Raw genomic sequence first — 1150870 nt, forward strand, 5'->3', positions numbered from 1 at the left:
AGCCCCTCCATTTTAAGCACTTCTCACTAATTTCAAACATAGAAAATGAGAAGAGTTACAGAATCAGTACTAGATGGCAACAAGGTGGTTGGGACCCAGCCAAGAAGGGAGATTTGACACAGAAGACTTGAAAGCAATGATTGAAATAATAGTAAATTGTTTCATGTCTGTATCCCCAAAGTAGTTAAGATGCCACCATAAGCCAATTGACTGTATGATCACTTCTATTTATTCTCATAAATACTATGTACCAATATGGCTAGTACTTTCCTGCAGGATCCAAAAATATTTAAAAACTGCAATTATATTTACATAAAATAGGCATAAGTTAGGTTAGATTGAAATAGATCAATATTTTTAGACCAGTGACATTTGGATGGTAAAATATTTATGTGATTTTTTGTCTTTTTCTCCATTGATCACTTATTCAATAAAGTGTTTGTGTTAGCTTATAAATTAAAATATAATTTTATAAACCATAAGGATGACTTAAAACTATTTATTCCTGTCTCTCACCTAAGTTTTCATCTAACTGACATAAAATCTCTATCCTTCCCTTCTCACTCAAATTCCTTACCTTTGTTCTCTCTGCTTTTCCACTTGGCATCTCCCATTCAGCCTTCAACCCTAGCTTTTACCCTTGAAATTGTACACAGTCTATTCTTATGAAGATAAAAGTCCTACCCTCCTCAAATTGATCCCGTGCACAGCCATAAGAATGATCATCTTAAAACTAATATCTTATTACATCCACTCTTCCTTTCAAAAATCTGTCAATGGCTTAGCTTCCCATTGCCCATGTTATGAAGAATTCATTTTTGCATTTAAAGTAAAGCCTTTCTTTCTCCCCTTCTCTGCTCTTAATCATTCTTTCACTCCCATTTACTTTTATCTCTTTTCTGCCTGTCTCTAGCCTCACCTCTCAACTCATCTTTTCTTCAAAATTTACACCCCAATGACACTAGTATGATTACAGCTCCCTACAAACATAATCTGATTCTTTCTTCTTCATTTCTTTTAGGCTTGCAAAATATTTCCTCTCTTTCTGGGAAGGGCCTCACCCTTCTCTTGCCTCCAAGATTCCTGCACTCTTGTTGAGTATTGAGCTCATCCAGGAAGCCTGTCCTGAGACTCAGAGGATTGTTGAAGTGCTCTTTCTTTGTGCTCCCATTTCCTCATTAAAACTGTTATGGAATTATCATTTTTTGTTTGCTTACCTATGTCCACCACTAAACAATGATAAGTTTGGGAGCAGAGATAATGTCTTGTTTCCTTTTGTATCTCCGGTGTTTAGAATATTGCCTGGCACATAATCTGATTTTAGTTTTTAAAATGAAAGAATTAAATCATTAAACTACATTTACAAGATGCATTTATTCCAACTACTATAAATTTGGTTGAGCACTATCATATAGCTCATAGATTGAATGGTTATCCACAAAAGATGTCATGATAAATTTGATTAGATGCTTTGTTACACAAAAAGGAAAACACACATTGATTATACCATTCTCTTAGGGGCCACATTAGAAATGATGTTGAGAGAGGAAATGACACGTGTCTGTTTTGCTCCCATGTATGGCCTGAGTTGGACACACTCACATGAGACACGATGCGTTGACCTGAACCAAGTGCAGAAGATGGATCATCTTTTGCCACCTCTGTCCCCTTTTCAGGCAGTCCATTTCTGACATGGTTAGTTCTACTGTCCCAGTTTACAGATTCCTCTCCCATTCTCTTGGAAATGACTTAATCACAAAAGAAACTTAATAATGGCAACTTCTCAAGCCATGAAAAATGGCCCTCAGAATTGTTCACCTTAGTCATTAAATCAGGGCATACTTATCCACCAACTCTCCTTTCTCTTTGGTCAAGGTTTTTTTTGTTTTTTTTTTTTTAACTTCCTGGTTTGTCTCACCTCAGAATGCCTGAGTAGGTCCCTATAGGCACCTATGTGGGAGCAGCAGAGAATTCCCAGGGCAAAAAGTAGGAAATATGTGATACAGCTGAGGCATAGTATGTGAGGTTGCATTTGCATAGTGGTGGTCAGACCAAACATAGAATAACAAGGTGGGCGAGCGAAGATGACCCAGGTACAAAAAGTGTCTAATGTAAGCAGTAATAACAGCAGCATTTTGGCTTTTCAGTGGGTAAATGAATGAGATGCTCAGCCTCCCCAGGGCAAGAGAGGAAAAGGAGAAGCATTGTAGATGAAATAATCATTGAGTTGTACAAAATACCAGCTTCAGCCTCAATGAATTACTATAGTACAGAATGAAATGCTTTGGCAAAGTCAATGAATAAAAAGGAGAGATTTTTCTATTTCCCTTCCTTGGCATCTTACTTACAGGAATAATTTCATTCTGACTCTGCGTAATAAGGTTTATGACCCTGGGCAAGTGAGTGACTTGGCTGGGCTCCAATTTCTTCATTTATAAAATGAGATAATCACTGAGTTCCATTCCAGCTCTAACATTATAATTTTATGAATCTATGTGCACACAATATACTAGAGTTAAAACTCTGAATTTCCAGAACTATGCAAGTCTGTATTATTGCACATGACTGTTCTAATGGATTCTCTACTAGGATTTTCCCAGTGCTTGGAGATCCCACTGCATTTTGGTTTTTCTTCTGTGTGCTGATTATAATGATATATTAATTGCTCTGGAATTTCCTAAATATTTATAGGAAGAAAAGCCTATGAAGAATGCATTCAGGAAAAGTAGTTTACATGGATTATATGAAAATCTTAGCATATATGCCTTTGGAAATACTCACCTATAACTGCCCATTTAATGACTAATTTCCAGAGCTTTCTCATCAGAATTACAAATAACACTGAATGCTTTCCCATGGCCTCCAGGTTGCATATGATCTGAGAGATTAATTCTGCTTCCTCTCCTCCTTCCACTCTCCCTCCCTTCCCTAATTCTAGCCACACTGGCTCATTTTCTGCTCCTTGATCACATTTAGGCTTTCTGCCTTAGTGTCTTAAAATCATGTTCTTCCTGCTTGCACTCTTCTGTTTGTCTGTATCTTCCCTTCTTCTCCTGATTCATCTCTCAGAGCAAACATCGCATCCCTGGAGATGCCTGCCTGAGACATCCAGTCTAAATTTGCTTCAGCCACACTCTATTTCTTCATTTTACGTTCCTTTTCAGAATTATTATTGTCTTTTTAAGTTTATGTGTAGTTATATATTTATTTGTCTGACCATCATAGAAGGTAAATTTCATTCTACCTTGAATCCTGAGTTCCCAGGAGAATATCTACAACATAATAAATGTAGGATTTCTTTGTTGGCCAAATGAAATAACCACTGAGTGGCACATGGGTCAACATTCAAATGAAAAAGAACTAATACGGAGCTTGAAACTAGAATTCTCGTTTCAATTCTGTCTCTCGTGTGATAGTATATAACCTGGGAATAATAATTACTGTTTACTTCACAGGTTGTTGCTTATGTTTAGACTTTATATTTAGTTACCTGAAATCGCTACCTTTGAGAATATTCGAGAAGAATCCATTCATTCTGTCATGAAAGTTAGAGTGTAAATCTTCATCACTATCAGCTGTGGAAACTTGTGCAAGTTACTTAGCTCCCCTAAATTTCCTTATCTGTGAAACTATGGTAACGACAGTACCTACCTCAGATGTTAGATTCAGAGTACTTGGGAAATACCTGACACATTGTAACCACTATATAAGTGTGTTACTTGTTTTTATTGTGTGTCAGCTTCTTTTCCTATTAATAACTCTGATTTAAGCTTAATCATCCCCCGAGGCAGCACTCAAATGCCAGGTCTTCTGTAAAGCCTTTACTTACATCCCTGTTTGCCTATTCCTTCCCTACTACATTACACAGAACATTAGTGATTTCTTACATTTCATTCCCTAGTCAATACTTTAAAACTTGCTTGTTTATTTATTTTCTTTCATAATATAAACTAAAGGATCATCATGAATTTCTCTAGTACATTCATTCAATTCTAGTACATTTCTAGCCATTGTTTTGTGGATAAATGTATATTTCTGCAAATAGATGGAATTCTCACTGTCTCAATTTATTTAAAATATTTATTTAAAAAATCTAAATAAAACAATTTTGTTTTGTAAGCATCACTGGTCATGAATAGAAGGAAAATCAATTTTTAAAAATAGATTTGAAAAAATATTTTTTAAGTCAATTACCTTTTGATTTCAAAATACTTCAAAAGGTTCATTCTTCTTGGACTATAATTTATTTACTGAAATTCAAAATGAGATATTTGAGAAAAAAGTTATTGCATTAAATAAGAAAAAGCCTGTATTCTCAGTCCCAAATGGATGTATATCTGCTATTTTATCAGAAGATTTGCAATTTTAAAATAAATTCAAAAGCTTCCAGGATATTTCTTGGTAAAATTAAAATAGTTATATCCAACAATGAAGTGCAGAGGCAAATACTATACACAAATCATAGTTTTCATGTATTTTTTCAGTTACAGTCAACAGTGCTAATTATTTTATTTTTATACTTTTCTTTTCTTTCTTTCTTTTCTTATTTATTTGTTTATCTTTTATATTTTTAGACAGTTTCACTCTGTCACCTGGGCAGCAGTGCAGTGGTGTGAGCTTGGCTCACTGAAGTTTCAAACTCCAAGGCTCAAGCAATCCTCCTGCCTCAGCCTCCAGAGTAGCTGGGACCACAGACATGTGACACCACAACTGGCTAATTTTTATATTTTTTTGTAGAGATGGGGTTTTTCCATGTTACCCAGGCTTGTCTCGAATTCTTATGCTCAAGTACTTCACCCGCCTCAGCCCAAAGTACTGGGATTACAGACGTGAGCCACTGGGCTCAGCAAATTTTTCCTGAATGTATTTAGAAGTTGAACAAGCATAATTATTTTATTTATTTCTAGTCAGTCCTCTTTTCTATTTCCTGTAATAACTGATCAAAAATCCTCTATCCATCACCCCAAGACCCCAGGTATATACATGCAGGATCTTCATCTGCAGATAAAATAAGACCATCCGATAAGAGCTTTTTGATTTCTTTCTGCCTCCAGTCATAAAACTCTCGGTACTCATTTATATTTACTTCCTTTCATTCTGTGTAAAATAAAAGCATCCAGTTTCAAGCTCAATCCCTTTCTGTGCTTGACTGATTGGAGTAAAAAGACTGTTAGATATACCTCATTTAGATACACAGTACCTGAACATAAATCCCTGAACCTAATTTCACTCACTTAGTAATCACAGGCCAATGGGTTATTGAATTAGCAATGTACACAGGAAAGTCCTAAATAAATTGATTGTTTTCTTCTGCTTTCTTTTCCCTCTTAAATTCAAACTCTCTAAGACCTCAATTGTCTTTTTCTCTTAGTATTTGTTCAATGGTGGATGATTCCTTTTTCTTCTGTTCCTCTCTAATATATTCAATCTCTCATTTTTAAATTTTCATCTTGTCTGTATTCAAATTATACCCCTACCAAAAACACACACATAAAGAAGGAAACTATATCAAATTGCTTAAGATCAGTGATGAAGAGAAAACCTTAAAGCAAACAGAAAAAAACTGAATTATACGCAAAGGAACAAGAACACGCATGACAGTAGTTTCTTGTAGAAATAAGACCAACCAGAAGATGTGAAACAAAACCTTAAAAGGAATGAAAGAAAAAAATTTCAACCAACGTAATAATGTACATTTGACAAAAATTAAATTCAAAACCAAAGGCAAAGACAGAAACTTTCTAAGAACAAGAAAATGGAAATAATTCAGCAGTAGCAGACCTGCACTATAAGATATATTAAAAAAAAAGAAAAGTTCTTCAGGAAAAAGAAGTGACAGCCACTGGAAATCCGAATTTACAACAAGAAGAGCACTAAAAATTGTCACTATGTGAATAAATAGAATTTTTTTCTCACTAATTAAATCTCTTTAAATAATAATTGATTAAGGCAAAAATAATAACAATGAATTGTGAGTTTTGTAACATTCGTCAGAAGTAAAATGTACAAGCAAAAAAAAATCACAAGGAAGAAAGAGATAAACAGGAGTATATTCTTGTAAAGTTCACAGGGAAGTGGTATAATTTCACTTTATGGTAGACTGGAGTAAGTTAAAGATGTATGCTATAAACCCTGAAGAAAAAGAAATCACTAAAATAATACAATAAAGAGTTACAGTTCAAAAGCCAACAGAGCACGTATAATAGAACCATAAAAAATACTCAGTGAGTTCAAAAGATGTCAGCAAAGAGGGAAAATTGAACAATGAACACTGGAGAAAAATAGGAAACAAATAGTAGAATGATATACTTAAGTTCAAGTATATCAAAATTCACATGACATATAAATTCTCTACTTACTCCAATGAAAATACAGAGATTTTCAGATTGGATAAGAAAGCAGGACCCAACTATTAACTGCCAACGAGAATCCAAAATTCATTTTAAATATAAAGACACAGAAAGTTAAAAATAAAAGATGGAAAAAGATGCAGTATGTTAACACTAATCCAAAATAATCTAGAGTGGCTGCAGCAATATCAGACAACATATATTACCCAGCAAAGAATATGAACAGAGATAAAGAAGGTCGTTTCAAAATGATAAAGGGATCAAAGCATCAAGACAGCATAAAATCCTGTGTTTATGAATCTAATAACAGAGCTTCAAAATTCATGAAGCAAAAACTGGTAGACCTGAAAGAGGAAATAGAAGAATCCACAATTATAGTTGGAAACTTCAACAACCTTTTCTCTATAATTGGTAGGACAAACAGACAGAAAATCATTAAGAACATAGAAATAAATATTGGCCAATATTATCAACTTACTTGACCACCCCACAGTTATGCAGACTACCCACCTTTGCAAGTATATTGGAACATTTAAGAAAGTGTTTCATAAAAGAACTGCCAACAAATCTAAAAGAAAGAAACATTTTCCAGACTTTTTCTAGAAGAAAAATAATAATTTCTTCCTGGCCACTTACTGCACAATATTTTCAAACATTTGCCTTAGATCATAACAGTTTTTCATATCAACACTTACAAGTTTGTATCAAAATTTCTCTGCTCTTTTCGCCATTGCCCTCTGTCTAAATTGCTGTCCACTTCCTTTGTGCTACCTTGGCACTTTGCCCATAACCATGTCATAAAACTTTGCCTGTTGGAATCAGCTAGACTGTGAGTTACCCTCAAGCCTCATTTCTTTTTTATGGTAAAACCAATGCTGACTTCTCAGTCTTCATCTTACTCTAACTCTCAGCAGCATTTGACAAGATTAATTCTCCTTCTTTCTTGAAACACTTTCTGTCCAGTTAGCTGTCATGACATCATCACATGCTCTCAACTTTTCTACAACTGCCCTGGCCTCTGCTTATCCACCCCTCTCTGGTCCAGGTGAACACCCCCTGCTGGATTCATGCTGCTGGGTATGAGAGCTCTGCATGAGGTATGAGAGTCCTTTAAGTATGTTCTATTTTATTTACTCTCATCTTTTTTTACTATCTCTTCCAGTTCCGTGGCTTTATAAACCATTTGCATGCTGACAGACCCCAAGTTTCTTTTTTTTTTTTTCCTTTCTTGAGTGAGACTCTCTTCTCTAGAAAGAAAAAGAAAAAATTAAAAAAACACCAAATGCTTATCTTCAGCACACACATCTCCCTGAACCCCAGCCTCTGACATCTATCTGCCTACTTGCCGTTTCCACTGGCATGTCCCAGTCCTAGCCTGTCCCAACATGAGCCCTGAGTCTTCTCTTCTCTCAAACCTTCTCCTACCACAGGCTTTCACATTTCATTAAAGGTAATTCCATTCCTGCAGTTGTTCAGGCTAAAATCCCCGGAGTCATTTCCAGCTCTGCTCATTTGTCTCCTGTAATATAGCCAGTCCCTTAGCAAGTTCTCTGACCCCTGTCTTCAGAATCTATGCAGAGCTCACACCTCCTCCACTGTCACCACCTTGGCCCAAACCACCGTTCTCTCTTACCCGGATTGTCACAGAAGCTTCTCAACCTGTCTTCTAGCTGATGCCCTCACTCTCTTCAGCCTGTGCTCAACATGGCAGTTCATGTGAGCCTGTGATTCAAAATCTGCTCATGGCTTCACATTACACTCAGATAAAAAGTAAGCCTGGCCAGGCGCGGTGGCTCACGCTTGTAACCCCAGCACTTTGGGAGGCTGAGGCGGGCAGATCACGAGGTCAGGAGATCGAGACCACGGTGAAACCCTGTCTCTACTAAAAATACAAAAAAAATTAGCCGGGCGTGGTGGTGGGCGCCTGTAGTCCCAGCTATTCGGAGAGGCTGAGGCAGGAGAATGGCGTGAACCCGGGAGGTGGAGCTTGCAGTGAGCCGAAATCGCGCCACTGCACTCCAGCCTGGGCGACAGAGCAAGACTCCGTCTCAAAAAAAAAAAAAAAAAAAAAAGGTAAGCCTATTGGAAAAGTCTAGGGTCTTTCAGGATTTTGCACCCTACCTCCAGCTCATTACCTCTACTCCTCCTCTGTATATCACTCTGATACACTAGAGCTTCCTCACTGCTGTTCAAATATCCCAGGCAAAATCCTTTATACTTGCTATTCCTTCTGCCTACATACTAGGGTGTCCAATCTTTTGACTTCCCTGGGCTACACTGGAAGAAAAAGAATTGTCTTGGGCCACACACAAAGTACACTAACGATAGCTGATGAGCTAAAAAGAAAAAAAATCACAAAAGAAATCTCATAACGTTTTAAGAAAGTTTATGGATTTGTGTTGGGCCATATTCAAAGCTGTCTTGGGCAACATACAGCCCATGGACCTTGGGTTGGACAAGCTTGGCCTAGAACATTCTACTCCCAATTATACACATGGTTCATTATCTCACTACTGCCAAGTGTTGACTCAAATGTTATCTTCCCGGAACAGCCCTCCGTGATCGTCTCTAGGGAGGTGAAACTCCTCTGACCACCTTTATCTCCTTCCTACTTTATGTCTTTCCATAAAACATATCACCATGTGGCCCATTATACATTTTAGTTATTTAATTAATGTATTGGTTCTCTCTCCTCCCTAGAACATAAGCTCCAGAGGGCAGGAGTTTTTGTCTGTTTTACTTACCACACTTTTCCTAGCACTTAGAACAGTGCTTGATACGGCCAGGCGCGGTGGCTCATGCCTGTAATCCCAACACTTTGGGAGGCCCAAGCGGGTGGATCACGAGGTCAGGAGATCGAGACCATCCTGGCTAACACGGTGAAACCCCATCTGTACTAAAAATATAAAAAATTAGCCGAGCGTGGTGGCGGGTGCCTGTAGTCCCAGCTACTCTGGAAGCTGAGGCAGGAGAATGGCGTGAACCCGGGAGGCGGAGCTTGCAGTGAGCCAAGATCTCACCACTGCTCTCCAGCCTGGGTGACAGAGTGAGACTCCATCTCAAAAAAGAAAAGAAAGAAAAGAAGAAAGAAAAGAAAAGAAAAGAAAAGAAAAGAAAAGAAAAGAAAAGAAAAGAAAAGAAAAGAAAAGAACAGTGCTTGATACATAGAAGGCACTCAAGAAGTATTTGTAGAAATTGGAAAGGTATAAAACAAGTGAATGAATTAGTGCATAAATTATTTCTCAGGACCTAACCTCATTTCTACAATAAATGAAAATCACAGTAAGCATTTATTGACATGGAAAGGAAAGCTTGGGCAAAGAAGACAAAGTTAAAATGAGAAAAAGGACGATAAAGATGAATGGAAGACAAAAGTAATGTGCAATTATTCTCTTTTCTAGTCTTCATATCTGATTTAGGAAAAGAAGAATTGTTTTGGACAGCTTATGCTATTCTTTATTTCAGCATAAGCACTGAATTTTTATTTTCATTTTTCAAGCTCCCTGCTACCTACTTTCTTTACGTTTGTAAAGAACAATGATCCACCCCCTCAGATGGGTTCTGTCAGCTATCTTGACCTTTGTCTCAATCTTATTTTTCTGTTTGACCTACTCACCATGCTGAGAAGACATTTATATTTACGTCTCTGTTAAACAAGTCCAAAGAATACACCAATTTCTTTCAGAAGAGATTGTATTTTGTCCTCAAGGAATAAAAGTTTTTAAATGTTACTGGAGACATTATTGCTGTTGTACCTCCATTTTTAAAATTTTTACTTTTATATGTAATCCTACTTAAGTTACGTCACGAACATTTCCAAATATTTCCCCTCACTTCACAAAAGTCATTTTCTCAGGATTTTAATAGAATAAAACTGAAGATGTGTCCATCTGTACCTATTCATTGTAGTTTGTACAGACTCTCATATTATTAAGACAAAAGCCACTCTATTTTTTAGAGGTTTATTATATACAAACTTGTTGCTTTTTCTATAACTAGAGGGACACTGTAATTGCCCTATATAGCTGTTTCTCACTGTTACAATTTGAAGACACTGTTTAAGTATTAACACAAATTGCTAGTCAATCAATCAGCAATCATTTCTTGAGCAGAGATCATGCCTCACAGATCTAATGATTCAGCAGTATGATCAGCTATACAAACAGGATATAATATTTAAATTCACAGAACATTGGTGTTAAACACAAGAATGTTACTGTAACTCATATACAAGTGAACATGAAATGGAGCTTCCCTTTTGATCTCCTTTGAGACAGCATGCAGTGACCTTCTGCCCAGAGTCTGGAGTCAGGTATAAAACTAATCAAGGTAGGAAACAAACAGAAGTAGAAAATTAATTGAGTGTGTTTTCCGTTAACACAGCAATTGAAAGACAACTCATGCTCATTGAAAGCCAGAGGAGAGTGTGTAAACCATTCTTTATTTCCATTACGTACAAAGTTATACAGGCAATGCAACCTAACATATAAATCTGTACAAGTTTTAGCAAAGCCAAAAACAGCTTTGAAGAGGCCAGGTTTAAGTTCCCTAAAGGGGAAGGATGGAGACATTAGTGTGATGAGTGATGAGAAACGACCATCCTGCTGTTTAAGAAAGGAATTCACCTGAGGGGTGGACCTCCTGACAGTCACTAGTTGTGGTCCCTGAGAAGTTTTGCTTCCTGATAGTCCTGAATTGTGGTCTCTAGGACTTGGAAACCTCCAGATCACAGGATTCTGCAGGGTTTGGAACTCTGCCTATTTGTTTCTGGTTTGGATTTCATCTAACAATTTGAGAGGGGCAACTGGATGACCTGGATATGGCCACCCCAGAAATAAGCACCTGGTGTGACTACTAAAGTAGGTTCCCATCTTTCCAGTCATTGTGAACCTTGCATTGCAGGATATGCTCTGTTTCCTCTCAGACATTCCCTACCAGTCTCCTGTCTACTCTGCATCTCAGGAAACATTTTCCATGCTCCCTTATCCTCTGACTTTGGGATGGTTTCAGTCCATGGGAAGCAGAGCTTGAGGAGGGGAGAAGCCTGAGAATGGAGCGTCACTCCCACTCCTGCCCCTCTCCTTCCTGGCATCTCCTGAGTCCTGTCAGTTCTCACTGGATAGGACCTTTCTTTATGTCACAACTCCCAACAGAAAGTCACCTGGATGTTTTCTGCTCTTGCCATCTTCCCAGTTCCTGTTAACACTATCTCTACTTGTCCCTGCAGTCATTCGGTGACAGTGGCTTCAGATTGTAGCTAAATTTGGAGTCATTTTATTGTCTGTCTTTGGCTTGTCAGGTCTTCCATCACCTATGTATTCAGTTATTTTACCTGGAAGGAGCTAATGTCATTTCTGTTTTGCTGCTAGGTATTGATTTATTCACAGGTTGTCAATAGAGTTGCCTCCTCAACGCTCTTCTTAGTGGGTTTTGCTGAACTATAGAACAGGGTAATATTAAATAGACCACTAACTGTTTTCTCAATCCAGCAAATAATAGCCCCGATGAGCCATAGTCTATGTTTTTCATAGTGTTTTTCTCTCTGTAATTTTGTCTTTTAAAATATTTTCTTAGGTATTCTTGACTGGGCGTGGTGGCTCAAGTCTGTAATCCCAGCACTTTGGGAGACCGAGGCGGGTGGATCCCTTGAGATCAAGAGTTCGTGACCAGCCTGGCCAACATGGTGAAACCCCTTCTCTACTAAAATTTTTTTTAAAAAAGAAAAATTAGCCGGGCGTGGTGGCATGTGCCTGTAGTCCTAGCCACTTGGGAGCCTGAGACAGAAGAATTGCTTGAATCCGGGAGATAGAGGTTGCAATGAGCTGAGATAGCCTGGGTGACAGTGTCTGTACTGAAATCAAATTGCAAATTACTTCTCTTAGATTTGCTCTGGGAGCATCTCTCTATGAGCAGATGCCCCTGTTCCCAGCTCCACTCCTCAGTGTCACAGCTTGTGTTAAACTATAACATCCTTTCTGTCACTTAGCAAACTATTCTTCCTCACAAGCACAGAACTTGGGATTCCCAGACCCCACTCCAAACTTGAGAAAAACATCTTAGAGTATGTTACACTTCCCTGCTAACCCTTCCTCATTTTCCAGCCCCCAAATACACATATGTGAACAGGAAATGAAGAGACATCTGTCAGATTGATATGGTTTGGATACTTGACCCCTCCAAATCTCATGTTGAAGTTGGATCCACACTGTTGGAGGGGGGGCCTGCTGGGATGTGTTTGGGTCATGAAGAGAGATCCCTCAGGAGTGTCTTGGTGTGATCCTTGCAGTGAGGAGTGAGTTCTTCTCTATTATTTCCTACAAGAGCTAGTTGTTAAAAAGAGCATGATGCTTCTCTCCTCTCTCTCTTCCTTCCAATCTTGCCATGTGATATCTGCACACGCCAGCTCTCCTTTTACTTCTGTTATGAGTAGAAGCAGTTTGAAGCCCTCCCCAGAAGCAAATGCCAGCACCATGCTTCTTGTACAGCCTGCAGAACCGTGAACAGGGACCTTGAACCAGAAATACCATTTGACCCAGCAATCCCATTACTGGGTATGTACCCAAAGGATTATAAATCATGCTGCTATAAAGACACATGCACACGTATGTTTATTGCAGCACTATTCACAATAGCAAAGACTTGGAACCAACCCAAATGTCCAACAATGATAGACTGGATTAAGAAAATGTGGCACATATACACCATGGAATACCATACAGCCATAAAAAATGATGAGTTCATGTCCTTTGTAGGGACATGGATGAAGCTGGAAACCATCATTCTCAGCAAATTATCGCAAGGATAAAAAAACCAAACACTGCACGTTCTCACTCATAGGTGGGAACTGAACAATGAGAACACATGGACACAGGAAGGGGAACATCACACACTGGGGCCTGTTGTGGGGTGGGGGGGTGGGGAGGGATAGCATTAGGAGATATACCTAATGTAAATGACGAGTTAATGGGTGCAGCACACCAACGTGACACATGTATACATATGTAACTAACCTGCACGTTGTGCACATGTACCCTAGAACTTAAAGTATAATAAAAAATAAATAAAATAAATAAAATAAAACAAAAAAAACAAATGAACCTCTTTTCTTTATACTTTACCCAGCCTCAGATATTTCTTCATAACAACAGAGACAGACTAAGACAAGATTGTTGGGAGAATTCTACAATGACAGATGTGCATGGGTCTCAGTGGGTTGTGGGAGGCACAGATATCAGCCTGCCAGTGTTCATTCTTTCCTCCCTCCTGCCTAACGAGCCCTCCCTTTGTTTGGGGATACAACATGCTCAGTAAAGATTTACAACTTACAGGCTCCCTTGCAATTGGAGATGACTGATTGCTGGCTAAGATTATGTATATAATGACATTGAGTGGGGCTGCTGGGAAATTTCTTTCAAAGGGACAAGATTCAGCTCACATGCGGCCTTGCGCTTTTCTATTCCCTGCCTGAAACTCAGCGCAACACTGGAGGTGAGTCAGAGGTGACAAGCATAAGCACCCAATTTACATGTGAAGGATGCGGAATGAGGACTAAATTCTAAGGAGGGTCTTGGGGCCACCACACCAGTCCTGGGCAGCCTCCCTCTGGACTACTTGCCATGTGAAAAAAATAAATAAATGAATCCATCTTTTGTACAAGGAATTTTTAAATGTGGTTTTCTCTTATTTGTAGCTAAACACAATCCCAACTACAGTGATTACAGTTTATCCTAGTTAATATTATAATACTTCCAGTGTTTATGGTATTCGAGCCACAGGAGCATGACCTTTTCTGATTTATTATAGAATGAAGGTGCTGCACTTTATTACTCTTTTAAATCCTTGTTTTTCGGATAAGCTTAAAAGCAGCACAATCATCAGAGCTATAGCCATTGGAAGTCAGAAAAAAAATCAGATAAAATTGAAAAATTTATTTTTATTGGGTACTGTTTACCACCTTACCTATTTATTTATTTATTTGTTTATTTATTTATTTATTTTGAGACTGAGTCTCACGCTGTTACCCAGGCTGGAGTGCAGTGGTGCCATCTCGGCTCACTGCAACCTTCGCCTCCCAGGATCAAGTGATTCTTATGCCTCAGCCTCCCGTGTAGCTGGGATTACAGGTGGGTGCCACCATGCCCAGCTAATTTTTGTATTTTTAGTAGAGATGGGGTTTCACCACGTTGGCCCAGCTAGTCTTGAAGTCCTGACTTCAGGTGATCCACCCACCTCAGCCTCCCAAAATGCTGAGATTATAAGCATGAGCCACCGTGCCTAACCTGATTAGCATTTTAAGTGTTAATGGTTCATAAATTTCACGTACATTAATTAAATATATACATATTAATTATATTGACTTAATTACAACTATATTATATATAGTTATATATACATTTAATTATATCAAAAACATACATTAAAGTGGATAACTATAAAGTATGTGAAATGTGAACTATTCAAAATAAATATAATTTGTATGAAAGAATGTCTGCTAAATTTAAACAAAAGAATCTTCCAACTTAAAACACTATGAAGCTGGTAATTCAACAAACGTTGCTTCAGTGTAGAATTTTCAAAGGACGTGAACAGCTACGCTGTTGATAAGCAGTACGTGGTTTTGTAAAAACAAACTGCTTATGTAGAATCCATGAAACAGAAATGTCAACTGTGTGTTCAATCTTATGATAGATTAGATAGAGATAGATAGGTAGGTAGGTATAGACTGGATAGATAGATAGATAGATAGATAGATAGATAGATAGATAGATAATAGATAGACAGACAGACAGACAGACATAGATAGATAGATAGATTAGATAGATAGATAGACAGATAGATAGACAAATAGACTGACGATCAGAGATAGGTAGATAGTTTGACAGATACATAGATAGATACATATATAAAAATACAGTGGTCATTGTGGTACAAACTCCGTAATGCAGACTTCATGACTCTCAGTGAAGTATCCCCAGGATCATTTCCCAGTTCTTTTCTTCCCACTTAGCCATCTCCAAACTCTACAGTCAGATCAACATACAGTTAGAAATAAAATACGACAGACATGAGCGTCATTCTTAGTTACCCCAGCCCCCAAGGAAGAGCAGAAAGGGGTTGACGCTCTGCTTCCACTTTGCACCCTGAGTACAAAATGTCTGTGAAAGTGGATAAAAAATGGAAGATGTAGTATTTGTTTTCATGCATTAAGCCAGCCTTATCATTTAGATTATATAATATGCTAAACTATTGCTTTACTTTGATAAACATGTATTTGCAGATGGCTTAAGGTTACCAGAAATTTTGTAACTTATATGCTGTTGATTTGGCTCTTAGATTCACCTGGAATTCTCCATTTTCTTTGCAAAAATATTAACATGGGCCTAGTCACTTGATGCCAAGACCCATCTGATCTCATCTGTTTATACTTTCTACTCCTGATATTCATTATACATTTTAATTAGACAATTAAAACCTGAATTAAAAGTAGGCATATGAAGAAAATAGCTATATAAAGATAAGTTACAAATTTAGAAACTTAGTAAAGACAAGTGGCTTCTATTCTCCCCTATCTCCCAAACCATCTGTGGAATTAGGTGTGGGACAAATAACTGTAAAATATGAATTAAAAATGTAAATGCATTGATGAATTCTTAAGTTGCTTTACAAGCGTTTGTAATCTATTATTTAACATTAAACATTTTTAATGGAAATCTTTGGCATTGCATTATGTATATGGGTTATGCAAGACACACCAAGAGATATCCATCTGTGGGCATCTGTTCAAATAAAAAGCTTTGATCATACACCAAAAGATGGAGGAAAGAAGGTATACTGATAGATTTTTAAGTTACAGAAAGATGCCAAGCATCTGGTCAGAACACTATTTTATCACCTCTAAACTGTGAATTTGGTATAATTATGCCAATCCTATAGAAAAGGAAAGGCTCAGAAATGGAAGTAACTTGGCCAAGATCATATTATTTTAGGAGGAGAGCTTAGATTCAAAGAAAATCTGCTCAAATCCAAAACTATTGTAAGTTGATATTGAATTTCTTCCTCAGATGACAAAACTATGATATATTAATATTATTGAGAGTGGTTAGATTAGAAACAAACATTCACAAGTAGAAAATATATATTCCCTCAAGCAAACCACTGATTGATTTTAAATTTTATTTTCTATGAATCCAATAGAAAAAATTGCATTGCAGGATTAATATTTGTTGACAACAAAATTATAATGATTTCTACTAAAGCAGAATACATTTACTTGGATCCTGGGTAATAAGATATTTACTAAATTTATGTAGTTGCTAAGTAACAGATGAAATGCAACCCACCTCAGTGATTCTAAACAATGGATAAATGCCACCAGTTTTTAAATAGAATGTGTTCAGTATCATGGGATCCTCAGCCCTTGGTTCTTGAGTTGCACTATGATTGGAAACATTAACTTTTCAACTATGAAATTATCCTCCTTCCTCCAGCCTTCTTATTTGATATGACATTTTCTTTATCTTAGTCTCTTCTTCTTGTATGAAAACTTAGAAATGTACACAGAAAAAAAAAATGAAGGCTCCTTAGCTGATGGGAATTTTAGCTTAACCCAGGAAAAATTTTAAGACCAAATGACAAAATATTTTATATAACTGATTTTATTTATAGTATTCAAAAATATATTTTAAAAATCAGATTTTAAACTAGTCCTTTCTGTCTTCAAGCTGGGCATTTTTGTTCATTTCTGTTATATTTATATTCTTAGTGTTTAAAAGATTGATACCATAAAATTCAGATAAATTTTTTAATGTTAGAAATAGTCCAGCACTGTAATTAGAATAATGCCTTTTTAATTAAACAGTCCCTTTACCAAATTCTATGGCTATGTTGAAAGGTACTGCTTCCTTGAAAAGTCATAAATATCACAAAGGTATGCCTCACCTTAGAAAAACATTATTTTGAAAAACCACCACTTAAGGAAAAATGATAGTATATACACATATAGTCTGGTACAAATCCAAAAAGCCTCTTACTTATGTACAAATCCATAGCTCAGGACAAATCAACAGCAGCAAATACCTTTAATGTGTTATGAGCCTCGCAGACCTTAGTTAAACAGATGAGCAATTAATATATTTACAGTAAGGAACAAAGAACTCTGCATTAGTAAAGAACCCAGATGCTTTCGACTTGTATGTCTGGCTTTTAAAGATGCTTATTTGAGATAAGATTTAGTCTCTAATAAAACACATCTTTGCATTGTTTCTTAATTTTGTTTGAAAGAAAAATACTCCTATTTTCTCATGTTTAAATCTATGACCTCATCCCAGGTTATGTTTTTTCTTTTTATCTAGAGTAAACCATGTTTGTATTCTAGGAACACATTTTCATTTTTATAATAAAACAGGACTTAAAGATTCAATTGCTTTAAAAAGTCACCTTAGCATCTAGCTTTGCTGGACATGTCTAAAACCTGAAGAATGTCTATTTTACTGTTAGTCTCATTGTCTTGAATTTGCTTGTGCAGATTTTTTGATGGTAGTTAATTCCAGCCAGAAGAGGAGGATTTTTCACAGTGCCCAAGTTATTCTGCAATGGTAAATTATAAACACAGCCTATTCATTCCTTTGATCTTTTTGTCCATTCTATTCTCCCTGGCTAAAATGCTTCATGATATATCTTAAAAAAAAGTTTTACAAAAAAATGCTTATAACCGGTGTTCTATGATTCTGTAGAGTTTCATTTTTAACTCTGGGAAGCCCTCATACATTATGGATATTTACATCAGGTCATATTTTCTGACCAACATCTTAAGTTTCTTTGGCTGCAAATCTTCACATCCTCCACGTGCTTTCTGTATAGTGCACAGTAGATAGTTGGTCAAAATATGCATAATTGGCATCATATACAGGGCAAAGAATTCGTTGTTCATGGAGCAGATTAATATTCACGCATTGGAAAACTAAGTTCTACACCAAACTATTTCAAAGCAAGAAAGGCCGGGCACAGTGGCTCATGCTTGTAATCCTAGCACTTTGGGAGGCAGAGACAGGCGGATCACCTGAGGCCAAGAGATCGAGACTAGCCTGGCCAACATGGCAAAAACCCATATCTATTTAAAATACAAAAAATCAGCCTGGCATAGTGGTGTGCGCCTGTAATCCCAGCTACCCAGGAGGCTGAGGCAGGAGAATCACTTGAACCTAGGAGGTGGAGGCTGCAGTGAGCCGAGATCGCACCACTGCACTCCAGCCTGGGCAACAAGAGCGAAACTCTGTCTCAAAAAATAAATAAATAAAATAAAATAAAATAAAACAAGAATATCAAAGCAAGAAATATAATACTAACCCCAAGGAGCAAATTTGCTTCCAAAAATCTCTAGTACGTCCCCAAGAAGGAATAACTTTATCGTGTTTAAAATTGCTTTTTTTTTTTGCTTGAAAGGCAACTTGATTAAATTATTGTGAAACTACATATTTTCATTATGTATAACTGGTTTTAGAAACCTCATACCTAAAAATACCTAAGAAGCAGGCTTCTCTTACATAATATTTGGTTGAAACCAACATAGATCTGTTTAAGCAATGTAATGTTTATTGTCCCAATGCCTGAATAACAGATTTTGTTTTTTATACTGCAGAAATTTAGAGAGGATTAGTTTTTCTTATCACTTTCTAGAGCTATCTAAAAGTATGCTTTCAACCAAATTATTATGAAATATTCAGAGAATGGGGGAAATATTTACATCACGAATATAACATGTAAAGTTCAAATTTTTGTTTGAAGGAACAAAAATCATTCTTTTTGTTATTCTTGGCTATTGTCAAGGTATTTTTGTTCCAAGGAAGAAGTTTCAGTAAAAATATACATATCTGAAAAATTAACATGGTAGTATAGATTGTTAAGAGAAAGAGACTAGATGAGTTACATTTATTCTCATAAAAGTTGTTTCATAAAATGTACTTTGTTATTCCCCAGGTCCTGATAACATATTACATAACATACTGTTAATCACAGTTCTTGCTTATGAGTCACATCATTTATTTTAATGTTTCAGGTGCTCTAATTTTTTTCCTATAAATTAGCCTTTCCCAAAATCTTTTCATGGTGTATTATCTTTGTTTTCTTTTTCTCACAACCAGTTGCAGACTTAAGTCCCTCTGGGAGAAGAATCTAGGGAAAATTGTTATTTTTTTTCTCTTTTCTATATCTTCATTTATAGCATAAAAACAAACAAACAAAAGCTCTCATCTTGAGAAAATATAAAATAAATTACATCTTTTTAGTGTCACCCAGGAATCAAGGCCCCTAATCAGGGTGCCTGCCTGGGGAAAAAAAACACTGTTAAAGTTAGAAGCATGCATTCAGCTCTAGAGGGCGCGCAAGAGGCTCCACCTGACTTCACATCCTCACCCCTCTGAGTCAGACACTGGCTGCTGATTTTGGCCAAAACCAAAGACAGCATTGGTGCTGGGGCATACACCTTTGGCATGGGTGAGGTAAGAAAAAGATACTAAAAGCAATAACGCCCAGTTGGATATCTCTTTTGAGATGTTCCTTTAAGGATCACTGCTTTGGGGATCCACCTCTTTCAGGTCTGCCTCTTTTGTAATCCTTCCTTCCTTCTTTGGATTGGTACTTTTGGATGCCTACTGTTTCTTTGCCTGTTGGATCTGATACAGGACGCCTTCCTGCCTGACATAATACACACCATTCATCTGCTTAGAACACCAAGAGGGAACTGGGATGAGGGCCAGGGAGAGAAAACATGGGGCAGGAAGCAGAAGTTTGTCTCTAGTCCAGACAGTGGAAATTCCTCAGATTCACATGTAGTCTACTCCATTCCCTTAAGTAGATTTCATGAAAATTGGAGGCCAGAGCCCCAGGCAGCAAAATGAGGTTAATTTTATCCTAGAGTTTCTCCTCTGTCCAATTCACTCAAAAACTTGAAGAGAAATCAGCCAGGTGATGAGGGCTAGACAGTCAGGAATCTAGCCTTCTGCCTAAGAGACTCCACTTTAGACAAAGAGGAAGACCAGGATTTGGGTCATTTACATGTGAGTGACTAGAGAAAAGAGAAAAAGAGCCTCTGAGGATTAGAGAAAGGCAGAGACCTCAGGCTTGGTCTGGACACCCCCAGGGGATGTGAAGGCAAAGCTGTAACATCAAATCCACCCATGATCCTATCCAGAGAGAGATTCAGCGTACGAAAAGAGCTGAGATACCACTGGATTCAATCTCAGAAAGAACAGGCAGAGATCTTTAAAGTCCCTTTTATCAGGGTTAAAGTGGGTGATCTGAGTCCTAAATGACATTTTAACAGTTAGTAACTAGGTGATGTTTGCTGAGGACATGACACATTGGCACCCCCTCATTCACGGCATTCTTTGGCAGTACCACCCTTAGACCTGGGCAAGTGGGGTCCTTACTCCCACTCTGGGGTGCCCTCCTCAAAATTTACCAAGATCCCTGTAGTGTGTAGGACAAGCTGGGGCCTGAAGCATTGTCATGGTGTGGTGCCACAGGCCTGGACCACTTGGCCCTGGTCCCCATTTATCCCTTTTGGGGCAGTCTCCAACTCTATCCTATTAACCTACCCCATACGTAGGGTCAAGCAGATGAGCCAAGGAGGAGCTGTAGTCCTCACAGCTTTCAGGTTATTCCAGGATCCTGTGGCCAGTACCCAGTTCAAGAAAGAGCTTGGTAAATAGATGACTCCCTCTGGCTGCTGCATTATTTCTTCCAGAAGTTGGTTGAGATTATGCTGCCAAAATGGTGCTGACACACTAATTTGGATTAACTTTTACTCATGGAGAAAGCAGAAGACATTCAAGGCTATGGGCTACCAAGGAACCCACTGACCCTTGGGCTTGAGCCATGTTTGTGAGATAGTTCATCGGCTCTCACTCATCCATCACTGCCTCTGGTCTATCCCAAAGTAACAAGTTCCCCATGCCATGGGTGGCCCCAAGGGTTATCAACTCACTCCCTATAGGCTTTACATCATACAACAGGCAGTTCTCAAGTGGGCCTCTTGTTTTCAAGGGATTTTGAGACCACTGCTCCACCTGAACAATGGGCAGGCAATTCTGATCAACGTCCACTCTTGCCTCCAGTGGATATGATAATGTTATCGTATCTCTGATCATTTTTAAGCCATGTCAAGTGATGAGCTGACAAATCTGTGAAAATGGATCAACTCTGCTTTGCCCTTGGGCCCCTCAGTTACCCTCTCGACTTGTGTTGGTGTGAAGACTACAGGGTCAACACGGTAGGATCACGTGCTAGGAATACAGTGGTTGCGGCCTTAAGCTTTCAAGGAAGATGAGGCAAAACCACATGTTTTCCTGTGCTTATACTATAAAATTCTGAGAGTAAATTTAACATGACAAGAAAACAAATCAACTTTCACATAATTCTGAATACCCCGGGTAAGACTTGCATCTGGAGTCATCATCAACAAAGCTCACTAATAACCTTATAGTGTTATAAGTGTCCATGCAACCAGCATTAAATAAAATAAAGAACAGCAGGAAACTGCAAAGGCAAGAATGTCTGTATTATTTCAATACGAACAGGTTCTGAAGAGCCATGACATTTTGAATAATAACAATGTTGCTCCCTTTTTATTTTGACGGACACATGACATTAGCCAGGAAGGGTGCACTTGACATGATGAACATGAGATAGTTTCTAGACCGAACCAGGAAATGATAATGCCTGAATATCACAGAGAATTCTCATGCATGGATCAGACAATAAATAAATGCATAAATACCTCTTTGTTACTCATTATTCTAAATCCCAACCAAAATAGATTAGTTACTATACCTCACACGGTCCCATGAATTTTGTTTATGAAAACAAAAGCCACACCAAAAAAAAAAAAAAAATTGTGCAAGGTCTCACCCACACCGGCAGCAGCCTTGTCAACATTCTGGGACTTGGCAGCCTGTTTGGCCCTGGCAGTGTCAGCACAGCAGGAACTCTGTCACTCACAAAGTGGAACTGATCTCACTGTGCAAGAAGCAGCAAGTTTGTCCCCATTCCACGGGGAGATGTCTCTTCGTAGGTGCCAGCTGCAGTACCAGCAGCTGAGGGGTGGCTTGGGTTAGGCAACAGTGTATTTGGAGAAAGCACTTGAGGAAAGTGAGAGAATGTTTTAATGCTTAATCTCTATCACAATCCCCACTACCACCAAAAATATACCAAAAGACCAGAGTACTAAGGATTGCAAGCAACCTCAAGACAAGTCCCAAGCCGTTCCCACTTTAAACCAGATTGTAACTGCTAAGCATTCTTTTTCTAGATATTCTAGTCACTACTGTTACAGTATTAATACAAACATTTATTCTATGCAGTGAGATGCTAAATGAATCCTTCTTGCCGGATACTCAGGAATTCTTACCACGAAGAATCATTAACCAAAGCTTATGTTACACAAAATATAGTCTAAAGAAGTATTAAATACCACCATATTCTTTGTTTGTTCTTTTGTTTTTTAGAGCCAGGGTCTCACTATGTTGCCCAGGCTAGAGCACAGTGGTACGATCATGGCTTACTGCAGGCTCAACCTCCTGGGCTCCAGTGATCCTCCCACCTTAGCCTCCTGAGTAGCTGGAACCACAGGTATGCACCACTATGCCCCACTAATTATTTGCTATGTTTGTTTGTTTGTTTGTTTTTGTAGAGACAGGGTCTCACTATATTGCTTAGACTGGTCTCAAACCCCCTGACCTCAAGTCATCCTCCTGAATTGGCCTCTCAAAGCACTGGGATTACTGGCTTGAGACACTGTGCCTGGCTAAGTACCCCATATTCTAAAGAGAGCTCCCTTAAATCTGTACTAAATATATTAAGAGCTTACTTAGGGAGGAAGAAACAAGCCATGTTAAATTCGGTGTCTAAGCAATTTGAAATAAACCTGAGACATTGAGAGAGGGGGAGAAGTTACTATGACTTCTCAGAGAAGACACATTTTTTTACCCTCCAAATAGGAAAAGAAAGGAGAGGTGCTCTTGCTTCTCTCTCTGAAGCCAAGTGAGTGTGGTTCCAAGAAAATTCCGCATAAATTTTAAAGATGCCTTTCAGAAGGGTGTCCTGGTGTCTAACTTCTGTCTATGGACATCACTCTTATTGATGTGGCACTGAAAAGAGATAGCAGAATAAGATGGGGAGGCAGTCTTGGAGCCATCTATACCCCCACAAGCTGCTGATGAGGGATGTAAAAAGTGTATCAGGAGTGAAGGCTGACAGTAGAAATAGACAAGCTGCAGCCATCTTGCAGGTTTCCAAGAGGCGAAAGATGGAGAATGGGAAAATATTGGAATAAAAAGTCAAGTTAGGGTTGAATCTTTCACATCAGAGAAAAGTGCAATATGCCAGGGAGTGAGGAGCTTGAAGGACTTTGCATAGTGCCCCACAAATGAGCCAGCATTTGGATGTTTGATGCAGAGAAAGAATTGACAGTGGTTAGTAAACCAGACAAGAGGCAACAGCACAGCCATCAAGGTGAGTACTCTGATAGCGGTGGGTTCAATAAAGCCTTGCTTGTCTCCTTCTCCTTTTCTCCTAACCCCAATACATTGGAGAAATGGGAGGAAGAGGGAGGACAAAGAGGAAGTTTCTTAGGAATAGAAAGCTTGACGAGGCCCATCTCCTCCAAATGGGAGGACATTAGAATCAAGTTTCAGAGCACCATTTTCAATTGCACTCAATTTTTTTCATGGGACTAAAAGCTATCAAAATCTTTCCAACATGTCATTCAGGGGCAGGAAAGAGATTCAAGAGAGTCTGATGGAAAGCAATCACTGGAGGGAAAAAGTAAAAACGCTCCATATTTATATCCCTTGAATTTAGAGTGCTAAAGAAACTGACAACAAACAGACTCAAGTCGTCTCAAACCTGAGTGATACCCTGCCAAGTTGTGGTACTCCCTGCTTGATTAGTGAGTTGGCTGTTTCTACACCTAACTGCAAAGCTTTCCTTTCCAGTTTTCTTTCTGGCATATACTCTGGGGAGAGCTTGATGGAAAATAGGTGCTTGGAGGGTTGATTTTCTACACTCATGTACACTCATGAGATACACTTTCTGTTTTCGTTATCGGGACTGATCTTAGAGAGGAGTTTTGTTAAGAAGCCTCATTCTTGAAGGTTGTTTACTATTCTTGGCAAAATTTGACATTTCACCCGATTTTGGCCCCCATATCCCAAGAGGATCTTGGGTTTTCTTCTGCAGAAGTGCAACTTGGATAAGACATTTCGAGTAGTTAAGCATCCAAGGTGGCCTGATAGAAAACACCCACAGGTTCCTGGTGTTCTACCAATTTGAGCTAATTTAATTAGTTGAAGCCTAAAGTTTTGAAAGAGGTATTTGTGGGTTTCTTTAAATTTATTCATTATAGGCCAATGTCAATAACATCAAGATAAATATTATCCCATCTAGCTTTATGTCTGAATACAGTGGTTAAAGGATAATTTTCAGGATGTTGCACTATATTCTTGAATATCAGTTCTTAAATATCAGTAGAGGTCGTCATAAAAGTGATGATGTACAAGGCAAAATGGAGTTGAGGTTTATAAAGCCTCTCACTGAATTTTTCTGGGTTAGTGTATAAATATATTCTTCAACATTTTTATTTAAAATTAACCCAAAGAGCAAGCAAAAAAGGAGAAATTTAAATAATTGCCAAGATTATTTATGATTGTCTTCATTCCTCCTGGCTCTAATTATTTATGTCAATGTGTCATGAATTACACAGAGTAACTTTCAGTGGTGTTAATGCTCATGGGACAAGCATTCCACTCTCCTCTAATTTTTTGTATAATTATTATTTCTTGTTGAATTTTTGAAAAATAACACCACTGGGTTTCACTTTTTGGGTATCTTTTTGGAGTCAGACTTCAGTGTACTAGTCATTGTGAAAATTCAATAAATGCTTTTTGATTGAGTAACTCAAAAAAGAAAACATTCGAGGTATCGTACTTGGGTTTGAATGGGATTACGCTCCTAGCTGACACTTATTTGCTCGGACATTTCCCCCATGTCACATAATCTCTCTGGGCCCCAGGTTTTTCTGTTGTAAAGGGAGGAAAAAGATTCAAAAATGTATCTTGGATGTCTGGTATTCAAATTCTTTGCTTTACTCAGTTTTGCTTTTTAACAACCAAATAAATATCTGATCATTGTATGAATTTTTTTAGTAGAAAATTCCACAATTTTTTATGGAAAATTCTGCCTTTGTACAATCCATAATTCATATTGAATAAAAAAATCATTTTCCTATGAGCATTTTAAAAATTATAAGATCCTACTTTATTTTCTAAATTAGCTTTAATTTTTAACCATGTATTTGGGGAGAGACAAGAAATGATAATATGTAGCCATTATTGTTTTTTGCTTGACAGCTACAATATGTTCCACTTCTTTTCCTGTTGCTGTTAGTTTGCTTGATGCCATTTGCTTGATGCTAGTACATTATTTCTTCTAGCCAACTTAACCTTGTTGCTAAACTTGGGAGGCTGAGGCAGGAGAACGGCGTGAACCTGGGAGGCGGAGCTTGCAGTGAGCAGAGATTGCGCCACTGCGCTCCAGCCTGGGGGACAGAGCGAGACTCCGTCTCAAAAAGAAAACAACAACAAAATAATAATAATAATTAATAATAATAAAACATTTAAACGTCTCACTTTTGTTTATGAACCAACATAAACATATTATTTGTTTTCGTAAATCTTTCTCCCTGCAGAAAATCTAACATCTGAAAAGATTAAGGAACCCTAGAAACTATAGTAGAATAACATATTGTCCTCTTTAAAATAGTACCTTAGAGTTAAACCACAATTTTAGCTATAGAATGTGGTGGGGAGTTCTAATTGTGAATAACGCTTGAAGATCTAAACCCTACTTTCTTTTTTTTTTTTTTGAAACAGAGTCTCGCTCTGTCGCCCAGGCTGGAGTGCAATGGCGCGATCTCTGCTCACTGAAACCTCCGCCTCCTGGATCTAACCCTATTTTCTAAGATCACTGATATTACCTTCATAAGAAAAAAATATATTCTCATGACACTTAAAATTATGCATTTGATATTCTCCCATAAAACCTAAGTTGTTTAATGCTTAGAATAAAGACTGTGAGGAATTAGTTTCACTTTAAATAACTGTTGCATGCAGTACTTACTTGTTAATCTGGTCACTGAAAGCCACAAGTCTGAGCTATTAACAATTAACTAAGGTAAGCTATAATTTGACATGTGATAAGAATGACCTTGTTTAATAATACAGTTCACAGGTGAGCAGTAAAGTTGAAGTCCCTCAAGGCTTAGAATAAATTCTAAATAATCCCTAATACATATTTGCACACACAAAATTACGGTATTCACCAAAGTTATAATATTGACAATAAAATGTATTATTCCCTGACAGCATCAGTCATAAGGAAGTTTATTGTGCATGCTTGGATTCCATAAAATAATATCACCCAACTTACTTCCTTATATGGACTAAAACAAGCCTTTGTGATTTCAGGAACATGAATAAATAAATTATATCTGAAATATTTTACATCTCAACAGTCAGTTGTTTTGGGGGTTCCCCAATAAGTATTCAATTAAGCATTTCAAACCATGTCAAACATCTGTTTTTACTACCATTGAAGTACAGTGGGAAAATCATAAAAATTGCAGCATTTGTTCAGTGGGCAAAACTAAATTGTGGACTCTAATGCTTTCTTCTCTTTTCTTATTGATCTGACTTGAGCAATCATTCAGATTTTGATCAAGCAGCTATTCTGGCATGCAGTGAAGATTTTTCACTGCAGAAAATAAAAATGAAAAAAAAAAAGTATTTGCAGCTCGAGAAACAAAACGTGAGCAGTTAGTCTTCCACTGGACCATGAGCAAGCATGCAAGGACCCTAACTCAAGATGACTTATCTAAGCACCAGGAGCTCTGTGTACTATGCGTATTAAGGATTTATGGGGTGTGATGTTCCCCTTCCTGTGTCCATGTGTTCTTATTGTTCAATTCCCACCTATGAGTGAGAACATGCGGTGTTTGGTTTTTTTGTCCTTGCGATAGTTTACTGAGAATGATGGACATCTCTCCAGGGACTGTTGTGGGGTCGGGGGAGCGGGGAGGAACAGCATTAGGAGATATACCTAATGCTAAATGATGAGTTAATGGGTGCAGCACACCAACATGGCACATGGATACATATGTAACAAACCTGCACATTGTGCACATGTACCCTAAAACTTAAAGTATAATAATAATTAAAAAAAAGAAACTTTAAAAAATAAATAAATAAATAAAATAAAAAGGATTTATGGGGTTCAAGAGAAGACAGTTAACTGAAGACTATTCCCACTTCCCGAAGAAGTCTTGAAAACATTGGCTTAAAAAAACTTCCTGTATTGCAAGATTTTTCAAAGTACTTAATATGCTTTGGGAGCTTTGTTTATCTCCAAATGGAGAATTGAGCAGAATCCTAAAATTACTTTCAATGGAATTATTTTTTGGTCAAGTCGCTATTAATATCTTGTGGAACACTACCAGCCTGCAAACAAAGCCTGGAGAATGATGAGCTGTAGCTTTATGTTTGAGAGTAATCAATACTTATGTGGTAATTAAATCCTTGAGACTTTAAGAGATTGCTCATGGACAAATGACCAACAAGAACAGAACCTTGCAAAAGAACACTGCAATTTGAATAGGATTAAATTCTAGCTGACACTTATTTGCTAGGATATTTACCCCATGTCGCATGATGACTCCTGCATGGTAAGAGTCGTTATGAGCACTTAGTTACAGGACAGGCAGGGTATTGTATTATGAGTTTATTATACATGGCCTAGACTCATAGAATTTTTAAATTAGAAGAATAAAGATCACATAATTCAACTATCTCATTTCATAGCTGGGGCAATTAAGGACTGAGGAATTAGATGATTTATTTAAATGTACACAGCTTGTTTCACAGTTGCTTGTCAAACTCAAAAGAGAGAATACGTTACCCTAAAAAAACTGGTTCTGAACAAAAGCAAAAATGTCTTCTGGTCACAAGACATTAATGTTAAAAATAATTTCTTAATATAGATGGTGAAAGAATCCAGTGGGGCCCATTCCTTCCTGCGTGTAATTTCTCATGATGAGGAAGGAATTTTTTGAGTTGACAAAGTAAACTAAACCTTCCTTGGAAACAACCACACAAGAATGCTTATTGCTGTAATAGACAGAGGAAGGAAAAAAAAAATCTCTGTGGTTTGTAGTCTTATGCACCCTTTCATTATTTCGCTTGGGAATGTTTTATACAGACGAGCATAGAGTAATTTATTATTTTTTCTTTACTCCTTAACAATCCCGGTAATTTTATAAAGCAGGGATGTTTCTCCTTTCTAGTAAATGAGTCTGTGTTTTGACATAAAATGATTTGAAATGGTATAATCCCACTGTCTGCATCATTTCTTATTTATTTACTTATTTATTTATTTTCAGATGGAGTCTTGCTCTTCTCCCCCAGGCTGGAGTGCAGTGGCTCTATCTTCACTCACTGCAACCTCCGCCTCCCTGGTTCAAGCGATTCTCCTGTCTCAGCCTCCCAAGTAGCTGGGATTACAAGTGTTCACCACCACGTTCTGGCTAATTTTTGTATTTTTAGTAGAAATGGGGTTTCACCATGTTAGCCAGACTGGTCTCGAACTCCTGACCTCAAGTGATCCACCCACCTCAGCCTCCCAAAGTGCTGGGATTACAGGTGTGAGCCGCCAAGCCTCAATTTTATTTTTATTTAAAAAAAAAAAACAGCAAAAACAACTGGCAACATAATTACCACACACTTAAAAACAACTGCAATTGTGGTGTAAGGAACTGTTGGAAATCTTCTTTTTGGTTCTCATGCTTAACAGTGTTTGCTCATATAAAACAGGTCACTGAACCTTTAATTGTTTCACAACTGTCCTTTTGGTCTGTTCTTATTTTCTGTCTAATTAAATGTAGACATTATTTCAAATTATAAACCAATGGGACTAGGTGTCATTTTTCCACCCTTCTCTACATCTTCTTTATTTCCTTGAACAGGTGCCATAATAGACACTCAATATAAATGTCTATAAAATGGAATGAACAATAATATATCCCTCATAGTCTTATCTAGAGGCTTAAGTGATATCGTCTATGTGAACATTCTTTGCAAAGAGTGAAGCACTACTTATTATTATGTGAGTCTGAATTACTACCATTGTTACCATTATTATAAGACAGTTTTCTAGATATTGTGATTGATATTAATAAGAATCAGAACATATACAAAGCAATAGGACAACAATTTTTACCATATATTAATTCTTCAAAACTGCGTGTTGAATCATGTATAAAACCAATATGGTACAAATGGAAATCAGTGGAATATAGGCACAGAAAAAAGAACAGGTCAGAGTCTCATGAAATTAATGTGAGAAGTGAATATGAACCTCATCCGAAACAAAGTGGAATGCGAGAAATGCAGAATCATAATTTGGTAGAGAAGATAAAATAAGGAAGATAATACTGTAAAACCCAAAATGGCAGGCGTAGTTCTGAGCAGGAAATTGTAATTCTTGTATGAGCAAAGAATTAAGATGTTATAAGGATGGGTATTTTTTTGTGATTAGAAGGAAGATAGAATGTTTTCTGGATGTAAAGAAAAAAGAAGTAAGGCTATCTAGGAACTGAAAATGGCATTGATGAAGAGGCAGTTCTCTTCCACACAACGATCTCCATGAGACAATCTTTGCTTCACTTTAAAGATACCTTCTCTTTAATTCTCTATTTGAATCTCTCCCCAGAACTCCAGAATGAGAGATCTAATTATCCATTTAGCATCCATACATGGATGACCAGTATAAACCTCAAAATTAATATGTCCGAGAATGAACTCTTGCTTCTCTACACCAAAAACCTTGGCCCCCTGAGTCTTCTTCATATCAGTAAATGGCACTACCATTCACTTGTTCATTTAGGCTGACATCCTTGGAATCTTTTTTTAAGTCCTTTGTTTTGCTCATATTCCAAATCCAAATAATCACAACTTCTATCAGCTTTCCCATGAAGATAAATTGTGAATCCATAGATTCTCCACTTCACTGCAACTGTAGTCAAACACATAGAGTGCAGTAGCCTCTTAAATGGTCTCCGTGATCTGTCTCTTATCCCACTACTATCCAGAAATCAAAACACAGACTAAGTGGTTCTTTTAAAATGTAAAATATCTAATGTCATTCTCCCACTCAAAGTCCTGCAATCAAATGTAGAATAAAGTCCAAATTTCTTACCTAAAGAACCACGTGAACCTGGCCTTGACTTCCTCTCTTACCTTGCTTTCTCTATGACTATTCATCCCTTAGCTCCTCAATATCTCAGTCTACAGAATAGACTAAGAATAGTCCTTAGTCTATTCTATAATTAGGCTGATGTTGACTTGATTCTGCAGAAGATGCAATATCATCCCTCACCTCCTGCTCTGAACCAACGGCAATTATAGAGGTTATGTGGCTGAGTTTTAATGATGATGATCTATTAAGCTCACACAACTTCGTATTTCTCCATAGTTACACAAGACACTTTATCTAGTTTCTCCTTATATGTGAAGTTATGTACTGTATTCATCTTATAAAAATAGAATGAACGAGCTGCTGATCGTGAGTTCCAGGGAAGAGTGTTTGAGTTGGGATCCCTCAGGCTGCTGGCAGCCCCAAACCATGCTTCCCGAGATTAGTTTTCAGTTAGTAAACACAAAATATAGATTTGAAGAAATTATCTGGATAATTCAAGCAAAAAACATTGCTTCAACTTGAATTGCCTGATTAATTGCAAGTTAATCATCTCTTCACTATTGAATTCCTTCCTAGCAAGTCAATTGTCCACGTAATAGAGACAGAGCATGGTGGTGACTTAAATTACTCAGATAACTTCATGCTTGCTCGACCCCACCTTGTCAACAAGACCTGGCTATGATGTAGAGAACTTCAGTGGAGAAATGACAGGAATTGATAGTTAAGGCCAGCACTATCAATAGGAAGTGAAACAGACACAGGGAAAAAAGTCAGAAAGACTTTGTTAGGAAGCACAAACTGCTCCAGCCGGCAGGCCTGCCTGACTGCAGTGTCACTTGATGAATAAGCAAATGGGGCTCAGGGGATGAGAATACTTTACCGATGAGAAATTCTCACAAATAGGAGATATTTAGGGACTAAAATGCCCCTCCCAGGCTGGTCATGGTGGCTCATGCCTGTAATCCCAGCCCTTTAGGAGGCTGAGGCAGGCGGGTCACTTGAGGTCAGGAGTTCAAGACCTACTGGCCAACATGGTGAAATCCTGCCTCTACTAAAAAAATACAAAAAATAGCTCAGCATGTTGGTGGGCTCTTGTAATCTCAGGTACTTGGGAGTCTGAGACAGGAGAATCACTGGAACCTGAGAGGCAGAGGTTGCACTGAGCTGAGATCATGCCACTGCACTCCGTCCTAGGTGACAGCGAGACTCTCTCTCAAGAAAAAAAAAACACCTTTGCAATAAGTTTAGTTGTTCATTAAATAACACAATACAAAAAAGTTAGGAATTTTAAGTTCAAGGTAGTATTTAAGTCATCCTAGCACCTTATGCACTAAATAACTTAAAATGTACATTTAGTAAAATCACACCCAACAAACTAAGAGCAGTAAGAAATACTCTCAATGAATATTTTATTTTTATATGATTTTTTTAATTGTGAGTCTATCCATTAACCTTTCTCTATTGCTAGTAATGCGATGGAGGGAGAAGTCACTTTTTAAATATAAATAGTCCATGCTGTGCTAAATCAACAACTACATTTCCAGAACTGGAAATCCTGACTCTATCTCTATTGCCTTAAATCAAGCTGACGGTAGACTAATTTCTGCTGAAAGGCTCTCCTATGAGATATTGGACATTTATGTTATGAAGGTTATGACCAAATTATAGGTTAAGATCTATTCACTTATCATATTAATTCAACAAACTTTTATTACACACCGACAATAAGAGGTACTGTGCTTTCATGTCTTATCTCATATATTTATTTGCTCCACAGTGCAAGCTGTATATCATCACTGCGTCTTCCCATGAACTACTCTACTTTCCATTCCCAGAGCTATGCCTTCTCTATTAAAATAAAATGGAAATCAAAACAAGATAATGATGTGGAGAGAACTGGTATTTGGATATTAGTCCAGGCTCTGCCAATAGCTGTGTTTTCTTGTCTATACAATTAGCATGTTGATATATAATGTTAAAATTTCCAAGTAAAATTTCCAACTCTCTCTATCATTACTAAATTAATATTACACTGGGTGTTCTGGTGGTGGTAGTAATTATTATTTATGGTCTTATCCAAGTCTTTTTCCTAACATTTGATGAGTCAAGTAAATCTACCTGACCACACTGGCAACAGATCTGCTTTTATGAGAGAAAATATGAAATATGTGGTGAAGAGTGTGGTTTGGCATTAGTTGGGTTTTTTGTTTTGATTTGTAAGGATCATGTCTGCTTCTAATGTGTAGATAGATCATAAATTGTAGTATACCTGGAAATATGACAAATTACTTATACCATCATATAATGTAGATTTGTTTCTTCCTTTTGAACTGATAAGTCTAAATAAGCAATGTTGCTTAACTTTTATTTTAAAACGCATATATTTGTATTCGTGGGTTTGGTTTTCTAATTTAGTATTTCCAGTTAATGCACATGATGCCAGATATTAATATTATGTGAATGCATTACACAAGGTCATGCAAAAGGCTGTTAAAGTTAAGCAGAGAAACCTTATCAGAGTAAATCAGCAAGGCATGGCACAGCTTTGAGTTTACGTAAGTGGAGGCAGAAAGGTACAAATAATTGATATGCCAATTCAGGTAAGGGATCATCAGCTCTAGAAACCACCCTGCTCTATATAAATAATATGTATTTGTTCAGATGTCTGCCTTGATAATTGTCCTCCTTTTTTTTTTTTTTTTTAATTTTTTGTTCAAGGAATGCAAAACCTTCGGGCGGATGGATCCCAGAAAAGAAATCAATGGGCTCTGTGAACTATTTTGTGGGTCAGTTACCAATACCGCAAGAACAATTACATTCAGTTAGATGCCACTGAACTGGCAGCTTTTATTGACCTTAAAGTCTCTCTCTCTCTCTCTTTCTCTCTTACTCTCTCTCTCTCTCTCTTCCCTCTCACCCCTCCCTCACTTTTCTTGTGCAGTCACACTCTGCAATTGGCACTGAAAGTGGCTCCTAGCAGTTTTGTTACACTGAAGGATGTGTCAACTTTTTATTGTGAGATGATTCTAAAGTGTTTATTATGAAGGCACTCCTGTTTGCATTGGGTTCAATTTGGCGCCAGCTAGATACACATTTGTTCTTAGATTTTTTTTGACTGCTATGCATGTCGGAGGGGAAGTTGGATGACATTGTATTTATTTTAAGTTGTCTTTTTGTTTTTCTAAGAGTGACAAAAGGAAGGGTGTTTTGAGAATAATCTTTTTTTAGATACTGATTTCTGCAACAAAAAACTTTTTCACATCTTAAAATAATTCCCTTTGTAAAAAAGATTATTTAAATTTGAGATACAGCTGTTAAACACATTTATTGACTTCTCTTAGCATAGCAATTATTTACTCTGTAGGACATCCCTATGCCACATGTTATAAAAAGCCCAGTGCTTCTCAAAAGCCCTTTGATAACTTAATAAGTTCTTTAACCATTAATAAAAATTACTCTTGCTTTTCCTAATTTTTCTTTGAAAAATGTCATGTGACAATCTGACAAAAGTAAACTTGAAGCTGAATTTTATGTCATAGACCTAAAGCAGATGGTACATTTGTTTTTGTTGTTGATATTTTTAAAATAGTCTTTCTTAGTCCTTGTTTTTCATCTTCAGATATTTATTGAATACTTGCTGCATTTGACACACTGACCCTGGGACTCTGAAGTTCACAAGGTAGTCCCCAAACTCAATGAATGTATAATCTATTATGAAAAAGCTATTATGTTGGTACTTTCTGACACCTCAAATAGTGTACAATCTGAGTACAGAGAAGGAAAAGATAACTCCTAAATTGAGGATGTGAAGAGCACTCCTCCAGGCTACATTTGAGCTGGAGGATGTTTAGGACTTCCACATGTGATGTTAGTATTTGAAATCCCAGAAAAAGAGCATGAGCAAAGCGAGGGAAACAACAGGACACAATAACTCACTGGGAAGCCACCTATTTTGATGAAGCCATAGGAAAGTGATTTAATAGAAGGCTGAAAGGTGAACCAAGATTTAACTGTAGGGGGTATTTACTGTCAATCTAAAGAAGCTATTTGTCATTCAGAAGATAATGGGGGAATCACTGCTGGGATATTAGTTAAAAAAAAAAAAATATATATATATATATATATATATATATATATAAAACCACTAACAAATTTCTGTTTGGGAAAGATAAATCTGATGGTTGAGAATAGGAAAAATCAAAATGTAAAAAATAATATAGTCAATAATATATTACTATGACTATTATTAGTACTATGATAATTAGAGACATTCATTGTCACATTTCCTCCTTTTGGCCCTAAAATAGCTGTGAGGGATATGTCCATCTTTGTTCTTCTTCTTCAATAGATCAGAAAACAGCCAGCTACTCTAGTCTTTCTGATGGGATTCTAAGCTACTTCCAATTCTGTAGCCCTATGAGATTGGCAAACTCTTTTGATGATATCCTGGGTAGTTACTTTCCAACCAAGGTTTTTATGTGCCTTACCGGACTCCAGGGCACTGCTATGCAAGGGGAAATCTCATCAGATATCTCAAGTCATCTTGGAGTCTTTTCTCAATTTATTTCTCTTAGCACAATATCTCATCCCAATTTTCTAGGAAAATGAATCCTTCTAATTTTTTCCATATTCTATTCTGATGGAACCCTTGGGAAATTCTGGATTAGCACTAGGCAGTATGTCTCCTTGCATTTCTGAAACTCACACAGTTTCATCAGGCTTTCCCATCCTTCAGCTAATGCAGTTGGCCAACTCTTTCCATGGGCTGACAAAGAGAGAAACACATTTTTAAGATAGTATAACTAACAAAACACAGAGTAGAAGAGATATTAATAAATCAAAAACAGTTCCAATTTTCTGAACCTAAGGACCAAAAAGTTCAATATTGAGAATACCTTCATTCTTGAAACACTTACTTCTCTTGACCTACAAGACATAGAAACATTTTGGAAGACACTGATCCTCTTTCTCTCTCTGGCCAATCTCTCTCTACATTTCTGGTTTATTTCCCTCTTTTCATCCTTGAGGTGTTCCATATAATTATTAGTGGAAGTCAGCAGCAGAATCAGGCTTTAGAAGAAAATGAACTCAAGCTTAGACATTAAGAATTTTGTTCACAAGTAAAATAAGAGATATGATAATTGTAGCATCAGTAGTGGATGAACTCCAAGGAAGGAAGGAGTAAAAGAACCAGAAAATAGGGAGAGGATGGTCAGGGAGACAGACTGAGAACTTAGTAAGATATTTCTATCTTGTAAGTGAAGGGAGGTAAAATGTTCCAAGAAGGACATTTTCAGTGATCAATGAGGTCAGATTTTCCCTATAGATATAAAAGTTTATAATCCAACAAATTAGGAAAAAAGAAAGAGTAAAGTTTGAGAAGGCAGAAAGGTACAGTGGATTCAGTATTGGATTAAACCAATGGTTGCAAGAGAAGAAGACAGTGAGTCTTAAAATAGGAAAGGAGCTATGCTAAATATTCTTTACAGATAGGAAGTCCAATTTAAACTAACTTAGAGCAAAAATATATTCAGTTATGTAAGTGATCACTCAGGAAATCAGTAAGTGTCATCAGGTTCTGGTTTCTCTCCACCTTTCAGTTTTGTTCTTGTCCGTATATCGGTTTTATTTTCAAACACAATGTGATTTCAGCATGGCTGCTAGTGGCTCCCAGCCCACATCTTCTCATGTCCAGAGCTAGTGAAAAGGAATGTCTTCTCTTCCCCAGTGCTTATGAAAGTACACGGCCCCGATTCTCATTGGCTTGAGTTGGGTCAAGGTACATCACAAAAACTTTAATTATAGCTGGTGGTTTTCTGATTGATCAGACTCAAGCCTTCTACTCACAGCTGAAGTCACCTCTACCTAAAGTGTCAGGATTGAAAAGGGGAAAAAATGGTTCCCCTGTAAAAGACTGGATAAGTTACCAAGAAAAGGGTAAATAGATACCAGGTTGGTAAAACAAAAACAAACTTAGATCTGTCTCTGAGAAGGAACAGGAACAACCCATGACATGTAATAGAGAGAAATAAAGAGGTCATTTGGTGGCATCTGAGAGAGCTGTTGGGAACTGTTAGACATGAATGGCAAATTGTGAAGGAGTAATAAATGTGCGTGCACATTAGAAATAGGGGCAGTAAGAATGAATTAGTTTGGATATATTTGAGGAGAAACACACACACACAAACACGCACACATATATATATAGTTTCACATATAAAGTTTTTTTTAAAATCCTGGTAATACAGGGCTGCATCAGAGTGAATTGTTCAAGTCACAAGACTCTTAGAATTTGGAGGGTAAATGGTAAGAGAAAGGATAACTTGGCATTCATTCAAAAATTTAAGAATGCATTCAGTATTTGCATACTTACTATGGACTACGCACTATTCAAGGTACTGGAATAGAACAGTGAGTATGATGAGAAGAGTCCCAGGAAAACAGAAAATGAACTAATAAAAAGTTAACATATTGTATACATGGAAGCGATGTGTACAGAGAGGAAGAATAACAGGGAAAGAAAATAGAAGTTTACATGAGACAGAAGACATTTTGGGATGTGGCCATGAAGGAAATCCTAAGGAGATAACATTTGGGCATAAATATAAATTAAGTTAGGGATCAGCCTATTGAATATCTGGGGGAAGGGCACATGTAAAAGCCCCAAGTCTTGGGTGTTACAGAAGAGCAAGAATGACAACCAGGTTAGAGGGAGTGGGCAATTTTCAAAGAACGACAGTGGAAGGGGCTGCAGATAGAGGCAGAGGGCTTTGGGCTTTGGTGAAAAGATTGTGTTTTATCCTGAGTGTGACAGGAAACTCTGGAGAGGAAACTTGAACTGACATACTTTTCTGGATTCTGTGTAAATTGCAAGGAAATACCAGTGGAAGCCAGAATACTTAAGTATTACAAGAAAAAAGATCATGGTAGCTTGATCTACAGTGCAACAAAAAGATGAGAAATAGTAAATTCAGAATGCATTCTGAAGATAGAGATGAAAGTCTTGACAATGAGTAAGCTCTGGAGATGAAAAAAAGATTGAAACAAAAGAGGATTCAGTTTTCATGCCTATTTCACTAGGCAATGGTGAAGCCATTCTTCAGGACAGGGAAAACTATGAGAATTACTAGGAAGAATGGCGATTTGGGGACAAGTAAGAGTTCAATTTTGGAGAATGTTAAGTTTTAAGTCCTGTTATACATCTGGATAAACAGACCCAGGGGGCATTTAGAGTTGAAATGGGAATTGGAATGTGGACTTCAGAGAGAGGGAGATGTGATGAGCTGGGAGAAAGGGATAAGAGGTATATGACCACAACCTTTTCAACGCTTTGTCCTGGTGATAAGTTGTCATATTAGATTAGCCTTAAGTGGGGTAGCTGGGATGGGATAATCACAGATTTGAGTTATGTATGGTAAAAATGAGAGACATTCGCAGGGTGAGGTGGCTCACACCTGTAATCCCCACACTTTGGGAGGCTGAGACGGGCAGATCATCTGAGGTCGGGAGTTCAAGACCAGCCTGACCAACATGGTGAAACCACATCTCTGCTAAAGATACAATATTAGCCGGGCGTGGTGGTGGGCGCCTGTAGACCCAGCTACTCGGGAGCCTGAGGCAGGGGAATTGCTTGAACCCGGGAGGTGGAGGTTGCAGTGAGCCGAGATCGTGCCACTGCACTCCAGCCTTGGGTGACAGAGTGAGACTCTGTCTCAAAAAAAAAAAACAAGAAATGGTGCTAAAGTCAACCACTCACTCACACATCTGAGTAAATAGCAATGGCTCATAGAATCAGTAAATAAGTGCAAAAATATTTATTGCCAAATATCAGAAGGCTTACAGGTCTGGAGCTAAAGAGAAGAGGAGGCTCAGGATAACCCATAAGAAAACTAATTACCTAAGAAGTGGAGGAAAAGTCGTTTGGCATATTCTATGTTAAAGGGACTGGCTTCTGTCTGCATGGATCAAAGGTGTCACCTTTGCATTTTAGAATATGAAAGGTTTAATCACAACCTCTTACAGTCGAGATACAAGATTTTATTTTTTTCGTGTGCTTGTTTGGGAGGTAAAACGAAAGGTTACTAAATGGACCCTTCATTGACAAAGGTCAAAAGTAGAGTTTGATACCTTCTAAGTCCTATTTACAACTAAACTCTAAGGCCATTTCAGGATTATACATTATCTAGAGAAGCAATGTGGTCTACAGTAGTTCTCAGATTTTAGTGAACATTAAATACCCTGGGAACATGGTGAAGATGCTGTTTCCCTAGGCTTCACTCCCATATATTTTTATTCCATAGATCAGGTGTAGGGCCAAAAATCTATATTTTAAACAAATATTCCAAGCATTTCTGATGCGGGGTTGGGAGGAGGTCCCTGAACCAAGCCTTAAGAATTTTGATCTGGGGATAATTATGACAGATCTTTAGAATAATCACTGGCCTGTGTGTCAGAAGTCACCACATTTCTGAAGCTGTTTATTCTTATTAAGAAATATTAATGCCATCCTTCCCCATTTCAGTTATTGTCAGGTTAAAATGACATAATGCACTATGATTATAGTATTCATAGATTGTTACTTATTAAGTCACAAGAGTGAAAGCTTGCTGGTTCCATGGGAAAGTGCTTAGAATATTAAAGTACCATCTAACTGCAATTGTTAACAAGTAAGAATTAGACAGTAAATCGAATGTCTGTAAGGAAAAAAAAATTCTGTTTCGATATAAATTTGACTTCCTTTCTCAAGCCTGCTGTCCTTCTCAAGGGCCAAGGGTTAACAAAATTATGACATTTCCAGGTATTCTTTTCAATTTTAGTTTAAAACTTGGCTTCCTTTGGGTAAAGATTCAGCTAAATACAAGTATTATTCTTTCCGTCACTATCTACAGCGCCTTGCTTCCTCCCTGCCTCAAGGTCTTCACCTCCTGTTCTCACTTCTCCTTTCTCAGGCTTCTTGTGTCCTTTTCCACCATGGCTGCAGGTGGAAAAGCGGCTGTGGGTTTATGTGCTTGTCTTCCTTAAGGGAGAGACGCTGTGTATCTGGTTTGTGCAATCCTTTTGTTTTCTGTTGTTACTGTCTTTGACCCATCATGGAGGCAGGCAGGGTCCAGGTGGCTCACTCAGCCCAAGCAGCACCCAACGCTGGCTGCAGGATATAAAGCTTGCTATGTCTGTGGGTCCCCAGCTGTACCCTAGGGCAGGGAAGTATGGCCACATCCCTCAAAATTTATTCCAGTGGGGCTTCCATCCAGAGTCTTGGCTGATAGAGCCCGCTTACTGCAATAGGTAGCCCTGTGCAGTGCCTGGGAAGGTGGCTCACCTATACAAACTTTTTCATAGGCCATGTTAGGCCCATTGGAAACCTTGGATCTCTACCAGTCCAACCCAGCTCTAAGGGAAATTGAGGGATAGCCTTGCCTTTCCCACCAGGTTATGTCCCTTTTCAAGTTCTGTGCTATCTACACTGCAAAATTGCCTATAGTTACTTGTAGTTCTACCAAGCAATCATCACCAAACTCTAGTCTCCTGTATTCAGAATGTCTCTAATGTCCAGACAATGCTCTTAGAGGCTCTATCTTTAAGGGGAGACATTTTGAGTACACCCCCACTGTAGGGATTAAGAAAATTACATTCTTCAATTTTCTTCTCTACTGCTTCTCTCTTTCCTTAGCTAGATTTCCTTTTTCATCTCTGCTGTAATAAAAATAAAATAAATAATTTTGCCTCATTCACATTTGGTTTGAATTATGGGCTTCTGACATCATTATATGGTCTTCTTTGAATTTAGATTTTTTGGAATTCAGTATCTTTAATCTCAGCTGTGTCCTATATCTTAGGAATCTATGCATTTTCAGCTCAGTCACTAGGTGGGATAGAGTGCATGCTTATTACCATTACTTGTAATTTCATTTGCTTCAACAATACACCCTACATTTCACACACCCACAATCTTGGCATTTCATCACTGTTATTGTTCAGATACATCATTCTGCTAGACTTTCCCAATCCAATCCCTGACTGATACTTCCCTGAAAGAACTTGATAATAATTTCTTCAAAGAATCTTCTCAGAACCTCATTCTGGTTCTAGGGGCTCCCACAGTGAACTCTCATGAGTATTTTGTCCATATGTCCACTGTTCTAATTAGCACATTGTATTATAATTTCCTGTCCCAAGTCACCCATTAGATTATCAACACTTTAAGGATATAAGCAGTATGATTGAGTTGGTTTTTAATCATGATTTTTGCATCTACAGGGACTGAAACCTGATAGACACTTTTAAAATGTTATTTTGAAATAACTAATTTACCAATACATTAATTCCATTAATACTAAGCAAGGAAATATAGCGGCAAATAACATTTATCATGTGGTATATATAAACTACTTAGATAAAAAAGCAGTCACCAACTAGGTGCCAAGCAATGACGGGTTTTAGATCCTGGGGATATAAAGATGACCAAGACACAGGCCTCGACAACAATGAGTGGCCTTCCTGTCTAGTAGCAAATAAACAAATAATTACAATGATTGTGGACTTAAAGATGAAAGAAGGTTTGAAAGGCAATGAAAGTTACAGCATGTACCAACACAGAGAGATGATAAAATGTCCAGCGTGCCTAAGGACCATTAGAGGACTTGGTGTGACTAGAACATGTTTTATGTTGGCTATGGTAAGAGATAAGGCAGGAAAGAGTCTTCACATGACATAGAAAGCTAATAAGAAGAACACTGATAGTTCATTTGTGAGTGCCTATTACACAGGCTGGAAGCATATGCAATGCATGCAGTACCTATTTAATCTTCATAACAAATAAATATTGCTAAGAGTTCACATAGATGAAAAGCTTTATTTAAAACTTCCAGCTTGGGGTTCAGCACATAAGAAGCTTGGAAGCTATCACTCTATGCTTACCACAATTGAATCCCACAGTGTGTAAAAAGAATTATATTCCACCAGTAAGAGAGATTTATTTCACTTATGCAAGGATATACAATTAGTGTAATCTGTCACATCAACAGGCTAAAGAAGAAAAATCACATGATTATATCAATAGATGCAGAAAAAGCATCTGACAAAATTTAACACTCATTAATGCTAAAAACTCTCAGCATACCTAAAATAGAGGGGAATTTTCTCAACTCAATAAAGACATCTACAAAACCTACAACTAACATCATACTTAATGGTGAGAAATTCAAAGCCCTCCCACTAAGATTAGGAACACAGCAAGGAAACTCTTGCCACTGCTTTTCAACATCATACCGGGAGTCCTAGCACATGCAACAAGATAAGAAAAGGAAATAAAAAGGTTTATAAATCATGAAGAAAGAAAGAAAGTGTCTTTGTTCACAGATAACAAGATCATCCAGGTAGAAAATCTGAAAAGAGTGGACCAAAAACCTCCTGGTACCAATAAGCACTTGTAGCAAGGTTGCAGGGTACAAGGTTAATATACAAAATTCAATCATTCCCCTATATCCCAGTGATGAACAAGTGGGATTTGAAGTTAAAAACACAACACAATTTAAATTAGCAACTCCAAAAAATGAAATACTTAGGTATATATCTGACAAAATAAATACAAAATCTATATGATAAAAACTATAAAATTGTGATGAAAGATATCAAAGAACTAAATAAATAGATACATATTCCATGATAATTGATAGGGACCTGATATTGTCAAGATGTCAGTTCTTTCAAACTTGATGTATCCATTCAGCACAATCCCAATCAATATTCTAGCAAGTTATCTTGTGGATATCAACAAACTGATGCTAAAGTTTATATAAAGAGGCAAAAGACCCAACACAGCCAACTCAATATTGAAGGGGAACAAAGTTGAAGAACTGACACTACTTGACTTCAAGACTTGCTGATAGCTACAGTAATCAAGGTAGTGTGTTACTGGCAAAAGAACAGACAAATAGATCAAAAGAATAGAATAAAGAACCCAGAAATAAGCCCACATAAATATATTCAATGGATTTTTGACAAAAGACTAAAAGCAATACAATGGAACAAAGATAATCTTTTCAACAAATGGTGCTCAAACAACTGGACACTGAAATGCAAAAATAAAAAAAAAAAAGAATCTGGACACAGACCTTACACCCTTTACAAACATTACCTCCAAATGAATCACAAACCAAATTACAAAATGCAAAATTATAAAACTTCTAAAAGATAACATAGGAGAAAATCTAAGTGACCTTGAGTATGGGATCACATTTAGATACAACACTGAAGGTACAATCTAGAAAAAAATAAAGAATTGATAAGCTGAACTTTATTAAAATCAAAATTTTCTGCACTGTGAAAGACACTGTCAAGAGAAAAAGAAGACAAAACCTACTGAAAATAAAATATTTGCAAAAGACAGTGATATGGTTTGGCTCTGTGTCCCCACCCAAATCTCATCTTGAATTGTACTCCCATAATTCCCACGTGTTGTGGGAGGGACCCAGTGGGAGACAATTTAAATCATGGGGGCGGTTCCACCCATACTGTTCTTGAGGTAGTGAATAAGTCTCATGAGACCTGACAGCTTTATCAGGGGTTTCCGCTTTTGCATCTTCCTCATTTCCTCTTGCTGCCACCATGTAAGAAGTACCTTTTGCCTCCCCACATGATTCTGAGGCCCTCCCCAGCCATGTGGAGCCGTAAGTCCAATTAAACCTCTTTTTCTTCCCAGTCTCACATATGTCTTTATCATCAGTGTAAAAACGGACTAATACAGACACATCAGATAAAGAACTGTTATCCAATGAACTCTTAAAATTCAACAATATAAAAAACAACAATCCAATTTAAAAATGGACAAAAGACCTAAACAGACATCTCATCAAAGGAGATCTACTGAAGGAAAGTAAGCATATGAAAATATACTTAATAGTATATGTCATTAGAGAAATGACAAGCAAAACGATGATAAGATCCTGCTACATACCTATTAGAATGCCAACATCTAAAACACAGACAACACTAAATGCTGGTGAGGATGCAGGGCAACAGGAACCCTCATCCATTTCTGGTGAGAATGCAAATAGTCACAGCTATGATGACAGACAGTTTGGCAGTATCTTAGAAAGCTAAACGGACTTTTTCTATGCAATCCAGCAATCACACTCCTTGGTACTTACCTAAATGAGCTGAAAACTTATATCCACATAAAATCCCAGTACAGGGTGTATGCAGCAGCTTTATTGACAAAACTTGGAAGTGACCATGATGCCCTTCAGTAGGTGAGCTGAAAAATAAACAACCAGACAATAGAATATTTTTCAATGCTAAAAAGAAACACTATATCAAGCCAGGAAAAAAACACGAAGGAAACTTAAATGTGTATTGCTAAGTGAAAGAAGCCAATCTGAAAAAGCTATATATTGCAGGATTCCAACATTCTATATGATATTCTGGAAAAGGCAAAACTATAAAAACAGTAAAAAAGATTAATGTTTGTCTGTGGTTTGTGTGGAGGGAGAAATGAATAGGTGGAGAACAGAGGAAGTTCTGGGCAGTCAAACTACTCTGCATGATATTACGACTGTAGATACCTGTCATTGTACGTTGGTCAAAACCCAAAGGATGTACAACATCAAGAGTGAACCTTAGTGTAAACTATGGACTTTGAGTCATAATGATTTGCAAATATATGTTCATTGATTGTGACAGATTTACCACTTTTGTGTGAGAAGTCTATAGTGGGGGAGGTTGTGTTTGTGTGAGGACAGGGGATATATGAGATATCTCTGTATTTTGTATTTAATTTTGCTGTGAACCTAAAACTTTTCCAAAAATAAGGTTTATTATTTTTCTAATAAAGCTTTATTCAAATTTAAGTGCACTCTCTAAAAGACAAAGTTTATTACTGAATTTATTTGATTATTAAATTATGATTTTCCCCATATTGCACAACTATGACTACTGAAACCATAAGGCCTAAAAATACAGCCCATTCTAGGACTCAAGCAATTAAGGACTAATCCTGTGAATACACTTAAGCACATCTCATCTTCAAAGGATGCCTAGTTATAGTGCCCCTGTGCCAAGTCTGGTATGCAGGCACAAACACCTCAGTGTTTACTCAACTAAAGCCTTGCCTTCTTCACTCAATGCCAGTTCTCAGCTCACAAAGTGTACTTCTGTTCTGATTCCCCATTTTCGTCATAGATACCAACGGGGACTAGCACTCTGAAGTGGTGGGTATTCGTCCGTTTTCATGCTGCTGATAAAGACGTAACCAAGACTGGGCAATTCACAAAGGAAAGAGGTTTAGTGGAGAACTCGTAGTTGCAGATGGCTGGGGAAGCTTCACAATCATAACGGATGGCAAGGAGGAGCAAGTCACATTCTACATGGATGGCGGCAGGCAAAGAGAGAGTTGTGCAGAAAAACTCCCGTTTTTAAAATCATCAGATCTCATGAGACTTATTCACTATCACAAGAACAGAATGGGAAAGACCTGCCCCAGTGATTCAGTTACCTCCCACTGGGTCCCTTCCACAACACTTGGGAATTCAAGATGAGATTTAGGTGGAGACACAGCCAAATCATATCATGGTGCATTGCCATTTCCCACCCTTGGAGTTGTCTTTTACATCTGACCGGAACTAAGGACTTCACCTGGCCCTTCCTCTTTGTTAGGTCACTAGATGGGTTAACATGGAGCCCCAAGTACTTCTTTAAAATTTTGGCAGTTAAAATGGATGTTCATCCTCCTCAAAACCCACTTTTAAATTATACCCTCCTCTAACACTAGTCCTGACAACTTCCCCTATAGACTCTTTTTTTCCAGGCCACATCATCATTCCAAGCCTCTTTATGCCTTCTGCTTAAGCACATGAAAACCATAGGATTGAATATGTTTGTATGTGTCTGTCTGTATGTGTGTGTGTGTACACATATATTTCAGTATACTATATTTAATATAATCACATATTTTAAGAATATATATACATTCTATATAATTTCTTCTATTCTTCAGTTCTTTTAAACCCCTGTGTGGTAGAAAGAAGAATGATTCCCAAAAATGCATAGCCTGAATCTAATAATGAAATATGAGACAAACAAATTGAAGGACATTACACAATGCCTGTCTGTACTTTTCAAAAGTGTCAAGATTATGAAAGACAAGGTAAGACTGAGGAGCTCTTTCTGATTAAATGATCCCAAAGATATCTGAAAATTGAAACAACACCGTAATTGATCCTGCATTGGATCCTGATATAAAACTCCTCACTCTTTTCTTTTTCTGTAAAGGGCAGTGATGGCCGTCACGGGAGAGCTGATAGAATATTACTAAGATATCTACATTAGATGTTACTATACTATCAGTGTTGATTTTCTGACTGATAATTGCACTGTTGTTCTATAAGATAATATTGTTTGGGGGAAATACATATGAAGTATTTGGGGTAAAGGGACATAAAGTGTACAACTACCTCCCAATTGTTCAGAAAAAGAAAGAGAAGCCAATATAATAATTTGGGAACCTGGGTCAACAGTTCACAGGAATTCTTCGAACTAGTCTTGCACCTTTCCTGTACATTACAAATAAAGTATTTTTAATACTGATACACACAACAACGTGGCTGAATTTTATAATTACTGTATTATGTTAAGTAGAAGAAGCAAAACACTAAATTTCTATTATGTTTGGACTGACATAGCTCAATAAGTGAAACTTTGCATTTGGCCATTAGATGAGTGAAGAAAATAGTACAGCCCTACAGTTTGAAAATATAAAATTCTTTTTGGTGTCAAACGAATGAGTCTATTCTTGGTACATGATACTAAAGAATAATCAAGATAATAAGACCAAATAGATTGAGCAGGTTTTATATTCATCACGTTTCGGACATTATCAATAAATGTTTGTAATTAAAAGCAAGGCAGTCCCTAAAAGGTAACTGAACTCATCACATCTAATTTGAGACCACTTAAGAAGGTAAGAGAGTAAAGATCAAACTTCGTCAACAAGTTCTTCTTACCTGGATTATTTCACAAGATGCAGATAAAATAGAGTTTTTTTTTTAAACAGGATCAAAATTGATGCTGTTATGCATGTTAATCATTTCAGTGATTTCTTTAAGCAATGTAACAGTAGAGAAGGAGGAGAGGGAAGGGAAGAAGAAAGAAAAGAAAGCGGCAATAGAGAGCGGGAAAGAGGCTAAAGACAGGATGCTAAGTAGAGAGTTTATATCAGATCTGGCTTTCGTACTCAAGAAACTTGAAACAGCCTCAGCACCTCAGAGCATGGTTCTGGAAGGCCCTAATGCTGTTGGGCACAGTTGCTCATGGGTATCCAGAAGTTCACCCAATATATAAGGCAGATGCTAGACATTTCCAAGTCTAACCTCCAATCTTAAAGTTGCCCTGACTTCTGTGATTTCCAGCCACACAATGACAGTAGTTCACCTTCGCTGAGCAAAATCCTCATAAACTCACACCCTGTTTGTGTAAAGCTCTTACAGGACTTTATCCACTCCCTGGTTTATCTATTGCTCCTTTAGCACAATGATATGGAAGAATAACAACACAGGCTTTGCAGACAGGCAGACAAAGTGACTTAGCTTTGAATTTTATGTCTGACACTTATTAATAAGCCTCTCTATAAACCTTAGTTTCCACACCTACAAAATGAGAATTACGCTAAATACTTCACAAAATTCCTTTAAGAACTGAAAAAAAAAACAAGGAAATGCCTTATACTTGAAAAATAAATAAGCAATTTTAGTTCCCTCTCCTTTGGAACTGAGTCTAGGATAAAAACTTCATAGTAGAATGATGTATAATCCTTTGGGTATATACTCAGTAATGGGATTGCTGGGTCAAATGGTAGTTCTGGTTCTAGATCCTTGAGGAATCGCCACACTGTCTTCCCCAATGGTTGAACTAATTTACACTCCCACCAACAGTGTAAAAGTGTTCCTATTTCTCCACATCCTCTCCAGCAACTGTTGTTTCCTGACATTTTAATGATCACCATTCTAACTGGTGTGAGATGGTATCTCAGATGGGTGCAGCAAACCACCATGGCACGTGTATACCTATGTAACAAACCTGCATGTTCTGCACATGTATCCCAGAACTCGAAGTATAATAATAAAAAAAATTCATTCTTCTGAAATCAGATCATTTTTGCTAGTCCTTAATCTATTCCATGATTCCGATCTACTATTCTTTACACATCTAGAGCCATAAGTTTGAGACCAGTCTGGACAACAAAGCGAGATCTCCATCACTACAAAAAATTAAAAAATAATTAGCCAGGCCTGGTGACACGCACCTGTAGTCCCAGCTACTTTCAAGCCTTAGGTGAGAAGAGTTCTTGAGCCCAGGAGTTCAAGACTACAGTAAGCCATGATTGTGCCACTGCACTTCAGCCTGGGGAACAGAGCAAGACCCTGTCTCTAAATAAATAAATAAAAATAAATGTATTCTCTTACATTTATGGAGGCTAGAAATCCAAACTAAAAGTGGTGGCGGGGTTGTGCTCCCTCCAGAGCCTCTAGGGCAGAAAATGCTCTTTGCCTCTCCCAGCTTCTGACGGCTGTCAGCACTCCTGGGCTTGCGAGCACATCACTCATCTCAGCCTCTGTGGTCACATTGTCTTCTCCAAGTCTGCCTGTGTGTGTTTTTTTTTTTCTGTGTGTCTCTTCTTAGGGCGATTGTCATTGGATTGAAAGCCCACCTACATAGTCTTGGACAGTATCTTCATCCCAGGGTGCTTAATTTCATTATTTCTGCAAAGACTCTTTCTCCCAATAAGATAACATTCCCAGATTCCAGGGAGTAGGATGGGAAATATTTTTTTGAGTGCTATTATTTTGGCTGGCTACTCAGTCTTAAACTCAAGAATAGAATAATATAGTATAAAAGTTGCGTATGGGCTAGTTATTTTTTCTGAACTAGGGATCTGTGTTGTGACTTGTATTTTTGTTGTTTTTAAACATGTACTAGTAGTGTATTAAAAAGAGCAAAATTGTAAAGGAATAACATAATGAAAATGATTAATAATGAGAGGGTCAAAACAATTGAATCATAACACTAAGATACGCTGGAGTACTTTCTAATACTTTTTACTGTACTTCTCCTCAAGTACTATATCATTTTATGATAAATTTTGTACCCCTTGCAGTAAAATATCTGATGAAAAAACCAAATGAAAATTACTGTTTTCTTCAATGATTTCAATACCTATACATAAGATTTTGTAAATGCAAAATTCTGTAATCTATTTCATTAATGTGATTCCATTTCCTCTTCTGATAAGCCTCAAATCAACGTAGCCTCATGCCAGACCTTGGCATTATAGAACCCTGACTGTCCTCTATGTTCTTATTCTTCCCCAGGAAAAACCTCCTTTCCTGTTGTATCTTCTTACACTCTTGCAAACACCCAGAACTGGATCCTTATCACCAATGGAGATTCCAGTAATTTAAGCCTTCCTACTTCAAAGAGTTAATGTGCCCTCTGGTCACAGTAAACACTCTACCAGTAGTTTAGACTCTGGCCAGCAGTCTTTGCCCAGATATCCACAAAATAGAGCCTTTTATGGTGGCATCAATCTTTGTCATTCCTCCTGGGTTGTGGTATTGCTTCTGTTTTACTGCATTGCCCGGGAATCAGGCCGTTTCAGAGACTTCCTCTTGATCTCTCCTACAAAATTTGCTCTTGCATTACAGCTTACGGAACTGTATGAGATAACTGCCAAATGCCAATTATCTTATCACTGAATGTATATTCAGTGCTAGACCAATAAGGCATATTCATGGACCTATTGAACCCGCTGTAGGTTGGACTTGGCCAAAACTCCGTTTATCACTTAGTCTCCAAAAGGAAGACAGTGACAGCATATTGTGTTTCCTGGTATACGTTTAAGCTCAGATCTAAAGCTAAGAGTTCTTGAAACGTTTTCATATTATCCTTTCCCCCACATATTTCTGCTCTTGCCAATTGTGTCATGTTCCTCTGGAGAAGGAATGATAAATATTTACCAAATACATTCGCAGTGGTTTTGCTGCGTCCATTCTCAATGGGATGCTTCCCTACACCCTCCTTCAATCAATGGTCTCTATGCTGTATGCTTGTGAACTGACAGCGATTTGGAAATTGAGTAAAGGACAGCAATATTCTACTGGGGGCAGTGGTTGCCTTTGTGACAACAGGATCAGCGTGAACCTTCACTGAGACCACCCTGGCCAAGAAGCAATGCTGATATCTTCAGAGACAGACAGGACCAAGTGGACCTGCAGTCACTCATTAAGGAGGTCTGGCAAATCAGCAACTCTATATTGCTCTCTCTGGTAATCTAGAGATTCCTGCCACCTATTCACCAGCTGATGTGGATTCTTAACTTTCATAACACCCCCTGTCCCAATGTTTTTCTCCATTCTACTTCTTAGGTGATCGATTATTTATAGAGATGTAGCTGAAGCATGCCTGTAACTGGTCCTGTGCACAGGCACAAACTTGCTTCATATACACTCTCTGAAGTTCTTGCTTATCTCATATTTGCTCCCATTTCTGTTCCTGCCTCTGCCTTCATTCATGTTGACTTTATTCTTTTTCAGTTTATTCAGTCTTTGCTGTCCACTATTCTTGTGTGCTGTTCTCATCTAAGCTCATTTCATTTCTTTTTCCTCATGATTTCTCCAATGGTTTTCTTCAAAACGTATGTCCCTGGGACTTCTTCCTAACAGGTGCTATAATTTGTTCTGGGGAAATTGTAAAAACAAAGAAACAAAGAAACTCCCATACCTGCCATCAACTCTATGTGAATCATTAAGATTTTTGTTTTTATTTCAAATAGGTTTAACAGATGCACAATGAGCTGACTGCTTCTAATCTCCAGACTACCTCATTTGTCTCCACAATTTCAACAAATAGCATGTGGATGGTAGACTGGCCCATTGCCTGATAATCCATGTGACAGACATAGTTCTTTATGCCTACTTGAAATTATTTCTCACTTCTTTCTTGTTACTTTAGCCATTTCATTTGGGTATTGGATGGAAATATCTTAAATTCTGAGGTTTGTAACCCAGTTCTGGGCAATTGAGATAGAAACAAAAAGCTGTTGGTGAGGAGGGATGGCACACCTTGGAGAGATTTTGATAAAAGACAAAAAACTTCGTGAGGAAATTTTCTGTTTTCATTGCCCCTTCCTTCCAGCTTTTGTTGTTCCCATGAAGATACATCAACAGGACCATGAGGGAGAAGCCAAGAAAAAGGCACAGAAGCTGACTTAATGCTTCAATATCACTGAGGTGCTGGACCAATGTCGGAGCTACCTACTGCTATGCTTCCTATAATGGGAGATATTTAAATGTCTTAAGATAGTGTTGGTCAGCCATGTGTTGTTATTCTCTCAACACATTCCTAATTCATAACATATTTCTAATACAATTACCCTTTAATTCTGCTCTCCATACACCAAATTCTGAAGACATTCTATTATTTCTGAAGTAAGAACTCACCACTTCTCATGGCCTCATCCTGTGTTAGTGAGTTCCGTGTTTACTCTACTCAAAACAAACCAAGAAACCAAAAAAAAAAAAAAAAAAAAGCAAATATGTTTTGTATAAGCATTCACTTATCTTAACACTTGCCCTTGTGTAAGGAGGTGTTTCCTCATGTCCCTCCCTTCAGTCTTGAGATAAATTACTTTTCACTTTGCCAAAGCTAACTTATATGTCTTTTAAGACCACCTTTTCTCCTCCTCGAGGACATCTTTTTCCACAGCTCTCCACAATTGGTTAATTTGAACTCTCTTACTGATTTCATTCCTTTTTTTCTCTGCCTTCAAGTCTGGCTAAAATCATTATTATTTATTTATTATTGAGATAGGGTCTTGTTCTGTAGCCCAGGCTGGAGTGGAATGGAGCATTCATAGCTGACTATGGCCTCAAACTCCTGGCTTCATGCCATCCTCCTACCTTGGGTAAACTTACTTTATTCTGAAATTTAAAAATTAGTCAATATCACTCTACTGTCCTTTTTTAAGCCTCTATAAAAATGTTCAATGCCTTTATTTCCTTCCTATTCTCTTGTAACCTCTTTCAATCAGGCACCTGCTCCCACTACTGGCCTTAAACTTTCCCACTTGTCATTGACAAATTCAGTGACTTCTACTTGTCATTCTTCTCCTTTCAGCCCTAAGGCAGTTGAGCATCCCTTTTCCACAGAATTTTTTCCTCCCTCAGTTTCCATGAACTACAATATACTAATTCTGTGTTTCTCTGATCATCCCTTTGATATTCATTATGCACTTAGTTTATTCTTCCCTCTGGAAATTTGCATTCCAAATATTCAGGCCTTCTGTTATCTTCTCTCTCTCTCTCTTTTTTTTTTCTTGAGATGGAGTCTTGCTCTGTCGCCCAGGCTGGAGTGCAGTGGCGCAATCTCAGCTCACTGCAAGCTCCGCCTCCCGGATTCAAGAGATTCTCCTGCCTCAGCCTCCTGAGTAGCTGGGATTACAGGCACGTGCCACCATGTCTGGCTAATATTTTGTATTTTTAGTAGAGATGGGGTTTCTCCATGTTGGTCAGGCTGGTCTTGAACTCCTGACCTCGTGATCCGCCCACCTTGGCCCCACAAAGTGCTGGGGTAACAGGTGTTAGCCACACCCAGCCTGTTTTCTTCTCTTAATTACCATTACTTCCTTTGTGGAGCTCATTCATTCTCACTGGTAAGATGTCGTTTTGATGGAAATCATACCAGACAGGGATTTGGGACAGACTCTTGAAACCAATTCACAGGCTAGTGTCTCAACTTCCCAGGAACTCAATTTTTTTCATTTAAATCTAAAACATTGAAGGTAAAACATTTCAGGTGTAAAACACCGTTACCCCTGAAATCTTTGTCTCTGATCATTCTTACTATTTTCAAGTAGCCATTCCACTGCTTTTAAAAATCAATGTAAATAAAACCACGTGCTTCCTTTTACTTCTCCTAAGGCTTTGCTTTCCAATGGCTCCAGTATTACTTTTTCCATTCATAGGTCCCTTCCTTGACTATATTGTTGCCCGTATTTCTCAATTTTCATTAAATATTGTTTGAATTATTGTACTCAGCTCCTCCAAAAACTTGATTAACTTCATTTTGTTTGCAACATTTTAATTAATTCTTATTTTCTCATTTTCAATACCCTTTTAATCTGGCCCCCATGTCAAGTACATTTTCTACTTCTACTCTCTGTACTTCTAAAGCTGTTTCCCTAAATGCTTGGAAAATGCCTCCTGTTTCTTTCTACTTCTATACCTTTGCTCATATCTTTCTCCTGTCTGAAATTATCCCCAATTCCCCCTAGCTATCAAAATGCTGTTTATTTAAAAACCCCTTCCTCCAAGAAATCGTCTCAAACTCATCCTTGTCTTCAATTTGACTCTTTCAAAAATCTTATTCAATGAATGCTCATCATACCATACAAAATTATAGCTCACAAGAGTGTAGAGTTTACATCTTAGGATTCATCTGTATATCATCATGTATGGTTTGCCAGTTGTTTCATATGGGTGAGGGAATATTTTCAACACCTTAAAGGCATCCTGGGAGAAATTTCATGAATTTTGGACCTATCACGGTTGTCAGTCACCTCTTGAGTGGATCACATATATTAGCAACAATCCTTTTAAAAACTAAATTGTTATTATTATTCAAATTTTATAGTCAAAACAATAAAATTCTGAGAGATTCAGTGATTGACCCAAATTTACAATGTGAGAGCCAAGAAGTTCCAAATCAATCTATCTCTAAAGCCCAAGCTTTAGCTTGTTGGTGAGTGTAGTAAAGAAACTCAGAAAATACTCACAGATTAATAAACTGTCACCAGCTCTGTGACACAATAGGGAGCAGGAGAGATATATAATTCAACTCAGGCATTTGAAATTCTTTTTTTCTTAGAGACTGACCTTAAACCTAGTATCACAATAAGTAATAGAAAACTCCTCAATAGTATGAGATGATTCAACAGCTTCAATATTTCACAAATCACATTTGTATCAGTTTGTGACTTGCTGGACAATCTAATGGTGCCTTGGTCTCATCATACATACTGGGTAAATTCATGTTTTCACACTAGACCATCTGTTCTGTGCTGTGAATAAAGAGGTAGAAAAAATAATAAAAATCAAAACTTCACATTCATAAGTGCACAAATGTGATACATTTTATTTGTGGAAAAAATACCATTTCATCTGGTAAAATAATGGAATTAAAACATTTGGAATAAATTTTAATTAGGTGAATACAACTGAAGTGTTGTGTGTTTATATGTTTGTGTGTACACACACTCCTGTAAATCAGAAGCTGGGTGTCAGATTCTGTTCAGGGATTCTTTTTTATCTTCTCTACACCTTCATTCCTTATTCATCTTGGACTGAGTACAAAACTAGTCTCGCTGTTGCCGAGGCTGGAGTGCAGTGGCGTGATCTCTGCTCACTGCAACCTCCACCTCCAGGGTTCAAGCAATTCTCCTGCCTCAGCCTCTGGAGTAGCTGGGATTACAGGCACACACCCACATGCCCAGCTAATTTTTTGTATTTTTAGTAGAGACAGGGTGTCAACGTCTTAGCCAGGATGGTCTCGATCTCCTGACATCGTGAGCTGTCCACCTCAGCCTCCCAAAGTGAGATCCTTAGGATGCACTGGCCTACATTTCAGATATGTCACCCATGAATATATTTAGTCTGAAAAAGGAAATTGTGACCACAAAAAACATTGCTTTCTATTTTATTTGCCAGCATTGAGAACAAGGTAAATGTGAAAACTCAAAGTGTGCATGAGATTGTTCATAATGCAGACCCTTGGGAGAGCAATGGGAGAGGAAGCAACACAGCAGAGAGGCAGGACCCCAGCTCAGCCTGAGCCACCACACCTGGGACATGGCGATGCTGGCCAGCTTTCTCCATTCACTGTCTTGAAATGACCACACCATTATTTCTAAGTTAAGGAACATAATTTATGTAACTCATGGGACTCTTTCGGAACAAATGGCACTGAGGTGAAGTTCAGACCAATGTTCTTAGAAATTTAACTTCCCTGAGAAACAAACTATAATAGAAAAAGTCTGTGTATTCATTTGAATAAACATTCATTGAACACCTATTCTGGGCCAAGTGCTATATTAAATGCTGTTGATAGAGGAAAACTAGCAAGACTGGACTTTATCCTCAAGGATTTCACAGTATAAGCGAGAAATTAAGCCTTCAGTTATAATGTGAAGTGTACTCCGGAAAAAATGTACCAAAGAAACGTGTAAAGGAAGATTGGAAAACTAAGGATGAGGAGCTTACCTCTAAATGCATTTGGGGCTGGGCGCAATTGCTCACGTCTGTACTCCTAGCACTTTGAAAGGCCAAGGAGGGTAGATCGCCCTAGGTCACGAGTTCAAGACAAGTCTGGCCAACATGGTGACATCTTACATGTACTAAAAACACAAAAAAATTAGCCGGGCACTGTGGCGTGTGCCTGTAATCCCAGCTACCGGGAGGCTGAGGCAAGAGAATCGCTTGAACCTGGGAGGCAGAGGTGACAGTGAGCCAAGATCATGCCACTGCACTCCAGCCTTGGTGACAGAGTGAGATTCCATCTCAAAAAGTAAAAATAAATAAATAAATAAATGTGGTTGGCATATGAACTGAGCACTGACTTATGAATAAAGATAACTCATGAGTAAAGACATATTACTACTGACTTATGAATAAACTGACTTTTTTATTATGGTCAGTTGATTAATAAAAAAACTGACTTTTTTATTTATGGTCAGTTTATTATTGGCTTATCAGCAAAGAGAGTTTACTAGAGTTTACTAACATATTTATAGTGAAATATATATATTGCAGAATAGTTTATGATAGTTACCATTACCATGCACCAAGTTCAGTGTTTCATGCCCACACATGATTAAAATGGTTTTTGAAGAAGGTTAGATATCCATTTTGGGGGATATAGGGAAGTAATAATCTATTTGTAGACTACATTAAGTCAAAGCAGTTTAACATTCTCACAAAAAAAATGCTGTATGTATGATTAGCAAGAGAAAACAGTTTCAAGATCTTAGTAATTATGATCTAGTATAGGAATTGGATATACTATCAGAAGATTAAATTGAAATGCCAAGTTTGTTACTAGTAAGATCTAAGACCATGAGCACATTATCCCTCTGTTATGTGGTTTGGTGTTCTCGTCATTAAAATTACGTAATATCTATATTGAAGGGTAAATTAAGAGGAGAGAGAGAGAGAGAGAGATCTTACATATAAATCTCTTTTTGTATATTTGGCAAAATTAAAAATACTTTATTGCTTTCCACATCCTAAAACCTGATGCCATTTTTGGGAGCAGATTAATTATTTTGCAAGATGAAAAGATCATAATTTTTTTTATTTATTAAAATTAATTTGTTAAAATATCACATACTAGGAAAGTGTTTTTGCCAAACATTTGAAATACAAATTGTTTAAAACTGAAGATGCGATATCAGTATCCAGCTGAGTGGACCATTCTTACTCATGAATAACAGAGGAGGCAAGCAGAACATTCATGAATCACTTCTCCAGTACTATATAATCATTAGTACTTTCTGCTTTCAAATTTAAAAGAAAACAGAGGCCTGCATCTCACCTATGAAGCAAATGGGAAATGTGGGGAAATGGGTGTGAAAGAGAGTGAAGTGAACTGCAAACAAAGTTTTATTCTTAAGACTAGGTTTAATGCATAATAATAATAAAAGATGTCCCACAACACTGGGAATGGATCAATTCCCAACCATGAAATTGTTTTAAAAAAACTATTCAAGGCCGGGCACGGTGGCTCACACCTGTAACCCCAGCACTTTGGGAGGCTGAGGCAGGCTGTTCATGAGGTCAGGAGATTGAGACCATCCTGGCCAACACGGTGAAACTCCATCTCTACTGAAGAAAAAATACAAAAATTAGCCAGGCATGGTGGCATATGCCGGTAATCTCAGCTACTCAGGAAGCTGAGGCAGGAGAATCACTTGAACCTGCGAGGCGGAGGTTGCAGTGAGCCGAGATTGCACCACTGCACTCCAGCCTGGCGACAGAGCTAGGCTCCGTCTAAAAAAAAAACACAAACAAAAACAAAAACAGCTATTCAATTCCGTCAAGTTTAGGAATAGAACAAATGATGCCCATTTCTGCCATTCCACAATTTCAAACCCACATGTTTTAAATATGGGTTCAGACCTCTTTGCATTCAAGACTCAAACATTTTGCATAGAATTAATAATTCTCACATTTTCTTGTGAGGGAGAAGGAGGCACAACTGTGCTCATCCACATTTTACAGGGTTGGCAAGATACTGGTGTGATGTTATCCAAAGCCATAGAGATTGTTGCCAAGACTATAGTTCATATCAGAACTGCAGTGAAAATGCAGTCATTATAATTCTAAGAATTCATTGTAACTGTATTTCATCTCAAAATAAAAATAATGTACTTAAATTTTTTCCTGAATAAATGTATTCATAAAATAACTTTTTAGCTGGCCAACCAGGTTATGCTTGAGTGAAAGTCTTTTCATAATAAAGTATAGTAAAAGTGAAAATTTTTAATATAAAACTACTAAAATTAGAAACGATATTCTATTTCCATCCCAAATATTAGTTGAAGATCTTTTATACCCAATTCCACAGCTCCAAATTGTGGAGATACAGAAATTTATGTAACCCTTATGAATTTTAGGGTCCAGTTTGGAGATAATGCATTCATACAAAGAAAAAGATAACCATTGATACAAGACAGTAGTAATAGATATGATCAATTTTATTTTGTCTGCCTATGATGTGATAGTCCTAAGTATTTCCAATATATTATATTGTTTGAATCTCACGTCTGCCTTTTAAAATAAATCTTTATACGGCAGTAATCCAGATGAAGAAACGAGCTCAAAGAGGTTATGTAGTTTGCCTAAAGCGCTATAGCTAGAAGTGGTAGAGCCAAATTCGGAAACTAAGTCTGTTGGATTCAGTCTCACTGAACCATAAGAAGTATTTACAGTAGATTCTGCCTGACATTAAAAGAATGAGAGATGGGTTGCTTACCGAGGCCTGAATTTAGCTCCTACAAATAGATAGGAGAAAGCTATAGAAGACATGCTAGGTAGAGTTAAACGAGAAAAAATATGAAGCACCCGCTATGAGATAACTTCAGCTCCTTGGAATGAATGTCCACACAGCTGGGGAACCTTAGGATTAATAATCAAAGATCAGACAAACAGCCTCAATGGTAAGCACTGAAATAGACCAACTTTAATTTATAGACACATGGATTTGTTTGGTGGTAGTAAAGCTGAGTGGTGGGGAACATTATGAAGGAAGTACCCTGCAGGTCTTGGTGGCTGAGTCAATAAAAAAGGGAGAAAATAAAATTGGTCAAATGTTCCCACTTTCTGTCCCTTCCTCTGCTGTGCATTTATTCTTCTTTTGTTCTAACCAAAGAGATATTTGTAGTGCTCTAGAGAAGTCACTTCAACCCATTGGCCTTAAAATATTCACCTAAAGGATGAGGGATTTTGACTGAAAGATCTCTAAGGACCCTTCTAGCTGTGCATTTAAATGATGTTTTGCTTATGGGTGTCCAATAAATAATTATTAAATATATTTAATAAATAATTCTTGAATAAATGGACCCCTACTTTCCGCATGGGAATTAATTATAACTTCCTAAATGTAGGACACAGAAGCAAGTATAGGGAGACTACTGGTAATGATGACTGTGTTTTAGAGCTCTGGAAATTTTTACCTTTTGATGAGCAATATAAATTAGAGAAGAAGAAAGACATGTAAAATTTAACATTCAATAGGGGAAAAGAAGCAAGAAAAACAATATTCATTTCAGAATAGGCATTTTTCTTTTTGTAGCTTCAATGGGCTTGCTGGGCAAATCTGCTCCTATCAGTAGTAAATGTCACTCAAAAAAAGGCACTGTATGATTGACAACATAGAGAAAAAGCTGATGAATTATTCACCAAAGCACTAAGATTCACAGCATATAGTAAAACAATTTACAATTAAAAAAATTATAAGAGTCAAAGTCTTCTTCACTTCTTCACAAAGTGTAAGCCTATTTCTGTAATTAACAAAACTCAAACGCTGAAATAAAATAGAAAAACATCACAATAATCTCATGAATTTTTCCCTGTGAAAACGGAGCTGACATCTCAAAGGCTTACGTAGACTTCTTTCTAAAGATAAGGCTGTAGATGTTTTTAAAACAGCCTCGGAGAGAGATGTCAGTGTTCTTTAAGTGTGGTTTCAAGAGGATTTTAAGGAAAGTTAATACAAAAAATCTTTAATAGAAAAAAAGAATGTTGGTTGTGTAATAGTCATAGCAAAATTTTAGTCATCAAATATAGCAATTGAAGTGGAAAAATTGAGTCAGGGAGAACATTTAGTATTATCATTTTAATAACATTGAAGACACTTGGGGTTTACTCAATCTCTCCATATTGGGTTAGCAGAGGCTCAATGAGTATGCTTTGCAAATATGACCTCTTAGATCAACTAGAATAATTTTGATATCTCTATCATTGGTTAAGAATAATATTGGACAATGGATGCATTTGCACAGACCCAAATCCGTTTACATTGCCAAAGTATCAACCCAAGTTCTTTTCCTATAAAAAGTATTCTGTCCATTCTTAAACATGAAGGGTAACGTGTTCCATAGCAGTGATCTAACCAAGACCTATGAGTCATTTCATATATAGATCAAATATATATATATGCAGATTTTGGAGTGAAAGTGCCAACAATAAGGTAAATAATGATTAGATTTCTGCATAACTATCAGTGGTTTAAATGATGTGTGTTTTGGTGAGAACTCTGACTTAGATTTTCTCTCTTACAAACTTTCATAATACCTCTAATTACATAAGAGAATTGAATTAAAAGAGAAGCCTCTTTTCCCTCTAATTAAACTCATGTCCGCCTTCTTTCATTACTTTGTCTACTAATTAACAAAATTAGTCTTTGTTACAGAGAAGAGTATAATATATAATTGAAGTTATACTTTGTTCCACCCAAAATAGCAAGAAAAAGCAAAACAAGCAGCACATACTTTGTAGTGCATGATTTCATTTGTAGAAGTTGGATTATTTTCTGTACTTTGTGTAACTGTTACTGAAGCCTTCAGCCTTAATGTGATCATGCAACGAAATACTGTTTTTCAATGGAATAGAAAAGTAACAGTATTATTGCTCTTTCCACTCCAGAAGAAACCTACCCAGGCCACATTAGCAATCTAGTCCTTCACTCGTATGTTCCTTTCTCGAGAAACAAGAATGTTAACCCAAAGGTGTTGATAAACTATTGTTTCTAGTTTACCATTTACAAAAGTTAATCTCAAATCATTAGACAGAAATAGCAATGATAGCAGTATCACGTGTTAGTTAGCCTCTACCATGTTGTGGCACTGATCTATACACGGTAGTATTGACACGTTTGGTAGTCACAGCTCATTGAGTAGTTAAGAAACTGATTGGGTAAGTGATGTTACACAGCTACATGATACAGTCAGAACGTAAACCTGGCACTCAGGCTCAAATCCTAGAAAAATCACTGTTTATGCTGCAATCGGTAGCTTTAGCCAAATATCAGCATTCTAAGGCCTGAAAACTGCTTTTCACCTTCACAACAGTAAAACTTTCAAGCTAGCATTCTAAATTAAGAATAAAAGGAGCATTTAAAAATGAGTATGTTTATTTTTATTTACTTTTGAAGGGGAAGAAGTAATCAGGAGTGTATTGTAACATAGTGAGGGTCATAAGACATTTTGGCTTCTCATAAATATCTGAAAACCAGAAAATTAATTTAAAAAGAATTCCACAATGTATGGTTATAAGAACTTTTGTAAACACTCCATTCTTCAGGTTTTGTTTCTGTGGACTTTCTAACATAATAAATAGACCAGCTCCTCTATAACTTGGAAATAATACACTTTAAATAAACTAGCTAAAACAAGTTTGCATTTTTAGTAGAATGCTTGCAATCATGTTTTTAATTTAGGCTTCACTTCTGATTAAATATCATATTGGTCATCACAAATTCAGGGACTGAAGTTAGAGTTCTATTGGCCAGGTGCGGTGGCTCATGCCTGTAATCACAGCAGTATAGGAGGTAGAGGCAGGCAGGCGGATTGTCTGTGCTCAGGAGTTTGAGACCAGCTGGGCCAACATGGCGAAACCCTATCTCTACCAAAAATACACAGAATTAATCGGGTGTAGTGGCGCAAGCCTGTGGTCCCAGCTACTTGGGAGGCTGAGGTGGCAGGATCACTTGAGTCCCGGAGGCAGAGGTTGTAGTGAGTTGAGGTGACACCACTGCAATCCAGCCTGAGTGACAGAGTGAGACCCCATCTCAAAAAAAAAAAAAAAAAAAAGAACTTTACTGAAGTTTCCATATCTTTTCTAGTTTGTATTCTTGGCCTAAGATATTTCAACTCTAAAGAGATAAAAAATTATACAAGTGGCCAATGTAAGCTTCATTTCTAGTATCACTTCCAAATATTTCAATTGAAATTGGACAAAGAAAACAAATAGTAAAAATAGCTATAAAAAATGATTCCGGGGAAATGAAGTTATTCGGGGCCAGTCTACAATAACGAAAAAAAAAAAAAAAAAAAACCAGTCCTAACAATGAGGAATTTTTGTGAAAATAGGAGTCACATATTCATCAATAGTCACAGACCTTGATGGTCAAAGCCTTGTGGATTATATTGTTTACTTTTTAAAAGATTGTTTCTGTTGGAGATAAAAAGAGGACCAAAACCATTTGAAGGTAGAATTCTAGAGGGCTGCGAAACAAACACAGCACCACTCGTATAATTCTGATTTGGTGAAATAAATTATATTTTATGCTAAGTAGTATTTTCATTATTTCTCGCTTATGAGAAATACATCAAGCTAGCTCACCCTAAATGATTTCATGTGCAAGTCATTGAAACCTCTAGCCCTAAACACCATCTTCCAAATATGTCACAAGAACCTAGAGGGAATTAAATAAAATTTCTTTTCAATGATTTTTTTTAAATTATTGGATTTACTATTTCTTATGCAATACTAGCTAAAACATGTTCTGTTAACTAAAACATGTTCTGTTAACTGCCTGGCATGCAGGCAGATATTAGAGGAAAAGTAATTGACTAATGACTTTTTAAATTAATCTAACCATGTTCTTACCTAACATAATTTAATAAATACTTATTGTCTTGTGCTTATTAGAGGAATCATTCAAAGGCTTTGCCAGTATCTAAAATCTAAAGGAAATTCTAAAGGTATGAGTCTACCATGCTTTGTTTAGTACTTTTATGATGACTATGGACTATTTTAATGTGGGTCAGCCAAAAAGTGACCCTTTCATATCTAAAACTCCGCATATAATAATGTCAGGAATAAATGCTAAGTGGAATAACCAACAGGCAGACTCCACTATTAAATAGGAGTCTAGCTTCACTGCTTATCTGAAAAAACATATTGGCAGGTCTACCTGCAAGAAAACTATTTAGTTTTGTCATCTGATTTTACTAAAGTCAGACACGTGGCATCACACAGTGGAATGAAAAATACCTCCCATTTAATTAAATATCCTGTTGGTCAAGTATGTGTCCACACTAAAGCATTATTCAATATGCAAAGCACTGGTTTTTACTGTTGTACATAAATAACCATAGAGAAAATTGCATGATTAATTAAATGTGCTATATAGTGACTCACTGTGGCTAAATAAATAATCTTTGTCTATGCACAAAGTTTACACATTAGCAAAAAATGATGCAAAATAGATGTGGGAAATCAAAAACCAAAATTTTCACTTTTCCTGGTTACAGTATAGCGTGTCAATAGTTCATACATATGCTACATAAAAACCTTTGTTATTTCTTCCAAAGAAACGTTAGGAAAGATTTAAGTTTCATAAATAGCATGCAAACAATGGCAACCACCATTCTGATTACAAGCTTAGGACTCAAAAGAAGAGTGGTTTCCTTATTAGCTGAGCCATCCATCATGTACTATTTTTTTTTTTTTTTTTTTTTTTTGAGACGGAGTCACGCTCTGTCACCCAGGCTGGAGTGCAGTGGCGCCATCTCGGCTCACTGCAACCTCTGCCTCCTGGGTACAAGTGATTCTCCTGCCTCAGCCTCCCGAGTAGCTGGGACTATAGGCGCCTGCCACCAGGCCCGGGTAATTTTTTGTATTTTTAGTAGAGACAGTGTTTCACCATGTCAGCCAGGATGGTCTCCATCTCCTGACCTCGTGATCCACCCGCCTCGGCCTCCCAAAGTGCTGGGATTACAGGCGTGAGCCACCCCGCCAGGCCAATCCATGTAGTTTTTAGTGGAGATGGCAGTACCCAGAGAACTGCCTGTGTACTGATGTTCTTTTTATTCCTGCTTTGTGACCTAACCTCACTAAAGTTAATACATCCTACTTTTTACCACATTTAAAAAGGAATAAAAAGAAAAGCGAGAGAGAAGACAGAGAGATAATTGAAAGAGTAAGAGAAGGAACCAGGAGCCCGTGATAACATGAACTGGCAGCTAAGGAAATTATGTTTCCAGGGAGATGATGTTACCTAGTCTCGGAAACAAACTGTCTCCAAACTTAATGCCTTAAAATAACAGCTGCTTATTTGCTCATGATTCTGTGAGTTGGCACTTCGGGCTGGGCTCAGCTGAGAAGAATTGTCTTTGCTCACTCATGTCCTTGGTCGGGACAGGTGGCATGACTGGCTCTTCCCTCTCCTGGTTCTCTGTCAACCTCCAGAAGGTGAGCGGAAGCTGTTGGTTTTGTTTTCGAACGCGGCAAGAGCCACACCAGAGAACAATCTTGCTTCAGCAAGTCATTTTAAAGCATCTACTGGCTCTATATTTGCTGACATCCCATTGGTCACGCTCAGAGGAAATATAGGAGAGATTCAAACAAATGCCAGAGTGGTGAAAACCACTATTTATTGGACGCAATTATTGTAACCATGGACCCCAAATGCTATAGACCACATTGTCTAAGTACCATTTGATGTGGTACTTAGAGACAAGTTTTAGAAGTAAATGCGGAGTAAGCAAAAAAGATTGAAAACGTTTTGTTTTGTTTTTTAAAAAAGAAGAAGATGGGCCAGGCACAGTGGCTCACGCCTGTGATCCCAGCACTTTTGGAGGTCGAGGTGGGTGGGTCATGAGCTCAGGAGATTGAGACCATCCTGACCAACATGGTGAAACCCCGTCTCTACACCAAATACAAAAATTAGCCGGGTGTGGTGGCACGTGCCTGTTGTCCCAGCTACTTAGGAGGCTGAGGCAGGAGAATCACTTGAACCCCGGAGGCACAGCTTGCAGTGAGCTGAGATCACGCCACTGCACTCCAGCCTGGGCAACAAGAGCGAGATTCCATCTCAAAAGAAAAAAAAAAAAAAAAAGATGATGAAGAAAATAGGAAAGGAGGATTAATTTTGGCCAGAAGCCGTGGCTCACGCCCGTAATCCCAGCACTTTGGGAGGCCGAGGCTGGTGGATCACAAGGTCAGGAGATCGAGACCATCCTGGCTAACATGGTGAAACCCTGTCTCTACTAAAAATACAAAAAATTAGCCGGGCGTGGTGACATGTGCCTATAGTCCCAGCTTCTTGGGAGGTGGAGGCAGGAGAATGGCGTGAACCCGGGAGGTGGAGCTTGCAGTGAGCCAAGATCAGGCCACTGCACTCCAGCCTGGGCGACAGAGCGATACTCCGATTCAAAAAAAAAAAGAATAAGTAATTTTTGGGGGGAGGAAAGCAAAGAAACGGGGCAATGCAGGAAGAGGCAGCAACATTAAAAAGAATATTTGTTAGCTTGTTTTTTCTTTTTTTCTCCTTGTTTCTTCTAGCTTGAAGTGATTTCAGCAGTTTTGTTGCCTGAGAAGAGTTATAGAGAGGAAGAAATAAAAGTTCTGAGAGATAAAGCACAGCTATTCCCTAGGCAAAGATTGGTAGCTGGAAAAGAGAAAGCTAACTCTGGTCTCCCTGAGCCCTGAACTGAGTGAGGTGTGAAGAAGTGGAAAGTTTCTGCCTGTGCGTTAATGATTAGACGTGGTAATAATGCAGAAGGGTGTTTATCTGCCCAGTGATAGAGCCAGTGCTCACACAAACTTCCTTGCCTCCCTTGCCTTACATCTCTTTGTGGCTGTGGAGCTCTCCAAAGCTCTGGGAGAATTGCCTGATTCACCACCTGCTATAATTGGATTATGAAGACCAATGATGCTGTACAGCCCCTGGCCCTCAGAGCAGGATCTCTAAATGATTTTTGATTTACTGAACTCTCAATTGAGAGGAAAAGAATATTTTCCATACCTTTGCAGTTTAATCCTTGAGAGTTCCAACAAAGATTATTTGCCTCAAAAAAGAATATATATATATATATATATATGTGTGTGTGTGGTATTTATGTAGTTGTACTTGAATGGTCTAAAAAGTCAAGAACGATTTAATTACTAAAAGTGTGCTTAATGTTTTTTTCAATATAAATTAATACCTGAGCCTTCCCCTCACATACAATTGTCTTATCAGACTCTACTGACACATTGCTAATAAATTATATGACAATCACTGTGCAGTGTTCAGTGGAAATACAAATATGAGCTCTTTCTTGTCTTGGGATGATTTAGAATGTTGGTTGATTACTCTCCTGATACAGTGTTTATATATACGATTTCCCACACTTCCTGTGCAGTCATTGATATGAATAGCTTCAGGGAAAAAAGTCTAAATGCTTGCCAAAGGATTTTGCAAAATCACTAAAATAATATAATCACTAATTTTGTTTTCAAATGGTAGTGAGTCAGAACAAAGAAAAGAAGTTCATCTTCTCACTATGATTTCGGGAAATCTCCACCACCACTTTTGTTTCCAAAACTGAAGAAGCTAAGGAAAGACCTAGCTTACTGATGGAAAAGAAAAACAATCCTGTGACATCAGAGAGAAGGACATAACAGGTTAAAGTTATAAAATCTCAACCCTCCTAGGGGAGAGAAAGTGTTTTCTCACAAATATTTAAGGCAGTCTGAGAACTGCCATTTACATCTTTTAAAAAATGCAAAAAACGCCAGCTGGGAGACTAGACAAGAATACTTTTCAGACTTATGTAGGCAAAGGAATTATCTATGAGCCATGTTTTCACAAATGAAGATTCCTGACCCTTTTATCTTTCTTCCCAAAAGCTCTTAATTTTTTAAAATACCTTGAGTATTTATAATAAAGGTGTTTCTTGGGCAAAACTTTGAGAAATATGAATTAAACATGTAGTCTACTGTGCTCTTTCCAGGCTTGCAGCCTATACCTCTCCAAGTCCTCATGGTTGCACTTGGAACATCCACCCTCTTCCCACAGCTAGGTTTGCAGTGAAAAGGGTCTCAGTTTACACTGATGGATAATGCTACATCAATTTAGATGGCGCCAATCAATCTTGTTTTAGGGGTCTGACCTCGTCTTTTACCATTTTCTTCAACTGGATCCAGGTGCCATTTGAAAGAAAGAGTGATGCCTCATGCTGGTTGCTGACACTCTTACCACCTGGACAGGTATAAGGAAGAAGGGAGAGAGATGACAGAGTTGGCTTCCAATCCACTTCCATAATAAAGCACTTTTACAGTGTCATCTCTAAGGTCATTCAATGGGAGGAAGAATCTGAATGGATCATGTCATCATCATTTTAATGTGCCATAAGACTCTAGCCTTAGGTAGCAGGGTGACGCTCCTACTGGAGGAAGGTGTGAAGGTGGATGAAGGACAGAGTCAAACGCCTTCGCATTCACCTACCATTAAGGAATGGAGTAAATTGCCAAGTAACAAGTGTTCAGGAATCTCTGTCTCCTGGACTCCTTTCATTCTAGCCCCAAAGGAACTCGGATTTCACTCAATCATAGCATTTATGGAATGACCCAGGGTTTGGCACTGAAGATACGAACATGATTAAGATGCAGGTTCAGCTTTGAGGGACCCCAAACTCCCCAAAATCATAGAGAAATAAAATCATGGACATTATAAGCATTAGAATAAAGATACCTATAAAGCAATATGGGAGCATGAGAATAGATGTCTGTAGAGTTATGGAAAATTACACAGAGGAATTTAACATTTAACTGTGGCCTGAAGGATAAGAAGATGGTCCTAAGCAGTGAAGAAGAAAGGATACTACACGTAGAAGGCGCTGAATATGGGACAGCACAGAAGAGTGACAGAAGGTGGTGTTTCAGGGACCTGATGTAGCTGTATATAAAATGTGGTGCTGGAGAACCACTGCTGCTTTCAGCTCCAGCAAGAGTGACGCCATCAAGAGATTAATTCAATGAGTCAATATTTAATAATCCCTACAAGAGGTGTTTGTTAAATCATAAAGTAGAATAATATAAACACTTCATAAATGGGTCACAATGAAAGTTTATCTTTTATTCTTTTAAAAAGTATATCAAGAACATTAAAGGCACACACACACACACACACACACTCTAATTCATTGAAAGCTCATCTCATTAAATTAGTATGTCCAGTAACTCTGACTGATGTCTCGTACAGAACTTCTTTACAGCCGACTGTCACTCCTTTACAGCAGTTGAGAAAGGTCTAGAGTCACATTGGGTCTTCAGTGTCTGCACAGGTTTTGAATCTTTTCATTTGAGAGCATAATGATCACAAAGAGGATCTTGAATAGTCCCCACTCTGAAGAGCTAATCAACAAGAAATTCCCCAAATCAGTTAACCACTTCATTCTTTTTGTGATAGGAAAAGACAACTGAAGAATACAATACAGAAATGAATTCCTGGATAATATCCATTCCAATAAATTTGGTTTAACTGGCTCAGCTCTAATTAAGAGACATAAGCCTAAAACAGGGATTACTGCAACATAAAAAAGTGTATTGAAATGCAAATGCATCATAAACTTGAGGAAGTTGTCTTTTAGAGGAATTTAGAACAATCTAGTTTCTAATTTTTAATCTCTTTTTAATTAATAGACTTTTTACAAAGCATTTTTAGGTTTACAGTTTCAAATTAAAAGAAAGTACAGAAGTACCTTATACCCTCTCCCTGAAAAAAGTTTCCCCTATTATTAACGTATTTTGTTAATGTAGCACATTCGTTATGTAGCATATTGACACATAATTACTAACTAAAGTCCACAGTTGACCCTAGGGCTCACTCTTGGTATTGTACATTTTATGAGTTTTGACACATGTATAATGCCATGTATCCACTGTCACAGCATCACACAGAACCGTTTCACTGCCCTAGAAATCAGTCACCTGTGCTCTACCTATTCATTCGCCACTGCTGCCCCCACCATGGATCTTTTTATTTATTTATATTTTTTGAGAAAGAGTCTTGCTACAGAGTCTTGCTCTTTGGTTCAGGCTGGAGTGCAGTGCTACAATCTCGGCTCACTGCAAACTCCACTTCCCGAGTTCAAGGGATTCTCCTGCCTCAGCCTCCTGAGTAGCTGGGAGTACAGGCACACACCACCACGCCCAGCTAATTTTTGTATTTTTAGTAGAGATGGGGTTTCACATGTTGGCCAGGCTGGTCTCGAACTCCTGACCTAAAGTGATCCACCTGCCTCGGCCTCCCAAAGTGCTGGGCCCCTGGCCGATGTTTTAACTCTCTCCATAGCTTTGCTTTTCACTTGGATGCTTTTCACAGCCTCAAGGTCTCAGAATTTCTTTCACTGTGTTGCAAATTTCTTCAACCTCCTCTTATAGATTCTAGTTCCATCTAGTCTCTCCCAATCACACCTATTTATGGCTACATATATGCCTTGAGATTTTCACGGTAATCAGTAATGTTGGTTTAAGCTTGAAGATTGTCTTTCTTTCTAGATCTTTAGCATCCTGTTTTTATGTTTTAATTTTTTATCGATAAGTCATAGCAGTATATACATATGGGATACAATGCAGTGTATTGACACATGTATACAATGTGGCATGATTAAATAAAGCTGATTCACATATCCATCACCTATTGTTCACTTACCTATTGTTTTTCATGATGAGACATTCAAAATATATAATATGTTATTAGTTAGTTTGAAATCCATAATACATTATTATTGACTACAGCCACCCTAGTGTGCAATAAATATCAAAACTTATTCCTCTTGTCTTAAACTCTGTGACCTTTGTTTAACAACTCTTCATTCCCCTGTCTATCAGAAACTTCATACCATCTTGGTATTATTCGGTCAAAACATCCCATTCCTTCCCTCCCCAGCCTACTCCCAGCCTCTGGTAACCATAGTTCTACTCTCCCCTTTTATAAACTCAACTTTATTCGATTTCACATATAAATGAGACCATGTGGTATTTGTCTTCCTGTGCCTGGCTTATTTTACTTCGTCTGATATCCTCCAGATTCATCCATGTATCTTGCTTTGGCCAATAAATGAGAGCTGCTATGTTGGGTGAAAGTCGTGGAGCCTATGCATTATCTGTGTTTTCTTTCCCCCTGGCATAGAGGTAACTTGCTTATTGCCCTAAGTAAGGACAATGTGAAGCAGAGTCCCAGACAGCCTAAAGAAACATGTAGTTGAGCAAGAAGTAAACCTTTCATGTCCAAATCACTGAAATTTGGAAATGATTTATTATCTACTACTGAAGCATAATGTAAAATTCTTACTTATAAAAAATTTAAAACATGTCCATGATATATTTTAAAGTGAAGATGGTAGAATAATGTGTATATTAGAATTCCACTTAAATAGAAAAAAGATATGCTCATATAAGACCAAAAGAATTATTGAAGTGTAGACATGAAAATGTTAACAATTGGTAAGCTATGGGAAGTAAGAAATTATGAGGAGGAGGTGGAGAGTATTTCTGTCTACATATTGTACTTTCATTTTCTAAAACAAGAAGCACGGGTCAGGTACAGTGGCTCATGCCTGTAATCCCAATACTTTAGGAGGCTGCGGCAATAGGATAGCCTGAAGCCAGAAGTTTGAGACCAGCCTGGGCAACATAGCAAGATCCCATCTCTACAAAAACTAAAAATAATTTAGCAAGATGTAGTGATGTATGTCCATAGCCCTAGCTAATCAGGAGGCTGAGGCAAGAGGATCACTTGAGCCCAGGAATTCAAGACTGCAGTGAGCTATGATCATGCCACTGCACTCCAGCTTGGGTGATAGAGTGAGATCTCATCTCAATAAAAAAAAAAAAAAAGAGAAGGAGGTATTATTTCTAAACTTTAATTAAGAAAAATTTATCCCGATTAACTAGACAATAAACCTTATAATAACTCTAAGTTTATTGAAAAGTATTAGATATGCATGAGAATAAAATGATTAATAAATGTGAATAGCAAATCCAGAGAAGATTTATATAGAATTCAGAGTTAAATGAGTTTATTATTTGGTCGGTGCAAAATCAATTGTGGTTTTTGCCATTACTTTTAATTGCTTTTAAAAGTAATGCTTTTACACCAACCTAATATTTCAGTTCTGTGCAGCAAGAAATGTTTATTCAATGAATCAAGTTGATACATTGGTTAAACGTGAAAAAGTACGTGAAATCCACACCTTCTCTTTTTAGCAAAATAAATTTTAAATTGAGACAGTTATAAATTTAATAAAATAAATCACATAGGCAAATGACAAATGTTTAATGAATTGGGAGGGCTTTCTAACTGTGATGCCAAGGCCAGAAAGAATTATGAACAAATTGATAGATTTGATTGCATAACACATACACACATATATAAATCACAAAATAAAAGAAATTTTGCAATATATCAAGCTGTGCCCAATCAAAAATGTATAAGTCTACTCAATAGCACAGCAATTACATTCATTCTTGGGTATAATTTACCAAAGATTACTATATTTTTTGCACAAGTGGAGTGTTAGGGTCAGTCTGGGTGCTCATCCCCGGGATATTAGAAATGGAAGTTATGATGAGCAAACACCACATAATATTTTGCAAAAGTTAGAAGAAACAATTACTAGATATACACCAAGCAATATGGATTAATATTTTATAAAGCATTGTGATAAGTGAGAAAATTATAAAATAGAATAAGTTCTAAACATAGCAATTTAAGTGAGTTAAGTACATGTGTGTGCAAAAGAACAACATATGTATAAGAACACATGCAAACAAAAACTATACAGTAAGTAGTTTAAAATGTACAGGGAATTGTATAGGGTGAGATGAGAAATGGATGTATCAACAAATATAAACAAGAAACAAAGAACAAAACAGGATTGGACTTTTCAGAGATCACTGATAATTATGTTCTTTCGTGATGATGAGTATAATTAGCTCAACTCAATGCCCTTGAAGTTCAAAAAATATATTTGTATTTTTTATTTTTTTAAAAATAGGCTAAAGAATGAGCTAATAAATAGCTAATAAATATGAATAATAAATATATGAAAACGTTCACTTTGGCAATTAAATAATACATATTAATACAGAAGTTTATATGTGTTTATTTATTGACCTATTTATTGAGAAGTGGGAGAAAAGATGGTATTTAGAAATATTATTCCTAATGGCACTAGAAAGTAGTAGAAACTTTTTGGACTACTCAGATAAGTGTCAACAATACTTGAACAAAAGTTTTGATTATAACATTGATTGTAAAGGCTGATAGTTGGGTGAGAACTAGTCAACACTTTGGGGTTTGTTCAAACAATTCTTCATCAAACAATTGAGTATTATGTAGCCTTTAAGGGTTGACGAGATAGAGGATTTTTTTCTCTTTGTCCCTATATTCTTAAATCATTTCACACTGACATGCACTATTTTCTGTAAAACATGTGATAAGTAAATTTAAAAAATTCAACTAAAATAAATTTGAGGGTACACTAAAATTTAAACAATTCTGGGAGATAAGTTCTGCAGTTTACATTCTGTTCTATGACCAGTAAAGTATTAGAATTTTAATATATTTTATTTTGTTTCTTTCACATAAATATCTGGAAATTGGCTTTATTGGCTTATACCTTCATACATTTCCTTTCCATAATTAATAAATGTTTGCGTTTGCTGTTAAAACTCTAGATTTTAGACTATAGTTAAGTGGAAAAAAATACATTTCTTTTTGCATTAAAAAGGCTTTTAAAAAACATGCACTAAGCCAGGTTAAAATGTTTCCTGTCTAGGAAATAGCATAAAAAGCGTTTTTTTCCCCATTAATTTAATGCAGTAGTACATTTTGATAAATGTAAATTGAAATAATTGCAAATTTGATATATGTAATGTGAATTCTTGATTTGGGAAGTAATGTATGATCAGCAATTATTTTTTAAACACAAAGATTACTTTTTTCTAAAGCTAATCAGAACTTTCAGGCATGTAATACTGAAGAGCCTGCACTCTGATAACATTTATTCCCTATGATATGGAAAAAGAGAATCGTTTTTATTCTGGAACAAATGCTGAAGACACTGCATGCCTTTGCTTGGCTCTCTTGGTTAATGAATGTGTTACTTAAAATAATAATTTGCTCTTCAAATCATCTGGCCACACAAACCCATATTTCCCCCCATACAATTCTGTTTTGCTCATATTAGATTTATTTACCTTTTAACAGGATATTTATGCTATTTCCATGAACACACTCATCTACAAAGATACAAATGATTCAAGTAACAATACATAAGAGGCCCGCATGGAGGTCTGGGTTAGCTGCGTAAAGAGAGAGATGCTGGGCTGGAGCCGAGCTGCATCCTGGTATGAGAGTCTGTGACTTTTTTCCCCTCTGAAGCTATGGGGAATGAAGAATTCACTCTTTTATTCGTGGCGTGATGGCAGTTCAAGGTTTTACTGAGGATGTGGCCTGGCAATGGTATTCTGCAACCCACGCACAAAGCATAGCACTAAAATATTTATAATTAACTGCATATGATTTAGCAGGGTCATTTAGAAGGATGATTCATCTGCGGTAGGTGTAAACTGGCTCACTAAATCTAAAGCTTAGAGGGAAAGACAAGATAGAATAGTTTCTTGATTCCACTTTAGGCTAATAGCCAGGTGACTCAGAGTCCTTAAGAGCCCTGATTCAAGCTTCATTTCTCAGCACTGATAGCTGCTGGAGTTACATGCCCAACAATTCATCTTTCTGCATCTCAGCTATGTAAGTCTCTAAAACCAGCCTTTATCAGGGGCCTAGGGATTGTGCTACCTGTAAGTCTATGCTCCAAAGTACTAATATTTTTCTTCATTCTTCTTTGAATTTGAATGTTTATGTCTAGGGTTTTTTTTCCTCCCAGTTTAATTACACGTTTTGGTAAAATTGTGCAGTGGGCCCTGCTTCTCTTCAGTGTCTTTCCATCTTCGTGCAGGCTGGTCATGTCCTGTCTTCTAACGCTACCTGAGCCCTAGCAGCTCCACGAATTCCATTATAACAGACTCTTTCTCCAGGCGTCTCTTGAATTCTGCAAAAATCTTTAACCTTTTCTCTTTACACTCTGCTTTCAGCAAGCTGCCAATTAGAAAAGATCTGAAAATACCATCCTGTAAGTGGTTAGTAGCTCACAGTAGTTCACTTTATTCTCCTCAGGAGAACTTACACTGCAAAAGGGAATGGATCATTGACTTCAGGCAATGTTCCACAACTAAGGACAGCAGAGTCTCCTGGAATGAACTTTTAGAAATGCAGATTCCTGGGCTGCCACAATAAGAATACATGCTTTCAAGAATCTTCCAATCTTCCCAGATTGGGAAATGACAACTATTAGCCTGGAACAATCAAACATTTGGACATCACCATATTCAGATACAGAGTTAGGGTTAAGGCAAAGGCTATTTGTAACCTCAAGTATTTTCTACCATGCCTCCTAAAGAAATTGTATATGCAACACACACAAACACATACACACACACACACACACGTGAGTGCTATAATTTGGTCCCATGCCAAATGTTAAGAAGAATAGAGTCAAATAATAAGCAATATCCATCCACTGAAACCTTTGAGATAAACTACATTCTTGGTTAGCTCAGGATCAAGTGTAAAAACATTCCATTGAATGTATATTACAAATTCGTTAAATCTCTTATTTGGAGGGAACTGCTTTCACTTCACCAGCAAGGGTATTTTTTGATACTGTTGATTGTTCACATAACCCAACATACAGTCTTTTCACAGTATTTTTGTTTGTTTATTACAAAACCTTTTATTGTTATTGTGTTTTATAAATTCCAATGCGATGGAATACATTCTACTATTTGTGTTACTACTGTTAACATTTTAATGACTATCTCTGCATTCTTTCATTTATTATTTCATCCATTTATTTAGCAAATATTCCAAGAACTATTGTAAGCTCTGCAAACAAGCTACAAAAAGCCCACATACTCAAGATAGCATTATAGTGGTGCAGGTAAAAATGAAACACTTAAGTTCCATGAAAATGTCAAACATGATTAATGGGACTCAGATGTCCTGGGGGAAGGAGTGCTACTTTAGACTGAAGAGTAAGGAGAGGCCTTTGCAAAAATGTTGCATTTGAGCTGATACCTGAATGATAAGAAGGAGCCACTCCTGAGATGCTCTGGGGAATCGGAATCAACGCAGAGGCACTGATTGTGCAAAGACCTAGGGTGGGAATAAGCTTGGCATACTTGGGGATTAGAAGGAAAGTCAGTGTGATTAGAGTATGATAAAAAATATGGAGACCTATAGCTGAAGTGGGAGAAGAAATAAGGCCTAAGCCACAGATAGCTGTACTGTCCAATACGGGATCCACTGGGCATATGCAGCTACTGGGCACCTGAAGTCAAGCTACTCTGAATTGAGGCGCACTCCGGGTGTAAAACACAAATGTAGACTGGATTTTGAAGATCTAGTATAAAGAAAGAATACAGCATATCTCATTAATAATTTTTATATGGATTATGTATTGTAATGATAATTTAGAGATACATTGGATTAAATTAAAATATCATTACTGTTAATTCACTTGTTTTACTTTTCCTAAAGTGCTTATTAGAAAATGTTACATTACGTATGTGGCTTAACTTAAAGCCTTGTATGTCATAGTCAGAAGTCTCGGCTTAAGCAGAATGAGAAATATTTAAAAGATTCTAAAGAGGCGTTACAATATGAGTTACTGTTTTTTGGTTGTTTTGTTGTTGTTGTTGTTTTAAGACACGGCCTCACTCCCATCACCCAGGCTGGAGTGCAGTGGTATAATACGACTCACTGCAACCTGAGATATAGAAAACAGAGATGATTTTAGTTGTCATGATATAGAGTAAATGGATGGTTGGGGGCCATTCTATGGGATGGAGTAGACTGGGATGGGAGTGTACTTGAGAGCAGGAGAAACAAGAGTACTATTTTGGAAATATTTTGAGATATCTGTTGAACATCTGAGTAAGCTCTTCAATAGGGAAGTCATGTAGAGGAGGAGAAATAGACCAAGAAAGAGGAACCTAGTAATTGCCAGAAAGTAAGTGCTTGGTGGTATCACAGTAGTCAGCCAAATAACTTGTTTCAAAGAAGAGAGAGCGGTTTACAATGTCAAGTACTGTTCAGTAGGCAAGGAAGATGTGAACAGAGAACTGGTCATCGCATCTGGCAATATGGAGATAGTTGATAATCTTGATAAGAGCAATTTCTGACGGTGCTAGCAATGCAAGTCCAACTAAAGTGTATTGAAGAGTGAATGGGAGCTAATGGGAATAAAAAATAGAACTTAGCAGATCTTTGAAGATTTGCTGTGAATATGGGCAGATAAAGGGAATAAGAGCTGGAGACATGCTGTCTGTAAGTTTTTTGAATTTAAGACTGATTAGAGCTTATCTATGTGCTAAGGGGGATTACTCAGTAAAGCGGAAGAAAAATGATGCAGTAGAGAAACAGGATCATTGTAGACAAAAGGTTCTAGAGTAAACTAATTGGAATGGGATTCAGACCTCAAATGCAGATGGCCTTTGATAAGGTTCTGATGCTCCTCCTACTACATCTGAAGATAAGACTGAGTAGATGAGTACAGATATAGGAGGGTCTTTTTCTCCCCACCATTCTCCAGTGTGTGTGTGTGTGTGTGTGTGTGTGTGTGTGTGTTTGCAAACCTCCCCTCATACCAACTTGTAACATTTGTGCAGTCAAACGCTCTGCCACTGAGCTATACCCCCAAATTTGTAACACTTGGACACACTATTTTAAATTCATTAATCTGGTGTGTTCTAGTTTCAAATGCCATTACAGAAAAGTTTGGTGCCCATTTTAGCTGTGATCCTTTGCATAAGACCTGTGCTTTAACTCTTGGAACTTTCATAACCTAATATTTTGAATCCTCCCAAAATGTGACTTGGTTAAGTCTTTTGTTTAATTCATTGTTCTGAACACCCACAGATTCCCTTCAATCTGCAGACTCATGTCCCTATTTTGGTGAATTTTCATTTGTACTGTATTAGTCCATTCTCACACTGCTAATAAAGACATATCCAAGACTGGGTTATTTATAAAGGAAAAAAGTTAATTGATTCACAGTTCAGCATGGCTGGGGAGCCCTCAGGAAACTTACAATCATGGCAGAAGGGGAAGCAAACACGTCCTTCTTCACATGGTGGCAGCAAGGAGAACTGCAGCGTGAAGGTGGGGAAAATCCCCTTATAAAATCATCAGATCTCATGAAAACTCACTCACTAACACAAGAACAGAATGGAGATAACTTCCCCCGTGATTCAGTTACCTCCCACCAAATCCCTGGTGGGAGGTAATTATGGGAACTACAGTTCAAGATGAGAATTGGGTGGGGACACAGCCAAACCGTATTGGTATTATTGCTTTGATGATTTCCTCCTCTCTAGTGTCTATTTTCTCTCATTCTGGAATCTCTATTATTTGGACATTGCCTTAATTGTTCCTAAAATGGCCATACCTTTATTTCTTACAATCCATGTGTTTGCCTATATCTTCTACCTTCTAGGAGTTTTCCTTGACTATGGAAAGGAAAACTCTTGCTTTTGTTTAAAATTGTTTTGCTACAGTATTTTTAATGTCCTATAGCTCTTACTTTAATATCCATTCCTTCTTCATAGCATTCTGCTCTTCTTAAATGGGTCCACTGTCTTTTTATGTCTCTGAGTATATTAAGTGCACTTTCTTCGAAGCTGTTTTTTCCTTCAACATTGCCTCTGCTCCTTCTCAGCTCCCTGTTTATCATTTGTTGCTTTTTCTCTTTTTATGTTAGAGGCTTTTCTCAAATGTTTTAAGATGCTAAGCTATCTGTTCATATTTAAAGCTTGCTTTTAAGCTCTGTGTGAATGGCAGATTGTTCTGACTGGTAGTCTTCACTTTGAAATAATCAGCTGGCCTTTGGAGATTACTAACTGGCATGATCCAAGTTTACTCTCTGGGATGGTTCAGTTTCTCCAGCTAAGGATTCCTCAAATTATCGATCCAGTTTACATGCCTGGCTTCTGGGGAGGGGGCGGTGGTCCTGAATATCTAGTTGCTCTTAGTGTAAACTTCCAAATTACCCCAAGCTTACGTCCCATCTCCAAACACACTTCTTCCTATAGTCCTGGTTCCTCAGCCTCACAAGTCAAAAGAATTTCTATAAGAGAACAGATTAAAGTATCCTTACATGAATTCTAAAGAACAGCTTTCTTCTCACTGATAACTCCCTTTATAGGTACATATGTGTGTGTGTGTGTGTGTGTGTGTTTGAAGTTTCTCCAACTTATTAATTTATTATTCATACATTTTTACACCTTTATATATTTTGATTCAGGATTATAGATAACTCCTAATTTAATAACAGATGAAATCAGTGTTTCTGCTTCCTGGTGGGGCAGAAACTTTGCTAAACTTTCTTCTTATACCAGAAATCCATTAAATTCAATTTTAACAATGACATTCTTTTTAACAAGCAGATTATAGAAAATATTGCCCTTCAGATATTCCAGATTAATAACAATACTGTATTCAACATGTTTTATATTGCCATATCCATGCTGGGTATTAAATTTTATTCTAAATATTAATGAAAGTAGTAGAGAATGAATATTATCTTGTTTGAATTTGCATATTTAAAATCTAGGAGTGGTATTGTCTCCTGGAAACAAAAGTGCCTAAAGTTTAGAACAGAGGTGAAAACCGCTAATTCTGCTTTTCTAGTGAAACAGGGAAGACTTCATGAAAGACCTGATATTTCACCTATATCTTCAAAGATTTGTCTACTTTTAAAAAAGACATTTAAAGAGGGAATTATATATCACAAGAGAATGGAAGCAAAAAAGGTGACAAGCATGTTCATAGAATAGTAAGAGATTTGAGATTTGGGAGAACAAAAAAAGATAACATATGAGAAAGAATTTTGAGAAAAGTCAAAAGCTTACATGAATTCAAAGACATTATTCAAAGGCATTATTTTTACTGATATCGATTGCATTTTCTTCCAGGAGTTTTACATCTTCTCATTGAATAATATATATGCCTAATGGTCTAGTTTACAAAGAACCCACAAATCTTCAAGAGAGAGCCCTAGAAGAGATTCAATTCCAATTTCATAAGAATTATTACTTGATAAAGAACTCATAAAAATGTCATAGTTGAGGATTAGGCTATAGCCAATGGTTGCGATTCATTGTGCAAATTCCCCTAAGCCCAGCTGCTTTCAGCACACGGCTGGTGGGCAATTCCACGTGCATAGCCAGTGCCCATACCAGGAATGCCTCTCTGCTGCTCAAGGCCTTCTCCCTTGCCACAGGAGACCATGGAGCTGCAAGCTAGCTCAACACACAAAGGCAGGGGAATTAATACCCCAAGATAAATCCTTCACAAGTGAGAGACAGGAGTCTTGAGAAAGGCCCCAGCAATCCTGTCCTCTAAGGAGACAATGCTAAGGACTGTTCTTTACAGTTCCTCAGAGGCTCCATGGGGACTGAGCCTCTACTTCCTCACAGAAGCAATTGCATCATGGAACACATAGCTGACTCCTCTTCCTTCTTTTCCTCATTTTCCTACCTTTCTCACTTCTGCTTCCTAAAATGTCCCCCTGAATAAACGACCTATACCCACTTCTTCTTCTCGGGCACTGGCTTTGGGAAAATCAAAATAGGACAGATACTTAACAAATGATGTGCCTCTACTATTTATCTGTTTCTATCAACCCAGTATAATTCACAGGCATCCAGCTTTTCCATTTCCTTATTAGAAAAAATGAAAAATAGTTTTCAGTTATGGCTGGTGTTTTTTAACTTGCTGGCACTGATTCTGTGTATTTTGGATGAAAGGTTTATCCATGATACATAAAGGGAAAACACAAAACTAAGAACCAGAAAATCCATATTTTAGTCACAGGTTTTGTACTACTTAGCAGTGAGACTATATAGAAATCATTTTCTCTCTAAAACCTCAGCTTCTTGCTTTATTAAGATGAAGGTGTTGATGTAAAAGATTATCCCAAGGCTTTGATTTCATTATTCCATGAAATTATAAAGAGGCAGGCCTGCTTTGGACAAAGCTATCAGTTGGACATGTTTCCCAGTTGTCAACAGGACACAGTTGGGAGTCATGGGTACCTGTTGCCTTGCTTCCCCATGCTTGGAGCAACTTCTGACCAGTACTCAATCCAAACCTATCCCTTGCTTGGATAGTTCCTAATGCCTCAATAGCCCACAGCTTTAAATATACACATATTTAATATATATGAATAACAAGTTCTATCTGCTTCTAAAGAATATTACAAAGTAAACCATGTCAACAGGAAATTGGCTAAGACAAGCCCACAAATTCCATGCTAGCCCTGTGTTCTTCCCGCTTTCTTATACAACCCTCTTAGGTAACACACGTGAATGTAAGTGACCTTCTCTACACCAGTCACCTGACTTGTATTGTTCCTCAAGGGTGAGGAAGTGTCTAGATGAAAGGGAGGGGAGACCCAGTGGTAGGTGGAACTTTGTGCTCCACCTCTCACATAACAGGTTGCCAATTCAGCTGTACTGAGGACAGGTAATGAGAGAAGGCATTAAAAGGGAAAACTAAAGTAGTTCCTTTGTTCTGACTCTAGAAATGCTGAAAGGAAATTCCTGTTCGCGGCAGGTGATTACACACATTTTATTAGAGGCTATTACATGGAGAGAGTTACTCATGCTGCTTTCTTGCAATAAAATGGTTCATTTTCTCATTTTTCTCATAATTTACTTTTCAAATAGTAGTAACTAGATTTATCAACGATTTGATAACTTCCAGACTGCCTGTCAGAGGCCAATTAGGCCACTTTAACCTGTTCTTTTATGGCAATAAAGCTCAAATTTATCCACCAAATTCCTCCTAAGATAAAGGAGTATGAAATTGTATTTGAGGTATTGGGGTAGACGGGCAGCTGACCATGTAGCTCAAACTGTCTGAGGACAAGCATGAGATTTCTCCAAAGCTTTCTCCTTCATCTTAGAAGCTCTCATGAATTTGCTTTCTACTCGAAAATAATAAAATTCAACTTACATTAATTTTAAAGTTTTATATGAAATTATTTGCTAATTTCATCAAAAAGTTGAAGGAAGTGTTAGGTAACATGGGGTAGCTTAAATGGCACCGTACCTTAAGATGGGGCCGGTTCCGGGTTCTTCTCCTCTCCTTGACCGGGCACTGTCTGAACCCGCCAAAGGAGGGCCAATCAGAAAGAAGCATCTCCCGCCTTCCCTTGGGCCCACCCCTAGCCCAATCCACGTAGCCCAAGGGATATAAAACCCAGCACACCAGCAGCCCTCTCTCTCTTCTCTTCCTTCTCCACTCGATACCTCCGATAAAGATCTCTTGACCTCGACCGGTGTAGTTTGGTCTCCGCCCGGCCCCTTTCATTGCTGCCGTGACTCGGATCAGGACTCCCCACCCCCCTCGGTGGGACCCCGATCCCTTTCGGGCTCAGTCCAGACCCTGGCCGGTCTTCGCTCATTTTCCTGTTCGCCAACCTCTACGCCCAACACCGGCCGCATCTCGGTAAGTCTCCCCTTCCGGTATCCGACACCAGTCAACCGGCACCCGCCTCCGCCGCCCACACAGCTGCCGTAAATCCTATTTTAGACTCGGCCTCCAGGGAGCAGGATTCCCTCCTTTTCCTCCTCACTCGCCAGGCCTGGGCCCCTTCCCCTTTCTCACTCCGAAAATCCTGGTACCAGGTGGCCCACGGCCCTCGGCCTCCTGGAGGCCCTCAGTCCTTTCGTTTTGGTGACGACCGACTCGAAGGGTCTGACTCACAGCATGGTCATCGGCTGGTAGGGGACGCCCTGCCCAGCCCTTTGCCATATATTTCCGTAAACCCCCTCTTCTCATAATGGGAGCCTCTGCATCCCTGCCGGCTGACTCTCCCTTACAATGCCTTTTAAATAACTTATCAGCCCTTGGTTTGGCTGCTGATCTCAAACCTACATGCCTCATTAAACTGTGCACTCAAAAGTGGCCCACCTACCCCCTAGACAACTAAAACAGATGGCCCACTTACGGGTCCTTTGATCCCAACTTTCTCTGGGATCTCTACAACTATTGTGAGCAAACAGGAAAATGGGCAGAGATCCCCTACGTTCATGGCTTCTTTCTTCTAAGGGACAAACCCAACCTCTGCCTCCCTTGCAAGCCGCAACACCTTATCGCTGCTCTCAAGCTACCAACCTCTCCTTCCGCTCCTGACTTTGATCCGGCTGACGAACCCCTCCCCGGTACCACCACCCTCCACCTCATCTTCCGGTCGCCGCTTAACCGGTTGAAACCGGCTACCAACCCAGACCACACGAAGAACCAAACTGCTTATGCCCCGCTCTCATGCATCTCCTAAGTCCTCTTCTCTGGCTTTCCGCCTCTGACACCTTTACACTTTCCTCTGCCGGCGGGCCCTCTTCCCAGCCCTATTCTCACTATGATAGAAAACAGCTGGGACCCTCTCTTCCACATGTTCCACTTTGCCGTCTGGCTTCCACATCAACAAACACACCCTCTCCCTATATTATGCCACTAAAAACAACGCCTCCTCCTGAGCCATACATATCGACAACCCCGCCGACCCGGTCTGGGGCCAGTTACAGGAGGCATATATCCCAGCAATGCCTGGGCATATCCAACTCAAACCATAACTATTTCCTGTTCCCTCAAAGAGTCCATCTCCAACCAAACCTTTAACCAGCTTCTCCTCAGAAACTACCAGCTCCTAGCGACTTGTGAAGACACAGCAGACTCCAGAGACAGTCTCACACCCTGCTGACCTCTTAAAAGGCCAACAACTGGCAATAGATACCCAGGATTGCGGGGGAGGGGGTAGGCCTGCCCTCGCACCCTAAATTAACTACCATCTTCTTTTCTCTTCGGGCAGACCAAACTCTACCCCTAGTACCCTAGAGGGCTACAGCAAGCCGATTCTACAAATTCTTAAACACCCTTTGCTCAGACAGCTGGCTCATTGCCAACCCATCCCTGCCCCTCAACTGGCTCACGGCACTGGAGGACAAGGAACATTCGTGGACTTCACGTCTAACGAAGTCTTCATGTATAGCGCCCTATTGCTTGGCCTCATACTCATACTGTACCCCATGCACAACCCTGACAGTTCTCCCTGTGCCCCCTCCCCACAGTGCCCCCACTCAGCAGGAAGCAGCCAGATGAACCACAATGCCCATTTTCTCCCATTTAAGAAAACAAAAAGGGAGGAATGTTAGGTAACATGGGGTACCTTAAATGGAGCCGTACCTTAAGATGGGGCTGGTTCCAGGTTCTTCTCCCCTCCTTGACCGGGCACTGTCTGAACCTGCCAAAGGAAGGAGGGCCAATCAGAAAGAAGCATCTCCCGCCTTCCCTTGGGCCCGCCCCTAGCCCAATCCATGTAGACCTAAGGGATATAAAACCCAGCACACCAGCAGCCCTGTCTCTCTTCTCTTCCTTCTCCGCTCGATACCTCCAATAAAGATCTCTTGACCGTGACCGGTGTAGTTTGGTCTCTGCCCGGCCCCTTTCAGGAAGAATAGCATGATTTCGATTTTATGCTATATTCTTGTGCTTTTCATCTATTTGCTGGGTAAAAGAGAAATCTCTCTTTTCTCTCAACACCTCTAAACTCTTCCTATGTCATGTATTCAACCTGGAAGGTAGACTTCCCCCGTTAATTATGAAGCAGCCTAATTTTTGTGCATCTGAATTCCTATACCATGTCTAAATGTGAAATTCAGTGTCAATTTCATTATCCTTGCCAGTGGAACATAAGTATCAAAATTGTCTATCAACTGAAACTGGAAAAAAGGGGATATTACGGCATTTGTGTCTTCAGACTTCATTATTCCTAATGTTTCCCATTATAGCCTGTACCAGCTGGACAAACCTAGAAATTATTTTTTGCTGCTGGCATCTTATCTTTGATGATATGTAGGGTAGGGTTCAAAGCGAGCACCACACACAACAGAAACATTGATTTTGTTCCCTGTATTCCTTTACTTCCTTTTACCCCACAGACTCCTTCTTTAACTCGCATTTCCTCCCTTTTATTTGACAAACCCATCACTGCCCTCCTCAGAGTACATTTTTGTAACTGTTTCTATCCCACATTTTCCTGTATGGCAGATACCATTGTTTTGTAATATGATAGAAACATAAAAATGTTTTTCCTCCTCATTTAACCACTCTCTATGAGTTTTGTATTTCAGAAATCACTTCTTTTCCTTGCTTAATCAATTACTGCTTTGCTTTCCATAAATTCAGTAAGCTTGATGGCAAAAATCTGCCAAATGTTTTGAATATCACAGAAATAAACCCCTATATAAACGTCTGCTATGATTTCTATTACAGCATGAAGACACTTTAGGGTATGTTTTATTGGTCCATTAATAAATGACTGGAGAGGTAAAGATATCTGGCTAGAAGCCCCGTTTTTTTACAAGCAAAAAAGATGTGGCTTAATGGAGCAATTAAACATTCTTTCATATCCCAGGGCTGTAATAATATTGGGAAAAAGTAAATGAACTACTAAAATGAAGAGACAACTGTAAATATAGAAAAAGAACAAGAAGCTTTAACTTCCATAAAAATAATGAGAAAACATAGAACAGAATTTCAAACAGTTGTCATTTTACAGAGCACCAGAACTGATATATTTAAATATTTTCTCATCAAAATAGATATCTTGTTTTACAGAGGTGAAGGAAATATAAAATGGAGAAATTGTCCACAAAAGAGTTAGACAATAGGACAGTATTATGTAACATCGGGGAATAGCATTCAAAATAATTTTAATTGCAAGGAATATTAGGAATTATCTAATTATGAAATACTGATGCAATAAGACCATTTTGAAGATATGAAAGGCCTTACAACTTTGTGAAATAAAGTGCAAATGCTGAGAATGCCATCAATGCAGGGCACAGTCTTGGTTATCTTAGTATCCCTGGCACAATGCACAGATGTACTGTGTTGTACTTGTTCAATCATTCGTAATATACTAACAGTGGTGTACCAATAATTGGTAATAACAGTAATAAAAAATAATTGGCCGGGTGCAGTGGCTTACACCACTTATCCCAGAACTTTGGAAGTCTGAGGCAGGTGGATCACCTGAGGTCAGGAGTTTGAGGCCAGCCTGGCAAACATGGCAAAACCCCATCTCTACTAAAAAACAAACAAACAAAAATACAAGAATTAACCGGGCATAGTGGCACATGCCTGTAGTCCCAGCTACTTTGGAGGCTGAGGTGGGAGAATCACTTGAACCCTAGAGACAGAGGTTGCAGTGAGCCGAGATCATGCCACTGCACTCCAGCCTGGGCGACAGACTCAGACTCTTGTCTCATTAAATAAATAAATAAATAAATAAATAAATAAATAAATAAATAAATAAAATGGAAAGAATGGGTTTATCAGGAAACTCCTTGACAAAGCCAAGTTGAAGGATAAAGTTCAGTGGTAGATTTCACTACCCTGATAACAACAAAATATACCTCTAAAACTCTCACCTTCTTTGCATTTCCACCTTTCCTGCCCAGTGTGTGTCTCATGCTTATACCATGCAGGCCCACAGCATTCAATACCATGATCTAACTTCTTATCTCCTAGATCCTGGGAGCTTAGGGTAGCTACAAATAAAAATCTTATGGTGGTACAACTTAGCCGAGACCTCAGAACAATCTGTAAAAATGTAACTTCACTTTTTTCAAATTCTTTCATCTCTCAAGATTTTCCTAAAGCTCCCTATTCTTTACTGTTCTTGGTACACTCACTATACAAACAAATCCTCTACACTATCAGTGAATATTTATCCCCGACTTTGTATGAGTTCTGCTTAGCCATTAGGCATGACCTCTTACCACATTCACCCTGCCAAAGACAAATTGTGTATATAAGCATGTAAATCTAAACCTTGGCATAACATTAGTGCTAGAAAAGCTTTGTATTCAAAAGAAACCCAATTTTTACTTCAAAAGCATTGAAGAAGAATGAGACTCTATACTGAATTTTATAGAGGAAATTTTTTTTTTTTTTGAGATGGAGTCTCGCTCTGTTGCCCAGGCTGGAATGCAGTGGCGCAATCTCGGCTCACTGCAAGCTCTGCCTCCTGGGTTCACGCCATTCTCCTGCCTCAGCCTCTCTGAGTAGCTGGGACTACAGGCGCCCTCCACCAAGCCCGGCTAATTTTTTTGTATTTTTAGTAGAAACGGGGTTTCACCGTGGTCTGGATCTCCTGACCTCGTGATCCGCCCGCCTCGGCCTCCCAAAGTGCTGGGATTACAAGCGTGAGCCACCGCGCCCGGCCTATAGAGGAAATATTAACAGAATTCAACAAATAGCAAGGCTTCCAAAAACTTACCCAAATTCCCACTTATCATTATGTCTACTGTCCCCAAACTGCTTTTCTCTGGTTCTCTAAAAAAATTTTAGTCTGTAGTTTCCTCCTGCGGATGCATTAAGACTATCTATCTTAGAGGAGCACCATGCCTTAAACTACGTAACTCAATTTCTCTGGCAGAGAGCTCTTCCAACCTGCAACAAAGGTTCTCCCAGGTGAGCCAGGGAGTAAACAAAGGCAATACTTGAATGGAATGAGAATAGCGAGATGTTATGTCTCTTACTTCGTGTGAGTTCTGCTCGGCCATTTATGTTTCTATATCCATGCTTATCTTTGCCTTCTCTCCTCTGGTTGTGAAAGACAATTACGTGAGCTTCTTTTAACCAATTGCACTGTCTATTCCTTTGACCACATGCCCTTCTTCTCTAAGGAATTCTCTATCAGGACTTCTTTATTCTACCCCAGAATATTCTGGATACAGTGGTAGAAGGGAGAAATCCTTATATATATATATCCATATATATGTCATATATATCCATATATATGACATATATATCATATATATGACATATATATCATATATATCATCTATATCATATATATCATCTATATCATATATATAATATATATCATCTATATCATATATATATGACAAATAGGCACATGAAAATATGCTCAACATCAATAGGTATTACAAAATGCAAATTAAAACCACCATCAAATTTTATTGCACACCCATTAGAATGGCTAAAACTAAAATGACTAACCACGCTAAGTATTGGGGAAGATGTGGAGGAACTAGAACCCTTATCTACTGCTGGTGGGAATATAAAATGGAACATTTTGGCAGCTTCTTGGAAAGTTTAACATACACTTTTTGTAAGATCAAGTCATTCCATACTTAGGTAGTTAGACCAGATAAATAAATGTATATGTATCCATAAGAAGACTCATACAGGAGCATTCATAGAGTCTTTATATTTGAGTCCAAACTCAAATGTTCATCAACAGTAATCAGATAAACAAACTATGCTACTCAGTACTACAGAAAGAAATTAACTATAGGCACATGCTATAGTATTTGTAGATAAATCCCCAAATACCATGCTGAATAAAAGAAACCATACCAAAAAGGACTGCATACTGTGTAATTCCATTCATATAAATTTTCTAGAAATGGAAACTAGTCTCTTGTGATAGCAAGTCAGTTGTTGCCTGGGGGTATCAGACAAGAAGAAGAAGGGAAGAATTACAAAAGGCCAGGAGGAAATTTTTTTTAATTTTTATTTTAAGTTCAGGGGTACAGGTACAGGTTTGTTATACAGGTGAAGTTGTGTCATGGGGGTTTGTGGTACAGATTATTTTATCACCCAGGTTTTAAGTCTAATACTCATTAGTTATTTTCCCTAATCCTCTCCTTCCTCCCACCCTTTACCCCCGAGTAGGCCCCAGTGTGTGTTGTTCCCCTCTATGCATCCTTGTTCCCATCATTTAGCTCCCACTTTTAAGTGAGAATATGTGGTATTTGGTTTTCTGTTGCAGCAGTAGTTTGTTAACGATAATGGCCTCCAGCTCCATCCATATTCCTTTAAAAAACAGGATGTCATCCTTTTTTGTGGCTGCATAGTATTCCATGGTGTATATGAACCACATTTTCTTTATCCAGTCTATCATTGATGGGCATTTAGGTTGGTTCCAAGTCTTTGCTATTGTGAATAGTGCTGCAATAAACATACGTGTGCATGTATCTTTATGAAAAAACTATATTCCTTTGGGTCATGGGATTGCTGGGTCAAATGATATTTCTGTTTTTAGGTCTTTGAGGAATTGCCACACTGTCTCCCACAATGGTTGAACTAATTTACACTCCGCCAACAGTGTACAAGCTTTCCTTTTTCTCCACGACCTTTGCCACATCTGTTATTTTTTGACTTTTAAATAATAGCCATTCTGACTGGTGTGAGATGGTAACTTATTGTGGTTTTGGTTTGCATTTCTCTAATGATTAGTGATGAACTTTATTTTATTTTATTTTGTTATACTTTTTTTTTCATTCTCAGCAAACTAACACAAGAACAGAAAACCAAACACTGCATGTTCTCACTCATAAGTGGGAGTTGGACAATGAGAACACACGGACACAGGGAGGGGAACATCACACACTAGGGCCTGCCGGGGGGTGGGGGCAAGGGGAGGGATAGCATTAGGAGAAATACTTAATGTAGATGATGGGTTGATGGGTGCAGCAAACCACCATGGCACATTTATACCTATGTAACAAACCTGCATGTTCTGCACATGTACCCCAGAACTTAAAGTATAATTTTTTAAAAAAAGAAATAACAAATAAAATACATTCTGATAATTAGGGAGAGACTGACAATATAATGAGATTGTGGTAGGGTGTACCATGCAAAGGCAACGGAGCTGGTTATAGAATTTTAGGATGGATAAAGGAAATAGAAAGAGAGACACAGAGAGAGACTGAGAAACAAACAGTTGGACGATGGTAAAAACGTAACGCCTAAATCTCCTTTAGAACAATTTAAAAGTATATCAAACTTGAAGGAAGTTAAATAAAAAACTTAAGTCAATAAAAAAGAATGATGTTAGGTGACTTCTAATGCCAACAGAGTTTGTGAATCTCTAAGCAATATGCCTTAACTGAGCTCAGAGAGTCCAGAGATAAGGGATTGATTTCATGTGTTTGGGTACTTTGCTTTATCTTTGGTTTAAAGAAGTATAATTTTGGCATGCATTTAAAGTAGACAAAATATATGTAGCCATGTAAGCTTACAAAATAATGCATTTGTTAAAAAGCATGCTATGCCCTTTGCTTGGCAAGGGGCACAAATACAGGCCTAAAAATCAGCTAATAATGTCTTAAAAGTCAAGTCATCACTATCAGTGAAAACCCCAGAACTCCGGGAGTCTTGAAAATTCTTTTACTCTTTCTCAATCGATTTGTATTCTTACTTGTTTACTATGACTATTTCAATGACTTCCATGTTTTATTATAGGATGAGGTTTTGACTAAGCTTTGAGAGTATGTAAATGAATAAAATTTATTTCATAACTATACTTTAGAAAATAAAAAAGAACTATTAGTACCTACTATTCCCATATGTTTTTCAGCTAAATTTAACCCAGTCTTAGATGAGGCTTATTTAGGACAGTATAGCTATATGTGTATAGCAATGTAATCAGTTATAGAGATAAATCTATTTTACAAATAGAGTGATACGAGCAATGATGTGGACTGTAGCAGAATTACAAAAGGATGAGTAAAATTATGTGTCAGAGGCAGCTGGGCACAGTGGCTCCCGCCTGTAATCCCAGCACTTTGGGAGGCCGAGGTGGGTGGATCACCTGAGGTCGGGAGTTTGAGACCGGTCTGACCAACATGGAGAAACCCCATCTCTACTAAAAATACAAAATTAGCCAGGTGTGATGGTGCAGACCTGTAATCCCAGCTACTTGGGAGGCTGAACCCAAGGGAGAATCGCTTGAACCCGGGAGGTGGAGGTTGCAGTGAGCTGAGATTGTGCCATTGCACTCCAGCCTGGGCAACAAGAGCAAAACACCATCTCAAAAAATATATATATATATGTGTCAGAGGCTATTTTATAGCTAGAAGGTAATGTTTCCAAATATGTTATACATTAATCCTAACAGCAATGAGAAAGAAAAAATATAGCAGAGACAGTGTTGGTTTGCTTTTTTTAAGAGAGAGGGTTATCACTATGTTGTCCAGGCTGGACTCAAAGTCTCGAGCTCAAGCAATCCTCCCACTTCTGCCTCCACAGTGGCTGAGACTACAGGCATGCACCACCACTCCAGGACTGTTACCGTTTTCATCCAATATCCATTTTCCCTGTCTTTCATACTTACAAAGCTTCGATTCTATTCTGAGCAAAGGACTACATTTCATACATAGCCTCCTTTGCAAATAGATTTGTCAATGTGATGTAAGGGGGCATCTATTAATGTTGATGTGAACCATCCCAGGCTAGAGATAAGCCCTTTTACCTTTCCTTCTTACCATGTCCTTCTTTATCTTGCCTCAAACACAGACATGATTACAGGAACTATGGCAGCCATTATAGGCCCTAAGAAGAACTTGAAACCTACAAGATTACAGAGGCCAAGCAGAAAGCTAGAAGGAACATGCCTTTCTGATGACTGTGGTGTGAGTATACGTCTAGGTCTTTTTTTATGGGTAGGATATATAAGCCTCTAACTTATTTGAGATTAATATTGAGGCTTTGTTTTATATATGCTAAATTTAATCCCAAAAGCACACATACAGGAATAGAGTAGTAAGCTCAGGTTAAGAGTCAAGAAATCGGCCCAACAAGAGTAGGGGGTAAGACATTAGCATTGTCACTTACAAGTATGGTCACAAAGGAATTTTCAGCCTTTCTTATGCAATTATAACCTTTAATTTAACATGGTCTTGGACTTCTTGAATATACAGCCTTCAAATATATAACTCTACTATTGACTTCCTTAATGGAATCAAATCAATTATTCAAAGGAGAACAATTAAAATTTTTTTTTTTTGTAAAAAATCAAAGATTGGACTGCTCTAAATGCAACCTGGATTCAGGGACTAAGATCTCAGAGAAAAGAAAAGCACATTCAGGTAAGATTGACATGGTGCACTCTACCTTTCCCTTTGAGACATTTGTTTCCCTGAGCCAAGTGGATTAATAGTCAAGTAGAATGCAAGGAGTAAAAGATTAGGTTACAGAGGTCACTTTTCAGAAATCTTTTTGATGGAAAAACCAGAATTGAGTTTCAGGGCTGGCCAAATAAGAGGGTCCCTTGCAACTACCCCAGAGATTCAGTTGGAGCCTCTTAGGAATAAAAACCTGGAAACAGTACAACTCTCCCCAAGACTGAAAAATCTGAGTTCAAAATCAACTCAAGCCAGACTAGATTAAGGTCATCTATGTGGAGATGAACTCATTGCCATTTCGAGAAATTAAAGAAGATTTAAATTAACAAAGGGATAAACTATATTCATGGATTGTAAGAATCAATAATGTGAATATCTTCGTTATTCCCAAATTGATCTGTAGACTGAATGTGATCCTAATCAACATCTCAGTGGATTTTTTGTGAAAAGCAACAACTACTTGCAAAATTCATATGGAAATGTTAAAAATTAAGAATAGGCAAGATGACCTGGACAAAGAATAAATCTGGAGTAGTAGAGATATGGTAATGAGTAAAGCAATAACATATCTGCACCTACAGGGCTACTGTCTACAGGAACATCAGAATTTGAGCATAAGGTTTTTTTCAAAAGAAAGAATATAGGGCATCTAGGAAACTCAACCTAGTCTAGAGAGCTTCCCGAGAAAGTGACCTCTAGGCTGAGACCTCAAGGACGAACAATAGCAAGCTAGGTGAGTAGGAGAGTCAAGAGTATTCTAAGAGAGGGAAGAGTCAGTAAGAATTCTCAGAGAAAGAGAAAGTTTATAAGGTAGTGGGGGCAGTGGGAGTTGACATAAGGATTGCATTAGGATGAATACGGATAAATATGTAGGGGCTAAAACTTGGAAGGCCTTTAGAGGGCATATTAAGGAATTTGTTTTAAAGGTTATTTTCTCCCAGGGAATAGAAACATAAGAGTTGCATTACCAAAGGCTTCAAAATATTATTCTATATGTACTGGAAAGGATGAAATGTGGAATTTGGGAGAGTAGCATGGTAGATCTTCTCACTAAAGTCCAGGAAAGAAGTGTCCGTGGTTTAAAATATTGTAGCAGGGCCAGGTGTGGTGGCTCACGCCTGTATTCCCAACCCTTTGAGAGGCCAACGTGGGTGGATCACTTGAGGTCAGGAGTTCAAGACCAGTCTGGTCAAGATGGTGAAACCCCGTCTCTACTAAAAATACAAAAATTAACCAGGTATGGTGGCGGGTGCTTATAATCCCAGCTACTCGGGAGACTGAGGCAGGAGAATCACTTGAACCCAGGAGATGGAGGCTGCAGTGAGCCAAGAATGAGCCACCGCACTCCAGCCTGGGTGACAGAGCAAGACACTGTCTCCAAAATTAATAATAATAATATAAATAATAAATAAATAAATAAATAAAATGTAGAAGTACAAGTAGAGAAGAGCAGATGCAATTGAAGAATTAGTCCAATGACCAGCTAAGGAGGCAAGAGGCAGTGCACTAGGCGAATAAAATGCTCGTGGCAGATGATATACAGTGCTAATAAATGTTGCTACATATTTATTAAATTTTGGGGGAGAGGATTATCGATTTATAAAATTTTGGAATACTAGAGAAGAAGGAAAGGAAGGAAAGAAAATAAGGGAAGGAAGAAAGGAAGGAAGATAAGAATGATGGAGGGAGGGAGGGAGAAGGAAAATTCAGAACCCCAAAATGTCTGTCAGCAAAAAAAAAAAAAAAAAAAAGAAGATGAGGAGGAGGAAAGAAAACTCCAAAATTGAAAACCAAAAGAACGTTTTATACAGATAGAGACTGAAACATTAATAGAAGTTTATGTTATAGGTCAAAATGCAGTCTCCCATTGTCTAGGAAAGCCTGTAGGTCATTTTTGCACAATCCACATGGTAAATGGCTCTGGGAGCATCAGCCAACATATTTAATCATATGTAATTAAGTCTTAATTCCAAGCATTAATAATTCAACAGATAATCAAGAATATATATATATATATACTTTTAAAATTAATTATGTAGTATTTTATGAGTATATTCAATCTCTAAATTATGTATTTCTTTCTTTGGCAACTGTTAAAATTATTTTGTGTTCGTGGGCACATGTTCTCCAGAACAAACAAACTAGGTAGGATGGTAAGCAGGAAATTCTTGAGTTGAAATTTTACCACAGATAATACAAAGTAAATGCAATACATGTTTTAAAAATGTATGTAATATAAAACAATGGCCAGGTGCAGTGGCTCACGCCTGTAATCCCAGTACTTTGGGAGGCTGAGGCAGGTGGATCTCCTGAGGTCAGGAGTTGGAGACCAGCCTGGCCAACATGGTGAAACCCCGTTTCTACTAAAAATGCGAAAAATTAGCCGGGCGTGGTGGTGCGGCCTGTAGTCCCAGCTACTTGGGAGGCTGAGGCAGGAGAATTGCTTGAACCCCGGAGGCAGAGGTTGCAGTGGGTGGAGACCGTGCCGCTTTACTCCAGTTTAGGTGACAGAGTGAGACTGGAAATAATAATAATAAAAAATAAATAAAACAATTATCTGAGAGGAAAAATTTGATTCATAATAAAGAGAATAAAGGTTTTGGGGGGGTTTGTTTTGTTTTCACCTAAGAACAGCTGTTCCCTCATTGGGTTAGTTTTATTTGCAAGCAGAAATCATCTCTGCATGATTTCCAGGATGATGGAAAACTGAATATGAATCCACCTTCTGCCATCTCTTCACTTCTGTCACATTTAATAAAACATCCATGCCTATTTTAGCATGTTTTCTTCCCTACCAAATGAATTAGTAACATCAAGAGATTAAAATAACACAAATAAGAATATTGAAGTTATTCAAATGTTACATACAAATATTAAACACAATATTATTATAATTATTCCTGGACATGACATTGTCTCTACTCTCAAGATAAAGGTTATTTTTCTTGATTTAAACTTTTTTCTCAAGTTTGAATTCTTTAAGTTTCAACCCGTAATCTATTTGCAAGTTTGTGAAAATTTTAGGGATTGAATCCATAGTAATTAGTGATTTATTGAGGTGTAGGGAGGCAAGTCAAAAGAATCAGGACTGCTAGGTAGATGACTGAGGATAAGATGGTTCAGGAGGTGACATAAAACACTCAGAAGAAAAAGGTCAGGAAATGGAGGACAGAAAAAACCATAAGTTCTGCTGGGTGATGCTGAATTTGTCATCACAGAATCTGCATTGTGGAAGCTTTGGCTGTTGAGGGGATTGCTCAAGAGTAGAACTGAGAACAACAGGAAGTGAACCCGAGAGAACATCAAGAGACTGAGAGAAAATGAACCAGACTTCCAGGTGCTCCACGTTCCAACCAACATTTTGTATTGTCAGAAGGAATTGAGAGGCAAAAGGAAACCCAACAAAAAAGAAAACAGGAAAGGGCATACATGATTACCACCCCTTTTCTCACCAGCTGCTCACGGACCAGCTTTCTCCTAGTGCTATTTTCTTGGTCACTGCATCACTCTGCTAACATAGTCTCCCCACTAGCTCTGAGGCTGTCCCAGAGGGGAAGGCAGCTGTCACCTCCTTCTTCCACGCTCTGTTGGAGGACCCTGTCATTAGCAGCTCCCTATTGAATGCATTTATGACAAACAGGCAGGAGATAATTAGGAAGTGAACAAACTCAAACTTCAGAGCCTCTCATTTGTATGAACGCCCTTGTAAGGTCTTGGGCCTATTTTAATATTTATAAATGTGTTATTTTCTTCTAAAGAAAACCACCAAATTATATAAGCTACAGAATCTGCAAAACTGAGGTTCATCCATGCATTCAGGATACACTCATAGCATCTCTGAGTTGGAAAATATCTTAGAGGTCATATATGTCTTCCAACACTGCAAGAGTCTGTCTGGCAGCATTCTTTTAAAATCATCATCTAAAAGACAGAAATCCCCAGCTGTGTTTGGATTTTGCTCTGTCACTTGTCCAGTTTCCCCATCCATAAAAGGGCAACAATACGAATTTCCTGATAAGGTAGTTGTTAATATAAATACAAAGTGCATAGCCACTTCCCTAAGAAAAATATGGGGTATCTGCTGCACTGTCTAGGGAGAGAAAAAAAAAGCGTGTCAGAAGTGGTTATTATTATCATTCTTTATTGGAATGTTTTCAGACATAAAAAGCTCACTACATCTTAGGCCAGAGAGATGCATTATGAAAGTAAAGCTAAGTCTTCCTCATCATGAGCTACAGCCTATATCCCCATTACTTCTTCTAGAACTGCATAATTTGTTTATTCTTTCTTCAAAAGTTTGAGAGAGCCATTCTTGTCCTCTTAGATTTTTTTTTTTTTTTGAGACGGAGTCTCGCTCTGTTGCCCAGGTTGGAGTGCAATGGCACTATCTCGGCTGACTGCAACCTCTGCCTCCCAGATTAAAGCAATTCTCCCGCCTCAGCCTCCCGAGTAGCTGGGATTACAAGCATGTGCCACCACACCCAGCTAAGTTTTTGTATTTTTTAGTAGAGATGAGGTTTCACTATGTTGGCCAGGCTGGTCTTGAACTCCTAACCTCAGATGATCCACCCGCCTCGGCCTCCCAAAATGCGGGGATTACAGGTGTGAGTGAGCCACTGCACCCAGCCCTCTTCTAAGACTTCTACGAAGAGCTACATCCTTTAACTATTGATTGATGTCTTAGTATCCCTAGAGCACCGCCTAGTATCTGGCATTTAGCAAAGTCCAAAGAGTGGTTTCGAGTAAGTGAGTAAAGAGATTCATGAAAGAATAAGTATTTTTCAATCAATCACTTTATCCTTAAATCTGGTAGATTAACTCAGAGAATGAAAATAGAGTACTAAGGAGTTATTACTTCATGTAATCTATTTACTGTTTAGTCCCTCAATGGGAAGAAAGTTTTCTAACAATTAACTCCAAGTTTTGGTTCAATAAACTTTAGAAAACCAGATATCCACATTCTTGAGAGCAGGAATTTGATGTTCCTTAAGTTTCAGTTCTCCATCATGTCTGGGCCCTAGTGCTTTGTATCTAATACTCAACATATAATTTGAAAATCTGAGATATAATAAACACACAGTAATGCGTGCACATTTTAAGTGTGCAGTTTGATGAATTTTTACATATCAATTTATTTGAGTAATTACCACTTAGTTCAAGATAGAACATTACCATCACACCATGTATTTTTTATTTCTCCATTTTTGTAAATACTCTCTTTACTCTTCTTCTAACCAAGTAACTGTCTACCACCGTAAATTAGTTTCCTCTGTTAGTAACTGGTTTGATGGCTGCTAAGATTAAAATAAAAGTGTAGGTTTATATCTGGACTTTCTATTATTTTCCATTGGTCTATTTTACTTTCCTTCTGACAATACCGTAATATCTTGATTTCTGTAGCTTTATAATAAGTTTGGAAATCTGACAGTAAGTCTAAACATCCAATTTTGTTCTTCAATAATGTTTTATCTTGGTTCCTTGTGTATACATAAAAATTTCAGAATCAGCTTATTAATTTACACACAAACACACACACACACCTCTTGGATTTTGATTGGGAATGCATTGAAACTTAGGCCAATTTAAGGAGAATCAATACCTTAAAAACATTTAGTATATGCATGATAGAACTTTCCCTCTATTCTCAACCTTTCTATATCCTTATATTTTAAAAGCATTTCTTCTAAACAGCAAATACATATTTTTATTCATTCTAAAAATATGTCTTTAAAACAGCCATTTATATTTAATGTAATGAATAACACAGTTGAGTTTTAAATTTACTATCTTATTATCGTTTTCTCTTTGCCCCATCTGCTCTTTGTTCATTAATTCCTCTTTTCCTGCCTTCTTTTACATCAGTCAAGTATGGTTTATAATTCAATTTTATTTTCTGTATTACCTTTTTTCTTGTGCGTTTTGATGTCATTCTTTCATTGGTTACACTTAAAAAATCATCCTTAGCACTGTTACCTTAAATCATCATCAAATGCAAGGATCTTATACTTATCCTTTTAAGGTTGTTATTCTATATTTGACTTTAATAAATAGTATAAGCCCCACAAGATACTCTTATTTTTTATATGTTAAAGTTAGTCTTTTACATGTTCTCAATCATTTACCCTTTCTGGGGCTGTTTATTCTTGCTTACATTTCTGTGATTCAATCTGAGTCTATGTCCCTTCAGCTTGAAGAATAACCCTGAGTAAATTCTGTAGTTTATAGTCAGCTGGCAATCAGTCTCTTAGTTTTTGTCAGTCTAAATCTTTTTCATTTTTAGATTCTTTTCAATGGACACAGAATTCTGGTTTGATAGTTTTTGTTTCTTTCTGTACCTGAAATATGTTTATTATCTTCTACCTTCCATGATATTTCTGCTTAAATCAGTGTTCGTTTATATTGTTCCCCCAAAGGTGATTTTTTTAAACCTCTGGTTGTTTTTAAATTTTCTTTTTCCTCTTTCAGGAATTTGACTCCCATAGGCCTAGCTGGGGTTTTCTTTGCCTGGGGTTCATTGAGCTTCTTGAATTTCTTGGTTGATATCTGTAGTAGTTCGTTTTCACGCTCCTGATAAAGACATGCCCGAGACTGGGCAATTTACAAAAGAAAGAGATTTATTGGACTTACTTCCACGTAGCTGGGGAGGCCTCACAATCATGGTGGAAAGTAAAGGGCACATCTCACATGGCAACAGACAAGAGAAGAGAGCTTGTGCAGGGAAATTCCCATTTTTAAAACCATCAGATCTCGTGAGACTTATTCACTATCATGAGAACAGCAGGGGAAAGACCTGTCCCCATGATTCAATTATCTCCCTCCCACAACATGTGGAAATTATGGGAGCTACAAGATGAGATTTTGATGTGGACACAGCCAAACCATATCAATATCTTTCAAGTTCTTCACCATGATTTTTTCAAATGTTGCTTCTGCTAGTCTCTCTCTTTGTTTCTTTCTCTCTGTCTCTCTCTGTCTCTCTCTGTCTCTCTCTCTCTCTCTCTTCTTTCTGCTCTCTCTGGATATTTTCTATTGATTTGTATATGAGACCATCAGTTTTATTTGTGTAGTATCCAGGTGGTTTTTAAAACTATGTAATTACTTCTTGATTTAGCAATTCAACAAAGTTCATTTTATTATTTTTATAAAACCTAATATCCTGCTGAAATGCTCTGTTTTAATCCATTTTGCCCATCTCCAGGGTAGTTCATGGTTATTTAAAAGCCCTTGCCTATTAATTCCAAAATCTGTATCATTTCTTGAGCTCTGTCTATTGACTGTATCTTCTTTCTTTTTTTTTTTTTTTTTTTTTTTTTGCCATCAGGTACTCTTTTCTGCTTCTTTGCATGTCTGGTAGGTTTAGATTGCATGCTGCATTTGTAGAAATTCTAGCTTATGTTTTCTTCCTCTCATAAACTTTGAGTTGTGTTCTAGCAGGTGGTTAAATCATTGGTAGATCACCCTAACCCTACAGAAGCCTAGTTTTTGCTTTGTTCAGTCAAATCTATTTCAGTTTATTCTTTCTCTTAGGACATCATCCTTCTATCTATGGAGTATCCTTCAAGGGTTTCATCCTAATGTCTGAGGTGTTCACCAAAGTCTTTCCACTCTGGCTGGAACCGAACTCCAACATCTCCTCAGAATTGTGTGATCTCTAAAATCTCCACTCAAATTTCAGCCTCTCTGCCACTGCACTGTATCTGTCAGGTCTCCAAAATCATGCCTCTGGACACATGCAGCCTAGCAATTCAGCAAACGAACTGAGAGGAATTGCCACACACACTTCCGGTGCTGCCTCTCAGTACTCACCTCTCTGTCACCTTGTTTACCTACAGAAACCTTAGTTACTTTATATAGCTCCAAGCTCTTGAGCTATATGCCCTCTGCTCAGTGAAACTGTAGCTCTCTGCTTATTCTCAACCTCCCAAAACTTCTGCTGAAAACAATTTCCCCGAGGAAAAATAATCCATGGAAATGGGCTCATTCCATGTGCCTCCAGTTACTCCAAATTGCAGCACTATGTTGGTTGCAGTTCAGAAGTTAAAAAATGTTGTTTATATAGTTTTTCCAGGTTTTATAGCTATTTTATGGTAGAAAGGCAAGTGAGTGCTATTAGCTAATTGTCCAAACCAGAGTCTTGTTTCATAATTGAATAAATCCTTTGCTTATCTTGTGTATTTTTTAAAACAAACCTAAAATATAGGATTTCTAAGTATTTTCCAGTTCTAGCTGATTTCCTTCATTTTAGACCAAAATCCAAAGGTAAATACTCTTTGGTTTCTGATTTTTGGCATCTTGTAAATAAGCCTTGCCTCCAGTTTGGTTCATTCTCAAATCTATTAAGTATCCCACTTATTTTTTCCTCTGAAATATAATTTGATAAATCTGCTGAATGATTGGGCACCAAGGTCAGTACCAATACCTTATTCAAGCCCAGCATGAATCCACTTACCAAGAAACTGGGGGCAACTCTGTCTAAACTGTAATTTGTTTGATACAAACATGCAATGTACATTTACTTTGTCCATAATGATAATGGGAAGGTTGGCTGAAATCAGGAAATACTGTATTATGAGTTTAGTGACTATTTACAAGTGGAAATGAATTTAATCTGGTATGATTTATTTTACTAAATTGTAGCTGCTTCCTTTTCTTTTCTCACTAGTCACAAATGATTTATTTCAGGATCTTCTCCAGAACATTGCCAGAGGCCAGTCTCAAACTTAACCATTGTATACATACCAGAATATTTTCATTAAAAATAACTTTTGTCTTTCTCTGAAAACTACATAATCACTACTTGTCCATTCTTTAGGTCCTTGCCTCCTGTTCTTTATGGATCAATATTATCAAATATTATCAAAGCTACTCCTGTTCCCACAGGCAAATAACAATTCTATGTACTGGGAAAGATATTAAACCTGAATAAATGTTCCTCTTACTAGCTATATAATGGACAATTAAATTATTCCTTGAAATTCCTTTCTCCTTTAGTACACAAGGATAAAATACTCATTTGATTGTTTTAAAGATTAAAGAAGTATCTGAAAGTAACTGTTATATTTTCTTCTGAGAGGTATCCCAATAAAAAGTCTACAATATTGATATTATTATTACTATTCTAGTATCCTGGATGCAATTTACCTAAGCCTGGATATTTTAATTAATATTTTCCCATCATGATCTCAATCCTCTCTATGCAAAGTTTAGTCTCTTCTCTCCTAAAGATTGTTCTACCTAGAGGAGAATATAGATTCAGAAAGGAATTCATATACTGGTGTTTCTCTAATCTCTTAGCATTAATTAATTTTTCAAAGAGCTCTAGCTCTTCCTATTTATCTTCTTGCTCCAAATAGAATTAAAATCATTTGCTGCCTTTAATATTGCTAAATATTTCATTTCATACTACGCTTCAATTTCTTGCTTTCTTTTTTCTTGTTATCTTCCTCCTTCCTTCCTTTTTCTTTTTCTTCTTTTTCAGTTATCATTGTTATGCTTGTCGTTTCTTGTGAGATTCCTCTGTCATCTTTCCTTACATGCTTTTTAAACAAAACCTCGAGAGTGCCATGGGACAGCCTCACTGGTATCTTTGCAAATTTGCTATCTCTCTACTTTTTCCTTACATAGTTAGCTGGCAAGTACATAATAACCTTCTCTCTCTCTCTCTCTCTCTTAGATTTTCCTTCCTTTTCAGCTTTAAAAGCCTGGCTAGCAATGTTATACCTTTCATTTTATTTTCTGATTTAAAAAAGTGTGTGTGTGTGTGTGTGTGTGTGTGTGTGTGTACGCGCGCGCGCGTGCGCGTGCCCGTCAGTGTCTTCTTCATGGATGCTTGTCTCATTTTCTCCCAAGGTGTAACTGTCCAGGGAGGGAAAAGTCAAGCCGTCCTCTACTACACTGCTCTGCAGAAAGAGACTCACTAAATGTCAAAAAGTAGATGCGTCAGACTGCTCCCTAGAGAAAGGTTTGCCATGGAGTCGTATATTGTAACTGAGCTGAAGTTCACTCATCGATAAGTTGTGCCCAAGGTATCGAATTCCTTCCAGTACTTCTAAGCAGTCCAGGCAAACCAATTTAAAAGCGAACACAACAAAACTAACAGACCGGCAAAATCTATCCTTGAAGAGCCGCGGGAGGCACAATTTGGGAACAGGTGAGGCCATGCTGGGTGGCTGAGGTCCCCCTCTCTCCTGCTTGGTGTCCCGCTTTCAGCCAACCCACCCCAGGAGTACCCTGGGATCTCCTCGCCCCCTGCCAGGCGGAGAACGAGGAGCCCAGCGGGCACGCGGGAATGGAGCTAGGCGCCGGCAGGGCAACTGGGCATGCTCAGAAGCCGGGCAGGTTTGGGTCTCAAGCAGGCAGCCTGTGCATTACACCAGCTCTCTCAGTCCGGGGAGGAGGAGGAGCAGGAGGAACGCGAGGAGGAAGGAGAGGAGGAGCGGCCAGCAGTAGCCACGACCGCCACCACCAGGCAGAGGAAGAGTTCGTGGGGAGGAAAAGACCTCTCCTCCCCCTTGGAGCGCCTTCTCTCTGCTTTTGGAGAAAGGGAATACACGATAAAGAAGGAGACGGAAAGAAGAGAAAAAGTGAGGCGGGAGACAGAGGGAAAAGGGCGTGAACAGAAAGGGCCGGAGCGTGCAGGGGAGCCCAGGGCGCGGGGGCGGCACTGCCGAGCCGGGAGCGCTGCCGCTTAGGCAGGTGCCGCGGCCGCTGCCCGGAGGCGGCATGTGACGCGCGGCCGCAGCTGCCCGCGGGCGGAGCGCTCTCAGACCCGGGAGCGCACACCGCGGGGCCATCGGTGCCATCGCGAATCTCCAGGATTCTCGTCAGTCCGCCGGGGCGGCAGCAGCTCTTCTGGGAAGACGGGAGATGAACCGAAGGGCGGCTCCGGGCAGGGGCGCGCGATCCTAAGGACAGTCGCTCCCTGAACGCTGAGCCAGAGGAGACCAAGGGAAGGTGGAGCGGACGCCACCCGCGCACCGGGCAGGCGCGGAGACCGGCGTGGGACAGCCACCTGGAGCGCAGCTGCCAGGTAGGGACGGCGCCCGCCACCCAGGCGCTGGGCAGAGAGGGTGGCGGTAGCGGCTTACCTGGTTCCTTGCCTTATCTCGTTGAGAAAGGAGGAAAAAGTTTTCGGCGCGGGTAGGAGAGGTCTTGTGTTTGGAGTTCAAAGAAGGGGCTGACGAGGGACGAGAGAGGCTGTTGATTTGGGGAGGATGGGGGCACTTGAATTCCGACAGCGCGATCTGGTGTGGAGTTGGGGTTCTGGGACTGAGGGTGGGGAACGCCCGCTGGCACCCAAGTGCCCCGAAAGGGACGGGAATCATGCGAGCGGTGGCGGGGAGAGAGCCGGGGACGTCCCACCCCGCTCTGCCTCGCTTCGATTCTCTCTTCCCCACTGCCGGATCTGAGGCTCCAAAGTGCCCAAGCATGAGGAGCTACTGGGCTCGGGGTGTGTTTGTGAGCGCACTCGTATGTTGAGCGTTTGTCTCCCATCTCCCCATTTGGTTTCCTGTCATTTCTAAGAAGGCTAAAGCTGGCACCCGCCAACCTCGCAGTGGGGCCGCAAGTTCGGCTTGCATTTCAGGGGGCGAAAAGGCAAATTTGGCACTTGGAGTAACACTTGGGAGAAGGTACCTAGCCTAGTGCACATCTTTACTGACCCGGGGAGAGTCTGCACTCGCGAGGCAGCAGCCGCTGGACTGCACCGGTTCTCCTCTTTGGAACACTTCCTCAGCATAGCCTCTTAATAGCGAGGTTAATTTTTGCGTGTTTTTAAACGGCGGAGGCGGGCGGACAGTTGACTCCAGCAGCAGAATTCACTTGTCTACTTCGCGGTGTGCGTGTTGGAATTGAGATCCTGTTCTGCATGCTTGTGCGTGTGTCCGACTCTCCTTGCACGCATTTGGAAGTGGTAGAGGCAGCAGGGATTTGGGAACTGCATCCATATTGATAGGTTTCAAGAATGCAAACCTTCATTTGTCTGCAAGTGTTACTGGAACCTGCCCAAAGGCTGCAAGGATATGTCCCCTCGATCTCCGCCCGTGTCCGTGTTTGCAATGTGAAAGGGCGGCCCTCTTTAGGACAGAAATGTATTTATCAAAGCGATGTGTGGTTAAGAACACCGGTTATTTCACAATATGCTTTGCACAGACTTTTCCTTTCTCTCTTGCCCTCTGAGTTCCAAGACAGATAACCTGTCCTCTCCCCCTATTTTGACCTTTGTAGGTTATTATTTGAAAAATAATTTTTAACTGGGTGCAGTGATTATATAGTCCAGATAATTTCATATTGTGAGGTCGTTATATTGCGTGAACCATCCATCATTATTTCCTGTGTTTAAAACAATGCCCATGTATTTACTTAAGAGAGACGATGCATAAGAACCTATAGTTGAGAAAGGGGAAAGCTAAACCTAGAGCAGATACCTGCATATAGGCAGTATTGTAGTGGTAGCACGTTAATGAAAAACTAAGGTATTTCTGTTCCAAATATTGTGGGATAGACGAGGTGTTGAGTGCACCCTCTTGTTATAAGAGCTGATATTCCGAAGTATACATGTGCAAGGAACATGCCTGCTTCTTCAGTGTGCATTCCAACATGCCACAGAAATGTGGTTTACATCATAGCTTCTACTGCCGAATAGTCTATCTTTAGATTTTGTTTACATGGTTTGTCTCAATTAGCTTAATACATAATTAGCTATTGTTGGGCTAGAAAGCACGTTATTTTTGTAGTGGTTTCCATATGGAAATATAACTTTCGCTTTAATTACTAATTTAAAAATAATGACATTGCCGGTCTGATTTAGAATGTTTCTCTAGGTTGGGGGGTATTATGAGATTGAATGTAGCATGAAAATAGCAATGTCGAAATATTGTTTTTTAAATAACGTTGGGTCATTATTCAAATGAACATGATAGTTGAAAAAGAAAATGAGATAAAAAGTAGACTTTGAAAAATCTTTATAAATTTTTTGTGTGGAAAATTATTGTAAGGGAAAAATGTAATTTGGGAAAAGGAGCAAATGTGGAATTGGTCAAGTTTTAAAGAAAGAACAAGTGTTATAATGAGTAGTTCTGTATTAAACCTACATTTAAGCTTATTTAGGAAAGTTTGCTTTAAAATTTAGAGAAATGTATGATGAATATTCAGTACCCTATTTTTATTCTGGGGTAGGGGGAAGTAAAATGTCACTTCAAAAGTATTATTTACTTCTGAAGATTATTTAGGCATGTGTAAAAGTTCTTTAGAGTGTACCTTCTCATTTTTTCCTTATAAAGACAAATGATTTATTTTCTTAACAAAGAAAATTTGTTATTTTAAATTAGAGTATGTAAAAATATGAAGTTCTTTTAATGATATTTTAGCCTTTAATTGCAGGCAACCTGTTGAAAGTGAGCATGGAAAAAATGTGAAATTGGCAGACATGGAATTTCTTACATTCGCACTTGTAAATTGAATAGACAGAAAGTTAAACGATATGGTGAAAAGCAAAGTTGCCTTATGTATTTGTAAATTATAAAGTAATTTTTTTTTAGATTTTTAGTTAAAATCTCTGTCATTTTCACAGCCAACATATTGTTCTTGCCTAATAACTTTGTTAACATTGGCAAGCTCAGTTGCTTACTGCTAAATGGCCTGGATGATTCCAGTGTGACTATTAAGAAATTGGGTCTTGTTTGCAGTGCTGGGAAGTTTATATTGGGAACAGCTGTGGTGTAGTGGCACTTTAGATAGGAGATGAATGAACCATGAATCATATGAAGATGGAGACTCTGATCAGTATGCAGAGAAGTGTATCTGTCCTTCACTTATGGAACCTGATTTTATATTATATGATGACTAATAGCATTATTCTCACAGTGTGATTTTGGAGGATCAGTGAGTAACTAGAGATGCTGTCTTTCATGTTTGTGAATTTAAAATGTATTCTCCTTACATAAGACTATTGTGAAAGGTATCTATGGGCTTAATGAAATTGTAATCAAATCCCTCTACCATGTTTACTTTTAAAAGTTAATCAGCATAATAAAATGTGCCTTTATGCTTAATTGTTTAATATAGTGTTTTCCTAGATGCAATATATTTTTCATCTATAAAATTCAGCAAGTCCAGCGGAAGCCCTGTTCTGAAAAATTACTAGCCTTTCAGAACTTTGGAATAAAATTTCAACATCAATGGAAAGTTTTGATTTTATGAAGAGATAATCTAATGTATATGACAGGAGGCAAAATCAGTTAAATTAGAAGTTAGTTTCTGGTATCTGAAAGGCCCTATCTTCTCCATTAGGGAAGATACCTTTGTTTAGATCAAATGCTAAGCAGACACTTTCTTCAAATCACTCATCACTACACTGCTCCCTCTGCCCACCCTCCACGGAGAGGGTGTGCAGGTATGAAAGGCTTCCCTCACTTTTTTTTTTTTTTTTGAGATGGAGTCTCACTCTGTCGCCCAGGCTAGAGTGCAGTGGCATGATCTTGACTCACTGCAACCTCCGCCTCCCAGGTTCAAGCAATTCTCTGCCTCATGAAAGGCTTCCCTTTTCATCAGTTAACTAGCACCTGGAGAGCTCTGTTAGCCTGCTACCTTCCCTCGCAGTTGCATGCCCCAGACAGTATAGATCTCCATTAGTGTTGTCTTCAACGCAAGAAATAAAAATAATTTTGGTCTGGGCACAGCGGCTCATGCCAGTAATGGCAGCACTTTGGGAGGCCAAAGCAGGAGGATTACATGAGGCAAGGAATTCAAGATCAGCCTGGGCAACATAGCCAGACCCCATCTCTACAAAAAATGTAAAAAGCCAGGCGCCAGGCATGGTGGTGTGCACCTGTATTCCTAGCTACTAAGGAAGATGCAGTGGGAAGATAGCTTGAATGCAGAAGTTCGAGACTGCAGTGAGTTAGGATCGTGCCACTGCTCTCCAGCCTGTACGAGAGACTGAGACTCTGTCTCAAAATAACCATCATCATAATAGTAATTTTGGTTTGGTGAAGCAATTGAAAATATTAAACCATAATGTGGCTTATATGATAACTGTGTGACCTCAAGCATTTCGTTCCCCACTGTACACTTGAAGACCATAGTAGTTGCCCTGTCCATACCATGGATTGGTTTTGAGAATCCAATGCATGTGGATGTGCTTTTTGAACAAACTCTGAAATGCAGTGCTTGATTGGAACCCAGAGCCCTCTCAGTACACCATGATGGACAGCACTGAGCGCCAGTATGTAGTGGCCCTCTGGCTCAGTTTTTGGCCTCTGTGTGTTGTTTTCTATCCAGACGTTTTGGCAGCTTGCAGATTCCCCAGCCTCTGGCAGGCTCTCCCCTTTAGGCTGGCGATCTGCATTCTCCCACCTGTTGGAACTTCCCGCTCATCCCCTCCTGAAGGCCAAGGACTCTGGCTGACGTGCACCTTCTTAGCTTCCTCTGCTGAGGCTGCAGCTGCAGCTTGCCACATTGACACAGACCTAAGGTCCAATAGTGATGACAGGAAGTCAACAGAAGGAATATTCTGAGCGCCTGCCAGCTTCTCACCAATTGTGCCAGTTCATCCTGAAGCCATCCGGAATATGAACACTTTGAGAAAAACAATGGTGGCCAAAAATTAAAAACAAAAAACAAAAACCAATTTGACAAACAGTAGCTGGCAGATGCCTTGTGGGCTTTGAGACGTTGCCTTTCCAAGCCTGCTCTGCATGCGACTGAGGAGCCTGGCCCTTCTCATTCTACAACCAGTGCAGAGTCTGTCCTAACCCTAGTGAGCTTTAGCAATTCCCATGCCCCCCTCACCTCAGTTTCTCTAACTCCCGTCATATTTACCATTTCATAGGACGAGGATTTTACTGAGTTTTCAATTTGCACTTTCAGTACTGGATTTAATGTCTGGCCTGGGAAAATTTTAGCTATGACCTTGGCAGTCAGCCTCGCCCTTGCCAAGAACTTCTCTCCAGGAGCAAGACCCCTCTCTTTCTATTCTGTCTCCGATTCAATCTCAGTGTGACAAACCCTTGGACCTAAGGCACAGCTCCTGTCCTGACAGTGCATCACTTCCGCCTGAAACTTGTAGTGCCCAGTTCCACTTGACAAATAAATTCTCCTTGTCTGTCATTGTTGGCAGGATCAAATCTCAGTTCTCCACACCTCTCCCAAGCAATGTAATTTGAGTGGCTGACTATCCACTACAGAATTAATCCTTCATTAGGTCATTTGTTTTAGCCCAGCCCTAGCCTGCTTCCTGTCCCCACTGTTCCCTTGAAATTTGGCATGCCAGCTGAGCCATGACATCGTCTACCTTCTGTCACCTCTAGCACAGGAAGTGGTGCTAATGTAGACATCCTGGTTCAGGCAGGATATCCGCCAACTACTGCTGTTCAGATAAAATTCAGGTGAGTTTAAACCAAGGTAAAATACTTTCAGCCTGTTTTGGAGACAGTCCCCAGAGAGAGGGGCTGCCAAGTGTGTACTTCCCTGCATTTATGGCTGCGAAATGTTTTGGTGCTCTTCTACCGAAGCCTTCTAATTTATCACAGGTAGCTATGGCTATAGACGCAGATACATATAAAAATATTCTGTCACTAAACTGTAGGAAAAAGGAGCTGCTCACAGCCTTTGTCTACATTTTTTAAGACTTGTCACTTTGGAGTACATTTTCTCCCACTAGAATTGCCCATGGGATCCAGACTGGAGAGAAACCTGGTTACTGCTAACTGTTAATACATACAGGCCAATTCTTGCCCACAGCCATTTGACATTCCATCGAGCTAGCTCTCACTTCCGTTGAACCCTAATCCAGTGGTATTTTATAGACTCACAATCCATATAAATTTTGGCTGAGCATAGTGGCATACACCTGTAGTCCCAGGTACTCAGGAGGCTGAGGCAGGAAGATCACTTGAGGCCACGAGTTCAAGGTTACAATGTGCTATGATTGCACCTGTGAATAGCCACTGTACTCCAGTCTGGACAACATAGCAAGACCCCATCTCTTCAAGAAAAGAAAGAAAGAAGGAAAGAAAGAAAGAAAAAAAGAAAGAAAGAAGGAAGGAAGGAAGGAAGGAAGGAAGGAAGGAAGGACGGACCCATATAAATATTAAATATTATTGGGTTTTGGGCTTCAAATTGACAATATTTTTGATGATTATATTTAAATATATATGCATAGTCATTTAAAAATGTTATTGAACACAGTCTTTTTTGTGATTTTTCAATTCTCTTAGTGCAAAATAGTCTAAAAGCACAACTTCTGTTGTGGGAGGTCTCTCAAACGATTTACATTGAAAAGAAGTTCTCATACTTGAAATAAATGTGATGATCCTCCTGCCGTGTTTCCTGTGCTTTCTCACATGCCCGATAACACATGCCACATGCAGTAGCTTGTGTGAAGGGAGAGATGATGGGAATCTGGGATGGCATGATGTTTCTTTATATGGAGTCCTCCTTTCTTCTCTCCTCACCCTAGATCCTTCCCATCACACAAGGACCAGCCAAACTCTTCCAGCTTTCCTTGAGAGCAGCTATCATTCTGTTTTCCCTGTGATTATTTTAAATCCCTTGATTCATTTGGATGTTAGAAACTGAAAATTGGTCTGACTAAACAACTACAAATCACTTCCCTCTACTCTGAATACTAGTGGCACTTACCATTTTTAATATAAAATTTGATGCTCAAGGATAACCCAGGTAGTATTTATTTTGATTCTCTCCAAAGAATTTACCTTCATGAGAATATATAAGTAAATACATAATAAATACATGTTTGAGTAGAATGAGTAAATGACTCAATCACTCCATCTATCTACCTATCAATTATCTATCTCTTTATATCTAATCCACCTATGTTCATTTACGTAGGAGTTGTACATACATCCGTTATCACATCTTTCATATCAGTATCATCTAATGTGCAAAGTACCATGGACATTCTGTTTTGGATACACAGTAAGTCAAGGGCTCTGCTTTTTAGGAGCATATGATCAATGTGAGTGTAGCTAAACAAATCTGGGCTGGAAGGGGATGTTAGATGTTGCATGAATTTCTTAGGTTTTAATACAGAAGTTTATTCTTTTACAATTCTGGCAGCCAGAAGTCTGAAATCAAGGTGTTGGCAAGACTGCACTTCCTCTAAAGACCCTAGGGGAGAACCCTTCCTTTCTTCCTTCAGCTTCTGGTAGCTACCTGCATTCCTTGACTTGTGAGCGTATCATTCCAATCTCTGCTTCTGTGGTCATGTTGGCTCCTCCACCTCTTTCCCTGTCTGTCTCCTCCTGTATATGCTTGTCTTATACGGATATGTGTGATTGCAATGAAGTCCCAGCCAGAAAATCTAGGATAAGCTCCTTCTTTCAAGAGCCTTAACTTTATCACATCACATCTTTTGTCATATAAGGTAATCACAGAACCTGGGGATTAGGAGGTGGGCACATCATTTGGAGGGACCACCATTCAGACCACTGCAGATGTCATTAATGAACAACTTTTGGCTTTGGATCTCTCCCTTGTGTTAAACTGTGCAGTCTGTATGTTTGAGAAATTAACACTCACCAGGGGGGTCATTCCATTTTCACAGAGCACTGAGATGCAGATCCTCTTTATATTGAGCCAAAAATCTAATTCTCACTGTACTTGTTTGCCTTCTTCATAATACTGAGAATTATGATGAGAACGCTTCTGATCTTTCTTCCATAAGAAAATCTTTAAAGTTGAGAAGTTTAAAGTTATTTCAACCTGGTCCTATGTGCCACTTCTAAATTTTCATGATCTTTCTTAACCTTTTCAATTACACTCACTGAACAGCAATCACACTCCCCTAATCTCACTACCCTCTGACTTTAAATCTTTTGACTCCTCTCATCCACCTTCATGAGGTTTATAGCAATGACTTTTCCAAAGTCATCTGTAACCTCTTAGTCATAAAACAGGTAGCCCTTCCTTGTCTGTCCTGGTTAATCTCTTAGTAAGCCCTTTAAACTCCCTTAATTTTCAGAGAATTATACCTCCCTAGCTCTCTTCTCTCCTTTGGTTCTTTTCTCTCCTTCCTCTTCCCCACCCTCATCTTCTGCAGAGTGTAGGGTGCTCCAGCAATTTCTCCCTGGTTGACTCCCATACTCTTCCCCTGCCTCTCCTTTTGTACCTGCCTCTGTCTTCACGGTTTCAAATACCCTTTCCATGTGGGTCACACTTATTTGCTCATCTCCAAGCCTCACTTGGCTTCAGTAAGGAGCATTTCCATGTGCTTGCTGGATAGCACAGCCTTCCCCTCCTTCCTCATCCTGTTCCCCTCCTGGGGTTCCTATTTCTATGAATAGCATGACAATCCTACAGCTCAAACGTTATGAATAAATCAAGTACTCTCGATTTATTCTCTTCCCTCACCTCCCACATTTAGCCAGGTACCGAATTCTAATGATTCAACCAAGTAAGATCTCAACCTTCTTGGCTACTTTCCCCTCCTGCTATCCATATCTTAATTCATCATTTCTGCAACTTTAATGTGCATTCAGATCGCATAGGGATCTCGATAAAATGCAGACTCTGATCCATGAGGGCTGGGTTGGGGCCTGAGAATCTGCATTTCTAACCAGCCTTCAGGTGATGCAGATACTGCTCCTCTGTGCTTGGACCACACTGAGAAGAAACGCTTTATGTTTTAGCTTTATATCTTTTCTTAGTCTCTGAGCTTCCCAGATGATCTCATTGACCATATTATTGCTTTTGATCCATTTTACACAGATTACTGTTATTGAAGACCAAATGTGATCATCTTTCTCCTACCCTCGAACACCTTCTTTGACATCCCCTTCCATTACCTGTCCAATAAAGACTAAACGTCTCGCATCAACTTCACCCTGTTTCATGGCTTGGGTTTGCATGTTGAGTTCAGTCTCGAGTCTCAAGGTCGCCCTTCACTTTACCCTGGTACTTGCTGTTGCAGGCATCCTCATCCTCTGCCACGTTCTCTTGCTGCGTAGGATGCCCTGGCTGCCACATCATCAGTGATCCAAATTTTAGCAATTTGTCAAGGACCACTTGAAACGAATTCATCTTCTGTTACTCTATCAGAATCTCACTTTTATCCCTGATTACATTCATTCTTGGTTTTAATGTGTGTGTGCCACAAATTGTTTCAAATATCAGACTGTGAACTCCTTGAAAGATGCTGTGTTTTGTTGGTCTTTGACTGCTTTCAAGTATCTAGTGCAGAGTCTTCTTCATAAATGCTCAATATGCACATTCACATATAAAATATGTAAATAGGCACAGTGGCTCACTTTGGAAGGCTGAGGTGGGAGGATTGTTTGAGGCCAGAAGTTGAAGACCAACCTGGGCAACTTAGCAAAAACACATCTCTACAAAAATTATTAAAAATCAGCTGGATTGGCTGGACGCGGTGGCTCACGCCTGTAATCCCAGCACTTTGGGAGGCCGAGGCGGGCGGATCAGGAGGTCAGGAGATCGAGACCATCCTGGCTTAACACAGTGAAACCCCGTCTCTACTAAAAATACAAAAAATTAGCCGGGCGAGGTGGCGGGTGCCTGTAGTCCCAGCTACTCGGGAGGCTGAGGCAGGAGAATGGCGTGAACCCCGGGGGGCAGAGCCTGCAGTGAGCCGAGATCGCGCCACTGCACTCCAGCCTGGGCGACAGCGAGACTATGTCTCAAAAAAAAAAAAAAAAAAAAAAATCAGCTGGATTTGGTGGTGCACCTGCCTGTAGTCTCAGCTACTTGGGAGGCTGAGGCAAGGAGGATCCTCTGAGCCCATTAGTTCAAAGCTGCAATGAGCTGTGATGGTGCCACTGCACTCCAGCCTGGGCAACAGAACGAAATCCAGTCTCGAAAAAAGTAAATATAGTGTTTTCGTTGTTTGTCTCCTTATAAAAGTAATATATGTGATACAAAAATTCAAACATTATGGAAATATATATCAAAAGTAAAAGTCCACCATAACCCAATGCCCTGAAAGACAACTATGGTTAACAGTTTGATGCCATGACAGGATTGTCTCTGATTTTTTTTATACGTATTCTAACATTTACTGTATACAAAACTGGGATAATAATAGACTCTTGCAACTTGACTTTAAATGTAAATCTATCTCCTCTTCTTAAAATCTGCAACTTATTCCAAAAGATTGACTGATTTAACTGCATAAAAACCAATCTGCTTAAAATGGCCTAGCAATGTAGAAATATGTTTGCTTTGAATTTCTGATCACTTAAGTATGCCTTTATTCAGCAATTTCTCTCTCTGCTCCTCAGATTGTGCTAGACTTTGGATTTGTATCAGTAAGACACAAATACTACCCCGGAAGTTCTAAGCTATACTTATGTCTTTAGGCTAATGTTGAGTGATGAACTGCTGGTGAGGTAGTAATCATTTATCTTTGATGTCAAGTCAAAATTATCATATTTGATGACATGAACTCTCAGATTGCTGAATTTTATACTGAAATGTAAGTTTTCAAATTCTTTAGCTCCATAAAGAATAGGTGACTCATTTTGAATTCTGAATGTGTACATATTTATCTATCATCTAACACACATATGTATAGGTATATTACTTTCTGTTCCATGAATGAATATAAATTTGAAATAAAAATATAGAAAATGCTGTGGCCAGGTGTGGTGGCTCACGCCTGTAATCCCAGCACTTTGGGAGGCCGAGATGGGTGGCTCGGGAGGTCAGGAGATTGAGACCATCCTGGCTAACACAGTGAAACCCCTTCTTTCCTAAAAATACAAAAAATTAGCCAGGTGTGCTGGCACATGCATGTAGTCCCGGCTACTCGGGAGGCTGAGGCAGGAGAATCGCTTGAACCCGGGAGGCGGAGGTTGCAGTGAGCTGAGATCGTGCCACTGCACTCCAGCCTGGGCAACAGAGTGAGACTCCATCTCAAAAAATGCATGTATATATATATATATATTTCTATAAAATATATAAATACATATATTTCATAAAAATATATAAATATATATATTTCTCTCTATATCTATACAGAAAATGTTGTAAAAGATATACCAAAAATTCTAGTGTATTTAATAAAACTACAATTTAGGAAGAAGCAGTGTGAAAAACAAAAGGAAAATGTCATGCGAGCCGTGTCTTAGAATGCCAGTAATTGGGGGCACACAATAAGGCATTTGTTGAAAAGAAAATTCTTTTAGAAGTAAACATCAATATTCCCTTTGGAATTTTGGAGAGATAAGTCTTCATAATGATGAATGTTTGTTACTGATACCATATTTGTCATTTAAAAAATAGTTCTATTGTGGAACTCGGGAAGGTCATTTTCCTGGGTAGAGGGAGGACGGGAGTTTGTCTGAGGAACCTAGAGAGGTCAGCAAAGGAGACTATATCTTATGAAGAAGAAACGTAAAAGTAGAATGTAAGACAATAAAAGATTACAACTTTGAATCAATAGGAGACTTTTGCAGTCTGGGTTAGTGAAATTATATAAATAATGTATTCTTTTTTCTTTTTGAGATGGAGTTTCGTTCTTTCGCCCAGGCTGGAGTACAATGGCATGATTTTGGTCCACTGCAACCTCTGCCTCCTGGGTTCAAGCGATTCTCCTGCCTCAGCCTCTCAAGTAGCTGGGATTACAGGCGTGTGCCACCACGACTGGCTAATTTCTGTATTTTTGGTAGAAATGCGGTTTCACCATGTTGGTCAGGCTGGTCTCGACCTCCTGACCTCAAGTGATCTGCCTGCCTCGGCCTCCCAAAAAGTGCTGGGATTACAGGCATGAGCCACCACGCCTGGCCAATATAAAGAATATTTCTACACCTTCTATCAAACCCCTGAACATTTTGTCCGTTGGTATAATTAATATGTCTCCCATATGGTATTGTGTGTTTCCTGTAGACTTTAATACAAGTGAAAATTGAACCTCCTTTGGAATAATAAGAGCAATTATCTGATAATAAAATTAAGCCATATTTATTTCATTTTTGCATTGGCTGCTAGGAAACTTAGACCTAAAAATAACATTCAATCACAGTGGCCTGTTTTGCTTGGTTTTTCTGTATATTACTTCCCTTTTGTTCTAGGATTTTTCTTAACCTTTCAGTTTTAATATAAGCATTCTCAGATTCTCTTTGGAAAGTAAGCAGGATATAACTTGGAAATGTATAGTCTAAAATTATACCCACGAAAAAATGCCCATATATTAAGGTAAGAAAAAAGAAAAAGAAAGGAAGTGAGTACTTTGAAAGCAGATTAAAAAAGACAAAGTAATATGTTGGAACCAAGGTCTCTTTGAAGGCCTGAAAACCCCAGGAACCACCATGGGCAAAGAAAGTAACTTTTAGCTAGTGCAAGATATCCTGAAGAAAGAACAGGTAACGATAGTGATGATGATGATGACTGTTGATAATTATAATGAATTATAAGGCTTCAGATTTTCAGACAATATCTCATTGAATCAACAGCCCTCTTTTTTCATGTATAGTTGACAATTAAACATTATATATATTTATGGTGTACAGTGTAGTGCTTTGATATCATGGTACTTTGTGAAATGATTACATCAGACTAATTAATATATCCATGACCTCTGATTTTTTTTTTTTTTTTTGCTGTGAGAACGTTATAAGATCTATTCTCTTAGCAGTTATCAAGTGTTGGTTATCATTAACCATAGTTGTCATTGTGTTGTACAATAGATCTCTCAAACTTATTCATCCTAACTGAAACTTTGTACCTTTTGATCAACATCTCCCCAGCCATCACCCCTTCCCTGTCCCCCCTGGAAACCCCCATTCTACTCTTCATCTATAAGTTCCACCTTTTGGGATTCTGCATGTAAGTGAGAAGATACGGCATTTGTCTTTCTGTGCCTGATTCATTTCACTTAACACAATGTCCTCCAAGTCCAACCATTTGGTTGCAGAGGAAGAATTTTCTTCTCTTTTAAGGGTGAATGGTATCTATTGTGTATATATACCACATTTTCTTTCTCCATTCTTCTGTTTGACACTTAGTTTGATTACGTATTTTGGCTATTATGAAGAGTGCTGGAGTGAATATGGGAGTGTCAATGTCTCTTTGACATACTGATTTCAATTCCTTTGGATGTATACCCAGTAGTGGGATTGCTGGATCCTATGGTAGTTTTATTTATTTATTTTTATTTTTATTTTATTTTATTTTACTTTTTTGAGACAGAGTCTCGCTCTGTTGCCCAGGCTGGAGTGCAATGGCATGATCTTGGCTCACTGCAACCTTGGTCTTCCGGTTCAAGTGATTCTCCTGCCTCAGCCTCCCAAGTAGCTGGGATTACAGGTGCCTGCCACCATGCCTGGCTAATTTTTGTATTATGATAGACAGGGTTTCGCCAAGTTGGCCAGGCTGGTCTCAAACTCCTGGCCTTAAGTGATCCACCCGCCTCGGCCTTCTAAAGTGCTGGGATTACAGGCGTGAGCCACCGTGCTCAGCTGCTAGTTTTATTTTTATATACCTGTTGGCCATTTGTATGTTTTATTTTCAGAAATCTCTGTTCACATCTTTTGCCTATTTTTTAATCAGATTATTTTCTTTTTTGCTATTGAGTTTTTTGACTTCCTTATATGTTCTGCTTATTAATCCCTTGTCAGATGGATAGTTTGCAAATAGTTTCTCCCATAGTTTAAGTCGCCTCTTCATTTTGTTTATTTTCTCCTTTGCCATGCAGAAACGTTTTCTCTTGATATAATCCCATTTGTCTATTTTTGCTTTTGTTTCCTGTGCTTTTGAGATCTTACCCAAAAGGTCTTTGCCGAGACCAATGTTCTAAATGTTTTCCAGTGTTTTCTTGTGGTGGTTTCAGAGTTTTGGGTCTTAAATTTAAGTCTTTAATCCAATTTGATATGATTTTTGTATTTGGTGTGAGATAAGATCCAATTTCATTCTTCTGCATGTGGATATCCAATTTTCCCAAGTGCATTTGTTGAAGAGTATCCTTTCTTCATTGTGTGTTTTTAGCATCTTTACTGAGGATCAGTTGACCATAAATACAAGGATTTATTTTTGGGCTCTTTATTCCATTCCATTGGTCTGTGTGTGTGTGTTTTTATGCCAGTACCATGCAGTCAACAACCCTCTTTAAATAGAAATTGTTATTATCTTTTTTATACATACATAAAAGGAAACTGAAACATACTGAGGACTTTCCTCAGTTTAAACAGCTGATAATGTCACAGAAGCTCAGTGAATCCAGGTTGTACCATGTTGCCTTTTATATAAAATGCATGCATATCTTTCACATCAGAAGCAGGAACCAGGCAAAAAGAGAACAACCTAAGGGTCTAGGCTTGAAAAGAGAATTGATTCTGGGAGGGATTGAAACATTCCCACAGTCTTAGGGACAGGCCTAGACCGTGTTAAGCTACGGATGAAATACTGATTATCAAGGGTCAGGCCACAACATGGAACCAGGCTGAATAAAGAAACTGGTACCTGGCTCTGAAGGCTGTGGCAAGTGAGACAGCCTGTGGCCATTCTCCAGCTTCATCCAAAACAGAAATCTGGACCCCATAACACTTTTCTACTGCACTCTCAGATCTTCCTCCCACACTGGCACTCTCCATCCTGCTTCTCTGTAAGATATTTTCCTCTAACTATGGCACGTTTGACTTGACTTTCCTTAAAGTACACTTTTTCTTACCCTTGCAACTTTTCAAGTTACCATTCTGTATTTTGTCTTCTCCTGATTCCAAAATTCTTCTCTCGCTTTTTTCCTTTTTTTTTTCTTTTTTGAGATGGAGTCTCTCTCTGTTGCCAAGCTGGAGTGCAGTGGTGTGATGTCAGCTCACTGCAACCTCTGCCTTCCGGGTTTGAGCAATTCTCTTGCCTCAGCCTCCTGAGTAGCTGGGACTACAGGCACACACCACCATGCCCAGCTAATTTTTTTGTATTTTTAGTAGAGTCGGGGTTTCACCATGTTGGCCTGGATGGTCTCGATCTCTTGACCTCAGGCGATCCACCCTCCTCAGCCTCCCAAAGTGCTGGGATTACAGGTGTGAGCCACCGTGCCTAGCTGACTTTGAAGGGATTTTTAAGATTATCTAATGGGGTCTCTTATTTTATATTTGAGGATCCTGGAATCTGAAAAGTTTGAATGCCACACCCAAAGCTGCAAAACTCTAAGCCTGGATCTTCTGACTCCATGTCTAAGTTTCTATATAGACTCCTGCTAACTCACTGCCTGGAGATGACCTGGCCTCTTTATTTACTCTTGTTGTTTGCAGCTGCATTTGTGGCATTTATGGCATCAAGTATTAGTAGAAACAGATCTCAAGTGTCAAACCCCCTCCCAAGTGCTACATATTCATTTCTGGCTTGTTTTAGACATTTGTACAAAGAATATCCATCAGGCACCTCTAATGTATGATTTGGAGATTGGAACCCATCGCCTTTCTCCAAAATATTCCACTCTTCCCACCTTTCCTGTATGTATTGATTGCATCACAGTCTTCCAAGGAGAAGCAAGGATTCAGACTTGAATCCTTTTGAATGTTTACAAAGATACCTTCCCTCTTTACGTGCAGCTCGTAAGTCCTATTGAATTTTCCTAAACTGCATCACATTAATTACTTTCCACCTGTTCTCACTACTCCCTCCTCGATCCAGGTCTTTCCCATCATCTCCCCCTTACAAGGCTCCAATAGCCTCTAACTTGTTCCCCTGCTTTCAGTCTCTTTTGGATTTTACGGTTCTGTAAAAAGACCTACAATTTTACCTCTACGTAACTTTTGATTCCATCTCCCTTTCTCTGCTCTGTCATGTCACTGTAGCCACATCATCCTGCTTGTGGTTCTTTGGATGTAACTCCATCATCCTGCCTCTAGGTTTCTGTGGAAACCACACTTCCTGAAATTTACTCGCCCTAGCTTGGCTGTAGCTCTCCTAAAAATATTAGGAGGCCTGAATTCCTCGGGAAAATATAGTCGTCCCTCAGTATCCAACGCGTATTGGCTCCAGGACCTCTAGCGGATACCAAAATCACAGGATGCTCAAGTCTCTTGTATAAAACAGCACAGTATTTACATATAACCTATGCATATCCTCCCATGTAATTTAAATCATCTCTAGATTACTTATAATACCTAATGCAGTGCCTACGCATCACTTCATTTGAGTGGATTCAACATAGTACTGAGCATGAGGCAAATTCAAGTTTTGCTTTTTGGAACTTTGTGGATTTTTTTTCTGGAATATTTTTGATGCGAGATTAGTTAAATTTACGGATGTGGAACCCACAGATACAGAGGGCTGACTGTACATCTTTTTCAATCCCCATGCTCCTTTAGTATGTTATTCTCACATCTATTATAAAATTTACCATACTTATCTGCCTTCAAATAAATTATGTAAATAACTCTCCTTTTCCTTTAGATTTTGAGCTTCTCATCAGAAACCACCGATTATTTGTTTCTCCATACACCTTGTAGACTTTACACCTTGTAGAAACTCACCAAATGGAATGATGCTTTAGGCCCCTGTGCAGGCAGAGATTTTTATGTTTTATTCACTGATCTATCCCAAGGGCCTGCTTGGCACATAACAGACTTTCATTAAGCATTTGTTGTTGAGTGAGTTCCTTGTTACTGTTCCCTTTCGGGGAGAAAAAGAAACATGAGTTTTAGCAGTCTTCAATGTACCTTGATAATGACAAAATAGTTTATCTATTAGTAAACAGTAAGCAGTTCCTGATGACTGATATGCAGAACATACTAGAATTTCTCCAACTGAGATTCAGAACTTCCCTTGCCTGGAGCATTGTTTTTGTAGATATAATGGTTACACTGGTGACCCTCACATTTTGAGAGGGGTAGTCTTTTGGATCTCCTGGAAATTATGGTTCCTTTCACCAGCTAGTTTTTAATGGCCAGTATTTTTCGAGTAGTCATTATTGGTTGATCATCAGATGCCACAAGCAGCAAGCTCTCTTGAAGGTTTTTGTAACCACTGGAAAGCTTTCAATCACAGGGACTTGGAGGGGTGATCGTGTGTGGCCCAGGATCGTATGCATCATAATCATATGGGATGTCTGCTAAAGATTCAACCTTGGGGATTGAAACCAGACCAGCTGAATAAAAATGGGGACAGGGTCTGTCGATCTGCATTCTAAATACTGTAACTTAGATAGTACTTCTGCTTGCTAAATTTTAAGATTCAACATTTCAGAAGGAAGGAGGGTGGGGGGAGAGAGAGAGAGAGAGAAAGAAAGAGAGAGATGCCTGGCGCGGTGGCTCATGCCTGTAATCCCTGCACTTTGGGAGGCCGAGGTGGGCGAATCACAGGTTCAGGAGATTGAGACTATCCTGGCTAACACGGTGAAACCCCGTCTCTACTAAAAATACAAAACATTAGCCGGGCATGGTGGCAGGCGCCTGTAGTCCCAGCTACTTGGGAGGCTGAGGCAGGAGAATGGCGTGAACCCGGGAGGCAGAGGTTGCAGCGAGCCGAGATCGCGCCACTGCACTCCAGCCTGGGCAACAGGACGGTCTCATAAAAAAAAAAAAAAAAAGAAAGAAAGAGAGAGAGAAGAAAGAAAGAGGAACATTTTTTTTTTTCTGAGTTACATTAATAGCGTGGATTGGCAAGGGGTACATTATCTCAGGTCATTCTCTCTGGTAAGATGAGTCATATTCAACTTGAGATGTTTCTCAGTCTTTGCAAAGGGTGGAGTTCTCTTTCCCACCAGAATTTAAATACAATGGAGCAAGAACTCAGATCTCAGCTGGAAAATTAAGATGAAACTGCTTCCATTAAATGTATCCTGCTATATCTAAATATATATTATATATATATTTGGGGAAAATATGGTTAACAATGTTCACAGGGTAGTATAAAAACAGAAAGTGTTATCTCAAATATATGCAGTTGTTAACTTTTTTTGTTTGTCTCTTGAGTTCTATCAGGGAGCTGACTATCAAAAACAGACCATATTTTTGCATAGGTATAATGCTATATTTAGGGGTTACATTTCTGAGCCAGTAATCATGTATATTATTGATATAAACAGCAGGATGTCAAAAAAGCAAAGACAACATAGTCTAGAACTGCTGTCTATGTGCAAAATAGTTTGATTATCATGAACAGCCTAAAAAATGGACAGAGTTGGTTTTGTCCATCCTTTAGGGGACATTTTGTAAAGGTTTTCTATAAATAAGTAAATTTCAAAAATCATATACAACTAATACTTTTTCATGAATTTAATGTAAGGTAGTACATTAGGTTAAGAAAACAAAATTGATAATCACTCTGTTCATCAGATGTTTAGAAATTCCTGTGGTAGCAAAACCCTTGAGGCAGGTGACCCACACACAGTCTCTTCTATTTCCAACCATTCTACTGGTAGTTTACTTGCTAGTTGCGTTTTTTTAAGTTCCTGAATTGTGTCAGGCAGGGTTCTAAGTGCTGGCGATGAAGAGATGAATAAGCAGGACAAGACACTGCCTTTGTGGGATTTATGTCTTTGTGAAAATCCACAGGAGCTGGACCAGTACTCGTAAGGGAATTTCTAAACAAGCCTGCTTCTACTCGGTGTCAAGATTAGAATAGATGGGTGCAGTAGGACAGTTTGGCCAATTAGACTTGAGGCCTTCTCTAGGACTCACTGTTCCCCCACCTCTTAAAGGTGGGGCTTAAATTAAATTTTTCTTAAAAAAAAAAAAAAATTGTTCTTTTAGAAAAATTAAACTACCAATACTGATTTTTGCCAGTAGATGGCAGACATCTGCATTTGTGTGTCCAATGAGCGGGTCAAGTTTTGAAAGGTTCAAAATGCACCTCTTGATGTGAAAAAAAAAAATGTTGTTAGTTTCACATGAGTGACAGATGTTGCTGTTATGTTCCGTGGACTGTATGCTTTAAATATGACCATTCTTTTACTCCCTGGCATTTGGTTTTCAATTTGCCTATCTGCTCTATTTATAGAGGGCAAGACGGAATTTTTTTTTTTTTTTTTTTTTTTTTTGAGACGGAGTATCACTCTATCATCAGGCTGGAGTGTAGTGGCGCGATCTCAGCTCACTGCAATCACTGCAACCTCTGCCTCCCGGGTTGAAGCGATTCTCCTGCCTCAGCCTCCCAAGTAGCTGGGACTACAGGCACCCGCCACCATGCCTGGCTAATTTTTGTATTTTTAGGAGAGATGGGGTTTCACCATGTTGGCCAGCCTGATCTCGAACTCCTGACCTCATGATCCACTTGCCTAGGCCTCCCAAAGTGCTGGGATTACAGGCATGAGCCACCGTGCCTGGCTGAAGTTCTTTTGAAAGTCACATGTATTTTGTAAATTAACAGAGACTCCCTTGGTATTTGGACTAGTGTTCCGTTTATGTGAAAAAGTTAAAAAAGGCTTTGCAAAATGAAATACAGATGAATGCCCTGGTGGCTCCAGGGAGTATGCAATTTTTTCAAATATGCGAGAAACAAATGCTTTATTTTCCAGTGATGACAGAAGAAACAAAGAAATTTGATACTCTCAGCCTGACTCCTTCCCTTGATCCACCATCAGCTATAGGAGTCCAAAGAAAATGAACTATGAACCAAAGTTAAATCCAACAAGTCACATGCACAGAACAAGATTAACATCACCATTAACATCGCCATTACTGAACCGAAAGCTGGCCCAAACCCCACTACTGAGTAGCCCACCCATCCTCATTCCAGCAAAGAAATAACTAACTCAGTAAGTCTTTTGGAAGACTCAGGGTCAGGGTGCCATATTGTATGTTTTCCAAGTCCAAACCAGACTAAGCTATAAAGAAGTAATGCCCACTGACTCTTTACATTTCTGCAAAGCCTCTCTCAATTACAGATGCCGTTATTGACTTCCAAGGCAGCTTGGCCAAGATCATTGTAAGGCAGCTACGTTCAGGAGGGGATAAAAAAAATTGTGTAGCAAAGTCTTGACCCTAGATGTGTGTTTATAATCTACAAATATGTTAACTTGTAAAATAGAGTTGTCTGAGCCAAGTTGTTCTTGGGAATCAGAGGGTGAAGAAGCCAAATCTTTTTGGAGAGATACCAGGCATTTCTTCCTTTAAGGGATTTCACTTGAGAGATACTTTTAAGGACTAGTAAGGTCTAAATAGAGAAGAAGATCCAGGCAAAACTAACCTTACAAGTGAAAAACTTCCGCTGTTTTCTTTTTGTTGTTGTTGTCTCTACCAAGAACCTTCTGCCTCAGAGCCTTTACACTTACTATTATATCTGTTTGAGACGATCTTTTTCCAGAAGTCTATATAGCTTGCTTTTTCACTTCTGTTAGAGCTGTCCTCAAATGCCATCTGATCAGGCTGCGTTTTGTGATCACTTCCTCTAAGTGGCATGCATCACTTTCATCATTCACCATCTTCTGAATCTGCTGTCCTTTTCTTCATAGCATCTGTCACTGCCTGACAAAATATATATTTATTTTTTCACTCACTGTCTGTTAACGCCCACTACAATATGAGCTCTATGAGACCAATGACTATATATATATATATAGAGAGAGAGAGAGAGCGCTAAATTTCCAGTTTCTAGAATGCTATCTGTCTCAGGAGGATGGGCTCTTAATACATGCTAGCAGAATGAATGAATACTGAATCCCACTTTTATTTTTCTTATTGCAGAAAGGAAAACTGACAAACCCACCCTTATATTATTTCCCTCCAGGGCTTTTTATTTTGAACGTTTATATTGAAATCACCATTAATACTGTCACTCACAATAAATTATAGCGTGGTACACCTGAAGAACAATGAACTAAATTAGCACATTCGATCAGATTTCCATGAATATGCCCCGCTTTGTTTCCATTAATGTTATTTTTCTATTAGAAGTAGATGACAGAGAACCAACTTGTTAGTTTCTAATTTAAAAAATTAATGTAAATGCTCATTGACTTAATTTTGAGCATATACATTAAAAAGGAAGTAAAGAAATTCCTTGGGCCATAAAATGGAAGAGGAAGATGGAGAAGGGCTTTTCTGAATTTGGAATTCTAAAGCATACCTTAGGACATCTACAATTGAGTATCTACAAGGTACCACTGTGTAAAATGTGATAGGCAATTGATATGGTGTGCCTGTTTCTCCACTCAAATCTCATCTTGAACTATAGTTCCCATAATCCCATGTGTGGTGGGAGGGACCTGGTGGGAGGTAATTGACTCATAGGGGTGGTTACCTCCATGCTGTTCTCGTAATAGTGAGTGAGTTCTCACGAGATCTGATGGTTTTTTAAGGGGCTTTCCCCGAGTTCATACTGCACGTCTTCTTGCTGCTGCCGTGTGAGGACAGACGTATTTGCAATCCCCTTGTGCCGTAATTGTAAGTTTCCTGAGGCCTCCTCAACCCTTTGGAATTGTGAGTCAATTAAACCTCTCTCCTTGGAGATTGAGACCATCCTGGCTAACACGGTGAAACCCCGTCTCTACTAAAAAAATACAAAAGAATTAGCCGGGCGGGGTGGCGGGCGCCTATAGTCTCAACTACTCGGAAGGCTGAGGCAGGAGAATGGCGTGAACCCGGGAGGCCGAGCTTGCAGTGAGCCAAGATGGCGCCACTGCACTCCGGCCTGGGCGACGGAGAGAGACTCCGTCAGAAAAAAAAAACAAAAACCTCTCTCCTTTATAAATTACCCAGTCTTGGGTATGTCCTTATAGCAGCGTGAGAACGGACTAATACAGCAATCAAGACTATGTTGGCCCAGGCTGCTCTTTTAAAAAATTATTTCTTTAATAGATGGAGTCTCAATCTGTTGCCCAGGCTGGAGTGAAGTGGCACAATCACGGCCCAGTGCAGCCTGACCGCTCAGACTCAAGCAATCCTCCCACCTCAACCTCCCAAGTAGTTGAGACTACAGGTGCACAACAGCGTGGCTGACTAGATTTTTTTTTTTCCAGACATGGGTTCTCACTGTGTTACCTAGGCTGGTCTTAAACTCCTGGACTCAAGCAGTCCTCCCGTTGCAGCCTCCCAGAGTGCTAGGTTTATAGGCGTGACCTGCTGTGCCCGGCTTCCAGAATGCTCTTGATGTGCCACAAGACACTTCACTTTTTACATTACTTGGCTGGTCTCCAGAATATGATTTTTAGTTTTTCAGTTATTCTGAAGCACTTTCACATAACTAAATATTATATTCTGTCAGATTTTTCACATTAAAATCTAAGTCTTCAAATATTGTTAAACATGCTTGAAGATACTGTATTCTTTTATTTTATTTTTTCATTCATCAGATATTTATTGAGCAGCTGCCAAGGCCAGGATGTTGCACTGGAGATACCCTCTTGGAGCTTGGGGCTTACTGGGACTTAAGAAGACCAGCTGATTTTTATTGCTGTTAAGAAGTAGCCTTAAACATATTATGATGCAATATGTAATCTGGTTTTCAGGATGCTGATGTGGGCATAATGGTGAGAAGATCGATATCCCTAATACTGTAAATTGTATTCTGAAGTTGGTTGTGTAGAAGATACTCACTGGAGACATTGTTTCTTTGGAATCTGGGACCACCTAATCCTTGTTGCACCTGCAAGTTTATGAACTATTTGGACAGGGCGCGGGATCTCAGTTTGCTTGAATTTTTCCTGTCTCAGTGTCTATGTGAAAACCTTTGGGCTCTGAATAGAATCAGAAAACAATGTTTACATGGCTGTGACTTTTAAGCAGATATTTAAAAAATTTTTGAGGCTATTTTACTGGGACCACATGGAAGTTTGTGATGAAGTAAAATTTGGGCTTGTCATGAGCTTTAGTTATTGATCTCTAAAAGACAGCGGAATGTGCACTTTGGGAGGCCGAGGCAGTCGGATCACGAGGTCAGGAAATCGAGACCATCCTGGCTAACATGGTGAAACCCCGTCTCTACTAAAAGTACAAAAAATTAGCCGGGTGTGGTTGCGGGCGCCTGTAGTCCCAGCTACTCGTGAGGCTGAGGCAGAAGAATCACTTGAACTGAGAGGCGGAGGTTGCAGTGAGCCGAGATCGCGCCACTGCACTCCAGCCTGGGCGACAGAGTGAGACTCCATCTCAAAAAAAAAAAAAAAAGACAGCAGAATGTTTGGGCTTGGTAACCAGGAATTCAGTGGATACAGAATTTCTTAAAACAAAATCTATGCTCTGGATACTAGAGCAGTCTCGATTTAAAGTTACCTAGTGTTCTTTCTTTTCTATCATTTTAAGAAGCATTTTAGTGTATGGTATTGAGATGTCTGCTACCAATTTAAAATGGTTTTCAGTCATATAATGCTCTCATGCTCCCAGAACTGAGAGATTCTTCTAATTTTTATCAATTTACAGTCCACAGTTCTCCAACCATAATTTTTCCTCTTAAGTTTTCCTTCAATCCAGTGTTTCTCAATGGGATTTTTCTCATTATTGCCCCACTAAGGGGCCTTCTTCTAAGCACCTTTCCGCCTCATGAAATTTTAATACCATACATATACTTTATATATATACTTTAGATACTGTGTATCTTTTTATAGAATGTGGCCGCCTAGAGAGTCAGAAACCATTGCAAAATCCAAAATGTTTTTCACCCTCTAAGAACCCATTTTCAAACCCCAGAGGGCTGATTTCATCTCTGTAAAATGCATGCATCCGTCATTTCCCAGGGCAGAAGACACAACCTGGTGTCAGGGTGTTCTGGCCACGGTGAGACAGCAGTGATCTCACGGTCTGTCACATCTCATAGTCTTTTACCTCCCATATGGATTCCTCTCTGGAGAAGTTCTGCCCCGTGCCTTCGGCATGCAGTGTCCCTTCTACACCCCCTTCCTCCAGCACCATCCTTCTGTTAAGATCCGCTGACCCCTCTGGACCTAGCTTCTGTATTGACTCTTCGGCTTTCTCTAAAGGATTTCCATTAAGACGTCTACCACACTGCCCCTTCATGCTTAGTTTCCAAGCGGTTGAAAAGATCAATATATTTTTCTGAGGCAAAATAAGAAATTCTGAGCACGATTTCATTTATCTTCCAGCTTCTCACTGTTTTTTTCAGCCTCATTGCTGTGGGCGTCCTTAAACGTGCTTTGTTCCGACTGGGAAATCTGCCTCTTTTCACCACTGAAGTATGTTTGAGACAAAGCACTGCCTAGATATGTTCACTCTATTTTGTTTTTAAATATGATTTACACAGTTGTTGCGTTCCTGTGTCACTAACGAGTTTTTAAGCTTTTGTAATGCTTTAGTGTTGGCTCACACAATCATTAGGTTTGAAGAAGGAAGGAAAGGGAAGAAATAAAATGTATTGAACTCTCCTATGGGACAGAAACAGTGGTAGGTGACTTCATTTTTAGAGATTCAAAAATGACTTGGGGGGCCTGCAACATGTCAGGATTTTTCTTGGCCTCCTGTCTGGGTTAGGTGGCCTGTATCTGTGCTCTTAAAGCATTGTGCCTTTCACTTTTATAATGTTTTGTTTTACTTAACATGTAGCTTATTTGGACAGCAAACATAAGTAAGTTAGATACAGTTTCTAACTGGCAGACCTGCACGAAAGAAAAACAAATAAGAAATAAGTTGTGGGCCGGGCGTGGTGGCTCACGCCTGTAATCCCAGCACTTTGGGAGGCCAAGGTGGGTGGATCATGAGGTCAGGAGTTCAAGACCAGCCTGGCCAACATGGTGAAACCCCATCTCTACTAAAAATACAAAAATTAGCTGGGCCTGGTGGCATGCACATATAATCCCAGCTACTCAGGAGGCTGAGGCAGGACAATCGCTTGAACCCAGGAGGCAGAGGTTGCAGTGAGCCAACATTGCCCCATTGCACTCCAGCCTGGGCGACAGAGAGAGCCTCTGTCTCAAAAAAAAAAAAAAAAAAAAAAGTTGGGATTGGACTCTAATTTAATTGTTATTTATCTTTTTACATTTAATATTAATTTTATGTCATTTAGAAAGTAATGTAATTCTCAAGACTTGTGATAAAATAATAGCAGTCCTCAGTGCATGATCCCCAATTTCTACTCCTGAGAGGCAACCACATTCAGATTCGTAGGCTGTTTTTTCTGTTATTTACTTTCATATTTCTAAATAGCAGGCATAGACTACTGTGTTTTGCTTTTTGGCTTTTAGAATTTATTTCCTACTCTAGAAAATTTTAGCCCTCTTATAAATCTCTTTCTTTATACTTCCAAGATAATCATATAAAAATTTGGTTATATTAATATTTAATATGTTTTGACTATATATTACTGCTGAATTACTTAGTGAACTATATTATCTTTTTGTATTATTTTTTGATTTTATTGAATTAATACTTACTTGTCTCAGGTCCTCCCTCCCTCCTTCCCACTCTTTTTCTCCTCTTTCTTTTTCTTTTTTTTCATCGTTCTCCTTCATTTTCTCTCTTCCTTCCTCTCTCACTTTCTCACCCTTCTTTCCTCCCTGCCTTCCCCCACCTCTTTCCTCCCTCCCTCTCTTCCCTTCCTCTTCCCCTTGCCTTCCCCTTCCCTTCCCTTCCCTTCCCTTCCCTTCCCTTCCCTCCCCTCCCCTCCCCTCCCCTCCCCTCCCCTTCCCTTCCCTCCCCTCCCCTCCCCTCCTCTTCTCCTTCCTTCCTTCCTTCCTTCCTTCCTTCCTTCCTTCCTTCCTTCCTTCCTTCCTTCTTTCCTTCCTTCCTTCCCTCCCTCCCTCCCTTCCATTCTTCTTCCTTCCTCCCTCCCTCCCTCCCTCCCTCTTTTCCTCCGGGAGTCATCTATCCTTCTGTTCCAGTCAGCACTGGTTCCTCCAGTCAGCACTGTTCCTCTCCAGGCCTGCCTATAGTGATAGTCTTGGGGTTTCCTTCACTCTACTCATCCCCCACCACCATTGTCCCTTTTCTCCAGAGTTCCTCAGTCTCATTATTTGTGGAGTAAGAACAATTTTTCAGGTACGTGCCTCTGCTGGTTATCAGGAAGATGAAATGAGTATATGTGTGCACAAATAACTCAGAACATAGCAAGCACCCCCCAAACAGTCTCACTGCTGCAGTATACCCTGCTTTTATTGCCGTGTATATTTTTCTTATCTTGTCTCATAGGAATGGTTCTATAGGATAAATGAGTAGAATAAGAGATTGCTGTAGAACATCTTAAGAGCTTGATTGGTAATTATATAATCATAATTATTAGATTATTATTAATGGTCCACCAGAACACAGACTTATTTCAAGATAAATCAGACTTTGGGAGGCTGAGGCGGGCAGATCACGAGGTCAAGAGATGGAGACCAGCCTGGCCAACATGGTGAAACCCCATCTCTACTAAAAATACAAAAATTAGCTGGGCATGGTGGCGCACGTCTGTAGTCCCAGCTACTTGGGAGGCTGAGGCAAGAGAATTGCTTGAACCCGGGAGGTGGAGGTTGCAGTGAACCGAGATCATGCCACTCCACTCCAGCCTGGTGACAGAGCGAGACTCCGTCTCAGAAAACAAAAACAAAAACAAAGGTAAATCAGAGCAGATATCAGCTCAAAGAGAGAAGGATGTTCCCTTTAAGTCTAACCAAGCCTTACTGGTTCACCACTGCTGTTCACACCTTCCACCCTTTGGCCCAACAAGACAAGCTCCTTTTCCATGAAGGTGGGAAGTGAATCATAATCTGGATTCAAATTATGTATTGGTGCCATTTATTTATTTATTTATTTATTTATTTATTTATTTATTGAGACCGAGTCTCACTCTGTAGCCCAGGCTGGAGTGCAGTGGTGGGATCTTAGCTCACTGCAACCTCCGCCTCCCGGGTTCATGAGATTCTCCTGCCTCAGCCTCCCAAGCAGCTGGGATTACAGGCACCCGCCACTCCACCTGGCTAATTTTTGTATTTTTGTAGAGATGAGGTTTTGCCATGTTGGCCAGGCTGGTCTTAAACTCCTGACATCAAGTGATCTGACCCCCTCAGCCTCCTAAAATGCTGGGATTACAGGCGTGAGCCACCACACCTGGCCACCTTTTAGTAGGGTTCTACATTTTGTGAGCTACAATCAATGTTATTTTGGACAAAACTGTGGGACACAAAATAATAAATGGCTATGTGGAAATGAAGAACTCACTTATCTGGATTATTTAGTTAATTAAATGGAAAGGCTCAATATCAGATGGATTTAGATGTTTTTGAAAAGTTAGCATAGTTCTGCGGTGTGGAGGACGTGCACACGTATGTGCACTTTTTTTAAACAAAGAGCTAAATGTCAGTTTGTTTTTCACTGTCATTGTAAATATTCGCTTTGGTTTTAAAAATCGTATTGATGATATAATTTTAAATCATTTGTAAGATATTGAAATAACACAAACCCAAGCAGGTCTTTGTTGAAGAGAAACCAGGGTTCCTGATGGAAAGAATTTGAGTTTTAGACTTTGCTAGGCCCTTGTCTTTTGTAAAGCTTGTGTGGTGGTTTTATGAGCAATCTCTGTATTGCCATTAGGAACAGGTGCCGTCTCTCTAGCTAAAAATCTAAATGTGTTTGTGTCTGAATGTTGGGGCTCTGGCGTGCCTTGTAAGTGTACTGCTTTTTTGTTTCATCTGCTCCTTTGCTATCTTTCTATTCACAATTAATTTGGTATTGAACACATATGCTTTGATAACAGGTAACTGCTTGTCTTTGACATAAATGAAAAGAATAATTCTACACTGAGTGACACAAATGGCCTACTTAAAAAAAAGTTGTTAATCTCTTCCTCAGTTAGGTTTCAATAAACCTAAGTAATTTTGAATATTCATTTAGGTTGTGTCTACCTAAGGCACATGTTTACAGCAGTTTGATATTATTTGGAACAAGCCATCCTCCAACCTTTTCAATTTGTCTGCGCTTTGTGACATTAAACAAATATCAACCTCTCACTTGTGTTTGTCTCAAAGCAGGTAGTAGAAAAGCTGGAACAGAACAAAATAGTTTCACTTGGGTAATGTAAACTTTGAAAAGCTAGTCTAGCATAGGCAGCATGCCTAGTTTCATAGACTGCCTTCCATTAAATTCAGCTGAGATTAAGGAGGATCAATTCAATGGAGAGTGTAGTGATTGAATATGCATTTTATGCAAAGCGTGCTGGTCAGTTTCTTAGGAGCTTCTGGCCTTAAGGAACACGTGGTGAGTACTGAGATTCTAGTTTGTGAAAAACCACAGTTTGACTCTTTGATACAGAATAATGTATTTGTAAAAATACCAGTATTAACATTTACAAAAATTTTTGTTTGCTTCCTCTGTGTTTGAGGAGCTCTAAGTACTTCTCTTGTAATATCTCATTTAATCCTAAAATAATATTAAGGGGTTAATATTTAATGTATGAGTTTCATAGATGAGTATAATGCTTAATAGATGAGTATAATGAACTGCAAACAGGTTAAATAATTTGTCCAAAGCAGCTTTCAAACAAATGCATGTCTGATTCTCACTCTGGTTTCAGTTTCTGGAGTAAAGTAACAAACAAATCACACAGACAAAATACAAAGAAAAAAAGTATAAGTTTTTAATACATGATACTTAAACATATTCCAGTTGTATGCGGTGGCTCACGCCAGCACTTTGGGAGGCCAAGGCAGGTGGATCACCTGAGGTCAGGAGTTTGAGACCAGCCTGGCCAACATAGTGAAACCCTGTCTTTACTAAAAATATGAAAATTAGCCAGGCACAGTGGCACGTGCCTGTAGTCTCAGCTACTCGGGAGGTTGAGGCAGGAAAATTGCTTCAGCCTGGGAGACGGAGGTTGCAGTGAGCTGAGATCGTGCCACTGCACTCCAGCCTGGCCGACAGAGCAAGACTCTGTCTGAAAATAAATAAATAAATATTCCTTCTTCTCTGTTATGTAAGAACTCATTAAATTAAGATAAATTAAGTCCGGAATAAAATATGAAAATAGGAAAATAAAGGGAACTTGAGGAAAATATAAAGTTGTAAACAAAGAAGAAACTCACATTCAGATAGGGAAAAATTTGACATAGCTAAAGGTGTAGTTGTTTCTTCATTAGTATATTGCTGTGGCTCGACCAAGATAATAAATTTTAATTAGCAAATAAAGCTAGAGCAAGAAGGATATGTGGTTGTTTAAATAAGAGCTGGAGAGGAGAAAAGCATTTTTCAGTGTAGTCTTCTAACACAATTCTAATCATATGTCACTTCATTCATCCAAGTAGTATCATCTAGGCACTGAGGATAATGTTCTCTATGCAACTTGGATGCTGATTTAGTGGTCTTACGTAAATAATGCGTTGTTGGTATAAAATATGACAGGCAGAAGTGCTTAATTTTGATATTTGCCATAGATTTTCTTACTTGGTAAAAATTAAGGAAGAAAAGCAGACCCTGAATATACACATGGTAGCAGGACACTGCTATGGGGCCTACCTTCTTTGATTATTCACTGTTGAGAGAAATAAAAGAGGCTCTTCAGAAACAGAATTAAGTATCGTGGGGAAGCCAAATTTGATCTGGATTTCAAAATCTATTTTAAAGAGATAAAATCTTAGAGACCATGCTTCATAAGATTTTCCAGTGGTCATAGGTTGATTTTTATTAAATAAAAGTTTTGTTTTGTAGACTACTTTTTATCAGGTTTGATCACTGATTTTCTCCTAACGTTTAGATTCAAACAAATGACAATATGCTATCGATACAGGAACTAACCACGGGCATATGCAGTAAAGGATTTCAAACCCCCCGTTGATTGAAAGAGAGATTTTTCTCTACAGAACAATAATACGACTCTCGGTGGTAAAGAGTACAGCTTCTGACAGATATGTTATCCGTTTTCTCTTGAGTATTACGGTTTGGAAGAATAATATTCAGTACTATGAACAAGAATGAAATATACTTTTATCTTCTTTCCAGTGAAAACATAGTGGTCTGGATTAATGACTGAGGTATCAGTAGCAATTGTGAATTGTTTTCTTCTTTTTGCTGCCAATTAATATTTTCTTTCTTTTCAGAAAATGATTTCAAGAACCACTAATGTTTATGTCAAGAGGAAAAGGTTTAAGTTAAAGAAGTGTCAGGTTTAACAAGGAATATACTCCACATATTCTATGACTGGAAGGCTAGGAGACTTTCTGGAAGGGTTTATATATGTTTCTTCTCTCCAGTAGATTAGCAAGACATATAATTTGGAAGCCCAGATGCCTGCCAGCCAGTAAGCTACCTCAACCCTCTCAATAAGTATGAGGATGGATAGAAAAGGAAAATAAACTACCAAGGTAACAGGTAACACCATAGTTGGTGAGGATGGAAGTGGGAAAAACAGTAACGAGGAACATGGTAGCAAAGATGGCTTGTCAGTTTCATGGACTGAGTATTTAACAAGGGGATAAACTATAATGTCTTGAGAGTTTTGGGATCCATTTGTAGGATGGAAAAAAAGGCCTAAAAAATGGCAGCATCCCCTGGTATCAGAGGCCACTGAACAACAGACTGACTAGGTGATTTTGCAGTCAGCCTTACCATCTGCTTCTGAGTTGAGTGGAGGAAGATGCATGTGAACTTTTCATCATCCTTCTAAGATGTGAAGAAAACAATTTCAGCTGTGAATATGCGTTGCTCACACATGCTGTTGTCAAAAGGAAAAATGTGTGAATGGAGAAAAATTTTATGAAATGAAATTCATAGACTTCATGGTAGCATAAGAATATACTACAGTATATTTTAGAACAAGTGGTCTGCACTTCTGGGTAAATTCTGAGCTTGTTCCATTTGGTTGTCTAAAGAGTTATTCCTACATGCCCTTCTGAATTGCCAGATCTGCAGGACAGAATTACGTCTTTAGTTTCAGTAGATTGTCATAGAAGCTGAGGAATGGTTAACTTCGTTATGAACAATAAATCATAAGTGCATGGTGAAATGTTTATTTTCCTAGGCATTCACCATAAATAATGTTTTAAAGCCGGTATGTCAGATTGAGAAAATAGGTAAGATTAATTTGTTTTATTTTTTGCTTTTTCTCTTAATTTTACACCTACATATGTATATATATTTAGAGTATGATTTGGCATTCAAATTATTCTTAACTATTTAAAGACATCTCTTTCAAGTATTCTTGATTTAAAATTTTGGAAATTAACAAGAAATTAATTCTAAGTTACATAGGTTTCCCTCTTAACTAAAGACAATGTGAAAAGCAGCAAATCTTTAGCCCTGGACAAATGCAAGCAACGAAAGAAAAAACAATCCAGGTTATGAAACTTTTTATGACTATTTGACAGCAGATAATCAGTTCTAACAGATTTTTTTCCTTTTCAATGGAATTTCTTATTTACCATAACTAAACATTTGCTTCTGAATTAAAAACTGTGTAATAGGTTGCTATGTCTTGATAAGAAAGCTAAGTTGCAGATTGCTTAGACTGTAGTGCCTGGTCTGTTAACGTTATGTTTCGTAAATGTTTGCTAAAATGTATATACATTTAGAAGCTGAACCAAAAGTGCTACATTCACATGCCGGCTGTAGCAAGGCAGCGGGCCAGGCAGATGTGCAGATGAACCCCCTGGGAGAGGACTACAGTCAAACAGATAGCATGTGGCCTTTTGAAGACCCAGCACTGCTAAAACTGAGCCTGTCTTAAAAATACCAGAAAGAATGCTGACATTTTGCTGGCAGATCTTCTATGTTTTTAAGAGCTGCTTAAAATCAAGTTTTTAACATAACTTTTAGCAGTGCTTAGACGTTGCTGTGTGTGTGTGTGTATGCATATGTGTATCTTTAAAAAATATTGCATGGCCAAACAAAAGATTTCTGAGGTTCAGATCTATCTAGAAAACAGTCATTTTTCAGTTTCTACGTTAAGGGACCAACATCTATGTATGTGGTATATGTGTGTGATACTGTGCATGCAAAGTTTTCTATTTCTTGGACTATAACCTATATATCTTAGAAGCATTTTGTAATTTTTAAGTCTATCAATATTCATGTTTTGGGGAGAAATTTTTTTAATAGTTTTCTTTTTCACTTCTGGCAAACATTGAAAAGTTTTTAATTATTAACAACACAACACAGTTCTTTAAAATCTGTTTGCTTCTTAGAAAATCAAAGGAACTAAACATTTCAATGCATTCTCTTTGCCCTCAAAGTGTTTCTCGGAAAAAATTTCCGTTGCTATTGATATTGCACTGGGACAAAGTGTAACTCCAGGGAAGGGAAACAGTGCCCAGGATAATCAGTCATTTGAATGGTTGGTTCCCTCATCTCTACTTCACAGGACACTAACGCAGCAGCAGATGGCAAGCCATTCTTGGTGACCTCATTCTTTGAACAGGATGGGGGCCCACTTTGAGGAAAGACAAAATCTAGTGTGGAGTAAGCATGAGTATGTCATTTGAAATAGACCTTTAAAGACCTGGAGGGTTTCAGATATCCCTGTTTCTAGATGAGGATGTGCTGAGACGCCCTGGTAGAACACATTTGGGAGTAAGGAAAGGGACAGATCCCAGTTCTTCTGAAACATAGGGTTAAAGTAGGAGGGAAGGAAGTCAAAGGCAATCCTAACAGCCACATTCTAGTCTAAGGGTTCTCGTATTGCTTATCTCCATATGTGTTTCTTTATGAAGGCAGAAACATCTATTCCTTTTTTTTTTTCTATCATTCATGCTATTGTCTCAATGAAATTTGCTGATTTGACTTGATCTGACTTTTGATGTCCAGCTTTCAAGAGGGTTTTTATAAGTACAGTCTATTTATTATAGTCATTTTATTACTAACAGCCCGACCCAGCCTTTTTTTTTTTTTTTTTTTTTTTACAGATTAACCTTTTTGGAAGAGTCACAGTGGATGTGTTACAGTTTTCTTATCTTTAATCATGTGTAGATATAACTTGTCTTGACATTTGGATTTTTCTTTTGGTTTGTGACAATATGTACAGTTGGATCTAAGATTTGATATCAGGAAGTCACAAGGGAAGAACATATAAGGTGCTTTAGTTCATCTTCCTGTTATTTTTAGGGATAATAGATAAAAGAGGGCTCAGACCGTGTATGAGTAAAGCTCTCAGACTTGGGGATTCTGTGGTCCATTTGTCTATATATTCCAGCATTCAGTAAAATGAAATGGTAACAATGCCCACAAGTACCTGTCAGGACATGAATGCGAAACAATGTATCACACATAAAGATCAAAATGAAAATACCTTCAGCCTTTTCCCTGTACATTTCACCATTCTTCATGGACTTATAAGAGCTTCTCGAGGGAACCATCAAAGTGAACAAGCACAACTGTGTGGTGCCCATATAAAACAATTTTATTTACATCTTTCTCCCATTGTCCCTTTATGTTATTTCAATGAGACTGATCGTTTCCCTGCCCCTGTCTGAAAATTCGGCAGTCCGCTGACTGTGTGGTCTTCCTATCATACAAACAGACTCTATTTAGTAATTAGGCTAATTAGCCCGCATAACGGTTCAAGTTCTCACATGGTTTAAGACAAGGTCTTCCTTCCCTAGCTCAGGCCTGTTGAGAAGCTGGGCCTGTAGTTTGAGGAGTAGAGTAAGAAGGCTTCTCTTTTTGGAGACTTGAGCTCTCTCATTGAACCCCATCTGGTTTAGTGGTCCCTTTTCATCACCCCAAAGCACTCTCTTTACTTACTTCCATCTTCACACTCACCTGCTTTATTGTACTCAACTGTTTCTCCTCCTTATTTACAAGGATTTCATGTTTTCTTCATCCTTGCTGTCAGCCGCGTGGTAGTGGGCACAGAGTCGTAGACACCAGAGAGCATAAGCTGAATGAATAGACTTATCGCTGGAGTTCCCATACCCCTTGCAGAGTGTCTGAGAAAGTCAGATTCCCTGATTCCACCTGGGAAATTTGGATTCAGTAGATTTGGAAAGTTCCACAAGGAGGTCCGGATTCACAGCAGGGGTGAGAACCACTGAGCTAGATGTTCCTTGAGTTTTTGCAAACTTAAGAGCGTCAATAGGCTCTAACTAAGGGACATTATATTGTGACCTAAATATGTGTTTCATAATAAGAAAGAGTAGGGGCTTTCTCCAGTTTTTGCTCATTCTGGGTAAGATTATTAAAAATACCCTCTATCTTTTATGATAGATAGGTATCGATTTCAGTATAAATCCTTTGGGAGAACTATGCCTGCTTTCCCAGTTAATTCTGTTTTAATAAGTTTTATGCTGATGGTTAGAAGTTTAAATGTATCTTTTCCCTCAGTATATTTTTATTTTTAAGGAAGGAAAATAAAATGAAACTTCTATAAATATACCATAATATTAAAACAATGAAACCACAGCACTGTGATGTAAATTATTCCTTCTCACATTTAACCTGTAGGTGTGCTGGTCATTTCATAACTTATCAAATCTCTTACAAGTTATTCTCCTTAAGAAATTGTGTTTTTGAGGGAGAAAAAGACAAAAAAGAGGCTATAAAGATTGCATAAGACCTTTAAAATAGATGGTTTACTAAGTACATTTATTATTTTAAAAAGAGGAAATAAACAATGATATATCCAAATTTAATATTTTTTAAGGATTGACCCAACCTTTCTTTCATTATTCAACAAATATTTATTGTGCATTTAAAAGGCATACCGTACATTGGTTTGTCATAAAATGACACAGTTCTGCTGTATGTTCACAATGCTTATTAAAAAATTCTTTCCAATTTTAGCACTTTTTAATTTTCAAGTTGAGTAAGCAGGTATCTTGGAAACATGGCATCATTATTGATAAGTAGTGGCCTCATATGCCCATTTTATTTTTTGATTCCCTTGTATGAAATGCCACAGTGCTTTCAGCTCTTTATATAGAGGCACTGACCTTTCCATTAGAGTAAGATGACTTGGAAGTATAAATGTGCTTTTGTTTTTATAAGGTTTACTGTGTTTTTTGTTAATAAATATTTATCACATAATTACATTTAAACATTAAGTTCCCCTTTAAAATGCCCTGCACATGATGTTTGTTTTTAAAACTATGTGCTGATTTATATATGTTGTGTATGTGTGACTTACTGTTTATAAAAATAACTTCTTTGCTCTCTAAAGATATTAACTGATCTATCATTCTTAAATTGACCTTTATTACATGGTTTAGGAAATCAGGTGTTCTTAACCTTTTACTCAGATATTCCAACCATCAGGGTGAAGCCTACGCTGTGGAGTGCTTCATCTCTACTGTATTCCTCATCTCTCCATTTCTCTATATTAGGCTAGTTTTACAGTCTTTACTCCTCATTGCCAAACCACACCATACTGATGCCAGATTTTTTTTTTTTTACTAGGCTAAATAATATGCTTAATTCTTTTCTTTTCGCTTGTTAAGAATGCAGGTTGTAATTTATTTTACACTGTGGAATGTGCAAAATTCAATAATTGTAAGGCTCTCAGACGTAATTATGCTCTTTAGGTGATGTCACCATAAAGCTATAACACAGATAACATTACAGGAAAATGAGGGCCATGGGACCTGTTAGCTGAGAGATAATAAATGATGCAAGAAACAGCTTACCTATTATGGCAAGAAAAAGGGAAAGTTTATCTTTTATATTTTACTGCATGCTTTTACTTCATGCAAGAACAGGCAGTAATTTCAATAATACTACCATAAGGAAGTCTTGAGATTCCAATATTTGAGCATAGACTACATTTTTTCTGTTGCAGACTTTAGTTGAGGGTTGAGAGTTTTATTTTGTGCAGTAACTTAATGTCTTAGGTCATTAAATCCTGAAAGTAGCTTACCTAGTTTATATATTTAGGGAGTTTCTGGGACATCAATAAATAATTTTTCGTTTTATTTTTTGTCTTTTTTTCTATTTTACCTTGTTTCCTCAGAACAAACATTGGGAAAGTATGAATTGCAGTTTTATTATGTTGAATGTCCCATTTTCATGTTTAAAAGACAATCTTAGGCAATTAAGAAGACAAAGTTGTCCAGGCGCGGTGGCTCATGCCTGTAATCCCAGCACTTTGGGAGGCTGAGACGGGCGGATCATGAGGTCAGGAGATAGATCTCTACTAAAAATACAAAAAATTAGCCAGGCATGGTGGCATGCGCCTATAGTCCCAGCTACTTGGGAGGCTGAGGCAGGAGAATCGCTTGAACCCAGGCGCCAGAGGTTTCAGTGAGCAGAGATGGCACCACTGCACTCCGGCCTGGGTGACAAGAGTGAGACTCTGTCTAAAAAAAAAAAAAAAAAAAAAATTAAAAAAAACACAAAGTTTTTATAAAGATCATAACTTGTTTATGAAAATGTACTTTGACAAGAAGAAAACCCATTAACACATGAAAGCAATGGTCAGATAGAACAAGTCATTGGGGAGATAGTTTTGCAGGGAAGGAAATAAAAGAATGATAGGAGAGGGCGGGCTTCAAAGATCCTAAGTTCTGAGTGCCAGTTTTATTTGTTCTGGTCCAAGTTTCATGAAATTTCTTTGATCTTTTCCTTCTTATCTGTCAGTTGGAGATGTCACTGTCACAGGGCTGTATCCAGGACTCAGTGAAGTACAGCATGTCAGAAGCATGTGCACAGTGCCTGTACCTAGGGAATCTCAGGAAAAGATTGAAATTCCAAAGAAATTTTATCTTCTTCCGCATTTTTTCTTGATCTCTTTTAGAACATGCATTAAAAAATATGTACAGCAGGTGTGCAATGATGATCCTCGTATTTTTGCATTTAAAAGAAAATCATATGCAATTAAGAAGTGAAACTTTTTGTGATGCATGATAACTTATTTGTAGAACTCTTGGACTGTAACAAAAACTCTTTACCACATACACTCAAAGGCCACCTGGATTCCATTTATCCAAAGGTGTCTATTAACCACTTACTGTGTCTAGCACAGCACTATGGAGGAGGATGGAGGCGGGAATGCAGAAAATATACAATATCAGACTGCAGCTTTGGAGCAGTATTTTGGGAAACCAGGACATTAAATGAAACAATTTAAATAACAACCATGCATTATATATTTGAGTGGAATTTTATTGCAAAACCATGTTACTAAAATTTAGGAGTCAGAAAAGATCCTAAGGTAGGATTAAGTTAGTAATATAAAAAGCCTCAATCAGAGTGACTGGTACAGAGTAGAAGCCCAATAAATAGTAGGTGTTTTAAAGAAATACATATTATTATCATATTTTTCTAAGAAATAGGAAAACATTTAAGAAGAAAGCCTTTTAAAAAGCAAGCCAACCCAGCACTTTGGGAGGCTAAGGCGGGTGGATCACGAGGTCAGAAGATCGAGACCATCCTGGCTAACACGGTGAAACCCTGTCTCTACTAAAAATACAAAAAATTAGCCGGGCGTGGTGGCGGGCACCTGTAGTCCCAGCTACTCGGGAGGCTGAGGCAGGAGAATGGCATGAATCTGGGAGGCGGAGCTTGCAGTGAGCTGAGATCGCACCACTGCACTCCAGCCTGGGTGACAGAGCGAGACTCTGTCTCAAATAAAAAAAAAAAAAAAAAGCAAGCCAAATGCCTCTTTCTTTCTTTCTTTCTGGAGCTTCATTGAATATCCAGAGGCTATTCTTTTAGTTGTGCAATGTGCTTCCGTAGATTTCGGCCACACATCTGTTAGTGCTCCTAACATACGACATGGCAACGAGTGGTGTATCCTCCTGGGTAGAACAGGCATTCCTCAGAGAGCTGCTAAGATTCTATGTGGCCGTATAATCCTTGTCCCAAGCACGGGGTCTAGAACATAATCATTCATTAATGAGTATTTATTGAATTAAATAATGGGTTTTGAGCTAGGCCTGGAAAGAAATATTAGATCCGTATTTGCAGTGGGGTTTGGAGGGTGTGAGGTCACCTCAGGAATGGGAACAATCTTGTGACTGAAATGGACACGACATTTTGTTCATTCATTCAACAAACGCTTGAATGTGCCAAACACTTGAGTAAAAGCAGATGTAGCTTCTTCCTCTGGGACTTACAAACTAGTGGGAGAAATAAACTTTCATCAAACAGTCATAAGCGTAAATACACATTTGTAACTGATAAATTCTACAAAAGAGAGGGCTATGGTGTTCTGAGACAGTGACTTGGTCACAGAAGACAGAATATATGTGAAATTAGTGGAGAGCATTTCTGCCAAAAGAAGTAGTGTGTACAGACTCCACTCAATGGCCTAAAAGAAGGCTGTGGGGATAGAGGGGTACAGTGCTGGGGTGTTAGGCTGAAGAAGCAAGTAGGGGTCAGATCATGTAGGGCTCTTTAAGCCACATCCAGGAGTGCTGACTTTCTTATAAGAACAATCCAAACCATTGAGCAACCCTAAGTCCTAAAGACTAGTGTAGGGGTTCAGCAATCATCAAATGTTCCTGTTGGCATTTTGCAAAGCTCATGCTGGCTGCAGAGTGGGTAATGCATGGGGGCAGAGCCAGGGTGGATTCTGGCGGAAGGATTGACAGGCTTCTGCAACCATGCGGTTGAGAGGTGATAGAAGCTTGGATGCAAGTGTAGTGACAGAAACAGAGTAGATGGACACAGTGGTTCACACCAAAAAATGACAACTTCACTACAAGTGATTTAGCATTGATAAGGATTAAAGTTGAATAGGAAATATTGGCGTTAAGCAGTGCAAGACTCAGTCAGTTGGGCCACATAGATCAAACCCAATACCTATGTTCATTGATATCTCTTCCTTTACCTGTGTTTTCCGTTTAATTCATTTACTCAATCATTTATTCATTGAATCACTCATTCACTCAGTATTTACTGAGGTCCTACTATGTGCCAAGCTGTATATCAAGTACTGCAAACCCCAATTTTCCTTTCCTCTGTCTCAATTTATCCTAGCTTTTCTTACCAAAGTAAAAAAAAAAATACTTCTTCTTCCAAGAGCCCTTCACTGGTCTTCCCAGTTAGGCATAAGCAGCCTTCACTCATCCTTCCCCCATTTGAAATGGCACAATCCTCATGCATTAAGTTATTTGACTTCATCTGTAGATGTTAAATCAACAACTTCCTTTTGACGCTTGGTTCCTCACTTAAACAGAGACCCACAAAATGGTAAATGATTGTTCCACTGAGCGAAACTAAATTAAAGAAAACACAGGCAGGAAACTTCACAAAACAGAATTAAATTATCTCCAAAAGATCATCAGGTTCTGATGATGCCCCTGGATTTCTTTATTATTACTAGTTTTGGTAAATGATTTATTTTTCATGTAGAATTGTAAAATGCTCTATTCCTTGTCATTGTGTCCTTTCAGAAATCTCTGGTAATTTAGTTAACCTAACCTCCTCTGTGACATATGGGTCTCTCATAAAAGCCATTCAGTGTTCTGCTGAAGCCAGCTCATACCAGCTCAGGAGAACCAGTTGTCACATCTTTTTTTTTTTTTTTTTTTTAGTAAGGCTATTTATTTATTTTATTTTATTTTTTTATTATACTTAAATTTTAGTGTACATGTGCACAACGTGCAGGTTAGTTACGTATGTATACATGTGCCATGTTGGTGTGCTGCACCCATTAACTCGTCATTTAACATTAGGTATATCTCCTAATGCTATCCCTCCCCCCTCCCCCCACCCCCCACCCCACACCCCATACCCCATACCCCATACCCCATGACAGGCCCCAGTAAGTCAGGAAACAACAGGTGCTGGAAAGGATGTGCAGAAATAGGAACACTTTTACACTGTTGGTGGGACTGTAAACTAGTTCAACCATTGTGGAAGTCAGTGTGGCGATTCACAGCTTTTTCTAGCTCCTAACTCAATGATTTACTTTAGTAGCTTGAAGTTGGCAATGTTGGGAGTATTTTTCACCATGGAAATTGACAAATGCTACAAATCAAGGCTTTGACTTTTTCCTCCGGGAAGCCAGTCATGAATGACTTTCTAGCACACCATTGCTTCGAATTCACCCTGCAAAAAAAAAAAAAAAAAAAAAATCCAAACCAAAACAAAAGATGAGTAGGTTCAATGTATTCTTAAACATGAGTGTGTGAGCATATGTGTGTGCAAGTTGAAGTGACAGCTATTTGTTAGACCTATAAAAAAAGTGAAATTATGTTATTCTCATCTTCATTTTGGGCTTCATTCATTCAGGCACTCATTCAACCAACACACTTACTGGTGCATATAGCAGGCAGTAGTTTCTTTTCTCAAATTGGACACAAATCTAGTTAGTGAGAGACAACAACAGAAATTCCTATACAACATAATGAGCATGAATTCTGAACTGAAGTACAGGCCATGTTAATGGACAGGGGGAAACACACTTAAGAATTACGTAGGAAGTAAAACAAGCTTATTTGAGAACAGGTGAGAGGAATTGGGGATAATTGGCAATTTTCTAGATTGTGCAGGTGGGTGGATGGTTGTCTGTTCTCTAAATACAGGCTGAGAAATGGGTTGAAGGGAGGGGTGGGTGGAGCAGGCAGAGGTGAGTGAAGGAGGTGGGTTCCATTTGAGACATGTTAATTTGAAGTTATTTTGGAATCTTTAGCAGGCAGTTTGCAATACGTGTGTGAAAATTGGAAAGAGATTGGGCGATAGTGATTTAAAGTCATTTTCCTGTGGTAGTAATTAAAGCTGAGTGAGAATAAGAGGGAGTGTTAGTCAGGATCCCAGCAGGAAGCAGATGTCACACTCAAATGGGATAATTAAGGAGAATTTGATGACAAGACTATATATAAAGGTTGTGGGCAGGATTCAGAAAACCAACTGAGATGATGAAACACACCGGGACTAGCAACCACAGAGAGCTATGACCTCTCCTAGGCCTGGAGGGTGGAATGGAAGGAGCATTTACAACGTGGAGATGCAGGAGCTAAATCTGTGGGTGTGGAGGTAGGAGAGGGTTGGCCATTGGACCTTAGCCTCAGTAGAGGAACTTAGCCACTGCCAGCCCACAGCCTAGCAGGGAAGCAACCTGGGGAATATACATGCTGACCTCCCTCTCTTCTCACCATCTTATCTTCAGCCCCCAGTTGGCCAAATCCATCATGAAGCCAAAGGGTAAGGAAACACCTGGAGGCTTCATAGAGGTCATCTCCTGGGGCCCAGGGCAGGGTCAGGAAGGGTGGATGGTGGAATAGTGACCTTGGCATGGCAAGTGGAAAATAACCAATGAGATGATGATCAGAGGAGACTGAGACAAGATGGAACCTCAAGAAGCACCCACATTTAAGAGACAAGCAGATGGAGGATCCTGAGAAGTGGCACCCAAAAAGATTAGATGAGTGAGTGGTTTTGCCGAAAGAAAAGGCAATGTTCTAAGTAAGAGGAAACAACATTGTCACATATGCAGGATCAAAGTACAATAATAAGAGTCCAAAGAATTCCCAGCAAAGTAGCCATTTAGAGTCCTGGCTGACTATTGTTTGCACACATGAGGTTATGAAATTGGCGGAAGCCACAGGAACAAGTTTGCAAACCTCAGTGTCGTTTTTGCATCTAACAGGAAGATAGGGGTAGAAAGTTTGCCACCCTATATAGTAGACTCCTCCTCACTCCCTGTACCTCCTGTTCCATCTATGACCCTGACTCTACAAGCACATGCTCTAAAGAGAAGAGACAGGTCATTGTCAACTTCAAGCCACCATGACATTATCCAAGGAAGGCAGGCAGTGACAACGGTTAAAGAAGTAGCCTGCTCCTTTCTGCAGCTCCCTTAGGGTCTGACAGTAGCAGACGCAAGAGCAAGAGTTTGGGATACTCCATTTCAGATACAGTGGTGGATTATTTTACATAAAGGATTAGCAACAGTGGTTGTGGTCTGGTACAGTTGAGTAGATATTTCAGAGTGCAAAATATGGCCTGGCTGTGAATTGACAAGGAGTCAGGAATCATAGCCTAGGAGCTTTACAGGACAAAGATGCAGTCTTTGTATTTAATAGTAAATGTCAGGGGAACAGCCCTATGGAGTATGAATGAAATGCATATAGCACAGGGAACAGTACATAGCACACATTCCATACATGTTTGTTGAATAAAACGAAATTTTTAAAAGATGCAATAACATTTAGTCGTAAGAATACTTGACAGAGAAAATGTTTTCATCTTATACTGTTTGACACCTTACCAAAAGATTAGTAAAATATTTTCCCTATTTTAGTTTGTTTTTTCCCATTACAAAACACTTCATTAACCAAACAGCTACAGCAAAATTTATAATATGCCAGCATAACTCTACTTATCACATTGATACACTTATTTTGCAGACTTTAAATATTTATGTGCATTTTTAAAATATATTGTCTGTGTAATTGTATATAGTGTTTCCTTGTTAGCTTTTTAGCATGAGCATTCTCCATATTACTTTCTAATCATTTTTAGTGGCTGAATAAGAGCCTGTGCAGAAGATGCAAGGTGATCTTCTTAACTGTTTCTGAGTATTTATGTGGATTCATGTGTTTCACTTTTAGAAATATACACATGAGGGCATTGTACCCAGAATTTTTCCCCACTGAGTTTTGAGTTATTTCCTTGAGAAATTTCTGGCTTTCCTGAAATCAAATTACTAGGTTGAAGAACAAAAGCATTATGATGAATCTTGATGCAATTTAATAAGTACATTTGATATTACAAATTCTTAAACTTGCTTTTGAGTAAATACACTTGTATTTTCTTTAGCTTTTTGCATGTCTAACAACTCTTTTGCCTGCAAAAATCTAGTAATTTTTATCTTTCCGCCTGTCAAATTAATATAGTGGTAGCTCTGGCTGAGAAGAAAATGAACAAAGTGACTTGAAATCCATTATCCCTGAGTACAAAGTTTAAGATGACAAATACTGATTGAACTGAATTGAATCTAGCAAGTAAGGTTATAATACATGATTGTTAAGTCATTATCTGTGATTTATTTCAATCTAATCATGATTTACTATAATTCTGTACTTCAAACAAGATCAAAAAGGCTAGCTGTGATCTAGTAGTCATACCCTGTGTAACATATGCTATAAAGCCAGGATGTAATTGCTGTTAATCAGTGCTTATTGAATGTGTTTCATAGCATTTTCTTCAGCATGTTCCATTGCAGAGCTCATGTGTGAGGCACATATTTTCTGTGCTTTGCTCCCTTACACTGATGACAATGTGTTGATTTTTCATGTCTGGTATTTTTATTTGGTTAGTCTGATTGCATTTTGCTTCTCTTTACATTTAATTATTTTCTCCCTTCTGTTAGTATATTTTGTCTATCTTCTCGTAGGGAATTTTTTTTTTTTTTCTCCTCTAACATCTCGTTAGTAATTCATTTAAGTTTTCTTAAACTTCCTACACATGGGTTCTGCCATCTTTATGCTTGTTAAACTTGTTAAAGTTTGGATTGAAATTAAAGGAAATAAATGCCCAAAGTGTGTAAAAACCATTTGACTAAGTAGATAAACACCCAGACAATCTTTTTTTTCTTTTTTTTGAGAAGTCTCATTCTGTTGCCCAGGCTGGAGTGCAGTGGCGCAATCTGGGCTCACTGCAACCTCCGCCTCCTGGGTTCAGGCAATTCTCTGCCTCAGCCTCCTGAGTAGCTGGGACTACAGGCACCCGCCACCACACCTGGCTAATTTTCATATTTTTAGTAGAGACGGGGTTTCACCATCTTGGCAAGGTTTCTCTTGAACTCCTGACCTCATGACCCGCCCTCCTCAGCCTCCCAAAGTGCTGGGATTATAGGCGTGAGCCACCACACCCAGCCCCCAGACAATCTTTTAAATATTTTTGTACTTTATAAAAATTGGTGAAATATCTAACTTTACACATTTTTTAAAAAATTTTCACACTTTGATTCCAGATTAGCTAAAATACATGCCCAAAACACATACAGTTTTAAAAACTCTTGCAAATCACTGATGTGCATCTGTCTAAAATAGGTGCAACATTTACAAGTTAATAGGTATGGTTTTCATGTGACCACTAGATGTTTTTTCATTCATTGGCCAATGTGATTATAGGAAAACCACATTCAGCTTAATTTGGGGAGAACATTGATAGAGATAACTGGCTAAACAGTAAACTTGGTAACCTAATTTTAAAAAGCAGTTTTCATACCTAAAATCACAAGATTTTTTTCCTCTTCAAGATATTAAGATGTGTGCACACATACTATATATATATATATATATATATATACATACACACACACGTGCATATGCACAAATCAAGATATCTACTCCCCATATATATCAAAAGTCTGATTAGAGTTTAGCTTTTTGCTCCTTTTTTTTGGCATTTCTTTTTGCTTTGGAATGTTGCCTGGTACACTGATTTTTCTATAATAGATGAATTTTGAGAAAGGAGTTTTCAGAGCATGAAAACAGAACAATGTCTAAGAAAATCCTAGTTGCTTTCGATATTAAATGAATAATATAAACACATTTTCAACATATTGATGTACTATTTAAAATCATAATATCTATTACTTTTAATCAATATTAGAGTTTCTTTTAAACTTATCTCTGTGCCCGATTCATACATTATACTGTGGAACCAAACTCTTCACTGTGAATGAGTGGAAAGGACATTCAAAATTCTTCATATTGAAAAGTAAAATAAAATTCATGCATTCGCTTGTTTATGAAATATTTATAGGTACCTATTATGCCGGTCAAATGCTCATGTACGTTAGGAGTAAAATTAATTTATTTAATCTATGCAACCTTGTTATTGTCCCCCTAAAATAAATTTATGACTCATGTTAATTACATAATAGATTTTTTTGTTCTAGTAATCCTCCACAGATGATCAAATCTGCTTAATTGTTTTTCATTTGCAGGAAAAGGATTTTTAAAGGCTATAAAATAGCAATTAAAATGCCTGAGGATATAACTACACATACCCAATAATGAAATTAACAAGGTTCAGTGGTTCTACATGACACAATTGCCTTTTTCCTAACAAGGAAACAAATTTTTTCTCTAAAAACTACTATAGTGGACTTAAGTTGGAACAAAAATAAACCCAGCGTTCAAGCTCAGACACAGCTTTTTGAAGACAAGAGCTATAATTTAAGTTCCCTGAGATCCCCACCTTTCCGATGCTGTGTATTTCACAGTCAAAGATAGTGTCAGTTAACATTTTGAGTATGCAAAGATTCATTTCATTCATTTAGTGCTTATTAAGTGCTATGAAAGATACAAAGAGGTAGCGAACAGTGCTTGGTACCCTTTGAATAAATTAAGCTGAAAAGGGTACCTTAATCCTTAGAAAATTTGAAATACTAATTAACTAAACAAACCTCTAGACTCGAATCCTAAACTAATGTTATTTCCACATTACTGTATCCAGATACTTCCCCTCGAGACTCAAGGAATCTTCTACTTAAATCTGCCAGAGCACTAAAATCATAGATGTGACAAGTGGTACAACCCCAGTAATCCCCTGCTGTGAGTATAGAGTAGGAACCAGGCTCCCAGGTGTTCCTCATTCCACACACTCCTTCCATCTCCTCATCCTGGAAGGCTGTGGCTATGAGGGTAGTCATGAAGTCTCGATGGATCACACCAAAATGGTTTGTAGATAGGAATACATCAGTGTTTAAGATGGTTCGTCATTTGTGGATGGTGACTGTCAAGGGGATCTGGATAAGGAGGAGGAAGAAGACAGGTGAGAAGTTCACAATCTCATCTGGAAGTGGTCTATTTGGTGATTGCCTACACAGTCATTTTATAAACATTAAAAAAAAAATTCCTAGAAACAGCATGTTATTTGTTGGTAACTTCTTAAGGGCATTAAATCAGCAGGCCTGCGCTCCTGCTGATCTGTCGTGATAGATTTGGAAAGTAATTCATATTTTATATTGATATTGAAACATATTGAGTCGCCTCTTCAGTCATCTGGGTTTCATTTGTGTCTAATCTTACTTAATTAGATACCAGTGTGCTTTGTTGTTTGTTATGTGAATAGTGAATGGGGAAAATGCTTTATATGTAGATGATGAGCAGAGTTGCTTTTGCTAATTTGGGCTTACACTGACCCCAGGATATCTCATTTATAAGTGCTGTGCTAGGACATTTACTTTGTTTACTTTGAAAAGTTAGCTTTGACATTCATTATATGAAAATATGATGTTATAATCAGCAAGATAGAGGAACATATGAAAATCAATTATGGTGTCATTTAGTAAACTAATTTAAGGAGAAGATTGAGGTTTTATTGGTACTTCAAAATGGAAACAGAAACTGTCAAATCTAGTCAAATCCATTTTCTATCTAATGATCATATTGGCCTGTGAAATAATTTGCAAATATTGCTTTCTAAGCCGTTTTCACAGGTTCTTTTATTTTTGAATATTGAGCTTCCCAGGATGATATTCTTGTTCCTCTAATTAATTCAACAACTATTTATTGTGTTCTCTCCTATTTTTACTCTCTCTCTGAGATAACACATTTCCAGTCTTGACTTTATCCCCTACAACTTTAGCTATCACTTCACATTGTCTTCATCCAGCTCAGCGCTGGGTTTTCAAATCTTTACCTTTATTCCTAGCTTTCTCCTCCTATCCACGTCTCCATCAGGCACCCCAAATCCCAAACTCAAACTCATGACCCAAACTGACTGCTCCCCAAATACCACAACCTACATATTTTTAAAGAATCTTATCCTATTCTAAGAATAGGTTTATAGTCTCACATTAGATACTAGATTCTTATACTAAGAATCTAAAGAATGCTATTGTTTTCTTCATCTGTGGTCTCAGTGAATGGAACTCAGAGATTCTCAGTTGTTCAATTTGGAAAACTCCCATGGAGCCTAACTCCCCGTATTTTGCTCTAACCACCTCCTTCTAATTCAGCCATGCCACGACTGTCTCCTAAATCTCTTTTCTTCTATAGCATCTCTATTGCGTTAGTTTAGGCTCGACTCGTTTCTTGACTCAACATATGCAATTTTCGTTATTTCCACAGGTTTTTGGGGAACAGGTGGTATTTGGTTACATGAGTAAGCTCTTTAGTGGTGATTTGTGAGATTTTGGTGCACCCATCACCTGAGCAGTATACGCTGAACCCAATTTATAGCCTTTTAGCCCTCACCCCTCTCCCATCCTTTCCCCCAAGTCCCCAAAGTCCATTGTATCGTTCTTATGCCTTTGCATCCTCATAGCTTAGCTCCTACTTATGAATGAAGACATATGATGTTTGGTTTTCCATTCCTGAGTTACTTCACTTAGAATAGTAGTCTCCAGTTCCATTCAGGTTGCTGTGAATGCCATTAATTCGTTCCTTCCTATGACTGAGTAGTATTCCATCGTATATACGTATATCCCACAATTTCTTTATCCACTTGTTGATCAACGGACATTTGGGCTACTTCCATACTTTTGCAATTGTGGATTTTGCTGCTATAAACATGCATGTCCAGGTATCTTTTTTGTATAGTGACTTATTTTCCTCCGGGTAGACACCCAGTAGTGGGATTGCTGGATCAAATGGTGGTTCTACTTTTGGTTCTTTAAGGAATCTCCAGGCTGTATTCCATAGTGGTTCAACCCATGCAATTAATTCTTAATCAAGCATCAGTCTTCCAGTCTTTTCCACTCCTTCCAATTCCCATCTCAAAGCTCTATTTTAAGGATCACAGTCTCATCAGATTACTCCTTGTTGGAAATTCTTGGAAGATTTCCCTCAGTTACACTTTTGCCCTTATGCCTGATAACTTCTGTACTCTTGTTTCTGAACAAGTATCTCTCTAGTTCTGCAGGCAATGTGTTGTGATCTCAGACTCCATGTCTTTACATGTCGTGTTTCCTCTACCTAGAAGGCCCTTTCTTGCCTCCTTTGTTTAGCTAATTCCTACAACTCTTTCGTAACTCAAGATAAACATCATCTTCTCTGGGATATTTCCCAAGACTCTCTATCTATATAATAGCAGTGTTACTGTGCTGCCCTGCAGTATTCCAAGAACATTGTGTGCATGCCTCCTATAATTTACCACATCTGTTTATATGATAACCGTGTTGGTTTCTTTATATGGGTAGTGGCTACCTTGAGTGCAGGAACTGTGTCTTATTTACCACTCTCCCAGTAATGGGCATATTCAGTTCAAGTCAATATTTATTGAGTACCTACTATGTACTAGACACTAAGTGCTTTCAATATAAATCAACGAGCAAAACAGACAAAAATTTTTGCATGCATAAATTTATATGCTAGCATATTGCTTGGTGTTGAAAGAGAGAGATAGAGAGGGAGAAGGAGAGAAAGAGAAGAAGAAAAGAAAACAGGAGGGAGGGATTGAGATGAAAATGTGGAATTGTAATACTGTGAAAGGAAACAATTATTGGTATTCTGGTTGGGAATTTGAAATTTCCAAATTATCAGCTTATAGAAACAGAAGTGGACCTCCTCGAGATCGCTTCCCGAGGTTTTTGTATTCCTTGTCATGCTGCTAATTGCTTCATGCCTTCATTATAGGACTCAACTCCCAGTGGATTTCAGTATTGTTCCCAGTTGCTTTCTATTAATAAGTGTTTAGTAAAATGTAGCAATAAAGAAAATCATATGAAGTTATGTAACTTTTCGGAAATTAAAAAAACTACTTAGTAATGCTTAATGCTTTTAAGACTGCAATAGAAAGTTCTCCCACAGCCGGACGCGGTGGCTCATGCCTGTAATCCCAGCACTTCGGGAGGCCAAGACAGGCGGATCACAAGGTCAGGAGATCGAGACCAGCCTGGCCAATATGGTGAAACCCTGTCTCTACTAAAAATACAAAAATTAGCCGGGCATGGTGGCAGGCGCCTGTAGTCCAGCTACTCGGGAGGCTGAGGCAGAAGAATGGCGTGAACCCGGGAGGCAGAGGTTGCAGTGAGCTGAGATCGCGCCACTGCACTCCAGCCTGGGCGACAGAGAGAGACTCTCATAAGATAAAATAAAATAAAATAAAATAAAATAAAATAAAATAAAATAAAATAAGAAAAAATCTTCTCTCACTACTGCCGGGGGATTTGTACTTGATGAAATCCCAAGGAAATACTGAATAAAGAAGTAAATAAATGCCTGGGCTCACAGTTTTGTCTTCAAATCAATATCTGATGTAGGCTAGACATTTGGAAGTTTTATGTTTCTTTTTGGTAAGTGTCCATACTTAAAAAAAGTGTGCTCAGTGTTTTCTGTGCTTTACTGAAAGAGTATCCTAGTGGCAACAAATTTAACCGTGTTAATACATATTATTTATAAGAATTTGGACCTTTGATTTTCCTGAAAATAATTTTACACCATTCTTTTTTCTTTTTGACATCTCCATAGGTGATATTTTGCACTATTGGGCAAAATATTTATCTATAAGGCAATGTTAGGAGGATCACATTTCTCTTTAGAGGCACATTTCTCTGCTCTGGGCCACAGGCTGCTCCCCCAATGGTACTGGCAAACTCAGGGGTTGAGGTGGCATGGAAAACGTTTCTTTGGGGGCTGTGCTCACCATTAAAATGGGGAAGTGGAAAGCTGACAAAGTGGATATATAGGGTATTTTTTGAAAATAGTCACGGAAGACAATGTGAATAATGATCATGTGAGACAAGTATCTTTAAAATGAATCTGTGGATGTGTATATGTGTGTGTGCATGTGTATGCTCATGGGTGTATAAGAGGGAGAGACAGACCTTTTAGTTGTGTGGTTTAGCATTATAGAAGGCAGTAAGGTTGGTTATGGAGGCTTTCCCTGAAGTCTTCCAGCAGATTGTAAACATTAATTAAAAAGGTACCACTTTGGGCTAGTCAAGTCACTTCTGAGCTGCCGCATCTGAGGGATGTAAGTGATTTGGAATTTGGAGGCCCTGGGATCCCGTTGGTCCTGAGTGTCGCAGAGCAGAGGCTGCAGGGCCGATGCTGCTCTCCTCACAGTGGACAGAGCCCTATGTCCTGCTGCTGTCACTGGACCATTAGGAGATGAGTGGTCTGGCTGCCCCTACCCGCAAGGGATTTTCATGTGGGCAGCACGGTGCTGTGTGCAGTCTGGAGATAACACAGTTTTATGTGTCCCTTTGAACGCCGGCTCTGCTCGTTCATCTGTCTCACCAACCGTTCAGGAACAGCCAAGGGATAGTCACCCGTCCTTATTTTGATTGAAAGAGGAAAAGCTTTATGAATTTTTCTCACATTCATTAATCATGCTCAGATACTTCTTCTGTATGGTGCTTCTTGTAATTTCCTTCCCTCAAATGCGTTAGATTCCAAAACCTCTAAGTAATTGACAGCTACTTTTCGGCCGGGCGTGGTGGCTCACGCTTGTAATCCCAGCATTTTGGGAGGCCGAGGCGGGCGGATAATGAGGTCAGGAGATCGAGACCACGGTGAAACCCCGTCTCTACTAAAAATACAAAAAAAGTTAGCCGGGCATGTGGGGGGCGCCTGTAGTCCCAGCTACTCGGAGAGGCTGAGGCAGGAGAATGGTGTGAACCCAGGAGGCGGAGCTTGCAGTGAGCCGAGATCGCGCCACTGCACTCCAGCCTGGGCGACAGAGCGAGACTTCGTCTCAAAAAAAAAAAAAAAAAAGACAGCGACTTTTCTAGGGCAAAGATACTCATTTTAGTAGCCATGTGGGGTTTTATCTTTCTACTTGTTCTTTTCCCCAGCACCCTTCTCTAAAAACCTGATTTAAGGGATGCCGTTACTCCGTCTTCATGGGGACTGGTGCTTTTACCTATCTGTTTTATGTTTTACCTTATCATTAAGGACACCTCCAGTGAGGTGATCTCTCGTGGGATTGCTAACTCCAGGCCAACACATAAATGGCTCACCAGACCACACTGTATCTCACCGTATCTCACACAGGAACTCTTAAAAAAATGATGCTACACTGTTTATAATCTAGTGGGTAATGAACATTTTTAAACTTTTTTTTTCCACTAAACTATTTCTTTTGTTTTTGTTTGTTCCTTTTAAGACAGGGAGGGTCACACTCCCCAGGCTGAGTGCAATGGCGGGATGATCACAGCTCACTGCATCCTCCACCTGCTGGGCTCAAACAGTCCTCCTGCCTCAGCCTCCCAAGTAGCTAGGATTACATGCACATGCCATTATATCTTGCTTTTTAAATTTTTTGTAGAGACAAGGTCTTGCTACATTGCCCAGGTTGGTTTCAAACTCTTGTCTCAGCCTCCCAAAGTGTTGGGATCATAGGCATGAGCCGCTGCACCTGCCCCCACTGACCTGTTTCTTGATGCCATTGTTGTTTCTTCCAGAGCTCTGAAATTCTGCCACTCTCTGTTCTCTGGGACACAATCTGCTCCCCTGGTGTGATGGGTGAACTCAGAATTGTGGTGACATGGAAAGCCTTTCTTTTTCTTTTCTTTTCTTTTTCTTTCTTTTTTTTTTTTTTTTTTTTTTTTTTTTTTTTTTTTTTAGACGGAGTCTCTGTCTCTCACCCAGGCTGAAGTGCAATGGCATGATCTTGGCTCACTGCAACCTCTGCCTCTCGAGTTCAAGCGATTCTCCTATCTCAGCCTCCTGAGTAACTGGGATTACAGGCCACCACACCCTCTTATTGGGCCTGTGCACACCATTGAAGTGGAGGCAGAGGAAAGTTGGCAAAATAGAGATGAGAGGCCAAAAGTTTCACCAGAACAACTCAGGGGATCTGAGTCTGAAATTGGAAACTAGAGACCACTGATAGGATTTCCTAGGTGGTACTAAAAGGCCAAACTGTCTAAACTGGATTTAAGACAAAAATGAGAAACACTTTTGAATGATTGTTGCAAATTTCTAAGGCCCTATTATGTCCCTAACACTTTGCTCAGTGGGTGAGTATGATCTTCACCAGGGTAATGGTTGTAGGGAATGGAGGGATCACATGGTGAAGGTCACATGGAATGGAAGTGGCAGATAGAACCACAGACTCTAAAGCTCAGTAATGACTTCTTCACTGTTATTTCTCTTTCAGCCATAACCATATGACATTTTAAAGTATAATGAAACATGCTAATGTTCTCACCTAAATTGTCTTACATTTTATTATATTTTAAGTACATTTACATTTATTTCCACCATAGAATTTTTTTTCTTAATAGTTAAGGAAGATTTACTCTATAAAACTATAGCTGTAGTACTGGGATGTAAAACGTACATCTTATCTAGAAATAGCGATTTTTTCATACACACACACACACTCAAGTAAAGCTAGCCCAGTGTTTGATTTGAAGCCCACATCCAGCTGAAAATGGAGTTACACTTTATAAACTAATAAAGAGCAAGATTCTGCTTTGACTTGGTGAAACATTAAATAGGATGTGGGCATATGCCCACTGACATCTCTCTGCTTTATCTTGGTGTGCTGACCCTGGTGGCGTTCATTTCTATATTTTACTTTGATACACCACAGCTTATCATATAATCTCCTTCTTGTAGATTATCCTCATGATATGGAGCATAGTGAATACCGTGGTTACTGTGAGTTTGGCAGGGCTATTGTGTCATTATTTTTGAGATTTGGGAGGCTTTCATGGACTACAAAAAGCTTTAAGAGATCTATATGTTAGGGGAGATAATGCTTACCTTTATGAAGGTGTGAATCCCTTGTAAAGAATGTCGAGGCTTTCTAATAAGTGTGCATCTAAAAAAAAGGTAATTATTTTTCAGTATACTATTTTTCAGTAGTAATGTGCTTCTGAAACCTATTTTGTAATTCTCATATAACATAAGCAAAAAGTTGCCCAAATGTGCACCAGTCATTAAAAAATAGAAAACCAAATCAGGATATCTCAAGGACTCTAGAAACAAATAATATTTAATGTGGAATCAAGGCACAGTGCAAACTGGTTTTCTTCATGAGTGTAATAATTCCCCTCCTGAGCGGTTGTGTAAGTTGGGCCTAGCTTCATAGCCAATTTCTTAAATAGTTGCAGCAGCGTCTTCTCTTGGCATACTTAGTGTGAAAATCTGCAGGCTCAGATCAGTTAGTGGCAGAAACTGAAAAGGCACACTGTGCTTTGGGTTGGCCAGAGATTCCTCTGAAGGTCTTTAAATATTGGTCAGTAAAAGTACTTTGAAACATGGTCCTTAGGTTTGTATCCGATTAGAACCCCTGGAATATCCCAGGTGGTCATGTCAAGATAGTAACCATCTCCTGACACCTAAATCTGAATCGCTCTGCTGACAATTATAGTAATAACACTAGCGTATCATAGCTTTTATATTTAGTCACTGATGGGAAAATGTAAATGCAGTTGGGGGGAAATAAGTAATATTGGAATTTGTGATATTTCCTGTGGACAGTAACAATGAGGGGCTGGAGTCAGGGCTTTGGACTGCTAGTGGACAATGCCAGGACAATGGACACCTGGAACTAGGTAGGAACAATGAGAGGAGGATTGAAATAGGGTCAAAGAAGGGTGACAAAGCATTTATTGGATAAATCCTGATAAATTGTTAGTTTTTCTTGGAATAATGGAGAATGCAATCAACCAATCTACTACGAAAAACTGATCTTTAAGATCAAGGTACCAGTTATTAAAGCTCCATTAAGTTTAAGGCTTGTTGATTGATTATGATCTATTATGGTCATTGCATATCATTATGCCTGAGGTCTTTGTACCTGAGTGGTGAAGACTGGCCATGTCTGGAACACAGAGTAAGGGGGCTGTCGGTACAGAGAGGGTAGGGTAGGGAGCAATAGGTGATCATCATGCCTTTTATTAGGGCTTGGCACCATGTTTTTAGATTTTAGGAAATAATTGTTGTGCAAAGAAGATGGTTGATATCAGGAAGTGTAAAAACCTCTCTATATGGCTGGGAGCGGTGGCTCACGCCTGTAATCACAGCACTTTGGGAGGCTGAGGCAGGCGGATCATGAGGTCAGGAGTTCGAGACTAGCCCGACCAACATGGTGAAACCCTGTCTCTACTAAAAATACAAAAATTAGCCGGGCATGGTGATGTGTGCCTATAATCCCAGCTACTCAGGAGGCTGAGGCAGGAGAGTCACTTGAACCTGGGATTTGGAGGTTGCAGTCAGCTGAAATCATGCCACTGTACTCTAGCCTGGGTGACAGAGTGAGACTGTGTCTCAAAAAAAAAAAAAAAAGCCTCTCTATAGGAACATTAGTTTAGAGACCTGAGCCTGATAAATTTACATATAAGCCAAACTGTAGAAGGTGGTTCTTGAAAATGAGTCACACACACACAAAATGTGAAAAAAGAAGTCAAGAGGCCAGGTGCAGTGGCTCATGCCTATAATCCCCGCCCTTTGGGTGCCTGAGGCCGATGGAGCACCTGAGCCCAGGAGTTCAAGACCAGCTTGGGCAACTTAGTAAGACCCTGCTGCTAAAAATATTTATTATTTTTAAATTAAAATAAATAAGACAAGAGACCAGAAAATGCAGGTAGGAAACTAGGCTGCTGGTCTTGAACAATATGCATGTATCTCATATAGGAGAAATGCTAGAATTAAGGGCAGGGCCAACTCTACATTCAGGCGTTAAGTTGTTCCAATTTGGAAGTTAGAGGACTATAAAGTATATTTATCATTAAAATGATGTTTTCTTTGGTCTCTCTTAGTCAAAGCATTACTCGACATTTATCGAATGAATTATTTTTGTCAGAGAACAGGTCTGAGTGCTCTGTCGTTCTTCAGCCAATTAACAAATGTATACTTTGTAATAGAGCTAAAATAGTACAACCCCAGAATTGAACCTCATTAAATAAATTCTTAATCTTTGTTTGGAAACCTGCAATATTAGCCTAAAAGTCTCGATAGTTAAACTCCATAAACAGCTGGTCTTCCTGGAATGACTGAATTGACGTTTACACTTTGTTTGTAAGGCAGACATTACTCTGGGTGGTGTATCATTTTGACAGTCTTTTGATTACTTAGTGCTCTTAGTGTCGACAGTTAAATTCATAAACCAGCAGATTGAGGGCAGAAATGGAAAAATAAGCTAAAAATTGAGCCTCCTCATAGCGATTATTAACTAACGGAGGGATTGTAAAATTCTAAAACTATTGGCTCTGATTTAAAGTACGCATCATTATTTGCTAATGAATAGATCTGAAGTGGAAAAAATGGGAAGGCATGCTTATAATTGGAAAAGTTACTATAACTGCTGGTTTCTGGGTAAGTTAACCACAAGTGAGACAAAAGAAAAAGGCAAACAATAACACAGTCATTACCTAAATTGGAGCTCGTTTGCATGCTTTTCTGTGCCATTCTAAGTAAGGTCTTAGACTATTGTACCTTTCATCAGTATCTACTAAGATGTTTTAGTATCTTTTGTCCCTATAAAAGGTCAGAGGGTGAGATGACATTTCCATTGCTTCATTTCTCATACAGAAATTCCAATATTTCTCTACATTTGAGAAGAATTGCATCTGCAAATTGAGGGTGTAGGGATTAACAGATCTATAGTTCACATATCTGTCTGCAAACCAAGAGACTAACTTCGTTCATATGTAGGAGAGGGGTGGACAAAACCGACTGTTAGCACATTTTGGAAAGGTCTATGGACATAGACAATGTAAATGTTAACTCATTTCTGACCTGTGATAAAATAAGGCACTGAAGATTCTTTCAAATAAGCCCTGGGAGGAGACTGGGAAAGGCTTTCTCAGGTGGTTAATGCTTTTGCCAGTTTTTTATAGTTGTAGCTAATAATTATAAATGAAACAAAATTCTGCTTCAAACCTGCTGTGACCAATTTGTTATAAAGCTGTTTGTGTGTGTAAGAGTCCATACACTTCTTATCAGCTGAACTATTGCCTCACTTTTCCAAGCACAGATGTGAAGTATTTAAAAATCTTTGATAGCAAATAAATGTTTAAGAGAAATTAAAATAAATTCCAAATATATAATTTATGTTTTAAGCATTCAGTATTATTTGATTTTCATTTATACCTAGAAAGGAGATAGACCACATACTAATTTTTAAAATGTGCATAATATGTATCTCATCTCAAATGCTTCAGTTCCATAGCAGGGTTCAGTGGCAGGAGGTTGTCTAATATTGTTTGTCATTAAAGACAGTTTAAATATATGTTAGTTCTTTTTTTTTTTGAGACAGTTTCATTTGTTTATTTTCTTCTTTTTTTTTCTTTTTTTGATTATACTTTAAGTTTTAGGGTACATGTGCACAACGTGCAGTTTTGTTACATATGTATACATGTGCCATGTTGGTGTGCTGCACCCGTTAACTTAACATTTAAGATTAGGTCTATCTCCTAATGCTATCTCTCCCCCCTCCCCCCACCCCACAACAGTTTTAATTCTTGGCTCACTGCAGCCTCCGCCTCCTGGGTTCAAGCAATTCTCGTGCCTCAGCCTCCTGAGTAGCTGGGATTACAGGCACCTGTCACCACGCCCAGCTAATTTTTTGTATTTTAGTGGAGATGGGGTTTCACCATGTTGGCCAGGCTGGTCTCGAACTCCTGAGCTCAGGCAATCCACCCATCTCGGCCTCCTAAAATGTTACGATTACAGGCATGAGCTGCCGCACCTGGCCAAAATACATGTCGGTTCTTGATGCATGCATAGGTAGAGAAAACCCTTTTTTCTTTTTTTTTCCTTTTAGAGTTTAAGAATTTTCAGGGTGAGAGATGTGGACTGTCTCTGGAAGCCAGTGTGTGAGGCCAGAAGCAGTGATATTTCTTTATCCTGCCCATGGGAACTTCAAGCATAAGTGGGGAATTTGGATCAGACTCTTTGAGGTTGTTCTGAGAGTGCATATTTTCACTATTTTGTTCTGACTGGAGAAGAGAAAAATATAAGCAGGGAATTTTTAAAAGTTGATTAATCTTATGACCCAGGTCTTATTTTGAGTTTACAGGGAGCCCAGCAGTGGCAGATACTCAAGCATTTTCACACAGTCAACAGATACGGGAGGAGAAACAAAATGCTCATTTCACACTAGGAGCTCAAGTAGCGGCTTTTCTGGTGAATTCTCAGTGCGGAGTGAATTTCTGTCTGGCAGTGGATGCATTAGTTGTTCCTGTGCACAAGCCCTTGTGTTGCGGGGTAGAAGGAACAATGACTGTAGTTTAATCAAGTCTGACATTTTAATAAATGTACTGACAAGGATAAAATACCAATTTTAATTTAATAGAACCACCTATCCTTAACGTTTTTATGTGGCTGTGCCAAGTATTTATTACTGCCTGATGGTTTTATGTATTTAATTTATAGTGAGATAACAAAGCTTATTTTATTTCATTTAATAGTGAATTACAAAAGTATGAGGTAATTGTTCTCACATAAAAATATTTGAAGTGAATTTACAGTATTTGTCTTTGCTCATGTGGGTTTACAGTTTTTGGTGTTCATAGAGGATGAAAGTCATTTATGGGCAGTTGTGTGTTTGAGGAATAATCTGATGGTCGTATAATTTGTCTTTCGTCATAGAGTCTCCTGATACGGTATTAAAATGAGTTTTTCCTATTCAAGTTTCCTACAGTTTGTGAAGGGAAGCTTCTCTTTGTAGTGTCACGAATGCAAAATTGATATCAATTTCTCTAAATAAATAATTATGAGAACATCAAATCTAGAAAAAAAAAACTGCCAGTAACCTCCATTTATGTAAGCACAAATGAAGTTGAAACTGCAGAGATCACATCAAAGTGTCTGTGAAGAAAAACTGCTGCTAGGATAACATTTTTCCGGCTGTTTAAGGTGCCTGTGACATGGAAAGCTGGAAATAATAAATCCAGACTATTTTGTTGGAAAGTGCTTACTTTAATGAAGAATCTGAAGAAACTCTTAGGAAAAGAAAATCTTAAGAGAAATACTTTTCGTCATTTTAGCATTAGTCATTATAATATTTTAACTCCTCGAAGGCTAGATATATCCAAAATTAGTTGAGTGAAACGTCACTCATCAGAGAAAATTGGAGAAAGAGTAGAAGAGAACTGAAATCCACATTGGAGTCTTCCTTCACCCAATTATTTTACTTTGGCTCTTTTGTGTGAAATACGTGTTTCAGATTTTATAGTTTTCAAAATCCATCTACATTTATTGTCTTACTTAATGCTTACCAAAAAAGTAGGCTGTGAGGTGTCTGCTCTTAGTAATTGCACTCACTATTTTTGAGCACTGGGAGTCAGGCACCAGGCTCAGCGTGTTGTGTGCCATCTCTGGGCCTTTCAAGAACCTCTCAGCTTCATTGTAAGGACCCTGCCTTAGTCATGAGGAAAATGCCTGAGGCTGGCTGTGGGTCTTTGTTCAGGAGTCACGGAATTAGTCTGCACCAGACAAAATATAAAAACCCACCCTATTCTATTTTAACTGTCTCCATATATTTTAAGTTGCTTCCTCTTTTACAATAGGATCTAAAAGTGTTAAAGACCACACATATTCTACTGAGTTACCATAGGTCACACAAAGATAAACAAGACATTTTACAATATAATAGGAGAAGCAGACATTTCATACACAACTCTAATAAAAAGAATATTTTGAATGGAGGAGTATACACAATACTAGGGATTTATTAAAGAGGAAGCAATTAATTTGTGCTGGAGGGAATAAGAGAGACCGTTTGAGGCCCTGCCGGGTGAGCTGGGACCTGAAGGGTGAATAGGACTTTGTCAAGGAGAGAAGTCAAATACGATGAATTCAAAGGAAGATACAAGACTGGAAGGAAACCTGGGGAGGGAAATGTGGAAATCCGCTAGATGATACAATCAAAATTATATTAGGTTGGTGCAAAAGTAATTGAAAGTAATGGCAAACACCGCGATTACTTTTGCACCAATCTAATAACTAACAAACAAATACAAAATATACGAGATGAAGACAAAATAATTAAAAAGACCAGAGAATATTGTGTGTTTCTTAGTGGCCCAGAAGAATGGGGTGAACTAAGAGGTGGGAGTAGAAAAGGAAGAGTGTCTCCCTAAAGTAGAGAGGTTGGATTTGTTGATTGTTTACCTGTAGGGGCGGAGATAGTAAAAGAAAGAACAAAGATGTCACTGAGGTCTCTGGCAGTAAAGACAAGAAGAGAGGAGGATCAGCAGATCAACAGGGTGATAGATGATGGTTTCCTTGTGTGCAGTGGGCCACTGGATTTGGCAACAATAAGATTGTTGATGTTGGAGGAATTATCTTAATGAATGATAATCCAATTGTAATGTTGAAGAATATGTGAAACTTGAGAAATTTGAACCATGCACATGTGAAATACTTTTTTGTCTTCCAAATTGTGTCTAACTTGGCAGAGGAGAAAGAATGAATACATGGGCAATGCTAGCTGGTCTAATAATGATGTTGATGAGAATGGCTAAGAGAGATTGAGCTCATACCAGGAGCCAGGTGTTACCTGAGTATTTTCCCATTTACCTTCTTAGCACCCTCATGATTTTCTTTCTAATGATGAAGGGAAAATATATATGGAACTTAACAGAGAGTGATCAGCCATGTGGCAGAGAAGTTTCAGGACTCAGGCATCTGGGCTTGGGGTGAGAAAATGGATTCACAACAGGAGCTGGAATGGAAACAGGATGGCATTAATGTTTCATAGCACTTTGTACTTGCCTCTGTTGCAGGTGGACTGTGTAGCCACTGTCTAAGATGTGGTGTGGAGGTAGAAGTTTGACAATTATCTTCCAATGCGCCTTCATTAGAAAAGGAGACTTTATAAGGTGGATTTCTCTTTCCAGGATTGTTGTAGAAATGTGGTTAACAATAGAAAATTGAATGCACCAAGAAGCTAATGTTTATAAAAGTGGTTAGAGCACTGTTTCAAGAATAGTGCTTAATAAGAAGTCAAATAATATTAGCTCTTACTATTACTATCATCATCCATCCACCGAGTCAGTAAATATGAATGCTATCTACTAGGCAGGGGTGAATCCAGAGATAAAAGACATAGAATTTGCCATGAAGAATAGTATAATAGGAAATGGAGGCAAAGCTGCCAACTACAGAGGGTACTGACCCATTTAAGAAGAGATTGAATGAATTATGACATCTTGAGTGGTGTGCACTTTTTTTTTTTTTTTTAAGACAGAGTCTTGCTCTGTCACCCAGGCTGCAGTACAGTGGCACAATCTCGGCTCACTGCAGCCTCTGCCTCCCGGGTTCAAGCAATTCTCCTGCCTCAGCCTCTGAGTAGCTGGGACTACAGGCACACGCCGCCACACCTGGCTAATTTTTGTATTTTTAGTAGAGATGGGGTTTCACCATGTTCGCCAGGATGGTCTTGATCTCCTGACCTTGTGATCTGCCTGCCTTTGCCTCCCAAAGTGTTGCGATCAGAGGCGTGAGCCACCGTGCCTGGCCAGTGTACACTTTCTAAACCTTCAAGACAGAAGAAATAACAGAGACAAACAGAGTTGAATGCATTAGTATTTACAATTCTCAAACTGAATAAGAAATCAAATTAGGAGCCAAATAAGCTGTAAGCATGATTTGTAGCAAACTATAGGAAACATATACTAAAGTTTTTAGTAGATAATGGTATCATTTAATCTGCCAAGAAATCAGTAAGCACCTCATAGATTAGTGATCAATGTATGTGATCATCTACTAAATAGTAATGAAAATGTCTAAAGGAAAACAAAAACACTACAACTTAGAAATGCAAATTAAACCCATCATGAGCTACCTTTTCACTTGGCAAATAAGACAGAGATTTTTGATATTTTCAGTGACTGTCAATTTCCAGCAAAATGGGTTAGCTCATGCATGATCAACAAGAATATAAATGGTGCAATCCATTGAAAAAACAACTTGGTAATGTGAAAGTCTACATTTGAGGACCTGTACTACTGAAATAATATTAAGCATGATAAAGGCAATGTGCATTTTTATTTCAGCACTATTTGAAGTGATGGAAAGTTGGTGCAATCAAAATATCCATTTAGAAGTGGGGAGTGGTTAGGTAAACAGTGGTTCTAAGGGAACATTTAGAAGGATGTTAGTAATGTTTATTTAGCAGCATGGAAATTAACTCACAAAATATCATTAAAGAAATAAAGCAGATTCCAAAAACTATGCATTTAAAATAGTTAAAATAATGATATTCAGAATAAAAGGATTTTGTTGTTGTTAATGGTTATCTTTGAGTAACAGGCCTTTAAGCAATTTTTGTTTCTTTCAGTTTGTCAGTACTTTGCAAATATTATTTAATTGGAATCTAATTCATGAGCATGTGTACATGCAATCAATTTCATCACCAGCTCAAATTTGAGTAGCATCTTCAAATATTCACTAAAGTATTTCATCTTGGTTTTTTTCATTGTAAGATAGGGCTGGAAGTATATTTTTCTTTTAGAGATAACAAAATGGGGATTCATGACAGCTCAATATTAAAAATATTATTTTAGGAAAACGTCGTAAGAAACTTCATAAGAAAAAAACCACAGGAAGAGAGGATTAAGTAAAGTCACCTTTACAAGTTAGTTTCTACAACTACTTTCAATAGTTCAAAGTATCTATTGTACAAGATATTTTGGTACAATGTCTCAAGAATTTGGGGAGAGAGAGAGAATGGCAGGAGGGAAAGTTATGGAAGAAAATAAATTGCATGTTTTCTTTTCTTCAAAAGCACCTAGGTACCAAGAAAACAAACAAAAATACCAAATACCTGGCAGACCAGAAGCTTTTGGTTCAAGTGGTAAAGAGAGCCGTAAAATTAGAATACATTTATTGTTCGTGACCAGCCTGACCAACATGGAGAAACCCTGTCTCTACTAAAAATACAAAAAAATTAGCCAGGTGTGGTGGCACATTCCTGTAATCCCAGCTACTCCGGAGGCTGAGGCAGGAGAATCACTTGAACCTGGGAGGCAGAGGTTGCAGTGAGCCGAGATTGCACCACTGCACTCCAGCCTGGGTGAAAAGAGCGAAACTCCATCTCAAAAAAAAAAAAAATCATTTATTGAGAAGGCATCATTGAAGTTGACATTATGAATTAGGATGTTTTTCTCAGCATCCACGTCCCTTTTAATATCTTCTTGTTTTTTGTCTGGGTTTGATTTGTCATCATTCAATGCTAGATCCATCCCAGCCACATTGCTGAGAATAAACCCAATCCAGCACTTTGTCCTCAACAAAACATGCACTTCCAGGTTAGACAGACGTGGATTCCATTCTGGGTTCTACCATTTCATGACTACATAATGTTGGGCAAATTATTTAAGCTCTTTCAGCCTCATTGTTCTCATGATTAAACTGAAGATCATAGCTTATAAAATGATTTGAGGGGATTAAATGGGACAACACAGGGAAAGGCCTAGCACATAGTGATAACATAATAACAATGGCAACATTAATAGTAAGCAACATAATAAATGCTCAATAAATGTTTCTTTTCTAAATCCGCCAGCATCAGGATATCCACTGTAGGTTCTGTAAGGGAGATGCAATGTAAAATTCACTTTCTAGATTGGAGGAGTTTTAGTCACTGATTAGTCAAATTATTAACTTTAAAATTATTACATATAAAGTAGCATGTGCGTATTAAATTATTAATATATTAGGTTGGAGTCTAGAATAGATTCCATTCAATAATTTTTCAGATTTAATGAATTATTGTGCGAAGTTATTGAGGAATGACATGTAATATTTATTATGAGGTTTGGGGAAAGATAATTGATTTTTTAAAACATGAACACTTTATCAAGTTTGTAATAGATCTGAGCTCTATTTTATCTCATATAAGAAAAGGTTCCCCAAGTTGTGTAAAAACTGAAATAGTTTCTTATAAACATTTAAAATGATATAATAACAGATTTCTCTCCTCATGACTAAAATATTGCTGTAGGCGGTAGTTACAAGGCAATTTAAAAGGGGTGGAACTATTGATGATAATCATTACTGTAAAGCACCCAATAGTATTTTTTGTTTTTTGTTTTGTTTTGTTTTCAGTCTTAAAATCAGGTGCAGCATGAAAACAGAGACTCGACAATGAGCTAGATACAGAAACTTTAGACCAAAACTCTTCAAACATCAACATTAGGATTTGAGGACTTTTCTAAGTTAAAATACCGTGGTCGAAAATCTTTAGTATCAAAAAGTATGAAGTTGTGGAATATCAGATTTTTTTCAACTACAGAATGAATACCTAGCCTTCTATTTGATTTTAACACAACGGCTCTGTTTATTATAACCGTTTGTTACCATAAAAGTATAAACTGAAAGGTAGCAATGATGGGTGAGTGTAATATATTACATTAAATAAACTTGTCCTGTGAGCAGAACATGGAAAACTCTGTTTACATTACAGTAAGCTGTTTTCTGCTGCATTTACAATTCTGCTGTGCAAATAAATTAAGGGGGCTTATGACAGCTCAATTTACTTTATCTGGTGAAACCCCAAAGACATTATTACTATAATGTCAGCATATTTAACTCTATGTAGGTATTTAGTAATGCAATAATCAAGCAAGTCTTTTTAAAGGAAAGTGAGTTTTAGCTGATCATTTCGAAAAAGAAGAAAAGAAAATTATAAAGACTGGAACAATACAATCCAACACACATTAAACTTGCAAGGGAGGTGACTATGAAGGCCATTGTATGAGCTTGTAGGAGACTTTAAAAATGGAAGGGTGGGTACTATTTAGAAAATGATTTTTTATACTCTATTCCACTAGTTGATCTAGATAGCAACTTTGATTTGGACCAAAAGTAAAACTGGTAGGGGGTGAAATTTGCAGATGCTTCCAAATTCTCTTGTATTAAGTAGAATAGATGCTACTAAGATAGTAGTTAATTACAGTATTTACTGTACTTAAAGCTGAGACCTAATTTTCTCAGCTTTCTATTTAGGATGAATTGTCACATTCTGGTGTGTGTGTGTGTGTGTGTGTCTGTGTGTGTATGCATGTTTTGGGCGTGTATAAAATTGTATCATAGAGGCAGTATAACAAAGTGGAGTGGAAAGAGACATAGGTTTGGAAGAAAACCTAAATTCAAGTCCCTGTGTGTTAGGAAGGTGATGACTTAAGCAACGTGAATTACTGGGGGTTGAGTTCCAGCTTTCAAATTATGTTGTCTTAATTTAGAATTGTGTGGGTGCCCTGGACCAGTTAACAATATAGGAAATGGATACCACTGCCTTAAGCATCTCATGGCTGTTTTTGCACATCGTTGCCTTTTTCAAGAACACGTTTTGCATGTTGTTGCCTTTGTCAATTACATGTTTTGCCCTTCCTCCTCCCTGTGAGAGTCTTCATACGCTTCTATCCTCATTTTAAACGTTCCTTCTGAAGTTTTCCTCCAAAGCATTTTTAGTTATCTCTTGTTTAAAAAATATTGATTGTAAATGAAACTTAAGTGCCTTGTGGAAAAATACACAAATACAAAGGTAAAAATAAATATCAATCATAACTCCTTGAATCAGGGATAAATATCATTAGCATTTTGCTATACTTCTTTCCAGTTTTATTTTCTGCAAATTCATATTTCCCCTCCAAAGAACAAACAATAGTAACAAAAAAACCAACTTGGGAATTTATTTGTATACTTTTATATTCTCTTTTAATATTAAAGCATGTCCCTTTGTTCATATCTTTATTCTTGTAAAGCATGATTTTCAGATCTTCATAGTAGTTCATCCCAGATGTATAGCATAATTAATAGCTCCTCTTTTTTTGGCCATTGGGGCTGCTTAAAATATTATAAGCAAAGCATGAAAACATTCTTATAAATTATTCTTGTCCGGATCTAATACTATTTCTGCAGGACAAATTCCTAGAAGAATTCCTGGGTACGTACATTTTTTATACTTTTGAAATATATTGCCAAATGGGCCCCTAGAGAAATTGCATCATTTTGCACTTCTGCCAGCTCTAGGCAGTAATGGCCATTTTCACTGTGGCTTTTCCTGCAAGGGCAGGACTCATCACACTATATTTTAACAATGTGTTTGCTTGTCTTTCTCTGGTCACTAGACTACAAACACCTATGAGGCAAGAGCTGTATCTTACTCATTTTTAATGCTACGGTCTAGCATGGAGCTTACCATGATAAATAAGTGCTAAGTTAAAATTTGGAGAATGAATTATAGTTTTCTAGTTTGTTTCTGTTCTATCTTATTTTTCTATATGTTGCTTCTTGTCAGTGATATTAAACAATATGAAATAATGCCATTTCTGACACCTCATTAAATAATCCTATGATTTCAATATGTTAATTTTAGGACTGGCTTTGATCTGGTCTGGGACAGATGATTGCCTTTACTGCAACGTTAGCAGGATAGAGAATAAATATGGTTAGAATGTAGGTTTGTATTTACTCTACTTTCAATGATAAGTCGTTTAGAAATTTTTAGAAAAAAATTAATGACTAGATATAAAAACATCTTTATTAAAAAAAAAAGGAAAGAAAACAGGACAAACTCTTTTGGCAATGCGTGAGGGTCTCATGCTGATTAATGTACATGTTTCAGGTAACTCAGGCTTGCAAATGCTCACACTGGTTATATATTCAGTTTGTATTATTTGAAACTAAGATATTAATAACTTTGGTTGGTTAGGTATCTCTCGTTAAATTTTTGAATCATTCTTCTCAACCACTATTGAGATATTACTTATAAAATAGAATATTTGTAGATCTGATCCTAAAAATTACATTATAGTGATGAACTAATACATAAAATCAGTGTTCAAGGAGCAGTATCAGTTTTAAATTTGAGCATCGTCTGTTATAGGCCCAATGAATGCCTAGTGAAGGCCAGGCATGGTGGCTTACACCTGTAATGCCAGCACTTTGGGAGGCCATGACAGAAGAATCACTTGAGCCCAGGAGTTTAAGGCTGACACAAGCTATGATCATGCCATTGCATTCCAGCCTGGGCAACACAGTGAGACCCCCGTCTCTACAAAAAAATGTTAAAATCTTAGCCAGGTGTGGTGGCATGCATCTGTAGTCCTAGCAACTCAGGAGGCTGAGATGGGAGGATTGCTTGAGCCCAGGGGTTGGAGGCTGCAGTGGGCTATGATCATGCCACTGGACGCTGGGCTGTCCCTAAAAACAAAAGAAAAGAAAGAAATAAAATAATAATAAATGCCCAGTGAACCAACGACACTATAGTAGTCTGAATTTGAAGGAAATTAAAACAGCTTATCTTTTATAATTCTGTGGAATCAAACTTTTAAATTTTATCAGACAATACCTAGAGTTATTGCCAAGAATTAGTATTTAGGCAAGAAGAGATGGATCAGGTCAAGAATATGGAAAGCTGACATCTCAGGGTGTTGAGAGCACAGGCTCAGGAGCTCAGAGTGTGGACTCAGAATCTGGTTTGGTATGGACGGGCACTTCAGCTCTTGTGCCTCAGTTTCCCCATTGTACCAGGGGTAATAGCAGTACTCACTCTACCCGTGCCATACAGATTAGACATATTCACACATGTAGAGCACTTGAAACAGTCTGGAACATATTTTTTTAAATCAGATTTTCAACTGAATACAGATTTCAAACTTTAATAAGATATTTTAAATATATTTAACTTAATAACCAGTAGGGAAACATCCAGCCAAAGGATGGGAAGAAATTTATAAACACATCTTAACACGGAAATATTATTGAATGCAAAATATATGAGTAAAGTAATTAAAAATGTACATATACATAAAAGATGTGATCTTGTTTTCTTAAATTCTACTGCCTTTTAAAATGGAATACTCTATTTTAGAGTACCTATTTCATTATATTTTAAAATAGTTACTATTTGATTAAAATGCAATATATTTTTAAATAAAAAATATGCACTTTAAACAGACTGCTGTATCTATATTTATTCTTACATTATGCAACATTGCTGCTTAAATATACTATCCATAAAATATTAGATGCATCCTTTAAAAATGGTTTTTATTCCTTTCTTATAACTATGTAATAAATACTGATATCCTATTGTTATAATTCAAGTACTTTATATATCAACCTCATTTAGGCCACATGTCAGAAAAAGCTATTCACATGTTAAAAGAATTGTGAATACTTACTGACTGAATGATTTTTAACTTTGGTTTGAGTTCCTACTCATGTAACAAAAATCACCTGCCCCATGTAGAAGTTAATTCTAATTTGTGTCTATAAGAATATTATATTATTATTAAGTAATTAACAGTTACTCTTATTACCCAACCATGAATATCTACAGCAATAAGTGGCTGGTGACAGTTTCAGGAGGTTGAGACTGTAGTGAGAAAAAGACCTCAGGAATTATAGAAATTAATTGCCTCATTAAGCCCAGACTTTAAAGGTGATTTCCAGTTTTAAAAATCTCTCGCTGAATAACCATCGAGCAGGATTCTAAGTATGTTCTAATACTTACAATATCAATTTTCACTGTAACCAACAGATTTCACCAAGGTGTAAGCTTAGTGTAATAATGTTGGATCCATCAGAATCTGTTGCTCGATGTCTGCAAACAAAGAATTAATTAATGTGTCAAATTCATTACCCAAAGGGAGTATGAATTGTAGCAGAACTCTAGATTAATTAATATCTGACAGTTATATTTAAAAAGAAACTCATTCCTATTCCAGAAAGCAGTGAAAGTTAAAAAGATAAAACATACTCTTTCTGTATTTAGGCTTTATTTATTTATTTATTTATTTATTTTATTTTCTTATATTTTTTTTGAGACGGAGTCTCACTCTGTCACGCAAGCTGGAGTGCTGTGGCGCGATCTCGGCTCACTGCAAGCTCCGCCTCCCGGGTTCACGCCATTCTCCTGCCTCAGCCTCCCGAGTAGCTGGGACTACACGCACGTGTCACCATGCCCGGCTAATTTTTTGTATTTTTAGTAGAGACGGGGTTTCACTGTGTTAGCCAGGATGGTCTGGATCTCCTGACCTCATGATCCGCCCGCCTCTGCCTCCCAAAGTGCTGGAATTACAGGCGTGAGCCACCGCGCCCGGCCCAGGCTTGCTTCTAATTAAATGCTGGAGCATGACACGAGAGACTAGGAGAGACTAGACACTTCAGCTCAGAAGCCCTTCAAACTTCAAGCTCAATATGCTGTTGTGATGATAATTTGACCTCTCCATTATATTTCAGTTTTACTTCCAGGACAAAAGAAAGAGTAAAACTTTAAACTAGTCATCTTTTATTCCTACCTTACAATGTTTATCAATGCAAAATAATAGCTAATTCCAAATAACAAATGGAAATGGATTTGTTGCTATCTCATGTGTTGTAGCAAAAGCTAAGCTAAAATACCTCTTTTAAGAAATTGATTTCTTTAATGTGGTTTCATCTGAATAGATACCAATGTCTATGAAAACATCTATGCTCTCATTTTAAATACATGGCTACACCTTTGTACAGTTGTGCAAACACATTCTGTGTCTTATTAGAAACAGGATGCTGCCTCTTTGTATTTCCATACAATTAACATGGATATATTCCAAGATGAATGAACAAGTTTAGCTATTAAAAAAAGAAGGATGCACATAGATATATATTATACATTCTACTAGGCATTAATTATGTATTCTATTAGACCATCTTAGATACTGCAAATACTCTAAAGGTGTTATTTTCATTAGCAAATATGTCTGTTGAGCAGCAGACCCCAAGGTGGATTTAGAGGTACAACAAATTCACTGGGATGGCGGCAGATGCCTGTGAAGGATAAAGGGGAGGGGAGTGTTAGTAGGCGGGGAAGGCCTCAAAACCACAACACAGGTGGCTCCTCGGTGAAGGGAGGGGGAAGCAATGAAGGATGGGAGAGCCTCAGACTGCAGCGCAGTTAGGAGAAAGTCTTAGCCAGGTTGATGGGAAGTGTATAATAGTAGGAAAAAATAAACTAACAGTTTTATCCTACTGTACCCTCAACACTCAACACTCTCAAATGTGCAGGGAGTTTTCCCCAAGCACCAAGCAGTTCTCCAGAGGATGCTGACTGGGGGCCCTACAATTCAACTCAATTCTGACACTGTCCACCTCGAGCTAGTGGCAGATCCCACAGATGTAGGGCTTAGTCTCACAAGACTGTCCCCTACTTCCAATGACAATAGCAAGTCTGAGCTTCTGGAGCTTCTTTTAACTATAAATTGGGGATTCTCATGACCTGCTCTTTGAGGTAAATTATTTGCTAGATTGGCTCATGGGACTCCTGGAAATGCTTTGCTTGTGCTTACCTGTTAAAAGGAAACCGATGAACAGCCAGATGAAAGAGATGCACAGAACAAATTGTGGAGGAAGGGGTAAGGAGTTTCCAAGCCTTCTCCAGGCGAGCCATCTTTGGGGCACCTGGAAGCTCTCTGAGCCCTGTCCTTTTTTTTTCTTTTTTTTTATGGAGACTTCATTATTTAGATGTGATTAATTCAACCATTGGCCATTGGTGATCAACTTGATGTTCAGCACTTCTCTCCTCTTCAGGTTAGGGGGTAGGGCTAAAAGTTCCAATCCTCTAATCACACATTTGGGTACACTGGCAACAAGGCCAGTGCTAAGGCTCCCTGACCCTAAAGCCATCAGTCATCTCGTTAGCATACAAAAAGACACAGTGCTTTGGAGGTTTCAAAAGTTGTAGGAGCTGTTTGCAAGGAACAGGAGAGACCAAATACAATTATATACCATATAGTGTTGTTTTCCTTAACTGCAGACTGAGATAACTATAGTGGTCCCATACGATTATAACAGAGCTGAAAAATTCCTATCACCTAGTGATGTGGTAGCAGCAGCTCACTACCCGTGCATGTGTTGATGCTGGTGTAAACAAACCTACTGTGCTACCAGTTGTATAGAAGTATAGCACATAGAATTATGTATAGTACATAATACTTGGTAATGGTGATAAATTATTACATTACTGACTTATGTATTTACTATACTATATGTTTTTAATTGTTATTTTAGAGTGTGGATTTTCTACTTATTTTTTATTTATTTACTTATATTTTTGAGACGGAGCACAATGGCGTGATCTCGGCTCAGCGCAACCTCTGCCACCCGGGTTCATGCAATTTTCCTGCCTCAGCCTCCCAAGTAGCTGAGATTACAAGCATACACCACCACGCCTGGTTAATTTTGTATTTTTAGTAGAGATGGGGTTTCTCCATGTTGGTCAGGCTGGTCTTGAACTCCCAACTTCAGGTGATCCACCCACCTCGGCCTCCCAAAGTGCTGGGATTACAGGCGTGAGCCACCATGCCTGGCCTTCTACTTATTTTTATTTTTTTAAGTTAATTGTAAAACAACCTCAGGCAAGTCCCTCAAGGGGTGTTCCAGAAGAAGGCATCATTATCATAAGAGATGACAGTTCCATGCATGTTCACTGCCCCTGAAGGCCTTCCAGTGAAACAAGATGTAGAGGGGGAAGACAGTGATATTGATGACATTGAACCCTTGTAGACCTAAGTTACGGTGTGTGTTTATGTCTCAGCTTTTAACAAAAATGTTTAAAAAGTTAAAAAAAGTTCACAAATAGAAAAAAAGCTTATAGAATAAGAGTATAAAGAAACCAAATATTTTTGTGCAGTTGTATCATGTGTTTGTGTTTAAGCTGTGTTAATTACGTATGAGTCAAAAAGTTTTTAAAACACTTATAAAGTAAAAATGTTACAATAAGCTAAGGTTAATTTTATTACTGAAAGAAGAAAAAAATTTTAAATAAATGTAGTATAGCCTAAGTGTAAAGTGTTTATAAAGTCTCCAGGATACTGTAATGTCCCAGGCCTTCATATCCACTCACCACTCACTCACTGTTACCGAAACACCAGTCACTGGGATGACAAGCATTGACAAGGAAGAAGGCTTTAATCGGGTGCTGTAGACGAGGAGATGGGAGCTCAGCCTCAAATCTGTTTCCCTGACTAAGACTAGGAGTTTATATAGTGGGGGGTGGGGGGCGGTGCCTAACAGTGTGTAAGAAAACAGGAACTAGTGGAGGGCAAGGAGGCATCTGATGCTGTGATCCTGGTGAATTTCAGTTCTTTGATACTTTTTTTGAGAGGCCTGAAGGTCTTTTCCTTGATAAAACAAATATAAATTTTAAGCCTTAACAGCAGAAGGGTCAATTTCTATGATTATTCAAAAACAACTGTCTGTGGGAGTCGGGCTGGTTTCTTGACTAACTCACCCAGAGCAACTTCCAATCCTGCAAGCTGCATTCAAGGTAAGCGCCCTATGCAGGTAAACCATTTTTTATCTTTTATAAGGTACTCTTAGTGTACCTTTTCTATGTTTAGATACACAAGTACTTACCATTGTGTTACAGTTACCTACATTATTCAGGGCAGTAACATGCTATACAGGTTAATAGCCTAGGAGCAATAGGTTGTATACCATATAGCCTCAGTGTGTAGTAGTCTACACCGTCTAGGCTTGTGTACATCCACTCTACGATGTTGGCGCAATGACAGAATCACCTAAGGAGGCATTTCTCGGAATGTATCCCGGTCGTTAAGTGATGCGTGAGTGTATGTATTTCTTATAATGTCATGGGAAGTTTCCACGCCAAAGTAGTGGACAGGAATGGCCCGATTGGGGTACCCTGCCATCCTTGATCTCGGATGAGGGTATCCAGGGTGTGGCATTTGGAGTAGAATATATGGTATGTTAGGTGGGGCTGTGGGAGAGAGTGTGGCCTGGCGTGAACACCACACTGGATCAAAAAGTACAACAGCTTGAGGCTGTCAGGCAATTGCCCTTCCCCAGAGCATGTTCTATCGAAGAGAGCTCTGAGCAGAAACCATTGTGGCCACTTTACTGATCCACGTATAAAAACTAAACATACCTTTCTTCCACAGGAGCTGCACTTGAAAGCTTATCTACCTCTAACATCTTTACTAGCTACTTGAAGATGTACATCTCCACTTTGTGGTCAGGTGTCTTAAGCCTCAGGCATTCCAGTTCTGAGGGAAAGCCATAGATGAAACAGCTTGTTGCTGTCCTTCCCCAGAAATCCTCAGCCAGATGCATCTTTGATGTTTGCATCATCCTTTCTCAGGTCAAACCAGTGAAGCCATTGGGATCTACACTCAGGTCCCTATTGGCCCCTTTCTTTGTATTACCATAGGCAGGTTACTTAACTTTTTAAGCCTCAGTTTTCTCAACTGTAAACTGGGAATAATAATGGAGTCAAGGGCTGAAAGTGAGGGTTTAATGAAAGAGCACAAATAAACCTTTCAATATGATGCTTGCTATATGCTGAGCAACCTAAGATATTAGCAATTTTTATTGGGATTGTAGTTTTTTAGTGTCCTTGTGTTATCTATACAGTTTACACTCCAGAAAAAAACAGATTGTTATATACATGTCGTCTATTTGTGTTGGCAGGCTTTATTTTGAGAGCTCCAACTATGTCCTTCAATTTAATAAGTATAGTATAAATGATATCAGAGCCCTATAAAGCATCAAGTTCGGTACTTTCTTGTCTAGTGCTTTGGATTTTAAGTTTGAGGTTTTGTCTATCTGCAAGCAAAGCCATAGTTCCATAGTGTGTACTAAGCTTTCATATTCCCGAGGGACAAAAATAGATGTTGAGGGCTTTTGAGTGGATAAAAGCAAGCAAGTTACCCGTCTAGACTGAGGCCAACACACTCATGCTTCAGAGGTGCTCAGTTTCAGAATCAAGAAGTGATACATTTGTTACTTTTGTTTCATAAAATTATTAACTGCTTGGTAACGCTTTTGATGAATATGAGAAAAATTAAAGTGGTTTAAGAAGGAGATTATAAACTAATTTAAAGGATGGGCTCAAATATGGTTTATGATGTGGATACAAACCAACTAATTTGTGAAATGGTTTCATTACTTGTTTCTATCCATGAAGGAAATTGTTTCTTATGGGAAGGTACAAATTTGTGGGTTTCAATTCAGTCTCAGTTATGCCGCACTTGTGTTGTTCAGGAAAGTACGTGCCACAGGCCACAGTGATAGCTGAAGAATTGTAGCTGAAGAAAAAAAAATTGTTATCAAGAAGCTTACATTATACTTGGGAAAAGAAAGGAAAAGAATACGTAATACAGGAGAGTACATAAGAAAAGAGTAGAATATATGGTATGTTAGGTGGTGGCAAACGTTATCAAGAAAAATGAAACCGAGAAAAGGGCCTTGTTTTTAAAGTGACAGGGGTAACCATAAACTTTTATCTATTAACTGTCTACTTCCTGATGAGCAGATGTGACTGTGTTTCCAGGCATACTCAAGCCACTGGATACAAAAGCCCATATTTTTAAGATGACTGGCTGCTGTGTTTCGGGAAGTGGTGGGTGTCTAGGAAGCAGAGCTAAATGTGTGATCAGGGCTGTATTGGTGTGGTTTCAACTAAGAAATAGAGCAGATTGCAGATAAAAAGAAATATATTGCTTATTCCAAAATGGAAGTCCCTACTATCTTAATACTAAGCTGATATATTTAAATGCTGAGTATATTTAAAACTAATGTAGGAATGAAGATATATAAAGCATAATAATTATAATAATAAGGCATATTATGTCTAAATTCCATAAGGTATCATCAGGGTACAAGCTTTATAACCCAAAGCTTTTGATTCTTGAATGCATTTTGAAGGAATCTTCAAACTTCATAAATCTTTGATTTGAAAGATACTTCTTTTTAACCTGCATTAGTTTTCACTGCATAAGATCCTCATCAGAAACATTAAGGAAATTGACTTGGTATTGTTATGGGCATAATGACCCAGACTCAAAACTCTGAAATAGAACTCTGTACTTTGCTGCTCATCTGAATGCAGAAAGAAGAAATGGGAGGCACCCCATCAGGGTGGAACTCTTCCGGCTACTTGCACCTTAGATGTACAGGTCTTACTTACTCTCATTATAATGAAATGGCACATTGTATTGAACAAAGCTGTAGGGGTCTCTTTAAAAGAATTATGTTCACTGTAGTTAGGGCTCATTCCCTACCATTAACTGCTCTTCTCCCACAAGTGGTCAAGGTTTCTGGATTTCTTATGACACAGGAAGAGTTGGACAGGGGATTTTGTAACACAGACCAGTGGCTAGAAAGATATTTCCAAAGAAGTAGTATGAAGTTTAACCATCATCTTGAATCTGGAGTCGTTTTTGTCCCTAAATCTAAATGAAAAATCAAGTACCTATTTTCAAATAACAGTCATAATTAAAACCAAGAAAAAAAACATGTAAAAATCATTTATATTCGTTTTGCTACATTTTCTACTTATATTTTAACAAAATATGGCTGAAAATACATTGGATTTAAAAGTAACTGTAAGGACCTATTTAACCTTCTTAAATTTCCTTATACCCTGTGTAAGGGAATATTCAAAGGAATGTATATTGTTATTATTTACATTTCATTTGCTTTCCATATTAATATCATCCTTAGAATCCTTAACTTGCTTTAAGCAGTGGTTTGTAAGAAGAATGGTTCTAAGTATAAAAGTGAGTTCCACTAAATGCTATACGTCTTCAATTAAGATTGATAGTTATACTTAAATGAAAGCAACATTCATTAATAGATATGGTTTTATTTTCGTGTTTAGAGAACCTTTTTTGGAGTGAAAGGATGGGTAGTTCTCTGAGGTTCTTCTTCTCTAACCTAGAATTATTTTAACACAGTTGATAGTTTTGTCTACCAGTGCCATAAAGCAAATCTTAGTGGTGAGAGAGCTTTTGACATTTTCTCCAAAAGATTCTTGTTAAAAGTAATGTCCACATACCCTGAAGAAGTAATGTAAATGCATTAACAGATGAGATTTTGAGATTAGCTAGCTGTCTCCTAAAAGTTGTCAACATTTGAAGTATTCATTTTTATTTAATAAATAATTTTCATGCATTAACTCTGTGTTAGGCCCTATTCAGGGGCTTTACTCATACTAATTTGACTCTGCAAACAGCCCTCTGAGGAAGGTACCAAGGGAGAAATCAAGACACAGAATGGTTATGTAACTTGCACAAAGTTACGTGGCTAATAAATGGTCAAACTGAGATTCAAACAAACATAATCCGGCTCCAGAACAGGTTCTGAACAGGAAATGTGCCTGGAACAGGAGACGCGCTGGACATTTATCCATTACCTTGTAAGAAAGTGAAAGGTGTATGTATTGGGGAAGAATGGAAAAGCCAAACATAAAAGGGACCAGAGTGTAAAAAGTGGACCTTTTGTACTTCTCTGCCCTCCCTTGAGTATGGGCTTCCACTCCTTTTTTTTTTTTTTTTTTGAGACAGAGTCTCGCTCCGTCACCCAGACTGGAGTGCAGTGGCGCAGTCTCGGCTCACTGCAAGCTCCGCCTCCCGGGTTCACGCCATTCTCCTGCCTCAGCCTCTCTGAGTAGCTGGGACTACAGGTGCCCGCCACCACGCCCGGCTAATTTTTTTGTATTTTTAGTAGAGACGGGGTTTCACCGTGGTCTCGATCTCCTGACCTCGTGATCTGCCCGCCTCGGCCTCCCAAAGTGCTGGGATTACAAGGGTGAGCCACCGCGCCCGGCCTCCACTCCTATTTTTTTTTCCCCCATCATAATTTAAGGAATGATGTTTGTTGCTAAGAAGCTCCAGGGTATTAAGAAGAGTGCTAATGACACCTTCTCTATTAGAAGATAAATTTGCTACCAAACTCCATCCCAGAATGATTGGTATCCAGTGAAACTAGTGGGTTGTTTTTAATCCAAGGTTGCAATTCTCCTCTTTCTGTATTATTCATCATTGTATCTAAGGAAGACATTATTCCTTAACCCACTATAATTCCTGTCAATTAAAAAAATCTACACACCTTCTTCCAAAGATAATTTAAGGTGATTTTCAAAATGACATAAAGTACAACACAGTAAGATTAAAGTAGATAAGGGAAATAATGATATAAAAATTAGCAGAAACTGACAGTGAGTTAACACTATTAATTTTCATGTATACTTAGAAGTGGTGGGAAACAAATGGAATTATAGTCTTTCAGTGATCAACACAAAAAAAGGAAAATACAAAGTAAAATGTAGTGTTCTTCAGGTTAGGAAAGATTCTTAGACAAATGTATAGTAATTCCTGTGCTTCAGAGAGAAACTTCTATAGTTCTTCATAAAGAGACATTGTGTGAAGTAATGAGTATCATCTGCAATACAGCAAACACAAAAGTGAAATTCACTGGACTTTCTCAAAAGGGCCTCCATTGGGATCTATAGCCTAATATTCAAGAAAAATACAACAAAGCAGGTCTTCTAAGAGCCAGCATGATGGGGTCCATGTATGCAGCTCATTATTTTGGCTTGATTCAAGAATGAGATTTAGTGGATTTGGAGAAGAAAGTTCAAGGTTATATTTTCTGACAAATGCTTCAAGTCTAGATATAATGTGCCAATGAATAAGGAGAGATTTGTATGGGTTATAGGTTCTGATCAAGATTATATTTAAAATTAAATGCTTTTTTCCCCTTTATAGTATAATGAAGGCATTATAACTTAGAAATCGTATATGAATCCTTCTGAGAGTAGATATCAACTGCTACAGTTTTTGGTCAATATACATAGAAGATTGGGTGTTTGAATCTCAAGCTAGCTCAGGGGGAAATAATTTAAAGATGGCAAAATTTGCAAAAGCTTATTTTATTTATTTATTTATTTATTTATACAAATTACATTGTGGGACAACTAGTGACTGGCTTTCTTCCTACTTTCCTTTATGGCTCCTTTACGTGTATCTTCCTTCTGTTATGTGTATGTTTAACACAGATTCTATACAAGCAAATCTTAATGTGCTTATGTGCATGCCTCCATATACGCAAAGAAAAAAAAATTATCATTCTCTTGACAGGATGAGCTCCCTGGGTGGTCTCTCTGGTTGATTTGCAATGTAATTTTACCCAGCAAATGCAAACGTGTGCCCTTTGTCCCTGCAGGTTACTAATATCATCTTCTATCCCCATTTTTCTACCTGTTCCTCACCACTGAGGAACGTGGACATCAGGACGTCAGCATATTCCATCTCCTCCTGTCTCCTCTGGGGACACATTGGTTGGTTACATTCTGCCTTCCTTTCCTTCATCATCTCCCTTCTGACTAGCTCTCTTTTCCCTCAGCATTCTCAATTCTCTCCCACTCTTTCAAAAGCAAATAAATAAAGTGACAGGAAAAAATGACCCTCCAATGGCCCTGTCCTCTGGCCTCTCCACCCTTGGGTAATACCACTTCTCTCAGCTGGATATAAATACTGTTCCTAAAAAATCATCTTTAATTTACTCATAGGTTGAGTTTCTGTTTCCTGCGTTCATTTAACTGTTACATAATTATAATTTTTTTATCTTTTTCTCTGAAACATAAAATGTCTAAGTGCTGTGTTTGCTTAAAGTGAGAATTTCAGTGATTTGGAGATATTTACTGTATTTGAAAACTGAGGATACATTCATTTTATTATTCCACAAGCAGTTTTATTTGAACAGAAGTGTTTTCCTTTTCATTATATAAATTTGGGAGCAAGTAGAAAATGTACCCTGGGTTATACCAGGTTAGCCATATCCATGAGAACCAGTTTTTGTTATCCAAAGTTGATAATATGTTTTAAAAGTCATGATTCTGAATCGTAATGCTCAAAAGGAAAAAAAAAACTTTTTCATATTGTTGTTCTTCTGCCAGAACATAAATACTTTTCTGTTTTGTTTTTATAATATAATGCATCCCAGGGATATAAAAACCAGAATTTCATTTTGTACATTCACACTTTTACAGCTGCCTGCAGGGTATGTGTAAAAATAATTTGACTAGAAGTTAAATTTCTGGTAGATTAGGTTATCAAAATAGATGATTAATATCAAATTACCCATAAATACTATGAAAGATATAACTTTAGAATTTGTAAAATAAAGTCTTAGATTTACTTTTTGTACATACAGCATGTTTGAAGCTACAGGTAATTTTGTGAGATTTTAGAGTCCTAGTTCAAGTTTACTTAACAACTGTGTTTCTGCAGCTTTTTCCTTGATGCTTCACATTATATTAGCACACAGTTTTAAAATTCCGTCTTGTGAAGTACACTTACACTCTTAGTGCAGACATTTTAGAGAATCAATTTCGGACATTTGTTGTTACATAACTCCTAGTTCAACTGGACAGAATTAATTATCTGATCACCAGTCAGCAAATATATGAGGGGGAAAAATTTATAAGCCCTAATTTCTAGAAAAGGCAGTTTACTTTATGTAGCTAAAATGCATGGCTACATTTTTTTTATTAAACCAGACTGTATATAACTAACTGATTGAACAACACAGATAACAAAGTGAGGAATAGTCACACCTCCCTTATAATGGTTTTGAGGATGAGATGAATAATATTAAGCACCTAGCACAGAGTTTGACATATTATAGATACTGATAGAGTGAATACATGAATAAATAACCAGTGATTATATTAATATTGGAATTGTATGAGGCATTATTTTCAAACCAAGGTCAGAATTTTTTGCTATATGTAATCTAATTTTCATGCATTTTCTCGGTGAGTCTGAAAGGGTATGCCCTGAATGACTTTCCTGGCAATATTGCATCCTCATTCTCCTTATCCCTCCTTGCTCATTCTTTTGCCCTTTCCCCCAGGTACTGTGCACCTCTGCTATCTCACTCTAATTCTGTGCTGGATTCAAAGCCCCCTGGATGAGCTTTTGGAATCTAGGATGTCTTCGTTTTAACCTGTCACTGCTGTCTTGATCTTTTTTATTTCTTTTTAATGACATTTTATTTTTTCTAATTATTCAATTGATATATTTTCAAAGGAAATTGTGAAAATACAGGACTATGTAAAGAAAGGAAATAGAACTCATAATCCCCATAATTATTAACTGTTAACATTTAGGTATTCTTCCTATCTTTATTCTTTCTCTTTTTCTTCTAATACATTTTTAATTCATTTCTAATACATTTTTTTCTAATACATCATTGTTGACTATAGGTAAGATGTGATATGACAGATGCCTACAACTTATGCATCTTGCTTAACTGAAACCTCATGCTCATTGACTGTCGCTCCCCATTTTCTCTCCCCCCCAGCTCCTGGCAACCACCATTCTACTCTTTTATTCTATGAATTTCAGGATCTTAGATACCTCATATAAATAAAATCATGCAGTATTGGTCTTTCTTAAATATTACTTCCACAGTGACTCAGTAAATAAAAGTTCAGTTCTCTGCCAGGTGTGGTGGCTCACGCCTGTAATCTCAGCACTTTGGGAGGCCAAGGCGGGCGGTTCACTTGAGGTCAGGAGTTCAAGACTAGCCTGGCCAACATGGTGAAATCCCATCTCTACAAAAAATACCAAAAAAAGTAGCCGGGTGTGGTGGCGCGCACCTGTAGTCCTAGCTACTTAGGAGGTTGAGGTATGAGAATCACTTGAACCCAGGGGGCAGAAGTTGCAGTGAACCAAGATCATGCCACTGCACTCCAGCCTGGGTGACAGAGTGAGACCCTGTCTCAAAAAAAAAAAAAAAAAAAAAAAAAAATTCAGCTGTCACCTGTCTGCCCTTACAATTAGAATCTAAAAACATATGTATATCTTATTTTCCCACTTCTCATCAGCATTCATTCTCTGTTTCTGTCTGGCTTTTCTACTTCCTATGGTGAACTTTACTTCCCATGACTGGGAATTCATTCTAGCCTCCATTTCCATGGGGACATTGCTCCCTTGCCTGGAATGCCCTCTATTTCATCCCCAAAGTCATAAACAAACTTACTCTGCTGCCATATAAGCATACTTGAAGTTTTGTGTTTACTTCTAGGTGTGATGGATTAAAGCCACACATTATTTAACATTCTTCCCATTAAGAGTTGATGTTGGTGTCCCCTACCCTTGCATATGGGCAGGCTCTGGAATGTTCTGAGATAGAGCAGGAAGGATACTGGACCAATTTCCAGTCCTGGGCCTCACGTGACGGGCAGTTTCTGCCTTCTTTCTCCTAGAGCTCTCATTCTTGACGTGCCAAGCCACCCCATAAAAAGTCTGACTACCCTGAGGTGGTCCTGTTCTCTTTTATTAAAGAAAGGACTGTCATGGTTCCTGTCTCTTATTTATGTTTTTGTTTGAGATGTTCCCTGTGCTTCCTAAAAGAAGAGGTGTAATTAATATCTAGTGTAGCCTTGTAAGTCCCTGAAATGTGCAGAATGGATAAATAAAAGAGAGATGAGCCAGAGTCTCTCCATGGAGAATTCAAAGTCTGTGCCTCTCATTTGATTTATTTTTCAAAAATGTAATTCAATTTTTTAGGGGTCTACAAAATTTTCTGTGTAAATGTCTAATAATAAGATTAAAATATAAAATAGAGATATGATGTTTTCTAAGCTTTATTTAGACAGTGAGCAAATCTATTAAACACGCATGGATAGGCCAGTCCAGCTGATGTAAAAGGTTTCCATCTCTCAGTTCACAGAGAGCTTATTCTCTGTGCTCTCTGGGGGTAAGTGAGGTAACAAGGAGAACTTTCTGGGCTTATGAGATAGCAAAGAAAAGCAAAAAATCTGGAAATGGCATGAGATATTTATAATCTGTTAAGTTAATCTTTTTGGCTACAACATAGGATATGTGTAAAGAAAAATTCAAGCTAAAATTATAAGGATGAAATAGGAATAAAGAGTCTTGAATGATAGGGTGAAGAGTTGAAATATTCCTCCATAGGCAGAGTGGTTTTTGACACAGCCTAGCAGTCAGTTTAGAAAGATTGAATGTGGTATTGACAGTGGTTTGCTGTTCAGTTTCTCCGTGTTGGGGTCTTGCCTTTGTTTGCCATCACTGACGTCAGGTTTGCCTTCTCTTCCATGGCCAAACTAGGAACTGGGTAAGGTGAGGGGTCACTTTCTCCACTTCCGTATCTTCATGGTCACATGATTTAGGTTCAGGTAATTCCTTATCATATAATTCCGAACTTTTGAATCTGAGTGCTAAAACCTCCAGTTGACCCTTGAACAATGTGGGTTTGAGCTGCGTGTGTTCACTTACGCGAGAATTTTTTTTCAGTAAAAGTTATACCAAGTATGTAAAAGTTACATTTCTCCTGCTTCCCCATCTACCTCCTCCACCTCTTCCACCCCTGCTATCCGAAGACAGCAAGACCAACCCCTCCCTCCTCTTCCTCTTCCTCCTCGGCCTACTCAACAGGAGTACTTCAAGGATGAAAACGTTTACGATGATCCGTTTCCTTTTTTTTTTTTTTTTTTCCTGAGATGGAGTCTTGCTTTGTCACCCAGGCTGGAGTGCAGTGGCACGATCTCCGCTCAAGGCAACCTCCACTTCCCAGGTTCAAGTAATTCTCCTGCCTCAGCCTCTTGAGTAGCTGGGATTACAGGCACCCGCCACCACGCCCGGCTAATTTTTTGTATTTTTAGTAGAGATGGGGTTTCACCATGTTGGCCAGGCTGGCCTTGAACTCCTGACCTCAGATGCTCCACCTGCCTTGGCCTTCCAAAGTGCTGGGATTACAGGTGTGAGCCACCATGCCTGGCCCATTTCAATTTAATCAATAGAAAATATCTCTTCTTTTTCTTGTGATTTTCTTAGTAACATTTTTTCTCTAGCTTAACTTACTGTAAGAATACAGTATATAGTACATATAACAAACAAAATATGTGATAGTCAATGGTTTATGATATCAATAAGGCTTCTGGTTAACAATAAACAATAGTTAAGTTTTGGGGGACTCAAAAGTTATATGTAGATTTAATTTAAAAATTAAAATTTATATGTGCAGGGGATTAGCACCCCTAACACTCACATCATTTAAGGATCAACTGTATTTCTGAAAAGAAGTATTCTTAATTTTCAATTATTATGTAGAATAATATTATAATAATTTTTTAGAAATGGAGTCTTGCTATGTTGGCCAGGCTGGTCTCAAACTCTGGGCCTCAGCCCTCCTGCCTCAGCCCCCCAAAGTGTTGGGATTACAGGCATGAGCCACTATATCTAGCCGCATTTAGTATTTTAAATTATAAATTACATATCTATTAAACTTATTTGGGTACATAAAAATCCTATAATACTTATGGTACTATCTGTATTACACAAATGAGAAAACTAGCTAAGAGGTTTCAGTCAATCTTCCATAGTCATCTACATGATGAAGTGCAGAAGTGTGAACAAAGTTCAGGTTTTTGGACTCCTATCTTTGTGCCTCTCCTAGTCACTCTTAAAGGTACCATCATCCTGGAGTAAGAGTAATACATGTTTTCAAATAATAAGGAAATATTTCGCTGTCCTCTTTAAATAGGTTATTAAATATACTAAATTTTTCTCTGGTTGTTTTGTATTTTTTCTTCAATATCGTACACTAAGCAGTTAAGAAAGTGACCCCTCACTTTAAGAATTCCATCCCTAGAGACTTCAAACACCATATATTGAAATTGAGTGCTTGTTTTTCCTTTTAGAATTATGTTTGTTTTAAATTATCTGTAATGAAGAGGCTTCAATCATGACTGAATGAGTAGAGGTCGTTTGGTGTAAATGCCTCTAGTTCTCTTTTTTGAGATGGATTCTCTCTCTGTCACCCAGGCTGGAGTGCACTGGCGTGATCTCAGTTCACTGCAAACTCTGCCTCCTGGGTTCAAGTGATTCTCCTGCCTCAGCCTCCCGTGTAGCTGGGATTACAGGCACGTGCCACTACGCCCGGCTAATTTTTGTATTTTTAGTAGAGACGGGGTTTCACCATGTTGGTCAGGCTGGTCTCGAACTCCTCACCTTGTGATCCGCCTGCCTCGGCCTCCCAAAGTGCTGGAATCACAGGCGTGAGCCACCGCGCCCGGCCGCCTCTAGTTCTTAAGCAAGTGACACACAGATGTTTAAAACATGAGGTACATGATTGCTGTGGTAGTGGACATATTGTATAAGCTTACCTGTTGGCTTTATTTTAAAGTGCACAGCTATAGTGCTGTCACTGAATTGCACATACATTTTTGATGAGATAATTTGAATCTTGGGATAAAGTGAGTTATGATTAATGTCATGCTTTTCTCTTGCTTAGAGGGTTGGATCACTTTTATTTTCTGTATTTCCCGAGTGTCATCCTTAAAATAGAATTCATCATTTTCTCCACCAATTTTCCCTACCCCCCTCCCAACGTTATTCCAAGAGGAAAAGATGACAAAATGTAATCATTTGTCTTCTCGGAGTCTGAGGGTGTTAAAGAGCTCTGAGTGCTAAAACAGATGGAATTATGCTAAAAGCACATGGCCCTTACACTTTATTCTTTAAAAAGCTCCAAAACTTAGTCTTAGTAATGGAATAGGCTTTGATATCCTTGTGAAAGGCATATATAAATCTCTGCTTCTGCATATTCTGACTCACTGCTGTTGTCCCAGGGTTCAAAACATCCATTTTGGATCAGTCATTGAGAAATGCTCAATAGACTCTCACTGGCACTTCTGAAAAATGTGGCCATAATTTTTTTTATTGATAATAGAAATAAGATATATCAAGTTATAAGATGATTACTAAGGTTTATCAGAAGCTTCTGACTTTTGAAAAAATAAAGAGATGTCCTCATCTGCCTTTACTCTTGGAATATGTTCCTACCATGATAATGGCAAATATATATTTTCTACGAGTAATGACTCAGTATGTACTTATTTTAAAGTATAATTTTTCTTCCTTGGAAAATTAAATTTGCTGGAGTTAATGTTTGGCATTATGTTTTTGGCAAAATGAAGGTGATGGTTGCCAATCCTATATGAATGAAATTTGCTATTTTAGGAGGAATTTTTGTTAACTTCTAGAAACAGCAGTCAGGTCTTTAAATTATATGCTTTAGATGGTGCACTCAAGTATTTAGAGCAATACCATTTTACTGTTTAGCATTTGACATATTGAAATTTAAAACAGTGAAAATTAGATGTTAGTCCTGTGATTTTCTCTTCAAATTTAATGTCATAATATGCTTTAAATGATTCATTTGTAACGACTTTATATCTTCTTATGTACTAAAACCATTGCAAGCATTCAGCATGACCCTGAACACCAGCATCGGCTGTGTGTCTCCCTAAGTCCACTCTCCTAGCCCAATTGGGAAAGACATGACTAGAAGTTCAAATAAAACAGGAGACAATGCTACAAAAGGTCAATAAATCCATTAGCAGATCATTATTAATAAATAATACCAACAGACTAATATGTTTCTACAAAAGGAAAAATTATGCTGAATTTTATAGACACCAAAATTTATAAGGGAAGACCAAAAGTCATTAATTCATATAAAAGGCAAGTGAAGAAGAATATAAATTATACTAGATGTCAAAATGCCCGAGTTCTAGGCTGTAATTCATGTCTATCCAACAAGGAAATCTAGATTATTTATTCAACCTGGGTCTCGGATCTACTCCCCTGAAATTAGTTTATTTTATAGGGTTATTGTAGAGGGTCAGATGATACAATCTCTACTAAAGTTCTTTGCACTTTCCTGTCTCCACCCAGAATTGATCATACCTGTGTGTCTCTGCCCACTCCTCCCATATGTTGTATGTGCAATTTATTAAACCCATTCAATTTTAAATGTTTCTCTGTGCTGGTTGGACTGTGAGCTCCCAAAGATCTGTCTCTGAATCATCTTGGTATCCTCAGTACCTGGCACATAGGAGGTTTTTTAACAAATGCACATTTGAGGAACAAACTTTATTTTTACAATCATTGCTACCACATGAAAATCTTCAACCTGGTAGTTAGTTGTAAGGATTATGTTTTAGACACCAGCCTTGAGCACTTTTTAAAAAAATGTTTTTTTATTTTTATTTTTTAATGAAGACAGAGTCTCTGTCGCCCAGGCTGGAATGCAATGGCACAGTCTCAGCTCACTGCAACCTCTGCCTCCTGAGTTCAAGCGATTCTCCTGCCTCAGCCTCCCGAGTAGCTGGGATTACAGGCACCCACCATCACGCCCAGCTAATTTTTGTGTTTTTAGTAGAGAGGTGGTTTCACCATGTTGGCCGGGGTGGTCTCAAGCTCCTGACCTCAGGTGATACGCCCGCCTCAGCCTCTCAAAGTGCTGGGATTACAGGCGTGAGCCACTACACCCTGACAGTCTTGAGCACTTTGTCAGATTCCTTGGACAGCCTCCTCCTTTTCAAAACCACCATGCATTTCCCCGACTTATTGCCTAGGCCCTTAATAAACTGGCTGGAGTCTCAGGTGAAGGCTTAAGTTTGTGTCACCTTCACATCCTACCCACCGAGCCTTATCTGTGCCATTCGCCCTGTAGTGGACTGAATATTGGTCCCCAAAAGATATGTCCAAGTCTTAAACTCCAGTACCTGTGAATGTGACCTTATTTGGAAGTAGGGGTTTTGTAGATGGAATTAAAGATCTTGAGGTGAGATCATCCTGGATTTAGGATGGGACCTTAAATCCAAAGACAGTGTTATAAAAGAAAGGAGAGGAAGATTTGAGACCCAGAGGAGAAGGTGATGTGAAGATGGACGCCTATAGTGATGCCGCTGGGAGCCAAGGAACACTAAGGGTTGCTGGCAGCCACCAAAAGCTCAGAGAATGTAGAACCAACTCTCCCTAAGAACTCCAGAAGAAACCACTACTGCCCACACTTTAATTTTGGACCTCTGGCCACCAGTGCTGGGAAAGGATACATTTCTGTTGTTTTAAGCCACCTAGTTTGTGGTAATTTGTTACGGCAGCCCTAGTAGAAAAATTCACACCCCTTCACTCTTTTACAGAAAATGTTACCGTGTGGGCCTTGATTCTGGGTTGTGGAGTGACCATCAAAGGGCCCAGGGAAGCAACCCAGAATTGTGGAGGTGTTAACACACTGTGGTGTGAACCTTAACCAACTGGAAACAGGAGGGAACCAGTTAAACAATTTCCCCTGCCTTCTTCCTTGGACTGTGCCATAGTGTGATTTCCTCTTGCAGTCTTTCCAGGAAAGCCTCAGTGCCTACCGGCCACATCCGTCTAGCCAGCTGCATTGTTTCTTCCCAGGTCATTGTGGGGTGGAAGCTAGTACATCACATCACATCACATGGCATTATTTTGTGTTTTTATTTTGCCTCATTTTCTTTTTTCCTCACCGTCACCACCCTCAAATTAGACCTCCCCAGTAAAGTGTCAGTATTTTTTTAAAATCCTTGCATCAGGCTCTGGTTTATAGATGACTTGGCTAAAAAAGTGAATAGATTCAGTTCAAGAATTATAAAGAGGCGTTACTTTTTTTATTACATTCACTTCCTGCAAAATTTCTGGTGAAATTAAATAGTTTCCAGTGGAAAAGGGGCTGAGTTTCCAGCCTAGTATCAAATAGATCATTTATAGAAACAAGATTTCGTGTTGCATATACAAAAACTGTGTATCTTTCTAATCTCTTAAATTGTTCTAAGAAATGTTCATAAATTCGCTGTGTTAATTGAGATAACGAATCACTAATTTTCCTTTGAAGAATTTCAAAATAAGTGTTTATGATAGTAAATTTTAGTTAAACATTTCGTTGTTGCTGGCCTTTTTCTTTTTCTATCAAAAAGTGGTGCCCGGAACTTAGCTGAGCTGGAGGAGAGAGCTGAGCTACCAGGTGTTGAGCAGCAAATCAAACCTACAAGCTGCAATTGACAGAGTAAAGATGTTAATTACATTATACATTATGTGTTACTAGTAGAAGCAAGAAGCTAAAACCTGAGAAACGCTGACTCCCCCTGGTCCATTGTTCCCCATGGAATGATGCACAGTTGAGAGTCAGGTAGATCCATACATACTTGGGGTTGTCTTATGGCTCAGAGAGCCTGAACAAAAGACTGGTACTTTTATGGACCCTGAGGTCAGAGGCAGGATCAGGAGGAGGGGCTAGGAGTGGGAAAATACTGGGTAGTGAGTGAGAGTAGGGGAAAGTATCTTCAAGATTTCCCCCTTCTCTCCTCTCCCGCTGAGGAGGTCTCGAGCCACCTGAAGAGGATCTCTGCCCAAGGCCTCAGAGGAAGAGACCTAGGAATGCAGGCTCTGGGCCTAGGAATGCACCCATGTTGAGAGCACGGCTGTGCAGGGAGGTCTGAGGTCTTGACTTCAGTTCCTGTCAGAGACAGTGAGGCATGGGCTGTGCACCAAACCTGGAGCCAGGAGGCAGCTTCCCTGTGCGGCCTGCCCAGCAAAGCCTGTGTAATTGACTGCGGGGAGGCCTGAGAAATCACACATAGGTTATTATCCACGTGCTGGACTTGCCATTTGTTTTGTTGTTGTTGTTATTTTGTTTTGTTTTGTTGCTTGCCTGTATGAAGGAGACTCCAATACATTGAGAGTAACCAAATATTCAGCAGAAAGCTTCCTGGCATTCCATGCATTTATTATGTGATGTCCAGTATTACTTCATAGGCAGATAGGACATAAGTGATTGCAAGCTTATTAGCCTCAAAGAAAGGGGAAGATAGCTTATTATATGTCTCTATTATTCTTCTAATAGCTTCATTTCTGGCCCATCCCGTCTTATAGATAGCCCTGATTGTCCCTTTCTTGTCCTCAAGTATAGGTACTGAGAAGTTTTCTATCATTTATCTTAATTTAGTTCTATAATGATTTCATTTTTCTTTTAGATTTGGTGTTTGCCGTGACCTAATATTGTACATTCGATGATTCCTCCTTCCTTCCTATAGCCACACTCTAGAGGAAGCCCTCATTGCTGGAAGCTCCTGAAAATAATTAACAGAGTGATGTGCCATGTTCATTGTTAGCAAAAAGCAATGTCATCAAAAGAGCAATTCTGTTCAGATGTGGCAAACTTAACTGCCAAGACTAGACAAAATTTTTTAAAGAGCAGGTAACAACTTGCTTTTACAGATAACAACTTTGCAGGGACATGGATGGAGCTGGAAGCCATTGTCCTCAGCAAACTAATGCAGGAACAGAAAACCAAACACCACATGTTCTCACTTATAAGTGGGAGCCGAACAATGAGAACACATAGACACAGGTCGGGGGGCAACACACACTGGGGCCTGTTGGGGGTGGGATGGAGGAGGGAGAGCATTAAGAAAAATAGCTCATGCATGCTGGACTTAGTACCTAGGTGACAGGCTGATAGGTGCAGCAAACTACCATGGCACACATTTATCTTTGTAATAAACCTGCACATCCTGCACATGTACCCCAGAACTTAAAATTAAAATTAAGGAAACTATAGTAATTAAGGCATGATGGTATTGGTACTGAGTTATATACAGTAAACCAATGAAATAACAAAGAAAGATCAGAAATAGTCTCAGATAAAAAAGAAATCTTGATGTGTGACAAATTAGCATTTAAAAAGAACAGTTTTTTTTAAATGGTGCTGGAAAAAAACTGGCTATATATAAACACAATGAATAAAATTAGTCCATTTCCTCAAACCAACTTAACTATGAATTCCAAGTCTATTAAATACTAAGTTTTAAAATATGAAAATAATATAGGAGAAAGTCCTTATGAACTCAGGGAAAGGAAGAAATACACCATAAGAAGAAAATACTGATACATTTAACTTAACAAACGTAAGCATATTTGGAAAAAAAAAAAAAAGGACTTGCGAAAGTAAAAAGCAAGTCAGAGATTGGGGAAATTTATCTGTAACATGTATAACCAAACTAGATTGGCATTTAGAATAGATTGAAGCTTCCCAGAAAAAGACATCCCAATAGAAAACTGGAGAGAAAAGAATAGGCATTTCACATAAGTGATAGTTCATTCAAATGGCTGCAAGAATGTAATACAGCAAAGCCCTCAGGAATGTTGGTGAGTAAGTAATTTTGTATAACTAATTTGGAGAGTAGTTTAGCAATGTACAGTAAAGCAGTTTTACTCCTTGATATTGATATTTTAATGACAACATTGTTTATAATAATGAAAGCCAGAAACAACTCAAATGACACTGGAAAAGAAAATAGGTAAATTGTGGTGCCTTATTACTGTGGAATACTGTTCGCTGTGACACCGACTTGGATAAATGTATCTCCCAAAAGCATTTAGCAAAAATAAGTAAATAAAGTGAATAAAGAGGAATTTTGAGACATAATACATTATTATACCAGTTCTGTTCTGTTAAGGCATATGTAAGTAATGTGTATTATTTCTGTATACACATAGTTGTTGTAAATTTCAAAAAAAAATGCCTGAGAAAGGTAAATATAAAATTCAGGATAGTGTTTACTCTGAGGAAAGCAACAGAGAAAGAAATGATATTAGGGAAGGTTTCAATGGAATCTGTATTGTTTTATTTGAAAATAACTGAAACAAGAAAAAGTGCTAATATTTGAAGGGCTGAGTGTTGAGCATGGATTTTTAAATATTATATACATAGCATTATCATATATAATGACATTTCAGAGTATGAAAGAAAAAATAAAATCAACCATATAAAGATATTCAATCTTATTTAAAAAGGTAGTAACTAAAGCACTGAGATGTTACTTTTAAAATTAGAAAAGCATTTAAAAAAATAACTAGCAAACTTACATTGAAATATATTTCTCATAAACTTCATTGTAACTGCAAATTGGTAAAAATGTTCTGGAAATTAATTTGGTAGTTCTTTTCCCTCATAGCTTGTGACAGTATTATTTTTACTTCCATAACTTTGTTACAAGTAAATTATTAGAAACACACTTTAAGGTGTATCAGCATGTACTATAGTAACACATACGTCATATATATCTATATATTTCGATTATTGGTGTAGATGCGGGTATATGTGTGTATGTTTGTGTGTTTGCTGATTTGTTTTTCTCACTCTTGTCACCATGCCACCAGCATGTGGAATAGTGACAGATGTCTAGTTGTGCTCAATAAATAATAATTGTAGAATGATGTATTATGGAAATATAATGAGACAAATAATCAAAAAATTAAGACAGTTTTGAGAAGTAATGTAATTATTGACAAAGGAAATAAATAACTTGATGCAAACTAATTTAGTGAAATGAAACAATGCCAACTATCAGCTTATAAGTGGATTTTGTTGCAGAGGGTGGGCTACTGCATACAAAGAACCTAATTAAAACAAACAAACTACCCATCCAAAAATTATCTAAAATGATTTTTATTGAAGAGTAAATATTCACTTTTTAAAATCATGAACTGATATGTTGTTAATAGTAGACTGTGTTTACATCAAACAAAAATAAACGAGACAGCTAAATAAGTTTGCAATACTTAGTACTATTCTAAAGTTTGGCCACAAGCAGAACTAGTTTGATACTTCCTACTCACAAGAATAAGATTAAACTATGATTTTATGTCTGTATTTGTTTGGGGGGACCAAAGTACCAGACATATATATACAATTAAGAGGAAGGTCTGTGAAGAACAAAAACAATTAGGAAAATGGGATAATTTAATTCCTAAGTAAAATTAATTTGACAAAATTGTGTATAGTCTGGTTAAGGGATTATGAAGAACAAACCATCCATGTTGTATGTGTGAAGGATAGATTCAAGTAAGAATGTGACCTGAAGAAAATAAGAGCTATATTAATAAAACAATAATGTTCAAAATTAATATTTATATTGACATCAACAGTGTTACATTATGTTCGGGTGTACCCTGATATGGTGTGATGAAGAGGACATTTTACCTATAGGATTGTCATCCTCAAAATCCATAACCCCAGTCTAATACGCAGAAAAACTTCAGACAAATTCCAATCATGAGTAGTGAGAGAGGAGTCTAACAAATTAGCTGACTAATACTGCTCAAAACTTTCGAGGTCATCAGAAATAACCAAGAGGACCTAAGGATATATGGCAACGAAATCTAATGTAGTATCCTGGATGGGATCTTAGAATAGAAAAAGACATGAATTTAAAACTAAAGAAATCTGAATAAACATTGGGCTTTAGTTAATAACAATGTACCAACATTAACTCATTGATTATAACAAATACAAATGTAACATGCTAATAATAGGGAAAACTGATAGAGGGATATGGAAACCTGCATTATCTTCTCAATTTTTCTGTAAATCTAAAACTTCTAAAAAATAATATGAAAATTATTTATGTTATTAGTAACAAGTTCTGAGTGTTTGGATTGTCCATATGTTTTTCAACATATAGTGGAAGTTCATTAGCTTCAATATTGAAAATAATGCCATGGAGTGGATGGTGGGGATTTGAAATTCTGTGGTTGAGAACTGTAAGAAAATCATTCATTTGGTCTCCCCCAATCATGATTTATAGTCTTCCTTTAAAAATGACCTTCTAGTATAAGATATTATACTAAAAGCAAAGAGAGGAAAATAAACATAATTTCTTTGGATTCTTAAACCACAGTTACTTCTTACTAGTTATTTTTTTTTTGTATCCTAATAAACTATCTGTGGAAATTATTTGACTCTAATTAATGGTTATACTGCCACATGGGCCTGCATCATGAGTGGATAAAATTGCTGGTCTGGCCGGGCGCAGTGGCTCATGCCTGTAATCCCAGCACTTTGGGAGGCCGAGGCAGGCAGATCACCTGAGGTCAGGAGTTCGAAACCACTCTTGCCAACATGGCGAAACCCCGTCTCTACTAAAGATACAAAAATTAGCCGGGCATGTTGGTAGGCGCCTGTAATCCCAGCTACTCAGGGGGCTGAGGCAGGAGAATTGCTGGAACCAGGAGGTGGAGGTTGCAGTGAGCCAAGATCGTGCCATTGCACTCCAATCTGGGTGACAGAGCAAGACTCCGTCTCAAAAAAAACAATTGCTGGTCTCTCACACTGTAAAACCTTCTTAGTAACAAACTGAATGACTTGATTATTTTCATATCAGTTGTCACATTGCAGAAACCTATGCAAAAATCCTCTGAGAGAGAGCTCTCCCTTTTGAAATATGTCAGTGAAGATTTAGATATAGATGTGGATATAATTGTGAATAAAAATTGCTACATATAGGTTATCAGCAATGTTGAGAAAAAGGATGACATATCATTTCACCCCAATTAAAATAGCCTCTATCTAAAAGTTACTTTTTAAAAGCATGTTGATGACATTTTCAAATAATGTGCTGAATGTTTTCTTCAACCTTCACATATATTTTCCAGAGAAGTACCTTTAAACTGAAATAAATAATCCCATTGTTAGGTGACAAAATAATAAAAATACACTTCAGAGTAATCCAAAAGTCAGGAAACACAGGGAAAATAAAATAATTTTCAAGGGATTACAGGACACACAAGGTCACTATAAGGACAGTGTTGGAAGTCAAATGGAAGTTAGACCCACAAAAATGTCCAGGGAAGGGCATTCTGGGCTTTTGGATCAGCATGTGCAAAATTGCTGAGCTAAAGTAGCATAGTGAATTCATGAAAGTCCACCAAATTCATTATTACTCAAAATATGATTAAAGCAAACAGAATAATAGTGAATTAAATTAGTGCTTCTTAGGTTAAATATGTGACTAAACCACTTTTTAGCTGTATGAAGTGAGCAAGATATTTAATCTTTCTTTGCCTGAGTTTTCAGTTCTAAAATTGAGGCAAGGCTAGCAATAATTCTGTAGCATCTTGAGGACTGCAAAGTTGGTATAAAGAGAACATGTAGAGAAATGCCTAAGGAACTTCCAATTTAGGTTAAGATTTAGAAAATTATAGAAGAAGAAGGTTTTTCTAACAATGAGAAAAGTCTTCTTGGTTTTAAAATCCATTCATGACCTGGCAAAGCAAAGACACTTACATGAACTGAAATCTAGAAATGTATTAAGAGTCCCTGGGCTGCATTTGATCTCAGAGAAGCAGCAAGAGAAAGGGATCTGGCATTGAAGGGGTAAGAAGAAACAAGCCAAATGTTAATCAACTTTAAATATCTACATGAAAGCTCAAGTAGTTGCTTAGAATCCTAAAGATTCCCAGCTTCACAATCAGTCTGCATGCACCCATTGACTTTTTCCAGTGGGCCTTCACTGATGGTACAGAACCTTTTCCAGTACTAGGCTCAGGGCATGGGTGAAAATCTGAGACATATCTGAGGATGCTGAGCAAAATTCCTTTAGAAAACTTTAGGTCTTCACTGAGTGCAAAGCAGAAGAGTCCAAAGGCTGCAGAGGAGCAGGAGAGCTGAGTGCAACCCCTTGGAAGTACTCTGGAAGTTACCAAATACAAGTAGTAACTGCTTAAGGCTTTAAAAGGAGCTGAGAGACATTCCCTTGAGGTCAGCTGCACAGCTAGGCTGATTGAAGCCGGAGTCATACTGAGAAGGTGAATCTAGGGTGCGATAATCCAGGAGTAGGGCTGGAGAGAACTTGAATTTTCCAGTGACTTAAAGAGCTCGTAGCAAGTTTATAAAGCAGTTAAAGATCTCCCACAATGTGGAAACCAGTTGAGTGGGCTTCAACTGAAAGAAATATCTGGAGTCTTGCTGGTACTAAGTTCCCAAGTTCTGATGAAAGGAAAGTCCTGATTTCACCCTCAGGGGTTAACTGAATCAGGGATGTAAAAAGCCCAGATAGAGCTCACATTTAGGTAAGATGAACTCATCCCCACACTGGCAGCCTGACAAAAGAAGGAGTGTACTCATTTCTGGGAGAATATGTTGTTGCCTTCAGTCCCAGCTCTTCTTTGAACACAGTGTTCAGCATAAAATAGACACTAACAAAATGTTGAAGCAGCAATGACTTTGATCATCTAAAAAGGAAACAGTCAATAGACACAAACTTGGAAATGGTACAGATGCCAGTACTATTAGATAAAAAAAATTTAAATAACTATAATAAATATTCCAAGAAATGTAACAGTAAAGGTAGGCAATGTGAATCAACACAGGTGGTATTTCAGCAGAGCAGCAGAAGCTGTAAAAAGAATCCAGTGTAAATATTGGACTCAAAAATATAATGTAAGATATGGAAAATTCAGTCCATAAATTTAATAGTGGAGTGGATGGATGAATGAGAAGAATGAATGATTGAATTTTAAGATAGGTGGATGGAAATTATTTAAGCTAAAATGCAAGTAGGAAATAGAGTATAAAAATGGAATTGAATGCCTGGGAACTGGGTGACAGTATCAAACAGTCCCAATTAGTGTAATTAGAATTTCCTTAGGAGAGACAGAATGAGGGAGAAGAATATTTGAATAACTGATGGCCTGTGGTTTTTCACAAATTAAAAAGAGACAGCAGGCCAGGCATGCTGGCTTATCAATGTAATCCCAACACTTTGGGAGGCCGAGGTGGGTAGATCACTTGAGCCTAGGAGTTTGAGTTCAGCCTGAGCAACATGGGGAAACCCCATCTCTATAAAAAAATACAAAAATTAGCCAGGCGTGTTGGCTGGCACCTGTTATCTCAGCTACTCGGGAGGCTTTTGCAGGAGAATCGCTTGAACCCAGGAGGTGGAAGTTGTAGGGAGCCAAGATTGTGCCACTGCTCTGCAGCCTGGGTGACAGAGTGAAACTCCATCTCAAAAAACCACACACACACACACACACACACACACGCAGAAAAACAGAGAGAGCAATCTACAGATCTAATAACTTCAGGAAACCCTAAGCAGTCTAAATACAAAGAAAATCACACTATATGCCTTATAGTCAAAATGCTGTAACCAAAGATGAGAAGAAAATCTTAAAAGCAGCCAGAAAATGAAAGGCACACATCATTAGTAGGCAAACAAAGATAAGAAGGACGGCTAACTTTACATCAGACCCAATGGAAGCCAGAAGACAATGGAACCACATTTTCAAAGTGCTGAGAAATAATACATGGGGAAAGTATTTTTCTCAACAGTGATGATAAGTTCTGAAGAATGTGTTCTTAGGCGATTTTATTATTAGGTGAACATCATAGAGTGCACTTACACAAGTCGAGATGGTATAGCCTAGTATAAACCTAGGCTATGTGTCATAGCCTGTTGCTCCTAGGCTACAAACCTGTGCAGCATGTTACTGTGCTGAATACTGTAGGCACTTGTAACACAATGGTAAGTATCTGTGTATCTCAACATAAAAAATATAGTAGAAAATATAAAAAATAGTACATGTCTAAAGTACACTAACAGTGAATCGAGCTTGCAGGACTGGAAGTTGCTCTAGGTGAGTCAGTGAGTGGGTGGTGAATGAATGTGAAGGCTTAAGACATTACTGTACACTACTGTAGACATTATAAACATTGTATACATAGGCTACACTAGATTTATTTTAAAAATAAAGTAATTGTGCTATGATGTTACAAAGGCTATGGTGTCACTAGATAATAAGACATTTTCAGCTCCATTATAATCTTACGGGACCATCATCATATATGCAATCTGTAGTTGACTGAATCATAATTATGCATTCCAAGACGGTATGTTAACCTAGAATTCTACATCTAGAAAAAATGACTATTAAATAAGACATATTCAGGCAGACAAAAGCTAAAATAATTTGTCAACAGCCAACTTGCACTAAGATGAAATACTGAAGAAAGTGATTTATGCTGAAAGAAAATTACACCAGATGAAAAGCTACTATATAGAGAAAAAAAATCAAGACCAACAATAAGGGTAATTATGTAGGTAAAAACAAAGAACTTTTTTTGTGCAATACACATATGTATTTATTTATTTATCTTTTAAGCCCTGTGCAAAGATTGTATATAATGGTGTACTGTGAGATTCATAGCACATGAGCAGTATCTTGTGTAATACTTAATGAAGTCCTGGAAAAACAAGAGATACCATTTTTGGAGCACCTCCTGTGTGGCAGGTAATGCGAAATGTAACTTTATTCATTTTGACTCAGGTAATCCTATGATAGCCCAATTTTTTTTTTTTTTTTTTTTTTTTTTTTTTTTTTTTTTTGAGACGGAGTCTAGCTCTGTCACCCAGGCTGGAGTGCAGTGGTGCGATCTTGGCTCACTGCAAGCTCCGCCTCCTGGGTTCATGCTATTCTCCTGCTTCAGCCTCCTGAGTAGCTGGGACTACAGGCGCCCACCACCACTCCCGGCTAATTTTTTGTATTTTTTTAATAGAGACAGGGTTTCACTGTGTTAGCCAGGATGGTCTCAAACTCCTGACCTTGTGATCTGCCCACCTCAGCCTCCCAAAGTGCTGGGATTACAGGTGTGAGCCACTGCGCCCAGCCAATAGCCTAAATATTATAAGAAACCAAGGCTCAGATGAGTAAAGTAACTTGGCAATATTCTACAGCCACTAACTTGCAGAGTGAGGATTTTAGCTCTTGCTCCCTTGTATACTAAAATGCATGAATAAGATTTTAACATTATTTACATGAACAGAAGACAGAAAATAACTTGATTTTATGTATTGGAAACTTTAACAAATTACAGTGTTTCCATTTAATGGGATTTGTCAGCTGTTAAATAGAATGGGGTACATACATGTAAGTGTGATGACCTGGAACAATATTCATAACATATAATTTTGAATGGAAAAAAATCAGGTTGAGTATAGGAACCTATATGTTTCCACATGCATATGTACATATATGTATGCTTTTATGCACAGACATAAACAGATATACACACATAAAGAATATCTCTTAACAATATGTATAGACTGCTAATAGATTTTGGATTTCAGAAGACGTATTTTAGAACTTGCGAGTTAGGGATTTTTTACTGCACTTTATTTATTTTTTTTTACTTCACTTTCCATTAGCACTGTTTGCACTTTTCCACATACTAGGGCTTTTTTCAATGTAAAAATATCCAAGTTTTTAAATAAATAATACTTTTGCTGATTTTATTGCACTAAATTTGAGGATTTACAATATGAACTTATTGGGATAGAGGTCATATTTTATGTTCTTCTTTTCTTTGAACTTGCACAATTCCCTGATAGGTAGGCACTAATATTTGTTGAACTTTCAATTAAAAGGACATTGGTCATGTTGAAGAGCGAAATTTCATTGAAATACTGGTAAAAGAGACAAACACAGAAGTAAGTAGGATGGCTTAGAATAACATGTAATGTGGGAGGTGATATTTGAACAGCTAATTACCGGATGGGTGCTATTCTAGGGGCTGGGATACAAGGTATGTCACTATAGGCAGCAAGAATGATACCCACAGAGATGGAGAGGGAGGAGAGTATAGCTATGTGTTGGAGTAATAGAATCTTTTGGGGGAAATAATGAACTGGTAAAGTAAGTGGTGCTGTACTGTGGAGTGGAGGGAAGATAACTTTTGAACAAGGTGAACTTCAAACATAACATAGCTTCTTAGCTTTAGAAAGATTAATCCAGCAAGAAGTTCTTCTTTTTTATTTTTATTTTTTTGGAAGCATGTTTCGAAGACAATTCTTTTTTCTATTACAAAGCCTTTTTTTTTTTTTCATTTTCTCTTCTTTTATATTCTCCCAGACACCTCACCTATGTTCATGCTCAACTTCTTAGTTTTTTCCTTTTTCTCCTCTGCTGGCACTTCTGCCCCTGCCTCAGGTATGACAGTAACAGCCCAGAGACACCCACATGCTTTTATGAGCCACTCTGCTTACTCATAGAACAAGCATTTTCACACACTACTGTTGAATATATCATGTCTCTTTTCTGCATGAATTTTTTTTGAAACTTCTGTCCACATGGACATGCAACTGTGATGGGAAACACTGTGGCTCTTTAGGGGAGAAAAGCACCCACAAGACTGGAAGCCAAAAGAGTTTTCAAGCTTCTACTCTGCAAAGTCACAGGACTGTGTTTGGAAAGCCAAATATTCTGGTTGAGCTACAGTTTCTTTCATCAGCAAAAACAAGATAACCTTAATGCCTAGAATACCTTTCACATCCCTACTCTTCTCCTCACTGTCAGTTCACCCGCCTAACCCCTAGTCACTCTTAGTATCTCAGATTATTAATATACCACTTCTTCCAGGGATCCTTCTCTGACTTCCCATACCTAGGTTACTCCTACCTAGCTCTGAACTGTAGAATTCTCTTATTACACTGAATTGCAATGGCTGGTTTGTCTATATTCTTTCTTAGACTATAAATTTCATATGGTTTTGTATCATATCTTTCATATTTATCCATTATGGCCGGTACCTAGCTTAGTGACTGGAAATTAGTAGACTGTCAGTAAATATTTGTCAAATGATTGAATGAATAATATGATAAGAATTTATGCTATTTCATCTTTGTTTACATGAAACTAAATGCCTCAGAAATTTTGATATGCCTTTAACATTTTACTGTATGCTTATACTTCTAAAGCATTTTGCTCTCCCTCCTCCTGCACTAGAAAGCCACTGTGCTATTTGCTTCTGATCTCACAATCTAGTTAGTAAAAGACACTATTTGAATCAAATGGATCTCTTTAGAGTTGATTTTTGGTTTGGGTTCATCACCATCTGAAATAAATATTAATGGGAAAAGGGATAATTTGAGGACACTAGTTTAAAATAGCCTAATTAACAGACTTGATAAAGTGTTTGAAAAAATTACTTCACATTCTTTCTACATTTTCTGCATTCTAATTATTCTAACCTTCATTGTACAGGAAGATATTAACGATTTACTAAGATGAGGTTCAGAAATGTTGTCCCAGTAGAAGACTGTTAAGAAGCTCTCATTGTCATAAGCTCTCACTGGAATTCCAAACAGCTCTTCTGTAGCTTCTGTAAAATTAGCTAATCATGCTGTTCTTGGATTCCCAGGTTTGGTTCTCCATTTCCTGTGTACGGTCCTGGAAGAGGCTGTTCACCATTGGACTTCCCTATAAGATTGAGCTCAAGGAGCCTCAGATGATTGTCCCTCCAAAGAGTGGGTTTGCAGGAGCAACTAGAAGTAGTTTGCCCTTCTTCTGCAAGGCTTTTTCAACTGTGAAATCATTTTGACAAGATGCTTTGTCATATGCTTGACATCTTTTTTCTTTTTTAATGAGGAAGTGACTGAGAGATAATTTAATCTGAAATGCTGCCACCTACGTAGCTAGAGATTAATTGGATACTGTCTGCAAAGTTATTTGAGCAGCTCAGAGACAGAGTCTAAGTCAACAGAAAGTGGTGTTAATAAAGTAGAGAGAAATTATGACTCTTCCCCGTCTACTTAACCAGGTTGTTGGCAAACCGCTCCTCTTTCTGAGTATCCTTAAATAGGCTAAAATGATAATTTGGTATTGCAGTAAGTGTGGATTATACACAACTAGGATATTGTTGTCTCCTTCTAGCACGGTTATGAATTTGGCTACCTTTCTCTTGGAAGCTTATTTTGTACAGGAAGGAAAACAGTAATTTAACCACAATGGACTTTGTTGAAAAACATAATGCTATTAACGAAGTAAGTGTTTAGTCTTTTCAGCTTTGAAATTTTTCCTCAAGATCTCCAAAAGATCTTTATTTTAAAATGTTTCTGGATGTATTCGTTCTTTCTTGTGTTGCTATAATGGAATACCTGAGACTGAGTAATTTATAAAGAAAAGAGGTTTAATCGTTCACGGTTGTGCAGGCTGTACAAGCACGGCACCACCATCTGCTCAGCTTCTGGTGAGGGCCTGAGAAAGCTCACAATCACGATGGAAGGTGAAGCGGGAGCAGGCATATCACTTGGTGAGAGGAAGAGCAAGAGAGAGAGGAGGTGCCATACTCTTTTAAACAACCAGGTATCCCATGAACTAACTGAACGAGAATTCACTCGTCACCAAGGGGATGGTGATAAGCCATTCATGAGGGAACTGCCCCCATGATAAAGTACCTCCCACCAGGCCCCACCTCCAACATCAGAAATTATGTTGGAACATGAGATTTGGAGAAAAAAATATCCAAACCACATCACCAGGATGTAACTCCAACAGTGTAGAACACTGTTATTAGAATGGAAGAAACAGCTAGGTGTGGTGGTGTGTGACTGTTGTCCCAGCTACTCAGGAGGTAAAGGTGGGAGGATCACTTGAGCCCTGGAGTTTGAGGCTGCAGTGAGCTATGATGGCACCACTGCACTCCAGTCTGGGCAACAGAGCAAATCCTGTCTCTAAAAATTATTTTTGAAAAATAAAGTGAAACATGGGAACAGGTCAGTGGTGGGCATTGTGTAGGAGCACTCATATCCCACACTGACATATGTCAGAACCAGTGGCACAGAGTACACACCATGTACATCTTCTATCCTTGGGCAGCTGTGCTCTGAGGAAGCAAGGGGAAAGTTGAAAGAGATCTTATAACAAAGTCTTCTGTAACATAAAACCTTCTCATATAACAGGAAATATTATAAGTAAACTCCAGTTCATACATTTTTATAAGCCTATACTTTCACCAGTCTAAATTTGTTGGATGGAGGAAGACAGGACATCCCTATATTTATGGAGATCTTGAAGTTAAGTTGATTTTTGCTGAACATTTATTTATTATGATCTTGGTGAGGGAACAGAAACTATTTCTCTACTAAGGAAAAATACAAATTCCAGCTCAATGATAAATTGTAAATGACACTTGGCTTCAGTGTTGGGAAGGCATCAGGGGACAGTGGGGGCTGGGGCACACTGGGAATCCAGCCATCCCAAAGGGGGGACCCTACCTAGCTCATGATTGTCACCATCACACATGAACAGGGTACAATGTTGGCACAATCTCATTATTATTATTATTATTATTATTATTATTATTATTATTATTATTGAGACAGGGTCTTTCTCTGTTACCCAGGTTGGAGTACAGTGGTGCAATCATGACTCACTGCAGCCTCAACTTTCTGGGCTCAAGCAATCCTCCCAAGTAGCTGGGGCCACAGGCACATACCACCACCTGGCTAATTTTTAAAATGTTTGTAGAGATGAGGGTTTCACTATATTGGTCAGGCTAGTCTTAAACTCCAGGCCTTAAGCATTCCTCCTTGGCCTTTCAAAGTGGTGGGATTACAGGCGTGAGCCACCACACCTGGCTCCCTATTATTTTAAGAGAAGGCAAAAGGTTTTCACTTGAAATGTCCTGATCTTAAAGATTGCCTCCCCAAAACATGTTATGTCACCTGTAAAATTTCCTTACTTAGATTTTTGCCTTGAACCCTCTCTAGTTCTGTATTTGCCACTGCGTGATGTAAATTTTCAGTGAGCTCTTTTGCTGTCTCCTAGAACTTGATCTCCACAATGCTAAACTGAGTACCTTGTCAACACTAGAAGATTGCTCTTCCCCTAATGTTTTCTGTCAGTCGGTGATCTACCATACTCCTTGTAATGTTATTTTCAAATTATTTAGTATTGGTAGGTACCGTCTGTATTATTTCTTTATAATTGTCTCAAAATTAGTTTTCCCTTTCTGTCTCCACCAAGCACTTACCTAGGGGTACTCTCATTAACTTACTCCTGAACTAATGCAATAGCTCTGCTGTTTTTATTCATTGCAGGAGAGAAATTTGGTGTGCTCACTGTAGGCTGGACACCTTACACAATGCTTGGGAAACAAAACTGTAAGCCACGTCCCCACACATGGGTTCCTATCTTGCTGTTTCTCTTTCCAAATGCTTGAACATCAGGTTTGTCATTCTCAGTTTCTATGTTGATCATGCCCTCTAGCAATATCTATAAATCTCTCTTGCTATCAGATGTAACCTAAACTGTTTAGCCTAGTGTTCAAGGATTTACTCTGGCTGTGGTCTGTCCTTTGCTTCGGTCTTCATTTATCATAGTGCCTTCTGGGGATAAGGGGATCATTCTGAATTAGCTCTCAACTTTACCGCCACAAACCCCATCCAGTGTCAGTCCCTTTTACTTTCAGCCATCATCCCTTGATCCCTGCCCATACACACAAGAACAATAGAAAATGTTGAGTTCTTTTCTGTCTATGGGAACTTGATCATGACACAATTTAGAACCAGAATTGGCAAACTTTATTCAAAGAACCAAACAGTAAATATTTCAGGTTCTGCAGGCCATATGACCTCTCTTGCAACTACTCACCTCTGTGGTTGTAATGTGAAAGTAGCCAAACCAGGTAAATGAAAGAGTGTGATTGTGTTCCAATAAAACTTTATTTACAAAACAGGTGGCTCATAGGCTGTAGTTTACCAACTCCTGATTTAGAATATCTTCCCCTACCTCTGTGTTCCTGAACTTTCTGCTCTCTGATGCTTCCTCATCACCATCACCAGAAACTTTGTTTCTGATTACCTGTGGCACTGCCCTCTACTGCTGTGTATGGTAATGGAAAGGTTACCTTCTTAAAGGTGACAATTTCCTGGATGATGGGGCCAAATGTTATTCATCTTTATATCCTTGTATTCAGTAATATTGATTGAATGAAAATATGAAGAACCATTTGCTCTATGTCGCTGAATTTCCTAGATTTTGACATTTATTGCAATTCCAATTTCTAGATAGAACTTACTGAGAGAAGCAATAAAAGCTGATGCAGAACATATTAAATTCTTGTTATATTTATGCTATTCTTTCTTCCACTCACATATGAAAGTTGATATAGAAAAGTATAGCCAAAATAGGCAGAATTTTGTGAAGTCAGTAGATTCAAATAGATGGAGGAAAAGTCCCTTAAGACATTAAAGTAAAACAAGCCAAAGCTATTTTTAGGATTTTTGTGCATGATAGGTACATTGAAACCTCTAATAAAAATATTACTCATTTTTCAAATTCAGTATAATACTATCATTATTTTCAGATGATATAGTCTTCAGTAAACCAGAAAACCCCTTGAAAATAAATGAAAAACAGAGCAGAATTTAGTGCATGGTCTAGTTTAAAAAATTGTTGTTCAGAATTTAGTAGTTTTAAGGTACACAGGAAATCAACACTTAGATTTTGGGAGAAAAGCCTCCATGTACAATAGCAACAAAATGTATAGAATACCTAGGTATAAGTTCAGTCAGAAACACCTAAGGCCAACAACAAAACAAACACTTCAGACTTCACTGTGAGATTAAAAAAATAGCTGAATCTTTGGCAATACAATGGCAAGTTTTTAGATAGGGAGATTTGGTATTGTGAAAATGTCAATTCTTTATGACTACATTGCAATTCCAATCAAGATAACAATAAAAGTTTGAAGTGCTTACAAGGATAATAAGAAAATGAATCCAAGATAGTATCATTTTTTTCAATCATATCAAATGTATAAATCTTCATGTATAAGGGAAAAATTGTATTGCTTTTTATACAAAAAAAGCTGTGCTACTAAAAACACAAAGTCAAATGACAAAAATATGCTTGGATAATATTTGCAAAAAAAAAAAACCACAAAGACAAAAAAAGGAAAAATATCCTTAAAAGAGAGATAAATACAAACTACCCAATAGAAAATTAGGCAATAAACAGTTCACATTTAAAGGAATAGTTAGTAATCATGTAAAACTCAACCACATGACTCAATAAAGACATGAATATTAAAATAAGACACACTGATTGGCAAAGATCAACAAGTTTGTTAATGCCCAGTATACTAAGGGTGTTGGTAAATGGGTCCTCTCATAGTCTCTTTGTGAGAGTGTAAATTGGTGCAAACTCATGGGTAGGCATACCTACCAACATACTAACATGCAAAATGCCACACATACCAACATACTAACATGCAAAATACCAACATACATACATGCTTAAAAGTATTTATGAAATGTACATAACCTTCAACTCCTCCTAAAAGTCAAATTCCCCTCCTGGAATGATTTTTTCCTACTTATGTATTAGCAGAGGTACAGAAGGTATTATTACAGTGGACACAACCAGAATGTTCATTAATAGAGGACCAACTAAATTATAGTAAATCTCTATTGTGGAATTAAAGCAATTAAAAAGCAATTAGATGGACCAGGCGCAGGTGGCTCAGGCCTGTAATCCCAGTGCTTTGGGAAGCCGAGGCGGGCAGATATCAGGTCAGGATATCAAGACCATCCTGGCTAACAAAGTGAAACCCCATCTCTACTAAAAATACAAAAAATTAGCCGGGTGTGGTGGTAGGCGCCTGTAGTCTCAGCTACTTGAGAGGCTGAGGCAGGAGAATGGTGTGAACCTGGGAAGCAGAGCTTGCAGTGAGCCGAGATCGCGCCACTGCACTCCAGCCTGGGTGACAGAGCAAGACTCCTTCTCAAAAAAAAAAAAAAAAAAAAGGGAATTAGATGGTTTTGTAGATGTTGATACAGGTATAAGACAATCTTCACAATGTAAAGTGAAGAAAGTACAGCATATACTGTACTTAAGTTACAATTTCCCCTGTATAAATTGTTAGGCATTTTGTTTGCATAAAATTCCGTAAGAATTGTTAAGAAACTAATGTCAGTAGTTACTTCTAGAAAATAGGTTAGGAGAACGTTTGGGAAGGTTTGAAATTTATACCCGTCTATATGTTTTCAGCTATATTTATAGGCTATTTTGTAATAAAAATCTGGTTACAAATAAGGATTTTCAAACTTCTCCTCGATCTTCTGCAGCTAGAGAAAGGCAGCATAAAAATCGCAAGTCTTTCTTTTTGTGTAAGAAAATATTTGTGGGCCGGGCGCGGTGGCTCACGCCTGTAATCTCAGCAGTTTGGGAGGCCAAGGCAGGCAGATCATGAGGTCAGGAGTTCGAGACCAGCCTGACCAACATAGTGAACCCCTGTCTCTACTAAAAATATAAAAATTAGCTGGGCGTGGGGACACGTGCCTGTAATCCCAGCTACTCAGGAGGCTAAGGCAGGAGAATCACTTGAACCTGGAAGGCGGAGGTTACAAGTGAGCTGAGATCACGCCATTGCACTCCAGCCTGGGCAACAGAGCGAGACTCTGTCTCAAAAAAAAAAAAAAAAAATTGGGAGTCAGTTAGGAACAACTTCATTTCTCATTCTTGGTATCACTTACATAACTGTAATGAATGTCATTTAACCCTTTACGCATTTTCAACAAGGTTTCAATACCTATCTTGTGGAAGGCACGAGTTAGGTAGAGGAACAGGATAGCTTTTGCCTTCAGTGAGCTGATCATCTATTTATATCAGTCATAGATGATTAGTTAGTGATACTTTATGTTTTTTGCTATTTTGGGGGGCTTTAAGAATATCTTGGGGACATATATGGCCATTATTACCAAAAATAACTTGCAATTAGGCCATTTACTTTATTGTTCCATTTTCTTAAATTCAAGGAACTAGTGTACGATATATTCATGTTCTGATGCATGTATCCAGAACTTATGAAAATGTTTTGTTGATAAGTGGTGGTGGATTGTTCTGGCTTTGTTTCTGGATAGGTATATGGACAGTTCTCATGGGAAGAAGGAGGAAAAAATAATCTGTTCTGACCTCTTCCTATGCAGTAGAGGGTAATGCTAAAGAAAGCAGATTTTAACAATAGACTGCCTGGATTCAGGTCCTGGCTCTTCCCCTTCTCACTGTGGGAACTTCAACAAGTTATCTAGCCTCTCTGCAAATATGAAAATAATTGTATCATAGGGTAGTTTGGGGACTTAAGGACATAAACAAATGTTGCATACTATTTAGTACGAGTACATAGTAAGTGCTCAATAATGTTAGCTAAAAGTAGTATTTCTTTTGCTGCTTCATCAGTTCCTGATTGGTTGTGACTTCAAAGTTGGCAGTTCTGGTTTTCATTTGTATGACTTCAGGAGTAAACGAATGTCTTCTGTACATGTGGCAGTTGTGTATATGTTAAGCACTGCTGAAGAGTGCTCTTTGGCTGAAAGATCTAATTGTATTACAATGTTTCTAAATTTATTTATGAAATAAGTGAAAGGAGCAAACAAAGGTCAAGTCTCAGTGGAAGAGACGACCTTGGGATCCTCCTTCTCTGTAATGGTCTGTTCACTGGTCTGTCTCCACTAGAAGTAGAGGCTGCTCAGAAATAAGGGCTGTTACACTTGCAGTATCAAGCACAAGACCTAATGATTAGTAAATATCTCTTGAATTGAATATGTTCTGTTTCTTTTTTAGTATTATTATTATTACTATTTATTTTTTGAGATGAGGTCTTACTCTGTCTTCCAGTCAGTAGCGCAATCATAGCTCATTGCAGTCTGGAACTACTGGCCTCAAGCAATCCTTTGGCCTCAGCTACCTGGGTAGCTGGGACCCCAGGCATGTACCATCAAGCTCAGCTAATTTTGTATTTATTATTTATTTATTTTATATTTATTTGAGACAGGGTCTCACTCTGTCACCCAGGCTGGAGTGCAGTGGTGCCATCACAGTTCGCTGCAGCCTCATTCTTCTGGGGCTGACTTCCACTTCAGCCTCCCAAGTAGCTGGGACTACAGATGTGCACCACCATTCTGGGCTAATTATTGTATTTTTTGTTGACACGGGGTTTTTCCATGTTGCCCAGGCTGGTCTCAAACTCCTGGGCTCAAGTGATTTCTCCCCTAGGCCTCCCAAGGTGCTGGGATTACAGGCATGAGCTGTGGCACCTGACCCATTATTATTGTTTTTAATTCACACATCGTAGTTATACATATTAATGGGTTACAGCGTGATATTTCCATACATTTATACAATGTGTAATGCCCACATCCATCCATCCACATTAGCATTTCCATCACATCAGACATTATCATGTCTTTGTGTTGAGAACATTCCAGATCTGCTCTACTAGCTACGTAAAAATATACAATAAATTGTTTTATTATAGTCAACCTATAGTGCTGTAGAACACTAGAACTTATTCTTCCTATCTAGCTGCACTTTTATATCTATTAACCAACCTCTGGCTATCTTCCCACCCACTACCCCTCTCAGCCTTCAGTAACCACTGTTCTATTCTGTAGTTCTAAGAGATTAACTTTATTAGCTCCCACATATGAACGAGAGCATGTGGCATTTATGTCTCTGTGCTTGGCTTATTTTACTTAACATAATCTTCTCCAAGCTCCATGTTGCCATGAATGATAGAATTTTATTCCTTTTCATGGCTAGATAGTATTCCATTTTATATATATATATATATATACACCACATTTTCTGTAGCCCTTCACGCACTATTAGACAATTACGTTGATTCTATATCTTGGCTATTGTGAATATTGCCACAATAAGCATAGGAGGGCAGATGTCTCTTGGACGTACTGACTTCATTTCCTCTGGATATGTAGCCCATAGTGGGATTGCTGGGTCATATGGTAGTTCTACTTTAGTTTTTTTGAGAAAACTCCATGCTGTTTTTCGCAACGGCTATAATAATTTACATTCCAATCAACAGTGCTGTTTCTATTGGTTTTTAAACTCAATCTTACTCTTTGCCTTCTAAACCCTTCTGGGTTGTTTTGAAAGCCACGTGCAGGGGAGCTCAAAGTAGTTATTGTGAAGCAAGTACAACGTCACTATTAGTTAACACTCACATCCTATGTGCCAGACACTAATCCCAGTGTATGATGTATATTAATTTATGTAATTCACAGGTTGGCCGTATGAGGTAAAATGTGTAATGATCCATTTTGGCCATGGGGAAACTGGCTCTCAAAGATAGTAAGATGTCAAATAACTTGTGGAAGCACACACATATAGCTAGTAAGTACAGAACAAAAACATGAGCCCTGGCTATGTATGTGTTTCTAGCCATCCAGCAATATTGCTCTTTACTTCCAAAAAGTCAGCAGATACCTACCTACCTACCTAGAGAGCTCTGTCTTTCCTCATGAACTTCTTGCTCTTCTCCTTTGAAAACTTTTCCCACATGCTCTGTTATGACCCCATTCTTCCCATAGTAGGTAGATTTTGTACTATATTAAACTCAACTTCTGGTACCTTTGAAGTATCTTTATTATACCTATGCTTCATTGCTCACAGAGAGCCTTCATGGCAAAGGAAACATTTTAGATTCCATGCAAAAGTGTGCTTTATCTCAATAGGATTTACCCACTGAACTAAATACTGGTCCTCCTTCCTCCTAGTGGATATGGCAGGAATCAGAGGAAAATGTGTTTTCCCTATTCCTGATTTCCTGGGAGAGACTTTTGCTCAAACGCTCCTGGCCTTACTGTAGTCTCTCACTATTCCCACACACTCAGCTGAGGACTAACTCAGCTGATAAGAAATGTGAGCAGAATAACCTTGCTTATGCTTTGCTTAGGAACCGTCTTTTTTCTCTGTCTGCAGAAAGAAGGACTTTGCTGCTTTGGGCCGGGCTCTGAACTTAGGTGTAAACCATTGCCCTGGCAGAGGGAACCTGCTCAGTCCATTGCTTCCTGCAACAAGGTAAGTGAAATCAATCTCCATCTACCCATTCTCCAGGCCAATTTTCATCAGTACTCAGAGTGATCAAGGCTTTCATAGGCTGATTCTTTTGTCTTACTCTTCATTTGTCCAAAATTCATCTGAGAAGACTAAAACTTCAGTATTATACTGTTTAAGAAATGTAATAATCCTGAGAGCTTAGCATTGCAAGTTCCTCCGTTTACAGGTGAAGTAACTGAGATTCAAAAACATCAATAAACTTGCACAGCTTAAGACTGTAGCTGAACTGAAGTTAGGCCACAGATTTAGTATTTTTCCAGTAAGGGAAAGATTTTTACAAGGAAAAAACTGATATTAAAAGCAAAATGCTCTGAGGAATTGTTTCTTTTTTTTTTTTTTTTTTTTTTTTTTGAGACGGAGTCTCGCTCTGTCACCCAGGCTGGAGTGCAGTGGCGCAGTCTCGGCTCACTGCAAGCTCCGCCTCCCGGGTTCACGCCATTCTCCTGCCTCAGCCTCTCCGAGTAGCTGGGACTACAGGCGCCCGCCACCACGCCCGGCTAATTTTTTTTGTATTTTTTTAGTAGAGACGGGGTTTCACTGTGGTCTCGATCTCCTGACCTCGTGATCTGCCCGCCTCGGCCTCCCAAAGTGCTGGGATTACAAGCGTGAGCCACCGCGCCCGGCCTTGTTTCTTTTAATATGATTAAATACTAGAAATATATAATTGGTGAAGTTATTCATTGCTGATATATTAGTACCTTTCATGTAGATTCACACAGGTTGACCAATAACTGTTCGCAGGCAGGTCTCCAGGATCTATCTGGAAGATCCTAGGTTCCTATTCGAAGAACTGTGTGTTTTGTTGCTAAACTAGACACAGTAGACCAGGCTTCACTTGGCAGGTTGCCACTTTTTATCAAAACCCTATCAGATGAATTTTTCTAAAAAATTATACATCCTTTACTAAAAATATCTTTGCCAAATTAATCTGTGGGAAGATGTTCTTATCACATATTTATAAGATGAACATTTATTTACATTGATTCTTGAAAACTTTTTAAAAATAATAGTATTAAAACATATTGCATAGGCTGCCAAGCACACAATAGGGATCTCAAAAGCAGTAAGGCTGATAAAAGCAAGAGTTTTATATTTAATTAGTAGGCTCTGACTGAGCAGAAAATTAAAATCCCCTACTTGGAACTACATATAAGGAAGAATGAAAATTCAGACCCTAGGCATTATTGATGCTCAGTTGAAGGCAGCTTGTCAAAGCAGTGCTTTTTATTAATGCCCAATAGTTCTTAAATACAAACTGTATACAAATGATAAAACTATACTCCTGCGCAGTTGAACCTGATGCAGGAAAGGCAGGTCTCAAAATTGGGGCTTAGCCCAGGAGGGTTCTTGGCTTTACACAGGAAAGAATTCACAAGGAAAGAATTCAAGGGTGAGCCAGTAATATGAGACAGCAATCTTTTATTGAACATTACTACTCCTTGCAGAGCAGGGCTAACTCACAGGCAATGTGCCCAGATTTGGTAATGTATGGGCTCTTGGCAGCTGTATTTATACTTACTTATATTTGCTTTTAATTACATGTAAATTAGGAGGCAGGTTTAATTCAAATTGAGGGATGCATTATTTAGAACTTTCTAGGAAAGAAGCGGAAACTTCTGGGTCATGGCTATGGAATGGGGTGATAACTTCCTGGTTGTTGCTATGGCATTTGTAAACTGCCATGATGCTGGTGGGTATGTCTTATGCTAAAGAGCAATGAGAGCAGCTAGAGATGGCTTTCATTGCCATCTGTTGGTTCCTGCCAATTTGATTTCTTCACCTCATTTCCTAGGGACCAAATCCTGTTTTGGTCAGCAGGGTTGTGACCAAAAAACAAATCCTACCAGTCTCCTACCTCAAATCCACACTATGCGCACTTGAGTAGACAACTTAATATTGAATATATGTGCGAAGATACATACATAAAAAACACCTAAACAACTTACCAAAAATGTGTATATAGTTCAGACTTCTTTTTTTTTACACATGGCTTGCTTTTATCTTTTATTTATTTTTTATGTTCCAGAATACATGTGCAGGATGTGCAGGTCTATTGCATAGTTGAATACATGCCCTGGTGGTTTGCTGCACCTATCAACCCATCATCTAGGTATTAAGCCCAGCATGCATTAGTTCTTTTCCCTAATGCTCTCCCCAACCCAGCCTTCCCCGATAGGCCCCAGTGTGTGATGTTCCCCTCCCCGTGTCCATGTGTTCTCATTGTTCAGCTCCCACTTACAAGTGAGAACATGTAGTGTTTGGTTTTCTGTTCCTGCATTAGTTTGCTGAGGATAATGGCTTCCAGCTTCATCCATGTCCCTGAAAAGGACATGACCTCATTCCTTTTTATGGCTGCATAGTATTCCATGGTGTATATACTTCATCTCTTTCTCCTTCTAGAGAATCATTCTTCCATAAGAAAAAAAATGATATATTTGTCCTGGTTCCTTTGGGTCTTCCTTTCCAGTCATCCTTGTATTGAAGAATTCTTTAACATTTTTCAGCACTCCGTTGTATATTTTTGACTGTACTAAGACAGTCCCTTCCTCATATCCCAGCTTTTATTCCAATGGAAAACGAAATTCTTGAACTCTATGCTTACAATTTTTCAAAATTCACGTATTAGGTACAGGGTTCAAGTATTTGGTTGCTTCAAATATTGTAATTGTTTCCATCAGTTGTGAAACCCACAAAAAGGAGGGTCACACCAATATCCTTAGATTGAGGTCATTGAAATCCATGTAGGTGTTTGGGTCTTCCCCACATTAAAGCACCAACTGTTAGGCAAAAAGCCAATGTCAAAAGAGCAGGCCAGCACGTGGACCTCTTGCTTTATCTATCTTCCCTCTAATTAGCTTTCCTTTTAGCCTACAGTCCTTCCCTCCACTCCTTCAAGTGCAAATTCAGCTACCTCTTCTTTGAGCCACTCTTTCAGTTCAAGCCCTAAAATGCTTCTGTTTACTTCTCCTGACCTATACTGCAGTGGGATTTATGCTCTCTGAGGTTACAGTGGAATTGAGATTGGGTGTGGCTTAAGCACAGATAGTTCACATTTGAGAGCCAGCCTTCCTCTCTTTGAACAGGGTCCTGCTCCTCACCAGCTGTGAGATCTCACCCTAGTTACTTAAACAGTCAGCTTTGCTTTCCTCTTATAGAATGGGGATGGTAGTAACAATTGCTATTGTGAGGAAGAAATCATCAAATCCCTATAAAGTTACCAGCGTTTAGTAAGCACTCAATAGATGTTAGTTATTATTACTGTTATTGTTCATTCCTCCACATGCCATCTTGATTTTCTCTATTCTATTCAAAGGCAAGCATACTCTCTTCTAGAATTCATTTCATATTTCCTTCTCCCTACTTTTAGCAGCCTATAAAGTAACTAGAATTACAAGGGCAAAGGGGTAGAAAGCATACCTACTATCACTGGGAGGCCAGAGGGACCAGGAATTCTGTAGCAACTTCTCTGTTCCTGGTATCTAAAGTTTAAGTTTGTGCTATGTTGAAACCTAAGGACAGTCAGTCTCTTTCATTGGTTTATCTAAAATAATACTTTTACTACTGCTTATTGGCTGATGTCTCTCTATTTATTTTTTTCTTGAACATATAGATGCAGAAATGATTGAGGGGGCAAACCAGATGAAAATGGCATAATGGTATCATCTGAGTATAGTCTGGCAGGAACTGGCCACTGGATGGATATTATGAACCCCATTTTACATGCAAAAAATCAAGAGTTGGAGAGGCTAAACCAATTGCCTCTGTAAAATTCCACTCCTATACTTGCCAGTTTTATGAGTTTATTTAATCTCTCTAATCCCAAGTTTCCTCATTTGTTAAATATATGTAATACCTATCTTGCAGATTATTTTAGACTGAAGAAGATAATTGTGCAATAACTGGTATAATATCTATCATCTACCTATTTATACAGGAAATATCTAGTGTATGCTAGTAATTCTAGTGTGTGTGTGTGTGTGTGTGTGTGTGTAATTATATATATTATATGGTTGTATCTCCAATGACAACCTTTGTCTCATTCATCTCCAGATTATACCAGGAACTAATCTTAGGCAATTTCTTGTACTGATATCTTGTACTTCTCCAACATGGATGATATATTTTGAACATAACTTTATACAAGTTTAATGTGTATTCCATATGTATACAGTCTGAAGGTTTTTAAAAAGAATTTTGTTGTTTTTAACTTTCTGCAGTCAGGATCCTGTTTGGTTGCATCTATGATGTTCTCTGCTGAGGAGAGCTGCTACCAAATGCATTTCCCTACCTCAACAATTGCCTTTGGAAGTCTCACTTTCCCAGCCAGTCCCTTATGTGTATATGCATACATAGACGCTAAACTAGACCTCTTATACTTATAGTAAGAAGCATTTTAGGTTGGATGCATGGTAAATTAACTAGACAGACCCAGAAAATACAGTTGCATTGATATTCCCAAGTAGGATCTATTGAAAACAGTAACCAGAACTATGTTTCTGGAGAGTAAATTTAGAGAGACATGTTATTTTAAGGAATGCCAAAGAGGTACAGCATTTTTGGAAGATCGTTGCTGGTAGATGGTAAAGATCAGCATGGCTTTTCTTTTTATCATTTGGGTTAGGCATCCCACATCCTGATTTTGAAATTACTCTTCATTTTATTCAGTGCTCTTCAGAGACTGTAAAAAGATTGATTAATATTCATTCAAGCTTAATTGGCTTTGGAAAGAAAAAGTAAATAAGTACATTAGTAAGCAATTTTTCATGAAGAGTAATAATGGCAGAGGGTGATGGGGCAGCACAGCGCCAGAGATTGGGGGTCACTGAGCCCTATACCACACTGAGGTTGTAGGTTTCATGTCTCTCTTTGTGCTTCTTTCATGTTCTCACTCTTTTGCTGGCTCATGAGCAACCTATTTCCCCAGTATGTTACTTGGATGAAGTAGAAGTAGATCATACTATCTGTTCCAAGGTCTTCCTTTCCTTATCTGCAAGTTACTCTCTTGAAAGAATAACGAAAGGTTGAGAGATCTGTACTCACTTTTTATGCTTTCTTTTCTTTCCCACCTCCTCTCTATTTCACAGAGGTGATAAAAGAGAGGTAAAATGAAGTATAAAGTCAGGGCAGACTAACAGTGGTGAAACCAGGTAAGGAATGAGGCCATTGCCAATACCTTGAGAAGATCAGAAGGAGAAACTGAGTATGAGTGACGTGAAAATTATTTAAAACAATTAAGACAGTACAGGCAACAACAAATCCTAGTGGACATGGCTAGGGGGCAGGGATCTGCCATGTCGCTCATTAGATCTCCAGGGGGAAAGTTATACAGTGTCTCAGGATATGAACCAGGGCACCTGGGCAGCAAGAGAACAATTATGAAACCTGAGCAAATCAGCAGCTATTTATTAACCAATATAAACCCTTAAAATAATAATAACAATAACTTACTAACAATAATTTACCAGTTGGTATGGCTAGACCCATGTATGACAACTGAATGTCAGCCCTAGAGCTGCAAATGGAGCCACACTGAGGTCCTAGTAGTGGGAACTGGCAGTCAAAGACAGATATTGAGCATTACCAATTTTAGGAATTATATATTTGCTTTATTCAACTTTTTGTTAATCCTATATAAGTACATATCAAGGCATTTTCCTGGTGGAACTATAACAAAATCTTGCAAGTTTGTTACTGTGAATAATAATTCAATATGTAAAGATGTCTGTGATTGAGAGGTTTTAAAATACCTACCATATTGAATATGAATGTTACTCACGTGCACTCTTGGGTGTTATGATCACTGTATTTATTTTTAAAGTACCTAGTAATTGCAAAAATAGCTTGCAAAGATGGTTTATTTCATAAAAAGTAAATTCGATTTCAATAAAATTAAATTTCTGGATAATGAACCCTACATCTTTTTGCGTGTGTGTAATCTAAGTGTTCTAAAGGGCAGTTGGATCTACAGAAGACCACAACTTTGCTTTATTAATAAGCAAAATAGGGAAACATAAACCGTAAGTATAGACTTTCTGAGAGCTTAGCAGAAAACTCCCTCTCTTACTGATTAATAAATTGTTCATCAATGCTGTGATAGACATTACTTTAATATCATGAACTGGAATGTAGGTGTCTGGCAAAGCCTGATAGACTTTTGTGTGTAAATGAATTTTTAAGACTTTTGTTTAAAATGTATCGTTTCTCCCTTATTCTTTTATGGAACAGTTAGCTAATAAAACTTTAATAAATGAGTACTAGATTCTGGGCATTTGCAAGTTACTATGCAGTTATACATCTGACCTACTTTGTTTGATCTTCACCTCCTTTATAGTATGCTATAACTGTTTTATTTAGCATGCTTCCTTTTTATTTAGTGTGCTTCCTTATATGTAGGTCCTCCTTTCCTAGTAAATTAAAGACATTTGCAGTCAGGAACCTTAATTTTTATAATCTTGTTAGTGTTGAGCAATGTGGAAGATGCTTGAGAACTGTTTGAATTGAATTTCATTCAAGGCTGGTATCTTTCAGCTTTGAAAGGTAGAAGTGCATATTGGTAAGTTACTAGAAATAAAGGGTAAATTTCTTCAACTTGATACGTTATTTCTGATGGTTTCATGATTTAGAAGGGATTTGGCTTCTGGATTTAGGAGATCATTCGGTGCTATTTCATGCCATTAAGGAGGTACAGAGAAAGGAATGTTATTCAGCCTGGGAGAATATTTCCAACAGGAGGGTCAGAACTGGCCTTTCACAGGAGACAGTATTTGAAAATAGGTGTAAAAAAATATTTCAGGCAGAGGAAGGAGCTATTTATGACCTTATTAATTCAGTAAGCACATATCGAACACTTACTGTATGTTAGGCAAAGAAAAGACTGTTGAGATAAGCAAGGATACAAGAAGTAGTTTTAAATAGCTTGGAGGTTGGGGTTAAACTTGGAAAGGTTGACTGGCGCTTGATTGTTCAAGGCCCAGTAAAAGATTATATTTTCTAATATTTTCTAAAGAGAGATTCAACAATGTTTCTCATCCCATGTGCTCTTCTTGAACTTGGTGCCACCACCACAACCATCAGGAGGTAGAAAGCTGCAAAAAGATCTTCACTTAGGCACATTGTCATCAGGTTATCCAAAGTTAAGACGAAGGAAAGTATGTTAAGAGCTGTGAAATAGAAGCACCAGGTAACCTATAAAGGAAAGTAAAGGAAAACCTATCAGATTAACAGCAGATTTATCAGCAGAAACCCTACAAGCTAGAAGGGATTGGGGCCCTATCTTCAGCCTCCTCAAACAAAACAATTATCAGCCAAGAATTTTGTATCCAGCAAAACTAATCATCATATATGAAGGAAAGATACAGTCTTTTTCAGACAAACCAGTGCTGAGAGAATTTGCGACTATCAAGCCACCACTACAAGAACTGCTAAAAGGAGCTCTAAATCTTGAAACAAATCCTGGAAACATATCAAAACAGAACCTCTTTAAAGCATAAATGGCTATGGGTTTGTCATAGATAGCTTTTATTATTTTGAGAAATGTCCCATCAATACCTAATTTATTGAGAGTTTTTAGCATGAAGGGTTGTTGAATTTTGTCAAAGGCCTTTTCTGCGACACGTATGTTTATTGCGGCACTATTCACAACAGCAAAAACTTGGAACCAACCCAAATGTCCAACAATGATAGACTGGATTAAGAAAATGTGGCACATATACACCATGGAATTCTATGCAGCCATAAAAAGGATGAGTTCATGTCCTTTGCAGGGACATGGATGAAGCTGGAAATCATCATTCTCAGCAAACTAACACAGGAGCAGAAAACCAAACACTGCATGTTCTCACTCATAGGTGGAATTGAACAATGAGAAGACTTGGACACAGGAAGGGGAACATCACATACCAGGGGAACATCACATACCAGGGCCTGTTATGGGGTGCAGGGAGCGGGGAGGGATAGCATTAGGAGATATACCTAATGTTAAATGACGAGTTAATGGGTGCAGCACACCAACATGGCACATGTATACATGTGTAACAAACCTGTACGTTATGCACATGTAACCTAAAACTTAAAGTATAATTTAAAAAAATAAAGTAATTAAATCCCGAAAAAAAAGCATAAATGACACAGAACCTATAAAACAAAAATACATGTTAAAAAGAAAAAAACCACAAACAACAACAACAACAACAAAGTACACAGACAACAAAAAGCATGATGAATGCAATAGTACATCACATTTCAGTACTAACCTTGAATGTACGTGGCCTAAATGCTTCACTTAAAAGATACAGAAACACAGAATGGACAAGAACTCACCAACCATCTGCTGCCTTTAGGAGATTCACCTAACATATAAGGACTAGCAGAAACTTAAAGTAAAAGGGTGGAAAAGGCATTTCATGCAAATGGACACGAAAAGCGGGCAGGGGTAGCTATTCTTATTTCAGACAAAACAAATGTTAAAGTAACAGCAGTTAAAAGAGACAAAGAGGTACATTATATAATGGTAAAAGACCTTGTGCAACAGGCAAATATCACCATCCTAAATATATGTGCACCTAACACTGGAGCTCTCAAATTTATAAAAGAATTACTAATAGACTTAAGAAATGAAATACACAGCAACACAGTAATAGTGGGGAAGTTCAATACTCCACTGACAGCCCTAGACAGGTCATTAAGACAGAAAGTCAACAAAGAAACGATGAATTTAAACTATAGCTTGGAACAAATGGACTTAACAGATATATACAGAACATTTTATCCAACAACCGCAGAATACACATCCTATTCAACAGCACATGGAACTTTCCTAAAGATAGACCATATGATAGGCTATAAAACTAGCCTCAATAAATCTAAGAAAATTGAAATTATATCAAGCACTCTCTCAGACCACAGTGGAATAAAACTGGAAATCAACTCCAAAAGGAACTTTCAAAACAATGCAAATATATGGAAATTAACCTGCTCCTGAATGAGCATTGGATCAAAACCAAAATCAAGATGGAAATTAAAAAATTCTTTGAACTTGGCTGGGCGTGGTGGCTCACGCCTGTAATCTCAGCACTTTGGGAGGCTGAGGTGGGCAGATCACGAGGTCAGGAGACCAAGACCATTCTGGCTAACACGGTGAAACCCTGTCTCTACTAAAAAATACAAAAAAATTTAGCTGGGTGTGGTGGTGGGCGCCTGTAGTCCCAGCTACTCAGGAGGCTGAGGCAGAATGGTGTGAAACCAGGAGGTGGAGCTTGCAGTGAGCTGAGATCGCGCCACTGCACTCCAGCCTGGGCGACAGAGCAAGACTCTGTCTCAAAAAAAAATATTAGTTGAACTGAACGACAGTAATGACACAACCTATCAAAACCTCTGGGATACAGTAAAGGTGGTGCTAAGAGGAAAGTTCACAACCCTAAATGCTTACTTCAGAAAGACTGACAGAGCATGAACTGACATTCTAAGGACACAGCTCAGATAACTATAGTAACAAGAACAAACCAAACCAGCAGAAGAAAGGAAATAACCAAGATCAGAGCAGAACTAAATGAAATTGAAACAAGCAAACAAGAAAAATACAAAAGATACATGAAACAAAATGCTGATTCTTTGAAAAGATAAATAAAATTGACAGACCATTATCAAGATTAACCAAGAAAAGAAGACAGAAAATCAAAATAACTTTAAGAAATGAAATGGGAAATATTACAACTGACACCACAGAAATACAAAAGATCAATCAAGGCTACTATGAACACCTTTATGCACATAAACAAGAAAACCTAGAGGAGATGGATAAATTCCTGGAAAAATACAACCCTCCTAGCTTAATTCAGGAAGAATTAGATACTCTAAACAGACCAATAACAAGCAGTGAGATTGAAATGTTAATTTAAAAATTACCAACAAAAAAAAAAACTCCAGGACCAGATGGATTCACTGCAGAATTCTACCACACATTCAAAGAAGAATTGGTACCAATCCTTTTGACACTGTTCCACAAGACAGAGAAGGAAGGAACCCTCCCTAATTCATTCTATGAAGCCAGTATCACCCTAATACCAAAACCAAGAAAGGACATAACCAAAAAAGAAAACTACAGACCAATATCCTTGATGAATGTAGATGCTAAAATCCTTAACAAAATACTAGCTAACCAAATCCAATAGCATATCTAAAAGATAATCCACCATAATCAAGTGGGTTTAACATACACAAGTCAGTAAATGTGATACACCACATAAACAGAATTAAAAACAAAAATCACATGATCATCTCAATAGTTGCAGAAAAAGCATTTGACAAAATCCAGAATCCCTTTATGATTAAAACTCTCAGCAAAATCAGCATACAAGGGATATACCTCAATGTAATAAAAGCCATCTATGACAAACCCACAGCCAACATAATACTGAATGGGAAACAGTTGAAAGCATTCCCTCTGAAAACTGGAACAAGACAAGGATGCCCACTCTCACCACTCCTCTTCAACATAGTACTGGAAGTCCTAGCCAGAGCAATCAGACAAGAAAAAGAAATAAAGGGCATCCAAAATGGTAAAGAGGAAGTCAAACTGTCACTGTTTGTTGATGATATGACCGTTTACCTTGAAAACCCTAAAGACTCCTCCAGAAAGATCCTAGAACCGATAAAAGAACTTGGCAAAGTTTCTGAATAAAAGATTAATGTACACAAATCAGTAATTTTTCTATACATCAACAGCGACCAAGCAGAGAGTCAAATCAAGAACTCAATCCCTTTTACAATAGCTGCAAAAAAATAAAATCAAATACTTAGGAATATACCTAACCATGGAGGTGAAAGACCTCTACAAGGAAAACTACAAAACACTGCTGAAAGAAATCATAGATGACATAAATGGAAACACATCTCATGCTCATGGATGGCTGGAATCAATATTGTGAAAGCGACCATACTGCCAAAAGCAGTCTACAAGTTCAATGCAATCCCCATCGAAATACCACCATCATTCTTCACAGAATTAGAAAAAAAAATTCTAAAAATAATATGAAACAAAACAAAACAAAATGAAACAAAAGGCCTGCATAGCCAAAGCAATACTAAGCAAAAAGAACAAATCTGGAGACATCACACTACCTGATTTGAAACTATACTATAAAGCCATAGTCACCAAAACAGCATCGTACTGGTATAAAAATAGGCACATAGACCAAAGGAACAGAATAGAGAACCCAGAAATGAACCCAAACACTTACAGCCAACTGATCTTTGACAAAGCAAACAAAAACATAAATTGGGGAAAGGACACCCTTTTCAACAAATGCTGCTGGGATAATTGGCTAGCCACATGTAGGAGAATGAAACTGGATCCTCATCTCTCACCTTATAAAAAAATCAACTCAAAATGGATTAAGTACTTAAATCTAATACCTGAAACTATCAAAGATCTAGAAGATAACATTAGAAAAATCCTTCTAGACATTGGCTTAGGCAAGGATTTTATGGCCAAGAATCCAAAAGCTAATTCAATAAAAACAAAAAATATTTGGGACTTAATTAAACTAAAGAGCTTTTGCACAGCAAAAGCTTTGTCACCAGAGTAAATAGACAATCCACAGTGTGGGAGAAAATCTTTGTAATCTATACATCTGACAAAGGACTAATATCCAGAATCTACAACAAACTCAAACAAATCAGTAAGAAAAAAACAAACAAACAATCCCATAAAAAAGGGGATAAGCAATTATCAAAACAAGATATACAGATGACCAACAAACATATGAAAAATACTCAATGTCACTAATGATCAAGGAACCGCAAATCAAAACCACAATGTGATACCACCTTACTCCTGCAAGAATGGCCATAATCAAAAAATCAAAAAACAGTAGATGTTGGCATGGATGTGGTGAACAGGGAACACTTCTACACTGCTGGTGGGAATGTAAACTAGTACAACCACTATGGAAAACAGTGTGGAGATTCCTTAAAGAACTACAAGTAGAACTCTCATTTGATCCAGCAATGCCACTAGTGGGTAACTATCCAGAGAAAAAGAAGTCATAATATGAAAGAGATACTTGCACACACGTTTATAGCAGCACAATTTGCAACTGCAAAATTGTGGGACCAACCCAAATGCCCATCAATCAATGAGTGTATAAAGAAACTATGGTATATTTATATGATGCAATACTACTCAGCCATAAAAAGGAATGAATTAACAGCATTTGCAGCGACCTGGATGAGATTAGAGACTATTATTCTAAGTGAAGTAACTCAGGAATGGAAAACCAAACATCATATGTTCTCACTCATGTAGGAGCTAAGCTATGAGGCTGCAAAGGCATAAGAATGATACAATGGACTTTGGGGACTTGGGGGGAAGGGTAGGAAGGGAGCAAGGGATAAAAGACTACAAATATGGTGCAGTGTATACTGTTCGGGTGATGGGTACACCAAAATCTCAGAAATCACCACTAAAGAACTTACTCATGTAACCAAATACCACCTGTACCTCAATAACTTATGGAAAAACCATTAACAGTTTAATAAGAACTAAAAACCTAACTCTTTATCAGTTCTGTATTTTGAGAAAATTACTGATTTCTTTGCCTTTGTTTCTTCAGCTTTAAAATTAGGGCTCATATAAGTACTTGCCTCTTAGAGCTGTGAGAACTGAGTGGAATTAAGGTGTAAAGGGATGCTTGAGACATATTGTTCGGTAACTGTTTGCTGGGATGAGGATGATAATGATGATGATGATGATGATGATGATTGATTGATATGGTTTGGCTTTGTCCCCACCCAGATCTCATCTTGAATTCCCACATGTTGTGAGGGGGACCTGGCGGGAGGTAATTGAATCACTGGGGCAGGTCCTTCCCATGCTGTTCTTGTGATAGTGAATAAGTCTCATCAGATCTGATGGTTACATAAAAACAGAAGTTTCCCTGCACAAGCCCTCTTCTCTTGTCTGCTGCCATATGAGACATGCCTTTCACCTTCTGCCATGATTGTGATTCCTTTTCCACCAACATGGAACCGTAAGTCCAATAAACCTCTTTCTTTTGTAAATGGCCCAGTCTCGGATGTGTCTTTATCAACTGCATCAAAATGGACCAATACAGTAAATTGGTACCAGTAGAGTGGGGCACTGCTGTAGATACTCAAAAATATGGAAGTTACTTTGGAACTGGGTAACAGGCAGATGTTGTAAGAGTTTGGAGGGCTCAGAAGAAGACAGGAAAATGTGGGAAAGTTTGGAACTTCCTAGAGACTTGTTGAATGGCTTTCCCCAAAATGTTGATAGCAGTATAGACAACAAGGTCCAGGCTGAGGTGGTCTCAGATGGAGATGAGGAACTTCTTGGGAACTAGGGCAAAGGTGACTCTTGTTATGTTTTGGCAAAGAGATTGGCGGCATTTTTCCCCATCCTAGAGATTTGTGGAACTTTGAACTTGAGAGGTATGTAAGGTATCTGGTGGAAGACATTTATAAGCAGCAAAGAATTCAAGATGTGACTTGGGTGCTGTTAAAGGCATTAAGTTTTATAAAAGAAACAGAGCATAAAAGTTTGGAAAATCTGCAGCCTGACAATGAGATAGAAAAAAAATCCCATTTTCTGAGGAAAAATTCAAGCCAGCTCCAGAAATTTGCATAAGTAATGAGGAGTCCAATGTTAATCCTCAAGATGATGGGGAAAATGTCTCCAGGGCATGTCAGAGGTCTTTACAGCAGGCCCTCCCATCACAAGCCCAGAGGCATAGGAGGAAAAGATGGTTTCATGGGCTGGGCCTGCTCTGTGCAGCCTAGGGACTTGGTACCCTGTGTTCTAGCCACTCCAGCCATGGCTAAAAGAGCCAAGGTGCAGCTCAGGCTGTTGTTTTAGAGGGTAGAAGCCCTAAGTCTTGACAGCTTCCATGTGGTGTTGAGCCTGTGTGTGCATGGAAGTCAATAATGGAGGTTTGGGAACTTCTGCCTAGAGTTCAGAGAATGTATGGAAATGCCTGGATGCCCAGGCAGAAGTTTACTGCAGGGGTGGTGCCCTCATGGACAACTTCTGCTAGGGCAGTGCAGAAGTGAAATATGGGGTCAGAGCCCCCACACAGAGTCCCTACTGGGGCACTGCCTAATGGAGCTGTGAGAAGAGGGCCATCGTCCTCCAGAACCCAGAGTGGTAGAACTACAGACAACTTGCCCCAAGCACCTACGAAAGCCGCAGACACTCAACGCCAGCCCATGAAAGCAGACAGGAGGGGGCTGTACCTTGCAAAGACACAGGGGCAGAGCTGCCCAAGACCATGGGAACCCACCTCTTGCATCAGCATGACCCGGATGTGAGACATGGAGTCAAAGGAGGTCATTTTGGAGTTTTAAGATTAGACTGCCCTGTTGGATTTTGGACTTGCTTGGGGCCTGTACCCCCTTTGTTTTGGCCAGTTTCTCCCATTTGGAATGGTTGTATTTACCCAATGCCTGTGTCTCCATTGTTTCTAGGAAGTAAATAACTTCCTTTTGATTTTACAGTCTCATAAGCAGAAGGGACTTGCCTTGTTTTTGATGGGACATTGGACTGTGGACTTTTGAGTTAATGATGAAATGAGTTAAGACTTTGGGGGACTGTTCAGAAGGGATGATTGGTTTCAAAATGTGAGGACATGAGATTTGTGAAGGGCCAGGTGTGGAATGATATGGTTTGGCTATGCCCCTACCCAAATCTCATCTTGAATTCCCACGTGTTGTGGGAGGGAGGGACACAGTGGGAGGTAATTGAATCATTGGGGGCAGGTCTTTCCCGTGCTGTTCTCGTGATAGAGAACAAGTCTCATGAGATCTGATGGTTATATAAAAACAGGAGTTTCCCTGAACAAGCTCTCTTCTCTTGTCTGCCATCATGTGAGACATGCCTCCACCTTCTACCATGATTGTGAGTCTTCCATCCCCACCCACGTGGAACTGTAAGTCCAATAAACTTACTTCTTTTGTAAATTTCCTCATCTCATTTATGTCCTTAGCAGCAGCATGAAAATGGACTAATACAATGATGATTATTATATTCTTGATAATAACAGTGAAAGTGATGAAAACTTAAAGATATCACCTTCATATGGGTTATGTGCCTACTGTGTTATATTTTCAATGATATGTTTATGGCCCTGTTTATGGGAATAGACTAAAACTCATGGAATTTAGGAAACTGGTCTCATTTATTTTTGTATATCAAGCAGAGCTGTGCTTGCTGGACTGTTAAAAGAATAGGCTGTTGAGTTAAAAAGTTAAAATCTGCTTTGGACTTGGGGGGCTTAGGGTGGAAGAGGGTATCCCTATAATTTATAAAGAAATTTCCAAAAATGTAAGCTTTGTGCTTATGAGAAAATCAGAGACTTAAATGATAATTGAAGTCACAATTGGAGAAAATCTCTGTGGTATAGGACTGATTAGAATACAAGGTAGAATGAAGTAATTATTTCAAGCACAGAGTTATGGAGCCTGAGGCAGAAAATATTAATTCTGACTGGGAAGACAGAGGAAGAGTTCACAGAGAAGGTGACACCAGACAAGCTTCTCCTTTAAATTTTGGAGTCTTTGGAAATGACTAGTAATTATATTCAAATTAATTTCCCAAAGAAAACAATTAAATTGGCTCTCCAGAGTTATTCTTCAGAGAAAAAAGAGGTGAAGCTACGCATTTTCCATTTAAGAATAGTTACTAGCTGAATATAGGAGAACAATTATGAAGCTAGGTGGTTCTGTACAGTGAAATATGGGACCTCGAGCTCTATATTTCAGTATTTTCCAGAATTTGGGTAAATTATCATGAATGTCAGAAGTTCTCATTAAAATGTAAATAATATGTTTAAGCACCAGATTTGACCATAAAGGAATTCTTTGTGTTTTTCGTTGAACTGTATCACTACCTCTATTCTGGTCATGCTTTAATTATTTTTGGTTTTGTTATTTGCAATTTAATACTTGTAATATTCTTTTCTATGGTTTAAATTAAAAAGTGACTATATGTCTTTGGTCTTTAATCTCTTCCTCAACTCATGCATGTCTAGCTTCTACACTTATTTTTCTACTTCAAGCATAATCACCAATAAACTCCTATTTATAATTCCAGTGAGTACATTCTTACGAAATCAGCCCTAGAGCTTATTAGCAAAGTGCTTTTGACATGGTGGGTGTTCAACATATAATTATTGATTACGTGAGTCATGAATCAAATATCAAATTAGCTCTATTCTAATCCTAGATCTATCTCTGACTAGTTATGTTGTTAAATGGGATACGTTACTCAGTCTTTCAATTTCAGTTTTTCATCTCTTTATGTATTCTTAGGCTTATGATTCAGCTGTGTATTGTGAGATGATAACTTGGAAAAAAAATAAAATAACTTTGCACAAATTGTAAGCAGTAGGGAAGACTAGAAGAAGCAGGAATTTATTTAGAAACAACTGTTCCAAATAAATATACTGGATACATAGCGAAAAGACTAGGTCCATGCCTCATCCTATGTAAAATGCCTCCATCCTAACAGACTTTTATTGACTATCTTAGCCAGGTATTACAGTGATAGGAATTTGTCACTTTATCTCAAACAACAAGGTCTTCAGAATCAAGAGCTAATATTTTACTTTCTTGATTTAGCTAAACCATCCAGTGAAAATGTGCAGGGGAAGAGTGAATATATTTAGTTAATTTTATTTATTGAGAAGTATTTATTCTTGTTACCCTCCCTTCTGGGATATGTTACAGCAAGAACAGGTTTTTTTTTTAAACTAATGAGTAATTACTGATCTTCTTATAGTCTTACAATTATTTAAATAAATGCTATCAATGAGAATACCCAATAATGTGCTATTTCTGTTTATATAAAGAAGAAATTAACCTAGAATTTCTATCCAATGGCATCCATGCCTGTGACTCCAGGATAATCTGTATATAAAGTACTTGCAAATGTTTCCCTCAAGGTACAGCTGGAGTTGATTTCTGTGTGATAACCCCAGCCAAGAAGCTCACAAACTTCTGGAATTATGTGAAACTGTGTATTAACATAGAAATGTTGATACTATACCTATGTAGAAGATAGGAACAGTTTTTAAGAAGGCAAGGTCTTCCGAACATTATTTATGATATTATAATGCCTATAGAATAATACTAAATGTTTTTCAATGTTTGGGACTAAATTTGGTACATAAAATAATAGGTGTCTTTTTAAGCATTAATTTTGCTTAGATATTGTGTATGCTGGGTTTTATTTTCTTAGTTAACAATTAACAAGTTTTAAGGGCCAGGTGTGTTGGCTCACGCCTGTAATCCTAGCACTTTGGGAAGCCGAAATGGGCAGATCACCTGAGGTCAGGAGTTCGAGAGCAGCCTGGCCAACATGGCGAAACCCTGTCTCTACTAAAAAATACCAAAATTAACCAGGCGTGGTGACACATGCCTGTAATGCCAGTTACTTGGGAGGCTGAGGCAGGAGAATCGCTTGAACCCGGGGGACGGAGGTTACAGTGGGCTGAGATCATGCCACTGCACTCCAGCCTGGGCAGCATAAGACTGTGTCACAAACAAACGAACAAACAAACAAACAAGTTTTGAGAAGTAAAAACTATTTACCTTACCTTTGTATAATAATTCCTGAGACATAAAAGAAGCTGTAGTTGACATTTAAGGTTGATTCTCCAGTATCTATCCTACTTCCAAATTATTAGTTTAAGCCAAACATCATACCCCATTTTCTTTACCAAATGTTGGTTTAGAACAGAGTATGTGTGGTAGTCCAGGCCTATGAGACATAAGCCAGAATCAACTGGTACCTTCAACAGTGTTTTCTTGTTCAGTAGAAGGAGAATTAGGAAGACACTGTCTCCTCTTTTTCCTCTTGGGGTGAGGACATGAAAATGCTGTAGCCGTCTTGTGACCATCACAGAGAAGCTAATGGCACAACTAACAGATGGGGAGAACCTCTATCTTTAGTGGCATCATTGGGTTGGAATGTACCTGGAGCAGATACTAACCCCTCAGATTTTTTTTTTTTTTTTTGAGACAGAGTTTCACTCTTGTTTCCTAGGTTGGAGTGCAGTTGTGCCATCTTGGGTCACCACAACCTCCGCCTCCCCGGTTCAAGTGATTCTCCTGCCTCAGCCTCCCAACTAGCTGGGATTACAGACGTGAGCCACCATGCCCAGCTAATTTTGTACTTTTAGTGGAGATGTGGTTTCTTCGTGTTGGTCAGGCTGGTCTTGAACTCCCGACCTCAGCTGATCCGCCCACCTCAGCCTCCCAAAGTGCTGGGATTACAGGCGTCAACCACCGCGGCTGGCCCAGATTCTTATGATGTGAAATAATTTCAGCTAGACTGAATATGGTTTTGCCCTACCTGCAATTGAAAACCTCCTAATAAATGCAGAATAGATCATGAAACATTAAGGGCAAGATAGAATAGTCTAAAAGAACAAAATGAGACTACAGCAACGACAGAAATAGAATATTTAAGAGAGAAACACCTCTATAAGGGAAGTAGAAGGAACTATCCAAGGGTTAAGGAAAAGTACCACAGGCAAAGAATTGAAAAGCCTTCACTGCTAAGCAGCCTCATGTGTTCTTTGGTTCTGATTCATGTACATTAAGTCAAGGAATTGGGGAGAAGTATTAATCAAATTGATTGCATGTCATCTTATTTTATTAACAACTATGAAGACCAGCTAGAACCATGGAAATTACTTTCTAATACTACCAATAATTTGAAAATTAACATGTAGAGTAAATAAGTCATCTGTAGCTATGCAGTACTGGTTATTGTTTTCAGTTTTCTTGTAGTTGTCATCTTGTAGTCCTATTTAAAACTAAAGCATTATAAAGCTGAGATTTATAATTCGCTGTTGCAGCTTTGTTACTATGTAACTGAAAGTAAATGTTCCTTTTCCCTCTGGTGAGATTAAGTTTTTAAAGGATTGAAAAACAAAAGTATCAAATGTGATTTCTGTGGTTATTTTTCTCCTTAAAAAGTAATTTTTGAAAAGATTAGATATGTCTCTTCCATTTTTGTCTTTACTTTGTGAAATGATTTCAACTATGAGGAATTTTAAAAATAAATTAGGCTCACTTGTTTGGGAGTGGGACAAAATTATATAAAGAGAAAGGTTTGGGGATGTTTTGCCAGAAATATAACAAATTAAACATTTATTTTAATTAAGTTTAATTATATGAAGTACAGATTAATACTTACTTTCAGATTTACTTCTTGATAGAAAGGAAACATGTTTCACGGGAAATTGAGATGAAAAGTGCAGAAGATAAAATCCTACCATTGTCAAATGAATAGATCCGGAAAGCAAAACAAGCTTTTTGTAAGGTGATAGAAATTATAATGAATGAGCACTTTGAATTTTATTCCAAGTACATTTAAAATTCACTTGTTTAAAAAGAGGAATCCAGTAGGAACATTAATTGATTATGATGAGTGTGGATTGGAGAGATGAGGCTGAATGGGGAGGATGAGGGTTCTTGTTCTAGATGAGGGTTTAGACTAAGCTGTTGGCATGGCAACCAGATGGAAGGCAACAGCTGAGAGGTGAAGGATTGCCTGAGTGGACGGGCACTAGGATGGGTTAAGAGAGAAACAGGAACCCAGGAAATAGGCAGTCCAACAGGGGCATGTTTTTGGTGTAAACCACAGTTCACTCTTGGACAGCCAGACTGTAATGTAAAAATTGGAGAGTCAAGTCCTGGTTTTCAAGCTGCAGGTCGAATTCAGGGCTAGCAGTCAGAGGAGAGTGGTCAGAGAGATGGGGGAACCATGTGAGCTCTGAGGATAGCTCAAGCATTTAAATTCAGTTAAACAAATTTTACCCAGTGAATGCCTAGTTTACTTAAGGGATCTCGTAGAAAGGTGGCTACAAGTAGAGCCTGTGAAGCAGCCAAGACCTGGGCCTCCAGATCCTTTCTCTGACCCCCATCTCCTCCTTTGATGACTCCACCACTGTTTGCCAAGAACTTCAGAGTGTTGTTAGGAGCATTTGGAACATTTATTCTTGTTGGAAACTTATAGTCAGTTTGCTTTTTTACTTCATTCCTTCCTTCCTTGTGCCCGTTCTTTCTCCCACCCTTCTTTTTCTTCCTCCTCCCTCTCCTGCTTTCTCTGTCTTTATTTCTTCTATTTTTCTGTTCCTTTACTGTGGACATTCTTTTTCCAGTGCTTTGTTTTCTCGAAGGTATAACCCTCTAAGAAAACTAGCTTTATATAGAGGCTTTAATTCCAAATTCATATTTTGTGTAGTTTTAAGGGTTACCCTCTTTCTTGAAAAAAAAAAAAAAAAAAAAAACTATTAGAATCAAGACTGTTGAATGAGCAGAGTGGCTGATGGCCCAGGTTATCTGTGGGTTTTGGGCCTGCTTGGTCATAAGCTCTCCCATCATTCTTGGGTCTGGTGGTTTGTCTCCCTTTGTGCTAAAGCAAGCCAGGCATGCATTTGAGAGATATATGTTCTCATGCACTACTCCTCGTTTCCTCAGCATTGATAGATGTTTTATGGTAAGAGAGATTTTACATTGAGGTTCATATTCTGACAACAAAATTCCAGATTTTGCAAGTCGGTAGAAGACAGCAATAAGGGCACACTATTAAACATTTTCTTTCTTAACCTGATCTTATTTGGGGGGCCTTGATTAAGTTAGCATACATCTGCCTTTTAAAAATTTGTCTTTGTTTTTCAAAATAATATCTTTTGTCAGTGCTTTGAATTTTGGCCATTCTAGTAGGTGTTTATCTCATTGTTGTTTTAATTTGGAATTTCTTAGTGACATATGATGTTTATGTTTACAGGCTTATTTGCCATCTGTGTATCTTCTTGGTGAGCAATCAGTCAAGGATTTGGCCCATGTTTTAATTGGGTTATTTATTTTCTTACGGTTGAATTTTAAGTGTTATTTGTGTATTTTGGATGAATATACCTTTATCTGATATATGTTTTGCAAATATTTTCTCCCAGTCTGTGACTTGTATCCTCTTTCTCTTGACAATATCTTCAACAAAGCAGAAGCTTTTAATTTTAATGAAGTTCAACTTATCAATTATTTCTTTTATGGATCACACCTTTTAAAAAGCAATTGCCATATCCAGGGTCATCTAGAGTTTCTCCATTGTTATCTTTTAGGAGTTACATAGTTTTATATTTTATAGTTAGATCTATGATCCATTTTAGATAAAATTTTATAAATGTTTTAAGATCTGTGTCTAGATTTTTTTTTTCTTTTTTGCATGTGGATGTCTGGTTGTTCCAGCACAATTTGTTGAAACGATATCTTTGTTCCATGGTATTGCATTTGTTCCTTTGTCAAAGATCAGTTGCTATGCTTAGTTATTCAGTGCTTCTTCTAGGGCTCTTTTTTCTGTTCTTTTGATCAATTTATCTAGTTTTTCACCAACACCGCTCTGTCTTGATTAGAGTAGTTTGACAGTAAGCTTTGAAGTTGGGTAATGCCAGTCCTCCAGGTTTGTTCTTCTTCAACATCCAGTTGGCTATTCTGGGTCTTTTGACTCTCTGTATAAATTATAGAATCGAGTTTGCCAGTATTGTAAAATATCTTGCTGGGATTCTGACTAGCATTGCATCGAATCAATAGACCAAGTTGAGAAGAACTGACATCTTGACAATATTGAGTCTTCCTATCTGGGGCCATGGAATATCTCTCCATTTAGGGTTCTTTGATTTCTTTCATTGGAGTTTTGAAGTTACCCTTGTGTAGATCTTGTACATTTTTTTAAGTTTTATTTCTAAGTGTGTCATTTTGCAGAGTGCTAATATAAATGGTATTGTGTTTTAAATTTCAATTTTTCCTTGTTCATTGCTGGTTTATAGGTAAGCAACTGACTTTTATATGTTAATCTTATATCCTGAAACCTTGCTAAAATTCCGGGAGTTTTGTGTTGATTCTTCTGGATTTTCTACATAGAAAGTCATGCCATCGACACACAAATTAAGTTTTATTTCTCCCTTATCAATCTGTATACCTTTTTTTTCACTTTTTGTCTACCTGCATTAATGAGGGTTTCCAGTAGCACGTTTAAAAAGAGTGGTAGGAGGGTAAATCCTTGTCTTGTTTCTGAACTTAGTGGTGAAGAAATTTGTCATCAAGCTTCTTTTTCAAGTTTACTGGGTTTGTGGAGTTTCCAGGTAGATAATTTAAGTGTGTTTTACATGCCTCCCTTATCTCAGTCCTCTCGTTCTGACTCCTGGCTGCCGAACTTGATCTAGAAGAAAACTTGCAGACAAGAGATACTTTATTTGGAATGATACTATGGTAGAAGTAAAATTTTGAAATTTGAAGGACTCTCTCAATCCATCATATACTACTCTCTATACCTAAATGTCACTTCCATAAATGAAGATTAAATTAGCCCACTGAATATTTGATAACTCACACATTTTTGTCAGCACGTATGTCGTATATTTTTGTAGAAATAACAGAAATATAAGTAGAGTGCTAAATTGTACATCAAAATATTCTGATTTTTTTCTCTCAATATGTTTTCTCACAGGTCATATTTTTAATATTTAACATGTGGCCTGTTTGGTTAGTATATATATTTCTCTAGAAATAAACTGAATATTCAAATCTAAAGTTTTTAAAAATGCCTAATAAAATAAAATTTTTGTCTGAAAATGCATGGGGACTGCATGTGTCTTATAAATGTTATATTGACCTTAAAAAAAGCATTACGTAAATTTTAAAAATTATGTCAAGCAACCAGAAAATATTTCATATCTGTGTAACCTTAATAGGGCATCTAGGGTAAATTGCAATTGTTCACTTTTTTTTTTTTTTAATTCTGGGGTAAGGATACTGTTAGGGGAATATATATTATCTTACCTTAAAGAATTTCACAATATTTATACTTCAAGAAGAGCTATGTCTGTTGCAAACTCATTTTTCTGCCATAAACAAAGAGGGAATTATTTCTGAGGACTTTAACTTATTTATTTTTCCAAAAGCTTGCCACATGGCTTCAAATGCATTCCACACAAACAATTATTGTGAGAAATGAGAAGTGACAATGCATTTAACTCCTTGCATCCTATTTTTCAGCAGGCAGAAATTTGCATCTTAAATGAATAAAATGTGATGGAGTATGCCAAACTCTGCCATCATTTGGCCAAAATGATACAAAATGATTGTGATTTATTTACTTCACAATAGATAAAAATAAAGTACCCTTAGTTAAAAGTTAGATGCCTAAAATGTACTATGTTTTATGTTTATTAAGACAAAAGCTCAGTAAAAAGTCTCTGAACTTCTTAGGAGCATGAGCTATGAAATTAAGACTCTGCTGACTTTTGGCTTCGTTGTTGAATGGGATTGTAGGATATTATACCGCTGGTAATCTACCTTTTACTATCAAGAATTTAGATAACTGATGACTGCTTTCTCTTTATCTTTCTCTCTCTCTATCTGTTTCTCTCTCTCTCTCTCTCTCTCTCGTCTAGATTGCCAGAAAACTGAGCTTTTTTTTTGTACTTACTTGCAACAACCATTTGTAGGCTAGTCCTGCTAGTGTAATTTTTTTTCTTCATTAGCTAAGATTTGAAAGAATTTATAGTATGAACAGAGGGGTACTATTCCCAGGAGGGGAGAACATCGTAAGCAATTATGCAAACACATTAAATAAAGGAAAATAGCTGTGTGTTAAGAAATTTGCAAAGAGTTTCTGAAACCTTGAAAATATCATTTTAAAGCTCTGACCTTCAGCTTATCTGTAAAATGGGCATCATGATACTCGCAAAAAGCTGCTATGAGAATTAGAGTAGACAGTGCATGTGAAGGTGCTTAGCACATGAGATAGACTTAGTAAATATTAATGACATTTCATCTGCCTTTGGGCATTTTTTGAGCTCCTATTCACATATCAAATATTTTAATACTCATATCAAAGAGTATGGTTAAACCCAGATTGTTTTCTATTAGCTGTATGAGATAGCAGGCGTTCACAACCTCTTGAAGCTTCAGTTCCTTTACGCTGAAATGGGGAAAAGCAGTGCACGAAGCTTGCAGGACTCTGGGAGGATTAATGCAGGGCCCCCTAATTACTAGTCTGCTATGGCCTGTTAGGAACCAGGCTGCACAGCAGGAGGTGAGTGGCAGTCCAGCGAGCAAAACTTCTGTATTTACAGCCGCCCCCTGTTGCTCGCTTTACTGCCTGAGCTCTGCCTCCTGTCAGATCAACGGTGGCATTAGATTCTCATAAAAGCACAAACCCTATTGTGAACTGCACATGCAAAGGATCTAGGTTGCACGCTCCTTATGAGAATCTAGTGACTGGTGATCTGTCACTCTCTCTCCCATCACCCCAAGATGTGACCATCTAGTTGCAGGAAAACAGGGTCAGGGCTCCCACTGATTCTACATGATGATGAGTTGTATAATTTTTTCCTTATATGTTATAATATAACATAATAATAATAGAAATAAAGTAACAACAAGTGTAATGTGCTTGAATCATCCTGAAACCACCATCCTCCCCAGTCCATAAAAAAATTGTCTTCTGTGAAATCGATCCCTGGTGGCCAAAAGTTTGGAGGCCACTGGGTTAAAGGAGACAATGTATGTAAATCTTGGCTTATAGTAAGTTCTTGGAAAGTGCTAGCTGTGTGTTATCACTGATTATAGTATCCCAATCAAACCTTGACACTTGGGTTAGGATTATTTATTTCCCTCAATTTATAAATGTGAAAGCGGAGGTACAGAGAGGTTAAATAGCTTGCCCAAATTCACACAGCAGATATGTGACTAAGCAAGAGTTCAAGCTTCCCGACCTCTCAAACCTCACTTTCCCATTTATTTTACATCACTTGCCATTCCTGTGTTTTTCATTTAGACCATAAACATATTAGCAACATGAATTTATCAACAATGTAATATGGCTTATACAGTTGATCCAGAATTTAGTGAAGCATATATAATACATGAGGTTTTCAATTACCAGTCATTATTGATGGTAGCCAGGTCGAAAGTATCTTTCAGACATTCTAGAAGAGTCATGGAGTTACAAATTTTTAACATCTGAAATCTGAATCCTTTCCCCACACACAGGCACTACTTTTATCTTTTGAAATGAGCATTTTTTGAAAGACTCATTTTAGGAAGCAAGATTTTGATTGTCTTTGTCTTATATATTCTACTTTAAAATTCAGTATGGTGAACCGGGAATAAATAATCAGTGCATGTGATGAGATAAAAACAGTTTCTTCCCAGCACTTTGAGAGGCTGAGGTGGGCAGCTCATAAGGTCAGGAGTTCGAGACCAGCCTGGCAAATATGGTGAAACCCCGTATCTACTAAAAATACAAAAATTAGCCTGTAGTCCCAGCTACTCAGGAGGCTGAGGCAGAAGAATCGTTTGAACCTGGGAGGCAGAGGTTGCAGTGAGCTGAGATCACTCCACTTCACTCCAGCCTGGGCAACAGAGTAAGCCTTCATCTCAAAAAACAGCAAAAACAACAACAACAACAAACCATTTCTACACATTTTAATTTAATTGCTTTTTAAAAAGCACGAGGAAAGACTAAGTTACTCAAATACACTTTGTAGACTATCTGTAATAAGCAAAACATTAAATATATGCAGGAGAATAGTAAATATAATGGAAACCTTTCACCTCTTCATAAGAGAATCAAATGAATGTGGGTTTGAACTGAAATCCAGCCTTCACTTAACCCCGCTGCCACCTCACCTCAAATCATTCTCAACTTCACAGTTAAACTGTATGCATGTTATAAGTAGGAGGCTCATTTATTGGTTTCAGTGTCTCTCAAACTAAAGTCCACCAAGGACATATCCCACGAGATGCTCTTGGTGGGAGATGGAGAAAACAAATATGACCAAAGGTAGACAGTTTGTCAACCCAGGTTAAGACCGCTTCAATTTTTGTATAGGCTTGAAATTTTTCACACTCCGCAGTTTGGGAGAAAAAAGCCAGAGGGTATTGCCAATATCCTGTTAGAAATTAACCTATTACTATAGTTCAGACAATTTCAGGTCATGATAGGAAAATCTATACATCAGTATTTATTAAGGGAAAGTTGTGGACAGTAGTTGCAGGTGAAATCTCCTTGTCTGAAAGACAGAGGCATGGTGGCCAGGCTACCAAGGCACCAGCAGTCTGCCCAATCCTATCCCTTCTCCTCCTGAATTTAGCCCAGTCTATATTTGATACAAAGACTTAGTCCACAGACTAGTAAATTAATGTATTTGCATTGCGCAAATTTACCTTCGAAAAGTTTAATATGTATATTTTTGTGTAAGTTGGCATTTTTATTTAAATTTTGCAAATCATTTGTTGACAGGATCAAAGGGAAAATAGCATTTCACTTCCTCTTTCCAGACACCTATTTACAAAGTAAAAGTCTCTATTTTTTTTCAGCTTTACCTTTCTGACTTTTTGGATTACTGCTATCTAATAATTTATAGTAAGATTGATATATTTTTATTCCTCTGTACTCAGGATTAGCTACTGAAATTGACATCTGTTTACATAAATTTAGTTTAAGGGTATAATTTGGAGATAATTTGAATGTAATTCCTTCAATGTAAATAATATAAAAATGTAGCATGTTATGTACAATCTTCTAGATAAATAAAAATTTATACAGATGCTCCTCTAGGAAACTAAACTAAAATTCTAAATTTAAACTAAAATTCTAAGATTACATATTGTAGTTGAAATCAAGCATCCTTTATGAGACATACCAAATATAGCCTCTTCTGTATGTTTGAAGACATACCAAGATTAACTTGCAAAATTTGTTGTAATTTCTTATTTGATAATAGAAATCTGGTTTTCTATGACTGACACATCAATTGTTAGTGATTCATAAGTTAATCAGTTCTTTAATTGGGTTAAGGCAGGCACACGTATTCTCTTTTTTATCATCAAAAGAAGATCTATCTTGAAATGAATTGTTAGTAGACATATTTTTAACACAGATAATATTCAATATTAATCAAATTTATTTTTGGCTTCTCAAATATTTTATCCATAAGAGAATTACTCTGTTTCCTTGCCATTACAACTTACCTTGCCATTCTCATGTGGTTAAAAACTAGTTCTTTTTTTTTTTTTTTTTTTTTGTGAGACAGAGTCTCCTTCTGTCACCCAGGCTGGAGTGCAGTGGTGCGATCTCGGCTCACTGCAAGCTCCGCCTCCCGGGTTCACACCATTCTCCTACCTCAGCCTCCCGAGTATCTGGGACCATAGGCACCCTCCACCATGCCCGGCTAATTTTTTGTATTTTTAGTAGAGATGGGGTTTCCCCGTGTTAGCCAGGATGGTCTCGATCTCCTGACCTCTTGATCCGCCCGCCTCAGCCTCCCAAAGTGTAAACAACTAGTTCTTACTCTTTCACTTTTCTGCCTCCTAAGGCTCAGAATGTATTGTCTTATATACCAAATATGAAATGTTTAACTCCAAATGTACTCAGTCATTGCTGAGGAAAAATTATTTTGTTTAACCTTCATAAAATATTAGTATTCTTGTACCCAAGAAATACATACAAACATTTAAGTTGAAATCAGGAATATGTGGGGATGAGAATGGTTGATGTCATAAGTACTTCAGTATTTAACAGTGATATAGTTTGGATATGTGTCCTCACCTAAATCTCATGTTGAATTGCAATCCTCAATGTTGGAGGTGGGGCCTGGTGGGAGATGATCGGATCATGGGGGCAGATTTCTCATGAATTGTTTAGCACCATCCCCTTGGTGCTGTCCTGGTGATAGTGAGTTCTCACGAGATCTGGCTGTTGAACGATGTGGCACCTTGCTTGGCTCTCTCTTGCTCCCAATCCCTCCATGTGAGACACCTGCTCTCTCGCTTCACCCTCCACCATGATTGAGTGCTTCCTGAGGCCTGCCCTGAAGCAGATGTCTGTGTTATGCTTCTTGTACAGCCTGCAAAACCATGAACCAATTAAACGTCTTTTCTTTGTAAATTTCCAGTCTCAGGTAGTTCTTTATTGCAATGCAGGAACAGCCCAATACAAACAGGTATAGCAGGTGTGTCATAATTTAAGTCAAACCAATAACTAAAATAGCATCCTAACCAGATCCTTCCAGCTCTTACAGCAGTAAGCTCCCTTAGGAAGATTTGATATTGACCTTGCTTTAGGGAAGCTTTGATGTATTTGCTGAGGCATTTGTTGACTTTCAAAAGCAACTTCAATTTAAGGCATTTTGTGCATACATAACATACTGTTAGTACATACTTATGAAGGGTTTCCAATATATCCTGATGAAAATCCTGTCTCTTTGGAGTTACATAATTAGAGAGCACAGAAAAAAAAATGGAGTTTGACCCGATATGAACTTGAAGGAATCAGGCTTGGCAGTGTGTGTAAAAATAGACATACAAAGGAAATCTTTTAGAATATATTTTATTATTCAGATTTATATTAAAATGAATTAGATTATGGTCCTCCTACATTTATGTGGCAACATCCAGAATTCTATTATATTTACTTACAATTACTGCAGCAAACCTAGACTTCAACTATTAGCCAAAGGCTAAAGATACTTCTTTGCAGTTGCCAATATATAGACCAGTTTCAGGCTCCCCAGTGGTGGACAGATGGTCATTCCCAGGCTAATATTGCCCTGTTTCCACTTGCCTTCTTCCATGCAAAAGGAGCTATTTTAGACCTTTGGAGTTACAGCTCCAGTGAAGTCAGAGGCTTTGGGAAGACAGTGAATCTCTGAGGATATGAGAAGACAATAGGCCTTCTTCATCCTCCTGGAAGGCAGCTTCCTTCCAGAATTATTCACTGAAAATCTGTGCTTCACAAAATTCTCTGGAATTTTCAAGCGGTGACGTGATAATATTGGTTTTCTGTCATTACAATGAATATAAATATGCATTTTTTTGTTTTTCACTAAATATTTGAAGTGATTCCTGATGCTGAAATACAATACCATGTGAATTATGCTAAGTTGTCAAAAGACTTCTTGATGCACTGGTTTTATAGACAGGCATGAAATTTCATTGCACAATTGGATGTGGGTTGTGCGCATAGGAGAGGGATGTACAGCCAGCCTTCCATACCCACAGATTAAACCAATCTCAGATTTAATATACTAAAAAACAACAACAAAATAACAGTACAACAATAAACAATAGCACAAATTCAAAAACCAGTGCAGTCTGACAACTATTTACATGGCCCTTACATTGTACTAGGTATTACAAGTAATCTAGAGATGATTTAAGATACATGGGAGAATATGTATAGGGTATATGCAAATTCTGTGCCATTTCATGTAAGGGACATGAGCATCCAAGGATGTTGGCATTCAAGGGGCTCCTGGAACCAATGCCCCAAGGATACCAAGTGATGACTGGATATTTTGTTTTTTTGCTGTTGTTTTTTTGTTTTTTGCCAAAGTGCTCTTCTTATAGTGTGATGAAGAAACACCCCTATCAAAAAATGGGTGTATGTTCTCATCTGTTGAATGTAGGCAGACTGTTGTAACTTCCTCATCCCGTAAACAGTGGTGTGTGATTTCCAAGCCATGTCACAAAAGCCTTTGTGGCATCCTTCTTGCTTTCTTGAATTGCTTGTAATTAGGGAGTTGTAGGTACCATGTCACGAGGATCTTGAAGAAACCTCAGAGAGTGAGAGGGTCACATGGAGACAGGTTGAGGCCGTTGGCCACCAGCCATCACCAACTTGCCAGCCATGTGAGTGAGCCTCTTGGAAGCTGGGGCCAGAGTCCCACCCAATCCCTTAGTAGATCATCCAGGTCTAGCCAACATGTGACTACAACTGCATGAAAGACCTTAAATGAGACCTGCTCAGCCAAACTCTTCCTAAGTCCTGTCCAAACAAAACCATGAAGGATAAGAAATGGTTATTATTGTTTTAAGCTACCACGTTTTGTGTGATTATTATATGCAATAATAGGTAGCAGACACTGACTTTGGTTGGACATGTATGTTCTCTGCATATTCTGCTTTTATGCATGTGGAGAAATGGGCTTTCTGGGCTGCTGACAATGAGGAGGTAGAGATGTTGTTCGGGCAGATGCATTTAGACTTCGAGTCCACTTTCTCCTTCCAAGAACCATGTGGCCTTACAAATGCTGGAGTTGGTTTAAGAAAACAGAACTCTTAATGTTTGTAAACATTCCTGTACAAGAGTTCATCCATCATTTGTGTCTTTCTAGAAATGTCATATGCAGAAAAGGTAATGGTGTAGCAAAATTTTGAGCTTTTCAGACCTGGCAAAATCCTTTCTTGAGTGTATAGTATTACTACTCATGTCCATTGTGAACCATGAGCCCAGGGAGGCTCTGCTGAGACAGGCTGCATCTCCTCCAGTCTTATCCTCCTAAGATCAGGCATCCTTACTAAGTGCAGCATATAATTTAGCCACCTGTTTGTGGGGTGGTGTGGATTCTTCCCACCTGTCTAATCCACCTGAGAAACTGTAGTGAAAAAAAGAAGAAAATGACAAAAATTGAGCTGATTGTGTATGTAGGTAATATATGCTATATGTACATGCACGTAGAATGTATACGTATTATATTTATATATGTATGGTCATTTTTGACCACTTACAATATACAAGACATGATAATTTTCAACTTGTCAAGTTAGAAATTACCATTCTACCTCACTAAATTATCTCAAAAATCTTGATACCTGCTATTTACATATTTTATAAATTAAGTAACCTAAGTCTAAACAAGATGACTGGTTCACAGACCACTATCCTACATGCAAGCTGCAACAGGAAAATAATTTCTCAGCAGTGATTTTTTGCAAGTGAAAATAACATTTAAAAATTACAGAAAAGCCGATGAATGGAAATAATCAGTGACAGATGTGGTTTATGATAAAAATGAAATCTGAATCCATTGTCCCCAGTGTGTAAAAATGTTTTACGTTGTTTCTTGAAAATTCTCTTTGGATGACCCTCTCTTGTTGTCATATTAATTCTGGAATTCTGACTTTAGTCTATTTTCATTTTCGAAACAGAACCAGGAACAAAAAGCGTACCCTAAGGGCATCCAATTAACAATAAGCAACTATTGTATGTTTGTTGGAACATATGTTTCAGGAGGGCCGAAAGCATAGCGAAGTGATAAGATATACAAACAAAATTAATGGGATAAAACAGTATGATGGCATCAAGTAAAACATGTTTGTTTAGATTTTTGTGTAGTACAGAGGTTACAATCAGAAAAGGAGTTGTCAGCTCAAGAAATTGAATAAATGAAATAATAAATTAATGAATGGAATATTTCTGATGGGAAATCACACACAACACATTAAATGAAGTTCATTAGAAAGTGGGAGCTACAGGATGAAACTGACAGGCATGGGATGCTGAATTATGGTCGTCTTGTAAAATTTAATACCACATTTCTCAGCTTTAAAGTATTAAACCCACCAAAAACACTAAACCTGCATCCCACCTTTGTAACACTTTTGAAAACCCCATAACCTCACCTGCTGTTAATTCTAGATCTTTACAGATTCAAAGAATATATATATATATATATGCACACATATGAGTTTCTCATGTTATTTGCCTTTTTAGTTTTATGAGAAATAGGCCCTGTGTGGTTTTCCAAATAAGTACAAATTGTACTGACAGTATATATTTTTATCTCCTCAAGAAGACAGTTCCTTGTCATTGTTCTTTCCAGCAACCTGACATTTTATTTAAGTAACTGTTCTCCACTTTGTAATATGTTAGCTATCATCCCAGCAAAATTGTTCTGTATGTCTACAGAGTGGTAGTTTATTTTTTTTTTTTTTGTAAATACGGACAGAGCATTCAATTATTTGTTGCCAAGACCCCTCTCAGGGTTAGTTAACTACGTATGCAACTAAAATTGGATAAATGTAATTAAGAAAATTGGCATTGTAGAGGTTTCGCTGTTATATAGAATTAGTGAATTCCACCAACTGAATTTATAACCTGAGCATGGAAACCAGATCCTTTTTCATATTTAAGTATTAACCAGAGTAAGCCATGTAATACCTTAACAATAAAAATAGATCTCTCAATGTTCCTCAAACCGCACAGGGTGGAGGCTGGACTACTATTTGTTAAACAAATGTCAAAGTGTCAATGCCGATTTAGCCACAATACATTTCTTCAAAGAATATATACAAATGTGCAGTGAGGAAGTTTTCTGACCCCAGGTTTACATTTCTTCATATCTGCATTACTCCTGGGTACAATATACATGGGTGTATTGGAAAGATCATGGTCTTAAGAGTTACAGGCCTGGGGGGGGTGGAGCCAAGATGGCCGAATATGAACAGCTCCGGTCTCCAGCTCCCAGCCCCAGCGACACAGAAGACCGGTGATTTCTGCATTTCTGCTTGAGGTACCGGTTTCATCTCACTAGGGAGTGCCTAACAGTGGGTTCAGGACAGTCGGTGAAGCGCACTGTGCGCGAGCCGAAGCAGGGCGAGGCATTGCCTCACTCGGGAAGCGCAAGGGGTCAGGGAGTTCCCTTTCCTAGTCAAAGAAAGGGAAAACAGACGGCACCTGGAATATCGGGTCAGTCCCGTCCTAATACTGCGCTTTTCGAACGGGCCTGGAAAACGGCACACTAGGAGATTGTGTCCCGCACCTGGCTCGGAGGGTCCTATGCCCACAGAGTCTTGCTGATTGCTAGCACAGCAGTCTGAGATCACGCTGCAAGGCGGCAACGAGGCTGGGGGAGGGGCGCCCGCCATTGCCCAGGCTTGCTTAGGTAAACAAAGCAGCCAGGAAGCTCGAACTGGGTGGAGCCCACCACAGCTCAAGGAGGCCCGCCTGCCTCTGTAGGCTCCACCTCTGGGGGCAGGGCACAGACAACCAAAAACTCAGCGAGAACCTCCACAGCCTTTAATGTCCCTGTCTGACTAACAGCTTTGAAGAGAGTAGTGGTTCTCCCAGCACGCAGCTGGAGATCTGAGAACGGACAGACTGCCTCCTAAAGTGGGTCCCTCACCCCTGAGCCGCCTAACTGGGAGGCACCCCCGCAGTGGGACAGACTGACACCTCATTCAACCGGGTACTCCTCTGAGACAAAACTTTCAGAGGAACTATCAGACAGCTGAATTTGTGGTCTCACGAAAATCTGCTGTTCTGCAGCCACCGGTGCTGACACCCAGCCAAACAGGGTCTGGAGTGGACCTCTAGTAAACTCCAACAGACCTGCAGCTGAGGGTCTTGTCTGGTAGAAGGAAAATTAACAAACAGAAAGGACATCCACACCAAAAACCCATCTGTACATCACCATCATCGAAGACAAAAAGTAGACAAAACCACAAAGATGGGGAAAAAACAGACCAAAAAAACTGGAAACTCTAAAAAACAGAGCACCTCTCCTCCTCCAAAGGAACGCAGTTCCTCACCAGCAACGGAACAAAGCTGGATGGAGGATGACTTTGATGAGTTGAGAGAAGAAGGCTTCAGACGATCAAACTACTCTGAGCTACGAGAGGAAATTCAAAACAATAGCAAAGAAGTTAAAAACTTTGAAAAAAAATTAGAAGAATGGATAACTAGAATAACCAATGGAGAGAAGGGCTTAAAGGAGATGATGGAGCTGAAAGCCAAGTTTCGAGAACTACGCGAAGAATGCAGAAGCCTCAGTAGCAGATGCGATCAACTGGAAGAAAGGGTATCGCTGATAGAAGATGAAATGAATGAAATGAAGAGAGAAGGGAAGTTTAGAGAAAAAAGAATAAAAAGAAATGAACAAAGCCTCCAAGAAATTTGGGACTATGTGAAAAGACCAAACCTACGTCTGATTGGTGTACCTGAAAATGATGGGGAGAATGGAACCAAGTTGGAAAACACTCTGCAAGATATTATCCAGGAGAACTTCCCCAATCTAGCAAGGCAGGCCAGCATTCAGATTCAGGAAATACAGAGAACGCCACAAAGATACTCCTCGAGAAGGGCAACTCCAAGACACATAATTGTCAGATTCACCAAAGTGGAAATGAAGGAAAAAATGTTAAGGGCAGCCAGAGAGAAAGGTCGGGTTACCCACAAAGGGAAGCCCATCAGACTAACAGCTGATCTCTCAGCAGAAACTCTATAAGCCAGAAGAGAGTGGGGGCCGATATTCAACATTCTTAAAGAAAAGAATTTTCAACCCAGAATTTTCTATCCCGCCAAACTAAGCTTCATAAGTGAAGGAGAAATAAAATACTTTACAGACAAGCAAACGCTGAGTGATTTTGTCACCACCAGGCCTGCCCTAAAAGAGCTCCTGAAGGAAGCACTAAACATGGAAAGGAACAACCGGTACCAGCCCCTGCAAAAACATGCCAAATTGTAAAGACCATCGAGGCTAGGAAGAAACTATAGCAACTAACGAGCAAAATAACCAACTAACATCATAATGACAGGATCAGATTCACACATAACAATATTCACGTTAAATGTAAATGGGCTAAATGCTCCAATCAAAAGACACAGACTGGCAAACTGGATAAGGAGTCAGGACCCATCAGTGTGCTGTATTCAGGAAACTCATCTCACGTGCAGAGACACACATAGACTCAAAATAAAGGGATGGAGGAAGATCTATCAAGCAACTGGAAAACAAAAAAAGGCAGGGGTTGCAATCCTAGTCTCTGATAAAATAGACTTTAAACCAACAAAGATCAAAAGAGACAAAGAAGGCCATTACATAATGGTAAAGGGATCAATTCAACAAGAAGAGCTAACTATCCTAAATATATATGCACCCAACACAGGAGCACCCAGATTCATAAAGCAAGTCCTCAGTGACCTACAAAGGGACTTAAACTCCCACACAATAATAATGGGAGATTTTAACACCCCACTGTCAGCATTAGACAGATCAACGAGACAGAAAGTTAACAAGGATATCCAGGAATTGAACTCAGCTCTACACAAAGTGGACCTAATAGACATCTACAGAACTCTCCACCCCAAATCAACAGAATATACATTTTTTTCAGCACCACACCACACCTATTCCAAAACTGACCACATAGTTGGAAGTAAAGCTCTTCTCAGCAAATGTAAAAGAACAGAGATTATAACAAACTGTCTCTCAGACCACAGTGCAATCAAACTAGAACTCAGGATTAAGAAACTCACTCAAAACCGCTCAACTACATGGAAACTGAACAACCTGCTCCTGAATGACTATTGGGTACATAATGAAATGAAGGCAGAAATAAAGATGTTCTTTGAAACCAACGAGAACAAAGACACAACATACCAGAATCTCTGGGACACATTCAAAGCAGTGTGTAGAGGAAAATTTATAGCACTAAATGCCCACAAGAGAAAGCAGGAAAGATCCAAAATTGACACCCTAACATCACAATTAAAAGAACTAGAAAAGCAAGAGCAAACACATTCAAAAGCTAGCAGAAGGCTAGAAATAACTAAAATCAGAGCAGAACTGAAGGAAATAGAGACACAAAAAACCCTTCAAAAAATTAATGAATCCAGGAGCTGGTTTTTTGAAAAGATCAACAAAATTGATGGACCGCTAGCAAGACTAATAAAGAAGAAAAGAGAGAAGAATCAAATAGATGCAATAAAAAACGAAAAAGGGGATATCACCACCGATCCCACAGAAATACAATCTACCATCAGAGAATACTACAAACACCTCTATGCAAATAAACTAGAAAATCTGGAAGAAATGGATAAATTCCTCGACAAATACACCCTCCCAAGACTAAACCAGGAAGAAGTTGAATCTCTGAATAGACCAATAACAGGTTCTGAAATTGTGGCAATAATCAATAGCTTACCAACCAAAAAGAGTCCAGGACCTGATGGATTCACAGCTGAATTCTACCAGAGGTACAAGGAGGAACTGGTACCATTCCTTCTGAAACTATTCCAATCGATAGAAAAAGAGGGAATCCTCCCTAACACATTTTACGAAGCCAGCATCATCCTAATACCAAAACCTGGCAGAGACATAACCAAAAAAGAGAATTTCAGACCAATATCCTTGATGAACATTGATGCAAAAATCCTCAATAAAATACTGGCAAACCGAATCCAGCAGCACATCAAAAAGCTTATCCACCATGATCAAGTGGGCTTCATCCCTGGGATGCAAGGCTGGTTCAACATACGCAAATCAATAAATGTAATCCAGCATATAAACAGAACCAAAGACAAAAACCACATGATTATCTCAATAGATGCAGAAAAGGCCTTTGACAAAATTCAACAACCCTTCATGCTAAAAACTCTCAATAAATTAGGTATTGATGGGACGTATCTCAAAATAATAAGAGCTATCTACAACAAACCCACAGCCAATATCATACTGAATGGGCAAAAACTGGAAGCATTCCCTCTGAAAACTGGCACAAGACAGGGATGCCCTCTCTCACCGCTCCTATTCAACATAGTGCTGGAAGTTCTGGCCAGAGCAATCAGGCAGGAGAAGGAAATAAAGGGTATTCAATTAGGAAAAGAGGAAGTCAAATTGTCCCTGTTTGCAGATGACATGATTGTATATCTAGAAAACCCCATTGTCTCAGCCCAAAATCTCCTTAAGCTGATTAGCAACTTCAGCAAAGTCTCAGGATACAAAATTAATGTACAAAAATCACAAGCATTCTTGTACACCAATAAGAGACAAACAGAGAGCCAAATCATGAGTGAACTCCCATTCACAATTGCTTCAAAGAGAATAAAATACCTAGGAATCCAACTTACAAGGGATGTGAAGGACCTCTTCAAGGAGAACTACAAACCACTGCTCAATGAAATAAAAGAGGATACAAACAAATGGAAGAACATTCCATGCTCATGGGTTGGAAGAATCAATATCGTGAAAATGGCCATACTGCCCAAGGTAATTTATAGATTCAATGCCATCCCCATCAAGCTACCAATGACGTTCTTCACAGAATTGGAAAAAACTACTTTAAAGTTCATATGGAACCAAAATGAGCCCGCATCGCCAAGTCAATCCTAAGCCAAAAGAACAAAGCTGGAGGCATCACGCTACCTGACTTTAAACTATACTACAAGGCTACAGTAACCAAAACAGCATGGTACTGGTACCACAACAGAGACATAGATCAATGGAACAGAACAGAGCCCTCAGAAATGATGCCGCATAGCTACAACTATCTGATCTTTGACAAACCTGACAAAAACAAGAAATGGGGAAAGGATTCCCTATTCAATAAATGGTGCTGGGAAAACTGGCTAGCCATATGTAGAAAGCTGCAACTGGATCCCTTCCTTACACCTTATACAAAAATTAATTCAAGATGGATTAAAGACTTATATGTTAGACCTAAAACCATTAAAATCCTACAAGAAAACCTAGGCAATACCATTCAGGACATAGGCGTGGGCAAGGACTTCATGTCTAAAACACCAAAAGCAATGGCAACAAAAGCCAAAATCGACAAATGGGATCTCATTAAACTAAAGAGCTTCTGCACAGCAAAAGAAACTATCATCAGAGTGAACAGGCAACCTACAGAATGGGAGAAAATTTTTGCAACCTACTCATCTGACAAAGGGCTAATATCCAGAATCTACAATGAACTCAAACAAATTTACAAGAAAAAAACAAACAACCCCATCAAAAAGTGGGCAGAGGACATGAACAGACACTTCTCAAAAGAAGACATTTATGCAGCCAAAAAACACATGAAGAAATGCTCCTCATCACTGGCCATCAGAGAAATGCAAATCAAAACCACAGTGAGATACCATCTCACACCAGTTAGAATGGCCATCATTAAAAAATCAGGAAACAACAGGTGCTGGAGAGGATGTGGAGAAATAGGAACACTTTTACACTGTTGGTGGGACTGTAAACTAGTTCAACCATTGTGGAAGTCAGTGTGGCGATTCCTCAGGGATCTAGAACTAGAAATACCATTTGACCCAGCCATCCCATTACTGGGTATATACCCAAAGGACTATAAATCATGCTGCTATAAAGACACATGCACACGTATGTTTATTGCGGCACTATTCACAATAGCAAAGAGTTGGAACCAACCCAAATGTCCAACAACGATAGACTGGATTAAGAAAATGTGGCACATATACACCATGGAATACTATGCAGCCATAAAAAATGATGAGTTCGTGTCCTTTGTAGGGACATGGATGAAACTGGAAAACATCATTCTCAGTAAACTATCGCAAGGACAAAAAACCAAACACCGCATGTTCTCACTCATAGGTGGGAATTGAACAATGAGAACTCATGGACACAGGAAGGGGAACATCACGCTCCGGGGACTGTTGTGGGGTGGGGGGAGGGGGGAGGGACAGCATTAGGAGATACACCTAATGCTAAATGACGAATTAATGGGTGCAGGAAATCAACATGGCACATGGATACATATGTAACAAACCTGCACATTGTGCACATGTACCCTAAAACCCTAAAGTATAATAAAAAAAAAAAAAAACAATAAAAATAAATAAAATTAAACAAACAAACACAAAAAGTTTGAAGAAAGAAAATGATAAAAGCTAAGTGGATTCTTTGAGCTGCAGCTTTTTTACTGTGCTGCCCAGTAGCCTGGCTTAGGTCAGAAGACTTGATTAAGAAAGGTTCCTTCCAGCCACGGCCCTTTGAATTTTTCTTACATCTTTTATGTTTAAAGATGTCTAATTATATTCTATTTTAATACTTGGATAAATTAAGAATTTTTAAAAATTCTTCATTTTTGTAAAGTATTAATAAAGTAATTTTTTAAAAGTAAAAGAATAAATTCAAGCATTCCAATCTGTTAAAATATCCTTTACAATGTACTAACCGGATTATATTATTGTGTGTTTTGCCTCATTTTTGTTATACAAATTTTCATGTATTAAAATGATCCGTGGCAGGGCACAGTGGTTCACACCTGTAATCTCAGCTCTTTGAGAGGCCAAGGAGGGAGGATTGCTTGAGCCCAGGAGTTGGAGACCAGCCTGGGAAACATAGGGGAACCCTGTCTCTACAAATATTTTTAAAATTTGCTCCCAGATACTCGAAAGGCTGAGAAGGGAGAACTGCTGGAGTCTAGGAGGCTGAGGCCACAGTGGGCCAGTGATCCCACCACTGTGCGCCAGCCCTGGTGACAGAGCGAGATGCTGTCCCCAAAAAAGAAAAAATCCACATGATTTTTTACTTCCCTAGCACATGACATCATGTTGCTGTATCCTGATTTGACTATCAGTTATTGTATTTTTAAGTATTTTGGTTTTCTTTTTCTTTCTTTTTTTTTAAATTTATTTTAACTGTAAATCATATATCATATGAACCCCTATATACAGATCAGGCTATTTACTTAGGATCTGTTTCCAAAGTTCAACAGAAGTTGAACAATACAAATTATAACATATTCACAGATTGTTCTTTAGAGAAAATGAATGAACTGACAATATATGCATACATGTTACCTTCTCCCACCCACCCACCATTTTATATAACAGCTTAATTTTTTTTATTTTAATGCTTAAAAATAGATTTAATTTGCAACTCTCCAACTGCTTTTGGAGTGATACATTTTTCCACTGGACAGTTTTCTTTTTTATTGTTATTTGGAACAAGGGCATGTAGGCAAAAGATGTAAACGCTGCCCACAGCCTGTTGCTTCCCCAGTGGTTCTCCATTTCAGCTGCGTGCTGCCATCAGTTCAAGAACTTTGAGAAACCCTGATGCCCAGGACACCCCAATTCCAGTTAAATCAGAGTCCTGGGAGTGGAACTCAAGCATCAGTACATTTTAAAGCTTCTCAAATGCTTCTGTCAGCCATCCAGGTTTGGGAATGACTCATCTCAATTGATCATGGAGTCTCAGCTGGGTGTGATGGGGGATTGGAAGGAAAACAGTAGGCTTAGCTTTATTATATGGGGCAATCGGAATTAAGCTGTGTTGTCAGCCTTCCTCGCATCTAGTGCCCTCAAACAAACCCTTGCCTGGCCCTGAATCTTCTCTCGTTGCCTATGTCCTTGCCTGTCACAGTCTTTCTACATTGAAACAGTCCATGAGAAAGGTCTCCTGATCTAAACTACCCTGTAATTAGCCTGATAAGTACCTCATCTCCTACTTGTATGCTTTTTCTGATCTGTTTCCCTGTAGAGTGAAATCTTACTTTCTGAACATCCAAATCCTGATGAGGTTGTACTGTCAATGAACAACTGATATTTTTACGTGAATTAAGAGACACAGCAATTTCACTTCATCCCAGTGTTTTTACCAGCTACTTGGACACACCCGCCTACTGGATTTGACCTCTGTGAATACCAATGCTGGCCTGGGTGTCAGTGTTTGCTAGAAGCCCCTGTGTGGGTTTGTCTTCCCTTAGCTTTAGCCAGGAAGACATCTGGCCTCAGCAAGCACACTACTGCTGTGATTCCTTTGCTTCTATTAAGTGCAAATGAATGCACTTTATGTGGATGGTGTATTGCATAAGACTAATTTCTGGATCAGCGAAAAAGAGCTGTTTTTCATTTATCAGACATTTTCTTTCTTACATCTTATTTTTCGTCAGCTTCAAACCATGTCTGCCTTACCCATGTCAATAACCATATTAATAATCACGAGAATAATTAACTTTCATTGCAGCCTTTTTCCATCCTTATAAGTCACGGCTGGGTGCAGTGGCTCACCCCTGTAATGCGAGCATTTGGGAGGACTAGGTGAGAGGATCTCTTGAGCCCAGAAGTTGAAGGCCAGCCTGAGCAATATAGGGAGACCCTGTCTCTACCAAAAATATTTAAAAAATTAGCCAGGCATAGTGGTGCATGCCTGTGGTCCCAGCTATACAGGAGGCTGAGGTGGGAGGATTGCTTGAGACTGGGAGGAGGTCAAAGCTATCGTAAGCCACGATCACGCCACTGGATTCCAGCCTGTGTGACAGCCCGGTCTCAAAAAACAAAACAAACAAAAACAACAAAAACAAAAAGCCATAAGTCTTTTACAAATGCTGTCTCCTTTAATTTTAACAACCTACAAAACAGTTACTGTATTTATCCCCAGTTTTTCAGATGAAGAAACAGTAGATTGAATGTTTATTGGCCAAGGTTCAAGAAATGACGGAGCTGGAGGATTCAAACCTAGCATTGCTTAATTCCCAGAGCCTGAGCTGTTGACCATGTGTTATGAAAACTAGATTTCTTAAAAAAAAAAATTGAGGCCCTTAGAAAGTCTAGTCCTGACCTCCATTTATATCCCCTTTGTTCCCACTCACTGCCATTTTTACCTACCTTTCCTCAAGCACTACTGACCGACTGATTGTTCCTGGATCTGTGACAACTGCACGACTTGCCATGTGCTGTTTCTCAGGTCTGAGATTTTTGCTCTCTCCTTCAAGGTGAGCTCCCACTCATAATTTTCAATTTAGTTCAAATGTCAAACAGTTCTATGTGAAGCTCTAACTGAGCCCCCACATCAGTCAATTGTGCTTTTCTCTGTGTTCTTACGGTACTTGGTAAATACCTTGATCACAGTGTTCATCACTTACCAGCTAATAACTTTCAATGGTTTAACCTCCGCAAGCCTCAGTTTCCTCATCTACAAAAATAAAGATAATCAAAGAACTTATCTCAGAGGCTTGTGAGAATTAAAGGAGATAATGAATGTAACATATTTAACTGCGTGTTATATAACAAGCATTTTAAAAGCTATTAACTGCATTTCATTACCATCTCTTTGTACTACAACTTTTGAATTTTTTTTTTCTTTTCACAACTGCTTCCTATGAAAGTGGACATGATGACATGCATTTTATATTTCCATGTTTTGCAAAGTTCTCAGCACAGAATGGAAACGTGTGGGCTTACTTAACAACTCCATCTCTAAAATGAGGACCCTCAAAGGGCTTTAGTGTCAGCAACTATCATTATTTAGTAAGTTTGAGTAAATGAAAAGTTGCATTTAAAGGGAGTGAAACACTTGCATATCACTAATTTCTTATGCGGAGATGGTGGCAAGTCAGAGCAGTTCATGTCTGCTAGCTCATAGATAGACTTCTTTGTGTGATGAGATATGTCAAGTCTTTAGATTTTTTCCTATTAGTACCCAGCAGCACCAATTCCTGCTGTTGTGCAAGAAGTACCTGAAGTGTTGATCAGCAAGAGACTTGGCAAATCTTGCTGACATGTCTCTTCTGACAAGAGGGTAAATGCTTTTCACGGATCCTTTCTGTCCTGCACTGGCCTGTTGGCTGATCATCTGTTTGAAAGGGCAGGGCATGAAGGTGACAGAATAAATAAGGTGCCCTTCTGTAAATTTCAGTAATCCAACCACAGTACATTCCAAAGCATGACTGAACAGTGTACCTGGTAATCTTTGTTACAAATAGAACCTGCAGATCCTGGAGCAGCAGAGGTTACAGATGGAAACAAAAGGGCATTAATTTAATTTGGGCAGGCTGGGCTCAGTGGTTCATGCCTGTAATCCCAGCACTTTGGGAGGCCAATGCAGGTGGATCACCTGAGTTTAGGGGTTCCATACTGGCCCCGCCAACATGGTGAAACCCCGTCTCTACTAAAAATACATAAATCAGCTGGGCATGGTAGCACATGCCTGTAGTCCCAGCTGCTCGGGAGGCTGAGGCATGAGAATCACTTGAACCTGGGAGGCAGAGGTTGCACAGAGCCGAGATCACGCCACTGTACTCCAGCCTGGGCAACAGAGTAAGAGTTGGTCTAAAAACAACAACAACAAAATTTAGGATAGAGACAGTCTAAATAAAATATTTTTTTCCAGAATAACCCCCATAAACAATATGGATATTCTTCTTATTCAGGCTTAAAGGAGCCATCTATACCTGTTAGATCCTCTGTTTCCTCCCATTTACTTCATAATCCACAGATGTTTTTATTTAGTACTTAATGGAGTGGTTCAGAAATGGTTGCCTTTCAAGAAAAAAATTAGATTTAAAAAATCTTTACCGAAGAAATGCATGTGAGTCTTGCTTTGTTTTTGGAGGTGATACATCACACCATAGCACGTCTTAAGTTTATGGAGTACCAGATGCTTTGAAGTGATCATCTGAAAGGGAATATATGAAGTTCCAATTTCCAATGAATTTCATTTTGAAAGCTAAATAACTGATATGTTATAAGATGCCTTTTTGGCTGGGCATGGTGGCTCATGCCTGTAATCCCAGCACTTTGGGAGGTCGAGGCAAGGCAGACCACTTGAAGTCAGGAGTTTGAGACCAGCCTGATCAACATGGTGAATGCCTGTCTCTACCAAAAATACAAAAATTAGCTGGACATGGTGGCACATGCCTGTATTCCCAGCCACTCGGGAGGCTGAGGCAAGAGAATCACTTGAACCCAGGAGGTGGAGGTTGCAGTGTGCCAAGATCGTGTTGCTGCACTCTAGCGTGGGTGACAGAGTGAGACTCCATCTCAAAAAAAAAAAAAAAATGCCTTGTTAATTATCCGTTACTATTACTTCACTTGGCTAATTGTATATTTTTTTGTCTCTGTCCATTCGTCATTAATCTTTACATTAACCCAATAGCCATTATCTTCAGATGTTACTCTACGCAGGTTCGGTGCCTGCTTGAGGTGCTATTCTCAACCCTTTTCATATATTAAAAACAAGTTTACTAGACAAACTTTTTATTTGATGAGACTCTTCAACTCCACAATTTATTATTATTATTATTTTTATTTTATTTTATTTTATTTTTTTGAGTCAGAGTCTCGCTGTGTCACCCAGGCTGGAGTGCAGTGGCGTGATCTCGGCTCACTGCAAGCTCCGCCTCCCAGGTTCACGCCATTATCCTGCCTCAACCTCCCAAGTAGCTGGGACTACAGGTGCCTGCCACCATGCCCAGCTAATTTTTTCTTTTTGTATTTTTAGTAGAGGTGGGGTTTCACCATGTTAGCCAGGATGGTCTCGATCTCCTGACCTTGTGATCCGCCCGCCTCTGCCTCCCAAAGTGCTGGGATTACAGGCATGAGCCACTGCGCCCAGCCCAAATTATTTTTTTTGTTACTTTTGTTAGTACTCTTCTTCAAATATAGATCAAATTAATTAATTGCACCATTGAGTCAGCTACATATTTCTCGGCTTCTCAAATTCAGCTTTCTATCTCAACAAACGAACTGAAACTAATATGATATATTTTTAGCTATATTGCTTGATCCATTAAAATTTATGTTGACATTTAAAAGGCAAGCTGCTCCAAGCAGTGTGTCTGTAAAACTTAAATTAATAATGAAAAACACTAAGAAAATGGAGACTTCCAGAGTGTGACTCATACCAATGAAAAAGAAGCATTCAGTAGAAATTGTCAGTGCAGGGTTCCAGGTATGAAACTAGGTATACAAAGTTCAGTGGATTTCAGTGGAGCTATAGTTAAGTATGGCCTAAGAACTAAAGGATACTATGATTGAAGAATAAAGTATGTACGTGATCCTTCACCAAATGGAGAATATCCATAGAGAGGCAGAAATTATGTAAAATAACAAAATGAAAACTTAGAGAGGAGCACAAAAGCAGACTTGAGATAGCAGAAGAAAGACCCAATGACCTTGAAGATTGATGAATAGCAATTATCCGTGAAAAAAAAAAGAAGAAAAATGAATAGACCCTCAGGGACTGTGGTCTATACAACATCAAGCATACCAATGTATGAGAGTTCCAGAAGAAAAAGGCAGAAAACAAATATTTGCAGAGATAATGGCCAAAACATCCCAATTTTTGTGAAACATATCAATCTACATATTCAAGAAGCTCAACGAAGAGATCTATGTCCAAACACATCATGATCAAACTGCTGAAAGATAAAGACAGAGAAAACAAGATAGAAAAACTAAAAACATTTATTAGAGATTGTTATTAGGATTTTTTTGCAGAAATTGACAAGCTGATCCAAAAATTTATATGGGAATTCATATGGCCCATAATAATAATAATGATAATAAAAACTTTGAAAAAGAAGAACCAAGTTAGAGGACATGCACTTCCTGATTTTAGAACTTAATATAAAGCTACAGTAATCAAGGCAGTGTGATATTAGCATAAAGATGGATACATAACTTGATCTGTCGACCTCGTGATCCACCACTCCTGGCAGGTGGAGTATATTTCTTATAAGATATGTAGGAGTTGGCTGGGCGCTGTGGCTCACGCCTGTAATCCCAGCACTTTGGGAGGCCGAGGTGGGTGAATCACGAGGTCGACAGATTGAGACCATCCTGGCCAACATGGTGAAACCCCCTCTCTACTAAAGTACAAAAATTAGCTGGGCGTGGTGGCGGGTGCCTGTAGTCCCAACTACTCGGGAGGCTGAGGCAGGAGAATGGTGTGAACCCAGGAGGCAGAGGTTGCAGTGAGTTGAGGTCACGCCACTGCACTCTGCCTGGCGACAGAGCAAGACTGCCTCTCAAAAAAAAAAAAAAAAAAAAAGATATGTAGGAGTTCCACTCTACTTGATAAAGTTTAACATTAAGATCCTGAAAAATAGAAAAATGTAATGAAAACTAGAAGATTAAATATGAAAGTAATTAAGAATATTGAAAAAACGTGATTAAGAAAAAGACCCTCTGGTGAAGTTTAATATAATCTCTGCTATAAATCTATGCATAATCACCTCTAAGGAAATGAGAACACAAAAGATTAAAGCAGATTCAGCTAAAATATTATTTATGTCTTTAAGTGCTTTTCACTAATTCATTAGTTGCAATAAAAAGTTTTTTTTCTATTTTTTTGCAAAATGACCCCATAATGAAAACCTTAAATTAAATAATTTTAAAGCATCCTTTAATTCTCTCTAGCGCTGTTCTGGAAATAATATATTTTGAAGCACTTTCATTTCCCTTTCGATGAGGAAAGGTCAAATAACCTCAAGTTTTCTTCTTTTTTTTTAGAACAGAAAAACATTCTGTCCCTTCTTTTCATAAATTTGCATGTGAATATGATTTTTTAAAAATACAGAACAGGGCTCCCATTACTAAGCTAAACTTCCCATGATTGTAAAACACTATGCCAGCAATGAAGCTAATCTGGCTGCCACCATGTGTCAGTCCGTCCTTACACTGCTGTGAAGAAATACCCGAGAGTGGGTAATTTATAAAGAAAAGAGGTTTAATTGACTCACAGTTCCACATGGCTGGGGAGGCCTCAGGAAACTTACAATCACGGCAGAAGGTGAAGGAGAAGAAAGGCACCTTCTTCACAGGGCGGCAGGAAAGAGAAGTGTGGAACAAAGTGGGAAAAGCCCCTTATAGGCTGAGTGCAGTGGCTCACGCCTATTATCCCAGTGCTTTGGGAGGCCGAGATGGGTGGATCATCTAAGGTCAGGAGTTTGAGACCAGCCTGGAGAGTGAAACCCCATCTCTACTAAAAAAAAAAAAAAAAAAAAAAAATTACCTGTGCCTGGTGGCAGGTGTCTGTAATCCCACCTACTCAGGAGGCTGAGGCTGGAGAATTGCTTGAACCCATGAGGCGGAGGCTTCAGTGAGCTGAGATTGCATCATTGCACTCCAGCCTGGGCAACAAGAGCCAAACTCTGTCTCAAAAAAAAAAAAAAAGCCCCTTAAAAACCATCATATCTTGTAAGAACTCACTCACTGTCACGAGAACAGCATGAAAGTAACCGGCCCCATGATTCGTTACCTCCCACTGGGTCCCTCCCATGATATGTGGGGATTATGGGAGCTACAATTCAAGATGATATTTGGGTGGGGACACAGCCAAACCCTACCACACCTCTCCTGCCCTGTTGATTCTGAGGCTGACTTAGCAGTTCTTGCTAGATATGGGGAGGCTCTCTGCTTCTTTTCTTCACCGTAAGTGTTGAAAATGCTCGTTTTAGGGCTGGGTGCAGTGGCTTATGCCTATAATCCCAGCACTTTGGGAGGCCAAGGCAGGCAGATCGCTTGAGGTCAGGAGTTCGAGACCAGCCTGGCCAACATGTCAAAACGCCATCTCTACTAAAACAAAATTAGCCAGGCGTGGTGGCAGGTGCCTGTAATGCCAGCTACTTGGGAAACAGGCACAAGAGTTGCTTGAACCCAGGAGGCAGAAGTTGCAGTGAGCTGAGATCATGCCACTGCACTTCAGCCTGGGTGACAAAGCGAGACTCTGTCTCAAAAAAGAAAATTTTAGGAGAATGTGCATACTGATTTGCACATATACATATCTAATTTTCAAAGCGTATTCACAGAATATTACCTTTATTTAATTTGCTGAGCTGGTGGTACTAATTCCATTTGATGGACTGGGATATGGATCACTGGCTAAGTTAACGTCATATAACTCTGTACCGATGCCAAAGTTAGCCACATCTTACTTCCAGACATTTACCTTATTTCTGGTTTCAAAAATTATTAAATCTAAAAATTACTTCTGATTTTAAAGGGATTCTCTGAAACAGAAAACAAATGAAGACAAGTTGTTGTATGGTGCAAAGTGATGGAAATTTGGCCAAATCCAACCTAAGTTTGAATCATCAATTTCCTTATCTGTAAAATGAAGCTAATATACATTTTCAAGGTTATTATGAAGATTAAATCATAAGGTTCATACATGGAACATTTAGTATTTTATGTAGTTCACGTAAGACCATCAATAAATAGTTGTAAATAATAAAAATAATGATTCAACTTTGATTTTAGTAAGGTTATCATTAAATGAAAGGTTCGGTACCACTGGTGGTAGCTGCTAGGCTTGAGTAAAGACTTATTTTGAAGATGCTATATTTTTTATAAGACTGCTAATCCATTCAAAAATAGTCTACTACATGCCAGGCACTGTGCTAGGTGCTGGACACATAGTAGTGAGAAAGAGTCCCTGCCCTCAGGCAGCTTACATTTTAGATGGATCTTTTAGTATTTGCAGCCTAGGCTGCTCCTACAGCTTTCTTCCACCAAATAAGTGTACTTTGATCAGAACCTCAGAAGTTTAATTAATTCAGCACACAGTGTTTGCTGAAGGAAGGGGTATGGACAAAGAAAAACTTGGGGATTCACCAGGGTACCAATCAACCAGTGCCAGTGGCCCACACTGGCCCAGAATCCACATACTATGGACTTAAACTCACTTGGAGAAGTCCTCTAATAAAAGGTTAATATTGGTATTATGTACATCTCATACCTAAGGCAAAAACCTCTCCATGTATGTTGTCTTCTCTCTCCAAAGGGAGAATTCACTATATTCCTGCCATATTACCAAGTTTAGCTAGAATTTTAAGTGGAGCCCCAATCACCAAGTCTTACTTAAGATGCCTTTATTTCCTATCTAGTATGTTTTCAGTCCTTTCTATTTCCCTTTGGTCCTTTGGGCCCTGTGTTTTTAGCACCCCAGACCCACACTGAGTGTGGGTTCTGCCCTATGAAAATACTCTTACACTCTTGTTAGTAAATTATTCAGGCTTCTGTGTTGCTCTTGAGTTGTGGTTAGGCCTAAGAAATTTATTCCATGGGGAAGACTTTGTTTTTCCCTTATCCCTACATTTATTTCTGTTTGGGGATCTCTCTTTGCACATTTCTGACCTGAAACTGCTCTTGAAACTTCTAAAACTTGTTTCCTAGGATCAAGGAGACAGCATCATGGAGGTCAGTGGCTGTTAATGGGGACAGCCACAGGTTAGTCCAGAGCAAAGATAAGGGCTGCTAAAGAGGCCATTGACCTGGGCTGTTGGATACGGGGTGTTGCAGTTTGATTCTGAACCATACGTTGAAGGCAGCCCGGCCTGGAATGGCTAATGAGGCTGAGGCAGGTTAGATATCATAAGCATAATTAGATGAACAATGTGCATGTCTTTTTAACTGCAAGCTAGCTGAGGGTGTGAAAGGGTACTGTTTAGGCCCCATCATTGTATTGCTAGCTCCTAGTCTAGGGAGGCATCTTAAAGATGTTGCCCTAAATTCCATCTGAATTCAGAGTCAAGGAAGCAGTGACAACAGTGAATTTATGTGGCTTATCTTCATGGTTTCAGGTTTGCTTAGGTTTGATTGATTACCTTAAATTCTAACCTCAGCTTTGGTTTTTCAGTTCCCCAAATGGACAGTGTCTTTAGAACCATGTGACTTGAATAACCCTCCATTCTATAATTTACTTAGAAATCCTAGCTGGAGGACATGGTTACAAGTATTCTCTTGGCTACAGTCATCCTCCTCCTGTTGCAAACAATCTCTATGGAGACGAGAACATAATCATCGTCATCCTTGATTGCTTACTGCAGTTGTCTTTAACTCTGTCTTGACATTAAAGGAAGGGTTATCAATTCCAAAGACTAAGGATAATTTTTAAAATGTGTAAATATTGTAATTCCAAAACATACCATAGACACAGACACGTGCATATCCAAGATATTAGTAAACCATCATCCACTCCAGGTAATTATATGATTTCTGAGTCACATATCATTTCCCTTTAACACAAAACTAGGAAAATATCCAAAGACTAGTGAAGATAGCCATCTATGTACCTGGGCTGGTAAATGTAAAACAAGAAAACCCTGGTCGTAATGTTTTCTATGTTCTTTTGGCTGCCTGTCTTCTTACTGTATTTCCAGGAAAATGAAGGTCTTTTCAGATTTTAGAATCAGTTATGCACTGGCTTTTGAGTACTTGAGAGTTATTATGCATCCTAGGGGATGGCTTAGAAGAGGTTGTAAGGGAACCATTTTCATTTCAATCTAAATGTATATTTTGCAACTGTTGATGTATTCTGATAGAAAGCTTCACATTCCAGAATGGATTCTATTACGTTTTAAAATGATAATTAAATTTCTTTTTCTTTTCTTTCTTTGGCTTCAAAGTTGACTTTTAAGTGTCACTTTTTGGGGCTCTATCTTTGAGTCTTCAGCATATTTTAAATGTCTGAGGTATTCTTAGACTGATTGCCAGTTTCTTTGCGGTTTCTTAAAAAAAAAAATACCCCTTTAACTGATCCTCCAGTCTAGACGTCTCTTGGACTAGTGTCAATTGTTCTTCTTTCTCATTTTACATGTGAATTAAATGGTACATCATCCTGTGTTAGGCCGTTCTTGCATAGCTATAAAGAAGTACCTGAGACAGGGTAGTTTTATTAAGAAAAGAGCCTTAATTGGCTCCCAGTTCTGCGGGCTGTACAGGAAGCATAGCACTAGCATCTGCTTGATTTCTGGGGAAGCCTCAGGGAGATTTTTCTCATGATGAAAGGATAAGCAGGAGCAGGTACTTTACGTGGTGGGAACAAAGGGAGGTGCCACTTACTTTAAGCAGCCAGATTACTATTGAGGACCCCACCAAGCCATGAGGGATCCGCCCCCATGACCCAAGCCCCTCCTACCAGGCCCCACCTGCAACGCTGGGGATTACATCTCAACATGAGATTTGGAGAGGACCTCCAAACTCTGTATCAGTCCCTAATAAAGACCCCCTCCTACCAGTAAGGTTCAGAATTGAATTCCGATTGTTCCCTAAATACTTATTTGATTGCTTTTATTTTAAGAATGTTTAGTTGAATAGCTCTCCAATACAGAATTTTGCTCTTATGGTCACTTAACTCGGTTCCCAAAGTTCATCGATCCTCTTCCTAATTTCTTATGTGTGAAGAGTCTGTGGTTACAATGAGTTCTGCAATTTACAGTTTCACTCCTGAAAATCATTCTTTTACTAATTAAAGAATCAGATAGATTAAGATTTGATTTCCATCTTTGCCCACTCACTGGCTAATTTGGCTCTGAAATTCAGTCTATATGAGCCTCAACGTCTATGAAATATGGATACTATTAACAATGCGGGAAGAGTGTTAAAATAAAATATGCGTGTAAATCAGTCATAAGTGCTTGGCATGTGGGTAGCCACATGAGCAGTGTTAATTATGATATTGCTCCAGCTGAAAAGGTTGAAGGGGCAGAAGAGAAAAAAGGAAGAAGGAAAGGAAGAGGGGAAGTAGCAGAAGAAAGAAAAAGAAGAAAGAGAAATGCAGGAGCATGTAATGGCTAAAATAATGAGATTGCAGCTTAGCCTTTTGGGAAGGTTTGCCAAGTACCTCTTCCTTTAATTTACATAGTTCTCATCTTCCATGAAATTACAAAGTGTGACGAGAGTCTCTCCGAAATTTATTATTTTCCTTTCCTTTCTTTTTCCCTCAGGAAGATGCCAATAGAAACAGTTTCTGTCTGTTGGCCCTTTGCCCTAACTTTTAACCTCCTCTCTGCATTAGCTAAACTCCACCTCACCCCTCTATCAAACAGCTTGACCACTTCTGCTCTATTGTGACAGCTCTGATTCATGAGAGCACTCTTTATCCCCTGCCTGCCAAAGGGCTGTTTCAACCCAATTAGATAATGTTGGAAGTAGACTTAATTTAAATAGGTTTTGAGGCTGCTGTCTCTGTTTTGTAAATTATATATTTTAAAAATCTACTGATTTTTGTCTAGTTAATTTAACTGTCTTTACTTAAACTTCATTAAAAAAGTCATTGAAGCATCAGCATAGCACATGTGGAATAAATATAGGAGTTAATTTTCAGTACAACTGGCCTTTAAAGTTTAATAGCCAATAAATATAGACACAAAGTGACAGTTACCTCATTACAAATGTAAACACACATATAAACCTACCCAGTAGCAGTTTGAAACAAGCTTAGGATTCCACGTCCTACTTTTGTTATGCCTGAGCCTTTTCATCAAGGCTATCTTTCCCTTTGATTTATTAATTCCTTCCTTACCACTGTGGCTATGAAATAAGTGCCCTAAAATAGTTATTTCTAATGAAAAATAACTTTAGGATTTTAACAAAGAGAGAAAAAAGACTCTTCATATAACCCTTTCAATTAAAGAAAACCGAGCTACAATGTGCATTTTTATCCAGAATGTCACCATTTGCCCCAGGCCCACCCAACCCTTGGTGTCTATAAGACATGGCTCTGTCAGATGTAAAACTCTGGACATAACTGCTGTGGGGAAGAAAAGCCACCCACTCATGCCCAAGAAGCTGCTTCAGATTCCCTGATGATCAGGTTCAAGGTCATTTTTCTGTACCTTCTTTGTTAAAAGATGCTTTGATTACACAGAATTCTTTCAATTTTTTTGGCCTTTGTTCTCTTATAATTCAATGAGAATAAGAGAATGTCAGTTGCTTCAGCAGTTAGTGACACTGGTTAGAACTCCCCTCAGATGAAAGTCTGAAGCCCAGATGAGCTCTGAGCTGGATGTCCCCCAGTGGGGTTAGCCTTCCACAGCTCTTAGAGCACAAAGACGATTTTGAGTCTCAGCCGTCACTCTTATCAAATATTCTTATCCTTTTGCAGCAATTACTTTTGTCACTATTGCTATTATAGTTCTGCTAAAATCTGTCTCTTTCTCATATTTCTGTACAGTCATGCACTGCATAATGATGTTTTTTTGGTCAACGATGGACCACTTATACAAGAGTAGTCCTATAAGATTATACTACTATTTTGGGGTTTGTTTTTGTTTTTGTTTTGAGACAAGGTCTCACTCTATTGTCTAAGCTGGAGTGCAGGGGCCGCATCTTGGCTCACTGCAGCCTCAACCTCCCAAGACTCAGGTGATCCTCCTACCTTGGCCTTCTGAGTAGGTGGGACCATGCCTGGCTAATTTTGGCGTTTTTCTAGTAGAGATGGGGCTTTGCCATGTTGCCCAAGCTGGTCTCAAATTCCTGGATTCAAGTGATCCACCTGCCTCAGCCTCCCAAAGTGCTGGGATTACAGTCGTGAGCCACCGCGCTGGCCCAATGCCATGTTTTTACTTTACCTTTTCTACGTTTAGATGTTTACATACACAGATGTTTCCTGTTGTGTTACAGCCACCCACAGTATTCAGTACAGTAATGTGCTGTACAGATAGCCTAGGAGCAATGCGGTTTATGATAGAGCCTGTTTGTGTACCTGGCTATGCCATCTAGGTTTTTGTGAGTGCAGTCTATGATGTTTGCACAACGAGGAAGTCACCTAATGATGCATTTCTCAGAATCTGTCCTCATTGTTAAGTGAGGCATGATTGTATAAGAAATAAATTTCTTTTCAGCACGTGTTGACTACTTTATCTTAACAAAATGTTAACATAATTTAGCCTTTGCTACAGAAGTCGGCATCATAATGTGTAGATTGCTTATGCTAATCGGGAAGTGTTAAGGTAAACTATGTCTGTTTTGAGTGAAGTAAGTGGTTTAAATGACTCCATTTCAAAGAAAACTTCACTTCAGTAATCCTTTAAAAAAATCTGCCTCTAACTGTTTCCATTCCTAATAGTAAAATAAATAGATAAACAAACAGCTCTTACTAAAACAACAGTAATTTATTATCTTGCACCAGAAGAAATTAGATTTCAAATGTGGAGAAGGTCTGGGATAGTAGCACCACTTTTAGAAATTACACATTATGTTTGTTTTAACATAAATTTGAATTCAAGGAAATTTTCGTGCTCTCAAAGAAATTGAGGAACTTCAAATAAGTTACCTACAAACACAGTCTTGTTATTTTCAGCATACTAATTTCTAATTTTTACTAATTTACCATACATAGTATTGCCTGTAATTTTAATTAACTAATACATACCATTTTATATTCTGCATTTTACATACATTTCCTTATATCAGTATAACTTCCATATTTCTTATAATAATTAAGTATTATATAAGTATAGCAGTTTAACATTACGTAATGTTAAACTGTTTCCCTAATGTTGTGTTATGGTGTTAATAACAGTAGTAACAACAGCTACCATTTATTAACTCTTCACACAATAAATACTATGTTAAAAGCATCATTTATCAAAGTAACGGAGAATCTTGATTTGTTACATGTAAATGCATAGATTTAAGAACTCGGTGTATAACAGGTCCTTGAATAATTTTCAACTTTATTTTCTTATAATTATAATATTGATGGAAAAAAAATTCATAGTTAGGGCCAATGTCTGTGTGGAGTTTGCACAAACTCCCTATGTCTGTGTGGGTTTTCTCCAGGTACTCAGGTGAGCAAGAACCTATCAACAACATTAAGTGAGGACTTACTGTACTAATATCTGTGTGACTTTAGTCAAGAAAAAAAATTCCTTATTTTTTTCTTCATCTTCAATATCTTCCTTTGAACACATATAAATAATAGCTGACTTAGAGGTTGTACCTCCCACTGAGCCTCACATATAGTAGGTGTTCAAGAAATGAGGGAATATCATTACTGGGAGCTGCCTAAAGTTGACTTACATCCATAAAATGAGGAGATTTATTTTATTTTGTGCATATTTCAAGATGGATCTCCAAGATAACCAAATTGTCAATGCCACCTGCAATATGCTATGTTCATTTTTTATTTTTATTTTTTATGTATTTATTTTTTGAGATAGGGTGTCACTCCGTCACCCAGGCTGGAGTGCAGTGGCGTGAATACCTCTCACCACAACCTCCACCTCCCAGGCTCAGGTGATCCTTCCACCTCAGCCTCCCAAGTAGCTGGGACTACAGGCACATGCCACCACGCCAGGCTAATTTTTCTAGTTTTTTGTAGAGATGGGGTTTCACCCTGTTGCCCAGGGTGGTCTTGAACTCCTGGACTCAAGCAATCCACCTGCCTTGGCCTCCCGAAGTGTTGGAATTACAGGCATGAGCCACCATGCCCAGCCAATTTTTTATATATCAAATCCTCACCAAGGTTGCCTTTCTGTCATTCTTCCTTTACTTGTTCATTCTTCATTTCTTTCTCTCAACAAATATTAGAACCTGTTGCACACCTAGCTGTCTGGAAATCACTCCAGATTGTAACTCCTGTGAAGGAAATTCCTCTATTCAACAGGAATCAGAAGACCCGTGTGGAGTATAGGCAGTAGATAGAGTAGGCCAGTAGATAGGCAGAAATATGTATGTGTGGGCATTTTTTAAAAAACCATGTCTGTCTTCCCCCAGAGATTATAATTAATCATCTTGATATTATACTATATCAGACAGAATGACCAAGATATAACCTCCTGGGAAAGACAGATACGCAAGCAGATAACAATACAAAATTATTATGTTATATACATTATGTTCAAAATGTTATGGCAGTATATTTGTTCCTGAGGGACTAGGGATTGGTAAGAATTAGCTTTTGAGTTATTATTTTTTCAAATGAATAACAGTTTACCAGATAAATAGAGAGGCACACCAATTAGAAGATGTTGTCTACTCAGAGAAAACAAAAGGAGCAAAGTCAAGTATGGAGTGTAGGAGAGAACTGAATATCTGGCAACCATTTCCTACAGCTGTAATAATTTTGGTTGGAGATTAGTATTAGAAGAGGACGGAGAGAAAGCAAGCTGAGCAGTTAGTAAATCTTGTGTACCTCCCATGCGACAGGCAGTATTCTAGACATTTTGTTCATATTTTGTCTTACAACTCTCAGAAAAACTCTATTTTAGAGATGATGCAAGTGAGGCTGTTGAATATGAGGCCAGCTGTCCAAGGTCATGTAGCGAGAATATATCAGAGTTGGTGTTTAGAGCCAAGTCTTCCAGCTCAAAACTCACCTTCTCTTCACCTCTAAGATGCAATTAAATGGGCAACCACTTAGCGGCCTTCTTATTTATTTGGGCTTAATTAACTTCTCTGCTTGAAGATAAATCTTTGGGATTTTGTTCTCTGTTGTCTCAAAAATAGATGTTTTACAAAATGTATTTTAACTTCCTTTGATATTTTTCAAAAGTAAATGCCACCTCTACATAGGAGTCCTATTATGTATGTAGCAGATTCTTCTCTGTAACCTTCATGCTTTCTTTGTTTTACATTTTTACCATTTACGCATCTTTGCTGTGGTCCACTCTTTGCCTTTAAATGGGGGCGAATGGAGGATCTTTCAACTTTTCTAGAGTTCTTCTGTTTGCTGTTATCATCATCTTTCTTAGGCCTTCAGCAAGAAGACAGGTTGTCTCAGTTATCTGTCATTCTGAAGATTGGCACCTTTAGGGAGGGAGACAGAGCCCTGGAAATTTCTTTGAAAAGAATGCCATCCTGGCGCATTGAAGAATGACACTATCCCAGTGGCCAGTTTTCTCCATCCATCCTCATTGCCTCAGCCTGTGGGCCTGACATGAAGTGTGGCTGAGTCTGAACTCATTTCTTGTGCCTCCTGCAGGGAAAATCCTGCTGTCCCCAAAGAAATACCCTGCCCTACTCAAGGTGGTTATTGCATTGCCCCTGAGGCTCATGATCTTCTGTAAGGCCAGGGGTTCCCAACCTCTGCTTTCAATCTGCCCTAAAGCACCCCTCTTCCTGTCATATAATCTCCACCAAATCAAGCATGAACAATTTTCTAGACCAGAAATCAACAACAGATTTTTTTTTTTTTTTTTTTTGTGACAGAGTCTCACTCAGTCGCCCAGGCTGGAGTGCAGTGGCACAATCTTGGCTCACTGCAAGCTCCACCTCCCGGGTTCACCCCATTCTCCTGCCTCAGCCTCCCGAGTAGCTGGGACTACAGGCACCCGCCACCATGCCCAGCTAATTTTTTTGTATTTTTGGTAGAGACGGGGTTTCACCATGTTAGCCAGGATGGTCTCGATCTCCTGATCTCATGATCCGCCTGCCTCGGCCTCCCAAAATGCTGGGATTACAGGTGTGAGCCACCGCGCCTGGCCCAGCAACCAATTTTTATAAGGGGTCAGATAGTATATATTTTAGGCTTTGTGGGTCATACTGTTTCTGTTACAACTACTCAACTCTGCCGTGGTAACATGAAAGCAGCCAGAGACAATATGTAAATGAATGGCTGTGGCTGTGTTCCAATAAAACTTTATTTATAGACTCTGATATTTGAATTTCAAATAATTCGCAGAATTCTTTTAGTTTGTTCCAAACATTTAAAAATGTAAAAACCATTCTTAGCTCACAGGCTACACAAAAACTGGCAGCAGGATTGGAGTTTGCCCACTCCTGCTCTGGGGAGATTGCTGTGGTGCTGCTTTTTCTGCAGAGTAAATTGGGACCTGACCACTAGAGTCTCCAAGCTGGCTGTTTTTCTGTAGCATCTCCAATCCAAAGCAGCTTTTCCTAGCTCCTAGTAATCATGCAGTTTCTGCCTATAGACTTTGACTTCAGTTTTCTCCTCTATTCGTGCCATCCTTCCCCCTGTGATCTAGGAAGGTGCGTAGTTGTAAGTCCCGTTAGGAAGCCGATACCTAATCTACAGGTAAAACGTGGCTTTTTTTCTTTCTGGGAAATGTCCTTATTATTTAACCTTTTTCTATTTTTGAGAAATAGAATTCGATCTCTGAATGAATTAAATTAAACTGACTGCTAACTAGTGTGTAATTTTTGGAATGAATATATTTGAACTTCATTCAAATGGTATTTCAGATTATTCTTTTTCTTCTTGAGATTGTATTGCAAACAGAAAGATAAGTTTGGCAAGTAAATTAAAGGATTGACAAAACAAAAGTGTGAATTAAGGCAAAAAATAGATGCCAATGCCTACTTTTGTTGTTGCTGTTCATTCATTCATTTACTCAGCACGTATTTGTATGTGCCAGGCACTATATTTCAAAGTGAGATCTCACTTTATATCTATCTTGACATACAAAGACGAGTAGAATACCATGCTTGCATTTTAGAGAACTATATGGGAGACAGAGAACCAATGAGATGTATCTTTATATATCAACTCAATATCTGTGGGTCACATTGTAGGACACGTAGAGCACAACTAATCATTGGAAGAAGTGTCTGCTTTGCATGGGCCACGTGATATGGTAAAGCAGCACGTTCTATAGAGGGCAGAGTCTTGGGCCAGTTGCCTTACTCCCCTGAGTCTTTAAATCTGTAAAGCAAGATGACTACCTTGCGGATTTGTGGTGAAGAATAAATGAAAATTCATATGCATACATAGGGTAATGCTCAACACATAGGCCATAAAAAATTCACATCACTGGATAAGTTTGGTTTTCTTATTGATAAGCATATGGCTTTCTAGTAATGTTACATTGAGTTACTAGTAAATTTACTTCTGAATCAGACATATTTACTGACTGTGTAGTATGTTCGTATGGCTATACTTCACATTGTGTGCAAAACGGAGGTATTACATGTTCTCACTTATAAGTAGGAGCTAGGCTATGGGTACACAAAGGCATCTGAGTGATAATAATGGACATTAGAGATTCAGAGTGTGGGAGGAGGGTGAGGGATAAAAACTACATATTGGGTACAATGTACACTATTTAGGTGATAGGTGTGCTAAAATCCTAGACTTCACCACTGTAAAATTCACCCGTGTAACCAAAAACCATTTATATTCTTAAAGCTAATGAAATAAAAACAACAACAACAGAGGTATGTAGGTTAAGGTCTTTCTGTTGGGTTGCTTGTCAAACGTCTTATTATTATTATTATTATGATGCTACAGATTAGAAAGATAATCTTATGCAAATCATATGAGATCATACTTATTGACCGATTTTGTCATCTTTTTGTGTCTGTTTAGATACGAACAGTAATGGCACGTATTTTGGTTATGAGTCACTCAGTGGACTGTGGATTGAATGAACTGTATCCATCCCCATCATGAGGTACAGAACCAAGTCTCTTCACTAGTAGGTATTTTTTTAATTAATATCATGTACACAGTTATATGTTGAGATTTTCAACAGAGTACCTACTTTTATAATGAAAAATGTGTAAAACACATGTATTTGTGTCACTGGTATGAAATATGGCTAGATCTAGCTATTTCTGTATCAACCAATTGTAAAATGAAGAGGCATGCTGAGCTGTATCTATTAGGTGTAAGTATATAAATGTAATTATGTATACCTATATAGGCAGAATTTAGAAGTATAGAATCTTTCCTCTTTTTTAACTGAATTAAAAAACGTCACTGGACAGTTTCGATGTCTTCTGGTTAATGTCATATAGATCTGGTGCCAATGTAAGCTTAGACTTTTTACTGAGTTTATAATTTGAAACAGTTTAATTTTATTATACAGGGTATTTGATGTGCTTCCACTTACAGATGCACCATATTAACAGTTGGTGTATGATATTTATGGCGTTATGAAAAGAAAGTTAAACTCAGTCAGAAGATGTTAATTTTATTTCAGCTCCAGCATTTATCCTCATACTAGGCCTCTAATCTCTAGGCCTCAGTTTCTTCATTTGAATAATGAAAGGAGTCGTTTCTGCTTTACCTAGTTCATAAGATTTCCTTTGAAGGTCAACAGAGGTAGCGGATGTGAAATTATTAGCTAACTCTCAAACTCTGTAAAAATAAATGGTGTTGTCTGTGGTCAACTAACATCACAAGTAGGGAGCTGGAAAAAGTTGTGACCATAATTGTCTCTTCAAATTAATTAATGCAGTCTACTATTTTATATGTTACTCACCTAAGGGATAAATGATAAAATCCTAATTAATTTTAATTTATGACCCAAATTAATTTTGTATATTTGAGAAAATTATGTTTAAATGATATATGAGGAAATACATGTTTCTCACACACCCATGCACACACACACCAATCCCCACCAACCGTAAGGAATTTCTGCTGCTGCTTCTCTCCATCGTGTTTACTCTTATTAGATTTTATCTATTAGGTTTTTACACATGAAGGAGAAAGATACATTAGATACTTCTTATGTGTACTTTAGTTTCAAGATACTAAGGAAACAATGTAGGAATTTAGTGAGATTGTAAATATTATTTAAATATAGTATTTAATACATTTGTTAACTGAAATCTTTTTAACGTCTTCTATGACCATTCTCTTTAGCTAGGAGAATACAGCTAGCCTGTTTAAAATGAACAACTGAAAATGTAAACTTAACAAATACATTCAGTAATATTGAGAAAGACTTTTCCACTAAATTTAAACAAGTTATATAACCAGGCTTATGCAATGAAACTGGTTTGCAAATTCTAATTCCAGAAATTAGATATGATTTTCACTAGAAGGGCAGTGGTCTGTTACGTGAATAAACTGTTTGCATATAAATGGAACAGAAATCTTAATAACAGGTGACATATTCACTGGCTAATATTGTAGCATAGTGCTGAAGTATGCAGGATCTATAGTCAGACTGCCTGAGGTTGCAACCCAGTTCCACCATTTTCTAGCTTTGCAAAGTTGGACAAGTCATTTAATTTCTCTGTGCTTTAGTTTGCAGACAGATTTTTGTGGATTTCTACTTATCTTTGTGGTTTTATGGTCATTATATATATTTGTGATGTTTACCTTAACATCACAAATTAAATTATGTATGTCTTTAGAAGTCTCCTTCTGGCTGGGTGCAGTGGCCTATAATCCCAGCACTTTAGGAGGTTGAGATGGGCAGATCACTTGAGGTCAGAAGTTTGAGACCTGCCTGGCCAACATGGTGAAAACCCATCTCTACTAAAAATACAAAAAAAAATGAAAATGAATGAAACTAATAAAAAGGGATCTATCTGATTGCATAGGCTTGTTGTATGGATTACATGAGTTAATATGGACAAGTGTTTGGGAGCAGTGTGACACTTACTAAGTTATCAATCAGTTCCCTGGGGAGTGTGGGATTATCCTGATGAGCGCAGATTTTAGAATCAGAAAGCCCTGGGTTCAAAGTCATTTATTAATTGTGAAGTTTTCAAAAACCTCAGTTTCTGAGAAATAAAATGGAAATGATTATGATACACTCCATACTGCCTTTGTTCAGATGGCTTAACACAGCATCCACACAAGGAATGGTAGCTATCCCCTTTGTCAGGCATTGTAAAGATATAGTCACAAATCATTATATAGTATGATTTTAAAATAATGTAAATCAGAGAACTTCTGAATTTGAAAATGTCCTTGCCACGTGTTATATTTAAAGGACTTTTATAAATGTGCTCAATTATTGGATTTATTTTGTTAGATTCAGAATTTCAAAAATGATTAACAAATACTTAAATCAAACAAAATGCAAACATAGCTTGAGTATGGAATACTGAAATGACAAAAAAAAGTGGTTTATTAGGCCGATCAAGGAATATCAAATGAATGTCTAATTTATTTTGAATTTTGGACTGTCACCATGTTTAAAATGACTTTTTTTTGCAGGAGAGAAAGAGAGCAAAAAAGAAAGGAGGTAGAAATGTAGAAAATGTTTCACAAAGTGATGGGGAGTAAGGGCTTGAACTTTCACTTTCATAATCATGAGTTCTATATCAGATGTACACTTGTATTTATTATGAATCAACTTAAGATATTGTCCTTTGAGCTTACACTGGACAAAATTCAGTGGTTTTAGTGGGTGACATTTTCCAAATAAGTCATAATTTGTTCCCAAGGTGGAAAGTACTGATAACTTGGGGCAATATTTAGAGTCAAGAGCACGAGCCCATGTTTTGTGTCCATCTCTCTAGTTGAGCCAGTTGCTGGGCTGACATGTATCACTCAGACCAGAAAGCCAAGTCTTGTTCCCTCACTTCTTCCTTATAAACCATCTAAAACAATGACAGTGTTTGGTTTGTCCAACTCTGTCAATCTCTGTACCCAGAAAGCCTTTCACATATAAATTTAATCTGACTTATCTGACTTGCTTATAATTCAGATTAAAATGTTATCTTTGACTGCTTTGCACACACCCAATTATTATTCTTCTTTATTTTTGCAATAGCTTCTTCAGCCTTTATAGATTTTTCCCCTGATGAGGACAGTAGTGGTTATGGGGGAAGCTTTTGGGCATAAAGGCTTTGAGGATGCATTTCTTGGTAAGAATCTACATACTATGGACATGGGTACAGGCCTGGTTGCTGTGTTGCTGTCCCTCTGTGAGGGCCTGGGTGAGAGATGCCCATGGCACTGATGTGATGCTGTCCTGCCCTCCCAGGGCCTGCAGCATGCCATACTTCTAGCCCTTCAATGCAGCCAACATGCACGTTATGAAGTCTCGTATTAGGATTTAGAATGTAATAAAAGGAAAAAAGCAAGGTTATGCGGTTGGAATGCCAGCCCTACTGTATTATTAGTCCATTTTCATGCTGCTGATAAAGACATACCTGAGACAGGGCAATTTACAAAATAAAGAGGTTTAATGAACTTACAGTTCTTTGTGGCTGGGGAGGCCTCACAATCATAGTGGAAAGCAAGGAGGAGCAAGTCACATCTTACATGGATGGCAGCAGGCACAGAGAGAGCTTGTGCAGGGGAACTCCCCCTTATAGATCCATTAGATCTCTTGAGACTTATTCACTACCTTGAGAACAGCATGGGAAAGACCTGCCCCAATGATTCAATTACCTCCCACCAGGGCCCTCCCACAACATGTGGGAATTCAAGATTAGATTTGGGTGGGGACATAGCCAAACTGTATCACCTACTAAACGGACAGATTTTTGTGGATTTCTATTTATCTTTGTGGTTTTATGGTCATTATATATATTTGTGATGTTTACCTTAACATCACAAATTAAATTATGTATGTCTTTAGAAGTCTCCTTCTGGCTGGGTGCAGTGGCCTATAATCCCAGCACTTTAGGAGGTTGAGATGGGCAGATCACTTGAGGTCAGAAGTTTGAGACTTGCCTGGCCAACATGGTGAAAACCCATCTCTACTAAAAATACAAAAAAATGAAAAATAGCCAGGTGTGGTGGCATACACCTATAATCCCAGCTGCCCGGGAGGCTGAGGCATGAGAAGCACTGGAGCCTGGGGGGTGGAGGTTGCAGTGAGTTGAGATCGCACCACTGCACTCCAGCCTAGGCTACAGAGAGAGACTCCATCTCAAAAAAAAAAAAAAAAAAAAAAAATGGAATCTCCTTCTAAAGGAGACTGATTAAGTCCAATATCTATCTGACACTACTTAAATGAGAATCTCTACAAACTAAAGCAGAATGACTTGTTTCATTCAATACCACAGGGCCAGACTATGGAGCAGACATGGGATGTTTAGACCTGAAGTCTAATGTAATTTGGAGACACGCAATAGATGAAATCCTTACTACAGTGGGATTCTGAGAATAGCCCCTAAGTGCACATAACATAATCATGGTAAAGGGAAGAGTATAAGCCTAGGAACGGAGGTGTATTCGAGCAGGCTGTATTGTGGGCCAAGCAGAAGGTGAGTCCTTTAAGAAGAGAGCTTGCTCAGTGGTGACTGGAAGTGGAATCAATGAGCTGTGAATTTCCCAGAGAGGTTTATGTGACCCTCTCTCACATGTTGGCTGCCAATCTCCTCTGCCTCCTTGCTGACCAAGCCCCACCTAGCAGCAATAAGCCTTACCTGCGTGCCATGATCCCAGGAGCCTCCTTGTGCTTAGATGTACTGTGCATTAATCAAACTCATGTTCTTCCTTCCAAACTCAGTTTACAGGCACTGTCATCTATGAAAACTTCCTTGATCTTTCCCTTAAAATTCACAGTTTCTTTTTCTGCTCTTCTGTACTGTGTGCATGCCTATATTATAAATCATGCTCACTTCTTTTGCAATGCTTTGTTGATATACCAACTACCTCACTATGGTGTTAGCTTGTTGAGGGCAGTTCCTGTCTTGTTCATTCTTGTTTTTCCTGGGTCCAGAACTCAACCAATAGTTACTGATAAAATTAATGATTCAAATGATTAATGATACATTTTATCCTTAGATTACACAAGAAATAATTGCATTTGGCATGTTACAAAGATTTCTATGAAATGTCTTTCAATATGAATGTTACCTTAAAATTGTTATTAATATAAATCTGTAAAAAGTATGACCAGAAAAAAATGAAAAGTGGCAAATTTTAACTTACCATGATGTTTATATCATTTTAAGTATTTTTAGCAAAAGATAACAGGAGCTTTGAAAATGTATATCTGACTCTACTAACTACCTTCTTAATTTATCATTAAGCTCTATTGATTGATTGATTGTGTCCCTAGGTGGGCTAGAAAATTTGATTTTTAGAACAGCATTTCAACAATGATGAGAAATTTTCTGACCTCATGTTAACTGAAGGTGGAATGACTGTGCTGATATGAGTTAGTAAGAAAAATATTTTTTAAATAGTTCTTAAGGTTTTCTTTTATTATAATAACTATTTTATTTCTTTTGATTGCTTTTGTTCAACATTCCATGCTTGAATTCATCACTGTTTTTAAAGTATACATATTAAACCATATTTACAGAAATATAAAGCAAATACATGCTATATTATTTATATATATACTTCATATGACCAAGGAAGTCCCTACCATTAATCATTTAGGAAAGGTGGAAAATGTATATAAGTGTTATCATTCTTTTTTTTTTTTTTTTTTTATTGAGAGAGGGAGTTTTGGTTTCACTCTTGTTGCCCAGGCTGGAGTGCAATGGTATGATCTTGGCTCACTGCAACTTCTGCCTCCCGGGTTCAAGTGATTCTCCTGCCTCAGCCTCCGAAGTAGCTGGGATCACAGCCACGCGCCACCATGCCTGGCTAATTTTGTATTTTTAGTAGAGACGGTGTTTCTCCATGTTGGTCAGGCTGGTCTCGAACTCCCGACCTCAGGTGATCCACCCACCTCAGCCTCCCAAAGTGCTGGGATTACAGGCGTGAGCCACCGCAACCGGCTTGTGTTATTATTCTTGTAGATTTAAGCTATCTGTTTAAAAATAGAGTGAAAAATAACTGAACCAAAAAAAAAAAAAAGGCCTCTGTCAATAAATGAGTAGCTATACGTCACTCAGAGGAGGACTTAAAATTGTTTAATTTAAATGTTTCTTCTTGAATTGTATGATTTTAACTGAAATTCTATCATACAATTGTAACATGAAAGATCATTAAGTCCACTAAAACAGTGTTTTTTTTTTTTTCATTTTATGGGACATCGGTTTTCTTTTTTTTTATTTTATTATTATTATGCTTTAAGTTTTAGGGTACATGTGCACAATGTGCAGGTTTGTTACATAGGTATATGTGTGCCATGTTGGTGTGCTGCACCCATTAACTCATCATTTAGCATTAAGTATATCTCCTAATGCTATCCCTCTCCCCTCCCCCCACCCCACAACAGTCCCCGGAGTGTGATGTTCCCCTTCCTGTGTCCATGTGTTCTCATTGTTCAATTCCCACCTATGAGTGAGAACATGCGGTGTTTGGTTTTTTGTCCTTGCGATAGTTTACTGAGAATGATGATTTCCAGTTTCATCCATGTCCCTACAAAGGACATGAACTCATCATTTTTTATGGCTGCATAGTATTCCACGGTGTATATGCGCCACATTTTCTTAATCCAGTCTATCGTTGTTGGACATTTGGGTTGGTTCCAAGTCTTTGCTATTGTGAATAGTGCCGCAGTAAACATACATGTGCATGTGTCTTTATAGCAGCATGATTTATAGTTCTTTGGGTATATACCCAGTAATGGGATGGCTGGGTCAAATGGTATTTCTAGTTCTAGATCCCTGAGGAATCGCCACACTGACTTCCATAATGGTTGAACTAGTTTACAGTCCCACCAACAGTGTACAAGTGTTCCTATTTCTCCACATCCTCTCCAGCACCTGTTGTTTCATGACTTTTTAATGATGGCCATTCTAACTGGTGTGAGATGGTATCTCATTGTGGTTTTGATTTGCATTTCTCTGATGGCCAGTGATGATTAGCATTTTTTTCATGTGTTTTTTGGCTGCATAAATGTCTTCTTTTGAGAAGTGTCTGTTCATGTCCTTTGCCCACTTTTTGATGAGGTTGTTTGTTTTTTTCTTGTAAATTTGTTTGAGTTCATTGTAGATTCTGGATATTAGCCCTTTGTCAGATGAGTAGGTTGTGAAAATTTTCTCCCATTTTGTAGGTTGCCTGTTCACTCTGATGTTGGTTTCTTTTGCTGTGCAGAAGCTCTTTAATTTAATTAGATCCCATTTGTCAATTTTGGCTTTTGTTGCCATTGCTTTTGGTGTTTTAGACATGAAATCCTTGCCCATGCCTATATCCTGAATGGTAATGCCTAGGTTTTCTTCTAGGGTTTTTATGGTTTTAGGTCTAACATTTAAGTCTTTAATCCATTTTGAATTAATTTTTGTATTAGGTGTAAGGAAGAGATCCAGTTTCAGCTTTCTATATATATGCCTATCTAGTTTTCCCAGCACTGTTTATTAAATAGGGAATCCTTTCCCCATTTCTTGTTTTTGTCAGGTTTGTCAAAGATCAGATAGTTGTAGATATGTGGCATTATTTCTGACGGCTCTGTTCTGTTCCATTGATCTATGTCTCTGTTGTGGTACCAGTACCATGCTGTTTTGGTTACTGTAGCCTTGTAGTATAGTTTGAAGTCAGGTAGCGTGATGCCTCCAGCTTTGTTCTTTTGGCTTAGGACTGACTTGGTGATGCGGGCTCTTTTTTGGTTCCATATGAACTTTAAAGTAGTTTTTTCCAATTCTGTGAAGAAAGTCATTGGTAGCTTGATGGGGATGGCATTGAATCTATAAATTACCTTGGGCAGTATGGCCATTTTCACGATATTGATTCTTCCAACCCATGAGCATGGAATGTTCTTCCATTTGTTTGTATCCTCTTTTATTTCATTGAGCAGTGGTTTGTAGTTCTCCTTGAAGAGGTCCTTCACATCCCTTGTAAGTTGGATTCCTAGGTATTTTATTCTCTTTGAAGCAATTGTGAATGGGAGTTCACTCATGATTTGGCTCTCTGTTTGACTGTGATTGGTGTACAAGAATGCTTGTGATTTTTGTACATTGATTTTGTATCCTGAGACTTTGCTGAAGTTGAGATTTTGGGCTGAGACAATGGGGTTTTCTAGATATACAATCATGTCATCTGCAAACAGGGACAATTTGACTTCCTCTTTTCCTAATTGAATACCCTTTATTTCCTTCTCCTGCCTGATTGCCCTGGCCAGAACTTCCAGCACTATGTTGAATAGGAGTGGTGAGAGAGGGCATGCCTGTCTTGTGCCAGTTTTCAAAGGGAATGCTTCCAGTGTTTGCCCATTCAGTATGATATTGGCTGTGGGTTTGCCACCAAGCCCATCTAATTTTTGTATTTTTATTAGAGATGGGGTTTCACCATATTGGCCAGGCTGGTCTCGAACTCCTGACCTGGTGATCCTCCCGCCTTGGCCTCCCAAAGTGCCAGGATTACAGGCATGAGCCACCACTCCCAGCCCTGGTTCATGTATTTCTAATCATTTTTTAACTCATTCTAAAATATTTGTAGGTGTTGTAGAATCTAAAGGAAAAATCCTCAAGACTATTTTGTACATCATCAGATTGCACTGAAGAGTGGTTATGAGGGATGATGGGGCCAGAAAATGTGAGCACTCTGAGACCTAAAAGGGGAAAAAGTTGTTACCCTTTCACCAAAGGAAGAAAAGCAACTCCTAGTTTTTTGGTTCTTTGATTTAAAGTTTAAGTCTTCTCTGTGCTGAAACATGGAGTGACATGGAAGTGTTGAGCTTTTATTATTTAATCACACGGAAGTTTGGCTGTGGAACTAGAGTCATTGATTCATAAACATTACTGTGTTAGAAATAATATGGGATGTGCCCTTGAGACCTTGTGACAAAATGGGGTAGAAGGTGGGACTCTGCTTCAAAGGCAGGGCTCAGACACCAGAACAATGAGGACCTGCTAAAACAGGAATGGGGCAGAAGCAGCTTTCCATAAGGCACGCCTACCAGTGTGCTGTGTCAGTTTACCGTTGCCACAACTTCGGTTACTGCCCCTTTCCATGGCAATGACTGGCAACCCAGAAGTTACTACCCATTTCCTAGGAATTTGTGCATAAACCGCCCCTTAATCTGCATGCAATTAAAGGTAGATATAAATATGGTTGAAGAACTGCCCTGAACTGCTACTCTATGCCTATGGGGTAGCCCTACTCTGCAGGAGCAGTCGCAAAGCTGTAATGCTGCCTCTTCAATAAAGTTGTTTTCCTCTACCCTACCACTAGCTTGCCCTTGAATTCTTTCCTGGGTGAAGCCAAAAGCTCTCGTGTGCTAAGCCCCAATTTGGAGCTCACCTGTCCCGCATCAAAAGGAACAATTCAAAAATTGGAAAAACTGTCAGTCATGCACTGTGCTGAGACAGTTTTCTAACTAGAAAGTAAATCAATCATTTTTAGTGATCTTTGGAGGCAATATAGTGATCTCTTTATGAAGCTCAGCCAGTAATTAGGTATCAAATTCTGTTTACTACATTGCAGTGATAGACAAAGTAGTCAATTCTTGCTGGAGGAAATGAGAAACGTTAACTATGCATGTACCTTAAAAAATATTTCCTTTTCTTTCCATGAAGCACAGATTCATGTTTGAAAACTTTTCACTGTTAGGTTCTCTGAATACATGATTTGGGTGGCTTTCCCAAATCAAGATTATTCAATTTTCATGCCATTGATGTAAAAAAAATCAATGCTTAATACACAAATGAGGCACAAAACATGTTTGGAGTCATTCCTGACAATTTATGTCTCATTTTAGCTTTTTTAAAAAAATATATAGATTCAAAAAATAATGTAGTCAAATGATACTGTCTCATGGTTTTTTTGACAATGGGACAACACAGTGTTGAGGTAGACAAACACAGACAGTGTCTCAAGGTTAATGTGCCCTTTTTCCACTACTTCACATGGAAAGCAAATATAAAAAGATGTTTGCCAAAGTGAAAATTGTTGACAAGAATTGTTGGGTTTCTACCCGAAGTACTAACAACCTGCAAAATGTAGCACACTAAAAATAGAGTAATTAAAGCTCCAGTTCAATTCTGATACTCCTAATACTAAGCCTGTTAAAATCCATTAAACAGATAATGGTAATGACAGGGGCCTTCTCAAGTTAGGAATACATCCACAGCTTCCACATAGAGGAGGCACATAAAATAAGTTGCAAGACAGAAATGGTAAAAATGTATGACAAGAAGAAACCACTATTTATAAAGAGTTCCAATTGTTAGTTCATTTCAGCTTTATTATTAACTCTCCCTAGGAGAGTCACACAAAACAGCATACATAGAAGAAAGCAAATGCATGTTAGTTGAATGGAGTTGAGTTGAACTGAATGATGCTTCTACGTATTTATTTTTGGGGACATTAGTTACAAGCTTAGAATAAATAAATAAAAATTTTAAAAAAATTTTAAATAGTAACTGGATCTTGGACTTTAATCTCATTCTTTCATTCATGCATGGGACTAAGAGACCCTCCAGGGCTCTGCTGAGAAGTGTAAAAGCCTACTTAAGTAGGCCAGAGAGCTATCTTCTTTTGCTCTGATTCTGTTTGCCTGTGAATTTGATCAAGGCAATGCGATTGCATTGCCCCTGACACCTCTCTTCTGTGCTCAGCTGGCTGCTGAGTAAAACTAATCTTTACATCTGAGTTCTCTGTCAGTGTGGTTCAAACCTCCTTTAAAACTATCTTCTTTGCCTTGCCATGACTACTATTTGGCTCTGAGGTTTTCTACTTCAACTATGGCAATAAATATTTTAATGTTCTCTCTGACCATCGTTACTCCCTTCTGGTAATCATTCCCCTTGACATTGGAGACTACTCTAACACACCTCTGAGTATTGTATTCTCTGTGTAAATGTCTCTACCTTTGCCTCAAGATTAAAATCCAGACACTTATTTTATTTTAAAAGTTTCAGGGTGCATGTGCAGGATGTGCAGGTTTGTGTTACATAGGTAAATGTGTGGCATGGTGCTTTGCTGCACCTGTCAACCAATCACCTAGGTATTAAGCCTGGCATGCATTAGCAATTTTCTCTATTGTTCTCCCCCACTGCTGCACCCTCCCCCAACAGGACCCAATGTGTGTTGTTCCCCTCCCTGTGTCCACGTGTTCTCATTGTTCAGCTCCCACTTATAAGTGAGAACATGTGGTGTTTGGTTTTCTGTTCCTGAATTAGTTTGCTGAGGATAATGGCTTCCAGCTTCACCATGTCCCTGCAAAGGACATGGTTTGTTCCTTGTTGGGGCTGCATAGTATTCCATGGTGTATATGTACCACATTTTCTTTATCCAGTCTATCATTGATGCGTATTTGGGTTGATTCCATGTCTTTGCTATTGTGAATAGTGCTGCAAAGAACCTACATGTGCATGTATCTTTATAATAGAATGATTTATATTGCTTTGGGTTATTTACCCACTGATGGGATTGCTGAGTCAAATGGTATTGCCGCTTCTTAATCTTTGAGGAATCACCAGATGTCTTCCACCATGGTTTAACTACTTTTCATTCCCACCAACAGTGTAAAAGCATTCCTATTTCTCTGCAACCTCACAAGCATCTCTTGTTTCTTGACTTTTTAATAATTGTCATTCTGACTGGCATAGAATGGTATCTCATTGTCGTTTTGATTTGCATTTCTGTAATGATCATTGATGTTGAGTTTTTTTCATATGGTTGTTGGCTGCATGTGTGTCTTCTTTTGAGAAGTGTCTGTTCATGTCCTTTGTCTACTTTTTAATGGGATTGTTTTTTGTAAGTTTGCTTAAGTTCCTTGTAGTTTCTGGATATTAGACTTTTGTCAGATGGATAGATTGCAAAAAAATCCAGACACATTCTGAACGGGAATAAAAAGCCTTCCAATGTCTTATTTCAAGAAATTCTCCAAACTCATGTCCAGTGACACTCTTGTATGCACCTAACGTACACCTTGTGTTTAAAATTGAATCTCGCATTTCAGCTTAACCTTGACCATATAAAACACATTTTCCCTAATTGCTTCATTTCAGTCAAGAATATTTAATTGAATGCCAACAACTGACAGCCGGCACTTGGGCAGCATCCTCCACAGTCAAACGTTCTAAGCTCTTTTGTGTTACTGCGCTGGCCCATGTTCTCTTTTCCTAGAATGCCTTTCCCTCTCTACCTGGAAACTGTCTACTCATCCTTTAATATACAGGTCAAAAGTCTTTGCCTTATGTAAGAATTATGAGTCACCTGAGTCAACTTCTTGCTTTATTTACTAAGTATTTAGCAAATAAAACTGAAATCATCCACTTTATGTTTATTCTCCTGTCCCTAACTGGTCTCTGAGCTCCTCTTGCATATGTATTGCTGATTTTCCTTTGTTACCCTAGTTAGAAGCTTTCACAGGAAGGGCACCTGGAGGATACTCCATAAATATGGACTAAGTGAATTTTTGTGCCCAGAAACATCTAGGGTATCTGCCAATCCTTTTCCACCAATATGCACTTCCTTAACCACTGACATAAGCTTTGGCTAGACTTGTAATAAGTATAACACAAATGTTTTGCACAACAGCCATCTCTTATCACTTTCCCTTTCACTTCCTTTCTGTAAGTCTATGAGTCTTATAAACTGTGAAAAGGTCATACTAGCAAAGCAAGCCTGCTTTGTCTCTATTATTCACAGTCTTTAGGAGCTATTGGTAAGCGGTTGATGCTGTGAGCCTGAGTCAGGATTATATTTCTTGGGTTCATCAGTTTATTTGTCTATTTGAGTATCATCAGTTTATTTGTCTATTTGAGTATCAGTTTATTTGAGTATCTCTACAGTGTAATTCCCAAAAGTGTGTTCTGATATGCCCTTGAATACTTACCGAAATTTGTGTTTAAAATTGAATCTCGCATTTCAGCTTAACCTTGGCCATATAAAACATATTTTCCCTAATTGCTTCATTTCAGTCAAGAATATTTAATTGAATGCCAACAACTGACAGTTCAACCACTACATCAAACTTTAAACCCAAATTCGGAGGGGCTAATTTTTAAAATATCAAATATGCCTCATAAGATTTCAGGGAAAGTTAGGACGAATTTCAAGAGAGAGCCTGATGATTGCTTTAACCTTAAAACTAAGACATTATTGTTAGTTGCAAGAAGCTGGCCAATATTCCTTGTACCTGAATTGATTAAATTGTTACATTTTATTAGATGATGATGAGAACCTACAACTTGTTAAGGATACATAGTGCATTAATTGTATAACTCCACATCTACATAACACTATACCACTGGAGTTATGGAATTAATGCCGTGTCCAGGATCTTACCCTTCTTGTTATCGTAAGACCCAGTTCTTGCACAATTGATCCTTTCCAAGGTGTTATCAAAATGAACCTTTAAGGTGAAAGAATACATTGTATGGCTATTGTCCATTAATTTTGGGATTGACCGCAGTGGATGTCACATTGCAATTTTTCAAATAAAATTCAGAGTGATAGATGGGCTAACTACATACCACTTATTCATAATAAAATATACAAATGATGAAGTATGGCATTTTGTGTGCAAAATTCTCTGGGGCAAAAAATATATATGTGTAAAATACAGGAAAACGTATTGAGAAATTTGTGTTTGATAAGTATTTTTAAATACCACTATTTAGGCAAATTAATTAGAAAATACATCAATACTTTCAGATTCTCAGTAACTTTACAATAATATTAGGAAATTAAGTGAAATATTGTTAAAGTATTTTTGCTACATCTTTCTTTAGTGTCTTCAGCTGTTTTATTGCAACTCATATGCTGATGTTTTTTAATGACATTTCTTTTATGGTCATTAATTTTTCCATATTTTCTAATCTTAAAAATGCAAAAACAATACAAAACACCTATAATCTCACCACTGAAAACTCCAAAGTAATTCTTACAAATATTTTTATACTTTAGACTTAGGTAATTTATATATTTGCACAAATGTGTGATCACATTCCTCATACCTCTTCATAGTGTAACAATACATTCCCATTTTTACATTTCTCTAAGTATTATTCTAAAATATACTTCCAAGGATACATAACATTGTATTGTATGAATGTATCAAAATTTATTTATCCCATATTTAGTTTCTTTTCATTCATTCTGCATTGCAACTTTAAATATATATGTGTGTGTGTATATATATATATATATATATATATATATATTTGTGTGTGTGTGTGTGTGTGTGTGTCCTTGCATGTAAATCTTTGACTGTGTCTGGGTCCATTTTCCCCATATGTCAGCTCCATCCGTGACCCCTGAAATTCAGATTCCAAACAGCAAGGATGCCATCTTTACTTGAATGCCTAACAAGTAGCTCTAAATTAACATGTCCAAAACAGAACTCTAGGTTTTCCCACACCTCCCCCAAACTTGTTTCTCCCCCATCTGTCTCATCTCCTTTTCCCAGGCTTCACTCCTTCCCCAGATCTAGGCAAAAGCATAGGTGTTATTTTCCTCCTTTCTTCATTCCCCACATTCAGTTCCTCAGTCAGTTTTATTGAATCAGTCTCAGAACACATCCCACATCTGCCTCCTTCCTTGTGACTCTCCAGGCACCATCTGGTTCATCTCAACTTGCCTGGACCAGTGTAGGTAGTAACCTTTCACCTGTTTTCCGCCGGACCACTCTTGTGCTGTCCTTAATCAGTTATCTGCAGAGTCATGATGTGATCGTTCAAGACAAGAAACCCAGTTAACGTCACATGACATTAACGTAACATAACACTCCTTTGCTTAAAATCCTACAGGGGCTTTCAAAATACCTTAATAAAATCTATACTCTCATTTGTGGCTTGCGGGGCCCCGTATGGCCATTGCCCAGAACTTCCCCTTCATCTCCTCTCATCTTTCTCTTTCACTACATATGTAATCTACTAGACTGGCTTCTCCTGGTCCTCGTGGGCTGAGATGCTATTCTCTCAGATTATGGTTGCCTCTTGTTTTTTATTCAAGATTCACTGGAAGTTCCATCTCCTCTTAGCAGCTTCCTGCCTATTGAGTATGAAATGAGCACCCTCATCATTCTTAAACAGAGCTTTACATTTTCGTCTCTTCATAATGAATATTATATATTAAGAATAGATAATAGTAATAGTATCTATTAATAGATACTATCAATATCTATAACAGATAATCAAAAGACTGATAATTAATAATTGTTTATCGTATATTTCCTCATTAGCATGTAAACTCTATGAAAAGTAGAGAAAATACCTGGACTCTTGTTCACTTTCTTCTCAGAACCTAGAAATGTCCTTATCACATAGTAGACACTAAATATTTACTAAATGAACAAATATATCCTTGAAGGTTTACTAGTATAAATGGTGTAAACAGAATTTCTTGGTGAAGAAAAGTTTTTAGTTTTTGCCGTATAATTTACCATCTCCATCCTTCCAAGATGCCAATTTTCTTTCCTGTCATCCGTTGTACGGGAGGGCCAGGGTTGCTGCACCTGCTGCCCAACCTTGCATACATAAATTTTGTTTTGACAGTTCAGGATACAATGTTTGACCATTGTTTTAATTGTCATGTTGGCATCTACTAATGAGGCTAAAACATTTTGAAATTTAGGACATCTTTCTCGACAGCAGCCACAGTCATTTCTGATTAGTAGTATCAGAAATATCAGTAGTATCAGAAGTATCAGTAGTATCAGCAGGCCATGTGTACCTGAAAACTTCTGAAACAAAGGGGAAGGGGAAGGGAGGCATGTGTTAGAGACAATGCCCAGTTATCTGTGTTTACACTTCAGTATTCGCACATTTTTGAGTCATGTGATCCATCATAACAACTTTACAAAATGGATAAGAGATATTATCCCCCTTTTTTCAGATAAAGAGCTGGCTTCTGAAAAGTTATGCATCATGGAGCTAGTAAGTTACAGAACTGAAATCTACACTCATGGCCGGCGGATGCCAAAGCCCAAACTGTTAACACTTTACCATAAAAATAAAAGGATAATCTCTATCATTTCTATCATTCAAACTTCCTGAGACTTAATGATAAAGTTTTCATGTATTTGCTGGATAGTAGTGTTCTATTTAGATTATTATTATTATTATTATTATTATTATTATTTTAAAGTGTTGGGCCGGGCATGGTGGCTCACGCCTGTAATCCCAGCACTTTGGGAGGCCGAGGCAGGTAGATCATGAGGTCAGGAGTTCGAGATCAGCCTTGTCAACATAGTGAAACCCCATCTCTACTAAAAATACAAAAATTATCTGGGCGTGGTGGCAGACACCAGTAATCCCAGCTACTGGGGAGGCTGAGGCAGGAAAATCACTTGAAACTGGAAGGTGGAGGTTGCAGTGAGCTGAGGTCACACCACTACACTCCAGCCTGGGCAAAAGAGTGAAACTCTGTTTCAAAAAAAAAAAAAAAAGTGTTATTCATTTTAAAAAGTACTTATGTTTTTTACCATGTAAAGAAAAATGTCACAGGTAGTGAAATGGAATAAACTGAAATTCATCACGTATATAGGCAAAGAAACAGTACACTGCTGTTGAAAGTTTCAGCAAATCTTTTATTTATGCCATTAATATAATCGTTATTATAATTCACACAGATGGGATTTATATTGTCCTCTAGAAATGTTTAGAGCTTCAGAGGTTTCCTTGCCTTCTGAAGAAGAACGATGTTTTCTTTATTCTGAAGTTGATGTAGGGCAACAAGGAAAGAGACCACTAAGAGATATATCCAGGTGCACATTTTTTTCTCTTAGTTTATATAATCAAAATTTATTTGTTTCTAAGAATAAGGAGATCATCACAGAAATGGTTTACCCCAAGTCAGGAAGACGAGGTCAGCTCAGAGTGGGCATAAAATTGCTTAAAGCGTCTCAGATAGCTAACGTAATAGTGATTTATCAGAATGTCCCTAAAATAACCAATATTTGGGAACAGTAAGAATGGCTAAAGCTTAAAAAAAATGTAAAAGAGGCTTGAGTTACCTTTCTACCAGTTCTCCAAATATATGATATTTTCATTGTTACTATTTTTAAATCTAAAAGATTTTTCAGTAATCATGAAGAATTCCAAATGGGTTCACAGAATTTAGATTTTTTTGTGTTTATACTACAGCAGTGATCTGTTTCAAGAGAAGGAGACAAAATTTCAACGGAAAAGTTGGGCTTTGCGAATTTAATTAAAGAGATGTGGGTATAATGAACCAAGGGGTCTCTTTATTTATGGTTGCTCTGCAGAGGTAAGTACTCATCTGACGAGAGGTTATTTGTAGGAAGCTAATTTAGAGTAGAAACAAATAGTTGTGAAAAATGAGGAAATCCTGCTGGGAAAAAAAAGTGTGGCAGGATCACATGAAATAGGAGTTTTGGAGTAATTTACTATTCTAGGAAATCCAGCAGCTGGTTTATCTAAAGAGTTCCTCTTTTTCATGAACACTGGAATAAGGACAGGAAATGGTTCAAAAGCATGCTGCCTTTCCTGTAACAGATTTCTGTAAAAATTTAATAGCAAAAAATAATTTTTAGAAGCTCAAGATTTTGATATTTCTGAGATTCTTTAATGAGACAATGCATATATTTCTATCTTTAGTTACTTAGAAGTTTTGGTAGAATGAAGAATTTTGAATAAACATAAGAGGAAACAAATTTCTGTTTATTCATTGATAAAACGTACTGTATTGAATTCAAAACTTAGTTTTACAGAGTAATGAAGATTTTTAGCTAAGCATTGAGAAAATAATAAACTTAATGTAAAGTAGAACATATATTACATTTTGTAAAACTGCGTTTAATTTTTCCAAATAAGGAAATAGAAGAACTGATGCAAATAAGAGATAGGATATCCAAAAGATAAGAGAACTGGAATGGAAAAAGTAAGCATACTTAAATCACGCAACTTAAAATTATATCTAGAGGGAGCCTGGAAGAATACTTTAATGGAGCTAATTACCTGTGTGAGGATTATCTTTTGTATTTTAATTATCCCAATATATTTAAATGTAATCTCTTCATTAAGTATCACAAAGAAAAACATTTCTATTTTTCTTGGTACAGAGAAAGTAATTATTCCATTCAAAATATTACCTAAGGGTTTAAAACTATTTTCCTGTCTCATGGTTATTAATAGAACGATATATCTTAACCACTGCAACTAACTATAGTTTTTAGGTAACAAGTTGTATTTTTCATTGGAATTTTTGCCTTTCTCTTACCCCAGAGTCATTAAGGAGACACAGCTAGGAAAAAGTATGTGAAAACATTTTTAAAGGGTATACCACTATTCAAATAAGATTCTCCTTGATCCTAAATTACATTTGAAGTTTGGAGGGAAAAAATAATAAAATGCCATGTACTGGCACATGTACACATATGTAACAAACCTGCACATTGTGCACATGTACCCTAAAACTTAAAGTATAATAATAATAAAATTTAAAAAAAATGCCATGTACTTATTTCCTATTGCTACTGTAACAAAAGACCACAAACTTGGTGGCTTAGAATGGCAGAAATCTATTCTAACAGATCTGGAGGGCAGAGGCCAAAATCAAGCTTTTAACAGGGCTGTGCTCTCCCTGGAGGCTCCAGGGGATAATCCTTTCCTTGCCTCTTCCCGCTTCTGGTGGTTGTGGTGCTCCTTGGCTGCTGACTGTGTCACTGCCTCCATATTCAATATTGCCTTCTCCTCTGTGGGGCGGGGTCAGAGCTCCCACTTATGAGAATAGACGTGATGACCATCAGGGACCACTTGGATAATTTGGGATAATCTCCCCACCTCAAGATCCTTAGTTAATTACATCTGCAAAGACCCTTTTTCCAAATAAGGTTAACATTTATAGATTCTAGGGATTAGGATCCTGGATGGGCCCTAATAATTAGGACCATTATTCATCCTACTACGTGCTGCAACTTATAGTATCCGATTCTCAAGTAGCTTTAAATCTACTGCAGTATGAGGACTATATTGGAATGTAGGTGCTAACTAGAGTTAAATATAATCAGTTACTGTGACTGTAATAGTGCAGGAGGGAAGGTATTTTGGGTGAAAATAATGGTTTTTTACCTCAGATACTTCATCCAGTCTCAATTATTGAAGTCATACTATGAAACTCTGTTGTTCTGTGCTAATTAAATGTAGGAATTAATTTTTAAATGTTTCGGCAAAAATAGATTTATTAGGAGTTTATTTTGTAAGATTTCTTGACACATTTTGTTTAAATTGTCCTTGTGATGTATATTGGAAGCAGTTTAGAATCGTTGCATTTAGTCTTTTTAAAAGTTTCACAATTAGATGAATAATTCTCTTTGTTTTGTTTCTGGTTATAATTTTCTTCACCTTCAGGCAATTTGTTAACATGGTAAAGTAATTAAGAAAATAATGGCTCTGATCTGGTCTTGTTTTATATCACTTCCGATAAAGAAAATGATATATGTTAATATATGTTAAAACACCACATAAGCAAAACAATTTTCATTCAAAGCATCTTTTTTTTTTTTTTTTTTTTTGGTACAGGTCTCCCACTGAGTTGCCCAATCTGGAGTGCAGTCGTGTGATCATGGCTCACTGCAGCCATGAGCTCCTGGGCTCAAGTGATCCTCCCACCTCAGCCTCCAGAGTAGCTGGGACTATGGGCATGTGCCATGATGCCTAGCCTTTTTTTTTTTTTTTTTTTTAAGTATAGACAGGGCTTGCTATACTGCCCAGGCTGGTTCCGAACTCCTAGGCTTAAGCAATTCTCCCACCCTGTCTCCTAGAGTGCTGGGATTACAGGTGTGAGCCATCACACCCAGCCTCCAAGCATCCTTAATTTTGATTCAGTAGCATGTCTGCAAGAGCAGACCAAGCTATAGATATTAATGTGAATCCGGAGATTATGTCATTGTATCTGTTATTATGTTAACCAGTTTAAGTGAATTACCAATGTCCAGCAAGACATTACTCACTTTGGAATGCATTCGACTGGCAATTTATCATGGTAATAGGAGGTAGAAAAGGCATATTAGTTCCTTAAGTGGGAGCAATTATACCTGCTAATGGAAAGGGAAAATGTTGTTATTAAAACACATTATATCTTTTGTATCAGAGTGATTCAGCTTTCCTTAGATGTCTAGTTTTAGTTCCTTTTGATTCAAACTCTTCTGTGTATGTTTATTTCCTTTCGAGAATCATTGAGACCCAGGTTAATTGTTTATTTTGTATCTTACATTGCCATCAAATACTTGTGTCATTAATTCTCTAAGAAATGTAAAGAATTCTACTCATAGAAGTTTGGAGGGAATTTTGAGGCATATTCTTTGACTCAGCTTTCATGGGGAAATGTTTCTAGTTCAGTATTGAGGTTTAGGCCCTCCAGCACCACCACGTGAAGCTGATGCCAACAAAATTGGCTTTCTCCTGGTTACAAATACAATTCGTTTCACTGATCACAAATACATATTAATATGATGTATCTGGGCGCCAGTGTATTCAAAATGATAAATTCATAAATTCTTTGCAGAAATTTACCAAATTAGTTTAGAGTTCAATTACTTGGATTTGGATCTTTATTTCATAATGACCAGAATTGCTTATTCTAAGAAAACCAATATTATGTTTGAAGGATTGAATGGAGCAATCATAGATTTTATAAGTATCTCAAGACCTTAATACAATTTTATGATTGCTCTTTCCAAACCATAAACAAAATTGCAATTACCCTATTGAAAATGTTTAAGAATTACTGTTATGGGTTGTTTAACCTATCTATTAACCTATCTAGAACCTCATTAAAACTGGTAAGCTGGTGCGGTGGCATGCATCTGAAGTCGCAGCTATGAAGGCTGAGGCGGGAGGATCACTTGAGCTCAGGGATTCAAGTCCAGTCTGGGCAACACAGTTAGACCTCATCTGAAAAAAAAAAAAAAGCACAGATCCAAACACTGGTAAGCTCTCCTTGGGCACCTGATTTCTAATTTCAGAAAACAACTTGCTAAAATCCTGTGTGATGCAGTTAAAATTTTCTTTCTCAATATGCTGGATACATTATATTTCAGAATGATAGATGCATTTTTTCTCAATACAACAATATGATAGATATGCAGGTTAAAAAAGCACATTGATTTTGACTGTAACCTACTGGTTTTAGGTAACAACTTACAGAATTTGTCTTGAAGCAGTAATTGAAACAGTGCCCCAGGTACTCCTCATTCTCTGGGGAAAGGATTGGTCTGAAACCACCTTCTACCCGCACAGGTCAAAATTATATTGTGTGAAGGTGAGTGTTTGGCTTCCATTGTGTCCTGAAGCATGGAGAGCACATTATTGGGCAAGAGGGCCTTCTGGCTGTTTCCTTTGGGCACCAGGATGCTGCCTTTCCCCATTTCCCTGCACTTGCCTGGTTTGTGTTGAAGACTGAGACCTGGCTTTGTGGTAACAGAGAAACTGCTCTGTTTAGGTATGGTTGGAGCTTGGTTGGTGGCTTTCTCTGGCTGCCTCCACCTCTCTTTTGTTCCTGCTGGTGGATTCTCTCTAGGCCCCGATGAGGTCTGCACTTTATCCCATTTGGCTCCTACTAGGCTCTTCTCTGAAGGCCTCCTCTGGCTAGTCTCCTGGCAGCCCGTCAGACACTTCAGAGCCTGTTTCCACCTCACAGCAACTGAGGGATGTCCAGGAAGTGCCGGCTGCAGAGTGACCCCCACTCAGCCTCCTGGACAGCCAGGTTCAGTTTCATATGGTGGCTATCCCCCAGGCTGGTGTGGGTAGCCTCTTTCTAGAGTCCTGAGAGGAGAAGGGGCACAAAGGCCCAGTAATATGGTTTGGCTGTGTCCCCATTCAAATCTCATCTTGAATTGTAGCTCTTATAATTCCCACCTGTTACGGGAGGGACCTGGTGGGAAATAATTGAATCATGGGAGTGGTTTATCCCATACTATTCTTGTCTTAGTGAATAAGTTTCACGAGATCTGATCGTCTTATAAGGGGAGACCCTTTTTGCTTGCCTCTCATTCTCTCTTGTCTGCCACCATGGATGACATGCCTTTCACCTTCCACCATGACTGTGAGGCCTCCCCAGCCACGTGGAACTATGAGTCTATTAAACTTCTTTTTCTTTATAAATTACCCAGTCTCGGGTATGCCTTGATCAGCAGCGTGAAAACAGACTAATACACCCAGCTTTGCTTTAGTGATTCCCTCTGCTTCACCCTACCTTCCCATCCCACGGACAATGTGAATAGAAGAAAAACATATATCCCCTTACCCCTCAGCCTCCTCTCTTCTTCCATCATCCATTCTCCAGGACCCACAAAAGGGCAGCTTTTCCTAGATCCTGTACTGCCCCCGGATGCAAGTGTGATAAATAATCCCCAAGGAAGAACAGGGACAAGGTCTCTACTCAGGGCTGTGACCCACCTGCTTAACTAACTCTTGATAAAGTAAATGACAGCAACTGGAATTCAGCAAATCCTTTATATATAATGCCTACCTCTCAATATCTCTTTCTAAAGATAATCAAGTTTTCTAGTTTGTTGTTATTTTTTTCCCATTTTCTGCCCTTAGAAGAAAGAGAAAGGTAGTGTTGGGACAGAATTAAAGGAGGAAAAGTGGAATCCATTGCTTTAATACTTTTACAGTCACATTATCCCCAGTATTTAAATATTTATGTGATAAGTGTATACATGCACATGTAAATATAATATTCCTGCCCCAAGTTAGCTATATGACAATAAGAAAGTTGTTAAATTCTGTTTGCTGACTCTAAGGTATGGATGTAAAAGTACATACCTCAAAAGATTGTTTTTAAAAATGGTAAATGGTGTTTAGTATGTACAGTGACAGATAAAGATTTCAAGATCTCTAAAGATACAGGTCTTCTAATGATCTTTTTTGACTTTGAGTGACTTACTTCACAAATCGGGCTCCATCAACTCATCATATAATGACGCAGATGGCTGCTAAGAAAAACAATCATAAAAGCTTTTATAATTATTGCAAACTAAGAAAAATTTAAATACTGTGATAATGCAAATTAATAGGAAATACATTTATGTATTTTCAGTAAGTTCCTTGTGTCAGTCAATTTCAGAATTCCTTGGAAAGTGATCATATCTTTTGGAGTTTAAGATGTCCATTCTTCCTTCCACTATAAGCTCTGAATGTAATACGAAATAGGAAAAAGTAATTGAAAAATAACAAAGCAAAACATCACCCTTATTATAAGTAAAGCTGAAGTAAGAAACTGTTGGTTTATGTCAATAGTGAAGTAAGTTTCCTGATACCGAACCTCTGAATTAGATGGCAAAGCTGGACTAGGTCAGGTGTCTCCTTGCAGTGGGGGAGTCTGTGTCATAAATGTCTGTAATGCAGGTGCACAGAGGGCATCCCAGACTTTAGGCACAAAATATTTGAATTTTAAGATGATGTCTGTAGATATATATGATTTATCCCACTGTGGTATTTCACTGATTTAACTGAATTCCGAAGAGGATTCTCAAGTTGGCTACCCATTCCCTTCCGAGGAAATCAAAAGGGATATTTATGTTTTTTTAAAAACAACAACAACAAAAGTTCAGGGTGATTGATATTGTTTGGCTCTGTGTCCACACCCAAATCTCATCTCAAAACGTAATTCCCATAATCCCTGTATGTCGAGGGAAGGTCCTGGTAGGAGGTGATTGGATCATGCGGGCAGTTTCCCCCATGCTGTTCTTGTGATAGTGAGTGAATTATCACGAGATCTGATGGTTTTATACTTGGCAGTTTCCCCTGGGCTTTTCTGTGTTTCCTGCCACCTAGTGAGGAGGGACGTGCTTGCTTCCCCTTCATCTTCTGCCATGATTGTAAGTTTCCTGAGGCCTCCCCAGCCATGTGGAACTGTGAGTCAATTAACATCATTCCTTTATAAATTACCCAGTCTCGGGTATTTCTTTATAGCAGCGTGATAATCAACTAATACAGTGATGCTTCTAAAATGAAAAGGTCAGGAGCCCTTGCTCTCCCTAGTGGAAGTAGTAGAGCTGTGATACATACGGAAAATCTCTTTCTGTTATTTTCTCATGTTTGTTACTAACATCAACTGCCCTAGTGGTTTATGAATGGCCAGTTTGTTGGTGTACTCAAATCTATACTAATGCTTGCAGATTGGTTTTATTTGCTTGCAGCTGAGCATTGATTATGGCCATTGTTTCAAATAGTTGACAGCCAAGAGTGCTTTACCAATAAAAATGATGAAATGGTACAGGATGGTCCCTTAAATTATATAGTCCGCTCAAAAATGCGAGGGAGTTTAATGTTAAACTCCCAAAAGAAGTGACTGAGAAGTCACCGTAGTTCATGGAGCACCTTTATTAGATGATCTGAATGACTAGCTTTGAGATGGAGTAAAAATATTTCCATTCCCCTCCCATCTGGAAAATCACTGGCAAACAAAAAGAGTGAGAAGTAAACTCAAACTCCATCTTCACTGATACTATACCAATAATTCTGGGGAAATGGGAAGAGGAACAGGTACTGGATTAAACACAGGCTTACATGTAAGTCTGTAGAGTGAACTTTGAGACTCCTGTGCCCAGCTTCCTTCCCTGCCCACCGCCAGATGACAAAAGCTGGCGGCAATAGTGAGGCTGGGGAATCTTTATCTGGATAACCCGAATCTACCCAGAGAAATGACGTAATAATAATGGAGATTAAGTGGCTGCCAGTTAAAAAGGTGACCAGGCCCAAGATCTCCTTGTAGTGCAAAAGTGGACAAGCACCACCTTCCCACTACACCTTCCAATCAGCTTGTTAGGGCCTGGCCTATAAATAAGAACACCCAAGTTAGTGCAGAGAAAGTTGCAGGGAAATATTTTAGCAAGGAAACAGTGCAAAAAAAATTTCCCAGAACTAGAAGACAGGAGTTTCCAGATTGAAAAGACACGCTGACTGTCCAGCACTTCAGATGAATTCAAATCCACACTGAGGTGCACAACTGTGAAATTGCAGAGCTCTTTGGAAACCAGATTGTTTAGTGTGGAGCAGTCTTGGAGATGCATATATCCTCCCTTATACCTCTGGGACCCACTAGGGACACTGACCTGTTTTAAGATGGCTGGATCAGGGCAGAGTCACCACCAGCTATCCCTTTTTCCAGGAGTAACATTCCCTGTGGCCCTCACAGCACTGTGCATTGTCACACACTGCATTGGTCCATCTTTTATTCCCACAGTGATCTCTGTCTCCTGCATGTCATTACACTCCCGTGCCCAGTCAGCACAGTCCCAGCACATCAGAGAAGTCTCCACTACGTCCAACTCCAAATGAAAGGGGCCAGAGCTCCATCTCCTTTTCTCTTACAAGTAATTTTTGTGCTAATTCATAAATGTAAATAGATGTGTGGACATTTCCTTTTCTTTTTTCCCCCTAGAGTTCAACCTCTTGATACTGGTCAGTGCTTTTGCAGTAGGACTGACTTCTTTGACTTCTTTTCCCAAGCCCTGGCTCAGCCAGTATGTCATATCGACTACCATTTAATTATGAAACGACCATATGCCAGACGCTATGCTAAATAATTTGCAGATAATGTCTAAATAAGCTTTACAAGCATCCTATTGGAAAGTAACAGTACTCCCCATTTTAGCTTGGGTTTAATCTAAAGCTGTATTTTTTAGCCATTTTACTACCAAAAGCTTGTGCAAGTTAAAATCTAGGGCTTGCATATATGCAGGGGAATCCAGATGCAGGCATGAGAAGGAAATATTCCTCTACCCATGATGACATTGAGGCCCAGGACAGCCCCAGTGACTGCTGAAGAGTCCTTGGACCCCATTGATGAAATGGAGATGAGATTCCAATTTAAAAGATTTCACAATTTCAGTCCTCTTCTTCCGGACACTGAAGTGGATAACAGATATTACTAATTTTCTGTCTGAAACTGAGAAGCTTGAGTCATCATTTCTAGACTGTATGTTAGTAAATTTTTTGTTAGAATTGTGATATTAATGAAGGTAATGTTGAATGAGATTTCCTAGTTCTGTATAAATTTGCATCATGATAATATACATCTTTTCCAGCTAATGTCCATCACAACTAATAATCATTAGCAATCAGCAAACTCATAAATATTTGTCCCCATTGTTCTTTGAAACTGGTTCATTTAAATGATGATTTCTGTTCTCATTAGGTATTTGCCATATTGTAACATTGTTCCCAAGGATAACTGGGTTTTATGGTTTATTCGAACATAATAATACTCTCCTAGTCAAAATAGTTAAGTGAATAGTGACACTAAATGTCAGCTCTTAATGGATGTGATACGGGATGCATATGAAACATATTTCATTTAAAGCGATTATTTTTATTTCAGGGAAAAATGCAATCATGTTATTAAGTATTCCACAAAGCACTTCGAAGCAAAGAGAGAACTTTTATACTTTACATGTAGCCTTCCCTTGTCTGTGATTGTTTATATCCTGCTTAGAATTTAGCTTTCACTTCCAATATTCTATTTCTTCTCTAAATGTTCTCACCTCATCTTCACTTAGTTGAATATCCTCCTATTTATCCCTAAGCTTCCAGGGGTTCTTGGGCATTCGGAGGGTTTGGCCCGACCCTAGTACTTAGGGGTGCATATAGTACAGACACCTTTCATACCTTCTCTTCCATGCCACACTCCTTCCCATCACCACGAGGCTGCCTAGTGTCTGGCATTCTTTTTTTCCCCCTGCCATTTAGTGCCAACTCTTTTGCAACTTTGGCTGTCACTTTCCCTTTTTCTCCTCTAATCCTTGCTTCTACCTTTTCAGTGCTATACCAGTTTGATATCCCGGCAGTTTTACTGAGTTCCTTCTGCGTGAAGAAAATCAAAGAGATGAGGATGCTGAGTAATATCACCTTAAAATGTAGTCAAGAAAAGTTTCTCTGTAGAAAGTTACTTTAATTAGTTTAACATTGATATGTCCCAAGGCCAAAGCCTTGACCCTGGTTCCCTGGAATGACATGGGGAATTCTCTTCCCTAAGCCATGTTCTTTCCAAACCAGTTACTAAAGTCTTTTAATTTTACATGAGAGTTATTGTAATAAGAAAAAAGTTCTATTTAGTGAGCATAGCCTATATTGAAAACAAATGATCCTTAATATACATAGTCTCATAGAACTATGCAATGTGTTCAGTGTAGATTTCCATAGACCATCCTCTTATCCCTCTAGTTCTGCCTGCTGATAGGTACTCTGGCCAAGATCTTTAGCTCGTCCCAGGTCCCAGGGCAAATCTCTTCACTGTATTGTTCTCTTTTAAACAATTTCACAAAAAGCAAGCATTTTGTGTGTATATATAGTATAATTATGCATATGTTAATCATGTTCTTTTAAATTTTGCATTCCTGAACCGGTAGTTTTCATATAACTCTTTTTCTTTAGCTTTATCATCTGGACTTTGTCTTCCACACTAGGTCCCCCATCATACCTTAGAAAGTTATTTCTTGATCTATTTAGTAATTTCTCTAGTTAGTTAGTTTTAGTGGTAGAGGCTGCATCTGGTCTCTTGTCTCCTGATCCAGTGCTCTTTGCCCTGTACAAGGATGACCCTGAAATCATCTCATCTAAAAGCAATGCAAGCTCACTTACCTTGGCAATTGAGGGTTAGTCTTTTCTTTGTACACAGCTAGTTTTTGGTTAAGGGAAGAGATATTTGTCTGTGTTTCTCACCTCATTTGAGTTTATTCTCAGCTGAGCTGCCAAAATGATCATTGTAAAAGCTCAGCAGAGAGTGATACCCCTATACTCAGATCCCTGCATCGTTCCCCATTTCACTCAGAGAAAAAGCCAGAGTATTTACAGGTCCAGAGGCCCAGCGTGGTTTGGATGTTCATTTCCCAGCCGCCCTCCTCTCCTTCTTTCTGTCTTCACTTCTCTCCAGCTGCACTATTATTCTTGCTGGTCCTCATTCGGGCCACACCAGATTCCACCCTGGGGCCCTGGCTCCAGCCCTGGGCCTGGAGCACTCTTCTCTTGGTTATGCACTGGCCAGCTCCCTCACTACCTTCCTGTCTTTGATGGAATCTCACCCCCTTTGCCAGGCCTACCTAGACGACCCTACTTCCCAGAGCAACCTGTCTTCCTTCCTCCCTCCTGCATCCAGGCACTCTTGGCATACTCAACTTACTCTTTTTTGCCTTATCACTTATCAGTTTGAGGCATTCTTTATAAGTTACTTTTTATTGGATTTATTGTTTATTATTTTATTCCCTCTGCCATATATTATGTTCAATGAGGGAAATAATTTCCTTCTTCTTTCTTTTCCCTCGTGCTCCTCCTTCTCCTCTTTCTCCTTTTTCATCTTTTTTCTTCCTCTTCTTTCTTTCTTCCTCCTCCTCCTCCTCCTCTTCTTATCTTCTTCTTCTTCTAACCTAGAATACCCTGCAGCATATATTAGGCATTCAAAATTATTTGTTGAATGGAGGTAACAATCTTTTATTTTATTTTATTTTATTTTGAATGGAGGTAACAATCTTAATCAATGATTTGGCTCTAATGTTATCAACAGAATAGACAACACCATTTCAAGAATTACTAATGCTGATTTTATAGTGGTAGAATCTATGTCCTGATTCTGATGTAAAAATAGATATGTTGGTAGAGAAACTTTAAATCTCATAGTCCTAAGATAAGGATTAGAGGATTTAAATTAAATAGACTCAAGTCTTGTTTTTTCCAACTGGTATATTATTTGTGTAGGTAAGTTTCTCTTTTTGTAAAAATGCGATTTAAATAAGAACCTCTATATATTAGCACCTTCACATAAAAAAAGATGAAAATCTCTGAGTAAGATAGGACAGGAAGTGGGAGTGATTCCTTTTTCAGTTAAGCAGCCTAAAGGGTTGTTGAGGGTGTTTCTTATACCTCTGGCTGACTAAAGCCAATTAGTCTGTTGGGAATGAAGAGAGAGAAACTTCAAGTCCTAATAAAGCTCAGGGACAACCCAAATAATTCATATCATTTTATTGTTAATATCTTACAAGATTTCTAATGCAAGAGCCACAGTATTTGTTTGGCTTACTGCGTCTCTGAATTAATAGGGGTTCATGTTTTCTCCTAGGTTGAGCCAGTTTTTTTGGGTTCTGTGCTAAAATAAGACTCTATTCTAGAGGCTGGGAAAACTACGGAATATTTGAGCCAGAGTAGACCTTGAAGGGCCCAGGAAGGTGTCCAGGCCGGCACAGACAGTTCTAGTCAGTGACGGTCATGGGAAGTCGTCAGTCAGGCCTGAACAGGGGCTGGAGAACATGTTTGCACTCCCACAAGTGTGTATATATAGAGATATATATGCACACACAGGGTTATATATAATGGTAAAAAACAAACACATAAAACAAAATTTACCATTTTAATCACTTTTAAGTGTACAGCTAGCTTGCTAGTGTTACATACGTTTCACATTGCATGGAAACAATATCCAAAACTTTTCATCTTGTAGAAATGAAACTCTGTACCCATTAAACAATAACTCTCCATTTCCCTACCTCCCCTACCCCTGGTGACTGACCACTATTCTACTTGCTGTTTCTATACATTTGACTACTAAGTCATGAATTTGACTACTCTAGGTAATGGAGTCCTGTAGTATTTGGCCTTTTGCAGCTTGCTTATTTCACATCACATAATGTCCTCAAGCTTCATCCATGTTGTATCATATGTCAGAATATTTCTCCTTTTTAAGGTTGAGTAACGTCCATTGTATGTGGATACCACATTTTGTTTATCCAGTCATCCTGTGAGGCTAGAACCAATAAAAGCTGTAAGACTTCCTAACCCCTCTACTCCCTACCCACCTCCACCCCCAGGGATCGTAAGTTAATGGCACTTACACATGAAATTATAGTGGTTATAGAATGTACTTGAGATTATTCAAAAAGTGACAAGAGAGCATTAGCATGATTCTTACTTAAAATTGGGAATGAGAGTATTAACTATTGAACAGTTTGGCTCATGAGTGAATATGAAATTTCAACATTTCTGGCCAGGCACGGTGGCGCATGCCTATAACCTCAGTGCTTTGGGAGGCCAAGGCAGGAGTATTGCTTGAGGCAAGGAGTTCAAGACCCATCAGGGAAACAGCAAAACATCATCTCTACACACACACACACACACACACACACACACACACACACACAAAATAAACAAACAAATCAGCCGGGCATGGTGGCATGTGCCTATAGTCCTAGCTACGTGGGAAGCTGAGGCAGGAGGATCATTTGAGACCTGGAGTTTGGGGCTACAGTGAGCTACAATTGTGCCACTGTGCTGCAGCCTGAGCAACAGAGCAAGACCCTATCTAAAAAAAAAAAAAAAAAAAAAGAAAAAAAGAAAAAGAAAATCACCATTTCTGCACAGCTACTGTAGACTATAGGTGTTTCATCAGAGTAAAGAAACCAACAGCTCTCTGAAAAGCACACATTGTGCTACCTGCAAGCACGACCCTTCCCGGTAAAGGTTAAACACATAGCAATTTCAGCTTTAAAGCTAGCCTACTTACTTCTCCATATAAAAATATTTTCAAAAAGAAAAAATAAATTGTAACAAACAGTTCAGAATTTTCTAGACCATTTGAAGTCTTTAGGTTGAAAGTGGAGTATTGTAAACTTTATCTGTTTCTGATTGCTTCCCCGAATTTGTAAAGGACTAGAATCCAGAAGCTTCTAATAGGTTTCTGACTAGATTTTTTCTCTACTTGTGTTGTCTACTATTTTCTTTCTCTTCCGCATTATCCCACCCTCCCAGCCTTTCTCCTTCCTTTTTCTTTTCCTTCCTTCCTTATTTCCTTATTTTGGTGTTTATTCACTGATAAGGTTATGCTATGACACATATCCTTTTAATTTTTTAAAATAAAAAATATTTTTGTAATTGTTCAAATTCATTTTGAAAAACAATAAGGGAAAATAAGATGTTCAGAGAAAATACATAATAACTGAAGTTCTCATATATGAGACAAGAAGGAAGTAAATATATAAGGCGTGGTTGGATTGATACATAGTCTTCTTGTGTGTGGAGGCCAAATAACAAATGTTTCACTACCATTCACTGTCCCCTCTTCTGCCACGCAGGAGCAGAATGATTGGTTATATCAATTCTTACCACTGTTAATAGGCATTTGGGTTTCACAATAATAGTGGCTGCAGAGTACAAATTACTTAATCATTTCGCATTGGTACCTGTTCCATTATAGAATCCTGCATAAAATTAGTCACATTTGAATATAACATCCGAAACATTTTTCCAAATTGTATTTCCTATAATATTTATATATTGGTTGCCATTTCAAATATGTTCAGACCATGCATTATCTTGAAGGAGGCAGGTCCTGTTTGTAACACCTTCGCTTTCCTTGTCACTGGCATCCTCTAAAGTGCCCATGACAAGCATACAGATCCCCCAAGAGAATCATTACACTTCCAGCAAAACCCTATTTATGAAGGAAATGACAGACTTATTAATGGGAAGACATTAATATTTGAGAAGGCTTATTAGGTCATTCTTCCCAAGAATGTGTGCATTTTTGTCATGGTCAATGCTATAAGCCTCAGGAATGGAAAACTGGTAGTTTGATTTTCAGTGCCTGTAATGGACCAAGGAAACAGGACTTTAATAAGGTGTAGGTTTATGAGAGCCCCAGAATCATATCACACAGACAATTGTCTCTATAGAAGGTCAGTTAGGTCAGTCAGTCAGTTTTGGTAATTTATAGCTCCATCTGTGTGTGCAGTTATATTAAATATATTCACGAATCTGTGTCTTGTGGCTTTGCAGTTAATCGTTCAAGAAATCTTTGGCGCATTTTTGTATTTTATACATTTCATATTTTTACATTCACCAGCACTATTTACTGAGTTTTACAGAGATATACTACATATATTTCAGCGATACCACTTTGTTCAGAAAAATTTTCATCTTATTTATCTTAGTTAGCTCTGAATAACTGAATTTTTCCCAAAAATCTACAGGTCAAAATTTACTATTATGGTCAATATCTTAAAGCTCACCCTGGAGAATCTGAAATAAATTCCCAAAGAGGCACTTTGTCATGTTTTAATCAAATGATAGTCCTTGGCATTTTAGTGTATAACCTCTTATGTGACTATTTTGAAGATGACCTGACTTGCCCGAATGTATAGATCATGATGTGTCTGATTTTAAAAAATTAATCTTCTTATCCCAAAGTATATCCTCCATTAATTACTATCTTTTTCAGCATTTCCCATGCTTGAACCAATGTCGAAATCACCTGAAGAGCATTTTACACTAAAAGATCACTAGGACTTCACCCGGTCCCCAACCCAGAATCTCCAGGTCTCCCACTCAGGATGCACAATTGTAGTTAGTTCCCCAAGTGCCTCTTAAGCAGCCAGCCCAGCATCTATTGCTGGACCATTAAGAACCATTCATCTGCACCATTGCCCAAGTTCAGAAACTTGTAGCCACCCAAGACTTCGTCATCCACTTTCTATTAAGTAGATCCTATTAACTTTACAATGTAAATATCTCACTGTTCCATTACTAGAATTAATTATTAGCATGAATGTTTCACCACTTATCTCAAATAAAGGAATTAGACTCTATTCTGGCATAGTTTTAACAATTACTAAATATTCGTTGAGTGAATGATAAAGTGAGTGAATGAAAGATGTCAAAATAGACCTTGTTAAATGCATTCTTTGTCCCTGGTTTTCTTATATTCCATATTTCCTTTGGTTACCAATCTACTAGCTCTACCAAAGGAAATAATAAAGTTAGTCTGACACATGCTGATTTCATTAAATACACACTGGTTCTTAGGGATTCCCCAGTCTTTCTTCATGAAGTCCATCACTGTGCTAATCTATTACAGAATAATTTCTGGAATATTAAACATATTAATGTCAACGTTTGGAAATGGCATTGCTTTTAGAAAACTGAAACAGCATGTGTCATTTCTCAGAATTATAGGAACTCTCGTATATTTTATTTTGAAGGTCACCAGCCTTATCTACTTGTGGATTCTTTGAGTACCTATAAAGGCAATTGACCTGAGGTCAGGATACTGGAATTCACTTAGAACAGCTCTTGAATAATCCCTGCATTCACATAATTAGGGCTTAGGGTTCACCTTAGCCATTTTCACATGTGGGGTTTCTTATTCCTAAAATAAATTTTCTTGCCTTCAGTAATTGTTGTGCACCTCAATGTATTTTGTATTTTGGACTTTTTAAAATGTTACCAATCCTTAATAATAGTTGACACTTACATAGTACTCACTGTATCGCAGGCATTGCTTTAGGTAATTTATATGTGCATATTAACTGATTATTCATTAATCTTCACATACACACTATAAGGCAGGTACTTCACAAAGACACCATGAGGTAAGTATAATTGTCACCATTTTACAGGGGAAGAACTCGAGGCACAGCAAACTTAAGTGGTTTTCCCAGGGTCCTGCAGCTCACAGATGTGCGAGTTGAGATATGAACTCAGGTTCCCTGGCTCCAGTGTTCTTAACCACTATGCCAGACTGCCTCTTCCTTAGCTGCCCTCATTTATGTGCCATTTGTCTACATCTTTTGTCCAGATCTTAGAACTTTATGCATTAACTGATGAGTACCTTGTGCATCCATATTAAGTCTATTACTTATCTGCCCTTCTTCTATCATTAAGAGAATTTGTGAATACAAAGATGACAGTACTTTCCCTCTTGCCCCCATATTTTCCCAAGTCTTTTGTAACCAGTCTGTACTACCTGGAAAATCACAGTATCACACACACACACACACGTCAAAAATTGACCATATTCAACTATTATTGTCAGTTTCCACATTTTCTTCTCTTTTAATCAAATTGTGAGTATGCTATTATCTAACAAAGAAGGAAACTAAAACTCTTCTCTGCTGTTCACACTTTTCAACTATTTATATAATCTTCTATTTTGGCAAAGAGTTTAGCAACTGTTTATGCCTTGCTGGAAAGTCACTGTTATCCTCACTCAACAGAAGAAGGAACTGTCAGGTGATTGATTTGTGGTCCTCTAGGATTTACCAAAACTAATAGTACAATGTGAGCTCCAGATCTATCACCAGAATCTCAGAATATTCACCAGTGCTTGCTCTCATTTGTAGGTGATTTTAGATGTGCCACTCAGGCTACTTTGCCCAATTATATATATATGTATACACACACAATTTGTGTGTGTGTATATATATGTGTGTGTATATATATACACACACATACAAGTGCATATATATATATATACAGTGTGTGTGTGCGTCTATGTATGTGTGTATATATATATAATACATTATATATAGGTTAAGAAATTATGAAGCCTTGTGTGATTTTTACATGCAGAAATTTTCAGCAAACGTGCTCCTTAGGATTGGCTTTTCACATCCACACATCTCTCCACCTTTGGCAGGGCATTCTTTACCTCTTGGGTATCTGACTACCCAAATGAATGCAGTTTGGGTCCTACTGACATCATTTGGCAGTGACCCAGGGAGATGGCTCTTTACATAAACCTCAGGATACTGCAGAGTTGCCTTTTGTCACTTAAAAAAAAAATCCTCTCACCACAGCCCTTGATGTTCATTTTAATTTAGGATTTCTTGGTAGGAAGGGAGAACATGCAGCATACGGTACCATTGTGGACCCTGTACTCTTATGCACATGGCTTTGTTTCTTGAACAGAAATAGTAACAATATAAAGGAGAAGGAAAAGGCATATGTTGAGGACTTATTATAGATTTATCTATAGATTATAGAGGAGTTATTTTCTTTAAACTTTAAAGTATCCCTATGTTGTAAAGAGAATAGATATTGCTCTTTTTCAGATGGGGAAATTAAAACTTAGATCTTTTTTATAGTCTCACAGCTATTAAGTGACAAAGTTAGGATTCAAATATGGGCCTGTATAACATCATTGCTTTTTCATTCTCAGATTGCTGCTGAGTTGTGTGTGTGTGTGTGTGGGTGGGTGGTGGGGGTGTATAAAATACTTACAAAGTTTGCGTTGGTGAGTATCTATTATGAAGGACCCACAAAGCCAAACTCCTTGTGCTGGTCACCTTTTGGGTACTGACACGCTTAAGTCTGGATTATTAATTGAATGTCATTTACCTTGGTTACTCTGTTTAGAATGGTTTATTGGCAGCCAACACTATGTTAATCTCTTAATAACATTTTCTTATTTAATGCTTACAATCATCCTAAAAGTAGGTAGCATCCCTATTTTATAAATGATGAATATGAGTCTTAGAAGATTAAGTTACAGTGTCACTTAGCAAATAAGTGGAAAATACAAGGTTTGAAGCTAAGTTGCCTGAGTCTAAAGCCTGTGTGTCTTACCACTTTTCTTTTCTGAATAGAAGTTAGGAGTTTAAAAACTTTACTTTCAACTGTAATATGGAGCAGAGCAAATTTTACCAATTTTTTATGATGTCATTATTTGTAGCTTTTTTCATCTCTGCCATGATGTTGTGACAATAACATAAAAGAATACATGTAAATATCCAACATTTGCAGGATTTTTTAACCTAAGTACTCTGCAAATACATGCCATTTAAAATAACTACAACTTTTAATTTCTTGTGAAAGAGCACAATGAAGCTAAATTATGTGCTGTGTAAAACTATTCTTTATGTAGGATTCCAATGAACTTGGGATCCTTTTGGGTAACACAAATTATGACCACCTACTAGCCTTTATGAAGTTTTCACTTGCACTCATGTTAACACGAGAACTTTAAAGAGGATTTGGACTGCTCTGTAGGCTTAGAAAAGTAGCAGGCTTTTGGTGTTTTAGACATGAAGTCCTTGCCCATGTCCTGAATGGTATTACCTAGGTTTTCTTTTAGGGTTTTTATGGTTTTAGGTCTAACATTTAAGTCTTTAATCCATCTTGAATTAATTTTTGTATAAGATGTAAGGAAGGGATCCAGTTTCAGCTTTCTACATGTGGCTGGCCAGTTTTCCCAGCACCATGTATTAAATAGGGAATTGTTTCCCCATTTCTTGTGTTTCTCAGGTTTGTCAAAGATCAGATGGTTGTAGATATGTGGCATTATTTCTGTGGGTTATGTTCTGTTCCATTGGTCTATATCTCTGCTTTGGTACCAGTACCATGCTGTTTTGGTTACTGTAGCCTTGTAGTATAGTTTGAAGTCAGGTAGCGTGATGCCTCCAGCTTTGTTCTTTTGGCTTAGGATTGACTTGGCGATGCGGGCTCTTTTTTGGTTCCATATGAACTTTAAAGTAGTTTTTTCCAATTCTATGAAGAAAGTCATTGGTAGCTTTATGGGAATGACATTGAATCTATAAATTACCTTGGGCAGTATGGCCATTTTCACGATATTGATTCTTCCTACCCATGAGCATGGAATGTTCTTCCATTTGTTTGTATCCTCCTTTATTTCATTGAGCAGTGGTTTGTAGTTTTCCTTGAAGAGGTCCTTTACATCCCTTGTAAGTTGGATTCCTAGGTATTTTATTCTCTTTGAAGCAAGAGCAATGGCAACAAAAGCCAAAATTGACAAATGGGATCTAATTAAACTGAAGAGCTTCTGCACAGCAAAAGAAACTACCATCAGAGTGAACAGGCAACCTACAAAATGGGAGAAAATTTTTGCAATTTACTCATTTGACGAAGGGCTAATATCCAGACTCTATAATGAGCTCAAACAAATTTACAAGAAAAAAACAAACAACACCATCAAAAAGTGGGCGAAGGATATGAACAGACACTTCTCAAAAGAGGACATTTATGCAGCCAAAAGACACATGAAAAAATGCTCATCATCACTGGTCATCAGAGAAATGCAAATCAAAACCACAATGAGATACCATCTCACACCAGTTACAATAGCGATCATTAAAAAGTCAGGAAACAACAGGTGCTGGAGAGCATGTGGAGAAATAGGAACACTTTTACACTGTTGGTGGGACTGTAAACTAGTTCGACCATTGTGGAAGTCAGTGTGGCGATTCCTCACGGATCTAGAACTAGAAATACCATTTGACCCAGTCATCCCATTACTGAGTATATACCCAAAGGATTATAAATCATGCTGCTATAAAGACACATGCACACATATGTTTATTGTGGCACTATTCACAATAGCAAAGACTTGGAACCAACCCAAATGTCCAACAACGATAGACTGGATTAAGAAAATGTGGCACATATACACCATGGAATACTATGCAGCCATAAAAATTGATGAGTTCATGTCCTTTGTAGGGACATGGATGAAGCTGGAAACCATCATTCTCGGCAAACTATTGCAAGGACAAAAAACCAAACACCGCATGTTCTCACTCATAGGTGGGAATTGAACAATGAGAACACATGGACACAGGAAGGGGAACACCACACACCGGGGCCTGTTGTGGGGTCGGGGGAGGGGGGAGGGATAGCATTAGGAGATATACCTAATGTTAAATGACGAGTTAATGGGTGCAGCACACCAACATGGCACATGTATACGTGTAACAAACCTACACATTGTGCACATGTACCCGAAAACTTAAAGTGTAATAGAAAAAAAGAAAAGTAGCAGGCTTACTTTGTCTGCTAAAAGTATTTATTTTTAACCTATATTATCATCTCATGTAAAAAATAATCTTTTTTATATAAAATCAATATACTTGTGATACTTTCCTTTTGAGTGTTATTTTATCACTAACTCAGTTTTCTTACTGTAGGAAAACTGTTCACTCAGGGATTAAACTTCACAAGACCCAATTTCCCTGAGAGGCCATGCACAAGGTGGCTTCAGTTGGCAGCCCCTATGCTCATGGATCTTCCATGATTTCCCTGATTAGCGCAGCCCTCCTCTGCTCCATACAGGACATCCAACATCTCATTGCACATCATCTTTTGTGTGTTGCAGGCATCTCCAACACAACACGTCCCAAACTGAACACACTGTTTCCTCCCATCCTCTTAAGTTGATCTCTCCAATACCATCCTCATCCATGGCATCATCTTCTCTCTCCTGGGTTACTAAAACAGCATCATAGCTGGCCACTTAACTATGTCACTCCCCTACAGAAGGCATTCTTCACACAGTGACTAGCATGAAATTTCCAAAATCACATGGGATCGAGCCATGAGTTTACTCAGAACTCTCTGGTGTCTTTCATTAGGATAAAATCCATGGGCTTTAATTTGATTTATGAGACACTCTCTGATCTGGTCCTCAGTGAGCTCTCCAGAGTCATAGAAGCTACTCTCCCTCTTCCCTGTTGCTCTCCAGCCAGTCTGTGCTCCTCTCAGTTACTTGGATGTGAGTGCTCACTCATACCTGTGCCTTCAATGCCAGCCACCATCTTCCTTGTCACCCAATCAGTGGAGCTTTCCTCACCATGGACCATGTGAAGTTCCCTCACCATGCTTTAGAGCAGTTGATAGTTTAGTATCTGTTTTCCTTGAAAGAGTGAAATTCTGTGTGGGCAGGTCACATGTATGAGTGAACCATATGGGAAGGCAGTATGTTAATACTATTTGTGTATTTTGTATTAAACATGCATATGTACTTATAGACAACTTAATTACAAATGATTACAAATGATTCATTGAGTGTATGAAATGTAGAAATGGTCAAATATATCACCAGTCTCAAAAATATTTGTTACGAGCTTATTAAACACTAGACACAAGAAATAATACATTCATTCAAGAAATAGTAAATGACTCTGCTATGCCTGGCACTGTGCTAGACATGAGAGCTATAAGGCACAATCCATGTCTTCAAAGTTTTAGACAACGTAGTTGGGAAGACAGGACGTCGACACAGAGAGCTATGGTCATGTAGATCAATTTAGTATAGAGATACTTAGTCTAAGAATTTATTCTTGCTGGTTAGTTACTTAGATAAGAACTGCTTTGAATATAAATTTACTAGTTCTGACTTGCTTTTCTCTTCCTTTTCTCCTTCCCCACACCCACTTTTCTGAACAGAAATATACAATTTATTTAATTTAGTTCGTTTGGCTTCATGACAGCAGAAAGTCATCAGCGTAATCACCATAAAAGGACTTTGTTTTATTTTTTATCACCCAGCACATTTTTATTGTCAGAATAGTTACTAATCATTCATTTTTATTTACTCTAGCTTGGGAAGTTTTGTAAAACTCTTGTGACTATTTAGAAAAAAAAAATGTTTTAAATTATGGGTTTTATCCTACCCTGCTGGCCAGAGAATACACCACAAACTTAAACCTCATGATTCCATTAGATTAGGCGTTGAGGAATAGAAAATACCTGCTTTGCCCCTTGTCAGCTGGGGGACCCCAGGAGTCCTTCACCTTCTCCCAGAATTTGTTCTGCACCACAACATTAGAGCATGGTTGTATTTTTCTCATTTGAATTCGAATTAGTCATTCCTCTTCTTTTTTTTTTTTTTTTTTTTTTGACAGAGTTTTCTGAGACAGGCTAGAGAGCAGTGGTGCAATCTTGGCTCACTGCAACCTCTGCCTCCCGGGTTCAAGTGATTCTCCTGCCTCAGCCTCCCGAGTAGCTGGGATTACAGGCGTGTGCCACCGTGCCTGGCTATTTTTTGTATTTTTGGTAGAGACAGGGTTTTGCCATGTTGGCCAGCCTGGTCTCTAACACCTGATCTCAAGTGATCTGCCCGCCTCAGCCTCCCAAAGTGCTGGGATTACAGGCGTGAGCCACTGCCACAACGCTCTGCCTAGAATAATTATTTTGAGCGGCTGAGATAGAAAACCAAGATACAGCTGATTAGCATCCGTAAACTCTTGGGCTCTTTTAAAATGAGGATTATTGTATAGCTTTGTTAAACTAAATTCAAGTATTTTAAGTAGTGTATTGACAAACATATGTAAGAAAAGAAGAGAGGTATGATAAGAATAAACATTAAATAGACTAAAGAATGCTATGACATAACAGATGAATTCTTTAGGAGCTAATGAAAGTGCATAAAATGCTGGGTTGAGGATTCGAGTCTTGGATGGCTTGGGATTCAAGGGATTTTCATTAGAGTGCAGATTTAGCCCTGGCCACAAAGTGCCAAGTGTGGTGACCATCTTCCCCACTTAACTCAGAATGTGTCTCTTCTAATTTCATTCCAAAGCCAGTTTGAAAAGCGTCTGTTGGTTATATGGACATTGTGTTGGTGAGCACACGTAAACTGTAGTTCTTGCTGCTTACAAAGCTCATTAAGAACTCAAATTCATGTTCACTGAGACATCAGCATCATAATCCTAAGATACAATTAATTTTGTAAGCTTCTAAACTAGCTTCTGGTTAGAGTGATTCAAATAATTTCATGATTTGCAACTAGAAGAGGCAACCATTCTTCAGGTGAGCAACAATTAAATATATATATGTATACACACATACATATAAACATATATACACATATATACATATACATATATGTGTATATATATATACTTTTAGGCATATATTCACGTGCAAATACAGTTGAGGAGCTTTTGATGCTGAAAGGATAATAATCTGGAAATTCTGTTTGAATAATGACTGGTTGTCCTTCCTTTCTCTTGTGCTTATAAGTTTTCTTATGAGTTAGGTGTTCAGTGCCTTTATGGGAGTCACCTAGCTGGTTAGGAGAGAAGTGTGTCCCCAGTAGGTGTGAGTTGAGAGATGTTTAAGCTGAGGTCGGTAGGCAAAGATTTTGAGCAGTTGTATCTAAGATTAAAGGAAATTACTAAGATTACTAAAGGAAGTGATGTGATGCATGAATGGAGCAGAACATTCTGTACCCTTTCATGGATTGGAGATGTGTGGAAGAAACACCTCCCCTTTAATCATGTTGTCATAAAGGGCAGCCGTCAGCCTTTCTCTCCATAGCAGTACCTGAGACTGAATACCCAGCTGAATGGTCCAGTGTAGCTGCAACTAACCATCACAGTTTGAGGTGGGCATAAATGCTTGGCAGATATACTACTACTCTCCTTCTCAGACTGAATATTATAAAAGTCAATGGACATTTGTATTTCAATACATCCTGTACTTTCAGCAGAGAGATAAAATATGAATTTTAAGTGGCCAAAGCGGGATTAACTTGGTTTGTAAAATATAGTCACCATCTTATACAAAATTTTGCAGAGCATGCAATGAGAAAGAAAAACAAATAGATGAATATGCACTAATTATTTCCCAAGCATTTTGCTTCAATTAAAAAAGATTCCCTTGCAATGTCAGTTTTATTTTTCATTCCCATTTTAGAGATGAGAATACTTTGCTCCAGTTGAGTAACATAATTTTGCCTAGGGGAACTCAACTAATAAATCATAATGCAGATCTTGGTTTAAGGTATTGGAAGTCCATCCACTTTCTACTCTTCCATGCTGTGTCTCTGAAAGAGTAATTTCTGTCCACTCCCTGCTCTCCCTTGGGAGGCAGACAGGCCCAGTAACCTCTGACATCTGTGAATTAATGTGCCAAAGATGTTTAGATTTTTTATAAAACAATATCTGAGGCTAAGCTGAGTCAGAACTGACTGCAAGTTATATAGGTGTTTTTTGTGTTGTTGTTGTTTTTGTTTTGTTTTGTTTGCTGCTGTCTTTTTGTGGGTGTTAGCTCTGGAATTACGCCAAAGCTTATTAATACATAACTGTGGCCTGTACAAGCTGTAAAGGTCTTTATGTGAAAATTGTGGAGGTGAGCTTGGACTGCAGCCTATTTTTTTGCAGCATGGAAGTTTCTCAAAGAAAATGTCAGGGCTTTGAATACTCATGAATCAAAACACAGACAAAAATAAAATTTTAGATAACTCTTGGAACTCAAACTAAAGGCCAGAAAATAATCCCCTTCCCATTCTTCAACATTTCAAGGATCTTATGCTTATATCTACCATTAATTTATTTTTAAAGTACTCAGCTGTTCTTTTAGAAATATTTCAGTTCTTTGTGTTTTATATTCTGGGATGTTATAAAGCAGATATGTTGCATGCTTCCTCCTTGTTTCTGTGGGGAGATTATAATTTTGACACTCAGGAAAAAAAAAGTGCTATAAGACTCTAAATTTCTTTCAGTGAATTATAATTATTTCCTGCACTTTATGTGATGTTGCCTGAGCTACACCCAGTTCTAGGATTGATACTAAAAGTTTGGATTGCCAATTTTTTGCTTCTTCTTTCTAGATTCTGTCTGGTAGAGACCAAGAGAAAAAAGGGAAAGTTGAAGCTTTAACTGTATTACTGATGGATATTGGCATCTCCCAAAATACAGGTCTTTTGGATAAAGCTGGATTTGAAAACATGGCTGGTTGAGAAATCTGGGCTCCTACTAACTCCTCAAGCCTGTACCTTCCCATGCTTGTAGAGAAGCTGGGGCCACGTCCTCTTCCCTGAGCCGCTAAAGAGTTGACTTCAGCGCTACCTCACACATTCTGCCACAGGATGATCAGAAATCAGAGCATGGTGACCTTCCTTGTCACCCTCTGGCAAGCAGTCCCCTGGCCTCACCTCCACGTGCTGTACAGAGCAGTGAGGTAGGTTCTGGTGGCTTCTTGCAGATCCACGTACTTGCCACAGAGAGACAGTGGCATGCTGCTCACTTCCCATTGAAGGGACCAACTCAGCCCTCCTTCCTGTAGTAATAACAAAGCCCCATAGAGGCCAGCCTCTTACCAGTCATTTACTTCAGCTTCTTTCCTTTTGATGAAAAATATGGTAGCAAGACAGATATAAGCTAGACAGAGAGTCCTCACCTCCTGCTTTGCCTTCCCCTGCCAAAGACACCAGAAAGAACTTTTTTCTCACCGAGAATTTTCTTCATTTATAAGCTGAGGCAAGAACATGAGGAAGCAGAGGGTTGCCAATGCAGTATGAGGGGCGATTTTAAGCCAACTGTGCAATGAAATATAGTGCAGTTGGCAAAACTGATCAAATTACCTGTAGACACTTAATAATCTTTATTTAATGTTTCTGAGTATCTACCTATCTCTGTCCCATACTTCTTCCTTTCTCAAGTTTTCTTAACTCCTAAGCAACAAAGTCATTTTTCCAGGGCTGAATTCAGGAATTATAGTCACCATTACAAAAGTGTGGTCTGGCCAAGAGAAACATTTCCTCAGACTTGAATCTAAATAAACTTTCTCATTTGCTAAGCAACAAAAGGAGCTTCATATTTACTTAAATTTTACAGGTCTTATTTAACCAATCTGGTTTTCTCACATATGCTAATTATACTTTTATTAGACCCGTAAACAAACTTATGCATTCTGACTTTATTTTCTTTTACAGTTATTTAAGTACAGAGCTCTCTAAAATTTGATTTTTAAACATTCGATCAGACCAGTCGATGAGCTACACATCGCTCTGCTCTCCTAATTCAAAGCATGTAGCATATTTTAAATTCCATGCAAATACTGCATAAAAACTTCTGAATACATTACGCCATTTTCTAATTTTAAACAAACTTGATTTAAGCATGTATGCAGATTGTTTCATTTGCTAGCTAGAATACCAGCCCCTGCGGCTCCCAGTGAGTAGACGAGTCTAGGGACAGTATTTATGAAACTATTGTTTAGAATATTGATCAGCCTCCACATGGTTCTGTTGACTGTGTGTTGTGTTAGAGATGAGGTAATGTATCTGAAAATGCCTCTCTGTATGGGGGTATTTTTATTTTGTTAAAAAAGAATTCATGGAGCCTCAGGACGTAGCACAGTGTATGGCATGCAGGAGACCCTCAACAAAGAACTATGGACTCACTGAATGCTCATTAATTCAATGTATGGCCATAATCAAGCTCTTCATAGAAAAGTTCAGTTCTCCTTTCCATTTTACATTTTCAGATGTTCTATTGCAATTATTCAGTACACAATCATCTTCCTCCTGTGAACAAAAGATGATTTTGAATATTAAAAGAAAATGAAAGATCAGTGAGGCACTTCAAAACATATTTTTAACTGTCTTATGCCCCAGCGTCCTGCTGCTCTGTGACAAAAGAACCAAAATGCCACTAAACCAGGTGCACAAGGTCTGGAAAATGCTGCTAATAACAGGTACAACTTGTGTTTCTATGGAGCGCTACCGTTCACAAAAAAATTGCATAGACTTTGAATATGTAGAGCACTGGAATGAATAGAAATACATGTATATATTTCTGAAATGCCCAGACCACTTTATAGAAAAGAAAATCCCTTGTTAAATTTACCTTGGACCTGCAAGTGTTATAAGAAAGCAAAACTGTTCATCTTAGTTAGTTATGAAGCATCTGTTTTTTTTTTTTAGACGGAGTCTTGCTCTGTACCCCAAGCTGGAGTGCCGTGGTGCAATCCTGGCTCACTGCGACTTCTGCTTCCTGGGTGTAAGCAATTCTCCTGCCTCAGCCTCCCAAGTAGCTGGGATTACAGGCACGTGCCACCACGCCTAGCTAATTTTTGTATTTTTAGTAGAGACAGGGTTTCACCATGTTGGCCAAGCTGGTCTCCAACTCTTGACCTCAAGTGATCTGCCCTCCTCAGCCTCCCAAATTGCTGGGATTACAGGCGTGAGCCACTGTGCCCATTCTGAAGCATCATTTTAAATGGGAACTGAAAAAGTATTAATTCTCGTGAATAGTTCATATACTGATTACAATGAGGAACCAAATGTAATGTCTACTAAATCTCTCAACTGAGTGAAAATAGCTTCCTACCTGTGTAGACATCTTTCTGCCAAAGATAATTTAAGATGCTAATTGCAAGCACTGTTCATGAAAAAAATCACATATTAGTGCATGGAAATTACATAAAACTATATGTATACATAGTTTCATATATATAGTTTTATGTAATTTTCATGCATATGTATAAAACTATATATATAGTTTTATGTAATTTCCATGAATTAATATGTGAAATTTTTTTCATGAACAGTGCTTGCAATTAGCACCTATATATATTTATGTAATTTCCATGCATCTATATAAAAAAACTATATATATATAGTTTTATGTAATTTCCATGCACTAATATGTGAATTTCTTTTTCATGAACAGTGCTTGCAATTAGCACCTTGAATTATCTTTGGCAAAAAGATGTCTACACAGGTAGGAGGCTGTTTATAGTTTTATATATATATATATATATATAGTTTTATGTATATATATATAGTTATATATATACATATGTCTGACTATGCATCTGAAGAACTTGTAAGTCCACAATATATGCATGATTTTAGAAACAAGATTATGTGTATTTAAATGCCATAAAATGCCTTAGTGATGAATGTAAGTGCTTTTATTTTTTATTTAAAAACCCACATTTTTAACATCATTAATTTTAAAAATATTTCTGTATTTATATTTCTCTCTGAAGTGTATTATAATGTTTGAATATAGATGGTCTTGGACCTAAAATCGTGGATGTGATGGATCCACAAGATTCAAGGTCACCTTCATAGATCATCTAGTCTGTCTGTCTCCTTTCTTATCATCATCCCTCAGGAGGCCAGGATGGTGGATTTGATCTGGGAATCCCTAGTTACTCCTGGTGTGGAGTAAGTGCTGAATGTTTGTTGATGAAATGATTGAATTTCTTTCCCTCATACTTTCCCTTCAATTTATTCAGTGATTTAAATCAACCATTAAAAATATGTTAAATGCCCATTATATCTCTGGGTATATAAAGACCAATAAGATATGATTCCTGTCCTGAAAGACTTTATAGTCTAATAGAAGGAGAGGACAAATACACAAAGAAGGATAATACATCTTACAAGTATAAAACAAGTACATTTGGGAACCAAAGGAAAGATAACCAGTTCTCCCAAATGTGAGTATATCCCTAAGAAGATTGTTGTAACCATTTTTGATAAGATGAACTTTTATAATTTTTTAAAATGTCTTTATAATTTAAAAAAATTACAGATTAAAAATTTTCCCTATCCCTCTTCTAGCTTCTCTTACCCTTTCTTCAGGAAATTCTTTATATTTTATCCCAATTCTTCACGATGCATTTTAAACTTGAAGTTCCTTAGTTTCTCCAGGGAAGATAGAAAACATCTGATTGGTATCCCTTATTTAGCAATCTGAATTTTTGGCAGGCTGAATTGCTGGATCAAAACCAAAAAGATTAAATATAACAGGAATAAACATAAAACCCTATATTTAAATTTAAAATGTTATCATACAGATAAAAGACAAGAGAAGCACTCATTTTCATGGGAAAAAAAAAAAGAAGAAGGTCTGAGGATTTTAGGTGGCTACAAACTCAAATATAATCCCATTGTAGGATATGGCTGTTAAAAACCTAACACAGTCTCTAGATCTCAGTTGGCATTCACAGAAACAGTCTCCCCATCACAGTAAGTGTTAATGCTCATTATGCTGGGCGCTGGTGAGAACACATGGGAAACATAATAGGTTCTGTGTGTTACATTGAAAGTTATGGAAAGCTGCTTATGAAGAAGACATTCAAGTATGTATCTCTAGGCTAGCCCTGGCCTTCTCCTGATCCTCAGTTTTGACCAACAGCTGTGCACCTTTCTCATTGTAGTTGGTGACAATTCCGCCTCTATAAAATTGCGTTGGTCTCCCTTCCTTCCTCGGGGCAAGCTTCTCTCCTGTGACACACGCTTCCATTACTAGTGTTGGTAATCTAGCCTCCACCCACATGGAAAACTCTGGTTTTCTTTACATCCCCTTCACCTTTGTCCCTGCTTTTCTGACATCTCCTGGCACAGAGACAGGATGTACATACTTCGTTGTCTTGCCTATAGCTTGAATCACCTGCGCTTTTGTCTCTTATGTTCAGTTCACAGCTAAGGTGACAGAATTTGGTCACACTATCTTAATGTGCTAAAGCAATGACTTCGATTGACTGCTTAGGAAGTGTTATTTCTATTTACTTTAAAATCAAGACTATAGCAAAATTCACCATGCATGCCGTCTTTTCTTGGAGATGAAAAAAAAAAGAAACAAGATTACTCTGAACTAAGATTCGGAACTGGCATTTTAATAGCCACTGAAGTAAATGGATGGGCTGTCAGCTGAAAGTTCAGAATAACTGAGTCCCAAACAAGTGTGTTATTGGGCCTTGTGTCTGATAATGCAGTACAGTAACACAGTTTTGAAGATTTATCGAAGTAGCTGAAGCCTCCTACAAATTTTATGTCCTGCAAAGTGATAGCATTTTGTTTATTTTTATAAGGAAGAAGGGTGTCATTTCTATGTCCTCAAGAGAGAAAGTAATAAGTAACATGGGAGACATTTGCTTGGCTTAGGCCCTGGAAATAAAAGTTCAGAGGCCTTGACTGGCAGGGCCTTTTACTGTTGGTCACTCTTAAGCCCTAGATCCCTAAACTAGAGCTCTGAGCTGGCAGAACAAATGATTCCGTGTTTCCAGAGTTCCAGTCTTTTATTTTCTCTCTGGCGGGGTAGATTGCTTTCTGTAAGAGGAGCTTATTCATTTGAATTAGGCCTTCTCACCATGTCTTCATTAAAAATAGATAGAGTCCCTGTTACATGACAGCCATCCATAGTCTAGTGTCCTAGACATTATAATGGCATAACTATATTTAAAATTGAATTTTACTCTCAGAAATCTTCATTGCAGCAAAGAGGTTTTTGCCTTGTCCCTCCAAAATATATCTAGTCTGAAAACTTGTGACTTTATGATATTTTTTCCATTTAAAATGTACAATGTAGTGGTGTTTAATATAACAAAGTTTTGCAACTATTGTAATTAATTTTGGTACATCTCCATCACCCTAAAAAAGAAAACGCATGCCTATTAATAGCCACATCATTCTCCTCACCTCCCCAGCCTTAAGCCACCACTAATTTCCTGACTCTATAGATATCTCTAGTTTTGAAATGTCATAATAAGTGAAATTACGTAATACTCCAAAAGACCATTTCATTTCATGGTCTTTTGTGAGTGGCTTCTTTCACTTAGTGGTATTTTCAAGGTTCATTCCTGTTGTAGCATATATCAGTACTTTGTTTTTTTATATCACCAAATAATATTCCATTGCATGGATATACCACATTTCATTTATCCATTCATCAGTTGGTGGGCATTTGGGTTGTTTCCACTTTGGGACTATTATGAATAACGTGGCTATGAGCATTCACGTACAAGATTTTGTATAGGTCCATGTTCTCATTCTGTTGGGTCCATTGTGTCGTTTTATGCTTAATCAGTCATTGCTGTCTGTGGTTTCACACTTGTTCTTTTTTGTTGGACTCGTAATCTCCCGCTCCACCCCAGATCTGCTCCTCCCCCGACGCACTGCAGGCTCCATCACCTACCCTGTTGCACAAGCCAGAAACTCACCTATCATCCTTTACACCTTCCTCAACTCCTCATCTTCCACCCTGCTGCAGCCCATGTCTAGCCCAGTTGCAACTCAAATAGAAGTATTCCCCAGAGAAGCTTTGCTGATAAAATCAATTAGGTCATTCATTCTTTATATACTTTACCCCTCTGTTTATGTTTATGGGATTATCTGATTAGTATCTGTTTGCTCACTGTTGGACCTTATATGTATTTGAGCATGATGTAATATACCATGATTGACCTTAAAAACCAAAATTTTATTCTTTACCTAGAGTAGCCCTGCCATTTTTTTTCCTCATCAGACACTGTCAGCTTTTATGATGGTGTTCCATTTTGTTTTTGTTTATTAATTGATCTTCAGTGTGATGCCTGAGGCCTTGATTTCTTCTTTAGTTTCCACGATCATTTTGAGCATTGGACCAAAGTAATAATTGGATTCACTTGATTTATTTCTTACGTTAGACCATTTCTTTTTTAAAAAAAAAAAAACCTCAAATATTTTGTTTCATTTGGCTGAGATCAATGCTGTGATCTGTTTACTAGGCTGTTGTCATTCAATATTTAGTTCACACCACAAAGATGAACTATGACGATGAATATTAGAACTAAGAGTAGTTCAGTACGGTAGCAATTCTCAACTTGAGGATACAGTGTCAGGCTCTACGTGAACTACCAGGTTAAACAAAATATCCACTGATAGAGATCTTCATTCTGGCTCAGGGAGAGCAGAAGTCATTAGCGTGCCTGACATATTACCACATCTGATTACAAGCTTGTTCAAGAGCAATTCTTAGCACCTATAACCCTTACTCAAAATCAATTGCCATTAAGTTGTAAATAAATCTTTAGAATAGTAATTAAACCCTGATGTTCAAATCCACTGATAAGCAAGTTCGTCATTTACTGTGCTGTATAACCTCTTTAATTGTGCTCTTAGGCATGTCCCATATCATTAACATCTTTTTACTCTCTTTTAAGCTGTATTAATAATTATCATCAAACATGTAATACATCAGAAAGTCTTGTAAAAAGTATAAGTAGGTATCCTTTTTTCTCCCTTTTAATGTCTAAATTATTTTGTTAGGTAGAAATTATTTCTGTATTCTGTGTTATGACACAATTTAGCATTATGAGTTCTAACATTTGGAAATCAAACGTGAAGTACTTTGTATTGACTTGTTTGATTTATCAGTAAGAGAACAAAGCTGCATTTTTAAAGCCAGACAAATTTGATAAGCACGGTTGTACTACTTGGGAGTTTGTTGACTTTTGTTAGGAAGCTAAAAGTGGCAGCAACAAAGCTTTTCCCCAAATGGGTTGAATTTTCTAAATGTGGTATGTATCACAAGATTCACTGGCAAAGAATACATTTTGCAAGCTGTTTGTGTTTACGAGAAGCATTGTTTGTATCCATATGACAATATCATTATTATGAATGTAGCTGTGGTATTGTTGCACTAGTATATAGGTTCTAGTCTAAAACCTGTGAATTTGTTGTCACAGAATCAATTTGTCATTGGTGAAAAGGCTCATTTTAATTCAAAGTCTGCTGTAAGACTGTCTTCACCATCTCAAACTTTTGAGGTGTTTTGAGAAAGTACAATTCAGACATATTTGGGGCCACTTCACAGTTTGATCTTTCACTATTTCATTTTTAATAGCTAAAATTCAAATGGCATGCAGAAAACTTCTGGAATATATGGTGAAAAGAAAGTCTTTTAAGAAAGGTAATATAGTAGGCCCTTCATACCCCTGGGTTCTGCATTCATGGATGTCAAAAAACTTTGGAAAAAAATTGTACTAGGCCTAGGCGCAGTGGCTCATGCCTATAATCCCAGCACTTTGGGAGGCTGAGGCGGGAGAATCACCTGAGGTCAGGAGTTTGAGACTAGCCTGACCAACATGGAGAAACCTCATCTCTACTAAAAATACAAAATTAGCCGGGTGTGGTGGTACATTCCTGTAATCCCAGATACTTGGGAGGCTGAGGCAGGAAAATCGCTTGAACCCGGGAAGTGGAGGTTACGGTGAGCCAAGATTGTACCATTGCACTCCAGCCTGGGCAACAAGAGTGAAACTGTCTCAAAAAGAAAAACAAACAAACAAACAAACAAAACGATTGTGTCTGTACTGAACAAGTACGGACTTTTATTCCCTAAACAATACAGCAAAACAACTATGTAAGTAGCATTTACACTGCATTAGGTATTGTAGTTAATCTGGAGATTATTTAAAGTAAACAGGAAGATGTACATAGGTTATATGCAAATATGCCGTTTTATATCATGGACTTGAGCATCCCCAGGTTTCAGTATCCTCAGGTGGTCCTGGAACCCATCTCCTGCAGATACCAAGGGATGACTGTAGTATTATTTTGAGTAACTGAAAGAAGAGTGTGTCTGCAAAATATTTTCCATGACTTAAGATACTGACATATTCAACTAGATCTCTACTTTTTATTTATCTATGCTTTATTTTTATAAAGCACAAAATCCTTGGATTTATTTAAGTATTTGGAAACGATGTATTTCCAAGATGTTTGCTTACTTTCTTTGTGTTATAATAGCATTTTCTAACTTCGCTTTCAATTATCCAATTTGCCAAGCCTGTGAGATTTGTAAGTAATCTTGGGACAATATTCAGTATTTATTCATTTGGGTGGAAGAGATTAGAATTTTCTTTAGACAAACAAGTCTGACTTACTTAAACCATTTCACTCTAAAATGGTACATTTGCTCCAGTGTTGATGAAATTTGGATTGTGTACCAGGGGAATATATTCTAATTTAAACATCAATGCCAAAATATAGCTCCATTTTTTTATTTTAGTATTCATTTCTTTAATTTTACAGATAGTCCCATAATTCTGAGTACTCTTATACCAATCCTTTTTACTATATGTTGTTATTTTTAGAAGATAGAACCTTGCCTAAAACATATGTCTTCAGACTAAGAATCAGTGTAATTTTATGCTCCTCATTTTTAATCAAAGCAAAACAAAACCCACTTTTAAGTGTATTTTACCTGGATGCATTTATAAAAGTTAAAATTTGAGCAATTTTATACCTAACGTTTGTTCCATTTCTCTTTTATTAAAACATTCGAGGTCTCATAGAAATAAATCAATGTTGAGATAACCTCTCTAAGGCTGCCTGCTTTTTCATTCTTTAAAACTAGTAATTTTCCATCTCTGACTCTTTACATGAAAGGCATTTACAGCTCCTGGGACATTTCAGCTGTTGACACTTTAGAAACCTCCAACTCTGTGTAGGTGTTTTGAAGTAAATTTGAAACATGGAGGTGGAAGAAAAGCCATATGTCCCTAAAAGTTTTATTTAATTTTTTTTAAGTGGAAGGAGAGCTGCAAGTACAAAAGGGGAGACCATCAGCAGCTTGTATGAGGAGCAGAGTCCCAAGAGGAGAACCAAAGAGGTGCCTCTATTATTAAAAAAATTCTCAGCAAAAAGAACAAATTATTGTTTTACTATTTGAAGAATAGGACAGGTTTTAAAAATAACAAGAGAACTATGCCATTTCTTTTCGATGGATCAAAATATATTTCAAAGATAAGTATACACCTGATGAATTTTAATTTTAATTAATAAATTAATTGATTAGTTTTAAATCAGAGAATGGACTCTAGTTTCAATCATTATGCTTTGATAAGGATGTTTTCTTGTAGAAATGTATATTTCAGTGTCTAGAATGTGAAACACATTCTGAAGAAACAGATGTCATCTCTGAGGCCCAGGTGATTTTAAAATAGGTTAGTATTTAATGGATAAGGGGGCAGAAAAGTGGCTTTTTCTTTAAGTATCTGCACATATATATAATCTTTTAAATGCCGTACAAGTGACCAGAAATTTTTAAGAAGATTCAGGACACACAAAGCAAAGATGTTGCATTTTTCTGTGTGTGTCTATGGAAGCAGAAGAGAGGAAAGCAGAAGTCTGAAAATGAGAACCTTTTCACTAAGAAAATAACTCTTTTTGTGATTTTCTAAATAGCTCTTAGTTTAAGCAGAAGAGTCAAAATAAAAACTAAAATAAAATAAACACAATTATGTAAATAAACCAAAAGCCTATATGGGTGAAAACTCTGTTATAATTCACTTCAACTTATGTTTTTGGGAATATTCCTCTTTTTATAATATTCTGCCATTTTATTATCATCAGCAGCATTCATTTTTAGACATTTCCTATGAACTGGGCACTAGAGAAAAAAGAAGGTATAGGATATGTTCCCTTTTCTCTAAGAATTCAAGCCTTTTCATTTTTTGTGTTATAAAAACTGCACCTTTATTTTTGTTTTCAATGGCCCTATACACAGGGAAATTTATTTCTGAATGCTAAAATGATATACATGACAGCATAACCGTCAGTAGCTAACTTGTAGCAGATGCTGAAAGGTCTTCTCCAAGTTATTAAGCCATATCACAGTAAAAACTGGTTTCCAAAGTTTCTGATCTTGTTGATTTTTTTATATGTGATGACTGCAGTTAGCTTTCTCCTCATGAATTGTTTCTAATTATATCCTTTTATTTGTTCTTTTGTCTCTTCTTAAAATCTGGTCATATCATTACAATACTAACTTGTGTTTACTCTTTCAACTTTCCCTTTTACCCCACTTTAATTATAAAAAACTAAATAATAAAATATTTAAAATACAAAAATGCTATAAATATTTAAAATACAAATATGCTTTAGTAATTCTTAACTCTATTTTGTTTTTTAAAAAGTTTTTATTTTCCAGTCAATAGCATTTCTCATCTTCTGTAAAAGCCTAAACTTGTTGATGGGATTTTGTTACTGGGTATTCCTGAGGTCAAAAAAAGAAAAAAAAACTGTCAGTTTTTTTTTTTTTTTTTTTTTTTTTTTTTTTTTTTAGGGGAAAAGAGCTTTTTCTTTTTAGGGAAAGGAGCTTTGACAAATCTTTCTTTCTCTCTGAGAACAGGGGTCTCGTGCAGTTCAGTGGCATTGTCTGGGGACAAGGCAAGAGTTGAGAGGAAGTTCTAGCGAGACTTGACTTAGACACTCAATTCTGCATCATAAAATTAATTCCTGGGCCTTAAACATGGCACATAGAAAACACAGCCCAGAGCCAGGGGTCCTAAAGGCCAGGGGCACACACTAGGACGCACAGCTCACAAACGACTACCAGGGCAGGTGAGGCTCTCCCTCTTCCTTTAGTGCTTTGTAAGACCCCAGGATCTTGGAAAGGCTTCAGTTATTATTGAGGTTGTTATTGTTCTCTTATTATTATTATTGTTTAGATTTCCCTGCCAGTCCAACAGAGGGGCTTAAATCTGGATCTTTATTGATTCACAGCAAACAAGAAGCGTGTTATTCCTTGGCTCCCTTGCATCTAGAATGTTCCTGAGATGAAATCGTACTCATTACATTTATAGTCTTATAAAATTGGTATAATGGAAAGGCTGCTGGACTCGGGCTCAGGAGACCTTGATTCTAAGCCTGAGCTTGCAACTTGGTCTTAATATAAATGCCTTTATAATTGTATTTTGATTGAAGTGATGTTAAACTGAACTTGCTTTATCCAAGCCTGAAATTTTAGAGGTTGCTTGATTAAAAGTTCCCAACTAAGACACAAATATGGTTTGAAAATGAGTCCCAGATAGCTCAGAGCAGGGACAGTACCCCCTGACTTGTTTGGAGAAGCAGCAACAAAGGTTTCAGGTTTCTTTAAACTTTCATTTGGCTCTTAAAATTTGAATATGTCCAAACTGCTCTGAAATACCAAAGTACTCCTTGCCGTTTCCCCTTTTCTTATTCTTTTTCAAAATGGAGAATGCTTTTTCCAAATTTTGGAATATGGGCTGTGAGGTCAAAATAAGTGGGAGTGTAGACTGTGTTCTCTCCCACCCCCACCCCAAACCCATGCTGCCATCAAACTTGCACAGAGGCCACCACGCATGGACGCTTCCCACTCAGCCCCCTAAACATTTATGTACCACTCACTCATGTTTTGGCCCTTCCCTAATCTCTTCCTGGCTGCTCCTTCCTATAATATCTTTCCTGGGATCTTATTTCTCCCCTGCGTTAAAGAGATCCATCCCTTAATTCCGTCTTCCATTGTAGACACTGCTCCATTCCGTTCCTTTCCATCACTAGGAAACTCAAGGGGATAAAGGACCTTTGCCTTCTTGACTTCTTTGTCTCCTATTTTCTGCTCTGCCAACTGCAGCAGAGATTCTCCCTTCATCACCCAATAAAACAGTGACTGTTTCATCATGAAATCCACAGGACACTTCTCCATCCTCTTGTTGAATTTTCTTCCACAGTGACACTCTCTTACACCGTGACAACGCTGTCCCTCATAGTTTCTATGACTTCTCATCCATTGTCAGTCATTTTTGCAAGCTCCTGGTGGCTTTTCTTCCATTCTTGGATCCTTAAATATTAATGTTCTGCAGGGTTACTACTAAATCCTCTGCTTACTGTTTTTTTTTCTGACACTGTATTTAAGGGTTTCCCATTTTTCCCTTGGCTTTAACTTCTATCCATTTGCTGATTATACCCAAACTTCATCTCCCACCCATACTTCCCACTGAAGGAGTGCAAGACTTGTATTTCATAACTTAGGGTACAGATGCTACCCAGCTTTCCATGGGGTTATGTCTCAAAAACCCATTGTACATTGAAAATATGATAAGTCAAAAATGCGTTTAATATACCTAGCCTACTAAATATCATAGCTTAGCCTAGCCTACCTTAAACATGCCCAGAACACTTAAATTAGCCTGCAGTTGGGCAAAGTCATCTAACACAAAGCCTATTTTATAACAGTGTTGAATATCTCATGTAATTTATTGAATACCATACTGAAAGTGAAAAACAGAATGGTTGTATGGGTACTCAAAGTATGGTTTCTACTGAATACGTATCACTTTCACACTATCCTAGTCAAAAAATTGTGTTGGATCATCCTAAGTCAGGGACCGTCCAGATAGACCCACTTGACTGTGCCACCAACTCTCACACTTAAAATGCACATATAAGAACTGATTTCTCCCTAAACCTGCATTTTGCTGTATATTCCTTCTTCTGATTAAAACCAGTGCCACCCATCACCAAAACCAAAAATCTCAGTCAACTGCAAATGCTCCCATCTTCTTCACATCCAGTTCACATCTGAGTTGTGTTTATTTTAACTCTCAAAAAATCTCCAGTGTCTGTCCCTTCCTCTCCATCCTCACCTCCACTCCCTTTGTTCAGACCCACATCATCTCTACTGTGACCATGTCAGTAGTCATGTTGGTGGTTAGTCTTGGTGGGTCATCCCAATGCATTCTCTGCCCTCTTTCATCCTGTATGGTGCCCTGGGAGGCTGACCCCTATGTGGGCTCTTCTGCTTGAGTGAAACTTTGGCCATACTCTGTTTCGCCTGCTCTTGCACCTCTCCCAGTACATGTGAATTGATAGGCATTTTTCCAGATTGTGTCAGCTGGGCTAATATCCTGGAAGAGGAATGGAAACAAGAAAGACAACTTTTGTTCCCAATGCGTGGCTTTTCTTCTCAGAATATATTAAGTTGAAACTAAGTCATGTTTTAGCTTAAAGAAAAGAAGGGTAAAATGATGGGCTACTTTATTGAAGCTTGAGAAACAGGAATTGACTCACATGTGCAACAACCTATAAATATATCAAAGAAGTATTTCTCTCCCTCCTTCCCTCTCTCCCTTCCTTCCTTTCTTCTCCCTTTCCTCTCTCCTTCTCTCCCTCCCTCCCTCCCTACCTCCCTCCGTCCTTCCCTCCCTCCCTCCCTCCCTCATTCCTTCCTTCCTTTTCCTTCCTTCCTTTTCCTTCCTTCCTTCCTTCCTTCCTTCCTTCCTTCTTTCCTTCCTTCCTCTTTACTTTCACACTGCGTGCATTCTTTCTTTCATTCATTCCTCATTTCTCTCTATTCACTGTTATTTAACATCAGTCTCTAAGCATAGCTTAAATGTAAATGTGTTTTCTCCATATAGTGCAACAAAGTCCATTTGAGATTTTTAAACCCATTGATTAAAAGTATGTGGGGCAGGTGGAGTAATTTTAAAGCTTAATGATAGAAGTCAGGAATCATCTCTTTCATTTGAAATATTATTTGTAGGAATCCAATGGAGAGGATTATATAGCTTCTTAAGTGGATCTTCACTTTTCAGGAAATGTATTAATTATCCTAAGGGAGTAAATCCCATGCTAGAACCTTCATTTCAGCCAGTTCCACTCTCAAATCTTGTGTCTTCCCCAGTTAATTTGTTGAGGTCTGTGCTGTTTGGTGATTGATGGGAGGTTTGAAAGAAGCACAGAATGTGAGTGATGGTGATGTGAGTAATGGCAATGTTGGGTTGTTTCCTGATCCATAAAACAAGCAAATAATCTTTTTGACCTAACTCATCCTCTGTGATGGAAGTGGTTTTTAAGCTGTATTTTCTTAAAGGAAATGTCAATATGCATGAAACTCTGGCAGAGCTTATTGAGTCATAAAATGAGAAATAAATGGGAATGAGGTTAGAGTCAGATAAAGGAAATGCATTTTAGAGAAAATGTGGGCCTATTAGAGTTTTATAGTCTTAGGACCCACTAGAAAAAGAAAGGCTCATGGGTACCAACAGTGTAGCAATGAACAAATTAAGCACTCTGAACCTTTAGTCTTCATATATTTTAAAATGGTAGGAAATACTCTGACAAACTTTTTGTGATAATTAAATAAAAGAGATACATAAAATATCCAATATAATAAGTGTTCAATAAACGGATAAATGGTGGCTCTTGCTCTGCTTCTGTGGCTGCTCTTATAGTTGTTATTTAGACACTTTTGTCCTTTTCAGTGTTTTCTGTTTCTGTGCTTTTTATATAAATTTGAAAAATATCCCTTTGCTCCTAGTGGTGCAATAACTGTTTTCCACCACAATAGTCTTCAGTTTAAAGCTTCTATACTGTCTCCTTCTTTCATCTCACAATACCTTGACTTTATAAGTGCCCATAATGTCAATAAATTGATCCTGTTTTTTAATCATATTTTTACTAAGAGGAGCTACTTCTGACTTTAAAGTTATATCTATAGATACACATATATAGACACACACATATATCTACACGTACATATATACACATATATTTATAATTTTTTTTTTTTTGAGACAGAGTCTCGCTCTGTCTCCCAGGCTGGAGTGCAGGGGCATGATCTTGGCTTACTGCAAGCTCTGCCTCCCGGGTTCACACCCGTCTTCTGCCTCAGCCTCCCGAGTAATAAAAATTCATTCTAGCAAGAAACCTGGACAATTTTAGGTATTGTTATAGATGAAGTATCCATTTAAGATTATGAATTTTGGTAAGAAAAGGAAATAACTGGGAGAGTGAGAAGTTTTTTGTGTAGCATTATTTGCAGTAATAGTGTAAGGAATGTTCATCTGGCATTGAATTATGAGAAATGTTGCATATGTGTTTATAAACTTTGCTCTTTCAAATTTATATTTATAGTATAGAGAATTCTTTAAAAATTTTTTAATTATGGTAAAAACAGATAACATAATATTTTCCATATTAACAATTTCTAAGTGTACTAGTGTACAGTTCAGTAATGTTATTAAGTACATCGTTGTTGTACAGCAGTAATGTTATTAAGTACAGTGTTGTTAAGTAATGTTACTAAGTACACTGTTGTTTTGCAACCAGTCTCCAGACCTTTTTCATGTGGCAAAACTAGTACTCTCTACCCATTAAACTCATTTCCCCAATTCCTCCTTCCCCAAGCCTCTGGCAACCACCATTCCACTTTCTGTTTCTAAGAGTTCAACTGCTCTAGATACCCCATATAAGTGGAATCATACAATATTTGTATTTTAGTCACCAGCTCATTTTCACTTAGCAGATTGTCTCAAGGGTCATCCATGTTGTAGTATGTGTCAGTGCCTTATCACAATAGGATAATAGGTTTTGTTTTTTGTAAGTATAATATTTTTTATTTTCATCTCAAATTTTTTGTAGAGTCCTTACAATTAAAGGTGAGAATACAGACAAGTTAGCTTTTTGGAATAGGTAGATAAAGCAAGAATAAACAATAAAGCTACTATTTAAAAAATATCTAAGTTTTTCTGAACAAGTGCTATCACCAATACCATTCAGTGATAGGCAAGGTCACAGATTCTGTGGTCTTGGATAAAGTAAGTGCATGCTAATTAGGGACTGCTCATCTACTTGTTCTCACCTGGGGATGGTGTTCAGTTAGCATTTGGAAGGAAGGTTGCTCTCAAACTAAGTAAGAATGTATAGGCAAAGCCAACGAGGTCCAGGTCTCATGGTTTTATAGCCAGGGGCTTCTATTTTTCTTTTTGCTTTTTCTATCTGGATCTAAAAACCAACCCTTTGCTTTACCAGAGGAAATATTAAATATTTCATGAAAACTAACCTTATATGATTCGCTCACAGGGTACTTCCAACGTATTTCTAAGCTGAGTCATGATTGCGTGGGTGTTATTTTTATTTTAAAAATAAATGCACACACATTATGGACAGTTTACAGATATGATAAGTTTTACAATAAAAATTAGTCTTGCGTTAAGTTCTGTTTGTGGTGAAGATTATTACTGTAATTAATTTTCTGTAGCTTAGTCATTTCCTACTCCTGATATTTGAAGATAGCAAATTATGGTCCAAGTTCTATTTCGTTTTCTTTACTACTATTATCAGTTTTCAGACATGCAGTTAAAGATGAAGTTAGATAAGAACCACGAAATGCTCAGTAATATATTAGTAAAAATGAAGGGGATTCATAAAATGTGTACTTAAAAATTAAAATACATTTAAAACAATTTCCTTGTGTAAATCATTTTTCTTTGAATTAAACATCTTCTTTGTTGGTCTTTGAGATGCAGATGCTTGACTAAACATACTCATGTCTGTGTTTTTTGTGTTCCTTAAGTTAAAGGTGGTGATTACTTACACTTTAAGAAGTAACATTAATTAAGTTGGAAATGTAGTAAAACTTTAAATGGATTAGAAAATTCCTAGCACATCTGGGAAACTGGGTTTTTTTTTTTACTGACGATCTGAAAAAAAATAAAGCTCTTTAAATACAACTTAAGAGTATTGCTGTAATATTCAATCATTTCACTAATTTTATCTCACTCTCTTATACTTCCTGGGCTAGATAAATTCTTGAGCACATTCTCACCTCTTTTAGTTTATGACTGAAATTATTGAGAAATGGAAATATTGTCTATAGTATCCCACTATATGTCTATCAATATACTTACTTCTCTGAGATTTATGTCCAGAGCCAAGTGAATCTCTGCTGGCTTTCTTTGTCCTGTTTACTCAGTGTGTTGGGTGGCAACTGCCCTCCGTAATGGACAGACCCTGGATCTCTAGAGGCTGGCATCATTTTCTGTGGCTTACAAATAATCCAAGAGAAATAGATCTCAACACAGATGACATCTGATGCATTCCAACCTGAGAACTTTTAGATATTTTCATTGTTTCCTTAATCTAGGGATTTGCAGCCATTGCAGATAGTTTTCTTCTGAAGTGGTACAATGGGGGAAAGAAGCATGCTAACTGATATTTTAGAACTTCTATACTTTTTGAAGTTTGTTCACTCTATTTCTTGGTTGTTTAATTTCAGAGTAAGTTTTCTCCATTTTACTTTCTTAATCAATGCTTATTGGGGTTCAGTTGTTTTGTTTTTATTTATTTATTATTAGTTTTGCCATGCAAACCTACAACTTTCATGGGTTCATTTCATTGAAGATTTCTGTATTGTCAATCAAACTGCCCCATTTAGTAACTGCAATTTTAATAGAGAAATTTGATTCAATATTATTTTTATGAAGTAAAGATGAATTGCATATTTCACAAAGTCATGTAAGGATTGAGTTACTCTGATTGCTAGGGAGAGCCACACGAACTATCCAAGCTTCAGAGAGCTAACATTATAAATACAGTCATGTGCCACATACTGACATTTCCATCAATGAGGAACAGTGCATGTAATAGTGGTCCCATAAGATTATAACATAGTATTTTTACTGTATCTTTTATATGTTTCGATGCACTAATACTTACTATTGTGTAACAACTGCCTACAGTATTCAGTACAGTAGCATACTGTACAGATTAGCCCAGGAGCAACAGGCTATACCATATCGCCAAGGTGTATAGTAAGCTACACCATTTAGGTTTGCATAAATACATTCTACAATGTTCCCATAAAGAGGAAATCACCTAATAGCACATTTCTTAGACTAGATCCTCATCATTAAGCAAAGCATGACTGTACAGAAATGTTTAAAAGAATCATGATCATAATATAATGTTTTTGTTTTAAGGAGAATGTGTTTATGTTTGAAAATTACAGATGTAATTTTAAAAGAATTTGTCCTATTAGAATTACAGTCTGATAATTCCATTTTACAATGTATAACCATATCATTCATTTAAAGTTGGAATTTTGAGCAAAAATCTCTGTGTCCTCCATCAAGATGTTTAAGATAACTTAAGGTTTATGGCATTTATAAGGTCAGTTTATTAGCTATATGAGAACTACTTGAGTGGTAATGAAGGTTTTTCATTCAGGCATTTATAACACTTAGAAAGGTATATGCATATCAGTGATAATGAACATCATTCAAAGTCACTTTAGGTTCAGTTTCCAAGGGAGTTCTCCGGGTCTTTTCAGGGTTTACCGTGGTCAAAACTATTTTCATAATACTGCTAAGAGACTGTTTGCCTTGTTTGCTCTCACTCTCTCAGTGTACAGTGTACTTGACCAGAGGATTCATGAGGGGCAGTATTGTAGTAGACAGAGTGCAGAAGCAGAGAACAGAGTCCAGCTGTTTGTTCATTAAGCCAGATATGGAAGAGATTTGCAAAAAAATGTAAATCATGTCACATTTTACTACTTTTTTGTCTTAGAATATGTGTTATTTTCATTAAAAGTACTGTTTAATTATGCTAATTTTAATGGAATTATTATTTCTAACTTAAGTTAATTAAGTACATGTTGTTCATACATTTCTAGTGTTGTTTTTTTTGTGGGGGAGGCCGGGGGGAGAGAGTCTCGCTCTGTTGCCCAGGCTGGACTGCAGTGGCGCGATCTCGGCTCACTGCGACCTCCACCTCCTGGGTTCACGCCATTCTCCTGCCTCAGCCTCCCGAGTAGCTGGGACTACAGGCACCCACCAGCACGTCCGGCTTATTTTTGTATTTTTAGTAGAGACGAGGTTTCATTTTGTTGGTCAGGCTGGTCTCAATCTCCTGACCTTGTGTTCTGCCTGCCTTGGCCTCCCAAAGTGCTGGGATTATAGGTCTGAGCCATCACGCCTGACCATACATTTCTAGTTTTAATTACTAATATGGTAGGTTTAATTTACATAAAGAACAGCTCTGTGTTGCCCCAATAATTTTTAAGACTGCAAAGACATCCTGAAACCTAAAGCCCTGAGTCCTGGTACTGTAAGTTGATTATCAAAATTACCAGATTTATAAGATGGTGTAGGCTAAATAAAAAGCCTAAGGGGGCTGTGGTTTTGATTTGTAACTTTAATGAGTTCAAAATTAACTTTAAATTCTTCTAGGGTTTTTATGGTTTTAGGTCTAACATGTAAGTCTTTAATCCATCTTGAATTAATTTTTGTATAAAGTGTAAGGAAGGGATCCAGTTTCAGCTTTCTACATATGGCTAGCCAGTTTTCCCAGCACCATTTATTAAATAGGGAATCCTTTCCCCATTGCTTGTTTTTGTCAGGTTTGTCAAAGATCAGATAGTTATAGATATGCGGCATTATTTCTGAGGGCTCTGTTCTGTTCCATTGATCTATATCTCTGTTTTGGTACCAGTACCATGCTGTTTTGGTTACTGTAGCCTTATAGTATAGTTTGAAGTCAGGTAGCGTGATGCCTCCAGCTTTGTTCTTTTGGCTTAGGATTGACTTGGCGATGCGGGCTCTTTTTTGGTTCCATATGAACTTTAAAGTAGTTTTTTCCAATTCTGTGAAGAAAGTCATTGGTAGCTTGATGGGGATGGCATTGAATCTATAAATTACCTTGGGCAGTATGGCCATTTTCACTATATTGATTCTTCCTACCCATGAGCATGGAATGTTCTTCCATTTGTTTGTATCCTCTTTTATTTCATTGAGCAGTGGTTTGTAGTTCTCCTTGATGAGGTCCTTCACATCCCTTGTAAGTTGGATTTCTAGGTATTTTATTCTCTTTGAAGCAATTGTGAATGGGAGTTCACTCATGATTTGGCTCTCTGTTTGTCTGTTATTGGTGTATAAGAATGCTTGTGATTTTTGTACATTGATTTTGTATCCTGAGATAAATTCTAATGTAAACTTCTAAATGGTCTGTTCTGTGCACCCAAAATTCTCCTAAGGCCATCCAAAAACATTATCACCACATACAAACCAGGCAGCACCCAAGACTTAAGCCCTGAAAGGGGGCTTATATCCCCTTTCTCCTCTAAGGATGTTTTCTGGCTTCTCATTCTCAATTCAGTGGCCTTCATACCCTCTTACTGCTAAGGTTTCATTTAAGTGAAATTTATTTAAGTGAAAGTCACTTAATTTCATTTCAGTGAAAACGTGATTTTTTTTGTTTGTTGTTTGTTTTTCTAAAGCAACAAAAAAATTTCCACCTCAGAAGAGTATTTATACAAGTTCATCTGTTGTGGGCATTCCCGCAGGCTAACCCCATTCTTTCCCTCCCGCATTCACTTAATGACTCAGTACCTTATCTCATCTACATAAGGAGAATAGTAGTAGTACCTGCATACGATTGTTGTGAGAAATGAGTTAATACATTTAAGGTGCTTAGAATAAAGCCTAGCATATGGTAACTGCACAAAAAAAGTTATTCTTTTTTAATGTTAAAAAAAAAAAGTTGTCAAATTCCCTTTAACAAATGCATAGGCATCCTGTTGAAACAACAACTGTTTCTTAGTTTGGAGGTTGCCTAGATTTCTTGTTTTTATATCCCTAGGGAATAAAAATGTGCTTATGAGACTGAAATTAATTATAGGGTCAGTTTCTTCAATAATCTGGAATGTTTGCAAGTTAAAAAAAAAATAAACCCTTACTAGGCCTTTTCCTTCTCATGGGAGTTTTTTTTACGTGTAAATTATTTATCTCACCAAAATGCTATTAATATGAAAAGCTCAAACTAAAAAAAAGGCTTAGTAAAATCAGCCATTCTATTTTATGTGTATGTGTGTATATTGCACATTAATTTTGGAATTTGTTATTTCACCTGAAAAATATCCCAAACCTAACATGCCTTAGATTTATTTGAAGTCTTTTTTAAATGCAAGTGAGCTATAATACTTCAAAATTGCAATGCTTGTTTCTTTGCTTCTATTCACTTAATATTGAAAAATGTTTTATATTTTGTGTTCTGCGTTCTGTTTTATGATTGTGACATAGGTATGCATTATTTGTTTGCATTTAGAATTAGAGAAATCTTTCACTGGGTAACTACTCATTGCCTCAGGAGTTTATGTATTTTAAAAGGAAGGCGTCTTTTCACTTGAAGCAATGCCCAAGTATTTATTAATAGCAAAGTTGTTTTCATACTTCATGAGGTTCTAACTACCTTTATTTGTATAGGCTCCACCCTATATCATAATAAATGTAAAAAATTGCACTCATATCCAATGTTAAATTTAATTTTTGTTATAGTTACATTTAAAGTTTATGTCTAATTGTATTTTGAAATCATTTAGTTATAAGTAAATCAGATTCCTTTCTCATTGGCTGAGATTTCTGAACAAGCGCCATGGTAGGTGTAGGATGCAGCCCAAGTATTCTGCCCTCTGAGTCCTTGTCTGTTTATCACATATGTCTCGCTCGTTGTTCAAAGGTTGCTTTGCTTTGAGAATGTTCCCCACATACTTATTGTCAAGTTTATTTTTGTGGGTTTTAATAAATTAGAATTTCTAAAAAGAGCTGTTCTGAGAAAATTCTTGTTTGCAAGGATATTTCCTCCTAGATATTTTCATCTCTTTTTTTTTTGTATGTCCTAAAATAAGCAACATGAGTACTTTTACATAGAAGGAAGTGCCATAGCTACAATTGTCAAATCCACAAAACAATAAGCCTTGATAATTCTGTGTCTTAGAACATTTCGTATCTTTGAGCACCACCTTGCAAGTGCCATAGAATGACAATGGTGCCGCCGAGCCAGGAGCACAGGAACGTGAACGAAGGTCAACATTTATGAGTTCCATTACTTAATTCTGGAGAAAAAATGGCAAGTTTCAGCAAGACAACAGTTTTAAGTATAAAACTATTAGACAGAATGTTTGCTCCAGGAAGAATTTTAACTTCACAAATAGATTAAACATATTATATATAACAATTCAATCTCAAATCATTTTTGGTACAGATCCCCATTTTTTTAAATTTTCTGTTTGCATACATTGCAGGTTTTTGAAAAGTACTATAAATCAAAACACAGAGTTGATTTATGGCTTTTTTTAACCTTTACTAAGACGTAATTGATATACTATACACTGCACATATTAAAGTGTACAATTTGAAGTTTTGACATATGTGCACACATGTGAAAATCATCAACAAAAGCAAGATGATGAGTGTGTTCCACACTTTGTCATACATTGTCATGTCTTTGCAATCCTTTGTAATCCCTCCCTTCTACCTCCCACCCTCATTTCCCATCACCAGGCAACCATAGATATGCTTTCTGTCAGTATAGATTAGTTGGCATTTTCAGGAATTTTAAATGAATAGAATGATAAAAACTGTACTCTTTTTTTGATCTGGCTTCTTTCACTCAGCAAAATTATTTTGAGATTTATGTATACGTTTGCGTCTGCCAATAGTTTATTTCTTTTTCTTGCTTAGTACTACTCCATTATGCCTATATGCCACTATTTGTTTATCCAGTCACCTCCACAGACAGTTGGCTTTTTTCCAGTGTTGGATTGTTGAAGTAGATCTGCTGTGAATATCTGCGTACATGTCTGTGTGTGGAAAAATGCTGCCATTTCTTAGGCAAATACCAAGGAGTAGAATGTCCGGTTGTATGGTAGGTGTATGTTTAAATTCTTAGGAAACTGCCAAACTCTTTTTTCAAAACGGTTATAGCATTTTACATTTTCAGCAGCAGATGACAATTCCAGTTGCCCCCACATCTTTGCTAATACTTGTTATGGTCAGTATTTTCAATTGTGGTCATTTTAGTGGATGTCTAGTGGTACTTGTTTTACTTAGCATTTCCCTAATGACTCATGATCTTGAGCATCTTTTCATATACTTAGTTAGCATCTGTATATGTTCTTTATTGAAGTGGCTGTTGAAATCTTTTGTCCATATTTCTACTGGGCTGTTTGTCTTGTAGAGTGTAATCATTCTTCATATCTATTTAGGTACAGGCCATGTAAATGTATGTTAAAAGTACTATAGGCCAGGCGCAGTGGCTCACGCCTGTAATCCCAGCACTTTGGGAGGCCGAGGCAGGTGGATCACGAGGTCAGGAGATCGAGACCATCCTGGCTAACACGGTGAAACCCTGTCTCCACTAAAAATACAAAAAAATTAGCCGGGCGTGGTGGCAGGTGTCTGTAGTCCCAGCTACTCAGGAGGCTGAGGCAGGAGAATGGCGTGAACCCGGGAGGCGGAGCTTGCAGTGAGCGGAGATCATGCCACTGCACTCCAGCCTGAGCAACAGAGCGAGACTCTGTCAAAAAAAAAAAAAAAAAAAGTACTATAAAACAGGCAATCTTTTGTGGCTTAAATCACCTTTTTATCCCTAAATTCAACCAATTGAACTTCACTATCCTTTAAAATTAATCTTAATAATCAAGAAGATGAATCAGTTCTAGTATTACTATTCATGCTTCAAGAGCTGTGATACTAGAATTTATGCATCTTATTTTTAATACCTCTCTCACATTTGATTATAATTTCTTTTTAAACAATACATTACTGTCCCATTTCTCATGTCAGTGTTATTGGGTTCTCTCTCATGCTGCTCCTAATCTGAATTATACATGCAAAACATTGTAGCTTCATGTGGGCACAATTATAGCTAAAAGTGAACAGCACTTTTACGTTAAACCATTTGGTCCTCACAACAGCTTATGTGTATTGTGATCCCTTTTTAAAATGAGAAAACGGAGGCACAGCAAGGAAAGACACTTTCCCAAGGTCATGAGTCTGTGACAGAGTGGAGTTCACATCAAGCCTGCTTGACTTTAGTCTCCACCCTCTGTGCTTTTGTAAAACACTCAAATGTTTTCTTTTAAGAAATGCCCTAGGCCAGGCGCTGTGGCTCATGCCTTTAATCCTAGCACTTTGGGAGGCCGAGGGGGTGGATCATGAGGTCAAGAGATCGAGGCCATCCTGGCCAACATGGTGAAACCCCGTCTCTACTAAAAATACAAAAATTACCTGGGCGTGGTGGTGCGCACCTGTCATCCCAGCTACTCGGGAGACCGAGGCAGGAGAATCGCTTGAACCCGGGAGGCGGAGGTTGCAGTGAGCCAAGATTGCACCACTGCACTCCAGCTTGGTGACAGAGCAAGACTCAGTCTCAAAAAAAATTTAAAAAAAGAAATTCCCTGAACAGTAATGAATTTTTTAGCAACAAATTATAAATCATGCCTTAATTTTCCTCCTCCAATGAACCTTTGTACAAATAAATAAATAAATTTGAGTTGTAACTTTATTTCCCTTTCTGAGCAATGAAATTGCCAAAATGAATATAATGGGATGAAATAAAATAAAGTTAATCTTACTGGAAAAATCTAAAAATTGTAAGCTGAGTCCTTCTCGATTGTAGTCATGAAATGTGATGCACTCTGAGATGCTCATTTTTATAGGATGACTTTCAAAAGTATAATATTTTGTCAATAGACAATCCATTAAACACTGACCAAATCCAAGGTTTGCAAGTGACTTTTTTTTTTTTTTTTTTTTTTTTTTTTTTTGTGATGGAGTCTCACTCTGTTGCCAGGCTAGAGTGCTGTGGCGCTATCTTGGCTCACTGCAGCCTCCAACTCCCTGGTTCAAGGGATTCTCCCACCTCTGCCTCCCAAGTAGCTGGGATTACAGGCATGTGTCACCACGCCTAGCTAACTTTTGTATTTTTAGTAGAGATGGAGTTTCACCATGTTAGCCAGAATGGTCTCAATCTCCTGACCTTGTGATCCGCCCGCCTTGGCCTCCCAAAGTGCTGGGATTACAAGCGTGAGCCACCGCGCCCGGCCGCAAGTGACATGTTTTATTGCATCTAATAGAAAACCTAATTTGAGTCATTTTTCTCTGAACACTGGAATCATTGCATGATGATGTGGACAAAGTTCTATAACATGACAATTCAGACACCAAAAGCATATTACCAATGTTATAATTAAGAAGTTTCTGATACTGACAAAAAATGAAGTGAATAAGACAATTTTAATAGATTTTAATAATTCTAGCTACAGTATATATGATTCTAACTTAGGTAAATGAGTTTATGTACATAGACTCATTCATAAAATAACTGCTGGATCACAGAGCTGGGGAGCTCAGGTTGCTCTGCCTTTAATCTAGCTCTCTGCTTTCTCATCTCCTCATGAATCTGGCAATCTCTTTTCTTTCTCTGCTTAAAGATATTCAGGGATGGAAGCACCACGCCTTTTTTTGTTAGATCTCACCATTTCATCATTTTAAAGGGGCAATCACAATTTCTGTTGCTCCAATCTTCTTAAAAGGAAGAGTCTTACATGACATGTTCCATACTTTTAATTTTTATTTTAATTAATATATCACAAGACACAATATCATGTATTTAACCAGTTTTTGCTTAATTTTTCTTAGGTATTTTTATTAATTGCTATATAGCTGAAATGTGCATTTTTGTTTACTGAATCGTCACCTCCATAAACCAAGGATTTCAGGACATTCTATTTCTCCCTGTTCTGTGAATTGCGTGCCCTCCTCTTCAGACAGATAAGAAAAAAAGCAATCAAATCCACAGATAAACAGACACCAGCCTGTTCTCACTGCTTGCCAGCCTCACTTTTCACTAAGCACTGAGAAATGTCAACTTGGACAGGGTAGCATTCCCGCACTCCAAGAAGCAGTGAATTTCTAGTTTTCTTCTCCAGGCTTTCTTTCCCATTCCCTGCAAACATGCACCTAAAAGCATGCTGAGCATCATATCACAGTTCTTACAGGAGCTTCCTCTCAACTGTGTGTGTCCTCATGAAGTGAGGTGGAATGGACTCACCGAACAGCTGCGTAGAACTGAGTATTGGTCAGGAGCTCCAGCTCTGGAGCTGGACAGCCCAGGTTCACTCACTACCACTGCTGGTTTGCTAATGGGGCCATCTTGAGGAAGCTCCTTAAATTTTTCAGACTTCAGTTTCCCTTTCTCAATTACAGGGATGCTAAGAATACTCCCCTGACTATGGAGTTATTCTAAGAATTTCATGAGGTAATTAATGAAAACTGCCTGGCATTAAGTAAACCCTGTCTGTGTATGCTATTTTTCTTTGTTGGCCCTAAGATTAGGAGACTGCTGCTGAAAACTATATGGCAAATGGGGCAGATGTGATTTGGGATGCCCCTCATCATTTTCCATATGGCTCTCCCAGCACTTTTAGGAGGACATAAGCAGCGAAGTGAAGAGATGATGTGATGTTTCACAAAGCCCAAGATTTTGCTAAACCAAGAACAGATTGCGTGTAGGGTGTGCACAAGCAAAGGCCAAACATTTGATCATCCTTAAGGCTGTTTCTGCCTTGTTAGAGCTTATCTTCAACAAATGACTAGTGACTTGGAGCAGAACAAGTAACTTCAGAGCAGCAAACTGCAATATGTGATTTTTTTAAAGAAAAGAATAAAGACAATGTTACATCTCTATGCATATTTAAATATAGGGTTTGTAGTTATAGAAAAATGATGCTCACACAACATGTGTATTTGAAACCCCTCCCAATCTCAAGTACCACATAATGAAGCAGAATTCATAGTCGGCATCCCAGACACACAGACAAAAAGGAGAAGCCTAAATGTCAGATGATGAAAGGTCTGCAGGTACAAGGGGAGTGGAAGCAAAGGCTCCATAGGGTAAGTGCTTTGGGAGAAGTAAAACAAATGTCTGTCATTGTGTATCTGTGTATGTGTACCTGTCTTTGTCTCTCCCCCGGCAGTCTTCCCTCTGCATGTGTGTGTTTCTTATTCTATTTCTCTGTCTCATTCTGACTTACTCTGTTTCTCTTTCACCTTCTGTGTCTCTGTCTCCTTCTCTCACATACACTTAACCCACAGTAATGACTCCAGTCGTTAATCAGAGATGTAAAGTGCTGACAGCAGTGAACAAGAAGGATGGGCTGGGCACAGTGGCTTACACTTGTAATCCCAGCACTTTGGGAGGCCAAGGCAGGAGGATTGCTTAAGGCCAAGAGTTTGAGACCAGCCTTAACAACATAGTGAAATACCCCTCTCTACAAAAATAAAACAATTAGCCGAGTGTGGTGGTGTTTGCCTGTAGCCCCAGCTACTTGAGAGGCTGAGGCTAGAGGATCTCTTGAGCATGGGAGTTTGAAGCTACAGTGAGCTATGCTTGCACCCCTGCACTCAAGCCTGGGTGACAGAAGGAGACCCTGTCTTCAGTAATAATAATAATAATAATAATAACAAATTTTAAAAAGATACAAGATCGCATTTAAGAGAAAAACAAAAGAGCAGGGTAATTCAGATATTCCTGTATCCTGCCTATGCTTTCCTAGAGACCAAGTTTTGTGAGTTAAAGTGATTAGTTATATTTCTCAAAAATTAATCGAGAGTCTGACTTCTGAAAAATACAGAAGGCAGGAAAGTGGCTGCTTATTTTTAAAATATTTACAATCAAATCAATCCCTTAGAACTAAACAAATAAAAACATCAGTTACATCATATTACTAAGAGAACAACCCAAAGATCCAAATGGGCAATGGCACATGTAATATGAAATTTTAAATTAGAATCCTAGTTTAAGGATTCATTACTAATATTATGTGTATGAGGTGGATAATGGCTGTCAGGTCTTACTTGGAGGACATGGACATAATGGTTAGAATTTTCACGCTTATTTACAAAATAGGTTTATTTTGGACCCAGGAAAAATGGATGTAAGTTCCTAACTCCATTCTTTCCTCGGAACTCAGATTTCCAATGATGTTTGCTGCTTTTAGCTATTAAATAACCTAGCTTTTACCTTATCCAACAAAACACATTTTTTTCAGGATGGCTGATATTATATATGGTTTAAGGACAACAGTGTGCTTTAATTTACACAAAAGGTGGGAATGATTTTATGGATTGCAGATATATATACATTTACAGTATTTTTCAATCCCACAAGATGAGTGTCTAATTGCCGAAAAATCAGGAAATGTGTTTCAAAGTGATGCTTATTTTATACACAGTAGGATTGTTGGAATTTATAAAAGGAAAATGGGATACAAAGGTATTATACTCAAATAAAAAGCATATAGCCTTTCAAATAAGCCAGGTATGGAGCTTACAGGTGGGGCAGATACCCTGAAGAAAAAGGATGCGGGAGGTCAGGCTTTGAAAAAGCATATTAGTGCTAGCCACCCTTTGGGCACATTCTCGTCATATAAAAATAGTAACGTCTGGTTCCTGGACACTTTCTATGTCCCAGACATTTGCTACACACTTTATGTATGCTACTTTATTTCATGCTTTCACAAACTTATGCAAGGTGAGCATCTCTATTTTATATGAACTGAGAATCGCTTAGATCTAAGATCCAAGAGGCTTTTTCTTAGAGAAGACACAGGTACTTCCATGTAATCAGCTAGAAATTGGGTGGGAAAAACTCGTTCCGTTGTACAGCCCTGGGGCTCCCATCAAGTGGGAGAAGTGACACTTCCTTTGGTCATCTGGCATGGGGACTGGGGGATGGTAGGAATCTTCCAGAGTGCTTCTGTTTTAGAAAGACCAGGCAGTAGCTTTGGTTATTAGAATGCATTGATTGTTCAACCATAAACACAAGCAATAAACAACTTACGCAACTTTGATAGATATTTGTAGGAACTTCATCTGTATACTCACAAATAGAGGGAAAATATCTTAAGTGACAAAGAAGAATGTTACTACATCAATAATCCAATGATCTCCATCATCATAGTTCCTCATCCCAGGTGTAATTGATGTCACCCCAATATCTCCATTATCATAGTGCCTCATCCTGGATGTAATTGATGTCACCCTTCTGTTCCATGACTCGGACCCAAAAGGAGGGCAGTCTTTAACACTGAATACGGCGAGTGTTTCTTCCTAAAACTTGGTTCAGCCAGGCTGCGTTCTTACATGCCACTCTTCTAGTGAGATGTTCCGCTGTCTATATAACTTCTGAACATGACTTTGAAATCAGAGCTCAGCGCCTTCCTTCTACTTCTTCCTCTCCAGTAAACAACCTAATCTCTCAACATACTTTTGCCTCTCTCTTTGTTTAAAAAATAGTGTTATTTAAAACCAATGATGGCTAGTTAGGAACAGTTTGGAAAATAAATGAAAGAACCTTAAATAAACAAATAAATAACTATTATTATCAATCCTCAAGTTGTAAACACTGTTAACATTGTGATCTGCAAGTTGAACTATACGAAATTGCTGCTAATAGACTTGTTGACCTCCTCACTCAGCAAATTCGTGTGGTTAAACCTAAATTTAATGTGTGTCTTTTTAAGATTGTTTCGTGTATAGATTTGTGTTTATAAGACTGTGGATATGTCCACACAACTTATATCTAGGTTGTTTGTGTTTTGCTGAACATAACATAGAGTACCTTTGACCATGCAACTGTTCTTTGCAAACATATTTTTAATTGGGAGTTTCTCTTAAGCCACCCCTTCCTCTGTGCCTTTGCTCTATAGAACCAGGGTGACCTTGGTTCCAGGCAGGCATTTATTCAGCAGTAAATATTAACTACTTACTAATCAAAAATATCACTTAAGCCAGCAGGAAAAAGCTATATTCACTCAGGACATTTGATCATTTTCTGAAAGATTTTTTTACAAGAAAAACTTGAGGGAATCCAGTTAAAGTATGTTGTTTGCAGTACCAGCAGTATTATATTTCCTGAGAACAGCTGTACAATAGGAATTGCCAAAATTATAATTCATCACATCAAAACTGACCTTTCCAAATATTTAAGAGGTTGAAATTTTAGCTAAATACAGTTTCAGGAGCTCATTAGATTTTCAAGAGTATACCTAAGAATGTCATGGCTGTATTTCAAAATGTGGTATTTGAAGATAGGTGTTTCTAAATGATGTTATCAGATTTTTAAAAATATTCCAAATCCATTAGTCATTGTTGTGCAATGCAGAGTGCAGCATTCCCTTCTTAGAAAGATACATTTACTTTTATGATGTTATAGAGTCTCTGAAATCTGGGCAAATACTTGTCCAGACTCAAGAGCACATTCAATTTTCTGCTAAGCTAGATTCTGAAGAATAATGTTGTTTCTTTCTGTACTGATATAGAGAAGAATCCTGAACTGTTTGTACAGGGCATCATTTAGCATAGCTCCCCTACATGGCCAAACAAAATTGAGAAAAGCAAGCATCAGAATATAGCTGCCTTTAGAAAATTCACAGTCCACATTTCAGTTTTGACATTTCTGAGTAATCCCATTGTAACAGTAATGGTAACATAGTATTTAACCCAGAACTTTCCAAATTTACTTGAGCACCAAATCCCTTTTTTGAATATTGTGGAGCCCTCGGACATCCAGTAGAATCTAGGAAATGTTGTAACCGTCTAGGTAGTGTCTTGTGATTGCTTGAATTTACCTACTCTAAACCCTATCATCTTAGTCACTTATCAGTTAGAATCCAGACAGTCCTGGTGACTCTCTACAATACCAGCAAGGGTGAATTTTTGGCCAGGCGTGGGAGCTCACACCTACAATCCCGACACTTTGAGAGGCGGAGGCAGGAGAATTGCTTCAGCCCAGGAGTTTGAGAGCAGCTTGGGCAAGATGGTGAGACCTCGTCTCTACAAACAAATTTAAAATGTAAAAAATTAGCCAGGCATAGTGGCGCATGTCCGTAGTCCCAGCTACCCAAGAGACTGAGGGAGGAGGATTGCTTCAGTCCAGGGGTTCTAGGCTGCATTGAGCTGTGGTGGCACCACTGCATTCTAGCCTGGTTGACAGAGAAAGACATACATATATGTATGTATGTATATATATATATATATATATATATATATATATATATATATATTTAAAAAGAGTGAATTTTTATAAAGACGATAAAACATTGGAAAAAATTTAAACCTACAATATGATATTAAAATATCTATAGTTTTTATCATCATACAACACACTGTGCGTGGTGTAGAGTTCCAATATTCATTTCTGTCGCCTTCTTCACACACACATGCTCACAACTGATGACAGTCTGCACATAAGATGACCACTGTAGTGTGCCCCTGGAGGTTCCTTTTGTGCCTACTTTAAATAGCATTTGGCAAGCCCTTTTTATTGTTTCCTGGCAGTGTTCCTGAGTATCCTGCTCATCCTCTATCTTAGCAGCATTTATCAATCTTCTCTGCCTGCCGTTGTTACATTTCCTTTTTTCTTTTTATCAACTATGTTCCTAAGGAGTTTTGCTTGGCTGCAGAACACCCAGGGAAGTGCGTACAGTTAAAAACTCCCCAGGTGTGACTTATTACGTATTTTCCCTGGTCTTAATATGTATCTGTCTGGGCAGTGATGTGGACTTAAGGGCACATTTGGGGCTTGCAGTCTTTACCCACCATCCTGTGAAAGAGATAGACATGTGAATAGAGAGTAGGAGTACCGTTTTTTTGTTTGTTTGTTTGTTTTTTTAATGACAAGCAGAATGGTACGGCACAGAGGAAGCTAGAAGCCCAAATGGGAAATGCAAGCTTAGAGAGGCTGATGCAGCTTCAGTCATGGGTGGCCTTGTCTAGTCTGGAGAGAAGCTCAGGCCTCATCTGCTAGGAGGTTTGTTTTCAAGTCACCTTTTAATTAGAGTGTAGTATATGCCCATTTAAAACAAAAACACAACTTGGAAAACAGGAATCTTCGAGGAAAAATGATATACATTCCTATTACTTAAAAGATAGTCAAGATGGCCAGGCTCAGTGGCTCACGCCTGTAATCCCAGCACTTTAGGAGGCCGAGGCGGTCGGATCACGAGGTCAGGAGATCGAGACCATCCTGGCTAACACAGTGAACCCCGTCTCTACTAAAAATACAAAAAATTAGCCGGGCGTGGTGGCAACCATCTGTAGTCCCAGCTACTTGGGAGGCTGAGGCAGGAGAATGGCGTGAACCTGAGAGGCAGAGCTTGCAGTGAGCTGAGATCGCATCCCTGCACTCCAGCCTGGGAGACAGAGCGAGACTCTGTCAGAAAAAAAAAAAAAAAAAAAAAAAAAAGTCAAGATGACATTTAGATGTCATATTTCCTCTCTCTTTTTTATGATTTATTTGTTTGTTTATTTATTTATTTATTTATTTTTGAGATGGAATCTCACTCTGTCGCCCAGGCTGGAGTGCAGTGGCGGGATCTTGGCTCACTGCAACCTCCACCTCCTGGGCTCAAGTAATTCTCTTGCCTCAGCCTCCCAAGTAGCTGGGATTACAGGCGCCTGCCACCATGCCCAGCTAATTTTTGTATTTTTAGTAGAGATGTGGTTTTGCCATGTTGGCCACACTGGTTTTGAATTCCTGACCTCAGGTGATCCACTCGCCTCAGCCTCCCAAAGTGCTGAGATTACAGGTGTGAGCCACTGCGCCTGACCTCCTTTCTCTTTTTTATAACATATAGTTATTCTATCACTCCTCTGAGGTAAATTACTGGTTTTTAACTTCAGACTGTGCATGAGAAAACCAAGGCCCTGAGTCTGAACTGCCTGAAGTCCACACTCAGCCACTGCTGCAGACCCTGGATGGAGACTTCCTGCCATTGCAGTGAACATTAAAAATGAAACAGATTCTCCAAACAAGCAGGTCCTACATATAGAACAAAATATAGCTACTTTCTAGTATTTAAGAATATACCTTCCTGCAGACTTTTAAACTGAGCCAATATTGTTACTGATTCTTCATTTTCTAATCAATTCCAAAGTGTAATTGATGAGAATGATGGCCAAATTATGGAGAGATATTGGACTGTAAATTTCATAGTGGTCCTTTAAGCTGTTTTTCTGGTTTGTGGTGGAAGCACCCAAAAGACTATCTTTTATAAGAATCAAAACTATAGGTACATTTTTCCCCTTTAAAATTGGTTTCTCGAACCCCCGTAAACACCATTATTTGGTCAAACTCTGTAACACTGGTTTCACCCAAAATAAGAACTACTTATCCCTAGCTTTCACATTCATGTTATGACTTAAGAGAGGGTGAGAGAGGGGTGGGAGTCAGGGTGGGGGTGGAGGGAGAGCCTGAGATTCATAGACTATAATTATAAGTCACCTGAGCTGGGGTAGCTGAAAGGTTACCTGAAGAAAAGGGTGATTAATATTTCCAAGTATCTAAATGGAGCCATCTCTGGCTAAAGAATAGCATATTAAAGATATAATATTATTTATAAAATCAAGGAGCTTCAAGACTGGACTTTTTCTTTTGTTATAGATTTTTTTTTTGAACTTTAAAAATTACAGGAAACCATTTGGTGAGTTAGACATTTTTAAAATTATAGTTTCATGGGAAAAATAACAGCATTGACTTTTAGATCTAGATGTGTTTTTCCATGTTAAAGCTACTTACTAAACAGAGCATGTAGTAGTTTTTACTCAATATGACGAGTCTTTTAAAATTCTCTTTGTGAATAATAGTTACTGTTGTTTTCTCAAAATACATTTTTCAAGGATTATCTCCCTCTTAATGCCACAACATCAGAACCTTGGCCAAAGATTGTTTTCAGTCTGCCTTTGGTGCAAGACTGTGTTTGAGGCCCAAGAGATAATAAATAGATACATCTGTGAACACTACTTTTCTTGCCAAAAATCAGATACATAGGTAGATACATATATAGATAGAAATAGAGATACATAGGTAGGTATGGGTAGGTAGACAGATAAGAGATAGAGATAGAGAGAAAGAGGGGGAGAGAGAGAATATCCAGTTATGGTGAGGAAATAGGAAACAAAATTGCTACAACTGTTTTGATAAGTAATCTAGCAGTATGTACCAAAATTTAAGCTATGAATACTCTATAACATATAAATCATAATTTTAGGAATATAGAACTAAAAAATGAATGTATATATATTATATATACACACAAAAGGATTATTATTGCTATATTGTTTATATTAAGAAAAAGGAAGGAACCATAATTATATAAATAGTAAAAGAATAGGGCACATCCATGCTGAGGTGGATTTACTCTCTCTTACAAAGCGGGAGTTAGATTCATAGGCATTGATGAGAAATATATAGTACTGTTTCATGAGAAGGGCATATGCATAGTCGTATGAATGGTAGGATAATAGTAAAAGAAGTGGGTAGAGACATACTTTATTTCATTGTACTTCAGTTCATTGTGCTTCACAGATATTGTGATTTTTACAGATTGAAGGTTTGTAGCTTTCCTGCTTCAGCAAATCCATTGGCAGCATTTTTCCAACCCCAAGTGCTCACTTTGTGTCTGTGTCACATTTTGGTAATTCTTGTAGTATTTCAAGCTTTTTAATTATTATATCTGACATGGTGATCTGGAATCAGTGATCTTTGAGGTTATTGTTGTAATTGTATTGAGATGCCATAAACTACTCCCATATAAAATGGAAAGCTTAATTGATAAATGTAATTAATGAATGTGTTCTGACTGCTCCACCAACCACCCATTTCTTCATCTCTTTTCTTCTCCTTGCCCTCTACCCTATTTCCTGAGTCACAACAATATTGAAATTAGGCCAATTAATAACCTTACAACAGCCTCTAAGTGTTCAAGTGAAAGGAAGAGTTACATGTCTCAATCAAAAACTAGAAATAACGAAGCTGAGTGAGGGTGCCGTGTGGAAATCTGAGACAGGCTGAAAGTGATGCCTCTTACACCAAACAGTTAGCCAAGTTGTGAATGCGAAGGAAAAGTTCATGAAGGAAATGAAAAGTGCTACTCCAGTGAACACACGAATGATAAGAAGGCAAAACAGCCTTATTGCTCATATGGAGAAAGTTTGAGTGTCCTGGCTAGAAGATCCAGCCAACCACAAGATTCCCTTAATCCATAGCCTCATCCAGAGCAAGGCTTTAACTCTCTTCAATTCTATGAAGGCTGAGAGAGGAAAGGAAGCTGCAGAAGAAAAATGTGAAGCTAGCAGAGGTTTGTTCATGAGGTTTAAGGACAAAAGCTGTCTATATAATATAAAATTACAAGGTGAAGCAGCAAGTGCTGATCATTGATGAAGGTAACAACACTAAATATCAGATTTTCAGTGTAGACTGAACAGCCTTCTGCTGAAAGAAGATGCCGTCTAGGACTTTCATAGCTAGAGAGAAGTCAAGGCCTGGCTTTAAAGTTTCAAAGCACAGGCTGACTTCCTTATTAGGAGCTAATGCAGCTACTAGTTAAGTTGAAGGTAACATTCATTTATTATTTCAAAAATCCTAGGACCCTGAAGAATTGTGTTAAATCTACTTTGCCTGTGCTCTATAAATGGAATAAAGCCTGGATGACAATGCATCTGTTTACAGCCTGGTGTACTGAATATTTTAAGCCTACTGTTGAGAACTACTGCCCAGAAAAAGATTCATTTAAAAATATTACTATTAACTGACAATGCATCTACTCATCCAGTAGCTCTCATGTGGGTGTACAAGGAGGATATTAATGTTGTTTTCATGCCTGTTAGTATAACATCCGTTCTGCAGCCCATGAATCAAGGAGCAATTTTGGCTTTTATGTCTTACTATTTTAAGAAATATATTTCATAAAGCTATAGCTGCCATAGATTCTTTTGATGGATCTGGGCAATGTCAATTGAAAACCTTCTAGAAAGGATTCACCATTCTAGATGCTATTAAATACATTCATTATTCTTGAAAGCAGGTAAAAATATCAACACTAACAGGAGTTTGAAGAGGTAGATTTCAGCCCTCATGGATGATTTTGAGGGGTTCAAGACTTCGATGAAGAAAGAATAAATACCATTGTGGTAGAAATAGCAAGAGAACTAGAATTTAAAGTGGAGCCTGAAGATGGGCCTGAATTGCTGCTATCTCATGATAAAACTTGGAGGAGGAGTAGCTTGTTATGGATTAGCAAAGAAAGTGGTTTTCTTGAGATGGAATTAACTCTTGGTGAAATACTGTGAATATTGTTACAATGACCACAAAGGATTTAGAATATTACATAGACTTAGTAAAGCTGCAGCAGCCTTTGAGAGGATTGCTTCCAATTTTAAAAGAAGTTCTACTGTGGACAAAATGCTGTCAAACAGCATCACATGTGACTTGAGAGTGTGACGTATAGCATCACAAGCTACAGAGAAATCTTTTTTTTTTTTTTTTTTTTTTTTTTTTGAGACGGAGTCTGGCTCTGTCGCCCAGGCTGGAGTGCAGCGGCAGAGAAATCTTTTACAAAAGGAAGAGTCAATCACTGCAGCAAACTTATTGTTTCTTATTTGAAGAAATTGCCACAGCTGTAAAAACACTACCTGAGACTGGGTTATTTATAAACAAAAGAAGTTTAATTGTCTCACAGTTCTACCTGGCTGGGAAGGCCTCAGGAAACTTATAATCATGACAGAAGGTGAAGGGGAAGCAAGGCATGTCTTTTTTTTTTTTTTTTTTTTGAGATGGAGTCTTGCTCTGTCACCCAGGCTGGAGTACAGTTGTGTGATCTCGGCTCACTGCAAGCTCCGCCTCCCAGGTTCACACCATTCTCCTCCCTCAGCCTCCTGCATAGCTGGCACTACAGGCGCCCGCCACCACGCCTGGCCAATTTTTTGTATTTTTATTAGAGATGGGGTTTCACCATGTTAGCCAGGATGGTCTCGATCTCCTGACCTCATGATCTGCCCACCTCAGCCTCCCAAAGTGCTGGGATTATAGGCATGAGCCACTGCACCCGGCTAGGCCTGTCTTACATAGCGGCAGGAGAGTGGGGAGAGGGTGCAGGGGAAATTGACACTTCTAAAACCATCAGATCTCATGAGAACTCCCTCCCTATCATGATAACAGCATGGGGGAAACTGCCCTCATGATCCAATCACCTCCCACCAGGCCCCTCCCTCAACAGGTGGAGATTACAATTCGAGATGAGATTTGGGTGGAGACACAGAGCCAAACCTTATCACTACCCTTTTCCTTCCTAATAAAATCTTGATGTTGTAAGGACAGCAAAGTACCCAGCTAAAAAATATTCCCATCTTCCCAGACTCTTTTTTTTGGCCGTGTGACCCAGCTACAGCCAATGAGCTCTCAGTCATGGTCCCTGGGGAGAGAATTTCAAGAGGAGATTCCTCTTAGAATGTTTTTTTCTTTGTTCTTATCCCATCATTCTATCAGGAAATCACAGCCCGCCACCCCTTCTTGCAATCACAGCAACAAAAGCCGAACAGGGGATACCGGAGCAGGAAGATAAAATGAGCTTGAGCTCTGGCAAGTCCACCATCAGATTTCTTGTTGCATGAGACACATACAGTCCCTAATTTAGACGAGCTTATTAGGTTTTCTGACACTCAGAGCCAAATGTAGACTTAGCTGATTCAGTAACATTCTTATCTGGATATCATGCTAGACACATTACCCTATCTTACTTAAACACTGCAGCAGTGCTATTAAGTCGAGTATTTTTATTTCCATTTTATGTATGAGGAAACAGGCTCTAAGATGTTAAGAACTTTGTGCTGTGAACCTTGTCCTATGGTAGTAAATGGCACAGGTGAGATTCGAACTTGGACCTGTCAGATGCTGATCCCTGTACACAGCTGCCTCAATGCTGGTCCTGACAGCCTGGTTCCAGGAGCCCGTGCTATTGCTGATTACATTTTATACTTAGTCAGGGGGCATTGTCAGCTCAGTAACCCTTTGAATACAATACTCTTCAATAGCACAGACTTTCTATTATATTTTCCATTTGTAAAACTAAGTGAACTGAGTCTATTCCTGTATAACAGAAATGAGAGAGAGAGAGAAAGGCATAAAGATAAATGAGAACAAAAGCAAGAACGAACGAAAGAAAGAAAAGAAAGAAAGAAAGAAAGAGAAAGAAACAGGAAAAGAAAAGAGAAAAGAAAAGAAAAAAGAACAGAAAAGAAAAAGAGAAAAACAGATCTGAGTTGGGAAAATCAGTTTGCATTGGAATTACCTATGAAAGCTGGTAAAGGAAGTATTAATTCTGAGCATCTTATTTTCTTTTTATTTTTTTGAAATAAAAGTTTAGAACTAATGGTCAAAATATGGTCACCAAAACTCAGCTTTTACCCAACAATCATAGAATTAAGTATTCTTCACCTAACAATCTTCATTAATTCACTCTTGTTGACTTGGTTTGGAAAAAAAAAATACAGGTTAAAAACTAAGTCATATAATGAAATTTCTTTCTGAAGAAAGTTATACAAGGCATTGAGTAAGGCACTGAGCTGACTTAGGGGATGGGGGAGCTGGATAATGGAAAAATCTTTTGGCTGGAAAATAAGAGACTGGAAATGCAGGGGATAGCCCAGCAATTTTTGGTATTACAAAAAGCCATTTCACCTCTCTGGACCTTTGCTGCTTATTTGTAAATTGAAGGTATAAGTTATTCTGATATGCTGTTAGTACAGAATAATAGCTTACCTCCTTGGGTCTCCATTGCTAATGCAGGGAAATACTCTGATATCTATTCAAAGCTACAGTTTTTATTTCTGGCCATTGAACCTGAGAGTGACCAGTTGTTTTCCTTTTCCTTCTATTTCTTCCAAATACATCCTGAATCCCTTGTCTCTTTTGTTATGACTCTACTCCAAGTCATCATCTTGTCTTGCCTAGACAATGGCATTAGCTTCATTTTAGTCAACATGGCTTTCATTCTTACCATACAAAATTACTTTCTGTCACAGCCAGCGTCTGCTTTGGGAAACCTCCATCAGATCTTGTTATTCTCCTATTTGAGACCTGCTCAAAATCCTTCAACTCCCTCCCCTACATTTAGAATCAAATCCAAATGCATTAACATGACTTATAAATCTGACTTGTACTTTTCTCTCTTGCTTCCTACACTCCAAGCCTCCCTGTCTTTATTTATTGAATGTTTCTCTTTGTTCTTTGCCCTCGGGGGCCTGGCACTGAGCCCCTGGCTCTTCTTACTACTTGACCCTTCCAGTCAAATCTCAACTGCCAAGACCTCTCCTAACCGCTCTCTAAATAACCACTGTCCTGGACACCCAGGTTTAATGCCCTTTAAAGACTGGAAGTTTTATTTCTTAAGGCATATGAAATAACCCCTTATGGACAAAATACTTACATATGTAACTTAAGGAACTTAGGTAAGACATGACGAATTCTTTTGCACCTGTTTATAATTTGTTGTTTATCTCCCATTATAATATGATCTAAGCTCCTTGAGGGCAGGGCCTTGTCTGTTTCCTTCACTGCCAAAACCACCATACTTACAATGATGCCTGCCCTCTGCAAGAGGCTTAGTAAATGTTTGTTGAGTAAATGAATATAGAGTCAGAAAATACCCTACGTTTAATATCTTAAAAGAACTTAAGCAGTTCTTATAGATGTCCCCAACGTGTCTTTTGCTTAGATGGGAAGAAAAAGAAAAAAAAAAAAAGAAACAGAGAAAAAGATGAAGAAACAATCTAGGAAGAAGAACAGAGGGACAGACAGTGGTATAAATAGAAAATAGCAGTAAATCCTTGGGTGGGACTGTTTCAGGGATCTTTACTCAGTGGCATTTCTGATCTATGATGTTGGGCGACAGGACTCCATTCTTTGGATCTTACATAGATTTATTGGCTAAACCTGGCACATGCACAATGAGAAATGTTTGTTGAATGAAGGCCCGAAAGAATGAAATAATAAATTATTGAACTGCTAAGAGCAAAATTTTCCCTGTTTTTATGGGCATGATAATATTCCCTTGATGCCAGTATTTAATCCATGTTAGTAACAAACATTCCAGATAACAATGACTGAAAAATATCCTCTGAAACAAAAGTCAGTCACTGTGCCAGGCATTTCCCTTGGCACATTTCAGAGTTTATTCTGTCTTCAAGGGAATTGTCACAGTGACTATCCAGAATGGCACAGGGTGTTAATGTATCAAAAATACTGACAGGAAAATGAAAACTAGAAAAACGTCTTATCTGTCAATTAAATGATATAGCCTCGTGGTTAGATTACAGCAATTCTGGGGCTTTTTCTTTGCTGCCGATTGAGATTTGACAGCTGTTTGTAAAATATTTACATTCTGATTTCTGTCACATTGACAGCACTTTTGGGTCTTTGGAAGATGATAATTATATGTTTAGAAAATGTTAAAAAAAATTGAAGCTGATCTATTGAAGAGAAAAATCTGTTTTTAAAATTGTGCAAAGGAAGGGCACCCACTTTATTAATGAATGTGCATCTAATAAAAGTCAGAAGTACTAGATTCTTATGATCCAAAAACATACTACATGTAATGTGCAGTAGTATCCCTCCCAGCCCTGCCTGCTTTGGGTACCTCAGCTTTTCTTCATCAGCTGTGTGTGGCTGGCCACATACTTGTTATGCTTTTCAACTTTATTGTGCACATAAAATGGCAATATTTGGATGGCACATTGGATAGGATTTTGGAGTATCTATATGAAATTTTGTGAAAGAAATTCAATTTGTATCCTCGGTATTAAAGGAAGAGAAAATAAAAAGTATTGGGAGGAATAGTAAGTATTGAATTTATATAGAACTTCCAAATAAAATCTTTTCAAAGATTTTAATGAGAAGTATACATTTATATATAAATTTATGTTATCAGGTATACAGAAATGATGACCTGTAATTCTTGATCAATGGTCTTATCAAAGTCTTTTGTTTGATTTTGTAAATTTATTTTCTGCTCTAACATGTTGCTACATCACGAAATATTCTTTTTAAACACCATTATATTTATATGCATAGCAAATGTGCATAATATTCTATAACATACATAAATATTGCTGATCATTTCCAGTATTTCACATTAAAAATTTTAATATTGATGAAGATCATTGTTAATAACTTTCTACACATATCACTGAATATCTTCCTTAGAATATAGTCCCAGAAATGAAATTCCTTGATCAAATGGTATGCAAATTTTTAAGGCTTTTGATATTTACTGTATGGTTTTCCTTTCATCAAAGTCTTGATAGTCACTATCTGTGTGATGCTTTCTTTTTTTTTTTTTTTTTTTTTGAGAAGGAGTCTCGCTGTTGCCCCAGGCTGGAGTGCAGTGGCGCAATCTCGGCTCACTGCAAGCTCCGCCTCCCGGGTTCACACCATTCTCCTGCCTCAGCCTCTCCGAGTAGCTGGGACTACAGGCGCCCGCCACCACGCCCGGCTAATTTTTTTTGTAGTTTTAGTAGAGACAGGGTTTCACCGTGGTCTCGATCTCCTGACCTCGTGATCCGCCCGCCTCGGCCGCCCAAAGTGCTGGGATTACAAGCGTGAGCCACCGCGCCCGGCCGTGATGCTTTCTAAGAAAAAGTAGATGATAGAAAATGTAAAAACCTACTTTATAGCCATTCAGAAGTTTCTTGTAATTGAAATTATGTTTAAAGATTCTAACAGCTATTACTTTCTTTCATTGACAAATGTGATGTTGAAACATCTTGAGATAAGGCAAATAATTCTGGAACCCATTTTAACCTTTTAGTATCAAGTATTTGAAAAATTCTTAGAAGGCATAAATGTTTTTACAGCCCTCACCCTGCACATAGCTTGAAATCACTAAAAGAGCATATCAGCTGCAAATGGACAGAAGCAGACTCAACCCTTGATGCTTTGTAAGAACAAGTAGATAATAGACTAAGTGACTAGGGACAAAAGTGCAATTGAAGGCCCTAGGTCTACATCCATTTCCCACCCACCCGTCTTCCCACCCCTGGCGCTGTCCTGTTCCTCCAGGGTCCTCAGCCTCAGAGCCTACATGTGGGCTCTCAGCCTGAAAGTCCAAACAGCTTCTCCCCACGTCGTTATGCCTATCCCTTGATCACAAATGTATTTGAGTTCCAGGTGCACAATGGGAATGCATCAGTGAAAGATCATTCTATGCTTAAATGGGGGTGGACTGTGAGCTTTAGGGCAGAGAATTCCAGGGACTTGGTTATGTGAAACTTGGTCTAGAAGCAACCAAAATTCTCATCGGCCTGTCCCTTGGAGAGGGTTGTGATGAGAGAGATGAGAAGAAGGCCAGAGTGGACCCTTTGACACTGTGCTTTTCAAACACTCATGTGCATAGAATCACCATTAAAATACAGATTCTGATTCAGAAGGGCTGAGCTTTTGTATTTCTGACAAGCTTTCAGATGAAGCTGATGCACGTTGATGAAGCTGACTGCACTTGAGTAACAAGACTGTGATACACAGGGCCAAGGCAGGGTCCCATGGCCTGGGGACTGGACAGAAGTATTGGCTTGACGTGAAGACAGATAAGTGGGCCTGCTTGAGACAGCTTTCTTCAGCAGGAATTCCCAGCCTGGCCTTCCCACCCCTCACTCCTCTCTATTGAACACCATTCTCCCTGGTGTTCAACTTGTACCACTACTTCTTTCATCAGCTCACAGCCCCTTGTCTGTGATGGGCAGAGCAGTCTATGGCTGGGCACTGAACTTGATATCTGGATGGCAGAGCCCCCCTCAGCCGTGCTTAAAGTATCATGGAAGAGCAGCAGGAGCCAAGTGTCCCCATCATATTTGCAGCTGAACTAGACCTTAGGCACAGCACCAGATGCGCTTAGCTATGCCTGCCTCTGAGGACTAGGGCCCCTGCCCAAGCCCTGCCAGCCACTGGAGTCTGAGGGTACTGGCTTCTCTCTTGAACACCAGGGCACTATGGGACAACATGTGGGAAGCCTTATAGTTAGGTTCAAAATAGCACATTCAGTGGAGATAGTAAATGCAATAGTCCTCTAGTGATATTGTAGTACATTATATGATCACAGATTAAAAACCAAAATTCAACTTTTCAGATGGCCCAAATGAAAACAATGCATTTTAAAGAAGCCATGCTTAAATTATCAAAGGAACATGTGGACTAAAAGGAAAAGAAAATCCAAACCAGGAACAAAAAATGAAACAAAATAATATATGGTACTTTTAAATAAAAGAAACATTTGAGAAACAAATACCTATGTGATGTCATACACAAAACAAACACAATGCAGAAAAGCTAGGTTAGGTTAAGGTATCAAAATGTATTATAGAATATTGTTTATATCAAAAACAAAAATAGTACCAAAATATGGACATCAAAAATAAAGTAAATCTAATGGAATGACTACAAAAAAATGTAACAAAAGAACGGCCATAGAGAACCAGGAGTAATCAAGTGAAATAATAGAGGTGGTTATTTTCATTAAAAGTACAGCTTCAAAGTTTGTAGGTGGTACTTTTTAACTAAAAGAGAGTTTTTAACATAGTTCCATAACATGGAGAAATTAAGTTACATTCAAGAGAAATGAGAGAGTTCTTGGGCTTACAGTGAAAAAGTTTTGGAAATGGACTTGAAAATTAAAGCATAACATTTGTACTAAACAACATGTACAATACATGCATGTGTAAGGAGAAATAAATTCAAAGCACATAGAAGAATGCCTGGAAAAAAAAGAACTTATAATTTGATCAAAAGAAAAAGCAATGCATGTGCACTATTCACAATCTAGAGTCTCACAGAAAAAATAAAATTCAATTTACACAGTTTCTTAGTATTCTGAGACTGCAAACCCTATCCAATTTTGACATGTCCTTTCAGCAGAATAGTTATTCAATTCCTGTTATATGTTCTCGAGATAGACCATTTAGCTGATCTGTTCTAATGTTTTAATACACAGCCTTTGTGTATGAAAGAAGAGCTTGCAATCCAGTTTTAATGACAAACTATACACGTATTTTTTTAAATGCTATGGCTGTTAAGTATGATGCTGGATATAAGTCATGTAACCAAGTTGTCATGGTCTATATTGTTAGCACGTTTGGATGCTTTTCACAGTAATAGGCACATATAAGCACTGTTGGAAAATGTTCATGAAAGTGACACGTTAATTGACATGCTAAGGTAGAATAAAAGGTAATATGTGGCTTCAGGGACATAGAGATACCCTTCTATAAGAAGGTGATATAATATGAGACGAGAAAGGGCAGGATTTATATAGGCAGAAAGAGGGCACTTCAAGGGATCATGGGGAGGAATTCGAATGCAAGTGATAGCTTCAGAGTTGTGACGTGTGTGGATGTGGGTGTGTGGGTTATGAGGATGAGGAAAGGCAGACAAAACCAGAATGAGAATGACTTTGTATATCTTAAGGAACTTTGATTTTACCCTAAAAGTAACAGAATAACACTGAAAGAGCTTGAGTAGAGGAATGACATTAAGGAAAATTAACTGGGCAACAATATGTGGAAATTAACTGAAGGTGGGGAAATGCATAGATAGGTCACTTTTCTGGGGTAAGAAGAGATGAAGGACGAAACAAGGAAAACTACCAATGGGAGTGAGGAAGGGATAGACTCAGAAGACACCACGAAGAAATGTGGATCTTTTCCCTTTGTACATCAGTTTTATATTTGCCCTCTCCTGTGTCTTCACACTTTTTAATTCTTTTGATTATTTGTCTTTCATATTTACATGTTTGATTTATAAAGAAAACACAAACACCTCCTCTTAGGCTCTCCATTGATTTCAGTCTCACCTACCTTCTCTTCCTCTCACCATCCATGACCCCATTTATCCAATTCAATTCCTTCATCTTCCCTTCACCTCCTCAACCCACTGAAGTTTCACCACATCACTCCAACTGTGTTTGCCAGAATGAGTAAAGACCTTCTAGTTGATAAGTCCTCAAGAATCTTTGGTCCCTAACTTTCTTGACTCCTCTGTAAATTTTGTTACTATTGACCTTTTTGAAATTCTCTCTTTTCTTGGATTCTGAGGAACCTCTCTCTTCTTGAATCTCCTCTTTCATCTCATCAGCCTCTTTCTCTTTTTTTTCCTCTCTTCTTTTCTTCTTTTTCTTTCTTTTTTCTTTTTTTTTTTTTTTTTTTTTTTTTTTTTTTGCTCTTCTTCTTTTATCTACTGCCAAAGTGATGATTTTCTTCCTTGCCCACCCCCCAAAGTTTGGTTCAGAATTTTTTCCATTTTACTTAACTTGACCTTCAGTCCAATGATGCAAATCTGTGCCTCAGCTTAGACATTTTCCCCTAGTCCACATCTATATCTCCAGCTGGACAACTCCACGTGGGTTTTCATCCTATACTTCCAAAACCAGAATAACAAAACTGAGGTCCTCTGCTTCTCCCCACTTCTCCATATCTCTACCCTAGTCTCCTGTATGTCATACAGGTGCAATTCAAAACTGAGAAACATCCCTTTATCATTCTGAAATGAAAATGTAATCATAATTCAAATTAAGCCACTTCCTAGCTGGCTCAAAATTGCTTAGCTTCTGTGTCTCTCAGTTTTCTTATCTACAAAATGGAAAAAAAATAATAGCACCTACCTCACAGTAGTATTGTGGAAATAGTAACTGGCACAATGTAAGCCCTAAGTACATATTATCTATTCACTGTTTGCAATAATCAGAGTCCCCATTGACTTAAAAAGAGAAAATGAAACTAGTTTCCTCAGCATGTTATTTAATTTTTGCTTAATTCTCAAGTTGCATTTCTCATCATTTCCTAACTTCTACTCTACCCTCTACCCTGAAAGAAAGATTCTCTAGGGGGCTGCTCTGCCCTCTCCACCCCCAAGCTCATGAATGTCTCTTCCTGTTGTTAATCATGACTTACCTTTAATAGTTTTCACTGATGCTTCAGAGTGTGTGTGGGATGTCTCTTCTTGCTCCCTTTTCCCCAAGTCTAAGTTTGTTTTTCTCTCTGTGCTCCTGGAGAGCCACTGATAAAGAGGTTTTTCACCCTACATTGCCACTGTGCACACATCTTTATCTGCCTCTCAGACAAAGGCAGCTCCTTCATGGTAGAGGATGCACTGTTGATCTGTAGGTGGTTTTGAGAGGAAGTATAACAAGAGATTGTGGACAACACAAGAGAATAAGCGGTTGGATGCACTAATTCTTCATCTAGAAATAGCTGTTAGTGGAGGTGAGCCATCCCCACCCCTCCACGTGTGTCTGGATAGTGGAAGAGGGGGAATTCTGGAGAGGCGCGAGCAAAAGGGAATATGGTGATTTCAAGGATAAGCTAAGCTTTGTTCCAAACAATGATGTAGGGAAGGAATGGAAGCCAACTGATAGATTGTTCACAGTGGATGAGCATGGAAAGAACTGAGGAAGTGGAAGGGACTGGCACAGGGTCACCAGTAAGTCAGAAGAGCTCACGCTGACTTGATGATAAATTTGTATCTGTATAAAACCTTCTAGAAGCAGATTCAAACAGATTGAGATGTTCAATCTCTAGAATGAAGAATGGACATGACTGATACATGAATCAGTGATGTGTAGGAATTATAGATAGCAACATTAGTAACACTGACATATATCCATAGTCTTAGTGAGTCACAGTATTTTTGGGTTATGGTATACATACACACCCATCTGTATGTGTGTATATACAGTGTCATATATAATAGTGTATTATATATACACATTGTATATATTTTGATTATAAGAGTAATACAGTGTTTATTATAGAAATGTTTGCAGCCATAGGTGCTATTGTCTGAATGTTTCTGTTCCCCTAAATTCATATGTTAAAATCCTAATCCCCAAGGTGGTAGTGTGAGAAGATAGGGCCTTTGGGAGGTTATAAGGGATTAGTGTCCCCATTAAAGAGGCCCAAGGGAGCTTGTTTGCCCGTTTCATCATGTGAGTACTCAGTGAAAGGCACCATCTATGAAGCAGAAAGCAAGTCCTCACCAGACACCAAATATGCTTGTGCCTTGATCGTGGACTTCCCAGTCTCCAGAATCATAAGCGATACATTTCTGTTGTTTATAAGCTGTTTAGTTTATGTTATTTTAACTACCCAGATGGACCTAAGACAATAGAAAAGATGTAAGTCTGATTTGAAATGAGCTAAAAAGCAGAATTGGAATTCAGGAATTCGAGGCAGTTGATACAGATGACCTCATAACTAAGCTCAGTTTTAAAAGGGAGCAGAAACATTGTATGATAGTGGCTGTGAAACAATGGAAGAGGCAGGACTTGGGACCACGTGAGGGCTTTTGTAAGCTAGGAGATATTAAAGCCTGTTTGTGAAATGGTGGAGGTAACCCAGGAAGGAAGGATAAACTGAGGATGGGTGAGAAAGAGGACTACTGCAGGAGTAGAGATCTTGAGTGCAAGAGAAGGACAGTGGGGTGGGTTTTCCCTGGGTAGGTGCAGGGACAGAGGCAGAGTTCATGGGCACAGATGCTGGTGGGTGAAGAGATAAGGATAATCAGAAAAGGAGGCAGTCCTCAGATTATTATTACTTTCCTTTTCCTAACTACAAGGTACTCGGCAGCAGGGTACGTGTTCCATCCAATTAAAATAAGGTAAATATTTAAAGCCATTCTTTGGATTTAGAAGGATGGTTCTGAAGAAAGAAGCCACGTGCACAGTTACTGAGCCCAGGGTCTTTGATCTCAGATAGCCCTCGGCGTCCTGGTCCTGCTACCTTTCTTCCAGCTGTGGGACTCTCATCAGGTGAACTGGGAGGTGTCCTGTGCAAGAGCCCAGGCTCTGAACTTGGCTCTCAGCTCTGTCAGTAACTGATGTGTTAGTTTGGGTTAAGCACTAAGCCCTTCCTGCCTCCACACTTCTTCTGTAACATGGAGACAATTAAATGATTCTTCCTATAGGCAGGGTGAACAATGAATGATGATACTGTAAATTTCATAGTATAATACCTGCTACTTATATGTCATGGCCTGCCAAGGTTAGCAGTTAGTATTTCACTACTCTAAGCCTTAGTTTCTTTCTGCAAAATGGAGACAATGATACACTTTGTCAGACATGATTATTGTGAGAATAAAAATAAATTGAATGTCAAGCTCCTAGCACACTAGCACACAGTAAACAGAGTAAAGGGGAAAAAAGAAGTGTGAGTGAGCATGAGGAATGGCTTCACTCTGCAGCCACAGAAATTGGTAACTTTCTAAGGAAGATTGGGAGAAAGCGATTTGTGATTTGGAGGCAAAGTTTTAAACTTAATTTGTAAGACAAGGAAGCCAATTAAAGCCCGACAATGTGGCCCAGGACAAGCATTTCATTTGAAATGATAAATTTAATAAAAAATGGATTCATTTTCACTTCACTAAAAGTGAGGGGAGATTTTGTATGTGCATGGGAACATACAAGAGCAAATATCTGCAGAGGCTAACTAAACGTAATGAGATTTTGTATTGAGAAGCAACATTAATTACCGGATTATATCACAGCATCTGAATTAGTGCACAAAAGTTAAAGCTAAGTAAACTAAATTTATTCAATTATATAAAATACGGTGTTTTGTATTCTCACACATTAATATATGTAAATATGTGTAAATTTATGCATAAAATATGTGCACAGTAATATATGTAAATATATGTAAATATGTAAGTATACATATATGCATAATATCATGTGTTTTGATTTCTAAATGGAATCATAAGGCTCATGACTACAAACCTAGCTCAGTGCTTGGAACATAGTAGATGTTGAACACTAATGGATGAATGAATGAATCAAACCCATATTTGCAGCTTGTGTAACTAACTTATGTTGGAGATCCCTATCTTAGAAAAAAATAGCTAACATATTCTATTAGTTTCTTTATAAACAAATTTAATACCAATTGATGCTTAATGATGGGAAGCTAGATATAATTAGAGAATATCTTATATGAGCTGATGTGTCAAATCAAAGAATTAAGGCAAGGTGTTGTGAAAGGCAAGTAATGTAGGTGGAGATAGGATTGTGTCTTAGAAGAAAGGAGGGTGCGGTACAAAAGACGTCATGAAATATTACCCAAAGCAATGTTGTTTCTGCTTCAAAATGTTTGTGCTTCTTGTTAGAGAACAACGAAGGCATGATTTAAAGCTGGAGGCAGTAAAGCCTCACACGGAGAATGGTGGTGGGGTGTTCAGAGAAGATGGAATAGTAGACGTGGCTAAGACAGCGTGCAGGTTCCCCTCTCCTCACTTCTTCCCCTTCCCCAGGCCAGCCCCTAGAGTTGAACTCCAGTGAGTTGCATGCCTACCTCCAGCACTTTCTGAGGGGAGTGTAAAGAAGTTGCTACTCAAAGTGTGGTCTAAGGATCAGCAGCAGCAGCATCACCTAGAAGCTTGTCGGAAATGCAGAATCTTAGACGATACCCTTGTAGTAAGGGTTAAAAAGAAAAAGAGACAAGTTTTCCTCTGCTTAGCAGCTCACTTCAAGGACAGTTAAAAGATAATGCTGTCCGAAAAGCCAAGGCCAAAGGAATGGGCTCCAGACAGCACCCCCCACACCCCTCCAAAGCAAGGTTGAGGGGAAAAAAGAGAGAGAAAGACAAATTCCTTTACTGCTACTCCTTCCCCTGGCCTCTTAAGTATGACTGTGTTTTACAAATGTCTGTATTTCGCCAGTTCTTGTTTTTTTTTTTTTGATGGAGCTACAAGGCCACCAGCTATGCAAGGCCACAAGTTATGCACTATATGATTAACTGCCTTTGTTTTGCTTTTGTAAGCCTGCTTATAAAAACCCCACTCTGTCTTTGTTCAAGGCTCAGCTTTTTGAATGTGAATCCACTGAGCCGGTGCATACCTTAAAATAAATATCCTCCTGTATTCTCCCGTACTGGGCTCTCTAGTCCTCTGTGTCCTGCAACTCCCTAGCCCTACTGAGTCTCAATCTGCAACTAGTAAGTTCTTTCAGTGACTCATGGGCACATTAAAATTTGAGAAGCACTGACATTGAGGTTAGAAATGTGGGCCTTAAAGCACATAGATCTTGGTTCAAATCCCCATTCCACCTTGAGCAAGCTAATTTTCTAATCTTGTTTCCTCACCTGTGTGATATAATCATAGGTACCTCATAAATACTATGAGAGATAAATAAGATAGTTACATATAAAGTGTTTATGTAGCGCCTACCTCTTAGTAACTGTTCAATAATTTTACCTATTTTTTACTATTTTTTTCTCTGCTGAGCAAGAGCAAAAGAAAGTAGTGAGGAAGAAGCATCGTTGATGTGATCTTCCTTTTTTCTTTATTTTCTCAACCATATGCTCACTATGACAGGAAAAAAAAAAGATTTACCTCCAGGCACGGACTTGCAAATAGGTCTAATAATCTTTCTGAGTTTCCTCCACTGCTAAATGGTACTTCTACATATATTACTATGGGAAGTCCCTTAACCTCTTTGAGCCTTATTTTCTTCCTTCATAGTATGGGGTTGCAACATCAGCCTATCTCATAAAGTTGTGAAAACCAAACAAAGTGGTCCATAAGACAGTATTATGTTCATTGTTAAGAACTATTTTGTAGAAGTTATGATGGCAGATCTCACAAGTAAAATCATCTCAATATAAGAGACTGATAACATGAAATGTTGACATATATCATTTATAATAATATATGGTGTAAATGACTGATAGGGCCATCCCCCGGCCCTTGGACAGTGTTAATGAAAAATCAGAGCCAGACCGTAGTTAATGCAGAAAACTCAGGTTTTATTGAGGAACTATTACAATAGGGAGAAAGAGACCTCAGTATAGAACTGGGTTCAATTCCAAACACAACATGGACAAGTGGGGATGTATAGCCAAGGAGCCGCCTGGAGTCAGAGGGTGGAAAATTCCTAAGAGGAGGCATCACGAGTAAGGGAGATTCCTAGGAAATAGATCTTTCGGGATTCTAGCTGCAGGCAGTCCAGGGTGAGCAGATGTCATCTGGGGAATGATGAGGAGTGAGGAGTTTGATCAGACACAGAAGGGGATCAGATATTGAGGGTGGGGAATTCTGGATAAACCGACTTAGCAGCAATCTTGCTACAACCGAGTGATGCAGGGACAGAAACGGAAGTGCCAAGGTAGGGGCCTGCTTGGGAAGTAGCTTCAGAAGGGCTTGACTGAAGTTTGGTCAAGGACCGAGTCTTTGTCAAAGAGCCAAGCTGGTTGCAGATGGGAAGAAGGGGAAGGTGGTTGCCTCTTCAGATACAGAGGCCTGTGCATGTAGATACCAGAAAGTCTGTTTTTCAAAAATGGTCTGAACTTACAAGGGCTCTTTTAGCATTTTGCCCTTTACCTTATCCAGTAGCAGAAAATAAGACATCCACTTAAAGAGCAAGATAAAATCAAACAAGTAGGCATAGAGGAGAGTTTCTATGGAGGATCGGAGGAAGGAGTGATTGCCTCTGGTCGTGTGTCTGCAGGGCTTCAGAGTCAAGACTTTTGTGGTTGGCCTTGGGGGATAAACAGAATCTTGAGAGAGAGTTGAAATCTTTTTGGGGGAAATAGCAAGAGAGGAGAAAAACAAAACAAACAAATAAACACAAAAGAACAGAGGCAGCAAAGCTTGAAGCACATGAAGAAAGGGTAAAGAAGCTTCTTTTTAATTTTTTAAAAATGTTTACGATGCAAGGTCTTGCTCTGTTGCCTAGGCTGGAGTGCAGTGGCACGATCATAGCTCTCTGCAGCCTCAACTTCCCAGGCTCGAACAGTCCTCCCATGTCAGCCTCCTGAGTAGCTGGGACCACAGATGTGAGCCACCACGCCTGTTTAATTTTTGGAAAAAATACTTTTTGGAGAGTTGGGGGTCTCACTACGTTACTCAGGCTGGTCTCAAACTCCTGGGCTTAAGCAATCCTCCTGCTTAAGCCTCCTAAATCCTGGGATTACAGGTGCGAGCCACTGTACCCAGCCAAGAAACTTCTTTGGAAACTCAATTGCACAGGATTGGAGGGAAGAATAGGTTATAAAGATAAGGAGGGATTCACTTTTGAGGGACCTTGACTGTTCAATTCCTACTTTTCCTATGAGGAATAGTCACATACTGTTTTGTTTTCCTTTTGAGACAGAGCCTCACTCTGTCACCCAGGCTAGAGTGCAGCGGTGCGATCTCTGCTCACTGCAAACTTCGCCTCCAGGGTTCAAGTGATTCTTCTGCCTCAACCTCCCGAGTAGCTGGGACTACAGGCACATACCACCCCTCTTGGCTAATTTTTGTATTTTTAGTGGAGACGGGGTTTTACCATGTTGACCGGGAATGTCTCGAAATCCTGACTTCAGGTAATCTGCCCTCCTTGGCCCCCCAAAGTGCTGGGATTACAGGCATGAGCCACCACGTCCAGCCCACATACTGTTTCTGAATTGGGAATGGACATAATCAGGGCTGTGATATTGGAACATATATCTGGCATCCATGAATGAGTTCAAGCAAAGTGAGAATAAGTGAAGAGACTAAATCAGAGGGGATATTTCAGTGGCCTAGGAAAAATAATAAGACCCCAAGCTGGATTTGCAATACTGGAAATCTAAAGGAAAGGACGACAATTTGGGACAAGTCCCTTTCTAATAGGTTCATACTGACTTTTTCATGTCAACAATAAGCCACAATATTATAAGAAAATAAAAATAATTCATCTGCTACTGGACGTTGTTCTTACCAAGTTCCATCTTCAGATATGTTTTTTATTAAAGTTGTGAGAAGTACAAATATACTAGTTACTTGTTCTATTTTTATGTTCTCGTGCAGGGAAAGAGGAAAAGGAAGAGTTCTATTCATGTGTCATACTCTGAGACTTGTGGTAGTTTGCTAATTATAAGTTCTATTGTCTTCGTCTCAAAAGGAATTCAAATGATGAACCAAGTATAGTAAGGTCTCCCAGACCCCAGTGATTACACAGCTGCAAAATTTGTAGCCGAAATGTCATCCTGTCTTAGTATTTTTGCAGGCCAAAAGGCCAAGCAAAGTCAAGTCAAACTGTTTCTCATTTCTTACAGAAATTTGCAAGACCCAACAATAGAATTCAAGGCTGCATCAAAAACTTTAGTTTCTTCTTTGACCTCCTGGACTGTTGGCAGAGTCAGATTTTTGCATCTGTTGAATGGGAGATAATCTTACTTTCATCTATCCCTGCCTTTCTAACACAGTCTATTGAAGTCCCTAGTTTCAAGATATTTTCATAGAGCCCCAAATTAAACATATTTTGGATAACCTTATGCACATGGCTCTGGGCCAGCTCTTTCTCTTAGTATAATTTTTTAAGCCAAGGATTGGGTGCTTTCATCTCACTTTCTCTAAGACCTTACTGTCCATCTGACTTTTCATCTCTAAAGTTAGTTCATTATCCTGGACAATCAGTATAATATCATTGTAATCTTGAAACACCTCCCCTGTATGGACAGTCTTTCTAAAGGACTTCCAAAGTAATGTAAAATAAGCAATTGATTTGACATCAATTGCCCTTTTTGTAAAAATAAATATTAAGAAAATGCAAAGAAAAAGAACAGACATAAAAATGTTGGTGTTGGCAATAGCAAAGATGTGGAACTAATCCAGATTTCCATCAATGATAGATTAGATAAATAAAACGTGGTACTTTTATACACCATGGAATACAATGCAGCCACAATAAAGGAAAAAATCATGTCCTTTGTGGCAACATAGATGTTGCTATTATCCTAAGTGAATTAATGCAGAAATAGAAACCCAGTTACTGTATATTCTCACTTATAAGTGGGAGGTAACATTGGGTACAAACAGGCACAAAGAAGGAAAGGATAAACACTGGAGATCCCCAAATGGGAGAGGGAAGGAAGGGGGGAAAGGGTTGAAAAATTACCTCTGGGGTACTATGTTCATTATTTGGTTAACAGGATCATTAGACACCTAAACCTCGACATCACACAAGAGACTCGTGTAACAAACTTGTACATGTACTCCCCACCAAATCTAAAATTATTTAATAAATTTTTTTTTAAAAAAAGGGTTAGATATGATAGCTCATGCCTGCAATCCCAACACTTTGGGAGGCTGAAGCGGAAAATCGCTTGAGCTCAGGAGTTTGAGAGCAGCCTGGGCAACGTGGCAAGACATCATCTCTGCTAAAAAAAAAAAAAAAAAGAAAAAAAAATTAGCTGGTGTGGTGATATGCATCTATAATCCCAGCTACTTGGAAGGCTAAGGTGGGAGGATCACTTGAGCCCAGAAAGTGGACACTGCAGTAAGTCATGATCACACCACTGCACTGCAACCTGTGCAACAGAGACCCTATCTTAAAAAACAAATAAAATAAAATACAATAAAAAATAAAATTTTGGTTTTGAGGTTATAGGTGAGTTAAGTGATTTTTTAATTTTTTTACATTCTTGGTAATGAAAATATTACTTATATGAGTTAACAAATATAATATTATAAAACATGTTTTTCCAAACAGTGTAATCATACTTTGTTTTTATAATTTCTTTGTTTTATTTCCAAAAGATATATTCCTTGAAATATGTTGGCGATTGTGCATATAAAAGAGTTCTTTTCTCCTATACCAATGATTCTCAAAAATTTGGACTTCAAAATAGTTTAGAAAACTGACATAGAAGTATGAACCTTTGGCTTTGAAAATAAGGGTCATTAAAAAGAGCAACTAATCTTTGCTGTCAATATTTTTAAGAAAAAGGAAGGATGTTATAATGCTATACCGGTACAAGGACCTAGTCTTAGAATTTAAATAGGGTCCTTCACTAGAAAAGCCAACAGGTACATTTGCACACACATGTATATTTGTATATGTGCATACCATTTCAAATCCAGTAACATTTTATATGCTAACATGACATTGTACAGAATTATTTTGGAGACTCCCATTTTGCAGTGGAATGTGAAGAGGAGCTGGAATACCCAAAATGTCCTAATGCTCTCTCTACTGCCATTGTAAAATTGTCCAGTTCTAAGTAAGCATGTTGAGGAAGATGAAAACAATATTCTTAATACTATTTCACTCAGTTTGGAATGTTCCAGGTAATTTACCTGAAACCGAGAGAGACCAAAGAACAAAAACTGAGAGAGGCCAAAGAACAACTAAGTACTCTGCCAAAATTTTCCCCCTGCAGAGCCTGGCATTATGAAGCTGAGCTAACAAAGAAGGTTCAGCAGTTATGGGCTTTGATGACTCAACACAGAAAAGTCAGCAACTAATATGAACTCTTCCACAAGGTTGCTACAAGAACAGGCATTTGCAAAGCTTTCTTTCTTTCTTTTTTTTTTTTGAGATGGAGTCTCAGTCTGTCACAAAGCTTTCTTTTTTAATTGCCTTTTTATATTCTGACATTTTTCCCTCCATCAGAAATATCTTAGGCATTAAATCTCATGGCAAAACCACTTGAATACGCGTTTTGATCCTGTGATTTGAAGTATGGCGAGGAAAATCGTTGAACCTGAGAAAAATGTTCACATTTATAGGTGCCCTTTAACATTTAGCAGAATTACATTAATAACATCATCTGTTTCCAATGCCCTCACTTACTTTGTGGGCTTCATTTATCTCTTATGTAATTAGTATAACTACATCATTCTTCACAATTGTTTGGAGAGACATTACAATTGCAAGTTTTAATCTGTTTTACTCTGACAGCTACATTGTTGTAGGATTTCTGAAAAAAAAAGTGAGAACAATGGAATGTACTTTTGGGGGACTATTTTTAAGTGGTCCAGTCTGTGCCTTTCTTGTTAATTGTAACTTGAAATTTCATAATTTGCTCTTTTAATGGTTCTATCTCTCAAAGAAAGAAAAGTTCTTGAGACTGAGAGTTAAGTATTTAATAAATATGAGACTGGCTATTGAGATCTAGTCTTTTAATCTGAGTGACTGATTGACTCTTTGGGCTTCAAACAATAAAGCGAGTTTACTATCATAAAATAAATCTGTAGCTTTAAAATGGGCTTCCTCTGTTTGACTGACAATACAATTCTGATGTGTACCAAATTTAAAAATAGATTGTATTTCTCATAATAACTAGTAGGTTGAATAGTGGGTTTGTGATGGAAAATATCCTGAGGCTTCTTTGGACTCAACTAGAAGGAATGTCAAGATTGATTTGTGATACCTGCAAGAGGCCGAAGAGCCAAGAGTTGCAACATGAGGCCAGGGAGTTGCCATGTCTAATGCAAGATAACATTTTTCAATTGCGTGCTGTAACTTAGCACTTGGTTATATTGTTCTCATTGTGCTTTCTGTAAGTGCAGACTTTACATCCTGATTATATGGTTGCCCAAAACATCTGGTATATTGGGACCCAATCAATAATAACTGACTGATTTATTAAGGACTATGCACATTATCAAAGATTTTTAGCACCTAAAAGCTGAACAGTCATGAAAAGCAACTATATACCTTCAAGAACATCCTCTCATAGCTTCTTCAGATAATTTTATTGATTTTTTTTTTTTTTTGAGACAGAGTCTCGCTTTGTTACTCAGGCTGAAGTGCAATAGTGTGATCTTGGCTCACTGCAAGAACCACCTCCTGGGTTCAGGCGACTCTCCCACCTCAGCCTCCTGAGTAGCTGGAACTACAAGTGTGTGTCACCACACCTGGCTATTTTTTGTATTTTTAGTAGAGACGGGTGTCACCATGTTAGCCAGGCTGGTCTCGAACTCTTGACCTCAAGTGATCCACCCACCTTGGCCTCCCAAAGTGCTGGGATTATAGGTGTGAGCCACTGTGCCTGGCCCTGATTTGATTTTTAATAAATCCATTCCATATTCACATTGTGAAAACAGTTTAACTTCTTTATTCTCAGTGGTTGTTTTTCCTTTTGCTCAAGTTTAACAGGTATGAGTTCCAACATCTTCTGCTTTATATTCTCTTTCTGTACATGTTCTCTGCTCCCTGTGTCTCTGGGGAGAAAGAAATTTTTCTCTTCCTAAGTTAGCCACTTCTCTGCTGTTATCTTCTTTTGGTTGGGATCTTGCCATCTCAGTTGTTCCCAAGATTTCCAATAACAGCAATGTCTCCCTCTTGTCTGGAGGAAGGACTGGCAGATGCCTATGGATTTATATGGGTAAACTCCACTTCCCTTCACTCTGTGTCTCTCCTCCAGCCACTGTCCCATTCCTCCCTTTCACAGGTGCATCTCTAGTCTCTGGGCCTCCTTCTCTCAAGAGAACTTTCTGTGATGAAGGAAATATTCTCTGTCTGTACTAGTAAAAGCACAAGTCTGTACAAGTAGCCACCAAGCACTTGTGGTTATTGAGCACTTGAAATGCGACTAGTGGCACTTGAAGAAGGGAAATTTTAATTCTTTGTTTTTAATTTAAATTGGAAATAGTCACACTTGGCAAGTGCCTACCATAATGGACAATAAACATTCCCCTTCGGATTTCTTCAACTGAACCACAGAAAATTATTTAAGTGTATCTCCCCAACTCTCCAAAGGATAGTGCATAACTAGTACCATTCCAACATGTATAGAGGAGAAGTTAGCTCATTACCTACAGTGGATACCTGAGGGCATTAGGACCTTATTCTCTTTATTTCAGTAACTGAGGTTGTCCTCTCATACTCATTGAAAGAGGAAGTCCAAATATCTATCATTTGCAAAGACCATCAGTGATCTTTGTAAGTTTCTCATTCTTAATTTCTAACTGTCTTATTTTTCTTTACTTATTAGAGACAGGGTCTCACTCTGTTGTCCAGGCAGGAGTGCAGTGGTATCGTTATAGCTCACTGCAGCGTCCAACTCCTGGGCTCAAATGATCCTCCTGCATCAGCCTCCCAAGTAGCTGGTGCTATAGGCACATGCCGTCATGCTTGCACTCGCTAATGGTTTTTGTTTTGTTTTGTATTGTTTTTTTGTAGAGATGGGGTTCTCACTAATTTGACCAGGCTGGTCTCCAACTCCTGGCCTCAAGTGATCCTCCTACCTTGGCCTCCCAAAGTACTGGGATTACAGGCATTAGTCATTACACCTGGCCCTAACTCTCTTTTTTAATCAAATTGATTACTGTCCTCCAAATGTTACTTTTACTTTTCTACTTTTTAGCCTCGTATTATACTATCTCCTCAGCTTCTTACAACCTTCTTCTTCCCTAAACTTACCAAATCACTTACATTTTTTCAAGGCTCATTGTCTAGCTCTTCTGACAAGCTTCCACAGACCGAATAAGTCTAAAGAAAATTGCAATCCTTAGTCTATATATATATAAAAAAACTTATTGAACACTTACTATATTCCAGACAAGTACGAAAGATGGATAGAATGGTTAATAGTAATGATAATAATAGATTAACATGGCCAGGCACAGTGGCTCACACGTGTAATCCCAGCACTTTGGGAGGCTGATTCAGGGGGATCACTTGAGGCCGGGAGTTGGAGACCAGCCTGGCCAACATGGCAAAACCCAGTCTCTACTAAAAATACAAAACAATTAGCCCAGTGTAATGGTGCATACTTGTAATTCCAGCTACTCTGAAGGATGAGGTACAATTGCTTGAACCTGGGAGGTGGAGGTTGCAGTGAGTCAAGATCGTGCCACCGCACTCCAGCCTGGGTGACAGAGAGAGACTCTGTCTCCAAAATAATAATAGATTAATATTTGTTGAAGACTTCTTATATGTCACATACTCTTCCAAGCTCTATGTGTGCATAATTTCGTTTACTTCTCATGATCACCCAGTGAGATAGATATTACTATTATATCACTTTTACAAATAGGGAAACGGAGGCATTTAGAAATAATAACATGCCCAGGTCTCCTGATCAGTAAGTGACAGAAAGGTCCTGCTTGTACACAGTTATATCGCAGCACCTGCCAATTCTTCTTAATGCTCAACAGAACTAAAGAACTCCTATTTTTAAATGTCTTCTACTTTTATTTTGATGTTAACATTTGTATTGTGATTACCCTTTTGTTACTAAATGTCACATACATAGGCTGCTCCTCTCAATAACGTTATAATCTTCTAAGGTAGAGACCAAGCTGTCTGCTCCTTTGTAGTCTTAGCAAGCACTTAACAACATATTTTAGGCAGTATCTTTCAAATTATGGATATGGCTGATTAATGAGTTTTAGGTTCTAAAGTCAGTTTACTGCATTCACATCCGGTTTTTTAATGAAATAGAACGAAATAATAAACAGTGGCACACCTATGCAATGGAATATTTAGCAATAAAAAGAATGAGCTGTCATGTCATGTAAAGACATGGAGGACTCTTAAATGAATATTACTAAGTAAAAGGAGCCAGGCTTAAAAGGTTATGTACTGGACGATTCTGACAATATGATATTCTGGAAAAGGCAAAATCGTGGGGACAGTAAAATGATGACTGGTTGCCAAGAGTTAGCGTAGAGGGAGGGATGGACAGGTTGGAGCATGGGGTATTTTTAAGGCGGTGAAACTATTTTATATAATACTGTAATGGTGGATACATCATTATAGATTTGTCAAAATCCACAGAATGTACAACATGGAGAGTGAACCCTAATTTAAACTATAGGCTTTAGCTGGTAGTAATATATCAATATTGGTTCATTTGTTGTAACAAATATGCTACATTAAGTCAAGGTATTAATAACAAAAGAAACTGTGTGTGAGAAGGGGGAAAGGAGAGATAGTTTATAGGAACTCTCTGTAGTTTCTGTTCTTCTTTTCTGCAAACCTAAAACTACCATAAATAATAAATAAATAATAAAGCCTATTAATTAAAAAAAAGAATAGAATAGAATGTATCTAAGCACATCATGCATTGTGAGGATAAAAACTGTTTAAGGAAATATCTGTTTCAGTTTTAGGTGTGTGTATGTGTGTGAGTATCTTACTGTGGATAAGAGGTTAAAAAAAAGTTTGAAAGCCGTCGTTTTAGAGATTATTGCAAATACACTTCTTATTTGTCAGCTGATTGAAACACTGCATAGAGTTCTAGTAATGACTGTAAACCTGCCTCCTATAAGCAGGAAGAGTCCCTGTAGGTATGAAGTGTGATTGACATGTCTGTTTTTTGAAATGACTGTACATGATTGTTGTAGGAGACTTTATGAAAACCTTTAACCTTGGGAAATAAAATTAACCCAAACGATGTGGATTACAACATGCATTTTGTCAAGGCATTCATTTATCAGCATTTCTGATTTGGTATGTTAGCACCCTATTCAAATTTTGATAAAATATTGGGAGTAACTTAATTTTTCTGTTGAGAACAGCACAACTGAATTATAGCCTCAAAGCAGTATCAAGCCTAATATGTAGGAAATTCTTAAAATAACCTGGCCCACCATTGTCCCCCAGCCTTACTCAGGACAGGTATCCAGAGAGTATAAGTATCTAGTAACTTGACAGACTCAAGTTAATAGTTTTCTGCAATGGATATTAATAAATGTAGGAGTGTTTATTTGGTGGTATTGTTTTTGTTCATTTTTCTCTCCTCCCCCTCCTCCTCCTCCTACTGCTTCTCCTCCTCTACTTCTTCCTTCTCCTTTCTCCTCTTCCTTCTTCTTTCTTCCCTCCTCCTCCACTTCCTCCTCCTCCTCCTCTTCTTCTTCCTCTTCCTTCTCCTTCTTCTCCTTTCTCCTCTTCCTTCTTTTCTTCCCTCCTCCTCCACTTCCTCTTCCTCCTCTTCTTCTTCTTCCTCTTCCCTCACCTTCTCCTTTCTCCTCTTCCTTCTTCTTTCCTCCTGCTCCTCCTCCTCCTCCCCCTCCTCCTCCTCCTCTTCTTCTTCTTCTTCTTCTTCTTCTTCTTCTTCTTGTTCTTCTTCTTCTTCTTCTTGTTCTTCTTCTTCTTCCTTCTCCTTTCTCCTCTTCCTTCTCCTCTCTTCCTTCCTTCCTCCTCCTTCTCTTTCTTCTTTCTCTTCCTCTTGTTCTTTTCTTCTTCTTTTTCTTCTGTTTTTTAAATCTCTCACATGTATTGCTGTGTTTGGGAAGCAGAAGGTCTCAGTCAGTCGGGGCTGTCCTGGTGCCGGGCAGCTCTGATGTTAGGGCTGAGGAGGTGCCTCTGTTCTGCCCACTCTGCTGCCTGCTGCCCTCCACTCTCACCTGCTTTGCATGTCTCGCCTGCACCCGCCCCCCAGCTTTTCTAGCAGATCACTAGCAGAGCTTTGGCTTTTACCTCAGCTAACTTAAGAGCTTTTGTCTTCTCAGGTAACTCAAAAGAGTTTACACCCTGGATTTTGTGAACAGTTTGTTAAATTCCTGAGTTTCTACAATTCCCATTAAACACACCCTTATGTCTTTTTATTGTGGCACATCCCCTGGAGAGGGAAAGCTGAATGTTTCCTGTGACAACCAATGGAAGGAAATCTTGTCCCATGCCAGTGCCATCAGAGTCAATGGGATGGAGTCCGAAGAGAAAGGAAGAATACACACTAGTAAATTAATTTGTAGGGTACTGCCCACTTATTTTTAGGCCTGTTTGTATTTTTAAAGCAGAATAACTAAAACTGAAGCTTTATATATTAGGTTTCCAAATAAAACAAGTTAGGCTTAAATCTGAGACTGGAGTTGAACAGTGCCAATGTACTCGTAAATTTTGTACAATGGAAATCTAAATACATGCATTTTGCACTTTGTTAATTGTAGAATGCGCTTACCATTTTCACTATTCCTTTAGACACTTAAAAAATACATATTCCTGGGCCTTACCTCAGGCCTCCTGAATTAGAATCACTGGAGTGGTACCCAGAAAGCTGTCCCTTTAAAGAAATCTCAGGAAATTTCTGATGATTTCACATAGCTAGGGAACCAGTAGGATGAAATGTTGGTTGTAGTGATCCATTTAAATATCGAAACAATTTTCTAAAATATGTGTAACACTTAAAGAAAAAAATTAACATTTTTTTTCTTCATCAGGAAACCAAGTTTCCCAAATGGGATAACTCAAATTTATCCTCTGGGTCTTCCTTCTGGTTTTCGTGAAGAATTAAAAGCTACCAAAATTCTATTTTAGTCTTTGTTTTAAAAATATTTTTAGGACATCAGAAAGCAGTAGATGACTATTCATTCATCCAAGAATCCTCTTTGCCTACAAATATTTACATAGTCCTTTTGAGCATAAAGCATTATCTTCATGTAAGTCATCCTGTTAAATCCATCTCTATGAGTGCATGTGCATAGCTTGGGGAGGAAAATGGCTTTTATTCCATTTTTAACTTATCACCAATTCAATAATCCAACAGTATCAAAGATATTGTTAAAAGTCCTGCTTGTGTGTGGCATGGTTCTTTGTGCTCTTGAATGAAAGTGACAGGCACCAGTGTCTTGCTTCCTTAACACTAACGGGGCTTCCTACATACCTCTAAAATACTTTCCAAAACTTCATTTTTTTTATTCTGCAAGATGGAGAAAACAGTTGCCATTGCCCTTTTGGAAAAATGACCTGTATGGTTTGGAAACTTATTGTTTTTTCTCTTACCCCTCATCTTGAGAATCTCTCCTGGTGAGCCCTAGGCCCCTTCATTCCTCTTAGTCTCATACGAAGACTGTGAGTCCCCTGCGGCCATACCTGGGAGTTGTCCAATCTCCCTCCCTGGGTAGCACCCTCTCTGGGACTCTAGCCCCTCTCCCTTCTTCTGTCCTCCCCTATGATCTCATGTTACCCTCTTTGAAGCCTTTCTCTTCCATGTTTCAATGTTGCACATCAATAGTGGAGAAATCCAATGCCTTGTAGACAAGGCCCGTTCTCAGTGTGGGTCTTCCTGGCTTCTCAGTGTACTTCTTGTCTACTTTTCACCACCATTCGGTCTACCCTTGATAGCGGCTTTGCCAAAAGCTCCCTCTGCCTTCCTGTCCCTTCAAACCAATGTTCTCCTAGAGAACCTGTCACCTGCTGTTCTAAGGAACCTAGAAACCACACATCTGCACCCCAGGCCCCTGCAGCAGATCTGTCTCTGTGTGCTCATTCTCCCATCGCACCACCGGTCTCTGGAAAAAAATGGTCCCTTCCACGACTATCTTCACTTTTCCCCATCCTCTCTCTCTTGTCCTTTCAGCCTGATTTCTTATGCTGGCATTTCCAACATTAAAAGTTTGTTTTTTTCTGGAAAAAAAAAAAAAAAAAAAAAAACTTTTTCTAGACCTTACCTCCCTGTCTTCTTTAACTCATTCAAAAAGACATTGAGCGCCTGCTGTATGCCGAGTGCTGCTTCCTGTAATCAGCGGCCATTTTTCTGCTTTCCCTGAGCTGCTGGGCTCCTCAGCATTGTCTGCACTTCTGCCGTGGTCCCTCTCATCTTGAATTTATTGCCACTTTGCACCTATCCTCTCATTACCTTGAACCGTTGGTCTTAAAGGTTATCAGTGAACCCTTCTCCTTTTTAATGGAAGCTATTTTTTCCTGGTTTTTCTAACTGAAAACATAGAATTTGAGGCAATTGTTACTTTTGGTTTTTTTGGAATGTTTCTTTTTTATTATTACATTTTAAGTTCTGGCGTACATGTGCAGAATACGCAGGTTTGTTACATAGGTATACACGTGCCATGGTGGTTTGCTGCACCCATCAACCCATCATCTACATTAGGTATTTCTCCTAATGCTATCTCTCCACTAGCCCCTTGCCCCCTGACCGGCCCCAGTGTGTGATGTTCCCCTCCCTGTGTCCACGTGTTCTCATTGTTGAACTCCTACTTATGAGTGAGAACTTGCGGTGTTTCGTTTTCTGTTCTTGTGTTAGTTTGCTGAGAATGATGGTTTCCAGCTTCATCCGTGTACCTGCAAGGGATGTGAAATCATCCTTTTTTATGGTTGCATAGTATTACATGGTGTATATGTGCCACATTTTCTTTATCCAGTTTATCAATGGTGGGAATTTGGATTGGTTCCAAGTCTTTGCTATTGTAAATAGTGCTGCAGTAAACATATGTGTGCATGTGTCTTTATAATAGAATGATTTATAATCCTTTGGGTATATACCCAGTAATGGGATTGCTGGGTCAAATGGTAAGTCTGGTTCTAGATCCTTGAGGAATCACCACACTGTCTTCCACAATGGTTGAACTAATTTACACTACCCCTAACAGTGTAAAAGCATTCCTATTTCTCCACATCCTCTCCGAAGTCTGTTGTTTCCTGACTCTTTTTTTTTGGTGGGGGGAGGGGTGGAGTCTTGCTCTGTCACCCAGGCTGGAGTGCAGTGGTTTGATCTTGGCTCACTGTAACCTCCATCTCCCAGGTTCAAGCTATTCTCCTGATTCAGCCTCCTGAATAGCTGGGACTACAGGTGCCTGCCACCACACCCAGCTAATTTTTTTTTTTAGTAGAGCTGGTGTTTCACCATGTTGGCCAGGCTAGTCTCGAACTTCTGACCTCAGGTGATCCACCCACCTTGGCCTCCCAAAGTGCTGGGATTACAGGTGTGAGTCACTGAGCCCGGCCTGTTACTTATTTCTGGACAATGCCATCAATAATATCTCACAATTATGTGTTCTTCCACTTTCTCCTGTTATTTCCTGGGTTTGTGGCCGGATTTTTCTTTTCCACCACCTGCCTCCAGAAATAGATAACATTTCCTGAGACTGAGCTCTCTGCCCCTCCCATTAGACACTCTCTCTCTCTTTTACAATATCAACTTTTATTTTAGATTCAAGGGGTACATATCAGGTTTGTTACCTGGTTGTACTGTGGGAGGCTGAGGTTTGGGGTATGACTGATCCCGTTACCCAGGAAGTGAGCATAGTGTCCAACAATTAGTTTCTGAACATTTCCCCCTCCTCCCAGCTCTAGTAGGCCCAGTGTGTACTGTTGTCATCTTTATGTCCATGAGTACACAATGTTTAGCTCCCACTTACAGGGAGAACATGCAGTATTTGGGTTTCTGTTCTTGTGTTAATTCACTTAGGATAATGGCCTCCAGCTGCATCCATGTTGCCGCAAACGACACGATTTGTTCTTTTTTATGGCTGCGTGACACTCTTTTCTTCTTAATCTGCATCTCTTCTCAAATCACTCTGTTAGCTGTTGTGCAGGTAGATCATCTTTATATTTTCATTTTTAATGATGTCTTCATGGCTTAATTTCTTTGTGTCACGAATTGCTTATATTGCCAGCTGAGCAAGCCACCTTCACAGCTTATTCAGCACGTCTACAACACAGATTTATTTACTACAGTCTTTCCTAAAATCCATACACACATACACCCAGCACAGACACTTTCCTTTTTCTTTTAATCTCCAAGGCATTAGTATTCCCCTGCCTTATAAAAATAGGTTCTCTTCTCTGTCCAGTCAGGTGAGACATCTGGTCCAATGTCCCTCATATCCCATGCAGACCTCAGCATTCAAGTCCACTGTCATGTGCGGAGACTCATGCAGACATCTCATATGCACCATTACAAGGCCTTTTCTCCCCTACATCCTATCAGGATGGCTTTTCGTGATCACCCTGCCTCAACACTCTCAGTTCTGGAATGAGGGTCACTCCACTTTTGGACAGATCTTAACTGTGAGTCCAAGATAGGAAAATTTAGACTCCACGAAGAAACTGAAGCTCAAGGGAGAGAATTAAGTTCTCAAAGAAGCACCTCTTCATCCTTTCCCTTGTCACGTGCTACCTCCTATACGTGCACATGCCCTGGTCAAGCTGTCTAAATATGTTCTGTGCTACAGGCTTTCGGATGTTTTTCTGTATGCAGGAACCCCCTTATCTTGAAAGTTTTCCTGTCAAAACTCTACCCAGCTATTCAGAATCCAACACAAATCAGCTTTCTCTGTCATGTCTTTTATTGTCTTCCCATACCTGATAGGAACAGAATCATCCATGTGTGCTCTTGTACCTTTGTAACTCTATTACAAACCCATTTTTCTCCTGCAACTTAAAAGCAATATGTAATAAGTGTTTTGTTTTACACTGCTTTTTGGAAATTGGTGCAGACTCCATGCTACCTAATTTTATTAAGAATTCACTGCTACTTAAAAGTGTTCTCTTTTTTTATCACTTAAGATCAAATACACTTTTTCTTTTATTTTTTTTCCCCCTTTCTTTTTTGAGACAGAGTCTTGCTCTATTGCCCAGGCTGGAGTGCAGTGGCATGATCTTGGCTGACTGCAACCTCTGCCTCCGAGGCCCAAGCAATTCTCATGCCTCAGCCTCCTGAGTAGCTGGGATTACAGACTTGAACTACCACCTGTAGTATTTTTAGTAGAGATGGGGTTTTGCCATGTTAGCCAGCTTGGTCTTGAATTCCTGGCCTGAAGTGATCTGCCCATCTTGGCCTCCTAAAGTGCTGGGATTACAGGTGTGAGCCACCGTGTCTGGCCCAAATACACTTTTAAAATGTGATGTGTCCCCCACTTCTCAAACCTCTTTTCCTTTAATGTTTAGTCTGAGCATTGCTTCCTGATACCTTTTACATAAAGACCATCTCTATCACTTCAGTCTTCCACTCAAAGCATTTTAATAACTCTGCATTGCTCTTGGGATAAAGTACAAGAAGATATAGTTAAAATGTAAAGGAATTGTGTCTAAAGGAAAATTAGAATTCTACAGTAATAGAATTTTATATTGCCTCTGTACAGCTTAGGCGCAAACATTCTGATGCTTTACCGTTCTAGATTAACATTAAAAATAACTCTCAACTCATCCATACTGTGTTGGCTTCTATAGAGCAGAATTCTAATTTATCACATCAGTGTGATTGCAGAAGCTTATGTTTGTTGGTGATTAGGACGTGTTTTCTTGTCCAGTCTTGCTCATTAGAAAGACAGTTTGGGGTCTTATTCAGAGAACAAACTGGTAGTTCTAGAGATAATAGGATTAGGAGAAATGTCATATTCCACTTTACACCACACTAAGAAACTGAAAGGGACATTAATTTCTTTAAAGGGCATCTCTGCCTACATAGTTGAACACTATCTTCTTTCTACATCCTTAATCAATTTCTTTTCTGAGTGACTTCATCCTGAGCTTCCATCTCACCGAAAATTCCCTGAGGCACTGTCAGCATGGAGCCTGTTGATCCTTGGTGCCTGGGCTGGAATAGGCTGCGCACTCCTGGACACAAACCGCACTCATATGACTCTTAGCTTGGAGCCAGCGTTCCCCGAAGTTAGGCAAGATTTCTAATGCCTTAAAAGGGAAAGGTCGGGTAAAAATAATTAAGTCCAATATTCTTTCCTTTTAAACTTTTTATACGCTCCTTTCTTTGTCTTTGTTATGTGAATTTGACTTCTTTGTTCTGTTTCAGACAACTTGTAAGGACAAATTGTTATTCACCCAGTTAACAAAGTGGCATTTCTCTACACGTTGTTGTTTTATTTTTTCCTTAAAAAGGGATTTATTTCTGCAGGCCTGGCACTACTGTTTTGTTTTGTTTACCTTGCTGGATGAAATGGTTAAGAACACTAAATATCATTATTGTTTAATATAAAGAACCAGACTCAGATTTCACTAATTTTCCTCAAATTTTTCAGGTCTTGACCTACACGTGTCACCCAAGTTGATTCTAGATAAAAGGGACTGTTGACTAAAAGATAAAAGGGGAAAAAATTCTAGAATGACAGAAAAGTTAGAAAGACCCAGAAAGACTTTATACATGACCATGGGATAATAAGTGGAAGGGGTTATACCAGACACCTCATTCTAATATACTAATTATAATATTGTCATTTAAAATGCAATCCACTATATTAAAAAAGGTTTTGAATAGAAAGTTACAAGCATATTCAAAAGCAGAGGGAATACTATAATCAACCCACTATACTCATCTTGCAGCTTCAGTAATTAGCAATATATGGCCATGGCCAACTCGTTTCTTTTACATGGCCCTCCTTTCCCACAAACACTGGATTATTTTAGAAACAAACACAAGATGAAAATATCTCTGCATGTACTAAATTAATATTCAATATTAAAGATGACTCCTGAAATACGAGATTTTAAGAGATCAGTCTGATATTATAAAATAATAAGAAGCCAGTTAAGGTTTTGTTTTAATCAACTATATTAGGGCATAATATATGTGCAATAACAAGCGCTCATCTTAAGTGTATATTTGGATGAGATTAGAGAAATTTATCTGCCATGTTGCTACCACTAAATCAAGCCCTAACATATTTTCACCATCACGCCAAGTTCTCTTATACCTCTTCCTAGTTGCCGTAAACACATGCCACCCCCACCCCAAGCCCCAGGAAAAATGCTTTTCTGCTTTCTGACCCATAGATTCTATTTCTTTTTTCCAGAGCTTTATAAAAATAAAATCATATGTAAAGTATTTCTGTGTCTGACTTCTTTTGCACAGTGTATTTTTTTTTGAAATTTACATACATTGTGAACATCAGTAGTTCCTCACTTTGTATTGCATCTTTAAAATTCCATTGAATGACAGTATCACATTTTGCTTCTCCAGCCCATCTGATGGATAATTGTTTTTTGGTTTTTGTTTTTATGGAGATAGATTTTCACTCTGTCGCCCAGGCTGGAGTGCAGTGGCATAATCTTGGCTCACTGCAACCTCTGCCCCCCAGATTCCAGAGCCTCCCAGATTTAAGAGATTCTCCTACCTCAGCCTCCCAAGCAGCTGGGATTACAGGCGTGCTCCACCACACCCAGCTAATTTTTGTATTTTTAGTACAGATGGGGTTTCACCATGTTGATCAGGCTGGTCTCGAACTCCCAACCTCAGGTGAACTACCCCTGCCACCTCAGCCTCCCAAAGTGGGATAATTGAGTTTTTTCTTTCCCAGTTTGGGGTGACTGTGGATAGTTTCTGTGAACATTCATATGCAAGTTTCTGAGTAGACTTGTATTTTTCACTTTGATGAATAAGTAGGAGTATAATTGCTTAGCAGTATATATTAAATATGTGTTTAGCTACATAATAAACTTCCCATTATGTGTTTTCTAAAGTGGTTGTACCACATTACATTCCCATCAGCAGTGTAGGAGAGTTACAGCTGCTTCCCATCTCTGCCAACATAGATATACTATGTTGTTCTAATTTAGCCATTCTTACGGTATGGCATAGTATCTTATTGTGGCTTTCATTTGCATTTTCCTAACCACTAATTTTCTTTAGCATCTATTTCATAGGATTACTAGACTCCTCAAATTCTAATCACCATTTCTTCAACTCAGTAAGGCAACCAAACTCACCGTGGGTTCTCTTGTCTCTACCCATTTTCCAGAAATTTCTTCAAAATAAAAAGCCCAGGCTGGGCGCAGTGGCTCACCCTATAATCCCAACACCTTGGGAGACTGTAGAGAGAGGATCACTTGAGCCCAAGAGTTTGAGACCAGCCTGGTCAACAGAGCAAGACCCCATCTCTACATTTTTTATTAATTAGCTGGACATGGTGGTACACTCTATAGTCCCAGCTACTTGGGAGGCTGAGGGTGGAGGACCCCTTCAGCCTAGAAGGTGAAGCCTGCGGCAAGCCAGGATCACTCCAGTGCACTCCAGTCTGGGTGACAGAGCGAGATCATGTCAAAAAGAAAAAAAAGGCCCAGATGCAGCTTTTCCTTCTCACATTTTTCACAGTCATGCACTGCCTGTTGTCCCATTATTGAAAACAGTTATTTTATTTTACTTTTTTTTTGAGGAGGTGAGGTGGGGATGTAGGTTACATTTCATCCTGTTACTCTGCCTTGGATATAATTGGAAATCCAGAGTAGTTTTTGAGAAATAATTTCTAATTTTTTTTTTAGTTTATCAAGGGCCAAGCCTGGAAAACTCAAGTCAGAATGTATGGAAGAGAATTCTTCAACTGACTGTATCTGCCTCAGTCTCTGGTGGTAGGAGAATATGTCACCAAGAAAGAAAAGAAAAATCATGCTTCCTTGCTGAATTTGGTGAATTCTGCAAAGCAAGAATGACAGTGAAAGGGAGGAGACAAAGCAGTCTGAATCATGCCTCCCAGCTTTTCCACCTGGAATTTTATCCCAGAGAATAAAAGGCATGTTGGTAAAGATGAGTTATGCACAAGACAAGGATCCATTTCACTTGTAGCCCTCTACCTATATTTTAGTGAACTTGAAAGTTCAGCCTGTCAGTCAGAGGAAAGCCTTACAACTTACTTTCCAGTGTGGCATAGATGGGACCCCAAGATAGCTAGAGGACTTGGCAATGAGGATGGGATGCCATCATACGGATGTAGGCGGCTCTGTCCTGGGGGCTGCCGCACTCTAGGGCTCCGTGAGCAGGCCTCAGAAAAGGCTTCCTTGTCAGCAGGAGACAAGACCTCAGAAAAGCTTCAGAAAAGGCTTCCTTGTCAGCAGGAGACAAATGAGACCAAGAACAGAGATGTCTACTCAAGCTTACTAGGTGAAGAAAATGCAAATGGCATGCATGCAAGTGATAAACCTCACTGTCAATGTCAGCAGGGCTAGGAGCAGCCAGATGGATAAGGAGCCCCGTACCATAGATCAGAGAAGATAATCAAATTCTGGAGACACAGACTCTTTCTTCTGTTCCTGAGTTCATTTAAACCATGCCTCTTTCTTCCCACTACACACACACACACACACACACATACACACACACACACACACACAGAAAGAGGTGGGGGAGAAAGAATAGGAAAGGAAGGTTAAGAGGCTAACTTATCCAAAGGAGATCAAACGGTGCCTGAATTACATTTAACTTTGTGTTTCTTTTTAATACATGCAAGTATAAGCATAATGCAGGGGGAGAGGCAAGGGTTTGTGAATTTCAAACGATTTGTAAGATTTATAAACTTAGGGGGCTCCTGTGTTTTCTAAGAACTGTTAACCCAGGAGGTGGGTAGTGCAGTTTCCCCACCTTCCTATCATGCCTAAAAGACAGGAGATTTTTTGAAGCACCAGATGTTAGAATGTACTGCCTAAAACTATCAGTGAGACCAAGACTAGGGAGATGTGATTAGGGCACCATGTGAGACTCATGATGAACATCTTCTGATTTACCATTCTTCCTATATGAGACAGAAGCAGCACCCCCAAATTAGCTTTGGTTTCTTCAAATGCACGTTCTTCCTGCCCAGCAGGAGACAGAATGGCTTCCAGGAGCTGGAGAACATGCTTGGGCCATGGCCTGACACCTTCAGGCGGAAAACGAAGGAGTGGGAGAATTCTGCAGCTCAGTTCTTTTCTTTAGCTCCTTCCTTGTCCAGAGAATGGGGTAGGAATGGGATGGAGGGAAGGTGAGAAAGTGAAATGTGCAGTGCAGAGTGGAAGATTGCTGATCACGCATTTAAAGTCATATGCAATAGCAATTCTGTCAACAAATCTTCCTATTATTGTAATCTTATTTCCCATTAACTCTTGTTATTATAAGAAATTGATTTTCATCATGCTCTCTAAGTGTCTCTCCTTCACCCCTCCTCCAATATCAAATAGTTAATAATGTAACAAAATAATATTGTATATGCTGGAAACTAACCATGCAAACACATATCCCACATATATCAGCTATGTTTGCTTTTTATTTCTGTGTCTATATTTTCATTCAACGTATATTTTAATGGGCATAATTTAATAGTATATTGTAAGAATGAGATTATGATTTTAATGTATTTATAATTACTCTGACCTAGAACAACTAATTTCTTTTTTTCTGAGCATCCTTTTAGTTTTTATTAACATATATAGTATCTATTTATCATCAGAGCATATAATTTTATATTCTGCTTTTGTTACCATTTTCCTTGTTGCTACCTATTTATCACTTATGGCTACTTAATGCACCATGCAATTTCTATACCTACATTTTCTTAAATGCTTTCCTGTTCGATACACAAATAGTTTCTATTATTCACTATTATAAATACAGATCGAGCAGCCCTAATCTAAAACACTCCAAATCTAAAACACTCCAAAATCTAAAACACTCCAAAATCCAAAACTTTTTGAGCACCAACTCGAAGGAAATGCTCCATGGAGCATTTCACATTTTTGGATTTTTGGGTTAGGAATGCCCAACAAGTACAAATATTCCAAAATCTGAAAAAAATCAGAAACCTGAAACACTTCTGATCACAAGCATTTCAGATAAAGAATACTCAACCTGTAATGTTATGGTGATCATTTTCCTAGGAATGCCATTTTTTTTACTTTAAATTATTTCTGTGGAATAATTTGTGAGTGGGATTACTAGGTCCACAAATATGAATATATTTAAGGACTCTTAATATAGGTATGGGTCAGATTGGTGATTTGATGGGCTCTACATATTTATAGGACTACTAGAAAATATAAATTTATTCGTTCTTTTTGCAAGTCTCATCTTCATTTTTTGTTCATTATAATTGCAGTTAATGTACATTGTACTTACCATTTGACAATTAGCGTGGCTTAATTAGAAAAATCACTGGCCGGGCACGGTGGCTCACGCCTGTAATCCCAGCACTTTGGGAGGCAGAGGTGGGCAGATCACGAGGTCAGGAGATCGAGACCATCCTGGCTAACACAGTGAAACCCCGTCTCTAGTAAAAATACAAAAATTAGCCGGGGGTGGTGGCGGGCGCCTGTAGTCCCAGCTACTCGGGAGGCTGAGGCAGGAGAATGGCGTGAACCTGGGAGGCGGAGCTTGCAGTGAGCCGAGATCACACCACTGCACTCCAGCCTGGGCGACAGAGCAAGACTCCATCTCAAAAAAAAAAAAGAAAAGAAAAATCACTTAAGTGTCAGACAAGCAATTCAAATCCCAACTCAGGCCACTTCCTGTTGTATGCTAAGTGGATGAGCCTCTCACAAAAATAATTTTTTCAATGGTAAATTGGCAACAATGGTGTCTCCTTTACAAGACTGTTGAAACGATTTGGTGAATTAATCAATGCCTGGTGTGTTCGTGGCCATACAGGAAGTTATTACTCCTCCTCGCTGTCTCTGCTTCTCTAATTTTATCTACCTCCCCTCCCACTCCTGACTTCTTCTTGCATGGATTACAAGGTTTTCTGGACTCCACTTTCTCATGCCAGAATTTATGTTAATAGAGGTCAGTTATCAATGTTCTCTAGAAACCTGATCTCTCAATAGCAAGTGCTTAATTAGATTGCAAATCACTGAGGTCACTTCTGTTCACCCTGTGAGTTTTCTTGTGTTCACCCAACCAAATGGGAAATACATTCAGAATTAATACATTTTCATAAATTGCTCATTTTTGAATGCTTCGTACAGTCCAATTTCTCTTTTAAACATCTTATCCAAGTTTATGCCCATTAGGTTTCTCAGAGACTTTTTGACTTGTTTTTCTGCTTCTTTGTCTTGGTTTCAGATATTATTTCAGTTTAATCTTCTATTTGTTGCATCCTACCCAAGAACAACAAGCTTAATTCTTGTGATAACAAGTGTAGTTTGTCAAGAATTGCAAGACAAGACCATTGCTAGAAGTTACATTTCGGAATGGTACTGCCACTTGGATTTTGTCTGTCTCATACCCAGTGTCTGTTTCCTAGGCATTATTGCCCATTGTTGTCTGGAAATTGGTTTTTATCTTGAGGAAATTTGTAGCAGAAACTGCCTTTTAAAGCAATCACTCTTCTTTAAAGCCAAAAGTAATTTCTAATATGTTATAAGGTATCAGAAAGCCTGTAACAAGCATACAGTTTTTCAATTGGAAAAGCATTAAAAATATCAAATTCTATCCTCTTTCATGAGGGTGAGGCAATTTGGGGGCTGCCAAAAGATTTTCTAGTCTCTCACCTTCATGATAAGATATTGAGCTGTGTAGGAAATATTCTAAGCAGTTCCACTTTAGGAGTTTAAAAGAAAAAATGGGAGGGAGGGAAGAGAAAGGGAAAAAATTCCTCTGCAATCTTCCCAGATTCAGCAACTGTATTTCACAACTCTGCAGAATCCCAGAGGCTCCTTTAGATATTATTTTACATGAGCCTTCTCTCATTAAGTGTCATGGAGAAGGTTTCTTCATTTTTGCATTATTAAGCCTGCTTTGCCCCCGTATCCATGCCCACTATTCCTGTTTTCGCCTGTTACAAATGAGTGCTAGCTTCTTTTTCTACCTGAATAGACAAGACAGTTCTAACTTCTTATCAGCATCAAAGACCCTTGCCCCAGACACTCCACCAGCAAAGTTACTAAAGTACTAAGGATTTCAGAGGTGGACATCACAAGGCTTGAGAGGCGCTCATACATAACAATTAAGTCTGCAGGGGAAATTTGAGGATCATACACAGCTGGATTCAGACAGAATGACCAGTTTTTCTGTAGTTGCTGGACAGTACAAAGTAGCCTGCCATGCCTGCCATGTGTATTACAGAGAAGTCTATTATTGAAACTCACAAGGTGAAAAACTGTGGACCTGATCATAGTTGAGTGTGTCGGCCCCATGCTTGCATTTATGATATTGGAAACAGGAAGGGTGAGATTGGAAACAGTCCATTTCTGCCCAGAGCCCACTCCGCAGCATGTAACAGCAAAGCGTTCACCGTCAAGAAATAGTGTCTATCATGGTCATACCACATTCATCATTGTGCCACACTTAACTTCTTCACGAACCCTGGCATCACAGCTCTCCTTGTGTTGTAAGGGGGACTGGCCTCCAGTTTTAGCCACTACTCCAAGTCTGCACAAATCACCCTGTGGTACTGGGCAAGCTCCTTAACCTCAGTTCCCCTAGCACATGGTAGAGGTGAACTTACATTGCCCAACCTGTAGAGAGATTGTGAAACCAGAATGAGATAATGTGTGCAAAGGATTTCGGGACGAGTTTCAAATTCTGAAAATTCTTGGGGTGTATGCTTTCATTTGTACTGTTAATCTGATTTGCAGTCATTTAACTCTATAAAAGGATGTTCTGCCACATCGTGTGCATAAGTTTGATTTTCCTCGTGTTGTTATGAGCCCCCACTGGGGCAGCTTTCAGAACATGCCATTCCCCCTCACAGCCTCCTGCATGGGAGCATGACGGCTAGATCTCTTTCTCCTCCCTCCCCGTCCCATTTCCCTTTGTCTGCCCATCACTCTCCTACACTGCATACAAGACCCAGGTTAAAGACCCCCTGCTCTGTGACATCACCTTCTTACCTAACTCTCTGCTCCTTGAACTGGCAATGATTTAGCTTTCCACATCCTGAATGGGGGTGATCTGCATCTAACTTGGCCTCTTTCCCTCATTAGACTTGGCTTTTTGAGAACAAGACCAAGCCTCTACTTAATATTTTAACCCAATACCTGCTTCATATTATTTGCTTAGTAAATATTGATCAAAATGATGAGTGAATGTCAAATACTTGTTGCCATGAAATAAGTTGAATCAGTAAAGTGAGTGATTCTTAAATTATCTGCTATAAAACATTAGGGGGAACTCGTACCTAGTTGTGTCTTTTTTTGTGCTGATATAACAAAATACCACAGACTGGGTAATTCACAATCAACAGACGTTTATTGCCTTGCAATTTTGGGGGCGGGAAGTCTAAGATCAAGGCACCGGTATCTGGCCTTCTTGCTGAGTCACCACAAAGCAGAAAAATGCTGTGTCTTCACATGGCAGAAGGCAGAAAAGCAAAAGAGGAAAAGAGGGAGAAGGGAGACACAGTCAACGTTTTGTACAGCATTCTCCCACCCATGAGGTCACAGCCCTCATAGCTTAATCACCTCTTAAAGGTCCCACCTCTTACTACTGTGACACTGGCAATTACATTGCAGTATGAGTTTTGAAAAGGACAGTCATTCTATACAAACTATAGCAGCTTTATATCAACCTAATAATATAAATGTCTGTATGTTATGTGTACATATTTTTGGGGAAGCTTATAAAATACTGTCAATTATTGGAAGTTTCTAACTGAGGGCAGGTGACCATATGACAGAAACCATAAGCTGAGGCATTTGTGTTGAACAGGAGGTTACAGCATCTCATTGTTTCCCCAGTAACTGCTGTGGATCGCTCCCTCAGCGGGATACTAAGAGGTGTCATAGAATAAAAGAATTTCTTGATGAAGTATATTTGGAAATGCTGGGATAAATCTCTATTTTTGAAATATATCATGTAATTAATATTCTGTCTCACAATTCAGTTATCTGAGTGTACTACTTGTTGTTCTTTTATCTTATTTTAAACTTACCCCTTCCCTGTTTCATTTTTAGCTTTTGCTGTGGCGTGACACCTGGTCTCTTTCTAGAAGGAAAGTTCAACAAACAGCACAGTTCTGGACACATTGTATTGGTTTGATGCTCCTACCTGGAACAGGTATGTAAAACCTCCAATACATGATTACTGACACTTTTGAATCATAACTATGGATGTATGTTCATTCCTGTGGATTACCGAGAATGGAATCTGCTCTGAACAATTAAATTCATGTGTCAGCGATGCCTTTTGTCTTTTCTACTTAGAAGCATGTGTTTATATTTTGGCATCTACAACTCCTGAAGACTACTTCATTATCTTGGTTATGTGATAAGCTCAAATTAAGAATATAGCCATTCAAAGAGAGAGGAGAAAGTCTACACTTACATGGTTCTGAAAATAATAAGATTTATCCAAAAATCTATGGAAATCAAATGATGAAATATGACTGATACTCTGGTATAAGTGTAGTATCTGTAGTCCAAAATTCTTACAGAAAAATATCGACTTCTTTCCCCTCCCTAAATTAGTCCAGGCTTAGAGGAAACTGTGTAACAACTCACAGGATAAAAATGACTACATAATGTGAATTAATTAATAGAATTAGATCAATTAATTGACTACTCAAACACTAAGATTTTGTGACAGTTATTCACTTCATATATGCCAACATAAATATTACATAAAAACAAAAATATGCTGTTTGATAATATTAATGTTTAATGAATTCTCTTGAAGGATATTCTGAAAGTAGATTCTCACTATATATAAATATATCAGCCTGTAACTTCTGTCTAATTCAGACTTACTTGAAAGAGCACTGTTTGTGAGTATGTAACATAGATAGGTAGATGGATAGATAGATAGATTGATAGATAGATAGATAGATAGATAAAGACATAGGTATCTCACAACACCTATTACATAATATATGCATGTGTGTGTTTGTATATATAGTTTGCAATGACTAAGGGATACTTTATTACAAGATTGATTGCTTACTTGTATACAACTTTTTAAAATATTAATAGAAATATAGCAGGCTTGTTGAAATACTTGTAAATATTTGGAAAAGTGCCCCATAAATTCTATTTTCAACAGGAAAACTACATAACAACTCACCTGCCTCTGCCTCCTCCCCCACCCCCATAAAAAGTATGTTGAAAATGAAGTTTGGGAAATTGGGAAGTAGCACAGAGGACAATTAATCAGGTGTGAGCTCAAGACCTAACTCTACTACTTAACAATGGCCTTGGGAAGGTTTCTGTACTTCCTTGGGAAGTGCGTTATTATTTAAATCTGAACAGGAGGGAGGGAGAATGAGAGAGAGTAGATAAATTCACCTCAAATTGCAATGTCCCAAATGTACCAGGTCACATTTATTCTTAGAGATGTATGAAGTAATTAACGGATGTGTTTCTAAGATTTTCTAAAGAGTTTTACTTTTACATTCTGTGAGAGTCTGAAATCCATGATTAGAGATTAGTGTCCCTGATTTAAGGCAGAAATTGCAACTGGTCATCTACTTGTCAGATCCACCTTCGTTCGTTTATTTTATTATTTATTTTGGGCCTACACAAATTTGTACACACGATAACTAAGAAATTGCCAAATCAAAAAATCAGGACAGTTCACATAAAAATCTGGATTCCCAGTCTTCTCTTTCTCTGTAAATGGTCCGAAATTCTTCCTCTTAATTTCTGCGTCTAACCCATCCAGTCCTTCACAGTCCGTTCTGAGCCCATAGGTCTCAGCCTTCACTGTGAAGAGATACTGGTTCTCCGGCTTCACTGTGGAAGATTAAATCAACACCTCTCAGGGTGGACCGCGGGCTTCAGAATTTTTTAAAGTTCCTCAAATTATTCCATTGTGCAGCCACTGCCCTAATACCTTCCCTTCTCTTTGTGTAAAAACATCCCCCGAGTCCAAGTCACATTCATCACTTCCTCATCTCACCACTCTTCTCTGATAGTCCCTAAATTATCTTATTTCTATTCTTGTCCTGTTCAATCCATGCTTCATCCAATAGCCAGAGTAATTGTCTTTATAGAAAATATCTGGTTGACTCCTGCTTCACCATCTTCAATAATAATAGTAGTAATAATAATAATTTAGGGTGATCATTTATACTTAGGTTGAATGAAGAATCTGACTTCAGTCTTTGTTGAAGAATTGAGTCATTGAAGCATTAAATTTTAGGACCAAATGGAAGAAGACTACAAAAGCTGTAGCAGTACCTTCTGCTTGGTCTTCTCCTCCCAGAAGTGACCCATAGTGATCCTTAGGCCAAAAGTAATTCACAAGTATAGAAATGACAGACATTGCTTACCTACCCCACAGATTGCCACCTAATCAGGGTCCTGATTGCACCTTACGTAGGATCAAAGGGATGTTGTAATTTAGTAGTGACACTATGATAAGATTAATTTTATGTTACAGCTACCAAAGTGTATTAAGTGTCTCTCCTTCCTACGTTGCATGATTCAGCCAACAAAATTTGATACGGGTGAATTTTTATGCAGAATAACAGAATTTGGTGTGTGTGTGTATGTGTGTGTGGTTGGAGTGCTTATAACTGAGGTCTTTTCTCCTGCTCAGACATGTAGATGACCTTCCTTCCCACTAAGTAATAACATTTTATTTGAACTGTGGAGGAGACTTTCTTTTTTCTCCTAAGTGACTTTATAAACCATTTATGTTAGTTCGTTTTCATGCTGTGATTAAGACATACCCAAGACTGGGAAGAAAAAGGGGTTTAATTGGACTTACAATTCCACATGGCTGGGGAGACCTCAAATCATGGTGGGAGGTGAAAGGCACTTCTTACATGGCAGCAGCCAGAGAAAAATGTGGAGGAAGCAAAAGCAGAAACCCTTGATAAACCCATCAGATCTCGTGAGACTTATTTACTATCACAACAATAGCATGGGAATGACCAGCCCCCATGATTCCATTACCTCCCCCTGGGTCCCTCCCACAAGACGTGGGAATTCTGGGAGATATGATTCAAATTGAGATTTGGGTGGGGACATAGCCAAACCATATCACCATTGTTTTAGCCACTGAAATCTTTACTGCAGACTCATGCGCGTGGTTACATTTCCCATTGGAAGGGAAGAAGATAGGGTGTCATAAGAAAGTTTTCTTCAGAAAAGATACCTTTGGAGGTATTTTAATTGGGATTTATAAAGACATTGATAAATTCAAACCACATTGAAGCTAAGTGGAAATTTGGGTCTGTGCCAACATCCCTGGTGCATGGCACAATCACTATTTTATCCTGTCTTCAACATGAAACCATCAGTGTACACTATCAGTGTAAAAATGATCAGTGAAACACTATAAAAAAGATCAAGCCCCTGTGTTTAAAAACGTAGCTAAAAACATATATATGACATTCAAGTAACTGAGACCAATAAAGACGTTATAAATTAGTCTGGGTACAGTGGCTCATGCCTGTAACCCCAGCACTTTGGGAGGCCAAGGCGGGAGATTCAGTTGAGACCAGGAATTGAGACCAGCCTGAGCTGAACGTGGTGACATCCTGTCTCTACACAAAAGAAATTTAAAAATTAGCCTGGTGTGGTGGTGCACACCTGTAGTCCTAAATACTTGGGAGGCTGAGGTGGGAGGATGGCTGGAGCCCAGGAGTTTAAGATGACAGCGAGCTATGATCATGCCACTGCACTCCAGCCTGGGAGCAATAACTGGTCTCAAAAAAAAAAAAAAAAAAAAAAAAAAAACCGATGTTATAAGGTGTTGAATCAACATGTGAGTCATGGTTACCTTCTTTATTCTAAATTATTTTCATCAGCAAAGCTAAAGTGTGTTTGCAGATCTAATTTATCCAAATAATATGCCCGTGCAGAGCTATTCTGTGTTTAAAAAAACAGTTGATCTTTTAAGCTTCCTCTTAAATATTTATTTTGGGATAAAAATCGGGGCCAAAATACAGAGACACACAAACATACACACACTGAGCATCTCTAGAGGCACATTAAGGAACAGTGTTTATTAATGAGATGTCTTTGTGTTTCCTTTTGGGATCAAGATGGACTGGCCTTGTGTACAATTCTTCTCCTTCGTGAATAGAGCTATAATGAGGTCCCAGATTCCTTTCATGCCATTTTAGGAATTTCTTTGAAAGGATTCAGGCAGCGATGTCCCTTATATGTTAGAGTTGTACATTAGTACAGGCAAAGCTTTTCAACTAATGTAAAGCACCATTTTTTTCCCTAAATTCCTTATATTCTTGAATGTCTGGGTTCAGAATAAAGGAAAATTAAAATCTCTGAAAAATCCATCATTTTGCCACTACGTGGAAGAGCTATTGGGAGAGACATTAATAGTATCTGAAATTAACCTTGGATTAAGCTTACTTCATCCTGAATTTTCTACTACTTGTTTTATTTGCTATTAACTCCCTTTAATCAGAGAGTTTCCCTAAAACTGACATGCCATTGGTTAGGATTCATTAAAAAAAAAAAAAAACTGACGTAAAATATAAATATGCCCTCTGTTTATTATATGGCAGATACAACATGGACACTTCGTAATTTTGAGTTGATTGTTAAGATTTGTATTATTTTATGTTAATACAACAAATGCTTCAAAAATATATATTTGTTAATGTCTACTTACTGTTATAGCAAAATTTTTTTGTATCTGTTATTTCTCTGGCACCTTTTATTGACTTTTTGTTTTTAATTGACACATAATAATTGTACATATTTATGGGGGTAAAGTGTGATGTTTGGATACATGTGTACATTGTATAAAAATTTAATTAGGCTATTTAGCATATCATGTCACCTCATTTATTTGCGGTAAGAACATTCAACATCCTCTCTTCTAGCTACTTTGAAATAGACAATACAGTATTGTTAACCACAGTCACCCTGCTGTGTTATAGAACATCAAGACTTACTCCCCCTTTTTAAGTGTTACTTTGTACACGTTGACCAATGTATTGACTTTTGGGTGTGATTATTTTGGAACAAAAGATGTATTCTCCCAACATCCTGAATGCTTAGGCCATATTAGACTTTGGTAAATATTTGTGGAATGAGTAAATGAATAATTCATATCCAATGCATTTTTATTTTAAACACAAGCAGATGAAATTATACCAAAGCTAGGAAGTGACTTAACCAATGAACTAGATACATGAAGTAATGAGCAATAAAAATGGTAATTCATCAGATTAGAAGACCATATCTGGTGTGCTCTGCTGAAGCAGAGAGAGAGACATCGTTTTTAAAGGATTTGGACAAAGTCAAAGGGCCAGAATAGCTAATACTTTTATTAGCAGCTCATCTAGATTTTATTCAGGCATAACTGCCCAAACCTTTTCTTTTCACCATTACTTTCATCTTTAAAGTCTTTTTTACTTTTTTCTGCCATATTAAGGAGATGTGCTAGGTCTAAAGATACCTAACTGAGGCCTCTTTTCTTTAACAACTTTGCTAGAGTCATGTGGACAAACATTAAGAGATAAAATTTGACAGCATCTCTGCAAACTCTAGTCTGGTATAGAAACAGCTCTACTTGTGAACAACTGAATAGCTTCTGAAGTTATCCAGTCAGGTAGTATATTACCTAAGTAAACTTTCTAAGAAGCATTTGGATCATTCTCTTGCCTCTATTTTTCTATGAAATCTCTGACTTTTCTTGGCAAAGCTTAAACCCAGATAAAGATGATATGCTATATATTGCTTCACTTTTGCATTTTAGAAAAAAAAAAGATGGTCCATAGCAATAGGATGATCTTAGCAATAATAATAAGCTTTTCACATGTCAAATTATTTTTCTCAGCAATTGTGAAATTTCACTTTGAAGTTAAATTACATTCTCCAGTATAACAACATACTGTGCCTCAGGGAATAAGTAATTCATGTATTTAGGATTCCTAACCCATATTCCCATATGGGGGAAGATTTTTTAAACAAACCAATTTTTTACCAGAATAAAACCATGGGTGGTTCAGTGGTAGAATTCATGCCTGCCACCACAGAACAATTAAGTAAGTTGTTTCCCCTTTAATCTGCTTGACTAATTTGCTGTTACAGGGCACTGCTATGGCCTAGCCCCTGGGTGAGTCCCCTAACAGGTATTGATGCAGACTTTCTGGCATGCACAGGACAGTCCCCCACAACAAAGAATTATCCAGACCCAAATGTCTCAGGGATTGCCTTAAGGATGATACTGGGTAATCCCTGAAAGTTTACAAATGCAAATAAGAAAGGAAGGTGTATGGGCTGGGCACAGTGGCTCACGCCTGTAATCTCAGGACTTTGGGAAGCTGAGGAGTGCGGATCACTTGAGGTCAGGAGTTCGAGACCAGGCTGGGCAACATGGCGAAACCCCATCTCTACTAAAAAATGCAAAAAAATTAGCCGGGCATGTTGGCACTAGAACCTGAGAAGCGGAGGTTGCAGTTAGCTGAGATCATGCCACTGCACTACAGCCTGGGCAACAGAGCGAGATTCCATCTCAAAAAAAAAGAAAAAAGAAAGAAAAAAGAAAGGAAGGAGAGAGAGGAAAGAAGAAAGAGGAAAGAAAGAAGAAGAAGAAGAGGAAGAGGAAGAGGAAGAATAAGAGAAGGAAGGAAGGAAGGAAGGAAGGAAGGAGAAGGAAAGAAAGAGAAAGAAAGAAAGAGAAAGAGAAAAAAGGAAAGAAAGAAAAGAGAAGAGAAAGGAAAGAAAAGAGAAGAAAAAGGAAAGAAAAGAAAAGAGAGGATGGCATATGGAGAGAGGATGAGAATTTTCTGGGACAGTGGATGGAGAGAGTGAGATTGGAGACTGGAGGGGGAAAAATAAGAATAGGGTATGTTTGTAGGTGAACCAAAAGGACCTGTGTGAGGACATGTGTTTAAAAGTAAACAAAACAGAAACAAAAATAAAATCAGCAGAAAAACCTCTCCCTTACGTCTTCTTCTGTATCCTCTCTTGCTCTAGCCCCACTCACCATGTCACTGGAATTCCTTGTTCTTTAACCTCTGCCTACCTTCTCTGATTTCACAGGGCATTTTGGCTCTAATGAATATCACGGTTCATGACACGTGTAATGGCCTTGTCTTACTCTGCAGCTAGGTTTCTGTTCTCCCAGCCACAGAACTCCAGCTGGGACCTGAGTGGCTCTATAATTTGAGGAAAGGTATTTAAATTCTCTGAGCTTCAGTTTCTTCATCTGTAAAAGTAAAAATAGTCATATATTCTTCCCGGGAGATTTGTGAGGAATAAATGAGTATCTACCACAAAGCAAGTACTTCTTAAATATCATATTATCTCCCCAGTTCACTATTAGTGGCAATTCATTGGTTTTCTTACAAGAAAGGGGTTGTAACCCATAGTCGTTTGTATTCTGCCATGCACTTCTCCAAACATTATAGTACAAACACAGCAATAATGAAAAATTCCTGCTCCTCTCTTGCATTGGGTTGTGGTACCTCTCAAAACTATGTTCCATACCGGGTGCAGTGGCTCACATCTGTAATCCCAGTACTTTGGGAGGCCGAGGTGAGCAGATCACCTAAGGTCAGGAATTTGAGACCAGCCTGGCCAACATAGTGAAACCCCATCTGTACTAAAAATACAAAATTAGCTGGGTATGGTGGTGTGCACTTGTAGTCCCAGCTACACGGGAGGCTGAGGCAGGAGAATTGCTTAAACCCGGGAGGTGGAGGTTGTAGTGAGCTGAGATCATGCCATTGCATGCCAGCCTGGGCAACAGAGCAAGACTCCATCTCAAAACAAACAAACAAAAAATAAAAACAAAAAACTGTGTTCTGTCGTTGACTCCCTGTCACTGTCTCCTGCCATTGTTGCCTTCTCATCTCAACTGAATGATGGGCAACAGAGCAAGACTCCATCGCAAAACAAACAAACAAACAAAAGACAAAAACAAAAACAAACAAAAAAACTCTGCTCTGTCGTTGACTCCCCATCACTGCCTCCTGCCGCTGTTGCCTTCTCATCTCAACTGAATGACTCTATAATTTTTTTAAAAATGGACTTCCTGTTACTCACTACCTTAAAAACTCTTGATTCCATGGTGTCTATAGGCGCTTTGTTCTACAAACTTATCATAAAACAGCAGAGTTTCTATGGGAGTTCATCTGAAGCTGTTCCCCTTCTGTGAATCCTATGTTCCACTGTTCCAGTATTTTATGATATCTGGGAATTATCTAAACAGTATACTTGCATGTGCTGCTCATCCTGCCTGGACTACAAGGAACCCTCTTTCCTGGGAAGTTGGTGTTCACCTTCAAGACTCAGATCCAGTGTCACCTGTTCAGTGATGCCTATCCCTCCTTCTGCTCACCCTTCCCTGGGCAGAGTTAAAAGTTCTCCAAGTTTTCCGTGTTTTTCCCCAGAGCCCTTCCTTCATATTTACACAGAATTCACCACTCTGCACTATATCAATTTCATTTATTGCTACTCCTCAGACTGCGAGTTCCTCGAGGACTGGAATCCCCACCATATTCATCGTAGTACTGTGTCCCTAATGGCAGTGCGAAGTGGTCACTGAATAAATGCTTTCTTGTTGAATTTTAACGGATCCATGAATTTCTTGATTTATCATCATTTTACAGCTAGGGAAATTATACAATCAACTAATTTGCTCCACATTCTGGAGTATTCAGAAAGATCAGCAGAGAGTTTCATTAACTTGAACTGCTACTGACTGCCCCATTCACCTGTTGGAAGAAAGTTCAAACAGAGAAAAATGTAATATATCTGCTTCCTAAGATTTTAATAGCTTTAATAACAGGGAATGGCATTCAATTTACTTCATATTATTAACATAAGTGCTTAAAAATATATGGTGCTCTCAAGAAAAATAGCTATTACTTAATGTCAAATGTTATCCATTCATTCAATATGTATTGATTGTCTTAATATATGCAAGATTATCTATTACATTATTATTTTATTGATACTGTATTTTAATAATAATATGCTTGGAAAAATAATAAAATAGTAGCTATGTCTTCTGATGTCCAAGAATAATTGATCCATTTTTACTAAGAATATTTGTACAAGTTTTATATTTGATTTATCACTTTAGTTTATTTGTTAATAACTCATTTTACTATGCCACTTTTGTAACTCTGGTGCTGGTTCAGAGGTTATTCATTAGTATGATTTATAAGTGATGATATTCCAGGGCAATATGATGTAGTATTGCTAATCCATCGTTATTTATCAAAGCATCATGGTCTTTCAATATGAATTAGATCATATTGATAGTACTTAGAAATACTAAAATTAATCATTAACTTACTGCATAGTTAATTCCATTCTTTTTAAGTTTCAAACATTGAACAAATTTAACAAATTTGCCATATGTACATTATGAGATCATAAAAACGTGCCTTTATTAATATAAATGTGACATATTTTAACCAGGGACAGTTAAGAAAATATTCATTAGAGTTTACAAACATAGCTACGTGCTGCATAATGATGCTTCAGTCAAAGGCAGACCACAATACAACAGTGCTCCCATAACATAATAACTACATATATTTACCCTACTGTTTCTGTGTTCAGATATGTTTAGATAGCACAAATACCATTGTGTTACAATTGCCTACAATACTCAGTATAGTAATATGTTGCATAGGTTTGTAGCCTAGGAACAATGGGCTATCTCATATAACCTAGGTATGTAGTAAACTATGCCATCTAGGTTTGTGTGAGTACCCTCTATCATGTCCACACAATAATGAAATTACCTAATGACACATTTCTTAGAACATGTTAATGTCACTAAGTGATGCATAGATGTATGTTCTTACCACCATCAAATAAGACTGCTCTTAAATGTATCATCAACACTGATGTTTCACATTAATACACAAAACTGCTCTTAAGGTAGTTGCCAGCCTGAAAAAAATTGGGAGTTTTGATACTTTGTTACTTTTTCTTTTAACATATTGCAAGGTTTTTCACTGATCTATTTGCAGAAGGAAAAAAATATAATGTACACATATACATACACATGTATTATATATAACACACATGCACATATATATTTTATAATCTATTATTAAATAATATATAATACATATATACACATATATATGTATATGTGGGTATTTTATATATATGTACGTATAGATATTTGTGTGTGTTTGTGTGTGTATATATATAGTCCCATTAATTTAAAAGCATTGTTTTGGGTTTTACATATATAAATATAAATATGTATATAAATATATTTACATATCATATTTATAAATATATTATATTATATATTATGTTATTCAATATAATATAATATATAATATATGTTTAATACAATATATAATATTTACATATATTCCCATTTATTTGTATATTATACATTACTCGGTATAATATATAATATATATAATATATTAGTGTAATATATAATATTATATATAATATATTACTCGGTGTAATATATAATATTATATATAATATATTACTCGGTATAATATATAATATTATATAATACATTATTCAATATAATATATTATATATAATATATATAATATATTATTCAATATAATATATAATATATAATACATTATTCAATATAATATATAATATGAATATATATTTTTTGTTTTTATATATTATATATATTTATGTATGCATATATAATATACATTTCTAAATTATTTTAAATCATTTTGTATTCTTAGGATAGTTAAACTTGCCCTGCAATCTTATTTATTTCCTTGCTTTTCGTATACAATGAAAATGTATATGACTTTGGCTGCAGTATTACGATAAATTTGCCATTGATTAAGTCATAATTAAAGGTTGCTATTCAAAGATTCAAAAATTAAAGATAGTAATTAAAATATACTACCTTCTTTCTAATACAATACTACTACATTTATTTACAAATTCTCTAACCCTTTCTGTGGGAGTTTTAAATAACAATTAGGGTAAAAATGTGACTTGTTTTATTGTTAATAATCATTAATCTTTTTGTTGAAAAATATAGGATGAGATTTTTCTCAGTTTACTTTTTTCAGAGAAGGATTCTATATTGAAATGTCAAAAATGTAAGATGCAGGAGGATAAGGAACCAATTGTTGCCTTAGCTTTGAGTACTTCCTTTGTGCATGCAGAAAGACTTACATTCAAATTTAGGCTATCTAAATGTTGCTTGCATAAAGGAATGAAAAAATGAGTAAAAGTATAAATTTCTCTAAAGTATTTTTTAAAAAGAGTTAAAAGGATTACAAAATAACAGGGTTTATGAAACAGATTTTTAATATTGCTGCACATTGGAAAACATACAGTTATGCCTCAAATGTATTCAACTTATGTTGGAGGAGAGATTTCCTTTACTTCCACAAGTTTGCACTATGTCTTCAAAAGTTTGCTTTCTCTTTCTCAGAGATCCTAACAGCGGGATATCTATTGACTGCATATTCTGTGCCAAACATTCTTTTAGGCATTGATGCTAACACAGCAAATAAAACGGAAAAGCCTGTGCCTTTCTGGAGGTTATATTCTGGTAGAGGAAGGTGGAAAGTACTAGTATACACATGTAGATATTCAGTGTCCAGGGTAAGGATTTCCGTCAGCAGCTGTCCAATTAGGGGAGATTTGGGAATATTCCATGTTATTTTATGTCAATTCAAAGCCTGGGAAGAGGCAAGATTGCCCAGGGAGAGCACATGGAGTGAGAAGAGATAAGAACCCTAGGACTGTCCGTGCTTCTGAGCCCATAACATCCCAGAACACACTTAAAGGATCACTTGACACTAAAACAGAGAGAGAGAGAGAGAGACAGAGAGACAGAGAGAGTTTTTGGGTGGAGTTCTCCTTTTCTTCAAAGGCAATACATTCTCCTTCTGCCATACCATCCAAAATTTCATGGATTCACATTTCAATTTATTTCTCCAACTTTGTATTAGAGCAAGTTTTTGGAGATATAATACTTGAAATTTCTTTTCTTTTCTTTTCTTTCATTTTATTTTATTTTATTTTATTTTATTTTATTTTATTTTATTTTATTTTATTTTTGAGACAGAGTCTCTCTGTCACCAGGCTGGAATGCAGTGACAGGATCTCGACTCACTGCAACCTCCGCCTCCCAGGTTCAAGCAATTCTCCTGCCTCAGTATCCCTAGTAGCTGGGACTACAGGCATGCACCACCATGCCAGCTAATTTTTAAATTTAATTTTAGTTTTTTAATAGAGATGGGGTTTCACCATGTTGGCCAGGATGGTCTCAATCCCCTGACCTTGTGATCCGCCCGCCATAGCCTCCCAAAGTGCTGGGATTACAGGTGTGAGCCACTGCGCCCGGCCCTGAAATTTCTAAATTAATCCCAGCTAGGCAAAATAACCACCAAGAAAAGGGGCTACATTAACATAAATTGAGCATATTTAACACAAAAATACTTTCTCATCTTAAGAAAAAATAGGACTATATTTGTCAAAATTTACCCCTTGTATGGAAATTCACAATAATTTTCTTCTCTGCTTGGGAAAAGATCATCATTTAAAAGAGCTGCATATGGTTGTTTTTGTTAGTATTCCAAGAAATTCAGGATGTTTATGTGATATGTAGTGGCTGAAAAATTATATGTATATATATATTTCTAATTCATCTGCTTGTAACAAAGTACCTAAATGTATATATAGTGATCTGAGGAGACAGGAATCCAGTGGGTTAATGAGAAATGGCAAAGGATTTGAGGTTGAAGTGATGTTGATGTTTGGACCCCAGCTGAGGGTAGCAGAATAGCAGACACCTTTGGTTAGCTGTGACCATTAGCTATTGGTCTCTAGGTTGGACCAAGGGAAGCAAAGACCTTATATCACTCAGGAAATTTTGCTGGACTCTAACGGGAGGCGTCATGAGCTGAGCTCTTCCTGCTGCTGGGGGAATCCAGGAGTAGTCCCATTCAGGTCACCAGACCTCCATGGTCACAGAGTGAGAGCTGGGCAGTGATGGGCTTCAAGGGCAAATTTAAGATTTTCAGGAAGCATCTGGCTTTTATTTGAAACTTTCAGGATCCCCCTCAGACTTATAAAAAGAGATATTGGTAAGTGCAGTGAAGAACTTGCAATGGTTGGGTTGTGAGAGTAATTTTTACAAATATTATGGTTCTGCCTTTGTGTTTGCTCAAAGAATTTTACCTCTCTCAACATGTTGTTAGAACATTTTCCTGATTCCTACAAAAAAAAGGAAGAAAATATTTTAAAGGTCAGAAGCTACAAGCTTCTCATCATTTAGCCAAGACACATCGATAACATAGTCTATGTATTCAGTTTAAACAAAATGTCAACTTGCGAGAGTAACTATCAAGCTGTTACCTGAAGACAGATTAGAATTATATGAAGCCGTGGCCCTCACGCCTATCTGGAGATCTTATCATATAGTTATTCATCAATTTTTAAATGTTATATATTGTTCCTACAGAGAAACAGTCACTCATAATTTTAAATGAACTCTTAATGTTTTATGTGTTATTAACCTTTTTTTCCTCAGTCATGCTAATGTCTCCTAATTTAGATATATACATAAATAGTGAATTAAATGTCTGTCTCCGTATTTTGATGTGAAATAGGATGTCTGCTTTAGACTCAAGGCTTACAAGCTCCAAAGGACCCACCATTTGAGAATCCCCCCTAAAGACTAAGTGTCTGGAAAGATCAACTGTGAAGTCATGAAATCAAAGAGTACTTATTTTAGTGTTTTGACAAGGATCCTGGGGCAAGAGACCCCAGGGGATGATCTCAAAATGAATTAGCGATTTTAAATGTCACCAGTGTCTTACATCAGTTTCCTTGAAACTCCTTTCCAGAAATCTACTCCAGTTTCCTCCCTCCGTATCTAAGAAGGGGTCTTGCTCTTAGGCATCTTGAGCAAAACAGTCATATCTTCCAGATAAATAGTAAGAGGCTGGTATCAGTCAGGCTGGGAGATACATTTAGGCATGTGTTTTTTGAAGGACCTGGCCTTGTTCATGATGATACACTTCATCTTCTTGTGAACTTTGTATATGGGTGGACCAGGCTTTTTGATGGGGCAGAGTATCTATAAAGTTTACATGAATTAAGGTCCAGGAATCAACACATTGGAGTTTAAATCTGCTCAGAGAAGATTTCTGTATCAAAAATAATTAAAAATCTGTGGTTCGTTATTTTTTTAAATGAACTCTCCTTGAGTAAGAAATAGCAGCTGAGGTTAAAGAAGGGACTGTGTGTCTCACTGTTTTGAAATATTGTCATCTATTTTCAAAAATAACATGAAAGGACCACAAGGTAATCCTGCTGTTATACTCAAACCTGATTAGACTCTAATGAGTAAATTGGTTCCATTACTCAAGAGGAACATGGACAATTTGAAGAGGGTTTGCAGGATAATCACAAAAATTAATAACCTAACAAAAGGCAGGAAAAGTTATGAAAACTGAAGTGCTTGCCAATAGGAAATTCAATGATCTTTGAACTCAGGAAGAGCTACTTGAGAGAAGATGCTAGTCCCATTTGTTCTTCCTGTAAGGAAAAAAACAGACAGCAACCACCAATGTAAAGGCTTTACACTGGAGAAAGAAAACAGTTTCTCCATGGTGAAACTTGGGAAATTGCAGGAGTGAGACCTGAAGAAAATTGTAGCATTTAATTGTTCAAAGGACCTGGCTAAAGAGAAGACAGATTTTTTCATCTGTTTGTTTTGGCTTCAGTACATTCTGACCTTATGTTGATTCTTTAATTTTTCCAACAGTTTCTATGAATTTTGTTCATGTACTTTGAAAATGTACATCTTAAGTGCATTTAGGAGTAAGAAACCAGATCACATGCAGTGTTTGTATCCCTGCTCTGTGTTCATGCATGCCTGTGCTTCCTCTATATTTTCTTCACACTGCTTTGAAGGAGAAGTATGGTGATTGTTACCCTTGGCTCTCTACAAAATCATGGCTACACAGTTCAAAGTAGACTCTCTCTATCCCCTTTTTGTTCATGAGGTTCTAGTAATTCTTAGACTCTTCAGAGTATCATGGTCTGAATTTTGAAACTCCCCAAATTTCTGCATTAAAGCCCCAACCCCCAATGCGACCGTATTTGGAGATATGAATTTTAGGAGGTAATAAAGCATGAATGAGGCCATAAGGGTAGGATCTCTCTCTCTCTCTTCTCATGCAAAGACCATGTGAGAAGGTGGCATTCTGCAAGCCAAGGAAGAGAGCCTTAACCAGAAACCAAATTGGCCAAAATCTTGGTCTTGAACTTCCCAGCCTCTAGAACTCTGAAAAATAAATGGCTGTTGTTTAAGGCATCCAGTGGCATTTTGTTATGGCAGCCCAAGCAGACTAATATTTAGAGGCAAGTTTGCTTCTTGACTGTCATAATTCTATTATTTTTGAATCGGTTTAATTAGAAGAAACCTTAGAAATTGGATAGCCTTTCCTTGTAATTGTCTCTGTAGAGGTGAGAGGTGGGAAAACCCAAGATAGTGGGGGCAAGCTGAGGGTGGTAGGAAAAAGGCTGAGGTCAGCCCATAGTTTGACCATGTCTTATTAGAGTGAAAAGACACTTTGGATATGCCATACAAGTGAAATGCAGAAATATCCTTTAATTTGGATTCATTTAATGCTTTGGTGATATTAGATTAGGAGATAAATGTATAGGGTTTCCTTCAATTTCATACCTGATAGGGCTTATTTTTCCAATATGAATAAAAGATATGTTAGCCTCTGGCTAATATATGAATGACAGAAAACCATATTTCAGAAAGATGATTTCTAATCCCTTTTCACATAGCAATAATTCATCTATTAGATACTGTGTATTGGGGTGCCGCGAGCATTATGCTGTTTGTATGATATGCAGGCTTCAGACCATTAGATATCTATGGAGCTTAAGAGAATTAAAGACAAAAATAAGCACTCCAAAATGTATAATCTAGTTAGAGCATATTTGCATATGTCAAAAATAATTGAGCTCTTCCACCTCTCAAACTTGTTTTATTCATAAAGAATTAGATGATCGATACAAACCTAAAAACTTATGATTGTAATGAAGACAATTTCACAGTATCTTGAGACATGAAGTCAACAATGAATGCAAGATCCTTCTCTGCCTCACTGTGAAAACACAAATCATTTGTCACAGTTTCTAGGGAGCTCATCCATTTCAGGCATATGATTATGCCTCTGCTTCCACACAGTGGCCTTGGGCAAATGAGCCTCTAAGTTCTGAATCTTTAAGACAAGGCTTAAGGTTCCAAAAAATAAGGAAAGGTCTTAGACATTATGTGGCAGAGAGTGCTTATGAAATGTGAATTCACTCTTGCATCATGGTGAATTAATATTTTTTGGCTGTTTGGTGTTATAATAGTAGAGATGATTTCCCTTCTTCTGATTTAAAAATATTGTATTTCATTTTTACCTTAAGGATCAGAGCTTAAAAATCAAAGGGATTAAAATGTCCCATTCCCTTGCCTATTAGTGAGCATATGAAAATTGAGTTGAATAAAAATTGAGTCATCTTTTGTATTTTAAGATAAACAATATCCTAAAATTATCACACTAATCTTAATCTGCATTTTCAATATAAACAAAAATCAGTATCTTTTATTTTAAAATATTAATAATATGTACAGATTGTTTTAATACAGACTACACTTTTATTTTTATCAGTGTTTTTTTTTTAACCTTGTAGAGTCGTGTATTTATTTTTCATTGGTGTCTATGCTGCAGACCAAAAAAGGAACCATAGAAATGATGCAAGGAAAGATGGAACTGATTATTGAAATGTTTTACTTTTTTCTGTATACAATTTTATTTTTTTGAGACGGAGTCTCGCTCTGTTGCCCAGCTGGAATGCAGTGGCGCCATCTCAGCTCACTGCAACCTCTGCCTCCCGGGTTCAAGAGATTCTCCTGCCTCAGCCTCCTGAGTAGCTGGGACTACAGGCGCATGCCACCACACCCAGCTAATTTTTTGTGTTTTTAGTAGAGATGGAGTTTCACCATGTTGGCCAGGATGGTGTCTATCTCCCGACCTCGTGATCCACCTGCCTCCGCCTCCCAAAGTGCTGGGATTACAGGTGTGAGCCATTGCGCCCGGCCATACAATTTTTATACAGACAATATCATCTTATTTTTTAATATTTTGTATAGTTTCTTACTATATACACAGTACTAACAAATTAAAATTTTATTTTGTAGATTGTTATTTAGGAAAATTTAGCTTACTGCTTAGACATGTTGGCACATTGATATTACTTGCATATTTATTTTGCTTCACTTTCACAAGAAATCTGGGAGATCTTGAGAGGCCAGTGATTAAAACCATCCTCCTTATTTCTCTGTGTTCAGCTCTAGTCATTCCCTGGAAAACAATAAAGGCTCGAGTTCAGTTTATGAGCTTCAGTGATAAAAATGCAAAGTTATGCTATAAGGAGTTTTTTAAATACTATTATATTTATATAAACTGATTTTTTCCCTTAGAGTACTCATAATTAGAGGAAAGGAAAAGGAAAGGAAACTCATTTAAACAATCGTTTTTCAGAGCCAGAAAAAAAAATTTTCATTAGTTTTGAAATATTGCTGGTTTGCTATTCTATAATGAGATTTTGAACTAGACGTACACAGTTATTTAACTTTACTTGTTTGGGGAATACGCTCAAAAATTTGCACAATTCATGTGCACTAAGTACTTCAAAAGTATTTATCTTGATTTTTTCTCTTTGTTTTAGTGAATGGATTACCTGTATATGCATTGTTGTGTATAGTAGCATTACCTCTGTGTTAAACATCGCCTTTTCATGTATGTACTAACATATTCTCTCCTATAACTGTTAATTACAATACAGAGAACATGTAAGCCAGGGCTTGAAGTCATAAGACATGATTTCTGCTCTTAACTTTGTTGTTTGCTAAATGCCTGGCCTTGGGTGGGACATTTAACCTCCCTAAACTCCAGTTTCTGCATCATTAAGATTGAAATAATGATAGCTGTCCTATGGCTTGTCAGGATATCTTATATCAAAAATCTTATACCTGCCCTGTGACTTGCCAAGAAATCTTATATCAAGGCAAAAAGTGTTCTCTTTCATAAACTATCATGTACTATAAAAAGTGCTGCCTTTCGTAAACTGTAAAGTACTATAAAAATTCGCACTGTCATCTGAGTGACAATGTAGGTGTCTTGCCTGAAATGTGGACACTGGTGCCTGTCTCCTAGGGTTCATCACTCACCTGTCGTTTTTACGTGCTTAATGGCTTAGGGTAAGATCCTTAAACTGTGTGAGTTTCAACTTCCTCATCTTTAAAATGAGACTTATGAAAACACCCACTTCCCAGGGCCAAAGTACAGTTTGAACAATAAAATACATGGAAAGCACCTACAGATGAGCCTGACAGGTAGCCAGCATTAAATAAATAATTAATATTATCTCCTTTAAAGTACACAGATTCAATAGCATACTGGCACATTTATGTAGCTGGCATTTGTGCAGACTCAGAGTAATATGAATTATGTGTCAAAAATGTATTTTATTTTCATCTTGATGATATTTAGTTTTTCTATTAACTGAATAATACACATTTGCTATAAAAGCTCAGAATATACAGAGAAGCCTCAGGACAAAAACAAAAACCAGCAGTCATCTAAATAAAATCCTTTTCGTTTCCTCTAATTATGACCACTCTAAGGGAAAAAAAACTGTTCACTAATAGTACTTTAAAAATTTTTTGTAGCCCAAGGTTGGTTTTTTGTCACCAAAGCTTGTTTTTCAGGGAATAGCTATAGCAAGCACAGGGAACTAAGGATGATGATTTTAGTCACTGGCCCCTCAAAATCTCCCAGATTTCTTGTAAACGTGAAGTAAAGTAAATATGCAAGTAATATCAATATGGCAACATGTCTGATATGGTTTGGCTGTGTCCCCAACCAAATCTCATCTTGAATTCCCACCTGTTGTGGGAGGGACCTAGCGGGAGGTAATTGAATCATGGGGGCAGGTCTTTCCCATGCTGTTCTCATGATCGTGAATGAGTCTCGCAAGATTTGATGGTTTTATAAAGGCAAGTTTCCCCGCACAAGCTCTCTCTTTTCCTGCTGCTGTCCATGCCACGTGACTTGCTCCTCCTTGCCTTCCACCATGATTACAAGGCTTCCCCAACCACATGGAAGTCCAATTAAACCTTTTTCTTTTGTAAATTGCCCAGTCACTGACGAATACAATGTCAAGGCAGTAAACTACCCAAATAAAATCACCATTTAGCATGTTTCAGAAGGAAAAGCATTTGAGCAGAAAATGATATCAGGGAAAATCAAGGCTCATAGATGACAAGGATAGAAAGGAGATGGGTTTGAGTGCAGAGAAACCAGTCCCTAAGAACAGACATCCAGCAAAGGAGGAAGAATTCAAGACATGTAAGAGAGAGGGAGGCAACAGACATTTAAAACTACGGTAGTTTTAAAAAGAACTGAGAATTGCTCCACTACTCCAAGGGCTGAAGAGCTGAAACCTGTGGCCTTGCTTAGGATAGAGTTACAGTGGTTTCCCCATTGCCTCCCATAGTATTTGGCCACTTTGCTGGCAGGATTGTTTCCAGAGTGGTTTGTAGAGAGGTCTAGAGGTACACATAGAAACCACCTTCCAGTTCTTTCTTCAAAAAATAAAAGTAAAATAGGAAAGAAAACATTTCCCTGAATCATTTTCTTCATACTTGTGGCATCAAAAACCACTGTCCTGGTAGATGATGAGAGAGAGCTGGCAGCATAGAAAAGTAAGGGAGGAAAGGTGACTAAATTTCATGTTTCTGGCTTTATGCAGACAGAATGAAGAATTATTCATACACAGGAGCAATTTTTAAAAAGAGATTCTGAGAAAGAACTGACAAGCCAAGTTTGTTAAATTCGTTTTCTAAAAACAGGCATTAAAAGGTAATTATTATTTTGTAAAACTGTGTACCATGACAGGTGTTATGAATGCTGTGATGTCTATACTTGACATTACTACATAATTAAGACTAGATTATTTCAAATCTTGAGAAACCACTCTCCTATTTCCTTCTCAAAGGTCATTATTTCTAAGTCATTAGTCTACAAGGAAATATTAGAGTACTTGAATAGCATATAGGAAAGGAGCTTACAAGTTTAAAGCAGATTTATTCTTTAGATGCTGCAGGAATTTGATTTACAATTGTGGACCTCTCAAAAGGCAGGAGGAACATGCATATCTGATTTCTTGACATTCTAGAATTCTACTCAAACACTTCATCTACAAAGAGTGAAAGTGAATCAATTACCTTTCTCATTTTCTGGAAGTAAAATACTTAACACTGTAAGACTATTACATTGATCAGCAGTGCATAGCATTTCAGATACAATAAATGTATTAATAACATGCTTCCAGTCAAGCGTATACACTTTTGGCAAAAGTCAGTTCTTCCAAATATCAAAGGCTAATTTTCCCATGGTCACCCATAGTATCCAGCTGCTGTCTTACTGCAGAAACATTGAGTTTAATAAACGCTAACTGAGGGCCAACCATGTGTCCTCTGAGCTCTGACCAAGGTATACAGGTGCCATTTCTCCACATGACCAGGATCTGCATTGTCTGTGTCCTTCTTGCCTCACAGACCCACCTGCACTTCAAAAGTAATAAAATAGTCTCTGAATCAATTCTTCTTGATGAGTTGACATGCAGGTATGTTCTCACAAACTTACTTCTTTCAGCGTAATTCTAAAACTGTGTATACATTTTTATTAAAACCTGGAAAGTAAAGAGTTTTAAAAAGAAGAAAAAGATGAGATCTTCATCGTTTGTCATACTGAGTCAACCACAGTTAACATATTGGCATTTTTCTTTGAAGACTTTTTTTTTCTAAGTTTTTCTCACCGTGATTTTAATAATATCGCATGTGTTGTTTCTGTATTCTTATTTCATGTATTAAAAGTATGTTCTGTTTTACTACATAGTTTTGCAAAACTCATTTTTGAGTAGTATTATGGACTGAGTTGTATTCCTCCAAAACACATATGTTGAAGCCTAACTCCCAGTGTGATGGTATTTGGAGAGGGGAGTTTGAGGAGGTGATTACCCTTAGATGAGGTCCGATAGGATTAGTGCCTTGCTTCAATGCCTTCTTATAAGGGATTAGAGCCCTTATAAGAAGAGATAGTTATCTCTCTTTGTCTTTTCCTTCACACTTGCACAAAGAAGAGGTCATGTGAAAATGTGTTGAGAAGGCAGCTGTATTTGCCAAGCGACGAGAACCCTCACCAGGAATTGAATGGGCTAGCATCTTGATCTTGGACTTCCCAGACTCCAGAGCTATGAGAGATAAATTTCTGTTGCTTAAGTCACCTGATCTGTAGCTTGAGCAGACTAAGACAAGTGGCTATATCATGTGTTGTTTAATTATTTCTGATTGTTCATAACAATAAAATTAGGATGTATGTCTTCATGCATAAAGTATTTTTGTGTATTCCACATTACTTCCTTTGTGTAAATTCTCAGAAGCGGAATTATTTGATAAAACATGGAAACACTGACTAAATCTTTACAAATTGGTTATAACAAATTGCATACCCAAAAGAATAAGGAAAACAAATCTCTGAAACCTAACAGCATTGAACCTGAAACTGTGACCAAAACTCTCTAAATTATTAGTTAGAATATCCGAACTATATTTGATAACAGCCTTAAGAAAATAGGAAAGAAAATTAGGTTTATTTTCTGTTGTCTTTACTTTTTTTCTAGTCTTAATTTTCATTCTACTCAGCAGGATTCATTTTCCATCACTCTGGAAGGAAAAAGAAACCTGAATTCCTATGCCTTCAGATATTTAATTCATTTTTTTCGTGGAAGAAAGGTGATATCTGATAAACAGATCCTCATAAAAGAAGTACTAAGTAACAACTACCGGACTCTTTGCTCATCAACTTGTATTCCTTTCTATTGAGGTACCAGTGTTCCCTTTTATTCCGCCACTCCTGAGAACTGGGTGTGATATAATGTTAGAATCTTAGCTTTCAAAAGGATCTTGGGGCTATCAACCTCACATCCCATCTACTATATGCCATTCCCTCTATAACGTCTTCAGCAGGTATCCATTTAATGTCAGCATGAGTACATTCAGTGACAAGGAGCTCACTATTTCACAAGTCAGTCTAATTTACAGATATTCATCTTTGCCCATTGGAAAATTGCCCTAAAAAGCAAGTCCCAAACTCTGAAACTTCTATGCGTTAATGCTGGTACTGCCCTCTGACAGGATCATGAAGAACAAATCCAATTCCACTTTCACTTGATAACCCCTCAGAACTTTGAAAAGCGCTATCAAACAAGCCTTTTCCTAGGTAAACGTTATCAGTTCATCCCCTGTCCCCTACAGGATATGCCTTTAAGTCCCACTGGCATCTTAATGGGCATATTCCTATTAGAGGCAGTCATGCACCTGTAGCCCGCAGACTCGTTTTTGGTCCTTGAGTGTTTGGGAGGAAAATTAAGAAAGATGTGTGGAACGTTGTTTCTTCAGTTTGGCACACTCCTCCTATTTTCTTACTTAAGAGGTATTTCCTTATCTAAGTTACCTAGTGGCTTTGGGAAGTGTTTCAGTTTGTAATTTGTGTGTGAAAGGGCAGCTCTTGTCTATCATACTACCCTGAATGCGCCTGATCTCATTTGAAAGGGCAGCTCCCTTGACTGAACCTGTACTGTAGCTATGATGTGAACAGCCTGGAGGAAAAGAGCTACCATCTCCCTTATCCTAACTATATTCCACTAATGATTGAAACCCGTGTGACGCTTTTATCAGCTGTTTCTACCCTTTACTTTTATTTACCCTTCAGTTGTCTTCTTAATAATAACTAAAGTTCCTAAGACGTTGTCTGACTGATTGGCAATCCAGTTGACTGAAGTTCTCCACTCTTTTACTTGTGCAGTTAATTGTTTGAACCTAAGCATAGAACTTTGTACATAGTACCACTGCCCATCATCTTCCTAAAGTCAGTTCAACTAGGCAGAATTTTGAGAACTTTTTGGTCCTTGTTCTACCAGTTCTTCACGGGATTGTGTGGTCTGCAGACAGCCTTCTCTCTCTAGCATGTACTGATAAACTAATGAGCAAGACCAGACAGAGGGGTGCCCAGAGGCATGGCGCTGAAAACCTTTCCGTTTCCCACTGGGTTCTCCATGCTTCTTTCTCTTCTTTGAATCTTTCCTTATTCACCAAGACTTGTCACCAAGGTGTGCAAGGTCTGTCCTTAAAATGACTGTCAAGTTCTCCTCCTTGTTGTCATGATTGACAGCTGTCCCTCATCAAATTAGGCCTAGAGTTGTGCCAGAAATTACCTAGCTCAGCTAGCTGGCTCTTACCTCTCACGTTCTCATCCATCCTGCATAACATTGCCTGATCATTTTCCTAAAATATCACATTCATCACGTCTCTTCTGCTCCTGATCTTTTAATAGACTCCAGTTAGAAATGGAGATCCCTCTGTGTAGAGTGCATGGCCTCTCTCATCTCATTCCTTCCTAACCCACCCATTGTTCTGTGCAGCCTGGACTCCGATCGCCGTAGATATGTTTGCTCCTTGTCACCCCATTCCTTGCTCATGCTATTCCTTCCATCTGGAATATTCCTCACTCTCCTTATCAACTATCCAAATCTTATCTACTCTTTAAAGGCCAGATTTAAACCTCTTTTCTCCATGTAATTTATTTGCTTTTGTTTATGTTAATCACTCTAAGTCAACTCCTAATGTCTAAATAATAATTTTTCTATTAATATTATCATTTTATAGTTCTAGTCATGTCAAGCTTCTTCTTCTGGGCTGCAGGGAAATTTCCTCAAGGAGAGGCAATTTCATTCAATGGTTTGGTAGAAACCATTTTTCCTCAAATAGCATTAAACAGATGGTTGATGCTTGGTGAATGTTGCTGCTCTTTGGTTGATTTATTTACCTTTTAAAGGAAGGTGGTACTTAAATTCGTCACTGATCTTGGAATTTCAAGTTGAGGATAACATGTTGGGGTAATTAACCTATACCCAGCCATTCTAACAGTATTTCTGAAGAGCTGCCTACTTGCCCCCAAAACATGGGTGTTTTGGATTCAGTTCTGGCATTTATATCAAGGGAGCATGCTGCTGTAAGTTCTGGTTTTAAAAACATTGTACACAACTTCTTCCCTTTGCTAAATAACCTCTCTCTGGGTGCTACTCTGAGCTAACTTTCACAAATGTTCATTTCACTTTTAAGTCTAGGAAGGTAAGCATTGTCGTCTCCCCTTCCCAAATAAAAACTTTAGTATTATAATAGCTTGTAGGAAGTTTCTGTCTGGCATATTAACTTAATGTCTACCATTTACAAAAATGAAATTCACCTCTCACTTTGCTTTTTTTTTTTTTTTTCAGACAGAGTCTCACTCTGTTGCCCAGGCTGGAGTGAGCCCAGTGGCGCGATCTCGGCTCACTGAAGCCTCTGCCTCCTGGGTTCAAGTGATTCTCATGCCTCAGCTTCCTGAGTAGCTAGGATTACAGGCATGTGCCACCATGTAATACGATTTTAAGAAACAAATTTAATTCACTTAGTTATGTATTTCTGTGCAGACCTGAATTCCCATTCAAAGAAAGTAGCCTGTTACAGGTAACTTTCTTTGTGTGTCCTGATTTATAGTATATTTATTTTAGCAACATTTATAATCTATAAAGATACCATGTGCAAATTGATAATATTTTTAAGTGCTTCACAAATCCCACAGACTGCTATTCCACTCTCCCATGTCAAATATTGTTAAAATTAATTCAAAGTTGTATCACCACCCCAGAAATATATTGATTAGGCCCCCAACTATGGGCTTTATGGCAGTGGGCTTGATGTTCTAAAAAGAGAGGAACATTCATAAGCCATCCTTTTATTCTCTTGGGAAATTCTTTTTTGCTCAATTATCTTGCAAGTTCACATCAATTTCTTGTTCCTCAGGTAACAGAGGAAGTTCCTAAGTTGTCTGGAGATTGCATGTCCTCACACACTAAAATCCTCTGAGCTGAATGATTCAGCTTTCACTATTGCTGTGTCTGTGCACAGAAAAGCAAAATGTGAGTCAATTCCAGGTTCCATCACATTTGGGAGTTGCCATGTAAAGGAAAACATAAAAGATTAATGTTATTATTCTGATTTTATTTTGTTTTGAGGAGAAGCATAGGAAATGACTACCATACAAATCAAGAAATTCATAAAGGCAAACAGTTGATGACTGTCACCTAGCAGTCTGTTATTTTCTTTTATCCTTTCCCCAAGACATATGCCCTCTGACATAAGCATTAAAATCAAATTATACAATTGTCAGAAAACCTGTTCTCAAAGCTTTAGGGTAAAAATTGTTTAATCAAATTGTAACACAAATTGAGAAATATCATTAAAGTGATAATGCCATCCTGTAAGAATTGCTGAATCGACTTGAAGTTTGTGTTTGATTCACTCTATTCAGAATTGTTTACATATGCAAATTACTGATATCAGTAAAGTTACTTGAACACCCACTCTGTGTCAGGTTTTGGAGACATAAAGGCAAATAGAATGTAGATTCTATTCCTGAGGAATAAAATATAATGGAGGAAACAGACATGTAACCAGTAACTTCAACCAAATCATAAAACACACTGAATGAAAGGGCAATGGGAAACACAGATTTATTTGTTTATTAATTGATGCAGGAACATCTCATTTTTATGTCAAGTTTGACATTTCAACTGGAAAGAGCTGGAATAACTTTGGAGAAGTAGTTCTTTGGGAAGGTAATACACATTTATCCGTTGGAGTTTTTATGCAGGTCACAAAGAGGCTTTATCCAGCTTGGTGCGTTTTAAAGAAATATTGTTTAGGGAAGTTTCTGAAATGCCTCTTTACAGCTCTTTTGGAAATAGTCTATACTGGCTGTGATTTTTGCGCAAAGAACATTGAAGATAATTCGGCAAAAAGAGCAGAAAGATCTGCACATAGGAATCAACCACAGATACAGTGTTAAAGTGGGCCCGCATCATACAACCATTGAGAGGTGTGGAATAAAGCAATGTTGAGCTGACCTTGGAAATGATATGTGTGTGAGGAATTTTTTCTTTATTTAACTCATAAATTAGTCAAAGAAGAATTATTGGCAAGACTGTGACTTGAAGTTTTGTATTGATGAAAACAAAAAAAAAGGGGAGGAAATCTGGTGAACCAGATCTAGGAAGAAGATAAAACTCGAAAGAACATTAAGAAGAGAATAAATATATGTATGTTTTAGTTTCTTGTCACAGAAGGAGGAACACAGGTCACAGCAACCTTTTTCGCAAGTAGGTAGGTCCCTCTTATGCAATTTAAGTAATGAAATAAATATTAAATCTCTTCTCTGTGCAGGGTGCTGTGGTCAGCATCATGAGCAATACCAGAAGGAGGAAAGGTTAGCCCTTCCCCCAAGGGACGAGGCTTATTTATTGCCAGAAGATAAGATGTGTATACATGTAACAGCAATGCAAGGAAAGATACATTAATATTTATAATAAAGATACAAATAGAGCTAGAGGGAGCTTAGAGGAATACATTTATTCCAACAAGGGTTACGGCAGAATTTATGTGAACGTCTTCTTTGGGCTAAATGATAATCATAAATTCTATAGGCATGCATGGAAAGGAAAGACACTCCAAATTAAAGAAGTATAAAATGTCTGGGTGCGATGGGTTCATGCCCATAGTCCCAGCACTTTGGGAGGCCAAGACGGGAGGATGACTTAAGGCCAGGAGTTTGAGGCCAGCCTGGGCAACACAATGAGACCCTGTCTCTACAATAAAATAAAAACAAATAAATAGCCAGGTGTGTTGGCATGCACCTGTAGTCTCAGCTACTTGGGAGGCTGAGGCAGGAGGATCACTCGAGCTCAGAAGGTCGAGGTTACATTGAGCTATGATCGTGACACTGCACTCCAGCCTGGGCAGCAGAGCAAGACCCCAACTCAAAAAAAAAAAAAAAAACTATGAAAAGAAAAAAGTATGGAACATAGTTGGGGAAAAGCAAATAGCCCTATCTGAGCACAGTCCACTCATGATGCTCTCTTCTACTATAATTGCCTTTATTTTTCTCATAAAAGTTGAAAAATACCATTCTGCCATTTGTGCATTAATTTGCTAGGGTTGTTGCAATAAAGTAGCAGAGATTGGAAGGCCTAAACAACAGAAACTTAGTGCTTCACAATTCTGGAGGCAGGGTTGGCTCCTCCTGACAGCTGTGAGGGAGAATCTGTTCCATGTCTGCCGCCTGGCTTCCGGGGGCTGCTGGCAATCTTTGTAGTTGCTTGGTTTGTAGATGAATCTCTCTGCCTTCGTCTTCATATGGCGTTCTCCCCATGTCTCTGTGTCCAAATGTCCCCTTCTTATAAGAACTCTAGTGATATTGGATTAAGGCCACTCTAATAGCCTCATTTTAAGGTGATTACCTCTATAAAGACCCTATCTTTATAGGGAAGGAAAAATTAACCTGTATGAGGATATAAAGAAGAGAAAATGACGTTTAGACTGGCAGATAGATTCACGATATATATATATATATATATCAAGTAGCCTTGATGTTCAACATAAAGAATAGAGACATTATTCTAGGCAATGGAGCTCCATGGCCAATGTGTACAAGGTGATAAAATTACCTTGGAATAGTAAGTAAGCTTTTATATACAACTGAGATGCAAAGTTGTAATACAAATGCTAAAGGTAGATGAGATTAAAAATAAAAGAGAAGTAAGAATTAAATATTGTAAGTCTGATGAGGAGCTTGGATGTCAAGGAGAATGATCATCATTTATTTAGATTATTTTAAATTGTTTTTTATAAATTATTAAATTTGTTTTATGTTATATTTATATATTATAGTTATATGTGAATTATAAATAATTCATGATATACAAGTAAATTATAATAAATACAAACAATTAATAATATATATTATATATAGTGAATATGCAATAAAATATAATAAACATGCATTATTAATATAATTTATAATTATGTTATTATTACATTCTAAATATTTAGAAGATTATTTGTAAATGATTTATTTATGGGATTGAAGGAAAGCTTTACTGACAGAAAGGATACTTTCCTTTAAACTCCAAGAGATGGAAGGGTTCCTGAACACAGCAGGGACATCCCATGGCTAGGAGGACAGATCAGTTCCACAGTCCACATCATGCAAGTAGCTGAAGCCCTGTTTTCAAACACTGTCTCCTGGGTTGGATTGGCTGTCTCTATTTCACCAACTTCTTGAAACTTAACACCTAGAAAAAAATTTTGCTCCCTCTCGGCACTGCCCGCTCTAACTCCCCCACACATGTGTGTATGTACAAACACACACACAGAGGCATGCACAGGCATGCACCCCCACGCACGTGTGCATGTACACACACAGAGGCATGCACAGGCATGCATCCCCACACACGTGTGCATGTACACACACACAGGCATGCACAGGCACACACCCACACACGTGTGCATGTACACACACAGAGGCATGCACAGGCACACACCCACACGTGTGCATGTACACACACAGAGGCATGCACAGGCACACACCCACACGTGTGCATGTACACACACAGAGGCATGCACAGGCACACACCCACACACATGTGTGCATGTACACACACACACAGAGGCATGCACCCCCACACACGTGCATGTACACACACGAAGGTATGCACCCCCACACACATGTGCATGTACACATACACAGGCATGCACAGGCATGCACCCCCACACCCATGTGCATGTACGTACACACACACACAGAGGCATGTGCGGGCATGCACCCCCACACACGTATGCATGTACACACACGCAGAGGCATGCACAGGCATGCACAGATGCACGTGCCTGATGCTACATGCATTGAAATGCTAAAGGGCTACTTACAAAAAACTGGATTTATCATCATAAATAGTTTCAGAAAAACAGAATGATATTTTTTCAACTTTTATAAAAGAAAAGCAAAGGCAACGTATGGTAGTAGAAGGAACGTAGACTTTGGAGTCTGGCAGTCAGCCTTGTACTGAGCTCTCCACAAACAATTTTCTCGGTAACTGTGGACAAATGAACTAACCTTACCGACTTTGGCTAACATCTATGTAAGGTGGGGATAAATATGTTATATAGCTATTTGGAGGACTAGATGAAATAAGTTATATAAAGAATACAATAAGTTGCATATGCCTTTCATTATTCTGAATTTTAATTTTAATAACCAAGAAGATTCCAGACATTTCTCCTGGCAGATTTAAACATATGCTTATGCACAGACTGACTTGCTATTTTATTCATGAGTCTAAAAAAAATTAGCTGCATAATAAAAAAAATTAGAATATCTGTAGGAAAAACACACGGCCGTTGTGGGCCTGTGATAATTCTCAGCAGAACTGGCAACTATTGTTTAGGTAAAGTTTCCTTCAGTCATTTTGCAAACCTCAATGTTCCGAATTATGAGCTAACTGTTTTGGAAGTGAATAAAATATACACTTTCAAGTGAATATACCAGTGTTTGTTAGAAGGAAACATAAGGAACAATTCTAAACTTCTTATGCAGATGCGTGATATTGGGCCTGCAGAGACATACAATAGCAAGAAAGCAATGGTTTTGAAATAGGATGTAAATAAAACATCCTTCTTTTTTTTCATTGCTTTTGTAGTTTTTTTGTACTCCATAATTCCAATAGACATTTTCTGGGCAAGAGAGTTTGTCAGCAATTATTCTGTTGAGGATCTGGAAAAGAAAACAATAATTAAATACCTTCACTTATCCTACTTTATCCTTGACTCTGTAGCTAAACTTAAGCATGGATTGAAAATAAACATACCTTGAGATAATTTAATATAGAAGAGTATTGGGCCTTGGCCTTGAAACAATCTTTCAGACTATGATACAGATGAAATTCATTTATGAATACTATTTTAACTCTTTCTTCAATCTGTCTCTAACATGTTAAATAACTACTGTGGAATATTTCATGAAGAAAAAAATACCATTTAACTCCTCGTAGGCAGACAGTGGCAGTAAGTAAATGTGCTAATTCTGCAACATGGGAGAAGATGTGGCCTGAAGGATAATTGAGGGTGTGTAATAACACTTTATTTTTTAGACTAAACCATGTATATGTGATCTTCCCCTGCCTCTTGCTAAATGATAGCAACAAGCTTGTGGTGGTTCAGGCCAAAACCTTGGAGCCATCCTTGAATATGGCTCTTCTTTCATGCTCCCAGTTGGATTCATTCATCAGCGCTCATCAGCTGTATCTAGAATTTCACAAATTCTCACTGTTTATGCTGGTCCAAGCTTGAGTTAGCTCTTACTCAGATGATTGCAGGAGACTTCTAATTGTCCTCCTTGCTTTAGCACCGACCCCTTCAACCTATTTTTTGCACAGTAGCTGGAGTCGTATTCTAAAATTCACTCTCTACTCAACACCCTCCAGTGGCTTCCCAGCCTCTCTTATTGGAGAGGATTTCCTAACTATTCTACATAAAAGAACATCTCATTACCTCCATCCCTGGGACTCTCTAAACCCCGCACCTCCTTTATTTTTCTCCACTGCACTGTTCACCAACGTTCATCCCATAATTTTGTGTATTTATTTGTGGGCTTAACCACCTAAAAATATAAGCCCCATCCAGAAAGGGCCAATTTTTGCCAAAGTTACTATTCTATTCCTGGCTCTTTGTTTCTTCTGGTTTAATTTTTTTTTTTTTTTTTTTTTTTTGAGGTCTGTAGGTTCCATGGTACTTTCTGCTGACTCCTTAGTGGATGAAACAGAAGTTTCACATTTATCTCTTTCTCTTTTCACTCTCAGTCACCATGATTCAAAATAAACTAATTAATTCTCCTTAAGATCCCACTTTATTTTTTAACTCCAATAAATGTAATTATCTGCTGCTGAATTGTTTGACATGTTTGGGGGGTAAAAGCTTTCATTTTGCTGGCAATATAGTCTTCCACCCCCTCCCCAGTTAGGAAAAATAATAAAAGATATGTTACCCCAAAATTATACTCCCTAAAACATACTGTTTTCTATCTCTTTCTACCTATTTATTTGCATATGTTTAAACGTACAATGCTTTCTTTTACTTTCTATTTTTCTGCAACTATGTTCAGTATTTAGCACCCAAAGTCTTCAGACTGAAACTCAGGCCAGTCACATCAACATTTCTTACAGTTTCTTGAGCACTTAAAGCTTGTTTGCCACCCCAAGTCTTTGTTTTCTGGATTATTTTGTCTAATACTTTTTCAGACTGCCTCCTGGTGAGCAGGGGTCTTGGTTCTAATGCCTCCACCTTGAGGCGGATTTTACTGACCACCATATCTAAAATAGTCATACTCTTGACAATCACTCATTGTACCCACCTACCCTGCTTTGTTTTTTTCAGTAAAGCAGCCAATGTTACCTTATAAATTTAGCTGCCATTTTGTGCTCACCAGTAGAATAAAGTTCCTTTGAATCAGTGACTTTATCTACTCATGTTTCCAGCTAGGACAGTGCTGCCTGTGTGGCAGGGGTTCCACACGTGTTGAGAAAAAAGAAATGAATGAATGAATTCCTTTGTATAGACATTAAGCTGCTAAAAGCGGGCTATAAATCTCTTTAACCTGTTGTCACTAGCTGCTTTTGGAAATACCATTTTCAGGGACAGATTTTTGAGAGTTCTTTAACCTGTGAGGCAATTTCTAGACGTTTATCTTAAGTTGGGAAGTTCCACTTAAGTAGCTAAATTTCAAATTAAAGAGATTAACCAGTGACAGATCTAAATTCTCATTATTGACAAAGCTACCTCGTTTTATCTTTTCTTTAAAGCTCAAGTGTTTTAAAAAAATTAATATCAAAATTTAAAACAATATCCACATTATTTAAGTTAAAATGGTATTAATTGCTATTTGACATGAAGCGTCATGGTATCATGAGATATTACTAAAGGTAACTCTGCAGTCCTCCTCCACCTATGCCAAATGAGGAAGGACACTGATTGTGATGCTTCTAGTGGCAATTTCATTTTGCCGACATAGACCTTGAAAGCTAGTTAATGTTATTGGGCTTGTCATGGAATTCCAGAAACAAACCATTATGAATCAAATAATTAAATAGCCAATTAAAGACAAATAACAGTCTTTACATTGTCTGCATCTATGTGTTATATGTATAACTATATCCATATTATTGAATATATATATAACTGTATGCATATAGATACTCTCTATATATGTAACTATACCCATCTATGTGTGTATGTATGTACATAACTACATCCATATTATGGAAGATCAGTCTTGCAGTTGATCAGGAAAATTGCAAAATTCTCCGATCTAAGTTGGGCAAATATTTTATATAATCTTATTAATTCCATATCTATAAGCAGGCTGATAATGCAAGAACACCTGACAACCTAAATGATGAGAAATAGCATTGTAAATGATTAAGATCGTTAAAACTGTGGAGATAGATATGCTATGGGTTTGGGTATGTGACATATGAGCAGGAGGGTATGAAGAGATGAGGAGGGGACCTGTGATTCACTTTAGATACAAGCTTCAGTTAAGCACTTAAATTAGAATAGTTTACTGACTATTATTTAGTCATTTAACCAGGTATCAGATAGAGAATTTAGTAACTATATTGAATGCCAAGTTTAGATAAAGTAGATTAATATTTTTTTCTTATATCTCAATTCTTGACAAGTTGCTTCTTTCTAAGCATAAAGAAAATAAGTATAGCCTTTAAGGCCTTAATAAATTTGGCTTTAGAGTGAAGGTTGACCACTCCTCAGCCATGTACCCTGATCCTCTCACCACAACCCGAACAACCTGCCGTGTTCCTAACTTCATTCATGCTATACCTCCCACCAAGAAAGCCCGTCTCCTTCTTTCCCACCTTTGTTTGGCTTCATTTTAGGAAATTGAAATAATACTGTTCTGAGTTTTCAAAACTATTTGACGACTCTCACTCATTCTGCAAGACCAAGCAAAAATGCCACCTCCCCACGATACCGCCCTGAGTTTCCAGGTAGCATAAGTGAAGCCTTCTTCTGGGCCCTTGACATTGTACAGATGCAGCTGCAGTGGCACAGATGAGATTCCTTAGATAAATACACAAATACACATCTCTTGTGTGTTGTTTGCCCATCTGCTTCTTCCACTACACCATAAGGTTTTGGGGTCATGCATGGATCGTGTCTGTAACCCCAATAACAAGTTGGAGTTTTCTTGCTCCTCTGAGACTCGATAAACTTTACTGACCCCCATCCAACTTTGCATCCTTTGAGTCCAGGGTGCTCCCCAAAAGTCTTGAACATTACTCAGAGTTTACTCCTGTTCAGTTCCCAGTGTCTGCACTCCTCTTTCCATGTGGTTCAATAATGCTCAGCCACCCAGACCCCCCATTCCATCCATCAGCCCAATGATTTAATAAATCAGTGATTATTAAATAATAATACATGATATTAATATTAAATAGTAAGAAATAATAATTATTATTGATAAATCATTAATAAGTTCATCAAGTTCCAGAGGACTTGAGGGGTTCTGAGGAGAGGATCACAAAACAATAGATCTCCTTCCACCAAATCTTTAGTCCACTGCCACACTCCTGTCTCTCTCCATCCTCACATCCCCGTTTCCCGCTCTCTCTCTCTTTTTTTTTTAGTGACGGGGTCTCACTCTGTTGCCCAGACTAAAGAACAATGGTGAGATCACAGCTTACTGCAGCCTCAAAATCCTGGGCTCAAGGGATCCTCTTGCTTCAGCCTCCAGAGTAGCTAGGACTGCAGGCATACACCACCATACTCTGCTAACTTTAAGACAAACAAAAAAAAAATTGTAGAGATGAAGTCTCACTCTATTGCCCAAGCTGGTCTCAAACTCCACATCCAGCCCCATTCCCCTCTAGCTATAGCTAGATCCTTGCCAGGGCTTCCCCAGAGCAGAACCCCCCAGGCTTAGATGCCTTTTGATCTCAGCCTTTGCCTCTAGTAAGCCCATTCAGAAATATTCCCAACAAAGAAAACCCTCCCCTTAAGATAAACTCTCAGACTACCCAAAAAGAGGTTTTTTCTTTTTCATCTCAGTTATACATTGTATCCATCTTTGTCATGAGCACAGGATCAATAATTTTATAGATGTTTAAAAAATAATTTTATTCACTATAATCGTCCCACTTATCTTGGTCCTTGATCAATTTCAGGTAACTTTAGGAGTCTTCTATTTTAGTTATCCTTGGTTGTGATTTGAATGACTTCGTTGATTTGTGAGCTATTTTGATTTTGCTTTTGTCCTTTACAGAATTCTCTTCAGGTCAGAAGAAGAAAAAAGTTTATTTGAAAGTCATTTCTTACTTAGGAAATAAATATTTCTGTAAAATAAGTGAAATTTTTTTTGTAAGTTGAAAATGACAAAATTCACCTTTCAGTTTTGTCATCAGGATCTTATACTAACAGAACTATGTAGTTGGAATGAATGAAAAAAACAGAAGTCTCTGTAAGCTGGGGTATTTCTAACTACTGAAAATACTTTACATTTTAACAAGTGTCTGTTGCTAGCATTTAAAAGAATATAAGCATAATGCCACATTTCCTCGAATACTTGCATTGCAATCTCAAAAGCTATTTCCCTTAGAAATCTAAGAACAGTGATAAATCTATTTGGTAAAGACTGTATTTTGTAAACCCCAAATGAAAAGGTTTAATGTTTAATGGAAATGAAGAACAAGATATCAACCGTCCCTAGAGAATCGACAGTGCAATTACAGAGCAAATAGTGTCATCCATAATTACAGATTAAGGAATGGACACCCAGAACTCAGAAATGACTTGGTTAAGGGTGTGCAGATAATAAACAGTATAACTGGAACTGTAATGAAAAGGTCTAATGAAAAGGTCTAATGTTTCATCATGGACAAATACCCACATTTTATGGAGTAGAGATGGTCTGTTATCTGCAGACCATATCTGGACTATTTCATTACTCCTCTGCAGTGGAGTTTGATCATAAAGTAAAAAGACATATTTTTGGCCTTTTAATTTACCCAGGATTTAAACATAGGTATGATACAGCGACAAGTTAATCAGAAATGTGTTTGGCCTTTTAAATCCCCTTCAAATCCTTGACACAGGGCCAGAAGCCAGTGCCTAAAAAGGAAGTCCACATGGGCAACACAAACACTGCCCGCTAAGCCCGGGCACAATCTGCTTCTGCAAAGACTGTGTAAACGTACCTCATGGGCATTTCTGTGCAGTAGAAGACAAGAGCATAAAGTACATTAAGTGTGTTAACTCCATTTTTGGGAGGCAGCTGAGCAAAATAAAGTGAATTCCGAATTGGAAGTCAGAGATCTGAATTGCAGTTCCAGTTATACTGTTTATTATCTGCACACCCTTAACCAAGTCATTTCTGAGTTCTGGGTGTCCATTCCTTAATCTGTAATTATGGATGACACTATTTGCTCTGTAATTGTACTGTCGATTCTCTAGGGACGGTTGATATCTTGTTCTTCATTTCCATCACAATTATGCCTGGCCCATTGCTCAACAAAGGCTTTCTGAGGAATTAAAATAGGTATGTTGTGGGACACAAAATAAAACAATAAACAGAACAAGCTCCAAATAAAATGTAGAATGCTGAATGCAATTGTAATTTTATTCTGTTTAACTGCATTATTGAAGATGCATTGCTTCTTCCACAATTTGCACAAACACCAACATCACATTGATGAGAAGCCTCCCTCTATGTTGGGCTTAGTTATTCTATAGCTCCCATCACAGATCTCCATGGACAGAGAATTTTGCATTTCCCTATATCATACTGTTATGTCAGCCACAGCTGGGGTGACCACTTGTCCCAGTTTGCTGGAGACCTCTGCAGTTTACCTCTGTTGCTGTGGCACAATTATGATTACTCTCTTTCACTAACAAACATGCCTTAGTCTGGATGATAAATTGTGTGATCACCTTATTTAAGTATAAAAAAATGATGTTCCATTAAATTGTTTTATGGACGGAGGGACAAAACATAAGCCCAGAGAAATGTATGTAGCTCTTTAAGGTTTTAAGCCCTGTTCTTTAAACCAGACATGATGTTAATACGGCAGATTTCTTTCCTATCATTTGGGTAATTCATCTGTGTATGCCCAACCAGCAATGCTTACAAAATTAGGAGATGTCTCTCAAGGCCTTAGTTCACTGGCTTAAAACTGCTTTTTGCTTGCCTGCGGGAACCCAGCCTTCTATTAGTTTTCCCATCTGAAGAACTTCTGGAAATTTCCAGGATCTTCATTCATTAATTCAATAAATACTCACGGGACTAGCACAGCCAGCATGCTCTTGAGTGTGTAGTGGTGAACAAGAATGGACAGCCTTGGCCCTCATGGAGCTCATCATCTAAAGAGAGAAACAGGTATTAGTAATTTTATGAACAAAAAGCTGCTCTTCTGATACTGCACCTAACTGACAATGCTTCAGATAAAAGGTGGCAGTGGAGAGTGCACTGAGAGCGCCTGATAGTGAGATGTGAGCTGGTCAAGAATGCTTAGGGGAAGTTTCTTCGTGGAAGGTCCAATTAAGCTGAGACCTGAAAGATAAATCAGAGTTACTTGGGTGAGGAGGGATGAGCAGAGGCAGAAGACAGCTTGTGCCAAGGCCCTGCTGTAGAAGGGTGCACAGGCACAGGACGGGGAGGAGACAGAAAGGACAGAATTTGCACAAACACATAACACAGCAGGAAGGGAAAGCCTGGTGGAAAATGAGGCTGCAGAAGTAGCTGAAGAGGTAGGGAAGAAATTCAAGTGTTTTAAGCCAGGGGTGATACAATCAGAATTGTGCCTAGAAAATATTAGCTCAACTCAGTTGTGAAGAATAGACTGAGGGGCAGGAGAACCAGAGTAGGTGAGGTGACAAGGAAGGAGGCAAAATTTGGTGAGTTTGGGGGTTTTAGATGCCTGATGTCTTGAACGACCTAAGTGGACTGTTGTACAGTGGTAACTACAGCATGTGAGAGAGATGTGAGAGAGACATGGCATTGCATGGGATGAAGATTTTGCCAGTAGTTTAAGCTGAGAAAGAGTACTGTGGAAAAACTTGTTAAAAGGTAGACAAATGAAAAGAACCCAGAAAAGAAAAGACCATAGAGGTAAGGGGGAATTCAGGGAATGATGATGTCCTGAAGCCAGGGAAAGAGTGAATTATAAGACGGGAGTGGCTAACGATATCAAATACCACAGATTAAATGAGTAAAAGCTGAAAAGGACCCATTAGGTTTATCAACTATGAGGTTACTGATTACCTTGGAAATATCAACTTCAATGAAGAACTGTTAAGAATTAAAGGCATATTTAGATTGGTTAAGAGCAAATGATTGGGTACACACTACATATTTTAAGTAGTTAGAACATAAAAGGACAGAGGGCACTATAACTAGAAGAGGAAATAGGCTATGTACAAGAATTTTTGTCAATGATTTTGTTTGTTTTGTTTTGAGAAGGCATGTGTGCAGTGGTGTTCTGATAAACCACGCCTCCAGAGGAGAAATAAAAGCTCTAATTTGTAGCTATTATAGATGACCATGGCGTAAATACCCTCACCGTGGCTGGAGTAAAACTATCAAGGAAGAATGCAGAAGGCATTCAGGATACCTTATTCAATGCAGATTTGAGAAGATACCTACAATTAGCTATCAGCTCCAGTGCACCACCACATAGAAACCAGTGGGATGGGAGAGGTTGAAGGTTTGTGTGAGAAGTGGGATTTCTAATAAAACAGATAAAGAGGGAAGAAGGTAGGATCAAGAGTAAAAGTGGGAAGATTAGTTTTGGATAAGAGAAAAGATATCTTCTAATGAGTTGGGTGGCAAAGAGTTAGGCTGGAATCAGTTCATAGGGAGGAAAGGACATTGAGTTAATTCTCACTTCACAGGCTATTTTACCTGTAAATTAGGACAGGAGGGCTTTGCTGAGAGCGAGCAAGTGGTAGTTGGTACATAATGTTGGATTGGAAGAAACAGTTAAAGCTTGAAAGAAAAGGAGATGTGGAAGGAAATTTGGACAGTGTTGAAGTCCTAGTGATGTGGAAGACCAGGGCTTTGTACCAGTACCATTCTGCAGAGTCACATGAAGTTATCCAGAATGTAGCAACCCAGGTATATGAAAACAGACATAAAATAATTGCATTGATCTTGGGTTGAAATTTTGGAGGAAAATGTGGAGGGACGACAAGAATTCAAGTGAGAAGTGGGTACTAAGAGGAGGATGTTTGAAGTGATAGGCTATGATGTCCAGGTTAAAGAGGAAAGAAAGTAGAGCCAAGGGGAGCTTTTAGAAGTAAAGAAAGTGATACTTTTACGAGATTTGAGATACGAATGAGGTTGTAGAACCGACGGAGTGGAAATACAAAGTCGGTAGAGTTGAAAAGTTGGTTGGTGCTGTTTAGAGAATAACTTCACAGAATGAACAAGTATAGAGGTGGCCAAGCTTGGGGTCGCCATGATTGTGACTGGCTGAAGCAGAGTGGAGGTTCAAAAAGACTATTGTAGTGAATAATAGGGAGCTATAAAGCAGGTGCTGGATGATAATTGAAAAGGGCATTGACATCATCCGGAATCTTGGGTTGGATATTAAGACTTTAAGCCATTACCAAAACCTTTGTTAAATGTAGAAGGCTTCACTGGGACTCCAGCCATTCACAGGGAGAAATGATATTTACAGCTAAACAGTGTGACTCTGAGAAGAGCCTTTTTTTGCAAGAGAGTGAATAAATAATATTTTTAATTTGGTAGTAAAGAAAGCTAACCAGTGGGTCCTAAAATAGTGAGGATTAAAAAAAGAAGAGGAAGAGGGGAAGGGAAAAGAAGGGAAAGGAAAGAAGAACATAAACTTTAAAAAAGGTTGCTAGAAGAAGGGAGGAGCCCAAACGTAGCTCAAGTGGAACAGGGATGTAGCTCTCTGACAAAATGAGAATGTACAGGAAGGTTCATTTGGTTTATTTGTATGTGTATTTGGTTGTTTGGCTTTGTTTAGATTTGTTATTAATAGTTTGTTTTGATTTTAACCATCCATATGGCATATTTGAAGAATACTTGTTCCAGATAATAGTTATGAGATGACATATTAAGGGACAATAATTGAAATCTCCTCAATGCCAGAAAAACGAATGTTCTCAATCACTTCCAGTATTTTTTTTTTGCATGAATAAAGTTACCATGAGTACGTTTTCCAGAAAAGAAAAAGTTCAAATGTAAGATCTGAGTTGAATTGTGAGCTTCTCAAACAGTATTCTTGGATTCATTTCTCAACTGCAAAAGATTGAGATCCTGAATAAGGCTTATGGGTATATTAAAACTGCCCTTGCAGAGGAAGTAGCCTTGAATAGTTATTGGCTTTGAAAGCAACCAGTTTTGTTGCCTTGATTATGCTGGTACCAGGAAAGCATAGAATAGATCCTGTTGATAACAAGAGCCATGCTGGACATTAACAGTATCACAGAGAGGAGTGGGGACCATTTCTTTGGAATAAAGTTGAAACATGTTTCTTTTTTTTTTTTTTTTTTTTTTTATTATACTTTAGGGTTTTAGGGTACATGTGCACAATGTGCAGTTTTGTTACATATGTATCCATGTGCCATGTTGATTTCCTGCACCCATTAACTCGTCATTTAGCATTAGGTGTATCTCCTAATGCTGTCCCTCCCCCCTCCCCCCACCCCACAACAGTCCCCGGAGTGTGATGTTCCCCTTCCTGTGTCCATGAGTTCTCATTGTTCAATTCCCACCTATGAGTGAGAACATGCGGTGTTTGGTTTTTTGTCCTTGCGATAGTTTACTGAGAATGATGTTTTCCAGTTTCATCCATGTCCCTACAAAGGACACGAACTCATCATTTTTTATGGCTGCATAGTATTCCATGGTGTATATGTGCCACATTTTCTTAATCCAGTCTATCGTTGTTGGACATTTGGGTTGGTTCCAACTCTTTGCTATTGTGAATAGTGCCGCAATAAACATACGTGTGCATGTGTCTTTATAGCAGCATGATTTATAGTCCTTTGGGTATATACCCAGTAATGGGATGGCTGGGTCAAATGGTATTTCTAGTTCGAGATCCCTGAGGAATCGCCACACTGACTTCCACAATGGTTGAACTAGTTTACAGTCCCACCAACAGTGTAAAAGTGTTCCTATTTCTCCACATCCTCTCCAGCACCTGTTGTTTCCTGATTTTTTAATGATGGCCATTCTAACTGGTGTGAGATGGTATCTTAGCCAAAAGAACAAAGCTGGAGGCATCACGCTACCTGACTTTAAACTATACTACAAGGCTACAGTAACCAAAACAGCATGGTACTGGTACCACAACAGAGACATAGATCAATGGAACAGAACAGAGCCCTCAGAAATGATGCCGCATAGCTACAACTACCTGATCTTTGACAAACCTGACAAAAACAAGAAATGGGGAAAGGATTCTCTATTTAATAAATGGTGCTGGGAAAACTGGCTAGCCATATGTAGAAAGCTGCAACTGGATCCCTTCCTTACACCTTATACAAAAATTAATTCAAGATGGATTAAAGACTTATATGTTAGACCTAAAACCATTAAAATCCTACAAGAAAACCTAGGCAATACCATTCAGGTCATAGGCGTGGGCAAGGACTTCATGTCTAAAACACCAAAAGCAATGGCAACAAAAGCCAAAATCGACAAATGGGATCTCATTAAACTAAAGAGCTTCTGCACAGCAAAAGAAACTATCATCAGAGTGAACAGGCAACCTACACAATGGGAGAAAATTTTTGCAACCTACTCATCTGACAAAGGGCTAATATCCAGAATCTACAATGAACTCAAACAAATTTACAAGAAAAAAACAAACAACCCCATCAAAAAGTGGGCAGAGGACATGAACAGACACTTCTCAAAAGAAGACATTTATGCAGCCAAAAAACACATGAAGAAATGCTCCTCATCACTGGCCATCAGAGAAATGCAAATCAAAACCACAGTGAAACATGTTTCTTAATAGACAACTCTCTCAGCATTATAAAATCCTGATACAGAACTCAAGAAAAGACACACACACACACACGTGATTTTTATCGTTGTTATGTTAGTAAATAATGACTAATGTGGTTTTTGGTGGTTATCAGTTGGTTAGGGATTGGAGTTAACATTTCGTCAGATCTGAGCAATAACCTATGTGGTAAAGTCCTAGTGTGGCAGGAATTTGGGATTCGAAGGGGGTGCTTATATAATTTGCTTTCTTAAGGTAAGGTTTACTCTTTTATGCTACCTGTCATTTCTGCCTTAAACAATGTCCAGGAAATTCCACCACACACAACAAAGAACCAGATCCCTCTTTTCGGTTCTATCCTTCCTCCTCTAGAACTGACATTCCTTGGGGCCATGTCCTCAAGTGATGTGTCCTGCTCTAGCTAAATGGCAGTAATCTGTGTTTGACTCCAGCAGTTTATCAAGCTATGTCATTTTATGCCATGTCAGTTTATAGAGAGTGGCACAAGATACAACAGGGTAGGGAAGTTGAGTTTTCTATTTGTCTACTTCATTGAAAACATGATTTTGTTTACTGACAAGTAAATGGTATAGGTGTAAGGAAAGAGTAGCAACTACCATATTATTTTGCCAGAATCCTCATGTTATCGTTTCAAAAAATGCCAAGAAAGATGACAGTGCATGTTATAACATCCCTTACAAATAACAGCAAAGCTTTAATCAACTGATATACAGACACACTCAGGATTGAAATGCAACCTACTAGGGTGAAACATGACAAGCGGTTCATTGAACACTGCGCAGAAGGTAAATGAAGTGTATATTTTCCAATCACAACTGGAATTTTAAGTGAGTGAAATGAAATAAACTCAGTTTGGAATTTGAAATAAATTCACCGTGGAATGTGTCTTAGAGACCAAGGTTTACACTAGCACTATACAAACTCCTCAGCGTGAAACATGACACGAGGTGAAATTTTCCTGGCATCTTAGAGTCAGATACCGACTTCTGAAGGACCAGGGCACAGACATTTCATCAAGAGCTATTTGTTTCTAATTGGGGAAGAAAATACAGATGTTTATATAATACTCTGGGTCAGGAGTAATATTCCACCTGGTACATGGAGTTGTGTACACTTTTTCAGAGGTGGTATTTGTAGCTGAGTGTTACCAATAAAACATTTTCATCAAACTTCCATTCTTCTTTTTCTTGAAGCCTGCTTGCATAGTTCTAAGGAGTGTCATAGCTCACACATAGTGACACTGATTAGTCAAACTAAGAAGTGGCTGAGGAAAACACAAGGAAAGAATCAACTTGAAGTCATTCAGAAGTAACCACTAGTAGCAATTTAACTACCCTGTTGCCAAAGCTCTCTTCTTAAATTACAGATTCTCATGAGCTAGTAACTTTGCAGGGGAGTCATAAAGAGGAACAGGCATTGTACACAAGGCCGAAGAAGCAACTGGTAACTAACAGTACATCTTTTTCTAAGGTAAGTTTAAGGTCACAAAAAGACTTAATGTACAGAGTTGAAAAACTTACATATTTCTTAGAAGCTTAGAAGTTATGAGTTTAGTTGGGGCTCCAGGAAGATGCAAGATGCTAGACTCCAAAAAATAAGGGAGAGAGGTCCTGTGTAGAATAACACCCTATAGATTAAAGGGGGACTCAAGAGTAGAGGAAAAACTTAGCAAAATACAGGGCTGTGAGTTAGGTGTTCCTAGTTGGAGTCTGAGTGTCCGGAAATGATAAAATTGGTGAGCTCCAGGAATGCAGGATATGTGAAATTGGTAATCAGATCTACTGGTTTGCTTGTTCTGAGTGTATCATTAGGGTTTTGGAGGACTGGTGTTAGTGGTGTTGGCAGAATTAGTCCCCTGCACTTGTGTTATACTTTTCCACTTTAAACAGTAGCTTGTAGTTATTTAGCCCTCATTTGCATTCAGGTAAAACCAAGATAGCACCCTGTAATTCAGCAAATATTTGTTTTCCTGGCAGTATTACACTTTCAGGGGGCAGTTCTATGGTGCTTACAGTTTCCACTGCTTGGAGCTTTCTGTATATTTATCCTTGGATTAGACTCAAAGTAAGCTGATTTTATCAAGCCACCGGGTAATTCTGACCATTTCATCTGGCGATTTTAGTACAGTATTGTTGCAGCTGACCTGTATACGTAAGGAATTACTGGGTCATCAGCTCAGGGGAATGTCTTTTGGTTATGAACACATTTTCAGCATGTGTCCACTGAAGGTAAGGGGCAAAGAATTGCACGATCTACTTGAATGCCTATTTAAATAGATAAAAGTGGGATTTCGGGCACGGCCTGGTTATATCTTCTTAAACATAAGTAGTAGAGCCGCGACTCGGCATAGCAACAAGAGATCTTTTGAACAACTGAACATTCAGATGAAGCAACTATGTCCTTCAAACCACATCCTTCCTGCTGCCTGTGGGAAAGGGGTGATATTTGTGTTGAGCTCTGAGCACATGCAGAATAGATCTGTGTGTATTTCCACAAATAAAAGGACATTGTGTGTGTGTTTGGCACCTGGGATGGCAAAAGCAGTTAATTGCTTCCGAAAGCTTTGTTCCAACCCAGGGATCGGCAGGATTTTTAAGCACTGAACTAGGAACTGGGCACTAAAAATACTTGTACAGAAGACCTATGATAGCAGTAAGTTTACAGAGCAGAGCTAAGACTTGCAAACTGTGTTGTATCTGTGTCTTTACTTACTATGGTTCAGAGAAAAGGATTTAACATGCCGCATTTCCAACCTGCAAACTAATGAGCCGTGTTGTAGTAACATTTTGAGATATTGTATGTTGTGTTGTTCATATGAGGATAATTCAGAATACATAGAATATAAGCATATGTTTTTCTAAAACAAAAAAACTTTGCCCTAGTTTCTTTGCTTATATTCTTCACATCATGTTCATATAGTCACTGGCAGTTAATGATTTTTGTCATTTAGTCAGAAACAAAGTAGTGCTCTCCCTCTGAAACCCCCAAAAAAACCTAAATTAAAATAAAATTAAAAGATGTATTAAAATTAAACTTGGATTATGAAAATGAAACAGTAATGCTCTCGTGCCATTCAACCCCAGACTTTTCATGTTGCAGATAGTCAGCAAGTGAACAGAAAGCTAAGCACGAACATACTTTAAGTGCTCCTGATATTTTCAAATGCTTAATCCTAAGCCTTAAAGGGTTTTATCTATAGAGATTTGGGGAATTTCAGTGTTTCTTTTTCTTATTTTAGATTTTCTGTTATTCTCCAGAGTTTTTATATAAAATGCATGAATAAGCAAGATTTAACGAGAAGACAAAGTCTTAAGTGCTGTAATTCATGTTGGAAATCATGAGTATTGTTAAGTCTTCATACTTATAATCAAAGTGGTCATCTCCTGAATATAATGAAAATAAGAGCAAGTGATAGCCCCTTATCTTTATTTAAATATGCTTTATCTGCAGGAGTTTGAACAACTCAGGCAAGGAAATATTTTGTCGAGAGGCGAGATGCATTTTTAAATTTATTTTTGCTTAATTTGTGCCCAACTGAAATTGATTTGAGAACATATATTTAAGCAAGATCTTCATAAATTATTATAATATAAGAATCGTATATTGTGACATGTTTAATAATCATGATTTTATTCCAGTGATCCAATCAAAGGAGTGCTCAATTGAAGGATTGGAAATGTGTCAAAAAGCCCAAACTCTGCACAGTATAATGACACCTAATTCTCAAAAAATCCAATGGGTTTTAGTTTCTAAAAGTGACACAATAAAAGAGCACAGAGTCTCTCTCTAATTCTGTGAGTGAAATTCTTTTTAGAGGGAATGCTGAATAAAAAAGATAAGATCAGGGAAAGAGGTGAAAGAAATGTTCTTCTCCAGTTCACCTTACATTAGGAGTCAACTTTTACCCAAGCTCAGACAAAGTTACTTATATGAGAATCCCGGTACTTCAGGATGAAGAGAATGAAAAACAAGCATATGATAGGCATGGTATTAAATCTTAGGTATGGCATTTCTATTGAGCAACCATTAATGTTTTGGAAGGTTCCAAATCATAATAAAGAGTATGAATCTCATGCATGATATAAATGCATTTCATTAACAGGGAGAACAAGGTTTAGAGCTGCAAGTAAATCAAAGTAAGAGTTTGTATTTTAATGAAGTACAGAAAAGCTGCCCTCCTAAAAGACTGAAAAGGACTCAAAAATGTCCTTTACATATTGTCAGTACAAATGAAGAACATGTATTGAATTAATTCCTACACTGAAAATTCATCATGCAATAGCCAATAGGTATTATCTTTCTACAGTATGAGAAGTACAAAAGGAGTCTTTACTATATAATCTGATTGGAGATTATATGCACTCATGTGTATCATAGGCACTCATGAAACAATTGGAGAAAAATACAAACAAAACAAAACAATGTAATGGTGTGGCATGAAAAAATAAATATTGCAGCAGGTGAGAGAGGGAAATCAAAGCTGACATGGGAGATTTGCAGGACAGTGACGTATTTTTTAAGATGCACTTTAAAAAGGGGTGAAATGTGTCCCTTCAACAAAAGGCATTCCAAACTATGAAATCCTAGAAGAAAATGAAAAATCATTAATTTGCCAGTTCACATTCAGCTTTTGGTTCATGGGACAAGCATTTAGATACAACGCAACTTATTTGATCTTCTCCTCCATAAATCATTCAGTTCCTTTAATGTTCCAGCCAAAGTCTGTGAAGCAATGTGACTGCTTGATTTTGTCAGGCGATTTATAAAAATGTAGTCACCTGGAAAATGCTAAAAGGATTGACTGAAACCAATTTTCACTCTTGTGAAATGCGTCTTTGTTTCAGTCAGGTTGACTCAATAGCTAACAAAACAGAAAGAACCTGACAGACATGTTTCTCAGTGCCCGTTGGCCTTATGTGTCTACCCACTCACATATACCTAGTTAGTAGCATGAACAGATATTATTGCTGTCTCCTCCCCACAAATATTATTTTTGCTACCTTAGAAAGACTTTCATCTTGCAATTTAACAGGACACAAATAACAAAATCTTAAGACTTAAATGCTAGTCTTAATGTCATTGCCTATAGGATTTGTGACTGTTTTTTATTTGACATCTCTTCGTCTTGGTTTTTCTTCATTGCATTATTACTCATTAAGTGCTCTGAGCAATACAAATACATTTTCTGCAGTGCAAATGTATTGGAATTGACAATCTTCATCACGTTAAATATTAAGTAGAACTTTGTACAAATAATGCATTTCATTTAGAACTGAGTTAACATATTCAAGAGTGGCACTGAATTCAGAAACTGAATTCTTTCCGGCCTGGACAAGCTATGCATTTATGGTTAAGAACATTCATAAACATGATTGTACCTTATTGAATCTCATATTTCTTTTAACTTATTGTTTTCATTGTCAGCACATTCCAGGGTAGATATGAACATGTATCAACTAGGGAATATAAAAAATTAAAAAGGAAATAAAGATCAAGCTAGAATTGGTTGATGATGTCATCACTGTACTAATTCGTTTTCCTCAAAGTACAAAAATTCCATGTTGATGCATATATTGTACCTAGATTAGCACTTGGAGCCAATAGAGACTTTTGAATTTTCTCAGTATCCTCTGCTTTCTATCTCTCATTTCACCTCTGTAAGGTGAGAAATACTGTTCAGTTGGAATGTCAATAATATCTAAACTGGCTTTCATTAAGAAGAGGTAACTATGTCCATTTATTTAGCTATACACCAGGCACTAGCACTCGATTACTTGCCAGAAATGCTAAATACATGAAACAATTCTGTTCAATAAGGATAAAACAGTGCCTAAGTAATTTCTATAGATATTCTAAGGATGAAATAAGGAAAAAAATAAATGCATTCTAAAGTATAATTAATTATAGCTTTAATTTTTAAATGTTAATGTTTTGTCAATATTTTTCTTTGATAGGTTAACAATGCATATTATCTTAATAAAGATCACATGAATCGAATTATATTTTGCCTTATTTTGGACCGATGTTTCAACTTGTCTTTTAAAATAAATAATGGGTCAATAAGGGTTGCCAAATTCAATACTTAGACAAATGTTTATTAAGCTCCCATATGGCTATTACTAAAATGTACTACCATAAATATCTGTAATAATTGCTGCCATATATCGAAAAATTCCTGTATGCCAGACACTGCTTAGTACTTCCTATGTTCTGCCTCACCACACTGATCATTTGCAGGATATAAGGTGATTAAATATAATCCCCATCATTTGGGGCAAATTGTATGAGATGTGTGTAGAATTAGAGTAGGAGTTGCTGCGGGTCAACATGACTGGCCCAGGGCTAATACGTTTTAAGGCCCTCCTCTCTCACCATTTAGCCTCTTGGGATTCTAGAACTTAAAGATGAGGCCTCAGAGTATAGGCCAGTAGAAGTTCGCATCCTGGCTGCAGCAGTTCAACTGAGTGCCAGATTGAGAAGCCTGCCAAAACTCCAGGGGCTTTCACCACAAAAAGTAGGGAAACAAACTCCATTTTGTGAATGGGTATATTTTGGCCCTGAGCTGATATTCACTGAAGCCAAGCTGTACAGCCTCTGGTATTCTCAAATATGCTTAAAAACCCACAAACCTGCCTTTTTTTTTTTCCATCCAAATCAATATTGGCCCAAAGTCAGAAGCCTTGCCCTTTTTGGTCATGTTGTAGATGCTGAACCAATGTCCACTTGGTAAGAATGTTGACTTAGGAGGGCATGAACACATCCTGGCCCTTATAAACCTCCCAGATTTACAGAAGTGCCTCTTGAGCTCTTAATGAAATGAAGTAAGTCTAATTCTCTGCATTAGGTCGTTTGTTGAGCAGACTCATGGCAAAGCCCAAAACAGTACACCTGTGGGGCTGATATTGGCAAAGCAATAACATCTTTGCAGTATTCTTCAGATTAAGCTGTTTTCTTTTTCTTTTTATCACCGTATATGGTAGTGGCTAAGAGTCAGTTTTAGAATTACGAGTTAATAAATCTAGGCTTTGCCATTCAATTGTTTGTGCGTTGGAAGTTTACTTAACCTCACTCTATTTCCCTTAGGTGTAAAATGCATATATCAGTAGGGCTGTTGGGAGGATTCAGTGGGATTATAGAGGTGAAGTGCTTAGCACAGTGTCTGATACATACAGCACACTCAATAAATGCTAATGTGAGAATAAGATAATGTTTAGGGTAAGGATTCTTTAGTTGGGCATTTATTTTCACATAGATATTCCAAATATACCTGAAAGAGAGCTCCTTCATCTTCCTGTCTCTGATCCATTGATGCCTCTGTGTGTTATATTCCAATGTTTTACCAAATTATTGAAGCTAGAAATTCTAATTGCCAGCTCTTCCTTCCCTGGCCCCCACATCTAATCAAGTACCAAGGCCTGATGGTTTTACCATCTAAATATGATCTTGAACTTCCCAGTTCAAGCGGTCCTCCTGCCTCAGCCTCACAGGTGCTGAAATTACAGTCATGACCCACCCCACCATGGCCAGCCCAGTTACTTATTCTTATATTTAATCTTGTTACTATTCCCCTCTGCTATGCCTATGTGCACTCTCAACTGTGTTGCTCTTCCTATTACTTAGCAATACAGACTAAGCACGTTAGGATGGTGTCATCTTTGATCTAGCTGCTGCTTTCTTCTCTAACAACCTATTTTAGACTTAGAAAAGTATTTAGTAAGCTTTATTATTGTCTGGAGGATAATGGCAGTGTATTTCTCTTTGTTTTGGTAGTATAATGCTAGCATACTTTATGAAATGATTATGTCCTTTTTCTACCATTAGAAGGCTTAAATTGAAGCTTGGGAAACATAAATACCTGTAATTGGTGAATTATTGACCATTTTTTCCCAAAATACTATGTTATCAGTGAATAAACAGATCAGGTAAAAAGCCTGCATATACAAACTAAAATTGAATATATTTCTACTGAAAATCGATGAAAAGATATTTTTATCTACTAGAGTAATTCCACCCTATTCAGCATGATATATTTTTTGTTTCTAGTTACTGGACATGCCTGATGTTTCTAAGCCAAAATGTCTCACTGAATAAATAAAGATAACATGATTGCCTCATTTATTAGATTTTAAACTGCTTGACAGAAGGGAAACTGTCTGACAAGTGTGCTTAGAACAGGGCAAAATACTTTGTCATCAATCTGTAAATGCTTGTTGATTGATTGGTGGCCAGGTCATGGATTTTTGGATTGTTTAAACAACAGTAATGAAAGCTTTGCTGTCTGGCTAAATACTTTATAAAGACTCTTTGCCCTGACGTCTGGTCTGGAATTTGCAAACTATTTCAAAAAGGTAAAGCTACCTTCTTGGGTAGATTTGGGTAAAAATAATTTAGATTGGGTAAAAATAATGGCTTGAATTCAAGTGAGCAAATGTATAACTTGATTATGCAGATGTACAGACTTTTCTTAAAGTTTATTAAGCAATATTATAAAATATTACAAAAACACCAGTGTAAATGTCTTTAAACTGCCCCATACTTGTATATTATAGCACAGAGATCAGAAAAATCACAACCCTCAGGTAAAATCTGGCCCATTCCCTGTTTTTGTAAGAGGATTTGTATTGGAACACAGCCATGCACATTCATTTACATGTTGTCTATGACTGCTTGTGCACTACAACAGCAGAGTTGAGTAGTTCCAACAACGCCTTTGGAACCGCTAAGGCCCTTTTCTGAAAAGTGTATTGACTGCTGTTCTAGCACATTCTAGATCATGTGCTTTTCTAATTCTTTTGTGTCTAGATGCTGTTATATTAACATGTAATTTTGGTGCATTGTGAGTCAGTGTAGGTTTTACACATGCATTAAAATAATACTCCTATGTGTACCAAACTTTTGAATAAAATAGTATTAGATGGATAATATTTTATGAAGTTAATGTGCCATATGTTACAAAACTAGATTCCATTTATTGATCATTTAGTTTTTTTTCCGCCATATTTTCTTACATTGTGACTAATCTTGATTTACCTTTGAAAAAACCTAATGTTCATTTGCCTCGTGGCTGGGTTTAAGCATAACATATTAAAGTAGTTCCTATACCTAAAGAGGTTATCAGGTGGTTGTATCAGGTTTTGTGGGGCTCAGAACTGACTTTAATGGCTTCAGCAATTACTTGTCTGATTCTCTATAAGATGCATGGTGATATCTAGTGTACAGAACACTTGACTGAAATCAATGGGCAATAATTCTGTTTTCTGCTGAATGTAAAATCCTTAACAACCCCTGGCTTAGCTTTTCTTCTGTGAAATTAGACATGACAATAAATGTCTTATTGAACCAGCTTCAAGGAATGGTGTGTTGATGAGACTGTGTGTTTGTGAACAAATAAGAACAATTTCATTATTACAATCCCAGCATCTAGCAGTACCTGATAGCAGTGCTATCAGGTGCTATCAGTGAATATTCTTTGTTTAAATTAATAATTATACAATTGAAAATCGTAGATGTTCTGGAAAGCTACCATTAACAATAGAACTAGCTTCTAGACTTAGTAACTTTTAGTTTGGTTGCTGGGTCCACCACTCACTGTCTCCAAAAATTTACAAAAATTATTTAATCTTTAAGCCACAATTTTCTCATTTGTATGATAGTGATAATAATAGTACCTATCCCATAGAGTTATTGTGAGGATCAAAAAAAAAAATCAAAATAAAGCACTAACAATGTAGTTGACCATAGTCCATACCCAGTAAATGTAAGTCACTGTCATGTTTCGATGCAGTTCTTAAATGGAGAGCTATAGTCTGCTTTGAAGGTAATTCTTCCTGGAAGGTTTTCATTTTCTATTTGGACAGAATTGTTATTCTGAGTAGCCTGTGTCTGACCCCAAAAGAATGAATATTAAAATGTATTCTTATTTTAAAATGTCAGTTTCATAATTTCTTGGCCAATTGGACCTTCCACAGTGAGGCACTCTCTCTGACCTTTTTTGGTAGCACCAATTGTTTAAAAGTCTCTATATAATTTTAAAAAGCTTTTGTGCTACTTTTCCTTGATGCTTATTATGAATTTGAAATCATGTGCTATAAAAAGTATTTGGTTGTATGTGCTGTTGTAATGAAAGTAATTTAATTGGGCATTCTGCCTCCACAGATCAGCAAGGGTCAAAATGACTTTTTTAAAGAGAACATGAGAGAAGCATTACAGAAGGCAGAGAGGGAAAAAAAAAAAAAAAAAAAAAAAAAAGACCTCACCGTTTGCTTTCAGCACTGAGTGATGCATGCTTCATTAAGGCCAGTGGCAAGTCTCGTGTGTCGTGTATTTGCAAACCTGCTCCACTGACGGATACCTTCCCACATGTGTTCCCTGGAGTGGATGGTTAATCACCCCACATCTGTTTAGCTTGTACCTGCACAATATGACAATCCTGGGACAAGGACACCTTAAGCACATAACACCAACTATCCCTACTCACTATTTTTTTTCTGAAATTCTTGCTGCCCATGAAGTTTCCTTGTTGAGCTTTTCCAAGGTTACACTTGTTGTGCTGTAAGACTACTAGAAAATAAATACTTTTCTTAAAGATGGGACACCCCAATCAAGCTAATTTACATAATCAACTCCTTTTCACACAATGTTGGTAGGATTGTAGAGTCAACTACCTTTTTGCCCATTGTTGTTAAGGGTTTTCTGGAAGTGGAGCAAATATGCTTCGCTCTTAACAAACACATACTTCACCACACCCCCACTGACAGAAGCTGAATTTAACATTAGTTTTCATGGTTATATCCCATTTGAATGAGATTGGGATATAACAGAATGAGACCTTAGAAGTTCTGGCAAAAATACCTGCTTTGTATAAGATGAAAACATGCCTATTCTGTAACCAACTCTCTGATAAAGGAAGTAATGTAGGTACAGTGATTAGGAGAGGAATCGTCTAGAAGACACCATGTCCGTCCGTCAATATTCCTACTTGGTTTGGTCAAGCGAGTCTTTCAAATCTTTGAATCTTTGTTTGCCCTATATATTGTAAGTTCACAATGGTAGTTCAGTTAAGTATTATATGGATAAATTGCTCTTCAAAATATTAACAATAACAATTGGCAAGTCTCTAAAAATCAGGGAAAATGTTATGATCTTCTCATGTAGCTGAAGGTGGTGGAGTTAACGGAATAACATTAATATATTCTTAAACCAGAATGGAATTTTTGTCACAAGGTCTCTTTTTTTTCATTCTAACTTCTACTCAAAGATCTACTAAAATTTTTTGTCAAACAGTCTCCATCGTGTGCACACACACACACTCACATATACGCCCTTTGAATCATCACAAGTACTTTTATTATTACTATAGATTAAGCCAATGTGGATTCATTCATTCAATCCTTCATTCAAAATGTCTTGAGTGCCCATCGTGTTTAAAGCATTGCCTTGATCAGCAGTTCTCTAAGTGTAGTGTGTTGTCAAGCTGTATGTTTTCCGGACCCTTTCAGGGAGTGCATGAGATGAGAACACTGAGAATGACATGAACTTTATTATAACACTAATACTCATAAGAACTCACTGTGTTGACATTTGCATTGCTGGTGTAAAAGCAATTGTAAGTAAAACTGGTCCTTAAGTACAAACCAAGGCAGGGACACAAAACTGTATTAGCCGTTATATTATTCACTACCCCTTGCTCACACAGGTTTTACTTTAAAATGTTGGGATGAAGCAGTAAAAAAAAATAATTTTGTTAAATCTTCATCGTTGAGTGAACATCTTTTTAATATTCTGTGTGCACAGTGTGAAGTACACATAAATGTCTGTTTCATACTGAAGCATAATGGTGGTTATGAAGGGAAAAAAAATCCCGGTGGCCTTGTTTCAGATGCAAGCTGAACTACGTAATTCTTTCAGGGAAGGTCATTTGTATTGAAAGGACTAATAGATGAACTCTGGTTATTCAGACTTGGATATTTTGCAGACATTTTCTCAAAAATGAATCAAGTGAGCTGTCACTACAAGGAAAACAGTTGACATTACTTGTTGTCAATGATAAAATTTTGAGCTTTCAAGCAAAATTTGAACTGTGGAAAAATTGTGTCCACAATGAGCTTGACAACTTCATAATAGTTACAGAGTTTTCTGGTGAGATTGATGGTGAGATTAATTAATGTGGCTTTTTTGTATTAGATATAATGAAAGTGACAAAATTTGGATGATCTGTATAGCTCAGTGAACAAATGCCTTAAAAATGCATGATGTTACAAATCATGCATGGGTAAAAGATTCATTCAAAATACAACAGGCTTTAATATAACATAGTGCGAAAACTTTATAGAAATGGTTTTAGATTCCACTTTGCATCACATATTTAAGAAACTACTACTTTCGAGTTTGGGTGTATTTTCAAAGTAAAATATCCACAATTATCCAAAAAGAATACTAAAATACTACTCTCTTTCTAACTGTGTATCTGGATTTTCTTCATTTGTATAAACCAAAACAACTATCTTTGAACTTAGAAACAAAGACACAAGAATCTAGCCGTCTTTTATTAAGCCAGACAATAATGTGATTTACAAAGATGTAAGGCAATACCACTCCTATCAATAAATGTTTAAGTTAGAAAATATAGCCAGTTTTCAAAAAAATATGTAAATTTAAAAGCTGTATAGTTGGTTTTTTATTTTAAAATTGTTTTTTATTCTCAATTTTAACTTTTAATATGGTATAGATATATATCCCCATAAACAAAACTGCTTTGGTATACTTAATAATTTTAACAGAGTAAAGAGAACTTGAGAGCAAAAATTTTGAGAACTAGAGTTTTAGATATGGGGAACGCAGTGTCAAAGACACGGACTCCATCCCCACAGTTTAATAGAGGAGGTAGAACAAGCAATGCAGCCCCTACCTTTCATGTGATGTCATGGAGGTCTGTAAGCAGGCTATGAGAATACAGAGGCAGGGTTTCTAACTCACAGAAGTGGGAGAAGGAAGGCTTCTTAAGGGAAATATTATTCTATCAGAGCCTCAAAGTTTATCTGAATCTGGAAGTTCAAGTACATGTTAGACTGATAAGGAGAGAGTGGGCATTCTTGTAGAGGGAACAGTCTGTACAGAGAAACCGATGATAAGAGAACAAGCCATGTTCTAGGAGCTGCAAGTTTAGGTTGCATGAGTGAACCAAGGATGCTGAGTCTGGAGTGGAGACGAAGAGCAGCACAATTTTCACAGGGTCTTGACAGTGGGGGTACAATGGAAAGATTACTATTTTAGAAATTTTGAAAGGTAACTATTTTAGAAAGATAACTCTAGCAGAAGCAGGGAGGTTCATGGGGGCATTGGGAAAGAAGGCAGAGAGAGAGAGAGATAATTTAGGACTCTGTTGCAATGATCTGAGAGAGCACTAATGAACGCTGTACTAAGGAAATAACATCAGGGAGGAAAATGAAGAAATGGAGTCCACCAGTGTTAAGGAGGTTGAATTTATAGGACTTGGTAGCCAACTGAATGCAAAGGATGAAGGAGAATAAGAAAAAAATACAACTTTAAGTTTTTTACTTAGGTGGTTGGAAGATAGTTGTGCCATTCCTTGAATGAGAGAATTAAAAAAGAAAACAATTGGGGAAGGAGGGTGTTGATAAATTTACTATAGCATTTTGGAACTTTAAAGGCTGTGGACCGTCACGTGCAGATAGCCAGTAGACAGTTGAATGTGCACTTCTGTTAGGTAAGAAAAACGCAGAGGCTAAAAATAGAGATCCAGGAGTCATCACTATATGGATGTCAGCGGAATCCATGAGTCTGACTGAGAGCACTCAGGCAGTGGGTAGAGGATGAGAACATAGCCGGCCTGAGGATATCTACATCAAAGAGATGAATAGAGGAAGAGGAATTATATTGCAAGTGATATTGGCTGTTCTAATACACGCTGTCTTATTTAAGGTGAAGATTAAGGAAGATTCCAGTTGATGATCTGTTCAGAACTGAAGAATTCAGTGATAAGTTCTGTCACTATTCTTATACGCCATTAGTGTTGTGGTAATTTGTATGCATTTTTTTTCATGTGAGCAAGAACAAGAGAAAGGAAGAGGGAGAGAGCAAGCGGAGAGAGAACAGTAGAGGAAGGAGGGTAGAGTGGAGTGAGTGTGAATGTATATGGAAACTGTGAACACTTTCTAGTACAAATCTTCCCCTTTTGAATATCTGGCAGCAGTTAGATAATGTAAAACATTTTAATTTTGGTTTAGATTCAAATGCATCTTTTGCCAACCATTTATGATCTATAAAGATTGTTTCCTGAAAAACAGAAAAATCTTTCCTGTTGCCTCCGTGGTTTGGCAGAGAAATGTTAGTCCAAAGCTAAAAAATTAACCAGTAATTAACCATATGTGCTTGCATTTTATATTTTTAAGTATATATTAAGCTACGTTATGGTGATTCTGGTTCCAAATTACAGAGAGTAAATGTAAACAATTAGGTCCAACACAATTATTTAGCAACCTTTCCATTTTAGTTCTAACTCAGAAAAATCTCTGGGTCTAAAAATGCCCAGCCACATGCCTATGGGACACAGCTTGACGGATTTACTCCGCAGATTTGCACTTGGTCTGCCTCCTATCCATGTGCTGATGAAGGTCAATGATTCAAATGAAGTCTTTAAAATACATAACATCTAGATAAGTATACCTCATATCTCATTGTGTTTGTTTAATTGGATTAACTTTATCCAAAAATTGATCAAATATTTTAACACTACTTACATTCTTAGAAGTGTTATTTTCCCTCCAGACATCTCCATTGCCTAAATGCCATTTTATTCAGTAAAGATGTTACTGCACATTATCCTTTTGTCTTCTGTTTCTTGGTCATTTATTCAGGCTGACTAAATATTCCCTGAGCTCTCCACCTGTTGGAGTTATTAACCACTGTATGCCCTCTAATCCCAAATGGATCCACCAACTACCTCAACCAGCCGTGAGCCAAAGTGGAGACTGGGTGTGGCTCCAGCATCTGGAGAGCTCCCCCAAAGTATGCTTAGTCGGAAGAGAGGGAAGAAGAACGCAGAGAAAATTCAAAATGAAGATACCAGAGATTTTCCCTGCTGTCTCAAAGACTTATGAACAAAAGGAGATAATTGAGCAAAAAGTTCCATTAATGGGGGCAAGTGGTTATCTATAGATATAAAACTGACATCTAGTAAGCATCTAAGAAATATTTCATTACTATACTTATTTAGTTATTACCAAGTTAGGTAGTCATAAACGAGAGGCTACTAATAAGTGTTTATTTTGCTATCAGGCTCTGGAGGTGCATATAGAGGTATTTTAGTTGCATTACAAAGCATCTTCTGTAAGAAAGTTTATATTCATTTGAGAGAAAAAATATTTTGAGATAAAATTAAAGGATGAAGATTAAATAGGGAATTTAATTTTGAATTAAAGTAAGCTCAACTGTTGGTTAATGTATGGCTTCATTACATTTTTCTTATGTGGGGAAAATAAAAATAAAAGGAAGTAACCACCTATTAAGCACCTATTTAGCATTTGTTGTCAATCAGACATTGCTTGAACCTTTCATATACCTTATTTAATTTAATATAAAATGTATCATCTCTTATGCTTCTTAATGTAACATATTAAGCTTGATTATAGATGTTGTGAATCCAAATTTTATTTTTACTTAAGAATTTTTTCAAAGGACAGAAATTACTGTACACACTTTTACACAATGTGGAGGGTGCTAGTCAATGGTCAGTTATTTTTATCCATGATGTGACTATTACCTCCATCTCTAGCTACAGAAAGCAAAACTTTCATTCATAACAGGCAACCAACCTAATAGCAATGAGCACTTACTTCAAGCATTCACATGTAGCTTTTTAACAGTAATTTACCACTTAAGGGAAATAGTTCTTCTTGGAGAGATGACAGACTCCAGGTCTGGGGCAGGAAATGTTCAGGATGAGTGTAAAGTATCTTGTTGCACCAGACACTTAAGAATCCAGAGACTGCTGAGGTAATGTCGAAAAGACTCAGAGCCAACTTGAAAGGACTTTTGCTAGTGACCAGTGGCACATTTTGAAAATCAGAAAGAATATTCACAGTTAATTGAAACACATTAAGTGTGTTAAAATTCCATGGATTTATAATAATAATACAAGAAAATTGGTAACTTACAGAATGCTAGGGGCAGAGCACAACCCAACATTCTGAAAACTGTTAAATAAAAGAATCAAGCATTTTTTTTTTCTGCTTTTCCTTTGCAAGCTGTACCTCAGGCTGTACCAAGTAATTGAAGAAGGAAATATTATCCTTTTTGAAGAATTCCAGTGAATAACTGATGATAACATTTATTATATAATCAGATACATGTTATAAGTATGCACTGAGAATTTTTCTTATTTTTTAAGTTGGTATACTGGTATAGTGATTATACATTCTTTTAAGTGTCTTTTAGCAATATATACTGATGAGTATGCAGGCAAAATGATGAGATATCTGGGATTTGCTTCAAAACAACCCAAGATGGAGAGAAGTAGGTGGGAACTTAGATGAAATAAGATTGCCATATGTTGACGATTATTGAAACTGGGTGATGGAATTCGTTATGTCTCTACATTTGTGTATGTTGGAAATTTTCCATTATTTAAATTTTTCAAAAGTCTTCCTATTCCATAGCATGTATTCATTTGAAATATAGGGCATTTGCATTTGCTCCAAAAGGGTGGTTATGTTAGAACAGGAAAAGAATGATCATACTTTTGATTTGCCGATTTTTGTGGGGAGAAAATAGACTGAATATTCTGCTCAGAGTCAGAAAGAGAAAACTTTGTTATAAAATCAGTGTAACCTGAGGTTAACATCTCTAATGCCAGCCTCATGGAGATCAGTGTGACTGAAGTATTACCCCAGTAGTCCTGCATGTGTCTTCTTTCAAAGCAAAAGTCAAATAGTTTCTATCCCCACATTATAGATGATGCTGATTTGCTTGATGCATAAATAGGGTATTCAGAGCACATTGCCTGTGTCCATTTCCTGTACTGCCAGATAATCGTGTTCAGCACTTGCCTCTGCTACTGTCTATCTGCTGCAACTGCAGATGTTTCATGTAGCTGACAAGTACTAAATGAGAGGCAATTTTTCCTGCTTTTATTATTTATTCTTTTAAAATGATAAGCCAAATTTTAAATCCTGAAATCGTTTTGAATGTTTTTCTCAAAACAGACCACTGTCAAACTTTTTTTTCGCAAACATGGATTCATTAATTTTGAATCAAATAAAAATGATGAATAAAAACAGCAAATAATAAATGAAGCACTATTTTTGGCTAGAGGTGTAAGTTGCTGCCCCATTTCTTTTGCTGACCATCTGTAGCATGTTATTTGATCATTGCCTCTTGAGGGTCGATTTTGGTTCAATTAGTTCTTTTCTTCTTTTGTCCTTGACAATGTGCCACCTGGAGAAAAATCTTCCCCGCTCCGAGAAATGCTGATAAATTTACGTTATTATACAATTTACAACAGCACAAACACATCAGAAAAGCAGCTATGCTAAAGTAATTTAGCAGCTGAGACCATACAGGAGGGTCTCCTTGGGGATACATGGATGTGCCATGATGTTTTCTGGCCACTCCCTTCATCAATAAGGAATCTTTCTGCAGACACTATGGAAAATAAATTAATGACAACTTGATCCCCAACTTCAATGCCTATCCCCAACCCTCCATAAGATTTAAGTCTGAAGGGTAAGGAGAACTAAACCCACCCTAATGTTACTGTATTCCCCTCTGAATAATAGCAGCTAGTATCGACTACAGTTTCCCTATGTGCACATGTAACTAAAGTGCTTTATAAATATTAACACCTTTAATCTTCACAAAAGTCCCATGAGGAAGATATTATTCATTATTGCAGGCAGATATGTCATTTAAGGATCTGGCAGTAAGTAAATAAGCTGCCCCAAAGCCTATGAGCCAGACGAATAGAACCAGGATTTGAATTCTCCCTGCCATCCCTTACTTAAAGCAGCCTCTTTGAGGGCAAATAGTTTATTATTATTAGCTAAAAAACAAGGTGTAGTTAGAGCCACAATCAATAACCAAATAATAATAATAATAATATAATAAAAACAACATAAATAATTTAAAACTTGATACATCATTATTTACCTTCATCTCTACTTTAATACTTCCTTAAATGATACCATCTTCACATGCATTATACATAGGGGCATTGGTGTGGGAATGAACAGTTGATTTCAGGATGTATTATTGGATGTTGAACCTAATGACTCTCAGATTAATATACAGTGCTACAGATTTTGCTTTATAGCCTATGTTTGAAACTCCATCTCAGGATTTTGCTTCTGAAATTCTTCCAAGATAAATTGCTGACCTTGCTATAGTTCCATAACCAGCTGTGCCAATACAATTTACCTTTCTGGCATTGCACTGGCAGCATTGTGTTGTTAATGTTTTGTTTTCTCATATGTAATAAAGTGTAATTAAGTAACTTGTAAAGAATTTGCCTATAAAAATGGCTGCAACTTGAAATCCACTTAAAATATTCCATTGGGTAATCATAGAAATCGATTCTCTACTCTTAATTTAGTTTTGCATGAAAGTTCAGTCTTGCTGAAAACGTGTGAATGTACTTATATAACACATTTATATTTGTATGGAATTACTGCTGCTGCAGAAGTATTTTAAAATAGTTTATTGTTATTGGTTCATGTAAGGGACTTTTTTATCCCCAAAATGAACTCTGGCTAAGTAAGTATACATGTGACTTAATATCAACATTTTCTTCATGCATATTACTTCTCTAACATATTACACTAAAGTATAAGTAATTACAATGATGTGCCTAAATCTACTTAAAACCATTAGTCATCAGGGCATATTTATTAGAAGAATTTTCATCCCACATTTTAATAAAATGACCAAATAACTTTTACAATGCAATTATTGCCCTTTATCACCACGGGTAGTGAGTAAAGCCACTTTGCAATGATCTGTTTTGACAAAATAAATTTTCCAGAGAAAATCTGAGCGAATAATGGAACTTTAACCACTAAATCTATCCTCAGTCATAGAAAGTGTGATAATGTTGGGATGGTTGCCACAAATCATTTAAATTCAGAAAAAAAAACACACAACTAACCCCATTTAGAGGTGTTCAGATGTTTCCAATGCCGTTCAGCAAAGTCCTAAGCACGCAGTTCAAGACTAAAGCCCTGACTCTTAGCTTTGACCTCGCTTGCTTTTGCGACATCCTCTGCTCCTCAACCTGAAATTATAACCACTTTCTTCTTGCACGTTTGTATCACTGGTTCTTGGCTGCTTAGGGCACTGTGGGTTGACCTAGGGTAGAGCAGTGTTTTCCAGAGTTGGGATGGCATTGTTTGTAATGTTACCCTGCTCTCTGTGTTGTTTTTATTTCTTGGAAGGAATAGATTACCCAGAAAACTCTTCAATAGATTACCCAGAAAACTCTTCATAAGACATCCTGCCTAGGACTCAATAGTTATGAATTACAAAGTTATCTGTTAAGATATCTGATTAGATCTCAAAGAGTCAACAACTGAAGTAAGCTGATCTTTCAGAACATACGGGCAATTAAAAAACAAACAAACAAAAAACACCCAGAAACCATTCACAGAAAATATGATTGACTACTTTTGTTTCTTCCTTATAATACCAACCTGGGAATGAGAATGACAAAAATAACAACAACAACAACAACAACAACAACAAAACTGAAATAATTACCTATGGATGAAGCTTCTTTAATTTATCTAATTGTTTTATTAGCAGCAAGAATTAAAAGAACAACTTTAAAAACGAATATGGGGTTTGAGTTCACAATTCCTCCACTATGGCAGGTTTGCAGTGAAACATCAATATGACTAAATTTTCTCTAATGGTACCTTGTATCTGCATTTTGGTAACAAGCTTTTGGTTCCTTCTCTCACCCAGTCCTCATCCCTGATAACCTCATGACCTTCATTTCTTGCTCTGAAGTCATCTATAACTGTAGGATGCACCTCTGTAGGGAATTTGAGAGAAGCTACATTGCTCAGCTCTTCGGCACCAGTGCCCTGTCGGGAGAGCCCTGGCTTGCAGTCAGTACCAGAGCTTAACAGTCGGGTCATCAGGTGGTCCCAGCCAGCCAAATGGGGATTATTATCCCAAGGCCAGGCTCAGGGGGTGTTTGGGAGTCCAGGAAGCATGTACAAATGGGAGAAGAGAATACATTAATTTCAGGGCACTCAGAAAACAGTCCTTCCCTAGGAAAGTGTGACTGTCCTCTTGAGTAGATGCATGTGGTAAATTTGATACTAGAAACATGTCAAATAAATGATTGAACATGAGGAATGAAATGAGAGAGGGACAAAAGCGCAGTCTATACAGACCCATGAATTTCTTTTCCCAGATCTTGTGCACTGGGAACAGAAACTTAAAATTAACCGTTTGAACACTTTTTCTGCTCCCTCAACAGGGCTTGTAGAGTGTACTCTGTTCGCTTAGAAAATCACTGTGTAAATAGCAGATATTATTCAGAGAGTCCTGTATCTATTCCCCTCCATGCATCATCCTGGAAAAGACAGCTTTCATTTAAGGTTTGTTTTTGACATAGAAGCTTTGGTCACTGCTAAAGCACAGTCCCTGCAATATCTCTTCTGAGGTTGCTCCTGGAAGATTTTTGCACCTGCCTCCCCTTACATCATCCCTACCTGTTTCCATAGATTTCAATCGTTTTGTTAATGCTCACTACAGGAAGCACCTAAGAATAGACTTGCTGTTCTGAGCAGATTCTATCTTGGGACATGATGGGTGGAGAACAGCCAAGAACATTGTAGCAAATAGGTGCCCAGTTGGGCTTTTCAATATTATGTATTTGACAGGGCACAGCAGCACCAGCATGCATTGGCATTGGAAAAATGCATTGCCCAGTTCTGTTTGAAAGCTCCTGTCATTTCAGAAGCACTTGAAAACGGGCATGCACTGAGTTTTGCTGCTGTGCTTGCTGGGGCTATTAATAGGAGCTCAGGACTTAACACTTGTATTGCCCTTTTTATAAAAGAAAAAAATCCAAAAGTATTTCTTTTCCAAAACAGTACCAATCAAAGCCAACTGCAGCAATCTTTCACCATAACATTGTATAGCTGTTGAAACTTTAGTCAGGTGAGCTAAATCACATTCGTTTTCAAGCAAGAAACTCCCCTTGTGCACAGAATATTTTAGAGTCCACACTGAATGAAGATGGTGAATACTGAGGTTTCCCACCCACTCTTGGAACTGGCTAATTCAGCTATAATGCTAATAAGGCTGGGACATTATATTATTCTGAAGAGTTCAGCATCGTATTATATGCTCAGATAGCCTCAGTCACATGCTGGAGGATTTTTTTTAATGTTTTGCTAGTTTTAAAAACTAAACTAGAAAAATGGAGCATGTCCCAGTCATCTCAAGGAAAATAATGAAAATGATATCAAAAGACTTAGTGTCTGTTTTCTTTAGCAATCTAGTGTTTTCTAAAGATATTGATACATTTGGATTGTTCTTGCACTCTGCTGGCTGATGGGCCCTTCACATCTGGAGGCCAGTTGACTTTGTTCTTTGTCCTGGCGCTTAAGACACGAACATGAGATGCTTTGCACAGGAGAGGTGTCCAGGGAGATGTGTGTTTGTATGGGGCTTCATCTCTCTCTCTCTGGGCATTAATGGAATACATGTGCTAGCTTTGGAGTCAGAAGAGTGATAGAGAAGGAATATATTCCAAAAGGGGTGGAGCATGATGGGATAGTGTAGTAGAGAAGAGTTACCCTGCTGTAAAATATTTGGGTGTCTCTTGCAAGGTCACTTCCTGTCATACAACCTTCCACTTCCTGTTGGGGCAGAAATAATACAATGGAATAGGATATACTCTAGTCCAAGAATTTTACAGTTAAAACTGAAGTTAAGAAAACTATTGTCTGTTTATACTACAACTGAAAATTGCTTCAAAATAATACTGTGAAGTGCTTTGCCTAAAATTTGGAAGAAAAATTGTTTCTTTTTTTTTCTCACTATTGTTTACTGATTTTCAAAGCCGGAAATCTGAAATTTTGACAAGATGTTCTAGCTTGCTGTGAGGTACCACTGACTACCAAGAAAGTTGACATTGAAGGTGTTTTTTTTTTTTTCTTTAAGTTCTGGGATACATGTGCAGAACGTGCAGGTTTGTTGCATAGGTATACATGTGCCATGGTGGTTTGCTGCACCTATCAACCCATCATCTAGGCTTTAAGCCCTGCATGCATTAGGTATTTGTCCTAATGCTCTCCCTCCCCTTGCCCGTCACCCCCTGACAGGCCCGAGTGTGTGATGCTCCCCTCCCTGTGTCTATGTGTTCAAAAGAAGACATTTATGTGGCCAAAAAACATGAAAAAAAGCTCATTATCACTGGTCATTAGCGAAATGCAAATCAAAACCATAATGAGATACCATTCACACCAGTTAGACGGGCAATTATTAAAAAGTCAGGAAACAACAAATGCTGGTGAGGCTGTGGAGAAATAAGAATGCTTTTACACTGTTGGAGGGTGTTTTTATAAACATGTACTGAGGTGAGGTGAAGGTTAAATTTAGATATTAAATAAATGTATCAATGGTATTTTTTGAATGATTCTCTTAGCTTAATCTCATCATTCCCTGGTATTTTGTCCTTATGTATTCATATACTAGTCTTCCTAACTCTTTGTCTGTGTTCTGTAAGTCTCAGAGGGGAAAGAGCTATCTTTCCCATTGTTAGGTTCATGGCTAAGCTTCCCATAGCAAAAATTAACAGGAGAAAAGCATATATATTTATTTCATATAAATTTTATATGACATGGGAACCTTCAGAAGAGGAGATTCAAAGAAGCAGGTAAACTTAGGTATTTTTTTTATTATTATTATTATACTTTAGGTTTCAGGGTACATGTGCACAATGTGCAGGTTTGTTACATATGTATCCATGTGCCATGTTGTTTTGCTGCACCCATTAACTCATCATTTAGCATTAGGTATATCTCCTAATGCTCTCCCCCCCCCACCCCCCACCCCCCAACAGTCCCCGGAGTTTGATGTTCCCCTTCCTGTGTCCATGAGTTCTCATTGTTCAGTTCCCACCTATGAGTGAGAACATGCAGTGTTTGCTTTTTTTCCTTGGGATAGTTTACTGAGAATGATGTTTTCCAGTTTCATCCATGTCCCTACAAAGGACATGAACTCATCATTTTTTATGGCTGCATAGTATTCCATGGTGTATATGTGCCACATTTTCTTAATCCAGTCTATCGTTGTTGGACATTTGGGTTGGTTCCAACTCTTTGCTATTGTGAATAGTGCTGCAATAAACATACATGTGCATGTGTCTTTATAGCAGCATGATTTATAGTCCTTTGGGTATATACCCATTAATGGGATGTCTGGGTCAAATGGTATTTCCAGTTCTAGATCCCTGAGGAATCGCCACACTGACTTCCACAGTGGTTGAACTAGTTTACAGTCCCACCAACAGTGTAAAAGTGTTCCTATTTCTCCACATCCTCTCCAGCACCTGTTGTTTCCTGACTTTTTAATGATGGCCATTCTAACTGGTGTGAGATGGTATCTCACTGTGGTTTTGATTTGCATTTCTCTGATGGCCAGTGATGAGGAGCATTTCTTCATGTGTTTTTTGGCTGCATAAATGTCTTCTTTTGAGAAGTGTCTGTCCATGTCCTTCGCCCACTTTTTGATGGGGTTGTTTGTTTTTTTCTTGTAAATTTGTTTGAGTTCATTGTAGATTCTGGATATTAGCCCTTTGTCAGATGAGTAGGTTGCAAAAATTTTCTCCCATTCTGTAGGTTGCCTGTTCACTCTGATGGTAGTTTCTTTTGCTGTGCAGAAGCTCTTTAGTTTAATGAGATCCCATTTGTCAATTTTGGCTTTTGTTGCCATTGCTTTTGGTGTTTTAGACATGAAGTCCTTGCCCACGCCTATGTCCTGAATGGTATTGCCTAGGTTTTCTTGTAGGATTTTAATGGTTTTAGGTCTAACATTTAAGTCTTTAATCCATCTTGAATTAATTTTTGTATAAGGTGTAAGGAAGGGATCCAGTTTCAGCTTTCTACATATGGCTAGCCAGTTTTCCCAGCACCATTTATTAAATAGGGAATCCTTTCCCCATTTCTTGTTTTTGTCAGGTTTGTCAAAGATCAGATAGTTGTAGATATGCGGCATCATTTCTGAGGGCTCCGTTCTGTTCCATTGATCTATGTCTCTGTTGTGGTACCAGTACCATGCTGTTTTGGTTACTGTAACCTTGTAGTATAGTTTGAAGTCAGGTAGCATGATGCCTCCAGCTTTGTTCTTTTGGCTTAGGATTGACTTGGCGATGTGGGCTCTTTTTTGGTTTGTCATGGATAGCTCTTATTATTTTGAGATACATCCCATCAATACCTAATTTATTGAGAGTTTTTAGCATGAAGCATTGTTGAATTTTGTCAAAGGCCTTTTCTGCATCTATTGAGATAATCATGTGGTTTTTGTCTTTGGTTCTGTTTATATGCTGGATTACATTTATTGATTTGCGTATGTTGAACCAGCCTTGCATCCCAGGGATGAAGCCCACTTGATCATGGTGTATAAGCTTTTTGATGTGCTGCTGGATTTGGTTTGCCAGTATTTTATTGAGGATTTTTGCATCAGTGTTCATCAAGGATATTGGCCTGAAATTCTCTTTTTTGGTTATGTCTCTGCCAGGCTTTGGTATCAGGACGATGCTGGCTTCATAAAATGTGTTAGGGAGGATGTGTTAGGGAGGATTCCCTCTTTTTCTATCAATTGGAATAGTTTCAGAATGGATGGTACCAGTTCCTCCTTGTACCTCTGGTAGAATTCAGCTGTGAATCCATCAGGTCCTGGACTCTTTTTGGTTGGTAAGCTATTGATTATTGCCACAATTTCAGAACCTGTTATTTGTCTATTCAGAGATTCAACTTCTTCCTGGTTTAGTCTTGGGAGGGTGTATTTGTCGAGGAATTTATCCATTTCTTCTAGATTTTCTAGTTTATTTGCATAGAGGTGTTTGTAGTATTCTCCGATGGTAGATTGTATTTCTGTGGGATCAGTGGTGATATCCCCTTTTTCATTTTTTTATTGCATCTATTTGATTCTTCTCTCTTTTCTTCTTTATTAGTCTTGCTAGCGGTCTATCAATTTTGTTGATCTTTTCAAAAAACCAGCTCCTGGATTCATTAATTTTTTGAAGGGTTTTTTGTGTCTCTATTTCCTTCAGTTCTGCTCTGATTTTAGTTATTTCTTGCCTTCTGCTAGCTTTTGAATGTGTTTGCTCTTGCTTTTCTAGTTCTTTTAATTGTGATGTTAGGGTGTCAATTTTGGATCTTTCCTGCTTTCTCTTGTGGGCATTTAGTGCTATAAATTTCCCTCTACACACTGCTTTGAATGTGTCCCAGAGATTCTGGTATGTTGTGTCTTTGTTCTCATTGAACATCTTTATTTCTGCCTTCATTTCATTATGTACCCAATAGTCATTCAGGAGCAGGTTGTTCAGTGTCCATGTAGTTGAGTGGTTTTGAGTGAGTTTCTTAATCCTCAGTTCTAGTTTGATTGCACTGTGGTCTGAGAGACAGTTTGTTATAATTTCTGTTCTTTTACATTTGCTGAGGAGAGCTTTACTTCCAACTATGTGGTCAATTTTGGAATAGGTGTGGTGTGGTGCTGAAAAAAATGTATATTCTGTTGATTTGGGGTGGAGAGTTCTGTAGATGTCTATTAGGTCCACTTTGTGCAGAGCTGAGTTCAATTCCTGGATATCCTTGTTAACTTTCTGTCTCGTTGATCTGTCTAATGTTGACAGTGGGTTGTTAAAATCTCCCATTATTATTGTGTGGGAGTTTAAGTCCCTTTGTAGGTCACTCAGGACTTGCTTTATGAATCTGGGTGCTCTTGTGTTGGGTGCATATCTATTTAGGATAGTTATCTCTTCTTGTTGAATTGATCCCTTTACCATTATGTAATGGCCTTCTTTGTCTCTTTTGATCTTTGTTGGTTTAAAGTCTATTTTATCAGAGACTAGGATTGCAACCCCTGCCTTTTTTTGTTTTCCATTTGCTTGATAGAGCTTCCTCCATCCCTTTATTTTGAGTCTATGTGTGTCTCTGCATGTGAGATGGGTTTCCTGAATACAGCACACTGATGGGTCCTGACTCCTTATCCAGTTTGCCAGTCTGTATCTTTTAATTGGAGGATTTAGCCCATTTACATTTAAAGTTAATATTGTTATGTGTGAATCTGATCCTGTCATTATGATGTTAGTTGGTTATTTTGCTCGTTAGTTGATGCAGTTTCTTCCTAGCCTTGATGGTCTTTACAATTTGGCATGTTTTTGCAGTGGCTGGTACCGGTTGTTCCTTTCCATGTTTAGTGCTTCCTTCAGGAGCTCTTTTAGGGCAGGCCTGGTGGTGACAAAATCACTCAGCGTTTGCTTGTCTGTAAAGTATTTTATTTCTCCTTCACTTATGAAGCTTAGTTTGGCTGGATATGAAATTCTGGGTTGAAAATTCTTTTCTTTAAGAATGTTGAATATTGGCCCCCACTCTCTTCTGGCTTGTAGAGTTTCTGCCGAGAGATCAGCTGTTAGTCTGATGGGCTTCCCTTTGTGGGTAACCCGACCTTTCTCTCTGGCTGCCCTTAGCATTTTTTCCTTCATTTCAACTTTGGTGAGTCTGACAATTATGTGTCTTGGAGTTGCTCTTCTCGAGGAGTATCTTTGTGGCGTTCTCTGTATTTCCTGAATCTGAATGTCGGCCTGCCTTGCTAGATTGGGGAAGTTCTGGATAATATCTTGCAGAGTGTTTTCCAACTTGGTTCCATTCTCCCCGTCATTTTCAGGTACACCAATCCGACGTAGATTTGGTCTTTTCACATAGTCCCACATTTCTTGGAGGCTTTGTTCATTTCTTTGTATTCTTTTTTCTCTAAACTTCCCTTCTTGCTTCATTTCATTCATTTCATCTTCCATCAGTGATACCCTTTCTTCCAGTTGATCGCATCTGCTACCAAGGCTTCTGCAATCTTCACGTAGTTCTCGATACTTGGCTTTCAGCTCCATCAGCTCCTTTAAGCCCTTCTCTCCATTGGTTATTCTAGTTATCCATTCGTCTAATTTTTTTTCAAAGTTTTTAACTTCTTTGCTATTGTTTTGAATTTCCTCCCATAGCTCGGAGTAGTTTGATCGTCTGAAGCCTTCTTCTCTCAACTCATCAAAGTCATCCTCCGTCCAGCTTTGTTCCGTTGCTGGTGAGGAACTGCATTCCTTTGGAGGAGGAGAGGTGCTCTGCTTTTTAGAGTTTCCAGTTTTTCTGCTCTGTTTTTTCCCCATCTTTGTGGTTTTATCTACTTTTGGTCTTTGATGATGGTGATGTACAGATGGGTTTTTGGTGTGGATATCCTTTCTGTTTGTTAGTTTTCCTTCTACCAGACAAGACCCTCAGCTGCAGGTCTGTTGGAGTTTACTAGAGGTCCACTCCAGACCCTGTTTGGCTGGGTGTCAGCAGCGGTGGCTGCAGAACAGCGGATTTTCGTGAGGCCACAAATTCAGCTGTCTAATAGTTCCTCTGGAAGTTTTGTCTCAGAGGAGTACCCGGCCGAGTGAGATGTCAGTCTGTCCCTACTGGGGGGTGCCTCCCAGTTAGGCTGCTGGGGGGTGAGGGACCCACTTTACAAGGCAGTCTGTCAGTTCTCAGATCTCCAGCTGCATGCTGGGAGAACCACTACTCTCTTCAAAGCTGTCAGTCAGACAGGGACATTTAAGTCTGCAGAGGTTCCTGCTGAGTTTTTGTTTGTCTGTGCCCTGCCCCCAGAGGTGGAGCCTACAGAGGCAGGCAGGCCTCCTTAGCTGTGTTGGGTTCCACCCAGTTCGAGCTTCCTGGCTGCTTTGTTTACCTAAGCAAGCCTGGGCAATGGCGGGCGCCCCTCCCCCAGCCTCGCTGCCGCCTTGCAGTTTGATCTCAGACTGCTGTGCTAGCAATCAGCAAGACTCCGTGGGCATAGGACCCATAGAGCCAGGTGCGGGACACAATCTCCTAGTGTGCCGTTTTCCAGGCCCATTGGAAAAGCGCAGTATTAGGGTGGGACTGACCCGATTTTCCAGGTGCCGTCTGTTACCCCTTTCTTTGACTAGGAAAGGGAACTCCCTGACCCCTTGAGCTTCCCGAGTGAGGCAATGCCTGACCCTGCTTCGGCTCGTGCACAGTGCACTTCACCAACTGTCCTGCACCCACTGTTTGGCACTCCCTAGTGAGATGAAACCGGTACTTCAAACAGAAATGCAGAAATCACCCATCTTCTGTGTCGCTCAGGCTGGGAGCTGTAGACTGGAGCTGTTCCTATTCGGCCATCTTGGCTCCACCTCCAACTTAGGTATTTTTATGTTTAGATCTGATGAAGATACTCGTGGAGAAATATGGTTAGAGGACAAAAAAAGCATAATCTAATAGTAATAAACTTGGGAGAACTTAGCAAAGCCTGTTTGTTCAGATTCTTCTCTGTGTCCCTGTGTCTTCAAAGATAGGGATATTCCTGTTGTTCCTGCATACTGCCAGGTATAGGGTGGACATTTCTCACATGAGGGTCTTACGACCTTCTTCAAGGAAGGTTAGGGCATCCTTTCTAGGTTTTATGGCCTGCTTCAGGGGAAGAGGGCAGGAGAAGGTCAGAGAGTGACTTTCTGCTTCTGCTATGTTCTCAAATGCCAAGGTGCCATATGTTAGGGTAGACTGTCCTAAACCCCATCAACCCTCATATACTTTTCATAAGACATGTGACTTTGAACAAATAAATGAAAGGATTTCCACCACTGAAGTCAGTCAAATATTGGTTGAATTCAATCAGCTAAAGCCTTTTGATTTTTTTATAACATGCACCCACACTACACACATATGTACTATGCACTTATATGCAAAAAAACCCATGTCTTACATTTATATGTAAACATAGTCAGAAGCTATATTTAGCTTCACAAGGACAGAGTTTATGAGAGCTGCGGTGGATTAAAAGAAAGTAAGACATTCTTTTAAAAAATAAATCTGATTTTATTTTGTCCATCAGCCTCATTTCTACCTATCCATCAAACATTGTCTGCAAGAGGTAAAGTCAGCCCCACGCATCGTATAGTTCCAGCTTCTACTCATCTCTTGATTCTCTTCCTCCTGTTACTGTCCTTTCAGCCCCCTCTGTGGTGACCAAAGCCTTTTCACACTGCAGGAAAAACAGTGTTATAATTCTTGACTTATCTCTGCAGCATGCAGACATTTTTTTTTTTTCCTTCTCTGTTCCTATAGCTTTGGATAAACTTGATACAAAGTCAATTTTATAATAAAAGGACATATTTATGTTAGAAAATATTTTTGTCATCGAATACATAAATTATTTGAAGAGCTGCTATCTCAGTTATCTATTGCTATAAAACAAACCACACCAAAATGTAGTGACCTAAAGCAGTAACCATTTGCTCACATTTCTTCAGTTTGGGGTAGTCTCAGCTAAGTAGGTCTTCTGCTGGTCTGGCCTGGAGTCACTCCTGTGACCATAGTCACTTGGAGGTTCAACTGGAGCCAGATGGCCCAAGATTGTTTCATTCACAAGTAGCGTGGCTAGCAGGACTCTCTGCGGGTGTTTACATTCTCCTCTACATGGCCAATCCAGCAAAACAGTTGGGTTTCTTATGATGGCCTTGCCAGTCCAAGATGGGGAGAGTGGAGGCAGCAGCCCTCTGAAGTCACAAATGTCATGCTGTTCCCATCCTACTGTAGGTCAAGGCAAGTCGCACCACCAGCCCCATTCAAGGGGTGAGGAAACAGGCTTGCATAACAGGAAGAGCAGCAAACAGGTTGGGAACATGTTTAATCTATCACAACCATCCTAAGTTCTGTGGAATTCATTTAATTAGTAGTAAAGATGCAAATAAGAGAAATAACAATTGCATGTTGCAAGTCTGAAAACTGGGAAAACAAGAGCCTGGTGTCATTTAAAAATCTCTAGCAAGATTCACTCAGAAACCATGACCCCGTGATAGTTGAAATGAAACCACAAAAATATTTCTCTTTTCCGTTTTACTTACACTTACTGACATCTGCCGCCATCTAAGCTTCATCTACTGAAGATAGGTCTTTTTGGACAGCTACCAGGTTTATAATTTATTGTCAGAGGAATCATGTCAGAATATGTTCAATGGCTCATAATATTTAATGAAGCAGTGACTTGGAGCCCAAAGTAAAACTACTCAGGGGAAAAATAAAGAAGTCTTCTATTTAAATATAAACTCTGATAATTGTTTAGGTAATGAGGATACCTTTATTTTACTACTCATTTTATTTATAACTTAAACCCAAAATTGAAATGAGTTTTCAAAGGAAACAGATTATTTTTGATATTAGCAACAAGAGGGCAATGAATGCCATTCGTCATTACTTTTTATTGTATTTTAGATATTTTTCAGTTCATCACTTTACTTGTTGGTCTTCTCCATTGTCTAATATGTACTCTCTGCGACAAGGGACATGTCTTATTTGAATTTTAATTCCCAATGTCTAACTCAGTGCTCAGTTCATGCTCCTTAACAGAACAATAGGTACAGGTGGTTCGATGTTAATGGAGGTGGCCTGAGCATGAGAGTCCTGGGAGCTCGTTCTAATAATAGTAGCAGCTGACATGGATTGAGCACTTAACATGTGCCAGGACTCTTGTGGGCACTTTACACATACATCCCACCCAACCTTCCAGATGAGTATTTCAGTTCTTCCACTTCACGTATGAGCAAACCAAGGGAGAGGATCTTGCCACATGTCTGGGATCACGGAGATCCAGTATGTGTGAATTACAGCCCAGATCCAAACCAGATTACTAACCACCAGCTTTCACTCCTTTTTCAAGCTGGTCAAAACTAATAATTCAGTATCTCCTTGCCTCGGTGATCTTCTTTTTCTTTTTCTTTTTCTTTTTTTCTTTCTTTCTTCCTTTTTTTTTTTGAGTCAGGGTCTCATTCTGTCACCCAGACTGGAGTGCAGCAGTGCGATCATAGCTCACTGCAGCCTCGAACTCCTGCTCAAGTGATCCTCCCACTTCAGTCTTCCAAATAGCTAGGACGGGCTACAGGTGCACACCACCATGCCTGGATAATTTTTTTATAAAGTTTTTTTTTGGTAGAGACAGGGTCTTACTATGTTGCTCAGACTGGTCTCAAACTCTTGGCCTCAAGAAATCCTTCCACCTAGGCCTCCCAAAGCATTGGCATTATAGATATGAGCCACTGTGTCCAGCCAATGACTGCCATTTTAATGGCAAAATTAATAACTACTTCATTCAACATATATTCATTGAACCACCATGTGTCTTAGGAACTATTAATATTTTAGTTTCTTAGGCCCTTAGGTTTCAGAGATGAACAAAAGTGATGTAGTTCCTGACATTATTCAGTTCACATTCTAGTCAGGGGGATGGATACAAAAAGAAGTAAAATATGTAGTGTATAAGTAGGTGATAAATATTCTAGGGGAAAAATACGAAAAGGGAAAGTGTGTGGAATGGGGTGGTGATGGGGGAATTGCAGATTGCAATTTTAGGTAGGAATTTCAGGGAAAGCCTCACTGAGAGGTGATGGTTGAGCAACAACCTGGAGAAGTTGAGGGAGCGGCCGGTGGCTATGGAGGAGGGACCTTTCAGGTGAGGGACCAGCAGGTGCACATGCCCTGAGACAGGCGTGTGAACGGCTTGTTCCCAAAAAGCACTCAGGTCAGCTGGGCAGGGCAGCAAGCTAGGGGATGTTCATTGAGACTGGGAAGATGAGAGGACAGGTTGGGAGGGAAAGGTATATTTTAGAGATTTTAATTTTCAGTGCTCATGGAATATCCACGGGGAGATGTTGAGGAGGTACATAGGTAGATATAAGAGTCAGTAATGATGCCTGGAAGACATCTGGGCTAGTAAATACCCATGGAAGTCATTGGTCCCTACGGAGTGTTTAAAGCTGCAGCAGCTCAGAGAGGGAAGAGAATAACAGACTTTTGGGGAGTTGTCCATGAAGAGATGATCCACTGGGATGGGATCCTGAGCCTTGCATGAGAAGGTCAAGAAGCAGAAATTGAGGAAGACAGTGCAGGCAAAGGGACTGGCTTAGTGCAAGGACATGTAGCAAGGGGTGGTTTGGAATGATAAGGGGGCAGGGAGGAGTCAGATGTGGCATTTCAGGACATGACATGGAGAGGCAAGAAAGGTGGGAGGAAGTGGTGATGAGGTCAGAGAAACAGACTGGAGAGCCAGATTGCTAACGTCTTTCTATGACATGCTAAGGAATTTAGTATTTGTTCTGCAACCACATGGGAGACATTGAAGGTTTTTAAGAAGGAAAGTGACATGATCAGATGCATCATTTAGAAAAATAACTGGCAGCATCGTGAAGGTTAAATTGAAGAGGAGAAAAAACTTAAGTCATATACATAATAACTTTCAACAAAGTTGAGTATCCGCGGGGAGATGTTGAGGAGGTACACAGGTGGATGTGTACCTACCTGTTGAAAGTTGAAAGTGATGGTCACAAGGTTTGCAAGTCAAGAGCTATGGAAAGGTTGTATGTACCTTTTCTTGTCAAAAAAAAAAATTCCGAAGGGACCAGTAGTGGCCTTTGTTTAATGTTACTTTTTCTTTTTATTATTATTATACTTTAAGTTCTGGGGTACATGTGCAGAGCGTGCAGGTTTGTTACATAGGTATACACATGCCATGGTGGCTTGCTGCACCCATCAACCTGTCATCTACATTAGGTATCTCTCCTAATGCTGTCCCTCTCCTACCCGCCCCCACCACCCTTTAGAAGTAGATTATAATTTTAGAAGGAAAGTTTTCAAGATAAGAAAGTTCTTCAAGGCAAAGATGTTAGCCATATCATATTATGCTCTATCAAAAATTATAAGTAAAAGTAACATTAGACACTTCTCAAAAGAAGACATTTATGCAGCTAATGTTACTTTTTCTTATAATTTTTAATAGAGCATAATATGATATGGCTAACAGCTTTGTCTTGAAGGTGTTTCTTATCTTGACAACTTTCCTTCTAAAATTATAGTCTACTTCTAAAGGTGAGTGCATTGTAAATATTCATATCTTTTACACAGGGCTGGACCCTCAGGTGTCACTGTAATTAATCATTTCATTTAATTCGAAAGGAACTAGATTAAATCCCATTTTGATTTAACATATGAAAAAGAAAGATAGTGTCAATTCAGAAATGCCCTTGAGTTTTCTATCCTGCAATGACATTACCTACATAATGCTAATCAAATGTTACCATTTCACTGTGGAAAACCAATGGAGCATTCTGCCCAAATACAAGCGGTAAGGCATCTGTATACCTTAATGTTTGTTGAAGGTAACTCTTCGTAGTTAAAACATGAGTTTATTCTTGGTGTTAGTAGAGACTGAGTGTAAAGCCATATTTCTTGCACGTTTGTTCTGTGCCAGGCACTTTCACATGAGTTTTCACTTAATGTTTAAAACTCCGTGGTACCGGTGTAATGTGACAAGTGAAAAAACTGAAGCTCAGAGAGTAAATAATGTGACTAAGAACAATCAAATCTTCTCCAAAGTGATTGTTATTTCCATTTTACCTCTGCTTAACTTATGAGAAGACATACTTGATGTGTGTGTAAAGCAAAATATACATAGACAGGTTGAAGGGTTATATAAATATTGTATCTCATAGAAAGTTTAAAATACTATTATAAAGATTTATTTATCTCATTAACAAATATCAACTCTCTTTCTTTCTGTCTCATCCCTGGTCAGGATGTAGATATGTCTGAAGGATCAAAAAAATATATTTAAATAAAGGGATTTCTTTTGTCTGTTTGCCTTCTCAGACTTAAAATCCTTACCAGGTATTTGCCTTTATTACTCTATTTTTTTTTTTTTTTTTTTTTTTTTTGAGACAGAGTTTCGCTTTTTCACCAGGCTAGAGTGCAGTGGCATGATCTTGGCTCACTGCAACCTCTGCCTCGCGGGTTTAAGCGATTCTCCTGCCTCAGCCTCCCAAGTAGCTGGGACTACAGGTGCGTGCCACCAACCCCAGCTAATTTTTGTATTTTTAGTAGAGACGGGGTTTCACCATGTTGGCCAGGATGGTCTCGATCTCTTGACCTCGTGATCCTCCCGCCTCAGCTTCCCAGAGTGCTGGGATTACAGGCATGAGTCACCACACCTGGCCTGTTACTCTATTTCAATCCATTAACACGATATTTGTCGAAGTTTGATGAATAATTAAAGAAATTACAAGAAAAATCAAAGTTAGCTCTTAGATCATGTAAAAATATAAATTATTCTATTTTTCCCACATATAAGTAAACTGATTTCTAGTATTATTTTCTTAGCAATGGACTCAATAAATATGATTCATTACGTAAATATTTATTGAGCACCCACCATCTGCTAGGCATTGATCTGAGAGCTGATTAGGGAATGGTAAACAAAATAAACAAAAATTCCTGACTTTGGATCATAAATTCAGTTCAAGTTTGTAGTAAGTCCAACTAAAGATGTTCATCAGAATTACTCAAAGAGCAGTTTAAAGGTGCAGAGAACTTCCATTCAGGATCCTAGGAGGTTTACATGTTGTAAAAGCTTTGCTGGGGATTGTGATTAGGAATCTGGGAATGAGAGATTTTACTAATGCAGCAGCTGCTCACATTATTTCCCCATTAAACCTGTTCTTGCTCCTCTTTCCCTTTCAAATCCCTACCCTTTGGTCAAGCATGGAAAGCAATTTGAGAAAAAATAGAGCACAGAATTCTTGCTTTGAGAATGTGTGGCTTGCTCTGCATTTCAAAAGTATTAGTAACTTGTTTTCAAACCATTTTATAAGTAAAATAGATGCTTAGGCCGGGTGCTGTGGCTCATGCCTGCAATACCAGCACTTTGGGAGACCAAGGCAGACCGATCACTTGATGCCAAGAGTTCAAAACCAGCCTGGCCAATATGGCGAAACTCCATCTCTACTAAAAATACAGAAAAAAAATTAGCTGGGCATGGTGTCACATGCCTGTAATCCCAGCTACTTGGGAGGCCAAGGCATGAGAATTGCTTGAACCCCAGAGGCAGAGGTTGCAGTGAGCTGAAATCGTGCCACGTCCAGCCTGGACGACAGGTGAGACTCTGCCTCAAAAAAGTAAACACTGATATTTAAAGGAACACTGTGAAAATAGGAGTAAGGAAAAGCCCTTACAATTTGAATAGACACCCTGTAGATTTCACTGTCTTCCAAAATTGTACTGGATTGCCAACTTTTGCATTATTTTAAACCACCACTTAAGAAGAAAGTGTATACACACCCATTATCTGCACTAATTAAAGATGTATTGTGTATTATTAAATAACTGCTTTTTATCATTAATTCTGATTATGGGATTCACATTCCTCATTTTTTGTTTCATTTTGGTTTTCCAAACATCACTTCTGTCTTATGATGCAGTCTGAATCTTATTGACACTTCTTTTTTAACTCTCCGACTGATCAATTTCCCATTACTGCCACTCCATGGTGGACATTTCCTGAGCCATTATTCTGGAGAAGGATAAATCCTAATACCCATCTGTCGTTGACTCTTTCATTCCATAGAATTTTTAAATATACAGTGTGTTTTAGTTAATGAAATGTCTGGACAGCTGAGTCATAAATTCTGTGCAGAAGCTGATTTCTAGGTCAGAAAAATTTAAACTACGAAGTTATTAACCAGAATCAGTTTGCGTATATCTTGCTTTCTTGTTACCTCAATGTTAGGAAGGAAGGAAAGAATGGCCAGGGAATGTGTGATTAGTCCAAACTGGATGGATTTAATTCACTTGATAAACATAATTAGCCCTTAAACACCAACTTCATTTAACAAGGAATCATTTATAGAACACAAAGGAGTTTTATGCAAATTCTGGTGTGCCTTGTATTTTTTGTTAGCCCTTCTCTAGATTTATGCAGAGCAAGATAACTTGACCTTCATATTAAGTGGCTAGCTTTACTGAAGGAAAATGATTTCTGGGGCACACCAGCCCTGTACTGGCGGCTCTTTGCAAAGGGGTGCTGCGTGAGTATCAGTACTGAAATGCTCAGGAAAGACGGCTTCTCATTATGGTGCAGGTAGGGAAAACCTAGGGTCTGAGCTGTACGGTCACCAGGACCACAGACTGTGTTTCTCACTAGTTCAGAAGGCCAGATACATATTTATTTTTCTCCTCTCATTTTTGCCTTCTCTTTTAGTAAAATTTAGGTTAGGCACTATTCGTCAAAGAAAGACAAATCGTTATAGGTAGTCAGAGTTTAACTTCTAACCCTTGACAACTTTGAAGTAGTGATTGTAAATGAGATCTTTTGTTTTCTTTTTCTTTGGGGAGAGGGGAGACTGACTTTGTCTGGGCCACTGTGCTTGGGTATAATATTTCAGATAAGCCCTACGGTGGGAGAGCAGAAGTGCTGTCCTTACCACTTAAACTCCAAAGTGCTCTTGCAAGAAGCTTGGAGGGTAGGTTGGGCACGAGTGGCTCCTGCCTGTAATCCCAGCACTTTGGGAGGCCGAGGTGGGTGGATCACCTGAGGTCAAGAGTTCAAGACCAGCCTGGCCAACATGGTGAAACCCGTCTCTACTAAAAATACAAAAATTAGCTAGGTGTGGTAACACATGCCTGTAATCACAGCTGCACAGGAGGCTGAGGCAGGAGAATCACTTGAACTCCAGAGATGGAGGTTGTAGTGAGCAGAGATCATGCCACTTCACTCCAGCCTAGGTGACAGAGCAAGACTCCGTCTCAAAAAAATTGAAGTGTGGAGGATAGCTTTGTATATTTTCTGAGCATTTGAGATTCAGCGTGCTGGAAGTCGGTTTGTGCAAGGGCAGTTTAATCACTAACCAGAATTTTCATATTTGTTAAATAAGAGTTTCTCTTGTAAAAGACATTAAAATTTAAGTAGGGTATTCTGACCTCAAAATACTTCATTTAAGGTATTGAAGAAGTTGCCTGGCCAAATGGTGAGAAAACACTTGAGTTATAAGAAGCCGTGTGAATGTTACAGAGTAACATTCACTAATTTAATAAGAACATTAAATCTCAGTTAAACGTTTAGAAAGCCCCACGGCTGCTGTTTAAGAAATAATTATTCAAAGATTGAATGTTCATTAACTGGTAACATACTTGTGCTATTACATTGTTATATTATAAGAATCACCCATTCAGACACATCTTTTCTTACCACTCTCTTCTGAACACCCCCTTTCATGCTACTTTGATCTGTACACACTTTCATCATTGCACTTGTAACTCAGTGGTAGAGTTTTCCATGTACTTGATGGGCCGGCTGGCAGATGATTTAATAAATGTGTGCAGAAGGAAAAAATGGAAAAATGATAAATGGAGAGATGTAAAAGCACTTGGAAGAAAGTACATGAAAGGCTACAACAATAAAATGGAAAAAAACATTCAGGACCTATGGTGAATGAATGTTCTAGGCTGTCTCCAGTGATACATATTATTATAATCAAATGTATTTTTGCAATTTATTTAGAAGTCTCTGACAGCTTGTGTTGCTTCCATCATTCAAGCAACTCTCCTAATGCCATTTTCATCTGAGGACTTGTTCTTCTCACCAATGTTAAGTTTAGCCTAAAGCTGCCTCCTCATATATTTTAAGTTTGGCCTACAGGTTTCTCCACTCAGGTTATAGTGAACTGTAACCTGACAGGATGTGTAAACAGATTGTAACCTAGTCTTGCATTAATCACAGAGTTTTAGCCAATCAAAGGCAGCCAACAGTTCAATCTTGTTCAAATAAGGCAGATGCCAAACTGTAACCAGTCCAGCTGTTTCTGAACCTCACTTCCATTTTCTGTGCCTCACTTTCCTTTTTCTGTCCATAAATTCTCTCTTACAATGTAGCATCATAGTCTCTTTGTTTTCTGGTTGGTAGGGCTGCCCAATTTGCAAATCATTCTTTGCTCAATTAAACTTTGTTAAATTTAATTTGTCTAAAGTTTTTCTTTTAACATCAGTTATCTCCTGATGTATCCTTTCATTGTATCCTTAAGAAAGGAGAAAAGGAGTCCAGGTGAGGTGTCTCACGCCTGTAATTCCAGCACTTTGGGAGGCCAAGGTGGGTGGATCACCTGAGCTCCAGAGTTCGAGACCAGCCTAGCCAACATGGTGAAACTCCGTCTCTGCTAAAAATAAAAAATAAAAAATAAATTAGCCAGGCGTGTTGGCGAGTGCCTGTAATTCCAGCTACTCAGGAGGCTGAGGCAGGAGAATTGCTTGAACCCGGGAGGCAGAGGTTGCAGTGAGCCGATATCGCGCCATCGCACTCCAGCCTGGATGACAAGAATGAAACTTCATCTCAAAAAAAAAAAAAAAAAAAAAAGGAGAAAAGGACTTCTTTGGATTTCTGCTAATATGAAGATGTATGAAATGACTTGATTACCCCTTCAAGGATATTCATTGAAGCGCTATTCATTGTTGATTTCGATATGCATCCTTTTTGTTATTCTAGGGGAAAATAAGAGCAAAGTTTCTGAGATAGGTGCCAACCACCCAGGACATTTCTATAATTTAGTTTTTGCAAAGTAAATCTATAATTTACATCAGTCATCTCCAACTGACTTATACTGATAAGAACAAATGCCCATTGGGCACCTAAATAAAATTTATATTATTGGGATTCTTTTTATTAAGATGCTTTTACTTATAATTTTTTAGATACTGGACCTCTAGGCTAACTGCTAATTTATGTAAGCAGCTAGTGAAACTCCAGAGAAACAAAAAATGATCAGTTTAGAACAAAGAGCATTGGCACTCAGTCAGACAGATGGGGATTCCCATCTCAGATCCACCAAGTTATTCAAGGAGCCTCAATTTTCTCACCTACAAAACAAGAGCAACAATAGGATCTACCTGATAAGATTTGTGGTGAATAAATGATTCAGGTAAAGTGCATAATATTGGGTGTAACACAAACTAAGCATTTAAAAAATAGAAACTATAGTAATATTAACATTATTTTAAAGGAATGTGAGAAGACACAAAATGGAGTAACATTGCTGAAGAGCTCATCAGGACTACATATGGGATAGGGAATGTGAAGCTGTGAAGTTGCCCGAACAAAAGCTCCTTTGTAGTTCTGTGGCTCAAGGAATGCATAAGTTTATGGATTGTTCGCTTAATGCTCTTCAACAAGTGTTCCAGGACAGTGAGTTCATCTTCTTGGGGTCATTTTCAGTGTCACTCTAATTAGTATCATTGCAGCATATGCAAAAGGCAAAAGAATATGGAGGAGCAAATGTGGGGGATTTGTGGTCAGACATGGAAGCAGCGCCCATCAGGTCCACTCCTGACCTGATTGCACTAGGGAAGAAATCGTCAGAGAGCTATTCATAATTGCAAGGGATGCTGGGAAAAAGACTGAAGTTAGGCAGCCATATGTCCAGCCATTGTTCTATTTCTGTCAGAGAAGAGAAGGATTTTTTTCTTGAGTCCTCTAAGAGAGATTGCCAGAGCACACACAGGTTGTAGGGAAATTGCCTGCTTTTTGAGTATATGAGCCAACTATAGTTTCTAGTTTTGATTTTTTTCTCTTATTAAATTAGTGAGTGGAAATAAGTAGCTTGCACTATGGTTTCCAGTTCTCAATGTTATAGAATTACATAATATTAACTTGTTAGCAAAATACCACCTTGAATAAGTATCTTGCCCGATTGAAAAATTATAGGATACAAAAATAGAGGATAAGTACCATGTGGATTTACCTTTTGTTTTTCATTTGCAAATGTGAATAATGTTGTCAGGTTGTGACAAACGACTGTCATATTTATTCATTCAAACATTTAAAAAACAGAACAGTTTAATAAAGCTAATTTTTCTAATATGGAAAATTCTGAAATTACTCTGAAATGTGATAATAATTTTATTTTTAACCTTTTTTTCACTAGGCTTAAGCTATAATAGGGTTCAAACATCAGAAATCAAACAGAAAAGAAGAATTAGGGTCAGGGTTTAAAGGGTTAACCTTTCATATCTTGGTAAAGAAAATGTGAAGCTTCAAGATATATATCATTTTTATTGATACTTACATAGAAGAAGATAGGCAATTTTTTTTAATTTCTCTCTGGGGAAGCACAGTATTTGTTTGAAAGAACTATTTTGGTAATCTGCCTCAGGTAGAGGGCAAGACTGCAAAGACATAAACTACTGTGCATGAGACTAAAATAATTTATATGCTTTCTGAAATCTATTATAGCGAGCACAAAAATCCCTATCAAAGAGATAAGCACTTAGAATGACTTCAGGTCAAACATATAGATATGTCATTATAACTTTCCGAAGGCAAGAATTATGTCTATGTTGTTCAGAAGGGTACAACCCTATGATCTAGAGGGATACCTAATATTAATAGTATATAAGTCCATTCTCACACTGCTATAAAGAACTACCCAAGACTTGGTAATTTATGAAGAAAAGAGGCTTAATTGACTCACAGTTCCACAGGCTCTACAGGAAGCATTGCTGAAAGGCCTCAGGAAACTTACAATCATGGCAGAAGGTGAAGGGGAAGCAGGTATATATTCACATGGCCAGCAGGAGAGAGAGAGAGTGATAAGGGGGAATCGCCACACACTTTATGAGCATCAGATCTCATGAGAACTTACTCACTATTATGAGAACAGCAAGGGAGAAATCCACCCCCATGATTCAATCACCTCCCACCAGGTCCCTTCCCTAACATTGGGAATTACAATTCAACATGAGATTTGGGTGGAGACACAGAGCCAAACCATATCAGATAGTAAGTCATATTTTGTTGACTGAACGAATGCAGAAGTCTTAGCATGTGAGTGGCCTTGGCTGAATCCTGGGTTATATCAGCAAGCAGTATATTGGGAAGCTGTTATTTAGCAAATGACCATGGTTGCTACAAAGACAACTGTGGATATTTCCTAAGAGAATTTTTTAAAGATATTTTTCTACAGAGTAAGAAAAGTAATTCAATACAAGTAAACAGTATATTCTGTTGATTCTTCCAACATCGTCAGTCATGTGTGACAGAGCTCATTTCTGTTTGATTGTAGAAGTCTCAGATGGTAGGTTAGAGGCTTTGCTATATTCATTCATTTAGTTGTTTTTTAATATTTACTTATGCCAAACATTGTGCTTAGCATTGTGATTATGTTACAAGCAAGAGGAACAAGGATCCTGCCCTAAGGGAGCTTATAGTTTAAGGCAAATACAATCACCAGCTTTTAAGTATGTGCAGACTATTTAACAGAGACTATATGCGAACATTTTTCAATTGCAGTATCTGGGTCAGAGGACATGTATCTTATGACCACAGTTATAAAGTATAAATATTTGTGTTCCACATGAACAAATAATCTGGAATCTAAACATCATTTGCATATTGACCTACCAATCATTTAATGAGATTTGTTACCAGTGCTAGCTTTATTTTAACCTGCATGTTTTTGTTGGGTGGTGGTGGTGGTTGTTTCCATAGACATTTCAGCAGATCTTCTAAAATGGTAGTTCACTGAAGGCAGTACCTTCCTTCCAGGAGGCATCTGCAAAGTTATCAGAATATTTTTGGTTCTCCCGATGACTGGGGACACTGGGAAGAGGCCAAGATTCCTAGATACTCTACAGTAAACAAGACAGCTCAGTCATGCAGAGGATTCTCCTATGCAGAATGTCTTCAGTTCCACATTGGGAAGGTCTGGGAGATATCAAGTCATTTTACTCCCTATCAGTGTTCTGCAGGTCCTGCTTTAGATGGTATATGAAAAGGCAGTCCACTCACACTATGGGGCTCAGGACCCAAAGAACCCTACCAGAATCTGTGGGGACTAGTGCTGTGTTTATAGTGGAGCTGTGACCCTTGGGTTACCCCTACCTAACAAACAGCAAGGAAGAAAAAATTTCAAATTCATGAGTTATGGTCTAGTCCTCTAGAGGCTAAAGGAGGCACAGGGTAGGAGGGAAGATTTTCTTCCATAATTTGTCTTATTATGGAAAAAAATTGAGCAATCTAATTCTCATGTTAAGATCATTAATTAATTTTAAAAATACCGACCCAAGGCTATCCTATCTTGTCTTAAAAGAATTAGGCATTGGATTAAGGGACTTTCCTGTTTCATCAAAGCTTACAAGAGCCTTCCTATTTTACTAAGGTAGAATTCTTTTTAATTCTAATGAGGTTTTTCCTTTCTTTGTTCTCTTAAAACTGAATCCAAACCATACCCTTACCAATGCTTCTATTACCCAGGTTAAAGATTCCAGAGGACTCCACCCTCCTGTTTTTTAAAAGGAATCTCTCCGAAACCATCAGGGATGTTGTGATCAACATTCTGAAAGGTTTTATTTACCTTAAGTATGTCAGGCAGCCCCCCGCTGAGTTCTGTAAACCATTGCGTTTCATTTAAGTAACACAATAAAACCTCACTTATCAGGAAGTGAGTTAACTGTAAACCTCAAATATCTAGGGCATAGTAAAAGCAACAAAGTTCCTGATTTTTATGCTATCCTCAAAGTCCATTTATTCCTAATTGATATACAATTCTAAGAAACTTGGTTATCTGCTTTTCTAGCTCACAACAGAAAGTGAACAGCCAGAGATTTATTTAGTTCAGATTGACCACAAAAGGAGACTGCCTATAACCTAGCAAGGAAAAGGTACAGAAAAAAGGTATGAAACATTAACTTAAAAATAATTAAGAAGCTTCCAAGCCAGGAGGGTCGGAGACCAGGTGGTTATGTTCAGAGAAGCCAGCACACTGGGTAGTTTCTGAAGCACTGTTGGTTCCCAGCTCTTACTGGGATCTTATAGTCACTGGTGATCCCCATAACCATACTGGAGCAAGCCAGAGTGGTTTGTAGCACATTTTACAAGGTTCCTCTCAAATTTGGGGATGTTGGAAAGTAGTGTTAATTATAAGACTAAGCTATAGTTGTCTTAGAAGATATGTTTTGTTCATCTTCATATTCCCCACAGCATCTCGCTACAGGGAATACAAAGAAAAAAATCACTTTTTTTAGAATATCGTGTTCCCTAATAAAACTATATAGATGAGGCAGTGGTATGTAGAACTCATTCCAGAAATCCACCTTTGAAAGTGAGAACTATTCAAAGCAGAAAACAACAAATTCTCTAGTTTCCTAAGCTTCCCCAGCAAATGATAGATGTCATTCTGACCTACAGACTTCTTGGTACTGTATGTACTTATAATACATAAGCCCGCAATGACATTTGCACCACTTGATTTACATTCACTTGATTTTCTCATGTGCATTTGGATCCATAATGACTCAATCTCACTATAACATACAGAGTCAGGCTTGTCCATTAACTTCTCAACACTTATTACAGTGATGAAGGGAGCTTCTCCTAGTCAGTCTCTACTATGATGAATAAAGAGGACTTAAGAATTTGACTGAACCTCAATGCTACCAAAATGAAACATATCTGTTCCATAATAACTAAAGCTTGCATAACAGATGATTATCTCTTTATTAACTCTTAGGTTAATATAATTGTATTCGTATTTGTGGATTAGAATTCTACCTACCAATTTATTTCAGGGAGATGTTAATAGATATTTATAACATAACCTGCACAGCCCTAAAATGTTTGTATGTACTGGACCACTATTATTCTAATACCCAGTGTCTAATAAGGAGGAAAAATATAGTCATTGCTGAAATAATGATAAACAATGAAGGTTCTCTGAAAGAGTGAAGCAGGTGCTATAAGTTCAAAAACTGGTGGAGAGTAATGGCTGACCCGTTTTCTATGTGAAGTTTTGAGTTATAGAATCATCGAGTTCTATAACTAAATTTTGATGCCCAGAGTTGACAGCATAGGTAAACTGTTCGCTTTTCTCAATGCTGCCTCTTCTCATATTATTCATTTCTGAGATGTTTAATATAATATTTTCACATAATAATTTTGCATAATGCTTTGCATAATGATTTTGCACAGAGGTATATTTTAGACTGTTTGTATTTAATTTATAAGGGAATTCTGAGGTGTATGCAATTGTTTGAGTTCTTAAGCATTAGACAAGTGACTTGTGATCACTGAAGAGTTTTATCCATACTCTATTTAATGGAATTTAAAATAGACCAATATCTTGCTGTAGCCTCAAATTTTTCACTTGACAATAAAATTACCATTTTTCTCTCACATGACATTGTGAATATGATTTGTAAAGGACTTTGAGAATTTCAAGACAAATGTATGAAAGGTTTTTTAAAAAGTGTTGTTACAATTTATATCCTTCATCCGTGGAATAGTTTCAAATTAATATTTATCCCAAACTTCATTTAGTTGTTAATTCAAGGAGTGAGATACTGAAAGATCAACTGTTTACATTTCTTATCTTGTTTTATTGATGAATGTGTATTACATCTCCATTCCGTATATACAACCTATTTTAAAGGAACTGTAGAAAAGACATCCTCTCAGCCTGTAATCCCAGCACTTTAGGAGGCCGAGGTGGGCGGATCACAAGGTCAGGAGATCGAGACCACCCTGGCTAACATGGTGAAACCCCGTCTCTACTAAAAATACAGAAAATTAGCCGGGCGTGGTGGCGGGCGCCTGTAGTCCCAGGTACCCCGGAGGCTGAGGCAGGAGAATGGCATGAACCCGGGAGGTGGAACTTGCAGTGAGCCGAGATCGCGCCACTGCACTCCAGCCTGGGCGACAGAGCGAGACTCCATCTCAAAAAAAAAAAGAAAAGACATCCTTATTATGAATGTCTGAATCGTATATTTTTTATGTACTTGCCAGTGGCCATGGGAAGTAGAAGTTCAATAAAAGCCATCCATTTTAATCCTGTGCCTTCCTCACTTCAATGCTCAATAAACATTTGGTAAATGAATGTTGAATGTTAATGCATTCTGTTTGCCCATCTCCTGAAAGAGACAAAAGAAAGTAGGTATCTTAATAAAGCAGCAGTGGCTTAAGCACTTAATCCTGGTGGTATGAAGCTGTTTAAAGACAAGTCACTCTTCCTGAGCCACTCTAGGTTAGACACAGTCAGTCAATTGCTAACACCTTATGTGTGGTTATTTCATATAATTAAGTAATTCCCAGCACTGCCAAAGAAAATAATGCTTGATCTTGGTGTTTGCTGTATAACAACAACAGATACTGGTTTATAACACCGAATACCTTATACAACTATCTTGCACTTAGCATGGATACCTGAAACTGCCCATTGAGGCTTAGGGTAGGGAAAAGCTTGTCTTGATGTAATAAGATATTTTAAAAGAATTATAGCTCCTGAAACTTTAAATAAATGTCTCAAAATATTAGTTAGGACAGAGCCTTTTATATCTAGTATTTTAAGTACCTGTGTACTAAGTGGTGGGCAGAAGATATATTTTTGTTCATCTTTGTATTTCCCACAGCATCTTGCTTGGTGCTTGCACGTAGCAGGTCTTCATTAGTGCAAGTTGAATGAGTCGGTGAATGGTAGGCTACGTGTATCCCTTCCCCACCCCAACAAACAAGGTGCTGTGTAATCATTGTAATGATATTGTACAAGAAGCAGCACATTTACATGAAAATGGTTGGCAATTGCTTATTGGAATATGAAGATATTAATAGCATAGATGTAAATGATTCCAAATGTATCCAACATTTTGGGAGTTTTCTTCATGCTTTATAATTTTTGAGCTAACTGAAATTATTAAATGCTTGAATGCTTACAGTTTTTAAAAAATTGGCTTGTTTATTAAAAGCAGTTCTGCTTCAAATCACCTTGACTATTAAAAGCAATTTTTCAAAGGAAAGGTTATTTTTTATTTTATAGTTATATTTTTCCCCCTTAGAAAAACTCTTTGTCGACAGAGTCTACTATGTTTTTTGGTAAATTATTGCAGCTATTGATGAATTTCAGAAGCGTGCAAGTTGGTTTCATAGATATTCATGTAGTAGAGCTTGGACTGTCACAGAAATGTAAGTGAGACAGGGGTGCGATTTCTAATCTTCATGCATCTGGTTGTCTGAAGCCTCCTGCCAGGAAATGTGAAGCCTAAGGCTTCTTTTGTAAGAAGTAAGAGAATCAGCAGTACAGATTGTCTTATAATTAGGTACTTGATGCTTAAATTTGTAGATATTTCCACAGTGTTGGAAGTCAAGCATTCAGATTTATTAAATGGCTCCATACCTAAAGCAAAAAAGCAGGCATGAAAACCAATCAGAACTTGAGCATCATTTTCCCCCCTGAGCTTTATGGTTTTTTTTTTTTTTTTTTTTTTTTTGGAGAGGCTTATCCTGAATGTCTGCATGCTTTAGCAGAGATGAAACTCATATTTGAATATATATTTATATACACACCTTTGGCTGAATTTTATCTCAATAGAAAACACGTTATTTTGGAAAAAAAAAGCTAGTATATTATCTCTTAAGTTCTACCTAGGATTTTATTTTATATTAATTTATCAAAATGGAAGTGAGGATGAATATGAGTACCCTAAACTTTTAAAAGCTGCAGCAAAGGAAATCACAGCCTTTTTGGTCAAATAAATCTTGGCCACATAACCACAAAACAAAAGAGGCTGGAGAATTAAACTGCAGTATTATCTCCAGCCTTATCACTCCAATAAAACAGCAGTATGTCTTTTTAGATATCCAAATTTGTTCTTAAGTCTGTGTATAAAAAAAGCAAAAATAGTCATTTGCTTTTTAAAATTTGTTTTGAAATAAACTGTAAAATTAAGAGATTTTGAAATTTAAAAACAGATGCTGTCATGCCAAGTTTTGCCCGTTTTTACACAGCCAGAAAGGGACCGAGCAAACAAGTTCCAGCCCCTGCTTTCTTTCTACTGGAAGAAAATTTTGAGTGCTTAGTTAATTAAGTAGTAAGGTCATTATTTTTTACAGCACCTAGAGAAGCTTCGCTGAATCATCTGGAATCCACTTCCAAGATGTCATGTCTTTTGATGTATCAAATACTTTTCTTTCTTTTTTTTATTTTTATTTTTATTTTTTTTGAGATGGAGTCTCGCTCTGTTGCCCAGGCTGGAGTGCAGTGGCGCGATCTAGACTCACTGCAAGCTCTGCCTCCCGGGTTCACGCCATTCTCCTGCCTCAGCCTCCCGAGAAGCTGGGACTACAGGCGCCCGCTACCACGCCCGGCTAATTTTTTGTAATTTTTTTTTTTTAGTAGAGACGGGGTTTCACCATGTTAGCCAGGAGGGTCTCGATCTCTTGACCTCGTGATCCGCCTGCCTCGGTCCCCCGAAGTGCTGGGATTACAGGCGTGAGCCACCGTGCCCAGCCAATACTTTTCTTTAAAATAATTTTATAATTATTTTTCTCTCCAGAATTTGTCTCCGTGGCGGGTTCTCCATTCTTGATTTAGAACAATATTTCCAAAATACTGTGCATCATACCATCCCATGTTAAAAATCATCACTGAAATCCTCATTTTGCCTGAAAAAAAAAAAATATGTAGTTTATTGTAGCACGATAGTCAAGAGCCTCTTTGATCGTTCACTAACCTGTCTTTTCACCTCATGACCAACCTTGCCTCTTCGTCTACCTTTTTGCGTGGTCTTCTTTTCTTATCTATTGCTGAACACACTGGGCCTTTTCCCACCTACACACCTTTCCTTAGACTAGTCCCTCTCCCCTCATGAGCTCCTCTTCTCTTTTTTTTACTTTCATATTTACAAGATATTTTCTCTGGCTCTGAGCTCCAGGTCGATTCACTTTTTCTTTCCTTTGAGTTCTTTAAAGGGGCCGCTCTGCTCATGTGTGGTTTGCATTGTCTCTGACCAGAATTCGGCTGTTATTGTTACCTTGACGCCTCTGTTCATAATTTGCATTTTTTCTCTGACCGCTTTGAAGATTGTATTTTTATCCCTGGTTTTAAGCAGTTTCATGATGATGGTCTTTGGTGTCGTTTTCCTCATGTTTCTTGTGCTTGGCATTCATTTCTTGAATCTATGCACTTAATCATTTCCATCAGATTTGGAGATTTTTCAGATGTTCGTTTGTCTTCAAATATCTTACCTGTTTTCCTCTCCCGTCACCCAAACCATTAATACGTCTGAGATTCCAATTATCTTTTTATTTAGCCATCTGATATTGTCCCACTGCTCACTTTTTTTTAATGCTTTTTCATTTTTTTCTGGTCTTTTTTCTCCCTCGTTTCTTTCCGATGTTTAATATCTCTATATATCCCTACTAATCTTTTCTTCAGCAGTTTCAAAATATGCTATTAAGCCAAGATAGAGTATATTTTGTTTCAGACGTTGCATATTTTATCTCTCGACGTTTGATTTGGTTCTTTTTATGCCTTGTATGATTCTCCTTATCATGTTTTTGCTTTACCTTCTTCAACATAGAGAGAGATTGTGTATGTGTATAAGCTCTTTTAATGTCCTCATCTACAAATGATATCATCTATGTCATGTCTGGATCCATTTATACTGATTGATTCTTTTTCTCTTTATGTGTTGTATGTTTCTGCTTTGTTTACATGTCTAAGGATTCTTTTATTTGATACCAGGTATTTTGAGTTGCTGGGGACATCACTGGGTCATAGACTTTCTGTATTCCTCTAAAATGTTTTATCGTTGTTTGGGGATGCATTCAAATTGGAAACAGTTCAGTCTTTTCTAGGCTTGCGTTTTAACTGGGTTAGGAGGAACCAAAAAGTGCCTACTCTGGCACTACCACCGAGGCAATATGCTTCAGAGTGCTCGGCCAAATGCCTCATGTGCTAGGGGGCCTTTTCACTCTGGCTGGTGGAAATACAAACTGCATCTGGCCTGGGTGCTCTGCAGATTGCTCCTGCAGCTTCTTTCCAGTGGTGCTGTCCCTGGACGCAGGTGGATTTCTCACACACTCACAATGATCAGTTACACCGGACGGATGTCTGGAATTTTCTTGCTTTGCCACTTTCTTCTCTTTGGTAGTCTGCCCTGCTGACTCTAGCCCCCTTAGCCTCCTGGAATTCCCAATTCAGTCTCTCCAATTCAGCAAGAACCTGAGCTCCGTTTGAATGTCCCTTCCCTGCACTGCAGCCTGGAAGCTGTCTCCCAAGAGTACACTGGAATGATCCTCGGGTTCACTTTGCTTGGTTCCCTTTTCTTGGAGATCACTGTCATGCATTGCCTGTTGCCCAGGGTCTGAAAACCATTGTTTCAGCTATTTTTATCCAGTTTTGTAGTTGAGGCAGGAGGGTAAATCCAGTTCTTTAACTCTATCATAACCAGAGCAGAAATCTAGCTTACCCTTTTCATCTCCTTTAATGCTAGTTCAACAACCACATCCCTAACCAAAGTTTGTGAATCCCTCTTCTTCCCAAGAGAATTGATTGTGACTTCATCTGCAGTTTTGCAGTTTTTTACTTTCTCTAGTGTCATTATATAACATCTGCATTCTATGTTAAGAGGTTTACAAGTTGCTTCTCAATAAATCAGGAATTTCTTGAGAGCAGATTTTATGACACATACTTTTTGAAATCCCTGGTTGCATAGAACAAAGTGTGTGGTACATAAATGATCCTTAATAAAGGTCAGTTTAATGAATAGATTAAGTGTCTCCAAGGGTATTTATAACATGTTCACATTAATTAATATGCGATCATTGAGCCTGTGTTTAACATTGCAGATAAATACATCTGCCAAATTTGCTTTCACTCTGTTTTCTCCCCTGTAGTTTTCTGTATACTTTACCAGTGGCAAGAATGAAGAAATAATAAGAATGTTCATTAAATTTGTAGATGATACCAAAATCCAAAAGGAATCATAATCTCAAAATACAAGATTAGAGCTAACTATGTCCTTGACAAGTAGGATGATCACAAAGAAAGCAAGTAAAATTAAATGAAACTACAAGATATTTAATTTTAAAAGGAAACTAAGCTACGTGCCATGATAAAAATGGCTGGATTCAAATAAGATTGTAGGAGCCACAGTGAATCACAAGTTAAAAATGAGTTGAAAATGAAATTTCCTGTTGTTATAAGATGCTGTGTAAGAATGGCAGAGTATAATTGTCCTTTTTTAGTCATAATTGTAAAACTATTATAAAATTCTGTGGCATTTTTGAGGTCCATTTTTAAGAGCACCAGAAAATATAGGGTTTTAAGAAGAACGCTATTAAAATACTGCCAATGGAACCCGTGAGGAAATCTTATTCCCTTTTTCCCTTTTGCTTTTTTTGTTTTTCTGGAAGAACAAGGTGCATATACAGAAAACTATCATGTTTTAACAAAGAAAACATTCAAACCAAAAAGAACAACCACTGCCTTAAATTGAAACAAAAGCTTTGGTATTGGGAGTTCATAAATGAAAAACATGGCAAATGGTTATTAACATTCACTAGATTTTCAATGTGCGCTATACTATCTGCTTTTAAGGCATGCAAAGAATACCTAGCATGCAAATAGCTCCTTTGACTTTTCAATGTCTCATGAATATATAATATCATTTAAACCTCATAGCTATTCTGTGAAATACTATTTCCATTGCACAGATGATAAAATTGAGTAGTCCCAGAGAAAGGAACTTTCTTTCAAGTCAGGTAGCTAATTAACAACATCACTTAGACAAATATAGAGCTCTCTACAATACTGTGTAGAACAAATAGTAATCCCAAATGCATGAATATAGGCCAAAGTGCTTTGAAAGCACCAAAGTGCTATGAAATGGGAGGCAGTAAATATTATTGTCTGTAATCTGGAGATCTGCCCCTGCCCCCGAAAAAGTGCTGCCATGAACTCCCATGAATCATTTCAATATTCAAGAAAAAAGGACTCATTAATTATTTTTCACATTTGGGCACTGGGAATATAAAAAACAAAAAATTTAAGACCTTTTCTCTCGGTGGAGCTTTTATCTCATTAAGTCCATGGGGGCTGGCTGGACATGGTGACTCATCCCTGTAATCCCAGAATTTTGGGAGGCCTAAGAAGGAGGATCACTTGAGGCCAGGAGTTTGACACAAGCCTGGGCAACATAGCAAGACCCCCATCTCTTAAAAAAAAATTAGTCAGGCATGGTGTGGACATGCCTGTAGTCCCAGCTACTCAGGAGCTGAGGTGGGAGGATGGCTTGAGCCCAGGAGTTTGAGGTTGCAGTGAGCTATGATTGCACCACTGCACTCCAGCGACAGAGTGAGATCCTATCTCCAAAAAAAAAAAAAAAAAAATCCTCGGGGGCTAAAATGGACATTAATGTGATAAGCTGATGATACTTCCAACTTTTACCCCATTGTGCCAGAGTTGGTAATTTGTCCTACTGTGCCACCCTCATTACTCTTGTTATCTTATGTTGATTTGTAGATCTCTTTAAGAATTCTAAGTTGACAAACAGGGTCCTTGGAAGTGGATGTTGAAAATTTGGCCAAAAAGGGGAATATTGACGCTAGTTCGAAGAATTATCCTTGGCATGAGGAAGGGTCTTCTCTTCCATTAGAACAGAAGGAAAAGAGGAAAGAATTAGCATAGAAGCTGCATGGTGAGTGCATATTGAGCAAGTTCCCATCCAAATTGTTCTGCTGTCTCAGTGAATACTATGGGGCCGATCAGCTGCTCTTCGTGTGTATTGGGCATGAGACTTGGGTATGGGCAAGGGGGTGAAGTGGAATAGGGGTTTAAGGAAACCCAAAGAGGTTTTAAATAGCTGTTGTACAAAAACCCACTTCTCTGAATCACTTTATTTCCTTTCCCAGTGTGCGTACAGATGCCTGCTGCAGTTGTCCATAACAGAAAACAATTAGGTTAACAGGCAAATCTCCAACTATGGGAAAATGAGCTGATAAATTCAGCTACATTAACTCAATAAATCAATTTTGGCAAGGAGAGGCTATTCTCTAGCCACGTCTCATGAGATTTATGTCTGGGCTTGACAAATTATGAACAGGTGAAGACATCTTCCACATAGTTACTATTCAAGAGAATACTGTTCAGTGAGCCAGAAATTGCCTTTTGTTGGTGAACAAGTGTGATCCTGTGAAGGAATTTAGTCATGCAGTTGACTGGCCTCCACTGAGGTGAAATACCATGATTCTAGAAAGGCTTTGCCTTTTTCTATCATCTACATTTCAGAATATTCCAGAAAAGAAAATTCCTTGGGCCATCTGGAATCACAGACTTACAACAGTGTGAAAATGAAAAGAGCCTCAGGGATTATTAGTAATTCCTCATTTTAGAGATGAGGTGATGGGACTGGTCACAGGGTGCCTTAACCAGATTGTTTGAGATGGCACTAGGGGTGCTACAGTTGGGCCACCCAGTCTTTTTGCAGTAAAGGTTGATCTTGCATGACAGAAGCAGAAAACTACTTTGCAGAACTTTTCGTTCAGGCAGCCTAGGGATCTATCTCTGTCCTCCCTGATGCTTCATTGCCTCATAGCAAACGCTGGGGTCCTTGGCCATTGGTCCTGGTGCCTTGCCTGCTACTTACGCACTCACCACTAGGGAAGTAAGTCCTGTTCAGGGTCAGGCCCGGTTAATGCTTTATTATTTTCTAGTTATGACATTTGTGATGCTAATTGTTTATAGCAACAGACAAGAAACCTATGCAGACTGTATTTTGACAGTCTGTGACATTTGACAGAAATCAACTGAATACACATTTTTAGGACAAAAAACCAAGTGGTTGAATTTCTTGATGTTGCTGGTGTCAGATTGGTATTAAAAATCGAAACCTACTTATTTCTTTACACACAAAAAATGGCTTTGTAGGGAGAGAGCCCAACTTCTTTCTTTTAACTGCTGTATTTGATGTTAAAAAGGGCCTCAAGTAGTCTGTATATTCAGCATGCATCCATATGGCCAAATTGGGGGAAAAAATCAAATTGGCAATGAACTAAGTTTAACAAAATGAATGAGTATTTTCTTTTTTATCTTTTTTTTTTGAGACGGAGTTTCGCTCTTGTTGCCCAGGATGGAGTGCGATGGCGCAATCTCGGCTCACTGCAACCTCTGCCTTCTGGGTTCAAGCAATTCTCCTGTCTCAGCCTCCCAAGTAGCTGGGATTACAGGCACCCACCACCACACCTGGCTAATTTTTGTATTTTTTAGTAGAGACAGTGTTTCACCATGTTGGCCAGGCTGGTCCTGAACTCCTGACCTCAGGTGATCCACCCGGCTTGGCCTCCCAAAGTGCTGGGATTACAGGTGTGAGACACTGCACCCGGCCATGCATGAGTATTTTCTTAACAAAAATAAATGCTAGATCTGGGAGAGATAAGAAAGAAGAAATGGCATGTCTAAATAACTGAAGCCCTGAGGGCTTATCATCAAATGTAGGATTACCATACATGGATATAATGCCATATGGGGAGAATAAAATGGAGGAAAAACAAGAAGAAAAGCAGTCCATGCATCACAGTGCATTGTCACCAAGACTTGTTGGAATCTAAGATGGATAACAAGAGTCCTTTAAGCTGAATAAATAGATTTATAGTAAATAAATACAAGGAGAGGATCAAGAAAAACAACTAATAGATATCAGGCTTAATACCCGCATGATGAAATAATCTATACAACAAACCCCCATGACACAAGTTAACCTGTGTAACAAACCTGCACTTGTATCCCTGAACTTAAAAGCCCCCCAAAAAGGAATAAATTAAATGTTCTCTGGCCATTCAAAGCATTTGTGGATACAAAATACAAACGAAGTTCACAGGATATCTATCTATAGATAGATATAAATATAGATAGATATAGATGATAGATATGATAGGGATATAGATATAGATATAAATATAGATATAGATGTAGATGTAGATGTAGACGTAGACATAGACATAGATATAGATATATAGATACAGATATAATTTTTCTTTGAGACAGAGTCTTGCTCTCTCACCCAGGCTGGAGTGCAGTGGTGCGATCTGGGCTCACTGCAACCTCCGTCTCCCGGGTTCTAGTGATTCTCCTGTCTCAGCCTCCTGAGTAGCTGGGACTACAGGCGCATGCCACCATGCCTAGCTAATTTTTGTATTTTTAGTAGAGACAGAGTTTCGCCATTTTGGCCAGGCTGGTCTCGAACTCCTGACCTCAGTCAATCCACCCACCTCAGCCTCCCAAAGTGCTGGGATTACAGGCATGAACCACCGTGCTCGGCCTCACAGTATATATATTAAATAATATAGCAAAAATAGTAAATGTAGACAGAAAGGGTATTTGCTTGCTAATTATGTTTTTTCTCAATTAGTTTCACCTCTTCCCCAATTGACTTTTGTATTTTTTTTCCTGATAAAAGTTCAGAAAATCTCTGTCACATGGAACATGAAAACCAGGCTGGCGTGATTTTTTTTTAAGTAAATGGATATTGTTTATACATGCCTACGATAAATTGAAGTTAAATTGTTAATTAAATATTAGGGTATTAATGACATAAAATGTGTGGTCCTTAGGAATCTAAACTTTCAGGCATGAGAAATTATAATTGTGAGTCCTCCATTTTTTTGCTCCAGAGGAAAGGAGGGGATGCAATTCAAAGACAAACATCTTGGACTTGCATAAAACATCTTCCTATTCCTCTGTAAGCATAGATTTCCTATAATAAAAACAGCTTCTTTAAAGAGGAAGCAAAAGGGGACTTTGGGGGTTATTATATTCTCCTTTGATTGTAGCACACATTAATTATACTAACTTTCTAGAATCAATATGGTTAAGAAATCAATTCTGTTGGTCAATTAAAATCAATGACTATAATTATATAATAAGTGAAGTATATGTACAGCATGAATAATCATCCTAATATAAATTGTAGTTTACTTAGTATTTATTATGTGCCAGGTGATTTAGGTATATTATTTTATTTAATCTTCACAATGATCATGCAAGATACAGATTTTCTTGCAGAAGATCACATAATTTGTAACTGATGGAATCAGATGGATCTACCTGGTTTTTCAAGCTAAATCCTTTTCCATTACACCTGAGTTTCCTCAGGTTTTTTCTGCAGTGATGTGCATGTGAATCACCTGGGTATCTTGTTTAAGAGCCTGCCCTGGTTCACGTGGGCTGGAGTGGGGCATGAGAGCCTGCATTTCTAACAAGCCCCGGGTGATTTCAATGCTACTGGTCCATAGGCCACAGTTTGAATAGCAATGTTCTAAAGAACAATAATTCCAGAGTATGTCAATAGATAGGATTAAAACAACAACAACAATAAAATGCTCCTATTCAACATAATAGGAAAGACTGAGCAAAACAGGCTTGAAATGATCTCTTCATTGCAAGTCATCTCAGAGGCTTTAATTTGCTAATATGCACTGTGATTTTCCAGAAAGAGAATAGAGTATGCCCAATTTTTCGGACCTATTTGGTAACGTAAATTCTTTCTCCTAAAGCATATCTTAGGATTAGCGTTCACTTCAGAAGCATTGAACTCCATCAAGCTATTTAAAGATCAGATTTTTGGGGGTAAAACACTGGAATAAAGGCAGTAGTCAGGATAGGGTAAAATTACATAGCTGTTCATGTACCTAATGTGTGCCAGGTTGATACTGGAGTTGGGAAGGGATGGATGAATATGTGATACAAAAATGAATAATGCAGCACTTGTGCCTTCCAGAAAGCCCAACATGGTGAAAATTAACACGTAAAAATTAATTGCAGGGCAAAATTAAATAAATGCTAAATGCAGGTTGAAATAAACATGCTGTACAAAACAACATGGCACATGGATACATATGTAACAAACCTGCACATTGTGCACATGTACCCTAAAACCTAAAGTATAATAATTAAAAATAAAAATAAAAGAAAAAGAAAGAGACATTTAAGTGATATGTCTCAAGAAAAAAAAAGAAATAAACATGCTGTAAAGAATAAAGGAATTGTGGATTCTAAACATCTGGTAGTGATTTGGAATTCTCCTTTTTTCCTTCATCTGATAGTTCCTTTATTAAAATCCTTAGACGCTGTGGTGATTGCTCACGGAGAGATGTAGAGGGCTGAGAATGTTTTCCAGATGTAACATTTTCCTATATCAGAAGTGTCTTCTTTGCCTTACTTCTCCCTAGGAGCCAGAGTAAAATGACAGTTTTTTTTTTTTTTTTTTTGAGATGGAGTCTCTCTCTGTCACCCAGGCTGGAGTACAGTGGCATGATCTCAGCTCACTGCAACCTCCACCTCCTGGGTTCCAGTAATCCTCCTGCCCCAGCCTCCTGAGTAGCTGGGATTACAGGCACACGCCACCATGCCCAGCTAATTTTTGTATTTTTAGTAAAGACAGATTTTCACCATGTTTCCCAGGCTGGTCTCCAACACCTGACCTCAAGTGATCCACCCACCTCGGTCTTCCCAAGTGCTGGGTTTATAGGCATGAGCCACTGTGCCTGACCTAAGCGACTTTTTTTTTTTTTTTTTTTTTTTTTCCAGAATATGTTCTGCATGATTTTGCACATCTATGCCAGGAATTTCTTCTTTCATTCCATTGTTCTATAGAGAAAGTGGCAGGGATATTGGCACTTGCCTTTCCCTCCCAGGATGGGGAGAACAGGTAGGCAATGGATAAGTAGGGAAGGACTGCTGTGCCCGCCACCGGCCTGGTGAGGCTTTGATCTGTCCTACTCTGCATTTCCCTGGATATGATCTCAAAGGTCTCAGGTGAAGGCATTGATGTTATTGTTATGTCAACCCTGTAAGACTTGGCCTCAGAGCTAAGAACTTTAGTATCAAAGTTGCAGGATTTCATAGACAGAGAGCCCCAAGATGTTCTTTCCTTTAAAATGTGAATTTTGGTAATGAGATGACTGATCTATTCAGCATGTAGAACAGTTGTATAAGCACTGTGTTCCCAAAAGAGTCGTGACATTTTGCCATTGACTTTGTTGCTGTAGCTCTTCTCCTTCCAGATCACTCGGTAAATGCATCCATTTTCCTCCTGTAGGTTTAGAATTATTTGCGTGGCGCCTGTAAGCCCAACACTTTGGGAGGCCAAGGCAGGTAGATCACCTGAGGTCAGGAGTTCAGGACCAGCCTGACCAACATAGCGAAACTCCATCTCTACTAAAAATACAAAAATTAGCCAGGCCTGGTGGCAGGTGCCTGTAGTCCCAGCTATTTGGGAGGCTGAGGCACGAGAATTGCTTGAGCCCAGGAAGCGGAGGTTGCAGTGAACAGAGATTGCGCCACTGCACTCCAGCCTGGGCGACAGAGCTAGACTCTGTCTCAAAAAAAAAAATTATTTGTGTTGAGCTCACCTGTTTCTTTTAGGGCCATACATCACCTTCTTTTTAGCTAAAGTCTGTTACTGGGGTACCTCCCGCTTAAAAATTACAGAAACTAACCAAAAAGCCAAATGTAATGATCTTACCTCATTTTCAAGTACTTTTTAGATTCTGGAGCACTCTGGTTTCATACTCACAAAAGTTCTATATCAAAATATGTTGAACACTGTCTGTGGAAAATTCCACAGTGCTTGGAGAGTCCAGCCGACCTATGGCATTTTCAGATTTATTAGCTTTCATTTCAATCACGTGTTGTTGCTCCTAAAATTCACGGGACGTAGGTTTGTGGAGGCCTAGATCTGAATGGGCTCCAAGATCAGTGGGTAGGCCTAGACAGTGTGTTTGCAGATTTATTTGGCTTTGTGGCCCTTTCCTCATCTCAGTTTAATCAGTAATGCCTGTAGTATGGTAAATTTATTTTTTTGCAACAACAACAACAAAAGGTCAAGTGAAAGACATAATCTTAGTGAAATGTGAAAATTGGTTTGTTTTTTCTTTTTTTTTTGAGACGGAGTCTTGCTCTGTCACCCAGGCTGGAGTGCAGTAGTGCGATCTCGGCTCACTGCAAGCTCCGCCTCCTGGGTTCACGCCATTCTCCTGCCTCAGCCTCTCTGAGTAGCTGGGACTACACGCACCCGCCACCACGCCCAGCTAATTTTTTTGTATTTTTAGTAGAGACGGGGTTTCACCGTGGTCTCGATCTCCTGACCTCGTGATCCGCCCGCCTCGGCCTCCCAAAGTGCTGGGGAAAATTGGTTTAACTTGTGATTTGAGGATATAGACAGGAAATATATGCCTTCCTATGAAGATGTGCTTCAGAAGAAAGCTAAGAGCCTGGATAAAAATTTCAATAATCACGATGTTAAGGATTCAAGGATCTTTGCTTTAGACACATAGTCTGCAGTTATGGGGCATGAAGGAAAGGACTGCATGGAAGATGACTGCTTGAATGACCAGGAAAGGTTTTCCGTGCCCAAGAAAGTAGAGGGACCAGAGTGATGCCAGCTACAGAGGGAACTATTAGACTTAAAATAATTATCATTGGTGATATAAGGAACCACAAGCCTTTGTTCATAATCATGCCTGCTTATCTCAAAATGAAAGTACCCAAGTGAGTTTTACATCAATTTGTCTGAAGATTTTTTAAAGTGGCATTCAGGTCAGGCACGGTGGCTCACACCTGTAATCTTAGCACTTTGGGAGGCTGAAACAGGCAGATCACTTGAGATTAGGAGTTTGAGACCAGCCTGGCCAAAATGGTGAAACCCTGTTTCTACCAAAAAACAAAAATTAGCTGGGCCTGGTGGTGGGTGCCTGTAATCCCAGCTACTATGGAGGCAGAGGCAGGGGAATTGCTTTAACCTGGGAGGCAGAGGTTGCAGTGAGCCAAGATCAGCCTACGGCACTCCAGCCTGGGTAATAGAGCCAGATTCCATCTCAAAAAAAAAAAAAAAAAAAAAAGTGACATTCAAGTAAAATATCCTTTATTAGTTTCACATTTCAGATGATGCTAATTTTTTATTTTCAGTGAATAAGTTACCCAAACTTTTAATCTCAGCAGCATTTTAGCCACCCTCTCCCTTCTTCATCTCATCCAACATGTCATTCTCAATAATTCCTCCCAAATATCTCTTCAGTTCAAGCCTCTTTTCGTTTGCACCTTTGGGCTTGCCTCCTCTCTACCCTGGATTATTGGAATAGCCTCCTAATTGATCTCATTCCCTGAGACTCCTTGCTCCAGACTCCTCTCCACACTGCCACCTGGATTCCCGCCAAAAAAGAAAAAAGAATGGAAATCTGTTCATACAGCACCTCCACTTCTAGCAAACTCTCCTACAGAAACACTCGCTTCTGAGCACAAAGATGTATCAGGTTGTTCATTGCAGCCTTATTTGTGACAAAACAACTGTGTGATCTAAGTGGACGTCAAGGCAGAAATGATGAAATTCATTCTAGTGTGTACATAATGTAGACCAAGGGTCAGCAAACATTTTCTGTATAGGGGCAGATAGTATTATAATATATCAAGCTTTGCGGGCCATACAGTCTCTGTCATAATTACTCAACTTTGCCCTTGTATCAAGAAAGCAGCCAGAGATAATACACACACAAATGGGTGTGGCTGTCTTCCAGATAGCATGCCATGTTTGGCCTACAGGCCCATAGGTTTCAAAGCCCTGTTTTAGATAAATACGCAGATATGAAAAGCAGTGTGGTCAATCTGTATGTGTGGACAGGAAAGGATATCCACAGTATATTCTTAGGTCAAACAGTAAACTACAAAAATATCCTATATTTCTTTGTGGTTCTATCTTTGTTAAAAAGATAGATACAGAGACAGAGAGGAGATAGAGACATATAAAGAGAAACAAAAGAAAGATAAAACAGGTGATATAGTGTGCATAAAAATGAAAAGTCCAGAGGAATATACAACAATTGTTAGCAGCTTGCCCTGAGAGGGGTGAGTGTGAAGGCAAAGAAAGAAACTTTCCATTTCTATGTATATACTTTTCCTTTTTTTTCTTTGAGATGGAGGTTCACTCTGTCACCCAGGCTGGAGTGCAATGGCGCAATCTCAGCTCATTGTAACCTCCGCCTCCCGGGTTCAAGCGATTCCCTTGCCTCAGCCTCCCAAGTAGCTAGGATCACAGGCGTGCACTGCCACAACCGGCTAATTTTTTGTATTTTCGTAGAGATGAGGTTTCACCATGTTGCCCAGGCTGGTCTCAAACACCTGACCTCAGGTGATCCTGCCACCTCAGCCTTCCAAAGTGCTGGGATTACAAGCATGAGCCACCATGCCCCGCCTACACTTCCTTGTTATTTAAATTTTTACATGATTGTGTATTATAGTTATCTTACAGAAAAACGTTGAGGTAATGAATAAGATCCGACCCTATTCTCTACTGTTTAAAGGCCTTCTATTGTTCTACGTTGTCTACAGGCTAAGCTCTAAGCAGTTTGTCAGAGCATTTACAGCAGTTTACAGTCTGCTCTGGTCTCATTTCCCCCATCTTCCAGTCCTTTTTTGCAAATTCTCCTACCCCCACTGTACATGATGCCTTTCTGTGACTCCCTCTCTATACAATTACCCCTTGTTTCTCTGAATAGCTTTTGCCCTGCTTTTCCTCCCAACAGGCTCTTACCCATACCTCACTGCCTCAGCCAGATATCCCTCCTCTCTCATGTCTTTCCTGTCCCCTAAAGGCAGAAGTTGCTTCCAACATTTTATTTTAATGCATACGTGTTTCTATTTTTCAACTCTACTATCAGACTAAGTGTCTTCAAGCAAGGATGTTGTCATTTCTGAATCCCCACACTCAGCACAGAGCCTAGCACCTGGTAAGCTCATTAAATCTATACAGAGGAAGACTTTTTTGAGATATTTTGAGATTCTTAGTGATATGATAGGGAGATTTTGACACTGAAATTTAAGATGTTTGGGAAAGTCTACAACATACACTCATATGTCAACAATTTTTAAATGTCCCGATCTAGGAAAGGGTTACTCACTAATGATCTGTAAGAGGGGAGTGTGTATTTGGGTCTGCTTTACCACCGAAAGGTTGTAGGTATTCTCAGCATCATCTAAGTAACCAACACAAACCAAAGCTTTTTACATTGTTCATTGAGTAGCACATTCTAGTCTAAGACGACTTTATAGCTATATTTATAACGAATGTATTCAGCTGCAAATAATAAAATACCCTATTATTAATGACTTAAGTAACTGTTTACTTATCTCAAATATGAAGAGGTCTGGAAGAAGGCAGTTGCTGCTATTGAATTAACTGCTTAAGCCTGGCATTAGGAGAACAGCCTCTTTCCATCTTTACTTTTGCTATTTCTTACTATGTTGGGTTTCATTCCCATTCTCGTTGCTTTGTATAACAGTTGCAAGGTGTCTACTGCACTACCAGAAATCACAGCCACATTCCAGGCAGGAATGAAAGTAAAGGAGCAAAAGACTTTCTTTTCTTTGTCTTTTAATTCTGAAAAGGAAGTCCTCACTAGCAGTCCTACCTTCCATTGGCCCCTCACACTTGGCCCTTTAGCTATCAATCACTAGTCAAGGGAAATAAGAGGAAGATGGCTAGTTGTAATCAATCATGCTTCAATCCCTAGTCTTGGGAGGATGAGAATAATTCCTGTAATTAAAGGAATCTGCATGTTACCTCAGTGCATAGGGGTTTCATTAGAATGGAAGAAGGAAGGAGAAGGAGTCTTTGGTGAGGAAAGACTACCTGCTCCAATATTCCATAGCCATTATCAGATTGGTAGGTAATTAGATTTAGAGATACTAGAGAAATAGTTAGGAAGATTCTACTGTGTTCTGCTTTTGACCAGCTGTGGGTACTACTTGAGATAAGTACTTAGATTCTCTGGACTTTTTGTTCTGTCTGTAATATATGAGAAAATACCACTTAGCTCATGGGATTATTGGGAGGACTAAACCAAGGTAACCTAACCTAAATCCTAGCGTTTATGTGTCCCATGGTCAACATGCCAGTAATACCAGGACTCTTCCTAATTGGTCTGTATGCAGGGATTGAACTTGCTTGATTCATCTTTGTCCTTGAGTTTCACTCTCTCTATTCCATTCCACTGGTGTCACTGCTCTTTTTACAGTTGTGGCTGGGTGAGTTAGATATAAATGGGGTACTTTTAATGTATTTTAATAGTCGTAGTAGGAATACCTAGCCAATGTGCTTATTTAGAGAGGGATGGGGTACTCAAAACAATAGGAGTTCGTGTGCTTGCTTAGTCATGAAAGCCAATTAGTCTTTCAATGTGGGGAAAAGAAAGATTTTTACAATCAGGATGTAGAAAAAGAAAATTCAATTTAAATCAGTGCAGAATGAAATTTCTTTTGAGGCTGAAGTCTTTGGATGGCATAGTTTTCATCAAATAAAATTTTTTTGCTCATCAACAATGACACACATTTCATTAAATAAAATAATGAGTCTGAGAGATTGCATCATGTTTCAGAATAATGTTAGCCATCCTTTCCTTCTGGCAGCTTTCTCCAAAACCTGGGGTTGCACTGGTTCACAGAAGGATATGGGGGAAGTCCCTCAATTTAGAAACAATAATTATCTGATTCCTGCCTTGTCAGATATTTCTACTAATAAAAAAGACCAGGAAGTGTTTCCCTTCACAAAGGAAAGGACGTTGTTTATTACCATCAGATGTTTTCTAACAGCTACTCTGGAATGTAGAGAGGGAAAAATTTGAGGGAAGGGGAAAAATGTGAGGGAAGCTTATTTAAACCTTAGTGTGCAATAGTTTTGGAGATCTCCTTGTCATAGGAGAGTGAATCAAACTCTATAGAGAAAAAGGATGTGAAAAAAAGACAAAGAACTACCATGTAGTCTTTATATGAATTCGGTCTTTCCAGAGACTCTACTGAATTAAAACTTTGCACTAAGTGCTATTTGATATTTTTCCATGATCTGATAGTCTGTCTTATCTAACTTGGGATCATGGCTAAAAAAAAAAGTTAGTTTTACCTCTTTGGGTAAGTTTATTTAAAAAAATCAGATTAGTTTTAAGAATTACTGAAAAATCAAGCAATAATTTTATCTTTGACATTCATGTCAATAATCAGTTATACTTATTGTTGACTCTCTGAAAAGTATTTGGGAAACTCAAAGTTCTCTTTTTATATTTAATACATTTAGCTTTTTAAGAGGCACAAGTTTGTCTGCGAAAAATGTTCAAGATTTCAAGATTCTACCCAGATGGGAAGAATTCTTCAGTTTTCAAAGCCTTATCTAAAACAATTCTGCTGTGAAAAAGTTTAAAACATATTTTCTTTTGTTATATGAATAGAGACATACTCCTAGGGTCTCTTTAAACAGAAAGTACAATTCAGCTTTAATTTGTACTCTAAGAACTTCCAAAATCTCAGTGCCAAGTAGCAGTTGCTGTTTTCTCTGGGTGTGTGTATAACTATGGCAATGCCCGTAGGGAGTTTGATCAAGATTCCATTTTAGGCGGCCTGGTGGAAGAAAGCACAAGGTATTATAAAAGAGGAAATCGTAGAATAGCATCATGTTATGAGACACACTAGAATGTGGCATATTGCACCAGTCATCATATGATCGGGGGAAATTGAGAGGCGAAACAAACTGTCATAGGCCAGGATTTGAAGAGAAGGAGCCGAAGGCTGGGAACTGCTGCTAGTAGTGACAAAAAGAGCATAAAAGAAAGTTTCCGTACAGGTTCGCACCTGTGCTGAATGAAATTCAGCTGTAAGGAGAATTTCTGGGAAAGATTGATTTGATTATAGTGTAACACTGTGGCATCTTGAAAGGGGCTTTTAACCCTTATAGATATTTCTAGACCTGAAGTCTTACATATTTTAGAATAAAATAAATTTGATGGCTTTTGTGCATCTCAGCTTTTGTTTGTTCTTTTCTATTTATCTCTTTGCTTTCTTTGTGTTGTCTTCTCTGTTCAAAGGGACATCAAATAATGATTTGGTCTCTGTGAACATTTCTCCTATTACTCTCATAGATGCATAATACACTGGCTAAAAAAGCACAGACTGGAGCCAGACTCCCTGGATTTGAATACAGCCTCCATGTTACCAGCTTTGTGCCTCAGTTTTCTCATCTGTAAATGGGGATAATAATATAATAAGTGACTTAAAGGTTGTTATAAGGATTACATGAGTTAATGATTGCAAAATCCTTAAGACAATGTGTAACACATAGTAAGCATTAATTATGTAAGTGTATCTTAAAAGTTTTAAAATGGTCTCAGTGATTACATAGAATAATAATATGAAGGACTGTTCAGTATATTCTCCTCTTTCTCAATGTGGCTGCTCAGAACTAGATGCCACACCCCATATTTTCCTTTTCCCCTGGCAGATAGTGAACCTTTCAAAAAATTGATGTAAGGAAGGGAAGAAGAACAAAGAGATGAAAAGAAAAGAAGGAATCTGTCCATGGGAAAAAAAATTCGCTAAATGAGGGCCATGCCAAAGTACTCACCATATAGTGGAATATAATATACTTGTATTAGTCTGTTTTCATGCTGCTAATAAAGATGTACCCGAGACAGGTAATTTATAAGGGAAAGAGGTTTAATTGACTCACAGTTCCGCAGGGCTGGGGAGGCCTCAGGAAACTTGCAGTCATGGCGGAAGGGGAAGCAAACATGTCCTTCATCATACGGCAGCAGCAAGGAGAAGTGCAGAGCAAAGTAGGAGAAAAGCCCCTCATAAAACCATCAGGTCTTGTGAGGACTCACTCACTATCATGAGAACAGCATGGAGGTAACCATCCCCATGACTGAGTTACCTCCTACCAGGTCCCTTCCATGACACATGGGGATTATGGGAACTGCAGTTCAAGATGAGATTTGGGTGGGGACACACGCACACCATATCAATAGTATATCCTTTATCCGTGAGCTAACACAATAATCCTTTCAACCAAAGATTTTGACTGTCTGCTCTATGTAACACTCTGTGCTATTCTAGAAAATGTTGTATTCTGGGAAAGGTTATTAAACAGATGGTTGTAAGCCATAAGAAAGTGGAAGACATCTCTAGGAATAAACAAGAATCTACTAAAAGAAAGTCAAGCCAAATCGACATCATCATCTATGATAGAAGAGACTAGTCAGGCAAAACACTGCTGTAGGTTAGTTCATTTTGATTTCAGAATGACGTTTGAGGAAGGTTCTTAAGGAACTGTGATTGAAAACATAGATTGCTTAATAATTTAATGAGGGGATGTTTAATGAACTTAATAACTATAAAAATGAAAACTAACATTATTCTATACAAATTTGTTCTGGAAGCTGCGCTATTTGGGGTGGTACTAATTGACTGAATTGCAATGAAAACTTCAAGAAGATAAAATGTTAAATCTATCACATTTAGGTAAATAAACATTAAGTCTCAAATTTGAGCCAGGCACAAATTTTTTGTTTAAGGAATTTGAGGTGAGGGGTGCAGATAATGCACAAAGGTGAAAAAGCACAGCTTTCTTCTGTTCTTTGAGTATATTCTTTGTCAGCCTATAAGGCTGACCAGCGATTTATGATATTCACATGCAAATTAAGTGCAGAAAAAAGCAAAGAAATGAACATTCATAGGGAGCCGTGAAAAGGTTTAAAACCTATTCTAGGTTCTGCTTAGGATATTAGCCAAAAAATGTGAATCCTTCAAATAGTTACAGGGTTGTATTTCCTGACACCTAGATAAAATGCCTTTGGCCAGTTTCTTTTCTTCAGGGGAATATAAGAAACACAGCGCTGGATAAGAATGATATAATGGACTATGGGGACTCAGCGGAGTCAGCGGAAAGATTGGGAGGGAAGGAGAGATAAAAAATTACATACTGGGTAAACTGCTTGGGTGACGGGTGCACTAAAATCTCAGAAATCACCGCTAAAGAACTTATCCATGTAACCAAAAACCACCTGTGTCCCCAAAACTATTGAAATGTTTTAAAAAAGAAAAGAAACCGTGCTGGGTTGGCCGTTGACCATCTGCCCCAGTATTAAGTTTGACAGCAGCATATCAAGCAATACCACATCCCTAAATTCAAAAGAATATAGTCTCAAAACAGAAAAACTGAATGATTCAACTTCAAATTATGCAAACCATCTTTCAGGGTTCTTTCTATTTTCAAGCATTTCCAATTCTTGAGGTAATGAGTGACCAATGTTTACTCTATATTGGATTAAATATTACTGTTATACATCTTAAATTTACTTCTGAAATCTCGAAGTCATCACATCTACCACCCTCTCCCCATATCCTGGTTTTAACAGCATCTGGCTGAAGTTCCGTGTTTATCCTATCTGTGCCCTTTTGATGTTATAGACTTCCACCAGCCACCTCCCCAACATTTATCTTGGCAGACAAGAATTTATACAAATTTAGCAGTCCCTCCTGACCTGGATCATTCCCATTGCCTTTCTCTGGCCCTTCTCCAGCAACATTATAGGATTCTGTTAGGGCAGTCACAAAGAGTGCATATCCTTTGCTGTGAGGTGGATGATTGCAAACCCGTTGGTTCGCATAGTGTTTTCTCGATAGCAACTAGGGGATTTGGATTTGATTCAGAAATGACTTGGACATGACCCACACACAATCCTGTAATTCCTCTCTTTGGAGCCACGATTACAGGGGATGCCAGGTCCTATTCATTTTGGCCTTTTTTGTCCAACTTTTCCTTCTCCAATTGTAAACGTTTGCAATGACCATATAAAGTCCCATCCTTAAAAGAGACACACTTACAGTTTCAAGAAGGTGCTGCGTGATTGTTTCCATTTCCGTTATTCTTCCTTCAAAAAAGATGGTTTAACAATATTTTCCTGCCACTTGTCAGAAGGATAAGTGGACAGTTTTCCCATCTTAGTATTTGCTTAATATTTCCATCTTAATATTTATAATATTTTATATTCCCTTACTGATGAAACTTCACTTGTGGGATTTGGTGTTTTTATTTATTTGTTTGTTTGTTTGTTTTTTCATAGACTACATGTTTTAGAGAAGTCTTAAGTTCATAGCAAAATGGAGAGGAAAGCACAGAGAATTCCCATACACCCCCTGCCCCAACACATGCACAGCCTCCACTGTTTTCAGCATCCCCCACCAGGGTGTGTAATTGTGACAAGAGATGCATCAACATTGACACATCATCACCAAAGACCCTGGTTTACCTGAGGTTTCACTCTTGGTGTTGTATATTCTATGGGTTCAGACAAGTATATTCACAATTACAGAATCATGTATCCACCATTATAGTATCATACAGAATAGTTTCACCTAGGCCAAGTGTGGTGGCTTATGCCTTTAATCCCAACACTTTGAGAGGCCAAGGCAGGTGGATCACTTGAGGCCAGGAGTTTGAGACCAGCCTGGCCAACGTGGCAAAACCCCATCTCTACTAACAATACAAAAAATTGCCGGGCATGGTGGCACAGGCCTGTAATCCCAGCTACTTGGGAGGCTGAGCCACAAGAATTGCTTGAACCTGGGAGGTGAAGGTTTCAGTAAGCTGAGATTGTGTCACTGTACTCCGGACTTGGCAACAGAGCAAGACACTGTCTCAAAGAAAGAAAAAAAGAACAGTGTCACCTAAAAATCCTCTGTGCTCTACCTATTCATCCCTCCCTGCACCGTAACCTCTGGCAGCCACTGATCTTTTTACTGCCTCCATATATTTGCCTTTTCCAAAATGTCATATACTTGGAATCATGCAGTATGTAGCCTTTTCACATTGCTTTTTTTTCCCTTAGTAACATGCATGTAAAGTGCCTTCATGTCAGTTTATGTCTTGATAGTGTCTGTCTTTGTAGCTTTGAATAATATTCCATTGTACTGCAGTTTATTTATTCATTCACCTACTGAAGGACATCTTGGTTGCTTTCAAGTTTTGGCAATTATGAATAAAGTTGCTATAAATATTCATATGTAGGCTTTTGTGTGGACATAAGTTTTCAGCTCCTTTGAATAAATACCAAGTAATGTGATTGCCAGATTGTATAGTTAGAATATGTTTAGTTTCGTAAGAAACTGCTAAACAGTATTCCAAAGCATCAGTACCATTTTGCATTCCCGTTAGCAATAAATTAAAGTTCCTACTGCTCCATATCCTCACCAACATTTGGTATTCTCAGTGTTCTGGATTTTTGCTATTCTAATAGGTATGTAGTGGTATCCTGTTGTTTTAATTTGCATTTCTCTAAGAAAATATGTTGAGCATGTTTTCCTATGTTTATTTGCCAACTGTATATCCTCTTTGGTGAAGAGTCTGTTCAGGCTTTGACCATTTTTTAATCAGGTGGTTGGTTTTCTTATTGTTGAGTTGTAAGCGTTCTTTGTATATTTTGGATAACAGTTCTTTATGTGTTTTGCAAATATTTTCTTCCAATCTGTGACTTGTCTTCTCATTCTCATGACAGTGTCTCTCACAGAGAAGACATTTTAATGAAGTCCAGCTTATCAATTATTTCTTTCATGAACGGTTACTTTGGTGTTGTATCAAAAAAGTCATCACCAAACTCAAGGCCACCTAGATTTTCTCCTTCATTACGTTCTAGAAGTTTTATAATTTTATATTTTACATTTAGATCTGTGATTCATTTTGAGTTAATGTTTTGTGAAGGGTGTAAGGTCTGTGTCTACATTTATTTTTTTGTGTGTGTGTATGTTTAGATGTCGAGTTGTTCCAGTTGTGGAAAAGCTATCTTTAGTCTATTGTATTGCCTTTGCACCATTGTGAAAGATTGGTTCACTATATTCATGTGGGCCTATTTCTGGGCTCTCTATTTTGTTTTATTAGTCTGTCTGTCCTTTCACCAATAGAACACTGTCTTGATTATCTTTTAACAGGTCTTGAAGTAAGATGGTGTCAGTCCTTTGACTTTGTTCTCCTTTAATATTGTATAGATTATTCTGGATCTTTTGCCTCTCCACGTAAACTTTAAAATCATTTTGCCCATATACACGAAATAACTTTCTGGGATTTTGATCGGGATTGTATTGAATCTAGAAATCAAATGAGGAGCAACTGACATCTGGACAATATGGAGTCTTCCTATCCATGAGCATGAAATATCTCTCCATTTATTTAGTTCTTCTTTGACAGCTTTTATCGTTTCAGAGTTTCATAGTTTTCCTCATGTCAATCTTACACCTATTGTGATAGATTTATACCTATTTGGGGGAAATTAACATTAATATGTGTTTTTAATTTCAAATTCCACCTGTTCATTGCTAGTACAGGAAAGCAATGGACTGTTGTGAACTGCATTCTGCAACATTGCTACAATTGCTTATTAGTTTTAGGAGTTTGGGCAAGAGGGTTTGTTCTTCTGTTTTTGTTTTGGGGATTTTTTATGGGTTCTTTTGGATTTCCTACATAGATGATCATGCCAATACAGTTTTATTTCTTCCTTCTTAATCTAAATTCATAGCATTCATAGCATTCCCTTTTCTTGTGTTATTGCATTAGCTGGAACTTCCAGTGTCATGTGGAAAAGCAGTGGTGAGCGGGGACATCCTTGCCTTGTACATGATCTTAGTGGGAAAGCTACTAGTTTCTCATTATTAAGTATGATGTTAGTTGTGAAATTTTTGTAGATATTCCTTAAAAATTAAGGATATTTCCCTCTCCTCTTCGTTTACTGGGACTTTTATCATGAAAACGTGTTGGGTTTTGTCAAATCCTATTTCTGCATTTATTGATAAAATCAAGTTGTTTTTCATCTTACCATATTGATATTATGGATTACATTAATGAATTTTCAAATGTTGAACCAACCTTGCATATTTGGGATAAATTTCACTTGGTCATATTGTATATTCTTTTTATGTATTGTTGGATTTGGTTTGCTAATATTTTGTTGAGGACTTTTGCATCTATGTTCTTAAGCGATACTGGTCTATAGTTTTCTTTTCCTGTAATGTATTTGTCTAGTTTTGGTATTAGGGTAATGTTAGCCTCATAGAGTGTATTAGTATTTTCTCTGCTTCTATCTGCTGAAAGTGATCATAGAGAACTGGTGTAATTTTTCTTTAAATATTTGGTAGAATTTACCGGTGAACCCATCTGGGACTAGTGCTTTCTGTTTTGGAAAGTGATTATTGATTTAATTTCTCTAATGGATATAGACCTATTTTGATCAACTGTTGCTTCTTGTCTAAGTTTTTGGCAGCTTGTAGCTTTCAAGAAATTAATTCCTGCCATCTAGATTATCAAATTTGTGGGCAAAATTTGTTCATAATGTTCCTTTTTCATCCTTGTAAAGTCCATGTTATCTGCAGTGATGTCTCCTGTCTCAATTATGATTCAGTAATTTGAATCCTTACTTTTTTTCTTAGTTGGCCTGGCTAGAGACTTATTGGTTTTATTGATCTTTTCAAAGAACTAGTTTTCAGTCTTGTTGATGTTCTCTACTGATTTTCTCTTTGTAGAAATCAGTTTCATTGATTTCTGCTCCATTTATTATTATTTCTTTTCTGTCTGCTTACTTTGGAATTGATTTGCTCCTTTTCTGCTTTTCTAAGGTGGAAACTTATATTATGGATTTGGATTTTAAGATCTTTCTTTCCTAATATATACATTCAATGCTATAAATTTCCCCTTCAGCACTAGTTTTGCTGCACCACACAAAGTTTGATAAAATTGTGTACCATTTGCATTTAGTTCAAAATATTCCAAATTTCTTTTGCGATTTCTTCTTTGACCCATATATTATTTAGAAGGGAGGTGTTTACTCTCTGTTTTGGGGACTTTTCAGCTATATTTATTGTTTTTTAACTTAGTTTCATTGTAGTCTGAAAGCAGACATTGTTTGATTTATATTTTTTTTAATTTGTTAAAGTGTGTTTTACGGCCCAGAATGTGGTCTATTTTGGTGAATGCTTCATATAAACTTGAGAATAATGTATACTCTAATACTTTTGTCTGAAATAGTCTACAGATATTCGTTATACTGTGGTATTTTTGAGCTCAACTATGTCCTTTCTGATTTTCTGTCTGCTGGATCTGTTTCTCATAAGTAGATGTCAAAGTCTCCAGCTATAATATTGGATTCACCTGTTTCTTTTTTAATGGAGGATAAAAAATATAATTTAATATAGTAATTATAGTTATGCTTAGATAAGAAATAATATTTTGGAAAATTTCTAAGTTATAAAAATATATTCAATAGTCTTAATATATGGGAAAATACATATTATTATGTATGTGTATCTATGTTGAAAATGGAATGGAAATAGAATGGACACAGCTGAAGATAGTAAGCTATTAATAGAAGACTAAGAAAGGTAAATTTCACAGAAATAAATGAATAAGAGTATATGCGGGATTTATATAAAACATGCAAGGTAATAATAGCCATCTTGCAGGGATTCCAGGTTACTCCCAAAAAGAACAGAGAGAACTAAGTAGAGTAAATAGTCAAACAATCAAATACATGAGTCTAAAGTCTGAAATGAACAGCTGAGAACTGAACAAAATGAATAAAAACAGACTCAAATTTAGATACATGTGAATGATATTTAAGAATTGCAAGATAAGATAGATTTGTTAATTTTTTTTTTAACTTTTATTTTAGGTTCGGGGGTATATGTGCAGGTTTGTCACATATGGATAAGTTGCATGATGCTGAGGTTTGGGGTACAAATAATCTCCTGTCACCAGAGTGTGAGGATGGTACTTGACAGGTAGTTTTTCAACCCTTTCCCCACTTCCACCCTCCCCACTGTGGTAGTCCCCAGTGACTATTGTTCCCTTCTTATGTCCAGATGTAGTCAATGTTTAGTTCCCTCTTACAAGTGAGAACATGCAGTATTTGCTATTCTGTTCCTGCGTTAATTCACCTAGGATAATGGCCTCCAGCTGCATCCATGTTGCTGCAAAGGACATGATTTCATTCTTTTTGATGTCTGCCTAGTATTCCAAGATTCGTCAGTTCTATAAGTTTTTGCTTCACTTACTTAGACGCTTTCTCGTAAAGTTTCATCGTTAGGCCTTCTTGGGGATTGACCCCTTTTTATCGTTGTGCAATGCCGCTCTTTTTTCCCTGATAACTTTTCTTGCTCTGAGGTCTACTCTGTCTGAAGTTGATATGACTACACCTGCTTTCTTTTGATTAGCATTAGCTGTTGTTTTCTATGTGTTGCCCAAGTTTATTGTTCTTATTTTTACTTTTTCCTCTTTTTCTACTTTCAGTTGTTTTAATTGAACATTCTATGTGATTTCATTTTCTCTCCTTTCTTAGTATATCAGTTTTACTCCTTTTCTATTTTTTAGTGGTTGCCTTAAAGTGTGCAATACATTTACAACTAACTCAGATCCATGTTCAATTAACACTATACCACTTTGTGGATGATATAAATACCTTAGAATAGCAAAGTATTCCAAATTCCTCCCTCCTGTCCCCTATATCATTGCTGTCATTTATTTGACTTATACATTAGCTGTAGTTATTAACACGTTGTTACAATTAACGGTTTGAACAAAATGTTATCTGTTAGATTACTTAAAAATACAAAAATAGAAGTTTTGATTTTTCCTTTATTTTTTCTTTTTCTAACGCTTTTCCTTTTTATTCCTAATGGTTTTTTTGTTTTTGTTTCTTTATATTTTTAATGACTGAATTAACTTATTAGCAACAAGGGTAATGGAAATCACTTGAGCCTCTCTAAGTCTTTCTCCTTCCTTGACACATTTGGAGGAGTGAGGGAACTAAGTGATTTCTAATGTCCTTCCAGCTCTATTTTTCAGTGATTTTAGTTTAGCCTTTTTAGTTCTTTTATTTCTTACAAGATTTGCATGCCAAATTGTTAATTAAAAACAATCCACATTGTATCCTATAGTTGTCTAGAATGTTCATTGTCTTCTCAGTTCCCTTGCTGTTTTTCCAATTTGCCATCTGCCAGTATGCTGACTTGGCAATATTTCCACTATCCATGTGCCAGCTTTGCAACCTCTCAGCAAGGCTCGCAGCTCCTTCTGCACAATTTGAGGGTCTTGGCATAAATAGAACCAGGAAGGCAGAGGGAAGCCTTCCAACTACTGCAGTGCAATTGCTCCCCTATAAAAGCCAAGCAGTTCAGGTCCAGCATCCTCGGGCCGTGATTGTAGATGAACTCTCTGTGACTTCTTTGAGGAGTATTTATACAGATCAGCTGAAATTAATGGAGATGGAAAACATTATAAAACTCGGTTATGTGACTTCTTGAAGTTACATTGTGAGTTATGAAGGCTGCATTATTTTAAATGGGTTTTGGAATTTAGTTGTGATGAACATTTGAGGATTTAGAAATAGAAAAATAAATTGTGTAAACCCTTAGCTTTCTGTCTGCATGCGTGAAGACCACATAGATAGCCTGTTTGCTTCTGCTACAGTCTCATTGACTTCTCTGCCCTCATCAGTCTTCCTCTCCATGTTTTCCCCACTTACCTCTCTTATTTCAGTGCAGAATTTCTTTCTTTCTTTTAATGTCTGTCTAGTTTTTTATTATTTCTATCAGTGCTTTATAGATTTCTCAGCTTAGTTTTGCCTTGGACAACTTCTTCTATATTCACAGGTATCAACTGGGATTGACAAGGTTTAGTTTCTTCATGGAAAAAAAAATGGAAGCTAAACTGACTGAAGGAAGCAGCTGCCACTAATAGGCTTTGGTTTTTGTTTTAATCCTCATGGAAGGGTTTAGTTTGCAAATTCTTCCTGCTTGGAGATTTAGGAGCCTTTCCTAAGGAAGGGACCAGAATTATTTTCTTTATGTAAAATTTTATATGTGTTTAAAATTCTGTCCTCTCTGTGTGTGTATATGTGTAGTACATATGGGTATAACTGGCCTTAGGAAATAGGTTGAAGTGCTTACACGATATTGATCAGTCTAATATTTTAAACATATCGTCTCAAGTTATTTGTTTGAGTATAGTATACATTGAAGGGTTCATCAGCTTCGTTTTTAACCTATTTTTTTCTATTTCCTCTACATATCCGATAGTTCTCCTGATATCCATTTAATTTCAGAAGGACTGGATATTACTTTAGTCAAGATGCAGTCTGATTTAATTTTATTTTTAAAAGAAACAGCACTCCCCCTCTCAGCTTTGTATAATTCATTTTATTCATATTTTGTATCCACCGTGCTGGATTACTGTGAGGCAAAAGCAAATAATAATAATTACCTATACTTACAATGTGCTGTGTGCCAGGCACCATTCTAAACATTCCATGTGTATTTCCTCATTTAACCCTCATGACATTACTATGAGATAGATATTGTTATGATTCCCATCTTATAGATAAGGAAGCTGAGACCTAGAGAGGGTAAGTCATTTGCCCAGGGGTCACACAGCTGATGAGCAGTAGGAGAGGAGTCTGATGGTACAGCTCGTAAATCTGTTTAGCTTCTAAACGGCTTCTGTACTAGTCTGAGATGAGCCTTACCTAAGCAGCTCAGGCAGGGACAGAGCCTTGTGATGTTATAACAGAGAGGTGCTCAGAGGTCACTGGGCTCAGAGGAATGCCGCATCTCACATTGCAGGGTGCCGAGGGCAGGCAGGCCTTCCATAGCGGGGCATGCTGCTGCAGGGTGTCATATGCACAGCAAATGAGACGACGCCGTAGTGTCACCCGGCTTTGGGGAATCATGTGCACAGTGGAAGTCAGGGTAAGGACCAAGTGAACAGAGAGTGAAGGAGGGAAGTTTGGTGAGAAATACCAGGTCATGGAAAATCCTGTAGCGAAACCAAAGTTTGAGGTTACAGGGAGCCACTGAAGGACATTGTGCAAGCAAACTCAATGATAAATTTATATTTTAGAAAGACCCCTCTGGCTTCCACATAGAAACATTTGTCAGAGGGGCCAGACAGGAGTCAGGAAGACTAATCAGTGGGTGATTATAATAAACCAGGTGGTGCATGAGAAAAAAATTCAAATCTAGGGCCTTGCCCATAATTTCGGCTTTCATAAATAGGTGAATGATGCCAACTCAGACAGGATGCAGGAAGGCCAAGTTGGAAAGGAAAGATGGTAAGTTTAATTTTAGATTTCTGAAGTCTGCAATGCCAGAGTCATCTCATCATGGTATCCACTTGGTGGCTGAAGAGCCATGTCTGGAGCTCGGAAGATGTCTGATGTGAAAGAAACAGTTTCTCCTTGAGGTTAGCTGTGGATTCAGGCAGTTTGGTTAAGGCCACCTGCATATGGACTGAGGAGCCCCCAGGGCAGAGGATGAAGCCTTGGCAGTAAGGATGAAGCAGAAGCCGTGTAGAAGCTTGAAAGAAGGCAGCCTGGAGGGAAGAAGCCAAGAGACATCAGGTCTTAGAAGCCAAAACAAGAGCTCCCAGTGGCAGGAAAGATCAATAACCTGGATTCTTGAGAGAGGTAAAATTAGGATAGAAAAAGTATCATGAGACTCGGCAATTCAAAGGTCCTTGCAACGTTAGGATAGTTCAGTAAAGTGAAACAGACGGACCCAGATTGCAATGTGATCGTGCTGGCCCATGCTGAGGGGAAGCAGGAACAACTACCTCAGACTCCTCTGTTAATGAGAATGAGCGTGAGAATCACTACAACTAAGTTTAAATTACAGCCCTGTCATTTACAAGTTGTCTGATCTTAGGCAAGTGTCTTAACATAGCTTGCCTGTAATTTTCTAACATGTAAAGTTAATTCTATTTATCTCAATTTATATTTGGGAATTAAATTTAAAAAGATTATATATATATATTTAAAGTACACTGTAATTCTTACAGTTGTTATTTCACTGTAATTGTTATTTCACTGTAATTCTAAGATTAAATGGTTAAGCAGGCCAAGTGCAGTGGCTCACACCTGTAGTCTCAGCACTTTGGGAGGCCAAAGCAGGAGGATTGTTTGAGGCTAGGAGAAGACTAGCCTGGGCAACATAAAGAGATTCCTCTCTACAACTTTTTTTTTTTTAATTACTTGGGCATGGTGGCATGCATCTGTAGTACTAGCTACTTGGGAGTCTGAAGGGGGAGGATCACTTGAGCCCAGGAGTTTGAGGCTGCAGTGAGTCATGATCACACTACTGCACTCCAGCCTGGCTGGCAGAGTGAGACCCCCCAACTCAAAATAATACCACAAGACAAAACGAAAAAATAGTTTTGTTTTTCTTCCCCTGAATCTCATATAGAGCAAATATTTTAATATTGAGAAAGCAGACAACCACCGACCTTCAGCAATTAGATTTTTTTTTACATGTTGTATTTAGACTTTCATACCATTTCATATGATAACCAGGTTTCCTTCCAGTGTCCTCTAAGGCCTATGTTAACAGTCCTTTAAAGGCAATTCATGTTCCCTTCAAATGATAACCCTGAGACCAGGCACGGTGGCTCATACTTGTAATCCCAGCACTTTGAGAAGCTGAGGCAGGTGGATTCCTTGAGGTCGGGAGTTCCAGACCAGACCGAGCAACATGGTGAAACCCCATCTCTACTAAAAATACAAAAATTAGCCAGGCGTGGTGGTGGACACCTGTAATCCTCGCTACTTGGGAGGCTGAGGCAGGAGAATTGCTTGAACCTGGGAGGCGGAGGTTGCAGTGAGCTGAGATGGCACCATGCACTCCAGCCTGGGCGACAGAGTGAGAATCTGTCTCAAAAGCAAAAATAAACAAACAAAACAAACAAGTGATAACCCTGAGTGAAAGACTGTAATATATGTTAAATCTACAAAAAAATGAAATTTTCATTCAATTGTAAAGTATATATTATGCCATTTTAATTCTTTGAAAGGATATTTAATGTGTATTAGTTATAGTAATTCTAACTATTGTAACTTACAAACTCTAAAAATCCAGTGGATTAAAACAGCATTATCTTATATTTCGCTTGCGTAAGAGTCCACTTGGGGTCTTCCTGGTCAGGCGTCTTTTCTCTGAGTGATTTGAGGATCATTCCATCCTTTGGCTTCACCATGTTCAAATGTGGTTTCCAAGGTCACACTGAGGGTGTCTTCATTGCAGCCATTCGGAAGAGAAAAAGAGCATGTGAGATGTGGTCATTGGAGGGTACTAGACCAGGTTTGAAGTGGTGCATATTACGTCTGTCATGTCTCACTGGCCAGTGCTCAAATTATGCCAAATTACGAAGGAGACTGGAAAATGTCATCTAGTTGTACGCTCTGGAGGAAGAAAAATTTATTTGGCGAAGATTAAGCAGTCTCTGAACAATAAATAAACAGTGTGAAACAGGCATATACTTTTACTATCATTAAGCAGAACACCACTGTCTTAGTGCATTTTGCATTGCTATAAAGGCATGCCTGAGACTGGGTAATGTATAAAGAAGAAAGGCATATTTGGCTCACAGTTCTGCAGGCTATACAAGAAGTGTGGCACCAACATCTGCTTCTGATGAGGGCCTCAGGCTGCTTCCACTTATGGAGGAAGGTGAAGGGGAGGTGGCATGTGCAGAGATCACATGGAAAGAGAGGAAGCAAGAGAAAGAGTGGGGAGGTGCCGGGCTCCTGTTAGCAACCAGCTCCCTCAGGAACTAAGAGCAAACTTACCATCCCCAACTTCAGGTAGGGCAATAATGTATTCATGAGGGGTCTGCCCCTATGACCCAGCCACCTCCCATTAGGCCCCACCTCCAACACTGGGGATCAAATTTCAACATGAGGGTTGGAAAGACAAACATCCAAACTATAGCAACCACTTTCCCAGCCACACTCGATAAGTGTGGAGTTAGCTCAGTTTTGCAGATTCCTCATTAGTCTTTTGAAGAATAGTTAAGATGAGTGACCTGGATGTGAGACATGGAGTGAAAGGAGATCATTTTGGAGCTTTAAGATTTGACTACCCCACTGGATTTCAGACTTGCATGGGGCCTGTAGCCCCCGTTTGGCGAATTTCTACCATTTGTAACCCGTGTATTTACTCAATACCTGTACCCTAGGTTTATTTACTCAATACCTGTACCCTAGGTTTATTTACTCAATGCCTGTACCCTAGGTGTATTTACTCAATACCTGTACCCTAGGTGTATTTACTCAATGCCTGTACCCTAGGTGTATTTACTCAATACCTGTACCCTAGGTGTATTTACTCAATGCCTGTACCCTAGGTGTATTTACTCAATGCCTGTACCCTAGGTGTATTTACTCAATGCCTGTACCCTAGGTGTATTTACTCAATACCTGTACCCTAGGTGTATTTACTCAATGCCTGTACCCTAGGTGTATTTACTCAATGCCTGTACCCTAGGTGTATTTACTCAATGCCTGTACCCTAGGTGTATTTACTCAATGCCTGTACCCTAGGTGTATTTACTCAATGCCTGTACCCTAGGTGTATTTACTCAATGCCTGTACCCTAGGTGTATTTACTCAATGCCTGTACCCTAGGTGTATTGACTCAGTGCCTGCACCCATTGTATCTAGGAAGTAACTAACTTGCTTTAGATTTTACGGGCTCATAGGCAGAAGGAACTTGTCTTGTCTCACATGAGACTTTGGACTGTGGACTTTTGGGTCAATGCAGAAATGAGCTAAGATTTGGGGGCACAGTTGGAACGACATGATTGGTTTTAAAATGTGAGGACATGAGATTTGGGAGGGGCCAGGGTAAGAATGATAGGGTTTGGCTGTGTCCCCACCAAATTCTCACCTTGAATTGTAATAATACCCACATGTCAAGAGTGGGACCAGGTGGAGATAATTGAATCATGGAGGAAGTTTCCCCCATACTGTTTTCATGGTAGTGAATAAGTCTCATGAGATCTGATGGTTTTATAAAGAGGAGTTCCCCTGCACAAGCTCTCTTGCCTGCCACCCTGTAAGATATGACTTTGCTCCTCATTTGCCTTCTGCCATGATTGTGAGGCCTCCCCAGCCATGTAGAACTGTGAGTCAATTAAATCTCTTTTCTTTATAAATTACCCAGTCTTGGGTATGTCTTTATTAGCTGCATAAGAACAGACTATTACAATCAGTATCCTCTCTCTAGCCTGGCAATTGTGGAAACCTAAGCAGAGAATCACAAAACTGTTAGCAGATCTAAAATTCAAAGAGAAGCTCCCTGACCTCTTTTACAGAATATTAGTTCCTAAACCTCATTAACTTCTTGGAGCACAAATATGAGAGAGCAAGGACTGTGCTTGGGCCTCAAAATACAGCTTTGTGGACATCAGAGTCAATGGCAGGATAAAGTCTCATCTACTCGGTAACGTAAAACATGTATAAGTTTGTGAAAAGTACTGTTAAAATGAAAATGCATAATAAAATTTATTCACAGAAAAACAATAGAGATTTTATTTTGTTTTTTGTTTTTTTTTTTGTTTTTCTGGTAAAATATCACCAAAAAATAGGAAAATATCTGTAGGAGTCGCTCCTGAAGAAAAAAAAAAAAAAAAAAAAACATAAAACTAGCATGTCGCACAGCTTTTCTTTATTTTTGTTTATTCATTTATTTTTGAGACAGGGTCTCTCACTGTTGCCCATGCTGGAGTGCTGTGATGCCGTCTCGGCTCACTGCAACCTCTGCCTCCCAGGTTCAAGCAATTCTCCTGCCTCAGCCACCTGAGTAGCTGGGATTACAGGCACACACCACCACACCCAGCTGATTTTTGTATTTTTAATAGAGACAGGGTTTCACCATGTTGGCCAGCCTTGTCTCGAACTCCTGGCTTCACGCAATCCACCCTCCTTGGCCTCCCAAAGTGCTGGGACTACAGGCGTGAACCACCGTGCCCAGCCAATAAACATTTCTTTAAAAGGGGCATGTTGAGCAATTTCAGTAATACCATGAAAGGATCTGCTAAGCAGGGAGACTTGGGAAGAGTGAGTTGGTAGGAGTGTGGCTACCTCTTTAGTGACTGTAGAAATGTTACTACAGGCATTTCTGTTTTTCTAATCAGTTTTATTTTCTGATGTGTGAGGCAAGGATACATTTTCCCTGCCATCCTAAGACTGGCTTTGCCTTGGGAGATCACAAACCAATCAGAGGGCTCGGTATAATCTCTGCCAGCTCAGAGAGCTTGAGAAAAAAGAAAAGAAAAGAAAGGAAAAAAAGGGTTGGGGATATTTCATTAGGCACATAGGCACAGACACTGAGATGGGTAAGAAAGGAGGAAGCAGGTCCTCAACGAGTTGTATAAAAAGATGGGCTTGAAAGTCTATGGATTCAGCTGTGAACATGAGACAGCAACGGGGGCATGTGGCTACCAGAAATACAGTGGGTAGATTGGCAGGTACAAGGGTAGATTGGCCCCTACAATAGTGGGTGCATGTGTCTGTAAATATACATATTCAGTCTTATCAATCCTGCTTCAAATACTGGTTTAGAAAAGAAGACAGAGAAGAGTTCATTGAGAAGGAGAAGCATTTGGACAGGTCAAGCTGCGGAATCGGTTTCCTCGTTACCCTGCAGTGTGTTTCATTGCTGCTGTGGTCCAAGCTCTGGGAGTCTTCCAGGCTCTCTCTGAGCACCTTGGCCACTGGGGCATGAAGGCTAGTCCTCTTCCTTCCTTTGCCCTTTCTTCCTTTCTGACTTTCACCGCCAGGATCATGGAGGGAGAAGAACTCTGCTTTTTGTTGATGGTTGTTGAGTACTTATTATATGCCTGTCATTGCACCAGACACCAGGGAACAGTGATGGACAGGACAAGAAGATCTCACAGATCTCTGAAATCTCTGCGATCTCTCAGACTGACAGCTTGCAGTCTGATCATCAAAAGCATCTAAGGTACAGAATTAGTGTTCATCCCTTAGTCAAAGAAAGCTGGTCTGCCAGGCTCTGGGTGAGGTCTTGGGGTTGACAGAGAAAAAATGTCACTTGCTCTCACATAGATCCAAGTCAAAACAAATCCTGAGCAGCTTTCAATTTGAACATGCATTTTAATGTAGACAAATAGATGAAATCATTTTGAGAGTTCTTTCCCATCTTCAAAAACCTATACAGAGGATGACTTCCAAATTCTTTGTTCTTCTCATTTATAGAAGTTTGTTAAAACTAAAATGTGTTCAAATGAAGTTATAGGACCTTAGGACTTGAATTAATTTTTAAATTGGTAAAGTTCAAGGTACCTGGTTCTTGCCAAAATCATTGAAATAATGGACCATAGAACCAAGCTTAAAATTTAAGCCCTGGACCCCAGGCTTGAGGTTTGTTCATCAAATTATGATGTCTTCAATAAATTACGACATGCCTGAGTGACACATGTATGATTTTCATTTTATGGCAAGACCTTCGCCTTTGTTTGTGGCCTAGTTACAGATGCTGTGAAATAGAAAATGATCATCTTTTATAACACAAGTATCAATAGGAAGCCAAATCCTAAACTTCCTGGCAGTCCTTTGATGCTAGATGGAGAGTTTGACTTTGCCTCACAGTTATTTTTCCAGCGACACTACAGTGTACTTTAAGCATTTCTCAGTATTTGTCACACATTTGGACTTTTCCCAGTGTTAGAAAGATACGAATTATTGAACATCAGTAAATCACTGCTGTCTTTTGGTTTGGATTTTTAAAATGAGTAGCCATTCTAAATGGTATTGTACCACTGATTTCATCATTCTCCAGGGAATACTTCAGGATTGTTCATTTAATGTAGTTTTACCTTTTCTTCCAAGAGTGACAATTTAGTGTGCTGCTGGGAGCATGATGAAATAAAATCACAGTAACCATATTGCCATTCCTGGGTTAAGTTGTCAGGGAGGGTCTCAGCAAGACCAGTGGGCCTACCTTTGAGGGGAACCATGCTTTGATTCTTTATCCAGTTACCATAATTCTAAAAAAGAGTGAGAGGGAGCCTGTCAGCATTAGGGACTTTTTAAAAACTGATGATAAACAATAAGACCACAAATTTGACAAAAGTGATTTCTAATAATGTTCTAATTTTTTTTCTAACTGCTCAGGCAGAGAAGAATTAAACATATCAGATGAGGAGTCATAGAATAGAATTGCTGTAGATGCTCTTTTCTTCTTTTCCTTTTGAGCTTTTAAGCATGAACAACATTTCACCTGCTAGGATTAAGCAGAACACTGTGAATGGTGGGATATTGTCAATTTTCTCAATTTTCTGAGGCATTTAGGAAATTCTGACTTTATCACAACCTATTCTGTTAGAAATAAGCAAATATGAACTTGTCAGAAATGAAATGCGTATTTTTTTTTTTTTTTTTTGAGATAAGATCTCACTCTGTCACCCAGGCTGGAGTGCACTGGTGCAATCTCGGCTCACTGTAGCCTCAACCTCCTGGGCTCAAATTTTCCTCCTACCTCAGCCTCCTGAGTAACTGGGACTAACAGGTTCACCCCACCACACCCAGCTAATGTTTGCATATTTTGTAGAGACAGGATTTTGCCCTGTTGCCCAGGCTGGTCTCTTACTCAAGCAATCGCCTGCCTACGCCTCCCAAAGTGTTGGGATTACAGGTATAAGCCATGGTGCCCAGCCTAAATTACCCACTTTAAATAGTTTAGATCTGAGAGTTTTTATTTTCTCACAGAAAATAATTTTGAGTAGAGAGTATAGAGATTAAATAAAATAAATGATATATCAGCTATTAGCTCTAACATGTCTGGAGACAGTACAGAGATCACAGTGAAATAAGTAAGATGTGGTTTTTTCTAATGATGACATGCACGTGGTTACAGAAAAAACCCTCACAAGTTTAACAAACACCTTAGTTAGAGTTACCTTTTGCTTTGGCTCTCCCACTTATTAATTCATTTGTTCTTTTTTTTTTTGTCTTTTTTCCCTGAGGTGACCTATTATTTGGGTTAGATTTATTATTTGAGTTATATCATTGTATAACTCAAATGGATGATTCAATAACATTCAAGATTTCAGCCATTAGAGCAAGATGAGTGGTAACCAGGAAACTGTTACATGCATCCTGCATTTTGTTTTAGTTAGTGTCAGTTGGGTACTTTCTACATAATCTCTCTGTGTCTTTATTTTCTCACCACTAAAATGTGGGAATTGAGCTATACAAATTCGGTGGCTTATTTCAGATCTAACTCTGTGCTTTTAATTACCATCTTCTTAACAAGCAGTAGTGTTTCTGTTTATTAATTTACAAGTTTACATTAAACCACTTCAGATATTAAGTAATTTATTTTACGTTGATACATCTCCATCCCACCATTTCTCTGTTCTGTTACTTATGTTCAAAATGTTTCCGATCCTATCAATAAATTTAGTAGTCTTTTAAAAAGCAGAATAGCCATTATGTTGGTCACTTAACAGTATTTAATTTGATATTGTATCTCTGTAAATATCTGATATTGGATAATTTCCAAAAATACTTACACCATGATGCATACATGAGAATAGATCATTAATCCATTAATTAACTCACACTGGTGAACTAACCAATCTTTACGATATTGTAGTACTGGTTATTCTTAAGAGGACAGAATTATCTTTAACAAATATTTTACTTTTTATGTGAAAAACAGTGTATTTTCTGCAGCAACCACTTATTTTTTTAACTGAAAGAAAATAGCTTCTCTGGTGTTAACTTACCTAAAATCCTTTGAATGATTTGCCAAGTGACATTTTGAAAATGAACTGACATAAGAAGTCGGTGGGGGATGATGGATATTTTTGTTGATGATATCTAATTAATTTTACTAACCAAGGTGGATTTAAAGGATATTTTAATTGACGATCCTTAAAGGTTGTTTTTCTCAAGATCTTCCAAGAAAATGTAAGCCTCTGACTAACGTAACTCTAAGTTTTGCTCAGCAATTGCATTGAGAGTGACTTGGACACTTAATTACCCATTTCAACCCCTTATGCCAGGGGTTAGCACCTCAGTGTCTCTGAGGAAGTTTTCTGATTATCTTTTGTGAAGCAGATTTCCTCCACTGTGTGGAAGTTGGCTCTCTTTCAGTCCTTGTAAACTGTCCAAATACATGTCCGTTAAAGACAGACAAGAACAACTCCCCATTTCAGAATAAAGAGGAAACCTTTTCTCCATTTCTGTATTTGTTTCCATCTTCCTATAAAGAACTTTATTGATCTATGATAATGTAATTCTTAATGGATGTACTGTCACCTCAAAATTAGAAAAGCATTGAAAAGATTCATAATTTTTATTGGAAGTTGATAATCCTTGTGTTCACATAAATAGTGGATTGTTTTTTCCAGATTTGGAGAGATCACGTTTTGAAATAATTGAAATTTTGTTCATTTTACCTAGCTGGCAGCAGACTGGACTTGACCAATTCATCTTAGTCTGAGCTGAGTATAAATAAACTATCGTTTCCACAAGGATAAGGGTGTAAGGGGACTTTATGCAGATATTTTTACATTGACTGTGTTCGGTGACATTTACATTCTGGCTTGGGGAACACTTTTCTTGGAGTCTTTTGGCTGAGCATTTTTTTTAAGTTCATCAAAGAAATGCAAAATGCTGAAACTCCTGTTGCTATTATAGTTTATTCTACGACATTACTATGACTTCTGTGAACAAATATATATTAAATAAACACCTAGATGGGGTCTTGTCTTCCTAAAAGAGCATCCAAGGTTGCACTTCTATGTAGGTACTGGAGTTTTTATATTTTCCTTCTGTCACAGTACTCCCGTCTTTTCCATTAGAGCTCAAGAAAGAAAATAGAATAATGACGAAGTGAAATGGAGGGCAGTCACAGAGAAAAAAGAAGTGAAAAACAAAGATTTTTACCTGTATATCAGAGGGGACAGAAAAAAATCACAGCATATTTTAAGAAATTGAAATCACACAAGAGGGGAACGTATACCACCAAAGGTCTTATCATAGTTATATGCCAACTATCACTGGCATCGTTTCAGTGTAACTTATCACTTGTCTCATAAATAATGAATGGGAACTGAAAATCAGTTGTGTAGGCTTCATGGACATTTTGGTGCAATTAATTATATGCTTAGGCTCTCGTGGGTGTATACTTAATGCACATGGCCGTGGTCAGACCATTTGGCTGATCCCCGTCTCAGAGGCATTCTCTCTGTTGTAGGAAAGGCCAGTTTCCAATACTCCTTCTTGGCATCCAGCAAGTCACACTGCAAGACCTTTTTTAAAAAAACAGATTTAGGGGGTACAAGTGCATTTTTGTTACATGGATATATTGCGTAGTGGTGAAGTCTGGGCTTTTAGTGTGTCCCTCACCCAAATAGTGTACATTGTACCCAGTGGGTAGCTTTTCATTCCTCACCCCCCTCCCACTCTCCCCACCTTTGGAGTCTCCAGTATCTGCTATTCCACTCACTACAGGACACATTATCCACTATTGTTTGTAAACAAAATAAAGTGAATTTATCAACTCTATGACTATTGCCTTTCACCTTACACTACTGGTATGTTTTGCATCAAGAGTAGGACAATATGCAGTAATGAAAAAGAATGAAATCGTGTGCTTTGCAGCAATATGGATGCAGCTGGAGGCCATTATCCTAAGTGAATTAATGCAGAAACACAAAACCAAATACCTCATGTTCTCACTTATAAGTGGGAGCTAAACATTGTGTACTCATGGACATAAAGATGAGAACAATAGACACTGAGCACTCCAAAAAGGGGGAGGAAAGGAGGGGGCAAGGGCACTACCTACTGGGTATATGTTCACTGTTTGGGCAGTGAGTTCCACAGAAGCCCAAAACTCAGCATCATGCAATATATTCATGTAGCAAACTTGCAGATGTACCTCCTGACTCTAAAATAAAATAAAAATCTCTATAAAACTTTAAAAATAAAATAAAAGGGACACTCATACTTTAAAAAAAAAAAGGAGGTAAGACAAAAGGTCTCAAATGCTCCAAGGTATTGGTTTAAAAATATGAAAGTGGCTAGGTCCCACTTAAAGGAATAATTTGATTACATAATAGAAATGACTTAATGTGTTTGATGACTGTTTCTCAGTGTGTAGCATACAAAAGAGCAGCAGTAGTATGTGTGATCTGCCTCGTTCGTTCCCCATTGGGTCTATTTCCTTTTGTTCCAAAGCATTTTAAAAGCCATATTTTCAGTGCAGTGGTCATCTAAGAGTGAGGTAACCAGGGCATATTTAACAAATTGCTTCCTTGATTCTTCACCTGGATGTCTAATACTGTACTCACCTCAAACTTAAAAAGTCCAAGCCAGGTGTGGTGGCTTGCACCTGTGGTCCCAGCTACTCAGGAGGCCGAGGCGGGAGGATCGCCTGAGCCCAGGAGTTGGAGATCAGCGTGGCCCACATAGTGAGGCCCTGTCTCTACAAAAAAATTAACAAATTAGCCGGGCCTAGTGGCTTGTGCCTGTAGGCGCAGCTACTCAGGAAACTGAAGCGAGATGATCACTTGAGCCCAGGAGTTCAAAGCTGCAGTGAGCTGTGATTGCACCACTGAACTCCAGCGTTTGTGACAGAGCAAGACCTTATCTCTACAAAAAAAAAAAAAAAACGTCAAAACCAAATTCCACATTCTCACAGCCCAAACCTTCCATCTTTCATACCTCCTTTTTCCCAGTTGCTCAGGCTTAAAACTTGGGAGTCATCCTTTTTTCTTCCTTTCCCTCCTGCTGTATTCTTTATTGTAAGAATACAGTATATAACATATATATAATATGCAAAATCTCTGTTGATCAGCTGTTTGTTATCAGTATGACTTCCAGTGAACAGTAGGCTATTCATAGTTAAGTTTTGGGGAAGTCAAAAGTTACATGTGGGTTTTCGATTGATGGAAGGGGCAGGGTTTGCACCCCAATCCCTGCATTGTTCAAGGTTCAATTGTATATGCCAGGTCTTCCTCCCATTCCAGAGTATAAGCTGCTTGATGGCAAACCCTTTTTTGTTGATCCCTCTATTCCTAGCACATAGAACAGCCCCATGCACACAGCAGACACTCAATATATATGTGCTAAATGACCACACAGTAGACACTCAACAAATATGTGCTAAATGACCTTGCAGATATGAAAGGTGGAAATAATGCAAGGTAGAAAAGTCACTCTGCACATCATCAAACTTCTCAACACTGTACTGTCTTGGGGAGAAAAATGGCTCTGTGAAATACCAAAGATCAAGGATTACTTTGTGACTCTCCACTGACACAGGGAGAAAGAAAGGTTCTTCTAGGCTTAGAAGCCATCGAAGACTTCCTGATGTTAATAAGACTGGCACTCAGCTTGGGAGATGGCTAATCTTAAAATTAGGTGCTGGTAAGTACAAATACTGTCAATCATATGCAAAGACCAGTCAAGCTGTGGGACATGTATTATTTGATCCTAGGGAAAAACTGAGATTTTCATAAGTGTATTTTGGAGGCATTTGCAGCGAAGCGTTGTTTGAAGCTGTTGGAGTGGATGAGTGTCTAAAGATGAAAGTGTAGCTAGCAGGAGGCAGGAACTGGACCTCGAGAAGTAGCTGTGTTTCACAGACAGGGTGAAGGGTCAATCCATTAAAGGAAACACGGAAGAGAAGACCAGATATGCTGAAAACCAGCAAAATAATGAGGAACCAATGGAAGAGAGAATGTTAAAAAGAGAAAATTGTTTCAAATATTGGAGTAAAGTCTTAGCAGAAGACCTTCCAGAAGGCCACTGGACCAAGAATTTAAGAGGTCATGGGTAGACTTAGAGAGAGCAACTTAAGTGATGAGGAGTGGAGTGCACCGGATTGAATGAGTTTGAGACAGACCCTGTTGGAAAGATGGGTGGCTAGTGTGGAAAATGTTCATGATGACGGGCAGCAAAAGGACCAATGAATCATAAATGCCTTCAAGGAGCGTTACCAGAATTGAGAGTCTTCACTTCTCAGGGGCAGGATCGAACACGCTGTTTTTGCTCCAGGCACTGAGATTCAGAGGAACCAGGAAGCCTGCTCATGGAATCTCTCGGCCCACCCTCCCAGGGAACCTACTGGTTGTAGCCTCATCTTCCTCTCCATCAATGTACCCATGTCCACAGGCCACACTTTGCCACTATTGTCACTTTTAGTGACACAGCTCTACTGTAGACAGCAGGAGAAACAAGCATATTAGGCTGCCACTGACTTTATTGTTTTTTCTGCCATGACAATTTTTCATAACAGTGCAGATCCCGTTGTCTTTAGGCAAAAAAATGTCACTCTGCCCAACATCAAACTGTAACTGCTTCACACAGCCCTGTCTCAGGGGGAGAAAAGGAGGGCTCTATAAAACACTGAAAAGCATTTATTCCCTTGCAACTCTCAATGAACCCATGAATTATGAGTAACAGAATCAAATGAGAGCACGTTGGAAGCTTAGACTGTAAATAGGTGTCTGCAATCCACAGACTTAACTCATTATGCACCGTGAGGGTTGCCTTAGGGAAATTGCTTGTTATTATTCTATTAAAATGCATTATTTCTTCTTCATATCAGGTAGCTTTTTTGTTTGTTTTCCAATTTTTGCTTTTCCATACACTAATGATAGTGTGTGAATGTAAAAATGATAGATGAGAACAGTGAAGAATTTGTTACTAGGTCTGGGAATAGACAGGGGTGTGGGGAAGGGGATATAAGAAAGGAGAATTATCTTCAGTTTTAAGCTCCCCAGGTTGAGATCATCAGTCTCCTTTGTGTTCACTTCTCCTTAAGGATGGACAATCCTAGTAAGAATAGCTCAGCAAAGTTCCAGTGGGGCCAGTGACTGGTTCTGGTTCCATGGAGCCAGGTCACTGCTGCCTCCTTGTTCCCAGCTACAAAACTCCCAAGAGAAGTTAAGATATCTTCATGATCTCCTTGTTCCTCACATTAAATAGCGCAGTGCCGGGCTCCCATTAGCTGCTCAGCAAGTGTTTGCTGATTTCCCCTCTTTATTTAATCAAAGCAGGTTAGCACCAGAAGTTTGTTGGAAATCATCTAGTTCAATGATTCTCAACTTTCACATGCATGTGAACCTCCTGGGTGATTCAATCACCCCAGAACAGTTCTGAGCCTGTTGGTCAGAGTGAAGTCTGAGATTCTGCAATTCTAACAAAGTCCAAGTCCAAGGAGATGCCAGCATGCTGGCCCTCAGACCACACTTTGAGTAACAGGGATCTGGTGGAGTGCACCTCTTACAGCGTCTGCCTATCACTGTGGGTGGGCTGGGGTCCAACAGCCACGAGATGATCATAGTTCATCTTCCTACAGCATCAAATATGGTGGAAGATCAAACTATATTTTTTAAAATATTTAAACAGATTTATTATGAGGCAGAATACATTTGATTAAGAAATGTAAGAAAAATATAAACTATAAAAAAAATGTAAGAAATGTAAGAAAAATGTAAGGGATTTTTTTTTCCAGTTGAGGTTTCCCCTTTCAGGTTACACTTTCAGTTGGCCTCCAGAGGATGCATTTCTTATTTTCTCTTAGGGATAATTTAGAGGAAAAGTTTCAAAAGCACTGATCTAGTCCTAATGAGGAAATGGGGTGCCAGGGAGGCTTAATTAGGTAGTTAGCCTGATTGTAATGCTGATGACAACCACTAACATTTATTGGACTCTTACTGTAAGCCAGGCATGGTGCAAAATGCACACACTATTACACTGACTATTCATGGAAGTTTTTTGAAGTTCATATTATTGTTGATCCAATTTTGGATTTGAGGAAATTGAGGCTTAGAGCAGTGGCGTAGTTTACCCGCCAAACACACACCTATCTGACATTAAAGTCCCTGCCATCAACTACAGTGATTTAGGGCTTCCTGAAGTAGGTACAGTCAGGGCTAGGACCACTCTCTCTCTCCTATCCAGGACTTGGTTTACAAGATGGCACCGTTTTCCATAAAGTAGCTGAGATAAAGCAGGTTGATGCAATTTGGCAGCCCCTGGTGTTTCCAAAGAGAGTCTTTAAAAATTAGAGAAGTGTGCCTCATAGGAATCTGGACAGTGATTCCTTTATTGTTTCTTTCATGATAACAATAAGCAGGTTAACTGTGTTTTCTGTTTAGTAACTAAGCCATGGTTCTAGGCTCATAGAAAATCAATACTTTCTCACTAATGTATACTTTTCCTGCCAAGCAGCCATCAGAATTAAAGGAAAATGGTATCTATAATCAGCTGTTATAAATTGCATTACCAGGTGAATAGTTAATGTGTTTCATTCCTTACATAAATAGAATTTTAAAAGGGTAGCATCAGGAGAGTTACAAAGAATGAATTCTCTACTTCTGTGCATTTTGACTCAACTTTCTAGAAGCTTTTGTAGCATTGTTCCACACATGTGATACTATTATTTTCATGTTTGTGATGCCAGATATGCACTGAGCTCATCCTGGGACAAGGACAGACATGCTTACTGCCTACGGACATACCCAGTGACCAAGAGCAGCTTCAGGATTAGCGACAGTCCCAGTGGCAGGCCAGTTTCGCTTATGCATTATAGCTCTGTTTTATAAAAACAAACTTAGTTCTCTTCTATTCACTGTAATGAATCCCTAACATTTCCAAAAATGAGAAATTCTGGATTGTTTCTACTAAGTGAAACTTTGTACAAGTTCAAGTTTGGATGAAGCCAAGCAGCTTTGAAATGATGTAAGCTGACATGACTGATATCATTGGTAGATCCCAGGGTATGCAAAAATCTTGAAGTTTTATCTCTCTCTCTCCTTCAAGCTAATAACCATTCAGCATGTGCCATAGAAAAAAATATTATCTGAACCACACAGGATTATCACTTTGTATGTTATTTCATGTCAGTGGTTGAGAATATGCTGAAATTTAACATAGTTCATTAACCAAGAAATACAGCAGGAGCTGAAAACACCAGAGTAAGGCTGTTCAAAACACCACTACCCCTGTAAGTGCTTTGCTAAGGATCCCATCAAAAGGCTTCTCAGTGCCCTCTGTTGTCCAACAGCAGCAGTAAAACAGTATATCACATTTGGGAGGAAAAGAAGCAGGGGGTCACAGGACCCACTTTACATGTAAATGGCAGGTGTAGTTATTTAGTTTTGTTTTTGTTTTCGAGACAGGGTCTTACTCTGTTGCCCAGGCTGGAGTGCAGTAGCATGATCAAGGCTCAGTGCAGCCTCAACCTCCCTGGGCTCAGGTGATCCTCCCACCTCAGCCTCCCATGTGGCTGGGACTACAGGTGTGCACCACCACACCCAGCTAATTTTTGTGTTTTTTGTAGAGATGGGATTTCACCATGTTGCCCAGGCTGGTCTCAAACTCCTGGGCTCAAGTGATCTACTTGCTTCAGCCTCCAAAGTGCTGGGATTACAGGCGTGAGCCACCTCTCCTAGCCGGGTGTAGTTATTTCTAAATCTTAATCTGAGATATGACTTTGAGGTGCAAGGAAGCTGCCTCACAGAAAAATCTCTCTTCTAGTAAAGCTAAAACCCACTATATGCAATCTGTGGTCCATGCTAAACTTTGCCATATTCTTCCATTGTTTTAAAATACAGATATCCCTGTAATGGGTAAAACAGTGCATTCCTTATATCACAATATAAAATACTCTCAAACCCTTTTTTGGGGGTAACAGGGTGAAGGCTCTATTTTCTTAATGAACAAGGAGGTTAGGAAACATTCGCGTGTCTTATCTTCTTTCTAGTTTGGAGTAGGGCAAGACTCCATTGTGCCAGGCTATTTTGATAGTCTGTTATTACAACACGAAAGCCTAACTCCAGGCAATACATTCAGAGACCACTTTCCTTAGAGCACATTCTACAGGTAAATTTAAGTACATGTCTTCATAGTATTTACTTCCTTGGCTATTGTGGGGAAAAGGAAAAGAATAATTACTTTAAAAATGCAGGGCAAGCAGCTCCACTATCACACTCTTTTCAAAACCATGAATTGGTTTACAAAATTGTTTTTTAAATATGTGTATTTCCCAGGAAAGTATATTATATCGGTATGTTAGGCAAGAGTCCTAGGGAATACTTTCCCTTTTATGAGACAGAGCTGATACGTGGAGCCTTGAATTTCACGAGGTGCCTTCAGCCATCCTCACTGATGCTCAAAGATCTGATCATGTCAAGTTTAATCATAGATTACGTTCTTGAGGATCACCTTTTTCCCCTTCATGTGAACTTTATAGTCAGCTACTAAAATCAAGTGTGGAAGGCAGCGGGTAGCTGATCAGGGTGATCAAGTCAAATGATGCAGGCAAGCTAAGAGTGTATACCACATTGCCAAGCAGAGCGGGGTTCCACCGAGTGAAGCAGAATAGTGGGTCACCCACCCACCCTCTCAGAACCACCTACTGGAGATCCCGTCGTGATAGCACGTTTGTCTGAATTTAACTCCACGGAGGTAGCCCTGGGTACAACAGCAGACAGACTGGTTTCCTGCCTTTCTAAGACTTGCAAGAATTGCCAAACAAATCAATTTACCACTTAAACTCTGACTCTTGGAGGATTTATAGCCTCCAGCAGCAGAAGGCATTGTGGCAACAGGAGAGAGGCAGCATGCCCCTTCTCAGGGAGCTTTTATCTCTCCTTAGTGATGACAGGTTTATGGTTTTACTGTGAAAATCCATGGAATGTGGCTTTACAAAATCGACAGTCTTTTGAGATATTTCCAAGAGCAAAAGCACAGGAAGGTGGGAGCATATTATGAATAGAAGCTGAATAAAACACAGGAGTGAAGAATGAGATATCATGATCATGAGGAGAAATTGACTTCTTTCCTTCAGTTCATCCCATTTTGTCCTCAAGGGTCATTCATTGTGTTTTTTTTTTTATTCATAGTGGACCACAATGTGGAAGTTGTTCTTTCTGTGGTAGAGAACTATAGGTTTTGTTTGACATTCTCTCCTGGGAAATTTTTTAAATTAGGGCATTTGAGCTACATTGTTTCCGCTCTGTGTAGGCGGAGGTCCTGCCTACCACTTATTACTGTTGCTAGTCACGTCTTCACTTGGATCAGAACTGCCATTTGTTTTTAAGAGAGTTTGTTTTGGCAGTTGGGTTTCAAAAGGAAAGGAGCTGATGACGACTTTGAACTCCATAGAATCTTTCCTGTGCAGTCACATCCCTCCCTGGGGCATGTGCAAGTTCATCCCCAAATCCTGCAACTGGGTTCAAGCTAAATGCAGCCCCTTCTTCCTAATCGATGCCAAGGAGGCAGCAGAAGATAGAATTATGATTCTTCAAAATCTTCCCTCGCCTCTTGCATTGACTGTTTTCTGTGTCATTTTGCACTCATATATTTTCCCCTTAATCTGTCTCTGTCCGGCTGTGTCTTGTGCCAGCTCTTTTCTTCTCTATAAAATGTTCTCTTTTATCACTTCCTGGTATTACTATTTCTACTATTTAGTCTCTGCTAATTCTTCTCAAAGATCATTAACTCATTTCCATCTCCTATTCTTCCACATTCTGAAACTATCCTCTGCCCGTTTCCTTAACTCTTACATAATTTCCCTTCTGGACCTAAAACAAGTCATAATGACAAGAGTAATAGTTACCCTGTGTTGAAGATTACTATGTTTCATGACACACTGGGCTACATATTTCACACTTGGCATCTCATTTAATCCCTGCAAATGGGAGGATGGTGTCATGCCCTTTTCATGGATGAAACTCAGTGAGGTTCATTCAGACCATGAATCACTGGCAAACCTGCTAGTCCAGTGCAGATGACGTGACCTCTGGTGTGGCAAAGAGGGGTATGTTTTGCTTAATCATGAACTATAACTCATAGGCCTGGAGCTAAGTTCATCATTTCACTTGGGACCCTTCACTTACCCATATCCGCTGAACAGATAAATACCTTTGACTGCAGGTCTATCAGCAAGTAGCTATTGAGAATTTATCTGAAGAAGCTTATAACTTCGGTATTATATATAGACAAGTGGAGGATTCAGAGAAGAGGGGAAGAGGGGACAATAGAAGTAGCTAGGAGAGAAAACAAAGTGAGAAGAACTGCCTCCTCCATGCTTTTAAACCCTCTGCTCCAGCTGACCTTTCCTGAAGTCTAGGGCCTTGATAGGAGGCAGATGGGGATGAGTGTGTGGGTTTGTGTGTGTGTGTATGTGTGTATATATAGATATATCTATATCTATATATATCTATATCTATATATCTATATATATCTGTATCTATATATCTGTATCTATATATATCTATATCTATATATCTGTATCTATATATATCTGTATCTATATATCTATATCTATATATCTATATCTATATATCTATATCTATCTATATATCTATATCTATCCATGTATCTATATATCTATATCTATATATATCTATATCTATATATCTATATCTATCTATATATCTATATCTATCCATGTATCTATATATCTATATCTATATATATCTATATCTATATATATCTATATATCTATATCTGTATATATATCTATATATATCTATATGTATCTATATATCTATATATCTGTATATCTATATCTATATATCTATATCTATATATCTATATCTATATATATCTATATCTATCTATATCTATATATCTATATCTATCTATCTATATATCTGTATCTATATATCTATATATCTATATCTGTATATATATCTATATATAGCTATATGTATCTATATATCTATATATATCTATGTATATCTATATATATCTATATATATACACACATATATATACACATGTATGTGTACACACACATACATATATTCTCCTTAGTTTCATTTTTTTAGTAATAAAAATATATTGCCATATATATCAGAATATTATTGTAAGGGCCAAATGAACCAGTGTACTTTAAAATGCTTTACGAAGTATAAAACACTTTCCAAAGATTATTATTGGCCTCATTATTTTTATTATTATTAATTGTACTAACATGAAAGCACTTGATTTCCCTTCTTGGTTAGTTCTACTTTCACAGTTTCTTCCTGGCATCTTGATAGTTGCAATTTCATTACCACGTTAAAAATGAAACAAAACAAAACAGGAATCTCTTTTGGAGCTTGATTCTGCATTTTGGAAGCTTTTGATTCCCTAGTCTGTGGGGGAACCCAGCCTGCTCAGACACCTTTGGCATAGGTCCACTTCAAACCCTGACTCCACTCCTGTCTGAAAATCCCTGAGAGAAGTTCTGAGATGTCGTAATTAGCCCTCAGCTGCCAGCCTCTAATTCAGTGGCAGCTTTTTCCCAGCTTTGAACAACAACTGAAAAACCTCAGAATGTCTGATCTTCCAGTCTCCCAACTGTCTGCTTAAAATTGCTTTGGCCTCATTCACTTGTGAAGCCACTTGTGCTTCCAGGTGTTAAGCAGACCTGCAGTATCCAATGGGATGGAGTTACACAGCACACACACATACAACTGTGGACATCCAGGATGGAGCTACACAACACACACACACGCACACACACCTGTGGACCTCCAGGATGGACTTACACACACACACACACACACACACACACACACCTCTGTGGACATCCAGAGATTGTAATTGTTGAATCTATTAGGAGCAGATGGGTGTGCTTAGGAAAAGAATAGGATTGACTGCAGGAATTAAATGGAGAGCAGTGAGTGAATGAGTAGGCGTTAGGCCTGCATAGTTGCAAGTCACATGGCTGGGAGTGTGGGGATGAGCCATACAGGCAGGGCTTCCTCTTGGAGATGGAAGTTACTGTGTTCGCTTTGAGAAACACACATATTGTAGATATTGTAGAAAACATACAGATACCTACATGCTATCTCTACTTTGTAAAAAAGAGGTACATTTTAACTTTTTAATTTCTTTTAGTTGTTCAGAATAGGCAATGCTGGCCAATAAGGAGAAATACTGAAAGAAGAGATAGAATTAGAGTATCTGGCAATACTAGGTGTACTTCCATTATCTTTCAAGACGTAAAATTAATAAACTGTTCACAGAAGAACTCCAAAGAAGCGTACATTCTGTTTTGAGAGTAGTGCCTGCCGTCATTCCATAGGCTGCACCCAAGCCAGAGAATATTCTACTTGGTCCTGGCTCCACATGAGTTTTGATGGTGATAATAATGAAAATTTCCACTAATATAATTTATTTATTTGAGGTTGGTATTAGATTATTGCATCCAAAAGCAAAATGTGATGATCTGACAAGTATTTTCTTCTGCAGGTTTTGATTGTGAACACAGTAAGAACATAAAAGAAATAAAAGTCCTATTCAGGTAGAAGATTATGTGACTTTTTAAACTTTAAAATGCAGTTTCTTTTTACTTCTTTAGAGAAAGAAAAGTAACTCCAACTCCTTAATACATCATTGTAAATAATTCTTCTTCTGGCCTTTTTATTATTGGATTTTCATTTATAGTACTATGGCAAGAATAATGTTTGTAGATTGGCACAACCTGAAAAAGTCACCTTGTTTAAAATTGACCTACCATTTAAATAACATCATTTTGGCAATGAACACCTTCTAAACTTATCCTTCTCAATTGTGGGCATTACGCCTATAAATAGGAATGCTACAGGGGGAATGAAAGGGGGGTTACTTCCACCAGAAGAGAAGCCTTGGAGAAGTGAATGGAAAATGTTGCCTCTGTTTAGCATGAATGAGCCTGGGATTTAAATAACATTCTCAGGCCAGATAAATAGTTTTTCTTTGGCTTAGTAATCATGCATTGCATTCAGATATTTAAGTGAAATGTTTCTGGCTTTCCTCACTTCATCTTTGATCTTTACATGCTCTGTTATATTTTAGCTCATCAACTTAATCACATTAAAAATCTCATTTATACCTTTTAATATATAGAAGAGAAGCAAATTTGCTATAAGAAACTGAGAGTACATGTAATTGAATGTTTTTGCTTTAGGCCGGGCGCTGTGGCTCACGCCTGTAATCCCAGCACTTTGGGAGGCCGAGGCGGGTGGATCACGAGGTCAGGAGATCGAGACCATCCTGGCTAACACGGTGAAACCCCGTCTCTACTAAAAATACAAAAAATTAGCCGGGCGAGGTGGCGGGCGCCTGTAGTCCCAGCTACTCGGGAGGCTGAGGCAGGAGAATGGCGTGAATCCGGGAGGTGGAGCTTGCAGTGAGCCGAGATCGTGCCACTGCACTCCAGCCTGGGCGACAGAGCCAGACTCCGTCTCAAAAAAATAAATAAATAAATAAATAAATAAATAAAAAAAAGAATGTTTTTGCTTTGCGCGCGCGCACACACACACACACACACACACACACACACACACACACACATCCCAAAATGCTGGGATATTCCAGAGTGATAAAAGAATTTGCCGCTTGGTGGCTGCATCATGAGTCATTATGATTATCTCATTGTTCTTTTCTTCCCTCTGTTTTCAAGCTGTGCTGCAATGAATATTCATTAGTTATATAAAAAATGAAGTTTTTTTAAGAAACATATTCCAAAATTCCTTGGAATTCTTTATCGGTAATCATCTGCCTTTTTATTTTTTGAAAAACTGGTCGTTTTGACCCCGTATCTGACTAGCCCCAAAGTCCCAGTGTTTTGATGGGAGTTCGAGGAAGACAGCCCTAGAGAAAGCTCTCCAGCTCCCTGTGACAAGTCATAGCTGAAGTCAGATGTGCAGAAAGGAATTGCAATGCTTTTTTTTGTTTATCCTCGTATGTGACCTTCAGGCAGAGTAAATCAGTACAGCTCTGATACCACTCAATAAAATGCTAGATTATTTTATGGACAGGATTAATCTGCAACAGAGAAGGTGGAGATTCATGTTGGACATATGAACAAAGGGAGACAGAGTTTGCCCTAGAATCACACTGTGGGTAAGGGGACAGCTTCATCCTGCCTTAATTACCTGCTGTGTGAACTGTTTTCACTCCTGTGTGAGTGATCTTTTCCAGCTGTAGTACTAGATCAAATCTAATGGAATAAAGACGAGAGTCTCTTATTTGCCACCTAAAATGCCTAGCGATAGTTTTTGCCATATCAATTGGACCAATTCTTCGTGATAAGCCCTACTGCTTCCTGTAACTAGAAGTGGATCATGAAGGAAATGCGAGTGAACCACTGATTCTATTCATAACCTCAGGCTTTTCCTGTCCTTTCTATGGTAGCCCTCCAAAGCATTGCCCCAATACTTGCATTTCCTAGAAATACACTGTTTGTAAGAATTAAATCAGCACTCTCTTAGAAAACCCATCAGAAACGACTGCTTGTATTGGTGCAGTGGACAAGCAGTTATTGAGAAGACTTATTTAGAATACTGCTTTTTCCTACTTGTAAAGTCTTGTCAAGTTCCCACTTAAGCATTGCATGTTACTTTTTACAAAAGGAAGAAATAAAGAAGTTGGGAGTTGATATTTCCCTCACCCTGTCAAAGTCTGGGTCTTTGATTCTGAAGTCCATTTTTTTTTTTTTTTTGAGACAGAGTCTTGCTCCGTCGCCCAGGCTGGAGTGCAGTGACGCAATCTCGGCTCACTGCAAGCTCTGCCTCCCGGGTTCACGCCATTCTCCTGCCTCAGCCTCCTGAGTAGCTGGGACTACAGGTGCCTGCCACCACACCCAGCTAGTTTTTTGTATTTTTAGTAGAGACGGGGTTTCACCATGTTAGCTAGGATGGTCTCGATCTCCTGACCACGTGATCCAACCGCCTCAGCTTCCCAAAGTGCTGGGATTACAGGCGTGAGCCACCGCGCCCAGCCTCTGAAGTCCATTTTTAATCCAAAGGCCTTAGAAGGTCAACTTCTGAACCCCTAAGATTCCAGCAGTGAACCCAGTGTCTGTTCGCCCACTTCCACATTTTCTCTTTCCGTCTTCCCTCACTGTGTCCCCTTCCTAGGAATAAGTCCGAGGTCCACTTACTTTTTTTATTGTTTCTTGTTTGTTTGTTTTCTTGAGATGGGGTCTTGCTCTGTGGCCCAGGCTGGAGTGCAGTGACATGATCACAGCTCACTGCAGCCTCAACTTCCCAGACTCAAGTGATCCTCCCACCTCAGCCACCCAAGTAGCGGGGACTACAGATGCACGTCAGGCCACCTGACTAATTTTTATTTTTTTTTTGTACAGACAGGGTCTCCCTATGTTGCCCAGGCTGGTCTCGAAGGCCTGGACTCAAGCTATCCGCTTGCCTCAGCCTCCCAAAGTGCCAGGATTACAGGCGTGAGCCACCGTGCCTGGCCTACTGTAGTTGTTTTCCAATTTGCTTCACCAAAGGCTCCTTTTGCCCTTTGCACTGAGATGTTTGGGCCTTATGAGAAGATAAGGAAGCCACACTCTTCTGCACCTGGGCTGGTAGAGGGATTCAGTAAAGGTGAAGGTAGCAGGTAGTGTCTGCTCAACTAAGGAGGAGGTGTTATAGCTATTGCGGATTTTTATCTTCAGACTGGTAAGATTCCCCATCTGCCTTGAGATTCATTGCGCTCAAAGGAGGCCGCGTGTGGAATGCAGCCACCGTTATTGTAGTGTTGATCCGCGTATGCCAAGCCACAAGCTTGGGGGACAGAAGCTGATCTGTGTGTTGCAGCTGCCAGCATATAATGACTCTTCTTCCACGCATCCTTTTGCATTCCCTAGGGCCGTGATGAAATGCCAGCTGTGAGGTAATCCTCACCAAAAAGGGATCCTTGCTGCTTCGGATTCCCCAGGAGATTCAAGGAATGCTGGGGGACTTGAGGGCATGCTTTGTCTTCCCACTGAAGCTCCGTTGTAAAAAGAGCCACAGACATAAGGGGGCTGAAGTCACACAGCCTGTAGTTTCCCCAGGGCGGAGGGGACCACACTGCTTGTCTTCTCAGGGATGAGGATAGCCAGGCCAGCAAGGGGAGTGTTCCTTCCTGCTGTGAGATCAAAGAAAATGCTTCTCAAGATCACTGAGGGGAACAAGCCTGGAGGACTGGGAAGGGGGAGGATTTCCAAATCATGTGGTTGGGATTCTAGAATTTCAACCCATGTCACTTATCTCAAATGTTATTTCCCTGAGATTTACTGGAAGTTGCATTTTCCAGCAGCCACCATTGGGCGGGGTGACAAATGTTAAATTCAGAGTAATTATAATTATTATCCACATGTCCTTGGCCAAGGCCAAAGGCACCTTGATCACTTGTTAGTGAGAGCTAACCAATGAGGTTGAACTATTTAGTTGTGATTAAACACTGCTACCTGTTTATCAACCCTTTGAGGCCAAGAGCAGTAGTTGCCCTCATTTGACCATTCACACCCTGTGTTGTGCCCTGGTAACATTTCTGAAAATGGCCATCCGTAAGAGTAAAGTTCATTGCCAAGTACCTATCCCTGTGTGTACAGGTTCTAACTGAGCTACGGCTTCCAAAGAAATCCTTGGAATCGCTGTAAGTTTTGTCTGTAAAAGCACAGAACCACCTTCATATCTTGCCTATTCATAGTCAAATTAAACATATATGTGTGAATTAAAAGTGTCCTTCCTTTTAAAGTGTTTTTCAATTCGAACAGTTTATGAATTTGAACTGTTTTGTTTTGTTGCTAGAAGCCGTCCTGACTCAAAATCCCAATAGCATTTCAAGGTATCCCAGAGAACACGCTGTGACCGGAGAGCAGACCCACACAATGAGGTTCATGCCTTTTGTGTTTCCTAGGTAGTCTGCGATTAGATTTATTTTAGCTCTTATGATGTGGCAGCACAATTGGCGCCAGAAAGCGTGCTGACATGCTAACCGCAAGACCCATTCTCTCCCATGCAGGCCATCCAAGACCGCTGTGAAAATTAGCTTCCTAGCCAGCCACTTTGATCTTGTCACTCCTGCACCGAAGGCTCCTCGCTGTGCCCTAAAGCCCTTCACATCAGCCTCAGCTGTTGCAGCCCAGCCCTTCCCTCACCACAGATTCTCCCCTGATCTGCTGTCAGCCTCCTCTGCTCCAGCCTAACAAAGCTATTCACAGACTCCTTTGACAGCATCTGACACTTTTGATACTTTGCTTTTCCTAGTACGATTCACCAGAATAGAAGGAGGTAAAGCATTCTTATAAAGCAAAGTCTCTCTCTTGCATGTGCTAGTTTCATTGGCTGCCTAACCTTTAGAAATTAGAAAAAGATACACCGGAATGGGACCTGCATATTGACTCATGCTTTGCATATTTTATGTGGCTATCAGGCCACCTAATGGTAAAAGTTTCTCCAGGGGAAATTTCTAGGAGGAGAAGGAGCTGTTCCATTATTACTTTAAGCAGCACAGTTTGAGGATGTTTTAAAGCCTTTAAAAAAATAGACAATGTATAGCAGCAGAAGATACCTGATTATGAGGACGCAACCAAACTAATGGATAGATTTTGCAAGTAAGCAACATGGAAAAAGGCAGAAGGCATAAGTCAGTTTTTAATTCATATCTATTTATGAGTTTATTCATCTGTTTAATAAAAAAGTCTATGAAGAGGATGATATGTGCTAGGTTTTTTGGTTTTTGAGACAAGATCTCCGTTTGTCACCCAGGCTGGAGTGCAGTTGCACCATCTCAGCTTGTTACACCCTCCTCCTCCCAGGCTCAAGTGATTCTTCCACCTCAGCCTCCCAAGTAGCTGGGACCGCAGCTGTGTGCCACCATGCCCAGCTAATTTTTGTATTTTTTGTAGAGATGGGGTTTTGCCATGTTGCCCAGGCTTGTCTCATACTCCTAGGCTCAAGCGATCCTCTGGCCTTGGCCTCCCAAAGTAATGGGATTACAGGCATGAATCCCTGTGGCTGGCCAATTTGATCATTTTTATATGGGATTTAGTGTGTGCTGAGTACGGTACCTAACAACATTTGAGCAGTGGTGGCATTAGGTAAATGCCTTTAGGTAAGAAAGAGAACCCTATCCACTGAGTAGAACAACTCAAGGTGTTACGTAAAATGAGAGATAAGCAAAGGAGATTAGAGGGTTTTTGCATAAGTAAATACAAAGTTGGATGGTTTAATTTTCAAAGATTTTATTTAAAGTGATTTTGTATAAAGGCCTGTGTAAGGCTGACTTACACTAATTGTGTTTTTCTACAGTGGCAAAACAATAATTTATTTTCAAACATATGCTTCTAATGAGCAAACCATCCATTTATCATGCAAAATTAAACAGTGATCTAGCCACCATAGGCTGGGTGCCTACCTGTGCCAGCCCTGTGCCAAGCACATTACTCAATTTCCAATCCAATGACCTGAAAGTACAAAGTATTTTAATCTACAGATGAGGCACAAGGCTCAGAGGGGTTAAATGTCCAAGGTCACATAGGTGGGAAATAGCAAAGTCAGAGTCTGCTCTCCAATGCCTCTCCCTCCAAAATGTACACCCTTTTCATCACTGCACCATTTCCTGAAGGGTCTCTTGCAGAAAGCTGGTTCCATGAAACTTCCTTTAAAAAATACATTTCGTGGCCAGGCACAGTGGCTCATGCCTGTAATCCCAGCACTTTGGGAGGCCAAGGCAGGCAGATCACAAGATCAGGAGTTTGAGACCAGCCTGGCCAATATGGTGAAACCTCATCTCTACTAAAAATACAAAAATTAGCTGGACGTGGTGGCGGGTGCCTGTAATCCCAGCTACTTGGGAGGCTGAGGCAGAAGAATCGCTTGAACCCGAGAGGCAGAGGTTGCAGTGAGCCGAGATTGTGCCACTGCATTCCAGCCTGGGCAACAGAGTGAGACTCCATCTCAAAAAAATAAATAAACTTAGTGAAAGGTACTTACTGTATTCTCTCTTCAGAAATTCATAGATACAAGTCAGTATATTAATGGTTCTAAGAAATAAAACTTAGAGAAAAAAATAATTTGGACTAACTAAGTCCATAAGTCATTAGACTAATGACTAAGTGGCATTTCTAACACTTCTTTGACCAAAAACACTTGTTTCTTTATACTATTAATTTTTGCAAACATTCATCTTTCTCAGCTGCCTCAGCAAATATGTATCTTCTACTCCCCTAGTCTTGTCCAAAATAGAGAGGAAGACTTCAGGAAGTCCCAAGAAAGTGAAGTAACAGCAACCATCAAACTCACAGTTGTAGACTGCCTTCCTATTGATGAAGCCCTTTCCTTTTATTTGCACACAGATGTCACAATAATCCTGTGAAAGTCATTATTCGCTTTAAGGAAAAATAAATAAATAAATAAACTAATGCAGAAACAGTCTCAGAAGGCCAATTTAGGAATTTTTGGCTATTTAAGTCTAAATTTAAATGAGGGATTATAATCATTTTAGGTGTCCCTGGACGAGGAAGTCAAATTGTTAATTTTAAAGTGAGAAGTTTAGTGTGGGTACTCCCTCTCTTTGTTTCTCTCTCTCAGTATTTTAAATTCATGCGCATTACCTAGGTCTTGCTCGTGGAAGATGTTTGATTTTTAAGAAGGGCACTGCAGAGTGTGTTTGGTGCATTTCTCAGCAAATCCAGCCTCCTCTCCTTACAGTGTTGGCAGCTTTTACTCTTAGTCACACGTAAGAGAAATGGTCATGAGTCACATCAAAGCTGCCTGGGACTGGAGATGAATGTAACGTGCATTTCAGAGATGTCCAGAGCTCCCTCTGCCTCCCAGCCCTCACCACGGGAGGAAATGCACCTGTTTTCTTTCCTCTGTGGTAACTCATGCGTACCTGCCTGCACCTTTATCATTCAAGATGCCAATGAGATTGCCTTTAATGCTGATTAAGTCTTCCCTGAGTTGAGACAAGTGATTAGTGACTATGCACTAGTGAGAAAGGTGGTCCACACACAGAAGTCCTATAAATGATATCTTGTGTTTCAGCCCAGCAAGTGGCTGCTGAGGGTGACTCACGGTCAAGTCAGTGATTTTTCCTGTTACTCTGCCGTTTGCTTTTCTTTTCTATTTTTTTATGTATTTGTTTTCTTGTTTGAGACACAGTCTCTCTCTGTCGCCCAGACTAGAGGGCAGTGATGCAATCTCGGCTCACTGGAACCTCTTGCCTCCCTTCAAGCGATTCTCCTGCCCAGCCACGTAGCTGGGATTACAGGCACACGCCACCAAGCCTGGCTAATTTTTATATTTTTAGTAGAGACGGGGTTTCATCGTGTTGGCCAGGCTGGTCTCGAACTCCTGACTGCAAGTGATTCACCTGCCTCAGCCTCCCAAAATTCTGGGATTACAGGCCTGAGCCACCATGCCCGGCCTGCTGTTTGCTTTTCCTTTTCTTTTCTCTGGCAAAGTAGCCATTGATGTTTTTTGATGCAGTTTAGCACTGTGTCATGTTATTGGATGGTAGAGACAAAGTAAATTTTAAGACTGAAGCCAGTTGAGAGGGATTTATCAGTAAAATTGAAAGTAGCCATGCTGATTTATCTATGCCTTCCTCTGTACTGTCAGGACACATCAAAATGTACCCATTCTCATGACTCACCCACTAGAGGAAATGTGTGACTTTAATCCGGGCATTTAAACTCTCATCCTTTTGTCTTGTGGAGTTTTTCTCTTGCATTTTTAATCAAGTTTTGGTATTTGTAAAATTAAAAGGCTTGTCTAAAACTTTTAAAGTCCCCTCCTGCCTTTTTCTCTGATTTCATAAGCAATGTATAAACCCCTATTTTCATTTGAATGACATTATGCTTGTTTTGGGAATTAAGTAATTTAAACCAAGCATATAGTACAGTGGTTCTGAAAGCTTACATCTTGCAAAAAAATAATTTGAAAATTTGAAAACAATAAGCTTATAGACCAAAGCATAAAGAAAATGCCAGCACATTTACCACAGGGTAGGTCTAAGTCAGCCTACAGGTAACCAAGTCAAATGCAAAACAAAATGATATCTGAACATCGAGCAGAGGTAAATTGACTTTGGGAAGAGGATGAAGGTGTTCTCATATTGGGACCTGTATTTGAACTTGGAGCACATGGTGCCTGGGTCTGAGGCTACATCTTAGGTCCAGGTTTTATGCATCTTTAAGTTGCACTCTTAATTAACTCTTCTCCAGATGAATGATGTGCAGTGACAGCACTTCAGCAAAATCAATGTGGTGCTTTTGTCTCAATAACAAATTAGATAGTATTGCTGGGTCAGTGTAGTTCATCAGATATCAATACATTTCAGTCTGGTTTGTCTTTTTCTTTTTTTTCTTTTGCTAAAACTTTCTCATTCTTGGGGGGGGCGGGGAAGAACAGACTTCTATGCCAGCTTATTGCCCTCACACCCTCCTCCCAATTGTCACATATCCTGAGGATTCACCCACCCACCAGTTTGCTGCCATCTAGGTGGCCTAGTAGCTGGCAGAGCTTCTGAGCTGCAGGGAAGCATCCAGAATACAGAGAAGGCGGTGCTTTGTGATTGATGGCTGCTGCTGCCCCTCCCATGAGGCTGATTCAGGCCAAGGGAATGTGTTCGCCTTTCTTCAAAGACATGGTCTTTCCTAATACAGTCTTGCTTCACTACTCCACCGGTGTTGCTCCTTTTTTTGTTCCTTTTTTTAAATCTACGTAATCCTGTTTTGCTGAGAAGCTTTATTAATAACTTCTGAGCATTCCCTCACTAATCCCCACAGAGCATCTATATGTAAGATCTATATCGCATGACACTGTTTAAAGCAAAGCAAACTGAGGCACAGGCAGACGAGGGAATCAATCCCAGACCTCCAGATAACAAGCTCAGAATGTTGCTCCCCAGGCCTGCTTGCCCTTCTCCTGGTCCAGGAAGTACCAAGCAAGGTGGATTTCTTCAGGAAGCCACTGGGCAGCATAATCTAGTAGACTGCCTGGGCTCAAAGCCTGCCTAAGCCCTATTCTGCCTGTGTGACTGCAGAAATAATATCCAGCCTGTCTGTGCCTCAGTCTTTGTTTTGTTTTGTTTGTTGTTTGTTTTTTGTTTTTTTTGAGACGGAGTCTCATTCTGTTGCCAGGCTGGACTGCAGTGGCACGATCTCAGCTCACTGCAAACTCCACCTCCCGGGGTCAAGCAATTCTCCTGCCTCAGCCTCCTGAGAAGCTGGGATTACATGTGCCCACCATCACGCCCAGCTAATTTTTTGTATTTTTAGTAGAGACGGGGTTTCACCATGTTGACCAGGCTGGTGTCCAACTCCTGACCTCCCCTACCTCGGCCTCCCAAAGTGCTGGGATTACAGGCGTGAGCCACCACGCCCGGCTGCCTCAGTCTTTATCAATAAACTAGGGATGATATTAGCACATATGAGGCACTGTGTGCTGATGGTATGCCAAAAGCTTTGCATAATATTTGGACACAGACATTGCCTCCTAAGGGTTTACTATGCCTGTCTTCTCTCCACGGAGACAGGAATATCCACCTCTTATACCATTGCCCTGTGGGGAAAGCAAGACCAGACCCTGAAGGCTCTGAAGCTGTCCTGGAGTTCTGGAGACTAAGAGAGTAATTTTGAAGCTCCCTGTGAAACCATGAAGATCTGTTTAAATCCAGGCTAGCTCTTCCTTCCATCTATGTAACCTTGAGTCATTTACAAAACTATCTTTCTCTTTTTTTTTTTTTTTTTTTTTGAGACGGAGTCTCGCTCTGTCACCCAGGCTGGAGTGCAGTGGCGCGATCTCAGCTCACTGCAAGCTCCGCCTCCCAGGTTCACGCCATTCTCCTGCCTCAGCCTCTCCGAGTAGCTGGGACTACAGGCTATCTTTCTCTTCTTACTTTTCCTTTCTCAACTGGTATTTCATGGTCAGTTTGATGTGAGTCATATTCCCTAATTGTGTCACCCCCAGAACTGCCCAAATCTTTAAGACAGAACCCAGTACCACTGAGATCACCACGGGCCAGAGCTCCCCTGAATCTCTGGGACCTCCCGCAATATCTCAAAGGCATGAGGAAGCTTCCCATGAGCTACTGGAGGCACTGTCTTTGGCTTCCTCTGCCTTTAGCCTCCACCCCCACCCACCTGTTCTCATCTAGTTCATCCACGCAAAATGCACAAGGACACACATGCAAGACCCCAATCTCCTCCCTCAAAAACTCACAGTGCTCTCTCTACACACACACACACACACACTTGCACAGATCTCTAAGCTCAGACTTTTAGTAAGAAATCTTCCTTGGCACACTCAGGGAACTGTGATTCCATCCCATTAAGGAGCTACAGTATTACTGTCCACCCCCCTCTCACCCTCTCAGCCCACCCCGTGTTCAGATGTCAGGAGCCACTTAGTAGCCACACAACTTTAGAGAAGTGACTTTTCTTTCCTGAGCCTGTTTCTACATCTATGAAATGGTGATAATAAAGCCTGCCTTACTCACAGGCTTTGAGAATTAGATGAGCTAATAGTATGCCTGGTATTTAGCACATTTTCTTAATCTATTTGGGCTGTCACAACAAAACACCACAGCCTGGGTGGCTTAAACAATGGACATTTCTATCTCACAGTTCTGGAAGCTGGAAATCTGACATCAAGGTGCAGGCAGAGTTGATATCTGGTGAGGGCTCTCTTCCTGGATTGTAGATGGCTGCCTTATCACTGGTTCTTCACATGAGTTTTCCTCTCTGTACCCACAAAAAGAGAACTCTGATTTACCTTCCTTCTTTTACAAAAAACACCCATCCTACTGGATTAGGACCCCAACCTTAGGACTTCATTTAACCTTAATTATCTCCCTAAAGACCCTGTCTCCAAATTTGGCCACATGGGGGATTAGGTCTTCAAACTATGAATTTTAAAAAACACAATTCAGTCCATAATATACATCATAGGGGCGCAGTGACATTTTCCCTCACCCTTTCTGAGCTTCCCCCACTCCCTGGAAGCTCCTTGGTGTCCAGTCTTTAAAGCACATGGATGCATCTGCCTCATCTTGGAGTCCTGCTCTCAGTGCAGCCCATGGACTAAGAGCACCGTAGCCCTGCTTCTCACACAGGGCCAGCCTCTCAGGACTGGAGTTTGTGCTCCAGAGAGCATGGCCTGTGCTATTGATGTCTACTGCCCTGTGTCCAAAGACAAAATTATGACAAGCTTAATTTCAAGATCTAATTGGCTTTTATTTGCAATTCTAGAATTAGGCAACACCTCATGCTATGAAATAGAATGATGTTCTGCTGAGCTGAGCAGACGGAGTTGGCTTTATGGGCAGGAAAGGGCTGAAGAAGGCAGAAACAGGGAACACAAAGAAGATTGGTCATTTCAGAGTTACCCTCCTAACAGGGTTAAAGCTAAGTGGACTTCCTTATGATGCACGCTCAGGTAAACTGAGCCCCTTCCGATTGGTTGCTGTGAAGCTCCTGTTGTTTGGAAGAGTGACCCATTTCCAAGTTCAGTTTGATTATGTGATACTGAACACAAGTGGCTCCACTCTGGTTTGGCCTGGTCTGCAGGGGCCTGTGCAGGAGCTCAGTCTAAAACAATGGCTTCCCATAAACTTTAACATGAGCCAGTTATCCTCTCAACTTTCTGCCACTCAGCTGGGCAACTACCTGACTGGAGTCCCTGGCCAAGCAGATAGATTTGTGCTCCTTATAAGCTCTACCTTGTTGCACCCCTAACCTGCTCTCCTTCCAGTCGATGTCACCCCAAATAAATGAGGCTAGTGGGCACAGAGCCCATATAACAGATGGATCTCTTAGGTCCCCCTGCAGGAGATCTCTGGTCAGGCAGGTGGAAATTCATTCATGCACATGAAGGGCTTGGATCAACACATTACACATTCCGAAGTTTCCACTATTTCTTCTGATCAGGTATCATTTTGGGTCCTCTTGCTCCTTCAGAGGAAGAAAAGTATGAGTCCACGGTCGCTTCTAGCTCAGCCTGTATCTGACCTCAATTTTCTATTGCTGCCTATCTGTGCTAAGCAAAATAGTTCATTGAGCTACATACATATTTAAGCAATCAGGGAAATTTGATCAAAAAGTTCAATAAGTATATAAAAGCCTGTAGGAAAGATTAATGGAAAGATGGGGTAATAACATGATGGCTGTGAGAAATATTTTCTGTGTTGAAATGTTCATTGAAGAAGCTCATATGGTAAAAATATCAGTAAGGCACAATCACCATGAGCTTAGACATACGCAGACCTGCTAAATCAAAATGAGATCGTTTTGTGAATGTGTTATTTGTAGTGAGGCTTGAAGCACAGAGCAGACGAGAGGTGTCTAAGAGCTTTTCTTCCTGCCAGTCATCTTCTGGTTTTCATGGAAGAAGAGGCGATGTGATTGCTATGGAATTCCATACTTCCCTCCCCACAGCATTGCCCCACTCATGGCTTTATTCCCTGACCATGATTTCCACACACAGCCTGTCCAACCGGATGCCTGGAGACTATTGGCCGAACCTGTGCTCACTGGGCAGTGAGAAGGTGGGTGAGGTCACACCCTGTGTTTACCACGTCGGTGAGAGCTCCAGGGTAATTCACACAATGTGTTTCTGAACCCTCAAGCCCAAAACAACTGTAGACCACTTCCTCTTTACCCTCAGAAGGTTTGCTGAAAAATCAGCTCACAATAAGGCACATTAATGGGAAAAAAGTCTGTATACATTTATTCCTACTGTGCACACAAGGAGAATCACAGAACAATTACCCAGTATCCCAGTGGGGCACAGATGCTTATACATACTACTTCTTAGGGAAAGGGAGGTAGGAAGTGTGGGTGACTCTAGGCGGATAGTAAATGATTTTTAGGGGAATTTAATGGGATTGGGGAACGTACAGTGGTCTGGGGCAAAGTCTGTTGGGGCCACAGAGCAGATGATGGTTTGTGACAAAAAGTCTATCCAGATATGTTGACAGACTTTCGTCTTCCCTCCTGCAATATCTGTTCAGTTGATGAAAACTTGGAAAAAAGGACCAGAGGTTATTGTTTTCTTCTATGATAGGTCTGGAATTTAGGCAAATAAGGGAAGTTCAGAGAAGAATCTCATCCTATGCTTTGGGAGAGATGTTGATGGGGAGAGAAAGGTGATTAGAGAGACTTTGAGGCTTTTCTTTCAGTACAGCATGTACAAAGTGCCATATTTTGGGGTATTGGTTTGTGCGCCCCAGCAACAGGAAGATGGCATGTTGGTCTTCAAGACAACAAAACAGGTGACCAAAAGTTGTGCCCTTGCTGTTCTGCATTCCAGAAAAAACTATGCATTTCTTGAAATAATTTTATTAGTACTATCCAGAGAGGAGCCATTATATGAATGTATCAGATTACCACATATACCCCCCAAATTGCACATCTATTACGTATCAATGAAAAATAAATTTTAAAAAATGTTAGTATTTAAATTTATATATTGTTCACTAGGGGCTCACACAATATGGGCATTGAGTGAGATTTCTTTTTTTTCTCTCCTTGCCTATCTTTCTCTTACACTGACAAATAGAGGGCAAACTAGGAAAGGTATAATCTTGCATGATTTATGTGGGTTTATTATCCTCTTGTGATGTGCCATCCACAGCAAAAAGAACTACATATTCTGACTTCGTGGGTTCAGTGGCCATCCCAAAGCTAGAAGCAATTATTTGTGGCACGGTTGTTTTTTAAAATTCAAAAGGCCTATTAACTCTATGGTGTTTCCAACATCCAGGATAAAGCTGACCAACACTTTCGATGAAGCTATTGAGTCTCTAATGAGCCATATACACATTGATATCTGTTTTATCTGACATAAAAATGGCATTTGTAATCTGTGCCTCAGTTAACATACTTCAGCATATGGGGTAGATGTGGCTGTGTCCTACAAGGCAGGGCAAAACCACCTTGCTTTCTTTACTTTGACATCTATGCTGGTCTTTAAGTGACTCTCTAGTCACACATCCACTATCAGGATATTCCCAGAAATTCTCTGATGCACATTCTGATTGTCCCCTCTTTCCAGTGGGACATACACCACTCATTGCTGGCTGGGAAATAGGAACCAAGTGGCAGGAGCCCCAGGGGCACCAGTCTCCCAGGCACTAGAATGAGAAATGAACCCTCACCATGCACATCAACACACAATCCCTTTTGGGATAGAAAGTGGTCACATTTGAAACTACTTTCTTGAAGTTTAAATTTAGCTGGACCAGAATTTCTAAATTCCAGAATCAGAATACAGTTTTCTAAAACTGTGCTTGGAACACTTGGAAAGTGATATGGTTTGGCTGTGTCCCCACCCAAATCTCATCTTGAATTGTAATCCCCATAATCCCCACATGTCAAGGGCAGGACCAGGTGGAGGTAATTGGATCATGGGGTCAGTTTCCTCCATGCCATCCTCGTGCTAGTGAGTGAGTCTCACAAGACCTGATAGTTTAATAACTGTCTGGCATTTCCCCTGCCTGCACTCACTATGTCCCGCCACCCTGTGAGGAAGGTGCCTGCTTCTCCTTTGCCTCCCACCATGATTGTAAGTTTCCTGAGGCCTCCCCAGCCATGTGGAACTGTGAGTCAATTAAACCTCTTTCCTTTATAAATTACCCAGTCTCAGGTATTTCTTTATAGCAGTGTGAGAACAGACTAATACAGAAGCTAATAGATGAGCGTTAACAGAAATATTTCTGCATAGAAATCTAATTCACTAAATTATATCTTTCAAAAAGTATGGCCCCACAACCAACACAATTAAATAGTAATTAGCAACTCTTGCCCTTTTGTAACCAACAAATGGTACCCACAACTTGGTTCTGATGCTGAGATTCCTGGAGTGTCTTATAACTTGGGTTGTGTTTCTAAAACAAGGATGGAGAAATAACTTAAAGATAGCTAAATCGAGTACTCCAAATTGCAAGAGAGCTTTTCTACTTTCTAGGGATGGTGTTATTTGTTTAACCAGAACATCCAAAGGTGGATGTGCAGTAATTATAATGATTTATCTAGCATGAAATGTGAGCATATTAAAGAATCCTTATTCTACATAAACCGAATCAATACTACTTCAAATAACTTTTACAACTTGAAAAATTACGGACACCGATTTAAAAATGTAGACTGAGACCCAGATCTCAATCCAGGAAGGTAAGTTTCTGGTTATATTTAAATAAATTATCATAACCCCAGTAAGCACAGAGATTCCTTTTATTTAACCCCATGTTGACCCTAACATGCAAAGCAAAGAATATAATTAATAAAAGTTAAATTTGTGTTACGGACACTGACATCATTGCTGAATGAGACATGGAAAGGGGATTTTCATTAAGTTGTGCCTTTGTGGAGCTTAGGCAATTTGCAACGTTTGCATCATTACCCAAGTAATGTAGGTACTTAGAGTGACAGTATTACAGGAGGAAACATAAAAGATATGCCTTGAGACCCAAATCCAGCAGTTGTAATTTCCCCATGGTTACAAAGTAGCAAAGAAATAGACTGAAACCCTGGTCTTCAAAGAAAGAAAGAAAGACGTTAATATCAGAAATAATTGTTTGCTAGGTACCCAGGAGTTCAAAGCTGAAAGTTTACAAACCAATGGTAGACAGTTTATCACAGATTTATGCTGAAGTGAGCAATTTATCCTCCCACATAACCTAATAAGCTCTAACATTTGTGCAGCATTTTATAAATTTTAAATTACTATTTCCTACACCATCTTATCTGATCATCAAGAAAGCTCAATGAAAGGCAGATAAGGTAATATCCCTCAGGAAACTAGGCTCAGAGTCAATGACATAATCATACTCAACTAGGAATGTTAAAACCAATAGCCTCATAGAATCATAGAGAAGAGACCTCCAGGTACCATCTAGTGAAGCCTGGTGCCTTGAGCAGGATAGTATCTAATGTGCCCAAGACAGTTGACAAGCCAATTATGATCAACTCCCCCAGCCTTGGTCCAAGGAGGCCACCTGTGAGATGCCTGGGACCCAGCCCGGCTTATGCTGGTTTTCTATGCATTTTGTTCTTTCAGCATTGGGACCATAATGCCTTCATCCCTGATCCCCGCCCTCTCAGCCTCAAGTCAGTATCGTGAGAAGGATATATTACCGTCGATTCTCTAAAATATTTTTAATTTAATCACTTATTAATGCACTGAAGTCATCCTTCAGAAGTAATTATAAGCATAGGCTAAGGATTAAATAAATTATCTTTCTGATCAGGAAGTGGTTTATGTGAGATTTTTCCAATAGAAAAGGCCAAAAAAGCGAACAACTCAATAGAACAGAAGACCCTTTTGTTGTGTCTTTTTTAAGTAAAATGACAAACTTGGGGAAAAAATAGTTTTCCAAAAGGAATTAGCAAGAAAACTGGCAAGCAGATAGAATGTCAGATGATGCTAAAAGAGTGACAAATGCAGTCAAGGAAACTATAACTGTGTAACTGTGGGCGGAATTAGATCAGACGCTGACCTTTCACAAACACCTAAAGAAAACAGCTCTCGAATAATAACTGTCGAAAGGAGCCTGCGAGGTTCCCCGTGTGCCTGTGGCTGTGACTCGGGAGCATGTGCGTGACCATCTGCTACCGGGCACAGAATGCCAGGCTGCTGGCGGTGCCCTCTGTCTCGTTGGCGAGGCCACATTTCACTCCAGCTCCTCGTGCCATCGTATCACACATCTTTGTTCTCTACTCTAAAATATAACCACTTGTTTTATATCTTGAATGTAGTATAGAGAAGCTTTGCAATTTTATCACCAAAGATGCCATGGTGTGAGCCACTGCAGAGAACAACCGTCAGCAAATACATGGATCCTCTTCCATTTAGGACCAAAGATTACACAAGGTGGACTCGGTGCCTTCAATCGAGGTGTTTCAATGTGCAGATGTAGACTTCTTCCCTTGCTTAATGTATAAGACCATCCAGTCCCAATGTTCGATACTTGTGCAATGCCAATAGAATTTCATTTATTGCTGGCGTATAATCACAAAGTTAGGTGAAAATGATAAAAACCTCTTATCTACAGATAAGCAAAAGATAATTAATGAATATATTGATTCTTTCTCCCTGTAAGGGGGAAAAGCAGTCTAAAACAATTCACATATCTATAAATTAGGATCATGTTTGTGTTCCTGTGTCCTTAGAATTATGATTATCTTAACAAGAAAATACTGATCAAAAGTGAGCTTTGTAAAACAGAATTAGCTATTAAGAACACATCTAGGGTAGAGTGGAAAACAATTAACATCTATTTAAATACTCATCAGTTATAAAAAGTTATAGTAACATGGGACAAACCAACACAGGTATTGACAATAGTTATAAACAAAATCCTAACCAAGGAGATCTAGTGGCTTTGCCTGAAAGATTCTGCCTCCTTAAAGTATTTCAGATCAAATACCTTTGTTATTTCTTTCAGCTATTCCAATAAGGCCTGATTCCTTCAAATAAAACCTGCAACTTCAGCCTTCTCAACTTTAGCCCATCTTCATCAGTGGCAATCATCCTTGGCAGTTCATGCATTCATTCATGTATTTAACATACATTTACTGAGCACCTGCCAGTGCACGTGCTGTGATCAGCACTGGGTTACAGTGGTGGGCAAAGCAATTTCTTCAGGCCTGTCCTTATGGGACATACAGTCCAGTGGATGCCTTTTTAATTCTGAGAAATTCACAGTTGCTTCATTGTAGTGATTGCTCTGTGAAAACTTTAAAATAATGGTCATTAATATTTTATATCAATTCACTAGCATTCTCCTCATCTATTCAGGCCAGTACTATCTATTGTAGCCTAAAGAACATCCCATGCCTGCTCCACCCTCTACATCATTTATTTCTCAACTTTTCTGATTATTATATGCACAATACACATATGCCAAGTGCCCTCCCTCTCTCTTTGCCTTCAAATCTTATCTCTTGCTACCTTGAAAGTGCTGCTCAACCATTCCATCTTCTATAAAGTTCTTACTTGACTTCGGTGATTCCCACAGTACACTCAGCACTTACATATGGCTGTAAGTTCTCATGGTGTACGTATGTTATTGTCATTCTGTGACTTTGAGCTTTAGAATTACTCATGATGTGAACAGATATTTGTATACCTATGTTCATAGCAGCATTATTCACAATAGCCAAAAGACAGAAGCAACCTAGGTGTCCTTGATGGATGAATAGACAAATAAAATGTAATATACACATACAATGGAATATCATTCAGTCTTAAAAAGGAAGGAAATTCTTTTTTTTTTTTTTTATTTGGAGACAGGGTCTTGCCCTTTTTCCCAGGGTGGAGTGCAGTGGTGCGATCATAGCTCACTGCAGCCTTGAACTCCTGGGCTCAAGTGATCCTCTTGCTTCAGCCTCCCAAAGTGCTGGGATTACAGGTGTGAAACACTGTGCCTGTCCAGGAAGGAAATTCTGATATGTGCAACAACATAGATGAACCTTGAGGACATTATGCTAAGTGAAATAAGCCAGTCACAAAATAACAAATACTATATGATACCATTTACGTGAGGAATATAGAGTAGTAGAATCTGTGGACTCCCAACAATAGAATGCTGGTTTCTGGGAACTGGGAAGAGGGAAAATGAGGAGTTATTGTTTAATGGATAAAGAGTTTCAGTTTTGCAAGATGAAAAACATTCTAGGGAAGGATATATATCATTGTGAATATTCTTAATGCCACTGAATTTTACACCTAATGGTTAACATGGTAAATTTTATGTTACATGTATTTTACTACAATTTTTTAAAAATCTTTTTTAAAATCACATATGCTCATCCCCACCACCCTCGCTCCCCATTGGGTTGTAAGGAATTTAAGAGATGCTGCATTTTGCTGTCTTGTAGTTCCTGTTGCCATTTGTTCTGTAAACACAGGAAACATCACATGAGTAAATATGCTCAATAGGCATACTTGACTATGACTGCAAAGTGACTACCTAAGAGAGAGAGAGAGAAAAGAGAATGTTCTTCAGCATCAGTGCATCTCTGCTTTCAGTATTATGTGGCAGCCATGTTCTGGATGAAACCAAGGTCAATGTAGCCTAGATTTTCAGGAGAGGACTGTGGCAAAGAAGCAAATACGCAAAAAAATTACCTTAATCTACAGGAATGAAGAAATGAAAAGTATCGGGAAAAGTAACCAATAGAAAAGCTACAGGGTTAATATGGGAGGAGGGCACTTTGTTAAACAGATTTTTGATAAAGGGTAGAAGCAAACACGATCCTGAATGAGAAAAACCTATGAGCAATGTACAAAATATGGATAAAATAAGATGGAAGAAAATGCCTCAATCTGTTGAGGGAAAATGCAAGAAAAGATCATTTCTACAATAGAGGAAAAGACATGAACCAATGAAAATAATAATATTTCTTTCCAGGCCAACACTAAACATAAGTTGCAGAGCTGGCCTGTGGTGGAACTCACAAGTCTTATTGGCAATATATGTGAGGAGACAAAAAGCAACATATGGAGAAATACAAAAATATACTCCCTAGAGATACTGCCTCTTCAGATGTCAAGAAAAACCTGGATGAAATGAAGCAAGAGTGGCACGCTGCAAAGTTACAAATTCAAGGCCACCCACAGAACCAAACATTAACACTTAGGTAACTTGCTACTGAAATAGTCCCTTTCTTTTATGACTTCAGTTGAAGACTCTAGGGAGGGAAAACAGAAACGTTGGATCATTCTATGATGCTTAATGACTCCACCATTAAAAACAGGAATCCAAAGTGGGAGAAGGAACTGACTCCTTGCCTGGTTTCTGTCTTCCCAGGTGGAGCTGGTCTCTTGGGCAGCCTGACATCTGGTCCACTCCTCTGTCCTATGCCGGGATCATCATGACCGTAGAGATTATGTCACTGTTTTGCATCCTTGTTACATAACTCAGTTCCTGGTAGATTGTAAGTACACAGAAGGTGTTTTTTAAATTAAAAAATGGGTGACTGAACAGAAGAATGGACAAATTGCCTTTTTGTATTCTGGCCACTGTTGATTAGTTGTGTGACCTCAATTAGGATATTTTAACTCTTTGTGTCTTCGTTTCCTCATTTATATGTTGAAGGTAATGATAGTTCCTACCTACTGCACAGGCTTCTTGAAGATTAAATGACATAGGATGGGTAAAAGGTTTAGACTAGTACCTAGAAATAGCATGTTTCACTAAAAATTACCTATTACTCATATTATTTTTGCTAAGTGATTGTATAAACCTAATAAACATCATATATTTTACTATGCACAGATAATTTAAAAATCTTATAAATACAAATTTAACCCGCAAAAAAAAAATTCAACGTAGTTGCCACCTAACAATAAAACCTTACCTGTTCATTAACTCATTCGAGGCAGTAAGTCACATTGAACTGCAAATATTTTTACAGTGTCTAAGTATGAAATACTAGAATACGTTTAATGTATTTTTAATTAAAAAATCTTTATAAAGTGCAGCATGTAATTCTTTACATTCTTTTTTCTAACACCTAGGAGATAATTTAACTTTGTGTTTCAGATTTCTGTTCTTATCATAAATTATTTATTCCTCATTCAACACATATTTATTAAACACCTACTACGTTCTAGACACAAGGGAGGCAATGGTGAAGTAAACACAGCTACTGCTCCCTTTGAGGTTATGTTGCTGTTAGGAAAAACAAATACACGCACACAAATACACAAATACACACATGGTGACACACAGAGATACACATATATACACACACAGATATTCACACATAGATACAGACACATACATATATACATAGACACACATAGTTACACACACATAGATATACATACACATAGATACATTCATAAATACACACATAGACACATGCACATAAATATACACGTGTGTATACATACATACAGATATATACACACATATATATACACCTATGTATGTGCACACACATAGATACACACACAGGTGTATACATACACACACTTATACACACACACTATACACACACAATGTTGTGGGACCATAACTGGCATGAAGAAAAATTATTACAAAGGGTAGAGCATGAATAAGGTGGCTTATATAGTGTATTTAGGGAAGGACAGTCTGATATAATAACATTTAAGCAAAGAACCGATTGAAGTGAGGGTGCTCTCTGGGAATGGATCAGGTCGATGAAGACAAACGAGGAGGTGCAAAAGCCTGAGGTGGGAGCACATTTGGAGCATTCCAGGAACAGCACAGATGCAGAACGGACAGAGAACAGTGGGCAAGGGGAGAGGGCTATGAGAGAAGATCGGGAAGGCAGCTGGGAGCTGCAATATCAATGCAGATTTTGCTGTAAGATAATGGAAGATATCAGAGGGATCCTGTGCTAAGGAATGATGTGACCTGAGTTATGTTATGGAAGTGTCACTCTGCCTGCTGTGTGGATAGCAGGTGGGAGGAGATCTAAAATGAACAAAGGAGACCACTTAAGAGACTTTCAGGAAATGGTCATGGCTTGGACTAAGATTCGGGACAAGTTTAAAGTAGAGCCAAAGGGACCTGCTGATGGATGGGATGCACTACGAGGGTTAGATCTGTGGCTATATGTGACCCGCTGCAGCAGGTGTGCAGACATTTGCTTTCTTGAAATGTCCTTGATGTTGCTTTTGTTGTTGCTGTTATTGTTTTTGCTTTGTTTTAATTTCTTTCCATCTCTGTGATTAAAGCAGAGTGAAGTTAATGAATCTCTGTGGCGAAGTGGATTGTTTAACTGTAGATATGAGTAGAACTGGCAGTTCTAAGTCTAATTCCAACAATGGGAATTTTGGCGGTTCTGAGCTTCGGTTTCCTCAATTATAAAGTAAGAAAAACCGCTAGCTTTGCAAGTCTGTGCCTCTTGTACCAAAAGCTATAGTATTGGTGTCAGTTTGGTCAAAGATTTTCCCAGTGGGTACAGCCCCCTGGGACTAGGAAGGAATTAGTTCAATTGACTGCAAGGACTGAATGATTTTTTTTTTTTTAAAGAAAAGAAATTTTAAATTTTTTACGTTGATTGGCTTGGTTTCCATTGAGATCAAGGATTATTCCAGCAACTTTAGAGTTATAAAACATTTGCTATTTGTTACTGTATTTTGCTTTCTATACTAAAAAAGCATGTATTTTCAGATAAATTTCAATATATCAATCTTTTGTGTTTCATCTTATAACAGTTTTACTAAAAATTGTTTGACTCATGTGGTCTTCAGGTTGGGGAAGGCTAGGACAGATGGCACAGCAGAGTGGTTAAAGCAGGGTCTCAGAAGCGGACTGCCTCGATGTGAAACCCAGCTCTGCCACTTACTGTGTGACCTTGGGAAAATTACTCACCCTTTCTGTGCTCAATTTCCCTATCTCTAAAATGAGATTAACAGTATTACTTCCCTCGGAGCCTCAGAATTGCTAGGATAATCAAATGAGTTAATGTCCAGTGAGCACTTTGAACATTGCCTGACACATAGAAACACCAAATAAGAGCCCTTATAATTACTATTTTTATCTCTACTCAAATACTGTACCTACCTCTATTTTTAAAGAATTTGAAAAATACTTGATATTTGAAATCTCTGCGATTATTTCAAGGAATTTAATAGCAAAATGATACCTGGGCCTTGGAACTGTCATTTAGGATGGATTGTTTGTGAAATATGCCTTTTTAAAACACCATGGATTGTCAAATCTGAAAGAACTCAGTTCATCCTGCCCTGCTCATTTAGTGGGCCTAAGTATTTGTGGAAATTCTTTCTGAGCTTATATTCATACATCTGTCAAATAAAGATTAAAATATGTACTTCTTGAGGTTGCTGTTAGAACTAAAAGAGATAATACATGCAAAATGCTAGAAAATATATTAATATTACATTCTTTACCTCTCCACCCTCAGTCAAAATATGTGTGACTTAAAGCGGTGTATGTGAAATTTAACATGATGCCTTCAGGATTCAGAAATGAAATGTCTGTGGAACACGCATAGATAAGAGTTGCTTACTGCTGGGCGCAGTGGCTCACGCCTGTAATCCCAGCACTTTGGGAGGCCGAGGCGGGCGGATCACGAAGTCAGGAGTTCGAGACCAGCCTGGCTAATATGGTGAAGCGCCGTCTCTATTAAAAATACAAAAAAACTAGCCGGGTGTGGTGGTGCGAGCCTGTAGTCACAGCTACTCGGGAGGCTGAGGCAGGAGAATTGCTTGAACTCAGGAGGCAGAGGTTGCAGTGAGCCAATATTGTGCCACTGCACTCCAGCCTGGGCAATAGAGGGAGACTCCATGTCAAAAAAAAAAAAGAAAAAAAAAAGTTGCTTACAAGAAAATAAGACCCTTAATGGTGACATTTTCCCGGTGAGCAAAGAGGACCAATGATGTCCCTGAGCTGTGGACAGCGCTAGGCTCCTATGCCCAGCCTCTGCAGGGCCACCCTACAGCCTCTCACCCCCTGAAACAACCATATTTTTGATTGGTGGTTCCTCAGTCCTAATTTCAGAACATTCAGTACCAATGGGCTGAGGAGGTGGAAAGTTCCCCTGTTCATTCCATGAGATTTTCAAAATTGGCTTTGTTTGTGTTTGGGATTTTTTTTTTTTAATATAGACATTGTATTTTAAAAGTACATTTAAGAAGGGGCAGGGGCATATAACATTTCGTTATTATTGACTGCTTTGTCACATGTCACCAAGAGGTAAAAGCAGCATTACTTAGAAGAAAGAGCACAGCCCAGTGAGTCAGGACACAGGGCTGACCCAAATGTACCCTCACCAGTCGGGAGACGCTGACTCAGTCATTCCCTCTCTCCATTTTCTTAACTCTAAATGGAAGGTATTGAACAAGATGGTTTCTAAGACCTTAATTCCATCTATAATCCTTTGATGTATGAACATCAAAGGAAGCTCCTGGTGGTCACTCCCCTCGGGCCTGGACAGAACAGGAGAGCAGCCGACTGGTAGGCCTTCCTCAAAGCCCTCTCTGCCAAGTGCCTTACCAATGCCCTCTTGATCGATTAAGGGAACACAGTGTCACAATACTGGAAGGAACCATTTTTCTTTGACTTGTTTAATACATTTCTGTTTGAGACTCTATCATGGTAAGTATTCTGGCCATTTTAACAGACATAAGCAAAAAAATGAGAACTCATCCTCTAATTTTGTCTGTGGTTATAGAAAGAATATCAAACAGACTGATGGAACTGTTGAGAGTCTTAAGAAAAGAGATAGTTTATCATTTCAAGCATAGCCTTGAAATGATATGGCAAATATCTGTCCTCTGGAAATTAAGTCAGAAGTTCAGTTGCACATGTGAGGCCTAGGGGTGCTTGACCCAGACATATAAGTGCCATGTGGGAGGGGAGGATCTTTGGTCAATAGCATCCTGGAATACCATTGGCTAAATGTCCTGGCCATGAAATCAGGTGTTTTATAGATTAAGGCCAATATTTGTGTATTTTATCAGGAATTAGGCAGTAAGGCTTTTAAGCAGTTAGAAATTATTATTTTCCTCCTAGAAGCATCCTTCCCCAAAGGCAAACAGCCATTAGCATGCTTTATGTGATGTACTTTCTCTGTGTATTTACTGAAAGACCATCACACTTTTGCCTCAGTTGTCATGCTCATTTTTTGCCTTGTGACCTTTATGGAAATGAAGAAAATAATTAACTCTGCCCGTTTGTGGTCTAGGACAGAAGCTGTCACTGAATGTTTTATGGTAAAATTGCTTGAGAGGAAGCAACTGCATGTGAGCCTGCATGGTCCCTCCATTGTACGGGTGGCCCCTTGATTTCTGGAGGAAGTCATGCTTTTTCACGGGTTTGTGGCCAGCCAGTTACCTTTTGTCATATTTTTGTTCTTCCTTTATAATTTTGTCAAACTGAGAAAAAAAAAAACTGCCACAGTGTGCAGAAAGCAAACTGGAGTCTGGTGCTGCCATTAAACACATCTATATTTCCATGGCAAATTGTTCAACTTTGAATGACGTTTTCTTAGCAAAATCCCTAGTATTCATCTTCATTCTTAGAAAGGGAAGCAGCCTCCACCGTAGTCATTCCTTACTTGACCATGCTAAGAAGCCCTCGTAGCCTTCCCTAGCAACAGACAAACTGTTACCGGGAAGGGGTCCTGATCCAGACCTTAAGAGAGGGTTCTTGGATCTCGTGCAAGAAAGAATCAGGGCAAGTCTGCAGTGCAAAGCAAAAGTAAATTTAGTAAGAAAGTAAAATGGTGAAAGAACAGCTGCTCCATAGACAGAGTAACGCATTTCTAAGAGTAAAAGGAAGAACACGTTCATCCTAGATCCAATACTTGTTTATATACAGGATTAAAAAAGATCATGGGGACGTGTGCTCTGCTACATGGGTTTGTGATAAAGGATTCATTTTCTTAATTACTATATTTTGCACGTATCGATATTATTATCTTTAAAGCAACATTAGGGATGCTCCTGTTCTCAAGATACTGGGATAGCAGGACACTCCAGAGTCTGGGTCTGTTTAGTTCACGTCATCAATCTGTTCCCTTTACCGTAAACATCGAGAGGCTAGGAATGCCTAACTTTCTGGGAACACAGCCCAGCAGGTCCCAGCCTCATTTTTCCCAGCCCTCACTCAAGGTGGAGTCGCTCTGGTTCAAACGCCTCTGACAAAACCATCACTGGACCCATTGTGCAGATTTCATAAGCTACAAAGCCTTGTATCTCAGTCCCCACAGACATTTTAATGAAGCTGCAGTTCAGTACTGACTTGAATTTGAGGTCTACCTCCCTTGTTGTAAGTATGGGCCAGGCCTGGACCAGAGGTTAAGGTAACTTGGTCACTCCCTTTAGAAGTGAAGCTTTTTCCTTGTATCAAGTTTATATACTTCAACTCTTTCCCCGCTTGGGATAGGATCTTTCCAAGCAAGCTCCTTGACTGCTCATGCAAAGAAACCCTGGCTTTGTCCTATGACTAGGATGAATATAGTCTAGACTCAGGCTTGATGTCCATGGAAACCAAGAGAAGAACCAGGGGAGAGGAGGAGTTTCTCCAACTCCTCCAGGTGGTGACTTTCAGAGGAGCATCTTCCTGGGTCACATCTTATCCTTTGGCCCTCTCACTACATCCCAGTGGAGGTCAAAACCAGGACTCAACGAAGGAGGCTAATACTCAGACCCGGGGGTATTCATGGGATTTTGGCCTCTCCCCAAAACCTCATTGTTACCAAGCAGAGGAATTCCTGCACGCTGGCTGAGGAGAACTTTTTTATTAATACATCCCCAAGGAGGGGACAACCTTCCATGCATGCTGTTGATAACTGAGTGTAACAGATTCCCTGGTGGAGTCTGAAGGCTGTGGCTTGGGATTACTTTCAGCATAAAACTGCCTCATTACCAAGTCCTTCTGGTGCTTCTGGAGCTCAGCTCCCTTGGAAAGTGTTCAAATCAAAGCTACCTTTATACCACACTCCTTTGTGTCCAGATGTCCTGAATAGTGAGATTATCGGGTACACCCACCTGCTCCTGCACTTCCTTCCTGCTCCATTTAAATAAACAATGAGCTGTTTTTCTTCTTGACTAAGAGCCAGTCTATACAACAGCAGCAGGAAGATTACTTTCTATCTGTATGCAAATAGATACATAGCTGAGTTCTCTCCAATCCCCAGGAAAAGACCCTTTTAACTAAATGACTTATGCTTCTGTTTCTTCATGTATAAAATTAGTGGCTTGGTGCTAAATAACCTCAGTCCCCTTCTGGCTGTATAATTCCACATCACACACACACACACAAACTGGGGAGGACAAAATTTGCACACTCAACAATTAGAGAAAAAGCAAAGTAGTACATGTTTAAATGTTCAATAAATACTCAACTCTCTACCATAATACCCACATTTCTTCTCAACTTAATGTCTTTTTTTTTTTTTTTTGAGACGGAGTCTCACCCCGTCCCCCAAGCTGGAGTGCAATGGCATGATCTCGGCTCACTGTGGCCTCTGCCTTCCAGGTTCAAACGATTCTCCTGCCTCAGCTTCCCAAACTTAATAAGGGACTTACTTACTCTCTCCCTGCACCATAGACCTTTAGGCAATAGAAATACCCAGCCACTAAGCAATCCCCAAAGCATTCTACACTTACCTGCTCCTGACAGCCAAGTTCATACAGTCCCCACTAATCCAAATGTTCTTTATCCTTCTGCTTTAGGTGAATCCCACTCAGTCTTCAAAGACCTGCTCAATCATCATCTGCCCTGAAGGCAGAAAGTGTGGCTGACTTTCTGAGTATTCATGCCTCCTTGCTCACACCTAGAGCACAACACTTGAAATACAGTAGCATGGCTTACTGTGTATACGGCTGCCTTCACCAACTAGATTGAAAAGTGTTCAGGTTTCACCTTTTTCTACCCCACGATCTAGTACCACACTCAATGTAACAAAGTTCTCAATGATATTCACTTGGTACACCTTGAATATATTTTCTTAGGGAAATGTTTTTTACATAAATATATTGAGGCTTAAGTTTAACACATACACTCAGTTGTATGTCTAAAGTCAGTGGTACAGCAAAAGCAAATGGAAATATGGATGAGCTTTGGTTCTAGGCGAATTAGTTCATTTTCATTACTTGGAGATTTTAGAGGATCAGTTTACTGAAGATTCAGGTAATGGGGCTGGAGGTCAAGGGACAAGTCATGTTCTACCTTAAATTGCCACTGTGATTTAAACATGTTTCCCCCTTTAGCAGTGTTTTGTCTAGCAACAATTAAATTATAAATCACACGGAGGTCTCGCTGGCCAACAGGAAACTGGGCAGATCTTCAGTCTTTCTGGATCCTCCGTGCCAGCATGATTTTATACCTTTTGTTTGAAGATGAACAGAGCTGGCTCTGCCTTTCTTCCTTTCTTTCCTCTTTTCTTATTCCTTCCTTCAATGAAGACATTAAGCATGAATCTTTTATAGATTTCTGTAGTCCTTCCATAAGCAACTGATGAGTGCCCACTATGTTCTCTGCACAAGTGCAATGCAAATCGGGGAGGAAAAAGATTGTTTGGGCAATGCTGTAGAAGAGATTTCTTTTTCACTTAGAAAATAATTATTTATTTAACAACATTTCTTGACTTTCTTCTATGTGCAAAGGCACACTGGGAGACAGAGCCTGATAAGGTTTAGTTTTCAACCGTCAAAGCCTTTAGAGTTTTAAACAATGGTTTTCAAATTTCAAGTCATGAAATCAACTTAGTGCATTAGGAAGAACATTTGTATTTGTTTCGAATAGTATAGAGTAGAAGACATCCGAGTACCTCCCATGGAGTGAGGTAGTGTCACATGAAAATTATTTCTCCGTGTATGTGTGTGCACTGGGTCACAAAGAAAAATGTATTTATTCCCATAGGACACAGTTAAAAATTTAGAAGCCTGCTGATTCAGAAGGATGAATGAACATGGACGTAAATTACTGCATTTCAGGTTTTAACAAATTGAATGGAAGTAAGCATGGGGGACTCAGTGTCAAGCTAATAAGCGTCAAGGATCCAAATTGCCAACATTGCATCATGTCCTTGCCACTTCTTTTGAGCTGATGGAGATACATTCGTAGAGAGGAAAAAGATCCATGCTATGTGTGTGCAGGCACGGATGGCATTCTATGGGGATGCAGCTGGCTGCAGATTCCAGCCAGTCACCTGGTGTGACCTCTTGTTTCAACTGAGGGGTGTACTGGCTTCATATTGAAAAAGCTTAGTGACCAGTTCCCCAGCCAGCAGTCCACCAGTGAAAACTGCGAACATTTCAGAGAACAGCAGGAAATGCTATTTGTTTTAGTCCTGTCTCCCACAGCTATTTCAAAAACAAAGTCTTATCCTCAGATTGAGAAGGGGTGTAGCTTGAGAGGAGGTGTGTTTTTCTCCATTCTGTTACATAATCAAGCATCCTAGCCTGGCACCATGTTTGCTGAATGGAGCCATATCAAATCATTTTCTGGTTTTTTTTTAACAGGCAGAATATAAATGTATTTCAATTGATAAAAATATAAGAAACTCTGTGATTATGTTATTTCTATTCTAGTGTTTTTCTTGGTTGTGGAGCTGCAATAGGAGCCCTTCTGTCCTTTAATAACACTATGCTCTGCTAGAAATGCAGAAGCCAAGTTCATTCTACCACCCCCGTACACAAACCTCAAACCTCCTTTTCACCTGAAAGCAGACCCTCGTAGGATTCCTAGACCACTGTCAGTGTTTGCAGGAATCAGTAACAAAAGGAAGTTTTCTTCACGTATAAGATGGGTGGAGGGGGCCAGGCATGGTGGCTCACACCTATAATCCCAGCACTTTGGGAGGCCGAGGCAGGTGGATCACAAGGTCAAGAGATCGAGACCATCTTGGCCAACATGGTGAAACCCCGTCTCCACTAAAAATACAAAAATTAGCTGGGCTTGGTGGCACATACCTGTAATCCCAACCACTTGGGAGGCTGAGGCAGGAGAATCGCTTGAACCCGGGAGGTGGAAGTTGCAGTGAGCTGAGATGGCACCACTGCACTCCAGCCTGGTGACAGAGCAAGACTCTGTCTCCAAAAAAAAAAAAAAAAAAAAAAAAAAAAAAAAAAATGGGTGGAGGGGAGAGGCAAGTATGACGACTCTTTGGACCACACAGTGTCAGCGTCCTTTCCTACGGTCAGTAATGCATGATAAACAGAGTTGTAAGCGGAAAAAAAATGCAACATTTTGCTTGTGTGCTCCATGGATCAGTCACAGGCTAGCTAAACCATGACAAAAATCTGTTGTCTCTCAGGATGTATGAGGCAGGGAGACCACATCTTACTTTTCTTTCATTTCCATGCTTGCCCTTTGAAGACTCTGTTTAGAGCCAATAAAGTGATACATTTGACACATCCTTAATGATAGATCAAGAGTGCCAGAGAAATAGCCAAGCACCTAGAATCGCAAAATGAGAATGAAGCTGTAGAAATCATCGAATCCAACTTCTTGTTTCCAGATCTTTTTGTTCCTGACATTACCGATTACCTTTGAGCTGAGAAGGACTCAAAGGCAGGGATCAGGTACAAGTCCTCACCTCTTCCCTCTCTCAACCCTGCTGTCCTTTGTAAGCTGCAGACCCTGACAGACATTTTGCAACCCATCAATTCCAGAAACTTAATGATTACAATATGTTATATATGTTTTAAGTTAGACTCTACAGAACTTAAGGTGAAGCACAGCAGTAAGCACAGCATAATAGTAGTGAAGTTGAATTCCAGCAAAATATCTTTGTGCTTAAGTACTTAACTACATAATTATAAACCATTATGAGACATTTCTCCTTCAGAATTTTATGTATGGCTGACTTTACCTGTTTATCTCCAATTTCCAATCTCCTGAAGAGAGTTAGAGTTTGATATTCTCCTATCTTAACCACTGAGTGTAGTTTCTCTCATCCATTCGTTCTTTACCCATTCATTGAGTTTTTATTCAGTGCAGCATAGTAGGCCAAGCTGTACCTGCTATGAAGCTGAAACAGCTAGAGTTCTACCCTCAAAATTTACATTGTAGTTGGGAAGATAAATCATATGCATAGATAACAATACTAAAAGGCAAAAATAGTAAAAAAAAAAAGAACACTTTATGGAATTTTAACGAAGAGAGAGAGTACTTCAAAATATAAGGCTCAGAGAAAGATCATGAGGGAAATTATCTATGAATTGAATCTTAAAGGCCAGGACATGTAAAAATGGGAGATAACATTCTAAGTGGTGGATAAACAGTGCCAGAAGAAATTCCAGGGACTGTTTGGTTAATGGGAAGCAGTTTGTTTGGACTGAAAGAAGTCTGTCAGTGAAAGTATAGGATATAGGTTGGAATAGTAACTTCGAGTCATCCAATACCAGGCAACAGAGCTCCAACTTAATTCTAGATGATGGGAATCTATGGAAGGTGTTTGGGCAGAAAGGAGTGATTTGATCAGAGACAAATGTTTGTGGTTAAAGATTCCATCCTACACCACAAACACCATCTGTTTTCATGCAGTTTTGGACAACTCTACAATATATAGGTATCTTGATGGTTGTAATTGTCAAACAACACATGGCAAACACATTCCTTCTCTCATTCCTCCTCTTAGCATTTGTAAAACGCTTTAAAATTGCCATGCCATATTTTGTGTGCAAATGATCTCATGTTCCTTACTACAAGCCTACAAAGTTTATCCTATTGTATAGGCAATGAGACCCATGCTCAAGAAGGTTAGGTGATGTGTGATCTGGTCACAAAGCTGGTTAGTGATAAAGTAGACTTGGCATCTTCTCCTTTCAGACCTGGGGAACTTCCCATGATATGACAGGGTCCCCCGTGCATAATTCTCATTGTACTACTAACCACAAGTCCTGTAAAATATTATGGACCCTTTGATGTGTAAAACATTGGAATAGGTAAAGAAGAGAAAGCTATTATTGCAGAAATTTAAAGTGTTTCTCTAGGAAATTGATACTTCTGAAAAATGCAGATAAATATGCTTTTATATACTCAGGGAAGAATCAAGAAAATTTAAAATGGATTAAGGATGATGTTAAACAAAGCATCATATCATCTAGAAAATTAAAGCATGGATGGGGATAGGTTTTCTATGAAGACAGGTAAAAAGAAGAGCGCATCGTACTCATCCTCAAATACACAAAATCCAAAATACATATCTTCTTCCATTTGATTGGCCCTTCAGGGCACTTTCAAAATACTTTTTCCTCCAAATGACTCCATAAGGTAGACAAGGTAGATATTATTTTCTCTGTGGCAAATAAGAATATCAGGGCTAATGAATTTGCCCCAAATCACGCTGGGACTGAAACTTGGGTAGGTCTTGTAGCTTGTAATTCAAAGCTACTTTCACTGCCTCTAGATCTATATCATCATTGAAGATAATTGAGATGATTCAATAGTGTGTTGTTATAGAGTGCGTGCAATTAGGACATGGAATTCACTCCAGTGGTTCTGCATACTGATCAACCACATCTTTCAAGTTTTACTGGACAGATCTCTGTTGGGCTTTTGGAATGCACTATGGGGCCTATAAATGAAAGTATGGGATATAGGTCGGAATAGTAACTTCGAGTCATACAGTACCAGGCAAGAGAGCTTCAACTTAATTCTAGATTATGGGAATCCATGGAATATGTTTGGGCAGAAAAGAGTAATTGGGTCAGAGACAAATGTTTGTGGTTAAAGATTCCGTGTCAGAATATGATGCCTAGGAGCAACAGTACCATTTGTCTTCCTTGTGGTTTAAATGTTTTAAAATATTCAAGGTCAAGAGTCCACTTATTCCTATTCCCCCTTTATACAGAAAGAGGAAAGGGGAGAGTGACATGCAAAGAGACCAACCAGTACCATGAATGCTTGGGACGTTTGCTATTATATTCAATGGTGGGGGGGAAAGGGAGAAGTGCTTTTGCATAAAGCACTGAGAGCTGGAGTAGAAGTGAAGGAAAGAAAGGAAGGTAGACATAGGCTAGGCTCTTCTCCCAGCAGGCAAGAAAGAACACCATTGCCTGGTGCAGACTGCATCCAGCCCGGGCCTCGGTTTTTGAGTTGTTAATACAACTTTTCATTAATTAATTATTTTTCATATAAATGATAATGCAGGCATACACTTCTACTCTAGAAACTGTAAATAACAAAGATGGGACTGACATCTCTGTCGACCAGCACGCCATATGACTCTTCCCCAGAGCTAACTGCATTGATCAGTTTCGGATCTATCCATCCAGAAAGTTGTCTATAAAGTTACCTGTACATCATGTGTGCATTTAGAAACATAGAAGTTTGCTTTGGTGGTGGACTTTTTTTTACATCTCATTAGATATATTAAGAAGTCAGTTACCTTAGGACACTGTGTAAATTAGAGCGTTAACCCCATTAACCTGATTTCTATGCCCCATAACTCATTTAAAAGCTAATCAGTGGCCTGCAGCACTCAAATACTTCACACGGCATTGATTTTGTATTCTTAATAATGCCCAAAGAAGCAATCGTCTTCTGCAATTCCAGTTTAACTCCTAATAAACTGATATTTGGAAGGAAGTGACAGATAATATACAAAAAAATTCAATTCTGTGAGCAAGAAAATGACCATTAGTGTCAAAATGCTGTCTACTGCCCTGGAGGAAAAAGCATAGGCAGCTGTAGTACACACCATTGATGGATGGCAGGATGTTCAATTTAGAACTGTTACTGAACAAAACTGGCCCTTATTCTGAGATAAAGAGAAAATGTTTTAAAGATCTCATTTTATAAGCCAAATCAAATGAAATCTTTAGGACAACAGAGATCTCATTTTTGCATTTATATATTCTTTCAATAACTTGAATATTGTCAGTTAACATAAGAAAAAGAGTTACCACGGTGTTTTCTCTCCAGAATTTCTAGGGTGGCCTCAGTTTGTAGTATGGTATCCGGAAAATTGAGTACTGTCACTGTTTGTTCCATTTCTTTGTGATTAATATTCATTGCCAACACCCTGGCATGTGAAGTGATTGTTCCTTGATTCATGGTGCACGTGTGGGCAGCAGCAAACACTGAGGAAGTGTCATAATTTTAGGCCGTTTACAAAGACCCAGCTACCAGAGCAGATTGCTCAGAGGCCATCCACCCACATTGTTTTCCATGACACCCTGACTCTCTGCTGTAAAATTGACCTGAGGTGTCTTGTTTAGTAATGAGCAAAGATTAAGGGAGAACATGTTTTGTTGCTTTTCACTGGTCCATAAGAGTTGAGAATGACTTCAAATTTGATGGAAGCTTTGCACATTTGGATTTTTCTCTTGATATCAGTCTCTCCTTCAATAACAGCAATATGGTATGTGTTAGAGGAGGTGACAATTTGATAGAAGTTTCAGAAGGCACTGTGAGCTAGTATGCTCTGGAGATGAATTTAAAAGGGATGTGGGATTTGGTGGGTCATGTTGAATTTTGGTAGAACAGAATTATGTTCGTTACCAACGATCTAGTGGGATTGACTGTAGAGTTTCATTATGTGCAGATTCCCAACTTTCAGCTGTCTCTAAGGAGGAGAGATAGAGGGTAAAACTCTATTACCTGTTGACTTGCTGTTTTTCATTAGGCCCACAGACTCCAAAATATTTTTCTGCCACGAAAAGAAGTCCCACATGGTTGCAAAACTGAAAGGCTATGGGACTGGAATCCTAAATCCATTGACAGTTAAGGTAGAAATTGGGTTCCAAGATTTAGCTAGCCAAGGCCTCAGGAGCTGACTACACTTACCTCTTTTTCCACCTGGGGTCAGGAGTAATATGTGACTCTTGAACAGCAGCTTTCAAGGCATTAGCATAACTTGTTTCTTCTTTTACTTTCCAATGGGAAGATGGCTCTAAATGATAGTTTCAAAAGTCCCAGAAAGTTTCCTCTATCTCTAGTGGCTGGAACTAAACAGGGTAGAATGAGGAAGTGACTTGGAGAGAAATTGTGCAAAATTAAATTATATAATAAAACTTTACATCTGGAAAGAAATTTAGAATTCATTCATTCCAAGAGGTTCTCTGCTGGTGTAGGCGGGACGCCTATATCGAAATCTCGGGCCTGAATAGTTTGAAAATCTGCTCCACATGATACTGAAATGAGCTGCTCCTTGTTTCATGAATGAGGTTCAGAGGTATTGAAAGATATATTTCGCATCATACAACTTATAACAAAACTAGAAATTGAATGCATGTCATCTATCGTCATGTCCTATATCATGGAATTATTAAATTTCATTTTTAAATTCCATGTCCCCATGTCCTTCTTTTTTTTTTTTTTGAGGGGGTTGAGGGGACAGAGTCTCGCTGTGTCACCCAGCCTGGACGGCAGTGATGAGATCTCAGGTCACTGCTAACTCCACCTCCCGGACTCTGCCTCCCGGTTCAAGTGATTCTCCTGCCTCAGCCTCCCGAGTAGCTAGGATTATAGGTGCCTGCCATCACGCCCGGCTAATTTTTGTATTTTTAGTAGAGACAGGGTTTCACCATGATGGCCAGGTTAGTCTCGAACTCCTGACATCAGATAATCCGCCTGCCTAGGCCTCCCAAAGTGTTGGGATTACAGGCATGAGCCACCATACCCAGCAGCCCTTCTTTCTTTTTTTTTTTTTTGAGACAGAGTCTCGCTCTGTCACCCAGGCTGGAGTGCAGTGGCGCAATCTCGGCTCACTGCAAGCTCCGCCTCCCGGGTTCACGCCATTCTCCTGCCTCAGCCTCTCCGAGTAGCTGGGACTACAGGCGCCCGCCACTACACCCGGCTAATTTTTTTGTATTTTTAATAGAGACGGGGTTTCACCGTAGTCTTGATCACCTGACCTTGTGATCTGCCCGCCTCGGCCTCCCAAAGTGCTGGGATTACAAGCGTGAGCCACCGCGCCCGGCCCCTTCTTTCTTAATGATGATGAATGGGGAGACCTAAAGCAGAAAAGAAAGGGAAGGACTGATAAACACATTAGAGGAGAACCATATAGGCATCTATTTTGCCCCAAATTCTGATCACTTGATATATCAGATATTCAAGTGTCATCATAAAATCTCCAAGTTAAAAGGATCATCCAGGTCACCCCAGCATACACACACACGCATGCACGCACACACAGGTACACACATTTTAAACACAAAGGATAAAAGCAGATTTGAAAAAATGTTAAAATGATGTGACTGTATCTCAAGAACCTAGGTTTCCATTCCCATGGCCACCATCCGGGACTCAGATTTTCAGCATTCCTGTGCCTAGATCACCAGCGTCCTCCATGGTATTTCTGCTTCCAGGACCCTGCCCCATTGTCTTGACCATTCTTCGCATCATAGCCTAGAGCTTTGCTGTCATCATCTTGCTCCTCTCTCCTATAAACTTCAATGGATCAGATCCCACCACACACTTAATAAGGACAAAGCCCCTTATGTGGCTTTCTTGTCCCAACTTGCCTTTGTTGCCTTTTAGGGCTTTTTACTCTTTACTATCCAGGTAATATAAATTTACTTCCCTCAAACAAGGGCCATACTTTGGTGACTTAGTGGCTTTGCTTGTATTAGTCCTCCTGCCTATATACTCATTATCACACTCCTCACCTTCATTTAGCAAACATCTGCCCATCCTTCAAATCCTAGCACAAATGTAGAATGTGGTATTCACCTCCTCTAATCATTTTTTAACAGTGCTTTTGTAACTCCCAGGGACCCATGCTGACCTATGTTATGATTATTTATATAATTATTTCTGGATTTTTAACCTAATCTCTTAGATTATAAACTCAGTTGCATTCTCTCTCTCTTTTTATCTCGTTCGCTTTCCTTTTTTTTTTTTTTTTTTGGCATTCCTCTTAGGACTTATCATTTGCTTTAATATAGCAGATTAGCTGGAGGCATGGTTCAGCAAATGGTCTCATGTAGGCAGAGGAAGAAATCTAGCAAAATATTTAGTTAACAACAAAAGAGAAAGTGTATTCTATTCTAAAATTTTCATTACTCTAATAGAAAATGAAGGATTGAGATGGCACTCCCATGTTACCAACTAAAAAAGACTTTAATTGCTGATATAGAAGTAGCATGTTCTTCCCCCCAGAAAGAGGAAGAAGCAGGTAAAATTTTAAAAGCCAGGAGCTAAAAGTGCTAGTTTTAGTTTCTCTTTCAATAGATCCTGGACAGGTAATTTCTATGTAGAGAGATTGTTTGCCAAGTTTTCTCTGAAACTGTGTATATGTGTGTATGTATGTGTGTGTGTATATATATATATATATACGCACAGATATATACTCTATATAATTAGATACATATATACATGTCTATATATAGACACACATACACATATGCATACACACACATTATATATATAGTTTGTTTTGTTTTGAAATATGTATACATTGTGAAATGGCTAAATCAAGCTAATTAGCATATGCATTACCTCACTTATTATTTCTTTGTGATAAGAACACTTAAAATTTTCTCTCTTAGCAATTTTCAAGTACACAATAAATTGTTATTCAGCATAGTCACCATGCTTCCTATAGTTCTCTTGAACGTATTCCTCCTAACAGAAATTTTGTATCCTTTGATCAACAACATCTCCCCACCCTCACCCCACCACCCACCATATATGTCTGTTTAGACTGAGGCTTGGGAGGTATAAATGGGAGGTTCTATATGTGAATGTAAAAAATCAAGGTTTAGGGATTTGATATTTTTGGTGAACTCAATATGAGTCATGCACTTATTTGTTACAGCAGATGTGATTCCAAACTACAAGAAAAGAAATACAATATCTAGAATAAAGGAGGTGATAGCACACCCCATCTCCACATGGATCAAACTATACCTGTTCACTCAGAGGCTACATTTAAGAATAAATTTGGTGGATTAGGCCCTAAGAAGTAGCACTGGGACCAATAGATGACATTTTAACTCAAATTCAGGAAGAATTTCCTGAGTGTTAGAGCTATATACTGGTAAAATGGGTGGCCCTTGCTAATCTTTACCTAGTGTTTATGATAGAACAAACTATGATTTGTTGTTATTCTATTTAATAAACATTTCTTCCAATAAGTAGACTCTATTATTATCAAGCCAGCTTTATGGATAGGGATACTGAGATGCAGAAAGACTAAGTATCTTACCTTGAATTATTGGTGAGTAAGTGGCATAGCAGTTAGTCAACCCTTATGCACCTGACTTTAAAGCCCAGGATCCCAACCCAAACACTGATACTCATTTTGATAACTGTGGACAGAAGAAGTAGAGGGGTGGACGAGAAGATGGCCAGAACTTTGTACATGGAATGCAGTGTGAACTAAGGAAAGAGGGCCTATAAAAAGATGTCTTAATTTTTTTTCCAACTGCCAGATGGAAGCAGGATTTCATCTGCCTTGAAAGAACTGGTCTATTTTCAAGATGGCAGAGGTCACAGATGGGCTGAATGGCGTATTTGCAGATAAGAGATTGTAATCAATTCACAGTAAATTTTCCATTACATTCTACTTAGTAACAATGTAAAGAAGTTACACAGTGCATATGAAAGAGCCAGTTAACAAGGAGAAACTAGAAAACTGTAGGAAATGCTTCCTTTCTGAGGTGTTCAGTGAGTAAATGGGACTTTATATAAATAAGAGCTAGCAAAACAGCAACTCATGAGCCAAATCAGGATTTCAACTCACTGACATTGTTTTGTTTTCATTTGATTTTTACTCTGCTAGGTTTTTATTTTTGTTTTGGTTTTGGTTTTGGTTTGGTTTTTTAAATAATTACTTGTCAATATTTTTAAATGAAGATATTTACAAGTTTTTCTTCAAAAGTCCAACCTAGTCCTGCTGGGCCTGAATCCACAAATTGAAAGTCTTGTGTCTCCAGAAGGCTCCACCATGCCCAGTTCTCTTATATATTGCGTATACATGTCAGCATTGCTGCGGTGTGTCACCCGCCCAGCTCTCATGTAGTTACATGAGCTTGGACCCACCATTTCTGCTAGCTTTAAGAATATTTGTTTATCCTTACTTGAGTTCCTGAAATGAAAAAGTCATAATTTTATTTCTGAAAACATAAAGAGACATTTGAAACAACTTAGTAAATCTAAAGAACAACAAAACAACTAACAGCTTAGGTCTTGCATACCGAATTATAGCCTCTGGCCTGTTTTCATGGCTTCACCATTAATGTTTATGTATCATGGCCAGCCATTCACTTTCAGATGGGTTCTTGCTTACTCTTTTTAACTACACATTATTTTTGTTTTTCCAAAGTATCACTCTTAAGAATTGCCTTTATAGAAGTAGATCTTAAGTTAGTATTGATTTTACAAAATAAAAGTTTGGTATAGAGTAATTTGTCAATAGAAGGATAGGTGGGAAAATTTGTTAAATGCACACTAACAAACTTCAACTGTTGAAGAAGAAAATGTATCTCCATAGGCTTATCTCAGGTCAGTGATTTTAAAGTGAAACTTACAACTTTTTTTTTTCTAAAAAGCTATGATTTAATAGACATTTTCTGGGCCAGGGCTTTTGTGGATACCATAAATTTGTGCTTTGTTTCCGTGTGAATTTTCTTTCTGACATAGATGGTAGCATCAATGTCATTTTCAAAGTAACTTCCAGAAAATGCTTTCTCTTGAAAGGCCTATAACAAAAATTATATTCTTGGGACTACTATAGTTACTGGCTGTTTGAGACTTGAACATATATCTAGTCATAAAGGGAAAATTATTACTCCTAGTAGGCATCTACTAATTTGTTGTTACAAGTTTGAAAAAATCCAACAGACTTTATCGAAATTCAATCAAACTAATTGCCTCAATATCACAGAAAGGATTCTCGGTCTAATGCACCAATGGATAAGCCAATAAAAAATACAATAGTACTTCCACCTTTGCCAAGTTACGAGAAAAAACTGAGATATTTCCCCAACAGCAAATGAGCAAATGGCAGAGTGATATGGAGAACTCATGGTAAATGCTAATTCAGAGGAACAGCAAATATAAATTAGCATTTCCCGAAGTGAATTGTGAGGAAGGAATACCCAAGGATATCAAGAAATGTTACACCCACAATTTTTTTAAACCTGTGATCATGTAAGTTTGGGAAACAGTGACTTAATGAAGCTGAACATTTTCCTTTGCTACAGTACTTCTCTGAGTTTTTATTATGTTACTATGTGACTATAAATGGTGAGTTCCCAGCAAAGATAAGCGGCATAGAGTAATGCTCAGAAGAAGTCCAGTTTTGATAGAACATCTTGTAAGATGAGTACTCTATATAAACGATCTTATTTATTGATTAGGATTAAATTCAGTTGCAGGAGACAGAACAGTAAGCTTCAGTAATAGTGATTTCTCTCTCTTACACATAAAAAGGTTTAGAAGCAGGCTAAGCTGATATGCCATCTCCATGTAAGGACCCAAAGCTCCTTCTGGTGTTCTACTCTGTCCACCATAGAATTTGATCCACATTGTTATCATCTAATATGGCTGCTGGAGCTCCACCCATCACATCTGTGTTCCAAAAATAAGACGAAAGTGAGGGCGTTGTGTCACTTTTCTTTTAAAGGAGACTTTCCAGAAGTAGATTCAGCACTTCCTTTTATTTCTCATTCCTGACTGCCAGAAAGATAGGAAATGCTGTCTTTCCACTATGTGGTTAACGTGCACAGCTGAAAATAGAGGATCTGTTTATTTCAGAGAGAAAGAGAGAATGGATATTTTATAGGCCATAAGAATCTATGCCATATCTTGGAAATCACTAAAATAGATCTTCAAAATAATACATAAACATTTATATTCGATGTCAATACATTTAATTATTATTTACAATGGCCTTAGTTTGTTTTTTTACTAGTATTGATTTCTTAAAGCCATAATAAAAAAAAGGTGGAAGGGATAGGATGTAAGGTTGAAGCACATGGGAAAAATAAGTCAAGGAAAAATAACTGCCAGATGCAGAGGCTCACACCTGTACTCCCAGCACTTCGGGAGGCTGAGTGGGTGGGAGGATCACTTGATCCCATGAGTTCCAGGCCAGCCTGGACAACATAGTGAGACCTCATCTCTACACACACACATACATACACACATACAGACACAAACACACAAAAACTAGCCAGGTGTTGGTGGTGCATGCCTGTAGTCCCAGCTACTCTACTACTCTAGAGGCTGAGGTGAGAGGATTGCTTGAGCCCAGGATGTTGAGGCTGCAGTGAGCTATGATCACACCACTGCACTCCAGCCTCGGCAACAGAGCAAGAACCTGTCTTAAAAAGAAAAAAAAGAAAGAAAAAAGAGAACAGAAGAGAAGAGAAAAAGGAAAAGAATAACTGTGTGGATTCATGGTAGCAAGAAGCTGATCCATTGAAGTATTATGAGACAAAACCACCATTTAACACAGTCTTCATCTCCATATTAAAAATACCCTTTTAAGACTTTCATGATACATTTGCCTAATTATAATAGATATATCCATTCATCCATGGCTAAGGAGACACTGTCCAAATTCAGAGAATTTTCATACCGTTCAATAATAAAATTAGCTCTGACTCAGCTAAGGAGAAAATCACTACCCAAATGCTTTACAAAATGAGAGGGAGGATTTGTGAGAAAATTTTTATGCCATTCAAAATTATTCTGGAAATGTGTTGACCTCAAAATTATCTCCTATTTGGCTCAGTCTTTTGTTCTGATAGGTTCTAACCCACAACAAATTACAATATACTTTACTTATTGATACTTTCCAAACATCCAGTTAGGAAAACTGCAGTTGATTTTATATGATTTTAATGATCCCAAAAAATTTTTAGAAAACTGTTACAATTCACGGACTGCTTAGTATTGTGAAGTGATCTATATATGTTATATCACTTTATCCTCATATTTTATCCCCATTTTTCAAATGGAAATTGAGGCACAGACGGGTTAAATAACTTGCTTAATGTTCACACCTAGGAAGCAGCAGGTGCATGTTTTTCTTAGTTTCTGAATCCCTATGGTGTATTTCTCTAATATGGAAAGAGACTATTCATTTATTCAGAAGTCTTTATACCTATTTGAACTCATTTCTGCAAGAGACTTTCAATATTCTCTGTTCATGTATGACAAAACACAGGATGTCATATTTATTATCAAGAATAGATAAAATGCAACTTGACTCACTAAACTATGGTATAAACGTGTCATGGTGTTTCCACAGCACATACATGAATACAGTTTTGAACATTCTTGGTCCTATAGGATTAAAAATAATTTCATCATCTACAAATAATTCCACCAAACTATAGCTACAGTATAGAGTTTTAATAGCTATTACTCGATTTCACCTTGCAATCTTTGAGTGTTAGTCCTTATGGATTTTTAACAATTTATGGAACTTTCAACAATTTTAAGAAAAGAGATTGAATGCTAGTTTCAGCTGATTATATAAAAAAGTGATGATGGATAAATGGTCTTTTAAAAATCAACATCTGTTCCCTATGTATACTCTAGTTATATTTGCTTAGTTTACAATTCAGGCAAAATCTGGGCTGTTTTTAGCAAAGCCAACACATCAATGGAGGAAGACACTGAATACCATTCTGATTTTGCATATTTACTTCACAGTCCCAGTAGTCTCTATTACTGGTGATGATTCAAGTATCATTGTAGCACTGAGACAAGACCAACAGCCACATTCTTTCATCTACAGACGTTTCCCATTATAGGTGCAGCACAGGCCTGGGCTTGAGTCCTAAAACAAACTTCAAATACTGTCTGCATATAAAGGTTGTTGACTTCATCTCTCTGAATACTAGAAACATTGTCAGGAGACACAAGACAATAACATTCAGATGATACACAAAATATAATAAAAATATAACATTTGTATCAATCTGTGTTGTGCTGCAAAAGACAAAAAGAACCTGTCAAATATTTTGACACTTTTCTCATAGTCTAAGCTAGTAGCTAAAAGTACAAGTTTTTGAAGCAGGTTGATCTTGATTTGACCATAGACGCTCCTTTACTAGCTGTGTGACGTTAGGCAAATTGCTTAACCTCTTATTCCTTCAATGTCCTGGCCTTTAAAATGAGATAATAATGGTACCTGCCTCATAAGGTATTTGCAAAAATTAAGACAGAATGCTTTTAGCAAGTGCCTAATAAATGTTAACTATTTTACTAGTTAACTGTAAATGTGAACTATTCTTGTTACGATTAGTAATAGATTAACTATTCTTGTTACTATTAGTAATAGATAAAACTGGTATCCCCACCTGGCAAACCCGAGTTTTCTTATTGAAAGGTATCTGCTCCCTTTGTTATACATGGAACATCCTTTTAATATAAATTTGTTTAAATTCCCGGGAAAATAAATATACAGCTGACCCTTGAGCAACTTAAGGATTAGGAGCACCGATCCTCTTCACAGTCAAAAATTTGCATATAACTGCCAATAGTTTACTGTTGACAGGAAGCCTACCAGTAACATTAACAATGGATTGACACATATTTTGTCTGTTATATTAACACATATTTTGTTATATGTATTATATACTGTATTCTTACAACAAAGTAAGCTAGAGAAAAGAAAATGTTATTAAGAAATCCATTAGGAAGAGAAAATATGCTTACTATTTATTAAGTGGAAGTGAATTATCATAAAGATCTTCATCCTCATTGTCTTCACATTGAGTGGCTGAAGAGGAGAAAGAAGAGAAGTGGGGTTGATCTTGCTGTCTCAGGGATAACAGAGGTGTCTGTGGAAGAGGTGGAAATGGAGGCAGGAGAGGCAGGCACACTCCGTGTAATTTTAATTGAAAGAAATCTACATATAAATAGACCCAGGCAGTCAAACCCGTGTCATTCAAAGGTCAACTGCATGCTCTTTTCAAAAATGTCATCTCATTTGTTAAGAAATCTGTTATCACCAGTCATCTATGAAGAGTAGTGAAATAATCTGGCTCTGTCTCCCCACCCAAATCTGTTCTTGAATTGTAATCCCCACATGTTTCGAGAGGGACCTCCTGTGAGGTAGTTAGATCATGGGAGTGGGTCCCCTCATGCTGATCTCATGACAGTGAGTGAGTTCTCGTGTGATCTGATGGTTTTGTAAGGGGATCGTCCCCCTTTTGCTCGGCGCTTCTCCTTGCTGCTGCCATGTGAAGGACGTGTTTTCTTCTTCCGCCGTGATTGTAAGTTTCCTGAGGCCTTCCCAGCCATACGGAACTGTGAGTCAATTAAACCTCTTTCCTTTATAAGTTACCCAGTCTTGGGTATGTCTTTATTCCCAGCATGAGGAAACCTAATGCAAGTAGGTTTCCAATTATGGGATATCAGACATCCCTGACACAGGTACCATTTTTATATCTGTTGTGAACCCCAAGATTCAGGCCCAAAGGACAGTGAAGCTACAGAAAAAAATGAGAAAATCAGAGCTAACCTAGCTTAGGAAAAATAATACTGATGAGGAAAACTCACTGTGACTACTTTCCAGTGAGGTAGAGAAAATGAGCTGCATGAATGAAAAATTATGCTTCATTTTGAAGTCATGGTAATGTAGCAGATTTAATCATTAGTCTCAGAAATTAAAGAAAATCTGAAGAAAGCAATCTGGTGTTTTTTAATTCTTCATTAAAAAACAATTAGTTATTTGAACTAGAATTTCCATCACTCTGAAAGATCCTGAAAGTTCTAAGAAAAGATAATTTCTTTCTATTCAGGGAGAACCATGTATCTTTGCTAAGTTATTGCAAATATAAGTAAAGCATTTTATTTTATCTTCCAATATTATTTGGCAGGAACAGGCAAAACCCTAGAAAGAGGAACTTCAGCCCAGTGTTTATCACCCTTGCTTTGAGAAGAAGCTGTTCCATATAACACAATTGTCTGACAAATGAAATTGAGGTCTTTAAGGATCCAAATTTGACCACATTTGATTAAAAATCTTCCTGAAATGTATTAAACACCCACAGCCCTTTTCAAACGGGAAATAAATAGCAACATCTGACACCTTCTTGGGGACCCAGAATCATTGTAATATACTTATGGAAGCAGCATGTGCTGTTCTCAGCAGTGGCCTAGAACTTAATTTATAGAAAGTGTTGCAGCCATCTGCTTGCCTATTTGACTATTTGCTTCTTTTCCATAAAGCTAGCATTAAAAAGGTATAGTTTTCTTACCTTTAGAGATGACACTTTATAAAAAACAGTTTCGAAATGAAAGGCTTTCCTATCGTCTAGTAGACCTGGGCTTCTCAAAGCTGCCAGCATCATTGCCCAGGAGCTATATTAGAGGTGAAGACTCTCAAGTCCCAACCCTTGCCCACTGAATCAGTCTGTATTTTAAAAAAATTGCTGGGTGACTTGTGGGCATCGTGATGTTTGAGAAGTGCTGATCATCTTCTTCGTTATCATCCTTACATTCCTTTATCAGCAGAAACATGAGACAGCATGTCCAGTTCAACTCCAATAAACTCTCTTCTATTTGTATTTACACTGAATTTGTTGAAGGGGTGTAAAGGAAATGTTTCCCTGGTCAATTCCAGAAATCTTGGAAAATATTTTGCGAAAGGATTTAAAAGAAAAACGAAAAATCTATGTTTGTTTCATAAGGTAGAAAAAGAAACAGTCTGACAAATTTGAAAAAGCAGTGGATTAGGCACTGCCTGTAACTACAATGTGGGCTTGGTCTAGTCATTGTAACTTTAAGCTGTGTGCCCCTCTGGAAACCTTTAAAGTTCCTTTCAATATAATGGTCATGATGACGATGACATGCTTGTGCATGTGTAATAATCAGGCATTTTATCCAAGTCCTCATTTATATTCTTTGAACCAAATTTCAGATACAAGCAATACGATGCCCTCCCAGAGAGGGCATTTGTAACAAAGACTATGAAGTCATAGTAGCCAAGTCTAGAATTCAGGGCTCTTGACTCAATGTTCAGACCCATAATGCTAATAAATTCTTCAGGAAATAATGTGTGAGTGAAAAATGTGCTCATACAGTCTTGGATTATGAACAGCCAACCTAAATCTTTCCAGTTGCCCGTATTTTAACGATAGTCTTCAGACACTGTAGAATTATTCAGCACATAGTGCTGACATAGTTCATGGTACATGGCACACAGGTCATGACAAAATATTTTCATGAGATTAATTTTAAATGAAAAAAGTTTACACTTAATAGTATTATTATGGGAAATTAATCTGTCATTGTGAACATTCTAATTTATGTATTGACAGGTGTTATATGGTAACTTTTGCTTACGTCTTTGTTTTCTCTAAATCTCTCTTATAAGAAGTTAATATATTCTGTTGTGAAGGTTTGGACTATTAGACTTGGTGTTTGTTTTTCTGTGTTCAAATGAATTTATTTTACCTTGATGGGTTTTTTCTTTCTATTCCTTGAGGTTTTCATCATTGTTCTTTTTTCAACTTCTTAAATTTAATGATGTTTATTTTCTTTGTTTCTCTTAGTAGAGGGAAACCATCACTAAAAATTAACCTCTCAATAAAGTGTTGGTCTTATCCTATGAGATTTTATTTATAAATATATATTTTATTTCAGTATTCTCCCCATGACCAAATGAATATTTGGAGAAATCGTTTTTAAATATGTGACGAGTTAAAATTTCTAGTTTTATTAGAGTAAACTTAATGTCAAATTCTGTTGTAAATGTATTTTTTAAAATCTGAACTCTCCCCAATTTTGTAAAGTAAATCCAACATCTTGAAATAGTCTTGTTTTTTCTTTTCATTTCTTTTTTCTTTTTCTTTTTTTCAATGCCAACAGTTGTCAGTCATTTGAAAAATGCAATTTATAGCCAAACATAGTACCAGTTATTTTGTTGTTAAATGAAAATATTATTTTTTCTTATACATTTAATAAAACTCTGTAAGTTCCAATATTATAAGACATTGCCTTTTTAAGTAGAATTTAACTGTTTTTGAATTTTTTTTTTTTTTTTTTTTTTTTTTTCTGTATTTTTAGTAGAGACGGGGTTTCACCTGTTAGCCAGGATGGTCTCGATCTCCTGACCTCATGATCCGCCCGCCTCGGCCTCCCAAAGTGCTGGGATTACAGGCGTGAGCCATCGCGCCCGGCCCCTGTTTTTGAATTTAAAAGAAGGAAAAAATGAATACTCTTTTACCTCTTCTGTTTATTTGTACAAAAATATTAGTCGGTTAGTGTATTCTGTTGTATAGATGACAAACTCTATCTTCAGGAAGCATGTATGTTCCACCTGTATGTTCCTCTTCCTCTCCTCTATGCAAAAATTCAGTACAAAATCAATATTTCTCAAATTAGATTAAGTTAAAAGGAGAAGGGATGATGGAAGAAATTCCATCTTGCGTCTAAGCCATAAAAAATAATTTTTGAACCAATCTTATTTACCTTTGTTTCTATCCTTTTCATAGCATAAAAGACTAGAACTAAATCTCAAAAGAAAGATTTGGAAAAAAAAAAAAAAGGAAGAGGATGCTATGTAATTTACTTAGAGCTTGGATGTTGGCCCACATTGGTGGAGAAGTTAAGAATTGCTCTGTGTTTTCATTTTAAAGATCTTACCTACAGCATAACTTTTATGGAGGATGCATGTGATATTCTATTTAAGATATGAGTCACAATATAAAATCTTAAAAAATACCTATTCCAGTAAATTCATTGTTCTTTAGAATTTTGAAACTTAGAATAAAACGTAGGCTGCCTTACGCAATGTAAAAGAAGACACCATCAATGATTATATCAGAAACAATGACCGTGCTTGGAATATGATTTTATTCTTTAGTCCCTCTGAAAATGGATACTTCCAGATTTACTTGTAATACTCATTTATCCATTTAGTCATTCATTCAGAAAATACCTATTGAGCTCCTATCTGCCAGAGACTATTCTGCCCACTGGTGATGCACAGTGAACAACAAAAACAACAACAACAAAAAACAATCCTTCTGAGTCTTATTCATGGTCTTCTTGTCAAAGAAATGACTAGAAGCAAGAAAACACAGCATCCTAAGTGTTTTTCTCCTGAAACTACAAGTGAGAAAAGAGTATACAAAAGGAAGCAGACATAGTAATCACTAGCGTTGGTATGATAAACAAATAATAAATGCTACCCAGAAAACACAGCCTGTGAAGAGGATAAAGAGTTCTAAATGTCTTGTCTTTCATGCCTACAAAATCATATCCAGCATGAAACATGGGCTCTCTGCCACTATTATTTCCAGAGAAGAAATACACTTCCAAAAGTTTTGCCAATCTGTTCATTCTAAGTTGCTGTGGCTATTAGGAATTTCAGAAATATCTTTCTATGTGAAAATATGGAAAATGTACTTTCAGAGCTAGCATGTTTCCATCATTCTTTTAAAGCTTAATAGTGAATAAATTCAAAAGAATTCAGATAAGTGGAAGGCATTTTAAAGTTAATTGCTTCATTTTAAAAATTGCATTGCTCAGACTCAAGAGTAAAAGCCATTTCCTAGTTTTTGTCATGTCTTTCTTTCACTGTATATCAGATGTCACTTCATTCATAAAGTCTGCAGTGATTTAACAGCCTTATTATGCAGTTGTTTCTGGCAATGCCCTTCACTCTTTACTTTGCAAATTGAAATAGGTTTTATTGATCTACATGCATTAAGTGTTTCCGATGCTCTTTACCATATTCCACCTTGCTAGCAGTTACTTAATAATGCTGACTTCAACAGAAATGACGAGTGTCCCTGTAATAAATCATGGCCTTCCAATAATGGCTTTGTAATGGTCAGGATAATCACAAAGTCATCATGCATTCCCGAAAGCATTTCTTAGCTTTTGAGCAAAAAATTATAGAGAGGTTTTCAGGTTTCTAGTTGACTCTTTTTGAGAAATGGCTTCATTGTGAAATCCATTCAGAATTTACCTAACTCAGTGTTACACATATTTTCATTTAAACTTTAGATGAATTGCGATTTTCAAATCCACTTTCTCTCAATTAGACAAGAATTTCCTTTGCTATGTATAGACAAGGCAAACTACAACTGAGAGGAATGCATTTTAATCTGATACATAAATATGTCATTTGAACCTAGTCAGCATTAGGGGATTTTACTAACAGACTTTTTTTTTCACTCACACACACAAACACACACACACACACACACCCAGAATTTATTGACAGGTCAGAGTCTGCTTATAGATTGATCAGTGGGTAAAATAAGGGAACAACATTTTTATTGCTCTTTTTACATTATGACTAGCATTTTTCCTCAACATTGATTATAAGCATTTTCATACGTAATGAAAAGTTGGAAGAATGTTACAATCAACATCTATAAACCCACCTTTTAGAGTCAATAATTTACATTGTGATAATCTTATAATACCACATATCTGTCCCTCTGTCCATCTAACAATCCATTATATTTATTTGATGCATTTCAAACTTGGTTGTAGACATCTATATGCTTTCCCTAAATACTTTAGCAGGCATATCAGTGTAACAAATTTTTATGTTTTTGTGTTTTTTAGCAGTTTCTCAGGAGGGATCATTCCAGGTGATCTTAAATTTTGTAAGCTATTTAAAATTCTAGTCTAGTTGTACTTGTCCCTGCAAAAATCTAATATTCTCCATTCCCTGTTTGGCTTCATCCACTGCTTCCTTGAGCCTGGTGCTAACTGTCCTATCTCTATGTTCACATCTCTATCCCTTTCCCTCCACCACACCAACCTATTTATACAACCATGAATCGGTAAGAGTTCTTGAAACCAACTTGCTCATAGCTGTGTAGTATAGAAGGTGATATGGTTTGGCTTTGTGTCCCCACCCAAATCTCATGTTGAATTGTGATCCTGAGTGTTGGAGGTGGGGCCTAGTGGGAGGTGATTTGATCATGGGGATGGTTTCTAATGGTTTAGCACCATCCCCCTAGTGCTGTCTCATGAGTGAGTTCTCACGAAATCTGATTGTTTAAAAGTGGTTAGCACTTCCCTTTTCATGCTCTCTCTCTCTCCTGCTGGCCATGTGAAGATGTGTTTGCTTCCCTTTCGTCTTTCTCCATGATTTTAAGTTTCCTGAGGCCTTTCCAACCATGCTTCCCATGTAGCCTGCAGAATTGTGAACCAATTAAACCTCTTTTCTTTATAAATTACCCATTCTTGGGTAGTTCTTTATTGCAATGTGAGAATGGACTAATACAGATGGTATGAGATCGCTACCAGGAAGACAATTAAAAGCCATGGAAGATTACAGACCATGAAAGGGGTGAGTTGAGAAAGTGCCCAGCACAATGTCTGACACGTAAATGATTCTTGATAAACATTTATGGCATGAAGGAGGTAAAAAGAGAGAAGAGAAGGGAGGAAATGGAAAGGAGTTAGAGAGGGGCGTCACTAGCTAGGATAGTGCATGAAGGCTTCTTAGAAGAGCTAACATTTACTTGAGTGGGATTTTGCAAAGAATGTAGGTAAAACTCATCTCAACAGAAAATTGTAAGCAAGCCCTCAAATGAGCAATATTCTCTGTAGCATGTTAATAGTAATGAATCACTTGCTAAATTAAAGGGAGAGATGGCCAGTGAATACTTGTATTCTTTGAGCAGAAACTTGACTGGAGAAAGCTTCCTGAAAACAAGCAGCATTCAAGAGTCTCTTTAAAACTTGAATGATTGCTTAGGAGGCTGTTTGATGGCCTTGAAATTGAGATAAAAACCAGGAGGGTAGAAATGAGTGAGTGGCAACTTTTAGTATACAGAAAGTTGCTAAAGCAAAAAACATAGACACATAACTTTCAGCCACCGATCTCAATATTTATAAGGAAAACGATAATGTCTCAACACATGCCCCATAGGGAAAGAGCCAGAAGTGAAATATTTTTTGACACTTCCATTTGGAACAAGAATCTTCTTGTATTTACTATATAAAACTAAGGAGCCTTTCCCAAGTTGGTTTATTATGATACTACCACGAATAAGTTAAATATTAATCTGTTCCCTAAAGATAAGTTTTATTGCTTTAAAGGATGAAAAAAATATAAAATAATCACTGTGTGTGTGTATGTCTGTGTCTGTGTTTGTGTATGTGTAAAGTAAAAATCAAGTTGGGAATAAAACATCTTTTTAAAGTTTATCTCATAATTCCGAAAGAATCCCTGGAAACTGAACTACTGTGTGCCATTGTTTTTGTTGAAATGGTTGTTAAATTATTCTGATTATTTAGCGATGCCAGAGGCTCTCTTAGAGTAATTTGATATATCACCCAGTGTCTTTGTTTCACCTCAGCTAGGTCCAGAAAGAGACCTGGAAGGGAGGTGGATAATCATAATAAATGAAAGCCAGGCTTTCTAGTTTAGTCATACACAAAGGTTAAAATAATTTGTTAGCCAACAAAGTGTTTGTTCAATTACCCATAGGTCTTTAATCATGTTTTGCCACTATTGCCACCTGTCTGAAATCTTAGACATCTTATGTTCTGTTATAACATTATTTGAAATTGCCTTGAACATTATCTAGTGCAATCCCTCAGAAAAAGAGGAAATTAAATGAGATATATTATTGATATATATTATTAATTAAAATAGTTCTTACTTTAATAATATGGCTATAAATGTGTATGTGGTTCCTACTGTGTCTCATCATAATTCTTATTGGTTACCAAAGAGCAAGATGACTTCACTTAATTCACTTAATGATGCACTAATTAGAAAGCAAGAACACTTCAACAATTAAATCCATTGACCAGTTTTCAATAGCTCTCCCACGCTGGCATCCTTGCTGCGATTTCACAATATTGCAGAACCGAGTGACATTGTTCTTTAATCATACACATGAATGCATTCACTCTAAGTATATGTTGAGTCATCCGTTTCCTTCTCCACCCTTCCCCCTTTAGAGCTGGGTTTTAGCTTTTATTGTCACTTGAATCAAATCAAAGAATAGCAGAAAAGAATAACATGAGGAATGTTAAGTATCGTAGTTGGAGTCTGACTACCTGAAATCAGACTATCTAGATTCCTGTTTTGGTTTTTCCTCCAACTACCTGTGAAACCTGAAGCAAGTGTCTTAACCTTTATGTGCCATAGCATTTTCATTTGAAAAAAAAAAAAAAAAAAAAAAAAACAGAATAATTGTACTTGTCTCTTACAATTTGGGTTTTTTGTGTTGTTTGGTTTTTTAAGGTAGAATTTATATAACATAAAATTAGTCACGAATCATTTTAAAGTGTACACAATTCAGGGGCATTTAATTCATTCAATGTTGGTACCTGTCATGTCTTTCTAGTTTCACGACATTCTCATCACCCTAGAGGAAGCCCTATATCCATTAAGCTGTGGCTCCCCATTTGTCCTAGAGCCCCTCCCCTGGCAGCTACCAGTCTGTTTTCTGTGTCTATGGATTTGCATATACCGGATATTTTATATAAATAGAATTGTATAGTATGTGACCGTTGGTGTCTAGCTTCTTTTGCTTAGCAGAACGTTTTTGAGATCCATCCACCTTGTACCATGTGTTCCATTTTATGGCTGCCTAATCACCATTGGATGCAAATACCACATTTTTATCCATTCATTAGTTGATGGAAATTTGAGTTGCTTCCACCTTTTGGCCATTATAAATAAGGCTGCTATGAACATTTATGTACAAGTTTCAGGTAGACATATGTTTTCATTTCTTCTGGGCATATACCTAGGAATGGAATTACTGGGTCATATGGTAATTCTACGTTTAACCATTAAAATAATTTATGGACTGTTTTCCAAAATGGCTGTAACATTTTACATTCTCCCAGCGGTGTATGAGAGTCTGTTTTTTCACATCCTCACTACTACTTGTTATGTTCTTTTTTGTTTGTTTCTATTTGGTTTTTATTTTGGCTAACCTGGTGGCCATAAAGTGGTATCTCACTGTGGTTTTGACTTCCATTTTCCTAATAACAAATGAGGTTGAGCATCTTTTTATGGATTTGTTGGCCTGTTTGTTTTTTTTTTTTTTTTTGTATTTTTTGTTTTTGTTTGAGGTGGAGTCTTGCTCTGTCGCCCAGGCTGGAGTGCGGTGGCACGATCTCTGCTCACTGCAAACTCCGCCTCCCGGGTTCAAGCCTCAGCCTCCCAAGCAGCTGGGATTACAGGCACGCACTACCATGCTCAGCTAATTTTTTGTATTTTTAGTAGAGACGGGGTTTCACCATGATGGCCAAGCTGGTTTCAAACTCCTGACCTCAAGTGATCTGCCTGCCTCAGCCTCCCAAAGTGCTAGGATTACAGGCGTGAGCCACCACTCCTGGCCATACTGTTTTTTAAATAAAGATTTATTGAAAAATAAGTTGTATTTATGTAGTGCATGCCATGTATCAGGCATTGTTCTAAATTATATATAAGTTCTAAGTGTTTTATATATATATAGTTATTTAATCTCAAAATAAGTATAGTATTATTATATGTAAAGCATGTAGACCAGTACCTTGCAAATAGTAAACCAAAGAGAACAAGCATGTCCCCAGGTGAACTCTAAAAGACCTTCAGGAATACTCTGAAACCCAGCCTCCAACAATGCAGACTGCAGCATGTAGCCCAGAGAACCCGACAGTCAGCTGGTTGAAAGGAAGCACCCATTCTCTCAATTGTATGCAGCCATACGGAAAAGAAAGCAGCCTAAAAAATTGGCAGATGATTAGAATTTCTCAGGGAGTTGGAGCTGAACACTAAATTCAAATCAGAGCATCTCTATTCTAATGTCAGCTCTTCATTTACTAGGTCTGTGACCTTAGGCAATTCACTTAATCACATAAACGAGTCTGATATTGCATTTATAAAATGAGACCATAATAATCTTTATGAAAATTCACTGTAAGCTATAAAAGTACTATACAAAAACATTATTACTAAAAGTATGAATACCCACATCTCTGCATTTAACAGCAAACATGGTATAAAAGTATGCATTTTAAAATTAAAATTATTATAGATATGCTTATCTTATCTATTAATTATTTCTAAATATACCTGTGTAGGTTATCTTTTTCCTGAAATGCTTGGGACCAGAAGAGTTTCAGATTTCTGACTTTTTAGGATTTTGGAACATTTACATATACATCATGAGATATCTTAGGGATGTGACCCAAGTGTAAACATGAAATTTATGTTGCAGACACACCTTATACACATAGCCTGAATGTAATTTTATGCAGTGTTTTAACTAATTTTCTGCATGAGGCAGAGTTTGTGTTAAGTTCTTATGTGTGGAATTTTCCCCTTGTGGTGTCATGTCAGCACTCCAAAAATGTCAGATTTTGGAGCATTTTAGATTAGGGATGCTCAACCTGTAGCAAGTGATAGGGTAGAATTGATAAATCAGTCTGTGTAGCCGAAATTCTTAGTGCCAAATATACCAGTAGTTTAGTTCATCAAAAAATCTGAAGCATTTTAAATACCCTTTAAGTTAATCCCTATCAGTTGTAGTCATTATATCTATTTTTTTCTTACAATAACTTTGAGGACTATTCTTATTATTTGTATTTAGAGGGTAAAAAAATTAAAGACCAAAGAAATGTAATCTCCAATACCTTACAAGTCACTTAGCAGGAGGAAGTAGGACTCAAAATTAGAGAGTTGCTTTTCTATCAGTAACATCTATTATTAACATTCAATTATATTCTATTGAGTGTATTCTGTGAGCCAGGCATCCTGTTAGACTCTAGGGATTTGATGTTGTGCAAAAACAAGCTATGAAGCTTATAAAGGGAAAGAGAACTATTAGTCTAATAACCACATAAATAAACATAAAAATCACAATTTGAGAAAACTTCTTTGAAGGCAAGTGTTTTGGTAATATGAGAGCTTATAATGGGACATTGACCCAGATGGGGGATCAGGAAAGGTTTTTCCAAGAAGTGATGATGGAGTTGAGATATGAAGGATAATTGTGTATTAACTAGCAAAAATGGACAAAAAGAACATTCCAGGGAGAGGAAATAGTACAAGCAGACGATATGGTAAAAAAGAAACATGACCAGCATTAGGGACTGAAAGATGACTGAGGCATTAGAATGCAAGGATGGTGCAGAGAAAGGTTCCAGAGGAGACTGGAGAGGTAGCAAGAGTCACCTCATGCAGGGTCACACAGAGCCATGTAATAATTGTCCATGGGACCAAGCTGGGCAAGGTTGGGGCAAGAGAAGTTGCGTGATGTGTTTAAGATCACACAGACTCATTCGTTCTTTTTTCATAGAGTACTTCACTGAGTTTCCAGAGGTGAAAGGCTATCTCTAAGGCCTTTGGAAATTTCCCTGATAAATTTAGATCAGTATCTTCTAATCCAGCGTTCCATTTTGTTTTAGTTCTAGGCTTTCTTAGTTCAAGCAATTTTAGTAACTGATTAAGCTTATCAAATAATGAGAAAACTGACTAAATACCATTTAATAGAAAGAAAACAATGGTTTTTGAAGAGATGAACAAATTTGCAGATGAAAAATGAAATTTTCCCAAAGCAACCTGTCTTCTGAGGCTGTCTGTGCAGTTCATACTAGAGCCATCAAAAAAACACAAAAGAGCAGCTTCTTCCTCTGGTTTCCAAAAACTAGGGGAATGGCATGATACGCTTCAGACTACAGCCTCTCAATATAAAAGGGTTTGCTTGTTTTAACTAAGGCTGCAAAATTAGGGAAGAGGTTGCAAAACCTTCTGAAATCAATGTAATTCCCTCATGGTTTTTGTATTTTCTATTCTGTAAACACAAGAGGAAGTTTGCTACGTTTCTCAATAATCACAGACTTGTAGAAAACACTACTGTTACACTAGTCTATTTCCCTGTTAGAAGGAAGTCTAATTTATTGGAAAGGAAGCTATGTCAGAAAATTGAAGCATCTCTGCAGCTTAACTTCTTGAACAATCATCATCCTTTGACTTCATTTACAGATTAAAAGAAAGAAAAACACTCCTAAGTACAGGTTTATGTTCAAAGTAATCAATGCAGTTGTAACTACACCTTAGAAGTCATTACATGACAATTCCAATGACATTACATTATTTTAAATTTCTTCTTTGTCAAGTCACAAAGGGCAGTAGAACATGAAAAAACAGATTGAAATTAAAAATAGCACTTACAGGTCAAGATTTCAGGTAGAGTGTGTTTGAACATGTAAGCAAATAATTAAATGTACTGTTTTGATAGTTATTGATTTGATTTCTTTAAGTGGCCTATTATTTAGTAACATGTTTGAAAATAAATATGACTAAGACTCTCAGTCTGCTTCATAAAGCAGAAAGCAAAATAAGGAGATCATAGGCTCTGAATCACCTAAAATACAGCCTATATTTGCAGAAACTCCTTTTCATTTGGTCTGCACATCTCCATTTGATCTATACTGGTCAAAGCTTGTATTTCAGTGAAATTAAAGAACACTTTAGAGAAACAATTATAGTGGTTTTCTAATTTATTTTTGGCCTTGTCATTCTAAAAGGAAAGCTTGAGATCAAAGATAATTTTCTCTAACCTTTGTATCATTAACGTGGATGTTGGATTACAGAATCTGTTTCCTTAAATAAATGTGTTTTGAGCCTGAGGATATCAGGAGGAGTTTTTGCCCGTAGGGAGTTTCCAGTCTAGTTGTGAGCAGCAGGAGGCTGACAAAGGACGGAGCCAGAACTCAAATCCAGGCCTGTTCAGCTCCAAACTCTCTATTCCTAATGGGCAACTCATATTGCCTCTTATTATGTAGGTTCTTAAGTTGCAAGAAAGAGATACGCTGAATATAAACTTAGGCCTTGCTACCATGAAGGTAACAACCCCCTTCAAAAGATGGGACAGTGGTTTGTTTTTATTCTGGTAATGGCAGCAGTTCCAGAGTTTCTAAGGACTCTGTACCAACAGTGACCCAGCCATCACCTTAGGGTGCCCTGAATAGCCAGGGCCACTTTCTCTCTGCTCCATTGGTGTGGGCAGCTCAGACTCACAATGCCGAAGAGAGCGCATAAGGTTCTGTGTCACTTTGCCATATGAGCTGCCTTACTGGCCAGAACCTTAGTCCAAATCACCTTAGTCCAGACCCTCAATGGTCATCCCATGGAAGGAATCCTATCTAATCAGTAGATGCCAGGGTGACAGATAGAAAGACCATCAGGGCTGGTTCCTTAGGGTCAGACCATGAGAGGAACCAGGCTTAGAAGATTCCCAAGAGGAATTCTACTAAATCTTTTCTGAATGGATAATCCCAGTGCTGTTAAAATTGCTCCAGGTGCAGAAAGAGAAAGAAGGTTGGGGGGAGAGAAAGAAAGAAGGAAGAAAGGGAGGGAGGGAAGGAAAGTAGACAGTGTCCTAATTTCTTTAACAAAGCAAGCATGCAATGTTATAAAACTCACCTAAGAAGAAAACTACCAAACTTTTGATTTTTAAAAAGGAATTGACCAACCCTAAGTATAACAGTAACAGACATGATGCAGCAGCACATTAGAAGGAAACACATCACGACTAAGTAGAGGTTATTCCAGGAATGTAAGGATGGTTTGCCAATGTAAAACTTATTAATAAAATTCAATGTACTAAAAGATCTTAGGAGAAAAAAATATGTCCTTCTCCACAGGTGCTGAAAAGTGTTTGATAAAATTCAGTCCATACTTTTTTTTTCTTTCTTTCTTTCTTTTTTGAGACGGAGTCTCACTCTGTCGCCCAAACTGTAGTGCAGTGGTGCGCAATCTCAGCTCACTGCAAGCTTCGCCTCCCAGGTTCATGCCATTCTTCTTGATTTAAGAAAAAAAAAAAACTCAACTGGGTGAGATGGCACATGCCTGTCGTCCCAGCTACTTAGGAGGCTGAGGAAAGAGGATAGGCCGGGAGGCAACATAGTGAGAACGTGCCCACCCCCAAAAAAACCTCTTAAAAATATATGTATAGAAATTTAATATCTTAACCCTCAAACTAGCATCAGGCCTAAAGGGGAATGACTAGAAACCTTCCCATTAAATCAGGAATAAGACAAGGACAACTACTATCCCCATTATTACTAAAATTGTTCTGAAAGTGCTGCAACCAGACAAGAATCTAGAAAAGTGGAAGATTTTTCCTTTGATTCTCTAAGTGTAGAATCATGTGTAAATTAAACTATTTTGAGATATCATTTTTTACCTATTGAGTTAGGAGAAGACTAACAAGCATGGTGACACATTAATGTTGTCAAGAGAGAAGAACCTGATGCTGTCACATGAGGCTGCTGGGAGTGAAAATTGATACATCTTCTAGGGTGGAGAAGGTGACAACATCTATCACACTCATAAATGTACACACCCTCCCCCATCAAGTTATGCGTGTTACATGTGTACAGAATGAAGATTGTACCTCACAGCATTGTGTGTAATAGTAGAGACATGGAACCCACTTAAATAACTGCCCGTTGACTAAGTTATAGTCCATTTACACCACGGCATGTAACTCAGTCACAAAGAGAAGGAGGAATCTCCTTGTAAAGGAACATGGAATCTCCTCCGTGATATATTGTTATGGGAGAAAAGCAAGATGGAGAACTACATGTATAGCATACTCTTGTTTGTGTGCAGCACACTCCATCTGTGTATAAAGAAGACCATGGGATACATCAACATGTATATGCATAAAAGGAATCACAAGACATTGAAGACATTGGTTGTCTGTGGGGTATCCAGGGTATAAGGATGTCACACATTTTTATGTGTAGCTTTTGAATTTTGAACCATAAGAATGTGTTACATTTTCAATAAATCTATAAATAAGATGTAAATTCAGGAAAGGAGGAGGAAACAGAGGAGGACAGGAAACATGGCAGGAATTTGAAATTCAGTGGCTGATCCAGTCCAGTTAGCAAGAGGGGCCCTGTCAGAGGCAGAGAGGGACAATGGCACTATTCCAAGAGGTGGGAACACCAGAACACATGGCAGAGCTGGAAAAGTGGAGGAGGGGATGTTCAGGGGTCAACAGGAACTCAAGTCTGATCAGAAAGAGAGCAGACCAAGAATCAAGGGTAGCGATATTGGGACAGCATTTCACAAGACATTTGGACCAGGCTTGAGGGAGCTGTGTTTTAAGAAGTGACATGATCAAAACTGCTCTACTCAGAGCCTAACCTGTTACTTAAGGGAAGAATAAATGTAAAGGAAAAGGTACCACATGTTAGCTTCTTGAATACAGAGAGTGAGTCTGGTTGTCCTTGCAGCCTCTGTGCTCAGAGAAGTGGCCAGGACCGAGTAGGGCGGGGTGCGGGTGCAGGCAGGGAAAGAGCACTTGCCTCCTGCCAGGGTCTATCTTCAGGGTGTTCCATGGAGGGCCTGATTTAATCCTGGCAACAGCTATGTGATGGGGGCTTTTACTATTGTCCCTATTTTATGGATGGGAAAACGCAAGGCTTGGAGTGATTAAAAAGCTTGCCCAGGCCAGGCGCGGTGGCTCACGCCTGCAATCCCAGCACTTTGGGAAGCTGAGGCGGGCGGATCACGAGGACAGGAGATTGAGACCACCCTGACTAACTCGGTGAAACCCCGTCTCTACTAAAAATACAAAAAAATTAGCCGGGTGTGGTGGCGGGTGCCTGTAGTCCCAGCTACTTGGGAGGCTGAGGCAGGAGAATGGCGTGAACCTGGGAGGCGGAGCTTGCAGTGAGCCAAGATCATGCCACTGCACTCCAGCCTGGGCGACAGAGCAAGACTCCATCTCAAAAACAAAAAAAAAGCTTGCCCAAAACTACAGCCAGTGAGAGGTAGATCCTAGATTCACCAGACACACAGCTATAGAGCCCATGCTCTTAAAGAACATTCGGCTCTGTTTTTAAACACCTTTGTAAACTAGGATTGTGGCCATGGAAATCAACAGGAGATCAAGGATTCAGAAGAAAGAAATACAACAGTGCAAGAAGGCAGGCGATATTAGGGTCACATCTTTATATTGGTTGTTAGGTAATGAATGTGAAAGTGCTTTAAGGAGAAAGAAATATTTTCATGTATTCCTTTATTCATTCAGCCAATGTTATGAATCACTGTGTGCAAGGAAATTCGCTGGACTGGGCATAGGAGGAATAAAATACTAGCTCTTCTTTTTAAAATTGCCTATTAAAAGTAGTAAATACCATTTAGTATGCACCTGGGATTACTAGATTCTGAGTTGGGATGTTGTATACTCATGCCATTAGATCCCAACAACCATCTGCTAAAATAGATGCCACGATGCACAGTTCACACGGGAAAATGGATATTTATCCATGAAAACCACTGTTTCAAAGGTCTTACAGCTAGGCTAGTGCGTGGTAGAACCACACTCCAACCTGCATCTGTCTGACTCTTCAGGGGCACCGGGTTGCCACCTGCACTTCAGAGCCAAGCTCAGGGCAGGAATGTTTGCCCAGAGAGCCATCTTCTTTAGGCCAGAGCTCAAACCCTACAGCCTCAATCGGACATCCATAATCTAGAGAGACATTGCTCAAGACCAAATAGAATTATAAAATAATTAACTAGAATACAAATTATTTTCCCTTACAGTGAGTGTTGATTTTAAATGAAGATTGTGCTGCGGATGGCGAAGCTTGTACATACAAAACCAATGATCTGTGGGTATATGACATTGTTCTGCTTATTTGAAAACTGAATCAGATTGTAAGATGTAGGAGTATGCCCACTAGGAATAGGGCATTTTCTAAGTGACATTGAAAGTCATGTATGGGCTGGGCCCGGTGGCTCACGCCTGTAATCCCAGCACTTTGGGAGGCCGAGGTGGGCAGATCACTTGAGGTCAGGAGTTCGAGACCAGCCTGGCCAACATGGTGAAACCTCATCTACCAAAAATACAAAAATTAGCCAGGCATGGTGGCGCACACCTGTAATCCCAGCTACTTGGGAGGCTGAGGCAGGAGAATTGCTTGAACCCAAGAAGTGGAGGTTGCAGTGAGCTGAGATCGCAGCACTGCATTCCAGCTTGGTGACAGAGTGAGACTCTGTCTCAAAAAAAAAAAAAAGTCGTGTCCAAGTATATGATGAGACGGCAGAACCTAACATGATACCTAGAAAAATACAAGGTCTTCTTAGAGCTCTGGCTCTAACCATTTCTGTTGGGGCCCAGAGACAACACAGTGTCTCCTAGTTTATCTTCCATCTCCCCTCCAAAGGCAGCCTTAGACTGAGTATGTAACTGGCAACAACCCCAGTCCCTGGAAGTGACGGGCACCAGATTTCTCCTGGTGATCAGTATCAGTGTTGTTTCACATACACTTCGGAGGAGCCTGCCCTCATCTTTCCTGTGTTTAGCCAGTCACAGGCAAACCAAGGAGGAGCATGAAACGGGAACCAAAGCCCACTGCTAGTGTGCCCATGGCACCCAGCACCAAACACTTAATTATCGCTCCCTCCTTGAATTGCACACACTGTGAAGAAAGAAGGGCGAAACTCTGAAGTCATTCACAGGAAAGTACTATTGTGTGGGTGAGAAAGGAACAGCCTTGGGTGCTTTCAGAGAATAGAAGGGAACTCCTGCGGGGTGATGCCGTGAGTGGCCTCTCGTGACCTTCGGTGACAATGTTGCATCAGGGTACTCTATCTAGTACAAATCTCCACTGGGCATGTTGATTTTACAGCTGTCACTAAATAGCACATTTACTTGTTCACATGGTGTAGCTGGACTGCCACCCAGGGACCACACAGAGGTCCTTTTCCCGTGGTTCTCATTCCTTCTTTCTCCCTCTCTTTTTTCCCTTCTCTCAGTCTCTAAGTGGCTGTCCTGACCTTTGATGATGACTGAGACAGATACAGATACCTCAAAATAAATAGCCCCAGGCAAAGACCACTACTATGAACTTTAAGCTGTTTCTCTCACCCAGAGCTTCAAGCTAATCCGCCAGCCCTGGCTAGGGAGTTCTCAAATCTGTTCTCAAGCACTGCGAGGTACTCACATCCCCCTTCAGCTCCCGTCCTGCCCAGCTGAATAAAGAAGACACAGTGCTTCTCTCCCACTACGTTCAGCCATAAATCAGCGAAAGGACCCTGATCCTTCAGTCCAATCTCAAACCTGCCTGAGAAGCACATGAATTAGTGAAAGAATGATGAATTCTGAGAACGAGAACAGAGCCTTGGCTTGTAGTAGGCACTGCTTTCATTAACTGACCATGTGACTTTCATGCCTTTGAGCCCTAGTTTCAAGACTGATAAAATGTGGATAATAGTCTGCTTCACATGAAATAAATACACCTGTGAAATTGCTTTTTAAGCCTCGAGGTCAAGGTCCCTACAAGCAGAGCCTGGGGTGGGGATTCCTGTACCAGTGAATACTGGGAGTGAAGTCTTGGGAGCTGAGCAAGATGGAGGTTGGCTGCAGCCTAGCTTTCTGCCTGATGGCTAGAAACCCTGCACCCCAAACTGCATGCCAGAGTTTGCCACACGCTGAGACAGGGACCCAGGGGAGCAGCAGTGAGTTGCCAGCCCCAAAACAGCAGGTGAGGGTGGGGAGAGTACCTGGGCAGGACACCCAGCAGCGTGCACTAGAAGTAACCATATGGTACAAACTGAAGGTATCAGGAGTTCTTGGAAGAAGACAGAGTCAAGAATTAGGATCCACTCGAGCCCTAAAACGATGAAGGAAGGCAAGCCAAAACCCTGAGAACAATCCAAGAGTTGATTCCCACTTCCAGCTTTAACCTCTCCATCTGAGAAGAACCTGTAGTCAAAGAACAGCCTTGTAAGCTTGGAACATAGTAATCAGGCAATTAGGTGGGACATTGAATTCGTTCACCCTGTGGCCTACAGCTTCCCTGGTGGAGGTAAGCCTTAAAGTGGTCTCTGCCTGGGCTACAAAATCAGCCACAGGAGTCAAAGTCCTCTGTGGCCTGGCCCAGCCTGGAGTCACAGATCACACCCTCTGGAATGAGCACATCCCCAGACCTCAGCCCTCGATCCCCAAGACTTCCTTCCTTCCTCTGACCCCCAGAGCTTATAATGTGTACTTATTACTGTATTAATTGCCCCTTAATAAGTATTATCTCTTTATGTGCATATGTCTTCATTTGCCCAAAATGTGAACTCCTGTAGGGAGAAGCTGTGTCTAATTTTCTTTTTATGCCTGGTTCTTCGTGGGTGTTTGGTAAATACTTATCGATGGAGTATTCATTTGATTGATAGAGTGGCATAGAGTGGCAGGGGTTTCGGGCATTGAGGAAAGAAGAATCTACAAAGGGAGTGAGCATTTGGAGTTACTTTCAACTCATTGATATGTGGTTTGGGGTACACTGTCTTCTCTCCCAAACAGGTCATTTTGTGTTTGTTGTTTCTACTGTATTATGTCCTTTATGTTTGGGGACTGTTCTGCAATTCTTGTGAGTCATTCCTGGGTCCTTGAAGCTAAATAAGGTTAAGGCACATTCTTTGAGGTGCCCCTGGGAAGGTTCCTAGTGTGTAAATGGCACAGTCTCTGCACACAAGGGGTTTATTATCTAAAGAGGGAAAGAATAAGGCATTTTATGCAGTGCTGACAAGGAAACAGAGCAAGTCACATCTCTATAGGGTCACATGTGTATACATAGGGAAGTTAAGAGAGGCAGAAGGCAAGCGCTGAACCAGCCCATCCATCTCCCAGGTGGGTAACAGTTGTCCAGATAAGTAGAAATACCCCTTCCAGGCAGCGAGGACAGATGAAACCTTGTCTGTTAGTTTCCTGTGCAGGCCTTCAATTAAGTCATACGATAAGGATTAATATTGTTTGTTGAGTGTTAGCGACGTGCCAGACATTCAACCCACCCCTTCCCAGGAGCGCTAGACAGGCCAGCAATCCAGATATAAAATGGATCTGCTGACAAGGTGGCTCAGTCTCACAGGTGAGCAGTTCAGAGCTTTGTGGGTTGGTTTTATTGTTCGTTCCTTTGTTCTTTGGGTATTTTCCCCCAAAACTTCGCCTGGTGTTCTCTGAAGGAAACAAAAGTACCTCCTCTATATTCCGTGCTGGGCATTCACTCTGCAGTTATGCTTGTATTCGTAGAATAGCTGAGGCTCTCGTTAGCCACCTTCCTTCATATTAAAATCTGTCAAAAACAGAAGTGCTCTAAGGAGATCATGCTTTTCAAACATCCTCACTGGTGCACTAAATAGGTGAGTGATCACAGGTGCTGGGCGTGTTTATCCTCTTTTTGACTCAAATGACATTCATTAGTTTTTGCCTAAGGCATACCTGAAAGCCAGATTCACTTCAAACTGGCAGAGATTAAAAAAACGATAAACTACAGAGGCGATTTTGTGCTTTACTTCTCCTGGCGTCACCCAGACTGGCGGGGACGTGCTGCTCTTCCTGACCCATCCCAGCAGTGTCCTCGCTTTGAGACGTGTTCCCTACGGGCTCTGTGAGTTAGGATTGTGGAATCACTCCAAACTAGAGACAGAAGATGTTCAAGAAAAGTAGACAGTTGGCCTCATAATAGAATGTATTTAAATATATAATGTTATCTAGAAAGAGGATTTCTTAGGTTGCAAGATGGCAGGATGCACTATATCCTGTGTATAGGGTATAGGCTATAGGATTGCATTATTATTATTATTATTATTATTGAGACGGAGTCTCGCTCTGTTGTGAGGCTGGAATAGAGTGGTGCGATCTCGGCTCACTGCAACCTCTGCTTCCTGGGTTCAAGCGATTCTGCTGCCTCAGCCTCCCGAGTAGCTGGGACTACAGGCATGCGCCAGCACACCCAGCTAATTTTTGTATTTTTAGTAGAGACAAGGTTTCACTATGTTGGCCAGGATGATCTCGATCTTTTGACCTTGTCATCTGCCTGCCTCAGCCTCCCGAAGTGCTGGGATTACAGGCGTGAGCCACCGCCCCTGGCTGCCATATTGTTTTCTATGTCTTATGTACAGTTTCAATGGAAATAAGTACTACGGTAAACGTCAATCATAACACATGATGAGTGGCCTGTTTCTTCTTCCGTCTGTTTTTTTGTTAGTTCATTTGCAATATGTCTCTGTCATCGTATTTTGTATAGGTACATGCAGTTTATATGATATAGTTCCCTGAGCTACCCAACCTAAAAAGGATTTTGCAGTGCTAGTGATTACTGCCTTAGACCTGATAAAAATCTCTTAACCTGGGATAGTTTCTCCTTTCCTCATAAGGAAAAGCTGACATTCCCAAAGAGTAGCCAAATACGAGAGGCGCACTGAAATTTTTAGCTGGGTTCAAGAATGAAAAAAGTTCTTCCACCACAAACATACCCATATTTACACACAGCCTCTCTACTTCTCTGTAATTTAGACAGTTGTGTTGATTGAATTCTGGAAACAGAAATGAAAAATAATTGGCCCGTCATTGTTCGAATAAACTTTGTAAGAAAGCTAACACACCTCACCCCATGCTAGCCACTGGTCTCTTGGGGATCTGCAGGTGAAAGGTAGGTGAGGCCTGTGTCATCAGCCCTCTCTGACTTGGAGCTGTTTGTTAAACACTAGGCTAAGGCAAGACTTGTGTGTTTAGAAAGATGGCAGTGTGGTGTGAACAAAATATAAATTCTCTGTAAATCAGAAGATCTCACCTTGGTCACATTGCTGCTTTTTAGTTTTAGACTGAAACCCCAAAGGCCTTAGTTTTCATCTCTATAAAATGAGGTGATGAACTTTAATGTCCCAGAGCTACCTTTCAGCTCAGACCTTCTGTGACCAATCGTAGCACCAATTATGCCCAACAGACCTGTGGACCTGGTCTAGACCAGGAAGAGGAGTAGCTATCCTGAAAAGTAGGACTCCTGCCAAAGAGAGCTAAACACCCACCTTGTGTGGGACGGCCCCAACCCGAAATCAGCGCCACAGAAGAGCAACTGAGGCAAAATTATCTGTCCAGAACATCTGAGAAATGACAGGATACAACACAAATCCTTCCCTGAGGCAGCCCTCCTTAAGCCTTACTCATCTGCAATCTACTTTTATAGGGAAAAACAAAATAAGGGTAAACATTATACTTATGAAAATGTCCAAATATCAGCAGGCAGTAGAAAAATCCAAATGTAACATTCTGACAGCCTGCAGTCAAGTGAGACTGCGGAGTATTTTTAGCATCGTGGATATGTTTTTTCAAGTAATATACATGCTGTGATAGATGTCATGAACAGACCTCAAAAATCAGCAGGCTCTGAATCCCTCAGAGCACAAAACCACCTGCACAAAAACCAGTGTTTTAGTCTGAGTTTCTCTTGTTCAGCTGAAAAGTTTGGCAGAACAGCCCTCCAGTTTGTATTTTTTTTTCTTCCTAAATTGCATGCAGAATCCAGGACCAGAAGAAGTTGTCTCTTGAGTGTACTTTTGAAATGACCCCAATACAGAAATTGCTAGAGAAGTACAGCTATTCGTGGGATCCCCAAGTCATTTTGCAAATCATGACTCTGCCAGTGTGTACAGTTGGGATGTAGTGTGTCTATCTGAACACACCCAGGGCATTTATCATGTACTGTGTCTATCTGAACACATCCAGGGTATTCAAACAGACTGAGTTCATAATCATTTCATATAAGTGCTGGTACCTTTGGCAGGTCACTTGTCCTCCTGAGCCTCAGTTTCCTCAGCTACAAAGTGGGAATAAGCCCTACCTTTGCTTCCTAAATTCTCACACAGGGAACATGATAATACAAAGGGAAACTTTCTTTTTTTTAATTTTTTTTTGTTATACTTTAAGTTCTGGGGTACATGTGGAGAATGTGCAAGTTTGTTACATAGGTATACACGTGCCATGATGGTTTGCTGCACCCATCAACCCATCATCTACATTGGGTATTTCTCCTAATGCTATCCCTCCCCTAGCCCCCCAACCCTTGACAGGCCCCGGTGTGTGATGTTCCCCTCCCTGTGTCTATGTGTTCTCATTGTTCAACTCCCACTTATAAGTGAGAACATGCAGTGTTTGGTTTTCTGTTTCTACATGCTACTTTGCACCTATCACTGCCTGTTGAAAAATCTTTAGCAGATCTCTTGTTATTTTCAGGTGACAGTCAAAACTCTGAAACCAGACACTGCCTGATTTGCATTTCTCTGCATCTCTGGTCCTTCTCATGGTTCCCCCTGCAGGAATCCTCCCTGCTGACATACTTGCCTTGTTTTCCTCTGCATATCTCGAGCACCTCCTGATACTTGCTTTTGCTTTGGGATCCAAGAACTGGTTCTTACCAGCCCAGCTGAACAGCCCCCTCTCCTCCCAACTCTGCCTACCTGCTCCTCTCACTGGAGTTTCTCTCCACAGCATCCACTGAACTCTTCACTCATGAGGACTGTCATGGATTTCATGGATTTTGTGTGCTCAGCCTTGGACTAGAAATTTTACGTACATCATCCTTTTTTATCCTTATAGGAACCCAAAGAGTAGGGTTTATCCCCACTTTGTAGCTGAGGAAACTGAGGCTCAGGAGGACAAGTGGCCTGCCAAAGGTACCAGCACTCAGATGGAATGGTTTTGAACTCAGTCCGTTTGAACTCAGTTTGAACTTTACTATGTATAGGCTTCCTTTGCATAACTTCCTTGCAGCTTTAGTTTAGTTTCAGAATATATACTAATATATATATTCTAATATATATATATATCAAGATATATATCTATATATATCAAGATATATATCTATATATATCAAGATATATATCTATATATATCAAGATATATATCTATATATATCAAGATATATATCTATATATATCAAGATATATATCTATATATATCAAGATATATATCTATATATATCAAGATATATATCTATATATATCAAGATATATATCTATATATATCAAGATATATATCTATATATATCAAGATATATATCTATATATATCAAGATATATATCTATATATATCAAGATATATATCTATATATATCAAGATATATATCTATATATATCAAGATATATATCTATATATATCAAGATATATATCTATATATATCAAGATATATATCTATATATATCAAGATATATATCTATATACACAGTTGATCCTCGAACAACACGGGTTTGAACTGCACAAGTCCACTTAATAAGCAGATTTTTTTCAGCCAAACGCAAATGGAAAATCCAGTATTTGAGGGGTGTGAAACCTGTGTAAACAAAGGACCAACTTTTCATAATCACAGGTTCCATGGGGCCAGCTATGGGACTTGAGTGAGTATTTGAGGATTTTGGTATCTTCAGGGGTTGTGGAACGGATCCCTGATGATAATGAAGGAAAGCCGTATATATACATGTATCCATTTAGAGCACACACACACATTCAATGGTCTTAGTTAAATTTAAACCTAAGGGCAATGTCAGTCTGTTACCAGGTTGGTGCAAAAGTAATTGGGGTTTTTGGAATTACTTTTTTTTTTGTTTATTTTGCGATGGAGATTTGCTCTTGTTGCCCAGGCTGGAGTGCAATGGCATGATCTCGGCTCACTGCAACCTCCGCCTCCCAGGTTCAAGAGATTCTCCTGCCTCAGCCTCCCAAGTGGCTGGGATTACAGGCATGCACCACCACGCCAGACTAATTTTGTATTTTTTAGTAGAGACGGGGTTTCTCCATGTTGGTCAGGCTGGTCTCGAACTCTCAGCCTCAGGTGATCCACCCACCTCAGCCTCCCAAAGTGCTGGAATTACAGGCATGAGCCACCGCGCCCAGCCACCATTACTTTTAAATGGCAAAAAACGCAATTACTTTTGCACCAACCCAATATATCTTTGTATCTGTGTGACTAGCAAAATGCCCAAAAGGTAGTTGTTGATGATTCAGTCATTTGACAAATCTATATTAATGCCAGCTTTATTTAAAGCTTTGTGTTGCATGTTACAGAAACAGCACTAATACAATAGACATGAATTCTGTCCTTCAGGACCCATGAGGCTTGAGAGCAGATGGGTGTTACACAGAGAGCTAAGATTCTATGGCAGAGAGGTGGCCTGAGAGCAAATATTTTAGGCTTTGCCATCGCAAGGTCTCTGTTGAGACTATTCAACTCTGTTGTAGTACGAAGACCACCACAGACAACACATAAACAAAGGGGTGTTGCTGTGTCCCAGGAAACTTTACATGTATGGATATGGAAATTTGAATTTTATATGTTTAACATGTGTCACAAAATGTTATTCTTCTGGTTTTATTCTCAATCGTCTTTATATTTCTACACAAAAACCATTCTCAGCTCACAGGCTGCAGAAAATAAGGCACAGCCAGATTTGGTGCAAGGCCAACCCTGCTCCATGGAATCATGTCACAATAGAGACGTAACTGAATTGGGTCTTGTATTGACAACAATTTATGTATCTTAAGACAGTATCACATAGCCGTGGTCGCTTTGCATTCATTTTGCCCCACATTGTTGGTTTTCAATACTGGTGTTCGATTTAGCATGTTGGGGTAATGAGCAGCAACTGGTCAAAATTAAGTGAGAGTTATTGTTTTTCTGTATAATGTTTCCTGTGGTCTCTCCTATCATTTCTTCCAAGGCAATATCAAATGAATTAAAAGGCAGCAATTTACATTGAATTGCTCCCCCATTCCCAGATCAGAGCACTTATTCCCACTCCAGCTTCCCCCCTTAAAGGTAGTTTTATGAAATGTAGGAGAAGGAAATAGCATCCCTTATACTAGACTACACCTCAATCCTTGAATTGTGGAGGTGAGAGCATCAAAAAAGCTGATTGCCATACCTTTCCCACTGGTGACATGCTAAAAAACTCACTTTTGTTTCTTATTCAAAACCCAAAAGTGGCAAATTTGTTCAGTTCATTGGTCCAGTTTAATCTCTCGTTCAGATCTTAGTAGTATTAGCTCATTCTACAGGAATTATTTGAATAGACAGCTTCATTTTAAGACATCTTCTTATATAACTGAACAATTAATTATACACAGACATAGTCCATTCCCTTCATATTGATCTTGTTTCTCAATGTTAAATTATTTGCATGCATTTATTGTTAACAGAACGTTACTACGGCTTCTGTGGATAGCAGTTTTGGAAACCACCTGGAGGTAGCATATGCAAAAGGGCAGATTGGTGGCGTGATAGCGAGGTATCTCAGGCAATCCGAGGGCCAGAAGAGAGCCAGGCTTATGGAGGGCCCTCACTGGAACATGGAAAGCCATTAGGATCCTAGCAGTTCTGTGTCTTCAGCTGTGCCTCAGTTTCCTCTGCAAACCAACTCTCTCTATGTCTCTATATAAATGGTGAGTGGAAGATGACATTCCTAGGTATACATCTCCACTGTGCATGAGACCAGCCTCCACCATGGGATGTGCTGACTGCTGTTCAGTCCCAAATATGCATTCCTGGGAGAGAGGATGCCATCTGTCCTGCTCTGGTCAATCACATGCCTCAGAAGGGCAGGAATAAACAGCAGAAAGTAGGAAGCCAAAGGGATTTTTATTGAGGTTACTTGGCATTTGGGGTATGCTATATATATATATCTCTCTCTCTCTTTGGGTTAGGCTGACAATCAGTTCCCTAGTGTTTGCTCAGCACTCAGTTCATGACCCTTACTCTTATTTGCTTAGCTTGGGGATTCATCAAAGCAGGCACATTTGCAAGAAGTCATCTACTTATTGAACAACTCTCAGGAAAGTCATAAATGTCATTTTGTTTTCACCTTCTGTGAATCATAGTTGGTATCTTCAACAGAGAGAGCAAGTGCAAAATGTCTGGAAAAATCTCTGCTTTAGAAAAGACTTACAGAAAATAAGCAAATTTAGGTTAAAATTGCCCCATCTCTCTCTTTCTCTGAAACCCAGACATACACACATGGCGTCATCCTGTTTGCTTGCAATTTTAATCTATAAAAGGCACTCACAGGTAATTTAAATTCTAGTGAATCATCTCTTCGGAAACTAATCGAAAGGTTTTTTATTTTGAAATATCAAGGCATCTTTCTTTAAAATTCTATAGGAAGTTAGGGGCTTCAGGGGAGCCACAGTTTTATTTTTTTAAATCATAAATTGGCAGTGGCACATGCCTGTAGTCCCAGCTAATAGGGAGGCTGAGGCAGGTGGATCACTTGAGGCCAGAAGTTCAAGGCCTGCCTGGTCAACATAGCAAGACCCCATTTCTATAAAAATAAAAATAAAAAGAAAGGAGAGAAGAAAATAAATGGCTTTCAACTACATGGTGAATAAACCCTAACTGGTAAATAATAATGTCAGTTTCCCTTAAGGTTAACACCTGTTACATGCCAGATACTGCTATACATTATTTATAACTTTCAAAACTGCTGCAGAAAGTAATATCTCCATTTTATAGATGCAGAGACTGAGGCTAAGAGAGGTGAATTGAATTTCTTAAGGCCGTACAGCTCTGTGAGAGAATTCAAACCCAGGTGTCAATGGGCTGCTTCATGCTTCTTCTCATGAGGGGAAATATTCAGATTTTTTTTTCTTTCTACAGATAATGCCATTTCCAGCAGTCCCCTTTTGGCACCAGGGACCAGTTTCGTGGAAGACAATTTTTCTGTGATGGGGAGAAGAGGAGGGGGTGGTTTCTGGATGATTCAAGTGCATTACATTTATTGTGCACTTTCCTTCTTTTTTTTTTTAATGAGACAGAGTCTCGCTCTGTCGCCCAGGCTGGAGTGCAGTGGCACCATCTCAGCTCACTGCAAGCTCTCCCTCCTGGGTTCACACCATTCCCCTGCCTCAGCCTCCCGAGTAGCTGAGACTACAGGTGCCCGCCACCACACCTGGCTAATTTTTTGTATTTTTAGTAGAGACGGGGTTTCACCATGTTAGCCAGGATGGTCTCGATCTACTGACCTTGTGATCCGCCCGCTTCGGCCTCCCAAAGTGTTTATTTCTATTGTTATTACATTATAATACATAATGAAATAATTATACAACTCACCATAATGTAGAAGCAGTGGGAGTCCTGGGCTTATTTTCCTGCCACTAGATGGTCCCATCTGGGGATGATGCAAGACAGTGACAGATCATCAGGCATTAGATTCTTATAAGGAGCACGCAACCTAGATCCTTCGCAAACGCGGTTCACAATAGGGTTTGTGCTCCTATGAAAATCTAACGCTGCTGCTGATCTGACAGGAGGCAGAGCTCAGGCAGTAATGAGAGCAATGGGGAGCAGCTGTAAATACAGATGAGGCTTCGCTTGCTCGCCCATACTCATCTCCTAGTGTGTGGTCCAGTTCCTAATAGGCCACAGACTGGTACATCTTGGAGATGTATGTGGCCTGCATCTTGGAGATCCCTGCTATGTACAGTAATGACTATCTTCTCAGTATTTTAAATTTTATTTTTTTTTAATGAAATCTCTCTTCTTTCTCCCTCACCATATATATCATACATATGCCATATATATCCATGCACTGACTCTGGGCCAGGTAGCTTGTCAGACATGAGGGCAAAGGGGATGATTAAGACCAGGCTTCTGCCCACAGATGATTACAGGTGTTAAGGGAGGTGAGAATCAGATAGTTAAAATACAGGTCAGTTTACTCATTGCCACATGAGGGTACGTGCTGGTCACTCTGTAACTGCCTAGATGGGACACCCCTAATCCAGCCTGAGGAGGAAGGGCTCCAGCAGCATCTTCCTGGGGTTGACCAGGTGGCCATGGAGGGTAAGAGGAATTTACAGGTCTATGGTGGCAAGTGCAGAGGTGCAGCAGAGAGAATGAATCCAAACTCCTTTACACCGGGGGTTTTCAAATTTAAGTTTGCCTCAGGGTTGCCTGGAGAACTGGTCTAAGCACTGATTGCTGGTATCAACCCTAGAATTTCCAAGTCAGCAGGTCTAGGATGGGGCCCAAGAATGTGCATTTCCATTTTTTTCTTAAGACAGGGTCTCACTATGTTGCCCAGGCTGGAGTGCAATGGCCCGATCATAGCTCACTGCAGCCTCAAACTCCTGGGCTCAGACAGCTCTCTCACCCCAGTTTCCCAAAGTGCTGGGATTACGGGTGCAAGCCAACGCACCAGCTTGTGCATTTCTGTGAGGCCCCCAGGAGATTCTGCTGCTGCTGGCCCACCCTGCAAAGCACCACCTGAAACAGCATAGCCAGACGCTGCGGATCATTAGATACGGCCTGTGCTTTCCAGGTTTTATCAATCTGGTATTTATATCCATGTGTTAGCTCAGAAGCCAACTTTGCCTTGCCTGTGTTTATTAAAACATCCATAAATCTGTCAGGTGTCTTTCTTTCAATCTGAAAATTCCCCAGGCAAGGAAGCCATGAATCATCAAATTGAAAATCAGGCTCCCTGGTTAACTGGCTGGACCAGACACAGGGCACTGTTGTCCCCACAGGCGTGAGCAGCCACAGCCTGGCAGCACCCAGTGTGCAGAATCCGGCAGCAATGAAAGCAAGAGAGGAGAGAGAAATGCCCTCTTCCTTCTTGTCTCTCCAGTCCCCTTAGAGAAGTACTTGCTGATCCAGAACAAAGCCAGTCAACCACATGTCCCTCCACGGTCACACACAGCTGGTTGCTCTGCTGCAATAAAAGTCTATCCCTCCCCAGCTATAACGACACTGGACATAGTTAAGGTTAAAACTCTTTCTGAGGGCCATGAAAATATAATGATAATTTCAAACATCTGTTTGTTGCTATTAATTTGTATGATATTCCAGTGAGTTTGTTACCCAGCCAGGCTTGTTCTGCCTGTCACACAGTATGCCAATCACTGTGACGAGGTTTGCAGCAAAGAAAGGGTTTATTCACCAGGCAGCAAAGCAAGGAGACAGGAGAAGAAATCCCAAACCCAACTCTCCAAAGACAGGGTTGAGCGACATTTATGGGATAAAAGAACAAGGCAATCCAAGGCATAGAGAAGGGGGTAAGGAAAGTGTGAGAACTGGTGATCTGAGCAAGTGTAGTCAAGCCTCGTGGCTCTTCATAGGACTCATGTTTGCAAAATGGAATTATTAGCGTGATCTGATGGTGGGGTTTTGGCCCTGTGATACCCAGAGGTCACCCATGGAGCAGTCACACAGTCCCATTTGGAGGGTCGCTGGTCTCAGCTGGCTTGAACTGGACAAGAGCTGACCCCAAGTTCCTGAAAATACAACTTAAGTGGCCATTACCATGATAACCTATAATCAGAGATATTATCTATATAGAAGCTTGTAAAGTTTAGTTATATATTATTTGCCCATGCAACTTTAGCTATGTAGGGGTTTGTTTGGTTTTATTTTAGAGACAGAGTCTCACTATGTTGCCCAGGCTGGCATGCAGTGACATGAAGATAATTCACTGAGGCCGCTAACTCCTGGGCCAAAGTCATCCTCCTCAGCCTCCCGAGTAGCTGGGACTATAGGTGCACCCCACCATGCCTAGCTAATTATTTTTATTTTTATTGTAGAGACAGGGGTCTTGCTTTGTTGCTCAGGCTGGTCTCAAACTCCTGGCCTACAAGTGATCCTCCCACCTCAGCCTCTCAAAGTGCTGCAATTATAGCTGTGAGCCACTGTGCCCAGCCAGCCATGTAGGTTTTAAAATCAAGTAGAAGCAAGCAACTAAAAGCAAGTGAGGCCATTTATGTTTGGCAGGCCTAATCAGGTTAGCCTTTGGTTTCAAGTTTAGAAGAAGAAACAGCAGCGATCTTAGTTTTCAGCTGAGGAGGCTGGGGGCAAGATACATAGTAATAAAGACAGCAGGCAAGTGCTAAGTAAAAGAATACAACCCCTGAACCAGAAAGGAGTTGGTGCCTCTTACAAGAGCTGCCACCAGCTGGCCTCACAACAGAAAGCGGGTAAGGGGAAAAGAAAGGGGAAGGAAAAAAAAATGAAATAAATTGGGAAAGAGTAAAACAAAATGGCAAATCAATTGCAGCTCCATCCACACCTGTACGTGGGTAATCATTGATTACCTCACCACTTCTCTCAGTCAGATTTTCATCAAAGCTTCCTATGTCCTAAATCAATTGGAAAAAAATCCAGATCTCCAGATTTTACCTTAATTGTACGAGGGTTCTTTCCCAAGCCAGTGACTTGGAACCCACACTTAGCCATCTGCTTCCTATGCCCTTTGAATAACTATTTAAAGTAAGTTCTTCGAGCTTGAGTTTCACCAATGGAAGAAAACCTTGTCAGCAAAGCCCCCAGCCCCTTTAATTTCAACCCTTTTGTGGTTCTTTCCCCGCAAAGCATGACAAACAGGACCATTTGACAAGCCCCAGATCAACATAAGCACTGAGGTATTTAGATACATAGAGTTCTACAGATTTACAACTGGAGAACAACTCATTACCTTCAATGTATTCTTTTTTTTTTCTTTTTTGAGATGGAGTCTCGCTCTTGTTGTCCAGGCTGGAGTGCAGTGGTGCAATCTCGGCTCACTGCAACCTCCTGCTCCCGGGTTCAAGCAATTTTCCTGCCTCAGCCTCCTGAGTAGCTGGGATTACAGGCACCCGCCACCACACCCAGCTAATATTTGTATTTTTTTAGTAGAGACAGGGTTTCGCCTTGTTGGCCAGGCTGGTCTCGAACTCCTGACCTCAGTTGATCCGCCCGCCTCAGCCTCAGCCTCCCAAAGTGCTGGGATTACAGGCGTGAGCCACCGCTCCAGCCCAACGTACTCATTTTAACCGTGAGGAAAACTGAGGCCTAAAGAGAACAACCACTTGCCCTAAATCATATGCTAATTCGTAGTGGTGCCACTCTGGCATGCAGGTGATTGTTAGTTTTATTTGCTTTTATTTTGTTTTGATTTAAGAGGTTTCCTAGTGATACTAGTAATAATCACAATATAAGTTTTACCACTTAGGTACAGAGAGATAACAGAGAGATTCAGGAAGGTGCCTAAGGTTTTTGACATCACTCTTCATGGAGATTTAGGAAAAGATGTGAATGGCACAATTGCTAACTGGCATGGATGCAGTAAGAAGGGAAATTTGAAGGAAAATCTAATCTATACTAAATTATTATAACCTGCAATTGACATGTCTTTAGAATATCATATGTGTCTGCTACTACAAGGCCATGTGACCTAGTGTTTTGTCACAGGCCCTGAGCTGCTAGAAAGCAGGGTCTCTGCAGCCCCTAAGGCAGGGCACACTGGCTGCCCAGCACGCAGTGGGTGTTCAATAAACCTATGAAGCAGTGAAATTGACATTGAGGGTGATTTATACTCCTGGAGACTCACCAGCCCAGGGGTGGCTCTTTGCAGAGAAAGGCATCTCTTCAAGATAATTTGAGGATCCTCTTGCTCCAGTAGGTTAAGAAATACGTATCTAAGTGTTTTCCTCTGCATGGGATATTTCTTTATAGTTCAGGAGAATTTTCTGCCTATTTCCACCCCCTCTAGTCTAGATTCTATTGAAACACACACAACATTTAATCACTCACTCAATGGGATAAATGACCCTGACCCTTGACTCATCATTGTAAACTGTAAAACAACCTGATTTATCAAGAAACAACATCTCTCAGCCTTGATGTTCCTCCATCACTTATTTATTCTTTAGTGTTCAGATTAAATGCCACCTCATTAGAGGCATCCCCTCCCCACATTGTCTAAGATAGGGCCTCCCAGTTACACACCCTTCAACTCCAACTATGCCCCTCGTTCATTTCATTTGCTGCACTTCAGTTGGGTCCATTCGTGCTTTTTGAAGTTTTTTTCTAGTGTAATGCACTCTTCCATTTATTTTGTTCATCCTAAAAGCTAGCACAGAGGCTGGCATGTTTATATTACTTATTTAACAAACACTACTTGCTCTCTATGTGCTGAGCATTCTAGCTGCTTACTAAATTTATTGGATCCTCCCTACACCCCACACTTAGGTACTCTTATTACTCTGTGTTTTATAGATGAGGAAACTGCAGCAGAGAAATTGAACCTCAGTTTGGGCCTTGGGGCACAAAAGTAGTATGTGTTTTTGAACCCACTAAGTGTAGTTCTTGGTTTGTGTTCCACCATTACTTTGAACAAATACACACACAGTCAATTCTTATTTGTTGAACATCTAAATAAATAAACGAAATATAAACGTAAGTAAAGGAACTAAGAACAAAATGTCTCCTGTCTACTGCAGCACTTCTTACAGCTATGTGTATGTTTATCCCCACCTCTAATCTCTTGATCTTCTTTTGAAGTATTTTTGAAAGAGCATCTCTCCTCTTAAAATTTTTCTAATGCAAATAAAAAACACACTGACCTAGAGTTCCAAAGGGAATATATTTATCCTATGAAAAGAGAACCCCAACAAACACCCACACACATCAGCTGTAGTTTGATGATAACAGTTCTGATCTCAAGAGAATAGCCAAACTTGCATGTTTTACGTTATGCTGACTGCAGTGGGTTGACTGATGGTCACCCAAAAAGATATGACCACATCCTAATCTCAGAACCTGTGTATGTTACCTTATTTGGAAAAAGAGTCTTTGCAGATGTCATTAAGTTAAGGAGCTTGAGAGGAAGAGATCATCCTGGATTATTTTTGTGGGCCCGAAATCCAATAACAAGTGTCCTCATACAAGACATGCAGAGAAGAGAGAAGACAAGTGGGCAGTGTAACCATGGAGGCAGAGATTAGATTGATGTGGTTGTAAGTCAAGGAATGCCCAGAGCCACTAGAAACTGGAAGGGACTAGGAATGGATTCTCTCCTAGAGCCTCTGGAGGGAGTGTGGCCCTGGAAACACCTTGATTTTGGACTTCTGGCCAGGAGAACTGTGAGAGAATCCATTTCTGTTGTCTTAAACCACTCAGATTGTGGTCATTCATTATGGAAAATACAGGAAATGAATACACTGATGCTTGAAGATTGCACTAACTGCTTCTTAAAAGTCTCCTTAATAAAGCTTTTTTGAGACTGATTTGGTTCACCTCTGCTGTATAAACATGGGTGGGAAAGGGTAGGAGAAATGGCTCGCCACAGACATCTTGAAATTTCTTTTTATCTTTTGTTATTCTCACTGAACTGTGCATGTATACAGGCAGGTAAACTCAGCAGTTGTATGGTGCTTACTAGTAGATGTTAAATATTACTCTTCATTTTAAAAAGTCGTAACGTTTTTAAAATATCCCTCAAAACCTTAGGAGACTGAATTCATAAGAAAGATAAACACTGAATTCTTGTTAAGTGGCTGGTAAAAAAACAAGCATAATGTTCACTCCCACCAATGGATGCCTTACAGATGGACGACATGAGTCATGCTGCTGGCCTTGACTCCCTTCTCACCAGCAAAGACCTTAACAATCTGACTGCCTGTTTAGAATCTGGGACTGCTAAGAATTGGAGTTGGGGAGGTGGCCAGGAGGAATGCTTGGAAAGACTTTCTAGAGCTCATTGGAGAAATTTTAACAAGCAGGTGCCTTAAAAGAAATAAAAGATAATTGATATCCTTGACCTGAACTACCTCCAAACTACTCAGTCCATGATTGTCTCTTGATTCTGTAAGCAGGTGATATGGAAAACATGTGATAGTCATCTATGACTGTCATTCTCAAACTTTTGCATGCATCTGAATCACCTGGAAGGAAGGCCTGTTAAAACAGATTTCTGGGCCTCACCCTCTGAATTTTAGTGCCAGGAGGTCCGGAGTACGGTCCAAAAATGGGCATGTCTAACAAGTAACCAGTTGCTGCTGCTTGATGCTGGGGTTCCAGGGACCACACTTGGATGACAACTGGTCTGGAAAATTGATGAGTCAAGTATGTAGTGATCTAATTAAGTGAGTAGGCTTTTTGACAGATATTTGGGCTCCTTCTTGTACCGAGAGCAATATCACAACATGTTTCTGTGCTAAAGCCCTCAGTATATTTTTTGCCTGTAGGCAAGTTTATTGGGTGACAACTTAGTTGCCAAACAATGACTTTCTGCAAGTGTACTTCAGCGACGCATTCATTGTGTTTTGATCACAGGCACGCCTGCTCAGTGCTTCCCATATACAGCGACCAAGCCATTAATCCTCCCTAAATTCAACACCTGCACTGACCTTCCCCTTAAACGTCCTATCTTTAAAGGAATCTTCAAGTCTCCACTAGGTTATTCTAATAAGCGGAAGGTGACACTAAACTAAATAGGTAATGATCCCAGGGCACTGGGTGAAAATATTTATCCTCGGTCATTCTCCTTGTCTGATGTGTCACTTGGGAATTAACCTTTGTCTGATGCCTCACTGGCTTGTTGAGGGCAAGGGTAATGAAAATACACTGGGAGCTCTTTCTAAGTGTTGGTGTAGCTATGTGTTTAGTCTAAATGGTCAACCACATTCTGTTAAAATATTTAATACCACATAAGCTGCTCTCCTAATTTCTTATAAATGTGCTTTAACTTCAAGCCAGTGAAAGGCACATGGTGGTGATATTTTTGAGAAAGAAGAGAAGAATGAATCCTGATGGTTGTTGAGACAGAAGCTGAGCCTCGAACTTCATTTTCTCTCGTACCCAAACCTTGGTGAAACAACAGAGGAAAGTATTGTGCTGTAATTGTAGATGCACAAAAGCAAACCTTGAGTCACGGATGACCCACCACGGAAGAGTCCCCTTGGGAGGAGGAGGTGCCAAAGACCAGTGATACTGCTTTGGGTTATGTGCACTGAGGGTTTCCAACCCTGATGGATATGGATTCTAATTTAAAACATCACAGGGAAGAAAAAAATAGACGTTCCCATGGCAACATTTTCTCAGGGCCAGCTCTTCTGTCTTATTATCATATCTTATTTAAATATTTCCTGGAATCAGTTTAAACTTAATCCCTCTGTGTGTCTTCTATTTTCAGTGGCCATGGAGAGCGTAACATCTGGTCAGAGGTTTTCCTTAAATAAATTGTGTAATTGTAGGCAGGTCCATCGATTTCCACATGTTCGCTTGTGCTTACAATAGGTCCAAATCTAATATCATGTAAAAATCTCATTAACATTCGTTTCCAGATCTCTAATTAAGAATTTTAAGTTAGCTAAATCTAACATTCCTTCAGGAACTGCGGTAGACACCTGCCCGCAGCTGGATATGGTACCATTTGTCACAACGTATGCTGTGCTCCAGCCCGGTTCCAAAGAGCATTACTGGGTTTCTCTGTGAACCACGTTGTGCCAGATACTTGGAGAACAACCCTCCATAAATATTCCTTTGACATGTGATTTTATCAAAGCGACCTTCTCTTTGTTATTCTTCATCATTCTTACAAAAATTAATGTTTCTTTCCTCCACCACCCTCCCATGATGTTTATTTGTCCTGATTTGTCTCTTTTTCTTCCTTAAACAACTGCTTGTGTGACTCAGCATTCATTAATGTTCCTCGTGTTTCCAGCTGGACTCCTTTACTTTATAGGCTGTGCACTGATACCAGCTTGTGAAGGGGTGGCCTGCCCCTCCACACCTGTGGGTATTTCTAGCCGGGTGGGACGAGAGACTGAGAAAAGAAATAAGATACAAAGTATAGAGAAACAACAGTGGGCCCAGGGGACCGGCGCTTAGCATACCAAGGACTTGCACCGGCACCGGCCTCTGAGTTCCCTCAGTTTTTATTGATTATTATTTTCATTATTTCAGCAAAAAGGAATGTAGTAGGAGAGCAGGGTGATAATAAGGAGAAGGTCAGCAAAAAATATGTGAGCAAAAAAATCTATGTCATAATTAAGTTCAAGGGAAGGTACTATGACTGGACATGTACGTAAGCCAGATTTATGCTTCTCTCCACCCAAACATCTCAGCAGAGTAAAGAATAACAAGAGACAGCATTACTGCAAATATGTCTCGCCTCCCACCATAGGGCAGTTTTTCTCCTATCTCAGAATTGAACAAATGTACCATCGGGTTTTATACCGAGACATTCAGTTCCCAGGGGCAGGCAGGAGACAGTGGCCTTCCTCCATCTCAACTGCAAGAGGCTTTCCTCTTTACTAATCCACCTCAGCACAGACCCTTTGCGGGTGTCGGGCTGGGGGACGGTGAGGGCTTTCTCATCCCATGAGGCCATATTTGAGACTATCACATGGGGAGAAACCTTGGACAATACCCCGCTTTCCAGGGCAGAGGTCCCTGTGGCTTTCCGCAGTACATTGTGCCCCTGGTTTATTGAGACTAGAGAATGGCGATGACTTTTACCAAGCATACTGCTTGTAAACATTTTGTTAACAAGGCACGTCCTGCACAGCCCTAGATCCCTTAAACCTTGATTTCATACAACACATGTTTTTGTGAGCTCCAGGTTGGGTCAAAGTGGCTGGGGCAAAGTGGCTGGGGCAGAGCTACAAATTAACAACATCTCTGCAAAGCAATTGTTCAAAGTACAGGTCTTTTTCAAAATGGAGTCTCTTATGTCTTCCCTTTCTACATAGATACAGTGACAGTCTGATCTCTCTTTCTTTTCCCTACAGCTTGCCAGCAGAGAGAATCCACTTTCTTCTTCTTTTCTCCTTTTTTGAATGTGATAATTGGATGGCGTGTCATGGGAACTCAAGAGTGCTCAAAAAACTTTTTTTTTTTGGTGGGGGTGTGGGGTGTACAGAGTCTCACTCTGTCACTCAGGCTGGAGTGCAGTGGGGCAATCTCAGCTCACTGCAACCTCCACCTCCTGGGTTCAAGCGATTCTCCTCCCTCAGCGTCCTGAGTAGCTGGGATTATAGGCGCCCGCCACCATGCATGGATAATTTTTGTATTTCTAGTAGAGACAGGGTTTCACCATGTTGGCCAGGCTAGTTTCGAACTCCTAACCTCAAGTGATTTCCCCCAGCCTGACCTAGCCACCCCCACCCCAGCCTCCCAAAGTGCTGAGATTACAGGTGTGAGCCATGGTGCCAGGCCTTCAGACAACTTTGAAAGCTAATTAAACCTTCAGAAACTTGATTTGTTGGAATAAGTTACACCTGGGCAAGTTGAATTTCCTTTTTCATAGCATCAGAACTTCCAGCATTTTATTCGCATCTGTTGAGATGTTTTTGAAGAGCATTTCATTACTTCTAAGTACATGAATACGCCTATCTTTAGTTAGTTATTCAGTATACACGTTTTTTTAAAGTGTCAGTTTGTCAACTATAACCAGATCATCTAGATTTTTATTGAAATCAGAAGATTTACTCTGAAACTAATAAAGCTGAAACTTCAAGGGACCCCCGAGGGATAGTGGAGCAATGGTATTTTATATTCATAATTTTGTATTTATTTTGTTAAAGGAAACACAGCAAAATTTATAAGCTTCAGTTTCCACAAAGCTTGTATCTGTCCCTGATTTGTAATATATTGAAATACAAATCTTATAAAAGGCCTTTTCTTTCATAGCCTTGTTGTATAGTTGAGTTGCTTGTTTAAGTGGTGGTCTTGATGGTTATTGTGGTGTTCATCTCTGGAGATAAATGCATTCTGACACCAACACTCATATATCAGTAAGAATGGCAATGAATCTGGGAGGCCAAGGCAGGAGGATTGCTTGAGCCCAGGAGGTCAAGACCACCCTGAGTAACACGGCAAAACCCCATCTCTACAAAAAAAATGCAAAAAAGTAGCCAGGCATGGTGGTGCACACTTGTAGATCCAGCTACCCGGGAGGCTGAGGTAGGAGAGTCCCTGAGCCTGAGGAGGTCGAGGCTGCAGTGAGCCATGATTGCACCACTGCACTCCACTCCCCAGCCTGAGTGACAGAGACCCTATCTCAAAAAAAAAAAAAGGAAAAAAGAAAAAAGAAGAAGGGCAACATAGCAAGACCCTATCACTGCAAAAAACATTTTTATGGTTAGCCAGGCATGCTGGTACACACCTGTAGTCCTAGCTACTCAGGAGGCTGAGGCAGGAGGATTGCTTGAGCCCAGCCCAGGAGCTTGAGGTTGCAGTGAGCCATGATCACACTACTGCACTCCAACGTGGGCCACAGAGCAAGACCCTGTCTCAAAAAAAGAAAAAAGGTGGCAATGAAAAATAGACTGAATTAGGTGAGATCATGTAGCATTGCATCAATTCTGATGCAATTGCCCGATGCCTTCATGGGGAGAAACCAAGTAATATGTTAATCAACCTCCCTGAACAATTAAGTTTCATCAGTAGTGTCCCAAACCCAGGTTTGCTAATTGGCCAGTGTTAAGGGAAGGAATGCAGGGATCTTAACGCTGCTTCTTCTGTCGTGTAAAACCCACTCAAAGGACTCAGCCCACCTCTGTTTTTGGCTCTTACCCATGGTTTATGCAGACTGGTTAACCAAGCTAAGCCAGCAACGGAGGACAACGAAGTACGTTGTCATCTCCATAGTGGGCTGGTAATTATACTCCAGTCCATTTGAGGCAGCCTCATTGTCTGGGGTGATACCCAAGGTTCATTGTCTCATGGCCAGGGAAGTCAAGGACACAGACACACAAAGAGTGAAGTAAAGAGTGGAAGTTTAACAGGCGTAAGAAAGAGAATAGCTCTCTGCTGGAAAGAGGGTCCTGGAGGAATGGATCACCGGATCCACAGTGGAATGCAGGGGGGTTTATAGATGCCTGGTGAGGAGCTGGTGTCTGATTTACATAGGGCACGGAAGGTTGGTTGAATCAGGTGTACCATTTGCTTAGGGCACGAAAAACTGGCTAGGACTAGGTGCACTATTTGCATAGGGGTCAATTTCTGGTAGCCCCCACTCTAATCTTTTATTATGCAAGTAGGTTTTCTGCTTGACCTGTGCCATGTTGTCCATCCCTTTACTGTACACGTGATAACACAAACAGGGAAGATGGAGCCTCCATGTTGGACGTGCCTGGCCCCCAGGTAGCCCTTTTCTATTGGCACAGCTGCCAGCATTCCCCTGTACAAGCTTCCAGCTTGCTTATCTATGTTTGCAGCTCAATTTTTCAGGCTGCTCTTTATTAGAAAAAATGATTTCTTGGGCCACTTTTTGTTGAAAGGGAAGCTCTGCCAAGGACTCTTTTACACTATCTGCCTAAATAATTGCTTTCTACCTCCTGTATCCATTCACTTTATCAGTGGTTCAGGAGAGATGATGTTTCAGCCAGTCAGTCCTGGGCTACCACACCTGGGCTGGGATGGGCTGAGGCTGTGCTTATGAGCTCAATCAGAAATTTAACCAATTCTAAATGACAGTCTTGCCAGAGAGCATCAGGCATAATGATGGTGGTGAGAGAGAAAGATAATGCTTGCCTCGAGGAGTTTAGTGTACATTCCAAAAGGGCCTTTAGTCTTGGTAGTTTCTGGTGTATCTGTCGCAGAGTAAAGAGGAATCAAATCTGTGTTGAATGTAGAACTGGAAATATATGAACATAACAATAATCGCATGGTTAATGCCAGTCACAAGAGGACCCTACAGTAGTGTCAGTTAAACAAATGGAGAGTCAGGCATGGTGCCTCACGCCTGTAATCCCAGCACTTCGGGAGGCCAAGGCGGGTGGATCACCTGAGGTCAGGAGTTTGAGACCAGCCTGACCAACATGGAGAAACCCCGTCTCTACTAAAAATATAAAACTAGCTAGGCCTGGTGGGGCATGCCTGTAATTTCAGCTACTTGGGAGGCTGAGGCAGGAGAATCACTTGAACCTGGGAGGCCGAGGTTGCGGTGAGGCTGTGGGAGGTGAGGTTGTGGAGAGGAGGCAGAGGTTGTGGTGAGCTGAGATCATGCCATTGCACTCCAGCCTGGGCAACAAGGGTAAGACTCCATCTCAGAAAAAAAAAAGAAAAATGGAGAGTGTGTTTGAGTTTTAGAGTTTGGCATGCACAGTCCATTTCCTAGTACTGCTACTTAACTAATCAAATGTTCCTCAAGGAAGTTTCGTCTTAACCCCTCTGAGCATCAGTGTCCTTATACATACAATATTGAGAATAATGTCTGAATTACTGAATTATTATAGGGATTTAATCTAATGAATATATATGCCATATATTGAGGGACGCACAGTAGGCACTCAAAATATGGTGGGCAGTACCAATTATTATAGGGTCGCTTATACTTTGGGTCATATTGTGCATCCTGAAATATCACAATTCAGCAACATTCATAGCACTGTACATGGTGCAGTGCAACTTCAAATATTAACACAATAAGACATGTTGAATCTTCCACTAGCATCATAAAGATTTTTAAATCATTTGAATCTGGGAGTTGGCAATTGCAAAAAAGAATTCCTTTGGAGAAGCTTGGCCATTCCTTTGCAACATAGTAATTCTATAAAGTGTTTGATGCATGTTATCATCAGTAAGATCCAGTTGATAATATTTGCCACAGATAGGGACTTCATCACATCTCAGCCACTGAATTATGTACCCTTCATATAAGATCCCAGGAAAGGGAAAGACAAGGCTTGCAGGCTGAAGTCATCTGCACTGGTGACCTAGGTGTAAGCAGACAGTTTGCAGTCAGGTGTATATGGTTCTAAATTGTCTACCTACTGCCTGTATATCAATACGTGCCCCTTTCTTGTCCTCAGGGAGCCTAGAGGTGGGTGGGGAAAGATGACACATCTGAACTTCTCAGGGCAAGGGACCTTCTATGCTGAGATCCTCATGCACACCCCAGGCAGCCAGAGTTCTATTGCCCAGAGGAGGTGCAATTTAATGGGGTTTTCTAAAAACAATTCCAGGCACCTAACCTCAGCATTCAACCTGCACTTAGTTTTTGTTTTTATTAATAAATTTCAGTATAATTTCTTTTTTTCCCTCTGAATAAATCTTTCCATTTGCATTGCTTTCGCGTGCCAACTGAAAAATGACGAGGTTCGTGAGTTTGGAAAGGAGAGCTGTATTTCCCATAAAGAGTTGCACCTTGAGGGTGGCCATTCTGACAGGCTAAGAAGCATAACTTCCTGTCAGAAGCAGAAACAGACACAAAGGGAACAGGAATTTTGCTGAGTAGAGTGGCCTAATATACATATTTAATAAGCTATAGGAAGCATCATTAATATTTAGGAAGGGAGAAATGTACGCATGCACAATTGGGCTTCATGCCCCTTCCTGGGTCCCATGTACAAAAAATGGCAGCATTAGCATGACCTGAAGGTGGAGTTTCCAGCCCTCTGACATCAAAAGGTGAAGCAGAGGACACGAAAACCCTCACTGCACATTCTCCACAGGGTGGCCAGAGCCACTCCATGGTAAATGGTCTCTTATCAGGCAAAGAAGGAAGGGGTAGCGTCAGGGGGTTGGGTGATATCAGAGTGGAGTTTGAAAGGGCTGGTTTCTGTTCAGCCTTAAGGGAAGAAAACTTCACCCTAGTTATTGAGGGCGGGGGTATAGCAAGGTGTGTCTGATCTATCCCATCACAGCTGAGAACTCAGTGTTCAAGGTCACCCTAGGGTCCCTTTGGCCAAGAGATGGTCCGTTCAGTCAAGTGAGAGGCTTAGAATTTTATTAGCTTACACACACTTTTGGTATTTAGTTTTTTCAATCATATTCCTCTCATGTTTTAGAATAAGGATTCACCCTGTTTTGTTTGACTGGTTCAACTTTATTCCTTTGGTCCGTTGTTTTTAATCCCATAGAGCCAGAATTAATAGTGATATGAGCTTTAGTTTCCATTTGGTTTCAGGAAATTCAAAACAAGAGATCATTGTTTTCTAATATTTAATTATATAGGCTGTGCCAAAGTAGACATTTTATTATTATTTTATTTTGATTCTTGCAGTTTCTGTACTTGTTTCATTTTCACAGATAGGTGGTACTTTCATTGAAATAATCATCTTTTATTCTTGTGTATCAAGTTTAAAGAATTTAATTTACATTTTATGATTTAATCAAAATCTGAACATGACCTTGGAGTTTATTGTTTTAATAAAATTGTTTCTTAAGCTCCTGATCCATCTTAAACTTCATTGCAATCCTTGCATATTTATTAATTATTTGATTTTATACAGTTTTATGATGTGGGACAGATGGTTGATGACTAGCTCCTTTGACACTGGTAAAATGAGATATGCAGCTTTAATTTTTTATTAAAATTGTAATAGATCTAGTGGGGAAAAATGAATCTATAAATTAGCTATTTTTTTTTCAGAGTATCTTAGATTTGTATTGGCCTCACTGATGCTGAGCTCTGCAACCTTGCACTTAAAGAGTCTTCAGCAAACACAGTGTCTCATGCACCTTCCTGTCCTGGAAATCCTATTTTAGCCAATGACATAATGTGCCAACATCTGAATCCTGGACACTGTCTCTTTATGTTTTGGGGTTATTTTTAAAGTGTGTGTGACATATAGATTTATTTTCACTGAATAGGAAAGATGTCTACAATATATTGTTTAATGAAAATAAAAAGCAAGCTAGAGCACGTAATACACATTGGAGGGTTGGGAGTAAAATCTTGGGTCAGACGGCTTTGGTTTAAGTCTTAACTCTGGCTTCCTAGGAGCTGTGTGGCACCGGCCCAGTCTCAGAACCTCTCTGTGTCTTCATTTTCTCATCTGGTGACTAAATAATAGACTCTTAATTCACAGGATCCTGGTGAGGATTAAATGAATTAATATGTGTACACACAGCAAGCAGTGCCTGGCACATAGTGAGTGTTTAAAAATATGTGTATGTCATTTTGCAAAAGAACACATTTGGGAAGAACATACCATTCATTTAACAAATATTTACTTAGTAAACTGCTACCAGTGATTACCCCTAGGTCATGGGAATGAGAGAGGCAAGGGCAAGAGGACTGAGTTTCTGCTTTATAAGCTTAGGTATTGTTTTAAAATTTTGCTTGTTCATGGAAGATCTGCTTACTAGGGCAGAGATTAGGAAACAGACCTGAGAGCTAGCCTGTGTGTGTGGCATCCTGCGTCTGCATTTACAGTTAGCCGTGTCACTTGGGACAAGTCTTCAACTCCTTGGTGCATCCATTTCTTCACACTTAAAGTGGAAATCATAACAGTCCCCACCTCGTATGGCTATTGTGTGGATGAAATGAGTCACTACTTGCATTTCACTTAGAAAAGCACAGGGTTCCTTGAAGGACAGAAGTGATTGGCAGCTGTAGCAGTAGCAGAGGAAAGGGTAGGGTCAAAATCTGCAATGCCCTGAGGTTCTCATGATGTTTGTCTTTGAAATCATAAAAAAAAAAAAAAAGAATTTAGAAAACATGTCCCCGAAAAAAACAATAGAAATCAAAATAAAATTGTAGGGTTTTTTTCTCATTTCCATAATTTCCTATTCATCTCACAATAGTTTTTAATCCCTTAGCCATGTATAAAATTCTTTGCTCAGTATCTTACCCAGTTTTTCCTATTGGTGAGGTTTTTCCACTTTGTATCTTATCTCTTTCTTCACCTCCTCCACTTCTCCTTCTTCTTCAGTAGAATTCACTTTGTTCTTAAGGATCTTGTGCTCTCATCTTGTTGAAAGTAATCACAATGACTGTCTTTTTCTGGCCAGATTTGCTTTTCTAATAAAAACTGATGATTAATAAAGCCATAGGCATCAAATATGGATCCACTAAACATTTTATCTACTAAGGAACCACTTTATTTTCATCACAGTTGGAGATTCTCAGACAGATTTGGAAACTCAATAAAGGAAGGAAAAGGAAAAAAGCTTTTGATACTGTCTTCAAGGGATTAACAACCGAATAATAAAATAAAAGCGTATATACTCAACAAGGGATTTTCCAAATATTTAAGCAGGGAATGGCACAGGCGCAAGTGGATGCCTTGTGGTGGCCGCCTTGCTGGCATGCCCCAGGGACCTCAGCCGTGAGTGTGTGCAGGAAGCAGGAGAGAAGATTCCCATTTAGTTTATTTATTTATTTATTTTTATTTTTTGAGATGGAATCTCACTCTGTCATTCAGGCTGGAGTGCAGTAGCACCATCTCAGCTCACTGCAACCTCTGCCTCCCAGGTTCAAGCAATTCTCGTGCCTCAGCCTCCCAAGTAGCTGGCATTACAGGCGTGCGCCACCACACCTGGCTAATTTTTGTATTTTTAGTAGAGACGGGGTTTCACCATGTTGTCCAGGCTGGTCTCGAACTCATGTGCTCAAGTGATCAGCTCACCTTGACCTCCCAAAGTGCTGGTATTACAGGCATGAGCCACTGCGCCCGGCTGAGAAGCCTTCCATTTATAAAGCTTAACCCACCAACAACTGTATCAGAGGCTTTACCTACCATTTCATTGAATCACTTAACCATACAGTATTACTAGTCTTAATTTTCTGGTGTTGCACAGAGGATCCCAGAGCTTTAATAACTAACCTGAAGTCTCACCGCTCATAAGTGAGGAGCCAGGACACAAATTTGGGCTGTCTAACACCTTGCAAGACCCTCTGGTGCCTTCAGTATATGGCAAGCATTCACTGCCTGGAAGATAAATTCAAGGGCAGCAAAGAACAATTACAAAACAATTTCTGTATTGCGTGATGCTCCTTTTCCTCAGAACAATCTAGCTGGATTGTGTCCATGACCAGACGGACATTTGAAAGATGATGTGTCTACGGAGAACTCACTTCTTTTTCTCTGCAGCAGTAGAGGTTGAAGCAGTTGCATGATAACTGCCTAGGTGTATAGGGATGCCCCTCTCTCCTGGCTGTACCTCCTTGAACGATGTCTTGAAAGATGGATTCCACTGAATTCTTTCGTTTCTTGAGTGCATCCCTCCCGAATGCCACTGAGAGAGTTTGTGAGAAAGCTCGAATTTGTTTCTCAGCCTTCCTTCCGGCTGCGTCTGCAGCCCCCAGTCCTCTGCTCTCCATCCTTCCAAGTTACTGCTCATCGGACACAACCTCCGTTCCTGCTGTCTTACCTTTTCTCAGATTTTGCTTTCTTGAGCCCTTCTGTTACTGGTTCTCCCATCCAAAGTGTAACTATTACAAATTGTTCTACCCTATAGACACATACATGCATAGGTTTATTACAGCACTGTTCACAACAGCAAAGACATGGAATCAACCTAAATGCCCATCATCAATAGACTGGATTTTTTTTTAAATGTAGTACACATACACTGTGGAATACTATGCAGCCATAAAAAATGAGATTATGTCCTTTGCAGCAACATGGATGAAGCTGGAAGCCATTATCCTAAGCAAAGTAACACAAGAACAGAAAACCAAACACTGCATGTTCTCACTTATAAGTGGGAGCTGAACACTGAGTACACATAGACACAAAGAAAGGAACAACATATACCAGGGCCTTATATGAGTGTGGAGGGTGGGAGGAGGGAGAGGATTGAAAATCTCCTATTGGGTACTATGCTTATTACATGAGTGACAAAATAATCTGTAAACCAAACCCCCACGACACACAATTTACCTATATAACAAACCTGCCCATGTACCCCTGAACCTCAAAGTTAAAAAGCAACGACAAGAAAATGTAACTATTCATCTCAATTAAAACAGAGTAGAGGCAATGGTTCTAGGTCTGCTCTGGGAAAGACATTATGCTAACTCTCAAGGCACAACCTTGAGTAGGTGAAGATGAAAGTGTCCCTCCAGGGGTCTGTGCCGTCCTGGGAGAGACACAGTGAAGTGCTCTGTGAGGTGACAGGAATATGTGCAGAGTGCATCGGGGACATAGGCTCTTCCCTCTGTTTGGAATGCCGTGTCCTCTCTTGACTGCATGGCAGCTTGGAGTCTTATTCCTCAAGACCCACAAAATGTCCTTATCTTTGCTACCACCACATCAACTCAAGCAAAGCTAATCATCTATACTGCTCCTTCCACTGCAATTATTTTATTTAGTTGATGGCATTGCCAACAAGTGGTTTTCCAGAACAAGAACCACATCCCCAGTCTGAGCCTTGCAGGAAGTACTCAAACACATTTACCGTGTGAAATAATGATTGAAGAGTTGAACACATGGATATGAGATTCCTTTTTTGCTGGGTAGGTGAAGAATGTGATTTCCAGAGAAGTGGGACCTGATTCTTGAAGAGATTTGGAGTTTGCCTCATTAATTAGTATGAGGACATTTTCCAGGTTTTCCTGAAAAACACAATGCTACATTTTTCTGGGTCTGTATGATCTCCCTTTATAGCAGAGTTTCTCAGCTTCGGCACTACCAACATCTTAGCTGCCTTAATTCTTTGTGGGGAGCTGTCCTGTGCATTGTAGGATGTTTATCAGCATTGATAGCGTCTACCTGCTTTATGTCAGTAGCACACTCTCCCCAGGTTGTGACAAGAAAAGTGGCTCCAGACATTGCCAGATATCCCCTAGGGCAGAGCCACCCTGGGTTGAAAACCACTGCTTTATACTCAACAAATGTTAGCTCTTGTTAGGAATGAAAAAGACCTTGCTATAAAGTCAACCAGCCATAGAAAATTATTGAATTGATTTTACCATTTTTGAGAAACTGCTGTGGGCCAGTCAGGCTATACTGGGTGCTTTATGCAGATTCTATTTAATCCTCAAGTATTATAATCCTCATTTTGTAGATGAGGATGTAGGATCAGAGTGCCTAGCCAATGTGCCCACGTGGCAGAATCGGGTATATTTCCTGGCCATAGCATGCTATGGCAGGTTGTTAGCTGTTTAATGCATGCCTCCCACATTGCTTCTACTCTCTTTGCAAATATACAGTTCTATCTACATGTATGAGTTGGGGCGTGCAAATAGGCTGAAGTTTGAAGGGAAATCAGATGTGTGGAACATGTCCAGATGTAAAAATAAATACTCGGATAAATACGGACCTGAAAAAAAAAAGTGATCACAAGTCTAACTTAATCATGAAAGCATAAATATTAAGGCAAAGGAATTTTCTTCACCAGGTGTCCTTTCAGTACATAAACTGACGTATTAGAAATATTTAGTCCAAATGACTGTTTTCACTAGATTTTTCATCAGAACAACTTCCACAGTTATATTAGATCGGCTGGTATTTTAAAAGCATTGTTCTTTATCCTCCACTATAAAGGCACAGTATTAAAAACACATAATAATAAATACATCTTTAAAATGTTGAAGAATAATCAGTAAATCTGTTTGCAGTGGAACAGAATACAGCTGCACTCTTTCCCTGTTTCTCTCAGAAAAGAATAACTTCAGCAACAAGGAGTCTGCCCTTTCTGGGTGAAGGGGTCATAATAATATTTAACAAGAACCTCTCCCGTGCGCTTTTCACTTCGTGCCTTTTCTTTAGATATCCTAATGACAAGAGGTTTTAGATTTGAGAGTGCTAATGCAAGGCAACATCAGTCGAATCTAGGTGTTTGTTTTTGAGGAAAAACTGTTATTTCAGCAGCTACTGCTACACATAAGAGGTCCTGATGCAAATCCTTTTCCAAGCATCCTGCGTTTTTGTTGTCAAGGTCCATATTTATGAGATCAAGTAAAAACTCATGAAAAGTGTCAACCAAGGGAGGAGGCAGCATGATAAATCAACTTTCTAAAAAAACAAATTATTCTTTTTAAATAGAATTTTATTCCGGTTTTGGCGTCCAGCGATGTTTTGCTCACAATAAGAGCCATGATCCATATTAGGTAACATCTTTCCCCCTTGCAGCTTCAAATGAATACCAAGAGCCAGGTTCACAAGTTGGATTCTCTTTAAAGACACGTTTGATTGCAAAGCTTTGTTGACTCTGTTTGATATCCTCCGCGAACTGCATGACTGAGCTAAGCTGAAGTTCCTGGTCACCAGCATGGGGAACGGGCAGCTGCTTCAGCGCCTGCTGGCAGAGAGGTCGTTCTCCGAGTCTGCTTTGCCACCTACTGGCTTGATGTGGTATTTCCATTCACCAGATAGTTTTAAAAGTCATTTTAGCCGTTGAATGCTATAGTGAATTATGACAGAAAACAGAGACACTCTAAGCAAAGAAGGCAGTCAGAGACCCAAAACAAGCCCTGAAAAATGACGCAGACTGGATTACAAATAGGGAAGAAGCACTAAATAGTTGGTCTGAGAAAAAACGCACGGCTGTATGTTGCAAAGATATTTTGGGTTTTTCCCATATCATTACTTAAAAAAAATAATAATTATTATAGAGGTAGAATTAATTTAGACTTCTAGAAAAATTTACACGTTTTTAATCAGTTCAGCGGGTTTAAAAATCGAGAGCCCGCAAACATTTTTCCCAAGTAGGTACTGCCTGTTTGGCTCAGAGGTCATGAAATGACTTTGTCTCCTTGGAATTCATTATAACCAGAAGCCTCACATGTATATTGACCTTGTCCGTTTCTGTAAGCAATCTCACATGTATTTCACACTGGATATTTACACATTTTTAAATTTTTTAAATTTACCTATATATTTCACAGACTTATAATCCCAGAAAAGTTATTTTTTGCCGTAACTGGGGGGAAGAAGGCAAATTTCCTAGAACTAACCTTCAATTTCTCCTAAACTCAGTACTGTCAAACTTTTTTGGTTTTTTTCACATTTTTTGTTTCACCCTCTTCTTTTAAATATTAATAAAAGGTGTCAAAATATCCACTGCAGTGGCTTTTCAACATTATTCAACACAAAATACATTGTATGTACATCATGACTATAGACATAATTTTATACCTGTGTGTATGTCGAGCAAAAATTTAGTGAAGTGATATTGATTGTCATTATGTGGTATGTATTCTGATACATCCTATTCAATTTGCTGTAATTTTTTTCTTTTTTAATTCTCATATTGGCCCACTAATTGGCTCTTGCATTTTGAACTCAGTGTGTTTGTGTGTGTGTGTGTGTGTGTGTACACGCACACATATATATCTATTGAATTTAGTGTGTGTATATATACATAAATACATACATATATACATATATAAACATATACATACACACATATATACATATATACACACATGTATACACATGTATGTATATGTATATGTATATACATACGTATATGTGTGTGTATATACACACACACATATATACACGCACACACACATATATATACACACACACCAAGTTCAAAATACAACAGCCAATTAGTGGACCAATTAGTGTGTGTGTGTGTGTAGTGTGTGTGTATATATATATGGTGTGTATATACATAGTAAGTTCAACATGCAGTGTATTTATACACTAACTATATATACATTGTATATAAGTATACTAAGTACATAGTATATATATACTATATAAGTACACTAAGTATATCATATATATACACTAAGTATATATACATATACACAGATGTAACTACCCCACAAAGGCACTGATGGTACCCACGGGCAGGATATTGCTCAGTTTTCCACTTCTTGCCTGAGCTCTGGTGCCTGGAACACTTCTGTAACCATTCCCCAAATGTTCCACCCCAATCTGGCAGGGAGGGAGCCTGCTCTGACCCCAGAGAGGAGCCAGGCACCTGCCCCTGCTCTGCACCTACCTGACCATGCCCTGAGCCCTCATGCAGGCTACATTCTTAGAACTCTTGCCTGGGATTACTTATAAAATGTGAAGGTCGCTGGGCTGACAAGAATCTCTGTTCCCACCACCTGTTTATTCCTGAGCATTAAAAGGAAAGACTTCTCATAGGTCCCTCACCAATATCATTCAATGCAATGAGTGTAGACTATGAACTCCCTTGACTCAAAATATCCTAACACTACGGAATAGCTGTTGAGTCAAGATGAGGAAGGAATATTAAACATAGGAATGATACCTTCCACTCAGAAAATCACCATAAACTGAGGGCTCTTAGCCCAGGATTATCACTGCTTCATTTGGGTCTGACCTACAGCCCTGATTCTCAGGAAGTTACATATTACCTATGAAATAATAGATATACCTGAAGTAAAACACTTGGCGACTCTCATTTCTAATAAGTACCTTTAGATATATTTTTTTTGAAGTCCTTATGACCTGCTGATCACTTTCTCCTACTGTCATCCTGTGTACCGATAGGACCTCCATTGCTGAGCCTCCAGAGAACAGTCCTTTTAACGAGGCTGTGGCTCCGAAGCCTGGGAGAAGGTCATAGAAAATGTCTGAAAGAAGGTGGGAGGGATCTTGTTCCCTGGCCCTGTAGGGACATTGTCTTCCTTGATAAAGCTGGGTACAGCCTTGATATGAATAGACTGGGGAGCACCAGGAATGCACCTCACCTGGGCTGTCGAGAAAAGACAGTGTGCTCGGAAGAGGCATGGCAGGTGCTGAATATTCCCTTGGAGGAACGAAGGCAAGAAAGGCCCCTACAGCAATGAGGGGAGAAAATCCACAACCCAAGTAGAACTAGGATTTCTTATGTGTGAGACAATACATTGCTCATTTACATGTAAACTGTGTATAATATTTTTAATCCATCGTATTCAGGCGAGCAAGATCAGTAGTTGCATTTTTTTATAACTTGCCTTGAAGCTGCCTGTTGTGGCCCCATTCTGCATAGCAAATCACCACAAACTTAGCAGCTTACAACAAGCTTCCCTGTTCAGAGTCTCAACACTGAAATCAAGGTGTTCGCCCAGCTGAGTTTATGTCTTAGGCAAGACTAAGAAAGAATTCATTACCACAGGCATTCAGGTCATCGGTGCTTCTGCCATGGTGACCCAGTGACCTCTGAGCAGCTGCCACCTCTGGGCACCAGACAGAAGGGCATGAGACACGCATCTTCTTTGAGTCTGATCAATACTATCAGATGCAATCTCTTTTTTCTCCAACCTTCTCCACATTTAAAAGCAACAGCAGAGTGGAGGGCAAGATTCCAAGCCCTCCTTGGCGACCATCACCAATATCTTCCCCCTTTTAACTCTCTTCTTCACTTCCTTCTGGCTTTGGAAACTTTGGGATTTTTTTTTCTCATTTGGGACATTACAGATTTAGCTGAAGTCTTCTCTGTCCAGCACCCTCAATCCTAATTATCTTCCTCCTCCAAAATACCACTGCTAATATATGATTTGCATGTATAGCTTTCTATCCTTTTATGACAATTTTAATTATATTAATATACTAAAGGTGGTATATGTCTATATGTCTATATACCACCTTTAGTATATAGGCATGTGCAGTCTTTAGTATACTATTGCTGTGTTTTATTGTAAACTAAATTTATTCGTGTTGTATTTATCATCCCACAACTTGCCTTTCTTACTTAACAAAGTATTTTTAGATGCTTCTAAGTTAATATATATCTAGTTGATTGCCTTTATCTGCTGCAAAGTATTCCCTTTTATGAATGACTTTATTTTTGAATTCATTTCAAAACAAATGAATGGTCTTATAGATTTTCCTCATTTTTGTCATAAAAATGAATGCTTCAGTTAATAGCCTTGTGCATGTCTCCTTGTGTACATATGAATGCAATAATTGCTAGAGGGTAGATACCTAGCAGTTGGATTGCTAGTTCATGGTGTATATACCTTTTCAGTTTTAATTAATATCTCCAAATCACCTTTTTGTAGTACTTATATCAATTTATTCACTCTGGATGTGGCGAGGGGAGATTTTTCTTATTTTCCCAGTGTGTAGGTCGGTTCACCATGCATTGATGCTCAGAAGACCAAGTGTTTGCAGTTTAAAGGCCCTTATCTTTAAATCCCTTCTCTCTACCAGAGTATTTAAAATCTACTTTAAAAAGCAAAAAATGAGGAAACACAGGTTTCTTTCTCCCTGTGTTTCTACAGTAACAACACAACCCTGAGAACATGAAAAGTTAGCATTGGGAGAAGGGAGGCAAGATCCCCGTTAATACTTCAAAGTATTAGCCTACAATGCCGCAATGCTTCTTATCTTCTCCATAATCCACAGATCAGGTGATAGTATTCTAGTTTTATAGATGAAGAAAGGTCGTCTCAAAGTAGTCAAGTGATTTGGTAAGTTTATACATCTGCTGGGCCAACCCAGAACTCAGACCCGAATAAGCAAAACTCCAAAGACCACAGCTTTTCAACTCTGCTCTGTTGCTTTCTAATGAAAAAAATTAATGATGATGAGAACATCATATTTATGAATAGAGTGGTATTAATGTATCTCATCACATCAGAACCCCAAGTGAGTACCCATGACTTCCTAAAGGTTTCTCTCTTCATAGCTACAAGTCACAATGGGTTTTAGTAGTGTGCTTTGCTCAGAATTTCTGCTTCCCATTCAAAAGGCTCTATTTTCCTCAAAGTTATATTCATATACCACATTCCCTTCTTTCTCGTTGCTTTAATATCTGAGGTTCTTAGAAGGAAACCCAAGGGTTGCATTAGGACTGCCATGGTTATTGACTATTAACTCATTAACTTATTAACTCTTGTCCTTTGGATGTTGTATCACATGGGTAAGCAAATGCCTACAAGTCATTTCCCTCTAATGGTTCTTGTCTACCTTTAAAATTTTTGCTTATCTCATACTGCATCTCTATTGCATGACAGAAAGGGACTAGAACATTTTTAAATAAGGAAAAGCACATCTCTGAGAATTTCAGAAAGGTATTAGATATTGAATGAATGTCAAAGTGTAAGAAGAATGATGGCCAATGGTAGATATGACAAAGAATACAGGTCAAAGATAAACAGATATTTAATTAACCCAATATAGAGAGCTAAACTCACCTGTAGCTAACTTTCCTCAATTCTGGCTTCTTTCATTTTCTGTATTCAAACAAAGCATAATTGGACTAGAATGCTGTTCATTTTGGGGGGCTCTTCAGATTCACAGGATTAAATGAACTAAAAGAAAACAATTGACCTTAGGCTAATTTTGAAAATTTTTACTTATATTCTTCAATAATATAGGTCAACTGAGCAAATTAAATTGCTGTTGAATGTATACAAACATAATGTGATTATCCACAGAGAGTAATTTGATATTGCCTAAATAACTTTGTGCTTTTTAAAATATTTTATTTGTATTCCATCTCTTGCCTAGGGGTGAGTTTATGAAATGCAGAGGCTGTGGACTCCCTGAATTCCACAGCACTGATCACCATAATCTAAAGCTAGCAGTGGTTAAATGACCTTGTGGTGATATTGACAAACACAGAACACCTTTTAGTTGCAGGTGACAGAAAGTATCTCAGGTAGCCCAGGCAACAAAGGAAAGGCAAGGTCAAGGAGGTGGTGTTCACCTCAGGAGTGGCTAAAATTCAGGTTTCAAAGAGCATCATCATCCTGCTGTCCCTGTTTCCCATACTCCCTCCCATCTCTCTCCTTCCTCCATGCCTTTCCTCTATGTTTGCTTGCTCTAGGTTTCCCATGTAGTGGCAGATAGGGTGATCGGCACCTGGTAATTCCAAATATAAGAGAATTACTGTCTCATTCCAACATCCACATCAAATCCCCAAATCAACCCTCCTGCGTGCGTCTTCTTCATGTTCATTGTTGTGGTAGAGGAGCCAGGACCATCTGATTGATGCCTATCCCAAACTACATACTGTGGGTAACAGGCTGTTTCCAAAAAGACAGCTGAAAGAAAGACAAATAATAGATACCCACTGAATGGCTTTAACCAGCAAAGATGAAAGGAGAGAGAAGTATCATCAACACAAATATGAATATAGCATCGGGATGATTGGGCATTACATTTATTTATAATAAAACCAGCATGGCATAAGTCCTAAAAATGGGGCCACAGGCCATGATTGCCTCCCATGGGACATGAAAGCAGAGACCTAGATAGTAGAAAGGAGGAAAGGTAGCTACTATGTTCAGGAATCTCAGGAGTGAAGGAGAGTTCAGAAAGAGAAAGGCCCTTCAGAGTACATGAGAAATAAACACAGGCCCGGTGCTGGAAAACAAAACTGGATGAATAAAGATGATAATCTAAAGAGGACCAAATGCCATTTATCAGCATTTGGGGCCGAAAGCATTTAAGAGGCACCCCAGACTCCCCAGTAGACCAACAGTAATGGTAGTTATTAACCTCAGAGACAGGGTGTTGACCTGATTAAAGACACATCTGTCCTTGTGAATATACATAGTCACAGGCGCAATGGAGAGGTAACAAGGCAAACACCTTTAGAACTGCTGTAAACTGGGATCTGGATGAAGGGAGAGCAGCAGACAGATCTTGTGTACATGCATCTTGGAAGAAACGCTGAATATAATTGCGGGCTACAAACAGTGTGTAACACTTCCTAAACCCAGACATCACTCAGTGAGGGAGAATGAGAGTTAAGTGTAAGTTGACACCTAATAAAACCCAAATACTAAAAAAAAGTAAAAGAGGATAGTCTGATAAATTTCCTATAATTAAAAATTAGTGCAATGTCGGATATTTCAGCTATGGGAAAATAATGTTAGATTATACAGAATATTTTATATTATTCCTCTCTGTAATTGAGTTTTATATTAGAATATTTAGACTATTTCAAATTTTTTATTATTTCAAAGAGCATTAAAGTGAACATGTGTACACGTATTTATATATGCATATGTGAGTGTATTTATGTCTAACATTATAGGTATTATGTGTATACGTAGAGTCAGACAGCTCCTGAGATCATGGATTTTGGCATTTTTGACAAACTGCAAAATTGTCTTTCAAATGACCACTTTATACTGCAACCCCAAGACCATGAAAATTGATTATTTTTGTCGTACTACTGTGATTGCTGAATGTATCAAATCATTTGCATCTTTGCCATTGTTTCAGGTGATAAAGAGTACCTCATTATTTTTAAATGCACATCAATTCCACCTTAAGGAGGCGTATGACGATTTTTAACCAGCTAGGAGGCGCTAGCTGTATAGGACACCTGGAAGGAGCTGGTGGAGAGGCAACATAGCCTCACAGTTACATATGGAGGCTGTGGGTTCAGATTATCTGGATGGAACTCTTTAGGTCTTCCCACACATCACCTTGTTAGCTCAATTCCTTGCACAGATTATTTAAATGTGTCTTCCTTTCTGTAAAATGAGGTTATTTAAGGATTAAATGAGGCATGGTAGCTCACGCCTATAATCCCAGCACTTTGGGAGGCCAAGATGAGCAGATAACTAGAGGCCAGGGGTTTGAGACTAGCCTGGTCAACATGGTGAAACCCCATCTCTACTAAAAATACAAAAATTAGCCAGGCAAGGTGACACATGTCTGTAATCACAGCTACTCTGGAGGCTGAAGCATGAGAATCACTTGAACCTGGGAGGCAGAGGCTGCAGTGAGCCAAGATCACACCACTGCACTCCAGTCTGGGCGAGACTCTGTCTCAAAAAATATAATAAATAAATAAAATAATGCACACAATGCATTTGCACAACACGTACCACATAGTAAATGTCCAATAAATAATTTCTACTAACATTTATTATTGCACTAAATTTAGCTCTGAGCATCCTGGCAGCCAAAGCAAAGAGAGCTCATTGTTCAATAAAAAGAATAAGAAAATAATCACAGATACTCATACAGCATTTACTGTATCAGCCCCTGTTCTAAATACTTTATATATGTTAAAACATTTTGATGAGAAACGAAGCTTCTTTGGTCACTTACTGAATTCTGGAAAGAATTTATCAACAATTGATTCTATTATACAGAAAATTATCATTCCCATTTTTCAATGAGAAAACTTGGACTTAAAGAAGTTAAATATCTAAGATCTCACCTCCAGTAAGTGGTCAAACAGATTTGAACCTAGGCCTTTTGACCCTATAGTCTTCCTGCTATGCCAGAAAGCCTTTCCAGAAGGCTCTGTGTGAATCTGACTACTGCTTTGAGAGACACTGAGAAAACTCTGACATTCAGTACCTTAAGGCTTGATTTAGGACTCTTGCAATGCACTTGCATATATATGTTTATCTGTAAGAGTTTATTGTTGAAGATTTTTTTTTAACCAAGAGCATAAGTGTAGTAGCAGGGTACACAATAGATTTTTGCTGGGCTGATCAAACTTGGAACTCATAGAACGACACTGACCGAGGAATGATTTGCTTATCTAGTGTATGGTGGCTGGTGGTGTGTGAATTCCTGAGCCAGTGGTGTCCCAGAAGTACAGCCCTGGAGGCTCTGAGAGAATAGTACAGGACACAACCAAGGCCAACAGTGACACCAAGGGGGTCTTACTGGTGGCACCTTCATTGTAATGGTTCTTAGTTGTTCACATACTCTAGCAACAAGTGTGTGAAAGCACTAGTTGCAGTTTTGCAGTTTTTATATGCAAATGTGTGTGGGCGTGTCCATTTGTTCACATATGTGCGACATGCTAAAATACGTTTTCATGCTCGGATCTAAAATATCTAAATACTAGAAATATTTAAAGCTGGTTTGGTCCATTCAAAACATTCTGCTAAAAGTGCATCTGCATGTTATCAAGTAGAAGATAGCTTTCCAGGAGATAGTCATGTTACCAGTCCTTACAAGGAACTGATATCTTACTTTTTTTATCCTGTCTCAAAGAGATAATATAGTATGAATTGATTTACGTTGGTTTTATCCCTTCTCTAAGTTGGCATTGCACATTTTAGTGAGGCTTAAATGGCTGGTATCACCTTAAAGTTGCATATTTCTGAAGCCTGAGATGGGTAAATGCCCAGATAAATAAAATGCAAATCAAGTCATCAATTTAGCATGAAGATAAAGCTGCTTGGATACTTGTAATAGAAATGTCTGATATTTTTTGCCTTTACAAAATAAGAGAAGTAAGGGTGATTTTGTCTAGTAACAGAATTACATGGAATATATTTAGAAATGAGGAAAATGTGGGAAAAAAGCACAGTGTCCAGTGCATGCCACCAATTATATAATACTATCTCAAACAAATCCATGTCTCTCTGCCCTAGACTCCACTCATTTAAAATAAGAGAATGAACCTGATAATGTTTGGCTTCATAGAGATTCAGCATCCTGTAATAGGCCTTCCATGTCTTTTAACGTATGTAATGCAAAGAACAAACAAATAAAGGCAGAAATTTTTCTAACTCTGTCTTTTCTCTCTTTCCCCCAGACTATGTCAGAGAGTCACAATGTCCTTGCACAATAACAGTACAACCTCGCCTTTGTTTCCAAACATCAGCTCTTCCTGGATACACAGCCCCTCTGATGCAGGGCTGCCCCCAGGAACCGTCACTCATTTCGGCAGCTACAATGTTTCTCGAGGAGCTGGGAATTTCTCCTCTCCAAACGGTACCACTGATGACCCTCTGGGAGGTCACACCGTCTGGCAAGTGGTCTTCATCGCTTTCTTAACGGGCATCCTGGCCTTGGTGACCATCATCGGCAACATCCTGGTAATTGTGTCATTTAAGGTCAACAAGCAGCTGAAGACAGTCAACAACTACTTCCTCTTAAGCCTGGCCTGTGCCGATCTGATTATCGGGGTCATTTCAATGAATCTGTTTACGACCTACATCATCATGAATCGATGGGCCTTAGGGAACTTGGCCTGTGACCTCTGGCTTGCCATTGACTATGTAGCCAGCAATGCCTCTGTTATGAATCTTCTGGTCATCAGCTTTGACAGATACTTTTCCATCACGAGGCCGCTCACGTACCGAGCCAAACGAACAACAAAGAGAGCTGGTGTGATGATCGGTCTGGCTTGGGTCATCTCCTTTGTCCTTTGGGCTCCTGCCATCTTGTTCTGGCAATATTTTGTTGGAAAGAGAACCGTCCCTCCGGGAGAGTGCTTCATTCAGTTCCTCAGTGAGCCCACCATTACTTTTGGCACAGCCATCGCTGCTTTTTATATGCCTGTCACTATTATGACTATTTTATACTGGAGGATCTATAAGGAAACTGAAAAGCGTACCAAAGAGCTTGCTGGGCTGCAAGCCTCTGGGACAGAGGCAGAGACAGAAAACTTTGTCCACCCCACGGGCAGTTCTCGAAGCTGCAGCAGTTACGAACTTCAACAGCAAAGCATGAAACGCTCCAACAGGAGAAAGTATGGCCGCTGCCACTTCTGGTTCACAACCAAGAGCTGGAAACCCAGCTCCGAGCAGATGGACCAAGACCACAGCAGCAGTGACAGTTGGAACAACAATGATGCTGCTGCCTCCCTGGAGAACTCTGCCTCCTCCGACGAGGAGGACATTGGCTCCGAGACGAGAGCCATCTACTCCATCGTGCTCAAGCTTCCGGGTCACAGCACCATCCTCAACTCCACCAAGTTACCCTCATCGGACAACCTGCAGGTGCCTGAGGAGGAGCTGGGGATGGTGGACTTGGAGAGGAAAGCCAGCAAGCTGCAGGCCCAGAAGAGCGTGGACGATGGAGGCAGTTTTCCAAAAAGCTTCTCCAAGCTTCCCATCCAGCTAGAGTCAGCCGTGGACACAGCCAAGACTTCTGACGTCAACTCCTCAGTGGGTAAGACCACGGCCACTCTACCTCTGTCCTTCAAGGAAGCCACTCTGGCCAAGAGGTTTGCTCTGAAGACCAGAAGTCAGATCACTAAGCGGAAAAGGATGTCCCTCGTCAAGGAGAAGAAAGCAGCCCAGACCCTCAGTGCGATCTTGCTTGCCTTCATCATCACTTGGACCCCATACAACATCATGGTTCTGGTGAACACCTTTTGTGACAGCTGCATACCCAAAACCTTTTGGAATCTGGGCTACTGGCTGTGCTACATCAACAGCACCGTGAACCCCGTGTGCTATGCTCTGTGCAACAAAACATTCAGAACCACTTTCAAGATGCTGCTGCTGTGCCAGTGTGACAAAAAAAAGAGGCGCAAGCAGCAGTACCAGCAGAGACAGTCGGTCATTTTTCACAAGCGCGCACCCGAGCAGGCCTTGTAGAATGAGGTTTTATCAATAGCAGTGACAAAACGCACACATCAACCCACAGACCTTAGGAGGAGGAAGGCAAGGGTGGGGTGACTTCTGGTGATGATAAAAATGGTTTTATCACCCAGATGTGAAAGAAGCTGCCTGTTTACTGATCCATTGAATAAACCCATTTTAATAGAAAAAGTCAATACCAATTCAGCAAAAAAAAAAACATACTACTGAATATAAAGAAATTTATTCTGAAATAGACTTTACATGTTTTTTTCTTAAAGAGGAGAAAAATATTGCTTTACGGCAATTATATACCCAAATTGATTTGCCTGGGTCCTTTAATTCCCATTAGCTTTGGAATCTCAGATGAGCGTAGCTGACCCAGTTCCCACATTCTTCCCAAGGATCCCAAAAGTGGGAATCCAGACCCCAAGTGGAACACTGCAGGCTAACGAATCTGTGGTTCCAAAATTATTTCATACGTTGCAAAGCTGAATCTTCTTGTCCCAATAGAGCTTCCTGTCTTTTCTTTGGTGTGTTGTTAAACTCTATTTGTGGACTTGATTCTTGATTCTTGCAAAGTACTGTTTTGTGCAGTTCAAGTTTCGTACAAATAAAAATACCTAAGTATATATATATGTGTGAGTTCTGCACGCACACACATAGTGTATATAATATCATGGGAAACACTGAACTGGCAAATTATTCCTGCAATATACGCTTTCAGTACTTTGGTAACTGAAGTTCTCTAGGATCCTAATGCAACATTAACGTGAAATAAGCCCAGTTTAATGTTTTTGAAACCAGGGCTGTTTTCCACAGAGAGCAGCCAGGCCTTCCCAGCAGGTCTGTGCAGAGCGGACAGGCTCGTGAGTCAGCTGAACACCGTGGCTTCGCCAGACTTGGTGTTAAGCAATCTCCTTTGTTGATGTCTCAACAGAGCTAAATCGGGGCCCCTCTGAGCTCAAAGAATGAACCACTTCCACACGTTTGAATTTAATCATCTAAATCTGAATGTTTCAAAACAAAATTTCTGCTATCTAAACTGCTTGAAACTCAACAATAGTGTCACGTTTGAATGTCATACACAGCAATATATATATATGTGTGTATATATATATATGGCAAAGCAAAAAAAAAAAAAAAAACATGGTAAGACAGAATGAAGGAGAACATTGTGTTTGATTCTTGCTGAATGGCGCCTTCTAAAGGAAAACAGGGCTTGCACCTTTGTTACTCAGCTGTGGCCAGTGCTTTCTGGTGTCATTGTGTAAGCTTCACCCAGGAATAGGTGAGGTTTAGGAAGTTACATGTCCTCTGAAGAAAGAATTCCACTCTGAAAAGTAATGCTTCAAATTGATTTCCTTACCTTTTGGGGAAAAAAAAAAATTGTTTTTTTGCATTCTCCCTTGAATTGACCAAAATGTTAACTGTTTCATCTGGGGAGGGGATGGGGTGCTGCCATCATTGTCGTTGTTGTTGCTGCTCTAGCTGTCGGGGTTTCTTTTCCTGTTGCCGGGGCTGTTTGGGGAGAGGGAGGGGAGGGAGGTGGGAGGGCCTCGGAGATATCTTCCCTTTGTACAGGGCATTCGTGTTGTGAACCCAGAGCTGGGTAGAAGCTGCTTTTGTATTCAGTGTGAGGTGGTGTTTACAGATGACTTTGACAACAGTGGAAGTGTACTCAGTGGTGTCTGTGTATCTGAACTATTTAATTTCGTGTTATGTTTATATGCAGAAATATTTATGGATACTACACCAAGTGTTTATTTAATGTTGATAAATATTACTCTTCAGTCGTCAGCCATGGTGTCCTTTGAAAGTGATTCTTTCAAGTCGACTTGAGCAATGAATAGAGTATATTGAGCTTTCCTGTGGCTAAGAAGAAGAAACATGTCATCCTGTTGGCATCAGCAAGCACCTAACTCTTTCTAGGTAATAAAAAGTCAACTGTCACTTCAACATAAATGTTTAAAACCACTCTTTAGTTAAATCCGATGGGAACTGAACAAAGCTCCACCACTGTGTCTGAAATCATTTTAAACAGGGAAAAAAAAAACAATCAGCATAATTGTAAGAATGATTTTTTTGGGCCCACATTCAACCAAAGAACAAGAAAAAAACAGACGATTTTCTAATATATACACAGCAAACTACAGAATGTCATACTATCCACCTGTGAAACATCTAGTAAGCAATTGCATCTATATTTTATTTCTCAAGTCGGCCTGGCACTAATAAATATGTGAAAGCTTATTCAAGTGTCCCAGTACTTCGGCACTTCCCATCCTTTTGGAAACTCCTATCTTGCCTCCCTCCCAAAAGGGCTGTTTCTTTTATTTAAAAAAAAAAAAAAAATGGAATTAAATTTGAGAAAAGGAGAAACCCTGAAATGTAGCAGAACTTTGAGAGTCACTTACAATCTCCTTAAATATTATTATCTCCTTATCCTTGTCCTTTTGTGATGCTAGTAATGGCAGAAAAGGAACAAATCCAAGACTCTAGGTCTCCCTTTTTTGTTTTACTGATTTTATTATAGAATTGTTTTTAAGCCTCTTACGGATGAAAGCTGCATTTAAATACTATCTACTGACTTTATAGTAGACATGGCCATTTATAGAACGGTCTGTCCATTTCTTGGGTCATTTTCAGAGAAAGAAAACAAGCAAAATAGGTTCTTTTGAATATGAAGAATTTAAAAGTATAATTGAAGATGTAGTGAGTATTTATAATTGGACCTTAGTTACATATGCATTTCTCAAAGGGCTTGTCATTACAGGAGATATTCAGCACTTACATAAGATCAAAATGTCTTCATCCCAAACTGGGAATCGAATTATTTCATGCCATATGCATGAGGTTTGCAGAGATTTCAAGATTAGCCACTTTGATTGAAAGAAGAAAATGATCAAACCTAAAATAAACTACACATGGAGAATCTCTCTCTCTCTCTCTCTCTCTCTCTCTGCCTCTCTCTCTCTTTCTCCCTCTTCTTCCTTCTCTCTCTCTCACAAGCACACACACACACACACACACATTCTCCATTCTCCAGGCATTACCAGATGGTTAGGAGAAGTGAGTTCTCTCTGGCCCCCTAGTTCCCTCGGCTCTGCTCTCCTTTGCCCATCATCTCCCTGTGGCCTCTATGCTAGTCCTCCCTATTCCCCTAATCACCCTTTGCCTCTTAAGCCCAGCCTTGACTCTCTACATTTTTTCATTTCTCTTTACCCTTTAGTGTACAATAGTTGTAGACTCTGATGGAATGAAAACAGACAAGAAGCCTAAGAGTTAGATGCTGCTGTGGCTAAAGATCTAGAAGGCCTATCGATTTTCTCTGTCAGGCTTCCTGTGTTACCCATGGGCAGGGTTCATTGCTCTGCAGAGCGCTGGGAGCCCCTTCATGTATCGAGAGAGAAGCTGGAGCACAGAGCTCTGCTGCAAAGTTGACTGTTTCAGCTCTGACTCAGGGAGGAAAGAAGGATGCCAAGGCTCTGTCACAGTGGAGAAGTCTAATACCAGAGTGACACAGAGAAGGATTCCAGGGATCAGCCAGGGTGTCCTGTACTTATCTGAGTAGAGATGATTCAAGGATGGGGACATATTCCAGGAAATTGCACAATCTTCCCCTGACAGCTTCAGAGGACAAGTGAAAATAGTGCAGTAAAGTCAAAGAAGCAATGAATTTAGGATGAGGAACCTGAAGTTCCCGGCCCAGTTTGGTCACTGCTTAGTTACCTGTCCTTAGGCATGTTTGTCACTTAACCTAAACTTTCTGGGTTTTCTCCTCATTGCTCAAACTAAACAACAACACCGAAGCTTCTCTAATTTGCCTTCTAATGGCAAATCGGTCAAAACTGAGGTCAGCAACTACCATGATGAAAGTAAAATGGTATATTGGGTGAATGCTGGAAGATTTCAGATTTTATATTCTGTAAAGGTATTTACTTACTATATTTCAACACCACAAAATCTTGAAATTTGGAAGGTAACCAAGGAAGCTTTGCTATTTGTTTGTAAACCCAGAGTAGTATGGTTTCAAATACCACTCCAATCCAGCACCTGAGGTTGGGCAACCTCACAAAATAGAGTTTCTGGGTAGCAAGTGTTTGCTTTGGTTTTACAATAGCATTTCTCATAATAGAACTGAAATTGTATAGATTACAACACTCCAAAGTTATTTTTTTAACCTAAACAACCCTACTTCTAGCACCTCCTCTGAAAGAATATTTTGCTCTGATGCTACGTGCAACAAACTTATTTAAACAGTATCAACTCCAGCCTTTAATAGGTTCAAGGACAATTTTACTACTTCCTTTCTACACACTAAAGTTACACTCTCTTCTCCTGTTTTGATGACTCTAAATATTCAGCCTCTCCCAGCATTAATGTTGTGTGAGTCAACATTGCACACCTAAGAGAAAGGTTTCTAGAAAGGTAACCCAGTGTTCTTTAGAACTGGAGAATTCCATTTTCTTTTTTTGGCTTTAGTGTTAATGTCTGGGAAGGGAGGCTCATGATAAGATAATAAAAATGAGTAAAGAAGATCTAGTTCATAAAATGACTATACTCCACATGAGTTTGTAACTGCTTTTGTTGTATGGCTCAGAAATGAGCAAGTGTTAGTATTATTAGGCACGCATCACGTTCACAGCTTCACGCAGAGATGGGTAGTGCATTTGGATATATGGAAGTTATCCAAATGCGTTGCTAGAACACCAGGCCTATGTTTGTTCTGGTAGAACCACAGAGACTCACACAAAGTTCTGACCCTACCACTCTGGTCTGGGCTGAGACCACCCCCAAAAAATCATCTAGAGAACCAAAGGGGCTCATGTCTCAGTTGCATTCTATGTAAAAGATAAAGGGGCCATACTCTCCACTGCAAAGAAGCATTAGTAAAACTTCCCACACCCAAATTATAATCCGGCAATCCGACCTTAAACTAAAAAGGTTATCCCCAGAATATAAAGCTTACTATTGTTCTTTCTTGGAGTCCAAAATGCTTAGCAGTCCTGCAGTTCACATACAAAACTCAAAACTATTTTTATCCTGTATTCTGTGAGTTCGTTGATGATAGTAATTGGGTCTTATTCATCACTCTGTATCCTGTGGCTCACACAGAATCTGGCAAATTGCATATATTCAATAAATGTTGAATATCAAATAACCTCCTTATTAATATAACAAATATTATCAAAATTCTGTGCACATCAATGTCCCATGCTGCTACTGTAGTCAGGAGTTATTTGGCTGGGAAATGGAAAATGGTCACAAATATGATGGTTATCTAATAAAATATCACTGAGCAATAAGGAGAAATATTTTAAATAGATTTGAAATTGTGAACAAATAATTTAGTGTCCAAAAAGGAAAAAGAAAATTAACTCTCTCTTTTATCCCTAGAACTCAGAAACTTTACTGGATTGGTCATCAAAGAGAAACTTTTTATTGTATAAAAGAGTAGAATTCATGGAAGGGATAATTCTTTTGAAACAGGCTTCTCGGTTACTTGCCTTAGTAAAAGAAGTATCTAGAGGGCCTGGAGAGTTCATAAACATAGTTTTCTGTACAAGTGAAGATCTGTAGTTTGGCTTAAAAATCCTTGCATGTAGTTTTGCTTGGTGTGGAAAGTTATTAGGAGACAATCGTGTATCCTGTTCTGCAAGCAATCAAACACATGATCTCCCTTCTATCCATTCCTCATCCAGTACATGGGCATTTCCAGCCTCCTACATGTAACACTTCAAACTTCCTCTGGGTGTCTGCTTAGAGCTATGCGATGGCCACAGTTTGGGCAAGGCCCTTCTTTCTTTTAAATATAGGAACTGTTACCAAGTTTGGTGCAGGCTTGAGAAATAATTACATAAAACTGGGCTTCCACGATGGTGAATCAGCATGCTGATTTCTCTTGGCAGGAAGCTCTCAGGGAAATGTCTGTGAATCATTTAAAGATGCTCTCCGGTGGATAGAGAAACCGCAGTCCAAAAACAGATGGGTGTATATTTGCTTTGTAAGCAAAGGGCATGTATCATACTCGCATCTAAAACAGTGTCCACATCTTTGCCAAAGGCACTGAATTTTACCTTTTTTTATTACCTCGTGGCCAGCACTTCCTCAGTAGGCATTTCAGGTGTGTCACAAACCATGTTCATTTTTAATCTTGAAAAAGTCAATCGTCTGTAGTCTGTACTATAAAATGATGCCTGCAACTTTGTGGTGAATATTATCCCCAAGTTAACAGTGAAATAAGTAAATAAAACTATTATTGAACAAACAGTGTGGTTTGCTTTTATTTAATCCAGGGCCTATAATACAGCTGCAGCTTTTTATTTTATAGAAGGGTAGAATTCATTGAAAGGATAATGATGAACGGACTGCTATTTGCCTTGACTTATCTTTCTTTTTCACGTGCAAAAGAACTTTCTTTAACAGCCATCATCATACCATCATAATCCAAATACTTCCTGACCATGTGTTTACAGGAGTATAAGCAAGTGTAAACTATAGCTACACATACAGTCTTTACTCCAAAAGTGCATGTGAAGAAAAATATTTGTCTGTAGACACATAATACGGAAGGGGAATTTTCCCTTTTTTAAGGAATAATTATCTTTTTTTTCTTTTCAGGTGTATTTTTGTTTCTTTTAGACCCCACAGAAAATAGTTTCCCACTGGAGAAAAAAAAAACAAGCTTCATATTTTATTACACTGACTTTAAAATTGCTGGAAGTGAAGGTACAAACTGAAGTTACTCTGGGCAAGAAACGACATTTTTTGAATGGCATGCGTGGCCACTTCATGATTATTTTACTGTTTCATAAGCTGTCCCATAGAAACCAACTATTGCCTCTTTGGTCTTTAGTGCAAGAAAGAACAAGAAGGAATGCAAGAGAGATAGAGAGAGAGACAGAGCTATAAATACAGCTACATATGGAGAGAGAGAGAGATAATATATATACACATACGTATATATTTTTTTCTCTCCCTCACAACTTTTTCTGCCAGTCATTACATCTTCATATCTTCATCCTCAGTTTACAATTTCAACCTGTGCTCACTGAAACACTGGGCATCCCCTCTCTGTCTCTGTTTTGCTATTTCATGCTATTACACTTAGCATTTAGATCAATGTAGGTGGCCAGAAAAGGAACTGCTTCTCTCACTATCATAGTAGACATTTTTACATAAAACTCATATGAGATTTAAGAAGAAAAGTTTTCTATTGCGTTAAAGTCTTCCTTAATTTGCTGCACGCATTTATGCAATATGAAATCTTGACTATGGAAAGAAACATTGGCTAAAAGTATGGAAGATTAATAAACCATAAGAATATGTCAATGTTGGAAATATCCATTAAGTATGAGTTGACTTTTAACTGAAAAGTACTTTGTCGGGAGTTGATAGATGGCTTTTGGGGGAGCTTTGCCGCTTCCTTATCCAAATGGTTACATGGAGAAGAAATTTTACAAAATATGACCAATCAATTGATTTAAATATTTTCCACAATTATTTGTGACATATTTCATCCTTGAAATAAATGTTTCTATCACAGGAGTCAGATATATTTTTTAACTATCCAGCATTTTTTAAAAGCATTAAAAATTAACATAACTTAAGCAATAAGCATGAATGATCTTTCATTGAAGTTGAATCTCACCTAAAAAGGCTTGGAAGAGTATAGACAGAGAGAACTTTTTTGAAAAGAAGTCCTGTGGTCCAGAGCATTTACGGAGTTATGAAGAGGATGCAGCCAGCTACGGCTTGGAAGTGGAAGTTCCTTGGTCTAATTATGGTCATTCTTGGCCTTTTTTGCCTACCACCCCTTCACTTTAATTCTTGCTTCTGTTTCTTGGAGATGCCATGTGCATATTTTAGTGGAACTTGTCATTCTCCATGAGAATTAAACAACAGCACACAGGTTATGAAAAGGCAGAAGGATCCTTCATAGTAACAGTCTGTAAAAGATTGGTTTTCATTTCAGTTATACGGAGGATAATGATGAGAATCACGTTGGAATGAAAGCCTTGAATTACGGAGACTCTCGCTCTCTTTAGCACTGTGTTTCTAAAGAGAGTATTTTAGCCATGGTTTATAAGAGTAGAATTACTAACTCAAGCTTGCAACAAAAGGGAAAGAGAGTTGTCGAAGGCAAGGCAGCCAGTGAGAGATGTTCCTGACATTTCAACTTACATCTCCAACCCCCAAGTTTTTATTCTGCCTATTTTGACATCAATCATTTGCCAATTCGCTATTGGGAAATAGCTGAGAAATCAGAAATCTCTGCAGGAGGAAAAAACTGCCTTCAGACACCAGGAAAAATAATCCAGGTGCTTTCATAGGGCTGGATATTTTTATTGGGACCCAGAGGGTGTCTTGTGATTCCCATATGCTGAGCATGCAAACCTCAGTAGACCAAAGATGAGTAAGATGCACCTGAAGACCACACGTGAGCTCTGAACCCTTGGTGACACCCAAAACATGATGGGATCATCAGCATGTAAGCAAAGGTTGACCCCCAAAAATGATGCTTGCATCAATTTTTAAAATCTTTTGATCACTACCTTAGTGTTCCTTTGTAATTCTTTTTTAAAAAAATGATTGCATCACGCTTCTCTTCATAGAGTTTCTCTTCATTCTAGACAGTGCAGTGGGCTAGGATATTTACATGAAAATCCACTATTAATGTTCTGGATTCACTGAGTGACATGTCTGTCATCATAATATCCTGCCTATAATGCATGTATCTATCAGATTTTTTCCCTAATTCATATTACCAATTGTTCTTTCCCATTAAAAAATGGGACTTCGATTTTCAAAAGTCTTTTATTTGTTTTATTTAAGGGAAACAATTTTTAATACCCATGTAGGCTGTGTATGTATTTGGCTTAATCTCAGCCAATGTTTTTGTCATAACACTTACTAAACGCTCCTTGTCTGAACTAACTTACCTTTCTGAATCAAACCATTCTCCTTCAAGCAATTAATTCATAGAGTTGACAAATGTGTGATTTGTCTTCTGATACAAACAGCCACTTAGAAGCTATAAATCAGGTAGAAAGTGGAGTGTGGTATATTCATGTCAGAGGGATGATTCTTTGACATTTAGTTTGATAGGGCCAATGGAATTTTGATAATATTCTAGCTTATTAAATCTTTGACCCACTGATGCAAACAGATCTCCAAGTGTGACAATTCCCCTATTCTGGCTTCCACAAAACAAAGTGCCTTTAAAATCCTGACTGCTATAACCAGTTCCACCTGCAGGATGGATACTGTTAGAAGTTATTGACTACATTATTGTGCTGCCTGGGTTAGCTTGAAATGGAAACAATCAATAGTAGTTCAGACCAAAATATAGAAGAACAAAACTAACAAAGACAACAAATGAAAACCAATACTACCCACCGTCTGCAGTGAGTTCCTTCAGCTGTGACTTTTCAGGGAAGAACCTCCTCTGAAGGTAACTTCAGAACAATATAAAAAGGCCAATCCTTTGCCAGTGGGCCAGAAGTAAATATTTTCCCAGATACTATTGTGTAAAATCATTCCCACACTTGCTGTGGAACCAGTGCCATTATCTTTAGGTGTTGGAAGTAGTAAAGGAAGTCATTGTGGGGCCTCAGGAAATGATACCATAAAAGATGGCTCTCCGCACACCTCCCTCCTTACTCCACCAATCCACACCCCTACCAGCTTCCAGTTCAGACCTGCTAGGGCAGAACTATCACAGAAACCCAGATAGAAAACTTGCCAGAATTCTACTCCTTTTTTGATTGTAAGAGAAACAAACAGTACACGTCTAATACAAACTTTCCTTGCCAAGATGGGAAAACTGAGTTAATAGGCCAGCCTTTCTCTCTGCTCTTTTCAACCTGTGCACAGTACGCCAACTCCCTAAAATGTCCCTTAACCCAGAATTAAGTGTCGCCTTCATATGTACTTTCTTTTTTCTTTTGGTTTTTTTACTCACTCTGCTGCCCAGGCTGGAGCGCAGTGTCGTGGCCTCTATTCACTGCAACATATGCTTCCCAGGTTCAAGTGATTCTCCCGCCTCAGCCACCAGAGTAGCTGGATTACAGGCACGTGCCACCATGCCTCGCTAATTTATTTTTGTATTTTTAGTAGAGACGGGGTCTCACCATGTTGGCCAGGCTGGTCTCTAACTCCTAACTTCAAGTGATCCACACACCTCGGCCTCCCAAAGTGCTGATATTATAGGCATGAACCACCACACCCCGCCCGTATGTACTTTCTAATACACTTTAAGACCTTCATGCTTCTGAAGTAAAAAAAAAAAAACAAAAAAAAAACTCAATTTGTGTACTATTAAGCAGATTACAGCTCCTGTTAGCTAAGTGGCAGCAAGCAGTAGGTGACTTCAGAAGATGGAACCAATGTGTAAAAACAGAGAGACAAAGACCATTAAAGAGAAAATAAATACTCACCGTTTATAAAGAGATAATGAGGTCCTTTTGTACTGTCAGGATTCTAAAATAATATTAAGATCCACTCAATGCACATCATAGATTGAGCCACCCTTTCTAGAATATCATAGATTTTCGAGTTGGAAGGGAACTTTTAAATACTCTCCAATCAAATGTATATTCAATGCAAGGGGCCCTCCTACAGCATCGTTGACAACTGGCCGCCAGGATTCTGTGTAAATAACTGCAATGACAAAAAAACCTACATAATAAATTAAGCAGGCCACTTTGTGTTTAGATAGTTTCATTTTATCCACCAGTTCTCATTTTCTCTTCTAGGGCACTGCTTTTCAAGCTGGGGTGGTGTGAAATACATGAGGAGTTTCCAGGAAGTACTAAAATACTGTCAGTGTAAGAGTCACTTTCAAGATCCTCAACTGCCATAGGTACTCAGTCTCAGGTTGACCTGCTTGAAAAGATCATCTTCTTTATACCTGCCTTTCCATTTTACACCACATGTCTCTCAGCCAGCCTGAATCTTATTCCTACATGCAAAAAAATCTGGACATCAAACAAAAGGACAGTTTCAAAATGCATGGTTCCTAAGAGAACGTCCTGTGGCAGAAGAGCAAATAGACAGTCCTTAAGAAATATTGAAGATGGCAGTGCCTTATTTCATCTAGAGAATCAACTTATGCTAAGCTTCCAGCCTTCTATCCATCATCCATCCGTCCATCCACCCACCAATCCACCCAGGCACCAATCCATCCATCCACCCATCCATTTATCATCCATTCATCCATCCATCCACCCATCCATCCATCATCCATCCATCCATCCACCCACCAATCCACCCAGGCACCAATCCATCCATCCACCCATCCACTTATCATCCATTCACCCATCAATCCACCCATCCATCCATCATCCATCCATCCATCCATCCACTCATCATCCATTCATCTATCCATCTATCCATCCATCCATCCATTTTCCATTCATTCATCTATTTATCTATCTCAATCATCTATTCATTCATCCATCCACTCATTTATCCATTCATCCATCCATCAGTCCATTTATGAATTAGAATTCAAAGGTGAGGTGGCCATGATAAAAATACATGTCTTTGAATTGGAAAATTAGTTCAGACATTTTTTCAACATAAAGCAAATGTAATTTAGCTGATCAGTTTGACCATAAGGACTGGCTTTGCCAATTGGATTATATGGCTTACACTTTCCATAAGGTGAATGATAAAATCTACATTATAAGGTTTTGATAAAAAAAATTTACAAAATAGAGATAATCTGGCAAAAGTGGGAAATTACATCATTTGAACTATTAAACTTATGAGAAAATTGTTTAGAGAACAAACTACAAATATGCAAGGAGTATATAGCTTTTGAAGATTCTTTTGAGTGTACATGAGCCAAAAAAAAGAGAGAACTTGTGTAGAATGCAGAATAATAAACTCCATCAGCCATATGACAGATCTCTGAATATATAACTGTCATTTCTCCTTTTCGTCACTTATTTCCCACTTTACTCCTCTCTGATGACCTCCACCACTCCTCAAAATGCATGTCTAGAGCATCACTAAGGCAGGAAGGAATTAGTGACCCCAACAAGGCTCTCCCTGTCTTTCTGGAGTTCCAGCTCACACCTCAACCTGGCCCTAATGATATGCTCCATAAACTTCACTGCCTGCGCTGTAAGCCGCCAGCAAAAGACTATAGCAACATCCAGTTCATCTTCTAATAAGCCAACAAGTGGCTTGAACACAATTTCTTACTTAGCCTCGGGCTAATCTCACATGTTAGGAGGTGCTGTGGCTGCCTCAAAGCACAATCAACCTAAAAGTGGAAGACAGTCAAAAAGCAGGAGCACGTGAAGAAAAACAGGTTGAGGGAAAATAAGTGTGTGTCCAGCTATGCTGAAGATGAGGGTGCATAGCAATAAACAAGACCACTGATGACATTATTAGAGTCAACAGTATTTTAAATAGACAGTGGCATCACACTCATGTTGGAGGCTAAGCTTTTGAGAGGGTAGGAGGTTGCTATGTTCCTTGTGTCTTTCAATCCATTGCTTTCTCTGTCACCATCACCATTCCTCCCCACTCCTGACCAAACCCTGTCCACGAAACTGTAGGTTGCTACAAATACTGCTCTGATGGTTAATACTGAGTGTCAACTTGATTGGATTGAAGGATGCAAAGTTTCCTGGGTGTGTCTGTGAGGGTGTTGCCAAAGGAAACTAACATTTGAGTCAGTGGGCTGGGGAAGGCAATCCACCCTTTTCAGGCAGAAAAACGTGAAAAGGTGTGACTGGCCTAGCCTCCCAGCCTACGTCTTTCTCCAGTGCTAGACGCTTCCTGTCCTCAAACCTCAAACTCCTAGTTCTTCAGTTTTGGGACTCGGACAGGCTCCTTGCTCCTCAGCTTGCAGATGGCCTATTGTGGGACCCTGTGATCATGTGAGTTAATGCTTAATAAACTTATATATATATATATATATATATCTCCTATAGGATATATATATATATCCTATTAGCCATATGACAGATCCTATAGAAGATATATATATATATATTTATATATATATATCCCCTATTAGTTCTGTCCCTCCAGAGAACCCTGACTAATACAACTGCCTTCAAGGAAAGGGTTGATCCAAAGAGAATAAAGAGTCCAAAATCTTAACTTCAGATCTTATAGGCAGATTTTTAACAAATCAGTATTAGTAAAAGAAGTCTTTTCGAAAGTAACAGGCAGGCACCCAAAAGAGAAAAATGGTTTTTGGAAATTCTAAAACCTCTCTTGGGCTTCTATCAAAGGCTGTCTGCCTCTGCACCCCTAGAAACATTGCTCTATTCAAATATACTCACCAGGCCACCATTGTCTGGCTCTAGCCCTCACCTGGGCATGGGTGTTCTCAACCTGTATAGCAGGTCCTTGAATAATGTCATTCTGTTTAACATTGTTTGTTAACTTTGTTTCATTACAGCATTCATGAAGAAAAGAAATGATTCTTGGCCAGGGCCACTGTGTGGAGTGTGTGTGTTCTCCCCATGTTTATGTGGGTTTTCTCGAGGTCCTCTGGTTTCCTCTCACATCCAAAAGCTGTGCCCATACCTAAGCTTCATAACTCACCTGGAATTGGTGTATCTACATGGTCTCAATGTACCCTGAGCAGCCAGGACAGGCTCCACCCACCCGCCACCCTGAACTGGAATACACAAGTAAGTAATTATCTTACTTGTTTTTATTAATCTTTCTTAAATGTATGTATAGCCTACATTTATTCAATATTCAACAGTAAAAGTGTTTTGGTTTTTATTTATAAGCATGGTGATGGTTTTGTGACCAGAAAAATGCCACAGGAACTTAACTCTTATTTACATCAGTTAGCCTATGGTAAAAGTGGCTTTGTTAGTCATTATTTCACTTAAAGTTTCAGTTTCCAAGAAACTGTTGACAACATTGAGTGAAGACTTATTGTATTATTGTTATAGGATCAACAGTTATGTCTACTGTGTAGTAATAGGTCAATTATGCAGACAGCAGTGGTGTAGCAGAGAAAGTTTAATTACTGCAGAGCGTTGGACAAGGAGATGGGGGTAAATTTTCAGATCCAGTTTTTCAAAGAATTTTAGGCTGGAGTTTTTAAGGGGATTATGGAAGGTGAGTGGCTGGAGAATTGGAGTCGTTGATTGGTGGGGGTGAGGGAGATGAAATTGTCAGCACGTGAAAACTGCACTCTTTAGTAAGTCAACTTCTTGTGAGGGGTTTCTGGACCAGCTGAAGTCAGTAGGGTGCTTGAGATCGGCTGGTGTCAGCGGGATTTTCCAGATCAGCTGAGTCAGTAGTCTTATTACTATGCAGGACTCGAAGGATTACCTCAAAGGGAAAATTTCATGTTTTATAATGGTTAAGTTGTGGGGAATTATAATCTTGTAACAGGGTCTACATGATTTTGAGGCAACAGACATTAAATAATTATGAGAAAGCAGGTCACAGAACTGACTTAATGATTGATGTTGAATGTGCTGAGTAATTTTGTAAAGTGGAGCAGTTTTAGCCCCCCTTGGACTTAAACCCCAACCCTGAGGTGAGAGCTGATACAGTGTGAATTGGGTGAAGACCACTCTAGCTTTTTCCTGCCAGCAAGGGGCACAGTGGGGTAAGAGTCAGGATTTGAGGAATAAAACTGCCTGGCAGTAATCTGCAAGCATGTATGGCTGCCCAGCTGGACACTCCACGGGCACAGCATGAACACATTAGTGCTCCTGCACGCTGTCTTAGCATGGCGTTTATTTAATTATATACTGGACTGTAAGATCATTATAAGTCCTGTTGTCAGAATTATGAGCCCACATTTTCAAAGTCCTTGTAAAATAGACTGAAAACTTTGGGGGTACTAGAGAGATTTTATTGTCACAGAGTCTGTTCTGTCAGTCTTGTTGTGTCCAGAATTGGTGGGTTCTTGGTCTCACTGACTTCAAAAATGAAGCCACGGACCCTCCCGGTGAGTATTACAGTTCTTAAAGATAGTGTGTCCGGAGTCTGTTCCTTCAGATGTGTCCGGAGTTTCTTCCTTCTGGTGGGTTCGTGGTCTCATCAGCTTCAGGAGTGAAGCTGCAGACCTTCATGGTGAGTGTTACAGCTCTTAAAGGGACACAGACCCAAAGAGTCAGCAGCAGCCAGGTTTATCTTGAAGAACAAAAGAACAAAGCCTCCACAACATGTAAGGGGACCCAAGAGGTTGCCACTGATGGCTCAGGCAGCCTGCTTTTATTCCCTTATCTGACCCCACCCACATCCTGCTGATTGGTCCATTTTACAGAGAGATGATTGGTCCATTTTGACAGGGTGCTGACTGGTGTGTTTGCAAACCTTGAGCTAGACACAGAGCACTGATTGGTGCATTTACAATCCTTTAGCTAGACACAAAAGTGCTCCAAGTCCCCATTAGATTAGCTAGACACAGAGCACTGATTGGTGCATTCACAAACCTTGAGCTGGACACAGAGCACTGATTGGTGCATTTACAAACCTTGAGCTAGACACAGGGTGCTGATTGGTGCATTTACAAACCTTTAGGTAGATATAAAAGTTCTCCAAGTCCCCACCCAACTCAGGAGCCCAGCTGGCTTCACCTAGTCAATCCTGCACAGGGCAGCCAGGGCAGCTGCCTGCCAGTCCCGCGCCACGCACCCTTACTCCTCAGCCCTTGGGCAGTCGATGGGACTGGGCACCACGGAGCAGGGGGCAGTGCCCGTCAAGGAGGCTTGGGTCGAGCCAGAGCCCATGGTTGGCAGGGAGCTCAGGCATGGTGAGCTGCAGGTCCCGAGCCCTGCCCCGCGGGGAGGCAGCTGAGGCCTGGCGAGAATTAAAGCACGGCATGGGCGGGTCAGCAGTGCTGGGGGACCCACTGCACCCTCCGCAGCTGTTGGCCCGGATGCTAAGCCCCTCACTGCCCAGGGCCAGCAGTGCCGGCTGGCCACTCCGAGTGCAGGGCCCACGGAGCCAGCACCCACCCGGAACTCACGCTGCCCGCGAGCACCACACACAGCCCCGGTTCCCACCCGCAGCTCTCCCTCTACACCTCCCCACAAGCAGAGGGAGCCAGCTGTGGCCTTGGCCAGCCCAGAGAGGGGCTCCCACAGTGCAGGAGGGGGCTGAAGGGCTCCTCAAGTGCAGCCAGAGGGGACACCAGGGGGAGGCCGAGGAGGCACCCAGAGCAAGGGCTGCTAGCACGTTGCATGTCTCATTGTGATTTCTATTTTAATAGTACTGCTGGTGAGTTGTGTTTAGACTCAAAAAGGAAGGGTGTATTATGAGGCTTGTCTGACCTCCCATCTCTTCATGGCCAGGAACTAAGTTTTAAGGTTTTTCTGGGGTCCTCTTGGCCACAAGTGAGTCTGTTCAGTCAGTATGGGGGCGCTTAGGATTTTACATTTCCCCTTTTTGGTTAAGATATGCCAGAGGCAGCACTGATGGTCAAACTTTTATTTTATCCCATATTGTTGTCAGTGGGACTCCTATGGCCAAAGGACTTAGAGCCAAAAGACTTATTGCCAATTAAACGTTCTAGGCCAGATGGCAATGGAGGTGGGCAGACACTCATTAACCCTTAAAAAACTTTTGAGCAGCATAACAGCTGAGAGCCAAAAGCCAAAGATAAGCTTACAGAACTGAATCCTGGTCTTAGATACTGAGATAGCAATTATTTATACGAGACATAAGCATTTTGTTAAACCCATCTGAGTTAAGGAGTTTAGAGAGGCAAAGTTTCTCAACTTGTCGGCTATTTAGGCATCCATGTGCCCATCCTGGATTTGGAGGATCTGAACTAATTTTATCCCTCAAAACTGGCCCTTGGAATTTTGTGTGCCCACCTCTTTCACAATAGTCCCTGAGCCTAGAAATTGAATAGTTTTAAATTCTGGCCTCATGTCTCAGGAAAGCAATTCATTTTGACTAGAACCTTTTTCTGGGTCTGAAGATGAGGCTTTGGTTAACTTAAGTTTGATGTCACATACAGGTATCAATGTTTAAGATTTAGCAAGATTTGATGCCTTTTTTAGATGAGATGCACATACCCAGGAGTCAAAGCCCTGTCACTTAATAAGGCGCTATTATCAAGGATTAGTTAATAGCACCTGAAATAAAGAACATTTTCAAAGGGGCTGGAGGGAGTCCATTAACTGATTTTTCTTTTAGTATGTGTAATTGTCAGGCTAGAAGTGGTGATACTGCAGTTCATGGTCTGACTGGAAGCTGTAAAAAGATTTTACAACTTTGCAGTGATTAATTTTTATAGCTTTGATAAGCCCCAGCAATAAGTCAGAGACTTAATTTAGTATTTGATTTTGAAGGTGTTTATCAAAGATGTTAAAAGGCTCAAAACAGAATCAGAGGTCACTGTAAAGTAATAGTTATTTCTTTAACTAAGATTGAGAAGTAAAAGACCTTAAAGAAAATACCGAAGCTTATATGTATGTAAAAAATTTAATCCTTTTAAATCCTAGTGTTTTTAAGTAATTAAAATTCTAATAACAATAACATAGAAATTATCTTGACAAAATGTAAAAATCTCTGTTTCTTAGGCCAGTTATTAAAAAGGCAAAGAAAAACCTCCTGCTGTGTGATTACTCTTCCTTACGGGAAGCCCATTCAGATAACCTGAAAGCTAAACCTGACTAAAAAGGTTCTTGAATTAATCAGATGCAGGAAGCATGTGTCCAGGATTATGAATATAAACTATATTATGAAGGAAACGAGAAACTAGAAACTATTTAGACATGACTCTTAGTAACAGCATGGGAAGTTTTCCTGTTACACGGAACAATTTAGACATATCAAGAAAAACCAAGAGTATACAGTCAGGTTGCACTGGAAGAAAACATTGCTTTTTCAGCCCTTTAAGATAAACATTTCAGTGTCAGGCTATCACAGTAAAGTTAGAAATGGAGGCAAAGGTTATAGGTGCTGACAAAGTTGAAAGACAGAGTTCTTATCTCAGGCCTTCTCAAAGGGTGAAAAAGCTGATAGCACCAAGACACAGCAGAAGTGAAACTTCTGAGATACAAATTTGAGGGGCTTTTTAAAAAAAAGTTATAAAATTAAAAATGAAAACCTCATAATTTAATTAAGAGCAAACTAATATCTTAAGAAAATATTATTTTAATAGAAGAAGCTAAATTTTAGAAAAATTATTATAAATTATTTTATAAAATTGTAACTAAGACAGGGTCTGACTTTGTTGCCTAGGATGGAATGCAGTGGAATGAACAAGGCTCACTGCAGCCTTGACTTCCCAGGCTCAAGTGACCTTCCCACCTCAGCTTCCTGTGTAGCTGGGACTATAGGCACGTGCACCAGCAAACCTGACTAATTTTTATATTTTTTGTAGAGATGGGTTTTTGCCATGTTGCCCAGGCTGGTCTGGAACTCCTGAGCTCAAGCCATCCGCCTGCCTTGGCCTCCCAAAGTGCTGGGATTGCAGGCATGAGCCACTGCACCCAGACATAAATTTTTTTCTAATAAATTGTCTTTTATGAATCTTATTATGACTTTCATAGACCATCAATGACATTCTCAAATTTTTGCTTTGTCCTAAACTTTTCCTTTTTTAATAACTAATAATTTTATTTTAGGACAAAAATTTACCATACAAAATTTTTTCATATATTAAAACTATTTTTATAGTCATAACTTTGTAAATATTTCTCTTTCCTACTTCCTGGGTTTTCTTTAACCTTGTTTTGTGAATAACTTTCCAAGTCTATAATTTAAATCAACCTTTAGATAATTTCTGAATTAGACAAAATTATTCTTTTTTTAATAAGGACATATTTTTGGCACACTTTACATACAGAATTACATATTAACTAGAATCTTTATTCTTAGTAACCTTGAATTTTAGTGAAAACCAAGGAAGCAAGAAATTTTGAATTGTCTGCCAGACATTCATACTTTATGGATGAGAACCACTCCACAATTTTTAGTAACATGTTTTGTTTTAATATCATAACCCTTTCTTAGTTGGAAATGACCCACACATCTAATGGTTATTTAAGATAATTTTAAGATTTAAATTATACAAAAATTTACCCATAAGCATTTGTCTCATTTATATTAATTTATTTATTTTTAACAGTTTAACTAGATTACTTATGAAAACTGAGATATTAGACAAAGATAGTCATCATTTAAAATGATTTCCCTGTTAACCATTTTTATAGCCTCTGAATATCAGGTGTTTACCTAAGTAGAAACTTAAAGTAAACATATGGATACTTTTGCCGATAACTCAGAAGGTTTAGCTGTTTTCATTAAACCAACAACATCAAATTGGCCCTATTTATCAAAAATATATACAAATAAAGATTATTTTGTTTATGGCTGGGTTTATAGCTTTATATCCTTCATGCCAAACCCTGACACCATAATGGATTTAGCGAAGACGAATATAAAACCATTTAGCCAATAAACCCAGACACAAATGTATGCTGACAATTTTGAAGATATTTAATTTTAATTTTATTAATAATTTTAAAGCCAGTTTTTAAATTAAAGATTTATTTAAATCACATTAACTTGAAAGGCATTTGGAGTTATTTACTTAATTTATGAGTGCTTTATTATTTATAAGCCAAGTTGGTATCATGTAGACTTAATATATAACACAATATATGTTTACATAGGTAAATTTATCTAAACACACACATATATTAACAAGGATTTTACAGCTTTTACTTCAGAATTCTAGCCATGAGATGGTAATACAGACTCACCAGTTTATAAAAGATGGCTGAATCTGAATTATTTTGGAAAAATTGGGAGCCTGTTCACATGGCTAAACTTTGTGTGCCTTGATAGGTAATCCAATGAAGGCTGTGAACCAAAGAAGTTTTTATGGGAAAAAAACATTTTTATTCTTTTCCTCCACTCCCAGTTTTAAATGAGTTTTAGTGTTTAAATTCCACCTAGTACTGGCAGAACTGTATAAGAAAAACAAAATCTCCAAGTAACTTTGAGTTAGTAGTACCACAAACAGTGAGTTGTATCTCAACACCAGTAGCTTAATAATAGCAGATTCGAAGTAGGCAGAAAAGAAAATAAAGAGAAAGACACACAGAGAGTTTTTAAATCAACCTTTTGAGTTCTGAATTTTCCTCACTGTCATTTGCCCATCAGTTTAAAATGTGCACAATAACAGGCCATATATGTAACCAGCTGGAGTCCTAGAAAACATGGCATGCCTTTCAACTTTCCCAGAGTTTTGCACCTGGCCCAGGCTAAGTTTTTATTTTTTATTGTTTGTAGAGACAGTCTTGCCATCTTACTCAGGCCGGTTTAGAAGTACAGGCCTCAAGCAATCCTCCCTCCTCAGCCTCCTGGTTAGCTGGAATTACAGGCATGAGCCACCATGTCCGGCTTATAATTTACTGTTTTATAATAAATAAATAAATTATCAAATTTTAAATTACCTCATTAAGATAAATGTTGATTCCCATCCCTCTTTCTTCTCCTCTTTTCTTTCTGTGTTAGTCTGTTTTCATGCTGCTAATAAAGACATACCCAAGACTGGGAAACTTATAAAGGAAAGAGGTTTAATTAACTCACCCTTCAGCATGGCGGGGGCAGGGGGACCTCAGGAAACTTACAGTCATGGTGGAAGGGGAAGCAAATACGTCCTTCTTCACATGGCAGCAGGAAGGAGAAGTGCTGAGCAAAAGAGGGAAAGGCCCTTTATAAAACCATCAGATCTCATAAGAATCCACTCACTAACATGAGAACAGCAGCACGGGAGTAACCACTCCGGTGAGTCAATTACCTCCCACCAGGTCATTCCCAGAACATGTGGGGATTATGGGAACTACAATTCAAAATGAGATTTGGGTGGGGACAGAGCCATATTATATCATTCTGCCACTGGCCTCTCCCAGATCTCATGTCCTCACATTTCAAAACATAATAACGCTCTTCCAACAGTCCCCCTACAGTCTTAACTTATCCCGGCATTAACTCAAAAGTCCAAGTCCAAAGTCTCATCTAAGACAAGGCAAGTCCCTTTCTTGGAGCCTGTAAAATCAAAAGCAATCTACTTGGATCTACTTCCTAGATACAATGGGGCTACAGGCACAGGGTAAATACACCCATCCAAGTGGGAGAAATTGGCAAAAATGAGGGGGCTACAGGCCCCATGCCAGTCCAAAATCCAATAGGTCCTGTAAAATCAAAAGCAATCTACTTGAATCTACTTCCTAGATACAATGAGGGTACGGGTATGGGGTAAATACACCCAATCTGAATGGGAGAAATTGGCCAAAATGAGGGGGCTAAAGGCCCCATGCCAGTCCAAAATCCAATAGGGTGATCATTAAAACTTAAAGTTCCAAAATTGTCTCCTTTGACTCCATGTCTCACATCCAGGTCATGCTGATGCAAGAGGTGGATTCCCATGCTCTTGGGCTACTCCACCCCTGTGGCTTTGCAGGGTAGAGCCCCACTCCTGACTGCTTTCATGGGTTAACATTGCATCTGCCTCAGCCTCCCAAAGGGCCGGGATTACAGGCATGAGGCACCATGCCCAGTCCCCACTTGGCTTTTACAGTAGCCAGAGAGGCAAGGAAAATAAGGAACAGTGGGCATGGCCAACCTGCATTTCTCAAGGGGTTGATGACACTGCTCACCCCTCAGTCTCCTCCATGGATGACGTGTTGCCTTCAGTTTACTCTCAGGAAGGTGTAGTTCTAGGGGCCTCTACTTGGGCCTTCCTTTCCTAATAACCAAAATTCTTGGGATCAGAAAAAAAATGTGGAGATTCTACCAGTTGCTAAATCTACCTATTCCCATTATCCATTCTGGAACTGGGGAGTAACCACAGGAGGAGGCTTAACCTGCGGCCAAGGCAGCTCCTGCCCCCAGAACTCCAAAGCCCCTGCTTCAGCTGATGGGCCACACAGCATTTCTGATGTTGGGGATTCAAAATACGCTCAGAACAGGTATACAAAATTCTCCAGAAAACGCATGTAGATGTTTCCCTTCTTCTAGAGTGTGGTCACAGCAGTAATTGCCTTTGACTTTGAGGCCATTTGGGGAAGCTGATGGAAAAGATACATGACACATATCTGAGACTCCATTGCAGGGTCATTCCTTGAACGGCTCCAATCTCTCCCGCAGCGTAGGAGCTCAGAGTCAGGCCACTCCTGGCTTATGTTTCATAACTAGTTTAGAGACAGTGAATCCTGACTGTAGCAACAGTCATATCTACAGTTGTTTTCTTGGTGGGCCGTCCATCAGTTCCATTTGTAAGGACACCTCCTGGCTGAGCAGACTGTGCATCATAGCTCCATCCCACCATGCCTGTCCCTATGCATTCTGACTCCTTCCTCCCTCCCTCGGCAGTATGGCAAGGACATTTAAGCATTCTGACCTCATTATCTGGAGGCCATGATAAAGCCAGAATATCAACACCACTAGCAGGTGGTCAACTCAACACTTGGAACCCAAATCCATAGTGGGCTCTCTCATGTCAATGAATTCAGTCCAGTCAAGACCTTTCTTTTGCTCCTTGGTCCACTGGCTTGGACCCACTCCCACTCCTGCTGCCCAGGCTTTTGCCAGCATGGACCTGCAAGGTCCCACAAGCTTTCAGCGTATAGTCATCTCCTCCAGGGCAGTCCTGGCAACGCTCTATCCTGGCTATTTTAACATCTATCTTTAGATCTGTCTTTTATTACGGGTTCCTAACTGTACAGTGAAGCAAGATCAAGCAATTCCTTCATTGCACAGATGACCTCCACCCTAAGCGAAGAGTGAATCTGAGGGGACAAACGGAAGTTATCTGTACATCAAGCTAACAATGGATTTTTAAACAGAAATCAGAACAATATTTTAGAGGTAATGGATACATGTACACTACTTTAATGGCAGTGATGGGTTTGTGGATATATATTTCAAGACTCATGGAATTGTACATTTTAAATTGATTGGTTCTTTGTGAAATTGATTATACTTAAAAAACACGTAAAGAAATTTAAATACTAACACACCTGGGAGTTTGAGCACTATATACTGATCAACATAAAATACTAAATATGCCATTCATGTTGCAAAACGTATTACGAAGTCATAATGAGGAATTCCAGAAAGCTAGAATAATTAAATGTAACGGTGTATTATGATTCATACCCCTCATGTGTATGACTACTTTACGTGTTACATACGATTATATGTAACAGCGTATTATGAAGCTAGAGTTTAATTTATTTCAGCTATTTCTACTTTTATTTTTATTTCTAAAGAAATATAAAACATTTTTAAACTCCAAATTTAATATGTTATCTTCGTGAAACAAAATCAAATGCAAAAATGTCAATAGAAGGTCCTTGGAAGTCAATGATAAGACATAAATGAAAGGCCACCAGAGGGCAGTGCAGGATTGCTTAGGACAATGAGTGCCCCACCTCAATACTTGGACAAGCTAACATTGAAAACACGTTTTATCGTCTTACAGAACGTCTAAATAAATATTTATTTGCTATTATTCTTTAATATAATTTGAAAAATAGTAAAAAGTTCCTACAAGAAACAAATAGGTTATCCACTAACTGGAAAGTGTATCTTTTTACACATTCAGATATGTAAAATTATGCAAGAAAGTATGAGTCAAGTTAGACTTTAATCCATCAAGATGTAAAAATTTAACTGCAAACAAATGAAACAACTAAATTAATAAGTAAAACTGAAAGTCTTAGAAGAAAATATAGGAGCAAATCTTTATGACCTTGGATTTGGCAAGAGCTTCTTAAACATGTCACTGAAAACGCTAGCAGTAAAAAAAATGAAACAGATGAATTGTATGTCAACAAAATCAAAAACTTTTGAGCATCAAAACATACTCTTAAGGGAGTATAAAGACAACTCAAGACTGTCAGGAAATATTGGTAAGTGAAAAATCTGATAAAGATTTTGTACCCAGAAAATATAATGAACTTTTATAGTTCAAGGACAGAAACGCAACCAATCCAACTACTAACAGGCAAAGGACTTGCGTAGACATTTCTCCAGAGAAAATATCCAATCGGTGAACAAGCACATGAAAGACGATGAGCAACGTTAGGTATCAGGGAAATGAACATCAAACCAGCAATGAGATACCACTCCACACTCACTAGGATGGTTATAACAAAACAGCAGCAGGTTCTGCTGTTGTCTCAAGACCCGGAGCTGGAGCTGGCTTGGGCTCTGGAGCTGGAGCTGGGGCCAGAGCCTGCAGTGGCTGCGTGGCTGGGTTTGGTGCTCTTGCTGGGATTGCCTTAGCCCTGGGGCTGGAGCTGTTGATGGAGCTTGCAGAGGAGCTCGGGAGCTGGTGCTGTGGTGGTTGCTGCTCTTGCTTCCAGCTCTGCAGATTTCCCTAGAGCGGCTGGGTTAGCCTGGAGCTGGAGCTGGTGGTGGACCCAGCCCTGACACACACTCTGGAGGTGGCTTGTGAGCTGGAACTGGAGCTGGCCCTGGAGCTGCCAGAGGAGGAAAGATCACCAACATGACTGACTTTCCATGTGCCTTCTACTGACAAAAATCTTCCCTCTGCCTTTCTGAGAAACTCAGAGAAACTCCACACCCAGGAATTCTTCCAGACTGCAGTCGGCCACATGATTGGGCTGAGTTTCTCATTGCTGCGTCCGCTCCCCAGCTTCTGGAAGCTCTGCTCTGTGCGGTCCAGCCCTGTCCCCTCCCGATAGGCCCACATGAACCCACCGCCAGGCCTCCTCACACACCAGCTCTGCCCCAGTGGGCCCTGGCTGCTCCAGCTGACCCCTGGGTGGCTCCTCCCTATCTCCAGTTGCTCCAGGAGAGCACAGTGGGCCCAGCCTCCCTGGTGGCCGGTGCTGGCACTGCACCCAAGGGAAAAAAAATCACCAACCAACACACCTTTGTTTGAGTGACTTCAAGGCATCAGCTCTCCCTGGTTTCAGGGAACAAAGGAGCAGGAGCTGCAGGATCCAAGGCATTGAGAGGGACCCCCGAAACTTTCCTTGTCCCCCTATTGCCAGCAATAGCTCTGGGGTCCAGTTCACTCATGAGGCCACTTCACCACAGCCAGGGCAGTGACTATGGGTTCATTTCCAGTGAGGACTGAAGGCTCTAACAGATGGCCTTTGCCTTATTCAAGATGAGTAGTTCAGCGCTGTGCCATGTTCTTCCTTACCCCACATCTCAGTCCTCCAGTCTCTCTCTGATTCTCTCTGCTGCAAAAGACTCCGAGGAAGTAGAAAACATTTTCCAAGGACCACGAAAATCAGTAAGTCATCTACAGGGAACCTGGGGCCATAGACACTTTCTAAACCTGAGGGAACCTTGGGGTGACCAACTCATGGTATCCCAATATGTAAGGAGGGAAACTGGGCCCTCTTGCCTGTAGCCCTCCTCACCCTAGGAGGTCTTGTCTCAGTTGAAGGTGCCCAGTATGGTGGACATAGAACCCCAAGTACCATCTGCTTCTGACTGCTGCGAGATGGTCCCAGTCCAGGCAGACCCCTGGGTACCTTACAGCTTCCCCAGCCCAGCATCCTGGCATCTCTCTCCTTCCCAAGCCATGGTCCTGGTCATGGTGCTAGAACAGTGCAGAGCTGCCTCCAGCCTTTTCTTATTTTTCCCTTGTTACCTCCCCAGGGTCCACTTTTCCTCTTACTTCAGCCCTATGATCATCAAGCATGTGGGTGCACACCCATGGGGTTGCTAAGAGGTACAGGACCCACATGGGAAGGCTAGGCAGGGGTCCCCAGTCTCTTAGGGAACCCCACGTGAGATGGTTGAGCCCTGGCCTAGGAGGTGGGAATCCATTATTTTCTGGACATGCCCATGTCCAATACCCTCACCGGTCTCTGCTTGTCTCTGGGACTCGGATTCCCAAATGTCCAATGGCAGGTGGGCTAGAACTGTGTAGCTAGGAGCTTAGCATGGACTGTGTTACTCCCTTCACCCTGACAGGGTGAGGCAGAGAGGGGCTTCAGGGCCCACACAGACTCTCTTCCTGGGAAGGACACAAGCGGACCAAGCCCAGGGCCACTGGGCCTCATGTTCATGGTGGGCACGCCCACTGGGCCAGTGTGGGCTGCAGACAGTGCATCCATGAAGCTCCTCCGCACAGCACGTGGGAAAGACACCAGCGGTTCCTCCAATATCTGATCTCACGTAGACTCTGTCTCCTGTAGCCAGGAAGTGTGTCAGCCTCACTTAGGCACATGGGCTTGAGCCGGGGGGTAGTTCACCTGAGAGAAACTGAGGCATGGGGACAATTAGAAGTAGACATGGACATGGGCCAAGTGAAAGCCCCAGATCTTTAGAATCGTACAGAGCATCCCCCTTTTTCTCTCTCACGCAGACAGGACTAAGTTCCAGAGAAAGGAAGCAACCCAGAATGTGCTATTATTTGCCAATTAATTGAAGGCAGGAAGTCTGCTCTGCTTCTCAGCCCATGCACCAGCAGACTTCAGAGGGCCTTCGTCCATCACCAGTTGGGCTGAACCGTGATGGTATCTGAGCTTCAATTTTCGTTTCGGTCAGTTATACATACAAATCTGATAAACTTTCGTGCCATGGCCTCTTCACAGAAACCTCTCCATCAGAAAAATCTCTCTTTTTAACACCTGAGCAGGACGAATGCAGCAGCTCTCTAAATGAGAACTCTCTAGGGACCTGCTTCGACCATGCGCCAGGGTCCTGCAGGGGCCAGGATCCAGGAATGCTAACTGCGCATGCGCTAGCCTGGAAGCTGCCGCGAGCCCCGCGTCCTTGTGCCAGGTGTCTGGCCCGAGGGACTCAGCAGTGTGGGCTTTAGAGCGGCTCTCAGGACTTCCAGGAAAGGCTGGGGACGTATACATTTACGCCAGCCGAAAAGACCCCCTTCTCGGTTCTCTGAAGCTCAGAACGGTGGAGAGTGGATAGGACTTGAATGGGCAACCCCCTGATACTGCAAGTTCCCTCTGGTTTTTGCCTTTTAACCCATTACCGTCCACCCTGGCACAAGGCAGGCTGTTGCCCTCAGCTGCCAGATATATGGCATGGCACAGAGGGGCAGTGGAATTCCAGCTCTGAGCACTCCCGGCCCCCATTCTTATCCTAGAATGGCTGGGGCAGCAGGACCCTGACACTTCACCCGTGAACCTGGATAAAAAGGCTCCCACGGCCGGGCGCGGTGGCTCACGCTTGTAATCCCAGCACTTTGGGAGGCCGAGGCGGGCGGATCATAAGGTCAGGATATCGAGACCACGGTGAAACCCCGTCTCTACTAAAAAATACAAAAAATTAGCTGGGCGTGGTGGCGGGCGCCTGTAGTCCCAGCTACTCGGGAGGCTGAGGCAGGAGAATGGCGTGAACCCGGGAGGCGGAGCTTGCAGTGAGCCGAGATTGCGCCACTGCACTCCAGCCTGGGTGACAGAGCAAGACTCCGACTCAAAAAAAAAAAAAAAAACAAAAAACAAAAACAAAAACAAATAACAATCACTAAATTGTGGATCTGAAGATAAATATAAGCATATGTCATCACTTGTCAGTTTCCCAAATGCTATTTGAAAAGCAAGCATCCCTGATGAGCAGAGCAGCCAGCAGTCACCCACATGCTGAGTAATGGTGAAATACACAGCATCAAACGAGATACTCTGGTGACACTGCAAAAGAGATCTCCAAGGACAATTTCAGACGTGCAGGTTTTTATCATTTTACATTATCACAAAAGTCACACTCTTCCGATTTTGATGAAAAATTATATTAATATTATGAATGTAGATGCCATTATAAATTGCAGATCACGCCTATGCAGACGAACAGGAATACCCTCATCTTAGTAAAGTCATACCTACGGAGAACACATTTTATATTTAGAAAACTGGTAATTATCAAAGCTACTCTTCATTTACACCCGAAGTATGTTAAAAGGCAAGTGAATCATGTCAGGATACCTTTTCTCTCACTAAACTAGGTAAGTTTTCAAAATTCAACCCAATGAGCCCATGAGATCTTCTGCCTTCTTGGTTTTGTTGTTGTTGTTGTTGTTTCTTTTTTTATGGATTTTGCTCTTGTTGCCCAGGCTGGAGTGCAATGGCGTGATCTCGGCTCACTGCAACCTCTGCCTCCCGGGTTCAAGCAATTCTCCTGCCTCAGCCTCCCAAGTAGCTGGGACTACAGGCATGCACCGCCACGCCCAGCTAATTTTTGTATTTTTAGTACAGACAGGGTTTCACCATTTTGGTCAGGCTGACCTCGAACTCCGGACCTCAGGCGATCCACCCACGTCGGCTTCCCAAAATGCTAGGATTACAGGTGTGAGCCACTGTGCCTGGCCAAGATCTGCCTTCTTTATGGTAAACAAATATTCAGTGTGACTTCTGAGTATGGAAAGTCATTAAACACAGACACATATTCACTTATTATTGGGTCACAGAATAGTTTATAACCTCGTAGTTTTCCTTTTATTATGACTTTTTTCATTTGGTGCAAAAATAAGTAAGGAGTCAGATTTTTTCCCCCTAAAACCATTAACATAAAATTAAACTTTAAAAGTTGCTATCAGGCCGGGTGCGGTGGCTCACGCCTGTAATCCCAGCACTTTGGAAGGCAGAGGCAGGCGGATCGCCTGAGGTCAGCAGTTTAAGACCAGCCTGGCCAACATGCTGAAACCCCCTCTCTACTAAAAATACAAAAAATTAGCCGGGCGTGGTGGCGGGCGCCTGTAGTCCCAGCTACTCGGGAGGCTGAGGCAGGAGAATGGCGTGAACCCATGAGGCGGAGCTTGCAGTGAGCCGAGATCGCGTCACTGCACTCCAGTCTGGGCAACAGAGCGAGATTCCGTCTCAAAAAAAAAAAAAAAAAAAAAAAAAGTTGCTATCACTTGTTTGGGGAACTAACTGTCTATTAATTGTAGTAGCAAAATGACTCAGAATCAAGTATGAAACACCCATATTTCACTGCATCTGAGTCATCATCAACTGTAAGAACATTACTTTATGTACCACTAAAAAAGAAACATTTATTCAATGGTACTATTACCCAATGCTTCTTTAAAAAAAAAAAAAACTATATTACAACAGTTTTAGATTTACAGAACCTAATGCTTTTTAGTCATCAAAATCATTACAAGTTTAGTGTATATGCAGAGCTTTTGGAGTCTTTACACATGGATTTTAAAATATATATCCCTCTTATGCTTGTGAAAAAGAGAAAATAGAAGCAAAATAAAATGCTTAGGTATTTTCAAATCTTTTTGGTATTCAGTGTCTGTCTTTTCACAGTCAGTAGTGTCCCTTTGGGTTTTCTAAATACTCAATGCTCTGCAGAACCCTGGGGATGCAGCAGCTCTTAAAAGCGTGCCACAGTTTAGTTGCTGGAATTTTCTTCTTGGATTATACTAAGTCTGCAAGTTTTACTGCTGGGCCTGTCTTGATTTTATCAGATGTCAAAGATAATTTCAGACAACCAGAACATTGACTTCTTTCTGCAATTGTGTCCATAATTTGTTGACTCAGACATTAAGTGGTTGCCATCATCCAGACAGGTCCCCAGTAATAACAACCAAAGTCACATATTCACAGGCAATGATAAGCGCACCACAACTCCATGGAGATACCAGTGTTTTAAGATATTGTCAATTCCAGATATGTGTAAAAGTGTGAAAAACACGAGTCATAGAATTAATTCAATACAGTTATTCTTTTCTCATCACAAACAGCTCTTCCCCATCCCTTACCCAAAAGGGCTGAGAAGATACATAAATAAAACAATGCAACACACACACATATATAGCTTTGATCTCAGGGAGAGAAGTAGTTTCAATCAAAGTTTTCATACATTTGGAAATCATAGAATTTTTATACACTAAAGGAAAACGTGTTGTTCCAAACTTTACCCTATACCACTCCTCATGTTTAATATCTAGTTAGGGTCAAAGCCAGCACCAGGCACTCAGGGGCAGACAGGGCAGGGAAGGCAAGTCCTCCAAGTTAAGTTATAATTCCATTAATTTGATTTACTGGATGCCTACTATTTAAAGGCACTGGCCTAGAATCTGGAGACACTGGGTGTAATAAGATCCTGTTTATTTTCTCCAGGTAGGTGAAGGAATTGGTGACCATGAGCATTGGGGGAGACACACCCTCTCATTGGGCCTTAGCTGCCTCACCTGCAAAATGCAAGGATGTGACCCATTGAATTCTATGGTTCCTACTGAACTAAAAAGTATTTGTAAAAGCAAACAAACAAGTAACAGAACGTTCCCATTTTAGCTATCCCTAGAAAGCAGATATAGCTTTACTTTAAGTCCCCTATTTTTTTGAGACGGAGTCTCGCTCTGTCGCCCAGGCTGGAGTGCTGTGGCGCGATCTCGACTCACTGCAAGCTCTGCCTCCCAGGTTCACGCCATTCTCCTGCCTCAGCCTCCCGAGTAGCTGGGAGTACAGGCGCCCGCCACCACGGCCGGCTAATTTTGTTGTATTTTTAGTAGATACGGGGTTTCACAGTCCCATTTTTTAATAACATCATAAACAAAAGAAAGTAAAGAAATAGAAAAGAAATATTCACATTGTTAAGACATTCTTTATTTGTTTAGGACATTGAACATTTTTTTGTTTATACGAAGTTCTCTTATTCCATGGAGGAGAACAAATATATCACACAATCGTGTAGTAACTTATCTGAAATAGGGAATCATTTTCTAGGTAAGATGGCATGAGACCCTTTTCTTCCCAACATGTCTGTAGACATTTGAATCCCCTATCCCTAATGCGGATGTTGGAAGAGATGGGGTCGGGGGCTACTTTGGCTCCTGTGGGCTCCCGGGTTCAGCATCTTGGGAGTGTCTTCTAACTGGAGTGTGGATGATACCGCAATCAAAGTCGAGTGTGGAACCAGCGGCAGGTGATGGCAGGTCGGCCAGAAAAGGGAGATTCATTAGGGTATCCAAGGGTGTCAGAGGTGTCCTCAGAGACGTAGAGTGAAGAACCACCCAGTAGGACACAAGGGAGGCCAAAGGAAGCAAGAGAAGTCAAAGCAGGGGGTGATTCTGGGAAATACTTGGGGCCAGGTAGGTCCAAGCTGGGGGTTGCTGTGGAAGGACAATCTGGCTTAAAGAGGCTGTCAGGTTATCAAGTAGCATGTTTATGGTGACCTCATATCTGAGCTGTTTTAGATGAGTCCCAGTGTCAAATGCTCTTCTCCGACCTGTCAGATCATGTGACCCAAGTTCATTTGCTGGGTATTCTAAGGCACCTCTGCTGGGTCAGGTACTGGGCTAAGAACCTCTGGTATGGTCAGAACCGAGGGGTAGAATTACTCCTCTCAAATTACTATCTTGTGAGGCTGACCAATGATTATGATAGAATACTGAGGGATGAACTGTTGAAGCTGGAGCATCTGGTGATTAAAACAGTAATTTTGTCTTTTTCTTAAAATTGTTATGACTACTTTTGTTATTATAACGTGATGTTCTTAGAATATAAAGGATTTTAGCAAATTTTTAGAGGGAAAATGGAAACTCACTGCGTTGGAGATAGCAGACAATGTATAATGGATTTTTGCTATGCTAACATGAGGTTTCCCCTCTGGACAGACTTCCACTGAGACCTCCTGCCAATTTCCTTTATTTGGTCTTCCTTTATTTCATATTCTACTCTCTTATGAGGAAGACCCCTTGTTACCAAAAGATTCATATCACAAAGAAGGGGTTGCTATGATCAGGAAGTATCTCTAGTACATTATATCCAATTGTTAAAAGATACTTTGTAGAGACAGAGGTTTGTAGAATGGATGGATGGAGAAGGGAGTGGCAGATCTGGACACAGATCCTGGGGTCAGACACAATTGTCCATGGCAGCCTTTGTCTCAGGGTACATATCCAGTCAGAGGATTATTTTATATTTGTTCCTTATAGGGAATTTTCATTAGCTTCCAAATGATAATAGAGGTATAAAAAATGTTTATTGAAGACATTCTCGGTCAGGTGCAGTGGCTCACACCTGTACGTAATCCCAGTGCTTTGGGAGGCTAAGGCTGGAGAATCACTTGAGGCCAGGAGTTCAAAACCTGCCTGAGCAACATAGCAAGACTCTGTCTCTCCAAAAAATTTTAAAAGCTAGCTAGGTGTCGTGGTGCATACCTGTAGTCGTAGCTACTAGGGAGGCTAAGGGCAGGGGCAGTGGAGGTTGCTCGAGCCCGGGAGTTTGAGGTTACAGTAGGCTATGATCATGCCATGTACTCCAGCCTGAGTGACAGAGCGAGACCCTGTCTGAAAAAAACAGAAAAGAAAAAGAAATTCCCTAAGGTCATGAACACATTCTGAAGAAGGCCAGCTTGAACAATTATTGAAATGGGCAATATCATGGTCAAAAGCAGTCACACACTGCTCTCTGGTGGCCATATGAGAGAATGGCATGAATGCTGCAGGGCTCCGTAACTTTGTCTCCTAAAGATCACATTAAAAGTGCGGTGTCTTTTTTTTTTAATAAATAAATAAAAATAAAAGGTGTCTCCTCAGGATTTTGATTAGATCGCAAACAAATTGTGTAAGATTCAATGCTTTGGGGGTGCTTCCTAGTGGAAGTCTTTATTTTGTCATTGCACAGTATGAAAAAATAGGTCTCTCCCCAGTACACCATTTCAGGGAGTATTTATTGAGCAGCTGAATGAGGCTTTGGATTCTAGGACAGAAAATGGAGGCAAGGTTGCAGTCTCACAACGTTAGCAGGGTGAGGGGTGGGACAGTGTTGAGAATAACTGGTTTACATCACAGCTATGTATGTCTGGTTTAAAGATAATAGTAAACCAAATGAATGTATATTGATGGAATCCTTCTAATTTATTTATTTACTTATTTATTTATTTATTATTTTGTGATGGAGCCTCACTCTGCTGCCCAGGCTGGAGTGCAGTGGCACGATCTCGGCTCACTGCAACTTTCGCTGCCTGGGTTCAAGCTATTCTCCTGCTTCAGCCTCACGAGTAGCTGGGATTATAGGTGTGAGCCACCGTGCCCGGCTGATTTTATAAACAATAAAACATTTCAGAGAAATGAAAACTATCACTCAAAAGAGTTGAATACGTTCATCTAATTTAGATATAGAGATTTTTTTCAAAACCAGTGGGAAATCCTGTATTCCCAGTTACTTTTGCACTTAATATGAGCACTTATTCGTGGCATTTAATGTTTCTGAAAATCTGATTTTAATTGCTGTCTAGCATTCCTTACTGTAACTGGTACATAAATTACATGCTTCTGGGCCGGGCACCGTGGCTCACACCTGTAATCCCAGCACTTTGGGAGGCCAAGGCGGGCGGATCACCTGAGGTAGGGAGTTCAAGATCAGCCTGACCAACATGAAGAAACCCCCTCTCTACTAAAAATACAAAATTAGCCAGGCGTGGTAGCACTTGCCTGTAATCCCAGCTACTCGGGAGGCTGAGGCAGGAGACTCACTTGAACCCGGAAGGCGGAGGTTGCGGTGAGCCGAGATCGCGCCATTGCACTCCAGCCTGGGCAACAAGAGCAAAACTCTACCTCAAAAAAGAAAAAAAAATTACATGCTTCTGTAGCTCCCCCTGCTGTCTTCCTCTACCAGCCAAATCTAGTTTCTCTACAAAAATGGAGCTCAGGTGCTGTCTTCTTCAGGCAGCTTCCTATGCTGGAATAATTCACTAGCCTTCTAGCACTTTCACTTTATCCTTCTTAGGATAGCAAGCACTTCATACCACGTCTGATCTCCTTCTGTAAACTAGGAGCTTCTCTCAGGCTATGGTGCAGCTCTCTGTCCAGCTCTTAGCTCGGGCCTAGCTCACAGTAGACACTCAACAAAGATTTGAGAATCACATTTGGTCAGGCATGTTGGCTCATGCTTGTAATCCCAGAACTCTGGGAGGTCGAGTTGGTTGAGGGATTGCTTGAGCCCAGGAGCTTGGGGCCAGCCTGGGCAACACGGTGAAATCCTATCTCTACAAAAAGTTAAGAAATTATCTGGGTGTGGTGGCACGTGCCTGTGGTCCCAGCTACTCAGGAGGCCAAGGTAGGAAGATCATTTAATCCTGGAAGGTCCAGGCTGCAGTTAGCCATGATTACATCACTACACTTCAGCCTGGGTAATAGAGCAAGACCCTGTCTTAAAACAAAATAAAACGAGAAACACAATTAATCCAAATGAGTTACTCACTGTTGCAGAGAACTCTAGTTGTCCAGCAAAATCCATTCTCCCCTTCTCTGCACACAAAGCTGTACCACATTTCCCAGACTCCCTTGTGTTACAAGGGAAGGGGAGTGGGACTTATGGGTGCCACTGCCAGTCCAGGCCCATAAAATCCCCCCGCGGGCATTTCTTCATGCTTCTTCTCTTTCTTCTGCTGGATGCAGATGGGGTTGAAGTCCCAGGGAAGGTGAAGGCACCAGGTGGAAGAATTCAGGGTTCCTGAGTGACCGCAGGGAGAACTGCCTCCCCAAACTGAGTGCACAGCCAGCAAAGCCAGGGGGCAGTGAAATACAGCATTACACTCCTGGAATATGAAGGGTTATTTGGCTATTACCGTAATCTCTCTAATAAACCTGCTTAAAAATTTCATTGTGGGATTAATTTACATAGTTATTATCTCTGTGTCACATTTAAAATGACAAAAGTCCATTTGGCCTTGCAAGTGCTGCCTTCCATTTGACCCTGCTATTCTGACCCCGCCACTTTACCTCAGAGAGATTCGATCTCTCAAAATATTTTTATTCTGTGCTTAATAACCTTTGAAATCAGAATTATTATCAACACAGGCCGGGTGTGGTGGCTCATGCCTGCAATCCCAGCGCTTGGGGAGGCTGAGGTGGGCGGGTCACTTTAGGCCAGGAGTTCGAGACCAGCCTGACCAACATGGTGAAACCCTGTCTCTATTAAAAATACAAAATTAGCCAGGCATGGTGGCGCATGCCTGTAATCCCAGCTACTCGGGAGGCTGAGGCAGGAGAATCACTTGAACCCGGGAGGTGGAGGTTGCAGTGAGCCAAGATCACGCCATTGCACTCCAGCCTGGGCAACAAGAGCAAAACTCCATCTCAAAAAAAAAAAAAAAAGGAATCATTATCAACAATTTAAAATTTTGTTGAGAGCAAACTTCAGTAAGGTATTTTAACTCACTGATTTTTTAACATATAGAAAGTAAACCAATGTCGTTTATTCACTTTTATTTTTAATTCACTAAAATTTGATTCTTTATAGTTTAGAAAACTGAAATTGTTATCAGGATCAATTAAGTTTTATGTAAGTGATTTGTCCACATAATTTACTGACTATATATTCTCTGTTTTTAAGTTTTTTTTCGGAATCATTCTTTCTACCTTTTCATGTGCCCGGGGTCAAATAATGCATGTCAAAATGTTTTTTAAGTATTTTTTTCTTTCATCAGTTCTTCGTCAGTGATAAATTTTACCATGTGGAGTTTTCACCACCATTATTAGTTTTATTTTGTGTGGACTGTTTTTGCTGTAATACTCACAACAGAGGTCAAGGTGTCCCGGGGACCAACATGGTGAGGTCAAAGCATTCCACTTTGTTCACTTACAGAGATTCAATCGTGGCTGAGTTTAGGAACATGCTGCTTGCCCAAAAGTCTCCACAATCCTCCACCTTTGCCCACCCATTTAGGATGTAAACGAGGATTTTCTCAGACCTTCTGCCAATGCGCAGACAGATGAAAGACGACGCAGAGGTTCTTATCATTCTGCTGAGGAACTGAAAGCGGGTTTCCCACTCCAATGTCCTAGTTTGGAACCACGGCTTTTGTCCCCTCTCTGAGAATGAATAATCACCAACAAAAGAGAGGCCGTGGTAGGTGAAGGAATGCCCAATTCACCCGAAAAGAAGTCAATCCCTCCTGCCTCCTTCAGCTTGGAGTTTAGGGTAGGGAGAGAGCTCAGTTTTATTAGGAAAACAATTTTCCAAGCAAACTAAAAGGCTATTATTCCTAACTTTTCCTGCAGCTAAGAGGGACCAGACAAAGTTCAAGCTGATGAGCTGTGAGCAGAAGGACTGAGAGGGTCTTTGGGGAGGGTGCTTAGGTGGAACTGACACAGCTATGAGGCCCCTTTGTCCTTCTTTCCTCCTCATTTTCCTCTGAAAAGCAGTCACCGTGGGCCCTGAGACAGCCTTCAGGATGGAAACCAGCTATGAAGATGCTGGGGCAGAAAGACGCATGCTGACTGACTGCCCTAGGGGGCCATCCAGGGGCAGCATGGAGCCCACCTCCAGAGCTCCTCTATGGGAGAAAGAAAGAACTCTTACTCTCTCTTCTCTGTGGTGCTGTTATTCTGGGTTTTCTGCTATGTGTAGGCAAAACTAATCCTAACCAAGATACCAGCTGTTCGTTGAATCAGTGTGTGAACTTGAACCAGACGATTTTTTCTCTGGGACTTATTCCCTCTACACAAGAGGCAGGGGTGTGGTGCTTTGTGTAATTCTGAAGATCCGGAGCTTTTTCCTGGCCCACGTCCATGTTCACTTCTAATTGTTACAGCGCCTATATTACCATTTAGGGAACTAGCCACTCCCTGCAATTCCATATGGTTAAGTGAGGCTAATACCACTTTCTGGCTGCAGGGGACAGGACAGGTGGGAACAGATATTGGAGGAACCATTGGTGCCTTGAGCACGTGCTGTGCATGGGGTCTCCAGTGTTTGCACTGTCTGCACCCCACGTGGGCCCCATGTGTGTGAGCACTGACAGTAGCTGCAGCTGCTTGGGAAAGGGCCCACCTGTGTCTTTCCCAGGAAGACAGTCCCGACCTTGAATCACCATCCTGCCTGACCATCCCCTGTGGAACTGTTAGCTCTCAAGATCCGCACATACACACACACACACACACACACACACACACACGCACACACGCTGACATCACAGATGGAGACCATGGGGTGGGGTAAGAGAATTATCAGTGGGAAAGGGAGACCTGTAGGCTGCACACAGAAATTTAGGCATGAGCTAAGTTTGAGGTTTTCCCAGGGGCGTCCCTTGGAGGGCAGGGTGGAAGGAGAGACTGGGCCTCTACATGTTCTGCTCACCTGCCTCGCCCTGCACCATCTCCTCTATGCTGGGCACCTGGATGGATCATTACTCCAGTGATTTCTATCAGCCCCCACAGTTGCCCCCTCTCAAGGTGCTGGGGCCTATCTACAGCTCAACATGCCTGGCCCGGACCTGCAGCACTGTGTCCACCTACTCCTGGTCCAACTGGAGCACCCAGAGTCCACTGAGGCAGAGTCTGAGGGTGAGGAGGCCTGGAGGAAGGTGCAGGTGAGCGTGTAGGGAGGGGATAGGGCTGGACCACAAAGAGCAGAGCTGCCAGAAGCTGGGGAGGGGACACTGCAGTGATAAACTCAGCCCAATTATGTGGTAGACTGCAATCTAGGAAGACGTCCTGGGAGTGATATATTGACTGGGTGTCTCTGAAAGGCGGAGGGAAGGTTTTGTCATTGGAAGGCACGTAGTATGTCCTTCATGTTGATGTTTAATCTGAAGTGGGGAGGGGAGCAGCCCGACCCCTGAAACCTGGCTGGACATCACTGTTGAGGTTCCAGCCAGATTTCTCAGCACGATGCTGTCCACACCTTCTGTACATCATGGGGTTCCCTTACCTGCATCCCCTCCCTGAATCCCCTCCCTGATTAGAAGACTGCAGATGACCCTGTGGGCTACTGTCTGCACACACCCCTACCCAATGACCCTCCATAGATGTAGAGAGTTTCACCAACCCTGCCTCCCTGCAGCCCCTGTGGAAGGCCTGGGTGCAGCCAGGGTCCCACCCTGGAATAGACAGATGTAGGTTCAGACCCAGCTCCTCCTTCTTACCACTTATGTGACTCTAGGCAAAGCCACTGTGCCTCTCAGGGTCTCCCCGAGCCTCCTCTCCTGCACAATGGAGATCATCCTGGCATCGACTGCCTAGGGATGTCATCAGGGATGTGTGAGATAACACTTAGGAAAGCTGTGGGCTGGTATCGCATGTAGGTAATGGACAAATTAGACACGAAATGCATGAAGAGATGGTAGGAATTATCACGGAACACAACTAAAAAGAGGCCTGGGTTCCTGCCATGTGATCTTGGCAAATGTCCCATTCCTCCTGGCCTCATTTCCATGTGTGTACTATTGGAGGGCTGAAATTTAAGAAATTCTGATATTGTCATCCTCATAATAGCTTGCAATGGTTAAATGTTTGTTCAGATTCAGACCCAAGTGCCACATCTCAGCCTATGTGGTAGGAGCCACCTCAATGGCTCCAAGAGGTTCCCCCACCTCTTGGTGGACACATCCTTGTGTCATGTCCTCCCCCGGAGTGTGGACTGACTTAGCGACACACTTCTAACCAATAGAATATGGCAGAAGGGATGAGATGTCACTTCCAAGATTCAGTTATAAAATGACTGTGACTGGTATCTTGCTCCTTCTCTCCTCTGTTCTCCTTTCCTTTCTCTGTGTTGTCCTCTCTCTGTCTCTCCCTCTCTCAGATCCCTGACTCTGGGGAATCAGCTGCTGTGTTATGAGCTGCCCTATGGGGAGGCTCGTGTGTCCTAGGATATAGAGAGGGAAATGGACAGAGGGGAGCTCAGGCCATCAGTCCTAACTGAATCCTTCCAGTAACTATATGAATGAGCTTAGCATTGGATCCAGCCCCACTCAAGCCTCAGTTGAGACCACAGTCCCAGCCTCCTGAGAGATATCATGGCAGAAGCACCCAGATAAGTCCTGCTGGATTCCTGGGCCCCAGAAACAGGAAGATCTATGTGTTTGTTGTAAGCCTCTAAGATTGGGATAATGCTTTCATACAGCTGTAGATCACTAACACAGGGCCATCCAGAATCCACCCCTGCCTTCAGCCTCTCTCCCCTCCTCTACTCACAAGCTCTCTCCAGCCACACTGGCCCTCTTTCTACCTCCTCTCTGGCCAAGCTCACTTTTTCCTGGACTTTTTGGCCACTGACCCTTCCCCTGGCACACTGGTCTCAGACTTTTGCAGGAGTGGCCCCAAGTACCCTTCTCAGCATAAATGTCACTTCAGTGAGGCCTTTTCAGACCCACCTCCCGCCCTTGAAGTGATCTTCGTCTCCCCTTCTTAGCACTCTGCTTTATTTCAATGTTATGCTCACACTTTTCTTTTATTTTAATGGTTCTGTCCCTCCTCCTCCCCTTCAGACGTGAGCTCCTGGAGGACAAGGGCCATGTCATTCACTCACTAAGAGACCCAGACCATACTTAGCTCTGGAACAAGATCAGTGCTTGGGACCTAGTTATTGAATGAGTAAAGGAGAGGATCTCAAGCCTGTCGTCCCAACTTTCCTCCATCTGACCGGCTCACACTGTGGAGATGAATGCTCACAACAGGAAGTGAGGTCTGGTTGGTGGCAAGAAAATGTCCAGAATGACCCCTGGGTGGCTCCTCCCTGGCTCCAGTGGCTCCAGCAGAGCACTGTGGGCACAGCCTCCCTGGTGGCCAGTGCTAGCCGTGCACCCAAGGGAGAAAAACCGTGAGCAAAACACCTTTGTCGAGTGACTTCAAGGCATCAGCTCTCTCAGGTCCTAGCAGGGCAAAGGAGCAACACCCATGAGATCCGGAGTCATTGATGGGAGCCTCAGGACGTTTTCTTGTTCCTTTACTGACAGCACTGGTACTGGGGTCCAGTTCACTCGTGAGGCCACATCACTACAGTCAGGTCAATGACTCTGCCTCAGCTTCTAAATGAAGCTCCCGAGGCTTGAACAGGTGGTGTTTGTCTTTGTTCAAGGATGACACATCCAGTGCTCCACCACATTCTTCTGTCCCCCAAGTCTCAGTCCTCCAAGCTCCCACACCTGTCTCTCCTGCCAGCCCCTTAGACCTGATTATCTTCTCACAGCGTCTCCCAGCCTGGACCTACCTGGTCCCAGGTATTTTCCAGAATCAGCCTCCTGCTTTGCCTTCTCTGTTTACTTAGTCTCCATGATTGTCCTAATGTGTGTTACTTCACTCTAAGTCTCAGGGGACACCTCTGATATTGCTTTTGTTTTTGTTTTTGTTTTTTTTGACGGGGTCTTGCTCTGTCGCCCAGGCTGGAGTGCAGTGGCGTGATCTCGGCTCACTGCAACCTCCGCCTCCCAGGTTCCAGTAACTCTCCTGCCTCAGCCTCCCAGGTAGCTGGGATTACAAGCATGCACCACCACATACGGCTAATTTTTGTATTATTAGTAGAGATGGGGTTCCACCATATTGGCCAGGGTGGCCTTGAACTCCTGACCTCAGGTGATCCACTGCCTCGGCCTCCCAAAGTGCTGGGATTACAGGTGTGAGCCACCACACCCTGCCTGATAATGCTTTTGGTAACCCATTGGCCCTCCCTTTTCTGGCCAATCCGCCATCATCTGCTCTTAGTTCTGCGCACAGCCTTGACTGCAGTCACCTGCAACTCTGGGTAAGAAACCTTCCCAGCATGCTAACTCTGGGGGACCCACATTAACCAAGGTAGCCCCTGTACACCCCATCATCCCCACATGGGATAGGGTTTTACATATCTACAAATGTGTAGGGAAGAAAAGGGGTCTCATCCTATCTTAGCTAGAAAAAGATTATGAATTCCTGACAAATTGGTTTTAAAACGTGGTTTTACTCTTCCTAAGGTGGCACTCAGCAAGGAGAAGGCCATGTTCAGTCGAACACCAGGATCACGAAGCCCAAGAGCAAGAAGCCAGACAAGTTCAAGTCTGGTATCTCCCAGGCTTTTCTGGAGCTGGAGATTAACTCGGACCTCAAGGCTCAGTTCAGGGAGCTGAATATCACAGCAGCCAAGGAAACTGAAGATGGTGGTGGTGGGAAAGCTATCATAATTTTTCTTCCCATTCCTCAAGTGAAATCTTTCCAGAAAATCCAAGTCTGGCTAGTACGTGAATTGGAGAAAAAGTTTGGGGGAAGCATGTTTTCTTTATTGCTCAGAGGAGAATTCTGCCTAAGCCAACCCGAAAAAGCCATACAAAAAATAAGCAAAAGCGTCAAAGGAGCCGTACCCTGAAAGCCACACATGACTCAATCCCCGAGGACTTGGTCTTCCCAAGTGAAATTGTGGGCAAGAGTATCCACGTGAAACTGGATGGCAGCTGTCTCATAAAGGCTCATTTGGACAAAGCGCAGCAAAACAATGTGGAACGCAACGTTGAAACTTTTCCTGGTGTCTGTATGAAGCTCACAGGCAAGGATATAAATTTTGAATTCCCAGAGTTTCAGCTCTAAACAAAAATGACTAAATAAAGTATATTCACAGTAAAAAAAAATATATATATATGGCTTATCCTTCTTGGTGGAATAAGAAAAGTTGACAGCAAAAAATATAATCTGCAAAATTCTGATACAAACAACAAAGAATCATGTCAACAATATGACCATATAGATGCTTCTCTTTTATGTGTATGAATATCATTTAAAATCTGGAATTTAAGGTAAAGCTAAGTCTGCTTTTTAGGGATGGCTGGAATAAGGACATTCTGTTATTTGTTTACTTTTTTTTTTTTTTTGAGACGGAGTCTCGCTCTTGTTGCCCAGGCTGGGGTGCAGTGGCACAACTTTGGTTCATGTGATTCTCCTGCCTCAGGCTCTGGAATAGCTGGGATTACAGGCATGCATTACCATGCCCAGCTAATTTTTGTGTTTTTAATAGAGACGGGGTTTCACCATGTTGACCAGGCTGGCCTCAAACCCCTGACCTCAGGTGATCCGCCTGCTTCAGCCTCCCAAAGTTCTGAGATTACAAGCGTGAGCCACCGTGCCCAGCCTTGTTTGCTTTTCAAAATGCTTTCTAACCCGAAAGGAACCTTAAAAAGCAAGTGATCGAATCCTCACCTTTCACAGGTGAGGCAGCTAAGTCCCAAAGAAAGGTTGTGTCTTGCCTAATGTCACCAATCCCTTCACCTATCTTGCAAAGTGGACATTATCTTATTCTTCTTGCTATCTTCAGATTCCAAGCTGGTGCTTTTTATATACATTAGTAGGTACTCAATTAATGTAATTTAGAAGAACTGAACCTTATTTAACACTGTTAACAATGTCTTGAGATTTTCTTACTACTCGTTGTAGGTTCACCTTTGTTTCTGGTGAACCATGGCAAAATAAAATTTCTTGAGCACAGTAATTTGAAATAAACAAGGCTCCTTTCCTGACACTAAGCAGGGAGGAATTATGCTGACAATCCTGATTAGCTTTCTGTATCCTCTCTGAGAAACAGCACTCTAAAACCATCTCAGCTGGGCTCAGAACAGCCCAGACTGTAATATTATTTACCAGTTAATTGGAGGCAGGAAGTCAGCTCTGCTGCCCAACACACACACCAGCAGAGACTTCAGAAGACCTTCCTCCATCGCCAGAATGGCTGAGCCCAGGCGCTCTCTACGGCTCTCTTTCAAGACTCTTGGTCAGCTCCAACTATGAGATTTATGAACGTTGAAGAGGTTCCTAGTGCTGTTAAAAGGTAGGTCTTCCAGAATGTTAGTTTCTGTGGAACTAAAGCTTAATGACAGGACTTCATTTACAAAACAATAATTATATGGACCATAAAAACCACACTGATATGGCTGTAACTTAATGGTGGTGTTTTTGTTACACACTTAATTTTAAAGTAAGATGGTCTCAAACAAAAATGTCTTTCTGAAAAATGAGCATGTTGGTGAATTTGACCTTTTCTCCGATGATGCTCTAAAGATCTGATCTTCTGGAAGAACAGAAATAAAAGATATCAACAAATCACCAAAAGGATTGTATGATAATTGTGAAAATTGCTATTATCCAATTTTGCTAGAGTCTCTTAAAAAATGGAGTTAATAGTGGCCTTTCACAGTTTCTAATTCTTGGGTTTAAAACTGGGAAGTTTGTGTTCTTTTTTTAGCTGTGTGCCTTGTGAAAGTACCGTTTATTGCATGACATATGAAAAAACAGCTGTGTTCGGAAAATTAGGATCATATCTCAAAAGGCAAACAAATTAGTATTTTTCTTAACCAAAGTTATCTGCATCACCAAATGCAGAAAATAATTTGAGTCTTGGCTCTCCATAAAATAGTAGAAAACTAGAACCGTTCTAGACCATAGACGCCTTCAACCATTAGGGCTTAATTCTGTCCTGGAGCCCCAGGTCAGGCTGATAGAAGTTTTTTTTGTTTGTTTGTTTGTTTGTTTCTTTTGTCTCATAAAGTTAAGATAAAATTGGCTTGCAATTTACAATTAAACTTTTATGATTATATTTCATGGGTGGGGGTACATCTGTAAATTTTCTTGGTAGCAGTTTTAGGATTTTTCTCTAAGGGGCACGTGATATACAAGAGCTTGTGGTGGGCAGCTCATGCTGCCTTCAGATTGCCTTTGCGTCTTGTCAAGCCTTGCAGTCACTAATTCATCTAACACTTTCTATTCCTCTATCAAAAATACAAGCATCAGGCCAGACATAATGGCTCATGCCTGAACTCCCGGCACTTTGGGAGGCTGAGTGCTCGAGCCCAGGAGTTCAAGATCAGCCTGCGCAACACAGCAAGACCCTCTTCTCTTATTACATTATAAATATAAGAATATTTTTTAAAATAACTCTGACTCCTGAAGCAATTTAATGGATTTAATTTTACAGAAGGTAGATTTTTAACTTCTTTATTCTAATAAAAGACCAAAAAAAGCATTTGGAGGCTTAATGCAAATTATTTTTTGCTACTAAAGCGAAAGCAGACCTAGTACATGTAGGTGTATAATTTCACCAACTAACAACTAAATATTATCTCCAAAATAGATATTTTTTAAAAACTCAGAATACCAGAGCCCCCATTTTAACAACTTTATTGAAATATAATTTACATTCTACGTAATTCCCAATTTAAATTGTGCTATTCATTGGCTTTAGTGCATTCACAGTTATGCAACCAACACCACAATCAATTCTGGAACACTTTTATCAACCCCAAAAGAATCCTCATACCTATTATCAGTTACTTCCCAACCTCTTACTCCTGGCCCTAGGCAAACACTAACTTATTTTCTGGCTCTCTAGATTTACCTTTTCTGGAGATATTCCATAATGGAATTATACCGTGTATAGTCTTTGTGATTGATTTATTTCACTTGGCATAATATTTTCAAGGTTTGTCAATATTATAACATGGATCAGCACTTCCTTTTTGTTTCTGAGTAGTATTCCATTGTATGAATATTGGCACATTCTATTTATTCACACATGTGTTGATGGACATGTCCATTATTTTCACTTTTTGGCTATTATCAATAATGCTACTTTAAACATTTATGTCTAAGTTTTGATATGAACATCTGTTTTTATTTCTCTTGTGTATGTCTAAGGGTGGAATTGCCCTTAGATATAGGGCAATTAACAATTAACACCCTTGTGTTATAATTGCCCTATATCCAGGGCAGTTAAATTGTCCTATATCCCAGGGCAATTAAATTCTATACACCTAGAAGTACTAGGTCTGATTTTGCATTAGTACCAAAAAAATTTGCATTAAGCCTCCAAATGTTATTTTTCTTTCATTGGAATAAATTTTTCAGTTTGACTGCCCTTAGATGTAGGGCAATTATAATACAGAGGTGTTATATGGTAATATTATGCTTAACATTTTAAAGAATGGTCAAATTGTGTTCCAAAACGGTAGAGCCCTATCAATGTAAAAGTTGAATTGTCGACAAGAGACTTCCTTTGTGACAGAGCTTCCAGGAGAGCCATCCCACACCTACTTTAGCCCATCCTCATACATCTCATAAGGATTCAAAATTTTGCATCATTACTTTGCTGAAATTACATTCTTATGCAAAAAAGATAACACTTTCTCTCTTCTCTCATGTACCTATAAATTCATCATATGAAATTAAATGCAAAGTTAAAACTTCAGTATGTCTACTTTTAAATCATGACAATTAAAAAGTAATTCCTTGTGATTTCAAATTTTTAAATTAAGTCAAAAGGTCATCCATTGGTGAACATTTTTAAAAATTTTTTATAGTCTATTTTTTTATTTCTTGTGTTTTTAGTGTCATATTTAAGAAATCACTACCAAATCCAATGTTCTGAATCATTTGCTTATGTTTTTGTCTAAGAGTTTTATAGTTTTATGTCTTACATGTAGGTCTTCGATACATTTTGAGGTAATTTTTGAATATGGTGTTAGGTAAGGGTTCAGCTTCATTCTTTTGCATATGGATGTATAATTTTCCCACCACCATTTTTTTGTTTTTTGTTTTTTGTTTTTTTGTGACAGAGTCTTGCTCTGTCTCCCAGGCTGGAGTGCAGTGGTGCAATCTCGGCTCACTGCAAGCTCCGCCTCCCGGGTTCACGCCATTCTCCTGCCTCAGCCTCTCCGAGTAGCTGGGACTACAGGCGCCCGCCACCACGCCCGGCTGATTTTTTTGTATTTTTAGTAGAGACGGGGTTTCATCGTGGTCTCGATCTCCTGACCTCGTGATCCGCCCGCCTCGGCCTCCCAAAGTGCTGGGATTACAAGCGTGAGCCACCTCGCCCGCCCGGCCCCCACCACCATTTGTTGAAGAGACTGTCCTTTCTCCATTGAACGGTCTTGGCACCCTTGTCATAAATGATTTTACCATGTATGCGAGGATTTGTTTCTGAGCTCTCTAGTTTATTCTATTGGTCTATGTGTCTGTCTTTAAGACAGTACAACACTGTTTTGATTACTGTGGCTATGCAGTAAGTTTTGGAATAAGAAAGTGTGAGTCCTCCAGCTTTGTTATTTTTCAAGATTGCTTTTGCTATTCCAGGTCTCTTGAGAGTGCATATAAATTTTAAAATGAGGGGTTTTTTATTTCTGCAAACAATGTCATTGGGACTTGTATAGGGAATACATTGATCTATAGATCACCTTGTGTGGTATTAACATGTTGACAACACTAAGTCCTCCAATCTGTGAATATGGGATGTGGTTCCATTTATTTATGTCTTCATTAATTTCTTTCAGCAGTATTTTGTAGTTTTCATTATACTAGTCTGCCATCTTCTTGGTTAAATTAATTCCTAAGTATTTTATTATGTTTGATGCTATTATAAGTGGAACTGTTTTCATAATTTCCTTTTTTAATTGTTCATTATTAGTGTATAAAATGCAGCTGATTTTTTTGTCACTTTGTAACCTATTTACTGAATTCATTTATTAGTTCTAACAACTTCGTGTGAAATCTTTAGGAATATAATATCTGGTCATCTGCAGAGATAATTTTACTTCTTCCTTTCTTATTTGAATGCCTTTTTTTTCTTGCCTAGGTTCTCTGAATATATCTTCTAGTACTATGTTGATTAGAATTGGTGAAAGTGGACATCCTTGCCTTGTTCCCAATCCCAGAGAAAAACTTTTAGTCTTTCACCATTGAATATGATGTTTGCTGGGGTTTTTTTCATATGTGGCTTTTGTTATTTTGAGGTAATTTCCTTCTATTCCTAGTTTGTTAAGTGTTACTACCATGAATGGGTTTTGAATTTTGTTAAATGCTTTTTCTGCATCCATTGAGATGATTATGTGTTTTTTCCTTCATTCTGCTAATGGAATGTATTACATTGATTGATATTCATGTGTTGAACCATGCTTGCATTCCAATAATTCATTGCACTTGGTCATAGTATATAATCTTTTTAGTATGCTGCTGAATTTGGTTTGTTAGTATTTTTTTAGTATTTTTGTGTCAATGTACATAAGGGCTACTGGTCTGTAGTTTTGTTTTCTCGTAGTGTGTTTGTCTGGTTTTGGTATCAGGACTCATCTTTGATGAGTTAGGAGGTGTTCCCTTCTCTTCAAGTTTTTAGAAAAGTTTGGTAAAAATTGATGGTAGTTCTTTAAATATTTGATAGAATATACCAGTGAAACTGTCAGGTCCATGGCTTTTCTTAATTGGAAAATTTTTGATTGTTGATTGACTCCACTTACAAGTTATAGGTATATTCAGATTTTCTATTCCTTCATGATTTAGTCTTTAAAATGAACGAAATTCTGATATATGCTACAACATGGATGAATCTTGAGGACTTTATAAATGAAATAAGCCAGTCACAAAAGACAAATACTATATGATTACATTGATATGATGTACTCAGCATAGTCAAAATCATAGAGGCAGAAAGTAGAATGGTGGTTGCCAGGTGCCAAGGTTAAGGGAGTAATAGGAAGTTATTATTTAATGAGTGTAGGATTTCAGTTTTACAAGATAAAAAGGGTTCAGGAGATGGATGGTGGTGATAGTGACACGTTATGAATGTATTTAATACCACTGAACTGTACACTTGAAAATGATTAAGATGGTAAACGTTACGTTATGTGTGTTTCACCACAATTTTTTTTAATTGGAAAGTAAATTAAAAGGACATTTTAATTATCAGACAAATCCAAAATGCTGCTAACTCTCTATCCTGCCAATATTTTTGAGGGCAATTTGATGTGATTGGTCTCCTCACACTGTCCAAAGCTGTCTGGTTAACAGAGCTGGTGTTCACCATTTTTTTCTCTGCCTTCTTACTCTTAATTTCTTAAATATTTCCAGAGCTACTTGGATTCTCTCAACATATATATGAGGTTAAGATTTAGAATTTGAACTTCTTATAAAGAATTTTAACAAAATTATTTGCTACTTAGGAATTAAGTATGTAAAATATATGTTCATGTGTACTTTATTTGGCAATTTTAAAATATTGTGGTGGACTAGATAAAGAAAATGTGGTACAGATACACCATGGAATACTATACAGCCATAAAAAGGAACAAAATTATGTCCTTTGCAGCAACACAGATGGAGCTAGAGGCCTTTATTCTAAGTGAATTAATGCAGGAACCGAAACCAATACTGCATGTTCTCATTTATAAGTGGGAGCTAAATATTAAGTACACATGCACACAAAAAAGGGAACAATAGACCCAGGCCTACCCTGAGGGTGGAGGGAAAATGAGGGTTGAAAAACTACCTATCAGGTACTATGTCCACTACCTGTGTGACAAAATAATGTGTATATCAAACCCCCACGACACGCAGTTTACCCACGTAACAAATCTGCACATACACACCCTGAACGTAAAATAAAAGTTGGAAAAAAAAATGATAGAATGAATGTAATGTAAAATTTACCATTTCAACCATTTTTAAGTGTATGGGTCAGGAACATTAAGTGCAATCACACTGTTATGCAAATAGCACCACAATCTTTTTCAGCGCTTTTTATCATCCCAAAGTGAAATTCTGTGCCCACTAACAATTAACTCCCCATTCCCCACTACATCCAGCTCTTGGTAAACTCTAGGCCACATTCTATCTATGAAGTTTCTTATTCTAGGAACTTCATATAAGTGGAATCATGCAATATTTGCACTTTTGTATCTGGCTTATTTCATTTAGCATGATGTTTCCAAGGTTATCCATGTGGTAACATGCACCAGAGCCTCCTTCTTGTTTAACAACTAATAATATCCCATTACATGTGTTGATGTGTACTTCCACAATGAGTAATTTAGACATTCTTCTCTATGAACACTTAACTGAAAGGCAAGGCAAGTTACTCATAAACAAGAGTAGAAATAGCAACATGAAATTCTCCCTGATTTAACCAACATTCTAAGTAAAACACAAAAAAGGTGAAGAGGAAGCAGCGCTCATTTGCTTCTCAAATATCAATTACATGGAAAATATTCCACCAGGTGGTGCAATAAAAATATTGGAAATTCCTCAACTATCTGTTGGGAAACGCTGGAATAATCAACATGACTTCTATCTTATATTTATATATATATTTATATTCCTGGGCATAAACGAAAACTTTAGTTACTCAGGTTTGCCCCTTTTATTTAACTCTGCTTATTTTGATCAACTATTTAATGGTAATAAAAAGCTCTGCATTTAGCTTATTTTCCATTTTGTTTCATTGACCTGAATAGAGTATGTAGTTTCCTTTTAGTGTTAAGTGGTTTATGCTCTGCAGTATGTGGCTCGCTATGTAAATCAAAGACTAAGGACATTTTGATTTGAAAAGAAGCATCTGCTCACCTTAGTTTAAAAAGCTAGAAAGGAGATTAACTTCACTTGAGGCAGATGGAGTGCTGTCTCCTGAGGAAGCTTGACAGCCTCAGTGCAGAGTGTGGGTGATGGTTTCACCTGAGACACATAAATAAACTCTCCTCCAGTACCTCTTTTTCGTTTGTGATAGTTTATTTCAGTGAAAGGAAGGCTTTCCCCTGCTCTGTAATGAGTGACTCTTGGCTTGGCATGAAGCATGGGAGATTTCTCCATTCATTAATTTGGTTTTCAATCTCAGATTTTCAACTGAAAAAAAACAAAAAATACATAAAAAGAAAATGACCCGGCTGGGCACAGTGGCTCATGCCTATAATCTGAGCACTTTTAGGAGGTCGAGATGGGTGGATCACATGAGGCCAGGAGTTCGAGACCAGCCCGGCCAACATGGTGAAACCCCGCCTCTACTAAAAATACAAAAATTAGCCAGGCCTGGTGGCGCACGCTTATAATCCCAGCCACTTGGGAGGCTGAGGCCGGAGAATTGCTTGAACCTGGGAGGCAGAAGTTGCGGTGAGCCAGGATTGACCACTACGCTCCAACCTGGGTGACAGAGTGAGACTCAGTCCCAAAAATAATGCAGTCTCGAAAAAACAAAAAGAAAGAAAGAAAGGAAGGAAGAAAATGGCCCTTCACTGTTTGAATCCAGGGTTTTATACAGCTCTTCAGATGTCAGTCTAAGTGTCCCACAGCCTGATTTTCTTATCTTTAGTGCATCCATAGAAATTTTGTTCCTTGAAGCCCTTCTCAGTTCTGAAATGCAAAATGCTGGGGAGGAGAAATGAATTGGAAGTCATGCTGTGGAGGACAAGGTCTGCTTTAAGGTGAGGAATCCAGTTGATCCGGCACTGTCCCCAGAGACTGAGTCCTCATAGATCTCTACTTCCAATACTGCCCTCCTCCCTGCCCGCATTGTCCCAATTATTACTCACTAATCCATGAGAATGTCTGGGCAACTTAGGGAGTACCTCCACTACCGACCTTCATATACCTTATTTTGTTTATTCTTTAGCTAATAAGAAAACGAAAGGGAGGAATCATCTCATCTTCTTCACCCAACAGCATTGTGGCTAGACTGCAACTGGATACAAATTCTGCTTTCACCACTTACTGTGCAATTTCATGTGTGCTACATACCTGTCTTGTCTCAGGTTCCATATAAAATGGGGACAATAATGGCTTTGCAAAAGCAATTGCAACAACAGTAAGAATTGATGAGTGGGATCTAATTAAACTAAAGAGCTTCTGCATAGCAAAAGAAACTGTCTAAAGAGTGAACATACAACCTATAGAATGGGAGAAAATTTTTGCAATCTACACATCTGATAAAGGTCTAATATCTAGCATCTATAAGGAACTTAAACAAATTTACAAGAAAAAATAACCTCATTAAAAAGCGGGCAAAGGACATAAACAGACATTTCTCAAGAAGACATACATGTGGCCAACAGTCATATGAAAAAAACTCAACATCAATGATCGTTAGAGAGATGCAAATCTAAACCACAATGAGATACCATCTCACACTGGTCAGAATGACTATTATTAAAAAGCCAAAAAATAACAGTTGCTGGCTAGCTTGTAGAAAAAAGGACATGCTTATACACTGTTGGAGTGTAAAGAGTTTAACCATTGTGGAAGACAGTGTGGCGATTCCTCAAGGACCTAAAAACAGAAATACCATTAGACCCAGTAATTCCATTCCTGGGTATATACCTAAAGGAATAGAAATCATTCTATTATAAAGACATATGGACATGTATGTTTATGATTTGCTATTTATTCACAATAACAAAGACATGGAATCAACCTAAATGTCTATTGATGATAGACTAGACAAAGAAAATTTGGTACATATATGTGGAATACTATGCAGCCATAAAAAAGAATGAGATCATGTCCTTTGTAGGGACACAAATGGAGCTGGAGGCCATTATTCTTAGCAAACTAACACAGGAACAGAAAACCAAATACGGCCAGTTCTCAATTGTAAGTGGGAGCCAAATGATGAGAACATATGTACACATTGAGAGGGACAACAGACACTGGGGCCTATTGGAGGGTGGAGGGTGGGAGGAGAGAGAGGATCAGGAAAAATAACTAATGGACATTAGGCTTAATACCTGGGTGATGAAATAACCTGTTTAACAAACCCCTATGACACACATTTACTTATGTTACAAAGCTGCACATCCTGCATGTGTACCGCTGAACTTAAAAGTTACAAAAATTAAAAAATAGATAATAATGGCTTTGAAGATTAAATAATAATCCATGTAAAGCAATAATCACCATGAATATATATAGGAAATAGTAACTTAGGGTTTTTTGAATCCACTGATTACAAGTTGTAGGAAGAAAGCATTCCTCATGATGTATTCACTAGTGTAGGCCACTGTCTAGCAGCTAGCAGGGCGCCTGGTACGTGGTAGAAGTTCAATAGCGGTGCTGAGTGAGTCAGTGAATAAATGCTTAAAGTTTTATCCTAAGTCACTTGGATAATACTATATGTAAAGTAGGAACATAAAAGATATTTTGTATTAAATTCAGGCTTCTTTCTTTCTATCTTCCTATGTCTCTAACCAAAGTTACTTGTGTTGTATTCAGATTTGGAAAAATATCAAACGAGTGATATTTACTTAAAAACTTTTAAGTGACTTTATCTACCAGATGTCACAAAGGCTTAGAAGTCAAAAAATATCTAGACTTATACCTATATTTAAAAAAGTATTATAACATTCTTTATGAAACCGGATTTAAAAAAATAGTTGTTCCCAACATAGAAACTTCTATAAAGAGAGTAGAAAGATTACAAAACCTAGTATTTTGAATGTAATTCAAGAAATCATTTACAAATTGATAATAACATAGCTTCCATGCTTAAATTAGAAGTAAAATGGAAACTCAATAAAAGAAAAATAAATGAAAACCAATTGTATGATAAGTTCCTCAAAACCTCTAAAATTAAGAATGAGAAGAATGGCTGATGTCGGTGTTATTGGTTCTCCCGGAACCCTCCTCTGTCAGCTTAATGACCTGTCTCTACAACATCAAATGCAGTTCACTTTGGTTCTTTAATGATAACTTCATATGTATAACATGTAAATTATTGTTAACCATGAGACCTTTATAGATGGTCAATAGGAAGGCTCAGTTTTGCTTTGGGGAAGCTCGGGCCAGAACTGAACACAGAGACAGTGTATCTCAGCTTCTGCACATTGCATTCATTGGGTTCAAGTCACGGCAAATGAACCACTTGTGACAATGAATTCAATTTTCCCATGCTGGATATGAGATGGAAGCCAGCGTGAAACAGAGAAACATTGACTTGCGGGTTTGCAACTGCCTGAAAGGATTTGGAGAATCATACTGCAGGGCTTACTTGCAGTTTTGGAATCTGAAGACTCCCAAGTTGGTGTGCACGATTTCCTTAGCCAGCTGAGAAACTGACCCACATGCCGAGTGCACTGTGTCCGCACTCAACCCAGTGTTGCTATTGCTGTTTCCTGTTTTCTCTTGTGTGCATAATCACTGCTGTGAAGTACCAGAGTGGCTTTGAAAGTTGGGCATAGGCCACGTGCAGTGACTTACGCCTGTAATCCCAGCACTTTGGGAGGCCGAGGCAGGCGGCTCACCTGAGGTCAGGAGATTGAGACCAACCTGCCCAACATGGCGAAACCCCGTCTCTACTAAAAATACAAAAAATTAGCCAGGCATGGTGGCGCACACCTGTAATCCCAGCTACTCGGAAGCTGATGCAGGAGAATGGCGTGAACCCGGGAGGCGGAGGTGGCAGTGAACCAAGATCGCGTCACTGCACTCCAGCCTGGGTAACAAGAGCAAAACTCCATCTCAAAAAAAAAAAAAAAAAAAGGACGGGCGCGGTGGCTCACTCACGCCTGTAATCCCAGCACTTTGGGAGGCTGGGGCGGGTGGATCACGAGGTCAGCAGATCGAGACCATCCTGGCTAACACGGTGAAACCCCGTCTCTACTAAAAATACAAAAAAAAAAAAAAAATTGCCCAGCATGGTGGCGGGCGCCTGTAGTCCCAGCTACTCAGGAGGCTGAGGCAGGAGAATGGTTTGAACTCGGGAGGCAGAGCTTGCAGTGAGCCGAGATCGCACCACTGCACTCCAGCCTGGGCGACAAAGCGAGACTCTGTCAAAAAAAAAAAAAAAAAAAAAAAAAAAAAAAAAAAAAAAAGAGGGAAGGAAGGAAGGGAGGGAGGGAGGAGGGAGGGAGGGAAGGAAAGAAAGAAAGAAAGAAAAAGGAAGGAAGGAAGGAAGGCAGGCAGGCAGGCAGGCAAGTAAGTTGGGCATCAGGTGGCCTCAGGATATATCCCTCATGAATGTCTCATGGTGGAACTTTATACATTATGCACATTGGACAAAATTAAAAGACGGAGCCATGGGAATGAAAAAGTGAATGGAGAGCAAATAACCCTGGTTCCTAAGAAGATGAGCGCTCAAGGGCAAGTCTGTAGGCACCGGCTAAGTGGGGAAAGTGGGGTATGCCTCTAATAGACAAAGCTGGGAAGGAGGAAACCAACCTGATGATAGGCCTGCCCCCAGGTAAGGAGCAGTCATCCTAATGCCAAATCCCTGGGGGATGTGACACCCAGGGCAGGACAGCAACGACATCAATTTCCAAAGGTCTTGAAACTTTAAGTGTTGAGGGCACAGTCTCTGACACTGACCGTATATGATGGATGGGTTCCTTTCGGTTTCAGGAAAGTGCGTTTTGCAGGAGGCAGAGACCAGAGAGAGAGGGCAGGGTCCAGCCCACTTGAGAAGAGCAGCAGGAGCCAGGCTTGGTGCTTAAACCCCTGGCAAATCAGCAGAGAGCAAGGAAATCTTCTAGGATTAGACCAGATTCAGACATAAACCAGGAACCAGGCAAGAAACTCAACCACATGGACACTGATTATAGGTTTATAGAGAGGCCTGCAGCTCCCTGGGCAATGGATAACAGTGTTAGGCATCAGACCCCAAACCAGACAGCTGCTTTCAGAGCTAAGGGCCTAGTGAACACCGGGCTTCATTCTCACCAGCTCAGGGACTGGGCAGGATGAAGCCTGCAGAGGGGCAGGGGTGGGGCAGGCAGAGGTTGAAGGGAGCCTTAGGATCTATGTTATTTCTCTACCAATGACTCAAAAAGAGTCCCTCCATTTTTCACAGAGATTTCAAATCCTAAAATGGCAGGAAGGGCACCTTGCAGTGATTTTTACTCTTGTGGATCTTGAAGCATCATTGTTTCTTGGCAAGTGACAGAGCCCTACTTAGCTCTGTTCTGAGACAACTAATTAGAGTTGGGTATTCAGCGAAGCACAGAAGATATGCACAATGGTAAACAAATCTACCCAGAAATCTTGAGTTGACTTTTTTTGTTTTTTTCTTTGTTATATTTGTTTTTGTATTTATCGTGTTCACCTTTGTATTTCTAGTGTCATTGTCATGGTAGGTACTCAATATGTTTTTATTAAATGAATGAATGATGTTTAGCCAAAATTCACGATCTGATTATTAACCTTTACCTATGTAACCTTTTAATACCATGACATAATAGATTATCTGTTACTCATTAAATTTTAGTATACATTGTTACTATGAGAAATGAAACTCTTACAGTCAATGGAATGAGGCACTACTGTGTATAATTTTCTAAAATCTTTTGGAAAAATAATAAAATCAGGTGCTTTTAAGTGTATGTTTAAATTACAAAGTAATGTATGCCAGGAATATTTGAAGAGTTAGTGATTTTCTTTTCTACCTGGAGCAAGACTTTAAAAGCTTTATGTTATCCGGGCATTGATTTTCAAAGCTCTGCCTTCAAGTTAGAAAAAAGTCCCTACACAAGAAGTATATTTTCATTGTAGAATTTTTAAAATAAAATGAAGCAAGAAGAATCAAAGCAGCAGAAATAATCTGTAATTCTAATACTAAGAGATAATCTATATAAACATTTTTGTCTGTATAGATTCCCCCCTTTCATATCTATAATTCTGTCTGCTTGTCTATCTACCTACCTACCTACCATCTACTTGTCCCTTCAGTCATATATATGTGTGTCTGTGTGAGTGTGTATTTCATTGTGGATGCAAATTTCTGTTGCAAAATGTAATTCTCCCCTCCACAGCTTCCCTCTAGACACAAAAATGAGGTGAATAAAGGAAATATTAGGTGGGTCCACTCTTATGGTCAGACGTGTGTGTCTGACTCAAAATATAAATTAGGTGTTAATCTTCTAATGTATATGCTATATACTGTCAAAGAGTGATCTCTGGGGAAAATGTGATTATTCATTTTTTATTTCTCTAGAATATTTACTATTTCATTTGAAATTCTTTCAACTTTTGCTTGAAAAATTGCATTTTATAGAACGTTTGCATGCCAAGTCTCTGAGGGACTCCACTGCAAAAGAGCCACGCCATTTCACACTTCTGGTCTGTAGGTGGCAGTGGTCACCATCCTACAGCCATGAAATCCACTGAGGTTAGGTTTTTAAAAAAAAAAAAAAAAAACAAAGAGACAGCAAGAAACCTCTAAAACAATAAAACTCTGCTCACCATTTTGCAACAATATAACTTACAAACTCACTGCAGTTATATATCCCACTCTTTTAGACTATTCCATGTTCCTTTCCAGCTAAACGTTGAAAATTGGGTAAATAGTCCCTTAATTCTGTACTGTCCTCTTTCATCTTTCTCCCATTTTCAGTAGCAAGAGCATTCTGAAGGGCATTTCTACCAATTTCTGCAATGCGCAGCATGAATGTTGGATGCTAACACCAAATATTGGGGCACATACTTCACTACACAGCTGGTGATTAATTTATTTTTCCTAGATACACGAGTTTCAATATCCAAAACTGTTAGACATTGGGAAAACAAGCTGGAGCATGTTAATCTTATAACTTTAGGAAAAGGTGCTAATTACTGGCTAACCTCCAAAGATACTGTACTTCAGTGAATATTCTACGTATATTATATATATTTGCATGTCCTCTATATATGTCCTTTCTCTATAAAACATACATAGTCCTATCTGTAATAAATAATATATACAGAATAAAAATGGAATTCTACTATAAATGTATTTTTTGCTTAATAACATGTCATGAATATTGATCTCATTGATCAAAGTTTAAATTTTGAATAGCTATAGCACCTGTTTAGATTTGAATTATATTCTCACTCTCTACCACAGATATGTCATGCTTTGCCAATTAGTATGAAGAGTGGCTTAGAATCAGGACTTGTATTGTGCCTTCCATAGCCCTAATAGACTGATAGTTACATTAATTAGCAATGCCTGGATTAAATTAATTATTAATTCAGTTTCTAGTTTAGTTCTATTCATACTTGTGTTAAGTGTTAGATATTTTTTAAAGGAATCAAGAAGGTATACAAGTTAGGGAGATGAATTCTGCATAAAACAAAAATCCTAAAAGGTTATAAACTCTATTTCCATTTTCACTCAACATTTTATGTGCAACAGTTAGTTCTAGAACACAACGGGAATCTTATCATGCTTCTAGATGGGAAGATGCTGAACTGTAATCTGTCCCTGAATTTAACAATAAAATTTAAAGTAAACCTAAAAGAAGTTCGCTCTCATAAATGCAACATATACTATCTTTCATATCAGTGGGAACATCAATTAGAGAACACTGGTTACACCGTAAGACCAGCCTGATGTAATTTTTAAAATCTGAAAATTCCTTGGTACAGTATTTAGGATTCACAATAAACAAAAATTAGTCTCTCAATATTATCCTTCATATTTAAAAAGCATGTGGTTAATATCAATTAGTAATTAATATATAAGTAATAGACTGTAAATATTAAAAATTATAAAGGTATCACACTTTCTAACTCTACCCTTTGGCCACGGGAATTAAATACATCTAAATTCCATATTTAAACATTGAAGAAAGCTCAGATAACTTGAATCTCTAGGTTTTACAAATCTTTTATAATTTTTAAGAAAACCAGAGTTTTACCTAAACCAGGCAGAGATTTCCGCAAGTATATTAATTTATTCAATGAAAAAAAAAATCCGTGTACCAGCCCTTACAGGCTAAAGTCCACTTCTATCTAAAAATGACCAGTCATTGGAATTCTCTCGGAGAATGGCAAGAAACTGAAGCAAAATAAATAATAAAAGCAACAAAAATTCAAGCACTTTGGCAAAATAGATAATTCACAAATATTTTACCCTTCTAGAGTTCTGTTTTAAATTTCGTATAAAGTATTCCTTTTGAAGAAATTACATTTGGAATATCAATTCTATTTCAACAATTTTCATTACAAAAATAATTTTTGTATAATGCAGTTACTTTTCTATTCTATCAAATGGTCCAAAATACCACCACAATATTTATGTATTTACAGTGAATATTTTTTAACATGCTATTTTCTACAACAAATGATTCTCCCACTCTTACGCTTACTGTTTGACATGGAACAAGATGAGCAGAGAGACAAGGGGAGCCATCCTGAAACTGGGCTATTCCACAGACTTGCTCCTTTGAGCCTTAATATCCCAAATACACTGCCACTAACATCTAAACTTCTAAAACAGAAAATAACCCAAGAGTTAGCAAATAGCAGGAAATTTCCCTTTTGTGTTTAGCCTGTAAGTAAGGAAAATTTTCCACTTATATTAGCACCTGCCTGAGTTACAATACTAAATACTGCGCTTTAGTTCAATGGTTCTAATCAGCAAATGCTGTTCAAGAGCCATGAATTTTATGTATTTATTTTTTTTGAGACAGTCTCACCCTGTTTTCCAGGCTGGAGTGCGATGGCACGATCACGGCTCACGGCAGCCTCGCTCTCCTGAGGCTTGGGTGATCCTCCTACCTCAGCCTTCCAAGTAGCTGTTTGTTGTTAGATTAGATTTCTGGTGGCTGAGTCCACAGATGGTCACAATGTGTGGCTATGGCTATGGGTTATAGCATAGAAGGAATAGCCAGATGGTTCTAATGCCTAAAGCTTCCTTTTTTGCTTGCTCCTTTTATAAAGCTTGGTTCTTCAACCTCACTGTCAATTTTGCAAGCTAAGAGTAACTTTCCGACAAGTTTATTTACACGTAAGTTATCTAAAGTCATTCTTTGTTGTTTGCAATTGAGGAGTTTAAGTCATACAGAAAGTGTGAATAAGGCCTGGATTGTTGGCAACAGCATCTCAGGGGAATGTGGGGATTCTGGGACTTATTATCCAAGTAGTTGGAGGTTGAAGGCAGTAAAAACCAGGCATGAGACCCTGTGGATTTACAGTACACGAGGTGGCAAAATAGCAAATCAAATTAGAGATTTTTTGGCACCTAAAATAGTATGCTCTCTAAAGACAATGTTTTAGAGTGTCATGGAGAATTTTCCAAAGAACAGGAAGACGGGTAAAAAGTCAAGGCCTAGAGTTTGTCTAAATAAGTGTAAACAAAGGGAACAGCGAGCTCAAATCCTTAAATTCTCTCTTGAGACAGACAAAAATTTAGCATTTTTCTATGATTGTCCTAACAGTATCTCCTATGCCCCAGGGTAATTAAAAATTGAATTCAAATTTAGATCCAGGTGGCCCCTAATTATGTCAATTGAATTTATAGATCCTCCTGGTAACTCAGGTTAAACATATGATCTGCATTAAAAAAAAAAAAAGGAAAATAATTCCAAGAATGTGAACTTACTGGAATATGCAAAGGACTCCAAGAACCTCAGCATTTCAAACACCCCCTAAACTCTGTATATTCAAAACAGGCTCCCACACATACCACACGTATCTGATGAAATTATTTATCCTTTCATTGAAGCTACAATTCCTTCCTTACATGAGTGAGCCAACTTTCAAACAAGAACCATATTAGTATTCCTACTTCATTGCCGGTAATATACAAACAGGGCTTGAAAAGCAAGAAGCAACTACTTTAAATATCATTGAAATATAGGTCGGGCACTGTGGCTCACACCTCTAATCCCAGCACTTTGGGAGTTCAAGGCGGGCTGAGCACTTAAGGCCAGGAGATGGAGACCAGCCTGGCCAACATGGGGAAACCCCGTCTCTACAGAAAATACAAAAATTAGCCGGGTGTGGTGGTGCACGTCTGTAGTCCCAGGTACTAGGGAGGCTGAGGCACAAGAATCGACTGAGCCCAGGGGGACGGAGGCTGCAGTGAGCAGAGATCACTCTACTGCACTCCAGCCTAAGCAATACAGCGAGACTCTGTCTCAAAAAAAAAAAAAAAAAAAAAATCATATATGCCAGAGCGAGATAAATACCATGAAAATACAGGGAACAATATTTCAGAAAAATTTCAGGGAGTCCAGTAGTCTGGCACCTGCCGGGATATTCCTCCATTTCTTCCCCTACTCCTAACAGCAAGTTCTAACACCAAGTGAGTCCCTTCTGTTTTTGGAGGCAGTGTTTGCTACATTTGAGTACACTGCCATGAATCATTTACCCATGTCTCCGAGAGGCTTCCAGCTTTAAGCGCGACCCTGGGTAAAAGAATCTTATCCAGATGAGTCAGGAAATAGTATTGGTCATTTTGCTTCCTGACGTTTATGATCTAGCATATCCAATGATGCTCAAAGAACCTGTAATGGGTCAGAAGACTCAATGGAATCCATGGCATTCCTGGATAAATATTAATAATAATAATAATAATAATAATATTAATAAAATAAAATAAATCACAGCGAAGGCATAATAGTTTAAGGCAAAAGTATGCCTTTTTCTGCTATTGTCCTTTTACTAAGTGGCTCTTAGCTTTCTACTACGCCTTGGTGAATAATAAACATCTAACTGTAAAACCATAATTGAGCATACAACTTAAAGAGCACATTATAAACTAGTGCTATCTTACCACACAGCTTTGAAACTTGGAATACTCCATGGTAATCCATCATCAGGTCAAAGTGTTATAAGTCAAACCAGGCATTTGATAATTCTCACGTCCTAAACAAGTTCTTTGAACGAGTGACTGACTCACAATCCCTTATGCCTATTCCTGATACTCTCTCACTACTCTCTCAAACTACATATGCCCTCATCATTGCTCCATACTAAAAAATAATAATGAGAAAATAATTCAGTATGATCCTACAAAATATACATGCACCAGCCTGAAGTTCCATGCATAGAGTAGGAACTCAATACAGGTTAATTGACTTGAATTGAATAAAACTGTTTGCAATAAAATTATAATTCCATAAGCTCCATTTTGTCTGATAGAGCATTATCTTAGTTTGTTTTGTGCTGTTGTAACAGAATACCTGAAACTGGGCAATTTATAAAGGACAAAAATTTATTCCCTCACAGTTCTGGAGTCTGTGTCCACGATCAAGATGCCAGTAGATTAGGTCTCTGGTTCCAAGACTGTGTTCCCTTGCTGCTCTCTAGAGTGGAGGAATATTATGTCTTCACATTGTCGAAGAACAGAAGAGAGGGAAGCCACTCCTATAAGTTTTTTCTATAGCTGCATTAATTCATTCATTAAAATGGAGTCCTCATGATCTAAACACCTCCTATTAGGTCCCACCTCCCAACACTGTTGCACTGGGGATTAAGTTTCAATGTGAGTTTTGGAGGTGAAAAAAACATTCAAACCACCACAAACATATAGAAGAAAAACTCTTTCAGAGGGCAGAGTTTTGAAAATACTCCTCATCCAAATAGCCTCAGAGATGAGTCTGAATAGATTTATGAAGACTGATTAATGGTTTGGCTGGAAAGAAGAAAATTGAAGGTTGGTGATGAAAAGTTTTGGAGAAAAGATATTTGAAAGGACTCTCAGAATGAGAACAGATATCAGCATATCACCTACCTGGTAGGAGGCTTATTATATTGAATTCCACTCGTAATGAAAGAAAAGCAGTTTGTTCTTGCTTAATATCTTTATCTTGGGATTGATTATCTTTGTCTCTCTCTGCATGTTATCAGTCATGGATTTACTAATATCACAGGTCATCTATGTTTTCCAGAAACACTGATTGCTATCAAGAAAAATTGGGTAATAGATGGGCTCCCCAGGGATTCACTAGGGCTATCACATACCATGTCATCATCCTGAACAGAGACCCTTATGAAAAGTTGGAGAAGTTATTTGAGGACTCAGTTAAAGATCAACTAACAACACCTTGCAAAATTGAGATGTCCTGTATAATGCTGCATATATCTTAAATAAATGACCAATATATGATATTCCTCCAAATGGGTCTAAAATTCAGTGATACTTCTTGGTCAGAATACATGGATCTAAAACCCAAGAGATACATTTCACAACCACATGTAATGAACTCACATTCAAGAGTTCTGCTTCTCATTCCTATAACTCACAGCACTGCTTGTAGAGTGTTTTAGATACCAGTGAAGGAATCTTTAAAATCAAATACAAAGTGCTTTTACTGATTTGGAAATTGAATTTTCCTCTGAGTCATTTCATGGTACTTTATTACAGGGAAATGAGCTAGATAGTTGTAGTTCTACTTGGGGTGGTTAATCCTAAGTACCAAGGAAAAATAGAGATGCTAGCTAACGGGAGATGGGAGAAGCATGGATGAAATCCAGGTGATCTCATTGGTCATTTTGTCATCTTTTCATGTCTAGGGATAAGAGTTTATTAGGATGCATTTCCACTTAAATCAAGATGACCTAACAAGGACCAGATTTACTCTCCTGCCTCAACAACTACAAAGACAAAATATAAGAAACAATAGTTTGCAAGACATTGAACATTAAGCAACAAGGGGCTGTGATCTCTCAGAGACAGAAAAGCCCTATGATTGTTCTGATTTACTGCCTGGAAAAAGTTTGCAGACTGTGGTGAAGGAAGGAAGAGCAAGAGGAAAGGGGAAAAGTTGAAGTATGCTATTAAAATGTTCTGGCTGGGAGCGATGGCTCATGTCTATAATCCCAACACTTTGGGAGGTCGAGGCAGGTGGATCACTTGAGGTCAGGAGTTCAAGACCACCCTGGCCAACATGGTGAAACCCCATCTCTACTAAAAATACAAAAAATTAGCTGGGCGTGGTGGTGCACACCTGTAATCCCAGCTACTTGGGAGGAGAATTGCTTGAATCGAGGAGGTGGTTCTTATACTATATGTGAAGAGTTATAACTTGAAGGTGGACTATAAAAAGTTAAAGATGTATACTAAAAACCCTAAAACAACTACTTTGATAATACAACAAAGAGTTATAGCTAATAAACCAATAAAGGAGATAAAATGATCATGTAGCTGACTGGGAGTTGCCACTGCTACTACCCTGCACCACAAGAGAAGATCGTACTGCTTTCTACTGAATGTGTATAGCACTCAAACTGTTGTAATGTCAAACCATTGTCTGTAGTAAATATCAGAGTAGAAATCCATGAATTCAAAATTAGAAAAACAATGGGGAAAAAAGTTAATGAAACCAAAGTCTGGTTTTTTGAGATCAAACTTTAGCCAGAATGATGAGCAAAGGAAAGAGAAGTCACAAATTTCCAACATCGAGTGGGAGAAAGGTGACATCACTACAGATTCTGCAAATATTAAAAGTATAATGGAGGGAATACTCTAACAATTTTATGCCAATAAACTGTACAATTTAGAGGAAATGGATAAATTTCTTGAAAGATACTGTTACAAAGAAACTTAGGCACATTAAAATTTTGAAGAGTTTATTTGAGCAGATAGTGATTCATGAATTGGGCAGCACCAAACCACTTTGGGCTCTAATGAGAGGGAACAAGGGGAAAACTTTTATAAGGTGTTTTTAGAAGCAAGATAAAGAAAATATTTGATTGGTTAAAGTGGAAAGTCTCTAGTTAGATGTGAGTTGGTGGCTTCTGATTAGTTTGCTTACATAAGAACCCAAGGCGCTGGAGCTATCTCAGCCCAGTGGCCTCGTAATTAATTTTTTTAACAATACGAACTACTAAAGCACATCCAGAAGAAAGTGATAACATGAATAGCCATAAATATACTAAAGAAATTGGATTTGTAATTCAAAGCCTTTCCACAAAGGAAACTTCACAACCAGGTAGCTTCACTGCAGAATTCTACCAGATATTTGGAAGGAATAATACCTATTCTACACAAAATCTTCCAGAAAATTGAATAAGAAGAAATACATCCTAACATATTCTATGAAGCCAGCATTACATTGATTTTACTCATGAGCAAAGCTGCAAAATTTCTAAATAATTTTGTAGCTAACAAAATTCAACAATATATTAAAATGATAATACATGTTGACCATTGGTAGTTGTATCCCAGTGTAGCAGGATGAGCCGCAGACAAGAACCCCTCAGACACCAAGTTGTAGAAGGAAAGGGCTTTATTCAGCTGGGAGCATCGGCAGACTCACGTCTCCAAAAACCGGGCTCCCCGAGTGAGCAATTCCTGTCCCTTTTAAGGGCTTACAACTCTAAGAGGGTCCGTGCGAAAGGGTTGTGATTGATCGAGCAAGCAGGGGGTACGTGACTGGGGGCTGCATGCACTGGTAATCAGAACGGAACAGAACAAGACAGGGATTTTCACGATGCTTTTCCATACAATGTCTGAAATCAATAGATAACATGAGCAGTTAGGTCAGGGATTGATTTTTAACTACCAGGCCCAGGGCGCGGTGCTGGGCTATCTGCCTGTGGATTCCATTTCTGCCTTTTAGTTTTTACTTCTTTCTTTGGAGGCAGAAATTGGGCATAAGACAATATGAGGGGTGGTCTCCTCCCTTATCAGGAATGCAAGATTGATTTAACATTCAGAAGTCAAAACCAACCAGTAAGCAAGCCTGCTCTCTGTCCCAGAGAAAAGACATTGCCTCATGCCTAAATGTTGCTTACTGCCAACACACGTCTGAGCAATGGCCCAAGTAGAGAACGGCCAGGGTCTTGCGTTCTTGGAATACCCAGCAAGATGTATAGGAGTGTGAGAAGTTCATGCTAGAGTATGACCCTACAGCTTCCTCCCCTTCCTCTTTGTTTTTAAAAGAAACTGTCCTTTTTCTTTTTAAATAATAGCTCCAGACCCAGGGATGAATTACGTTTAAAAGTAAATTTCCATTTTCAGTAGCCTTTAGCAAGGAGGGATCAAAACTTACTACGGTGCTTTATCCTGATGGATTCAGACCAGCTGAAGCTAAAAAAGGACCCACTCTTTTCTGACCAGTGAACAATAGATCTTGCTTTAACCAATTGTGAGCCTACTCAAGGACTCATTACCACTTATCCAGAGTGATGGTTTTCAATGCTTAATTAGCATAAGCAGCAATTCCCCTTTTCTTTTACTTAAAAAGTCCTGACTTTTTTCAATGAGTGAATTTCTTTACTGGCAATATATTACTTTGCTTTGCAAGTTAACAAAATCAGCTCTGTTTTGTTTGTTTGGTTGGTCAGTTGGTTGGTTTGTTTGATCTCTACTGATACTGGTTTAAATCTTCGACAATCATGATTTGTCAAGATAACCATGGCAATCCCTTTCCTGTCTCGTCAGATACTTTCTCAGCCTCTTGTAGTTTTAGCCAACAAACAACAACAAACAAATAATGGGGGACTCAGTTGGGAAATTTGTGTTCATGGGTTTTTTGGGGGTTTTTTTGCCCCCTGATAAAAGAAAAGCTGTTTTTCCCACGCTCATCTTCCAATTGTAAGGCAATGTCATGAGGGCAAAAAGGCAATAAACCAAGGAAGAGGGAGTGTGGAAGGACAGAGAAAACCTGCGTCTTTGATGTCATTTTCAAAATTCCAAGTTAGCCATGAGGCAAAGCTAAAGAAGCTTAATAAAAACTTGGACCTTGGAACTGAGGTGTTATTAGTGACAGTCCCTAAAATAAAGAAATGAATGAGTGAAGGAGGTATATCAGGACAGTGAGAACTCAAACATTCCAGGCTCAGAATACTGGCAAATGTTCCTTGATCCTGTGTCTTTCAGTGAAGTCCTGCAAGAGAGGTTGAAAGTTCAAATGGAGGTGCGTGGCCTGAAAGAAACTGCAGCTTTGCTGAAAGAGATATTCATCGTAATCTGTTGCATGAATTTGACTGAGTGTCCCATCATTGTAATCTTGTTGGGTTGGAACAGCCAACTTCTATACCCAACATCTAAACAAGCACCAGCACAGAAGTTATGGGTTTAATAGCAAATATTATTGACAAGTTTGAGACTCCACCCCTTTATGAAAATGTCTTCATTAAATGTGCTTGGAAGGACAAAAGGAATATGCTCGCCAGAAAAATGCAGTTAAGCTTAGCATCTCCTAAGTAGAAGATAGTATTTCAAATTGCTGCAGTGCAGAGACCATTTAAGTCTAGAAGAATGAGTAGCCTCAAGACTAGTGCTTAGGAAACTCAATGGACTTAAAAACTGTGTGTAGACAAAATCTTTGATTATGATTATTAGGACATGAAATTGATTAGAAACAAATAGGAAAACATTAAATTTTTGAGAGAACTGTATTATGACAAAAATGTGAGGCCTGGCTGCAGTTAGTTTGTGACTATTCAACTTTTTAGTCTCAGAACTTAAACCAAGTAGAACTGGATAGTAAATGCATTGCATCCACCATGAATTACCTCCTACCAATACAGGTCTGTCTCTGAATGGCCATGGAAAATAATGGGAAAGAATTTTCCTAAAGAGCAGAAACTAACATTGACAAATGAGATTGGCCTATTGGGGAAGCTATTACATTGCAAAGGGTATTTAATATAGGCAGGACTGGGGCTAAGGTGAGGTGGATGAGGCACTCATCTGGGGCACAAAGTTAAAGCAAGTGCTAAAACACTCGGTAATTAACATAAGTAATATTTTAATGCAATATTTAGAAAATCTAAGTGACTGCAAAAAATCCATGATGAACACAGTATCAAAATTTTATATATGCATCATATTACTGATTTATTTTATTTTATTTTTATTGAGACCGAGTCTCGCTCTGTCACCCAGGCTGGAGTGCAATGGTATGATCTCAGCTCACTACAGCCTCCACCTCCTGGGTTCAAGCATTTCTCCTGCCGCAGCCTCCTGGGTAGCTGGGATTACAGGCACCCGCCACCTTGCCTGGCTAATTTTTGTATTTTTAGTAGAGACGGGGTTTCACCATGTTGGCCAGGCTGGCCTTGAACTCCTGACCTCAAGTGATCTGCCCACCTCAGCCTCCCAAAGTGCTGGGATTACAGGCGTGAGCCACTGCGCCCAGCCCGTATTACTGATTTTTATTTCCCCCTTTGGCCTTAGGTCCCAATATGGCTCAGCAGGCACTGCTACAGTTGTTTTCCACTTCCCCTTTTCCCCAAAACTTCACTGTGGATTTCTAATTTTCTCCCTCACTGTATTTTAAGTGTGTTTGCAGTGTTGGGAAGAAGGATACATTCTCATTTACTCTCTTAATATCTTCAACTGGGTCTAAGAATTAAATTACCCTAAGACAGGTTAACAGGAAAAATGCACGCAAGTGTTATTAATCTTTACGTGTACAGGGAGCGTTACACAAAACAGTGAAGATCCTAAGAAATGGCCAGAGTAGAAAGCTTTTTTGCCTTTTATTTTTAGTAGAAATAATAAACTTGTGAAATGGTGACAAAGGAGTTTGGGCTAGGGGTAGCAAATTGTGGGGAAGTCACGGGAAAGGAGGGTGTAAAGCTAGTGGAAGTTAAGGGTGATTTTAGGAAGTTTATTTGTACAGATCTATTGCAGATCAATTCCCAGTCTCTAGTGATAAGAGTTATTTTCTCATCCTGGTACAGGAAAGGCATCTTTCTCAAAAGAATTTTTATAGCTTACAACAGGCAGGAAGGGGCAGGTCTGATAGCCTTTTCTGCAAGTGTTTTTTCTCTAGTATTTTCAGCTCTAAATAAGGAGTAAGCCGAATCTGCATATTTTGGGGTGGCATGTCCTTAACTCTTTCCATGGCAGACAAGTTGGTCTGTTAGTTACAGGTCACCACATATAAGAAGCCAAATCCAGACTTGCTTATTGCCGGTGATATAGGGCTTCAAGCTGAATGTAGAAACTGGATGAGATTTGGGGGTTTATTCTCTAGGGCCAGGGTAAATGCATATTTATTTTGGAGGATTGAGTGGCAATGTGATATATGGGAAAAAAAAGTGTATGCAAATGATGCATAGTGAAAGAGGAAGACACCAGTGGTTCCTTAATCAAGTAGCAGCTTCTTAAGCCCATTTCTCCCTATTAGGACACATTCCCTTTTGCTACCTACATAATCTTTCCTTCTCTGCCTCTCTTAGGGGTAGAGGCAGTCATGTGACCCAATCCTAACATGAAAAATTCAGGAAGTCTGAAGGGTGGATGAAAAGGAGGCTTCTGAAAGTTGTTTTTCTTCTCAGTAAAAGGAAAGCTAGTTTCTTCCCATCTTCTAATCCTGCCTGTGAGGAAAATTAATGTCTGGAGCTGCAGCAAATATCCTGGATTTATGAAGAAACAAGCATGAAGATGAAATTCAAAACGCCAGTGATGGTGAAGTAGAAGGATAGAAAAAGCCTGGATCCTTCCTGACATCTGTAGCAGACACTGCTGATGCCCAGCCGTTATCCAGCCAGTGAATCCATCCTTCAGTGAAAATGTCAACCAAGGGTGAGAGGAATGCAGAACAGGTGGTAGGGAGAGAAAATGATTGGGGTCAATTGCAGTACTGGGACCCTCTTCCCTCTTCTTGTAAGATTCCCAGAAATTGTCATCAACCAGAATCTTGGAAAATCTATGCTTGAAATGGAGTCAAGTGAATATGAGAAGGGAGTAGATGGGACTGGTCCAAAGGACAGAACAATATTAGACACTGTTGGCACCAGCCCAGGCCCCCCTTATCAGACCAAGGCACCATCCCTGTGCTATTTTGAGTGCTAGCTACTCATAGCTCACAACAGCATCCTTCTCCTGAAACTCCTATGGGCTCACCTAGAAATGGCTGGAAGGTTACAGCCCATAGCCAATGGCTGACTGATAGAAGGCAGGAGCCTGGCTTCTTGCCCAAGAGGGAAAAACTTCATGACACCATCCACACTCCAGAGCTCTCCATGGAGATCAGCCTGAAGTTCCTGAACCCACTTTATCACCTATTGCTTTCCTTGCCCTATTCTGCTTTCCTCATCCCCTTACCTTTCACCTGAGAGCTCACTCTGAATAATCACACAATCTTTGTTTCTAAGAAGCCCAACCCAAGACCACATCACTGCATCTTATTTAACATTAGTTTCCTCTTCTGCAGGACTTCTCGTTAGGTAAACAATAGAAGACATCACCTTTAACACACCCTTTGGTTTTTCCTAACTAATATAGCAATGGGTAAGAAATTATACTAAATACCATTTAGAGCTTTCTAATCATTTCAGAGATGAGGACTATAGATTTTACCTATGTTAGTTCGTTCTGTGTTGCTATAAAGGAATATTCGAGGCTGGGTAAATTTATAAAGAAAAGAGATTTATTTTTGGCTCATGGTTCTGCAGACCGTACAAAAAGCATACTGCCAGCATCTGCTTTTGGTGAAGAACTCAGGAAGCTTCCAATCACGGAGAAGGTGAAAGGGGAACAGGCTTGTCACATGGTGAGAGAGGAAGCAAGAGAGATGCTATGCTTTTTTAAACAACCAGCTATCACATGCGCCAACTCATGACTGAAGGGAGGGCACTAAGCCATTCATGAGGGATCTACCCCCATGACCCAAACACGTCCCACGAGGCTTCACTTCCAACATTTGGGTTCACATTTCAACATGAGATTTAGAGAGGACAAACATTCAAGCTATATCTCTACCCATGGTTCCTTCTTCATTAGCTTATACAAATAAGTATTAACAATAATTTTACTTTGTATGCCCTTTCCACAACTATTATACATAGCGACGGTTAGTGATGCTTAAATTTGACATTATTCCATAAATGTAAAAGAAAAACAGGAAAACAATCATTTTCTCTCTTTTGGTAGCAGCATCCCCTTTTTCCTATTGGGAATCGCTCCTCTACATTCAGTGCCTGTGAACTGGTATCCTGACCTTGCCCTCAGCTCAGGCCAGGCATGTGAGCCAGGCCTCACCTGCCCCTCTAGCCACAATAATCATATCAGAAATGGGAATGAAACGCAAGTTGCAACCATTGAGAATCAGGCTTAAGGGTTTTGCTGACACAATTGAAAAGGAGGCGCTCTTCTCCCTCTGGTCTTGGAGGCAGCCTTGGAGAAGGCCCAAATGTGCTGCAGATCACCATATAGAAGGAGTAGGATGGGAATGGCATTAACACAGAAAAGAGCATCTCTCCAAGATGAAGAGAGAAAGAGCGAAAGCAAATCTGGACATCCTTGGAGTCCTTAGTTTCATCTATGCGCAAAGCCAAATTTATGCCCTGACTATTCATTTGCGTGAAAGAAACTATTTTGATTAAACCCCTTTGATTTGGGTTTGGAGTTATTTGAAATCTGAGTCCTGACTGGAGAGGAAATGCAGCATCCACATATTCCCCACGAATAGACATAGAGGCGCACTACTCATGAGTGGCTGCTACAGTCATCGCGTAGAAGAATGGGCCCTAATGTATTGAAATAAGCCACAATTATTGGATGTTTATGTTAGTTCTTACTTATTTATATCTGAGCAGTCTTTTTTATTTTTATTTGTTTGTTTATTTATTTTTGAAACAGAGTCTCACTCTGTCGCCCAGGCTAGAGTGCAGTGGCACAATCTCACCTCACTGCAACCTCCGCCTCCCCTCCTGGGTTCAAGCAATTCTTCTGCCTCAGCCTCCCGAGTAGCTGGGGCTACAGGCACCCACCACCACACCCAGCTAATTGTCGTATTTTTAGTAGAGACAGAATTTCACCATGTTGGCCAGGATGGTCTCAAACTCCTTGTCCTCAGGTGATCTGCCCGCCTCAGGCTCCCAAAGTGCTGGGATTACAAGTGTGAGCCATCGCATGAACAATTTTTTATGGCTATCACCCCACATACATTTTTGAACAATTCCCTAATTTCCTGGAATGAATTCCTAGAAATTAATTTTGGAAATAAATGATGTGCATACTTCTTAGAATTTTGATACATGCTGCTTTGTTTTCTTCAAGGTGACTAAAATGGAAGCACTAAAATCTTCCATTCCAAATTCTAAAATTATTAACAGCCTAATTGGAAAAAGTGCACAAAATCTGCTCTGCTAGCTGATGTATATTTTTAAAAAGCTCTTGGACTCAAATTGAAGAAGGTAAAAATGGTGAACAATCTCAGGACTGTGCCAGATGCAGGGCATTGAGAAAAGCTTCTTTCTTCTTCTCAAAATAAAATTCTGATGAGTCACTTTCTTCTAAAATTCCATACTCCATCCCACTGGCCACTTTGAAATTCCTCAAAAACTAGAACACAGGTTTTCACACCCTGTTTTTTGTTTTGTTTTGTTTTGTTTTTGTTTTTTGCTTGAAAGAAGGGGCGGGTAGCAGGGTTCTTGCTTGGCTTGGCATTTACATGTTCACACAAAGTCATAAAAGAGTAGAACATGTGACAGACTTTCCAAGAGTGGGTGGGAAGTTGGGCAGTTGTGAAACTTCTGGTGAAATGTGACAGCCGGAAAGAGGGCTGGTCTCTGGATTATGATGCGTCTTTTCACGGATAACATGGAAAGTTTTGTGGGGGAGTTCAAAACTCAGTCCAGGTCCAAGTAAGCAAATAAAACAGGCTTGTCCAAAGCTAAAATAAAACTATGTCTAGAAAAGAACTTTGCATATGGTTATGGTCCTATAGAAATGTTTGGAAGCAGAAAGCTAGAACACTATTAAGATATTTTTTGAAAGAAAAAGAAAAAAATTGGAAAAAAGATTTTAAAGTAGATTTTTTAAATTAAAATATAGCATATATATACAAAAATGCACAAATGATCATTGTAAGCTTGTTGAAGTTTAACAAAGTTAAAATTCCTGTGTAACCGGCACCCAGAGGAAGAAAAAGAACATTTCCCTGGATCACAGATTTCCCCATGCCCACGTTTATATATATGAAATAAATAAACATAAAAACCCAAAACACCTCAGCCCAGAATTTCTTTCTAGTTCTTCTAAACCACTAGTCAGCAAGCTATATGACTTCAAGGTGGCTGCCCATTTTTATAAAGAAAGTGATAGTGACACACAGCCATGCCATTCATTTACATGTCATCTATGGCTGCTTTTGCACTACAATAGCCGGGCTGAGAAGCTTAGGCAGAGACCAGATGGCCGCAAAGCCTAATTTGCTGTCTGGCACTTTGCAGAAAGACTCGACTGACCCCGATCCAAACAGCAGAGAAAAGTATGGGAAAAATGAGAGAAAGCCATTCCATGGTTCAAATGTGAAAGTTCAAAAGTTCTAGAACTTTCACAGTTGCTCTATAGCCTAGAGTATCTGTGATACTAGGACATGGGTCCACTCAGAATTGTATCACGGAGTGCAGGAGCGATAGACCTTTAGCTATTAAAATAATGCTCTGCTACTCCAAAGTCTGTTTACAGTATGTTATCAATGACTTCCCAAGCTTTAGAAATCACATGTTCATTCAAGGCCCACTTCACCTAAACTTGCTGGAGGTACAAAACCCTTTACTCAAGATGTCTACCTCCATACTTGCATGTAATTACTCTCACAACTCTAGTTCGCTAAAAGAAGGTTTGAAAGTTCTCCTGATTTTTCCCTAACACAAATACCCTCCAAGCAGCCCCTTAAGGGGGAGATGAAGAGCTGATTATTTTTAAATTAAGGAAAAGTCCTTACCTTTTCTTACCTCAGCAGAGTTCTTCATATTTTATTTTATTTATTATTATTATTTTTTGAGACGGAGTTTCAGTCTTGTTGCCCAGGCTGTAGTGCAATGGCACAATCTCGGCTCACTGCAACATGTGCCTCTCGGGTTCAGGCGATTCTCCTGCCTCAGCCTCCAGAGTAGCTGGGATTACAGGCACCCATGTTTTAAGGTTACCTCCTTAATTTAAAAATATGGCAAGCTGTACTGAGATGATCTGAGTAACTCCCCCCACCATACATCAGGCTTTCATAATCTAGAAACCCAGTGGAAATAAATAACGTCAATATCTGCTAGAGTCTGAATGTTTGTGTCTTCCAAAATTCAGATGAGGAAGCCTAATCCCCAGTGTGATGGTATTTGGAAGTAGGGATTTGGAATGTGATTAGATCATGAAGGTAGAGTCCTCACAAAGGACATTAATGCCCTTATGGTAGCTTCTTCACCCCAGCCGGGTGCGGTGGCTCACGCTTGTAATCCCAGCACTTTGGGAGGCCGAGGCGGGCAGATCACGAGGTCAGGAGATCGAGACCACTGTGAAACCCCGTCTCTACTAAAAATACAAAAAATTAGCCGGGCGTGGTGGCGGGCGCCTGTAGTCCCAGCTACTCGGAGAGGCTGGGGCAGGAGAATGGCGTGAACCCGGGAGGCGGAGCTTGCAGTGAACCGAGATTGCGCCACTGCACTCCGGCCTGGGCGACAGAGCAAGACTCCGACTCAAAAAAAAAAAAAAGAGAGTTTCTTCACCCCTTCCACCACGTGAAGACACAGTGAGAAGATGGCTGTCCGTGAACCAGGAAGTGGACCCTCACCAGACACTGAATCTGCTGACACGTTGACCTTGGACGTCCCAGCCTCCAGAAGTATGAGAAATACATTTCTGTTGTTTAAGCCACGTAGTCTGTGGTATCCTGTTTTAGCCTCTTAAACAAACTAAGACAATATGGCAGGTAGTAACACAATTATTAGAAGATGACAGCCTTCTAAAATGTGATCTTGCTATCAAAATTAGTCTATTACATGAAATATACAATACTTTGAAATGAAAAAAAATTTTTACCACAGAATAGCATTTCGTTTGCCAGTAATAATTCCAATGGATGGTAACTTTGCATATAATTCACTAACTTTCTTCACAGAAAATCTATTTTATGTCAAAGTTTTTGGGAGAGTCTCAGGGTATGCCTAAAGTCCACACAGAATGTATTTAAAATATCATGAGATATTTTCAACAAGGAAAGGAATCATCTTTCAAAGCAATATAAATAAATTAAACATGGAATATTCAAAAAATATAGTAAACCGTATCTGAATTTCTTCCTCAATTCTAATTGGGCTAACCATAACCTTACTCCTTTCACTGCTTTTCTCCAGGTGGAATACTGTGTACATGGCAAAAAGCAAAATGCTAATTTAGGCATTTCCCCAGGTTTCCTATCTCATCACCTCTCATTACCCTTCAATGCCGCTCATGTAGATGTTTCTCCCTCACTGCTTCCCTCGCTTCCTGAGCACATATGATATTGTGATAGTGGGAAAGATATAGCCCCTCTCAAGTAGTCCACAATGATAGGGCAAGATATAAACAAGTAATTGTAGTATAATGAAATAAGTACTTTGGTACAGATTTGGACAAAGTGCCATGAAATCATTAGAGAAACACTAACTTCTTCTGGAACGGTCTTGGACGATGTCGCCCAGGAAGTGACATTAGGAGAGCCACGGAAGGTAAGTAGGATAAGGAGGAATTCAGCAAGCACAGGGAGGGTACCAGAGATAGGGTGGGGGTAAGATCCTATAGGAAAAGGACTTAGGTGTGTGGTAAAGACACAGAGAAATAGAGGGTGACGTATTTAGGGAATGCTAACAATTTGGTTTGCAGGCATGCCTCATTTTATCATGCTTCACTTTATTGTACTTTGCAGATATTGTGGGTTTTTACAAATTGAAGGTTTGTGGCAACCCTGTGTTGAGCATCTATCAGTGATATTTTTCCCACAGCATGTGCTCACTTCGTGTCTCTGTGTCAGCATTCGTGACTCTTTATTGTGATATTCGCTTTACCTAAATATTTGCTTTTTTGTGGTGGTCTGGAACCTGGAACTGAACTCTCAATATCTCTAAGGTATGCTGTACTTCCTAAAAGAATAAATTTTTGCATTGTGCTTTAAAATTGGTCTATTAGAACTACTTGTTTATTATGCCTAAAAGAAAATCTGCAAAGAGAAAAAGGATAGAAAATGAAGACTCCAAAAACATCACATAACTTTTATTGCAATTGATTTTATTTTAACAAGACCAAGGAAGTCATAGTACAGTTAACTATAACAAGATTGGTGGACAATTCCTCTTCCTATAAAAAATATTTTTTAGAACCAGAAGTAATCAAACACAGTTCTCCATTGCAAATATTCTAAATGTAAATTACTATAACAAACCTTTATAATCTCAATATTAGAAATCAGTAGTCCTTGGAATAATTAGATTAAATATCTGAATATTCTAGAAAAGTACCAGCAGTCCATAATTCAAATTTATGATGGCAAGATCTAGGATGATTACAAATTTAAATGAAAATGTGAGGTATAGGCTGGGCGCAGTGGCTTACTTCTATAATCCCAGCACTTTGGGATGCCAAGGTGGGTGGATCGTTTGAACTCAGGAATTTGAGATCAGCCTGGGGAATTTAGACAGATCTTGTCTCTACTAAAAATTAAAAAAATTAAAAAAACAAAAAACAGCCGGGCGTGGTGGTGCACACCTGTAGTCCCAGCTACTCGTGGGGCTGAGATGGGAGAATCACTTGAGCCCAGGAAGATGAGGCTGCCTTGAGCCGTGATTGTGCCACTACATTCCAGCCTGGGTGATAGCGACGCCCTGCCTCTATTTTTAAAAAATGGGATATGCAAATATTCTGATATGCCAAGCCTCCATTCATCTTTGAGGCTGAGAAGTGAAGCCTATTGCCTGGTTATCAGGAAAAAGATAGTGCAGTTGTTCAGTCTAAGCTCTGGAGTCAGATTGCCCAGGCCCAACATTTGCTAATCATGTGATCCTGGTAATATTACTTATTCTCGCTAAACCCAGTTTCACTCTATATAAGATACATAACAGTACAATATCTGCCTAACAAGCCTGGCAATTAAATGATATAGGCTCATGAAACTCAACAATGTTCTCCAAAAATGTGAATTGTGATTAATATTGTTATTGCCACTGCTAGGTGGCATGGAGAATGTACAGAAATAAAAAGCCCAGCCTTCCTCAATAGAGAGTGTATAGAATTAGAAGCTATGGATGAAATGACATATAACAGCAGTATTTAAAACTAAGTGGGCCGAGCATGGTGGCTCACACCTGTAATCCCAGCACTTTGGGAGGCCAAGGCAGGAGGATTGCTTGATTGCCAAGGCAGGACTTGGAGACCAGCCTGGGCAAAATAGAAAGATCTCATCTCTACAAAAAATTTAAAAATCAGTAGCTGTAGTCCCAGCTATTTGGGAGGCTGAGGTGGGAGGATTGCTTGAGCCCAGGAGTTTGAGGATGCAGTAAGCCATGATTGCAGCACTGCTCTTCATCCTTGGCAACAAAGCAAGAAACTGTCTAAAAAAAAGAAAAAGAAAAAAAAAAAAAACCTTAAGCAAAGAAGAGTTAGCAAGGGAAACTGAGGTAAAGGCAGCAGAAGGAAAACCAGGAGGCAAAACGGAAAACCTGAGAAGGCAAAGAAAAAAAGAATGGGGCCAATGCATAGAATAAATAAATAATATGAAATTCTTATAATTTGATAGAGAATATAAAAAATTAAAGAAGCTACTCTATGCAGTGAAAAATTAACATCTTTCCATCCTAGTGCACAAAGGATTAAAACTATCAAAACAATTTAATCTGTAAAACTTGAAGGTTCAAATGTGGATATCCAAGGGTACTTACCTAGTATAATCGTTGAGAAGACTCAGAAGCTGCTGGGAACTGAAGTATGCCTAGAAATAATACATTCCTTTTATATGTTGAAAATAGTATTATCTGTTAGGAAAAAAGGATAGAAACTTTTTCCTGAAGTCTGGTTACCATGATGTTCACATACAAAAACTAGACTGAAACATTCATTTGCACTCAAGAAAAAACTGTTTCACAGGCATTGGTTGAAGTGATATTTTTCCTGATCTGTCACAAACCAGAAACTCCCAGTATACTGAGATTGTTAATATGATATAAATTAAGCACTTAATGGATTATGTTTCAGTGATAATGATGTAAAACCACTGATTTAGTCCAGGAATTGAGGGATAATTTGAAGCATTATGTTCTGGCAATCACATCAATAACGACCAAAGTCTGGGGGACAGTGGCATGTGCATTTCTGTTAAAGACAGTGTCTAGGCCAGGTGCAGTGACTCACACCTGTAATCCCAGGACTTTAGGAGGCCGAGGTCGGAGGATCACCTGAGGTCAGGTGTTAGAGACCAGCCTGGCCAACATGATGAAACTCCATCTCTACTAATAATACAAAAAAATTAGCCAGGCATGGTGTCGCATACCTGTAATCACAGCTACTCAGGAAGCTGAGGCACAAGAATCGCTTGAACCTGGGTGGCAGAGGTTGCAATGAACCGAGATGGCACCACTGCACTCCGGCCTGGGCAATAGAGCGAGACTCTATCCCAATTTAAAAAAAAAAAAAAAGACAGTGTCTAACTGAAGAAACTTATGTCCTCTTTTCCTTTTCATCCAGCTTTTCCTACTCATCCAGCGGATTCACAGTTCTTGGTTTGAACACTGAAGCATAGAAATCCTTCTATAGCACCAGAGTATCCGCAAATCCTCATCTTTTCTTTAGTAATGTATCAAGCATTTACAAGCTGGTGAAGCGGGTTATGAGGCTGCAATCATACTACTGGAATCTAATGAATAACACTTTAAAAAATCTTACATAAGTTCTTTTTTAAAAAAATCTTACGTAAGTTCTTTTAAAAAAACAGGTTTAGAGAGATATAACTTATATACTATATAATTCACCCATTTAAAGTGTACAGTTCAATGGCTTTTATTATATTCATAAAGTTGTGCAACCACCACCACAACCAATTTTAGAACTTTTTTTTTTTTTTTTTTTGAGACAGAATTTCGCTCTTGTTGCCCAGGCTGGAGTGCAGTGGTGCAATCTCGGCTCACTGCAACCTCTGCCTCCCTGGTTCAAGCGATTCTCCTGCCTCAGCCAAATAGCTGGGATTACAGGTGTGTGCCATCATGCTTAGCTAATTTTTTGTATTTAGTAGAGACGGGGTTTTACCATGTTGGTCTTGAACTCCTGACCTCAGGAGGCCTCAGCCTCCGAAAGTGCTAGGATTATAGGCATGAGTCACTGTACCCGGCCAATTTTAGAACATTTTTATCACCCCAGAATAAACTTGTACACCTTAGCAGTCACTCCCCATTTCCCCCCAACCTCTCCCAGCCCTTGGCAACCCCCCATCTACTTTCTGCTGTGTGGATTTCCCTATTCTGTACGTTTTATAGAAATGGAGTCACAGAATATGTGGGACCTTCTTGGTTTTTTGTGTTTTTTTTGTTGTTGTTGTTAGTTAGTTTGTTTGTTTTTTCTTTTTCTTTATTTTTGAGATGGATTCTTGCTCTGTCTCCCAGGCTGGAGTGCAGTGGTGCAATCTCAGCTAACTGCAACCTTTGCCTTCTGGGTTCAAGCGATTCCCCTTCCTGAGTAGCTGGGACTACAGGCGCGTGCCACCACTCCCAGCTAATTTTTGTATTTTTCGTAGAGACAGGGTTTCACCATGTTGGCCAGGCTGGTCTCAAACTCCTGATCTGAGGTGACCCAACCTGCCTCAGCCTCCCAAAATGTTGGAATTACAGGCGTGAGCCACGGCGCCTGGCCAGGACCTTCTTGTTTTAAGGGTAGGGGTAGAGAAACAATTGTCTGCTTTTCTATTATTATAAGTTTCTTATAACATTTAGAATCCTTTCGTCCCTAAATAGTATCTTCTTAATTCTTATCACAGGTGGAAACAGAAAAGAGAATGGTCCCAAGCTTGTTGTCCGTGGTGTTTTCCAACTGGTGTCTTGGTACAAATGCTCTATGCTGATGCTGCTGGGGATGGGAGGGCATGTGAAATCCATCTGCTCTTGTCAGGCAGCCAGTGCTACCTGTGGGGTGCCAGCAAACTAAGTCACCCATCAAAGTATTTTGGAGTACAGAAGTCAGAAATCTAAGGCTAAACTGAAAGTCCATGAGAAAGAGTTGAGAGTAAAACATTCGAGTAATTAGTTCAAACATCAAATAGAAGTAGACAAGAGCAAGATCGGAATTGGGGTATGGTGTCTACTAGTGTTTAAAGTTAGACAGAAATCAGATCAGAACATGAGTAGGTAAGAAACAAGCATTTAATGTAAATGACGTTACTGAAAGGCCTTTAATATTAGAAACATCGGGCTGGACGTGGTGTCTCACGCTTGTAATTGAGACAGAGGTGGAGGCCGGTGGATCACTTGAGGTCAGGAGTTGGAGACCAGCCTGGCCAACATGGTGAAACCCCATCTCTACTAAAAATACACACCACAAAAAAATTAGCCAGGCATGGTGCACATACCTGTAGTCCCAGCTACTTGGCAGGGGAGGCGGAGGCAGGAGAATCACTTGAACCCGGAAGGCAGAGGTTGCAGTGAGCCCAGATCAAGCCACTGCACTCCAGCCTGGGAGACAGAGCAAGACTCCATCCCAAAAAAAAAAAAAAATCAGAACATAGATAGTCCATTGAAAGACACTGATTGACTATTATTCTTTGCTGCTGATTCTTTGCATCTTGGAGGATGGGTAGACATTGTTGATTGCCTTCAAAATAACCATCTCCTCCTTTCCCTGCATCACACCGACATCCCCTCCTCCATTCTGGCTAAGTACAGGACTGAAAATGCCGTGTAGTCTATTTCCATTCCTTCTTCCAGTTTGTGCTAAGAGTGAGATCTAATTGTGGCCAATGTGACCTGGTGGGAGATTGCTGGGAGACTTACTAGAATGGGTTTTCTCCCTAGTTAAAAAAACAAAAGATGTATATAATTAACCTTTGTTTTGCAAGACATTGTCTTCATTTGATTCCTGGAAGTGTAACAACTATCTTGAAACCAGGAAGGGACAAGTCAAATGACAGCAAAATTAGAATATAGAATACACCCAAGTCCCTGATACTAATATTGCACTTCTGATTTAAACAACTGTAGAATGCCTTATCTTGACTTTTAAAAATGTGAGTTTTAACTACTTTCAATAACGTACTCTGATACTTTTTTTTTTTTTTTGAGACGAAGTTTCGCTGCTGTTGCCCAGGCTGGAGTGCAATGGCACGATCTCGGCTCACTGCAACCTCCGCCTCCCAGGTTCAAGCGATTCTCCTGCCTCAGCCTCCTGAGTAGCTGGGATTACACTCAGATACTTTTTATAGGAAACATCCTAAAATTATATTCTGAAACTAATATACTACTTTCAGAAGTCGTTAGTTATGAATCTTAATTACAATGGAAAGGACACAGTTGTACTTTTAGTGTGATGGAATTACCATCACAATTAACCATTGGAATTACCATCCAATTACCACTTGGATTTCTGATCTGGAACATCCTTCTAATGAATGTTGTATTTGGTCAATATTCCAAGAGCTAAAGATGATATTGTGTACTAAGAGATCTTAAGAGCTGAGGGCGACAAGCAGCGTTACTTGGCAGTGAATGCTTCCTCAGAAACAGTGAAATCATGGAAACATCAGGGGCATTTGAACTAGAGTGACTTCATCTTGAATAGGGGCTGGGTAAAATAAGGCTGAGGCCTCCTGCGCTGCTATTCCCAGAAGGTTAGGCATTCTTAGTCACAGGATGAGATAGGTCAGCACAAGATACAGGTCACAAAAGCCCTGCTGATAAAACAAGACACAGTAAAGAAGCCAGCGAAAACCCACCAAAGCCAAGACGGCAATAAAAGTGACCTCTGGTCGTCCTCATTGCTCATTATACGCTAATTATAATGCATCAGCATGCTCAAAGACACTCCCACCAGTACCATGACTATTTACAAATGTCATGGCAACGTCCAGAAGTTACCCTATATGGTCTAAAAGGGGGAGGAACTCTCAGTTCCAGGAATTGCCTGCCCTTTCCCAGAAAACTCATGAATAATCCAACCCTTGTTTAGCCTAAGTATATAATCAATAAATAACTATAAGTATATTCAGTCGAGCCGCCCATGCCACTGCTCTGCCTGTGGAGAAGCCATTCTTTATTCCTTTACTTTCCTAGTAAACTTGCTTTCACTTTGCCCTGTGGACTCGCACAGAATTCTTTCTTGCATGAGCTTCGAGAACCATCTCTTGGGGTCTGGATCGGAACTCCTTTCGGATAACAGAAACATCAAGGCACAGTGCCCAAAATAGGCAGTATATGAAGGACCATATAAGTTCCTCGAAGTTGGGAGGGGGTGCAGGGAAGGAGGCTGATTTTCTTTGCGATATGGGTTATACACCTGGCTTCCATCTGTAGTGCTTTGGGTTGATTTATAGCTGGGCTCATTGACCAGGACCTTGCCTACATGACATCTCAATTTCCCTTAATCTATTTCAGTAAAGATTCAAAGGCAAGCCTTGGCTGGAAACCAAAACACATCATTTTGATTAGGGTTTTGGGTTCAGCAAAGGCTACAAGCAGGGCCTGTAACTCCTTATGATCAACACATTGTGATATTGCCCAGAAGCAGTTTTGATGGCTCTTGACCCAGAACTCTGCTTTCCTTTTTAAATTAAAATGATACCCATGATACAGTTGTGCTGCCTGGTGGTCCTGCCCCTTTTGGACAGTGATCAGGCCTTATACGGAGCAACTCTACTATACTCCTTTCTTCATCCCCTAGCCCCACATTAAGGAAGATCTAGAATCAGGTTGTATACATTCCCTTCAAGCAATTACCTCTATCTTCAAGCAAGAGTCTGCTCGGCAAAAGCCTCTTTGGACCACCCCAGCTAACTGCAGGGTACGTCTGCCTAAGCCCAGAACGAACTACTGGACTGTCAATGGTCCTGGCCACAACTTTGCTCCTGTAGGAAAGTGAGAAAATGGAAAGTCAGGTCCTGAGGTCAGAGCTGCAAATAACACAGTGTGGGATGGATAAGTAGTGAAATTACCATAAGGCAAGTTGCTAAGTGCTGTGATAGATGATCAAAGAGAAGAAAGTAAGGAACTCCAGAGAGGATGGAGATGGGAGATAATTTTCAAGTTCACATTTAGGAAGGAATATTAGAGCTGATAGTAAATTCCATAGGAAGTTGCCCTGGGGTGTAGGGATAGGGAAGGCTCTTTAAGCAAGGGAAGCCAGGAGCACACATAAAATCATGAATACCAGCATGTATGCATTGTACTTAGGACACAGTGAGTACCTTAGATAAAGACAGTATACTTTATACTCAAGTGTACTTTTATATTCAGGAATGGAAACAGAAAGATGGTGGTGGGGAATGCAGAAAGGTAAGATAGAAAGATAAATTGACGATCTGTTATAAAGGATTTGACTCGCATGCCCTGGAAAATGGCCTGGAAACAATTGAACGTTTCAAATCTGGTCAAATAATTAGGTCCCTCCCAGCTCACATGCCTACAGAGGCTGGACACTTAATGTAAATTATGAAGAGGCCCCCAAGTGGAGATAGTGATGAATTATGCCCATTTAATAGGGTCTGTGCTACCCAGCTGCAGGGGATTTTTATCATTTGAAAAGACAAACCAATGTCCTCAGATCTTTAAATTGTTAAAAAGAAGTCAGGAAGCCAACTGCACAAAACTCCCAATTTCTAAATGTTGACAGCTAATTTAAAACCAAAGTGAGTACATTCTGTTGGCCAAACACCACATTTCTATGAGTTGGATTTGTCTGGATCTGAAAGCTTCTAGATTTTTCACTCAGCCCTAAACAATGCTGCAAAGTAGATAAATTGTGTGTGTGTGTGAGAGAGAGAGAGAAAGAGAGAGAAAGAGAGAGGGAGAGAGAGAGAGAGAGAGAGAGTCCATTTTTATGGTTTCATCACGTTGAATTTTGAAACGAGATTTGAAAACCCAACGTATTTAAAGGGTCAATTAATGGCAACACAGCTCAGGAGACAGGCTGCACATAATGGCTCTGTGGTTAGAAGTCTAGCCCTAGGACTGAAACTGATTTATTCAGTGACCTTGAATAAGGTCATTAACCATGAGTTGGCTTCAGCATCTGTGTCTCTAACACATCCAAGGTAGCAACTGCCAAGCTGCTAGGAGAAGAGCTCACTGAAGAGATTTAAACACTTAATTCTCTCCCAAAAAAGTGTTTTCAAGAATTCACAATCATCTCTGTCATTTGTTTCATTTAAACAGTTCTCATGAATTTTGCCAAGATTATCAGCACACTATAATAACGTCTGAAAACGACACTTATTAAACACTATCAGCTGAATGTAAGCCCTCACAACATCGTAAAACAAACAAACAAAAAAACCCAATACTTGTTTTATAAATTACGACATACATTTTCCAGGAAAAAATATCTCTATTTGTTGCGAGTCAATATATTTTTTGCAACCCCTTAGGCTCTTAAACTAACTTCCTTTTAAAAGCACAGTAGAAAAATAAAAATGTATTCAATATTTTCAGCCTCGTTCTTCATAACCAAATAAATTGAGAGAAGAAGCTAATATTTACTTCTCTTCTTATCCACTCAGGTGGCTGCATTTGAGATTTTGAATATGAATTATCTATATATATATCCGATCCTGCAGTCAAAGCTATGAAGACTGCTCATTTGCATTATAATTTTTAGCAAGACATATTTAGTTAACTGTAATGGACTTCTTTGTATTTTGATACCAAAGCATATTTAATATTCCCATGTTGTATTTGTTAAACCTAAATGTGTGCTGCACAGATATGCAAAATAATTATAATTTTAACAGTTTCAGTTCAACTAATATATTTTATATGTTCCAAAATTTCTACATAGCATATGCTACCATATTTCCTCTATTTATTTGTATACAATTCTTCTTCTCTCTTGATATGGCTTTTCAGTCTTTAGTAACACCTTCAATCTCATCCAACTTATTAATGGCATTAAAAAATAATCCTTGTGCTTCTCATTTGCAGACTCTGTGATATTTCTTCAGCGTTATAAATTAATTGACTGCTGTTCTTAAACACCTTTAGCATTGGCAAGAAGCAGTGGCTCATGCCCGTAATGACAGCGCTTTGGGAGGTCAAGGCCAGGGGATCACTTGAGGCTAGGAGTTCAAGACCAGCCTGGGCAATAAGCCAGACCCTTGTTTTTACAAAAAATCAAATCATTAGCCAGGTGTGGTAGCATGCGCCTATAGTTCTACCTACTCAGGAGGCTGAGGCAGGAAGATTGCTTGAACCCAAGAGTTCAAGGCTGCAATGAGCTGTGACATTGCGCTCTAGCCTCGGTGACAGTGTCTCTTAGAAGAAAGAATACACAGCCTTGGTCTTACAAAATCAATGTACACATTTCATTTTTGTGCATTGTAAGTATGGTGACATATTCCCCACTTCATTCCCACTGCTTTCCCCTACCCCTTCCTCTTTAGCGAGAGACCACCTGCTCCAACAATTTCACCCATGTTTTGCTACATTCTTATTTGCATTCTTTTCTTGGCATCTCCTGCGTCATATAGAGCTGATTCTATTGGCATCTGAGTGCATTTCTTACCCTCCACCCTCCTACATGCAGCTCGCCGGCTACTCTGTCCAAGCCCATCTTCTGACTGCGCTCTTTGTCTTCCTCACCCACTCCCAAACTCCATCCCTTGTTTTTTATTGACCTTTATGCCCGGAGCTGCCTCCCACGAACATTCATAAACCTCTTTACTGCAGTCCCTCAAATCATTTCCCCAGAAGGCTTTCTAGTCTTGTAAGCGTTCCTATTTGTGTCGGCATGCTACACTCTTAGCTGTTTCTGCTCATGTACAGCAATTCGCTTTTCTTCCTTGAAAGATTTCATTTGAAACCTTATTATTTTCTGGATACCTTTTTTGAACAGGAATAGTCAGGGAATTCACAGCAATATAGGTTAAATAAACATGCCTAACATTTACTTTTAAGTAAATAAGGCCAACATGAGCAGGAGTGATACTCTTGCCTGATGGTCAAAGGGAACAGTGATAGCAGAACCAAAATTGTTCCTCACATATGGGAAACGTACATCTTTGTTATGGTATTTTCATAAGCACTACTTGCCGGGTGCAGTGGCTCACGCCTGTAATTCCAACAATTTGGGAGGCCGAGGCAGGAGGATTGCTTGAGCCCAGGAGTTTAAGATCAGCCCGGGCATCATAGTGAGACCCCTTCTCCACACACACACACACACACACACACACACACTCACAAATTAAAAATTAGCTGGGCATGGTGGCATATGCCTGTAGTCCTAGCTACTTGAGAGGCCAAGGTGGGATGATTGCTGATCACTCCACTGAACTTCAGTCTGAGCTGAAGTTACTTATTTTGTCTCAAAAATAAATAAATAAATAAATAGTAATAGTAAGCGCTACTATCAGGAAATTTGAACTTTTTTATAAAAGTGCCAGGTCAACATTCTGAAAGTCTTTTTAAAACTGTGTTTAAGCATAAGGCTTCCTGATTCTTAGAATCTTTGAGTTGTTTCACTTTGTATAGTATATAAGACTTGAGGGTCCCGGCACGGTGGCTTACGCCTGTAATCCCAGCACTTTGGGAGGCCGAGGCAGGTGGATCGCCTGAGGTCAGGAGTTTGAGACCAGCCTGGCCAACATGGTAAAGCCCTGTCTCTACTAAAAATACAAAAATTAGCTGGGCATGGTGGCCCGTGCCTGTAGTTCCAGCCACTCGGGAGGCTGAGGCAGGAGAATCGCTTGAACCTGGGAGGCTGAGGTTGCATTGAACCAAGATCGCGCCACTGCACTCCAGCCTGGGTGACAGAGCAAGATTCTGTCTCAAAAGAAAAAAGAAAAAGACTTGAAAGAGATTGTATGCCTTTAAATCTTTTTGAAAGCAGACACTATTATATATTTTTCAACTGGAGCAACTAGCAAACTAGTTCTTGGAGGACCTCTTTGTCATCTACTTGTTACAGGCTTCTATACAGTTTCCAAAATCTGAAATTCTGTATCTGTCTTCGTTCATTGTGATCAGATATAAACTAAATGCAAAAATAATAGTAATCGAGAGTAATTATAAGCTTTGGACTCGTTGTAAATGAAGGTCAGAGGACAGGCTGCCAAACTCCTCTTGGGAATGATGGTTCCCAGTTTGGGAAAAGACTGACACTAAATAAATTGTTCCCTGCCTTGCCCAAGGGCTCAAAAAATGCCCTTTGTCCTGAACTGTAAAAGTAGTGAAGAGAAAATGTGGAGGTCTAAGCTTCTCATTTAGTCTCCTCCAACCATTCCATCAAGCGGGACATCCTCTCTCTCTAAACTTCTATCGCACTTAGATTTCCGGCCACTGAACTTTCTCACAGTCAACCATATCGTCTTTGGGAGGTCAAGGCCAGGGGATCACTCGAGGCTAAGAGTTCAAGACCAGCCTGGGCAATCTGTGTATTTGTTTTCCTGCTACCTTCTTATGTAGAATTGCTAGAGGTAGGGGCCATAAGAATATATTAGCTTTTCTTGTCAGTTCACCATTAGTACAGTACAAATGAGAGATATATCAATTCATTTAAGGCATACCCACTATGCGCCAGGCACTGCATGGGGTCCTAGAGATATAATAGTAAATAAGACACTACCCTATCCTCAGAGGTATGAAATCTAGAGGAGAGAGACAGGCAAGCAGATAGGCAAATACTATGAAATATATGTAGCGGCCACCATAATACTTCCTTTTTGCCCTCTGAAGGTTCACTGAAAATCAACGGACAAAAGGCAAATTAACAGGAGAGGCCAGGCGTGGTGGCTCATGCCTGTAATACCAGCACTTTGGGAGGCTGAGATAGGTGGATTGCTTGAGCTCAGGAGTTCAAGACCAGCCTGGACAACATGGCAAGACCCCATCTCTACAAATAAAAGGTTACAAAATTTAGCTGGGCAGGCCGGTCGTGGTGGCTCACGCCTGTAATTCCAGCACCTTGGGAGGCTGAGGCAGGTGGATCATGAGGTCAGGAGTTTGAGATCAGCCTGACCAACATGGCGAAACCCCATCTCTACTAAAAAAAAAAACAAAAAGTAGCTGGGCATGGTGGCATACGCCTGTAATCCCAGCTACTCAGGAGGCTGAGGCAGGAGAATTGCTTGAACCTGAGAAGCAGAGGTTGCAGTGAGCTGAGATTGCGCAACTGCACTCCAGCCTGAGTGACAAAGTGAGACTCAGTCTCAAAAAAAAAAAAAAAAAAATTTATCTGGACATGGTGGTGCATGCCTGTGGTCCCAGCTACTCAAGTGGCCGAGGTGGGAGGATCACGCAAAACCTGGAGGTCAAGGCTGCAGTGAACTGTGATTGTGCCATTGCACTCCAGCCTGGGCAATAGAGTGAGACCCTGTCTCAAAAAGAAAAAAAAAAAAAAAAACAGAAAGAGAGAAATGGTATACAAATGCATTAGCAAGCCACAGCAGGGAAATCCCCATTATGCAATGGAGATAGATGCTTATCTACCCTTCTTCTTAGGTGAAAGGGAGATGGGGAAGTATGGATGATTTTAATGGGGTAGTAAATGATTTTTTCGGAAAATTTAATGGGCTTGAATCACATACAATGGTCTGGAACATCGTCTATGGGGCCCCCAGAGCAGACAATGGTTCGTGACGAAAATGTGTCCAGGTGTGTTGACAGACCTCAGTCATTCTTTCAGCAATGAGTTCAGGGATGAAAACTCAGGAAGGGACGAGAGGTCAGACTTTAGGTGGATAAGGGAGCAATGGAGAACAACCTCATCCTTTGGGAGAGACAGAGGACTGAGAGACAGACCTGGGGCCAGGGGGGAACAGGGAAGATCAGAGAGACCTTGAGGCTTCTTCTTCAGTTCAACATGTCAAAGTGCCATATTTTGGGATATTGGTCGGGTATTGGTTTCTGAGCTGCAACATGTGATAAATGTGATCATTGAAGCCAAGGTTAGGGGCTCTGAGAGCACATTTGAGAAATTTAAAGGGCCCAGGATGAGCTCTTGGATGAAGTGACTTCTAACCTGCAATCTGCAGTTGGGTAGAACTTAGCACGGAATGCAAGTGTGGTGGAGGGGAGCAGAAAAGTTTTCCAGACAGCTTTAATGGCAACCCCAGAGATGAGAAGAAGTAGACAGCACATTAAAAACAAACAAACAAACAAAAAACAGTAAATAATAAATCCGTCAGTATATTTGGAGTTTCTAATGGTGGTGTGGATTGGAGGTGGGGGAAAGAGGAACTGTGCTATGCTAAAATGAACGTCTAAAGGTGAGCAGAGCCTTAGAGACAAAAGTTTTCATGAGAGACAGAATAAACAAACAGATAATGGCCAGACCCTGGATGACAATTGACCCACAACCTCTGAAGCAACCAGTCCAGGATGTCAACCAAACCACAACCTCTGCAGCATTGACTCAGAACATTCAAGGCTGTTGAATGGTCAATGACTGCCAGCTTCCCTCCCTATTCCCTCTCTCTCTGACCCCATCCAAATCAGGACCAACCAGAGAAAGCTAAACATAAGAGGACTTCAAAAAGTTCGTGGAAAATTGAAATAAAAGATTAAAATTATAAATTGTATTTCTCAATGTATGTTTCATCAAGTTTAAGACACTTTTGTAAGTGATGATACCAACCATTTAGTCCATCCCTAAAGAACTAAGGGTCCTAGAAATTTAACTATATCAATGCAATCTTTGTTACATTATTAACTGAAGAAGAATGGATGCCCTTTAAATATGTTTTTAAAATTAGCAAACATGAAGAAGTCAGAGGGAGCCAAATCAGGACTGGAAGGTGGATGTCTAAAGATTTCCCATTGAAACTCTGTCAAAATTGCCCTTGTTTGATGAGAAGAAGTGAGCATTGGCATTGTCATGGTGGAGAAGGACTCTCTGGTGAAGCTTTCTTGGGAATTTTTCTGCTAAAGCTTTGGCTAACTTTCTCAAAACATGCTCATAATAAGCAGATGTTATCATTCTTTGGGACTCCATGAAGTCAATAAGCAAAATGCCTTGAGCATCCCAAAAATCTGTTGCCATGACCTTCGTGCTTGACTGGTTTTGCTTTTTTATTTTTTAAGAAATTATATAACAGAGACAGGGTCTCACTATGTTTCCAAGGCTGGTCTTTAGCTCCTAGGCTCAAGCATTCTTCCCGCCTTGGCCTCCCAAGTAGCTGGGACATAGCCATAAGCCCCTACTCCTGGCCCCTGCTTTTGCTTTGACTGGGCCACTTCCACTGCTGGCTATCCATTGCTTTGATGGTGCCTTGTCTTCAGGATCATATTGGTAAAGCCGTGTTTCATCTCCTGTTAAAATTCTTTGAGGAGATGCTTTAGGATCTTGATTTCACTTGTTTAAAGTTTCAGTTGAAAGCTCTGTTCTTCTCTGCAGCTGATCTGGGCACAAAGGCTTTGGCAACGTTGAGTGAAAAGTTTGCTCAAATTTAGTTTTTCAGTGAGAATTGTGAAGCTGAACCGATTGAGATATCCATGGTCTTGGCTATTTTTTCTGATGTCAACCATCAGGGCATGAACAAGATAAATTCTTTCCTCACAAACTGATGTGGATGGTCTGCCGCTGTGGCCTTCAGCACCGACGTTGTCTCCTCGCTTCTTCTTTTTTTTTTTTTTTGAGACGGAGTCTTGCTCTGTTACAAGGCTGGAGTGCAATGGCACAATCTCAGCTCACTGCAACCTCCGCCTCCTGGGTTCAAGCAATTCTCCTGCCTCAGCCTCCTGAGTAGCTGGGACTACAGGCGCATGTCACCACACACAGCTAATTTTTGTATTTTTAGTAGAGATGGGGTTTCACCATGTTGGCCAGGCTGGTCTTGATCTCTTGACCCTGTGATCCACCCACCTCAGCCTCCCAAAGTGCTGGGATTACAGGTATAAGCCACCGCACCTGGCCGTCTCCTTGCTTCTTAAAATGAGTTATCCATTTGTAAACTGCTGATTTCTTTGGTGCATTGTCCCCATAAACTTTTCATAAAGCAACAGTTTTTCCCACTCAACACTTTTCCCACTTTTCCCACTCAACACTTAATGTTTGCTCTTGCTTCAATTTTAGCAGAATTCATGTCGCTCTGATAGAGGCTGTTTTCAAAGTGATGCCTTATCCTTAGTGTGTCCAACCAGCCCCTGTTGAGACATGTTACAAAAAGTTACTATGAGTTTATTTTGGTGCAAACAATTTTTGTAATCCATAGTTTTTTCATAGTACACGTTTTCCATGAACTTTGAAGGCCCCCGTATGCTCCTGAAACCAGGCACATAAGATGCCCCATGCCATCAGCCTCCCCAATCAGAGCACTCTGGAAGCCTTCTTTTTTTTTTTTCTTTTTTCCAGTATAAAGCTTTCCCACTCCTCTGCTTACCTTTGAGTCTCTGCCAGAGGGAAGCGATGGTGGCTGATTCCCTTGTCAGGGCAGGCTCTGAATCAATACTTTCTGTTTGTTCTTATTTGGATATTCTTTGTTTATTTCCACATTCACTTTCCAGCACTACCACCAATATTTATAATTGTCTCTTATTTGGCACACCAGAGGTTTTATACCCTGAAGGCAAGGCAACAAATTAAGATTTAGGTTTGGTGAGAATGATGCTTTCTTTCCTAAAGAAAGAAAAGGGCAATTATGAAAGTGGGAGGGGAGGGGGGTAGGAAAGAAAAGGAGAATATTTTGACCTCGAAGCACATTCTCAGGTTAATTTTAGAAAATAATATCTATGGAAGTTTAGGGTCAAGAAAATGATTCCTGATGAACTTTCCCAGGAGCCCTTTTCGTTGTTGTTGTTGCTTTTGTTTTTTTGGTTATTTTCTTGAGGCAGGGTCTTGCTCTGTTACCTAGGCTGGAGTACAGTGACACAAATGTGACTCATTGCAGCACTGACCTCCTGGGCTCAAGTGATCCTACTGCCTCAGCCTGCCATGTAGTTGGAACCACAGGTGCATGCCACCATGACCAGCTAATTTTTTTATTTTTAAAAAATTATAAATTTTGGTCTTGAACTCCTGGGCTCCTCAAATTCCTGGGCTCAAGTGATCCTCCTGCCTTGGCCTCCCAAAGTGCTAGGATTACAGACATGAGCCACCATGCCTGGCCCACACTCTCTTTATAGCTACCTAGTCCATTATTACATATTCTCAGCATGGCGTTTTTCACTTCTGATATTTCCCCTTCTTTTTCTCCCTCCTTCCCTCCTTATTTCTCTTTTGACCTCTTCTCAAGTAGAATGTCAACTCCATGAGACCTATGACAATTTTATCTGAAAACCTAGGGAAGTGCTTTGTCCATAGTTTGATATTGAATATATATTTGCTCAATAAATAAATGAGAATAGAGAAAATGTCAAGAAGTTGAGGACATTCTTGTCTGATGGTTTTTAATTGCTCTGTGAAGTAGGAGGCCAAGTAGGAGACTAAAAGTAGAAATAGTAGAGTGGGCAAGTTGAAGAGAGTGGAATTTGGGGTGATGGGAATGGAAGAAAGTGATGACAAAGCTAACGCAGATTAATTGTTGGACAGCATTTAGGCCCTGCCACTCTAAAAATACAAATGATTGCATGAAAGAATGAATGAATAAGGGCATGCCATTCTGCTGCAACTGTTCTGAAAAGAGCTTCTGAGAAATTGAGCTAAGCTTAATCACACAGTATGTGTGGTAGACAGAAAAATGACCCTCAAAGATATCCATATCCTAACCCCTAGAATCTGTGAACCTGTTGCCTCACATGACAAAAGAGACTTTCATAGAAATGATTAAAGTTTAAGGATTTTGAGGTGGGAAGTTTATCTTGGATGGTCCAGGTAGACTCGATATAATCAGAAGGGTCTTTATTAGAGAACAATGGAAAGGAAACTCAGAGTTAGCGGAGATCTGAAGAAGGAAGCAGTGGGCAGAGTGAAGGAAGAAAGGTGATACAAGCAAGGAATGCAGGTGGCCTTTGGAATACACAAACAGTAAGGAAATCAATTCTTCTCTAGAGCCCCAAGAAAGAACACAGCCTTCTTGACCCCTTGATTTTAGGTCTTCTGACCTCCAGAACTGTAAGATAATACAATTGTGTGGTGACTTACAGCAGCAATAAGAAATTAATATACCTTCAGTTCTATGCAGAACGTGCTTCTCAAACCATAATCTGAGACCTTGTTAAAATGCAGCCTCTGATTCAGTAGGTTTGGGGTGGTGAGACCTGAGATTCTGCTTATTTAACAAGCTCCCAGGTGAGGCCAGCCCTTTCGGGCTACAAACACTTGAAGTAGAATACATCTAGAAGTCATCATCATGACAAATGAGAGAAATAGTTGTCGTGGCCATACAGCATGTCTTTCATTGGTGTAGTTTTTCCAATCTTATAAATGAATATTGCATTTTATAAACACAGAAATGCTATAAAAGCAGATACTAATATCATTTCCTATCACTGCCAAGAGAAAGGATATTCAGAAAGGGGTAAGGGAGGAGACCACCCCTCATATTGTCTTATGCCCAATTTCTGCCTCCAAAGAAAGAAGAAGTAAAAACTAAAAGGCAGAAATGAAATCCACAGGCAGACAGCCCAGCAATGTGCCCTGGGCCTGGTAGCTAAAGATCGATCCCTGGCCTAATTGGTTATGTTATCTACAGATTACAGACATCGCATGGAAAAAGCACTGTGAAAATCCCTGTCCTGTTCTGTTCCGTTCTAATTACCGGTGCATGCAGCCCCCAGTCACGTACCCCCTGCTTGCTCAATCGATCACGACCCTGTCACGCAGACCCCCTTAGAGTTGTGAGCCCTTAAAAGGGACAGGAATTGCTCACTCGGGAAGCTCGGTTGTTGGAGACGTGAGTCTTGCTGAAGCTCCCGGCTGAATAAAGCCCTTACTTCTTTAACTCAGTGTCTGAGGGGTTTTGTCTGTGGCTTGTCCTGCTACAGGGGAAGCCACCAGCCTGGGCTGCATAGATGGTGCAGTCTATTTGGCTTATGACAGAATCAGGCTTTTTCTTTTTCTTTTTTTTTTGATGGAGTTTTGCTCTTGTTGCCCAGACTGGAGTCCAATGGCCGAGTCACTGGGGTCAAGCAATTCTCCCGCCTCAGCCTCCCGAGTAGCTGGGATTACAGGCACGTGCCACCATGCCCAGCTACTTTTTTGTATTTTTAGTAGAGACGGGGTTTCACCATGTTGGTCAGGCTGGTCTCGAACTCCTGACCTCAGGTGATCCACCCGCCTCGGCCTCCCAAAGTGCTGAGATTACAGGTGTGAGCCACCGCGCCTGGCTGGAATCAGGCTTTGAGCTCAAGTTTTTTGTTTCCAAGTTCTTTTCACTAGGACAGTTAATGTGTGAATGTGTGAAATGAAGAACTAGAAACAACCAAATGTCAATGAACCCAGAAGCATCAGCGCTACTCAGGATGGGACATAAAGGACCAACAGCAACTACTGCAGAATTGAACTGACACAAGAATGGATGAGGAACAGAGATGAACGGTTATTGGATTTTTCCTTTCTGAGATTTGACCAAAATGGTAATCTTGTTTCAGATCATCTTGAAGATGCCTGTAGAGGGAGGCAATTTGCTTTGATCCAGCTATCTTGATAGTAAGTATAAATTTGAAGCATTTTGTCACACTCTGCTATCTCACTTTTACCTGAAACTTTGTACTTGTTTAGTCAGAATTTATTGAGCACCTACTTTGTGCCAAAGCATCATTCCAGACATTACAAAATCAAATATAGATAAGAGATTGTCTCTGTACTCTTGGTTTTTACTGTATGGCAAAAAAGAAATAAATGTCCCCCCAAACCCCAAACCATATATTGATGTATACAATTCTAGAAGAAATTTGAAAGATTAAATGTATGGTTGATTAACTCTAGAAAAAGAGGACATAACATATAAGGGGTTTTGTTTTATTTTGCCTCAGAGACAATTTTGTGTATACCAAAAAGTCTATTGAGATTTTTTAAAATTAATGTTCAATCTACTAAAGTTACAAATTCAAAATCCTAGTTCTTCCCAAAGTTTTTAAGTGTGTAATATAATATTGTATTCTTATTTTATTGTCATTGTTCAATGTCACTTCCACAGAGCTTGTTATTAATTGTTAAGTCTTGGCCTCATTTACAAATTTTATGTCTTTAAACCTTAAGCTGCATTTACAAATGTAGTATAGTCCATTTCCTTCAAAAGTATTTTGACCTAATAAACAAAACCTCTCTGAGTGCTAGATAATTCTTATAAATGTAATACATTGAATTTATAATTACAGTGAAGTTCATATCCATGTTCCAACTCAGGAAGATTTAACTTAAATCACAAGTCTAAATCAATTAATCCACCTCTCATTTTAGATTTATAGAAGATCTAGTGGGCCATCTTATGTTACATGTTAGAATAAATAAAAAAGGAATCCATGCAAATTCGTTAACACAATCACATTAATACTATGGCTTTGAATCTCCTACACATTTAGACTTGTCCTGAAACTGAAAAGATGCTTCAAGACAGTTCGATGTGTCAAGGCAGGTTCGTTGATTTACCACTGTGGTATAGGATGTTGATAGCAAAGGAGGTTGGGGGACCAGGGGTTATATTGGGAACTCTCTGTATTTTGTGTTCAGTATTGCTGTTAAACTAAAACAGCTTCAAAAAATTATCTATTAAATTAAAAGAAAGAGAGTGATTGTGAGCGCGAAAGAGTTGCAAGAGCCCAAGAAAGCAAGAAAAAAGTTATTGTCTCTGTTCATGGGAGAGTTGGTTGGGCTGCTGCATTATCATCCATAGCCCTCAATTTCATTTATAGTTGCATGTCAATGACTCCACAGCTTCAAGAGGTAGGCCATGTCCCTGGATTTCAATTATACTTATCACCTAACTCTGCAGTCTCTTAGAGATCCCTATAGTCTATCAAATTGGTCCTTTTATTAGATTTTGTAAGATTGGCTCTTCAGATAAATTAATGTTTACCTTTTAAAAGTAAACATCTCTGAACCTTACTAAAACCCTTTGGTATTTTATATATTTCATAGGCCCACACAAATTAGATATTGAAAGTGTGTTTCTTTGAATCTTGTGTGTTGGACAAGGTTTTCTCTGATTGGTAATTATACTTTACAAGATAATTTTAGTAACGGTGGTCCTCCAACTCTAAAAGCATAGAGTAGAGAGGTAAACAAACAATTATATGATGAACTATTCAATTATAGAAGATACTCACATAAGAAATGCCAATAGGGAATGAAGTGTCCAAAGAATATAGAAGAGTTTGGCACAGAATAGTGCCTGACGTGTTGTAGAGTACTCAGTAATCATTTATTGAGTGAATGAATGGATACGTGAATGGTGAATAACGTGCTCATAGAAGAACATTAGCTTGTTATTACTGGAATGTAATGTTATGAGGTAGGGTTATAGATTTCGACTTATAGTAAAATAAAACACATTCCACTTCTCCTAAAAATCCCCTGTGCTCCACCTGTTTATCTGCCACACCCAGACTCCCGAACCTCTGACAACTACTGATCATTTTACTGTCTCTAAACTTTTGCAGAATTTTATGTGAATATCTGTTTTCAAATCAATTGGATAAATAAGATTCCTTGGATCATATGGTGAGACTACGCTTAGCTTTGTAAGAGACTGCCAAACTGGCTTCCAAAACGGCTGTGCCACATTTGAATTCCCACCCACGGTGGATGACAGTTCCTGTTGCTTTGCATGCTTGTCAGTATTTGGGGTTGTCAGTGTTTTCGATTTTAGTCATTCTAATAGGTATGTAATGGTACCTCCATGTTATTTTAATTTGCGATTTCCTGAAAACAAATGATAAGCATCTTTTTCACATGCTTATTTGCCATCCATGTATCTTCTTTGGTGAGGTATCCAGATTTTTTGGCCCATTTTGTAACTGGGCTATTTTCATATTGTTGCATTTTAAGAGTCCTCTGTATTTTTGGATACAAATCCTTTATCAGATACGAGTTTGGTAAATATTTTCTTGCTGTCTGTCACTTGTCTTTAGATTTTCCTAACAATGTTTTTTACAGAGAAGTTTTTAATTTTAATAAAGTGTAACATCAATTTTTTTCTTTCATGGAATGTAATTTTGCAGTTATACCTAAAAACTCACAGTCATAAATTTTTGTGACTAAACCCAAGGTCATATAAGTTTTCTCCTATGTATTCTATCTTTTCTTAAAAAATTTATTTTAAAAATAGAGGTAAGGGCTTGTGATAACTCTTAGACAGGGTGGGTTTGAACTCCTGGTCTCAAGCAGTCCTCCTGCCTTAGCTGGGATGAGAAGCATGTGCCACTGTGCCTGGCATATATATATATATATATATATATATATATATATATACACACACACACATATATACACATATATATACACACATATATATGCACACATATATATACACACATATATACACATATATACACATATATATACACATATATACACATATATACACACACATATATATACACACACACATATATATATATATATATATTTTTTTTTTTGACCGAGTTTTCACTCTCGTTGCCCAGGCTGGAGTGCAATAGTGCGATCTCGGCTCACTGCAAGCTCCGCCTCCCAGGTTCAAGCGATTCTCCCGCCTCAGCCTCCCGAGTAGCTGGGACTACAGGCACCCGCCACCACGCCCGGATAATTTTTTGTATTTTTAGTAGAGACGGGGTTTCACCGTGTTAGGCAGGATGGTCTCGATCTCCTGACCTCGTGATCTGCCCGCCTTGGCTTCCCAAAGTGCTGGGATTACAGGCGTGAGCCCCACGCCCGGCCATTTTATTTTTAAAGAGGTTCGTGATTTTATGGTAGGGAACAAGTTTGCCCCACAGAGGCAAGATTTGCCCTTGGCTGGCCTGTCTCCTGGAAGGAGAATTGAGGTCTGGAACTCCAGGCCTCTTGTCCATTTACTACTCCATCCAGAACCTTTATGTAAGCATTTCCAGCAATTGTCCTGTCCATTCTGATTTGATTAGCAAAGGTCACATGTCCATTCTTAAAATAGTATTTCTGTGCTAAGTCATATATTCCACTCCAGATACTGGGCAGGATGGAGTCAGCTTCCCCAGAAGCACATGGATTTCCACATGGAAATTGGGCGCTGTTCTAAAATGCTGGGAAAGCAGTCACATATGTGCAATGCCAGCATGAAACCAAAGGGTTAGGGGTTAGATCATTAAGGACTTTATGTCTAAACAGGTGATAGAGTGTATTAGTCCATTCTTTCATTGCTATGAAGAAATACCTGAGACTGGGTAATTTATGAAGAAAATACATTTAATTGGCTCAGGGTTCCACAGGCTGAACAGAAACGATGATGTTGGCATTTTCTCAGCTTCTGGGGAGGCCTCAGGAAACTTACAATCATGGCGGAAGACAAAGTAGGAATGGGCACTTCACATGGCTGGAGCAGGAGGAAGAGAGAGGGAGGGGGAGGTGCCAGATCTGGTCATTTAAAATGATCTGGTCAAAACAACAAACTCACTATTGTGAGGACAGTACCAAGGGGATGGGAATAAACCATTCATGAGAAACCATCCCCATGATCCAATCATCTCCCACCAGGCCCCACCTCCAACACTGCGGGTTACAATTCCACATGAGATTTGGTGGGGACACAGATCCCAACCGTATCAGAAAGTAATGGAGACATCTTACAGAGGAGTAGTAAGGTGTTAGATCTGCATGTTAGAATTTTATTTTCTGTAGCCTGGAAGGGACACAAGCTGTGCATGCCTTGAGGTAGATTAATGAGGGAGCTCTAGCAGTGGTCCTGGAGAGAGAAGCTGAGGGCTTTGAACTCAACTATGGCTGTGACAGTGGCAGGGAGAATGGGAAGGAGAGAGCAAATTCAAGACATGTTTAGGAATTAAAACTATGACAAAAAAGCTTTTTGAGCTGGGTATGGTGGTGCATGCCTGTAGTCCCAGCTACCTGGAAGGCCGCAGTGGGAGGATCACTTGAGCCCAGGAGTTTGAGTCTAGCCTGGGCAACATAAGGAGACCTTGTCTCTAAAAAAATTTGTTTTAAAATAAAAAGCGTTTTGAATGATTTTCTTGTTTCTCTAATTGATAATCCCACAAATTGGGAAATAAAGGATATTAGAACAGGAGGCTGGAGGTAGGATGGCCACAGTTGATAGATTATCTTGAACATGTTGGATTTGATATGGTCTTTAAGTCAACCTATAGGAAATGTCAAGTAGGCAAGTGGATTTGGGGATGTATTACAGTTAGGCTGAGGGCAGAGATAGAATTATTATCATTAAAACCAAAAACAGAATTTGAGTAGACTAAACCTCTTAGTAAAAGATTGGGCACTAATGGAACCACCCAGTGAGTTCTTCTTGCCTGCTGCCCAGATACAGCTGATTTATGAAGATAGAGGAATTGCAATAGAGAAAGAGTCTTACACACGAGGTGGCTCAAGAGAGACTGGAATTTTATTGTTATGCAAATCAGCCTCCTTCAAAATTCAGAGGCTAGGGCTTTTCAAGGATAGTTCAACAGGCAAGGGAATGTGTGCTACTCATTGGTTGGAGATACAATCGCAGAGGTGCAAAAAAGGTCCTCACGCCTGCTGAATCTGCTTCTAGGTGGGGACACAGGACTGGTTGGTGGTATGGGTGGAGTCATTGGTCATCATAAATGCAAAAATCTGAAGACATCTCAAAAGGCCAACCTTAGGTTCTACAATAGTGATGCTATCTGCAGGAGTAATTGGGGAAGTTACAAATTTTGTGACCTCCAGGATAATGGCAAGAATCATTTATATCTACACTTCAGCAGAGTTCAGGCTCCTCTCATCCTCGTAACCCGGTGGTTTTCATTAGCTCTACAAAGGTAGTTTAGTTTTGGAGAAGGGCTATTACCATTTAAACTATAAACTAAATTTCCCAAAAGTTAGCATGGACCAAGCCTGGGAACAATTAAGGGCAGTTTGGAGATTAAAGGCGAGACGAGGATTGGTCAGATCTCTTTCATTGTCATAATTTTCTCAGTTATAATTTTTGCAAAGGTGATTTCACTTTAACAAAGCCTACCTATTATTTGTTCTCTAAAAGTTAATTGTAAAGTAAGTAGTTGAGGTTCTGATTCCTTAGTGTGACTCAGTCTCAATCCAATCCTTGTCATCATTTGAATGTCTCAAATTGACAAACCACTTTGTGTATGATTTTATATAGATGTCTGATTAGCTGTTCTGCAAATTCACAATTGCAGTCAAGATTCTCTTGTCCAGCACGGAAAACAAGACAAGCAGCACCTTTTCCCAGTAGTCTCTCAATAAGACTTTTTCCTGTGTTTATAGATGTAAAATTTGCTAAGGAGCAAGGCCTGAGGGCTAAAATTGAAGTTGTTCTGAAGATAACCTATTCAGTGGATTAGAAATATATATTCATGGCTGAGTGTGCCTGTAATCCCAGCACTTTGGGAGGCCAAGGCAGGCAGATCACCTGAGGTCGGGACTGCGAGACCAGCCTGGGCAACATGGTGAAACGCTGTCTCTACTAAACATAGAAAAATTAGCCACATGTGGTGGCACACGCCTGTAATCCCAGCTACTCGGGAGGCTGAGACGGGAGAATGGCTTGAACCCAGGAGGCAGAGGTTGCTGTGAGCCAAGATCAAGCCACTGCACTCCAGCCTGGGCAATAGGGTGAGACTCTGTCTCAAAAAAAGAAAGAAAGAAATATATACTCATTTTAGAATAGAATATTCATTTTTTAAAACACCACATTCATGTTCTAATGATTCTGTAACAAATTACCACATAATTTAGTGGTTTCAAACAACACAATTGCATTATCATACAGATCTGGAGGTCAGAAGTCTTAAAATCCAAATGTCAGCAGGGCTGTGCCCCCTCTGGAGGCTCTTAGGGAAAATCTGCTTCCCTGCCTTTTCCAGCCTCCAGGGACTTTATGCATTCCTTGGCTCACAGCTCTTTCCTCATGTCACTCTGACCTCGGCTTTTGTCTCACATTTTTCTTACTCCAACTCTCCTTCCTCCCTCTTTCACATTTAAAAGACCTTTGTGATTCCACTGGGCCTACCTGGATAATCCAGGATACTCTCCCCATCTCAAGATCAGCTAATTAGCAACCTTAATTTCATCTGCAACCTTCATTCCCCACTGCCATGTTACATGTTTATTTACACATTCTGGGGATTCTGGCATAGACATCTTTAGGGGCCATCATTCCACCTACAATTGTGGGCCAATGTCTTCCTTCTCTCCCGACCTCAGCTGGTTGGATCTGGGTGGACACTTGAAATTGGTGGAACAGTCCATAGTTGGGATGAGTCAAACATGACTGAGAACTTGACTGTGAAGTTATGTAGAACTCAGCCTTGCTCAGCTATTGCAGGCCACGTACATGCTGGTTAGTGAACAGAGGGAAACAGGAGGTTGCAGATACAGAGAGAGAAGTAGCAGCAAGAGACAGACCAGAGATAGAGAAAGTAGTTCTGATGATTTTCTTTTTTTGAGACAGAGTCTCTGTCGCGCAGGCTAGAGTGCAATGGCACGGTCTCCTCACTGCAGCCTCCAACTCCCAGGTTCAAGGAATTCTTGTGGCTCAGCCTCCCAAGTAGCTGGGATTACAGGTGCACATTATCACACCTGGCTAATTTTTGTATTTTTAGTAGAGATGAGATTTCACCATGTTGGCCAGGCTGGTCTCAAACTCCTGACCTCAAGTGATCTACCTGCCTCGGCCTCCCGAAGTGCTGGGATTACAGGCGTTAATCCCAGCACTTTGAATTAGAAGATTGATTTTCTAAACTGAATTAGAAAATAGTTAAGACTGGGTTCGAATTTAGTTTCCCACTCTGCTATTTTCTTTCCAGTATATATTTCAGACCAATAAAGAAGAGAGGTAAATAACCATTTAAGAAAAGTTTCCTTGCTGGATACTGAGATGTTTGATGGTTCCTGTCACTCCTACTGGCACTTAATAGATTTTTGGTCTATTATGCAGCTTAGCAATTTTGAAAAACATTTTTATTCTCTTTAGCTCATCCTTTCTTAAAAATAAATATTAAGGTTTTGGGGGCCTGAGGATATGAAATTCATAATGTATACAACAGCTGACCAGTTCCTGTCAATAAAATACGACAATTAAATTCAGAGGCGAGGCCCTTTCCTTGCTTATCTGGTTTAGTGAGACAAGCTCATTCCTAAGCAGTCCTGGCCAATATGACTTTGAAATATTCATCCCTGCAATCCATTTCGGGTTTCCTTTTGGACCCAAGAGCTGAGCTGAATTTGGACATCAGGCCAAGGCGGAAGAGCAACAGCATTTAGGCCATTTCTCATTAGGAAATTACTGCCTCTAAACCAGGCCCAAAGTGAGCACTATTGATTTTTTAAATACCTTTTTTATTAACAGTTTTGGGGAGGTATAATTTACGTATCATAACTGCACCTGTTCTAATTCAGTTGTTATTGGAAAGGGGTCTTGGAACTCATGCAAGAAATAATTTGGGATGAGTCCACAGAGTAAACCGAAAGCAAATTTGTTGAGAAAGTAAAGGAATAAAAGAATGGCTACTCCATAGGTACAGCAGCCTCAAGGGCTGCTGGTTATCTATTTTTGTGATTATTTCTCAATCATATGCTAAACAAGGGGCAGATATTCATGAGTTTTCTGAGAAAGGGGATTTCCCAGAACTGAGGGTTCCTCTTCCTTTTAGACCACATAGGGTAACTTCCAGACATTGCCATGGCATTTGTAAATTGTTATGGTGCTGGCGGGAGTGTCTCTTAACATGCTAATGCATTATAATTAGTGTATAATGAGCAGTGAGGATGACAAGAGACCACTGTTTTTTGGCATCTTGGTTTTGGTAGGTTTGAGCTGGCTTCTTTACTGCATCCTGTTTTATCAGCAGGGGCTTTGTGACCTGTATCTTATGCTAAATGTCTATCTAATCCTATGACCAAGAACGCCTTACCTCCTGTGAATGCAGCCCAGCAGGTCTCAGCCTCATTTTACCCAGCCCATGTTAAAGACAGAGTCACTCTGGTTCTAACACCTCTGACATAACCATCACCACAATCTCATTTTAGAATATTTCCATTCCCCCCACATGAAAGTCATGCCCATTATAGTCACTGCCCCATTCCTGCACCCAGTCCTAGGCAACATGAGTCTACTTTCTGTCTCTGCAGATTTGCCTTTCCTGGTCATTTCATATAAATGAAATCATGTAAGATAGGGTATTTTTATCCTAGTTTCTTAACTGACCATAATGTCTTTGAGGTTTATTTATGTTGCAGCATGTATCAGTACTTTTTTTTTTAATCAATAAGGAGTATTCTGTTGCATGGGTATTCCACATTTTGCTTATCTATTCACTAAAACTACTGATTTTTTACCACTAGATCATGGTCAGAAAATGTAGTCTGAGGATCCTGCCAGATGTAGTCAGGTCAGGGGTATCTGGTATCTTAATCTCTTTTGTGTTGCTATAAAGGAATACCTGAGGCTCAGTAATTTATGTATTTTTATTTTATTTATTTATTTATTTATTTATTTATTTATTTATTTATTTATTTATTTTGAGATGGAGTTTCGCTCTTGTTGCCCAGGCTGGAGTGCAATGGCCCAATCTCGGCTCACTGCAACCTCCACCTCCCAGGTACAAGCGATTCTCCCGTCTCAGCCTCCCATGTAGCTCAGATTATAGGCATGCGCCACCACACCTGGCTAATTTTTTTGTATTTAGTACAGATGGGGTTTCACCATATTAGTCAGGCTGGTCGAGAATTCCTAATCTCAAGTGATCCACTGGCCTCAGCCTCCCAAAGTGCTGGGATTACAGGCATGCAACACTGCCCCCAGCCAAGGCTTGGTAATTTATAGAGACGGGGTTTATTTAGCTCACTGTTCTGTAGGCTATACAAAAAGCATGCTGCTGGCATCTGCTTCTGGTGAGGGCTACAGGCCTCTTCCATTCATGGTTAGAAGTCCTAGGCACACTGGCTTGGGGCTCAATGTTTCCTAGCCCACATCTTGAAGGCTGTGGTGGATGAAATCAGCATTTAGAGGCAGGAAAACCCCGGCTCAATCAGAAAAACACTTACTCCTTGGCACTCATATGAGGATGGCGTAAGTAGAGGGTCTTGGTAGACAAGATGACAGTTCAGTACACTTAGCAACAAAGCTTGAGAATGTCTAGCTTCTCACACCTGGCAAGCTTCCTCAGTCTTGATAAATTAACGATTTTGCCTTTCTGTCTTTCCAGGGTGCTTTGGCTATAGAGGCCTTGAGATATTTCTGTGACATAACTGGCTCTTATTTCTGTTGTTTAACATTTACTGAGCATTTAATATGTGTGAGGTGATTTGCATACATTGTCTAGTTAAATCCTTGCAATGATCTTATAAAGTAGCTGCCTGATATGGTTTGGCTGTGTCGCCACTCGAATATCATCTTAAATTCCCACATGTTGTTGGGGGGACCCAGTGGGAGGTAATTTAATCATGGAGGCAGGTTTTTCCCACACTGTTCTTGTGTGATAGTAAGTAACTCTCACGAGATTGAGGGTTTCAGAAGGGGAGTTTCCCTGCACAAATTCTCTTGTCTGATGCCATGTGAGTTGTGCCTTTCACCTTCCACCATGATTATGAGGCCTCCCCAGCCATGTGGAATGTTAGTCCACTAAACTTCTTTCTTTTGCAAATTGCCCAGTCTCAAGTATATCTTTATCAGCAGCATGAAAACAGATTAATACAGTAAATTGGTACCAGTAGAGTGGGGCACTGCTGAAAAGATAGTGGAAAATGTGGAAGCGACTTTGGAACTGGGTGACGGGCAGAGTTTAAAACAGTTTGGAGGCCAGGCATGGTGGCTCATGCCTGTAATCCCAGCACTTTGGGAGGCTGAGGCAGGCAGATCACCTGAGATCGGGAGTTCGAGACCAGCCTGACCAACATGGAGAAACCCTGTCTCTACTAAAAATACAAAAATTAGCTGGGTGTGGTGGTGCACGCCTGTAATCCCAGCCACTCAGGAGGCTGCAGCAGGAGAATTGCTTGAACCCGGAAGGCAGAGATTGCAGTGAGCCGAGATCGCGCCATTGCACTCCAGCCTGGGCAACAAGAGTGAAACTTGTCTCAAAAAGAAAAGAAAAAAAAAAACAGTTTGGAGGGCTCAGAAGAAGATAGAAAAATGTGGGAAAGTTTGGAACTCCCTAGAAACTTGTTAAATGGCTTTGCTTAAAATGCTGATAATGATATGGACAATGAAATCGAGGCTGAGGTGGTCTCAGGTGGAGATGAGGAACTTGTTAGCAACCGCAGCAAAGGTGACTCTTACTATGTTTTAGCAAAGAGACTGGTGGCATTTTGCCCTGCTCTAGAGATTTGTGGAACTTTGAACTTGAGAGAGATGATTTAGGGTATCTGGCAGAAGAAATTTCTAAGCAGCAAAGCATTCAAGAGGTGACTTGGGTGCTGTTAAAGGCAATCAGTTTTAAAAGGAAAGCGGAGCATAAAAGTTTGGAAAATTTACAGCCTGACAATGAGATAGAAAAGAAAATCCCATTTTCTGGGGAGAAATTCAAGCAGGCTGCAGAAATTTGCATAAGTAACAAGACGTCAAATGTTATCCCCAAGACAATGGTGAAAATGTTTCCAGGGTGTTTCAGAGGTCTTCATAGCAGCCTCTCCCATCACAGGCCTGGAGGCCTTGGAAGGGAAAAATGGTTTCGTGGGTCGGGCCCCAGGTCCCTCTGCTGTGTGCAGCCTAGGGACTTGGTGCCCTGCTTCAGCCATGGCTGAAAGGGGCCAATGCAGAGGTCAGGCCATGGTTTCAGAGGGTGCAAGCCCCAAGACTTGGCAGTTTCCATGTGGTGTTGAGCCTGCGAGTGCACAGAAGTCGAGAATTGGGGTTTGAGAACGTCTGCCTAGATTTCAGAGGATGTATGGAAATGCCTGGATGGCCAGGCAGAAGTTTGCTGCAGGGGCGAGGCCCTCATGGACAACCTCCGCTAGGGTAGTGTGGAAGGGAAATGTGGGGTCAGAGCCCCCACACAGAGCCCCTACTGGGGTACTCCTAGTGGAGCTGTGAGAAGAGGGTCACTGTCCTCCAGACCCCAGAGTGGTAGATCCACTGCCAGCTTGCACCATGTGCCTGGAAAAGTCACAGAAACTCAAAGCCAGCCCATGAAAGCAGCCAGGAGGGAGGCTGTACCCTGCAAAGCCACGGGGTGGAGCTGCCCAAGACCATGGTGACCCACATCTTGCATCAGCATGACCTGGATGTGAGACATGGAGTCAAAGGAGATAATTTTGGAGCTTTAAGATTTGACTGCCCTGCTGGATTTGGACTTGCATGGGGCCTGTAGCCCCCTTGTTTTGGCCAATTTCTCACATTTGGAATGGCTGTATTTACTCAATGCCTGTACCCCCATTGTATCTAAGAAGTAACTAACTTGCTTTTGATTTTATAAGCTCATAGGCGGAAGGGACTTGCTTTGTTTCAGATGAGACTTTGGACTGTGGACTTGTGAGTTAATTCTGAAATGAGTTAAGACCCTGAGGGACTATTGGGAAGGCATGATTGGTTTTGAAATGTGAGGATATGAGATTTGGGAGGGGCAAGGGGTGAAGTTATATGGTTTGGCTGTGTTCCCCACTCAAATCTCATCTTAAATTCCCACATGTTGCAGGAGGGACCCAGTGGGAAGTAACTGAATCATGGGGTCAGATTTTTCCCATGCTGTTCTTGTGACAGTGAATAAGTCTCACATGATCTGGTGATTTTAAAAGGGGAGTTTCCCTGCACAAGTTCTCTTCTCTTGCCTGCCACCATGTGAGATGTGACTTTCACCTTCCACCATGATTGTGAGGCCTTCCGGCCACATAGAACTGTAAGTTCTTTAAACTTCTTTCTTTTGTAAATTGCCCAGTCTTGGGTATGTCTTTATCAGCAGCATGAAAATGGACTAATACACTGCCATTATACTTCTTTCACAGATGAGGAAGTTGAACCTCGTAGAGATTAAGTGGTTTGTTCAAAATCACTCAGGCAATAAATGGCAAAGTCAAGATTTGAACTCACTTTCTCTAAGGCCAAGTCTCCCTACACTCTTCTAAGCTACTTTAAAAAAGTATCACTAAGAAAGGCAGATGGGAGCAGTGGCTCATGATGCACTTTGCGAGGCTGAGGCAAGAGGATTGCTTGAGGCCATGAGTTCAAGACCAGCCTGGCCAACATATTGAGATACTGATCTCTACAAAAAGCAAAAAAATTAGCCAGGCATGGTGGCCTGCACCTGTACTCCTAGCTACTAAGTAGGCTGAGATGAGAGAGTCACTTGAGCCCGGGAGGTGGAAGCTGCAGTCAGCTGTGATCATGCCACTGCATTCCAGTCTGGGTGACAGAGTGAGACCCTGTCTCAAAAAGAAGGTAGGTGGGGGGGATTTAATTTATTATGGTAGAATGATGAAAGAATAAGTAGCAGATGGTTTAAGCAGACATTTTAATAGTGATTTTGGGGGACAGAAAAAGAACGGAAGCTGGATACCTATCAGAAACATGGTGGCAGGGGAAGTGTTAAGAGAACAAGAGTCCCACCTGTTCAGTGTGAAGATGCTCCCAAGGTGATCCATTAACCTCTGTTCCCGCATTCCATACCACTGCTTGGCTCACACCCTAGCTACGTAAATAATTGCAAGAATCAAATAGTTCTTAAAAGATATTAAATAATGCTCCATTCGGTGATATTGAAAATTGGTGATAAATGGAAGTATAAAAATATTAACAGACTTCCCAGGATTGTAGATGGTGTGAAAGTAGGATGATAGATTCTAAGGCATAGAACTATGTTACCATTTGCTCTTATCAATAAACTACATGGCTTCCTGTTTTTTTGTTTGTTTGGTGTTTTGCTTTGTTGTTGTTTTTGAGACAGGATTTCACCCTGTTGCCTAGGCTGGAGTGCAGTGGCGTGATCCCAGCTTACTACAACCTTGACCTCCCAGGCTCAAGTGATCCTCCCACCTCAGCCTCCTGAGTAGCTGGGACCACAGGCGTTTGCCACCCATTCCCCAAACCCCTCCCATCCCCCTCCCCCCACCTCCACCCCCCCAGTAGAGACTCGGTCTCACCATGTTATCCAGGTTGGTCTCAACTCCTGGGCTCAAGCCATCCTCCCGCATACAGTTGTGACTGTTACCATACCCTCAGGATCTCTTAAGCGAGTTGTGAAAAATATTCGGGATTACCTGTAGAAGGCCACTGAAATTGACTCAACCCGTAATAACCTTTTCCAGTGGCAAGAAGTTGCAAAAGGCATTCTAAAGACAAAATCAATAAGAAATTAAGGTTGAGGAAGGCAATCCTTGGCCTTAGAGTAGTGCTCTGCAACAGAAATGCTATATAATATTAACCTCATGCATAATTCAAGATTTTCTAGTGGCCACATTTAAAAAGGGACAAAGAAACAAATATAATTAAGTTTAATACTGTAGTTTAACCCAAAATATGCAAAATATTTTTTTTTGAAAAATCAATAAAAATTATTGAGATACATTACATGCTTTTGTCCTACTAAGTGTTTGAGATTGGTGTATATTTTACACTAACAGCAACAATTCCATTCAGATTGGCCCTATCTTTTTTTTTTTTTTTTTTTTTTGAGAGAAGTCTCACTCTTATCCCCCAGGTCTGAGTGCCATTGCTTGATATCGGCTCACTGCAACCTCAACCTCCCGGGTTCAAATGATTCTCCTGCCTCTGCCTCCCAGGTAGCGGGGATTAAGTCGCCTGCCAACACGCCTGGCTAATTTTTGTATATTTTAGTAGAGACACGGTTTCACCACGTTGGCCAGGTTGGTCTCAAACTCCTGACCTCAGGTGATCTGCCCGCCTCGGCCTCCCAAAGTGCTGGGATTACAGGCGTGAGCCACCGAGCCCGGCCAGATTGGCCCTAATTCTTTAGTGCTTTAGTGCTCATCTAAAGCTCATCTACTGCTCGATGACCACATATCGCTAATGACTACTGCGTTGGACCCTGCAACCTTAGCCTTAGATTTTTCAAAGCTTCTCGAGCAACACTTAGAACCTGCAATGGCTGATCCAAACTACATTATTGAGTTTTAAAACAGTATTATGTGTTTTGATGGACTTAAAAATGAAAGTTCTATGTAAATATATACAAGACCACCATCGGTTTTCACATGCAGGCACAAAATTTCTTATTTAACAATACAATGTGGAAAAAAATTTACAAAACTGTTTTTAGTCATTCAGTTTAATAGAGATTTAGCAGAACTAAGTCTTTGCTCTTGACAGAGCTTGCCACCACTAAAATAAAGAATTTACGTTCGAACAGGACAGAGCATGGTGGCTCACACCTGTAATCCCAGCACTTTGGGAGGCTGAGGCGGGCAGATCACTTGAGCTCAGGAGTTTGAGGCCAGCCTGGGCAATGTAATAAAACCCTGTCTATACCAAAAACGCAAAAAATTAGTCAGGCATTGTGGTGCATAACTGTGGTCCTAGCTACTCAAAGGCAGAGGTTGCAGTGAGCTGAGATTGCACCACTGCACTCCAGCCTGGGTCACAGAGTTAGACTCCCACCTCAAATAAAATAAATAAAATAAAAAGAAAAAAGAAAAATTTACACAGCAGAAAGGACCATGGGAAGGGAAGGAGAAAAGCTAATTGTTGTATTGTTACTGGAAAGGGTATTGTTACCGAAAAGCTGATTGTTGTATTGTTACCGGATCCAGCCCCCAAAAGTGGGTTCTCACGCAAGAATTTGGTGCTAGTCCACGGAGTAAAGTGAAAGCAAGTTTGTAAAGAAAGTAAAGGAATAAAGAAAGGCTACCCCATAGGCAAAGCACTACTGAGGCCTGCAGGTTGTGCATTTTTATGGTTATTTCCTGATTATATGCTAAACAAGAGGGGGAATTATTCATGTCTTCCCTTTGTAGAACATATAGGGCAAGTTCCTGACGTTGGCCATGGCGCTGGTGGGAGTGTAGCAGTGAGGATGCCCAGAGGTCACTCTCGTTGCCATCTTGGGTTTGGTGGGTTTTGGCCGGCTTCTGTACTGCAACTTGTTTTAGCAGCAAGGTCTTTATGACCTGTGTCTTGTGCTGTCCTATCTCATCCTGTGACTTAGAATGCCTAACTGGCTGGGAATGCAGCCCGGTAGGTCTCAGTCTTATTTTACCCAGCTCCTACTCAAGATGGAGTTGCTGTGGTTCAAATGCCTCTGACGGTATAAATATGTATAGAAGAGAGGCAAGCGTATTCCGGTGAGCATTCTGGGCTTAGTAATCTTTTTTTCTGCGCCTTAACTAGTAAAATAAAGGCTCCCCCCAAGTTGGCCAAATACATAGATTTTTCAGTAAGCTAAGAATAACACCAATAACAACTGACCTACACATTTTTCCTAATAGACATTAGTTTGTCCATGCATATTTTAATGCATGATGAAGACACTCTTCATATTGATTTAAATCATACTGCTCCGTAAAATCTTCTGGTTTTTGGAGACGGAGTTTTTGCTCTTTCACCCAGGCTGGAGTGAAGTGGCACAATCTCGGCTCACTGCAACCTCAGAGAGAGAGAGAAAGAGTATATATACATACACACACACACACACACACACACACACACACACTTTGAATTCTAAGCATCAGCACTTTCTCTTAGAATGTAAGAGCCAATATAGTTATCACCATATGGAAAAAGGCCAGAAAAAGGTGAAGTAGAAAATATAAATGTTTCAGTTAAGGGCAATGGCTTGCTTGCTCACTGTAAAACAAATGCCTTCATCCTTTGCACTTATGCACAGGAATTAGGGGAAACTTGTTCTGATCAGAAAGGGAGTTTTAAACTCACATCTCTCACTGCAGATCTTTCCAGGGAACTGCCCTCAGGTGATGTAGACTTCACTAGGAAATGGCTGGTCATTGGGTTTTTGTGCAACGCAAAGCAGTACCTTCAAAGAGGAGCTTTGCATCAGCTTCATTTTCCTCAGAAGAGCAGGAAAAGGCTAGTGGGAAACTGGATTTCACACACCTTTATTGGAGCTTCAGTTGTATAAAGGTGATCACTAGGGAAGGGAAATTTTTTTTTTTTGAGACGGAGTCTCATTCTGTCGTCTAGGCTGGAGTGCAATGGCATGATCTTGGCTCACTGCAACCTCCACCCCCTGGGTTCAAGCAATTCTCCTGCCTCAGCCTCCCAAGTAGCTGGGATTACAGGTGCCCACCACCACTCCAGGCTGATTTTTGTACTTTTAGCAGAGACAGGGTTTCGCCATGGCTGGTCTTGAACTCCTGACCTCAAGCGATCTGCCTGCCTCAGCCTCCCAAAGTGTTGGTTTTACAGGCGTGAGACACCCATGCCTGGCCAGACAATTTTACCATCCATAACATAGCTAGTGTTTCTCGTAGTAGTGTAGAAACATCTGTCCGCCATGCTGGCTGGCTCACGCCTATAATCCCAGCACTTTGGGAGGCTGTGGCGGGCAGATGTCAAGAGTTTGAGACCAGCCTGGCCAACATGGCAAAACCCGGTCTCTACTAAAAACAGAAAAATTAGCTGGATGTGGAGGTGTGTGCCTGTAATCCCAGCTACTCATGAGGCTGAGGCAGGAGAACCGCTTAAACCCAGGAGGCAGAGGTTGCAGGGAGCCAATATCATGCCACTGCACTGCAGCCTGGGAAACAGAGCCAGACTCCGTCTCAAAAAAAAAAAAAAAAAAAAAAAAATCTGTCATCAGAGTCTAAGGGAAAGGTGATCGTATTACTGCTTACTGGGATTAATTTATGACAACACTTTAAATCTTTCACTCATTAGGAGGGGAGGATAAGAAACTAATTTGGAAGTCTGCCTCTCCTTGCTCAGACAACACACGAAAGGTTGCTGCAACTCTTCAGTGCTTTAGTGCTCATCTAGTCTTTCAGACACTTCCTAGCCAAGGAAACATCTTCTAGCCATTTCTTCCTCTGCTCCACTAAAGCTCCTGGGACTTCATTTATGGCAGATAAGAAAAATACTAAATCTAAGATTTTTAAATGACAATAAAAATAAAAAGAGCAGGGCCGGGCACGGTGACTCACGCCTGTAATCCCAGCACTTCGGGTGGCCGAGGCAGGAGGATCACGAGGTCAGGAGATCGAGACCATCCTGGCTAACACGGTGAAACCCTGTCTCTACTAAAAATACAAAAAATTAGCCGGGCGTGTTGGCGGGCGCCTGTAGTCCCAGCTACTTGGGAGGCTGAGGCAGGAGAATGGCGTGAACCCGGGAGGCGGAGCTTGCAGTGAGCCGAGATCGCGCCACTGCACTCCAGCCTCGGGGACAGAGAAAGACTCCGTCTCAAAAAAAATAAAATAAAATAAAAAATAAAAAGAGCAATTGAGCATTTGGGTTGTCTTTTTTACAATTTAAAATTTCCTGTCTTTAGACATCCTAGAGTTGTTGATTCCAGGATTCCTGGGGAGTAAGGCTCAGGGTCTGCTAACTTGCCTTCATCAAGGCGATAGTTTTATGGACCTCAGGCAACAATGGCTTAGAGAGCGTCCAACTAATCAATCTCAGCTGTAGGGATGGAAGTGGGTGGGTGGGTACAGCTCAAGCCCTTGGTACAAAGCAGCCTGCTAGTCTCTAAGATATGTTATCTTAACTCCTACAAAGTGCCAACTCCCTTCAATATTTAAAAAACCTGAGGCCAAGCACAATGGCTCACACCTGTAATCTCAGCACTTTGGGAGGCCGAGGCAGGTGGATCACCTGAGGTCAGGAGTTCGAGACCAGCCTAGCCAAAATGACGAAACACCATCTCTACTAAAAATAAATACAAAAACTAGCCAGGTGTGATGGAGGAGGTGCCTATAATCTCAGCTATTCAGGAGGCTGAGGCAGGAGAATCACTTGAACCCAGCGAGCAGAGCTTGTAGTGAGCCGAGATCATGCCACTTCACTCCAGCCTCAGTGACAGAGTGAAACTCTGTCTCCAAAACAAAACAAAACAAAACACAACAAAACAACTTGAAAGAGGGCTTAGAGGCCGGGCATGGTGGCTCACGCCTGGGTGGCTCCCAGCACTTTGGGAGGCCGAGGTGGGAGGATCACGAGGTCAGGAGTTCGAGACCAGTGTGGCCAACATAGTGAAACCCCGTCTCTACTAAAAATACAAAAAAAATTAGCCAGGCGTGGTGGTGTGTGCCTGTAATCCCAGCTACACCGGAGGCTGAGGCAGGAGAATCGCGTGAACCCGGGAGGCAGAGGATGCAGTGAGCCAAGATGGCGCCACTGCACTCCAGTCTGGGTGACAGAAGGAGACTGTCTCAAAAAAAAAAAAAAAAAATAGAAAGAGGGCTTCGAAAGCATTGCTTGAAGCCTGACCTATTTGTTTTACTCCTGATTTTGTTCATGATTCATTGAGAATATTTGAATTCTAAGCACTTTGCCGGCAGGTGATGGTGGTGATAAAACACACTTGCTTCCTGCCCTCAGGGAATTTGCATTGTAACGGGTAAGAGCCAAGGTAGACAATTAACAAGTCAATAATCAAACATATGATTACAATTGTGATCGAGAATTTGAAGGTTAAGACAGATGCTCTAAGACAGGGAAATAACCTACCTTAAAGGAGGCCTCTTGGAGAAGCTGATATTCATGATAAAAATGAAGGTGAGAGGCTGGGCGCAGTGGCTCACGCCTGTAATCCCAGCACTTTGGGAGGCCTAGGGAAGCAGATCACGAGGTCAGGAGGAGGTCAGGAGTTTGAGACCAGGCTGACCAACATGGTGAAATCCCATCTCTACTAAAAATACAAAAATTAGCCGGGCGTGGTGGTGCGTGCCTGTAATCCCAGCTACTCGGGAGGCTGGGGCAGGAGAATCGCTTGAATCCGGGAGGCGGAGGTTGCAGTGAGCCAAGATCACGCCACTGCATTCCAGCCTGGGCGATAGGGTGAGACTCCATCTCAAAAAAAAAAAAATTAAATTAAATTAAATTAAAAAAAGAAAATTAAAAAAGGAGGTGAGAAGGATTAAGGCAAGCAAAATAGATAAGAAAAATATTTGGGCACAGAAAAAAGTGAGAATCAAAGCCGGGCACAGTGGCAGAAATGGTATGTCTTCACTTAGAAAGGGTATATATGTCTAGAAATTCAATACCAGAATTCTCTAGCTTGATAGGAATTTCTCTGTGACATAAGAATAAAATAAATATTTTTATGTCTTCTTTTGTTTCTCGGTTGCCAATTATCCACAAACGTTTTGGCTAATACGTGTTGAATGCCAAAGTATGCCTATATAATGAAGAGGGAATTTTTCAGAGGAAGCTAATGAGTTTTCCAGAGGTTAGGAGACAATGGCTTTTATGTTTCATTTGTAGCAGGGAGGAACTTAAGTGACCTAGAATTTTTTACCTTTACATTTTTTCCAGTGTAGAAACAAACTTGTAGTGCATTCCGTATTGCTTGGGGAGAGGAATATTTCACTTTTTCTGTTTTATAAACACTTTAAGTTCTGCATTGGTGATAAAATGAATAATGGTGGTAAAAATGGAAAGCTGTATAACTGTTTGTGATACACATAATCATCACTGCAAAATGAGCTCTGGGAATTCCATTCTAGTGACCAGGAAATCTCTGGTATGGGCAAGGACTTTTTATAATGTTACCAAGTATGTTGGGAATTGAAATATTTATATAGATTGTGTAGTTTTTAGAACTTAGAGTGCCTTAGAGAAGAGTTAATTCTCTTTTTTTTTTTTTTTTTGAGACGGAGTCTTGCTCTGTACCCCAGGCTGGAGTGCAGTGGCGCGATCTCGGCTCACTGCAAGCTCGGCCTCCCGGGTTCACGCCATTCTCCTGCCTCAGCCTCCCGAGTAGCTGGGACTACAGGCGCCCGCCAACACGCCCGGCTAATTTTTTTTTTTTTTGTATTTTTAGTAGAGACGGGGTTTCACCGTGTTAGTCAGGATGGTCTCGATCTCCTGACCTCGTGATGCGCCCCCCTCGGCCTCCCAAAGTGCTGGGATTACAGGCTTGAGCCACCGCGCCCGGCCTGAGAAGAGTTAATTCTCTATATAAGATATTTGGTGAAGGGCGACAGGCTAGTCAGACGACACCGGTGGCAGCCAAGAGATCTTTATTGGAGAGGTCAGGTCGCGCGGGGGAGAGAGAGAAAAGAGAGAGAGAGAGCTGCTGGTGTGCTGGGTTTTATATCCCTTGGGCTACGAGGATTGGGCTAGGGGCGGGCCCAAGGGAAGGCGGGAGATGCTTCTTTCTGATTGGCCCTCCTTTGGCGGGTTCAGACAGTGCCCGGTCAAAGAGGGGAGAAGAACCCGGAACCGGCGCCATTAAGGTACCCCTGTTGCCTAACATTTGGTACTGTAGATAGACTATTTAAAATCTGATTTGTTCTGTTAGGTTCTCCCTTTAAGTTCCTGATTTAATTCAGTTAACTGAGAAATGTAATTTTAATTTCTTCTTTATTTCACTCCTTCAGTAACCATTTATTGACTGTCAGCTGTCAGTCTTCATGCTAAAGCAAGTGTCTGCACCACGGGATTACTGATATTTTGGGCTGAATCATTCTTGCTTATGGGGCGCGGTGGTCGGGGGAGGCTGTTCAGCAGCATCCTTGGTGCCAGTAACATTACCCCCCCTACCCAACTGTGACAACCAAAAATGTCTCCAGACAGTGTCATATGTTCCCTGGGGAGCAAAATCATCACCCCAGTCCAGAAGCATTGGTGATAATGGGAAGGAGCAGATGAGAGTTGGAGGTGGGGTTGGGAAAGAGGCAAGAGAAGTGGCACTTCGGGTGGGAGACATGAATATATTTGAGAGACATTACGAAAAAAGAATAGAGAAGTCTTAGTGACTGGTAAATTATAGGGACTGGGGAAGAGGAAGGAGTAAGCAACAACACTGGTTTGGGAAACTGGAGGGATTGTAGTGCTCTTACTCAAAGAAAAAACAAAAGAAGAACAGATAGGAAAGAAAAGATGAGTTCAGTTGCAGAGACACTGGATTTGACTGGAGGCATGGTATTCTCTAGGAAGTAGGTTCAGGAGTCGAGTGTGTTGGAGTGAAGTCGGGACAGTGAGGTGGATTTTGGAGGGCAAAAGATTAGTAATTGACACTAGGGCAAAAAAGTGTCATTCACCTGCTAGAGAAAAGGACGAGTTGGATAATTAAGATGCAAACTAATTGTTCTGTTAGAGATTCTAAAGCATTCCACCAAGGTTAAGCAGAAATAAAAACTAACAAAACAGAGCAAAACACCAAGTATCAGAAACATTTCAGTATATCTTATAGTCAATTAAGAGGGTAAGTGAGGAGGAAGAGAGCTGGAAGAAGAGAGAAAAGGAAATGAAATGGAATTCTGACAGACAGGTAATTGTGAAGGAGAGGAAGATTCATTTAGTACTTTTTTTTATTTTTATTTTTTTGAGGCAGAGCCTCACTCTGTTGCCCAGGTTAGAGTACAGTGGTGTGATCTCTGCTCACTGCAAGCTCTGCTTCCCAGGTTCAAGCGATTCTCCTGCCTCAGCCTCCCAAGCAGCTGGGACTACAGGCGCCTGCCACCACGCGAGGCTAATTTTTTGTATTTTTAGTAGAGACGGGGTTTCACCTTGTTAGCCAGGATGGTTTTGATCTCCTGACCTTGTGATTCGCCCGTCTCGGCCTCCTAAAGTGCTGGGATTACAGGCGTGAGCCACCGTGCCCGGCCACGCATCTATTCTTGTAACCCACTTTCTTCTTCAACATTTGAGCATGAAAAGTTTCAAACAGGCCAGGTGTAGTAGCTTATGCCTATAATCCTAGCAATTTGGGAGGCAAAGGGAGGAGGATCTCCTGAGCCCAGGAGTTTAAGCCCAGCCTGGGCAACAAAGGGAAACCTCATCTCCACAAAACAAATTGAAAAATTAGCTGGGTATGGTGGTAAATGCCTGTAGTCCTGGCTATTCAGGAGGCTGAGGTGGGAGGATCACTGGAGCCCAGGAGTTCTAGGCTGCAGTGAGCTGTGATCATATTACAGCAGTCTGTGACAGAATGAGACCGTCTCAAAAAAAAAAAAAGAGAAGTTTCAAACATACAGTAAAGTTGAAGGAAGTTCCCAGTGAACACCCATATATCTACCATGTAAATTATATAATTAACATTTTATTATATTTGTTTTATCACATATCTGTCCATGCATCTGTTAAAGTATCTTATTTTTTGATGCATTTTAGAATAAGTTGCCAAAATCAGTACACTTAAGCCAACTACATCAGCACACATATTCTCAGCTAGAGTTCAATATTTGTTTAGAGTTTTCTAACCTACTTTTACTAATTTAATTTTTAAAGCCCATATCCAATTTCCTTTGTGGGAAAATGGGTAGTACTTTATTTTATTTTATAAAAATAGTTTTTGTGACCATTTTGGAATGCTAACAATGAAGACTTTTATTGACAATTACACCAGAATTACTCTAGATACACGAATATAGAGGCTGGTCACATTTGCTGTTTCTTGTCTGTATCTTGCTACCAGGACGTGGCCAGGCGTGAGGTAAAATCTCTAATTATCTGTTAAATCTAGTTTTGCAACCACAGATATGATATTCTTACCTGATCAAATGGAATTAAGGTTAGGCCATGTTTCAGGCATCTTTAGGAATACTAAATAGCTATTAAATAACAAGAACCCTTTGGCAAAGCTTTGTAGTTTGCCTTTATGATATCCTTACCGGTCCCCCAAGAGTAAATTATGCAGTGTTTTTTGTTATAAAAAAAATTGTGGTCTAAATTTGCAGGTTCCAATATTGTTTCTGCTGCTATGTGACCTTGGACAAATCTCTTAGCCTCTCTGAACCTGAGCTTATGCTTTAATTATCCTTGAGTTAAGAGCACCTATGTGTATTTGATACCCACACTTGTGAATTTCAAATGAACCTTTGCATGCAATAGAGATTTGTCAGCTGTGACCTGCTGCACAACTGTCACTGTGAAAAAAATCATCAATTCTTTCCCTCCCTCCTTCTTTCCCTTCTTTTGTCTTCTGAACTTCTAGAATATAGCACAGAAGAAAACAATAAGGAAATAGTAGTTCAGAATCAAAGACGTTCTGCTAAAGAAAGGGCAAAAATCAAGATTCAGAGTACCTCGGCACTCAAAGAAGCAGAAAATTCTAATAGCTGCAGGCAAATTGTGCCCTCTGAGGAGCCTAGATTCTAGAAAAAAGGAGAGCAGTCTTGTGAAAGAGGTGAAACAAAGGCTTTTCATGTACTTCGGAATTGCTTGGAGACTAGGATATAACCCTGGCAAAGTTATTAAAGTTGATTTCTCTAAAGCATTTACTCGAAAGGGCCACCTAAGGGTAACTGGCTAACTGCCCTTAAATTACATTTATTTTTAAAAACATAGTTTGAAAAAGGATAGTAACCAAAGACTTACAAGACCAACCTTTTTTTAAAAAAAAATTTAAAAGGCTGGTTCATAATATGCAAAGGAAGACTACACATTTGCTTGTTACATTTAAGTTGCACAGTATAATATATAGCCTTTCTTCCTCCTCTGGGTTACTTTGAAAATATTAATAAGTCGGATGTCTACTGCATATTTTCAAAGTGGTTATCAATGACTTTTACTTAAATACTTGTAAAACTTATTAATGCCACTTTAATCTCAGTTTACTGCTTAAAGCTTTAGATATCCATATTTTTTTAAAAACAATTCTTAAAAAAGAGGTAACTAAATTTAATAAATAATGAAAATAATGACAAAATATTCAATGAGGAAAAATGTTTATCCCCATATTGTGGCCAGAATGTTAAGAAACTTTTACAGGACGAAGTCGGCCTGGAAGGGTTTGCTTGGGAAAGTGGTAGTTTATAGCATAACATCTGATTTTGTGTGTTTGTGCCAAGGGTGTTTCCTTTCTGTCTTTTTCCTTTCTATAGGCAGCCACAATAGTGACATGTTTAATATTGATGAGTTTGACCTCCTGGGAGTTATCGTATATGCACCCTTTTTGAATACAAATGCTGTTTAATTTATATGGTAAACACATAGAATTTGGAGATTAGCATTTTAATCAACTCTAATCTCTACTTCTCCTACCTCTCCTTCTGTCAACAACAACAAAAAAAATCATAAAACAATTTTATAAATGACAGCTAATGTCCTCTCCTGGAGAAGCAGGGTGTGTGTGTGAAACATAAAAGCAGCACCATGTGTAGTAACCTCTCCTAAACCATATGCTCAAGCACATTAGCAGTGTTCAATGAGATGATCAATTATTCAAGAAACAGAACAATCCATTCATTCAACAAATATTTATTGAACAGCCATGCAGAGGCAGACGGGGGTTGTGTATGTGGCCGTGACCCGATGGCACCTCTAAACTGGAATTGGGCTTCAGTTTTCCCCATGTAAAAATTTCTTCTTTTTTTGTTTAACTTTTCTCTTGGTAGGTCCAGCAGCTTTGAAGATCAGAGTGCATCTTCCAGCTGACGATCTCTCCGGTCAGGGACAATGCATTCGATTCGCACGCTGGAGATTAAAGTCCCCGAGATAGAGGAAACGTTTTTCGCGCCCAGGTTCAGCGAAGAGCCGCGCGGGGGCCGAGGGGGCGGTGGCGGCGGGCGGGGAGCCAGGCCCGAGCTGCGTTCTGCGCAGCCATTGGCGGGCGCCGCGCTCTGCACTGAGCATGTTCGCGCCCCGCCGGCCCCGAGCCGCAGCCGCAGCCGCAGCGAAGGCAGCCACGGGAGCCGCCGCGCATTATGCAAAGCGGCGGCAGATGCGAGCGGGGCCAGCCGGGCGCGCGTCGGCCTCCCCTCCCAGCGGCTCGCCCCGCCGCCGCCTGACTCTCCCGGGAGACTCCCTCGGCCCGGGCCCGGGGCCGAGGAGGGCCGGGATGGCCTGAGTGCCCGCGGCGCGGCGGCGCACCAGCGGGATTGCACCATGGGGAACCAGGATGGGAAGCTGAAGAGGAGCGCAGGTGATGCCTTGCACGAAGGCGGCGGCGGCGGTGGCGCCGAGGATGCGCTGGGGCCCAGGGATGTGGAAGCCACAAAGAAGGGGAGCGGGGGCAAGAAGGCGCTAGGCAAGCACGGCAAGGGGGGAGGGGGCGGCGGCGGGGAGTCGGGCAAGAAGAAGAGCAAGTCGGACTCCAGAGCCTCGGTGTTTTCCAACCTGCGGATCAGGAAGAATCTGTCCAAGGGGAAAGGCGCCGGCGGCTCCCGTGAAGATGTGCTGGATTCCCAGGCCCTGCAGACCGGGGAGCTGGACAGCGCTCACTCCCTGCTCACCAAGACTCCGGACCTCAGCCTCTCGGCGGACGAGACCGGCCTGTCGGATACCGAGTGTGCGGACCCTTTTGAGGTGACCCGACCAGGGGGTCCTGGGCCTGCCGAGGCTAGGGTCGGGGGCCGGCCGATCGCCGAGGATGTGGAAACTGCAGCAGGGGCGCAGGACGGACAAAGGACCAGCTCGGGCTCGGACACGGACATCTATAGCTTCCACTCGGCTACGGAGCAAGAGGATTTGCTTTCCGACATCCAGCAGGCGATCCGCCTGCAGCAGCAGCAGCAGCTCCAGCTCCAGCTTCAGCAACAGCAGCAGCAGCAGCAGCAGCTCCAGGGCGCCGAGGAGCCTGCAGCGCCCCCCACCGCCATCTCCCCTCAGCCCGGGGCCTTCCTGGGCCTGGACCGGTTCCTGCTGGGGCCGAGCGGCGGGGCTGGGGAGGCCCCGGGCAGTCCGGACACTGAGCAGGCGCTGTCCGCGCTCTCCGACCTGCCCGAGAGCCTGGCCGCCGAGCCCCGGGAGCCCCAGCAACCGCCGTCCCCCGGCGGCCTCCCGGTCTCCGAGGCGCCCAGCCTCCCGGCAGCCCAACCCGCGGCCAAAGACTCGCCCTCCTCCACGGCTTTCCCATTTCCCGAGGCCGGGCCGGGGGAGGAAGCGGCCGGAGCCCCCGTGCGAGGGGCTGGGGACACGGATGAGGAGGGTGAGGAGGATGCTTTTGAGGATGCGCCCCGGGGCTCTCCGGGGGAGGAGTGGGCCCCGGAGGTGGGAGAGGACGCCCCGCAGAGGCTGGGGGAAGAGCTGGAGGAGGAGGCGCAAGGACCTGACGCCCCCGCGGCCACTTCCCTGCCAGGCAGCCCCGCGCCCAGCCAACGCTGTTTCAAGCCCTACCCGCTCATCACCCCCTGCTACATCAAGACCACCACCCGGCAGCTCAGCTCGCCAAATCACTCCCCGTCTCAGTCCCCTAATCAGAGCCCCAGGATCAAGAGGCGGCCGGAGCCCTCCCTGAGCCGAGGGTCCAGAACTGCCCTGGCCTCCGTAGCCGTCCCAGCCAAGAAGCACCGGGCCGACGGCGGCCTTGCGGCCGGCCTGAGCCGCTCGGCTGACTGGACGGAGGAGCTAGGCGCCCGCACGCCCCGGGCGGGAGGCTCCGCGCACCTGCTGGAGCGCGGGGTGGCCAGTGACAGCGGTGGTGGGGTGTCCCCAGCACTGGCCACCAAGGCGTCTGGGGCGCCCGCGGCTGCAGATGGCTTCCAGAACGTGTTCACAGGTGAGCGCGCCCTGCTGCTGGCCTCCGGGTCGCAAGTCGCCTGTCAATCAGGGCCTTCCCCTGCCACCCGCCCTCCCTGGGCTCTGGAAGGCGGTGACCTGGTAGTGGCACGTCTCTTCTCTGTAGGGAATCCTTTTCCGCCCAGCGAGCTCACCCCCCACGGTGAAATGACTTGGACATACTTGTTGGTTTTCTATGTTCTTACAAGATCTTAAAGGGAACAACTTAGTTGTGTCTGTCCTAAGTCATCTCAAAAAAAGGTTGCCCTGCCCATTTCACCAAAATATCTGCTATTCACAATGTTCAGGGTCACGCCAGGGAGATAAACTCCTTTTTCGTCTTGTTAGCTAAACCATCATTCTTCTCTTTCATTTTTCATCACCACAGCATTAAAAAGAAAAAAAATTGTTCATGGTTCTTTCGCAAGAGTCGGTTTTGGAGGCACAAATCGTTTATTCCGGTACGATCCAAAGGCAGTCTCTGACCGCTCTAATATCTGTGTGTATTTGTCCACGTTTGGTATGTATGTGATATGTAGTTTCTATCTTGCAGCAATCTGGGTTCTGCTGCTTAGTGAAGTTAAGCGGTCACTCACTCCTGTTTGCTGCTGCAAGAAAATCCGATACATGCTATTAGAAAATTAATAAATAAATAGAATAGTAGGGATAATTTTCATTCAGTTTCATGGCCTAGCCCAGAACAGCCTGTAGTTTGGAGATAGTGAAGGTGGAAAGGTCAAAAGCACGTCTAGTCCAACTGGTACCTCCCCTCCTAGCATATGTTATAGACTCACACCCAGGGCAGCATAAAGCACAGCCAGAGTCTGTTTGCTGTGGTCAGTGTCAAGCAGTCCAATGAGTTTATCCTAGCTTACAGGCTTACAGAGCCCAAGGCCTTACCTTAAGAGCCCAACATGTTTACCTAACCTCTATTCTTAATTATTAAATGAAATAGAGTGTTAGAATTTAATGAATGGAAAAATATGAAAAGTTACATGACTACTGGTAGGTTTATAATAAATATTTGAAGGATTAAACATTTCAAATGCAATCTGAAAATTTTAAAATCTTCTGTTATTTTAATAAATACATTATCTGTAAAACATTGCTTAGATGAGATTTCTCAGCACAGACAGCGACTTCTTAGTTGATTAAATGCCGGTAATATTGGGGTAGCTACTTTTATTGACCACATTTTAATTTTCATCTGTGGGTCACCTTTTATTTTGCCTTTATAGGGTCATACCCTTAAAAGTAGCTGCTTCCGTTCATTTCACATACTCTTATTTTTCTTCTTTTCCACCTTCTCTTTATTGTGTAGATTGTTAAAAGGAATGTTTGTAGTTTTATACCCACTAGATAAATTGTAAAAAAACAAAAACAAAATGCAAAACAAAAAAGAAAGATCACTTTTGATAGAAGACGATTGGAAAGTTTTCGCATTAATTTTTGTGAATTTAATGTTGGTGAAGAATCACATATTTTCTCTTTATCTAACTGACATTCACATATATAGTTTTCGAAAAGTGAAAATAATTCACCATAATGATTATTAGCTATTCCTAGTAGCATAAGACTTTGGAAATTTATTTCATTCATTTAGCAAATATATATATATATATATATATATATATGTATATACATTCGTATGCATATATATGCACACACACACACACACACACACACACACACACAATGAGTGGCCACATTGCGCTAGGCAGTATTCTAAATGGTAGCACAGTTTGCTAGGCAGTATTCTAGATGTAGGTGATACATAGACCATTAAATCATGATTTTGCCTTTCTAAGGCTCACTGACTAGTGATAAATAAGTGCAGTGCATAGAAATATCTGTGCAGATATAGACATGCAAATCACTGCTGGGAACATCATGGATGCAGTGGCTTATCTGCTTGGTGGCAAGGGGTGAGGGAAGAGGACGTGAGAGAGGAGGATTGAACAGAGTCCTGGAAGATCACAAGACCCTAAATAGGTTGAATGTTTGTTTTCCTTTAAAAAAACAAGTGTCTTCTTGGAACTTGCATTTTATTTTAATTTCCAAGTATCCCCAAATTTGAAATTTGGGACTCTTAGAAGAGTCCTGTATAGGAACCACCTGGGTTTTGCTGACCTCTCCAGGTGATTTGTTTTTTAAATTGTGCAGAGTAAAATTGCAGGGCTAGTCATTTTTATAAGGACATCACCTATTTTGTATTTGATGGTTGGATACAGCTGGTTGGTAATCAGCAAAGATATTTTTGTGTAGCAGCTTCCATATGTTTATCTCCTTCACTCGGCATTGTTCAGGAAAAGAGGATCAGTAGGTTTTACCTAACTTTATAACAGGTGGGGAAATGTAGGTAGAGAAAGAGGTGAAATAACTTTCTCAAGGTCACACTGTGATTCATTCAGAGGCAGATCCAGAAATAGAAACTGAGTCAATGATTCAAGTCTAATGTCCTTATTATTTCTGTTTGGATAGTCAGTGTTTTAAGGCCACATAGAGAGTAAAAACTGTTTATAAAAAATGTGATCAGATCTAGGGCCGTTCTTTAATTAGATTTTCCAGTTCCTGTTTTTAATAAGATGTATTCCTTGAATGGTTGAACATCTGGCCTTCCTTGAGCTGGATGAAGGGTGATTGTTGGCCAGAGTGAACCAGATTTTCTCTAAGCAGCTCTCATGGAAACTGTTCTTATGGTGGTAGAATGAATCCACATTGACACAGGCCCTTGTGTCTCAGCTGTCAACTCTTCATATCATCTGCCACTACGTTTGCTTCTTTACTCCCCTCTGCTATTTTTTTATGGGTGTCTTGGAAATTACCAGAGGCTTGGGGAACACTAGCATTGTCCTTAGGGAAATCTCTTTTTGGCCTTAATTTTGCATGTATTTGGATCAGTTAATTGCCAGCTGCCTTTGAAGCAGGTGATGATTATATCTATAAGCTTCCATAAGCATCTTTTATTTTTAAACCATAGAATGAGGGTTGTCAGACTGCAGGAAGGAACAGATGTTTTTTGCTTTTTACTGCCTTCTACATGTAGGGAGAAAATACAAGTGAAAAGGGATTTCTGTGGCACATGTTTGTGTCTCTTTGGTAGATCTAAAAACATTTAGCAATGAGGGAGACCAAACTTTATCTTGTTTTAGCTATTAAGAAACTGATGATGCCTTAGGCCATTGCATTTAAGTATTTCATAATTAATGTGTTTCAAATACATCTTTTTCAGTGTTTAGTAGAAAAAAATGGTGTCTGAAATTCGGGAGGTTCCTTTACCTATTAAGTATAACAGAAGCTTGGTACTGGAGTTTTGCAGTTAATTAAAGTTTAGATATCTAACGTGTTAAATTTGTGATGCTAAATCACTTTTGGTAAGAATCTTCAAGTCAATTATGTGCTTATCTTTTTTTTAAACACATGGAATAAAAGTTTAATCTGTTTTAAAGGGCTTAATGTCATCTTCAGGCACATCATTGTTACATCTTATAAAAACATTAGTGATGTCCTCAACAGCTATTGAAGTGTGTGGGCTGTTGGCTTCAGTCTGCAGTTTGAGTTTTTGTGTCTGTGTAGTTTCTTGATTGTTTTCTTGCTGCCAGCTATTTACCGTTATAGCTGCCTTTTTTTTTTTTTTGAGACAGAGTCTCATTCTGTCGCCCAGGCTGGAGTGCAGTGGCACCATCTCTGCTCCCTGCAAGCTCCGCCTCCCGAGTTCATGCCATTCTCCTGCCTCAGCCTCCCAAGTAGCTGGGACTACAGGCGCCCACCTCCCCGCCGGGCTAATTTTTTTTTTTTTGTATTTTTAGTAGAGACAGGGTTTCACTGTGTTAGCCAGGATGGTCTTGATCTCCTGACCTCGTGATCCGCCCGCCTTGGCACAAAGTGCTGGTATTACAGGCGTGAGCCACCGCGCCCGGCTATAGCTGCCTTTAGTCTCTCTGCTCCTGTCCCTCAATTTTTTTGTAATTTGACTTTTCTGATCAATTTGCAATTGGCTTGCAATTCCTGTAATTATGATATTGGTTATACTTATTGTACTTCTAAGTGCCAGACTCTGTTGGTGCATTGCATAACTATCTGTAATCCTTACAACAGTCTTGAAGTGTAGCTGTTTATCCTCATTTTTCGAATGAAAAAACCCAGGCTCAGACAGTAAAGTAACTTCTTGTCTAAGGGCATTAAGCTAGTAAGTGGCCCATCCAGGATATGTCCTTAGAAAACCAAATCTGTTGTTAATATGTATAAGATGAAACCAAGTAGATCAGTGAGCTTTTGGAGGACTAGCTAATTAATAAAGTGCCTAGGCTCTAGAACTTGGATTGTGCAACTCTGATTTTGGCCTTTCTAAATGTTATCTTGATTTTTTTTTTTTTTTTTGAGACAGAGTTTCACTCTTGTCGCCGAGGCTGGAGTGAAGTGGCACGATCTTGGCTCACTGCAACCTCCACCCACTGGGTTCAAGCGATTCTCCTGCCTCAGCTTCCCGAGTAGCTGGGATTATAGGCACCCATGACCATACCCAGCTAATTTTTGTATTTTTAGTAGAGACAGAGTTTCACCATGTAGGCCAGGCTGGTCTTGAACTCCTGACCTCAGGTGTTCCACCCGCCTTGGCCTACCCAAGCGCTAGGATTACAGGTGTGAACCACCGCACCCGGCCTATCTTGATTTTTATATCACTGCAGGGAAGGACCCACTCTAGGAGTATACATTTTCTCATATGGCTTGGTAAATTGTTACATTGGATTTTTTTAAGGCCAGAAGTAGTTTGATTTCCAGCAGAGCCCCTGACAGAGTATAGATGTCCAGTTAATGTCTGACAAATGAAGGTCAGAATCTCCCTGATATGTATAAAATGTCTTATTATAAAAGGAAAGGGGTTTATATGAATGCTATGCTTTCCCCTAAATACTTGCCTTACTGGGTTCCATATATCAGAGAAGAATTTGGCGATGTAAGCAGGGACCGGAACACTGATCTTCAATCATTTTAGATTGGTCTGAACATCCTTTCTCATGGTTTCTTTAGGCCGGTGGTTTGGATTGAAGTCAAGTGCACCAGTAGCTTCAGTGATGGGTTTTAATGACTGCTTTATGAGTTGAGGACTGGCCTAGTTTTAAGTGCATTTAGGCGTTTGGATATAAGCCATGCGTATTTGAAATGGAACAGGTACTTTTAGTGCTTTTCCTTCTGATTCTTGTGAAAAGATGCAGAAAATATACAGTTGGATGAAGGTAGCAGTAGTTATTCTAATACTTTTATTCTAGGTATATTTGCAATGCTAGTTTTGCTGTTTAGCTAAGTGACTCTCCAGTAATTTTTCCTCATATCTATGAAGATAGAAGAATAATTTCAAATTAATACTATTAAGATAAAATGAAATAGCGTACATAAAGCCCCTACAATTCTGCCTGATACATGAGAGGTACTTAACTGGGGCTATTTGCTCTCCTGACTGGACTTCTTATCTTAAAAAAAAGTCACTGTTCAAAGTGATCAGAACCAAATTTGTTAAAACAACTCTGAAATTGTATACAAAAACTTAGCAGGATACGAACTGACCAGATACTAGTTGAGCCCCAGTTTTTGTTTTTTTTTTCAAATTGTTTATGTCTTTTTTTCTTTTTTTTTCTGGAATTGTAAGCATTTTGTCACTTATCAGCTATTTTGTTTTGTGGGTGGGGGTCGGATAAGGAAAGCATATGATGGGGTGTGGCTGTAAGATTTGGAGGAGGGTGCTGCTTTCCAAAGAAGGGGTGGGAAGAGGAGGCGGCAGCCAACACCCTCAGTGTTTCTGCTCTGCACAGCATCTGGCTGTAACCCCCTGACTTTGCAGCTTTACCTTCCCACGGTCTCCTTCATAAACACTCTGCTTTACACAAACTAATCTGCTTACTGTTTTATGAACACGCATTTCATTTTCCCGACTTTGTGTCTTTGTCTTGCAGCTTTACCCTCTTGGAATACATGATTTGTCTCTTTTGCTTTAGCATTTGAAAAGTGCCGATTGAATTCCATTTCCTCTTTGTATCTTTTCCAGCCAGACCTTACTGGCTGTCATCTCACTTTCTCTGTACTTTACTGTCTAGGTCGTATTATATATGCTTCTTAAATTTAGGGATGCTTTTGGTCTTCTTTCTTGCCACCCTCTGCCTTTCCTTCCTCCTTGCCTGTTCACCTGATTCCATCCATCCATCATCTCCTCTCCTACTAATCTGTCCACAGATATCTCTTCTGTGCCTTGCTCTGTGCCTGTCAATATGTGAAAGGCACAGACTATACTGAGGTCTTGATGAATACTTACTCATTCACCATTTTTGGCAGTGATATAGACAAGTTGAGTATCCAGGCTTCCTACTGGCAATTAAAACCAGTTGAATTGAAGCTGGAAAATTGCTAACCTTTCTGGGCAGTCAAAATTAATTATTTTCAATGAGATGTGATTGAATCAGTGATACTTTATAGAACTTATGTTGATAGAAGAATAGCTATTCTTGTTTCTGCAGGTTAATGTTAAAATAGTAATGACATCACAGTAACTGAGCTTCCAAATATAAATGTTATTGTAATGAAAGAAGAGGTAAAGGGAATAGAGAAAATTGTATTCCTCTGTTCATTCCTGTTTTTGTATTCTAAGTACTAACCTGATGCTAATAAAAGTTAGCATTAGGGGACCATTAGGAAGAAATAAAAAAGTACTGCCTGTGACTTGATAGTTATTAGATATAATTTTAGTGACAGTAGAAACTTTCTAAGGCTTTTTTATCTTAAAATATAAATATATGGAAAATATGACCTCTAATCAGTTCGGAATGGTAGTAAAGCAAAGTAGTCATAACATCAAAATTCTAGGAATGAGTAACAATTATTTCTGGATGCTATAATAAGATGCTAACCACACTAGAGATTTATTATCCTTTTGATACCTGCTGCTCCACTATGGGTGAGAAGGAGGGAAGAATTTATGTCTTCTTCCTTTGTAAAGATGTACTTGGAAGTGTTGATTGGATAGGAAAATTACTGCCTTTATTCTGTGATCCAGTCAGGCTCCAACCTACCAGGAACCCACTGGAAGCTTTATTATCTGTTACCCTAGAGCTGCAGTGGACTGAAAATAGTCCTATTATTTTCAGGAGGAATGGAATACTTTCTTGAGAAAATCAAGCCTATATTATGTTTCAAAATTATGCTTAAAAAGGCTTAGGCACTACTCAGTTGAGTCCTTTTTTGTACTTCATGCAGAAGGGTCCTTTGTTGTAGTACCTGGTGATACAGTGGACACATATGGGAAGAAATTCTGTGTCATTTAAATGGTTGTTTTAGGTACGCAGGAGGGGAAATAATGTGTTTCAGTAAGCTAGTGTCAGCACTATGGGAAGAGTGCAGGCTGAGAACAATCTATGTCCCTTTTCCGTTTTACCACCAGTTTCCTATTAGGGCACAAGGCAATCATTTCTTGCCTCTTTTGTGAATACCCTGGCTTCCCAGGTTGGAAGAGTGAATGCAATCTTGCTGGGAAGCGCCTTCCTTCAAGTCAATTTCAACACTGTGGTTCTATAGAAATGATTATTCCAGCAGGTACCTTTTCTGCCTAATAGGGATGCTCTGCGTATTTAGAGCTTTCCTTTATTGGTAGAGCTGAAGAAGATTCCTGTGCTGGAAGACCCGTTTATACCATGGAGTAATTGATGGTGAGAGTGGTGATGTTTTGACTTTGATAGTTTTGATCAATTTTTGATTCATGCTGAAGGAGATTTGCATTGGTTAGACTGTCATTATCTGACAATAGGACCGTGTGTGTGTGTATGTGTATGTGTGTGTGTGCCTGTGTGTCTGTGTTGTGTGTGTGTGTGTTTGAGACAGGGTCGTGCTCTGCCGCCCAAGCGGGAGTGCAGTGGTGTGCTCATGGCTCACTGCAGCCTCAGACTCCTGGTCCCAAGCAATCCTCCCACCTCAGCACCTCAGCTTCCAGAATAGCTGGGACCACAGGCATGAGCCACTATGCCTGGCTAATTTTTTTTTTTTTTTTTTTTTTTGAAGAGACAGGGTCTCACTATGTTACTCAGGCTGGTCTCGATAGGACCTTGTGTTTTTGAACACTGATATAGTGATTGTATGTGATGGTTGATCCTGTGTTATGAAAATATATGAAATGGAAAGCTATGTTATATAATGTATGGCTTGAAGATTTAGAATATATGAAGGCTTTCTAATATTGGCACAAAATATACTGAGTAATTACTTTTAGGTTCATTATCTGCAATGCAAGTCATCTCTTGTTCTTGGATGGATTGTAGGCTTTGCATTTTTCATTATAGTTTAAACTGCTCAATAAAAGCAGTACTATTAATTCTCTTACTCCAATATACTTTAATATATTGGTTTTTGTTACGTTTTCAGTTTTTCCTACTATTGAATATGCTTACTGAAATACTTTGTATGAGTCTGTGGTATTCCATTTAGAAGTGCGCATTGATATTAAAAATTTCTTAGAAACTAGAAGGTTAAAAGGTGTTGAGAGTTCCTAGGTTTTTTACTTTAAAAAGAAACAAAGTTCCATTGGCCTTAAACAAGTACAGCTTGTTTGAGCCCATTAAGGACTAGAATCGAACTATTTCAGGATCCCAAATAAATGCATTTGAATACTCTGTGGAGAGTTTTGTAAGGACGCTCTTCATTATTGAGATCCAAGCTTTATCTTTTAAAAATATAATAAAAGAAATGAGGTAACAACAGGGATAATCTTTGCAACTCTGTTTAACCTATATACTTGTAGATAATTGGCTTCTTTTTCTTATAGACCAATACTTGCCTGTTTGGAGAGGGTAAGTTATGTGAGCTCTCTGTGGGAAGTGTTACATTTTGCAGCTAACCAAAATGTTCTTCTATAAGCCAATTATATCTTCTGTCCTTTTGGTGCTATTTTGGTTAAATGGCTTTGGGGATATAAAATGTGTGGATCGTATCCTTGCTGTTTCTTTCAGGGTATAGGGTTTGATCTGTCTCTGTTCAATTTTTGGAAAAATCCAGAAGTATGTTGACTCTGTTGGATTCAATATTTTGGGGATAGGCAGAGAGGGTTGTATAAGAACTGCAGTTATTTAAGTGGAGAAAGTGGTGAGACATTTGACTGGGCTGACAACGTGATATCAGTAAAAAGGTGATCCTTTAATTTTTTTTTTTTTTTTTTTCCTGAGACGGAGTCTCGCTCTGTCGCCCAGGCTGGAGTGCAGTGGCGCAATCTCGGCTCACTGCAAGCTCCGCCTCCCGGGTTCACGCCATTCTCCTGCCTCAGCCTCTCCGAGTAGCTGGGACTACAGACGCCCGCCACCGCGCCCGGCTAATTTTTTGTATTTTTAGTAGAGACGGGGTTTCACCGTGGTCTCGATCTCTTGACCTCGTGATCCGCCCGCCTCAGCCTCCCAAAGTGCTGGGATTACAAGCGTGAGCCACCGCGCCCAGCCAATTTTTTTTTTTTTTTTTTTTTTTTTTTTTTTTTTTGAGACAGGGTCTCACTCTGTCACCCAGGCTGGAATACAGTGGCACCATCTTGGCTTACTGCAACCTCTGCCTCCCAGGTTCAAGAGATTGTTTCACCTCAGCCTCCTGAGTAGCTGGGACTATAGGCACATGCCACCACACCCAGCCGATTTTTGCATTTTTTTGTAGAGACGGGGTTTCACCATGTTGGCCAGGCTGATCTCGAACTCCTGACCTCAGGTGATCTGCCTGCCTTGGCCTCCCAAAGTGCTGGGATTTCAGGCATGAGCCACTGCTCCTGGCCGATGCCTTTAATCTTTAACTTGGATTATTTCTCTAAGGAGCCTCATTTGACTCTAAATTCACAGATCATTTTCATATCATCTGCTTTTGGATAATAAAAGCTGGGCACGTGGCTTTAGCTTTAGCTTGAGGCTAAGCCTCTGAGGTTGAGCCCCCGATTTCCTTTTGTATGTGTCCTCTTGGCTTTGTCAGTTACCAATAGACTGCTAGAGTTGTGTCCGCAGTTTCTGTGTTTCTCTGGACCTCAGACATATCTCACTTAGACATCACAGGCCTAGGATATTCACCATGTCTAAAACTATACTTACTATTTTACCCACCCTCTTAACACCCTCCTTCTGGGTTTCCCAATTAAGGCTTTGCTGTCTAGCTTTGCCATATTCTTTGATTCCTCCATCCTTCTCATACTTCACACCCAATTAATCTTTTCATTTTCTCTTTTCTTTTCCTAAATATCTCTTTAAAATGTCTTCTAATTTCTATTTCCATTATCTCTACCTTTCCTAGTTTAAATCCCTATCAACAGCCTCCTCAACATTCTCTTGTCCACAACCTGCGTTTCTCCACTCCATTGTGCATGAAGCAAGAGAGTAAATGACTTAAAATACAAACTTGAATGGGTTCCAGTATAGAAACATGTCATTGGTCCCCAATCACCCTGAGGCTACAGTTTAAATTCATTACTATGTACATATTAAATATATTAATATAGACTTTTTTTGTTTTTTTTTTTTTTTTTTGAGACAAGAGTCTCGCTCTATCCCCAGGCTGGAGCACAGTGGCACGATCTCGACTCACTGCAAGCTCTGCCTTCCAGGTTCACGCCATTCTCCTGCCTCAGCCTCCCGAGTAGCAGGGACTACAGGCGTCCACCACCATGCCCAGCTAATTTTTTTTGTATTTTTAGTAGAGTCGAGGTTTCACCGTGTTAGCCAGGATGGTCTCGATCTCCTGACCTCGTGATCTGCCCTCCTCGGCCTCCCAAGTGAGCCACCGTGCCCAGCCGACATTATGTTATATAGCATATATAAGCTATATATTATATATAATAGACATTATCTATATTCTAATATGTATTAATATTCAATCTCTGTAGTTTTGTCACCTCGTTGTTCAGGATCTACTATTCCTCACCTCGGCCTGAGTGCTTCAGCCATTTTTCAGATCGCTCATGTTCTGTCTGCTAGTTTTAGGTATTGTTAACACTTTTTCTTCCTGGTCCTCAGAGAAAAAAAGAATCCATGTAGTTGTATTCATGAGAATCCATTCAGTCTGTGACACACTCACATCATCAGTCCAGGCAAAACTCATTTTGTCCTTATTATACTCCCTGCATTTTCACTTCCCATTCCGAAGTCTCTAGTAGACATACAGAACTGCTTTTATGTATTGCCCTCTTTGAATTAGTCTGCATTTTTCTAAAGTATATGGTATTTCTGTTTATGTTTAGTTTATACAAATACTCTGAGTTGCAGACCTCATTCTGTTTCTTAAAAAGAACAAAACAAAACACAGCCGCCTTTGGAAAGAAATCTACGAACTTTTCTGGTGAATTTCCACCTTGTTTTTGCTTCCTACTGTTACATAGTATTCCTAAGAATGAAAGTCCTGCTGGGTTGTTCAACACCAGGGTCACCATTCACCTTTTATTGTGTGTGAGTAATGTTCCCCTAGAGCTGTTCAATGTGGTGGCTCTGGGCACATTCCCTAGATTTTATTTAAACATGAGCATGGTGATGAACATCTAGATTCCTGTACTTCTCGGCCACCAGAGAAAACAGTCTGATGAATGTTTCCATACAGGGAGCTATGGGAGAACTTCTCTGGGATATACATTTGGAAGTGGAATTGTCAGGTCATTAAATAAAAGGTTTTATTTGAGTAGGTACTGTCAGATTAGTTTCCAGAATGCTTTCCTAGTTTATGCTTCTTTAGCATGGCAAATTGGCATTATCCAATTTCCACTAATCCAATGAGGGGAAGTAGTATCTCATTGTTTTACTTTGTATTTATCTGCCGACTAATGCTTTTGAGAAAAACCATTGTATATTTTTAGCCATTTAGGTTTACCCTTCTGCAAATTGCCTGTTCATATCCTTTTACATTTTTCTGTCGAGTTTCCTGATTCTCCTTGTTTATTCACAGGGCTTCCTGTATATTCTAGCTATTATTCTATTTATTACCAATGTTGGAGATACGATGGATTGTCGCTAAGCCTGTTTCTGGCTTCTTCTTAGCTTAGAGACCAGAAATCTAAAAATGACATTTTTCAGACTCTCTTGCAGGTTGTGTTTCAGATGTGATTTAGGTTTGATGGATTCATGCCAGTTTTAGAAGGCCTTAGTAAGTCCTAAGATTGACTTCTGTTGTTTCTACTTGCAAGCACAGCTGAAAAACTCTCTAATTCTTCCAGGGCAAGGTTAGCAGGGGTCTAGTGTTCAGGTGCTAGCCTACTGTTACCCAGAAGTGGGGCTTGGTTCGCCCACGTGGCTGGTGTGGCTAGAAGTAGGCACGACAGTTACGGAGCTGGCAGCAGAGGGAGCATCTGGTGATGAGGAGTCCTATTCCTAGCAGTGGAAGTGTACTTTTACAGCCAACGATTTTAGATCGGAGATGAGGCAGTCACTTCTTTGGTGGCCTGGTCCTGTATGGTGGCTTTGTGAGTGGCTTCTAAAAAGATGCTAGAACCTTTTTATTTAGGCCCTCCACAATTCTGTAAACCAAGTAGTACTCTATAGTAAATCTCTTCCTATTTAAATGATTTGGAGTGGATTCAGTTCTATGTAATCATGGGATCTTGATATATAGAGTCAGTTTTAGATATAACAGGTCTTCCCCTAATATTTATCCTTCTTTTAAATTTGTCATGTCCTTGGTTGAACAGAAACACTTAATTTTGATATAGTCAAATTTTTTTTTTTTTTTTTGAGACAGTCTCATTCTGTCATCCAGGCTGGAGTACAGTGGCATGATCATAGCTCACTGCAGCCTTGACTTCCCAGGCTGAGGTGACCCTCCCAACTCAGCTTCCCAAGTAGCTGGGACCACAGGCATGCGCCACCAAGCTTGGCTAATTTTTTGTATTTTAAGTAAAGATGGGGTTTTGCCATGTTGTTCAGGCTGGTCTGGAACTCATGAGCTGCCTGCCTTGGCCTCCCAAAGTGCTGGGATTATGGGTGTGAGCCACCATGCCTGGGCAAATCCATTTTTAACCTATAGTTTGTGTTATTTTTGTCTCATTTAAGAAATTATCTTACTCCTAGGTTACAAAAATTCTGCCCTCTGTAGTATTCTATTAACTTTTCTGCCTTCTATAGTATTCTATTAACTTTATAGTTTCACCCTTTACATTTAAGTCTTTGATGTAGAGTCCTCTTGAGTGTATGGTGTAATATAGGGCTCAAGTTTTATTTTTCACCATATGACAAGCCAGTTTTCCCAGCACCATCTACTAAATAGTCTTTTACTCATTGATTTTTGATACTACCTTTAGGTCATTCCCATACATAGATAAGTCTGTTTCTGAGATATATATTCATTCCTTTTATGTGTATTTTTGTATCTTCAGCAAGTACCATATGGTTCTCATAAATGTGACTTTGCAAAATGTCTGATGATCTCCAAAAGAAGTATCTCCTTTTTCAAAGTTGACTTAGTTCATCAATATGGACCCTAGAGTTTTCATATAAATATTTATTTATTTATTTATTTATTGAGACGGAGTCTCACTCTGTCACCCAGGCTGGAGTGCAGTGGCGTGATCTCGGCTGACTACGGCCTCAATCTCCTGGGTTCAAGTGATCCTCCCACCTCAGCCTCCTGAGTAGCTGGGATTACAGGTGCCCACCACCATGCCTGGCTAATTTTTGTATCTTTGGTAGAGATTGGGTTTCACCATGTTGGCCAGGCTGGTCTTGAACTCCTGGCCTCAAGTGATCCACTCACCTTGGCCTCCCAGAGTGCTGGCGTTACAGGTGTGAGCCACTGCACCCGGCCTCCATATAAATTTAGAATAGGTTGTTGAGTTTCTTAAAAAATCCTGAAGTTGTTTGATTGAGATTTTAGTCAATTCATAGATTAAATTGAGGACTGCTTCCACTTTTATAATATCATTTTATCTGAGAATGTGAAAGATCTCTTCATTTATTCAGATCATCTTTTATTCATTTTAATAGAGTTTAGACTTTTCTCCATAAAGAGTTTGTGTTTCCTTTGCTGAACTATTTCCTGATGCTTCATATATTTTATTACTAATGGGAATGGAATCTTCAGTTTAATTTCTAGTTGATTGTTGTTAAGGTAAAGAAATGTTTTCAGTATGTATCAGGTATAAATATTGTATGATTTCCTTTATGAATGTTATTTAAATGTAAAGTTTATTTAGTAAAATCTATAGTTTACAGTTATATTAGATTTTAAAGGTAGTGCTTTTTTTACAGCAAATAATTGAAATATAATCATAGAACAGTATACATTGTATAGATTCTTTTGGAATTATTGTGGCTTTCCTTTTAGCATTAAATATGATAAGTTTTTATGGATTTCCATACCCTTTTTGGGGAGCCATAATCCTAAAACCCAGAAACATTATTAATGTTTTAATTTAGTATGTTGTGTCTTACATTCAACATTAATAAAAATCTCACTAATTATTTAAAATACTTCAAAAGCATAATTTAAACAACTCTATAGTATTTTATCCAATCAGAAAACCATTCATCCCCGAGTATCCATTGCATACTTTTTCTTAGATTGCCTTCTGCCTTTTGGGATGCCTTTTAGACACCTTCATATGATCTTCTTCTTCCACCTATAACTCTTCCTAATTAAATGATGCTTTCTCCCCAGGCTTCATATGTAGTCTATGTTAACATCCACCCTGAGTAGTCTATGAAACATCCAACATTTCCCTGCATGTTGATAAATCAAATTTCTAGCTCAGATCTCTCTTGTGAATTTCAGGTGCCAATTTCATATTGTCTTTTTAACATCTTTTTATAGATATGGGAATAGTTTCAAACTGAACTCATCTTTTCTCCAAACCCAACCTGCTCCCTTATGTATTATTGGATTCCTGGTAGATAATACCATCTAGCACAGCCCTTTACCCAGTTTCTTAAGCCAGAAATTTGGAAGTGCAAGTTAGCCAAGCTACGCCACTCTTCCTCCTCCTTATGTTTAATTAGTCTCTACATCCTGTTAAAATATACCTCAAAAAATATGTTTTTAAATACTCATCCCCTCCTTTCCAGGAGGATTTTTTTTTTTTTTTTTTTCAGACGGAGTTTTTGCTCTTGTCGCCAGGCTGGAGTGCAACGGCACGGTCTTGCTCACTGCAACCTCCGCCTCCTGGGTTCAAGCGATTCTCCTGACTCAGCCTTCCAAGCAGCTAGGATTTCAGGCACCCACCACCACGCCCAGCTAATTTTTGTGTTTTTGGTAGAGACGAGGTTTCACCATGTTGGCCAGGCTGGTCTCGAACTCCTGACCTCAGGTGATCCGCCCGCCTCGGCCTCCCAAAGTGCTGGGATTACAGGCATGAGCCACCATGCCCGGCCTTTTCCAGAGGATTTTTAATGCCACTCTCCAAATTTTCCAGTAGCTTTCCATTGACTGTAGGAATACAGTTGAAACCTGAGATTTATATTCAAGCAGAAGACTGAATGTGTTCAGGATGAAGGAGCTAGATGTGATGGCAGTTTGTATGATTCAAGTCAGCATAAGGGAAGCCATACCTTACAGAATGTCCAGTGTTGGCATGCGTGGTCTTGAGAGGAGCAATTTCATCATGACTAGAGATGTTAAAATAGAGACTGAGTGAAGATCAAATGGGGTGGTCACAGCCCTGGAGAGGCTGAATTTGACCACTGATATTCTTTCCAACTCGGAGAGTCAATGATGTGTGACTTGAAAAGTAAGAGCAGCAGCTACAGTCTGTGTGACTCATTCCTTTTATTTGAGACTGCTTTAAATATTTATTTAAAACTCTTCAACCAAGTGATTTTAGAAGCTGCCATTTATTAGATTCACTTTTATGGATTTAACTTAATAGATACAAAAATTAAATTAAAAAAACATTTTTCTTCTGACTTTCTATAGTTTTTCCCTTTTAATCTTGATTTATTTCATGACCTTTTACAAAAATACCAGGAAATTCATAACCTGTCATAGGTCCCCAAAAGTGGTTGGTAGTTATCATCATATGTGTTCTATGATATTCTTTATTTATTAGATTAAATTTCTCTATTTATTTTTGTCATTTTCAGCCTTTGGTAAATTGGTAAATTGGATAGTTTCTTTTTCTGTCTTCCCCAGGAAAAATATCCCTTGATGCTAGTCAAATTGAACTTTATATAAATTTTAATAGACTATGTAGTACCAAGAACTTTCTATAACAAAATCATTTTTTGAATACTCTGTCTCAGTATGATGTATTTGCTATAATTGACGTGGAACACATCTTTGAATGCCCTTCTCAATATCCCTAGTGTCAAGTCACATAAATGCATCAAACATGCACCCCAGTTCACCATATAGAACAGTCAACTTCTTCAAAACAATTATGAAGACACATTGTAGGCCCTTTTCCTTGAAGACTGAGAGGATCTTCCTGTAAGAGTGTCTGAATCAAAGGTGTACCTGGGTTCAGTGAGTTTTGATTCCTCCAGGGATAGTAATTTCACTCTGCTTTATGTTGGTCCAAATCCCTTTATGAGCCATGGTCATCTTCTTTGCAGAAGAGGGCAGGGAGTTCATCATCCTTGTGTGTTTTATGACTTGTTTCCTTAATGATTTGTGTAGCTGCTGGATTTCATGTTTGTTTTCTTTCTTCGAGACAACCCTAGATATTTATCCTTGTAGCAGTCTTCTTTTTACTATAAAACCTGCAGCATTTTGGACCTAAAACTAGATGTGGTAATTTCTATTTGATCATAAATGGCCCTCATTTTTTTTCTTATTTGGCAAGTATAGGCCGTTAGTATGTGAGATACAGAATATGTGATATCTCTGTATTCAGTGACATCATAAACTTAAACAATTATCATTAATGTCTTGCAATAGATTTGCTTGTCAACATCCTTATTTCCTCCTAATATTTCAATTGATAGATAACATGGGATATCAGGGAAGTTTATTAGATAGTTATGTCTGAGCTATAAGGTCAGAGAAAATAACGTGACAAGACCTCTGTTTTAATTCTCATTTTGCATAAGATATAGTGGCCTGGAAGAAACAGAAACCTATGTTGACACCTTTTAAAATACAGCAACTGTCTTGTTCATCCTTCAATGGTTAAAAAATACACAGAACGGGCCTGGTGCAGTGGCTCACACCTGTAATCCCAGCACTTTGGGAGATCACCTGAGGTCAGGAGTTCAAATCAGCCTGGCCAACATGGTGAAACCCCGTCTCTACTAAAAATACAAAAATTAGCCTGGCGTGGTGGTGAGAGCCTGTAGTCCCAGCTACTCAGGAGGCTGAGGCAGGAGAATCACTTGAACCTAGGAGGCGGAGGTTGCAGTGAGTTGAGATCCTGCCATTGCACTCCAGCCTGGGCAACACAGCGAGACTCTCTCTCAAAACACACACACACATACACACACACACACACGGAAAAAATATCAATGACATATTTGTAGGCTATTAAAATATAAGTTTCAAACAGATGATTAAAATTGAATGCTATTATATAGGACATAAAACTCAGTACAAAACTTACACTTTGTGTAAGTTTAGCCCTCCCATGTATATAACCTTAGACATATTACTCAAATATTTGGGCCTTGATTTCTTTACAGTGGAATTAGTGGTTTGAATGAAATGATTTCTAAGATTTCTTCTGGCTCTAACATACTGAAGATTAACATTAGTGGATTGTCACTGAGTTACTTGATCCTCCTCATGACAATTATTAGTCTTTGGGATGAGTAAAACCAGAAAGGTTACATGCACCATCAGGGGTATTGCGAGAAGAGCATCTCCTACTGTCTGTCCTCAAAGCTTCTTTTTTTTTTTTTTTTTTTTGAGACAGAGTCTCGCTGTTGCCTAGGCTGGAGCGCAGTGGCGCAATCTCAGCTCACTGCAGGCTCCGCCCCTCCCAGGGTTCACGCCATTCTCCTGCCTCAGCCTCCCGAGTAGCTGGGACTACAGGCGCCCGCCACCTCTCCCAGCTAATTTTTTGTATTTTTTTTAGTAGAGACAGGGTTTCACTGTGTTAGCCAGGATGGTCTCGATCTCCTGACCTTGTGATCCGCCCGCCTCGGCCTCCCAAAGTGCTGGGATTACAGGCATGAGCCACCACGTCCGGCCGTCTGTCCTCAAAGCTTCTATTCCTGTTTGGACACTTTCTTGTCTCAGTAAAATGGGAGACTCTCCCTGCTCTATGTTGAACTCACTGAACCTATGTACACCCTTCATTTAGATACTCTTACAGGAAGATCCTCTCAGTCTTCAAAAAAAAGTGCCTACAATATGTCTTCAATATTGTTTTGAAGAAGTTGGCTGTTCTCTGTGGTGCACTGAGACACACATTTGATGCATTCATATTACTTGACACTAGAAATATTGAGAAGGGTATTAAAAGATGTGTTCCACATCAATTATAGCGCATACATCATCCTGAGACACAGCCTCTTCCTGCCCTATGTTGTCAGCAGTTAGGAGCCAGTCTGTACTCTGCATCTCTTCTACAAGAGTATGCCAGCTACATTGTCTTATTGCCTTCTTCTTCTTCTTCTTAGTTAAGGGCAGGGAGCATGTTTTCTTCAGATTGTCTTCCTCTAGTAGGCCTAGGACATTCTTTGGGATAGGATAGACTCCTAAGTGCTTGGTTATATCTTATCTTTGCTCCTCCCCAACCTCCCAGTTCCACTAAGGATGTTTAATTAAGGCAGTGTGTTCTGAACAGACTGCTTTTAAAATGTTCCTTCTTGGGCTTTGGTTGTTGTAAGCAGGCTGTTAGCCCCTGCAGGGCACAGACCGCATGGTCTGTTTCTTTTATATCCGAATGCAGAAAGTTGGTCAGAAGCTTTTCCCAGAGTTGCTGGCTGAGTCAGAAGTAGAAGATCCATGGAATAAAAATGAGGAGAGCAGAGTGTGCGTCCAGTTTTGGCACTGCCACTTTCCAGTCTTATGACTTCGGGCAGACTCTAGAACCTTTTCATTCCTCAGTTAGTTTCTTCGAAGTTGTGATGATAAATCCTGCTCTGCCTACTTCACAGAGCTGATGGTAGATGCAGAAATGCCTTTTACGTTGTATAGCCCTGTTCGAATAAAATATTTTTTACTTTTTATAGTGTCAATGGTCACAGGCCCAATAAAACCCCAGTGCAAGGATAGTTGATTTTACTTCTTCATTGTGCAAGAGGATTGCAACATTTGTTTTGATGGTGAATGAAAACTTTCCCCCTAACTGCAGTGTCCATGTTTATCTAGGCTTGTGATTTTTGCTTCTCAAGGTAAGAGGAGTATTTATAGCTAGTGTATGACTGCAAAGCTGATTCTCCAAGCTTCACTTTTGATTAGCTACAGTGTGGAAGAATATGTGGGAAGAGCGTGAGGGGATTAGTACAGCAATAATTGGAGAACATTAATGATTAATAAGTCCCCGACTCTCATTTAATGAATATTATTTTTGATGTGAATTTAATAAATATAGTAAAACAAATAATGCAAGCCCTTTTTTTAAAAAAAATTGAGGTTAGGAATTCTAGCAACCAGTGTCTTAAATATTACCTTGCTGTTAAAATCTACTAAATTTAAGAAAAAAACCCCCAAAACTTGGTGGATGAAGATATTTGAATCTGTGATTACCTTGCCTATTACCATACTATTTCCAATGCTCTTAGATCCAACTTATGATTTCCTTCTTTTAAGTTGAACCAACATTTTTAATCACATTTACAGGTAGAGAGTATTTGAAGTATATCTTGATCATAATAATGACAGGTAACAGTTATTGGGTACTGTGTTAAGCCTGTTACAAAAATTGTTTCATTTAATTTTCACAGTAATCCTCGGAGGTAATGAGGACGATTATTTCCAATTTCTAGGTGAGGAAACAGGATTACCAGGGGTTATGTAACCTGTCTAAGGCCATACCTAGCATAATGGAAGCATCAGTGTTACTGGAAAGGGATCCCAATCCAGACCCTAAGAGAGGGTTCTTGGATCTTGTACAAGAAAGAATTCAGGGCAAGTTCTTAGAGTAAAGTGAAAGCAAGTTTATTAAGAAAGTAAAGGAATAAAAGAATGGCTACTCCATAGAGCAGCCCCGAGGGCTGCTGGTTGCCCATTTTTATGGTTATTTCTTGATGATATGCTAAACAAGGGGTGAATTATCCATGCCTCCCCTTTTTTGACCATATAGGGTAACTCCCTGATGTTGCCATGGCATTTGTAAACTGTCATGGCACTGGTGGGAGTGTAACACGAGGATGACCAGAGGTCACTCTGGTCACCGTCTTGGTTTTAGTGGGTTTTAGCCGGCTTCTTTGCTGCAATCTGTCTTATCAGCCTTATCAGCAAGGTCTTTATGACCTGTATCTTGTGCCGACCTCCTTTCATCCTGCAACCAGGAATTTCTTAACCTCCTGGGAATGCATCCCAGTAGGTCTCAGTCTCATTTTACCTAGCCCCTATTCAGGATGGAGTCGCTCTGGTTCAAACACCTCTGACATTGGGATTGGGATCCAGGAAGTAGCTTCTGTTGCTTAAGCTATGGCTGCAATTCCATGCCTCCCCACATGGGTGTACTTCATGAAGTCAAGGTACAGAGTCCATGTGTTTTCAGTGGAAAGGAATAGGCAGAAAAAAAGGAACACTTTCCATCCTATAAAAGAATGAGAGAATTATTCATGGTTATACTATTCTAGATTTCTTCAGTTCTGTATAATTAGGTATATAATATGTAATATGTGTGATCAATGACATGGGCCTTTCCTAGATAAAGACAGCATGACCTTTGACAAGACACCTAACATCCTTAGGCCTGCATTTTCTTTTTTTTTTTTTTGAGACGGAGTCTCACTCTGTCACCAGCTAGAGTGCAGTGGTGTGATCTCGGCTCACTGCAACCTCTGCCTCCCGGGTTCAAGTGATTCTCCTGCCTCAGCCTCCAGAGTAGCTGGGACTACAGGCACGCACCACCACGCCCAGCTAATTTTTGTATTTTTAGTAGAGACCGGGTTTCACCCTGTTGGCCAGGTTGGTCTCGATCTCTTGACCTCATGATCTGCCTGCCTCGGCCTCCCAAAGTGCTGGGATTACAGGCATGAGCCACAGTGCCTGGACAGGCCTGCATTTTCTAGTTAAGAAACTGACATTAGAGGCTGGGTTTGAAGGACAGGAAGAGGGCCCCTCCCACTGGGTCTTTTATTTGGGAGGAGAGAGGAAAGGGAGCAGAAAGAGCCCAAGAAACTTTGTCCCTCTTCTGCCCTTATCTTTATAGAGTTATAAATTTCTCAGAAACTAGCATTTATATACTTATAAAGTTTATAGCAGTCCGTGCTGTAGAGATGATTGTATCAGCTTTTGAGAATTTTCTGCACTTGCAGTGTTGCTGCGGCTGCTGGGGGATGTGTTGTCTGGGCAGTGTTAGAGCCTAACTCTTCCTTTAGGGTGATTCCATTTTCGTTTTCCTGGTAAGTGACCCTGGGACAGTGTGTGCTTCTGAAGGCCTCCCTGGCTGACCCTGTGGTCCGGGCCCTAGGGACTGACCTTCTAGCTGGCACCAGCCCCTGCTGTGAAATGGCTGCTGCCCACAGGCAGTGTTTTGTGAGCTGTTCATTCAGCAGATAGATTTTTGGCAAATTGACTTAGTGCTGTTTTGCAAAGAGTAAGAGCTCAGGAAATATGGTTGAATAAATAAATGTATGCAAATATGAAGTGAAATGCAGGTTTGAAAACTGGACACTTAAAAAAGTTAAAATTACTCTAGAGTCAATGATTTTCATTTACTGGTGTGGTTGACATGTCTGTCTAGGAACAGTGATTTGACCAAGGAGTAGAGTGAGGGGACTGGGGGATACCTTGACTGGGGGATACTGTGGTCATGGGGTGTGAAAGCCAGTGCCAGAGGGAACCTGGAAGCCTCTGGTTCCTGGCCCCAGCCAGCCAGTTTGTACTGTTAAGATTGTGGCCGGGCACAGTGGCTCACGCCTGTAATCCCAGCACTTTGGGAGGCTGAGGTGGGCGGATTGCCTGAGGTCAGGAGATCGAGACCATCCTGGCTAACATAGTGAAACCCCATCTCTACTAAAAATACAAAAATTGGCCAGGCGTAGTGGCACATGCCTATGGCCCTAGCTACTCGGGAGGCAGGAGAATCGCTTGAACGGGGGAGGCGGAGGTTGTGGTGAGCCGAGATTGCGACACTGCATTCCAGCCTGGAGGATGGAGCAAGACTCCGTCTGAAAAAAAAAAAAAAAAAAGTAAGGTTGTGTTTAAGGCTTCAGGGCAGTCCATCCTCCCTAGTTTAGATTCAAGGCATCCTATTTAGTAGGTGAGTGTCTCCCGATTAAATCTTCAATTATCAAATGCAGGAAGAGAAATAAAAGTTCATGTCTCTGTCCACTCCCCGTGACCTGGTCAAATTACATTCCTTGAATAGAAAAGGAGTTCAGTATAGTCCAGCTGGAGTGTGTGTCCTGGAAATAACAAAAACTGTTTGCCTTCCCACTACAGCGATTTTGACTCTTTAATAAACTGGGTTCATATCGCTTGGTTTTGCAAAATCAGGAACATGCTTTGTTTAGTTTTGTGATCTTGAATTTTCACATGATTTTTGTGTCACATATTTTTATGTAATTAAATCTTTTTAATAGTGTGATTTAAGATATTTTATTGTGAAAGTTGAATATACAAACTCAGAATTACAATGAATTCCCATGAATCCATTACTCAGCTTCAGTAATCATCAATAGTTTCAATACCAGAATAGTTTTATCAACCCCTTTTTTCCACTTCTACCCCATGCCACCTACTTTTTTGTGAAATAATTTAAAACAAGCTCCAGACATCATGTTATTTTAATATCAAATATATATCTCAAAAATGGACTTTTAAAGTATGGTACAATGTCATTCTTTATATTGAAAGCAAATAGAATGAGTTGTTCAATATTACCTGGTAACTAGTCCATCCTCAGAACTCTCTGATACTCTAGAATGGATGCTAGGTGAAATCTGACAGTTGATTTGGTTCATGCTGAGTTCTCCTTTCTTTGTTCCAGAGGCTGGGGGACAGCAGGAGAGCTTGATGTGGGGTGCTGTGTACTTTATGATCACCCCCAGTAGGGGCCCACCATGTCTGGGTTTCTCAGTTGTCCTGAAGCTGTGAATGATCCCTGGGTTTGGGGCTGACAGCTTGATCCTTTACTTTGCAAGAGTTTCAACTGACCTTTTCTTTAATGGATTTTCCATCCACTTGCTGTTCATTAAGTGAACCCATTATTTCTTTAGGGATTGCAAAATGATGATTTTGTAATTCTATCATTTCTTTCTTTTTTTTTTTTTTTTTTGAGACGGAGTCTCACTCTGTCGCCAGGCTGGGGTGCAATGGCGTGATCTCGGCTCACTGCAACCTCCGCCTCCCAGGTTCAAGCGATTCTCCTGCCTCAGCCTCCAGAGCAGCTGGGACTACAGGCACGTGCCACCACACCCAGCTAATTTTTGTATTTTTAGTAGAGACGGGGTTTCACCATGTTGGCCAGGATGGTCTGGATATCTTGACCTTGTGATCTGCCCACCTCGGCCTCCCAAAGAACTGGGATTACAGGCGTGAGCCACCGCCCCTTCCAATTCTATCATTTCTTTTGCACATTTTGGCTGGAATTTTTCTGTATTGAAGACTTTTCTTTATTCACTAGGTATGGTTGTTACCTTGAAATACAGATCTTTCTAGAAAGGCAGCATAAATGCTTCATTATTTCCTATTCTGTTATCAGTGCCCTAGCATTCTTCAGTGATAGCTGATGTTTTATTTTTCTGATTTCTTTAAATATATTCAATATGTTTAAATCAATTAAGTTATTATTCTTTCTGTAATAGCATGGCTTTTAATGGCTGTATAGTTAGCAGTCATGTGTATAAAGCTATCCTTTTTTATTTTTTTCATTTTTTTTTTTTTTTTGAGATGGAGTCTCGCTCTGTCGCCCAGGCTGGAGTGCAGTGGCGCAATCTCGGCTCACTGCAAGCTCTGCCTCCCGGGTTCACGCCATTCTCCTGCCTCAGCCTCTCTGAGTAGCTGGGACTACAGGCGCCCGCCACCACACCCGGCTAATTTTTTGTATTTTTAGTAGAGACGGGGTTTCACCGTGGTCTCGATCTCCTGACCTCGTGATCCACCCACCTCAGCCTCCCAAAGTGCTGGGATTACAAGCGTGAGCCACCGTGCCCGGCCTTATCCTTTTTTAATTTGTGTCTGTATTGTTGGGCATTTTAGTTCCTTTTGATTTTGGTACTATTAATAATCTATTTGTTATAGTGCCAGGAACTGTGATAAGTACTTTACATGCATTATCTCATTTAATCGTCATAATACTCCTATGATGCATCACTCTGAGGATACCTCTGAATATTTACCTAGAATAGCTTTTATAAAGTTGAATTTCTGGGTCAAAGGGGTGAATTTTTAAAGATCACTGACACACATTGCCAAATTGCCCCTTAAAGCTTTCCTTCTTGGTGCTGATGCCCACTTCTGGGTTTTGGGATACCTTGAGTTCAGGTTGAGGGACACTGGAGGAACAAAATTGGTAAACCTGCTGGTTTGGTGGTTCTTTGAATTCTCATCTTTTTCCCCAGTCCTCCTGCTATTACAATACAGTCTTGTCACAGAGCCAACCCCAAAACTGGGGTTCTGCCTGGGAGACCACATGGGTTCTTGGCTTCCCTCAGGAAGGAGTTCAAGAGGGAACCACAGAGCAAAGGGAAAGCAAGTTTATTAAGAAAGTAAAGGAATAAAAGGGTGGCTACCCCATAGGCAGAACAGCCCCGAGGGCTTCTGGCTGGCTATTTTTATGGCTATTTCTTGATCATATGCTAAACAAGGGGTGGATTATTCACGGGTTTTTTTGGAAAATGACAGGGAATTCCCAGAATTGAGGGCTCCTCCCCCTTAAAGAACATACAGGGCAACTTCCTGACGTTGCCATTGCATTTGTAAACTGTCCTGGCGCTGATGGGTCCAGGCTAATGGTTCCTTTAGTATGCTAATGATTATCATTGGTATACAATGAGCAGTGAGGACAACTAGTGGTCGCTTTCATCACCATCTTGGTTTTGGTGGGTTTTGGCTAGCTTCTTTTTCACATCCTGTATTATCAGTGGGTCTTTGTGACCTGTATCTCAGGAAAGCAGTCTCGTGGAGCTCCTCTCTGTCTTCGGAGGCTTCACGTAGCTGCCCCAACTGCCCCATGCATTCTGTCCAGGTATGGGGCCCCTTCTTCCCTACTCTGTTAGTGCATTCACAAAGGTCTGCCCAGTTTCAGAGAATGGGGTATTTAGAGCCTGGGTGAGGTTACGGGAGAGAATATAGAAAGAGTTGAGAGAATAAGCCATGGGGTGAGCCAGGAAGCACTCCTACATTGCCATGTTGGGTAGAGAGGCCATTAAAAGGGACTTGGGAGAAAATGGCTAGCGAGTTAGAGAAAATAGGGGAAGGGAATATCATGAGATGAGAGTAAAATGCTTTAAGGAGTAGAAGTAAATCAACAGTGAAACTTTTCTGAAAGATAAACTAAGTAGGATGAAGACAGAAATGTTGGCTGGGTGTGGCGGCTCACCCATGTAGTCCCAGCACTTTGGTAGGTTGAAGCAGTAGGACTGCTTGAGCCCAGAAGTTTGAGGCTGCAGTGAGTTATGATAGGGCCACTGCATTCTGGCCTGAGTGACAGAGGGAGACCTTATCTTTTTTTTTTTTTTTTTTTTTGAGACGGAGTCTCGCTCTGTCGCCCAGGCTCGAGTGCAGTGGTGCAATCTCGGCTCACTGCAAGCTCCGCCTCCCAGGTTCACGCCATTCTCCTGCCTCAGCCTCTCCGAGTAGCTGGGACTACAGGCGCCCGCCACCACGCCCGGCTAATTTTTTGTATTTTTAGTAGAGACGGGGTTTCACCGTGGTCTCGATCTCCTAACCTTGTGATCCGCCCGCCTCGGCCTCCCAAAGTGCTGGGATTACAAGCGTGAGCCACCGCGCCCGGCCCTTGACCTTATCGTTAAAAAAAAAAAAAAATGGAAAAAAAAAAGTTACTGATACCTTGCTGGCCAGCAGTTTCCGGCACATCATGAGGATGAAAATCAAATTAGAGCAGACTGAGCAAGGAGGGAGAGGTAGCAAACGTAGTTAATTCCGGTTAGTAGTTTTGATGGTAAAGGGAAGCCAAGAAATGGAATTGTAACTGGGAGCGGAGAGTGATGTGGCTCAAGGGAGGATTTGTTCTTTCAGTTTTTTTTTTTTTTTTAAAGCATGTTTGTGTGCTACTGGGAATGTCCAGCAAAGAGGGAGGTGTTTGTGTTTCAGGAGAGAAGGGATAGCCAAAGAAGTGAGATCTTGGCGCGCAATAAGGAATTCAGCTCAGAACACAAGGGAAAGAACTTGCTCTTGTTTGTAACAGGGCCTCTTTCCATTGTGAGGAAGACAAGTGTGAGCATTTTTGCATATTTGGAATTGGTCTCAGATTCTTCCATTGTCTCAGTAAATCATTTGACAATATCATCTCATCATTGGAAAGAACGGGTCAGGTGGGGAGAAGATTGTTTAAGCATTGTATTGGAGTGGAAGCTTACATGAGAACGCACAGCAGTGTTGGCCTCCTTGAGGTATATAGCTGTGCACTGAAAGTCAAGACAGATAACACCTGTGTGGCTTTTTTTTTTACAATGTTCAGTTGTTCAGGTGCAGGCAGAGAGAAAGTGGATGGCTGCGCCGAAACAGGCTGTGGTTTCACCTGACAAGCGTGGTGGAGGGAGAGAGGGATAAGAGAGCTGAAGTGTTTGAACTATTTAATTATAGTCATAGAACGTGGAATTTAAGCCACTGAGGAAGGAAGTGACACAGCACAGGTGATGGATTGTGCAACAACTGATTCAAGGTCAGCATGGTGGATGGAGCTTTAGAAGGGGTTCTAGAGTAAGAGCCTAAAAGTAGAAGGTAGTTCTCAGGAGTTAGATGCTCCATTCAGGCATTTGTACATAGATTCATTGATGATCAAAAAATTAATTGAATATCCCCTCTTTGCCAGCCACTCCTTGAGGTCCTGAGTAAAAGGTGGTAAACACACAGCAGGGATTGCTGAAATGGAGTTTACACTCCAGGAGTAGGAGACAGATCACAGACTTACATAAATTCAAGGACTAAGCACTCTGAAGAATAAAGTGGATAATGGGAACAGAGTAATGGGGTGTGCTCCTTCAGAAAGGGTATTAGGAAGTTCTCTCAGTGAAAGTGACCACTGACCAGAGATCTGAATGAGATGAAGGAGTGAGGGAGTCACTGATGTATCCAGAAGAAGAGTGTTCTAGTGCAAAAGGCTTCATGGTGACAGTGAGCTCATGAGTGTGTTTGAGGAGGAGAAGGCCAGTAGGCAAGAGTGGTGAGAGGTGGGAGGTAGGAAGGTGGCTCTTGCATCTGGTGAGTGTTGTGGGGGTTGTGACTGATTGGGGCTGTTGCCTTGGGTTATAAAATAATTTACTGAAGCAGTAGTGAGGTGAAGAACGCAAGTTTATTAGAGAGTAAGTACGTTGCAAATGGCAACGGGTAGCACAGCAGAGAAGGGGCTGTCTGCCAAGAGGTAGGGGCTGGGGGAAAGTGGGATAGGGTCCTGCTTGTGGGGCTACGTGCAAATAAAATGATGCTGCTGGGGCTGCGTGCAGAGTGAGGTGTTTGGGAACAGGATAGTGTGCAAGCGGGTTGTTTGTGGTTAGCCATCTCTCAGAACAATTGTTCTCCCCCACCTGGGAACCCCCTTCCTCGTTGTTGCTAACTTACCTATCAGGTCTCCACAGTGAGGGATTTGATTTTACTCTGAGGGTGATAGGAAGCCACTGGAGAGTTTGGAGTAAACTTGAGAATTGATCTTCTGGAGGTGGTACAGTTCCTGATAGTGACCAATATGAGGCTGTGAGATGGGAATGGGTGGCTATTTTGTGGTGGAGAAAATGTTAGCTGGAGGCAAGGGGATCAAGGTCTCGGGCGAGGTATCCTCCTGAGCATTGGTTTGCTCCATGTGGATGTCCAAATCACTAAGAATGATAGGAGTAGAGGTGGAATGTGGGGCAGTGAGGCAGGAGGTGAGTTATTTAGTGAACGACGGGGGAGGGAATAACTAGAGGTTAGTGGATGGCAGAAAGGAGGAGGGATAGTAGGGTCTAGCCAGTGGCAGGAATTTTCAAAAAAGCTCATGGTTTTGAAGGAGAATAAATCATCTGGAAGTGTTCATGGGGAACAAGGACGTTACCCACATTTTGTCCCTCAAATATGAAGGATTTGACTTAAAATGCCTCCACCTGGCCGGGCGTGGTGGCTCACACCTGTAGTCCCAGCACTTTGGGAGGCTGAGGTGGGCAGATTACGAGATCAGGAGTTCGAGACCAGCCTGGCCAACATGGTGAAATCTCCTCTCTACTAAAGATACAAAAAATTAGCCGGGTGTGGTGGCACGTGCCTGTAATTTCAGCTACTCGAGAGGCTGAGGCAGGAGAATTGCTTGAACCTGGGAGGCGGAGGTTGCAGTGAGCCAAGATCATGCCATTGCACTCCAGCCTGGGTGACAGGGCGAGACTCCATCTCAAAAAAAAAAAAAAAAAAAAAGTACCTCCACCTGAGACGATTGCAGGGCGAGGAGATCCTCAAGGGAAAGCCAAGTTATCACTAAAGAAGGAGGTGAAGTTTCTTTAGAGAGAGGTTAGGCCTGGGGTTCTCAGCTTGGGATTATTTTTGCCGCGCTGCCCCAGGAGACATTTGGCAACATCTGGAGACATTTTGGGCTGCTACAGCTGGGGGTGAGGTGGCTGTGCTACTGCCATCTAGTGGTGATGGCCAGGGATGCTGCTAAAACACAGGATAATTTCCCCCACTACCGCCAAACACAGAAATATCAGGCCCGGGGTGATGATACGGTTGTGGTAGAGAGACCCTTGATTAAGGATTTTGGGGCATATGCTTTTATGGAAGTAGAGTTCCAGCAGGTCATCCTTCTCTCTCTTCCACAACTCCTTTCTGGAACTCCTTTGATAATTGTTCTGAAACTCCTTTGATACTTGTTCTGAAACTCCTTTGATAATTGTTCTGGAACTCCTTTGATAATTTTTGGCTTGATATGCACGTACACATTTACCTTCAGTCACACACATGCAAGATCCTGCTGACCTTATTTTTTGTCATATACATTATCTGAGTGGTAGGAAAGAATTAGTCTGAGGGCTATTTTCAGTAATTCGGTAAGATGAATACAACAATATACTGTTATGATAATTAATCACTTGAGAATTGAGGGATGCCATTTCCTAGATATTTAGTTCCAGTTAGATGCAGGCAAACTGAAGTTCTGTAGGGGGAAAATTTTTTATTTCCCCTCCAAAAAATCCTGGGAGACCAAAGAATGCTCTCTAATGACCAGAAGAAATGCAGAAAATAGAGAGACCTCTTGTGTCCTGCTTTGTCACTCAAAATATCAAAGGCAGCTTTTGAGATTAGTTTTGTTTTATAGACAGAAATAGGAAGAGGCATAACAACTGCATGACTAGTATCCTGGTAGAATGGAACATTTATACATTTGAAATGTAGTTATTGTAACTGAAGTATAGACTTGGCCTGGTTTTGCAAAGCCCGAAGCTAAGAATGGTTTTTACATGTTCAAAGTTGCTCAAAACAAAATTAAACCAGTGAAAAATATGCGATAGAGACCTCATGTGGCTCATAAAGCCTAAAATACTTAGTATTTGGCCCTTTGCATAAAAAGTTTGATGGTATAGACTGATAAATCATTTCCAATTCTGACTATGATATGAATGAATCTCTCACAGAATCATAGCATTGTATTTATTCAGAAATCCTAAAAATATTTATTGATGCTTTTTATGTGCAAGTGGCCAAGTTTGCAAGATAGATGCTGGCCATCAGCAAATTTATATTTCAGTGAGGAAGGTCAACTTTAAACAAATGATTGCATAACTAATTAGATAAAATAATTAATTACACAAAGAAACTATGAAAGGTTCCAAAAGAGCATGAAAGGGGATTACTGAAGACTTTTCTGGATGACAGTTGATCTAAATTTGAAGAAAGAATCTGCCAATTAGGAGGAGGAACAATTGTGGCCCTGGAAGGGACCCTAGAGATTTTCCATTTCCTCTGATGAAAGTTTATGAATGCAAAACAAGCTACATAAATGTTTGAAAGTTAAAGAGCTAGGCCAGGCACGGTGTTTCACGCCTGTAATCCCAGCAATTTGGGAGGCCGAGGTAGGCGGATCATTTGAGGTCAGGAGTTCAAGACCAGCCTGACCAACATGGTGAAACCCCATTTCTACTAAAACTACAAAAAAAATTATCTGGGCATGGTGGTGCATGCCTGTAGTCCCAGCTACTTGGGAGGCTGAGGCAGGAGAATCGCTTGAACCCGGGAGGCGGAGGTTGTAGTGAGCTGAGACCGCGCCACTGTAGGGGTGACAGAGCGAAAGTCTATCTTAAAAAAAAAAAAAGTGTCAGAAATAAATTAAGGCCTATAGCTATGACTCTGCACTCTCGCTAACATTAGAACCAACTGACGACCGTAGAAAACTGATGCCTGAGCCCCCGCTTCCAATAATTCTGTTCTCCCCAGGTGATCCTCAGTTTCAGCCAAGATTGAGAACCCCTGGGCTAGGTGGACCCAGGCCCTCTAGGATCCTCAGCCAGTGTCTTATTTTATTTTATTTATTTTTTTTTTTGAGACGGAGTCTTGCTCTGTCGCTAGGCTGGAGTGCAGTGGCGCCATATTGGCTCACTGCAAGCTCCGCCTCCTGAGTTCCGGTGATTCTCCTGCCTCAGCTTCCCGAGTAGCTGGTACCGGCGCTGTCAATCAAGCCTGGCTATTTTATTTTTTTATTTTTTATTTTTAGTAGAGACGGGGTTTCACCATGTTAACCAGGATGGTCTTGGTCTCCCGACCTCGTGATCCGCCAGCCTCGGCCTCCCAAAGTGCTGGGATTACAGGGGTGAGCCACCGCGCCCGGCCCAGTGTCTTCTTATTATGCCTCTCTTGCCTTTTTTTAGGGAAATAGTAAAAAAAAAAAAAAAAAAAAAAAAAAATCCTTAAGTTCAGACCTATGCTAGAGTTATATTTCTGAGGAGTATCTGAGAGAAATGTGAATTTTTATCCCTTTTCTGGGTGACTATTTTGCTGGCCAGCTCTCTTCACTTCTTGTGGGTTGGTGCCTTTGCCTGCCTCTTTGTCTCTTCATTCTCTGTCCCCGCCATGACGGACACTGTGAATGTCAGTCACTGATATTTCAGAGTCTAAATGGCGGCATGTTGCGTTACGAACTGCTTCCTTCGAGAACCATTTGCAATTAAATTCAAGGGGTTTAGCCTTTTGGATCCAAAATTTATTTATTTATTTATTTATTTATTTATTATTTTTTGAGACAGAGGTTCACGCTTGTTGCCCAGGCTGGAGTGCAATGGCGTGATCGCGGCTCACTGCAACCTCTGCCTCCTGGGTTCAAGCGATTCTCCTGTCTCAGCCTCCTGAGTAGCTGGGATTATAGGCACCCGCCACCACGCCTGGTTAATTATTTATTTATTTATTTATTTATTTATTTTGAGATGGAGTTTCGCTCTTGTCTCCTAGGCTAGAGTGCAATGGTGCGATCTCAGCTCACTGCAACCTCCGCCACCCAGCTTCAAGCTCCACCACCCAGCTTCAAGGTCTGCCACCCAGGTTCAAGTGATTCTCTTGCTTCAGCCTCCCAAGTAACTGGGATTAAGGCACCCACCACCACGCCTGGATATTTTTTGTATTTTTAATAGAGAAGGGTTTTTGCCATGTTGGCCAGGCTGGTCTTGAACTCCTGACCTCAGGTGATCCACCTGCCTCGGCCTCCCAAAGTGCTGGGATTACAGGTGTGAGCCACCATGTCTGGCCTTGGATCCAAATTTATATCCAAAATTGGATTTACCACTTAAATCCAAAAGGGAGCTGAGTGAGGTGGTGTGTGCCAGTAGCTCTAGCTACTTGGGGGGCTGAGGCAGGAGGATGGCTTGAGCCCAGGAGTTTGAGGTAAGCTTCGGCAACATAGTGAGACCTCATGTCTATTAAAGAAAAAATATCTGAGCTGGGCATGGTGGCTCACAGCTATAAATCTAGCCACTCAGGAGGCTTAGGTGGGGGTATTGCTTGAGCCCAAGAGTTCAAGGCCAGCCTGGGCAACATAGCAAGACCCTATCTGAATTAAAAATCTTAGGTGGAAGCTGTATATAGCCCATAACTTGGCCTGTTATCTTTTGAGGCAGGAGGTATTTAGGGGGATGAGAGAGCAAACCAGTTCTGCAGTTTTTTATGTGTCAACTCTGGCCTCACACTACAGAGCTTTCTCCTAGCTTGAGAGGCTCCTTTCTGCTCTGTCAGTAGCCTTGGAAACCATGTTGTTCCCTGGCAGTGTTTACCCAGCGGCTGTCCCCTGGCAAGTTCAGAGCCAGGTGATCGGCAGTGCTCCCTCTTAATGACTGTGTTTCATCTGCAGGGCGAACGCTGTTGGAGAAGCTGTTCAGCCAGCAGGAGAACGGGCCTCCAGAAGAAGCTGAGAAGTTTTGCTCGCGTATCATTGCCATGGGTCTTCTCCTTCCTTTTAGTGATTGCTTCAGGGAACCGTGTAATCAGAATGCCCAGACCAATGCAGCTTCATTTGATGTAAGTAGGAGAATTCACTTCTGTCTGTGAGGCAGATTTTCTGTTGAAATAGCAACTACAATGTGTGTCTGCCCAGTCACCCTATAATTTAAAAACAACATGTGATGCATGCATTTTTTTTTTCCTTAGCTGCTCAACAGCTCAGTATGTCTGTTTGTACACTCAAAAAAAAAAAAAAAAGAGTATTAAGTACATTTGCCAAACCTCCTTTTGTTAACAGATGTTCACTCAAGAGTTCTCTAGCCTGCTTTAATCAACAATGATTTTAAAAATTGATTTCTAAATTATTTTTTTTATTTTTTTATTTTTAGGTTTTTTAAAATTATAATTATACTTTAGGTTTTAGGGTACATGTGCACTATGTGCAGGTTTGTTACATATGTATCTGTGTGCCATGTTGTTTTGCTGCACCCATTAACTCGTCATTTAGCATTAGGTATATCTCCTAATGCTGTCCCTCCCCCCTCCTCCCACCCCACAACAGTCCCCGGAGTGTGATGTTCCCCTTCCTGTGTCCATGAGTTCTCATTGTTCAGTTCCCACCTATGAGTGAGAACATGCGGTGTTTGGTTTTTTGTCCTTGCCATAGTTTACTGAGAATGATGGTTTCCAGCTTTATCCATGTCCCTACAAAGGACATGAACTCATCGTTTTTTATGGCTGCATAGTATTCCATGGTGTATATGTGCCACATTTTCTTAATCCAGTCTATCGTTGTTGGACATTTGGGTTGGTTCCAAGTCTTTGCTATTGTGAATAGTGCCTCAATAAACATATGTGTGCATGTGTCTTTATAGCAGCATGATTTATAATCCTTTGGGTATATACCCAGTAATGGGATACTGGCAAACTGAATCCAGCAGCACATCAAAAAGCTTATACACCATGATCAAGTGGGCTTCATCCCTGGGATGCAAGGCTGGTTCAACATACGCAAATCAATAAATGTAATCTAGCATATAAACAGAACCAAAGACAAAAACCACATGATTATCTCAATAGATGCAGAAAAGGCCTTTGACAAAATTCAACAACCCTTCATGCTAAAAACTCTCAATAAATTAGGTATTGATGGGACGTATCTAAATTATTTTTAATTGTGGTAAAATACAGATAACATAAAATTTACCATTGTAACCATTTTTAAATGTACTGTTTAGTGGCACCAAATACATTGACGTGGTTGTGCATCCACCACCACCATCCATCTTTAGAACTCTTTTTTATCATCCAAAATAAACCCTGTACCCATTAAACAATAACTCCCCATTCTCCTCTTTCCCCAAGCCCCTGGCAACCACGATTCTCCTCCTGTCTCTATGAATCTGACTACACTAGGTAGCTCATATAAGTGGAATCACACAGTATTTGTCCTTTTTGTGGCTGGCTTATTTCACTTAGCATAATGTCCTTGAGATTCATCCATGTTGGAGCATGTGTCAGAATGTCCTTCCTTTTTAAGGCTGAATAATATTCCATTGTATGTATATGTCACATTTTGTTTATCCATTCATCCATCAATGGACATGTGGGTTGTTTCCACCTATTGCTATAATGCTGCTATGAATATGGGTTCATAATGAGTGGATAATGCCGCTGTGAACATGAGGTACAAATACCTCTTCAAGACCCTGTAATCAGCGATGATTCTAAAGTGGCTGTAAGTCCATATTTATGACTTTGCTGGTCGTAGGCATTCCTTCAGAAGCAGCTCCATGGGGCACAGTTATTCTTCCCAGTGGGCCGGAGGTTTCCATGGGCTCTACAATGCTATTTTGTGCGTTCCTAACTCATGTATGTGTGAAGTATGGACGTGAAGCAGCATTGTCTGCTTCATCCCCAGCTCCCATTCACCAAGAGAGTTAATACTGTACAACACTAATTCACCAGGCATATTCACAATTCATAATGAATACAAGCACAGCTGGATTCTCATTGTCCAGAGTATTGCTAATCATTCTCAGGTATGTGGTATGTGTGTGGCATTGGTTGGGATGAGTATGCCTCTAAAACCCAGATGTGTAAGAATTCTCATGGATGAAATTCTCATAACAAAATTGAAGGTTGGCTCACTTGTGCAGAGTCTAGGATTTTTATTTGAGGATAATGATTTTTCTTTTTTTTTTTTTGAGATGGAGTCTCACTCTGTGACCCAGGCTGGAGTGCAGTGGCACTATCTTGGCTCACTGCAACCTCCGCCTCCCGAGTTCAAGCGATTCTCCTGCCTCAGCCTCCTGAGTAGCTGGGATTACAGGTGCGTACCACCATGCCTGGCTAATTTTTGTATTTTTAGTAGAGATGGGGTTTCACCATGTTGGTCAGGCTGTTCTCAAACTCCTGACCTCGTGATCCACCCACCTCGGCCTCCCAACGTGCTGGGATTACAGGCGTGAGCCACTGCACCCGGCCGTGGTTTTTCATCATATGGGTTAGTTACTTTGTTTTGTTGCTGCCAACGGTGCTCTCTTATCAGCCTTCTTCAATATATAGGAATGAAATAATGATGAGCTTTAAAGACAATGAAAATGAGCCCCAGCTGAGGTCAAGATACGATAATAAATAATAAAGTGTCTATATCTGCCTGCTCACTTTGCTTCCTCTTCTTTACCCTTTACAGCCTGCAGTCTTCCTCAATCTTCCTTTAGTATTAGGAAAACAAATCACATGAAATATTCAGAGATCTTCTTGATTCTTGATGCTTCCCATTTGAAAGAAAATTCCCCATGTTGTGCTGTGACTTGTGAATTTCCTTCCGGAGATTTGTTTACATTTTTCCTGCTGCAATTTTTAAAAATGACATTGCAGCTAATCACTACTAGGTAGATCTTTTTCTCTTATGGGAAAAAATGTATAATTTAAATGTTTTCCTCCCTTCTCTTCTATGAGAGGTCTGTGTTATTGTAGAGGCAGAACGCTAGAATTATGGTGTGTTAAATGTTATAGAGCTCAGTTCTAGAAGATATATTGATTTGGCAAGTTGGAACTATAATTAGTATAGTGCAGGCAAAGGCAAACACTAGCCACGTCTAGCACTTGGTTTTTGATTCAAACTGTTCCCAAGTTAACGGCATTTTCCTCCCTTAAAGCCCAGAAGTGAACAGTCTTGCCAGTCAATAAATGTAGAATTGGATAAACAGAAGAGTAGGGTAATCCTATTTCTTTCTCTTTTTTTTTAAATCAACTAACCTGGTTGTTTCTTATATTCACCTCACTCCATCCTTGTGTTAGAGACTAGTAACTCTTCCCTGTCATCTTATTTTGGAGGGCAGCTGGGTGTGGCATCGAGTGTGAAAAACAAACAACAGAGGAATAAAATCCCTTAATGTTGTGTGAAGGCATTTCCTCAGAATCGGGAATTTCTTTCCTTCAACTCGGTGTGATTGCATTTTGTCTTCCTTTATTTATTGGCTCTGTACGACCTCTCTACTCCCCCCTCAAAATGAACACAAAACAAAGAAAAAAATTAAAGATACTCTTGTATGAAATGTTATGCCCTATACTTAAATAGCAGCTCAGTAACAGAACTATGCGTTTATTGGATGCGTAGTCAAGGAGTTTCTTGAAAACTAGAGAGGGTGACGATATAACGATACAGGGGATTCTGAGGACTGGGGTGTCAATGAGGGATGAGGAAGAATGTGCTTATCTATGGGGAGAGAAATTTTCGATAATTAGTCTCTGTGCTGATTTCCAGAAAATAGCTGTTGGGGACATTTCTAACTAACAATCCTCTTGAGGTCAGTTGCCCTTCGAGACAGAACATGCTGTGGGAATAAGGTCATAACTGGCACCCTTCCTACCTCCCCACCCCCCTACTTTGTTCCCTTCCCTAATGGGTTCCTCTCCCCCAACTCCCACTCCTCTCCCTTCTCATCTCTGCACTTCTGTGTGCAATTACAGCAATAAAGATCTTCAGTTTGGGGCTCTTCTCTGATGTAGTTTATGTATTAGCCTACTTGACTCAACCCTTCTGATTTTCTTTTATGTTATTTTATACATTTTTAGGGCCTAACATTTTGCTTTCTCGAGTGCTATAGAAAGTATGAAAAGAGTTCACATTTTCTCTTACATTTTAACATGATTAAGGTGTCAAGAACTTTAAAAGACAAAGATGGCTTTGAGGGATCCTGTTAATTCATTCACAGATTTTTACCAAATATATTCATTCTAGAAGCCAGGTAGTGTTTTAGTCTCTGGAGATGTGTTAGTGAACAAGAGAATGTGTTCTGTTGAAATGTGTTTCCTATTCAAAATGGAGAGAGACAGATTTTTTCAAAATGCATTGGCTAATTAATTGCTCTCAGATTCTAATACGTGATATGAAGGAAAACAGGACTAACAGGATGGAGTGAATGGCGTGGGGTAGGATGAGCGCAGGGGGAGCCTGTGAGACGAGGTCTGTGGGAAGGCCATTCCAGGCAGCTCCAGGGCAAGTCCAAAGGGCCTTGGAGGAGCACAAACATGACTTAGAGGAAGCTGGAACTTCAAGAGATGAGGACAGCAAGGGCTCAGGCCACAGCATAGGCAGGGTCTGGAAAGCCGTGGAAGGAATATGGCTTTTTTTTTTTTTGAGACGAGTCTCGCTCTATTGCCTAGGCTGGAGCAAGATCAGAGGCATGATCTTGGCTCACTGCATCGTCTGCCTCCTGGGTTCAAGCAATTTCTAGCTAATTTTTGTATTTTTAGTAGAGACAGGGTTTCGCCATGTTGGCCAGGCTGGTCTTGAACTCCTGACCTCAAGTGATCTGCCACCTCAGCCTCTCAAAGTGCTAGGATTACAGGCATGAGCCACCATACCTGGCTTTTTTTTTTTTTTTTTAATGGGAGCTTTTGGGAGGTTTTATGCAGGGGAAGAACATATTTGTCTTATATTTCATGTGGATCACCTGGCCTGGTCTTGGTTTGCTTGTTGTGGTGGTGGTTGTTTTTGAGACAGGGTCTCGCTCTGTTGCCCAGGTTGGAGAGCAGTAGCGCAATCATGGCTCACTGCAGTCTCGATCTCCTGGGCTCAAGTGATCCTTCCACCTCACCCTTCCAAGTAGCTGGGACTACAGGCATGAGCCACCATGCCCAGCTAATTTTTAAAGTTGTTGTTATAGACAGGGTCTCACTGTGTTGTCCGAAGTTGGTCTTGAACTCCTGGGGTCAAGCAGTCCTCCTGCCTTGGCCTCCCAAAGTGCTGGGATTATAGGCATAAGACACCATGTCCGGCCCCCAGCCTGCTCTTTGAATGATTGAGTGTAGGCAGGCACAGAAGTAGAAGCAAGAAGGCAGGTGGGATATCGCAGTAGTTTAGTTCTAGATGGTGGTTGTAGGTTGGGGCAGGACGGTGACAGGGGAGATGAAGACCAGTTAGTAGGTTGGGGTGGATTCTGGAGATATGGCTGATGGGACTTCTGGTGGGACAGACATGGCGACAAGAGAACACAAGGAAATCAAGGATGACTTCTTGATTTGAAGTAGCTGGGTGGATGGTTGTGCCATTCACGAGGTAGAGAAGACAGCTGCATTTTGGGAGGAGGATGTAAGGATAGAACTGCTAGCAAGAGAATACTAATGCTTGCTACTTGGCCGATTATATTGTTGACTTGTAGATCATGGCATATTTCAGTGGTCTGAGGTTGGCTTCTTTGTGGATTTGGAACCTACTCTAGTCATCTCTTTCATGCCTTTTTCCAAATGAGATCCCTTTTCTGGGTCATATGCATATTTTCCAGCCAACCACACTTATCTTACATAATTGTTGATTATTCATTAACAAGCTCTTCTAGGATTTCTTTAATCCTAACTGTGGCAGATATTATATGATCTACTTACATCACCAAGAGTTAAGCAAGTTTTACTTGGCCCAAGCATTTTTGCAGGGGTAGGTGATTCTAAATCTACTTAATCCTTCATGAGCTTATCTTTAAAGGTCTGCCTAGCAGGGTATTTTTGGATGCATGTTTTTGGTTGCTGGACTTGTTTGGGTTTGGCAGATCTGCTGATTTTGCTAAACATGTGATGATCCCATGCTCACCAGATGGGCAAGAGCTCGTTGATATGTATGTAAATGGACATCGGTTCGGATGAATATGTGAGCAAAGCTAAAATTAAAGACAAGGAAGACATAAAAATTCAGGTTGAAAAGAAACCCAAGAAACAAGATCTTGAACCTCTTGAAAGATGAAGCCGTTAATCAAAACCAACAGCAGCCAGTCCCGGAAAACTAATGAAATATGCTCTACTCATTGTCACCGTAGACAAAAAGAAGACTTAAGTGGACAAACAGAAATTATTATTTGCATTTGAATTCATTTTTTTTTTCTTTTTTGAGACAGAGTCTCACTATGCTGCCCAGGCTGGAGTGCAGTGGCGTGATCTTGGCTTACTGCAACCTCCGCCTCTTGGGTTCAAGAGATTCTCCTGCCTCAGCCTCCTAAGTAGCTGAGATTATAGGCAGGTGCCATGATGCCTGGCTAATTTTTGTATTTTTAGTAGAGACGAGGTTTTACCATGTTGGCCAGCCTGGTCTTGAGCTCCTGACCTCAGGTGATTCACCTGCCTTGGCCTCCCAAAGTGCTGGGATTATAGGTGTGAGCCACCTAGCCCGGCCTTGAATTCATTTTTTTTTTTTTTCCAGAGCAGGAAAAACATTTTGATGCTATTTAGTCAAGCCCACACAGATCTTTTCCTGAGAAGCAACAAAAGCCACATCTTTCAGCTTGAAGAGAATATATATCTCCATGTATATTTTTTGCTGTATATTTATTTTTGAAACATTGTGTACAGTATCAACTTTCAAAGTTGTTTTTATTTTAAAGGTGGTATTAAAATGATACTTAATTTTTTCAGACCAACTTTAGCAATTATTTTAGCTGATGATTTTGCTTACCAAAATTTACATAAGCTGTGTGGACTTGTTGTATGTTAACGCCTGCTGATGCCTTTTTTTTTTTTTTTTTTTTTTTTTTGAGATGGAGTCTCTGTCACCCAGGCTGGAGTACAGTGGTGTGATCTCAACTCACTGCAACCTCCGCCTCCCAGGTTCATGCAATTCTTCTGCCTCAGCCTCCTGAGTAGCTGGGACTATAGGCACATACCACCATGGCCAGCTAATTTTTGTATTTTTAGTAGAGATGGGGTTTGTCCATGTTGCCCAAGCTGGTCTCGAACTCCTGACCTCAAGTGATCCACCCACCTCAGCCTCCCAAAGTGCTGGAATTACAGGCGTGAGCCACCATGCCCAGCCACCATTATTGACATTGCTCTTGCCTCTGGCGGTCACTCATGAGGATTTAGCTCCTTTATACTCCTTCCTTGTCTCTCCCTCTTCTTTCTAATATAATTAATATTGCTATTTCGAGTTTCTCTTTCATAATTCTTCTTTGAATTTTAAATAATATGCTTACGATTTTTTGATATTGTTTCATCAGATTCAGATCGTATCTCTTGCCGCCCCACTCACCGTGGAATAGTTACACTATTAGTGCCTCTACTTTTGGCTTCATTTAGTCTGAGCCCTGTTTACCTCCCAGCTTCTACCAGATACACTTTTATGTTTAGGACATACTTTTAAGGTTAATAGTTGATCTATAAGTTGAAAGACATATGGATGCTGTGTGAATATTGCACTGCAGAGACAGATATATTCTGATTTTGTTTCCTTTTGAGTATTCCAATATCACAACCCCCAGGCCACTCAAACAAGGATTTTCCTGGGTCAAGTTCAAAAGAATTTTGTGGTTTTATTTATTTATTTATTTATATTTATTTATTTATTTATTTATTCATTTATTTTTTTATTTTTGTTTTTGAGACAGAGTCTCACTCAGTTGCCCAGGCTGGAGTGCAATGGTGCAATCTCGGCTCACTGCAAACTTCGCCTCCTGGGTTCAGGCAATTCTCCTGCCTCACCCTACTGAGTAGCTGGGATTACAGGTGGATGCTACCACGCCCGGCTAATTTTTTGTATTTTTAGTAGAAACAGGGTTTCACTGTGTTGGCCAGGCTGGTCTCTTACTCGTGACCTCAAGAGATCCATCTGCCTCAGCCTTCCAAAATGCTGGGATTACAGGCGTAAGCCACCGCGCCCGGCTGAATTCTATGTTTTTAGTAAACAATCACTTGCTCAAAAGTATCCCATATTTAGTTTAGTTTACATTTGGCTTATCCTTTTCTTATACAGGGAACTCCCATCCAGCACAACAAAGTTTTCGACTGCCTCTTATTTTCTTTTTTGGGTGAAGAAACATAGCTTTTCCCCCTGTATTCTCAATATTTTTTATTTTTCAGCTCATTCTTGCCATTTCATAGAATTCTTAAATTCTTTCTCTTCTAATTTAGATCAGGTTCTTCATATTTAATTATGACTTCCGCTTGTATTTCTCAGCTCCCCTTTTCCCTTACAACACCTGTCCCCCAACCCCCTGCCCTGTTATTAGGAACACAAAGATGAAAAGAAAGGTTCTATCCCGAACTGGTTTACAGTCCACTTTAAAGAAATAAACACATGGAAATAAATTATTGGAGCTTAGTGGTTGAAGTGGGCTCCATAGTCAAAGTGTCCAGGATTTCTCAACTATGCTGCAAGCTTAGGTAAATGCCTGGATTTCTCAAAGTTTATTTCTTGTTGGGTAAAATGAGGAATAAATATAGTAGTTTCTGAGTGAGAGGAAAGTATGGATACAAATAAAGCATTTTGCACATCACAGGCATATAGTAAGAGTTCAATGCCCTTTGGCCGTCACCATGGGTTACAATTGTGTTTAGGCTCCAGATGGAGATATTTATAGTACAAGGAGCAAAGGGGAAGGTTTTTAACTGGGTCTCCTTGATAACTCAGGAGATAATACCTGGGGCAAGACCTGAGGAATGAGTAGGAGTTTGCTGTGGGGAACAGCCATGAAAGAAGTCTATAGGCCGGGTGCAGTGGCTCACACGCCTGTAATCCCAGCACTTTGGGAGGCTGAGGTGGGCAGATCACCTGAGGTCAGGCGTTCGAGACCAGCCTGACCAACGTGGTGAAACCCCACCTCTACTAAAAATACAAAATTAGCCGGGTGTCTTGGCACATGCCTGTAGTCCCAGCTACTCAGGAGGCCGAGACAGGAGAATCGCTTGAACCCAGGAGGCGGAGGTTGCAGTGAGCCAAGATCGCACCATTGCACTCCAGCCTGGGCAACAGAGCGAGACTCTGTCTCAAAAAAAAAAAAGTCTGTATACAGGGCAGCACATAGAAAGGCACGGGGGTGCATGTGAGCACAGTTTCTAAGTATTTCCGGAGTATAAATTGGGAGAATGATGCGTAGAAAAGAGACCAGGCATGTAAACAAAGACAACTTGGGGGTGCTTTTGAATGATTTTGAGTAGTTAAGCCATAAACAGATTGGCATTTGTAAAATATCACTCTGGTGGCAGATTGGAGAATGGATTGAAGAAAACTAAAATTAGCATCTGGGTGATCAGAAGAGTGTCTGAACTGAAACAGAGGCATGGGATTGGAAAGAGCCAGCTATAGGGAATCTTTAGGATTTAGAACAGACAGGACTTGCCATTTGATTGGATGTGAGGAAGTGGAGTAGATGATTTCTTTGACTTTCTGGTTCACATTTCTGGGATACGCTACTAAAGAGTTAGAATACTAAAGAGGGAACAGGTTTCAGAGAGAATGATCATTCTCTTCTGACATCTACAATTTATGATTATTTGGGACTTTATGGAGGCTATACCTCAAGGGCAAGGGAACTGATATTTCTGGCATAGACCATAGGTTATATGTAAAATCATGATCAAATAAATATGCCTTGATTTTGTAAAGAAGAGAGCTGTAGGAAAGCCATGATGACTGCAGTGAGGAGGAACTGGAGAATCTATTCAGTTAATTGTCTTGAATGATCAAAGGTTGCCTATATTTGATAATCTTGAAAACACTTGGGCTGGGTGTGGTGGCTCACACCTGTAATCCCAGCACTTTGGGAAGCTGAGGCAGGAGGATCGCTTGAGCCCAGGAGTATGAGACCAGCCTGGGCCACATAGGGAGACTCCGTCTTTACAAAAAATTTAAAAAATTAGCCAGGTGTGGTGGTGCACACCTGTAGTCCCAGCTATTGGAGAGGTGGGAGGATCACTTGAGCCTGGGAGGTTGAGGCTGCAATGAGCTGCGATTGCACCACTGCACTTCAACCTGGGCAATAAAGTGAGACCCTGTCTCATCAAAAAACAAACAACAACAACAACAAAGTAATAATAAAGAGAGAGAAAAGAAAACACTTGGAGAGGAAGAAGATGGGAGAAGGGATGGGATCTGGCTCTGTTCTGGAATTAATTAGTCTGGAAGTTGACTCTGTATTGGATCTCTTCTTCTGGGCTTATTGCCATCCTCCTTTCTCAATCCATTTTACTTAGTTTTACTGCTATAATTACCACATTCCTTCACCAACCCTCATGCCCCCACATCTTTCTGGATGGAGTGGAAGGGAAATGGAAAGAGTAGGGAAAGCTACGGGGAGGTAGCTACAAATTGTGAAGGGAAATCTGTCATGCCCACTTGGTGTTATGTTCATGACCATCCTGTAGTGACTCCATGCTTTCCCTAGGTCAGTCTGTAGAAGTATTACACTTGAATATTGACATATGTTGTACTTATTTAGCTCTCTGTGTGTATGTGTGCAAGTGTCTGGCATACTTGACAGATAATGTGGCATGGAGGAACGAAACGTTTTGCTTTCCCTAGCACCTCACCAAAGAATAGGGACCTCCATTTCATCTAGAATTCCTAAGACAGGGAGGAACCAGAGACGGCTGGAGATTGTTTTGCTACACAACATTGCTCTTCTCTTTCAAAGAGTTCGTTTTATTTTCTTCATTGGATAATTTCTTGTGGGGTAAAATCATTGATGGGAACCGTCAATACATATTAATAGGAAGAAGTCTGCTTACTGAGTTTTCTCTAAGGGATATTTTCCAATCCAGTATTTTTTTTTAGTTATGAAGTTGATTTATTTCATAAAGAATATAATAAGTGGATATGTATCCAGAAGTTCCTACTTGATTTCTTTCTTTGAAGGCTGTGCACTTGTTATATGGTTTGAAAAAAATTGCCTCATAAGGATAACTTTTCTTTACCACAATATTGATTGTGTAGTGGGTCAAATTATGTCCCCTCTGTAGTCAGATAGTTCAGTGTGAAGAAGGCTTTTAATATATATTTTAAAAATTGTTAGTTCTCTGGATTCTATCATTTTAGAAAGGACTTTGTCATGTTTCTTTTTTTTTTTTTTTGAGATGGAGTCTCACTCTGTCACCCAATTGGAGTGCAGTGGCGCGATCTCGGCTCACTGCAGCCTCTGCCTCCTGGGTTCAAGCGATTCTTGTGCCTCAGCCTTCCCAGTAGCTGGGACTACAGGTGCATGCCACCATGGGCAGCTAATTTTTGTATTTTTAATAGAGACGGGGTTTTACCATGTTGGCCAGAGGGCCTTGAACTCCTGTCCTTAGGTGAGCTGCCCACCCCGGCCTCCCAAAGTGCTGGGATTACAGGCATGAGCCACCGTGCCTGGTCATGTGTCTTTTTTTTTTTTTTTTTAATCAATTTATAGTCATTTGTCCCCAGTTACTACTCAGTAAATGTTTGTATGACTGCATCTTGTAGTAGTCAGTATCCAAGTTTTTATACATATGTGTTTAAGCGCGTATGTATTTTTAAGCATAGTTGGAGATTATTATGTTTAAGCCTATTTTGAGATTATTTTATTTTTCTGATCCAATACGTGATTTAATAAATATCTAATATGTGTTGTCATTTATGTATCTTATTTCAGAGGGCAAAACGGGTGATGTTTTCCCCCTGTTATGCTCAATTCAAGCGCATTGTTGCAAAAGTAGTAATGATAATTATTGTTATTCCCCCGACCATGAAGTTTTCTGAGCTCAGAGGAAGTGCTACCAGTCAGTAGTTTCATGGATCTTAGAATGCTTTCCAGCAGTAAAGTTAATTGAAGCTTAGAAAAATAGATTTTTAAAAAACTCGCTCATGGCAATCACCCTTTTTAAGACAATGACATACTTCCTTCATGACTGTTTTTTCCTCCTTTAAGAGGATTATGCTGTTTTAGATATCCATTTTGACTTTCACAACTGGTACTTTTTTTTAATCACCCATTTGGCAAACAGTGTTGGGTGACTCAGAATTCATTTTGAATTTGTATGATGGACTTCTATTAAAAGGGGTGACTCAGCTCAACTTTTCTCTCATGATTTTCTTTTCTTGTCTTTCTCCTGTAGATGCACTGAATATTAATTAGTTCTATTGATGTGACTTGTATTTCTTCTGACCTCCTTTTCCTTTTCTCAAGAGCCAGGAGGAGTATAAAATTGGGAATCTGGCCCGGTGCGGTGGCTCACGCCTGTAATCCTAGCACTTTGGGAGGCCGAGGCGGGCGGAGCACGAGGTCAGGAGTTTGACACCAGCCTGACCAACATGGTGAAACCCTATCTCTACTAAAAATACAAAAATTAGCCGGGCCTGGTGTGGGCACCACTAATTCCAGCTACTAGGGAGGCTGAGGCAGGAGAATTGCTTGTACCCAAGAGGCAGACATTGCAGTGAGCTGAGATCGTGCCACTGTACTCCAGCCTGGGCGACAGAGCAAAACTCCGTCTCAAAAAAAAAAAAAAAAAAAAAAAAAATTGGGACTCTATGGCAAAGTGAAGGGACCCCGTACAGAGGAAACATCACTTAATTCAGGAGCTTAAAGGGTTTTTTTTTTGTTTTTTGTTTTTTGTTTTTTTTTTAGGTCCTCCCAATTTGTACCGGACTTTGGAAATCTGAAAGACGATTTATTCTCCTATTATTACCCTTATTGTCTAGATCAGGGGTTGGCAAGTTTTTCTGTAAAGGGCCAGATAGAAAATATTTTAGGCTTTAGTAAATATTTTACGGTGCCTGTCGCAACTACTCAACTCCACTGTTGTGGTATAAAAGCAGCCACGGACCATACACCACTAATAAGCATGGCTGTGTTTCCTAATAAAACTTTGTATTACAACACCGAGCACCTGGCCATATTTGGCTGGCAGGCTGTGGTTGGCTAGCCCCTGCTCTATACTCATGTAATATATAGATAGTGAATTTATTCTATGAGCTTTTCTTTCTGTCTCTAACCATGTGTAGCCACCAGCCAGTCACACAATATTTATGGAATTTTTCTATGAAAACTATCGAGCCTTTTCTTGTTTTTGTGTAGCTTACTGTGGAAAGGGGCTACTGGGTGAACAGACACGGCGGTACAGTAGTTGAAAAAGGGTGATAGAAGAGTTTTGAGGTTTTGAGTGGTCAAGGATGCCCAGAGCCTGGAGCCCAGTGTCTGGGAGGGACAGAAGAGGCGTCTTAAATAGTACTGCGACCAGGGGCGGTAGCTCACACCTGTAATCCCAACACTTCGGGAGGCCAGGGGGCGGATCACTTGAGGTCAGGAGTTTGAGACTAGTCTAGCCAACATGGTGAAACCTTGTCTCTACTAAAAATACAAAAACTAGCCAGGTGCAGTCGTGTGCACTGAGGCAGGAGAATCCCTTGAATCCGGGTGGCAGAAATTGCAGTGAGCTGAGATCACACCACTGCACTCCAGCCTGGGCGATAGAGCAAGACTCCATCTCAAAAAAAAAAAAAAAAAAAAAAAAAAAGTAAAAAGAAAAGAGAAATGCTGCCTGGGACCCAGAGGCATTTGTGAAGGCTTCTGGAAGAAACGTTTAAGAAGTGAACCCTATTCTCAGGAGCAGTAGGGAGCTGCTGGAGGGTGTTAGGTGGAGGAGGGTGATGTGGCCAGTTGCATGTTTTAGAGAGAGCATTCTGGGTGTTAGGGAAGTATGGACTAAGGGGTGTGCTGTGTCTGTGGTTAGGTTGCTGGAAGACACTGAGGAAACCGTTGCAGCCATCCAGGAGAGACCAGTGCCCTCAACTATGAAGGAGTTAGGTAGTAGAAAATCCTTTTATTTTTAAAAAGTATTACATGTGGGCCGAGGACGGTGACTCATGGCTGTAATCCCAGCACTTTGGGAGGCTGAGGCAGGTGGATCACTTGAGGTCAGGAGTTCAAGACCAGCCTGGCCAAACTGGTGAAACCTCATCTCTGCTAAAAATAAAATACAAAAATTAGTCAGGCATGGTGGTGCATGCCTGTAGTCCCAGCTACTTGGGAGGCTGAGGCAAGAGAATCGCTTGAACAAAGGAGCTGGCAGTTGCAGTGAGCCAAGATTGTGTTACTGTACTCCAGCCTGGGCAACAGAGTGAGACTCTGTCTCAAAGAACAAAAAAAAAATCACATGTGGTCACACGATTTGTTTTTCCCCCTTTTAAAAGACTTCCAAGTATCCAGGGAGTTGCACTAGTACAAGAATTGGAGCTTTTCCTTTAACAAATCATGCATCTTAATTTTCTTCTCATAATACTACAATAGTTAATTAATAAAATAATCTTACTTATATTTGGGAAAGAAATTTGGGATTAAATAAAAGACAGATTCTAATTATACTTGGATTAATATTGTTACTCCTACTAATCTCAAACTCTAAGAGTCAGAATCCCCCGAAGGGCTCGTTAAAACACAAATTGCTGGCCCCACCCCCAAGTTTCGGATCCAGCTGGTCTGAGTTGGGATCAGAGCATTTGCACTGCTAACAACTCCCAGGTGATGCCAATGACGCCAATCCGGGAACCACACTTTACGAAGCGCTGCCTTAGAGGATAGACGTGAGAAGCCTTGGGGATTTGGTTGCTCACATAAAGGTAAGGGAGTGGGCAGAGACGAGGAGGATGTCCAGGTTTCTGATCTGAGCACTAGGGTAGAGGGTGATGCAATTCACACTGTGTGTAAAATTCACAATGAGGAGCAGGTTGTGGGGATGACTGGTTCAATTAAAATCCTACTGAATTTGAGGATACCTCTTTAAATATATACAAAAAGGCCATTAGTTATTTGTATCTGAGGTCAGGAGAGAGAGCCTAGAAGGAGAGAGACTGACAAATCTTCAGTGTGTAGAGATACTTGAAGCCATTATGCTCTGGAAAGTGCCAGTAGAGTGGGAAGCAAGAAGAGACTGACGTATAGATAAATACTTACCCAATTAGGGGAAAAAAGCTACAAAGAGAATGATAAAGACAAAAAAGATATTTTTTAAAAAGAAAGAAGGAGTGTTAAGTGATATTCAGTGTTGCCAAGAGATCAAGATAAAGACTGAAAGCTACTGATAATACCCTTGTAGAGAGGAATTCGAGTGGAGCGCTGAGAGCGCTGCCCAGATTTCAGCAGGCTGAGGTTTGGAGACGAGGGGTGTAGGGTGCCGTAGGAAGATGCAAGGTGTAGTCAGTCCACGTGTATGATTAGCTCAAGAGCTTCTGTGCCAGCTCACTTGGGCTTTTTGCCCAGGTAGATGCATCGGAAGGTTAGTGAGGGTGGGAATTGAAGATACCAGCCTAAAGGGGTGGTTTAAAGAGTAGGCTACAAAGTCAGAAGACCAGAGGGGGTGAATGGTAGAAAGGAGGGGAGCCAAGATTCTCAGGGTGTGGAGGCTGAGGGGGTTCGGATAGGATGCCTACAGGTATTGTTGGGTAGATAAATTGGTTTTAGTTGGTAAGCTGCTGGAGGGTGTGGCCTGGTGAGTGGTCTGCTGGCTAAGATTGCATGAAGGTGAGTGCTTGCACTGGCTTACTCTCTCTTTCTTCCTCTGGATGTGAATGATGTGCTAATCATGGTTCCCATTCCGGTGTGTAACCAGTTTGCAGGTCATTGTCAGTTTTTTTTGTATTGGTGCTTTAAAAAAAAACAAAACAAAACTGTTTTCAGTATTTAAAAACACATTAAGCTTTCTACGTATCAGGCTCTGTTTTAAGCACTTTACAATTATTAACTGTTTTAATCTTCATTACAAGCCTGGTGAGATAGTTTTTAATTTCCTTTTGCAGAATACACTGAAGCACAAGAAAATTATGTTCATTTTCTTCCTTACTTTGAAGTTCCATTATCAGCACAAAACCTTCAACTGCATTTTTGCATTTCTGGCTGTCTCTGACCCTAACTTGCCACAACACAGATCCATGCAGACTGGAACACAAAGCTGTTTCCTCCTTTGGGTATACAGTCTGTAAAATGACTGCTGGGGCCTGCTGTTTTCCTGAGAGTGACTTCTCTTTCTGTGCTTTGTAATTTTACTTCATGATATTTACAGGATTTTATATGTAGAACAGCTGATGTCCAGGTTAAATGCTGTGGGGGGTGGGTGGGAAGTCTCTTCCATTTAGCAGAAGTTTTCAAGGTATTTCCTGATTTGCTTATCAAACATAGCCTATCCCAGGATATGGGAAGAATTTTCCTCTTCTAATTATTTCAAGCCATGTGTCTGTACAGTGTACATACTTGACTAATTTGCTGTTTTATGAGGGAATAATAAAAACATCAAAACTGAGGAAGACCTTAGCAAGTATTTAATATAGCCCAGTTCTCTTAAATTGGCAAGTGAGAACATTTGAGCTCAAAAGGTGAAGTGACTTTTCTGTCCAAAATAGCTTTGACAGAGCCAGAATCTTAGTCTCCTGCTGTTCGGGGCAGTTTGCTTTTTCCCCATGCCGCACTGACTTCTATTAGAAAAGGAAAATTTCTTTCATTTAAAACAGTGTCTAACTTTCCTCATATTATTGGTAGTTAATGGCCCTGTGCATTTGGTAAATGTAGTTGGGTAACAAGTATTTCTTTAACAAACTAATTGCCTGACTTCTGGGTCAGGTGAATGTGTTATGAAGAATCCTGGACATTTTTAGAGATCTTTGAAAAAGATGTCAGTGATACTTTTAAGAAAATACTAGAGATTCAAAGGTGGAAGACAGCGTAAGACAAGAGTGAAGCTTAGCATGAGTAATCCGCATGAAAAATCTGCATGAAAAATAACAGGCGACAGTATTTTATTTTATTTATTTATTTATTTTATTTATTTATTTTTTTTAGACGGAGTCTCACTCTGTCACCCAGGCTGGAGTGCAGTGGCGTGATCTCAGCTCACTGCAACCTCTGCCTCCCGGGTTCAAGCGATTCTCCTGCCTCAGCCTCCTGAGTAGCTGAGACTACAGGCTCGTGCCACTACGCCCGGCTAATTTTTTGTATTTTTAGTAGAGACGGGGTTTCACAGTGTTAGCCAGGATGGTCTCGATCCCTTGACCTTGTGATCCACCCGCCTCGGCCTCCCAAAGTGCCTGGAATTATAGGCGTGAGCCACCATGCTCGGCCTTATTTATTTATTTTTGAGATGGAGTCTCACTCTGTCATCCAGGCCGTAGTGCAATGGCGGGATCTCGGCTCTCTGCAGACTCCTTCCCCTGCAAACTCTGCCACCAGGGTTCTAGCGATTCTCCTACCTCAGCCTCCCAAGTAGCTGGGATTACAGGTGCCTGCCACCACACACAGCTACTTTTTTTGTATTTTTAGTAGAGACAGAGTTTCACCATGTTGGCCAGGATGGTCTTGAACTCCTGACCTCAGGTAATCCACCTGCCTTGACCTCCCGAAGTGCTGGGATTACAGGTGTGAGCAACCATGCCCAGCCATGTACTTTAAATGCCATGGTGAAATGAGAACTTTGAAAACAAGAATTTTAAATGTCTCCTATGTTTGCATTTTGTGCTATGAACTGAAGGGGACAGGATAGTTGCTGAGACTGGATTTCACCATCTACTCTTAGGACAGGAGAGAATGTGTCTATGTGGCGTGTTGGACAGTGCTCACATGGTGCTACTGAGGGAAGTCCTCAGAAGTTGGGTGGTTGAGTTGGGACATTCGGCCTGGGGGATCCAGATGCTCAAAGCCAAATCTGAATTGGAGCCACAATTTCTAAGGTAATTTAGACTTAGTTCCCATGATGCTATGTGTGAAAAACTTGGCAACACTGATTCCTTCTGAAGTAGCTACATGAGAGGAGAACAGTTTTGATCACAAACTGATGGGATGCACTTTGGATGCAGATCAGAAATATATCAGAGTCTCCCTGTAGCTTTGAAGTTACAAGGGGGCTTCATTTAAGCCTGTAGGTAGGAGTATGGTGGCTTCATTGTCATCACTGTTTTCTGATGTTGAGCTTCTCATGGTCCCAGTTAGGCTATATTGAGGCTCCTACTGACCCAGTCAGGAGCATGAAAAGAGGGTGTCTTTGAAAAAAACAAAGCTGCTAGTGCAAAGTCAAAATATAACTGAGATTAAAGACTATAATGAACCGAGCTATTTTGAATCTGAAAGTTACCTCAGGTTTTGGTAAATATTAATTGTATTTTGATTATATGTACTGAAGATGGATGGACAAGAAGACTTCTGAGCCATGGTCCCAGGGTCATGGGACAAGTGGAGAAAACCTTTTGATATTTATTTATTTATATGTTTTTTTGGGGGGGGGGATAAGGGTCTTTATTGAACAACCTTACCTCACTCAGTAACAAAAGAGCAGGAGGCAACAATTCCCCCAGAAGTCTGCAGCCGTGTCCATCCTTGGCAGCAGGATGCATGGCCCACTGATACATCAGCTGCAGTTCAGAGCCCCTGGTGGTCACTTAGAGATCATAATTGGGGTTCTTCCGAAGGATAACAAAACCTTCCAGAATGGGGGTAACAGGAAGAAACTCCTAAGTGGCCAATTCTGCCTGTTCCCTGTCGGCCAACAACACTGGGGTTGTATGTGTCTGGAACCCTGTGATGGTCTTAGGCTTGCCAGCCTGGCTCACCACATCCACTGCCTGGCCCACACGGACAGACACTGGCAATGGCCGCAGCTCCTCATCAAACGTAACCAGCATTCGGGGCTGCATGGCAGCCACCAGCCCATATAATACATAGTGTGATTTGCCTAGAATAATGTTTCGAACATCCAGGAAAGAGACAGGCACAGTGAGCAGCCCAGCGACGGCCACTGGACTCATAAGCTGCCGGTCACTGTGGTAGGGGCAGAGGGTAAGTGTACCCTTCCCTAAATGTGTCAGGCCCTGTGCCAAGTGCACCATGAAGAGGTTGTTGGGGTCCTTGGCATGATATTGAGCTAATTGGCTCAACGTTGCAGCCAGATGGGCATTATTGGTACCACTGCCCACCATGCCCATGGCAAAAATGGAGTTATAGGAAACTTCTGGATCAGCATCATGAGATAATTTGCTTAGGGTATCCAGGATATTGAGTCATAGATTTGAAACAGAGATGAGGGCCAGTGCTAAAGGAGTGTAGGCTCCCCATATCTCAGCAAGTGGCCAAAGGTTCGTAGTGCCATCTCTGCACCAATCTCCCCCATAGCAATATGGGCAATCCCCAGAACAGCCACTCCCTGATGTGCTCCCATGTCAGCAGGGGTTTCCTTCTTGTCCTTGTCCTTCTTTCCTTCTTATCTTTGTCTTCCTCCTTCTCTTTGGAGTCAAAGTGTTCACTACAAATGTGGAGCAGCTGCTGCACCTTCAGCACGTTCTCAGAGCCTGCATATGCACACACATCTACCAGTGTGTTGGCAAAACTGCGGAATGGCTCTGATGCAACCTCCAGTGCAGCCAGGATTGCCTCAATGGCCTCACCCTTCCCCAGGTGATTGAGACCCAGTCCAATAGGAAGCCAACGAGCATAAGTGTCCTTGAGCTCAGTACTTCTCCATGATGGTCTGAAGGATAGTGGAAGTTACATCTCCATTGCAGGACCCCACTGCTATCATTCCACAGGCTAGAGCTGTCACACCTGCCACCTCCATGCTGGACTTTGAATCTCCCATCACAGGCAGCAGCAGTGTTAGGACATCTTCACGATTTGAGCCAGCATAGGCCAAGCCTAGCCCAAAGATGGAACCAAGTCTCATGGTGTTGCTGTTGTGGAGAACATAGTCTGAAAGCAGTCCCAGAGCAGGGACACACTCATTCCAGACTCCAGAGTTCACTATGCCACAGGCAAGAACTCCTGACTTAATGTAGTCCTCAGAGGAGTACAGGTACTTGTCAATCTGAATGAGGCCACCATCCACATCCCACAGCAGCAGCATCCCAAGAGATGCAGCTGCACTCAACATTCCATGGTCCTTGTTCTTGTAAAGCCATTTGTTGCCATCATCTGTTAGCAGCTTGTCTTGGCCAAAAGCTGCATTCACAAAGCCATTCACAAAAGAGGAGGCCAGGTTCATGCGGGCAGAGTCCACCTGAGAGCCACTGCTCACAAACCTGTTGTTCTCTAGGTGGGTTTTGTGGATGTCATCAGGCACCTTGGGCCCCATGATGTCCAGCTCCCGAGCTAAGGCCAAGAAGCTGCTGTTGAGCTGTACATTGGACATGATCTCTGTCAGGTGCTCATACTCCTCGACATCTTCACTCAGCTCCAGGAACACCCCATGCCAGCCTAGCATGAATGCCATCTGTTTCTGTACTACCACATCCTTGCAGGATGGGAAGATGTCTTTTACCAGCTCCATGTCATTGAGCATCAATGCCAATCACAGAGCTTCAGGGAAGCGACTAAACTTTCAGAACACACCCAGGGCACAATGCGGTACGGCTGAGTTCTCAGGCTCAGACACATAATTCACACAACTGGTGAGATAAAGGCAGCCCTTTGTGTATGCATTCTCATCAATGTCCTTCTCCAGCAGGTCCACCTGCTCACTTTCCATAAGCAGGTCACAGGCCTCATGCTCTGTGTTGTGGGCCATGTTGTAGGGGACGATTTCCTTCACCAGAGTGAGCAGTGGCTCCTGCTGGACCTTCTCCACATCATCCAGCTCTTGCCACTCCTTAGCCACTTCTCCTGCCAGATGCCAGACATACTCATGACCCCAAGATACCAATTCCTTCTGGGAGCCTACTAGCCGATACTTGAGGCACTCGCACTCCCCACTCATGGTCGTGGCCAAAACAGAGACGATGTCAGCAGCAAAACGCTTATTCTCCCCAGAGGCCATGTTCTCATAGATTTCCTTCAGCTGGCCATAGTGTGGACGCAGAAATTTGAGAGGCTTGGGCACTGAAGTCATGGAAGTTGTAGAAGAACAAATCTGCCTTCGCAATTCCTCCAGCGCTGATCAATACAGGGTTGTGTACTTCTCCCTGAGTCGTTCCATGAGCGTCTCCAGTTCATCTTGAAGCTGTTCATCTTCCTCAGACAGCTCCTGTTCTTTGTCCTTGTGCCCGGCATCCCACCGCTCCTTGCCGCTCGGCTTCTCGGCCGTGCCGCTGGGGGCTGCCGCTGGGGGCCGCCGCTGGGGGCCGCCGGGACTGCGCCAGCGTCTTGTCCCATCCTCCTTCCTCCATCTCCGCTGCCACTGCCCTTTATTTTTTAATTTTCATGGGTACATAGTAGTATATATATGTATATATTTATAGGGGAAAAACTTTTTCTTTAGTATTGTGTATTTGAAATGCACCTAATGTTTTTACTACAATGAGGCAATTTTTCTTTTTCTTTCTTTTTTTTTTTTTTTTTGAGACAGAGTCTTGCTCTGTGACCCAGGCTGGAGTACAATGGTGCAATTATATGACACTGCAGCTTCAGACTGTCGAATAGCGAGGAGCACAGGCACATACCACCACACTCTGCTAATTTTTATGTTTTTTGTAGAGACAGGTTCTGGCTATGTTGCACAGGCTGGTCTTGAACTCTTGGCCTCAAGTGATCCTCCTGCCTCAGCCTCCCAAAGTGCTGGAATCACAGGTATGAGTGAGGGTGCTGGGACAATGAGGCAATTTTCATATTCAAAATAGATGGCAGCCAAAGCCAGGCCAAGGGTTGAGGCAGAAATCTTGTGTTACGAGCATTAGAATGCTAGAACATTTGACACGATACCCTGCAGACAGGGCTGCTCAGGAGACAGGTTTTGAGCTGCATGTATCAATTAGCTGATCTTTGAGGGTGACATCTGTTGATACATATGATCACTCTTCTTCCCAGGTGTAAATTGTGTAACTGAAGGATAGGATCTACATATGCCACGTTCAAAATGATTTAAAAAAATAGTATGGCTGGGCACATTGGATCACACCTGTAATCCCAGCACTTTGGGAGGCCAAGGCGGGCAGATCACGAGGTCAGGAGATCGAGACCATCCTGGTTAACATGGTAAAACCCCGTCTGTACTAAAAAAAAAAAAAAAAAAAAAAAAATACAAAAAATTAGCTGAGCTTGGTGGTATGTGCCTGTAGTCCCAGTTACTCGGGAGGCTGAGGCAGGAGAATTGCTTGAACCCAGGAGGCGGTGGTTGCAGTGAGCTGAGATCGTGCCACTGCACTCCAGCCTGGGCCACAGAGCAAGACTCTGTCTCAAAAAAAAAAAAAAAAAAAATAGTATGGCCAGGCACAGTGGCTCACACCTGTAATCCCGGCACTTTGGGAGGCTAAGGCGGGCAGATCACTTGAGGTCAGGAGTTCAAGACCAGGCTGGCCAGCATGGTGAAACCCCGTCTCTACTAAAAATACAAAAAATTAGCTGGGCATGGTGGCGTGCAACTCTAGTCCCAGCTACTCGAGAGACTGAGATGGGAGAATCGCTTGAACCCAGGAGGCAGATATTGCAGTGAGCTGAGACTTTGTCTCGAAAAAATAAAATAAAATTTAAAAAATAGTATATAGTGAAGAGTAGAGTGCCTGATTTACTATTTAGTAATAAAACATTCACTTTTCTTATAGGCTGTTTTGAATTTATTTAGGAACTTGCCCCCAAATAAGTGAACAGCAATCTAGTATCATTATTGTACCATTTCACTTGACAGTTGTTATAGAGTCTGTTCTTTAAAATGGAATCTTGATAGAATGGGAATTTCAGACTCATTTTGGAGATAAGCTGTAAAGAACTAATGGTGGATGATGTTCTCCTCAGGGTAAGATGGAAGATGGGGCAGTTAGATCCCATGGTGAATGCAGATTAATGAATCTAAGTGAGTCTATTTGGTTTTTTCCAGTTTAGTTGGCTGGAGTAGAGGAGCGAGTCATAGAAAATAGGGGCTTTTTATTTCTTGTTTCTTCATGCCGTGACATTCAGTACTGACTGAGGGTCAAGCACTGTGCTAAGTACTTAACATGATCACTTCAATTAATTGGTCTTGACTTAAATAACTCAGTTAATCTGACTTCCATTTTCTGATGTGAAAACTGAGACTTAGGGTAATTTGCCCAGAGTCAGTTGTTTTGTAAGTTGTAGAAGATGGAATTCCAACCCATGAAGGCTGACTCCACATCTTGTGCCCTTTATCCACCATCCATAGCCAATCTGTTGCCCTTTTTTCTCTTTCTGTTGCCATCACTCTGGTCTAAGCCACCTTAGTGTTGAGCTTGGTCTCAAGCGGTAGTCCCCTAATTAGTCTCCATGGGTCCACTCTGCTCCCTTTAATTCCTTCTCCACAAAAGAGTGATTTTTTTTTTCTTTTTAAAAGACAAGATTTCTCTCTGTCACCCAGGCTGGAGTGCAATGGAGCAATCATAGCTCACTGCAGCCTTGAACTCCTGGACTCAAGTAATCCTCCCACCTGGGCCCCCCAAAGTGCTAGGAATACAGGTGTGAGCCATTGCACCTGACCCTGATTTTTAAAAACCAAGTCCAATCTTGTTACACTTGGAGATGCTTTACCCTAGGGTGATACTGTAGCTCTTATTTATGACCTACAGGGACCTCCCTTAGCTACCTCCTGGCTTCATCTTATGCTATTCCATCTTACTGTGCTACCTAGGAATATTTATAAAATGCAAATTCTTGGGCTCTGCTTCTGGAAAGTCTGATTGACTAGATCTGAGACTGGGCTCTGGGAATACGAATTTTTGATAAGCCAGATTCGGGAAAGTCTTGCTCTAGAAAGTGTGTTCTGTGAATATTAGTTGCTACTTCACCATGGAAGCTGCTCTTGTCTTTTGTTATTTTACTCACCTTTGAATTCTCAAGAGTTACAGCTCTGCTCATGAGAGATGCTGTGCCAGAGCTAGGCCTTATTAACAAAACATTCTCCCTGGATTGATCATTATGGCTTTGGTTAGCTTCTTCTGTGTAATTGAGAAACTGCTTAGCCAAGAGAGACGGAGAGAGACAGAGACACAGAGAGAGAGAGAGACAGAGAGAGACAGAGAGAGAGACAGAGACAGACAGAGACAGAGACAGACAGAGACAGAGAGAGACAGAGAGAGACAGAGACAGAGAGACAGACAGAGACAGAGACAGACAGAGAGACAGAAACAGAGACAGAGAGACAGAAACAGAGACAGAGAGACAGAGAAAGAGAAAGAGAGACAGAGAGAGAGAGAGAAAGAGAGACAGAGAGAGAGAGAGAAAGAGAGGAGAAAGAGGAGGAGAGAGAGAAAGACTGAGACCGAGTTTGTCTCCAGTTGGGATTAACAGAATTTTTGGTGGAATTAACACCACTTTTTATTTCTTACAAGAACTTTCTCTATTTAACTTTTTCTCTATTTGAAAAAACTTGAGATGTAAAATGCAGATGTTCATACCCAGATATGTTGCTGAATAAAAACTCTGTATATGGGCCGGGCACAGTGGCTCACACCTGTAATCCCAGCACTTTGGGAGGCCAAGGCGGGCGAATCACGAGGTCAGGAGATCAAGACCATCCTGGCTAACAGGGTGAAACCCCTAAAAATACAAAAAATTGGCCGGGCATGGTGACGGGCTCCTGTAGTCCCAGCTACTCGGGAGGCTGAGGCAGGAGAACGGCGTGAACCCAGGAGGTGGGGCTTACAGTGGGCCGAGATCGCGCCATTGCACTCCAGCCTGGGCAACAGAACAAGACTCCGCCTCAAAAAAAAAAAAAAAAAAACTCTGTATATTAAATGTAATCTTATTCAATATATACTGTACCCATAAGCCTAAACCCCAGGGTTTTTCTTCCTTTGCTTCTTCCTTTATATATTAACATGTGTTTTGAAATGTGCTTTTGAAATACAAGGGGTTGTAAAACATTGAACTTACAGAATATGGAGAATAAAGTAACCAGTTTTGTACTCATCAAAGTTTCAAACAACCCTATAAAAATTTGGAAAACTTTTGCAAGAATCTTATCTGTAAGGTTTATATTCTATATTAGGAAGTTATTATGTAATGCACATACAGATACAGATAAAATTACTTTTCACAGATTAATTTTTACAGATATTTTTGTCTACCTTTATCACCAAGTATTTGATTTGTAAGTTATTTAGTTGCACCTCATATGTGTGCATAAAATGAACAAGGTATTATTTATGTCACATCATTTCAGTTCTTTGTTTTTGGTTAATTCTAGCATTTGTACTACATTAAATTATTTCATTGCAGTGTTGATTTTTATTTTCCCTATTTGCACTGAAGAGAATATAAGGTTGACATTTCTTCTTGGCATGTTTCTAAGCTCAGCAAATATAGCAACCGAGGTGCTAAATTTCAGTCAAAAATAGAACTCCTCAGCCTCATTTTGGAAATTTCTTCTCATTCATGCACAGGGATTCTAGTGTCAAATGTTTAGCTCTGCCCTCTGCTGGTCATTTCAAATTATGCAGAAGAATTCTCAGAATAGTATTCATTTCCAAATTTAAGGAGTTACAGGAAGGCGTCTTAAAATTTCACCACTGCAAAATATATTCACAGGAAAATTAATTGTAATAGCTTTAAATTTTAAAATAAAAAATTCTTTGAGGTAAATTTTTGAAATTAGAGAGGAGCGAAAGCTTTATAGATTTTTCAAGAAAATAGCATTTATGTTTTTTTTCCCTGAGTACAGGTGAAAACAAATATGGTTATAGTTAAGGTATCAATAACATTAGAGAAAACAATCTGATATGTATAAATGCTAATGTTGATTAAGTATTTTTTGTCCTCTTCTGATACAGCATACTCCATTAAAGTCTCTTGATAGGTTAAAATAACACAACTTCCTTTTCAGATAAAACGGATTTTTAATTAAGTTGTATTTGCTAAAGGTTATATGCTCCTTTAGCTAAATGATTAGCCCTTATTGAAATATGTTTTCACTTTTAAGGATTTGAACAAAAATTTTGTACAGAAGCTTATATCAAGATACAAAGATCATGGATGCTTATAGATATGATGAATTACAAATGAAAATTTGAGGTCAGCCAGCCATCAGACATAGTCAACAAATCACGCGGGTGGAAACTGGGTAGTCTCTTCTGCGTACAGAAGGAAAATGATTATTGATGAAAGAAGACATCAGTCCATCCCATGTGCTCATTAATTATGAACAAGAAACAATGTCTCTAAACAGGAGGAAAGTTTTTACAACGCAAGATCAAGAAAAACGGAAGGCATATCTTGCTCACAACTTTGTTGGATCAAGGCTTTAATTAAGGTCAAACTGACATTTAATAATAATTTGAGACTAAAATCCAGCTAAAGAGTACTGAGCTAGGTGATGAAAATTGGTTTTGTTTCTCAACTCTTACCAACGGTGTGGCCTCACCAGTAAAAGTCAAACTAAATCCCTCTAATGACCCGTTTAATGCTAATAGTCACCATTTTTTGAGCTCTTACTTTGCTGAGGGTTTTACACATGTCATTTGATCTTTAACACCCCTTGGAGGTTTTGTTAGGTGTGTTTTTTATAAAGAGACTGGTCATAATAATTAGTAGAGAAGCATTCAGATCTAGGTATGTTAAACTCTGAAATGCCTGCTCTTAACTGCTGTGCCTATTATGCAGAAGTCCCTAAATCTATTTTGGAATAATCATTACAGGCTATTAATCCACATGTGTTAGCATTTCACAAGTATGTTCAAAGGCAAAGAGATGATAGGTTTTCACAGGAAACTTCCCTTTATCCATAGCTTCAGAAAATAAGAAATATGTGGTAGAAACTAAACCATCCTTCTATGGGACTATACATAGATATTATGGATAAATATCCTGGTTTCTAAGTCCCAATTGTTATGTTGATTTAAGGGCATGGTCTTCAGAAATGACTTGTTCAAATTCTCTACTTTATTCTATTGAATTATATTTGGGCTCAGTAGATCAAAGCACTGCACGTGAAGGCCGACCTTGTTTTTAAATGATGATAATAATAACTGTAGCCATAATGGCTACAGAGTCTACTAACGGGTGAGTCAGTGCCCATTCTAAGCACCAACAAGGCACCCTCATCTATAAGTAGCAGAGCATGTCACAGATCTTAATTTCAGTTCCAGCCTGCTTCCTGTGTTATACGTGGTTGGTGACAGATCTTAAGGCTGAGCCCTTATTTTAGCTTTTCTTTCTGTGAAAAGAGACCCAATAGGCAGCTTTAATATATGTGCTACTTCTGCTTGGTATGTGTTTTCCTGGAGCAAATTGTTCAAACCTCACCTTCAGCTAACACCTTTGAGAAAATGTAAGCTCCGGTATGGGCAAAGTCTGGATTCTGAGAGACAGGAGTCTTAGAAAATTGTGAATGTAGTTTCATACGGTATTTCTTTTTGCTTAAGAAAATCTTTATGATAGGCATTTAGATGTTGCCCCACTCAGCTTGAGACTTGCTATCTAATTTTAAGACTGAATCACTGAAAAGTGTAAGTCTGTCTCTGAAGGAGCAGAACTGTCTGTGTGGTAAAGCAGAGGGACCAATGGACTTTTTCTTTATTTTATTTTTTTGAGATAGGGTCTTGCTCTGTTGTGCAGACTGGAGTGCAGTGCTGTGATCATAGCTCACTGCAGCCACAAACTCCTAGGTTAAAGCCATCCTCCCACCTTAACCTCCCTAGTAGCTGGAACTACAGATGTGCACCACCTAGCCAATCTCTTTTTTTTTTTTTTTTTTTTTTTTTAATAGAGACGGGGTTTTGCCATGTTGCCCAGGCTGGTCTTGAACTCCTGGGCTCAAGCAATCCTCCTGCTTCGGCCTCCCAAAGTGCTGTGTGAACCACCATGCCCCGCCTCTAATAGACTTTTTAATGCATGTCACTGTTCTAAATTAATCCCTGCTATCAGCACTTTTCATATTCCCTTTTCTTATTCCTTCTTGAGGGTAGGTACCACCATGGGCTCTGGCATTTACAGAATACACATAATTCTCCTCTCTGTCTAATCCAGTCCTGATCCTCTGTCTTCTCTAGGCCCAGTCTGAATCTGTGCGCTCTTCACTGGACCCTTTTGATACTCCGAGCTCATTTAAAAAAAAAAAAAAAAAGAAAAAGCCTTACATTCCTTTTATTCCTTTCCTTAACTCAAAATTGGTTTCCTTTTATAAGGCTATAGTTTTTGAAATTCACCCCACTCTAATTCCTTCCTTTGGATCTTCTACTCTCATAGAGCCAGGAGGAGGATGTGTGTGTATGTGGGGGTGGGTTCCATATGCTTAACCTTTTATTTCCGTTTCCAAACTTGTCCTAGCAATAGCATCATGCGGTAGACTCATACATACCACGCTCTATTCTTCTTACGCTTGTTCCCATAATTGCTGGAGAACCTCAGCATGGTGGCCCTGTTGCCTGTGCCTACTTCTGGGATGAGCTAGGACCAAGCAGAGACAACATCCCAAGAAACTAATGTCATGCTAGAATACCAATCTAGGAAATTCTATTTCTGGAACCCTTGCTGCTCTACTAAGTAGATCCATGCAGAGAGAAGCCTGCCACTGTCTTGGCGTTTCTCAGCCTTTCAACCCTGTGGAGTGTCTATTTTGCAACTCACCACCTCCTTCTCGCTTACTCAGAGCCATCAGTGATTATTGGAGACAGCCACAAAACAGTGGCAATAAAATCCACTAAACTTTCCAGAAGCCCAGTCTGAGTTGTTCACCCGGTAGCCCTGCGATTTTGGGCGAGTTACTTATTTGAGACTTAGTATTTTCATCTGTAAGATGAGGAAAATAGAAGAGTTTTGGTGAGGATCAGATAAAATATCAGGCACTTACGTAAGAGAGCATTATAGAGTAAGTGTGGTAGAATCCCCAGGCGGGTTTGAGTCTTGGCTTTGCTGGGTGATTGCTATGTGGCACTGGCTGGCTCACTTGTCCTCTGAGGGCTGGTTCTTAGTTGTTAAGATGGAGGGTTAATGATATTTACAATGTGGGTTGTAAAGGGGCTAGGGCAATGCCCAGCATAGAATGGGGGCTGGGTAGATGCTACAGCCATTTTATCATCACTTTTGTTGTTACATTCATGGCAGGAGTTTTTCGGGCAAAATTCATATATCATCTCATTTAATCTCACTCGGTTCTCAAAAAGTACCCCTTGAGCTGGTTGTATTTACTGTTTTTTTCTTTCTTTTTTTTTTTTTTTGACAGGCGTGCAGTTGTACAATCATAGCTCACTGCAGCCTTAACCTCCTGGGCTGAAGTGATCTCCCACCTAAACCTCTCTAGTAGCTGGTACCACAGATGCACGCCACCGTGCTTGGCGAATTTATTTATTTTTTTGTAGAGATGAGGTCTCACTATGTTGTCCAGGCTGGCCTTGAACTCCAGGGCTCAAGTGATCCTCTCACCTCAACTTCCTAAAGTGTTAGGATTACAAGCGTGAGCCACTGCTCCCAGCCTGTATGATATTATTTTATAGGCCAGGGACCAAAGGTTCTCACAGCTAAATTTCTAGAAAAAGATGGAGTTATGATTTAAGCCCAGAAGTTGCCTCATTTAAATTTCATGAACTTTTTGTTGGATTATGATAAAGCTAACATGCAGTAAGGGATTCAAGAAGTGTGAATACCAGCCGGGCACAGTGGCTCACACCTGTAATCCTAGCATTTGGGAGGCCAAGGAGGGCAGATCACCTGAGTTCAGGGGTTCGAGACCAGCCTGGCCAATATGGCAAAACCCTGCCTCTACTGAAAATAGAAAAATCAGCCAGGTGTGGTGGTGCATGCCTGTAATCACAGCTACTCAGGAGGCGGGAGACTCTCTTGAACCCAGGAGGCGGAGGTTGCCGTGAGCCAAGATCAGGCCACTGCACTCCAGCCTGGGCGACACAGTGAGAGTCCATCAAAAAAAAAAAAATGTTAATACCTACAAGGCCTGCCCAGTTAAGAATAATTCATGTCCATGTCTTAGGAGAACTTACGTTCTCATTGGAGATAGGAAGCAGACAGACAATGCATCCAAGAGAATTCTCAGTTCAAACGCAGTAAATGCTGACACAGATAGTACAGAGTGCTCTGGGAACACAGATGAAGCAATAAACAGCCGTGTAAGTGGAGGAAGGCCCCATTCTAGAAAGATGGCATTTGAAGCGGCACGTGAAGGTTAAGTAGGAGTTTTCAAGGTGGAAAAGGCAGGTCGTTCCTGGTGGAAAACCTGGTTTCTGCCGCAGAGATATGGTTGGCTATGAAAGATCCTGACACATTCAAGAAATGGTGAGCGATTCCAGTTGGCAGAAACCAAGGTGGGCTGTGAAGGATGGGCGGAGACAGGGATGAGTGATACCTGTTGCTAAGGGCATCTTCACAGGCACATCAGCAATCCCAATCCATCTCAGAATCATTAGAGGTCTCAAATATTTGTATGCACTCATTTTTAAAGGTTAGTCAAGTGTAGTAGTGAGAAGGAAAGAGTAAAACAAGGAATTTGATCTGTAACTGATTCTGAACAATCAATTGAAATCAATTGAAATAACTCACTACCCTTGGACCAACCAGAGATCTCAGATTTGTAGTAGCAAGAAAGGAATATGCTAATTTTTTCCTTCCTTCCTTCCTTCCTTCCTTCCTTCCTTCCTTCCTTCCTTCCTTCCTTCCTTCCTTCCTTCCCTCCCTCCCTCCCTCCCTCTTCCCCTCCCCTCCCCTCCCCTCCCTTCCCCTCCCCTCCTTTTCAACAGGGCCTTGGGCTGTCATCCAGGCTGGAGTGCAGTGTTGTGATCATGGCTTACTGCAGCCTCGACCTTTCAGACTTAAGCAATCCCCTCATCTCGGCCTCCTGAGTAGCTAGGACTAGAGTTGCACGCCACCACACCCTGCTAATTTTTGTATTTTTTATAAAGACAGGGTTTCATCATGTTGCCCAGGCTAGTCTCGAACTCCTGAGCTCAAGTAGTCCACTCACCTCGGCCGCCCAAAATGCTGGGATTACAGGTGTGAGCAACCACACCTGGCCACTAATCTTTGCTTTTGATGAAGATGATTTTCTGCATAGTGGAGAGCTAGCTACAAGGATGTGGTAATCATGTAAGAGACTATAAATCTTGTTTTAATTTTTATTTTTTTAACCAATCTCATTCTGTTGCCCAGGCTGGAGTACAGTGGTACGATCATGGCTTACTGTAGCTTCTAACTCCTAGCCTCGAGTGATTCTCCCACCTTCACCTCCATCTCCAGAATAGCTGGGATCAGACGTGCACTGCCATGCCTAACTATTTTTAAATATTTTGTAGAGACAGGGTCTAGCTGTGTTGCCAGGTTGGTCTCAAACTCCTGGCCTCAAGTGATCCTCCTGCCTTGGCCTCCCAAAGTGCTGGGATTACGTGAGCCACTGTGCTTGGCCTATCAAAATCTTTTTAAACTAGATTTGAGAGCCAAGGGTGATTGAGATAAGAAGAAGCACATTCTGCAGACATATCTGAGATGGAAATAATTGATTTTGGTGACTTACTAGATTTAGAAGGTGTGAGGTTGCCAAAGATCAAGGTTTCTAGTTTTGGAGATTAGATGGGCAATGCTTTATTGAGTAATGTTTTTTTTTTTTTTTTTTTTTTTGGAGACGGAGTCTCGCTCTGTCACCCAGGCTGGAGTGCAGTGGCGCAGTCTCGGCTCACTGCAAGCTCCGCCTCCCGGGTTCACACCATTCTCCTGTCTCAGCCTCTCCGAGTAGCTGGGACTACAGGCGCCCGCCACCACGCCCGGCTAATTTTTTTTTTTTGTATTTTTAGTAGAGACGGGGTTTCACCGTGGTCTCGATCTCCTGACCTTGTGATCCGCCCGCCTCGGCCTCCCAAAGTGCTGGGATTACAAGCGTGAGCCACCGCGCCCGGCCAGAGTAATGTTTTTTAATAATTCATACTCTCAATTTTTGATGAGCAATCCACAATTTGTTAGTATATAAAAGGACTCTTTAGCTATATCATTAAAAAAAAATCTGACCATCTGGACTGGCACTTCAAAATTAGATACTTATTTTTTTTTTTTAATAATGACTAAAACTTGGAATTTTTATAAATATATATCACTGAAAAGGGCCGGAAGTGGTGGCTCACTCCTGTAACCCTAGCACTTTAGGAGCCTGAGGCAGGAGAGTCACTTGAGCCTAGGAGTTTGAAACCAGCTGAGGCAACATAGACTCTGTCTCTACTAAAAAAAAAAAAAAAAAAAGTCAGCTAGGCACAGTGTTGCACACCTATGGTCCCAGCTACTTGGAAGGCTGAGGTGGGAGGATCACTTGAGCCACGAGTAGGAGGCCGAAGCGTGCTGTGATTGCACCACTGCACTCTAGCCTGAGCAACAGAGTAAGACCCTGTTAACAACAACAACAACAAGTATGTCATTGAAAAGAGCCTCATGCAATGGGAAATGTTCAGCTGGGTTTGAGGCAGATAAAAAAAAATCCATTTGTTTAAACTCCAAACCATTCACTACTTCCGAAAATTTATTTTAGGATACTTAAAATTTATTGATTGCCTTCTCTTAAGATGTCTCGGCAGAGGCATTTCCTTTTAATTCATCCATGTTGCTCTTGTTACATTTCCAAAGGAAGTACTAGAGAGGTAATGCAGCGTCAGGAAACTGGTTCCAGTAACACTGTGAAGGGAGTGAGGGCAGGGTTCAGTCTCTGAAATAGAGACTGTGAACTTGCTTCACAGCGGGGGGATTTTTTTCTCTCCAACAGCTGAGTTAGAGCAGGCTAAGGTGGCGGGCTGAGATCCTAGCTGGCCCTGGGATGGTAAGAGAAAGCATCTACTCTTGTGATGGGACGACCTTATGCAAAGTAGAAAAGGTTTGTCAGGACCTGCCTCCAGAAAGGATCAAGCAGAATGCATTGACCAAGAAGATGGAATTTGAACATCTACAGGTTAGTAGGAATCACTGAGGAAGTGGGATATGTTAGATTAATAGATGCAATTCATTAATTGCCTGAATTATAATATACAGGAAAGACAAGGAGAAAGAAAAATAAGATCTAGAAACAAACAGGATTTATTTTGCTAATCGAGCAAGCTTTTGAAAGCTTTAGAAAGAGTGGACAGAATCATAGAATTATTCAATTTTAAATGGATTTACTCTTAATTGTACTTGCTGATAATCTAGAAAATGAAAGTTAAGAAAAAAACTTTATTTCTTAGCAATAAAAGTCATTTAACTATGGACTTTAAAAAGTCTACCTCACAGCTTACATTATTTAATATGACAAATTATTGTTTCCTCTCCGGTGCTGTGTTAATAGCTAATACTTTATATAGCTACCTTCTGAAGCTGTAGAGAGGCTTATAACTTTAACGTTTCATGCTGACATTTAGTTGATCCTAGTTTATCTGGCATAAAGTAGTTGCTGACAATTAATTACTCAAGAACTCAGCTTCGTGTATGTCTGTGGTAGTCAGAAATCTGTGGGAGTATGTGACTTCATTCGAACCGTGCTTTCCTAGTCATTGCTATTGGTTTAATGCTTTCCTTGAAATATCAGTCACTGAGAGAAATAATAACTTCTGTTATGGCTATGCACAGCTGTACCAAAAGATTTTGTTTTCACTTTTCAGAAGTATTAGAAAAATTGCCTCCATGTTTGGGTTATCTGAAGGTGAAACTAGTTAATGATTATAATAACTTCTTTTTTAATTTAGAAGGGAAATGAAGGAAGGGGAAAAAAGGAAGGAATGAAGTGGGGGAAAGGAAGGAATGAAGGAAGGAAAGAAGCAATATTAACTATAGTAACTGTAGTTGGTACTATTTGTGGAACACTTACTAGATATTTCAGGCATTGTGATTTGCAAAAAATTATCTCATAATATCCCAATTTTATAGAGGGAAAATTGAGGTTCAGGGAGATTAACTATTCAAGACTGGCACTTCAAAATTAGATACTTTTTTTTTTTAAATAATGACTAAAACTTGGAATTTTTATAAATATATATCACTGAAAAGGGCCAGATGTGGTGGCTCACTCCTGTGATCCTAGCACTTTAGGAGCCTGAGGCAGGAGAATCACTTGAGGCTAGGAGTTTGAAACCAGCTGAGGCAACATAGTCAGACTCTGTCTATACTTAAAAAAAAAAAAAATAAATAAATAAAAATCAGCCAGGCACAGTGGTGCCCACCTATAGTCCCAACTACTTGGAAGGCTGAGGCCTTCCAGGATTTAAAATTAATTTTTTAAATTCTAAGAGCACCCCCTAATCCCCACAAGATCCTACCTCTCTCATTTTTTTTTTCTTGCAGCTGGATAATGTTAGAAGATGTGTTAAATATTTAATCCAGCCGGAATGCCAAGTTAGAATTTGAAAAACAAAACCAAACCAAAAAGAAAACCATTGGTTTTCAAGGCCTCAGAGCATAAGCTTTGTGTATTACAGGAAAGCTTCTATGCTTAGCTAGAGGTAGGAGAACCTTGCTGTCTTTTTCTGAATTTGCTATGACCTTGGGTAAGTCAACTGACCTCCCTGGGTGATGTTCAGAGCATTATTGATGTTATATAATTTATTCTTATCAACACCACCAGGTTGGCTAGATATGTTTCCTCTCTAATGTACGATTAGGAAACAGTCATTTAGACTTCAGTAATTTTATTTTCTTCAAGGTCAACCAATAATTCAGACATCAGGTTGAATGGAAATGAACTTCTAAATATAGGTCAAATACTTTCATAAAAATCACATAACTGCATCTCCCTCCCCCATGCCTGAATTTGATCCACCTACCAATAAGCCCTCGCAAGCTACTACTCAGTCTCTACTGCTAGTGTGTTCCTGACCAAGTGTACCAGTCCTGCATTTTGTGTTGAACTGATTAACAATTGTCTTCTGAACCCCTAATGCATCCCTTATTTTGTCCACATTCTCATGAAGACTCTAGTTGATAAAAATGACAGGCTGAATATTGCTAATGTAGTATTTCAATTCAGATGTAACATCTCTTAAAGATTGAGCTAATTAATACCATGTTTTTATGTTTCATATTGTATTTGTTATTCTTTGGTAGCTTAATGATTACCCTTCTACATAATATTTATATATAGTCTTTTATCTGGAACCAATAAGAAGATTTGAGAAAAGTTATAAAACTGCTATAAAACATTACAAAAACTGTTTCCCATTCAACCTGACTGCTTTGTTTCCCTTAATTCTGGGATTTTCCATCATTTGCATTATCTAATTGGTGATAGAATGGTTTCATGGTACCATAAAGTAAGAGACTAACAAGAAGTTTTAATTGGCTTGCTTGTCCAACTACTACACAATTATAAAGACTGCCTTTTTATGTGTGTGTGTGTTTTTTTTTAAATCCACCCTATGAAACTTATCTTTATGTCCATCTTTTCTCTGATACGCTGGGATTTAAAGTGAGCTGCTTTAGCCTCATTAGAAATAAAAGCTATCGTGTTAATGTCTTCTAGATGACCTTTAGTAATTTGAGAGATATTCTTCATTTTTCTAGGCTCGACAATCTATTTTTTCCCTGCTCTTCTAACTCCTGTGGCTTCTGTATTTGACAGTAACAGCCCCACTCGCAACAAACCTGAGCCGTCACATCTCTCTCTTTTGGTTATGGAGTTCAAAATGGGGTTCCTCACCCATCTAAGAGTCAGGTATTACTTTGTTCTGACTGTGTGAGAAGTGGAAGGCTAGTGAAATGAATTAATCGGATCTTCAAAGTGAAACAGACCATATCTAACTTGTAGCCATGTCAGAAAGCCTGTCCACACTATCATTACAAGCTCAGAACAGAGTGTGGGGAGAACCTATTCTATTTAACCTAACCTATTTGTGGAGAGACAGCCCTGACTGCCATTTATTACTTTTAATTCTAATTACAAATAATGCATGCTCACTGAGAGGGTTTGAAAGTTCATTTTAAAAAGCCCAAGTCATGGTGTTATGAGTGTTTTTTGCTCTCTCTTGAGTGCTTAGATTTTCAAGCCCTCTTGGAGCATATGAATTATTTGCATACATGGAGAGATATATATATATATCTGTATATCTATATATATCTGTGTATATCTATATATATCTGTATATATATATCTGTATATATATATCTGTATATATATATCTGTATATATATCTGTATATATATATCTGTATATATATATCTGTATATATATCTGTATATATATCTGTATATATATATCTGTATATATATCTGTATATATATATCTGTATATATATATCTGTATATATATATCTGTATATATATATATACACACACACACACATACACACATATTCTTTTGGTCTTGTCTTCAGTTTGTTCCTCACCTTAGAATTTTTTTTTTGTTATTAATAAAATTAGAGTGTTAACAAAACCTCTGGGCTCAGGTAGTTTCATTGGTGAATTCTACCAAACATTTAAAGAAGAAATAAAACCAGTCTTAGACAGTATAAACTCTTTCAGAAAACAGGAGAAATGAACACTGCCCAGCTTATTTTATGAGGCCGAAATTTCCCTGATACTAGAACCAGATACAGTCATTAGAAAACTATAGCTACTATCCCTGATAAATGTAAATATTTCTTAATGAAATATTTGCAAATTTAATCCAGCAATGTATATAAAGGAATGCAAGGCTGGTTTAACATTTGAAAACCAAATGACATATCCAAACCAAGTTAGGTTGATTCCAGGAAAGTAAGGTCAGCTTCACATTTAAAAGTCACGTATTTTTCATTATATACATTGTATGTATATCTGTATATATACATTATATATAATGTATATAATGTATGTATATAATGTGTATATATGTAATGATTCTCCCTAGAGATTATCAGAAATGCATTTGATAAACTGTATCACCATTCATGACAGAAACTCTTAGGGAACTTAGAAAACTTGCTTACCCTGATAAAGGACAATTATAAGAAATCTACAGCAAATATCATTAGATGGTGAAATATTGAAGGTTCTTTTAAGTTTGGGAATGAGAAAACAATGCCACTATTACCACTCTATCTTCTATTGAACAATTATTCCTATATGGTCTAGAAGATAAATAAGAAATTGGAGAAGAAATAAAACTGCCATTATTTATGATGATGTGATTGTATATGTAAAAATTTCAAATACATTTACAGATAAATATTTAGAAATAAAATTTACATAATTACTGAACACAAAACCAATATGTAAAACCAATGCCATTTCTGTATCAGCAAACAAAAATTTTAAAGATACTTAAAGAATAATACATTTAAGACAGTATTAAAAACATCAAATAATCTAAGAAGACACTGAACAGACATGTGCATGGCCTGTATGCAGAAGCCTAATAAACTTCAGTGAGAAAAATCAGAAATGACAAGTATATGAACAGATTTATCTATCATGTTTATGGTTTTGCATTTTTTGTCTCATTTCTCTCCGAACTAATAGATTAGATGCATTTCTAATCAGTATCTCAAGGGCGTGTGTGAATGCGTGCTTGTGTGCTTTAGTGGGATGTGACAAACTGCCTCTAAACTTTATGTTGGAAGGGCCTAGAATAAGGAAGATGATCTTTAAAAAAATCAAAGTGGGAGGCCGAGGCAGGTGGATCATGAGGTCAGGAGATAGAGACCATCCTGGCTAACAAGGTGAAACCCCGTCTCTACTAAAAATACAAAACAGTTAGCCGGGTGTGGTGGTGGGTGCCTGTAGTCCCAGCTACTCAGGAGGCTGATGCAGGAGAATGGCGTGAACCCGGGAGGCGGAGCGTGCAGTGAGGCAAGATCGCGTCGCAGCACTCCAGCCTGGGTGACAGAGGGAGACTCCACCTCAAAAAAAAAAAAAAAAAAAAAAAAAAAAAAAAAAAAAAAAAAAGAAATCAAAGTGGAAAGGGTTAATATTCCAGGTATTAAGACTTATTATAATGCAACAGTAATTAAGCATTCTAGTATTTGTGCAAGGACATACAAACACACAGTGGAATAGAGTCACCTAACAGACTCTCATGTGTATAGACAGTTAATGAATGACAAAAGTGGCACTGAAAAGCAGCTTAATACAGCCTTTTAAATAAATGGGATGGGGTCAACTGGGTAATCATATGAAAAAGACAATGAAAGTTGATATCCATCTCACAAATACAAAACTTTCTAGGATGATTATAAATGTTAATGTGAAAGATAAAATAACAAACCTTCTGGAAGATAATATAGGAGGTATATTGTTGCTTATGGAGTAGGCAAAAACTTCTTAAACAGGACAATACTCTGGCTATAGAGGAAAAGACTGATAATTTGGAGTATATTGAAAGTAAATGGGCTGGGTGTTGTGGCTCACATACGTAATCCCAGCGCTTTAGGGGGCTGAGACGGGAGGATCTCCTGAGCTCAGAAGGTTGAGGCTGCAGTGAACTGTGATCATACTCTAGCACTCAAGCCTGGGTGACAGAGCAAGACTTTGTTTCAAAAAAAAAAAAACAAAAAATCATCAAAAGAAATCATGAAGAAAGCAAAAGCGGCTGGGCATGGTGGCTCATGCCTGTAATCCCAGCATGTTGGGAGGCCGAGGCAGGTGGATCACAGGGTCAGGAGTTCGAGACCAGCCTGACCAATATGGTGAAACCCTGTTTCTACTAAAAATAGAAAAATTAGCCGGGCGTGGTAGCAGTTGCCTGTACTCCCAGCTACTCAGGAGGCTGAGGTAGGAGAATAGCTTGAACCCGGGAGGCAGAAGTTGAATGATCCGAGATCGCACCACTGCACTCTAGCCTGGGTGACAGAGCAAGACTCCATCTCAAAAAAAGAAAGCAAAAGCTAGTTATGAAAGGATTCACATTTTCTTTTTTGTATGTTGATTTTGGTAAATTGCATTTTTTTTCCTTAAAAATTATGTTTTACCTAATATTTTTAAATTTTGGTGTAAAGTTATTCTAATATCTTATTTACTACTTTAAAGCCTGTAGAATCAATGTTATGTTTCCTTTTTTATTTCTGACATTAGTTATTTGTATCTCTACTTGATTATACTTGCCAGAGGTTTTTAATATTATTAGCTTTTTCAGAAGGCTTCTTTGGAGGCTATTTATTAACACTTAAATCTGTTTCCTTCTTTCTCCCTTCTTTGGACTAAATTGCTGGATCTTTTTCTCTCCTAAATTCTTTAGATGGATATTTAACATACTGATTTTTGTAGCCTTTTATCTTTTTAATATATGCATTTAAACCTACAGATTTCTCTCTAAACATGATGAACTGTATCTCTAAAGTTAAGGCAAATATTTATATTATCCTTCATTTAAAAGATATTTTAAAATGTTGACTCTGTTGTCTTTTTTGAGTAATGTGTGATTTAGAATTGTATTGCTTGATTTCTAAACATGGAGACTTTGTTTTATCTTTTATTATTGATTTCTAATTTAATTACATTATATTAAGAAAACATACTCTTCATTTCAGTATGTTGCCATTTATTGAGATTTACTATAGCCCAAGATGTGATCAGCTTTCATCAGTGTGCTGTGTATGCTTGAAAAGAATGTTTTAGGTTAAATGGTCTGCTTAAGTCCATTAGGTAAATTGCTGATTATGTTGTTCAGATCTTCCATATCCTTACTTTTTCTTTTCATTGTAGCAGCTATTGAGAAAGTTATTGCTACTATGTTTGTGAACATGTTTTTTTCCTTAGAGCTCTGCCAATTTTTGCTATGTGTGCTTTGAAGCCTTATTTGAAGCACATATATTTAGAATTACTTATTTTCCTTATGAATTACATTTTTATCAATAGAAGACTTCCACTTTGTTTCTTATGCTTTTTGCTGTAAAACATTATCTGTTATTAATATAGCTATACTTGCCTTCTTTAGTTTAAAATTTACATGTTATATCTTTTTACTTTCTAGTAATCTTAATCATTTTTATACCTTTTCATTTGTATCTTCAGTAAAGAGCATAGGTTTGGAGCTCATTTTTTATCTTGTCTGCTAGTCTTTTGTTTTTTACTGAAGTATAACTAAGTCCATTTACATTTAATACAATTGTTTAAATGCTTGGATTTAAATTACTATTTTATTGTATATTTTCTATTTGTCTTATCTGTTCTATAGTCCTTTTCCTTTTGTGTTTTTTGGATTTATCAATTACTCTTTACTATTTAATTGTTCTCTCTGGTATTTTAAAAACTGTAATTTTACCAACTGTCTTTTATTATTATTATTATTATTAAGACAAGGTCTCACTCTGTCACCCATGGTGGAGTGCGGTGGCATAATCATAGCTTACTGAAGCCTTGAACTCCTGGGCTCAAGCCATCCTCCCACCTCAGCCTCCCAAGTAGCTAGGACTACACTACAGGGGTGCGTCACTATGCCAAGATAATTTTTATGTTTATTTTTAAATTTCTAAATTTTTTTGTAAAGGCAAGATTTTACTATCTTGTCCAGGCTGGTCTTGAACTCCTGGGCTCCAGCAGTCTTTCTGCCTTGGCCTCCCAAAGTGCTGAGATTACAGGCCTGAGCCACTACACCTAAGCTTATCTTTTAAAACTGCATACATTTTTGCCCTTTTTGTTTTTTGGTACTTTCTCCTATTTCCTGACAAATTAAGCAAACTTAAGACCTGTTTCCAGACAAATTAAGCAACCTTGAGATTCCCTAACTTAATAAATTTCACTTCCAAGTTACACATTGTTATTTTATTTTAATTCTTTCTATATTATCTCCATAAGACATTAATACTGTTTATATGTTTAGTATTCATTTAATCTGTTTTATTTGCTCTTTCTTTCTGCATCTTCAGGAATCTGTTTGGGATTATTTTCTTTCAGTCTAAAGAGCATCTTTTTGTATTTCATTTAGTGCAAGCCTGCTAGGTGACAAATTCTTTAGTGTTTTTTGTCTTAAAATAGGTTTCTTTCATTTTCTTCTTGAAAAATATTTTTACAAGGTGTAGAATTCTAGTAGGCAGTCTAAAAAAGATCATTCCACTATCTTCTAGCTTTCAATGACACTAACTTCTTAACAAAAATAATCTATTTATTGATTCTTTGAAGGTCATCTATTTGTGGCTGCTTTAAAGATGTTATTTTTAGCTTTTTTATAGCAGTTTTACTGTATTCACCCATTTATAGGATTTATAGGGCTTTGAAATCAGTAGTAGTTTGATTCTTTCATTTTATGTTTTTAGGAATGATCTTTCTATAGATAATATTTCTGTGTTATTCTCTTTATGATATCTTTTTTTCTGGGACTCCAATTATACGTAGGTTAGAGTTCTTCACTGTATCTTTTATCCTCTTATTTTCTCTGCAATATTTCCCATCCTTTTGACTATTTCTTCATTCTGGATTGTTTCTTTTTATCCTTCTTTGAATGCACTAATTTTTTATTCAGCTGCTTCTAATCTACCATTAAGTAGATCTGTTGAGGTTTTAATTTGGCTATTTATCAGTTCTAGAATTGCTCAGTTTTTAAAATTATTTCTAGTTATCTGTTGGCATGCTTTCTTTCTTTTTAAAAATTTAAATCAGGGTCTCATTTTGTTTCCCAGGCTGAAGTGCTGTGGCGCGATCATAGCTCACTGCAGCCTCGACCTCCTGGGCTCAAGTGATCCTTTAGCCTCAGCCTCCCAAGTAGCTAGGACTACAGGTATGGACCACCACACCTGTCTAGTTTTTAAAATTTTTTGTAGAGACGGGGTCTCTCTATGTTATCTAGGCTGGTCTCGAACTGCTGGACTCAAGCAATCCTCCCAACTCGACCTCCCAAAAGTGTTGGCGTGACTGGCGTGAGCCACCACTCTTTGCTGAAGTTGTCTATTTTGTCAGTTCTCTTCTTGGAGAGATTTAACATAGCTATTTTAAAATGTGAGTCTGATAATAATCTAGGATCCCTGCATGTCTTTTTCTGTTGTCTGTTTTCCTATTGATTTTTGTTTATTTTTTAATTTGTGTCTCCATTTTTCTATTTTTTTTAAATTTTATGCTGTGCAAATGCTTAGTTTGATCTCATCTTTTCCCAGATAAGGTTTATGTTTGCTTTTGCCAGGGACCTGGGGCACTAATATTCCAAGATCATCTTGAGGTATGTTCAAAGGTTTAGACGCTTTGAAGTTGAATTTTAGCCCTGAAAACGTTCAACCTGCTTACTTCTAGTTTACCTTTGTTACTAGTGTAATGGAATTTTAGATCCTAACCCCAAGTGAGAGGTGTTAGTAGGGTCAGTCTCCCTTAGAGATCAGGGTCCTCCAGTCCCTTTCCCCTGATAATGTGCCCACAGACTCTGACAGGAATCCTGGGGGGTGTTGAGGGGTGGGGGCAAAAGGATCCCCCATGAGCCAACCTCCCCTCCCTAGGTCTGTATTCTCCCTTGAATCCTGGCTTGCTAATTTTTTCTTAATTTAATATTCCCTTTCCTCTTCCCTTTAAGATATATATAAACTCACATTTGTGTGTTCCATGTTTTTTATATATATGTATATAAATATAAAATATATATAAATGTTATCTCATTATATAATTATACATTATGTAGCCATTAGCTTATGTATTATTATTATTAATTTTTTTTGAGACAGTTTTGCTCTTGTTGCCCAGGCTGGAGTGCAGTGGCACGATCTTGGCTCACTGCAAACTCTGCCTCCCGGGTTCAAGCGATTCTCCTGCTTGAACCTCCTGAGTAAGTGAGACTGCAGGCTCCAGCCACCATGCCCAGCCAATTTTTGTATTTATAGTAGAGATGGGGTTTCACCACGTTGGCCAGGCTGGTCTTCAACTTCTGACCTCAGGTGATCCACCTGCCTCAGCCTCTCGAAGTGCTGGGATTACAGATGTGAGCCACTGCACCCGGCCTCGTGTATTATTTTTACAATATACAATTTACAGCCAAATACTTTCACTTGGCAACATACCATAAACATATTTTACATGGCATTCAATGAGATGTGATTTTAATAGCTCTTGATTGTCCCACTATATGTACAAATAAATTTTTTTATTCTTACTGCTATTTTTGGAAATTCTACTTTTTTTCTTTTGTAAAAATGCAAGTAACATTGGGATAAATATATTCTAGGACATAAATATTTTTGCATATCACTGATATATTTTCCCCTTAGAGAAGACTTCTATGAGTAGAATCGGTGGTTCAAAACGGATGGGTTGACTGGGCTCAGTGGCTCACGCCTGTAATCCCAGCACTTTGGGAGGCCGAGGCAGGCGGATAACCTGAGGTCAGGAGTTCAAGACCAGCTTGGCCAACATGATGAAACCCCGTCTCTACCAAAAATACAAAAATTAGCTGGGTATGGTGGTGCACGCCTGTAATCCCAGCTACTTGGGAGGCTGAGGCAGGAGAATCAATCTAACTTGGGAGGCAGACGTTGCAGTGAGCCAAGATTGTGCCACTGCACTTGAGCCTGGGTGGCAGAGCAGGACTCCATCTCAAACAACAACAACAACAACAACAACAAACAAATAAAACCAAAAGGGATAGGTTTTTAAATTATTTTGATATTCAATTTCTCTGTAGAATATTTGTGCCAATTCGTATCTCATTGGTAGTAATGTCAGTGCTTCTTTTAAGCACTGCTAAGAAAACACTCCTTTGTCATTTTTATTTTATTTTGGGTGGGGGGGACAGAATTTTGCTCTGACACCCAGGCTGAAGTACGGTGGTGTGATCACAGCTCACTGCAGCCGCAAACTCCTGGGCTCAAGTGAATTTCCCACTTTGTCCTCCCAAAGTGCTTGGATTACAGGTGGGAGCCATAGTGCCTGGCCTATTTGTAAACATGTCAGAGATCTCAGTTCATCCTGGGGTTTAGTCTTTTGATGTTATCTTATTATTCTTTTACATTTGTCATTTTTATATACATTTACATTTTTAAATAAACCCTTTTATTTAAAAGCCAACCATAGATGCTTTGGGCAATCACATTTATGTGTTCCATATAGAGCTGTTTTAATGGCTATGTTATAGTGTTATGTGAAGATTGTGGCAGAAATGGAAATTATAAGTGTGAAGATGATGCAATTATTTTAAAAATCTGTGTTATTTATAAAAGCATGTGCACTATGATTACAGCTACATAAAACATTCAAAGAAAATTTAGAAAATAGGCTGGGCACAATGGCTCACACCTGTAATCCCAGCACTTCGGGAGGCCCAGGCGAGTGGATTGCATGAGGTCAGGAGTTCAAGACCAGCCTGGGCAACATGGTGAAACCCTGTCTCTACTATAAATAAAAAAATTGGCCAGGCATGGTGGCACGCTCCTGTAATCCCAGCTACTTAGGAAGCTGAGGCAGAAGAATCCCTTGAATGAGCCAAGATCATGCCACTGCACTCCAGCCTGGGTGATAGAGTGAGACTCCTCAAAAGAAAAGAAAATTTAGAAAATATACACAGTGGATGCTGTTGTATTATGATACTGATTAGTTATTGTTTTTCTTATCTCCCCCCTCAAAACAATTCTATAGGGTTGTGCTATTATTTTTTAATAATTAAATGATTAATGCAAACCCAGATATTGTGAGTTCAATTCAGACTACTGTCAATAGATCTACTATTTATTCAGCCAGTCAGTCATCTTATAAATGGTTCAAATGAGTTAAAATAAGTGGACATCTCAGCTGGGCACAGTGGCTCACGCCTGGAATACCAACATTTTGGGAGGCTGAGGTGGGAGAATCACTTGAGCTCAAGAGTTTGAGACCAGCCTGGGCAACATAGCAAAACTCCATCGCTACAAAAAACAAAAAAATTAGCTAGGCATCATGGTACTCACCTGTAGTCCTGGCCACTTGGGAAGCTGAGGTTGGAGGATCGCTTGAACTCAGGAATTGAAGGCTACAGTGACTTGTGATCACACCACTGCACTTCAGCCTGGGCCACAGAATGAGACCCCATCTCTTTAGGTAATTAGATAAATAAGGCCTTTTTGTTATTTCCCCAATAGTAATAATGTGTTTATTGCTACTGATTAGAAAAAAAGATACAGTAAGAAAATAAAAATGTGCTATTTCAGTGAAAAGATTAAAGAAAAAAAGACAATACTGAAGTAGAACCAGGAATGAGACTAATGAAAAACAAAAATTCCAGAATCTCCAAACATGTGGTGGGTGGGCCATATATGAATTTCACTGTTTTTTTTTTTTTAATAGCCAAAATGAAAAGCACATCTGATCAACACAATTTATTTGTCCCTGAGATTAAAAAAATAAAACACAAACGGCCAGGTGTGGTGGCTCACACCTGTAATCCCAACACTTTGAGAGGCCCAGGTGGGTGGATCATGAGGTCAAGAGATCGAGATCATCCTAGCCAACGTGGTGAAACCCTGTCTTTACTAAAAATACAAAAGTTAGCTGGGTGTGGTGGCACGTACCTGTAGTCCCAGCTAATCTGGAGGCTGAGGCAGGAGAATCGCTTGAACCTCGGACGTGGAGACTCCATCTCCATCTCAAACAAAAAAACACAGACTCAAAATGCCATCCAACTATTTAGTTCTTTAGACAGAGCTGTGAAATTCTAAGATCAGGAATACATGTGTCTTCACAGCCCTCCTACACAAAATATTGTGTAATGGGTTGGGCATTTTCAGTAGTTTTCTGTAGACTTGGCAGTCCTGTCTCAGAGATCACACCCAAGCACAGTTCAGTTGAGGCAATTCTTTTTGATGTCAGTAGGACAAGGTGTAGAGCCCTCTGCTGGCCTGAGATAGATTTATCTGCATAATCTAGGGATAGATTTGATTTGATACTGTTTTGTTTTGTTTTGTTTTTGAGATGGTTTCACTGTGTCACCCGGGCTGGAGTACAGTGGTGCAATCACAGCTCACTGCAGCCTCGACCTCCTCCCCGGGCTCATGCAATCCTTCCGCCTCAGCCTCAAGTAGCTGGGACCACGGGAGTGTGCTACCACACTTGGCTAATTTTTTTATCTAAAATTTTTTTTTCTGTAGAGATAGGGTCTTGCTATCTTGTCCTGGCTGGTCTCCAACTCCTGGGCTCAAGTAATACTCCAGCCTCGGCCTTCCGAAGTGCTGGAATTATAGGCGTGAGCCACCACACCTGACCAGGATAGATTTTAGAGTGGTTATAAAGAAATCAGTGAGCTGCATACTTTGAGGCAATTTTTATTTTTCATTTTTTTTTCCCCTTCATGCAAACTGTGATATCAGGTGAGAGATAGTACTTCATGGAATATCTGGGATACGGTTACCATATTTTGCTACTTTAATATGGGTCTGCTGGCCTTGAAAGACAATTGAGCTGGGGCAGTGCTGATAGTTTCTTATTAAGAGAGGAACCTAAACTCAGATTAATTCCCACACAGATGGACATCCTATCTCTACTCACAGATAAGCCAATCATGGAATGAGAATAGCAACAATTCCTCTCAGACAGTAATAATCTAGGTTCTGCATTAATATACAGTCCACCCCCCGCGCTGACCAGAACCCGTGGACATGGCGAACCAGGTTATCAAGTGCAAGGCTGCAGTTGCCTGGGAGGCTGGAAAGCCTCTCTCCATAGAGGAGATAGAGGTGGCACCCCCAAAGGCTCATGAAGTTTGAATCAAGATCATTGCCACTGCAGTTTGCCACACCGATGCCTGTACCCTGAGCGGAGCTGATCCTGAGGGTTGTTTTCCAGTGATCTTGGGACATGAAGGTGCTGGAATTGTGGGAAGTGTTGGTGAGGGAGTTACTAAGCTGAAGGCGGGTGATAACTGTCATCCCATTTTACATCCCACAGTGTGGAGAATGCAAATTTTGTCTAAATCCTAAAACTAACCTTTGCCAGAAGATAAGAGTCACTCAAGGGAAAGGATTAATGCCAGATGGTACCAGCAGATTTACTTGCAAAGGAAAGACAATTTTACATTACATGGGAACCAGCACATTTTCTGGATGCACAGTTGTGGCTGATAGCTCTGTTACTAAAATAGATTCTTTAGCACCTTTGGATAAAGTCTGCCTTTTAGGTTGTGGCATTTCAACTGGTTATGGTGCTGCTGTGAACACTGTCAAGGTGGAGCCTGGCTCTGTTTGTGCCATCTTTGGCCTGGGAGGAGTTGGATTGACAGTTATCGTGGGCGGTAAAGTGTCTGGTGCATCCCGGATCATTGGTGTGGACATCAATCAAGATAAATTTCCAAGGGCTAAAGAGTTTGGAGCCACTGAATGTATGAGCCCTCAGGATTTTAGTAAACCCATCCAGGAAGTGCTCATTGAGATGACTGGTGGAGGAGTGGACTACTCCTTTGAATGTATTAGGAATGTCAAGGTCGTGAGAGCAGCACTTGAGGCATGTCAGCAGGGCTGGGGCGTTAGCATGGTGGTTGGAGTAGCTGCTTCAGGTCAAGAAATTGCCACTCGTCCATTCCAGCTGGTAACAGGTCGCACATGGAAAGGCAGTGCCTTTGGAGGGTGAAAGAGTGTAGGAAGTGTCCCAAAGTTGGTGTCTGAATATATGTCCAAAAAGATAAAAGTTGATGAATTTGCAACTCACAGTCTGTCTTTTGATGAAATTAACAAAGCCTTTCAACTGATGCATTCTGGAAAGAGCATTCGAACTGTTGTCGAGATTTAATTCGAAAGAGAAAAACAACACCTATCCTGTTGTGATGTGATGGGGGTAGCCTAACAGGCAGGCAGAAACGCCTCCTAGACCTTCAGCAGCTACTCCAGAGAATGGTGTAATGTGTGTCATTCATGAATCTCTGTAATCAAGGCAAGAATACTTCAGTCATGGACCTGTTTTCTGGACTCTCCTTCACATAAATAATTGCTAGCTCATTAAGGAATATTTTAACATAATAAAAGTAATTTCTATAAAAAATATACAGACTATTGGACAATGAAATTTTCTTGCATATGGAAGAACCAGAAAAAATGTTGATCTGAAATATTTTAAGGTGGAAACCAAACCCTCAACTTACCTATAAAAATCTCAGTGAAGCACTCTTAGAATGCCTACCTTCTTCTTTTTTTTTTTTTTTTTGAGACAGAGTTTCTCTCATTGCCCAGGCTGGAGTGCAGTGGTGCAATCTTGGCTCACTGCAACCTCCGCCTCCTGGGTTCAAGTGATTCTCCTGCCTCAGCCTCCCAAGTAGCTGGAATTACAGGCACCCGCCACCTCGCCTGGCTAATGTTTTTATACTTTTAGTAGAGACGAGGTTTCACCATGTTGGCCAGGCTGGTCTTGAACTCCTGACCTCAGGTAATCCGCCTGCCTCACCCTCCCAAATTGCTGGGATTATAGGCATGAGCCACCACGCCTGGCCTAGAATGCCTACCTTTGAGCATTGTTATTTTCTGATGGACACACTATGATAAATTATTTGTGGATTATAGCTCTGAGTTATTTTGGGTGTTGTTATTTATAATCTAGTGAAAAGATGGGGAAATAGCTGCTAAAAGTAACTTTTCTTTTTCTTAAGCTAGCAGGCCTGTAGCCTACTTACGCCACTTTTAGGTTGTGATTTTAGTTTCTCATATGCCTATGGTAGAAAGCTTGTATTTGTTTTCTTTAATAGAGGAAGACATAATGTCATTCAGCAAAAGCCAAAACAGATCTTAAGAATTTAAGGATGTGGAGTGGGGCCATGAAAATGCATCCCTGCCTTAATCCAAAAATAAAACTGTGATTTGCTCTGTTAAACAATTCTTATCCATCTTGACCTTGTCCTTAATACTCACAGTATGTTGATTATTTATACTTGACATTCCTGGGAAAACAAGGGAATATAGGATACGGTAACTGGTAGCTAGAAACTCATATACCCTATTTGGGAAAATAACAAATACATTCATGAAATGTTACACACACACACACACACACACACACACAAAGACATTTATGGATGGTTGAGGAAATACCACAGGGCAATTGTTAATTGAATGCAAAACCAGTTGACAAACAGCACAAACGCCAAGAAAACTCAGTTTGCTCAACTACTTATAGTCATGCAAAGAGCACAGAAAGATTTAGTGCTGGTTAAGTAGAGATGATGTGTACGTGAGATAATGATTTTCAATTCCTCTGAAAAGGATTTTTTTTAAAGAAAAAAAGTGTGACTATTGTAATCAAACACAGACTTTTAAAAGTCAAAACAAATAGTATTCATGGCATATTACATTTGAATATCACCACGTAGTTTTCATAGTTCTTTTCGCGTATCATTTACTCTTGCCTCATGCAAGCTCCCCCAAAAAGACAAGGGACACATTTTTCCTGATTTACTGATGAGAATATTGAGGGTCCAAAAGGTGATGAGGTTTGCTTAGGGGGGAGCAATGAATATATCCTAGGAATTTTATCCACTCCATGTTTTTTCTTTAAATAGTTAATTACCAATAGGTTTAGACATAACAGATAACCTGATACCTTCATTTTTCCATATGATACCCACAATGTTTCCTTTTGGTTCCTTGGTAAACAAATGAAGAAAATGAGATTAGCAGCTACAGCCTCTGCCTATATTGACCAGCCATCTCTTTTATTTATTTTTACTTGATAAATATTTAATTCAGTAGGCAGCCAGTGGCCTTTTTTTTTTTTTTTTTTTTTTTTGAGATGGAGTCTCACTCTCTCGTCTAGGCTGGAGCGCAGTGGCCTGATCTCGGCTCACTGCAACCTCTGCCTCCCAGGTTCAAACAATTCTCCTGCCTCAGCTTTCCGAGTAGCTGGAACTACAGGCGCCTGCCACCACGCTCAGCTAATTTTTGTATTTTTAGTAGAAATGGGGTTTCACCATGTTGGCCAGGCTGGTCTCGAACTCCCGATCTCAGGTGATCTGCCCGCCTTGGCCTCCCAAAGTGCTGGGATTACAGGTGTGAGCCACTACGCCCGGCCTCAAGTGGCTTTTATGTAGTTATAGCACTGTCCAGAGCTAGGGGAGATTTACAAGACCCATGTCCACCCTTCTCATCCTGAAGTAGTTTGCAGTCAATTTGAGGAAACATGATATACACTCAGGACTAGGTGACAAGCCACTGTTTTGGATAGTACACCATTAAGTGTCAAAATGTGGGGTGGCAGGTGTGCTGAGTTCGCTGTATGATTCAGGAGTGGCCTTTCAGCAGAGGTGGGTCTGATTCAGGTGAAATGGGACTTCAACTAGATTTTTTAATGTTTGATTAGACTCCTTGAGTGGGTAGAGCTGGAGAGGGCATTCTAGTGGCATGAAGCTTGGTTTAGGAAATGGGAAACGAATTTGGGAAGGAAGATGGTAGGGATATAGGAACGTCGAAATGATATTTAAGTTGAAGAGTTGGGATTTGATTCTGCAGACATGGAGGAACCATGAAAGAAATCTGTTTTGCTTATTTTCTGCCAGTGGAGCTACGTGAGGAATGAGAGGTTTTGAGATTACCATTACAGCCCAGTAATATATTACAGTTCTGAGGTGTGGTTCAAAGACTGGGGGACTGACCAGATACTTTTGTTTGTTTATATGAGGTTTTATAGAGTGCTTTTAGCATGCTTTGTATTTTGGTGAATGATGAAACTTGGTGAGATAGTTTATCCCGTTGGTTGTTGATGCTACCTCTTTTATATGGAAAAAACGATGTCTGAGGCTGTTAGCAGGATGATGGCTTGCTAGGCAAAAGTCTTTTTGTGGCTGATCATCATGATGCCAGGTCCGGAGCCTGTCAGTCACTCCAGCCCTGCTTCTCTCTGCCAACTCCTAGAGGAGCTGGTAGGCCAAGCATTTTTCTAAGCATGCTATAGATACTATATTTTACGCAAGAGGAACCGAAGCTCAGGCTTAGAAGCATGCTGTTGTGGCCAGTTTGGTTCTGCTACTCTGGAAAATATTAGGAGGCAATGGCTGCAAAGATTTAAGATAGGCTGTTTTCTGGGGCTGTGTAGAAGAACTGTAGCTAACTGTAGCTAAAATAGGTATCATTACCACTAACTGGAGGGCGGTGAAGGATAGAGTGGAGAGGGCATTACATTTCAGAAACTTTTCTTTTTTTTTTTGAGACAGGGTCTTGCTCTGTTGTCCAGGCTAGAGTGCAGAAGCATAGTCATCATTCATTGCAGCCTCAACCTCCCAGGCTCAAGTGATCCTTTCACTTCAGCCTCCTGAGTAGCTAGGAATAAAAGTGTGTGCCACCATCCCTGGCTAATTTTTTTAAATTTTTAAATATTCTGTAGAGGTGGGGTCTCACTGTATTGCCTAGGCTGGTCTTGAGCTCCTGGGCTCAAGCAATTTACCTGACTCTGCCTCCCGAAGTGCTGGAATCCTAAGCATGAGCCACATGCCTGGCTACAGTTCAGTTGTTTTCTTAAGCCATCACAGTATCCATGTTACCTCTTAAGAACTGACCTGTCAATGTAATCATGCACTGCTCTTGAATAAGTGTATCTTAGCTATTCCCAACAGACTTGCATTTACTGTTTTTTAAAAACATTATTTAAAAAATTTTAACTGTCACAAAATACACAGAACATTAATTTACCACCTTAACCATTTTAAGTGTCCAATTCAGTATTGTTACGTTATTCATACTGTTGTGCAGTCAATCCCCAGAATTTTTTCTTCTTGCAAAACTGAAACTCTGTACCCATTACATTGCAACAACTTCCCATCCCCCATCTCCCCAACCCCTGGCAACCACCATTTGACTTTCTGACAATATGAATTTGACAATGCTATGTACCTCATATAGGTACAATCATACAGTATTTGTCCGTTTGTAGCAGGCTTATTTCATTTAGCCAAATGTCCTCCAGGTTCATCCATGCGGTAGCATGTATCAGAGTTTTCTTCTATTTAAAGGCTAAAAAATTTCCCAGTTTATATATATATATCGCATTTTGTTTATCTGTTCATTCATGGATGGACACTTGGGTTGCTTCCACCTTTTGGCTGTTGTGAACATGCTGTTATGAACATAGGTGTACAGATATTTCTTTGAGATCCTAGTTTTAATTCTGTGGTGTATATATCCAGAAGTGTAATTGCTGGATCACATGGTAATTCTATTTTTAATTTTTTGAGGAACTGCCATATGTTTTCCATAGCAACAGTATCATTTTACAGTATCACTAATAGTACACAATGCTTTCAATTTCTCCACATCCTCGCCAGCACTTATGTTCTATCTTGTTGTTGTTGTTGTTTTGGATAGGGCCTTGCTTTTTTGCTGGGCTGATGTGTAGTGGCGTGACCATGGCTCACTGTAGCCTCGACTTCTGGGGCTCAAGTGATCCTCCCATGTTAGCCTCCCAAGTAGCTAGGACTACAGGTGTGTGCCACTATACCTGGCTAATTTTTATATTTTTGTAGAGATGAGGTTTTGCCATGTTGCCCAGGCTGGTGCTTTATTTGTTGTTGTTGTTGTTGTTGTTTGTTTGTTTGTTTTTTAAATAATAGCCATCCTCTTGGGTGTGAGGTGATTTCATTGTAGTTTTGATTTGCATTTCCATAATGATTAGTGATATTGAGCATCTTTTCATGTGCTTGTTGACTATTTTGTGTATCTCCTTTGAAACAATGTCTATTCAAGTCCTTTGCCCATTTTAAAATCAGGTTATTTGTTTTTTGTTGTTGACTTGTAGGAGTTCTTTCTATATTCAGGATATTAAATCCTTATCAGAGTTGATTTGCAAATGCTTCCTCCCATTTTGTAGGTTGCCTTTTTACTCTGATTGTGTCCTTTGATGCACAGAAGTTTTAAATTATGATATAGTTCAATTCATTGATTGACTGTCCCTAAATGTAAAGCTTAAACTAACTGGTCTATACATTGTATCTTCCTGTTCATGCTGGAGATTACTTTATGAATTTCTTAATTTGTTAAATACAGAAATAGCATCCATCTGATAACTCATTTACTTTGTAGTCTCGACCCAGTGATTACAGTGGATTTTTGTTTTTCACTTCCACCATATTGTTCTTCTCTTTGTTTTACTTGATGTGGATCAAAGGTATTAGGGAAATATACCCAGTTAAGAAAAATGTCACAAATATAGGGCATGCATATATTGAGCATATGCATCCTAAAATGGTTGAACACACTGTTATTCTGTAATCCTAATGAGCAGTTTTCCAAGGTGTTTATAGGCCGTGGAGCAGGCTTCCCTGTGAGATTTGTAGATTTGTAGTTTGTCTCCTGGCCCTAGGTATAGTACTAGCTGCTTTCTCATTCTGTCCACATTCTGTTGGTCTGTAGCTGGCGAGGTCTTTCTTGGCCAGAAGATCCCTATTCAGTTCTTTTTTTTTTTTTTTCTTGGCAGGTTCATTCACTGTTTCGTGGTTTCTCCCCCAGTTTCCAACCTGGACCCCAGATAAGTCGGTTTCCTGGGCCTTTTGTGGTTGAAGGCACGGGAGCTATTATTGTCCTGTGGTGCCCAAGTACAGCCTGTCCTTTGACATTCCCACAAGTATATAAACAATTTTAAAAGGGATATCATATTCAGATGAATTAAAGATGCTAGTTCAGGGAGTTCTCTGATTGACTGTCTGGACTGTCTGATTTTATAATTCCCTGCAGGGCTACATAGCATCTCTCCCTCCAAAGAAAGAGGTGTAGGTTTTACTATAGAAATGAAGTTGAGGCAAATGTGGTTATAAAGATAAAATGACTGCGTGAAAAAAAATGTGTATCTTAGGAATCTACACTGAATAGTATAAAATGCTGTTTTTGTTTCATATATGTATGCATATATAAGTAATTTACATAGAAATGATTTTGCAATGTATTAGTCATGGCTTATTTTTTTGTAACTGAATTAATAGCATTTCAACATTTTTTATTTTTAAATATAGCAAGATCAACTTTATACCTGGGCTGCAGTTAGTCAACCAACACACTCGTTGGACTATTCAGAAGGGCAGTTTCCTAGGCGAGTCCCATCCATGGGGCCACCATCCAAACCTCCCAATGAGGAACACAGGCTCGAGGATGCTGAAACAGGTAACCGTTTCCTTTGTCTTCAGAGATAACTGGAAGAGGCAAGATAGAGAGATATAAGTTTTATTAAATCTTAGTTTTAAGTAATCTTTTATTTTTAATTGCATTCAGCTATAATCTTTAAAAAATTTTTATTTTGGGGTCTTTTCTCTCTTCGTTCCGTTTGTTGTCTTATTTTGTGTTATTGGCTGGGAAGCTAGTGTGAGATTAGCCTCAGGTTTATTTGGAGGAGTTCAGCAGGATGATGACCCCAAGCCTGGTTTTAAGAAAACACTTTATATTTGTCATACAGAACTGAGAACCATATTTGCGTAACAATGCTTTATGGAATATGGTTGTTTTCTCCTTTTTTTTTTTTCCCTTCTTCTTCTTCTTTTTTTGTTTTTTGACAAGGTCTTGCTTTGTCACCCAAGCTAGAGTGCAGTGGAGCATGGCTTACTGCAGTCTCAACTTCCCTGGCTCAAGCGATTCTCCCAACTCAGCCTCCCAAGTAGCTGGGACCACAGCCATGCACCACCATGTCCAGCTAATTTCTTTGTAGAGCCAGAGTCTCACTCTGTTGGCTAGGCTGATCCAGACTCCTGGGCTCAAGCAATTCTCCTCCCTTGCTCTCCTAAAGTGCTGGAATTACAGGCATGAGCCACCGCAGCTGGGCTTTTCTTCATTTTGTTGTAATAAATTCCCAACTTCCTCCTGGTGGACTGACCAGGCATAAATGTTGATTTCTGAAGCATGAGTGAGGAGTAAATAGAAGAGCATCATTGCTATTCATACATTTCTCCTCCACCAGATTTTCCTAAATGGTAACATAGATATTAGAGTTAAGAATTTTGATTTTTTTTTTTCCTCATGGGCTCATAGAGAGGAAGATAGTCATTGGAAACTTATTTTGGACGCATAGTAGAAGAGCATAACTTAAAAGCATGGAGCTTGGGCTCTGCCAACTTATTAGCTTTGTAATCTTAGGCAAATTTCCTAACAACTGTATTCGGTTTTCTCATCTGTAAAATGGTGATGAGCATAGCATGTACTGCGTAGGGCTGTTTTGAGAATTCAGGCATTTATATGAAGCATTAGAATGTAGAATGCAGTACCTAGCTCCATGTGTTTAATATTGTTTATTACAATTATTATCATTGTTTCACGTCATTGCCTTATTCATGAGGTCCCTTTCAACCAACAATGACCAACAATGTAAAAGGTTTTATTCCAGTCCCCCAACCAAAGTTCTGCACTTGCCTCCCATTTTTATCCCAGTCTCTGGAGGAATGTATTTTCGCCTTTTTTCTTTCCACCGATGCACTGAAATGAGGGCCCCCACTTGACCTTGAATCTCCCTTTTGAAATGTCCAGTGCTTTTGAAACACTGCTCAATATTCACTAGGTGGGCTGTACTCCCTGAAATGAACAACAAATGAGAGAGAGAGTGTAGGAAGTGTTGTTCCAGGTAGGACACTGAGTTTGTTGTAACACTTACAGAGAGCAATTTCTCAAAGGCTAAGGCAGACTTCCTTTAAGCAAAGATCTTCAGAGATCAGAGACCTCTAACGTGATAGCACCTGAAAAGCAAGCAAGTTAAAGGACTTTTAGTTTTCAAAGGAAAACACACAATTAAAAGTATTGATCTCATTTTCCACACTACTCTATTTATGATAACATTTATTGATACAAAATACTTAGGGGTAGATATAGTTGAATTAATCAATTGCGTGGAGAGCCCTTTTAACAGTTGTTTATATCCCGTGTTTTGCATCATTGATTGGGTGATATTTTCATGTTTTCTCTTCCCTACTGTATCATTCTCAACTTTTCTAACTGAAACATTTATATGATATTCTTAAATTTTAGGGAACTTTATAAAGCATTATGAAACATTTTATGTTGCTGGTATATATACTGGTGGAGCACTTGACTAGAAGTTAATTGAATGCGATAACCTGAATTTTAGTTTGGTAAAAGATGATAGTTGGAATTGATACCAGGAAGTTTGTCACCTGGTTTTTGCTTCATGATTTGATGTAGCTTGCAAAATGCCAGAGTAAATGATTTTTAATGAAATAACTTGTCTCCTTTTTAAAAATGCATTCTTGAAGAGGATGATGGAGGTAAGAAGTAATTTAACTTAGTGACTTATTTTTCTCTAGCGGATCTATTATAAACCCCAACAGTCATAGAGCATTTTTTCATCAGAGTGATCTAATGGGTCTTTCTAAATTTTTTCTGTTGTGACTCCCTGACGTTCATTTGGAAAGACGCCTCCATGAGACAGCCTCATTCCCAGAACTATACCACACTCTCTTCTAATCGGTCAGTTGTAAGAGTGGGAATGTCAGTGTCATAGGTAACCTTTGCCTACAGTCTCATGTTTTACATCAATCACAAAGTTTGATAATATAATTAGTAATGATCTATTTGTAGTTAACTGATAGGTGCACATTCTTCTGTAGTGACATCTTGGTTAAATCCACTGTATATAACACATGACCCCCACCCCCACCCCCCTTTTTTTTTATGGATTCTTACTCTGTCACCCAGTCTAGAGTGTAATGGCACAATCTTGGCTCACTGCAACCTCTGCCTCCTGAGTTCAAGTGATTCTCCTGCCTCAGCCTCCCAAGTAGCTGGGATACATGCGCCCACCACCATGCCTGGCTAATTTTTGTATTTTTAGTAGAGACGGGGTTTCACCATCTTGGCCCAGCTGGTCTTGAACTCCTGACCTCAGGTGATCCACCCCCCTCGGCCTCCCAAAGTGCTGGGATTACAGGCTTGAGCCACTGCACTGGGCCTTTTTTCCAGCTCTTAAAATTGGTTACCTAATTCACATGTCCAGCTAGTTCAGATTTGTGGTACTCTCTCTTCTGCCTTTTTCATGTATCTCACTTTAACTGCATAGGGAGCATCTCACTTTAACTTTTTCATGATCTCTTCTGTGAAAGATGGTTTTTTCCTCCTTTATGGATTGGTGAAGGAACTGCCCCTTCTTTGTATGAATTGGAAGGGCTGAGGCCATGGTGAGGTCTTGGTGCCTCTTCTCACAGTGAGTTGCAGATTCCTGGCAGTCCTTTGTTCTCATCCTGGCTCCCTCTGCAGTTGGCATTGTCTCCACAGATGGGCCTAAGGTGTTAACGTTGACCTGTTGAAGTCTGCAGAACACTCCTGAAGGATAAGACTGGCTGGGAAAAAAGGAAGTAATGTGCTTCCCATGTTGGTGGCATTAAACAAATAAAAAAACCCAAACCAGTTGGTGGCAAAAACATTGATACAAAGAAACCCTTTCTATTTATCATTTTTCTTTATCTTCTCCCTCAGTTTCCCTTGCCTATACACAGCACTCACCCACCCATCCATGGCTGTTTCCCACTCATAGACTCTTTTCTGGAGTCCCATGACACCCTATTCATATCTCTGTCATCTGAATGCTTTATGTATTGAATTTTTCTCTTTATACATATACATGTCTTCCTCATCAGCTTTCAGAATTTCAACACTTTCTGGCATATAGTGTATACTTAAACATTTGAGTGAATGATGAAAATCTTTTGCTGGAAAAGATCTAAATAAACATCTACCTAGCACATTAATGCAAGATTTGAGGGAGAGTTTTGTATGGGCTAAAACAGTTCTTGGACCAATTTAGGGGCTCAATACCAAGTTTCAAAGGTCATTCAATAGATTTGAAGAACATCAAGTAATTAACTTGAGTTTTCAAATTCACGGAGAACCCAGAGCAGGAGCAGGTGTGGAGATGTGAATAGGGACTTGATCATTGTCATTTCATCTGTGGAAAATCATATCCCTTACCTGTCTTTGAAAATGTGAATGGCTGAGAGGAAACAGAGAACTGACTTTTTAGAAAGGCAATCAAGGCACAGAAAATCCTAGAAGAAAATATATGGAAGAGGATCTGGTAGAAACATGGTAGCTGACTTCCTGCTGCAACAAATAAAAGAAAGAAAACAAAGAACCATGGCAGAAGATTTTCATGTGAAAATCCTTTAAAGTGCAGTTATGCACTGGCTGAATACATTGTAATTCACCTTTGTTCCAAAAAAAGATTTGAGCAGCTTATAAATATGTAAAATGTACAAAAGGATCATAAAGGAATATAGATCAAACTAAAAGCAATTTAGGATGGAACAATAAAATGAAGCTGAGATAAGACAGCCGAGTGAAATGTATCTGATAAGGATCTGCCATTTCTAAAGGTAATTGGAAATTTAGCCCTCAGGTGCAAAGCAGAAAGGGGAATGTGAGTGTCTTCCTCAGTGTCCGATTGAAAACACAGTCACTCAGAGAAGCACAACTAATATCCCAAAGAAGTGTCTCTAATGGTTCCTAAGAGAAGAAATTCTGTGCCGTGCAATGTCAATACAGTATTAACTCATTTCCTTTTTTTTTGAGACAGGGTTTAACTCTGTCACCCAGGCTGGTGTGTAGTGACATGGTCTCAGCTCACTGAAGCCTTCACCACCTGAGCTCAAGTGATCCTTCCACCTCAGCCTCCCAAAGTGCTGGGATTACAAGTGTGAACCACCATGCCAGCTAATGTTTTAAATTTTTTTGTAGATACGAGGTTTTGTCATGTAGCTCAGGCTGGTGTTGAACTCCTGGGCGTAAGTGTTCCTCCCACCTTGGCCGCCCAAAGTGCTGGGATTATAGACATGAGCCACCATGCCCAGTCCATTTCTGTGTTTTGTTCAAATGTTTTAACATAATTTCGGTTGAGATAATGCAGAAATTCTATAAGGGATTAGGGGAGACTTGATAGTATTCTATCTCCCTGAGACTCTCACTTAAGGAATAAAATGTACTGGAATAGATTGACTGTGTCTCCCAAAGATAATTCTCCATTTTCAACATGTAAATATATAATATATATATAATATTATATATATTATATGATTGGCTTATGATTATATATTATATATAAATTGAATATATATCATATATTGAATTAATATATTGAATATTATATAGCGTGTGTATGCATGTATGTGTATATATATACATGTATATATACATGCATATAGTTTTTATAAAATTGGCCTTCATTTTCTCCTGTGCTAACTAGAGCCTAGATGTGGCTATATTTTGTTGACAATGAGAGGCAAAGCCTCAATACTATTAAATAATCAAATAAGCAGATCATGGAATTGGCCTCATTTAGGAAAATTCAAGTGTTTAACCACATTTTCATTTGTGGAAAGACATGGTATATCAGAATTAAAAACATCTTGCATTTATTAGGCAGCCAATTATAAGTCATGATATTTTAATGGAGTTTAATGAATTCGGTTTCAGTTAAATTGACTGGATTTGAAACAAACTGGTATATACCATTAAAGAAGCTATAATATAATAATTTTATATAGCTTCATTTTAACTTAAAATGTCTGTTTAGAGACTACTTCATTCATTTTTAGAAGGCATATTTTGTATGTATATTTTAAAAGGCAGTTTATTTTCCATTCTTAGCAGAGGCATATCCCGCTCATTGTCTTACTGTCTTCTCTCTGTAAATACACAGCTCATCCAAGTATATTTTGTTTCGTGAGTGAAAGGCTTATTTTGTGATGATAAAGAGGTCAGTCCTGAAACATTTGGAGTCCATAGGGAGTCCAGAATTTTAGATTATGCTCAGAATTTTGAGGTAACTTTTTAAAATGGAATATTTAACGTTTTTTTTTTTTTTGAGATGGAGTCTCGCTGTGTGGCCCAGGCTGGAGTGCAGTGGCGCGATCTCGGCTCACTGCAAGCTCCGCCTCCCAGGTTCACGCCATTCTCCTGCCTCAGCCTCCTGAGTAGCTGGGACTACAGGCGCCAGTCACTAAGCCCGGCTAATTTTTTTGGTATTTTTAGTAGAGACGGGGTTTCACCGTGTTAGCCAGGATGGTCTCGATCTCCTGACCTCGTGATCCACCGGTCTCAGCCTCCCAAAGTGCTGGGATTACAGGCGTGAGCCACCGCGCCCGGCCGTATTTAACTTTTTTTAAGGAATGTTCTTTCTCCCTCTCTGCTTCTGCTTCATAATGAATTTTTATTTTATTATTTTTTTTTTGTTGAGACTCGCTCTGTGGCCCAGGCTGGAGGGCAACGGCGCGATCTCGGCTCACTGCAAGCTCCGCCTCCCGGGTTTAAGCGATTCTCCTGCCTCAGCCTCCCAAGTAGCTGGGACTACAGGTGCCCACCACCAGGCCGGCTAATTTTTGTATTTTTAGTAGAGACGGGGTTTCACCGTATTGGCCTGACCTTGTGATCTGCCCGCCTCGGCCTCTCAAAGTGCTAGGATTACAGATGTGAGCCACCGCACCCGGCCTGATTTTTTTTTTTTTTTTAAAGAACATTCTGGTTTCTTAATTTGAAGGATGGGTGAAGGAGGTGGCCATTTTAAATGTACCCTTGAGAGCTCTCTCACCGGGGTACTCTTTGAAAATAATAACCATTCTAGTGATGAATATTTGATGGAGATGATCAGTCTGTCCTAGAGCGGGGTTTAAGGCAATTCCTGAAAGTGCCCTGGATCCTGGGAGGAGGAGAGTGTTGGCAACGTGGGAGTCGGGAGTTCCAGGAGTGATCACTTTCATTTAGGGAGCTCTATGAAAGTTGGAACTAAGCTGATATCTCAGATGCACCTATCTAGTGATTCCACCCTTCAGCCATTACTGGTACATCAATTTCTCTCTGCTCCCTAAAGGACACTTTCACCATTTTTCATGCTTCCCTTTACTTTCTCCCTCCTATACCTTTCTCCTTCTATCTCGCTTTCTTTTATTCTGTATTTTTTTTCCTTATCATGTATTTTTCTCTCCTCTCTCAGTGGTTCTCACTTATTTTCTCTTTATTTTTCAGTAGAGTTATTATGTACATCTCTTTCATCTTAAAATCTTGACCCTCTAGAACTCCTATTTTCCAGCTTATGATTTTGAAGACAGCATTTCAACCTACAAATTTCTCTTCGATGTTTTAACACACAGATTCAAACAAATAAAACTATAGTGAAAGGGATGGGGTTGGGAGAATGAATTCAGTTCAGGTAGCCATTGAATTAGACAGAGAGAAGCTGGAAGTTTGGGTGTAGATGTGCAGAATATTTTGCCTGATGCATCTTTCTAATAAACGTGGTTTTCTAAGTATGTTTTTCTGCTACACTGTACTTGTTCTTTACCATCAAAGCCCAGAAGTTTACTTTTTGGGTCCAGTTACCGGGTCAAGGACTGTAGAAAACAGCTAGAAAGCATTTTGTGCATTTCTAATGTGAAGAACTCTTCGTGTACCACCAGGAGAGCCTTTAGGCTCTTATGGCACGATCTAAATAGAAGAGGAAGAGAAACTTTTCTCCACTGGCACAAAGCCAACACTTGTCTTCAGTCTGTTGTGGAAGTGACGAAAAACCATAGAAAATGAGAGCGTTCTGGAGTTTGGATTTGCTTTAATATTAACTGTTAACTAGCTTTGCTGTTAAAGATCTTTATTAAAATTTGGCTAACTCTGGTGTTAAGTTCAGAGTAGAGATTTGTCAGTATACAAGAGAAGAATCTCTTTTTGATGAGCTCAATGACATGCTATATTTATCTGGGAAAATGGTTGTATTTTAGGGCCAATTGTTTATTGCCACCGTGACACTTACTGGTAAGTGACTGCATCATGCTATTCTCAATGATTTTTGTTTTAAACTATACACTCTTAGCTGAGATTCATGAAATAGCTAAAGGCAAGGCAAATATCTGTATTGTCTCTTGTAAAATCCTTACTCTCTCTTTCTTTGCCCAGGATACCCCCACTTTTCCTGGTGGAACCCACTTTCATGGTCTCGTCATTGTTTTGATCTTTCATTTATTCTTTCATTCACTCCTACAATTACTCAACAAATATTTTAAGCACCTACTAAGTGCCAGGTACTATTTGGATGTGGGGGATACAACAAGGGGAAAAACTGACAAAAATTCTTGCTTTCACAGAGTTTATGTTCTAGTGGAATGAGAGGTATAAATAAGTAGGCAACCATATGCATTATGGAGTATATGGTGTGATGATCCAGGTTACCAAGAAAGTAAGGGTGAGTGTGTGGTGAGTGCCAAGGAGTGGGTGGGGTCGCTGCTTTAGCAAAACTCCAGAGGAAGCAGCCACAGAGTAGAGCTTGCAGATTTTGGGAAGAAGAGTGAGTGCAGTGCTCTGGGCAGAGGCAGTAGCCACTGTGGCTTTGGTGGCCCAATGGAAGAAGCATGACTGGTGTGTTACAAGACAAGCAAGCTGGCCAGGGTGGCTGGCCTGGTGAGCAAGTTAGGACAGATGGAGGTGGGTAGAGAGGCTAGGGAGTAACAGTAGTTGAAACCAAGCCTTGTGGGTCCCTGTGGAGACAGATTCTCATCTGAGTGAAATGAAAACTTTCAATGTAGCTTAACAGTATGTTATGCTGTTTAAATACTAAATGCCTTTTATTTTTCTGTAGCATTGTCACATATATCAGCTACCATGTGGCTAAATTGGAAATGTCAAAATGACCATAAAGAGTGACTGCTGGCTGAGCGTGGTGGCTCACGCCTGTAATCCCAGCACTTTGGGAGGCCAAGGCGGGCGGATCACGAGGTCAGGAGTTCGAGACCAGCCTGGCCAACATGGTGAAACCCAGTCTCTACTAAAAAAATATAAAAATTAGCTGGGTGTGGTGGCGGGTGCCTGGTAATCCCAGCTATTGATTCGGGAGGCTGAGACAGGAGAATCGCTTGAAACCGGGAGGCGGAGGTTGCAGTGAGCCGAGATTGCGCCGTTGCACTCCAGCCTGGGTGAAAGAGCTAAACTCCATCTCAAAAAAAAAAACAAAAAAAACAAAAAAAAAACCAAAAACAGTGACTGCTGTACCTTGTGTCCAGGGTCTGGTCTGCATGCTAGTCAGGGGTGCAACGTGACAGTCAGGAGAGAGAAACTCTCGTCTTCACCTTGCCAACAACCACTTGCATTACGGGCTTTGAATTTCTCATCTGAAAGGTCAGAGGATGGATGAGATGAGTGGTTTTTCAGGCTCTGATTCATGGAGCACGAGGAATTCCTTGAAGGCCCTTTCATTTTTATTTTTATCCTAAAGGCCCTTTTATTTTTAAATTTGCACGCAAGCTTCACTTAGAAGAAAGTGCCCTCTCGCTTAAGAAAAAAAAAATCCCTGACTTGGTTATGCCTTAGGTTTTTTTAGCACGATGAAATTTGCAGTCTCATAGAATCTCAAATGACATGAGGACTAAAAGAGAAAAACCGCTTCAGAATCCCTTCTTACCCAGTGTCTCTTGGTGACAATGTTCATTATCTCTCCTTGAAATCAAGGGGCAATTTGACAACAGTTAGACCAGGCTTTTGAGCTCCCATCCTTCAACCTTGGTGAGGTGGCTTCTATCGTGATACAGACTTCAGCTAAGTGAATAATATGATCTGTGAAAGGCTTAGAAGGACTTTCTGGCACAATTTAGAAACTAGCAATTGAGACAAATAAGGATAGTTGATCTATACAGGGCATAGGAATATCCCAATTTTTAAAAATGACATGAGCATTCTCATTGTATGTGTTATATATACTGAAAAGTAGTCATATCCTAATAACCCAGTTATATAATTGGAAGAGAGACTGGATATTTTTGGTACTTATGGTTAATGCTGTATTTTAGTGAAAGTTTTACTTTCTGATTGAAGAAATAGGAAAATTGTCCTTTAAGATACTGACTGTCTGCTTCTTTTCCAATCTAGAATCTCAATCTGCTGTTTCAGAAACTCCCAAAAAATGCTTGGATGCTGTCCAGAAGGTAAGATGATCTTATTAGGATGCAGATTCCCATCTGTCTTATTTGTCTTCAGATTGTGACAAACTCTGCGATTTATCTTTCCATCTGCCCGGCTGGCTAGGATGCCCTTGTTTTCCCTAAGCCTGCAGTGGAATCCAGTCAGGCAGAAGGGGATGTTTTCTTCCATTTATTTTTTCATAGAAAATCAGCCTTGAAGTGGAACTGAGTACAAGCTTTTCAGAAGCTGTTTTATTCTATATCCAGCCAAAGAGTTGGGCCCAATAACAGCTGGCTCCAGCAGGAAACGGTGGCCACTCCAGGGAGAAGTCTGCGAGATGTGCCTGCTCAAATAGTCCCATGGCTATGATCTTTAAATAAAAAAATCTGTCAGAGCTTTGCTAAAGTCAAATAAGATTCTTATTACTTTGGTGGATGTTAACAAAAATTTGTCAGAGCTTTGCTAAAGTCAAATAAGATTCTTATTACTTTGGTGGATGAAACATTAATTAGTATCTGTTTAATGTCCACAGAAACTTTTTTTTTTCTGTTACTGTATTAGTCCGTTTTCACGCTGCCGATAAAGGCATACCCAAGACTGGGCAATTTACAAAAGAAAGAGGCTTATTGGACTTATACTTCCACATGGCTGGGGAGGCCTCACAAGTTCATGGCGGAAGGCAAGGAGAAGCAAATCATATCTTACGTGGATGGCAGCAGGCAAAAAAAGAGCTTGTGCACAGAAACTCCCATTTTTAAAACCATTAGATCTCGTGAGACCCATTCACTATCATGAGAAGAGCATGGGAAAGACCCGCCCCCATGATTCAGTCATCTCCCACCAGGTCCCTCCCACAACATGTGGGAATTATGGGAGCTACAAGATGAGATTTGGGTGGGGACACAGAGCCAAACCATATCAGTTACCAAAGAGCCAAAGTTTGTGGGGGTTTTTTCTTATGCTAAAGTGGATTTCTTATTTAAAAAAAAAAAGCTGCAAGAAAGGAAACATTTGTATGGAATAGTAACTGTGGGTAGCAATTGCTCTTTTGGCTATAAAACTATTGCTTACAAACCAATTTACATTTTCACCCAACTATGCTTTTGACAGTAACTTAGTATTAGAAATGAACAATAAAAAGATGTGTCTGTTCTGTTGGTGGTCTAGGAGAAAATGAGGAGACACATACTTGGGTTTTACACCCGGATCTATTTCTGATTAGTGTGATGACAACATGCTTAGATTACCTGGGACATAAGGTTCTTCTCTGTAAAATTAAATTATTGCTAATCTCTGAGAACTCATCAAAGAATAAAGTAACTTCCCTTTAGAAAAGAATCCCTGTTATACGTGAAAGTTGTGCTCCCCCTGGGGGAGAAATTGGGGTATAACATTAGTTGAAAACAGCACCTGGGTGCTTTTCAAAAATACAGCTAGATTAGCTATCCTTAAGGACAGTTCATTGAAAAAGCAAGTTTTTCCAGCTTATTGTGATGGGAGCAGAGGCCTACATCAACTTGGTGGCACTTGGAGAGGCATGGTGGACTCAACTGATGGTTCCTTAATTATCTGCAATGATTAGCCCACAGCAAATAAGATAAAGAAAGATAAAAAGCTAAAAAGAAATAGTAAAGTCAGCAATTATTAAGAAAAGTAGTACCCTCAAATCTTCCCTCACTTTTTAAGCCTTTTTTTTTTTTGTGGAAAGCATGGCTAAATTGTGATTTAAAGGAATATATTAAGTTTTTCCAAATTCTTACGTCCAGGACGTATATGAATCAATTGTTACATATGATAATGTTAAAGAGAACCTGAAGAGGAAGTATTTGATGATATCAACAGTGATAAAACCTGTACAACATTGCTTTCTATGTTATGCTATTTCAAGATATATATTCATGTGTGTAACATTATAGAGTGTTTTTCCTGAGCAATGGACCATGGTAAAATATATTGCAATAAGCAGAAAACCTAATGGAGTAGGTTATTTAAAAACACTTGATTTTACGACTTGAAGACTCAAGGGTGAAATAGATTGAATAAATGTTACATCTTATCCTTGTTGACAGTGAAGTGTCTGGAAGTCAGGAAAATTAATTGGGAGGTAACAATATTTGGAAGCAATCGATTTTAAGCACCCAACAATGACATCACTTACTTTTGGAATCATTAACTCTTTGTCATACATGTATTTTATGGGCTGATTCTTTTCTTAGATGATATGAGTATGTTTCATGACAGCCTAAAGTAATTGGCCATAAAGGGGATACAGAAAACTCAAATTAATTGTCAACCTACTGTATACTTGTTCTTTTACTCTATGACCTTAAGAAATCCTTACAATAATCCTTTAACTATTATAATGCGCATTTAACTGCTAAAGAAAATGATTATATGTGGTAAAAGTAACTTGCATAAGATCACAAACTTGATAAAGGGTAGGCCCACTATTTGAGTATAGATCTGTTTGATTTTATACTTATACTATGATAAAAATTATGCTTTTACATGGGTAATCACCCTATGCCAAAATCATCAGATGAGATTCTAAATTTATTTTATTTTATTTAAACTATACCATGTATGAGCCAGATGTCAAGATACCTTATAGAGGCAAATAGGTATATATTCACTTATACGTTTTGAAGTTTTACTAGAACTTTGATGTGCTAAGTTGTGTTAATTTTACTAACTTTAGTGCTTTGTTATGTAAAAAAAAATATTTTTCGTGGAAAGTCCTTGCTTTTTCCTTCTTAGTCACTAGATGGCAGTTCTGTATCTCTAAATGCAGATGGAAATGAGAGGTTTGAAGGCAGTTTTCTCAGTATGAATGATGAACCTAAGAGATTTTTCTGGTCCATCCGGTGCTGCCTGCGTTCTTCTGTGGTCGTAATGCGAGATCCCCAGGACTGCTTAGTCAGAGGCTTGCAGCCGAGTTGGAAAGCATCCTCTCTAAGTTATTCTTCAGATGTGCGTTCAGACACCTGTTCTCTCAATCTGAGCACATTGGAATTTATTGAATGAGTTTTGACTGTTACTCTTTCTGTAGTTAATAATTCTGAGAGCTCAATATCCCTAGAAAAAACACATGAGTCATAAAGCCTTTCCTCAACTCACAGGAGTAGAAGGCTGTGGTGTTGCCAGAGAGTCTGATGCTTAAAGCAAATACAGCTGGCACTCAAGTGAAAAGAATGGACTATAGCTACTCCTTGAATGCTTTTATTGATGACCCTGTGGAATTAGGTTTTCAAATAAAATTACATTCTTTAGGCCTCACTTACTGATTATTTTAATTTCAGGTAATATGCTCTGAAAATCTGCCCTATCTGAAGAATTATGTCATAAAACTGAAATGCGACTGTCTTTTGATTCTGTTTATTTAAATCTTTGGCATTTCAAATATTTAAACTGTAAAGCCTTTTACACTCTATAGTATATAATAGCTTAGTGTCAATTATTTTATCTAAGAACATTTACTTCTAAGTTAAAGATTGGTGTATGGTAACATGCTTCACCTGGTAGCCACCTAGTTTCTAACTTTTTGCTTTTGAAATTATATATACAATTTTTGTTTCAAAGCATTTTTCTAAAACTCTTGATATCTTTCTAATGTAAATGGACTAGTTGGAAAGGAAATGGAATAACATTTTTTAAAAAACTCTAGCTCTGGGTAAGAATTGAAAATAACAGGCAATTGAAAGTCAGGTCTTTGCACCTTAGAATATTTATCATTTATCAATAGTCACATCTATTACAAAGTGCTAGATAATAAAAAGGAATTATACGATATCAGCACTGTCTTCCCCCATATGTTGCATGGTCTGTATGCAAATAAATTCTCAAGTGTCAGAAAAACACTTTGCTCTGATCCAGCCCTGCCGAGTCCCCTCATTGCCCAATCTAACTGCAAATTTATTTGAAGAAGTAAATATTTTTTTATTGGATTTCCTTAAAGTATCTGTTATAGTACTCTTTATGCAATGGCCACTCAGTTCCATTAGTTTCAGAAATAATTTAGGAACAAGTCAAGGAAACAGCTGGAGTAATGTGGAGTAGCCTTGTCGATGGTCTTGGTTACTCAGAAGCAAAGTTTGAAGGGCAAAAGAAGCATTGGTGAGATCAAAAGAAAGTAGTGGGGTAAAAGTAATTCTGAGGAAATAATGCTGGAGACTAAATAAAACAAGCCATTTGAATTGGGGTAGAATGTCTTAGACATATAGAAGGGTTCTAAAGAAACATTGTTGAATGTGAGGTCTTTCTCAACTCCAAGGCAAAAGGTAATATGAATTTGCAAAGTAATTGGAAACCAACAAAACAATAACCCACAAGACAAGTAAATAACTAAAATAAGGCAGAGTAAGAAACACAAGTCTTAAAGGAGAGAGAGAGAGAGAGAGATACTTGGGTCTGAAACCATAAGTTAGTCATCCTTGAAGTCTTCCTCAGTGTCTCATCATTCTTAGGTCCTCAATAAATAGTTTAACCAATAAATACTCTGACCTAATGAGTCTGGGAAGGGGCAAGCGAGAGATGGTTAGGAAGGGAAGAGAAGACAGGATACCCTTAGGGCAGTGCTGACATTGAAGACAGGTAACATTTTGGAAGGTATTTATCATACTATGTTAAGAGAAAAAAAGGATTTTTTTTTTTTTTTTTTGGGTGCGGGAATAATTTTTATTCTGTAGAAACTCCAAGGAGCTCAGAGAAAAATATAGACATTTTAGCTTAGAAATAATCATAAAACTCTTCTATGAGTTTTAAGAATGAAAACCAGCTAACATCTGGAAAGCAGTTAGAACTTGAGATGAGAACGTGAAGAAATAATTGGATGTCACGGATTGTTTTTGTTTTTCCTTGGGGTGGTCAGGCTTGGAGGTGAAATGAAGTAATATCTTTGCTCTATTGAGTTTTAGATGGTGTAAAACTAGTTTGCACTATGCAACATTATTAATGGCCTGTGGAGAAAGGCGAACAGTCCAAGCAGCTCATCTAATGGGGGTCGTGGAGCTGATAAAATTTCTCTACTTATAAAGGAGGCTTGTCTTTTATTGAACATCTGCTGACCTACTGTGTGCCTGTGTGCAAGGTATTTGTGGTAGATATTGAAGGAAATACGAAGAATTATAAGACAAAATCTTGGTTATTAAGAAGCAGACAGTTAGAAGAACATACCTCTTTCACGTACATGAAATGATTTGCGAGATGCAATGTAATTCTGCCAAGATAAACTTCACAAAAAGGGGGAAGGTTGTTGAGAGACTACAATTAAGGGCAATTTCTTAGGAAGGATGAAATTTAGATCAAATCGTTATTTTTGGATAGGTAGAGGGAAGAAGAGTGAGTATTTCAGATCAGAGAAGAGAGTAAAGGTAGAAAATTGGAAGTGAATACGGCACTGGGTGTGGGGCCAGGGAGAAGCGCAATAGTCCAGGTGACCTGAGTGGCAGCTTAGCTGGCAGCTGCCCTGGAGGCTCGGTTTTGCTTTCCTCCTCCGGGGCCTCCTTGGCCTGCAGCCTGACAGCGCCTTAACCCAGAGCCCAGTCTTATCTGGATTACTGCAATATTCTCCCGATGGATCTCTCTACTTCCAGTCTTAACCCTTCTAATCTCTCCTCCACAATGCCTCCAGAGTTATCTTTCTAAAATCCAGATTTGCTGATGTCTGATATCTGCTTAGACTCATCCGGTGACTGCTCATAGCGTTTGAGAAAATGTTCAGACTCCTGAGTTTGACACATGGGGTTTTCCATTGCCATCCTCAGTCTTCAGCATTGTCACTCACTATTTCCTGTATGATTGGCTGGCTTGTTCCAACCCTAAAAAATACACTAGTTTTTTTGTTTTGTTTTGTTTTTGTTGTTGTTTTTGTTTTTTTAATCTTTAAGATCCTTCGTATCTGTCTTATACATATATTTCTTCTGCACTCCTATTCCCTTTTTAAAAATCTACTTCTTTTTTTAATCTAAATTTGTCTAAACTTGACTTTGTTCTAGACACTGGACTTGAGAAGACTCAGTCTAGGGTGCATTTCGGGAGTGGTAGAACATTTGCTTATATTCATACCATAGTGGTTGAGGATCTGGGCTTTGGACCAGTTTTCCTGGGCACAAATCCCAGTTATTCCACTTTTAACTGGGGAACTGTCAAAGATAAACAAAGTCAGACATTAGTTAAAATGGTAAGGACAGATTTTATATCAGTGGCAACTATTGCGCTAGGGAAGAGTCCAGCGTGAACCAAACTCAACTTTGATTTGTACAGAGGTGACCAAGCATTTTAAAGGGAGAATAAAGGAATAGGGAGAAGGGTGAGTGGAGGCTCAGGAGACTCAGAAGTGAAAAACTGCAAAGGGTTCATTAGTGCAAATGAGATTAGGCCAGCTGTGTCTGCTAACTGGCAGTTATAAGAAGTGAGGAGTCTGTCCTCCGCCAGAGACTAGGAAAGAGGCCCTATCCTCAGGTGAAGCCTGAAACAATCAGTAAGTCTTTTTGGCAGCCTTGAGTTTTCTTAGGCAGTAATTTAAAGAGTGGTAGGATTATCTTTGGGATGCAGCCTTTAGTTGTTAGAAACTCTTAATGTTTGCTCAAGTCTTTACAGGCCAAGGTTAAGGCCTAGTTGAGAAGAGGGCTCAGAGGAGCCTGGCTAGAGCTTGATCAAGGAGAGAATCTTTGTCAGAATTTAGGAATAGCATTTTACTCTGTGTGCCTTAGTTTTCTCATCTATAAAATGGGTAAGATAAGAATTCCTATCTCTACATTTTTTTTGTGAGTTTTAAACATATTTATGTAAAATGCTTTGGAGGAGTTCCCGGCACTCAAAATGTTAGCTCTTTATCATTATTGTTGTTATAGTTGAGCAATACTCTGGTTTTGAAAGTTGCTTTCATTGCATAGGTGGTCCTCATTATTCTTGGATTTGCATGTATTTGCGAACTCACCTACTTGCTAAAATTTATTTGGAGCCCCCAAATCATATTCATATGGTGCTTTCATGGCCAATCGCAAACGCGCTCCAAGTGGCGAGAAATTTTAGTTGCTTGAACATGTACTTTCCCAGCTGATGTTGAATGAAGTGAAGGCTTTGCCTTCTTCTTTCAGCTCTCATTCTGTAAATAAGAGTATTTTTGTGGCTGTGTTTTCACATTTTTGTGCTTTTTCTTGTTGGTTTTACTGTTTGAAATTGCCTCAAAGCGTAGAGCTGCCGTGTTGTCTAATGTCCCTATGTGCAAGAAGGCTATGTTGTGCCTTGTGGCGAAAACACATGTCAGATAAGCTTTGTTCAGGCTTGAGTGATGCTGCTGCTGGCCATAGGAAATCAGCAATATATATTTAAAAAGGTGTCTTTCAGCAGGAACACACATTTAAAAAAGGTAATACATTGATTGGTTGACAAAAATGTGACCAGGGGCTTGCAGGAATCTAAACCTGTATTTTTTTTCTAGAAGCAGTATTTCAGTATTCACTAATTTGATGTTCACAAAGACTTTATAGGACAAAACTACTATGAATAACAAGAATTGACTGTATCTTTTTAAATTCTCACAATAAGGCTGGGTGTGGTAGCTCATGCCTGAAATTCTAGCAATTTGGGAGGCTGAGGTGGGAGGACCACTTGAGTCTAGGAGTTTGAGACTAGCACTGGCAACATAGGGAGACCCTGTCTCTACCAATAATAATAATAATAAAAAAATAGCTGGGCATGGTGGCATGAGCTACTTGGGAGGCTGAGACAAGAGGATCACCTGAGCCCAGGAGGTCAAGGCTGCAGTGAGCTACAATTGTGCCACTGCACTCCAGCTGGTACAACGGAATGAGACCCTGTCTTGAAAAAAACAAAACAAAACAAAACAAAAAAACCCAACATTCTCACAATACCCCTTTGCAGTAGGCAGAGTGAGTGATGGAGTCTCCACATTTTATGGGCTATTCAAGGTCTTATGAGACTAATAGAGGATTTAAAACGTTTTATGCTCAGTAGTCGGGAGCCATGAGTTTTTGAGGAAGGAAGTACCGGTGAGCAAGGAAGTTTAAGGAACAATTACCTGGCAAGGGAATGTAGAATTGATAGGAAGAGGGAGAGTGGAGCCAGTTAGGACCAGCTATTAAACTCTCAAAGTAATTCCATTACTTCTCAACTAAGGTGCTGATGTGATACAGGAAAAGTAGCAACCAAGAATTGAAATGATGGGTTTGGTAACCATGTCTAGGGTGTAAATTAGGCGGTGTGGTTTGCAGACTATCAGTATTAACTGGGAACTGGTTAGATATGCAGATTCTCAGGCCCTACCCAGACCTACTGAACTGGAAACTGTGGAGGGGGGCCCCAGCAATCTGTGTGTGTTTTTTGGTTTGTTTGATTTTGTTTTTGTTTTGATACAGAGTTTTGCTCTTGTTGCCCAGGCTGGAGTGCAATGGCATGATCTCGGCTCACCGCAACCTCCGCCTCCCAGGTTCAAGCAATTCTCCTTCCTCAGCCTCCCTAGTAGCTGGGATTACAGGCACCCGCCACCATGCCCAGCTAATTTTTTGTATTTTTAGTAGAGACGATATTTTACTATGTTGACCAGGGTGGTCTCACTCCTGACCTCAGGCGAACCACCAACCTCGACCTCCCAAATAATCTGTGTTTTAACAAGCCCTCTAGGCGATTCTGGTGCACATTGAGTTTAAGAGACAATGAATTAGAGAAATGATCGAAAGATGTTCCCAAGCCTAGGTAAACTACAGGACAGGCAAAGGAATATTTTGTTGGAGGATAAGATGCTTGATATTATGAAACATACATTTGATCTTAATTGCCATCTCCTGGCATACAACTCCTAAAATCCTTGGAATCTTCAAAGTGGTTAAGTATCTTTTTTTATGCTACTGTTTGTTGTCTGGTAACTTCAGGATAGGGCTGGTCCACAGAAAGACCAAGGCGTAGTAAGAGGGTTGGGACTTTCTGCCCCACCCCCCAGCCTCGGGAACTGGGAGGGGCTGAAGTTGGTCACCAGTGCGCAGTGTTGTAATCAATTGCACCTACATCATGAAACCTCCATTAAAACCCCCAAAATGGATGGGGTTTGGAGAGCTTCCAGATAGCTGATGAACACATGGTTTTCCTGGAGGGTGGTGCTTCCCTTTTCCCAAGCCTCTCCCCATCCATCTCTTCATTTGCATCCTTTGTAAGATCCCTTCTAGTAAGTCAGCAAAAGTATGTGTTTCCCTGAGTTCTGTGGGCTGGTCTAACACATTGAACCTGCGGAGGGGGTGGAGGGATCCTGGATTTATAGCCAGTTGGTCAGAAGTTGCAGAGGCCTGGACCTGTGGCTTGCATATGAAGTGGGGGCAGTTTTGAGGATGAGCCCTCAACCTGTGGGACCTGATGCTACCTCCAGGTAGATAGTGTTAGAATTGATTTGAATTAGAGGACACTCATCTGGTGTCTATAATAGAATTGATTGCTTGCTGGAGGGATGAAATCTTTGCACATTTTGATGACAGAGGTCACAGAAGTCTTCTGTTTTCATTGTTGAGTAAGAGAATAGAGAAAGCATTATGGTTAGGTTTTTTCCTGTACCCTCAGATGCACTTTAAGGAACAGGGTAGCGTAATCAAATAGCAGTATTAGCTAAGCAGTCACAATATGGAAGTGAAGTATTGATGAGAGAGAAAATCTTGGCAGTAATCACTATCAAGATGAGAGACCGAAGATGTAAAAATTGATGAACTCTCCCAGTATATAGAGAGCAGATAGTAGGCTAAGTACAAAATCTCTATTCCACCCCCCCAAAAAATCCAAGGGAAGAAACAGAGAAGGAAATGAGGAGGAGCAGTGTAAAATTACAGAAGCCAGAAGAAAAGAGTTCCAAGGGGGAAGGAATGATTAATAGTCTCAGATTCTTTATAAAGGACAGGGTTAAATCTATAGTATTTGGCAATAAGGACACCACGAGCAGTGCTGAGAGTAATTCCATTAGAGTGGCAGGGCCAAAAGGCAGCTCTACCACTCCGGGTAATAGTTCAAATCCACTCCATTTGATTTTCTCCAGGCTTTATTCTTTAGGAAGATTTTTCTTTTTTCTTTTCTTTCTTTCTTTTTTTTTTTTTTTGGAGACGGAGTCTCTGTTGCCCAGGCTGGAGTGCAGTGGCACGATGTCGGCTCACTGCAACCACTACCTCCCAGGTTCAAGCAATTCTGCCTCATCCTCCAGAGTAACTGGGATTACAGGTATGCACCACCACGCCTGGCTAATTTTTGTATTAGTAGAGACAGGGTTTCACTATGTTGGCCAGGCTGGTCTCAAACTCCTGACCTCAGGTGATCCGCCCACCTCAGCCTCCCAAAGTGCTGGGATTATAGGTGTGAGCCACTGCGCCTGGCCAGGAAGATTTTTCTTAAAAAACCAAACCAAAACAAAAAAGATATTTGAGAAGAGTTGGGTGTTAATACAAGGGAGGCGATTAGGAGGTGAAAAACTGAGCTGCACTTTCCATCCATAGATCATTCAAGGAAAGTGAAGCTGTAATAAAATAGTGCTTTCCTTCCTTGCATTACTTGAGACAATTAAGGGATAGATTGCTTTAAAGTATGGTCCAGTACCTCCTGCAACTCTAGCTCAAATAAGTAGAAAGAAAATTCTCAATATGTGAGCAGGAACCAAAAAGGCTGGTTCTTTTTGCCGTTTATCTCCCTTTTTTTCCGGCTCGCTTCCCCAAATGTTTATTGCTTCCACTGTGTTTGTTCACTAAAGATCATTGCTTTAACCTTCCCATTGTATCAGCTCCTGTGCTAAAGAGATGTTAAAAGTAATACAGCCAATTATGATTTCTAATGTATGCCTCTCCCTTCCATATCACATTTCTCGTTCATCAGTGAAGGAATGGAAAGAGATTTGCTATGTCCATTCCAGTTCAGAAATGTGATAATTTCCATAATTCATCATGTATTTTATCCTAAGGATTATAGAGATGCCATCTCAGCTCCCTGTGTGAGGCTCTTTCCCATAATATGTTCTATTTTAAAAAGCCTTAGGCAAGTTATTTACCATTTACTATCTGTTCTAATATTCTTTCTTGAAATTTCCCTTTCAAACTTAAAATTGCTTGTATTTTAGTTTTGTGCAAAATTGCATCTATGTAACACCTCGATCTCTTTCCCTGTGGGATCATGTGTAGCAGATGTTAACATATTATAAACTGGAATGCCATTGGTTTGTTCCAAAACTAGGATGTTTCTGAATTTAGAACATGACAGCCTGGCGTGGTGGCTCACACCTGTAATCCCAGCACTTTGGGAGGCCGAGGCGGGCGTATCACGATGTCAGGAGTTTGAGACTAGCCTGGCCAACATAGTGAAACCCCGTCTCTACTAAAAATACAAAAATTAGCCCGGCATGGTGGCTTGTGCCTGTAGTCCCAGCTACTCGGGAGGCTGATGAGGGAGAATCACTTGAACCCAGGAGGCAGAGGTTGCAATGAGCCGAGACCGTGCCATTGGACTCCAGCCTGGGTGACAGAGTGAGACTCCATCTCAAAAAACAAACAAACAAAAAAGAATATGACAAATAGAGAATTTATATGCTTCTGTGAAGAACAGAATTCCTATTTTACAGATGTTTAGAGGTATCCTAACTTGCCAGTAATGTTGCTTTAGAATTTAGCAGAATTTGAAAAATCTAAATATGGTAGAAAATTAATTATATATCTCATGTTAAAATTTATAAAATAAATTATTACAGTGTTAACTTACCAATAAGCAGCTTTTAAATTCTAGGCTTTAAAAGTATCCCGCTTACATAATAAACATAATAAAGTTTCAAAGATGAGCAAATTAACTTTTCAGCAAAAGCTTTACTTGAGTGTATCTTGGCTTCTTTTTTGACAGTTGTAACCTTAATGTTACAGTAATGTTTTCTTTTTCTGGGAATCAGATAATCTTCTGTTTGGAAAAATATTTTTGGTGAACATTTTATTTTTTAATGGAAACTTGTATTTTGTGATATGCAAGTGTTCAAACAATTTATAAGAGTTAACCATCACCACCCACATATAAGATTATACAGGAATGGAGGAATTTTGGCTGACTCACTGTATATAATTATTGAGCCAACGTAGATGGCAGACTCTACCACTTATGATTCAGGGTTTTGAAACAGTATTTTAAAGTACAAATAATCTCAAAATTGGTAATCTATACAGCATATTAATTATTGTATTGACTAACTAAAAATAGATTTAACCTTCCTCCATTTATAAGGATGCATCCATTATATAGGTTCTGTACAAAATTGCCAAGGTTCCTTTTTTCTTTTTCTTTTTTTACAACAAAATTTATTTAAATTTTTTGATAGGAAAAGCCATTAGCCTTCGGTAAACTGTTGCACAATCACTGGAAATGCTGAGTGAGAGTCTTTCTGAAAACTGTAGAAGGCTAAAGATAATGAAAAATGCATCTCTTCATTGTCAAGTCCTTTGAGAATCTGATAGGCTCTATCTAGCTGCACCCTGAAGAGACAAGATTAAGTTCCAGGCGCTGGACACAGAGGAACAGGCTCCTAACTGGAGGGCTTTCTACGGACAACAGAGCGCCTGGCAGTCTCTTCGAGATTAAATCTAGGCTGTGTGGGAGGGTGGGCCCCGCAGAGCTTCATTCCACTTTGTGTGGGTCCTGAGAGTAGGGTGTTTGCTTAAATGGCAAGAAAATGTATGGCCTTTTTTCCTGATAACTACTAATATCTGCCATGTAAATTTCTTTATAAATCCCTGAAAGAAAACGACCTGTATTAGAAATCAGCTTACTTCTGACAAGCAATGGAGCTTTCTCTAGAGCGCTCTACAGGAAATATCTCAGCTGACTTTCTGAATTGGTACTCTCTGAGAGCCAGCCGGCCCTTGACTGATAGCCCTGGATAAAGAAGGCCAGATAAGATTCTTTGAAGACTCTTAGCTAAATTCAGAGCCTCAAATCCTACATACATTTGGCTACTCTGTAGTAGTGGATTGGTGGCCTTATTTTACAGGCTAGTCAGTTAAGGTTTGAGATGCACTTAATTGCTCTGCTTGTGTGGAGTAGAAAAGGGGGATTGTAACATTAATACAGGGCCGGCCGGGATTTTAGGGTGCAGGTAAGGATAGGTCATAGGGAGAATGAAGATTCTAGCAAGTTGGTTTTTTGTTCTCTCTACAGTGGGAATAATGTAAGAAGCAGATAGTTTGTTGCCCTCAACTCTTTGTTCATGTTCTCTTCTATAAAAATGATTTGTACAAAAAAGTTTTGTTTATAAAAATTTTAGTCTTTCATCTTTGCAGTCTGTTATCATCTTTATGAATTTTTTGACTCTTACACCTTCCTGGCACCACAAGGCTAGCATTGCTGTATTTATTAAAGATTCAGATTTGGAATTTTGTCCTCTTATCACTACTTCCTCTGCCATTTGTTAGCTCTGGTTCTTATTGTATCTTACATTTGAAAACCTTTGGAGCTTATGGGGTATATCAATTCTTTATTTTCTCAACTTTTTATTATCTAAGTACCCTCAATTATCAAGTTGTTTGAAAAATAAATAAAATACATAACAGAACAATACACACTAATAAATCGATCATTTATAAAATTAGATCCATCCCCAAATCCCTCTCCTTTTAACACAGACCATCTGTTATTATCCACCATGCTTTAGTTTGGCAGGGTCAGTTTATCAATGATTTTTGGATGTTTTAAACCACATGATACAAATGCAGCATAAAGTGAACTTGTTAATCATGCAGAATTTGGAGGGTTTCTTGAAGTCAGAGAAGGCGATGGTGGAGAACTTGAATCACATGAACTGTAATTGATTTGTGAGCACCTTGTGGAGTTAGCTAATACAGTAAGAATGATGATGTGACAGATGTGTTTAAAAAGTGAATTTGCATATTAGGATTGTCAGAGGCCTTTGGGGAAATTAATGAGATTCTCAAATACTACAAAAAAGGACCATCTTTTCTTAAATGGTGATATGATGTCATATATCATGGCACCATATATTTTTGTTAAAAATTAGCACTGAAAATAATTTTAATTTTAAGAATTTGTGTATCTTTCCATTATGATAAAAGTTGTTTTGAATTAAAATGACACCCTTGCTAAATTTTTTTAAGGGAAAAAAGTGAATCTTTTTTTCATAATTTATTCTGAAATATCAGTACCTGGGTATATCAGTCAGACCTTTTGCAGGAACCAGAAACTATGCTAGGTGCATGAAACAGAAGTGTTTACTATAAAATCAGGTGTTTTATGGGAAGTTTGGAAGGTTTGAAGCATCTGTGTCTAAGGTGACACTTTTCAAAGAAATCAAATACAACTGGATTATCAGGGGAGTTAAAACTTTTGAGGAGTTTTTCCTTTCGGCCAGAACTGCCATCTCCCAGTAATTCACCAAAATGACAAACACAAAGGGAAAGAGGAGAGGCACCCGATATATGTTCTCTAGGCCTTTTAGAAAACATGGAGTTGTTCCTTTGGCCACGTATATGCGAATCTATAAGAAAGGTGATATTGTAGACATCAAGGGTATGGGTACTGTTCAAAAAGGAATGCCCCACAAGTGTTACCATGGCAAAACTGGAAGAGTCTACAATGTTACCCAGCATGCTGTTGGCATTGTTGTAAACAAACAAGTTAAGGGCAAGATTCTTGCCAAGAGAATTAATGTGCATATTGAGCACATTAAGCACTCTAAGAGCCGAGATAGCTTCCTGAAACGCGTGAAGGAAAATGATCAGAAAAAGAAAGAAGCCGGCCGGGCGCGGTGGCTCACGCTTGTAATCCCAGCACTTTGGGAGGCCGAGGCGGGCGGATCACGAGGTCAGGAGATCGAGACCACGGTGAAACCCCGTCTCTACCAAAAATACAAAAATTAGCCGGGCGTGGTGGCGGGCGCCTGTAGTCCCAGCTACTCGGAGAGGCTGAGGCAGGAGAATGGCATGAACCCGGGAGGCGGAGCTTGCAGTGAGCCGAGATCGCGCCACTGCACTCCAGCCTGGGTGACAGAGCAAGACTCTGTCTCAAAAAAAAAAAAAAAAAAAAAAAAAAAAAAAAAGAAAGAAGCCAAAGAGAAAGGTACCTGGGTTCAACTAAAGCGCCAGCCTGCTCCACCCAGAGAAGCACACTTTGTGAGAACCAATGGGAAGGAGCCTGAGCTGCTGGAACCTATTTCCTATGAATTCATGGCATAATAGGTGTTAAAAAAAAAAAAATAAAGGACCTCTGGGCTGTAAAAAACAACAACAACAACAAAAAAGTTTTGAGGCCACCATTGCAATTTGTAGAGTGGACATTTGAATGTTATTGTAGAGAAGCTTTGTTTTCAGACCTTAACTGCTAACAGAGCAGTCCAGACGTGGGAATATGATCCTTACCTCATTCGACTTTCTGAATCTTTGTGTGGCTGCATCTAATTGGATGAATCTAGCTGCAAGGGAGTCTGTAAATGTAGTTTTTCTTTGTATTTCTGTAAACGGGAAGGGGAGGATGGAGATTGCGAGAGCCAGTCCAAAGTAACCAAAAGAAAATTTAAGTGGATTCTACTTAAGAGATCTTTTTCTGGTACTGGGTATCATGTGTAATGATGCAGTTACATTTTTGACTGGCTATGTAAATTAGAAAGTTTAAAAAAAATCCCAGGAATCTTCACAGCACTAGTATTATGACCTCTGTTACCACTAACTTGGGTGCCATGTGGAACTAGCTGGCCTGTGATGTGGGGCAGAAATCCATGTACAAAGAGGTGTAATAATTGGCCGGGCGCGGTGGCTCACACCTGTAATCCCAGCACTTTGGGGGGCCGAGGCAGGCGGATCACGAGGTCAGGAGATCGAGACCATCCTGGCTAACATGGTGAAACCCTGTCTGTACTAAAAATACAAAAAAGTAGCCGGGCGCAGTGGTGGGCGCCTGTAGTCCCAGCTACTCAGGAGGCTGAGGCAGGAGAATGGCGTGAATCCGGGGGGCGGACCTTGCAGTGAGCCGAGATAGCGCCACGGCAGGCTGGCCTGGGCGAAAGAGTGAGACTCCGTCTCAAAAGAAAAACAAAAAAAGGTGTAATAATTGTTACTGTGCTAGGCCATTATTAGGATCATTTTCTTTTTATTACTATTGTTATTTTTTATATTTTTAGAGGCAGAGTCTCACTCTGTCTCCCAGGCTGGACTCCTGGGCTCAAGTGCTCCTCCAGTCTCAGCCTCCCAAGTAGCTAGGACTACAGGCACACATCACCACACCTGGCTATTTTTTTTTTTTTTTTTTTTTCATTTTCGTAGAGATGAAGTCTTGTTATGTTGCCCAGGCTGGTCTTGAACTCCTGGCTTCAAGTGATCCTCCCACTTCAGCCTTGGCAAGTGCTGGGATTACAGGCATGACCACTGTGCCTGATCAGAATCACTTGTTCTTCTGCGTGTGTGTGTGTGTGTTTATATAATAATATCCTTTAATTTTATGCTATTTTCATTATATTCAAATTTATGATGAAACAGAGCTGGCCTAGGCAGTAACATTTACAAACTGAGTTTTGGAAAACTCCTCCAGAATCTACTTCTTACATGCTATTTATCAACTAACCTTTTTTATATAATCATCATTCATGAAAAAAGAAAACCATAGTTATGTACCAGTATAACTCAAGAAATATGTTTTAATGATTAAAGGTCACCTTTAAGAGTATGCTGGAAAAACGAAAATGATCTGTGCATTTTACTAATCCAGTCAGAAATACTGACTAATTGTACTCCTTATTAAGATAAATTTGGGTGCTGGTTTTTTGGCTTCTGGTTTCTTCTTGTACTTACTATCATCATACAATTGGAGAGTGGAATTATGTATAGTGGCCATACAGGATGTTAAAAATGGTTATGTTCCATTGTGGAAGACAGTGTGGCGATTCCTAGACCTAGAACCAGAAATAGCATTTGACCCAGCAACCCCATTACTGGATATGTACCCAAAGGAGTATACATCATTCTCTTATAAAGATACATTCACACATATGTTCATTGCAGCACTAGTCACAATAGCAAAGACATGGAGTCAACCCACTTGCCCATCAATGATAGACTGGATAAGGAAAATGTGGATATATACACCATGGAATACTATGCAGACACAAAAAGGAATGAGATCATGTCCTTTGCAGGGACATGGATGGAGCTGGAAGCCGTTATCCTCAGCAAACTAACACAGGAACAGAAAATCAAACACTGCATGTTCTCACTTATAAGTGGGAGCTGAACAGTGAGAACACATAGACACAGGTGGGGAACAAGGCACACTGGGGCCTGTTAGTAGGAGTAAGGGGAGGGAGAGCATCAGGATAAGTAGCTAATGCATGCTGGGCATAATACCTAGGTGATGGGTTGATGGGTGCAGCAAACCACCATGGCCCACGTTTACCTATGGAATAAACCTGCATGTCCTGCACATGTATCCCAGGACTTAAAATAAAATTAAATAATAAAAAAGGTTATTTTTTTTTTCACTATGGGCTACTTAAAAACTACATGGCAATATAGTTTTTTCCAAACTGTGCATTACAAATACTTTAGTCTCTTGTGTAGATGTTGGTGAAAAATAATGAGCTTTTAAGGGGTGAGTGTGTATGTGCATGTATATATGCCTGAATAACATATAAATTCTCAAAAATCTTGCCTATTAAAATGGGTTACATTCCTTTATTAGTTGAAAAGTCAATTATTTTTCAGTTTCCTTTCATAGTAAGGGCGACCTCTTTTTTTTAACAATAGAAAATTAAGGAAATCAACAGTTTGTAGGGGTTGTGTCTCTAAACTACTGGTTGTCTTCAGCTGTCAGCAGACATCATGATTGACCTTCGCAAGTTAAATGTTGTAGCAAAGGATATAGTTTCCAGGCTGGGCGTGGTGGCTCACGCCTGTAATCCTAGCACTTTGGGAGGCTGAGATGGGCAGATCACGAGGTCAGGAGATCGAGACCATCCTGGCTAACAGGTGAAACCCCGTCTCTACTAAAAATACAAAAAATTAGCCGGGTGTGGTGGTGGGTGCCTGTAGTCCCAGCTACTGGGGAGGCTGAGGCAGGAGAATGGTGTGAACCCGGGAGGCAGAGCTTGCAGTGAGCCAAGATCGCACCTCTGCACTCTAGCCTGGGTGACAGAGCGAGACTCCATCTCACAAAAATAAATAAATAAAAAAGATATAGTTTCCAAGGAAGGAAGTAACAGAGGTTAGGATTAAGACTACTAAATTTAGCAGGGTGCAGTGGTGTGTGCCTATAGTCCTAGCTACTTGGGTTGCTGAGCTGGGAGGGTGGCTTAAGCCCAGGAGTTCGAGGCCAGCCTGGGCAATGTAGCAAGACTTTGTTGTGGAAAAAAGGAAGGACTATTAAGTTTACATTTCCAGACCGTGTGCGGTGGTTCACGCCTGTAATCCCAGCACTTTGGGAGGCCGAGGTGGGTGGATCACCTGAGGTCAGGAGTTTGAGACCAGCCTGGTCAACGTGCTGAAACCCTGTCTTTACTAAAAATACAAAAATTAGCCGGGCGTGGTGGCACATGCCTGTAGTCCCAGCTACTCAGGAGGCTGAGGCAGGAGAATTGCATGAACCCTCAAGGCAGAGGTTGCAGTGAGCTCAGATCACACTATTGCACTCCAGCCTGGGCGACAAGAACAAAACTCCGTCTCAAAAAAAAAAAAAAAATTTACGTTTCCTTCATAGAGATGGGGGGAAAAAGTTGTTCTAAAGATTTTTATCACATCTATCGTAGCACCCAAAAATGCCTCATTTGTAGTAAATACCCTTTCTGTCTTGTCCATCTGCATTTTTTCCACTGCAAATGGGTTGGATGTCTATTTAGATTTAATAAAGAAGATGTTTGCTTTTCACTTTGTGGAGATATTTCTTGGTTCCAGAGTTTAACCTTAGCAAGCAGGGTAAGAGTTTAATTTTATACTTAATATTATCTTTATATTATCTGTTAATTATTCTTCCACAATATGTAAAAATCAAGTCTGGAGTATAAGTGTCAGCCTCCCAGGTGGGTAAGAAGCATGTGCATGTGGACCTATGGCTCTTTACCATGGCCTATGGGGATCATCTGGAACACCCTGGAACACTCTGGAGTGTTGCAGGAAACCCTGGAACACTGAAGAAATAGTTCTCAACACAAGAAGTCTCTCATCCTCTCTTTCCCTTTTATTCCAGCCTTGAGTGAGCAAATCCACATCTGTATGAGCAGTAATTAAAGTATGATTGACACTGCATTAAAGTATGATTTTCCACAAGACTGGGGCTTGTCTTCCTATGTTTGTTTGTCTTCCTTTCTCTCTATCAATTCTTTCTTCCTCTCTTTTCATCTGTTATTCATATTAAATTTACCCTTAAGAAGGCAATGCCCTTCTTTCTACTCAAAACTTGTTTTTTTTCTTGAAGGGTTCCTGGTTGATTGTGAGTTTTAGGAAAGGAAGACACTACTTAGATGTCAGAGTGCCCCATGTGTTGGCCAGTTGTTATCAGCCATCTTTTTTTTTTTTTTTTGAGACAGTGTCTCACTCTGTTTCCCAGACGGGAGTGCAGTGCAGTGGCGTGTGATCATAGATTGCTGCAACCTCGAACTCCAGGGCTCAAGCTGTCCTTCTGCCTCAGCCTCCCAGGTAGCTGGGACTACAGGCATGTGCCACCGTGCTCAGCTAATTTTTTTTTAATTTTTAGAGAGGTGCAGTCTTGCTATGTTGCTCAGGCTGGTCTTGAACTCCTGATCTCAAGTGATCCTCCCACCTCAGCCTCACAAAGTGCTGGGATTACAGGCATGAACCACCATGTCTGGCCATCAGCTGTCTTTATAAATTGTGAGAACTGTCAGTTATCACTTCCTGAAATACCCTAGGTAAAATATTAAAGTTCTAGTAAACGTGATATAAGCGGTATGGCACATGCTCATAATGCATTTGCCTTGCCCATATGGATATCAAAAATATTTTATATATTATTATTGAACACTCATTCAGTGATCACTTTTAAAAAGCAGTGACTACCTTTAAAATTCAGGATTACCTTTAAAATGTTTTTAAGGAACATCCTAAAAACAAATGTTCCTAGGCTGGGAAGAAGGCTACCTTATAAATAAACTGGTTTATCACTCAACTTTCTTCCCTATTCTCGGTGGTCTATTTGTCCTCAATGGTATCATTTGAAAATGAGACAGATATGGACTTAGGATTCTGTGGTAAGTCACATGTGTTAACCACTTTGAAATCTCAGGGTGCAAGCCAGGGGACACATGGAAATATTAATACCATCTTTCTGTCAAGGAGTCTTTCTGGAAGTATGACAACAAACAGATATAATTTTGCTTAACTTTTTGATATTTGAATTTTTCCTTATTTCATAACTAACTATGTCCTTGTCGCCCTTCAGGAAGTTGTTGACATGAAGTCTGAGGGACAGGCCACTGTAATTCAGCAGCTGGAACAGACTATTGAGGATCTGAGAACCAAAATAGCTGAACTAGAGAGGCAGTATCCTGCCCTGGACACAGAGGTGGCCTGTGGTCGTCAAGGGCTTGAGAATGGAGTCACAGCCTCAGGAGATGTCTGTCTCGAAGCTCTCAGGTTGGAAGAAAAGGAAGTACGGCATCAAAGGATTTTAGAGGCGAAATCGATACAGACTTCCCCGACAGAAGAGGGCGGGGTACTGACACTGCCTCCTGTGGATGCGCTGCCAGGGCGTCCTCCATGCCCCCCTGGGGCTGAAAGTGGACCTCAGACAAAGTTCTGTTCAGAGATTTCTTTGATTGTGTCTCCAAGGCGAATATCAGTCCAGCTCGACAGCCATCAGTCCACACAGAGCATCTCACAGCCTCCACCACCTCCATCCCTTCTGTGGTCTGCTGGTCAAGGACAGCCTGGGTCACAGCCGCCGCATTCTTCTCTTTCTACCGAGTTTGAAACCAGCCATGAACACTCTGTTTCCTCCGCCTTTAAAAACAGCTGTAACATCCCATCTCCACCACCTCTGCCTTGCATAGAGTCCTCCAGCTCCATGCCTGGCCTGGGCATGGTGCCTCCCCCACCTCCCCCTCTCCCTGGCATGACAGTGCCTACTCTGCCCAGTACAGCCATTCCCCAACCTCCTCCTCTGCCGGGTACAGAAATGCTGCCACCCCCTCCCCCTCCTCTTCCTGGAGCGGGCATACCCCCTCCTCCCCCACTTCCCGGAGCGGGAATACCCCCTCCGCCCCCTCTACCCACAGTGGGAATACCTCCTCCGCCGCCTCTACCTGGAGTGGGGATACCCCCTCCACCCCCACTACCCGGAGCGGGCATACCTCCTCCGCCGCCTCTACCCGGAGCGGGCATACCCCCTCCGCCCCCTCTACCCGGAGTGGGCATACCCCCTCCACCCCCACTTCCCGGAGCGGGCATACCTCCTCCGCCCCCACTACCCGGAGCGGGGATACCCCCTCCGCCCCCTCTACCTGGAGTGGGAATACCTCCTCCGCCCCCACTTCCCGGAGCGGGGATACCCCCTCCGCCCCCTCTACCTGGAGCGGGAATACCTCCTCCGCCCCCACTTCCCGGAGCGGGGATACCCCCTCCGCCCCCTCTACCCGGAGCGGGCATACCTCCTCCGCCCCCACTTCCCGGAGCGGGCATACCCCCTCCGCCCCCTCTTCCCGGAGCGGGGATACCCCCTCCGCCCCCTCTACCTGGAGTGGGAATACCTCCTCCGCCACCTCTACCTGGTGCTGGGATTCCCCCACCTCCTCCCTTGCCAGGTATGGGGATTCCACCTGCTCCAGCTCCCCCACTCCCTCCACCTGGGACAGGAATCCCACCGCCCCCTCTGCTCCCCGCATCAGGCCCTCCACTCCTCCCACAAGTTGGGAGTAGCACTTTACCAACCCCACAGGTGTGTGGATTTCTTCCTCCTCCATTGCCAAGTGGCTTGTTTGGATTAGGAATGAGTCAGGACAAAGGGAGTAGGAAGCAGCCTATAGAGCCTTGTCGACCAATGAAGCCTCTTTACTGGACCAGGATTCAACTACATAGTAAAAGGTAACATGAAAGTGAGCTCGTCTTTGCACAGTGTGTGTATTAGTGAAGCGTTTACCTTCACACTCGGGAAAATTACCGTTGAATGTATTTTTAAGCACAACTCTAAAACTTGTCTAGATTTTTACATCAATATATAGTGCAGCAGTTTGCTATTTAAAGCTTTAGGCTTTTCTCCAGAAGTACCAAAGATGTAAAATAAATACATATATGTATCAATGTATAAGATGTAGGTATACCCATCTAGGTAGTTATTGATATATCTCTTAAAGATTGAGGGATATATTTTTCTTAAAATACATGCTCTGTTATCTAGTTGTAAGACTGCTACTTATGCCTAAATTCCAGTGAAAGTATGCTTGTACGCCCTTTGGAAAATGAATGAGGGCAGGTAAGCAGAGACATTTCTAGCCAAATTATTTTCCATGTAAGAATCTACTCTTTGCTTTTACTACTTCAAGTTTCCATTTCTGACAAACAGCTTAAAAATGTAAACCAAGTTCTTTTTTTTTTTGAGACGGAGTCTGGCTCTGTCGCCCAGGCTGGAGTGCAGCGGCGCAGCCTCGGCTCACTGCAAGCTCCGCCTCCCAGGTTCACGCCATTCTCCTACCTCAGCCTCCCGAGTAGCTGGAACTACTGGCCCCAAAGTCATTTTCTCCAGATATAAGACAGGGGAAGTTCTTGTGTTTTGTTGTTGGTTTGCTTTTTTTAAAAAAAATATGTTTACCCTTTTTAGGTGGTACTACACGAATCTGCGGTCACCGAGAAGACAAATAACAATGGGGTGATGGGAGGCAGTAGGAGGGAGAGGATGCCATCCTGTTAATATGTATTTTTTAACCCATGAATAATCTGCAAAGTTGATAAGTTGGGATTTTGAGATATCAGACATTTCTTGCCTCCCTAGCCCATACTAAGTTTTCTTTTTACATTTTTATACAGTGGCCTGATGACTGAGGGTTCCTGGAAATTATTTCTGGGGAAAAATTTCATTCATGGATGGTATTTTAATTTTCCCATTAAGTTGATCAAACAAATGGTGGTCTTAAAGAAAAAGAATATTCTTTCCTTCTTATCTCTCTTTTTCCCTCCCTCCTTCCTGCTGGTCTTCCTGCCTCCCCTTCTTCCTTTCTGTTTATGCTTACTGTGACGTAGTTCGGTTTGATGGCTGTTTTATTTTTCTTTTGCTTAATTTTAGAGACTCCAGTACTTCACTTATTTGGGAAAAAATTGAAGAGCCATCCATAGATTGTCATGAATTTGAGGAATTATTTTCTAAAAGTGCTGTAAAGGAGAGAAAGAAACCTATATCTGATACTATCTCAAAGACGAAGGCTAAACAAGTGAGTATTTTTGTGCTTTATGAAATTGGACGGTGTTTCTGGCATAAGTGTGAACTGTCATTAGAGAAAACTTTGAAATAGTTTTTGGGCTGTGTAAACCTCCATGGATCTTAGGCAGACAGCAAGGGTTAGAACTTTAGAACATGTGGTTAAGTAAGACTAGCCCAAATAGAACAACACATAATTATCTCCATCCAGTGATAATGTCCCAACTTTTATTTGTAACATCATAATACATATTTCCAAAATCTCGGCCATTGTTTCTTTCCAGAATTAGTTGCCTAGAAATAAATTTTCACTTGATTTATATCCATCTGGGTGCTCCTATGGATGGAAAGAAAGGAAAGAGTGGGCAAAGGAAAACAAGCAAGAAATCCAGTCCTTAGTAACTGATAGTGTGTTTGGTATTTTGTTGCATTATATCTGAAGTGGATGCCATTAGAATCCAGTTAAACAGTCATACTGTACTTGAAATGTGGAAGAGAAATCTTGTATCCATTTCTAACCTCTCTATTTTATGTTAGATCCTTTGATCTAACCTGTGACATTTTTGAGTCATAAAAAGAAAGACTGGTGCATTTCAAGAAAAACATTTCCTAGCAATTTCTAAAAGAATTCAACTGCATAATGTTTGGGTTTACATTATTCTGAGATTAATAAAATGCCCATTGGACTTGTCATAAAGGGACATTGTTATAAATTTCTCAGGGGTGTCATTTGGAAAGTAGAGTAAAACTTCATGATAATGAACTCCAGATAGAAAGAATTGCTAATGGTGCCCGTCTTTACCCTGAAATGGAGAGTGGCTACATTTCTCAGCTTTTGCAGGGTGGCAGGAAAGAGGTCTTGGAAGCAAAGGAATGGCAAGCAGTTCAGTCTTGGGAAGCAAAGAGGGAAAAATGAGGCTGCAATATCCCCAGTGTTCTCCTCGCCTAGTAGCCCCATAGGAGTTCCAGCTAATGGGGTGATTCCTCGAATTTTTGCCTCTGACCTGGAAGTAGTAGCTAGGCACATGACCTGGAGTTGTTTCCATTGATATTTATTTCAGAGCAGACAATTTTCACTAGATGGACATTGCCAAATCCAGCCAGGAGAAGATGGATTTCAACGGGACAGCTAGACCCCTGTGACCCATAGTTGGCTGGGTGAGCAGGCTCACCTCAGGCATTTTATTAATCTCAGAATAATGTAAACCCAAACATTATGCAGTTGAATTCTTTTAGAAATGCTTGTTGCATTATTGCTGGTTGCTGGTGACCTCAGGTCAGTAACATAGTAAATGAGATGGCACTTGGCACATTGTAGGCACTCAATAAATATTTATTAAATTAATCAGCTAAGGGATGAAGACTTTATAAATATCAGTGGCTATGTCCAGTAGTGATTAAAAACCAGAAAGTGACTCATTTCGTAATAATCAGTAAGTCCGGGGTGACAATGTTAAGAGGAGTAATGGAAAATCATATTTTCTCTGGCAGAGATAAATATTTTAAAAATCCTTTCCATGGTATATTTGCATATAGTACACTGAGGCTGAGTCATCGTATCTCTTCTTTTGGGTTGTGTCAGAGATGTAAAATCTGTCTGGGCGAGGAATATGGGTGGGGCTTACATTGAGGAGAGTCAGGCAGCCAGAACTGTCACTTGACAAATGTGTAGATGTGGCATGGAGCATCTCTTGTCCAGGGATTAAATACTCAGAAAATTGAGCCATGCTCTTACTCCCAGCACCACTTTTTTTTTTTTTGGCTAAGGGAATACAGATAAGAAGTCTCCCAGGATGCCCAAGACTGTAGGATTTCATTCTCTGTTTGACATAGTATTAAGTTTTAATATGATTTACATCTAAATCATCAAACTTCACATTAAACTAGTTGGCATGAAGGGGTCTCTTAGCATATAAACAGTGCATCTGTGTCGAGCATCATCATCTTAAGATAATCTCCTCATTCTGTCATTAAGACATTTCATAAATTGTTGGTAAGAGACTTTGCCAATGTCCTCATTTGTGTTTATTGATAGTGATGCTACTGTTGACCTTCAGCTTCAAACAGAGTTTATGGGACAGTCTCCATCATGACTCCAGATAAACCTATTCAGCAACTCCTCGGCCTGGGTCTTGGTGCTGAGCTCTGCATTTCAGATCTGTTTTTGGAGGGACAAAAGATTTTTTTAAATGTATGTTAGAGGAAAATCACTACAAAGTGATGGATTGCTGAAGAAACATAGTTTTATTTAACTTCATTGTATTTGGAAGAAAAATCTGTCCATTGCATTTACTTGAGACATTTAAAATTTTGTTTAAGGAAAGTATATTTTCAGGATGCATGCAAATTTTTCCCCTTTTTATGGGAAATGTGCACTGATTGTATGTGCAGACATTTTGGTACCTTATGATTCATTTCCAGTAAAATTAATAGCCTTTAATGCCGTGGCATATGTTTATGGAGGTATTTCAAGCAATTCTTCTTATATACAATGGAAGCTGGAAGTTCTGTTTTTGTTTAAATATTTAAAAATAGCCAAATAATTTTTCTGTGATCTGTCTTCTCCTTGAAAGTAAGACTGTGGTTGAATGCACTGGTGTTTAACGAGGTGCCTGTGCTGTTTTTACTGTCGTGGCAGAGACGTTTTCAGTGTGATAATAGAAGATTCCTCAGCTGGGCACATTGCCGTTTGGCTTAAGGAGAAAGAGGGTTATTTTCTCTGGATGCTCAGACTGATAGAAATGAAGAATATCTTGTATTTCCAAATCGTTTTTTCTCCAAAGAACTTAAGACAAAGCATTTTATACTTTTCTCATGGAGCATGGATTAAGTTTGTTCTATGATGATTTCTTCATTTATCCTTCTTACTTTGAAGCATTACACAAAAGATTAGCTGAGAAGGTACATAGAAGTTTATCAGAATATAGTTTGACATAGTTTTTCATAACCAAATGAGTGTGACACTTTGACATTAGAATTGTCTGATGTAGAACCCTGTTTCTTAAGGAATAAAGAGGAAAATAGAAAAAGTGATCTCGGCCAGGCACGGTGGCTCACGCCTGTAATCCCAGCACTTTGGGAGGCCGAGGCGGGCGGATCATGAGGTCAGGAGATCGAGACCACCCTGGGTAACACGGAGAAACCCCGTCTCTACTAAAAATACAAAAAATTAGCTGGGTGTTGTGGCAGGCGCCTGTAGTCTCAGCTACTCAGGAGGCTGAGGCAGGAGAATGGCGTGAACCCAGGAAGCAGAGGTTGCAGTGAGCCGAGATTGTGCCACTGCACTCCAGCCTGGGCAACAGAGTGAGACTCCATCTCAAAAAAAAAAAAAAAAAAGAAAAAAGAAAAAGTGATCTCATATGATGTTCATGCTTTAGCATTCACACACATTCACACTTGCCCAATTTTAAGGAAGCCTTTAGAGCCAGTAAGTGTTTAGTCCAATCTCCTCCCTAATTCCAGGGTAGTTCAGTGATTTTTAATGTTTGTAATGACCGTAAGTCACCTCAGGATCTTTGGTGATCAAATAAGGATTAAAAAGTTAAACCCACTGGGCGTGGTGGCTCATACCTGTGATCCTAGCACTTTGGGAGGCCAAGGCAGGTGGATGGCTTGAGCCCAGGATTTCGAGACCAGCCTGGGGAACATGGGGAAATTCTGAATCTATAAAAAATATGAAAATTAGCTGGGTGCAGTGGTGCGTGTCTGTCATCCCAGCTACTTGGGAAGCTGAGATGGGAAGATCATCTGAGCCCAGGGAGGTTGAGGCTGCAGTGAGTTGTGAGAGTACCACTGCACTCCAGCCAGGGTGACAGATTAAGACCCTGTCTCAGGAAAAAAAAAAAAATTAATCCGAGCTCATTAGCAGGAAAGTGAGAGAATTTACTTGGGAGTGATTTTGATAATAAGGGTTGCATAGTTTTTGGTTAATCTTCTATCAAATAATGTCATAAGGAAATATATTTTGATAAACACAGTAGTAGTAGTAATAGTAGTAATTATTACAACAATAATAACCATGGAAACCACAAGTCATATTGTGTCCATTATTTACCATGTACCAGTTACTGTTCTTAGCACTTCACTTATATCAACTCATATAATGCTCCTACTCCTATGAGACAGGCACTGTTAGTCTCAGTTCATAGTACAGAAACCTCAGGTACAGAGATGTAGTGGAATTCAATAATGTTTCCAAGCTGGTAAGGGGCTGAGCTCAGGTTCAAACTCCAGCCATCTGGCTTCAGAGCCTCTGCCCTTCCTAATTAAGTGATAATTATGGATGTGGAATATTTTATATGAGTATAAGTACAGTATTTTATATGGAGACCAGAATGTATACTTTTAAAAATGAATTAAATACTTTAAAAAAAGAATTTGAATGTGTATTGGTTTTTCATATATGTTTGGTATTTAAATGACTGTGGTTATAAATAAAATTGTATGTGAGACACTTTTAAAACCTTTACCATGTTTTAGCAGATCTATCTTTCTTTCTTTCTTTCTTTCTTTCTTTCTTTCTTTCTTTCTTTCTTTCTTTCTTTCTTTCTTTCTTTCTTCTTTCCTTTCCTTTCTTTCCTTTCTTTTCTTTCTTTCTTTCTTTCTTTCTTTCTTTCTTTCTTTCTTTCTTTCTTTCTTTCTTTCTTTTCTTTCTTTCTTTCTTTCTTTTTTTCTTTCTCTCTCTCTCTCTCTCTCTCTCTCTTTCTTTCTTTCTTTCTTTCTTGGACTCTCACTCTGTTGCCCAGGTTGGTGTGCAGTGGTGTGATCTTGGCTCACTGCAACCTCCCCCTCCTGGGTTCAAGCGATTCTCCTGCCTCAGCCTCCCAAGTAGCTGGGATTACAGGTGTGGGCCACCGTGACCAGCTAATTTTTGTATTTTTAGTAGAGACGTGGTTTCGCCATGTTGGTCAGGCTGGTCTCAAACTCCTGACCTCAGGTGATCCGTCCATCTTGGCCTCCCAAAGTGCTGGGATTACAGGCATGAACCACTGCGCCTGGCCAATATTGTAGCAGATTTTGACAAGTATATAAACTGTGGTTTCACCAACATGACATTTGCCCAGTTAAATAGAAGTTTGAGTGGTATGAGATTTAAATACATAAGCTTCTGTAAGCAGTAAAAATAAGAGCCACTTGCTTGTGTGGCATATAAATAGTGGTTAGAGGCAGACAGCCATTGTGGTTAAACCTTGCCAAATGTGAAATGATGCTACCTTTCATTTATCCCGTGGTAAAAAAAGAATCATCTTTGTAAAATAAGCCATAGGTAAATAATGTCTAATCATGTTTAAAGGATCTGTAAAGGAACATGATACCCAGAATGTAAATTTGCACATAGAAGTCAGCAAGAGTGAAAAAGAAGAATCTGATATTTTTTGAAAAGTACATAACTGCCATTGGTCTAACCATTTAATGCAACACAATGAATCTCTTTGTGGGTTTCTTCTATGTAATCTATCAGATTAAAATTCTTTGCCCAGAGAATGGGAGAAAAAGTATGACAGTTAAATATTTGTTGGACTTTAGCCTCTGGAAATCTGATCAGAAAAAATACATAGTTAAATGTTCTACTTATTATAAGGGCAGGTAATAAAAGGATTTGTTAGAATTCAAATTTATTACAGATACTAACTTTAAGGATTAGATATTTGGTATCATGTTCAGTCTTTCCATTGTGCTTGACCTAACCCCTAAAAAAGACTTTTTAAAAATGTTCGAGGTCAGGAGTTCGAGACCAGCCTGACAACATGGTGAAACCCCGTCTCTACTAAAAATACAAAAAAATTAGCTGGGAGTGGTGGTGGATGCCTGTAATCCCAGCTACTCAGGAGGCTGAGGCAGGAGAATTGCTTAAACCCGGGAGGCGGAGGTTGCAGTGAGCCGAGATCGCGCCACTACACTCCAGCCTGGGCAACAGAGTGAGACTCTGTCTCAAAAAAAAAAAAAAGTTATGTGTAATAACGATGGGAAAAGTAGTAGTCATCATTCAGCTGCTCTTATATGGGAGTACATAACATAATACCTGTAAGTGTTCTTACTGGAAGCAGTAATTGCCAATAAAAGGCTTCTTCTTACTATGTTGAGGAATCTGGGAGAACAGGTGTGGCACACTTCAGATATTGTCTGCCACTGTATTATTGGCTGCTATGAAAAGGAAAAAGAGATTACATATTTTATGTTTGATCTTTGCTGCAGTTTTATTTATTGCAGATATTCCTTTTTAGATTGAAAACTTGTTTTATTGTAATTAGTAGATATTTCAGTGCTTACAGAGTGACAGACTGAATGATAATTTGTGTTATAGAAGATATGTTTTGTATTGATGTTAATTGTTCCAGTTGTAGCTGGCAAGGGTGTGTTTTGGTTGATTTGGACAGTTATATTTGTCTTTTTACCAAAGACATAAAATGTCTGAAACACTAAATATCTTATAATAAGACAATTTAGATTTGTTTTGGGGATACACAATAAACATTTGGTACTTTGTAACTTTTAACATCTGCTTTTAATAGAATACATTCCTATTGCAAGCCTTAAAAATGTATTTACATAGAAAACCACATCAAAATACAAAACTATAATTAGACAAACATAGGTTTTGTGGAGTCTGGATTTGTTTAAGATGTTGAAAGATTTATTTTTTTTTGAAGATGCTATTCCTATAACTATTTGTAGAGCATACCCAATCAATTCAAGGAATGCAATAATATTAACCTCTGCTTTTAAATTTTCTTTTAGCCAATAAAATTGTTTTTATACTTCTAAGTAAATGGCTAAAAATAAAAAATAACACAAATACACCAGCATAATATAAAGGAAATGTAATTAAGCTAATTATCCTTCACCTTGCTAGATTATATATTAGGGAAATTATATTTGGGTAATCATGCTTTGGAATTGCATACAATTTAATCATAGTGTAGATAGTTAACTCTTTTGGATTTTATATTTATATGCCATGATATTAAGATTCTGGGCTGGGCGCAGTGGCTCATGCCTGTAATCCCAGCACTTTGAGAGGCCTAGGCGGGCGGATCACAAGGTCAAGAGATCGAGACCATCCTGGCCAACATGGTGAAACCCCATCTCTACTAAAAATACAAAAATTAGCTGGGCGTGGTGGCGTGCGCCTGTAGTCCCAGCTACTCAGGAGGCTGACACAGGAGAATTGCTTGAACCCAGGAGGTGGAGGTTGCAGTGAGTCAAGATCACACCACTGCACTCCAGCCTGGCGACAGAGTGAGATTCTGTCTCAAAAAAAAAAAAAGATTCTGTTGGACTAAATGTACAAGAAAGGGGTATTAATTTTGAATGGCTAGAATGTTCTGTGTATAATTCATAGGAATTGAAGAAAGTTTATAGAATAGAGTATAAATGCTGTTTGGAATGCCAGATGCAGTGGCATGTACCTGTAGACCCACCTACAAGGTGGGCTGTTGTGTGCTGCAGTGTGCTATGATTGTGCCTGTGATAGCCGCTGCCCTCCAGCCTAGGCAACATAGTGAGACCCCATCTCATCTGTAAAAAAAAATTTTTTTTGAATTCTATCTGGAGCAGATGATGGGAGAGTGTTTTCTCAGCACAGCCAATTTAGAGTGGAGCCACAATTGCAGAAAGCCCTCTTTAGTTTCACTGGAAAAACTAAACAGTGAACACTTTCACTATTGCCCCCTTTTTTGATCTGATGGCAGCACAGTTGATCCATTTCAGCAGGGACTGCAGCAGAGGAAATGAGCTAAAATACCAGAAATGGCACAGAGGTTCTCTGGAGGGCTAATTTATTGTGGAACAACCCAAGAGAGACAGTTTTGAGTAATTCAAGTGACTATACTTGAATTATCCTTCAGGTTCCATGCTATATACTAAAGATAGTGCAAACTGTGGGTGGTCAGAAGTTGAAGAGAGTACATAGGCTGGACTTGGGATAAAGGCTGTGTGGAGGAGATGTGACTTGAAATGGGCCTTGGAGAATTTATTTGGTTTAAATATGTAGAGAGGATTAAGGGATGATTTTTGAGAATAGCACCATGATCAAAGGTTTCCTTGCAGCTTATTTAGCAGGCCTCGCCTGTGCGCTCCTGTCTGGGAGTTTTAGGAATGTGAATGTAGATCACTTATAATCATTTCTCTTAGCTGAATGTGTTTCCTTCTCATCCTCCTACCCAGCCTTGGGTTTGTCATACTAGAAATAAGTGTGAGGACTGAATTTAGATTAATTGGACCTGAAGCTTATTTTGGTGTCACGGTATGAAATAGCAGGATGTATCCTTCTTTACCATGGACAGCAACAGGATTTGGGATAATCTCAGAGCAAAGGAGGATTTTATTCGTCATTTGACCTACATAGTCACAATTCTGATAGGTCCTACCTTTTGTCTACCAGGAGGGAGGCTGGTGATGACACTAGTCAGATTATTCACAACCAAACTTCGTGTGAGCTAAACTGAAAAAGAATTCCTGTTATTTGAGGGCATAAGTTTAAGACTTAGAAAAAAAAAATAAAGTTCTTATTTGTGTGTTTAGTTTCTTTAATTTAAAACCTTTTATAAGTGGAAAATAAACTGTTTCTTTTTTAAAGCCATACCATTTTCAAAACGGAGGTTTTTAAATTTTTTTTATTTGTATTTTTTGAGATGGGGTCTCACTCTGTCTCCCAGGCTGGAGGACTGTGGTATGATCATGGCTCACTGCAGCCTCAACTTCCCTGGCTTGAGCAATCCTCTCATTTCAGTCTCCCGAGTAGCTGGGACTCTAGGTGGGGGCCACTGAGCCTGGCTAACCTTTTAATTTTTGTTTTGTAGGGATGGGGATTTGCCATGTTGCCCAGGCTGGTCTTGTACTCCCAGGCTCAGGCAATCTTCCTGCCTCAGCTTCCCAAAGTGCTGGGATTAGAAGCGTGAGCCACCATGCCCAGACAATGAAATGGAAGATGTCTAGTATTTCACTTTTAATTTTTGTTAATTGTTAATTTATGAATCTTTAAAATTGATTTGGGACTTGAAACTATCTGAAGTATTACTTTAGCAAGTTGTCTGGAGGAGAGTCTTCTCGAGATAGTGAGGAACTTGGTGGATCCTCTCCCCAGTAAAACAACAACTTAACTGGTGAGAATTATAACAAAAAATTGTTTAAAGTCTCTGAAAATTGTCCTAAGGGCACATAGGAAACGGAGAAACAGTCATTCAAGAAAATCTACTAAAACTCAGAACAGCAAGAGTCTCTGACAGTTGAGCCACAACCTACTCCATTACCAGCCACCTCCAACTCTGCTCTACTCTGGACATGTGTGGCCAAGAAGACCGTAGTTCTCTGTCTTTCTCTACAACTCTGTCTATGGCTATGATTTTGGTCTAGGAGAGGCAGGATGCTGGCATTTCTAATTTCTTCAGTCTCCTGTTGGAGAAGCTTTATAACAGGCAAGCATGGAGAACCACAGGAGACCTTTGAGAAGGGCCCTTTAAGGATCACCATCATCGATGGAAGTAGGGAGGGTGAATACACACCTGCCAGGCTGCAGCCACCCAAGCAAGAGCAATCAGAGCAAGATGTGGTGCCCCCAGGAAAGCATTCACTAACCTCATACAGACCCATCAAAACCAAGTGGAAGCTTCACTGGCATGAGTCTTTGTGTGTGTGTGTGTGTATGTGTGTATGTGTTACTAATCCCATTTTATTTATTTATTTTCTTTTATTATACTTTAAGTTCTGGGATACACGTGCAGAACGTGCAGGTTTGTTACATAGGTATACACGTGCCATGGTGGTTTACTGCACCCGTCAACCCGTCATCTACATGAGGTATTTCTCCTAATGCTATCCCTCCTCTAGCCCCCCACCCCCTGGCAGGCCCCGGAGTGAGGTGTTCCGCTCCTGTGTCCATGTGTTCTCATTGTTCAGCTCCTACTTGTGAGTGAGAACATGTAGTATTTGGTTTTCTGTTTTTGTGTTGGTTTGCTGAGAATGATGGTTTTCAGCTTCATCCATGTCTCTGCAAAGGACACGAACTCATCCTTTTTTATGGCTGCAGAGTATTCCATGGTGTATATGTGCCACATTTTCTTTATCCAGTCTATCATTGATGGGCATTTGGGTTGGTTCCAAGTCTTTGCTATTGTGAACAGTGCTGCAATAAACATATGTATGCATGTGTCTTTATAGTAGAATGATTTATAATCCTTTGGGTATATACACAGTAATGGGATTGCTGGATCAAATGGTATTTCTGGTTTTAGGTCCTGAGAAATCGCCACACTGTCTTCCACAATGGTTGAACTAATTTACACTCCCACCAACAGTGTAAAAGCGTTCCTATTTCTCCACATCCTCTACAGCATCTGTTATTTCCTAACTTTTTAATGATCGCCATTCTGACTGGCATGAGATGGTATCTCATTGTGTTTTTGATTTGCATTTCTCTAATGACCAGTGATGAGCTTTTTTTTCATATGTTTATTGTCCACATAAATGTCTTCTTTTGAGAAGTGTCTGTTCATATCCTTTGCCCACTTTTTGATGGGATTTTTTTTTTTCTTGTAAATTTGTTTAAGTTCTTTGTAGATTCTGATAGATTCTGGATATTAGCCCTTTTGTCAGATGGATAGATTGCAAAAATTTTCTCCCATTCTGTAGGTTGCCTGTTCACTCTGATGATAGTTTCTTTTGCTGTGCAGACGCTCTTTAATTAGATCCCGTATGTCAATTTTGGCTTCTGTTGCCATTGCTTTTGGTGTTTTAATCATGAAGTCTTTGCCCGTGACTATGTCCTGAATGGTATTACCTAGGTTTTCTTCTAGGGATTTTTTTTCTTTTTCTTTTTTTTTTTTTTTTGATGAAGTATTGCTCTGTCACCCAGGTTGGAGTGCAGTGGCGCACTCTCAGCTCACTACAAGCTCCACCTCCTGGGTTCAAGCAATTCTCCTGCCTCAACTTCCCAAGTAGCTGGGATTACAGGTGCCCACCAACACACCCAGCTAATTTTTTTTTTTTTTGTATTTTTAGTAGAGATGGGGTTTCACCATGATGGCCAGGCTGGTCTCGAACTCCTGGCCTCAAGTGATCCGCCCGCCTCGGCAGGTTTTAGGTCTTGTGTTTAAGTCTTTAATCCATCTTGAGTTAATTTTCATATAAGATGTAAGGAAGGGGTTCAGTTTCAGTTTTCTGCATATAGCTGCCAGTTTTCCCAACACCATTTATTAAATAGGGAATCCTTTCCCCATTGCTTGTTTTTGTCAGATTTGTCAAAGATCAGATGGTTGTAGATGTGTAGCATTATTTCTGAGGCCTCTGCCCTGTTTCATTGGTCTATAGATCTGTTTTGGTACCAGTACCATGCTGTTTGGTTACTGTAGCCTTGTAGTATAGTTTGAAGTCAGGTAGCGTGATGCCTCCAGCTTTGTTCTTTCTGCTTAGGATGACTTGTCTATATGGGCTCTTTTTTGGTTCTATATGAAATTTAAAGTAGTTTTTTCTAACTCTGTGAAGAAAGTCAATGGTAGCTTGATGGGGATAGCATTGAATCTATAAATTACTTTGGGCAGTACGGCCATTTTCACAATATTGATTCTTCCTATCCATGAGCATGGAATGTTTTTCCATTTGCTTGTGTCCTCTCTTGTTTCCTTGAGCAGTGGTTTGCAGTTCTCCTTGAAGAGTTCCTTCACATCCCTTGTAAGTTGTATTCCTAGGTGTTTTATTCTCTTTGTAGCAATTGTGAATGGGAGTTCACTCATGATTTGGCTGTTTGTCTATTATTGGTGTATAGGAATGCTTGTGATTTTTGCACATTGATTTTGTATGCTGAGACTTTGCTGAAGTTGCTTATCAGCTTAAGGAGATTTGGGGCTGAGATGATGGGGTTTTCTAAATATACAATCATGTCGTCTGCAAATGGAGATGGTTTGACTTCCTATTTGAATACCCTTTATTTCTTTCTTTTGCCTGATTGCCCTGGCCAGAACTTTTAATACTGTGTTGAATAGGAGTGGTGAGAGAGGGCATCCTTGTCTTGTGCCAGTTTTCAAAGGGAATGCTTCATCTTTTGCCCACTCAGTATGATATTGGCTGTGGGTTTGTAAATAGCTTTTATTATTTTGAGATACATTCCATCAATACCTGGTTTATTGAGAGTTTTTAGCATGAAGCAGTGTTGAATTTTATTGAAGGCCTTTTCTGCATCTATTGAGATAATCATCTGGTTTTTTGCACTGGTTCTGTTTATGTGATGGGTTACATCTTTGATTTATGTCTGTTGAACCAGCCTTGCATCCCAGGGATTAAGCCAACTTGACTATGGTGAATAAGCTTTTTGATTTGCTGCTGGATTCGGTTTGCCAGTATTTTATTGAGGATTTTCGCATCGATGTTCATCAGGGATATTGGCCTGAAATTTTTTTGTTTTATTTTGTCTCTGCCAGGTTTTGGTATCAGGATGATGCTGGCCTCACAAAATGAGTTAGGGCAGAGTCCCTCTTTTTCTACTGTTTGGAACAGTTTCAGAAGGAATGGTACCAGCTGCTGTTTGTACCTCTGGTAAAATTCGGCTGTGAATCTGTCTGGTCCTGGGCTTTTTTTGGTTGGTAGGCTAGCAGTTAGTGCCTCATTTTCAGAACTTGTTATTGGCTTATTCAGGGATATTGTTGTGCCTGAGCGAGTTGGAAAAACACCACACTTTGAGATGAATTAAGAGCCCTTTATTAGCCAGCGACCGAGAGACGGCTAACGCTCAAAATTCTCTTGGCCCCGAGGAAGGGGTGTGATTAACTTTTATATCTTGGTTTAGGAAGGGGAGGGGGGGTCTAGTTAAAACAATTTCACAGAAGTTAAGTAGTCCAAAAAGTTAAAAGGATAAATGGTTACAGGAAAGTAAACAGTTCCAGGTGCAGGGACTTTAAGACTATTACAAGGTGATAGACATGGGGCTTTGGGCATTATCAATCAGATGAATTCTTGGGGACTGCGGATATAGCTTGCCACAGTATCTTATCAGTTAATTGCATTCTTGGATGTGCTGGGAGTCAGCTTGCACAAGTTAAGTCCTTGAGGAAGGGGCTGCCAGTGAAAGAGCCAAGATGGAGTTTGTCTGGTTCTCTTAGCTAAGGGAGAAACAAGGCTACGTGAATAAGGGAAAAACAAGGTTGGGCATTACAATAAGACTTCTTCCTTCTTTAGACTTGAGAGAGTGTATGTGTCCAGGAATTTATCCATTTCTTCTAGATTTTCTAGTTTATTTAGGTAGAGGTGTTTATAGTATTCTCTGATGGTAGTTTGTATTTCTGTGGGATCGGTGGTGATATCCCCTTTATCATTTTTTATTGTGTCTATTTGTTTCTTATCTCTTTTCTTCTTTATTAGTCTGGCTAGTGGTCTATTTTGTTGATCTTTTAAAAAACACCAGCTCCTGGATTCGTTGATTTTTTTTGAAGAGTTTTCCATGTCTCTATCTCCTTCAGTTCTGCTCTGATCTTAGTTATTTCTTGTCTTCTGCTAGCTTTTGAATTTGTTGGCTCTTGTTTCTCTAGTTCTTTTAATTTTGATGTTAGGTTGTCGATTTTAGATCTTTCCTGCTTTCTCCTGTAGGCATTTAGTGCTATAAATTTCCCTCTTAATTACTGCTTTAGCTGCATCCCAGAGATTCTGGTACGTTGTGTCTTTGTTCTCATTGGTTTCAAAGAACTTATTTATTTCTGCCTTAATTTCGTTATTTACCCAGTAGTCATTCAGGAGCAGGTTGTTCAGTCTCTATGTAGTTGTGTGGCTTTGAGTGAGTTTCTTAATCCTGAGTTCTAATTTGATTGTACTGTGGTCTGAGAGACTGTTTGTTATGATTTCCGTTGTTTTGCATTTGCTGAGGAGTGTTTTACTTCCAGTTATGTGTTCAGTTTTAGAATAAGTGCGATGTGGTGCTGAGAAGAATGTATATTCTGTTGATTAGGGGTGGAGAGTTCTGTAGATGTCTATTAGGTCCACTTGGTCCTAATAGGACCAAGGATTTCAAGTTCTGAATATCCTTGTTAATTTTCTGTCTCATTGATCTGTTAAATGTTGACAGTGGGGTGTTAAAATCTCCCACTATTATTGTGTGGGAGTCTAAGTCTTGGCATGAGTCTTAAACATACTGTTATTGAAACACCAGGGGTTCAGTCTAGTTCATGCTGCTCACTGCACAGAAAGCCAATCACTGAGACGACAAGTATTGCCAAGGAAGAAGGCTTTAATCATTTGCTGCAGCCAAGGAGATGGGAGCTCAGTCTCAAATCCATCTCCCTGGCTGACTAAAACTAGGGGTTTATATAGTGGGGGAGAAATGTAGCAATGTGTAAGAAAACAAGAACTAGCATGCAGCAAGGAGTCAATCACGGTGAATGAGGGGTCTGGTGTGGTGAGCTGGTGAGTTTTAGTTCTTTGATACTTTTTTAGAGGCCTGAAGGTGCTTTTTGGAGGAAGGAACTCAGATAAAACAAATATAAGTTTCAAGCATTAAGACCAAATAATCAATTTCTATGTTCATCAAAAAGATCTGTCTATGGGACTATTGGGTCAGTTTCAATACCTCTGTTAAAACACTGAGCAAACAATAAGCTATTCGGACACAGGGGCAATTCGTAAGAAACCAGGCTTAAAAATAATACTGCAGTCATCTCTAGCAGTCTGAAAGCTGTGTACATACCCAAGGCTGTACCCTCATAGGAGCAATTGGAGAGGGAAAAGCCCAGCGACCAGTTTCTGGATGAACATGGTAGAAAAAAATTGGTAAATTCCCTGAACTGTGATAGCAGACTCCAAGGCACCCCTCAGCCCCAGTGGTTAAGGGTAAAACCCTAAGGGCCCAGGGGCTTTAAGAATAATCTTTCACTGATAAATGGCTCATGCCCATTCAGGGGTGACCCATAGGTAGCCAGGCTGGAAGATTAAAAACGTGAAGGAAAAATGTGTGCAGGAATGTCAAGCTGCTCGCTGAGCCAGAAATAGACTTCACTGAATGAGCCTAGTGAAGTAACCAAGCAAATAAATAGGCAAACCAGAAACACAAGAAGCTCTGGGGCAGGGAAGGGAAAAATCTGTATCTAGAATTGATAAAATATAATACCTGAAATGTCTAGTTTTCAACAACAAATTCAAGTCATGTAAAGAACAGGAAAGAGTGGCCTATACACAGGAAAACAAACAGGCAGCAGAAACATTATTGAAAAGGGCCCAGATGTTAGACTTAACAAAGATCTCAACGCACCCATTTAAAATATCTTCAAAGAACTCCAGGCAACTATTTCTAAGAAATCAAAGAAGGTATGGGGACACTGTTTCATCAAACAGGGAATATCAATAAACAGATAGACATTATAAAATAATTCTAGAGTTAAAAGTACAATAACCAAAATGGGAAAAAATTACTAGATGATTTAACAATTGATTTGTGGTGACAGAAGAAAATAATCAGCAGACTTGAACATAGATCAATAGAGATTACACAATCTGAAGAACATACACAGAAAAGAATGAAAAAAACTGACACAGCCTCAGAAAAATGGGAGGACACCACTAAGGGACCAATGTATGTGAACTATATCCAAAGGAGAGGAGAGAGAAAAGGGGCAGAAAAATACTGGAATGTATGTGGCTGAAAACTTCTCAACTTTATGAAAAACATTAATACACACATCTAAGAAGTTCAATGAATTCCTCATAGATAATCATAAAGAGATCCACACGGCCTACGTCATAGTCAAATTGTTGAAAGCTAACGATTAAAAAGTATGAATGCAGTGAAAGAAAAACAACACATCTCATACAAGAGAACCCCAATAATACTAACAGCAGACTTATCAGAATTAGTGAAGACCAGAAGGCAGTGGCATGACATTCAAAGTACTGAAAGCGAAATGTTCAACCAGTCATCTTACATCCAGTGAGAGTTTTTCTAAAATGAAGAAAAAAGACAGACATTTCCAGATAAACAAAAACTGAGAGAATTTGTTGCTAAAAGACCTGGCTTTCAAGAAATAGTAAAGAAAGTTCAAGTTGAACGTAAATGATATGGTAATTTGAGATCACATATACAAAAACAAGGAGCACTGGTAAACATTTTTTATTTGCACAAAACATAGTATAATTACATAGTTCTCTTAAGTGATAGTTTGTGGCTGCAGTGAGCTATGATTGTGCCACTGTACTCCTGCCTGGGTGGTAGAATGAGACCTTGTCTCTAAAAAAGAAAAAAGACAAAAGTCAATGAACATCTCAATAGCTGCAGAATCTGCAGTTGCTAAATCCTGTACACTTTAGTGATACACACACACACAAATGGGACTAGAAGGGAACTTCCTCAGCCTGATAGAGAGCATCTGTGAAAAACCCAGGTCTCACATTGAAGACTGGATTTTTTTCAGGAAAAAGACAAGGACATTCATTCTTGTCACTTCTGTTTAGCAATGTGCTAGAAGTTCTAGTCAAGGCAATTAGGCAAGGGAAAGAAAGAAATGGTATCCCGATTGGAATGGAAGCAGCAAAACATTTTGCAGATGACATGATCTTGTACGTAAGAAGTCCTAAGGAATTCACTAGAAGAAACTGTTAGATGTAACAAGGAATCTAATTGTATTTCTAGACGTTAGTAATTATTGTGAAAATGTAATTAGGAAAACAACTCCGTTTGCAGAATTATTAAAAAGAATAAGATACTGAAGTATGGATTTAAAAAAAGAAGTACAGGATTTTCACACTATCTAGAAAGCATTGTTGAAAGAAGTTAAGGAGGATCTAAACAAATGGAACATGCCATGGTTATGGATGGGAAGACTTGATATTGTTAAGATGATGATACTTGCCAACTTGTCCTACAGATTCAACACAGTGTCTAGCAACATCCCAACCATTCCCCCAACCTCATTTTTTTTTTTTTTAGCAAAATAGACAAGCTAATTTAAAAATTTATGTGAAAAATCAAGGATCTCAGAATAGCCAAAACAATCTATCAAAAGAACAAAGTTGGAAGCCTCTGATTTCAAAAGTTATTACAAAACTATAGTAATTAAGACAATGTAGTACTGGCATACTAATACACATATTGGCCAATGGAATATATTTGAGAGTCCAGAAATCAATTCTTACATTTATGGTCTGTTGATTTTGACAGTGGTGCTAAGACATTTCAAGGGTGAAAGAATAGTTTTTTCAACAAATGGTGCTGGGACAATTGTATATCCACATGCAAAAGAATGAAATTAGGCAATGGTTTCTTAGATCTATGACTCTAAAAGCACATATGACAAAAGAAAAAATAGATTAGGCTACATCAAAGCAAACAATTTTGAATCTACAAACAGTACCATCCAAAAACTTAAAAAGACAACCAACCCACAAAGTGAGAGGAAATGTTTGCAAGTCACAAATCTGATAAGTGGTTAACATCCTGAATATCTAAATAACTCCTACAACTCAATAACAACAATAATTTTTTAAAAATCTGATTTAAAAATGGGCAAGGCCAGGTGCAGTGGCTCATACCTGTAATCCCAGCACTTTGGGAGGCCGAGGTGGGCGGATCACCTGAGGTTGGGAGTTCAGGACCAGCCTGACCAACATGGAGAAACCCTGTCTCTACTAAAAATACAAAATTAGCTAGGTGTGGTGGCACATGCCTGTAATCCCAGCTACTCGGGAGGCTGAAGCAAGAGAATCGCTTGGACCAAGGAGGCAGAGGTTGTGGTGAGCCGAGACTGCACCATTGCACTCCAGCCTGGGCAACAAGAGTGAAACTCTGTCTCAAAAAAAAAAGAAAAGAAAAAAAAATGGGCAAAAGGTTTGAGTAGGGATTTCTCCAAAAAAGTATACCGCTTTCGAATAAGCACATAAAAGGATACTACTCAACACTATTAGCATTAGGGAAATGCAAATCAAAACCACAGTGCAACACCACTTGACACGTACAAGGATAGCTATCATCAGAGAAAGACCATAGCTAGCATGATGAGGATGCGGAGAAACTGGAACCCTCATACACCGCTGGTGGGAATGAAAAAGGTGCAGCCATTTGAATTTCAGTAAGAATTTCAAGTCTTAGCCTATTTATGCATGTATTTGCTAGTAAATATTTTTTATGAGAAGGTAAATAATTTTTCTGGTAGCACTTTTACCCATAGACTGATCATGATATCAGACTATAATTTTCTGGATAAATAATATATTTTTCAAGCTCAAAAAACCTTAAGAGAAACTTTTTTTTCCCTAAAAATACATGATCAAAAGTTTAAGCTGTTTTTAACTTAAAGCGTAATATAGTTTTATAGGCAAGAGTTCATTAATCTCAGAAGGAGAAATTTATAACTTTTTTCTTTGCTTTTGATGAAGAGACTAAAGATATATGGACTGTGATTTTTTCTCTTGAGGAGCCTGGGCTCTGGGAATATAATTAAAACCCTTTTGGAAAATCCTTTTTGGCCTTCCAGTGACTACTTTTGGACACAGTCACCTGAATCCCCTAGAGACAAGTTTGCTGTGTTTATGAAGATTACCTCCACTGTTGTTTTAACATTTGACAGTAAACTGGTTTTATTGCCTATTTTGATGTAAGTTTTGAGACTCTTTCTTCCATCAAGTCTTCATGGAGGAAGGAGGATTGACAGCAAAATCTAAAGACTTCTGTGTTTTTAACTTACACATTGAACAGACCTATGTGGAAATAGAGATTTGCATTATTGAACCTAAATTTGAACGCACAAATTAGAATTAGCCTATACCCTCCCAACTCCCACCATTCTTCCCTCTCTTCCTCACCTTATCCATGTCCCTCCCTCTCTCTTTCTTTCACGTGCTGTGATGTTTGATCCTCTCTTGGTAATCAACATACGTTGCCCCTTATGCTCATATACAGAGTGAAGATCAAAAAGTATTGATTTCTTGGTGACAGTTAACGATGCCCCCCTAGAAGAGTCAGGACTTAATATGCTGCTGATGATAGTACCAATCTACTGTTTATAAAACGTGACTATGTTTGGTGGTTCTGTGGAATTGTTTCATGTGATGGTGCGCCAGGTTTAAAAGTGAATGAAATGTCTGTGCTGTCCTTCCATAGCTGACTTTTCTTTTAACTAAGAAAATTATCTTTATTTTTATTTTTTTTAAGAGACAGAATCTCAGACTGGAATGTCAGTGGCACGATCTCAGCTCACTGCAGCCTCTGCCTCCCCAGTTCCAGCGATTCTCCTGGGCACCTGGGATTACAGGCACACACCACCATGCCCGGCTAATTTTTGTATTTTAGTAGAGACAGGGTTTCACCATGTTGGTCAGGCTGGTCTCGAACTCCTGACCTCAGGTAATCCACTCACCTCAGCCTCCCAAAGTGCTAGGATTACAGGTACGAGCCACCACGCCTGGCAGAAAAGTATCTTTGAACTATCAAGTTTTAGTAAACATATTTTAAGAAACTGTAGTATAAACCTTGCTAACCAAAAGTTTATAGAAGAGAGGCTGGCGCAGTGGTTCATGCCTATAATCCCAGCCTTTTGGGAGGCTGAGGATCAGCTTTTCTTCAATGGCCTAGATCGGCACAAGGCTCCATAGAGATTGGCTTTGAGTTGGTCTCCATCCTTTGAACTGGCAAGGAAAGACACAGTAACTTGTTTTGTTTTGAAAGCTAGGTTGCAGTATTCCCTCAGTGATGCCAGACTGACTTGGCTGTTGTTTTGTAAGTAAAAACTTTCCTATTCCAGTAATGCCAGCCTTCTTCTCAATACTGCCACACACGAAGCAGGTAGACAGAGAGCTGTTCCAAAAACAAGAAAACAAAACAAAAAACTCTCTAATTTGACCATCTCTTTGCGTTCCACATTAAGCCTTCCAAAAAATAAAACAATACAAACTTGCCAAATATAAGACCAAAACAAAGCTTTTTCTTTTCAAAATGATTGAAAATGTATTTCCCTGTGTTTCTACCAATGTGAGCAAAGCTTGACTGTATTAAAAAATCTGATCATTATAAAATGAAGATGAAGAAGATCAAATGGCAAGGTGGTTTCAGTTTATTCTGAATATTTTGGTGACAGAAAGTTGAACAGGAAGGAAACAGGTGTTAGTGTAAAATACACAGTTTAAAAGCAAATTATACCATCGGCTAAGTTAGAATCATTTATTTAACTAGGAGGAAAAGCACAGCTTCTGAATAGTGATTTGAAGGCGTAGAAGTGTGAGGGCCTGAGGTGTTTAATCTGGTGTGATTCGTGAGGGGCTTGTAGTTGGTACAGTGGTGACTTGCAATAATAATTAGGTTTGATCTGGTTCAGTAGTTTTCATTTTTAAACTTGGATTTAGTTTGCGAGATTTTTTCTACCCAAACAGCATAAAGAGCTTATGTAAGGCAAGCTTCTTTGGGTTTTTGTTATTCAATAAATGTCTTCAAGCACTAGAAATAGTGGTTTTGAAGAAGTCCTCTTGTCACATTTATCCGGTCTTATCATCCTCTGAGTTTATCCCTTTTAGATCCCTCTGTTCTCCAAAGCGTTTGTCAGCGCTTCCTGAATTCATTGATCCTCACAGCTTGGTTTCCTTCCTGGTAACATCTTCCATATGTTTTCTTCACTTTTTCAGATAAGAGTATTACTTATATTCTCTACCATGAGCATCTTAACATTTGTGTTGCTGAATCTCTTCCATTTGCTCATTCTTTTTATTTTTATTTTTTATTTTTTTTTGAGATGGAGTCTTGCTCTGTCGCCAGCCTGGAGTGCAATGACGTGATCTCAGCTCACTGCAACCTCCGCCTCCTGGGTTCAAGGGATTCTCCTGCCTCAGCCTCCCAAGTAGCTGGGCCTACAGGCACACACCAACCACCACGCCCAGCTAATTTTTTTTTTTTTTTTTTCAGTAGAGACAGGGTTTCACAATGTTGGCCAGGATGGTCTTGATCTCCTGACCTTGTGATCCACGCACATTGGCCTCCCAAAGTGCTGGGATTACAGGCGTGAGCCACCGCACTCAGCCTCTTTTTCTTAATTTGAAATTATGCAACACTATGGAGTTGAAAACCTACTTAAAAATATTTTTTTCATATACTTATACACTTTTACAAATCCAGGCCATGTCAGCTTCTAATGTTTCTAAGAGGAAAGAATACATCCCTCTTAACTACACTTAAAATTTTAGATTGTTTAAGAATCTCTACTCTTTTCTGTATTCATGTTGAGATACAATTAGCATCTCATGTATGGCAACCAGGATTGCATGCAAAATTCTAGCAAGAATCTATAACACATGACTCATACCAAATAGTAATTTGTTTGTTTTCAGTTTGCCCTCTTTTTTTTCTTAATCCAACTTAATAAGTCATGTTTGCCATTCTTGAGGTTACTAATATGGCTTCACAGATTTCAGTACCCTGTTTTAATAACCACAGCATTCCTTCCTTATAATAGTCTACTATACATTTTTTTTCCCCACTAGGCCACCCAGGACTTTGTTGAATCTGTCATGTCCTCACTGTTTTTCTTACTCATCTTACTGTGGCCTTGCTGTTTTGCTCAGATATTTATTTTATCTTTTCTGTGTGTTTACTCACATCAACATCGTAGTTTTAAAATGTAAGCTGTTGTAAATTTCTAGTGGTTTATTGTTGCCCACCCTTTTTAAAAATTCATTCATTCACTGTAACAGCCACTTAATAAATGCAGATTATTAGAAAACTACTGTGTATGGTGGCCGGGCTCAGTGGCTCACTCCTGTACTCCCAGCACTTTGGGAGGCCAAGGCAGGTGGATCACCTGAGGTCAGGGGTTCAATACCAGCCTGACCAACATGGTGAAACCCTGTCTCTACTAAAAAGACAAAAATTATCCGGGTGTGGTGGCAGGCACCTGTAATCCCAGCTACTCAGGAGGCTGAGGCAGGAGAATCACTCAAACCCTGGAGGTGAACAGAAGTTGCAGTGAGCCGAGATCGCACCACTGCACTCCAGCCTGGGTGACAGAGCGAGACTTCATCTCAAGGAAAAAAAAAAAAAAGACTGTGTATGGGTCTATCTTCCTTTTAAATTTCTTTCTCAAAGCATGTAAAACTATCTGTCTTGCTAAGACTATTTTACTGATTTTTAAATTTAATTCCACAGAAGTCATCTAGAGGAAGTGACATACTATTGTGCTGAAGACTCATGCTGAGTTTAAGAGAAAAATTCACATTTGAAAGATGTTGCTTATTCTGAAAAACTCAATACATAAATCTTACAAAGAATAGGACCACCTCATTAATTAATTAATAGGACCTTACAAAGAATAGGACCACCTCATTAATTCATTAGTGATAAAACCAGCCTATGATATTCCTCCTCTTTCTGTATGCACATAAAAAGAACTAGAAGCAAGAGGCAGGCGGACTCAAACTTTGCACATTGGCCCCCTCCCTCCTTAACAAGCAAAATAGCCCACTTTAGTGATCTGGAAACTGGAAATGGATTCTTTACAACTATTGGCGATACCCACTGGCAATGATGGTCTATATTTCGTAGTTACTTTAAAGTCCCAGGCAGATGTGATTCAGCCTTTCAAATGGATGAAAGGGATGTTGGTAGGGATAGAATTTTTGCAGGGTATGAATTCATTATTTCTTGGATCTTTTTAACTGATAAGGTATTTTAAACTCATAGACAGCCGTGAGTTTAAATTCATTCCTTTCCACCTATTCCAGTCAGACTTCCCTTGATCTCACAGTGCCAGCTGGTTTTTCTAGGGGGACAAAGCGGAAAAAAAAAGAGGCAGAAAAAATTCCAACAAATTATTGAATTTTTTTGCATTAACAACCTCCTCAGGTGACACTCATCCCCCCTACCCTCGCCATGATTCTTACCTTCTTCCCGATGACCCCTGAAAAGAGGAGAAAAAGGTGAGAAGGGCCAAAGAAATTTTACACAATGGGCAGAACTTCTGTCGGAGAAGATATCAAGGGTGTAGAGATCTTCCAGAAAAGGGAAAACCCATGGTAGAAGAAAGGGAAACAGGCCTTGGAAGGGTGAGTGCACCTGAGCATTGTATGTGAAGATGCTGATTTGTCTCTTTAGCCCAAATCCAGTCTGAGTTTGCATGCCTGTTTCTTTTCCACCACAAAGAGACATATATCTTGCTTGCCATAACTGTGATGTTGGACAATAACCACATGATTTCTGCTTTAGGAGATGTGTAAAAAACTTTCTGTCATCACCACCACCCCCCCACTAAAAATGTGTGTATCAACCTCCCCACAGATTAGCTATAATCAGAAAACCACGTTGAATCACGTTGAGTCAGGTGAGGATAACTTCCTTATTTCCTGTGTCCCTGAGGAAACTAAGGGTTATTCTCTTCATGACAAGCTAGTTTCCTTACTTTATTTCTCCAGTTATGTTTTAGCAAACCAATTATATAAAAATATTTTTTTCATATACTTATACACTTTTAAAAATCCTGGCCATGTCAGCTTCTAATGTTTGTAAGAGGAATGAGTACATCCCTCTTAACTACACTTACAATTTCAGATTGTTCAAGGATCTGTATTCTTTTCTGTATTCCATGTTGAGCTACAATTAGCATCCTGTGTATGGCAACCAGCATTGCATGCAAAATTCTTCAAAGAATCTATAACACATGACTCATACCAAAGAGTAATTTGGTATTTATACAAACTAAAATTATTCTCTTTCCTGCCTCTACTTCAGTTTTTTGGCTTCTAATTCAAAAATCAGGAAAGGGGAAAAGATGAAGCCTACGATATTGTGATAAATCAAGAGTGACTTCTTTCTGTCCAGGGTGTCCTCATATACAAGTTGAGAAACAGTGCATGGACGTCATCTCTGCACGATTAAGTAGAAAGACTTCTAAGCCAAGATATCAGTCTATGGTGAAGTTCATATTGCTATGATATTCATTTGCTTTTCATTTTAAACACTCGTTTTATTTGGATCAGATTTTGATTTATAAATAATTTAATTTTTTTTTTTTTTTTCGGAGACGAGGGTCTCTCTCTGTTTTCCAGGCTGGAGTGCAGTGGTGTGATCATCGCTCACTACAGCTTCAAACTCCTGGGCTTAGGTGATTCTTCTGCCTCAGCCTCCCAAGTATCTGGGATTATAGGTGCATGACACCATATCTGGCTAATTAAAATTTTTTAATTTTTTTTTTAGAAATGGGTTCTCATTATGTTGCCCAGGCTGGTTTCAAAATCCTGGGCTCAAGTGATCCACCCATCTCAGTCTCCCAAGTTGTTAGCATTGCAGGCATGAGCCACTGTGTCTAGACCCCAGATTAGTTAGTTGTGTAATCTTCCATCAGTGAAGGGCATAAACCTCAAGCTTTTCCTGTCTTCTGGTGAAGTCAACCAGTACCTTTGAGAATAAGGAGCCATCTCCCCTCTTCTTCCTCTCCCCCCATATCAAAGTTGGCCTGGCAGAAAAAAATCCCACCCAGAATGTCTGGTAATGTATTCATTCGTCACTCCTGATCATTCAGATGTTTCTTTTTCAAGTTTCTAGTTTTTTAATATCTTAGGTTATTCATGTCTATTGTATCATGTGTGAGGGTTTCTTCTTCCCCAGGAGACTGTTTTTGGTGTGGAATTATCTTGTACGCATATTGGAGATAGACACAAAGGAGGTGGGTGTGTGATTCAGGCTTGAGCAAATTTACTCCATGCATGATCCGCGGTGAAAGTTGAAGCGTAGGATTCTGCTGATCATTATGGCGTTTTTTACATGACTTTAGCTCTTTGCACTCATTTAGTTCTATTGGTAGAAAGGTGATTTCCTTTCAGGTGATGACCTGAAAATGGAATTTTTTTCTCATCTCCCTAGCACCATCCATACTGTTTAGAATGGAAACTTTTAACTTTAGTGACTCTTGCCATGCCTTTAACTACATACTTCAGGCCCCTAATACAGTGGGACACCCCATGGTATTGCCTCATCGCCAGCATTAAAGATTATAGGTTCCTGAATCATTAGACTTTTTAAAAAGACCCTTGTGTTAGTTTTGCACTGTTATAAAGGAATACCTGAGACTGGATATTTTACAAAGAAAAGAGATTTATTTGGCTCATGGTTCTGCAGGCCGTACAAGCAAGGCACCCACATCTGTTCAGCTTCTGAGGAGGCCTCATCACCTTCTGCCACGAAGGTTTTACTCACGGCAGAAGGTCAGGAGGGGAGCAGGGATGTCACATGGTGAGAGAGGAAGCAAGAGAAAGAGGAGGAAGTGCCAGCCTCTTTAACAATCACATCTCGTGGGAACTAACAGAGTGAGAACTCACTCATTCCCATGAGGAGGGCACAAAGCCATTCATGAGCAATCCTCCCCCATGACCCCGTCACCTCTCACTAGGACCCACCTTCAACAGTGGAGAATCACATTTCAGTATGAGATTTGGAGGGGACAAACATCCAAACTATATCAGCCATATAAAAATTAAACTGTTCCAGGGATTTCTTTCAGGGATTTTGTTTTCCTTTTTGCTACTTTGGGTTTAACTTTTTATGGAAGTGCCTTTACAAAGTTAAGTGACTTATTCTTTATGTCTTCAGCAAAGTCAATATTGCTTCCACTAATGGTAGCTAAGGACAGGAAGGATGTGAGTTTCTGTTGTTGTTTTTCACATACCTGGGAATAGTCATGGAATAGGCTAGGATTTGGATCTTAGTTTCTTAAGCCATATTTCTACCTCTTATCTCATGAAACAAAACAATGATTTAAAGACTGGGCTAACAGTTCTGTCTTTCTAAGAGTTTGATTGCTGACTGTCCCTGTTGATGGTTCTTGTGCAGATAATTAACAGGTATAGTCAGATAAGTTGCCACCAACTTAGAAAACAGTCAGGGATCTTTTTTAAAGAGCTACTTACAGTTGTTCAAGTCAGCCTTGACTCAGCTGTGCATACCAGCTGCTGGTGACCCCAGCTTGCCCCTTTGCACAGACCACGTGATTTTAAGTGTCAAGGTCTTGTCCGTTATCAGTTTCCTACCCTGTAGAATTGCTGTTATGCATTTTGTTTATTGATCTGCATTTTCAGTATCTTTCCCTTCCCTGAATTTTTCGAAATAGACTAATTAAATACTGCAGCTGGTCTTTTTATCTTGGGATGGAATCACTTACAGAATGGGCCACATGTCTTCCTCTCAGACTGAGTCATGGTGTGGTGACATAAGGGAATTTCATTGGAGCATTAAGATAACCAGGGACTCCATGTGGCATTAATTCACTCCATTACTGTTTATTGAAGAATAACTGTGTGCCAAGCACTGGGCTTAGTACTTTATCTTGGGAGGGGTGGGTGGGGTAGGGGGCAAATTGCAGAATAAGACTGGGCTTTGAGAGAGATTGGAGTTGAGTTACACATGCAGAATTCTAGAGGATACTTGAGTTTCTTTGCCTACTTGCCGCCTTAAATTTAAGAGAATGACACTAGGCTTGGGAAAACAAACTTTCATAATCCCAAATAGCATCTGATTCTAAAATTGCTTTTATTTGACTTCTCAATGAGTCTTTTAAAAGATGATTTGCTTCCTTAGGATTTTGATCTGGCTGTGTTTGTTTCTATGAACACATTACCTACAGATTCTAGGCATTAAGCAGAACGAACTAGCTGGAAAAATCCAGCCCAGAAATAAACATTCGCCTGTAGTCATTTCCAGCAAATGCTTGTATACTTATTGAAAATTCAAATTTACTTTTAATTAAATACCTTTATGCAGCTGACTGTAGTGCTTTGGCGAAGATAATGGTGTTCAAATGAAGGTAATGATGATTGAGAAGAAAGGACTGATTTGAGGAACATTTAGGAGTTAGAATGACATGATTTAGCTGTCTATTAGATAATTCAATAGTGATATTTATGAAAACTTGAAATATGTTTAACATTGTGTATCCTCATATGTTTAACATTGTGTATCCTCATAACCACTGCTCGTTCATGAATGTTCAGCCAGTGATCTTGGGTAAAGACATTAAAACTTATTTGGTGAATACCTAACAGTGTATCTCTTCGTCGTGTGTATGTATCTGTAGATGTGGTATTAGAAACCACTGACACATATGATGACTTTTCAAGATATTTAACTAGTTTATAGGCTCCTGTGTGACTTATTTAATCTTGTGATTTTGTTCTGAGGTAGCTAATAATTTTATCATAACAATGTAAATTTTTAAGAAAATTATTGAAAAGTATGAAGTTTTTATTTGTTCATTTCATTAGTTGCTCTGCTAAAGTTACAAACAAGTACAATTACTTTGGAAATCTACTTCATAGTAAATACTCAGGTTCAAATACATTTACCCTAGGACCCAGCAGTCATAGGAGTAGCATTACCTGTAAAAACCCTAAACTGCAAACCTTCTAAATATCTATCAATATTAGATACACAGTGGAATAGTAACAATGAAAAATAGAATCTGTTATACTCAACAACAATATGGATTTTACAGGCAAAAGCCATTATAAACAAAGTGTTTCCATTTATGATGTTCAAGAACAGGCAGAAGTTATCTGTGACGATAGAAGTTAGAATGAGACTTTTGTGTGGGGGAATATTGAAAGGAAGGAGGTATAAATGGAGCCTTCAGGAGTGCTGATAATGTCCTATACAATGATCTGAGTGATAGTTACAATGATGCATTTGTAAGCAATAATTAAATGAACTCTATACTTGAGTTCTGTTCACTTTACTATAGAATAACAATATTTTAAAAATTAAAATTTCTTAATAGTGGCCACTTTAGAAAAACTTTTTATTGAACAGCAAAACACTAATTTGCGACTCTGGGACAATAGAGTTGAAGATGTCTTCAGGGATAGGAATAATGAATGATTTGGCTATTGTTGGACGAGGATGTGATAGAATTGTTAGAATTGTTTGACACAATATGATAAATGTCTTCAAATGGATTTGTTAAAGGAAAAATGCTAAATATATGATCCCTGAAAATAATGCCATCAGAAAGAAGACTATTTGGTCTGTAAAGACTTAAAATCACATGTTGAAATTTTTATTCTCTAAAAATGAGCATCATAAATTAACTCACTGACATGCCACTGTTTATCTCTCTTTAACTTCCAAACTCTAGGAGGTCTTTGAAGAATCAGCCACTTGCTTATTCAGTATGTCATTTCCAGAAATAGAGATTGTAGACTTGCAAGGAAGCTAGACATGTCTTCCTGCATAGGATAGGGTCAAAGCCAGTTTTCGTCTTTGTGTCTTCATGGTGCTAAAAGCACCAGCATACTCTACGGATGGAGCAAGAAATCAAATCTTGTCCCTATAAAAGGGCCAGAAAGAAACATCAGGCCATTGGCCAAAGAGCAGGAAGTGAAGCAAAATGCCTGAATAGCAAATGACCATTTACTAAATCATTAAAAGTTTATTGTGTAATTCTAGTCAATGAACATATGCTAAGTGATTCATTTGTTTTCTGAATATTTAACATCTTCTCTATCAAACTTTTCATCTAAATTTATCATAGGCATTTTGTTGTTGTTATAGCTACAAAGGAAGGGAACTATTTTGGTTGTTATTGGTTTGTTTTTCATAATTTCCCTGAAATTGAGCAATACATAAGACAATATTCAGATGGACCTTACCGTCTAAGGTTTGCTTTTTAGTTAATAATTTGAAAACTAATTTATTCTCTTTATGTTCTGTCTGCCCATATTAATTGTATTTGATAACTCAGGGCATTAAAGAACTAGTGGGGAAAATGAGGTGCCGCGTGCCTCATTCCTTGACAGGAGTGTGCTCCCCATACGGCTGAGAGGTAGTGTGGAATAGTGGTCAAGGGGGTAGAGCCTGGAGCCAGACTGCCTGGTTCATGTCCTAGCTCTGCCACTTTATGGATATGTGACCTTGAACAGCCACTTCTGCTGTAAAATGTGGACTGTAGTGGTACCTATTTCATTGAATTTTGGCAGTGATTACAAGGAAGAATAAGGCCCTTTATTTATTATGCACCAAATAATGTTCTCTCAATACATACTTGCTACAACATAATAATAAATATGCACATGGTCTCAATAAGAGTATTTTATTCCTTTGTGGTTGTCATTAACCTTATTATCTGCATCATGTCTTTTATTTGTGATGATTAATATCTCTCATTGAGATAACGAAGTACAAAGTGAGATGCTGATGCCTATATTTTGTAGACACATACTTGATATCCAAATATTTTTGGCAATATCATGAAACATTTAGATATGGTACTCACAATGTACTGGTTTTCTTATATTTTAATTTTTATTGTAAACTTTGATGCTTCTAACTGAATTCTAAGTGCTAAAAACATAATATGAAAATTATAGACAGGATACATGTCTAAAACCAGATTTTTAGAGGGAATTTGAAGGGAAAAATATAGCTCAGCAGACTTGTATGCAACCAGATAGGTGAAACATTGTTTTCTCCTTTGCAAGATATTTGCAATAGTGAAGGTCCAAATTATATCTTGCAAATATTTTTCATGCCAAAATTGGCTAGACTGGCAAAAAGATAGGTTCAAAGAATAAAAGATTGTAATGTTATTTTAATTTCAAGGAGTTTAAACATCTCTGCATATTTTCTTTTTGCTTTAAAGAGTGGAGAAAGCTGGAGACTTAGGATAGTTGGTTTAAATTAGAAAGGCATTTTGTTTTAAGAGCTTGGTGATACTGAAACATTGTAGTGCATGTTACTGTGATATTTTTAAACAAAATGTGAAATTTAGAAATGCAACATGCTAGAATAAAAACTTTAATAAAATATATACCTAATGCCATTTTGTTTCTTCATCGGTTTGTTTGGAATCACTTTGGTGTATTTTCAACTCTTGATTTTTTTTTTTTTTTTTGTCAAGGTCATCCTAAATGTTTCAACTTTTTCTAAGAAAGGAAAAGTTAATATAAATAAGAAATTGAGTTTCTAATTCTTTTAAACTTATCCCTTTAAAGAAAAATATCAAAAAGCCTAAGAAGTTCCCTTGGTTTTTTGTTAGCAAATTCCTGTGCTGTATTTAGTGTTGTGTTATGGCAGAGGTGTGTGTGCACATGGCTCACAGGGCCTACAGCAGAAGACAGGTGAGCTTTGGAGTCAGATTTAGCTGACAGGAAATCCCAGCTGCCTCTCTGGCTTGGTCTTTCAGCAATTTTTCATACTGAACATCACTCGTTTCAGTGACTCAATGCATAATAGTTGTTATTATTTTGACAGATGTGATTTATGTGTGTCACGCTGTTGGGACATTTAATTACTCCATTCAACTTGACTGTATTTAGAAACGGCTATGGCTCTGCTGTCTTGTTTAACAGCTTGTATTCTAAGAGAAGAATCTAACCATTGATTGGGTTGGATCGTAAGTGTGGCTGATCTTGTAGGCTAGGTAGGTATCATTCTCTTTATTTTAGTGTGCCTTTCTTAAAATCAGCTGGAACACGTATGTCTTAGAGTTTACCAAATCGCTTTTATATAACATGCATTTGCTTCTTTTTAAAATGACACATCTTTCATGTCTGACTTGATTTCTGGTTTAACAGTGATTTACAATGGTATATTAAATGGCAAAAGATAGTCGAGGGAGATATTGTTATCAAGAAACAATGGAGAAGTCAGATGGAACACTAGTTTTTACTTGGTGAGAAGATGTCCTGCAGACTTACTTGCACATATTTGAAATTCTTGCTTCTAGTTTGTTAGAACAACCCGAGGGATGGGACCAGGAGACCAGTATCAGGATCATAGACTAAATAAGAATGAAAGCAGGAACCAAGAAGATGGTGTCAGGAGAGATTGAAACAACCTGCTCAGTTGAGGAACAACCTACTCAGTTGAGGAACAACATCCAGATGATGTTACAACCAAGAGACACAGCTCTCCAAACTTAAGTCTAAAATATATATCAAGACAACCAAATGAGAGAGACAGGCTGGGAGAGCACAAGAGGCTCTTCTTGGTAACCTTACCAAATTCCACAGCTGTCAGTCTCCTTCTGAGGCTGACTCAGACCCAAAGACAGGACAAACAAAGCAAGACGCTTTCACCCACACCATAGCTTGATCCTCTGCCAAGAGACACATCTGGGACCAAGTTCAGAAGCAGGCAAATCATGCCTATGAATAGATCTTGCTGTATGATCGAAGTCAGCTTCTAGATTCTTAATCAGTGAGAGGTGTCAAATGTCACCTCACCGATTAGCAAACTGTACTTCTGCTTTGTTTCTGAGATTGAATCTAGGCTGCCCGAGTAAAGAGGATTGTCTGATGCCAACCAGATAGTCTGGAGATATCACTTGTGGGCATGGTCAGTGTCTGTGCCTTCTGTGGTCTGCAGTGCCTTGGAATGCTGTTGGATGCCTGTGAGATCAGCCACCCTCCCCTGAGGCTTACCATTAATCTGAGTAGGAGAATACGGTAGTGTAAATAAGACTGCAGTCTTCCTTGGTTGTGGGAGTAGACCAAAAACAAAAAACAAAAAACTCTGATAACCTCTTGCTCTGCAAAATCTCATGCCAGCATTCTTCACTTTTGAGTGTAGACTAATTAAGATTTAAAATGACTGCTGTTTTCATGAAATAGTATCAGACAGTTCAGAAAAGCCTCATGGTTCCTGATTCTCATTGGGTCAAAAATCTAGAGATGTATTTATCTTTCCAAAGTAAGAAAACTGAATCCAAATCAAAGTTATGAGATAGGCAACAACAGTGTGTCCAAAGAGTTCTTGGAGAAATCACACTTTGTAAATTCCCAAGGGGGCAGGAGTTAGCCAATGTATGGGTTGTTCTCCTTCTTAATTTTAGATGTTTATTTCTTATCGCCTTCTATTGTCTCTGCTGTTCCTCTTGTTGGAATAAACCCAAGTGATTTTACAACATCATAAATATAACTGCGGTTATTGGATTACAACATAACACACCAGTACCTGGCAATTGCAAGACATTTTATGCTTTGAAAATATTTTATACTTTACCGAATTTGTTTATCTCAAATTATGGGAATATTGCATATGGATTATTAACTGTATTCTACAGGTAGGAAAATTTAGATCTTGAGGCCAAGGAACTTGTCCAAAGTTACAAGGCTGCTAATTTAGGCAAAGACATGTCCTGAAATATGGATCTCCTACTCTGATACAGATCAAATCATTGGAAATCTTGAGTCTGGGAATTGTTCTCTCTTTGCCTTTCTTTCTATTCTTACATCTCTTGTTCACTTTGGTTTTACTATTTCATATTTGCTGATATTCTCCTGGTCATTAGGGTGTTCTTGAGTGCATTTGATAGCTCTTATTCCTTGAGTACATTGCATACCTCTTGATACACCACCTTGTGCTCTAATGTCTATTTGATAAACAACAGTTTTTACATTCTGCAGTTCTGCTTTGAAATTTACCTTAATTCATCTCTATAATTGAGTAATCTTATCTTTTTCTATTCAGAGAAGGATTTGCCTTATTGGATCTGGCCATTTATCCCTTATTTAATGTCCACTTTTCAGCAAGGTCATGACATGCCGTTTCAGAAGAAAGCAATATGCTGTCTTAACCAGGAATCAGGAAACTAAAACTTGTGTTGTGATGCTATATTTAGACTGTGTGCAAATTATGTCCTAGCTTGTAAGAAATTGCAAGATTTTACTAGCTTGTAAGAAATTGCAAGAAACTTCAAGTTATCTCTATTGGATATTTAATGTGGAGCCCTTTGATGTCATCTTAATTAGCTAATATTCCACATGCCACATATAAAATGCATACTATGTTTAAACTTCGGAATTAGCAATAAACACCATGTTGACTGGTCAAATAATTATTTAAATGTGGTTTTGGCTACTTTTGTAATAAATATAGTTCACATAAACTTTCTACTATGTCTTGATATGATTCTAAGTTACAGAAGTTATTATCTTGCAGTTCTTGAGTTTAATAGTTGAATCACAGTTCAACCATTATTCAAATACTTCCTTTTCAAAAGAAGTATTCAGTGGTTCCTAAATCTGCACCAGCATCAGCTGTGGTATTTTTTTTTTTTTTTTTTGAGACAGAGTCTCGCTCTGTTGCCCAGGCTGGAGTGCAGTGGCGTGATCTTGGCTCACTGCAAGCTCCGCCTCCCGCGTTCATGCCATTCTCCTGCCTCAGCCTCCCGAGTAGCTGGGACTGCAGGTGCCCGCCACCACGCCCGGCTAATTTTTTGTATTTTTAGTAGAGACGGGGTTTCACCGTGTTAGCCAGGATGGTCTCGATCTCCTGACCTCATGACCGCCCGCCTCGGCCTCCCAAAGTGCTGGGATTACAGGTGTGAGCCACTGCGCCCGGCCTCAGCTGTGGTATTTTTAAAAACATACATATTCCAGGGCCCTACTCTAGAGAAAATTGACTTTTCAGAAGGGAGAGCAGGATCCTTTATTTAAGAAGGTACCTAAGTAATTCTGATGTCTAGCCAAGGTTGGTTGTCTAACCATTTTTCCAAGTTTATTGTGGGACATCTAAGCTGGGCATAGCAGTTTAAACAAGGTTTACTTATTCAGCAGACATTCTTGGATGCTTACAATGTATCAGTCATTGTGCTGAGTACTACAGTAAGCAATATGATACAGATTTTGTCTAGAGGTAATTATGCTTTAGTGAAAATTGCCCCCAAATCACTCTATCATGTATATATTGTAGTAGGAGAGTATATAGTCTCACGAGAGTAAAGAAGTGGCTCCTAAGTCAGCTCCTGTAAGAGTTCTGTGGGAAGTAGAGGGATGTTCAGGAAAAGCATCACAGTGGAATGAGACTTGAACATTCCTGTCCACTGAGTAGTCCGAATTTGTCATTTTGAAAATAGAAAATAGAAGAGAAATACATTATCAGGGGCCACTAAATATCTGTTAAAAGGGGAGGCTGGGCGCGGTGGCTCATGCCTGTAATCCCATCACTTTGGGAGGCCGAGGTGGGTGGATCACGAGGTCAGGAGATCGAGACCATCCTGGCTAACACGGTGAAATCCCATCTCTACTAAAAAATACAAAAAATTAGCTGGGCGTGGTGGCGGGTGCCTGTAGTCCCAGCTACTCGGGAGGCTGAGGCAAGAGAATGGCATGAACCTGGGAGGTGGAGCTTGCAGTGAGCTGAGATCACGCCACTGCACTCCAGCCTGGGAGACAAAGCGAGACTCCATCTCAAAAAAAAAAAAAAAAAAAAAAAAAAAAGCGGGGGGGAGTGACAGGATGAAGGCCGTACAGAATGCTGGGCTGAGAGCAGGACTGAGATCCTAGAGGCAGAATCCCACTCTACCTGGACTCTGTGGGAGGAAGTGATGAGAACTTGCAGCAGGGTGGTGGTAGTGAAAGAGAAGAATGAAAGACAAGGAAGCATCAGTGGAACTTGATGTGTGGCTGGATACCAGAAATGCAGAGGAAGTTAGTCAAAGGTTCCCGTCCTGATGACTGGAGATCATGGTATCACTGACTGAGCTCTAGGGGTTGTGAAATAGAGCTCATCAGGCAGAGGATAAGTGTCTGGTTTTTTTATGGTCTTCTGTGCATTTACCCTACTGCCTAGCACAATGTCTGATGTGTGGTAGGGGTATTAGTTAAAATACTGGTTTGGCGGTCTCTGTTGTGACTTGTAAAAGATGAAAAGTTAATTTTATCTCTCTCATGGAGAAATCTAGGCAGGTAAGTGCCCAGGGAGGTGCAGTGCCTGTGTTCCATCAGGCTGTCCAGAGATTCATTCCCCAGGCCTTCTGTTGCTTCACCCTCAGGGCATAGTATAACTGATAATGGCTCACTTGCATAATTCTGCCTCAGCCTGAGAGGAAAAGGATTGAGAAAGTAGGGAGCTAGCCAGGCCCAGTGGCTTACACCCGTAATCCTAGCACTTGGCAAGGCCGAGGCAGGCGGATCACGAGGTCAGGAGATCGAGACCATCCTGGCTAACATGGTGAAACCCTGTCTCTACTAAAAATACAAAAAATTAGCCGGGCATGGTGGCAGACGCCTGTAGTCCCAGCTACTCGGGAAACTGAGGCAGGAGAATCACGTGAACCCAGGAGGCAGGGGTTGCAGTGAGCTGAGATTGTGCCACTGTACTCCAGCCTGGGTGACAGAGCAAGACTCCCTCTCAAAAAAAAATAAATAAAAAGAGTAGAGGGCCAGCCAGCCTTTTGAAGGCTGTGCTTTTATTGCGCCCTGCATTCTGTTGTCCGTAACTTAGTCATATGGCTATCCCTGGATAAAAGTAGGATGTAGGCTGGCGCTGTGGAACATGGCTGTAATCCCAGCCACTTAGGAGGCTGAGGTGGGAGGGATCACTTGAACCTGGGAGTTAGAGGCTACAATCAGCTATAACCATGCCACTAAGAGTACCTCACTGAATATCCACTGCAGTCTTTGGAATTTGATACTGTTTTAATCATTTTTCTAGGGGAGGTAACTGAGGCTTTAGGATGTTGGAGTAGCTTTTCTCAAACACATTAGAAAGCAAGTAGGAGAACCTCACAATCTGTGCACCAGAAGAACTGGCATCACCTGAAAGCTTGTTAGAAACAAACAACCTCAGTCCCACCCAGACTTAGGGATCAGAATCTGCATTTTAAAGGATCCCAGATGATTCAAGTACACATTAAGTTTGAGAAATACTGCTTTATTTTACAGAGACCATGTTCATAATCTCTACACAGTCCTGCCTTCTAGGGAAGCCTAAGATGATAACTTTATTAAGAGAATTATTAAGAGATGTGACATTAAAGCAGATTCAAGATAATTCTTTTTTCTGATTATAAGTTCTAATTTTATAGATTTCAAATGTGTTAATTCTGCATTTTCTGCGTTTGGCCTAAGTTCTGAGATCATCTTAGAAGAGTCTACTCTCCTCTTCATTGCATTGTGGTCACTGAATTCTAAGAATGTTCTAACTTTAGGTTCTTCTTCTCCAAGGTGTTGGAAAAAAAGGTCAGATCATAGCAGTGATACATAATACAAAGTTTGGGTTACTTAAGGACACTGGGGAATCCATCCTTTTAGACATCTGTCCTTTTCTGAATGTCTGCCTTCTGAAAGTTGGTAGATGATTATTGTTCCTATGTAAAATCTTAGGCATTTAAATGTAAAATCCAGTTTGTAATCAAGTGCGTTTGAATTATAATAGAAAAAGCAGGCCAGGAGTAGTGGCTCAAGCCTGTAATCCCATCACTGTGGGAGGCCGAGGCAGGAGGATCACCTGAGGTTGGGAGTTTGAGACCAGCCTGACCAACATGGAGAAGCCCCATCTCTGCTATACATACAAAATTGGCTGGGCCATGGTCCCACATGCCTGTAACCTCAGCTACTCAGGAGGCTGAGGTAGGAGAATCGCTTGAACCCGGGAGGCGGAGATTGCAGTGAGCTGAGATCATGCCATTGCACTCCAGCCTGGGCAACAAGAGCAAAACTCCATTTCAAAAAAAAAAAAAAAAAAAAAAAGCAAATTCCACATATGAAATGTGAAAGATTCTATAAGACTTCTTAAAGGACTAACCCCTAAACATGAGCCAATTGGGTTTAAAACCTATGATTAAAAAGCAACATGCAGATATCAGCATTTTTAGAGAGGGTACTTGGATATCAGTTTGGAGAATGGACAGGAAGGGATGAGATGCAATAGGTGGCTTTAGAATTACTTGGAAGGCTTTTAAAATTCAGAGTGATGGTTCCTACTCTCATGTTCTGATTAGTAGGTTTGTGATAGGGCCTGAGAACTTGCATTTTTAATGTTTATTATTGATACAAAATATTTATATGTATTTTTGATACATCATATTTATACATATTTATGATGTTACATGCATAGAATGTGTGGTGATGAAGTCTGGATATTTAGTATCCATCACTTTGAGCATATATCACTTCTGTGAGTTAGGAACATTTTAAGTCCTTTCTTCTAGCTGTTTTGTAATATATAATACATTGTTGTTAACTATGCTCACCCTCCTCTATCTAACATTAGAACGTATTTCTTCTATCTAATGCTTGTACCCATTAATCAATCTCTCCTCATCATCTCCCCCTCCACCACCCACCCTACCCAGCCTCTGATATCTTTTGTTCTACTTTCTACCTCCATGAGATTAACATTTTTCACTCCCACATATGAGTGAGAGTGTGTGATATTTGTCTTTCTTTACCTGGTTTATCTCACTTAAGGTAATGGCCTCCTGTTCTATCCATGTTGCTGCAAGTGACATGATTTTATTCTTTTTTTATGCCTGGATAATATTCTGTTGTGTATGTATATATATGTTTTATATATTATATATATATATGTATAAACATGTTACATATTTAAAAATATTTTCTTTATTTGTCCATTGATGGACACTTAGGTTGATTTAATATCCTTGCTATTGTGAACAGTACTGCAGTAAACGTAGGGTGAAGATATCCTTTTAATATTTATTTTCCTTTGGATACATACCCAGGAGTGGGATTGCTGGATCATATGGTAGTTCTATTTTTAGTATTTTGAAATGTTTCCATATTGTTTTCTATAGTGACTGTACTAATTTAAATCCCCTTTTAGTCACATCCTTGCCAGAATCTATTTTTTTTTTTTAATAATAGTCATTCTAACTGGGCAAGATAATATCTCATTGTGGTTTTGATTTGCATTTTCCTGATGATTAGTGACGTTGAGCAGTTTTTTTCATATACCTGTTGGCCAATCGTATGTTGTCTTTTGAGAAATGTCTATTCATATCCTCATTAAAAAGTGGGCAAAGGACATGAATTATTTATTTATTTATTTATTCATTTATTTATGTACTGTTGAGTTGTTTGAGTTCCTTGTATATGGATATTAGTTCCATGTTGAATGAATAGTTTACAAATATTTTCTCCCATTAAACAGGCCATGTCCTTACTCTGTTGATTGTTTTTTTGCTGTCCAGAAGCCTTTTAGCTCAAAATAGTCCCATTTGTCTATTTTTGTTTTAGTTGTCTGTGCTTTTGAGGTCTTAGCCATAAAATCTTTGCCTTGACCGATTTCTTGAAAGTATTTTCCCTTGGTTTACTTCTAGTAGATTTATAGTTTCGAGTCTTGCCTTTAAGTTGTTAATCCGTCTTGCACTGATTTTGTATACATGGTGAGAGATAAGGGTCTAGCTTCATTGTTCTGCATATAGATATCCAATTTTTCCAGCACCATTTTTTGAAGAGGGTGTCTTTTCCCTGAAGTATGTTCATGGTGTCTTTGTTGAAAATCAGTTGCCTGTAAATATGTGGGTTTATACCTGGGTTGTCTATTCTTTTCCATTGGTCCATGTGTCTGTTTTTATACCAATACCACGCAGTTTTGATTACTATAACCTTGTAATATATTTTCAGGTCAGGTAGTATGATACCTCCAGCTTTGTTTGTTTATTCATTTTGCTCTGGATTGCTTTGTCTATTCAGGCTTGTTTTTGGATCCATAAGGATTTTAGAGTTGCTTTTGTATTTCTGTGAAAAATGTCATTGTTTTGATAAGGATTGCATTGGATCTGGAGATGGTTTTGGGGAGTAGAGTCATTTCAACAATATTTATTCTTCCTGTCCATGAGCATGGAATGTCTATTCATTTGTTTCTGTCCTCTTCAATTTCTTTCATCAGTGTGTTGTAGTTTTTCTTACAGAGGTCTTCTATCTTCTTGGTTAAATTTATTACTAAGTTATTCATTTTTTGTAGCTATTTGAGATTGGATTGCCTTCATTTCTTTCTCAGCTAGTTCATTATTGTTCTGTAGAAACTGGTGATTTTTGTATGTTGATTTTGTATACTGCAACTTTACTGAGTTCATCAGAAATAATGGTTTTTTGGTGGCATCTTATATTTTCTAGATATAAGCTTATGTCATTTGTAAAGAGAAACAAATTGACTTCCTGTCTTTTAATTTGGACTCCTTTTATTTCTTTCTCTTGCCTGATTTCTCTGGCTAGGAATTCTAGCACTATGTTAAGTAGGAGTGGTGAAAGTGAGCATCCTTGTCTTGTTCCAATTATTAGAGGAAAGGCTTTCAGCTTTTCCCCATTCAGTATGATGTTAGCTGTGGATTTGCCATATATGCCTTTATTAAGTTGAGATATGTTCCTACTATACCTAGATTATTGAGAATTTTTATCATGAAGGGATGTTGAATTTTATCAAATGCTTTTTCTGTGTCCATTGAGATGATCATATGGCTTTCGTTTTTCACTCTTGATTTGATATATCACATTTATTGATTTGCATATGTACAACCATTTTTGCATCCCTGGGATAAATCCCACTTGATTATGGTATTTTTTTTAGATGTGCTGTTGAATTAACTTGTTAGTATTTTGTTAAGGATTTTTGCATCTCTGTTCATCAGGATATTGGCCTGTAGTTTTCTATTTTGTTGTATTCTTGTCTGGTTTTGGTATCAGGGTAATGCTGACCTGGTGGAATAAGTTAGGGAGCATTCCCTTCTCTTCTATTTTTTTTGGGGGGTGGGAAGAGTTTGAGGAAAATTAGTGTTCTTTGTACGTTTGGTAGAATTTGTCAGTGACACCATGTGGTCCTGGACTTTTCTTTGTTGGGAGACTTTTTATTACTGATTCAATCTCACAACTCATTGCTAGTCTGTTCAGGTTTTCTATTTCTTCCCAATTCAATCTTGGTAGATTGTATGTGTCCAGGAATTTATTCATTTTCTCTAGATTTTCCAGTATATTATTGTATAGTTGTTCGTAATAGTCTCTGATGATCTTTTATATTTCTGTGGTATCAGTTGTAATGTCTCATTTTTAATTTCTGTTTTTGTTTATTTGAGTCTTCTCATTTACTTGGTTAGTCTAGCTAGCAGTTTATCAATTTTATTTATCTTTTCATAAAACTATCTTTTTATTTTGTTGATTCTTTGTGGTTTTTTTATTCTTTATTTTGTTTAGTTCTGTTCTAATCTTCATTACTTATTTCTTCCTACTGATTTTGTTCTTGCTTTTCTAGTTCCTTGATATACATTGTTAGATTGTTTGAGATCTTTCTACTTTTTTGATGTAGGCATTTATTATTTTAAGCTTTCCTCTTAGCACTACTTTTGTTGTATCTCATAGGTTTTGGTGTTTTGTGTTTCCAATTTCATTTGTTTCTAGGATTTTTTTTTATTTCTTCCTTAATTTCTTCCTGGACTCAGTAGTCATTGAGGAGCATGTTGTTTAGTTTCCATGTATTTGTGCAGTTTCTAAAGTTCCTCTTGTTGCTGATTTCTACTTTTATTTCATTGAGATCTGAGAAGATACTTGATATGATTTCAATATTTAAAATGTGTTGATATTTTTGTGTCCTAACACATTGTCTATTCTGGAGAATGTTCCATGTGATGGTGAGAGGAATGTGTATTCTATAGCTGTTGAATGCGATGTTCTGTAAATGTCTGTTAGGTCCATTTGGTCTAAAGTTCAGTTTAAATCCTAGGTTTCTTTGTTAATTTTCTGTCTAGATGATTCTGCTATTGCTGAGAGTGTGATGTTGATGTCTCCTACTATTATTGTATTTGAGTCTGTCTCTCCCTTTAGATCTAATAATATGTTTTATATATCTATGTGCCCTGTTGTTGGGTACATACATCCTCTTGCTGAATTGAAACTTTTATCGTGTTATCTTCTTTATAAGTGGAAAGTTTAATCTGTTTACATTCAGGGTTATTATTGATATGTAAGGGCAAATTCAGGTCACTTCCTTAATTGATTTCTTTTTTTTATTTTTATTTTATTTTATTTACTTTATTTATTTATTTATTTATTTATTTATTTTTGAGACCAAGTCTCACTGTTGCCTAGGCTGGAGTGCAGTGACGCTATCTCGGCTCAGTGCAACCTCTGCCTCCCGGGTTAAAGCAATTCTCCTGCCTCAGCCTTCCAAGTAGCTGGGATTACAGGCGTCCACCATCTCACCTGGCTAATTTTTGTATTTTTAGTAGAGACGGGATTTCACCATGTAGACCAGGTTGGTCTCAAACTCCTGGCCTCAGGGTATCCGCCTGCCTCACCCTCCCAAAGTGTTAGGGTTACAGGTGTGAGCACTGCTTCCGGCCTCCTTAATTGATTTCTGATTGCTTTGCGCATATCCTTTGTTCCTTTCTTTTTCTCTTACTGTTCATCATGGTGGTTTTGTGGTTTTCTATAGTGACAGCATTTGGATCCTTCCTCTTCCTTATTTGTGTGTTTGCTCTACCAGTGGGTTTTATACTTTTGCATGCTTTCATGATGGTAGATATCATTCTTTTGCTTGCAGATGTAGGACTCCCATAAACTTTTCTTGTAGGCCCAGTCTTTTGGTGATTAGTACCTTCAACTTTTGCTTGTCTAGGAAAGACTGTATTTCTCCATCATTTATGAAGGGTTACTTTGCTGGGAAGAGTATCCTTGGCTGGCAGTTTTTTCTTTTTTTTTTCCAGCTCTTTGAGTATATCATTCAATTCTCTCCTGGCCAGTAAGATTTTTGCTGAGAAATCAGCTGTTATTCTGACTGGGGGCTCTCTTATAAGTGACTAGATGCTTATCTCTTGCTGTTTTTAGAATTTGTTCTTTGCCTCTGACTTTTGACAGTTTGACTCTCATGTGCCACAGAGAAGACCTTTTTGAATTGTATCTGTTTGGGGATTTCTGACCTTCCTGTATTTGTATGTCTAAATCTCTTACTAGACTTGGGAATTTTTTTAGCTATTATTTCATTAAGTAGGTTTTTTTTATCCCTTTCATTTATTCTTCATCTTCTGGGACACTGAAAATTCAAATATTTGTTTGCTTTATGGTGTCCCACGTGTGATGTAGTCTTTGTTCACTCTTTTTTTTGTGTTTTTTTTTTTTGAGACAGAGTCTCACTCTGTCGCCAGGCTGGAGTGCAGTGGTGCAATCTTGGCTCATTGCAACCTCCAACTCCCTGGTTCAAGCAATTCTCCTGCCTCAGCCTCCTTAGTGGCTGGGATTACAGGCACGTACCACCACACCCAGCTAATATTTGTATTTTATTTTATTTTATTTTTTTAAGTAGAGACGGGGTTTTACCATGTTGGCCAGGATGATCTCAGTCTCCTGACCTCATTATCTGCCTGCCTCAGCCTCCCAAAGTGCTGGGATTACAGACATGAGACACCACGCCTGGCCTGTTCATTCTTTTTTATTCTTTATTCTTTATTTTTATCTGACTAGGTTATTTCAAAAGACCTGTCTTCAAGTTCTAAAATTGTTTCTTCTGCTTAATCTAGTTTATTGTTGAAGCTTTCGAATATATTTTGTATTTTATTCAATGAAGTCTTCCATCCCAGAATTTCTGTTTGGTTCTTTTTTATGATATCTACCTTTTTGATAAATTTCTCATTCATATCCTAAATTGTTTTTCTAATTTCTTTGTATTGTTTATATGAGTTTTCTTGTATGTCACTGAGATTCTTTAATATCATTATTTTGAATTCTTTTTCTGGAACTTCATGAATGTCTTTTTCATTGGAATTTGTTGCTGGAGAATTATTATGTTCCTTTGGAGGTGTAATATCTCTTCATTTTATTATGTTTATTGTTTATTTACATTGATATTTGTGCATCTGGTATAACAGTCACTTATTCCAACTTTTTTGAATTTGCTTTTATAGGGGAGGACTTTTTCCTGAAGATGTATCTGTGGTGTTGGTTTGATGTAGCATTTTGCCTTTGATTCTGGGTGAATACAGCAGTGTAGTCTCTGTATGATTTTTTCATCTTTAAGTGTCAGTAGTGCTTGTAATTTCCTCAGTGGCTTAGGATGTGGTTGTTAGTGGAGGTCATAGTAAAGTTTGCTGGGGATGAGGATGCTAGGTGGGGCAGTCCTCAATCGTTGGCAGGTGCTCGAGGTGGCAGTGGCAGGCCAAGCATGCCTGTCCTTTGGTCTTAGGGTGGTGTATGCTGGCCCTGATATTAGCAAGTTCAGTCAGGCCAATTGGATCTCCAGGTGGCTTGCTTGGGTGCCAGCAGTGGAAGAAGTGGGCTGGGTGTCTGGAGGGTCCTTAGGCTCCTAGGCAGTGGGCATAGTGCTGGGGACAGCAGTAGTAGTGGTGAGACAACCCTTAGGCTCCCAAGTGGTTTGTGCTGGTGTGGCAGTGGCTATGACAGGCCACGTGGGGCAGTCTCAAGGCTTGCAGGTGGCATGGGTGGGTGGATGGTGTGGGTGGGTGGGTGCTAGTTGTGGTGTTAGCAGTAGGTTGAGTGGGTTTGTCCTCAGGCCCCCAGAAGGAGTGCTCAGGTGCCATTGGTGGTGAATGGGGCAGGACCATTCCCAAGCCTCTGGATGGTGTGCTTGGGCACTGGGGGAGTGGGATGGGTTTTAACTTGGTTAAATGGTCCTGTTCTCTGGCCCCTACGTGGTATGTGTGGGTGCTGGCTGTGGTAAGTAGGATAGGGGTGGACCCCAGGCCCGCCCCCGGCCCCCTGGCAAAATAGCTGGGTGGGGGTAGCAGCGACTGTGTGGTGGTCCTGAGGCCCTGCTGCTGGGGAGGGCGGAGTTACCATGGCAGCAGTTGTAAACAGCTGACTGGAGGAGCTTGTGCTGTGCCTCCATATGGCGGCTGCGAGAGGGGTACCCCATCATCAGGGTGCTCTTCAATGCACAAAGGCCTTGCTACTAGGGGCAGCAAGGTCATTGGCAAAGGCTTGTGCTTTGGCCCTGCCTGCGGTTGGAGGATATCAAGGGAGCCCCAGGGATGTGGAGGTGCAGGGGCTATTGGGCCCCAGGCCAGGATGCAGTCTGGTGGGGGCTGACATTTCAAAATAGTGCCTTCCTGTAACTGCTTATGACACAGCAGGCGAGTGGATCTCAGTGCGTGCTCCCTCTCTGGAGGGGTGCTGTGCCTGATCTCCGGGTGGCTCCCTGTGTTAGCCTCAGGGCCTGTGCGGGCCACGGGGTTCTCCCATGGCTGCTATTGCAGGAGTCTATGGTGGAAGTGTGGGCTGCTGGGGCCACTCACTTAACCTTTACCACATGAGGGAGCCTGGAGAACCTTTATTACATTAGAGAGCCTCTAGCTCCCAGCTGATCCTGGCTGAGCAGACTGCCCCACTTCCCTCTTCTTCTTTGCCTCCCATGTTACCTGTCACTTATTTTTTGAATTCCAATGTTCTCTCTTATGTGATCTGTTTGGCCTGTGATTACTCACTATTTCAGTTCTTGTTTGTGGAGGAGGCGAGTACCAGGTGCCTCTAGTCAGCCATCTTGAAACTCCCCTCTAACTTTTTCTTGGATTTTTGATAACTTTCCAGGTGATGATGGTGCCCATTTGTCCAAGGAACACACTTTGAGAACCACTGGACTAGAGTTTGGGAGACCAATCAGAAATCTTCTGCATTTATCTATGTAAGATAAAGTATAGAACTAAATGCTGAAAATAGAGTTAAGGAGGAGGGGTCGTTTCCACAAATACAGAGGAGAGAGGAGCTGTAATTGGCAGGACTTGATACCAGACCAGAGTATGCAGGTGAAGGGGAGGTAGGAGTCTTCATTGGTTTCTAGATTCCTAATGTTGGTAGCTGGATGAAGAATAATGGTACCTTTATCTCAATATATAGCATAAAGTAGAAGAAGCTGGCTGGTGGTGTTGGGGTGGAACTTATATGTGTGTCATTTTAGACATGTCAAATGGAGATTATGGGGACAATTTAAGTAGAGATATCTTTTCACACAGTAGGAGACTGCCAAGTTGAAGATGCAGACATATATGTCTCTACAGGAGAAATTATAGGTTATAATGTGATGAGAATAGGTTATAATGTGATGAGAATAGGTTATAATGTGATGAAAATAAGGTATAGAGAACAGAACTCTAGGATATGCAAATATTTAAGGTGAAATCAGAATAATTCATCTTCAAAAGGACTGAGAAGAAATGTTAGGAGCCCTGGAAAAGAAGTTACTATAAGGGTGTGATCAACATGTCAATACTATAAGGAGGTCAAATGATACATGGATTGAAACGTGCCTATTGCATTGAGAAACCAGAAGATGATAGAAAACCTTGATAAAAGCATTTTCATCAAGCAGCATGATTTGGCCCAGATTGCACTGACTTGTGGTTAGAAACTGGTTTTCAGGACAGAGTATACACGTTCTGCTTCTCTGATATTAAATTCCTATTTTTTAAGCTCTGAAGAGGACAATGCTATGGATAGAAATACTTTGCTGTACTAATAGGTTCATATTCTAGTTTTAACCTCATTTTTCTAGGTGGAATTTAGAAAAATGTTTAGTTAACATTTAGAATCAAAATGTATATGTTGTTTTTTCTTTTGCAACAGCAGCGCCTTTTGGGAGATATTGTGCCTTACCAAGAGGCTTTCAGAAATGATCCAGGTGGGGCCAGGCAGCAGTGGTTTATGCCGGTTATTTCAACACTTTGGGAGGCCGAAGTGGGTGGATCACCTGAGGTCAGGAGTTCGAGACCTGCCTGGCCAACATGGTGAAACCCGGTCTCTACTAAAAATACAAAAAAAAAAAAAAAAAAAAAAAAAAAATAGCTGGGCATGGTGGCATGCGCCTGTAATCCCAGCAACTCAGGAGGCTGAGGCACGAGACTCACTTGAACTCAGGAGGCGGAGGCTGCAGTGAGCCGAGATCGCACCACTGCACTCCATCCTGGGTGACAGAGTGAGACTCCATCTCAAAAGAAACAAACAAATAAACAAACCACAACAACAACAAAGATCACGGTGGTTTTTGTGGTTGGTCCTTCTGAAAGTGTTATGTTTTATTCCCCACCCCCATCCATGCTGGGGCACCCAGAGTGCTATTATTGCTATTAAGAATATTGTTTTACTCTGTGACTTTGTAATCATAAAACAACAGTTGGGTATGATTATTTTATTACTATCCTGATTGACCCAACTTAAACTATAAGGGAAGACAGGGTCCAAAGATGCAATAGCTGTTAGGGCAGCTGTCACTTCTGGTAATTTGACTATAATCACTGTCTTTCCTTTTCCTCCAGTGTTTTTCTAAGCAGATTTAAAACAAAACACTGGGAGTAAATAGAAAATGCTGCCCCTCACACGATCAGGACCTGGGATAAGTTTCGTAAGCAGAATTTCCTGGTGATGCTATTGTCTGGAAAACATGGTCAAAAAATATCTATCTGTTCTGTAACAGCCTTCCCACCTCTGTTTTAGGACCACTTCCCATGGGATCGTGTGCCCTGATTCTTCAAGACTTGCTGGAAATCCAGACTTGAGATTGTGCTGATGCAGCCCTTTTAATTTGATGCTTGTGTCCCTCTGTTAATTAGTAGGAAAGTTCTCCCCAAAATGTAGGTCAAATGCAGAATGAGAGGAACTTCCAGTAAAATAGTGAGCTTTCTATGTGACCCAAGTGAAAGCACTTTTTAAAAAAAAATTTTCGTGAAACAACCAATCTAGCAGATTCTCTATGTGTGTACTTTTATTTTGCCCTTCACTTGTTGACATATTTCAAGCTTCAGTGTTTCAAGGCTGCACATTAAAAAAAAGAATACTTCAAATCTCAGGCTGCAAATGATCATATGTGTAATTGTGATTTTACAGAGACCAGACTAATTTCCTAGACCATTAGAAATTTTACTTGTTGACAGATCAGGCTCTCAAAAGACTGGTTAAAAAACATGTCTTTGAGGCTGATGGTGAATAATGGGGGAAAATGGTGGATTTTGAAGATTTATGATATAAAACCCAAAAGCTCTCTTCAAACATTAAAAAAACACTGTTTTGAATACTTTAGGTAATGTCGTGAGATATTTTCTCTTAATTTGTTCTTCATTTAGGATTTTTTAAAGTGCTAGTAAGCATATTGGAGTCCAAATTAACATTTTCCCCTTTTACTTTCTTTCTTGAGCAGGTTGTCAAGTTATTAAGCAACAAAAGATCACAAGCAGTTGGAATACTAATGTCTAGTCTTCATTTAGATATGAAAGACATACAACATGGTAAGTGTCAAAATGAAAATTTAGCTTCTGAATATTACAATTTGGGCTGAAGGATATGATGGTCAGTGGTAAAGTTATTTCAAACTTAGAGTTTCTGTATAGACTGAGGTTAGTATATTTCCCGTAAGTGTGATCAAGCTATCTCCCATGATTGTTTCTGGAAGGATTACTATTAATTTGCCTGCGGTGTTATTTATATACCTTACTAACAGTCTAATTCTCATGTGACATTATTATCTTAGTTCAGGCCACTATAACCACGTACCCCAGACTGGTGGGTGATAAATAAGAGAAATTTATTTCTCACAGTTCTAGGAGGCTGGAAGTTCGAGATCAGGGTGCCAGCATATTCGGTTCTGGTGAGGGCTGTCTTTCAGGTTGCAGACTGCCATCTTCTCCGTGTATCCTCAACTGGCAGAAAGAAGGAAAGAGTTCTCTTGGGTCTGTTTTATAAGGGGATTGATCCCATGCATGAGAATTCTACCCTTGTGACCTAATGACCACTTGACCTAATGACCACCACCTAGGATTCTGTCTCCTTGTACCTTCACATGGGAGTGAGGTTTGCAACATATGAACAGAAATATTTTCTGTTTGGAATTAGAGTGGTTCTTAACATTTTATAAATGGCTTTAGTGTCAATATTTTAATACTTGGATTCTACTGTACAATTGATGGCCATTCTTATGCCATATCCTCCTATGACATTTATGCTGAGAGATACTGCCCAAAGGTGAATAGAGGAATTAAGTGTAAGTTCAGAGTGTCCCTTAAGCTGACTAGAACCTAAGAATAGATTTAAAGCAGATTGAATTATCCAATGGAATGCCAGTTTACCTATTAAAGAAGTATGGTTTCAAGAATAACACAGACCTTATAATCACAAAAGCATTTAACTGGCTTTCTAGCTTACCCCTTTATGAATGTGGATTCTATTTGTTGGGCTTAAAATCTTGTGTGGGATAACTCATAAATAGCACAAGCTTGGTATGCCCTGTGAATTGATGAGTAACTCTTAATCACAATTTAAGTTTTTATTAAATTGTTTTGATGGGGAGGAGACTTCCTCAAGCTGAAACATTTGGGGTAATAGTCACAGAAGGGAAGGCCAAGGCTGGCGCCAGGCAGTACTTGGTGTTTCTAAAGCTGGCAGATGTAGCCCAGTTAAGTCATAGGATGAAATCTGAAAATAATGATATGGTTCTTTCCTTCAGTCAAATATTCAACTTGGGTTGAGTTGATAATGAGAACCTTATGAACAAAAGAGTCCGCCTGACATCTGTGTCTGTGGTAAAGCCAGTGAGAGTTCATTGAAAATTTGCTTGCTTTAACATGCAACGCTAGCAATAACATGGCATGAAAGGCAGTAGTTGGAGGGTCATACAGAATCATGCATAAACTTTATCCCATTAGGATGTGAAGTGATTGCTTTAGTCCCTTTGAAACCCTGTACACTTTTTTTTTTTTTTTTTTTAAATACGGTGGCCTTCCAAGTCTAAAGCAGCAAGAGGTTGTGCCCTCCTGCAGGTAAAGTCCTGTTCTGCCTTGGTGTATTGTCTGCAAATAGGATTTACATGTGTGAATCGCTTGTGTTCTCTAGAGCAAACTTGACTTCTCTCAGGATATGCCTCCACTGAGGAGTCCACAGAAGCATAAACGTCATTGATTTTGGATACAGAAGTAGCCACAGAATTTATCTAGACCTCCAGCGTCATTTTTTAAAATACTTTTTATTTCTATAGGTTTTTGGGGAACAGATGCTATTTGGTTACATGAGTAAGTTCTTTAGTGGTGATTTATGAGATTTTGGTGCACACATCACCCGAGCAGTATACACTGAACCCAATTTGTAGTCTTTTATTCCTCACACCCTCCCACCCTTCCACCAAGTCCCCAAAGTCCATTGTATCACTTTTTATGCCTTTGCATCCTCATAGCTTAGCTCTCACTTATGAATGTGAGAACATACAATGTTTGGTTTTACATTCCTGAGTTACTTCACTTAGAATAGTAGTCCCCAGTTCCATCCAGGTTGCTGTGAATGCCATTAATTTGTTCCTTTTTATAGCTGAGTATTATTTCATCATATGGAATATGCTACAATTCTTTATCTACTCGTTGATTGATGGGCATTTAGGCTGATTCCATATTTTTGCAATTGCGAATGGTGCTGCTATAAACATGCACATATGAGTATCTTTTTCGTACAATGGCTTCTTTTCCTCTGGGTAGATATCCAGTAGTGGGATTGCTGGATCCAATGGCAGTTCTACTTTTAGTTATTTAAGGAATCTCCACACTGTTTTCCATAGTGGTTGTGCTGGTTTACATTCCCACCAGCAGTGTAGAAATGTTCCATTTTTACTGCTTCCATGCCAACATCTATTATTTTTTATTTATTTTTTTTAATATGGCCATTCTTGCAGGAGTAAGGTGGTATCACATTGTGGTTTTGATTTGCATTTCCCTGATCATCAGTGATGCTGAGCATTTTTTCATGTTTGTTGGCCATTTGTATATCTTCTGTTGAGAATTGTCTATTTGTGTCCTTAGCCCACTTTTTGATGGAATTGTTTGTTTTCTTATTGCTAATTTGTCTGTGCTCCTTGCAGATTCTGGATATTGGTCCTCTGTCAGATGTATAGATTGTGAAGACTTTCTCCCACTTTGTGGGTTGTCTGTTTACTCTGCTGACTATTCCTTTTGCCACGCAGAAGCTCTTTAGTTTAATTAAGTCCCACCTATTTATCTTTGTTTTCGTTGCATTTGCTTTGGGTTCTTTGTCATGAAGTCTTTGCTTAAGCCAATGTCTAGAAAAATTTTTCCAATGTTATCTTCTAGAATTTTTATAGTTTCAGGTCTTAGGTTTAAGTCCTTGACCCATCTTGAGTTGATTTTTGTATAATGTGAGAGGCGAGGATCCAGTTTCATTCTCCTACAGTGTCTCGCCAATTATCCCAGCACCATTTGTTGAAAAAAGTGTCCTTTCCTCACTTTATGTTTTTGTTTGCTTTGTCAAAGATCAGTTGGCTGTAAGTATTTCACTTTATTTCTGGGTTGTCTGTTCTGTGTCATTGGTCTGTGTGTCTATTTTTATACCAGTACCCTGCTGTTTTGGTGACTATGGCCTTATAGTATAGTTTGAAGTCAGGTAATGTGATGGTTCCAGATCTGTTCTTTTTGCTTAGTCTTGCTTTGGTTATGCGGCATTTTTATCGACAGGCAAAATAAGACCTGTGAGTGGTCCAGTTTCCCTCTCAGTATCACGCAGCTTGTTAATGAAACAGGTTGAACTTGCACCCGGGCCCCTTCATTAACTAGTACCTTTTTTTTTTCATTCAGACATGCTGCTTCTCCAAGATTGTGCTTTTTTTTTTTTTTTTTTTACCACCAGCATTGGTTTATCTAAAACAAAATATATGTAATATTGTAATAAACAGCAAGAATCATTTTCTCTCCTTCTCTTCTTTGCTGTCAGTACTCTAAGGTTTCATTTACTTTGTAATGTTTATATTTCAAAGTGCTCCATTAGAGTAATTAGTGTGTAAGGTTTGGATTCTAGGTATCAAAGTTCTAACCCTGGTCCCGCTGGGCACCACTTGCTCAGTCTGTTATTTGAATACAGGTTCTTTCCCACAATAATAGATGTGGAGCATTCTCGGCAACACACACAGTCAAAAGGCAGAGAGGAGAGAAGAGGTCAGGTTCTTGACTAAGTTTATTAATGCGGCAAATATAAGGAGGCATCCCCAAATAATTACCTGTGTGTGTGTTAGTATATAAAAGCTGTAATGAAGGCCTGAGCTGCTGGCTATTTGGTAATGTTCAAACTGGCCTACAGTTATAATACCTCTGAAAAAATCTCACTCTGGTTTACAATAATTTGAAGTCTGAGATGAAAGTGCCTTCCAGAGAAGATTTTCCCTTTGTGTGTGTGTGTGCTAGGGTCTGGGGGCACTGTGGGTTTAGGATCACCTTGAGTCACGCTCTGGGGGGCGTAGGAGGGTCCCTTCAGCCAGTGCTGTTTGTCCACTGAATGGGTTGGTTCCCCTGTCAGTATAGCCCTTTTTTTATTATTATTATACTTTAAGTTCTAGGGTACATGTGCACAACCAGTATAGCCCTTTGAGTCCCATTTCATTGTGGGGTATGTCTAGAATCTCTTTGATGAGTGGGTTCTGGGCTTTGATATTTGGCCCCTCCCACCGTGAAACTGTCAAGAGAAAGTTGACCTTTGTTAGGATAGGGAAATACACTCAGGGCAAAAGCAGTTTGTGAGCGGGATCACTTCTCTGAGTTCTCTCTTCATTTTGTTTAGCATGGTAATTATTATCTTGTCAGCTCTTATGATATTTTACAAACATGTATTACTCAGCATTTTTAGTTGTTAGTGGGGGGATTGATTTCAAATAATGTTGGCCTGTGATTCCCATAAATTGATATTATAAGAGTATCCTACATCTTCATAGTGGTAGTTTAGTTTTTTGAAAATTGATTAAATTTTTTATACAACATTTGGTCCGTATTCCAGGGGTCAGTGTGCTCTTCACAGATCTTAGGTCCATTTTCATAGATAACAGTAGCTGCAAAAGAATTTGCAATTCCATAAGCTTCAGCTTTATCCCCCGACAAAGTCACGGTTAGATAGAAATACCATATAATTTATCATCCTAACTGGGGTACTTTAAGAGTAGAAGGGGATGTCATTGATAATATTGCCTGGATAACAAATGTAAAGTGAAAACTTTTCCTTTTTTTTTTTTTTTTTTTTTGAGACAGAGTCTCACTCTGTCATCCAGGCATAGTGCAGTGGCACAATCTCAGCTCACTACAATTTCTGCCTCCTTATGCCTCAGCTCCCCGAGTAGCTGGGATTACAGCCACCTGCCACCACGCCCAGCTAATTTGTGTTTTTAGTAGAGACAGGGTTTCACCATGCTGGCCAGCCTAGTCTCAAACTCCTGACCTCAAGTGATCCACCCACCTCAGCCTCCCAAAGTGCTGGGATTATAGGTGTGAGCCACCTCACCCGTCCCCAAAAACTTTTCAAATACGCTAGTAGTATTGTCACCATACTACCAGATCAAACTGAAGCAAGTTTCAGACTGAACCCTCCCCTACACACAGATATATATTACACTGGTATTTCTTGGCCATCTCAAGCAAAATAGTTTGAAAACCCTGCTTCATAAACTTGAGGTTGTCTAGCTCTCTGTCTTTATAGGGGCTCTCACCGTGATCTTATCTGAAAGGTTTGCTTCAGACAGATATAAGCTTGGGACAGATGTAGGAATCTGCTACCCTCATAGTCTGCATGAGACATCTAGAAACTCAACTCAGCCAGTGGCTGCACCCAGTACTGTTTAGGTCCTAGGCCTCAGGCAGCCTCCTTAAAGAACAAAACTATTATCCCCCAGTAGACTCTTATTCTAGCTATGGAAGAGGTAGGAGTGGAGCATCCCTAAGAGATTTCAGCTAATCCACACATCCAGAATGACTTTAATTTCACCATTGAAAGCCCATTTCAGACATTAGTATGCATATTAAAGCCTCGGTTGTTGATTTAGATAGAGATAGCTGAGCAGCTTGCATTAACTGCCTCTGGAGAATGGCCTTTCTTGCATAGTGCTGGTCAGCCATCCCTGAGGTGTGGTCCCTTAGACACTCCCTCTGCAAAAATATTTGAAAATAGATTACAGATCTCATCACAAGGAATATCTGTAATATCTATTTAGTAGTCTTACACATTAAACTTATGGAAACACGTTTCAATGTACTGCAGGGATACCCAGCCAGGGTATGAATGGCTCCGATTCCTTCTTGTCTTTTATATCTGTCCTGTCTAAAGCTAACTGGAATTATGGGCCCTTGGGCAGTAAATGCTATATTATCTCCTTGCTGAAATTTCTATCCTGTTTAAACATGATTTATGAAAATCATGTATCTTAAAATTTAATGAGATAATGTAAACTACCTAGCATTCCATCAGAAATATAGTTGATACAGTCAATAAAATTGTAGTTATTTTTATTTTTTAATCTCTGAGCCTAATGATTGCTTTCCCAATTTATTTAAATTATATAGTTAAGGGTACCTTACAAGGACAATGCACAGGCTTTTAGATTTCAATTAGAAGTGCCAGTGAGATCTCAGTGTTAATTATGACTTCTCATTGGAATCATGTCATGTTGCTGCTGTTTTCATCTGCCATTGTCCTCCCTCAAAAGGGTTCAAAGCTGAGAAGCCTTATTCTGATAATTGTCTAGGAAGAAATTGTCCTAATGTAGCACGTACCAAAAAGAGAACCAGTATTGGCATACAGGATATTCTTTTTTAAATTTGTTTATTTATTTTTATTTTTTTATTATACTTTAAGTTCTAGGGTACATGTGCAGAATGTGCAGATTTGCTACATAGGTATATACGTGCCATAGTGGTTTGCTGCACCCATCAACCTGTCATCTACATTAGGTGTTTCTCCTAATACTATCCTTCCCTTTGCCCCCTACCCCCTGACAGGTCTTGGTGTGTGATGTTCCCCTCCCTGTATCCATATGTTCTCATTGTTCAACTCCCACTTATGAGTGAGAACATGTGGTGTTTGGTTTTCTGTTCCTGTGTTAGTTTGCTGAGAATGATGGTTTCCAGTTTCACCTATATCCCTGCAAATGACATGAACTTATTCTTTTTTATGGCTGCCTAGTATTCCATGGTGTATATGTGCCACATTTTCTTTAACAGGATACCTATTCTAAGATCTTTTATAATCATATCTTTTTATTAGTATTTGAAGAGATGGAATTAGCTATTGGTTTGAACTTTGCTTCTTCCACCTGCTTCCCTCTGATATTATTGGTGATAGTTGTGTAAAATTGTCCAGAAGAGGGGAGTTAATTCCCACTTTATAGTAGAGGGAATTGAGGTTTATAGATGAAATCTGCCTAGTTCTTTATCTCCATAGGGCCAGAATGGGCATCAAATTTTTTTGAGTCCTAGTTCAGGGCTCTCTGCTCTGGGCAGTGTGTTAGCTTGTTACTGAATGAAGCATGTGTTACCTAATAAAATCAGAACATGCAACATATGCAAAAGCAAAACTGGCATACAGGCATAATACTTTTGGCTACCAGTTGTTTCATTTTTAGAGTTGAAAATAAATTTATCAGACTTCATCTATTATGTTGTGTCATATTATACAAATTTTGCAGTTTGCATATTGACTATGAAATTTTTTCACATTTGTGAATTAAATGAGGATAAAATTCTTTTAAGAAAATTATTAACAGAGTTCCTTGCTCTTGATTGAACCAAGCAAAGAATGAAATACACTCATATGTCACATAACAACATTTTGGTCAACAACAGACCATATATATGATGGTGGTCCCATAACATTATAATGGGGTTGAAAAATTCCCATCACCAAGCTAGTTTGTAGTGTATCACATTACTTTTTCTAGGTTTAGGTATGTTTAGATACACAATGCTTATTATCGTAAGAGAGTTCTCACCAGTGACCGAGTCAGCTGGCACCTTGATCTTAGACTTCCCAGCTTTCAGAATTATGAGAAAATATATTTCTATTTAAGCACCCCAGTTTGTCATATTTTGCTATGGCAGCCTAAGCTGTCCAAGACAGATTTGAATCTCAGCTCTGCCACTGACTGGCTGAATTAACCTGGGCAAATTACTTTATATCTCTAGTCCTCAGTTTTCTCATTAGTTCAAAAGGCTATTGAGTTCTGATTGTACACACACCCGCACCCATATTAAGCACTTAATCAATGTTAGTTTCCTTCGTGTATTTCTTAGGAAATGACCTATGTCTGTAGGCTTTGGAGGTGTTTGAAACTTAGGGCAACCAGTAAGAGAGATAACTTAAAGGGTTTTTTTTTTTCCTTTTTTCGTTGCCCTGAACAGACTCTGTGATAAGTCTTTGTCCATGGGACAAAAGGAGGGAGTAGAATCCAGAATCTGTTACTTCCTTTTTTTTTTAATAAATCAACTATTATTTTTGATTCAGAGGTACATGTGTAGGTTTGTTATCTGGGTATATTGCATGATGCTAAGGTTTTGGGTTTGATTGATCCTCTCACCCAGGTACTGAGAAGAGTACTCAATAGTTAGTTTTCAATCTTTGTCCCTCTTTCTCCCCCATCTAGGAGTCCCCAGTGTCTATTGTTGCCATCTTTATGTCCATGTGTACCCAATGTTTAGCTCCCAGTTATAAGTTAGAGCTAGTGGTGAAGGTTTTGGGGGGGTCCAGTTTCATTCTTCTACAATGGCTAGCCATCTGGCACCATTTATTAAATAGGGAGTCCTTTCCCCATTGCTTATTTTTATTGAAGATTGGATGACGGTAGACGTGTGGCTTTATTTTTGGATTCTCTATTCTTTTCCATAGGTGTTTTCCATGTGGTGTTTGCTTTTCTGTTCCTGCCTTAATTCACTTAAATAGCCTCCAGCTGCATCCATGTTATTGCAAAGGACATGATTTTGTTCGTTTTTTGGCTGTGTAATGTTTCGTGGTATATATGTACCATGTTTTCCTTATCCAGGCCACCCCACTGATGCACACCTAGGTTGATTCTAAATCTTTGCTATTGTGTATAGTGCTGTGATGAACATATGAGTGCATGTGTCTTTTTGGTAGAACAATTTATTATTACAGAGACCAAAACAGCATGGTACTGGTACAAAAAGACACATAGACCTATGGAGAAGAATAGAGAATCCAAAACTAAAGCCACACGTCTACAGTCATCCAGTCTTCAATAAAATCAATAAAAATAAGCAATGGGGAAAGGACTCCCTATTTAATAAATGGTGCTAGTTGGCTAGCCATTTGTAGAAGAATGAAACTGGACCCCCAAAAAACCTTCATCACATATAAAAATTAACTCAAGATGGATTAAAGAGTTAAATGTAAGACCTCAAACTATAAGAGTCGTAGAAGAAAACCTAGGAAATACTGTTCTGGATATTGGCTTTGGCAAATAATTTATGACTAAGTCCTCAAAAGTAATTGCAGCAGGAACAAAAATTGACAAGTGGAACCTAATTAAACTAAAGAGCTTCTGCACAGCACAAGAAACTCTCCACAGAGTAAACGGACAACCTACAGGATGGGAGAAAATATTTGCAAACTATACATTCCACAAAGGTCTTTTATCCGGCACCTATTAATACAAGAAACTTAAACAATTCAACAAGCAAAAAATAAATAGCCTCATGAAAAGAAAAGGTCAAAAGATGAAGCCATAAAAAAAAAATGAGATAATGTCCTTTGCAGGGACATGAATGGAGCTGGAGGCCATTATCCTTAGCAAACTAACACAGGAAAAGAAAACCAAATACCGCATGTTCTCACTTATAAGTGGGAGCTTAATGACGAGAACACGTGGACGCATAGAGGAGAACAACACACACTGGGGTCTTTCAGAGAGTGGAGGGTGAGAGGAGGGAGAGGATCAGGAAAAATAACTAATGGGTACTAGACTTAATACCTGGGTGATGAAATAATCTGCACAACAAACCCTCATGGCACAAGTTTACCTATGTAGCAAACCTGCACTTGTACCCCTGAACTTAAAAAAAAAAAAGAGAGAACTGCAACTTTAATTAAAACAACATATAACAAAATGAATTTTGCTATAGGCTAATTGATATAAACAAGAGTTAAGTTCATATGGCATATTTCTGGTCACTTTTAAATAAAGACCCCAAACACTTATAATATTAAACATTGAAGTAAATGTGAGCTGTACATACATTTAATAAAGACTGATTTTTAAAGATGGGCAAAAGGCATGAACAGACACTTCTCAAAAGAAGACATACAAGTGGCCAACAAACATATGAGAAAATGTTCCACATCACTAATCATCAGAGAAATGCAAATCCAAATCATTATGAGATACCATTTTACACCAGTCAGAGCAACAGATACTAGCGAGGCTGTGAGAAGAGGGAACACTTACATACTGTTGGTAGGAGTATAAATTAGTTCAGCCACTGTGGAGAACAGTGTGGGGATTTCTGAAAAAAACGTAAAAGAGAACTATCATTAGATCCAGTGATCTAAAAGGAACTGTTACTTATGATTGAGTTGGGAGTGAGATAAGAGGGAAGAAATGGGAGTTAAGTTCAAGGGGAACATGTCTGAGGCAGATTTGATTGTTTTATAGTTTGACTTTTATTTTTCCATCGGTTTCTGTAAACTAGCTGAAATGCTTTTTAATACTGGGCTGTATCCATTTCTGATTTTTGAATACAGATAAGTATGAGAATTGTCTAACAGCTCTTAGAAGTTGAGCATGGCTACATGTTTGGACTATGTTTTATCTGCAAGGAGGACAACGTGTTTTGGAAACTTGAAAGGCTAAAATCTCCCCTAACTGTGTGGCTTCTTAAACATTGTCTCTGTGCTGTGAGAGTCAGCCATATTCTATATTAATTACTGTTGGCTCTGTAAAGCATGTGAAGGTAGTGGGGGAAGAAGTTTAGCTTTGTTGGGGAAATGAATATTGATGTGGGCCATGAGTAGAATCTAAGTAGAGACATAGACAGATGCTTTTATTTCTTGCTTTGACATTTTATTTTTCCTGATAGTTAAACTAGTTTCTAGCTATGAATATAAAGTAAAAGATCACTTTCATCCTTTTTTGCTGATGGCCGTTCTAACAGATGTGAGATAGTATCTCATTTTGGTTTTAATTTACATTTCTCTGATTAGTGATGTGGAGCATTTTTTCATTTATCTGTTGGCCATTTGTATGTCTTCTTTTGAGAAATGTCTGTTCACATCCTTTGCCCATTTTCAATAGGGTTATTTGCCTTTCTGTTATTGAGTAGTTTGTTGTATATTTAGACATATAAATATATGTATATATTAGATATTAGCCCCTATTCAGTGCATGATTTGCAAATATTTTCTCCCAATTTGTGGTTGTCTCTTCACTCTATTGTTTCTTTTGTGTGCAGAAGCATTTTGATTTGATGCCATCCCATTTGTCTGTTTTCTACTTTCATTGCCTGTGCTTTTGGGTCATATCCGAGAAATAATTGCCCTGACCAATGTCATGGAAACTTTCATAACCCCTGTGTTTTCTTCGAGTAGTTTTATAGTTTTAAGTTTAAGTCTTTAATTCCTTTTGAGTTTATTCTTTTATGAAGTAAGGATCCATTTTCATTTTTGTGTATGTATAGATATACGGTTTTAATAACACCATTTATTAAATAAGCTGTCCTTTCCCCATTCTGTGTTCTTGCCACCTTTGTTGTAAATCAGTTGACTGTAGGTATTTGGATTTATTTCTGGACACTCCATTCTATTCCACTGGACAATGCGTCTATTTTTATGCCTGCACCATACTGTTTTGATTACTATAGCTTTGTAATATATTTTCAAATCTGGTCGTGTGATTTCTCTGGTTTTGTCCTTTTTGATCAAGATCACTTTGGCTATTTGGTTTTTGTGTGGTTTCAAATAAATTTTAGGATTATTTTTTCTATTTCTGTGAAGAATGACGTTGGAATTTTGATTGGGATTACATTGAATCTGTAGATTGCTTTAGGTAGTATGGCCATTTTAACAATATTGATTCTTCCAATCCATAAACACAGCATATCTTTCCATTTATTTGTGTCATCTTCAATTTTTTTCATCAATGTTTATCGTTTTCAGTATACAGATTTTTCATTTCCTCGGTTAAATTTTCTCCCAAGTATTTTTTGATGCTATTATAAATGGAACTGTTTTCTTTTTTCTTTTTCAGACTGTTGTTAGTGTATAGAAATGCTCCTGATTTTTGTAGGTTGACTTTTGTATCCTGCAACTTGATTGAATTTATCAGTTCTAACAGTTTTTTGGTGGAGTCTGTAGGATTTTCTATATACAAGATTATGTCATCAGCAAGCAGAGGCAATTTCACTTCATTCTTTTCTATCTGAATGCCTTTTATTTATTTCTCTTGCCTAATTGCTCTGGCTAGGATGTCCAGTACTATGTTGAACAGATGTGGTGAGAGTAGGCGTCTTTGTCTTGTTTCTGACCTCAGAAGAAAAGCTTTCAACTTTTCACCATTGAGTATCCTGTTAGCTCTTGGCTTATCATATATGGCCTTTATCATATTAAGAAACATTCTGTCTATACCTAATTTGTTGAGAGTTTTTATCATGAAAGGAGTTTGCCAAGGATGTGGGGAAAAGAGAACTCTTACATACTGTTGGTGGAATGTAAGTTAATATAGCCGTTGTGGAAAACAGTGTGAAGATTTCTCAAAAAATAACAATAGAATTTCCACATCATCCAGCAGTTTCACTACTGGGTATATATCCAAAGGAAATGACTTCAGTATGTCTAAGAGATGTCTATACTTCTATGTTCATTGCAGCATTATTACTAATAATCACACCTCGGATAAACCTCATTGGCTTAACTACTGCAACAGCACCTCATTGGCTTTGATACTGCCACAGCACAAAGCTAATTGTATTGTTATTCACAAGAACCACGAAATGGAAACAACCTAAGTGTCCATCAACAGATGATTGCATTAAAATATATAATATATATACACAATGAAATACAATTTAAAAAACTAGGTAATTCTGTCATTTGTAACAACATGGACAAACCTAGAAGACATTATGTTCAGTGAAATAAGCCAGGCACAGAGAGACAAATACTCTACGATCACATTTATATGTGGAATCTAAAAAAGTCAAAGTAATAGAGGTAGAAAGTAGAGTGGAGGTTACTAGAGGCTGAGGGGACAGGATGGATGGGGAAAGGGGAGACTTGGTCAGTGGGTACAAAGTCTCATTTAGATAGGAGGAATAAGTCCTGCTGGTCTATTGCATAGCATGGTGACTATGGTTAGTAATAATGTATTGTATATTTCAAAATAGCTAAACAAGAGGGTTTAAAATATTTGAGATGATGGATATGTTAAATAAATAATTAAAGCACAAGAACACTTCTTTAAAAATCTGGAAATAACCCTTTGACCCCTAGAAACTTCCCACGATGTTTTTTGTGTGTGTGTGTGTGACTCTGTTTGCATGTATATGGATAGCGTACACATTTGGCACTTCTTTTATCCGACTGGGGTTGCCACTGAATCATGGTTTTCTTATGAAATTTTCTATGGAACAAGTTGTATATTACAAACGCCAGGTCCTTTTCATAGAGTCTGGCTTCATTCTTGGAGACACAGGCTTTTTCACTTGCCTATTAATTACCATAAGAAAGTTCATTCATCATCATTTGTTTATTTTTGTAATATTCTAAAAAATTAGGCTCAGTGTGAGCAATGTTGTTTTTCCCCACTAGGGTTTTCAGTGTCTGATTTTTTTTTTTTAAATGAAACTCAAGCTTATAAGGCTTGCTTAGAAATTGCTTCATGCCCCCATTTTTTTAAAACTTTTTTTTTAAAGTGTTTTCCTCACATGGGATATAGAATTTTAAGACCTGTTTATTATATTTATTGAGACATTAAAAATGTACTAAATGCTGTTGGGAGGTTTAGTGAATGGTTTTCATTGAAATGTAAAGTCACTTAGAATTAGAAATTTAAGAAGAAAGTAGGCTCCAGTGAGCCTGTGTAACCTTTTCATCAATTGTAGCCTTGTAGTGGAGAAAAGTACATGTGAGATACTAGGCTTTCATAAAAACCTACTCTCAGAAATTTAATATGAGAATTTGTTTTAATTTAAAATATAAGTTCATTACCTAGAGCTTTTTATAAAAAGAAATACCTCATATGTCTTTTGAAGTCACACATAGATTATTAGATCAAGGTCAAATGAATTATAATGTCTTTTATTACAAGTTCAGCAAAAAACTTGGGTGGAGCTTAGATTATATTTTTAATGACATTGTTCCATAGTTGGACTTTTTGATTATACCTCTATGGGAAGAAAGAACGCAATACTTGGGGTTATACCAAAGCCATGAGCTTTGCATATGGTTATTCTTTTCCCTCATTGTACTTACTGTCTGAATTGAGAATCATGTATTTGTTTGTTTGTTTGTTTTGGCCAACGTCTTGACCCTCACTAGGAGGGTGACCCTGTGAGCCTGAAGACAGCCCATTGCAGCTCAAGGCCTTCCTCCCCGTAATGTTGCATCTGTTCTTTAAGATCAGTGGGTGATCGCGAGTGGATTGTCCAGGACCACATGGAGCATGCATGGAGGTAGAGCCCAAGTTTGACCACAGAGCAACTTAGTGTGAGCCCATAATTAATCACATCAACTTTGACCCTTGAACTACTTTGCGTAAAAGGTGTGGTTTTTGCAAAAAGATTCCTTTGGCATAATCCTTGAGAGGGGTCGGATTGGCACTGTTATTTTGGGGCAAGGGGAAGCCCCTTTCATAGGTAGAGTTATGTTTGTATTTTAAAATTGGCTGATTGAAAGTTCTTTGTGTTTTGACAAGCACTTCCCCAGCATCCCTAAGTGGATACTCTCAGGATACTCCCTGGACACCTTTATCCAGTTGGATGAAGTGAGGATTCTGAGAGTTCTGGAGAAGATGCAATAATTGACACTTTTCACCTTTCCCTTATGGAACCACATGTGTCCTATTCCCGTGAGGTATATTCTACAAATATAATCATAGTCCTTCCTCTCAGCTCAGTGTGTCGAGACATCAGCTGAGACATCAAAGTCATGTAATGACATGTTATCTTTTGGCATGGCTGAAGCAATGATATTTCATATCTTGCATCTTCTTTCATGGTCAAACATGAATACAGCTAGATCTTTATTTTCTCAGCCAAATACCTCTGACTACATTTTTACATTAAACAATTTAAATCAAATAATTATATGCACGTGATTAAGAAAATAAGTTGTATAGAAAGGCCTGTAATGGAAAAAGCACAATTTCCAAGTCTCTGTAAGAACTTTGTCACTTCTCTGATAGATTATAAAGGAAAGACTTTTTCCCTTGCTTTAGCCACTATAGCATAATAGCAGGCTCATTTGAGGAAATGGTGGAACTTAAGAGAAGGGTTCTCTATCATTGTCAAAAACAGCATGAAATTCTTACGAATTAAGTTGTAAAGAGAATTTCTGAATTGAGGAAGACATTAAAATAGATTGTCTGTAAGATTCGGATTAATGCTATTTTCATGGTTCCAAGTTTAAGATAGACAATTGCTGATCACAATAGGGAACGCTTACAGACATTACTGTGCATAGGCTCGCCACAACCATATGAGGCAGGTGTTTCTATCTCCATCTTCGGGATGAAAGAACTGAGGCATAGAGTAGCAAAAGAAACTTAATCAGCAGGTGGTGGGGCTATGATCTAAACACAGGCATTCTGGGTCCAGGTCCATGCTCTGAACCTCTGCTGTTCTTCCTGAGAACTCTCAATGTTACTTATTCTGTCAGTGGCTTAAGCTGGAAAAACAGTGCATGATTTTTTTTTTTCCTGTGTGGTTCTTAGCTATAGAGCTAGTCTACTGGTTAGAGGCTATGGTTGCTGTGTGCAGTGCTTTAGTATTGTACCATCTAGCTAGAGTACACATTCATGCTCTGTGTATGGGAGTGGCAGGAGGGGGAAGGCAGAGGAGGCAGAGACACACACAGGGAGAAAAAGATGTGATGGATAACTTGAGAATTTGCTTTATTCCTTCTATTATTACCACTTGCTGTATCTTCTCTCTGTGATTCAGGTGACTCTGAATCAGGTGAGTTCTGTGATTCAGGTGACTCTCAGGTATTGGGGGATCTCTATGCCAACTTCTGTGCCAAGTAGGGAGATAAAGAGAATGCATGGAAAGACTATGATCGCCTTAGTGAAATACTTTCATATGAATGTTAGGGTGTATAAGGGTGACTGATTTTATTGTTGTACTTACTAGTCCCTGTTGTTCCCACAAAGAAAGATGCCAGCATTGACATTAATATCAGGGAGGCCATAATTCATTCACTCCTTCTGCCTTCTTTCCTTCCTTGATTTCTTCCAATGCTTCAGCATTCACTCAACATTAACTGTTTGCCTGCTTTGTGCCAAGCTCCACTCCTGGCAGTGGGATACAGAAATAAAGACAGAGAGACAAAAATCCATGTCTGTGTTCCCGTAGAAGAAAAACAATTTTAATATGCACCATGGGAGAAACAAAAAAAAAGGGAGGGGGGCGGGAATGGAAATAAGGAGCACATCATGAGAGCTGAGGGAGGAGTCAGGGAAAGCCCAGTCGGAAGGTGATAGCTGAAGGCTATGACAGAAGGAACCTTATAAATATCTGAGGAAAGAGCATGTGAGGGAAGAGAACCAGGCAACTGCAAGGATCCTGGGGTGATTGAAGGATCAGCATGCTGCTGAGAGTGCCTGGAGAGAGTACTCATGGGGGAGAGCATTGGAGACGTGATTTGGATAAATAATGGGGTCTGGGGGGAGGGAGATCATGTAGGGCCTTGCTGACTTTTTAAGAACTTTGGCTTTTACTCTAAGAAAGAGGAAATACTATTAGAGGGTTTAGGTAGAGGAATGATTGGTCTGATTTGTCTTCCAAGGGATGCTCTGCTGTGTGCAGAATATCAAGACCAAGGGAGGTAGGCAAGAAGAGCAGTGAGGAGACTATCACAGCAACAGATGTGAGATGCTGGTGGCCAGGACCAGAGTGGGAGCAGTGGAGATGTGTGAGATGTCAGATCCCTAATATGTTTCAAGGGAGAAGGCAACAGGTTTTGGTGATGTAGATTGTGAGCAAAAGATAGGACTCCAGGATTATTGGCCTAAGTTAAAGAAAGGTTGTCATTGTAATTACTGAGATAAGGAAAACTGCAGAAAGGGCAGGTTTGGGAGCAGAAGATCAGCAATTCCAGGTCAGACTTTGTTTGCTTCAGAGAGAATGGAAAGACAGTGATTTGGAGACTACAGGTGTAGACTTTTTGCTGAGACAAAATGCATGAACCTGGTGGTATACCTATAGCTGGTAGGGGAAATTGGGGTCAAGAAAGGGCATTCTTTAAGTTTATTTTTTGTCTTTTATTATACTTTAAGTTCTGGGATACATGTGCAGAACGTGCAGGTTTGTTATATAGGTATACATGTGCCATGGTGGTTTGCTGCACCCATCAACCCGTCATCTACATTAGGTATTTCTTCTAATGCTATCCCTCCCCTAGCCCCCCAACCCCCAACAGGCCCCAGTGTGTGATGTTCCCCTCTCTGTGTCCATGTGTTCTCATTGTTCAACTCTCACTTAGGAGTGAGACATGCAGTGTTTGTTTTTCTGTTTCTGTGTTAGTTTGCTGAGAATGATGGTTTCCAGCTTCATCCATGTCCCTGCAAAGGACATGAACTCATCCTTTTTTGTGGCTGCATAGTATTCCATGGTGTATATGTGCCACATTTTTTTTATCCAGTCTATCATTGATGGGCATTTGGGTTGGTTCCAAGTCTTTGCTATTGTGAACAGTGCTGCAGTAAACATACCTGTGCATGTGTCTTTATAGTAGAATGACTTATAATCTTTTGGGTATATATCCAGTAATGGGATTGCTGGGTCAAATGGTATTTCTGGTTCTGGGTCCTTGAGAAATTGCCACACTGTCTTCCACAATGGTTGAACTAATTTACACTCCCACCAACAGCGTAAAAGCATTCCTTTTCTCCACATCCTTTCCAGCATCTGTTGTTTCCTGACTTTTTAATGCTCGCCATTCTAACTGGTGTGAGATAGTGTCTCGCTGTGGTTTTGATTTGCATTTCTCTAATGACCAGTGATGTTGAGCTTTTTTTCCTATGTCTGTTGGCTGCACAAATGCCTTCTTTTGAGAAGTGTCTGTTCATATCCTTTGCCCACTTTTTGATGGGAAAGGATATTCTTAAGTAGAAAGTATAGCCTGTTTGTTATCCATGCAAATGACCTCTGAGGAAGGGAAGAATCCAGCGTATAAGAGGGATCAAGCCAAACATGGTGGCTCACACCTGTAATCTCAGCACTTAGGGAGGCTAAGGCCAAAGGATTGCTTGAGAAGTTTGAAACTAGCCTGGGCAATCCCTAACATTTCTGCAAGGGAAGTATAGTATGAATGCTGGGCAGCAGTGAAGGGCCTACCTGAGATTACTGGCCGTGATTTTAAGGGTGGTTTGTATTTTTCTCTGCGATGTTCAGCTGTGCAGGACACAGGCATTAGAATAGGTGAAGAGGTGGTTTTAACAAGGGTTGAGGTCTTGTCATTTGCATATGATATTTTATTATAGAGGAATTAAAGGGTGTATATGACCCGGGAAGGCATGAATAATGGTGTGTGGTTAAGAATGTGTATTAGGATGTAAAGGAAGAGTGTGAGGGACAATATAATTTGAGGAGAAGCTTCATGTGTCCTGGTGAAAATGATGAGAACACTTTGACCCTACCTTGGGGGTTAAGTAGAGGATAGCAATGCACTTGAGATGAGTCAATCAACTGAAATAATCATATGAACGCTTAGTTGGACCAAGGCAAAAGGAAAATGCACAATTCATATTGTTAGTGGAAGATGCAGTTATCTATTGGGGTGTGTGTCAGTGTTTTCCTTCCTTTTCCAAATGAGACCCGATTTGCCACCATGACCCTCATGGCGCAGACTACACAGGATGCTCAATTTTCCACAATCATGTAAGTTTGTAAAATATCCTCAAGATTATATCCTGCTTGAATCTATGTTGCATGTAGAGTATTTCTAGATGGGTAAGAATTAGATCAAGTGGAAAGGATGAAGAGAGATGTTCTATATTGAGCATATTTTGTGTTTTTAAAGGCTCTGCCGGGAAAGGGGGCAGAATGCTCAATGTTGCCTCATTTTCTCATCAAACTTCACACTAGTTCACCAGGGAAATTGCATTTCCAAGTTGTTTTAAATCAGGAAGTTGTTTTAAAATCAGGCTATGTATTTGTGTTTGCATTGTTTCCATTTAATCATTGATGCTGTTAAATGTTTCATCCATACAGAGGAACATAAACAATGGTGGCTTTCTTGATTTCCTAACATTCATGTAAAGATAAGTTGGAAATATTATATTTAATAAACATAAAATACTGTAATTAAATGTAAACAGAAAATTCAATTACCATTTTGGTGGATTGTTGGATAATAACATTGAGTATTTGTCACAGTAGCCATTTGGAAGAGAATACAGATTGAGTTATTGATGGGATCCAAGTTGACATTAATTATTTCATTAGAAAACAAATATATTTTTTTTAATTCTTAGAATTTTTTATTTCAAAATCTGGTATGATCAATCTGTTTTAGACCAACAGGTCTAAACTCTCCCAGACTCTAGGACTGCCATGTTTGAATACAGTTATATTGAACCTTTCTGCCTTTTCTTTTTTTTTTTTTTTTTTTTTTTAAATAAATGGAGGGAGAAGGATGTGTTGTATCAAGATTAGCCTTACCCAACTTTAAGTACCTGCATCTTCTTCTTTTTTTTTTTGAGACAGAGTTGCACTCTGTTGCCCAGGCTGGAGTGCAGTGGCACAACCGTGGCTTGCTGCAACCTCTGCCTCCCAGGTTCAAGTGATTCGCTTGCCTCAGCCTCCCAAGTAACTGGGATTACAGGCACCTGCCACCATGCCCGGCTAATTTTTTTGTATTTTTAGTAGAGATGAGGTTTCACCATGTTGGCCAGCCTGGTTTTGAACTCCCGACCTCAAGTGATCCGCCCCCATTTGGCCTCCCAAAGTGCTAGGATTACAGGTGTGAGCCACCGCGCCTGGCCCGTGCCTGCATCTTCTAACATTACCTTATTTATCAGAGTGAAGGCTTTTGAAATATTTAGATGCCTGGTAAATAATAAACTTAAAAATACTGAGTTCATTAAAGATGGAACTCAAATGTTTATTTAAATTCTAATAGGCTTTACTGTTTTTTGAAATATTTGAAATGTTTAGAATAGTTACCAAAATGCATACTTTACACTTTTGAGGTGAATTATTTCTAATTCAAATGTACTTATCAGTGGTCCAATGAACCCTAATTCCTATTACACTGTGCATATATTAATGCTTCTTGCTAAGTGCCCACTTTTAAAAGTTTATTTCATAACTATATAAACAGACATTTGGGGCTCCTGGCCTCACTGCTGCAGAGTGTCTTGAATGAGCATTTGTAGGGTCAGTTGTCATTATCTTGGCCACAATATTTGGAGTGCTGTATTCCCATCATCGGCTGCACATAGCACAAGGTCTGGGTGTCACAAAGACATGATGTCACTCTTCTAGCATCTGTGATACACTTGAGTAGTAATTTCAGAATACTTAGTGAAAGGCTTAAAGTGTTGAAATACGATGAAGTCTGGGGAGTTAACTTTTAGCCTCAACTTTAACTCATTTATTCTGTGCCAAAGAGGAATTTGGGGGAGAGGCTGAGTTTTCCTTTGTGGTAGCCTGGCAGGTGAGGACAAATCCACTTCTCTCCTCTTTCCTCAGCTAGAAGAGATGAGGAATGGAAGGAGATTTGATATTCCTTAGGAATTTTATTAATAGGAAATTGCTTCTTCTTTAACAATGAGGATCATAACTTCACCTAAGATTAAATTTTAAGTGCTTTATTAAACTGTTTTAGCCACTAGCAATGATTTCCCCTACACAGATACATTTAGGCTGACTTTGCACATCTTGAAAATAAGAAACAAATGAAAATACCAAAGTATCTTTATATGTATAAATTGTGAAATTTGAAGTCTGCATTACTTTTTGTTGGTTCAGTTTTCATGGGATTACTTATGTATAGGAGCAGCCAAGGAAAAGACCATAGCAGATTTTTGTAATGACGGAATGAGATTCCTGGCCTGTCAAGCCAGTAGGTGTGGACTATGGAGAAAGTTCCTAAATTTTAGTCCAGTTATTTGAATGGAATCTTGAAGAGACATTTACTATTCATAGAGCAACCTGAGCTTGAACTGTAATTTTGTTCTAGTTGGGCAGTGGGGGAAGAGAAGAGACTTGGAACTAGTGTTATATGATGGACACGTCAGTGCTGAAAATTCATGGTGCCTGAGGTAGGTTAAATCTTCCTCCAACCAATGGTTTCCATGCAAGCTTTTTAACACAGTGATGCCTATTCTATATTTTTACTATTTGCACATATTACAAGTGATTGAAGGATGTTAGGAAGCTCTGACAATGAAAATGGTTTTCTTTAATGAAAAAAAATTCCAATACCATGAGAAGAGGACAGATACATCTTGCTCAATTAAATCAAAATGTGTGGGATACCTCATTTTTGCAGTTGAAGAAATGCTGAAAGTCACTGGATACTTAAAGCAATGAAGGAGGAAGAGGTTGGGGTTGGGAAAAGCAAAATTGATAATCTCCTTTGTCAAGACATCACTGTAAGAAGCAGGTGGTACTTACTGAACTCTGGAGAGAATGGCAAATGTGAGGACAGCACAGTAAACAGAAGGAAAATTCCCTTAGCAGTCCACTTTCCGGGCACCAGTCACCTCTGGAACTTTAATTAGAACTCAAATATGTGAGTGGAGGAATTAGAACAGAGGCCTTTCTATCTTATATTTGAAAAGTATTTATTTTACTTAGAAGCAACTTTTTATTCATTGAAAGCACACCAGATAAATCCTAGTATTTGAAACTGCTCCCCATATTTAACTAATTCCTCATTCCTCTAGACAGGGAAACAGTAAAGTAATTCTTACACATCAACATATACCTCAGAAGAGAAAAAAGAAACCTTCGTTAACTGAACAAATAACAAAATATGACTCAACATGCACAAAAACCATGTATCATATTTTTGCATATATTAACTACATGTTGATGTAAATAAGAACAAAATTATTCCAAAGGGAGAGTGATAAATATGTGGGTGTCAGATTTTTCATGTTTTTAAACATATTGGAAATGTAATGAAACACAAGTTGATTAAGGTGATCTCTGTAGTACAATGAAAGGCATTACCCTAACATGTCTAATTTTGGTATGTGAGCTCTGATCTTCTCAGTCATATGTTACAAATTCACAACTGAGTTTTCATTTTTTTATGAATTTTTAATTTTTAGTGACCAAACTTCTTAGTTGTCCCCCTACCTCAACATGTCTGCCAATATATAAATGTTTACATACACTAAAGAAGTTGAATATTTAAATGAAGTTTTAGGTGAACTATTTTAAAAAGGAAAATTTTTTCCCTTAAAATTGTGATTATAATCATTGTGTTTATAAATTCAAGCTTTTCTGTTTTAGGTTTCTTTCAGTGAGACATGTTTGTGTAGAATTACACTGAAAAAAGTATGATTCTTATTGGTATGAAAGTTATTTTGGCATAAGACATTTGAGGTTTCTGATAGATTCTGGACTATGGAGCAATATATATGCTTACATTCAAAATAAAGTTTATCACTGTTCCCCTTTTAGCGCATGTGTTAGAAAACAGTGGCAAAATGTGATCCCGGAGTTAGGGTTCTATTTCCAGGGGAACTCACTAAGCCCTCTTTTACAAGAGCATAAATGTTTACCTAAGCAAGAAGGTGAAGTCTGTTATGCCCAATAAAGGACATTTTGCAGTGCTGGTTTACGGAAAACATTCAACAGACAGTGGATGTTTTACATAAAGTACAGTGCGTTGTTTGAAACTCTTTGCTCATCTATACACTATGCTTAAAATAAACACTATCTGGGAATATACCAGTCTTTTTTCCTACCTCCCTTATTCCACACCCTAGATTTTGTCACCTGCCAGTGTCAAATAAATCTTATCTAAACAGTTGAGATAAGCGCCGAGTCGTACCCAGTATGGTCAAATCAACAAACCTCTCCAAAAACAGAAATGAAATACAATATCGCTAGATTAAACAGTCTACAATAGTAATCATGTTTGCATTTAAAGATTTTATTCCAAAAGGATCACAGTCTTGGTATCCATTTTTTTTCCTCCTGCCTAGACAAGACGGCGACATACTGACTCAAACAAAATGCATTTGTTCTCTAACAATTTAACTTGTACAGCTCTTATAAACAAGGCCCATAGGTGTATGAAGCCTACCGACTTAATCAGTAACTTATGTCGTTAACCTTGTATAAGCAAGTATGCTTGAGATGTACCAGTGTTGGACTGTGTATTGGATTTAGTTTTTTCTTGCGGGAAAGCCTTTCTTTATGTAGCCTGAGCGCAAAGTCTGTGGCATTCTGAGATTTTATTGTCTGTATCTTACAGTAAATCTCCATCAGGCTAAACTGTTCAAAAAGAGAAGATAGTATAAATTAAGGTGATTTCTAAATTATAGGATATTATAAAAAATGCAGTTTTCTTCCTTTCTAGGACATACGGTATTTTAACTGTTTGATAACAAGGTGTAAACTCTATGAGTATGCGTTTGTGTGCATACTCAAAGGCCCCAGGTTTCCAGGTGCCCAAGCATCATAGTGACGAGATGTAGAAAGAATGCAAATAGTACTTCCTTTCATCTTATTATCAAGTGTAAAATGTTCCGATGAATATGGTAGCAAGTGTCTTCCTTCCTGTGAAATGTTAGTTTTCATCACCTGTTGGATATGTTCACGTAACTAAGCCAAGCAAAATCCAACACAAATTTAAAAGTTGCTTGGCTACCTCTTTAGAAAATTTTTGTTACGTAATATACATTTTGGAAGTTTTTAATGTAACTGTCCAGGTGTGCAGATTTTCAGTTGCAGATTATGCATCAGCATTATATTCCTTAGAAAGGAATGCTGGGTGTGACTCGACTCCATTCACATCCAGTTGCACAGTGACGTGCACCTCCCGAAGGTTTCTATGCTTTATTGAGTTTCAAATAAAGATTGAGGGATGATAGTTCTAGGCGTTTCTGCCAAGCTGTGTTTTTTTTTTTTTTTCTTCTTCCTTGTTACATCTTCCCAGCAGATTAATTAAAACAGTAATTGAAATAAATAAAAATTAAGGCAGCCCTGAAAATAAAAATGGGCCTTTTGGATCCACCACAGATTATAGATGCGGAGGAGGAAAAGGAGGCTTCTTCCCCTAGTAATGACTGTCTGTTGCTCTTTTCTTTGCAGTTCCTCTCCTCATTACTATTTAGAGGCTCATGCTTGTAGTACCATTTGCAGCAGGGATTTTTGCCTATGCCGGTATTTATTTGGGTTTTGCTTTCTCAGGCATTTCTGCCTTTGTGGATTTCTGGAGTCAGTAAGGCAAAGGTGTGAGTGGTGGCATCTTTCTTAAGGTTACCTGTTACGACTTTTCTCTGGAGGTTCAGCAATGACTTTTGTTTTTCACATTGTACACTTCTTCGGTTGTCTGCTATATGCAGGACACTCTGGCATGATACAATAATGTCTAAGACAAGATCCCTGCTATTAGGCTCTTAAAAATCTTCTTGGAGGGACCAAACACATACTTTTATACAATAGAGAGGGGATAGCTGGAGTGTATCAGATGGCTTTTATTAATGTTAAAGGGTGGAATCCAGAGGTAGGGAAAGTCATGAGCCTTGGTAGTTATGGAGTGTTTTGGAAATTACTTAGACTGGAGCTTGAAATTGCTATTTTGTTAGAAACAGCAGTTTCTCCACATTTAGAACCATACTTTCCAGTTTCCCTTTCGTTCCAGGTGACTATAGGAAATTGATCGGGTCAGTGAGATATAAGTAGAAGTCTCCTAAAAATTTATGATCCATCGGCATTGCGCATTTCTTCTTGTTGCTTTCCTCTTTCCTCCTTCATTTTGCCTGGAATGTGAAAGTGATGGCTGGTACAGCAGCAGCAATTGTTCCAAGTGAGGAAAAGGAAAAGGCACATGAAGACCACTTAAAAATTTTGGGCCCTAACGTATTTTAGCCCCTGAATCAATGGCAACCTACCTTAGCTTTGTTCAAGTCACTATCTACTCACATATTCTTTTACTTACTGCTGAAAACAACTTTTTAACTGATTCAAATGTATTTAACACTTTGGCCATATTGTCATGTGGGTAATTGTCAGGATTTCACTCGTATTTCAAATAATCTTCATCGTTATATTCTAACTAGATGCCCATATCACTCCCTAATATGAGCCAATCTTTTAAGCTGGAGGGGAGGATTGAGTTAGAAACAAACAATCTGGAATGACTGACATTTTCCCCCTCATCTAGACCCTGTGTTTTTCATTTTACTTCCTAATAAACTCAAAGATATTGGAATTCAGTTTTTATTTCTCTTTAATTCCACTAGAATACAGATGATAGCTTCTATAAAAGCACTTTCCCTTCCCCAGCTGTCCACTCTTGGAATTCTTTGTCCATCTACAAAGCAACTTTATATTGTAGTCTACAAAACAACTTTATATTGTTTTGTCTTTTAACACCTAAAGACAAACACAAACTTGGTAAGAAGAGGGAAATATTTCTATTATTAGATGAAGGATTATAAAAGAAAGGCAGAAAAAATTTCTAAGTTGTAATCTGTCTTCTAGCTTCAGAGTCCCTGAAATTTTTAAGGACCTTTTCTGGGTCCTTAAAAACGTAAAAACTAATAGGCAATGTAGTGGCCTTCCTAAATTTGTCTAAATTTCTTGGCCTTTTCCTCTTCGTTTCCTTTTTGATCTACTTTTGGGAAATTCTCACATTTATTTCCCAAATCTTCTATTGGGTTTTTCTGTTACCCTGTTTTTTGTTTGAAGAAACATTTTGTTCAATTAGGAGGGTGTTGCAAGAATTGCAGGCAATAGTTGGGAATGTCTGAGAATGGGGTGGTAGGGGTGGGGGTGGTGAGGTGAAGTCATATTCTGGATGTGTTTGGAATGTGAAGCCAACACGATTCATGATGTGTTGGATGTGGAAGGTGAGGGGATGAGAGGAATTAAGGACAGTTCCTCTGAACACAAAGCAGATGGAGGCTCCATCATGAAAGACAGAAGAACATGTATAGAGTGTGCTGTCTGTTAGACACCCAAGTGGTGATGCTGAGAAGGCTGTTGGTTCTATAAGTGAGGAGTTCAGGAAGGAGGTTGGAAGCTGGAGATGAAAGTGCCAGAGCATTTCAAGCCCACCATGAGACTAGGTGAGACCACCAAGGCGGTGAGTGTAGATAGAGGTAAGAAAGGCTAGCAGTAGTAAGCCCTAGGACATTCCAAAAATGAGAGGTTAGGGAGAGAAAGAGCCAGCAGGGGAGATTGAGGAATGGGGAACATTAGAAGTAGGAGGAAGAGGAAGAGAGAGTGGTATCCTGGAAGCTAGGATAAATGTTTAGCATGTGTATCAGAAGGAAGGAATTTCTAACTATGTCACATGCTGCCAAGGGTTGAGAAATGTGCATTTGGATTTCACAAGATCTAAAACACTGGTGACTCAGTAATCAGAGCAAAGACTTGATGAGTGGGATTAGGAAGTGATGGGCAGAGAAGAATGTGGGGACAACAAGTATTGATGACACTTTGTAGGAGTTGGAGGAGTTTTACGGCTTTATTTTTTTCCCTTTTTCCCCCCCTCTGGTTTCTAACTTCCCTTGTAGAGGCTTCCCATGGATGATTTGATCCTTGGCTGTCTGTTCTTGCTTAAGTCTAAAAGGTGATGAGAAGCGCTGAGTCCTCATGTTGGACTCTCGGACTTTGAGTTCAGTGTAGCATTTTTGGTGTGTGTTTTTTGTCAGGTATTCACCCATGTCTTTATCTTTTGGTCTTTTTTCCTGGGATGGAGAGATTTCTTGGAGACTTCCCATTTCTGGCTTGGGGAGTAAAGGCCTGTCTGGCAGTGTTCTGGACCCTAAGTTGGGGGAAGAGGGCTGAATGGAGGTATGGAGGCTTTTGTATTCAACATGCAATATTCCACATGGTCCCTGTGTATTCAGCATAGCAACCTATCCTACAATTGTGTTTGCTGTGTCTTTGTCCAGAGACTTAGATTTAATTTCTCAACAAAATCAACCCGATGAAGTTGGGAAGGACTTTTTCAGAATGAGCATGTAACTGACCGACTGGCAGCATTCACCCAGTGCTCCTTGTTTCTGATATTCCTCGCTTTACCCTCAGTTGGACAAGTGCCTGTTGCCAGTTCCTTGGCCTTCAGGGTTGGTGCTCAGTTTTCTCAGTGAAAGTTATGGTTTTACCATTCTAAGGTCTATGAAACCGAGTACAGCTGGCTTCCACATTTTGTTGCTGTCATCTCGTCTTCTTTCTTCCAGTCCTTATGGGTTTGCTTTTTTAAATATGTTTTTACTATAGCTTTAGTGAAACTTCAGGAGAGAACAAAATCAAATGCATGTACTTACTGTGCCATCTTAATCAGAGATGCCTCCCAGCAATATGTATTAATACATATCACAGTGCAAATCGAATGAAGCAATCTGAATGTTAGGTGATGCTGTTGTTGGTGGGACTGTAAACTAGTTCAACCATTGTAGAAGTCAGTGTGGCGATTCCTCAGGGATCTAGAACTAGAAATACCATTTGACCCAGCCATCCCATTACTGGGTATATACCCAAAGGATTATAAATCATGCTGCTATAAAGACACATGCACACATATGTTTATTGCGGCACTATTCACAATAGCGAAGACTTGGAACCAAGCCAAATGTCCAACAACAATAGACTGGATTAAGAAAATGTGGCACATATACACCATGGAATACTATGCAGCCATAAAAAATGATGAGTTCATGTCCTTTGTAGGGACATGGATGAAGCTGGAAACCATCATTCTCAGTAAACTATCGCAAGAACAAAAAACCAAACACCGCATGTTCTCACTCATAGGTGGGAACTGAACAATGAGAACACATGGACACAGGAAGGGGAACATCACACTCCAGGGACTGTTGTGGGGTGGGGGGAGGGAGGAGGGACAGCATTAGGAGATATACCTAATGCTACATGACGAGTTAATAGGTGCAGCAAACCAACATGGCACACAGATACGTATGTAACAAACCTGCACATTGTGCACATGTACCCTAAAACCTAAAGTATAATAATAAAAAAAAAAGATTTAGACCATCTATTTAGTAGTTATTCACTTTCAAACTCTGTCACTTCGAGGATCTTTTACACCTGACAACGCCATTCTCTCTCCGTTTGCACAAGCTCTACCTTGTGCTTTTATTGTGCTGTAATTGTTGGGTAGTCATTTGTTGATGTGTCTTTCTACTTCACTATACTGTCAGCTCTTCTAGATGGGGGAGTGCGTATAACTCCAGATTCCCAAAATGTTTTGTAGGACATTTACAAAAGAGATAACAAATATTGTCAGATACATTTCAATTACATACCCCCAAAATGTAAAAGTTTCTATTTCACTGAAATATACACTGAAACAAAAATTAGCTGCTTATATGTCCTCTTCTTCCTGATTTTAAAGTCTAAATGACATGCTCCCTGCAGTTCCTCAGAGAGATCTCTTACAAAATGTAATTTCCTGGTAGCTAAAGTAAGATGACAAACCTGACTCTTTTAAACGAGAGGATGCTTCTGATCTCTGCTACATAAGATGAGTGTCGGCTCAAACAAAGGTCTTTGCATCTCAGCAGCTTGCAAAGCTAACTTCATCAAAGCTGTTCCTGTGGCTTCTGTATTTTAAATGGGGTAAAGATGCTTTCTTCAAGCCCTTATCTCTGCCAGTGAAAAGAGGGCATGAACCGTAAATATGGGCTGATTTGTACTCATTTTGTGTTTAAGCTTCTGCTGACTCTACTTCTCTTTCCATGTACTTTAACCCAAATCAGTGTTAATGGCTTCCCTCTGGTTACTTGTTTAGTCTTCTATGTTACTATAGTACAACTGAAACTGTCGTTTTTCTTTTTGCTGAGAATGTTTTCAACCTGGTTCATCTGAAACCTCTCAATCTAAGATACTGATTTGGAGAGAGATTAAAAAAAAACATTTTCCATTATAGGAATGTGAAATGGGCCATAATAATAATCACAACAACCAACATTTTCTGAGTGTTTGCTTTGTGCGTGGCACTGCATTTGACTTTTATTATTTAATCTCCTGCAAGAACCCTGTAGGGCAGGTACTCTTCTTATTAGGTCCATTTTGCAGATGAGGAACTTGAGATGTTCTGGGTTATGCAGATAATAAGTTGTGTGGTCACCGTGCCCCACTGCCTTCCAGTGCCATCAGATGGCAATGTGACATGACATTATTATCTTTGTGTTCTGTGTTTTTGAGCTATGATGTCAGCTAGAGTGAAGTTAGTTATTTATGAAAGGATAATCAGAGTGATCTCAAAGAACGGTCAGTTTGTCCGGTAAAATTAAAGGCAGAGTTGATTTTCAGGAATTGCTAACCTCAGCCTGTTTTAGCCTTTCAACATTCGAGGAAGATGTTTTTCCAAGTCTTCTGTATACTGGGTTCTTCTAGACAGAGAAAGGATACCACAGTGAATGAAGCGTGACCATGTAATTGTGGAGGGAAGGGTCTGCCATACTATCTCACACGTCTCTGTATATCTACACAACGTATCTCATATGATCTCTATTTATAGAAATGATGAGGTTTAGCTGATTTGATAGGTTATGCCTAAACCAGAAGCCAGCCTTCCTGACTACTGCACTTTTTCTTTCCACTGAATCATGATGCTTCTCCATGTCTTTTGTCAACCTAGAGCCTAACAGGAGAATAAAAACGTTCCTATTAATGAAATTAACACAAGGTAGAGACCCACAGAGCAACCCAAGTTGGAAGCTGAAGTCCAAGGAACAGAGAGCCATGGGTTAGCAATGTGTTGTGATGGGCAGCCCCTCAGACAGTCCCTGGAGATCCCCACCTTCTGAGACTCATGGCCCTGTGATATTCCCTACCCCTTATATGTGGGCTACACTCATGACTCACACTGAATAGAATAGAACAGAACAGGGGTGATGGGATGTCACTTCCAAAATAGGGGTTACAAAGAGAAGGAGGCTCTGTCTTGTATGGCCCTTTCTGTCTCACTCTAAGGGAAGCCAACTACCTTGAGAGTTGTCTATGAAGAAGCCCATCTGGCAGGAAACTGAGTCAGACTTCCAGCCAACCAGTAGTGAGATGCCGAGGCCCTCAGCCTGAGGAACTGAATCCTGCCAACAGCCTGTGAGTAAGGCTGGAAACAGATCTTCCTGCAGAGCCTTCAGATGAGACCGTAGCCCCCGCCAACACCGTGATTGCAGTCTTATGGGAGACCTTGAGGCAAAGGCCCCTAGCTGAGCTGCACCTGGATTTGTGACCCACAGAAAGTGAGATAATCCATGTGTGCTCTGTAAGCCCCTAAGCTTTGGTGTAACTTGCCATGCAGAAATGAATAACACACTTGGTAATAAACGCTGTGAGATTTTCTAGTTTGGGGCATCTTTACCAGCAGTTTAGCAGATCACACAGGAAAGATTAAAGTAGGTGACTGCAGTGGCTGGGATAAGTGTTCATGGCTTATGAAAGGAAGGGGCCATCAAGCGCAGCCCTGAGAGACTGCTCCAGTCCTGTCTCATCCAACAGATCCCTGATTTTAAAAAATATCAATGTAAGGCAGATACTAACACTGTTCCATAGCTTAAAATGTTGCATTCAACAAGAGTAATCCTATCATATTGAATTATACAAACAGGTTGGGCACCGTGGCTCATGCCTGTAATCTCAGCACTTTGGAAGCCTGAGGTGGGAACATCACTTGAGGCCAGGAGTTCAAGGCCAGCCTGGGCAACATAGCAAGACCTTTGCCTCTACAAAAAAATTTAAAAATAGAAATATTATCTGGGCATGGTGGCATGTGCCTGTTGTCCCAGCCACATGGAGAGGCTGAGGTGAGAAGATTGCTTGAACCTGGGAGTCTGAGGCTGCAGCAAGCTATGATCTTACCACTGCACCCTAGCCTGGGTGACAGAGTGAGACCCTGTCACTCTGTCTCTCTCTAAAAAAAAAGGGATTACACAAATAAAGTGAACTACTTAATCTGGCTACTCAAAATATGTGAAAGATCAACAAATTTGTCTAATAATGTTTTGTTGAAGTGCTTTGTTTTAATTGAGTTCCTTTTAAGGCACGCTTAAAATAAGTCCTTTCCCTTCTGTGCAGTTCTTTGAAAGCATAGAGACAGGATTCATTTTATCATGTAAACATTCATACAGATGGATTACTTTGCTCTCTAGCCTGTGGGTAATTCAACATTTGTAGTAAGTTAGAGTAAGAAGCATGTACCACATTTCTGGTGCTGACAAAGGCAGCCACGGAGGAGAACACGTTAATAGCAAAGACCAAGTGTCCAAGGATAGACACCTGCCTGTGCACAGTCAAGAGTGGGACTGTTTCCTATGTTGAGTCTATAATGCTTGGTGGTTTTGAATTGCTTTTTCTTTTATTTTTTAATGTAATGCAGTCATCGATCAAAATCTTAAAATCAAAAGAAAACAGATTTCTTTTTCTGTTTGGACATTTTGAGACATTTTAAATATCTTAGGTTAAATTGACTATTTGACTTCCAAAATAGGCCATTTCATTTTTCATTTTGTAACAGCATGGTTTAACAACAATGACATTGGATCTTAGCAAGTTCATACCGGTGGAGTTCATGACAAGAATAGCTATTGTGATCTTTTAACTATTTAACGCAAATGTTTAGTCCTGAGCCTGGTTTTAATCTAGCACCTAGTTTTAATCTAATTTATGAACCAATGTGTTTACAGGTAATATACACCTTAAAATTAATCACACCCATTATTCCAAGGCTTTCTGAATTATTTTTCTACTATATAATTACTTATTTTCTCCACATGATAAGCATGTGCTATAAACGAAAGTTATCCCACTTGATAAAGTCTCAGAGAAGTTTAGTGTCTTGATCAAAGACACACAGCCATTTGGTATGAAAGCCTGAAAGATTACCATGTTCTTCTACTCTCTATCTAAACATTGGCATTTGATAAAATCGTAAACAAGAATTGCTGTCTATTTTGGTCTGGAGTGATGTCTGTTTGTTTGTTTTTTGAGACAGAGTCTGACTCTGTCACCCAGGCTGGAGTACAGAGGCTCGATCGATCTCAGCTCACTGCACCCTCTACCTCCTGGGTTCAAGTCATTATCCTGCCTTAGCCTCCCGAGTAGCTGAGATTACAGGCATGCACCACCACGCCTAGCTAATTTTTGTATTTTTAGTAGAGACAGGGTTTCACCATGTTGGCCAGGCTGGTCTCGAATTCTGGGCCTCAAGTGATCCACCTGCCTTGGCCTCCCAGAGTGCTGGGATTACAGGTGTGAGCCACCACATCCAGCTGGAGTGATTAGTAACGTGGTCGTTTGTAGGTTGTTTAAAGGAAGTGGTAAATATCTCCATTGTTTTAATCCTGGAAATTTAGCATATTTGACAAATAAGTGAATAATCTTTTAATGTGCAAAAAAGGTCTGTAGTTCCTCTCAACACCTTTCTCCTTGAACGCACTCACATAAAAACAGAACAGATGCTTCCTGGTTAAATTGATTTATATATATTTTTGAGAAAGTGATTAAAACTGCATTGTAGACCTGCAGGAGTTGGGTGGGAGTGGGAATTGTAATGAGTCACAGACAAGGATGGGTGTTACTCAGCATCTTAAAGCAGCAAGGAGGAAATGAGTGTGAGATATCTGACCTCTAATCTAAAATATAATCACATGAACACATTGCTGAATATTAGAGGATAAAGTAATCTGAACTAAACATTTGTCACTGAATATTCTTTTAAATTTTGGATTTATCCAAAATCTAGTCTTCTGCTTAATTATTTACATGCTAATAAACAAGACAGAGTATAATGAACAAGCCCCAGTAGTTCTATACCAGGCTCTCTTGTTTCATTCTAATGGTTTATCATTCAGGTAAAGGTTCCATCCCTCAGTAGATGCAGCTGGAATGGTTTTTTGTTTGTTTGTTTGTTTTTTCTTTTTCTTTTTTTTGGATACACGAGGAAGCTAAAACACAAATAGAAAAAAAGTCAACTTGTTTAACCTTGGGCTTGATAACAAGGCTCACTTGAGCAGGAAGGATGTTCTAATAGTTGAATTGATGTGAAAAGTTGGCATGGGGAGGTAACATTAACCAACTACGTGTCAGACCCTTTTACTTGTTATTGCCTCTGAGCCCCCACAAAAACCCCAAACCAAAACTTGGCTAATATTTTCCATCATTTCCTTGCCCCTGCCCCATAGGGAACTAAAACTTATAAAAAGTAACTTACTTGAAGTAGTGCAGCAGCAAATAAAAATTTAAATCTAAACTTAGTTTAGTTTGATTCCATGTTCTATGTTTGTTCCACATCAGGAAACTGCATCTTCTAAAAATAATGTTCCCTTTGGAGGAACTATCACCTTGATATAATTTCAATACTCAGGTTCTTTCCTCCGAAACAAGGCTGAAATTTTGGACTTGGAACCAAGAAATTTCTGAGGAGTTTTTTCTTTGAATCTTTTTGCCACCTAAATAAATAAATACATAAATAAGTAAATAGGTAAGTACATAAGTAAATAAGTAAAAAATAAAAAATGCATTCAGTCGTTCTTAGCATGATCTAGAACTCTGATCATGGTATTCTCTTCTCTGTGCATTACCAGTTGTCTGCAGACTTTCAAGGCTGGGCTATTCAGCACATTCCCACCCAAATAGCTCCAACTTCAAATCATTATTACTCAAGTAACTGTTAACCCTTCTAGTAAACTAGTGTAATCCCTGATGTATAGGAAACACCTTACATTTGTTGAATACAATTGGGAATGCTTATCTCCTTGATTTTAGAATTCCATCCATTGAAAATTTACCATTGACCAAATCACGGATTTTAAGGAAGGGAGCAATGGAAGACACTACTAAACATCTAGTAACATAGACATTTTGATCTAAGTCCTGATTTCTGAAATGTTAGCATATGCTTTTTAAATTGAGGAGGAAGTATGGCATTTCGATAATTTTAATCTTTCCCAAATTACTTCTTTTACCTTTATTTCCTGTCTAGAATTTCTATCACTGCATCCATTCATCTGTCAGTATTTAATCTTTCTTTCTTTTTGGCTACAGAAGCATGATTAGATTTTGCCCTGAAAACTGCTCATTCCCATTTGAATTGTGTTAATTTCTCTCAGGTCAACTAGGGGGAAATTACATGGAGAAACAATAACAGTGTTGCCTTCCAGTGAGATTTTCTGTGGTTGAGTGAAAAATGAGATTTCATGAGTGAGGACCGTTTGAGAACTTGTTTAGGAGCACATAACATGTATTAAGATATTCATGATTAAGAATATTCTTTCGATCTCATGTAGATGACATTGCATGAGATGTCTTAATATTCTTTCGATCTCATGTATATGACATTGCATGAGATAGAAAGATGAGAAACCTCAGGATATTCATAAGTTTTATGTGGGGAAAACTTGTGGGAATCATAGTATGGTTTAAAATGATTGTTAAAGTCAAAGGACGATTGTGTACTTTATGAGCTTTGAATTGATCATGAATAATTTTATTGTGTTTCTTTGCCTTGTTCTGGGGATGAAATCTGACACCAAGTTGACCCCTTGCATTTCCTTTATAGTTTTCTTATCATGTAGAGAATTACTGGATTGTTAGCTAGCTGATGAATTCCAAAATCAGAAACCTTTGGATTCACTGTAAGATATTCTTGAAGAGCTAGACTCTGCACAAAAATCGAAAGAAGATAATTCCATACATAAATTTACTGTTTTTACTCGGGTTTTCTGCATTTTGTTACATATTATCACAGCAAAATTATTAGCTAATCCTTTTTAATTAATTTTTGAAATATGGTCAAAGGTATTTGGACTGTGCCTTTACTACTTTGAAACATTAAAGTTCATGATATTTTTGCCTTATATGGTCTAATGAATAAGATTTGTCTGAGACTCTTACTCTTAGATATGTATTTCAGACCTAATTTTTTTTGGAAATTGAGATAGTGGATTATTATTAGGGTGGAAGTATCATATTCTACTTGGTACAATATTTTTTGGTGAATCTGGGCTCTCTTCCCAGCTCCAAATACAAATGCGAAATTACCTTGTTTAGATTTCTCATCCATCCTGTGCTTCCCACTTGTCTTTTTAAATTCTTTCTTGGGGTTTTGCCAGAGTCAACTAGAAAATGTCTCATGTGAAACTTTGAGAGAAGAGACATTGTAAAATGCCTCTGTTATCAAAATAAATATATCCAGTTTGTGATTATTCACTTGGTGATTTTTGTCCTGGAAATTTTTAACTACCCAAGAGCTTCACTGGCTACTTGGCACAAATTCTATCAAGGCAAATTCACCTTGTTTCTACCAAATATCCATGTAGAAAACACAGAATGATTTATATTAACCTATGCCTAAACCAAGTAATAAAGCACACCTACTCCAAAATACAATGCAAATTTCCCCAGGCAACAAATGCATAAAGAAAATATTGCTGATTTTTCTGTTATCTATCCTGCTTCTTCCTTGTATAACCATGGGTAGTATATATTTTAAGGATGGATTTTTAAGGTAGGATCTGTGCTAATATCACTACCAATATAAAAGATTCATCCTTTGATTATAATATTTTGAGGAATTATAACAGGAAATGCACCCATAATTTTTATACTAAGTCCATCTGTTTAATGATTAGATTTCACCTTTGTCAAAGGTCCTAGATAAACTGGCAAATTTAAGCATTTATTGGTATAAAACTGGGATGTAGCACTCACTGGAGTGATTTGCTTACTTTGCTGGTATGAAGCAGATTTTTCAAATTCATTCAGTTGGGCCATGAAAAACAGACCTCACAGTTTCTCTCTGACCTTTGCCTGGGCCATTTTCATGGGATTTAGTATTTGTGGAGCAAGTGAAAGCTTTAACACTTGACACCTGGCCCAGCGAAATTCCTGGTGCAGACTTTGCAGTGGGGGCAAGGGGAAACATTGAAGTTAAAGCCCCTGCTCCCTCTGGCTGCTGAGCCATGAGCCTGCTGCCTGAGATGGTCAAACATCTTTTCACAGGTGGCTTATGGCAATTTATATTCTTCTTTTTTTTCCACAGCTGTTGTGAACTTGGATAATTCTGTGGTTGACCTGGAGACCCTTCAAGCTCTCTATGAGAATGTGAGTAATAGAAGGAATTTTGTGTGTGAGTATATAATATGTACACAGTACATGTCTATGTGCACATATAGGCTCTTTGTTTTAAGGTCCTCTAAAGAAATCTGATCTGAGTGTAGTGAATTTGCGTAAGTAGGTGGTTGTTACAATACTTTCTAGGAACGTATCAAACAAATGTGTGGTCTCATGGTTTGAAAAATTGTGAATCAAATCATATTGCATATGAGGTCATTCATGATTTTTTTAAATTTAAATAATGGTACTGATGTGGGGGCTAACTTGAGCCAAGCATTGTTCTGTGCACTTCATACACACACACACACACACACACACACTTAAAATTTTAAAATATTTAATTGAAAAAGATTGAATATATTCCAGGTGTATGTATTGAATATATTCATGCTGATTTGATATACACATTGATTACCACAATCAGATTAACACATCCATCACTACCCATGCTTATATATAAGATCTCTAGAAGTTATTCATCTTGTAACTGAAAGTTTGTACCTTTTGACCAATATCTCCCTATTTTCCTACCTCCCACCCCTGGGCAACCACCGTTACGCTGTTTCTTGTGAGTTCAAGTTTTTTAGATTCCTTATTTGTCTTTCTATGTCTAGCTTATTTCACTTAGCATAATGCCCTCCAGGTTCATCCATGATGTTGCAAATGGCAGGATTGCTTTCTTTTTTGTGGCTGAATAATATTCCATGGTGTATATGTACCACATTTTCTTTATCCATTCATCTGTTGATGGACACTTTGGTTGGTTTTATATCTTGTCTCTTATGAGTAGTGCTGCAGTGAACATGAAAGTACAGATATCTCTTCAACATACTTTTCATTTCCTTTGGATGTATACCCAGAAGTGGAATTGCTGGATCATGTGGTAGTTCTGTCTTTAATATTTTGAGCAACACCTACACTGCTTTCTATAATGGCTGTACCAATTTACATTCCTGTCAACAGTGTGCCAGGGTTCCCTTTTCTCCATATCTTCACCAACACCTGTTATCTCTCTCCTAATAGCCATGCCAACAGATGTGAAGTCATAGCTCACTGTGGTTTTGATTTGCATTTCTCTGATGAACTGTGATCAAATGCTATTATTATTACCCCTGTTTTACATGAGGAAAGTTAGAGAGGTTAGGTGACTTACTCAGGGTCACATAGCTAGTGTTGTGATATAGCTGGGATTTAGTTCATTCTGCCTCTGTTTCTCTATACTGCTACAGTTTATTTCACTAAGTGGCAGGACATTTAGCTTTTCTTTTATGTAGTACTTTTTTTTTTTTTTTTTTACAAAGGTGGTAGAAAAAGGGAGGGAGTAAGGTATTGAAGGAGAATAACCGTAGCACGATATAGTTAGTGCCATTGGGAAGTGCGATATGAGATGTCTTTAGCTAGAATGTGACATTAAATAATATTGATTCGAGTAGTAATAAAGCAGGTTGTTTTCAGTGCTTTTGATTATATTTAAGGTAAAGTCTCAGTGTGGTCCTGTTTTGGGTCTAATATCTTTGAGTGCTTTTTTTTTTTTTTTACTTTATTTCTGTTCTTGCCTTTGATCTGTCTAGTATTTAAGCCTCTGCTCTTTGGGGCATGGCCTTAGTTGGTCCTTAACTTTTCTGTCTCAAGTCAAATAATTCTTGGCCCTGGGGAGACCCATGTGGTGGGCAGGATGCAGACTCTGTTCCTTGATCACTCCCTTGAGGACTATGTGTTCAACCTGCTCATCCACTCTTGAGTTTGGTGTTTTTTTTTGACATATGTTATATGGTGGTCTCACCTGTGAGATAGAGACTGATGTAAGACAAAATATTTCTCATGGTTCATTGTACAGAATCTGTGGGCCAAGCGTAGAATTGGTACCCATTAAGCCTGGTGAGCATAAGCATTCAGTGAAACTGACTCATAAACAAAGATTGAGAGGGAAGGTTTGAGTGATTTATTATATAGTTGTCACTATGCAAAGGGAAAACTGGAAAAAGTAAATCATGTATTTAGTATATTCATGTTCCAATGAAATTGGTATTTAAAATATAACCATTGGGAGGTACAGAGGGTTTTCATTTCTTTTGAGTCTTTCATACTAACCCTCTTCCAACCAGGAGGGCCATATGGAAGAAAGGAGGAAATACTAGAGGAAAGTAATTTCTTCAGCAGGTCATAATGATTTAAGATGTTGGTGTGTGTGTATCTATCTATCTTGCACATGTATATTACATATATACATTTGGTGTATACATGGTATGTGTGTGTATCTATATGTGTGTATGTGTATCTAGGAATGAATGTCTTACTTAAACTTGATGTATTCATGTGTAGAAATATATCCAGAAAATACAGAACATTGAATGTTTATTTTATGCTGGTTTAGAATATTTTATTTGGGCTGGGTGTGGTGGCTCATGCCTGTAATCCTAGAACTTTGGGAGGCCAAGGTGGGAGGATCATGAGGTCAGGAGTTCGAGACCAGCCTGGCCAACATGGTGAAACCCCATCTCTACTAAAAATACAAACATAAGCCAGGCATGGTGGCCCGGGCACGTGTAATCCCAGCTACTCGGGAGGCTAAGGCAGGAGAATTACTTGAATCTGGGAGTTGGAGGTTGCTGTGAGCCGAGATTGCATCACTGCACTCCAGCCTGGCGACAGAGTGAGACTCCATCTCAAAAAAAAAAAAAAAAAAAAAAGAATATTTTGTTTGGGAGTGTTTAGCCTTTCAAAGTAAAGTAATTTCACAAAATATAAATTTATGACTCAGGACAAACTAGATAGCTACCCAGAATCTTATCTTAACTTCATGAAAGTAGAACAAGTACTGTGTCTTAGTCTGTTTGGGCTGCTATAATGGAATACCATAGCCTAAGTGGCTTATGAAATGTTATTTCTCGCAGTTTTGGAGACTGAGATTTCCAAGATAAAGGCACTGGCAGATTTAGGATCTGGTGAGGACCCTCTTCCAGGTTCACAGACTGCGGTGTTCTTGCTGTAACCTCACATGGTAGAAGGGACAAGAGAGCTGCTCGAGGTCTCTTTTACAAGGGCACTGATCTCATTCATGAGGGCTCTGCTCTCATGACCTAATTGCGTCCAAAAGGCCCTACCTTAATACCATCATCCTGGGGATAAGATTTCAACCTATGGAATTGAGGGTGGGGCATAAACATTCAGTGTATAGTATACTAGCTGGCACTGGTTAAACTTAATTAAAATTTTTATTGCTGCTATTTTCAAACTTTAAGGTTCAGCCTTTCATTGTGTCAAGAAAAGTTATTTTGTGAGAGGGTGATTCACAATCATTAGTTTAGGTAGTACCAGGTTAGCCCTCTGCAGTACAGGAACTTGAGGAATCCATTATAAACAATAACAGGTCATTGTGCATACTTTATATGCCAATAATACATATATGCAAATTCCTGATTAATATCTATTAAAAAATAAGTCTTGGGAAGGCAAAAATAGTTGTTTTATCCACAGCCATAGCTCCAGAACCTAGAGTTAAGTAGTATTTGGCACAATTCTTCCCTAAATGTTCTGTATATCAGGGGTCCTCAACCCCCAGGCCAAGGACCAGTACCATTCTGTGGCCTGTTAGGAACTGGGCCACACAGCAGAAGGTGAGCCACTGGTGCGCAAGCATTACTGCCTGAGCTCCACTTCCTGTTGGATCTGTGGTGGCATTAGCTTATCATAGGAGCTAGGAGTGCGCAAAGCCTGTTGTGAACTGCACATGCACGGGATCTAGGTTGCCTGTTCTTTATGAGAACCTAATGCCTGATGATCTGAGGTGGAACAATTTCATCACCAAACCATCCCCCCAACCCCAGGTCTGTGGAAAAATTGTCTTCCACAAAACTGGTCCCTGGTGCCAAAAAGGTTGGGGACTGCTGCTGTCTATGTAGGACATTGTTGAAATCATATAGTACTCCTTTCTTCCTTTCCTGGGAATTTTCCACTTCTTGCTTTATATTATCTTTATGTATGCATATGTCTTATCTTCTCACTTAACTACAAATTCCTTATTAGTTGAATTTTTTTTTTTGAAGTGGAGTCTCACTCTGTCACCCAAGCTGGAGTGCAGTGGTGCAATCTCGGCCCACTGCAACCTCCGCCTCCCAGGTTCAAGTTCTCCTACCCCAGCTTCCAGGGTAGCTGGGATTACAGGCGCCCACCACCATACCTGGCTAATTTTTGTATTTTTAGGAGAGACTGGGTTTTGCCATGTTGGCTAGGCTGATCTCGAACTCCTGACCTCAGGTGATCCACCCGCCTCGACCTTACAAAGTGCTGGGATTACAGGCGTGAGCCACCACACGTGGCCTGAATTTTTATATTCTATATTGAACATAATGGTTTGTATGAAATATTCATAATAATTACTACTTCATTAAACAATGACCTGAGAATAGTAATGTTTTCCTTTTGGTATTATTCTATAATTGACAGAAATGAAAATGGCTAATGTCATTATTTACATTTCAAATGCTCTGCTTTTTTTAAACATCAATATAAAAGGAAACCTAGCTTTCTTAAAAATAAGGTAATTTCAGAAATATTTCTGCAGAGACTCAGAAGTGATACCTTTACCATGGATAAAGCTAACCATTGCTATCCCAGCAATAATCTGATCACGTTATGTGTAATTTTTCAAACAATGGTTTAAATTCAAACAATGGTTTAAATTCAAACAATGACATTCTATTTTAGGGCAAACTGAGTAGATTCGTTTCCTTCTTGTTGATGTAATTTCAGACATGATTGCCTCAGGAGCCCCTGGAATTGCTAAGGAAGTTCTTTCCGTTTCCCATGTTACCTTAAATCTTTTGAGTGTCCGCTGGACTGAAAAGAAGCTTGAGCTTCCTTTTCTCAGTTTATACTAGATAATGCATACCCTGATGAACCCAAGATGGACCTAAGATTACAGAACTAGTAGTAGTTTATTTTTTGGTGCACAAAGCGTAACAAGTTTTTCCATGTTTTCAGTTGCTAATAGACTGCATTTTTATGCAAGACTAATAGGAATAAGGCAGCGTGCTGTATGAGGGCACATCTGTGGCGTACCTTGGTTGGAGGCCTTCCTACTTCCTACAGACTCTCCCCAAACTTCACAGCTATGTAATAGCTAGATTAAAACAGGCCACTATTTCATTTCCACATGACATGAATATGTGTTTACATGTTCCATCCCTCCTCTATCACCCCAAATCACACAAGGGTATACCAGAAGTTGTAGTTCCAACTGCATGAAACCAATATGGTTGCTATTACTAAGGGGACTGGGAGGCTAACTACCTCTTTTCATTCATGCTGTATCAGGTAAAGGAAGTCTAGGAACCCAGTGTAACTATAATGGAAGTTTCATATGATCTGTATGCTATTTAATCCCATTAAATGACTGTTGAATAAATGAGCCCTTTGAAACGGGAGCTCAGCACGGTAGAATGTTTAGGCAACATGTGATGCCAGCTTCTTTTCCATGCATTTTCCTAGATTCCCAACTCACAAATACAGGAACATTAAGCCATCTGATTTGTATTTACCATTGTTTCCTCATTTGTCACTACCGTTTTCTCTTTATCTAAAAAATTCTATGACAATCTTTGTACCCCCCTCTGATGTTCCAGTCAAAGAGCTCTTCTCACTTTGTGCTAGTTTCTTTCTCCTATCTCTCCTTTCTTATAGCATGCTCAGATGCCCGTCAAACTGAAATGAAAACAAAACAAAGAGACATATATAACTTACCTTCTTTTACTCATTATTTCTTCCATTGAAAACTATTTCTAGAAAGCTAACTAACTGTCATGCAGTTTGCTAAGATCAGTGCTAGGCAGTATATTAGGCACATGCGTATTTGGAATGGTTTTTTCTCTTGGATGTTGCTTTTTATCAGTATGAAATACTCTTCTTCACTTTAGTAATACTCTTTGTTTTGAAGTTTCTTTTAACTGATATTTAAATAGCTATTCTATTCTTTTCATACTTACTGTTTGCATGTTTTTGTTTTTTTTTTCAGCTCCATCTGTGTACTTTCAACTTTCCTGTGTCTTTGTGTTTGAATTGCATCTCTCATAGACAGCATGCATTTGGGTCTGTGTTTTTGATTCATTGTGATAATTTTTACTTTCTTGGAGCATTTAGATTGTCACCATTTATTGTAATTATTGTTATAGTTGGATTTAGGTCTGTCATTTTTTGTCCTGCTAATTCTTCTTTCCTACATTATTATTTACATGGGATTTTTTGCTTTGTTTTGTTTTAAATTTTATTTCTATTTTTTTTAGCTTCACTTCTTTGTGTCACATATTTTTCAATTATTCTAGGAATCACAATGTATATTACTAACCTTTCATACTCTACTTAGATAGAGTTTTCATATAAAATATAGAAACCTTGACTCCATATAGGGCTTTCTGCTGCCTCTCCTGCTCCATTTACTTATTTTGTTGTGATGTGAGTAGCATCTGTATGTGATTATATTTTTAAATAATTAAACATATTTAAATGTAGGTTTTTTTTATATTTAGCTACATTTCCCGCATTTCTGAAGCTCTTCGTTTGTAAGACTAAGTTTTTCCAATATCATTTTATATCATTTTTCTTTAGCCTAAGGAAGTATCTGTAATGTATTTTGAAAACACATCTTTTCAGTGATGAATTTTCTTAATTTTCTTTCATCTTAGAATTTTTTTTATCTCACCTTCATTTTTTTGAAGGACATTTTAAAATTGGATATAGAAGTCTGGGTTGACGATTTTTTTCTTTCAGCATAATAAAGATATCCCAATTACCTCCGATCTACCTTGTCTCTGATGATAAATCTGCCATCATTGTTAGTTTGTATTAATATATAAATTGTCACTTTTTCCCCTTCTACAGCCTTTAGGTTTTTCTTTTTATTGGGTTTTAATCAGTTTTATTGTAATATAAGTAGGCATGGCTTTCTTGTATTCTGATTGAGTCTGATGGACTTCCTGATTATAATTATGATTTTTCACCACATTTGAGAGTTTTTCCATCTCTCATCTTTCAACCTGAAAATATTCTTTTGTACTCTGCTCTCCCAGTTTCTCTCCTCTCTGGCTTACTAATGACATACATGTTACATCTTGAGTACTTTTTCACAAGTCCCTGAGATTCTTTTCATTAGATTTTCCATTATTTTTTTCTTTCTGTTCATCATATTGTGTACTTTCACTGATTCTTTCTTTTGCCATCTTTATTCCTTTATTCAGTCTCTCAAATGAAAACATTTTATTTCTAATGCTATACTTTTCACTTCTAGAATTTTCATTGATAGTTCTTTTTTTGAGGCTCCTTATCTTTGTTAACATTGATAATTTTTATTACAAATTGAATAATTATGTTCAGTGTTTTAAAAGGCACCTACACACATTTAAAAGATAAGCCAGAAGCTAGAAAAAGAAATTTGCAATACCTGGGCCCTCAGAAAATCAGGACCCAGAATATTGAAAAATTCTTACACTTATCAAGGGACAAGTCCAAAGAAAAATGAACAAAAGAGATAACAAGGCAACTCAAAAAAAGTAAACTTGTGTGTCCAATAAATACAAGAAAAAGTGTGTATTCTCAATAGAAAGCAAGAAAATGGAAATAAAACATCAGTAAGATACTTTTTCATCTCCAGTGAAAAAGTTTGACAGTGTCAAACGTTGATGAGTATTTGAAAAAATAGTAACTATTGTATACGATATTAATATAATTTGGTATAATCTCAATGGGAAGCAGTTTGCAATATCTAGTATAATTAGTCCAGAAATTACACCCTTAGTCATACGTTCTAGAGAAACTCTTTCAAAACCAGTTTTCCAACCGTCAGACACATTACTGGGTCCAACACTTGGGTCTAGTCAGATTTGCCTGATATCTAAGTGTAACTATCAGACAAATCAACATAGGCCAAAAGATTATGAAAATTAATAGAGTTTCAAGCTACTAAAGTTTAATTTGTTTCACATAAAAATGTTAGCTGACACTTTTCCCATACATTTTTATGCCCTATATGGATATAAATATAGTGAAAATAAAAATAGGGTTATATTATCATTATACAATAATAATATAGAAAGATACTTTCTACATAGAGCAAGGTATGTTTTTGTTATTCTATGACTAAAAAAAAAAAATCAGAAAATTAAGTAAAAAGAAGTATATTTCCCTTCTTATTCCAGGAAAGTAACTGAGCCTTTTGTACCCTGAGGCTGCGCTCTCCTGCCTCAGATGATCTTTGGGGACCTTGGTTTTTCTTGATCACAAAGAGAATTTGCTTTGTCTTCGTCAAGTGAGAGAGACTGACTATAATAGTTAAAGTAGCTGACATGCTCAGATCTTTATTTCTTCATACAGCTTTGAGTTATGGTCTAGTGTCCTGTCATTTCATCCTGCAGGACTCCCTTGCGCATTTCTTGTGGTGCAGATCTAGTGATAATAAACTTTTCCAGCTTTAGTATATCTGGAATGTCATAATTTTTCCCTCACAGTCAAAGGATAGTTTTACTGGATATAGAATTATTGGTTGACACTTTATTTTGTTTCAGCACTTTGAATATATCAGACCACTGCCTTCTGGTCTGCCAAATTTGTGACAAGAAATCTGCAGAGATTCTTATTGAGCATTTCTTGTGTGTGACCAGTTGCTTCTTTCTTGCTGGTGTCAATATTCTCTCTTTGACTTTGTCTTTCAAAAGTTTGTTTATAATGTATCTCGATGTAGGTCTCTTTGGATTAACATCATTTTGAGTTCATTAAGCTTCTTGGATGTTTATGTTCACATCTTTCATCAAATTGGACAAGTTTTCAGCCATTATTTTTTAAAAATATCCTCTCTGTTCCTTTCTCTCTTTTTCTTCTAGGACTTCCATAATGCATATTTGGTCTGCTTGGTGGTGTTTCATGGCTTCCTGAGGCTCTCTTCACTTTTCTTCCATTTTTCTTTTTCTGTTCTTTAGACTTGATACTTTCTGATCCATCTTCAAGTTCATGGATTCATTCTTTTCCCTCCTCAAATCTGTCTTTAAATTCTCTTGGTGCATTTTTTCATGTTAGTTATTGTGTTTTTCAGTTCTTTTCAGTTATTGTATTTTTCAGCTTCTTTTTATTTTCAGGTTTTCTATCTCTTTATTAATATTGCCATTTTGTCTGTACATTGTTTTCTTGGCTTGCTTTCTTTAGTTCTTTGAGCATATTTAAAACCAAATTTAAAAAGCCTTTGTCTTTACTCTGCCATCAGGTCTTTTTCAGGGATAATTTGTATTGATTTATCTTTATCCTTTGAATGGTGCATACTTTTGTTTCTTTGTAAGTCTTGTGATTTTCCTTCTTTTTTATTTTGAAAAGTGGACATTTGAATTTAACAATGTAATTCTGGAAATCACATTCTCCCTCTTCCCAAGGGTTTGCTGGGGTTTTTAAAATTGTTTTTATTTGTTGTTTTTTGATTTTTGTAGTTTATCTTTGTGCCAAGGATAAGCCTGAAGTGTAAACTTAAGGTCTTCTCAGGGCATTTTTCAGCCTGCACCTTTCCCTGGGCACACGTGGTCACTTTCTAATTTTCCTGATATATACAGTTGCTTTTAAATGTCCTAATCTTTAATGTCTGGCTCCCAAAAGGTGAGAAAGATTAAAAGGAATCATGGAAAAAAAGAGGGCTCTGGCCGTTTAATCCCCCAGCTGTCACTTCAGCCAGATAAGGAGGGGCAACTACAGTGGGGGGACAGAGGCTCAACAATGGCCTCCTGCTTCTTTGTTTGCACCTGAGTGATCAGAAGCAGTAATCAGGGATCAGAGCACAGATCCTTTATATTTGGAAGGTGAGGGCATTGGGAGGTTGGCTCACTTTGGCTCCTGCAGGCTGTGTGCAGGTTGCTCCAGAAGCTCATGCACAGCTGCCTGCCACAGGGCCGGGAGTGGGGGATAGGTAGCTGCTAATCTGCTTAAGAGCTAACATTGACTAAAATTAATTGTAATTTAAGCTCCAAGCCTTTCTTTGGAAGTTGTAAGCCCAACAGTAGACCCCAAAGTTTCCAACAGGTTCTGCTAGTACAATTGTCTGGATGGGGAAATAGATCCCTGGTACTTTCTACTCTGCTATCTTCCCAGAATCCTTTCTGGGGTTTCTAATTTTTTCATTCATTCTTAATGTATTTTTGTTCATATCATGGAGCACCGTTATAATAGCTGCTTTTCTAAAGACGTTGTCTGATAATATGAACATCTGGGTCATCTTGAGGTTGGCATCTGTTGTGATTGTATTTTCCTTTGAGATTTAGTCTGATTTTCCTCTTTTTTGGCACATTGCATAATTTTGTATCTTGGACAACGTAGTCTCTGTAACTGTATTTAATCATTTCTTTTCATTTAACATTTAAATGAGCTTATTACTCTCTCTAATACAAGATATATTCAATCTAGGTTTTGTTGAGAAAGAAATTCATTCATTTTCAAAAGCATGCGTTTCCCAGTATTGTGTTTTTCAAACTGGGTTCAGTGAAACACTATTGTTTTGTAGTCTATAGTAAAAAACATGTTTCGTAATCAAACAGGTTAAAAATAAGTTAATCAAATAAGTTAAAGTTAAAAATAAAACTGTGCAGAGCCATAATATGTGCCTAATAAAGTGGTAGTTTCCAAGTGGAGGACACTTTAAACTATATTCTTCCTTCAATTAAATTATGAATCCAGTGAAAACAATAGTGTTATGTGGTTTGGAAAATGCTACTATAGTACAGTCAAAATCCAGACTTGCAGAAACATAGCTATTGTATAATGCCAAGGAATGTGTGTCTATTGTGTATTTTTAATTTAACATAGTTACTATTTTACTTATTACCAAATAATTGCATGTATATCCCTTTTATGTATTTCTTCCACTTATACTTCTTCTTGTCATAAGAATTATTACACGAAAAGGTCATCTTAGTAGTGTAGCATAATTATTGTAATGGGATATAAACCATTATAAGGTCAGCATAATTGTTTTAAAGTCATTAGTCATACAGTTTTCTAGAATAGATATGCTTGTAAGTTTTTTTTTTTTTTTTTTTTTTTTTTTTTTTTTTTTTGAGATGAAATCTCGCTCTGTCACCCAGGCTGGAGTGCAGTGATGCGATCTCGGCTCACTGCAGCCTCCGCCTCCTGGGTTCAAGTGATTCTCCTGCCTCAACCTCCTGAGTAGCTGGGATTACAGGCATGTACCACCATGCCCAGCCAATTTTTGTATTTTTAGTAGAGATGGTGTTTCACTATGTTGGCCAGGCTGGTCTCGAACTCCTGACCTCATGGTCCACCCACCTCGGCTTCCCAAAGTGCTGGGATTACAGGTGTGAGCCACCGCGCCTGGCTGCTTATAGTTTTTCTTTTCTTTTTTTTTTTAAATCCATTTTAATTTTAGATTCAAGGGATACATGTGCAGGTTTGTTACAAGGGCATATTGAGGGGGCTGAGGTTTGGGCTTCCATTAATCCCATAACCCAGAAGCTGAACATAGTATCCAACAGGACGTTTTTCAGCCCTTGTTCCCCTCCCTCCCTCCTTTTGGAGTCCCCAGTTTCTAGTGTTCCCATCTTTATGTGAACCTAAAATTTAACTCCTACTTGTAAGTGAGAACATGTGATATGTTTCTGCATATGGAATAACAGTCTCTAGCGGCATCCATGTTTCTGCAAAGGACATGACCTCATTCTTTTCATGGTGTTGTAGAATTCCACATTTTCTTTATCCAGTCCACTGTTGATGGACATCTAGGTTTATTCCATGTCTTTGCTATTGCAAATAGTGCTGTGATGAACATACGAGTGCCTGTGTCTTTTTGGTAGAATGATTTATTTTCCTTTGAATATACACCCACTAATGGGATTGCTGGATTGAATGGTATTTCTATTTTTAGTTCATTGGGAAATCTCCAAACTGCTGTCCACAGTGGCTGGACTAGTTTGCATTGCCACCAACAGTGTATAAGCATTTCCTTGTCTTCACTACCTCTGTAACACCTGTTATTTTTTGACATTTTAGTAATAGCCATTCTCACTGGTGTGAGATGGCATCTCATTGTGGTTTTGATTTGTATCTCTCTGGTGTTTAGTCATGCTGAGTACTTTTTCTTATGTTTGTTAGCTGCTTGTTATCATCTTTTGAGAAATGTCTGTTATTGTCCTTTGCCACTTTTTAATGAGGTTGTTTCCTTTTTTCTTGTTGATTCATTTAAATCCCTTATAGATTCTGGATATTAGTCCTTTGTCAGATGCATAGTTTGCAAATATTTTCTCCCATTCTGTTGGTTATCTGTTTATCTTGTCAAGAGTTTCTTCTGTTGTACAGAAGCTCTTTGGCTTAATTGTCTCATTTCTCTATTTTTGGCTTTGTTGCATTTGTTTTTAGGGTTTCATCATAGATTGTTTGCCTAGACCAATGTCTAAAAGAGTATTTCCTAGCTTTTCTCCCAGAGTTTTTATAGTTTGAGGTCTTACTTTTAAGTTTTTAATCCATCTTGAGTTAATTTTTATATACAGTGAGAGATAGTGGTCCAGTTTCATTCTTCTGCATATGGTTAGCCAGTTTTCACAACACCATTGATTGAATAGGGTGTCCTTTCTCCATTGTTTATTTCTGCTAACTTTGTCAAAGATGAGTTGGTGGTAGGTGTGCAGCTTTATTTCAAGGATCTCTGTTCTGATCCATTGATCTGTATGTCTATTTTTGTACCATGCTGTTTTGGTAACTGTAGCCTTGAAGTATAGTTAGAAGCCCAGTAATATGATGCCTCTGGCTTTGTTCTTTTTACTTAGGATTGCCTTGGCTATTGGGGCTCTTTTTCGTTTCATTTGAATTTTAGAATACTTTTTCCTAATTCTGTCAAAAATGATGTTTGTAATTTGATAGGAATAGCATTGAATGAGTAGATTGCTTTGGGCAGTATGGATATTTTAATGATATTCTTCCAACCCATGAGCATGGAATGCTTTTCCATTTGTTTGTGTCATCTATGATTTCTTTCAGCAGTGTTTTCTAGTTCTCCCCATGGAGATCATTCGCCTTCTTGTTATTCCTAGGTATTTAATTAATTAATTAATTATTGTGGCTATTAGGTACATGTGTAGTTTTTAAAATATTCTGTGTTAAAGAGAAAAAAAAGTCAATGTGAGGGAAAGGATGTTGCCCAGGATGGTGGGTACAATTTTAAATATGGTTGTTATTTGAAAGATGACATTTGAACTAGGAATTGCGGGAGATGAGGAAGAGAAGCCATGTGTAAATCTAAGAGACCATATCATGCCTGAAGTGTGAGCAAGTCTGATATATTCAGGGAACAGCTGGAAGCCCACACAGCTGAAATGGCACGAGGGAGGGGAAGGGAACATGGCAGAAGTTACTTAGAGATAAATTGGTGGGGACTAGCGCCTGTAGGGACCTGTAGAACTTTGTAAGACTTTAACTTTTTCTCTGAGTAAAATGGGAAGTTAACACACAGTTTTGGCTAGAGGATTCATGTTTCAAAGCTTGTCCAACTCGCCTTATTTTGTTGTTGTCATTCTGTTTTGTTTTGTTTCAGGCTTTTAGCAGCCTGAAGCCATGGTTTTTAGTTTCATGCCTAGTGATAAGCAGAAAAGAGGGATGAGGATGGGGATTTACTGGCCCAATCAGAAACAGAAACTAAGAACCCATGACTGTATTCTCTCCCTTGGACACCCCTGTAAGAAGCTCTGACAACTAGGAATACACTATGAGAAGCAAGGTGGAGTGTCAGAGACCTTTCAGAGTTAAGAGATGATAGTGGCTTGGACCTCAGTGTACAGAGTGGAGCTGCTGAGAAGTGGTCAGATTCTGGAACTATTTTGAAGAATATGCTAGTAGAATTTGCCAACGGGCTGGGTATGGACTGTGAGAGAAAACAAGAAATTGAGAGTGATCCTACAATTTTTGGCCTGAGCAATAGGAAGGGATTGCCATTAGCTGATAAGTGGAAGCAGCTTGGTAGAAAATGGGGCAATGAGAATTCTGTGGTTATGTTAGGTTTGAGTGGTCTTTTCCTTCATAATTGATATGCACATACAGGAGTCTAGTAGTCTCAAGGCAGAAGGTGGAGAGTGAGGGTGTGAGTGTTAGAAAGTCTAACAGTATGGGTTCAGTTGGGACATAAACCACAGACAGATAGAAGCAGAAGAGTTTATTATAATGAATGATTAACCTATGATGGAAGAGTACAAGAATGCACTCATAACTTTAACAGCACCCTAGGGATGAGTAGGCATACCCAAGTTCGGATAAGCTTGGAAGGGGGTCCCCTCTCTAAGACTGGGGTGCAGATCTCACTGGAGAAGGTGTGGTCGCAGCCCACTGGTTTGCCTGGGCCATAGCTGGTCACGTCTCTGGGCAAGCAGGAAACACACTTCTGGGGGCAGGTGAACTCCAGCTAGTGGGCAGGCATGCAGGAGTTAGGATGCTACAGTGAACATGAAGCCCAGAGTGTTCAGTATCCATGTAGGGAGGGCCCAGGAAACAAACCTCAGGGCACAGGCAAACCTTGGCTGGTGCAGGTACACAGTGCCTGGGTGTCTGCATTGGAGGCAAACTGGTCACTGAGTCTGGGTCAGGACTGCAGGGTTGCCAAAGGACTCTGCATTCCGGGTATGCTGCTGGGGTGTGGCAGAGCACCCCCAGATGCCATTATACACCCACACCGCTGACCAGTTGTGCTGCAGAAAAGGTAAGCTGCATACCAGAGTCAAGAGGAGGACCCCCTTCCTCCAGCAGTGCCCCTCCATCACCTCCTACGGGCAAAGCATAACCTCATATTCGCTGTAAAGGGGGCGCTGCTGAGCCCAGTCCGTTATCTCAGATTCAGTTCTAGAAGGTAAACTGAGGGATGAGAGGCAGTAACTGGCACAGATGGTAGGGAGGGTTGAGGTTTTAGGAGGTATGGTCTCATCTGGCATGACAGTCATGTGTGTTTGTGACTTTATATGGTAGGTGTCATGCTCATGTGAAAGTGTCTCTAGAAACATGACATGCACGGGCTTAGACTTGGCTTGAGTCCTCTTTGGAAATCTTTCCAACTTTATCAAGTTGGTGTAATGGTAATTATTAACTTCAGGTCTGACACACTGTTTGAAAGATAGCTGAATAGTCTTAATTTTGCCTTAATAGTTTAATAATAACATTTGAGGGTACATGTGAATTTTATCTAGAAAAAATAAACATATTTAAACTCAATTTTTAAATTAAATATATGGGTAATAATCTTATTTGGCATTCCACTTCTTATCCTTGAAGAAAAAAATATTGCTAACCTAAATCCTTTCCCATACATACAGCACACTTTCTTTTTGCCAGATGCTTAAATGTCATTGGTCTGTTTTAAAGTAGTTCTATTTGATCTCTGTGAAACAGATGGAAGTATTTGTTATACAAACCTTATTTAGAATGTAATCTTTTTTTCTCTCCTGATTGCATATGTTTGGCAGTGAGCTTTCTCTTCTAGATGTGAATGAATCTTGGTTAGCCTCCAAATCTAAACACACCCTAATTTCAAAAACCACAATCCTGAGGACTCAATTCCTGTTTACTGAGGAATTAAAACCTTGTGAAACCACATAGTTACTAAATGCAGTACAACCTAGTGAGTTTTTAAAAACAAAAATCATTATAGTTTATTTAGGGTTATTGACTATCATTAAGTTCAGAGAGTAACGTTTTTTCCTAAGCAGTATATAATATTTACAGTTGGTTAACTGTATCTATTGCTTCTGAATCTTGAAATATACTCCTTATATGGCAAAGTGAGCTTGTGAGGCGGATAGGAAGTGGTAGACTGTGGTGTGGGGAATGAGGGAGCAGATGAGGAAAATTACTCATTTTTTTAAGTGTGTTGAATGGCTAACTTCAATCCAAAAACGTGTCTGTTAAAATATTCGTGTATACCTATCAGTTGAATTGTGTTTCTCTGAAAATCATTTTTTCTTTCTTTCATATTTAAGAAACAAATAAACAAAAAATCTTAAGTATTCAACCAAACCAAAACCTGGACATGAATACCATTAGCAGTTCAACTGAAGAAAAAAACATGCAAAAAGATAGGAAGGGAAAAAATTCAACACCCCCTTTGGAATTAAACAGTTCTAATCCAATTAGAAGGAAGAAAAAAAGCAGGTAAAGTAGAAAGAACTAGAGGTCTAAATTTACACTTCTCAGGATTGGATTTCACAGGCATGTTTTATAGTTTTAGCAATCTTTGCTTAAACATTACTAGGGTAGTAGTTGACACACCATAAACTTTAATCTGGAAGAAGGGTATCATGCATGCCACATGATACACCATCCTCAAAAGTGTATACCATATTACATTAGTGAAAATGAATTGGATTAACGATTCTGTGTTCCCATAACTTCCTAGAGGAATTTAATTGATTCATGTTTTAAGCAACATTTAATCATCAGTTTCTTCAAACAAAAATGAGAGGAGTATTGACTTTCCCCACGTAGCTGTTTTAAAACCATACTCTCATATTTCATTGTTTTATTGAGTTGGTTCATGGAATCCTTGCAAGTATGCTCATTTTCAACCATAAACGTGCTTAAGGTGAATTTCAGAATTAAAAAAAAGAAAAGCTTTGGATCTTGAATCACTTACAGATTGACTCTATAAACTTAATAAAAAACAGAAATTATATTTCTTTCTTGTTAATGTAAGGTGTGACACTGCCTGTCACATCATAAAATTATTGACTGATTTTTTGATAGTTATGTTTCTTTTGGATAAACCAACTATATTGCATAAATTCCTGGAAAATGAAAATTAAAAGATTAACACAGCTGCATTGGAAATATGTGGAAATAAATGATCCGGGATTGTTCTTATATGTCGTTACTGTTGTTTTATTTTATTCTATTAAGAGACAGGGTCTCGCTCTCTTGGCCAGGCTGGAGTGCAGTGGTGTGATCATAGCTCACTACAGCCTTGAACTGCTTAACTCAAGTGATCCTCTTGCCTCACCCTCTTGAATAGCTGGAACTACAGGCATGCACCACCATGCTGGCTTTCTCTTATTTTAATATGATATTTTTCTTTTATTAGTTGACATCCAAAAGGCTGACATTGTAGAACAGAGAGCAGTTTCATGTTCACATTGTGGAATTTATGGCCATTTACTTTTTGTAGGCAGGTAGGTTCTCTGAGCACTTCTCCTTCACATTTGTTTTTAATTTTGCATGGTCCATCCACTTTACCATCTTGTAGCCCTCTGCTCTCCAGCCACCTATCCCCTTTTAGTTTCTCAAAACCATGCAGATCCTACCACTAGAACAGCACTGACAAAAGGTGTTCATTCAGGCAGGAGATTTCCACTTACCATCTCCTTCTAGTAAAAATCTCCTGAATCTTCAGTTCTCATTCCTTTCTTCCTTAGGAATTCTTTGTATCAAATCCTTCCATTTCAGGCTATTACAGCAACATGCACCTTATCTTTAGAATACTTGTAAACCTAGACATTCTACGCATATTCACTTTTCTTTACTCCCATTCTCTCTGATCTGATGAAAGTTCTATTGTTTTTCCTTAGTATTGTATCTCCTTGGCACATAGTAAGCACTACAAAAACATTAACCAGATGAATGCAAATAATTGTTTATGGCAGTTAGAACACTACCCTTGACAAGTTCTCTTAAATAGAATTTCTTTTAAAATACCAGGGCTTTGATCATGATTTTAATGATGGCATTGTTTCTTGGAAGAAAGAGTAATTCTGTGATCAGATGTTCCACAAAATACATTTGATTATCAGTGTTTACTTTTAAATTTGAAATAAAGAGTATTGCTTTCTTGGTCATTGTAACAGAAAGCAGAGTAACAATGTATTATAGAATCTGTTACCCCAAGTAAAATGCACTTCTCGAACTGATCAGATCGATGCCCTACACACTTTACCTCCACACTTGTCAATTTGCACATCAAGATTAGTGTTTTCCTTATATGTCTATGCAAAAGACTTAAGAGATTATTTTTAGAACTCCCCAACACTTCTTCCTGTTCCTGACCTTTTCGTTCTCCTCACCCACCCATGCATCTTGTTCTGAAGTACAAGGCTCAGTACAGGAATTAATCCCTTGGAATTTGCTATGTCACTTCCTATTGCAACATTTGCTTTTTAGATGACTAGTTACCACTTACCGTTTCTTTTGGGTGGTCTTTACTAAGTGAGCTGTCTACAAAAAGATGAGTCATCCTGGATGGGTGTTGTTAGAGCAGGCCATTAGTTCTCCATTCTACCCATCCGATGCTTCCTTTTTCTCCCATCCAAGTGGGAACCACTGATGCTTCCTTTTTCTAACAAATATGCATAATGCCTTTTTCTCTGTTCTGAAAAGAAATGTGTGGATAATAAAACTATACACATAACTTAAGTCATCTAATGTCTGACACTTAATATAAAGTAGTGCAGTAATGTATAATATTTTATGATGTATTTAATTATGTAAATGCTTATGTGTGATTGAACCAGAAGATATAAGGAAGTACATATTTGTTAAGGTATTTATAATCACCTTGAATACAATATCTAACAGTAGTTTTATCACCACTAATAAGATTTTCCAAAATAGTTAACAGTTAGTAAATTTGAAGTATAGTTTTTCTTAGATACTGCAGCATGGCTTTATTCCTGGACAGCTCTGTGTAGCTTAAAATATGATATAAGATATTTAATGTTAAAATAATGTATATAAAATGGTGTATATTGACCGTGCCATATATTATTTTATATACATTATATACAGGTGGCTCATACCGGTAATCCCAGCGCTTTGGGAGGCTGAGGCTGGTGGATCACTTGAGGTCAGGAGTTCGAGACCAGCCTGGCCAACATGGTGAAACCCCGTCTCTACTAAAAATACAAATACAAAAATTAGCTGGGCGTGGTGATGAGTGCCGGTAGTCCCAGCTACTCAGGAGACTGAGGCAGGAGAATTGCTTGAACCCAAGAGGTGGAGGTTTTAGTGTGCCAAGATTGAGCCACTGCACACTTCAGCCTGGGCAACAGAGCAAGGCTCTGTCTCAAAAAAAAAATAGTGTATATTAACATCCTGAAAAATATTTAATGTGTACATGTTTTTTTTCAAATTATGCTTTTGTACATAAAAAGCTACTAAGGAAGATACTAGGCATCTATTACTCTCCTCTGCAAGGAAAAAGTAATTTTGCTGGGGAGTTACAATATGCATACAATTTTAATTATATAAGAATTCCACTGCTAGCATTCTATGAATAGTAGTTTAACAGAAAACACATCATAAGGCACTTCAAGTACCAACCTTAAAAAAGGGGGAGTAGATCATAAAGACTGTGGTGTTTTGGGAGGGGAAATATGACATCCATCTGTAGTGAGGAGTGCAAATATTGCTTGAATTGAAAGGAGAGAAAGGGAGGGTTGCTGTATTACGTCTATACCAGATTCACATTTCCCTCAGAAATGCTAGGTTCAACTACTGACCTATTTTAAATCACAGGCCTGTCTTCAATATGTACTGACCTGAAATGAAAAAAATAGTCCAAGTTTCTACTTTTTAAAAAGAGAGAGGAAAGAGAAGAAGCAAAAGGATCACTGTTACTGTTGTCCGTAAGTTCTTTATAAAAATAGCTGGAGAATACATCCTTAATAAATGTAAAAATTTTGGAATACTTTCATGTTCGTTTCATCCTAGCTTTGATCCTTGCTGCTATTTTTCCTCATGTTGTCAGTTCTAAATGTAAACCCGTTTGATAATGGAAACCCTTGTTTGCTTCTCCTTTTATTGTGACTTTTTTTGGTTTCTCAGGTCTTTGCTCAGGAGAACACGAATTGCACATCCTTGTGTGTGGTGTTGAATTGTTTGTAAGTTCCCTATCTGCCTCTACCAGCCATTGTTTTTACATAAATTCTATTCTTCTGTGATCTGCCTCATTTGTCTGTTTGAGAACATTAACAAGCCTTTTGGCTTAGTGGAATACAAAAGTGTTTCCTGCGCATTCACTCTTTAATAACTATTCAGCTCTTCCGGGAGGACAGTTTCTTCTGACACACATAGAGTAAACATTTTCCTGTAATTTTCCTTGATGGCAGGCAAGCATTAGGGAAATGGTGCAGTTGGCTAGCAACCCCAGTAAATTTTGCCAACCTGATGCCATAAATGTTCACTAGGCTGTCTTCAAATTCCTTTATTCTGCTGATGTTACAGGAATGGACTTAAGACTAAGCATATGGTAGTTTATATACAAGACTTTCAGGTTTGGCCTGTGTGGTCATATAAGGTAGAGGTTTTTGAATGGTAGCAAACATAATTGTTCTCATGCCTGCTAAAAACCTTGGTTATGACTAAACCTGGGTTCTAACTTTAAATTATGCATGAACAGTAAAAACATTTGATGGTTTTGATGTATTATGTTTGATAGGGTCATCAACCTTCCCTTCTTACTTCCCATGATTGCAACAACTGAAATTTAACTGGGCAATAAATTTATTAAAGGAATAAATAGTCAACTCTCTTAATAAGGATGTAGAACTCCTATCATGTTTTTCTTCACTGAACTTATTTAGGAACTTGAGTGATTCCAGATGGTATTACATGAGTATTTGGCTCTGAATTTCTTGTTTTCTCACATTTGCCAACATACAAGTGTTCGAGACTTTCAGGTCCCTGAGGAGCTGTTCAGCCATTGGATATACAACTTTAGGTTGCTATGGTATATTTGATCATTCTTTTGAAAGTTCTCCTCAGCCCTTGGCATTTGAAAATATTAAAATTATTTAATGTAACCTGGAGAGGAAAGATCTGTGGAGCTGTAGTGTGTGAGTCGGTGGACCATAAAAAGTAGATCTCTCGAAAAGCTAGTTTTCAAGATGAGACGAGATCAACAAGTAGTATATAGACCACCCATAAACTCTTGAATGTGGAATGTGTAAAAATGTATTTAAGTGGCCCTTTAATAATGCAAAAGTATTTTCCCTTAAATGTGCTGGGAAGTCCCCAGTGCAACACACAAAAGGCCATTTTATGAATAACATATACATAGATTTTTTACATACTCAAATAAAATGAGAGAACCTAACCATAAGATCTTTTTTCCCCTCCAATAAATATTTAGAGTGAACCTACTGTGTGCCAGGCACTGTTCTAGGTGTTGGTATTACAAAAATGAATGTTATATTCACCTCTTTGAAGAGCTTTGGATGTAATGTGGATGACAAACATGAAACCAAATAATTAAAGCCTATTGTTCTTAAGTGCTAGATAGAGTTCGTTGGAAAGAGTGGGGCAGTTGCTGAAAAGGCAACAAGGACTTGATCTTCGGGGAGGTAGAAGGATGTTCACAGAGAGGCAGTATCTGGGATTGTTCTTAAATGTTGGTCAATAATATGCTGCAGAGAAGAGATAAAGTCCCAGCAGATGGAGCAGTATGATCAAAGGCATGGATGTAAAAATCTATAATATGTTTTAGGTGAGGAATTTTGTGTTGCTGACAAGTAGTGCCTAGGGAAATGGCAGTCAGAGGAGGGGCAGGGATTGAGACTGGCAGGGATGGATGTAGACAGGTTGCTCTGGGGTAGCAATGAGAGTGAGAGGGAGAAGTCTGTTTCTAAGATGTTTTTCAGCGGAAGACTCAACAGGAAATGTTGGTAATGGGATGTAGGAGACAGGAGACCATACACAGGCTTCTTTCTTGGGCGTTTGGATCACCATAGCCGGGATTGGATGTTCAAAATGATGAACAGATTTGGGGACAAAACAGAACGGATGATCAATGGCTCATTTTGTTTTTTTTCTTTCAAGTTTTTATTTTAGACTCAATATAGATTCAGAGGACTTTGTAAAAATAGTACACTGTGTCCCATATACCCAGTTTTCCCCAATGATAGCATCTTACGTAACTGAAAGTTTTTTCAAAAATCCTAGATTCTGTTGTTTGCATGTTACATACTTCTATTTGTGCCACGTCTTCCCTCCACTCCCCTGCTTAATAAACTCTAAAAATCCAAAAAAAAAAAAAACAAAAAACAAAACTATGGTATAACATCAAAACCTGGAAAATTACATTGGTATGATCCGTGGACCTTTTTTAGATTTCACAATTTTGCATGCACTTCTAGTGGGTGTGGGCATCATGTACACATGTATGCGTGTATAGTTCTATGCACTTGTATCACATGTTGATTCATGTAATTATCAGCACAATCAAGATGTAGAACAGGACGAGCGGGTGGCTCATGCCTGTAATCCCAGTACTTTGGGAGGCTGAGGCGGGCGGATCACGAGGTCAAGAGATTGAGACCATCCTGGCTAACATGGTGAAACCCCGTCTCTACTAAAAATATAAAAATTAGCTGGGTGTGGTGGCACGCACCTGTAGTCCTAGCTGCTCAGGAGGCTGAGGCAGGAGAATTGCTTGAACCCAGGAGGCAGAGGTTGCAGTGAGCCGATATCATGCTACTGCACTCCAGCCTGGCGAGACTCCATCTAAAAAAAAAAAAAAAAAGAAAAAGAAAAGAAAGATGTAGAATGATTCCACCACCCATAACCACCACCCAAAAGATCCCTTGTGCTACCCCCTTGTAATTACACCATCCCTTTCTCCATCCCTAACCCCTGGTAGTTAATAATCTGTTTCCATCCCTATAATTTTGTCATTTTGAGAATGTGATATAAATGGAATCATATGGTATATAACCTTTTAAGATTAGCTTTTTTCCACTTAGTATAATTTCCATGAGATCCACTCAGGTGTTGAGTGCATCAATAGTTCATTCATTTTATTGTTGAGTAATATTTCATGGTATGAACATACTAACATTCATTTAATCTTTCACCTACTGAAAGGCATTTGGGGTGTTTTGAGTTTTGGGGTATTACACACAAAACTGTTATGAACGTGTATGTACATAATTTTTTGCATGTCGACTTAAGTTTTCTTTTTTTGTGTGATAAATGCCCAGGACTGCAATTGTTGTGTTACAAGTTGTGTATATTTATGTTTTAAGAAACCGACAAACTGTTTTCCAGAATGGTAGTACTGTTTTCCATTCTCAGCAGCAATATATGAGAGATCCAATTTTGCTGCATCCTTGGTATGGTTACTAATTTTTATTCAAGCTGTTGCAATAGATTTGTAGTGATAGTCCATCATGATTTTAATTTGCATTTCCTTAATGGTGAATGACGTTGAGCATCATTTCATGTGCTAACTTGTCATCCATGTATTCTCTTTGGTGAGATGTCTGTTTATGTCTTTTTCCCACTTTCTAGTTAGATTGAGTTGCTCATTTGCACCACCTCAGATCACCTCTTTCTGCCTTGTTGCTGCTGGGTGGAAGTTTGGCTGCCACTGGGCCCCCAGGTACCAGGTTGATGGGAAGTTGGAACAGGCCTTGTACTAAGTAACACTGCCTCATACCCACTTGCTCCACTTCATAGTGCTGGAGTGACAGTTCAGCTCTTCACTTAACACCTCAACGGGACAGTTTTTCATTTGGTGTTTGGCATAGGGCAGGTATTAAGAGAAAGGTTTTTTGCTCTGCCAGACCACCTTTTTCCTAGTCGTTTGTCTGGAGGAAGGAAGCTGGCTTTTCTTTTTCTTTTTCTTTTTCTTTTTTTTCCATATATCTGCTGGTGGTTCCAGGTTCTAAGCTTCTCTAGCACCCACTCTGGGATAAATGGGAAGAAAATAGAAAACTCAGGAAGTTCACCACCATGCTGTTAATCATACTGTGAGGTCGTTGGCCAGTCTGCCTTCTTTCCACCCTTCATTGCTTCTCTACGTTTGTTTGTACCATTATGTCCAGGTATTATTCTAAAAATAATGGTTAATCATTAAAAAGTTTTGAATAGGATATACATGCTCTGATTTGCACCTTTTAAAACAATCACATTAAGTACTTCATAGAACATGTGTTAGAGAGAGTCAGGGATGATTTAGGGGAGACCAATCAGGATGTTAGAATAGTTGAGTTGAGAGTTGGCAGTTTGGACAAGGATGGTGGCAGTGGAGGTGGATCTGAGACTCAGTGATTCATTGGATGTGGAAGTGAAATATGGGTAGATGTTTAGGATAACCCCCAGCTTTCTGGATGGGTGACTAGTTTTCCAATTTACCGGAATGAGGATCACTGAAGATTTAGAGGAAGAAAACCTGAGTTGATTTTTAAATATGTTTTATCTAAGATGCTTCTGAAGTATCCAGGTGAAAAAGTTGAGAAAGTAATTGTCTGTCTGGATGTGGAATGAAAATACAGGCTTAGAAGGGAAACTGGAGCTAAATTATTTATTGTATAATGTGGTGAGGTATAGTGGATGAAGACCTGGCAGTGGGGACGGAGTGGGTTCAGCAGAGGGAGGGAAGAGATTCACAAGAAGAAGATGTAATGTAATCAAAGGGAGCAATACTAGGATGCAAGGTTGCCTAGTAAACATAAAAGTATCAAGACTGATGGTGTTTGTAGAGAGAGGCAAAGGGCTTAGCGTTTAGGTACATTATGAAATTGGAGAGAAAATGAATAAAGGAACTCGTAAAAGTTCGGCCAGCTCAGTATTTCTACATTATATCCCTTAGAACACTGGTTCCTTGGGGGATATTTTTCTGTCTCTCTGTCTTAGACACACACAAATGCACACGTTTTGTGAGAAATTAAGTATAAGGAGTGCTGTTAAACAAAACTAGTCTTTCCAACAGCATAATTTCAAAGAGTGTTTAGCATCGTGAGTCTTCGCAACAGATGTGGTATACAACAATTCCTAAGACATCTCAGGGATTTCAGTTAGTGTCCTCTGGGAGTTAGTTCTTGTAGACTGAAACGATGTCATCTTGGAAGGGACTTTCCCTAATGGAAGTGAAAAAGACTGGGAGAGGAAGGTTTGTTAGTTGAAATGTTCAGAACCTGGAAATTCTTTGATGTGATTAACTAATGTGTAAGTGTGGAGCCACTTTGTTTGTGTATTTGGCCATAAGGAAGAATAAGCCTATTTCAACATTCGAGAAAGAGTTGCTTAGCACCATTCATAAACTCAGCAGAAATGGGTAGCAATTCAATATCATATCCGCCTGTTTCCCCTCCCCCACAAATGAAACATCTTCCTGCCTATAGAGTTAATGATTTTTTATCCCAGGAGTTGAAATAGTACAATTTGGTTGCAGAAGGTATATGAGTCTGGAGTGGTGGAGGTTGAAGTATTTGGTGAAATCTGCGATGACATCTAGGAATCTGAATCTGTACTGGCTGGTGGTGACTGGTGAAAGCATCCAGGTTAGCAGCAACTGGGGTCTGTTTCATTTATAGGCAAACACAGTAAATCTTGAGAAATGAATATTCTGCTACAAATCTGCAAATGATCAGGGTGAGAGTGGGAAGGGGTGAAAGGGAGGAGCAAAAAGATAGTTCTTGTAGACTCAAACAATGTCATCTTCGAAGGGACTTTCCCTAATGGAAGTGAAAAAGACTGGGAGAGGGAAGGTTTGTTAGTTGAAAGTTTGGAACCTGGAAATTCTTTTATGTGATTAATTAATGTGTAAGTATGGAGCCACTTTGCTCATGTATTTGGCCATAAGGAAGAATGAGCCTTTTTCAACAATGGCTCATGTTTGTTCCATGTAAATGGTAAAGAACCAGGTACTTAGCACAGAAGACAAATGAGGAAAATTGTAGCTTCCTCACATATCTGAAAGAGATTTTGAAATGACCCTAGAGAGTGGACCTAGGACCGATAGCTAAAAGTAGAGGAATGTTTTGTTTATTATAAAGAAGCCCATATTTTTGGTGTTTCTCAACACTGTTCTTTAAAGATGTGATGACCAATTTAGGAAGACAGTGAATTTTGTCACTAAAAGTGCTTAAGTATCGGGGTGGGTGGCTGAGAATTTAATGATCAGCTAGATAGGAAGGTTTTACCAAACATTAGTTCTCAGTGTCTGTTCCACAGATGCCCAGGGATTCTTGCCATTCTTTTCGAGGGGATCTGCAAGGGCAAAACTATTTTCCTGATACCACTAAGATGGTATTTGCCTCTTTGACAGTGTAAACAGTTGTGCTGCGTAAGCAAAAGCAGCGGTTGGTAAAAACGCTGGTCCTCAGCAAGAACCAAGGCAGTGACACCAAACTAAGTTGTTACTGTAATTCTTCACCACTATGCTCTCACAGGGGGAAAAGTCATTTCCTATGATAGAGCAATTAAAATGATCATTCTATTAAAACTCAGCTATTTAATACGTGTCTGAATATTCTGTGTGATGAGGTGGGAAGTAAACATAAAGTCTACTGCATAGCAAAGTATGTAGTTATTTTGATGAAAAATACTTGTGTGATTATTTAAATTGTGAATTGAACTTGTTTTTTTTTTCATGGAGCACCATTTCTACCTGAAAACCAGACTGCACACCATGGTTATTCATACCTTGATATTTGCTGGACATTTTCTTGAACAAAGTAAGCCAGTTACTTCAAGGAAAACCACTCAGAGTATTTGTTGCCAATGATAAAATCTAAGCTCTAAAGCAAAAATTAGAATTTTGAAAGTCTTTTATCCGCCAGCATGAGCTTGAAAGTTTCACCTATACTTAAATACTTTTTTCTGATAGGATTGCAGATGATATTTTTAAAGAATTGACTTTATTTTTAGTAATCTAAAATGACATATCCCAGAATTTGGAAGCTCTGTGTAAATCAGTGAATCAATAATTTTTAAATGACCATTCTCATTGCAAGATAGAACAATAGGAGCCAAAATGGCCGAATAGGAACAGCTCCGGTCTACAGCTCCCAGCGTGAGCGATGCAGAAGATGGGTGATTTCTGCATTTCCATCTGAGGTACCGGGTTCATCTCACTAGGGAGTGCCAGACAGTGGGCGCAGGACAGTGGGTGCAGCACACCGTGAGCAAGCCGAAGCAGGGCGAGGCATTGCCTCACTCAGGAAGTGCAAGGGGTCAGGGAGTTCCCTTTCCTAGTCAAAGAAAGGGGTGATAGACAGCACCTGGAAAATCGGGTCACTCCCACCCTAATACTGTTCTTTTCCGATGGGCTTAAAAAACAGCACACCAGGAGATTATATCCTGCATCTGGCTGGGAGGGTCCTACGCCCACGGAGTCTCGCTGATTGCTAGCACAGCAGCCTGAGATTAAACTGCAAGACAGCAGCAAGGCTGGGGGAGGGGCGTCCACCATTGCCCAGGCTTGCTTAGGTAAACAAAGCAGCTGGGAAGCTCAACCGGAGTGGAGCCCACCACAACTCAAGGAGGCCTGCCTGCCTCTGTAGGCTCCACTTCTGGGGGCACGGCACAGACAAACAAAAAGACAGCAGTAACCTCTGCAGACTTAAATGTCCCTGTCTGACAGCTTTGAAGAGAGTAGTGGTTCTCCCAGCACGCAGCTGGAGATCTGAGAATGGGCAGACTGCCTCCTCAAGTGAGTCCCTGACCCCCGAGCAGCCTAACTGGGAGGCACCCCCTAGTAGGGGCAGACTGACACCTCACTCAACCGGGTACTCCTCTGAGACAAAACTTCCAGAGGAACGATCAGGCAGCAGCATTCGCAGTTCAGGAAAATCCACTGTTCTGCAGCCACCGCTGCTGACACCCAGGCAAACAGGGTCTGGAGTGGATCTCTAGCAAACTCCAACAGACCTGCAGCTGAGGGTCCTGTCTGTTAGAAGGAAAACTAACAAACAGAAAGGACATCCACACCAAAAACCCATCTGTACATCGCCATCATCAAAGACCAAAAGTAGATGAAACCACAAAGATGGGGAAAAAACAGAGCAGAAAAACTGGAAACTCTAAAAATCAGAGCACCTCTCCTCCTCCAGAGGAACACAGTTCCTGACCAGCAACAGGACAAAGCTGGACAGAGAATGACTTTGACGAGTTGAGAGAAGAAGGCTTCAGACGATCAAACTACTCCGAGCTACAGGAGGAAATTCAAGCCAAAGGCAAAGAAGTTAAAAACTTTGAGAAAGAATTAGACGAATGTATAACTAGAATAACCAATACAGAAAAGTGCTTAAAGGAGCTGATGGAGCTGAAAGCCAAGGCTCGAAAACTACGTGAAGAATGCAGAAGCCTCAGGAGCCAATGCGATCAACTGGAAGAAAGGGTATCAGCAACGGAAGATGAAATGAATGAAATGAAGCGAGAAGAGAAGTCTAGAGAAAAAAGAATAAAAAGAAATGAACAAAGTCTCCAGGAAATATGGGACTATGTGAAAAGACCAAATCTTTGTCTGATTGGTGTACCTGAAAGTGACAGGGAGAATGGAACCAAGTTGGAAAACACTCTGCAGGATATTATCTAGGAGAACTTCCCCAATCTAGCAAGGCAGGCCAACATTCAGATTCAGGAAATACAGAGAATGCCACAAAGATACTCCTCGAGAAGAGCAACTCCAAGACACATAATTGTCAGATTCACCAAAGTTGAAATGAAGGAAAAAATGTTAAGAGCAGCCAGAGAGAAAGGTCGGGTTACCCACAAAGGGAAGCCCATCAGACTAACAGCTGATCTCTACAAGCCAGAAGGGAGTGGGGGCCAATATTCAACATTCTTAAAGAAAAGAATTTTCAACCCAGAATTTCATATCCAGCCAAACTAAGCTTCGTAAGTGAAGGAGAAATAAAATATTTTACAGACAAGCAAATGCTGAGAGATTTTGTCACCACCAGGCCTGCCCTAAAAGAGCTCCTGAAAGAAGCACTAAACATGGAAGGGAACAACCAGTACCAGCCACTGCAAAATCATGCCAAATTGTAAAGACCATCAAGGCTAGGAAGAAACTGCATCAACTAACGAGGAAAATAACCAGCTAACATCATAATGACAGGATCAAATTCACACATAACAATATTAACTTTAAATGTAAATGGACTAAATGCTGCAATTAAAAGACACAGACTGGAAAATTGGATAGTCAAGACCCATCAGTGTGCTGTATTCAGGAAACCCATCTCACATGCAGAGACACACATAGGCTCAAAATAAAGGGATGGAGGAAGATCTACCAAGCAAATGGAAAACAAAAAAAGGCAGGGGTTGCAATCCTAGTCTCTGATAAAACAGACTTTAAACCAACAAAGATCAAAAGAGACAAAAAAGGCCATTACATAATGGTAAAGGGATAAATTCAACAAGAAGAGCTAACTATCCTAAATGTATATGCACCCAATACAGGAGCACCCAGATTCATAAAGCAAGTCCTGTGTCACCTACAAAGAGACTTAGACTCCCACACAATAATAATGGGAGACTTTAACACCCCACTGTCAACATTAGACAGAACAACGAGACAGAAAGTTAACAAGGATACCCAGGAATTGAACTCAGCTCTGCACAAAGTGGACCTAATAGACATCTACAGAACTCTCCACCCCAAATCAACAGAATATACATTTTTTTCAGCACCACACCACACCTATTCCAAAATTGATCACATAGTTGGAAGTAAAGCTCTCCTCAGCAAATGTAAAAGAACAGAAATTATAACAAACTGTCTCTCAGACCACAGTCCAATCAAACTAGAACTCAGGATTAAGAAACTCACTCAGAACTGCTCAACTACATGGAAACTGAACAACCTGCTCCTGAATGACTACTGGGTACCTAACGAAATGAAGGTGGAAATAAAGATGTTCTTTGAAACCAATGAGAACAAAGACACAACATACAAGAATCTCTGGGACACATTTAAAGCAGTGTGTACAGGGAAATTTATAGCACTAAATGCCCACAAGAGAAAGCAGGAAAGATCTAAAAGTGACACCCTAACATCACAATTAAAAGAACTAGAAAAGCAAGAGCAAACACATTCAAAAGCTAGCAGAAGGCAAGAAATAACTAAAATCAGAGCAGAACTGAAGGAAATAGAGACACAAAAAACCCGTCAAAAAATTAATGACTCCAGGAGCTGGTTTTTTGAAACGATCAACAAAATTGATAGACCACTAGCAAGACTAATAAAGAAGAAAAGAGAGAAGAATCAAATAGATGCAATAAAAAATGATAAAAGGGATATCACCACCGATCCCACAGAAATACAAACTACCATCAGAGAATACTACAAACACCTCTACGCAAATAAACTAGAAAATCTAGAAGAAATGGATAAATTCCTGGACACATACACCCTCCCAAGACTAAACCAGGAAGAAGTTGAATCTCTGAATAGACCAATAACAGGCTCTGAAATTGTGGCAATAATCAATAGCTTACCAGCCAAAAAGAGTCCAGGACCAGATGGATTCACAGCCAAATTCTACCAGAGGTACAAGGAGGAACTGGTACCATTCCTTCTGAAACTATTCCAATCAATAGAAAAAGAGGGAATCCTCCCTAACTCATTTTATGAGGCCAGCATCATCCTGATACCAAAGCCGGGCAGAGACACAACCAAAAAGAGAATTTTAGACCAATAACCTTGATGAACATTGATGCAAAAATCCTCAATAAAATACTGGCAAACTGAATCCAGCAGCACATCAAAAAGCTTATCCACCATGATCAAGTGGGCTTCATCCCTGGGATGCAAGGCTGGTTCAAGATATGCAAATCAAAAAATGTAATCCAGCATATAAACAGAACCAAAGACAAAAACCACATGATTATCTCAATAGATGCAGAAAAGGCCTTTGACAAAATTCAACAATGCTTCATGCTAAAAACTCTCAATAAGGTATTGATGGGACGTATCTCAAAATAATAAGAGCTATCTATGACAAACCCACAGCCAATATCATACTGAATGGGCAAAAACTGGAAGCATTCCCTTTGAAAACTGGCACAAGACAGGGATGCCCTCTCTCACCACTCCTATTCAACATAGTGTTGGCAGTTCTGGCCAGGGCAATTAGGCTGGAGAAGGAAATAAAGGGTATTCAGTTAGGAAAAGAGGAAGTCAAATTGTCCTTGTTTGCAGATGACATGATTGTATATCTAGAAAACCCCATTGTCTCAGCCCAAAATCTCCTTAAGCTGATAAGCAACTTCAGCAAAGTCTCAGGATACAAAATCAATGTACAAAAATCACAAGCATTCTTATACACCAATAACAGACAAACAGAGCCAAATCATGAGTGAACTACCATTCACAATTGCTTCAAAGAGAGTAAAATACCTAGGAATCCAACTTACAAGGGACGTGAAGGACCTCTTCAAGGAGAACTACAAACCACTGCTCAATGAAATAAAAGAGGATACAAACAAATGGAAGAACATTCCATGCTCATGGGTTGGAAGAATCAATATCGTGAAAATGGCCGTACTGCCCAAGGTAAGTTATAGATTCAATGCCATCCCCATCAAGCTACCAATGACTTTCTTCGCAGAATTGGAAAAAGCTAAAGTTCATATAGAACCAAAAAAGAGCCCGCATCGCCAAGTCAATCCTAAGCCAAAAGAACAAAGCTGGAGGCATCACACTACCTGACTTCAAACTATACTACAAGGCTACAGTAACCAAAACAGCATGGTAGTGGTACCAAAACAGAGATATAGATCAATGGAACAGAACAGAGCCTTCAGAAATAATGCCGCATATCTACAACTATCTGATCTGTGACAGACCTGACAAAAACAAGCAATGGGGAAAGGATTCCCTATTTAATAAATGGTGCTGGGAAAACTGGCTAGCCGTATGTAGAAAGCTGAAACTGGTTCCCTTCCTTACACCTTATACAAAAATTAATTCAAGATGGATTAAAGACTTACATGTTAGACCTAAAACCATAAAAACCCTAGAAGAAAACCTGGGCATTACCATTCAGGACATAGGCATGGGCAAGGACTTCATGTCTAAAACACCAAAAGCAATGGCAACAAAAGCCAAAATTGATGAATGGGATCTAATTAAACTAAAGAGCTTCTGCACAGCAAAAGAAACTACTATCAGAGTGAACAGGCAACCTACAAAATGGGAGAAAGTTTTTGCAACCTACTTATCTGACAAAGGGCTAATATCCAGAATCTACAATGTACTCAAACAAATTTACAAGAAAAAGCAAACAACCCATCAAAAAGTGGGCAAAGGACATGAACAGACACTTCTCAAAAGAAGACATTTATGCAGCCAAAAAACGTATGAAAAAATGCTCTTCATCACTGGCCATCAGAGAAATGCAAATCAAAACCGCAATGAGATACCATCTCACACCAGTTAGAATGGTCATCATTAAAAAGTCAGGAAACAACAGGTGCTGGAGAGGATGTGGAGAAATAGGAACACTTCTACACTGTTGGTGGGACTGTACTAGTTCAACCATTGTGGAAGTCAGTGTGGCAATTCCTCAGGGATCTAGAACTAGAAATACCATTTGACCCAGCCATCCCATTACTGGGTATATACCCAAAGGACTATAAATCATGCTGCTATAAAGACACATGCACACGTATGTTTATTGCGGCACTATTCACAATAGCAAAGACTTGGAACCAACCCAAATGTCCAACAACGATAGACTGGATTAAGAAAATGTGGCACATATACACCATGGAATACTATGCAGCCATAAAAAATGATGAGTTCATGTCCTTTGTAGGGACATGGATGAAACTGGAAACCATCATTCTCAGCAAACTATTCCAAGGACGAAAAACCAAACACCGCATGTTCTCACTCATAGGTGAGAATTGAACAGTGAGAACACATGGACACAGGAAGGGGAACATCACACTCTGGGGACTGTTGTGGGGTGGGGGGAGGGAGGAGGGATAGCATTAGGAGACACACCTAATGCTAAATGACGAGTTAATGGGTGCAGCACACCAACATGGCACGTGGATACATATGTAACAAACCTGCACATTGTGCACATGTACCCTAAAACTTAAAGTACAATAATAAAAAAAAGATAGAACAATAAATTTTTATGTAACATAGTACAAAAAGTAAATTGATATGGTTTTCACTAACTTGGTGTAGTACTAAAGATTATCTACACTTATCTGAAAAACTATTAAAATATTCCTCACTTTCCCAACTACCTATCTGTATGAAGCTAGATTCTTTTCCTATACTTCATCCAAAGCAGCAAATCACATTAGATTGAATGCAAAAGCAGATACAGATTCCAGCTATAAGCCAGACAATAAACAGAACTTCAAAAATGTTAAACGTTGCGACTCCTCTAATTTAAAAGAAAAAAATCAAATTACTTTTACATTAATGGACTTTTATGATAATTTTGAATGAATACATATTTGAAACACTTCTTGGTTTAATATCTAATATGGTAAATATCAATAGCTATGTAGATACTCATCAACTTATGATGGGGTTATGTCCCAGTAAACCCATTATAAGTTGAAAATATCTTTAATAAACAGTGCATTTAATACACCTAGCTTATCTATCAGATATCATAGCTTTCCCTAGCCAGCGTTAAATATGCTTAGATCACTTACATAGCCTACAGTTTGACAAAATCATGTAACAAATAGCCGGTTTTATATAAAGTTAATATAAAAATTTTGAGTCAAAATTCAAAATACAGTTTTTACTGAAAGTCTATTGCTTTTCCCACCCCAACTTACTATGGTTTAAAAAAAATCATAAATCGAACCATAGTGAGTTGAGGACCCTCTGTAATCCTCAAAAACTAAAGCTCCTTGGCATCTTGTATAATTTTTAGGAGAGTAAAGAATCTTGGGTCTAAAATGCTTGAGAATTGCTGTAGTTGATGGCCTGTGCTTCTTTCCACTGCTGAGATTTTTATGATTCTATGATATACTAATTCAGTGCTTGCTGAAAGTGTCCACGCAAAGAATTTCTCTCTTCCTTGCCAGGCGTGCCAACACTCAGGCTTTGCTATGACAGAGAGAGGATTTAGAGACGAGAAACAGACAGATGTTGTCCCTGTCCTCACAGAACTTCCAGTCTCTGTGTGGAAGATATAAACCCCAAATTCACAAAAATAAATAAAATTACAGTGGCAGTGTGCTAGAGAGGAAAAGTAGTTGGAAGAGGGTCTTCCATCAAGAAACAGTTCCCCCATGAAGTGATTGAGCATGTAATCCGTAAGAGCCTTTCAGACCGAGGAATCTACACGTGGAAGGGCACTGTGGGGGATAGAAAGAGCTATTGTTCCATGTCACCACGAGAGAGGGCTTATGGCTGGCACACACGGACCTGGAAAAGAGTGAAGCTGAACTGTGGGCCCCTTGGTGTTCCATGGCAAGCATGTTGCCATTTATCCTTTGCAAGATATTTAAGAGGTTAATTTTTTTGTCTATGTCATAACTTCTCTAAACCTGTTCTTTATCTTCATTGTTCCTCAAGTTCATTTCATAATAACTTGATTTCCCTTCCTGATCTTCCGCCATCCCCAAGAACCTCCCTCCTCTTTCTTTTCCTTGGCTCGTTCGTCACTGTTGAATTTTAGTTCCTTTTCTTCTCTCCCCTTGTTTGCATTCCTCAAACATTGACTCTTCAGACCTTTTTCTTTTCGTGTTTCTTTTTCTTTCCTTCCTTCCTTCTTTCCTTTTCCTTTCCTTTCTCTTTATCTTTCTCTCTCTCTCTTTCTTTTCTTTCTCTCTCTCTCTCACTCTCACTCTGTCTCACTCTCTCACCCAGGCTTGAGTGCAGTGGCCCAATCTCGGCTCACTGCAACCTCCACCTCCCAGGTCCAAGCATTTCTTGTGCCTCAGACTCCCGAGTAGCTGGGATTACAGGCATCTGCCACCACGCCTGGCTAATTTTTTGTATTTTTAGTAGAGATAGGGTTTCGCCATGTTGTCCAGGCTGGTATCGAACTCCAGAACTCAGGCAATCTGCTCGCCTTGTGCTCCCAAAGTGTTGAGATTACAGGTGTGAGCCATGCACCTGGCCCAGACCTTTGACCTTTTTCACTCTGTGTCATCCTGTTCAACCTGACTGTCCTCATTTATGGGCAGTAACCTCACTTCCAAATTTAGTCACAAAGTTGAGATCATCCACGTGAAAGCTATTTCTAATATCTTTTCTGTATCAAAATCCTCTGTGTCCTTGTTCTTCCCTTCCATTGTTGTTCCCATTTGTGAGGATAAAAGTGTCTACTTTCCTACATTTTCTGTCTCTGACCTCTCCTCTCACATCTCTGCTGGCTTCTCCTCATCCTCCTTCCTGTTCTTCCTCCTCTTGCCTGTTTCTTGATAGGTGAGCCTCCCCCAGCATCTGTCCTTGGCTGACTTCTGTCTTTCCTCTGAAGCTTCCTCCTCAGGGTTCTCTTCATGTCTGACTTAAGGATAGCTGATTCCCAATGGTATCTTATGCCCTCGCAGCTCTCCAAATGTTCCAAGTTCCCTCAAGCCTCACTGTCATGCTACCATTACTTAGTACCACTAAAGGAGCACCTATCACATTATTTCATGGCAGTTTATTCTTTTGTCTGCCTCCTGTTTGGGCTGCCTGAAGGCAAGAGTTGGCATTTGCTAGCCCGTGTTTTCCCCCTTACCATAACAGTGAGTTGTGGTCCGCGAGTGATACTCATTTGATGAATTGAATGCATCAATTTCAAGCCTGCTTTACATTCCTACCACTTTAAAGATCTCCCCACCTCCCCACCTGGACATTCCAACTGGGTAATTTTTCATTTGCTATTGATTTATATACTATTCTGGTGAAGTTACCTTTTCCAGAGCACTGTTGGATTGAATAGGAGAGGACATTATTTGAAAATTGGCACTCGACAAATATGATTTTTAAAAAATACAAACTATGCTACAAGAAGTGGTTTAAGGCCAGGCACAGTGGCTCATGCCTGTAATCCCAGCACTTTGGGAGCTCCAGGAAGGCAGATCACTTGAGGCTAGGAGTTCGAGAACAGCCTGGCTAACATGGCGAAACCCTATCTCTACTAAAACTACAAAAATTAACTGGGCATGCATGGTGACTGGCACACACCTGTAATCCCGGCTACCTAAGTGGCTGAGGCATGAGAATTGCTTAAACCTGGGAGGCAGAGGTTGTAGTGAGCCGAGATCATACCACTGCACTACAGCCCAGGCAACAGAGTGAGACCCTGTCTCAAGAAAGAAAAAAAAAAAAAAGAAAGAAAAGAACAGAAAAAGAAAAAAAGGGTTTAGCTCTTGGACTAGTCCACAAATGACTATTTTAAATCTTGCATCAAAAAAAAAATATTGAAAACAAAACTGTAGCTGTACTATGTTATAGTTGTGGGGGTATTTAGTTAAATAATGAATATTCACTGCATGTCTATAATTTGTTGGGGTGTTTACACACTGTGAGGGGAATTCTAAGATGCATCAAAAGCTTTAGGGATTGGCTTGTGTGTTTCTTTAAGATGATTAGTATTTCAAAATGTGTGGATTCAGGTGTACCACTACCATCTTTGTGCATATCAATCATTGCTGTGGTTTTAGAATGAAAAGAGATCTTTTTGAAGTAATTGGTTGAAGGGGGAAAATGAAGGGGATTCAGACTGTATATCTAGGCTGAGGCGGGCAAACAGCTTGAGCCCAGGAGTTTGAGACCAGCCTGAGCAACATGGCAAAACCCTGTCTCTATAAAAACAACAAAACTTAGCTTGAGGGTAGTCCCAGCTACTTGGGAGGCTGAGGTGGGAGGACCTATTGAGCCCAAGAGGTCAAGGCTGCAGTAAGCTGAGATCGTGCCACTGCACTTCAGCCTGGGTGACATGGTGAGACCCTGTCTCAAAAAAAAAAAAAAAAAAAAAAAAAAAAAAGGATAAGGAAGGCTTCATTTGGCCATATTCCTCCAAAAGTAAAATAGGTTAAAAAAAAAAAGAGCGTATACTTATAAGAGTGTATACTCTCTCATATAAATGCACATGTGTATATACACATACAAACACACACATACAGATTTGATCTTCATTATTTGCAGATTCTATATTTGCTAACTTGCCTAGTCACTAAAATATATTTTTAACTCCAAAACTGACATGCATGGGGCTTTTGTAGTTATTTGCAAACATGTACTGAGTGGTGAAAAATTTGAGTCTCCCAACATACACGTTCTTAACTGAAGTCGAACAAGGCAACATTCTGCCTTTTTGTTTCAGCTCTCGTGCAGTAAGGCATCCTTTTTGCAGTCTATTTAGTACCATGTTTTTTTGCACTGTTGTGCTTTTGTTAGTGATTCTGGAGTCTAAGAGGGCCCCAAGCACAGTGTTAAAGGGCTGGCTAGTGTTTCTGAGCACAAGACGGCTGTGATGTACCTGATGGGGAAAAATCTGTGTGCTGGACAAGCTTTGTTGAGGCATGAGCTATGGTGCTGCTGGCCTTGAATATTAATGAATCAACAGAATATATTAAACGTCTTTAAACATCAAACAATGTTATGTATTGGTCAGTCAATGAAAATGTTGTGACCCCAGAGGCTCACAGGGGCCCTATATTTTTTCTAGGAGTAATAGTTCAGTATATGCTGATTCAGTGCCCAGTCCATAAATAGCAAGAATTGACCATGTGTGTGTACACATGTATGTATATATGTGTGCACATGTGTATATGAGAGTGAGAGGGCCAGAGATTACCTGAAGTGGAGTTAACTAAGCCCCAGAGAGAAAAAGAGAACAGAAGAGATCGTATCATGTACACATAGTTGTAGAGAACAAGAAAGGAATTTATGGGGCATAGATAAAGTGACAGTTCCCTCAATTTGCTGTAAAGTTTACTGTTAGCCCAGGGCAGCTTTATTTCTTTCTGAAGTGAGCATAAATGGTCTAATAGAGTACAAGGTATAAAGGACTGTGCAATTAGTAATTCATATGTGCTGAATAGTTTGGGGAGTGCCTCTAGAGTACTAATAGAAAGTCACTTTGTTCTGAAGACATTGATGAATTTCATCCTTCTCTTGTATCTTTAATTATTACTCTGATTTACCTTAGCCATCTTTTTGCTCTTACAGCTGCCTTTTGATTTGTTTTTGTGTTGTTTAAGAACCAGGGAAATTTACTGTGTCCCTGGAGTAGGGTTCTAGTCATTCAACCCCACGTTGAGCCTATTCAGCAGCTAGATTGAGTCTACATAAAGGTGTCTAAACAAAATCAAACTAAGAAACCTAATTATGTCACCAAACTGTAGCAAGCTGGGTTTTTTTTTATTATACTTTAAGTTTTAGGGTACATGTGCACAATGTGCAGATTTGTTATATATGTATCCATGTGCCATGTTGGTGTGCTGCACCCATTAACTCGTCATTTAGCATTAGATGTGTCTCCTAATGCTATCCCTCCCCCCTCCCCCCACCCCACAACAGTCCCCAGAGTGTGATGTTCCCCTTCCTGTGTCCATGTGTTCTCATTGTTCAATTCCCACCTATGAGTGAGAACATGCGATGTTTGGTTTTTTGTCCTCACGATAGTTTACTGAGAATGATGATTTCCAATTTGATCCATGTCCCTGCAAAGGACATGAACTCATCATTTTTTATGGCTGCGTAGTATTCCATGGTATATATGTGCCACATTTTCTTAATCCAGTCTATCGTTGTTGGATATTTGGGTTGGTTCCAAGTCTTTGCTATTGTGGATAGTGCCGCAATAAACATATGTGTGCATGTGTCTTTATAGCAGCATGATTTATAGTCCTTTGGGTATATACCCAGTAATGGGATGGCTGGGTCAAATGGTATTTCTAGTTCTAGATCCCTGAGGAATCGCCACACTGACTTCCACAATGGTTGAACTAGTTTACAGTCCCACCAACAGTGTAGACGTGTTCCTATTTCTCCACATCCTCTCCAGCACCTGCAGTTTCCTGACTTTTTAATGATGGCCATTCTAACTGGTGTGAGATGGTATCTCATTGTGGTTTTGATTTGCATTTCTCTGATGGCCAGTGATGATGAGCATTTTTGCATGTGTTTTTTGGCTGCATAAATGTCTTCTTTTGAGAAGTGTCTGTTCATGTCCTTTGCCCACTTTTTGATGGGGTTTGTTTTTTTCTTGTAAATTTGTTTGAGTTCATTGTAGATTCTGGATATTAGCCCTTTGTCAGATGAGTAGGTTGCGAAAATTTTCTCCCATTGTGTAGGTTGCCTGTTCACTCTGATGGTAGTTTCTTTTGCAGTGCAGAAGCTCTTTAGTTTAATTAGATCCCATTAGTCAATTTTGGCTTTTGCTGCCATTGCTTTTGGTGTTTTAGACATGAAGTCCTTGCCCATGCCTATGTCCTGAATGGTAATGCCTAGGTTTTCTTCTAGGGTTTTTATGGTTTTAGGAAGCTGGATTTTTTAAAATGAGGTTTTGGGTTATAGAAAGGGGTTAGGCTTGGAGGTAGTTGACTAACCAACTGCTCTGATAAAAACTCTTTCCTTTAAAAGAATAAAGAGATTATAGGGATTGGAGACCTTTATGTGTTACACTTTGGTGGGGACATGTGTGTCTTAAAACAACCCTTGCCTTGTCTGTATTCTTAGCTTTAATGTTCTTTTAGAATATTACGCAAGTCTCTCCTTTGCCAGAAAGATGGGTATTGTCATTTTTAAAAGTCTGTCTTGTAATATGGCTTTACATGGTCTTATGATATTATTTGTGAGGCTGACTCTCATAGGTAACTGACAAATGAATGAAGTAGTATTTGCTCAAGTAGTAAAATTCTTGAGCAAAGCCACAATTAATTGGGAAGAAAAGTAAGATTACTGTGCAATTGAAAATCTAGAAGAAGAGTTTTAATTTTTGGAGTAGCTGGGGATATTTGCAGTAAAATGTACCTCCGTTACTTATTTGTATTCTTCTGATGCATCACGTTCCAAACACAAAATTTATTAAACTGTCCGAGGATCAGCTTCTCCGGCAGACCTCTCATCAGTTCTTCCCTTGTTAAAAGAAGCTTCTTTTCAGACAAGTCTTCGTTAGTTAATCTATCAACTGAAAACCTGCATTTCAAAACAATCAGTAAATACAAAGCAGAACCTAGCTTTGTTTAGGTGGTATCTCTCAATTCTCTTGAAATCTATCAGGCTCTAGCTTCTATAGCAGTTCTTGGCTGAGCTGCTTGTCTGTTTAAACAAAAATAATATTGAAAGAATATTAACTTCTGAAGACTGGACTCAGAAATCATAACATGGTGGTCTAAATGCATGTAGAAAATATGGTATTTTGGCTCTTTTAATACACCTTTGTGAGTTGTAAAATAAAGACAGGACTACAAATAAAAATAATGCAAATACTCTATAAAATAAAGACAGATTTGTGCTTCTTGAAGTCTATAAAATCTCCTACCCTATATTAATATTAAAAATGTACAAGATCTTCTCTCATAAGGAAACACATTTAGAATGACAAATTTTTAGTTTGAGATTATAAAGGGTGACAGAAGACACTTAAGAAGAAAATAAGCATGGAGTCATTTTTGTATCAAAAAGAAAATCCATGCCCGGTGCAGTGGCTCACGCCTGTAATCCCAGCAGTTTGGGAGGCCAAGATGGGTGGATCACCTGAGGTCAGGAGTTCAAGATTAGCCTGGCCAACATGGTGAAACCCTGTCTCTACTAAAAATACAAAAAATGAGCCAGGCGTGGTGGCAGGTGCCTGAAATCCCAGCTACTTAGGAGGCTGAGGCAGGAGAATGGCTTTCATCCGGGAGGCGCAGGTTGCAGTGAGCAGATGTCGCGCCATTGTACTCCCACCTGGGCGACAGAGCGAGACCTCATCACAAAAAAAAAAAGAAAATCCACCAAAGGATCAAAACCTTTTATTTTTGTTCCGTGACTTAAATCATTTAATTATATTTTTCCCCAAGTACAAAAAGCAATAAACAATGATTTCCATAGTTAAATAAATACTTTTTTCTTTAAAAATGTTATGAAACCTTTAGTATCAAATTGCTTCCAAATTCAACTTGATTTCTGAATAAGAAATACTACTTTATAAAATGAAATGCCTGTGTTCTAGAAAGTATTATAAACAGGCAAAATACAAAGAACTATTGTTTTAAAGCATGCTTGAATGAATAAACATTTCTCAGATCACTAATAGTCAATAACATTATTTGGAAGATTTGGGGATAATCTGGTTCGTATTAAACATATTTATACTTAATTTAATTTAATTTAATTTATTTATTTGAGACAGAGTCTCGCTCCGTCACCCAGGCTGGAGTTCAGTGGTGCAATCTCAGCTCACTGCAACCCCCTCCTCCTAGGTTCAGGTGATTTCCTGCCTCAGCCTCTCAAGTAGCTGGGATTACAGGCACCCGCCACCATGCCCCACTAATTTTTGTATTTTTAGTAGAGATGGGGTTTCACCATGTTGGCCAAGCCAGTCCTCAAACTCCTGACCTCAGGTAATCCGCCTGCCTTGGCCTCCCAAAGTGCTGGGATTACAGGCATGAGCCACCGGCACCCGGCCATATTTACGCTTTAAAATGCCTCATGAATTAAGACAAGCTTTACTACATACAGATGCTAAGAAACATGAAAATATATAGAGTTTTGCTGTATTCAGATCAGAAAATTTATCAAGATAATTAGATTATTATCTAAGGGATTTAGCTGGCCAGACTTTGAAAAACCATTTGGTTTTTGTTTTTCTAGAGAGCACAGTCAGACGAACTTGAAAAAATAGAAAAGCACGGCCGATCTTCCAAGGACAAGGAAAATGCCAAGTCTCTGGACAAACCTGAGCAGTAAGCATGCCTTACAACCGTGTAGAGGGCGTCCAGGCTATGGGTGGGCCTGTTTTGTTTGGAAAATGCAAATGCAGTGTCTTCAGTGCATACTTGTTATGAATGAGATGAGGATAAACATCTGTTTATGTGAATTATATTTTTCTTCTTAACTTGGCTTTATTTCCTTAGGTTCCTTTATGAACTGTCACTAATCCCCAACTTTTCAGAGCGAGTCTTTTGCATCCTGTTCCAGTCCACATTTTCAGAAAGCATTTGCTCAATTCGTCGCAAACTGGAATTACTACAGAAATTGTGTGAGGTGAGTTCTGGTCCAAAGGGAGCTGAACTTGAGTCTCATTTAATTGTGCTCAGCCACGTTCATATTTCAGAAAAGCATTCTTTTATGTACTCTAAGTACTCACCAAATTTGAAGGATCGCAGTCCCACAGAAGGGAACATTTTATGATTGACCTTCAAGATCAAAGTAAATGTTCCGACGGGCGCCCAGGGCTGCAGGACCACATTGCTAGAATGTGGCCAGTACATGTTGGCCTCCAGAGACTTCTCTGCCCTCTCCTTTTGCCAAAACAAAATCTTCAGTTTTCACTGTCCTCTCAGACATCAGACTTCCAAAAGAATGTAATTTGAAGGCACTTTTTTTTTTTTTACTTCCTTTTGTTATCTGGAAAGACCTCTTCACAAATTGTTAATAATTATTCCAGCCAAATAATTTAGGAACAGCCATATGACTCAACAGAAGACAAATATTCTTCTGAAAACAACAAATAAATGCTTGGCAGAAACGACCACTGTTAACATTTAAAACAATTTGTCAAATATCAGTAGTACCATTTGTTCTGGTTGCGGTAAATCATTTTGAAAAGTGAAAAGATGTTTTTAAAGGCTCACATTTTCAGAAGAAGTGACATGCAAAGTCAAGTTAAACACAGTGTTTTGAAAGAAATGAGTGTGAGCTCTTTGGGGGTCAACCTAAATTTAGAAATTAATCTCTGCATTTCCTTTTTGGTTTCCTCTGCTGATGCCAAACATTTGTATTGTTGCAGACATAGGCACCATTAAGACAATGGCAGTGATATTAGTGATGTTATTTTGTAATAGTTCTCATTTGGCCTTATTTAATAGTTCTCATATAGCCTTAGGTCCCATATAGCCTTAATAGTTCTCACACAGCCTCGTTTTCCTTGCAATTACATCACAGAAATGGCCTAACATAGCATCACCCAGCTTCCAAAGGCATACCTGAATGTTTGTGGGTGGTGCAACTTTTACTAACTTTCAGGATACTGCTCTTAAAATATGCCTAATGATTAGCAATGATAAAGTTTGGTTGTGACCCAAAACTCCTAATATAATATAAACAGCTGGCATTGACTTGATGATTCAAACAAAACCTGGTATAAGATAAAAGTTGTTTTTTGTTGTTACTCTGTTTTACAGACATTAAAAAATGGCCCAGGGGTTATGCAGGTTCTAGGTTTGGTTCTTGCCTTTGGCAACTACATGAATGGAGGAAATAAGACTCGAGGACAGGCCGATGGCTTTGGGTTAGACATTCTTCCAAAACTGAAAGATGTCAAGAGCAGTGTAAGTATTTTGCATGAGTGGACGTAAGCACATTGAGGATTCAAGGTTTTGTTTAGTAATAGGTTTGAATGTAAAGCAGTTGTAATAAATATTTATTTTATGTTCCTAGGTCAAATGCTTCTTTATGTTCTGAGCTAGAAAAAAGTAAATGTCGGCCGGGCGCGGTGGCTCACGCTTGTAATCCCAGCACTTTGGGAGGCCGAGGCGGGCGAATCACGAGATCAGGAGATCGAGACCACGGTGAAACCCCGTCTCTACTAAAAATACAAAAAATTAGCCGGGCGTGGTGGCGGGCGCCTGTAGTCCCAGCTACTCGGAGAGGCTGAGGCAGGAGAATGGCGTGAACCCGGGAGGCAGAGCTTGCAGTGAGCCGAGATTGCGCCACTGCACTCCAGCCTGGGCAACAGAGCGAGACTCCGTCTCAAAAAAAAAAAAAGAAAAAAGTAATGTCCATCAGATATTTGTGATTTAGTGATTAATAATGTTTCCTAAAGTGAATGATTTTTATTCTTATGTCTAATGAATAATTACAACTTTTTAATATAAAAACAATATAAAATAACTTTTTATATTGTTTTCATATAAAACAATAATTTCTTTTACTGTATCTTTCCCATGTCTGCTAATATTTATCCTTTTGGAATCTGAAGGCCAATTGTTTTCAATGAGTTAGACAGTATATCTCTTATTTTTTCTTTGTCGTGTTAAGCAGTGGAGGCCAATAGGTCCATATTTTGAAAACAACACAACGATAAGTAAAATGGCTTGTAAATAAAATATAAAAGATGATTCTACTCTGCTGCATATGATTTTCTCCTTGACACTGGTGTGTAGGGGGATGTCTAAGCTCTCTTGCAGACCTAATCATTTTTTGGTACTGCTTCTGCAGTTGTGTTTGTTTGAAATTAATATCTAAGCAATGGTGAGAGTGCCAGTAGAAATATGAGGTTAGGATGATGGTTAGAGTCACAGACTCAAGTCTGAGATGGTAAACTTAAAAAATAAAAGAGTTACATTTCTCTGATAAAAGAATCGTCACACAAAAAAGTAGGATAAAGGAAATTCTGGACATGTTTTTGAAATATTAAGTTTAATAATTGGCTTGTAGAAGTAAAAATATGTAGGACTGTCCTTCCTAGATAATGAAATAATTTCCTTCATGGGAGAGAGAGAGACTTTTAGAAATTTTTCTGCCAGCCAACAATTTGTTTATTGTTTTATATACAGATGCTTCTCAACATAAAATGGAGTTATGGCCTGATAAACCCATCCTAAGTTGAAAATACCATAAGTGAAAAGGCATTCAATACATCTAACCTAGTAAACATCAAAGCTTAGCCTAGCCTGCCTCAGATATGCTCAGAACACTTACCTCAGCCTACAGTTGGGCAAATCATCTAACACAAAGCCTATTTTATAATAAAGTGCTGAATATCACATGTAATTTATTGAATACTGTGCTGCAAGTGAAAAACAGAATGATTGTATGGGTACTCGAAGTACAGTTTCTACTGAATGCGTATCACTTTTGTACCATTGTAAAGTCAAAAAATTGTAAGGTGAACCATCATGAGTCGGAGACTGTGTCTGCGTGTGTGTGCATGTGTGTTGTCAGATTAATACAGATATTCATTCAATATTCTTTCATTGAGCATCTATGAAATGTGAACACTGCTCTTCCAAAATTGAATAATTCATAGTCCTTCCTTGGTACACCAGCAGCATATGATTTTTTTATTTTTGTAATTGTTCAAATGCTCATATGTATGATACATATTTTCATAGAAGTATCTACTATAGAGAGCTGATAAATTACATTTGTTAAAAAAAAAAATGCTTAAGCCGAGTGCAATAGCATGAGCCCGTAATCCCAGCTACTTGGGAGGACTTTTCAAGGCCAACCTGGGCAATACAGTGAGACCCCTTCTCAAAAAAAAAAAAAAAAAAGACAGAAAGAAAAGTCCTTTTCTTAACCTATGGTAATTCTTGAATACTCAGCAACTGCGTGTTGGAGTGAAACAACTTTTGCAAATAATATTGAAATATATAGCATCAATATCATATTTAAATTATAGAAATGAACTGGAAATAGATTCTAGTGATCATATATAAATAAGATTATTTGTGGGAATTTTTTGGTATCAGTTTATATATCTTATTCAATCCTCTATTAGGTTAAATTTCATTAATTTAAATAATCAAGAGGTAATCTAAAATAAAAATTTAAATATGTAATCAAGAAATACATTTTTAAAATAGTTTCACTTGTACTCAGAAGAGCTATGCAAAGTCTTCCTGAATTTGTTCTTTCTCTGTAAAACAAATGTAACTATATTTATTCCTTAGTACTATTTATAGACCTCCATGGACAGAGCTGTTACTTTGATCACTTAGAATTTTCTCTCAGCATGGCTAGTTTTGTTAATTGATTCAGGTGCTGCCAACCGTTTCATTGAATTACAAGTTGGGAGAGAGAAAGGAAGTCAAGTTGCTTAAATCATTTTACAAGCAAATCCTGTCTAATGAGGGATGTCTCTAATAGCTATATTGCTGACTCATGTCAAACTTGATTATAAAGAGGTTTTGCTCTTTTTACAAATATAGAAAAAATTGTGGTTATATTAAACATTCCAGAGAATGTAGTTTGTATCATAGGGTTTGTTTTTAAAGTAAAATATATACTTGAGCTCTCAAATTCAGATTATCTACTACTACTTTGGAACAATACAAAAAAAAAGTAAAATAAAAATTAATGCCCCTAAATAAACCAGAAAGGAGGGAAAAAGGTATTTTTGAAGTGTGTTAGATATGAAACAGTTTTACCTTTTTTTAAATAGAACTATCCACATTGTCTTATTTATAACCACGAGTATTAATTCCTCAAATCTCAATTGCTGATATAACAAATTATAATATTGGAATTGTTAAAAGCTCCCCCTTACTTAGTACTGGAATTGTTAAAAGCTCCCCTTTACTGAAAATGATACTTAGCTTTTTTATTTCCCTGATCTATTTGCTAATGAGCCTCAATCAAACTTACTGTTGGAGTGGTACCTATTAGTCCAGCTATATATCAATGCTAGCGATGTTGTTTAATTATTTCTTTTAAGATAGTAGTTTTAAAACATAAAAAATTATCAAACAAAAACAATAAAAACACAAAATAATAAAATACACAAGACATGAGTTAGATTTCTAATTGAGGGGGGTAACAATTGGAGGGTATTTACAGTTCAGACTTTGCCCCTAAATAGCTGTGCTAAGATTGGAACACTGGGGAGAAAAATCTTTTAAGCCATCAAACTCCTTAGACACAATGGCCAAGACAATTCAAAATGTAAAATTTCACATTTCATTCCAAATGTTCTCATGTGTATACATGAATTCACTAGAATCTTTTTTGGTAACACTTTATATTTAATTAGTTAAAAAATATATTGTCACTGACTTTGGTCTTTCTGCCTAGGACAATAGCAGAAGCCTTTTGTCATATATTGTTTCGTATTATCTCCGAAATTTTGATGAGGTAAGACAATTTTTACATCTAGTCATATTCCATTATTATTTATTTGTTGGATGATTTGGCAGTACTTTTTGTTGTTGTTTTGTTTTGGACATACCTGCTATTATTCTTTTTTATGTTGATAACCAATTTCTTTAAATATGATGGGGTTTTTTCTTTATTAGGATGCTGGAAAAGAACAGTGCCTCTTTCCCCTGCCAGAACCCCAGGACCTTTTTCAGGCCTCACAGATGAAGTTTGAAGATTTTCAAAAAGATCTCAGAAAACTGAAGAAAGACTTGAAAGGTAACTTAAAATCCTGAACTCATGTTTTCTGTTTATGCTTTTTTAATGAGAGAAGGCAGACTTTTCAATGTTTTTAGAGAAAAGTAATCTTTTTTATCTTTATAGAACTAAATTTGTGTGTGTGTGGCAAAAGAACAATTTTGCCTATATTCTTATTATTTGGTTGTTAAAAAAGTTATGTGTATCAAAAATTTGGTTATTAAGTAATATCTTGGTTATTTCAATTAACAATCTGTTTTGTCAGGAATAAGTTTACATTTTGTTTTTATTTTATAACCAGGAACATTTGGGTTTTGGTCATGTCATGGTAGGATACAAATTATGTCATTGTTATAATAGAAGATAAATAGTCCCTTCCCATTTTCCCTTGGTGTACTTACCCAGGATTTTCTGGCTTATGAACTTTCCTGGGAACAAAATATCTTCTACTTAAAAACCACATACCTGTATATCGTTTTATTACCAATCAAGCTTTATATAAAATTATTTTGAAGAATAATGGGCTGAAATTTTTCAAATTTCTAAATTAAAAGTAGCATTTACAAAAAAGCAAATAGTTTGCAGATTTTTTTATTTTGTAAGTAAAATTCCTGCTACCCCCTTTTCTTGATATTCTTATTGAGTTGTGAACACCTTAGCTATCTAATTCAGCTTCTTTCTTGCTGTATTACATACAGATAAGGAGTAAATACATTTACCTGAGCTTTTCATTTGATATTGTGTTACCGTATGAGAAGAAAAGGCCTGGTTACCCCTGTCCAGAAACCAAAAAAGAGAACTTTTTAAGAGACTCCCAATTTTGAGATGTGTTTATCCAAAGATACTGATCTGTAATCAAATTCATAGAGTTGTTATATTCTAGTCACAGATGTTTTAAAATGGATTTTAGTGAGCATAGGGACATTATGTAGTGTGCTTATGGTTCTTATGTATTCAACAACATTTATTATGGACCTGGTTCGTAGCAGACAGTTGCTAGGTGCTGTGGATCCACAAAGGTTACAGTAATCGTTGTTGAAGAGGGCTGAAATTCTGTCACTTAGATGTACCCTGTTAGAGCCTTATAAGTTGATGCTCATTGACTGAGGCCGAGAAAGACTGCCTTGACTTGCTCTGTTTTTAGTACAATAATAATAAATAAAACTATGTTATGTTTATATAATGTTATGGTACTGTGTATTTTAAGCTAAGAATGAATTCTTAAAGCAACAACAAAAAAAAACCACTCACGCTATAGTATTATACTTCAACCTGATGACAGGCATCTTGGTTTGCTTATGAAATTTACGCACACTATGATGTGTAAATGCTAGAGGCATTTCTAGGGGATCTCGAAAATACTTCCCACTTCAATCAATAGTTCAGTCTTGTAAAGTAGGATTTCATAGTTTACAGGTGATTTGATAAAGGAGCGGAATGGGTGATCCTGTTATCAGGATATCAGGATTTATGTTTGCTATCTGAAGTTACATCACTTTGGAATGTTATCCCATTTTCTTATGATAAATACACAACTTCTTACTATACGCATTAAATATACATGTAACTATGAAAATGGGAAGTTCTCAGAAGACTTGGAGCTAAAAAGAAAGACCTAACTAACACCAGATAGTGGGTTTGAAAAGGACAAGCAGCCAGCCAGGCATGGTGGCTCACACCTGTAATCCCAGCACTTTGGGAGGCCGAGACAGGTGGATCACCTGAGGTCGGGAGTTCGAGACCAGCCTGACCAATATGAAGAAACCCCATCTCTACTAAAAGTACAAAATTAGCCAGGCGTGGTGGCACATATCTGTAATCCCAGCTACTTGGGAGCCTGAGGCAGGAGAATCACCTCTGGTGTGTTCTGTAGTCACTGAAACATATTTTGAGAAATGCAAGGCTGGTATACTGTGTTAGTAACGGAAGAATGGCATTTACCTTTGAGGAGCTTATAGGGAAGGTTGGAGAAATGATGCTGTAGTTGATGAAATAATGTAATTATATATTACTCTTCTTAAAAAATGGAATCAGCTTGAAGAGCTATTTACAAAGCTGTGAAACTCTGAGGATTAAAAACTGACAAATCATAATTTACCTCATTTTTTTTTTTTGCTTTTCTAAAATTTGGGGTTTTCCATGAAAAACAAGATGTTTTATGACATGAGGAAGGAAATCTTATGGACTGAAATATAAATTCAGTTACTGGGAAATAAAGATATATCCAAATGTAGAATTTCGTATCAACAACGCATGAAATCTGCCTCATGCCCTTTTTAGGAATGAGAGGGATATAAATAGATATGTACGTCCATCTGACTCAATGGGAGTCAAATGGAAAATTATTGGATTATGTTATTTTAGGAACAATTACTTTGAAATAATGTCTACTTTGATCAAAGTAGCCTATTAAAAATGATTCCTTTTCTTTTCTTTTTAGACAATCTTGCTCTGTCGCCCAGGCTGGAGTGCAGTAGCACAATCTCGGCTAACTGCAACCTCTGCCTCCCCACCTCCTGGGTTCAAGCAATTCTCTTGCCTCAGCCTCTTGAGTAGCTGGGATTACAGGTGCATGCCACCACTTCCAGCGAATTTTTTGTATTTCTAGTAGAGACAGGGTTTTGCCACATTGGCCAGGCTGGTCTCGAACTCTTGACACAAATGATTCCTTCTAAGTGATCAAGTGAAGGAATTCATTTAAGAAGATTCATACAGCCATATTTTGTTTCCCAGAGACAAGTGGTTATAAAAAGGTTTAGAAAATAGGATAACGTATATAAAGCATTTATCTCAATACCTTTCATACAATAAGTATCCAATAAATCTTGGCCATTCATAATAAGGTAAACATAGAATAAGCAGCATGATTAGTTTGATAAAGACAGATAAGCAATAATCATAATAGCTCATCTGCTGGCTCTAGCACTTCTGTTTCTGCTTAGAGACTTGATTTTTATTTCTAAGGAAAGGCTGAAAAATAATGTGTTATGGCTCAGACATTTTAATGAGACAACTGAATCTCATTTTAGCATTTTACAATAACATCCACTGTGTTTAGTTTCTCTGCTCACCCCCAAGATTTCCTATTTCCTCAGGGTGCTTCCCTGGCTTTCTGAGCTCAGTGACTTGTAGTTCGTTAAGCAACCCGATCTGCTTTTGATCTCTTCTGGCTGTCAGCAGCTTTTTTTGATGTAGTCATGCCAAATGATGACTCTGTTCCAGTGCCTTTCTTGAATAGGAATTGTAGCATTTGCCACATGACTTAAATCAACTCAACATGCACAGAGCATTGAGTAATTAAGTTACTGGAACTGGACGAGAATGTTCTCATGCAAATTCTTCTCTGTATCCTCTTTCTTTCTGTTCTTCCTCCCTGCACTCACACTCTCTCTCTTTTCAATATCTGAGTTGAAAACAAGTTTAAAATTCATTAACTATACCTTCAAGTTGAAGCAATGTCCATTTTCCAGAGATTTATAGGAAAAACCAGCCCTCAAACTTGTTTATATTTTATTTTTGGCTTACAACTACTAGTTTGTAGCTATTACATTTAAATTGTTCATTTCTGATATTTCCTTTTTTCCCCTTATGTTTGAGGAGAGGAAACAAATAAGCTTTTTTAAAGATAACATTTTACAGTAGCCTTCCCCACCCATCCAAGGTTTTACTTTTCCTTGGTTTCAGTTACCCACAGTCAACCTTGATTCAAAAATATTAAGTGGAAAATTTCAAAAATAAACAATTCATATGTTTTATGTTGGGCACCGTTCTGAGTGGTATGGTGAAATCTCCTGCCATCTACCTTCATCCCTTCCAGCACATGGATCCTCGCTTAGTTCAGCGTATTCATGCTGTATATACTGCCCACCTGTTGATCACTTAGGACAGTGGTCCCCAGCTTTTTGGCAATAGGGACCAGTTTCATGGAAGACAGTTTTTCCACGGACAAGCCGGGGGGATGGTTTCAGGATGATTCGAGGGCATTACATTTATTGTGTACTTTACTTCTATTATAATTACATTGTAATATATAATGAAGTAATTATACAACTCACCATAATGTAGAATCAGTGGAAGCCCTAAACTTGTTTTTCTGCAACTAGATGGTCCCATCTGGGGGTGATGGGAGACAGTGACAGATCATCAGACATTAGATTTTCCTAAGGAGCATACAACCTAGATCCCGCACATGCGCAGTTCACAATAGGGTCCTATGAGAATCTAATGCTGTGGCTGATCTGACAGGAGGCAGAGCTTAGGCGGTAATGCTTATGATGAGGAGTGGCTATAAATACCGATGAAGCTTTGCTTGCTCGCTGGCCACTCACCTCCTGCTGGGTGGCCCAGCTCCTAACAGGCCGCAGACCAGTACCCGTCTGTGGCCCAGGGATTCAGGACCTCTGACTTAGGAGCCATCTTGGTTATCAGATCAACAGATCACAAAAAGGGTGAGTATAGTATGATAAGATGTTTTGAGACAGAGAGACCACATTCAAAGAACTTTTACAGTATATTGTTCTATTTTTTATTATTATTTTTAATCTTTTAGTGTGCCTAGTTTATAAATTAAGCTATAGCATAGGTATGTATATATAGGAAAAGCATAGTATATATAGGTTTCAGTACCATCTGCTGCTCCAAGCATCCACTGGGGATCTAGGAAGGTATTCTCCATGGATAAGGGAACACTACTGTTTTATGATTTTTAAAAAAAATTTTATTGAGGTAAAATATACATGTAAAATTTACCATCTTTACCATTTTTAAGTTATATTTTAAAATTAATATCTGTTTAGCATAGGAACTTTAGACAACCTTGAAAAATGTAGAGAAGAAAACATTTGTATTTCTACAGTTCAGTGATAAATAATGTTTCTATTTTGTTCTGTTTGTATCTGGTAGGTAGGTGTTTATGCATGTGCATACATACATGAATTATGCAATTGGGATTATGATGCACATAATTTTTGCAATTTTTGTCCACTCATTTTCTGGTTCATACTAGGATAATTTAATTTTATTTATTTACATATATATTCTATTAATCTTTTCTTTCTGGTTGTCTATTTGATACATTTTTAAATATTCTCTTCCTAACACCTCCGATAACATTTAAGAAGACGTACATAGTATTCCTGTTAATTTACTGGGTAATCCTAAATGTTAACATATTTTGTAAACTATGTAATTTTATAACATGCTATAAATTTATATAGTCTATTTATTCTTCTACATAAGATGAAAGTTTTAGAACATTCTAACTAACAATTGAACTCCTTCTACTTTCTTTTCAGTTTTTTTCCAGACTTTGGGTACGGTCATTTTTCTTAAAAACATTACTGCTGTTTAATAGTTATTAGGTAATAACATTTATAAATATATTTAAATAATTACTGTGCTATCATTGTTGCATCTTATATTCCTCTCCCGTTCACATTTGGTGTTCTTTCAGTGTGAGTGAGTGGGTGTTAAACTCTTAGTCCAGGCCAGGCCTGGTGGCTCACGCCTGTAATCCCAGCACTTTGGGAGGCCAAGGTGGGTGGATTGCTTGAGGTCAGGAGTTCAAGACCTGCCTGACCAACATGGTGAAACCCCGTCTCTACTAAAAATATAAAAATGAACCGGGCGTGGTGGTGGGCACCTGTAATCCCAGCTACTTGGGAGGCTGAGGCAGGAGAACTGCTTGAACCTGGAAGGCGGAGGTTGCAGAGAGTGACGATTGTCCCACTGCACTCCAGCCTGGATGACAGAGCAAGACTCCATCTCAAACTGAAAAAAAATTGTTCCCTTTGTTTTGGAATGATAGTTTCACCAGAAATAGAGTTCTAGACTGACTGACTTTTCATCAGTATTTTGAAGATATTTTTGTTTTCTTCTGGTACCTCTTATTTTCAATAATTTTCATTCTTTTGTAGATAAGCTATCTTATCTCTGATGACTTGTATAATTTTCTCATTGTCCTTACTTATTTTTGGCTTTCCTTGGATATGTATGATATGAATATATTCTTTTAAATTTTTTGTATTGCTCTGTACTTAGAACTTCCTATTAAAATACTGATGGCTTCTTTAATGTGTAGAAAAATTTCTCAGCCACTGTCTGCCCAAGTATTACTTCACTTTTCTCTTTTTTCCGAAACTCCTTTTAGGTGTACATTGGTCTAATCCCTTTTGGTCTAATCCCTGTTAGCGCCTTAATCTAATCCCCATGTCCCCTAACATCTCTTTCATATGTTTAAAATCACCTTCCACCTTTTGCTATTATCCTCATGCATTCCTCAACATTATCTTCTAATTCGTTCATTCTCTCTTGACTCTGTTAATTCTAATGTTTATGTTATCAATGCAGTAAATCATAATAATTCGTGCTTCCAAGATTTCTAATATGTTTTTATCATATTCATTTTGCCTCTAAAGTAATTTCTTATTCTTGTTTTGGATATTTATCTTCCTTTTATGTCATTGATATTTGTAAAAATATATTAAAGTCCTGGCCGGGCACAGTGGCTCACGCTTGTAATCCCAGCACTTTGGGAGGTCGAGGCAAGCGGATCACGAGGTCAGGAGATCAAGACCACGGTGAAACCCCGTCTCTACTAAAAATACACAAAAAATTAGCCGGGCGTGGTGGCGGGTGCCTGTAGTCCCAGCTACTCTGAGAGGCTGAGGCAGGAGAATGGCGTGAACCCGGGAGGCGGAGCTTGCAGTGAGCCGAGATTGCACCACTGCACTCCAGCCTGGGCGACAGAGCAAGACTCCGTCTCAAAAAAAAAAAAAAAAAAAATATATATATATATATATATATATATATATATATATATATATATATATATATATATAAAAGTCCTTTTCAGCTTTGTTTCATCTGAAATGAATTCATCTTCCACTTAGTGATTTTTATAAGTTGTCCTTCAGTCACTAGTTTCCTATGTGGTGTTAGAATGATGATTTTTATAAAGGTGTCAAGTTCACAATTACATATTGAACTGCTCGTTCTTTTCTTTACCCCCTTCTCACTACTGCACTTGACTAGTCTTTAAAAAAATAAAAATAAAAAGTCAGGAAATTATGGCCTATGGGCTAAACCTGTCCTCTTTTGTAAATAAAATTCAGCTGGAACATGGCCATGCCCAATCATATACACATTAGCAATGACTGTGTCTGTGTTACAACTGCAGAGTTGAAGAATTGTGATAGAGACCTTCTATCAGTGAATGCGTCCCTCCCTGACTCCCTTCTCCTGACCCCCAAAATCATTCACTGTCTTTTGATTTTTTTTCAACTGCTTTAACTTGGCCTGCCTTTGGTACCCAAGTCACAACCAAAGCTTCTAGCAGCGGCATAGAGCTCCTGCCCTGTGGGCATGTTAGGTTTATTATAGATCCAGTCTCCACACTAGTGAATGACTTGGCTGGGGTCTGGGCTGGGAAGCTGTGGCTACTGACTCTTGCTGCCCCAGGCATAGAGTTGCATGTGGGCTACAGCCCTAGGAAGCAGTGAATTGTAGGTGTTTTCATCCTCCTTGCATGAGTTTGGGAGACCAGTTACCACTCTGGGTTTCCAGTAGAGAGACTGGTTCCTTTCCCTCCTGTCTGTTCTCTCCCATCCCCAGTCCTCACATAAGCCAAGATCTTTACCTATTCCTCCACGATCACAGTTCAGTGACTTCTACTTCCGCCCTGTTTATTAACTTTGGCTTCTCTACTATTTCTGGTCCAAGGAGATATTTACATTTTTTAAAAGCATGCTATGTCTGCTTAGTTTCCTCTTTATATGTTACCATTCACTGCTCTGTGTTTTCAACAGAGGGAAAGCTCAGGCGATAAATTCATTATAAGTTCTGTTTGACTGGACTTCTGTATTCACTTTTATGTCTTACATTTTTCCTCACTGAAAATTATAGCAGAAACATTTTTCCATACTATTTAATGTACTTCAAAAACTGCTTAGGATGGTTTCATAATTCGTCTCATGAATGTGCTGTAATTTAGTGAGTAATTTGATTCTTGTAGGAAATTAGACTCCTCCCAGTTTTCACTACTCTTAAGTATATCATGTTGAGCATTCTTATTTATAGCCCTTTTAAAAGTTGTATCTCTGGTTGTTTCCTTAATATAGATTCAGATTTATAATTACTGGATCAAAGGCAATGAACATTTTTTCAAGTTCTCGATATTACCAAATGTTATAAAAATGCTTTCTAGAGGAAAACTGATGAATTTTAATGGGTGAGTTGTTCTTAAAGTAAAACAGAATAATAAAATTCATGAAATTTAGATTAGTAAAGAATCTTAGAGACATTATGGTCTCATACCTTAATCATTTAACAAATGTTTATTAAATTAACAGAAAATAAAAAGTAGATTTCTTTCCTCATAGCTCATAGACTAAAAAGGGGACTGTTGGTGATATGAATAACCACTATGCAGTATACAATTTTTTTTCATTATATAAAAACACAGAATTAGTAGTTATTAGGTATACTTGGAAAATCATATTTAAATTGGACTTCGAAAGATCTGTAAAATTCTCCCAAGAGGAGAAAAAAACAGAATTTTAAGCATGGGAAAGAGCATGAGCAAAGTTACTCATCCTGTGACCATTTGGACTTTGATTATTTACTGGTTCCTGATCCCAGAAGTCTCTCAATTTATATCAGGTATATATCTAACAGATATAAAATATTCATACCTGAGATGGGGCTCATTGCAGTGGAATTCACAACCAGGGTGAAGATTGTGCACATAGGTGGTTTGAAAAAGCCTCCCAGCCAGTAATTCTGATATGTCTTTCAAAGTAGCTTGCTATGACTATTCTGTGTCACTGTTTTACATGCATTAGCTCATTTAATCCCTATGCCATAGATAGAATCATTAATCCTCTCTTTAGTGATTGCATAACTGCAAGTTAGAAATAGTAAATGCTCTACAAAAGGTCACATAGTGCAAGCTGAGGCTGGATCTGGGCCTGAGGAAGCTGATCCAGAGCTCACCCTTTTAACCCCAACACAAACACCACTTCCTTTTGGGGTTCACTACGCAGAACCCTTCAGGAAAGGTTGAGAAGCTGAACATACAAATATAATTGCACTGAAGTATAGTAACAACCGTGATAAAATAGGAGCAGGGAGCAGAGTGGAAAGTGAGCCTGATTCTATCTAATTGGTTAGAACAGGCTTGAGTTAGGTAGTGCCATGAGAATTGAGTCATGAAGTATAAATACTTTACCAGGTGAAAAAATTCATGTAAGAAAATTTGAATAGATGAGCCACCAAGTTCAATGAGATGAAATTAATGCATCTTGGAATTTTGAGCAATCCGACATGATTCAAATACTGGCTGAGTGCAGAGAAGTAGAAAACAATAAAGACATAGACGTACGTAATGAGCAGATCAATCCCACGTAGACAGGCAGGAAGATTCTGGGTGGACAAGGGGTGTGTGTTTGTTGGGGGGGGTGGGTATTGGGAAGGAAATGAAGGAGGAGAGAGAGAGGCATTTCAGGCAGAGGAAATGTCCCAGTGCCCCAGCATTCTTAGAACACAGTGACCATGAGATGATAGAACATGTTTTCTGATTATAGAAACTCTACAAACTTCTATACTTTATAAGGAATTTTCATTTTACTCTAAATGCAATATCCAGCCATTGAAGATTCTATTCAGGGAAATGGAGTGATATGATTTATGTCTGTCTTGAAAGTACTGCTCTGGCAAGAGGAGAATTTGTGAGACCAGTTTGGAAGCAATTGTGATTTTGACGAAGGAGGGAGACAGAGGAGCTGGGAAGAGCTAAACAAATCTTTCTATTTTTAGGGACAGTCAGTGTTCTAGATAGTAACTGTTTAGACTTTTCTGTAATCTATGTAATGTATAAATGCTTCTTAATAAAATTGTGTCATTCCGTGATTTCCTTCAAGTCAATGGTATGTAGGTTACTGTGATGTTTCGCTGTTTGAGATGTTTGCATTTCTTTCCAGAAGCTTTGAAAGAAACATTTTCATTTGTGATTTTTTTCCCAAAGTTGATAAGCCTCAAGTGTTTCTCTTTCTCCTCTCTCCTTTCTCCACACTAATATGTACATGTACTCAATTTAAATCAACATTTTTCAGTATTCTTTGACTTTTTTAAACCATTAATCTCAAAATAAACATTACTTTCAGTGGTGATTTTGCCATTGGAAAGGAGAATTAATGAGAAGAAAATTCTTCAAATCATTCAAGTCATTAGTCATTGAATTCTAAGATTTGATGCCATTTATATATATTAGAAAAAAACTGCAAAATCGTATTTTCTCCTTTTTACTAATTGCCTGCTGTTCTGATCCAGCTGCCTGGTGAAAACTGCAGCTAATTAAAGGTGATTACTTCCCTGTCATTTTGAGTTAAAGTATATTTTATTTTATAAATTGTCTGTGATTGTGTTACAGTGTGTACTTTGCAAAAATGTTTGCTTTTAAAGCAATAGTCAACTTAGTTTAATGCAAAGCCATAAGATTCTGTTTCTTTCAGGGACCTGGTATAAACAAATTATCACATGAAAACATGGTCTACACATATGTGGTACAAGTTTACCATGAGATTATAGTCATTTACAACAGTTTTCATGAGAATGTTTCATTCTTATAACCGAGTCATTTCTTTTTCCATTTTTAATTGGCAAACTTCTGCTCATTCTTCTAAATGATTCAGCTAAAATGAATATACTTAGCTAAAATAGTTCCTCTTCAGCAAAGCTGTCTGATGAACTTACCCTACAGGAGAACCTTGACAAAGATTCACTGATAGCCACATAAACAGTGATTTGCAGAAGTGCCTGACAACATGTTAAATATGAGAGTGTAAATGTCAATAACTTTGCAAATCATACTGCGAATTTCATCTTGGTCAGTATCTCTGGTGATTGGTATTCTTTTCAAAGCTGTTAAAAGTCAGCAAATGTGAAATATTGGCAAAGATGTAGATTGGTGAGAACGCTTTTACACTGATGATGGAAATGAAAATTGATTCGATCCCATAAGAAACCATCTGGCAATATCTTTTTTTGTTGTTTTTGTTTTTGAGACAGTCTTGCTCTGTCACCCAGGCTGGAGTACAGTAGCCCGATCTCGGCTCACTGCAACCTCTGCCTCCTGGGTTGAAGCAATTCTCTTGTCTTATCCTCCCAACTAGCTGGGATTACAGGTGCTGATTACAGCATGCACCACCATGACCGGCTAATTTTTGTATTTTTAGTAGAGACAGGGTTTCGCTGTGTTGGCCAGGCTGGCCTCGAACTCCTGGCCTCAAGTGATCCACCCACCTCGGCCTACCAAAGTGCTGGGATTACAGACGTGAGCCACCGCACCTGGCAGTGGCACTATCTTATTAAGTCAAAAATGTCTATACTCTGACCTAGCACTTGGCCCCTAGATATATACTCCAGTGCACAGGTGACCAGGTGAAATACAAAATGACATTGATATTGATAGCAGCAGCACCAAAACCCTCAGATATTTTTCAACAAAATAATAGCTGAGTGAATTATGGTATCTTCATTCAAAGGACATCCGTTGAACTGTGAAACTGATTGAACTGTATTTACCTGCATTAAAAATGGATAAATCTTATTAACACAAGCTTGAGAAAAAGCAAGTTGTAGGAAAAATATGAACAGTATGATTTCAGTTTTTAAATTTCAAATATATAGACAAGTACAGTAGTCTCCCCTTATCTGTGGGGAATAAGACCCCCAGTGAATGGCTCAAGCCACGGATAGTACCAAACTCTATATGTACTATGTTTTTCTTATACATACATACCTATGATAAAACTTAATTTATAAATTAGGTTCAGTAAGAGATTAATAACAAGAACTAATAATAAAAATAATTATAACTATACTGTAATAAAAATTATACAAATGTTGTATACAAATGTTATTTGTATACAAAAGGTATAGAAATGTGGTCTCTCTCTCTTTCTCCCTCTTAAAATGTGGTAATATTTTCCGACTGTGCTTAACCATTGGTAACTGAAACCACAGGAAGCGAACCTATGGATAAGGGAGGGCAACTTCACTTGTTTAGGGATAGTCGGGGGATGAGAAACACAAAGTTAAAGGTTGTAGTTACCTCTGGGCCTGAGAGAGGGACAGAGAGGAATACACTGAATTTTTCCAAAGCATTGGCTATGTTCTGCTTCTTAAACTGGAAATGTAGTAGGTGAATATTCATTTCGTCTTTACATGTAACGTACATGTTATGTATGCTCCATAGTACTTCTTTAATAATCGTATTTAACAGGAAAGAAAAATAGGCAACCACTCAGGAATATGTTTGAATTTGAATTGAAATTTAGTCATCTGGGCCCCACAAATTTAAAATATGTGATTGCTCAGCTTTTCCTATACTTTATGAAGAAATTATATAACAGCATATTCAAAAATAAGCATCATTAAAGAACATAAGAAATTTAAAGAACAAACTATGTTTAAGACTTTATATATTTGCACATGATGGTGCTAATAATATAAAACTTATTTGGGAAAAACAATCTGAGAAACTGACATATTTTATGGTCAACAATTCAAATAGATATTATTTATAAGCAATTAATAAATTAGAAATAACTTCCAGTGTCACAAAGCTGTTGAGTACTTAGAGAAACATAACCCATTAATTTTGGTTACCGCTTCTACTATTTCTGTGTGAAGTTGGGGAAACAAAAACCACATTTACTATTTTAATAGAAGTAATTTAACATAGAGAATGAAGTTAAACGCATGTTGAAGGATGTTAAATGCAGAAAGAGGTTGCTGAGGAAAATATGGAAAGCGTATACCATCCGTAGGGCCAGGGGAATAAAGTGAAAATGTTGGAGTTATCAAAAGAATCTAGAACTTTGGATAGAGAGCTCTCTGGGGCTTGGGCCTGGACCTCTAAGGAGAGTTACTGCTGCTGCAAATGGGACCTGAGGGGCTTGGAGAGGTACCCTGAAGAGCTGGGATTGGGGCGATCAAAGATGGCAGCCTCCATAGCTGGGATTGGGGTGCTTGGAGAAGGGGTTCTTCCTGGCTGCATTGGTGCTTTTGAGGGGTGCGATGATACCGGATTTGAGGGTGTAGAAACAAGGCAGGAACTAGAAACACCTGCTGATTTGTGGAGGTGAGAGGTGTCTGGAGGCAATGCTCGTGAGAAGAACAAATCCCTTCAACCATCTTCCTCCTCTTCCTCCCACCTCCAGCCTCTTTCTTCTCCCTTCATTGATGAAACCCGTGGGAAGCCAGAGGGCAAAGGAGAAAGGTAGTTTGCTGAGCTGCCAGCACCAGTGTCCCAGGCCCTAGTACTAAAAAGTAGTTTTAGAGCTAAGAGACAATATCTTAATAACTGAAATGCTGTTTATATATTCTATTCTTTAATATTACATTATTTATATTATTCTAAGGTGGTCCCATGCATCTCTCTTATAGCTCTTCAAGTTAAGAATACATGGAAGAGATTTATAACTCTTAATATATTTAAACCGTACTGTACTCTTCTCTCAATGAACATTTCTTAGTGTTGTCTTCTCACTTTAGTTCTTCCATGGTTGCATTCTAGATAACCTCAAAGACGATTATGTCCATTTCCAAAATTTGAGTAGAAAAAGTAAGAACAGAAGTAATATGGAAGATTCTGACCAATGTCCAGTAAGGTAGAAAGATGTTTTGCTTACTTGAGTCGCACGTTTCAGTTAATAAATCTGTGTTGTACCAGAGGATAAGAAAAAGGTCAGTACATGGAGTGATGAGTGGACAAAATTCATTTCTACATGAAGATCAGTTTAAAGATGGGAGCTGAAACAATAGAAGGGCTAACCAGAAAAGTAGTAAGCCCCTGGTAACTAGAAATATTCATATGCAGACCAGAAGACTGAGGACATTAAATAACTGTGTGTTATTTAATTTTCATGACTTCATCTATTACACATGATATGAAACTTTGGTGTCAGTCAATATGTTCAAGGTTCAAGGTAAACGAATCAACACTAGTGACCCCTCCTAAAGCTATCAAATAATGCTATTTATATAGCTATCACAATTAAATAATGGAGAATTCATTTAATTTCATTTTGGACTATCCCTTACTGATACAGTGCACTCATTTAAATTATCTAAATGACCACTGTGGCCTTGTTTATAATGATGGATACATGTTAAGCTTTTATGTTTCCCAAGGCCAAATGTGTGAAGGAAGTCATTGTCAACAGCGTACATTCACCATTTGTCACATTTTTATTCCTTGACCACCAGTAACTAGTTTGGAGAATTTGCTCATATCAGACCAAGATTTATACCTTAACTGATGATGAAGGGATGACTTCTTCCTCTTTGTGAACACATAGATACATTGAAGAGCACAGCAAGCAGTGTCAGTGGGACCCAGAAGGATAGTCTAGTCCAGCCAGTGTCATCCAGAATATCAACATATGGTGTGTCATCATTAATTATGGGGTGTGTCTCAAGTCTAACATAGGTCGTAAGTAATTAGTTACTGCCAATAAAGAATGTGTTTGAAATAACCTGTAACACATTCTGTGTTGTTCTTATAGAAATGCCATTCTCACTCACAACCTGAAGCTTTGCCTTCAGTTCTTCTTGAGATGCCTAGATAAGTGCTCAGTTTCCTAACCGTTTTGTATTAATGGTAGCCATGATGGTGTATGATACTACACCTTAGTGTAGTAGCAGTAATTGCAGCAAACACTTATATTCCTCTTACTACATGTGAAGCACTGTTCAGTGTGCTTATGTATTTACCTATATGAAATCAGTTGATCTTCACAATTCTGTTAATTATTGTCCCCATATTACAGATGAAGAAACTGAGACACAGAGAGGCTACATACTTGGCCAAAGTAGGAAACTAGTAAGGGGAAGAGCCAGGATGCACACCCAGCCTCCAGGGCCTGTGTTCTTGGTTTCTAGGGTATATTGCTTTTCTGTGTGCTTTTGCTGCTAGCAGTAACAGTGGTAACAACGATAATAATGGTCAAAACTTCCATAGCCCTTTCTCACCTCCAGGCACCATTCTAGGTGTTTTACCTATGTCAACTTATTTATCCCTCACGGCAACTTGAGGGGCAACTTCCATTATTTGTGTGTTACAGGACAGCTAGTATGTTTTGTCTGTCTTTAACCCAGGCAGTGGACCTGTCCATGGAAGTGCATCATGTCTGAAAACATAACCAGTTGTGTGTAGAGGGTGACAAGCTGAGAATTATCTTGTAGGAATGATTATGTAAACAGCAAAACTTTAAAATTTATTAATATATCCTTTTATTTATTTCCATTTAAAACAATGTTCACCTTGAAAATCTCTTCTGTTGAAGATTACTCCTGTGAAACACCTGTTGAAGAGTATACTTATAAAACCATTCGGTTCTCTCTAGCTTTCAGTATAAACTAGTATACTCAGAACAAATAGAATTTATGACAGTGCTAAGGTATTGTGGGATTTGTGTGTGTGTGTTATCTCTGTCCTCTTTCATATATTTATGTGATAAGGAGATTACATCTATTTATTGTTAGTCATCAGATTCTTCTGAAATCCATCTTTTGGAGAGAATAGTTCATTTAAATAACATGTTTTTTTTTGTAGTATGCAGTTGGATCTAATGATCCACCATTGGTAAGACTAAAACATTTTGAGAATTTTCCAGAAGCTGTGGGAGATTTTTATTCATTTATTCATCATTTTTTCCCATGCCCCCCTTTACTGGCAGCTGTTCTGGGATCCTGCTGCTAAGTAGTTCAAATGGTAACAGATCTCTGGTCAACTTCTGAGTTCATTAATTTATTATTTCCCATTCTTTCCTCACTTTATTACAGTTGGTCTTTTGTCCCTAGCATTACTAAAACGTTATCACTATTTGCCAAATTGAATGGATGTTTTGTTTCAACCCCTATCTTGTTTGATGTTGTTGCATTTGACTCACTTGTCATAGCTCACTATTCTGTTAGCTTCCTTAGCCCCATTCACTCCTGATAACCTCACAATTCCTTCTGAATCCTCTCTCTTCATGGCCTTCTCTTCCTCTGCTGCCTCATAAAAGTTGGTATTCTTCAGCTGTTCAACATTGGCCTACTCGTCTTCTCACTGTGTACATGCATCCCTCAAGTGGTTTTATCCAAATTCAGAGTTTCTGTTATCTGAGCTGCAAATTCATACATGTAACTACCTGAAAACTACAGCTGGATGTTCCATTGACATCTGAAACCTAGTGAGTTCAAAACCAAATGCATTTTCTTTCTTCTGAAACCTACTCTTCTTTCTCCATCTCCATCTCAAAGCCACCCGGACTATACATCCATTCGGAATCCTCATCAACGCACGTTAGAATCTCCATGTGACCTTTCTGTGAGCCTTGTCGTGGAGATTACTTTCCTTTTTTACTTTATATTTTGGGATTTTCTTCAACTTTTATTTTAGAATCGGGGTGCATGTGCTGTTTTGTTACAAAGATGCTAAGATTTGGGGTATGAATGATCCCCTCACTCAGGTAGTGAGCATAGTACCCAATAGGTAGTTTTTCAGCTCTTTTCCCCCTCTGTCTCTCCCCACTCTAATAGACCCCAGCGTTGATTCTTCTCATCTTTATGTCCGTGTATACCCAATGTTTAGCTCCCACTTATAAGTGAGAACATGTGGTATTTGCTTTTCTGTTTCTGCATTAGTTCATTTAGGATAATAGCCTCTAGCTGCATCCATGTTGTTGCAAAGGACATGATTTTGTTCTGTTTCATGGCTGCATAGTATTCCATGGTGTATATGTACCATATTTTCTTTATTCATTCCACTGTTGATGGGCTGGCACCCAGGTTGCGTCCATGTTTTTGCTATTGTGACTAGCACAGCAATGGACATACAAATGCATGTGTTCTTTTGGTAGAACAATTTCTTTTCCTTTGGGCATATGTACTCAGTAATTGGATTGCTGGATCAAATGCTAATTCAACTCTTAGTTGTTTAAGAAATCTTCAAGCTACTCTCCACAGTGGCTGGACTAATTTACATCCTCATCAACAATTTATAAGCGTTCCATTTCCTCTACAGCCTTGCCAGTATATGTTGTTGTTTTTTTATACTATTTTTGGAGATAGAGTCTCACTCCATCACCCAGGCTAGAGTGCAATGGTGTGATCTTGGCTCACTGCAACCTCTGCCTCCCGGGTTCAAGTGATTCTCGTGACTCAGCCTCGCAAATAGCTGGGATTACAGGCACCCGCCACCATGCCCAGCTAATATTTTGTATTTTTAGTAAATACAGGGTTTCGCCATGTTGACCAGGTTGGTCTCGAACTCCTGACCTCAGGTGATCCGCCCACCTTGGCCTCCCAAAGTGCTGGGATTACAGGCATGAGCCACCGCGCCCAGCCTATTTTTTTTGACTTTTTAAGAAAAGCCATTCTGACTGGCGTGAGATGGAAAGAGATCACTTTTCAAAATGACTTAGCTTGGAGCCCTGTCAGGTACATTCTGAAAAGAGTCCCCAGTTGATTCTGAAGTTTACATCTTCATGAAGGAGCACTAACCTTCCGTTCAATTACCAAGCTCTGCAAATTTTACCCCCTAAATATTTCTTGTGTCTGTATCTTCCCTTCTGTCTGAATTTAACTCTCGCTTTTGTCAATACATGTACAGTGCTTGTGAAAGGTAGTGAGGCCAGACATCAATGTTTTTACTGTTTCTATGTTTTTTGTTTGTTTTGTTTTGCTTGTTTGCCTCACTACATGGAGTGACTGGGTTTTCTCAAATTATTTTCCCAGTGTCCAGTCACTAGCTCTGTGAATATTGAGAGGCAGAGTTGGTGCACAGGGCAATGACTGATTTGATGGTGCAGACTTAACAAGTAAGGTTTGAGTCTAAAACCAAAAGTCGAGCCTGTGGTACCTACCGCGCAACATAGGTCCTGACTGTGCCATATGTAGCATGCCCCTGGTGGGCTGATTTTATAGTTTTCGTTCTGGGAGTCATTTTTGGAGACCAGGTGTAGAGCCCAATCTCTCTGCACTCACACATACTTTGCAAGCATCTCACTGCCTACATTGATCTGCTTTAAGTGGCTACAATGGTGTCTGTTTCCTAAAACTGAACCCAGAATAATGTACAAGCCAGGCTTCCGTGGGAAACAGTTGGATTTTAGAAGAAAGCTTTCTGATCTGATTACAGTTATTTCTTTTCCTTTTTATCTGTTATGTGACTTCCTTCCTACTTGCTGAGGCAGGTTTGTAGATGCCAATGAAACTTTCTGGAAGCTCACAGAAAAGCAGCAACTCTAAGTTGTGATTAACATTGATTGAACTTGGAGACTTGTATAAATTATTCCAATTCCCTACTCAAAAAAAAAAAAAAAAAAAATAGCCAGACTCTTCATGATCATGGTTCATTCCAGGGAGTGGCATGTCATGTTCTTGCTTTAATCTGACAGTGATAAACTGGTGTTTGCCCCACAACGTGCCACTCTGTGGATGGCATGGATGTATTGGAACCCATTGTCTGGTGGGAATGTCTGACATTTTTCTTTCTTTCCTCTGGCTGGGTTATTCTTTGTATTTGGAAACCTAATGCATGCTTTCTGATACTAGCCCCTCAACGTGATAGAAAATCTTTTTGGCTCAGAGAGGTCTTTAAATTAAACAAAAGTTGAGATGATTGGAATTACTCGGTTATGCCAACAGTCTCCTAACAAATGTTTTTTAATATTTGGATTTGACTGTAATGCAAGTTTTCCAGGAACTCTATCTTTGTTCTGTTTTTAATAATGTTTCTAAATGACCCTTCAAATTTGTGAGATTGTAGCGTTCGGTTTTTTTTTTTTATTTACATAGTCACATACCAATTTTGAGGATGATAAGTAATAGCCAAGATGATATGTTGTGCAACTTGATGTGCTACAGTTAAGAGAAGAATGGTGTCCAGTCTTCTAAATATATTCCTTATATATGATCACATTGAGCATATTTATATGTAGCATTGTGTATGTACAAAATATATGAGAGTTATGAATGTAGAAACTCTACAACATGACATTCTATTTTTACATTTATCCAACAGGCTCTTCCTTCTTAATGTAGTGAATAAGTAAAGCAACAATTACCAAGAAATAACTGTACAGGTTTTATATCACACTGAGCTTTGGAAATTTGGATGTGAGTTTTGGTGGTTTACATCAGTGATCACTGGAGACTTAATATCCTTATTAAGGAAAGCCTTGGCCTTGATTATGGGCGTTATTGAAAGCACTTTCTTTCATACAGGGTCTTAGTACTTCCTCCAGATTTCAGACACTTGACACACAGAGGTGAATAGGATAGCCTTTGGCTTCAAGGAATGCAAATTAATAATCAGAAACAAAGATACACAAACAAATACATTCAATGAGATAATATAATGAACAGCTTTTTTATTTTTAAAAGAGTTTTCTAACAGCCAGCTTAGCACTTTAAGTTCAACTTCCAGTTGAGGCTGAGATAATTTAAGTAGCTAGCCCAAGATTACAGAGCTAATAGAAGAACTGGACTTGGATCCAGATCTGTTTAACCAGTGCTTTGATTCTATCCTATATCATTTGTACATGTTCTGTAGAAAAGGGAGATGCAAAGTTGAGGGGAGATTGACCCTCTTGTCTTGAGGTGACAGTTGAACCAGACTCTGGGAATGGATAAATAGAAGTTCAAAACTGGTCATTAAGTGGTGAGAGTATGTCTGGTGGGTGAATAGCATGGGGAAGGGTTGGAGAAATAAGCATAAGCAAGACATTTTGCAGATAAACAAGAAGCTCACTATGACAGGAAGATACAATGAATTTATTTATTCATTCCACAAAGAACTGTTGAATGCATATTGCCTGTGGGAGATTATTCTAAGTACTGGTAATACAGCAAAGTGAGTAAATGGAGACTGTCTCGTAGGAGATGAGAGTAGAGAAGAAATCTGTCCTCAAAGCAAGCAGACTTGTTCTGTGACTCATTAAATACCTGAACTATCAATGGTGGACTTTTAAAAACATCTTTTTACTTTGTAATGGCACAAGTATTTGTGTGACTATATCCAGAATATTTTAAAGCAACCTCCAGACATAGCATTCCACAGGGGGTGCACTGTAGATAGATATTTACTCAGTATACAGTTGGGAATCCTAATATTTTGAGCTGCTTAGTAAGGAAAAAGCTGCCCAGAAGCAAGAAGAATGCACATCACTGGAAACACCCAGACACTGGACAGGTATGTTTCATGACATTCTAGAAGGAGGACTGTAGATGAGATGAGGCTGACAGTAAATGAATTTACAGTTTTTCTAGAGCTGAAATTCTACATGTTTCCCAGTGTGCACAGGAAATTCTATAAGTTAGGGGGAAAAGATAGAAGAAATAGAAAAAATAGTTTTTGCATGCATTGATGTTACAAATACAGTTCATATGAATGGGTCAAGGATATCGATAAAATTAAGTGAAAATTAATTTAAAATAAGAAGGAAAATTATTATAGCATGCATTTTCTTATCTGTTGAATGTTCTATTGTTTCAACATTAGAGTAAAAATGAAGACCCAGAGGATGGTTGCCACCATGTAGAAGACTTTGTCACAGCCAGTCTGTGATCTTTCTCTACTTCCCCAGCTAATGAAGTCCTCCTTTAAGTCACCAGACCCAGTAGATGATTCTGGAAGTTTCTAGTGTTAGCATGTTCATACAGGATCCTAGACCCCAAGACACTGTATGATGTCATGGGTGTGTATGATGTCATGGATGTGTATGATGTCATGAAGAAAAGGACAGTTATTACTTCTACTTTTTAACTTAAAAATGGAAAATGAAATAATTGTGACCAGTAATGAAAATATTAGCCTTCCTTGCCTCTGGCTTTTAGGTTTTGCAAATCAGTCAAGGTGAGAGATTAGATTTTTTTTTCCATGCTAGCCTACGTTATTAAACATGAGGCTAATGGGATTTTACTTTCCTCATTGGGATTGAAAAATCATTACTTGAAGCTGTAATTTAATAGAAGACAAGCTCCCTGAGGACAGGGGTTTTGTCAGTTCTGTTCGTGGCAGTAATCAGCACCTAGAGCAGTCCCTTGAATCAGTAGATAGTTGATTGATATCTGTGTCACGTGTACATTAGAAACTGCTCAGAGGCCAGTAGTAATCTCAGCACTTTGGGAGGCTAAAGCAGGTGGATCACCTGAGGTCAGGAGTTCAAGAACACCCTGGCCAATGTGATGCAACCCTCTCTCTACTAAAAATACAAAAATTAACAGGGTGTGGTGACAGATGCATATAATCCCAGCTACTCGGGAGGCCAAGACACAAGAATCGCTTGAACCGGGAGATGGAGGTTGCAGTGAGCCAAGATCATGCCACTGTACTCTAGCCTGGGCAACAGAGCAAGACTTTGTCTCAGAAAAAAATAAAAAAAAACAAACAAACTGCTCAGAGACTTTTGGGAACACTGTGTCACCTGACGTTGCTAGAAATAACCCGTTGAAATGATAAGGGCTGTTAAATCTCGGCCTCATTTCCTTTAAGTGATGTAACTTGTCTTCCATATATTCAGAATCCTTACACAGTTTTAGGAAACTCTCAAATTTATGACATGCTTTAAGTATGTCCTTAATATGTATCTGGAAACATTGTTAAATAGCAGAATTTCCAGCTATATGAGGCTGTCGTAAATGATGCAGCCCACAGGAAGTTGACTACTACAGATATCTTGTCATCTGACCCATCCCTTTCTACATTTCTGACAAGCAGTCAGCTACTTTCTGAATAATCCCAGTGACAAAGGGTTCACCCCCTCAGAAGGCAGGTTACGTCACTGTAGGAGTTCCGTAAACACTAGCCATCCCTGTTACATAGAACTAACATCTCTCTGTAACTTCTACTCATTCAACTTCCTCCTTCCTCGAGATCAACACAGAGAATGTCAACACCCAGTCATCCATGAGACCACACTTCAGCTCTTTGAAAACAGCTACTGTATTTTATCTTACACTTCCTTAGGCTGAGCTCCACTTGGTCTTATAAAAACAATAGCAGCAATAGCTACTGTTTTTTGTGCATGTACTTAGTCAGCACAAAGTCAGTTTCAGATGTTTTACACTCATTATGGCTGATCATCACACTAATGTTAGAGACTGTATTAAACTCACTACCATATAATGCAACTAAGATCTAAAAAAGTTAGGTAATTATTCCCAAATCGTAAGGCACATTCAGTGGATGGGTGACCTGGAATTTAAACCCTGTCTGCTAGATTCCAACATCTAGAATGTTATTTTCACTTAAGTAACTATTTATACAGCAACTAACCCATCCAACGGTAATTTATTGCCTAAATCAGGCACAAATGGAAATAAGATAGATTTCCTTTCAAGTAGCTCAGTCTAGTGGGGCAGAAGACACACAGTTACAAAGAACTTTAATATAGTGTGGTAGTTGATACTGAATCCCACCTCCTCAACTTGTGAACTATAGAAATGTGAGCAATCTCTTTGTAGTTCATTTTTCTCTGACGTAAAGTAAGCATATTAATCATCTACTTCAAAAGGTTTTATGAGGATTGAATGGGACAGTACAGGTAACATGCTTAATACACTCCCTGGCACATAAAAAGTACTCAGTAAATGACAGCCTTAACTCTGTATGCACAAGATGCCCTGTAATCACCAAAGAAGGACGCCTCATTCTGCTTGGAGACAAGTGGCAGGAAATGGAGAAAAGCAGGCCCTGTAGGGAGGTCAGAGAATGCTGTTCAGGGGCAGTTACATCTGGAGATTAACATTTGCATTGAGTCTGCGGAAGATATCAGGACTAGAGGGAGATGGATGGTTTAAAAGTTGGCAAGGCCTACATTGTAGCGAGTGCTACAAGTCATGGTGTAGGCTTTGCAATTCTTCCTGTATTCAGGGTGTAGCTGAGAGGGCAGAGGTCACTGAACAGTTTTAGGTTAAGCAGTTGGGTCTCTTCTGGATGGCTTTTTAAGGCTGTGAGGAGGAGCATGGATCTGTGGAAGATTGGAGATGAGAAGCCAAGGGTAAGAGGTTTTCACAGTAGCCTCAGTAGGAAAAATGAAGGCATTTGTACCAGCATAGAACAGGAATGGAGAGGATGGGGCCAACTGAAGAATGGAGGCAAAAACAACAGGATGTTGGAATAAAGAGAGGGAGTTGAGAATAAGTCTCCTGTTTTGGCTTAAGTTATGTAGGTCAGGTGGTGGCACCACTAATGAAGGGAGAATAAGGGAGGTGGCAGGTTTAGAGAAGTCTGTGAGGAATTCTGTACTGGTGGAGGTTTCATATGTTGAGTCTGGAGCTGTGAAATACATGGGCTATGGATACAGGTTAGAAATGCTCCAGCATCCAACCTGCAAGAGGTTACCTGGGCACAGGTGAGGGATGAGAAGCAGACAGGCAGAGAGAACCCTGGATCTGCCTACACTGATCTTAGATTTTACTAAGCCCAAAGTCATCCCCATTTGCTGGGAAGGATGTGCACTAATAATACAGCCTTCCTAGATTCCCATGCTTAGATAAACTAATGACCTGGAGGGGAAAAAAGAGGAAACTGTAGCTTTATAAAGGAAAGAAAATATATTAGAAATGCAATGACAAAGTCTCCTGGGAGAAATGGCAACCTTTCCGTAAGACCTGTAGTGAGAGGTTTTGGGGTTTTTTTGTTGTTGTTGTCACTGTTGTTTTTTTTTTTTTGCATCAGATGTGTTCTGTCCAAAGTTTTGTGTTTGAATGTGTACTTTTCATTGTTGAATTACTTCCTTACTGGCTCCAGTTTCTTGCTGTCACCACAATGGCAGACATTTCTTCAGAAATCCTCTTAGAGGTACTTCTTAATATTAACCCAAGTGGAATCTGTAGACTACCTAGGACATTTATGATGCCACAGGCGTGAAAAGAGGATAAACTTTGGTGTTAGATCAGGATTTCAGTTATGAATTTGCTGCTTATTTTCTGTGGACCCTTGGGCAAATTAGTGCCTTGTTTGAGCCTTAACTTCCTCAGCTGTAAAAGGAGGTAATAATGTCTACTTTATGGGCTGAATTCTAAGGATTATGTTAAATAATGGATAAAATGCATCTGACATGTAATAGATGCTCTAAAATTATTGGATGCTATACTAACATTACCACCCATGTTATTATTTGTTATTTTTCATAAATTTGGTCTTTAGGAATAAACTTTTATTATAAGTCAGTTGATAATGATGATGCTGATGCTGATGCTGATGATAGAAAATAGTTACATATTGCTTTACTCCGTGCCAGGCATTATTCTAACACTTTACGTCTCTTCTCAGATGTGATCCTTATAACTGCACAGTGAGGCAGGCTCTGCTATCATGCCCATTTTACAGATGAAGAGACTGAGATTTAGAGGTTATATAACATGCCCAACTGATATGGTTTGGGAATAATCAAACTGAGAATATAAATTCTGCATAATTTCTTTTTACAACCCTCTAAAAGGAAGCCTTGATCATCGGCTTCTCATGTCCGTATTTGGATGTTTCTGAAATGTGTGCAGAACATATGCTGATGAGGGGAGTTAACAGAATTTTCTAACATTAGCTAAGATGTTTTCAAAATGGCCTTAATGCTCCACTAACAGTGTGACACTCTAAATAATGTTCTGTCTAATTTCAGCCTGTGAAGTTGAAGCGGGGAAAGTATACCAGGTCTCCTCAAAAGAGCATATGCAGCCTTTCAAAGAAAACATGGAACAATTTATTATTCAAGGTAAATTCCAAAGAGGTGTGTTATGTTTTTCTCCCCTTTCGCAAAAAAAAAAAAAAAAAAAAAGGTACAAGGCATTGTTTAAAAAATACATATTGCTTTAAAAGGGCTTATTTTGACATTACAGAAAAACAGATTAAGTTGAATTATGAGTCACAGAGTTATAAGAGGCTAGCAATTTGATAAACATGCTATTTTGTGGATAATGCACATTATTAATGTTTGCATGTTTGCTTGCGTGACAGTAAATACACTAGATATTAGTTAAAATGGCTCATCTTTGTAAAGACACTAACAATTCTGTGCTTTTTGTGATAGAAAATTAGATGGTATTATTTTACATTTTAATTGTACTGATGACCTCATTTCAAGCTGGTATTTATTTGGCTTGTCAAAACATTGTACCCAGAGAACAAACTATATTGATGTTGTTCGGATCTTTAGAGCATTATTTGCTGTTTTTTAATGGGATACACCAGTACCTCTGGATATTCAACACCTTTCTTCCAGGGAGCTTAAAAACATTATAAATATTATCTCATGGACTCTTCCTGCATTTCTAGGAGATAGGCGGGATGGAAAATTTTAGAAGATAAAAAATAACAAAAAAATTTAAGAGGAAAAACATCTATTAAAAGTCTTGATGTTTGAAGTCACTGAAACTTATATCAAAGCATTTACTACTCAAAATATTTCAACTTTGGAATGTTCCATCTCTTCTGAAGATCAGATTTGTATCATGCCACGCTCTGGGAAAGTTCTTACTGTTTCAGGAATTCTCCTAGAGGCTGACATGGCTTGAGACTGAGGCCAAGAACACTCTGAAGATTGGCTCCATACTTTATTTTGTTGTAGGTTGTTCCAGTGTCATTAATGATGATTTAACAATGAATTAGTCATACTACAATTTGATTAAATGTTAGGCACAGCTTTTTTAAGATGGGAAAATACTATTCAATCATTTAAGATAATTGTGAAGATTGAAACAGAACTCTGGTGAAACTCATAAATCACGGTGAATGTCATTTTCAAACTCTGAGGTCTTCGTAACTTAGAGTGGAAAATCTACTCATTGATTCTTAACCGAAATCATTAGTCCCGTAGTAAATATTATGGAACATTGTAAACTCATCCCACTCTTAGTAGTGAATAAAAGTGAATCGTGCTTTTTCCATCTAGTGGGGTTGTGGAATCAAGAATATGTAGCACATTTTTAAAAAATGTAACAGGAAATAATATAGGTAAAAGCATAGAATATTCACTTTTGTCTCATAAAAAGAAAGGAATCCTTAATCCCAGGATTTATTCAAAGAAGCAGTCAAGCAATTTTCTGGATTTCACATCCAAAATGTAAACAAGTGTCACTCTTATTCTTGGTCACATTATATGTGATTTATTATATAATATTTTGAATCCGCAATTTATAGACCAGGCATTGAGACTAGTGTTTTCCATACTGAATAGTGAAATTATAGTTTGCAACACTTTTGGAATTTAGGCATTGTGCTTTCAAAACACAGATGATCAGCCAAATATGATATCTCTGATAGTCATTTATAATGATTTGAAAGGCAGTTAGAGGTGTTTAGGATTTGTCTAGTAGTTCCCTGGTAGGAAAGATGGGATTGCCCAGTCATACTAACTGTGTAAGTATCTCTTCGGATTTTAAGAACCTTACAGGTTTTTTTGTTTTTTGTTTTTCGTTTTGAGACGGAGTCTCGCACTGTTGCCGGGCTGATGTCCAGTGGTGTGATCTCAGCTGGCTGCAACCTCCACCTCCCAGGTTCAAGTGATTCTCCTGCCTCAGCCTCCTGAGTAGCTGCAATTACAGGCACCCGCCACCATGCCTGGCTAATTTTTTGTATTTTTAGTAAAGACGGGTTTTCACTCTGTTGGCCAGGCTGGTCTTGAACTCCTGACCTTGTGATCTGCCCGCCTCGGCCTCCCAAAGTGCTGGGATTACAGGCATGGGCCACCGTGCCCAGCCAGGAAGATCTTTTAGCCTCCTTATTATGAAACTCAGATATTTACTTTTTTGTTTATACTTCTCCATGTTAACTGAAAACAATGTGGTAAGGATACTAACCTGTATACTGCATTCTTAGAAGTAGGAAATGCTTCACCTTTTTGCCATTAAGTTAAACAAGATGAGTCTTCATGGCACCTCTTCCACCACTTTCAGTTGCCTTTTTATTTCTTCTCTGCGTCTGTTCAAGTTTTCTGTTTCTTTGTTCATTTAAAAATTCTTTTAATGCCTTCAGTATGCCCAGCTATTCTGTTAGGTGTGATTTACAGCAGTGAATAAGAAAATGTATGTGTCTTAATGGACCTTACATTCTGCATTACCTGGAAGACAGGTGATAACAACAACATAAACAACAACAGAAAATTTTTTGAAAAAAACCTATGTACATCAAATGTGTGTAGATCAAGTGTGTCAACAATATGAAAGAATAAAAGTCTCACTTTAAACATAGTCACTCTCAAAGCTGTTTTCAAGAACAGGTAGGGAAACAATGGAGTTCCAAATATGTTTCCTGTTCTAGTCCATTTTCATACTGCTATAAAGAACTGCCTGAGACTGGGTAATTTATAAAGAAAAGATGTTTAATTGACTCACACTTCAACATGTCTTGGGAGGCCTCAGGAAACTTACAATCATGGCGAAGGCAAAGGGGAAGGAAGGCATCTTCTTTACAGGAGGAGAAGTGCTGAGGGAAGCAGCAGCTTCTTTACAGCAGGCATCTTCTTTTCAGCAGGAGAAGTGCTGAGGGAAGGGGGAAGAGCCCCTTATGAAACCATTAGATCTCGTGAGAACTCGCTCTCTATCATAAGAACGGCACAGGGAAACGGCCTCCATGATTCAGTTACCTCCACCTCATCTCTCCCATGACACATGGATTATGGGGATTACAGTTCAAGATGAGATTTGGGTGGGGACACAAAGCCTAGCCATATTATTTCCCTTAAAATACATTTTTAAGGCCAGGCCCAGTGGCTCACGCCCATAATCCCAGCACTTTGGGAGGCTGAGGTGTGTGGATCACATGAGGTCAGGAGTTTGAGACCAGCCTGAAACCCCATCTCTACTAAAAATACAAAAGTTAGCCGGGTGTGGTGGTGCACACCTGTAATCCCAGCTACTCAGGAGACTGAGGCATGAGAATCACTTGAACCCAGGAGGCAGAGGTTGCAGTGAGCCGATATTGTGCCACTGCACTCCAGCCTGGGCAGCAGAGCGAGACTCTGTCTCAAAAATTTAAAATCAAGGTTAATTTTTAAGAATATAGCCAATTCCTTTGCCCCCATGTTTCTTCTAGTTTATCAGGACATGATTCTAAAATTAAAACTATAAACTAAAGAAAATGCCATCTTAGCACAAATAAATGCCAAATCTTTGCTTATAATTAGGCTTTCATCAATAATAGTATTCTTACATCAGCCTCTGTGCTTAGATTCATTTATATGGGTACGAATATATTTTTGTATATACAAGCAAAGTCTTTTTTAATGTGCCTCATCCTCAAAATCTAAAATCTCTTGAACCATTCAAGAAGCTATGCCCAATACTGCCCAAATGTCTTTATTGCATTAGCTCCCTCTGTATAATAGAAACATCTCTTATCCCTGTAATTCAGCTATCGTGTGGTCTGTGGTCCACACTCTAAGAGTCTTACGGAATTCATCTAGCCCGGCAACTCATTCAATGTTCCCTCCCTATCTTCCTAGTTCTACTGAAGCCAAGATTTCATGGTCTATGTTTAAACACCTCCTCACTGGGAACATCTCTCACCTCTGCCCTAAAATAGGCAGATTTAGAGAATGTAGCCCTACTGTTGTAAGGCATTCATTGTTTGTAAAGATGCTAGATATGTACCCTCCTTGGGAGAATAGAGAATATACTCACTCAAAAATTGTTCTGACCGCCACCAGGCTTTATGTTCTTCATAACACTTATCACTGTCTGCAACTGCATCGTTTATTTGTCCCTCAGTACTATAAACTTCATTAACAAGGCAGTTTTGCTTTGCTTCTTGCTGTACCCCTGTACCTAGGACAATGCGCAGTATAGTATACGCTGTCTTGCTCACCAGGCATAGGTCCAGCAACTCTTGTTAAGCTCATCTCTTTGCTTTCTCCATATTTGCACCACAGTATTGAGTAGCTGATCATTTTTGTATGCAGGAAGGTCCTTACAAGAACACGGACTAGCATCACTTTAAATTCATAAACCCACTGACAGAACTCTTTTTTATTCTCAACAATGTTACTAGATTTCCCTTGCAAAGTTAGCTTTCTCTATTTCTGAGATTTGTTTATATCATCCCTTCTCAAACCTTCACAATCTTCCTGTTCCATTTACCGATGACTCTAATGATAACCTCACCTTATACCTCGATGAGAAACAGTTACATGATTATACAGAAGCTCCCACACTTACCCACCATCACATCTGCAAACCAACAGCATCTGAATCCGTACTTTCTGTGCATCTTTACTACAAGAGAAGGAAAGCCCTGCTCTCATTACAGGCAGATCCTTACCCACATGCTCTGGACCTGATACTTCTATTTTTATCCAGGAATCCACTCCTAGAGTTACCTCCCCTTCTCTCTCAACTTCAGTTGCATGTTTTCCTTCTGGGCTTGACTCCTTCGGCAGCACTCCGACATACTCTATCTTACAGAGTGTGAAACCATAAGAAGGGTGCTAAGTATATATCTGTGGAGAGGACAAGTCTTTTTAGTGACTGTCAATACTTGATTATTAGAGGAATGATTGGGGGGTGAGAGAGTTTACGTATGTTTATTGCGGCACTATTCACAATAGCAAAGACTTGGAACCAACCCAACTCTCCAACAATGATAGACTGGATTAAGAAAATGTGGCGCATATACACCATGGAATACTGTGCAGCCATAAAAAAGGATGAGTTCATGTTCTTTGTAGAGACATGGATGAAGCTGGAAACCATCATTCTCAGCAAACTATCGCAAGGACAAAAAACCAAACACTGCATGTTCTTACTCATAGGTGGGAATTGAACAATGAAAACACTTGGACACAGGAAGGGGAACATCACACACTGGGGCCTGTTGTGGGGTGGGGGGAGGGATAGCATTAGGAGATATGCCTTATGTAAATGACAAGTTAATGGGTGCAGCACACCAACATGGCACACGTATACATATGTAACAAACCTGCACGTTGTGCACATGTACCCTAAAACTTAAAGTATAATAAAAAAAATATATATATATATAAGAGAGAGTTTAAACTAAAGGAAAAAAACACTACACGAAGAAATGGACACAAGCAAATTGGTAGTTGCGTCGTGGGAGGGAGTAGCGTGTGATGAGGCTGAACATGTATTCCTGGCTGAGGGACTTTGGCTTCTTCCAGAAGTCTTGGGGAGCAGAAGTTGCTCTTGGGGAGCAACAGTTTCCCAATGATCAAGGGATCAGTGGAGGCAGATCGGACTTGGAAGCAGGAGACCACTTATAAGATCGTTATGGTACGCTGGTAAAGAAATGAGAAGGCCTTGGACTAAGGAAGTGGGGATGGTGCTGAAGAGAGAATAGCAGCGATGGTACTGAAGACAGAATAGCTGCGAGGGATAATAATAAGACAGAACCAAATGGACAAGGAGATGATGGATAGGTGTCTAGATTTTAGGTTTGAGTATCTGGGTGAGTGGGGGTACTAATCACTGAGATAGAGAATATGCATAGAGGGAAAGATTTGAATGGTTGGCATGGTTACCCAATGTAAACACGCAAGTGGGCATGCCCAGTGGACAGGTGGGTATATGAGCTGGACTTGGCATAGAGATCTGAGATTGAGGATTGGACATTATAAGTAAGGTAATTCTTGCATGGATGTGGTCACCTAGGAAGATAAGAAAAAATAGATCCAGGGATAGTATTCTGGAGGAGAATAGCATTTTTAGGATGGACAGAGGAAAACCAGGTGTTAGTAGTCAGGTAGATAGGAAGAAAATCGACAGATGCTTTTGTTATGGAAGCCAGAATTGGGGAGAGTTTCAGAAAAGAGCGAATGCAAGTACTCATAGCAGCACGTGTTCAAATGGACTGAGTAAACGAGGACTGAACAACATCTAGGCTTGTGGATATGAAGGTGGAGGTCAGTGGACGGAACGTGTTTCTTGGATTGGCATGAGCAGATGCTGATTTTCTGAGCTTTTAACATAGAAGCGAAGAACTAGAATGGCACAGCTCTTATTGCGGGACAACTATAACTGATGCATACGTGTGGGACTGAACTCTTTGATCAGAGTTACGATAACTTAGCTTATCTCTATTTTCTGTCACATATGTGACAAGAAACCATATGTGACATAGGATTTTTCTGTCACAAAACCAACATATGTGATGGTTTTGTTTTTGTGCATGTGAGATGAAGACAACTAATTCTTAATCTCCAGATGGTCATTCAGCATTTATTTGCAGTTTGGTGTTTTATTTTTTTAATAGCAGAAAATGTGGGATATAGAAAGATGAGATAAATGTGATTACTGGGGACTCATGTTTTCCTAATATATCTCTCAGAACTCAGTATACTCCTTCCTTTTTTCTGTCTATTTTTGAATCTAATTTGTATTTTGGACAAAGTATACACACAAAAAACATTATCGTTGAATTATAAAGAATCTTAGATGGAATGGATGACCTTTATATATGGATCTGCTCATGTTGAAGTCACTGGGAGAGGAATACAAGCCTGGTTCTCCTTTGTTGGCCTTCAGTGCTCTCTCAGTCATATGGTACATTTTGATAAGTGCATATTTTAAAACTTAAGCTCAACTGTTTTTTGGATGAATGACAATTTAAAAAAAAAAAGGAGTGGGGGTTCTCTCCATGCTTTCACATAAAGTCCCTGCTGTGATTTTATAAATCAAAAAGAGCTAATGGGATTTTTCACTGACCTTGCTCTTCATACTTCTACCCCCCTCCCCGCTTTTCCCAAACATGTCTTTAAACTAAGCATAGTAAATTGTGGCTGAACTAGGGGACTAGAACCAAAATGAAAATGCATAAATCTGTAATCACATGCTTATAATTAAAAGAATGTTGAAACCTCAGCTCTTAAATATACAGTCTCTAGTACTGGTAACGCTATACTTGAGAACAAAGAGATGGTGACAGCAGTGGCTGTTAACTGTGCCAAAGACTGAAAAGCCTAGTAGAAGAGAGGATCTTTCTCAGAAAGGAATATTCTCTATGCAGGGTGAGCACGTTTCATGTTGTACTTCTGTGTTTTTCTGAAAATATGATAAAGACACTGTTTCCAGTAATGGAAACAGGTATGTTTGATTTTTTGGTGTAATCTTCCTTCACTGACCATTTAATGTTGAAAAAGAAGCATAATTGTCTTTTAAGCAAACCGCTTTTTACCATTATGAATTTGGTGTGATTTGTTGCAGATTTTTAAATTTTAATGAATTTGGTGTGATTTTCTGTAGATTTTTAAATTTCCGTTTTGGAGAGAAAAACCAAAACATTTGCCCTGCTGGTAAATCATGGGACTTGGTCCAAGCCGTTGCTTGGCCCCTCCCAGTTTTAAGCTTGAATGAGGGCAAGTCTCTGGGACCCTGCCCCTTGCAGCAGTAGCATATTGTCTCGTGTGCATGTGTGTGTGTGCCTGTGCAAACCTTCCCTGAGACCCAGGACAGAGGCTGCATCCTAAGGGCTGGTTTTACCCTCTTTTCATTCTGTATGTCCTCCCCCACCTGCCTGTGAAGCTCTCAGCGTCCTGCCAGCTGTACATGTCCCCAACTCTTTTTCTCCTCTCCCTTTATACTGGGGGTTCAGAACTTTCAGCCAGAAGCCTCTGCCCTTGTACTACCTTGTCCCCCACCCCTTTGTCCCCTCTGCCCCCCAGCCTGCCTCCTGCCTGATGGCTCAGGTGTCCCCATGCTGGTCATTCTGGCCCAGGATGCAGGAGCAAGCCTGGAAGACTCCCCTGCCTCTGCCACTTTGTGTAGGTAATTGTGCTTTAGGGGAAAGTGGGGGACTCAGTAAATTTCTCGTGCACTAATGGGGAAGAAAAGGTCGTAGGATAACAATTATTAAGCCTTAATACTATTTCTGCTGTGCTGAAGAATGAAGCAAAGCCATTTATACTCCAGGCAATTTTACTTCCATGACTCTTTAGGTCAGTCTGAGCAGCCATTATTATCCTCATTTTACGATGAGGAAGCAAATTCTCAGAGGGCTCATTGCTTGACTGAAATACAATAGATGGCAAAGGCAGGCTGGAACCAAGATCTTTTAAAGGAGACTGGAGCAGTATTTTAATTTAAAAATCATTGTAATTTAGTAAGAGACCCAGATAGGGCAGTTTTGTGGTGTCGGGTGGTAGAAACCATAAATACAGATGAAATCCCATGTAAGATAATCAGTTAAACTCAAAAGTCACCAATAACTGGACTGCAAAATGAATACGCTTTTGTATTAGTGCAACATTCATGCAGACACCGTGAACCAGACAGACAAAGCTCTTTCCCCTATTGTAGTGACAAATGATGATTCCATTTTACAGGTACCTTTCTTGCCACTCTTAACATTTGAGAAGCATGAATTTGAAGTGATTCTTCTGGAAACAAAAATAGTTTATATCACCACTTCTCTCTGAGGGTTAGATTTCCAGCAGCCATAATCATTCATTCTACAACCATAGATGAGACTTGATCAAAGAGCCTCTGAGGAGTGACAGGGAATCGATTCCATATGGGAGTCCCTAACCACCGCCTCCTGCATATTTTTAGTCGGATGCTCCCACTGGCACCTCACACTAAATATCTCCATAATGTGTTCCATGCTGTGTCTTCAGCACCTAGTATGTCACAGATTTCCAATAAAGATTTACTTCACAGATGAATGAATGAAGGAATGACTGTCAATTCAACACAAGCATCTCAGTTCTTCTGCCCCACTTGTGTTCTCTAACACTGTAAGTAGTGCTACCACCCATGTGATTGTCTAAGACAGAAAGCTTGGCCTCATTCTTCGTTTCTCTATGAATGAGTGATGGGAATATTTAAATAATGCATGTATCTATTATAAAATACAGGACTATAATGGAATGTAAGTCTTCTCACTATTACTGTTCTCTACTTTAACCAATGTTATATTTCATTTCTAGCCTTCTAGAGATAATTTGCATGGATAAGCATGTATGTTCATATATATATATATACATATACATACATACATACATGTGCATATATAGAGATACATATGTGTGTGTATATATATACACACATACATACATATATATACACACACACATTTGTATTTATATAGTTTTTACTAGTGGTTACATGCTCTGTATGTCTTTCTGCCTTTTGCCGTTTCATTTCCATTATGAAATATTTTATATTTCTTTGTTTTATATTTTCTATATAGATAACATATATGCATGTGTATATGTTTTAGATACACACATACATACAACATAAAATCTTGTACTATATTCATTTTATGTTGAACACAAAAATATAACATTTTATTATTCTTACACTATTTATATGAGACAGCCAATTCTTCTCATTTTCTATAGTTAGGTTTTATAGAGTCACTGGGAACACTGAATTAGTAAATATAGAACCATTGCTCCTATGGGGAAATACAAGTTTAGGTGCCTGCAAGCCTGTGGTCATATTCTTGTCAACTAATTCACTCATAACTTTGTCTTATGTGTGTTTATATTTAATGGCACTTTATCTAATAATATATATTGTTCATTAATGTTGAACTCATGGCTAGCAACACTGTTACTCATGCCTTAATGAACTTTACTTAACACATATATTTTCTCCATAAGGTACATCACAGCCATCTTGCACATAGGAATACTAGCTAACAATTGAGCACTCTGCTTAGGGGCCATTTAAAACAGTGAAATTACCAAAAATCCCACAAAGATGTGGAAAATGTGGCACAAAATAGATGGTGACAAGGACACTTTTCACAGGGTAAGAGCTGAAACAAGAAGGCGGAGTGTTACCTTGCAAAACCTCAGCTGGAAACATGCTAATTTATATAACAAAAATAAGGTTACATTATAGATCTATATGCATATCTTATAACCTAAATGAGGTATAAAGATTTATCCCAATAGCCATATACACCCAGCTCACGGAATAGAACATGATCAATATTGGTCCTTCAGCTCTTCCATTTATCTTTCCCCAATCTTTTACCTGTGTCCTCTTCAGAGACAACCACTATCCTGAATTTTCTATTTATCATTCCGATGTTTATTCTTTATAGTTTTGCCAAACATGCAAATCATAACCAACATATTGTTTACAATTTCAGGACCTTTGTGTGACTGGAAATATAAGCATACCCTGCTGCAACTTAGTTTTTTCTCCACTGAACATGGCTTTTGAAATTCTTTCATGTTTTTGCATGTGGTTCTATTTCATTAATTTTTATTCTATTGTAGGACTATAATAGCATAGATTGTCTGTTCTATTCTATCCACCCCCTTTTTTTTTATTTGAGGTGGAGTTTCGCTCTTATTGCCCAGGTTAGAGTACAATGGCACGATCTCGGCTCACCGCAACCTCCGCCTCCCTGTTTAAAGGGATTCTTCTGCCTCAGCCTTCCAAGTTCAGCCTTCCAAGTAGCTGGGATTACAGGCATGAGCCACCACACCTGGCTAATTTTGTATTTTTAGTAGAGAGGGGGTTTCTCCACGTTGGTCAGACTGGTCTCAAACTCCCCACCTCGGGGGATCTGCCCGCCTCGACCTCCCAAAGTGCTGGGATTACAGGCATGAGCCACCACGCCCGGCCCTCTATTCCTTTTTTATTGATTATGGACAATACTTATATGAACATTTGTGTTCACAATTCCTGATCCACATCCATACTCCCTTTTTGTGTTCCAAAGCTAGGAGGTCTGCTGAGGCGTGGGACACGTGAATCTTCAGCCTCGGAGGTAAAGCCGAAGTGTTTTTAAAAATGATTAGTTCTCATCTGCACTTCTATCAGCAGAGTTCCAATTGTGTTAAATCCTTACCAGGACTGAGTTCTTTGATTTTTCTTTTTAGTTGTTTTTGACCCAGTTGACTCTTTAAAGTGGTGTTTCATTGAGGTTTTCACTTGCATTTTCCTGATTATTTTTTAGAAATCGTGTTTTCACACATTTATAGTTGTTTCCTTTTCTCTGTAATGCCTTTGTGAGTCTTTTGGCTGTTTTTTAATGACTTGTCTTTTACTTATTGAGTTATTAGGACATCTTTATATATTTAGGACATTAAAGTGTGGTCAGATAAATTTTCCCAAGGCCTGCTCCCACGTTGGAGCTTGTCTTTTAATTTTTCTTTTGCTGACTATTGATTTTAAGAAGTTCTTTATTTCTATGTAGCGATATCTATCAACCTTTTTCTTGATGGTGTATAATTTTTGCCTTATTTAAGAAATCCAGCTGGGTGCAGTGGCTCATGCCTATAATCCCAGCACTTTGGGAGGCCGAGGTGGGCAGATCACAAGGTCAGGAAATCGAGACCATCCTGGCTAACACAGTGAAACCCCATCTCTACTAAAAATACAAAAAATAAGCCGGGCGTGGTGGTGGGCTCCTATAGTCCCAGCTACTCGGGAGGCTGAGGCAAAAGAATGGCGTGAACTTGGGAGGCAGAGGTTGCAGTGAGCCGAGATCACGCCACTGCACTCTAGCCTGGGCGACAGCGAGACTCCGTCTCAAAAAAAAAAAAAAAAAAAAAAAGAAATCCTTCCCTTCTATAAGTTTGTAAAGGTAATGTCTTTTATTTTCCCAAGAAAGTTTTATAGTTTTGCTTTCACATTTAATCCTTCAGTCTATTTGAAATTCATTTTTATCTATGATCTGCAATAGGAATCACATTTAATTTTATGTCATATGGATAATGCTGTTTTAGTTGTTTAGTGCCATGTAAGGAATAAGCCATTTTCTCTCTAATATGCTGTACTATTTCTATCATGTAGGAACTTTCCATGTATGTATGGGTTTTCTCTATACTATTCCATTAGCCTATTTCTATTATTTATCCTTATAACAAAACCTGTTACTATCCTATTTACTGTAGACTTCTAGTAAGTCTTGAAATGTGAAAAGGCTAGATTCCCACCTTCTTTAGATTTATGCCTCCTCTTGGTAGTTTATTCTGCTATATAATTTAAGAACTAAGTTGTTAAGTTCCACCAAAAAAAAAAACTATTAGGATTCTGACACAATTACATAGGCTATAGATCAGACTGGGTAGAACTGACATCTTTATGATATCAAGGCTTTCTATCTGTGAACATGGTACAGACTAGCGTTTATTTATGTTTCCTTTAATATCTGCCCAAAAAGTTTAAAATTTCATTAAGATTTCCACGTTTTTGTAGAAATATTCCTAAAGACCTCATTTTTGTTTATATTTTGTGAACTGCATTTACTCTATTTTGAATATATGTAAAATTCAAATAGCTTACATCTTACAAACTTGTTAAACCTTCTTATTTAACAATTTGAGATATTTTAAAAATTTCTCTGGCGGTATCACTGCAAATAATGACAGTTTTATGTATGTATGTATTTATTTGCTTTCTAGTTTTTTCTTCCTTTTTTCTGGTCATTTTGCACTGTGTTGTACCTTCAGTATAATATGGACAGAAAGACTAGAAATGTCATTTCACAAAGCGTCATAATTAGAGGAGTACAGATAAATATTTTGGCCATCTTTGTAAACAAATTAACACAAATTGATTGGAGGTTTTCATATCATTCAATTTTCCCCTCTACTACTTTTCAAGTGATATTCTTTGTCTTTATTCTTTTAGTGCCTATCTTGGATATATCGACACAGTTCTTTTTATTGCGTATATTTAAAGTGTACAACACAATGTTTTATGTATGTATACACACAGAATAAAATGATTCGTCAAACAAATTAACATATTTTATAATTTCACATAGGTACCGTGTGTGCACGCACGTGCACCCTGTGTACTGCTGAATAGATCTTTGGACATATTTACACTACATAGCTGCGATTTTGTACCCTTTCACCTCCATCTCCCCACTTCCCTCTACCTCCTGCCCTTTTCTACTCTTTGTTTCTAGGTGTGCAAGTTTTTTGGTTTTGTTTTTAGTTGAGATTTCACATATAAGTGAGATCAAGCAATATTTTTCTGTTAACACAATTATTTAGCAAAGTCTAAAGTTGCTGTTTTTACTTCCCTCTAAACAAATTCTTAGCATGTTTTAATGCTAATCTTACCATTTGAATGCCATTCCTTTCCAGTGTTTTGTTTCATTTTATATTGTCTGTTACCCTTAAAATATAGAATTAATATTTTATGTATTCATTTTTGGTTTACATTTAACCAATACCATTGTCTTGGCTCACTATTCCTTCATATTATTCCGCCTTCTAAGATTATTTTTCTTCTTTCTCAAGTACACCTTGAAAAGTTGCTTTGGTGTGAACTCCAGATTGTAAATTCTGTTTTTGTCTGTGTGAACATATCTTTATGTCAAGCCTGTTTTTTAACAATAGATTTGCTAATTATAAAATTCTGGGTTCAAAGTAAATTCCTTTCAGCCGCCTGGAAGCCTCTGATTTCTCTATTCCCTTGTTGCATTGACAGCTCTACTTGGGTCCAATTTTGGTTTCTGTGTTTCTAATCTAAATTTTCCCTCAGCATCTTTTATGTTTTTCTGTTTTTCCATATGTGTGTTTTGGCTAATCATCAGGAGGCACTACCAACCAAAACTATCTTCACATAAATCCTTGCCTTGCATGTTAGGATCGGACATTGGGCATTTGGGGCCTAATGCAGTGTGGTTGCCCGTGACGGGTAAGGGATTCCTATGTGAGAGAGTTTCCCCTTCCCCCAGAGCCACTGGTGAGGTGGATGCACTTCCTTAATGCCTAATTTAGTGGGGTGATTCTCTTCAATTTCTTCTTTTAAGATGTCTCTGTGGTTATGTAGGACGATTCAAGGCCTGTTCAAAATCTTCCATGTGGCCTTTAAAACTAAAGTTCTAGGTTGCTGGGTTAGTGATGCCCTGAGGAAGTGCTGGCTGCTGGCTTTAGTGATGCCCTGAGGAAGCGCTGGCTGCTGGGTTTAGTGATGCCCTGAGGAAGCGCTGGCTGCTGGCTTTAGTGATGCCCTGAGGAAGCGCTGGCTGCTGGGTTTACTGATGCCCTGAGGAAGTGCTGGCTGCAGGGTTTAGTGATGCCCTGAGGAAGCGCTGGCTGCTGGGTTTAGTGATGCCCTGAGGAAGTGCTGGCTGCTGGGTTTAGTGATGCCCTGAGGAAGTGCTGGCTGCTGGGTTTAGTGATGCCCTGAGGAAGCGCTGGCTTACACCTCTTTGGAATCCTGCTCCTGTTTGTTTTTATGGCCTCAGAGAATTTTCCTTATTTTCTATCCAACTCAGCCATGCATTCAATATTACTTTATCCCAGCTTTTTTGTGTTCTTTGTTCTGAAACTTTTTGATATCTATAGTATTGTTGAAATTAGAAGTCTATCTTGGTTTTTTTCAATTAAAATTTATTTAAATAATTTTACATTAGTACGTTCTTCTTAATGACTTTGTAGTATTTCACTGTAAAAATGTACCCAAACTTATTTGCTCATTTCTCTACTTACTCACCTTTTTTCTAAAACATTGTTTTCAAAAGCAAAAGATTATGGTAAAAACATGTATGTATGTCTCACAATTCACATTTGGTACTGTACAGCCCGAAACGTTGAGCTGCTGGGTCAAAAGCAGTATTAGCCTTATTCTTGATGCCTCCTTTTCTCCCATGCCCTCGCCATCCTTGCTTTTCTTACCTCATCGTTGTTAAGTCCTATGGCTTTACTCACATGTGTCCACTCCACTCTAATCCCATTGCATCAACCTATCTCAGCTCCAAATGATCACTTTTTTCCCTTAGGCTGACCGTTTCCTAACAGGTCTCACTTTTCCTCATCACTGCCATTCTGTTACCTTATAATCACCAATAACCTGAGAGTAACCTTCAGTCTTCCGGAAAAGATTGAATAATGTTAATATAATAAATTATTAAAGTGTGCGACTACTCATTAAAATTTATGTATGTTTAAAATATAGAGCTAATATATTTTAAACTATGTAAAATATTGAAAATGTGTATTTATTTATTTTTGGGAGAAGGAGTCTTGCTCTATTGCCCAGTCTGGAATACAGTTGCGGGATCTTGACTCACTGCAACCTCCGCCTCCTGGGTTCAAGCAATTCTCCTGCCTCAGCCTCCTGAGTAGCTGGAATTACAGGCACATGCCACCATGCCCAGCTAATTTGTTGTTGTTGTTGTTTTTTTTTTTTTTTTTTTTTTTTGGTAGAGACGAGGTTTCACCATATTGGCCAAGCTGGTCTTGAACTCCTGGCCTCAAGTGTTACTCCCACCTTGGCCTCCCAAAGTGTTGAGATTACAGTTGTGAGCCACTGCACCTGACCTAAAATGTATTTTTAAAATATACCTTATTTGCCTTTCATGTTAGATAATACAAAATTAATTGCATATTTTTTCATGGTTAAGTCTAAACTTTCCTTCCTTAGGTTCTGGGTACTTGGATAGGCTCTGCCATGAAGAATAATCCTGACCAAATGGTTATGTTCTTCTAGCTGAACCTCAATTACATTCTTTAGTGACTGACGTGAATCTTCCAGTTTTTTTGAAGAAAATTCAGCCAGAAACTGAGTTCAAGACTAGCACTTTTAAAATTTTAAACCTTTTTTGTTAAAGCAATTCTGGTATAATAAAACCCAAGGGTCCATTTGTATAGTTACCTAAGAAATACCAACGTGTTGATTCAGAAGTAAATAGTCATAACATATTAAATTGCACCATTTAAAATTATGATATTTTCTGGTTAATGTCTAAAATCTGCCAGTTTATTAATTTTCTGCTTGACGCATGTTCTAACTACATGTTACTTGGGCATTTGGATCATTAGGGAAATAAGAGTTGAGTGTGTTTGTTGTAGGTTGTCTATGGTCTCCTAAGTCTACTCTGAAGATAAGCAACACTTATGAGGCAGAGATGTGTCACACAGTGGAGGGCTTTGGTGTAATTACCGCTCTCTGTTGTGCATGAATAAAATCTAAGTGAAACACTGCTAAACCATGTTAACTTACAAGAAAGGTCAGCTGGGCGTGGTGGCTCATGCCTGTAATCCCAGCATTTTGGGAGGCCGAGGCAGGTGGATCACCTGAGGTCAGGAGTTTGAGACCAGCCTGGCCAACATGGTGAAACCCTGTCTGTATTAAAAATACAAAAATTAGCTGGGCATGGTGGTAGGCACCTGTAATCCCAGCTACTTGGGAGGCTGAGGTAGAAGAATTGCTTGAACCTGGGAGACAGAGGTTTCAGTGAGCCGAGATCGTGCCATTGCACTCTAGCCTGGGCAACAGAGAGAGACTCCATCTCAAAAAAACAAACAAAAACTTACGAGAAAAGTCATCTAACTCACATGGCAAATGGTCTCATCTCATGTGCCAAATCTGACAGATTGATACTGGCTTAATGGAAGCGTGTTTTGAGGATAAATCTTAGGTCTTACCTGAATTCTTGGGTTTGAAAGAGTAGCATGAGTAATTAGTGATTTCTGAAATATGATAGGGAAGAATTGAGTAGTAGCAAATATTTTTCCTCCAATGATTTATTTTTTTCTTCATAAAGTTTCTGCTTATATTTTTATAAATGGAATATATTATATATTTTGTATATATTATATATGCTATGTTTATATATAAGAAATAGGTATAAAATCTGTAGAGATTTACTGTATATTAAAGGAAAACCAAACCTAAATCACTTTTGGAGGAAGAATTTCTTTTTTTTTTTTTTAAGGCGGTTTTGAAAGCTTGTATACAGGCATCCCTGGGAGATATTACAGTTTTGGTTCCAGACCACCACAGTAAAGCAATAAAGCAAGTCACATGCATTTTGGGGGTTCCCAGTGCATATAACAGTTACATTTATGCTATACTGTACTCTATTAAGTATGCAGTAGCATTATACATTTAAAAACTATGTACGTACCTTAATTTAAAAATATTATTTAAAAATGCTAACAATAGGCCGTGCGCTGTGGCTCATGCCTGTAACCCCAGTACTCTGGGAGGCCGAGGCGGACAAATCATGAGGTCAGGAATACAAGACCAGCCAGACCAACATAGCGAAACCTCGCCTCTACTAAAATTTCAAAAATTAGCCGGCGTGGTGGCGCACGCCTGTAATCCCAGCTACTCAGGAGGCTGAGGCAGGAGAATCTCTTGAACCCAGCAGGCAGAGGTTGCAGTGAGCCGAGATGTCGCCACTACACTCCAGCCTGGGTGACAGAGCAAGACTCCATCTCAAATAAATAAATAAATAAATAATTGCTAACAATCATCTTAGCCTTCAGCAAATTGTGATCTTTTTTCTGGTGGGAGGGTCTTGTGTCCATGTTGACGGCTGCTCGCTGACAGGTCAGAGTGGTGGTTGCTGAATATTGGAGTAGCTGTGGCAGTTTCTGAAAATAAGGCAAAAATGAAGTTTGCTGAATCAATTGATTCTTCTTTCACTAAATATTTCTATGTAGCATGAGATGCCATTTGATAGCATTTTACCCACAGTAGAACTTCTTTCAAAATTTGAATCAGTCCTCTCAAACCCTGCTGCTGCTTTATCAACTAAATTTAACTTTCTAAATCTTTTCTTGTCATTTCAACAATGTTCACAGCATCTTTAACAGGAACAGACTCCATCTCAAGAAATGACTTCCTTTGGTCATTCATAAGAAGCAACTCCTCATCCGTTCAAATTTTATCATGAGCAATTTGCTGCAATTTGGTCACATCCTCAGGCTCCACTTCTAATTTTCTTGCTGTTTCCACCATTTCTGCAGTTCTTTCCTCTGCTGAAGACTTGAGCCCCTGCAAGTCATCTGTGAGGTTTGGAATCCACTTCTTCCAAACTTCTGTTAATGTTTATATTTTGAACCCTTCTCATGAGTCAAGAATGTTCTTAATGGCATCTAGAATGATGAATCCTTTTAGATGGTTTTCAATTGATTTTGCTTGGATCCACCAGAGGAATCAATCACTACCTATGGCAGCTATAACCTTACCAAATATATTTCTTAAATAGCAAGACTTCAAAGTTAAAATTACCCCTTGATCTAAATATATGTTGTATTAGCAGGCATGAAAACAAAATGAATCTCCCTGTATTAAAAACATCTCCATCAGAGCTTTTGGGTGACCAGGTTCATGGTCAATGAGCTGTAATATTTTGAAAAGAATCTTTTTTTCTGAGTAGTAGGTCTCAGCAGTGGGCCTAAAACACTCAATAAACCATGCTGTAAACAGATGTGCTGTCATCCAGGCTTTGTTCTTCCATTTATAGAGCACAGGCATAGTAGATTTAGCATAATTCTTATAGGCTGCAGGATTTTTGAAATGATCAATCAGCACTCACTTCAACTGAAAGTCACCAGCTGCATTAGCCCCTACAAAGAAATTCAGCCTGTCCTTTGAAGTTTTGAAGCAGGCATTGACTTCTCTCTAGCTGTGAAACTCCTAGATGGCATCTGCTTCTTGTTTTATCTACATTGAAAATCTGTTGTAGTGTAGCCACCTTTGCCGATTATCTTATCTACATCTTCTGGATAACTTGCCGCAGCTTCTCCATCAGCACTTGGTACTTCACCTTGCACTTTTCTGTTATGGAGACAGCTTCTTTCTTTAAACTTCATGAACTGACCTCTATTGGCTTCGAACTTTTCTTCTATAGCTTCCTCGCCTCTCTTAGTCTTCATACAATTGAAGAGAAGTAGGGCCTTGCTCTGGATGAGGCATTGGCTTAAGAGAATGTTGTGGCTAGTATGATCTAATCGGACCACTAAAAATTTTTCCGTGAGCAATAATGTTGTTTTTACTTTCTTGTCATTCATTTCTTCACTGAAGTAGCACTTTAAATTTCCCTTAATAACTTTTCCGTTGCATTAACAACTTGTCTGTCTCATGCAAGAGAACTAGCTTTCATTCTCTCTCCACTTTGGACATGCCTAACTCACTAAGCTTAATTATTTCTGACTCTTGGTTTAAAGTGAGACATATGTAGCTCTTTTTTTCACCTGAACACTTAGAGGCCTGTATAGTTATGAATTGTAGGGTTATTAATTGTATGGTTATTAATTGGCCTAATTTCAATATTGTAGGGTTATTAATTGGCCTAATTTCGACACTGTTGTGTCTCAGGGAATACGGAGGCTGAGAAGAGGAAAAGAGATGATAAACAGCCTTTTGATGGAGAAGTGAGAACACACACAATATGTATTGATTGTTTGCCATCTTATGTGGGCATGGTTTGTGGTGCCCCAAAACAATTTTAATAAATACATCACAGGTCACCATAACAGACAAAATAATAATGGGAAAGTTTGAAATACGGTGAGAATTTCCAAAGTGATATGACACAAAGTGAGCACATGATGTTGTAAAAATGGTGCCAACGACTTTGGGAGGCCGAGGCGGGTGGATCACGAGGTCAGGAGATCGAGACCACGGTGAAACCCCGTCTCTACTAAAAAATACAAAAAAATTGGCCGGGCGTGGTGGCGGGCGCCTGTAGTCCCAGCTACTCGGAGAGGCTGAGGCAGGAGAATGGCGTGAACCCGGGAGGCGGAGCTTGCAGTGAGCCGAGATTGCGCCACTGCACTCCAGCCTGGGTGACAGAGCGAGACTCCGTCTCAAAAAAAAAAAAAAAAAAAAAATGGTGCCAGCGGTCATTTGACTACAGTTGCCACAGATCTTTAATTTGTAAAAAATAAAAATAAAACAAAAATTAATATCTACAAAGCACAGTAAAGCAAAGCACAATAAAAGCAGGTATACCTGCAATGAGATGTTATAGCTGCAACACAGAAGATGGTTAGAAGGCATACCTAATGGATCTCATAAATTCATGGAAGTGTTTTTATTAATAAAGCAATGCATTTAGGAATATTTGTTGCTGTAACCATCAAACGAAATATTTACCTTTTTGAACTTTACTATTCCCATCCATTTCCCAGCATGAAACTTCAGAGGCATTCTTAACTCTAGATTATCTCTCACATGGCTTTCTACTTTTTATCCACGTTGTCATAATAGTTTCTCAGTTGATATGTCTGTCTCCAGCCTCCATTCCCTGTAGTTCATTCCCCAGCTGCAAGGGTGACCTGTTAGGTTTTCAGGGTTTTGTATAAATGTATCCATTGCTTTGATAGTGTTGTTATATATATCTTGACAGATTTTCTTTCTAATTTATTTATCAGTAAGAAGGCAATAATCTCTAGTTACGACTTTTGATTGTCTATTTTTTTTTTCTGTTTTGTCAGTTGGGGAATTTTGTCTTTCTTTCATTTTATTTTTGTTAGTTTTTGCATTATGTATTTTGAAGTTCTGTTTTTGGATACAAACATAGTTAGAATTGTTATATCTTCTTTTTGAATTGATCCCTTTATCATTATGTATTGATTCTCCTTTTTTCCTGGTACTATATCTTTTTCTGAGGTCTGATTTGCCTATTTTTAATACAGCTACTTCAGCTTTATTATGTCTAGCGTTTACATAATATACCCTTTTATCCTTTTACTTTAAACATAATTGTGTATTTATACTTTAAGTGAATTTCTTTTCCTAGAGAGCATACAGTTGAGTCTTATTTTTCTTATCCAGCCAAACAATCTCTGGCTTTTAATTGGGGACATTTAGAACATTTACATTTAATGTAGTAATGATAGGGTTGAGTTTAATTTATGATCTTTATATTTGTCTACTATTTGTTTCATCTATTTTCCTTCTTTTTTTTCTTTCCCTTTTTTCTTATTGATTAGTATTTTTTAATATAATCAGCCTTTCATATCTGTGGGTTCTGCATCTGTGGATTCAGTCAACTGCAGATCAAAAAACTTCAACAAAAAAAGGATGTTTGTACCTATAGAATGTGTATAGACTTATTTTCTTGTCATTCTTCTCCAAGCAATACAGCATAACAACTGTTTACATAGTATTTATATTATATTACATGATATTTACATTATTATAGAGATAATTTGAAGTATATATGAGGATGTGTGTAGGTTATATGCAAATACTGCATCATTTTATATAAGGGACTTTAGCATCCATGGATTTTGGTATCTGTGGGATACCATAGATGAACTAGTCTCCCATGGATTTAAAGGGACAACTGTGTCTCATCTTATTTCCACCATTGGCTTATATGTTATACATCTTTGTTTAATATTTTGAGTGGTCACTCTAGTGGTGTGCCCCTTTAATTTATCACAGTCTATCTTCAAATAGTATTACACAACTTCACAGGTGATAGAAGAACTCTACAACAGTATACTTTCATTCTCCATTCTGTTATTTGTGCTGTTGTTGTCATATATTTTACATCTACATATGTTATAACCAAAGCAATATATTGCTCCTACTTGCATTTAAGTCATTATCTTAAAAAAATTTTAAATGACGAAATTGTATTTTATATTCATCCTCATAATTAGCATTTCCAGTTTATTTCACTCATTTGCATAGATCCAGCTTTTCATTAGGTATCATTTTTATTCTACCTGAATAACTTCCTTAACGTTTCTCATTATGTAGCTTTGCAGGTGGAAAATTTATTTAGCCATTGCTTTCTTGAAATTATTTATTTCCCATTTTTGAGAGATATTGTTACTGAATGTAGAATTCTCAGTTAACAGGTTTTTTTTTCTTTTTGCAGTTAAGATATTGTTCTTTTGTCTTGTGTTTGCATAGTTTCTGACAAGGAATCTGTATTAGTTTTCCATTAGTGCTGTAACAAATTACCACAAACTTCATAGCTTAAAACAATACAAATAATAAATTTGTAATTTCTTCAAGTCAGAAACTCAAAATGGACAAAAATTATATTAGCAGTGCTGTGTTCCTTCTGGAGTATCTAGGGGATACATTTCTTTGCCTTTTTTTAGACTCTAGAAGCTGCCCACATTCCTTGGTTTATGGCTTCTAGCTATCTTCCAAGCTAGCCATGGCTGGTTGAGGTTTTCTTGTGATGTATCACTCCGACACTAACTCTCCTACCTTTCTCTCTCACTTACAAGGACCTAGTGATTGCATTGGGCCAACAAGGTATAATACAAGATGAGCTTCTCATCTTAAGGTCAGCTGATTAGCAACCTTAATTTCATATGCAATTTTAATTCCCCCTTAATTTATTATATTATATTCCCATGTAATATATTTACAGCTGGGGATTAATAAATTAATTCCCCCCTAATTTATTATATTATATTCCCGTGTAATATAACATATTCATAGCTGGGGATTGGGACATGGACATTTTTAGAGGGCCATTATTCTGCCTACCACAAAGTCTTGGGAATTTATATTTTTGTTACTTGTTATAAAATGTGTCTCCCCACTCCTTCCCCATCTAAACTCTGGTTGTTTTTAAATTTTACCTCTATTGCTAGTTTATAGGATTTTTATTATGATGTGCGTTGGTATATGTGTATATGTGTTTTTCTCTTTCTTTCTTTTTTGTTTCTTTTTTTTTAGATAGGGTTTCACTCTTGTTGCCCAGGCTAGAGTACAATGGCATGATCTTGGCTCACTGCAACCTCTGCCTCCCAAGTACAAGTGATTCTCCTGCCTCAGCCCCCCAAGTAGCTGGGATTACAGGTGCCCACCACCACACCCAGCTAATTTTTGTATTTTTAGTAGATATGGGGTTTCACCATGTTGGCCAGGCTGGTCTTGAACTCCCGACCTCAGGTGATCCACCCACCTTGGCCTCCCAAAGTGCTGGGATTACAGGTGTGAGCCACCATGCCTGGCTGTTTTTCTCTTTCTTGAGGTTAATTGGGCTCTTGGATTTAGGAGTTTATTGTGTGTATCAAATTGGGAAAACTTTTGACCCTTATTCCCTCAGTGATTTTTCTGTCTCCATCTCTCGGTTTGTTCTGGGACAACAATGACACATTACGCTAGAATGTTTACTAATGTCACAGGTCATCAAGATTCTGCTGTCCTTTCAATATTTTCCTTTATGTCTTCAGTTGGAATAGATCCAAATTTTACATCTTCAAGTTTATTGTTATTTTCCTCTGCAGTGTCTAATCTTATGTGATTTCCATTCAGTGGACTTTTTATTTCAGATACTGTATTTTTCACTTTACAAGTTCCACTGAGTTCTTTTGTTTATATCTTCCATTTTCTTTTCATTATGTTCATGTTTTTCTTTAATATTTGAGGGTGGTTACAAAAAAACTACATTCGTATTAATATCCTTATTTGCTGGTTCATCTCCTGTCATTCCTGGGTGTGTGTCTATTGACTTAAAGAATGTGATTGTGCTTTCCTGATACTTGGTTGGTCTAGTAATTTTCTTATTAAGTGCTAGACACTATGCACATTATGTTGTTGGGTGTCTAGGTTTTGTGCATTTCTTTAGAATATTTGGCTTTGTTTAGGCAGATAATTTAAACAACATGTGACTCAGTTGATCCCTTTAAGGCTTGTTTTTAAGCTGTGCTTAGGCTAGTCTGGGGCATCCTTCATGCTAGTGATAATTTGGTCTTACTAATAATTTATCTCCCCCACTGAGGTCTCCAAGACCATCCTGTCTCATGTGATCAGTGACAGCTCTCCACTCTGGCTCTTTAGACGTCGAACATCTTTTGGCCCTGTAAAAGCTTTGGGAATTGTTCAACTTATATTTTCTTGGTGGTTCTTTGCTTGTACTTGTATAATTTTACTGTATACAGGTACCACTTAATACCCAGCTAAAAGTCAGAAAGCTTAATGCAGATTTTTGCCCCTTCTTTTCTGCAAAGTATTTCCTCTCTGGAACTCTGTTCCTCATCTTTTAGTCATGTCAGCCTACCTGGACTTCTATCTGTATTTCCTTAACTCAGCAAAATTGGTTGGCTTATTTGGGGTCTCCCTTCTAGCATCTATGATTTAAAAATTGCCTTTAGACAGAAATCTAGGAAGATTGAAGGGCACTACACAGATCAGACTCCTATGCTGCTTATTTTTCAGTATAAGAAAACAGTTTCATATATTAAATCCATTTTTCTAGTTAATTACAGCAGGAGGGTAAGTTTGGTTCTTTTCAATTAAGTGGAAGTTCCACTTCAATTAAGTTGATAAAGGATCAACAAAACCAAATGTTGGTTCCTTGAAATGATAAACAAAATAGATAGACCACTAGCTAGATTAACCAAGGAAAAAAAGTGGAAATATTTTTCCACTAGTTTAAATTTAACACAATTCATCAGGTCAACAGGATTTCACTATCCAAAATATATATGCACCCAATAGCAGAGCACCCAGATTCATTTAAAAAAACATACTGCTGGCCGGGCGTGGTGGCTCACGCATGTAATCCCAGCACTTTGGGAGGCCGAGGTGGGCGGATCATGAGGTCAGGAGATGGAGACCACGGTGAACCCCGTCTCTACTAAAAATACAAAAAATTAGCCGGACGTGGTGGCGGGCGCCTGTAGTCCCAGCTACTCGGAGAGGCTGAGGCAGGAGAATGGCATGAACCCAGGAGGCGGAGCTTGCAGTGAGCCGAGATCGCGCCACTGCACTCCAGCCTGGACGACAGAGCAAGACTCTGTCTCCAAAAAAAAAAAAAAAAAATGTACTGCTAGACCTAAGACAAGAGATAGACAGCAATAGAGTAATTTGGGGACACTTCAATACCCCATTGGCACATTAGTCAGATTATAAAGGCAGAAAATCAACAAAGGAACTCTGGGCTTAAACTGGACCCTAAACCAAATGGAAAGACATTTATAGAATATTCTACTTCACATCAACAGAACATATATTTTTTCTCATCTGTCCATGAAACATTCTCCAAAATTGACTATGTGCTTAGCCATAAAGCAAGTTTCAATGAATTTTTTTAAATGAAAATAATATTAAGTATCTTCTCAGACCACAGTAAAATAAAATTGAAAATCAATACCAAGAGGAACTCTCAAAACTACACAAGCATGTGGAAATTCAACAACTTGCTCCTACAAAACCTTTGGGTAAACAACAAAATTAAGGTAGAAATCAAAAGGTTTTTTGAAATGAGTGAAACTAGATACAACTGCTACTGGGTACGTATATATTTTGGATAATTAAATCCTGTTGAACTGATAAATTGTGTTAAATTTAAACTAGTGGAAAAATATTTCCACTTTTTTCCCTTGGTCAATACCAAAACCTCTGGCATGCAGCAAAACAGTGCTAAGAGGAACGTTTATAGCATTAACTGCCTGCATAAAAAACACAAAATGATCTCAAATTAACAACGTAACATTGCATCTCAAGGAGCTAGAAAAGCATGAACAAACCAAACTCGAAGCTAGTTAAAAAAAAAAAAAGAAAGAAATGGCAAAGATCAAAGCAGAACTAAATGAGATCAAGACCAAAAAAAAGGATAAAGGATCAACAAAACAAAAAGTTACTTCTTTGAAACAATAAACAAAATAGACCACTAGCCAGATTAACCAAGGAAAAAAAGATTAAAATAAGCACAATCAGAAATGATAAAGGTAACAATACAAACTGATACCAAAGAAATACAAAAATCATCAGAGACTATTATGAGCATCTCTATGCCCACAAACTAGAAAACTTAGAGGAAATGGATAAACTCCTGAAAGCATACAACCTCCCAAGATTGAACCATGAAGAAGCAGAAAATCCTAAACAGACCAATAACAAATAAGAAATTGAGTCAGTAATTTTTTAAAAAAAATCTCTAAACAAAAATAAGCCCAGAACCAGACAGATTAACAGCCAAATTTTACCAGATATACAAAGAGCTGGAACCAAGCATACTAAAACTATTCAAAAAAATCAAGGAGGAGGTGTTCCTTTGTAACTCATTCATGAAAACAGTATGACCCTGATACCAAAATCAGACTAGAACACAACAACAACAACAAAGAAAAAAAAAAAACCATAGGGGAATATCTCTGATGAGCATAGATGCAGAAATTCTCAAGAAAATACCAGCAAACCAAATCCAACAGCACATCAAAAAGATAATATTATACATCACCATCAAGTGGGTTCTATTTTAGGAATGCAAGGATGGTTTAACATACACATGTCAATAAATAATAATTTACCACGCAAAGAGATTTAAAAAACCATATGATCATCCTTTTTTTTTTTTTTTAAGACAGATTCTTGCTCTGTCACCCAGGCTGGAGTGCAGTGGCGAGGTCTCGGCTCACTGCAGCCTCTGCCTCACAGGTTCAAGTGATTCTCCTGCCTCAGCCTTCTGAGTTACAGAAACATGCCACCACGGCCAGCTAATTTTTGTATTTTTAGTAGATACGGGGTTTCTACATGTTTTCCAGGCTGGTCTTGAACTCCTGACCTCAGGTGATCTGCCTGCCTGGGTCTCCCAAAATGTTGGGATTACTGGCATGAGCCACCCCGCCTGGCCAATCATCTTAACAGCTGCAGAAAAGGCATTCAGTAAAATCCAACATTGCTTCATGATAAAAACCCTCAACAAAGTAGATATTGAAGGAACATATCTCAAAATAGGAACCATTCATGACAGACTCCCAGCCAACATTATATAGAATGGGGAAAAGATTAAAGCATTTTCCCTGAGAACTGGAACAAGACAAGGATGTCTACTCTCAACACTCCTAATCAACATAGTGCTGGAAGTTGTAGCCAAAGCAATCAAGCAAGAAAAATAAATTAAAGGCATTCAAATTGGAAAAGAAGAAGTCAAATTATCTCTGCTCACTGATGACATGATCTTTTAAACCTAGAAAACCCTAAAGATCCCTCTGAAAGATACCTAGACCTAATAAATGACTTCAGCAAAGTTTCAGGATACAAAATAAATGTATAAAAATAAATATCATTTCTGTACACCTTTAACATTCAAACTGACACCAAATCAAGAACTTAGTCCCATTTACAATGGCCATATACACAAAAGTAAAATACCTAGGAATATTTATCTAAGGAAGTAAAAGACCTCTGCAAGGAGAACTATAAAACACTGATGAAAGAAATTGTGTAGATGGCACAAACAAATGAAAAAACATTCTGACTCATGGATCAGAAGAATCAACATCATTAAAATACCAGCTGGGCCTGTAATCCCAGCACTTTGGGAGGTCAAGGAGGGCGGATCACCTGAGGTCAGGAGTTCAAGACCAGCCTGGCCAACATGGTGAAACCACACCTCTACTAAAAATACAAAAATTAGCCAGATGTGGTGGTGGCTGCCTGTAATCTAAGCTACTCAGGAGGCTGAGGCAGGAGAACTCCTTGAACCCAGGAGGTGGAGGTTACAGTGAACCGAGATCATGCCACTGCACTCCAGCCTGGGTGACAGAGTGAGACTTCCTCTCGAAAAGAAAAAAAAATGACCATACTGTTCAAAGCAAACTACAAAATTGCAGAAGTGCAATTCCTATCAAATTACTGATATCATTTTTCACAGAATTAGAAAAAACAATTCTAAAATTCATTTGGAGCCAAAACTGAACCTGAGTAACCAAGTAATCTTAAATAAAAAGGAAAAAAAAAAAAAACAGGCATCACGTTTTGTAGCTTCAAATTGTACCACAAGACTATAGTAACCCAAACTGCATGGTACTGGTACAAAATTAGGCACAATAGAACAGAATAGAGCACCAAGAAACAAAGCCACATATGTATAACCAACCAATCTTAAACAAAGCTGACAGAAATAAACAATGGGTAAAGGACACTGTATTCAATAAATGGTGCTAGGACAATTGGATAGCCATATGTAAAACAATGGAACTGGACCCTGATCTCTCACCATATGCAAAAATTTACTCAAAATGGGCTAAAGACTTAAATGTAAGACCTGAAACTGTAAAAATGCTAGAAGAAAACCTAGGAAAAATTCTTCTGGATATTGGCCTAGGCAAAGAATTTATGATAAAAACCTCAAAAGCAAATGCAACAGAATAAAAAATAGATAAATGGGACTTAGTTAAATGAAAACGCTTCTGCACAGCAGAAGAGATAATCAACAGAGTAAACAGACATCCTACAGAATGGGAGAAAATACTTGCGAATTATGCTCCTGAAAAAGAATTAGTATCAAGAATCCACAAGGAACTCAAATAACTCAACAAGAAGAAGACAATCCCATTAAAAAGTTGGCATTTCTCAAAGAAGACATATAAGTGGTCAACAAATTTATGAAAAACTGCTGAACATTATTAGTCATCAGTGAAATGCAAATTAAAATCACAATGGGATACCATCTTTCAACAGTTAGAATGGCTATTATTAGCAAGCCGGAAACAGCAGAGGTAGACATAGATGTGCAGAAAAGGAAATAGTTATATACTATTGGTAGGTAAATTAGTACAACCTTTACAAAAAACAGTTTGGGGATTCTTCAAAGAACTAAAAGAAGAACTACCATTTGACCCAGCAATCAACCCCATTACTTGGTATCTACCCAAAAGAGAAGAAATCATTGTGTAGGAAAGACACCTGCATTCATATGTTTATTACAGCACTATTCTCAGTGGCAAAGTCATGGAATCAACCTGTATCCATCAACAGCATCACAACAGATTACTGGAGAAAGAAAATATATATATATATATTCTTTATATATAGAATACTACTATACTATGTATACTACCATATATATATATGGAATACCACTCAGTCATAAAAAGAATAAAATTGTGTCCTTTACAGCAACATGGATGCAGCTGAAGGCTATCATCCTAAGCGTATTAACACAGAAAGTGAAAATTAAATGCTACATGTTCTCACTTTTAAGTGGGAGCTAAATAATGGGTACACATGGACATAAAGATGGAAACAATAGACCTGGAGTCTCCAAAGGTGGGAAAAGGAAGAGGAGGGAAGGGTCAAAAAACTACCTATTGAGTACCATGTTTATTATTTGGGTGATGGATTCAATAAAAGCCCAAACCTCAGCATTATGTAATATATCCATGTAACAAACCTGCATATGTACCCCAGAATCTAAAATAATAATTTTAAAAAGAAAGAAATATATATTCTAGGCAAAAATAAATAAAACACACACAGTTCAGCCTCTTTTGCTTTGCCTGTTGTATGATCACACCATGAGAGGCTGGATCTGCCTCTGCACAGCATTTTTGCCAGCTCTTTCCCATTGTATTTCCAGTTTTGTCTCCTTTATCTTTCTTCTTGACATCTCGAACTATGGTGCACCTTTGCTCCTGTGTCTTTTTTCCCACTGTTCATTGTTTACCCTCTCCTGTCTCTGCTCCTTTTTCTACTTGACTAAGACTTGTTCATCCTTTTAGTCCCAAATCACCCTGCATTGCCTTTGTCTTTTCTTTATTGACTTTTCTCTTGCTAGGCAAATGGATGTTTCACTTAACTATACTCATAACTAATTTGCCAGTGTTAAGGCTTTGGAGTCAGACTCCATGAGCTGGAATCCTGTCTCATTTATTTAGTGTCTCTGGAATCTTAATCAAGTTTTTTAATTGCTAATTTCCTGATTTTAAGTGGGAATAATTATAAACCCTTTCTTATAGGGTTTTTATAGGTTTATTATAATTATATTATATTTATTTTTATTATATTATATATTTTTATTTATTTATTTATAAAATATATATTTATATTTTATTATATTTTATTTTATTATTATATATTATATTTTATGTTATATATAAATATTATATATAAATATAATATATATCATATAAATATAATATATAAATATTATATAAATATATTATAGTATATATTATATATTATAATATATTATATTTATTATATATTATATATATTATATTATATTATAATTTATTTTAATGGGTTTATTATAATTATAAGCCCTTTATTATCTTGAGTTATTATATGTAAAGAATTAGAATAGTAATATCAACATCATTCCATATTAACATTCCCATTTAAACATCTCTATAACATCTACATGTATGATTATTTGTCTCTCTCTCCATCTACCATTTTCTTAAAGGAAAAAACTATGTAATATTTACCTGCATATGAGTCCCTAACAAAGCTAGACATTCAAATGTTGACTGAAATATTGTAATGTTAAATTATGTGGCTTTTGTCTCTAGGATTGGAATGCCCTAGGCTTTAAGCATTGTTTTGGCAAGTAAGATTAGGAAGAAAAGAAACACATCAGAAGTTTTTTTAGCTTTCTTAATTTCCAGCAGTTCTGTGTTTTGATAGTTTGAATCCCTAAATTGGAATTAGTTGGTATTGCATTCAATATGGAAAGCTCAGCCCTAATGCATGTATTTACATATTTTTAGTTAAAGGCTCAGTGAGGTTTTCGTTTTTTCTGAAGGATTTTTATTTAAGTTCAGCTTGGTATTCATAAGTATGTATGCTTCGTTTATATTCTTCAATAGGGTAGTTGTCTCTTAGCAAAGAAAAAGGAAAGGAATTGGCCCACGGCATGTCTTTATTTCTATGCTACATTAGTGAAAGTCCAGGAAAGATTTGCTCAGCCTGTAGGTAGAGTAATATATAGATTTGCATATGATTTGATATAAAAATTTAGTTTGAGTTAGCGATTTTCTAGTTGGAAAGTTGTTCCAGCTCCTTTAGACTGTACTGTCTACTGTACTGTCTAGCTCATGGATGCATATTATGTTTTCCCATGTCTTCTCTACTTTGGGTTTAAAATGAAGATTTGGAGAGGAATTTCACTGAGGACCACTTCAATACATACATCAGGCTGGGTGATAATAGCACACGGCTTTCTTGTATTTTATGTTTGGCTGGAAGCCACATATAGAATTTTTAAAGTATGTGTCATTTTCTATTATGTATATGTTTCTTGAGTTTTTCATAACTAGCCCCCATATGTTTATATACACCTATACTTCTAGAGGCACAATGATATATATATATATATATATATATACATATATATATTTATGTACAAAGTTGAAATAACCTGCAGTATTAAATAAAAGGTAGCTGTGAATTATCGCAAAGGTCAGGTTGTCATTTTATGCCTCAAATGCTCTCTTTCTTCCTCCTAGGAGTATTCCACAGCATTGTTTTATTGTCCTAAGAACACGCACAGCATAGAGAAGGAAGACGCATTGGGACTTAGCTATTTCTTTTGCAGTCTAAGGAAAGATATGCTGAAAGTCATACACTGTGACATGTATGAACTACTTAAATTTACCTGACTTTTAGTTCGTTATCAAAAGGAAGAGTGTGTTAAAAATCTCAAAACTAAGGCAGTATATCTTCAGTTAAATGACAACTTTAAATGACTCAGAAGAAAGGCACTGCATCTGTCTAAAAAATATCCCATACTGGCTGCACTTAAAAGCAACTGGAATGCACATTCATAGCTAATTATAAACGAAAACTAGTTAACACTTTAAATAAAAAGGAAAACTAGCCAAAAGATTTAGAGCCTAGAGAAACAGATGAAAGGGTTCTGAGTTGCCTTCCATCTGATATTACTCAAATGCAACTGTCTCCAATTACCTGGGAATATGTGGTATTCCCTCATGAAAGCTCAAGATCAGAAAGGGCGTCCATTTCGTGTCTTTGCTTACTCATAGCCATTTGGAACAAGTTCAGCAGAAATATTTCACATTACAAAAGAGTCTGAAGCCAGATAGCGACTACAGACACTAATCACTGAGTCAAAATAGTAACTTAGTAGGACAGCAACCACCAGAAAGTATTTGTGGAGGTAGAGATTTGCAGTCGGATATATTAGTGCCATTGGAGAAGATATCACCAAATGCAAAAATGCTGTAACAGAACCATTAAATCACTGTTTGTGATCAGTTTCATGTTCAGTGGCACAGGACTGTCTGAGCCAATGGTCTCTGGTAGGATCAGACCTAAAAGGTAATCTTACGCCCTTAACTCTAGAATAAATAGATGGAAAGAAAATTAACCAAATAAATAAAGGCTGCCTCCTGAAACATTTGGTGTTTCTTTTATTGTATGGTTCCAGCTACAGGCTTTCTTTGCCTCAAATTGCAGAACTCTAACATTTGAGATTTGGGGGGTGGGCAAAAGGGGAAACATCATCGCTAAAATAATAGGTGCAGCAATTGATCAACTTCCCTAAGGAGCTGCAATTTCAGGTCTATTCAAATAAGAGTTACTGGTATTCTCTGAATATTGTCATTATAAACCACTTCATTGTTGCCTTTTTTCTTAAACTACGTCATCCTGTTCCTTTCCTCCAGTGTCAGTAGAGAATTGATTGCTTTATTTTACTATCACTTTACTCCGCTACTGATTCTGTTTTCAGTAGACTCTATCTCAGAGCATTTTTCTTGGCAGTGGGTCTCAAACATCAAGCTATGAATAATTACCCACAGTATGTTTGGAATAAAAAGGTGAGCTTTAGAAGAGGATTAAATATTTTTTTAAAATCATTCTATCTTTTAGATTTCATCGGGTTCTCACTAAATTCACCTAAAGTATTGTCTTATCCCTTGTAGCAGTTTTATTTACTGCTATGTCTTTAAAAAGTGGGAAGGGGACTAAGGAGCTATTAGCGTCTGTGCTTATACTGCAGGCATTGGACTTCTCCATTCTATGCCAATTAAAACAACTTCACACACAAATTAAGTAGAAATAAAATCTATTAAATATATTTTAAGCAATCCCGTGGTTTTTAAAGGTCTTGGGCCATAATTTCTCTGTTGCTGTAAAGAGGCAACCTTATTTTAGCAAAGTATATTTTTAATTCAACATCTGGATTCTGTATAGAAAAATTAACAAGGAAATATGTGAGATTCCTACAATGGAAGACTTTTCACATATTGCAAGCAACACATCTCCATCCTACTTTGTAGTAATACTGATGTAGGCATAAAGGAAAGACAGGAAGAGGATGACTAGACACCAGGTGATTTATATATTATCTTATTAAATCATGAAACAACTCAATGAAAAAGAAATTATTCCCTGCTTTAATGATGAATAAAAGTTATTACATCAAAGAAGCGATTATTCAAAGTTATTAAAATCTACTGCAATTCAGTGGTTGCATTACAATTCAAACCCAGGTTTGCCTGACTAAAGCTCATGTTCTAGCTCCCAACACTGGACCTTGTGGCATCTGAAGACGAGAGGCAGAGTGGGAGAAAGACCTTGCAAAGTATAAGCATTTACAAAAAAGGTGTAGCTTTTATGGTCCAAGGTGGAGGAGAGGTGATTGCTCTGAGAGATCTGGGATGCCCTTGGCCAGTGGTGTCCATTAGGTATCATAAAAATGCTTCTGTCAAAAGTGGTCTTTGGGAGGTTGAGACGAGTGGATCACCTCAGGTCAGGAGTTCGAGACCAGCCTGACCAATATGATGAAACCCCGTCTCTACTAAAACTACAAAAATTAGCTGGGTGTGGTGGCATGCGCCTGTAATCCCACCTACTCAGGAGGCTGAGACAGGAGAATCACTTAAACCTGGGAGGCGGAGGTTGCAGTGAGCCGAGATCATGCCATTGGACTCTATCCTGGGCAACAGAGCAGAACTCCATCTCAAAAAAAAAAAAAAAAAAAAGTGGTCAAGCATTGCTGGGCGACAGTAGCACAGAAAGCCCAGTGATTTGATGACAATGTGAAGATCACCAACCAAGCCTTGTGCCTATTTGTCTATTTTGAATGCTGCTTTTGCTACCCTATAATTATCTTGATTATGAATGACTGGAAATCTGCCATCCTGCTCATTTGAATCATGTCAAAAAGAAATGAAATGTCTACTCTAAAGCGTTGGGAAGTTAATCTTGTAGTAGAAAATTGAAATCTTTTTTATCTCTTTTATGCAATTCACTTGGCATACTTTATTTAAATGAAGTTTATTAATAGTTGATTATCTGTACATAAGAAACTGCTACTAAAAGTTACACTGGCTTTGAAAACTCTGCAAAACCATTTATGCCATTAGAAATTATCTGAAAATATTTTTTGTACTTCTAGAAAACAATACATATATAAATATATATAAATAACAGTAAGTTGTTGCAAATAGAAAATCACCTTATTTTCTGTGTTACCTTCAGCAAAGTCATGTTTGAAAGTTTGTGCATATAACAGTGGTGGTACACAGCCTATCAAGGTTGTTTCTCAAACTGAAAAGCACAGCTGGTCTGATTGGGGTCACTGCATGTAATTAGCTTGCTTGCTCCATAAATGAATGGCAGATTTATTTTATTCCAAATGATATCTTAATTTTCACTGGTTAAATTACATTTTTTTTTTGGTTTGGAAGGTTCACCCTCACTATGTAAAGCAACCACAACCTGCAGTTGTCACTAAGTTAACACCATAAGTATGTTTAAAAGAATTGTTGGCCAAGCATGGTGGCTTATGCCTATAATCTCAACACTTTGAGAGGCCGAGATGGAAGGATTGCTTGAGCCTTGGAGTCTGAGACCACCCTGGGCAACATAGCGAGATCTCCATCTCTACAAAAAATAGATTGAAAAATTTAGCCAGGTGTGTTGGCACACACTGTAATCCCAGCTACTTGGAAGGCTGAAGCAGGAGGATTACAGGAGGAATTGCAGCTTGCCATGGGCCATCGTTGTACCACTGCTCTCCAGCCTGGGTGACAAAGTGAGACCCTGTCTCAAAAAAAAAATTGTGACAACAAAATATTGATGGTGCATTTATGCAAACACCATCTTGGAAAAAGGGTATCTCTGTTTTTCCATAAAATGGAATTGCATCCCAATTTTTCAGGAAGTTTTTCCTAAGATTGGTATACAAAGGAAATCTGTTCAGTTCTTTGAATTGTTGACTCTACATCAGGAATTGAAATATGTACTCTAATGTTCTTGCTTTGATCTCTCATCTGACTGTTTATCAAAGCTGATTACAGTTTGAATACACAAATCCCTTTAGCTTCAAAATTATGTAAAATAATGTATAATAGAGCATTTTAAGAGATTTTTTTCTTATTCCAGTTTGTCTTTATGATTGTGATATGGCTATTAGGTTTGGTAAGAAGGTTTGGTTTTATATTTTGTTCCCTCAATAAGAATCAGTCTTCTGCCAAATTGGATTAAAGTTTTTGTTTCGGCCAAACTTGCTCACGCAACTAAGCAAGAGCTGTTTTGGTGAACATCAAAAGAAGTCATTATGAACAAATGAAACTTACTTTATTCCACTAAACACAGATTAGAAGCTTATGCTTTTTGAAAAGCTGTATGTGTTTTCTTTACTGAATATAACATTGGAATATAATTATTAGTTGACTTACTTAGTTAAACATTATGTATGATATCACTTTAAGAATTTTGAGATCTTCAGGTCCAGAATTTTCAAAGAATATTTATCTATTAAGTTTCTACTGATTATTGGAAGCACCATGCTAAGTATTTTGTACATGTTAACAGATGAATCTACCTAAAGTCACAGAGCTAATTTAAGTGGCAAAATCAGGAAACGAATACAGATCTCTGGCATCTTGTTCTACTGTAGTGTCTTTTTAAGTTTTATAAATCATTTACTTTAATCTTCTAAAATAGTCTAGAAATTCCTTCTTGTAATCTGCCTGAATCTCTGTACTTTGCAAAGAAAAAGCAAAGATATGTGAGGGCAATTGGAAAAATACCCTTCCTGAAAATAGTATGCATTGCAGTGCTTTTGTTATTTTGCCTAAGCAAACTTTATGTATTCCTAGAATTGTTTCTGGAAGCAAATCATCTTTTATGCTAGGCAACTCAGAGCAGATTTTTATAACGATATGTTCGTGCTGGAGCCTCTTCAAAGTAAAATCATAGAATATTCATTCTGTTTTTTAATATAGTTAACAATTGACCTGTAAGTTTATACAAGCAATCTGACGTACAAAAAGGGAAAGAAAAGAAAGAAAAAAATATCTGCTGCCACCTGAAATGATCCCTGTGAAATCCTGAAAATCCTGGCAAAGAGTGGCAACGTGACACTGGGTTATGGCTTTGCAGATACCATGCAAACCTTTGAAAGAACATTGTCTTGAGGCTGTAAAACATGAACTAGCCTAAGCTGTACTATTGTGTTGTAAGTAGTGATAAAGACACTGACAGTTCTTAAGTGACCATGGGTTTTATTTCATGCACAGTTCCCATTTTTTTATAGTCAATTTGCCCTGCTCCACTACGTCTCCTAAGTTCTCCAAATGGCCCCACATGTGACCCAAAGAGGAATGATAATAAAAAGACCACTTCTTCTTTCACTAGTCCCAAGATTTATTTTTTACATTTTAATTATTTTTTGCCCTGTTACTCAGTGATTTTCAAATTGTGGGTCACAAACCATTACTGCGTCATGAAATCACTTTAGCAGGTCCCAACTAATGTTTTAAAATCTGATAGACTAAAAATATCAGAGCGCATTGCATGAAATACGAGTATCTTCAAAACTTTCATGTCAAACATATATTAATATGTATGGAGGTGTGGGGAAATGGGTGGAGGTGAAGTAGTACATAATTCCTAGAATGCTTACTTGTCAAAAAAAAAAAAAAAAAAAAATGAAGTCACAGCCATACTTTAAGTGATGGAGTTCCTATGTTATTTTAAGCAATTCGAAATACTGATTTAATCTCCTTAAATTAGACCTTTGGGTTTGTAGCAGATTACAATTCTTTATTTTTAAATAAAAATGATAGCAAGTAAATGGGTATATTATCACATTCCCCCTTTTCAGAACAGACCATGATCTGGTCACCTGTGGTCTGACATGAACTATTGAAATGAGTTCAAAATTCTTAACATAACTGAGAAATGTCACATACCATTTCTGTTTAGGGTTTTTTTTGTTTTTTTTTTGACGTAGTGTTTACACCTTTGCTTGAGGGAATTATTTCCACTAATTGTTGGCATTTAAACACTGACACATCTGATATAAATATGAAACTAGTGTTTTCTTTTCTCAGGTTAATGTGACTGAGTTAAAGAAATTTTTTCAGAATCTGAAATTTTTGATTCGATAATATATCTTGTCTGTGTCAATATAATAAGATCAACTTAATTAAAATTAAGTAGAATCATTTAAATCATGTATCTGTGACATCCATAGATTTGAAATAAGCTTCTGGTTATAGTACAATAGAATTAATAATTAAAATAAGTTACGTTATTTAGGGCAGATGTTGCTTGAAATAGTGTAACAACTTATCGTTTATCTCATGTACTTTTATTTTCTTGCACTTTCAGCCAAAATTGACCAAGAGGCAGAGGAAAATTCACTGACAGAGACTCATAAATGGTGAGAAATTACTTTATTTCCTCCCAGAATAGGGTTATAACATGCTAAGTATATTTCATCTTAAGGAACCAATTATTAGTTCAATTTTAATTTTCAAGCATAAAACAAAAATAAGCCTAATGAAACGGTGTACTCTAAATCCACAATGAATTTCTGAATTTTATTTTTGTTACTCTGGGTAACATATAATTCTGTTAAATACCAAATTTTTGTGAAAAGCTTAGCATCTTCTCTTTTACGTGGGATTTAGAACTATGGAAATACACAAAAGAAGGAAGATAGCAAGAACCTGTTTCAGAGTTTGGGTTGTTAAAAAAAAAACTATGTAATTTCCATATTCAAAAGTGAAGTCTTGATAGGAAGCGATGAGCTTCCCTTGGATGCACCTTCATTTCCAGAATGGAGACTTGCAATTATGGGTAAACATAGAAAAATATCTCAGAAATCTCCCTGCTTTTCTGCCTCCATTTTCTCTTCTTCTCCCATCTCTCTATATCTGTCAGGTTCTCTAGAAAAAAAAGAACAAACTGGCGATACAGATATAAACACACACACACACACACACACACACACACACACACACACACACAGAGGCATATCTCATTTTATTGCACTTCTCTTTGCTGTGCTTTGCAGATAATTGTATTTTTTTTTTTTCACAAATTGAAGGTTTGTGGCAACTCTGCTTCTAGCAAGTCTATCGGTGCCATGTTTCCAACAGCATGTGCGCACCTCGTGTCTCTGTGTTACATTTTGGTAATTCCTGTAATATTTCAAACATTTTATTTTTATTGTCTGTCACCACAGGTGATCTGTGATCAGTGATCTTTTATGTTACTATTGTAATTGTTCTGGGACACCACGACCTGACCCATATAAGATGGCAAACGTAATAGAAAAATATCGTATGTTCTAACTGTTCCACCAACCATCTGTTCCCTTGCGTCTCCCCTCTCCTCAGGCCTCCGTATTCCCCAAGACATAACAATATTGAAATTAGGCCAATTAATTACCCAACAGTGGCCTCTAAGTTTTCAAGTGAAAGAAAGAGTCACACATCTCTCACTTTAAAACAAAAGCTAGAAATGGTTAACCTTAATGAGGAAGGTATATCCAAAGACAAGATATGCCCAACGCTAGACGTCTAGTGCCAAACAGCCAAGTTATGAATGCAAAGAAAAAGCTCTTGAGGGAAATTAAAAGTCTATTTCAATGAACACACGAATGATAAGAAAGCAAAACAGCATTCTTGCTGCTATGGGGAAAGTTTTAGTGGTCTAAGTAGAAGATCAAACCAGCCACAATAGTCTGTTACCAAAATGCCAGGGGTTTGGTTTAGGACAGCTACTTGCCACTCAGAAAGCGAGTCATGAGATGAGTATTGCCAGGGAAGAAGGCTTTAATCGGGTGCTGCAGCTGAGGCGATGGGAGCTCAGTCTCAAATCCATCTCCCTGACTGACTAAAATTAGGGATTTATATAGCAGGGGAGAAATGTAACCATGTGTGGGAGAACAGGAATTAGGGAGGGGTAAGGAAGAGGAGGTAGTCAGCAGCAAGCAGCTGGTGGGTTAGGCAGTCACAATGGGTGAAGGGTCTGGCATCTCATTGTCCAGATGCAGTGATCTGGTGAGTTTCAGTTCCTTGATACTATCTTGGAAGCGTGATGGTTGGTTTCCGGAGAAAGAAACTCAAAAAAGACAAATGTAACTTTCTCAAGTTTCAAGACTAGGAGGGTCAGTTTCTATGTTTATTCAAATTAAATCATAAACATCAGTTCTATGGGACCATTGAGCCTGTTTCAATTCCCTTAAACCAAAGCCTAATCCAGAGCAGGGCCCTAACTCTATTCAATTCTGTGAAGGCTGAAATAGGTGAGGAAACTGGAGAGGAAAAGTTTGAGGCCAGTAGAAGTAGGGTCATGAAGTTTAAGGTAAGAAGCCTTCTCTGTAACAAAAAAGTGCAAGGTGAAACTACAAGTGCTAATGGAGAAGCTACAAGTTATCCAGAAGATCTAAGATAATTCATGAAAGTAGCTAAATAATGTATTTCCAATGTAGATGAAACATCTTCTGTTGGAAGAAGATGCCATCTAGGACTTTCATAGCTAGAGAGAAGTCAATGCCTGACTTCAAAGCTTCAAAGAACAGTGCCGGGCATGCTGGCTCACACCTGTAATCCTAGCACTTTCGGAGCCCAAGGCGGGTGGATCACCTGAGGTCAGGACCTCAGGCCCAGCCTGGCCAACATGGTGAAAACCCGTCTCTACTAAAAATACAAAAATTAGCCAGGCATGGTGGTGCATGCCTGTAAGGCCAGCTACCCGGAAGGCTGAGGCAGGAGAATCGCTTGAACCCAGGAGGCAGAGGTTGCAGTGAGCTGAGATCGTGCCACTGCACTCCAGCCTGGGTGACAGAGCGAGACTCGGTCTCAAAAATAAATAAATAAATAAATAAATAAATTTTTTTAAAAATGAAGCTTCCGAAAACAGGATGACTGTCTTGTTAGGGGATAATGCAGCTGGTAACCTTCAGCTGAAGCCAGTGCTCATTCACCGTTCTGAAAATGCTAGGGCCCATAGGAATTATGCCAAATCTCCTCTGCCTGTGCTGTATAAATGGAACAACAAAGCCTGCACATCTGCTTATAGCATAGCTTACTGAATATTTTAAACCCACTGGTGAGATCTGTTGCTCAGGAAAAAAAGAAAGGATTGCCTTCAAAATATCACATCTCATGGACCGTGCACTTGGTCACCTAGGAGCTCTGCTGGAGATGTACAAAGAGAATCATGTTTCGATGCCTGCTAACACAGCATTCATTTTGTAGCTCATGGATCAAGGAGTAATTTTGACTTTCAAGTCTTATTATTTAAGAAATACATTTTGTAAGGCTACAGCTGCCATAGATAGTGATTCCTTTAAGAGATCTGGGTAAAGTAAATTGAAACCTTCTGGAAAGGATTCACCATTCTAGATGCCATCAATAACATTCATAATTCCTGGAAGCAGGTCAAAATATCAACGTTAACGGAGTTTGGAAGAAGTTAATTGTAACCCTCACAGATGGTTTTGAGGATTCCAAGACATCAGTGGAGAAAGTAACTGCAAATGTGGTAGAAATAGAAAGAAAATTAGAGGTAGAGTCTGAAGATGTGACTGAGTTGCTCCAATCTCATAATAAAATTTGAACAGATGAGGAGTTGCTTCTTATGAATGAGCAAAGAAAGTAGTTTTTTGAGGTGGAATCTACTCGTGGTTAAGATGCTATGAATGTTGTTGAAATCACAACAAAGAATTTAGAATACTACATAAACTTAGTTGACAAAGCAGCAGCAGGGTTTGAGAGGATTTACTCCAATTTTGAAAGAAGCTCTACTGTGAGTAAAGTGCTATCAAATGGCATCATATACTACAGAGAAATCTTTTGTGAAAGACTGAATTGATGTGGCAGATTTCATTGTTGTCTTATTTTAAGAAATTGACACAGCCACCCCAGCCTTCAGCAACCACCATTCCAATCAATCAGTAGTCATCAACATCAAAAAGATATTGAGTCACTGAAGACTCAGATAATCGTTAACATTTTTTAGTAACAAAGTATCTGCTAATAAAGTATGCATTTTGTTTTTCAGACATAATTCTGTTGCATACTTAATAGACTATAGTATAATGTAAACATAACTTTTATATGCACTAGGAAACCAAAAAATTCATGTAACTCTATTACAATATTCATTCACTTTATTGCAGTGGTCTGGAACCAAACCCACAATATCTCCGAGGTTTCCGTGTGTGTGTGTAAAGAAAGATAGAGAATTGACTCATGCGATTGTAAAATTGGCAAGTCTAAAATTAGCAGAGCAAGCTGACAATTCCGGTAGGAGTTGATGTTGCAGTCTTTTTTTTTTCTCTTTATAAATTTTAACTTTTATTTTAGATTAAGAGGTCCACGTGCAGGTTTGTTACATGGGTATATTGCATGACACTGAGGTTTGGAATCTAAATGATCCCTTCACCCAGGTATTGAGCGTAGTACCCAATAGGTGGTTTTTGAGCCCGTGATCCCCCTGCATTGTTCAGTAGCCCCAGTGTCTGTTGTTCCCACGCTTATGTCTATGTGCGATCAGTGTTTAGCTCCCACTTATAAGTGAGAATAGGCAGTATTTGGTTTTCTGTTCTTGCATTAATTCTCTTAGGATAATGGTCTCCAGCTCCATCTGCGTTCCTGCAAAGGACATGATTTCATTCATTTTATAGTTGCATAGTATTCCATGATGTATGTCTACCACATTTTCTTTATGCAATCCACTGCTGATGGGCACCTGGGTTGATTCCATGTCTTTGCTATTGTGAATAGTGCTGCGATGAACATACGAGTGTGTGTGTTTTTGATAGAATGCATTATTTTCCTTTGGGTGTATACCCAGTAGTGGGATTGCTGAGTCAAATGGTATTATAGTTCTGTTTTCAGTTCTTTGAGAAATCTCCAAACTGCTTTCCACAGTGGCTGAACAACTTTGCATTCCCACCAGTGTACAAACATTCCCTTTTCTGCACAGCCTCACCAACATCTGTTATGTTTTGACTTTAATAATTGCCATTCTGACTGGTGTGAGATAGTATCCCATGGTGATTTTGATTTGTATTTCTCTGATGATTAGCGACGTTGAGCATTTTTCCATGTTTCTTGGCCACTTGTATGTCTTTTTTTGAGAAGTGTCTATTTATGTCCTTTGCCTATTTTTTTAATTGGATTGTTTTTGCTTGTTGATTTGTTTAACTTCCTTGTAGTATTGCAATCTTGAGTCTAAAGCAGTCTAGAGACAGAATTCTTTCATATTCAGGAACCTGAGTCTTAAGGTCTTCAGCTGATTGGAGGAAACCCAGCATGTTTTAAAGGGAAATCTACTTTTTTCAATGCCTTGTAATTTAAGTGTTAACCACACCTAGGCCAGGCATGGTGGCTCATGCCTGTAATCCCAGCACTTTGGGAGGCCGAGACAGGCAGATCACTTGAGGTCAGGAATTTGAGACCAGCCTGGTCAACCAGCCTGGCCAACATGGCAAAACCCTGTCTCTACTAAAAATACAAAAAATTAGCCAGGTATGGTGGTAGGGGCCTGTACTCCCAGCTATTCAGAAGGCTGAGGCATGAGAATCGCTTGAACCTGGGAGGCGGGGGTTGCAGTGAGCCGAGATCGCACTACTGCACTCTAGCCCAGGCAACATAGACTCCTTCTCAAAAAAAAAAAAAAAAAACACACCTAAAAACTGCTTTTACAATAACATCTAGACTGGTGTTTGACCCCAAAATGGGCACTATGACCTGGCCAAGTTGACACATAAAATTAACTATCACAATTTCTAAAGAGAAACCTTATTAGCCTTGAGGAAAAAATTTATTAAAGAAGTTCTCTGCCATTAATTCAGTAGGCAAGATCTTTTTTTTTTTTTTTTTTTTTTTTTTTTTGAGACATAGTCTTGCTCTGTCACCCAGACTGGAGGACAGTGGCACCATCTCAGCTCACTGCAACCTCCACCTGCCAGGTTCAGGCAATTCTCATTCCTCAGCCTCCCTAGTAGCTAGAATTACAAGCATGCACTGCCACACCCAGCTAACTTTTTTTTTTTTTTTTTGTATTTTTAGTATAGATGGGGTTTTGCCATGTTGGCCAGGCTGGTCTCAAACTCTTGGCCTCAAGTGATCTACCCGCCTTGGCCTCCCAAAGTGCTAGGATTACAGGCATGAGCCACTGTGCCTGGCCAGCGACATCGTTTATATTCACCGAACAGATATCACATATTTAGTAGTTCTTGGCTTGATATAAAATATTGTCTTAGCAAACTAGTAAACAGAATTCTCCAGTTTCTATGAAAAGCAAAAGCTGAGGTCAAAGGCCTGAAATTATAAAATCAGAAATTTCAGTGAGTTGCATGAAAAAATTACTGGCAAATGACAAAATCGTTAGTAAAAGAGCCATCTTTTATAATTAAACAATGAACCCCGAAATTCAAAAGTAAAAATAAGAAGAATGAATCATATGAAACATTTGATGTTTCTCCGAAGAAATAAGTCTGTGTGCCATTTTCTCAGCAGTCCTATGTAACCAGGGCAACAATCAGTAGTAATTCTGTGCAGGAAAGCAGTGTAACTCTGATCCTCTGGCTTTTTGAGTCTAAATCTTGCCTCTTACACTGATAGCTCTGTGACCTTAGACCAATCCCATCACCCCAGGAAAATAGTATCTACTTTGTAGGTGGGAATTAAATGAAATAATCTCTGGCAGATATTTAGTCCCAAGTGATCAATAGATGTTAACTGCTATGTTATTTTCACATTATTTTTATAATCAGAAATTATAAAAAGTGTAGTGGTAGAATTAGAACCCAGAGTCAGATTTCAGACTCAGGCAGTGTATTTGTTTGTTGTCATGTTTCTCGCTGTCTCCATGGATTGCAGCCCTGGGCAGTCTCAGATGGTTATGGAGCATGGGTTTTGGAATCAGATCTGTATTTTGGTACCTGCACCAAACTGCTGGCACCGTGGCTCCAAGGATTTATCTCAGCTTTTGAATCCATGTCTTTATCCGTGAGAAAAAGAAAAACAATGTCCACATTATAAATGTGGTGATCAGTTCATTACTTAACTGATTAAGTAGGTTAAATGAGTAAAATATGTATGTAGAGTATCAACTTCATAAGAGCTTTTCAAAATTTCCTTTTCTTCCATTTACCATAATACCTGAGCTTGGGAGACTGACTTTTAGCATGAACTATCTTCATAACAACCATTAACCTTGAGAAAATATCAAACAGTTATTTAACATGTCTAGAAATTGTTCTATGGACATGCAGCAAATGGGGAATCATTTGTCCAAGAAAATCTAAATCATGGTAAGAACAGCGAGAGTCTAAGGCATTGGAATCACTACCTATTGTGTCCTATTACGTCTTATGGGAGCCGCTGCAGGAACTCTAATCCAGACACTTATGGTCACGAAGATAGGAGCTTCCACTCTCCCAAGCTCCTACGCTGAGGTTATGGCTTCTCACTGGGTCAGCAGGCTGCCAGAATTACTTATTCCACCACCTCCAGCTTATTGCAGAAGTTCTGTTCCAGACTAACAATGCAGATAAGAAGGGGCTCCCTTTCTCAACACTTCCTTACTTTAAGGGCAGATGCTCCAGCTCAGGTGTAGCTGACCAAGAATGTTGGGCCCCAGTGCTTCCACTCTAGCTGACTTTTAGGGCAGAGATTCTACACCAGGTGGGAGAATACGTGAAGACTAGGGGCCCCCCATCTCAGCTCCTTCTTACACAGCAGGAGTGTTGCTTTGGAAGAAGTGGACCACTGTCCTAATCCTAGCTTTAACCGTTGTGCAGGTGCACAGAAGTCCTGCCCAGAGCGCTACAGATCTGCTTGAGAAGGCGGATTTTGTTTGGAACAGAACATGAAGAATTTCATACCTAAGAGCTTTGTCTGAAAGAATAGAGGTCTAGATGGAGAGCAGTTGAGAGGGTGTTCGTAGCTCTGTGATACAGCAGCAACAAGCAAAATGGCTAAGCAATCAGAAGTTTAACAGAGAGATCAAGGGAAGGAGATAGCCAGGAAGGATCCTTTTGGGATCATAATCAATCCCAGAGGTTGGAAGTCTGTGCATAAGCTTACTAGGCTGCACCCACTAATGAGCCTCATCAGATCAAGAGGTCAGGCTGACGTGGAAACAATCCCCAAACTGTGTAGGGATCCATGAATATATGCTATAAGCCTCACTGGCACTGGGGAACTCAGCACAATCGCTGGCCACCACTGGTGGAACAATAAGATATGTAACCCAGGGGCAACTCATAGGAAGCCAGGCTAAAAAATAAAATCACCTATATTCCTTCATAAAGTCTGTCTAATAGCCACAAAATAAGCACACCAGCATCAGCCAAGTTAACTGCTTCTAGGACCTTGTATGTAAGCAGGCAGAAACATTTCTGCCTGTTGTACTGTGGGCTTCCACCTGCCCGGCTGACTGGCAGGCTGCCTCCTCTCAGGCCTTTGAGGGAATGGTGGACTTTGACCCAGATTCTGGAGTCCCAGGTCTCCTTCCCAGCTTTGAGGCCTTGAATATTTTATCTGCCACCCCAATCTCAACAGTGGCTCACCATATGTACTCTCTCCCTATGTAAATTTCTTTAGGACCCAAAGCCTCAGTTTTTTATGGAGCTCTTCCTTTGCTTGAATTGGCCAAGACTTTCTATATTCCCCCACCACCACCACACACACACACACACACACACAAAATTGAAACAAAATGCATATACAGGCCAGGGGCGGTGGCTCACACCTTTAATCCCAGCACTTTTGGAGGCCGAGGCAGGCGGATCACCTGAGGTCAGGAGTTCAAGAACAGCCTGGCCAACATGGTGAAATCCCATCTCTACTAAAAATATAAAAAAATTAGCTGGGTATGGTGGCATGCACCTGTAATCCCAGCGACTCCGGAGGCTGAGGCAGAAGAATTGCTTGAACCTGGGGGGCAGAGGTTTCAGTGAGCTGAGATGGAGCCACTGCACTCCAGCATGGATGACAGAGTGAGACCCCATCTCAAAAAAACAAAATAAAACAAAACAAAAAACCATAGACATGCACATACACATATATAGATCCTCACTGTATTTTATCTCTAAATATTTCAGTTGTCTTGGCAAGGCTTAGAGGGAGAGGAGAGCCAGGAGTATGAATTTAGGCATACATTTTTCCTGTCTTCCATTTCTGCTTTTATTTTTATTATAGATTATTATTATCATGTTCTATGTATCATATTATCACAAACCAGATGAAATTCATTTTGGAGGCAAGATTTGGAGGTACTCAAAAAGTTGTTCTTCATTTTCCAGCCTTCCATTTAGCCCTTTGACATTGAGACAGAAAATACACGGGAAAGTTTCATTTCTATGAATATATCAAAAGATTCCTAATCCAAGGAATTGGCTGGTGAGATTCTGTTTTTATCTCAGTGATGCTGTAACAGCCAGAGACAATTTAGTTTTACTTTACACCCTGTGGCAGGAGATCCACTGACAAATTGGTGACAAATTTTTGTGCTTGATTTTTAAAAATGGTTGAGAGTTATTTACAGATAATTGTGATGGCTGAGTTGGGCTATCAGATGCCTTAAGGATCAAAGAAGCATCATATAATAACTGAACAGCCTTTTCTGTACCAAAAGTGAAGTTTCCCAGAGCTTTTGAGGCAATTTGGCATTCCATATGCTCACCAAGGTTATCATGAAAGAAGGCGGGGCTGCGTGGTGGACAGGACGCTGACGTTTCCTCTTAGCCTAGCTCTGCCACTCCAGAATTACAAGTGAGTAAACCACAGAAAGTTCCCCAAGTTCCCGGGCCTCCACTTCGTCATATGTAAAAAGGAATATAACCTCACCCTTTCTTTCATCCTCCAGGGCTGTAGGAATATGGAGTACCTTGTTCTTTGCAAAGCTTCTTCAAGTGTGGCTCCTAAGAGGCCTTTCTTGAAGGCTTATTCATGTGAAAACATTTTGTAAACCTCACATGCACATTATCAGCTTGCTTTGAAAGGAATTATACTCATTTGTCTTTACATTCTAGTACATTTTTTAAAACATCTTGACTCTTAGCCCATTTAAAATGGATAAGCTGAACTTTTATCAAGAAAATAATTAGAATTGTCTTCTATAAATAGTATTAAAAACAAACAATGGTTAGTATATTTTTTAAATCAAGCCAGATCATTTTTCATATTCCATTTGTTAGCATAATAGTTTTTAATGTGCTAATTCTGTTTATTCATGCATTTTTGCTATTAATCTAGAAAGTGGAACTTTGAGCTCCTTTTTCACATGAGCAAAACTGTATAGCTTTCGAATAAATAGTTTAACTGAACTCTTCAGTTCTCCTGGAAAGTAAGGCAGCTGGGCAGATGAGTCTTGAACCATACCCAAAACTCAAATGCAAAGCAGATGAGTGTATTCTCATCTTCAGATGATTTCACTGGGCAAGCCAAGCCATCATATTGTATTACAAGACGGATTTCGGCAGAATGTTGTTAAGGTTGGCTTCATCCCCACTGTGTGTGTTTATGTCAGCTTCTGCTTCTATTTTATTTTTAATTAGCATACACGGCTTTCTTCAATTATGGAAAAGTATCACCAGACCAAATATGATTGTTTTTATTTCCTACAAAGTCACTTAATGTCTATGTCGGCTCATAGGCAGAGAACACAGAAATTTTGAATTTGTCTAATAAATGTCCATTCCTTTATATTTAAATTTAAAAAATAATGAGACTGGGAGTGATAAAATCTGCTTTATTTCTTAATGAACTAAGGCTAACTTGAAATTTTTCTTCAGACTTTTTTCTTCTATTTCTTTAAATTCTACAGGTAAAAACTATATTTTCAAGTGAAATTGACTTTTGACGTAGAAAAAGAAAAGGTTTTAGAAACACAGTTTGCTCCATCTGTCAGTTGCATTGATTTCACTAATTTAATTCTGGCATCAATAAAGCTAGTAGAAATGACTGTAAAATTTGAATTCTATTGCAACTATTCAGTTAGATAGCTTACCCTTGTTAGTCAGTGAAGGGGACATTCTGGACAAAGGAAATCAGGGTGAGAAAGGTGTATACCCTCTGTGAGTAATGACAAACAAAGTAATCTGTATGAACTACTCCTATCATTTTAAAGCAATTTTTTTCTAGGAAGTTTGTGACTTTTCCTACAGATTAAAACATTTATTTTAAGATGTTTATATTTTTCTACAAGACATACATGGTATTGAAATTTTTATATAAAACTTTAAAAACAGCTGGGTGCAGTGGCTCACACTTGTGATCCTAGCACTTTGGGAAGCTGAGGCAGGCAGGTCACCTGAGGTCAGGAGTTCGAGACCAGCCCGAACAACATGGTGAAACCTCATCTCTACTAAAAATACAAAAATTAGCCTGATGTGGTGGCAGGCGCCTGTAGTCCCAGCTACTGGAGAGGTTGAGGCAAGAGAATTGCTTGAACCCAGGGAGCAGAGGTTGCAGTAAGCCAAGATCATGCCACATGTTTCAAAATAGAAGACTTTTTTTTTTTTTCCCTCCAGGAGCTAAAGATATCTAGAAAGATTATATATAACTAATCTTCTGATGAGACCGTAAGATGATAGTGAATTTGTTTAATAAGGAAGCAAATAGCACAATTAAACTTAGAGAATTAATAAGTAATGTGCTTTATTTGGACATTATTATGTGATAAAGATTTGACTGTATAGTTTAAAAATGTACTCAATGTATCTCATAGGATCTTTTAAAAAAATTCTTAAAGAGAATACACTAGATTTCCTCTCCTACTTAAATAATAGCAAGGCAATTGGAAACAACCAGTAATAAAAGGCAAGAAATTGTAATGGAAGACCGCATATTTGTAGAAGAACTTTAAATCACACATTTTAAAAAATAAATACTATTTCTGCATGTAATATTGCTTAAATGGTATTTTAGCAAAGCCAAGATTGCATAACAAATGAGTTGAAATGGAAAATTAATCTTTCATGCAAAATAAAGACAAAAAAAGGGGAAAGAAAGAAAGCGGAATGTTGGTTCCGCTGGTTCCATACAGTATGTAACTATTCATTTGTCACGGGAGAGAAAATATTTAATCAGTTCTGAACTGATGCACACATACTTTATCATGTTTAGTGACTTTTAGAGTGTCAGTTTGTAAAATGTTTATCCAGGGAATGGACTTCTGGCACATGGATAAAATGAAAAGTGAAATGTTTAGTTCATAATAGGCATATTTTCCAGAATCTTTCTGAGTAACTATCCGGAGATGAATAGAAAGACTACAGGTCTGTGTTTATCTGGCTTAGGCTGGCCGACCAGGCAGGCTCCAGCCTACTATTAAAACTGAAGTGACATGGAATGTCTTTGCAAAAGCCCCAAACAATGACATCATTCCCTTAATAATATTGATAATGTAGAACAAAGTTAGAGTTTGATATTTCCCAATTTGGATTTCTCAGTTAACTACTTCTAATCCTGGCAGAAGATTTACTGTCTGGAGGCTCAGCAGAGCAAGGCTTCCCAGGTGGAAAGCTATTATTTCATGCCTTTTATTTTTGGGCCATGTGGTAAGTTTTAGATACAGCACTTTTCTTTGTACAAATGGATTTTCTTCTGTGGCTACGTTATCCAACTTTTATAAAATCCATTGACTTTCAGCAGTAGGGGAGCCCATGACACCCTTTGCAGATTTTCTGGCCTTGGAAAGTTATACAAAATCTGAGGTGGAGATCGCTCCTGAAGTTTGTTTATTAGCGTTGGTGCTTTTCAAATAGAAGGATTTCAGGATTTTCTGATTATGAGAATTTTAATGTTTTTTTCCAGTCCTGGTTGATAATTATAAGAGAAACATCAAAGAATTCCTGCTCTTTGGAAAAGTTATGTTGTAAAAATGGAAGCTTTCCTGTTGTATAAACTTGAGATCTTTCCCACCCCAATATTTAAAAATATTTGTTGGCCTAGAACAGACTAAACTGTCTCCAGAAGCTGTGTTCTCCAAGTTAACAGAGGTTAGAACTCTTAAACTTTTGTGCCCTGAAACCTAAAGGAAGAGTAATGAAATCACTGTGTGTTTGCCGGGGATTCCAATCACCGAGCTCTTGAAATGCAAGTAGTGCAAGGGCTGGAGAGGGTGAAGATAATACGAGAAAGGAAGGATATACTATTTTCTCTACTACCTGTTTTGTATTTTAAAAAAATAGAAAGTAGAAAGGATAAGGGCTAACAAATGAGGTTATGAAGTGTCTTTAGGCCAGGCGCAGTGGCTCACGCCTGAAATCCCAGCACTTCGGGAGGCCAAGGAAGGTGGATCACCTGAGCTCAGGAGTTCGAGACCAGCCTGGCCAACGTGGAGAAACCCTGTCTCTACTAAAAATACAAAATTAGCAGGGCGTGGTGGCGCATGCCTGTAATCCCAGCTACTCAGGAGGCTGAAGCAGGAGAAGGGCTTGAACCCGGGAGGCAGATGTTGCGGTAAGCTGAGGTTGTGCCACTGCACTCCAGCCTGGGTGACAAGAGCAAAACTCCATCTCAAAAAAAAAAAAAAAAAAAAAAAAAAAAAAAAAAAATGTATTCAACTGTAGTATCATGCCCCAAATCCATTAGGATTGTCCATCTTGAGAAAATACGCTTCAAGCACCACAGAGATTCCAGAAGAACTCAATAGTTAAATAAATGAGTCTACAGTCATTGTTCAGAGGAAGAAAAAAATTTTTTTCCAAGGAGGATGAAAACATGAGTTATTGACATATCTACGTTTTATGAGGCAAATTGGAAATCAGCTTTAGAAGATTGTCATTAGAAGGGCTCATTTGTCTACAAGTTACAAAGGACCAATTAAATTACATTACACACTCAAAGGCATTTCTCAGAGGCCTCCAGAATCCCATGCAAAGGTAAGCAGCCTCAGGAGTGCGGGAAGCGAAGGGAAGAAGCCTCAGGAGTGGGGGAAGCGAAGGGAAGAAGCCTCAGGAGTGGGGGAATGGGTCAGATGCAAGCACAGGATCTCCCCCATGGCGGCGTCTAGTGCCTCGGTTAAGATCCCACTCTGAGAAACAAGGCTGGCATTCAAATCCAGGTATAGCCCCTTTTGTTTTCTTTTTCAGTTTTCTGACTTTGAAGAAGTTATTGAAACTTCTGTATCTCCATTTTCTTGTTTCTAAAATAAGGGCAATAGAACGGTGCCTGGCTAGAGTTAGCACATTATAATTACTTAATATCATTGTTACCTGATGTTTATTGTAGTGACCTGCCACTCATGACTCTAGTTTGAATTTTCTCCACGGTATTAATGCAGATTCTCAAAAGGGTGAATCTGGCTGGTTCCTAGATAGGTAATATAAGCTCACGAAGGATACCAGCTCCCCCAGTCCAGTCTATAGTTGAGACAAGTTCTCTAAAATCAATGTAAGGAAGAAAAATGGCACATTAACTTTTTGGGGAGATGGGCAGGGCTAGTGGAACAATCAAGCTTACAGATATACCATCCTGAAAAGAGATAATTTGGAGTATATTGACTGAACTTTTTTAAATTGAATTTTTTTCATTGTGAGAGCATTACATCAAGAAACGTTCATCATCTCAGTTTTTGCTGCCTACTCCGGCGTGCATCACATGTGGGTAAACTTTAAAAGTAGCATGAAGAAATGTTTGGGCTGATTTCCCTACCATTTGTCTTGAAAGACGATGTAGGTATAGGCTTGGAATTGTAGAAATTACAGCTATACTACTTTTTTTTACTTTTTCTGTTTTTTTTAAGACCAAGTCTCGCTCTGTAGCCCAGGCTGGAGTGCAGTGGCACGATCTCGGCTCACCACAACCTCCGCCTCTCAGGTTCAAGTGATTCTCCTGCCTCAGCCTCCAGAGTAGCTGGGATTACAGGTGCACACCACTGCACCTGGCTAATTTTTTGTATTTTTAGTACAGATAGGGTTTCACCATGTTGGCCAGGCTGTTCTAGAACTCCCAACATCAGGTAATCTGCCCGCCTCGGCCTCCCGAAGTGCTAGGATTACAGGCGTGAGCCACCGTGCCCGGCCACAGCTACACTTTTCTTGCAAAGTTGTAATCGGGATTGGAGAAGGGAAATAACTGATTCCAGCACCATTGAAGTCCTGCATCTGCAGAGAGTGTCAAGGAGGGAGATAGCAAGATCTATAGGAGACTAATTCATTCTTCGTTCATTTGTTGTGAGAATTCAATGTGATCACGTGATATTTTACTTACTACCATAACTAACCATGCCGTAAGCATATAATAAATGCAGATTTGTTCCCCTAAAGAGTATGCATTCTTCTACCTTTCAAACAGCAATTTATTTCAAAGGTCCAAGGTTTTCCACAGTTCCTCTCCTGCCTGCTCCTCCTCCGAACGTTAGCCCATCTGGGTGAGACCAAGGTCACACTCCCATTCCTGGTCACAGAGTTTCTTAAGGAGAAACATTAGCATATTTGCAATGAAAATATGTTTTAATCCCTCTAGTAATACTGTGGCATGGAAATTTGCATCTATACTGATTTTTGACAGAGAAAGGTTATTGCTGGCACATGAAACCCTAGATTAGCATGAATAAATGTAGATTTTGCATGCTACTTCCAGAAAATTGCCAAACTCTATTGTATATTATTTAACCCAATAAAACAGCTCCCAAAGGTGACTAGGGGTTATTTTTAAATGTTATAAAAATATATTCTTTTTTTTTTTTTTTTTTTTTTTTTTTTGAGACGGAGTCTCGCTCTTTCACCCAGGCTGGAGTGCAGTGGCGCGATCTCAGCTCACTGCAAGCTCCCCGCCTCCCGGGTTCACGCCATTCTCCTGCCTCAGCCTCTCCGAGTAGCTGGGACTACAGGCGCCCGCCACCACGCCCGGCTAATTTTTTGTATTTTTAATAGAGACGGGGTTTCACCGTGGTCTCGATCTCCTGACCTCGTGATCCGCCCGCCTCGGCCTCCCAAAGTGCTGGGATTACAAGCGTGAGCCACCGCGCCCGGCCTATATAAAAATATATTCTTACAAAATAATTTACAAAATCTTTTTTGTTGTTTTTGTTTGTAGTCTTGACATTGTTAGCAATGAATCATGAGTTTTTCGGGGAAAAATTCATGAATTGATCAAAATTGTTTGATTTGAGGATATTGCATGTAAGTTAAAGAGAATAGGGATATTTGACATAGTTTTCAAAATTGGTCTAAGAAATATTTGAGAAACTAGGCCAAACATTCTTGATTTACTCTAAGTCTTAATTAGATTCTTAAGTCTAAGACTCTACCAGAAAGAAAAGGTAGAATGAAAAAGGCAATAAGAACAACAGAGATTAGAAAATAATTTCAATAAATGGGAAAAAAAAAGGGGAAATTAGAAAGAGGACATAATAAAGACGTTGCAATAGCTACTTGTTCCCCTTGCTTTATTCTATGATTTTGTAACTGAATATCCAAAGTATCATATCCCATGTTTTTTTTTTTCTGAACTGAAAGTTAGACTTTACTATTTTAAAGTTGATTTTTATTTCAAGCATTCAATGATGGTTGAAAGTATAGTTTAATATTGGTAATATAGGTACTTTGTAGTCATTTATTTAGAGAAATTAAAGTATAGATGCATTAAAATAAGAACCATATAATTATTTTTTGATATTCAAACTATGAATCAAGGTGCTGATTGATTCATAGTTTATGAATCAATAAACTGTCAATAAACTATGATTAGTTTAAATGAAAAAAACTTAGATTCTTTAGTTTCTCCTGAAGCCTCTCAGATTCTCCAGTGATGTCTTAGGCAAAACAAAACAAAACAAAACACCAGTGCCTTATAGGTCGACAAACATATTTTTAAAATCTATATTCAGGGCTTTCTATTTTCTATTCTTAGGAGCGTAGACTCATTGTTTTCAAAACTCATGCAGCTTAGCCTTCCTTTTCCCCTTTGGTCACATCCCATATGCTCCTGGTTAGATATGCATAAATTAAGATAACATCCCAAATCTCTCAAATTTATTTGAAATATGTGTTTTATCAAGTGTCCTATTTAAGTGGCTAAGCCATGTTCTCAGATACGAGATTATAGAGTTTCAACTTCATTTTCTCTTATTTTTTTACCTTTTATTTTTTTGAGACATAGTATCACTCTGTTGCCCAGGCTGGAGTGTGGTGGCGGGATTTCAGCTCACTGTAACCCTCGCCTCTTGGGTTCAAGCGATTCTCCTGCCTCAGCCTCCGAGTAGCTGGGACTACAGGCGTGCACCACCATGCCCAGTTAATTTTTTTGTATTTTTAGTACAGATGGGGTTTCACCATGTTGGCCAAGCTGGTCTCAAACTCCTGACCTCAAATGATCCGCCCACCTCAGCCTCCCAAAGTGTTGGGATTACAGATGTGAGCCACTGCACCTGGTCTCAACTTCATTTTAAAAGCCACCTCTATACTTAGGGTGTATATTTGCATAAGACATTTTGCATTTTTGTATTGTTAAAAGTGCTATTTGTAAATAATACTGTAGAAAATGTGAAATTATTTTTTAATAGATTACAAGATATGAATTCCCAATATAAGTAAGTGGGGTCAAATGTCTTTTCTGTCCTTTCCAGTAACATATACATGCACAGTTATTCAGCATTGTAATATTTGTGTAAACTCCATAAATTATCCTGTATTGTAGTATTTTAATAGACTAAATAATGCCCAAATAATAAGGAAAATAGCAAGATGTTAAATAGTGATAAATCTTTATTATCTTTATTGGTTTACTAAATCTATAGTCAGCAAATATTATATTGAATCAGACAATGACATTTTAAAAATAACCTATTATGTATTTCAGGGTCAAATGTACTAGCAGTGTGAGGACATGTATATCTAAGTAATTTTTATATTAAAATGTTTTAAAAATCAGTAGCCATAAATAATTACACCCTTTAGTACTATTTTGACCAAAAAAGCTAGTTTTTAAAGAAAATGTCAAAATTCAACACTTGGTAGCTTACTTAAGGTATAATAAGCTGAACATTTGATGCAAAATAAATTCAGTGAAGTTAATTAAAAGATTTACAGCAGTTAGTAAAAGATGAAATATACTGTCTCCCAGATAATAGTACATAAATCTGAAAAAAAAAAATTGAACTTTTATAGCTAGTGGATATTTAAAAAACACCTTAGTGTAGAAAAATACAAGCATTTCTTGTTTTGTAATTTTTAATTCCATCCAAAAATATATATTCAAGTCCCAGATCAGAAGCAGACACTATTGGTAAGCTTTTCTGTTTGAAATTCCTCTCTGAGTGAATCTAACTGTCTGAAAAATGGAAAATCAGTGACAGCTGCAAAATTGAGACAATTTGCAATAATTGAAGAAAACTTTTAAAATTCATAGGGGCAAACTCAGCCTTAGGATTATAAGGTTCTGCTAGAAGTAAGATCTGGATTTCTGGATTTCCAGAATCTAGACAAAGATCTAGATTTCCAGATTTTTTTCCTCAGATCATCAACCAAATAAATTCCAAAAGGATTAAGGAATTAAATGTTAAAATTTCAACTTTAACTAGAAGAAAATATTGAGAAATTTTTGGGAATTTAGAAATTAGGATTTTTGTCAGCATCATAGCCACAGAATATTAACATTTGTTTCTATTTCTGCTACTTATTTTTAAGTGATAAATTGTCTGCTTTTCTGAGCTTATTGTTATCGTCGTGTTTTTACACATGTATATTGCCTCTCCAGTTCATTTCCCTTTTTATTCATTTTTATTTCTCTCAAAGTTGTAAGTGTAGACATAGTTGCAAAAGTCAGTACCACAAGGCTGATAACAAAAAGCAGCAGCCTCCTGCCCCACCCAACCCTACCCTCTCTTACATTTTTCTCAGCTGTTTTCTCTGATGTTTTCTACCATGGTTTTCAGTAACATACTTGCACTGATGTATCGTTATTTATCAGTTAAGGCATTTTCTGTTAATTTATGATAATGGTTCATGTAATTTTTATCTCACTCTTTTTTAGTCCCCATCCTACTTCCTCTTCTTGTATCATAATTTTTAGTTAGGAAGGTTGTCTAGAAGATATATAATATAAAATTTCAGACATGCAAGTTCTCAAAACACTTCCCTCACACTTATTTGGTAGTTTGTCTAGACATAGAATCCTACTTGAAAATTATTTTCCTTTAAATAATTGAAGGAATTACTTCATTGTCTTTTAGTCTTCAGGGTTGCTTTTAAGAAGTCTAACTACATTCAGCCGGGCGCGGTGGCTCACGCCCATTATCCCAACACTTTGGGAGGCTGAGACGGGCGGATCACGAGATCAGGAGTTTAAGACCTGCCTGACCAACAGGGTGAAACCCCATCTCTACTAAAAATACAGAAATGAGCCGGGTATGGTGTCAGCTACTCAGGAGGCTGAGGCAGGAAAATCGCTTGAACCCAGGAGGTGGAGGTTGTAGTGAGCAGAGATGGTGCCATTGCACTCCAGCCTAGGCGACAGAGTGAGACTCCATCTCCCAAAAAAAAAAAGAAGTCTAACTACATTCTTACTGACATTTCCTTGTGTTTGACCTGGTTTTTTTTCTCTGAGAAGCACTTCATGTTCTCTCTGTTGGTGTGAAAGCACAGAACTTAGGGACTGGTTGGTGTTTGCCTTTTTGTTTGCTCTGCTGGGAAGTTTTTTCTGGTTGGAGTTCCATGTCCTTCTGTTCTAGGGTTGGTCTCAAATGATCCTTAGGTTTCTGATGCGGATGATTAACATAGCATTTCTAAAATTGAAATGAGGATAAAATGAGAGGTTTGAGATGTGTAATAAGCCAGCCATGTAGAAATGCTGAGTATTTGGTTCAGTGTTCAAGTCTGAAGCTCAGGAGTGATATGGCAGGCGGCTGAAGTTTGTACATCCTCAATATAAACAGGTGGGAGCAGAAAGAGAGTCCACGTGATCACCTTAGGAGATGGTGTCAACAGATGATCAGCGGCCTAAGACTGAAGCCATGAGAAATACCATATTTGAGTTGCTGCTAGTGGAAAAGGATCACATAATTGAAGAGGGATGCCAATACAAAGTGAAAAGAGGGGAAATAGGAGAGTGTTACATTACAGAGGTCTAGGTAGGCAAGGGTAGCAGAAAAGCTCAAGAATAATTGCAATGTATGCCTAAAGACAAAATATTAATTTGTGAGATTAATGGGAGATCATATGCACCCTTATCAAAAATTGTTTTATTTGAATTTTGACGCACTTTGAGTAATTGGGTCAGGAGCTGTATTGCAACGGACTGAAGAAAATAAGGAAGTGGAAACTCTGAGGATAAGCTACTTTTATTAGATGTTTGGAGAGGGAAGGAAGAAGAGAGATTGGGTGGAATATAGAGGGAGATGGGTGGTCCATTTTTTAAAACCACTTTTGGTTGCTACACATGAAGATCCAGATATAGTGAAGGCCATAACTGGAGAGAAAATCTGCCTTGTAGGGTAGACAATTACTGTAGTCACAAAACACAAGAAAATGATGACGTAGCTAACTAGCAGCAGTGAGGCAGTGAGAATCATGGAAGCAGTTGAGTAAAGTGTAAGTGATGCCAGAAACTTTAAAAAAAAAAAAGCGTGACGGAATTATAGGAATACAGTGGTTGGGAACAGCACTGGAAGACCAGAAGTAGGGAGGCTCCCTTTCTTGATTCCTGAATTTGGGAGGGTAGGAGATGGGAATGCAGTGCTTCCAGGGAAGACCATTATGGATGACATGAGTGTGTCTGGTGAAAGCCATGCTTTGATTAAGAAACAGTAGGCCTGGCACGGTGGCTCACGCCTGTAAATCCCAGAACTTTGGGAGGCTGAGGCAGGTGGATCATGAGGTCAGGAGATCGAGATCATCCTGGCTGACACGGTGAAACCCTGTCTCTACTAAAAAAATACAAAAAATGAGCCAAGTGTGGTGGTGGGCACCTGTAGTCCGAGCTACTCAGGAGGCTGAGGCAGGAGAATGGTGTGAACCTGGGAGGTGGAGCTTGCAGTGAGCCGAGATGGCGCCACTGCACTGCAGCCTGGGTGACAAAGTGAGACTCTGTCTCAAAAACAAAGCAACAACAACAACAACAAAAAGCAGCAAATAAACATAATAGAGAAGGAAAGTATGGGTGTAAATGTCCCCGACCCCAACCAAATAATCAGGAATCCAGAGGGCCTCAGAATGAAGTTGGTAGAGCTAGTCAGTGGGTAGTTTTTATGGAATCCAAATCCATGGGGTGTCATTGCAAGGAGAAGAAGGGGAGTTCGGCTTGGGAAGGAGTTATATACTTATCAGTGAGGAAGGGTGGGTTAAAGGCTCATAGGAGTGACATAAGAACTGAAGAGCATCCTGGGCAGAATTATTTTAGTGGCTAGTCCCAGTAGGTGGACCAACTCATCATGAAATGTTGTAGCTCAGCTTCTGCATCTTGACCTCTGAGATATGTTGGCCTTAATTGGCTTAGGAAAGGCTAATAGAGATCCTGACTTACATTTATACTGAGAGAAGGGCTTGTTTCCTTTGGGTGAGAAAGAATGAGTACACATAATTAAAGAAATAGAGGGGCATCTTCAGGCTGGACCAGAGAACTTAGAAACTCAGTCAAAATGCCCCAGTAGCTTACAGTGGTGTCCCCTTGGTGACATTGTCTTTTCATGTTTGGACATCATAGGAGATGGGCCCTGTAGATTTGGACTAGAAGCCAAAGAATTTCTCTTTATGTTATAAACTGCATTCGTGTCTTCAAAAATGTTAGGATGCCAAAGAATCTAATTAGCTTGCAAATACTTCTATGGTAGTGCTTGTTCTCTGCCTTAACAACTACCATGAGGCTCCTTGCTCACTCTTATAAAAAAGGTATTCCACTCAGTATGGCAATGCTATGCAGTTTTCAACATGCCAGGAATATCTTACAATGATTGTTGGGCTAGTGAAACGGAGATTTATCCAAGCACTGAAGGAACATTTTCAAAATGCCAAATAGTATTGTGATTATTATTATTTTCTTTTTTTAGCTCCACAATCTCTGAATTTACCCCAGGGTGAAATTTAGGTTTGTGCGGACTTGGTTGTGGTGAGTGCCTACTAGGTGTGAAAGGGAGCTCTGTCGTAGTTCTGACTGTTAATGTCACAGAAGCTAAGGTTGGATCGTCTATGCCTTTTGTATCTATATCTAAGGTGAGGAGGGGCTGCAGGGCTTTGGAGGCCTTAGCCAGCTGGTTCTCCCCATGTTCTGATGATGAATGGGTAGGGTCATTCTTAGTACCCATTTTGCAGATGAGGAAATGAAGAGAGAGAACTTCATGTCTGTTAAATTCCTTAACCAGTATTGAGGAGTGCAGTAGCACAGAGCCGAGAATGGAGTTCGGCCTTCATGAAAGCTGAATGCTTTGTGAGTAATAGTCTGCTCTGCAATCCTGGAATTCAATTACGAAATTTTTAAGCCAAAATAAATTAATAAAATATTGGCATTTGTAGGGATGTTTTGCTGCTATTCAGTTCTGCCAAATAATAATTTGTCCCTTTTTTCTTATCATGTTTCTGCCCTTCCTACCATCTAATAACCTTCTAAAGATAAAACTAGCAACAGACGTTAAAATACTTTGTAAACTGTATGGCAACATGTAAATATGAGATATTCACACTGGTATTATTTACAAGTATATGTGTTTTGTTGCCTTAAATTATATCAATGAAAATGTAGGCAGATGAAAACAACACAAATGGTACTTGTAAGTTTATAAAAATCTACTATTTTGACCCTATGATGGGAGAGTTTTAAATCTAGAAGTGGAACCCAACTGTAATAGTGAAGTTTTTTTTTAAGACAAGTGGGAAATATGTCCTATCAGAAGAACTTGGTTGTCTAGGATAACGTTATACATCTTTCTGAAAATTGCATTTGAAAATAAATGTCTGACATTAGAAATGCCATCATCTCCCCAAGAAACAACCTTAGCATTGATGCAGCTTAGCAGAACTTACATAGCATTGACCACAAAGCATCCTACTCTGAAAAAAAAATGGCTAGAAAACTTTTTTAAAAATATGTTGAATAGCAAAGGCTTGGAACCAGCCCAAATGCCCATCAGTGATAGACTGGATAAAGAAAATGTGGCACATATACACCATGGAATACTATGCAGCCATAAAAAAGGATGATTTCATGTCCTTTGGAGGGACATGGATGAAGCTGGAAACCATCATTCTCAGCAAACCAACACAAGAACACAAAACCAAACACCACATGTCCTCACTCATAAGTGGGAGCTGAACAATGAGAACTCATGGACACAGGGAGGGGAACATCACACACCAGGACCTGTCAGAGGTGGGGGCTTGGGGGAGGGATGGCATTAGGAGAAATACCTAATGTAGATGACGGGTTGATGGGTGCAGCAAACCACCATGGCACATGTATACCTATGTAACCTGAATGTTCTGCACATGTACCCCAGAACTTAAAGTATAATAAAAAAAAAAGTAAAACAAAAAAAAATTGAAGTCTCCACCTGATGTTGGTAATCTAGCATATGTGTATAATGATTCTTGTAATATCTAGGTTATGCAGCACCTGCACTCTGTATAAAAACAATACTGTGAGCATCTTAGATACTCAGCTTCTGAGGAAAGCATTAGTCATAATACACCTAGAAGGTAGTGGTGATAAGCATTTAATTAGTAGTAGGCCTGAAGTTTTCAGTGCAATGCAGTATTTATTGAGTGATTAATATGAGTAAGGATGTGATAGCTGCTTAAGAGCTGCAGAGTTTATTAAGATACATCCCTGTCCTGGAAACACTGCCGGCTTCAAAGAGAATACAACAGCGTTAGATATATTCCTTTTGGAAGATACCTTTCCGCCAGATATTTTCGTTTCACAGCTTCTCCAGCCTCCTTCAGCTTCTGTTCTCCCTCTTTACTTTTCTGTCTCAATTTTCCTGCCCAACCCTAAATTCACAGAGTAAACCCACCAGACCAGAGCCCCTTCCTCTTTCTGTATGTGAAACTACTCCTGCACACATCAGTCTCCTTTTCTACCACCAGTCTGGGGAAAGTAACTCCTCCCATCAGTATCTCATCTGGATCCTTCTCTCTCCTGATTTCAACTTCTCCCTTGTAGCCATTAATACATTTACTTTGTTATTATCATAAAATAACAACTTAACAAAGAAACAAAAAGCAATTCTTTGCCTGTACATTCCCTTTCCACTCTTTTTTTTCTTTTTTTTTTTTTTTTTTGTTGAGACGGAGTCTTGCTCTGTCACCCAGACTGGAGTGCAGTGGTGCAATCTTAGCTCACTGCAACTTCCACCTCCTGGGTTCAAGTGATTCTTGTGCCTCAGCCTCCCAAGTAACTGGGACTACAGACGTGCCACCACCAAAAATTAGACACTGGCTAATTTTTATATTTTTAGTAGAGATGAGGTTTCGCCATGTTGGCCTGTCTAGTCTCAAACCCCTGGCTTCAAGTGATCCTCCCACCTCAGCCTCCCACAGTGCTGGGATTACAGGTGTGAGCCACCGTGTGCCCAGCCTCCCTTTCCATTCTTTGTAACCAACCTTCTCCTCATTCCATCTGTACTTATGTCCCTTGTTGATATTTATGTTATTTAATCTTGCCTCATTTTATGATTTTGTAGCCAGTCTTTTAGGATGTTTCTCTATTTTATTGGTCTTTGAAAGAACCAGAAATTTTGGTTTGTTCATTATCTCTCTCTTCTTTTTTTTTTTTTTAAGTTTTTTTATTGGCTTTCTATTTCACAAATTTCTGCTCTTTGATATTCTCTTATTTCTGCACCCTATCTCTCTATTCTTCTTCTGGCTTTGTCCGTTGTATGAATAGTTCATTTATTTTCAATTTTTCTTTTTTTAAAATCGTATACTCAGAGCTCTAGCTTTGCCATTAAGTTCTGCTTTAACGATATCCCACTAATTTTTAAATGTAGAATAGATTTTATTGTTGTTCAGTTATAACTTTGTTATTTTCTCTTTAGCTGATTAGTTACTTATGTGTATATTCATTGTGTCTGTTTCAAATGCATGGGTTTTGTGTGTTTGCTTTGCTGGTAATTATTTTCCTATTGATTTACAGTAAATTGTATTACACTTAGTTTGGGATCTAGTATGGAACCTGTTTTAGTAAATATTTGTATGTCCTTGAGAAGAATCAGTTTGCCATGTGTGTGATTCTATGATATATATTCTCATCTGCATATTTTCTCACCCTTTAACATCTCTGAGGCTGGGGTACGTCTTACAGTGGATGGCGTCTTATAATTGATGTGGGCCCGATTTAAAGTCAGCTTCTTCCAGAGAGGATTTGGATTTGTGTGTGCCGTTCAACTAAAGACACTATCAATGTGAAACCACTTTAATTAAATTCCCTGCTTTAGCTTGAGAGGGTTTTGTTTTGTTTTGTTTTTATAGGGCCTGGTACTGTGAATTCAGATGGAAAACCTGCATGATTTCTGCGTGGCTTATGAGTCGTATTTGCAAGGGAACTTTTTTTGGTGTCATCTGTTTACCCAGTGCCAGAGTTGAAACAAGTTTCCTTACTGTCCCTTTCAGCACGGGAATTTCTTCCTCATTTTCTTTTACGTGAGTCCTTTGGGATCTCAGCTTATGGTTTGCATATGGGAGCGACTCCTCTATGAAGACTCTTCATATTGGACTATTTATCTTTCTTACTGGTACATAAAATATTATTATTATTATTTTTTGAGATGGAGTCTCACTCTGTCGCCCAGGCTGGAATGCAGTGGCACAATCTCGGCTCACTGCAACCTCTATCTCCCGGGTTCAAGCGATTCTGCCTCAGCCTCCCAAGTAGCTGGGACTACAGGCGCCCGCCACCACGCCCAGCTAATTTTTGTATTTTTAGTAGAGACAGGATTTCACCATATTGGCCAGGCTGGTCTCCAACTCCTGACCTCGTGATCCCCTCACCTCAGCCTCCCAAAGTACAGGGATTACAGGCATGAGCCACCGCGCCCAGCCTATTGTTGATATATTTTTATTTATTGTTATTAACTTAGTAGTGTGTTTTTAAGTCTCCAAACTTAAGGGATTTTCAAAGTTTCCTTTCTTAATTACATGAAGGTTACATAAAAGAAGACTATCTGCATAAGAATAATTCTTTGCATTTTTTGAGATTTGCTTTATGGTCCAAAAGATGGCCAACGTGTATAAGTATACACAGTGTTCCAGCGTTGGATGTAGTATTCTATTTTGTTTATTATTTTAAACTGACACTTAAATATTCAGTATCTTTCCTGATTTTCTCTGCTTCTCTCTGTCAGTTACCAAGAGTGTATACTAAAGACTTATTTATAGCTGTGCGTGGTGGCTCATGCCTGTAATTCCAGCACTTTGGGAGGCTCAGGCGGGTGGATCACCTGAGGTCAGGAGTTTGAGACCAGCCTGGCCAACATGATGAAACCCCGTCTCTACTAAAAATACAAAAAATTAGCTGGACATGGTGGCGGGCGCCTGTAATCCCAGCTACTTGGGAGGCTGAGGCAGGAGAACTGCTTGATCCCAGGAGGTGGAGGTTGCAGTGAGCCGAGATCGTGCCACTGCACTCCAGCCTGGGCAGCAAGAGCAAAACTCCATCTTAAAAAATAAAAAATATAAATATAAATAAACAGACTTATAGGCAGATATGTCCATTTCTCCTTACATTTCTGACATTTTTACCTTGTGTATTTTCAAATGCTTTCGTTTTATACATAGAAATTTAGAGTTTTTCATCTTCCTGGTTAAACTAAATCTTGTTTTTAGTGCTATCTCTTTTCTGATAATGTTTTTTGCCTAAATTTGTACTTTGCCTTATGTTAATATTATTACATATCAGCTCTTTTTGGTTCGCATTTGTCATAGCACTTCCACAATTTTACTTTCAACCTTTCTGTGTCCTTATGGGCAAAAAAAAAAAAAAAGTTTGAGGGTTATTCCTCAAATACCTGAGTGCATCAATCCCAGTTGTGTACCCAGAGTGGGTGATTGCCCACTACAAGCTGTGCTTTTGCCAGGATTCCATTACTTCTGACTGTGTAAGCTTCCACGGTAATGGGAGTGGCCATGCGGAAGCTGTGGGTCTCTGGAAATCAGTGTCTCCTCAGACTCTGTGTCCTATGGCCCTCGAGACATCTGAGTATTTCCCTTTTGCACTATACAGTCCACTGAGTGATGGCTGCAGGTTTCTTTGTAGAAGGACTACGGGAAACATTACAGTGTATCCTTGCTACCATGTTTCAGGGTCCTTCCTCACAGGGATGCAATTCCTTTGGTCAGGGGGTCCTGGATCTGAAATTGGCTCAGTTCTGGGAACTGATCAAGGAATCATGATTTTTCTATAGAGCAGCCACCCGTAGCCTCCTGTTTTCCCGCTGTTGCCCTTTTCTGTGGTCATAGAAGTTGAGCAGCACACTTGTCATTTGCCCGTAAGGATGCTATGCTGTACTAACCATCGCCACAATCCGCTGAGAGTCAGGCCTCCTTGGCTGCCCCTTGGCTTGTTGGTTATTACGGTAATTGTGGTACCCGGGCTTCTGGTCATTGAGCTTCACCACTTGGATCCTATTATTTAGGATCCTATCATCCCAGTGGATTTTAATGAGCCCAGCTCTGCGACCTCTTCCTACAGAGAACAGCTCTAACTGCACTGTTCAATGATGCTGGTACCCCTCTTCTGATGCATTCTTTATGGCCTCTGGGTGGGGCCTCTGGGAACTTCCATGGATAATCCTTTGCTCAGTTTTTCTGGACTCACACAATGCATGCTGGTGTGCCTACTTCTCTCAGCTTCCATATTCCTTCCTCTTCCATCTGCCAGGGCAACCCCAGCACACCTACTCCTCTTTAAATTGGCCATCACTCAGAAGAGACTTGTAAGAGAAGAGCCTCTTCCTGAATCGCTCCACTACATGATAGCTAATTCTTGCATCACCTTCCGTATATAATCTCTTACCCCTTTTCAGGCCTAGCACTTCCCTAGTTGGATCTTCCAGGGATGTCTCCTTAATTGTTGTCCTATTGTCCTGGCAGCCAAGAGAAGAGCTGGGGTAGCTTCTGAGGGGACCATTTGTTGCAAGGTGTGATGGTGTTCACACCAGGACATTTTTACTAAGGATATCACCAGAGCTAACCTGATAAAATGTCCTGGTGTGGACGCCATCACAGCTGGTGTGGACACCAGGATATTTTATCAGATTAGCTCTAGTGATGTCTTTAGCAATCACATAGCCACCGTGTGCCAGACTGCCAATGCCCCACATTCCCACACAGGACAGGGGGCTGGTGAGAGAACCTGTGCCAGAACTCCGTCTCAGTCCCGGTTCTCTCAGACTACTTGTGCTCCTGCTGTTAGTTCAGGTTCTACAAAAAGCAAGTGCCAAGATTGGATTTATTTGGAAAAACAGGAAGGGAGCCAGAGGAAGCTGGGACAGCTGTTAGACCTGATGCAGGTCCAACCTCCATGGAGGAGAGGGAAGGAAGGAAGGCTGGGTGAGAAAAGTCTTGGACTGCAGTGCAATTATAAGAAATTTTTGTCGAAGCCAGTGGGGAGTCCTTGAGCCAAAGTCCCCTTTAGAGGAGTCTTGTGTCTTCTAGGATTGCACTTGTATCAGTATTCTTCAGCTCACTCACTACCCTGAAACCAACCTAGACCTCTGTGCAAATGAAGTAATTGGTTTCAGGGCATGGCAGCCAAGGCCCTTGGCCAACTTTCTTTTCCTGCAATTGGAAATGTGGAAGATCTGAAAGGTGTGTACCTTTCAGATGGTACACATCTGATGCTATAGAAATGATACATTTTATTTCGTTTAATTTTAATGTCTACCTTTAAATTAACAATATTTATTTAACATCTTTGTCCCTTTTCCAGATAATATAACACGTTCAAATTACCTAATTTTTATTGCCACCATTCTACAAATTGTTGACCGATAATTTAGGTCTGTCTGTTTTATTTTTGTGAAAGATGGGAGATCTGATGTCTATGTTTATGTTCATTTTTTCTTAGAATGGACATCAAATTTTCCAACACCATTTGTTGAAAAAACTATTCTTTCTCCATTGAGTTGCCTTTGTTCCTTTGTCAAAAAATAGTTGACTATATTTGTTTTGTGGGGGGTGGGGGTTCGGCCTGGCAATAAATATTTTAATTTTTCTTGTTTCATTTTTTATTATGACCAGTAATTTTCAAGTTTATTTCCTTGTTTGTTTGTTTGTTTAAATACAAATCTAAACCAGAAGCAGGTACAACCAAGACATTTTATCTCATATTTACACTCCTGTCAGATCCTCTTCCAATTTGATGACCACTGACCAGGCTAGCGGGGGATGGGAGAACATTTTCTTAGGTAGCAGTGTTGTGAGGCCTGTGGTGGGGGTGGGAGAAAATCAAGGACAGGGACAGGCTCTCATACCTGTCTCCACATTTACCTGGGACCAGGATGGGCAGGAGACACTAGGTCATGGCTTCTGAGCACCAGCTTCCTGGTTTGAAGAGACAGAGAGTGAGAACTGGTCCTGCATGGGGAGAGAGGAGAGAGCCACCTACACCTCCTGCAGTTGGCTATATTTGTATGAGTCTACTGGGCACTCTGTTCTACAATTTCATTGATCTGTCTGTCTGTTCTTTTGCCAGTACCATGCTGTCTTCATTACTATAGCTTTATAGTAACTCTTGAAGTCAGATAGTATCAGTCCTACAACATCGTTTTTCAGTATGGTGTTGGCTATTCCAGATATTTTGCTTTTCCATATAAATTTTAGAATCAATTGTTGATATCTACAAAATAACTCATTAGGAAAGTGATTGGGATTCCAATGGATCAATAGATCAAGTTGGGAAGAACTGACATCTTGACTATTGAGTCTTCCTATTCATGAACAAGGAGTATCTCTTTATTTAGTTCTTCTTTCCAAAAATTGATTTCTTTCATCTGAGTTTTGTGGCTTTCCTCATACAGATCTTGTACACATTTTGTTAGGTTTATACCTTAGTATTTTATTTTTTGGTGCTACTGTAAGTTATATAATTTTTATTTCAAGTTTTAATAATTCATTGCTGGTATATAGGAAAGCAGTTGAGTTTTGTGTATTGACTTGTATCCTGCAACCTTGCTATATTTGTTTATTAGCTCCAGGAGTTATTTTGTAGATTCCTTGGCATTTTCTACATAGACATATTAATCTTCAAATAGGGACAGTTGTATTTCTTTCTTTCCAATGTATATATCTTTTATTCCCTTTTTTATCTTATTGCAATAACTATAAGACAAATATATGCTGACCATAATTGTCTGATTCCTAATTTTAGGAACTTTTCTTAGTTACTTGATCTTTGGGATCAGCATGGGTCTCAGCTTACATTGTCCCTCAAGGCCAGTCAGTACCTGAAAATGTGTCACTTAGATTTTCAAACTTCTCTTCCACCTTTTGTATGAACTAATACTTGTTCTTGGGTTGAATTACCTTTTTTTCTAAGAGCAATTGGCTGCTCTGAGGTCACAATTACCCTGAAGGTGTAAGTACCACAGTTCTTCATTTCAAGATAAAAGAAATGCCAGTTTATCTTCTTACCATTCTGAATTCCTCTGATTTTTCCATTGCCTGCAACAAAGTGAGTGTTGGCATAAAAATATTCTTTGTGCTTTTTAGAAGACATGGAAGATCCCTCAAAGGCTTTTTAATAATAAGTGAAAGGGGATTATTCTTCCTTATTGGAGTAATAAAAGTTGTTACACTTTACGTAAGTTCCTATGGAGGGTGGGGGAAGGAGGTGGAAATGAAGATGATGATTTAGGATTCCAAAAATTGCAGTTACTTGTGGAAGGCTTTAACTGAAAATAGATCTTCCTCTTGAGATTTTAGTTTGTTCTGAAGAATAATATTACAAAATCCAACATTGCACAACAAAAAAAGCAAAAGCAATGGAAGATTTATGATGATGATCCTTTGCAGTTCGTTTAAACTGGTATGCTCTCTTGGCCTTGTCTGTCATACTGAGATGCTTTATGATCTTGGTTCTGCCTATATGGATTAAATTAAGTTATACATGTGCAATTCTCATTCTGCCTATAAAGTCTCACTTAGTACTCAGCCTTTTTTGCTGTACTCCCAAAGGACAATGATATTGGGAGAAGGAAGTAAAAGGAAAACATCACAGAAGAGCCACAGAAGAAGGTAGAGACCCCCAGGGTGTATTTAGATTGGGCCAGAACTGAATTGCTGACTCGCCAAAAGGCCAGTCCAATCATAGATGTGTACATAAGAAAAGACCTCACGAGTCCCTTCATATCTACCCTTCAACATAAACATCACAGTGTCTCGAAATAGCCAGAACTGCTGCGTTGACAGTTGAGATGGGGAGGGAGGACATTGGTCCCAAAGCTGGTTGACATTCACAATAGAGGGAGAGGAAATTAATACATGATCTGTTTCTGTCTACACAAACCTTGGAGACCCAACAGAACATAAAAACAACTCAGATCTGAATCGTGATGTTAGTTTTACTGACAACTACAGGTATATTTGTGGTGGGAGGAAAGGGAGGTTGAATTAAACGAATTTATTTCTTTCAGCATGTCTCTTTGCTTAACTGTTGACTCTGATACGTCTGTTAACCAGGTGGCAGGAAGCTCTGTGTGTGTACATACATAGACGTACATGAGCAATGTGTCATGAAGTATGAAATAGAGTCATATGAAAGAGCCAAAACTAAAGGATATAATTTCTGATTGTCCATCTTTTATGTGATTCCAGGGAAAAATATTATATTTTTATTTCCATATAAATAAAATGAGAAATTCTCTTGGCACTAGCTACTGCAGACTTTCTTCTGAGCCAAGTGAGATAGACTCTATAGATAAGTAGGGAGAAATGGGTAAGGGTGATCAAGCCACGCTGGCACTAGCTTGCTGTCCTCTTGGAGACCAGACATATTGACATCTGTTTTAATATATATAAATGCCATGAGTTATCTCATAATTATGTGGGGATATGGGAATGAGGGAAAGGAATTGCTTTCCTTAAGTTCTCTGTATGAAGAATAGGTTCCTTGTCTTATCACACTCCAAATACACCAGGATGGCTAAAGAAGACTCTTCTATGCTGACGGCTACACTGATAACAGAACCTTCACTCGTAGACCTTACTGTGGGCCTGGCATCCCCATAAGGACCCTTACAGGTGTCTGATTCGGTAGGAAGTACTGTCATTCTCCTTTTATAAATAAAGGAACAAAGCTCAAAAAAGTTATGTAGACAGAGCTCCACCACTGTGGGTTAGAGATAGAACTAAATCTTAGTTATCCATATTCAAAGTCCACAGAAGACATGGCTTGAGGTTAATAGACTGCTTCCAATTCATAGTCACAAAATTTGCCTCCAGAAATGTCTAGGCCCCTTGTTCAGGAGACAGTCATTCTTTAAGTAAACACTTATCAAACAACTCCTGTGTGCCAAGCATTGTTCAGGTGCCTGAGAGTAAAGCTGTGGACATAAATGCTAAAAATTCCTTCAAGAGGTTAAATCCTAGTGAAGGGAGAGCCATAGTTAGCACACATAGAAAATATCTTGTGTTTCTGATGGCGGTCAGTGCTGTAGAGAAAAGGACGGAATATTCAGGGGTGGCTGTTGTGGAAGGTTGGGCCAAGTATTCAACTTTTACTTTGGCTTCTCATGAGGATCTCACTAAGCAAGGATTTGAATGAGGTGAGAGAGAGAGAGAGCCATGAGACACTTGAGTGAAGAGCATTCCAGGCAGATGAAAAACAAGTACGGCATCAAATCATCATGCTGTGTGAGGCCAGAATGACAGAAGCAAAAACCCGGTAGGTAAAGATGGGATATTACTACTCTAGTTGGAATGGGAAGCCTCTCTGGCATCAGCTAGGAAAAAGTAAAGTAAAAACACTTATGATTCTGAAGGTCAGCTCATCTTTAGGTTACTGCCCCGACCCCAGTTGCTTTTGTGGATCCATTCTTTTTTTCTATACTCAGAATCATTTCCGGAGCTCCCTGCCACACATCAAAAGGTGCTCTCTTAGGTTGTTTAGATATGCTTCTGGTTGTTGTAGAATAAATATGAGACAGTGCTTATCATTTTCTGAACAGGATCATGAAAGGGTTTACCCTGATCAGGAAAGGGTTTCCCCTTCTTGAAGCATGTATTTGGTAAGCAGAGAAACTGTTGAGAAGGAGATCCCAGATTGAGAGCATATGGTAATGTCTGCCAGCACGTGAACCTGAGGGAGAACGTGGTGAATGGCTTTGTTCTGTACCTTGACTCTTTGATTTGTTGACCCATTAGAAATGTTTTTCAAGAAAGTCATCAACCAGAGCTTACGCTTTTCTTTGTCTTCACTCTGCCATGAGTAGTGCCTGGCATATAGTTACTACCTGCTCCCTGATGAATAAGGGCAAAGCTGTAGTGCCCTCTTCTAAGACTACAACAGACTGAACACCACTAAAATTACTGGGCTTTAATTCAAGATTTTAAATAATACTTGAACAGGAGTAAATCCTCCTCATAGATGGGAAATAACTATTGGTAATAACACAATATGCTGTTTAAATAGTGTTTCATTTGCAGAGAATATGCTTCTCCAAAGAGATCATAACTTGTGGCAAGAAAATGCTATTTTAGGATAATTACTAGCACCTCTTTTGGTTGTAATAAAAACCAAATTTTGAGTCATTCTTTATGTGCACAATTCCCAGACAGAGAATTGCCTTAAAAACAGATGAGAAGTTGAAAAGAATATAAAATAGTTCTCGGTTTGTGGTATGGCCTCTTTTCAAGTTAAAAAAATCAAAGCTGTCTATTTTTATTATCTGTGGAACATAAGTCATCGTCAAAAACAATATCCAGTAGAAGTCTTTAAAGCAATATTCTACCCTCTTAAAAATATTTCTAGAATGCCATTTTAAAAGATGTGTATGGCTATTACTTTGTGGTACCAATGTTGTGTATGCACTTGTGATTTTTAAAAATATTACTCTATTATGGAAAAGTTAAAATATGTGCAAAGGTGAACAGAATAGTACAATGATCCTCCATTTTATCCATCACTCAACTTCAACAACTGTCAATTTGTAGTCAATTTGGTTTCCTCTATAACCCTACCCACTTGCCTCCTCCCATATTATTTTTGAAGAAAATCCCCGACAGATATAATTTCATCCATATATATTTTAGTATGTTTCTCTGAAAGATACCCTTTTATTTTATTTATTTATTTTTAAGATGCAGTCTTGCTCTGTCACTCAGGATGGAGTTCAATGGTGTGATCTTGGCTCACTGCAACCTCTGCCTCCCGGGTTCAAGCAATTCTCCTGCCACAGCCTCCCAAGTAGCTGGGATTACAGGTGCGCACCACCATGCCTGGCTAATTTTTATATTTTTAGTAGAGGTGGAGTTTCACTATGTTGGCCAGGCTGGTCTTGAACTCCTGACCTCTGGTGATCCACCCGCCTTGGCCTCCCGAAGTGCTGGGATCACAAGCGTGAGCTACCGTGCCAGGCCCAAGATACCCTTTTTAAAAGAAAACATATTCACCACCAGTTTCACTCCTAAAAAATAATTAGGCCCTAATATCACCAAATACCAAGTCGCTGTTCAAAAATTCAATTAGTTCATGTATGTTACAACTGATTTTATTTTGATTACAGTTTGTTTTGAGCAGGATATAGAGAAATGCCAACCATTATAAGTAGATGTATCTCTTACATTTTTACAATAGGTGCCCCACAACACTTTTTTCCGCTTAAAATTGAGTTGTTGAAGAAATTAGATCATTTGTTCTGTAGAGTTTCTCTACAGTATGGATTTTCCTGATTCTATCTCAGTGATGTAGTTTCACACGATCCTCTGTCTTGTATTTCTTTTAGATAGGTAGTTAGCTCTAGATACTCGATCAGCTTCAGGTTTGAATATTTTGGCAAAATTACTTTATAGGTGTTATGGTGTGTTCTACCAAGAGGAAGCCTGACATATTTAGTTGTCCATTTTTGTGATGTCACCAGCCTTTGGGAATCAGTGTCTATATGTCTTAACTCCTTATAATTTGTAAAATGTTGACTTTTTATTTTGTTCTCAGTTATTCAGTGAGATACTTTTTCTTTAAAGGAAAACTTTTCCTCATTTGGCATAGAGTTATTCAATGGTATGTTTCCTATATGGGAAATGCAGGATTCTTTCTTTTAGTTTACCAATTTCCAAAATAATGAGTGGTATCGCTAGCACCTTCCACCAAAAATGAAGAAATCTTTTTTTTTCCTTAAGCATCGTAGTGAACTCAGAGAATTTAACATATTAGATGTGTTTTACTCCTTTGCAATTATTATTGTTATTGATGTCCAAAACATTTCATTTTTTTTTTTTTAAATACAGAGTTTCACTCTGTTGCCCAGGCTAGAGAGTACAATGATAGGATCATGGCTTACTGCAACCTTAACCCCCTAGGCTCAAGCAATCTTCCCACCCCACCCTCCCAAGTAGCTGGGCAGGTGCACACCACCACACCTGACTAATTTTGTATTTTGTGTAGAGATGAGGTCTTGCTATGTTGCTCAGGCTGGTCTCAAACTCCTGGCTTCAAGTGATCCTCTTGCCTTGGCCTCCTTAAGTGTTGCAATTGCAGACATGAACCACTGCACCTGGCTAAAATGTTCCATCTTTAAGTTCACTTTGAGTCCTTTTGACATGACCTTCTCTGCTATCTTCTTGGATACGACACTCCAGGTTCATTTTGAACAATTTTTTCCTCGAGACCTGGATTGAGCCATTTCTCCAGGCAGCTCTGGATCTTTAATACATTGTGGAATGGCTAAATTGAGCTAGTTAACATATGCATTACCTCACATACTTACCAGTTTTTATAGTGAGAACACTTGAAATCTACTCTATTAATTTACAAGAATACAATATATTGTCATTAACTATTATTACGGTGTTGTATAATAGATCTCTTGAACTTGTCTTTCCTATCAAACTAACATTTTGAATCATTTTTGTTGTGATGTTTCTGTTCCGTTGCCTTGATTGTCTTCAGTACAGGAGGCTTTTATAATACACATAGGAATTTCTTGTCTTACGTACTTACAACTTTCTCTTAAATCTTTTTTTTAAATTTCTCTTTGATTTAAAAACTTTTCCTCATTTTATTTCTGTTTTCATTAAGACATTAGCTGTTGTGCTTATTAACTCTTGTGTTACTTCTAATTCAGTTTTCATGTGTGAAATGATCATTTTAAATTTCAAATTCTTTACTAAGTTCTTGTACCTTATGTCTGAGTTTTTAAAATTTTGAGTTTTTTTATAGCCTTTATCATTTTATTAATATCTTTTAGCATGTTTTAAAACACTAGGCAACCGTCCTTATCTGTTCAGTAGACATGTCTTCCTGGCATGTTTGTTTGATAGACATGTCTTTCTCTCATTGGTCTGCAGAGCCATTATTTTGCTCCTGTTTTCTTTTAATAAGTTTGTTTGGGAACCATTTGCAATCTCCTGTATTCGGTCTTTTCATCTCCTTGTTATTCCTTCTTTCCCACTTCTCTCTCTCTTTGTTTTTCTTCCTCCTTTCTTGATTAGTTGAGGCATAATTTGTAAACATTAAAAATGCACAAACCTTAAGTGTTCCTTTCAGTGGTTTCTTTTAAACCAAAACATTAAAACGGTTGTGTTTCCCAATATATTTAATTCACACTGCTCTGAAGAGGTGATCATTGTTCTGATTTGTCAACATAGATTAAGTTTGTGTATGCGTGGACTTTTATAAATGGATTCGTATGGCGTGTATAATTTTGGCTCTGCTTTTTTCACTTATTTTTTAGAGTAACTTCATATTGATATATCAGCAGCTTCTTCCTTTTTATTGTTAAGTAGCATTTCATCATATTTATAGATCACAGTGTATCCATTCTCCTGTTCATGGACATTTGGGTTTCCAATTTGGGGTTATTATTAGCAGGGCTGCTGTGAACATTCTTGTGTGAGTCTTTTCGTATTCATGTTTCATTTCCTTTGGAATTAATAGGCGAGGGTAGGTTTTCTGAGTCATGTTTTATATATATATAAATGTATACATATATGTATAAATGTATAAGGAATTGTCAAACACTTCTCCAAAGTGGTTCGCCATTTTACACTCTCAAAAGCACTATGTGAAAATTTCAATTGTTCTACATTCTCCCCAACATGTGAGACTTTATCAGTCTTTTTGATTTAAGCCAACTCTTATGAGTATGAAATGGCATAATGGTATATTTAAATGAAAAGAATTTTTACTTTGCTAAAGTCTGATTTATCAACTTTTTTTCTCTTATGGGTAGTCCTTTTTGTGTCTTATCTAAGAAATTTCGTTTGGCCCAAGGATGTAAAGACTTTTTTAATGTTTTATTTTAGAAGCCTTATGTTTCTGTCTTCTACATCTAAATACTTACTTTTTTATTGGAGTAAGGATTTTTTTCCAAACAGATATCATAGATATCCCATTGTTCTAGCACCATTTGATTAAAAAAAAAAAAAAAAACTTTCCTACCCCCCATTTGTAAAAATTCAGATGACCTTGTATGTGCAAATCTCCTTCCAGGTCCTTATACCAATGCCATACTCTATTAATGTAGCTTTATAATAACTCTTGAAATCAGATAATGTAAGTCCTTCACCTTTGTTCTTTTTTTAAAAAATGTATTTTTTTTTTTTGCTATTTCAGATGCTTTATATTTTTACATAAATTTTAGAATCAGCATATCAGTCCCTTTAAAAAAAAAAACTCTTGACTGGGATTGCCTTGAATCCATAGAACAATTTGGGGCAAATGGATCTTAACAATACTGAATCTTTCAGCCCAAGAATATATTATACCTTTACAGTTATTTCAGCTCTCTTTAAATTCTCTCAGCAATGTTTGTAGTTTTCACACTTTGATTTGATTTATTGTTAGATAGTTGATGTTTTATAATAGTAATACAAATTATATTGTTTTAAAACATGTCTTTCCCCAGTGGTCTTTTCCAGGGTGTATAAAAATACAATTGATTTTTAAATATCTACCTTGTATCCTATGGGATCAATATTAAGTTCACTTATTTAGTTCTGAGTAAATTCACTTATTGGTTCTAACAGGTTTTGTTATGTTTGTAAACTGCATAGTGTTTTCAAGGTATACAACCATGTTGTGTGTATATATATATATATATATATATATATATATATATATACACACATATATGTGTTTTATTTCTTCCTTATTTTTTTCCTCTGTTAACTGGCTAGAGATTTCAGTACAATGTTGAATAGAATTGGGAAGAGCAGACATCCTTGTTTTATTTCTGAACTAAAAAGAAAATATCAAATACCATTGAGTATGTTCACTCTAGGTTTTTCATAGATAGTATTTATCTAATTGTGTAAGTTTACTTCTAGGGTTAGCCTGCAGAGTTTTTTCCTTTTTGTAATAATAAACTGGTGTTGATTTTTGTCCATGTTTTTTACACTTACTAAAATTATATTTATTTTGCTTCTTCTATAAATGTGGCAAATTACACTGAATGCTTTTCAATGTTAACACCAATTTGTGTTATTGGGGTAAACCCCAATTTGTTATGATATATTATCCACTTTGGAAATTGCTGCATTTGATCTGATGATGCTTTATTAAAGATTTTTTTTTTTTGCTTATGCTCATGAGGGATATTTGTCTATAAATTTATTTTCTTTCATAATATCTCTTTTAGTTTTCCATATCAACATCAGGGTAAAGCTGGCTTCATAAAATGAGTTGGAAAGTATACCCTCTTCTATTTTCTGGATGAGTTAGTGTAAGATTGGCTTTATTTCTTCATCAAATGTTTATTAATTCACTTGTGAAACAAATTGGGTCAGAATTGTTTGGAGTGTGGAGATAAATTTGATTACAAGTTTATAAAAAATAATTTTCTATTTATGGAAAATAATTGAATTGTCTTAGATTTAGGGGTACTTATATTTTCTGTTTCTCTTGTCAGTTTTAGAAAGTTTTGTTGTTTAAGTAATTTGCTTATTTCATTTAACATGTCAAATCTACAGGCATAAAATTGTTTACAACATTATCACATTATCATTTTAAGCCAGTACGATCTATAAAGATGACTGCTTTCATCCCTAGTATTGACACTTTGCATTTTCTCTCTTTTTTTCTTAATCAATTTGGGTAGGGGTTTATCAATTTTATTAAGCTTTTCAATAAACCAACCTCTGACTGAGTTGATTTTCTGTAAGATTTAGTATCTATTTCATTGTTTTGTGTTCGTTTTTATTATTTCTATTCTTCTACTAAGCTGGGTTTAATTTGCTCCTTTACAGTTTCTTGAGTTGGTTGTATAAATAACTGATTTTACACATTTCTTTTTAATATATTCATCTTAAAGTTCAATTTCTCTCGAAGTACTTGCTTTATCTGTATCCCATATATTTTGATATTTTTTGTTTTTATTTTTATTTAGTTTGGAATGTTTTTTCATTTCTTTTAGGATTTCTTTTTGATCCATGGGTTATTTGTCACAGGTTTGCTTAATTGCCAAATTGGATGTTACCTAGATATTATTTTTGTTCCTTCATAATTTAATACCACTGTGCTCAGGGAACTTACTCTGTATAATTTCAGTTTGAAATTTACTGAGACTTGTTTTATGACTCAGCATATGGTCTATGTTGATGAATATTTCATGTTCTCATGTATATTCTACCATTGATCATAATGTTCTACAAATGCCAACTGGGTCAGTTTTTGATAATAATATTCAACTCTTCTGTGTCATTAGTGATATTTTAATCTAGTTCTCTTGACTACTGAGAAAGAGGTGTTAAAATCTCCAATTTGATTATGATTTTGTCTCTTTTTCCTTTTAGTCCTGCAACTTTTGCTTCATGAATTTTGAAACTGTTTCATTAGATGCATATCTTTAGGATTGTTATGTCTTCTTGATAATGTGGATGCTTTTATAATTATGAAGTAACACCCTGGTTATGTGCTTTGTCTTGGAAGTCTACTCGGATAATAAAACCAGGCCACCTTTGCTATGGTTAGTGTTTTTAAGTAGCTTTTTCCACTGCAGTATTTTCATCTTGCTCATTTTTATTTGAAGTTAATTTTACCGAAATGTTAGGAGAAATAGATGCGCGAGGAAAACATTTCTAACTTTAGTGCTCTAGAGTTTCCTCTTTTGTTGCTTTTGCACAATGATAAGTGCATTTTACCTGCATTTTCTATTTTCTTTGTTCTGGAGTTTTTCCTGCACAATTTGAATTCCACTCTCAGCATTTTCTCTCAACGCAGAGCTTAGCCCTAAAAGGGAGTTTCTCTTGGGTCAGTACTAAGAGTTCATACAGCTCAGACTGCTTCCAGCCCTTTCAGAAGTTACTCTACATCCTTTCTTCTGGTCCATGCATTCGACTGTGTAAAACATCTTCCAGTTTCAGCACAGTTCTTGGGTTAGCCCTGATGACACTTTTCAGGAATACCTTTTTGTAATTCGAGGGTTCTTCCTGCTTTTAGGAGAGATTTCCTGTTGCTTCCCTCTGCTTCCTCCTATACAGATGATGTTACCATGTGGGTTTTATGTTGTGAGTAGTTTGTCCTTAGCTGTAATTTTGAGTTTTGTTGGGGACGTTAGATACCTAGGTCTTTGTAGGTCTGTTAGCTTTGATTTTTAATATTAGTTGCTCTTTCCATTTTTGTGTGGGATTCAGAGAAATTCCAAAATGATCCTGCTTCTGTAGCTATCATTTTAGAGCTCTGCAGGTACCTCAATTCCATTGCAGAGAAGTATATTAGTACTGTCTAATGTTTGTAGTAAAAGACGTGTGGTGTTGATCTTTTCAAAAAAGGACCATTTAAGAATCCAGACCACAGGGATGTTGACTGTTCAGTGACATCTGGAGTTATCTGTTATTATGATCACTGCATTTTTTTTTTTTATAACCGAACATCTTTTAACTACTACCTCTTCATGTGCCAGGGTCATTTTGAGGGAGTCTCACAGAAAAGCCTGTGTAGTAAGGAAGGTCCTAGGTAAGATGTCTGTCTTTTTGTAGTGAATCCTGTATTGCTATATGGTGGCTGGGATCCTCCTGATTTCAGATTTAAAAGAAGGAAATAATTCAGAAAAGATGGAATTTACCCCTCCTACCCACCACCCAAGTGGGTCTCTTTTCGTGTTATGCAAGTTTGAATTCACCGAGGGCTACCTAATGCCGGACAGGATTACATAACCAAAAATGCCTCTGGCATAAAAGATACCTTGATAATCTGTAGAAATTATTGTCCTGTTATTTGCTTGTTTGTTTGTTTGTTTGTTTTTGAGATGGAGTCTTGCTCTGTCACCCAGGCTGGAGTGCAGTGGCACTATCTCAGCTCACTGCAAGCTCCGCCTCCCAGGTTCATGCCATTCTCCTGCCTCAGCCTCCCAAGTACCTGGGACTCCAGGCACCCGCTACCACGCCCGGCTAATATTTTTTTTTTTTGTATTTTTAGTAGAGACGGGGTTTCACCGTGTTAGCCAGGATGGTCTCGATCTCCTGACTCCGTGATCTGCCCGCCTCGGCCTCCCAAAGTGCTGGGATTACAGGCTGCTTGTTTTTTTTGTTTGTTTTTTTTTTTAAGTATTTACACTTTCTTTCAGGGAGTAGGGTGGTAGTGTACAGTTGAGACAGCACTCGTGATCCTCAGTTAATCCTTCTGGACTCTCTACGTCACATACTCAAGTACACTTACTCTTTCACCATGACCACATCCAAAGAAATAGCTACCAACAAAAGTTTCTTTTTATTGTGACTCATGCCAATAATCAGGTTCACATTTGACTTTAAATCAATTTTTGGATACTCATTTGGCTCAGGTTCATAAAGTTTTGCCCAAAGAACATTTTTATTGAAAAATTTTTGCCTCTTATAAAGTGAATACATATATTACTACTTCAGTTTATAACTTGCAAGGTACTTTATTTAATCTTCATTACAACCTTGAAAAGCAGGCATTTTTTCCACTTACAGATGAAAAAAACTGAGGCTCAGAAGTTAAATTAACTGTGTAAATCTATGTGCTTTATATAACAGAGCCAAGAAGAAATTATTGAATAATCAGAATAATTATCACTAGTATCGGAAGATTTTGTGCCTACTGGTAACTAAAAAAAAAATCTTCACAGAACATGATCACATGAGAATCTGTTAATAAATCAGCCCCAACTGAATTAGTTATAATTTAGAGAATATTTTTAGGAAATATATATTTATATTTATTTAATATGAAATATAAAATATATACCGTATGTAATATAACATTATATGTGATATAAAATACATTTGTTTTGTGTTGACACATTCCACAAACACTTTGGCAATTCATTTTTACCCACTGGACTTCAAAACAACTGTTTATGATAATCTCTGTTTTACAGTAGAAAAGCTGAGGCACAATGATGTTAAATGGTTTGCTCATATAGCTAGCTGGTCATAGAGGCAGGATTCAACATTCCATGTCTTCTCATTCTAAATCTTACATTCTTTGCTTTTGATACCACGCTACCTCGTGATAAAACTTTCAAAATGTTGCAAGATAACTGACTGGGTGAACTAGCGATTGCAACTTACATATGGCTACCCAAACAGATGGGCTTGCTCTGAAATAATCAGTTTTATGAAGTTCAAAGACCAGAGCAATGATGAAAATGAATAAATGGATAGAAAACACTGGAGACCTAACTTCAGCCTAACAGGTCATACATTCCTTTTAGGTATATAAGGAAAATGACCAGTTTTCCCAGAAGGCATGTATGTGTTTATGTTATCAGTTTTAGTAAAATATGACCCAGATATGTCTTAGACTCTGTGTGGTCTCTGCCGTCTACTCTCCGGGCAGTTCTGACGCCATCAACACATTCCGTCAGATGCATTCTAATGTCATTACCATAGCCTGTGGCAGCCAGATCCTCATATAGCATATCCACCTCACAGCCTGACTGTTTCTCAGGTTTAATTGACTGTACTGTGTCATTTTTCTAGTAGGCTAAGGAGAAAAATATAATAACTGAGATCCACACACTGATTAAATCAGTCTTGTCATCTCTGCCTAGAACTTAAAAAGCTGATATCCTGGGAATCTTGCTGCTCACAGACAGCCATAGGCAAGTTTAAACACAGAGCAGATTAGTCATACATTGGTAACCCACAGTCAAGAGTAGCTGTGAATGTTTGTTTTTACGTGTGAATGCTCTGACTCTTTTACCTTCTGAGCAAACTCACCTTAAAGATCTCAGTATTTTAAAAAATTCGCCGGGCATGGTGGCGGGCACCTGTAATCCCAGCTATTCGGGAGGCTGAGGCAGGAGAATCGCTTGAACCCAGGAGGTGGAGGTTGCAGTGAGCTGAGACCATGCTGTTGCACTCTAGCCCGGGTGACAGTGTGAGACTCCGTCTCAAAAAAAAAAAAAAAAAAAACCTCAATATTTTAATGCTCATACTGTTTTTCATAATAGACATTTGAAATCAGCTATGGCAAGCTGAAGACACACAGAGATATGTGTAAGTGTATATGTTAGGGTATGTATGTTTATATATGTATATATACATACTTTTGTCACTGAGCAAAATCAAGTTGCCTTTGATATTTCTACTTCAGAGTAGATCAAACTTGAGTTTTTGTGGAGCAGAAATAGTGCTGGCCCTAGGCCAAAGAAAGAAAAAAAAAGACAAGCTTATTTGCATGCCACTCCTTTGCAGCGTCTCTCACCTTTCACCAGTTCTCTTGCCACAGCATTATCGACTGTATTGGTCAGGATTCTTCTCAGGGCATCACTCATGGGACTGGAAGACTTACGTTAAGTCAGAAACCTACCATTTACTAGTGGTATGTTCTTTGTCAAATAACCACTTTGAAACTCTTCTGAGCTCCATATAGCTGTAATATGAAGCAGCCTCTGATTGGCACCTTCTGAAAACTGGCCCTGAGCAATCTACCGTCACAGTCCTGGCTGCCATATTGGTCTCTACTCAATGATAGCACTGTGGTCTCTGATGGGAGACTTTGTCAGCATCTCTTGCTTTTTTTTTTTTTTTTGAGATGGAGTCTGGCTCTGTTGCCCCGGCTGGAGTGCAGTGGCGCAATCTTGGCTCACTGCAACCTCTGCCTCCTGGGTTCATGCCATTCTCCTGCCTCTCAGCCTCCCAAGTAGCTCGGACTACAGGTGCCCACCACCATGCCCGGCTAATTTTTTTTTTTATATAATTTAATTTTAAAGTAATTTTAATAGAGACAGGGTTTCACCATGTTAGCCAGGATGGTCTAGATCTCCTGACCTCGTGATCCACCCACCTTGGCCTCCCAAAGTGCTGGGATTACAGGCGTGAGCCACCGCGCCCGGCTGGGACTCTTGCTTTTATTCCTTCTAACAATGTAGGAAGGCAAATAGTATATAAGCAATATAATATAAATATGGACTACATATTAGTTTGGGGACACATGTTTGACATTTCATTTGTTTAGAGTTTAGAAAGAAAGTATAGGCCCACCACTTTCAATATGTCTCATCTTGATGACAAGTTCATTTCTGGAGTATGTCCAACACAGAGTGATTAATTTTGAAATAGAATTGGTCAAGGGGTAGTTATTAGTACATGGAGGATTCTTGTCAGTTGCTACTATCTGTATCCAAAACTCATAACCTTAAACCATAAGAGAGCTACTGTTGGTGCTTGAAGAGCTTGAGTCCTCTTGGTAATAATAATTGTGCGTGAATAAAATCAGCATTTGGATAGAGAAAGAATATCCCATACTGGAAAGTAATCATGGCTTTTATGCTCTTGTGTGTGTATGATTTGACAGCTTTTTGGAGACCACGGCATATTTCTTCATGAAACCAAAACTTGGAGAGAAGGAGGTGTCCCCAAATGCTTTCTTCAGTATCTGGCATGAATTCAGCTCTGACTTTAAAGACTTCTGGAAGAAAGAGAACAAACTTCTTCTACAAGAGAGGTAGGTATTTTCATTTGCACAATGGCATTTTAAAACTGGTGTTTTATTAGGTGTGGCACCACTGGGTTGCCAATTTTCATAGCCTGAAGAAAAAATTAGATGGCCCTCAACCCGGGGTAGCAAGTTGAAGAGGTTGCTGACATTTGGCAAAATTTGGAGTTTTAATAAGAAGAGTCAGCACAGAAGCTGGGATGCTACAGAGAGTAGCTAGGGTGCTGGTTTGCCAGGACCACTGTCGGGTAAAACAACTTCTGTCATGAGGAAGCCATGTAAAAGTGACCACGTAAGAAGGCTTGAAGAACCCTGCTGCAATGGCAGACCCACTCACTTCAAAGAACAGATAGCAAAGGCTACAAGGGTAAAAGGAACAGTTTGCTCAATTCATGGGATATTGTCGGTTTACCACTCGTATCAAAATTTCATCCAGATATCACCAAGAAACATAGATGTCAATATTTTTTAAAAGACCTTTCAAGATTCTTGTAGAACTGTGGGACAAGTCATGAAGAAGGCTAGCTCTCCCAGGGCAGCATCCCCAAATAGCTGCATCTAGTGGGAAAATAAAGGGAAACATAATCTATACTATAAAGCAAGCCGTAATGCCAAGCCAATTAGTATACTTCCTAACATCACTAACAGTAACTTTGCTTTAGATCTTTAGAAAACTTACATCCTGTGAGCCAAGAGTGGTGGCTCACGCCTGTAATCCCAGCACTTTGAGAGGCCGAGGCAGGCAGATCACTTGAGGTCAGGAGTTCAAGACTAGCCTGGCAAACTTGGCGAAACCCTGTCTCTACTAAAAGTACAAAAATTAGCCGGGCGTTGTGGTGGGCACCTGTAATCCCAGCTACTTGGGAGACTGAGGCAGGAGAATCGCTTGAACCCAGGAGGCGGAGGTTGCAGTGAGCCGAGATCGTGCCACTGCACTTCAGCCTGGACAACAGAGCAAGGCTGTCTCAAAAAAAAAAAGAGTTACATCCTGAGAAACTTTGTTCACAAAATTCCACTGTTTTCTGCTTATTGTCTTCATTTTGGTCTGCTTACACACGATACTATGGTTGTCCACCTGATTTTCAGTAGTAATTCAATTTTGATGCCTCCTTAAATTAGGTGAATCAGTTGGTAACATTTGTTGAGCCTGCAAACTATGCCAGACTTGCGCTTACTCCTGTAATTAATTACTTAGATTCCATAGGTCTGTCATAGAAGAAACTATCCTCAGTGAATAGTAGGTAGAAAAAGAAAATGGTTTGAACAGAAGGAAAACCCTTTAAACATGCACTCTAAAGATAATGAGCTTATTCTGCTTCCAAATGCATCAGTAAGTGTTAACGTAAAAGATGAGAGCTTTCAGTTAAATTTATATGCAGGTGGGGTAGAAGAGATAATTGCTTAAAAATAAGCATATTTGAATCACTGTTCTTTTCCTTCAGACTAAGTCATATATTAAGTGATATTTACCAAAAACAGGCTTGCTCAGTTGGGAAGATTGTAAAGAGGAAACTTTTTTTCTTAACTTTAGCACATCACACAGAACTTCCATTCGCGCCCTTCCCTAAGTCCCTACGTTCCTCCTTTTACCTCTAATCTAAACCTGGTCCCCTAGAAAAGGGTTTGAAACTTATTTACACTAAGGTTCAAAATGAAAAGAGTCGTGTTTCCCCTTGTGCGATTATTTTCATCATGTCTAGGATTAGAGTCCTCAATGGGAGTGTAGATGGTGTGATTTTAGACATCAACAAGATGGGACTGATGACGTTGTCACTTTGGAGAAGCTGGTCCGATGCACATCAGGTAAGCAAGTGCATCACTGTCGGAGAATGGCTTGGTCCTGTCGTGGAGGTCACAGGCCAAGGATGCTGGACACCCTCCTTGTCGCTTTCTTCTGCTAGCATAGACCAGAATATAAGCTGGTGAGATGCTTCCTCAGACAAAATGTTGAGATGGACTAATTCAGATGCTTTGCTCCCTAAGCATCCTCACAGCCCCGTCTAATACATGCCCCATGACAGCATCCTCAGAGTCCCGTCTAACACATGCTCCATGAGATAGAATTGTTTCTAGATGACATTATCAACAACAACCCACTGTTTGGTGGCATTATGTGCATCTGACATGCCCAGAATGAGCTTTCCTTCACTCTCTAAGTATCTCATAAAATCAGCCAGATCCATTTTTTTTCTTCTTTATCCTGTACTTGTCATGTCCTAGAACTACGTGATGGGCTTTGGGTTCACACTTGGTGACCTTACATTCATGTTAGCAGTGTTGCGAATGGCAGTTTACAAGTGCTCTTGACTGCAGACTTCTCAGTTTTCTAAATCATTTGCTTTTAATAAAGGGCTAAGGAAGAACACGTGGCAGGTGAGAATGCTGCTTTGCCCATTGACTTCCAAAATCTATTACCCTCTTGGCAAATGATAACCAGTTTGCTTGAAAAGGAAAACCATTGGTTGGAGTTGTTTGCAGAACAACTCTGTTCCTTTCCTTAGTGAGGGACCAGCTATGTACTTTTTAGGAAACAGTGAAAAATGAAAATGCAGAATTTCTTGTGTAAAAATCATTTCAAGACAGCAAAGCATTAAAGCAACCACAGAGTCCTTCTAAGGGTGGCACCCCATCTGACATCTGACTGCCCAAATGCACACCTATGCCCTGCTTTGGTGTAAACTTTTTTTTTTTTTTTTTTTTTTTTTGAGACATAGTCTCACTCTGTCGCCCAGGCTGGAGTGCAGTGGCGCAATCTTGGCTCACTGCAACCTCTGCCTCCCAGGTTCAAGCGATTCTCCTGCCTCAGCCTCCTGAGTAGCTGAGACTATAGGTGCCCGCCACCATGCCCGGCTAATTTCTGTATTTTTAGTAGAGATGGGGTTTCACCATGTTGGCCAGGATGGTCTCCATCTCTTGACCTCATGATCCACCCACCTCAGCCTCCCAAAGTGCTGGGATTACAGGCGTGAGCCACCACACCTGGCCTGGTGTAAACTTTATATTTTCTATAGTTAAATGGAAAAGTATTTCAGAAATGTTTTGAATGCCCTGGGACATGGATAGGAAATGCCAGTGTGGTCATTTAAAAGTGTGAAACTTCTTGTACAGTTACTGTCAGTGTGAGTAGAACCTCAAGTGGAATTACAAATACTTAAAATGGGATGCTGTTCTCCAACCTGTTTCTTGCCTCTGTACTCCTATACTATTTACTATCAACCTCAATGGCTAATCCTATACTGCCTAACAATATGTCAATTTTATACCATTAATTTTTTGATATTTGCATATTGTTTTTTTGTTTTTTTTTGTTTTGTTTTGTTTTTTAAGAACCACTCAGTGTTGGTCTTTCTCAATGGGATTAGCGTCCTCATATCTGGTATAGCTCTCACTTTTAACAAGCCACACTGCCTTTCCCCTCTTTGTGTCTGCATAAGTATTTGCTGACTTGACTTGTTGCATCATTACCTTTGGAACAGACAGGGAAATTAGAACTTAGCCTAGTAAAGTAATGAATATGTTTTCTTCCATAACTTGAGTTGATCATTGTAGGTAATAAAATCCCTGCTCTGAATACCTCAAAGCAAAAAGAGAGAGACAGAGACAGAGAGAGAGAGAGAGAGATTGTATTTGTTTAGACAGTCAAAACTCAGAAGGGCAAGAGTGGAACTTGCCTGTGAAGGCCTGAATGCAGAATTCTATCTGCTGTGAGTGTTGTTAGTCAGCCGCATGTGTCTGTACCTGTCTCTTCCGTGATCCATGTGTCTTTTTAAATGTCCTCTCTCTATTCTTTCTCCTTCTTTTTCCTCTTCTTTCTCTCACCCTTTCTTCCCAACCCACCACCGCTCTGTAGCTTAGCTTTAACTTCCAAGCTAGGCTGTTCCTTAGCTGTCAGCCACTGCCATGGCTTATATTCTCATAGCCCAGGAGGAGAGAGCAGTTTCCATATCCATCTGCAAAAATACCAGGGAGGAACTCCGAATGAATTGTGTCCATCTCTGGATCAGCCCTGGTGGTACCGTGGTTAGCTTAGCAGTTCACAAACCTGATCCTGAAGCAAGAGAAGAGTGTTATCATGATTGACAGTTCCCTTCAGAGCAGTGTTTTTGAAGGAAGAACAGTTTCCCCAAAAAAGTAAACAATAATCTGGCCTAATTTATTAAGCCTTTAAAAGTAAGGCATGTAATTAGCAAAATGTCTTAGCATGATAGAAATAACCTGAAAGATGACGTTAATGGTGTCCTTGAAATTTTTCTGGTAGAGTTTTCCTTGGACTAGTTTGGTGTATATAGATTGAAAAATATCCTTAAGGTTTTAAATTCTGTATAAATTTTTCTCATGCCACTATTTCTAATTTGTGTCTGATTACAGAGTGATAATAATAACTCTATTTTCTTACTTTGTCCTGATGACTCATATGATTTGGTTGATATATTTCTCGAAATAGTGAATTTCTACACATCCGTGTCGGATAGGGCTGCTGTCTTTCTAGTCAATGTGTTTGGATTTCTAAGTTAGCTCTGCCACTTACTGGCTCCAGAATCATAGAAAGTCAATTATTCTTCAAGAGTAAGTAAAATAGAAATGATAATACAATCTTGCAGTGTTATCATGTAGACTAAATGACATAATGTATTTGAAGTATATAGCACAGTATCTACCTTCTGAATGCCTATACTGTTTTTCCATCATTTAATAAAAATAGTATCCTGGTCATGGCTCCCTACAAGGTGACATAACATTGCTAAGGCACATTAAGCATCTTAAGAACATAGTCTGTAACACAAAGTATTATTGTGACTCAGTTACATTCTTGGTTAGGCAAAATATCTTAGTTGTGAGTGCAAGGATAAACTTTTGTTTGAAAATGTTCTTGTAACCTATCCGTCCATATCTACACTAGGTGATACAATGGACACAAATCAAGTGATCTTGTCACGAGTCAGAAAAATTATTTTTTCATGTACTTGGAACTAGACATGTACAATTGTTAATAAGAAATCCTCCTCTTTTGAAAAAACAATCTAGACTTGTCATCACTGAGCAACACAAAACATGTGCAAGTATGTATTTTTTAAAATTTCAATTTGTCAGCTGGGCGCGGTGGCTCACACCTGTAATCCCAGCACTTTCGGAGGCCGAGGTGGGTGGATAATGAGGTCAGGAGTTCGAGACCAGCCTGGCCAACATGGTGAAACCCTGTCTCTACCGAAAATACAAAAATTAGCCAGGCGTGGTGGTGCACGCCTGTAATCCCAGCTACTCTGGAGGCTGAGGCAGAAGAATTGCTTGAACCTGGGAGGCGGAGGGTGCAGTGAGCTGAGATCACGCCACTGTACTCCAGCCTGGGTGACAGAGCAAGACTCAGTCTCAAAAAAAAAAAAAAAAAAAATTCAATTTGTCTGTATTCACCAGAAGATGGGAAGGGAGACTAACATTTATTCTACCAAGCATCTCCGTAAGGTCTCACAGAGCATAGTTGTAGTGGGTAAGGAAATAGGCAATGATTCATCTCTTATTTTCAGGAAGGCATTGGCATGACTGTCACCTAGCCACTAATGAGGCTCTGAGGAGCTGGGATAACAAGAGCTGTATTAATTAAAAGAAAGAGGCACAGATTGATTAAGAATGTGTGTCTTCTTTTTACCCTGATTGAGAGGCTATGTTCTAGGTCCTGGGAAAGGAGGATTAGGCTTCCAGAACAACATTGCTTCTTACTTTGCTCTGTTGTAAGTTGTGCTCAGTTTTCAGGATGAGTGTTCAGCGATATAACCATGTGAAGCTACCTGTGATTATTCACTCATTCCGTATGGAGTCGTACTGGACACTGAGATGTTCAAGTACATTAAATGAAGGTCTCCTCTCCTTTGAGCTAGCAGTAGAGCACTGGTTGGTGGATCATGCAGTGGGAGGAACCAGAAGCGAGGATTAAGGAATTCTGCCCAGAGGACTTTTGACCTAGAACGTGGAGCAAGTGTAGGATTTTCGTAGACAGTCCAGAGAGCTAAGGGCTTTTAGGCAAGAAGATCTGGCTCTGGCCACTGGGCCCCCAACCTCATAGTGTGTATTGTGGCCTACCGTTATTTCATTTTTAGTCGTCTTGAGACATTTTAATTTAATAAATCATGACATTAGTAAGGGTTATGTTTAAAGTATTGTCTAACTTAATTTACTAGTTTATTTTACTTTGAGACAGGTAGTCTTTGATGATCCAAGAGAAAGGATAGCTGCTTCTCGAATTGCACAAGCATGTGGCAGTCAAGTCTTGTTTCAGCCCAGCTGAAACCTGTAATTAGAGGAAAATAATTTGAATGTTTATCCTTAGAAGGTTATGCGTTACATTGGCGAGCCCCTCATGCCTTTTTAACATTTCTGTTTCCATGATTTGTATTCAAGTGAGCTGTATGTTCAGATTTATGTATGATATTATTGGAATCAGTTTAAGAAGGAAGAGACCATTTTCAAAGAAATTGAAAATACATCTGAAGAATGGAGATAAGGAAAGTTTATTCTTATGGAATAACGTACTTGCTGGATACCTAAGCGAAACTGCCTCTTGGACTGAAAGGTAGCATTCTTGCATTGCATGATAAATGAATTTGGCCAACCATTCACCCTTTTCATTCAGGCATCAATTTTTAGAAAAATGACCCATCAAGAAATCCTCTTCTCAGTGCCAGCTTTCTGTAACCAAAGGTTTGGCAGGAGAGGCGACAAACAGGACGGTCGAAATAGTGGCCATTGGAGGCTGAGGGTGTGCAGAGATTTATCTGTATTCATGAATTGGAGTAACGAATACACATTAAGACAGTAAGTAATGCATTCAACAATTATTTATGATATGTATGTCCTACTATATGCCAGGCAACATTCCTGGCCATGTGAATCTTTTCTCTTCTCATGAGAGAAGCAGACAACAAAAAGTAAGCACATATTTAAGTCACAAGCTGAAATCAGTGCTATGAGGAAAATAAACAGGGAGTCATCTTGCAGAATCCAAAGGGAGGAGGTTCATTTAGAGAGGTTGGTCAGAGGAGGCCTTTCTGAAGAGACAGCATTGCTGTGGACACCTAAAGAATTCAAGGGCACAGCCCCGTGAAGAGGCACAGTGGGGAGCGGGTAACGTGGTGTGTGAGCATTCCAGGCAGACGGTAAGGATGTTCACGGCAATGTGGCAGGAGAGATTAAGCACTTCCCAAGAAAGATGGGGGCCATACAATGAATCTGATAAAGCAAGCTGGGGCCTGAGCATTCAGGCCCTGGTAGGTCGTGGTAAACATCGACTTTTACTGTGCATTCAATAGGAAGCCATCAAACGGTTTTTTTTTTTTTCTGGAGAGAAAATAACCTTATATGATACATGTAATGAGAAGATTATTGGCTGCCAAATGGGTAGTAAATTGGAGAGTGGAGAGTGTTAGTAAAAAGCAAGTTAGAAAGTTATTTTAGTGACCTAATTGAGAGCTAGGACTCTGCAGACTGGGGTGAAGGCAGTAAAGATTGTAGAAAATAGGTGAATTTGAGATATATTGTGGAGGAAAATGTACATAGATTTGCTGTTCACAGGTTCCTGGATGAACTAGTTTTGGGAATCAGAAAATTGTAAATGTCAGCTCAGATACTGAAAAGCTAATACTCACTAGGATGATAGAGATCAAGAAAGCAGGTTTTTCCTTTCTTCTAAAATGCTGTAGAAAAAGAGCTGAGGAAAGATATGAAACCCAGGATATTAAGATATTTACTTTGTAAAATTTAGTTCTTTTTAAAAAATGGAAAGCCCTAACGTGAAGATTAGCTGGGAAAGGGCTTTGCATTTGCTTCTTTATCTTGCCGTGTTCCAAGAGATGTTTTTAAAACTTTGGGAAATCTTCAAAATCCTCTACATGGCACATGGATACATATGTAACAAACCTGCACATTGTGCACATGTACCCTAAAACTTAAAGTATAATAATAATAATGATTTAAAAAAAAAACCGAAGAAACTCTCAGTAGGTAGTTCTAGAGAATCTGGACGAAGAGTGTGGCTTGTCCAAAGATGTTTTTAGTTTGGTAAGGATTTGAACATTGCAGCATCTTTTAATGAGTGTGTAGATACTTGTAAGGTATCTGAGCAGTTTTTAATTCCCCTTTAGCATTTGCTAAAAGGGTTTTTTGATGTCTTAGCAAAGTTTGCAGCAGAACTACCTGGATCAAAATATTCTCCCTGGAGTGAAGGTATTTAAAGTTACTCCTTTAAAAAATAACATCATGTGGCTTATGTGGGCCGAAAACAAGATCCTATTCAAGCTAGATGATGTTATTTTTTCAGGGGCAATTTTTAATTTCTTTAGGATACTTTCAAATGATGTAATGGTTGTAATCTGCTAGAGGAAGCACAGACCTGTTGAATTTGAATAATATCAAATTAACGAATTGTTAGGTTTGTGTGGACCTCTGCTAGAGCCTGGATTTTTAAGATAATCAAAAATGTAAGGAGCCAAAGGCTTGCCCATGGCTCATTCCCACCATGACATGCTCCGTGCTAACTCTGACACCTTTGAGCAAAGGAATTCCACATTCACACACTCCTCCTGTTCGACTTTAAGATTTCAGCTTCACACACCACGGCTGTTCCCATTAGGGGGAGTGGAGCTTTACAAAAATGGAAAGTGTTTCTTCTGCACTTAAACATTAGCAGCCTTAGGGCAAATGGATAATCAAAGACTATTCCTGAGAGATGAGGGAAGAGATTGCCTCTGCCAAGAGGTATTGATCCCTATGGCAGGGTTGAAGCTAACAACAGATGTTAGACCAAGACATGTTAGTAGTTATTTTATTTGACAGACAGCAATTCGCTCACCTGGTTTTGCTGCTGGACTCTGGTTAAGGTTTAGAAGCAGCTGTAATAAGACGTTAAGCTCAGTTTTAAAAGGAATTATTTGTGAAAGCATGTGCTTGGTGTGTGTGTGTGTTGGGGGATGTTGGGAGGTTGGGTACCAAGAATGGACATCCGTATTGAGGTACTTTGAAAATATATATTTCAATATAGGACCTACAAAAAATAAGATAATATTCAGGTATCTTGGACAGAGAGTGAAAAAGAAAATGGTCCTAAAAAATTTAAGTAGAATGGCCAGTGAACACATGAAAAGATACTCCACGTTGTTAGTCCTCAGGGAAATGCCAATCAAAACCAAAGTGAGACATACTTCATACTCACTAGGAAGGCTGTGGTAAAAAACACAGACAGTAACAAGTGTTGGCAGATGATGAGAATGTACGGAACTCTCATACACTGCTGGTGGAAATACAGGATGGTTTTTGCCATTATTTTTATGGCAAAAACTGCAATTACTTTTGCACCAACCTAATACGCGGGGCCTGAACGTAGATTAGTCTTTGTCAGGAACTGGAGTCTCGGGGTACAGAGGGAGAAAAATGGAGGGTGACTGCTAATTAAGTTTCTTTTGTGGGGGGGGTTACAAAATGTCCTAAACTTAGATGGTTTTAGAGGGGTGCACAAACCTATGCATCTACTAGAAAAAAAATTGACGTTCACTTTCAGTGAGTGAATTGTATGGTATGTGAATGATAGCTTGGTAAGGCTGTTTTGGAAGGAAGAAGAATTGAGTAGAATTCACACATTAGAGTTACATTAGAGTTCTAAGCATAAAAGTGGACCACAATTGAACAGACTGATTATGTTACATCAAATTATTTTCATCAATTAATTACATCAAACTATTTTCAAACCTTCAGTGATCTCTATTCAGAGTGTTCACAGTTTTGAAAAATCTAACATTGGTCCCTCTTCTTCCTGCCTGGCACAACTGCTATTTCCCCTGTACCCAAGTAATTTTGTATGTACCCAAGGAAAGCAAATCTTGTAACTAAAACATGAGTATTAGCTAACAGAATTTGGGAGATAGATCTGCTGGAAAAAGCTGTTTAAAAAATTGTACAGCTCATTCCAGAATCAAAAAGACCATCATCAATTTAGATAATTAGTCATTTGCAGTAGTTCGACTCTGTAGTGATGAAATAGGCTGGTGCTTTCCCTTTTAATTTCTTTAGGATACTTTCAAATGATGTAATGGTTATAATCTGCTAGAGGAAGTACAGACCTGTTGAATTTGAATAATATCAAATTAACGAATTGTTAGGTTTGTTAGATTTCCTGACCCACATCAGGAAATCTAAGTCATGTTTTAAAAACATACACATGCAAAAAATACTATATGTATGCGTATATGTATGTATGTGTGTATGTGTTTTGAACAATTATTCATCTATTGTGAATAAACTTTTTCAAATCTAATCTCCATGGGAAGAGTCCTATTATTCAAGTTTCTGTAATACATAGGACCTTTACTGCTAATGGAAAGAGATAAATACTCAGAAAGAAAGAATCTGGTCAGGTGCTGTGGCACACACTTGTAGCCCAGCACTTTGGGAGGCTGAGGGAGGGCGATTGCCTGAGCCCAGGAGTTCAAGAACAGCCTGGGAAACATAGGGAGACCCTGTCTCTACAAAAACAAACAAACAAAAATTAGCTTGGCATGGCGGCGCACACCTGTGGTCCCAGCTACTTGGGAGGGTGAGGCAGGAGAGTCACTTGAGCATGGGAGGTTGAGGCAGCAGTGAGCCGTGATTGTACCACTGCACTCCTGCATGGTCAACTGAGCAAGACCCTGTCTCAAAAAAATAGTAATTCAACATGATAAAAAGTGGTTAACTGGCAGGGTAGGGTGGCTCACGCCTGTAATCTCAGTACTTTGGGAGGCCAAGGTGGGCGGATGGCTGGAGCCTAGGAGTTGAGACCAGCCTGGGCAACATGGCAAAACCCCATCTCTACAAAAAATACAAAATTTAGTTGGACATGGTGGTGCCTTCCTGTAGTCCCAGCTACTTGGTGGCCTGAGGTGGGAGGATCACTTGAAGGTCTGGGCTGTTGAGGCTGCAGTGAACCGAGATAGTTCCACTGCACTCTAGCCTAGGTGACGAAAGTGAGACCCTGTCTCAAAAAAAAAAAAAAAAAAAAAAAAAGTGGTTAAAGTACATAAAAGGAAAATGAATTTGTCTGTCTTTGCTATGGATAAAGATTTGCATCTTTCACTTCTGTTTAATGAACACTTCACCCTCTCTCCAGAATCCCTATCCCCCCTGGTACCCACTTTCCCTGACTTTCCTGTGACTTTCTGCTTGCTGACACTGGGCCCCACTCCATGGCCTTCTGACCAAGTCACTGCTCGGGCTTTTTGCTTGCCATACAAGGTTGGCCTTAGAAACTTGAACCATGGGCAGCTGCTAGGTCATGAGAAGAATTTTGAGCCCATGGAAAGGAAACTTGTTTAAGGCAGACAATACTAGAGATAGACCTTTGATACGGTACTTTCTAGGGAGCAGATATCCAGTGAAGATTAACCATGCTGATGCTGAAGAACTGGCTGTAGAATTACAGTGTGGTCTTGGATATTGACATTTCTAGTTCATTCAAGTTTCCATCGATTAAACCACAATCATTGTGGCAAATTAGGATCATGTAGCTTGGAGTTCTTTGGTTTATGTGAAAAGCTATTTTATACAATTTGTTCCTCCTTAAAGGGACATGTAAATTGTCATCATTATTTAAATTATTATGTGTATGTGCTATTTCTTTTTCCAGGTTTATTGAGGCATAGTTGATAAATAAAAATTATATGTATAAGGTTATACAATGTGATGTCTTGATATACATTTTGAAGTGCTTATCACAATTAAGCATTAATGTATCCATCAACTTTTTGCAGTAAGAATACTTAAGATCTATTATCTTAGCAGGTTTTAAGTGTACAATACATATTATTATTATAGGTACTGTGCTGTACATTAGGTCTTTAGACTTGTTCATTTTATAACTCAAAGTTACAAGTATTCTTTGACCAATATCTCCCCATTTCTCTTACACTTATTATAATGTCACATCAAAATTAAATTCTAAAATTCTTGGTGTTTTAGGACCTATGATTTTGCAATTTTTAAGAGTAATAATTCTGCAGAGCCAAATAAATGAGAACAGCATTACAGCTAATATAATTCCTAAAATGACGTAAAACATTTTTGTTTTACAATTTAGGCTTTCTAATTATAACTATAATTTATTAATACATAGATTAGATTATTAATACAACAGAGGTCTATCTGCACAATCCCTTTGAATATTGTCTTATATGAAGCCTATGAGCATTTTCATTTCATTTCATTCTATTTTGATTTACTTTGCGTTTGTTTCCTAAGATCTATAATAAAACACCTAGGATCCCAGATACCTTGAATGTCTTTCTAAGTCTGAAAACTTTATGTAATCAACCTCGTCTGTCATTTTATCTTGTTGGTAATACTAAACATTCCCTAACTAATCTTTTAGCATTGTCTCCATCCTCTCCCACCCGGCCCCAGCCACGTTCCACCCCCGATTGATTGTAGAGGTCGCTCCCTTCCTTTAGGGCCAGCAGCGAGGCTGGCACCCGAGCGTCATGCTCTGTATCTAGATAAAAGAATGTGCTCCTGGCCAATGTGGCTCCATAGCTCATTGATCTCTCTCTGGAGAAAGGCTGGGATGTCTCCTTGCACATTTCTTTTTTGAATGATTTAAAACTTGATGCTGAGCTATATAAAGTTCTGTCTGGATAGCTGTGCCTTACAGAGGGAGGGTCATCCTGAAAGATGCCACTTCTGCCTTTACAAAAAGAGCATGCACCTCCACCATGGCATTGTGTGGAATTAGCTAATGGTTATACCTGGCAAAGACAAAATGAAGGTTAAGAGGACAACAGAGGTATCCTTGTGCTACTGTACGGTCAGAAAGGAATTCAGCCCTATCCCTTGGAGTTATATGCAGATTCAAGTTGTCTGGTTTTTTGTAAGGAAATATTAATTTTTAAAAGTATTTGTCTTGGCTGGGCACAGTGGCTCATGCCTGTAATCCTAGCACTTTGGGAGGCTGAGGCGGGTGGATCACGAGGTCAAGAGTTTGAGACCAGCCTGGACAAGATGGCGAAACCCCGTCTCTACTAAAAATACAAAAATTATCCGGGCACAGTGGTGGGTGCCTGTAATCCCAGCCACTCAGGAGGCTGAGGCAGGGGAATCACTTGAACCTGGGAGGCGGAGGGTGCAGTGAGCCGAGATCACGTCACTGCACTCTAGACTGGGCGACAGAGCAAGACTCCGTCTTTAAAAAAAAAAAAAAATTGTCTTGAGGAGGACAGAATTGCAGGTGTGTTGGCTGAGTCTGTAGCTGTTTTGCTGTGAGCAGAATAGAATCAGCATCATTAGGTCAGTACCAACTCTTTTTGGGCTTTACAATATTCTGCCCCTGCAGTGGTTCTGGGGATGAGCTGGGAAATTAGATGATCAGAGTGTTCCCCAGGAGGAAATGCCAGCAAGCCGTGTTAGAGAGGCCCACCTGCCTGCTCCCCAAGACGGGCCTCATCCCCTGAGTTTCATTAACCTAAAGATGACCTCTGCCTCCACTAACTTAGGAGTCACCGGGAGTAGAACTAGTAGAGCAGTAGAAGAAAGTGCGCTTATAAGCCTAATATAGTAAAATAGTGGGTAGCAGCACCAGCAGTGAGACGTGAAGGAAGTGTAGTGTTGGGTTGATTTTTAAATAAACAGATAACATCTGTCATTATATTAATGACGTAGTATTTTGCTTTGTATATTTTGGCACTGTTAATATTTCTCTTGTTTTATAACGGGCATCTAAAGTGGGCTGCATTTACCGTCACTCTGAACAATAAAAAAACTTAAAATTCAGTTATATATTGGGAGGCCGAGGTGGGCGGATCACGAGGTCAGGAGATTGAGACCAGCGTGGCTAACACAGTGAAACCCCGTCTCTACTAAAAATACAAAAAATTAGCCAGGTGTGGTGGCGGGCGCCTGTAGTCCCAGCTACTCAGGAGTCTGAGGCAGGAGAATCACTTGAACCCAGGAGGCGGAGGTTGCAGTGAGCCAAGATCATGCCACTGCACTCCAGCCTCGGTGACAGAGCAAGACTGTCTCAAAAAAAAAAAAAAAAAAAAATTAGTTATATAGCCATTCACTCTGTTTCAAAAGAATATATTGAATATTCATGACTTAGGCATTCATTTAGAATTTCAAATACCCAGAAGTGAAAGTTGACAGGCAAGAATCCCCACTCCTTTAATTAGTCAGAAAAAAATGGTTCAGAGATGAGCCTCTAAAATGTATTGAACAAGGAAAAAGGACAGAGGTAAAAGTACTAACTCTTTAATCTTTAAAATATTCTAATGATCAGTATATTTAGATAATATAGATTTTTGCAAAAATTTTATCAGAAATAAAAATGTATTCCTAGATCTGGGATTATTTTTTAAAATTAACCTATAGGTTCAAATTCCTATGGCCTGAGGGTGAATATTTTTGGAAAGTGATAAAATTCCATTTGGCCACTTTAAATTTTTCCAAGTGTTCGGGGGAAGTAAATAAAATGAGACATAAAAAGGAAAAAGTATGAAAAAAGTAGAAAAAATAGTAGAAAAATGTATGTCATCAGTTAAGAGATTTCATCAGTTAAGAGAATTTCAGGTGCTCACAGATAACTCAGTAGCTTTCATTATCAACATCTGACTAGCTGTAGATATTAATACATTCTTAAATTCATGTGCTGTTTTTATGACAGAAGCAGTCATAGTTCTATACTGAGTATGTATACAAGTTTATTTCCTACAACCTCTGATTAGTTTTCTTAATGTTTTCGTTTTACAAAGGCTGAATAAGGTACGTAGTAAGAGCACGTGCTTGTAGGTTAAAAAGACCTGAATTTGATATATATCTCTGAGACCACCCGTGTAACCCTTGACAAATTAATGTACTCTCTGAACCTGTTTCCCCATTTGTAAAATGAAGGTACTATACGCACCCAATTCCTGGAATAAATTAAAGGAGACACAGAGCATAAAACATTTAGAGTACGCTTTCACATATAGAAACTTCTCAGTTAATGTTAGTTGCTGCCATTATCATTAATATATTAATGTTGTTTGAAAAGCAATAAACTTAGCATGAGAAAGACTTAGCACTAAGTAAATTCATAGAAGCCAAACCCCACATAATTCTATTCTACCAACCACCCTTCCTTAGGTTTGTATTCCCAAACATGAGTCGAAGCATTACCAATGATAAGCCCTTTGACCTTGGGCAGTTATTTAATCTTAGTCAACTTCAGTTTTCTAATTTAAACAATCGAGATATCAATCACTAAAGTACATAGTATTGAGGCTGTTAATTATATTAAGCGTCATAGTCCCAACACAGTGAATAGTTCATCACAGGTGCTGACTATTAAAATTAGTACCAATGGTGTTTTAGAAATTACTACTATTTTTACAAATGAGCCCAATGTTTTTCTCTCCATGAGTAAAACAGTGAGGAAGAACTGGACAGAATGAGGAAGAGCTTGGAAAAGGAGGAGAATGAGAGTGGGTATTAATGAAGCATAGAGATGAGGAAGAATAATGGTGCTTAAAAATGGAAGGCATAGAACACATAGAAGGTAAAAGTCACTGGAAATAACTTCTCTATGAGGGAGTTTATATCTTTTTGTATTAGCAGCATGATCCGCCACTTAATATTTTAAGATATTCTTACCATGGAACCCTGTGCTTTCTTCATTGTGGATCTGCAGCAATCATGGCATTTTCTCTCTTTTTTGTCTCCACCAAATCAACTCACTCTTGCTGAGCATCATTCTTCATTAAGATATGGCTTTGGGGCCAGGAATGGTGGCTCATGCCTGTAATCCCAGCACTTTGGGAGGCTGAGGCAGGTAGATCACTTGAGGTCAGGAGTTCAAGACCAGCCTGGCCAACATGGCAAAACCCCACATCTACTAAAAATACAAAAATTAGCTGGGCGTGATGGTACCCACTTGTAATCCTAGCTACTCAGGAGGCTGAGGCATGAGGCTCACTTGAACCCAGGAGGCAGAGGTTGCAATGAGGTGAGATCGCACCCCTGCACTTCAGCCTCGGTGATGGAGTGAGACTCTCACTCTAAAGAAAAAAATAAATATGTATGGCTTCCAATCCTTTAGATTGTAGATCTCCTATTTACAGTAGTGTTGTGCTGAGGCCTTTTAAAGGACAAGGATCGTTTTGCCCTCTTTACACATCTTGTTCTTCTTAGTTAAGCATTAAGCAAAGCTGTCAACATAGCATAGAAACACAGAGGTTGGAGTTAGGGATACAGAAGGAGCTGGGAGCATTGAAAATAGAAACCCAGACCCAAGTAACAGCACTAGAGCACAGGGTATGGAGCCTGAACTTGAGGCTACATAATATTGATCGCAAATTCAAGATAAAGGTGGAAAAGCCATTGTTTTTTAATGTCATGGGCCAACAAATGAATGGACGGATGGTTAGATGAGGAGTTACTGGAAATGACACAACCATTCGAGAAAGAATGCAAACCCAAGTTAGCAAAGTGATGTTATTATGAGGAAAGCTCGGCTCCTATGTTTAAAAGCTCTCTACTTTATTATCAGTTAAAAACAAAAAAAGTCAAATCACTCACAGCACACTTTACCACTGATTACAATCCACTAGTGTGTCCCAGACATTCAGATGAGAACCAGGGACTCTGCACAACCTCTTAGCTTAAGAGAGGTGAGAACATGACCATCGGAAAGCTGGTGCATAATAGTAAAGAGGAAGTGTGTTGACTTCCATATAAGATATACTTTACTATTCATTAGTAATTATTAAAAGCAAGTTTCGGCCAGGTGTCGTGGCTCACCGGGGCAGGAGGGTTACTTCAGGCTAGGAGTTCCAGACCAGCCTGGACAACATCACAAGATCCCCATCTCTACAAAAAATAAAATAAAAAGTTAGCTGGGTGTGGTGGCACATGCCTGTACTGTGCCACCAGGAGGCACACTACAATTGAGATAACAATTGCTGAAGATGGTATTGAGACTGCTAATGACATTAAGTGCAAAAGTCCCAACACAGTGAATAGCCCATCACAGGTGCTATTAAAATTAGTACCATTGGTGCTTTAGAAATTACTACTATTACTACCAGCTACTTAGGAGGCTGAGGTGGGAGGATCACTTGAGCCTAGGAGTTTGAGGTTATAGTGAGCTATGATCATGCTACTGTACTCCAGCCTAGGCAACAGAGCAAGACTCTGTCTCTAAAAAAATAATAATAATAGGCTGAGTGTGGTGGCTCACGCCTGTAGTCCCAGCACTTTGGGAGGCTGAGGAGGGTGGAGCACCTGAGGTCAGGAATTCGAGACCAGCCTGACCAACCAAGTGAAACCCCATCTCTATAAAAATATAAAAATTAGCCAGGTGTGGTGACAGGCACCTGTAGTCCCAGCTACTCAGGAGGCTGAGACAGGAGATTTTCTTGAACCCAGGAGGCAGAGGCTGCAGTGAGCCAAGATCACGCCACTGCACTCCAGCCTGGGTGACAGAGTGAGACTCCGTCTCAAAAATAATACTAAGTTTCATAATGATCTCAGAAAAGCTAAGAGTGACAAGTTCATGTCCAAAGTCTTAATCACTAGTAACCATTTGTCATTTTCTACCTGATTGTGACTTCTCTAACAGGAATAATGGAGTCTACAAACTTTGGGGATAATTATTATAATAGATACAGTTTTATTCTAATTTTATAGTCCAGACCCATAATCTCTCATCTACACTTTTGAGACCCAAAATTCTCAGAAACCAAAAGTTTATTCGTATTTTTGTGGCAAATTTATCTGTCAGCGACACTCAACTTTCATGAGGCTATGTACAGTCTTTACTCATTCTATAGTGAGAATGTTTATATGCTTACAGAAATGTCAATGTGTTTGATTATTCCATGCTATGTCAGACCCTTTTGATAGTGTTATGCTCCGTATTCCTATCTGAAACTGGAAACGTTCTGAATTCTTTTTTTTTTATTTTATTTTTTTGAGACGGAGTTTCGCTCTTGTTGCCCAGGCTAGAGCGCAGTATCACGGTCTCGGCTCACCATAACCTCCGCCTCCCAGGTTCAAGTGATTCTCCTGCCTCAGCATCCCCAGTAGCTGGGATTACAGGCAGGCACCACCATGCCCGGCTAACTTTGTATTTTTAGTAGAGACAGGGTTTCTCCATGTTGGACAGACTGGTTGTGAACTCCTGACCTCAGGTGATTCACCCGCCTTGCCCTCCCAAAGTGTTGGAATCACAGGCGTGAGCCACTGCACCCGGTGGAAGAGTTCTGAATTCTAGAATCCATCTAAGCCCTAAGAATTTGGGCTAAAGGATGATAGAATGAATGGCTGGCCGACTAAACTATGTATTCACTGGCCCTCATTCTGCTCTCTCTAGAACCACACAGATAAATCCAATCCTTTGTTCCATGTAATAAATCTGATATTTAAGGTTAACTATGAAGATTCTACCAGGTTTTCTATTGCCCTGACATAAATCCTTTGTCCTGTTCATTGTTTTGGAGTCTCTTGGACTTTTCTGATTCATTTAGCTTCCCGCTTACCCTGCGCCTCATCATCTGATAGTTCAGCTATACCAGCACTGGTACTATGATTTATACAATAGATTACACCTCTGAACTTCTCACCATCTCCCAGAGTCGGCAGGCCAGAGCCTTCACACCTCTTGCTCTGGGAAAAATTCTCTAAGCTGCGCTACTTCAAAATCAGTGTTCCCCAACCTAAGGTAGATTCTCTGAGGAATGGGTATCCTGAGACAAATCCTGGGAAGCATGAGGGGAATGGGAAGTCAAGAGCATTTTCATTCCAATTTCCATTTTCCTCTCTAATCTTTCCCCACACTGCCACCTCCCACATTCTTCAAACGGTAAGCACCACTTCTGCGTGCTTCACTACGAATGTATGACTTGTCCACATACTTCCCTGAGGTCCTTCAGTATGTACTTATTAAGTGTCTACTCTATACTAGGCAGTGGAGTTGTGAATAAAACCAAATTCCTGCCCTGGTGGAGCTTACGTTATAGAAGGGAGGTCCAGACCATCAATAAATATACAGCGAAGCTCCAAGGAAAAACAGAGCAGGGCAAAGAGAAGACAGCTATGGGAGGTGGTTTATTTTATATAAGTTAGCCAGACAGTGCCTCTGAGAGGTGATGTCTAAGCAGGGACTTGGAGGTGAGGGAATAAGCTAGTGGATATCTGAAGAAAGAACCTTCCAGACGGATCAAGCATCGCCTGCAAAGCTCAAGGAAGGAGCATGTTTAGTCAAGTGTCCAAAGTGGCTGGAACAGAGTGAGTGAGAGTTGAGAGGTAGAAGATGAATTCAGAGAGGGAGCACTGGGGCCAGAGTATGTAGCCTAGTGGGCCAAGTGAGGTCAGGCCTTTAAGAAGGAGGCTATCCCCCCCCCAAAAAAATAAAAAAAAAATAAAAAAATAAAAAACACATTGTACTAAAAAAAAAAAAAAAAAAGAAGGAGGCTATCGAGGAAGAGCCGTGCACACTACTGCTAGTGCTAGGGTGAGAAAGATGAGGACTGAGAACCGATCTCTGGATTTGGGATCTTGGGTGAATGAGTGACATCCACAAGAGCAGTCTCTGTTGAGTGGTTAGGGACAGACGTCTGATTAACTGGGAGCACAGGAAGCTGGGGCAGTGACTCTAGGTAACGCTCTTGAGGCATTGGTGTATGTAAAGGGGCACAGTGGAAAGGAAAGCTAGCAGGAGGGCAAGGGAATTAGGGTTTTGTTTTTGTGTTTATTTTTGGTTGTGGGATAAACAGCATATCTGTCACTGGATAGAAATGATCCAGTAAAGGAAAAATTGTGACCTTTGTTCTCTCTTAATATGTGTGTTTCCTTGATTCATTCCTGACTTGTATCTCCCACATCTTATCCCTTAATTAACCCATTCTTCCTCTTGCATAATTCCAAATTATTATGATATAAATAGCTTTGTTGTACTCTTTTAGGAGTTTTACAGGGAGGAAATTGCATAAACTCTCTATAAACTAATTTCTCTGTTTAAAAGCCCTTAAGTATATACCTAATGCTAAATGACAAGTTAATGGGTGCAGGAAATCAACATGGCACATGGATACATATGTAACAAACCTGCACATTGTGCACATGTACCCTAAAACCTAAAGTATAATAAATAAATAAATAAATAAAAAGCCCTTAAGTTCTCCCACCCCATAGCCTGACCAAAAAAGTCTTACTAAACAAAAGCAGGATACAAATGATCCATACGCGTCATCCTGGCTAGAGAAGTGTCGAAAACCACAGCGTTGTTAGAACCAACAGAGCTTAACTTTCTATCTCACTGGCTGTAATAAAAAACTTTTCTGAGCTATTTGAAACAAAAATCACTAAGATTAAGAAAATATCTTAACAAAGGCGGAAATAGTAAAAGGATGTTTGCATGAAAAATGTCAAGTGTAATAAACAGCACTATTCTCCAATAATAAAAGATGAATTTGGCTGTCAGATACAATTTTATAATAGCTTTGACCATCATGTATGGCAGGAGTATTTTTTTTTATTTACTGTCATTAAGTTTGTGGAACCAGTGATTGTTGTTTTACTATTTTGTTAAGGAAACCTAAAACATTCTTAGAGTGTACAGAAAGAATACGGTCATTCTTATGGACTGAAGGGCATATCAAGTGAGCTGCTTTTGTAAATACCATGAAAATCCAAGTCTGACTGGAATTAAAATCATCTCTACTACAAGATGCAGAAGAAAACCAAACTCTTTTTTCTATATCAGAGACTTAAAAATATTAGTGATGACCAATGTGATTAGAAGCTTTAAAATCCTAACATATATACGAACAAAAATATTCCTATTTTCAGAGACTTAAGCATATCATCTGAGCATTGAAAAAAGCTCTTAATAGTACCTTTCAGATTTCTCATCTGTTTTCGGATGCCATATTAAATTCCTTGTGGAAGAGTAGGAAAGAAAGCTACTCTAAATTTTACAGAATAGAAGCCAGTCTCTTTATTTACAAACTGGAGTGTGAACCTTGCTGTTTACTCATCTACCCCCTCAAGCAATTGTATTGTCCTTCCTTATCAGCACAGACGATCACAGTTCCAGGATTTGTCTGAGATGCTAGCCACCTCAGACTGCTATTCACTAGAGACTCCTGTGATTGTGATTTAAGATTGTGGGCCAGGCGCAGTGGCTCACTCCTGTAATCCCAGCACTTTGGGAGGCTGAGGCGGGTGGATCACGAGGTCAGGAGTTTGAGACCAGCCTGGCTGATATGGTGAAACCCTGTCCTACTAAAAATACAAATATTATCTGGGTGTGGTGGCACGCACCTGTAGTTCCAGCTACTCAGGAGGCTGAGGCAGAAGAATCTCTTGAACCTGGGAGGTGGAAGTTGTAGTGAGCTGCTATCGTGCCACTGCACTCCAGCCTGGGCGACAGAACAAGACTCTGTCTCCAAAAAAAAAAAAAAAAAAAAAACCAGATTGTAGAGGAAGTATGCTAACTGTCCTTTCTTCTAGATTTTTCATTTTTAACCTCATATGAGATTAGATCACCAAAAAACTACATGGCATACTTGAAGTGTTTGTAAGCATTACTCTCCTCAGAAATGCTTTCACCAAGTTAAAGTTTCATCTCAGTTTTCATTGAGGATTTGTGTGGGAAGGAAATAATTGGCCATTGGAAAATGTCTGTGTCTTCTACATTTTCAGATTTATACTGACTACAATTCACATCCTTTATTTAGACAATCGTGTCAAAAATTCCTCCTAGAAATTAGAATCAGGAGAATGTGGTGGCTGTGTTTTCTTCTCCGGATGAATCTGACAAAAAAAAAAGTATGTGAAAGCTTAGAGGATTATGTAAATAAGCTTGCCTGGGGGGTCAGGTATGTTTCCTATAGGAAGCTAATTTTGAGCTTAACCTGAAAGGCCTCATGGGAGAGCATAGGAAAAGGAAAAATGAATAGGCAGTCCCAGGGGAACAGATTAGCAAAGACGTCCCATAGGACTGGGGATGCTTCTGTATTGCTAGAGCCCAGGGAACACTGCAGAAAATAAGGGGAGATAAGGTGAGTTGGAGCCAGACTGCAAATGGCCTCGCAGACCTCGCTAAGGAACTTTAAACAATTTTTGCTTGGCAAATGAGTAAGTGGCTCAGATGATTCCCGTGTTTGTAAAGGAAGGATAGATTTCACACATGGAGGCCAGTCTGCAGGGTACGGCACTGGTTCAGGGGACGTGAGAAGGCTTGAAAAACAGGGACAGTGGAATTAGAAAGGTTGAGACAGATTTTAATGTCATTACTGAAAAATAATTAACAACTTGTTAACTATTTGCGTATGCATGGAAGGGGTGGGGAAGAGGGAGAGAAAAGATTCAGAGGTTTATCAAGGAACTGGATGGATGGTTTTGAATGGTTATGCTCTTAACCAAGGCCCAGGTGGGTGAGAGGGAGGAGAATGTCCTCTAGGACCTAGAGCTTGGGAGAAAGGTCAAGGCTAGAGGATTGGATCTAAAAGTCTTCACCGCAGAAGTGGTAGTTGGAATTACAAAGTGGAAAATTCCTACAGATACTGTGGAGGCCAGATTAGAGTCCTGGAGGGAAAGCATAACATTTGAAAGGAAGCTTAATAAATAAGCAACAGAAGAGATTAAGGAAACATGTCCAGAAAGATAGTTGGAAAACTCAGAAGTTCTCTGAAAACCGAAGGATAAGTGAGTTGTCAAGAATTAGGGACCAGTGGCCAGGCCTGGTGGCTCATGCCTATAATCCCAGGACTTTGGGAGGCTGAGGTGAGTGGATCACCTGTGGCCAGGAGTTCGAGACCAGCCTGGCCAACATGGTGAAACCCCGTCTCTACTTAAAATACAAAAATTAGCCGGGCATGGTGGGGCACGCCTGTAATCCCAGCTATGTGGGAGGCTGAGGCACGAGAATCACTTGAACCCGGGAGGCAGAGGTTGTAGTGAGCTAAGATCATGCCACTGTACTCCAGCCCCCGTGACAGAGGGATACTCCATTGAAAAAAAATAAAAATAAAAAATTAGGGATTAGGGACTAGTTAACCATTTCAGAGTCATGAGCATGCTGGAGAGTAAAGACTAGAAATCAACAAGTAGATTTGCCAGTTAAAGGAGGTCTGGTGGCCTTTTGTGACTAAACACAGAAAGAGGCAGATGTGTGTGATTATTTGTATGTGCGTACAATTTATTTTGTTTTGTTGGTTTTAAAATGAGTGCACAGCAGCGTTCATCCACACCCATCATTACTAATCTATAGCCATTCTAAAATTATGGGGGAAGGTTCTTCATTTCTGCGGGAGCTCACCCATGAGTCACAATGTTCTGCATCTTATAGAATCTTAGTCATCAAAGAGATTCAGCTCACAGGGAATTAATTTGATTGGTTGAATGTGTTTTCTTATGAGTAAATGATCCTCTCAGTTCTTTTCACCCACATGTACCCCACAAAAAAATGGTTTCAGGAAACACAGATACACAGAATATCTGTGCATTAATTTTATGCTCATGGGAGGAATACATCTGTGGTTTTTGGAACATAAGTATAGATACTTATCTAATTGTCAAGGAGTCCTAGATTTGGACTATGAATATTCTGTAAAATTCGGCTCCTGTTGTTGATAAAAGTGGCAGGCCTGCTTCATGTGTTACTGTGAAGGGAAAGTAATACGATGTTTGTAAGGCATCCGTGCTGGCCCCGGACCCCCAGGGGGCTGGGGGCGGACCCCTCTGGACCCCACAGGACGATGTCTTACTTCTGCACTGTCCATTACTGAGCCACACTCCTGTAGTCCCTCCAGGGCTGACACTTGCATGAAGCAGCTCAAAGATGTTTTTAAAGCTTGATTTTCTCTGTGTTAGGAACTACTTTGTGCTCATCAAGTTGTGATTCCTAATCATCTGGGGTGCAAACAGTGTTTTCTCTGAGAAAGTCAGAGATTCTCAGTGATGAAATTTATAAATAGGTGCCTGAGGAAGCCTTGTAAGTTTTTTTTCTTTGAGATAATGGTAAGTGACTTGGGGTTGATTTTGTTTCCAGTATATCTCAGGGGTTTTGTGATTTCGTATGTGTGTGTATTTTAAGTCACTGAGGTTATAAAGGAGAGAACAGAGAGCTAGAAATAAACTTCACCAAATCACCTTTAATTCCAAAAGACATCAAATAAACTTCCCCAGATCACCTTAATTCCACAAAACATCTAATACTTCTGTCTTTACCTGGAGAGAAAGACTCACAGCTCCTAAGCTGGCTCTTCTAACCAGCCTTTGTCTAGAATCTCCACCACCTCTCTCTCCTCCCCACACACTCCCCACCTTATGCCCTCCGTGTGTGTGTGTGTGTGTGTGTGTGTGTGTGTTTGTGTGTGTGTGTGTTTCTCTTTTTTCTCTCCTTCTACTTTTGGGTAAAAAAAGCTTTAAATTTATTAGCAGACCTGATGGCGTTATGTTTTAGTAAAGAATATTGTGAACTGGTAGTAATGATCATTATATCTGCTTTTAGTTTACTGTTAGCAGATCCATCTCTGCTCTATCAGGACCTCAGACCTGTGATATCCCAGCTCCACAATGCGCTTAACCTCTCCCAGGCTGGGAGATTCCATTGGCGAACAGGGCTACTTCCAGCAAGCCAAGCTGCAGCCAGCAGGAAATGAAACCGTCTGCCACAGATACTTATTTAGACCAAGCTATTAATGTTTAGTGGCAGAAAAGTGGCTCCCTTTCTCATTCGATTGAATGATGAAAGCATGTCTGTTTCCTTGATAAGACTGTGGCCAGCTTGGCGTTCAGTCTGAAAGGTGGATGAAGATATTCCGCCTGCATAGCGGGCTGCAGGGATGTCTGGTTTCTTTCCTCTGTATCTGTGCCAGAGTGTATCTCCCTTCTTCATCTCACAAACCGTTTTTAAACTTAATCACACTGAACTTTTGTATATGTTTGCCTGACAATAAATGGGTCTGGGGTTACGTAGGGAGAGTGTAGAGAAAAATACATCTTTATTAGGGGAGAAATGAGAAACCGCTGTCGTTGTTTAAAATAACCCTTAGTGTAAATGAGCCCAGTTATAGTGAGGCCAAAATGGGAGAAACTTTTTGTTGGTTTTGAAAAATACCAAAATAAAAATAATAGGAATTTAAAACGAGTTTTAACAAATTCTGTAATGAAAAGTATTTTTTATTCTCTCACATATTCCTCTCTGATATCATAAACCTTAAAAATATTCTAATTTTCCTAGACCCCGGTTTTTCTTTGCTTAAGAGCTTACTTTATGCTTAATGCCCTAACCAAATGAAGCTGCCACCACTCCGAATGTTTGCTTGTAAGGAATAAAAATTCATATCGATGTTTCAAAATTTATTTAGCTTCTCTTTAAGTTACATTTACAACTTTATTTTTGGAAAATAAATTTATTATAAAGATTTTTTAAAGGTAAATTTAAACTTAAGTTTTAATAATTAAAGATGTTTTATTTTCATATGGTCATTTTTGCCTAAGGCCTAGAAAACAGTTTCAACTGAGGAATAACCCTATAGTCATTTTCCACACCAAATGCTTCACACCTCCCAGAGGTAGTTCTCTGTAGCATCACAAACTCTGTCATTACCAATCAACAATTTCACACTTTTTTTTTACCTTGATAAGCTTGAATTTCAGGTTTTATAATCATTCCAGCATTACTCTATCTTTATGGGAACCTGTTGAATAAGCCAGTTGGAGGATGCAATATCTTAGAATCTTATATTCTTTGAAATGTGGAGCTGCGATTCACTGCCTGTCTGTAAGTCAGACTTTGGGGCTTCCCTAACCTTCTAGATGCAACTGTGAACAATGAAGTATGTGGGAGCTGGGGGCTGGGGAGAAGCCTGCGACAACTAAAATTACTACCCGCAAGTCCAGGAACTCCGTTCGTTTTGTTAGAAAGAAACTCGGAGTCTTACTGCCCTAATTTGAGGCACCATTTAAATTAGCTTAGTCATCTGGCTTTCTCTAGAGAAGACAGAGATCGTGAAAAGGAAATAGAGTTTCTGCTTAAGGTGGGCATGTTGACTCTATCAAGAAGTGATCACAGCCTATCATCCTAAGAAGAAACAGAAGACATAAAAAGTACAAACAAAACTGGCAAAGTACAGTGCTGGGTCAGGGCCTGGGCAGGCTGCCTTACATATCTCAGCAGACTTTAGTCCTTAGGAGGGTGGCCCTGTATGACAGCACATTAAAACAGTGATGTGTCCAACGATGAACATGGGCCATCAACTAAAAGTTAAATCGTTCCATTTTTTTTTTTTTTTTTTGAGACAGAGTCTCACTCTATTGCCCAGGCTGGAGTGCAATGGCATGATCTCGGCTCACTGCAACCTCCACCTCCCAGATTCAAGCAATTCTCCAGCCTCAGCCTCCCAAGTAGCTGGGATTACAGGCACCCACCACCACGCCCGGCTAATTTTTGTGTTTTTAGTAGAGACGGGGTTTCACCATGTTGGCCAAGTTGGTCTCAAACTCCTGACCTTGTGATCCGCCCTCCTTAGCCTCCCAAAGTGCTGGGATTACAGGTGTGGCCACCACACCAGGCCTTCCATTTCTTTAAGAGAGAGAAAAGTTTATTTGTTTCAAGAAAGACTATTCAGAATTGGTTATACAAAGATAGGTCCGTAAAGGGGGCAAGTTTCCATTATCTGGGAATTACACATTCATTGATTAATCTCACTGTTTCTGAGCATTGCTAGAAGGAAAGTTTGCTTCGAGATGAAATTTATTTTACTCATATTGGTCACCTACTCTGTTTACCAAACCTGATTCCATATGCTCTTTGGTTATTTCCCATAATTAAATTATCCCTTAAAAGATACAGAATGCCTCATGTTCTTTCCTGACTCTTGGTCCTCCATGTAAGGGATGAGGACTTACCTTTGAAATTTATTCAGCGTAGTTTTGTTTCTGAAGTTTCATAGGCAATAAAAGATATTGTAAAATATTAAAAAACATCAAGTTTTATAGCCATTATCTACCATTTAGTATCCATCTCTTCCATCTAAAAGATAATGCTACGTTTCCTGTTTTCTAGTCTCTGCTTTCTGTGTTGTTTGATTTTTTTTCCCAAAGTCACTAAAAGTGATGAATGAAGTTTCTTTTCATTATCATATGGTTTGGTTTTGCTCATATTTTCCTTCTGTTATCTGGATTGCTAATTAGAAGTTGCAACTGGTAAAACGAGCCTATCACAGATGTCATCTTAAAATTCTTACTTCCCTTTTTAGTTCTCTAATAGGGTGAAATCTTGATTCAAATGCCCTGGTAGTCCCCCTTTGTATGACTGCATCCACTAAAAAAAAAAAAAAAAAAATGTGTATATATATATTCACACACACACATATATATATACATATGCACACACACATATATACATATGCACACACACACATATACATATATATATATATATATCTTCATGAATCATGCACAGGAGCTGTGTCCCTGGACAGCATCCATAGACCCCCACCAGGATTAGAAGTTAAACTCAAGTGCAGACACAGTTTGGAAGCCTTTTGACCATCTTCAGCTCCGCTCTGGTTTCCTCTCTCGATATACACTTCCCTCTTCATGGTGATTGCTTTCTCACTCTATAAATGAGATATTGTCCCTTTTTTTACTTTCTCCTCCTTCCCAAACAGGACATATTGGTCATTTTAATTTATTGTTTGAAATGTTGTCTCCACGATGCCTTTTCACTAAAAGCCTTTCAAGTCTAGTTGTGACATGAACATCTTTTTTCTACTTAGTTTAAGAAATGTTAGGCATCACTGAATGAGGAGCGAGGCAGGAGAGAAAGAGGATGGAACACGTACAAACAGTTACTCAGTAGACTCAGAATGGCAGCTGATGAAATCTGCCGCCGTAAACCAAATGGAGAGCCCAAGTAGGAAGATGCGAATATTGGCAGCTGGCTCAGGCTGTCTTCGTACCGACTTCTCCCTCATTATTTTTCTCATTTCTGCCAACTCTGGCAACATATTCGACCTCGAGGGACGCATTCTTTTTTCCTGCCGAAAGTGTGGAAAAATGTCTTGTTGTCAGAGTTTTGTTGAAATAAAATTGGCTTTTGGAAGCAGCAGCATTTGCTGGGAAGCTTAGGAGGAGTGAGACTCGGGAGCAAGTTGATGTGGTTTGGGTTTGCGATCTGGTACAAGAGCGGGGACTGAGGAAGTGTCGTTGTTTTGGGGCTCTGTCTGGCAGCACTGCTGGGGCTTCAGGGAGTGTTAATGCCTCAGTTCCAGGGCACCGTTTCTCAGGGTGGTTCTTACAGGCCACCTACACCAGGTTCTGCCGGATGCCACTTCCGAAAGCATCCCAGAGTGACTAAATCAGAATACCTAAGAATAGGCCTAGAGAGCTGCATTTTAACAAATTCTCCGTGAATCTCCTGCTCCAAAATTAGAAGAGGAGCTATATTCAAGGTTCTGGAGCTCAGTTTTCCAGCTGCCCGGGTCATTTATGTGTGCATAACTAGAGGCGCTTAGGGTGAGGTAACTGACTCATCCTAGTCACACACATAAGAAACCGAGGCATAAACCTGAAAACCAGTTGGAACTCTTGCCTCCATACAGGAATCCTATGGCAGCAGAAGGCAGAACTGTTCATGGTTCTTGAAGCTCAGTTTGGTGTTTCTTGACTCTTACTCAACCTTTGTATGTTATTCTTTCATGTTCAATCCATTTTCCTTTTCCAAGAGAAGTATAAACGATTAAGATGTGTCTGTTAAACAAGGCTCGGCAGTCGCTTACTCCAGAAAGAGCTCTGTAACCCCTGCTTACCCACCCAGGATCCTCCCCCGGGACACAGTTGTACCTTATACGAACCTAGGTGGTTGCTCTTAATGCAACATTGTCGTTTACTTGCTCACGAGTGTCTCTCTCCTAGTAGACATTGAATTTCATTGTCCCTATAATGTTGAGCTGTGCCTAGTGCTGGACCTGGATCTAATGCTTCAGAAATGACTGAAAAATGAATGGATGAGCTGAAAGATCTCATGAGGCCTCTGATGCACGTTCTCCTCGGTTTTTGTGGTCTCTGCCATAAGGAATGACTTAAAAATGTTTGTATTAGACTCGGCTTCCTGTGATCCTTACAAAAATGTGTTTTGAGAACAAAATAAATAGGATTGGGAGAGAATTAAGATGCTTTGAGGATCTAAATACTTGTAAAGTATATTTTATTATATTTTATTGGAAAGCCACGAAATGCTTTAAAAAGCCCCAAGTAAACTTAAGAGGAGATCCACTGGATTTTGGCTAAGTGCTGAAAAAAATAACGGTTTCCTTAATTCTCTATCCAAATACTTCAACTTAAATTTACTGGTAGCTGTTTCAGAGGAAGACGGGGACGCTGCAATCCTTAGTTTGTTATAAAGAAAATGTTTTTATCTTCAAATGTTTAGAGGAAGGATTAAAGGCAATTTATGGCTTGGGTGAAAAGTAATAAAGTGGTAACAATGAAGTATCTTCTAAGTTGTCGTCGTTTTCTGGAATTGCTAACAATATCAACCAGGCAGGCATTTTATATCTGAACGGAGTTACTTTCATTTGTCATGCTTTAATATAAACTATAACACCAATCTTACAGTTGCAATACTGAGTTGTTTGTTTCATTCTGTTGTTTAAAAAGAGGACTTGATTTAGTTGTAAAGGAGATGAATTCTGTCATTAGATTTTTTGCCACAGGGATCAAGAAATATATTTAGAATTCACTTCTTTCAGGAAATTAGGCTATAAGGTCTATATGAAATGCATTTTATTAAGATCAAGCCATAGCCTTTTTGCTTTCTCTAGAAATAATTCATTTTTAATTCCCAAAGAAAAGTCACAGTAATAAAAAATAAATTTTACCTGATAGATTATTTTCCTTGTCATAGCTCCCCATTTTATTAAAAAAAAATCCAGTTTACAGATTTCTTACTATTTGTTTAATTAAAACAATAATAAATTTTATAGCCTTTTACAATGCATAAATAACTTTTTAAATAAAATTTTACTCACTCTTTGCAACTCTGTGCAGTGATAATGAAGATAATTTAATATAATGGAAACTTTCCACTCTTTGAGGGAATAGGGAGGTTCAGGGGTACAAAAACATTACCAGTGTCAAATAGCAGAGCCAGAACTTCATACAAGACTTTGCTCCAAATAGCATCTTCTTTTAACTATACCTCTGGTCAGTTCAATGTTGTTTTCCTTGTCATATATGCTTAACAAGAAATACTAGAAACATTAAAATGTTATTACTGCTCACTCTCTTTTTTGTTATCAAATAATTAGTTCCTATGCTAGATGAAGCTCAGTTTTTAGAAACTGCCCAAGTATTTATTGCAAGTGATTTTTATGCATGAGTGTGTGCGGTATAGGAAGTTAATCTGAAATAATTTTAAGTAAGAATGGCATGTAAATTTTCTTTTTTTTTCTTTGAGACGGAGTCTCGCTCTGTCGCCCAGGCTGGAGTGCAGTGGTGCGATCTCAGCTCACTGCAAGCTCCACCTCCCAGGTTCGCGCCATTCTCCTACCTCAGCCTCCCGAGTAGCTGGGACTACAGGCGCCCACCACCACACCTGGCTAATTTTTTGTATTTTTTTTTTTAGTAGAGACGGGGTTTCACTGTGTTAGCCAGGATGGTCTTGATCCCCTGACCTCGTGATCCGCCCTCCTCAGCCTCCCAAAGTGCTGGGATTACAGGTGTGAGCCACCATGCCCGGCCGGCATGTAAATTTGTATGTGACACTTTTTTTTTTGGTGGGGGGTGGCAGGGGAGAGGGTCTCACTGTTGCCCAGGCTGGAGTGCAGAGGCGCTGATCACAGCTCACTGCAGGGCACACACCACCATGCCTGGCTAAGTTTTTGTGTTTTTTTGTGAAGTCAGGGTCTCACTCTGTTGCCCATGCTGGTTTGGAACTCCTGGGCTCAAGCAATTCACCTGCCTTGACATCCCAAAGTGCTGGGATTGCAGGCATGAGCCACTGCGCCCTGGCTGTGATGCTCTTTAATTATTCTAATGCTTCTAACTTACATCATGGTACCAATCCTATTTATGTAATAGAATCAATCTCATACTCTCAGCTGACAATGAGGGGTATTTCATTATTTACTTGTATATGAGATTCCTTTTATATAGAATGAAATGCATACACACTCTGCATAGAAATTCTTATGTGTTTGTATATTACTCAATTCAATCATACTATGATTCCAAGTTAAGAACTCGTAGATAAATTAGCCTCTGTAGCTGTAACAGTTGAGGCTTTCAATTCAAATGTCAGATAACATTCTTCTGTGTATTGTATTATTTTCTGCAATAATTCAAATCTTTATTGAGTTGAGGTTTGCTCACTTACTATAAGGTAGAATGAGGTGATCTAAGTACGTTTTGTTTAAATACATGTGTCTTCTCCCCATCAGAGTAAAAGAAGCCGAAGAGGTTTGTAGACAGAAGAAGGGAAAATCACTTTATAAAATAAAACCAAGACATGACTCTGGAATTGTAAGTATGACTGATTTTTAACTTGTTATTTTCTTTGGCTTTTAAATCCTGTTTTCATAATATATACAAACTCATAATATTTTAATTATTTTTCTACTAAGTGTGAATAAATTAGGAGCTTCTGACTTCAAGAATCTCCTTTTTCTTAGGCCCTTAATCAGGCCCAGAAGGCTAAGAGTCTTGATATTGATTATTCAAAACTTAAGAATTGGGCTGGGGGTGGTGGCTCACACCTGTAATTCCAGCACTTTGGGAGGCCGAGGTGAGCGGGTTATGAGGTCAGGAGATCGAGGCCATCCTGCCCAACATGATGAAACCCTGTCTCTACTAAAATACAAACAATTAGCCCGGCATGGTGGCGTGTGTCTGTAGTCCCAGCTACTTGGGAAGCTGAGGCAGAGGAATCGCTTGAACCTGGGAGGTGGAGGTTGCAGTGAGCTGAGATTGCGTCACTGCACTCCAGCCTGGCAACAGAGTGAGACTTTGTCTCAAAAAAAAAAAAAAAAAAGTTAAATCTACTGAATCTACTGTGGTTGTGCATTTATGTGGCTATGTGCATGTTGGCAGGGTGGGGAGACCATCTTTCACTTTCTTTGTTAAACACAGATCACGGCAGAGGCTGTATTTGAGCCACAAGTGATCATTATAATTGGATTAGATCCACTGGGATCTGAAACTTGGTAGGAAGTGCCAAGAGCAGTGTGACACTTTGCCCAGGGTGCCCAGACCCCGTTTATATCCACAGATGGCTCGGCAGAGTTGGCTGCTGGAGAGTGGTCAGTCCAGAGATGGAGTTTAACAAGCTCATTTAAGTTTCCTGCTTGCCCTCTCCCCACTTTAAAACAAAATGCCAGGTTGTCCACCCTGGGAGGGAAGGGTTTGGTTAAAATGACAAGGCTTTTCCTTGTGATACTGAGGATGTTGTGTTGACTGTTTTGAGGGATTATCACTTGGTACCACAGTGTAAGTAAATGATGCTGTTTTAAATGAAAAGGTGAGTTAGGCCTTAAGATAGGACCATTCTAAATTGAATTAGTCTAATGTAGTCTAAAGGGAAAAGACATTAAAATAACCCAAATTGGGATATGATTAAATAGCCCTATTTTTTAAAGAAGGAATTATATCTTCATTTAGAAGCAATGGTCCCTTCAGTTTCTGTGTATTAAAATGATCTTATCTAATGATAACTACTACATGGTAGTTCAGCTTATTTTCTGCTCCTGTCTGATGATTCAATCTTACAACTGTATTGAATGCGGAGGAATAGTTACTTATTAGTGAACCTCAATCTTGCTATTAGGAGTACAGAAGATGATTAGAGTACATTTACCATGAAGTGAAGCAGCCACTTCAGTTTTCATATTTATGTATTTGCATGTAAGGTTGAGGATGAGAATGTTGAGTTTGACACCCTCTCATATTGGTTAGAAGTTAAATTTTTAAAACTTTTTTTTCTCAAAAGTATTTGGCGATTTGTCTTGATAAAAGCGCTCAAAGATAACACAGATCCCACTTATATTTTTTTCCTTTATGGATTGGTAGACCTTTAACCTTGTCCCACAGAATTTGATCCAAATGAAAAGGTCTTTTTTAGGCTACTCTAAACTCTTTCCATTTTTAAAAGTTCTTTCTAACTAAAACTTTTATCTGGTGTATTTGTTTTCAGAAAGCAAAGATAAGCATGAAAACTTGAACAAGGAAAAGCAGAATGAAAATGAGTCATTGCAACGACTTTCACAAAATTCAGCTGACCTGAGGGTGGGAGGGAAACTACCGTCATTCTGCTCATGTTTCTTCTTCACCTCTTGCATAATCTTTTTGTTTTCTAGACAGTTCACTAATTGTTGAATTTTACTGTATATTCATATAAAAATGCAAAAGTACTAGACCAGTGGAGAATTTGACACCTTTTCTTTTTGTAAAAGTTTATGGTATTATACCGATAGACCAAAACAGCATGTATAAGAGGCAGTATCTGCACTAATTCTGAACATGCTAAACATTAACTAAAATTCACTGTTGTGAGAATATTCCTCGTCACAGCAAAAACACTTTCCTTTCTACTGACAACCAGTCCTCCACATCACAGCATTTAGACATATGGGTAAAATGTTATTTCTAGTGAATTGTTTGTATCAGTTTCACGTCTAAGTATAAATTTTCTATTTTAAAATGTAAGAACCATTTATAGTCAGTGCTTTCCCAACTCTTGGGTTGCTCTCCATAACTATATATTTGTGAAAGAAGATGGTCATTTTTTTTTTACTGAAGTCATATAATGACTTGAGTCAGCTCATAATGCATTGTGATGATTTTGTATGAGCTGGGTTTTTTTTTTTCCATTACTTTTAATGATCTTCATTGCAAGTTATAGTTGTGGATAAAGGGGAGAATTTATTGCTCTTGCAAACCAATTATGGAAAGCAACTTAAGAAAAACAATGTTCTAAATCATAATTGTTTGTATTTATGTAAAGTATGGTCTCCTACTTTTTAGTTTGTAGTTTAAGTGCAAACAAACAGTAGTGGGTGTTTTTCTATTGTTTTGTAGTCTTCCTGTCCCCTTCAGTCCCTCCAGTGTGTATATTACCATTCTCCAATGAAATAATAGGGCATTTAACAAAGATCGCTATGTGCAATACTGTATTTAGTGTTTCTATTTCAATTTTTCTAGGATGTTAATTTATATGAAAATAAAATGAATAATAAAAGAATAAAGATACTTGCAAAATACAGCTGTCATATTTAACATGGGGTGGGGAATAAGAGAAGGAGGGAAAATAAGTTAGACACGCTGCATATTCACCTGCACACACACAAAAATGTGCATACAGTTTCAGGGACTTAAGAACTTAAAGCCCATCAATGATACCTAAGTAAGAAATCCTGATAAAATATTTATTCCTTTGTGGCTTGAACTAGGATCTCTTTCCTGATCTCTCAAAGATCTTCTGGTCATTTTCAGTCGGAGATCTCCCCATGCCTTAAAATTCATTATGTGTAAATTCAAACTCAGCTTGTCATCTTTTCCCTCCATCCCTGCTCATTCTTGTGTATTATCTATCTCAGTGGACAAAGCCACTATTCATTCAGAAACCCAGGTTCATCTTTTGACATATTACTTATCACAAATGCATACAGTTGTCTCCGTGTTTTCTATTAAAGTCCTAGTTCAGAACCCCCATTAATTCCTTTATTAATTTGCTCACTGTTCTCATCTTCCGAGATTTGTCCTGCAACATATTTTTAAAATTTAAATCCACCTTTTTCTAAAATGCAAATCTGCTCATCTGAATTTCCTACTTAAAGCATTTTAGTGGCCACATACACTAAGATATGTGGCCTTAAAATATTATCTAAATGTTTAATGCGGCTGACGGAGTCCTAAGCAGTGCCTACTTACCTTTTGAGTTTAGTCTCTTGACTTAACCTACCTTGAATTCCAGCCTGCAGCCAAACTAAAATACCTCTAGGCTAATTTCCTCTCAACTATGTGTCTTTCCGCATGTTTGCCCTCAGCTTGAAACATTCTCAACATTTCATGGATTCACTAATAATTGTATCTGAGTTTAGAAGGCATTTGTTCCAGGACATCTCTTGACACTGGTCTCCCTGGCTCCTAGCTTGTGACAGAGACTCACTACATATTTACTGATGAAGAGAAGACAGGAGTGTTAACTATGCCAGATGCTTCAGGATACAAGTAGGCTGAAAATGGAATGAAGTCCCTTGTTTGCTGAAAAAGGGTAGTGGTAAAAATGAAGGGTAGTGTTAAGGAAGTAGAAAAGGGAGGTTCAATACAGATTAATTATAATTAAGACATTTCGGTAGCTCCACGCTTGGAAGACTTTTCTGTCATTCAAGAAACATTGTGCTGTGAGTTAAAAATTTGGATTTTCCCTCTGTTTCCAAGTAGAAAAATAACATGAAATATATTTTCAAAAGTATAGATGCAGGGTGGGAAGTGGGGGGTGCAAGAGAGTGCATGAAGAAGAGGAATCTCTATGGTGTAAAGACAACTGACCATACCCCACTTGTAGAGGGAAACCAACCCAGGATCACTACCAGAGATGTGAGGCTTACCTACCAGTGAGAATCCACTGAAAACAGCTGCAGAGGATGCCACAGGATATGGCAAACATTAGCCAGCCAGACACACATGGTAGCAGGAGAAGGCAGACCACACTGGGCCAGCTAACTTCTGGGCCATGTCTGTACCTGCAGTGTCTCTAATCCACTGACAGCCCAGTGCCACCCAGAAAGCCAGGTTCTGGACTAGGAATGGGTGAACGCAATGGAAAATGACCAGATACAGAGAGAGAGAGAGAGGAGTAAAAAGAACGTGAGCACTCCTTCAAGACGCCTCTGCAAAACACACATCCAAAGCACGGGAGGAAAATTCTCAAGGAGAAAGAATAAACTTAACAAATAGCAAAATGAATTCACCTTTAAAATACCAACAACAGGGCAAAACTTAAATAATAATTATATTTAGAATCTGTAGGCCAGGTGCGGTGGCTCACGCCTGTAATCCCAGCACTTTGGGAAGCCGAGGCAGGTGGATTACGAGATCACGAGTTCAAGACCAGCCTGGCCAAGATGGTGAAACCCCATCTCTACTAAAAAAAATACAAAAATAGCTGGGTGTGGTGGCAGGCACCTGTAATCCTAGCTACTCGGGAGTCTGAGGGAGGAGAATTGCTTGAACCCAGGAGGCAGAGGTTGCAGTGATCCAAGATCGTGCCACTGCACTCTATCCTGGGCAATAGAGCAAGACCCTGTCTCAAAAAAAAAAAAAAAATCTGCAAAGGAACTTGAAGCATATAATCATTGAGACAGAAAAAAAATAGAAGCTGAATGAATTCTAGATGGGCACACATTAAGCAACGAGTGATTTGGAAGGTAGCACCAAGCAATTTAGTGAGACCGCACAGCAGAGAGAGAAAATATTTGTAAACGTGTAAGAGAAGTTAAAAGAGATACAGGATAAACTGAAAGACTCCAGTTAAAGAGGCAGTCCATATGGAGAAACTAAAGGAAATAGTAGAAAAGCCAAATAATGGCTTGGAGAAAAAAATGGCTGAGAATTTTCTAGAATTGAAAAAAGATACATCCTCTGCTTAACACGTATCAAGTGCCAGACAGATATATACCAATACATTTGCACCAAGAAAGGTCAAAGTGAATCTCCAGCTAGGTAAAGAGAAAATTTGAAAACCTCTTGAAAGAAAGGACACGTTGGCCAGGCGTGGTGGCTCACGCCTGTAATCCCAGCACTTTGGGAGGCCAAGGCAGGTGGATCCCCTGAGGTCAGGAGTTCAAGACTAGCATGGCCAACATGATGAAAGCTTGTCTCTACTAAAAACACAAAAATTAGCCAGGCGTGGTGGTGGGCGCCTGTAATCCCAGCTACTCGGGAGGCTGAAACTGGAGAATCTCTTGAACTGGGGAGGCAGAGGTTGCAATGAGCTGAGATCGAGCCATTGCACTCCAGCCTGGGCGACTGAGAGAGACTCTGTCTCAAAAAAAAACAAACACAAAAAAAAGACAGAAAGAAAGGACACGTCACTTAAAATGAAACGACAGTTATCCTGAAAGTAGATTTGTCCTCAGCCACGATGTATCTTAGAAAATAGTAACATCTTGGCTGGGCGTGGTGGCTCACACCTGTAATCCCAGCACTTTGGGAGGCTGAGGCGGGCGGATCACGAGGTCAGGAGATCAAGACCATCCTGGCTAATATGGTGAAACCCCGTCTTTACTAAAAATACAAAAAATTAGCCAGGCGTGGCCAGGCGCGGTGGCTCACACCTGTAATCCCAGCACTTTGTGGGGCCGAAGTGAGCGGATCATGAGGTCAGGAGATCGAGACCATCCTGGCTAACACGGTGAAACCCAGTCTCTACTAAAAATACAAAAAATTAGCCAGGCGTGGTGGCAGGCGCCTGTAGTCCCAGCTACTCGGGAGGCTGAGGCAGGAGAATGGCGTGAACCCGGGAGGCGGAGCTTGCAGTGAGCCCAGATTGTGCCACTGCACTCCAGCCTGGGCGACAGAGCGAGACTCTCTCTCAAAAAAAAAGTAAAACGTCTTTAAATTGTGGAAGGAAAGCAGTGAATTGAGACCATTAGACCCACTTGAAACATCATTCACATGGAAGGGGAGAGAGAGATTTTCAGACATATGAAAAGTACAGGAGGTAACTAGGCCCGAAGCCTCACTGAAGCGTCTGCTGCGGGGCACATTTCAGCAAGGAAAAAGATGCGAACGAAGTGAGGGCCTGGGATTTAAGAAATCACAGAAACCATAGAAACTGGTGAACCAAAATCAACCCTAGAATGTAAACAGTAACAATTACAACTAATTTTTCATGTTTACAAAGGGCACTAAAATTTTAGATAGTAACAACTTGGGTGGGAGAAATTCAGGGAATAATTCAAACATGCCACGGGGCATGCACTACTCTCTTCATTCAATTCAGCAAATGTTTCTAGAGTGGTCAATGTGTGCCAGAAACTGGTGTAGGGTTTGGGAGTCGTGGACAAACAAAAAACGTCCTATCCTCGTGGAACTTATGTTCTAATGAGGGAGACAAGCGATGTAAAATAATGCCAGGCAATATAATGTTAAAGAATGGTGACAACTTATTCTTCAAACCAGAATACCACTGAGAGTAAAAGTGAGGCTATTACACCTGGAAAATCTCTATAAATTGATACCACTCCCAGACAAACTCTGGTCACCCTACATATAAGCACTATGTGAGCTTTAAGTGTTATGAAGAGACATATGAAGACCCTATCTCTTTAAAAAAAAAAGAATGGCCAAGTGTGGTGTCTCACAGCTGTAATCCCAGCACTTTGGGAGACCAAGGCAGGAGGATCCCTTGAACCCAGGAGACAAGCCTGGACAGCTTAGGGAAACCCTATCTCTAAAAAGAAAATTTTTAATAGCCAGGTGTGGTAGCACTTGCCTGTGGTCCTAGCTACTCGGGAGGCTGAGGTGGGAGGATGACTTGGGCTCAGGAAGTGGAGGCTGCAGTGAGCTATGATCACACCACTGTACTCCAGCCTGGGTGATACGGTGACACCTTGTCCAAAAACAAAACAGGGAGAAGATGGTGATAATGAATATGTTTGGACTTTGTTACAAAAATATGAAAGTAAATGTAAATTAAAAATTTAGCACCATTCATTAAAAGAACAAAAAGAATTAAAGAAGGAATAAGAAAAAAAACCCTATCAACTAAAGGTCAGTCCAATCCAACTAAAAGCCAGAAAGGTAAGAAAAAACAAAGCCAAAAAAAAAAATATGGTAAAAAGAGAAGTGACCGTGGATGGAAGGTGGGAGAACTCAAGGGTAAGTGGATGGGAACAAATTGTTACAATCTCTGAAAATCCTGCGCCATCATTTCTTGAATTGCACCAGCTGTCATTAGCATTTCCACTTCCCAGCTAATCGGTGAACTCAGACTTTTGGAGGTTGTATTTGTTTCCTGTGAAGCACAGTTAAATAATCAAAAGCAATAGGAAGAGGTTTAATGTTCTAAAGTGGTGTGACAAAGGGGACATTCACCCCCTTCTCTCTCAAAAATCATTCCAAAGCAACAAGGAACAAATATGCATCATCTCTGATTTATCTTCAATTAAAACTAGAGGTGTCAAAAACCAAACCGCAAAATATACAGAAGATCTCCCAAATGTGTGGGTATGGAAAAAGGCAGAGAGGATGCTCATGAAGACACATCTCAGAAAAAGCAAGCAAAGTCTCCTTCTCCAAGGTGAAACCATACCCTTAGGAGGTGTTATCTCAAAATCCTTCTCCAAGGTGAAACCATACCCTTGGGAGGTGTTATCTCAAACTGTGTTTGCAGTAATGGACTTTGGTACACCAGTTGGTATTAGACACTCCCCTGAATGTAGCTTACTATTTCTTACATCAGGAAGGATGCCTGCATGAGAAATCAGGCTGACAAACCCTATTTGCAGGAAGACGTCTGTCAACAAGACAAAGGTGAAGGAAGAGACCCTGGATTAGAGTAGTCAATAGTAGAGCAAGAGATGCTCTCCATCCTACCTCATAATGAAATACTGTCTAGCTTGAAACACAACCCTACTCTCTCCCCAACACAAGCTATTCAATATTTGCAAATAGCTGGCAAATAACATTAACACTGCTACCAAAGCAACAAAGATTATTTAAGTGAAAATACTATAGGCCAATTTATTGAGGAATAGCAGTGAAAAATACTAAACACAGTTAGCAAACATCAGAAGGGCCATGGAGAAGTGGGGGTTATTCCTGGAAGGCTAGGATGATCATATGTGTACTGCCTTGCATATTTTAATATATGTGTATTTAAAAATCATATGTATGTGCGGAGATTTTCTCCTGGGCCTGGCTAATTTTTGTATTTTTAGTAGAGACGGGGTTTCACCATGTTGGTCAGGCTGGTCTCAAACTCCTGACCTCAGGTGACCCACCCACCTCCGCCTCCCAAAGTGCTGGGATTACAGGTATGAGCCACCACACCCTGCTGTTTTTTCTCTTTTAAAGCTTAAACGTTACTTCATTATTTAGACATTTCCAATGTTTTGCTATTACATGTGCATGTTATTTTCTCAAAATGCTAACAAATTAAGTAATTTTTTTAAAGAGACTATTTTATTTAATACAGTGATTAAGAACTTTAGTTATGAAATCAGACTATGTTTAAATTATTTCTTTTTTTATTAATTTTTTTGCACACAAAACAATAAACATTTTCTAAAAATACATACAAACAAAAAGATGCATATCAAACATATTAGGAAGGTTGCACATGGGAAGACGGGGAATAGAAATGGGGGGTGGGAATTAAAGAAAATAAATGAGAGAGGGACTTTGTATGGATCAATGATAATAACTCAATCCTCTATTTGACAAAGAAGGAGAAAGAAGCGGAAGAAAAAGTGGGATAAAGGATCAGAAAGGGAAGAAAATAGAAAAAATTAGAGTATGACTCCAGGGTAGACCTGTTTTGTTGTCGCTGGGTTGGTTGGTTGGTCTGTTGTATTTTTCATATGTTTCACCATGTTGGCCAGGCTGGTCTCGAATTCCTAGCCTCAAGTGATCAACCCGCCTCGGCCTCCCAGAGTGCTGGGACTACAGGCATGAGCCATCACGTCCAGCCCCCACATTGCGTCTGGCCTCCGTGGTAGACCTCCCAGACGGGGCGGCAGGGCAGAGGCGCTCCCCACATCCTAGATGGGGCGGCCTGGCAGAGGCGCTCCTCACTTCCCAGACGGGGCAGTCGGGCAGAGACGCTCCTCACTTCCCAGAGAGGGCGGCCGGGCAGAGGCGCTCCTCACTTCCCAGACGGGGCGGCCGGGCAGAGGCGCTCCTCACTTCTTCCCAGACGGGGCAGCCGGGCAGGGACGCTCCCCACCTTCCAGATGGGGCGGTGGCCAGGCAGAGGCTGCAATCCCAGCACCCTGGGAGGCCAAGGCAGGCGGCTGGGAGGCGGAGGCTGCAGCGAGCCAAGACCACGCCACCGCACTCCAGCCCGGGCAACACCGAGCACCTAGTGAGCGAGACTCCGCCTGCAGTCCCAGCACCTCGGGAGGCCGAGGCGGGCAGACTAGTCGAGGTCAGGAGGTGGAGACCAGCCTGGCCAACACGGCGAAACCGCGCCTCCAACCAAAGGATAAAAACCAGGCAGGAGTGGCGGCGCCCGCGGGCAATCCCAGGCAGCCCGCAGGCCGGGGCAGGAGCCGGACGCAGGGAGTCTGCAGTGAGCCGACTAGACTCCAGCCTGGGCCACAGAGGGAAGAAAAGAAGAAAGAAAAAGAAAGAAAGGGAAGAAAGGAAGGACGGAAGGACGGAAGGACGGAAGGAGGGACAAATTAAGTAATTTTTGAAGAAAAAACTCTGAATAACATAAATATGTCCTTAAAGAATCAAATACCTCAACGTAAAGTCAGCCTGGGGCATAAAGGGGAAGCTTTAGAACTATTTCTGGCCAGACACGATGGCTCACGCCTGTAATCCCAACACTTTGGGAGGCCGAGGCAGGTGGATCACGAGGTCAAGAGATCGAGACCAGCCTGGCCAACATGGTGAAATCCCGTCTCTACTAAAAATACAAAAATTAGCTGGGCACGGTGGCTTGCTCCTGTAATCCCAGCTACTCCGGAGGCTGAGGCAGGAGAATTGCTTGAACCCGGGAAGCAGAGGTTGCAGTGGGCTGAGATTGCACCACTGCACCCCAGCCTGGGTGGCAAGAGCAAGACCCCGCCTCAAAAAAATAAAATAAAATAAAAAATTTTAAAAAAGAACTATTTCCATTAAAAAATCAGGGACAAGACCAGGTTGTCTAATTTCACCTGCTATTACTGTTCTGGCAATGAACAAAAAAAGTATACGATGGAAAAGGATGAGGTTAAGTTCATTTTTATTTGCTGTTTATTAGATTATATGCTCAAAAAACAGACAATAATCAAACAACTATTAAAGATAATAATAGAATGACATAAATCGACTAGGCCAAAAATTAATATACAGAAATCAAGAACTTTCATGTAAACAAATAATACAGTCAGAAGACAAAATTGTGAAATATCCCCACTTAAAATAGCAAACAAAAAATCCAAATAACATGGAATAAGTGTAATAAGAAATGTGTAAGGTCTATATGAAAATAGTTGAGAGACTCACAAAAATGGAAGGGCAATGACAATGCCAGTACTCCCTAAACAAATTATAAATTTAATATAAATTTAGTGCACGCCAATACATTTAATGAGATCCAAACAAAAATAGCTGCAGAATGTTTCGTTGGGGGAAGAGGGAGGGTGAGAACTAAAGAAGTTGACTTCAAAGTTTGAACATAAAAATTAGCAAGAACAGTCGAGGTTTTGGGGAGAAACGACTCAAGTGGAAAGAGAAACTGGCCCAATTACATTTTACATGTTAGAAAGTGACAGTAAGTATTTGTAATAGCAAAACATTGGAAATGTCTAAATAATGAAGTAACGTTTAGACTTTAAAAGAGAAAAAACAGCTGGGTGCGGTGGCTCATACCTGTAATCCCAGCACTGCGGGAGGCCGAGGTGGGTGGATCACCTGAGGTCAGGAGTTTGAGACCAGCCTGACCAACATGGTGAAAACCCGTCTCGACTAAAAATACAAAAATTAGCCGGGTGTGGTGGCAGGTGCCTGTAAATCCCAGCTACTCGGGAGGCTGAGGCAGGAGTATCGCTTGCACCCGGGAGGCGGAAGTTGCAGTGAGCCGAGATGGCGCCACTGCACTCCAGCCTGGGGGATAGAGTGAGACTCCATCTCCCCGCCCAAAAAAATAGAGAAAAAACAGGCCCTTTATGTACTGATGTAGATGTACGACATTTTGTTAAGGGGAAAAAAAATCCATAAAAAGTTTCTATCTTTGTCATTGGGAGGGAAAATCAGGAAGAAAACCGATGTTTATAGTACATTCTCATTGATGACAAAATGATGGCAGCATGACTACTGAATTTCTAGAAATTAACATACATAGAATATCTCTGGAGTCATTGACAAGAAACTGATTATAGTTGCTTTTGGAGAAGGAAAACAAGTAGCATTTGGGATTGAGGAGAGAGAATTTTAATTGTTATTTCCTTCGGTTCTTTTGGATTTTGTGTCAGATGAAAAAAATCAGTCAATATAGAAATATTTTATAATTAATTTCATGGAATTTATCTCATTTCAAATATCAAATGACACCCAGCTGGTCAATTCTGTTAAATCAAGGAGACAATACAGGTTGGGTGGTTTACGTGTTTCCACATCATGATAGCAGCTCTATCAGAAGTCCTCTCCAAGGACAATCAGGACGATTTTCACTCTAAACCACTACAGAGAGCTATCTGTAAGCGTGGCAAGCCAATCTTGTTTCTCTGTTGCCAGAATGAAAAAAAAGTCGAGGTCGTCTGTAGGCCACTGGGCACATTTTCTCCTATGGTGGTCTGATTGTGACAGTAACATCGGGCTTTTTATTTCACAATAGGCCCGTTTTGGTTCTACTTGTGCAAAACTCCCTTTCACCTCAATTTTGGAGTTGCTTCATACTGCCCTCCTGGACTATGTAAATGTTCCTAACTTACAGCTCCACTCCTATTATACGCTCCAAAGTTTTCCAGAGATTAACATCACTTTCTAATCCAGGCAATGGATCATAGGAGCAATTTACACTTTACATGTTAATCAACAATGAGAATTAGCTGTTGGTTTCAGGCTTTTTGGAGTCAGAAACTGGCAATTGCTTAAACCATGTCCCAACAAGCCCTATGATAATGAAGTTCAATTAATCTAAATTGGGCCCCACAACACTTGTTATTTCCTATCCGTATATTTTACCTTATACATACTGTCTGTAATTTGTCAGCATACTCTTAAATTAGGGAGTTCATATTTTTCAAGCAAAGAGTGAGAATCAAAAAAAAGAGTATTTAGCTTACAGAATTTCAGGACAGATCTAGAAATAGACCCCATCCACAGAGCTCCTTCCAGCACAGGGAAAACCAGGCTTGCGGTGTCGATGGTAACACAAATTGTATATTCTTTGGCTCCTCAAATAAAACAAAAATTAAAATATACCATGGTGAAAACAAAAACAGAAAGCAAGAAACCCCAGATGTAAATATTTGGATAACTCTCAAACCTTTTTGCTAGAGTTTCAAACATCAAATTTAAATTTTCCAGCCTTGATTAGACACCCAATTCATAATTTGGTATCCAATATCTCCTTCCCACAAATTAGCAATTGCATCGTGTTAAGTAACTATGGTCTTGCTAGATAAAGAATGTCCAGGCAGCAGAATATGACAGATAAAGGTGGTGGTTTGGAAGACTTCATGTGTGCCTGGTTTATTAAACAACTCTCCTTGCCTTCAGGAATGTGAGTGGGGAATGCGGCTCAGGTCATCAGTGCACCATCAGGAAGATGTGGCATTGCTCAAAGAGCAGAGCAAGGAGGGTTGCCACCAGGAAGGTGAGGAGGAGCTGGAATTGTCTATGGCAACAGATACACATGGGAGGAGGGAGGATTAGAAGCCTGTGTACAGCAAGAGGAAGGCAGTGAAATGAAGGATCAAAAGGTCCCACTTTTACATCAGGCAATGGGCAGACATTGCCTGAGGAATGTTACTCATTTTCACTGATGTTTCTTCATCTCCATACTCTTAAAAAAATTTTTTTTTTTTTTCTGAGACGGAGTTTCACTCTTGCCCAGGCTGGAGTGCAATGGCACGATCTCAGCTCACTGCAACCTCGGCCTCCAGGATTCAAGCGATTCTCCTGCCTCAGCCTCCTGAGTAGCTGGGGTTACAGGCATGCACCACCATGCCCAACTAATTTTGTATTTTTAGTAGAGATGGCTTCTCCATGTTGGTCAGGCTTGTCTCAAACTCCCGACCTCAGGTGATCCACCCACCTCAGCCTCCCAAAGCGCTGGGATTACAGTCATGAGCCAGTGCACCTGCCAAAAATTTTTTTAATTGACAAATAATAATTGTACATATATATGGGGCACGTAGTGATGTAACATATATAATGTATAGTGATCAGATCAGGGTAATTAGCATATCTATCATCTCAAATTTTTAGTATTTCTCTGTATTGGGAACATTCAATATCCTCCTTGTAGCTATTTAAAACGATATAACATATTATTGTTAACCTCCTATTCTTCTAAAGAAGCATTTTCTAAGGTTACTTGGCCCCATGTTCCTCCACTGACCCTAGTAGAAGTCTCATATATGGGCTGGGTGTAGTCCCAGCATTTTGGGAGGCTGAGGTGGGTGAATTGCTTGAGCCCAGGAGTTCAAGGATCAGCCTGGGCAACATAGCAAAACCCCAACTCTACAAAAAGAGAAAAATTAGCCAGGCATGGTGGCATGCACCTGTAGTCCCATCTACTCAGGAGGCTAAGGTGGGAGAATCACTTGAGCCTGGAAGGTTGAGGCTGCAGTGAGCCAAGATTGCACCACTGCGGAGGACAGAGCGAGACTCCGTGTCAAAAAAAAAAAAAAAAAAAGAGAGAGAGAGAGAGAAAGAGAGTTGGGGGAGACTTGACTGACTGACACCAGGGCCATGATCCCGCCACTGCACTCCAGCCTGTGTGACAGAGTGAAACCCTGTCTCACAAACAACACAAATAAAAAAAGTCTCGTGTATGTTCGTGGATTTAGTTACGATCTTTTTGCTTCAATATCAGTTTCTCCAGATCTAGCTGCTCATATAGATTTGTCCTATTTCTTCAAACAGGGAAAAAGTTTCATTTACATAAATGTTTCACTATCAGCACAGACCCAACATCTATAAAAACCTGCATCAGTATTTTGTATAACCGGATCCTCATTTATCTTGGGCTGCCCATCTGTTGCACTAACACCCCCCTCTTTCATCACCGCATTCTGTGACTACTTCACATATTTGTCTCTTCTTTCAGATCCAGTTCTATTACCTGGTCTGGCCCTAACCTTCAGTCTGTGTTGCTGCAAGGGCCCCTGAGCTGGCCCATCTGGACCCAGATTCTGTTCCCTCCAATCACCTAGCATGTCGTGACTAGAATAACCCTTGATCCAATCTATCAGTGATTTTCTATTTCCTATGCTGTCAGGTGGAACTTGCTCTGCCTCTCTTTCAAGGCCCTCCATGTTCTTTCTTCTCTGTCTCCTCCTTCCCCCCATGCTCCAGCCCCCACACCTACCCCTAACACACAGGGAAAGGTGACTATTATGTTGTTCTCCCCAGATACCCTCTTCAGGGCTGATGTACCCATCCCATCTCACCATCTCACCATCTCACCTGGCTGCTGACCCTCACTGAAACTAACAGCTGGATCCTCACTGAGATTTGCCCTTAGAGGCAATACACGCCCCCTCCTAGGGATGGCTTGTGGGCAGTGACTGAGGGATGTGGGCTACAAAAGCCTGTCTCTCTTCAATTTGGCACCATTCGAAAATGCAGCCCCCAGCTCCAGAGCTCCCCACAGGATCAGGCAAGTCCTCAATTGTGACCTGATGGCTTTTCCCACTGCACAGTCCTCATGTGCTTACAGGTCTCTGTTCTGCAAGCATTCCTCCAATAAACCTTCTGCTCACAACTCTGTCTCAGAGTTTGGAAAACCAATTTAAGATAGACAGTTCCAGTTCCTAGAGAAGGAAACTCGAACCCAGGATTTGGAGAAAGCTCAGTCGTTGGGCAGCTGCTGAGTATCAGTCCTGGCGTGCTGTAGCCGTGCATTGTTAAAACTCTTCCCAGAGGTAAATTAGGATGGGATGCTGGTTGGGGGACTCACTGGCTGGTGCAATATTGATACAGGAACTCAAATGAAATTATTTAGACAGATAATCAGATAATCAGGGTAAGAGAGTCCTCAATAAAGTTTCCCTTTTGATAAAAAGCAGCCCCCAAATCATTTTTTTTCTAACAAAGAGCAGCCTGAAATATCAAGCTGCAGATATAGAAAAGCAGCCAGAAGCTTGCACAGGGGAATGCCGGCAGCTGTGCCGATAGGAAAAGGCACCTGAGGGCAAAGCCTGTTCCTCACGGAGGCTCCATCTTGCCTTTTCTTTGTCACTTGCGTGCAATCAGGGAACAGGCAGCGTGGTGCTGGGCAGGTAGATAAACGTCTGCATAATAAAAGATTAGGGTGGGGCGGCCAGCTTCACTATGTAAATGACACACCTAACCCAACCAATCCGTTGCACCCTATGTAAATCAGACACCGCCTCCTCAAACTCATCTATAAAACCAACTGCATCTCCCCACGAGTGGGGAGATCCACTCGGAACCCCTTCCCTCTGCACAAGGGAGCTTTTCTCTTTTGCCTATTAAACTGCTGCTCTTAAACTCACTTCTGCATCCTTGATTTCCTTGGCATGAGTCAATGAACCTCAGGTGTGACCCCAGACGGATGATGCTGCTTTGATATCTTTGGTGCTTAAAAATTGTGAGGGGCAGAGTGATTATAAGGACTTTGGGATCGGGTACCTGCTTACAAGTGGCATTGATTTGTTGAAGAGATAATAAAAGACTCAAAGTGATTAATCACCAATTCAGACAGAATGTAAAACCCATAGATAGGGTCTTCTAGGTAGCATTCAATTAAGCCCTAGTCTCCTGCAGTCAGAAGAAGACTCAATTGTAAAAAGGAGCTCTGTTTCAGAGAATTTTGTATTCTCAGCTTCAGCGAGTCTCTTGTCCCGAGATTAGAACCTTAATAGGGAAGTAGAACCCCTAAAATTGGGAGAGGAGTACTTGGGTAGATGCAGTTGGGACTCTCAAAGTCCCCTGAGCCTGCTAGGTCTGTTGTTAGACTCTCATCTCTGCTGGGGATCTGCTGGATTGGCTAAGGGAGGAAACGGACTATATGGCGAAATCACAGCAGGAGCCGGGAGAAGAAGGATGGGCATGTGTCCCAAGGCTGCTGTATCAAGGAAGAAGAGCAGGACATTAAGTTGGATAATGCTTATCACCATGGGAACAGTCTCCCGTGATTCAGGATTTGAGCCTGTGGAAAATCCCCCGGGAATGGTGATAATAAGCTACTAGGACGATCCTTGGAGTATCTCAAACGCTTTGATGCACACTCCATGAAATAAAAATGTAAGAACTTCCACGGTGCATGATGGATAAAACCACCCTAAGGCTCAGAGAAGTGGGCATGCTAAAGTGGTTTTGCTCTGTAAAGCTATGAAAACCAAACCACTCACCAACTGTGTTCCCAGGAAGGTCTCTAGTTACCAAAGCTATGATGCTTGTGTTCGTGAGAGGGGTAGCAGCTCTAGTGTGCAGTAGTGCCATCATCTGTAGGCCAGGGATAACTGTACGAAGAGATGCTGCTATAAAACTAGATTCCCCGAGGGACACGAGAATAGCAAGATCTCAAAATAAAATGAGCCAGGTTGTAATGCTTGGCTTTCAGAAGTGGGCACAGTTATTGCAAAGAGGGGTAGGACTATAGTGGCGTCCGTGGACTCCCAACTTGAAGACGGTTACTAGAACATGATGTTCCTGAAGGCAAGATGGATGGGGGGTTGTGGGGGGAGGGCAACAAGAAGTATTGCTTAATCTACACTGTGAAAATAAATCAATAAAGGAAAATCAGAGACAGAGGGCAGCATCTCAATGAAAATCACAATCCCTTGTTCCGTTTCCAGATCAGACCTGAAAACCATTGGCTGAAGAAGTGGCTGATTCCTTATGACCCTGCAATACCAGGGCAAATCTATTCATTTGTTATTTCCCTACTTCTTAACCAGGGAGCTCAGGACCACTTTATTCAGGCAAATGTGGTTTGGGAGAGAAGAAGACTCAGCACTTTTGAGAATTATTGAACACTGGGTCTGAACTGACACCAACACCTGGAGACCCAGTGAACCACCATGGCTCCCTCCTAATGTGGGGTCATACAGCATCTACTAGAGTCCTCCAAGCTCTGGCTCTCAGTGGGCCCATGGGTCCACAGACTAACCTGGTGATCCTTTCCCTCGTTTCCAAATATGTAATTAGAAGGGACACTCCTGGTAGTTTGAAGAACCCTCACATTGATTCTTGAGTTCTTAGGTAAGAGCTATTGTAGTGGGGAAAGATGAATGGAAGCCCCTGAAGCTGCTCCCCACCCTAGAAAAAGGAGTAAATAAAAAATGACGCTGAATTCCAGAAGGAATTGGGGAAATTATGAATCCCTCATAGGCTTTAATACTGTAGTAGCCCTGGCTGTATTTTAATTTACTTCACCATGCTGGCTCCTACAAAAATCAAATGGAACATGGCAGGATGTTCCAGCAGTAGCCCCAGTTACACCTACTGCACTCGATGTGAGCTCTTTGCTA

At 39.1% G+C, this 1150870-nt stretch overlaps 3 protein-coding genes and 2 pseudogenes across 8 annotated transcripts; 4 read left to right on the top strand and 1 right to left on the bottom strand.

Moving 5' to 3' along the window:
• The first annotated feature begins 101066 nt into the window (after window positions 1-101066).
• CHRM3 (cholinergic receptor muscarinic 3) lies at window positions 101067-631989 on the top strand. Of its 4 annotated transcripts, XM_055233474.2 has the most exons (6): window positions 122272-122397; window positions 208628-208726; window positions 267166-267274; window positions 385625-385727; window positions 542765-542891; window positions 623945-631989. In XM_055233474.2, exon 6 carries the CDS (start codon window positions 623964-623966, stop codon window positions 625734-625736), a length of 1773 nt encoding a protein of 590 aa, XP_055089449.1. In that variant the 5' UTR covers window positions 122272-122397; window positions 208628-208726; window positions 267166-267274; window positions 385625-385727; window positions 542765-542891; window positions 623945-623963; the 3' UTR covers window positions 625737-631989. The 4 variants fall into 4 exon arrangements, with proteins under 4 accessions (XP_063470091.1, XP_055089450.1, XP_055089449.1 ...); XM_063614021.1 differs by lacking the exons at window positions 122272-122397; window positions 208628-208726 and adding an exon at window positions 101067-101126; XM_055233476.2 differs by lacking the exon at window positions 542765-542891.
• Window positions 631990-662849: 30860 nt separating this feature from the next.
• LOC129458296 (small ribosomal subunit protein eS7-like) lies at window positions 662850-666924 on the top strand (annotated as a pseudogene).
• A 76381-nt stretch (window positions 666925-743305) lies between these two features.
• FMN2 (formin 2) lies at window positions 743306-1135736 on the top strand. 3 transcript variants are annotated; one of them, XM_063613470.1, is made up of 19 exons: window positions 743306-745233; window positions 777739-777905; window positions 831678-831825; window positions 833916-833927; window positions 841558-841613; window positions 861997-863636; window positions 864832-864976; window positions 911768-911855; window positions 947800-947861; window positions 989380-989471; window positions 989643-989772; window positions 990912-991058; window positions 994525-994584; window positions 994746-994866; window positions 1019520-1019612; window positions 1056865-1056916; window positions 1101357-1101506; window positions 1132934-1133015; window positions 1134682-1135736. In XM_063613470.1, exons 1-19 carry the CDS (start codon window positions 743622-743624, stop codon window positions 1134706-1134708), a joined length of 4884 nt encoding a protein of 1627 aa, XP_063469540.1. In that variant the 5' UTR covers window positions 743306-743621; the 3' UTR covers window positions 1134709-1135736. The 3 variants fall into 3 exon arrangements, with proteins under 3 accessions (XP_063469540.1, XP_055090907.1, XP_055090910.1); XM_055234932.2 differs by lacking the exon at window positions 833916-833927; XM_055234935.2 differs by lacking the exons at window positions 833916-833927; window positions 861997-863636; window positions 864832-864976; window positions 1019520-1019612.
• On the bottom strand, window positions 796317-803021 carry LOC129458740 (26S proteasome non-ATPase regulatory subunit 2). Its single transcript, XM_055234936.2, is given in 5 exon segments — window positions 796317-797132; window positions 797135-797287; window positions 797290-797543; window positions 797545-799100; window positions 799102-803021. Coding segments are annotated over 5 exon segments (2709 nt in total). The 5' UTR covers window positions 799189-803021; the 3' UTR covers window positions 796317-796473.
• On the top strand, window positions 824087-826208 carry LOC129458741 (alcohol dehydrogenase class-3-like; annotated as a pseudogene).
• Window positions 1135737-1150870: the final 15134 nt, after the last annotated feature.

Source organism: Symphalangus syndactylus, chromosome 19 (genome assembly GCF_028878055.3).
Source record: "Symphalangus syndactylus isolate Jambi chromosome 19, NHGRI_mSymSyn1-v2.1_pri, whole genome shotgun sequence".
NCBI classification, from domain to species: Eukaryota; Metazoa; Chordata; class Mammalia; order Primates; family Hylobatidae; genus Symphalangus; species Symphalangus syndactylus.

Excerpts from the sequence above, each read along its gene's own strand:
- CHRM3 (XM_063614021.1), top strand. The coding sequence starts at position 623,964 with ATGTCCTTGCACAATAACAGTACAACCTCGCCTTTGTTTCCAAACATC.
- FMN2 (XM_063613470.1), top strand. The coding sequence starts at position 743,622 with ATGGGGAACCAGGATGGGAAGCTGAAGAGGAGCGCAGGTGATGCCTTG. Across the intron at positions 989,773-990,911 it reads TACTACAGAAATTGTGTGAG|ACATTAAAAAATGGCCCAGG; the intron begins GTGAGTTCTGGT and ends TCTGTTTTACAG. Across the intron at positions 1,101,507-1,132,933 it reads AAACTTCTTCTACAAGAGAG|AGTAAAAGAAGCCGAAGAGG; the intron begins GTAGGTATTTTC and ends TCTCCCCATCAG.